The 1117151-nt window shown below is 42.8% G+C and overlaps 12 protein-coding genes, 1 long non-coding RNA gene, 3 other non-coding genes and 3 pseudogenes across 28 annotated transcripts; 8 read left to right on the top strand and 11 right to left on the bottom strand.

The window, feature by feature from the left end:
* Positions 1-1138: 1138 nt before the first annotated feature.
* Positions 1139-2170, top strand: LOC116763535 (high mobility group protein B3-like). Its single transcript, XM_032651449.1, has one exon. The coding sequence runs from the start codon at positions 1677-1679 to the stop codon at positions 2148-2150; it is 474 nt and encodes a 157-aa protein (XP_032507340.1). The 5' UTR covers positions 1139-1676; the 3' UTR covers positions 2151-2170.
* Positions 2171-9979: 7809 nt separating this feature from the next.
* On the top strand, positions 9980-17242 carry LOC116763415. Its single transcript, XR_004352520.1, has 3 exons — positions 9980-14718; positions 15608-15726; positions 17033-17242. It is a non-coding gene; the product is annotated as an uncharacterized LOC116763415 (long non-coding RNA).
* Positions 17243-23172: 5930 nt separating this feature from the next.
* PM20D2 (peptidase M20 domain containing 2) lies at positions 23173-49013 on the top strand. Of its 3 annotated transcripts, none has more exons than XM_032651090.1 (7): positions 23173-23757; positions 25849-25997; positions 30023-30165; positions 31515-31669; positions 41423-41558; positions 42602-42709; positions 42944-49013. In XM_032651090.1, the coding sequence occupies exons 1-7, from the start codon at positions 23302-23304 to the stop codon at positions 43096-43098; spliced, it is 1302 nt and encodes a 433-aa protein (XP_032506981.1). In that variant the 5' UTR covers positions 23173-23301; the 3' UTR covers positions 43099-49013. The 3 variants fall into 3 exon arrangements, 2 of the variants coding, with proteins under 2 accessions (XP_032506981.1, XP_032506982.1); XR_004352519.1 differs by lacking the exon at positions 31515-31669 and adding an exon at positions 25104-25153 and having other exon boundaries at positions 23224-23757; XM_032651091.1 differs by lacking the exon at positions 42602-42709.
* A 7192-nt stretch (positions 49014-56205) lies between these two features.
* Positions 56206-89359, bottom strand: GABRR1 (gamma-aminobutyric acid type A receptor subunit rho1). The gene is made up of 9 exons (XM_032651329.1): positions 89238-89359; positions 73142-73248; positions 71605-71672; positions 70318-70541; positions 66316-66398; positions 63698-63838; positions 61612-61764; positions 58846-59042; positions 56206-57713 (listed from the first exon to the last, which is right to left on the bottom strand). The coding sequence occupies exons 1-9, from the start codon at positions 89357-89359 to the stop codon at positions 57420-57422; spliced, it is 1389 nt and encodes a 462-aa protein (XP_032507220.1). The 3' UTR covers positions 56206-57419.
* Positions 89360-115634: 26275 nt separating this feature from the next.
* On the top strand, positions 115635-115740 carry LOC116763826. The gene has a single exon (XR_004352641.1). It is a non-coding gene; the product is annotated as a U6 spliceosomal RNA (small nuclear RNA).
* A 6714-nt stretch (positions 115741-122454) lies between these two features.
* On the bottom strand, positions 122455-161618 carry GABRR2 (gamma-aminobutyric acid type A receptor subunit rho2). The gene is made up of 9 exons (XM_032650594.1): positions 161491-161618; positions 153156-153262; positions 134986-135053; positions 132994-133217; positions 131836-131918; positions 131507-131647; positions 129033-129185; positions 127352-127548; positions 122455-123082 (listed from the first exon to the last, which is right to left on the bottom strand). Exons 1-9 carry the CDS (start codon positions 161601-161603, stop codon positions 122771-122773), a joined length of 1398 nt encoding a protein of 465 aa, XP_032506485.1. The 5' UTR covers positions 161604-161618; the 3' UTR covers positions 122455-122770.
* Positions 161619-165081: 3463 nt separating this feature from the next.
* UBE2J1 (ubiquitin conjugating enzyme E2 J1) lies at positions 165082-192187 on the bottom strand. The gene is made up of 8 exons (XM_032651476.1): positions 191931-192187; positions 183373-183446; positions 181856-181987; positions 179614-179698; positions 179226-179331; positions 176552-176681; positions 175196-175315; positions 165082-168591 (listed from the first exon to the last, which is right to left on the bottom strand). The coding sequence occupies exons 1-8, from the start codon at positions 191959-191961 to the stop codon at positions 168313-168315; spliced, it is 957 nt and encodes a 318-aa protein (XP_032507367.1). The 5' UTR covers positions 191962-192187; the 3' UTR covers positions 165082-168312.
* A 9721-nt stretch (positions 192188-201908) lies between these two features.
* LOC116763772 lies at positions 201909-202514 on the top strand (annotated as a pseudogene).
* Positions 202515-204817: 2303 nt separating this feature from the next.
* Positions 204818-205412, top strand: LOC116763774 (annotated as a pseudogene).
* Positions 205413-208274: 2862 nt separating this feature from the next.
* RRAGD (Ras related GTP binding D) lies at positions 208275-246806 on the bottom strand. Of its 2 annotated transcripts, none has more exons than XM_032651799.1 (8): positions 246478-246806; positions 232360-232655; positions 226721-226920; positions 225750-225864; positions 224816-224958; positions 217571-217719; positions 211056-211207; positions 208275-209985 (listed from the first exon to the last, which is right to left on the bottom strand). In XM_032651799.1, the coding sequence occupies exons 1-7, from the start codon at positions 246611-246613 to the stop codon at positions 211056-211058; spliced, it is 1191 nt and encodes a 396-aa protein (XP_032507690.1). In that variant the 5' UTR covers positions 246614-246806; the 3' UTR covers positions 208275-209985. The 2 variants fall into 2 exon arrangements, with proteins under 2 accessions (XP_032507690.1, XP_032507691.1); XM_032651800.1 differs by having other exon boundaries at positions 211152-211207.
* Positions 241668-241739, top strand: TRNAE-CUC. Its single transcript has one exon. It is a non-coding gene; the product is annotated as a tRNA-Glu (tRNA).
* A 16068-nt stretch (positions 246807-262874) lies between the features above and the next one.
* ANKRD6 (ankyrin repeat domain 6) lies at positions 262875-459272 on the top strand. 3 transcript variants are annotated; one of them, XM_032651813.1, is made up of 16 exons: positions 262875-263071; positions 385024-385287; positions 411785-411883; positions 418725-418823; positions 420465-420563; positions 424190-424288; positions 425679-425777; positions 428164-428262; positions 429491-429568; positions 433732-433836; positions 435164-435298; positions 435607-435792; positions 436253-436405; positions 456460-456573; positions 457274-457400; positions 458627-459272. In XM_032651813.1, exons 2-16 carry the CDS (start codon positions 385168-385170, stop codon positions 459193-459195), a joined length of 2181 nt encoding a protein of 726 aa, XP_032507704.1. In that variant the 5' UTR covers positions 262875-263071; positions 385024-385167; the 3' UTR covers positions 459196-459272. The 3 variants fall into 3 exon arrangements, with proteins under 3 accessions (XP_032507704.1, XP_032507705.1, XP_032507706.1); XM_032651814.1 differs by lacking the exon at positions 433732-433836 and having other exon boundaries at positions 262892-263071; XM_032651815.1 differs by lacking the exons at positions 262875-263071; positions 385024-385287; positions 411785-411883 and adding an exon at positions 414255-414335.
* LOC116763818 lies at positions 294182-294288 on the bottom strand. The gene has a single exon (XR_004352633.1). It is a non-coding gene; the product is annotated as a U6 spliceosomal RNA (small nuclear RNA).
* A 1579-nt stretch (positions 459273-460851) lies between the features above and the next one.
* On the bottom strand, positions 460852-466354 carry LYRM2 (LYR motif containing 2). The gene is made up of 3 exons (XM_032650962.1): positions 464426-466354; positions 463788-463928; positions 460852-463340 (listed from the first exon to the last, which is right to left on the bottom strand). Exons 1-3 carry the CDS (start codon positions 464660-464662, stop codon positions 463260-463262), a joined length of 459 nt encoding a protein of 152 aa, XP_032506853.1. The 5' UTR covers positions 464663-466354; the 3' UTR covers positions 460852-463259.
* A 1725-nt stretch (positions 466355-468079) lies between these two features.
* On the bottom strand, positions 468080-621100 carry MDN1 (midasin AAA ATPase 1). Of its 3 annotated transcripts, none has more exons than XM_032650959.1 (102): positions 620881-621100; positions 612812-613038; positions 603715-603939; positions 603252-603359; positions 602979-603171; positions 599967-600209; positions 599605-599736; positions 596685-596788; positions 594713-594827; positions 590952-591145; positions 589722-589803; positions 586806-586901; positions 585351-585463; positions 583233-583381; positions 582285-582345; positions 576519-576730; positions 575838-575941; positions 574369-574513; positions 573584-573680; positions 572129-572242; positions 569419-569566; positions 568651-568761; positions 566580-566731; positions 565631-565809; positions 564321-564529; positions 563989-564135; positions 562554-562695; positions 561078-561212; positions 560857-560995; positions 560444-560582; positions 560019-560149; positions 557379-557523; positions 555459-555588; positions 551310-551528; positions 550450-550647; positions 548737-548945; positions 547465-547587; positions 545383-545580; positions 543989-544096; positions 543440-543628; positions 541101-541190; positions 540742-541005; positions 540331-540592; positions 536758-536917; positions 535279-535395; positions 534131-534339; positions 532977-533125; positions 532414-532625; positions 531808-532028; positions 530867-530980; positions 529056-529188; positions 527917-528032; positions 527018-527151; positions 523894-524051; positions 523552-523672; positions 522976-523186; positions 521986-522217; positions 521163-521292; positions 520330-520500; positions 517648-517862; positions 516894-517281; positions 516027-516136; positions 514710-515415; positions 512654-512815; positions 511929-512202; positions 510964-511199; positions 510285-510380; positions 509562-509656; positions 509180-509301; positions 508535-508681; positions 507572-507681; positions 506880-506953; positions 506196-506394; positions 504262-504421; positions 502241-502387; positions 501588-501714; positions 500300-500405; positions 499645-499760; positions 498288-498773; positions 497787-498013; positions 497037-497189; positions 496691-496860; positions 495779-495940; positions 492535-492672; positions 489994-490135; positions 488539-488714; positions 487952-488101; positions 486843-486990; positions 483991-484307; positions 483599-483766; positions 481723-481824; positions 480545-480740; positions 478876-479046; positions 477069-477232; positions 476282-476371; positions 474823-474938; positions 474015-474189; positions 472507-472580; positions 472301-472415; positions 471394-471457; positions 469802-469944; positions 468080-468967 (listed from the first exon to the last, which is right to left on the bottom strand). In XM_032650959.1, exons 1-102 carry the CDS (start codon positions 620980-620982, stop codon positions 468779-468781), a joined length of 16797 nt encoding a protein of 5598 aa, XP_032506850.1. In that variant the 5' UTR covers positions 620983-621100; the 3' UTR covers positions 468080-468778. The 3 variants fall into 3 exon arrangements, with proteins under 3 accessions (XP_032506850.1, XP_032506852.1, XP_032506851.1); XM_032650961.1 differs by having other exon boundaries at positions 488539-488711; XM_032650960.1 differs by having other exon boundaries at positions 521163-521289.
* LOC116763705 lies at positions 559201-559476 on the bottom strand (annotated as a pseudogene).
* A 5347-nt stretch (positions 621101-626447) lies between the features above and the next one.
* Positions 626448-639866, bottom strand: GJA10 (gap junction protein alpha 10). Of its 2 annotated transcripts, XR_004352532.1 has the most exons (3): positions 636495-638941; positions 628659-630351; positions 626448-626970 (listed from the first exon to the last, which is right to left on the bottom strand). XR_004352532.1 is itself a non-coding variant. In XM_032651222.1 (2 exons), exons 1-2 carry the CDS (start codon positions 637932-637934, stop codon positions 630313-630315), a joined length of 1479 nt encoding a protein of 492 aa, XP_032507113.1. In that variant the 5' UTR covers positions 637935-639866; the 3' UTR covers positions 626448-630312. The 2 variants fall into 2 exon arrangements, 1 of the variants encoding a protein (XP_032507113.1); XM_032651222.1 differs by having other exon boundaries at positions 626448-630351; positions 636495-639866.
* Positions 639867-641286: 1420 nt separating this feature from the next.
* CASP8AP2 (caspase 8 associated protein 2) lies at positions 641287-686612 on the bottom strand. Of its 4 annotated transcripts, none has more exons than XM_032651218.1 (11): positions 686540-686612; positions 668831-668913; positions 665980-666048; positions 662558-662658; positions 661921-661995; positions 660534-660649; positions 653609-655827; positions 649449-652578; positions 648275-648374; positions 647653-647705; positions 641287-644805 (listed from the first exon to the last, which is right to left on the bottom strand). In XM_032651218.1, exons 2-11 carry the CDS (start codon positions 668883-668885, stop codon positions 644799-644801), a joined length of 5925 nt encoding a protein of 1974 aa, XP_032507109.1. In that variant the 5' UTR covers positions 668886-668913; positions 686540-686612; the 3' UTR covers positions 641287-644798. The 4 variants fall into 4 exon arrangements, with proteins under 4 accessions (XP_032507109.1, XP_032507110.1, XP_032507112.1 ...); XM_032651219.1 differs by lacking the exon at positions 641287-644805 and adding an exon at positions 645001-645636; XM_032651221.1 differs by lacking the exons at positions 641287-644805; positions 647653-647705 and adding an exon at positions 645001-645636.
* Positions 686613-693649: 7037 nt separating this feature from the next.
* BACH2 (BTB domain and CNC homolog 2) lies at positions 693650-1055726 on the bottom strand. 2 transcript variants are annotated; one of them, XM_032650803.1, is made up of 8 exons: positions 1055709-1055726; positions 1054581-1054944; positions 970929-971041; positions 853000-853148; positions 782879-783133; positions 717171-718763; positions 705230-705436; positions 693650-699836 (listed from the first exon to the last, which is right to left on the bottom strand). In XM_032650803.1, exons 5-8 carry the CDS (start codon positions 783119-783121, stop codon positions 699354-699356), a joined length of 2526 nt encoding a protein of 841 aa, XP_032506694.1. In that variant the 5' UTR covers positions 783122-783133; positions 853000-853148; positions 970929-971041; positions 1054581-1054944; positions 1055709-1055726; the 3' UTR covers positions 693650-699353. The 2 variants fall into 2 exon arrangements, with proteins under 2 accessions (XP_032506694.1, XP_032506695.1); XM_032650804.1 differs by lacking the exons at positions 853000-853148; positions 970929-971041; positions 1054581-1054944; positions 1055709-1055726 and adding an exon at positions 845303-846662.
* Between the last annotated feature and the right edge of the window lie 61425 nt (positions 1055727-1117151).

Genomic DNA, 1117151 nt, shown 5'->3' with positions numbered 1-1117151 from the left:
ATATTTGAAGAATGAAGAGGAGCAATCCATGCACTGGAACAGCATGTGCAAAGGCTTTGAGGCAATACAGGAAATGAAAGGAAGCAAACAGGAGCGTCAGGCTGGAGAAGAACAGGAAAATGAGGCTGGAGAGCAGGCTGAGTGTATGATAGGGCAGTTTGGAATGCTGACCATATGGGTTTGCTAGGGCTCTTGGAACAAATTACCACAAACTCAGTAGTTTAAGCTGAGAGAAACGTACTCTCTCACAGTTCAGGGGGCCAGAAGTCTGAAGTCCAGGTGTTGGCAGGGCCACACTCTCTCCAAAGGCACTTGGGGGGGATCCTTCCTTGCTTCTGGTCCCTGGTGCCTCCGATCTCTGCTTCTGTCTTCATGCGGCTTTCTCCTCTTTGTCTTACGAGGACACTTGTAATTTTTTTGGGTTTTTTTGGCTGTGCCACGTGGCATGCGGGATCTTAGTTCCCCCACCACGGCTCAAACCCGAGCCCCCTGAAGTGGTAGTGTGGAGTCTTAACCCCTGGACTGCCAGGGAAGTCCCAGGACACTTATCATTGGATTTAGGGCCCACCCAGGTAATCCAAGATGATCTCATCTCAAGATCCTTAATTGTATCTGAAAAGACCCTTTTTCTAAATAAGATCAGGACTTGGTAATGTCTTTTCTGGGGCCACCATTCAACCCACTACACTAACCTTGCAGAGAAAAGAGACTTGGGAGGAGGTGAGAGTTATTAATAAACCTCCCCCCTGACATATTAAGTGGAGTAAAAATTCAGTAGACTCTGTGTAAACCATGAACCTATTTAGTTAAAAATATGTGTATTGGTATGTTCATTTATAAATAGAATTGTTTCTAGGTGGAGGCATTACACTCTGATTTTCACTTCTTACCTTTGGTACTGTCAGATTAATTTATTTTAATTATTTTTGGCTGCATTGGGTTTTCGTTGCTGCATTCGGGCTTTCTCTAGTTGTGGTGAGCAGGGTTTACTCTTCGTTGCGGTGCGCGGGCTTCTCATTGCAGTGGTTTCTCTTGTTGTGGAGCACGGGCTCTAGGCGCGAGGGCTCAGTAGCTGTGGCTCACAGGCTCTAGAGAGCAGGTTCAGTAGTTGTGGCGTGTGGGCTTAGTTGCTCCATGGCATGTGGGATCTTCCCTGACCAGGGATCGAACCCCTGCATTGGCAGGCGGATTCTTAACCACTGTGCCACCAGAGAAGCCCCTGTCATATTATTTTTAAATACTTTTTATAATTGGAAAAACCCTACAAAGCTCTTTATAGTTTAAAAAAAGCTTTTATTGGGATATCTGAAAAGACTTAGTGACTAGGTAGGAGGTTTTTTTCCTGTTCCTATTGATAGAAGTATTTGAGGAAAGGGACAAACTGTGGAAGGAGGTTCAATTAGAAACTTGAACTTTAAAGGTAGCTGGAATTGATTTAAAATAAGTTATGGAGCGCACAGCTGTGGAGCGCTGAGCCACGCGTCACGCCCTGCGCTGCCCAGACTAGCGAACAATACAGTCAAGATGGCTAAAGGTGACCCAAGAAACCAAAGGGCAAGATGTCTGCTTATGCCTTCTTTGTGCAGATGTGCAGAGAGGAACATAAGAAGAAAAACCCCGAGGTCCCTGACAATTTTGCAGAATTTTCCAAGAAGTGCTCTGAGTGGTAGAAGACAATGTCTTGGAAAGAGAAGTCTAAATTTGATGAAATGGCAAAGGCAGATAAAGTGCTCTATGATCGGGAAATGAAGGATTACGGACTAGCTAAGGGAGGCAAGAAGAAGAAGGACCCGAATGCCCCCAAGAGGCCACCGTCTGGATTTTTCCTGTTCTGTTCCGAATTCCGCCCCAAGGTCAAATCTACAAACCTTGGCATCTCTATTGGACATGTGGCAAAGAAGCTGGGCGAGATATGTAATAACTTAAGTGACAGCGAGAAGCAGCCATATATCAAAAAGGCAGCGAAGCTGAAGGAGAAATACGAGAAGGATGTCTCAGACTATAAGTCTAAAGGGAAGTTTGATGGCGCCAAGGGTCCTGCTAAAGTTGCCCGGAAAAAGGTGGAAGAGGAAGATGAAGAAGACGAGGACGAAGAGGAGGAGGAGGAGGATGAATCAAAAAAGGGGCTTCCCTGGTGGCGCAGTGGTTGAGAGTCTGCCTGCCGATGCAGGGGACACGGGTTCGTGCCCCGGTCTGGGAGGATCCCACATGCCGCGGAGCGGCTGGGCCCGTGAGCCTTTGCCGCTGAGCCTGCGCGTCCGGAGCCTGTGCTCCACAACGGGAGAGGCCACAACAGTGAGAGGCCCGCGTACCGCAAAAAAAAAAAAAAAAAAAAAAAAATTAAAATAGAGGCACATACGAATTTATTTCTAATGTTTGAAACTTTACTCCTAAGCCCTGTCTCTGGGGAAACTGCTGGTAACACACTTGTTGTCATTTAGAATCCAAGCACTTATGATCTCCCCCTCATTTTCCACCTGCCTTCACACACTCAGCTGGCTATCTCTTCCCTTTTTGTCACTCTAGAGCATCTATTCCAAATGGTAAACAAGAGAAACACTACCCTCTCGATTTCACCTATAGATTTTTTGGGAAGGAGTGTGAAAGGAGAAAATGACTGTTTCTAGCTTATTTGTAAAGTTTAAAATTTAAGGCTACCTCTATTTCTAATAACCACAGATAATCAAGGCTGGTTTATAAGAATGATGTATTTTTGTTTTTTGCTTTATATATATATATATTTATTTAAAGTTTTGTCGATGTACAACATTATGTTAGTTTCAGGTGTACTATATAGTGATTTCACATTTACATACATTATGAAATGATCACCACAATAAGTCTAATAATCATCTGTCCCCACACAAAGTTATTACAGTATTATTGACCATATCCTTATGCTGTATATTACATCCCCGTTGCTTATTTATTTTATAACTGGAGGTCTGTACCTCTTAACCTCCTTCATTTGCCCAGCCCTCTACCACCCTATGGCAGCCACCCACTTGTTCTTTGTATCTATGAGTTTTTGTTTTGGGCAACACATATTTGTTATTCTACAGCAAACCTATAATCCACGTGGCTGTATAATGTTACTAACCTTTTTTCCATTTCTTAAATGGGTCAAAGTAGTCTAATTATCAGGTCTGTAATTAAAGAGTCAAATCATGAAAAACTAGTACACTATAATCAGATTAATTAAAGAGTTTTGTTTTTGACTATCATAGTAGAGAACTAGACCTGACTGAAAATTAAATTGTACTTGGGTATGCATGAGTGTCTTGAAATTTGTATGATGAAAAGAAAGTACTTTGGAGAAATAAATTCCGGAGTAATGAAGTCAGCTGATAGCATCTTATGCTGTGAACTCACTCCCCAACAGATGGTGCTAGCTCACCTCTAGTGAGAGCTCTTCTGGTCTACCCTCCCTTAAAATGTACCATGACCTTGATGGTGAAAACTGATGTGATGATTGGAATAGAATGTATTGTTAACCTTCTTCTATTGCCCCTGAACGTTGGCTTTTAAGACCTCATTCCACACAACCCAGTTGGAGAATCTATGGTCGTATCCTCTTGTGAATTTGATTTCTTCCATGGTAGCTATAGGAAATCATTCTAAACGTCATTTATATGATAACAATGGATATTATTTAACTTTTTCAGAAAAGTCAGTTACAGAAGGCCTTTCACTTTAGGTATATATCCCCCAAAATGACATTGAATCTTGAAAATGTTGGAGGTGGGTGTTTCTTCCTAACTTAATTTGACAAATATTTAGTGACGATCTACTGTATATTAAACATAGTACTAGGAACTGGGGATGAAAATAGAAGTTATGCCTCCTGCTTCTGAAGGACCTAGCCCAGTGTTTCCCAGAGTTAAGTCATTTTCACATATCCTACGAGAATTTTGCCATAATGATGCACTTTGTTACCATTATATGCTTACTATTTTTCTTTATCTCACTTTTATTTTAAAAGAAAAATCTATCATCAATATTAATTTTTCCTAGAAATACAATTGATTTTATGTGTTGACCATGTTATCTTTTTAAAAATATTTTATTTATTTATTTTGGCTGCGCCAGGTCTTTGTTGTGGCACGTGGGATCTTTTAGTTGCGGCATGCAGGCTTTTTAGTTGTGGCATGTGGACTTCTTAGTTGCAGCATGCATGTGGGATCTAGTTCCCCAACCAGGGAATGAACCTAGGCCCCCTGCATTGGGAGCACAGAGTCTTACCCACTGGACCACCAGGGAAATCACTCATCAATATTCATTTTTAAAGTTTCATAGACAGAAAGTAATCATCAGAAAATATCATGAAGAAATATATAAATTCTAGCCAATTATTGTTATCTACAAAGTTTTAAGCTTGAGGCCTGCTCTCTCTTAAAAAAGGGAAATTAATCACACAATAATAGAGAGATGTTAAAGCCATAAGCACAAAACTAAAACTTCCTCCCTAAAGTATTAAAAAGGGGATAACTCTCACACTATGCAATTCAATATTTAACGTCATATCAGTGTAACACGTAAAACCATCTACAGTACCACTAATGGTAAGTGCCCAACACTTTGGGGGACACTCTAGCTAGAGAGAGATGCATGTAAACAAATCATTATTATATAGTTTCATTAGTGCTATGTAAAGACATTTGGAATACTGTGTAGGATATGATGGAAACAGATTAGTCCTCTGTAGGGAAAGGAGACTGCAATTTATTTTAGAGAAAATGATGTTTGAGATATTTATTGAAGGATGAATACAAATTTACCAAGAAATAGAAAAATCAGGGCGTTTCAGAGAAAGTGAACCAGATGAGAAAAGGCACAGTGTGGCGGGAGCAGTACGGTGTGCTGAACTATGGGAGAGGGAAGAATGAATGTTAAAGAGGTTGGAATGGAAACCAGGAGACAAATTTTTAGAGGATCTGTATGTATACCATGCCAAGGAGCTTTGGCTTAATCCTTCTGGCAATGGGACTCCATCACAAGTTTTTAAGCAGGGGATTATGAAGATCAGATCTGTGTTTCATAAGGATGATTCTGACAGAAATGCAGAGCATGAGTTGGAAGGAGTAGTGAAGTAGAAACTGGTATAAGCAGATCAGTTGAAAGGTTCTTGCATGTGATAAGTTTTCTCTCTTGTGGGAAGCCGTTGTTCTGCCATGTCGCAGATAACGGTTATTAGGGAGTAGCCCAAAGGCTATGTGCCACACATGCGCCACGACGAGCCAATATGCTAATGAAGGATCAGAGTTGCATCCAATAAATTGTGAACAGCACATATCTTGTTGAGTTAACCAGCCAACCACAGGTTGCCACAGGGTATAGTGCATTATAAAAAGCCAGTGTGAACAAGGCTCGGGGTCTTCCTTCCATCTGTCTGAAACCAAGCTGTACTCCAATAAAGTGTGATACGAGAAGAATCTAGCGTGTGGTGACTCGTCATTCTGCTGGTCAGAAGCGGCTCGCCGCAAGTGGTGCCGAAACCCGGGAACTTCGCACCCCGCATGGAGGACCGATTCAGAACTCGACACACGGAGTGGACCGTCGGTGAGTAGTCCAGATGCCCTGAACCGGAGCAGGGAGATTGGCAATTTCCTGAGAGGCAATTGGTCCCGAGAGGCTGAATTGATGCTGTTAAACCAGAAGATACAGATTAAGACTTTAAATGCTACTAGGCTATACCCCGTTACGCTTGGGGACTTTACTACCTGGCTGTCCTCTACCTTTACCTTCTTTAAGGAGTGGGTCGGTGTAGGGATGTTTGCAGTGTGTTGCATGGCAGGACTTGTGGTGTGCCTGTGGTTGATATGTCGTTTGCGAACTCGGACAAAGCGAGATAAGATGTTGTTCACGCAGGCATTGGTGGCCATTAGTAAAGGCGACTCCCCTGGCGCCTGGATCTCCATCTTGAACGACCCATAGTGATTGCCCTTGCACAAAACGGTTTATGACCATTGCACTTTTGATGGGAATCACGAGGCACATCAGCCCCTGCACTCCGCGGTCTGTGTGGACATTGCACGACGGGGAGGGTGATGAGCCAGCTTCTCGAACCAACTCTTGCTCAGCGAGCATCCCATGGGGTGAGCGCTTGTGCGGGCATTGTTCGAGTTCAGCTCCTGGGTCTAAGAAAACAAAAAGGGGGAGATGTGGGAAGCCGTTGTTCTGCCATGTCGCAGATAACGGGAAGCCTGTGTTCTGCCATGTCGCAGATAACGGTTATTAGGGAGTAGCCCAAAGGCTATGTGCCACACATGCGCCACGACGAGCCAATATGCTAATGAAGGATCAGAGTTGCATCCAATAAATTGTGAACAGCACATATCTTGTTGAGTTAACCAGCCAACCACAGGTTGCCACAGGGTATAGTGCATTATAAAAAGCCAGTGTGAACAAGGCTCGGGGTCTTCCTTCCATCTGTCTGAAACCAAGCTGTACTCCAATAAAGTGTGATACGAGAAGAATCTAGCGTGTGGTGACTCGTCATTCTGCTGGTCAGAAGCGGCTCGCCGCACTCTCTCTCTTTTCTTTTTTTCATATGTCTAGGAGTACATTCTTTTATTTATTTATTTGCGTTGGGTCTTTGTTGCTGCACACAGTCTTTCTCTAGTTGCATCGAGAGGGGGCTACTCTTTGTTGCGGTGCGTGGGCTTCTCATTGCAGTGGTTTCTCTTGTTGAGGAGCTTGGGCTTTAGGCACGCGGTCTTCAGTAGTTGTGGCACATGGGCTCAGTAGTTGTGGCGCATGGGCTTAGTTGCTCCGTGGCATGTGGGATCTTCCTGGACCAGGGATCAAACCCATGTCCTCTGCATTGGCAGGTGGATTCTTAACCACTGCGCCACCAGGGAAGTCCCTGATATGTTTTCTCTTTAAAAATATATATATTTCTTAAGTCAGATAGAGAAAGACAAATAGTATATGATCTCACTTACATATGGGTTCTTAAAAAATGGAGCTCACAGATTCGGAGAACAGATTGGTGGTTACCATTTTCACTCAACAAAATGAGTGAAGGTGATCAAAAGGTACAAATCTCCAGTTAGAAGAAAATAAATCCTGGGGATGTAATGTACAGCATGGTGAATATAGTTCACAATACTGTATTATATATTTGAAAGTTGCTAGAAGAGTAGATCTTAAAAGTTCTCATCATAAGAAAACAAAAATTTGTATCTATGTGTGGTAATGCATGTTAACTATACTTTTTGTGATAATCATTTCACAATATGTACATATATCAAATCATTGTGTTATATGCCCAAAACTAATACAGTGTTATATGTCAAATATATCTCAACTTAAATAATATTTCTTAGCTTTGTTCACTGAAAAGGCTTAGAAACAATGACCAGTCAGTAGCACTCAGCACCCCGAGCACAAACTATGGTCTCTAAATATCATTTTCTCCTCAAAGGAGCCATGACTTTGAACGAGTGCCTAATGTCAGGTCTGGGGCAGGAAATGTACAAGATAAACCCGGAATAACTTGTCACATCAGAAGGAAAGAAGCCATCAAAGCCTTCTGGGGTCTGGTCAAAAGGATTCAAAAGACAATACTAGCTAAAGAAGGGATAATTTGAGTATTGATAATAATAGTAACTGCAACGAATTAAAACATATCAAATATCTGTAAGAGTGCAAGGTCATACGTACACTAAAAAGCAAGTCTAATTGATCACCTTTTAAGCCTAACTTTTCTGTACAAATTTATACCTCAGGGAAACCCAAATGGTTGATGAGGGCAGTTTTCTTTCCCAAAGTATTTCAGTCAGTAAAATAAAGGAGGGGGCTGGGAGGAGGTGGAGTGAATGGGGAGCAAGAGGGGTGGGCTGATGTCCAATCATGTGCGCCTGTACAATGGCATTCGACTCAGAACGAAAGAAGGGGTGACCACCATGGGTGAACCCCAAACACATGATGTTGAGCAAAAGAATCCAGATACAAAAGAATAATTCTGCATGATGCCATTTGTATGAAGTTCAGAAAGAGTCCAAATTAATATATGTCGATAAAAATCAAAGAGATGATTGCCTTTAGGGAGTAGGGACTCCTGGAAGGGGGAATGAGGGAACTTTCTGAAGGTGATGAAAGTGTTCTATATCTACATTGGCATATTGGTTATACAGGTGTATATAGTTGTCAAAAGTCATCAAAGCATATACATTTACGATATGAATACACCACAGTGTGTGTGTGTATATATATATATATATATACATATATTTTTTTAAATTTTAATTTATTTTTTGGCTGCATTGGGTCTTCATTGCTGTGCTCAGGCTTTCTCTAGTTGCGGTGCGCAGGCTTCTCATTGCGGTGGCTTCTCTTGTTGTGGAGCACAGGCTCTAGGCACATGGGCTTCAGTTGTTGTGGCTCGCGGGCTCTAGAGCACAGGCTCAGTAGTTGTGGCGCTCGGACTTAGCCACTCTGCGGCATGTGGAATTCTCCCGGACCAGGGATCCAACCCATGTCCCCTGGCTTGGCAGGCAGATTCTCAACCACTGTGCCACCAGGGAAGTCCCTTATATTTTACCTTAATAAAAATGTTTCAGGACTTCCCTGGTGGTCCAGTGGTTACGACTCTGAGCTTCCACTGCAGGGGGCATGGGTTCCATCCCTGGTCAGGGAATTAAGATCTCGCATGCTGTGCAATGCAGCTGAGAAATAAAAAGTTTCATAATTTTTTCTTAATTAAGAAGAGAAGAGGGGTAGTGGGCAGTAATTTTGAGAAACTTTTTAAAGTTGATCTCTCCATTCTCTGGGCCAGCTCCACTGTGGCCTGCTTAGGCTGCCAGTGTGGGATGTTGCGGGGGTTAAGTAGAGGGATCTCAGAAGTTTTCGTGACCTGGGAGAGGTGTGGTTACTCCATAGAGCTCTGTGGTGGGCTTCAGTGCCATGGAACGGCTTCAAGCCACCACAGAGCTTGGCTTCAGGCATCCTTGGAAAGCCACAAGCAGTGGTGGTGGAGCCATGGCTGGATGATGGGAATCCGGGCCCTGCCCTCTGCAGCCTCCAGCCAGAGTCCATGGTGTGTGCGCCTGTCATCGGCTTTTTAGTGGGTCTCATATTTGTTTAGACTTGTCTAGTTGTCTGGAAGCTGGCGTCATGTGAAATGGGAAATGCTGCTTTCACAATGCTGGCTGAAATTTCACAAACATTGGCATAACAAATTCAAGAGAAGTGTCAGCTCCTTGGCAAGGATGGCACTGTTCAAAGGGGGACTGTAGCAACTGAGTCATCTTTGGAGGATATTAGCCTAGAGAAAGAGTCAACAAAAATTCAGAGCCTGGCGGACACCTATGGAATGCTGACGAGTACCAACTCTATCCTGAAGGAGGAAATAATAAAATAATACTTCCCTAATAAAAGAAGTAGATGAAAGATCCAGACACTCAAGAAAAAAGGAGATGATGGCTGAAGTTGCAAGAATGATCTGGTCACTGAACTAGGAGTCACCACATCACAATAAATTTTCCAAACAATAACTCCCTGTTGTCCCTCCAGATGGTGGCCTTGTGCTGCCAGGCCACATTCACCCACCTCCCTCTAATACGTTATCGTCACTCCAGATGCAAGCAGTTCCTGTAGAGACCTCCTTTTCCTTCTCATCCTCCTCTGGGAAGAGCTTATAGAGCCCCCTTCTTGGGCAGGAGTTTCTCCTCTACCCTCAAATCCTAAAAACAGAAGTGAGTTCCTTTGAAGTTAGTCCGAACTTCAAATGAACCGACTATTGGAACCAACATCAAGAAACTAGAGACTTAAAATCAGGTCTCTTCAAAATGAATTTTAATCTCATTTGTTAGCATTTTAAAAACTTAAAGGGGGAGGCTTCCCTGGTGGCTCAGTGGTTGAGAGTCCACCTGCCGATGCAGGGGACACGGGTTCGTGCTCCGGTCCGGGAAGATCCCACATGCCGCGGAGCAGCTGGGCCCGTGAGCCATGGCCGCTGAGCCTGCGCGTCTGGGGCCTGTGCTCCACAACAGGAGAGACCACAACAGTGAGAGGCCCTCGTACCACACAAGAAAAAGACAAAAACAAAAACTTAAAGGGCCATACTTGTGCTCATAATAACAATCAATAGAACTTTAGTTCTCAGAATAGGGTTTGTAAAATTATTTTTATATAAATGTTATAATTAAATTATTTTTACTTAATTTTTCTCTATACATAATATAAATATTATGTTTTATTTAATTATACATGCAGTTTATCAATAGCATACAATTCCAAAAGGATTCTATAGTTCTTTAGAGGGTCCCAAGCAGGACTGAGCCTGAGCTGTACAGGGTGATAACCATTCAATGACACACATTTTATTGGCTTTCTCTCCTTGCCTGTATCACTCTCCATTTTCTGGGATTACCTTCCAAATAAGTTACATGCACCTGAGAGTATGTCTCCGGCTCTGCTTTCAGGGGAAACTAAGCTAAGACGGACATTGTAATGTACAGCCAGCCACACAATATATAACTAGGCCCTTCGGGCTGACTTGCCCTTGCCTTCTACTACAAGGGGTGTGGACACTGTCATCAATAAATGAAGCTTAGTCACATCTTTCTGAACTGTAGTCCCCGTTGTTAGAAAGACAGCATGTAATAGGGACAGTGTCGTCTCCAGGAAGTGGATGCCTCTGGTCCATGAATTCTCTAGACCCCTCCCATCCTGCCCCCTTTCACACGTTCCTGAATGTATCGGTCACATTAAATCAATGAGACTAACTGAGCTGCTCCTTCCTTATTCCACTGTTTCTCTGACATCACCCAGGAAATTACTGGAACCTTTGGTCTTAGCTGTCCCTCAACTGTGGTGCCGTCTCAACCAGTGTCTGCCGGGCTAGTAATTCGTTTTCAGTAGAGAAGTAGCAAGCAGCTACATTGGGTAATTTTAGGGGCCAAGAGCCTCGAGTTCTACACTTAAGCCAATCCTGATATACGTCAGAGACCATCTCATTAGAGCATTTATTGCACCCCATCAATCTTGTGGTGCAGTAAACAAGACCAAGCAGAGTACAGCATAGAATACCAAGCATGAACACTGTTTGTTTTTTTTTTTTTTTTTAATCACCTGCAGCCTTTCAGGCCAACATATGCTTCTCTGAACTGAGAGCTTTGGAAGTAGCATAAATGTTAGTTGCAAGCATCTCTGGGACTTATGCTCACAGGCCTTTAGATTGCCAATAAAGGCGATCTTGCAGAGACATTCTTAAAAGTCTAGTGATTTTTGGCTCTCTGTTCTTATTTAAGAGAGAAACACCAAAAATGGCTTGGAAACTTGGCCAGGATGTTAACTAGTGGCTTCAATGTACAGTTTACTGTAGACCTGTACTCAGGCCTTACTTTGTAGATGCCCAAATGTTAGCGTCTGTAGGGTTTTTTTCTCTTGGGCTAGTTTTCTGTTTGTTTGTACTGTTGTTATTGTTCTGTATTTCAGGAGAGGGTGTAAACCTGGCTGCTATTATTCTAGGAGCTGAGTAAGGGCAGGGGACTAAAGTTCTCACAACTCAGTATGTAAAATTTAACTTTACCTCCCTATTTTACCTTTTGTCTTACTTCCCTGAAATATTCCTGAGGCTAGAGCTCTGTTTCGATTTTTCCAGTGAGAATACCTGGAATGTCTTCTTCTGTTGGGGTGGGAAAGGTTTAGGTGCCTGGCTATGCAATGTTAGGGCTGGCATCTAGAGAGCTAGCTGCTTTTTATTAGACTTTCAACTAATCTTGTTTTTAATCCACGCCCCATTCAAAGTGACAGGTGCCTCCAATTCTGCAGCCGTTCTTGTCTTGCTTTATGGCTTTTCCGATGGCAGATGCTTAAATTTCAGCTTTCTCTGCTTTTTTTAAGTTTCCACTTGTCCACCTGCTTGCCATTTTCCAAGTTGTATTCTAGCAGCAAATCACCTATCTGAAAAGACTACCTATCTCAGCCTCCTTTGCATATAGTTCTGGCCAAAGGGGAAATGCTATGAGAAACATCAGGAATGGCCCCTTAACGGGATTTGATTCGGCTGTGGAGCACATCCTTTTATCCTTCTCTTCTCCCTTCTTCCTACTGCCTGGAATGTGGACATGATAGCTAGAACGCCAGCAATTATCCTGAACTCATGAGGGAACCTTGAGGAAGGAAGCCACATACTGAGGATGACAGAGCAGAAATATAGGAGCCTTGGTCCCTGGTGGCTGTGGAGTTACCCCAGACTAACAGCGGACTTCTTTTATACTAACAGTAATTCTGATAAATTCTATCATGTACGATTTCCTTCAAAAGAGGGGGAAAGACTATGATACATTGATAATTGTGTACATTGCATTACTGAGTATGTTGCCGACAGGACAGAACTTCTTTTTGACCAGGAGGATAAAAATAGACTTCTCTCTCCCTAACAATTTTACATATCTAGTGATTGGAAGAATTTCCAATAGACTGACTCATACCTCCTTTCCTTTTAATCTTTGTATATATGGTGCCATCCACTGCAGTATAAAGTCACATTGCAATGTAACCTCTGGCCCTGCACCTTTACATGACAGGATCCCAGGTGAGTTGGCACAGAGGGCAGTAGGAATATTCCTGGGAGCCATTTCTATTCCTGGATGGCTAGCAATACTTACCTCTACACAGAAATACTGCACCACACATAATCACATTCCACGAAACCCAAACCAATGTATGCTCAGTTCAACTTCCCATTAACTGGATCCCATTAACTGGCCACACTGTGGCCATTCCAATGTGACATGACTAAGGGAAGTCTATCAGAAGGAACATCAGAATGGAAGGAAATAGAGGTCTTAACTGATCGTGATGGAAATATCTTCGGCGAATTTTACTCAAACATATGACCACATGAGATCATTTCTAGGCCCTTAATGGGCTTGGAAGGAGTCTGTGTAAGTGAGGGACCCTGAAGCTTAAGCTCCATTAGCTTCACAGTATATTTGCCTTGGGTAGGACAGGTGGAATAACATTTAACAAACAGGAGCACTTAGTTTATTTATGCTGTTGCAACCACAGTACCAGGAGAAACAACAGTCACTATGCCCAAAATTTCTTGTGTTGAATGGGACTTGGGGACATTCTTTTATTCACAAACCCAACACTTCTCTGTGGTCTTAATCACTGGCTTCTGCATAAATTCCTCCCAAATTTCACTTCTGTTTCTCCTTTTTTTTTTTGTGGTTGCAGGAACTTCAAACTGTGAGGTCTCATCCTCTTTGTTGGACCTATTTCCAAGTATCTTGCTGACCAAGACACATTCTTAGCAAATGAGTCATGTTTACCTAAACCTGCTAATACAGTACAATTTATTTCTAACTTATTAATACACAAAGTAGTTTTCAAACACATATATCCACATGATGTTTTAATCCTTTATATAACTTCTATCCAGATATATCATGCAAAATTTTATACTCAGAAAAGTTCCATGTTTTATATACTTATTAATTTTATAAATTTCCTCAGAATATATTCTTCTTTTGATCAATTCTACACTTCATTATAAGTTAAAGAAAATGGCAGTGTAGCAATGGGATGGTGGATGATTTCTCTGGTATGAGTAGCAGAGGCTAAAAGTAGAACCATTACTACAGTACTTTCACCTTACAGAGCAGTCGATATTTTTCATAAGATTTTTCCTCTGGATTGTTCTGCCAGCTTTTTAGGTTTTTCAACCTCCACAGGCTTGCTGTACTATCAGAATCGTGGGTTGGTTTAGCTGATTCTCTGTAGAGAATAACTGCTAATAATTGCTGTTTCAGAAAGCAAGTCAACCAAAGTTAACTAACAAACACTTGCTGAGATTCTATATTGATTTAAAAATATACAATAAAGCTAATGGAAATATTAGTACTGTCCAAAAGGGACATAAGAAGCACTTTATAGAAAGAATTTAGGAATCTGAAACTAGATTCTAGGTTAAGGTTTGAGGAGTTTGTTTATTTCACAGTGTTCGTATGTGAAGATCAAATTCTCTTGGCTTAGCAGCTGTGATGGGTCATCCTATTGTGCAATGTAGAAACTCAGGTTTAATATGATCTCACATAAAACTCATTTAGCCATTAATTGAAAATAGACAAATAGGCTGGTCATGGCTTGGCAATTTGGGCCTTTTTACTTATTTAATTTAGCCTAGTTTGTTTTCTTCAACTTCACCTTCATTGTGCATTCCTGGGTTAAAAAAATGCATATTTGTTTGTGTGTTTAATTGTATTTATTGCATTTAATTTTAAATGCAATTACACTTTAATTAAAAAAATAAAGCTATTTAAATAAGACTACAGCAGTAGTAACATTTCACAGCTGCAAAATGTCTCCTTATTCCCCCTCTTTTTCTCTGTCTCCCCTTCATACACATTGCATTGTTTCTCTCAATAGTTTCTCTAGTATTCTAAAATTATGTGGTATAAGGTCTGTCTCTTTTAATGATGAATATAAACCTTGGACATTTCAGTGTAGTAACTTTGACTTCAGGCCTTTTATTCCCACTTCAAATATAATTTTGGTTCACTTCCATTCAGTGGTATACACTGTTCCACGATTAACTTTGTTCTGTGCTGAGCTCTGGTACTAAATGTTATGTTCAAATCTGGGCTTCAAAGCTTTCAAAGCAACATGATAGATCCATATTACATGTCCTCATGATTGCAGATCTCGGCATGGTCAAGTGTTCCTGGAGAAAGAAGCTGACCTCTTGGCAACAACAACTCTTGGGTAAAATTATAAACTAATTTTGGACAAGAAAAAAAACAAGAGCATCAATTGCTACCATTTGGTATGAGTTAGACAATGATAAAATATTTGTTTTTGTGAAATGATAATAGAAGTGACATTCTAGATTTTAAAAAATTGGCCAGCTATCATATTTGCCTGAAAAAATTAAAATATTGAATGAAATATCTCTTCTCTCATAATTCAGCTTGACCAAATTTTTCTCCTAAGCCATATTAATTTATAACAAATGAAGCTAGTTTTGGTGAAGCTGAGTAGCTTATAATAATAACAATAATTAAATTTTGTTAGTTGACATAAAATGTATTAGAGCAAATAGGACTGTGAAATGCAGCTTTTGAGGAACACTTTAATCTGATTCATATTTGTCACTATGAAAAAACATGAAATTTCAAGGAATGATCTCTTGAAAGGAAATGAACATTTTCAATTCTAATGTTATCATAAATGTATATTAAGAATTTTTAATTTCTCAAGAAAAATACTCAGGAAGCCCTTATGAAAAATTTATCTAATTCTGTTAGGTGTTTACCATACGTGTCTCTTTTTAGAAATACTTATTATTATAGCCTATAATGAAATATCAGAATAAATCATCTGCTTTACTGATATGTAGTTAGCTTGGACTGCTGGTGTTTGGTATGTGTTATGGACTGAACTGTGTTCCCCCAAATTCATAGGTTTAAGCCCTGACCCCCAGTGTGATTGTCTTTGGAGATAGGACCTTTAGGGAAGTAATAAAGGTTAAATGAGGTCATAAGGATGGACTCCTTATCTAATAGGATTGGTGTCCTTATAAGTAGAGGAAAAGACACCAGATACCTCTCTTTTTCTCTTTCTCCACCCTACTCCCTCTCTTCCTCCCCAGCAGAGATGGAAGGTCATTTGAGGACAAAGTGAGAAAATGGCTGTCTGCAAGCCAGGAAGAGAGACCTCACCAAATACCAATCCTGACAGCAACTTGATCTTGGACTTCTAGCCTCCAGAGCGGTGAGTAAATAAATTTCTGTTGTTCAAGCTACCTAGCCTCTGGTATTTTGTTATGGCAGCCTGGGCAGATTAATATAGTAGATAAAGGCACAGTACAGATATAAAAGGGCTGTACATTCTATAAAATTCTGAATCTGCAGATTGGCAAGGTCTGATGTGATGCACAGTGTGGAGATGGCAGCACCAGATTCACCCTGGAAAGCATCAAAATACCACTTTTGAACAGAGGCGATATTTCCAGTTAAAACATTACAACATAAGTAATTTGATGGTGGTGATGCATCGACTTCATTCAGCTGGTCACTAAATTACAGATGCTAACAGTATTTCAAGAACTGCAGAAGAGACTGGGGACGTGCAATTTCTATTATTGTTGATATTTCGATTATTGTAGAAATTCTATTATTTTCTTTCAAAGCACTTTGGATGCCTGGACTTTTGCAAATGGAGAGATGCAAGGCAAGGGCTTGATACTCTTATAATTAACATTTTTGAGTGCTTACATGATTATACATGCCAGGCCCTGTTCCAAGTGTTTACATAAACTGACTTTGTTTAATTCAGATAACAACCTACCTGTGAGATTGCTATATAGGGACCATTACTTCCATTTTACAGATGAGGAAATGTTTATGATGTATTACATTTAAAGATCAGAGGGACTTCCCTAGTGGTGCAGTGGTAAAGAAGCCCACTGCCAATGCAGGGGACATGGGTTCGATCCCTGGTCCGGGAAGATCCCACATGCCACGGAGCAACTGTGTGCCTGTGTGTCACAACTACTGAAGCCCACATAATCTAGGGCCCGCGTGCCACAACTACTCAGCCCACATGCTGCAACTACTGAACCCCGCATGCCTAGAGCCCGTGCTCTGCAACAAGAGAAGCCACCACAATGAGAAGCGCACGCACTACAATGAAGAATAGCCCCCGCTCGCCACAACTAGGGAGAAAGCCTGCTCGCAGCAACGAAGACCCAACACAGCCAAAAATTTTTAAAAATAATAATAAATAAAAATCAGAAATAAGGAAAATGATATTTAAAAAGAAATTAAGAGAGCAAAAGGGAGCGTGGGGATGGGAGGAAACAATCAGAATCTAGGTTGTGCTACGTCCTTTTTTCTCCCCACCCATGATCAACTAAATCACAGTGAAAAGCATGTCTTACTAGTAAATTGTGCTTTGAAAAAGAAAATATTTTATTGAAGCAGATAAGCAGCATGATTAAAGAATAGGATCCTAGGGGAGTATCTTTACCCTAGAATGGGTCTTACCCATAACTGAGTCTAATCTCCTCATTTTACAGGTGAGAACCTGAAGGACCCAAGGAGACACGGGTAAAGTGTCAAGGACCTGGATGAGATCCATCTCTTGTTGCTACGTAAACAGAGGCTACACAATTCACAGGCATGTTTTTAAAATGCAAACTCGGGCTTCCCTGGTGGTTAAGAATCTGCCTGCCAATGCAGGGGACACGGGTTCGAGCCCTGGTCTGGTAAGATCCCACATGCCGCGGAGCAACTAAGCCCGTGAGCCACAACTACTAAGCCTGTGCATCTGGAGCCTGTGCTCCGCAACAGGAGAGGCCGCGACAGTGAGAGGCCTGCGCACCGCGATGAAGAGTGGGCCCCGCTCGCCGCAACTGGAGAAAGTCCTCGCACAGAAACGAAGACCCAACACAGCCAAAAAATAAATAAATTTAAAAATGCAAACTCAACTATAATGTTACCATAACCACTAATATTCAAATGTTCTCAGCTACTTCTTAAGCTAAGCTAGGAACTATCCCTAGAGTTGAGCAGAGTCCCCTGAAACCTTTTAACTTGGAAATCACCATGCTATGGGAGAAATATCTACAGCACTTGGAAAGGCTTTGAGGTTCTCGCAGGCACTTCTTTTTCAATAAGCCACTTTACTGAGGTATGAATGACATACAAAGAGCTATACATATTTCACATATATGACTTGATGATTTTGGATATAAGTATATACCAATGAGACCATCACCACAATCTATGCCATAAACATATCCGTCACCTTCAAAAGTTTCCTCCTGCCTTCTTTATTATTATTAATTTTTGTGATAATGACACTTAACATAAGATCTACTCTCTTAGCCAATTCTTAATATTGTCAACACAGGCACTATGCTGTCCAATAGAAAAGGACTTTTTCATCTTGCATAACTGAAACTTTGTACCCTTTGACCACTTCTCTCCAGCCACTGAACCCTCTAGCTTTGCTCCTGTTTCAATTTAACCAAGTGCCAGAAGCTTATTTTGTGTCATATTAACAAACGGTAAATATTTTAAATGTTATCCAGTAAAAAGACTTAACTTGGCTTTTGTATCTTTTCTGGTCTGCTACAAGTTTCCACCAGTGTCTCCTCTTTCCTTATTTTGGTCTCACACTTTGTAGCAAAACAGAAGAGGAAGCACTTTATGTAGAAGACCTTTGGGAACACTGCAATTGCATTTTTCCTAATCAGTTTTATTGGATATTTCCAGTTTGCTTCCTATTTCGTGTTCCATCATACCTCTAATTGTTAGATGTTTCCTAATTTTTAGACCACACATTTTAAAATTTACTTATGGCTCTTCATTACCACATCTTTTATAAAATATCTTGAGTATTTTAAGCACCCTGTGACCATCCACGTAATCCATTCCTGCTAGTAACTTAAAATAAGTAACGCCAAAATAACTAAGTTTGAGAGGTGAATCCTTAGTAGATACGCACATGGTGAAAGTGTACACATTGCTTAAGAGAGGAATCACTTGAAGGACCCTCAGGCACTGCATTGGGTCCAAGTTCTAAATGTTGTATCAAGAAGGGCAGGGGAGCCAAAAAAGTTCTCTCCATTTTCCCAAACCATAACCTTAGGAGAGAAATGTTCTCATCCAGCGCAAGCCGGGCTGTGTCTTTACAGTGTTGTAGTCTACCAGCCTCAGGGAATGAGGCAGAGGAGAAGCCTTTCCTCTGAGAGAACCTCACTGTCCTCATTTCAGTACGGTTATGTTCAGCAGAGCAGCTAGTCTCATTGCCAAGAGGGAGGGAAGTCAAAGGGAGCCTCAAGTAACTTAGTACCAGGACATTCCAGGCTTTAAAATAGCTGCCTTTACCTCATGGGCCATTTGAAGAAATCTATATAGAATTTGAAAACAAGCTGTAATAGAACCTTACCCAACAGAAGCAAGGTCCTGCCAGACATTTTTGCTCATTTCCTTTGCTTTTATTTTCCAGAGTTTCTTCCTCACCTTAAATTTTTTCCTGCCTACTCACTCACTCCCTGGATGGTTTAATTCTCTTCTGGGTATAACCATTATGCACAGTAGATACAGGGACATGCACTTTCCTTAGCTCCTCCACTTTCCTTAGCACCACTGCTAGTCTTTTGGATGGTGGCATCCACCTCCTCTAACACACATCCATCCACTGGCCCCTTACACTCCCATTGCCCCTATGTGGTTGAATGATTTTACCATCCACCTAGCCGTTCACACTAGAAAACTCAGTCATCCTGCCTCCTTTTCTCCATCACGTCCCCTTCCTCCAAACACATTCCATCAGACATCAGGTTTGGCCACTTCTGTCTGTGGAATGTTTCTGGATTCCAGGGACTTTGCAGGAAGCTTTTAGCTTGTCTCAGCTCAAAGTCTTTCTGTTTCCATTTATCGTCCACATTGTCATCAATTATTCTTCCAGAACAAAAATCTGGTTTTACTTTTCTCCTGCTTAATAACATCCGATAGTTATCCACTGTCTGGATAGAGTTTTATCTCTTTAACAATGTATACACAATTCCTCCATGTCCCTTCCCCACCCCATCAAAATTCACCTTTCTCCCTACCTGTTCTCTTGGTTCACTGCTTTCTGCTAAATGACAGCCAGCTTTCCCAACACCTTAGCCCAGAAGTGGTTTCTATTTTTTTCTTTTTTAAATATTTATTTATTTGGCTGCATCGGATCTCAGTTGGAGCACGTGGGATCTTCCTTGCGGCACGTGGGATCTTTTAGTTGCGGCATGCGGGATCTAGTTCCCTGACCAGGGATTGAACCTGGGTACCCTGCATTGGGAACGTGGAGTCTTAACCACTGGACCACCAGGGAAATCCCCGGAAGTGGTTTCTTTTTTTTCTTTTTTAAAATAAATTTTATTTATTTATTTATTTATGGCTGCATTGGGTCTTCATTGCTGCGCGTGGGCTTTCTCTAGTTGCGGCGAGCAGGGGCTACTCTTCGTGCGGTGCGAGGGCTTCTCATTGCGGTGGCTTCTCTTGTTGCGGAACACGGGCTCTAGGCGTGTGGGCTTCAGTAGTTGTGGCTCGCGGGCTCTACAGCATAGGCTCTGTAGTTGTAGCGCATGGGCTTAGCTGCTCCGCAGCATGTGGGATCTTCCCGGACCAGGGCCCGAACCTGTGTCCCCTGCACTGGCAGGCAGATTCTTAGCACTGTGCCACCAAGGAAGTCCCAGAAGTGGTTTCTTAATGTGCTATCTAGTTTTTCATTCCATTTCCTTTTCTGGGTTCTCAACATATTTTTGTCTTCTCATTTAGGTCATGCTTTGCAAGACTATGTTGAGGATTTTATTTTATGCTAATTAAAATAATATCAACCATATCCAAGTCTGTTGTCTTGCCAAAAAGGGTTCTGAATCTGAAGTCCAGAATAATATCCAGTCTAGTCTTGTACAATTTGGCTAGTATTTCAGCCATGGACAACGTTGCTTTCCCAAGTTAAAGGAAATATTTGATCTACCATCCCCACCAAAGCACTCATTTGTCATGAATTTGCTGTCCTTAAAGTTATGGAGTTGGGTGTCATGGCGGCTGGTTTCCTGAGCAGTGAGAGAAGAGGTATCTTTCTACTTTAAAAACCAGTTCTTTGATGAGAACTCTTTCTACCCTACCCACCTTCCCTCCAAAGCAAAGGTCAAAATTAACACCTTAATCCTGAACTCTGGGTATTGTATTATTTTTTTCAGATATAGCACCTACTAAAGGAAGAGAAGTATTCTCCATTTTTTTAATGTTTCTGGTAAAAAGAATTACAGGCTCCTTAGCAGCACATAGAGGTAGACAGTTGTATGAACATTATGGATATAAATGAAAGTGATAGTAAGAATTACTGAGTTGATCAGATTCAAGAAGGCCATATGTCCTACTCTATCAACTTCCAGAAGCCATTCTTCCTGCCTCTCAACTCCCAGAGGTAAAGGACTGAGAAGTCTGGGGAGAAGCATCACATTGATACACACAGTATCTGCAGGCAGTCGGCATAGTTGAGTGGTTAATTGCTACCATTACTCAATTAGCTTATTAGATTCAAGAATAATCAATCAACAAACATTTATTGACGAGGAAGGGCTGTATCACCACTGCACCATGTTAGGTGCTGGGGAATACAGTGAGAAAGCAAAGGAGTTTAAAGACTGGAGGGGAAGATACATATTGAACAAATTATCACAATTTATTAAATAAATTAATTTAAGGATACAATAAGTAAGAAATATAGGCTGCCAACAATGGAAAACCAACACATACACGCATGCATGTGCATACACACAAAACAGAGCTTGAAATGAATCTATCTTTTCTCTACCTCAAGTGACAGCTTTATTAATTCATAACACGCAATATAAATAGCAGCTTCTATATAGAATTTATATGTACCCCTTTTCTGTTGTTGTTTATAGCTGCCTGATAAGAGCAAGCAAACATGGGTACTACTGATGGCAACAGGCAGGGTTGCTGCAGTAAATTTATTCAAACTGAGTGATATTTATGGGTTCTCATGTAAATAGACAAGCTGTAGATGCATTTAAGAATTTGGATGTCTACTTACATAAACAATAGAACATGGTGGCTGAAAGTAGCCCACTGGAGCCAGACTGGCCTCTGTTCCATACTGGATCCACTACTTAATAGCTGTGTAATCTCAGACAGTGCATCTGTAAAGTGAAGATAAATAATCACATTAACAACCTCATTGGTTATTATGAGAATTAAATGAGTTAATACTCGTAAAGCACTTAGCACATGTTAAGCTCCTGCCACAGAGTAAGTGCTCTACAAATGTCACCTACTGAATTTGCTCAAACAAGGCCATTTTTTGCCAACTATCTGAACACAATAATACTGAATCTCATAGTCGCAGAGGGGATTTTTGTGGAAGTGTATCTCAGTAAGGTTTATTAAGCATAGACAAGGGGGTCAGGAATTTAATACCACATTTGTTGTCTTTAGAGCTGTGTTTCAGTTAGGGTGTTGCCTGAGAATGACAGTATTTTCTGATTTAGAATGTGACATTTACTCTGATATTGTTAATATGTGTAGTAGTTAAAAATAGTAGTAGATAGTCTTCATGTATGTTAGCTTCCTTTAGACTTATTTTGAAAAAATACATTTGTCTTATTATATGAATATATTGTGTCCCATTTAACCAAATTGTAACAAATGAAGGAAGGAGGTGATAGAGTATGAAATGTTGATGGAAGCTTTTACTATGTGGAACACCTTAGAATATAAATTTCTACAGTGCTATTAATAGTTGTATCATCAACAACATTTTTTCAGACTTTGTGCTTCACTCTGGAGAAAAGAGTACGGCATCTTGAATTTCTTCACTGGGTAATTTAAAACCGAGTTATAATGTGGACACCAACTGCACACATGTTACTTGAGTTCAGCATCAAAGTTGTAAACGAAAATAGTAAACATGCTCTCTCTCAAAGCTGTTACTAGTTAACAAAACACATTCAAATCAACAAAATAGTATGAATATATATGACCATAAATGTTTTTATTAACTGTTTTGGGCTTTTTAAAAAACCTCATTTTAAATACTTAATTCTAATTCTACTCTACTCAAGTAGACTATAATAGCAAATACATATCTAGTGCTTACTATTTACATTCCAGCTGCTGTTCGAGTTACTAGTAAGTTCTGATTCTAATAAGAAAGCCATATACAGCAGTTTCAGCTTTTATGTAACACAGTAACCTCAGGGAGAAGAAAGTGAGGGCGTTCCGAAAACTTAACTACGTAGTCTATAGACCAGTGTTCTTTGTAAAACATTTATATCGACACCCAGTTTTAGGAACTAAAACCCTTGTATAAATTTGTATTACTATTCTAAAAAAAAAAAATTTGTATTACTATTCTAGAAAGGAGAGTGCCGTTTTTCAGGGGACTATATTCCACTTGGTCTGTCTCTGAGGCCTATTAACCAATAAAACCGTTCTATTCTGCTGCTCTGGGACATAAGCAACAACGAAAAGGAGTAATGACCTTAGACCATAAATAAGTTGTCAGGACAGCCAAGGGGACGAAGGAGAGACGATTAGCGCCAGGACTCGGGTTCCTCCCAGCGACCGGCGGCAGAAGGGGCGGAGCACGTTTCCGGCGAGGCACTGGAGGCGGGGCGCGGGGGCTCTGGGGCGGGTCTCCCGGGAGCTGCGGAGACAACCGGCGCAGGGAACGCCGGGCGTGTGCGCAGACTCAGTCGGCCGCCTGGAGGGAGCGACGTAGCGGGCGGTCGAGAAGAGCGCTGATCGGTCACCGGCTGTGAGCACGATGAGACCCGGAGAGGAGAGGCCGGTAGAGGGGGGCGCCTGCGCCGCCGTCTTCGAGGTGGAGCTGCTGAAGCTGCGCGCGGCGGAGTGCATCGACGAGGCGGCCGAGCGCCTGGGGGCCCTGAGCCGCGCGATCTGGAGCGAGCCCGAGCTGGCCTACGAGGAGCATCATGCCCACGACGTGCTGACGCGCTTCTTCCAGAGCGAGCGCCCGGCCGCGTCGTGGGCGGTGCAGCCGCACTACCAGCTGATCACGGCCTTCCGTGCCGAGTGGGGGCCGCCGCGGGGCTGGGCGGCGCCGCGCCCGCTGCACCTGGGCTTCCTCTGCGAGTACGACGCGCTGCCAGGCATCGGGCACGCCTGCGGCCACAACCTGATCGCCGAGGTCGGGGCGGCGGCCGCGCTGGGTGTCAAGGGGGCCCTGGAGAGCCTCCCTGAGCCGCCTCTGCCCGTGAAGGTGAGGTGGGGCCCGGGCTTGGGATTCCCATCGCCAGCCCAGGCCGGGACCGGCCCGAGAAGGGCGGGAGCCGGCGGTTCCCGTGCGCCTCCGTCCCTTCCCACCCCGGGGCAGGTGTAGGGGACAGCACTCGACGTCCTGGCTTTTTCTAATAGGCAGAACCCCTGGATCAAAGTCAGTAGTTCATGAGTTGCCGACCTAGCGACATTTTGCAGATTTTTGCTTTTTCTCTCCTGCGTAGTTGTAAACAATTGAGTGAACTCTCTCCCTTAGGAAAGAACTTAGAACCAAGCCTGGTTTTCGTGATGGCTTATTTTTGGTAACAGGGGCAATCGCAATTTGCTGACAAGGTTGTGCAATCTCTGGGAGGAGGTAGTTATTATAGGGAAACCTGCAGACCCTCTTCGTTAGCCTCCAAAAAATCCTTTGTTTGTGGCAGTCCTAGGAGCTGTTGTGATTAGAATCATTGGAATTTGGATAGGAAATGTTCAGTCGTTAGAACTACAAAACCTCTAGAAGTATACAAAAAATGGGAAGAGAGTGAACATTAACTACATGATCCTTACGTCTTAAAGTTTATTTCGCGATTTTAAGATATAGCTCGATCCTTTAAACGGGGAAGTGTTTATGTTAGCCACAGGGCAAGTTTAACCTTGTGTTACTCTGTTTTTCCAGGTGGTATATTCTTTCTGTGGGCTAAGATTGAATCACCACTGCTCAGGTTAAGGGGAAGACTAATGTTATATTTTAATATTCTTTAGCCCATTTTTTCCAGTGTCAGTAACCTTTCTCTTTTATCCTTACAGTTCCATCTTTTGTGGCTTTTTCTCTTTAGCTGCCTTCTCTTTTCTGCCTCTGGGCCTTGTTTTTCGTCTGGCTAGGTTTTTGTTTTGTTTGGGGGAGGAGGTGTCCTTTGCCATTGCATGAAGCACTGGAGAGATTTAGCTTTAACCAGGTTTGTGAAAGGTTCAGAGAAGTCAACAAGATTTAACCTGAAAAGTCAGATTTCATGAGTCAAGGGTTAAGAGTAAAAAGCAATTTAAGAGTTTGGGTGCTTTATAACTTCTGACTAAAGCAAGACTTTGGGAAATACACACACTTCTGATTTTGAATGGTAATACTCAGTTTTAGTAAGGTTATCTGTCTTATCTGAAAATGGAATTTATGTTGATTCTCTTTGCAAGCCAAGAACTTTTCCAACTTGTTTCATTGTGTTCTTATACGTGACCTTGAAAGTATATTAGTTGTTTATAATTTTTCTTTGCTTTTAAAAATTGTTTGAAGAAGTTAAGTTTAAATATCAAAGTAAAATGTTTATTCTGTAAAGTTCTCTTTTGTTTAATTAGGTGTTTGGTGACCAATAAATCTGCCTGGTTGAGCTGGTGGAATCGAATTAGTAAGTTTGTGTAATAGTTGGCCGTTTCTAACTGTGGTGTTAAGATTTATTCAATGCTTTTCATAAAGGATGAATGCGTTAAGACCTTCTAAAGAGGTAGTTTGGTAAGGAAACAGAGTTCAGGCCTGAAGGTCAGGGTATCTAATCCCAGCTCTGCTTTAAGCCTTGCTCTGTGATCTGGGGCAAGACATTTCACTCCATGCCTCGAAACCACCCTTCCTAAAATGAAGATACAGATCACTCACCTACCTCACAGGGTTGTTGTGAGGATAACTAATAAGTAACTAGAAAGTTCCTTACCAGTAAAAGTCTTATGAATAATTATATACACATACACTAAAAGACAGTCAAAAATAAGCTTTAAAAGTAAGTCCTAAATAATTTTGAGGAACTTAGTATATAGTACTTACCTCTTTTCATCTTTGACATTAATTCTATAAAATTGTGTTATAAGATTGGGAAAAGTTTCCTATAGAGGCTTTAGTACATACTTTGAGCCAAGTTGGTATAATAATGTCAATTGCAAGTTTGTGGTGAATTTAGCACCGTAGACTTATGCCCACTGCCTTATTTGAGTCAGAGAACAAAACCTCTCTTCATAGTTTGATTTAGATTGTGAATACATATGCAAGGGAACCTGACTGATATTGCCTGCTAGGATTTTTTGTTGCTCTGACACAGGTATTTCTTTCTAGGTAATTGTTCTGGGAACCCCTGCAGAAGAAGATGGTGGTGGCAAAATTGATTTAATCGAAGCAGGGGCTTTTAAAAATCTTGATGTTGTTTTTATGGCCCATCCATCTCAAGAGAATGCTGCTTATCTACCTGATGTGGCTGAACATGAGTGAGTAATCAAGTTGAAATAAACTTCGTAGTGGAAAACAGGCTATTAGAATACTTTAGTGACTTAACTGGAGGCTAAAACTCCGCACTTCTGCATTTAAAAAGTAAATTGAAAAAAAACAGTAAATTGAAAGATAATGATGTGATATTTGATTTCCATTGAACGGCATTTGGTAGGCCCCTTCTAATTGAGATTTAATATGGTGTTCATAATTGAACTGTTAAAATACTGCCTAAAAAGCGTAAGAATAGCAAACAATATGTTGACACGTATGTTCTATTTTGAATTGAGAGGAATCTGATTTCTGGACAATGTCCATCCTTTGATATGGAGTTGCATTTGCAGCTGAATAGATCTGCAAGAGACAGCTTTGTTAGACTTGGGAAGAAAACACACTTCTCTAGTTTACTTATTTTGAGCTCTTTGCAAAAAGGATAAATTATGTTCCTGACGAAAAAATACAGAAACTGACTAGCTGTGGATTTGATTGGAATTTGCCAATATATCCTTTTCTGATTTGTCTGGTGCTGAAACTTTTTTTTTCTTTTTTATCTTTCTCTATGTTGAAAAGCTCACTTTTTTTGGTACCTAGGAGCATGCATCGTTTAAGTGGTTTAAATTTTTTACATCAGAAATTTCAACCACAATAGTTAATGGTCCAGTTAGGGGTCTGGTCCCAAGGAGCCATGGCTCAGCTGCTTGAGGAAAACCCCATGTTCTCCTCTGCAGTAGCCTGGGAGTAATCGCAGAACCACCCCAGCAGTGCTTCTAGATTGTGTGTTCAGTTATCCTGCATTTCTCTGCATCCCTTGTTTTCAGAGGGTGACTATTTTAACTGTTCTGGTATTTTTGGTCTTATCACCAGGAATTGGTATTGTGACAGTAGGAAGAATCTTTCAACTTCCGTTTCAGGGATGCTGTACAGTAGTACACCTCTGGAAAACCTTAGAGGTTAGAAATCTCTGCCAATGCCTCTGGCTAGAAGGGACCAGTGGCTGCAGGCAGGCTTCCCAGTCCATTAGCCTTCTAGGATTTAGGTTTAGGTAGGCTTCTTGGCCTTGATTCTGAAGTCAGTCCATTGGGCCTCAGGCCTTTTCTTAATATCTGGCTTCTTAGATTTTTCATTTGCCAACTTTTAAGATGGAAAGGAGAGCAAGAACAAAAATTTAATTTAAAAAATTACTAATCTATTCATGCTAAAAATCTGTAACAATAAATAAGATAAAGCACTATGTCCCTATTAATCACCTTTTTTCACATCCAGTCCCTTTTCTAGAGATATATGTTCTCCCAGGACTTTGGGGGTATATTTATAGACATAAAATAGGTACATGTATAAATTAAATCTTAAAGGAGGATTTTCCCCCCTCTGAAATAGTCTGCTAAGTATATTGTTGATCTGGCTCTTGCTTTTTAAAATTAAACAATGTGTCTTGAATATCATTCCATATCAGTTTTTTTTAAATGTTCTTTTTTTAAAAAATAAATTTATTTATTTATTTTTGGCTGTGTTGGGTCTTCGTTTCTGTGCGAGGGCTTTCTCTAGTTGTGGCGAGCAGGGGCCCCTCTTCATCGCAGGCCTCTCACTATCGCAGCCTCTCTTGTTGTGGAGCACAGGGTCCAGATGCGCAGGCTCCGCAGTTGTGGCTCACGGGCCCAGTTGCTCCGCGGTGTGTGGGATCTTCCCAGACCAGGGCTCGAACCTGTGTCCCCTGCATTGGCAGGCTGATTCTCAACCACTGCACCACCAGGGAAGCCCTTAAATGTGCTTTTTAAGCCTAAAATACTAATGCTGATATAAAACAGGCATTAACATTTCTTTTCCTGTAGTTTATTGTGCTTTAATTGTACATAGATTTGAACCCTAGAAGAAATGGTGCTAGAGCCATTTTCATAAAGGGCATCTTTTTCCATTTTATAATATTTATCACCAGTTTTGTTAAAATTCCAGTTTCTGAGTGATGGTGATAAGATACAGATCGAGGAAATAACAAGTATCCTAAAATTTAAAATATATATTTGGATTTTGTTTTTTAAATAGAATGTTTGGAATCAGTAAAGAAATGCTATGAGCCTCCTGAATCTAGCTCATTAAAAAAAAAAAAAAAAAAAAAAAAAAAAAAAAAAAGGGGCTTCCCTGGTGGCGCAGTGGTTGAGAGTCCGCCTGCCGATGCAGGGGACACGGGTTCGTGCCCCGGTGTGGGAGGATCCCACATGCCGTGGAGCGGCTGGGCCCGTGAGCCATGGCCACTGAGCCTGCGCGTCTGGAGCCTGTTGCTCCGCAACGGGAGAGGCCACAACAGTGAGAGGCCCGCGTACCGCAAAAAAAAAAAAAAAAAAAAAAAAAGTCGCTCAGTGGCCATGGCTCACGGGCCTAGCCGCTCCACGGCACGTGGGATCTACCCGGACCGGGGCACGAACCTGTGTCCCCCTACATCGGCAGGCGGACTCTCAACCACTGCGCCACCAGGGAAGCCCTAGAGTGACTTTTTAATAATTTAAATGTGGGTACTATTAATCAGGCTTAAAAAGTGTTATCCAAACAAGTCACCATTATTAATTTTTTTTCTTTTGGAGTTATCAGACAAGGCCATGAGTCATGTGTTCAAAGAGTTAAAAAAACAAATGGAGGCAAGTCATCTTTATAAATAACTATTTAATATACAATCCTTTCTCTAAACCTTATTGTTTTTTATTGTATCTGAGTAGACTGGTATGAGAACTATTGGGAAGTGGAAAAACAATTTATAAAATTTTAAGGGAGACGTCCCTGGTGGCGCAGTGGTTAAGAATCCGCCTGCCAATCCAGGAGACACGGGTTCAAGCCCTGGTCTGGGAAGATCCCACATGCTGCGGAGCAGCTAAGCCAGTACGCAACAACTACTGAGCCTGTGCTCTAGAGCCCGTGTGCCACAGCTACTGAAGCCCATGTGCCTAGAGCCCGTGCTCTGCAACGAGAGAAGCCATCGCAATGAGAAGCCCGTGCACTGCAACGAAGAGTAGCCCCCGCTCACCGCAACTAGAGAAAGCCCGTGCACAGCAACAAAAGACCCAACACAGCCTAAATAAATAAAAAAAAAATAAAAATAAATAAAATTTAAAAAAAAAAAAAAAAAAAAAAGAATCCTCCTGCCAGTGCAGGGGACATGGGTTCGAGCCCTGGTCTGGGAAGATCCCACATGCCACGGAGCAACTAAGCCCGTGTGCCACAACTACTGAGCCTGCACTCTAGAGCCCATGAGCCACAACTACTGAACCTGAGTGCCACAACTACTGAAGCCCGCACGCCTAGAGCCCATGCTCCGCAACAAGAGAAACCACCACAATGAGAAGCCCGTGCACCGCAACAAAGAGTAGCCCCCGCTCACCGCAACTAGAGAAGCACGCGTGCAGCAACGAAGACCCAACCCAGACAGAAATAAAATTAATTAATTACTTTTTAAAAAACTTCTAAGGTATTAGTGATACAGGTATTCTGGACCATTAATAAAATATTGGTCAGGAACAACTGACTTAACGCTAGAATATTTTATAATACTGTGAATATAATCTGATTTTTAGAGGTTGTCTTAATCCATTTCAAATGTCACCTTCTTTCTGTCTTTCCTTGACCTTTCCCCACCTTTAAGACAGGAAGAATTATTTGAGCTTTTGTAGACCTTTGATATAGAACTATCACAGTACAGTGTAGAAGGAGACGGGAGCCATCTCTTCTGTAATTCCAGCACTTAATACAGTATTGCATTGTTCGTTTAAATTGAATTGTGTACAGATTTAATTTGTACAGGAGCTCGACTGAGCAAAATTCTTTTTCTCTGTTTTTTTGGAATGCCTTCTTTGTGTTAGTCACTGTATTACATAATAATAAACTAGAACTAAGGTATGTAAATTGCTACATTATTGCTACAAATTAATTCAGTAGTGTGAATCAATTTTGAATAATAGTTGGGTAGTTCTAGTTACTTGGATTTTCTTACTTTGGTGATACTGAAAAAAGTAATTCCGAATGATGTTTTATTTTCTAGTGTGACTGTGAAGTACTATGGAAAAGCATCTCATGCTGCTGCTTATCCCTGGGAAGGACTAAATGCATTAGATGCTGCTGTCCTCGCCTACAACAATCTGTCTGTGTTAAGACAACAAATGAAACCTACCTGGAGAGTTCATGGTACGAATGTCAAATACTTTGGGTAATAGATGGCACTTAATATATTTTAGTGCAATATAATTCCTTAATATTTGATTAAAAAAACATTTGGGAACATTTTACGTATTTTATGAAAATTCCAAAATTTTTTAACATTTTCAGAAATTCCTGGGACAGGATACTAGATGTTCATTTATATGTGGGCAAGAAGATAGTTAAGATTATTTGTACATAAATAGAATGGTCATTTTGAGTATTAGAAATAATGTTTTTATGTAAGGATCTATGTTCTTTCTGTGGATTTTTGAAAGTTAGAACTTGATTTTTCAGTTATCTTCACTGTCTCTTAATATTCTGTGGGTATTTGAAAGTTAGAACTTGATTTTTTCAGTTATCTTCACTGTCTCTTAATAACAAAATTTCATCATTTTCTCATTAAAAAAAAAAAGTGGTGGTTACTGGTTTTATGTACTCAAGTGCTGTTAATCCTAAGTAACATCTTTTTAAATTATGTGTATCACCTTAATATATATGCAGTAATAAAGTATTGTCTTGAAGGTACAGATTTATTTTTTAGTTTATTTCCTTATGATTTAAGAAATTATTATACTTTAAGATCTGTTCTTTGCCTGATTTTGCTATAGTCTGAAATTAGTTTGTAACTGCACTTTTACCAATTTTCTACGTTAGTTTCTTTAAAAAGAATAAACAGGTATATGTAAAAAATATATTTTTTAAAACAGGTCATATAAAATAGGTTTTGCATACTTATTTTCATTATTATTTTGAATGGATACATCTTCCTTCTCAGTCTAGTTCCAAATAAATGCATTTGTTTTGACAGTGGTAGTATATTTTGTCATCTTTGACTTACATTTGTTTCTTGTTGGCATGAAAATTATTCTCCCAGAGCCAAATGCTATTTAAAATGGGATTCCTGAGGTTTGAGGGTAATTACAGAGGCTCATACCATTGGTTTTTTTCCTTATGTCAAAAGTTTATCATAATGTACAACTGTAATAAAACACACTGAAATAAAAGTCTCTCCCAGAAGGCATAAGATAGTTGTAAAAATTTGTAGCAGTTTCTTTATAGTCAGGAATCATAATTTCTTAACATTGTATAAATTCCTCAGACTAAAGTACATATAGACAGTTATTTTTTTCCTATTAGCGAGAAAGTGTCACACTGTGCATAGAAACTTGTTGTATAACATCAAAATCTTTGGTTGGCATATATGTGACGCTAATAAGTTTAAATTATTTTTCTTTATGTATATATTGGCTGAAAAACTTTATGGGTGTATTTAAGCTTAAAGAAATGATCTCCAAGCTCCAAGCTCAATTCCAGTAATTTGGTTCTTTTTATAGGTATAATAAAAAATGGTGGTGTAAAACCCAATATCATTCCCTCTTATTCTGAACTAATCTATTACTTCCGTGCACCCTCAATGAAAGAACTTCCAGTTTTGACCAAAAAGGCAGAAGATTGCTTCAGAGCTGCAGCTTTGGCTACTGGGTGCACAGTAAGAACTTTTAAGAGTTAATCTAAGTTATAATCAGAAGTATATATGTGGGCTGGGGTTGTTTATATTAAGTTACATTTAGAACCTAATTTGTCTCCCTTTTATTTGGCAATCAGTGCCTTGAATATGCAAAACCAGTTGACTGAATAGTTGATGTGAAAATCTTTCATTCTTATTTATTTTACTCAGTGTCTGCATAGGGAAGACTGCAGTCGTCTTATTACACAGGACTTAGAATAACTGATATTGCTGAGCTAGACTCCCTGCCTTTTTGCAAGTTATATTTTTCCTTATTGGCAGTTATGCTTTTGGAAATGCTGTATATAGTTCCTGTAAAGGGAACTTTATGGCAAAATCAGCCAAACCTATTTTTGGTGAAGTCACAGGTGTGTGTAATAGTGATATAAATACTTATGGCTTGCTGGAATGAAAGTTAAAATAGACACAGTAGTCAAGAGGTTTTGTTTATTTGACTCATAAAGTCGGCAACATTTATGTACTGATCATATAGGGCATACAGTGGGATGAGAAGCTCCAGAATTGCATAAATCTTGCCCTGGGGCAAGCCTGTAGTCTGGTTGGAGAGAGAGAAGATCTGGATTTGTGCCTCTCATCCTCACTGATTCTGTAACTTTTGGAAATGTTATTTAGTATCTCTGGGCCTCCATTTTTCCTTGAAAAATGGAGATAATGATGTAATCTATCTTAGGGTTCTTATGAGAATTAAATGGCATAGTGTTTGTGAAGAGTTAGGGCCAACACCTCATACCTTATTTTTTTCTGCCCTCAGTAGACTAGAGGTATATGATTTATTCAGATAGTAAGAGTGATTCTAAGACAGTATATGTTAAGTGGCCAAAGAGTAAAAATTTAAGCATTCATCCCTTATTTATTCATAATTATAGATATTTAAAATATTTATAACATAAAACATGAACTATTATCACTAGCTAATATCCCAAGGTATAATATTGCCTTATAATAAGGTTCATTGTTATTAGATTTGAGTCTATATTTAAGTCTTTTTTTCCTCAGTTTTACTGAGATAAAATTGACATACAGCACTGTATAGGTTTAAGGTATACAACATAATGATCTGACTTACATACATCATGAAATAGATTATCACAATAAGTTTAGTGAACATCCATCATGTCACATAGGTACAACATTAAAGAAATGGAAAAGAAATTTTTTTCCTTTATGATGAGAACTCTTAGAACTTACCCTAACTTTCATGGATAATGTACAGCAGTGTTAATTATCTTTATCATGTTGTACTTACTTACCGTATAACTGGCAGCTTGTACCTGTTGCCTACTTTTGCCTAATTCCCCCTCCCGCCAGCACCCGACTCTGGAAGCCGTAAATCTGATCTATTTTTCTGTGAGCTTGCTTGTTTTTGAAGTATAATTGACCTACAACACTATGTTAGCTCCTGGTATACAACATAATGATTTCATAGTTCTATTCATTTCAAAATGACCACCATGATAAGTCTAGTTGTCATCTGTCACCATACAAAGATATTACAGAATTATTGACTGTATTCCCCACACTGTACATTTCATACCTGTGACTCATTTATTTTGTACTGAATGTTTGTAATCTCCCTCACCTACTACTCTTTTCTCCCAAACCCCCTTCCCTCTGGCAACAACCTGTTTGTTCTCCTTATGACCCTGTTTCTTTTTAGTTATAGTTGTCCATTTGTTTTGTTTTTTAGATTCCACATGTAAGTGAAATCATACAGTATTTGTCTTTCTTTGTCTGACTTATTTCACTTAACATAATACCCTCTAGGTCCATCCATGTTGTTGCAAATGGCAATGTTTCATTCTTTTTATACAGCTGATTAATACAGCTGATTAATATTCCATTGTGTATATGTATACCTTTAGCTATTGTTTTTACGTTCCATCTGTTGATGGACACGTAGACTGCTTCCATATCTTGGCTATTGTAGATAACACTGTAGTGAACATAGGGGTGCATATATCTTTTTGAATTAGCGTTTTTATTTTCTTCACACACCCAGAAGTGGAATTGCTGGAGAGTATGGTAGTTCTATTTTTAATTTTTTGAGGAATCTCCATACTGTTTTCCATAGTGGTTGTACCAATGTAGATTCCCACCAGTGGTGCACAAGGGTTCCCTTCTCTCCACATCCTCACCAACACATATTTGTTGTCTTTTTTGATAATAGCCATTCTGACAGATGTGAGGTGCTATTTCATTATGGTTTTGACTTGCATTACCCTAATGATTAGTGATGTCGAGCATCTTTTCATGTGCCTGTTCCTGTCTGTATGTCTTCTGTAGAAAAATGTCTATTCAGGTTCTCTGCCCATTTTTTAATGAAGCTGTTTGGTTTTCTGCTATTGAGTTGTATGAGTTCTTTGTATATATTGGATATTAACCCCTTGTTGGATCTATTGTTTGCAAACATCTCCTATTCAGTTGTGGCCTTCTTATTTTATTGATGGTAACCTTCACTGTTCAAAAGACTTTTAGTTTGATGTAGTCCCATTCATTTATTTTTACTTTTTTTTCCCCTTGCCTGAAGAGACATATCCAAAAAAAAAAAATTGCTAAGGCTGATGTCAAAGAGCAAACTGCCTATGTTTTCTTCTAGGAGTTTTATGGTTTGGGGTCTTACATTTAAATCTTTAATCCACTTTGAGTTTATTTTTGTATATGGTGTGAGAAAGTAGTCCAGTTTAACTCTTTTGCATGTGGCTGTTCAGTTTTCCAAACGCCACTTATGGAAAGACTGTCTTTTTTTCATTGTATATTCTTGCTTCCTTTTTTGTAGATTAATTGAGCAAAGGTGCATGGGTTTATTTCTGGGCTGTCTGTTCTGTTCCATTGCTCTATGTATCTGTTTTTGTGCCAGTACCATACTGTTTTGATTACCATAGCTTTGTAGTATAGTTTGAAATCAGGGAGCATGATACCTCCTTTTGTTTTTCTTTCTTAAGATTGTTTTGGCTATTCAGGGTCTTTTGTGTTTCTTTACAGGTTTTAGAATTATTTGTTCTAGTTCTGTGAAAAATGCCATTGGTATTTTTATAGGGATTGCAGTGAATCTGTAGATTTCCTTGGGTAGTATGGTCATTTTAACAATATTAATTCTTCCAAACCTTGAACATGGTATATCTTTTCATCTGTTTGTCTCATCTTCATTTGCTTTCATCAGTGTCTTATAGTTTTCCAAGTACAGGTCTTTTACTTCATTAGTTAGATTTATTCCTAGGTATCTTATTCTTTTTGATGAGATCATGAATGGGATTGTTTTCTTAATTTCTCTTTCTGATAGTTCATTGCTAGTGTATAGAAATGCAACAGATTTCTCTATATTAATTTTGTATCCTGCAACTTTACGATATTCACTGATGAGCTCTAGTCGTTTTTTGGTGGTATCTTTAGGGTTTTCTATGTATAGCATCATGTCATCTGCACACAGTTGACAGTTTTACTTCTTCCTTTCCAATTTGGATGCCTTTTATTTCTATTTTTTATCTGATTGCTGTGGCTAGGACTTCCAATACTAAGTTGAATAGAAGTGGGCAGAGCGGGCATCCCTGTCTTGTTCCTGATCTTAGAGGAAATGCTTTCAGCTTTTTACTGTTAATTAAGATGTTGGTTGTGGGCTTGTCGTATATGACTTTTTTTTAATTATTAATTTTTATTGGAGTATAGTTGCTTTACAATGTTATGTTAGTTTCTGCTGTACAGCAAAGTGAATCAGTTATACGTATACATATATCCCCTCTTTTTTAGAGTTCCTTCCCATTTAGGTCACGACAGAGCATTGAGTAGAGTTCCTTGTGCTATACAGTAGGTTCTCATTAGTTATCTATTTTATATATAGTAGTGTATGTAAGTCAATCCCAATCTCCCAGTTCATCCCACCCACCCCTTCCCCCCTTGGTATCCATACATTTGTTCTCTACTTGTGTGTCTCTATTTCTGCTTGGCAAATAATTTCATCTGTATCATTTTTCTAATATAAGCAATATTACATAATATTTGTTTTTCTCTTTCTGACTTACTTCACTCTGTATGACAGTCTCTAGGTCCATCTATGTCTCTGCAAATGGCACAATTTCATTTCTTTTTATGGCTGAGTAATATTCCATTTTATATATGTGCCACATCTTTATCCGTTCCTCTGTTGATGGACATTTAGGTGGCTTCCACATCCTGGCTGCTGTAAATTGTGCTTCAGTGAACATTGGGGTGCAGGTGTATTTTTGAGTTACAGTTTTCTCTAGGTATATGCCCAGGAGTGGGGTTACTGGGTCATATGGTAGTTCTGTTTTTAGTATTTTGAGGGACCTCCATACTGTTCTCCACAGTGGCTGTACCAGTTTACATTCCCACCAACAGTGTAGGAGGGTTCCCTTCTCTCCACACCCTTTCCAGCATTTATTGTTTGTGGATTTTTTGATGATGGCCATTCTGACTGGTGTGAGGTGATACCTCATTGTAGTTTTGATATGCATTTCTCTAATAATTAGTGATGTTGAGCATGTTTTCATGTATTTGTTGGCCATCTATATGTCTTCTTTGGAGAAATGTCTATTTAGGTCTTCCACCCATGTTTTGATTTTTTTTTTGATATTGAACTGCATGAACTGTTTGTATATTTTGGAGATTAATCTCTTGTCGGTTGTTTCATTTGCAAATATTTTCTCCTAGTCTGAGTGTTGTCTTTTCGTTTTGTTTATGGTTTCCTTTGCTTTGCAAAAGCTTTTAAGTTTAATTAGGTCCCATTTGTTTATTTTTGGTTTTATTTTCGTTACTGTAGGAGTTAGGTCAAAAAAGACTTTGCTGCAATTTATGTCAAAGGTGTTCTGCCTGTGTTTTCCTCTAAGAGTGTCTGGCCTTACATTTAGGTCTTTAATCCATTTTGAGTTTATTTATTCTTTTACATGTAGCTGTTCAGTTTTCCAGCACCATTTATTGAAAGACTGTCTTTTCTCCATTGTATATTTTTGCTTCCTCTCTCATAGATTAGGTGACCATAATTAGGTGCGTGGGTTTATCTCTGGGCTCTCTATCCTGTTCATTGATCTATATTTCTGTTTGACTTTTGTTATTGAGGTATGTTCCCTCTACACCTCCTTTGTGGAGAGGTTTTTGTTTGTTTGTTTTAATTTATTTATTTTATTCTTGGCTGCGTTGATTCTTTGTTACTGCGTGCAGGCTTTCTCCAGTTGCGGTGAGCGGGGAGCCACTCTTTGCCATGGTGTGTGGGCTTCTCATTGCAGTGGCTTCTGTCATTACGGAGCACGGGCTCTAGGCACGCGGGCTCAGTATTTGTGGCACATGGGCTCAGTAGTTGTGGCTCGCGGGCTCTAGAGCACAGGCTTGGTAGTTGTGGTACACGGGCTTAGTTGCTCCGTGGCAGGTGGGATCTTCCCGGACCAGGGCTTGAACCCGTGTCCCCTGCATTGGCAGGTGGATTCCTAACCACTGCACCACCAGGAAAGTCCCTGAGAGTTTTTATCATAAAGGGATGTTGAATTTTGTCAAAAGCTTTTTCTGCATCTACTGAAATGATCATATGATTTTTATTCTTCAATTTATTAATGTGGTGTATCACATTGATTAATTTGTGGATATTGAACCATTCTTGTTGCATCCTTGGGATAAATTGCACTTGATCGTAGTATATAATCCTTTTAATGTATTGTTGAATTCAGTTTGCTGATATTTTGCTGAGGATTTTTGCATCTATGTTATCAGTGATACTGTCCCGTAATTTCATTTTTTGTGACATCTTTGTCTTGTTTTGGTGTCAAAGCGATACTGGCTTTATAGAATGAGTTTGGAAGTGTTCCTTCCCTGCAACTTTTTGGAATAGTTTGAGTATAGGTATTGACTCTTTTCTAAATTGTTTGGTAGAATTCACTTGTGAAGTCCCATGATCCTGGACTTCTGTTTATTAGAAGTTTCTTTTTATTAGTGATTCATTTCATGAATTTCATTACTGGTAATTGGACTGTTCATATTTTCTGTTTCTTGCTGTTTCAGTCTTGGGAGATGGTACATTTTTAGGAATCTGATTATTTCTTCTAGGTTGTCCACTTTACTGGCATATAATTGTTCATAGTAATCTCTTGGGATCCTTTTGTTTTTCTGTGGTGTCATTTGTAACTTTTCCTTTTTCATTTCTGATTTTAGTGATTTGGGCCCTCTCTTTTTTTCTTGATGAGTCTGGCTAAAGATTTGTCAATTTTATTTATCTTTTCAAAGAACCAGCTCTTAGTTTCTATATTTTCTGTTGTTTTTTTAGGCTCTATTTTGTTTATTTCTGCTCTGATCTTTATGATTTCTTTCCTTCTACTAACTTCAGGTTTTGTTTGTCCTTTTCTAGTTCCTTTAGGTGTAAGTTTAGATTGTTTATTTGAGATTTTTCTTGTTTCCTGAGCTAAGCTTGTATTGCTATAAACTTCTCTCTCAGAACAGCTTTTGCTGCATCTCATGGATTTTGCATTGTTGTGTTTCCATTTTCATTTGTCTCCAGGTATTTTTATTTCCTCTTTGACTTATTTAGTGACCCATTGGTTGTTTAGGAGCATTGTTTAGCTTCCACACATTTGTGATTTTTGCAGTTTTTTCTTGTAGTTGATTTCTAGTCTCATATGTGTGGTCAGAAAAGATGCTTCATATGATTTCAGTCTTCTTAAATTTACTGAGACTTGTTATGTGGTCTAGCATGTTACCTGTCCTGGAGAATGTTGTATGTATCCTTGAAAAGAATGTGTATTCTGCTGCTTTTGGATGGAATGTTCTATATATATCTGTTAAGTCCATCTGGCCTTAATGTGTCATCTAAGGCCAGTGTTTCCTTATTGGTTTTCTGTTTGGATGATCTATTCCTTGATGTAAGTAGGGTGTTAGTATGTTACAGTCAGTTTCTCCCTATATGTTAGCTAATATTTGCTTTATGTATTTTGGTGTTCCATGTGTTGGGTGCATGTATATTTATAAATGTTATATCTTCTTGTTGGATTGACCTCTTGATCATTATGTAATGTCCTTCTTTGTCTCTTGTTACAGTCTTGTTTTAAAGTCTGTTTTGTCTGAGTATTGCTCAGTATTGCTATCCTGTATTGCCAGTATTGCTATCCTGGCTTTCTTTTCATTTCCATTTGCATGGAAATGCCTTTTTCCATCCCTTCACTTTCAATCTGTCTATGTCTTTAGATCTGAAATGAGTCTCTTGTAGGCAGCATATATATGGGTCTTGTTTTTGTATCCATTCAACCACTCTATGTCCTTTTTTTTTTTTTTTTTTTTTTCCAGCCACGCCATGTGGCTTGCAGGATCTTAGTTCCCTGACCAGGGATTGAACCTGGGTCCCAGCAGTGAAAGCAATGAGTCCTAACCACTGGACCACCAGGGAATTCCCCATATTTGGATTCTTCTTTCTTTTTTTGTATATGTATCTATTATAGACTTTTGGTTTGTGGTTTCCATGAGGTTTATAAATAGCAATCTACATACATTTGTGGTTATTTTAAGTTACTGATCTCTTAAGTTTGAATGCATTTTAACAACCCTGTGTTTTTATTCCTTCCCCTCACCTTTACTGTTTTTGATACCATATTTTACACCTTTTCTTCTGTGTATCCCTAAACTCCTTATTATAGATAAGATATATATCTGTATCCTTCCTACTAGCTTTATAAGTGGTTGATCTATTGATACTACCTTTACTGTGTATTTACCTTTAGCAGTGTGGTTTTTCCTTTTGTAATTTTCATATTTCTAGTTGTGTGGCGAGAAGTCCTTTTAACGTTTCTCGTAAAACTGGTTTTGTGATGCTGAACTCTTAACTTTTGCTTGTCTGTAAAACTTTTGATCTCTCCTTCAAATGAATGAAAGTGTTGTCAGGTAGAGTATTCTTGGTTGTAGGTTTTTCCCTTCCATCACTTTAAGGATTGATATATTGTGCTATTCCCTTCTGGCCTGCAGAGCTTCTGCTGAAAAGTCAGCTGATAGCCTTATGGGAACTCCTTTGTACGGAACTTGTTGCTTTCTTCTTTCTGCTTTTTATATTCTCTCTTCATCTTTTAAATTTTTAAAAAATTTATTTATTTTATTTATTTATTTTTGGCTGTGTTGGGTCTTCGTTGCTGTGCACGGGCTTTCTCTAGTTGTAACGAGCGGGGGCTACTTTTTGTTGAGGTGCGCAGGCTTCTCGTTGCGGTGGCTTCTCTTGTTGCAGAGCACTGGCTCTAGGCATGTGGGCTTCAGTAGTTGTGGTGCAAAGGCTCAGTAGTTGTGGCTCGCAGGCTCAGTAGTTGTGGCGCACGGGCTTAGTTGTTCTGCGGCATGTGGGATCTTCCCAGACCAGGGTTCGAACCCATGTCCCCTGCCTTGGCAGGTGGATTCTTAACCACTGCCACCAGGGAAGCCCCTCTCTCTTTATCTTTAATTTTTGCCATTTAAGGACGGCATGATCCTCTTTGGGTTGATCCTATTTGGGATTCTCTGTGTTTTCTGGACTAGATATCTGTTTCCTTTCCCAGGTTAGGGATGTTTTCAGTTATTATGTCTTCAAATATGTTCTCTGCTCCTTTTTCTCTCTCTTCTCCTTCTGGGACCCTGATAATATGAATGTTAGTACTCTTGATGTTGTCCCAGAGGACTCTTAAACTGTCTTCATTTTTAAAAATTCATTTTTCTTTTTTCTCTTCAGCTTGAGTGATTTTCACTACTCTGTCTTCCAGTTTGCTGGTCCATTCGTCTGTATCGTCTAATCTACTATTGATTCCTTCTAGTGTATTTCTTATTTCAGTTATTGTATTCTTTAGCTCTGAATCTTTTTTATGTTTTCTAACTCTTTGTTAAAAACTTCTGACTCCTCACTCTGTTCATCCATTCTTCTGAGTTTTTTGAGCATCTTTATGATTGTTACCTTAAACATCTTATCAGATAGATTGCTTATCTCCTCTTCTCCTATATTTTAAATAGTCTTTTAATAATTTTTTATGTTTTGGCTGACTTGTATCTACTTAGGTTGTCATTGTTTCTAACTTAGATGTTGCTAAAAGTAGAATATTATCTCTGCCATTTTATAATTGGTTTTTGCTAATGCTATTGGGATTATCTGTAGTTTGTGGGAGTATTGCCCATTTTTGATTTAGTCAAATCTAAATCTGTAAATCCTCTTAACTGGGCACATATAAACTGCTTCTGTATCTTCATGCACTGAAATTAATAAATGAGGACCATAGTCAACCTTTCCGCATTGTGAATCTTCTGTCTTGCTCAGGATATGTTATGCCTTTCAGACCAGGCAGTGGTGTCAGTGTCAGTTTGTATATTGGAAATTGGTAAATCTTGATTTCTTTCTTTTAGAGGCTATAGCCTACGGCAGTATTTCTTAAGCATGTGATTTGGGGACCACATGCATCAAAATTACTTGGGGGTGCTGGCTAAAATGGAGACTCCTGGCCTCTCCCACACCTTGTTTAGGGACTGAAGTTGAGACTCACTGACTAGGTGACCTCGTGTGCTTTGGTGCATATATAATGTAAAGGAGAGAGGGTCCTAGGAACTCCCGTTATAGAAAAACATGCTTTTTTAAGGTAAAAGATTTGAGAGAGTTTATATCCTGAAGGGGGGGTGCCTCCTCTTAAACCTCTTTCTGTTAGAGAACTATTGCTAGTTTGAAAATTAGATAGTGAATTTGAGTTTCTTAATTCAAAATTTGTTTTATAATTTTTTTCTTAGGTAGAAATTAAAGGTGGAGCACATGATTATTACAATGTTCTTCCCAATAAGAGCCTGTGGAAAGCTTATATTGAAAATGGAAAAAAGCTGGGAATAGACTTCATTTCAGAAGATGCAATGTTGAATGGCCCTTCAGGTGATTAAGTTCTTTCAAACATATATTATATGCTATTTGAGGAAGGGAAGTACCATCCATGGTTAAATGGTTTTGTTTAACAGCTTTCGGGGTTGGGGGAGGTATTGCTCGTGATTTTTAATGAGTTTTTTCACAAACTTAATGGGTAGGGGAAAGACACTAATGCACTCCTCAGTGAATGTAGAATGTTAAGTGAACAGATTTGTTTTTAGAAATAGCCAACATACCCTTTGCTTTATATTCTAAATATTTCTAGTGTTTAAATTTGCTTAGTTCTAATTTTTAAGTAAGCTACTTAAAGGGGAAATAGAATTTTAATTCATCTCCAGTCATCAGTAAGCAGGTTACTAAGGACTTAGTTATATGGGGGCATTTTCAGTTTCTGAGGAGTAACAAACAGTTATTAGAATTTAAATAATCATAAGCATATCAGGTTATTTTAGGTTTTTTTCCTTTTAAGAGCATTATTATGTTTGCATGTTAGAAAAGCCTCTCTTAAAATATAATAATAAATGTTGATGAAATAGACTCAGAGGGACTTGGAGATAAAAACAGGGTGTTGATGTCATTCAGTGAGATAAGAGTTCAAGAGAAAGAGCAGGCTGGAGTATGGTAGGTTGGTATTAATTATTAGTTTGTTAAATTTGAGGTGTTCACAGGACTTCTAAGGAAAGCTGTCCAGTAGCCTGTTCCAAAAGTTGTTTGGGAGGAGACTCAGGGGTTGTCAATACATGAGAGGTGATTGAAAACATAGGTTTCAATGTGGATGAGGTTGCCCAAGTACACAGGAGAAGGAGTAGCCCAGAGACGAAACCCTAGGGATCACCAGTACTCAGGTGACAGGTGAAGGAAAGTGACTAGAGAGGGAGACAGAGGAAGCCAGACAGTCAGGAGAGTGGAGTCATGGAAACCAAAAGAGTAGAGAGTTTCTAGAAAGGAAGGAGCGGTAAATCATGTCAGGTGCTATAGAGATTAAGGTAAGTGTGCTTTAGCGTCCATTGGACTAGCAATTAGAAATTCATGGTTTGTCTTACCTTTCCAAGGATCTACTGATTTTGGAAATGTTACTTTTGTGGTTCCTGGGATTCATCCATATTTTTACATTGGCTCTAATGCCTTGAATCATACAGAACAATATACTGAAGCTGCAGGTAAGTGTTATTACAAGTGAATGTTTTGGCATATACTCTTTTCGTAGTAGTAGTTGCCTTTCTAACTGTTTAGGTTAGCCTGTTATTACTTCTTTACCTAACAACACCTCAGGAAATACTATATTGTGGTGGGCAGTTGGAGAGGCAATTTAGATATTGAGAGCTAACCAGAAAACTAATAAAGTAATTGTAATACATATGAGGTTATCTTTATTCATTTTATCTACCTTTTAGGATCACAAGAAGCTCAGTTCTACACTTTGCGAACGGCCAAAGCTCTGGCAATGACTGCCTTGGATGTTATTTTTAAACCAGAGCTGCTAGAAAGAATCAGAGAGGACTTTAAATTGAAACTTCAAGAAGAAGAGTTTTTAAATACAGTAGAATAAAAGGAAGATTTAGGAGCCACTCACGGATCATGAAGAAGTGATGATTTTCTTCTTTAATCTTTTTTAATGAGGGAGGAGGGCATGGCTTGTTTTTCAGTCTTAAGGGAGTCATATTCCCCTTACCTGAAAAGTGAGGACACGATGTGGAGAAAACACATTACCTCATATCTAGAGTGAAAATTTCACAAATCTGTATATGATGGAATTGTGACATTTCAGGGCTGGTATGTAATGGCATTTCATAAACAACCTGGATGACACATGGTTTATCAGTGATAACATTTTATAAATCCATATGTTGTGTGAGTGTATTTTGAAAGATCCAAGAGATTTCAAGCCTTATATCCAGAATTGCCACATGAAAGATTTTTTTTGATATAGGGTGGTAACATTGTTCTATAAAATTGCTTTAAAATTCAAGTTCTAAATTTAGGGAAGGTTCATTTGGAATATCTGACTATATCTCTTTTGGTTTAGAGAATTTCTTCATTGACAATAAAAGTATGCTTTTTATCAGAAATGCTGTGGGGAAACAACTAGAAACTCAGGTACAAAGAATAAGCTTTAGTTTTACCATTTGAAGGAAAATGAAAATGTTCTTTTTTATATATAATTTACTCTGAGAGGTGGCATTAAAGTGCTATTCCTCATTCCATATTTCAGTAATAGAAAAAATGGTAAATGGATAGGATTAGACTCTTCCTATCTTCCTATCTACCAAGGTGTTTGCTTGGTAGCCCCATGGTGTTCCAGAGGAATTTAATTAGAGGAGTGATGTCTGCTTATCTTGAATGTTAATGCCATATAACTGATCCCCTCCACCTAGCAGCCCTATTCAGGTTTCTTCTCAGAAGCTAGCCTGTCCAGCTTGAGTAAACTCAGTAGTTTATTAAGTTTAGGGGACAGAATTCTAAGCCTCCTTAAGCCCCATGCTAGCTCAATATAAACTAAAAAGTATTGTAAGTTTTTCCTGGTGTGACTTTCTTGAACATGATAAAAGAATGTGAAACAAGTATCCGGTAAAACAAATATTTTACTCTGTGAATATAGTAAAGGTCCAGTAGACTTTATTTTAAAGGGAGTCCTCAAGTTTGAGTGTAAGCATTCCAGAAATGGAAGGGGAAGGAGGGAAAAGTGAGCATTTGGCCTCTGCTGTAAGCAAGTCACTTGGGTGCTCTGTGCCTTCAGCTCCTCGTTTGGAAAGTTAGATTAGATCCCTCATCCTTACAGTCCTTTAAACCTCTAATTCCTATTCTATCTGAAATTATTTAAAGTTGAAACAAGGAGAAGGGAATTTGAGTGGAGAGTTAGTAGTTGAGAATTGCTTTTCTTCTGCATCAAAGGTCTGCAGACTGCGGCCTGATTTGGCAAGCAGCCTGATTCTGTATGGCTAGCATTCTGGAAATGGTCTGTACATTTTTAAAGGGTTGTAGAGAAAAATAAAGCATCAGAGACCAGATCGTTTGACCTGCGAAACCTAAAATATTTACAATCTGGCCCTTTGTAAGATAAAGTTTGCCAGCCCATCCTACGTAACAGTAAAATAAAAACTGTTTCTCTTTGACTACATCATATAATCAGATCTTCTCCTAGAAGAAAACTTGAAGCCTCTGAATTGAAAACATTAAGAAAGGGATTTAGACAGCAGTGCTCTGTGTTGACCATTATAATGCATCAGTGGTTTCTCCTCATTGAGGGTTCTGGCTCTTTCGAAGTTTGCTTTCTTTTAGCATTTACTTTGTTCTGGGATACAGCTACCCTGCTGCCTTAAGGCTGTCCTCTATGCAAGCTGCTCTTCTAACCCTTCACATTAGCTTTTAGAACATGATCCTCCATGACACTCTGATTATTTATAACCTCAAACAGGCATGGTTGGTATGTACTTTACAAACAGAAGAGGGATCAACAAAGGCTTCATGCTGAGAATTGGATATGTCCAAGACCTCTGGTTTATAAAAACAGAATTAGTTTCCTAATTATCAATTTAATACATTTCTCAACTACAAGCTTCAAATTCCTTATATAAATCCTGCACTCTAAGGAATGTGGTTTTATTTTCTAAAGCCTCGCTAAAATTCTAGAACAGTGATTGTTAACTGGTGTCCTGACACACTGATATTCTCCTGTCTCTTGTGAACTGTCACAAGTTTATTGTTACTCATACAAAGTATTTGTGACGAATTTACTTGTTAAAACCGAATTAGAGAAAATGTCAGGTTAGCATTCTGTTGTTGGCGATTCACTTGTGTTCTGATAAGCATCCTGCATGAGAGAGCAAGGTGTCGAGTTGCTGCTGATGTGCAGGGGAGAGGTACAGTCTGTACCAGTGCTATCCGCCACAACCCAGTCAGAGGAGGTAATGTTGACAATACCGCTAAGATTTCTGTCCCTTCAGAGTTTCTGTAAGATTTTGTTTTCCTTTCAACATTTAAAAAACTTGGTCAAAATATGGGATTACCCATTGAAATATGTCCTGGATTTATCATGTCAGAAAAGAGGTTGAGATGCTCCAGAGTCTATCTAGAAGTATGTCTTTTTTTTCCCCAGATCTCACCTTGACATTTTACATTATTTTACTTTAAGTTATTTAATATAATTCAGACTTTTTAAATCCCTTTTTATATATCAATGAATTAACTGAGCCATATTACACTGAAAAGTGTAAATAAATAACATAAATAAATGCTGAGTCAAAAAATCTGTCCAGAGGAACAATTGTAGCTAATCTTCACTCTGCCATTTGAATTTGGGAGACTACTTCATTTGTAATGGTAGTTTTTCCTTTTGGAACTAAGTTCTTTCTTTATCCTCATACTTCAATGGCATGTTTGGAATGTGCTAAATTTTCATAAACATTTATACTTAAATTATCATTATTGATTAGTCCTCATATTTTGGATTAAGTCTCCAAAGATTTTGGAAGATAAATGGGGAAGCACTCGATTACAGGAGAACAGTGTCACTTCTAGATAAAAAGGGTTATAGATAGCTCTTTATATTTAAAAGATGAATATTTATTTTTAGGAGGTTGACACATGAATAGGACTTTTTCAAAATTTTGTGTCTTGATTTTGAGGAAGGGGGCAACTAAGTTTTTCTCCCAGAATTAATTTGAATGATGACACTTTACTGTCACTTGGATTCAGTGATTGTGTGTTATTCCTCCACTAGATTGTATGTTCTTTGAAGCCATTGTCTTCTCAATATGCTTAATTTCCTTCAAGTACACTAAAACCTGACTCATCTGGAAAAAAACAGGCCAAGCTGAGTTCATGTAAAGTTTAAAATAATATAATTTTTTAAATATTGAATTAGTTTCTGACCTAAACTAGAGATATAGGTGGACCTGCTTGAGGTATCTTTGTTTTTATGGAAAATGCTTTTATTACATGCCTTTTTTTTTTTTTTTTTTTTTAACTTTCACTGTTCACAGGCTGAACGAAAGGCCTTTTCCTCAAATAGCAACGTTTGGCTGTCTTTGTTAAATTAATAGACTTTAAAGGTATAATTCAAATTAATGGTTTAAATTTAATTACAGATTGAAAATGTTTTCTCTTTTGTGACTTAATTTTAAAAGCAGGCCTGACTGAATATGGGGCCTGTATAAAACAATTATACTGAACAATTATATTAGACTGAGTATAGCTAATATTTAGCTTGCCTCTTAAAATTCTCAGACTGCTATTCAGTTTTAAAAACTACCCATAGTTTATGAACTACTCAGGAAGATTTTCCCTTTTAATTGTTTCTTCGTGTAGTACTCATAAGGGCTGGGACATTTGGGATAAACTAGAACATTTTCATGTGTTTTATGAATACTTGTATAAACTGAAAATGTTTTGATTTCCCGCAATCCTCCAAAGGACTGTTTATTTATTGATGAGTTGTGTTGATATTTTTGCTGTTACAATTTCAGCAATGGAGTTCAGTGAACGTTTGTCGAGGAGAGCCTACTTCTAAGCACTGGGGGGAAGACAAAGAGTAAGATATGGTCCATGCCCCAAAAAAACTTGTGGTTGGTGGTAAGTTCTCATAAGATTTGCTTCATCTGAGCACACTGGGATTGAGGGAACATCTGAAGGCTGCTGTCTTGGAAATTTTTGAGGAAGTGTTTCTAAAACACTTAAAAATACCTGAGTCATGTCAGTCTGTTTGAATAGAAGAAATCGATATGAAAAGTCTTTTCTTAAAAAACGATTGTCTTATTTTATAGTATATTCTTTTTAAAAAAACATTTCTGATAGCTGTGTTTTATACATTTCTTTTTATCTGAAGCATCTCTGGTCTTCTGGAAAATGTCCTACATAGTGCTAGCCTTCAAACTATCAAAGTAAATTTTCATTGTAAAATAAATTAATTGTCTTTGTGCCAGCTAGCAACTCTTTATAAGTCTGTAAGGTATGAAAAATTACATCTTTATTTTTTTTACATACTTCAGGCATTTTACAAACCAATTAAATAGTTGAGGATAATGCATTTTGACATGTATAAAATAATTTTTTCAAGTAAGCAATCAGTCTCTACTACCATCAGATCATAGTCATTTTTAAAATATTTAATACATACATATTAAAGTATGTATGAAAAAATCTAAAATGTTAATAAATATGTTTATCAAATAGCAATGGTCTTGGGGTTTTTTTCAACATAATTAAGGAGTTTTAAAAATATATGAAGATAAAGCACAGTTACCCAAATACAATGTGATATATTATATTCCCTCATGCATCAGTATTACAGATGTTGATTTGCTTTTAAACTTTAAACGTATTATTTATATGAGAATTTTAAAAGAACAATTAAGTTCTTTTGTTTAAAAATAAATGTTTTACTAGTCTCGGATGCTGAAAAATGCCAATGCAAGTTTTACATGGTAAGAGGTAGGTACATAATTACAGTATTGAATTTTCTTTAAAAATTATTTTTCAACTTCAATACAAAGTAATTTCATGTAATAACTCAAATGCAGTAGAGCAGGTTTTTAGATTCTTAACAATGGCTAAAGAATAAGTGTCTCACGTAAGAAAAATTACAGGTGTCTGTGTTTTTTGGTTGAAACTTGCTTTCAAAATAGAGTCCAAGTCTGTTCTTTTTTTCCAGTGATTAAAATGTAAGATTAGCTTTGGTTGGTTCAGTGGATAAAAGCATCCAATCACCTTAAAATATAAACCTCAGAAATACAAAATACAAAAGAATATCAGGCCAAGGTCTTAAATAGACAAGAATCTCGTTTAGGTCAAAGACTAAGTAGACATTGCCCCACTGGGTAAACAATAAATTGCATTTGAGAGAGTTTGAACTTTTATCTGTCTGTTGTGTCACTAATGCCTGACAATATTTTGTTTGGCTCAAGAGAATGGAAAGCAGTTCAAAAACTTCCTGTTTTCCCACTTGAGCTTAATTTATTCAAGGAATACCAAACCTTCTAGGTCCAAGCGTTGTTGCTGCCTGTAAATGATACGGATTCAGGATTCACGACCACTTCATGCCTTGTCATCTGATCTGAGTCATTCCCTGCAGGAGGATCATGTGTTGTGTATGAGGACCTTAAAGAGTTTGATGTGAACCTAAGTACCGCTTGATTGTGAGTAGAGTTCAAGTTTGCTTATAGCTTGATAGAGGGGTAGGATGCCACCTTTGAAGAAGTAGACTTAGATGCAGTTGAAGCCTAAAGTTTTAAACTATTGTCCAAGCCCCATTAATCTCTGAAAGTGGTGATGTGATACTAAGTTATCGTTCAGCCTAATGTTTCTTTAGAGATGGAGCGGTTACCCATAGCAACTGTTTGGTATACCTCCCATTGTCTTTATTTTTATTTTTTTATAAATTTATTTATTTATTTATTTTGGCTGCGTTGGGTCTTTGTTGCTGCGCATGGGCTTTCTCTGGTTGTGGCGAGCGGGGGCTACTCTTTGTTGTGGTGCACCGGCTTCTTGTTGCAGTGGCTTCTTTTGTTGTGGAGCATGGGCTCTAGGCACACGGGCTTCAGTAGTTGCAGCATGTGGGCTCAGTAGTTGGGGCTCACGGGCTCTAGAGTGCAGGCTCAGTAGTTGTGGCACACGGGCTTAGTTGCTCCATGGCATGTGGGATCCTCCCGGACCGGGGCTTGAACCCGTGTACGCTGTGTTGGCAGGCGGATTCTTAACCACTGCGCCACCAGGGAAGTCCCCCCGTTGTCTTTAGAAAGCTTTTAGCTTCTGCCCATTTATCCCAAGTCACAAAACCCACTTAGGTGGGTTGTGTGTTTCTTAAGAGAAGCTTCCTTGTAAAAAAATACGTATATAAGAAGAGTTTGTGATAGAAAATCCCAGCCAGAAAGAGATTGCAACCATGGTTATTTTGGATTTTTATCTCTCCAATAGATAAAGTAGGTGTCTCCAATCAGATTTTAGCCCATGTTCCCCAGCTTCTGATGTTGCTATTACCCCACCCACTCTCTGCCACTTTTTAAGTTCTGGCCTAAATATTTATTCCATTGATGCAAGGTTGGACAAAAATGAATTTAGAAAATCAAGGGGAAGAAGCTACAAAGGCTTAGAAATTAACGCACAAAGCACAAATTTCTTATTCTAAGATGATAACAGATAATTTGACTAATAAAACTTGTTTTCTGTCCTCACTCCAATATGTCATAACCACACTATTAATATATGGCCTGATCTGTCCATTCCCACTGCCAAAGAAATATATTTTCTGCATATTCAGAAGCATGTTCTTCATGTTGAACCAGTTGTTGATGTTTTGGTTATTTGGAGGGTTTGTTTATTTGTTTTTAACGGTGTGAAGGATCCTTATTCTGGCCTCATTTGCAGACAGCCATCATTGAGCTCAGGGTAGTTTGAGTAGAAAAAAATCTAATTCCAGCTCTGGTTACTAATTCCTTTCACATCTCCTGAAGGGTCAGCTCACCCTCTTTCAGCTCTCTAGAAGGCCTGTACAAACTGAAATGGAATTCTGATAAGGGTGGAGAGACTCTTGAATTAGCTCTCCTGGAAATTTAGAATTGAAGTGAGGCCATTTAGGTGATGATGAGCCCTGGAGTTTTAAGGTCAACAAATCTGGAGCTGAATGTCATGTGTGGGCAGAGGACATTGTTCATAGCAAATAAAGCAATCAACCAGAAAAATGTAAAGGTAACTTCCTAGAAAGAGAAGCTGTCTAAAATCTTTGCAGTTCTCATCAGGCACAGCTCTGCCTCTATTTACTTCACGTCTGTGCAATTCCTGTGTTTTTCTTCTTAAGCTAGTTTGAGTGGGTTACTATTCCACAGAATCAGATACCACTAAGGTATAGTTTAATACCTTTTGTGCTTTTTAAAGTCTTAAAAAGCTAGGGACCTGAAACTATACTACACACAGTTTGTTCAACATAACAAAGAGTATTGGTCTCAAATCAGCATCCATTCTATACATTCATTGTTAATATGAGGAAGTATCTAGAGTGTGACAAGAATATATGCTTAAGAATATTCATCACAGTATTATTTTTTATCCCGCGTTAAAGAAAAGATTGCCTTGTACATCCATAGTATGGAGTGATTTTATTGGCTGCAAAATACAGGGAGTTTTTAGTAGGAAAAATGGTCATACTATGTCATGGAAAAGAACTTATATCAGTTTGTATCTAAAATATGATGGCAACTATATAAAACTATATAGAAAAAAAGACGAGAAGTAATACTTGCCCATGGCTGATAGGATTATGAATGGGTTTTTTTCTGCTTTTTATAACTTGAACTTTACAAATTACCCCTGCCCCACCAAAATAAAGGTGGAAAAGAAAGGAAATACACCTCCCAAATCTGTACTTAAATTTCTGGTAACTCAGATTCATACTCCCTTCGAATTAAAAAAAATTTTTAACTCAATTGAGCTTTGTGGTAGAGGAATATTTTTTAAATATTCCTGGAAAAACATTTCTTCCTATTTTGTAGAGGCATTTGTGTTTCTTTAATATGGGTTTGGTGCTTGAGGGCTGTAGACTTTAGGAGGGTTCTTTACCAACCTGAATGAGATCAACAAATCAGCTACAGCTCTGGACACAGTGCTTATCACATAGAGTAAGTCCACAATATTGAGTTGATTAATGTGTAAATGCAGCTCTCATATCACTTTTTGTGAATGATCCTCAAAGGCATATGGTTAGGCGAACCTAGTTCAGTGCTTTGCTCACTCGAATGCACATAAGACTCACCTAGGGAACTTGTTAAAATAAGAGTTCTAACTGGGTGTGGGGTGGAGCTTGAGATTCTGCTTTCCTAACATGTTCCTAGGTAACGCCAGCACTGTTCTGGGAATTGCATTTGTCCCAATTAAAAAGAGGTGCAGTGATTACCCCAAAATGGAACTCCAACTTGAGGAATTCCATGGTAATTAAATCTTATTATGGAACAGTATTACAAAATGGGAAGGTAGTTGTAATACTGTAGCTTAAATCCTTGGATTTTAGCTCCCAGATATATTGGAGTACAGTCATGCCGTATTTCATAACTAAATACCATTGTGCAAAGATTGTTAACTATTTGTAACGGCAAAGCCAGTAACTATGTTAACTAAGTTCATATTAAGTTGTAGTCATGGTATATTTGGGAAAAGCCAGAACATTAAAATTGATTTTTAAATAAGGATAGTTAATATTCAGATGCACAACATGAGAAAACGGTGCCAATTTGGGGTGAAGACTGAGAAATTTTCAGATTATCATTTTCAGATAATTTTTTAAGTTATCATTTTTTCATACTTGAACTATTTTTCTGGGTGTATCATTAAGTTGGGCAATACTAAAGTTGGTTGCTTTCCAGTAGCTCTAAGAGAAAGAAACCTACTGGAAAATTACAAGTGGAATCCTGTTAGAACGTGCCTGAGTGAGATTTAAAACTTGGCCTTTGCTCAAAGGAAATCTTGCTGTAGTAGCCAGGAAATTTTCCTAAAGCAACTTCCATGACTCTTTATTTAATCCTTATCAAACAATTACGTTGACCTCTGCAAAAATTTCTTTTTCCTTGGAATCCATCATTTTTAGGGACAACGTTCTGGAGTTACATTTATCTAGGTTCTACATTGCAACAACAACAAAAAATTCACATTTTATTTGTTGCCAACACCAGTTTTCTTGCTCCAATGGCTTTTCCCCAGCCACCGGGGAACCACAAAGTTTATAAATTGGAGAATCAAAATTTAGATAAGTAAGGAGGGTTCAGTCTACAAAATGCCAAAGCTACTGTTCAATTGATCAGACTAGTCAAACTGTCAGACATTGTATAGACCCAAAAGGCATTGAATTTTATCTCACAGTCACTAGGGTTGTGTTTAACCCTCACTTGGAGACTCCCCTGGTGGCACAGTGGTTAAGAATCCGCCTGCCAATGCAGGGGACACGGGTTCAAGCCCTGGTCCGGGAAGATCCCACATGCCGTGGAGCAACTAAGCCCATGCACCGCAACTACTGAGCCTGCACTCTAGAGCCTGTGTGCTGCAACTACTGAGCCCATGCATCGCAACTACTGAAACCCACGCACCCTGCGGCCTGCATGCTGCAACTGCTGAGCCCACTTGCTGCAGCTACTGAAGCCCATGCTCTGCCACAAGAGAAGCCACCATAATGAGAAGCCCGCGCACCGCAATGAAGAGTTAGCTCCTGCTCCCTGCAACTAGAGAAAGCCCTCGTGCAGCAGCAAAGACCCAATGCAACCAAAAATAAAAGAGTAAGTAAATAAATTTATTTTTTTTAAAAAGAGCTACTTGAAACCCACTAAACTCACCAATAGGTAAATTGTTTTTGAAATAAACAGAGTTTATAAAATACTCTGATGTCAAGAAAAATCAAAGATGTCTCCTTCCACACAAAGGAACTAATACTAAAAAATGATTGAAAGAAAATAGATTAAATTCAGAATATGAAATTGAAAAGTTAAAGCATCCCATTATTTTGAGAATTGTGATAATACTAAACCTAACTAAATGGTGTTATTCTAACGTTATTGGTGTGCTCACTGGATAATGTGCTTCCTTATTACTGCAGATATGGGAATTTCCCATACACAGAAACTCAGTTGTAACAGTTGTTCTTAATAACATCAAAATGAAATTGTTCTTTCTCCACATACTTTATTGTGATCGTTGTGACTCACATCCACACACGGTTTTGAGCACCATGGTCAAACCCACAAGTCCGTGTTCCTAAAGGGTGGAATGCAGGCTCAGACCTGGGATTGTGAGGAATTCTCCACTGGATTGGAAATATAAAATAATTAAACAAACTGGTCCTTCACCACAGATGGTTTAAGAAGCACTGGTCTTGAACATTGCGTGCTACACAGTAGGTGCTCAGAATTACTTGCTGAATGAAGGAATAGATAAAAAGATGCCACTGGTAAAACAAAATTTCCTCATACTAATGTTTTGTTTTTGTTGTTGTTTTAAAAAGGGCTTCAAATGCTTGGCTATTTATTTATTTATATTTATTATTTATTTTTTATTTATTTATTATTTGATTTATTTGTTTATTTATTTATTTAATGGCTGTCTGTGTTGGGTCTTCATTTCTGTGCGAGGGCTTTCTCTAGTTGTGGTGAGCGGGGGCCACTCTTCATCGCGGTGTGCGGGCCTCTCACTATCGCTGCCTCTCTTGTTGCAGAGCACAGGCTCCAGACACGCAGACTCAGTAGTTGTGGCTCACGGGCCTAGTTGCTCCACGGCATGTGGGATCCTCCCAGACCAGGGCTCGAACCCGTGTCCCCTGCATTAGCAGGCAGATTCTCAGCCACCGCACCACCAGGGAAGCCCCCTCATACTAATGTTTATGTATTGTGCGTGACAGTTTGTTTACTTGTTCAGTATTCATCCATTATCTGTAATAAGGTGAATGAGAACTGGGTTAGGAGTCTTCTACCTGTTAGCCATGTTATCAATACATGCCAGTCAGTCTTTCTCTGCCTTTAAAATTTCCTCATTCAGCTTCAAATGAAACAGCGAATGTGAAAGTACTTTTTCCTTTTTTAATAAAACTGGGTTTTACAAATGTGAGGTTTCATTGTTATTAACAAACCTTTTTTTTCTTTAAGTGTAAGTTTCAGGTGTACAGCATTATAATTCAACATCAGTATACACTGTAAAGTGATCACCGCCACAAATCTAGTTACCATCCATTACCGTATGGTTGAGCCCCTTCACCCATTTCTCCCACCCTCCCAACCCCTTCCCCTCTGGTAACCACTAATCTGATCTCTGTATCTATCAATCAGTTTGGTTCTGTTTTATTTTGCTTGTTCATTTTTTGTGTGTTTTTGTCTTGTCTTGTTTTTAGATTCCACATATATGTGAGATCATATGGTATTTGTCTTTCCCTGTCTGACTTATTTTGCTTAGCGTAATTCCCTCTAGGCCCACCCATGTTGTTGCAAATGGCAAGACTTTGTTATTTTTTATGGCTGAGTAGTATTCCATTGTGTAATACATATACCACATCTTTATCCATTCATCTGTCAGTGGACACTTAGGTAGTTTCCATTTTTTATTCTCTCTAAAACCTAGGATCACTACACTTCTCTATGAAATATGAATTATGAAAAAACTAAAGACTATTGGTTAGGAACATAAAACACAGGAAGAGAATACTGCCGTGAAATAAAAGCTGGTCTGACGAGCCCCAGTGCTCTCTTGGCTAACACTCTGCACATCTTTGTGATGTCCACATTGTATCACAACAATAATAAGAAACCCTCAGACTCCTGGAGTGCCTTTTGAACTATCCAACAGAGAATAAATTATTTTTGATATAGTTTTAGTCAAGTGTATTTTACAGTATTTTAACTCTTTAAAAATTAATTATTCAATATGGCCATATGGTACCTGCATATTAACCAGACAGTATTATTAACCAAATCTTCCTACTCTCCAGTCATGCCAGCAAAAGTTGATTAAGTACTATAGATGCCCACATATAAGGCGAGGTTTTCTCCAAAATTATCAGAAAAGAGAGTTGCTTTGTATTTGGGTCTTTACAAAGTCAAATTACAGAGTTCTCTCTCAGTTACATAGCTTTGAGAGCAAAGTACTGTCTTGGGAAAACATTACCATGGAAATCACCTCAGTCGATGCTACTTTTAAATGCTTGTAGAGGTCACCTGAGAGAATTGCTAGAAAAGATAGCAAAGAAACAACATGAATTTAATAACTTATTCTTCATAATCAATCAATAGTATAGATATCAATGTAAACTAGCCTTTTAAATATAAGTTTAAAAAACAATATATGATTATGTTGCAAAGATCAAGAGTAAATACCTATAAGATGCACTGGATATCACTATTATGCAGCTGAATAATTCCCATGGGCATCTGTTATGGGCTAAATTGTGTCCTCCCCAAATTCGTATGTTGAAGCCCTCACCCCCCAGTGCAACTTATTAAAAGATAGGGCCTTTAAAGAGGTAATTTAGGTTAAATGAGATCATAAGGGCTGGGCTCTAATCCAGCATGACTGCTGTCCCCAAAAGAAAAGGAAGCGACACCAGGGATGCATGTATTCAGAGAAAAAAGCCATGTGAAGACACAGCAAGAAGGCGGCCGTCTGCCAGCCAAGGTAAGAGGCCTCAGGAGAAACCAAACCTGCTGACACCTTGATCTTGGACTTCCAGCCTCCAGAACTGAAAGAAAATAAATTTCTGTTGTTTAAGCCACCTAGTCAAGGGTACTTTGCTCTGGCGGCCTGAGCAGACTAATACAGCATCCTATATGTTGATTCGAATGGTGGAGTTTCCCAAATGGGGTAGATGGAAGTTCAGATTACATGCCCCAGAAACCTGCCAGATGGTTTAAAGTGGCCTTGCTCATGAGGACAAAGCAAGTGGCAAAGATGTTTGTGAAGTTTGATTGAAATTGTTTCATAAAATAAGCATGAAAAAGGTAATGTTCTAAAAATATTTTTTTATATTAAAAGTTGACGTTCAACTATTTCATGTATATTCCTTTACGTTTTTCTACTAGAGTTTGCTAAAAAATCTTTTTTTTTTTTTTTGATGAGCTTTTATTGGAAGAAATGGGAGATTGCCTTGTAATTAGGCTTTCTGCAAATTTGGGTCTTTTTAAAGATTAAAGTATAGCCCTCATTAAGAAATAACATGATATTATTTAGTATAGGGATCAGTCAAATTAACTTTGGAATAAAAATGGTATTACTGTGTACAGAATTTAGTTGAGTTTCAAACAAATGCTGTTGGGATAAGTTTGGTAGGGGTTGATCCTGTAGATATATGGTATGAATAGCTATTGTTTTTAAAATAATAGAACACTCTCCTTTATCCCATGCTCTTACATCAGTGGCCATTGTTTTCTGGTTCACAGAAAATGCTGGTATTCACTGAGTATAAATGGAGATGACCAGTGATGTGCTCTCATTTCTTTTTTCAAAATTCAGAAACCGTGTATTTCTCATCCTAAAGAGTTACAGGTAGTCCCAAATTATGCATTTCCTTGAAAAGTTTATGCAGAAAAAAATCAGTCTATTCCCAAGTTCCTCAGTGAAGATATCACATTACTGACTTCACTTTGAACTTGGACATGCTCCAAGGTGGAGATCCATGAAACAGTAACTATTAAACAGGGAACACTTACACACAAGTTTTCTAGGCTAGTTACCTCTATGACAAAACTGACAAAATGCATGCATATACCCTCTTCTTCAAAGTTTCCCTGCCAGGGAAATTTCCTACCCAAATCAGAAGCCATTGCACCCAATCAAAAGAGCTTTTCTGGTGAAGAGGTAAAACCTCAGGAACCACAAGAGGTAAATAAAAGGAGGAATATTAGTATTGCCTTGTATTGAAATCAACATGAGGAGATGCATATAAAATAGGTAAGAGGCTATAAACAAGTATGAATTTTGATCAAAGTGGGGTTTAGGTGCATGTATGTTCCATATAAATGAACTTTAGGTGCTTCCCAGTTCCACTTGGTCCAGAGAATAGAATGACACTCACATAAGGGACATGGTTCATATGAATAAGCATTTAGGGTCTAAAAGAGGTTGAACCACAGTGTGCCCACCTCACTGGCAGTGTGCTTTTCTAGGGGATCTCAGTAACAACTGTCATCAGTTGCTATGGGTGTTTATACCTGCAGCACTGAGTATAATGCTGTGTACACAATAGGTGGTCAGTAAGTGCAAATTAAACCAGTAGGTATCTTGTCAGTAGTTTTGGAAAGGTGGAGAAGGGTGGGTACTGTGAACTTTCTTTTCATCATAACCTTAAGTTATTTTTCATCATTCAGGTATTTCTGTAGTACATATAGAAGAATGTGAAATTTATAGAATTACAGGCATTTATGAGAAAATTGACCAGTATATTAAATTGAATAAGATGTATGCAGCTGGAAAAATGATTCTGGAGTATTTATCAATGGCATGAGTGTCAATCTTCATGCTCACGTAGCTGCTCCTCTGGCTTTTCCTCTGTGGGGAGCTCCTCTCCGAGGCCAGCGTCAGCTGCACCATCATCCTGTCTGGCTTGTCTCCGTTCTCGGGCGTGTAGTTGCCCAGGTCATTCACCTCCCCATCACTGTAGCTGCCGTCCAGCAGGACCGCGTGTGGCTGAGGCAACCCGCAGGTGCAGGGAAGCTGCGGACACAGCAAACGCACGTTGGGATGTGAGCTCAGCATCCTCTCTCAGAAGCCCTTCCAAAGAAGCTGCCTAGTAGAGAGCATTGCCTTTTTCTAGTTTTTATTATGGGGTTGGGGGAATAATGGTGGTGGCACAGTAAACATTCTAAAACAGCAGGTAACCCATCAACTGTTAGGAAACATCACGTCATATCAGAGACGCACAAGAAGGTTCATGATCAGATAATCGGCATGTTCTCCATGAGATCATAAACTGATATGAACCCTGATAAAAATGTTTACAATTATTGCGTGTGTGTGTGTGTGTGTGTGAGAGAGAGAGAGAGAGAGAGAGCGCGCGGTGGGGTGGGGGGAGAGGGATGGGGGGAATTTGAAAGGTGTGGCATTGTGGGGATAGTTCCTCCTATGTAGCTAGAGTTTTCTGGAGGAGATAACCATTGAATTGCAGACAGGAGGATGAAAGGGAAACCAGGTAGGAGGGAAGATGATCTGGGAAGTGATGGGAGATGTATGAGGTCACATGTGGAGGAAAATTTCCTAGAATGGAGGATATGTTTCCCTGGAAGCTTTTATATATATATAAATATATATGTATAATATATATTATATATGTTTATATATATAATGTTTATTGAAGCATTTATTATAGTGGCAAAAAATGGAAACAATATACTGCCATTAACATTAATAGGGGAATAAATCATGTTACATCTAAGCCATTTATTATTATACCACTATTAAAAAGAATGTCTTGGAAAAAGAAATACCTGGAAGTTTCTTTTATGATACCTCTACGTTCATAAATCATTTGTTCCACTGTGTTGAACTGCCATTTATTTTTATCACTAAACTACCAACACCACCAAGATTAAAGGGACCATGTCTTAGTTAACTTGGCTTAGCAGCTCCTGGTATATGGTAGGTGCCAAATAAATATTTGAATGAATGAAAGAAGTAGCCCAGAGTAAATTTCACACCGTTTTTGTTTGCTCTTCACACCAACCCATGAAGTAGGTGGAGGAGGGGGTGTCACTGTCCCATTTTACAGAGGAGGTTGGACCTGGCCAGGGTCCAGAGCTAGTCCAGGCGCCCATTCCAGGGCAGACACTCCAGCTCATGGTAAAGTCACCTTCTCCTGCGGCTTCCGCTCTTTCCTCTCCTGCACGGTGGTCAGGTAGTTGACAGCCGCGTACTCCAGCACCGAGAGGAACACGAACACGAAGCTGACCCAGAGGTAGATGTCCACGGCCTTGATGTAGGACACGCGGGGCATGGAGGCGTTCACACCCGTGATGATGGTGGACATGGTCAGCACCGTGGTGATCCCTGCAGACACAGTGAGAAAGAAGCATGGGTTTGTCTTTCACCAAACCCACTGGATGGCTTCGTGCCTCTGTTCTTTCTCCCAGCTGCTCCTCTAGCCTAGTCTCCATCCCTGCCCCCTCTGTCCAGCAAACACCTGCTCACCTTTCCAGTTTTAGCTTTTATGAAGCTTCTCCTGTTTCTCCATCCCCCGTGCTCACCCTCTCCCGGCTCTGTGTCCCTGCATCTTCATCACAGCCTTTGCATCACTCTGTTCTTCGGCAGAGAGCCCCTGACAGGTTGGCAGGGTCTTCCCATTCAATTGCTCAAAACAAAGATTGCAGGGGACTTCCCTGGTGGCCTAACGGTGAGGATTCCGGGCTATCACTGCCCTGACCCGGATTCAATCCCTGGTCGGGGAACTGAGATCCCGCAAGTCGCGGGGCACGGCCAAAAAATCAATAAATAAAATAAAAATAAATGAATAAAAACCCAAAGATTGCGTATATGAGCATGTATGTATATTTCTTGTAACTCCTTCTCCAAAAGAGGGTAAAAAGGTACACAAGTTTTATTTTAATCTTTGTGCCCTCGTTGCTGGTGTAGAATCTTGCAGTCCTGGGCCTACATTACCAGCTGTCAGGGCACCTCTGGCAGAGCTCCATCCCGCTATGCTGCACCTGGCTGCACATTCTGCCATGTTGACTTGAGGACTCAGTCAATTTTACCAAGAATGATGTTAACCTCATTTATGGGAAACAGATTTTTCAAACTCGAATGTTTATTTATTGAGCACAGTAACTGTTCAAGCTACAGAACAACCGTTAAAGGCCAGGGCATCTGTCAGTGGAAATTTCCCCAAGATTTCAAATTAAGCTCAGAACATTTGCTTGGCAAACACCAAATCACAGCGGATTGGGGTCATCTTAAGGGCCAGCGCCAATCCTATTTCACTAAGACCTGGTGGGTCATCTCTCCCTTGAAGCTCCTGGACGTATTAGCAATGGTGCCGTGTGCGGAGTGGGCACGATATTTAAAGCGGGGAAGAGGTGATAGCAACTAGCTGTTGATGGAAGGCTTGTAGAGTAGGTAGGGATTCTCAGACTTGAGTATGTATAGGAATTACGGGGGCGGGGTAGGGGGGGTGGTCAGTAAAACAATGATAATAATAGCTAGTTCGTGAGCTTTTTTTATGCGAATTAAGTGGGATAATGTATGTAAAACAGCCCAATACTTCACAATTAGTACTAGCTGTTACTATGTTACCTTATGGATTGAAAGCAGTGACAGACACCAATGATAAGGTGTTTTTATCTTTGTGAACCAAGGCAAAAGATCAGGAAGACTTGATCAACAGATCAATGAGTAAGAAGAGGAAACCAGTCAAGACAGGAAAAGGTAATAGATGCGCAAGAAAGTGGAAAAATAACAATAAAAAAAAATTTGGACAAGCAATTTAAAAAAGCGAGACTTCCTAAAATCTGGTTAGTTTTCTGACTTTAACTTGAAGAATGTGGGACTTCCCTGGTGGCGCAGTGGTTAAGAAACCGCCTGCCAATGCAGGGGACATGGGTTCGAGCCCTGGTCCGGGAAGATCCCACATGTCGCAGAGCAACTAAGCCCATGCGCCACAACTACTGAGCCTGCGCTCTGGAGCCTGCGAGCCACAACTACTGAGCCCACGTGCCACAACTACTGAAGCCCGCGCGCCTAGAGTCCAAGCTCCACAACAAGAGAAGCCACCACGATGGGAAGCCCGCGCACCACAACGAAGAGCAGCCCCCCGCTCGCCGCAACTAGAGAAAGCCGTGCGCAGCAATGAAGACTCAATGCAGCCAAAAGAAAATAAATTTTTAAAAACAGAGATAAATTGAAGAATAATTTGCTTACAATAAAGTGCATAAATCCTAAATATTGAGCTCAATGAATATATATTTCTATAACTACCATACAAATCAAAATATAAGACATTTACAGAAAAAAAAATTACTGGGGGAGCTTGTTCAAAATGCAAATTCCTGGTCCTGTCTCAGAGCTTCTGATCCTATACATGTAGATGGGACCCCGGATTCTTCATTTTAAACAATTTCCCCCAAAGACTGTCACAAAGATCCCTTGGGCCACCTTTGGAGAAACCCCATTACAGAATGTGACTTTCTTAGGCAGGTGGGCAGAGAAAGCACCACAGACCAGGACCACCCACCCCAGAACTCAGCTCTAACAAGATTAAAGATGAGTTGTTTACGTGGGAACCTATGGGGACCTAGAAACAGCTTTGCTGCATAGTTGTTTCTTTTGTTTGTTTGTTTGTTTTCATTTTTGGTCTCAATGCTTTTGGGATCTTAGTTCCCAGACCAGGGATGGAAGCTGGGCCCTCAGCCATGAAAGCACAGAGTCCTAGCCATTGGACCACCAGGGAATTCCTACTATATAGATTCTTAATGGTGGCATTTTACCTGTGAATGAATAACAAAGTTTTTCCAAGTTATAATACCAACAGGGGTTCAGGGCCAATTTGGAAAGAATGGTTTTATCTGGAAGGAATTACTTGTATTTTCAGATATCTGGAATGTGCACTTGAGAGGTTTCTTACCTAAAGGGACTCTGGCGGGCACAGCTCTGCGGTCGATCCAGAAGGACACCCAGGACAGCATGACCATCAGGGTGGCGGGAAAGTAGGTTTGCAGCAAGAAGAAGAAGATGTGGCGACGCAACGTGAAGTTAATGTAGAGACGGTTGTACCAGCCTGGGGGACACAGGAAGAAAAGAGAACACACAGCAGAGGCACTCAGCTCCTTCATAGGACAAACTTTATTCAGAGAATCATAAATGCCTTAGATGCTTCCCTGGAAACTTACGCTACCTTTATAAAGGGGAAGTGAGAAAAACCATGGAACAGGGTGATTATACGATAACTCATACCGCATGGGTGAGTCCATCTCAAGGAATTTTGGCCCTCATTCTGTACGTAAAGGGAACCAGGCCATTGAAGACTCTTGTTACTCAAACTACAGTACAGGGCCCAGCAGTACCGCCATCACTTGGTTGCTTGTTGGAAATGCAGACTCTCGGGCCCCGCCCCAGATCCTACTGACTCAGAACCTCCTTTTAACACTCCTCCCCACATGATTCCTGTACACGTTAAAGCTTGAGATGTATGGATTTAACAACGCCCGTTGGATTTCTTATGGGGGAAAATAGGTTTGAAGTTAAAATACCAAGCTAACTACAACAATGCATTTAGGCTATGCTTTAGCTCCACCCGGTTGTTCTTTACAAGGAAAACTTACAGGGAGGAGTTGAAAGGAACAGGAGAATGGTGGAAAGAGAGGAAAAGGCAGGATAAATTTGACATGATGAGGGCTGAAAATAAAATGGGGACTTGGCAACATTAACTAGAAAACTTCGCATCCAGGACAATTTTAGTGCAACGGTTATAACAGCTCCAAAAAGTGACTGTGGAGGTGCTTACGGACTGCCTGTGTCCTTCTCAAATTCGTGTGTTGAAACCTAATCCTCTATGTGATGGTATTTGGAGGTGGGGCCTTTGGGAGGTGATTACATCATGAACGGGATTGCTGCCCTTATAACGTGTCTCAGAGAGCTCCGTCGCCTCTTCCCCCATGTGAGGACACAGTGAGTCTCTGAACTAGGGAGCGGGCTCTCATAGACACTGAATCTGCCGGGACCTTGATTTTGGACTTCCCAGCCTCCAGAACTGTGCGAAATAAATTTCTGTTGTTTGGAAGCTACCCAGTCTATGGTACTTTGTTACAGCAGCCTGAAATGGACTCACGCAAGGAGGAAGGTCAAAATGCTAAGAGTCAAAGGAATGGGGGATCCCCCAAAGGACCAAGACTGGTGGGTGATGTATGCAAAAGATAAGAGACGCGGGATCGCCACATGCTGGAAGGGAGCAGTGCCCTCTGTTACAGATCAGAGAGACTCAAACGGTGGCACTTCTCTGGGTAGTCAACCATGCGATGTTTTAGCAACAGAAACTGCATAAAGATTAGAGCAAAATCAGCCTGAAAGGTAATTGGTCAAGAAAGAGGCAAGGGTTGGAGAGAGTGAAGCTCAGCTGTAACCTCAGCTGCCAAGAGGAATACCACAGCACCTGCCCTCAGGCAACGTTGGCGCGGGGGAGGGTTGGCAAGCTTGCCCAGGCCCTTGGTTCAGAAAGCAACAACACTGCCCACAGAGAATGACCAATGACCAGTAGTTCCTGCACCGTGGCTCACCAAGAGGGTCGTGAAAGCAGTATGGTAGGAGGGGATTGGTTAAGAGAGAAGCACTCAAGGGGGCTGAAGCCAAGAGAAAGTGAATGGAAAACAATAAACCTGAAATTGGACTATTTCTTGCCCATAGGAGAAGGCGCTCTGGGAGTTATATCAGGGTGAGATTCCTGCCGCTAAACTGGCGATGCTGTCGTCTCAAACAGACCTCCCCATGGGGTTTATGTTGGAGCCCTTACCAGCATTTTCTAGGTTATCACTTCTGATGCTTTGGACGTAACAAAAAATCACCCCCACCCAATGCTCACCACCCTCTAGACCTGATCTAGAAGTCCAGATCCTTGGTTTCAAATCCAAGTGGCACAGGCTCTGCTCACTTGACCACAAATTCACAGGCTTTCTGAGATGGAGGATGCCCCGCCCCTCTCTTAGCCCCACCCCCACCTGTGCTGCTGTAGAAGGCCAGTTTGGTGGTGGTGTGGAACTCCTGGATGAGGAACTGGGAGAGTGAGATCCGCTCATCTGTCTTTAAAGAGTCATTGCCTTTCTTCCAGTATAGCATGAGGTCGTCTTCCGTGTAGGCATCTGGAAAGACAGAGACAGCGTCAGACGCCAGGAAAGACGACGAGCCTGTGAGGCTCTGTGGGGATCGGGATAAGATGGTCTGAATAAACAAACCGCAGTCTAAATGAAGCAAAAGTAAATCCAAAGAGACAAATCTAATTCTCGGCCTTCCAAAAGTCATCAGGGCAAAGCCCTCAGGCCTAAATGATCATCATCGCTGCAAAAGTGCTCACCCCTCAATTCAGCCTTAAACCAGATGAAATTGCTATACTTGTAGACCAGAAACTACAATTTGCTCTTTTAAAAAATGTGTTTGCAGGTTAAATAGCGGCAACATTTCACATGGTTCAGCTTTCTAAACCATGGGTGATTTACACCTTTCTTCTTTCAAAGGGTGACGATGCATTATTGATGGCAAATACCTTTGTTGTTCTTTTCTTGTTTTTAGCGGCATGTGGGATCTTCCCGGACCAGGGCATGAACCCGCGTCCCCTGCATCGGCAGGCAGACTCTCAGCCACTGCGCCACCAGGGAAGCCCGGCAAATACCTTTTAAACACTCTCTCAGGTAATAAGGGCTGCATTCCAGCAAGAAAGGACCCATAAAGAGATGCAGCAGAACAAGTCCCTTCTCTGCAGGCTTCCAGTTGCTCCTGCCCAGGGTAGAATCAAAGCGATTCCCCTGAGGATTGCTTCCCCTCTGGCACTACACTTCCCCACCCTGCCCACTTGGCTGAGCACACCACCTACCTCAGCCAGGCAGACCTACCTGCTGCGTGGGCAGAACTGGGATAAAACCCTCAGGGGTTGCCGGTCCAGTCTGCTCGTGTGTAAACAGTTCTTTCTGGGGCTCCCTGAGGCTCTATTTTATTCCTGTTTTATTCTGCCTCTAACCCTTGACCCGTGTGATGGCTGCTTTCATGTGTCCCCTTGGCCAGGCTATAGCAAGAACCCAGTGATTCAATCCGACACTAATCCAGGTGCTGCTGGGAAGATGCTTTGTAGTTGTGACATCCACAACCAGTTCATGTGAAGTAAAGGCGATGACCCAGATTAATCTGGGTGGGCCTGATCCAATCAGTTGAAAGGCCTTAAGAGTGGACCTGAGGTTTCCCAGAGGAAGAAGACATTCCACCTGTGGGCGACAGGGTGGGCTCCTGCCCGAGAGTCCCCAGCCTGCCCTTCCCCACGGCCTGCCTTGCAGGTGATCACCGAGCCCTACGCTCCGGTCCCCTGTACTAACTCTCTCCCTGTGTATCTCCTATGGTTCTGCTTCTCTGGTGGAACCCTGACAGATGCTGCTGCCTGGGTATTGTGGGGAAAGCAAGGTCTGGAGCCAACAATTCGTCCTTCGCTGTGTTACGCCCCTCCTCTGTGTAATGGAGATCACAGGGAGCTTGGGAGGATTAAAGGACAGAGCAGGTGGAAAGCCGTGGTGCAGGAAGCAGTCACCCTCTTGGTCCTGGGGTTTATTCCCCCTGATCCCACACTAAGCGCCCTGCAGAGCTGTCCATGCGGCCCCTGCTACATGGGGGTCCACGTCCCTGCGCTCCTTGGCCCTGGTTGACTGGAGCCAGGGGACCCCTGCTGCACCACCACCGCCCGGAGAGGCTTACCAAGGTGCCCTGGGCCAACATGACTCCTTACGGGACTTTGACACAGGCTGAGATGTGGCAGTGGGTGTGTGTTGGTTCGGGAGAAGTATAGGAATGGGAGTCATGGGAGGGTCCAGACTGTGCCCATCAGAGAAAACGTTCTGGCAGAGATTGGGGCACGGGGGCAGGTTCGCAGAGAGCTAGAGATGCCAGCGGCTAGTCCTGGATGCTGCCGCAGCCTTGCTCTTCCTGGGGCTGGTGTTTAACTTTCCAGGGCGTGTGTGTGTGTGTGTGTGTGTGTGTATGTGTGTGTGTGTGTATGTATGTGTGTATGCGTGTGTGTGTGTGTATGTGTATGTGTGTGTGTGGGAGGGGTAAGTTTCCCGAGGTCCCTTAGTTGTACCTGAGCATCTCAACCACCACCTGCACTCACAATGGCTGTCCCCTGGGGCAATTGTTGCCAAACTTGTTTTTGCCAGGAAAGTGTTTCCTCAGTGGAAATCTTATTCAGAAAAGCAATAAAACAGATCCAAAAGGAACTTTCTGGTGGGCTGCGTGTGTGAGTGCTGGGCTGGGGGGCTTGAAAGGAGACCCACGTTTGCTGAGCCCTCTGCTCCCCCTCCCCGAGCTCTTGCCCTGGCGAACTGGGAAACATCTAGGTTCCACAGCACCAAAGTTCAAAGCCATTGCCATGGGCATTAAAAGGGTCAGTTATGGGAATAGAAGGTTTGAGTCCCAAATTTGTTTCTCATTTTCAAACTTACCCCAGACTTCGCTTCTATCTAAAAAGTCATTTTAAAAGCACACGCACAGATTAGGAACACGTCCTGCTCCTGTTGAGGGTCAGAGGTGTTTAGAGTAACTTCAGATGTGTGTGTGGATATCTGGGCACAAGTCTACTCACAGCTCTCAATTTCGAGCGAGCACGTTTGTGTGTCCAGGGGAAACCGGCTGAAGTCCATGTTGCACATGGCGGTCACTGTAACCCTAGAAACAAAAAGACAAAATCCAAGTGTGCAGAGGCTGCAAAGTACAAGTGCAAAATGATAAAACAAGCAGAAAGCCCTCTGCTTCCTCCCAATACAACTGCCTCCTTCTTGTAATTCATAAGCAGTGTGCCAGGATCTAGAGAACCAAGCATCTTATGTGTGATACCCACATTGGAGTACGCTTGGGTGTTTATGTTTAACCCCAGGGTCAGTGCGGGGAAAACAATGACTGCACTAAACTCCCATCACATGCAAGCATTGTAGTGAAGCAATGGTCTCATTCGATAAAACAATGTGAAATCACAACTCATCTGATATGGTTCCTTAAATCATAAGAGCATTTACGGCTCTCCTGTTTCAGATCATTCAAATTCTTCTTTTACTGATTTTACTGGTATTCAATATTTGTGTCCAGTGTCTTAGAGATAATATTCATGAAGTATTTATGCCAGTTGCCAGATCGGCACTTTTTTTTTTACAATGTTGATATTTCTATATTGATAATAACATCTACTAGTGGACGCAGGTGTTTTTAATGGGTAATTCCATGGAGACCACAGTAATGGAAAAACACTGGAAGATCTTACGGTATCAACATGCAAGCACTTGTTGGCATCTAACGGTTTTGCTTCAGAGTTTACACAGGAAAGTAAGATTCTGCATCAGAGAAGAAGCAAATACAGATTGTCAGTCATGGAAGAAAGACCTCCTGCCCAGTGTGGAATCCCATGGCAGGTTATGATTAACAGTCATTGGCTAGTGAACATACTATTTTTCCTTCAACCACAGAAAATTGGTTATGTATAAGTTGTAAAACTTATCTGAATAATTCACGGCCAAAAAGGAAAAAAATTCACTTGTAAATGGAAATTTCAAGGCAAAGAGCTTTCTTGAAGAAATTAATTATCCATGTATTCACCTTATTTCCTCGTTCCATTTGAGTGTTGGAATGGTTGTGTTCTGGGAGGGTTTCTGTATTGTTAACAGCTGGGTCATCTTATCGCCCCTAGAAATACTGATATACAGGATGTTTTTGGGGGGTTGTCAGGCTGGCCCCTGACTGGGACACCTAGTGGGTAGCCAGCCTCCCATTTCTCTGGGCACATCATCAAATAACCACACCTGATAGCATCACCAGCAAGAAAGAAACTAGGAACTAAGCTTGGAGACGCTTGTGGCACACTTTGGGGACATGAAATGTCAAATGCAGGCAGTTTTTGCTGTGAACAAAAGGATTAAAAAGCTCTACTCTCTGTATCAGTAGGTACAGGAACAGACGTTTTTAGAACCACAGACATCATCAGACTGGTTCTTGGCACCCTGACTTGATGATTTCCACTTGTAGCCCACACACTGAACAAGCACAGTGTGTGGTGTGACCTCACCCGTGTTTATTATTATGCTTCCCACAAGTCCCTTTAAACTGTTCCAGTGGGAGGATCGTCCCGTCTTGGATGAAAACTTGCCAGGTCCTGGGATTTTCCTGCTTACTCTCATGTGACAGGCAGTCAAAACCCTCAGAAGTGACAAAACACATCTCGCTTCCGAAATTAAAAGAACTTTGGGCCGAGATATTAATCAACACTTCAAATTTCATTGAGACTTCTTCTCCCCGTCCCCAGCTAAGGCAGAGCTGACGTTTGAGTGGTGTCTGCCCATCTCTGGTCGCCACCTACCTACGTGGGTGGAAGTGAGGGCAGGACAGTTCTCTGGGGAGGGTGGCTTCAAGCTCTCTGGGCCTGCTATGTAGTTGAAGCGGAGACTTCCTTTCCTGTGTCCTTCATTCCCACCGCTGGACACCTGCATCCTTCAGCCGCATCTCCCATGCCAGCTCTTGGCTCACCCACTGTCCATCCCACACACACTGAACTACTCCCAACAACCCTGGTAGTGCAGACCGAGCCCACCTGGCTCTGCCCCTAGGTGGTTAGGTAGCTCTTCTCTCGCCCACTAACTGCAGTGTCCCCCAACCGTAGGCACACATGCTCCAAGCTCTCCAAGGGGTCCCCGTGGTCCCACTGCAGGCCTGCTCATGCGGTGCCCCCAGCTCTCCCCCAAAACATCTCTTCCTCCCACAATCACTGACTCTCATATCTTGAAGCTGACTGGGAATTCAAGAGCCATGGAATTGGTTTTTCAAGCTACCTAGTGTTTTGGTCTAGTCCTGTGAATCCCCGGTGTTATTCGATCGTGTTCTTTTGTTGGTGGTTGTTGAGCTGAAGATGTCTTGGCAGCTGCCTCAAATGTGAGGACTCCTGGGAGAATCAACCCAACATGGCTTGGGGAAGGGGTTGCACACCCTTGAGCCACCTGGGCACTCCTGCGAGAGGAGGTATTTCAGGCCCTGCAGAGGAATACCCCATGACCCTGCTCTGAGTCTGGTATCTAACTGCTTAGATTCCAAGCCAGCATGAGTAATGAAGGATGATTATAAATATTCCTTTGGGAGATGGGCGTGGAAATTCAGCTTCGACACTGCCATCTCTGACTCTGAAGATACACTGCATCCACGCAGACACCCCCTACGTAGACATTGGTGTGTGGATTCAGCTTTACCAAAACCAAGTCTGTAAAACTGAAATGTAGCATCAGCACAGCACAGAAGGAGTAAATCTCAGCCAGCAGCTGAGTCGCTTCTCTGTGAAGGCCTGAGCTCATCTCCACACGCCCTCCCGGGGTGGGGCGGGCACCACAAGCTTCTAAATTGGGCGTACAGGGAAAGCCCCACTGCATGCCTGTGCTTAAGGAAAGCTTCCCCACGTCAGTGTTTGATGAGCAATTAAACATTTCTAAGGCTACTGCACAGCACAGGGAATAGAGCCAATATTTTCTAATAACTGTAAATGGAGTATAGACTATAAAAATATTGAACCACTATGTTGTACACCTGAAACTAATGTAATATTGTAAATCAGCTATACTTCAATAAATAAATAAAAAGAAAGAAACATTTCTAAGGTACCTAAGCTTGTGAGAAGATTTTATTCTTTATGTTTTCAAAGTGATGCTCAAAATACCATTTAAAATCACCAAGCGGCCCAGGGTCCCCATAGTTTCTCAAGGAGAACACCAGGGAGAAGGGACAAAAAACAAGCCTGAGCTGCCCAGGCGAGGTAAACACATTTTTTTCTAAACCAAAATTTCAAATCGGAAATTGGGAATCGGAGGAGTTGAAGGAGGCAGGTCTTTGAGAAGAATATGTTAGCTACTTCTCTGACCCCTACTAGAGAAATAAAACTTTCATTAAACGTTTGAAATTGAACTTGAATAGGGCATAAATCATAAGCACCAGCCTGAGAAATTTCCCCAAGTGTATTTGCAAGACGAAATAATTCTTTAAAATGTTTACTCTGGGGCTTCCCGGGTGGCGCAGTGGTTAAGAATCCGCCTGCCAATGCAGGGGACACGGGTTCGCGCCCTGGTCCGGGAAGATCCCACATGCCGCGGAGCAACTAAGCCCGTGCGCCACGATTACTGAGCCTGCGTGCCACAACTACTGAGCCCAATGAAGAGTAGCCTCCCTTCGCCACAGCTAGAGAGAGCTCACGTGCAGCAACGAAGACCCAACGCAGCCAAAGATAGATAAATAGATAAATAAATAAATGTTTACTCATGTGTAGAGTTAGGTTTTCTTGATGTTGAAAAGTCGGCAGCTCCTGGAAAGTTAGAAGCTAAGCTGTTCAAAGCCAAAAAGCAGAATTCCCTGGCGGTCCATGGTTAGGACTCCGCTTCGACTGCAGGGGGCACCAGTTCCATCCCTGCTTGGGAACTAAAATCCCACAAGCCACAAAAAAAGGTAAAAGCAAAACTGCTGTGCTGGGACCAGTGATGTTCTTGGCTGACAGAAGTTTTCCCTTCCTCCCAGCTTCGGGAGTAAGAGGACTCCGAGAGAAAGAGGGAGGCCAGGAAGGGCTCACCTGAGGCTGTAGAGCACTTTGCCGTCGGGCTGGACCCGCAGCATCACATTGTCCGTGGTGGTGTCGTGGATGAAGGAGCGCTTGGAGTGCACGAAAAACATGTCGGGGACCCAGATCTTCTTCACCAGCCGGCCGTCAAACGTCATGCTGAGGTTTTTGGTGCTCGGGAAGGACAGCCTCTCGTCCTTCCAGTAGTGCCGCAGGTAGAGGGTCATCGTGAAGTCCTGGGGGGCAAGGGCAGAGAGGGAGACCCCACCCACTGAACAGCTGGGTGATGGCAGGACCCTCTGTACCCCAGGCTGGGGAGGGAACTGAGCCCGGGAAGTCCTTGCTTCTAGTCCCTGGGGTTTGCTGCCGCAGGAGGCTCTCGAACCCTGCTTGGGGCGGGGGGACTCAGCAAGAGGCTCTACAGAGGGGGGACCTGAGCCCCACTCCATCCTCTGACACTCGCCTCCACTGGGCAAAGGCTGCTACCGCTGGCAATGAGACCCCCAGCCTGAGAGCTCCCAGCCCACGCACAGGGCCAGCCCCAAATGCCAGACAGTTCAAGCCTCTGGAAGCAGCCCTCAGCCAGGCAGTGGAGCTGGGGGAAGGGTTGGGAGATGGACAAGTAACCCAGCTCCCGGCCCCTCAGCTGCGACAACGCTGAGGTGAGTTCTTTGCTGACTCGGAGTACCCCCGAGGGACAGAGTCTCCCGTAGATCTGGTTGGATGGCATGGCCCTTTCTGCTTCCTTCCCTTCCCCTGTCCCCAGCCTCTTCTTGTGTTTCCCGGGATCGCCTGCAATAAACTGCTTGTGCTGGAATGCTTATCTCAGGTCTGCTTCTTGGGGAACCCAAACTAAGATAAGGCCCTACAAAGTCCTGTAAGTCAAGGAGCTGTGGAATGTTCTATCTTTTATCTAAGTCCACTAAAAAGGAAAAACAGAGGAAACTTTTGCTTTTTCTGCATTTTCACAGCCAGACACAGAATCCACAGCAGTAGCATATATCTGGATCCTTGGACCCTGCTGTTTGTGTTGGAGAGCCTTTGCCCGGAGAACAATCCCAGTGGCAAGACCCTGGACACTGGGGCAGGGAAGATGATGTTTGTCATCTGGCTCTGTTTCATACCAAGTGGGTAGCTTTGAGCAAGTGTCTCAACCTCCCTGAACTGTAAAACGAGTGTGGGAATTCCCACCACCTGGGGAGTTATGAGCCTGGTGAATTCTGGCGTGTGGAGCTCCTGGCCCAGCATAGGCTCTGTGGGAATCTCCCTGTCTGCAGCTCTGGTTAGAGAAGCACTTACCATGTCGACCTCTGAGATGCTGTCCAAGCTCTCCACCTGCACATCCACGCCAACAGGAATGGCCGGGCCTGGGGACAGGGCACGGCAAGAGCATTTATTCTTTTCACTTGAACTCTGACTGTGAATGAGACAGGCGTAAGCAGCATTTCCCCTGGAACCTCCGTGTCTTGTCAGATTTGAAGGTTTGGTGTCCCACATGCCAGGATAACCAGAGATAAAAGGGTGGAGTCATGGGCTGGCTCCCTGGAATATTCCAACTAAGGTGAAAAGAAATGTTTCTGGTCTGAATCATCCAGGTGATTCTGAAACAATTAGATTAATATAAAGCATCTGTCTTTGGTTACACATGCTCATCTAAGGGGACAATGAAGACCTAGATCAAAGTCAGGTCCCGTCTAAGGAGTTACTCCTCAGCACGAGGTCACACATTTTATATTTTTATATTTACCTCCTGGTTTTGTACCCTCTTTCATCTTGGAAGCCAATGTCTCTGGCCATAAGAAAGGCATTGCTTGTAAATCAGTGCCCAAAGTCATATTCAAAACATTAGCCAAGTCCACAGATCTGCGTCTTTGCTACATGATGGAGTAGCTTCCATGGGGGATGTGATACACTGGGATGGATATGAAAACATTAGATTTGGGGGGGGGGGGCTGTTTCTAGGCCATAAACACAATATTCATAAAGAGAAAGAAAGTATTATAAGGGAAGTAAATTGTTGCCTCTTTTCCTCCCTGCTTTCAGGCGTGTAGGGCAGGTATGGAACACACTTAGATCATCACAGAGTAAAAAGGTGGGTTTGGATCCAACAGCAGCTGATTATGGACTGGACAGAGACTCCCTTCCAGAACCTGTTTATTCTTTAGGCAAAGGTGACTGGAAGAAATAAAAGGCATGAGAATGATTTCTGAAATAAATATTTTTTTTTCCAGGGAAAAAACCCATAAGGATGAAAACCCTATTTGACACTAAGAAAGCTGAAACCTGGCAGCTGCAGGCTAAGCTTCAGAGGGCTTTGGCATCCCTCAGCACTAAATCATTATTTTCTCTAACTATTTTCATTTAATTAAACCCAGCAGACCACACTCTGCCCTTGGATGTGGACCCAGAGTTCTGTCTGCCAGCTCCCAGACGAGAACAAATTTAGTCCAAGATCGTTCTTTCCGAGCATTTTCAGGAGGCAGTTTTGGGATGCAGCTGCCCTGTCTTCCCATTGCCGTCCTCACAGCCAGCTGCTGGGCTCCCCGATGCTGAGCCATCCCTGTCAGCAGTGGCCCGAGGACAGCTCGGCTGGGCTGGCCTGGCCACCAACCAGCAGCCGCCTCCCAAGAATGCTTTCAGCAGAGCCCAGGGCAGGCCGGCCAGGGGAGGTACTCAGATGATGCTGGGGGCTCAGGGGCCTTGCTCCCCAAGCACAACCAAGGCAGACTTGAATGCAGGGAGCAACGCTGAGTGGACCCTTGGCTTGATTTCTGCCCACAGACAGACAGAAGGACCTGTAGAAAGAAGACAAGCCCCCACAGTGCGTGTTTCATACCTCCAAAGCCAGGCCTCATGCTGAAATCGTGGTCATCTATCCTCAGGAGCTGTTCTGACTTTGTCAGTGGCGATTTGGTAATATCAGGGCTGCGTTTAAGAACTGGGCTGCAGAGGGAGAGAAAACAGGTTGATCACATAACCTAATTAAGCCAGATAAAACCCATTTGCATTCAGACTTGATCTTGACAAGTTTGATGGGATATGTTATTTCTTCTTTAAAGCTGATGGAAATCCTCTCTTCCTCCAGCTTTCTGGATAAATGAACTGACCCAGAAGGTCCAAGACAGGGGTTTAGGAGTGTGAATGAGGGACTTTAAAAACACCAACATCCAGGGCTTCCCTGGTGGCGCAGTTGTTGAGAGTCTGCCTGCCGATGCAGGGGACACGGGTTCGTGCCCCGGTCCGGGAGGATCCCACATGCCGTGGCCGCTGGGCCTGCGCGTCCAGAGCCTGTGCTCCACAACAGTGAGAGGCCCGCGTACAGCAAAAAAAAAAAAAAAAAAAAAAAAAAACCAACATCCAGGCCCCATCTTAGAGGTGCTGATTTGGGTGGTCTGGGAATGGGGCCTGGACATTGGTGTTTTTAAAAGCTTCCCAGATGATTTTAATGTGTAACCAAGGCTGAGAACTGCTGGCCCTGGGCTTACTAATAAGTCTAACTCACCCAAAGTTCCTCGGCCATTTTGGGCAGGTTGGAGCTAGAGGAGAGAGGCGGCGGGTGTGGGCTGAGCCCAGCTCCCTTGGCCTCTGCTGGCCCATCCTGTGGAGGGAGCATGGACTTGCCCTTGGGTCAAATGCCAATCATCCTGGCTCCCTGGGAGGAAGTTTCTTATGCTTCTGCTTCTGAATCGCATCTAGGGCCATTTTAATTTATTTTCACTTTTTCTAAATAGGCATTATATTTGCAGGGTTTGACAATTTTTTAAAACGGAAATACAGTCAAAAGTTGGCCTCTTACCTGTGCCTCCACCCATCCCATTCCCCCATCCTCTGGTACCTCTCTTATTGGTTTCTGGTCTATCTGTCCAGAGTATCTTGTAGGTACAAGTAAATACAAATATATATTCTTAGATCTCCTACTCTTTTCCAGTTTCACTGAAATATAATTAACACATAACATTGTCTTAGTTTTAGGTGTACGACATGATGATTTGATACATGCATATTTTGCGGTAAAATTATCACTGCGATAAATCTAGTTAACATCATCGCCTTACATAGCCACAGATTTGTTTTTTCCTTGTGATGAGAAACGTTGAGCTACTCTCTTAGCAGCTTTCAAATATACAATACAGTATTGCTGACTATGTCACCGTGCTGTACATCGCCTCCTCAGGACTTATCTATCTTATAACTGGAAGCTCGTACCTTTTGATCCCCTTCACCCATTTCACCCACACCCTATCCCCACCTGTGGCAACCACCTGTCTGTTCTCTTGTGTCTACAAGTTCGTTTTTTCAGATCCCACACAGAAGTGAGATCACACAGTATTTGTCATCTACGTTGTCACAAAGGGTCTCCTATTTTTATACACAAAGTTTACATATTACATAAACTCTTATACTTTTTCTTTCTTTCTTTCTTTCTTTCTATATGACTTGGATTTGTTTCCCATAGCAAAGTGTCCTAAGCCTCATATTCTGTTTCGCACTGCACAGTGTCCCATTGCACGGATGCACCATTGCTTACACACTCAGTCCTCTATCGGTGGACATGTGAGTTGCTGCCAGTCTTTTGCTGTTTCAATCAGTGCTCGGCCTTCATTTACCCATCATCACCATCTCTAAAACCCACAGAAACAATGAACTGCTCTCCTAGCTCCTCCTTGTTCCAACACCAGTGTGTGTGCTCTCCCGGGTAACACACACACACACTTCTTCCTTTCAATGCACATTTCCCACACTTTGGCCTGCATCAGCATCTCCTAGAGGGCTGGTTCAAACCTAGGTTCCTGAACCCCTCTTTGCCCCATAGCTTCTGATTTAGTAGGTCTGTGCTGAGGTCTAAGAATCTGCCTCTCTAAAGAGTTCCCAGTTGCTGCTTCTACCGGTGGTCAGCAGACAGTACTTTGAGAACCACGGCCCTGATGCCTTCATCCTCAACACACAGTTTCCTTACTTATAACTGGCTCCATCCACCTTTAAAGTCCTTTGCTATCTGCTTTCCTGAAGAAATTCCTTATCCTATGGGGTGGGGGGGATATATGTCTGGGAGACAGAAAAACAGAGCTCTGCCCTCCACTGACCTGCCTACTCTGTGCCTATGGGCATCTTATTTCCCTGAGACTCGGTTTTCTCGCCTGATTAAAGGTGAAGCTCTGTGACCTGACCAGGGGTGTGAGGGGCCAATGAGATCGTGCGTGTGCTTTTCAAACTCTAAGGTGGAAACGCAAATGGGAGGAGCCATTGTCGTTTCTGAGCCAATAAGGAAGATTCCTCCTAAAGGAAGGAAATCATTGTGCTGGCAGCAAAGGCAGCAGCCCAGGGGAAGAACTGGGACTAGTGAATCAGGCAGAGCTACACTGCTGGTGGATGAAATGGAGGAAGCTGGGGTCCCCATGGCCGCCCACCTCCTCTCTCTCTCCCACTGGAGCTGGGAGCCACCTCCCTTCTCCTCCTTTCCAGCTCCCCCTTCCCCTTGTCCCACCCTCTGCTTCCCGCCCCTTGGCCAGGGGTTGGGGTGCTGCTGAAAATCACTGCAGCCGAGGTGTGGGGAAGAGACCCCCTTAGGATGGTGTGTGTGTACCTCTGGCTAGTGTCTGCCTTACTTGAGGGCACCTTTGTGTGCTCCTGGTCTCTGTCTTTGAGGCTTACCATGAAAATTAAAAATAAAGGTGTTCTAGAGAGTCTAGGTACTCCAATCAACAAAGCATCCCTCACCCTCCAGATTTGCTTCAAATCTAACCAGAATAAAATGTGAAAGAAAGAAAAAAAAACTATGAAGCTGCAATGCATTAATTTAGCTTTTTTTTTTTTTTTTTTTTTTTTTGTGGTACGCGGGCCTCTCACTGTTGTGGACTCTCCCGTTGCGGAGCACGGGCTCCGGACGCGCAGGCTCAGCGGCCATGGCTCACGGGCCTAGCCGGTCCGTGGCATGTGGGATCCTCCTGGACCGGGGCACAAACCCGTGTCCCCTGCATCGGCAGGCGGACTCTCAACCACTGCGCCACCAGGGAAGCCCTAATTTAGCTTTTTGATGAGCATTTTCGCAGGACCCACAGGAAGAGGAATTGGAGGATTAATTACTCAGTAGGCCTGATTTGAAAAGGTCTGACCTAAACTATCTCCCCCACTGAAATTGATGGCATTCTTAACCTGGATCTACCATGAAGCTGTCAGTATGGAGAGGAACACATTGCCAGGTGGACTGTATCACTTGGGCGTCCTTGCCCCCAGGCATAGGGATTCGGCCAAATGGGCACTGGCAGGAGATGAAACACAGAGTGTTTATTCCTCCTTCTCTCTCTGCTTTGATGCCAGGGACTAGCAATGTCTGTGTTGCTCTGTGATTACAGGTAATCACAGTATCATCGATAAGCTCCAATAACACAATTTACCCTTCAGGCCTGTGGGTCATCATGGCTTCCTTCTGTTCCTAGTGCTTGGGGGGCATCCACCTGCCTGGGTGCTTCCCTGAACCCTTTGCACAGCTCTGCGAGCAGTCCCTTTGTTCAATTATTAGTTAAGCCCTTTTGAGTGCGGCGCTGTTTTCGGTCAGGACCAGACTGATGCCCAGGGACACGTCAGGGCTGATGCATAGGGATTATGTCATCCGCGGCAAAGTGGAGCAGGGACAGGTGTGCGGGGGCAGGTCCCAGGGGGCGGGAAGGGCTAAGATTACAGGGAGGGCGGCCTGTTGGGCAACAGGCAGGTGGTCAGGAGGGGCAGGATGAGATCACAGGCCACCGAGGGCAGAGTCCTCTCCATCGTCAGCACTTTGCACAGTGCTGGGCCCCCGTGGACTCCCAGCACATGTTCGTGAATGAAGGAAGGGATCAGCACCTTGGACAGGCACCAGGAAAGAGAGCCAGGAGGGACCAAAAAAGGGGGCAGGAATGAAAATCAGGTTTGGCCCTGGTCTTACTGTGGCTTTGGGCCAGGCTGAAACAGAACTGGGCACTGACTAAAGGGAGGTTTGTCAAATTCTGAGATGTCACTGCCTTTGCCGTCATGAAGCTTAGACTCTAGCTTAGAAAAAACTGATAAATAGGATGCTTAAAGTCTTTTTTTTTTTTTTTGGCCTCACCACACGGCTTGCAGGATCTTAGTTCCCGGACCAGGGATTGAACCCCGGGCCATGGCAGTGAAAGTCCCAAGTCCTAACCACTTGACCTCCAGGGAACTCCCTTAAAGTCTTTTTTTTTAATTGTTGTTGTTTAATATTTTAAAATACCTTTTTTTCTGTTTACATGCCCATGTTAAAACTTCTTGAAAAACAGATTTAAGCATAAAGGAGAGGCTGAAAACCACTAAGAAATAACCTGTACCATCCTGAGTATATCCTTACACTCCTGAGAGAGAGATACTGTAACTTGCTTTTAACTCAAGTTACGGTACATCTTCAAATATTTTTCCTGTCATCAGCATCTTTTTACCAGCCGAGGTATGATTATTAACCTTGAAATGAAGTGTGACACACATCAGATAATGGGAATAACTAACACTGCCTGAGCGCTCTGCCAGTTATCATGCTAACTATATTACATGTATTAGCTTGGGTTAGCATTCAGAACAACCCTGTGAGGTATGCTTTGCCACTGTCCCCATTTTATACACGAGGAAACTGAGACACAGAGGGTTTGAATAACTTGTAAAAGTGAAGGAGCCAGGAGTCAAATCCAGAGGCTCTGGTTCCGAGGGTGAGAGGCTAGGTTGGCCACAGTGTCTGGAAGGAAGACCTGGCTCCCATTGCCTGGAATGTGGGTTACATGCGGAACATCCAAGCTTACCTTTCCCCTCACAGAGAAGCCAGCATGGACCTTGCAGAAAACTGGTGGCCACTCACTGATTAAACGAGTGCATTTATTGAATGAGTCCCTGGAAAGTTATGAAGAAGGAATTGCCATGTCCCAAGTGATGATGATACAGGATGACATCTGAGACAGCTTTTTAGAATGAACAGCGGCTGTACGTTTTTTGAACATCTATTGATATCTTTTTTCTATCCTCTTGGAGAGAAGGAGAAGTTCTGACCTATGGTTCTTCTTGATGTTTCCTTGCTGTAGTTCCTCATCAGTTTGTGTGTGGATGATGTTTTCTCAGAACATCTCCCAGAGGTTAGATAAAACAGGGATGGGGGAGTGTGAGAAACAAGTGATCTGCCGGAAGTCTCATTCAGCCAATAGCAGAGCACTTGATAAGTTATACTTCACTTTGCTGATTATCTCACCTCTGAGAAGGTAGAGAACTTAATTTTGACAAGAAAGCAAGAACTAGCTAATGAACCATATGACCCAGCAATTCCACCCCTGGCCATAGATCCAAAAAAACAAAATAAAATTAATTCAAAAAGATACATGCACCCCATTGTTCATAGCAGCATTATTTACAATTGCCAAGATATGGAAGCAATCTAAATGTCTATCGGCAGATGAATGGATAAAGAAGATGTGGTCTATATACACAACAGAATAGTACTCAGCCATAAAAAAAGAATGAAATAAGGTCATTTGCAGTGACATGCATGGACTTGGAGGGCATTCTACTTAGTAAAATAAGTCAGACAGAGAAAGAAAAATACTGTATATCACTTAAAAAATAAAACAAACTACTAAATATAACAAAAAAGAGACAGACTCACAGATATAGAGAACAAACTAGTGGTTACCAGAGAGGAGAGGGAAGGGAGGAGGGGCAAGATAGGGCTAGGGGATTAAGAGGTACAAACTACTATGTACAAAATAAATAAGCTACAAGGATATATTGTACAGCACAGGGACTATAGCCAATATTCTATAATAACTATAAATTGGGTGTAACCTTTAAAGACTGTGAACCACTATACTGTACACCTGTAACTTATTTAACATTGTACCTCAACTACACTTCATTTTTTTAAAAAATCCAAACAAAAAAAAAGGTAGAAAGAAAGAACTTGCTAATGAAATGTTCTTGCTTTCTTGGCATTATGAATAGCCAAGGAGAGAAACCCTGAATGTGGGGTCCAAATCACCTGGATGTCATCCTCCTTCACAGCCCCATCCAGGGCCATGAGAGAGCAGTGGGGCATGTGCAGCCCTAGCCGCACTGCTTGGAGGTGTATCTGTTCATAGGGCTGCCCTCCTGGCTCGGCCAGGCCTCGCCCACACCCAGGCGCTCAGCCAGTCCTGGATGAGCCTCCCCTCACGGCCTCTCTCCATATCCTGGCCTCTCCATTCCCCCCCCCTCTGCCCATCATCTCTCCCATGGGAGGCAGAAGACTTCCTCGCCTCTTGGTCTCACCCTACCCTGATCCCAACCATCACACCAACAGCATGGTATGGGAATCACAATCATGCCACTTCCCCTCTTAAAACCCTTCACCCTCAAAGTGAAATCTACACAACTTAGGCATACAAGGCCTATAATAGGCCTCCTGCCCACCTCCCCAGCCGCAGCTCCCTCTCTGCCCCCTTCTTGCAGCTGCCAGTTATACCCCCCATGCCTTTGCTCCTGCTGTCCCATCTATCTGGAAGGTCCTTTCCACTAGTCTTCGTACACTTTCTTACCCAGACGATGCCTTGCACACCCAGATCAATATCACCTCCTCCGGGAAGAATTCCTGGGCTTCCCTCCTTCCCACTGAAGTCAATACCTTCATTAGAATGTGCTCCATCCTGCACAGCGGGGGCTTTCTGATCAGCCCACCCACTTCCCTATGCACTCTATGTCGGAGGGACTCTATCTCATACATCTCTGTGGCCCCAGCTCCTAACCGTTTGCACAGCTCAGACTTTACAAAGATATATACAAAATATGGAAGGAGAAACACAAACCCACAGGTGTATTCCAAAGAGATGAATGGGTCCATAAGCAATGTGGCAAGAAGACCAAGGTGTAAACGAGGCAAGGCTCAATCAAAAAAGGTGCTAAAGACAAGCAGAATTCTTTAAAGTTGGATTCTGAACCAGGACAGTCAGTAGAAGGAAGTACTGCTTGGAAAAGATGGAGCAATGTGAACAATTACAATAGACAGTAATTCTGCTAACAGAATCCAATTTTACTTTGATACTCTCCATCAAAGAGAATGGTCTTCAAATTGGGAAGGGAAGAGTGAAAAGAATTAGCGGCTGACCAGCGTGGTGAAAATGATAACCTGAGATAATCTCACTCAGTGTTTCTCAGCCTTGATCACACGTTGGGTTCACTTGAGAGACTTAAAAACTCCCAGGCCACACCCCAGACCAAGGGTGGGGCCCAGCCATCAACAGCTTTCAGACCTCCTCAGCCAACATAGAGAACAACTGCTCTAGCTTTTTAAATGGAACTCAAGCCTACCGACCCAGATGAATTACAGCTCAAGAAACTTAAGGATCCTGCAGCAGAGAAAACCTGGAGACTAGGAGAGAAGCCAGAAAACTGGAGATGGAAAGACGCTTTCTTGAGGTTCACAAAGAAGAAAAAGAGTATCGCGGAAACTGCTGAGGTTAAGCTCCAGGTTGATTCCTGGCCATGTTCTAGAACTTTGATTACAAAGACGACTTAGGAACATTATTGGGTCCCATCATGTCAATAGCATGTGAGTTCAGTGTGAGTTCAGACAGGGCAAGACACCCTGAAGTGGTCTCCTTCCCCTGGGCAGGACCCCCATGTTGGCAAATCAGGGAGTATCACTGGGTGATGTGTAGAGTACAACTGTCCTCAAAGCAAAGGCAGCTCTACGGGGCTCCTGGTGGATGAGGGTCTGCGCTGGCCTTTCTGATCTGTGTCCGCCATAGGATGGCATAAATGAGGACCAGCATCTTTATGGGTTTTCGAGCTTTACAGTCAAAGTTCTTCGACATGCATTGGCCCACACGATCCTTACAATAACCCTGAGGTGACAGACATAATTGACTCCACTCTATGGAAGGGGCAGACTTGAAGATACCCAGCGACTTGTCCAAAGTCACGGTGTGAGAGTGTCGCAGTGGCAGGTCCCAAAGCCAGGCACTCTTACAGTTTGAGCCTGACTTCCCACCATGGCCCCTCTGGCTTGGGAGCTTTGGTGATGGATTCTTGGGGTTGCCCGTAACTGTTCATGCCCAAGCCAAAACTTCAAAGGAAATCCTCATGGACACACATCCAGGGCTCCATCTTACCTTATGGGAACAAAATTCGGGGCTATGATGGTAAGCAGGGTTAGGGGTTAGGGAATGGGCCGCTGGGGGGGCTTGTTTCATATTGGTGGCCAGGGAACACATCCCTGAGAGGGTGACAACCTAGCAGAGGCCTGAGGGAGGTGAGAGAACGACCTGCCGATTCTGGAAAAGAGTGGTCCAGGCAGAGGCACAGCAGGGACAAAGGCCATGAGATGGGACTTGCTCGGTGTGGCCAAGCTGGTTGGACAGCAGAAGGGAGAGGAGACCCATGACAGACCAGCTGCGCTCCCTCTGCCGCTGAGCTAGGGTTGAACATGGGCTAGTGTCTTGGTTTTCCACCCAAGTGATGCTGCTGTGACGTTTGCACACCCTGCTCTTCTGCACAGGTCTTTGAGGCAATGACCTGTCGTGGCACGGAAGGCACTGGGCAGTTTAGGGGGCTGGCACACTGCCGGGAGCCCCGGCTTTTCTGACTGATGAGGGAATACGGCACGTTCCTCCTCTCTCTAAGTCTGTTTCCTCTGCCATGAAATAAGGGATTGGGCCACAGGGCAGCTTTGAGACCTTTCAAGTCTGTTCCAGAAGCATCATCCCTCAGACGTTAGAGGTACTTTACAGCTCTAGTCCTATTGGCAGACAGTGATGTGGAAAGGGTCAGTCCACCGTCAGGGCCCCACAAAGACGGTTTTGTGTTCCCCTGGACCCGCCAGCATGGGGTGTGTGTGTGTGCATTTAATTTGTATTTATTGTATTTATTTATGTTACCATAATGTTATTTACATTGCACTTCTTGAATTGCTATAGAGGCTGTGCATTCGTCCGCATCATGAGTCAGTATTGTGTATTTTCCCTCAAGTATAAATAGTTTATTTCCTTTGATTCCTCACTAAGTGGATTTTGGGCTAACCAACAATCTTTTTCAAACCACTGCCTCTAAGAAGGTGTGATAGATAATTTTTGGTGTCAACTTGGTTAGGCTATGGTACCAGTTTTCAGTTAAATGCCAGCCTAGATGTTGCTGTGACACTATTCTTAAGATGTAATTAACATTTAAATCAGTAGCCTTTAAATAAAGCAGACTACCCTTCATAATGTGGGTAGGTCTCACCTAATCAACTCAGTCTTTTCTCCTAAGGTCCTCTGAGGAAGAGGGAATTCTCCCTGCAGACTACCTTAATTTTTTTGTGTGTGTGTGTGTGGTACACGGGCCTCTCACTGCTGTGGCCTCTCCCGTTGCGGAGCACAGGCTCCGGACGCGTAGGCTCAGCGGCCATGGCTCACGGGCCCAGCCGCTCCGTGGCATGTGGGATCTTCCCAGACCGGGGCACGAACCCATGTCCCCTGCAGTGGCAGGCGGACTCTCAACCACTGCGCCACCAGGGAAGCCCAGACTACCTTCAGATTAGAGCTGTAACATCAATTCCCTCTGGAATTTCCAGCCTGCCTGCCCCATAAATTTCAGACTTGGTGGCCCACACAATCATGTGAACCAATTCTTTAAATAAATCCTCCTCCCCCTGTCTCTCCATGTACACCCACACCCACAAACACACACACACACACACATATTACACTATATATATGTTACACAATACACATATGTGTGGGTAAGATAGATAGATAGAGAGAGAGATAAATAGGTATTATATATATATCCTATTGGTTCTACTTCTCTGGAGAACCCTGACTAATCCAGAGTGTGAATATTCCTTGACACCTGAAGTCTGCATACCCGTGGCAGGCCTGAGTCACCTGGACCCAGAAGGCTGTGTCCGGTGTGGGTGGGACCAGCCCAGCTTGGATGTGGCTTCTGTGTTATCTTGGGTTCCTCTGATCAAGCCTTCTTCTCGCCACCATGACAGACCCAGGTTCCCACCAAGCTGATGGGTCCTCAACTCGCAGACCCGGCCTGCTACGGCCCTCCCAGGGAGACAAGAGGGCACAGCAGGACACGTTTGTCCACCTGCTTTTCAGGTAAAATCTCGACCTAGATCATCCCTTTTTCCTTGTTCGTATGTCTGAACATAAATTCTCTATGCCTTCCCATTCGAAGACACTGCATTGCTTTTTTTTTTTTTTTAGTTTAAAGCTCTGAATTTTCCCCACCTATTCTCTTTATCAGAATTCTTAGGTTGTATTTTTCCCATATGTTATAGAACATTCTACTTTCTAACTTGTAGATCAATATCTGTCCCTAATACCAACACCACCTGCTTTATGAGCAACCTTTGTTTAGTGATCATATCCTATTCACAATGTACCTATATGGCTTTGAACATTTTAGACTTGCAATAAATGTCTTATGAGTGGAATTCCCATCACTAATTAAATACACCAGCTGTTAAACAAAACAAAACAAAGCGTATGTACATCAAGGAGCCTGTGATGCATTTGGGAATGAGAAGTTGCTGGGTGACTTCTCAGCCTAGTGCCCTCCTGCCCTCTCACCCAAGGAATGGGGAGGAGACCAGGCCTAGAACCGGGGGTCACAGATCCCAATGTCACGGAAATCACAAGTTACAATCACTTGTTGGAAGTTAGATTTCTTTAACGAGGCTGCTCGCGGTATTGGAAGGGTCACTGATTTGGCACCATTCAGACTTCAGTTTGAATCCTGGGGTGGCCACCAACTAGCTGTTAACCTTGGGTGGGTTACTTGACCTTTCTGTTTCCCAGTTTCCCATAAAATGGGGGAATAATACTAACCTTAGGGGGTCACTGTAAGGATTAAACAAGAAAATGTTAGCTAGAACCACGGGAAATGGCTGATATTCCCCTGTTTTTGAAGTATCAGAACATTCTCATATGGTTCAACCCAACTTTCACATCCATGAATAGAACTTCCTGGTCTCATTTTATGGTGGTCAGAGGAGGGCACAGGAAGTAGAGAAACAGGGGACGCGGAACTCTGAGGGTACGCAGGGTGGCATGAGTTCCATACCTTTCTGGGCCTTTCTCTCCTCATCTTTAAAAGGAGGGGATTTCTAAAGTCTTTGATATTCTGACATTCTGTAAAAGTTATTGGATTAAGGTCTGTCACCCCCACTAAACTGTCAGCACGTCACGGGAAGGAGTGAGGTCCACGTTCCTCTCCATTGCCTCCAGTGTCTGGGGCAGTGTGGTCAACACATATTTGTTGAACGAATGAATGACTGAAGGAATGAGTGAGTGAAGTACAGGAATAGCAAGGGTTAGGAGTCACTTACTTATTCATGCCCAACATTTCTTGAGCAACTACTATCTACCAGATATTGTACTTGAACCTGGGGAGACAAGAATAAATGTGCTGGCTGAGCCCTTGTTCTGAACTGAATTGTGCCCCTCCCCGATTCATATAGTCCCCTAACTCTTTGTGTGACTGTATTTGGAGATAGGGCCTTTAGGGAGGTACTTAAGGTTAAATGAGATCATGAGGGTAGGCCCCAGACCCAGTAGGACTGGTGTCCTCATAAGGAGAGGAAAAGACACCTGGATCCTCCCCCACTACCCAACTCCGCATTGACGAGCACAGAGGAAAGGCCACGTGAGAAGGTGGCATCTACAAGGCAGGAAGAGAATTCCTACCAGAAATCGAATTTGCCAGCACCTTGGTCATGGCCTTCTAGCCTCCAGGACTATGAGAAAATGAATGTCTGTTGTTTAAGCCACCCAGGCTGTGGTGTTTTGTTATGGCTACCTGAGCAGACAGCCCGCAAGGGGCTCACAGTCTAGAAGCTGAGACAGATGAAGAAAAGTGATAATGCTGAATGATTAGTCCTCTGAGATAGGACCGATCAGGGGCCGTGGAATTTCGGAAGAAAGTTACCTGAGACTTGAGAGGCAGGGGTAGGGGAGGGCCAAGGAAGGCTCCTCAGAGAAGGTGACATCTGTGCTAAATATTAGAGGAGGAAAAGACTTGAGCCAGAGGAAGTGGGAAGAGACGGGTGTCATAAGCATGGGAGCAGCCCAGCAGAGGCTCAGGAAGCCATCAGTATGAGGGGCAGCTCATGCCAGATGAGAGAGAAGCACAAAGTGGAGACTCAAAGTTCCAGCAAACTCTCTGGAGAATGAAGGGATGAGATGAAGAAAGAACACTAGTAACTTAAGAGGAAATCACATTCCACGGTGTTTAGGGCAATCAGAGAGATGCTGTCCATAAGCCAGAGGCTTGCGCTTTGTCAGGACAGGATGTGCCAGCAGTGCCCCGTGCGTGATCACTGCCTCCCTCCCGGCCTCTGCCCTTCATCACCTGAACCCGCTCGTCTCCCCTTGCCTGGAAGCTCTTGCCTGTCTCTCCCTCTCACCTTCTCTAGTCTCAGTCTCCCAGTTCACAGCCAGGTTTCTTGTTAAGAGTGAACCACATTCACTGTTTTCTCTTCTCAACACACCACCACCCGTCTCTTCTCACTGAGGTTGTTCATGGCTCTTCGTACCGTATCTCTTGGCCCGCTCACATCTTGGCCCTCTACCTAACTGATTTTGACTCTGGTGGGATCTGACCCTGTTGATCGCTCCCTCTTTCTGGAAACCCTTGACACAGCACTGGAACACTTCTCTGGTCTGTAAGCCTCTTGCAGGCAGAGCCTGTATCTGATTCAGTCATTGGCAAGGCACCCGTTGCCCAGGGCAGTGTCTTCCCTGTAACAAGCAACTGGTAACTGTCCCAAAGATGCTCCCTTCGCCTCCTTGATACCTCTCGATTCCAGTGCTACATCTATTTCTCTGGTCCCTCGTTCTCAGCTTCCTTCACCGAGTCCTTTTCCTCCAACCTCTCCTTAAATGTCGTTCATCCCCAAGGCACTGTCCTTTGTCCTGCTCTTATTTTATGCTACACACTGTCTTTGGGTCACCTCACCCACCACCACCTAGGAGGACTCTCTTTACATCTCCAGGCCCAAATTCCCTCCCGAGCTGCGGACCTGTAGGCCTTCCTGTCAACTGGACAACCATCTCCTGGTATCTTGCAGGCACATCCAGGTCCATATGCTCATACTAAAATCATCATCGTTTCCCCCAAACATGCTTCTCTTCCTGCTCTCCCTTCCCTGGTACCACCCTCTACCCAGCTATACCATCCAAATACCTGCTAGACTTTCACCCAGTCTAATTCTGACAATTCTACCTCCTTAAAACTCTCATCCATCTTCCCCATCCCTGTTCATTTCATCCTACTCATATCCTGGTTCCGGCTCTCACCATCTCTCATCTGGTCTAAAGCAGACACACTGGATGACTTTCTCTGTCCCCCCTGTAGCACTTATCCCATCCTCCTGCCATCCTGCCACCAGTGTCATCTCTCCAAAATGGAAATCAGCTGAAACTATTAGATCCTCTCTACCTTCAGAGTAAATTTGAATTCTTTAGCTAGACAAAGCAATATGATAATGGTACTTTGTTTCTGATGGGATCAGTTTACCCTCCTAGAGCTTGAGCCAGCATTTGTCCAGGGGCCTGTGGTATAGACAGGCTAGATCTTTATTCTTTTTCTTTTTCTGGCCACACAGTGTGGCCTGCAGGACCTTAGTTCCCCAACCAGGGATCAAACCCGTTTCCCCCTACATTGGGAGCACGGAGTCTTAACCACTAGACCGCCAGGGAAGTCCCTAGATCTTCATTCTTCCAGGGAGGAAGGAGAGACCATACGTATTGATTCATTCTAGAAACATTGCCCCGGCATTCTGATCTTTACCGAGAGTCAAGTAAGGCACAAAATGTAAGGAGGCACTTCCTCTCAGGTCGTGCAAGGGCCTCCTTAAATTTCCCATCGTAGCCACCTTATTTGCCTCACCCCCATTGTGTGCATGGGTTCACCTTGCTTCCTATGTTATTATTATGACCCCCGAAACGAAGCCTGGATACGAATTACCAGCAACTTATGAGTTTAGAGTCTGGCTGAAATTAAGTGAGCCTTTAAAAGTTGAGGCTACATAAAAACAAAAACCTGGCTGGGTTCACCATTCTGGAAAGCAATTCTGCCAGTTATATTGGAGCTTTAAATGTTCTTCTGCTGTTTGACCCAGTACACTTCCAGAAGTCGATCCTAATTAAATAATCGTGCATGTAGACAACTACCCTTATGTACAAAGATATTCATACAGAATATTTATAATAACAAAGAGGAAGCAATTAAATGTCCACAAATAGAGGAAGATGCTTAAATGGTGGTAATTATACACTATTATGCATTGTAGTGTGGGCATTCAAACGATAATTCTATAGACTTCAAATAAGTAAACAAAATCATTGTATTAAATACAATGAGGTTACAAAATTATATGCATAGAATAATCCCAGGCTAGTAAATACTCAATATATGCTTAGAGAAAAAAAAGACTGGAAGAAAATACACAAAAATGTTAACAAGGTTACTTCTAGGTTTGGGGATTATGGGTGATTTCTGTGTGTTGAAAAAATTTTTGTTCCTATGGTTTTTAAAATAATGGTCATATATGGCTTTCATAATTTTAAAAAAGTGAAAGTTCTTTTAAGTAATTTTTAAGAGAAAATCTATTTCACTCTCTAGACTTCTCTTCCTCAGTGGTATTTACTAATAGGTCGCCCCTCCAGCTCTGGCTTGGGAGAGAGGCTGAGAAGTTTTTGGCGACAACCCATAGGATTTGTTGCTGTCGTTGTTTTTAATCCTCATCTCTATGGCAGCACCGCTCCACTGATTCCACCGTCTGCCCAGCAGCTTCTGACTCTTGACTGTAACAGGACATATGGCTTGTGCACAGCGGTCTCTGTCTGTGTCCCGGGCTCACCATGACCACTGGATATTTCAGCTCCTAGCTTTGTGATGTTGCTAAAACAGCTTGAAACAAGCGCTGTGAGCCAGAGCTGGCTGTTCCGGATCCCATGTGTGGAGGGCTCTCTCAAACACAGAGCTGGGCACTGAGGAACAAGACACCACTAGCCCCAAACTCCAGAAAGCTGGACTTCCTTCCATGCTAATTGCTTTTTTATGACCTCTATTCATGTTAAGTTCAGAGATGAAGAAAGCTGAAGCTCAATTTGGACTCAGGCTGATAAAGAACCAAGAATCAGTGCCCTTCCTGCCTCCATCTCTTCTTCAGTGAAAGAGAGAGAGAGTTGGACTGGGGGATCTCCAAATGTACTATTTTATTGATGCATATCGGACAAGCAGGTATGCAGGTATTCCATTACCAGCTCTGTCACAGAGCTGCCCAGGTGAGACCGATGCTGAAGGATAGGTCTGGCTCTGTCTAAGCTCCCTCCGCAGGCTGGTATGGCCAGGGTGACACGTACCATGCTGGTAACCAGCAGCGGCTGGTCCTCAGGCAGGTCCATCCCTGCATCCTCCCGATTTACTACTGGTGGGGACAACCTAATGATCCTCCTAGCCACACAGCTTGAAGACAGCTGCTTTCTTCTCTTTTAAAAGGGACTTACACATCTAGCAGAAATAATTAGGACTCACAGAATCATTCTCACTAATTAGAGGTCCCATGGGTTATTTGAGAATTCCCAGGTTTGTTCCAACCTAGGATGCACACATCAAATAATTGCCCTTATTTTTTTTTAATGTGCATATATTCTTTATCCAGTATCTACTTTTACCCAGGACAATTCCTAAGAGATTGAAGAATATGCAATGATAGCACTGTATCCAATCTAGCATCATTTAAAAAGAAAACATAATTCTAACTTCCTAAAAGGGGGAGTAGGCGGAAGCAGGAAAACAAAGGGAAAAGGAGTAAAAAGGCAAAAGGCATCCACGGGAAACACCATCTATTGTAAACGATTCCACAACAAAACCAGAAGCTTGCTTTACATACCCTCTTCCCCTAAATTCTCGATCAGGAGAAGTCCACTCACCTGCCTTTCTTCGACATCTCCTGTACGTCTCTTTTTCGCCAGTGCACTCTGCTTTCAGCAGCCAAAGCCCATGGCCACCACAACAGGAAAAGGCCAACTTTCATGTTCTGGACAGCCAGCATGCGTTTCCAAATCCAAACAGTTCTCTCAAGAAACAGCAAAAAAGGAAAAGGATGTTCTTTTTCTCTCTTAACACATTATTGTTCTGTTCATTACTAGAAAGATGTTTACTCATGCAAAAAAAAAAAAATCAACCCACAATCTGTAATCTGGAGGGCAGGAGAAAAAGCAATTTCCACTAAACCTATAAATCCTCCTACGTCAGATGTCAGGGATTTTCTGAACTGAGGTTGAAGTCCTGTGTCCCTGTCGGACAATTATTTTGGCTGGTCTAAATGAGTTCATCGTCAGACGTGGTGAATACGTTCGTAAAAGGTCTGTATTTCCTGTTCCAACAGAATAGAAGGAAGTAAAAACAAACCAAAGCAATTTCTGAAACAAGACATACCTGAGGTGCTGCACTGCTTCTTATGCCCCGAAAATGAGCTCCTCCCTGGATCTATTTAAAGCTTTTCGCCATTATTATTTGCTTTAGCTGAGGGCTGGATTTGGATGGTTCCCCACCCTCACTCCTTCCTGTGGTTGAATCTGTGGAAACTCAGGGCTCTGTACCTGTGCCATTATCTATCTGGCTGCGGTTGGGAGGGCTAGGGGGAAGGAGGCTTTTTTTTTTTGGTCTTAGATTTTGCACAGTAAGAGTGAAATTCTCTTATCAGTAGTACTATTCATACTGTGAACCTCATCAGACTTTTCACACTTGGAAAATATCAGTAATAAATTAACAATAGCAATTAAGTCTGAGTTATCTATTGTTAAAAACAAGACAGAGGCCCAAAATGGAGCTCCACATCACCAAAAGGAGACAACTTCATTCGTTTTAGCTCTCCCAGAAATGGAATCTTTTTTTTTTTTAACATCTTTATTGGAGTATAATTGCTTTACAATGGTGTGTTAGTTTCCGCTTTACAACAAAGTGAATCCGTTATATATATACACATGTTCCCATATCTCTTCCCTGTTGCGTCTCCCTCCCTCACACCCTCCCTATCCCTCCCCTCCAGGCGGTCACAAAGCACCAAGCTGATCTCCCTGTGCTATGCGGCTGCTTCCCACTAGCTATCTACCTTATGTTTGGTAGTGTATATATGTCCATGCCTCTCTCTCGCTTTGTCACAGCTTACCCTTCCTCCTCCACGTGTCCTCAAGTCCATTCTCTAGTAGGTCTGTATCTTTATTCCTGTTTTACCCCTAGGTTCTTCATGACTGTTTTTTTTTTTTTAATTCCATATATATGTGTTAGCATACAGTATTTGTCTCTCTCTTTCTAACTTACTTCACTCTGTATGACAGACTCTAGGTCTATCCACCTCATTACAAATAGCTCAATTTCGTTTCTTTTTATGGCTGAGTAATATTCCATTGTATATATGTGCCACATCTTCTTTATCCATTCATCCGATGATGGACACTTAGGTTGTTTCCATCTCCAGGCTATTGTAAATACAGCTGCAATGAACATTTTGGTACATGACTCTTTTTGAATTATGGTTTTCTCAGGGTATATGCCCAGTAGTAGGATTGCTGGTTCATATGGTAGTTCTATTTTTAATTTTTTAAGGAACCTCCATACTGTTCTCCATAGTGGCTGAACCAATTCACATTCCCACCAGCAGTGCAAGAGTGGTCCCTTTTCTCCACACCCTCTCCAGCATTTATTGTTTCTAGATTTTTTGATGATGGTCATTCTGACTGGTGTGAGATGATATCTCATTGTAGTTTTGATTTGCATTTCTCTAATGATTAATGATGTTGAGCATTCTTTCATGTGTTTGTTGGCAGTCTGTATACCTTCTTTAGAGAAATGTCTATTTAGGTCTTCTGCCCATTTTTGGATTGGGTTGTTTGTTTTTTTGTTATTAAGCTGCACGAGCTGCTTATAAATTTTGGAGATTAATCCTTCGTCAGTTGCTTCATTTGCAAATATTTTCTCCCATTCTGAGGGTTGTCTTTCCATCTTGTTTATGGTTTCCTTTGATGTGCAAAAGCTTTGAAGTTTCATTAGGTCCCATTTGTTTATTTTTGTTTTTATTTCCATTTCTCTAGGAGGTGGGTCGAAAAGGATCTTGCTGTGATTTATGTCATAGAGTGTCCTGCCTATGTTTTCCTCTAAGAGTTTGATAGTTTCTGGCCTTACATTTAGGTCTTTAATCCATTTTGAGTTTATTTTTGTGTATGGTGTTAGGGAGTGATCTAATCTCATACTTTTACGTGTACTTGTCCAGTTTTCCCAGCACCACTTATTGAAGAGGCTGTCCTTTCTCCACCGTACATTTCTGCCTCCTTTATCAAAGATAAGGTGACCATAGGTGCGTGGGTTTATCTCTGGGCTTTCTATCCTGTTCCATTGATCTATCTTTCTGTTTTTGTGCCAGTACCGTACTGTCTTGATTACTGTAGCTTTGTAGTATAGTACGAAGTCAGGGAGCCTGATTCCTCCAGCTCCGTTTTTCGTTCTCAAGATTGCTTTGGCGATTCAGGGTCTTTTGTGTTTCCATACAAATTGTGAAATTTTTTGTTCTAGTTCTGTGAAAAATGCCAGTGGTAGTTTGATAGGGATTGCATGGAATCTGTAGATTGCTTTGGGTAGTAGAGGCATTTTCACAATGTTGATTCTTCCCATCCAAAAACATGGTATATCTCTCCATCTATTTGTATCATCTTTAATTTCTTTCATCAGTGTCTTATAATTTTCTGCATACATGTCTTTTGTCTCCTTAGGTAGGTTTATTCCTAGATATTTTATTCTTTTTGTTGCAATGGTAAATGGGAGTATTTTCTTGATTTCACTTTCAGATTTTTCATCATCAGTGTATAGGAATGCCAGAGATTTCTGTGCATTAATTTTGTATCCTGCTACTTTACCAAATTCATTGATTAGCTCTAGTAGTTTTCTGGTAGTATCTTTAGGATTCTCTATGTATGGTATCATGTCATCTGCAAACAGTGACAGCTTTACTTCTTCTTTTCCGATTTGGATTCCTTTTATTTCCTTTTCTTCTCTGATTGCTGAGGCTAAAACTTCCCAAACTATGTTGAATAAGAGTGGTGAGAGTGGGCAACCTTGTCTTGTTCCTGATCTTAGTGGAAATGGTTTCAGTTTTTCACCACTGAGGACGATGTTGGCTGTGGTTTTGTCATATATGGCCTTTATTATGTTGAGGAAAGTTCCCTCTATGCCTACTTTCTGCAGGGTTTTTATCATAAATGGGTGTTGAATTTTGTCAAAAGCTTTCTCTGCATCTATTGACATGATCATATGGTTTTTCTCCTTCAATTTGTTAATATGGTGTATTACGTGATTGATTTGCATATATTGAAGAATCCTTGCATTCCTGGAATAAATCCCACTTGATCATGGTGTATGATCCTTTTAATGTGCTGTTGGATTCTGTTTGCTACTATTTTGTTGAGGATTTCTGCATCTATGTTCATCAGTGATATTGGCCTGTAGTTTTCTTTCTTTGTGACATCCTTGTCTGATTTTGGTATCAGGGTGATGGTGGCCTCATAGAATGAGTTTGGGAGTGTTCCTCCCTCTGCTATATTTTGGAAGAGTTTGAGAAGGATAGGTGTTAGCTCTTCTCTAAATGTTTGATAGAATTCACCTGTGAAGCCATCCGGTCCTAGGCTTTTGTTTGTTGGAAGATTTTTAATCACAGTTTCAATTTCAGTGCTTGTGATTGGCCTGTTCATACTTTCTATTTCTTCCTGATTCAGTCTTGGCAGGCTGTGCATTTCTAAGAATTTGTCCATTTCTTCCAGGTTGTCCATTTTATTGGCATAGAGTTGCTTGTAGTAATCTCTCATGATCTTTTGTATTTCTGCAGTGTCAGTTGTTACTTCTCCTTTTTCATTTCTAATTCTATTGATTTGAGTCTTCTCCTTTTTTTTCTTGATGAGTCTGGCTAATGGTTTATCAATTTTGTTTATCTTCTCAAAGAACCAGCTTTTAGTTTTATTGATCTTTGCTATCATTTCCTTCATTTCATTTATTTCTGATCTGATTTTTATGATTTCTTTCCTTCTGCTAACTTTGGGTTTTTTTTGTTCTTCTTTCTCTAATTGCTTTAGGTGCAAGGTTAGGTTATTTATTCGAGATGTTTCCTGTTTCATAAGGTAGGATTGTATTGCTATAAACTTCCCTCTTAGAACTGCTTTTGATGCATCCCATAGATTTTGGGTCGTCATGTCTCCATTGTCATTTGTTTCTAGGTATTTTTAATTTCCTCTTTGATTTCTTCAGTGATCACTTCGTTATTAAGTAGTGTATTGTTTAGCCTCCATGCATTTGTATTTTTTACAGATCTTTTCCTGTAATTGATATCTAGTCTCATAGCGTTGTGGTTGGAAAAGATACTTGATACAATTTCAATTTTCTTAAATTTACCAAGGCTTGATTTGTGTGACCCAAGATATGATCTATCCTGGAAAATGTTCCATGAGCATTAGAGAAAAATGTGTATTCTGTTGTTTTTGGATGGAATGTCCTATAAATATCAATTAAGTCCATCTTGTTTAATGTATCATTTAAAGCTTGTGTTTCCTTATTTATTTTCATTTTGGATGATCTGTCCATTGGTGAAAGTGTAGTGTTAAAGTCCCCTACTATGAATGTGTTACTGTCAATTTCCCCTTTTATGGCTGTTAGTATTTGCCTTATGCATTGAGGTGCTCCTATGTTGGGTGCATAAATATTTACAATTGTTATATCTGCTTCTTGGATCGATCCCTTGATCATTATGTAGTGTCCTTCTTTGTCTCTTCTAATAGTCTTTATTTTAAAGTCCATTTTGTGTGATATGAGAATTGCTACTCCAGCTTTCTTTTGTTTTCCATTTGCATGAAATATCTTTTTCCATCCCCTTACTTTCAGTCTGTATGTGTCTCTAGGTCTGAAGTGGGTCTCTTGTAGACAGCAAATATATGGGTCTTGTTTTTGTATCCATTCAGCCAATCTGTGTCTTTTGGTGGGGGCATTTAGTCCATTTACATTTAAGGTAATTATTGATATGTACGTTCCTATTCCCATTTTCTTAATTGTTTTGGGTTCATTATTGTAGGTCTTTTCCTTCTCTTGTGTTTCTTGCCTGGAGAAATTCCTTTAGTAGTTGTTGTAGAGCTGATTTGGTGGTGCTGAACTCTCTCAGCTTTTGCTTGTCTGTAAAGGTTTTAATTTCTCCATCAAGTCTGAATGAGATCCTTGCTGGGTAGAGTAATCTTGGTTGCAGGTTTTTCTCCTTCATCACTTTAAATATGTCCTGTTAGTCCCTTCTGGCTTGCAGAGTTTCTGCTGAAAGATCAGCTGTTAACCTTATGGGGATTCCCTTGGGTGTTATTTGTTGTTTTTCCCTTGCTGCTTTTAATATGTTTTCTTTATATTTAATTTTTGACAGTTTGATTAATATGTGTCTTGGCATATTTCTCCTTGGATTTATCCTGTATAGGACCCTCTGTGCTTCCTGGACTTGATTAACTATTTCCTTTCCCATATTGGGGAAGTTTTCAACTATAATCTCTTCAAATATTTTCTCAGTTCCTTTCTTTTACTCTTCTTCGTCTGGAACCCCTATAATTCGAAAGTTGGTGCGTTTAATATTGTCCCAGAGGTCTCTGAGACTGTCCTCAGTTCTTTTCATTCTTTTTTCTTTATTCTGCTCTACAGTAGTTATTTCCACTATTTTATCTTCCAGGTCACTTATCCGTTCTTCTGCCTCAGTTATTCTGCTATTGATCCCATCTAGAGTATTTTTAATTTCATTTATTGTGTTGTTCATCGTTGTTTGTTTCATCTTTAGTTCTTCTAGGTCCTTGTTAAATGTTTCTTGCATTTTGTCTATTCTATTTCCAAGATTTTGGATCATCTTTACTATCATTATTCTGAATTCTTTTTCAGTTAGACTGCCTATTTCCTCTTTATTTGTTAGGTCTGGTGGGTTTTTATCTTGCTCCTTCATCTGCTGTGTGTTTTTCTGTCTTCTCATTTTGCTTATCTTACTGTGTTTGGGGTCTCCTTTTTGCAGGCTGCAGGTTCGTAATTCCCGTTGTTTTTGGTGTCTGTCCCCAGTGGCTAAGGTTGGTTCAGTGGGTTGTGTAGGCTTCCTGGTGGAGGGGACTAGTGCCTGTGTTCTGGTGGATGAGGCTGGATCTTATCTTCCTGGTGGGCAGGTCCACATCTGGTGGTGTGTTTTGGGGTGTCTGTGGACTTATTATGATTTTAGGCAGCCTCTCTGCTAATGGGTGGGGTTGTGTTCCTGTCTTGCTAGTTGTTTGGCATAGGATGTCCAGCACTGTAGCCTGCTGGTCGTTGAGTGAAGCTGGGTGCTGGTGTTAAGATGGAGATCTCTGGGAGATTTTCGCCATTTGATATCATGTGGAGCTGGGAGGTCTCTTGTGGACCAGTGTCCTGAAGTTGGCTCTCACACCTCAGAGGCAAAGCACTGACTCCTGGTTGGAGCACCAAGAGCCTTTCATCCACACGGCTCAGAATAAAAGGGAGAAAAAGTAGAAAGAAAGAATTAGTAGAAGTAGAAAGAAAGAAAGAAAGGAGGTAGGGAGGGAGGGAGGGAGGGAGGAAGGAATGAAGGAAGATGGGAAGGAAGGAAAAAAAGAAAGAAAGAAGATAAAGTAAAATAAAATAAAGTAAGATAAAATATAATAAAGTTATTAAAATAAAAAAATAATTATTAAGAGAAAAAAAACGGACGGATAGAACCCTAGGACAAATGGTGGAAGCAAAGCTATACAGACAAAATCTCACACAGAAGCATACAGATACACACTCACAAAAAGAAGAAAAGGGGAAAAAATTATAACTCTTGCTCTCAAATTCCACCCCCTTAATTTGGGATGATCCGTTGTCTATTCAGGTATTCCACAGAAGCAGGGTACATCAAGTTGATTGTGGAGCTTTAATCCGTTGCTCCTGAGGCTGCTGGGAGAGATTTCCCTTTCTCTTCTTTGTTCTCACAGCTCCCAGGGGCTCAGCTTTGGATTTGGCCCTGCCTCTGCGTGTAGGTCGCGGGAGGGCGTCTGTTCTTCGCTCAGACAAGACGGGGTTAAAGGAGCCGCTGATTCGGGGGCTCTGGCTCACTCAGGCCGGGGGGAGGGAGGGGAACGGAGTGCGGGGCGAGCCTGCTGCGGCAGAGGCCACCGTGACGTTGCACCAGCCTGAGGCCGCTGTGCGTTCTCCCGGGGAAGTTGTCCCTGGATCACGGGACCCTGGCAGTGGCGGGCTGCACAGGCTCCCGGGAGGGGTGTGGATAGTGACCTGTGCTTGCACACAGGCTTCTTGGTGGCAGCAGCAGCCTTAGCGTCTCATGCCCGTTTCTGGGGTCCGCGCTGATAGCCGCGGCTCGCGCCCGTCTCTGGAGCTCTTTTAAGCGGCGCCCTTAATCTCCTCTCCTTGCGCACCAGAAAACAAAGAGGGAAGAGAAAGTCTCTTGCCTCTTCGGCAGGTCCAGACTTTTCCCTGGACTCCCTCCCGTCTAGCCGTGGCACACTAACCCACTGCAGGCTGTGTTCACGCCGCCAACCCCAGTCCTCTCCCTGCGCTCCGACCGAAGCCCGAGCCTCAGCTCCCAGCCCCGCCCGCCCCGGCGGGGGAGCAGACAAGCCTCTCGGGCTGGTGAGTGCCGGTCGGCCCTGATCCTCTGTGCGGGAATCTCTCCGCTTTGCCCTCCGCACGCCTCTGGCTGCGCTCTCCGCTGCAGCTCCGAAGCTTTCCGCCTCCGCCACCCGCAGTCTCCGCCCGCGAAGGGGCTTCCTAGTGTGTGAAAACCTTTCCTCCTTCACGGCTCCCTCCCACTGGTGCAGGTCCCGTCCCTATCCTTTTGTCTCTATTTATTCTTTTTTCTTTTTCCCTACCCAGATACGTGGGGGGTTTCTTGCCTTTTGGGAGGTCTGAGGTCTTCTGCCAGCCTTCAGTAGGAGTTCTGTATGAGTTGTTCCACGTGTAGATGTATTTCTGGTGTATCTGTCGGGAGGAAGATGATCTCCGCGTCTTACTCTTCCGCCATCTTCCCGGAAGTTGAAATGGAATCTTAAACCAGTCAATGAGGTGTCATTTGATAAGCGCTAGCTAGCTAATCTGCCTGGTTGGCCCCTGCTGTCCCCTAGAGGAAAGTAATCTTGCAATAACCAACCTGCTTTTTTACCTAGTGTTCCCACTCCCTTCTGCCTGTAACAGTCTTTTATTTTGTACCACTCCTCGGAGCTCCTTTCTAGCTTCTTGCTAGACTGAACGCTGCCTGATTCATGAATTGAATAAAGTCAATAAGAGCTTCAAAATTTACTTATTTGAATTTTGTTTTTTAACACTGTAGGTAGTTTTTCTTTTCCTTTGATGCTTGATCAAAGACTCTGCTATGGGGGCTTCCCTGGTGGCACAGTGGTTGAGCGTCTGCCTGCAGATGCAGGGGACACGGGTTCATGACCCAGTCCAGGAAGATCCCACATGCTGCAACTAGGCCCGTGAGCCATGGCCGCTGAGCCTGCGCATCCGGAGCCTGTGCTCCGCAACGGGAGAGGCCACAGCAGTGAGAGGCCGGCGTACCGCAAAAAAAAAAAAAAAAAAAAAAAGACTCTGCTATAATCTACAGGCCAGAGTTTGTGTCTTCAACCAGGAGGGACAGTCACAGAGCCTCGTGGAAAAGGACAGCAACTTTCAGAGCATATTGGTAGATGGAGTCAGGATTTCTAGGCTTCTTTATAGTTGAAAAGCAAAAAGTTTTCATCAAACTGCTAAACCAAGATCTAACAGAACAAGAATTCATTACACAGAATGGAACGAATTGATGGGGGAAATGTTATTGAAGTTATTTGGAATATTGTTGATTTGTGTTAATGTTCTATTTCCTGGATATGTAAGGAAGCCCTTTCTTCTTCTTCTTATGCTATCTGTAATTCACAATAATTTTCTAAATTCTGCTGTTGTAAACCAAAATGAGACACTTAAAAATGATATATGGGGCTCCCCTGGTGGCCCAGTGGTTGAGAGTGTGCCTGCTGATGCAGGGGACACGGGTTCGTGCCCTGGTCCGGGAAGATTCCACGTGCCGCGGAGCGGCTGGGCCCGTGAGCCATGGCCGCTGAACCTGCGCATCCGGAGCCTGTGCTCCGCAACGGGAGAGGCCACGACAGTGAGAGGCCCGCGTACCGCAAAGAAAAAAAGAAAAAAAAAAAAGATATATAAGTCTTACTGACACAATTCCCCTCCTCCGAATTCAGAAACTCTTACACAATATCCTTACTTCCCATGGCAATATAGTGGCATAGGGTCACTAACAATATGCCTTCCCAGGGAGCTCCCTGGTGGCCTAGTGTTTAGAATTACGGGCTTTCACTGCTGTTCCCTAGGTTCAGTCCCTGGTCAGGAAACTGAGATCCTGCAAGCCACAGAGCACGGCCAAAAAAAAAAAAGTATATATATATATATATATATATATATATATATATATATATGCAAACACACACACACACACACACACACACACACACGTGTATCTTCCCTTCACAGATATAGAGAACAATTGAGAGGTTATCGGTGGCGGGGAGAGGGGCAAAAATGGGGAGGACTGGTAGGTACAAACTATTGGGTATAAGACCCAATATGTATTCAAGTATGTATTGTACAACATGGGGAATATAGCCAATATTTTGTAATAACTGTAAATGGAATATAACCTTTAAAATTGTATTAACATTTTTTAATTCAAAATTAAAAAACATTTAAAAAAAAAAAGACTATGTCTTCTTTTTTACCAGAATATAATTGGAAAAATCAATTCTACAATCAAGGCCTTGCCTGGAATGGTGTAGTTGAGAATGATGTTCCGTTAACTAGGGGTGACAAGCCATTTTAAAGAACAAAGTTTGGCTGTACTTATGAAGCCAATGGCTACAAAGTCCTCCCAGGAAAACTGACCTGGGACTAGTTTATAGGATCCAGCATCACAGGTAGCAAGGAAGGTCACTTCCAGGCAGGTCTTTGGGGTAGTTTTTGAAACTTCAGGAAGAGAAATTCACCCAAATATATAGGTACTTGCAGGTACCTACCTTAAACCAGCCAGAAGAACCTAGAATTGTTTAAGAATTAAATTGGCATGAGACACATCAACAGGAAAAAATCAAACAAAAGTTTAATAACATGTATACATGGGAGAGACCCAGGAAAATTGAGTAACTCACCAAAATGACTTAAACCCTCACCTTAAATACCATCTTCAGCTAAAGATGAAAGAGGATGTTGCAGGCAGCTCATTTGGGACCTCAAAGGGGAGACAGGCAATTCACTTGGAGATGAAAAAGCAAATATTTGGTAAGCAAATGTTTGCTGGGTCCTATAGAGACAATGGGACACAGAGAGGAATTTTAACAAACAGATTTTGCTAGGATCCTTCCTGTCCATACACCTAATTCATACTACAGTGATCTACGGTGATATCTCCCTTCCCAGAACAGGTCCTCTAACTTCATTCTTTTAGGCAGTTAGGGGGAAGTTCAAGAGTTCTTCCTGAGTCCTTCAGGCCTTGATGGTTTTCAGCTCAAAATAATCCGCGTGCCAAAGAGAGACATTTTGGGGTGGCAAGTTTTGCTCCCCTATAATAGCAAATAAAAGTTGCTTTTAAAAGTTCAATCTAAGATTCCTTATAATTTCCAGGCCGAAGTTTATTTGGAATCATTCAATACTCTATGGCTCTAGATTTTCGCAAAGCAGGCTGAAGGAGGCCTCTTTGGTGAATTAACACTCTTGACGCACCTAGTTCGGTAATCAAGAATAACCTTGGGCTTCCCTGGTGGCGCAGTGGTTGAGAGTCCGCCTGCCGATGCAGGGGACGCGGGTTCGTGCCCCGGTCCGGGAACATCCCACATGCCGCGGAGCGGCTGGGCCCGTGAACCATGGCCTCTGAGCCTGCGCGTCCGGAGCCTGTGCTCCGCAATGGGAGAGTCCACGGCAGTGAGACGCCCGCGTACCGCAAAAAAAAAAAAAAAAAAAGAATAATCTTGTTGATCAAGAATAATCTTTCTTTGAAATTATGTATGATCACAGGGGAAGGAAGACTGTCAGGAAAAGCTGTCAAACTTTGAAATGGGCAAAAGATATTACTGGGGGTCCTTTCAACAGAAGGCTAAGTCTTGTCCAGTGAACCCTCCAGGGATTTTCTGATCCTCTAGGGATGTGGTTTGGATTATCTTTGTTTTTGTTTTGTTTTGTTTTGATGTGGAGAGTGGTAAATATGTTCTTTTATTGTATTTTTTCTTTTTTTTTATATTGGAGTATATTTGATTTACAATGTTGTGTTAGTTTCAGGGGTACAGCAAAGTGACTTAGCTATACATATACATATATCTATTCTTTTTCATATTCTTTTCCCATATAAGTTATTACAGAGTATTGAGTAAGAGTTCCCTGTGCTATACAGTAGGTCCTTGTTGATTATCTATTTTATGTGTAGTAGTGTGTATATGTTAATCCCAAACTCCTAATTTATCCCTCCCCACCTTGCCTTTCCACTTTGATAACCATAAGTTTGTTTTCTAAGTCTGTTAGTCTAATTTCTGTTTTGCAAATAAGTTCATTTACCATTTTTTTAGATTCCACATATAAGTGATATCATATGATATTTGTCCTTCTCTGTCTGGCTTCACGTAGAATTCTCTAGGTCCATCCATGTTGCTGCAAATGGCATTATTTCATTCTTTTTTTTATGGCTGAGTGATATTCCATTGTATATAGGTACCACATCTTCTTTATCCATTCGTCTGTCAATGGGCATTTAGGTTGCTTCCATGTCTTGGCTATTGTAAATAGTGCTGCAATGAACATTGGGGTGCATGTATGTTTTAGAAGTATGGTTTTCTCCAGATATATCCCCAGGAGTGGGATTACTAGATCATATAGTAGCCCTATTTTTAGTTTTTTAAGGAACCTCCATACTGTTCTCCATAGTGGCTATACCAATTTACATTCCCACCAACAGTGTAGGAGGGTTGATTGTCTTTGACCAGGCTATTTTACGACTCTGTGAAAGGTAGATATTAACATGTAGAAAACTGAGAGTAATGCATATCTTTCCTGTCCATAGCTATGCAAATTATTCCTTTCGTCAACTGGGAAATATAAATCTCTGTAAATCAAATCTTCATTTGAACCAGTTATAACATCCTACTGGTCCCCTCACTAATTAATGAGTTAAACAAAATCTTTGACACATGTTCATTTTATAGTTATATGAGTCATGATTCAATCCTCTTATATAAATCAGCCTAAAGCACTTTAAATAAACACATGTTGGAAACAGTTCAACATACAGAAATAAAGGCAGAATGTGTGATGTCTCCAGAGGTCAATATAAGCTAAGCACGATTAGATACGTAACTGATAGTGACTTGCTGATCTGAAGAGCCAAAGTAGCAAATAGGGGACATTCTGGAGTTGAGTACATGAAAAACCTCAGGCCACGAGGGCACTGAGGGAGACTTTAGATGGCTTTTTTTTTTTTTTTTTTTTTTGGCCGCACTGTGTGGCCTGCGGGATCTTAGTTCCCCAATCAGGGATCAAACCCGTGCCCCCTGCAGTGGAAGCTCAGAGTCTTAACCACTGGACCGCCAGGCAAGTCCCTAAATGGCTTTTTGATGCTCAGATTAGAAAATGTCTTTCTTTCTTATATGGAGGACCCTGGACTAGCTCCAGGGGCCAGGAGCCTGGACATAACCAAAGAGCAAATCCGGATGGCCTCACACATGCATTTCTTTTCTTTTTTTTTTTTTTTTTTTATTAAACATCTTTATTGGGGTATAATTGCTTTACAATGGTGTGTTAGTTTCTGCTTTATAACAAAGTGAATCAGCTATACATATACATATGTTCCCATATGTCTTCCCTCTTGCGTCTCCCTCCCTCCCACTCTCCCCATCCCACCCTTCCAGGCTGTCACAAAGCACCGAGCTAATATCCCTGTGCCTTGCGGCTGCTTCCCCCCAGCTATCTACCTTACTACGTTTGTTAGTGTGTATAACACATGCATTTCTTAACCTTTTCTCTGTAGCTTAGCAGAGAGCTGGCTCAGTAGGTCTGGGTTAGCTCTGTGGGAGAACAGGCTGATACCAGCTGCTGAGCCTTCCCAACAAGGCCACTTCTTCCTCTACCAGGAAGTTCCCATGGCAGAACCAGAGGGCAAGGGCCCTGTCTTGGGAGGGCCCTGGCCAACCATGCCCAACCCAACTCAGGGGGACCATGACGGCTAAGAAAGCCATGTGCATTTTGCTACTTCCCTGCTTGTAAGTGCTCTTAATAAAAAAATGTTTTTCCCATTAACACCACATGGCTCTGCTGTAGAGTATCTGTGCCCTCTCTGCAGGACACAGACATGGGAGGAGTTGTCAAGAGGACATGGGCCTGAGAGAACCAGCTGGGGCCAGCCCCCAGATTCAGGAAGGCAGAGGAGTTAGGAAGCAGAATCAAGCCTTACTGGGGATCCAGACTGACTTACCCAAGTATTGGATTTCCAGACCAATTTTAAAAACCACTGTGTTTTTTGGTTTCTTTCTTTCTTTCTTTGGTTTTGTTTTGTTTTACCAAACCCTCCTTTCCCTTTACTCAGTACACCAGTCTCCTCTTTTTCCCACTCCCCTTTTTATTCCTCAATCATCATGCCCTTCCCTACATCAACGTAAGGCAGCCAGGGTAGTAACTTCTTCCACGGAGAAAGGACCAGGCAGTTGGGGCTCGCTTACTTTCTCATTGCCTCTTCTAGGCTCTGCAAGTGTCCCCTTGGCTGCCGCCCTCAGAACCAGCCAACACTCCACACCATAGGCACTCACTGACTGAGAGGGTCAGCTTCAGACACCATGCTCCCAACTGCTCCCGGACGATGACCCCAGGCCCACATTAACTGTTTTCGAGTTGCTCCCTCTAGTACATTCTCTAGCTACATGCCCACCAATAATTCTCTGGCTCTGAGTTCAGTGCCTAAATGTGGTTTCCCAGCATGGATTGGACTGGACCTTGCCAGGTTAGGAATTAGGCATAAGTAAAAGAACAAAGGAAAGGAGTCTGTTGAAACAATGACAAGAAGCATCCCTGATACAACAGTGTATTACTCACTGTATTGCCTAGCCTACAAATTCAGCTGCTGCTGTAATCAAGACATTTAAAGATCAACAAATAAGATAGAAAAGTAAAAGTTCAGAGGCAAATAGTCCAGGCTGATGGGGGTATCTGCTCCATATGATGGCCTTTCTGTCTTGTTGCTTCTTCTTAGCGTGTGGTCCTTAGATGCATGGTTAAAATTGGGTTGCCTCTAAGATTGTGGCCCAGGCCACCGGGAGAGGCAAAGAGAAGAAATGAAAGGCAAGCAATTTCACTAGTGACACAAGAGCTGTACTCATCATTTTTTTTTTTTTTTTTTTTTTTTTTTTTTTTTTTTGCGGTACGCGGGCCTCCCACTGCTGTGGCCTCTCCCGTTGCGGAGCACAGGCTCCAGACGCGCAGGCTCAGCGGCCATGGCTCACGGGCCCAGCTGCTCCGCGGCATGTGGGATCCTCCCGGACCGGGGCACGAACCCGTGTCCCCTGCATTGGCAGGCGGACTCCCAACCACTGCGCCATCAGGGAAACCCCTGTACTCATCACTTTTATTCACATTCCATTGGCAAGAACTTGGCCACGTAGCCACTCCTAGCTGTGAGGAGTCTGAGAAATGCAGCCTCTAGCTGAGTCACCTTCTGTCTAGCTAAAACTCCATCGCTATGGGAAAAAAGGAGAATAAACTGGGGGGAACACTCAACAGTCTGCCAAACTGCCCAGTTTTGCTTTCCATCTTAGGAATCAGGTAGCAGTGACCTGAATCGCAACTTCTATTCCTATAAACCCCTTTTGCTGGGGTTTACTGGGCCCCTTTCCTCCTTGGCCCACTTTATATGTAGAGCTAAACATTCCAGGTCGGTCAGAGCATCCAGACTAAAGAGAGAGGGGACAAAATGTCAGTCAGACCATTAATCTGAGGCATGTTGAGAAGGCTGTGGTATTTATGGCGAGCATCCACCCCCTTCTGCATCGCTATTTCAATTCAGGTCAGAGTCCTTGATCCCTAGGTCTTTTAAAGCCCATCTGTAATGTGCACTCTCTTTGTCATTTCCCTGTGGCCCCTTCCCTGTTGAACCACCAATCCCACTAAAAGCACTTAGATTATTTAATTCAAGTTATTTAATATAGCAATGACAATAGGCTATCTGGAGACTACCCACCATCTATACTGAAATTTGCATGATTTGTGGGAAGTCTAAATTAACAGGAAGCTTCTGGTTACCTAGAGTTGACTTTTTTTAACAGTGTAAATCTTGTGATCTGAACAGACCTTGTTGATATCCCTGACTAAGATTTTAATCATCAGTGAGGCATATCTATTTTGCTCATCACTTAGAACATTAGCTGGTAAACAGTAGGTGCTCAATAAATATTTAGTAAATGAATAAATGAACCTATTAAATGCCCAATGCATTTATTTCCTAAGGAAGATAATGTATAAATTTGTTTACATTTTGGTCTAAGTTTAATTTCAAAATATTCTAAAATATTATAAACAATTTCAGATCCTCATGTATTAATACATCTTGGGAAAATCTTTAACAACAATGCTTGAAACAAAAATTATTTATGACTAGTATTGATTTAAGTTTTTAAACACCATACCATAATTGCCCCAATTTTCTCACCTTGAAAGTTCATCCACATCCAAACCATCCTGTTTAGCTCTTTTCCTCCATAAAAAAGTTTTCCTGATCACAACAGCTCATTCTAAGCCCTTTTCGCTGTGTACTGATAACACTTATTCTATACCTCTTAACTTGAGCATTTCATTTTCTGCTGCCTAAAATATTTGGCTACTTATTTCCCATATACTGTATGGGTCTTCTTTCTCTAAGGACATCTTTTAATCACAACATTACTCAGCACAAGACTTTGTATACTGTTGGCTGAAAAATTACATTCCTTTTTGATTCTTTTTCTTTTTCTTTTTTTTTTTCTCTTCTGCACAGCTTGCAGGGGAATCTTAGTACCCCAACCAGGGATTGAACCCTGGCCATGGCAGTGAAAGCACCAAGTCCTAAACACTGGACCACCAGGGAACTCCCCTCCTTTTTGATTCTTTATTTCTCATAATTATGACAAAATAATAACTGTTTCATGAATGCTTAGACCATTTATCTCATGATTCTCTGAACAATCCCTCAAACACTTGGCCAAAATCCTTGGACTATTGGGCCCCCTGGTCTCCTTCCTGTGAGGCAACCACTACTTCCTGCTTTGGTAAGCTCTTTCCAGCAGGAGCCACAAGAGGCTTTTAAAATGTGGTTTTTGGTTTAAACTCATTAGAAGTTATGAATATAAACTAGCAATGAAAAATCAGTAAGAAAAAACACATGTATAATCCCCCAACCTTGAAAAAGAGAACAGGGACTTCCCTGGTGGTGCGGTGGTTAAGAATCCACCTGCCAATGCAGGAGACATGGGTTCGAGCCCTGGTCCGGGAGGATCCCACAGGCTGCAGAGCAACTAAGCCCGTGCTCCACAACTGCTGAGCCCGCGAGCCATAACTACTGAAGCCTGTGCTCTGCAACGAGAAGCCACCACAATGAGAAGCCCACGCACCACAATGAAGAGTAGCCCCCACTCGCCGCAACTATAGAAAGCCCGCGCACAGCAACGAAGACCCAACACAGCCAAAAGTAAATAAATAAATTTATAAAAAAAAGAAAAAGAGAATGAAGTAAGACAGCACTAAAGATTTCTGTTTTTTAAAACTACCATAGGCCACAACAGTGAGAGGCCCGCGTAACGCATAAAAAAAAAAAAAAAAAAAAAAAAAAAAAAAAAAAAAACTACCATAGTTTGCTATGTTAGATAACCTGAATTTTTGCATCAGGCTAGCACTACAAATGAGAAGAGCACTTATGAAGTACACAGTATTTTCAGCACAGTCATGGACATATTGGGTGACTTTGTACATGTTTTGACTTACTGTACTGCAATCTCTCACTTAGAGATAACCCCTCTAAGTTATAGATCCATCTAGGACTAGGAATAAATAACAAGTATCTCTAAAGCACTGGGTTAACGAAAAGGGTAATATCACAGAAATAATACGCAACAACATCCTCAGCAAGTGACCCACGGAAAACCAATAGATAGTTTAAGATAAAAAATAGTCCAAAGTAGTTGCTCTCAACCACTATTTCAGCCCACCCAGTGGGTGGCCTTGGGAAAAGTGAAGGGAGCTCATTAATCCATATACGTATGGTATCTGCAAAAAATAAAGGCGTGACCAAAGCAGGTTTAAACAGAAATGTATTATCTCACAAGACAAGAAGTCTAGGTGACAGGGTTGTTGGATTTAGTGGCGTCACCAAAAACCTGGGCTATTTCCTTCCCTCCTTATTTTTCCTCTGGCCATCTTACCCACCCTTACAATATGGCTGCCAATAGCAACAAGTTTCCTCATTCATATCCAGTGGGAGAGAAAGAGGGAAAACTTTTTCCCAGATCATAGAAGATAAGCCCTACACTTCAGTCTTACTGGGCCAAGTAAAGCCCTAAGTCCATCCCTGGACCAGTTACATCTACCAGGTTAAAACATGCTCTGATTGGCTTAGACTAATCAGGACATTCTTCTGGACTGGAAATGGGACAGATGCTTGAACAACCCCCAGGTTCTGATTCAGGAAGAAAGAAAACAGGGTGAATGCTGGCTCTGCCACCAATGGTGGCCACAGGTGTGAAGCATCCGGAGACTGAACACATTACATGCCTTTGTTGCTGTTTCCAAATGCCCTAGTGGATCCTGTGATTTAAAAAATGCAGACCCATTCTGGAAGTGTTTGGGAAGTGCAGCTGAATGCATAATGGCCTTCAGCCATGTCTTTTCTCTACAAAGAGGTATTAAAATTATGACTATAATCATCTGATTAGAAAGGAAAGAAGGAAGGCAGGCTCTGTGTGTTGTTAACCTTTGAATTACACTGCAGTTCCTGTGGGAGAGTCACCGCGGCACTGTCGCCCTCTACTGGAATCATAGCAAAATTGTTGAACTTTTTATTTGTTTCCAAGTCTGTTTTTAACCGAAATGCATAGGCTTCTAGGTTCAATTCTAACTTCGCAAAAAGTTGCCTAGTTTCTTGTTGATAGACTGTGATATGCTTGTCATGGCTCCAGGGGAATCGTTGTGGAGAAAAGAGGAAATTCTATGAGATCAATCCAGGCCTAAAGCCACAGAAACCATGAGGAACCCCTTAGGGGGTCTGCTGGGTTAGAAGAGGGCATGCAAATGTGGGGTTCCCTCAGCAGCATTACGTGGTCTGAGGGCTGAATGTAAAACACGAGGACTTTTTCTGCTGTCTCCAAAGCAACCCAACTACTGAATAATTGTAGTTTGCAATTGAATGGTCCTTTGGCATTTACGAAACATTTTTACATGATTCATTTGGTCCCAAGAATGAGCTCTGGAAGCAGGCATAGCAGGTTACTACCTCCACTTCATCAATGAGGAACCTGAGGCCCCAAGACATTAAGTTATTTTCCCCAGGACACGTGGTTAATAAATAGGAAAATTTGTGCTTTCAATCCCAGGGCCTGTGCTTTTCCATTGACTCTATACCCTCTTCTCCCTTCCTGGCTGTTCTGTAAAGTGATTTTATTATCTTACTTAACATGTTTCCCAAGGCATTTTGATAACAACTCAGATCTTTTTAAATTTCATTTATTTATTTATTTTTTATACAGCAGGTTCTTATTAGTTACCTATTTTATACATATTAGTGTATAGATGTCAGTCCCAATCTCCCAATTTATCCCACCACCATCACCACCACACCCCTCACCCTGCTTTCCCCCTTTGGTGTCCATACGTTTGTTCTCTACATCTGTGTCCCTATTTCTGCCTTGCAAACTGTTTCATCTGTAACATCTGTAACATTTTTCTAGATTCCACATACATGTGTTAATATACGATATTTGTTTTCCTCTTTCTGACTAACTTCACTCTGTATGACAGTCTCTAGGTCCATCCACGTCTCTACAAATGACCCAATTTCATTCCTTTTTATGGCTGAGCAATATTCCATTGTATATATGTACCACATCTTCTTTATCCGTTCGTCTGTCGATGGGCATTTAGGTTGCTTCCATGACCTGGCTATTGTAAATAGAGCTGCAATGAACATTGGGGTGCATGTGTCTTTTTGAATTATAGCTTTCTCTGGGTATATGTCCAGTAGTAGGATTGCTGGGTCATATGGTAATTCTATTTTTAGTTTTTTAAGGACCTTCCATAGTGTTCTCCACAGTGGCTGTATCAATTTACTTTCCCACCAACAGTGCAAGAGGGTTCCCACAACTCAGATCTTCTAGTTAATTAGTTCTAGATTATTTCCTGCTAATTAGAGGAGCTGATTCATTTGAATGAAATAGAGGGTTTTTGGCGATGGTAAGAATGAATTCTTTGAATGAAAAGTCACATTTGGAACTATTCAACTGTTGAAGAAAAGAATGTAATTTAATTGTATGACAAAATAAACAAGAGGCTTAAAATGAACTCATGGGTAAATGTACAACAGAAAAGGACAGTTGGGCAATTTAATATATGACTATTCTAGGGGTGGCAAAAATTTCCATTCTAGGTTCTTTGGCTGGTCTAATAAGTAAATTGACATAAGACAGATTAACAAGAGAAAACCAAATTTAGTTTTGACAAGAGTCCCACAAAAATTTGAGACCTAAAGGCAAGTTGGGCAACTGAGGCTTATTATATGCCGTCCTGAGTCAAGGATTGGAATAGGGGCCCGGGGTCTTCAAAGGGGAGGAGGATAATTCACAAGAAGATAAGAAGAGCAGGTGTTTGACGTATCAGATGTTCACCCTGCCATGAAGATAGGTCATTCAGATAAAACGTTATCTCTGGTAGTATCTCTCTTTCAGGACCAGGCCTGTTATCTAAATTCTTTTAGGCAGTTAAGGGAAAGGTAAAAGTTTTCCCTTAGTCTGCTGGGTCTTGATTACCTTCAGCTCAAAATAATCCACGTGTCAAATTGGACTATTTGGGGGTGCCCTATTCTGCTCCCCCTCACTATTTAACCTTTTTCAGCATGTCACTATCTCCTTTTTTTCCATTTTTTTTTTTTTTCCGTCATGCATCATGTGGGATCTTAGTTCCCTGACCAGGGGTCAAGCCCGTGCCCCCTGCAGGGGAAGCAAGAAGTCTTAAGCACTGGACCACCGGGGAAGTCCCAGCATGTCACTATCTTGGCTCACAGATTAACTTTGGTTGCATATAATTTCTTAAAGTAATTTAACATAAATTCCATTTTTTCTTTGAATCCGTTGAAAAAATTTTTTAAATAGCAAGCTTCAGAGTATATTCATTTGTTGCCATGTTTCCAAATGATTTGGTTCTTTGCTTTAGGGAGAGAGAAACCACTGGAGATCTTTAAGAGTCAGTGACACAAAGGATTTTTGTAGATTTGTGTCCACCTTCTGCCCTCTGAGGGTTAGGGTTAGGATTTCTCTGGGGGCTTCTGCAATCACCCTGCCACCCCACTGGGAGACCACCCAGGACAGCTCAGAGGTGAACATCACAGGTGTGTGGAGGATTGCAGCCCTTGACCGTTGGTGGCCCAAGTGTACAGAATCATGACTCTTCCAGCGGGCATAGGTGTTGGGACTCCCCCAGGTTAACCTACCTCACTTACCACCAGAAGATGGATCCAGATGGGTTATTTGGTTTTAGTTGCTTTTTCCAAGTGGCTATAAAGTCAAAGGAGGTTCTTGTTTTATTGGTTCCATTTAGTTACAACTAGTATTTCCTGGTTTTAGTCAGTGCTGGAGATAGAGCTGGCCAATCCCTGGTGACTGTGGGATTGGAGCCGTGACCCCTGCTTCTAATTGTTCTGTAGAAAATGCAAAAGAGAGCAATGCCAGTGGTTTTCTCAGTTGATTCTTGAAGCGTATAGTCAGTCGTTTCAGGAGTTGCTGAATGAAGTTTCATCTAACTTTAGAATTTTCACAGTTCACGCTCTGAAACCTCATTGTTAGGGGCATATAATTTTTAGACATGGTTCGTTTGCTTAAAAACCACATTTTACTTTCAGGTCCATTTATAGGCGTTAACTGGTTGTCCCTAGTAATTGTTTTTTTAATTGAAGTATAGTTGATTTACAATGTTTCAGGTGTACGGCAAAGTGATTCAGTTATACATATACATATGTGTGTATATATATGTATAACTTTTTCAGATTCGTTTCCATTATAGGTTATTACAAGATACTGAATATCGTTCCCTGTGCTATACAGTAGGTCCTTGTCGTTTACCTATTTTATATATAGTAGTGTGTATCTGTTAATCCCAAATTCTGAATTTATCCCTCCCCCCTGCCACCTAGTAATTTTTAAATGGAAAGGAAAAAGGAAAGCTGGGCTGCCCATCCCCGCCTGTCCGCACCCAGTCTTGCAAACGGCTTCCCCAACTCAGTTATTCACGACCTCTCAGACAGAAGGAGGTGGGCCCTGAAGTACCTTAGGATTCTATAAGAAGCAAGTCCAGACCGTCCAGGCACTGAGGACAGAGACATTGAGTAAATGACCAAATGCCTTGGGTGTGGAGAGGCTCTCTTCTTAGCAGTCAATGCCATGGGGCATTTCCCACCTCCGTGGGACACCACGCTGTGTGTCCTTAGAAAGGCAGCCACATGTAGGAGCTCACTGGATTTTGTTCCAGCTGGTTAGAGGTTTTGATTGTTTTGCAAATACAAAGTTTACCCCAAGAATACGGCTGACTCAACCGTCTCAGTGCAAACCTCCAGGAAGACCAAAAAGGGAAATCATTAAGATTTTAGGCAAACTTTCAGCTTCCTTCTGTTACATCTAGTAGATAACATGCCAAAGAATTTGAATATAGCAACCCTCCCACGAGGAAAGAAAGGCTGTGGATGAAGACATTTACTGTACAGTGGGCGGCTAGGAGGAGGTATGATGACAAGTGCTTAGAAAGGCAGATGGCACAATAGTAACAGCTCGGATTTGAGCTAGTTTGACCTGGGTTCAAATCCCAGTGCTGCCATGTATACCTGGGTGGCTTCTGGGTGTAAACCTGCCCAGGCTTCAAGTTCTTCATCTGCAAAATGGAAAGACATCAACTGCACTTACTTCTTAGGGAGGTAAATGAGTTAATAAACAAAGCGTGTGCGACATGTAAAATGTTCCACTGTAGTCTCTCAAGGGAAAACTGTGAAGCTGTGATAGATCCCACCACCACCTTGCCCTTAGAGCTTTAAGGTAACATTCTCTCATTTGCTTCTCACACCAACCCTAGGAGGTCGGCTAGGTAGGAATTAGTGCCTCCGCTTTACAGCTAAGGAAACTAAGAGCCCAGGGATGTTCTCCACCGTAAAATGGAACAATTAAGAGCCCATCAGGATTGCCTCATCTCTAAATTGTAGACATGCCTTTTCAAACCAAGCCTATTTTCTTCATTTGATTGCAACTGATAGATAACAACTTTTTTAAACTGCATGAATTTTGCTTCATCCTACCAACTTCTACAAATTCTTTATTCCTGTCCCGCCCCTAGGTTCTTCAGAACCATTTTTTTTTTGATTCTGTATATATACGCGTTAGCATACAGTATTTGTTTTTCTCTTTCTGACTTACTTCACCCTGTATGACAGACTCTGGGTCCATCCACCTCCATACAAATAACTCAGTTTCGTTTCTTTTTATGGCTGAGTAATATTCCACTGTATATATGTGCCACATCTTCTTTATCCATCCATCTGTCGATGTAGTCCAGGGACTTCTTGATGAGCATGTTTCTGTGCTGCTAAGTCAGGCACACACACCTGCACACCTGCCAGTTTCTTTGCTTATGAGTTATAAAGTCATTATTTGTTTATTTAACTTATTTATTTTAATTATTATAAGAGGCTTTACTTCTCCAAACTGGAAACAATCCAAATATCTATCACAGGAGAATGGATAAAGAAATCACAATTTATTCCAACAATGGGCTACTTCTCAGCAGCAAACAGGAATGAACTACAGATACATGTTAACTACATGAATTCATCTCAAAAATGTTACGTAGAGTGAAAAAACATGAAAGGGTGCCTACCTTATACTACCATTTATATGCAGTTTTAGAAATGACAGAGCAAATCTAACGGTGATACAGAACCTTAGCTGTCGGGTCATGGGGAGGTGAACATGAGGACTGACTGGAAATGGGATGCGAGGAGGCTTTATGAGGTGTCAGAAATGGTCTATCTTTCAACGGGAAGGTGGGTTAAAGGTTATATACACTAAAATTCATTGCACGGTACACTTAAGGTCAGCGCATGTAAATCATGTCCAATAAAAACTGTCAGCTGTAGGTTATGTAATAATTGTTTATTAAAAGGTAGCTTTTCCAGAAATACAGATATGACTAGACATGCCAACTATTTAGATGTCCATATTCATGCGGACTATTGACTAACGTTCAATAGACGAGAGCCGGATAATTTGGTAGAAGACAACAGATACCTTTGTTCTTGGATACTACGGCCTTAAGGTAAGCAGTAACTTGAATCAAATTGTCCAGACTAGTAACTCATTTAGTGACACATTGTTATTCACAATGTTGTTTTTAAATGTAGTCTTTTTTCTTTTATTAAGAAAGAACTCCAGCTACTTATCTCACTCCGGTATTCTTCTTATTTTCAATACATGTCTATCATATGTGCTTACTGACTCGATTTCTTAAAAATATTCAAACTCAGAAGAACCTCTCCTCTCCTCTGTGATCACATTTATATCCCTTCAGCCAGCAGGACATCTCAAAACAATGTACTATTGTTGACGATGAGGATGGGGGTAACTCTGGGCAAACACTCCACCACTCCTGGGAAGACAACTAAGGAGGTGAATCACCCTGGAGGCCGTGTGCTGCCCTCTTGAATCTGGTGATCAATCTCCCCTTAGAGTGTGCAGAGGACAGGGGGCAGCCGGTGGAATTGGGGGCTTTGGGACTCCGCAGTCTACCCCAAGGAGAATTGCTCAGATTTACCACCCCCATTGCTTGCCCCCCAAATCGGCAGAGCTGGAGGGAAAGGGAGAAACCCTACCCTCTCCTAAAATAAACAGCGGTGGGGACTCACTGCCCAGGCCCTATTTCTAGGCACAGAAACATTCCAAGTCTCTCTGAGCTCAGCTGTAACAGAAGCTCCTGGCATTACCACAATGCTTTAGAAAGCCCCATTTCTCTCCGCCTCACACTTGAGGTAGAACAGGAGGGAGGGACAGGCAGGGAGGGAGAAGGCAAAGGCTAAGTATTTCGTTCTCAGATATGCGCTTCCTCACAATTCCCAGCTGGTGCTTAATGGAAACCGGTGGGTGTGCTCTTGCCTAGTATGGCAGGAACTGCTCTTTCCTACGCTCTATGCTTTCCCTTTCTTCCAGACTTCCCTGTTTGGGGCTAGGTATATGTCTATTCAGAATAAGTACATTTCCCAGCATTCTCTGCAGGTGGATGTGACCAAGGGACCAAGTTCTGGCCAATGGAAAGTGTGTGGCAGCCTCCTCGAACTTTCCTTGAAAGCTAGCCAGCATGCCCTTTTTCTCCTTTATCCCCTTAAGCTTCCTGCTTCTCCAGTGGCAGAAATGATGGCTAAAGCTCTTGCCACCATCTTAGATCATGAGGTCAAGGGTCACACTCTAGGGCCACACGCCATGAGCTGGGAGGAGCCTGAGTTTTCAGTCCCTGAGGACTGCATGGAGCAGAGCTGCTATACCACGCTGGACTGCCACTTCCAGACTTCTTTCTTCTTAAGCCCATGTTCTGTCGCTCGTAGCTGAGTCTAATTGAAACTGAGGCAGGTGACATTCAGCAAGTCACTGAAAGCAAATGCATCAACCTGGATGGTATTCAGTGATGCCAAGCAATTTTTTTCAAAGGACTTCTCCTGAGGCCAGAAATATACTCTACGATGCTTCAGTAAAAAGCATGATTCAGTGAAGAATCCTGAGAGGTGGGCCATCATATTCCAACTTCAGAGAGAACCTGTGCAGTCTGGGTGTTCACAGGTGTCCCAGTGGGTCAGAGGGCTGAGAGGATGAAATCTGTAGCCAAAGTGACAAGTCTCAACCCAGGTCACGTGCTGTCACCAACTTCATGTAATTCGATGCATATTAACTAATTTGAATTCTATAACCAGCAGAAGAGGATATCTGGGCAGGCACTTTTCCTTTAAAAACTAGCTGTCTCACATGATGCCTGTTACTCAACCTCTCCGGGTCTTTTTATCTGCAAAATGAAGGGCGAGACATCCCCCTAGAAAGGTGGTCCCCAAAAGCTCCGTGTGGCCTCTCCCGTTGCGGAGCACAGGCTCCGGACGCGCAGGCTCAGCGGCCATGGCTCACGGGCCCAGCCGCTCCGCGGCACGTGGGATCTTCCCGGACCAGGGCACGAACCCGCGTCCCCTGCATCAGCAGGCAGACTCTCAACCACCGCGCCACCAGGGAAGCCCTATGGGGTGGTTTTAAATGTTTTCATCTAGCAAAGTTAAAAGTTGGCAACGCTCTTCCTCCCCTTCTTCCCTCTCCTTTCCTTCTCTTCCTTCTTCCTTCTCCTCTCCTTTGTCTACTTCTTATTTTTCTGGCCCAGCACTGGGCTGAGTACTTCAGACACTTTAACTCAGTCCTCACACCCATCCCAAGAGGCCAAAATTATCACCTTCTTTTTTTTCAAATGGAGAAACTAAAACTCAGAGGGTAGTAGATTACTCAAGGGCACACAGCTGGCAAAATGCATTCACTTAATCTCTAGTTTCCTGCCTGCATATTGAACAGGAATAAGATTTGCAACAGGTAAGAGCAAATGACATGACGTAAGTAAAGCATCTTTTTTTTCTAATTGCAAAGCTATAAGGCAATATCTTTGAAACAATTTCTCTACAAACAGGAGAGTTAAAAAAAATGTTCTGTAAAAAATATACCTGTGTCCTTATGTGTAAACAGTGTAACTATGAAGAATATCTTAGTTTGAGGAAGTTTATTACATTTTTGCAATAGTTGAGGCACAGCTGTCTCCTGCTTCTCCAACATCTCAATTAAAAGAAGAAAATAATCAAGGAAAACAGTGAAATTAAAATTAAACAAATACAAACGCCTAAGGTTTTTGGAGAGAAAAATGACCATAATCTGTGTGTAGCACAGCATCTAGAGCATAGTGGGTACTTACAAACGGTAGCTTTCGTGTCGCTTCAGCAGCACATATACTAAAATCAGAACAATACAGAGAAAATTAGCATGGCCCCTGCTCAAGGATGACAAGCAAATTTGTGAACCGTTCATATTTTTTATGTATAACAAAATCACTTTGCTATATAGCAGAAACTAACACATTGTAAATCAACTATACTTCAATTAAAGAAAAAAAAGAACGACAACAAAAAAACCCAGTAGCTTTCATTAATTCCTTCTGTCAGTACTTACTGAGCATCTAACATGTGCCAAACACCGTTATGTACCCTGAGATACAGCAGCTAAGAAAATAGACAAAAACCCTTCTCCCTGGAGCTGACGTTCTAGGGCTTGTTACCTCTGTGATTACATCCTCTGCTACAGCTTTCACCCAGGTGTACTCTCTCTGCTCACAGGAGGAAGGAGAGAGGTTCGTGGCCATGCTCCACTCTGCAGCCCTTCCGATGCCACGGCAGCGCAGACATGGGGGAGAAGAGGTGCTCTCTGGGGGAAAAGGAAAGGTGACGGGAGGAGGACCTGGATAAAGGCTGGAGGCTAGAAGAGTCTGGCAACCGGAGGACCGGGACCTGGGGTTGGAATATTCCTCCCAGCAGTTTGGGCAAATCTGATGTCAGAGCAGAAAACCAAAGCTCTGTGGGTGGTGGTGCCTGCCTGTCCCTCCCACCTCCGGCCTCCATTCCACCCATGCCAGGAGGCTAGGTACCTTCTGGACTGATGGGAGGAATGTTGATAGGAGAAGATGGAAACTTCCCTTGGGCCCTTTGTGTCTCGGACCCCAGAGCTTTATAGGAGGAAAACGTAAAAAGTGAAAAGATTTTAGGGCCAGAAGTTCCATTTCTGGCCTGTAACTTGCCATCTTTACCTCTTACTGCCTTTAAACCCTACTTCACTGGATCCTTGGAAGGATTAAAGGACTGGGTTCCTGTAAAAGCACCTGCTCATAGTAGGTTAAGTATCCCTGTTGGGCTGGTTTGTTTGCCCAAGATTGGGATGAACAGATCGCTGGGAAGAGGATGCCCTCCCTCAGTGCCCTCCCTCACTTTCTGGCTGGGTCCACAGCCCAGTCCCCACACACTCTGCTCATTCCTGCTCTCCTATCTCCCACAGTCCTCCCCCAGAGCAGACCCTGAAGCACCCCCAGAGAGCCCCTTGTATCCCAGGGAACCCAGTTTGCAAACTATGCAAAACTCTCCCAGAGAAATTTATTTCAGACTTTAGTACCAGCCTTTAAAAAAGAGTTAATGTTATTAACAACAAAAACCAAAAAAAGAGCTGTGAGTACAAGAAAACCAGGAACTCTGGGGATGGGCTCAGGCACTGAGATTTTTTTCAACAGCTCCCCAGGTGACTAAACCAGGGCTGGGAAGCATGGATTAAGGAGAATAATCACAACATAGAGGAAGTGCGTCAGTGCACAAATGCATAAGATGCTTTGGAAACACAGGTGAGTTAAAAATAAATTAAGCCTGGGCAAGGAAGAGGATGTCAGGAAAAGTCACAAAGGGGAGGTGACATCTGAGCTCAACTTTAAATGAGGGAAGGTGGTCTCTAGGGCCTCCCTACTTGAGATATGGTCTGCAGACCAGCAGCACTGATGTCTCCAGGATGCTTGTTAGAAACGCATAATCCTAGGTCCCCTCCCAAACCTACTGAATGATGATCTGCATTTTAACAAGGTCTACAGGGACTTCCCTGGTGGTCCAGGGGGTAAGATTCCGCGCTCCTAATGCAGGGGGCCCGGGTTCGATCCCTGGTTGGAGAACTAGATCCTGCATGCATGCCACAACTAAGAGTCCGCATGCCGTAACTAAAGATCCCATGGGCCACAACTGAGACCCGGCACAGCCAAAATAAATAATTTTAAAAGTTTAAAAAATAAAAGTTTATTAACAAGGTCTCCAGGTTACTAATAGGCACGTTAAAGTGTGAGATGCCTTGGGCTAAATGCACAAGGCGAAGTGCATTTGCCATCATAAACCTGGCCAGTTTAGATTCATCAATGGTTTCCTACACCTGAGGTTGGTTTTTCTATTTATCTTTTAAACCCCAAACGTAATGTTCTCAAGGGTTGACCCGAATGCCATTCCATGATGACATCTGCAGGTCTGAAGGTGAGGACTGAGTGTTTTAGTCAATCCGCTAGTGGGGAATGTATTTATACTACAGGTGTGGACACTCTTCGATGGCTCTGGAGGTTGGACAGGCTGGAATGTAGGGCCCTTCTCGCACCAGATTTAGCTCTCAGTGCAGATAGACCAGTGTACTCGCCCTCAGACACATGTTGGGCACACAGCCTTCCTTGTGGGTACCATTTTAACTTGTGTCACATTTCTTAGGGACTGGTGGGGAGTTGGGGGTGGGTAGGACCCTCTGAATGGCTGCACGTCCCACAGGCCAGCTTCCAGCCTCAAGGAGCCAACCCCATGTTCTAGTTTAATTCCAGGTTCCAACTGGGTGTAGGGATAACTCCAGGCCGGCATGTTTCAGCACAACCCAGGCCAATTTGGGTTTTATTTTCAGCCCCTTCTCTGTCCATCTAAGTAAGGAAATAAATCACTTTTCCCTGAAAATACCGTGAGAAATGAATTGTTTCATGCAAAGTCCACATACCTGATGTGTTCACACACTTATGGAAGGCAGCACTCTTCTGTGGGGAAATCCTTCCAACCTTGGCAGGGTTTATGTGAGAACTGAATTAGGAACCCTACGTCCCGCTCTCACCCAGGCACAGAGAAGGCACTCGATATGCCATCCTTTACACAACGCAGCTGCCCACACTGTGCGGCATGTGAGATCCTAGTTCCCCAGCCACAGATCGAACCCTCGCCCCCTGCAGTAGCAGCTCAGAGCGTTAACCACTGGACCGCCAGGGAAGTCCCGGTGCAGTTGCTTTAATGTCTGTCCTCCCGTCTTCTGTGGTGGCTGAGGCAGGTGCCGCGCTCCCGCCCGGCAGCGTCCACCCCACATGTATGGAGACGGAGGACAGCACGAGTCCTCGAGACTGCTGCTCCCCAAGCTCTGTCCACAGACCTGGTAGCTGGGTTATAGACTCTGTTCTTGGACCACGCCCCCCAGTTCCAACTGAAGAGTTTGGGGAACGCACCATTGAGACCACAACCTTCACCCACACAAGGTATGCCACAGTGTTATTTTTAAGTCCTCCAAGTAAACAAGAGTCTAAAATAGTCTTCCATGGTATTATTATTTTTTTGGCTTCTCCACGCAGCTTATGGGATCTTAGCTCCCCGACCAGGGATGGAACCCACACCCCCTGCACTGGAAGCGCGGAGTCTTAACCACCGGACCACCAGGGAAGTCCAGTGTTCCATTGTAAATAGCAGTTCTCTGAACGCTTTTCCTTCTACCGACATAAACCTCTTATACTGGAGAGAACAGTCTCTCTTCTTTGCCACGGAAGGCCATCTACCTGCATGATTTATCCCACCTAGCCTCTGGACTCCATCTTGCCACGTCTGTTCATAGCCCTTATCCTTCTCAAGTTTTGTGGTTATTATTTGCCCCCAGCCGTACCCTCCTCCACTTAAGAGTATGCCTTCTTCCTGCATCTGTGACACACTCTTCTGGTTCTCCTTCCATTTCTCTGATCAACCCTTCTCTTCCCACCTAAATAAATACTCCCAAGCTCTCGTTTGCAGGCCTTCTCTCTTCCGCTTCTCTCCTTAGGAGTTTTGTCCACCTTGATAGCTTCATTCATTGAGCACATTAGGGAGGGTAGTCCCAAATCTTTACCTGCCTCCAGCCGCAGACCAGTGTTTATAACTTTTTACTTGACATCTCCACTTGCTTGCCAGACCAAACTCCTCAGCTTCCACTGGAATAGCGCCTTCGCCTGGCTTCCTGGTCTCCGTCAATGTCAGCACACAGGCGGAGGTTCTCAAACATCACTGAGCTTAACATTATTATCATCATTTTCCTGCCTCATTGGTTCCCTGAAACTCAGCAGCTCTCCATTTTCCAAATTCATGCTCTCCCTTCTGCTGAGGTTTACAAAAAGATTGAACCAAATCAAAGTGGTTTCAAAGAGTTCTGTCTCAACTTACTCACAGCCCAGAACACTGATTATCTTTGACATACACGGCCCAGACCAGACCCGTCCAGTTTCTTCCCCAGGTTTATTCTAAGCGGAATGAACCTGGAAGGACCCTTGACACCAGGGTCGTGGAACTAGAAGGATGAGAACCCAAGACTTTTGTGCATTTGGTGGAGTGTCTGCTCGCTGTTCCCTAGACACACCCAAGCTTTCCTTCTCCATGTTAATATTCCCTCCCCAGTTGAAATTATACCTATCCATTGCTCAGAATTTACCATAAATAACACTACTCTTCAAATGCTGGAATCTCCCCCTCCTTTGAACCATGCCCGCTGCCACTGTAAGCTTCTTAATGACTGAAAGCTGTTTCCCATGCATTTCTTTATCTGTCACCGCCCCCTCCCCTCACCCAGGCACAAGGCCTTGAAGACAAGTGCACGATACATGTTGGTTCCTTATTGTCAAAGAGGTATGTCTGATCATCAGTTTTTGTATAACACCTATTTCTTTTATTCTTACATGCACATGTTTCACAATTTAATATGGGTGAAGTCAGGCTTCATCTTGTAATCACTGGCTGCAATAATTTAATTAGCAGCATTTTTTCTTTCTTGGTGGTACATAAACTATGGGTGCATCTTACACTTGACAGGGTCTTAGATTCAGTGAAATAAACTATCATTCAAGCATCCCTGATAACAATTCTGTTTACTCTTCTATCTTCCTGTCTCTAAGGTGAATCGTTCCGTTCTCAAAATTTCTTTAGTTCCTGTTCTCCACTCCTACTGTTGTGTCCTTTTTACCTCATTTAATTTTCTACTTTTCTCAAGGAGAGTCAGATTATCACACTGCAATAAAGCTGTGCTAAATCTGATGGTGTCATTGGTTCATGGTCCCACACGATAAAATGCTATTTACAATTCTACATGTTTGCTACAGAACGAACTCCAGTTTCACTGTATAAGCTAGTTAAAATACATCTTTATTTTTTTTTTAAGTGTGATCAGGCCACCATGTTACATGAGCCTCAATTTATGAAGACAACGTAGCCAGCAGCAGAGCAGTATTGGAATTACATAAGACAACCAAAGCAATAGGATATATTTAACGACAATGTATCAATAATTATCATTCTTTGAGTAGCACTGTGGCCTAGGAGAGTCTCTAGAGAGTAGAAGTTTCTAAACATGTCCAGGTGCCCTGTACCATCCAATTTCCTTGTTATGTACCTTCATTCTTCATTTGTCCCTGAAGCTGGGAGAGCCGCTGGTCTTGGGCCAGGCAACTCCATGGAGGGGAAGCTGTCCTGATAAACACTGGGAGGGATGGGGGACCTGCTGTGACCCCTAGAGTTGCAGAAAAAGCTGGTCTCTCACCTCTTCCTACAACCTAGGATCCAGCCAAAACAGATGACTTGCCCCGCAAACTATACTCTGCAATCCCAAACTTTCCTGCCTCTCTCATGCCTTTGCTCAGGCCAGCCCTTCCATCTGCAGTAGCACCGTGTAACAGGACTTTCTGTGACTGTGGAAATGTTCTCGAGATCTGTACTATTGAATACAGTAGTCACTGGCCACGTGTGGCTGTTGAGTAGAGCACTTGAAATGTGGCTAGCACAACATGGCAAGAACTGAGTTTTTAATTTTATTTAACTTTAATTAACTTAAATTTAAATAAATATATAGCCAGTGGCTACCATATCGGACCGCACATATCTAGCATGTACTTTCTACATGTGCACCTAGCGTGAACGTTTCTTCTCCAAATCCCCAACCTTCAAGGAGCAGCTCAGAAGCTGTTTTCTCCACGAGATCCAGTCTTCCACTGGAAATCGTTCTTTCCTTCCTTAGAATTCCCATTACATGATGAACCATTTTTGTTTTGCTTAATGCTTTTTTAACTTACACGTAATCGTATACGATATCCTTGACCAGTCCTTTTTCTGAGAGCTATACAAGAATAAGATGATCTCTTACTCTTAATGTGGACCCTACTGTATCTAGTGCAGGGATTTTTTAATGTTTGCTGTATGAATCTATACTAGAAGCAGAGTAATTCACATTAACACTGAGGCATTGACAATGATTGCTGTGCAGTACAGGATTAACCTTGACAAAAGAAAGGTTTGGGCCTTGGCCTCTAGCTCCTGGGAGGTAACTTCTAAACCCCTGGACTGTCCTGCCTGACCGGAGGGTCTTTGTTCACCTGGGGGCCTACGGCCATGCCAGATGGTCTAAGCCAACAATGTGATTTATGATGGGGTCTCAGGCTGAGATTTATCAGCTCAGCCTCTGAAGGAACTGGAGACTAAGGTTAGCCATACAGGCGGTCAGCTGTATTCAGATGGCCAGCCCCCAGTAAAAACTCTACACCTTGATGGGTTTGGGTGATGTTTCCCTGGTTGGCAATACTCAGTGCATGTCGTCACACATTGCTGAGAAAAATAAGCACTGGCACAGGGCAGGTATTCAATATTTAATGAATGGTTGAATGGACGTATGAATGAATGATGTCCCTTAATACTGCAAAATCACGCGAGTTGCCAGACTCACCCAGGTCAAATCGTTTCATCTGGGATCTGAGTTTTCTTTTTCTTTCCTAGATAGGCACTTAATCCAGTGTAGGGTTTACAGATTTTTTTATTCCTATTTTGAATCTTAATTTCCTGTCTCCTATCCAGAATGCCCCTAAGCTCGCCCTTCCTTTTTCCCTTCCCTTTATAACTGAATCCTAGGCTTCATAAGGGTCTCAGAACATTCATCTGGGAGGCATTTGAGTCTTTTTTTATTGGAGGGAGGCTCTCATGAACCTGTTCACACACAAGAACAGAAGAAGACAGTCCCAGAGCGGCAAGAAGTGGGACACAACACAGCATGAACAGTGAGCAAGCCCACGAGGCCTGGGGGAGGGCAGCTGGAGGGCCCCTGGGCTCCTCCGGGAGCCAGGATGCTGCTTGAGGTGGTCCAGGGGCTGCTGCTCTGGTCCGTGAGGGGTCACGCTCAGCAGGTCCACGTGTGGGCGGCTGGCCAGACACCAGAGATGTCCGTGCCCTTCCCCAGGCATAGCCTCAGAGCTCCTAGGCTAACACTGACCAATAAATTAAGTTGAAAAATATGTAGGAAGCTGGGAATATCAGCCGGGAGTATTTGTCGATGGCGTGGGTGTTCTGGAAGATGCGAAGACCCACCTGGCCCTTCAGAAGCCCCTTCTTCCTGGAGGAGTTGGATTCACTGCTCAGGGCCAGGTGGACCACTATTTTGTCTTGCCTTTCTTCTTCTGTCTGAATATGGCTTCTCGGGTACCCGGCCAGGCTGTTGGCCTCAGACTCACTGTAGCTTCCACCCAACATCATGGTTCTTGAGTGGAGCATTCCACACATGCATGGGAACTGTGGGCAGCAAACACAAGGGGAGATGTCAGGCATGTTTCGGCCTGTGAGAGGCCCAGAGGAGGCTGCCTGGGCCGAGAGTAAAGCCCATGGCTTCTCAGAACCACAGAAAAGGCAGAACTAGAAGCATCTCCAGAGATCACTTTGTCCAACGATTCTCTATCCTGGCTGTGTATTGGAGTCACCTTGGGAGCTCTTTAAACTGGCCATGCCCAGGCTCCACTCTAGACTAATTAATTTAAGGTGATTAGGTGATTCTGCTATGTAGCCAGGGTCCAGAACCACTGATTTAGTCCAAATGCCCTCAATTGCAGAAGGAAAAACTAAGACCAAGAGAGGCTATACAATTCTCCTGGGATCAGACAGTTAGCGTCAGATTCAGGACTTTAAACACACATCTTCTGGTTCCAGCCGTGGACCTCCACCACTATGGGCATGAATCAAAAGATGATTAGGTAGGAGAGTGTCCTTATTCTAAAGAGTTCCACTTAAGGGTAAAGGGTCATGGTACCTATCATGTATTTTTATTTTTATTTTTTTATTTATATATTTTTTCTTAGATAATCCTCCAAGTTTTTTTTTTAAATTGATGTATAAGTGATTTACAGTGTTGCATAATTTCAGGTGTACAACAAAGTGATTCAGATATATATATAGAGAGAGATAGATACATACACATATACGTAAAACGTTTTTTCAGATTCTTCTCCATTATAGGTTATAACAAGATAGCTCCCTGCACTATACAATAGGACCTTGCTGTTTGTCTCTTTTATATATAGTAGTGTGTATCCGTTAACCCAAACTCCTAATTTATCCCCCTCTCCACTTTCCCCCGTCATGTATTTTTTAATGGTTCAGCTGCACCAGCAAAAGTATGTTTATATGAGAAAAAGCTCACACAAAAATGGCAAAATGTCAACAATGTTGGATGGAGGGGCAGGGTGTATGAATGTATATTATCCTATTTTTTCCAACCATTTCCGTGAGTATGAAAATGTTTATAAGAAATTATAAGGTGGAGGGAAGGGAATGGTCTTGTCTAACTCCTCCCCACCGTTAGAGTCAGCAAAGCTGGCTCCGGTTAACAGCTGGTTCATGAACCCATATTTGTTGGATGAAGGCTTTGCTATGTTTTTTTTATTTTATTTTATTTATTTATCTTTGGCTGCTTTGGGTCTTCATTGCTGCGGCACGGGCTTTCTCTAGTTGTGGCGCGCGAGAGCTACTCTTCATTGCAGTGCTCGGGCTTCTCATTGCAGTGGCTTCTCTTGTTGCTGAGCACGGGCTCTAGGTGCACAGGCTTCAGTAGTTGTGGCACATGGGCTCAGTAGTTGTGGTGCATGGGCTCAGTAGTTGTGGCTCATGGGCTTAGTTGCTCCATGGCATGTGGGATCTTCCCGGACCAGGGCTCGAACCTGTGTCCCCTGCATTGGCAGGCAGATTCTTAACCACTGCGCCACCAGGGAAGCCCTGAGGCTTTGGCATGTTTTGAATGACTCTATACAGGAAAGTCCAATGCATTATAAATCAAAAGTATTTAAATATAATCCAAAGGTATTTGATAATAATCAATGTACAGATTATTGAAAATTTAAACAAGGATTCACATACCCAAGTAAAAAAGGTTTGTGTTTGGCTGTTGCTGGCCAGAGGTATGATGCCTGCCTGATCCAGCCAACTGACCTTGGGTTTATTCTCAACCTGTTGGCTTTAATATGTTTCTAACCTGGCTCTCAGCCCTGTGGTGCCTCTGTTTTTCCATCTGGGAAAGTGAAATAATGACATTTCACACATTTCCTCCTATTGTCATGGATCCTGAAATACGCACGCAGATGGATACCAGGAAGCTTTAGAACGCAAAAATAGATGAATGATTTTATGTCAAATCAGAATGACTTGAAGTACTTTTACACTTGAAGAAATCTGTGGTTTGGAGAGCTATTTTTTTAATCAGGCATGATTGTTTCATTACTATTTCTATGTCTTGTCCCATCAGCAACAATAATTAAGTAGCACATTAATACATTCCTAGAATAATTAACTCATAGATTTTAAGGATAGAAGGCCAGGGAGAGGTCATCTATTCAATTCTTTGCATTTAGATAAAATCACACCCAAACTTTGGTAAAATTGTGAGATATTGTTATATCACTGGGGACTTCTTTTTTTGTAAGACATGGGTCTTCTTTTTCCTTGCTCTAAACTGAAATTCTTTCTGCTAAAATAAAAAGAGACATTTAAGGTTTTGAGTTAAAATCAGGAAATGCCCCAAATTATGGAAAATCTCTTTTTCCCACATCAGCTCATTTCTAAGAAAAATTAAGTGGCACCTGGTGCATTGGACAGGTCTGGATGATCAGCCAAAGCATTCAAGCACATATAGGGAAGCAGAGCTATACTCTGCCTGCCGGCTTCAACCCAAAGCAGCGTGGGTCCCCTTTTGAACCATGGTGAACCTAGCAGGCTCCAGTCAACTTTGCCCTCTGCAGAGCAGAAGTCAAACCTCAGTGAGCATCAGAATTGCCTGGGAGCTTGTCAGCAAGGCCAATTCCAGGGTGCCATCTCTGGAGATTCTGAGCCCGTAGGTCTGGGGTACAGCCCTTAATCTTCATCTTTAATAGGCTGAGAAGGTGAATCCAGGCCAGGTGCTCCTGGGCTCCCACTTTGGGAACCTCAGCTCCACTGGGGGCCATGTTAACGTTGTGAACAGTGGCTTCTCTGTGGGGCAGCGGGAGAGAGATTTCACGTCCTCCCACCGGTCTGCCTCCCCAGCAACCACAGCTTCTCAGCCTTTCAACTGCGTGCTTGACAACAATGGAGAACAAGCCCTCGCTTCCCGGCTGTACGTTCCCATAGACATGGAGCTAGACTCGGAGCCCTAAGGGCTGTCCACGTATGATTTCCTCATTGCTCTTTAGCCAGCATCGTATCATCACTGGCAAACACCGGGCCCATCATATGGTAACAGGTTAATAATGATCTGCCTGAGGACAAGTTATGTGCTGTTAATGGTTCATGGGCGCATATCTGTCGGATGAAGGCTTTGCTATTTTTTGAACAGCTCTACACAAGGAAAGCCTAACAGATTACAAATCAAAAGTGTTTAGGTATATTCCAAAGGCATTTGATAATGATCAATGCACAGATTATCAAAATTTGAGGGAATTCCCTGGTGGTCCAGGGGTTAGGACTCGGCACTTTCATTGCCAAGGGCCTGGGTTCGATCCCTGGTTGGGGAACTAAGATCCCACCAGCTGGGGAAAAAAAAAAAAAAAAATTGAACAAATCCTCAAATGCTGAAGCAAAAGTATTTTGAAGACAATTTAAAATATAAACTCTTAAACAATCTAGCATATTTGAAGACAATTGGAAATATTTAACAGGTATAATGTGGGCATTAAAAGACTATTTTTAAAAAAGGCAACAGGTCCTCTTTCCTATAATTTAGAGCTCCCTTTGCTAAGGAGCTCCCAGCCAGCTAGACACACATAAATGTAGAATTTTCACGTCCCCTGATCTCTACAGCTTTTAGGTAAACACCCATTTTGATCAGTACAATGACTAGCAAGGATTTGGTAACAAGTTGGCATTTTATTTCTTAATGTGATTAATAAGAGTCCGCATATGAATAGGATAGATTTTCCCTCTCTGCCCAGGTGCATTGCCCTGAATTCCCCCTTTGCGTTCCATCCCATAGTAGACTTTACTATAGTGCAGTATCGTATAGATAGCATAGTATTTCCAATGAGTCTAAAGGCTAAGGTTGTGTGTGGCTGAATTTTCACTGGGCCAGAGCACTGATAAATACAGGAGTTTTTTATTCTAGAACTTTCCTCTTGTCTGTTCACAGGACGTAAAGACATTCTCCCTAGACAGGTTCAGTAATGATAGTGATAATTTATGTGCATCTAGAACCACACAGTTTCAAAACAACTCTCATACATTTTTGTAAGGGTATTGTGACCCTTACAATAACCCTGGGAGGAAGGTGGGGTGAGGGTTCTGTTATACTTTTTTTTAACAGATGAGGAAACTGAGGCCCAACATAAATGGCAGAGTTGGGCCCAAGAACCCAAGTCTTCCTTGTCTTTGTCCAAAGGCTTTCTACTTTCTGGGATCCTTTGTGATGGAAGCTAGAATATTCTAAAACGGATCCTCCTCCTTTTGCACAAACATCTCCCTTTTCTCCATGAAAGCTCCCTCCCGCTATTCTCATCCAACCAGCAGCATGGGCTCCAACAAGGAAATGAATGAAACTTCTCTCACCTTCTCCTGCAGCTTCCGCTCTTTCCTCTCCTGCACGGTGGTCAGGTAGTTGACGGCCGCGTACTCCAGCACCGAGAGGAACACGAACACGAAGCTGACCCAGAGGTAGATGTCCACGGCCTTGATGTAGGACACGCGGGGCATGGAGGCGTTCACACCCGTGATGATGGTGGACATGGTCAGCACCGTGGTGATCCCTGCAGCATCCAGCTTTAGTTCAGCCACTGACAAGGGTACACAGCTGCCCTCACATTTCACTAAGTCCCTTTTTTTTTCAACTATTAACCATTTTATATAGATTTTTATAGTATGTTTCTTCCAAGGTCTTATGATGCTTAAAGAGATTTTATGTATAGTAGGGTGTATACGTCCATCCCAATCTCCCAATTTATCCTTCCCCCTCTGGTAACCATAAGGTTGTTTTCTACATCTGTAACTCTATTTCTGTTTTGTAAATAAGTTCACTAAGCCCCATTTTACATTTGCTCTCTCTTTTTTTTATTTTTTTATTTTTTTTTTTGCGGTACACGGGCCTCTCACCGTTGTGGCCTCTCCCGCCGCAGAGCACAGGCTCCGGACGCGCAGGCCCAGCGGCCATGGCTCACGGGCCCAGCCGCTCCGCGGCATGTGGGATCTTCCCGGACCTGGGCACGAACCCGTGTCCCCTGCATCGGCAGGCGGACTCTCAACCACTGCGCCACCAGGGAAGCCCCATTTGCTCTCCCTTACATCTAATAGGAAGTGGCCACGGCACGTTTCCACCTCATAGAGGTGTGAGGATCTGCAAGGCTCTGCTCCCGAGCAGCCAACCCATTCTCCTCCCAGCCAACTGCCTGTCCCCTTTCACTCTGAGCCACTTGGGAGCCTGGGTTTCTGTGATGTGGTTGCTAAGATCAGCAGAGCTTCCCAGAGGATCTGCTCAGATGTGGACTTTAAAACAGCGGCTATGAAAATCAACTCTACTTCAATAAAAAATAAAAATTAAAAAGCAGGGGCTACAGGACCCCTCTCAAGGAACCTTCCCAAACTTCAAGGAAAGAACACATCCTCCCTCACCTGAGTCCAGGAAGACTGTGGAAATTCCTGGAATTTCCTGTCATACAGGTTTCTTCTTCACTGTGCCTTGCTGGTCAAACCCTCACATGTCTCAGTGCCCAGCCTGATTTTGTCCAAATCTCGATGATGAGTTGCAAATGTTTACTCTGGCATTTAGGGTCTGTGAAGGACTAAACCACAGCTCCAGGAAGTACAGCCCTCTCCTTCCCAGAAATCATGAAATATGGGCCCTGCTCCCAAACTCTCAGTCTGTCTAAATAAGGCCAACGAAGTTTTTGTATTTGCATGGTAAGTTTGGGCATTTGTCGAATTGTCTTATTTATCAAAGTACTGAGCTCTGATACGGCCAGTGGTGGAAGTCTACATCCCAGGTAGGTGCTATCTTTCTGAAATGATCTGAGCAGAGCTGATGCGGTTCGAGCGCCCTGTGGTTTTCACAGTGTAGTCTGGGAAACTGAGGGCAGTATGTGAATGGAAAGCAAGAAGCAGGAGGAAAGTTCGCTCCTTCTGACTCTGACAGCCCATCGGTTAAGGACCCTGAATGATGATTTTACTTCTTCTTTACATAGTGATTGATTGAAAAAAAAAAATAACCACCCTATCACACCTTATCAAATGCTTTTACCCAGTGAAACTCTGGCGGGCACAGCTCTGCGGTCGATCCAGAAGGACACCCAGGACAGCATGACCATCAGGGTGGCGGGAAAGTAGGTTTGCAGCAAGAAGAAGAAGATGTGGCGACGCAACGTGAAGTTAATGTAGAGACGGTTGTACCAGCCTGGGGGACACAGGAAGAAGCCAGTGAGGTTCCATCGCAGAGGCAAAAACAAACTCCTTCCCTGGGGGCCCTTCCTCCCCTGTCACCACACTCATCTTCAGCAGAAAGTTAAAAGTTAAGGATTCAAGGGGCTTCCCTGGTGGTGCAGTGGTTAAGAATCTGCCTTCCAATGCAGGGGATGTGGGTTTGATCCCTGGTCAGGGAACTAAGATCCCACATGCTGCGGGGCAACTAAGCCTGCGTGCCGCAACTACTGAGCTCACACAACACAACTAGAAAGCTCATGCACCACAACTACTGAGCCTGCATGCTCTGGAGCCCCGGCACCACAACCAGAGAGAAGCCTGCACACCACAATGAAGAGCCCTCACACTGCAGCAAAAATATCCCGTGTGCCACCACTAAGATCTGGCACAGCCAAAAGTAAATTAAAAAAGAGCTAATGATCCAAAAAAAGAAAAAAAAGGGAATTCCCCGGCGGTCCCGTGGTTAGGACCCCTTGCTCTCACTGCTGGGGCCTGGGGTCAAACCCTGATCGGGGAACTAAGATCCTACAAGCCTCACAGTGCGGCCAAAAAAAAAAAGTTAATGATTGGTTGGCTTAGTATAATACATTTCCTTTCTAAAATCTAATCTCTCTAAGTCTCAGTTTTCTCATCTGTAAACTGGGGATACTACGATCTACACCATAGATTTGTTGGGTAGAAATTAGTTAATTCATACAAAGCACTCAAAACAGTGACACATAGTAAAAGTTATACCGGGACCTCTTAAAAATGGCTTTAGAAAGAGAGTTGATTTGAACTTGCCAAGAACAGATGAGAAAAGAAAATTGTGTGGCAATGCACATCAGAGCAAAAGAGAAGAAAGGGGGCTTCCCTGGTGGCGCAGTGGTTGAGAGTCCGCCTGCCGATGCAGGGGACGCGGGTTCATGCCCCGGTCCGGGAAGATCCCACATGCCGCAGAGCAGCTGGGCCCGTGAGCCATGGCCGCTGGGCCTGCGCGTCTGGAGCCTGTGCTCCTCAACGGGAGAGGCCACAACAGTGAGAGGCCCACGTACCGCAAAAAAAAAAAAAAAAAAGAGAGAGAGAGAGAAGAAAGGGATGGGGGTGAGCAGTATGGGCATAAAGGGAAAGTAGGTGTGGGCTGTCCTGACACCAAGGCAACCTTGGCTGGGGCCTGCTCTTCTCCAGTGTTTGATGTTGCGAACAGAAGGGTGGGGCTGGGGGCAGGCGAATGGGGAGATGGTGGCCATGCAGGGGCAGACGGTAGCCCCAAAGCTTCTCACAGCCAGGCCTAGGCTTCTCAGCACTGGGACAAAGGGTAAGGAAGTGAGAAGTCCTCCAGGGTCCCGTGGCTGCTGCAGAGCAGCTCTATAGGGCAGAGCTGTGTAGCATATAAAGGTATGTTGAAGTCCTAAACCCCACCACCTGCGAATGTGACTTTATTGAGAAATCGGGTCTCTGTACATGTAATCAAAGTAAGACGAGGTCATATTGAGTTAGGGTGGCCCATAATCCAGTGACCAGTGTCCTTAAAGAAGAGGGATGTTTGCACATAGATGCACAGAGACACACCATGGGAAGACCAGAGTCACAGGGAGAATGCCACGTGACAACAGAGGCAGAGGTTGGAGTGATGCCATAACCACCAGGACCAGTAAGAGGCAAGGAAGGAGTCCTCCCCAGAGCCTTCAGAAGGAGCATGGCGCTCAGGCTTCTGGCCTCCAGCACTGTGAGTGAACACATTTCTATCGTTTCAAGCACCCAGTTTGTGGTACTCTGTTAGGACGGCTCTAGGAAACTAACACAAGGGCTGACGGTGAGATTCAAGAAGAGCGGACAAATGGATCCTCTCAAAACTTCAACCACGGCCCCAAGGTCCAAGAAGAGGTCACACTACGCATAAGAAGTGAATCTATAGCTCTGAATATAGGTAATAAATACATAGGTAAATCCAGTAATAAATACATAAATAAATAGGTAATAAATACATTTCCCCACATCGTTAAGTCAAACGAATCAGGTTGCAGAATAGCGTGTACACTCTGACCCTACTTCTGTAAAATTACATAATTAAAGCAGGATGTCTGCAAGGGTGTTTGCTGAATTGTTCAGAATGACTACCTCTGACCATGGAGCTTCAGAGGGCAGCAACTTTTAAAGCCTCTGCTTTTAAGTGTTGTTTATGTCTTGTTGGACTGGGCATTATTAGAATAATGAAAAGTTATTTTCATTGGAAGTGGAAAAAGTTAACACTGAAAAAGAATTCTCATGTGTTTTCTTCCACATTTGAATCCGACCATGGCAGAAGTTAGCTACCAGTGCTGCTATAGAAGGCCAGTCTGGAAGTGGTGTGGAATTTCTGAATCAGAAACTGAGACAGGGAGATCTTCTCATCTGTTTTCAGGGATTCATCCCCATTCTTCCAGTACAGCATCAGATCTTCATCTGTATATGCATCTTTGGGAAGAGGAAAATAAGTTAATTTCACTCCTTTTCTTCTGAGGCAGGAGCAACAGGGCCATCCTACCTCAGCCAGGGATTAAATAGGTCTTATCCCTGGCAGGCAGTACTCAGTCTCATAGTTACTAAAATGGCACAGAGAGGGAATAAGGCAAAGAGTTCTCATTACGAATACAGACACTTACAGCTTTCCAGCTCCAAAGAACAGGTCTGGGAGTCCAGGGGAAAGTGGCTGAAATCCATGTTGCACATGGCGGTGACTGTAATCCTAGAACCCAAACAAACATGTTGGCTCGTGCAGTGAGTTACTGGCTCATATACCTGCCCAGAGTAAGGAGGACAAAGACACGACCAAGGGCAGCTGCCTCTTCACGTCTACGTCAGAAGCTTGGAAACCCAGGACTCTAACTTTTTTTTTTGCGCCGCACGGTACAGCATGCGGGATCTTAGCGCCCTGACCAGGGATCGAACCCGTGCCACCAGCATTGGGAGCACTGAGTCTTAACCACTGGACTGCCAGGGGAGTCCCTCTAAGTTAACTTTTAGAGTTTTGTCTTCCGTAGATGATGGTATTTGCTCTGCCCGGATCCCAGCTCCTGAGGCTGCTGGCTGTGCATGGCCCACACCTGGACCCTTCTCTGGGCATTGCCCACATCCAGAGACTCGTCTTCCCCAGAGATGCCCGGAGGTTATGCCCTGCCTCCCTAGCCCCGACTCAAAGCTATTAGCACTGAATTCTGGCGAACTGTACAAGGTGTGGGATGAAACTGTGTAATCACTCAAGTCAGCCCAGAAGCCAATCTGCAGTAGCACCTAATAAAGAGTAGCTATGGTTATTTTCCTAATTTTTGTTTCTTACCAATAATTACCTATTTTTGTTTATTACCAATAAACTAGAATCATAGCTCTCAGGGGTGGAGGGTACATAGAAGGTCACCGTCTCCCTCAGATCATTCAGGTTCAATTAGTCTCCTAACCTAACCTTAACACCCCCGATGACAGGGAAGTCAGCACCCACTACGGTGCTCATTTCGTCTTTAGAGAGTTCTAACTATCACCAGAAGGTTCAGACCCTCCCATGTAAGCCGCAGACCCAAACACAGTGACAAACTCTTCGGGGCCAAAGGGACAGACCACACATACACATTTTTTTTTTAAATAGAGGGTTTTTTTTGTGGTGGTTTTTAAACCAAGAGTTGACTAGCTAATTCATTCCACAAATACTGTTTTCTCACCTACTGTGAAAAGCACAGTTTAGCTCTGACGATACAGTGGTAAATCAGTCAAACGATCCCTGGCATTGTCCACACATCTTAGGATGCCATGGCCCCGTGGACAGTTACCTCAGGCTGTACAGCACCTGCCCATCTGGGAACACCCTCAGCATCACGTTGTCCGTGGTGGTGTCGTGGATGAATGACCTTTTGGAGTGAACAAAGAAGACGTCGGGGACCCAGATCTTCTTCACCAGCCGGCCGTCGAAGGTCATGCTCTTGTTGCTGGTGCTGGGGAAGACCAGCCGCTCATCCTTCCAGTAATGCCGCAGGTAGAGGGTCATGGTGAAGTCCTGTGGGAGTGGGGGGGAGACCAGACAGAGATGGCTTACAAAGCTCTCTTCCTGACAGCCGACCCTCCGTCCACCGCTGTGACGGACACCTCAGGCTCAGCCTCCCGAGTTGAAGGAAACAGTTCTGCAGCCCCGCGGGATGATGGCCAAGGCAGTGGCACTGCTGCCACAGGAAAGAGAATGGCTCATGTTTGTGCCTCATGAGGTTGGAGCCCAAGAGACAGCACAGCCCCTCCTTCAGGCTTCGCAAAGGAAAATGGCAGCTGTGATGCCCACCGCCTGCCCTGGGGCCAGCAGGGCTGGATTCTCACAAAGCCCTGCCCTCTCACCTAGACCTTTGCACACATGGCTCCTTACCTATTGGCTAACCATTCAATTCAACTTAGCAAACACTTCTAGAAACCTGAACAGTCAAGTGTCCCATTTTGCCTTTTTGTGTGAGTGTGTGTGTGGCCACACTGCGTGGCATGCGGGATCTTAGTTCCCTGACCAGGGCTCAAACCTGTGCCCCCCTGCAGCGGAAGCATGGAGTCTTAACCACTGGACCGCCAGGGAAGTCCTAAGTGTCCAGTTTTGGAGGGTTTCTACCATTAGGCTTGTAGCATCTTTAAAGGCAGAATTGTTTCCTGCCCACCCCTGAATCTCCAGACCCTAGTTTAGTGCCTGGCAAGGCACAATAGTGGATGCTCAATAAATATCTGCAGAATGGAAAAATGCGGGGAAATGAATGAATGAGGAGATGGGCAGCTGCATGTCTAGTATAATTTCAGCCTGAAGGCTTATCCTGTTAAAAAGTGTCTCCTCGTCTGCATAGCCGATGCCTGAAACCAAGAGTGTAGCCCTTACACCGTAGCCAGAGCTAATACATGAACGCCAATGAATAAATAACTACCCAAAAGAGCCTGTTCCAGGAGCAGGTGAAGGAAGGCTGGAAGGACGCATGCGGTGGCCCACGTCTGCTCTGCCAACCACACCCAGGCTCCTCCTGCCTGTCCCGGAGGCCCGCCCGTGGAGGGGGGCACCGCCCCACTGGCCCACCTCTGCAGCCCCTCTCTTCCCCGTTTTGTCCGCCACTCTTTCAGTTTGCAAACTCCCTGTTCTTCTGCCTCAGAGACCTCGTATGCGCTCTTGCTTGGCCCTCCCTACAGCTGTCAGGTCTCAGCTGAAACGAGGCTTCTTCAAAGACGCTCCGGTACCCGCCTGAGCCTGCTGGGCGCTGCCAAGGAGTGAGCCGGGAAGCTGTGCTCCCAGCGGGCGTTGGCGCGCAGAGACCTACAGAATTCGAAGGGGAACAACATCCACCTCCGGCGCTCCTCCAAGTGTGGCGGGTACAGCCCCTCACACCGCTAAAGGGGCGTGTTCAGGACGTAGAGGGCTGGGCCTCACCCCCATAAACCGAATCAGGAAGTCTGGGGCGGGGCCTTGGATCTGCATTTAACACACACACACACACACACACACACACACACACACACACACACACACACACACACACACACACACACACACACACACACACACACACACCACAGACACACACACCGCACACACACCGCCCCCAAGTTATTTTTACCCACGAAGCTGCAGAAGCCAGGCTCTGGATTTTACTAAACCTAGGCCAACCTCCAAATCCCGGCTTTATCCCCTCCAGCTCTGGCCCCGCCCCCAGACGCAGCCTGCCCCAGCGTGGCCCCACCCACCGCAGGCCCCCAAGGGACCTTGGCCACAGCAGCCAGCCCCGGCGCTGCCCGCCTTGCGCGCCTCCTACCATGTCCACCTCCGAAATGCTGTCCAGGCTCTCCACCTGCACGTCCACGCCCACCGGGATGGCAGGGCCTGCAGAGAGGCAAAGACGGCTGGTTAAGGCGCCTTCCTCTCTAGCACTGGGCAAGCAGACAGCCCCTACCCCCTTCCCAGGGGAGCCTGAGCGGAGCAGGGGTGAGGCAGTGGTTCAGATTCCATGAGGGTTTTCTTGCTACTTCCTGGCAGGTTGGGTGCCCGAGCTTTCTCCATGAGGGCGGGGACTGTGTCTACCTTAAGTGCCTCTCCTGGGCCAACATGAGTGTTTAACCCATGCTTGTTGCATGAGTGGATGAGCTGGATTATGTATGTTTATGCTTCCACAAAATGTGTTTTTAGATTTTAATATTTTTAAAAAAGCCTTAAATGGGGAAAACAAAAAAACCTGTGTCTGTCATGCATATTAATGAATGCTATTCCATTCACAGGCAAAAAAATGTCTCTGAGAGCGTCAGGCGGCATCTGGGCGGGGCCTCCTGAGAGGCCAGCCCACTGCGCCTGGGTCCTCTGGGCCCTGGCCAGGGAGTGCAGGACCAGGGCGTGCCGACCCACCGTGGTCTGAGCTGGGAGAAGCTTAGGGTGGCAGGGGGAGTCTGGGTCTTAGGGAATGAGGACTGGAAGGGCCGGGGACTTTGGCTGAAGGCAGGGGAGGAGGATCAGAGATCCCGACAGGATCTGGTGGGCCAGGGCATCGAATGGGCTCGCCGACTCTCCCCAAACCTCCCCCCCCCGGTAGGTTTGCTAAGACTTGCAATCCCACCATGAAAGATTTGGGGCTTGTGGCTGAGCCCGATAGAATGGGAGCATTTTATTTATTACTGGTGGGATTTAGTGGCTATTTTCTGTGTTCTTAAACGTGAAAGCAAATGAGCACAACGTTTTTTTTTTTTTTTTTTTTAAACCAGGGATCGAACCCGGGCCCACAGCAGTGAAAGCACCGAGTCCTAACCACTGGACCGCCAGGGAATTCCCACAACATTTTATTTTTACTTTTCCCCTCCCAGATAAATTGGGTCATAAGCTGATTTTTTAATTTTCCTGTGCTCTCAACCGAGGGCTCAGGTCAGGCCCCATGAGAGATGACTGCTCTAACAGCCGGAGCCTTCTCTCACTCCAGGCTCCAGGAGGGCACTGAAGGGGCAGAGTGGAATGGCCAGTGTGAGGCTGAAGCCCCCTCCTCAGGGCTGACTGGCCTGCTTTCCTCCCCCGAGGGGCCTGCAACACGAGGGAGGGTCTTCCAGCAGCCTGGCTGGGGCCCCCTCCCAGGACCCAGACCCCTGAGCCCCTGTGCAGGACCGTGTGTTCCCAACATCACCATGGGAAGCAGGGCTGGTTAATTCCCCGTCCCCTGGACGGACCTTCCTTCACTTGAGACATTAAAACAGCCCAGGGCTGGAGCTCTTAACCCTCATCACCTTTCCCCCTTGTTCCCTTTCTCTAAAGTGCCACATCCAGTCGTCCCAAGAGCCAAAGGGCAGAAACAGTATAGCCATCACCCTCTTTGGACCCACTTCCCTGTGGCCTGGTTTTCAGATAATGGGCACAGTGTTTGACCAGCAGCTGGTTTTGGCAAAGGACATTTTCCAGATAAAGTACAACAGCTTGCTTGGTGCCTGCCACTGTGTCTCTCTGTCCCCCGGGGCCTGCCTTGTTCTCCGCAGTTCCAGAGGTCTTCTGGAGAGAAATTTGATAACGGCTGTGAGGGTGGCGTTCAGCCTCTGGAGGTATTGCCCACATGGGACTGCAGGTCAGGCTCCAAGGATCCTGGATTGTTGGAAAACATCTGTGTGCTCAGGAGGCTCCAGAGCTGCACTTGGGGACTCGCACCCCAAGCTTGAACGGGACCAACAGCTCTGCCCTCCTTGGTCCAAGTGCAATGGAGGTGACCTTTGCCTCTGACTTGCCCCACAGCCCAAGACTAACGCTCCACCCCCAGGATCTCCCGAGCTCTTCATTTTGTGGCCCTTCCCAACCTGATTTTCGAGAAATTCTTCCAAATTACCGGTCTTTCTCCTTTTTCTGTGAGCAGTTTTATGTTTAGAGTATGATTGAGTCCTATAAGGTGTTAGAAAGAAAATAAGCTAACTAGGCATTTGTGCCTTGGCCCCTGTACTCTGACGTGGGTTTTTCTACTTTCAGAGAGGGATCTGGTGAGCCAAATGGAAGTCATTGGTGGAATTTCAGGCAGTATAGCCAGTGAGGCAACAAATTCAGAAGGGAAATACGTGTTTAGCCAAGAGCTATTCTTGGTTCCTAGCCTTTCTGCAATTATTTCTCCTCACATGGTCCTGGAAAGCACACGTTAGGGATTTATCCATTTTTGAAATAAAGCTATATGTCACTTCTTCTCCACTGACTACAAGAATAAATGTGAAGTAGAATTTTAAGACAAATTAAAACAGAATTTGCCAACAGGCATCCTGCCCTAAATGAAGGTGTTTTTCAAGCAGAAGGAGCATGATCCAGAAAGAAAGCTGGAGATGCAAGAATGAAAGACCAACAAAAACAGTAAATATATGCATGATTCTAAGGGAACACTGACTATATAAAACAATATTAACCATGTGTTGTAGGATTGAGAAAACTGAATAAAAATATACAACATTTAAGAAGGGAGAGGTATAAATGGAGTGAAAGTGTTCTGAGGTCTTTGCATTGTCTGGAGGACAGTAAAAATAGTTACTTAACATCCTAGTACTATAAGCCAAAGACTCATGTTGTTTTCTAGGGAACCACAAAAAAAAAGTAGTAAGGGTATATATTTTCAAAACTAAAATAGGTTAAAAAAGCCAAAATAGGTATAACCAAAAAAGCCAAAAATAGGTATAACCAAAAAAAAAGCCAAAATGGGTATAAAAATAGGTATAACCAAAAATAATCAGTCTAAATGAAAGCAAGAAAGGAAGGAGAAAAAAAAAGAGAGAACATAAAGAATAGGTTGGACAATAAAAAGGATATGATAGGGGGCTTCCCTGCTGGTGCAGTGGTTGAGAGTCCGCCTGCCGATGCAGGGGACGCGGGTTCGTGCCCCGGTCCGGGAAGATCCCACATGCCGCGGAGCGGCTGGGCCTGTGAGCCATGGCCGCTGAGCCTGCGCGTCCGGAGCCTGTGCTCTGCAACGGGAGAGGCCACAGCAGTGAGAGGCCCGTGTACCGCAAAAAAATTAAAAAATAAAATAAAATTAAAAACTCCTAAGAGTTCCATTAAGAAAAAATCAGACAATCCAATACAAAAAGGGGCAAGAGATTTGAATAGGCATTTTGCAAAAGAAGAAATAAACAATAGACAAATGAGAAAGTTCTCAACTGCATTAACAGCTCCCTTAGAACCACAATGAGATATTACTACTATATACTAACAAACTTGGCTCATATGAGAGTAGCTACACCAAGTGTTGATAAGGATATGGACCAACAGGAACGCTCATACTCTGCCAGTGGTGGGTGTAAATTGGTACAACTACCTTAGAAGGCATTATCCAGCAAAATGGAAGCTATATAAACCTCATGACGCAGTCTATCTACAGAATAGGTTAAATACATTGTGGTATATTCATACAATGGAATGTATAGTTACACGCAACAACACTATAAAATTTTCATCGCTGCAGGTTGCATGGCTTGACTTTCCTCCATGGCCCTTCCCTTTCCTTGAGGACTTCTTGCAAAGTCTGAGTTAATTTGAAATATTGGTTGAGACACTTTCCCTTATTGTTGGGTGTAATCAAACATTTCAGTTTTAAAAGAGGCCTGACTTTTCTCATGGTGAGCACTGCTTCCTGAGCAGGCAGTGAGTGCCATGTGGCAGGCATTTAACCACCCACCTGAGGTGGGGTGGGCGAGGCTGGACTCAGTCAGGGGCTCTCCCTTCCACAAGCAGCATCAGCGTCACCAGGCATTTGTTAGAGATGCAATTCTTGGCCCACCCTGAGCCTCCTGCACCGGAGACATCACAAGTCCTGCAGTGATGCTGATCCACAGTCAAGTCTGAGGGCACTGGACAACTGATCTTTTTTTTTTTTTTTTTTGCTGTACGCGGGCCTCTCACTGTTGCGGCCTCTCCTGCTGCGGAGCACAGGCTCCGGACACGCAGGCTCAGCGGCCATGGCTCACGGGCCCAGCCGCTCCGCGGCATGTGGGATCTTCCCGGACCGGGGCACGAACCCGTGTCCCCTGCATCGGCAGGTGGACTCTCAACCACTGCGCCACCAGGGAAGCCCTGGACAACTGATCTTTAAGGAACCCCCAGGAGTGAGATTTTACAACGTCCCATGTCCTGGTTACCATTTTTCTCTTGTTTTCAAACTTTTTCACGATCCCATCTCCACCAGCTGGCTCCACTTCCTACCTATCCATGACTTCCTTCCCCCATAATACTTGCTGAGTCGAGCAGTCTTTTCCCAAGCCTGACCTCCCTCCCATGACCAACCTCCTTAGCTGAAACCCCCTCCCTCTTCCATCTCTGTGACACAGCTCTTCCCTGGCTCCTTCTCTCAGGTCCTTGGGCCCCTCCTGGGCTCGATCTCTGACCCGGACTCTGACCCTGTTGTTGTTGAAGTCTAACAGAGGTCCCCCCTGGATATCTAACCAAGTTCTTAAATTTAACATCCCAAACAGACTTGTCTATTCGGGGCCCAGCCCTGCCCCACTGCCCAGCACCCCGTCCTTCAGGCGCATGGTGACCTGCTTGGTCACCGGGGTTAAATGGGGTCAGGGAGGGAAGGAGTGAGATTGCCTGGAGGGGATTGAAGAGGAAGAAGAGGCCAGGAAGAGGAGTTTAATTTTAGGGGAAGGAGCCAGTAGTTGTGAAACTGAGTCCCACTGAAACTGAGTTCCTCTGCCGAGTTTATCATTAACGCCTCTGTCCAAAACTTTGTTCCCTTTCTTGTCCTGCCCTTGTTCCCCTGATGATTGAGGAGTACCAAAGAAATGTGGCAGTTGAACCTGAACAGGACCCTGTGAGGCCCTCTTGGGTACAATACCCCCTACCATGTGCCCCATTTCTTTTTTGTAGAAAAAGGCTTTATTCTCCTAGGCCTTCCCTGAGTGCCAGTCTCAAGCAGTTACTAATCAGGGAAGTGAGGGAATGCAGAAACAAAGGAAGAGCAGTCAAACAAGAAGAGTAATGACAGCTTAAACAATAGTTCAGCGATAAAACAGAGTCCTAGTTCCTCTTCAATGGGCATATATAATGATCTGACCTATATCTTTGAGCTGTTCTGCAGAAACTAAGACCCCCCCCCACCCAAGTGGAGGATGGTGATCACATGCAGACTGGTTGGAACCAAAAGGCTGATGATTAAGATTCCCCAAGCCTCTCCCTGGTACCCCACCACCACCCAAACAGAAGGAAGTCCACAAGTTGCAACACTTACTCCAAATGTTGCCTTTAGAAACCCTTCCCTGAAAGGAATCAGGGTGGTCAGGTCTTTGGAGCACAAGCTGCCCTTCACCACAACCCAGGGACAGTAGATTGACTTTGCTATGAGGTGGCCAAGTGGACCCAAGTTCAATTTGGTAATGGGAACAGGGTGTGAGTGTGAGTGAGGGTTTGTGCTCCAGAAGGGAAGGGCCAAGGGCAATGAGGAGGAATCAGAGGGGTCTCCTCTGAGGGCAGCAGATCCTGGGAAGAAGGCTGCCGGAGACTCAGAAGGCTGGCTTTCTCCCTAGCTTTGGCTCTCTAACCCATTCACTGTAACAATGAAGCACTAGACCTTACCCAGCATGGGGAACAGGGGAGGCAGAGCCAGGGAGGCCTGAGAAGCATTCGGGAAGGAGACCCCGGCTCCAAAATGAGGCATGACCCTGCCTTGAACTGGCTCCATGGGCCTCAGCTGGGCCAGCTGAGTGGCATTTGGGGCCTTGGTGGCCAGACTCCAGTGGCTTGGAAGTTCAGGGGTTGAAGGCTACGGAGTAGAGCATGGGAGCATTCGGGAGGGTCTCCCCTCACAGTCTGGGTGCCCCAAACACAGAGGGCACCTTAAATGGGGGTGGAGCTAAAGTATACTGGGTGAAACACATGGGTTCCTAGAAAATTCCCTAAGAAGGCATCACATTGGAGACAGCCCAGCTGGAGACGTAACTAGGCATTAACCTTGCAAAGTGACACAGCAGTTGTGATATCATGATGTGATATTGTGATATAATGAGAAATATGTATTTGGTCCTCAGCCCCAGTTCCTGGCACAGAGCTCCTAAAACCCTTGTAAATTCCTGAGAGGGGTGAGAGGAGTGTATTTTGTTATTTATAACAACCCCTTACCAACCACACCTGAGTTTATGCTAGTGTGGTGGCTCTCCTGGGCTCCTGGATAGTTTCAAGATGGGGCTGGTTGCCAAGGAACAGCCATGTGATTAGAGGGTTGGAACTTTCAGCCCCACCTCCCAACTCCCAAGGAGGGGGAGGGGGGAGCAGCTGGAGGTTGAGTTAATCACCAGTGGCCAATGATTTCATCAATCGTGTCTACAGTGGAACATCCATAAAACCCCTGAACGACAGGGTTCGGTGAGCTTCCTGGTTGGTGAACACATCCACATGCCAGGAAGGTAGTGCCCCCAACTCCGTGGGACAGAAACCCCTGAGCTCAGTACCCTTCCGGTTCTCACCCTATGCCCCTCTTCATCCGCTATCCATCTGTGTCTTATATAATGTTCTTTAGAATAAGCTGGGAACCATAAGTAAAGTGTTTCCCTGATTCTATGAGCCATTATAGCAAATTATCACACCTGAGAAGGGGGTTGTGGGAACCCTCAATTTTGCAGCCAAGTCGGAGAGCTCGGGGACCCACTACTTGTGATTGGTATCTGAACTGAGGGGCAGTCTTCTGGGCCTGAGCCCTTAACCTGTGGTGTCTGCACTAACCCCAGGTAGTGTTAGAACTGAATTAAATTGTAGGACACCAGCTGGTGTCCACAGACAACGGGGGAATTGCTTGGTGCGGAAAACCCACACATTTGAGTCAGAAGCGTTGTGAGCAGAAGAGATCATAGCAGTAACAGTACAAGCCTTTATCCCAGGAGAGGCCCTAAGGGAGCGTATGCTGTGAGTCTAGGAGGCCATGAGCTCCCTGGGGCCGTAGCCATGTCTTTATCACGTCAGCAACCAGTGCTTTGATGCACTGCCTCCGCCATCCCCTTCCCCCCCAACACACACACACACACACACACACACACACACACACACACGGTCTCTGCTGTGTTCAGTGCTTCCTGTAGGACACTTGAGTCCATCATCATGACAATCTGGTGAGGAAGGTACTGATATTACCTCCATTCTACAGGTGAGAATCTGAGGACTAGAGAAGCGACGGAGGTCCCCATCAGAGAGAGGCACACCACAAGCTGATCCCAGGGGTCCACCTCCAGAGCCCCTGCTCTAACGAATGCATTATGCTGACCAGAGTATTCCTTTTTTTTTTTTAATTTTATTAAAAAAATTATTTTTTATACAGCAGGTTCTTATCAGTTATCTATTTTATACATATTAGTGTATACATGTCAATCCCAATCTCCCAGTTCATCCCACCCCCTCCCACCCTCCCACCCCCTCACCCCCACTCCCCGCTTTCCCCCCTTGGTGTCCATACGTTTGTTCTCTACATCTGTGTCTCTATTTCTGCCTTGCAGACCGGTTCATCTGTTCCATTTTTCTAGATTCCACATATATGCGTTAATATACAATATTTGTTTTTCTCTTTCTGACTTACTTTATTCTGTATGACAGTCTCTAGGTCCATCCATGTCTCTACAAATGACCCAATTTCATTCCTTTTTATGGCTGAGTAATATATGTACCACATCTTCTTTATCCATTCACCTGTCGATGGGCATTTAGGTTGATTCCATGACCTGGCTATTGTAAATAGTGCTGCAATGAACACTGGGGTGCCTGTGTCTTTTTGAATTATGGTTTTCTCAGGGTATATGCCCAGTAGTGGGATTGCTGGGTCACATGGTAATTCTATTTGTAGTTTTTTAAGGAACCTCCATACTGTTCTCCATAGTGGCTGTGTCAATTTACATTCCCACCAACAGTGTAGGAGGGTTCCCCTTTCTCCACACCCTCTCCAGCATTTGTTGTTTGTAGATTTTCTAATGATGCCCATTCTAACTGGTGTGAGGTGATAACTCATTGTAGATTTGATTGGCATTTCTCTAATAATTAGTGATTTCAAGCAGCTTTTCATGTGCCTCTTAGCCATCTGTATGTCTTCTTTAGAAATGTCTGTTTAGATCTTCTGCCCATTTTTGGATTGGGTTGTTTGTTTTTCTGATATTGAGCTACATGAGCTGTTTATGTATTTTGGTTGCCTGTTGCTTCATTTGCAAATATTTTCTCCCATTCTGAGGGTTGTCTTTTGGTCTTGTTTATGGTTTCCTTTGCTGTGCAAAAGCTTTTAAGTTTCATTAGGTCCCATTTGTTTATTCTTGTTTTTATTTCCATTTCTCTAGGAGGTGGGTCAAAAACCATCTTGCTGTGATTTATGTCAAAGACTGTTCTTCCTATGTTTTCCTCTAAGAGTTTTATAATGTCCGGTCTTACATTTAGGTCTTTAATCCATTTTGAGTTTATTTTTGTGTATGATGTTAGGGAGTGTTCTAATTTCATTCTTTTACATGTAGCTGTCCAGTTTTCCCAGCACCACTTATTGAAGAGACTGTCTTTTCTCCATTGTATATCCTTGCCTCCTTTGTCATAGATTAGTTGACCATAGGAGCGTGGGTTTATCTCTGGGCTTTCTATCCTGTTCCATTGATCTATAGTTCTGTTTTTGTGCCAGTACCATATTATCTTCATCACTGTAGCTTTGTAGTATAGTCTGAAGTCAGGGAGTCTGATTCCTCCAGCTCCATTTTTTTTTCCCTCAAGATTGCTTTGGCTATTCAGGATCTTTTGTGTCTCCACACAAATTTTAAGATTTTTTTGTTCTAGTTCTGTAAAAAAAAAAGCCATTGGTAATTTGATAAGGATTGCACTGAATCGGTAGATTGCTTTGGGTAGTATAGTCATTTTCACAATATTGATTCTTCCAATCCAAGAACATGGTATATCTCTCCATCTGTTTGTATCATCTTTAATTTCTTTCATCAGTGTCTTATAGTTTTCTGCATACAGGTCTTTTGTCTCCCTAGGTAGATTTATTCCTAGGTATTTTATTCTTTTTGTTGCAATGGTGAATGGGATTCTTTCCTTAATTTCTCTTTCATCTAACAGGCTGTCAGATGAAGCAGGACAGCGCAGGGGGGCCACCATGGACAGATGTTCATAGCAGACTCGAGCACGGACGTACAGCAAGAGAGAGCCTTCTACGACAGAAGAGTCCTGTCTTAGAAGGGGGGGAGGTAAGCTGGGGAGGCAGCTGGGCCAGACAGTGGAACTTTCGGGACACAGAGGGGAGAGGCGGGTCTGCACTTCATCCCGTAGAATATGGGAAGCCCTGAAGTTTCTGAGGGAGCAGCACAGGGAAGGGGTGTTTCCAGAACGTGAATTTGGCTATGAGGTGTGGTTTGGGGGCCATTGTGTTGGTGTCAGTAGTGCTTCCAACCTTCTTATCATTATCATCGACGAAAGAGAAAATTTAATTTATTTAAGTACGAATTCAGTTAAATTTAAATTAAATACTAAGGAATAAGATGGGAAGGGAAGGTGGAGCTTTGGAGGGCCACAACCATGGTAATGTCTAAGATTTTTTTCACCCCGCAAGAAGGCATTGAGAATGTGTGGTGTGAGGGGGCAGATCTGAGAGACACTGTGATGCATGGGTTGATTCAACTTGGTTGATCTAGGAGGGGAAAGGGCAGGAGGAGGGGAGCAAAATCAGCAAGGTCTCCACAGCCCCCTGCCTGAGTCACCTAAGAGAAAGCTGATAGAAGATCAGCAGGTTCCCTAGGTGATGGCCGGAAGTATGGGTTTTGCAATTATCTCAAGGAAGCACAGGAGCCAATATTTCGTCTCCTACATCAGCCCTTTGGTGGTTGCATGTGGCGCATGGAGGGTTCTCCTGTGCTCTAGAAGCTGACATGGGGAGAGTACTGCAGGCCCAGCCACTGCCCCGACCTGCCCCTGGTCCCACCTTCCCTGCTCACTCAATCTCGGCCGGTCCAGCCGTTGCCCCTCTGGGAAAGCAGACCCACACTCCGCCCTGCTCTGTGCGGGGCAGCTGAGCACTAAGGGCAGCGTCCACATTTACAAACCCACCCCCAGGCAGGCGCACAAGTGGGGGCCCATATGCCACATGCTTGAATGTCTAAAGGTTACAAATCAAGCTAAGAAACTGCAGAACGATATATAGCCTCGCCTACTGCTTTGACAAATACACGTTCATATCAACCCGGAAGGCCAAGCCCAGCCTCAGAACTCTGACTCCTGGGAGCTCCAGCCGGGACATGGCAGGGTAGGGAGAGCGGGCCCAGCTCCGGAGCTTCCCTTTTCCCACCCACAGCAGCAGCCGGCACAGAGAAGAGGCTGGCGTGTGCCGGTGGACACCTCTGCCCACTATCTGAGCTCTATCCAAAGCCGTCTGAAAGGCAGCCTTCAGCCCCCTCTCAGCACCGGGGGGGGGGGGGGGGCGTGGGGGGGGCGGGGAGGGGAGGGGGAAGGGGAGGGGAGGGGGAAGGGGAGGGGAGGGGGAGGGGGAAGGGGAGGGGAGGGGGAGGGGGAAGGGGAGGGGAGGGGGAGGGGGAAGGGGAGGGGAGGGGGAGGGGGGGAGGGGGGACCCCGCATGCGCAGTACAGCACCCATCCCCACCCCCGGGGCTCACCTAGGGAGGAGGCCCGGGCAGGTCCCGAGGTGGGCTCCGGGCTGTGTGGACATGATTCTGGGTCCCAGTACCCAAGTGTGGCCTAGAAGGGAAATCTCAGGTGGGCACGTCCTCTTGGCCCACAGACCACGCCCTGAGTGCAGGTGAGTGATCGCACACAGGACCCCCTGCCTTGGCCTATGGCCACTGCTCACAGCGGGCCCTCGTCTTCTGCCTAAGGGTTGGTTCAGCCAATGAAGGTGCCAGCAGGTCTCAGAAGGCTGGAGGAGAAGGAGAGGAACTGATTCTCTCTCCCAGCCCTCCCTGCAGGCTTCATGGGCCCGTCCTCTCCTGGACGCCAGGGCTCCCCTGTAGGGCACCCCCTTCCCAGGGCTCTGGCTCTTTTCCAGATTCTGGGAACTGCTCCCTCCTCTTGCCCTCTACCCCTAACCTGCTGAAGGCTCCACACTCTTCCAGCCCTCAAGGCTTCACTGCCAGCTTGCTGGTTTCCTTTAACCCTGCCCACCTGTTTGTGAACAGACCTTCATTAAACTCTCCACTGTTCCCCCACTGTTACTGTAGCTTTTCCCAATGCCTCTCCCCTGGGCTCCGTCTGGGCGGATGGCCGCCCCCAGGCAGACACTCAGGTGTCCCAGCTTCCTCTGGTTCCATCGGTGGCTGTCTCCCTCCTTCACTTCTCACGATCCCTCCACTTTTTTTTTTTTTAATTGGAGTATAGTTGATTTACAATGTTGTGTTCGTTTTAGGTGTACAGCAAAGTGACTCAGTTATACATATACATATATCCATTCTTTTTCAGATTCTCTTCTGATATAGGTTATCACAGAATATTGAGTAGAGTTCCCTGTGCTATACAGTAGGTCCTTGTTGGTTATCTATCTTATGTATAGTAGTGTGTGTATGTTAATCCCAAACTCCTGATTTATCCGTCCCCCTAACATTTTCCCTTTGGTAACCATAAGTTTGTTTCTGAAATCTGTGAGTCTGTTTCTGTTTTGTAAATAAGTTCATTTGTATCATTTTTTAAAATTAGATTCCACATATGAGTGATATCATATGATATTTGTCTTTCTCTCTCTCACTTACTTCACTCAGTATGAAAATCTCTAGGTTCATCCATGTTGCTGCAAATGGCATTATTTCATTTTTTTATGGCTAATATTACATTGTATATATGTACCACATCTTTTTAATTTTTTTTAGTTTAGTTATTTATTTTTGTCTGCGTTGGGTCTTCGTTGCTGCACGTGGGCTTTCTCTAGTTGCAGCGAGCGGGGGCTACTCTTCGTTGCGTTGTGAGGGGTTCTCATTGCGGTGGTTTCTCTTGTTGCAGAGCACGGGCTCTAGGTGTGCAGGCTCAGTAGCTGTGGTGCACGGGCTTAGTCGCTCTGTGGCATGTGGGATCTTTCCAGACCAGGGCTCGAACCTGAGTCCCCTGCATTGGCAGGCGGATTCTTAACCACTACGCCACTGGGGAAGCCATACATCTTCTTTATCCATTCTTTCTAGGCCTTAGCTTAACCCCCATCAGACCTGGACCATGGCTGAAGTGGCCAGCTAGCGTCCCGCATCCATTCTTAGCTGCTCCAGCCTCCTCCTAGCAGACCCTCAGGGAGCTTTCTAAAGCACAGGTATCATCTTGCCCTTCCGCAGCCTGGGCTGCACTGCCCCCTCTACACACATATGCACACACACACACACACACACACGCACACACACGCTGCTCGCATTCCGCTGCCCTCCTGTTATCCGTGAGCACCCTCCTCCCTGATCCCTCCTTCCCTCCCACCCGCTGGGCTCACCCCCTGCGCATCTTTCCTGACTTATTGCGAGCATCGCCTCCTGAATGAAGGCGTCACTGCCAGCTTGCTGGTTTCCTCTCTCTGGATGGAACTGACCACTCAATTCCCCCCGTCAGCAGAGATGCCCTACATTGCTTCTGTGATACTTGACTGCACTTAGTCATTTCTCTGTTTCCCTTGTAGACTGTTAGCTTCCTGGGAACACTCTGTCGTGTCAGGCGGAGTGACCGAATGCACACCCTTCCCGGCAAGGGTGGCTCCTTGGCCTTCGTCCTCCCAGGCTCCTCGGGGCCACCCTTCCCTGGTGCCCATGGCCAGACCCTGCTGCTTGCACCCCACGGCTCCCCTGTCCTTCCAGCAGCTCTCCATAATTTAACAACTTGATGTGAGGATTTCATTAACACTGGTCTCCCCGAGCAGAGCATTGACACTCCAAGGACTGTGGCTGTCTTGCTCACTGCTGGGTCCCCGAATGCCACGGACCCTGCTTCACACATAACAGCTCCAAAACACACCGTACTTGTCTTATGAATGAAAGTTAAAGTATTTTGGTTGGAGAACCTAACCTACTTTGTGGTCACTTCCTGACCATCCTAACAAACTCCTTGGATGTAGTTCAAAAGAATCCGTGATGACATCACACCCCTCCTTTACCTTCCATCTCTACAGTTTGAATTAAAAATCAGTATCATGCTGGTGAAGATGTAAACTGATGCAGCTGCTGTAGAAGAAAGTGTGGGAGTTCCTGAAAAAACGAAACATAGAACTACCATGGGACCCAGCAATTCCACTTCCGGGTATATACCCCAAAGAATTGAAAACAGGGTCTTGAATAGATGTTTGCACACACATGTTCATGGCAGCATTATTCCCGGGAGCCAAAAGGCAAAAACAACCCAAATGTCCATTGACAGATGAATGGCAATTAAACAAGATGTGATATATTCATACAATGGAATATTATTTGGCCTTACACGCTGCAACATGGATGAACCTTGAAGGCGTAATGCTAAGTGAATAAGCCAGTCACAAAAAGACAAATACTGTATGATTCCACTAACATGAGAAACCTAGAGCGGTCAAATTCATAGAGGCAGAAAGTGGAATGGTGGTTGCCAGGGGCAGGGGGAAGCAGGAGTAAAGAGTTATTGTTTCGGGACTTCCCTGGTGGTGAAGTGGTTAAGGATCTGCCTGCCAATGCAGGGGACACGGGTTCGATCCCTGGTCCAGGAGGATCCCACATACCGCTGAGCAACTAAGCCCGTGCGCCACAACTACTGAGCCTGCGCTCTAGAGCCCGCAAGCCACAACTACTGGAGCCCACGTGCCTAGAGCCCGTGCTCCACAACAAGAGAAGCCACCGCAATGAGAAGCCCGCGCACCGCAACGAAGAGCAGCCCCTGCTCACTGCAACTAGAGAAAGCCCGTGCACAGCCAAAAATAAATTTATTTTTAAAAAAAAGTTATTGTTTCATTGACAATTTAGGAAGATGAAAAAGTTCTGGAGATGTATGCTGGTGACGATTGCACAACGTGAATATTCTTTCACCACTGAACTATATGGTTAAAATGGTCCATTTTATGCTATGTATGTTTTAGCCCAATCTTTTTAATTTTAATTTTAAAAAATCAGCGTTGCACTCTTTCTCCTAACAAATGGAGGGGAAACCCCAGGCCTCTGGAGGTTCTCCTAACCAGGACACACCAGCGAACCAGGCAGCTGGGAGCTTAGACCAGATATTTTTGTTTCAACTGATCCCTGGGATTATTAGGAAGCTGCTAGATTTTTAATCTTTTCTTTTTCCAGACGGAAAAGGTCATCCGAGAGGTATCTAGTCTTAGGCAAATTCCTCTCTAGCAATTATTTTTAAATGTCAGTCCACAAGGAAGCCCCTCTTCGAAAAACAAGTTAGGAAGAGAAGACAGGGATGCAACACATACCCCACAATTGTTGACGGGCATCTTGTTGGCACGGCCTGCTGAGCGTGCATAGCTGCTCTTTAGAGGGGCGTGTTGGGCTGGGCCGGCATTAGGGCCGGTTGAGCCCAGGCTCCGCTTTGGACCAGGTATCTGGCACAGGGCTGCCCCCAAGGAAGGCGGGCTTTCTCTTACTCACACAGAGCCATCCATGTGCTGTCTGCAAGCCTCCTTCCTCAGAGACACACCCACCCCCTGGCCAGTGCCTCTGCGCAGGAGTAAGGGGCTGAATGGAATGGAGACCCTCAGGAGGACCTGCAAGGAAGGCTTCTTGGCTCTAAACCATCTGCAGATGCTCCAGGGACTATGGATTATGGCAATCATTGGAACCCCAGGCGGTGGGAAGCTCCCTCCTCCGATGGCCCCACCCAGCCTGCTTGGCCATGTTGCAGCAAAAATAGAAATGAGACCTTTCTGATAAACAAGGAAAATAAGGAAACAATGAACAGCCTGGGGAAACAACATAAACAGGTCTGAAAGAGTTAAGCAATCTTGGTTACTGTTTAGCTGTTACTACTAACAAACACTTGTAGCTAGACTTGTCCTTCACAAAGCTGATTACTCTTTGACTCCATACAAATTACCCATTGCACCTGGCCTTTCTTCTCCCCCTACACTCCCTTGTAGCACTCTTCATCTCAGAAAGGAGTTCACGGGCTGATAACTTCAGGGACACCAGACCCGGGTGCTGAGCCTGATGACAGCTTTGGCCATGAATTTGCAGAAGAAAAGAAATGTAAGACCTTCACTACTTTTGATCCTTATCATATACGCGGGCACAGTTCTTGAGGCGTTAGCCTCCTGTGTCTTCCGTTTGCCTGGCGAGGAAAATCAAAAGCCTCTCTATTTCTTATCTTCCAGTTCTCTGTCTCCGTATTTTTATTCGGCATCGGTGCACAGGGAGCCAGATTGGCAACAGCCAGGACTCCACGGGTTGCAAAGATTCTTATTTATGAGTTCATGTGTGTGTACCTCACCATGTGCTCCCCTGGTCCTATTTCATCCAAGTGACATCTAGACATCCAGGAAAGCCCTGCAGGGGAGAAAAGGTGCCCAGAAGACCAGCTGCTCTGGGGGGAGGGCTTGGGAAGGAGGAGTAGCCCCCTCCCTTGGCTTTGGTGACCGAGATCTTGACAGCTGATGTGTAAGAGCCTCAGGTCTTACCGCACCTGCTGGAGGTGACACCTCCTTCCCTGGCGGCTTTCCCTAAAGTCAGGGTCTTTCCCAGCCTCAGAGGCTCACTCAGGCAGGGGCAAGGGACTGTCCTCATCCTCCACACTCTGGGCGACACCAGAAGTTGCGGGGATCAGGATACAGGAAGTCCAATTTGCTCCTCAAACGTGGCTTGAAGAAGGAGCACCCTGACTGAGGCTGCATGCAGCCTGTTGGATGATTCTACTCAGAGCTGGGTTTTCTGGAAACGTGGCAGGATTTCACCTGCCGGTCCTGAGAGCCAGCTCCTGGCTTTCCCGGCTTTCTCCCAGAGGAGGAGGGCGTTTTAATGAGGCTTTCACTTTTGCATGTGACATCACAGAGGAAACCCAAGTTCTGCCCCCAGTTGTTCTGTGGCCATCACTTAACCCCCTGGACCCCAGGCTCTTCTCCTGTAAACTGAAAGTCCTAACCGGGTGATGGCTCAGGCTCCTGCCGCAACATCAGCCTCCGTCAGAAAGTTACAATGTGTTATTCAGAAGATCACCCACACCCAGACACACACAGCTGCCCTACAACACTGTGCGCCGAGGCAGGGTCACGTTGTGACTTTTGAGGGTGCTGGGTACTTTTGCCTTCGTGGGCCCTTCCACCAGAAAAAAACATGTAAAAAGCATACAACTGTGGTGGTATAAAGATGAATATATTACTATTATATATTAACATTTTCTTCTACCTAAAATTTTATTTTTTTCTTCTGACTTTAAAATAACATCTTATCAGGGGCCCCTAGGAGTATTCCATGTGAGCCCTAAACACGCCTGCTCTGCCTAGTGGCCCAGCACTGGGGGACATGCGGATTGAGGGGGTAAGAAAGAGACCCAGCTAGGAGAGTGGGCCTGCCTCAGCAGCTGTGTGACCTGGACCACCAGTCACCTCACCTCTCCGTGCCTCAGTTTCCCCATCTGGGCATAATAATAGTACCTACTTCACGGAGTTGTGAGGCATGAAGTCAGATCGTGTCTGTAAGTACCCTGAGTAGAATGGTGCCTGAAACAGAAGTCACTAGAAGTTGTTCGTGGTCACTAATGCTGTTGTTTGTCAACCTGGTTCCAGTCGCCCTCTGCATCTTACCCGACCCTCTAGAAGAAAGGCAAGGGGAGCAAGGATGTCTCGCTTGGACTTCCTGGAGCGCATACAGCTAATTTTAGAGCTGCTTATTCACGGAAATGTTATTGAATTTTAGAAAAAACTCTTTGGTGGCATTACCCAAAACAAGCCCTCGAGGGCACCAGAACCCCTAGCTGTGCAGCATTCCATCGGGGGCAGGAGGAAGAGGCAGGGGCTTGTCATCTGTCACCTGCTCTCTTCTCCTGCTCGGCAGGTGTCAGGCCTCAGGGAACTGAGTGGGAGGCTTTGAGTCCTTGTAAAACGCAACGGCCCCTGGGATAAATTAATGTCCTAATCCCCTAACAGTCACAAGAGGGAGGCCTGACAGCTGGGTTTTTCTAAGGGGCTGTGAGCCTGTATGTGCCAGGGCTTTACATACATTATCTCGTTTAATCCTGACAGCAACCCCAGATGGACGGATTACTATCCCCATTTCACAAACCAGCAAGCAGAAGCTCAGAGAGGGTCGGTGACTTGCCCACAAGTCACCTCTACTTCTTCCTGCTGCCCCGGGAGAACGTTTGCACCTGAGAGCAAGATAAAGGGGAAATGGAAACCCGTCTGCCTGGGTCTCTCTGGCCGGAGGCCCATCATTGGCCATGCTCTGGGCCTCAGTTTCCCCACCTGCACAGGGGGGACGTGGGCCCCGTGTCTCATGCATTCCACAGTTCTAATCCCTCTCCCTGCCTGGTGGGTGCAGATAGCTGGCTCCTTTCCCAGCCCCCTCCCCTCTGTGGCATTCCTCCTGTTCCGGCCACCACTCCTCCCCACCCCACCGAAGCAGGGAAGCTCCTTTGGGGCAATTCTGCAAGGGAGCTTTGCCAGGCGTTAAACTGTCGCTGCATTGGCAAGCAGGGGGCCCCCCTCAGAACCCCAAATTCCCAGCCAGGCACGGGATAGCAGAGCCGGGGGGTCCTTTTCTGTGTGGATGCTCCAGCCCTGCCACCCACCCTCCCCCTGCCCCCTGCCCATGCAGCTCTTATGCTCTTATTTTTTTCATAAAGGAAAGTTGGCAGCAGCAGTGCTGGGCCTCCCTGAATGTAAACAGCTTAATCACCCTCAGGTCCTTTTCTCAACAGCCCTCTCCACTCACTTCCTTTCAGCTCTTTTCTCCTGGGGATAATTAGTGACTGGGAGCCAGCTGGGCTTCTCTGAGTGTGAGGGGGGAAATCAGGGACCCCGGGGGGAGGGCTGTGTCTGAGGGAACCCAGTGCAGGAGCAGCAGGAAGCAGCCCTGGGATCAGTCCCCAGAGGGCTGAGGGGAGGACGCAGTCTTACCTCCAAAGGCGGGCCTCATGGTGAAATCATGGTCATCCACTCTGAGAAGTGGCTGAGGTTTTCCCTTTCGGATTTTGGTCACATCAAGGTTCTTCTTATATAGGTGACTGCAAAGGCAAGCAAGAAACTGTTTTCCATCAGCCCACCAAGACATCGCGTGAGAAGATTTGGGGAGATGACTTCCTGCAGGGTCTCCGTGTTACTCACCTTTTCGCCCATCCTACCATCTCTTTCTCCACTGAAGGGAGATCGAGAGATAAAGGGTCCCCCCCACCCCTTACCTCCACCAACCCAGGCCTTCACAGGTGGGCTGGCCTGAGGACCTGGCCCTTCCAGAGGCTTCCTAAAGTAGATCCCCCCGAGGCAGGACACCATCCTACCTTGGCAAGCTCCTAACTGTCTTGCCCAAAGTCACGATTGGATGACCAACGGTTGGATCTAATGGTGGAGAATTATGATGGGTCTTTATTTTTCTGTTAAAATATTTCTTCAGTGCTGTTATAATATTGGTTTTGCGATAAGGAAAATTCTTAGGGACTTCCCTGGTGGTGGGTAAGACTCCACGCTCCCAATGCAGGGGGCCCGGGTTCGTTCCCTGGTCGGGGAACTAGATCCTGCATGCCGCAACTAAGACCTGGCACAGCCAATATAAATAAATAATAAATAGTTTTAAAAATCAATATACCAAAGTGGCATATTTTAAAAAACAAAATAAAATTCTGAGACAAATGTAGTTAAAGTTTTAAAAGGCTGGTGTTATCCTAGGCAGTCCTGATGCTCTTTACATCTGTCCAGTTGGCAGCTGTCTGAAGAATCCACCCTGGCGGAGAGAGCCTCAACCCTCGGGAGAACAGACAGTTCACAGCCAGCGGGCATCAAGGCCACAGCTGGGCACAGATAAGACTCTGCGCTCCCAATGCAGGGGGACTGGGTTCAATCCCTGGTCGGGGAACTAGATCCCGCACGCATGCCACAACTAAGAGCCCGTATGCTGCAACTAAAATACCCCACATGCTGCAACTTAGACCCAGCACAGCCAAAATAAGCAAATAAATAGAAAGTGCCATAAATATAGAGCAGGGTAAAGAAGAAGAGGGAGATGGGGTGGGGTAGAGGGTGATCAGAGAAGCCCTCTGAGCCCTGGAAAGGGTGAGTCATGAGAGGAGCTGAAGAAAGTGCATTCTGAGAGAGGGAAGAGCAAGTGCAAGGGTCCTGAGGTGAGTGTGGCTTGTGTGTGGAACAGTAAGAAAACCAGTGGGCAGAGAATAAGGAGGAGGAAAGCAGTAAGAAAGGAGGTGGGGGACAAGGCCAGGGACTAGATCCCAAGGTCCTCAGGGGTATATACTGGGTGGGGAAACCCATGGGAATTCTGAGCAGGAATGTCAGAAGGTCTGGTTTAACACCTGGGAAGATCACTCAGGTAGAGGAGACTGTGGGAGGGCAGAGAAGAAATGGGAAACCGTTAGGAGACTTCTGCTGAGAGAACGTGGTTGCCTGGGTTAGGGCGGTAAGGGGTGGAGCTGTAGAGAAGTGATCAGAAAGGCTTTGCTGATGGATTGGGTATGGGGTATGGGGGAAACAAAGAGGCAGGGATGGCCCAGGTTTACGACGAGTGCCTTGGTGAACGGTGGGGCATTCGCTGAGATGGTAAGAACTGGAGGAGTGGCACGTTTGTGGGGATGACAGTGCATCAAATTCTTAGAAGCCGTCTTGATGTCCAGACGCCTGTGAGACACCAGGTAGGAAGTGCAAATAGGGTGGGTGCAACTCAGAAGACAGTAGCAGTAGCAGTGTTTTCACTTCCTCCGGCCTTGTAGGTTCCGGGGGTCCCTGGGGGCTCAGCAGACGTGCCTGACCCTCCTTCTCCCAGAGCCCTTTGACTCTGCCCTCAACACCCTGGCCTGGCTTCCTCAGCTTGTCCCCTTCTCACTGCTCGTTCTCATCAGCACTCACGGATTCGAGTCTCTCTCACCTCGAACCAAAATGAAGCAGAAAATCTGTCCGGACCCCACGTCTCTGCACGCAAAATTAATTGAAAAGTGATGGCGGGACAGTGGTAGTAGTTATACTCTTCTTTGAACATTTCCTTTTTTAAAAATAAATCTCTCCCCACCTCTCAATAAATCAATAACTTTCCCAAAGAGCTGCTGCCATTCCTCACTCCTGAGCACTTCTTGCCCCACTTGTGCCTGAGCCGAGGCCTTGAAGGTGCACTTGCCAAGGGTCAGGGAGGACCAGCCTCTGCTGGAAACCTCGTCTTCCAGGACAGGGTGTCTGGTCCTCCTCCCACCTCCACTGCAGCCTTGCCTTCCTCCTCAGCCTGTCCCTAGATGTCAGCATCCCCAGGACCCTGTCTCAGCTGCCTTCTCTTCCCTTGCGACACTCCCTTTGGCAGTGGCTTCAACTGTCTTTCACTTACTGATGATCCCTAAATCTATGTCCCTTGCTCTACACCTTTACATCCTACTGTCTAACAGATTATCCCCAGTTGGGTATCCTATAGGCATTTAAACTCAACACGTCCATAGTTTGGGACCCGCTGAGTGGGAGGTGAGCCAGCTGAAGGACAGGTGGGCGTTATATGAAACTGTCAGAAGGGTAAGAGAGGTGAGGCTGAAATGGACAGACTGCAGCTGCAGGGGCTCAGCCAGGGAGAGCCTTGAAAATCCTGTTAAGATTTTTTATCTTTACCCATGGGCCTTCCCTGGCGGTCCAGTGGTTAAGACTCCCCGCTTCCATTGCAGGGGGCGCGGTTCGATCCCTGGTCAGGGAACTAAGATCCCGTGTGCTGCGTGGCCAAAAAAAGAAAAAAAAAAAATTTAATTTTTATCCAAAAGCCAAGGAAAAAGAGGAAGGGTGTTGGGCACTTGGAGGAAGAAGCTATGATGAGACACGCTTTTGGACAAGCCCGTTGCAGCTGCACACTCCGAGGACGAGAGGCCAATGGCTTCTTCCTGTAGCTGGAAGGTGGGACCTGAGTTCCCTAGAAACACGTGTGGTCATGGAGCGGCCCTTCCAAGGAGCTTCTGCCCTCCCGGGTCTCTTCCGCAAGAAGTGGAGCCAGACCAGGCCCGGCTCCCCGCGCAGCGACTGCTGGGGGGCCGTATACAGAAGCCCCAGCACAGACACCCCGGGAACGTGGAAGCAGAGCTCAGTCTGACGGCTTAGCCGATCACAGACATTAAATTGTGAGGGCAGCCCTGGCTCGCGGGGAGCAAATCCCTCCCGGTCAGCACAGTTTCTCAGTTGAGAGGGGAGGATTAGGGGAAGGGAAGTTCCAGCATGCCAGCACCCTGGAGAGAGGGAGGAGATTGAAATCCCAGTGCCATTAATAAGGACCCAGAATTTTTCTTATGGGTCCAGTTATTTGATAACACAGGCCGCTGATATCCTGATCCTTGGGCTATTGGTGTAAGCTGGATGCCCTGCATCCATCCTCCACAGGAGATGCCGGCCACTGCCCCGTCCCAGACTCCAGGGGCTCGGCTCTCCCACCCCAGACTCCAGGGGCCATATGCCGAGCCCCAGCCCCGCGGTGGGGCTGCCAGAACTTTCACGGAACCTCAAACCCAGCCTTGTCGGGGTGTGGAGTGAGGAGAGAAGAAAAAGCGTTCGCTATGCCTTTGAGAAGCAGGGCTGTTGAGCTGCAATCAACACATCATCAGTGGGTTTCAATTGGAGAAATCAGGTTCAGAAAGATCAGGAAACATGGCCACACAGCCAGGGAGCAGCAGAAGCAGGGCCTGAACCTGCCTGAACCTGGTTTCTCCTGACTTCCCACCCCCAACTCCTTCCCCAGATCCCTAGGGAGGGTGAGGGTCACTGGGTAGCAGGAGAGCAAAGCGGCTCCTGGGTCCAGCACTGGAACCATGATGCCAAAGGAGAGAAGGATGGCCAAGGGCAGGTGGAACCAAAGGGGCAGCAAATGGGAAGGAAAGATGAAAGGGGACCTCAGGCTTCGGGACCAGGAGGGGCCACACAGTGTGATCAGGGCAGAGCCCAGACTCCCAGATCTTGGTGTATTTTCAGATCTCAAGGGAGAAGGGCGTCTCTTTGCAGGAAAGCAGTCACGTGGTCAGGAGGCCGCCTTAGGCAGCAGGGTGGGGAATAAACCTGGGAGGCTGAGAGGCAGGAAGAACAGAACGAAACAAACAGCTAAGAGCAAACAGGCTCACTTGGCAGCAATACAGTAAAGGGACACAAAGGATCAGAAAACCGGAAGCAGTTTTGAAAAAGCAGTTGCTGGACAGAATAATTGTTTTGTGAGGGTGTGTTGGCCAGGGTGACACAGGGAAGGTTGACAGGTTAGAAGAAGTCCTCTCGGTGTGTGTGTGTGTGTGTGTGAACAGGACTTCTAAGAGAAGGAGCTACTCCACAGAGCTGAACTGCTCTAAGACTGTAATGAGAAAAGTTCAGGTCATTTTATTCCTATTTATTAGCATAGCTTAACTCTTGTGTCAATAATGAAAGTACCTTTTAGTCAGATGTTTGGCTGAAATTTTTCACAGACAGATGTAGCTCTATGATTGTCTGAGCATGTACACGCCCTGGTGGATTACAGAAAGGCCTAGAAGCATGTTCCCTGATACATTTTCTCTATCCTTTTTCCCAGCTTCTGTTCAATAATTATTTTATATTCTTTGAATGTGTATGTTCATCTTTTCATCCACTTTAACACCTCATGGGATAGATTTCAAAAAGTTATCTTCACCCCTAAGGGTCAAATTCAATCCATCCATAAACAGTATAAAGTTTCCTCAAAAAACTAAACATAGAACTACCATATGATCCAACAATTCTACTCCCAGGTATATATCTGAAGAAAGTGAAAACACTAATTTGAAAAGATGCGTGCACCTCAATGTCCATAGCAGCATTGTTTACAATGGCCCAAATGTGGAAGCAACCTAAGTGTCCATCAACGGATGAATGGATAAAGAAAGTGTGGTTTATATATACAATGGAATACTACTCAGCCATAAAAAAGAAAGAAAATTTGCCATTTGCAACAACATGGATGGACTTGGAGGGTATTATGCTAAGTGAAATAAGTCAGACAGAGAAAGACAAATACTGTATGGTATTACTTATATGTGGAACTAAGAAACAAAACATACTAGTGAATATTTAAAAAAACAGACTCACAGGTATAGAGAACAAACTACTGGTTACCAGTGGGGAGAGGGAAGGGGGAGGGGCAAAATAGGGCTTAGGAGATTAAGAGGTACAAACTACAATGTATAAAATAAATAAGCTACAAGGATACACTGTACAACACAGGGAATACAGCCAATATTTTATAATAACTATAAATGGAGTATAATGTATAAAAATTTAGAATCACTATGCTGTACACCTGAAACTAATACAATATTGTAAACCAACTATACTGCAATTAAAAAAATTTTTTAATAAATTCAGTCTGTCCACAAGCTCATGCAGGTGTCTGGGAATGAGACCGTGGGTCTTCTGAGAGTAACAGAGATGCTGTAACTGCCCAGGCTGCCAAGTGTGATCCCTGAGGGTCCCTGAGGGGCTCATGCTGAACCCCAGCACCATTATTAGAAAAGAGACAGGTTCAGACAACGACTTCCCTTCAGACCTAGTAAATCAGGATCCTAGGTTCTGGTCCTGTCAAGCTACTACCGAGCTGTATGAATTACTCATGCCGACGTTTTAGCATCTGTAAAATAAGACAGTGTTTCCCCATGTGTGCTCTGTGTGAATCCCACAAGATAGTCCAAAAAAAAAAAGTTGTTCTTTTTATTTAAAGAAAAACTGCATAATTTATCCTCCTCTTCAAGATTCACAACTCTGTTGGCATAATAAATGTTCTATAAGTTCTGCTATAAAGATATCTGTCTAAAATGGTCTAACCCAGGATTTCCCAACCTTCTTTGACCCTGGAACCCCCTCTTCATACAACACCTATTCACATGTCACAGAATTAGAACTCAGGGGAATTGCTGGACCCCGTGACCTCTGAAGTTCCTGCCACTTCAACAGCCTAGGATTCTGGCTACATAACCAGGATGAGTCTTCGAGAGTGGTGCCTCTTTCCTAATATCCTGGACAATTTGTACCTGTTTGCTTTCTGACTGAGTAGAATTAGACTTCACAGAGTATTTACATCTCCCAGAGCAGCAGTCTCCAAAGTAGGGGCACAGCTGGAGGGCTCAGGATGCTCCACTGGGACGCAAGAAGTAGAAATTGTAACTCTCATTTATAGTTAGTTTTTATCTAAAAATAAGGACTTCCCTGGTGGCACAGTGGTTAAGAATCCACCTGCCAATGCAGGGGACACGGGTTTGAGCCCTGGTCCGGGAAGATCCCACATGCCGCGGAGCAATGAAGCCCCTGTGCCACAACTACTGAGCCTGCGCTCTAGAGCCCACGAGCCACAACTACTGAGCCCGTGCGCCACAACTACTGAAGCCCACGCGCCTAGAGCCTGTGCTCCGCAACAAGAGAAGCCACCGCAGTGAGAAGCCCGCACACCGCAACGAAGAGTAGCCCCTGCTCAACGCAACTAGAGAAAGCCCGCGCGCAGCAACGAAGACCCAATGCAGCCAAAAATAAATAAATAAAATTTAAAAATTTATATAAAAAAAAAAACTGTGAGAAACAAGTGTTTAAAAAATTAAAAAAATAAAAATAAGGAAACTTTTCAGCTTTAATATACATATTTATAATAGTACAGGTGTGTAATTTGTGTATATATATGTATACACATCACGGGGTATGGTTTCAAAAAACTGTCACTGATAGCGGTACGTGATCAAAAAGGGAGACCACTGACCTAGAAAATGTGCCTCAAGGTATTAGTTAATATTCATAATCACGCAGTGCTTAGTAGAGTGGAAAAACAGACATGTAACATGGCGTGTTACACATGGCGTGGATATCTGAGCTGCTTGCTCTTTTCTTCATGCTGAACAGGCCTAGAATATCGTGTTTCGTACATCAGTTCAAAACAAACGTATTAAGGAACGTCGATTTGTGATGTAATTACGTTAAGTGCAAATTCTGGGCCTAACCAGTTATTTCTTGGAAGTGTTTCCATTACATCATGAAACAGCCTTCACTGTTGTCCACATGTATATTTTTTTTTTTTTTTTTTTTTTTTTTTACTTTTTTTTTTTTTTTTTTTTGCGGTACTTGGGCCTCTCGCAGTTGTGGCCTCTCCCGTTGCGGAGAACAGGCTCCAGACGCGCAGGCTCAGCGGCCATGGCTCATGGGCCCAGTCACTCCGCGGCATGTGGGATCTTCCCGGACCGGGGCACGAACCCGTGTCCCCTGCATCGGCAGGCGGACTCTCAACCACTGCGCCACCAGGGAAGCCCCACATGTATATTTTTAATAACCTAGCAAATTTCAAACATCTTCTCTAAGATTCAAAACAGTACAATGAAACCTGATAGCATTATAAAATTGTTCCCAATCAAATAATTTAAAGAAGACAACTCCCAGTTACATTTTTTTCTTAATAAGTCAAACTACATTCCTATATACAGTTCTCCTCAAAAAAAAAATTCTTTTTTTTTTTTTTAAAGTGAAAGCAGGTTTATTTAGAGAGATACACACTCCGTAGACAGAACGTGAGCCGTCTCAGAAGGCAAGAGTGGCCCCAGGGCATGGGGTAGTCTCGGAAAGTGAGAGCAGCCCTGAAATATGGGGTGGGTAGTTTAAAAAAAAAAAATTCTTGAGTGTAATTCCTTAGCAGGTCACCTATGGTCGCTACAGGATGTAATCCCAAGAAACTAAGCAGTACAATCTGAGAAGTACAACGATGCTTTACCCACTAAGTCTTCAACTGCCTGACTTAAATCAAAATGCTTTGGCTGGGGCTTCCCTGGTGGCGCAGTGGTTGAGAGTCCGCCTGCAGATGCAGGGGACACGGGCTCGTGCCCCGCTCCGGGAAGATCCCACATGCCGCGGAGCGGCTGCGCGTGAGCCATGGCCGCTGAGCCTGCGCGTCCGGAGCCTGTGCTCCGCAACGGGAGAGGCCACAACAGTGAGAGGCCCGCGTACCTCTAAAAAAAACAAAAACAAAAACAAACAAACAAAAACCAACAAAATGCTTTGGCTGAACACAGACATCAGAATGAAAGGCTCAGCCTAGTCTAACTTCCCTCTCTCGCTGCTGGTGACACAATAGTGTATTTGTGACCAGGGAGAGGCTGTGTTGAGTGAGGGCGAGGTCCTATCTACCCCCGGCTGGAAAACAGATTCCAATAGGACGGGCGATCTAACCCCTAGCCCTCCCAGGAGCTGTCCCACTGTGTGTCACTGCCACCACGAGTCACCTCCCTCCCCCTCCCGCCCACAGCTTTACCTTGGCTTGGACGTTTCCCGCTGCCCTGTCCATCTCCTCTTCTTGGGCTTTCTGCTCTCCACAAGAACCATCAGGCAAAACAAGAACAAAATGAGTCTTGAAAAATAAGGCATCCTGTGAATGTCTGTGATGCTGCAAGCTGCTTTCCAGTAACCTGCAGCGGGGCAGATCCCCCCAGGCTTAACCATTGACTCGGTCTTCTGCCTCGAGCCAGGGCAGCACGGAGGGCATGGCTGGCCAGGCTGAGTTTCCCGATTTAATATTGATACTGATGCTTGTGCCACCCTACTTCCCACCCCCTCGGGCCATGACACAAACACCAAGGCTTTGCCTTCCCTGCTACTTAGTGATTGGCTATTAGTAAGTTGGTTCTCCTGTGAAGGTCAGCTTCCGCTGAGTCCTAGAACAGCTTTGGCTAAAACTGTTATATAAAAAAAAAAAAAAAATTAAATCTCTTGGACATGCCAGCTTTTTGCTGAGATCATTAATCCATCTCTCTGGCGACATAAAACCAGTCTGTCACATCCGCCAGGGAGCGGGTTGGATTCTGAGTGGATTTGCAGGGAAGACTTGTGCACACGGAGATGAGCACCTGAATGTGCCCCTGAAATGCTGAGTAAACACGCAAATGACCTGTTTCCACAGGGTTGCTTTATTTCTTGAGCTAAGAGCCTGTGCTTCACCTATGGCCAAGGGTGCTTGCTTTTCCCCAAATACACATCTTTTTTTTTTTCAATGAAAACACATCTTATCAAAACATAAAACATATTTTGATTTTGAAGGAAAGCAAACACCAAAGGAGAATTTGTGATTATGTAAAAAGCTCTTCTTCCTAGCACGAGCACTAGATTAATGTTGGTCTTTCATCCTAAAATGTATCAGGTCATCGCTGACTCACTTTGTTATACAGCAGAAACTAACACACCACTGTAAAGCAATTATACTCCAATAAAGATGTTAAAAAATGTATAATGTCATCATAAATGAGGCTTGATTCCTATTCTGGGATATGGAATTATGAACACTAGAAGTGAAAAGATACATGTGGTTATGTTTCATATACTCTGCAGAAGAAAGTGTTTAAAAACTACCTATTGCTTGCTTGCCGTGTCCTGGGAATGGAGATGATGAGTGTGGTAGAGACATAGGGAGATGAGGATGGAGGTCAGAAGGAGCAATAGCTAAAACTGAAACAGAATTAGGGTTTTCTTATGTAAGAAAGAATCAAGAGAAGCTCTTTTGAGCCCTTTAAGCAAAGTAGAATGATATGATCCACTTTATTTTTTCAGGAATTCCTAAGTGGGATCAGTTGGGTCAGAGAAGACCCAAATGATTGATCTCTTTTGACTATGTTAAAAGAGGATGGGGCTTCCCTGGTGGCTCAGTGGTTGAGAGGCCGCCTGCCAATGCAGGGGACATGGGTTCGTGCCCCGGTCCGGGAAGATCCCACATGCCGCGGAGCGGCTGGGCCCGTGGGCCATGGCCGCTGAGCCTGCGCGTCCGGAGCCTGTGCTCCGCAACAGTGAGAGGCCTGCGTACCGCAAAAAAAAAAAAGAGGATGAGGTCCTGCCCTAAGGGACGGGAAGAGGGAAGGAGAAGCAGACAGAAGACAGAAGAATGTGACAGTCAAGTAATCACCGAAGGAGAATATACATGGTGACTGAATAGAGTAGGAGGTGAGAGAACACAATGAAAGCTAGGACCCAAAAAAAAAAAAAAAAAGGTCTGGTGGGTTGGTACCACCATTATCTGATGTCCCTGAGAGGTGGACAAGTTTGGTGGGGTACGGGGGGAAGGATGAGATAAATTTTGACTTATGGAGCTTGAGGTGTCATGGGACCTCTGGATGCCCAGTAGGCAGCTGGAGTATGAGCCTGGAACTCAGGAGAAAGGTCTGGATTGAAGAAATAGATGTGGAACCATCAGTGTAATGGTGGTAGTTTAATCACAGGAAAAGATTAGATCTTCCCCGGAACAGAAGAAGTCGGAATCCAAGTGCAGAATCCTAGAGACTCTGTACTCTTAAAGGCTGGGTGGGCAGCAAGAACACAGGCACAGAAAAACCAGCAGAGATGTTGACTACGAAAACCAAAGGAGTTTCAGGAGGGGGATAGTTAACAGTCAGTGCTGGGAAGAAGTAAGTGAACAAAATATGTTCCTGGACCTGAGAACCAGAACATTGCTCCTAACTTCAATAAACTGTAGTTTCAGTTGTGCGATGTGGAAGAAGCCAAACTGCAATGAATTAAATAGGAATCTGGGAAATGGAGTAATTTAGTACGGGGACCAACTCAGTGGTTCCCAAATCTGGCCACTCCTCAGAATTATCCAGGTAGTTTGTTTAAAAGTCTCATTCCTGCCAAAGATTTAGTGAGGAAGACATGAGACTTATGAAAGTTCTTCTCCATAAATTTTGTTCAAAAGATCTCTTTTGCTCTCTTCCATTTGGACCAGGCCTATCAAGGGCTGACTGACTGGAACCCTAGAATTTTGCACAGATGTTGTTGGTTTTAACGAAATATTTGTTTTGTTGCAGTCCAGATGTAACTTTAGATCCTACCAATTTTTTCTTTAAATCTTATCTATTTATTTATTTTGCGGTACGCAGGCCTCTCACTGTTGTGGCCTCTCCAGTTGCGGAGCACAGGCTCCGGACGCGCAGGCTCAGCGGCCGTGGCTCACGTGCCCAGCTGCTCCGCGGCATATGGGATCCTCCCAGACCAGGGCACGAACCCATGTCCCCTGCATCTGCAGGCGGACTCTCAACCACTGCGCCACCAGGGAAGCCCGATTCACGTATTTCTTTGCACAAATGTCTATTCAAATCCTTTGCCCCTTCTTAACCAGGTCATTTATCTTTTTTATTATTATGAGTTCTTTAGTCTCGATACAAGTCTCTTATCAGATATATGATCTGCAAATGTTTTCTCCCATTCTGTGTTTTCACTTTATTAACGATGTTCCTTGAAACACAAAAGGTTTTTCATTTTGATGAAATATAATTTACGTACTTTTTCTTTGGTTGCTTGTGCTTTTGATCTCGTATCTAAGAAACCACTGCTGAACCCATGGCCACAAAAATTGACAGTGTTTTCTTCTAAGAGTTTTTGCCCTGACATTAAGGTTTCAGATCCATTTGGGGTTAATTCTGCATGTGGTATGAGGCAGTGGGTGCGTAACTTTAACATTCGTTTATTTCTCAGGACAGAGGATCGGCCCCATTGGCTCAAGTTAAGAGCTGTGGAAAGGCCCCAGTAAGCCTCTGCAGCCCGATTAGGCCAGAGCTAGGTGGGACTCTGGTCACACACAGCCTTGTGTCCTACATCAAGGGTTCAGGCCTATTTTAAGAGCAATGGGAGAGACGGGATCAGATCTGTACCACGCACTGGAGAAGACTCCAGCTGCTGTGTGCAGAGTGGGGCAGGAATGGAGACTTGTTCGAGATAATTGCACTAGTTGAGAGGAGATGATGGCTAATTAGGGCAGTGGCAGTGAGCATGAAGAGAAGTGGAAAAATGCAAGAGAATATTCAAGGAGGTACAATGAACAGGAGATAAGACCAAATGACGTAAAGAACTCAAAAGCAGGTAAGAATAAAGTCACTGGTTTTATTGAGCAGCTCAAACGAGTTCTGAAGGCAACTTTTAAAGAGGCATTGCAAATAGCTTTGGAGCAATTATAGCCTCCCACAATGCCTGTTAAGAGTACACTTTTTTTTTGGGCTGCACCGCACGGCTTGCAGGATCTTAGTTCCCTGACCAGGGATTGAACCCAGGCCCTGGGCAGTGAAAGCGCAGAGTCCTAACCACTGAACCTCCAGGGAATTCCCAGAGTACACATGTTAACGTACACATTTTTCTTTGTTAAAACTCAGGTTCACTAAATGCATTCACCTTTCATATACTTCTTTGCAAGTAATAAAACAATATAAGCTTTTCAGTACTTCAGCCTAGGTTTCTGAACAACTAAGTCCAATTGTGTGAGGTCTGCCTGTTTACTGATTCTGCTCTATAAAAATGGGAGGTCTCGAAGTACCAGAAAGTTTATTCACAGCCAAAAAGAACAAAACGATTTCTTACTCTCCTGAAATAGGAAATTTTATGTTTTCGTAGTCAAAATAATAAACAATTTTTGAAGGTTTTTTAAAAAAAGTAGTTGAGAATTTTGATGAAATTTATTTATTTCAGTAGAATAAAACTATAAGCAGCATGAAAATATAAAGTGCTACATAAAAGCCCCACAATACATAAAATTTGAAAGGTTTCATTGGTTTAGACAGTTACAGGTGAAACAGACATTATTTATTTTCTCAAGCATGCTATTTTAACTACCTTGATATGTGCTATGTCGGTCAAAGGAAAAGCCATGAGTTACCTAAATCTGAGGATTGGAGGAAGGAGTCCTAAGCCTTTACCTACCAGATCACACATCCGGTTTTGGCCTTATGCTGTCAATAAGGGGTTAAATTGGGGCTTTAAAAATAATAGTTTTCTGAAGAGGCCCTTTATCGGGATGTAAGAATGGCTCCAAAGGCCAGTTTTGTTCATTAACCCCACAATGGGGGCCAGATCAACAATTTAAGGAGTTTTAGGTAGCAATGTGAGCTGAAAGGGAAGAAGCAAAAGATATGCCACTTTCAGATACGTGTATCAGGTGCTTAAAAAAAAAAACAGCACAAAGAAGGAGACGGCCTGGCTGTTGATGGGTGAAAGAAGAGAGGCAACTCAGATAGAGGAAGATCTGTAGAACGTGAAATCTTCTTGGCTTAATCGGTTTTAAAGTATAGACACACCACGGAAACATGCAACGAGATCACATAGATCGAGCCTGGCTCAGTGTGATGGAGAGGAAATGGAGGGAAGACTGTTCCTAGCACACGATTAACCTCAGGATAGGCTGAGAGAATGCGGATTTCCTTCTTCTCAGGTGGTAACATTACCTGGTCTTCCCCCGTAAGTCAGTGACCTCTTGCTAGGAGACCACTGACCACTGAACCAATATTTCTAATATTTTACATTCCAAACCAAGACTTCAGAATGAACTTTCTCATGGCAATAAAGTTATAAAATGGTAACCTATAATTTTCCTGACATACGAGGTCTTCATAAAGTCCTTGGGCCTTTTAGACTTTACCAACTTCAGCTGTAGATATAAGAGAAACAATCTGTAAACACTTTAAAAATGCCAATTTATTAAAATTTAAGAAAACTGTGTATTATATAACAGTATACAATACGTTCTTATTTTAGATGCAGACATAACTGGCTATAAGATGAAAACAAATTGTGTCTGATAGTTCATAGAACCAAAATCCTATCAGAGCAGGAGTAAAAATTAAATTTGCCTTTAAAATCATTTTACAAATTGTTTCTATCTTGTCCATAATTTCAGTTAGTTAAAGCTACATAAGGACTTTATAAATACCATTCCCCTAAGTATTCAAGATACATTATGGACTAATGGATTTTGTCTAATGTGGCCTTGTCTAGAACCTAAACATGATTTACAACACTGAGTCGTAAAAAAAAAAAAAAAAAGAATTAACTTACAAATGCACTTTTAGAGCATAACCTATTTGAAAGCTGGGGACTGCCTGTATTTAAAAATTAAATCTTCATTAACAATACCCTCAAGAGTGCCCTCAACGCTGCTCTTGAACATGCTGAAGGTGACATTTTTCTGTGATTATATGTTCTCACCAGGCATTATTTATGATGATAAAATTATCTACTAGAGTCTGTGGAGCTAGCTAGCACTAAGTTATATACTGATTTATTGATCAATATATCAATAAATATATTGATATATATTGATATATTGATTTTGCACTGAAAATTACCTCTTGGGCTTTGATTAGGTGGGCAGTTCTAATTTCTATCACTGTTACATGGGCCCTGAGCTTTTATATTAAAATGGTACATGAAATATTTCAATATTATGATATGCCTGGAATAATTAAATTTATAGTGATTATAAAGCTAGGCATATAATACAACTCAAAAGATATACAATTCAAAGTACAGCAAACATTCCAATCTTAAGATCCTCCCATTTAACTTGTGGAAGAAAATCAAGCAGTTTCCTGGCTTGGATCCTTCCTTCCTTAAATCAAAGCTCTATGGAGGGTTGTTTTCCTTCTTTCTTTTAAAATCTTGTGTGTGAACTGGAGAGAAGGGGATAACAGCATATCAAAGTGGTTACAAAGCATTATTCCCTCTTCAAGTAACATCCAATAATAATGACGTAATCTCATTTCCTCAGAAATGTTTGACCAAAATAGTTTACTTTCACCGAAGAATGTTTAGGACACAAAGTCAGTCACAGAATGGGCAATTCCAGTATGTCTCATGTGAATACATTTTAAGCAAGCTATTTGAGGAGTTTTATTTTCCCTTTTTTTCCAACTCTTATCCCTATATCATTCTACATTAAGTAGAAACAGAGTACTCAATAAATGGTATTGAGTAACTAGTAATACTCATTGGAACTTAAAATACCATTTTTTATCCAAAAAGTTTAAAGGGCTATACAGAAAAGTATCACAAATTTACATAAAGAGAAGCTGAGGCATGAGAAACAACAATAAGTTATTTCCCTATAAAGCAGGTCATACAGAGAGACAAGGGACTTTGACTTCCAGTCCCTTATACTAAGCAGGACACAGTCTGAATGTCTAGCTCTATTTATACTGAATTATGAGGATCAAAAAAGGAATGAAGGGTAAATACAAAATAATCTTTTTGTAAACAATTCTTAGATTATACCCAATGCAGAATGTTTAATGAAGTAGCTGAGTCACAGCTCTTAAGACACGAAACAATATTATAACTCAAAGTCAAATATGTACTCATTGGCCAGATATATCCGTCGGAATATAAGAGCTGCCAATGCCAAAGTCAAGATGACAATCAGCACAGCGGATCCGCCATGATCAGTGTGGTGGTCTCTTGGCGGCCGGCCCTGGGTCACAGCTGGTGACGTAGACGACCTTCTCTGACCCTGCTGCCGGGCCCGGCGCTGTCGAGGGCTCATGGAGGTATCCTCAGCTACAGGTCGGGCAGGCTGTTGAAGGGACGCTGCTAAGGTGTTCTGGACTCCACACTATGAAATTTTAATACATTTTGTTTGAAACTGGCAGATAACACTTGTATACGTACATACAGGCTCTTCAACAGCACAAGGAATCTCCGAGCGCTAAATATGACTAAGGGCAAAACTATCAAGAATTCTCTGAGTGCTGAGATTAATACTTCACCCCCCGGAATAAGCCAGCAAGACAATTTATTCTGAGTGCTCACCAGGTAGAGGAGGGATTTACCAGCAACAAATAAGACAAGGACAGAGTTTGCCCATATTCTCCATAGATCGCTTTGTACTCTCCTCCAGCAGCAATTCTAACAGTATCTGCTAGGCATCTGGGTACCCCCCTTCTTTCAGGAGAGTCAAGGAGGGAAGCAATTTGATTCCCACTTCTACATAAAAATTTGCCATATTCTAAATGGCAAAAAAGGGCAACTCGCAACAGTGTTCTTCCCCCAGTGTTATCTTATTACATCAACAATCATAGAACATAGGAAATAATTTCAAACCATATGATCTTCATAATAATATTGTTATAAAAAATAGATGTGGTTTTCAAACCAGGTTTATCATTTCTCACAATCCCTGTCAACTGAATTGAACACAAGTCTAGAAGAACTGTTTACTGTGTGTTTGAACTGTGTTATTCTATGAATGTAAAGCATGAACTCTTGTCAAGAGTGCCCTGGGCAGGGCTTCCCTGGTGGCGCAGTGGTTGAGAGTCCGCCTGCCGATGCAGGGGACGCGGGTTCGTGCCCCGGTCCGGGAAGATCCCACATGCCGCGGCGCGGCTGGGCCCGTGAGCCGTGGCCGCTGAGCGTGCACGTCCGGAGCCTGTGCTCCACAACGGGAGAGGCCACAATGGTGAGAGGCCTGCGTACCGCAAAAAAACAAGAGTGCCCTGGGTATGTGCTGAGAAACACGTGGAGGTGGTTAGGGGAGACTCAGTGTATCCCCCTGAAAAGCAGTGGATGTCAACTGCTTTCCATCGTTTCAATGAACGCTTGGTCAAAGCATAAACACAATGTGGTGCCAAGCGGTTCAAAATCGTAGATGTGTTCTATAGACAAGAAAGCTCTACAAAATATGAATTCCACTTTATTTACAGAGATACCTTAACTCTACCTCTAATAACCCAACAGTCTTTCTTATATTGAAAACAACTTTATGCTGATTATAATAGTGTCAAGACACATTCTTTCAAATAAAAAATAAGAATGTATGTTTTATTCAGAATAACTTTTTAAATTGAGTAATTACAAAAAAAGTATCGAACGAAAATACTTTTCATTATAGAAATTTTCAGTATTTAGAAAAAAAAGGAATCTAATAATGTAATTCAAACACCTTTTTTTTTTTTAAAGGTAAGAGAATGAGCTTTGTCCTGGCAACAACTGTAAACATAGGGAAAAACTGCTGATCTAAGTTACCTGCAGAAGAAATTACATTTTAATTCTGACAGCACCCCAACATTAAAAGATTTAAATAATCTGAGTTTCTAAAAACTATCCTTTGGAAGCACTCAAATGTAGTGACCCATAACCCAGAGGTAGAAAGGAACTACCCACTCTGAGTTAAAAATAAAAGTGCTGATGCTGAGTTAGAGGTGCATGAACTTGGACTTCCACACTCCAGGGCTCAGGAGCAAGGTGCTCACTGAAGAGCAGATACACAAAGCTGTTACATTTTATGATGTCTAATGTTGCCACACTGTGTCATGTAATGACTTATTACAACATTCTGCTGGAAATCTCCCATTCTTCCAGCCATTCAGCCAAGCAGATAAAAGTATCTGATAGAGTAAAAGTACTCAGGGCTTACAGGGAAATGGGTTCTTAAGGAAAATAAAAAACAAGCTGGTAGTATCAATTCAGAAACTAGCATAAGAGACCGACTCATCTTAAAGCTTTGATTTTAGACATGTTGTTTTGTTCATTAGTTTGAGGGGAGAACACTATCCTGCCCATATACCTGACTAAAACAGGGAGTCTTATCATTACTAGGCTGGCTTCACCACTTCATAGATGTGTGACCCTAAGCAAGTCATTTAACCTAAGACGCAGCTCCCTCTCCTGCACAAGGATACTATCCAGTTCAGTAGTTGCGAAGGATAATTAAATAGGATAATGATATAAAGTGCTTAGGATACACAACTGCTTATTAAATGTTAGTCATTATTAATATTACTATCGATATATCCCTTTGAAGACTCCAGATTTAGGTAACAGAAAAAGTCATGACTTTATTTAGGACTGCTTTTCAGAACTTTATTTAGGACTGCTTTTCAGAACTTTATTAGTATGATTATTTGGAGTTGAAGGACTAATTGGACTAAATTTTGGTGGTTCATATTGAACTGCAGATGGAGAATCAAGTTGGCCTTAGCATTTTCAAAATGCCATAGGTTTGGTGGTAGGACTTTTAAATCTCTACTGTTTGCCTAAACTTGTTCAAACACACATATCACAGAATGAAGACTTAAGTCATAATAGTTTCCATTTCCTTCATTAAGATGAAGTGATATTTCTGGGAACGTAAAAGTATGTGGCGTTTATATTTAATTAAATTACATTTAAATATTATATAAAAAAATCACAGTCACAGATAAGTCCCTTGTTATATATATATATAAAAGCTTTTCTATAGTAACCTAGAATAGCATCTGGGAGAGAGTTTTGTGTTTGCTTTTTAACACAAAATGAAATGGCTTATTCAGAACCTCAAACCCTGGGAAGAAGAAAACAGTCTGATAGACTGGAAAAACAAAAATCGACCAACAGTATTGTTCCCATTTCTACATAACTAAAAAATCTGCACCAAATAAACAGATGGCCTGATGTTGTTATCTGCTGTGTTTAGACTTTGGGCAATCTCTCACCCCCTCAAGGCTGAAAAAACATACCTTATCTAGGATTTGATGTATAACGTCTCAGTGAATTTATATTATGCTTGCGTGTAAAGCAGCTACCCCCAGCCAAAAGGAGGTTTCAGTTACTTCCACAGAGATCAAATTATATAATCACACTCTGAGATAATCTGTACGTAAATGTAGTTAAGAGCTAAATTTGCAACTGTATGCAATTTTACTGTTTTAACCAGAATTGGTATCAATTACCTATACCTACGAAGAAGAGTTCTGCTTTATGTACTTTAAAACCTAAATGGGTGGTGATCATTTCGTAATGTATAGAAATATCAAATCACTATGCTGTGCACCAAACTAACGTAGTGTTGTAGGTAAGTTAAACTTCCAAAACAAACAAACAAACTCATAGAAAAAGAGATCCGACTTGGGGTTACCAGAGACAGGGGCCTGGGGGTAGGGGAAATGGATGAAGGTACAAATTCCCAGTTAAAAGATAAATAAGTACTAGGGGTGTCATGTACAATACGATTAATAAAATGAACACTGCTCTTTGTTATGCATGAAAGTTGTTAAGAGAGGAAATCCTACGAGTTCTCATCACAAGGAAGAAATATTTTTTCCTTTTTTCATTTATTTTGTATCTCTGAGATACTGGATGTTCACTAAACTTATTGTGGTAATCATTTCATGGTGTATGTAAGTCAGATCACTATGCTGTACACCTTTAAACTTATACAGTGCTGTATGTCAATTATATTGCAATAAAACTGGAAGAAAAAATGAGAAAAAAATCAAAATGGAAAAGACTACTGTAATAACAAAACTACTGTTGGTGCAATCTAATTTACCAAACTACTTGACTTCTTTATCTGTATTCCTAGCATTTTTTTAGTATTTTTTTTAAAGTGCCAATCCTAAGATTCATTTATTCAACCAACAAATACCGATTGACCATCTACTATATACAAGGCACTATGCCAAGCACTAGGGATATCGTGCAGTAGAAAGACAGCCCTGATCCTCAAGGAGCCTACATTCTGGGAAGGGAGATAGACAATAAATAACTAATTATAAAATAAATTACAACTGGAATAAGTATAATTGGAATATGCAACAGGAGACTTGACATAGATTTAAAATAGACTAAAGACAGATTTAAATACATCACAAGTATTAGGAGACTGTCCTTATAGGTGAAAAATGATTACTACCTTCCTCCTCTCTGTAATAGGATGGTTCTATTTAAAAAAAAACTATTTATGATATCAAAAAAAATTAGAGGGCTTCCCTGGTGGCACAGAGGTTAAGAATCCGCCTACCAATGCAGAGGACACGGGTTCGAGCCCTGGTCCAGGAAGATCCCACATGCCGCAGAGCAACTAAGCCCGTGTGCCACAACTACTAAGCCTGCGCTCTAGAGCCTGCGAGCCACAACTACTAAGCCTACGTGCCACAACTACTGAAGCCTGCATGCCTCGAGCCTGTGCTCCACAGCAAGAGAAGCCACTGCAATGAGAAGCCCTCACACCGCAACGACGAGTAGCCCCCGCTTGCCGCAACAAAGAGTAGCCCCTGCTCACCGCAACTAGAGAAAGCCCACGCACAGCAACGGAAGACCCAACGCAGCCAATACATAAATAAATAAATAACGATTAGAATTCTAAAGGTGAAAAGTAATCTGAATCTTTTTTTTTTTTTTTTTTTTTTTTTGCGGTACGTGGGCCTCTCACTGCTGTGGCCTCTCCTGTTGCGGAGCACAGGCTCCGGACGCGCAGGCTCAGCGGCCATGGCTCACGGGCCCAGCTGCTCCGCGGCATGTGGGATCCTCCCAGACCGGGGCACGAACCCGCACCCCCTGCATCGGCAGGCAGACTCTCAACCACGGCGCCGCCAGGGAAGCCCTGAATTTTTTTTAAATACTGCAAGCTAAAACATTTACTGACTAAAATTAATTCACTATATCTCTCTGTAATTCATGAAATTACATAGGCAACACATAAAAGTGATTTAACTCTTAGCGTGCACTTATTTCTTATACTTCCATCTCCAGTCCCCCAAAAACTTCCTTTAGAGCACCCTCTCCCCTGCTTTCTCCAATCCACTTCTTTCTGCCCATCTCACTCTCTGAATGGGAGAAGACCACTCAGTCCCACTTTATAATAAGTATTCCTGAGTAAAAGGAAAATCTGTATTTGCCCAGCTTCTATTTCAATTTTCTTGACCCTTTAAAATCCTCTATAAACTGGACAGGGGGGAAAGATGTGGCTATTCAACCAAACAATCTGTTACGAAAAAGACAGTTCCTCTCTTATATACAGGAAGGAGGGACTTCCCTGGTGGTGCAGTGGTTAAGAATCCGCCTGCCAACGCAGGGGACACGGGTTCGAGCCCTGCTCCAGGAAGATCCCACATGCTGCAGAGCAACTAAGCCCATGTGCCACAACTACTAAGCCTGCGCTCTAGAGCCCGTGAGCCACAACTATTGAGCCCGTGTGCCACAACTACTGAGCCCGTGTGCCACAACTACTGAAGCCCACATGCCTAGAGCCCGTGCTCCACAAGAGAAACCCGTACACCGCAAGGAAGAGTAGTGCCTGCTCACCACAACTAGAGAAAGCCCATGCACAGCAATGAAGACCCAATGCAGCCAAAAATAAATAAATAAATTTATTAAAAAATTTAAAAAAAGAAAGGAAAGTCAGTGTTTTCCCCCATAATCTTAATTATTTAGCAACAATCCAGTCACAGTTTCTTAATCAGTCTCTCCAATGACCAAAGCCCGCTAATGTTTAGACAACAGGTCAGGGCACAACTAATAAGACCCATAGCATCCGTGTAATCTTTCATTCAATAACTATTTATTAGACACTTACTATGTACAAGGGAGCACCGTCCAACAGAATTTTTTGAGATGATAATGTTCCGTATCTATGCTGTCTAATGCAGTAGCCACTAGCCACGTGTGGCTCTTGAACACTTGAAATGTAGCCAGTGTGACTAAGGAACTGAATTTTTAATTTCGTTTCATTCTGAATAAGGTAAATACAAATTTAGATAGTCACACGTGGCTACTGGCTACTGTACTGGACAGAGATGGTCTAAGGCAAATCTTTGACTCCAGGCCTTTAAGTCACTGCCTTAATGCCTTTAAGTCAGTGCCGTAATGCAGCTTAACAAACCTTCCAGAGATAGAGTGCCTATTTAGAAAGCAGCTAATGTATGTATATTTTGTTTCATTCAGAGTCTAGCACTATATTGAAACTAACTTTTCAGAAAAGTCATAGAGTTCTGGAAGGACAATAGGACCTAAAATTTGTTTAGTCCAGCCCCATTTAACAAAAAAGAAGGCTCAGAAGATATGAATAACTTGCTTAAGATACTATAATTCGGGCTTTCCTGGTGGCGCAGTGGTTGAGAGTCTGCCTGCCGATGCAGGGGACACAGGTTCGTGCCCCGGTCTAGGAAGATCCCACATGCCGCGCAGCAGCTGGGCCTGTGAGCCATGGCCGCTGAGCCTGCGCGTCCGGAGCCTGTTGCTCCGCAACGGGAGAGGCCACAACAGTGAGAGACCCGCGTACCGCAAAAGACAACAACAAAAAAAACCAAGATACTATAATTCACTAGAGGGAGAGCTAGGCTAGAACCCAACTGTTAGGAGGACCAAAGTATTCAGATATTTCATCTAGATATCGCCTCTTCTACTGCAAATAATGACAGTGGTATAGATATAGATATAGATATAAAAGACAAGAGCCATACCGATGTACTTGCTGTAGCACCCTGGAATGTTGTAGGTATATCATCCTGTAAATCGTTTAGTGAAAAAGAGTGGTTTAAGTCCGACTCAGTGATAGTCTTTCCAGATGAATTGACTTCTGCCTATAAAAAAAAGATACACCCAAGAGCAGTGTCACAAGAGGAGATGTACAGAATAACCCACAACCTACTAAGTCCTCTCCTGGATTTATTTTAATTAGTACTTTAATATCAACTAGTCAGTTAAGCACTGAGCATTCATTCGTGTCCAATACTGTGCTAGATATTTTAGGAAGAGTAGACAATACCTATTCTCAAGGAGCCGTTACTTGGTGAGGAACAAAACTAACACTTCTGGTTCACGATCCACTCCAAAAAGCTCTAAAAACTAAAGTTTTTTGTAGTTTTCAGGCAAAGTCTGACATGTGAGGCTATTAACAGTCTTGATCGCACATTACTGTAAATATTCCCAGGTTTGCTGATGAGATATTAATAGATTTGATTATGGGGTGCTGCCCTAGATCCCACTATGGATGTTAGTATAGGTTTAATATTTCTAAAATCTGAAATTCTGATGTACAAAAGACGTCTGGCCCTAAGATTTTCAGAGAAGTAATGTTAAGTACAATAGGAAGGAATTGTACTTCTGTACTTTCAGAAGGAAGAAAATAACCAACATTTATTAAGCACCTCCTCTTCCAGGCACCGCAGTAAAATAGAAGAGAAAATTTCTCCCAAGAACTGGACATGGGAGGATATACAAGATGTAGAGAGGGGAGAAAAGGGAGGAGGCTTAAGGCAGGTTGACTTTTATTGATGGAGCTAAAAATTAAATTCCAGAAGTAATTACATGCAGAGCAAAAGGATGAGAGACATGTCAAAATATTAATAACAGCTATTTCTTGGGGATGGGATATGCATGATTGTTATTTTCTTCTTATTGTTTATCTATATTTTCTATAATAATAGTTAAAATGTATTAAGCACCAGAGACAGTTCTAAATGCAATACATTTAAATGAGCATTAACTCAATTCTCGTAAGAATCCTACAAGTACCATTATTATTCACAGATGAGAAAAAGGTACAAGGTAAGTAATATGCCTGATGCCCTAACACCAATAAGCAGCAAAGCTGAGATTTGAACCCTGGCACAGTATACCAGAGTCTAAGTTTTAACCATTACTATGCTATAATAATAATGCTGCTTCTGTGAATATATATTATTAGTTTTATAATAAGAAAAAATTATTTGTAAAAACCTCAGTGAGACAGAACTACATTGCTTTACTTTCTGTCCAAAAGTTGGCAATAAACAAAAGGGCTACAGAATTAGAATTTATTTACAAATTTAGAGTACCTTGAAACTGATTTGTCTAGCCAGTTCCTTGGCTTCTTGGTCAGCCTGACTTGAATCGCTTCCAGATTTTAAAGGCAACAGGACATCCTTCATGGCAAAGCCACATCCCTCACAACAGAAATCTTGTGATCTGGTAAGAAGTAATTTTTTGATGGGTATAAATCAAATACTTGAAAGTTAATCCAAGACAGTCAAATACTGAATGATTAAATTTAAAAGATCACTCAACAATTCCGTATCACACTCATCTACATGCAAATGAGACAATTTTGGCAATAATTATAGTTCTGAGACAAATACACAAGTTACACTGTTTTTTAAAACAATCCATGTCAATTATAGCTCAATTTTAACAATCTGAAATTTAAAAAAAACAAAAACTAGGGCTTAGATTTCATTTTTTCCTAACATACTGCCTAAATAAAGTAAGCTTTAGATCTGTAAGACAAAACATATAAATTGTTTAACTACACTGTCCTCAAGATCACACATAACAAGCCTATGTTAAGTCTATGTAAAAAGTCCATTTTAAAGCTCAAATCGGGAATTCCCTGGCAGTCCAGTGGTTAAGACTTGGCACTTTCACTGCTGTGGGCCCGGGTTTGATCCCTGGTAGGGGAACTAAGATCCCACAAGCCGTGTGGTGCAATCAAATAAAAACAAATTTTTTTTAATAAAATAAAATAGAATTTACAGACATTTCCAAGGAAAAACTCACAAACCCTACTCATCAAAATAGTAGTACAACTTGAAAGATCAGAGAACTTGTGGAAAATCCAGACAATGAAATTCCTCATTCATTATAAGTACAGGCTCAAAATAAGCCTGCTAACTAGACTATTTCCTAATATTAATTTGTTTCTGTATGTTTTTATTTTCTTCTTTGTATGACTGGAAGTAAATGTGTATAATATGCAGAAATATATATTGCTACATTGCTGAACTTTTAAAAACAACTATTTTGTCCTACTTCTAGTTCAACAAAATAAGAGTCTTAGATCTTGAAGAATATACTATTTATAACTTCATGTAGACAAAATATATGTAAAAGTTGTGTTAATTTAGTGTTTTTTTTGCGGTACGCAGGCCTTTCACTGTTGTGGCCTCTCCCGTTGCGGAGCACAGGCTCCGGACGCACAGGCTCAGCGGCCATGGCTCACGGGCCCAGCCACTGCGCGGCATGTGGGATCTTCCTGTACCGGGGCACGAACCCGTGTCCCCTGCATCGGCAGGCAGACTCTCAACCACTGCGCCACCAGGGAAGCCCTAATTTAGTGTTTATTGATGAATGTTTTTTGTTTCAATAGAAGTAGCACTGCTGTCCATATCCTTTGAGAATCAGTTGTATCCAAATTATTTACCTTAAAATGTGTTCACTTTTAACTGAGAAGTCAGACGAAGTTTAAAGGAGAAAGTTTATTTTTAATATATTAGTATTAGTTTATCCACAAGGACAGTATGCTACCATGGTTGAACGCAAAATCATGTTTTAGAAAGCCTGTATCACAGAATAAGAACCTAGAATATATAGAGTGAGAAGTCTAAACAAAAAGTTTTTTGGTTTTTTTTTTTTTTACCTTGTACATGAAATGAACTGGATGGAAGTATCAAGATAGAAAGTCGACATAGGAAATCAAAACAAATGCTATGTACTCCAAGTACATATTATAGTTTGTGAATAGTAGCTGCAAGGTATATACCAAACTTGGGAATAAGGTTTAAAAAGAAAAGTTGCTGATAAAACAGGGAGTCTATCAAATCTTCCCGAGGCTAAAGTCTATCTGATTTAACAAACATCTATGGAGAGCCAATTCTGGGCTGTGCTAGGATAAGATATACTATAATTTAATTAACATAATAAGTCTGAAAGGTGGTAGGCAGCAAAGTCCAGAATAGGACAATGATCAAAATCAAGAATTAGGGCTTCCCGGGTGGCGCAGTGGTTGGGAGTCCGCCTGCCGATGCAGGGGATGCAGGCTGGGCCCGTGCACCATGGCCACTGAGCCTGCGCATCTGGAGCCTGTGCTCCACAACGGGAGAGGCCACAACAGTGAGAGGCCTGCGTACCGCAAAAAAAAAAAAAAAAAAAAAAAAACAAGAATTAGTTTTAGCACTACTCAAAGGAGAGGCTACTCTGAATCTAATGACTAATCTGGGTTATACAGACAGAACGTACTTGAAAAAAACCAAGAAGGCAATACCACTGGGAAACTACTACTTGATAAAGAAAATCTTTGCTTTATTCCAGATCATTTATTGAGCACTTGCTATGTGGTAGATGCTACAGATACAAAGATGATAAAATGGATTCCCTCCCTGCCTTCAAGGAGTTTTTAAACTTTTGTGGAAAGCTACATACATATCATTACTCTGGCTCTTTTCCATCTGTAAAACTGCCCAAGTGGAGATAAATGACCCGTACTATCTTCTAGAAGGTATCGCTCATTGTAGGTTGATATTATCAACTACTTTTTAAAACTAGATAGCATGAAACAAATTCTTTAGAGTCTGGTCGCCCCTGGGGAGATTGATACAACTGAATTTCTGAAATAGCAAAACTAAGACTAGATCCTGTAGAACCAAGGTGAGTCACAAAGAGACAGAGCCTATCTCCTAGTAGCCATTATCCAGAACAGTATTCAGATCGTAACAAATAAGGAAATGCAAAACTTACTTTTTCGCAAGGGTTCTTCTTTCCTCAGGTGTGTAATCCAGAGAACCTATGGCTCCCTCTCCTTTTGTTGGCATAAACCCAATGATGGCTAATAATGCTGTTCTTACTGAAATAAAAAGTAAACATCAATCTAAATTGCTCTGTAAAAGGAACTGGGTTTACTCTGGAAAGAGAAAAAGAAAAGACTCATAGGGTTTCACTGAAGAGGTACAAGTAGGGGATTGTATTAAAATGATGCAAAAATCTAGACAAGGAAAAGAATTTTATTATTTATTCAATAATATCAAATTATTTATCCAAAACAGCTTCAACCTCAAGAGAGTATTATACATTATTATTATGAATTGACTAAAGTTATATAAGATTTATATTCGCTTTAAATACTCACTACTCCACGAAGGCTGCCAAGTTTCAGGATGATGTCCCGAGATGCTCAAACAGATTTTCTTGCCTACTTCAAATCGTCCATTAGCCTTAGGAATAAATAAGGTATTTTAAAAGTTATACATGTGTATGTTTAATGTTTTATACTTTAAAGTATAAATATATTTTATATATAAAGAACTTTTAAAGATAATTTTTTAGAGCATTTTAAAAGGATGGAACCTCCAAGGGGATACAGATTTTTGTCCTCTTACAGATACTCCACAAATATTTGCTGGATTCTGAATGAATAATAAAAGCTGTTTTTAGAAGTTGTAGCAGCTTTGTGAAACTGAGTTGCACAAGTGACATCTAAATAACTGACATATAAAGATGTCCTGATATCCTTCTCTGTGCCTAGTATGGTGCTAGACTCTGGGAAGGATCTAAAAGAGAAGAAACTAGATACTGGAGAGGAAGGCTCTGAGATGGGAGTGACCCTCAGAAGGTTGACGCAATTTCATACAGGAACACAGAAGTGAGAGATTAGAGAGAATGATTTCAGTTTTGTCTTGGCAGAAGAGCTACTGATGATGTCCGGCAGGCAGGCAGAAATACAGACACGCTCGCATCAGAAGAAGATAATACATTTCTGGTACCTGACTTTCACAGAGGTGATCGTTGAAACCATTTCATAGAAATAAGAGAAAACAGCTGTAGTCTGAACTCGTAGACTATCCGTACTGAGGGGAAGGATAGGAAAAAGAGGCATGAAGTTAGAATATAAGTTCCACGTGGGCAGAGAATTTGACTTATTCTCTGCCACACCCACAGGGTGCATGACACGTATTTAATAAATATTTGTTGAATGAAGGCTGGAGAAGACTTTTCAAAGAGAGGAAGTGAATCAGAAAGAGTAAGTACTGAAAACCAGTACACATGACAATATCATCGGTGAACAGCTGCTGCCCCACTGGCCCCCACCAGTTTCCCCACGCACCAGCCCTCCCTTCAGACCACCTGGCTCTCCCCACGATCTAGCAACTAAAAGAAGGGAAGGGCCCCTCCAGGGCCTCCTGCTCCAGCCCTACTGCCAGCATTAACAATTCTCAACAACACCTAGTGTTTAGTAAGCAGCTTCTATATGCCAGGAACTTTATAGTGTGATTATATTTACCATACACATCCCTTTTGACAAATGAGAAAACTGAATTTCAAAGAGATTATGTAACCTGCCCGTGGTGTAATGGAAACTGCACTGGCCAGAATCCAGGGCTATTGGCTCTAAAACTAATGCTCTTTCCACTACACCAAACACTATAGGTAAAAGCAACATTAATTTGGTGATGATGAATATCTTTTCTTTTACCATTTGCTAACGCCATGTGTATCAGATGTTTAACTTAAACTTAGATGGAATAGGATGAAGACTGAGAAGAGGTGGTGAGATTTCTCAGACTGGTCTCTGAGACTGGTGTCTTAAGCCTGTTTAAACAGGGACCTATGTGTGGGAACCAGAACACAACAGGCTAAACTACAGTTAGCATGTCTTGAAGGTTATCAGAAGAGAAAAATAAGACTGCAGCTTAAAGTGGTAGCAGAGATATGGGAAGGATTTTGTGTTTTATTTTTGCTTCTTTCAAGGTTAAGGGATAATTAAACACACATAAATGAAAGGAAATGAAGGAAGAAAAGCTTAACACTTAACAGAGGAATTTACTGATGGAATACTGTCCCAGGAAATAAAAGAGAAAACTGGATCAACAGCTTTCCTTTACATGGAGATAAAATATGTGAAGATGGAGAGAAATTCTAAGATATAAATAAATAGTAATAACATAGCTAACATTTATTGAGGACTGTGTCCGTTCTTATTCTAAGAGCTGCACGTAAAGATGAGGAGACTCAAGAACAAAGCATAAGAAACGTGAGAAACTGAAGGAGATAACGTGCTTAAGAGGTACAATAACAGTAACTACCCTTTACTGAGTACTTACCATGTGCCAGCCTAGTACTTTGCACACATTAATTCACTGAATCCGAACAACCACACTATGGCAATTAGTATCATGAGTACTTCTCAGATGCTTCAACTTCCTAGGAATTTTTTTCCAGAAAAAAATACAGTCTGAGGTCTGGTCTCCAAAAGCAAAGTTATAATAATAATGGTCCACTTCATTTCTTAATGAAAATGAGTATGCATACACACTTTACAGCCACCAGGAAGAGTTACACCAGAAGCATTCCAAAAAGTCAAGAATTCTTACCGTTAGGAGAATAATGCTTGGTGGTTTCATGGGATACTCTGGTGGCAGTACTATTCGTCCATGATAAACTCCTCCATCAAAATCTGAATCTGGGGGCCCTCTAACTGTGAAGTGCCATTCAAAAAGGTTATCCTGAACAAAAACAATAACCAACAAGGAATCAAGAACATTAAAACATTTTTTATCAGTGAGTATTAGAAACATGGGTGCAAAAAATTAACGTTTTATAATACTGCTAGAACAGTTTCTAATGCACACAATGTCTCAAGTATAAAAGTTATAAATAAAAGGTATTAAATCTAGTTTTCATGTCCCATAAGAGCTAAAATGTTTTTAAACAAATGCATTTTAAAACATCTGAGCATTGTTATATATTCATAAATAAGATTATAGATTTACATATTTCCTATTACTTTAGCTCCATTTATTTTCTCTGAAAATCTCTCCTGGAGCCCTGAAGTTTTAATCTGGACTAATTGCTTTCTTGACACATTCCAAAATTCGTCACTTGAGTGTCTTCTAGGTTTACTGGAATCTCAATCTTCCTCTGTATTTATTTGTTGTTGTTTGTTTTTTTGGTTTTTGCATTATTTTGATGTGGTTTATTGTCACCTATGTGCCTCTGAAAGGAATACAAGGAAGAAAATTTGTGTTCTGGTATGTCTGAAAATATATTTATTTTGAGTTCATGCTTGATTATTTTCTGGATGGAGATTTAATTAATTAATTAAAAAATCATTTGATCTAAAAAAAGATCATAGACTTAATTAAACTGTAAATTAATCCTTATATCCTAATTAGTGATAATTATTATTTATATAATCAAATAATTTACTATAAATTTAGATTGTTTTAGCAAACCTTTAAAAATTATCCCTCATAGATGCCTAAAAGCTCTTTAGTAAGTGGTCAGTAATATTAACACATAGGCTGTTAACATCATCTTACAGTTAACCATGTACTTCATAGTTTGCAAAATGCTTGCACATATTATCACATCTTATTCTCACTATTACCATGAAAACCAGATTGGGCACATTTAAATACCCTCCTTTCACAGATGGGAAGACTGAAGAGAGGTAGAGATGTTCGTACAAAAAGCCCAAACTAGCTGTAGAGACCCCTCAAGGGGCTAAGTGTTCCACCTGTAGAGTCTGGAGTTCTTTCCACTTTCCCTCCTGAGGGAAGACCTAAAATTAATTTAGTATCTGAGGCCCACTTTATAGAGACCAGAAATCTGCTTCTTCTAAAATGTCTGATCCTGAATGGCTAATAGAAATACTCAGTGTACACCTGAAACTAACACATTGTAAATTAACTATACTTCAATTTTTTTTAATGGTTAAAAAAAAAAGTAAAAAAAAAAAACTCAGGAACTATAGGGAATAAAATATATCAATAAAGCATATCAAACACATTTTTAATGACTCAAAGCAATGAAAAAACAATTTTAAGAAACTTGTTTAAAATACTAAAGTATTAAAATACATATGTAGAAGACAGAGATAGAAACTAACCTCTAAAGGCTGTGCATGATAATGATCTGTTGGATCTTTCAATTCTGCTGCTTCTTTCATTAAACGTTTAACGGCTAAAATAAAATTCACAAGATAGAGACATTTAAAATGTACTTTTCTAAGTGATTAGCACAGATTTACAAACCTAATGAAAAAGTTCCTACTTCAACAAAAAATGTGTAGAGGACTTGTTCAACAGAGCATATCATTTAATTATGGGATAATAGTAATAATGGTGGGGAGGAAATGGTAGCTAGGCACTAGAAGAATTACACGTTAAATTAAATATATAGGGAAGTCTCATAAAGTCACTATTTTTATTTAGTAAGTACTTATATATACTTCCTATATGATAGCACTCAAACATTAATTCATGTAATCCTCAAAACAAGTCTATGAGATAGGTGCGATTTTTAACCCCATTTTACAGATGAAGAAACTGAGACATGGAGAAATTATATAACACGTCCAAGGTCACACAGCTGATAAATGACAGAGCCAGGATTCCAACACAGGCAGTCCAAATCTACCTTGTTAAAATATTTAACAAAAACGTGGCCACTGGAACTCATGCTCATGAACAGTAAACCCCCTATATCCTCAAGCTCGAGAGACTATCTACCCACTATCTTCCATTAACTTAATGGCACTGTCCCCAGAGGTCAATGAATCTCTATAGCCCTAGCTGAATTCCTTTTTGAAATGATTCTTCGGCTTAATTAAAACCTCCAATCCACTGATGCCATAACATTCTTCACCCCACCTATACCTATATTCACTTCCCTCTTCATCCACACTTTTGGCTCTCAGGAGTTCCTCTTTCATGTTCCCCTGACAAAATTTAATTCTAACTGGGCCAACTCAACCATCTTTTTTCTTTTTAATATTTATTTTATTTATGTTTGTTTTTTTGTCTGTGTTGGGTCTTAGTGGCTACACACAGGCTCTTCGTTGTGGCGCACAGGCTCCAGGGCATGTGGGCTCTGTAGTTTGCCACGCGCGGACTCTCGTTGAGACGGAGCTCAGTAGTTGTGGCCCACGGGCTTAGCTGCCCCACTGCCTGTGGTATCTTAGTTGCCCGACCAGGGATCGAACCCGTGTCCCCTGAATTGGAAGGAGGATTCTTTACCACTGTGCTACCAGGGAAGTCCTCCAACCATCTTTTTATCTGGAGTCTATACCCAAACAGCTGAGCATTACTGAAGGGGGTTTAAAAAGTCAGAGACAGGCACATTGATGCCATTATAGAGTTATTAACAACAATCTCCACTGGGACACAATGCCACCCTGTGTTCCTACATTTCTCCAGGAAGCCTCCACCCAACCCCCTCCAACAAGCACTCCAAGACTATCTCACACCTATTTACTCTCAATTCTCTTCCGCCTCTTTCAGTTAATGGCACAGACTTTTAGCCCTGTGATCAATGACTATTAACAGCTTATGACAGTTTACAATCCTATGTGTATCTGTACCCTCTTTCCTCCCCTATTGGTTCACAAAGGTCAATCCTTTGATTCCAGCCCCCTCACCCTCAAGCTTTAGGTGCTAAAAAAATGTCAGGGGCTTCCCTGGTGGCGCAGTGGTTGAGAGTCCGCCTGCCGATGCAGGGGACGTGGGTTCGTGCCCTGGTCCGGGAGGATCCCGCGTGCCGCGGAGTGGCTGGGCCCGTGAGCCATGACTGCTGGGCCTGCGCGTCCGGAGCCTGTGCTCCGCGGCGGGAGAGGCCGCAGCGGTGAGAGGCCCGCGTATCACAAAAAAAAAAAAAAAAAAAAAAAAAAAAAAAAAATTATTAAAAATGTCAGGATACTGGTGTAGGATACAGGAGAGCAAAGCCAGGGAAACACCAGATGGCCCAAGGCTCTCCAAAACTCTGCTTGAGAACCAGCAGACACAGTTCAACACATGCTATGAGAGAGGTGTGCACCAGGTGGGCACCTAACCTGAGAGCAGACAGAAGAGAAAAGGGGTCAGGTACTGACATCCGAAAGAAAGACAGTAGGAATTACCCACCTCGGTATGAATAAGCAGAGGAAACAATAAAAGTAAATTTGTGGTGGCACAGGTTGGAACGTTACGGGGAGAGGTTAACTGAGAAGCAACTCACACACTACAACCAAACAGTTCGGTATGTGTCAGGACTTTTTGCATAAAATTTCATTTTAATCAAGGGTTCCTAAGCTGGAAAAAAACTCTAAAGTCACTATCCTATTCCATAACTATTAATATTCTTTTCCATCTCCAAATCTGAACTAAGCCCTATAGGCAGAGAATTTGTTCACCTGATCAGCAAATATTCATTAAGTTCATACCAGATGCTGTAGCTACAGACAAAATAAAATATAGCTTCTGTTATCAAGGAGCTTATAGGCTGGGGGGAGGGGTCAATACAAATCAGCATGATAAATGAATGCTATATTAGAAACACGCACATATATATTGAGACACGATCTCCCCCCAAGTTCCAGACACTAACTAGGCTTTGTTCAATTCTTTGCACACAGTTCACCTTCTCTCTACTTCAGACCTTCCTTCCTACATAGCAATTCCTCAGCTTGCATTGCTGTTCCTCCTCCCTTCCCCCACTTCATCATTGAGTCTGGCTCCCACCAGACCTTTATGAAATTTACTCAGGAAGGTCTCCCTGACACCTTCCTTTGTCCATTCTCAGAGGAGTGACTAGAGATTTCCATTTGGACAGATAAAAATCCTTGAGGAGTCCTGGCAGGAGAGTGGAGAGCAGGAATGCTCTCTAAGTTATTTCGTTTGGAAACCACTGCCCTGGATACTGGCTTGAGTCCCCTTGCTCTAAGTCCTCTTAACACCCTATAATTTTTCTTTCATAAAGTTCAGCTCACTTGTGATTAACACCTGTCCTTCCTGCTCAACATTTACTTCACTGCAGTCTCCTCAAGCCTTTAGTACACAGTAAGCACTCAAATATTAGCTGAAATGAATTTTACTATCTTCCCCCCAACAAAACTCTTTCCAAGGATCTGATTAACATGCAGTGGTTTTGGGGACTTCCCTGGAGATCCAGTGGTTAGGACTCCGTGCTTCCACTGCAGGGGGCACGGCTTCGATCCCTAGTCAGGGAGCTAAGATCCTGCAAGCCACATAGCATGGTCAAAAAAAAAAAGCAGGGGGCTTCCCTGGTGGCACAGTGGTTGAGTCCGCCTGCCGATGCAGGGGACACAGGTTCGTGCCCCGGTCCGGGAAGATCCCACATGCCGCGGAGCAGCTGGGTCCGTGAGCCATGGCCGCTAAGCCTGCGCGTCCGGAGCCTGTGCTCCGCAATGGGAGAGGCCACAACAGTGAGAGGCCCGCGTACCGCCAAAAAAAAAAAGCAGTGGTTCTCAAATTTATTTGATAATGAGGTAAAATCCTTCGTTCAAAGAAAGGTTTAAGGAGAACCTCAATATGTAAAACATAACAGCAGGGCCAGCATGGAAGGGCCTTCAGGCTATTTATCCCCATCTGTCCATTCTACCTAAGGGGCCCACAGGAAAAGAATTGAAAGCCCCTGTTTTAGAGCCGTGTAAAAATATCACTAAGTTAATATAATTAGATATAAATAAAATCATGAAAGTTGTTATGAAGTTAATTAGTTTAACTTGATTACTGCTGTCAGCAATCAAAGATGCCAGGAAGACTGTTTTTCCTTATCCCTCATCAGCAGGCTGCAAAATGATTAAGCAGAAGAGGTCAGATTTTATGCCATTCCGTAACATTATCACATTTTCTCTGCCTCTTCGTCACTCAGCTCAGTTCAACAGAGGAAAATAAACACCCAACGGATATTATGAGAGATGTATGAAAGGGTCAGAATTGCTACAGGAAAGAATTTAAAGGAACAATCATTGGTTCAACCACTAAACAAGTTGATTTTATTAGTTCACGGGCCACACAGGCACATACCATGTGAGAGACAAAGTACAAAGCCAAACAGAAGGTAAGATTATTCTAGTGTTTTTATAATCTATTTTTTCTGAAACAACATATACTATGAACACCTTTGTGAAAAAGAACGTGGACTCTGGAATTAGAGCTGCATTAAAATTCTGGCTCTGGGGACTTCCCTGGTGGCACAGTGGTTAAGAATCCACCTGCCAAAGCAGGGGACACAGGTTCAATCCCTGGTCTGGGAAGATCCCACATGCCGCAGTGCAACTAAGCCCGTGCACCACAACTACTGAGCCTGCGCTGTAGAGTCCGCAAGCCACAACTACTGAGCCCACACTCTAGAGCCTGCAAGCCACAACTACTGAGCCCACGTGCCACAACTACCGAAGCCTGCACACCTAGAGCCCGTGCTCCGCAACAAGAGAAGCCACGACAATGAGAAGCCTGCGTGCTGCAACTAGAGAAAGCCCACACGTAGCAATGAAGACCCAATGCAGCCAAAAATAAATAAATTTTAAAAAATATGGCTCTGATATTTTGTAGCTCTAAATCCTTGAAAAAGTCACTTATAATCTTATTCTGCCTCAATGTTCATATCTGTCAAATGAAAGTCAATTTTGTCACATAATTCTTTCCTTTTCACCCCTTCCTCTTCCCCAGGTCAGAAATGGATTGAGATTTAAGGCCCTCTCAATGATTCTCCCTGGTTCAAATCCAGGCTATAAGCATATGTAGTTGGCCACATGGCATGGCTCCCTAGCTCCCCAAAAGAAATATCACTGCTATGGAATAGTCAAGATTCAAAGTACCGCCTGGAAACTAGGGCTAGAGCATAGTCTGCCTCTCCTGATACTCCATCTCTTGCTACCACATGGATAGTGAGGAAACTTCTTCCATTCCAGCTCCTCTCTTATCTCTTTGCAAGGTTATCAGTGGAACTCTCCAACCATGGTAAGACAAGATGTGCCAGGAAAGAGAAGGAGGGTGGGGAGCGCCTGCATGCCTGCCCTCATTCTTCCTCTTCATGGAGGCCACATGATCACTGTGGATCCAAACTCTAGGCTCTAAGGGCCTCCCATTAGCGTTCTTCACATGCCCAGGTAGCTCACTGGGCTTTGAGACAAAGCTCCAGCTAAAGGGGTCTTTTACAGGTCACTGTCTCTCATGCATCTGTCTCTCTTGGAACGTATCAATGAATATCTTGATATCATCCATCTCCAGGTTATCGAGGATGTGAATCCAACGTCATGCTCCCCAACCACATCTGCCTGCTCCCATAGTGAAGGCACTTAAGCAAATACTTAAGGACTCATGTTTCTGCCCACAAAGACCCTGCAAAGGTATCCATTCAATTTAAAGAATATCTGAGCCATGGAGATAGAAGAATGACTAAGACCTGCTTCTTGTCTTCAAAAAGCTTGTAGTGAGAGAGAAAGACATGAAAACAATTACAACACAAATATTGACCAAGTATGCACAAATATAGGGACTACCTTAGTCTGCCTATGGGAGCTGGACAAGGTAGAACCTTAAAGAAACTTGAAGAATTAATAGGAAGTTCAAATGCATAAAAGGGAAGGCATTCCAAGCAGAGGTTCCAACAGGGACCAAGGCATATAGGTGAGAAGAGCTGCTCCATCTGGAGAATCACTCAGGCAAAATGGGTAGATGGTAAAAATGCAAAGGAGCACAGGAGTGATAGGAGACGAGGCTGGTGAGGAGGGCAAGCTAAACAGTTTACTTTGAACTTAATCCACAGCTATCAGGAAGCTACTGAAATGTTTTCAATTTGAGGAGTGACCTGATCAGTTTTTGTTTTAATTGATCTGGTGACAACAGCGAAGGATTAGATATATGTGACTGTGTGTATTGGCACCTGCGTGAAAATGCATGCATTTGTGTGTGTTTCAGGGTAGAGCGTGGAGTAAAGGAGTAGACCAAGAGATCAAAGACGACGCCAGTGGATTCCTGGGTGGCTGTCAAACCCTGGGTTAGGAATATTAGGGTGAGGGGCAAGTTTGGGGGAGGAGAGAAAACTGATTAGTTTGGTTTTGGGTTTTTATACCTAGGAGAGATTTTTTTGGTCTGTGGGAAATTTGGGTAAAGATGTTAAATCACCAGTAAGTTCTATGTATCTACAGCCTAGGAGAAGGGTTTAAATTGGACATTAAAGCTTGAGAATGATTAGTGTGAAGGGGCAGTAGACATCTGGGCATGGATAGAAAAACTGCTAGGTTTCTGATGGAGGTAGTAGGTGCCTTTACACCAATCTCTTATATGCCTGCCAGTCACCTGCTGAATGCAACCCATAGAGCCCTTCCAAAGAAATCTGCCACAGGAGGTTCATTACACATACGTCTCCCTACTTCGTACTCTGATATCCTGCGACTTTGGCCAGAATGGACCCAAAAAGAGATCAGGGAGTCTGATGCAGAGGCAAGTACTGATACGCTAGCCAGAGGCTTATGAAGTGGTTCCACACAGAGCTCTGCACACAGCCAGAGGTCCATTCCAGAAAGATTGTAAAAAAATATGTTTTCCATTGTAAAGCAATTATACTCCAATAAAGATGTTAAAAAAAAATGTTTTCCCATCTATAAAATGAACAAATTTACTATCCATATGCTAACACATTGGCCTTTAACCAGTGATTTGTACTGTCTTAACTTAATTGTCCCATCCATACCTCTAAGACAACTCCACATCAGATAGAAAAAGTGTTATATCTCTTACATTGTGCAGTGTTTTTAAACACTTCCTTTCACACATGCATTACCCTACGAAATGTTACAAGACAATAAAACAAAGGAAGGAAACATTTTCACTATGCCTCCTGCACTTATTCAATAAGTCCCATATCTCGTCTAATTTACCTTTTCCATGAACTCTAAATAATCTGTACAATGACCAAAAAAGGTTTTACAATTTTTTTTTCATTTTTAGAACAGCAGCACTACCTTTGAGGAAATGAAACCAAAAAGAGGAAGCAATTTATTACACAGTAGAAACATGTCTACCCAAGTTCAGCCAGATGACAAGTAGGTCATATAGTATAGAAACATACAACATTCTGGAGAATTTTAAATGCTTACCACAATCTCAGGTATGATAACCTAACAAAATTGAGCAAGGTCCTCTGACAACAATCTCTTGGGACCCATCAATCCTCCATTACAAATTGCACTACTGTACAATTGTACATTTTCATTATTCTCTGGACATCCCACTAAGTACCTCAGCTGTCTCAAGGAACTTGATACCATGTGACCAAGGAGTCATCCTACATTTTACCCACATAGTTTATTAAAATCTAACACAATCTTAACAATCTAGTCATTCTACCATCTAATCTTAAAACTAAGCTTTTCTAAAAAAAAAAAAAAAACTAAGCTTTTCTTTCCCTCTTTCTCTTTGATCTCCTTTTTTTTTTTTTTCCTGGTGTTCTTAGGAGATGGGTTGGGGGCAGGGATTGTGAATCCACTGAAATTGAATCCTATAAATGTATTTCTTGGAGAGCCCATGGCCTTTGCCAGATTTTTTAAAAAGTCTTTGCCTCCCCAAATGTTATGACCAATTCTGTAAACTTAGTTACCTAAGAACGTGTCTTAGCCTGACAGCACTCTGGTTAACAAAGCTCTGTTCAATCAGTATCCTCAGGCTCTTCTGGATTCTTTGTACGTTTTTAAGTTATTTTAAAAAATCAAGGATCCACAATTAGCTCTTTCCACGAGCATGCTAGTCTTGCTGATTCTTACTGAGAAATTGCTTCTTTGGAAGGAAAAAAAGAACTAGCAAGCGTTGGTCAAACCATCACTAACATCCTAGGATTATCATTTAGAGCTAAAGTGTGGAGCTTCTCCCTCCTAACAAATTTATCAAGGTACAGATCGAATACCATTTATAGAACACAAAGATTCGTTTCAAGCCTGTCTTAATCTGAGAGAGCCGCTTACTTTTCGTGCATCTTTATGGTACATCAGAAAAGAATTTGAGGCTAGGATCGTTTGGCTGCTTCTGTGAATGAAGCACGGGCATTAAATACAGAAAGAGAAGTTTCTATGACTGAACATAGACATACATCATACTAGTCAGTATGGCAAAAATCATGGTTAGCTCTAAAGTACACGGCTCAACTAGTTTTCGTAGCTTTTTGGATAACTGGTATGGTCCAGAACATTTCCTTTATGTCTGTAATTCTATTCGCCCCAAATGCTGCAAACAGAACGTTTAAACTAAATCCTCAAATGCGAGTGGGTCAAGCAGCTAATAAAAGTCCGGTGGCGGTGACGGAGAAGGGCTAACGACGGTGTTCAAGGCGCAGGTAGGGCGAGGGGCTGATGATCACTATTACCCAGAGCCATCACCTTTACACCTGTGCTCGGGGATGAGTTGATAACCCAGCTCTACGGGGCGAAAATGAGGGCAGGGCAGTCGCGGTGCCAAGGGGAGTCCCCAGGTTTGGTGCCCGCTCGGCAGCCCGGCTGCGCGGCCTGCACCAGCCCGGCAGGCGGCGGGCTCGCGTAGAGCGCAAAACCGGGAGCGGGGCCGCGAGCGGCGGCCGACGCGAGGGGACGACGGCGCGGGGCCCTGGAGTACGGGGTCACTCCTCCCTCCCGCCCACAGTGCGGCACCGCGCCCAGCCCGCAGCCCCGCTCACCCGGACTCTTCAGATTGTAGCGGGTCTCCATGGCGGGTCGCTGTCCCGGCTCCGGCCTCCCGGCTCGCCGCCGCCGATGCCGCCACCTCTACGCGCCGCTGCCGCCCGGGTCTCACCGCGGCTCGGACCAACCGGACCTGACCCAGGAACCTCCGGGGACGCCGCCCAGCCCTGGCCAGGACTGCAGGCGGGGCGGGAGGGCACGGGCGAGGCGCGGGCTCCGCAGTGGCGCGGGCTCCGCGGTAGCACCGCCTCCTCCGCTGCTCCCCCGCCTCCCTGAGGGCTGGGCAGGCGCCGGCGCCGGCCCGCGTGTCGCTGAAGCGGGGGCCCGGGCTGGAGGTCAGCGTCCTCGTCTGGCCGTGGGCCCAACGCTGCCGCGGCCGCCCGGCCTGCGTCACCCGCCCTCTCCCCGGTTTTGTGAAGTTGTCCTGACGTGGCAGTCGCTTCGTGGCGGGAGGGCGGCGCGGCCGCGGGCCACTTCGCCGGCCCCGGGAAGCCCGCTCCGGGATCTGAAAGAGCGAGCAGCGCCCAGGTCGTCTTCCTCTCACCCAGGGCCGCCCGGAGGCCGACCTTCCGCCGGGCCCATCCGACGTCCCCAGGCGCTCGCGGACCGGCGCGGCAGGAAGCGCCCCGGCCCTGCTCGCGGCGGGCTGGGTCCGGGCCCGGGCCCTCGACACCGGGTTCAGAGCCGCCCCGGCCCGGCGCGCGCGTGCACCGGCGCCTGCCAAGTGCTTTGTTTTTAGCTCAATAGTTGTTTTGGGGTGGAAACAGTTAAATCGGGAAGATAAAATCCAGTGATAAGGGATTGAGTAGGGTTTTATAAGGATTCTTTTTCAGACAGATGTGTTTAGGTGCAAGGCACTTAAGCATTTGGGGAGATTAAAAAAAAGGAATTGAATCGGGGAAAGCATACAAATATGAAAGGTATATCCTTAAAGAACACACTTCAGGCTTCATTGCGGAAAGAGTGGGATTGAGAAAAAGAGGACAGGACTGGGGCTTTTGAAGACTTAAAAGAGGAGCAAAGACTTAGGAAAAGAGGGGAGATTGGGATGGTGAGGAGGATGAAGAGGGAAGGAAAGACGTCTAGGTGGGATGAAGAGAGTTAATCAGGTTGGGCAAGTTTCATTTTTTATGTAAAAGTAGAAAACTTTCTTTTTGAAAGGCAGCAGAATATGCCACCTCAAAATATGCCTCTTTGGCATAAGGATTATTTTGAGCTGATTATTTTTGAGAAAGAGCAGGCTCAAGAGAATCTCTGAAAACAGAGTAGAAATTACCCTTTTCTAGGCGAAATTTACGTTCTCTAAAAAGAAGGAAGGTTGACTCTAAATCACAAGAGAGTCTCAATGGAGAAGGCACTGACAAATCTGCAAAATAATCTTTACCCTTGTTTAAGTGCTTTTCCTATGACCTCCCATAACTGGCCTCCCTCCAATCCCCCTACAGCTTTCTTTTGTCTTTAGTTGAAGATAATATTTAAGGTGGTGACTTGGGCCAAATCAGGGAGTTACTTGGCTTGTTTTTCTTTTGTTCATCTGTGTATTACAAGGGGTTTCAGCCAAGAACTCATAAGGGTAGAGGGAAATTATTTTCCTCCCTATATTTTCTATTGTTAAAATTAAGAATCTAAGGTGAATTGAGGGCTTCCCTGGTGGTACAGTGGTTAAGAATCCACCTGTCAATGCAGGGGACATGGATTCAAGCCCTGGTCCAGGAAAATCCCACATGCCACAGAGCAATGAAGCCCGTGAGCCACAACTACTGAGCCTGCGCTCTAGAGCCTGTGAGCCACAACTACTGAAGCCCACGTGCCACAACTACTGAGCCCGCGTGCCTAGAGCCCGTGCTCCGCAATAAGAGAAGCCACGGCAATGAGAAGCCCACGCACCGCCACAAGAGAAGCCACCGCAATGAGCAGCCCACGCACCGCAACAAAGAGTAGCCCCCACTCGCTGCAACTAGAGAAGACCCACGCACAGCGATGAAGACCCAACGCAGCCAAATAAATAAATAAATTTATTTATTTTAAAAAAGTAAAGTGAATTGAGTTCTTGATATCTGATTGTATCAGCAACCCTTTGTAAAGAGTGAAATTTGGAGGAGGTGTGGGTAGGAGGTGGAGGATATCAAAAATAAAACTAGATAGTATCTTTTAAAACATTCCGTGACGTTTTCTGAAAAGTAAACTGGTAAACTGATTGGCACATATGTGCATCCAAAATGGAACCCCAGTGTGCTGCTTCATTCACTCACTCTTTGTGTTGAATCTTCAAATTGTCTAATGCTTGACACGCTCTCTGTACCACAGCTCTGCAAAAGCCAGCATTCGTGCAATAGGCCTCACAATGGAGAGGCTTATGAAGCTGATACTATTGTTACTGATCGCAAGTTCGTGTGCTGGATGCACAGTGAGGCCAAACAAGCCAAAACATTGGAGTTTGGAGCAGAGGAATGTTTATGGCAGGGCCAAGCAAGGAGAATGGGCGGCTCGTGCTCAAAAGACCCAAACTCCCTTATGGTTTTCAGGGAGGAGTTTTTAAAGGCAACATTTGGGGTGAGGGCTGTAGGGTGTGTGACTTTCTTCTGATTGGTTGGTGGGGAGGTGACAGGGTGGTGCTCCAGGAACCTTGTGCTCAGCCTGAAGTTACCATCCGCCACCTGGATGGGGGCCTTAGTTCCTATAGAAGGACTCTACTTATATCCCTTGAGGAGGAACTAGGACCCTGCTTTCTTGCTGTACTATTGTTTCTTGAGTGCTTTCCCTTTGTTTCTGCATTCCATCACTTCCCTGATCAGTAACTGTTTGAATCTGCCCTTTGGAATTCGCAGAAAGTCTAGGGGGCTGAAGCCTCTTTCCTCCAAATGAGAAACTGGAGACACAGGAAGGCTTTTGTGCCTGGGAGGGCTCCACAGGGTCCTGCTTTAAAATATTTATTCTTCCACATTTAAAAGTGTTTTTATTTTTTTTAATGGTTTTTTTTCTTGAGCACAAAAGTAATACATGATTGTTGTTTAATATTTAGAATATGAACAAAATACAAATCTCCTATAGTTCTACTGCTCAGAAATGGCCATGGCTAACATTCCAGTGTATTTACCTTTAGCCTTTGTTTAGAAAGCATAGGTATGTTATTAGGGTTGAAATTCTATTGTTTATACTTTTTTTATACTAAAAATATCTGCCATAAGCTAACTGGATTACTTGTTTTGGAAGCCACAGAGCTATTAATGACTTGTTTTTTGTTTGTTTGTTTGTTTTGCCACACCACAAGACGTGGGATCTTAGCTCCCTGACCAGAGATCAAACCCGTGCTGCCTGCAGTAGAAGCACAGAATCTTAACCACTGGACCACCGGGGAAGTTCCTGACTTATGTTGTTAAAAAGGAAATGACAGGCCCAAAATGGAGTCACTTGTGTTAAGCCACATGACAGCAAATCAAGATTCAATACCCAATCTAACTGTAGTTACGACCTCTTCCAGGAATGCATTCTGCACTGGTCAGTCGAATTTTCTGGTCAGCACCAATGAGGTAATCTTCCACATAGCCCCCTGCCATCCCAGTAGGTAGGTTATCTAAAACTGAAACAACCCACTCTTTTCCCCTTTCTGCCTATAAAAGCCTTCCATCTTGTACAACTCCTTGGAACTCCTTTTTATTTGTTAGATGGGATGCTGCCTGGTTCATGAATCCTTCAATAAAGTCAATTAGATCTTTAACTCAGTTGAATTCTGTTTTTTTAACAGTTTGAATTGATAAATTTTATATCAGTGTCTTCCTAGAGTATAATTCAAAATAAAAAAGACCTCGGAAAGCCATGTATTGACTTTATTGTAAACATTTTATTAATTACTTAGAATATTTCATGAGGTTTTGATTTTTCATTAAAAAAAAAACAAAAATAATGCTGCCATAGTTTTTCCTACTGTTTTCTTTTCCCCCCCAAGATTTCCCCTTTGTAATGGTTAATAAGAAAAATGGTACTAATTTGCTGGCTGGTATTAATGTTAGGAAATGTTGGTTATTATCAGGGGCACAAGTTTAAACTCTGGTTACCTAAACAAAAATGTCCGCCAGGAAGGAGTTCTTTGTTTTTTTCATGCCTCGCCTTACTGCATTGCAGGTCTAATAGCTTTGCTTTTGTCTACCATCTGGTGGCCAGCTGAGAGATCCAGGAGAGAAACTGCCTCTTCATTTTTTCTTTCTCAGTTTCTGCTATAGTTGAGATAATGTCTTCCCTGCTCATTCTATCTGAACAATTTTCTAATACTATATTCCAGAAGAAAATATTATGGAGAGACATCAAGTGAGTATACTTGAAACCAGTGGAGTGCTTACAATATTAGTGCAGTAGATTTCTTCCACCAGATGACCCCGTACCTCATTTTAAAAGATTTTCCCCATTAATAAGCAGAGAAGCATTTTCTAAACACAGTACTTAATAGTTGTTTGCAACATTATTAAAATGATTTTTATTGTGGCTTTCTTAAAAATGATGTCTTTTCTTGGAAACCTAATTTGCTACCATAGCTTTGAATTATCTGACATCTCCCAAATTACAGCTCTCGGTAGTAGGGATGAGGAAAAGGAAACCTGGTTAGTACTGTGCTTCTGCTTTATTTGCGTGGATTGCATTTCTTTGGTTTTTGTTTTTTTTTTCAAAATAAAGGTGCTTTTAAAATTAGCAACAAAAATGACAATACTCATATTATATCCCTTACTCCTTAGTTCTGAGGAACCAATGAGTTTGACACGAGATCTTTCATTTGCTAAACTTAGCTCTAAAGGAAACACCTGCAACTAAGATAAAACTGGTGTTCACGGGTGAAAGAAAGGTACTTCATGATGGGTCAGCAGAGAGCCCTACACAGCTGCATCTTCTCTCGCACCGAGTCCTCTCCTAATAGCTCTTCAGGCACTGTCCCTCTGCCACTCTGTCTGTGCCTTTTTTTCTTGTGTCCCCATATCCTGACACCCCGATTTGTCACTCTCTGGACCCCTTGTAGTCACTCGGTCAGCTACAAACCAGCCAGAATAGCTTAGAACTCTGCTCCCTACCTTCACAGATGTTTTGGTTTCTATTTATTGGGAAATTGCAAAACGACAAAAAATACTATGAGTTCAATACTTTTAAACAAACTTGTATTTTATTTACCACTATAGCATCCACAAACTTTCAAAAAATAATAGTTCATAGATGTGCAAAGCACACAGGATGCTCAGGGTGCACAGGAATTATGGGACTCAGAGTAATTCTGCAGCCACAGAGCATTTAGACAATATTATTAACGTCTTTAGAACAAACAACCCTACCTGCTTCCCATTAAAATTCACGTTACAATTATAGGCAAATTTTGAAAAATAACCAAATCATCCACTTCTAAAAAGTGGTCCTGGACTCCTGGACTTCCCCACAATGTATTCTTTTAGCACAAAATAACCAAAAAATTGCAGGTATGCCATACTCCGTCTGCCTTATAGCATCTTGTGAAAAAATAGCTGGGCCAGTCTGACTTCCCCAGAAGTTGAACTGGGCTTTAGGTGCAGATGTTCTTGAATGGAAGTATACACCATACATGCCAGGATAGAAAGCAAATTTTTCCCCAAAATATTGTTCTTCAGAAAAGAGAGTTGCCTTATATTTTTTTCTTTACTTTGTCCTTTTTGAACAAAGTACTCTTCAGGAAGACACCATCTCTTGAAAGGACCTCAAGGGATGGCAGTTTTCTATCTTATAAAGGTCAGCTAGCAAAATCAGGGGGAAACGGTGAAAACATATGTATTAATTATTCCTGAGGTTACGACCACGGAGAACAAGCACTGGAGATCATAATTAGTAAGCTTCTTACAAAGGTATTAGAAAAAGGAATACAAGACCTATTTGCGGAGATTGTGAATATGCAAGGGAAAAAAAACACTTGTCCCAATGTTTAACAAATGGTTCCTGAGATGCGGTAAAATCTCCACTGACAGCATCCTACTCAATTCAAAACCTGTTCTATCTTAAATAACTAGAAGGGAACTGTTAGATGACTCAAAATGTTGTTCCAGTGATGAAAGAGACCCTGCTGTAGCAGATCCCTGTGAAGAATTTGACTAAAATTATTTGAGTGAAGAAAAAGTAACTTTTCTAAATTAATACCATTTTGTATAATTTTTGATATTAAATGCAAGTATTTAAATATCTAAATGAATAGATGGTTTAAATAAAGTTTTAAATTGTTTCATTTACATCCATAAAAGTTCTACATTCAAATTGCAGATTAACTAATGTAGACTTTGAAATAAATCAAGTTGGAAAAGGACACCAATGCTTGAGACATATGTGTGTGTGTACATATGTGTCCGTGTGTGTGTACGTTTATGGAGGAGTGACAAAAGCTCTTCTAGGTGATTCCAATCCAGTGCTTCACCATTTCTCTTCCTATACCTTTTTTTTTTTTTGACTTAAATATTTTTTTAAATTTTGGAACTATTATAAATGCACAGGAAACAACAAAAGAATATACAGGGAGGTCCCAAACATCCTTTGTGAAGCCTCCCCCGTGTTAAGATCTTACATATATATAATACAATGTCAAAATCAGGAAATTGACATTGCTACAATGCATAGAACTTACTCAGACTTCACCAGTTATACAAGTACTGATTTGTGTTTGTGTTTGTAGTTCTATACAATTATATCACATGTGTAGCTCCACATAACTATAACCACAATAAAGATTCATTGCCAACAACTACAGGCCAATGTCTCCCAAATTGTAAGAATTGCCTAGGTGCTTGTTTTAAAATACAGATTCCCAGACAGACCTCTGCCCAGAGATTCCCACTCCAGAACACTGGGGTAGAGATGGCAATTTGCATCTTTAAGCACCCTAGATGATGCTTAAGATCAAGTAACTTTGAGAAACACTGGCCTGGAGCATTAAATGAAACAGTATAACGTGAATTGGTGGCAGTATTTCTTGCACATTATAAACCTGATCTCCTTCCTCTTCCACCAATATGGAAAGACATCCAGGCCTGGTCTCTCCCTGTCAGCGCCTTTACTGTTTGCTTCCCACGTAGGGGCAGTGAAAGCCTGTTACCAAGACCGCCTTATAGGGGTCTGGGAGAGTCTGGAGTTAGTTCCTGGTTACTATCTAGCTCGTGAAGGTGGAACACTGCAGGGGTGAGCTATCCATAGGCCAGAGGCAGAGAATTGGCAGCAGACAACAGCACTTAGGCAATCATGGAAACCGGAAGCAAACAGAAATAGCTTATAGGAATGGAATTCTTCGCAGTGATGGAGAGGGGTAGCATGGGAGAGCCTAGGTCTTAACTGCTCTACTGTACTTGGCCATTCAGGGAAAGGGCCTTAGTATTCTGACTCTCAGTTCTGGGGGACTAGAAAGATCCCCCTTGCCCCAGCAGCTTATTAGTACAGATTAATAAAGCAGGGAGGTCAAGGCCTGAGGCAGCTGGACACTAGTTAATGTCCCCCTTCCCCCCACCCCCATCCTGAGTGGAGGGAGCTAGATCAGCCCCCTTTCATGGGAAAGGGCCTTGTCCACCTGGTTCTTGGGAGTGTCCAAAGAGCACAAAAGGGCAAAACTCATGGATTCTTGATGCTGGATAAGACCGATGTCATCTGAATCAAAAAAGGACCCCTTAGAAGTTAAATATGAACTCATGAATCACTAAACTCCAAGTTAATTATTTATTATAGTCAAGGATAGAGTTTATAGTAAAAGATGATCCTCTAGAGACTGCAGCCCCCGGACGACAACCCAACATACAAAAACATCCAAGGGACGGCAGTGAAAAGTGAAACTGCTCTGGTCAACACAGCAGAAAGCCCTGATCAAATGAAAGAAAAATTCAAGAACTTTCTCAGAAGTTCCCTGTTTGGTAAGATCTTAAAATTAACACAGAGAGAAGGAAAATCTTTTAGGTTGGAAAGAAAATCCTCAGATATCTCTGATCTGGCCAGTGGGTTCCCTCTAGCAGTGCTTACAAATTGCAGGTCATGACCCATTAGTGGATTGTGAGATATTTTTTTATAAAGGAAATGAAAGAGAAAAATACTAGAATGCATTGCATGTAGAAAGAATAGTACTTCATGAGATTTTTTTTAAGTAATATTTGTAAGCATGAGGGTATAATAGTTTACATTGTGAATTGTGTTTATTGTTGCTCACAACAAAAAGTTAAAAATGGACTTCGTAAAGGGTTGACTCCTGCAGTTCTGTCCCAGGGCAGTTTTAAGCATCCATTCAAACATTGCTTTGGGTATGAGTTCACATGGTCATTCTGTTTGTTTTTTTTTTTTTAATTTTTATTGGAGTATATTTCCTTTATAATGTTGTATTAGTTTCTGCTGTACAGCAAAGTGAATCAGCAATACATATACATTACCCCCTCTTTTTAAGATTTCCTTCCCATTTAGGTCACCACAGAGTATTGAGTAGAGTTCCCTGTGCTATACAGTAGGTTCTCATTAGTTATCTATTTTATACATAGTATCAGTAGTGTATATATGTCAATCCCCATATGTACACTAATATGTATAAAATAGATAACTAATAAGAACCTGCTGTATAGCACAGGGAACTCTACTTCGTTATACAGTAGAAACTAACACAACATTGTAAAACAACTATACCCGAATTTAAAACAAGACAAAACAAAACAAAACACTGACCATAAAAAGTGAATATTCTTGTCTATTTTTCCATAAGTGTTATATAAAAATAAATTGAAATTTTTGAGAGAAAAAAAATAGTGTATGTATGTCAATCCCAATCTCCCAAATTCATCCCACCGCCCCCCATTCTGCTTTTTAAGATTGTTTGCCTTTTCAATATTGAATACCGAGGACCAGACTCCATCTCAGCTTTAAGTGTAAATCATTTATTGAAGCAAAAAAATGTAACATTCTATAAAGAAAGACTATTGACTGGTATTTACTGGATTAAAGATCTTGTTTCAGATTTTCTTTTTTATTTACTTGTTTTATTTGTTCACTTAATTTTAATCATTTTACTTATTTTATATATAATATAATTTAAATTTATTTATTTATTTTGGCCATCCCACATGGTTTGTGGGATCTTAGCTCCCAGACCAGGGATCAAACCTGGGCCCTCTGTAGTGAGAACTTGGAGTCCCAACCACTGGACCGCCAGGGAATTCCCTAAATTTATTTGTTTTCATGAAATTGAATTGTTCCTTGGAATAACATGATACAATCTGAAGTATTTTTTAAAGGATAACAGGGACCATTAAAGCCTATATTTTCACTTTACCCTGACAATTATAAAAAACTGCAAAGATACTGATGGTACAACTGAAACATAATCCCTGCCTGAACTGAACTTGAATTTTTGATAAAGGTAGATCTTCTGGAGGACCTACCAGGCCAAATTTGACACCTTTAAAAATATCATCCGGGGCTTCCCTGGTGGCGCAGTGGTTGAGAATCCGCCTGCCAATGCAGGGGACACGGGTTCGAGCCCTGGTCCGGGAAGATCCCATATGCCGCAGAGCAACTAAGCCCACACACCACAACTACTAAGCCTGTGTTCTAGAGCTCGCAAGCCACAACTGCTGAGCCTGCATGCCACAACTACTGAAACCCGCGTGCCTAGAGCCTGCACACCACAAGAGAAACCACTGCAACGAGAAGCCCGCGCACCACAACGAAGAGTAGCCCCCGCTCGCCACAACTAGAGGAAGCCCGCATGCAGCAATGAAGACCAAATGCAGCCATAAATAAATAAACAAATTAAAAAAAAAAAAATATATATATATATATATATCTCTATCATCTGGACAGTCCTCGCAGAGAGTCGCCGCGGTTTCTTGCTTCAACAGTGCTTGGATGGAACCCGGCGCTCTTCCCCAGCTCCGGCCTGCCGCTCAGAGCCAGCCCTCGCCACCACCTCACAGCGCCCTCTGACCGCCCCAAGGTCCCCGCCGCCGTTACAACCGCGCAGCCACCGCCACCGTTTCACCTCAGCCGCCCGCCATGACGACAGAGTCCCCCTCGCAGGTGCGCCAGAACTACCACCAGGGCTCGGAGGCCGCCATCAGCCGCCAGATCAACCTGGAGCTCTACGCCTCCTACGTCTACCTGTCCATGTCATACTCTTTTGACCGCGATGATGTGGCTTTGAAGAACTTTGCCAAATACTTTCTTCACCAATCTCGTGAGGAGAGGGAACATGCTGAGAAACTGATGAAGCTGCAGAACCAACGGGGTGGCCAAATCTTCCTTCAGGATATCAAGAAACCAGACCGTGATGACTGGGAGAATGGGCTGAATGCAATGGGATGTGCGATACACTTGGAAAAGTGTGAATCAGTCACTACTGGAACTGCACCAACTGGCCACGGAGAAAAATGACCGCCATTTGTGTGACTTCATTGAGACTCATTATCTGAATGAGCAGGTGAAATCCATTAAAGAATTGGGTGACCACGTAACCAACTTGCACACGATGGGGGCACCCGAATCTGGCATGGCACAGTATCTCTTTGACAAGCACACCCTGGGAAATAGTGATAATGAGAGCTAAGCCTTATGCTGGCTTCCCGTAGCCACAGGGGTGACTTCCCTGGTCACCAAGTCCTTTCCTTAGTACTTTTCCTTCAAATAAAGTAATTTGGTTACCCCCCCCCAAAAAATATATATATATATCATCCGGACTTCCCTGGTGGTCCAGTGGTTAGGACTCCACACTTTCACTGCAGGGGGCACAGGTTCAATCCCGGGTCAGGGAAGTTCCACATGCCACATGGTGAAGCCAGAAAAAAAACAAAACAAAACAAAAAACACCTCACTAAAAAAAATCATCCAACCTTTCAAAATTCTAAATGACTTCTTAAAAAGCTCTGCATTAGCCCTATTTCTTACCATCAGATTCTCTTCACATCTTCTTCATATCAATTTAGTAAGAGAATATAAACATCTACCTTGGACAGCACTCAGAGTTCCTGGTACAAACAGATGGAAAAGAGGAGTAACAGTAAAATAAACTTTTAAAAAATGGTTCTGAAGAACCTAGGGGCAGGACAGGAATAAAGACGCAGACGTAGAGAATGGACTTGAGGACACTGGGAGGGGGAAGGGTAAGCTGGGACAAAGTGAGAGAGTGGCATGGACATATATACACTACCAAATGTAAAATAGATAGCTAGTGGGAAGCAGCTGCATTGTACAGGGAGATCAGCTCGGTGCTTTGTGACCACCTAGAGGGGTGGGATGGGGAGGGTGGGAGGGAGACACAAGAGGGAAGAGATATGGGGATATATGTATATGTATAGCTGATTCACTTTGTTATAAAGCAGAAACTAACACACCATTGTAGAGCAATTATACTCCAATAAAGATGTTAAAATTTTTTTAATAAACTTTTTATTAAATCTAATTTTGGAAATAATATTGACTTCATATATGGATTAAGTTAGAAAAGTCTGAAAATTAAAGTAACACTTAAAACACATCTTTAAGATAATTCACCTCTTCTCTTAATTACAGGGAAAGGCACTACTACCTCAATAAACATTTCTACTTTCACAGCCTACCTCTTGTATTTAGTCACAGTAAATTAATAATACATTAAATAGAGCTATTGATCTGCTCTTGGTAGAACAACTCAACTTTTCAGATGCTTGTTATGACTCTCCATGGTCTTTGCCGGAGAGTGGTAAGATCCTATACAGCTGTGGTTACAAAACCTAACATCTACAGGATCTATCTAAAACTAGTTTTTTTTCTATTATTTTTAGATATTAAAATCCTTCCATCTTCATTGTCTGTCTTTGTGCTCTTTTACTAGCACGAGGTCTGGCATATAATAGATACCCTATCAATCACTGTTGAATGAAAGAAAATTATAATTTAACTCAGAAAATGGCTGATAAAGAAAGGACCGTGCTACTGGTCCAGCGCTGTTGAGGGAGAATGAACCAAGGCTGGAGAAGGGGGTCGGGACTGAGCAGGCAGGGTTTTGCAAACTCTTTTGAGGAGTATGACTGATACCTGTAGTGGAAACCTACGAAGGTGTCAAGCAAGTAAGTGATGTGGTCAGAAGTGAGGTTTAGATGGTCACTCTGGGTCTTGTGTGCAGAATGGAACGGATGGATGGCCAAGGCAGAGGGATACTAGTTAACAGGCCACTGAGATTCAGATTCGAGGAGAAGGTGGCTTAGACCAGGAGAGTGGAGGGGAGGTGGAGAGAAGAGATTCAGTAGACCTTTGTAAAGCTGAGCTGAAGGAACTGGATGATTGCTTGGAGGAGGTGTGCAGGAAGGGAGAGTCAAGAATGAGATCCAGGGCTTCCCTGGTGGCGCAGTGGTTAAGAATCCTCCTGCCAGTGCAGGGGACACGGGTTCGAGCCCTGGTCCAGGAGGATCCCACGTGCCGCAGAGCAGCTGGGCCCGTGCGTCACAACTACTGAAGCCCGCGCGCCGTGCTCCACGATAGGAGAAGTCACTACAATGAGAAGCCCGCGCACCGCAACGAAGACCCAAAGCAGCCAAAAATAAAAATAAATAAAATAAATTTTTAAAAAAAGAATGAGATCCGGGCAGTGTGCTCCGCTGTCCCGCAGATCTGTGTCTTGCTTTGACAGTGTTTGGATGGAACAGACCCAGGGACGCTCCTTGCTCCAGCCTCCCACCAGCCTCCAACCTTTACTTTCCAGTCGCAGCCTTTGGAATCAGCCACTCAGCTATTATTGGCCTCCGGGACGAGCCAACACCATTTTCTGAGCTTAGCTCCTTATTACCGATCAACCATGAGCTCCCAGATTCTTCAGAATTGTTCTACCGATGTGCTGTAGAGCACAGGGAACTCCACTTCACTGTACAGTAGAAACTAACACAACATTGTAAAACAACTATACCCTAAAAAAAAAAAAAAAAAGAACTGTTCTACCAAGGTGGAGGCCATCAGCAACGGCCCGGTCAACATACATCTGTGGGACCCCCGCACCTACCTCTCCCTGGGCTTCTATTTCCATGGCGACGATGTGGCTCTGGAGGGCGTGGGCCACTGTTTCCACGAACTGGCAGAGGAGGAGTGCGAGGGTGCACAGCATCTCTTAAAAATGCAAAACCAGTGCGATGGTCGCGCCCTCTTCCAGGACTTGTAGAATACTCACCAAGATGAGGGGGCTAAAACCCAGGACACTATGGAAGCCACCATTCTCTGGAAAAGAACCAGACCCAGGCACTTTTGGATCTGCATGCCCTGGGTTCTGCACATGCAGACCCCCACCTCTGTGACTTCCTGGAGAGCCACTTCCTGGATGAGCAGGTGAAACTCATCAAGAAGACGGGTGACCACCTGCCCGATCTCCGCAGGCTGGCTGGTCCCCAGGCTGGGCTGGGCGAGTCTCTCTTCGAAAGGCTCACCCTCCAGCATGACTAGGGGCCTCCGGAGCCCAGCAGCCTTTGAGGAGCCCCTCTGGTGTCAGGGCTTCTGCCTGAAGTCCGTCTCTGCATCCACTAGGCAGCTTTTTTTTTTTTTTTTTTTTTTTTTTAATTTATTTTTGGCTGCATTGGGTCTTCATCGCTGCTTGTGGGCTTTCTCTAGTTGCGGCTAGCGGGGGCTACTCTTCGTTGCGGTGCGCGGGCTTCTCATTGCGGTGGCTTCTCCTGTTGCGGAGCACAGGCTCTAGGCTCGCAGGCTCAGTAGTTGTGGCTCGCAGGGTCTAGAGCGCAGGCTCAGTTGTTGCGGTGCGTGGGCTTAGCTGCTCTGAGGTATGTGGGATCTTCCCAGACCAGGGCTCGAACCTGTGTCCTCTGCATTGGCAGGCGGATTCTTAACCACTGTGCCACCAGGGAAGCCCTAGGCAGCTTTTTAATCACCCTGGAGCCCTCTCTCAAGCCTTGGACCAAAATGGAAACAATAACTTTCTGCAGAAAAGAAAAAAAAAGAGACCCAAGTTTCTGGCAGGGACCCTAGGGAGGGTGGTCACGCCATCACAGGGAGAGAAGATTTAGCAAGAAGAAGCCAGTTCCATGTGGGACGTGTTAGATCTGAGGCCCCTCTTATAGGAGAGTCCAACAAAGGTATGCTAGCGGCAATTTTAAATATAGGTTTGAAGGATTAGGATTGAAATGTATCTTTTAGAATTTTAATCCAGATAAGTGTTTTAAGTTATTGTTACATATACTAAAAAATCAAGGTAAAGGTTGAATATAGCTAAGATCAAAGGTCTATTCTCTCTTGATTTTCTTACAGTTTGATATACTATTGCTTCTCAGAAAATCAGATGGCTTGGGGAATTCCCTGGCGGTCCAGTGGTTAGGACTCTGTGCTTTCACTGCCAGGGCCCAGGTTCAATCCCTGGTTGGGGATCCCGCAAACCGCGCAGCGGAGCCAAAGAAGAAAAAAAAAAAAAAAAAAGAAATCAAATGGCTACAAAAAGTATTTAAAATTTCTGATATTTAAATGCTGTTAATATTATTTTGGGCACTGGAGTTATTTAATGGATTAGGAAGAAAAACAGCATAATCTTTGTTGAGTTTCTCCTCCACGTGAAGCACATTAGCAGACGGCTCCTACTGATTCTTACGTAAGAAAAGGTATTTTAAACACCTCAGCACGTCAGCCTTCATGAGCCCATGCGGCAGAAACTCTGAACTTCAAGTCTCCCTCTTCCTAGTCATGAAAGGAGGGAATTTTAAGGGACATTTGGTGAGGTTACTTAGAGCAGTAATTGACAGGGTGGACTCTTAGGTCCAACTCCGGGCCTCGTATCTTGCTAGTAATATGATCTCAAGTTATTTTCATTTTATCTTTTATAGCTGCCTCCTCTGTAAAATAGGAGTGATAACAGTGTCTACCTCGGGCTTCCCTGGTGGCGCAGTGGTTTGAGAGTCCGCCTGCCGATGCAGGGGACGCGGGTTCGTGCCCCGGTCTGGTAGGATCCCACATGCCGCGGAGCAGCTGGGCCCGTGAGCCATGGCCGCTGAGCCTACGCGTCCGGAGCCTGTGTTCCGCAACGGGAGAGGCCACGGCAGTGAGAGGCCCGCGTACCGCAAAAAAAAAAAAAAAAAAAAAAATAGTACCTACCTCTTGGGTTTATGAGGATAATTATGTAAAGCATTTAAGAGCAGTGCATGGCATATCGTGTGCACTCGATATCTGTTAGTATTAAATAATGCTTTTAATGACATGTTCTTTCCCCTAAACTCAACATCACCACTGATTAAAAATCTTGGGGAATTCCCTGGCGGTCCAGTGGTTAGGACTCTGAACTTCCACTGCAGAAGGCATGGGTTCGACCTCTCGTCGGGGAACTAAGATCCCATATGCCATACAGTGCAGCCAAAAAAAAAAAAACTTGGAAATAATTTTTTTTTTTTTGGTTGCACTGGACCTTCATTGCTGCGTGCGGGCTTTCTCTAGTTGCAGAGAGCGGGGGGCTACTCTTCCTTGCAGTGCTCAGGTTTCTCACTGCAGTGGCTCCTCTTGTTGTGGAGCACGGGCTCTAGGCGTGCAGGCTTCAGTAGCTATGGCACGTGGACTCAGTAGTTGTGGCTCGCGGGTTCTAGAGCACAGGCTCAGCAGTTGTTAGTTGCTCCGTGGCATGTAGGATCTTCCCGGACCAGGGATTGAACCCGTGTCCCCTGCATTGGCAGGCGGGTTTTAACCACTGCACCACCAGGGAGGTCTGGAAATAATTATTTCAGTTCAGGTTTTCCCATGAGAAACAGGATTTCATATTTAACATCTAATGCTAGCCTTCTCTGAGAACTCTGAGGGGGTCTGTAAAAGTCATTATACGGTGGAATCTTACTAAGCAAGTAAAAATCAAAAGGTGGATTGTTAGGAAAAGAATTTTCAGATGGCTAGGGATTAGGGCCAGAGCAGCAAGAACATCTGAAGTTTACTGAAATAAGTTCTACAGCCAAAACAGGCATGCCCCCATCAAAAATATGGAGAGATACGAGTGTTTAAAAAAATAAATAAAAATGTAAATCCAGCTTAAATAGATCAATTTATGCTCATTTTCATAAAGCGATAGCTGGTTAATTAGGACACACACATTTATCTAAAGGAACCCAGCAGTGATATGCATGTATACAGTAAACAACCTCACAAACATGAAAGACCATACTTTCTTTTCACCAAAGAGACCATTCCGCTCCCAGAAAGATTAGTTACGAATATGCCTGAAATAAAATGAGAGTGTTACCAAATCATGAGCGTATGACACACGCTTTTAAATGGGCAGCTAACGTTCTTGAAAGGAATGCTTTAACAATGGTTATAAATGATGTACTGCTTAAAGTAAAACATAATACTAAATACTATACTTGATTACAAATTACATCCAGTCCACATAAGTTGAATGCATACCATACTTTAATAATCAAGACAATCCCGCTGTTTTTCTCGAGTGTGTTTCATAGAACCCGTATATAACAATATTGCTGTGTTTTTAGGCATTTTTACATTTAAGGGCCCAAAATATATCAGGTTCACAAAACATTACCGTCTGTGAATGTCAACCAGTTTTTGATATATATTCCTTCAGAAACACGCTATCCTGGTCATACACACTAATCTATATCACTGAAAATAACCAAAGAGGGTATTTCACAAGCAGAGTCTCATCCCTATAGAAGTTCTAATTGCCCTGGAAATCTGTAGGTCAAGTTCTCAACCTTTGAAAACGAGCAAAAATGTTCCAGAGCAGTCACTGTAGTCACGTATTTGGGCTTTGTATTTATACATTATTTTGTATATTTATACATATTTATAGCATTACATTTGAGACCTAAAGGTGGCCACACACAAGTAAGCTAAGTCCCATATCAAAAATAAAATGAAAAAGGAATTGAAGAGATTTTGTAATTCCAATAGCACAGACTTCAGAAACTGAATGTTTATAACTCCTACATTTCTCTTTAACTAAGAGGTCATTGCCATGCTTACGGCTTTGAGGCAGTAGTCTATGTATCAGTGTGTCATTAATCAAAGAGTGCACTTACTACCATGAACTTGAGTCTGATGTCATAGCATTAACTTTGCCTTTCCCCCAAAGAATCATTTGCTCTTGAAGTAATAGGCTTTTAAGGCACATTTTAACAAAAACCCATCATATACCCAGCTTAAAAATGGAAGCTCCACCTGGTTATAACAACATATATACCTAAGTAATGTGTGATTTACCAGACAGGTAAATGTCTCTATCTTGAGGATAAAGTCACTTTAGAAAAGTGATTCTTTATTTGCTTATCCAAAAAGAAACACTGTGTAAAAATATTAAAGAATAGATTTATAAGAATAACTTCCATGTACCATGTTGGCAAAGGTCTAACAGGTTATAGGTCTGAAAATCAGGAAAAAGACTTCCCTGGAACCCTGGCTTCCTACCCACCTGTGTTTCTGAGTAGGAATCATGAGGAAGGGAGTTAGGGCACCTTCATGATTTTTAGAAATTTCCTTCTCAAATGCACAGACCCTTGGGAGGGCTCAAACCTTAAACCCCAGTCAGCTACCATCTTAAATTACAGTTACCAGCCTCAAAGGAATAGGACTTGGGAAAAGGATGGAAGGGAAGAGGATGGAAAGAAGCTGTAGATAGTAGTGGGATAGCTTCAAGAACAAGTTGCTTTAGGAACCTGATCCATTTTTGCTAGGATCAGCATTGCTATCCCTATGAGGCTCTGCTAAAAACATTTTCTAATACCTGCCAACATGCTTTCCTTAGGGCACTGACCCTTGGGAGGGATCTAGAATAAGCTACTTGGAATGGTTTGGGATGGGGGTAGATTTAGAATCTATTAACTTGCTGTTGGCCTAAAGTAAACATAAGTGGAAGAATTTCATAGAAACAGACACAAAGCTAACTGTAATGCCTCCCCTGGCCATCCTTTTCCACTGACCTTTAGAGGTTTTCAGGATGGCTCTTTAGCCATGCAGAACACGCTGCTGGAGAGTCGAGCTCTAGTTCAATCATAAGGTGGAAACAGGCAGAGTCCACAAGGCACACTGTCACAGGTGAGAGGGAGACTCAGAGAGGACAAATGTGCCCATCAGGATTCAGCTCTGTGGCAGAGAACTGAGATATTACCTGTGGTCGTGGAGCAATGCAAAAACAACAACAACAACAAAACTGGTCCTAAATAAACATTTGCAATGTTGCACAGTAAGAGGCTCATTCCACAGGGGCCAAACGTTGTATAGGACATATTTTAAAATCTGCAGTTGCCAATCACCTACATTTGGGAAACCATGTGGCCTCTGATGTTATTACTTTAGCCTGAGTGGCAGGTACAGAAAAGCCTCCAGAAACCCTGCAATTTAGTGACATTCTGATTTCTCTCCATTGATCGGCACCATTTTGGAAATCTGGTCCCAAAGGTCCTAAAGAACAGTAATGCAGCAAAAAGAAATAACCTCTCTGTATAAAATGATTATAGAGATGTGTGTTGAGGTAAAGAGTTTTGTAAAAAGGGTCGACTAGGGAAGCACTGTCACGGCTATAGAAATTTTTAGATAAGTTTGGTGCTAATATTATTCTATAAAACTTCTATTTATGTCAGTTATAAACAGGGGACAGTTCTTATTGCTCCTGGAGCTTGCTGCCCCAATCTGTTCCTCCACTGAAAAATGTTTTTCTCAACAATTGGTAGCAAAGATTCCCAAATTTATAAAAAGTCATTGCCAACGCATCACTTTTTGATTACTTTCTGACTGCCCTATAGATATGGACTCGGTATGCATGTCCTAGACACCAAGGACAGAAAAGAGCCTAGAAAAGTTGTTTTATCAAAGTTTAGTTCAATGAGGAAAAAAAAATAAACATGAAAAAGTGCAAAATATATACAGTTCCTGGCAGTTCTCACACAGGATTTTTTCTGACTACAGACCATAAAAGTTTACATTTGTGTAATGAAGTTACAGTAGATTTCACTTCATTGTTAATATACGTTTTTGCTTCAAAGTGCTTACTTTATTTAAAAAAAAGAGAAGATCAAGTGGGTGGCAGGAATTTTTTTTTTTACAGCAAATATATGTCATGTGTCCCCATCTCCTTCTTCCTCTTCCTTTAGTGCAACACAGAGCAGCAGCCTCATTGAAAGGTCTGATTTCAAAAGATGTTCCTGAAACCTCACCTACAGCAGCACCCTAGGCGTCCCGTTAGGGGTGGCTCCTTTTTTCTTCTGCAGCCTATTCTGAACCTTTCGTGATTTCACCACTTTCATTCTCACCTCAAAAACTTCATGGATGGCCTTCCGGAAGCAATGAAAATTATAGTCAATCAGCCCTGGAGAAGAAAACAAAAATATTTATAGAGGTGCCGCCTAGAAATAATCTCTTTTCATGGCAGCTATGGCGAAGACAAGCCAGTAGGGGGCGGTAGAGGAACAGGCTTAACATAAGATCTATAGATTTCTCTAGGAGGTGTGCAGCTGGGCTTCAGGAATTGCAGGCAAAGTCTTGTGACTATATATATTTTTACTAACGAAAGGTTCCAGAGTATATACCACATTTTCAAAGGTGTCTATGACCCAAAAAGTTTGAAGAACCAACTGAACTGCCTTTTTAAAAAATCTTTCAGAATTAAAGATTGTAAGAACAATTAAGATATATCTTCAATGAAATACTTATTAGTATTTTTTCCCCAAAAGGTATTTTATTAAATTGACTCTGAGTGGAGGCAGACCCTGACTTGGAGTGTAGCTGAGATCTCAAGGTCACAGAGCCGTTGTCATAAGCCCTGGGGAAAACAAAGTCCCTGATTTTGTTTTATTTATTTATTTATTTTGCGGTACGCGGGCCTCTCACCGTTGTGGCCTCTCCCGTTGCGGAGCACAGGCTCCGGACGCGCAGGCTCAGCGGCCATGGCTCACGGGCCCAGCCGCTCCGCGGCATGTGGGATCTTCCCGGACCGGGGCACGAACCCGCGTCCCCTGCATCGGCAGGCGGACTCTCAACCACTGCGCCACCAGGGAAGCCCAGTCCCTAATTTTAGAGTGGTTATCATCACCTCAGGTGAACTCTGAGCTCAGGAATTCAACAACCAATGACACTCTCACTTTTTCAATATGAAGTAAATTTTAAATGGAGAATAATAGTGGAGAATCTTCTTGTATTTTCAGAAATTAATAGAATTTTGTAGAATTGAAAAATAGAATAAAATATAATCTGTCTTGAGCATATTTCTCATCATCACCACTAACTTGTAAAGTGTTGAGAGCAGCATTACGTTTATACCAATTAGGATAAGGCAGTGGGTTCCATTTACTATCTTTAAATTTATTAAAATAACTAGTCCCAAAATTATTTGCATCCACTCAGGTGATGCTTCCAGAGTACCCCCCAACCCCCCCCCAAAAAAGAATTGTTTTCCAGACAAGAAGAGAAATGCTTCAAAGCAGTCATGTAACCAACCACAAGTACGCTGGAAGAAACACCATCTCAGCTTCCAGGAGCAGGAAACTCTGTGAGTGGCGCCCTCTGCTGCTTCTGCAGTGATAGTGACCACAGTGCAATAAAACTAGGAGACAATTTCCTCAAGAAAAGACCAGTGAGGCAGGAGGGAGAAAGTAATAAGAAATACGCAAGCCCAGGTATGGGCATCTCTTCTCTGCCTGACGCTTTCTTTGGTACACAGACAGGTACCAGGGCTATGGAAATAAACGTTTCTGAGGGCATCCCTCACACAAAGAGACATGGGAGTTGGTGGACAAATGTGGAAGTCTTGCATGCCCAATGGGGGTGATTCTGAATTTCTTGCACACAGCTTCTCCGAGATTCCCCCAGCATGAGTGAGCATACAGCTCCCACTGCGGATGGCTTTTCTACCTCCCTTGTCTATTTCCCCACTTCCTCACTTTTATTTCTTGGAACCATCTTCCAAACAAAGCATGAACTTCAAAAACAGAAAGAAACATGGAGCATAGAAATGATTTTATTTAGTGGGAGTTTGGATAAGAGATGTGAGAACCACCTCAAAATTCTCTGCCTATGTGTGCAACCAACTGCCTTAGGCAGAAAGCTTAGCTAGAGGACTTTGGCTCAATTAGAATTCAACTAGGGAAATTTCAGATCCAGCCTACTATGATTCCTGACAAATCTCAATTTATTCATGGTGCACATTTAAAATGTTAACAGTAGGGGCTTCCCTGGTGGCACAGTGGTTGGGAATCCGCCTGCCAATGCAGGGGACACGGGTTCGAGCCCTGCTCCGGGAGGATCCCACATGCCGCGGAGCAGCTAAGCCCGTGCGCCACAACTACTGAGCCTGTGCTCTAGAGCCCGCGAGCCACAACTACTGAAGCCCATGCACCTAGGGCTCATGCTCTGCAACAAGAGAAGCCACTGCAATGAGAAGCCCGCACACCACAACAAAGACCCAACACAGCCAAAAATAAACTAAATAAATAAATTTATAAAAAAATAAAAATAAATAAAATTAAATGTAACAGTAATCTTGCTGCCTTTGGAGCTTTAAAAGTGAAAATTCACGACTGAGGTTTTTAAAGGAAGTGCCTACAAAGAGTTTGCTGTTTATTTGAACTCTTTCATAAAACGCAGTTGAAAATACAGGAACAGGGCTTCCCTGGAAGCACAGTGGTTAAGAATCCATCTGCCAATGCAGGAGACACGGGTTCAAGCCCTGGTCCGGGAAGAACGCACATACCGTGGAGCAACTAAGCCCGTGAGCCACAACTACTGAGCCCACGTGCCACAACAGCTGAAGCCCGTGTGCCTAGAGCCCATGCTCTGCAACAAGAGAAGCCACCACAATGAGAAGCCCGCGCATCGCAATGAAGAGTAGCCCCCGCTCGCCCCAACTAGAGAAAAGCCCGCATGAGGCAACGAAGACCCAACACAACCCAAAATAAATAAATTAATTTATTAAAAGAAAAAGAAAATACAGAGACACGAACAGAACAAGCAGTATGTTCAGAACCATACGCAGCTATGGGATGGTCCTACCTCCTTCTCTTGGTTCAGCGATTCTCAATCACAGCTGCATATTAAAAGCATCCAGAGAACTTTTTAAAGATTAACAAACCCCAGGTTCCTCCCCCAGGAATTCTGTTCTAATTGTTCTGTGGCAGGCCTCGATGGCCATATTTTTTAACCACCTCCCTTCCCAAGGTGCCTATGATGTGCAGCTAAGACCAAGAATCCCACTTCCGCTTTCTATCCTCTTTCTGCCAAAGCCGTCAGAAATCATCCACGAAAACACAGACAGAGACCAACATCAGGACAAGTCAACTAACAAGTGTTGATTATCAGCACCAGCAGGACTCAACACTTGAGATTAAAGCAGCAAAAACAAATGGAACCACTCCATGCATATGTAAAGCATCAAGCTCTTTCTAAAGCTAAGGTGATCAACTTAATGCATTTGCCTGGGACTTTCCCAGTTGCAGCCCTGAAGGTCCCCTGTTTCAGGAACCCTCACCTCTGTCCCAGGCAAATGGAGATTGGTTAGTCACCCTAAAAAGCAAACAAGTTTACCTTCATGGGGTTAAACCTTGTCTGCCTATTTATCTCTCTTATCACATTAAAACAAATACTCAGGTTTCTAATTAGTTTAATAAATTTTACAAAATCTGCCTATCTTCAGAGATGATCCTCCCTAGGTGGTTTAACAATAAGTTGCCCAAGATCCACATGAGAAATCCCTGCTTAAATTAACTCACAGGACCATAGATGGACATTAAAATTAGTGGGCAAAAGTGTGAGGAGAAAGGATTTGCATAGTTTGAAAGTATTTATTCACTACAAAGTGAAAAGTAGGAACTCTCCAGGGGAAAGACCTGGTAGACCCTATCTTAACTAAATCAAGGGCAGCATTGCCAGTAATAAGCCAAACTAACATCATAAATATATGATACACTAAGGACACAATATCATTTCCGTGCGGTATTCTGGCCAAATTGCATAATCTCATTCCAATTGTGTGAAAATATCAGACAAACCCAATTTGAGGAACGTTATACAAAATAATTGATGAGTACTCTTCAAAAGTGTCAGAAAGACCATCACAGATTGGAGGAGACTAGGAGAAATAATAACTAAATCAATTTGGGATCCTGGAACAGAAAAAAAAGGTATTTTTGGAAAAACTGGTGAAATTTGAATAAGGTCTGTAAGTTTTATTAATATTGATAGTATTATACTGATGTTAATTCCCTAGCTTTGAAAACTGTACTACAGTATGTAACATGTTAACATTTCAGGAAGCTGGATGAGTATATATAAACTACATACTATTTTTGCAACTTTTCTGTTAAGTGTAAAATCAGTTCAAAATAAACAAGCTCTCAAGGTTGATGTTATTGTAACCTAAATTTTAGGACCTGTCATCACCCTAGATGGTTTGGGGTCTATAGTTGTACTATTTGCATTACTTTTACTTTCCTTAGTTTCCAAAATCAACACAAAATATTAATCACCAAATATAAATTCTAGAAATATCTTTAACCAAGGGAATATATGTATAATGGTTTAAAACACAAAACACAGAACTGATTCCATACAGGGAGAAGCCTAGAAATCTTTAGCCCAGACTGCTATACACTTGGTGGTATGACCATAGGAGAAAGTCACTTCTATTTCCTGGGTCTAGGTAAAATCATCAGTAACTGAGAGAGTGAAACACAGGATGGTCCCGTCTATCTTCAAAATTCCATGAATCCATTATATAATCTGTTCTTAGTTTCAGCAATATGAAAATAAAAAGTAAAAGATTACCAGCATTTAATTAAAAGTTTTGAGGGCCAAGGACATAACAGGCAATTTGGCTGGTAATAGTAAATACATGAAAAAATACACAACTTCACTAAGAAGCAGGAAAAATGTAAATTTGTTTTCAATTATCAATGTTTAATGCTAAAACCCAATATTAATGAGAATAAAGCAAAATGGACACACTCATATTCTCTTAATAGCATAAACCAGTAAAAACTTTCTGAAGGACATTTTGGTAATATGCATTAGAAGCTACCAAAATGTATTGATCTAAGTAATTCCATTTGTTGAAGTATTTCCTGAGGAAATAACCAAAGATGTACACAAATATTTAGTGGAAAGAAGGTCATTATGGATTATTTATAACATCAAAATCTAGAAACAACACACATTTCTAACAATAGAAGAAACTAATCATTAAAATGATGTGGTTAAAAAAAGATTTAATGAATTGGAAAGATGTCTGTAATAATTTAAGTGAAGGTTATAAAGTAGTATTTATTATATAATCCCATATATAGAGATATCTATGAAAAAACTGGAAAGTTATACAAAAAATATCAAGAGTGATTGTGTGAGTGAGAAGCTTATTAATAATTATTTCTTTTTTGCTTATTTATTATATCTAAATTTTCTAAATGAATCTATTACTCTGTAACAAAAAGAAGTAATAAAAATCTAAATCATGGGCTTCCCTGGTGGTGCAGTGGTTGAGAGTCCGCCTGCCGATGCAGGGGACAAGGGTTCGTGCCCTGGTCTGGGAAGATCCCACATGTTGCGGAGCGGCTGGGCCCGTGAGCCATGGCCACTGAGCCTGCGCGTCCGGAGCCTGTGCTCCGCGACGGGAGAGGCCACCACAGTGAGAGGCCCGCGTACTGCAAAAAAAATTAATTAATTAAAAAAATAAAAATCTAAATCATGTTTTCAGGCTCAATGAATTAAGAAGATTTCCATGATATAAATAAGTGAAAACAACAGGATAGAAAATTATATAGGCAATATGGTACCACTTTTGTTGGAAGAAAGGAAGGAAAGAAGGGATGAAAGATGAAAGGGAGGGAGAAAAGGAAGGAGAAAAAAAATCCCAGAAATTTAACATGGAGTTTAGCTCTAGATGGTGAAACTGATTTTTTTATACTTTCCTAAGTTTTTAAAGTATTTTTATAGTGAACATGTATTGCATATAAGAAGAAAGGCTATTTCAGAAAATGTTACTATTGCCACTTTGTTGGGAATTTAGGTAAATCATCCCCTAATTACTAGCAAAAATCCCTAGCTATATCAGTAAACTGATATTTCCCAGTTTACATAGTGGCGCCCGGCAGGGCGGGGGAATATGAGTATCTTTATGAGGGTTAATTGCTTTTGTTTCCAAATAAATTTGGTCCTAAAAAGATATTTGGTGACGTTATTAAATATATTCATATCTCCCTGTTTTGAAATCACGATGCTGTCCCTGTGTTTTAGGACTAAAGAATGGACAAGGGCTGAACAGAAGTTAAATAACATCTAGCTTTAATGTTGTATGAGTTTCATCCTTTACACGGGGAGGACAAGTGGTCACAAGGTCCCTAATACCTTCTATGGGTGTGGACCAAGAGGGAGGCCTTGGCACCCCCTGTAGGCTAGGGGACCTCCCCGGGGTAAGAGATCTACAGCCTGGCAACAACGCCCCAGCTGGCTCTGCTCCCAGAAAAGCTCAAGCCCCTCCCTGGGAGGATGGCGTGGTTCCACTACCACCTCACGGCAGCTGCATCACTAGAAGGCAGGCTGGTTCACGGATCCCAAAACCCCAGGATGTTGGGAGGAGCCAAAGGGGCCTGTGACTAAAGTCTGGAAGCTTCCCAAGGCACACTGCTGTCCACCTGCATTCAACGTCTGAATGGAAATGCTTCATTTAAATCACACAAAAAATTACCTTTTCTTTCAAAGCTTTCCTCTCTGACAAAGCAAACGAGAGCCAGGAACTTGGTCACCTCTTTTAAATAAAGAACTGTTGTATTATTCAGCTTTATAATGGCTGTTGATTCCTTGTCATAAGGGGTTCCTGCTCCATCTTCTTTGAGACTAAATGGGGACAGAAACCAAAACATATTTGACAATTGAGAAAGAACTTCAGTTTGTAACCCAGAGACGGAGACCAGCTTTCACAAAGAGAACGATAATCATAATGACAGGGAGTTTACACTTACAGTGCCTTTCGGCTAAAGATCTCAGAAACCCCCAATCACAAGAATGTACACAGCGTACGACAGTCACTTTCCTACTGACACACTGAGTGTGGTGTGTCAGCTGGGCAACTCTCCAGGCACCTGAGGAACACAGGTGAGGGATGGAGGTTAGTTCTTCTCCCCTCCGTAGCCCACAAGGGCTTCCAGTTTTCTCTCGTGACAGAATAACCAGGCTGCCCAAAGCACAGCCTGATGAAAGACCAAGAAGGGGTGAAGAACTGATCCAAAATAAAGCAGCCTGAAGAGAAACGGCAGCAAAATGCTGGGCTAGATCCAGCAAAAAAACTGCTATGGAACATAGAATTGGGACCTTTGGTAAAATTTGAAAATGGACTCTATATTAGATAAGAGTAATACAGATATGTTAAATAAGTTTAATTTGAAAGTTAAAACTGTGATCCTACAAGAAAACATCCTTGTTATAGGACATGATTCCTATAGAATCATGTTACAAATTCCTCCCAATTAGTTCAGCAAAAACAAACACGTTCAGTCATCCCTCACCATCGGGGCGGGGGGAGGGGCTTGGTTCCAGGATTTCCCCCAGCAGATACCAAAATTTGCAGATGCTCAAGTCTCTTATATAAAACGACACAGTATGGGCTTCCCTGGTGGCGCAGTGGTTGAGAGTCCGCCTGCTGATGCAGGGGACACAGGTTTGTGCCCCGGTCCGGGAAGATCCCACATGCCGCGGAGCGGCTAGGCCCGTGAACCATGGCCGGAGCCTGTGCTCCGCAACGGGAGAGGCCGCAACAGTGAGAGGCCCGCGTCCCGCAAACAAACAAACAAACAAAAAGACACAGTATTCGCATATAACCTACACACATCCTTCCATATACTTCTTTTTTTTTAACATCTTTATTGGAGTATAATTGCTACAATGGTGTGTTAGTTTCTGCTTTATAACAAAGTGAATCAGCTACACATATACACCCATATCTCCTCCCTCTTGCATCTCCCTCCCACCCTCCCTATCCCACCCCTCTAGGTGGTCACAAAGCACAGAGCTAATCTCCCTGTGCTTTGCGGCTGCTTCCCACTAGCTATCTATTTTACACTTGGTAGTGTATGTAAGTCCATGCCACTCTCTCACTTCGCCCCAGTTTACCCTTCCCCCTCCCCGGGTCCTCAAGTTCATTCTCTATGTCTGCGTCTTTATTCCTGTCTTGCCCCTAGGTTCTTCAGAACCTTTTTTTTAGATTCCATATATATGTGTTAGCATACGATATTTATTTTTCTCTTTCTGACTTACTTCACTCTGTATGACAGTCTCTAGGTCCATCCACCTCACTACAAATAACTCAATTTCGTTTCTTTTTATAGCTGGCTAATATTCCATTGTATATATGTGCCACATCTTCTTTATCCATTCATCTGTCAACGCACATTTAGGTTGCTTCCATGTCCTGGCTATTCTAAGTAGAGCTGCAATGAACATTGTGGTACATGACTCTTTTTAAATTATGGTTTTCTCATGGTATATGTCCAGTAGTGGCATTGCTGGGTCGTATGATAGTTCTATCTTTAGTTTTTTAAGGAACCTCCATACTGTTCTCCATAATGGCTGTATCAATTTATATTCCCACCAACAGTGCTAGAGGATTCCCTTTTCTCCACACCCTCTCCAGCATTTATTGTTCGTACATTTTTTGATGATGGCCATTCTGACTGGTGTGAAGTGATACCTCATTGTAATTTTGATTTGCATTTCTCTAGTGATGAGTGATGTTGAGCATCCTTTCATGTGTTTGTTGGCAGTCTGTATATCTTCTTTGGAGAAATGTCTATTTAGGTCTTCTGCCCATTTTTGGATTGGGTTGTTTGTTTTTTTGATATTGAGCTGCATGAGCTGCTTGTAAATTTTGGAGATTAAGCCTTTGTCAGTTGCTTCATTTGCAAATATTTTCTCCCATTCTGAGTGTTGTCTTTTGGTCTTGTTTATGGTTTCCTTTGCTGTGCAAAAGCTTTGAAGTTTCATTAGGTCCCATTTGTTTATTTTTGTTTTTATTTCCATTTCTCTAGGAGGTGGGTCAAAAAGGATCCTGCTGTGATTTATGTCATAGAGTGTTCTGCCTATGCTTTCCCCTAAGAGTTTAATAGTGTCTGGTCTTACATTTAGGTCTTTAATCCATTTTGAGTTTATTTTTGTGTATGGTGTTAGGGAGCGTTCTAATTTCATTCTTTTACATGTAGCTGTCCAGTTTCCCCAGCACCACTTATTGAAGAGGCTGTCTTTTCTCCATTGTATATTCTTGCATCCTTTATCAAAAATAAAATGACCATATGTGTGTGGGTTTATCTCTGGGCTTTCTATCCTGTCCCATTAATCTCTATTTCTGTTTTTATGCCAGTACCATACTGTCTTGGTTACTGTAGCTTTGTAGTATAGTCTGAAGTCTGGAAGCCTGATTCCTCCAGCTCCGTTTTTCGTTCTCAAGATTGCTTTGGCTATTCGGGGTCTTTTGTGTTTCCATACAAATTGTGAAATTTCTTGTTCTAGTCCTGTGTAAAATGCCATTGGTGGTTTAATAGGGATTGCATGGAATCTGTAGATTGCTTTGGGTAGTATAGTCATTTTCACAATGTTGATTCTTCCAATCCAAGAACATGGTATATCTCTCCATCTGTTTGTATCATCTTTAATTTCTTTCATCAGTGTCTTATAGTTTTATGCATACAGGTCTTTTGTCTCCTTAGGTAGGTTTATTCCTAGATATTTTATTCTTTTTGCTGCAATGGTAAATGGGAGTGTTTCCTTAATTTCTCTTTCAGGTTTTTCACCATTAGTGTATAGGAATGCCAGAGATTTCTGTGCATTAATTTTGTATTCTGAAACGCTACCAAATTCATTGATTAGCTCTAGTAGTTTTCCGGTAGCATCTTTAGGATTCTCTATATATGGTATCATGTCATCTGAAAACAGTGACAGCTTTACTTCTTCTTTTCCAATTTGGATTCCTTTTATTTTTTTTTCTTCTCTGATTACTGCGGCTAAAACTTCCAAAACTATGTTGAATAATAGTGAGAGTGGGCAACCTTGTCTTGTTCCTGATCTTAGAGGAAATGGTTTCAGTTTTTCACCATTGAGAACGATGTTGGCTGTGGGTTTGTCATATATGGCCTTTATTATGTTGAGTAAGTTCCCTCTATGCCTACTTTCTGGAGGGTTTTTATCATAAATGGGTGTTGAATTTTGTTGAAAGCTTTTTCTGCATCTATTGAGATGATCATATGTTTTTTTCTCCTTCAATTTGTTAATATGGTTTATCACATTGATTGATTTGCGTATATTGAAGAATCCTTGCTTTCCTGGGATAAACCCCACTTGATCGTGATGTACGATCCTTTTAATGTGCTGTTGGATTCTGTTTGCTAGTATTTTGTTGAGTATTTTTGCATCTATGTTCATCAGTGATATTGGCCTGTAGTTTTCTTTCTTTGTGACATATTTGTCTGGTTTTGGTATCAGGGTTATGGTGGCCTCATAGAATGAGTTTGGGAGTGCTCCTCCCTGTGCTGTATTTTGGAAGAGTTTGAGAAGGATAGGTGTTAGCTCTTCTCTAAATGTTTGATAGAGTTCGCCTGTGAAGCCATCTGGTCCTGGGCTTTTGTTTGTTGGAAGATTTTTAATCACAGTCTCAATTTCGGTGCTTGTGATTGGTCTCTTTATATTTTCTATTTCTTCTTGGTTCAGTCTCGGAAGGTTGTGCTTTTCTAAGAATTTGTCCATTTCTTCCAGGTTGTCCATTTTATTGGCATATAGGTGCTTGTAGTAATCTCTCATGATCCTTTGTATTTCTGCAGTGTCAGTTGTTATTTCTCCTTTTTCATTTCTAATTCTATTGATTTGTGTCTTCTCCCTTTTTTTTCTTGATGAGTCTGGCTAATGGTTTATCAATTTTGTTTATCTTCTCAAAGAACCAGCTTTTCGTTTTATTGATCTTTGCTATCGTTTCCTTCATTTCTTTTTCATTTATTTCTTATCTGATCTTTGATTTCTTTCCTTCTGCTAACATTGGGGGCTTTTTTTCTCATTTTCTAATTGCTTTAGGTGTAAGGTTAGGTTGTTTATTTGAGATGTTCCGTGTTTCTTGAGGTAGGATTGTATTGCTATAAACTTCCCTCTTAAAACTCCTTTTGCTGCATCCCATAGGTTTTGGGTTGTCGTGTTTTCATTGTCATTTGTTTCTAGGTATTTTTTGATTTCCTCTTTGATTTCTTCAGTGATCTCTTGGTTATTAAGTAGTATATTGTTTAACCTCCATGTGTTTGTATTTTTACAGATTTTTTCCTGTAACTGATATCTATTCTCACAGCATTGTGGTTGGAAGAGATATGTGATACAATTTCAATTTTCTTAAATTTACCAAGGCTTGATTTGTGACCCAAGATATGATCTATCCTGGGGAATGTTCCATAAGCACTTGAGAAGAAAGTGTATTCTGTTGTTTTTGGATGGAATGTCCTATAAATATCAATTAATTCCCTCCCATACACTTTTAAGTATCCTTAGATTATACAATGTAAATGCTATGTAAATAGTTGCCAGCATGCGGCCAATTCAAGTTTTGCTTTTTGGCATTTTCTGGGTTTTTTTTTTTTCTGAATATTTTCAATCCGCTGGTTGGTTGAATCTGCGGATATGGAACCCACATGGAGGGTCAACTGTATTAGAAAAAGAAAGAAAGAGCAAATATGGCAAACTGATAAAAATTGGTGAATCCCAGTGAAGGGTACATAGGAGTTCACTGTACTATTCTTGCACATTTTCCATAGATTGGAAATATTTTCAAAATAAAAAGTTAAATAAATAAATTGGTCTATTTACGAAAAGGTGTGGCCTGCAAACACAAATGACTTGGGTTTGAATCCCAGCTCTCTTATTTATCGTATAAGTTTGGGCAAATTGAGTAACTTCTTTGAGCCTCAATTTCCTCAACTGTACATGAATAATAATTACCTCAAAGTCTCCTAATGCAATGAAATAATACATATATAGTGCTAAGCATAGTGTTGAGAGCATATAAAATGCACAATAAATGCTAACTGCTATTATCATTATTAATATGGCCTTAATGATCAAAACTGAGCCCTCTGAAGCCACTGATGTAATCAGTTATGTATCCTTTCTTTATAGGCAAAGGAGCACGTCCTGTACCTTTTCCCTTATCTGAAACTGTGTATACGTTTTCAGAATCCCAGCTGAGATTCTTGAGCAGACCAGGTCACCTGCTTCTAAGGTCTCCAATTACAGGGCTGCCTGCTTCCCGGGCTGTGGCATGCATCCCCGGCCACCCCCTGCAGCCATGGGCTGGCTCATGGCTGCTCCAGCAAACAGTCTCAAGAAACCCCAGAACTCATGCCCCATTTGTGACCCATACCCAGACCGGTTCTTACTGAAGCGGGCGGGCTCCCAGGAACACTGCACTCGGCAACAGAAAAGCAATCTACCAGCAAGGCCCTGCTCCCTCCTCCGCTCAACCCCTCCCTCCCCGTGTTTGTTTTAGCTGGATAAAAGTAACTCTGATTAACATCATTTATATGAACAACTTACCACTTATGTCTAATTAACATATAGCAAAATAATGATTATGCATATCATTAAACATGTGTCAGATTAATTGTGTTGTTCATTGTATTTGATTATGACAGCCATCTAGACTGTAATCAGGGTAGTTTCAGCTTCCATGACTATTTCAAGGTCATCCACTTAGAGTTTCAAAACAAGAGAATACTGCAGGGCAGCGATCGTGGAAAATAAGTTCTATTTCTAAAGCCGGTGGCAGTGTTTAGGAAGAATAACAATAATTAATAATAATTATAATGGCAGCTACATTTATCCAGGGTCCACCAGGGGAAGCCTAATGATATTGCATCCTCACTACAGTCCTGTGAGGTAAGAATCACTTTCCCTGTTTCATAAGGGAAGGGACTGTGGGTGTTCATGTGTGTATAACAGTTAACAGAAAGAGTCTAAACTGAATGGAAGAGAGAAATGGTAAGACTGAGGCTCGCCCAGAAGCTGGCAGAGGAGGCTGTGTAAAGCGAGTCACAGCCAGTGAGTAAAGAGGAAGATGAAGGACAGCTCTATCTCATCGATGGGTGTGTGAGGATGTGAGATTCAATATGAATACAAGGCAGCAACAGTGCGTTGCCTTAATAAGATAGACATACAAGGTCACACCCACTCACTCTGTAAAACACCCTGAATTCAGCAAATTCACAATTATGTGGAATTATTTCTATGTCTGGTAACAGAATCAATTTTCCCCACGCCTGTTTATTTTATATTATTTTAAATGTACAAGAAGTTCTGTTTTCTAAGAATATAAGATAATAATAATAAGCAGGTAATGTTGTTTGCTTACTTTAATAATTCTCTGCTATCCACCATAGAAGACAATCAAAACTATATTGGAAAAACAAACAACTCAGCAGTTATTTCATGTAAAGAAGAAAATAACAGAACTGTGGTAAACATGAGATATTTATGTAGAATCCAAGGATCCTAGTGGTCTCCCTCAAGTAAATACATTATGATATGACAACAGATTTTTCAGTAGAGGAAGAACGTATCAGACTTGAGCTTAAATACAATACTAATTCTGTCCCTTATTGACAGTGTGAGCAGGGGTTAGAAACTTAACCACTCTGGACCTCAGTGCCCCATCTATAAGATGGTGATAGTAATTCCTGCCTCGAGGAATAGTGGAGAATTCAATGATAATAATGTGGGCAATGAAATTATTAGCATAATGCTAGGCATTTACTCAATAATGTTTTGTTATTATTATTACATACGAAATGGTGTATTTATAGATCTCAGTCATTTCAAACAAAAGTATTAAGATCAAATAAGTAAATGCAAAATTCTCAAAGGTTATGAAAGAAAAGTATGGCTCAATTGTAGCCTTTCAGAATGTTCTACTTACCCATAAATACAAGAAATGTCGATAACCACATCGATCATGTCACAGCAGAGCTCATAGGTTTGCATATCCACGGGGGTACTATCAGTTGCAATGTAAATCTTACTGACCACATCAAACAGAAACGCCTTTTCAATTCCAGAATTCTGAAACAGAAAAGGAGATGCGGCCTTAAAGGGACAGCTGATTGCAGAGCATGTCATGGTTACATAAAATGATACGCCATCCTCAGTCTCAAATATGAACCAGCAAAAATTTAGGTTGTTCCATTTTATTACAATTTAAACCTCATTGTCATAAACTTCTTTATAATGGATTTGCACAAGAAATGAAAACTGGAATTATCACGAATTATTTACTTTAGGTAAACAAATTAAGTAGTGTTTCCTGACTCTTAGAAATGTACGTGCAGTTAGGAAAAAGGCCAAGTAAAAAAAAAGCATTTTAAAAACTTTAAATTTAAAAATAGATTTAAAAAATCTAGACAAACAAACTCAAAATTGTGCAGTGAGAATCAATGTGAATACAACCAAAGGTCTGCCTTAATTCTATTCTGTGAAGTTTGACTTGACGTGGTGGTTTTTAGGACTCAGCCAGACAGCACATCATTCACAGTGTTAAACATATTTTTAAAAATTCAACAGTATATATCTTATAGCCAAAACCAACTTTTATGCTCCCAAACTCTGGTAGGATTCCATTAACATTGAATTGCCTATAACTTGAATAAACATTCCGATTATACAAGTGAAGTACAGGAATCGTTTTGGCAGTTAAATTTTAAAGGCCCTAAAACAGTACATAGGCCCAATCTTCAAAAATATTTCGGTGAACTTGAAGTGCTGTAAGAGCAAGTAGAAATAAGATCATTTTCACTCTTGCAATGTTATTCTTAAATTCCGCAAATGACTCTAACAGGACAGTATTATTTACTTACTGAGATAAAGATGTTTAGCAAATTCTCCAGGGTGGGGAGTTGTGGAATCAGCTTCTGAACCACTTTGCTAAAAGCTTCAAATATTGAATGATCATATATGCTTGTCAGATAAAAGCTGAAAGATGAAACAATATTTCATCACTTTTTACCTTTGACTGAGGAATAGACTGTTCAGGCTATGTCGTAACACCAGAATCATGCCTTCTGTATTTACTACACACACATTCTAGCCCCTTTCAGAATTCAAAACAACCTCAGTAAAAAAATGAACATGTCTTAACAAGACATTCCTGCCCAACTCCCCAAAGCAAGAACTGTGCCCATTCTGATCTGCTGACTGGCTGGACTATAGGAGGCTTAAAAATGCAGCCCACGTGCTTGCTTCGGCAGCACATATACTAAAAATGCAGCCGTATATGCCTATATCAGCATCCTTACATTCTGCAAGAGAATCCACACCAGATCATCTTTATACACACCTCTCATGTTAATAACAGTTATGTTATTGATACTGAAGCATCTAATCTTTCCATTTTTCCAATTTGCAAAATGAATGATGCATATACATACTACCCCACAAAAATTAGAGAAATGGCTTTCCTCTGTGAATATTTCTATTTGAATTATTTTCAGAGTACTCCTTTACTTATGATTATAGATACTATCTGTAACAGTAAACTTCAGCATCGATTAACTTCCTGGATGCAGTTCATGGGTTTTCTCCTGTGTTTTTCATAGGGGGGAAAGAACCTTAGCTTTGACCTTTGGTCCAAAAAATTGTTCTAAAACCCCACCGCTTTTCCCAAAGATTAGAGTTGGCACATGCAAAGCTTGCTTTTCCCAAATACTACCCCAATGTCTACAGCACAAAACAGGGTACACAGGGCTCTGTGACTCTAAATGACAGTCCGGGCCAAGCCACTCCTGATGGCTCTGGACCCCAATGATCCCTGATGCGTTTCTGTTCTCACCTGAGGTGAATTTTTTCTAATCCAGCATCTGCAAGGTCATCATTTGCCCTCTGGTGAATATCTCTCTGGGTTTCAATTTTGTGGTCATCTGACAGACCATCCACTTTGTGAATAAACACCTCGAAGTTGATGTCGGTGTTCACTTTGTAGGCCCTGGTCACCGTGAGGTGGAGCCTGGCCAGGGCCTCCATGTAATCGTCCTGGGAACAAAGCACACTCCTGTCAGGGAGGCTGCTTTGCTTCCCTTCCACATACAGTCTTCCCTCCCAGCTTTACTGAGGTATGACTGACAAAGATTGCGTGTATTAAGGTGACGACTTAATGTTTTGGTACCACTGTGTACCCATCTGTACCCATTGTGAAAGGATCCCCCCAGTCAAGCTAATGAACCAATCCATCACCTTACAGGTACCATTTTTTTCTCTTCCACGTACACTGTTAATCTTACTATCCCCTCCCAAAATATTTTGCAAATGCCCAAATAAAAGCTGTTTCATAGAATTCAAGACTGAAAACTTAAGTTTTGTTAACAAAGAAATGAAAAAGAAAGGCCAGAAAAATACAGTTATGATTTAGCTTGATGACAGTCACAAAGGTCAGAGTTGCAGTTTTATGTATTGAAAATGACCACACACCATCCAGGACCTTCCCTGGAATACTGTCCCTCCAGGATTCTGAGTCTCTTGGTGAAATGTAATGAACAAGCAGGGATGAAAACATGATAGGGATCACTGGGAAGATGGGGAAGGAGCCAGGAGGAAAAAATTTAAGAACCACTGATCTAGAGCAGAGGTCAGCAAACCATAGCCCTGGGGCCAAACTGGGCCCACCTATTGTTTGTAAGTAAAGTTTTATTGGACCACAGTCACACTCATTTGTTTACACACTGTCTATGGCTGCTTTGAGGGTACAGTGGCAGAGCTGAATGGTTTTCCTCTGTGGAAACTCCTCAGAGACAGCACAGCCTGCAAAGCCTAAAATTACCATCTGGCCCTTTTCAGAAAAAGTCTGCTGACCCCTGGTCTAGAGTTATTGCCCCAAATAACACAACACTATTTTTTTCTCCTTCCTACAGATAATACCTATGTAATAATGTAATGAATGCCTGTGTATGCATCTCTCTGTTTAAGAAATCAAACATTAGACACTGAAGCCTTGTATGTTTCTCTCCATCCTCCCAGCCCATCCCATCACTCTCCCCACACCCTCCAGAGGTAACCACTATCCTGACTTCTGCCTGTATCACCACTTACGTCTTTATACATGACTGCATACATACGTATCGCTGAACAACATACAGAATTCATTTACATCGTTTAAAACTTTACAGAAATATCAACTTGCATGTGGATTACAGTTTGCCTTCTCCACTCACATTATGTCAGTGAGAGTCACCTTTGTTGAAGCACACACTCTAGTGCATGATTCCTGTTAACAGCTCTATAAAATTCCATCGTATGGATGGTCTAAAATTTATCACTCACTTGCCAGCTGATGAACATTCAGAATGTTTCCAGTTATGTGCTAGTTCAGATGATGATGATAATATGCACGACCTCGCACATGTGATCACGCACACATCTCTGTGCCTGTTTGCAAGCTTCTTAGGGCTTACCCTGAAAGGGGGCTTGTTGGGTCCTAGGAATGAGCACCTTGAACTTGACTAGATAATGTGTAAGAGCCCCTGATGCTCCAGACTCTCAACAACACCCAGTGTTGTCAGGTCTCTTCATTATTGCCAACTTGAAGGGTGTGAATAGGTCTTGTTTTTCCAGCAAAAAAAAGGAAAGGGGGGAACTGCCTGGCGGTCCAGTGGTTAGGACCCTGGGGGCGCTTTCACTGCCATGGGCCCGGGTTCAATCCCTGGGGGGAACTAAGATCCTGAAGAAAGGGATCTTCAGGACAGAATTTAAAGGACTTTTCACCGCCCCCTGCCAATTCTGACTCCAAACCTGGACAAATACAGAAAAGCCAATAAAACAGGGATGTTTTTAGGCATTCTTGTATTCCCCAAATTAAATTAATAAAAATGTATCCCTAGTTTTTAGATAAATCAAAATATTAAAGATACTAATAGGAAACTACGAAGAGAGACGAAGATCAAGCAGAGTCCTCATCCTTTGTACTCTTGAAGAGTTGTTTAAAATGAAAAACAAATATTGGACACTGGGATAGCAGATTAAGCATCTTGGAAAAATTCTAGATTAATAATTTGCAGCACTTTTTTAATACCTTACAATATCTCAAATAAAAACTAAAGTCCACATACTGTACAATTCCACATACAGAAATTCTAGAAAAGGCAAACTAGTCTATAGAGAAAGGAAGCACATCTCATCAGCAGTTGCCTGGGGCTGGGGTCTTGGGGGCCGTCTGAGAAAGGACACAAAGAAGATTTCAGGATGGGGGAAACATTCTGTATCTTGATCGTGAGGTGGTTAGAGGTGTATTTGTCAAACTTGTTGAACTGTGTATTTAAAATGAATGCAATTTATTGCATGTAAATTACACTTCAAAAAATGTTATTCCTTATGTCTTTAACTGAAGAGAGGAGTTCAGGGCACATGTCTGTGAGAACACTAGCCAAAGTCAAGAGTGTTATCACAGTCTCAAAAGATTAGAAATCACTCCTCTAACCTCCCTGCCAAGCATATAAAATGGTCTGATTACCAACAAACTGATGAAGTGGTACAGATCTATAAGGGCTAAAAATTACATGAAAAGAAACAAAAGACTTGATTTATTAGAGCAGAGGGATTGTGAATGATTTTTTTTCTACTGTGTTTGTTATTATCTTCTACAACAAATTTAAACAAGGAAAAATACGCTGCCTGGTTTCTATTCCAAAATTAGATCTAGGAATTAGAGGCAGGTCACAATCACCAACGTGGGTCAAGCCGACACTCTAGTTTGGATCCCAGGCGTATGTGAAATGGCTCCCGGGGGCCGAGGGTGGCCCTGGAGATGAGGTCCTTTCTGTGGGCCGTGCCAGGGGGCTGGCAGTGTCACACGGGGAGCTCACGGGAAATTACTCTTGATGCTTTCATTCTCTTTTATTTTACAACATTCTGTGAGGACACACTTTCTCCTTGGTGATATATTTATCTGGCAATCCTGTGATTGTGAGGAATTCGCAAGCAAAAAATAAAAAAATACGAGGTGTCAGACGAACGTAGCACTGCTTAGAAATGAAGGCAGTGACATTCAAGAGTTGCCGAGACACTTCCCTCAAGTTTGGTTTTGTTTAGTGCTTGCAGTCGCAACAAGTAAAGATTCCCCCAAATGTGATTGTTATCAGCTGCTTCCAGTAGAAAAGCCTATTAGGCAAATTCTGGAAACTGCTTATTTAACGATTCCTTATTTTTAGTAAATGACAACTCTCAACAATGTTTTTTTCTACCTTTTAAAAAGTGTCATTTAAAAAGATATATTTCTCATTCTTATACCTTTGTCCGCCCTACTGCCAAAACAAAACCCAACAAACCGAGAAACAAACTAAAACAAAGAACACATTTACCAATCACAATCGAAGGTCCACTTTTCAAGCTCAGGTAAAATTAAAACCAAATTACAGTTCCAATTTAAAAATAGGCTAAATAAATAAATAAAAAATAAAAAAATAAAAATAGGCAAGCGGGAGGGGGAGGGATAAATTAGGAGTTTGGGATTAACATATACACACTTCTATGTATAAAATAGATGACCAACGAGGACCTACTGTATAGCACAAGGAGCTACACTCAATATTTGGTAATAACCTATAAGGGAAAGGAATCCGAAAAAGAATATAAATATATATATATATATAAATATATATATATATAACTGAATCACTGTGCTGTACACCTGAAACTAACACGATATTGTAAATCAACTATACTTCAATAAAACAAACCAACCATAAAAAGGGGATCACTTTGAAGCAATAAAATTACCCCAAACAATGAAAAAATAAACAGGCACGTATGCCTATTTTAGCCATATTACAAACACCTGAGACGGAGGTGCACTGGAAATTCAAATTCCATAAATGTAAATTGCTATGTACGCACAATATTGTATTGAAGGAAGTACTTCCTAAGCCATTGTCTTTAAGTGATGAGTCAGGGTTGGAATCTACTTACCCACGGGTAGGGCCACTACAGCTCCACAAGTTCACCATGCAGTCGCTTGGAACTAAAAGGCTGAGTTGAAAATTTCATTTTTATATTAAACAGCCTCCTCATTCCGTGAATGAATTTATGATACTCTCAGGCATGAGTAGTCTTGTCCGAGAATGGTTTTCTAAGAGTGGGCTCAGAACCATTATTACTAAGGGTCTTCACAGCCCTTCTTCCCTAACACCACTGGGCTCCTGAAGGGCTGGGAGTGCTTGGCCCTACCTGTCTTTGATTGTAGGTCCACAGTTGCAGGGAAACGTTGAGACCTGAGCTTAGCGTTGGCTTAGAGCATTTCTGCAGGACTTGTTGCCTTTTATTCCCCCACAGCTACAAAAGAGAGCCCTCAGGAGGGCCTTCGGGCTGGGCCACCCATTGGGGACACTTTCTAAGAGTCCCTGCACATGGAGAGTTTGAAGAACGTCAATGTCAATGTTACCTGTGCTCTTTGCTAAGACTGACCTGCCGGAGATGCATCTGTGGTCCTGCTGCTTCCCTTCCCCTCCTCCCCTTAAACCACCAGCTCATACTTCACAGGAGAAAGGCCCAGGGTCTTAAAAACCCAGGGTGCGGAAGAGACCATTCAGAAGGCTGGTCTGAATACCAATAAAGTGAGCAATGCCTGGGTGATAAGGTTCTTCACCAGTCAAGGGGCTCCCAATTCTTTGCTTTCAGCAAAGTTAAAAGAGGACACAATCAGGATGTCTACTGATAAACTATGAAAAAATAATTTTTTTGTGATAGAAAATTGGGTAATTTAGGGGATATAACTCAGAAGGAGTTAAACAATTGAGTGAATGCTAGAACAAAACTCACCCCATACCCACCTTACGTGAACAAGGTCTCTCAGTACTTACAGCTATACAAACAAAAAAAGAATTGATGCCAAATCCTGTCTTAGTCAAGCATAGATACATGAAATAAGTGGAAAAATATATATATGTATCTCAAATTTTACATTTTATATTTAGTTACCTATAAAATACATACTAGTCATGCTGCTGTAATTGTGTACTAGTAGTAATTACAATAATGATTCAGAAGAAAAATGTTCACACTTAGAACTTTATCTTCAAAGGAAATAGTAAACATTCTGAAATGTAGATATATATGTATTTTTGTTATAGAGAACTTGTGATCTTTTATAGATGTCTGCCAAGAGTACCAGAGGGGGGCGACACATCGTTGGTGTCACTGGCCTGCACGGTGGTCGCCCCTGCCCCCCGTCTGTGAGGTTTCCTCTAGGGTTTGCTGAGAGCACACAGTTCCCAAACATCGCATGTTGGTCAGGGCTGCATGAAGGGAGCCCTTTTGCCCTTTGCAAAGCCTGAGAGCCCCAACTGAGAAATGCCAGTCAGGTAAAAAGTCCTATTCCTGACTCTAAAAACCAAACCAAAATGATTGCAAAGGAACTTGTTTGCAAGAAGGGGCTGCCTGGGGCAGGGGGCTACAGTCCCACCATACCCCGAGACTGAGCCTTACCTGGGAGTCTATGACAAATATCAGTGCTCCTGTCCCCCGGAAGATCATCTCATAGTCAAAGGTAGGGTCAAAAAAGTCAATCTGCCCTGGGAAGTCCCAAATCTGAAAATTAACAAAGGAGCTGTTGGAAACGTCTTCCCGGCAGATCTTGTTCGTACTTTCCAAGAACAGGGTTTCGTTGGGAGACATTTTATGAAAGACAACTTTCTGGATGGATGACTTGCCACTCCTTCTCAGGCCCATGAGCAGGATCCTCGGCTTCACCTCCGTGCTGAAGGGGTCGCTAAAGTCCAGAACTGGAGAAACCACAAAACAAGAATGAGGGTGAGATGCTGTCACAGTGGTTAACGAGATGAGTTTCACTTCCGCCTCAGATGAGATTTATGATCCACAGACAATGCTACGTTTCCAGATACAGAGAGCACTAACTCCATCACCCTGCTCATGGAGGGGCCAGCTTTTAGAAAGTGCAAAACCCTGAAAAATGCTGTATCACCACCTCTCACACAATTTCAGAGGGCCAGAAAACCTGGGATATTCCCCATCACGAGCAGGACTCTGGAGTGTGAAGCGCAGAGGTTTCCTGGAGCAGACTATGGGGGGAGAGAATCCAGCCTTAGCATTCCAGAGCAAGGTCCTTCTTTGCCCAGATCATCAGTCTCTGCACTAAAGAGATGCTTGTTTGAGTTACGCCTCAAAGAAACAATTTTGGACTTCATCAAAATTTAAAACTTTTGTGCTTCAAAGGATACTTATCAAAAAAGCGAAGACAACCCAAAGAATGGGAGAAAACATTTGCAAATAATATATGTGATAACGGTCTAGTATCCAGAATATATAAAGAACTCTTACAATTCAACAATAAAAAGATAAGCCAATAAAAAATGTGTAAAGGATTTAAATAGACATTTCTCCAAAGATACACAAATGGCCAATAACCACATGAAAAGATGCTCAGCATCATTAGTCCATAAGGAAATGCATATGAAAACCACAATGAGATGCCACTTCATACCCACTAGGATGGCTAAAATAAAAAAGACAGACAATAACAAGTGTCAGTGAGGATGTAGAGAAATGGGAACCCTCTTAAACTGTTGGTGATAATGTAAAATGGTGTGCTTTGAAAACAGTTTGGCAGGTCCTCAAAAGGTTAAACATTTGAGTCACCACATGACCCAGCAATTCTATTCCTAGGAATAAAGAAATAACATATGTCCAAGCAAAAACTTGTACATGAATGTTCACAGCAGCACAATTCATAATAGCCAAAAAGTAGATAGATACAGTCCAATGGCCATCAACTGATAAATGGATTAACAAAATGTTGTATATTCATATAATGGAATATTATTCAGCCATTGAAAAGGAATGAAGTACTGATTCATGCCACAACATAGATGAACATCAAAAATGTTATGCTAAATGAAAGCAGACAGACACAAAAGGTCACATATTGTTTGATTCCATTTACATGAAATGTTCACAATAGACAAGTTCATAAAGACAGAAAGTACTTAGTGGCTGCCAGGGGCTAGAGGGAGGGGGAAATTGGAAGTGACTCTTAATGGGTATGTGTTTTCTTTGGAGTGATAAAAATGTTCTGGAATTAAGGCTTCATGACTGACCCAAAAATATAAGTAAAGAAAAATAAAAGACCCAGTATGAAACTTGGAAAAAGATCAAGAAACCAACATTTTAAGAAAAAGGGCAGAATATAGGAAAATAAATATACGTATATTATTTTTCTACATTTCTTTTTTGTTTCCTTCTGAGCTACACCTCGTTATGTCTTTCTCAGACCCTGGTCCTGATCTAAGCATAATCCAATACAGACTGGAAAGTAATTCTTTATTTCCCTATTGCAACTAAGAATTTTTCCTGAAGTTCTACAATTATCTAAAACACAGGTTACTACCTGATAGAATCTTAGGAAATTTCATTTACTATATATAATATTTTGATGTTTCACTTTGCAATAGGTGCAGGGAAATACATAAATTTCAGGTGAAACAGTAAATGAATAAAGAAAAAGTAAGTAGCTGTAGATGTACACAGACACTATTCCACTATAAGCAGTATTTTACTCCCATCCTACCCACACACACTTTTCCCATTCAACTTAACCCAATTCAACAAATTGCAGATGATATGCCCTAGACAGAGTGATGTGGAATTAAACCACCCAAAACATCACCAGCTTTCTTCTTCTTCATCAGGGATTATATGCTATACTTGCAGTACTGTCATTATAAGTCAATCTTAGCAAAAGCAGGACATGAACTGAAAAAGAAAACAGGACTTCCAGTTGCAAAAATATCAGACTAAGAACATGTCACGGTCTCCCCTTCCCCTACTGAATCCCTAAGCACAACAGAAAAGGTATGAACCATAAATAAATAGATGAACAAATAAACACGGATAGCTGAGCTTGAGACCAAAGAGAGAACTCAAAATTGACGAATTACTGAGAAATCCCTAAGAAACACAAAGATCAGATGGAAGGGGGAACCTGCAGCCCTTGATTATGAAGGGTAGGGTTCTGCTGGAAAAGGTAGAACTGGAAGCTCAAACAGCAAAGGACATGAAAACAACCAACAGGGTTGTTATTTGGAGAATCCTAGTGAGAAGAGCCAAGCAGATAAACTCTGCACCTACGTACACACTAGACTACACACTAGACTATCCTCCAAGTGGAAGCACTGAATGTAGGAGCGTAGGTATGAGAGGGGGGGCAGTGCCCTAGAGGCACTGATGCCCAGAAGGAACAGGAAGCACCCACAGTACCCCCTCCAAGTACTCTGACCTTCCTCACTGCAATATGTGTGGAGTTCAAGAGGTGGAAGCAGTACTATCCTCCCTCTAGACATTTCCTCAAATGCCAAATATTTGAGGAAAGACAAGACTATAGAAGAGAATACAGACTCAAACGGAAGAATGTATACCTGAAGAAGCAGAGTTATACAGGAGTCAGAGTAAACTTTCAGGTATAATTAAAATACTCAGAGATCAGAGAAAATATGGCATTCATGAAACAAGAATAGACAGTTTCAGAATAAGAGCAGTTATGAAAAAGGGCCTTATGGATCTTAGAAATAAAAACACAACTGTTGGGCGGGGAGGATATATGGATTGAAAAGCAGAATAAACACAGATGATAAAATAAATTTTATCATCAATATGAAAATAAATAAATAATTTATTTTTTAAAAAAAGGATGCACTCCTGGAAGAAAATACACTCAAATATAGTGGAATGCAACAAGCAATAGAAGACAAATTTTACTGAAACCTATTGAATTGAAATAAGTATTGATTTGAATTTTTTTTTTTTTTTTGCTGCATTGGGTCTTCGTTGCTGCATGCAGGCTTTCTCTAGTTGCAGCGAGCAGGGGCTACTCTTCGTTGCGGTGTGTGGACTTCTCATTGCAGTGGCTTCTCTTGTTGTGAAGCACAGGCTCTAGGCGTGTGGGCTTCAGCAGTTGTGGCACACGGGCTCAGTAGTTGTGGCTCGCGGGCTCTAGAGCACAGGCTCAGTAGTTGTGGTGCACAGGCTTAGCTGCTCCGCAGCATGCGGAATCTTCCCAGACCAGGGATTGAACCCATGTCCCCTGTATTGGCAGGTGGATTCTTAACCACTGAGCCACCCAGCAAGTCCCTGATTTTAAATTTTTGAATAAAAATCAGAAACTAAAATTCCAGACAATGTAGACATGGGAGACTGGTGAGGGAGAGGTAGGCAAAAGGTAAGTAAGAGAATGCTACGGTCCTTGTTAGAAAAGCCCAGGTATGTAACAATTTTTTAAAATATAAGGATAAGTATCTCAAACTAGTAGAAAATATAAAATAGGTGTACCACATTTAATTATGTACAACTACAAAAATATTTAAGTGCATAAAAATGTCTTTAGGGCTTCCCTGGTGGCGCAGTGGTTGAGAGTCCGCCTGCCGATGCAGGGGACACGGGTTCGTGCCCCGGTCCGGAAGGATCCCACGTGCCGCGGAGCGGCTGGGCCCTGTGAGCCACGGCCGCTGAGCTTGCGCGTCTGGAGCCCGTGCTCCGCAACGGGAGAGGCCACAACAGTGAGAGGCCCGCGTACCGCAAAAAAAAAAAAAAAAAAAAAAAAAAAAAATGTGTTTATTTCTTCCCAATTTATACTGTTGGATGTGGAGGCAGATTGTAACTTCTCTTCAGCAGGGTCTGCAAGTCTCTATGTGGCATGATCATTGACACTGGTGCCCTGGAGGTTGGCTCTCCTCCTCCTGGGAGAGTGGGGCGGTGATGGAGACCACTGTGGAAAGGGGAGGGAGTGTGTCTGTGTGTTTACATACACAGAGTGGCTGGGAAGTGAAATACACATACAGCTATAATATATACACACAGCTGGAGGCATGAACCACCAAATGTAAACAGCTGGGAAATAGTGAGTCAGATCAGCAAGAGTACCATCGACTCTGTAGAGATCCCTTCCACCCATGCAGATGTATTCTGTCATATTTAACTAGCATGTACAGAAATATACTGTGTGCCAGGGACCTCGCTAGACATAGACATCTCTACAAAGTTTACCCACGCAATGAGGAGGTACAAGTCTGCTTTACACCTGAGGAACTTGGGAGAAGGAACCTGCCCAAGGATGCAGGACAGGTATGTGCTAGAGCCCTTACCCAGGGCCTTAGCCACCAATCAGCTGGCACTGTACTAAAACTGCAACAAAGACAAAAGAAGAGACCAGAAATATCAGAGTGCCTTCTGCATAAGAAGAGCAAATACTGCTAGTGAAGCTCTTGTACATTAACTTATATGTAGGTGGGTGCTGGTTCCCAATATAAACGTATTTTTTATTGTGGACTCACAGCCAAAAATGTTTGTAGGCCACTGCTGTTGAATAGGGGAGGTTTCTTACATCAGAAAAGCCTACTGGCAAAAATCTTCCTTCTAATTCTCTCTCACTCTCTCAAATATCTCTACTTCTGAAACCCCGTGGGGTTTCTCAGAGGATCTCCTTCCACTGGAGTAGTGGTAGCAAGGAGCTTCTATCAGAAAAGGAAACACCCCAGCCTCCGAACCTCCTGCAGAGGGCTGCCTCATCCCACCCCGCCATGACATTTCCCTGAGTATCACTGCGCTTGCTCAAGCTTGATAAGAACCACCTGAGAAAAATGAAAGCGTTAAAGAGGATGAAGGATGAGAGCTGCTTTGAAAGGGGCAATAAAAGGGCTAGTACTTTTTTTTTTTAAAGGCAAATCAGAAAGGAACTACAGGAGAATCTGGGACTAGACATGGGACCCCAAAGAGGGCTCTTTAAAAGTGTCCGCGGGGGTTTGGAGGAAGTTGCCAGAGAGAGGTGAAATTTACAAGAGGGCAGTTTGTTCCTGTTTCATAAAGGTTCCCTGAACGTCTGCCAAGTGTTCGTTCTGTTGGACACGGCTGCGCCAGAGGCTGCAGACACAAAGAAAAGCTTCATTCCTTAGCGATTAGGGGGGAAAACAGACAAGAGGAACTGACAACTACAATGCACTGCTATCTAGGTGTTATGGGTTCAGTGAGAAGGTTCCCTGGAGAAATAGCATCTGAGTCTTAAAGGAGAGGAGGCATAAAAGAGATGAATGAGGGAAAGGTCGTGCCAGGAAGAGATGTGGCCTTCCTGGAGTTTAGGTAACATAGTTTAAAGACAAGAAAAGCCTGCACACTCTCCAGCGGCTTCCCACAGCATTTTGAATAAAATCCAAATACCTTCTTAGCCCAAAAGGCCCTAAGTGGGCTACCCTCTCATCCCATGCCTGGTTCATCCTCCCCACCACTTCCCTACCCTGCAGCCACACTGGCCTTCTGCTTCCTCACCTTAGGGCCTCAACTCTCTCCTCCCTCCTCCCTCCAACTCGCTCCTCCCTCTGTCCAGCAAGCTTTTCCCAGGCCTCCCCTGGCTCCTCCTCCCACTCAGCCCAGGGGCAATTTTACCTCCTCTCACCTCATTGGGGTCCCGTCACTTCCTAATATCCCTGTGTCTTCTTCATAGTACTTCACTATACAAAACTATCTTTTTACTTTACATTGTTTATCTTGTTTGTTTACTTGTTTATTGTCTCTCACATATACACAGGCAAAATACATTGTAGCGGGCTTCCCTGGTGGCGCAGTGGTTGAGAGTCCACCTGCTGATGCAGGGGACACAGATTCGTGCCCTGGACCGGGAAGACCCCACATGCCGCAGAGCGGCTGGGCCCGTGAGCCATGGGCGCTGAGCCTGCGCGACCGGAGCCTGTGCTCTGCAACGGGAGAGGCCACAACAGTGAGAGGCCCGCGTACCCCAAAAAAAACAAAAACAAAATACATTGTAGCATGTGGTGTGAACCCAATAAATATCATTGAATAAATTAATTGATAGAGAGATAACAGGCTAGCTCATGAATGAGATGCAAGTTTGGATTTTACTCTGCAAGCCATGAGGAAATCACTAAGGATTTTAAGGGGAGACTAACATGATCAGGAAGCTCACTCCAGAAACAGACTTCCTTAGAGGGGGTCAGTGTACAGACACCAGTAAGCCACTATGGAATAAAAATTTTTTTGAGCTAAAGGCACTGGAGTTCCTGAAGTCCCTTATTTGCCTAGAGCAGACCCTCGCGAAAGAACTCAGTTGTCAAAAATGTCCTCCCCAGGAGCAACTCTCATCTTCTCTACTTGGAGACAGAGAAGTCAGCCCTACACCCAAACAGACACTGTCATCAAACTATCGTTATCTTCCACCTTTTCTCCTATGGGCCCATTTATCTTTCCAGTGATTTGTTTTTCCATAAGTGCCCCTTCCTGCATTCCCTTTGAAGTCATTTTTTTCTCCCAGAAGTGCCCCTCTACCCCTCCTCATCCTCTGTTAAAATGGTATATAAGCCCCAAATTCTAACTGCCTCCTTAAGTCGAATTTTTTGTGAACTCTCATGCATTAGTACTTAATTAAACCTACTTTTCCCTTGTTCATGTCATTTGTCAGTTTAATTTGCAGGACTCCAACTCAGAACCTAAGAGTTCTTCCTCCCTGACAATAATTAGGTTGTTCTAGAAACACATATGAGAAGCATGTGGAAATGGGCAGATGGAATGGATTCATGAGAAGCTCAAATCCACTCAGTAGTACTTGGTGATCCTCTGAACATAGGGGACAAAGGAGAAAGAAACCCCAAGTTCCTGACCTGGAAGATCAAGTGAATAAGGGCCTGTTCGTGAAGTTCACAAAGGTAAAAAGGCTGAACACAGATTTGAAGCTGTTGAGTCTGGGGTGCCTGTCGGCCTTGGCTCAGGTGAGGAAAAGATCTGGGGCCTCAGAAGGCAATATGAATACGGAGCGGCAATGCAGTTTGCTGAGGCAGTCCGTGCCCCATTGGTCCTTTTTTCCCCTGATCTTGTTGGCTGAGGGTGAGGGCACACTGGAGAGGTTTTGGCCTCGGCCACCAAGAAATGGCTCAAACCAACCCGCTCCAACCGCTTATCACCAGCCGTTACCATTTACTAAGCACCTGCATAGCACACGGTGTCATCTCTAATCCCCAAATTGATAACATTTATCCTGCACAGATGTGAAAACTGAGGCCTCGGTGTTTACCACGATAAACACTCAATAGATGTTCGCTGGTTGGGATGATCAAATGAAAGTGATTGAGCAGAATGTGAAGTTACATTAGCTGAAGTTTTAAAAAAGAAACTCCACACCTGACTTTGGCCCAGCCCAGCATTTAGGTATCAAGAGGATAAGCTTTATGCCCAGGTGAAGCTTATCCACTGTGGTCAGGGCACCGAACACACCTTACCTATATCTTCCACTGGATCCTGTTCGTACCCAAATTTCCCAGATAGCTCAGTTTTGTAACTAGACTGCCAGGAAGCCCAGGGAAACTCAGTCACCCAAGGAGCAGGATCATGGGGAGGGGTTACTTAACCGAGCCACTGTTGTCAGCCTTTAACACCTGCAGGCTAATGACTTAACCCAGAAATGGCAGAGCCCTGTCAAAAACGACAGAAGGAAGGGAGAGAGATGGATCCGTGACTTGGGGACAGGGCTGCCTGGGGGCCACACCTGACTGATCTGTGGGCTGGGAATGTTCACAACAAAGAAGGAAACAGAAATCAGGAAAAGGGGAATTGCAGTTCTGACAGGCTTGGCCCTGGCTTCCTGGGGAGAACAAGGTATTGTATGAAATGCATTTCATCAATTCTGATGTATCAGACAATTGAGAGCTATTATAATTTAGGAAAGTTCTCCAAGAGATGAGACGCCTTTGAACAGATCCCAAACTGGAAAATAAAACAAAGATTTAACAAAAGAATTAGGATAATGTGGTAGCAAATGGAATGGTTGAAAAAGTACTGTGTTAGTGCCAGGCTGGGGTTCAAATCCCAGCTTGGCCACTTACCAGCTGTGTAAATGCCCACACATGTCCCAGAGCCCATGAGCCTTTATTTCCTCATCTATCAGGCTGTCAGCGTGTACACACACACACACACACACACCCTGCTTCTTTTTTTCTTTTTTTCCCCAGCCCAAGCCTAGGTAACGAGAAGGTCTTTTTTGGAATGTGACCACAGCAAGAGGCTCACTCAGCCTTAAGGGAAAGTTAGAATGTCTTTGCTATTAGTATTCTGTGGGGTCCACAAAGGCTTAAGGTTCTACATACTTAACGGTTTCAGGAAGAGGCCCCTGGTTTGGTTCTATTTGCATCATTATCTGTAGCCCTTTACATTTCTGATCAATGGAACTACTTACACATTCAAGAGCCAGGAGTCCAGTAAGAAATTCCAACCCAAGTGGCAATTAAATATATGAATACTAATACTGTTAATAAGAGAATATGCAAAAATCATGAAGATTCACTGTCCGTTTGATTAACGAACTACTTAGAAAGGAAAATTTAATGCAATCAGAACGTGTATTTTCAAAGGCACAAAGGTTTTTTTTTGTGTGTGTGTGTGGTACGCGGGCCTCTCACTGTTGTGGCCTCTCCCGTTGCGGAGCACAGGCTCCGGACGCGCAGGCCCATCGGCCATGGTTCACGGGCCCAGCCGCTCCGCGACATGTGGGATCTTCCCGGACCGGGGCACGAACCCACGTCGCCTGCATCGGCAGGCGGACTCTCAACCACTTAGCCACCAGGGAAGCCCGGCACAAAGGTTTTTGAAGATGATTTTTATTTATATGTGAAGACCTAATCTTTTTCTGTGAAATCCTCTCACATCACACTGGCAGGTAACTAAAGAACATGATTCTATATGTGAATATTTCCTTTACATAAGCATCCAATAACATTTCTGGGAATTCCCCGGCAGTCCAGTGGTTAGGACCCAGCACTCTCACTGCTGTGGCCCAGGTTCAATCCCTGGTCTGGGAACTAAGATCCCATAAGACGTGTGGCACAGCCAAAAAAAAAAAAAAAAAAAAACCACGTTTCTCATGTGTTCTGATTTGTTTCTGCAAGAAGGGAAAAGTGTTCTTGTGAGCTTTTTCTTTTTTTCCTCCAAACGATCACTCTGAGTGTGATCAAGGTTGGTTCTATGTCACCCTCGATTTTACACACTGAGAAACAGAGCTGGAGTCTTCCCCAGAGATCCTCAAGAGGAGAAAGTTCACCAGCTCTCCGGGCGCGTTAGGCCAGGAGTGAAAAACCCATCTGTCTTGCACGTTACAGCAGAACCAGGGAAAGCCACTGTCGCAGGACAGCTTTAAAGCCCTCTTTAAAAGAGAATTGAAAAGTTGCCTTTAAAAAAAGGTAAGGAATACAAGAATAAAGGAAGTAGAGAAGTAAGAAAAATGAGCAGGACAGAAGTGATTGTGATAGGAAGTAAAATCATACCACCAACAGTGATGCGAGCTGGGGGGACTGAACAAAGCAGGTGAGCCCTCAGGCACAGCACCTTATCCAGAACTCCAGAACCTGCTGATTCTGCCTCTTTGTTCCATTAGACTACCCCAGGTCTGTTCTAATATTAAAATGGGAGATATTTCTTGTAGAAGTAGAGAATCAAGATTCTATGATACCAGGAATCACTGAAACATGTTTACAAACATCTGATATAAAAATATGCTCTCTAACCATATGTATCTGAATAAGCTTTGGGCCTCAGGCGTGACCTTGGTCACATCATTTTTAACTATTCTGTGTTTCCATCTATTCCAACACATATATCTCTGTATTTTCAGGACCAGAAGGAAACCCAAGAGATTGGCTATAGCCAGGGTTGCAGTCAACCCAACTCTTTTTGGACAAGGCACAGTTACAAGGGAAGGAGCTTACATTTCCATGTACTTGACCCTCTCCTAAACCTTGCTCAGTTCTAGCCCATGTTGTGGCTGCAGGAAAGTCCCCTGGCATCTCTGAGCCACAGATTCGATATCAGAAGAACACTTCTCTCTACTTACCCTCAAGAAACAATGAGAAGGTAACTTCACTAATAATTTTTAAAATTATTTTAAGAAAAAAAAGATGACACTAATGATTAGAAGTGAATCGCCAGATTCACTGCCTTTACAGCCACCAGGGAAGGATCACCTGCTGACCCTGGATTTTCTGTGCCTCCAGGGACCACCTAACTGTCACTTCCTCAGACCCTGAGAGAGTGCACAGGCTGCTACGAAAACAAGACCGCACTTAGCTGGACTGTGGCAGAGCAGCTGTCTTAGCCAAATTTCCCTTAAAAATTGGCAGGGAGTTGGGTGGGAGGGCGCTTCCCTGGTGGTGCAGTGCTTAAGCATCTGCCTGCCAATGCAGGGGACATGGGTTTGAGCCCTGGTCCGGGAAGATCCCACATGCCGCGGAGCAACTAAGCCCGTGCACCACAACTACAGAGTCTGTTCTCTAGAGCCCACGTGCCACAACTACTGAAGCCCGCGCGCCTAGAGCCTGTGCTCCGCAACAGGAGAAGCCACCACAATGAGAAGCCCGTGCGTGCACCACAAGGAAGAGTAGTCCCCGCTCGTGGCAACTAGAGAAAGTCCGCGTGCAGCAACAAAGACCCAATGCAGCCCAAAATTAATTAATTTTAAAACTTTTTAAAAATTGGGAGGGACTTCAGGAAAAAATAATTTCACTTTCTGACTAAATATGATCTTTTAATTGGTTTCCTTGTTACTACAGTTTTTAAAGAACTGTAATTTAATAAAGACTTAAAAGTCCATGTGTCCAAAAATAATCAGTATTTTCGGTGCAATTGTTTTTAATGGTTTAATTATTGTCTCCTCTCTCTGGAGTTTTATCTGGACCATGGGGGTTGAAGATGAGATTCATCTTATCTCTGATTAACGACCCTGAAAGGGAGGGTTGAGAAGTGCCCAAATCTGTCCTTAACAGAACTAAACTGCTCAAGAACATGCCTGGAATTCATGAATAAAATTTGGAACGTAAGCCAAAGAAGTGCAGTTTAAGGCTCACCTTAGCTGCACTACATTTTCAACCTTAACACAATGTGGTAAAAGGTACAAGGCACTCGGTTTAAAAATAAGATCAGAGGTTCCTTGTAAGACTATGGGAAGTAAAAAATCACACTACCCACCTTCAATTGCATTCTTTTGCACAGCAATGCTGGTCAGGCCTGCATCCCACCCACCAGGGTAGATTTCTGAACCTCATGGAAAAAGCCCCAGGTCTCCGAGAAGCTCAGGCACTAAACCAAGTCCATTAGGATGGTTTGGAATTCATTAGAGAAATGCTTTGCTCATGGTTCAAAGTGCACCATATACATCTCTTCTCAGAGGAAATAAGTCCTCCCCACCCGCTACTTTCCACGTCTTGAGTTTGAGAGTAGGTAAATGTAAAATTTACCCCAAATAACACAGGGTTATAAGGCAACACGTGCCCAGGGCCCATTAGAAATCGGGATGACCATTTGGTGGCACCTTGCTGTCTCAGGAACAGAAGGCCACAGGAACAGAAGTCACAACTCCCAGCCTCCACCCCCATCCTGACTCCCCAGGACCATATCAGCTGGCATGACAGGTGTCAGGGACAGTCCTTGCTAGAACTGCTGACTGAGGGGCCTATCTGCTACTCTAGAAAGCGAAATGTTCTGATAGAGATTCTACATTCAGGCCTAAACCCCAAAATCAAAGCCAGCAACACATGGAAAGAACAGCAGCCCAAGATAATGGAGGAAATCTTCAGAGAATAGACCGTATCCACAGCAGGCCCAGGTGGAGAAAGGCCAGGCTTCAGTAATGTTTGCTCTTCTTACCACACAAATATACTCAGGGCTTTTATAGCAAGATTTCAGTTTGATACCAAGAACTCACGAGGGAGGATTTTATTACTAAAGTAATCATAAGCATCAGTTACAGGCGGGTTTGCCCAGGGTTAGGAGCACTGGGGAGCATCCTACACCCAGATCTGGGGAAGCCCTTTGTTCAGGAAATCCCCGCCCCTCAGCCAAAGCGTTAATTTCACTTCAAGGCCCCAAATCAAAATTTTAAAGTGCCCCCTTAAAGAACTGCAGAATAAACAAACAGTTCCCCTGCTTTTCCTGGAACCCAGTCTCTGGCCCCCAGGACAATATCAAATTACAGGGTTTTTCTTCCCATATACGGTCTCTTATTTCTTTTCCTTTTTTTCAAAGAGGATCACAATTGCACCCTGTTGTGTGTCTTCGGTTTCAAATACCTTGCAAATACATCCCCATTCTGAATCTCTTCGGAGCCTCCGAAGAATCTAGGAGGGGCTAACAAACGCAATTTGAATAATAATGAAGCGACTGAACAATGTAACCACCAAAGGTAGCCCTAGAGACTCCAACAAAAGGGTTGAAAGCCTTCATCTACAAAAATGTGGCCACCTGCTCGACTGTGGGACCAGTTATGGGGAGCGCAGAAGAGAGAGGCGCACAGATGCACACACGAGTTTAAGCAAATAGGGAATTAGTACAAATGCTCCCTGGGGACCAGACACTATGAAAAAGGGCGACTTGGAAAGCTCCTTTCTCATCTATCAGGCTCAAGGTTTAGTTAACAATCTTCCCCTTCTGATTATTGAAAGTAGCATTCACCATACGTAAAATAATGAAAACTCACCCCCCCCCCCCGAGAAAGGCTTTGTTTGTATGGAGAATTTAAAACAAGTCCAGTGAATTTTCAATAAAAGTTCTTCAAAATCAACAGTCACGAAAGTACTTTTTATCCCTCATGCAATTTCTGCCAAGTGAACATTTTAAAAGTTAGTTCCTTCTTTAGGATGCTGACAGTTCCACCTAGATGTTATGTTTACCAGCCTCATTCTACTTGACCTTTCCAAAAGACCTTACAATAAAGGACTTTTTCCTCGATTTGGAGGGAAACAAAAAAGAAGAACCTTTCTGGAATCCTAAAAAGCTCTCAACTCCTTTAGTCCTTAAGAATTAAACGCAGGAAGCCCCCGCTGGCTGAACAATTGCTAAATCCTGCTTCTTGAACAGGAAACAGAGTTTGCTTCTGAGTGGCTCCGTATTCCCCCGCCCCGCGCTCACTCCAGGGCAGGCGCTGCCATGCCCAGGTGGTGACGCTGAGCAGAGATAAGGTGTCCTAACAACCTTATTTGCCTGGATCTCTGGATACCCGCGGCCACACGGCGACTCCTTTATCACCTGGGTGCATCCCTCCGCCGACCTGGGCGGCCCCGGGACCCCTCCCGCGGCGACACGGGGCAAGACTGACACCCGCAGCTGCCGACGACCCTGCCAGTCACGCTGCCGCCGGCTGCCTTTTTTAGCCACGACATCTGACCCCGGCTCCGACAACAGCATGCAGGGAGAGATCCCAGGGCGCGCCGGGCGGTCCCCTCCCCTCCCAAACCCCCGGACCCTGCGGAGAGCTCGGGGTGAGGCGTGGGGGAGGTACTGGCCCTGGAACTGGCAGAGAGCGCGCGTTCCTCCTGCCCAGACGCTTCCTCTCCGCCCTCTCCACCGATCCCGGCCCCCGCTCCGCTGCCTGCACCCGGGCTCCCCCATTTTGCATCTCGCCGCGGCTCCTCTGGCGCCCCTCCCCACTCCCACCCCCTAACTCCGCTTGCCTGGATCCCCTCCAAGTCAGCTGCCCGCGCGCCGGGCCCGGCGGGGGTGCGGGCCGAGGACGCTCGGGGCGCGGGGCCGAGCGGGGGAGCCGGTGCTCACCTCCCTCCTCCGTCCCGCTGTCCGGCTCGGCGTCCGAGGAGTCGGGCCCGTCCCCGTAGCCCGCTAGCCCCACCAGCTCATCCTCCTCGTCGTCGTCCTCCTCCTCCGGCTGAGGCTTCCCCAGCACCTGGCTCATCGCGCCCACGGCCGGCCGTCCCCGGGGCGACGGGGGTCTCTGGTGGGGGGCGCCAAACCTCCCGGCCTGCCGCTCGCAACCTATTTCTGAATTGGGGTTTTGTCCCGAGGTTCGCGGGCTGAGGCGGGGGCCGCGCGTCCCTCGCAGCGGTCGGCGTCCTGGTCTGGGTCCCGCCGTTCGCAGCGCGCCCGGAGCCCCCCCTGCCCCGCCCGCCCGCCGGCGGAGGAGTCAGCCAGAGCGCGGCAGTTCCTCCCCAGAGGAGGGAGAGAGAGACTGCGTGACCCAAGTCACCTGACACACACTGTCATACACTCTCTCACACACACACACACACACACACACACACACACACACACACACCGCACGGGCGCGCGCGCGCTTTCCCGGGAGCACCGCTCGCTGGGGCGCTGGGGCGCTGGGCCGCGGCCGCGCACACACACTCAACCGGGAGCAGGCCGGCGCGGGCCCCTCCACCCACCCAGAAGCGCACACAGACACTCGCCCGGTACCCGGGGACCCGGGACGCGGCGCAGTCACCCACCGCGGCTGCTCGCCCTGGGCCCCCAAGCACCCCTCCTGCACGTGGTCCCCGCACAGGCGGGCGAGCTGGGGTACCGCGCACCCGGAGAACCTCTCCCCGCCTTCCCACGACACACACACACCACCTAGGGCGGCCTTCTCCAGCTTTCGGTCCCGGCCGAGGGTTCCAGTCCCAAGTGGGCTGCCCCCGCCCCGGACACTGCTGCGCCCAGGCCCCCTCTCCGAGCGGCGTGCCTAGAACACCCCGTGGATGCTGAAGCGCCCAGAGAAGAAAACTCTAGAGAAATGCGCCGCACAGGCGGCGCAGTCTCCATAGCAATTGCCTTTTAGTGCGCGTTTGTGGTTCAAAGTACTTCCCACCAAGAAAACAGACGCATTCGCTAATCAGGCCTACCCAGCTGTAAATGTTCCTGAAAAAATAACATGCCTCGTGGCTGCCTAGCCTGAATAATAATTCCTCTGCGGCGTTTGGGCAAAGGTCTCAGGTGTGTAACACACCAAGGGGCTATTCATAGCCACCTCCTCCTGTCTCACTGTTGAACAGACTGTAATCCCAAATCCCATATCTCAAAATAAAACGTTTCAAGGCTCTTGGGGGGGAGAGAGGGGCGGTGGACGGGGAGACAGGACTAGCGGCAGTGTGAGGGTGAGATTAAAACCGGCATTCCTCCACAAGCTTTTCACCACAGGACATACCGTACCCGCCCTTTCTGGATACTGCAAAAAATCACGTGGATGAACTTCCTTCTGTCAAGCGCAATGAGAAATAAACCAGCTGGCCAGCAGGATAATCCAGATTCTACAGGTGCCAGCAGCTCCGCAGGTGGTATGGGGGAGGAAAGCAGCTCAGGCTGGAGGCTCTTGGGGCCCCAGGGTGCTGCCTAGGTAGGGAATTTGGATGGAGAACCTACCCTATGCCAGGGGGCTGGGCTAAGGGGTGAGGGTGCGGGCCTCCACGTAGGCTCAGAACAGTGTTCATGCCCTGGAAGAAATCCCAGTCTAGCAAATCATGACTCCGGTCCTGGATTTTGTAGTAGCTGTAGGTGTTGAAGGTGGACGCGGACACCTCCTAGGAGGTGGCTGCTTCCAATCTCGGAAAGGTTTTGGGATTTCCCAGGTGGAGGCAGTACAACATGTATGGCTGTATCAGTCAAGGTCCTTCCCGGGAGAAAAATAGATGGCACATGCAAAGATTTTAATTCAAAAGGCTTTATAAAGTAAAAGGGACAATTTACTAGGATGTGGGCAGAGTTTAGGGATCGACACAGGGATTAACAACAGTGGGAAGAGGTTATCTCCCCTAAACTAGTTGGTGTAAAGGAAGGGAAATAGAGTCCTGGACAGGGGGCTCAAAACAGGAGCTATAGCTGGTGACAGCCACTGCCAGGGCCACCTCCTGTCCAAGAGACAGCAGTGGGAAGGAACACACTGACCTCTCTTGCCTCCCACCCTCCATTCTTCTCTTTTTGGCCGTGCTTCCTGGCTTCCAGGATCTTAGTTCCCCCACCAGGGATTGAACCCAGGCCCCCTGCAGTGGAAGCACAGAGTCCTAACCACTAGACCGCCAGGGAAGTCCCTTCTTTCTCCTGAAAGAGGTTCCCCTTGGCCAAATCCAACTGGACGCCAAAGGGCTAGGGAGACTGCAACCTAGTCCAGGACTCAGATATTGGGTAGGGAGGGCAGTGGGTTCCAGGGGGCAGGGGTAGGGGCAAACAGTATATCCAGCACAAGCAGGCTCTACTCGCTCTTATCAGAGGACATTTTTCTAGGAGTAATTTTCCTAGTCCATCTTCATCCATTCTGTTTAAGGAAAGAAGTACCTGGGAGGTAGGCTCTTTTAGAGTGGTTTTCAGACTTTCAGTTATCCCAGAACAAACCACCAGCCTGGGGAAGTGTTGAGCTGGCCTGATTCAAAGTGCAGAGGGCTATATATGGGGCCCTAGAAGCCAGTCCCAAGGTCAGCCCAGACCATCAGGACATCCTTTGGGCTGTCTGCTGACGGTGTACGCCTTGGGGATCCAGGGGTTCAGGCAGTACCGTCGCTAAGCCAAAGGCCCCTCTGTGCCTGAGATCAAGAAAAAACGGAGATACCTGATGGTTCTCTGCCTTCCCCCCACAAAAGAGAGATCCTGAGGGGGGGAACACCAGCAGGAGATTGGAGCGTACCCTAGGATATTTGAGAATTTGACCATTCTTGAGAAAAAAAGGAACAAATCCACACACACACAAAATCAATAAAAGCCAAATCCTCAATTATGCTCCACCCCAAGGTAGATAAGAGTCACGTACAGGTTTAAGACATTCAAATTCACTGTCATTTCAGAAATGTACAGTATTGATAAAGTTTGATTGAACAGAACAGGAAAAATCTTTATTGCTTCTCTTTTTTTCTGTTATCATTTCAATACTGTCAGCTTTCAAATAAAGAATATGTTGAAAAATATCTTAGAAATTTTTAAATTTTAAAAGTCGTGGGCTTCCCTGGTGGCACAGTGGTTGAGAGTCCACCTGCCGATGCAGGTGACACGGGTTCGTGCCCCGGTCCGGGAAGATCCCACATGCCGCGGAGCGGCTGGGCCTGTGAGCCATGGCCGCTGAGCCTGCGTGTCCGGAGCCTGTGCTCCACAATGGGAGGGACCACAACAGTGAGAGGCCTGCGTACCGCAAAAAAAAAAAAAAAAAAATTGAAAGTCGTGTGTGTGGATCCTTTCAGAAATTAAATAAAAATAGAAAGACACTAAACACTGAAAGCCTTTGAGACACTCGGTATAGGATCTACTCAGTGAATTAGCTACCGCCTTGATCACTCTGGCCTGGAGCTCAGGCTCTGTGACTTCTCCCCAGGAGGGCGTTCTCAAGAATGTGAGGATTTGTCTCTGGGCTACTCTTGGTTTTTGCTGTTGTATGTAAACATGGCAGGTTGCCACATACATGATAGGTGCTGAAGTTTATGAAATGAGTGAAAGAAAAAAGGGAGGAAGTTATACAGTATATGGCCAGGCATATTTTTGAGAGAAACTTCAGGAAAAAACAGAAGCCAGCGGCTTCCCTGGTGACGCAGTGGTTGGGAGTTCGCCTGCCGATCCAGGGGACGCGGGTTCGTGCCCCGGTCCGGGAGAATCCCGCGTGCCGCGGAGCAGCTGGGCCCGTGAGCCATGGCTGCTGGGCCTGCGCGTCTGGAGCCTGTGCTCCGCAGCGGGAGAGGCCACAGCAGTAAGAGGCCCGCGTACCGCAAAAAAAAAAACGGAAGCCAAATTTTCTACTTACTCTAAACCCTGGGAAATACCACAGTGACGTAAATATGAACTATGCTGTACAAGAGTGTGACCAGAATGAGTTGACGTGCAAGAGATGATGACTCTCAGGCCTTCCTCCCTTCAGGACTGCCTGAAGACTGGAAGGAATTACAGTATAATGACTATGGAATGCTTATTCTATTTTTGCTAACCCTTCCTTTCTAAAAAGACTCTTAACGTTCAGAGATATTTTGTAGCATCATGAAATATGAGATTTGTCTTTTGCCAAAATTTTCCAACTAATATTGGGAAAAAAAGACATGAATAAGGAAGGAGGTCTTCCCAAATAATATGACCTTCAAAATATTCCCATTAAGTAATATTATTGTCCTTAATTTACAGATAAGAAATATTCACCCAAGGTACCACATGGAAGGTACCAGATGGTGAAACTACTTTGGAACTCGGCTGGACACTAGACCTATTCCTATTTAATGGCATTAAAGCTAAAGTCAATTACATTATGGCCTGAAACTGAAAAGGGAGAAGGGGAAGGGAAAAGCTGGCTCCCAATCTCCTAGGTAAAGAACCAAAACATACATAGACACTAAAAAATGGGTCTGTTGTCTCAGGCCACTAATTTACAGGATTCACTGAAAGGAGGTAAAAGAAGAAAGATTGAAAAGCTTCCTAATGAACAGAAGTTAGAAAACTACTTGTCATAATAAAATTGTTGATCACCATCACTCCTTTTATTAGGAACACAAATAGCAAGTGAGGGACTTCCCTGATGGCACAGTGGTTAAGAATCCACCTGCCAATGCAGGGGACACGGGTGCGAGCCCTGCTCCAGGAAGATCCCAGATGTCGCAGAGCAACTAAGCCCGTGTGCCACAACTACTGAGCCCACACACTGCAACTACTGAGCCCACGTGCTGTAACTACTGAAGCCAGCATGCCTAGAGACCGCGCTCTGCAACAAGAGAAGCCCCCGCAATGAGGAGCCCGCACTCCGCGACAGAGAGTAGCCCCCGCTCGCCACAACTAGAGAAAGCCCACGCAGCAACAAAGACCCAACGCAGCCAAAAAAATTTTTTAAAAAGTAAACCTGATCATTAAAAAAAGCAGGTGAGGGCTTCCCTGGTGGCGCAGTGGTTGAGAGTCCGCCTGCCGATGCAGGGGACGCGGGTTCGTGCCCCGGTCCGGGAAGATCCCACATGCCGTGGAGCAGTTGGGCCTGCGAGCCATGGCCGCTGAGCCTGCGCGTCTGGAGCCTGTGCTCCGCAACGGGAGAGGCCACAACAGTGAGAGGCCTGTGTACCACAAAAAAAAAAAAAAAAAAAAAGAGACCTGTACAGGCAGAATAATTGCAGTCCTGAATAGGACAGGCAATTAAATACAGACTGCAGCCCTGCATCTTGGGGTATTTTGAGGCATCTGATGGCATTGCACCTGGTTCCTGGGATTCGCATGTTGAAAGCCTTTAAGGCTTTCTTTTTAAATATGTATTTAAAGCCATTAAATCTCTCTTGATGAAGCAAACAAAAGAAAGAGCCTTCTACAGAATCTTGCCGCACTCCTGCTAATCCAGGAAAGCCAAATTTTTCAAGAGGGCAGCTCAGAGTCTCCGGTTCTCCTAAGACAGTTGATGCCCTGATGAAATCATTAAATCATTTCCACTGAGACAAACCATCATTAAATATATTTTATTAAAATAATGTTTTGATATTTTAAGAACATGCATGTGGTAAATAGTCAAACAGCATAAAAGAATATCCAATGAAATGTTAGTGTCTTCCCCCAACCTGCCCCCCTCACCGGCCCTACAGTCTCCTGGTTTCCCTCCGCAGAGGGAAATATTCTGCTTTAAGTGTGCAAACATATTTGTAGCCTTTATATATATATATATATATATATATAACATATATATATATAGCCTTTATAGATATAGATATATAGATATATTTGATAACTTTATCTCTTTAATAGTCTACAAATTTTTTTTTTAATGAACGTGAAGACAATTAGATTTTTAGGGCTGTACTTTGAAGGAAATAGAGACGAGAGAGAAACCGGGGATGAGAGAAGGAGCCTGATTTAGATGGGATCACCAGAGAAGACCTTTCAAAGAAGGTGACATTTGAGTTGACCGTGAGACAGAGACAGACAGCAAAGTGAGTCAGGGGGGAGCGTGTTCCCCTGGAAGGTATCTCCACGGTTGGAAAAATCAAGGAGAAGTGAAAGGACTTGGTGTTGGAGGAACAATATATCAGTGTGATGGGAGAGGGGGACAGTGGTAGTCATGAGAAACAGGTAGTCTTCTCCACCAGTATAAAGAGTTTGGATTTTATTCCAAGTGCCACTGAGGCACTGAAGAGTTTTAAAAAGGGAGGTGAAATGTGTGGTTTACATTTCTAAAAGCTTACGCTGCTAGATTGTTTCCAAAGATGGCCTCAACAATCATGCCATCCCACGTGCCCCTCCGCAAATGTGACTTTGCCACTCCCTCCTCTTATTTTTCCTCCTCTTAAATGTGGGCAGGCTCTGTGACTTGCTTTAACTAACAAAATGCAGCAGAAGTGACAGTGACACTGAGCAAAGTCTGAGATAGGGTCATAAAAGACCTTGCTACTTCCTTTTTCACTTTCTTGGTGCCTTTAGCCACCATGAAAAGAAGTCTGGGCTAGCTTACTGGAGAGGCCCCATGGATACAGAGGCCCTGAAATGTTCCAGAGCACAGGAACATAGAGGCCCCAGAATTCCAGCCATCCATCTGAGGGGCCAGGCATGAGAGTGACAACAACTTGGATTCTCCAGCCCAAATTGCAACTACATGAGCAAGTCCAGCCCACTCTGCATGAAACACAGACTTGCTGTTACAGCTGAGCCCTGCCAGCCAACCCACAGAATCATGAACAAATAAAATAGCTGTTTTTTTTAAACCATTAAGATATGGGGTGGTTTGTTACATAGCAGCTGGTAGCTGATGAACATATTCTGGCTGATGTGGGGAAAATGGATTGTAGATTTCAGGTTGGAAGAACAGGAGATCACTTTAGTAGTCCATAAGTGAAATGAATGGAGGCAGTGGAAACTGAGAGAAGTGGATAGATGTGATATAAATTTTGGAGGTAGACTAGATCAGATTTATTGATAGCTTAATTAACATGGATGGTCAGGGAAAGGACTCGTACCAGACATTTGATTTGAGCAACTAGACGTATGGTAATGCCATTTATTAAAGTAAGTTAAGACCCAGATAGGAACAGGATTGGGGGATGGGAGGTGAATCAAGGTCCTTGATTTCTAACATTCTAGTTACTGTATATGGCCACAAGGCAAGCTACCTTAATCCTGTGATTTTGGCTGTTTCTTAGATGTCTATCATGTTGTCTTTGGTATAAATAATGAATTTTTCCAACTACAAGTCATGAATGAACTGAAGATGACACTTGTAAAAGTTCCAAACTAGTGAGATGGAATTGCTACATATGGACTTCCATAAAAAGTTAACTTTTTATTCATATGGATTTTTAAAGACAAGCTTCTGACATAAATGGTGCCGTAACATGAGAGCAGAAATGTCTTGACTGTAGAGTTGGCCAAATAGAGGTACTAACAGCTCCACATCTGTAGATCAGTTTAGACTTGGCAACCCCTGCCTTGGCTGGGAGGGTTACACTAACTTCAGTGATACAAAAAAGCAGATTCTCCAAGACAAATGACCTTATTAAAAATCCACAAGGGCTTCCCTGGTGGCGCAGTGGTTGAGAGTCCGCCTGCCGATGCAGGGGAAACAGGTTCGTGCCCCGGTCCGGGAAGATCCCACATGCCGCGAAGCAGCTAGGCCCGTGAGCCATGGCCGCTGAGCCTGCTCGTCCGGAGCCTGTGCTCCACAACGGGAGAGGCCACAGCAGTAAGAGGCCCGCGTACCGCAAAAAAAAAAAAAAACATCCACAAGAATGAGAGAGTTCCCAAGATGGTAGAGTAGGAAGGCCCTGAGCTCACCTGCTCTCACGGGCACACCAAAATTACAACTATTCACGGAGATACTGTTGCTGAGAAAGACCAGAACCTACCAGAAAAGACCTTCTATAACTAAAGATATAAAGAAGGAACCACAACAAGACAGGTAGGAGGAGAGGAGTTGCGGCACAGTCAGGACCCATATCCTTGGGTGGGCAACCCACAAACGGAAGAATCATTACAATTGCAGAGGTTCTCCTCAAGGAGTGAGGGGTATGAACCCCACATCAGGCTCCCCAGCCCGAGAGTCCTGCACAGGGAAGTTGAGCCCCCAGAAAGTTTGGCTTTGAAGGCTAGGGGTGCTTACTTTAAAAATTTTTTTTTTTGGCTGCACCACATGCTATGTGGGATCTTAGTTCCCCGACCAGGGATTGAACCCGTGCCCCCTGCATTGGAAGTGCAGAGTCTTAACCACTGAACTGCCAGGGAAGTCCCCAGTGGTGCTTACTTTCGGGAGACCCAGAGGGCTGTGGGAAATAGAGACTCCACTCTCAAAGGGCGCACATAAAATCTCACCTGCTCTGGGACCCAGGGAAGAAGCAGTAATCTGAAAGGAGCTTGGGTCAGACCCACCTGCTGATCTTGGAGAGTCTCCCAGAGAGGCAGGAGGCAATTGGAGCTCACCCTGGAAACACAGACACTGGCGGCAGCCATTTTTAGGAGCTCATTCTACCACATGGATGCTGGTGCTAGCAAAAAATTTTGGAATCCTCCCTCTAGTTTATTAGCCTTGGGACCCAGCCCTACCCCCATCCACTAGACTGTAGGCATCAGTATTGGGATGCCTTAGGCCCAGCAACTACCTGGGTAGGGATACAGCCCCACCTACCAGCAGGCAGGCTTCCTTAAGAGCCCCTGAGCCCACAGCTGCCCTTGGACATGGCCGTGTCCAACAGAGGAACCAGGACTTGGCCCTACCCACCAGGGCACAGGCACTAGGCCTGGGACTCTCAGGGCCCTGCAGCCAGAGATTCTGAGACCCAGCTTCCCCCACTGGTGGACAGACAGAAGCCCCAGGACCACCAGAGCCCTGTAACTTGCCATGGCAGGACCCAGCCAACCCACCAGCAGGACAGCACCAGCCCTAGGACCTGTTAGGCCCCAGCTCAGCCTACCAGCAGTCCGACACCAGCTCTGGGACCCCTGAACCCTGCAGGTAGAGACCCCAGGACCTGGCTCTGCCCACCAGTGGGCTGGTACTAGTCCCAGGACCCAGCTTCACCCACCAGTAGGTGAGAACCAGCCCTGGGATCTCCTGGACCCCAAACCCATCCACCAATGTGTGGACATCAGCCCCAGTCCCACAGTCCCACAGCCTGCCTTGTCAGGACTCAACCAACACACCAGCAGGCCAGCACCAGCTCCAGAATACCAAGGCTCAAGCCTTGCACACCACCAGGCCAACTCCAACTCTCGCTCACCTTGGGGCCCTCAGCCAGTGGCCCTGGGATCTAGCACCACCCACCAGTGGGCTGACACCAGCTTTGGGACCCCCAGGGCTCTGCAGCCAGAATACCTGGGAACTGGTTCCGCCCAACAGTGAGCTTGCACTAGCCCTGGGGCTCCCAGGGCCCTGGGCTTACCCACCATCAGGCCAATACCGGCTCTGAGATACCTTGGACTCCTTAGCCAGCCACTCCAGGATCCAGGTCCACTTACTGGTGGGCCAGTACCAACTTTGGGAAAGCCCAGCACCTGCAGCCAGCCGTGTCAGGAACAGGCCCTACCCACCAGAAGGCCAACACTAAATTCAGAAATTTCAGCTCCACAAGCACCCACCCCAGAACCCACCAATGAGCCAGCACTAGACCCAAGACCTACTAGGGTTGCGCCACCAGCCACCTCATGACCCAGCCCCACCAACCAGTGGCCGGCAGCCTCTGCACAAGGCAGGGTCTGGCAACCAAGCAGACTGAGGCCCAGCCACGCCTACCAGGCTGCCCATAGTAACCAGCTCGCCACAACAGAAGGATGCATGTTGCCCACATGGGGGCATCCCTAGAGCATATAGCTCTGGTGGCCAGAGGGGAGTGCACTGCCAGGGCGCATGGGACATCTCCTCAAAAGGCCAATTCTCCAAGGTCAGGAAACAAAATCAACCTAGCAGATACATAGAAATAAAAAGAGCAAACTAGGCAAAATGAGGTAACAGAGGAATGTATTCCAAATGAAGGAATAAGCTAAAACCCCAGGAGGAGAACTAAGTGAAGTGGAGATGGGCAATCTACCTGAGAAAGAGTTCAAGGTAATGATGATAAAGATGATCAAAGAACTTGGGAGGAGAATGGATGAACGGAGTGAGAAGTTAGAAATTTCTTAACAAAGAGTTAGAAAATATAAAGAAGAACCAAACAGAGACAAAATATACAATAACTGAAATGAAAAATACATTAGAAGGAATCAACAGTAGTTTAGATGATACAGAGGAACAGATCAGTGAACTGGAAGATAGAGTAATGGAAATCATTGAAGCCGAACAGAAAAAAGAAAAAAGAATAAAAAGAAATGAGGACAATTTTAGAGACTTCTGGGACAATATCAAGTGTACTAACATTCGCATTACAGGGGTCCCAGAAGGAGGCGAGAGAGAGAAAGGAGGGAGAACATATTTGAATACAAAGAGCTAAAAACTTCCCTAACCTGGGAAGGGAGATAGACATCCAAGTCCAGGAATAACAGAGAGTCCCAAATAGGATCAACCCAGAGACAAATACTACATATCATTTATATGTGGAATCTGAAAAAATAAAACAAGCAAACAAATAAAACAAATGAAACAAGTAAACAAATAAAACAAATGAATATAACAAAACAGAAAAAGACTCACAGATATAGAGAACAAACTAGTGGTTACCAGTGGGGAAAGGAAAGGGGGGAGGGGCAAGTAGAGGTAGGGGATTAAGAGGTACAAACTACTATGTATAAAATAAATAAGCTACAAGGATATACTGTATGGCACAGGGAACATAGCCAATATTTTATAATAACTTTAAATGGAGTATGATCTATAAAAATTTTGAATCACTATGTTGTATGCCTGAAACTAATATAATATTATAAATCAGCTATACCTCAATAAAGAATACTTAAAACCATAAGGAAAATCTACAAGAATGAAATCTAGGAACTGTCACTTATACATACCACTTAATGTTACCTAAAAACATGGCAGATGCTGTCAGTCAGCTACTTACCATCCATCCCCAAACCCCTTCTCTTCTCCTGTTTCCCAAACTAGCAATGGGGAAAGTCAGATAGTACTCAAACTCTGAGACTCCTTCACGTCTTGTCAGTAAGAAGATAGGGGGAATCCTGCTGGGGAACTTCTAGGAAAGGGTTTGCTTCCTAATAAAAGATGTCAGGGTATCAGAAGAGCCCCCTGACCCCACTCCCTCACCCTTTCCTGCTCTGAACACAGTTGTGTGAGAACATGGTACTTGGAGTTAGGAGGGCCATCTTGCAGCCTTGAGGTAACAGGCCTTAAGACTAAAAGCCTGTCCTGGAAATGGCAGAATAGAAAGAAGGAAGACCCTGGATGACCTTGCTGAATTATTGTACTCAAACCTGTAAAAGCCTACCCCCCAAACTTCTTATTTCATGAGAAAATTAAAAGTCCATTTCTTAAGTCAGTGCTTCCCTACCTTGACCAGTCATGGCACACATATTTATATGGCACACTGACCTAAACGGACAGGCTGCTTGCAGCCAGAGGTGACTGGCCCAGAGACTTTGGCCGCCTCAGGCCCTGCCCAGCTGTCCCAAAGGCTGAGGGGGATCAATAACTTGGCCATATCAGTAACCCATTTATGGCACACAAGTAGTGGTGGCAAACCAGTTGGGAAGTTCTACATAAACCACTGAAGGTGGGGTTTTCTGAACTTTGCAGTAAAACATATCCTAACTGATACAACATATAACCTTTATAAGTGGAGGGAGGGAAGGAGGGATAGATGGATGAAATGTGATCATATACCTATCGGTGAATTCAGAAGTTATGTCATATTCAGAGGATCCTAGGAAATGTGTCTCAGGATATATCAGGAGATAATCACAGCTTCATTAGAAAGGGAACTTGGTTTTGCTTCTCTCTGTGTTTCTCACTTCCTTCTTCTCTCTCTGCATGAAAACTGGCTTTCTGTGCTTCCCCCACCAGATGGCAGGAGATGGCTGCTCCACCTTTCCAGGCCCAATGATAGTGGGCTCAGTTTCCAGAACTAGGCTACCTGGGTAGCCTAACTAGCTGTGTGACCTAGACCAAGAAACTTAACCTCTCTGTGCCTTGATTTCCTCATCTCTCAACTGTTTATAATGTTATATACCTCAATAGGGTTGTAGAAAGAATCAAATCCATTAAATTATGTAAAATCATTTTTCAAGGTGAGCACAATATAAGTTTTAGCTATTATTATTTTTGATTCCTAGGCAAGAGAATCTGATTAGTTGAGTTTAGGCCAGTAATCCATTCCTAATGCCCCAATCATATTTTACATAAGACCATATACTACTACTCCTTTAGCACATGTACCTCAGCTATTATTTAATATTTGATTGAGGACTGTATTCACCACTAGACTCTAGGACCATTGCTTGCGTTCATTGTTTTGTTCTCAGTGCCTAACACGGTGGTCAGAGCCTCTATGAAGCATAATTCTAGGGCGCACCATTTACGTTGTATTTTATGTGCAATATGGCAGCTTGACGGTGGTCCAGTGCCAATAAGTATGCTGAATCAATGGCCCAGTCCACTATGGCTGGGGGTGCAGCTTGTGGCTGCAAAGGTCTATCCTCATGAGTGGGGAGACAGCTCTGAACCAAAGGAGGAAAAGCTGAATAGAAACTTCCAAAGATATCTACCATGTGCCTCATGTGGCCAGGCACAGGGAATACAAAGTCAAACAAAGTCAGGCAGAGATTGCTGGTGTCATAATCCCCCCACCACTTTGTCCTTAGTTTGATATCCTTAACTGTTCTTGAGTATCAACATACTCGAGGAAGGAAGCCCAGGCTCAGTGGGGTTGAATCATGATTGGTTTACACTGGGTATGATAACCAGCCCCTCACCTTTGTGAGCCAGTTGTGATCAATGACATGAAAGGAAAAATAGATTTAAGGGGCAGCTGTGAAGAATTTGTTCTCAAATTAAAATAAACACAGTGAGAAGGCCTGCCCCTTTCTCCTGCCTAGATGTCAAGCCAAAGACAAAAGCCAGTACTGAGGTGGTACAGTGGAATAATAGAGCCTAGACCCAGATATTTTTATTACATAATTTTTTATGTATTTAAACCACTCTAGTCAAGCACACTCTTTCCAGCAGCCAAACACATTTTAACTGATAAACATGGCCCCTTTATCTTTATAAGTGAAAGTGAGTGAGGGAGACAGATCAGATAATCAGTAGCTTAAGATCAGGAACTGAGAAGGCGGCCCACTACCATCACTCCTATTCCACAGTGTACTGTAAGTCTTTGATTGCATAATAAGATAGGAAAAAAGACAGGGTTTCCCTGGTGGTGCAGTGGTTGAGGGTCTGCCTGCCGATGCAGGGGACACGGGTTCGTGACCCGGTCCGGGAAGATCCCACATGCCGCAGAGCGGCTGGGCCCGTGAGCCATGGCCGCTGAGCCTGTGCGTCAGAAGCCTGTGCTCCGCAACGGGAGAGGCCACAGCAGTGAGAGGCCCGCGTACCGCAAAAAAAAAAAAAAAAAAAAAGATGAACAATCATACCTATAATTGGAGAAATACAGGGCTTCCCTGGTGGCGCAGTGGTTGAGGGCCCGCCTGCCAATTCAGGGTACGTGGGTTCGTGCCCCGGTCCAGAAAGATCCCACATGCTGCGGAGCGGCTGGGCCCGTGAGCCATGGCCGCTGAGCCTGCGCGTCCGGAGCCTGTGCTCCGCAACGGAAGAAGCCACAACAGTGAGAGGCCCGCGTACCGCAAAAAAAAAAAAAAAAAAAAAGACAGAGGAACTGAATAGTCGAATCTCAGAAACAGAATGCTAAGTGAAAAAAGCAAGTTGCAAAGGAATCATGCAGAATGATTCCACTTACAGAAAAGTTCAAAACCAGGCAAAACTGAACAATACAGTATTTAGGGCTACATATGTTTGTGATGAGAATTATTATTTTTTAAATTATTTTATTTTATTTATTTATTTTATTTTTGGCTGCGTTGGGTCTTCATTGCTGCGTGCGGGCTTTTTCTCTGGTTGTGGTGAGCAGGGCCTACTCTTCCTTATGGTGCACGGGCTTCTCATTGTGGTGGCTTCTCTTGTTGCGGAGCACGGCCTCTAGGCATGTGGACTTCAGTAGTTGTGGCTCGTGGGCTCTAGAGTGCAGGTTCAGTAGTTGTGGTGCACGGGCTTAGTTGCTCCACAGCATGTGGGATCTTCTCGGACCAGGGCTCGAACCCGTGTCTCCTGCACTGGCAGGCGGATTCTTTACCACTGTGCCACCAGGGAAGCCTTTGATAGGAGAATTATTAACATAAAATTACGGACTGTGGTTTCCTCTGGAGGACAAGGAGGGTATGATCATGGAGGGGCACATGTAAGGTTTCGTGAGTGGAAGACTTAGCAAGGGATGGAAGTCAGAATGGTGGGCTGAAGGACCAACTGCAGCTAATGTCGCAAAAGACAGCTAGTGCAGTCAACTCGTTAAAGAAATGTTGCTGGAAATAGGAGCAGATTATATTCTCATAGAACAGTGAAGGCTGTCATTGGTAGAGTAGAACTTTTTTCTCATGAGGCAGAAGGAGAAAGTAGTGGGGTGGATGTATGAGGCTGGCTGTGATGGAGCTGGACAGAGAGGCAGAACGGAACTGAAGGCTGGGAGCCTCCCTCATATACAGGGAGCTTTAGGATTCTCCTTTCATTAGGTGTCCAAACACTGTGTGCCCACTTGGAGACAAGCAAGCGTGATCTCCAAGCAGCTCACCCACTGACTGCTTTGGCTCTCATGAGGCCCCTCTGCCAGGAATTGCCATTAACTAAGGTCCGGGAACAACTGAAGACCAGTCAGTTCCCAGGAGCATTCACATGTCATATAGGCTGGCTTCTGTTCCTTTCAGCAGGATTAATGTGCAATTGCTCTGACTGCCCATGAATGTAACTTCAAACTCCATCTCATCTCGACCTTGTGGTGATGTCATAAAAGCCTCCCGGAGGAATGCAGCACTCTAGCTTTGGTTGTCTATTCAAGGGACTATAGCTAGGAAAAGTCTTTAATCTGGAAAAGTATAAGAAGGAAATGATCAGGTTGAAAGGTAATGGGTGCTTACCTTGACCTTGGGGGTTCGCCTAGAACTCAGCAGTGACCTGCCTGGAGAGAAATCCAGAGCTGATGAGCACGGAAAGAAAATGTGTTCTAACAGCTTTAGATGGGGAGTGACAGGGATGGGGGCAAATCTGAAGAAAGCCAAAGGATACTCGGAAGAGAGGTTTCACACTCTACCACGTAAAACCCTAGCTATGCCTTTGGGGTTGGGGGAAGTTCAGAAGTAGTGGAGGAAAATCAAGCACTTACCCTTTCCTGGTATGCATAGGGCTGTTTGGATTTCTCCTGCCTAATGTTCCCTGAAGGAGAGAGGGAGATAAATATCTTAAGAAAAAGTAGGAGATGATCATGTTTCTTTTTCCCTGGAAACCAGGCCTATTTCAGAAGGGATAAGAAAAATCCTGTTCAAAATAAGCTCAGGGAAGACCGAAACTCCATTCTAGGTTTCCCCACCTCCCTCTGCAGCTCTCTGTGTTCAGAGAGCAGATACCTGTCGCGCTTCTTCGAAAGGTTGAATGAGGTCCTACTCATTCATACATTCATTCAACAATAACTTACTGAGTGTTCGCTATGTTCAGGGAACTCTTCTAGATACTGATGTAGTGACTGTGAAAAACAGACAAAACCAGACCAGTTAATGGTATGTAAAGTGTGATTTGAATATAGGAGGCAGGAACGTTCAATGCTTTTGCCCGTTTCGTATGGGATGCTTCCGACAAGCTATTAGCAGACAAGCTTTTTGGAATAAAGGCTTCCTTTCTTTTCTCCAGCTTTCTAATGAGCCTGGATCATTCATCATTGTTGTTCAGCTTCTGAGACATCCCGGTTAAGAGAACTACAAACATATTGAAATGCACACTTGGCCACAGGTTGAGGGATGGTTTCTCCACCCGAATCCCCTCTCCCTCCTACAAACCTCCTGGCAACCCCTGCCAGGAAAACCTCACCCAACTGCATCCGCCGCTTCTCTCCCTCTTTATAAGGATGGCTCTCAGGAGGGCGCGGAAGCGGCAGCGGCCCAGCAGGGAGCTGGCTGCAGGCCAAGGCCAGCCCGAGAGCCCTGGGGGCCCCACCTCCCCTCGGGCCGCTGCCGTGCCCTGACCGGCCGCTGCGGGGCGCTGCTGCCCCAGCCTAGGAGCGCGGGCGCGGCGGGGCGGGGCGGGGCGCGGCGGGGCGGGGCGCCGAGCGGGCGGCGGGCGCGGCGCCTCGGCCACAGGTAACCTGCGGGAGCGGGGAGCGCAGACCGGCGAGCGGCGGCAGGAGGCGGCGGCGCTGGGCGGCGCCGAGGCCCAGGGCCCGCCGGAGCCAGCGGGAGCCCGTGCCCATCGTCTCCCCTCGCCCCCCACGCTGTCGCCGGCGTCGGTTCCAGCGGCGCGGAGAGAAAGGTACTGTGTGCCCTCGCCGGGTCCCTTCGAGACCCTTCTTCATCCCAGGACAGGCGTCCCCTACTCTCGGGGGGCCTCTCATCCCGGGAGGACCGTGTCGCGGGTGGGAGCGCCCCCAGGTCGCTGTCTGTTTGGGGAGGAGTCCCAGACAGAGCGCGTTGCCCCCTTTTCTGCGGCCTCTGGGGAAGCCGGCGTGGGAGGGGGGGGTCCTTCCTGGGGCACCTCCCTTGTCTCTTTCCTTCAGTTGCTTCCCTAGAATATAGAACTTTGGTGGGAGGAGGCAGAGAACTTTCTCGTCTTTGCTTGTCCCCCTCCTCTTTCTCCAGTGAGCTCAAAGAGTTTGTAAAAAGTGGGGGGCGGGGCGGGGGTCCCAGACCGGGCGCGGAGGCCGGCCGTCTTCGGGCGTAAGGGAGGGTCCCGTCTGGTGGCCAGCGTCCCCCGCCGTCCCTGGGCCTGCGGGCCGGCCTCCGAGTGACCGGGCTCGGCTCGGACGCGACAGCAGCCTGACCCCTTCCCTCACCCCTTCGAGGACCACAAAGGTCTGCAGGCGCCGCACCGTGGGGCTGCCCTACCCCCGAGAGGTCCGCTCTGGCTGGACTTAAGCTCTGTAAAGAGTTAGCAAGTGGCATCTCCCCGGGCTCAAGGGAGCGAGCACATTGTTTGGTTTGAGTTCAGACATCAGCTCCTGGACACTTGTCTTGGAAATTTCAGTGTGGTGCTTCCGGTAGATTTGAGGGTCGGGAGGGGAAGTGGAGTCTTATTTGTGACCCTAGAGGAGCGTCCGTTTCCTAGAGCGGGTCAAGAATGTTTTCCCGGGGCTTACCTGGTGGCGCAGTAGTTAAGAATCCACCTGCCAATGCAGGGGACACGGGTTCGAGCCCTGCTCCAGGAAGATCCCAGATGTCGCAGAGCAACTAAGCCCGTGTGCCACAACTACTGAGCCTGCGCTCTAGAGCCCGTGAGCCACAACTACCGAAGCCTGCGTGCTCCGCAACAAGAGAAGCCACCGCGGTGAGAAGTCTGCACACTGGAAAGAAGAGCAGCCCCTGCTCGCTGCAACTAGAGAAAGCTTGCGTGCAGCAACGAAGACACAACACAAACCCAAAAGAAAATAAAAAGAATGTTTTCCCTAAAGCATGGTGAGATGGTATAAGTGGTGGTTGAGAGATCCCCTTTGGGGTCATGAGATTGAGTCTTGATGCCACTTGTTAGGTGTGTGACATTGGAAAACCCACTTCTTTAAACCTCAGTTTTTAGAATTGTAAACTAGGTGTATTATACATTACCTGGGGGTACGGTTGTAGAAATTAAGTGAAATGATGCAAGTGAAAAGCTTGGCAGAGCGCTCTTGAAGGTTGGGCATCCTTTTTGTGAGTCTGTTGGATGGTGATATTCATTCACATTGAGCTAATGTCTGTTAGGCCAATGGAAGTGGGAAGCACTTGGGCAGTGAACACAAACACCCCTGGGTCCACGGTGGTCCCACAGTGTACTGATGGTCTCTGACGTAGTTTCCCATCCTTAAAATGGCAATAGCAGCCTGTTGTTCTCCTGCTGTAGTAGGTGCTGGACTATACATATTTATCTTTCATCATCCCTAGCAGGTGCTTAGTATCTGGTAAATGAAGAATTTTTTTTTTTTTTTGATTAGGGATATAAATTAAAATTGGAAGAGTTTTCTGCCCTCTAGGTCCTAAATGAGATGGGGAGAGTGGAAGAAGGGTGTAAAGGAGTAAGAGCCCAGAAAACAACTGGTTGCATGTTGTGGGGAGGTATAAACCAAGGGTGATAACAAAATGCTAATTTGTTGACTCCTTGTTCGGTCGTGGCACCAAAAATTAACCTTAGCTTCCCACTCAAACTCATCAGCCTCTCCAGAGCCCCTCCAGATAAGCATATAATCCAAGTAAAAGCAGACGGCTTGTGATCCAACTCTGCTTAGAGACGAAGTACTCTTTCAACTCCCAAGGCCCTCGCATATTGAAATTCTGGTGCTGCCACTGTGGCCTATATCATTCATTCAGAAAGTATCAAACAGAGAGGTACAAATTAAAGAAGAACACAAGGCACACCCAGGTACCCATCACCCAGCTGAAGAACCAGGGCATCCTCAGAACCTTGCAGGCCCGAGCACTCCTCCCTGTGGCATTCCACTTACTTCTCTCTCTCTCCCCAAGGAACTGATAGTCTGGATTTTGTGTTTATTTTCCCCTTGCTTTTCACCTTAATATCTTACATGAAAAACTCTGTGGAAGGGAAGTTTCCAAACAAGCCTTTCCACAATAACCTGGAGCATTCCTGTAGAACGTAAAAGCAGGATATTGAGAGTTAAGATGCAAACCACAGAAAGCTGAAAGTACCAAAGTGCTGGGACGGGCAGGCTGGCTGTCAGGGTCTGCCCCCAGTTTCCTTTGGCACAGGTTCTGCGGGTGTGTTCTGTCTGTGTCAGAGAGGGCCAGTCTCTTCCAACATAGCTTGGAGGCTATAATTTTGAAAGCTTTGCTTGAGTCTCTAAGAATTGGAAAAACAGTAATTAGTGTGCATGTGTTTTAGAAGTGTTTAAAAAAAATACCAGTTTTCCAGGGGACATTGTATGGGATTTGAAGGATTAAGCCAGCTGAGAGTGACCTTTAAAAACGGTTTTAACCTAAATTCTTCTTTTTCTGGTTATGATATTTGTGTTAGGGACCTTAAGTTATTCCTTTGGGCTGAATCACAGGTCTCCTCTGTGAATCTTACACATTCTGACATTTCTTGGTTAAGGCAAAGATTCCTAAACTTGGTTCATGGCCCCCTTAGTATCTAAGTAATTTTTTCAGTGTCCCTAGATTTAGGTAGTTAGTAGTAGTTAGGTTGAAATAACGTAATAAGTATTTATATCCTAACAACATACAAGCTGTTTGAAAAAAAAAGAATGCACATAAACTGAGAGAAAAAAATTTATATCATTCTTAAATAACCACAGCTACAAAGAGGATGTGTGTGTGTGTGTGTGTGTGTGTGTGTGTGTGTGTGTGTGTGTGCGCTGCACACACAAACTTTGGGATCAGATTGGATCCCAATCTCATTTCCTGTCCCACGTTAATTTTTCTGAAGCACTTGCTTTTTATCACAGCAACCACTGAAAACCCAAGCTTTGCAGAGATATGATGTCATTGATAGGAATGTAATGGGATCTGATGTTGAAGCTGTGGACTCCTCCAGTCTGTAAGTTCAGTGTCCAGCACATTGAGTACACTGTGTTTCCCTTGAAATTTTCAAAATTCCTACGTTTCCCCTGTGCATTTTCTACAGCTCCTGAGCGCCTTGGCGCACAGTTGGGGAATTGTTGGTCTAATGTAAAACCCCCTTCCCAAGAGAGATCAGTTACTAAGGAAGGTGTCTGCCTGAAGTAGCCCCAGGTTAAGCTTCTGGGTACAGTGGGCTACATCTCGGTTTTCTCCTCCGTAAAATGGAGTGGCTAGAGCCTTCCTCATAAGGGTCATTCAGAGGATTAAACTAGATAACGTATGTAAAACCATCTACTAAAGCCCTGGAATATAATGGAGTCTCAAGAAATGGTAGCTGTTTTAATGATTGTTAAATAGTACTAAATGAATGTCCAGTAATAGGTGTATGTCATTGCCCCTATTTAAGAATAGCCAGTACTTGAAATCTCAACCTTAGCAAATAAACTATAAGGTAATTAGTTCACATTATAGGATGATTTATCATTTTCAAACAGAAAACTCTGGTGTACCATTGTGACACTTTGATTTTTCAGACCATCCTTGGAATACTCATTTTCATTTGCCACCATGTGCCCTGGTTTGGGGAGGAGGTCATAACTGATTGGATTGAGCCTGAACTTTGTCATAAGACAAAGTCTTGGGAAGTTTGGATGTAGGTTACAGGCCAAGAAATGTTTCAAGTAGGATTTAATTTCCGTATATACTTTTGGCACAGAGAGCAGATAATCTTTTCAGATTAAACAGTTTTTATTAAATTGTAGAGCATCCCATGATAATTCCTATCAATAAGTGGTACTTGTTAATCCTCCAAGGAAAGGTTGACTTGGATAGCAATGTCACAGATGGCTGTCATGGTGCCTTTTAGGTAACATAGACCTTTCCTCCCTTGTCCTATTCCTTGCCCAGATCTCAAGCATAAGCTAGGACCAGGTGATATTTTAACAATTTGTGAGAGTACACTCAATAGTGATGTTTCCCTAGCATAGTTGTAGATTCTTATTGTTGCTTTCTTCAGTCATTTATCATTGGGAAGCCTATACAGTGCCATAGGTGATGCTTCCAAATTGACATAAAATTTTTTTCTGTTTGTTTTGGTTTATAATGTTGAGGGTTTTTTTCTCCCTGTGTAAAATTTGGATATATGTTTGTGTGTGAGAAAGTATTTGATTCTTCTGAACTGATAATTCCATTTTTTCCATTTCACGCCCATCTATAAATTATCAGCATTATTTTTACTTAACATATTGCTCCTTTCTTAAAAAATAAGAATTTCATATCTTGCCTTGGGTTAAGCTGATTATATTTAACACTCAATATCTTTTTTTTCTAAAGTATAGCTGACTTAACAATATTATATTAGTTTCAGGTATACAACATGGTAATTCAATATTTTTATAGATAATACTCAACGCCTTATGGTTTTAGGGTATAAAGTAGAAAACTGCATTGTAGATAATAAAATGTGGATTAGAATGAATTGCTTTCTACTTTTTGTCTGCAACTCTTAATTAAAAGAAAATTGAGAGTCAGAAAGTTTGAGCATCCGTTTAACTATTAGAATCTGATATTAGGCACAAAGTGCTTTGCAAAATGCTTGACTCTTTTTCTTAAAGGCTATAATCCATTTATAGTTATTATAAAATATTGGCTATATTCTCTATATTGTACAATATGTTCTTGTAGCTTATTTTATACCTAATAGTTTGTATCTCTTAGTCCCCTACCGCTATACTGCCCCTCCTCCCTCCCTCTTCCCACTGGTAACCATTAGTTTGTTCTCTGTATCTGTGAGTCTCCTTCTTTTTTTTGTTGTATTCACTAGTTTGTTGTATTTTTTAGATTCCACATATAAGTGATACCATACAGTATTTGTCTTTCTCTGTCTGACTTATTTCACTTAGCATAATGCCCTCCAAGTCCCATCCATGTTGCTGTAAATGGCAAAATTCATTCTTTTTTATGGCTGAATAATATTCCTATGTGTTTATGTATATATATACCACATCTTCTTTATCCATTCATCTGTTTTTATTAATACATTTATTTATTTATTTATTTATTTTGGACTGTGTTGGGTCTTTGTTGCTGCGTGCAGGCTTTCTCTAGTTGTGGCGAGCGGGGGCTACTCTTCACTGCAGTGCGCGGGCTTCTCATTGCGGTGGCTTCTCTTGTTGCAGAGCACGGGCTCTAGGCACGCTGGCTCAGTAGTTGTGGCACGCGGGCTCTAGAGCACAGGCTTAGTAGTTGTGGCACACGGGCTTAGTTGCTCTGTGGCATGTGGGATCTTCCTGGACCAGGGCTCGAACCCGTGTCCCCTGCATTGGCAGGCGGGCTCTCAACCACTGCGCCACCAGGGAAATGCTGTCCATTCATCTGTTGATGGTTACTTAGGTTGCTTCCATATCTTGGCAATTGTAAATAATGCTGCTATGAACATGGGGGTGCATGTATCTTTTCGAGTTAGTGTTTTTGTTTTTTTCAGATATTTACCCAGGAGTGGAATTGCTGGGTCACATGGTAGTTCTATATTTAGCTTTTTGAGAAACCTCCATATTGTCTTCCATAGTGGCTGTACCAGTTTTCATTCCCACCAGTAATGCAAGAGGGTTCCTTTTTCTCCACACCCTCTCCAGCATTTGTTATTTGTGTTCTTTTTGATGATAGTCATGCTGACAGGTGTGAGGTGATGTCTCATTGTGGTTTTGATTTGCATTTCCCTGATGATTAGCAATATTGGCATCTTTTCATGTGTCTGTTGACCATCTGGGAACTGCTTGACTCTTAATATCTTCATGTAAAACTAGGAAAGGGTATGTAAGGAGGAAAAGATTTAATTTAAATTTGGGAGTTTATTGGTAGCTGAATGGACTTAATTTCATCTACATCACTGATTTGTCTTCAGTTCCAGAATTGAGATTATGGGAAATATTTCTGTCCATGATAGTAAAAACATTCTTTAAAAAAAGGTGGATTTGGGACTTCCCTGGTGGCGCAGTGGTTAAGAATCCGCCTGGCAATGCAGGAGACATGGGTTCGAGCCCTGGGTTGGGAAGATTCCACATGCCGAGGAGCAGCTAAGCCTGTGCGCCACAACTACTGAATCCTGCGCGCCTAGAGCCTGTGCTCCGCAACAAGAGGAGCCACTGCAATGAGAAGCCCTCGCACCGCAACGAAGAGTAGCCCCCGCTCGCCGCAACTAGAGAAAGCCTGCATGCAGCAACAAAGACCCAACCTAGCCAAAAATTAAATAAATAAATGAATTTATAAAAAAAGGTGAATTTAATGGAGATAGATATCAGCAGATAGTAACTAAGAATGGAGAAGTAGTTCGAAGTAAACTAGTATTAATAGCTAAACAGGAATCAGCAAGGCTTTTTTTTTTTTTTTGGTTTATTTTTGTTTTTGTAAAGGACATATGCTTTGAGAAATGTTTGTAAAAGGAATAAATACAAAAGAATAAGGTCAGTTTTCCTTACAGATATTAAGTAGATAAGAGGTGAAAACAGAACTTAGTTCTTTCAAGGTTGTGACCTTTTCCACATTAGCTCTAGGAACCCTGTTCTCCACCGTTGTTGGGTTGTATGGAGGGGCACGTCCGGGGTCCTTGAGGAGGATGGAAGGACATTGGATGGACATTAGGAAACGTAGTGTAGTCCTGGCCACCAGCTTGCGGTGGAGCTCTAGAAAATATCTCAGAGCCTCAGTTTTCTCTTCACTAAGTGGACTAGACCAAAATATTATTTTTTAAAAGGTATGGTTTTGTGAAATCATTCATATTCACAGTGTAAAAGCAGCACTCTTTTTTTTCCTCACTTCTAAAGATCGGTGCCCTTGAATCAACCTGATGGTCTGTGAGCCAAAGAGAGCTAATGAGATTGTTAACCTCATGTAACCTGATGACTTCCTTTTATTATGAACATCAATAGCTTACTGTGTAGAGCCCTTTCAGACTATGTATGCGTGTATTCACATTTTAGAATATAAACCCAAAGTACCATCTTATTCTAAAACCTGATTCCAAGGTCAGAAAATTTATATTCTTTCTTCAGTAAATTAGAGTTTTCAGTTTTTAAAAATGTCAGCATTTTATTCTAACTCTAGGAAAGTCCCAGGGGAATCCGATATACTAGGAGATTGCCTCTAGGTGGTGAGTTTTAGGAGTATGGGTGTTTTTCCCTCTCTGCATCTTTACAGAAATTTTAAGGCTTCTTACAATGAACATATATTTAGTTTATAATCAGAAAAATAAATTAGTTAAAAAGTTTTAAAAATTACACAAGAAAATTCATTATTAATCAAATGTACTAAAAAAATACTTTGTTCCCATAATAGAACTATTTAGATGTTCGAGTAACTAAAATATTTGCTTAATGAGAGGTGAAAATGTAATGACATGAGATTGGACCTATTTTTTTTTAAGTTTTATTTATTATTTATTTATTTATATTTGGCTGTGTTGGGTCTTTGTTGCTGCGCACGGGCTTCCTCTAGTTGCGGCGAGCAGGGACTACTCTTCGTTGCAGTGTGTGAGCTTCTCATTGTGGTGGCTTCTCTTGTCACGGAGCATGGGCTCTAGGCACGCAGGCTTAAGTAGTTGTAGCACGCAGGCTCAGTAGTTATGGCTCGCAGGCTCTAGAGTGCAGGCTCAGTAGTTGTGGCGCATGGGCTTAGTTGCTCTGTGGCATGTGGGATCTTCCTGGACCAGGGCTCGAACCCGTGTCCCCTGCACTGGCAGGCGGATTCTTAACCACTGCACTGCCAGGGAAGCCCAAGATGAACCTATTTTATCATGGTTAGATGGTAGTGATTTGAATTTATTATTGAGGATGAAAATAAATCATGAACAATTTGACTTGGAAATTTTCAATTCAGATTTTTCACAAAACTAAAAGTTATTTCTCTTTCTTTGGAAGGGATAACATGTCTCATGCCAGTTTTTTGTTTTTAAATTAATTAAGTTATTTTTGGCTGCATTGGGTCTTCGTTGTGGTGTGCGGGCTTCTCATTGCAGTGGCTTCTCTTGTTGCGGAGCACGGGCTCTAGGCGCGTGGGCTTCAGTAGTCGTGGCATGCAGGCTGTAGTTGTGGCTTGCAGGCTCTAGAGCGCAGGCTCAGTAGTTGTGGCACACTGGCTTAGTTGTTCCACAGAATGTGGGATCTTCCCAGACCAGGGCTCGAACCCATGTCCCCTGCACTGGCAGGTGGATTCTTTACCACTGCACCACCAGGGGAATCCCTAGTGCCAGTTTTTAAACTTACTTTCTATCTAGAAAATACCAAGTGAACTGTAAGTCTCAGCTGAAATTCTGAATTTGACCCAATTTAGGTAGAATGTTGAGATGCACTATACACTGTTTTATATTATGCCATATGTAGTATAAAATATTCAAGTACCAAAGAGCAGACTTTTTTTTTTTTTTTTTGGCGGTACGCGGGCCTCTCACTGTTGTGGCCTCTCCTGTTGTGGAGCGCAGGCTCCGGACGCGCAGGCTCAGTGGCCATGGCTCACAGGCCTAGCCGCTCCGCGGCATGTAGGATCCTCCCGGACCGGGGCACGAACCCGTGTCCCCTGCATCGGCAGGTGGATTCTCAACCACTGCGCCACTGGGGAGGCCCTGGTTGTAACATTTTTGAAGGTTTACTTAACCTCATTATGCCTCAGTTTCCTAGTCTGTAAAATGGGGATTTGAAACACTTTTGTACTCTGACTATGGTGGTAGTTACATGAATCTATGAATGTGATAAAATTCATAGAACTACACACACACGCACACGCACACACACACACGCACACACACACGCACACACACACACACACACACACACACACACACTGTGAGCCCATGGAAAAAGTGAAATCCAAGTAAGTTCTGTAAGTTTACTTAATAGTATTTTACCAGTGCCAGTTCCCTTGTTTTGATAATTGTACTGTGGTTATGTAAGATATTACCATTGGGAGATAGGGTACACAGGAACTCTCTGTATTATTTTTTTACTGTGATAAAATATACACAACATAAAATTTACCATTTCAATGATTTTTTAAGTATGCAGTTCAGTGGCATTAATCACATTCACATTGTTTTGTAACCATCACCACTGTCAGTCTCCAGAGCTTTTTCATCATCCTAAACTGAAACTCTGTACCCGTTAAACGATAACTCCCCAATCCCATCTCCCCCAGGCCCCTGGTGACCACTGTTCTACTTTCTTTCTCTGTCAGTTTGATTCTAGATGCCTCCTATAAGTGGAATCATACAATATTTGTTCTTTTGTGACTGGCTTATTTTACTTACTCTTAATACCTTTGAGGTTCATGGACTATTTTTGCAACTTCTATGTGAGACTAATGTTTCAAAATAACGTTTAAAAAAGTAATAATAAAAAAAAATCCTATTGATGGGGCCCCACTGCTGGACTGTACCAAGGCCTAGAGGTTAAGAGCAGTGCAGATGGCCAGAAAGGCCAAGGAGTGACATTACCTCTCTTTCCTCTTCCTCCTTATCCCTAGTCATAGGAGAAGAGGTGCGAGAAAGAGCTGTGTTCTCTCTTGTATAGGGAAGAGCCTGCATTATTTATTAGTAGGTTCCTATATCAACCTGAGGAGCAGCTATGAAATCTCCTACTAAAATAGGGATTCTTTTTGTTGTTGTTTTGATGTTTCTGAAAACATGCTTGATTTTTAAAAAAAATTTTATTATAGTTGATTTACAATGTTGTGTTAGTTTCAGGTGTACAGCAAGGTGAATCAGTTATACATATACACATATCCACTCTTTTTTAGATTCTATTCCCATATAGGCCATTGCAGAGTACTGAGTAGAGTTGCCTGTATAGTAGGTCCTTATTAGTTATCTATTTTATATATAGTAGTGTGTATATGTCAATTCCAATTTTCCAATCTATCCCTCCCCCCCTTACCCCCGGTAACATAAGTTTTTTTAAAAAGCATTATATTATTTATTTATTTAATATTTATTTATTTATTTGACTGCGCTGGGTCTTAGTTGCGGCACACGAACTCTTAGTTGTGGCATGTGGGATATAGTTCCCTGACCAGGGATCAAACCCAGGCCCCCCTGCACTGGGAGCATGGAGTCTTAGCCACTGGACCACCAGGAAAGTCCCCACAAGTTTGCTTTCTACATCTGTAACTCTATTTCTGTTTTGTAGGTCAGTTCGTTTGTACTCCTTTTTTAGATTCCACATATAATCATATAAATATGATATTTGTCTTTCTCTGTCTGACTTACTTTGAAATAGGGATTCTTAACCTGAGGTTCATTGATGGGCTACAGATGCTCTAAGAGCTCCCAGAATTTAGGTGTAAGTATTTAAGTTAATGCTCATTTGTATATATGAGAGGGAAGACATTCCATAGCTTTTGTTACGTTCTCACATGGTTCCCTAACCCAAAAATGGTTAGTAAGCAATGCAAGAAAATGTTGTTTAGGGCTTCCCTGGTGGCGCAGTGGTTGAGAGTCCGCCTGCCGATGCAGGGGACGCGGGTTCGTGCCCCGGTCTGGGAGGATCCCACATGCCGCGGAGCGGCTGGGCCCGTGAGCCATGGCCGCTGAGCCTGCGCGTCCGGAGCCTGTCCTCCGCAACGGGAGAGGCCACAGCGGTGAGAGGCCCGCGTAACGCATAAAAAAAAAAAAAAAAAAAAAAAAAAAAAATGTTGTTTACAGAGCTCTACCCACTTCGTAACAGGCTCTTTCACTTGGGTGTCTTAGCACCTTTCAGTTTTCTGGTATATCTTTCCCCTTATCAGCCTCCAGAGGCTTTCTTTCTGTTTAAACCTGAGAGAAGCCTGAACAATTCTTTTCCCTCAGAGCCTCCCGCCATTCTCTCCTATATCCTACAAACTCCAGGATCCATTCCTCAAGGGCCAGAGGAGCCCCATAGCAAACTGTCTTGGAGTCCCTAGTGGGCAGATGTGGAACTAGAGTGTGTGCAGGACTTGGCCTCACAACTGCCATTTTTGTCCCTAACCTCTTTAGGCTCCAGAAAAATAGGAAAAAAATAATACTTGAGGTACAGCTCTGGAAAACTCATGAAGTGGTCCTGAATGACTGAAGTTCAGTAGATTCTGCCTTGGGGAATGCAAATTTAATTTTCATATTGTCTTCTGGTTTACACTTTATGTTTTAAATGTATTATAAATATATCATACAATACATTCTACCTTGTGGAGTATCCAGTGATTTAGGTGAGCTATTGCAATGATGTATTGTTATAAAAGATGTTAGTATCAGAATTTATTTATAAATAGAACTCTCTAGTCATTCAGACTGGTTTTTAACTCATATGAATGGATTGCATAAATGGGAGAAACTGTAACTTTCAAGTTTTTCTTATACATGTGATGCTTCAATATTTGCATTCATCTTAGAAACCCTTCAATAAATTATGACTTGACTCATTTATCCAACTCAAAATATATTCTGTTAGGGTAGGCTAACTGCTGTAACAAACATCTCCAAATCTCAGTAGCTTAATCCAGTAAAAGTTTATTTCCAGCTCACCTGAAGTCCAAATAGGTTATCCTGGTTGAGCAGCTCTCCTGGTTAGCTCTTCTGCAAGTGACTCTGAGATAAAGGCTCCTTCCATCCCGTTATACCATCATTTTCAACATGTGGTTTCTCATGTCCCTACAAGGGGGAAGAGAGTGTGAAAAACGCAACCAGATTAACTACCCTCACCAGCAAGTGAAAACATCACTTCTGCTCGCATTCCATTGGCCAGAAGCAGCTCAGAGCCCCACCTCAATTTATGGGGACTGGGAAATATAGCGCCTGGCCAGGCAGCTGCTTCTGAGCAATAATCATTTACTTTATTTATTTATTTAATTTTTTATTTTTTGGCTGCACATGCAGATTCTGGGATCTTAGTTCCTCGATCACGGATTGAACCCAGGGCCACTGAGTCTTAGTCACCGGACCACCAGGGAATTCCCAATAATCATTTACTTTAGAAGGGGAACAGAACTCTTTGGTGGATAAGTAGCCACCTTTTATATTAATATGCTAGTCTTTTAACCGGTCAGTTCAGTGTAACTGCCTTCATATTATTTATTTCTCACTTTCCAAACAGCAAGTGTTATTATGTCTTTGTAGTGTAAAGTGTGGATGAGACCTTCATATGGGAAACAATTTTGTCATAATTGTTGAGCAAATAAAAATGGGATTAAGCCATCTAGTTTTATACATTTATTAGGGAATGAAGTATATTTTATTTATTCAGTCACCCAACCCCCTAGAGAATTGTACATTTGAGAAAGATGGAACATTAGCAAAGAGGAAGATTAGCAAAGAACAAGAATATGCATATCTTATTGGGTTCATTCTCGTAGTAATTTAAAACTACTTCCAGGGCTTCCCTGGTGGCGCAGTGGTTGAGAGTCTGCCTGCCGATGTAGGGGACACGGGTTCGTGCCCCGGTCCGGGAAGATCCCACGTGCCGCGGAGCGGCTCCACCCGTGAGCCATGACCGCTGAGCCTGTGCGTCCGGAGCCTGTGCTCCGCAATGGGAGAGGCCGCAACAGTGAGAGGCCCGCGTACCCCCAAAAAACCCCAAAAAACAAACAAAAAACCCCAAATAAACTACTTCCAGCTGCTGGCAATAGGCAAGTATGAAAATTTTTTTCTTCTTCTTCCAAAAAAAAACCAAAAGCAGTCTTCACCATGGGATGTATTACACAATCATAAATGTGTCACTTTTATTTGCTCTTTAAAGATCTTAATTTTAAAAAAAAATATTTATTTTTGGCTGCGTTGGGTCTTCGTTGCTGCGTGCGGGCTTTCTCTAGTTGTGGTGAGCGAAGGCTACTCTTTGTTGTGGTGCCGGCTTCTCGTTGCGGTGGCTTCTCTTGTTGCAGAGCATGGGCTCTAGGTGCGCGGGCTCAGTAGCTGTGGCTCGCGGGCTCTAGGGCACAGGCTCAGTAGTTGTGGCACACGGGCTTAGTTGTTCCATGGCATGTGGGGTCCTCCCGGACCAGGGCTCGAACCTGTGTCCCCTGCATTGGCAGGTGGATTCTTAACCATGGCACCACCAGGGAAGCCGTATTTATTTGCTCTTAAGGGAAATTAATGTTGTAAGGTTTGGATCTGTTTATTTTATTTGCTTGAAGCCATTTTGTGCCTAGGAGGGTGCCATTTGGCTCTATTCAGCATCCGACAGCTAGAAATGGAGAATATTGAGTGTGAAGGATCCCAGTACTTAGCTGGAGTCATGGAGAAAGTGGTCCACAACTTTAGTAGTTACACTAACTATACAGGCATATCTTGTTTTATTGCTCTTCGCTTTGCTGTGCTTTGCTTTATTGTGCTTCATAGATACTGTGTTTTTTACAAATGGAAGGTTTGTGGCCACCCTGTATTGAGCAAGTCCATCAACACCATTTTTCCAATGGCATTTGCTCACTTTGTGTCTCTGTCATGTTTTGGTAATTCTTGCAATATTTCAACCTTTTTCATTATTAGTATATTTGCTACGATGATCTGTGTTCAGTGATCTTTGATGTTACTATTGCAAAAAGATTATGACTCACTGAGGCTCAGACAGTGGTAAGCATATTTTGGCAATAAAATATTTTAAAATTAAGGTATGTACATTTTTAAGACATAATGCTATTACACACTAAATAGACTACATTGTAGTGTAAATATAACTTTTACATGCACTGGGAAACCAGGACACTGGTATGACTTGCTTTATTGCAGTATTCACTTTATTGCAGTGGTCTGGAACCAAATCCACAATGTCTTCGAGGTCAGCCTGTAGTAGTGTTTCATTTACCCATTACTAGTTGAGACTGGGCTGTCCCACCTAAGGAAGAGGTCCCAATAATGAATATTTACCATCTTTTAAGTCCTAATTTATTTCTTTTAAAGTTACATTTTATGGTGCCCATGTAGGAATTAAAGATGCACTAGAGCAAAGGTCAGCAAATTATAGCCATGGGCCAAGTCTAGCCCACTGCCTGTTTTGTAAAGTTTTGTTAGAACGCAGCCATACTCATTGATTTACATACCGCCTATGGTTGCTTTCACACTATACTGGCAGAGTTGAGTAGCTGTCACAGAGACCGTATGGTCCACAACACCTCATGTATTTATTTAGTATCCCTTTATGGAAAGTTTGCTAACCCTTTCACTAGACCCTTAAACCCTTAAAATTAGTATAACTTGGTTTGAGGTAACTCTGCTCCTACTTAGGATTTACTTAATCTCTGGCCCACAGTTCGCCATCACAGTGAGGATAATAAAACCTACCTGTCGAGGTAGTTAAAGTAGACTTTAAGTGATCTTGGGCAAGTTACTCAGTTGATCTTCTAGTTAGCTATCTGCCAGTCTGTCTTCCAGTAGGCTTCCTTAGACCAATCCATTTCCAATTTACCATGTATAAGAATCATCTGGGAACTCTATTAAAATTCAAAGATGCCCACCCTCATTCCCTAGGTCCTGATTCATCAGGTCTGGGAAGATGCACGTGTAACAGGCACCCCAGGTTCTGATGCAGGTGGCCTGGACTTCAAGTAACTCAGGCCCTTGTGGCAACTTGTCTTTGGGTCCCTAGAAATAGTTTCTCTGACAGCTCCAGATATGCTTCTTGACTCAGCCAGAATTGAAGCCTTGCCTACTATATAGGAGAGCTTGGAACCAAAAGGGGACTGCCCAGCGGCGTTAGTCATCAGCATTCTGAACATGTGCAGAGAGACCCGGCAGTGGGCTTATCGTATAAATCAAATTATTGACTGCCTGACTGCACCTATACAGCCATCTGCTGCTTTGCTTTCAAATAGAAATAATGATAGGGAAGTTGGCACTGGGGCTTCAGAGAAAGTGATTGGTTTACGTTGCAGCTCTGTATGCCTCTTGATGCTAAGAGGGAACAAATTAAAGCTAAAATTAGCAGTATAGCCCTGGGTTAGCTGTCTCTTTTTAAAAATCAAGATAAAAGTTAATAGCAGAAGAAGTTACCATGAGAGGAAGAGCCTAAGTCCAGGTGCTTTATAGGTGCTTTAAGAACGGATGCTGATTTAATGGTTTGTAATTTCCTTAATCTCCAGAATGTATTACCCTAGGTTATGTGATACTTAATGAACGGTTTGCTCACTGAAGCCTTTGTTTTCCTCCATTTGCTATTCAAAAACTGAGTAAAGAGCTGCAAAGCCAGTAATGAATAATGGCAAAATCCCCTGGCACCTGTTGGGTTTTAATACAATATGGAACAAAGTGAGACCCCCCCCCACAAAAAAAAGTCCAAAAACAAAAATCAGAAAAATAAAAACTTGAAGGAAGAATCAAAGAACCTCACTCTTTCAGTACTTACTATGAGTGGAGCTGTGTCACTGTTCAAAAGCAGTGTTAAAATTGAGGTTCAGGTGCCTTTAAACATTTCCGTCTTTGCTGCCCTGCTGAAATAAACCTGGGTGTTTGATTGGATGTAAGCCAGGGTATTTTGTACTCTGAAATGTAAGTAAAGTAAACACTTTATCATCCAATGAAGGACTTAACAGCTAATTAGATACCTTCCTGTTGGGAGATGTCTTGGGAAACTGATTTCAAAAGCATATGCTAATAAGGATTTAAAGAATCCTATGTAAGATTATCAAAGGATTCCTTTCAATAATGAGTTCCCTTAGACCCAGGATATTTTAATATATGATTAGAATTACTAATCATTCATTTAAGGGAGCCCAGCATTGCTGGGAAGTTAGGAATACCATCAGGGAACATGTTCTCAAGAGGTTGCAAAATAAACAACCATCTTCTGTTGTTATTAAAATGATAGCTTTAAAAGATCATTCCTTTTCTTCCCTGCAAAATATGCAACAGGTCTAATTTATCTCTAGACACCAGAATTTCTTTCCTTCCTATTACTAAACCCTTGAGAAAAGGCCATTTTGAAAAAAATAAGGCTTCTGTCTTTAAAAACGGATTATTTTGATATACCAAAAACGAATTGTCTTGATGCTCAGTGCATTTCTGTCCTTTTAAATCCTAAATTCACAAATTTATATTCTTCCCTTGGTATTTAAAGACTCAAGAACACTAACACTGTGCTTATAATTGACTGTGTTAAAAGTGACCATGTTTTTGTGTCTGAAAGTAGAACATGAAATATTGTACCAGATTTTGCCCGAGGACTTCCGTGCTGTTTCTTACTATGTCCTTCTCTCCCCAGCCTTTGGAATTCCCTTAATGTCAGAGACATTAACTTTGAGGGTAAGAGAGTAAATCTTAAGAGATGTAGTATTTGCTTTGAATTTACCAGCCAACTAAATAGGAAGGATGTTAATGTCTCAGGTGTACAAGGTGTACTTCTTGTTAGTGTTAATGAAAGCTGTGTATATAGTGGAGAGAAAACATATTCCCCAAATCAGTAAACAGACAGAAGCTATGATGGACTTTTTTCTTTTTTCTTTTTGGCCGTGTCACACAGCATGTGGGATCTTTAGTTCCCCAACCAGGGAAAGAACCCGTGGCCCCTGCAGTGGAATCGCAGAGTCTTAACCAATGGACCACTAGGGGAGTCCTGGATTTTGTATGAAAAAAGCAATGTCAGAGGCTATTAGGGTATTTAAGTGAAGGGAAAAATTCTATGTTATAGTACTAAATCTAAAAGGAAAAATCAAAAAGAATGGATACCTCTATGGGTATAACTGAATCACTTTGCTGTAACTGTAACTGTAAAATCATCTGTAACTAATACATCATTGTTAATCAACTATACTCCAATATAAAATAATTTTTAAAAAATTTTTAAAAATTAAAAATAATGAAAAAATAAAAGGAAAGACCAAGTATTGATTGTAACCTAACAGATACCATAAATCCACAGCAGCACTCTCAGCCCCACAGAATAAATGGCATTCATTAAGTTTGAGTATATTGTTGCCCTAGGATCAGGGAGGCCAAACTATTTTACTCTTCTCTGCAAAGCCTAATCTCTCTACCTGAAAAATAATTTAGGAAAAAAAAATTTTAAGGTCAGTGACTCTCTCTTGGCCTCCCTACATATTTGTCTTTTTCTTTCTTATTAGCATTAGGTAATGTATCTTAAAACCCCAGGCCTCTACATTCAAACCTGGCTGAATTACCTCTCTTGCACAATGCAGATGCCCTTCAGGAGAAGTCTGTTTCGTGGGAGACTGGCAGGCTTTAAAGAGAAGAGTGTGACTTGGCTGCCAGGAGGCTTGGGTTCCAATTTCATGTCTGACAGCAGCCTTTGTGCCCTCTGCCGAGTCACCTTCTTACTTCTGTGGCTTTCCTTTTCTTTTCTCTTAGAAAGGTGACCACTGGACTCATGTTTCAGATGGGTCCTCACTGACTAGTCCCCTGCCCCCATGGATTTGAGGCCCAGAAAAATTGTTTAGCTTAACAAATTATTATAAGCCAAATACCCTTATAACAGCCACGCCAGTCAGGAAATCGAACTTTGCCAGTCACCCCAGAAGCCCCTCCTTGGGTTGCATCTCAATCATAACTCCCTCTCTCCCTCCAAATTAACTACAGGCAGTCCTTGCCTTACGTGACACTGTGGTACTATAAAGAAATGCTGAAATCCTGATAGGCTATCTTAATAATCAGTGGGAGAAATTGCAATTGTTCTGAGACCTTTAAATGTTTGGTCAGAACATTAAAAACTCTTTTACTGTCTGTTATAATTTTAGAGGGAAATGAAAAAATACTAAAATTTAGTATGTAATAATTTAAAACATTAGCAACATTGAGAATTAGACTTTTATTTCTTTGTAAAATCTTATCAAGAGTAGTTTGGTTTGCCTTTTCCCATACTATAATTTATGATACAGAACAAGCATCTTTTCTTTTCAAAATTTATTCTATTGAAGTATACTTGATTTACAATGTCATGTTAATTTCTGCTGTACAGCAAAGTGATTCAGTTATACATATATATACATTCTTTTTCATATTCTTTTCCATTCTGGTTTATCACAGGATATTGAATATAGTTCCCTGTGCTATACAATAGGATCTTGTTGTTTATCCTTCCTATATATACTAGTCTGCATCTTCAACAAGCATCTTTTCTATGCCTTGATGAACTTTCATACTCCTGTAGAAGTTTAGATCAGTTTCCAACATTTTATCCTTTGCGTTTTCAGTGTTGTGAAGTATCTGCAGGAGTTCCTTTAATGTGGACTTTTTGCAGCATCATTTCTTCATTCTTTTCATCTCCACACTTTCGTCATTTATGGCGATCAGTTCCCTTCATTCAATTCCTCTGGCTGCACATCTAGAGGCTTCGGGTGGTAGCGCATCAACTTTCCCACAGTCAAACATTTCTTCTGTGACTCCATCCTGTTCCATTCAAATTTCACTTCCAGTGTTACCACTTTTGATTTCTTTGCTGCACTTTCTTCTTTGTTGGCTAATTACCTATTTTAATTGTTTATTTTGGTAAGCTATTATGTGGGTTTTTCATGGGGAGACAAGAAGACAACACAGATACATGGTTTGCTGTCTGTGTGAACTGAGTAACAAATGAGTGACCAGTCACTGACAGACTTGGAAAGATGTGACTTGATTGGTCACTGATCATGATGGTCATCTATTAATTACATAGTGATTCGTAGACTGGAGTGCTGTTAGTGAAGTTTGTACCTCATGCAGTTTCTGAAAGTTAATTCACCATGGTAAGTGAGATTTGAGCCGTGTTGTTGGAGGACTGGTATAATTTAAACTGTGGGACCTGAAATTGTGCGCATTATAATCGTGTAAAGTGAAGGCTGCCTGTATGATTTGCTGTAGTAATCACTTTCTTGTAGGTCTGGACACTATGGTTTAGTGTTGTTCCATAAAATGTTTTTGTTATGTCTTCTAAGTCTTTTTTTTTTTTTTTTTTTTTTTTTAAATCTGTGGGTTTCCCCTCTGTATTAGTTTTCCAGGGCTGCTGTAACAAAGTACCACAGACTGGGTGGCTTAAACAACAGAAATTTATTTTCTCACAGTTCTGGAGGCTGGAAAATCTCAGATCAAGGTGTTAGCAGATTTGATAAACAACAAGGCCCTACTTTATAGCACAGAGAACTATATTCAATATCCTATGATAAACCATAATGGAAAAGAATATGTATATATATATTTATATGAGAATGTATACATATGTGTAACTGAGTCACTTTGCTGTACAGCAGAAATTAACACAACATTGTAAATCAACTATACTTCAAAAAAATTTTTTTAACTTAAAAAAAAAAAGGTGATTTGGTTTCTCCTGAGGCCTCTCTCCTTGGCTTGCAGATGGCCACCTTCTTGTTGTGTCTTCACATGGTCTTTTCTCTGTGCAAGTGAACTCCTGGTTTCTCTTTCCCTTCTTATAATGACACTAGTACTGTTGAATTAGGGCCTACCTTAATGGCCTTATTTTAACTTAATTACCTCTTTAAAGGCCACGTCTCCAAATATAGTCATACGAATTTTGGAGGGACACAGTTCAGCCCATCACATCTTCTATTCCTTTCTTTTCTTTACTACTTATGTATCAAAATAGCTGGGCTTCTTGACCACTGGTTATATAAAACATAAGCCATAATCACATAAACTTTTCATTAAAGAGTTAAGATCATTCATGAAGGACAACATTGAAAATTAGGCCTGGATTATGTTGGGTAAAATTATGTTCCAGTTACTAAGGATATATAACAAATCACCCCCAAACTTGGCAGCTTAAAACAGCAATAATCATTTATTATCTCTCAAAATCTGTCAGTCAGGAATTACAGAGTAACTCAGCTGAGAAGTTCTGACTCTGGTCTTTCAATAAGATTGCAGACAGATTTAACTGGGGCTACAGTCATCTGAAAGTTTGACTGGGGCAGGAGTCATCTTGAAGATGGCTTGCTCACTTGGCTGGCACATTGGGGATGGCTGCTGGTGGGAGGCCTCAGTTCCTTTCTGCATGGCTGCTTGACTGTCCTTATGGCATGGCAGCTGACCTGAGTGAGTAATCCAAGAGGTCAAGACAGAAGCTGCAATGAATTGTCATTTTCACCATGTTCTATTGGTCACAGAGATCCAGTCTTGATTCACTGTAGAAGGGGACTCCACAAAGGCATGAATATAGGAGGTATTGATTATTGGGAGCCATCTTGGGGACTGGCTGCTATAAATTGGATGGGTAAAAAGTGTCGTACTTCTGGGAAACCTGTTTGTAAGTCTATACCTTCAAATGCTGCTTATCTTACAGGCATGTCGTCAAAGTTAAACATTATTAAATGCAAACTTTCTACCTCACACTTAATGAGTTAATATTTTTAAGAGTTTTCAAGGTAATTTTTTATGATCAGTCTCTATGTCTGACTAAAACCATTATATTAATCCAAATACATACACTTACCTATTAGTAGATTTTTCTTTGGCTTGGTCATTCATCTGAGATACTGGTCTTTTGTTTTGTTTTAATTGGAGTATAGTTGCTTTACAATTTTATGTTAGTTTCTACTGTACAGCAAAGTGAGTCAGTTATACGTAAACATATCCCCTCTTTTTTTAGATTTCCTTCCCATTTAGGTAACCACAGAGCACTCACTGAGTAGAGTTCCCTGTGCTATTCAGTAGGTTCTCATTAGTTATCTGTTTAATACATAGTAGTGTATATATGTCAATCCCAATCTCCCAATTCATCCGCCCCACCCGAGATACTGGTCTTAAATGGTGGGATCAACAGCTTCAGATATCACATATGCCTTTATGTGAAGTAGGAGACGTTACTGGAAATGACAGAAGAGCATGTGCTATGGAGCAGGAAGGATATATGAAGGAGGGGAAGCAAGTTGAACAGGGGTGAACATGAGTAGTATGGAGGGTATATTAGTTGATGGGACAGAACAGAATTGGTGTGAGATGAAATTTCTTATGACAGGTTGTAAACTTGTGCAACAATATTTATTCTGTGCTGTCTGTAGGAAGATATATAGTTACCTAAGTGATTTAGCAGTATAAAATATGAGATTCATGGCTTTATGTTAAATCAACTTATGTCCGATATAAAGCTGATGCTAATAATTTAGGATTAACATTTTTTATTGAAGTATAGGTAATTTACAGTGTTGTGTTAGTTTCAAGTGTACAGCAAAATGATTCAGCTATACACACACACACACACACACACACACACTCACGCACACACATATTCTTTTTCAGATTCTTTTATAGGTTATTACAAGATAAGGTATTGAGTATAGTTCCCTGTGCTATGCAGTAAGTCCTTGTTGTTTACCTATTTTATATATAGTAGTGTGTATGTTAATCCCAAGATCCTAATTTATCTCCCCCCCCTCCACCCGACCCCTGCTATCCCCTTTGGTAACCATAAGTTTGTTTTCTATGTCTGTGAGTCTATTTCTGTTATGTAAATAAGTTCATTTGTGTCATTTTTTTAGATTCCATAAATAAGTGACATCGTATGATATTTGTCTTTCTTTGTCTGACTTAGTTCACCTCATATGATAATCTGTAGGTCCATCCATGTTGCTACAAATGGTATTATTTCATTCTTTTTTATTGCTGAGTCATATTCCATTGTATAAATACCACATAGGATTAAAATTTTTTTAATTGCCCACATTCACTCTTAACTCAGTATCGTTGGTTAAATAAAGATGTTTTGGGTTCATTCATAAAGGAAAATTAGGAACATTAGTAAAATATGATGAGTTTAAGCCCCTTAATGTGTTATAGTTTGATAGGACTTCACATAGCTGCAGAAATGAGTGTAGTATCCAATCCGAACTCTTGTGAATAGAGTATTAGAAATGATGTTATTGAATTTTTACACTCCTGGAAGTTTGTCTAATAAATTGAGTAGTTGTCACACTGAGTTTCCTACAATTCATGTCATAAAAAATAACTAAAAACTAATATATTTGTATTCTCCCTCACTCCACAGGCTCATTAGAAGTGACTGGTTGCTAGTTTCAAAAATGTAGTGAAAGAAGTTTGCAGAGTTTGTGTTCATTTGGGATCAGGCTGTTTTGCAGAGTCAAGGTTATTGAAATTTATTTGTGGCAGAGATGGGTGAATAATGAACAGTTCTTTCTAGACACATAATACAAGCTCCCTGTTGGCTTCTATCTGTCTGCCTTAGGAACAAAGATGTCTCTGTGCTACGGGGTAAAGACCTGGAGTGAAGTGAGTACCTGGCAAAGGCTAAGAGCACATGTAGGGCATGGAACCACGAGGACTCATCATGATGACTAGATTGCTTATGAAAAACCAATACTTGCAAGTTCTGATTGGAGTGGGCTTCACAAGTCTGTGTTCTGTCTTTCATATGTAGCATTTTGTTTTAGAGACAAAATAAGGTCTGTTGGATAAGGCAGTAAAAGGTTGTCTTTGGGCAATTCCTATAGCAGACTTTCTGTTTCAACTGATCTCTTGTTATTTGAGCCTTTTATTTATTTTTAGAGACATTTTAAAACACAGAAAAGTACATAGGCACTCTGTTCATTGACCACCAAGATCAGTTTTTAGTTTTCAGTATCTTCCTGGTGGGAATTTAATTTCCTGCTTCACAAAATATTATGCTCGGACTACTGAAGTGAAGAACAATGATCCCTTCCAAGACTAGCTTTTATTTATAGCTGTAGCTTCTAATTTTATTTTAGTGCTTTGTAAACTCACCAAATCCCACTGCTTAACATTAGCAATAAATTATGCCTTGTTTACTTCTAAGATGGTCTGGAGCTTTTAGTGTAATCGATCGGCTGCCTGCTTTTGCACATCTGCAAATGGTTATGTTATACACTGTCAAACCCATTCCAGAGAGGTGAGGAAGAAGAGAAAAAGAAAAGGATTCTTATCCTCTTCTTAAAATGATCTTTTCTTCTCCATGTAGGGAATTTGGATAATTCTGAAACGTCAACCACTTGATGTGGTTGGTTTTTTTCATTCGTTGTCCCATTCAGTATAGAGATTCATGCCCTTCACTTCTGGGAAATTTTATTCTATCATTTCTTTGATAATTCTCCTGTCCTCTTACTCTGTTTTCTCTTTTAAAACTTCTGATATGCAGAAGACCTATTGAATTGAGCCTCTCTTTTTGCTTAACTTTTCTGTCTCTATTTCTGCCTCTGTCTTTTGGTTCTATTTCCTGGGAGATTTTTTTTTTTTTCGGTACACGGGCCTCTCACTGTCGTGGCCCCTCCTGTTGCGGAGCACAGGCTCCGGACGCACAGGCTCAGCGGCCATGGCTCACGGGCCCAGCCGCTCCGCGGCATGTGGGATCTTCCCGGACCGGGGCACGAACCTGTGTCGCCTGCATTGGCAGGCGGACTCTCAACCACCGTGCCACTAGGGAAGCCCTGTGGGAGATTTTTAAAACTTACTTTCGTTTCTTCTATTGAATAAAAAAAAAATTTGTCAATAACATTTTTATTTCCAAGAAATCTCTTTGGTTCTCTGATCATTTTTTTCATTTTAACTTGTTCTATAATACTTTCATTAATCTCTGAGGATACTAATGCAAGTTTTTTTTTTTTTTTTTTAAGTTCTTATCTTTTTTTTTGGCCACACAGCATAGCATGTGGAATCTTAGTTCCCCTACCAGGCATTGAACCCACCCCCATCTGCAGTGGAATACTGGAGTCTTAACTGCCAGACCGCCAGGGAAGTCCCTTAAGTTCTTGTCAGTTACCAGAATTATCTTAGTTTATTCCAGGGTTATTTCTTCTTCTTTACTGTGGTCCCTCCTTTTCATTTTGGAAGCTTTCCTTGAATGTCTGGTGGTCCTTGGTTTTGTGTTCATGTTTAAGACTAAAAGGCAATTGGAGGGTCTGTGTGCAAAATTGTAGAGTATATGAAGGTCTTGTCTTAGAAGCTGTTCAAATTCTCTAGAGAGGAAACATAATATTGGGGGGAAACCACTGACAAATTAATACAATATGATATCAGTTTTACAAATTGAAAAATAAAACTAAATGACATATGGCTTGTGGTTATATACATATGTGGCAAAACCATAATAAAGGCAAAAGAAAGTAAACACAAAATTCAAATGGTGCTTACCCTTCGGGGATATGATTGGAGTGGAGCATAAAGAATATCACTGTTATTGGTTATGTTCTAGTTTTTAAATTGAGAAGTGAGTTTTATTATGATCTTTATTCCTATGTGTATGTAATATAATATTAATACAGTCTTTTATATGTGTCAAGTATTTCATAATAAAAATGAGAAAATTTGAAGGAAACTCTTTGTATCCCATCTTGTGAGAGCAGATGCTTGACTGACAGTGTTCTGTGCTTGGAGTTGGAGGGCTGACTGTTAATAATCATGACCCACCCTTTCAGCTCAGTATGCAATTTGAGAAATGACAGGGCTAAATGAATCAGCACAAACAGGGTGGTTATGCATAATTCCTTTGGGGTTGTTCTTGGCACCATGCTCCCTGACGTCCTGATGTGTATACTGGTCACGGATTCTTCCAGACACCATTCAGTCTTCCCAGTGATGTGTAAGAGATGCCTCCACCAGCCCCTGAGTACCTGCTGGTCTTAAATTTCACCCTTTGCCTTCTGCAAGGTGCCTCAGGCACTTTTGTAGCACCTTTACTGCTGTCACTTACACATCTCTGTAAGCCGTTTGGGGTCAAAACTGTTCAGCTGCACATGAAATAAAGGCAGAAAGAAACCTCAGTGGAGTAAAGGAGCAGCTGGGAGACAAAGCACAGTACCGTGGTCAGTGCTCATTGGTGAAAGCTCATGGGCGGGGCATGGCTGGGAGGTGTGCATCTTCCCTCCACTCCCTCCTCAGCACCGGAATGATTCACCTGTGTGTGCATGGGGGTGTGCATAGTTTTTAATATTGAAATGTTTGAGACAGAAGGGTCATAATGAGTCAGTGCGTGTGGGGCACCACTAACCAAGTACAACTGTAGACCTTCAGTTTCTCCCCAGTTTGTGTTTCTGTCCACCCCAGTGCCAAGTGTTTCTAAGTCCCAAACCTCAGCAGGGTTTTGCAGGGCAAAATTGTCCCTTTCTCAAGTGTCCCCCTCTGTAAACACCAAGCTGAGGCTTCTTTCCCCTCATACAGAAGTTACCTCTTCTCCACTGTCTTTCCATCTTCCATAACTTTTGAAATCTCTCCTTTGCTTTTGGCCACTCCGTGTTCTATTCCTTAATGTGGCTTATCTTTATTCTTTTTCTCGCACGTTAGTGGGGTCTTTGTTGGGAGAGGATATAGGGGAGGTGTTTAATAAGCTTGCTTTTTTTCTGCCAAGAAATTTAAAAAAATTATTTAAAATTTGTTTTTATTTTCTTTTTTAATTGAAGTATAGTTGATTTACAATGTTACATTAGTTTTAGGTGTACAATATCGTGATTCAATAAGCTTTCTTTTTTAAAAAAAATTTATTAATTTGGCTGTACATGTGCGAGATCTTCATTACGGCATGCAGGATCTTTTTAGTTGGAGCACGTGGGATCTTAGTTGCAGCATGTGGGCTCTTAGGTGTGGCACGTGGGATCTAGTTCCCTGACCAGGGATCGAACCCAGGGCCCCTGCATTGGGAGTGTGGAGTCTTAACCACTGGACCACCAAGGAAGTCCCCAATAAGCTTTCTTTAATCAGAAAACAATATTAACATTATGAGGAATTTTGTCTCCCCCTATCCCGTGGTTTTTTTTTTTTCCTTTAGCTTCATTGAGGTATAATTGACAAATAAAATTTTAAGATTTTTGTTTTTTGGTAAGATATTTAAAGTGTGCAAAATGGTGGTTTGATATACGTAAACATTGTGAAAGGATTAACATATCCATCACCTCACATGTATCTTTTTTTGTGTGTGTGAGAACATTTAAGTTCTAGTACTCTCAGCAAATTTCAACTACATGTGTTATCAACTGTGGTCACCATGTTGTACATTATTAGATCCTCAGACCTTATTCATCTTATAACTGAAAGGTTGTACCCTTTTACTGACCTCTCCTTGTTGCTCTCACTCTCCAACCCCTGGCAGCCTACTCTCTTTCTATGAGTTCAGCTATTTAAATATCTATTTATTTATAATTAAAAAAAAATTTAAGACTCCATATATAAGTGGCATTATGCAGTATTTGTGTTTCTGTGACTCATTTCACTTAGCATAATACCCTCCAGGTTCATTAATGTTGTTGCAAATGACAGGATTCCCTTCTTTTTTAAGGCTGAAATTTATTCCACTGTGTATGGAGTAAAATATTATATATATATATATATATATATATATATATGTATATATATAAATATATATAATGTTTTCTTTAGCCATTCATCCATTAATGGACACTTAGGTTGCCTGCATACCTTGGCTATCATGAATAATGCTGCCATGAATATGGGAGTACAAATATCTCTTGGAGATAACTGATTTCGTTTCTTTCGGCTATATGCCCAGAAGTGGGATTGCTGGATCATATGGTAGTTCTATTTTTAACTTTTCGAGGGACCTCCATACTGTTCTCCATAGTGACTGTCCCAATTTACATTCGCACCAACAGTGTACAGGGGTCCCCTTTTCTCTGCATCCTTGCCAACACTTGTTATCTCTTGTCTTTTTGATGATAGCCATTCTAACTGGTGTGACATGATATCTCATTGCAGTTTTCCCTTATGATCAGTGATGTTGAGCACCTTTTCATATATGTGTTGGCAATTTGTATGTCTTCTTATGGGAAATGTCTATTCAGGTACTTTGCCTATTTTTGAATTGTGTTATTTGCTTTCTTGCTTTTGAGCTGTTTGAGTATTTTATATATTTTGGATAACTTGCAAATATTTTCTCCCATTCCATAGATTGTCTCTATACTTTGTTATTTGCTGTGTAGAATCTTTAGTTTGATTCAATACAATTTATTTCTGCTTTTGTTTTCTGCACTTTTGGGGTCATATTAGAAAAATCATTGCCCTGACCAATGTCAAAAAGATTTTCCCCTGTGTTTTCTTCCCCTATGTTTTATAGTTTCAGTTCTTACATTTAAGTCTTTAATCTATTTTTGAGTTGATTTTTGCATATGGAGTGAGATAAGGGTCCAATTTTATTCTTTTGATGAAAACAGAGTCTTCGCAACTCTCTTTATTGAAGAGACTGTCCTTTGTGTGTTCTTGGCACCTTTGTTGAAGATCAATTGTGGATTTATTTCTGGGCTCTCTATTCTGTTCCACTGGTTTATATGTCTGTTTTTATGCCAGTGCCATGCTCTTTTAATTATTATAGCTTTTTAGTACATTTTGAAATCACATGGTATGATGCTTTTAGCTTTGTTCTTTTTGCCCAGGATTGCTTTGATTATTTGAGGTCTCTGGGGGTTTCATGTGAATTTTAAGATTGTTTTTGGATAAATCTTTATAATTGAAGGAGCTTATATTAATTAGACTCATTCCTTGGTGAGGCAATCTTTTGTTAGTTTCACTTTTGCAAAACAAAGATTTGATAATGTATATTTACATACTGGAGATATGGCTCAATCTAATTTATCAGTTAGGTGCAAAAACACAGTCCACCAGTAATAGTGGCTCATCTTTAATAAGCTCTGGGATAACAGAATAAAATATTCCTTCCTGAAATGTAACTGAGGAGAACTATTATTGGTCCCTGAAGTTAAAAAGCTGTCATTGTTCTTTAATAAGATAATTTCATCACTAGTGGTGATATTTTATCTAGTAGTCTAAATTCCTACTTCCACCAGCAGGAACTTCACTTCTTTTTAACATGATCAAGTGTCCAATTTTAGAACAGCAGATGGCTGGAGCTTGCTTTATACTGATTAGTAATATTTTTTCTTCTAATGTACAGAAAACATTTCTTTAGTCCCTAGCAACTTGATCATCTGCACCCTTACAGAAATCTCAGTGTGCCCTATATGGCTCAGAGTATTATCTACAAGCACTTACATCCATCAGGCTTTTGTTTGGAGGCCAGAGCAGGAATGTCACATGATACGCAGGAAAAGGTCCTGTAATCTTGCCTATTCATACGTGGCGCACCATAGTTTGTCAAGAGTCTTTTGTACTTTAACAACACCTTTCCAAGAACTTATGTTGCTTCCATCTAAACTAACTTGAAACTTCCTTAGGGGAAAAATAGTATACATTTCTGTTTGTGAGGGAAACAGAACATACTTTATTTTATACTGGATTGTGAGTTAATATGTCTGGGTAGACCGTTACTGGCCAGAGCTGGAACTGAACTCAGGTTTGGCTGCTCATTGCTCTGGAGTCAATGTTCCAGAGACAAGGGTTGGTGAAAAAAAAAGATGCTTTATTCAGGAAGCTGGCAACCTGGGGAGATGGCAGACTAGCATACCCTAAGCCACCTCCCAGTTGTTGGTTAGGGGGCAGAAGGTCTTAAAGGGGAGTTTCAGGGGTGCACAGGCAGTGGGGGGCCCTCCGTGCAGAACAGCACAGTCAGTTCCGACAACCGTCTTGAAACTGGTCATGTGGTGGTCTAATCAGCATCATCGTGATTGTTTTAAGCACAGTTACTCTTCAATTCCAGGGTTGATTTGTTCCCATTTCCTTGAGGCCAGTTCTTGGAATTGTGCAAGGCACAGACTCAGTACTGCTCAAGACAGAGCAGCTTATGTCATGGCTACAGTCTGGTCATCCTGCAGTTAGCTTTTTCCCTCTGGTGGCAGTTTTAGTATCTGCAAAACAACTCAGGAATGTGCATCAGACACTGTTATCTATGTTCTTCAGGGAGGAACTAAAGATTCTGTGACGCTGTTGTCCTAATCATTAACTGCTTGAGCCTGCTCTTTTGTGACTCAGGGGAGGCCTGGGAAACTATGGCTTTTCTACAAACAAGAGACAGGGGACATGGAAGGGCTTTTATATCTGGAGGGCCCCCCTCCAAGGTCTGGCTCTGTTTCAAGACCTCTGGGAGTTATTTGTGGGGAACCCACCTTGGCTTTTAGGAGCAGGAAAGAAGTATTCAGGGAATTGTCATGGCCTGGGAAGGGAGCAGAAAAGTGTACCAATTGGAGTTTGAGTTTTTGAGAATGCTGTGTTTGTGTGTGTTGAAGGGAGGGAGAATAGTGATAGAGGAATAAATAGATGACTTTTCAGATAATCTGAGTGAAAACCTAAAATGAAAAGGGACAGCCTGGTGAGATGGGAGAAAACATCCAGCTTCACCACCTGTCTCCCAGTATGCTCTGAAAATTCTGGCCTGCAAAGATCCTCTTTCTTTAAGAATTTGTAGTGCATGTAATTATAGATTATCTGGCATTTTACTTTAAATTATTTTAAAAATGTGAGTCACTGCAAAGTGGTTTAGAGATCAGGCTCTGGAGCTAGGTCAATTTAGGACAAATCCTGGCCTTATGATGTATTAGCTGTGTGACCTGGGACAAGCTACTTAACCTCTCTGTGCCTCAGTTTCCTCATATTTAAAATGAGGATAATAATAATATCTACCTTGTTTTGTTATGGGTAAATTACTTAGCCGGCAAAATTAGTACATATTCATTGTAGAAAAGCAGATAGTGGGAATTCCCTGGCGGTCCAGTGGCTAGGACTCTGTGCTTTCACTGCTGAGGGCCCAGGTTCGATCCCTGGTTGGGGAACTAAGATCCCGCAAGCCAATGAAAATAAAAGGAAAGAAAAGAAGATAGTATAAAAATTAGCAGAAAAGGAGATAAGCATCTTCAATCCTTCCACCTATAGGTAACCACTATTACTATATTGGTACATACCCTTAAATGTTTTTTGTGTGCAGCCTTGCGATCATACTTTTCATGTTATCTTGTAACTTTTTCCTTTAATAATATATCATGAGCATTTGCCCATACTTTTCAACATCATATATCTAAAATAGAACTACATTGATTGGATAGGTAGTTTTTAGTTTATTAAAGTGTTCCTATATTGTTGAAGCTTTAGGTGGCTTCCAGATTTTCACTTTTACATGAAATGCTTCAGTATACATTTTTGTATGTTAATCTCATTCTTGAAGTTATTTTCCTTGAAGAGAAATGGAATTGCTGAGTCAAAGGGTATTCGTTTTTATTTTTAAGGCTTTTGACACATATTGCTAAATTGCCTTCCAGAAATGTTCACTAGCGATGTGTGAGAGTTTGTTTTCTTGCCCTCTTGTCAGTAGGGATTATTCTAATTTTTTTACATTCAATTTTATAGGTAAAAATTGTGTCTTCGTTGTTTGATTATGAAGAAGACTGAACATTTGTATGTTTTCAGCTCTTGGATTTCTTTTTCTTCTCTGGTGTGTGAAGTGCCTGTGTATTCCTTATTCACCTTTTTTTTTCCCTGAAGTATTCACTTTCTTGTAAACTTTCAATTTGTAAGAGATCTTTATGTTGAAAAGCTATTGTTTGGCTTCATTAAGATATTTTTCCCCCAAGAAGTAAAATTTCAACAACTTTGTTAATGAATCTGATACTCTGAGGTTGGTCAATTAAGCTTCATCCATGAGGTCTCTAAGAGAAAAACTACAAATCAGTTGATATTTATGATTTTATAGTACACAGGTATATTATTTATAGACACAATTGGGAAGTCTTTTTTTTTTTCCTTCTGAAAATAGCAAATACTTGCTGGTGAGTTGATTTACTGTTTGGAGTTTGCTTTGTAGGTGGAATGTACTTCATTCTGATTAGGTATTGTGAATTCTGTTTTGTGCTATACCTATGATATCATTTTCTTTTAATTGAAGTATAGTTGATTTACAATGTTGTGTTAGTTTCTGGTGTACAGCAAAGTGATTCAGTTATATATACATATATATACATATTCTTTTTCATATTCTTTTCCATTATGGTTTATTATAGGATATTGAATATAGCTTCCATTTGCTATACAGTAGGACCTTATTGTTTATCTGTTTTATATATAGTAGTTTGTATATGTTAATCCCCCCAAAATGTGGAATGCCTGACGATTTTGCATGTCATCCTTGCACAGGGGCCATGCTAATCTTCTCTGTATCATTCCAATTTTAGTATATGTGCTGCCGAAGCGAGCACTATACCTGTGATACCTTGATGGAGTCCTCAACTATTTGCTGGACACTGTCTTGGTATTTTGTTTATTTATTTATTTATTTTTTATATGTAAAATATATAGAGATGAGATTTCTTTTTTTTACATCTTTATTGGAGTATAATTGCTTTACAATGGTGTGTTAGTTTCTGCTTTATAACAAAGTGAATCAGTTATACATATACATATGTTCCCATATCTCCTCCCTCTTGCATCTCCTTCCCTCCCACCCTCCCTATCCCACCCCTCTAGGTGGTCACAAAGCACCAAGCTGATCTCCCTGTGCTATGCGGCTGCTTCCCACTAGCTATCTATTTTACGTTTGGTAGTGTATATATGACCATGCCACTCTCTCACTTTGTCACAGCTTACCCTTCCCCCTCCCCATATCCTTAAGTCCATTCTCTAGTAGGTCTGTCTTTATTCCTGTCTTACCCCTAGGTTCTTCTTGACATTTTTTTCCCCTTAAATTCCATATATATGTGTTAGCGTACGGTATTTGTCTTTCTTTTTCTGACTTACTTCACTCCGTGTCTTGGTATTTTAAACTCTTAGAGTCAGCCACAGTGTTTATGTCCTGTATTTATCAAGGACTTGCTGTGTAGATAGATCAAAAGTCGAGATGGAAGGCACAGAGTTTTGTGATTCTAGAGCTGAGGTCATAATGCTTAGCATACAAATGACTTGAAAGATGGGATTCTTAGAAAGATTGGAACCATTGCCAACGTTGAACGCTTCACTGATTCTCTTTGAAGAGTATCTCAAGAGCTCACCCTCTGTAGGGCAGAGCACTGTTGCTCAGGCCTCCTGCAGGTATAACTTCTGAAAGCATGTTGGAGGACTCATTTATCTGTGTCGCATCTTGAGGCTTAAGTGCCTCAAGCATATATTTTTGTGAACTGAAGGAAATTTCTTTAGAGTGCAGTTGAAACTTTACTCACACCTTCAGACTCATTTTGGAATTTAAAACAGCTGTAAAAATTCCTCTTGTACTGATGGAGTTCCCAGGGTGGTGTGTCTCTCCTTCCACTTTCTTTACTTCCCAAGCTCTCCCCACCACAAGGCCCCCCAGCCGTCTAAGGAGATATCTCTGATGGCATAAAAGCCTTCTGAAAACCGTTAGGTGACTCATACCACGCGTGTGTGGCTTTAGGCTTGACAGGTGTTTTTTTACAATAGTTCACCCTCCCACTCTAAGGAGATTTCTGAAGTTCTGATCAGGGAGTCTAAAAATTCACATTTTGCCTAATAGGTGATGAGGAGGGTGCTTATCTTACCTGTCTGGATTTTTTTTTTTTTACTCAAAGTTTAATGAAATATTCTGTATTACCCATAATCCTTTTTTGAAAGCGAGAGCAGACTATGAGGAAATATGTAGAATGAGTATAAATCAGCAGAGGAAAAGTCAAGTTCTTACTCCTATTATTTATAAATATTGAGACGTTATTTATTTAGGCATGATAAATATTCTTTTTTGATGGTTGAATGTGAGGGTCGCTTAGAATTAAATTTTTTATTTTAGTTTTTCTGAGTGGCTGGGACTTTTTCTAGCTAACCTAAGTGATTTTATAGCATTTCTCTGGCCGCTTAATCTGTATTTAGAATTTTTAGCAGTATTTTCAGAAAATTTCCAAGGCGCATCATTTTGTAAAAATTTGTGTTACAAACTTGTTTCTTTTTGATTCCCCCTCCCTTGGTCTCTCCCTTCCGCACCTCCATCTCATCAGTTCCTCCACTTCCCCAGTTCTGGGTCTGTTTAGTTTTCACCTCATGAGTAATGATTATTATGAATTCCGCTCGTTCTAATGAGGCACTAAGGCTGTCTCTCAGGTTTTGGATTTCCTTTAGGAGAAGTGTTAATTATTACCGCCTCACCTTCTTATACCTGGCACAAAAGTAAGTTGCAGAAGGAGAAGAGGAAACACCTGTTTATAAAATGTGGCATTTGAGTAAAATTCTAATGCAGAATGATTAACAGCAGAGCCTCATAGAATCAGCTCAGCCCCGTCTTGATTCGGTTTCCCGTGGTTGTGGATGTCGCATGTTTCATACTATGTGTAGACCTCTTCCACCATGCTTTTCATGTCACTCTCTACTTCTGTTGCCACCTTTTCAATTCACAACTTTAGTTCATTTCTCTGTCACGTTAGCTTTTTCACTGGGCTTTCCCTGTCTCCAGGGTCAAGTTCCCTTAATCTGTAAATCCAACAAATAGCCGCTAAATTTGTATTTGAATGGGGCCCCTGCACTACGCAGCCCTCCTAGAATTCCTCCTGTGTTATGGTCCAAGTCCTCAGCCTCTTCAAGGCTTTTTACTGTGAGCTCCAGATTAATTTTCTAGTCTCGTCACCTGCTGCTCCTTGACCTCCACATTCTGCCCTGTTGATCTGACAAGCCTGCCAGTCAGAACAGCTACTGCTTTTCCTACCACCCATCTCTGTGCAGAGAAATCCGACCCACCTTGGAAGGGGCACCATCTCCTCCAGCATTCCTTTGCAGATCCCTCCCGTTGACAGTGTTGCTCTGCATTCTGTAGCTCCGGTGTCACTCATCGGGAATTTTTTTTTTTTTTTTGCGGTACGCGGGCCTCTCGCTGTTGCGGCCTCTCCCGTTGCGGAGCACAGGCTCCGGACGCGCAGGCTCAGCGGCCATGGCTCACAGGCCCAGCCACTCCGCCACATGTGGGATCTTCCCGGACCGAGGCACGAATCCGTGTTCCCTGCATCGGCAGGCGGACTCTCAACCACTGCGCCACCAGGGAAGCCCGGGAATTGTTTTTACATTTGTAGGTTCTTATCTGTGTCGCCTGAGGGTAGGAACCAGCTCATCTATTCCTGGTTCCCCTGGACACACTCAACCTGCTTGGCCTGCGGTGCTCACTCTTTCATCCCCTTCTGGTTCTTTCCCCCATTAACATTCTCATTTCTCCTGTTGTAAAACAGCAACTACTGCAAACTCTCTCTTTACCCCAATTCCCTCTGTTATAGCTGTATCTCTCTCTGCTTGCCTCTATGAATTTATTTTTTGTAATTGAAGTATAGTTGATTTACAACGTTGTATTAATGTCTGCTATGCAGCAAAGTGATTCAGCTATACAATATATACATTCTTTTTTTAATATTCTTTTCCATATGTTTTATCATAGGATATTGAATACAGTTTCCTGTGCTATATAGTAGGACCTGGTTTATCCATTATATATAATAGCTTACATCTGCTAACCCCAGTCTCCCACTCCAACCCTCCCCCAACCCCCTCCCCCTTGGTAACCACAAGTCTTGAACTTTTTTTTTAATGGAAGAGACTTGCTTTATTGATTTTCCTGATAAACAAGCTCATTGGAGAAAAATACAAATAATACAGAATTTGAAGAGGGTAAAAATCATCTAAAATGCTATCACTCAGAGGTAAATTGCGTTTCATTAAACATCGTGTCCCATTTCACACGTACGCACACGTACATACGCACTCTTGTGCATGATACCACAATTTTATATTAATGAAATCACACTGTACATACTGTTCTGTAACCTGCTTAAAAAAAATTCAGCAGTATATTGGGGACATCTTTCCAAGTCAGTTCATGTTAATCATCATTTCTGTAAGCAATTATCAAGCACTCGATTGAATCAACAATTATTTAATCTAGCATCTTTTGATGAGGATACCCATTCTTTCCTGGTTTTTCATTTGTATGACTAACGCTGTAATTGCATTAGTTAGGGTTCTCCAGAGAAACAGAACCAGGGGACATGCACAATATAAAGAGCAATATAAAGCAATATATAGGATTGGCTCATGTGATTATAGAGGCTGAGAAGTCCCAAGATCTCCAGTTGAAAGCCTGGAGATCTCCAGTTGAAAACCCCCCATTAACTCTTAAGGATAAATTCCTGCATGTGAAATTGGTGGGTCAAATGTGTGTGTATGCTAGGTGATATTATTGCCCATCAGAAAGGTAAAGCTGTACCCAGGTAAAGTTGTCAGTAGCTTTTCCACTGCCCTCACCAACATGAATATTGTCAAATCATCCTAATCTTTGCCAATTTTATGGTTTAAAAATATCTTTCTTTTGCATTTCTTTCAAGACTAAGGTTGAATATTATTTTGTAAGTTAATGTTTGTGTGTGTGTGTGTGTGTGTGTGTGTGTGTGTGTGTTTTCCTTCAATTAGACTGACTACTGTTTTCTGCACTTTTCTAGGGTCCTAAATCCAAATAATTACAATCCTATAATGGAACTTACTTAGTGTGTGTGTGGAATTGCTTAATCAGATCCTTTGCCCATTTCACTATTTGAGTGTTTTGTCTTTATTCATTTGTAAGAACTTTTCAAAAAGTATGCATGTTGGGGCTTCCTTGGTGGCGCAGTGGTTGAGAGTCCGCCTGCCGATGCAGGGGACACGGGTTCGTGCCCCAGCCCGGGAAGTTACCACATGCCGCGGAGCGGCTGGGCCCGTGAGCCATGGCCGCTGAGCCTGCGCTCCGCGGCTGGGCCCGTGAGCCATGGCCGCTGAGCCTGCGCGTCCAGAGCCTGTGCTCCTCAACGGGAGAGGCCACAACAGTGAGAGGCCCGCGTACCGCAAAAAAAAAAAAAAAAAAAAAAAAAAAAAAAGTATGCATGTTATCATATGTTATCACAGTTTTCTTTTAAATTTTTTGGTTTTTATGATTAAGATGAAAAGGGCTTGTGTACTCCTAAAATTGTAAATATATTAATCTGTAGTTTCTTCTGCTCTTTTTATGGTTTTACTTTATTTTTTTAAATTTAATTTAATTTTTAATTTTTTTACTGGGGTATAGTTTTTTTTTTTAAATTAATTTATTTATTTTTGGCTGTGTTGGATCTTCATTTCTGTGCGAGGGCTTTCTCTAGTTGTGGCAAGCGGGGGCCACTCTTCATCGCGGTGCGCGGCCCTCTCACTGTCGCAGCCTCTCTTGTTGTGGAGCACAGTCTCCAGACGCACAGGCTCAGTAGTTGTGGCTCACGGGCCTAGTTGCTCCGTGGCATGTGGGATCTTCCCAGACCAGGGCTCGAACCCGTGTCCCCTGCATTAGCAGGCAGATCCTCAACCACTGCGCCACCAGGGAAGCCCTATAGTTGTTTTATATGGCTTTATTTTTAAAATTATCTTTTATTTTTATATTTGTCATAGATACTATACCATCTATGTATTTTACCTTTATTTCCATAATTTCTAATAGGTAGCAACCTCTTTGTTTTCAGTGTGGCTCTTTAATCCATTGGGTACTGCTAAATATATATACGGGTTGCATTATTTCTTCTTTATTAGCTGAAATATAAAGAGAAACTTTATCTTATTTACTATTTGGTTTACTATTTTGGTTATTCACTTACTATTTGGAACAGTTTGTAATAGCACAGGCAGGATAAATCTTAATTCTTTCCTTTATCAGTTAGTTTTTACAGGAACTTCCTTACAGTAAAACTAGTGTAATTCAAGAGAGTCTGTTGCACAGAGCATAGTGCCTGTTGGAATAGCTTCTTGGAATACCTTTCTTTCAAGTAAAGGTATAGAGGTTTGCATGATATCCTATAGATAATGGTTTGGCTAAGAGGTCATGTAGTTCCACCTTCTGTTTTTTCTTTCTTTTTAATTTCTTGAGGTGGTTATTTATTAAGCTTCCAAGCAAATATAGTGTAGCATAAGACACTCCAAATCTATTCAGAAGAAAAGTATAAAATACTACCAAGTATTATTGCTAGTTTCTTCCACACCTCCTGTTTTCTCTAAAAGAGGAATAACCATCTCCCCCCCTGCAGCCTTCCTTCCTCCCTTCCATCTCCACACACATAGATATCAATGCCTATATGTATATGTACATGTTTATCACTTCAAGTTCCAGGACAGCCCCATATGGTCAAACTCTAAGTAACTGTGATTCGGCCCAGAGTTAGTGAATCCATTGTAGGTGCCTGATGGGCAAAGGAGCCCCTTGGAGGAGCAGGGACAGCTGGTTATTGGAGGTCACTGTGCTTCTCGGGTCTTCCCTTGTCTTTGGCAATAGTCCTGCTTCACGGTGAACCTGCCAAAAACTCGCTGGGTCTTTTCCTTTCGCTCCCTCTCAGGATAGCCTGTGCCAGAATTGTGAACGCATCCCCTGAGGATCCTGGCAGAAAACCTCAGGGTGACGGGTGCCGCCACCACCTCAGCGTCTCACTGGGTCTCCCCATCTCTTGGCATCTCTCTGGCTGTGAGTGGCTTCCTCTGCAAGGCAAGGTGAATCATGTTGTTTCATGCTGTCTGCACCACCCCCCGCTCTGGTCTGCCTCTGTAAAGCAAAGAAAATCGTTCACTCCCCTGCTCCCACGTCTGCTGATTGCTCAGGCCAACGTGCTGTGTCCGAGCCTCAGCCCTATGAGAAGGTTCGGGCCGTGAGGTACCTGGGCTCACACTTGGCCAGGAAAAGCCCCAGAGGAAGAGAGGCCACTGCCTGCTTCCTGAGCTCTCATCTGTCTCCATGGTCACTGGCCTTGCTCCGTGTTGTCATCTTGTGTTGCTTAGACTTTCTTTGTGTTTAATAGAGATTCTTTAAATCACACATTTTTAGATTTTTTCCTGACCTGGCATCCCAAGTTTCGAATTCAGGCATACTATAAGTTTTTGCTCCCTTGCCTTTGCTTTTCACCTTTATGTAATCACTGCTGTAGGTCTAGAGGGTTTATTAAAAAGCATATATTTGTTACATCTTCCAAAATATTTTTCTTTAAAGGTGTCACTTCTTGGTTTTTCTTTCCTTTTAAAATCTCATCTTTATTCTTATCCTTCTAGGGTTGCGTAATTTTAAGTCTCTCCAGTGAATTTCTGTGTACCTGATGTATAGTGTTTATTAGTCAAGTGTAGTTGTGTTATTTTGTAAAGTAACATCTCACATTACCAGTGTGAATGGTTTTTAAAAATTTTTATTTTCTAAGCAACTGTCAATCCAGTTAATGGTGGGGCTTGAGGCTTAAAAATCGACAGCTTGTAATGTTGTAGATAAAGGGGGTGCAGGCGGTAATGCTTATCTGTCAGACTTCTCCAAGTAGCCCCCATGCAGCACTACACAACTCACCCAGCTTCCTTTTTTTTTTGCAGTACGCGGGTCTCTCACTGTTGTGGCCTCTCCGTTGCGGAGCACAGGCTCCGATGCGCAGGCTCAGCGGCCATGGCTCATGGGCCCAGCTGCTCCGCGGCATGTGGGATCTTCCCAGACCGGGGCATGAACCCGCGTCCCCTGCATTGGCAGGCGGACTTTCAACCACTGCGCCACCAGGGAAGCCCCACCCAGCTTCCTTTTATCTTTTCCTTCACATCTCTAAAGCTGTCTTAGCTTGAGGTAGAGAACAAATGTTCAGAATGTGCAGTGGTCTGCAAATTAGATATCATCAGTGTTCATAAAGATATGTTTATCTGAGGAACTCTAATATCAATAACTTGTGAAGTTTTTGTCTATTTTTTTTTGGCCGCGCTGCGGCATCTTAGTTTCCCGAGCAGGGATCAAACCTGTGCCCCCTGCAGTGGAAGTGTGGAGTCCTAACCACTGGACCGCCAGGGAAGTCCCTCTCTTTTTTAATCTGAAAAATTGCCCACTACATTGTTACATTGACTATAGTCTAGAAACAAACCTAATTCATTAATGTCATTTTAGCTTGAAGTTATTTGTGCTTTTACTCCACCTCCTTTACAGTCTTCACTGAGGAGATGTAATTTAACCTGCATTCTTGACCTGATCAGAATTTTTGTACTTTGAGTAACCATTGAGGGAGTCAATATAAAATGAGAAATTTGTCTTATTTATAAATTGTCAGAAGGCAACAATCCCAAGACTCTCTATGTAAACATGAATAGATAGATGGAAACACAATTTATTTAGGAGACAAACCCTAGGAGCCCAAACCTAAGGTCTGGACATTTCCTATTTAAGCAAAAATAGGAAAAAATGAGAGCATATATGGCTCCCATTCTATGACTATTTTCAAATAAGAGTTGCTATACTCTAAATTCTGTTTGTGAAGCTGGGAGCTAAAAAGAAAACAATCTAAAACATGCTTATTTCACCTGAATCTGTATCCTAGCGTCTGTACTGGCATGCATATGATTGGAACATGTAGAGTTGAATCAGCACCCTTGTTTCTGGTTAGTTGCCAGAAATAAAGACATCAAAGGAAATAGTAAACTGGGCAGTGAATCAAAGCTGCGTGACCTTTCCATTTAGTAGCTATTGTAGGTCTCTCCACTGCTTTCTAACTGAAACTCTCCTTCCCACAGTCCCCTGTGAGAAAGGGCCACCCTAGGTAGACCAGTTGTTCGTTCTTGTTACCTTTACTTTGTACATGTGTAGAGTTGTTTCTGTGGGACAGAGTCCCAGATGTGGAAATATTCAGTCAAAGGGAGTGAACGTTAATAGATTTAACAAGTACTACCAAGTTGTCCTTTAGAAAGGGTGTGTCCATGTGCACTTCCACCAACAGTGAAGGTGAAACCAGCCACTGAGTTGTGATGAATACTGTGGGTTGTTTGTTGGGAGCCAGGCAAGCCTGAAGTTTTGCCAGCCATCTTCTAGACAAGAAGTTGATTCTTGGAATGGTTAAAAGCTGTTTTAGGCAGTGTAAAATGAGTTACAGATATTCTTAGAAAAGAACATTTTCTAAGAATACTTAGAATACATTTTCATAAATAAAATGAAAATATAATATTAAAGAATATTTAAAAATAATACATAATCCTACTCTCAATAGATATTCATTTTTGCAAATTACCATCTGCATATGGTTATATTTTCCTGGTTATAATTTGTGTGTATTTTTATATTTTACTTTTTTTTTCAGAGGACTGTCTCATAAGCTGTTTCCTATGTCTGTATGTCTCATAATGGTCATTTAAAAGCTGCATTTTGTCATTGTACCATAATTTAACTAAGCTCTTAATATTGAATAGTTAATATATAACCAAATACTTAAACTACATGTTCTTAATTAGATTTATTGGCTTGTTCTGGTTATGAGAGTAATGTAGTTCATTATTAAAAAATTTGGAAAACACACAAAACTTAGGAAGATGTACACAAAATTCTTTCTATAACTTCTGTTAACGAACTCTGTGAGTATTATATATTTTCTTCCTGTCTTTCCTTAATACACTATTTGTGTAAAACATATTCGTTTTCACATGTTTCTAAACCCCATTTTTTTTGGCTGCTCCACGTGGCATGTGAAATCTTAGTTCTGTGACTAGGGATCGAACCTGTGCCCCTGCAGGGAAAGTGTGGATTCTTAACCACTGGACCTCCAGGGAAGTCCTTAAACCCTTTAAAAATATCATTTCTCCTTTTTTAAAAAAAGGGAAGTTTTTTTCTGACTATAATAGTAATTTGAAATTATTACACAAAATTGGGAAACAATCCCAAACATCCATACTATCACCCTGAGGCATAAACCATTAATATTTTGGTTTATTACCTTCACATTTTATTTTCTTTAAAAAAAAATCTGAGATCTGGTATCATCAATGGTTCTTAACTTGGGGATGGTCATGGACTCTAAAATAAAATCCAAGTTAAGAACTCTTGCTGTATATGTAAATATACCTCCTTTTTTTCTATTAAACATTATAAAACAGGTGTTTTTAAATTATTGGAAACTCTCATAAATCTGCAAATTTGCTGATTGTTATGCGTTGAATTGTGTCACCCGAAAATGCATGTGTGAAAGTCCTAACTCCCTTTACCTCAGACAGTGACCTTATTTGTAGACAAGTTCTCTATAGAGGCAGTCAAATTAAAATGAAGTCATTGGTGTGAGCCCTAGTCCGGCATGACTAGGGCTTTATGAAAAGAGGAAATTTGGAGACAGACACACACAGAGAAGATGGCCATCCACAGGTCAAGGAAAGAGGCCTGGAGTGGATTCTTCTCTCATAGCTCTCAGAAGGAACCAACCCTGCTGACACCTTTATTCCAGACTTGTGACCTCCAGAATTGTGAGACAATAAATTGTGACTATTGTTTAGGTCACCCAGCTTGTGGTATTTGGTTATGGCAGCCCTAACAAACGAACACACTGATTATGTAGTCTTATATAATATAGACGTCTAGGTGCATATTTAGTTTGTGCTAGGCACTGTGCTGGGTTGGGAGTACTAAATCAACAGAGTCAAGTTCCCCGACCTTAAGGTGCTTAATTGGCACACAGGAATAGAACCCTGGGGTCATGCTATGATGGGTGGTGCTCAGGGCATCACGGGAGCCCAGAGCTGGGCCAGGGGTGAGGGCAGACTTCCCAGGAGAAGTACCACTTGAGCTGAGTTTGGAAGAAATAATAGGAGCTTACTTAACATTTCTATTGTGGGATATTAGGGTGTTCTCACTTTCCTGTGTTTTTCAATTATTTCTTTAGGATAGATCCCCAGTAGTGCATTACTGAGACAAGAATGTGAAGCTTGAAACATCATTTTTAGGGCACTGTAATTTTCTAGCAGGTGGAGGTTTCCTGGTTTATTGAATCATCCTCTTTTATTGGATGACAGTCTTCCTGATGCTGTTTCCAGTTTTGCTACTATAAATAACACTGTCATGTACATCTTTTTGTAGGTCCGTTTCTTCTCTTGGGTTTCCCACTTAGAGAAGTTCCTTTAGCATTTGTTGTAGAGCTGGTTTGGTGGTACTGAATTCTCTTAGCTTTTGCTTGTCTATAAAGGTTTTTTTTTTTTTTTTTTTAATTTATTTATTTATTTTTGGCTGTGTTGGGTCTTCGTTTCTGTGAGAGGGCTTTCTCTAGTTGTGGCAAGCAGGGGCCACTCTTCATCGCAGTGCGGGGGTCTCTCAGTGTTGTTGCCTCTCGTTGCGGAGCACAGGCTCCAGACGCACAGGCTCAGTAGTTGTGGCTCACGGGCCCAGCTGCTCCGCGGCATGTGGGATCTTCCCAGACCAGGGCTTGAACCCGTGTCCCCTGCATTGGCAGGCAGACTCTCAACCACTGCGCCACCAGGGAAGCCCTATAAAGGTTTTAATTTCTCTGTCGAATCTGAATGTGATCCTTGCTGGGTAGAGTAATCTTGATTGTAGATTCCTCGCTTTCATCACTTTAAATATATCATGCCACTCCCTTCTGGCTTGTAGAGTTTCTGCTGAGAAATCAACTGTTAACCTTATGGGAGTTCCCTTGTATGTTATTTGTCATTTTTCCCTTGTTGCTTTTAACAATTTTTCATCTTTAATTTTTGTCAGTTTGATTACTATGTGTCTCAGCAAGTTTCTCCTTGGGTTTATCCTGTATGGGACTCTCTACACTTCCTGGACTTGGATGGCTATTTCCTTTCCCATGTGAGAGAAGTTTTGGACTATAATCTCTTCATATATTTTCTCGGGTCCTTTCTCTCTCTCTTCTCCTTCTGGGACCCCTATAATGCGAATGTTGTTGTGTTTAATGTTGTCCCAGAGGTCTCTTGGGCTGTCTTAATTTCTTTTCATTCTCTCTTCTTTATTCTCTTCTGTGGCAGTGAATTCCACCATTGTGTCTTCCAGGTCACTTATCCGTTCTTCTGCCTCAGTTATTCTGCTGTTGATTCCTTCTAGTGTATTTTTCATTTCAGTTATTGTATTGCTCATCTCTGTTTGTTTGTTCTTTAATTCTTTGAGGTGTTTGTTCTTTAATTCTTCCAGGTCTTGTTAAACATTTCTTGCATCTTCTCGATCTTTGCCTCCATTCTTTTTCCAAGGTCCTGGATCATCTTCACTATTATTATTCTGAATTCTTTTTCTGGAAGGTTGCCTATCTCCATTTCATTTAGTTGTTTTTCTGGGGTTTTATCTTGTTCCTTCATCTGGTACATAGCCCTCTGTCTTTTCATCTTGTCTATCTTTCTGTGAATGTGCTTTTTGTTCCACAGGCTGCAGGATTGTAGTTCTTCTTGCTTCTGCTGTTTGCCGTCTGTGGATGAGGCTATCTAAGAGGCTTGTGCTAGTTTCCTGATGGGAGGGACTGATGGTGGGTAGAGCTGGGTGTTGCTCTGGTGGGCAGAGCTCCGTAAAACTTTAATCCACTTGTCTGCTGTTGGGTGGGGCTGGGTTCCCTCCCTGTTGGTTGTTTGGCCTGAGGCGACCCAGCACTGGAGCCTACCCGGGCTCTTTGGTGGGGTTAATGGCAGACTCTGGGAGGGCTCACGTCAAGGAGTACTTCCCAGAGCTTCTGCTGCCAGTGTCTTTGTCCTCACGGTGAGACACAGCCACCCCCCGCCTCTGCAGGACACCCTCCAACACTAGCAGGTAGGTCTGGTTCAGTCTCCTATGGGGTCACTCTCCTTCCTCCTGGGTCCTGATATGTACACTGCTTTGTGTGTGCCCTCCAAGAGTGGAGTCTCTGTTTCCCCCAGTCTTGTCAAAGTCCTGCAATCAAATCCCAGTAGCCTTCAAAGTCTGGTTCTCTAAGAATTCCTCCTCCCGTTGCTGGACCCCTAGGTTGGGAAGCCTGACGTGGGCCTAAGAACCTTCACTGCAGTGGGTGGACTTCTGTGGTCTAAGTGTTCTCCTGTTTGTGAGTCACCCACCCAGCAGTTATGGGATTTGATTTTATTGTGATTGCGCCCCTCCTACCGTCTCACTGTGGCTTCTCCTTGGTCTTTGGATGTGGGGTATCTTTTTGGTGAGTTCCAGTGTCTTCCTGTCGATGATTGTTCAGCAGCTAGTTGTGATTCTGGTGCTCTCGCAAGAGAGAGTGAGCGCATGTCCTTTTACTCTGCCATCTTGAACCAATCTCTGTCGTGTACATCTTTCTGCATAAAGCTTTTTTTATAATTAAAATTATTTCCTGGGACTTCCCTGGCAGTCCAGTGGTTAAGACTCCACACTCCCAACGCATGGGGGACAGGTTCAGTCCCTGGTTGGGGACGATCCTGCATGTGGCATGGCGTGGCCAAAAAAAAAAAAGAATTATTTCCTTAGTGATAGAGTCCTAGAAATGAATTAGGGTATCAAAACAGTCAAATTATTTTTCAGAATTACTGATTTACATTCCCATTAATAATCAAGTGAAATTTATTAACAAATCCATTTGATTTATTATAGTCTTTTATATCCTTTGGGGTGTGTTGAAACAGTTCAGTACTTCCCTCTTTGAAGACTGAACCTTTCCAGGGAAGTAAAGTGAGGTTTGTATCACTTGGGATGCAAGACCCCCCTCCTCCTTAGATTCTTCTTTTCCTCTGAGAAAAACCTGCTTAAAGGGCATTGTACCATCACAGACTTGCCCACACAGCTTCTGTGCTGGTTTCTCACCAGCAGATGTGTGCATTGGTCTCTGTTTATACTCTTAGGTCATTGTCTGTCTGAAATCTAACTATCCCAAAAGATCAGCCTTCCAAATTGGCTATTTCTGTTCTATTCTGAGATTCTCTCAAAAAGACTCATGTCCTCTGCATTCTGCTAGACTCTAAATGTTGGCAGCATATCTAATGTAACAGTAACAAAAACCCCACAATCATGGTGACATGCTGGGCATATGGGTCCATGAAGGAGCTGGATCAGGAGTGATGGGTCCTGCCTCAGTGAGAGAAGAGTTTGTTAACAAGCTTTGTATTGTTTCCTTCATTTTAAAAGTGAGTGTGTAGGGAGGGTGGGAGGGAGGGAGACGCAAGAAGGAAGAGATATGGGAACATGTGTATATGTATAACTGATTCACTTTGTTATAAAGCAGAAACTAACACACCATTGTAAAGCAATTATACCCCAATAAAGATGTTAAAAAAAAAAAAAGTGAGTGTGAGTACATGTTATTCACTCAACCAGATAGTGAGCATCAAGGAACAAGGACTCACCTTAATTAGTTTTGTACTGTCTACCCCAAAGGGTGCCTTGCATAATTAATTGATGCTGAATAACCATTGATATAATTTTTTTGAAAATGCCCCACTCACTAGTTACTTAAAAAACTTTACTTTTGACATCGGGGGAAAAAAAGCAAAGTTATGCATAGTTTAAACACTACAGAAGCACATATGTGGAAAGTGTGAGTCTCCTATGTTCCTGTCCCACAAAGATGAGCAATCATGGTCTGCAATTTAGGACATGTTTCTCCACATTTTCTCCCTAGCGTTTAAAAAAATATAATGAGGGGCTTCCCTGGTGGTGCAGTGGTTGAGGGTCCGCCTGCAGATGCAGGGGACACGGGTTCGTGCCCCGGTCCAGGAAGATCCCACATGCCGTGGAGCGGCTGGGCCCGTGAGCCATGGCCGCTGAGCCTGCGCGTCCGGAGCCTGTGCTCCGCAACGGGAGACGCCAGGGCAGTGAGAGGCCCGCGTACTGCCAAAAAAAAAAAAAAAAAAAAAAAAAATAATGATGCTTCACTTCACTAACAATAAGTGAAATACAGAGTAAACAAAAATGAGATTTTTTTCCCTTATCAAGTTCTCAAAGGTAAGGTGAAACATAACATACAGACCTGATTATGTTCATGTTGGTCTACCTGTAGGAAAATGGCACTTCTGTAGATGTGGGTGGGAGTTGAAATCTATCTAGACGGTAATTTGTCAGTAATTACCAAAATTTTGTCTACACACATCTTGTGCATTTTCTCTGCTGACTTTAGAGAAGTAAGAATGTTGAGAGCTGTTTTATAATAATGTCGTTAGGTGATGCGCTGGTGCTGGTGGTGGTGTCTCTACTATATGAGGAGGCTTGGTGAAGTCTCATCTGAGTCTGCTGTGTACCCAGAACAGTGCCAGGGGGCAATGTGGGTCAAAGCAATTCTCATGATTCTTTCACAATGTAGGCAGAGATAAGCTTCCCTGGGGAGGAAAGATTTTTTACCATTGCTCTTCTCAAGGTGGAAATAATCGGAGGTCCGCTCAGTCCCTGCAGACACTTTCTGAAGGCATTCCCTAGAACTCCCTCCTTTCCTCTGCTTCTAAGTTCTAAGGTAGCAGAGAGATTCTGCCCTATGACATATTCATAAGATTCAATTGACCGTAAAGCACTTTGTAAATGTAAGTGCTATAAGTGACCCAAATTATATCAGCAGCTTTTTGAGAAATGGAGAGAGGAAGGAAAAGGAATGTAAGGGAATGGGATCCAGGGAGCCAACCTTGCCATTTTCAAACTATAACAAATGGGTCATGGATCTACATTTTGTAATTTCAGAAATGACTAATGCTTGGACTGTTTTTGAGCATCTTAAGAGTGGCTTCATTCCAAGATAAATCAATCTTTGTACATTACACAGATTATGCCACTTTTTAAATCCATATTTTAATTTCATCATCATCCTGTTTCCAGCTCGAAAGATCCTGAGAACCCGTACTCAAGGTGGTCTTCTCACATCAGATGCTAAGGAAGTGTCCCTGTAGGCAGCTGGCCACCAGCCGAGCCTTAGAAGGAGCCTCTGCCCAGCACCTCTCGTACAGGGGGCGGGGCTCCAAGGGCCCTTTGGGAAAGCAGCCTTGGCGCTGACTCTCGACAGCCAGAGCTTTTCATTGTTAGAAAATTCATCAGCCCTTTCTGCTGCCGTCTGGAGCCCCCAGAATAAATCTACTGTGTGTGCCCTTCCTGTACTGAGGATGGCCATTCCCCACCCTGACCCTGCCCAAATCATTTCTTCCTCGTAGGAGAAGATTCTTCTTTGTAAAATAGTATGTGGACCATCTAATCCTCCCCATCCGCCCTTGTCCTTAGTGCTGTCTTTTTATAATGAATCCTAAAATTGTTACGTTTGTTCACTTGTTTCTGACACCCACGTCTCTCCATTGTCTCCTATTGACTTGTAAGCAAACTAAAACCCCAGAGCAGTTGCTTTTGAGCCTAAGTGAATGATGGAACCTCTGCTTCTCTGAACTGTCTTTTTCCTTTCAGCTCATTTTTTTTCAAGCCAGACAGACCTCTTTTGGAATTCTGATTCTGTGGGTCTTATCTAAAGCATTCATCTCTCCCAGCGTGAAGTCCTTAGATAATTTGAAAAGCCTGTGATGTATTTACCTAGGCTCAGGGCTCCCAAGAGGGTGACAAATCTGTCATAAAGAGTTTGCCAAATGCCTGCTGGCAACCAGTGGCTTCAAGGCTCCGTGGAGAGAGAGAAGGACAAAACCCAGGGCCTGGCTGCACGGAGGGGCCCAGGTCGCGGGAGCTTTGGTTTGACTATTGACATGTAAATGGTCAGAGGGGCCTGAGGCGGATCCCCGCAGACCCTCCCGCCATCCCTCCAACCACACAAAGCCCAGCCCTGAACGCGGCTGCAGGCTTTACCCTGTGAGGCGCTGGGCATCCTGACTGCAGAGGTAAGTCCTGAATCAGCTCTGCTCTAAAACTGTTCTGTTTGGGATGGTGATTGTGGACTGGAAACTTCTCCGAGCCACATGCAGTGGGAGCGGTCCCTTTGGATGTCGACAGAGACTCTGTGAAGGTTTTTGAAATGAAAAAGAATACTACTAAGTGATGATTAATTTGATTTGGTGTAAGAAAATAAACAATCACATTTGCCCACCTGTATGTGCATAGACAAGATTTGATGCTAGATGAGTTTCAAAATACTTTTTGAATTTTACCTGAAATTTCTGTAGCGTTATTTTCGGCTTTGTGTTTCTGTAGTCCCTCAGGCACCCCCCACCCCCTTTCCCTCTCTCAGTCTCTACCTCCCTTCCCTTCCGTCCTCCCTCCTTGTTTTTTTTAAAATAAATTTATTTATTTATTTTTGGCTGCATTGGGTCTTCGTTGCTGCACGCGGGCTTTCTCTAGTTATGGTGAGTGGGGGCTGCTCTTTGTTGCGGTGCGTGGGCTTCTCATTGCAGTGGCTTCTCTTGTTGCGGTGCACGGGCTCTAGGCGCACAGGCTTCAATAGTTGTGGCACGCGGGCTCAATAGTTGTGGCTCATGGGCTCAATAGTTGGGCTCACGGGCTCTAGAGCACAGGCTCTGTAGTTGTGGCGCATGGGCTTAGTTGCTCCACGGCATGTGGGATCTTCCCGGACTAGGGCTTGCGCCCGTGTCCCCTGCATCGGCAGGCAGATTCTTAACCACTTCTGCCACCAGGGAAGTCCCCTCCTTGTTCTTGTAGGGATGGTAAATTGTGTGACTCATAAAAGGAGTATCACAATGTGCTTTACAAATTAGAGAAGTGAAGGAAAAATTATACACCATTAGAATTATATGAATAAACCACCACTAAAGACTGGAGGAGCTGAGTCTGTTTTGTTCTCTCTCTCTCTGAAATTTCAGGGGAAAAGTTTATGTAGCTATAGTGTCCTAAATTTAGCATGTGAATTATGTGTGCTGGATTGCATGTATACCCTTTGCCAAATCATATATGCATTGACCTCCCCCACCCTTCAGAGCCGTTCCTTAGAGATATCTGAGATGCTCTCTCCCGGGCTTTTGTCCTCAGCAAGTCCCCCAGTACAACGGGATTCACAGCTCTCACACTGTGCATTTTTTCAGTTGACAGTGTCATGCTTTGGACCGATTTTGTTACAAGTCCTTTCAGAACTAGCGAGAAGTTACTGAAAATATAAACTTAGATTTCACATTCATAATGAGTGCTAGGTTGAATTTGAGAATCCTGATTTTAAAAAATCTCAACTGAAAGATTTTATTTGGTAAAAGTTATCCCATGTAGGACTCACTTCCCTGACTGCTTGCAGAGATGGTGCTTTGAAGGAAAACATTTTTTTAATAAAATGTAAATGTTTCCAGATCTCTTTCTCTCTCTGGTACAGATATTCTTTGAAATATGAGTTCTGTACACAATGAATCCTGAGGACTTGAATATTGATAGGTGGTTGTTAGTTCAGACACTTTTTTTGCCCTCTTAGAGTAATTATAGTAATAGAATTATGCTTCTATACCAGAATACCCATAACGAGATTGAAAAAACAGTTCAGGCAATCAGGCTTAGATCCAGAAACCATAAATCCTATCAGTAAGTGTGAAGTCTATTCTTAATATTTGTGTCTCATGCTCTAATGAGCCTAATTAGGGGAGTTTGGTACAATGAAAAGAACACAAAACTAAGTGTTACGAGACATAGGATTTGGCTCTAGCTACTTAGGTGGCCTTGGGCAAATGACCGACTGACTTCTCTGCCCTCAGTGGTTCTCGACCACTGGGGGCACCAATGGTTGAGGACCCTGGAAACTAAAACCCTGCAGTGCCACCCAGTCCAGGGAAGAATTGGCCCACTCCAAATGCCAATGGCTCCCACGCTGAGAAACACCGAACCCAACGGTCCCTGAGGTTCTTTCAGCTCTGTTTCTCTCAAGTTTACAAGCGGAGCATTGAAAGCATCCAGAACGATGTTGAACTGTTACACTTACTGTCTGTATCTCCCATCTGGCGTTAAATGCTGTGCTGCTGGGAGTGAAGTCAGACCCAGTCGTGCTGGGTCAGGACACTCGTGCCATGGCAGCTCCAATTCAGAGCTTCATTGCTGTGGGAGTTCCCTGCCGTAAGCACAGAAGAATACCGAGACTGTTCAAATGCAGGTCGGGAGCTGGGCCTGGGTGTTTTGGTTGGCTTTGGATTGTCCTTCATGTCCTCCTGTCCTTAAAGGGAAGAAGAGGGTTTATTGTGCCCACAGGCCTGGCCTCCAGGGCCTGGACAGCTGTCTCAGTTCACTGCCCCGCTGCTGGGCACTGTCACCTCTGTTGGGAAGGGGTCACCGTGGCGGCAGGTTGCCGTCTGCATATCCTCCCGCTGCAGGTTGTCACAGGCCAGGCCAGAGGCCTTGATGAGGCAGAAAGGGATTCAGGCTGGAATAAAGATTCCTGGGGAGTCTGAGTTCTTAGATAGTTTGGTGTGATTAAAATTTTTATTTGACAGTCAAGTGCTGTTAAATCAAAGTCCCACAAGAAAGCTTCTCTCAGGCTTATCTTCGTGTAGAAAGCAATAGAAAGGTGAGTGACTAATCCTCACCAGCAGCTGTCTGTGATGCTGTACACATATCCAATCTTAATAACTCACGTGTAAGATTACCTGGAACATATTTGTCAATTGATGTGTTGTTTTCAATTAAAAAATAATTATATTTAATTAAAGAAAATTCGAATACATAATACATAAAAATACCAGTAATTACTGCATTTTGATATATATCCTGCTGGTCTTTAAAATTTTACAAAAATGGGGTTACAGTATATGATGTTTTGTAACCTGCTTTGTTCACTTCACACTGGCTCACGAACATGTGTCTTATCACATAGATATTACATCATTTTACATGCCTCCTGGTGATCCATTGAGAGGACAGTGCCAAAGAGCAGAGACCCTAGAGTCGGACTCTGGGTTCATACATCAGCCTTGCCTCTCATTAGCTGGGCAAGTTATTTAACTGCTGTGTGTCTCCATCTGCTCTTCTGTAAAATGGGGAGAATAGTAATACCCACTGCACTGGTCTACTTTGAGAATTAAATGAGGAGATAGATGTTGAGTGCTTAGAATAGAGCCTTGCAGAAGGTAAACACTCACTATCTGTGAGACAGCATCATCTCATCAGCATCAGCATCATTGACTGTACCATCTCTGCTAACCCCTCCCCTGGGATTCTTGCAGCTGTATCCTTTCTGACCTGTAGAGTTACTACTTTTCATATCAGTTCCTAAAAGTGGAATTTCTGGGTCAGAGAGCAAACAACGGTTAGAGGCTTTGGATACATATTGCTGAATTTCCTCCTTTCTCAGCACTCACTCCTACCAGCTTTTCTCAACTGAATTAAAAAATTCAGCTTGGCTTCCTTCTAATATCCTGTGTGCTCTGGGACCTCCCCCTTCCAATAATTGGGGATATAAACTCCTATAATATTGCTCCGGGGCAAGTATAATTAAGGAAATGAATTAGCCACAAAACGACTTCAATAAAGCATGCCACAGTCAAATAAAGAAAAAAGCAACTTCTCTCCGTTGATGAAGAATTGTTTAGGTATGGGATGAGGTGATGTGGAACCCATAAGTGTAGTCCTCAAGCTCTCTTCCCCTCCAACCAAATTTAACTTCTTGACATGCTGGAAGAAAAGAAAATTATCTTCAGCAACAGGATAGGAAATGTATGTGAAATTAGCCATATAACTTGTAAAACATTAGGTTAGTCTCTTTATTCTGTGCTATGTGAAAATCACTCACTTCATTGCATTTACTTTTACATTTACAGTGAAGAAATTGTTGCAAAGATGGGATTCATAGTGTTTGCTCCTGGACCTGGGAGTGAGAGCTGTGGTCCACGTTCCTTGTTCAGCAGTCCTGTCCTACGAGTTGCTCGGTGATAACTCAGTTCTCCCACCCTCAGGTGACCGAGAACCCTCTGCACAGCATGCCGTGACCTGGCCTGGCCTTTACGTGTATCAGTGCAGCATTGCTAGATGAAGGCTGCTTCTCTGTTGATCTCAGCAATCCAGCCACCTGCATTTGATGATAAACACGAATGCAAATGTGAACATTTAAACCATATGACCCAACACAGTTATGAGGGAGACGTCCAGATGATTCCGAAGATGTTCAGTATAGATTCGCATTAGCGTTACCAAACGCAAGTTCGTGTGCCCGATGCACAGTGAGGCCAAACAAACCAAATGTCGGAGTTTAGAGCAGAGAAAGGTTGTTTTTTTTTTTTAGATTTATTTTTAACATCTTTATTGGAGTATAATTGCTTTATAATGGTGTGTTAGTTTCTGCTTCATAACAAAGTGAATCAGCTATACGTATACCTATATCCCCGTAGAGAGAACGGTTTATTGCCGGCCCAAGCAAGGACAGCTGGGTGTGGCGGGTGGGAAGGGGAGAGCTCAGGCTGAAAATACCCTGAGGTCCCCAAAGGGTTTCAGCAAAGCTGTTTTAAAAGCCAGGTGAGGGAGCGGGGGTTGCAGGAGATGTATGTGATCAGCTGGTGCAGAATTCTCTGATTGGTTGATGTTGAAGTAACTGGGTGATTAACAAAACCCTTAGGCGCCCTGTACATAGGTCTTGGGGCTCATGATCATCAAGTAGTTAATTTCTTCCGTTCGGTGGTGGTTTCATCATCTGTAAAACAACTCCGGAAGAGTGCATCAGATACTATTATCTAGGTAGTTCAGAGAGGAGCTACAGCAAAGGATGTGGCGGAGGGGTCTGTCCCGGGGAGGCCCCAGAGGGTCCTGCTCGGTTATATTAGGAGCACAAAATGTGAAAATTCTCATCAAGAATTTTCAGGCCTCTGAAAATACGTCTTAAAACCCCAGAACTGTGCTCGGGAAAGGCTGACTCAGTTTGCAGACACTGTCCAAGGTACTTTTGATAATTATTGGCATTCCAAAAAGGAAGGTAAATTATATTTTTATTATTTCTTTGGATTGAATACTTGATTCACTTTTGCTCAAGAATAGTGCCTTTCACACTTTAGACTGTGACCCATTAAAAGAAATATATTTTACATAGTCACTGGCTATGTACCTACACATATAAACACATACAAGTGAAACAGTTGTTTCCCAAAATACACGCAACACACTCTATTTCCAGTTCTGTTTCATTCTTTAAAATGCTGCTTATGACCCACTAACTTATTTTCATGACCCACAAATAGGTCTGCACGACCTGCAGTTTGGAAGCTCTGTTCCAGAGGTGGTGTGGTGGGTAACTTTAGTGGGGCCTTTATCACGGTGGAAGCCCGTTGCCTTCCTCTGGATGCCAAGCCCCGCAGGCTGTCCGTGCCCCGGGCGTCACCTCTGGTGGGTCTCGGGGCCATGGGCCTGGGCAGGCAGTGAAGGCAGAGCCCACGTGCTGGCTGCCTGGGAACTTGAACAGCTTCGCTTTTGAGAGCGTCCATCCTTCCCTGGACTCTGCTTTAGCTGACAGCTGCGTCTGAGAGGGAAGGTTTAAACAAAGACAATGATTCAATTTGAGTGCCCGTGAATCATGTCTTTGTCTCTGCTCTTGATAGAACAGAAGGAAGTTGTTCGTTATTAAGGATGCCAGCTGCCCGTGGAATGATAGGTCTGTAGTCAGGGCTGGCTCACTGTCAAGCAGGTAGAGAAGCTGGCTCCCCAGTTGGTGTGTTTTGAAGGGGTGTAGAAAGGATTTTCCTAAAGTTGTCTCCTCGTTCCCTTCTGCCTAAAATTTTATTTTTAGAAGTTCATCCTTTTCAATCTTATAAGCTTTTTGGTTTCCCAGCTCAAAATAAAAAATATCCTTGAGGAAAGAGAATACCTTAAGATTACGTCAGATAACATTTAGTGGGGATTTGGACAGCCACTGAGAGCAAGGGGAGGGCTGCAGCGGGGGCTGGTGTGCCTGGAGGGCCGTGAGCAGGAACAGGGGGGCTGCAGGCCGGTGGAAGTTTCTGAATCTAATGGCATTTTGAAAGCTGTTTAAGAGTGTGGTGCTCTTTAAATTTTTTTTTTTTTTTTTTGCGGTACGCGGGTCTCTCACTGTTGTGGCCTCTCCCGTTGCGGAGCGCAGGCTCCGGACACGCAGGCCCAGCGGCCATGGCTCACGGGCCCAGCCGCTCCGCGGCATGTGGGATCTTCCCGGACCGGGGCACGAACCCGTGTCCCCTGCATCGGCAGGCGGACTCTCAACCACTGCGCCACCAGGGAAGCCCATCTTTAAATATTTTAATGAGAATTTTATGAAGACCTGGTGTCTTGGGGTGGACTTGAGTAGGGCTTAGAGGTGAGAGAGCTGATCCAAATGATGAAGGATGAGGGATGAGGGGACCCACCAAAAGTGACCAGAGGTCTTAGGATCACTTGCCACTGAGGGATTACGTGGCCTGTATAACAATAGAACCTGTTGCACACAATGGGTTCGTGTTCTCATTTAACAAATGTATTGTCTGCAGACATGACTAAAGTATGCCACCCAAGGTTCACATTTTATTTTGTCCAGTGCCTTCCACAAGCACCTTGCACGTATTTAGACATTTTTCCTTAATTGTAGCTTTCTGCTTGGTCAGATCACCACAATTCGATTGCATGCCAGTTTGTTTTTCCAGTTGTTGGTTATGATAGAATTTAGAGATAGAAAAAGATCTTAGTGATCACCTGGGTCAATGTTTTTCAAGCTGTGGTTATCAGCCCATTCCTGGGTCATTAGATCAGCCTCACGGGAGTTACTGACAGAGCCTGTCGGTTGAATGGGTGAGAACCCTGTAAATATTTATCTTCCCCACCAGGCATTGTGTAGCACACACGTACCTCCTGATGAGTAGCAATATACACAATACATTTCATGGGATACAGATACATTCATTCTTTTGTTTGACAAATATCAATTGTCAATTAAGCACCTTTTGTTTATAGGTACTGTGGGGAGGGGCAGGGGGTACAAAGGTGAGGAAGACATGGACCCCCGCCCTCGAGATGCTCGGGTAGTGGGGGCACAAAAGCTTATCACAGTGCGGTGGCTGCAGTGATGAGGACACGTAATTCCCTCCTCACCTCACCTGGGAGAACGCTCTCCCTGGGACGCCCCGCTCTGGAAAAGCACGGGCTGGCTGGTTTCAATGAACACAGCCGAGGAGACGCTCCCGGTACACCTGTGAGAGGACAGAAAATCCACCCTCAGTTTCAGAAAACTAGACGAGGGAAGGCTCCTGATGAGCGGTGATAGCTCGGCTTGGCCGGCACAGTGGATTGAATGCTGGCCCCCAAAATCTACGTCCATTCCCTAAATCCCTGGAGCCTGTGAACATTCCCTAATTTGGAAAAAGGGTTGAGAAACACCGCAGCTGGAGGAGGCCCGGAAGGGATCCTGCCCAGAGCTTCCAGAGGGAGCGCAGGCCTCCAGACCCTTGGGAGAATGAATTGCAGCTGTTTTAAGTCACCAACTTTGTGGCACTCTGTTATGGCAGCCCTAGCAAACTAAGCCTGGGTTTCCATAGGCAGGGACTACAGGAGGGCGGGTATTTCTGGAGAGGGTACAGGGGCGGGAGGCAAAGCCCTGCGTAGGGAGAGAGTGGGCCATGTGGCCGCAGCAGGGATTTTGTAAAAGGGAGTAACAGGAGAGAGGGCTGCAAAGCTGGTATCTGACTCCTGGCCTTTGTGGTGGTTTGAGTGATGCCCTGTTTATAAAGGATTATTTGATGGTTCATTGTACTGCCTCTCAGGTAATGGCTCCTAACACCGGGTGACCAGGCGAAAAATACAGAGTGAGGTTTGTTTGTTCCTTGGCTGGCTCCACTCTTGTGTGGACATGTGGAAAGCGCAGACACTCTCCGCTCTCTGGCCACTGCCCGCTGGAGAGGGCAGCCCCCCAGCTAGAGGGCCACTTTATTCACTCGCCTCGTCTTATTCTTTTGTTTTGTTTTGTTTTTTTGGGTTTTTTTGCGGTACGCGGGCCTCTCACTGCTGTGGCCTCTCCCGTTGCGGAGCACAGGCTCTGGACGTGCAGGCTCAGTGGCCATGGCTCACGGGCCTACGGGATCATGTAGGATCCTCTGGGACTGGGGCACAAACCCATGTCCCCTGCATCGGCAGGTAGACTCTCAACCACTGCGCCACCAGGGAAGCCCCCGCCTTGTCTTATTCTTGAACTTGTATTTCTCACTGCATTTTCCTAAAAAGATATATTTTTATGGCGTTTTATCTCCTTGAAATTATCAATTAACGTTGACTCACTCCTGTGATGTGTAGTGAGCATGTTTAAACCAGATGAAGAAAATCATGTTCCTCATTGTGAAACTAGTCCATGCTCCTTTCAGGGATGCAGGAGTTCAGGTTCTAGAACAGACCCTCCCCACATCATGCTCCTTCTTCTCGAACTAGACCATTTGATACCTGTTTGTTTTCTTTATTGAGATAGAATTTAGGTGTGAGTACATTTTGGGGTCAAACTAAATTTTATTTCTTCGGCATGAGACATAGCAGCTAAAGGTCTTGTGTCTCCTCAGCTGTCTGTCTGACGGGCACGGTATCTCCTTCTATGTTCACTTTCCCCATCCCCCAAATTTTATTTACTCTCATGTTTTATGGCTTTAATGATCAGTTTTTATTACAAAAATAATTCAGGCTTATTATAAAAATGTCAAATGGAGGTTTGAATATATTTCTCCTTAGTACTTCAGCTGGCTGCAAAACCCACTCCCCACTTTGCTATGGTTTGTGTCCTCCCCCAAATTCATATGAGGAAATCGAATGTCCAATGTGATGGTCTTTGGAGGCGGGGCCTTTGTGAAGTGATTAGGGCATGAGGATGGATGGAATTAGTGCCCTTATGAAAGAGGCCTCAGAGAGCACCCTTGTCCCTCCCACCATGTGAGGACACAGTGAAAAGGCACCATCTATGAAACAGAAAGCAAGCCCTCACCAAACACTGAATCGGCTGGCACCTTGATCCTGGACTTCCCAGCCTCCAGAATTGAGAGCCAATTCTGTTCTTTATAAGCTACCTAGTCTGTGGTATTTTGTTATATATAGCAGCCCAGATGGACTAAGACACACTTCTGTGCCCTTATTAGTTTCCTGAGGCTGCTGTAACAAATCACTACAAACCGGGTGGCATAAAACAACAGAAATTTACTCCCTCACAGCCCTGGAAGCCAGGAGTCCAGCATCCAGGTGGGGGCTGGGCAGGCTCCCTCCAGAGACTCTAGGGCGGATTCTGTTCTTGACTCTTGCAGCTACTGGGGGTGAAGATATTTCTTGGCTTGAGGCCACATCACTCCAGTCTTTGCTTCTGTCTTCACATCACTGGTTCCTCTTTGTGTCTCTGTATGTCTGTGTCCCAAAACGCCCTCTGCCTCTCTCTTATAAGGATACATGTGATTGCATTCAGGGTCCTCCAAAGTAATATCCACTCTTTTGCCAGGTAAGGTCATACTCACAGGTTCCCAGTCTTAGGGCATGGACGTAACTTTTGGGGGGGCCACCGTTCAACCCACTAACCATTGTTGAAGGATTATTATGACACATGTTAAAATGGTAAGAAAGACTTTATTCAGGAATATTGTGATAGGTGTCGACTACTGCTGTAGGGGAGAGAGATCGGGCTCAGCCCCGAATATGACAAGTACAGGTGGGGATTTATAGCCAAGGAGCAGGTTGGAGGGGTGGAGGGAAAATTACTAAGAGGAGACCTCAAGGGTAGGAAGAATTCTTGCTAAACGAACAGGATGCTTGCTGAAGGCCAGATGGTGGGGGATGAGGAATTTGATCAGATATTGAGGGTGATCAGCTATTAAGAGTGGGAGGTATTAAGGGTACTAAACTGACATAGCGGGATTCTCGCTAAAACTGGGCTCTGCAGGCCTGGCACGGATGGGGGCCGATGTGAGTTTGGTTAGGAGAGGGTCTTTGTCACAATTCTCTTCAGCAGTATTTTCCAGACTCAGAAAGACCATAAAAGCCAACCCAAACTATATCAACAACCGAGCTTATGCCGATGGGGGAACTTCTGGAGAGCTACATGCTGCAGCTGCCTAATTGGAAAAGTGGCTCCTTGCAGGGTTCTCTCTCGTCTCCTGCAATCAATCTCTCTTGCCTCTCCAGACGCCCTAGCAGCGTGGGCATGCCGTCTTCTTTAGCAGAACCAGTTTACAGGTCACTCTGCTCCCCAACTCTCCCCCACCCCTGCCCCACGCCTTAGAAAGCAGCACCTGCCCCTCCCTGAATGTTATTGTTTGTATTCAACCCAGGAGGGCTGATGTTAGGAAACTCACTGTGACATCAGAGAGAATTTTAGATAAATCGCCTTGTGGGAAGAGGAAATTGATTGCCGGTTTGGGGCCCACCCTGGAAACATTTGGCAGCTGATAAGAAGCCCGGTGGTCATTCTAAGGATATGAAGGACCTGATTAGGCAGGAACCCTGTGGCCTGGGGGCGGGGACAGGGCGGGTCTAACTTCAAGACTGGTGTCTGTGGGAAGAGGGTGTGGGAGGGTCTTTTCCATAGCAGGGGAGGAGGGGTCTGCCTTCAAAATGACCTGATCCCTCTAGGGAGGACCAGGGCAGAACCGGGTCCAGATCTGTTGCTGGACTCACATCTGAGCAGGTAGTTGCCGGCCTGTCTCCTACCGTGGAGACAGGTACTAAATAAATAAAGGGATTTGCAGGTAGGAAATAAATGGAATCGGCTTGACGACTCTATAAGTAGCTCCTGCTGGTGCTTCAGGGAATGGGAGGCCCTGCTTTCACGGTATTTTCCAGTTCTCTTCTACAGGCTTATTTTTCTACTACAGGATGAGACAATAGTGCTTGTCAAACTGAAACTCTCTCCTAGAGCTTTGCAGGAATCCAGTATGCTAATTATATCGAATTTGGCTCATGTTTATTTCACCCCAGCCCTGCGCTGTGGGCTCTCTAGTACACTTTTTCTTTATCTTGTTTAACCTTTTACCGCCTTCAAGTCATAGGTATTATCTCCATTTTTTGGAGTGAAGAAACTGAGGCTCAGAAAGTTTTTGACCTGTCCAGGTTCTCACGTCTAGTGATGGTGGAGTCAGGATTGGAACCCGGGGCTGCCACTCCAGACCAGCGTGTGTGCATGCTCGGATGCAACCCCAAGGACCCCCATTAAAGGTGGGACAGACTCCCGGAGCTAACTGGGGGCTGCCTTAGGTCTTCAGGACATCGTACTGAGCCTGTCGAAAACGAAAACTCTGGAGTTATCCTTCTCCAGGTCTCAGGAACACTGAAGAGAAGAATTATTAGCAAGTGGGTTTTTGTGATTGTTGTTGTTTTAATATTTATTTATTTATTTGGCTGCGCCGTAGGGGAGCTGCGGCACGTGGAATCTTCCATTGCAACATGCGGGATCTAGTTCCCTGACCTGGGATCGAACCGGGTTCCCTGCATTGGGAGCCTGGAGTATTAACCACTGGACCACCGGGGAAGTCCCTTGTTTTGTTTTTTTGTAAGTACTTAGAGGAGTTTCATTTGGGAAGACAATGGTTGAATGAATAACAACAGAATTCTGTGTAGAAAGGGGTGTGTGTGGGGTTATCTAGAGTACTTAGAAGGTAAGGTTCTGTTGGCATGATTAAGGGTTGTCAGAGGGCAGAGTGAATCACCACCCAGGATCCTGTTTGTAACAAGCCTGCAGGACGCTAACTGAAGTCAGTGTGTGAACTGGAGATGTGGGCAGGAGATGATGTGAAGCCTGGTGCCCGTCTGCACTCAGGCCCAGGAAATCTGTCTCTTCCCCACCCTTTGCCCTTTAGAGGAATGTGCCCTGGGGAAATTTAAACTTTAAATCCCACTGTTTTTTTATCAAGTGAAAACAAACTTACTAAGTTTCAGAATTTGAGAATTTATGAGGTCTGTAAGTAAGAAGTTTGTCCCAACATCTAAGTGTAAATTCTAGCAGTTATTGTTTGATAGACAATATTGATGAAAAATTAAAGTTGTTTTTACTTCTCACTTTTTGCAGCAGACAAAGCTTCTACCGCAAGCACAGTGCCCCTGCTGTGGATGATTTCGCAGCTTCCTTTATTCTGTTTTGGTGTAAATTCTAACTTGTCAGAGATGCTTTCTTTTACAAAAGAAAATGAAGTTTCAAATTAATTTTCCTTACTAGGTAGGTTTAATCTGAGGTGATTTTGAATGGATTAGATTCTCCCGAATGACAAAAACAGAAACAAATTGTTGCTGGCACCAGCTGATAATTTAGGATATTTAAAATTGAATTACAACCTTTAAACCACATTTAGTTTTTGCTTGTTTTTATTTGGCATACTTTTTTTTTTTTGTCTCCTACTTTATGAGTTTTGTAAACAGAGGGCTCTAATCGCCTCCTCCTTGTCTAGTAAGTTCCTGCTCTGCAGAAACACTGGACTTACTGCCCAGACCTTGTTTGCTTTTTTCCTTTTTCTAGTTCTCATTTTCAGATTTGTAGGAAGGCTATGAGAAATGGTATGTATGACTAGACGCTGCTTTTCTATGACATTAGTGAAATCCTTGAAAAGTGTTCTTTTGTCAAAATTCTTTTTTTTTTTTTTTAATCACTCCTGCAAACCTTATCTTCCTAAGTGTAGTACTAACAAATAACAGTGGATGCATTTCTCTCTCTCCCTGTCTTTGGAGCTATTTTTAAAATAGCTTTATTGAGGTATAACTCACATACCATAACACATCCATATATAGTTTAGTAAATTTCTACAGTTGTACAGCCATCACCACAGTGCAGTTTTAGGACATTTTCATCACTCATCATCGTTAGCTTGTGCCCATTTGCAATCAGTTCTAACCCTGCCTTTAGCTCCAGGCAACCATCGGTCTTCTTTCTGCCTCTATACATTTGCCTTTTCTAAACATTCCGTATAAACAGAATCATATAGTATTTGTTTTTTTCTGCTTGGCTACTTTCATTCAGCTTCTTTTTTTTAGGTTCATCTGTGAAGTATGTATCAGTATATGTTCCAGAGCTGTTTAAAAAACCCAACTTTCTATTGTGGCAATTTCAAAACTAGAGAGACTAGTACAAGTCACCTACATGTACCTCACTCCCAGATTCAATAATTAGGGACTTACAGTCAATCTTGTTTCATCTACTGGCCCCCTCTGCTTTTCTCTCCCACCCTCTTGGATTATTTTGAAGCCAATCCCAGATGTTCTATCACTTACTTTTTGTAAATAGTTTAGTATATGCATGTATGTTTATCTCCTGCTTTTCTAGAGCTAAGGAGTTAAATATCTTTAGAAAACGTGGGTTCTTGGGTAATGGAGACGATAAAAGAGCTAAATTTGTAATTTAGCTAAGATATAACACTCCTGCTGTGTTCAGGGTGCTCCATGTGGCAATCTAGGGTGTGATGTATAAATCTGGTGTGTCTACCAGGTCTGCAGTATATAATTACAATACTTAACTCAGACATCTGTCTATAAGGATAACAGATTTCCCTTCTAATATTTTTATTTTTAAATTTTATTCATTTATTTATTTTTGGCTGCGTTGGGTCTTCATTGCTGCATGCGGGCTTTCTCTACTTGGGGCGAGTGGAGATCACTCTTCGTTGTGGTGCGCGGGCTTCTCATTGCGGTGGCTTCTCTTGTTCTAGAGCACGGGCTCTAGAGCGCAGGCTCAGTAGTTGTGGCTCATGGGCTTAGTTGCTCCGCGGCATGTGGGATCTTCCCGGACCAGGGCTCGAACCCGTGTTCCCTGCATTGGCAGGCGGATTCTTAACCACTGCGCCACCAGGGAAGCCCCTGGCTACACTGGCTTGAACAACCTGGAGGAAATGCCCAAGGTCCCCTTCCCATCCGCGCCTCTCTTCAGTTTAGCCTGGCTTCCCTTCCACCTCTGTTCCTGCGCCCTCCTTGATTCCTTGAGCCTCCAGCATCAAGGCTGCATTCCAAGTGGGGGACACAGCGTGATTGGAATGCTTCTTTTCCAGGTTGCCTTCTCTCTCCAGGGTACATAAATCCTACCGACAACATCAAGACCTAGACCTGTCTAATCATTTTCTCTTGTGGAAGCACCAGGCTAGTTCCTACGTATTTCCAGCATTTTGCCCTTTAAGGAGCACATGCTTATAAAAACAGACGAAAACTTTCTTTCAGCCGAAAACGCCTCTTGGGTCTGCCCTCCACAGCTTAAACCTCGGGGCTCCATTTACGTCTGCATGCAAAAGGGAAAGGCCTTCGCAAAAGGGAAAGGCCTTCGCACAAGAGCACACACACTGTCCATATGGGGTTGCTCGGAACTCCTTCAGCTTAAACATTCTTTAGAAACACATTTTAGAAACACATTCCTTTGATGAGCTTGACAGGACTCCCAGCCATGAGAAGGCCCCGCTTATTCAGAGCTCGGCCTTACCTCTTGTCTCTAAGCCGCAGGCATCTCTCTCTGGAAGGAAACAGCGTAACAAAACGCCTGTCAAAGGTGTATCCTGCAGTGTCTTTGCATCAAAGCAAAGTACTTATTTCAGTGACTTGGGGAGGGGCTTTAGGGGTGACATCCACTTGGAGACACTTGAAAAAGGTTGTTTCTCACACTGGAGTGAATGGGCATTTATTTGTGTGTTCCCTGGTATGGGGTGCTGTAATGAAGATTCTTCTTTTGCATTCCTTTTCATTGCAAAGGCATCGTGGTGCTGAGTCTTTAATATGAGAAAGTTCTCTTCAAAAACAAAGCGTAGACTTGAATTGTGTAGTGCAGACAACATTATGCCCCAGCACACACCGACCCGTCCGATTTCTCTCCTCCTTTAATTTAATGGGTCTGGTTTGCAGGATAGATTTTCAGATTCTCACCCTCGTTGGTTTTCGGCTGAAAGTTCTAGTTGGCCGCCACTGAACACAATTAGCACCATTACTTATAGCCCCTATATTCTCGTTAACATTAAATTACACTTGCCCTAAAATTTCTGTTTATTCCATTTCCTCACTGGTTATTGGATGTTTGTAATTTTTTCTCGTGAGGTCTGCCACATTTCCTCACAGCAATAATGGGAATCATTACAATAGTAGAACTGGGATTTACACTGCCTATTTACTTGAAAAAAATTTTTTTGTTTACATATATATAGTCATTTAAAATAACATAACATTCCTATAATTAACATAACCATAATAAAAATAATCGATCTCAAGCAGAATAACCATTTCAACATCTCAATAGACATGAAAAGAAATAAATCCAGATTTCTGGCTACCAAGTTTACAGCCTAGTCTTATTTATTTTTTAGACCTGTCGGAGCCAATAAATAAATATTTTGAAAAAACAGCTTTTTAAAGCATATGCAGATTCAATCCTCGCATGCCTTACCTGACAGGACCCTTTTTGAGCTTTTGGCTGTTGTCAAGAAAATATAGCAATTAAATCCCATTAGGATAATAGCTACAGAAATGTAGGCCTTTACATTGTACTATTCTAAGCCTGGTATTTATATTAATTCACTTAATTAAAAACACAGAGATCTCAGCGTGGGGTATGACAAGAAAGCCTGCCAGTCTCTAGCTAACGGTCTGCCTCCTGGAAGATTTATTGCGTTCAACACAGGGAGGGGTGCCGGTGGGGTGATCCTGACAGGACTTGGCTTGGCCCAGGCTCTGCTGCTGCTGCCCCTAGTTCTGTCTAACCCAGGCTGTAGCCCCTCCACCGCCCCCTCCGCAGCCTCCCGCTGGTGCTGCAGGAGCCCCTCCACTCTCTCCAGTCCTCAGGCAGCAGAGTGCTGCAGTCCTTGCAGCCGGAATCTGGGCTAATCTGCAGAAGCACTCTTGCCGACGTTAGTGATTGGGCTACACTACAGTGCCTGGCAGGCAGTGCCCAGCCTTTTGCGTTAGAACGGTGGATGGATCTGATGCCTTTTGGCTGCAGGGGCTCTCAAGGCAGGATTGGAAGGAGGACGAGGAAAGTGGGTCCCACTGCCTCTAAGTCATGTTCTCTGCCTGGTTAGGAAGCAGTGTGGATGGGCCCAGCGTCTAAGGAGGAGCGCCTCTCATGGGTAGAGAAGAGGACAGAAAGTAGGATCACGTGAGTGCACACATTTATCTCACGCCTGCTGTGTCTCTAACAGCCCCTGGGATGTGGAAGGAGGGTTTCCTGTATGGAAGGAGGGTGCCCTGTACAGAGCGTGGGCTTCTGAGTCAGAGGGAAGCTGATTTTGGCTCCTACCACTGTGCCCTACTACCTCTGCAAACGTGGGAAGCTACCTAATGCCTTAGGTTCTTCATTTATTTATTTCATTCAACAAATATTTGTTACGTGACTACTGTGTGGCTGATCTAGCCTTGAACAAAACAGTTCCTACCGTTGTGATGCTAGAGGGCGAAACACAGTAAACAAAATATCGTAAGTAGTGCTAAATGCTAAGACTGTAATTTTAAGCAAGGTAGTCGGAGAAGGCATCACCAGTGAGGTAACATCTGTGCAAACACCCGTAGGGGCTGAGGGGGAGGGCCATTTACATACTATATAGAGGAACAACAGTGCAAAGGTCCTGAGGCAGGGGGTACCTCTTATGTTGGAAGAGTAGCAGGGAGGCCAGTGTAGAGTGGGGTAGAGTGGGCCAGGGGACTAGAGGATGCGATCAGAGAGGAAAGGGGGAGCAGATCCCAGACGGCTTTGCACAGACCTGCGCTTTTGTTCTGGGCCGTATGGCAAGCCATGTTCGGGGCTGGGGAAAGGGAGTTTGAAAATGTAGAAGAGTGACACGATCTGACTTGAGGTTTCATCACCTTGGCAGTTGTGATGAGAAACAGTCGTGGGGTGAGGGGCAGGGCTGGAACAGAAAGAACAGGCAAGAGGCTGTGCAGCACACAGGTGAGATGGGATGGAGGCCTGGACCAGGGTGGTGGTAGGAAAACGAGGCAAAGTGGTCACATTCTGGACCTCTTGAGTAATATCCACCTGATGGTGTGGTTGTGAGGTTAAATGAGATGCATACAGGGTCCTGGCATGTGGCGGGTCCTCAATAAAGGCCAGCTGCTACTATTGTTATTGAGGGGCTTGTCGTCTTGCAGGACAGTCCTGACACACACAGGAAACAGGTCAGGGATTTGTCCATCTGGCCAGCAGTAGCAGCGTTGGGACTGGAACTCAGAATCGCTGGCTTTGAACCAAGTAGAATGCTTCCTGCCTTTCCCTTTAACTGCAGATCTAAATCACTGTGAAACCACAGTGGGGAAGTGCTCGATTAAATCACGCATGGAAAAGAGCTGCTCCGTCACACTTTATGTGGTGTGAGCTTTGACAGTAAAGCACTGAGCCTGGTTTCCATGCCCTGTGTGTCCACAGGCGGGTGTTGCAGCTGATCGGCCCGTTACATCTACTTGAGTTCAGCCTTTTGGTTTTGGTTTCCCCAGGCATCCTCCACCCGCTGCAGGCAGTGGGCCTGACCCTACCCTGGCACTATGTGGTTCTCCACTCCTTACCAGGCCTCTGTATTCTTGTTCACTCCAGGCCTTTGCTGCCCTTCACCCATGTTGAGAGATTGAGCTTTGGAAAGTAAACGGAGGAGGGTAAATTGCATTAGTATTTTTTAATAATTTAAAAGACATAGGATTTCTGTTGTGAATAAGTAAGGGTTCAGTGCAGGAAACAAACCACTCTAAGTATTGATACTTTAAGCAGGAAGAGATGGGGATTAAGTGGTCACAGACTTACTGGAAGGGAGAGAGCCCTGAGGAGCCGTAGGCTTGGCCCTGGGGTGATTCCCAGAAGTTTGAAGGACAGGCCTACCAGCAGGCTCCCAACTCAGAGGATGTTAACTGGGGCTGTGGATTCAAGAACCCACTCCCTGAAAAGGAAACCCTCCTGCACTGTTGGTGGGAATGTATATTGGTGCAGCCGCTGTGGAGAACAGTATGGAGGTTCCTTAAATAGCTAAAATGGAGCTACCATATGATCTGGCAATCCTACTCCTGGCCATATATCCAGAGAAAACCATAATTTGAAAAGATACATGCACCGCAATGTTCATTGCAGCACTATTTACAATAGCCATGACATGGAAGCAACTTAAATGATGTGGTATACACACACACACACACACACACACACACACACACACACACACACACAGTGGAATATTACTTAGCCATAAAAAAGAATGAAATAATGCCATTTGCAGCAACATGGATGGACCTAGATATTATCATACTAAGTGAAGTAAGTCAAAGACAAATACCATATGATATCACTTACATGTGGACTCTAAAAAGATGATACAAATAAACTTATTTACAAACAGAAACAGACTCACAGACTTCAAAAACAAACTTATGGTCACCAAAGGGGAAAGGTATGGGGGAGGGATAAATTAGGAATTTGGGATTAGCAGGTACACACTACTATATATAAAATAGGTAACCAACAAGGACCTACTGTATAGCACAGGGAACTATACTCAATATTTTGTAATAATCTATATGGGAAAAGAATCTGAAAAAGAATATATATGTATGTGTGTGTACATATGTATATATATACACACGTATGTGTATAACTGAATCACTTTGCTGTACACCTGAAACTAACACAACATTATAAATCAGTTATACTTCAATAAAATATAAATTAAGTTAAAAAGATAGAACCCACTCCCTGCCTGTGTTTCAGGGATCAGGCAGCCTGAGTGGAGTGAGGCCTGCCACCACCAGGCAGGAGAATGGTCCTGGAAAGCGGCTACAGAAAAACCTCCCGTCTCCGCACCTTGCTCCCCAGTCACCGCTGTACAGGCCAGGCCTCCTCTTGGCTTCCTAATTTGGCAGAGGTGCCTCTAGTTGGATCACATCCCAATCACTAGCTGCAGGTGTGGGATCTGCAAAGTGTAGTTTTTAGCTTTCTGCCCTCCAACCAGGAAGAGGATGAGGTGAGGTTAAACAAGCGGACCCCCAGTCCCCGTGACCTCCCACTTGTCTGCGGTGAGTATGGCAGGGCCCCTTCTTCTGGTCTTGTTAGCTTGGCCGGTGTTGAGAAGATACCACCCACAACATAAAACTCTACGTTAAACACCAAATCCAACTGTCAATATTTCCCAAGCTTATCTTCAGTACAGTGCTGTGTACTTTGTAATGGAGGAGCTCATAATTACATTGTGATGACCCTCTGATGTCTATAAAATAAACAAAGTGGGCCTCATCACTGATGGGCAGATTTCGGTTTATTTATATTTGGAGAAAGTAATGAGTCTGGATTTCTGTTTATCACAAAATGTTTTTATGGTTCATGTCGTTACATAAAAAGACTAGGCTAGTCACACTATTTATCTAAAATTACATTATCAACATTTGGTATGAACAGAAATTTTAGCAGACTGTTTTCACTGTAAAAATGTGCAGGAGTGGGTGTCAGGTCCAGGTAAAGGTTAAGGAAAACATGAACTGGCATCGACACTGCTCTGACCAGTCTGATTTCTCTGGAGCCCAGAAATAGCCATTTCTTGCAGCTTTGTGTCAAGTACATTTTGTAAAAGTTAATCAAATTCCTCTAACCATTACCTGACAAAGCAACAGGGAATTAAGCTAGCCTAATTAGTTTGGGAACTAAATCAGACAGAACAAACAAAGCAAAGCACAGGGTAGGATAAATGGATTCCGGTGGCCTCATCTGAAGGATAAATTACTTTTGACATACTACTAAGTCCTGTCAATCATAGGGTTCTTGAAAAGTGCCCTGGATGATAAAAACTGAAATTGGCAGATTGGTGTCTTTTTGAAAATTGGAGGTTGGGATAAAAAAATGAGTAAAATACATCTAATACTACTTTATATACACAAATGGATACTTTAAAATACATATAATAAATAACACTCTAAAGACATCTGTTTCCAAAACATACTATATTCCTTGGTAACCCTTTCAAATCACTCTCTTCTGTCGTTCAGGAACCATAACTGATGCTGCGTCATGGACTGATCCAGCTGCCAGTTTTTTGTTGTGCAGCCTGCACTTTCTTCTCCAACATTTGATTACGAAAATTTTCCTGCACACAGCAAAGCTGAAAGAATTTTACAGTGAACACCTGTGTACCCACCACCACCTAAATTCCACCATCAACATTTTATTAAAATTGCTTCATTACTTATCATTATAGGTGCTTTATCACTTACAGTCAGTTAGGTATTGCTGCATAACAAATTACCCCAAACTTAAGGGCATTTTTTTTTTTGGCGGGGGGTGCTGCTCCTTGTGGTTTGTGGGATCTTAGTTCCCCAGCCAGCGATTGAACCCAGGCCCATGGCAGTGGAGGCATGGCGTCTTCACCACTGGGCCACCAGGGAATTCCTGGAGATTATTTAAAACAATAAGCATTTATTATCTCATTTAGCTCTTGTGAGTCAGGAGTTGGGGAGTGGCTTCTCTGAGTGGTACCAGCTCCGGGTCCCCTGTGAGGCTGTAGTCCAGACACTGGCAAGGGGTTACAATCATCTGCAACTTGACGGGCTGGACAATCCATTCCCAAGAGGGCTCAGTCACATGGCTGATGGCTTGAACCTTCAAAGATGGAACAAGGCAGTTTCAAATGGGTGCTTCTGAGACTGGTGGTTGCCAAGGAGGAGGGGATTGGGGGAGGGATGGAGTGGGAGGTTGGGGTTAGTAGGTTTAAGCTTTTATACAGAGAATGGATAAACAACAAGGTCGTACTGTATAGCACAGGGAACTATATTCAATATCCTGAGATAAACCATAATGGAAAAGAATATAAATAAGAATGTATATATATGAATAACTGAATTACTTTGCTGTCCAGCAGTAATTAACACGTTGTAAATCAACTATACTTCAATGAAAAAATTACGTTACAATCGCAAATATATAACCTAATATAAAAAGGTACGACCACAGGGAATTCCCTGGCGACCCAGTGGTTAGGACTCCGAGCTTTCACTGCCGAGGTTGCCGGGTCAATCCCTGGTTGGGGAACTAAGATGCCCGCAAGCTGAGAGGCACAGCCAAAGAAAAAAAAAATTACAACCACAGATGCACACTCAAGCTTATCATTAAAAAAGTGAAAACATTTTGTATGGAAATTTTAGACAAGTTAAATATTTAATATTTTTCCTTATTAAAAAATGGGTGCTGGGTTTCCCTGGTGGCGCAGTGGTTGAGAGTCCGCCTGCCGATGCAGGGGACACGGGTTCGTGCCCCGGTCCGGGAGGATCCCACATGCCGTGGAGTGGCTGGGCCCGTGAGCCATGGCCGCTGAGCCTGCGCGTCCGGAGCCTGTGCTCTGCAACGGGAGAGGCCACAACAGTGAGAGGCCTCCTCCCCACAACCTTACCCCTTAGCAGTCACTCCAGCCCCTCCCCCCAACCCTAGGCAACTACAAAGCTACTTTCTGTCTCTGTAGATTTGCCTTTTCTGCACATTTCATATAAATGGATTCATATAGAAGGTAAGTTCCATGAGGGCAGGGATCTGTCTGCTTTGTTCTGTGTTGTGACTCTGGCACCCAGTGCCTGGCACATAGTAGGTGCTCAGTAGCTACCTGCTGGATGAGTGGATGGCTCCAATGGCAGGGGCTGAGAGCAGGGTGGCAGTAGCTGGCAGCTGGTAGCTCCAGCATTGCCCTGGATGGAGGGTAAGGGGGCAAGAGAATAACCTGCTAGCAGTCTTGGTCTCCTGTTGATCCAGAAACTTCTGTCTCAGGGCTTACCATGAAGGTTGAGAGGCAGGCCCAGTGAAGGCCACGCACTTGATGTGGGGTGAGTCCTAAATAAAATGCCCCCTTCAGGGCTGAGGTGGAGTAGTAGTAGGTTACAGGGTCACCACACCCTATAGATTCCTGTTCCTCCACAGACTCTTCTCAAACCCACAGTGACAGCTGCTGCCCCTTTAACACAGGTGCATCCACCACCCGGGACATGGGTGGGAGGGTGAAGGTGGGCAGGGGGCTTCTGCGTGGGTGCGTGGGTGTTGAGGTCCTCACCCAGTAGTGGGCGGAGGTGAGCTCAGCCTGCTCCAGGGGAGGCCAGCCGCCCTCTGGATGACTGTTATCCACCCTCTCTGCTCTCCTGGGAGGTGAGGCTCTTTCTTGGAAGTATACCCAGGACCTGCTCCTCTCCTGACGGCTTCCTGGTAGTCAGGCTGCAGTGGCAGCAAAGGTAGGCCTGCCCAGGGGGCAGAATCCAGGGGAGGTTGACCTTCCTGAACGAGGTAGAGAACGTATTAGTGTCCTCTTGATTCGGAGGGGAAGATTATCCTTTATGGTCAAAGAATGAAGAGTAAACAATGAAAAATACCTTATCAGGCCAAGTCAGTGACCCGTGAATCAAAAAATTCCAAGTGTTTAGTGCTGGAGAACCTTGGCAATCACCTTGTACAGCTCCTCTTTTAAAGATAAGAAAGAAACCTGGAAGCCCAAGGACCAGGCAGCTGGTTCAAGGCCTGGCCAAGTGGGGCCTGGGCCTCCTGGTATTCTGCTAATAAAGGCTGCCATTTGTTTTGTACCTACTTTGTATGTGTTGGCTTCTGTGCTGATACTTCACACAGTGCCCATCCATTAAGTATATTACAAAAATAAATAAAAACATTGCCTTAAAATTTTTTTCCCCAAAATAATACAAGTTGTGTAGTACTTATGATATTAGCACTTGCCAGGAACTGTTCTAAATTCCTTACAGATAGAAATACTCACTTGATCTTCTAACAAACCTAGGAGGCACATACTATTACTATCCCCATTTTCTGGATGAGGAAACTGAGGCATGAAGAGATCCCATTGACTTCTCTGAGGTGAGGTGGTGATGTCTAGCTAGAGAGTGACTGCATGCTGGCTGCACAACCCATGCTCTTAACCACAGTACGCCCTAATACCCTGTGCAAACATCAGTGCTACTGACTGAATCTTCAAACCTTTCTGTTTTCTAGGCATGTGATGGGCTTGTGCTTCCCACCTCCTTGTGTTTGTGGAGCCATGTGACTACTTCTGGCCACCAAATTGTGAAAAGTGTGTTGTGTCACTTCTGGGCTAGATCATGTGATCACTATTGTGTGACCCTCCAGATCTGTCTTTACCTGTGCCCTGGTGGCTTGTCAGCCTGGGCAAATCAGAGAGGAAACAGCCCCAGCCAACCCTAGGTGGACAGAGCTGGAGTGTGAAATAAACTCCTGTTGAGCCACTGAGATTTGGGGTTTGTTTGTTACTGAGCCTATCCTGACTGATGTATTGATGTGCCTAATATTTTAAGTAGTACATTAGTAATAAGCTGGACACAATTTATTGAATTATTTTACTTATTCACGTTATTATTTACCCAGATTATTATTTGTCTTTCCAGTACCTCATTGGATAGCATTCACTTTCTTCCGTATATATATAGAAGGCAGGCTAGTACTATAGAAACAGCATGGTGCTTGAGGTTGAAAGTTCTGGGTTTGGGTCCTTATTATATTTTTAATACAACAGTTCTATTGAGATATAATTCACATACAGACAGTTCACCTATTTAAGGTGTGCAATGAAGTGGTTTTTAATATAGTCAGAATTGTGCAGCCATCACCATAATCAATTTTAGAACATTATTATCACTCCGAAAAGAAACTCCCCACAACCCTTACCCCTTAGCAGTTACTCCAGCCCCCCCCAACCCTAGGCAACTACAAAGCTACTTTCTGTCTCTGTAGATTTGCCTTTTCTGCACATTTCATATAAATGGATTCATATAGAAGGTAAGTTCCATGAGAGCAGGGATCTGTCTGCTTTGTTCTGTGTTGTGACTCCGGCACCCAGTGCCTGGCACATAGTAGGTGCTCAGTAGCTACCTGCTGGATGAATGGATGGCTCCAATGGCAGGGGCTGAGAGCAGGGTGGCAGTAGCTGGCAGCTGGTAGCTCCAGCATTGCCCTGGATGGAGGGTAAGGGGGCAAGAGAATAACCTGCTAGCAGTCTTGGTCTCCTGTTGATCCAGAAACTTCTGTCTCAGGGCTTACCATGAAGGTTGAGAGGCAGGCCCAGTGAAGGCCACGCACTTGATGTGGGGTGAGTCCTAAATGCCCCCTTTAGGGCTGAGGTGGAGTAGTAGGTTACAGGGTCACCACGCCCTATAGATTCCTGTTCCTGCATAGACTCTTCCCAAACCCACACTTTTCTCAGGACCTCACTGAATTCCTTCCTCTCCAGGGAAACCTGCTGTCCCTGTATACTTGGCTGGGGATGAGACCCACTTCTCAGAGGCACACACTGAGGCCTTGGGAGGTTCTTACTGCTCTGAGTAGTACTGCAGGCACTGCTGGCTTGCCGGCCTGTGGAATTCCTACTCCCACCTGCAAACCCAAGCCTGAGCAGCCTGTCTGCCTTTCCCTGAGTACTCAGCTCACATCATTCAAAACACCAGGAGGGGGCTTCCCTGGTGGCGCAGTGGTTGAGAGTACGCCTACCGATGCAGGGGACATGGGTTTGTGCCCCAGTCCAGGAAGATCCCACATGCTGCGGAGCGGCTGGGCCCGTGAGCCACGGCCGCTGAGCCTGCGCGTCTGGAGCCTGTGCTCCACAACGGGAGAGGCCACAACAGTGAGAGGCGTGCGTACCGCAAAAAAAAAAACAAAAAAAAAAACAAAAAAAAAACACCAGGAGGCAGAATAGTACAGTGATTAAGTCTAGGTTTGAGGCCCATACCTACATTCTTTAGCTAAGAGGCTATAGGCAAGTTACTAAACCTTTTTTAGGCTTTATTTCCTATCTGTAAAATGGGGATAAGAATAGTATAATAATATGAATAGACTTGTGAGCTTGTTAGAATGATGCATGTATAGTTCTTAGTGTAGTACCTGGCCCAATAAAATGTTTTGCCATTGTTTTTGCTATTATCAATAATTTGGTCATGATATTGTCGATGTTACTATTTCCTAGAGAAGAAAATAACTAATTTTTTTTTTTAAAACAAATTTATTTATTTTTTCTTTGCGGTACGCGGGCCTCTCACTGTTGTGGCCTCTCCCGTTGCGGAGCACAGGCTCCAGATGCGCAGGCTCAGTGGCCATGGCTCACGGGCCCAGCCGCTCCGCGGCATGTGGGATCTTCCCAGACAAGGGAATGAACCCGTGTCCCCTGCATCGGCAGGCGGACTCTCAACCACTGCGCCACCAGGGAAGCCCAAGAACTAAATTTAAATTAGTTTTTTTTTTCTAGATTGCCCTAAGATTTGCTAGATGATTTTTATGGTGAGTCACTGAATACCTCTGTGTTATCTCCTGAAAGGGAAGTGGAGGAAAATGGAGAGAGAGGAGATGGATGGCCACAATGGCAGAGACACACTGACCCGTGGTTTGGTCTTGAGAATGGTTCTGATCATAGGGTTACCCTGACTATTGTTTCAGTCCTGGGGAATCCAAGTTGAGAGCAGGTGCAGGGCCATGTTGTCAGCCTCTGTGAACCACTTAAACCTCAACATACAAATGTTCTAGAATTTGACGATAATTGTTACCTCCGACGTAAACTTGCAGCAATATTTTTAAAAAACAGTAAATTCTATATTCGCTAAACTCCAAGCATAGCCCGGAGAGAGGCCGGAACTCGGGATCCAAAAAACAAAGGAACAATGTTAAATTTTTATCTTTCAGATATATTGCTCTTTGTACCCTACTCTCTCCCCTCCCTCAGGAACTGCCATGAGGCAAATCTGAGCCACCTGTTTGTTTTGTTTTTGAAAACAACCATTGAGTGTCTCTGCCTACACTTGGTGGGGGGGGGGGGGGGGCGGGCGGAGGTGCAGTCCGGGCTTGCAGAACCCCCGAATGTCCCCGGGAGCTGCTGTGCAGTGTGCAGCTGCAGGCCAGGGCTGCTCAGGGAGTAGCAGAAGCTCCTCTGTGGCTGTGCACTTGGATTTTGACCAGAAGGAGGTATTTTCAGTGCTTTTGCAAAATCAGTGAACTAATTACTTGGCAGTGTCAGAAATGCCACTAAGCTTAGAGAATGGCTGCTACAGCACTTTATACATCAGTGTCAATTTTAACCAAAGATCCTGATTGGGCTGGGGGGAGATTTCTCAGCTAATCTGGAATCATCCTTTTGCTTTTCTTTTCTTAGACGAGTGAGTGGTTTCCTCTCAGAAAATTCAGAGCCAGAGGTTTAGAGCTTTAACCTTTTTTATTTATTTATTTATTTTTGGCTGCATTGGGTCTTTGTTGCTGTGCATGGGCTTTCTCTAGTTGCAGCGAGCGGGGGCTACTCTTTGTTACGGTGCACAGGCTTCTCATTGCGGTGGCTTGTGTTGTTGTGGAGCACGGGCTCTGGGCATGCGGGCTCAGTACTTGTGGCTCGCGGGCTCTAGAGCGCAGGCTCAGTAGTTGTGGCGCACGGGCTTAGTTGCTCTGCGGCATGTGGGATCTTCCCGGACAAGGGCTCAAACCCGTGTCCCCTGCATTGGCAGGCGGATTCCCAACCACTGCGCCACCAGGGAAGCCCTAAGCATTTTTTTTGGATTGAAATATAGTGTACCAACTGAAAAGTGCACAAATCATGAACATACAGATGGATGAGTTTTCACAAAGCGAACATAACTATCACCCAGATTAGGAAATTGAATGCTGCTGGCAGTCCAGAAGCCTTTCACATCCTCCCAGTTAATACCTGCCTTCCTCCCCAGATCACTCTCCTGACTTCTAACACGATAGGTTCCTTTCGCCTATTTCTGGGTTTTATATAAGGAGAATTATACCGTGTGTCCTTTCTGTGTTGTGAGGTTTGTCCATGCGGTTATCACTTATTGATTTGCATTGCTATATAGTCAGAATGCATCACAATTTATCCCTTCTGCTCTTGATGGACATTTTTGTTGCCCTATGGATTTAAAAAAATTATCTGTATTTAAAACTTTATTTTCAACTTTGTGTGCTGTTAAAGCACTAAACAATTACTAAACAATAACTCCTTCAGAACATGACTCAAATACTTTGGTTAATTTTATTCTGGAATAGAAAGGCATTGATGCCAGTGTTAGGTGGCAGTGAGCTTCACAGAAGAGACAGAAAAGTTTATACTTCATTATAAAATAATTAGTGTCTCCCTATTTATGGCATGGTAAAGGGATTCAGGATGTATTTGTTACTTCTATAGATAAATTTAGAAAATTATAACTTGGTGGAAAAATTAAAGTTTCAATTTGTGACAACAAGAATTATCAAATTCTGTCACATTTCAGTTACTTAAGTAGTCAGATCATAAATGGAATTACAGTGTACATAAGGCATCCTCAGTAGCCTGTCATAGCATATTTGTTGGAGATGGAGACAGTTTACATTATCCTTATGTTCAGATTGATTACCAATAACTTATTTTACAGTTTTTTTACAATTATGAGTGATGCTGCAGTGAACATTCCCCGTATGTCCTTTGGTGTATATGTGTTTGCCTTTCAGTGGATTACACACCTAGAGGTGGAATTGTCCGGGCATAGGATATGTCTGTGTTTGGCACTACGGAACAGTTGTCAGTGTACACCCCCAACTGGAGGTGTGGGAGAATTTCCATTGCTCCAGATCTGTGCCAACACTTGGTATTTTCAGTCTTTTAAAATCTTAATCATTCTTGTCAGAATGGTTATTTTCTTTTTCCTTGATGACTTTTGAAGTTGAGCACCTTTCCATATGTTTCTTTGCTATCCAGGTAGCCTCTTCTGTTAAGTTACCTGTTCAAGAGTCTGGACCATTCTCCCACTGGATTGTCTATCTTTTGCTTTTCTTTTTTTTCCTCTTTTCTCTTTTGGCCGTGCTTTGAGGCATGCAGGATCTTAGTTCCCCGACGAGGGATTGAACCTGTGTCCCCTGCGGTGGAAGCACGGAGTCCTAACCACTGGACTGCCAGGGAATTCCCTGTCTTTTTTTTTTTTTTTTTGCGGTACGCAGGCTTCTCACTGTTGTGGCCTCTCCCGTTGCGGAGCACAGGCTCCGGATGTGCAGGCTCAGCGGCCATGGCTCATGGGCCTAGCTGCTCCGCAGCATGTGGGATCTTCCCGGACCGGGGCACGAACCCGTGTCCCCTGCATTGGCAGGTGGACTCTTAACCACTGTGCCACCAGGGAAGCCCCCCCGTCTTTTTCTTAATGGTTTTGGAGCCATTCTTTATGTATTCTGGACATCAGACGTTAACTGGATGTATGAACTGTACATTTCTTCTCTCAGTCTTTTATTTCACCAGAATCGATTCCAAGCTCGGTCTCCGTGAGGGCTAGTTTCTTTCTACTTTATCCTTATTCCTAGGGTGATTAGCCCTTTTCAGGGTTCCCCCACTGAAGTGTAGGGGATTTACTCAGGCCCTTCTAACTGGCTCTGTTCGCTGAAGTCTCTTGGCAGCTACTTGCAAATCGGCAAATGCCACAAAGGAAATGTGACTGCAGACGGTTGACTCACCCTCTTTACACTAACCTTTTCTTCGTGTTCATGGCTATGTAGGTCCTTGCTGCCCTGGTAGCTCTCTGATGTCTTCAAACAGATTTTTTAGTGTTTTGGTGGGCTTCTCTGGTTGTTATCGGTAGTAGGGGTGGTGTGGTTGGCAGACAAAATGGCCCTCTAAAGATATATTCACTTCCTAATCCCCAGAACCTGTGAATATTACTTTACATGATAAAGAGTGAATACTATTGATATTTTGTGTGCCGCCCCAATGTGATTAGGTTAAAGATCTTGAGAGAGGGCTTCCCTGGTGGCGCAGTGGTTGAGAGTCCGCCTGCCGATGCAGGGGACACGGGTTCGTGTCCCGGTCCGGGAAGATCCCACATGCCGCGGAGCGGCTGGGCCCGTGAGCCATGGCCGCTGAGCCTGCGCGTCTGGAGCCTGTGCTCCGCAACGGGAGAGGCCACAACAGTGAGAGGCCCGCATACCGCAAAAAAAAAAAAAAAAAAAAAAAAGATCTTGAGAGGAGGCTTTTATCCTAGATTATATGAGTGGGCCCAAAATGGTGGACCCGTAAGTGGTAATTTGTTACAGCAGCCAAAAGAAACTAATACAGTTGATCTGATGTAAGTCAGCTTTTCCATAACTTCTTTGAACGAGTAGTAGTTTAATAACTTTGTTACAGTCAGCTTCTAGATTTTAATTGCTATTTCAGATTAAATTCGTGGAATGCAGTTCTTTCTTTGATTATAGTGATGACAGCTATGTAATTTTTAATACATTGTGAAAGGAAGCATGATGAAATTCCATTATTACTACAGAGCTGGTTTCTTTTTTTTTTTTTTTCTCCTGCTGTACGGGCCTCTCACGGTTGTGGCCTATCCCATTGCGGAGCACAGGCTCCAGACGCACAGGCTCATCGGCCATGGCTCACGGGCCCAGCCGCTCCGCGGCATGTGGGATCTTCCCGGACCGGGGCACGAACCCTTGTCCCCTGCATCGGCAGGCGGACTCTCAACCACTGCGCCACCAGGGAAGCCCAGAGCTGGTTTCTTTTATTGTATTAATAGAATCAAGCAACAAATCTGATGAAATTCAGATAGGTTGAAAGTCTGACACCCATTATTTTTCTTCAGTATGGTATTATATTTGTTAAAGAATTTGTGGAGAAACTGATTAAAAACGTCAAGTGGAAAAAAAATCAACTTATAGTGGAACCATTACAGATGAAGAAATTGGGATTGATAGTCCAGATAGGTGAGTTATGTTCAATTAATTATGTGCAGTCAACATAATCATCTTTACAACTTGCTGTAAGGAAAAACTGATACTTGTTTATTCTGACCACTCCTAAGCATTCAGTGGCAAAACTGAAAAAGAGAAATGACCTTGTCCTTTTGATAGTTAAAAATTGCCAAGTAGAGTAGAAACCCAGCTGTTTGTTTTCCTATGGTTGTTAAGATATGTAGTGGGATGTGGATAAACAATGGTAACACCAACTTGGATCCTGGGATCTTACTGGTCAGTCGCTTGATTTAAAAATTTTTTTATTTATATATGTTTTTGATACATGCCTATCTGCAAGTGGTTGAGAGCAAAGCCAGTGTCTTCATACCTTCACTGATTCATTCATTAAATTGTTATTACTTTCCTACCTTGTACCAAGTGCTGTGCTAGGTGCTAAAGATACTTTGAACAGCAAAAACTGACACGGTTCCTGCTTTCGTGGTGTTCACAGTTGAATTGGAGACAGACAAGCAAAGAATCGTTAAAATGAGTAGGTTATATAGACTGAGATAAATGACCTGAAAGAAAGGAGTGTGAGTCTGTGAGAACATGGGAGCACGAGCTCTTGGTGCACGGTCTTCAGTAGTTGTGGCACGCGGGCTCAGTAGCTGTGGCTCGCGGGCTTAGTTGCTCCGCAGCATGTGGGATCTTCCCGGCCAGGGCTTGAACCCGTGTCCCCTGCATTGGCAGGCGGATTCTTACCCACTGCACCACCGAGGAAGTCCCGTATACGTTGTTTTATAATCTGAACTTAAAAAAAACAAAAAACAAAACAAAAAAAACAACTTATTTATTTTATTTTTTTAGTCACACTGCATGGCTTGTGGGATCTTAGCTCCCCGACCAGGGATTGAACCCTGGTCAATCCCTGGTCTGGGAACTAAGATCTCGCAAACTGCTGCATGGCCAAAAAAAAAAAATAGAGATGGTTCTCATAGAATTTTTTTTTCCCTTTTCTTCACAGCAGATTAGGAGGGAGAGTCTCATGGCCTTGAGCTCCACTCATTTCGACTTGCACCCAGCTGGTCTTAGGTATCTGGCCCCAGCACTGCATGCGGAGGAAGGGATCAATTCTAGTGGCCGGAAGCCTGGTCCCAACCCTCCTGACATCTAGCCTAAAGCACGTCAGGGGAGTCAAAGGTGCAGGGACTAGGGATTGCTCCAGGTCACAAGCATTCCTAGGCATCAAAGCAGGGATGACCTTCTGTGCCCTGGGTCTGCCTCGGTCAGAAGGAGATGGCAGGTTTCCCCCGAGAGCTGGAGCAGCCTTTTCAGCCCGTTGTTTTATTCTCACGCAGTTAACTGGGTTAATGTGTACCGAAGTGCTGGAGGGTAGGCCTCAGTAGAGGGTGATGTTTAAGGAGCCGTGACACGCCAGGCAGTCAGTTTTGCGGTGAATGAGATTTGCATCTTCCTTTTCTCTCTGAGAGGCAGTTTGCTTCTTTGCATCCGTGAGCAGCTGTCTTCACGGGAGAGGCCTGGGAGGGCTGGCTCTCAGTAATTATAAAAAGGGAACTTGCCTTCGAAGACTGTCATGTGAAGGATCTAAGGAGAAGATGTTTCAAAAAAGCGTTTTCTTTATTTTTTTATTGAAGTATAGTTGATTTACAATGTTGTGTTAATTTCCGCTGTACAGCAAAGTGACAATTATACACATATAGACACTCTTTTTTATATTCTTTTCCATTATGGTTTGTCCCAGGATATTAAATATAGTTCCCTGTGCTATACAGTAGGACCTTGTTGTTTAAGGAAGGCTTTGTCTATTACTGGGCCAGCTTATGGTTGGAGGACTTCAGGGTCTTTGGGGGAGTATGCATACTTAGGTATGTCACCAAAAGTGACAAAACCAAGCACTGAACCTTCCATAAGAAGAGCTCAGAGATACTGTTCTGTGGTCACAAGGGGACAGTTCTTTTATATTTATCATCTTGGTAACCCATTCTTATCCTGCCCAGAGAAGAGCTTCCAGTCCTTTCTGGATCTAGAGTTCTCCGTTTTCACCATAAGTGATGCTGTGAAAGGTTTGCTGTCGCAGGATTTGCAGTGTGCCAAGGCTGCCAGCCCCACACCTCTGCTCAGTTTCCTCAGTGGCTGGAGAGTCTGTTTTCATTTATTCATTCAGCAACCACTTAGGACACTACTGTGTTAGGTGCTGAGCGTGTCGCAGCAAGTCTGTTGAAGTCACTACCCTTGAGGAGTTCACTGCTTGAATCAGTCTCTTGGGCGGCGTTGGTGTCTAATATCAGAGACTAGTCCTGATGCTACCTGCTCTTACCTCCGGAGTGTAATAATGGTGTAGTTTGTTGGCTACAGAGCATGTTTCTATAATGAAATGAGCTCATATGCAATTGGATAAAAGGGAATAACGTCAGTTCATATACTTTTCACCCTCATGGAAGAGGAGCTGGAATAGCAGACGTAGAATTATAACCCTCAGCAGGAAAGGGAAATGCCCTCAGCTCAACTTCGGCATCCACAGGACCTCTCTCTGCTCTGTTTTAAGAAAATTAAACATGGTTGCCTGTGCCCAGGGCTCCATTCCGAGAGACTCACACCCTAGCCGTGAGGGCAGCTGGCAGCAGGTTGTACGTCCTCCTGTCTGGCCTGTCGCTGGGAAGCCAGCATCTTCATCTTGTTGTCTTTGTGTGTACTTTTATTATTTCCTGCAGTAACCTCTTGCTGCCATGAGCTGCTTGCTGGTTTGCTTCTGAGGTACCGATTGTGTGTGTGTGTGTGTGTGTGTGTGTGTGTGTGCATGCATGTGCATGGTCTGGCTACTTTAGGCTTTGAGAGGTCCTTGAGTGATCTGTCCCGTCCTATATTTATTTCCCAGATGCCCTGGCACTGACATCTGGAGGGCCAAGACGGTTAAAGAACCGTGAACCGAAGAAGTGGGGATTCTGAGCGTCTCATTCCCTCCGTTCAGCCTTGCCCCGGCATACTTCATCTGTGAACCCTCAAGGAAGAGAGCCCCGGGAGGCCTGTGCGCGCGCAGGCTCTGCCGTGTGGCCACAGCTGGAGAGAGGACTGTCGGGGTGCCTGGCCAGCTCTCAGTGGTTGAGAGTCTGCAGGGGAATTTACGCCCCATTTACTATTTCCTGCATTGGGCACGGAGGGAGGCCTCCTAAACTATCTTAATATCATACAGGGTGGGAACTGAAGGCTGTTTGGAATCCCTTTTCTTGTGGCCTGATTCTGGGGTGACCTTAAGTGAGTCATAACACCCCTTCAGTGGCAGCAGGGAGTTAAGGAGCCTAGTTCCTTTTCAGAGAGACAGAGCATCAGCGGTCCTCACTTTGTGCAGTGCTCAGACAGCATCAGGCTGGCCACTTACGGCGCTCCAGCTCGGGGCCAGTCCAGGCCGCAGGAAGGGCCCAGGTTGGAGGAATAAATAAAGAATGCGGGACACTCTGCCAGGAGGACTTGCTTTGAAAATATTCCCAAGATAAACGTATAACCTGATTCTGAACGTCGTACCTCGCTGTGGGTGGAGAGGTTCCAGCAACAGTCCCACCGAGCTCTCCTGGCCCCTCCTTTCTTTGTACTGAGCGGTGGCAGACCATTTAAAAAGCACAGAGGTTGCTTTGAGGAGCAAATCTGTTTATTCAGCCACTGTATTTGAATGTCAAGGGTTAAAAAGATGCTTGAGATTGTTTGCACTACAGGGATCTAAAAATGCAGCCATGGGAATTCATGGGAGGCTTTATTCTCAGTCTGTTTTAGGAGTTGTAAGTGAAGGAGCCTTGATCCTTGTTGCTGTGCACCCCAGAGAGCTGTGTCTGTAAACAAGAGGTGGCTCAGTGTGCCTGTGACCACGCACCCCTCCCCAGCGGGTGGGAGGTGTGCTCCCATCTGGGAATTGAGCCAACGTTCCCATCTGTTCTTCCTCTTGGCTCCTGTTTTCACGGTTATGTCACTGTTAGGCTGACGAAAGGAGATAGAGGCATCAATAGAATGGAAGATATGGGCAAATAAATATGTTCCAATCGGAAGAACCAGTGAATCCATTGTACTTTCCTTGAAGGAGAATTACGGGAAGCTTTATCTCCCTTTTCAAAGAGAAAAGACAACCACGTGGATGAAAGCTCCTTGCTCTTTCATGGATCCTTCTATTTCAGCATCTCTCCATCCTAACCCCAGTCCAAGCCTCTACATATGCTGACGCTGCAGCAGCGAGAGCCCCACCGGTAACCTGGGGCTCTACCGTTGCCCCGCCCTCCGGCCTTCATGCTGCACCACACGGACCATTTCAAAATCACAGACCTGACCATGGGGCTTCCTCTCAAAGGCCCTCCCAGGGCTCCCCATTGCCCCATACACCTTCCTTGCCCTCTCATCCCGTGACTTAACCACTGGGATCACTGGAGCTTTGAGTGGCTTCCACCCACAACACCACCTCGTCTCTCCTTACTCCCTGTATTAGTCAGCGTTCTCCAGCGAGACAGACCAATGGGATATGTGTATATACATATATAGAAGGAGATTTATTATAAGGATTTGGCTCTTGTGATTATGGAAGGTGGCAAATCCAGAATCTGCAGGGTGGTCCAGTACGCTGGAGACTCAGGAGAGCCGATGTTTCAGTTCCAGTCTGAAAGCCGTCTCCTGGAGAACCAGAAAGAGCTGGTGTTGCAGATGAGGTCCAAAGGCAGTCTGCCGGAGAATTCTTTCTTGCTTGGAGGACGTTGGTCTTCTTGTTCTAGTCAGGCTTTCAACTGATTAGATGAGGCCCACCCACATTATGGAGGGCAATCTGCTTTACTCAAAGTCCACTGATTAAAATGTTAATCTCATCTAAAAACAACCTTACAGAAACATCCAGAATGTTTAACTACATATCTGTGCACCCCGTGCCCCAGCCAAATTGACACATAAAATTAACAATTGCACTTCTCTTTGCTTTCTGTCATCCGTCCACACTGGACTTCTTCCAGCTTGTCTCATGTGCTACACTATCTTCTGGCCTCTGGGCCTCTGCACAGGCTGCTTGCTCCATCTGGAGTGCTTTCGTGTCTGGTGCATTCTTATTCACCCATCATGTGTCAGCTGAAATTCTACTTCCTTAAAGGAGCCTTCCCTGATCTCCCAGGCTAGGTTCATTCCCTCAGCTATATATTGCCAGAGCACACTAAACTTGCCTTTAGTATCACATTTAGAGTTACTTGTTCAGTGCCAGCCTTCCCCGCTAGACCTTAAGCTCCATGGAGGCAGAAAGCCAGGAAGCATATCTGTTTTGCTGTTCTATGCCTGGCTTTTACTATCTATTCAAAGATCATCCAGCGAATGAATAAATGCATGTATTGAAAGTTTACACTATATTAAAAGCTTACAAGCTATGAGGCTCTTAACATACACAGATGCAACCCTGTGAAGTAAATATTATTATCTTCACTTTTACAGAGGCCCACAGAGTTTAGGGACTTGCCCAAAGTCATGCCACTTGTCATATAGAATCTGGGCTTCAAATAATAATAAAGGTAACCGCTAGCACTTACAGCACTTAATAAGGGTCAGGTACTATTCTATGTATTTGACCATTGACAGCAACCCAGTGTGATAGCATCCAGTAATTGGCCCGCCGTGTTCCCTCCTCCCAGATTCACTCTGGAGGATCCGCTTCATTGTGTCTCAGGAACCCGGAATCCAGAATTCCAGGGGAGGGAGGCTGGTCCCCTCTTCACCCTGGGGTCTTCTCTGGACCATCTTCAGTTCTCTTCTCCTCTGCCCCAGGAAATAGGGGCAAGTTTGCAAGTCTGCTGGCCAAGCAGATGTCCAGTTGGGGAACGGAATGCCGCTCTCCCCTTCTTGAAGGTACCTCTAGTCTGTACAGGTATCCCCTTGCGGGCGGAGGTGGGCCTGGCGGGTCCGCGCGGCCTCGGGACCGGAGCCCGGGTCCCCGCCCACCCCAGCGCCCGCCGCCGGCTGAGCCCCGCGCCCCGTGCCTCCGTCCTGGGTCGCGGCGGCCGGAGGTGCGCCCGGGTCCGCGGGGAAGACGGGCGCCGAGGTCGTTTGTGTTGGGGGAGCGGTGCGCTGAGGTTACGGCGCCTCCCCTGAGCATCCTCCGCGGAGCATTGCGGCCCCGGGGCTGGGGGCGCCGCGGCTTGCTCTGCTCTCCGCACTGTCCCGGCTCTGAAGCCTCAAGAACACGGCTAGGCAGCAGTAGTTTAATGGGGAGTTGGCCTGGTGGGAACTAGGGGTCTGCTGGGGTCTCAGTTCTTGGCTGGCCCCGGAACACGAGGTTGCCAGGCGTGTGACGGCAGCAGGTAGGAGTGAGCCGCTGGTGCGGTGATGAGCAGGGAAGGAAGGACACTGGCTGTTGGCCTGTGAACCTAGGCAAGAACGAGCAGCCAACACAATCCAGACCAAGGTCCGTAGGCCCAGCTCGGTTCTGTGCGGCTGGTCAGTGGAACAGACCTGCAGGTGTGGCTCTTGTCACTCTAGGACCGGCTTCGGGACAGATCCTGCTGATGAGCCCGGGGCGCCGCCCGCAGTCCTCCCGGAGAGTGCGCCGGAGTGGAGCCAGGGGGGTGCGCCCGGCTCAGCACCACGGCCACACGCGTCCAGTCTGCCGGCAAGGGCAGTGGGGAACCCGGGGAAGTCACGGCCTTGGGAATGTCCTCTGATGAAAAAGAACCTGCAGGCTTATCAGATAACTTTTGTGTGGAACGTTGGTGCGTTGAAAAGCAGTTCTGTGTGCTTTCCCCCTTGGTGTGGATCAGCAGTGCTGAGGCAGCAGGCGTGATACAGAAGTGTGAGCAGAGACGGAATTCCCAAACTCCAGGGAAACTAGAGGTGACAGCCACCCTAGTGAAGAGGACAGGAGTTAGGGGGCTGGTGGCAGCCCAGCAGGTGCCCCTCATCTCAGGTCCCTAATCCTGGCTCCAGCCGGGTGGTCAGGGGAGCTGCAAGGTCTTCTGGGCGAGCAGAGCCCACAGTCCTGAGCTGTTCTTCGCTGTGTTTGGTCATCTCCCCCCATCCCAGGGGAGAAATCTAGGTGGGGTTTAAGAATTAGTGCTTTAAGAATGTGAATCTCATAGTTGAAACCTTGGAACACGTGTTTTTAGCACAAGGTGTTAAAGTGAACGGAAGGATTCAATGCCTTTTCAAGGAGGGTGTCTCCATGTGGGCAGAACTAGAGAATAAATGGGTCTTGAATAAACGAAAAAGGAGAAACGCTTCTCTTCATGATCATTCTACTCTCCAAAAAGCAGCCCTCTCCCCCTGTCTGCCACTTCCATAGACCTAGTTGGGGGCTATGGGGTAAGCCAGGTTCTCTGAGTGACCTGGGGAAGGTGGGTCCAGGGGTGTCAGATAGTACCTGGTGCCAATAAATAGTAGGGCTTGGTTTTCTGAAATCCAGTATATACATGTATTTTTTGAGGCTATGTGTCTTCTCAAGATGACTTGAAAATACATTTGCACTCCCAGAATATGGGGGGATTGTTAGCTAAACATCTATTTCATTGTGTGAAATTACAAACTGATGCCCTAGGAGAATTAATTCCCTAGAGGATGGGGCAGGTCTTTTTCTTTATATATCAAGTTGCAGTATTAATAATGCAGCCATATGTGGCTCTGCTATGGAAGAGTTTAATTTTTAAAGACAGTTAGACAATTTTATGGCTGACTTGAAGTATTTGTCTCCAACCACTGGGTTGATATCATGTTGCCTCCCTAACAGATTCTTGCTTAGTTAAAGGAGAGATGAGTTGGGGGGAGTACAAAGCTTTTCAATTAATTTATGATCCTGTTAGGTGTCAAGACTGTTATTACTCTGTGATTGTTGCCTTTGCCAAAAAAAAAGAAAAAAAGAAAAGTTGAAAACCTGTTTTATGGAAAAGTTCTTTTCTGAACTTGAAAGATAACATAGGTTTAAAAAAAAAAAAAAAAAAAAAAAGCTTGTGTCTCCCCCGTCCAGAGCAGGGAGTGGGGAGAAATGAAGATTCCTGGCCTATTCTTTTTCCTAACCAGTGAATTTATAAAGTACTTTTTGGTGAACGGGACCTTTGTTTAAAAGAATCTTTAGATCTTACTTTTACATTCTTGACTACACATCTCACATCCAACTCATTTAGGCATCCATTCATTCAATATCTATAAGTACTGCTGTGCCCAGGGACTGTTGCAGGCTTGGGGATAAAGTGGTTAGCATGGAAGAGGCCCCTGCCCTCTTGGAGCTCCCATGGGATGGGGGTGACTGGAGGTAGACAATATGCAAATAAATAAATTAATGAACAAGATGATTTCCAGTTATGTTGACTGTTGTCAGAAAATAGAATTCAGCCCTGTGATGAAGTGTGTGCACTTGGGGAGGAAGCAGCTAGTCCGTTTTGACCTGCCCAAAGCATTGTAGACCTAGGGACCTGGTACCTGAGCAAGGTTCCGCGTTCCCGCCCCTGCTGCCAGCGCCACTGCAGGGTTGTACCACACACCCGGCAGGTAGAAATGGAAACCTTTGTGAGAACCTGGAAAACTGTTAACAGGACTCTCTTTGGACTTCCAGTTCAGCTAAGTAGAGCACACAGCTTCTTTAGGGAAAAGAGAAGAAGGTATTGCAAGTCTTAAACAAGAGTAAGGTTCCCCAAACACTGCCTTAATCAAGTTCATTAAAACTGAATGTATATTTAAAACTTTCCTTCTGATTAATTCTATTATAATATAAGTAGTAATACTTGAATTTCTCCATGAGGTCGAAAGGCATCTTGATTTAGGAGATAGGGAGTCGTGTGCCCCCGGTGTAAACCTTTGGCTTTCATTAAGTGTAAGTAGTAAACCCCAAATGCCTGCAGTATAAATAAGGTAAAATTTCTAAGAATTAGCCATTCTGGGAAATAAATATTTGGTTTGAAAAGCTCTACTGTTGTACTATCTACTGTTTGCATGTTTCCCCAGCCGCTGTATTTTGACAGCTGAGGCAATTAAAACAGACAAGAGTTTAAAACACACACACACACACACACACACACACACACACACACACACACACGGAAAGATCAGCGCAAAGCAAAGATCTGAGTTTGTGCTTTTGGTTTCACTGATAAATATGGAACATGATACACATACGGTTGTCTGGCCGCATTCCTGCCCTGTGCCACGCCATAAAGTACCCGGAACACTTCTCTGTTCAACAAGATGCTCTCCAGAGAACCCCTGGCAGCAGTGACCAGTATAATTCAGGGCCTAGTTCTGTATGGAGAGCAAATTTAAGTCAAAAATGCATTTATTCTGAAAGAATGCCATAGAACTTGGCCTCTTCTTGGCCTAATATAGAAAGTTGATGTTTTCTCGAAGCTAGGGAGGCAGCACCCCATAGTTGAGAGCAGTTGCCCTGGAATTTGGCAATCTGGACCACGTCCTGACCCGACCATTTTCTAGCTGTGCAATCCTGATTAAGTGGCCTGACCTCTCTCTGGTTTATTTCTTCATCTATGAAATGTGGGTAATCATAGGGCCCACCCCTATGCTGTCAAAAGGATTAAGTGAAGACCTTACCACGATGCATGACCCAGGGTAAAAAGCTCCGTCACTGATCATTCCCGCCATCATCGCTACTGGGTTCCACCTGGTGTCCAGGTGAGGCTGCTTTTGCCCTGTTTTGTTTACTCCGCTGCCCTTTCTCTGTAAAGCAGCTTACAAGCTACATCCCCAGAAGTGGAGGTGCTCCTGGGAGGAAGGTGTGTGCTGCTATGAACTTGACTCCAAGTGGCTCTGCTCCCAGTCTCAGAGCTGTGGAATGCGCTCTTGGTGAAATGCTGCCTGACTCTCCTCTCTGTTGCCCTGGTGTGCAGAAAAAGACATGTCTGGGAAATTTTAAAGGAATGTAGCTGATCCAGGAGGAGTTGTCTCCAAAGGCTAACTTGAATGTATGTGTGTGTGTATATACACCACACACATATAATTGTATTATATTATATTTATAAAGTTTAAAATATATATTTAGTATATATATTTAAAGGCGTCAGAACTGATTAAGTAAAATGAATGATCTTATGTAGGGAGAACCTTGGAAAGCAAGCCAGTAGACTGGTGAGTCTTCTGCTTCTGCTCTAGGCCATACTGCAAACCTGGGCAAGATGGGCATCTTCTTTTACCTTCGTTTTCCCATCTCAAAATGAGTGTGATGGATGCAAAGAGACATTTGTTCATTGCCATGTTGTTCATGACAAAAATAAAGAATTGGAAACAACCTAAATGATTATCAATAAAGGAATGCCTAAATAAACTAGTATTCCACAGAATACTATACAGCAGTTATTGAAAAAAGCAAGTTACAAATAATTCATATAATATAATTATATTAAAATGCACATACACACAACTGTATACCATTGAGAGAGTGTGCGTACTGGTGCTTCTGGGTGTGTGTATGTGTGTGTGCCCATAGAAATGGTTTGGAAGGGATGACACCAAACTGGGAATGTAGTTTCCTACAGGAAGGGAATTGGGATGGAGAGGAGGTTGTAGTCAGGGGGAGTTTTGCTTTAGTTATCATATTTGGGTTTTCTTCTATACTGAGAAATTATGTGTGTATTACTTGTACAGTTAAATTGAAAATAATTTCTAAAATAGGCATGTGACCGACTCTCTTATTCAGTTCAGACTGCTATAAGAAAAACCATAGACTGGGTGGCTTAAACAACAAACATTTATTTCTCACAGTTCTGGAGGCTGGAAGGTCTAAGATCAAGGTGCTGGGGTGATTCTGGTTTTGTCAAGGACTCTCTTCCTGGCTTGTAGACAGCCACCTCTTTGTTGTATCCTCACATGGCGGAGACAGAGGGGGCTCTGGTCTCTTCCTGTTCTTGTAAGGGTACTAATCTCATCATGGGGCCCCACCCTTATGACCTTATCTAAACCTAAGTACCTCCCAAAGGCCCTGCCTCCTAATGCCATTACACTGGGGATTAGGCTTCAATGTATGAATTTGGGGAGACATACATTTAGTCTATAGCACCAACCTGCAAGGCTTTTGAAAAGCCCCATTGCAAGAGTATAAGGTCACGTAGTTGTGAAGGTAACACTTTAAATTCTCACTCCAGGACCCTGGTAGTTTTCAGATAGACTAGCCAGTAATTCTTTGCTAACTAAAATCCATGTTCCATTTAGATTCTAAGTGTTTAGATGACTAAGCAAAATGAACAGTGTATCTGCAGTTAGTTAGACTTTGGTCTGCAAAGGGGCTGACTAGACCTCAAACAGCTGGATTCCTTCATCAAACAACTTAAACCTGGGTCAGTAAAAAGGGGTGTGACTAAGAAAGTACTGTAAAACACCGAGGTGGTTCAGATATGAGGGCACTTGATCTGTGAGAGCTGAATTTATTAGGCTCCAAAACTAAAGTTGTGCTCTTAAGGGAATAAATGCTGGGCTTGAGAATTGAAGGAGGGAAACCAACTTCATGGGCAGCAAGAGGAGGGAGGCATGGGGGAGAGGCCACGAGGAGGGAGGGAGGGAATGGGAGAAGCTGGCATTATTGATTGTTGGGTGCAACTAGTTAGGGGTGAACTGTACTCCATCAGTCCGAGCTCAGAGGGGCTGTTTCTGAAGATGGCGTGACCTGTGGGCAGTTAGAATGAGTCTCCTGGAATGATGGTTTTCAATAGGGAAGAGGGTGTATTTGAAGTGTGTGTGTGTGTGTGTGTGTGTGTAAGGGGGGACAAACTGTAGAGTTTTAAAAAGCGTATTGTAGATATCCGTATTTGTAATACAAAGGAATAAAAATAATCAACAAAATCTTCTAGATTGGTTGTAATATCCAGAAAATACCATAAAGAACCTGGGTTTTAAAAGATTGAGAACTACCCTAAAACAAGCTTGAAGACAAGGACCGTGGGTGTCTGGGAGGTGTGGCTCTTCTGTGAATCCACTACTGCACTAACCATTTTCTGTGGCCTGGATAATTTGTACATACGTGCTACTACTTTTTTTTAATGTCTGTAGATCAATAATAAAATACCAATTGTTCATAGTAGTAGCTTTTGTCACTGAATATTTTCCTGATCTTTTAAAAGCTTTCATTATAAAACATTTCAAACACATACAAAGGTAGAAACTATAGTACAATGGACCCTCTGTACCAATCACTCCAGCTTTAACACTTTTTCAGGACCAATCTTACGTCATTTGTACCTCTCTCCCCCAGTTCCAGATTATTTTGTGCAAATCCCAGACAACATGTCATTTCATCTGTGAATATTTTCGTTCATATCTTTAAAAGCACTCTCTGGAAAAAAAAACATAACCACAATATATCACACATTCAAAAATTAACAATCACTCCATAATATCCTAAAATATTCAGTAATTATTTACATTTTTCTGATTGTCACATAAAATTTTAATTGGGATACAAAGAAGGTCATGCATAGTAATTGGCTGATATGTCTCTTAAGTCTTTCTTAATCTCTAGGTTTTTCCTCCATTTCTTTTTATCTTTTGATTTTTTTTTTTCGGTTGTTTTGTTATTGAAGAAATCAGGTCATTTGTCTTATAGAACATTGCTTCCGAAAGTGTGGTCCAGTGCTGGTTTGTGACAGGTACAGAGTAGATGTTTAGAAACTATTATAGCAATTAGATATTTCTGTAACATCCAGGAACGTGGTTATTATCAGCAAATGTGGTTTGGACTTAAATTTTGTGTATGAGGATGTTCTAACGGTGCAGCTAGGATGATAGGAGAACATTCTAGAGTAATTGTGAGAATAAAGAAGCTTGTGTCAGAATGTAAATAAATATATTGCTTCCTTTGTCAAGAACGTCTTGCTGTGGAAATGTGTCAGCAGATCCTGATCGGTAGTTCTGGCTGTAGCTAGCAAGGTAGAGACGAGAGGATTGTGAAGTAGTGCGCAAAAGGTGTCCGAAACAAGCGTTCTCCGCGGCACTTTATTTACAAGATGAGGTCAGAGAAATACTTCATTTAAACCCAGAACTTCCTGGGTGACAGATACATTCACAGGGTTCACAGGAGGCCAGGTGTCTTCAAGTGTCTCCAACCCCCAAAGGTGGATTTAGTCTTGAAGAAAGCAATATTGAATTAAAGTCAATCATGGTTGTCTAACCACAAAGTTGCAATAGTAGTAGTGGTTACTGAAAGCTGGGATCTGTATACATTCTAGATACATTATCTTATTTCTCTAAGGTAATGTTCTTATATGTGATCTTACTGAATTTTCATAACCATTTTATCAAGTAGATAATATACCCAGTTTACAAAAGAAGCAGCTGATACTCAGAGAAATTAAGTAGTTTCTCGACAGTAAAATAACCAGTAAGGAGTGGATCTAAATTTGTCTGACTCTAAAATGTTAACCAACTGATTTTTTTTTAACATCTTTATTGGAGTATAACTGCTTTACAATGGTGTGTTAGCTTCTGCTTTACAACAAAGTGAATCAGTTATACATATACATATGTTCCCATATATCTCCCCTCCTGTGTCTCCCTCCCTCCCTCCCACCCTCCCTATCCCACCCCTCCAGGTGGTCACAAAGCACCGAGCTGATCTCCCTGTGCTATGTGGCTGCTTCCCACCAGCCATCCATTTTACGTTTGGTAGTGTATATATGTCCATGCCACTCTCTCACTTTGTCACAGCTTACCCTTCCAAAAACACAGACCTAACCAACTGATTTTTTTTTTTAACCAACTGATTTTTAATAGTTATGTTGACACCCCAACAAAGCCATGAAAATTTAGCGGAAGAAATTTATATAACAGAATTTTTCATACACATGTAGATAATTTCTGAAAACGGAACAGTACAGCAAGCCAATGATGTTCTAAAACATCATTAAGAAAAAAAGCTGAAAGCAATGTGATGCTTTTAAAAATTGCGTTAAACTACATTTAGGAAAAAAATAAATAAAAGAAAAAATGACAATAGAGGGAAGCCCTTGTTACATAAGATCTTTTCACAGCGATTGGCATTGACATAAATTGCAGCAATATATTTTTGGATCTGTCTCTTACAGTAATGGAAACAAAACCAAAAATAAACAAATGGGACCTAATGAAACTTAAAAGCTTTTGCACAGCAAAGGAAACCATAAACAAAATGAAAAGACAACCTACAGAATGGGAGAAACTATTTGCAAATGATGCAGCCTACGAGGGCTTAATCTCCAGAATATATAACAGCTCATGCATGTCAATACCACTAAAATGAACAACCCAATCAAAAATGGGCAGAAGATCTAAATAGACATTTCTTCAAAGAAGACATATGGATGGCCAAAAAGGACAATGTCATCAAAATAATAATGAAGCTCCAAGAGGCAAGTCCCCTCGGAGAGCCTGCCGCTCCACACAATAGTGTTCTAAACACTGCCTTAGAAACGACTGTATTTTATTTCATATTTTGAGAAGAAGACTCAAGAGTTTTCAAGTAAAAGCCCAGTTAAGTCATACAGGTGCCATACGAGCAGCTCCAAGATGGCCCCAGGACCATGAAGAGGGGCACCCGCTGCAGTCAGTCTTTCTTCAGCCCTTGGTAATTAGAGGATAAATTTGGAACCGCCATCCTGAAATATTACTTTTAAGGTAACTTCTGATTTATGGAGTACTGTTGGCATTGCTAAGTGTGATAACTAGAAAGATCCTACTACAACTCGTGTTTTGGGGGATTACATAGAATGTAGTTCAGCAACAAGTTACGGCAGACATGGCGGGCAGTGGTTGACCTGGCAAGAGTTGGCTCTTGGAGAGAGGGAACCGGCATTACCACACCTTTCTCCTGCCACCGCTGATAGGAGCAGCGTGCCCTGCAGTTTCAGAGGTGTGGTGATGGGACCTGCCTTTTCTTGGACCTGCAGCCCTGGTGTTAATATCCTTGCTCGTACTTGAGCACGAAGGGGGAAGATAGGAAGCCATCGAGCATGGTGTCTTGGGGGGATTAGAGCAGGGGGCACCTGTCCAGCTGATTCTCTGACAATAAGCACTCCCAACGGTATCTGCTTGACAGCCCATCCTCGGGGAGTCTGGAGATAGCTCTTCCCACCCCGTTTCTCTGCTTGTTGATATTTCTTCCTTTATGGCCGGATTTCCCCCTTTTGACTGAACAGCAAACCTCACCAGTTTAACTCCTTACATAATATATAGAAAATTATATCCTTTACTGGCTATAGTGGTCTGATAGATGTCGTTGATGAGTATATCCCGGGAACGTCAAAAGGTATGTTTGCTAAGAGCTAGTTTCTACTATTTCTGTCACTTTAATGTCAACAGTAGTTTATTGGGCATTTTCTTTTTTTTTTTCTTTTTCTTTCTTTCTTTTTTTTTTTTTTTTTGCATGTGGGATCTTCCCGGACTGGGGCACGAACCCGCGTCCCCTGCATTAGCAGGCGGACTCTCAACCACTGCGCCACCAGGGAAGCCCTCTTTTTCTTTTTATTGAAGTATAGTTGCTTTACAATGTTGTGTTGGTTTCATGTGTACAGCAAACTGATTCAGTTATATACATACATATATATATTCTTTTTCAGATTTTTTTCCCATGTAGGTTATTGAGTATAGATCAAAATATTGAGTATAGTTCTCTGCACTGTACAGTAGGTCCTTGTTGATTATCTATATTATATATAGTAGTGTGTATCTGCTATTCCCAAATTCCTAATTTATCCCTCCCCACCACCCTTTCCCCTTTGGTAACCATAAGTTTGTTTTCGAAGTCTGTGAGTCTGTTTCTGTTTTGTAAATAAGTCCATTTGTATCATTTTCTTAGATTCCACATATAAGCGATATCATACGATATTTGACTTTCTCTATCTGACTTCAGTTAGTATGATAATCTCTATGTCCATCCATGTTGCTGCAAATGGCATTATTTCATCCTTTTTTATGACTGAGTAATATTCCATTGTGTATATTTATACCACATCTTCTTTGTCCATTCATCTGTCGATGGACATTTAGGTTGCTTCCATGTCTTGGCTATTGTAAATAGTGCCGCAATGAACATGGGGGTGCATGTATCTTTTCAAAGTATGGTTTTCTCCAAATACATGCCCAGGAGTGGGATTGCTGGATCATGTGGTAACTCTATTTTTAGTTTTTTAAGGAACCTCCATACTGTTCTCCATAGTGGCTGTACCAATTTACATTCCCACCAACAGTGTAGGAGGGTTTCCCTTTCTCCACACTCTCTCCAGCATTTATTGTTTGTAGACTTTTTGGTGATGGCCATTCTGACTGGTGTGAGGTGATACCTCATTGTAGTTTTTCTTTTTTTGAATTTTAGAATTTTATTTTTTTATACAGCAGGTTCTTATTAGTCATCCATTTTATACATATTAGTGTATACATGTCAATCCCAATCTCCCAATTCATCACACCACCACCACCACCACCCCACCACTTTCCCCCCTTGGTGTCCACACGTTTGTTCTCTACATCTGTGTCTCTGTTTCTGCCCTGCAAACTGGTTCATCTGTACCATTTTTCTAGGTTCCACGTATATGCGTTAACATATGATATTTGTTTTTCTCTTTCTGACTTACTCCACTCTGTATGACAGTCTCTAGATTCATCCATGTCTCTACAAATGACCCAGTTTTGTTCCTTTTAATGGCTGAGTAATATTCCATTGTATATATGTACCACAACTTCCTTATCCATTCGTCTGTCGATGGGCATTTAGGTTGTTTCCATGACCTGGCTATTGTAAATAGTGCTGCATGAACACTGGGGTGCCTGTGTCTTTTTGAATTATGGTTTTCTCTGGGTATATGCCCAGTAGTGGGATTGCTGGGTCATATGGTAGTTCTATTTTTAGTTTTTTTTTTTTTTTTTTTTTGCGGTACGCGGGCCTCTCACCGCTGTGGCCTCTCCCGCTACGGAGCACAGGCTCCGGACGCGCAGGCCCAGCGGCCATGGCTCACGGGCCCAGCCGCCCCGCGGCACGCGGGATCCTCCTGGACCGGGGCACGAACCCACGCCCCCTGCATTGGCAGGCCGACCCCCAACCACTGCGCCACCAGGGAAGCCCTATTTTTAGTTTTTTAAGGAACCTCCATACTGTTCTCCATAGTGGCTGTATCCATTTACATTCCCACCAACAGTGCGAGAGGGTTCCCTTTTATCCACCCCCTGTCCAGCATTTGTTGTTTGTAGATTTTCTGATGATGCCCATTCTAACCGGTGTGAAGTGATACGTCATTATAGTTTTGATTGGCATTTCTCTAATAATTAGTAATATTGAGCAGCTTTTCATGTGCCTCTTGGCCATCTGTAATGTCTTCTTTGAAGAAATGTCTATTTAGGTCTTCTGCCCATTTTTGATTGGTTGTTTGTTTTTTTTGATATTGAGCTGCATGAACTGTTTATATATTTTGGAGATTAATCCCTTGTTGCATCATTTGCAAATATTTTCTGCCGTTGTGTAGGTTGTCTTTTTGTTTTGTTTATTGTTTCCTTTGCTGTGCAAAAGCTTTTAAGTTTCATTAGGTCCCATTTGTTTATTTTTGGTTTTGTTTCCATTACTGTAGGAGACAGATCCAAAAAGTTATTGCTGCAATTTATGTTGAAGAATGTCCTATTGGACATTTTCTGTGTGTCATCACCGTACCAAACTTATTACCTTGTTTTCTTAAGGTTATGCTATTTTTTAAATTGAAGTATAGTTGATGTACAATATTATATGTTATAGGTGTACAATATACTGATTGACCATTCTTAAAGGTTATACTCCGTTTATAGTTATTATAAAATATTGGCTCTGTTCCCTGTGCTGTGCGATACATCCTTTTTGCTTGTCTATTTTATACACAGTAGTTTGTACCTCTTAATCCCCTGCCCCTGTATTGTCCCTCCCTACTGGTAATCACTAGTTTGTTCTCTATATCTGTGAGTCTGCATCTTTTCTTGTTATATTCACTATTTTGTTGTATTTTTTAGATTCCACCTGTAAGTTTGAGTCTCACAAGAACCATTTGAGATCATTCTTTTATTATCTCCATTTTACAGAGGAGGAGACTGAGGCTTAGAAGGCTTAGATGGTTTGCCCACAGAATCATGCATGAAGCAGACTGGAGTCAAATCCATGTCTGGTTTCAGTGCCCTGGCTCTTAACTTGATGTTCTTTAAAATTGAGATACATTTCACATATCATAAAACTCACCCTTTTAAAGTACACAGTTTAGGGACTTCCCTGGTGGTCCAGTGGTAAAGAATCTACCTTTGGGCTTCCCTGGTGGTGCAGTGGTTGAGAGTCTGCCTGCCAATGCAGGGGACACGGGTTCGTGCCCCGGTCCGGGAAGATCCCACATGCCACGGAGCGGCTGGGCCTGTGAGCCATGGCCGCTGAGCCTGTGCGTCCAGAGCCTGTGCTCCACAACGGGAGAGGCCACAACAGTGAGAGGCCCACGTACCGCAAAAAAAAAAAAAAAAAAAAAAAAAGAATCTACCTTCCAATGTAGGGGACGCGGGTTCGATCCCTGGTTGGGGAACTAAGATCCCACATGCCGCGGGGCAACTAAGCCTGCACGCCGTAACTACTGAGCCTGCGCACCTCAACTAGAGAGCCTTCGTGCCTCAAGCTACAGAGCCCACGCTCTCTGGAGGCCGTGCACCACAACTAGAGAGAGAAAACCCGCACGCCACAGCTAGAGAGAAGCCCGTGTGCCGCGACGAAGAGCCCACGTGCCTCAACTAAGACCCGATGCAGCCAACAATAAATAGAGTATACAATTTAGTGGTTTTTACTATATTCAGAAAGGTGTGCAACCATCATCACTATCTAACTTCAGAACATTTTCATGACCTCAAAAAGAAACCCCAAACCCACTAGCAGTCATTCCCCATTCTTCTCTCTCCCCGCTCCTCCTGCTAGCTAGCAGTCTACTTTCTGTCTCTATGGATTTTCCTCTTCTGGACGTTTTGTATAGATGCAGGCATACAGCATGTGACCTTTTATGTCTGGCTTCTGTTTACTTAGCTTAATGTTTTCAAGGCTATCCATGTTATAGCAAGTATCAGCCGTTCATTCCTTTTATGCCTGAATAATATTTCATTGTTTGGATATAGCACATTTTGTTGGTACATTCACCAGTTATGGACATTTGAATTGTTTCTACTTGTTGGTGATGAATAATGCTGCTCAGACAGCACCTGTCTGACTTAACTGGGCTTTTACTTGTTGAAAACTCTTGTCTTTTTCTCAAAATATGAAATAAAATACAGTAGTTGCTGAGGAAGTGTTTAGAAGGCTATCACAACATGGAGAGGCAGGCTCTCTGAGGGGACTTGTCCCTCGGAGCTTCATTATTATTATTTTGGTGACATTGTTCAGTGGCAAGCAATGTTGTTGTAAAGGCATGAAACACCGAGTCTCAGCGTGTGGCTGGAGAGCACGTGGTTTACATAGTAATAATCGTACGTTTCCATTTCTGTTGTCATCACTGCAATGCATTCAAGTGCTTTTGAAGTCTAATTTGATAAAAAACAAGTCATGGACTAAAGGAGATGCTGTTCTCAGTGTCCTCTTTTTTCCGTCAGTTGGGTCTTTACTGCGGGTGGGTAGTTTACTTCTCTGTGGACGGGGCCAGGCTGCTGTTGACCTAGAGAGGAGGGCTGTGCTGTCTGGGGTCAGCCTCCTCCCCTGGTAATTTTTCAGTTAATGATATTCAGGCAGTGGTTGTTCTTTCGCTCTAACATATTTATAAAAAATAACAGAAACACGTTAGAGTTAAAGGTTTATTCTCTTTACATGACTTGTTGAAGGCATGGACTGCTTCTCAGTGGTAAGTGGTAGAAACCCAGCACCCAGCACTCTTGCCTCTGGGACCCTCACATAGACGCAGAGGATACATTTGAATCGTGAGCAATATACATAGAAACATTCGGTACAGTTGAACACACGTATGCACGCCTAGGACCCAACAATTCCACTCCAGGTAAATGTATGTATATGGAGAGTCTCCCAAAGACATACATATAAGAATGTTTATAGCAGCACTGTTTTCAAGACACAAGATACAGAACTACCCAAAAGCCCATCAATAGAAGAATGAACTGTGGAATATTCATTCACACAATGAAACACTACTGCAGTGAGAATGAAGGGAGTATAATAACTAAGCAACGATGTGGAGGAAGCTCACAAGTAAAATGTGGACTGAAAGAAGCCAGGCAGAAAGGAATACATCCTCTTTGCTTCTGTGAACACAATAGAAAGTTCAAAAATAGGCAAAACTAATCTGTGATGTTAAAAATCAGGACAGTGTTTCCTCGGGGTGGGAGCGTGGGCGCTGGTTAGTGATGAGAAGGGGCGTGAGCGGGGCTTCTGGGATACTGCCAGTTTATTTCCTTGACTAAGGTGCTAGTCACACAAGTCTGTTCTGTTTTTGGAAGTTCAACATGCTGTACACGTATGATTTGTACACTTTTTGGTAAATCATACATTTTAAAATATAAACTGTAATATATACGTATATAATTACACATTAATATATACATATACATAATTATTTTCAGGTTTTCCCCACCTCTAGTTTTCATTCTAAAAGAACACATTGTCGGACTTCCCTGGTGGCGCAGTGGTTAAGAATCCGCCTGCCAGTACAGGGGACACGGGTTCGAGCCCTGGTCCGGGAGGATCCCACATACCGCGGAGCAACGAAGCCCATGAGCCACAACTACTGAGTCCACACGCCACAACTACTGAAACCCGTGTGCTCTAGGGCCTGTGCTCCACAACAAGAGAAGCCACCGCGGTGAGAAGCCCGCGCACCACAACGAAGAGCAGCCCCCGCTCGCTGCAACTAGAGAAAGCCCGGGCACAGCAACGAAGACCCAACGGAGCCAAAAACAAATAAATTTAAAAAAATAAAAAATATTTCTTAAAAAGTTGTTAAACGTGATGCAGACTATCAGAAAGAATCCTTGCATTAATTCAACAAATTCTGATGAGCAGAGACTGGGCGGGCTGGATGGTGTCTAGCTTGGGCAGGACTGGGAGTTGAGAGGGATGCAGCATCACCCCCTTCCCCATCAGTAACTGCATCCTCACAGGGGGTGCTCACTGTCTTTTCACATTGTCTCTCCTCCTTTGTTCCCCGCTCCCACCTCCCCACCTTTCCCCTTCTTTTTTTCTCTATTGCCTTCCCCCCACCATGCTCCTTGTTTGGACATTGACTGGATACAAATAGTCATCGAAGAGGGGATCTGCCTGAAATTGGAGACCGCGCCGTACTGTCCTCAGCTAGATTTTTGGGAGAACCCCCTGGAGAAGGGCCGTCAGGAAAGGAATAGTGACTCAGGAGAGGGTCTGTGGATTCTCCCCAGGGGACTGGCTCCCAGGCCCCCGAGAGCAAGGAAGAGCTAAGCCTGAGAGCGAAAGCTCCACCACTGACCATAACGAGTCCAGAGTCAGGCTTTGCTGAAGAGAGAGCACGACCCTGTGCTCTGAGAAACCATCAGAACGGGGAGGGCACAGGCTTCACCGGGGCCCTTCCGCAGAGGGGCTCACGTTGTGTAATTCCTCAGGTCACCCGTCTCCTGAAGACTGCTGAAGTTCAACTAATTAAATATAGTGTCATTGTGGAAATAATTTGACAATAATAATGAGAAAATCCTGCGACATAACTATTTTAAGATTGTTTGAAACTCTAGAGAATGAGCATGTCTGGGGCTAATTCTGGGCGTCAAGGTCACCGTCATTCCCGCTGCCTTCACTGTAAGGACCTCTTCTTGTAAAGAGGCAGCAGAGTTTTAATTTCGAATAATGCCCCATAACTGATGATGTTGACAGTCTTCATCACGTGATAGAATTATGGGAGGGAATTTTGTGGACCAAACTTGCTTATGGTTTATCTGTGGCTAAAACTTAAAATATGAACAATCATCAATTTGAGAGAAAGTCTTAGCTGAGAAATAACCAGAAGTAACCGGGGCGAGGGAGAGGCTGGTGTGAGGGAAGATGAGTTCCGGCGGGGCCTTCCCGGGAAGTCTGTTTCTCCTCCTAGGTCCTCACCTCCCTGGGGGTTGGAGTCCACCAGGGGGGCTGCATCTTCCTGAGCCGTGGACTGTGCACGTGCGTGTGTGACCGTTGGTGTATATGGACACCAGGACAGGGACAGAACCGCAGAGCCTCCTGGCTGGCGGCTCTGCTTGAAGTCCTAATTCCCTTTCTCTGCAGGGAGGAACACTTACTCCCAGCAAAGCTCTGTGCTGGAGCCAAACGCTGCATCATGCTCTGTGCTGAGCAGAGCCAAGGGACCAGAGCCTCCTTGGGGCAGCCCTCTTTAAAGAGAGGTGAAGGTGTAAGAGATGCAGGAAGGATTCAGAAGTCTAATTAGAGAGTTTAGCCTCCCGTAGACGTGATACTATACGTGCACACACGCACACCTACTGTTGCCTGCGTGCTTACTCTATGCAAGCGCTGTGCTAAGTGCTTGCTGTCCACTCCCACAGGGAGTCCTCGTAGCTGCCCTATGAAGTCAGTAGCTACCATTATTAGCCCCATTTTACAGTCGAGGACATTACAGCCCAAGGAAGTTGTATAACCTGCCCAGGGTCATGGAGCATGCTCTGTGGTGGAGGGTTTTAATAGACACTCTTCTCCTCTTGATTCTCCCCAGTCCTGCCTCTGCCAGGAGGAACTGGAAGGGAATTGAGATGAGGGGTCCAGGCGTGTAGCTTCTGCAGGCAGTGGTGTATACGTAATAACGGCATTGCCGGGCCACTGGTGTCTCCTCTTGTAGGTGATGGGCAGTGTTACCATCAAATCACATCTAACCTAGACGTGCTTGCTGAAAGCTGTAGCTTTTAAAAAGAGTTATTGTGCACCCCAATGTTCGTTGCAGCACTGTTTATAATAGCCAAGACATGGAAGCAACCTAAAAGCAACATGGAAGCGACAGATGAATGGATGAAGAAGATGTGGTACATATACAATGGAATATTACCCAGCCACTAAAACGAATGAAATAATGCCGTTTGCAGCAACATGGATGGACCTGGAGATTATCATACTAAGTGAAATAAGTCAGACAAAGACAAATACCATATGATATCACTTATATGTGGAATCTTAAAAAAAAAAATGACACAAGTGAACTTATTTACAAAACAGAAACAGATTTACAGACTTAGAGAACGAATTTATTGGGGGGAGGAATAGATTGGGAGTTTGGGATTGACATGTACACACTGCTATATTTAAAATAGGTACAAGGACCTACTGTATAGCACAGGGAACTCTGCCCAATATTCTGTAATAACCTAAATGGGAAAATAATTTGAAAAAGAATAGATACATGTGTATGTATAAATGAATCACTTTGCTGTACACCTGAAACTAACACAACATTGTTAATCAACCATACTCCAATATAAAATAAAAATAATAAAAGAGTTATTGGACACTAGTATATAAAGTAGATAACCAACAAGGACCTACTGTATAGCGCAGGGAACTAGACGCAATATTTTGTAAAAACCTATAAGGGAAAAGAATCTGAAAAAGAGTGTGTGTGTGTGTGTGTGTGTGTGTGTGTGTGTGTGTGTGTGTGTGTGGTGTATAACCGAATCACTGCTGTACACCTGAAACTAACACTACATTGTAAATCAACTATACTTCAGTAAAAAAAGTAAATAAAAATAAAAGTTATTGGAGAGGACTTCCCTGGTGGCGCAGTGGTTGAGAGTCCGCCTGCCAACGCAGGGGACATGGGTTCGTGCCCCGGTCCGGGAAGATCCCACATGCCGCGGAGTGGCTGGGCCCATGAGCCATGGCCACTGAGTCTGCACGTCCGGAGCCTGTGCTCCGCAATGGGAGAGGCCACAACCGTGAGAGGCCCACATACCGCAAAAAAAAAAAAAAAAAAAAAAAAAAAGTTTTTGGAGAAAGCCATGTGGTTTAGGAGAGATGGGGGTGAGAGAAGGGTGGCATGCATCATAGCATCTGGAGTTTCTAGTATCACAGACATTAGGGTAAGAAATACTTCATTGGCAGCGCTACTGAATAAAATGGGACCCCTGTGATGAAAATCTGCTCCAGCAGAGGTAAAAACGACCGTTTCTGGAGGATCAGGTAGCAGACATTGATAGGCAGAATCAATCAGTATGTGGCTGGGGGAGTTTGAGTGGTTTCACAAGTCACGGACATGAGAGAAGGCCTCTGTCCTCTGAGGAATATGGTGGAGGAAATACGCTGAAAAACAAATTATAGTGGCAAGTCACAGATGGTGTTTACTTCTGAGTAGATGACACTCCTGTTAATCCCTGACTTCCCTTTGCCTTATTTGGGATTGTGTTTGCAGGGTTACATTCGGACACACTTAATTCCTGGCCAGCAGAGCAACTTCATGTTTTGTCTTTTTTGTGTGCAGAATTGGAAACTGACAGCCCGACGTGGCTTCCTCTCAGTTCTGCTTGTTTCCTGTAGGTAGGCTGCCGAGTCTTCAGCCTGAGTCGGCTGCCAGCTGGAGAGACCCCAGTGAGGTGTTTGTCCATCGGAGGGGCCATTGCTCCTCCTGGCATCATACCATCTCCTTCCTGAAGGAATGGGTGAAGGATGTTTTATAGGAATATGTTGTCAGCAAAACACTGTCAGCCCCTGGAAACTGACTGTCCCTCAGACAGCAGTGAGGGACCCCTTGGTTACAACAGCATTTACAAGTGTTGAAGTGACATAATGGAGTCCTGGCTTTTGGCCAAGAAGGTGTTGGGATGTGTGAGTGACTTTAAAAAGGAAGCACAGGGCTTCCCTGGTGACGCGGTGGTTGAGAGTCCACCTGCCGATGCAGGGGACATGGGTTTGTGCCCCGGTCCGGGAAGATCCCACATGCCGCGGAGCGGCTGGGCCCGTGCGCCATGGCCGCTGAACCTGTGCGTCCGGAGCCTATGCTCCGCAACGGGAGAGGCCACAACAGTGAGAGGCCCGTTATGTATAAGGCGTTTGTACTCGTTTCCTCTGGCCACTGTAACAAATTACCACAAACTAAGTGGTTTAAAACAACAGAAATTTATTCTCCCATGTTCTGGAGGTCTGAAGTCTGAAATCAAGGTGTCAGCTGGGCTGTACTCCCTCTGGAGGCTGTAGAAAACAATCCTTTCTTGCCTCTTCCATCCTCTGGTGGCTCCAGGAGTTCCTTGGCATGTGGCCACATCCCTCGCGTCTCTGCCTCTGGGGTCACGTGGCCTCCTCTTCTTCTGTCTTAAAACTCTCTCTGCTTCTTTTATAAAGATGCATGTGGTAACGCAATTATACTCCAATAAAGATGTTAAAAAAATAAAATAAAAGAGCATCCCTGAAAGAAAAAAAGAAATAAAAATAAAAGAGCATTCCTGAAAAAAAAAGAAAAAAAGATGCATGTGATTGCATTTAGGACCCACCCAGATAATCCAGGATAAGGTTCTCCTCTCAGGATCCTTAACATAATTACATCTTTCGTCATATAAATTAATACTCACAGGTTCTGGGGATTCAGACGTGGACATATCCTTTTGGGGGCCATCATTCAGCTCACTACAGCATTCATTGATGTATTTGGACGCATGGAAAAATAAGAGTAGCTACTTGCTCTGTAGGAGTCTATAATCCACTGGATAGGCCTAAGTGTATTTATTTATTCAGCAAGCATTTATTGTCCATATGCCATATGCCAGGTTGTGTTGTTGCATCGGATTTACACAGCTGGAATGAGACACAACCCCTTACTGGGGGAGCTGAGTCTGAGAAGAAGAACATTGAAAATGAGGGTAACCCTAAAGAACCTCAGTCTTGTAGTCTAGTGTTTGTTTGGAGATAGTCAAACCAAAGACCAAAAGTAACTTTTAAAGGAATAGTAATCATTTACTTATCAAAACACTTAAAAGAAACCCAACTCATAAACTCCCAGAAACAATTTTCATATCCCCTTTTCTCTCTCTAATTCTCTCACATTCCATAGGGTTCAGAAGCCCATTGTTTACCATCACCCCCTGGAAACACTTGTTCCATTTTCCATTCTGCACAGCGCTTCTTTCTCTCCCTCTCAGCTCTTTGTTATATAGATTAGCTTAGCTTCCCTTGACAAGTCAGCCTTCTTTCCCATCTTTCTTGCCTGTCCTCTAATTCTGTATCCTAAAGTCCAGAAACTTCTCTGGCTAGGGCAGTCCCCTTACAAGAGGAGGTGAATGGAGAAGGCTTTTTATCAGAAGGTAGGAAGAGAGGACAAGAACACTGACATCGCACACGTGCAGTCTGGTTTGGTTACTCCTAAGAAGGATTTGAAAGAATACAGTTTGTTATGGCCTCATTCAATCTTTGCAGCAACCCAATGGGTAAAAACGGTTGTTCTTCCTCTTTTATATACAAGGACAGGAGCTTAGATTCATTAAGTACACTGCCCAAAGTAAGTGGCTGAGCTGGGATTTCATTTCAGGGTACGTGGGATTTTGGCCTTGGGTACCTGGAGGGTGGAACAGCATTGGAGAAGGACACCTTGAATCAGGTTGGAAGGTATAGAAGGAGTTTGGAAAAGATCTAAAGATCATTCTAAGCAAAAATGACAGGATGGGGCTTCCAAGGTGTCCTGAGCACCCCTGTGGCCAAGCGAGGGTGCAGGATGGGTGGGCAGATGGGGTATCAGAAGAAGAGGCGGTGGGGATGAGCTGAGACCAGGCCACGCATGGGTTTGTGTATTGCTGGACTCTGTGCTGGGGGAGTGTGAGTCATTGAGGGTTATAGGCAGAGGAAAAACACTGCCACATTTGTGCTGTGCAAACAGCATTCTGATATCAGTGATCAACATACACTGAGGTAGGGGAGGGAATTGAGGCATGGAGACCAACTTGGCAGAATGGCTTCTACATGCAAACTTCAGTCCTATAAATAGAGCCTCCAAGCCCCCTGGATGGTCCATTCACATGAAACGCTCTTTGTTAAGAAGCACAGAGGAAGAGAGGTCCACAGACAAAGGCAAAATAATGGGCACCAAAGGCCCAGGTGCCACCCCCCAGCAAGCCACCGCCTGGCAGATAGGCACGGTGTTGATGGCCCCTCCTGCATTGTAGCTTGGCTGTCTGTGCGCCAGCTCTGCCATCTTGAAACAAGCTGGAGGAGAAGGCTGTTTCTCATGACTCCCTTTCTTCTAACACTGGCATATCAGAAGGGGGGGACTTACCTGTTATTGGCTCAGTGGTCTCTAAGAAGAGAGAGAATTTAACCACTGTTGGCTCAATGGCTGTCTTTCCTGAGCGTCAAGTTTAAGAAATCCCAGCAGCTCTCTGTCTGGCCAGGTTGTGGTGACCTCTACAAAGTTATCTTTTATTGAAGATACATTTCAGGCCAATGTACACTCACCATATGAATGCTGAACATTAGTCTGGCCTTGGCTTCTACCGTCTCCTAGGCAAAAACTCATCTGCAGAGGCAGATTCTATGATGCAAGCTGAAACCTATGTCACCTCTCTCATCCCAGCTCTAAGTTTAGAGCAATTTCAGGAAACATATTCAGTGTCCAGTTGGAGACCACTGCAACAGTTAAGGTAAGGAATGCTGACAGCCTGAACGAAGGCAGTGGCAGTGCAGCTAGAGAAGAGAGAATAGATCAAGGAACATTTAAGCAGTAACCATACAACCATGCTTAATGTTTACTGAGCACTTTCTACGTGCTAGGCTTGTATAGACTGTGTATTATATCATTCAATCTTTGCAACAATCCAGTGAGGTAGGAGTTGTTATTCTCTCTGTTTTACACATGAGGAAGCAGGCTTAGAGTCATTAGGAAATTTGCCCATGTTAAGTGGCAGAGCTGGGATTTGAGCCCGGGCAATCTGACTTCAGAGCTTGCATTTTATTTTATTTAGTATTTTTTAAAAGATTTATTTATTTTATTTTTAGTTTTGGCTGCCTCGGGTCATAGTTGCGGCACACGAGGGATCTTCATTGACGCATGTGGGCTCTCCGTTGTGGTGCGCGGGCTTCTCTCTAGTTGCGGCATGTGGGTTTTCTCTTTCTAGTTGTGGCACACAGGATCCAGAGTGCGTGGGCTCTGTAGTTTGTGGCATGTGGGCTCTAGTGGGCTCTAGTTGAGGCATGTGAGCTCAGTACTTGTGGCCGGCGGACTTACTTGCCCTGCGGCATGTGGGATCTTAGTTATCTGACGAGGGATCGAACCCACATTCCCTGCATTATAAGGCAGATTCTTTACCACTGGACCACCAGGGAAGTCCCCTCAGAGCTTGCATTTTTAAATCTCTATGTTTTACTGTCTCAAATCAGGAGGATTTGGTAAATTATTGAATGTGGAGGTGGGGAAAGGAGAATAAGAGGAAGGAGAGGAGTGTTCCAGATGAGGGAAATAGGCAGACAGATGAAAGATGGAGCCCCTCACCAAGATGGAAACACAGGGAAAGGAACGGGTTTAAAAAGAAGGATGGTGGGCTTCCCTGGTGGCGCAGTGGTTGAGAGTCTGCCTGCCGATGCAGGGGACACGGGTTCGTGCCCCGGTCTGGGAAGATCCTACATGCCGCGGAGCGGCTGGGCCCGTGAGCCATGGCCACTGAGCCTGCGCGTCTGGAGCCTGTGCTCCGCAATGGGAGAGGCCACAGCAGTGAGAGGCCCGCTTACCGCAAAAAAAAAAAAAAAAAAAAAAAAAAGGATGGTGATTTGGCTGTGAACACGTTGATAGGGGACATCCGAGTAAGATGTCTGTTAAATGGTTGGGTGTTTAAAAAATGGAGTTTTAGAGAGAGTGATTGAGGCTAAAGAAGATTTGGAGCAATTCGTATCTAGGCAGCAGAGGGGTGTGTGGGCAGCAGGTATGGAGGATATGTATGTACTGAGATCTTCTAGGGAAGAAAATGAGCAGAGACAACAACCTGGGATGGAATCTCAGGGACCTGCAACATTTAAGGGACCAGTGAAAGAAGAGCCCTTGGATGAGAGATAGAGATAGTCCAAGGGATGGTAGGAGCATGAGGACAGAGTGGGTCACGGAAACCAGAGGAGGAGGAAGTGTGATGAGGGAGGGATGGTAGCAGTGCCTCATGCAACAGAGAAATCATGTATGGTAGGAACTGAAGGTTACCATTGTGTTTGGCAACTAGGTCAATGTAAAACCAGCTGGTTACAATGCAAAATGTTATAGCCACTTTGGAAGGCAGTAAAGCAGTTTCTTACAAAGCTACACATTGTCCTATAATACGATTCAGCAAATGTATTCCTTGGTATTTACCCAAATGAGAGAAAACTTATGTACACACAAAAACCTGCACATGGGTGTGTTTTTTTAAAGATATTTTTTACTTTTTAAAATAAATTTATTTATTGTTGTTTATTTATTTTTGGCTGCATTGGGTCTTTGTTGCTGCGCCTGGGCTTTCTCTAGTTGTGGCGAGCGGCGGCTACTCTTTGTTGCGGTGCACGGGCTTCTCATTGCGGTGGCTTCTCTTGTTGCGGAGCTTGGGCTTTAGGCCTGCGGGCTTCAGTAGTTGTGGCTCGCAGGCTCTAGAGTGCGCGCTCAGTATTTGTGGCTCATGGGCTTAGTTGCTCCGCGGCATGTGGGATCTTCCTGGACCAGGGCTCAAACCCATGTCCCCTGCATTGTCAGGCAGAGTCTTAACCACTGCACCACCAGGGAAGCCCTGCATGTGGGGTTTTTTTAATTGAAATCTACTTGACATACAGTATTGTGTTACTTTTGTGAACTGCACAGTGATTCAACATTTACATACATTATGTAATGATCACCATGATAAGTCTAGAAACCATCTGTCCCCATACAAAGTTATTACAATATTATCGATGATATTCCTTATGCTGTATATTACATCCCTGTGGCTTATTTGCACATGGATGTTTATAGCAGCTTTATTCATAATTGCCAAAACTTGCAAGCAACCAACATGTCTTTTATTTACTTATTTATTTAATTGAATTTTATTTTATTTTTTTATACAGGAGGTTCTTATGAATTATCCATTTTATACATATTAGTGTATATATGTCAATCCCAATCTCCCAATTCATCACACCACCAGGCCCCCCGCCACTTTCCCACCTTGGTGCCATACGTTTGTTCTCTACATCTGTGTCTCAATTTCTGCCTTGCAAACCGGTTCATCTGTACCATTTTTCTAGGTTCCACATATATGCATTAATATAAGATATTTGTTTCTCTCTTTCTGACAGTCTCTAGATCCATCCATGTGTCTACAAATGACCCAGTTTCGTTCCTTTTTATGGCTGAGTAATATTCCATTCTATATATGTACCACATCTTCTTTATGCATTCGTCTGTCGATGGACATTTAGGTTGCTTCCATGACCTGGCTATTGTAAATAGTGCTGCAATGAACATTGGAGTGCATGTATCTTTTTGAATTATGGTTTTCTCTGGGTATATGTCCAGTAGTGTGATTGTTGGGTCATATGGTAATTCTGTTTTCAGTTTTTTAAGGAGCCTCCGTACTGCTCTCCATAGTGGCTGTATCAATTTACACTCCCACCAACAGTGCAAGAGGGTTCCCTTTTCTCCACACCCTCTCCAGCATTTGTTGTTTGTAGATTTTCTGATGATGCCCATTCTAACTGGTGTGAGGTGATACCTCATTGTAGTTTTGATTTGCATTTCTCTAATAATTAGTGGTGTTGAGCAGCTTTTCATGTGCTTCTTGGCCATCTGTATGTCTTCTTTGGAGAAATGTCTATTTAGGTCTTCTGCCCATTTTTGGATTGGGTTCTTTGTTTTTTTTAATATTGAGCTTCATGAGCTGTTTATATATTTTGGAGATTAATCCTTTGTCCATTGATTCGTTTGCAAATATTTTCTCCCATTCTGAGGGTTGTCTTTTCGTCTTGTTTGCGGTTTCCTTTGCTTTGCAAAAGCTTTTAGGTTTCATTAGGTCCCATTTGTTTATTTTTGTTTTTATTTCCATTACTCTAGAAGGTGGATCAAAAAAGATCTTGCTGTGATTTACGTCAAAGAGTGTTCTTCCCTTGAGCTATTTGTAATGAGGTGGATAGACCTAGAGTCTGTCATACAGAGTGAAGTAAGTCAGAAAGAGAAAGACATACTGTATGCTAACACATATACATGAAATTTAAGAAAAAAAAATGTCAAGAAGAACCTAGGGGTAAGACAGGAATAAAGACACAAACCTACTAGAGAATGGACTTGAGGATATGGGGGAGGGGGAAGGATAAGCTGTGACAGAGTGAGAGAGTGGCATGGACATATATACACCACCAAACGTAAAATAGATAGCTAGTGGGAAACAGCTGCATAGCACAGGGAGATCAGCTCGGTGTTTAGTGACCACCTAGAGGGTTGGGATAGGGAGGGTGGGAGGGAGGGAGACACAAGAGGGAAGAGATATGGGAACATATGTATATGTATAACTGATTCACTTTGTTATAAAGCAGAAACTAACACACCATTGGAAAGCAATTATACTCCAATAAAGATGTTAAAAAAAAAAAAGAAGAGTGTTCTTCCTATGTCTTCCTCTAAGAGTTTAATAGTGTCCAGTCTTACATTTAGGTCTCTAACCCATTTTGAGATTATTTTTGTGTACGGTGTTACGGAGTGTTCTAATTTCATTCTTTTGCATGTAGCTGTCCAGTTTTCCCAGCACCACTTATTGAAGAGACTGTCTTTTCTCCATTGTATATCCTTGCCTCCTTTGTCATAGATTAGTTGACCATAGGTGCGTGAGTTTATCTCTGGGCTTTCTATCCTGTTCCATTGATCTATATTTCTGTTTTTGTACCAGTACCATATTGTCTTGATTACTGTAGCTTTGTAGTATAGTCTGAAGTCAGGGAGTCTGATTCCTCCAGCTCTGTTTTTTTCCCTCAAGACTGCTTTGGCTATTCGGGATCATTTGTGTCTCCGTCCAAATTTTAAGATTTTTTGTTCTAGTTCTTTAAAAAATACCACTGGTAATTTGATAGGGATTGCATTGAATCTGTATATTGCTTTGGGTAGTAGAGTCATTTTCACAATATTGATTCTTCCAATCCAATAACGTAGTATATCTCTCCATCTGTTTGTATCATCTTTAATTCCTTTCATCAGTGTCTTACAGTTTTCAGCATACAGGCCTTTTGACTCCCTAGATAGGTTTATTCCTAGGTATTTTATTCTTTTTGTTACAATGGTAAATGGGAGTGTTTCCTTAATTTCTCTTTCAGATTTTTCATCATTAGTGTATAAGAATGCAAGAGATTTCTGTGCATTAATTTTTTATCCTGCAACTTTACCAAATTCATTGATTAGCTCTAGTAGTTTTCTGGTGGCATTTTTAGGATTCTCTATGTATAGTATCATGTCATCTGCAAACAGTGACAGTTTTACTTCTTCTTTTCCAATTTGGATTCCTTTTATTTCTTTTTCTTCTCTGATTGCCATGGCTAGGACTTCCAAAACAATGTTGAATAAGAGGGGTGAGAGTGGGCAACCTTGTCTTGTTCCTGATCTTAGAGGAAATGCTTTCAGTTTTTCATCATTGAGGATGATGTTTGCTGTCGGTTTGTCGTATATGGCCTTTGTTATGATGTAGGTCCCGTCTATGCCCACTTTCTGTAGAGCTTTTTATCATAAATGGGTGTTGAATTTTGTCAAAAGCTTTTTCTGCATCTATTGAGATGATCATATGTTTTTTCTTCTTCAGTTTGTTAATGTGGTGTATCACATTGATTGATTTGCATATATTGGAGAACCCTTGCGTCCCTGGGATAAATCCCACTTGATCATGGTGTATGATCCTTTTAATGTGTTGTTGGATTCTGTTTGCTAGTATTTTGTTGAGGATTTTTGCATCTATATTCATGAGTGATATCGGTCTGTAATTTTCTTTTTTTGTAGTATCTTGGCTGGTTTTGGATTCAGGGTGATGGTGGCCTCATAGAATGAGTATGGGAGTGTTCCTTCCTCTGCACTTTTTAAGAAGAGTTTGAGAATGATGTGTTAGCTCTTCTCTAAATGTCTGATAGAATTCACCTGTGAAGCCATCTGGACCCGGACTTTTGTTTGTTGGAAGATTTTTAATCACAGTTTCAATTTCATTACTTGTAATTGGCCTGTTCATATCTTCTATTTCTTCCTGGTTCAGTCTTGGAAGGTTATACCTTTCTAAGAATTTGTCCATTTCTTGCAGGTTGTCCATTTTATTGACATAGAGTTCCTTGTGGTAGTCTCTTAGGATGCTTTGTATTTCTGCGGCGTCCATTGTAACTTCTTTTTCATTTCTAATTTTACTGATTTGAGTCCTCTCCCTCTTTTCCTTGATAAGTCTGGCTAATGGTTTATCAATTTTGTTTGTCTTCTCAAAGAACCAGCTTTTAGTTTTATTGATCTTTGCTATTGTTTTCTTTTTTTCTATTTCATTTACTTCTGCTCTGATCTTTATGATTTCTTTCTTCTGCTAACTTTGGGTTTTGTTCGTTCTTCTTTCTCTAATTCCTTTAGGTGTAAGGTTAGATTGTTTATTTGAGATTTATCTTGTTTTTTGCGGTAGGCTTGTATTGCTATAAACTTCCCTCTTAGAACTGCTTTTGCTGCATCTCATAGGTTTTGGATCATCATGTTTTCATTGTCATTTGTCTCTAGGTATTTTTTTATTTCCTCTTTGATTTCTTCAGTGATCTCTTGGTTATTTAGTAATGTATTGTTTAACATCCATGTGTTTGTGTTTTTTATGTTTTTGTCCCTATAATTGATTTCTAATCTCATAGCATTGTGGTCAAAAAAGATGCTTGATATGATTTCAGTTTTCTTAAATATACTGAGGCTAGATTTGTGACCCAAGATGTGATCTATCCTGGAGAATGTTCTGTGCGCACTTGAGAAGAAAGTGTAATCTGCTGTTTTTGGATGGAATGTCCTATAAATATCAATTAAATCTATCTGGTCTATTGTGTCATTTAAAGCTTGTGTTTTCTTATTAATTTTCTGTTTTGATGATCTGTTCATTGGTGTAAGTGTGGTGTTAAAGTCCCCCACTATTACTGTGTTACTGTTGATTTCCTCTTTTATAGCAGTTGCCTTATGTATTGAGGTGCTCCTATGTTGGGTGCATATATACTTATGATTGTTATATCTGCTTCTTGGATTGATCCCTTGATCATTGTGTAGTGTCCTTCCTTGTCTCTTGTAACATTCTTTATTTTAAAGTCTATTTTATCTCATATGAGTATTGCTACTCCAGCTTTCTTTTGATTTCCATTTGCATGGAATATCTTTTTTCATCCCCTCACTTTCAGTCTGTATGTGTCCCTAGGTCTGAAGTGGGTCTCTTGCAGATAGTGTATATGAGGGTCTTGTTTTTGTATCCATTCAGCGAGCCTGTGTCTCTTGGTTGGAGCATTTAATCCATTCACATTTAAGGTAATTATCGATATGTATGTTCCTATTACCATTTTCTTAATTGTTTGGGGTTTGTTTTTGTAGATCTTTTCTTCTCTTGTGTTTCCCACTTAGAGAAGTTCCTTTAGCATTTGTTGTAGAAATGGTTTGGTGGTGCTGAATTCTCTTAGCTTTTGCTTGTCAATATAGCTTTTGATTTCTCCGTCGAATCTGAATGAGATCCTTGCAGGGTAGAGTAATCTTGGTTGTAGGTTCTTCCCTTTCATCACTTTAAATATGTCATGCCATTCCCTTCAGGCTTGTAGAGTTTCTGCTGAGAAATCAGCTGTTAACCTTATGGGAGTTCTCTTGTACGTTATTTGTCGTTTTTCCCTTGCTGCTTTCAATAATTTTTCTTTGTCTTTAATTTCTGCCATTTTCATTACTATGTGTCTCAGTGTGTTTCTCCTTGGGCTTATCCCGTATGGGACTCTCTGCACTTCCTGGACTTGGGTGGCTATTTCCTTTCCCACGTTAGGCAAGTTTTTGACTATAATCTCTTCAAATATTTTCCCAGCCCCTCTCTCTCTCTTCTCCTTCTGGGACCCCTATAATGTGAACGTTGTTGTGTTTAATGTTGTCCCAGAGGTCTCTTAGTGTGTCTTCATTTCTTTTCATTCTTTTTCTTTATTCTGTTTTGCAGCCGTGAATTCCACCATTCTGTCTTCCAGGTTACCTATACGTTCTTCTGCCTCAGTTATTCTCCTATTGATTCCTTCTAGTGTATTTTTCATTTCAGTTATTGTAGTGTTCATCTCTTTGTTTGTCCTTTAATTCTTCAAGGTCTTTGTAAAACATATCTTGCATCTTCTCAATCTTTGCCTCCATTCTTTTTCCGAGGTCCTGGATCATCTTCACTATTATTATTCTGAATTCTTTTTCTGGAAGGTTGCCTATCTCGACTTCATTTAGTTGTTTTTCTGAGGTTTTATCTTGTTCCTTCATCTGGTACATAGCCCGCTGCCTTTTCATCTTGTCTGTCTTTCTGTGAATGTGCTTTTTGTTCCACAGGCTGCAGGATTGTAGTTCTTCTTGCTTCTGTCTGCCCTCTGGTGGATGAGGCTATCTAAGAGGCTTGTGCAAGTTTCCTGATGGGAGGGACTGATGGTGGGTAGAGCTGGGTGTTGCTCTGGTGGGCAGAGCTCAGTAAAACTTTAATCCGCTTGTCTGCTGATGGGTGAGGTTGGGTTCCCTTCCTGTTGGTTGTTTGGCCTGAGGCAACCGAACACTGGAGCCTACCCGGGCTCTTTGGTGGGGCTAATGGCGGACTCTGGGAGGGCTCACACCAAGGAGTACTTCCCAGAACTTCTGCTGCCAGTGTCCTTGTCCTCACGGTGAGACACAGCCACCCCCCGCCTCTGCAGGACACCCTCCAACACTAGCAGGTAGGTCTGGTTCAGTCTCCTATGGGGTCACTCTCCTTCCCCCTGGGTCCTGATGTGCACACTGCTTTGTGTGTGCTCTCCAAGAGTGGAGTCTCTGTTTCCCCCAGTCCTGTCAAAGTCCTGCAATAAAGTCCTGCTAGCCTTCAAAGTCTGATTTTCTAAGAATTCCTCCTCCCGTTGCCAGACCTCCTGGTTGGGAAGCCTGACATGGGGCTCAGAACCTTCACTCTAGTGGGTGGACTTCTGTGGTCTAAGTGTTCTCTTGTTCGTGAGTCACCCACCCAGCAGTTATGGGATTTGATCTTAATGTGATTGCGCCCCTCCTACTGTCTCATTGCAGCTTCTCCTTTGTCTTTGGCTGTGGGGTATCATTTTTAGTGAGTTCCAGAGTCTTCCTGTCGAAGTGTGTTCAGCAGTTAGTTGTGATTACGTTGCTCTCGCAAGAGGGAGTGAGAGCAGGTCCTTCTACTCCACCATCTTGAACCAATCTCCAACATGTCTTTTAATAGGCGAATAGGTAAACCCCGATACATCCATACAATGGAATGTTATTCACCACTAAAAAAAAAAGAGCTATCAAGCCATGAAAAGACATGGAGGCATCTTAAATTCATTTTACTAAGTGAAAAAAGCCAGTGTCGAAAAGCAGCATATTGTATGACTCCAACTGTATAACATTCTGGAAAAGGCAAAACTGTAGAGACAGTAAAACGATCAGTGGTTGTCGAGGGTTTGGGGGGAGGGAGGGATGAATGGGTGGAGCATTAGGCCAGTGAAGCTATTGTGTATGATACTATAGTGATAGATACATGCCATTATACATTTGTGCAGAGCCAAGGAACTGTACAACACAGAGTGAACCGTATGCAAACCATGGGCTCTAGTTAATGATAGTGTATCTATATTGACTCATCAGTTATAGCAAAGGTATCACACTAAAGCAAGATGTTAATAATAGGGGACACTATGTTTGTTGTGAGGCGGGAGTATGGGTGAAGTGGTATAAGGAACCTCTTTATACTTTCTGCTCAATTTTTCTGTAAACCTAAAACTGCTCTAAAAAATAAAGTGTAGGGCTTCCCTGGTGGCACAGTGGTTAAGAATCCGCCTGCCAATGCAGGGGGCACGGGTTCAAGCCTGGGTCCGGGAAGATCCCACATGCCGCGGAGCAACTAAGCCCATGCGCCACCACTACTGAGCCTGCGCTCTAGAGCCCGCAAGCCACGACTACTGGAGCCCGCACATGCAGAGCCTGTGCTCTGCAAGGAGAGAAGCCACCGCAATGAGAAGCCTGCACACTGCCACGAAGAGTAGCCCCTGCCTGCTGCAACTAGAGAAAGCCAGTGCACAGCAACAAAGACCCAATGTAGCCAAAAATAAATTTTTAAAAATTTTAAAATAAATAAATTTATTAAAATAATTAAGTCTATTAATTAAAATAAAAAGAAAGAAGAATAGAAGAAAGGAAGGAATAAAAGAAGAAGTAAAGGAAGGAAGGAAGATAAAGCTGTGTACGTACAGTCTTGAAAGTGTAGCATGAACCCATAATTATGACTAATTCAATTCTGTATGTTTGAGTTCCAAGTAGTACACAAATCTGACTAGTCTCTCTTCTTACCAACATTTAGGATTCTGCATCACAAATGCAAGATACAGTCCCATGTCTTTGGCATGATGTGAAAATTTTTCCACAGACTGACTTTGCAACATCATCTCTGGTCTTTGCCCACGTATTGCAAGCTCCAGCTGCAAAAGTCTCTTTGTTCCTCTTTCCTACCCTTCCAGACCACTCTGCCTTTGCTCTTGATGTTTCCTCTGCCTATGTCCTCCCCCACTTCTCTATCTAACAAAATCCTCCAGTCCTCCAAGCCCCAGCTCAAATGTGACCTTCTCTGTAAGAACATTCCTGACCTGCTTTCCACCCCAGCACTCCAAGCAAGAAAGCTGTCTCGCCCAATTTCCATAGTTCTTTGTGCCCATCTATTCAATCAATGCTTAATACACCACAGAATTAACAACCGCAGCATCAGCAACGGTTTAGTAGGACAATTCGGGGCAGAAAGAAGCCAGATCAAAGTAGATTGAAGGAGTGGGTAGCAGGTGAGATATGGATACATGGCAGGTGGGCTACCCTCTGGGGATTGGTCTTATTGTCGTTTGGTATTGCTTGTTGAGGTTTGTCTTTAGTATTTGTGGTTTTACCCAACAGAAGTTAAGGATGGTGAGAGGAAAATTCCAGGGGTGACTGTGGTGCTGTCCAGTGCTTGGGTGCTGACGGACCTGTGTCACTTGAGATCAGTAATTCTGATCCCAGGAGCTGGGATCATCCTCAATTTTGGGGAGGAAGTGAAAGGGAAGAATGAAAACATCCCCCATTTGTTATCTTTTGAAGGTTCTGCAGCCATAGCCTGTTTGAACTTTGGGGAAAGGGAAAAGGCTAGCTGACTTGGTTCGTATCTCCTCTATTTCTTATGGGATCTACAGACTCCTGAAGACCAATTAATGATTAGAAAAAGCCACTGATTATTAGATTTTCTAGCATCCACTGAACAGACATTAAAGGCTAAGTATGTTCTGGGAACTGTGCCAGGCACTGGAGATACAAGATAAACAAAATAGGGTTCCTGCCCTCAAGGAGTTGCGTCTAACCAGGAAGACCAACCTTGAGCTCATGCTAGCAAATTACACTGTGAGGGAAGCTCGGGTCTTAGTCACCAGGGCTGCCATAACAAGATACCGTGGACTGGGTGGTTTCAATGGCAGGAATTCATTTTCTCACAGTTCTGAAGGCTGGAAGCCCCAGATCAAGGTCCAGCAGAGTTTGGTCTCTGATAATGATTCTCTTCTTGGCTTGCAGATGGCCACTTTCTCGCTATGTCCTCACATGGCCTTTCCTGTGAGCGTGGCTCGGAGGTGAGGGTGCAGGTGTGAAAAGAGGGGGCTGGGGAAAAGAGTGAGCAGGGGGGCTCTTTGGTGTCTCTCCTTATAAGGACATTAACCCTATCAGATCAGGGCCCCACCCTTAGAACCTCATTTTACCTTAATTACCTCCTAAAGGCCCTATTTCCAAGTACAGTCACACTAAGGGTTAGGGCTTCAATACATGAATTTTGGGGGACACAATTCAGCCTCATCTTGTCTAGGGAGAGATGGGGCAGTGGAGGGCTCAGCAATGGATGACTGTCGGTCTGGATTTTGGGTCATTTGCTATGTGATGTGAGTGCCTGGCCCCCAACTCGGAGGCTCTGGTGATCTAGCAGTGCCAGACAACTAAAAAGTAATTATTGCCCCATGTAAAAAGGGAAGGTTTCTACGTCACAAGCCTCCTGTCAGTCATATCTGTATTCAATGTGTCCTTAGACCTCCGATATATTATTTGTACATTTGCTAGCAGCTCTTCTTGATGGTAGGGTGTGTCATAGGTTTACTGAATAGTATCCAGATGTCACTCGGCTTTCCCTGCAACAGCCTCTCCATGCCTCCTGCAGAGGTGATTGTTTCAAAGATCCTCTAAGCGTCAGACTCAGAAGAGAACAGTTACCGTACTTGAGACGTCCTCAAGAAATAAGCATACGTGTTCCTTTGCCTCGGTGGGCTTGCCAAGAGGTGCCTCTCTGCCCCTGTCTTTTGCAGATAGCACTTGTGAACACCAGACTCTGCGAGCAACCGGTGTTGTTCTATCCTCATGGATAGCATTGTGTTGAGGGTCCCTATCTGGGGAGTCCGTTTTCTCAGAAGAAGGAAATGTCAGAAGCTCTGAGAAAATTAAGCACTCCTTGCTTTATACTCCTGTCGCATTTGGTGTACAGTTCTCATCTGGCATCTGGCCTTTTGGGCCCTGATCAAGGCTGATCAGGGCCAGATGACGAGTTTTTTCAAGGTAGGGAGCGGGTCGCATTCATCTATATTCTAACCTCACTGGTCCTCCAGTGGTGGTTGCAGTATCCCGGCAGTGATCACTTCTGGATAAACTAGTAGGAGGGTCGTGCATTAAAAATAGGATTATCATTCTATTGGCATTTTGTCTCCCCAGGGGAGTTCATTCTCTCTGCAGCGTGGCTATTCTCCTGCCCTTGGTGTAAGGCGAACACTGGCCAAAGCAGAATCCCAGCCCCTTGCCCATAGGAGCTGCTACCCTTAGGGTACCTAAGCTGGTACCCTTAGGGTAATGGAAGCAAGGCTTTGGGCAGGGATGGTGCTTGGAGGGTTCATGTTGACAGTGTTCTTTTCCCCTCTCCAGGACCAACAATTCTTGCTTTAGAAATGAGGGGGAAAATAGTAATATCGGTTCAAGTCAAAACCAAAACCCTCTTCCTTTCTATGATTACTCATAGAAATCGTTGGGAAGTTGGTTTCCTGTTGCTTCAACGAGTGGTCTGGAGGACACACCTGCAATGTGGAGGGCCATTGACAGCACTTGAAAAAGCTCCCTGTTTCCTCCCTTCCCCCTTTCCTGCAGAGACTCTGTTCAGAGGAGGATTTTTGCGACAAACTATGGGTTCACAAACACGGGGAGTGGCTCCACAACCAGGCCCTAGTCTCCTTGCTGCTGCGGTCACTGTGCTGGAACTCTCTGCCCAAGGGGGGCGGGGAGTGTCTGGGTCTCCGCTGTTTCCACGAAGGCAGTTCATTACAGATTTTGACCCTTCCTGCATCCTCCGTCCCTTACAACACGTGCACTCACCTCCCCGTATTACTGTTGAAAGAATACAAAAACTTAGTTTCTCTGTCGTCCGAGCATCATTCAGAAGCAGTCCGCCCATCTGTGAATCATTCCCTGACTGATCAGAGCAGTGTTACAGGTCCTCTGCTGGCAGGAGGCAGCAGTCCAACAAAGTCTGAAGACCCAGGACTTCTGTGCCAGGCAGACTAGGAAGCCACCAAACATTGCGAGCTGAATGGATGTCTTACTAAGCTTTTAGATGTGATCTGGCCAGTACTGGCAGAGGAAGCCCAAGGGGAGAAGTCAGCAAGCACTGTTAACGTAAATCACTGCAGACCCTTGGGCGTTACAGTCCTAGGAAGCTAATGATCTCTCCAGGAAAGAACTGACCGTGGTTTTCCAGCAACAGAACACGATGTAGAACGGGGAGGACAGACCCCTGGATGTGAGTACAATCTCTCAACACAGGGTTTGGACCAGTAGGAGCAAAGCGAGTTATCGTAACTGATGGTGCTTCCTAACCACTGGTTCCTGGGTGCCTGTGGACCATCTCTGGGTGGGCTGTGCGTAATGCCTGGCTGGGACTTTTGTTTGCAGGTTTCTTCAAGAATATTTTGCCTGTTAGGAGACTGAATGCAGTGGCTTTGGGATACCGGTACCGGGGGACTTTTTTGTAAATCTTCAAGAAAACCTCATAGACCTTTCACTATAAAAAGAAAGCCGATCGCATCACAGACCAGGGGAATCTTTCTTAGGAAGCTAAATCCCTTTCTGGATTCAGTATGCTCATTGCGTATTTATGATCATGCGTTTATTTCATTTCTGCTTAAAGAACTCGCAGCTTGTTTGCATTTTAAGGTTTTTCTCCTGTGAAAAATGCTGTGAAAGTGACAAAGAGGGATGTGATTGATAGACTTGGGGCAGAAATTCCTCACCTCCTGCCATGGGAAGTGTCTTGAATGATAGGTGATCTCTTTGGAAGCGGAAGCTCAGATTTAATGAGGGAACGGAGCTGCTTGCAGCCTGGGTACCCAACAGGTTGGCAGTGAAGTTTAACTCCTTGATTGCAGACTGGTCCTCTCCCCTCCCCACTCACTGCTGGGGGGTCCAACAGCCTCTTTATTCTTCTCCCCAGCCCACTTCCTTCCGCCTGGTTTGATTTGTCAGTTCAGAGGTATCAGATGAGAAGCCAAGTATCCCCTCACTGCAAAAGGATGGGGATCATTGTTCTAGGTGGGAGGTAAGGATACAAAGATTTAGGGCAGTGATCATGAGAGAGGTGGAAAGGAACGTGAGCTGGACCCTGCACCCCAACCCAAGGTGGAAGTCAGAAAGGAGGCGGAGGGACTTCCCTGGCGGTCCAGTGGTTAAGACTCCGTGCTTCCATTGCAGGCGGCATGGGTTTGATCTCAGTTTGGGTTTGATCCTGGGTTAGGGAACTAAGATCCCATATGCTGCACGGCAGGGCCAAAAAAAAAAAGAAAGAAAGGAGGCAGAAAAGAAGACTCAGCCACTTTGATCCCTCCCTCTGCCCCCCTCTGCCGTGTGTAAATGAAAATGAAGGCGAATACTGGAGGTCCTACTAGTGAGGCTGCTGGGTTTAAACTGAGCATGAACTTGAGATACCCAAGCACACAGCGATGGTGCTAGCAGCAGACTAGGAACTGGAAACCTGGGATTCTGTTCCTGATTTTGCAGGCACTTTTCTGGGCATCTCTGGCAGTGGTGAGGTATCCAGAATCTCCTGCAGGCCGCTCTCTGCCTCCGGTGGGCTGTGCGCTGGCTGTGGTGGAGGGTGTGGGATGGCTTGGGGGTGGGGAGCATTTTATTCTTAAGTAGCTGCCATTGAAATTTTAAAAAAAGAAAAACCAAAACGCTGACGTTTCTGCTTGGCCAACATTTTCTCACAAATGTAGTGTTTCTGTCTCTTTAAAAAAAAAAAAAAGGAATAGTAATGTGCGCTGGGCTTGTAAAGGGCTGTTTACCAAGGGTAATCATGGGCTGTCTCAGTAGCTGGCAACCATGGCAATCAGTGCACCCTGGCTTTTGTCTCAGTGTCCCCAAGGCTGAATTTATGGCATGGGACGGAAGGGAGGGAGGGGAGCGACTGTCAGTGTAGACAGGCCGGTTAACCCGTGATTCCGTTGCTGGGGAGGCCGGACAGCTTGGCTGATGGGCTGCCCTGGGGTTGCAGTAAGAAGATCTCTATCCCCAGGAGTTAAGCTGTGGAGTGAAATGGTGAAATTTTAGCCATACAAATAATATTTGTATGAACCGGGCCATTGTACTTCAGACACTCAGATGCCCGTTGCAGGAAAGGTTTGGGAAATAAATAACAAATGAGTGAGTGCAGAAGAATGTGGCTGAGGGAGGGAGAGCATTTAGGAAGCCAGGGCTAATTTTCTGCGTTTTCCTGCCATTTGGGCCTGGAGTGCTTTCGCAGGATTGGGGCAGACAGATCAGAAGCTCAGGGTAATTGGTTTGAACGTGCCGCAGGTTACCTGAATAAAGACAGACGGTGTATCCTGTGTTTACGAAAGCAAACCACTGCCCAACAGTAGAACATTCTGGGAAACATAAAGCCCAAACTACAGTCTTTCAGTGCGACCCTGGGAATTTCCAAAGGCTTTTCCAGCTCCATTTCTCTCTGTTTTGAGTCTCAACTTTATTCTTTCATTGGCGCATTCATTCAGCAAAGATTTGGGGTGCATCCCAGCGATCTCTGACCGTGGCTGCGGGAGGGGTCCCCTGCTTGTACCTTCTCCAGGTTTGTTGCGCTTCTCATGGGTCTGGTGATCAGAGCAGGGTGGGTTTGTGAGGGCTCCTCGTGTCTCTTTCCTTGTTATCTCTCTTTTTTTTTTTTTTGGCCGTGGTGCGTGGCTTGTGGGATCTTAGTTCCCCGACCAGGGATTGAACCTGTGCCCTCGACAGTGCAAGCGCGGAGCCCTAACCACTGGACCGCCAGGGAAGTCCCTTTCCTTGCTCTTTTTTATCCACAATTTGGGCAACAGGTGGACAACAGTGAGAAAATTTGATCATTTGCAAGCTGAGCAGGGAGAAGAATGACCTTTCAGAAGTTATACTACTCACATTTGGCCAATACTTTCACGGAATAAAATACCATCTTTAGTCCCTATCACAGTCCTGTTGTTCCGTCTGTTTTATACATGAACGTTTAACCCCAGCTGCCCGGAGCTGCTGGTGACACGAGCCACCTGGATGTCACGGTGATGCAGAGTCAGAGCAGGTACCGACCAGCCCTTTCTCAGTCACATCACAGCCAGTGAAAGGAGCATGGGGTTTGCCTGGAAACCGCTGTAAAGGACGTCTGTATCTTCTGGTCCTTCATAACTAAAATGGGTGGTAGGTCCTGGGATTCCTTGTGGTACAGCATTTTCTCTCCATCTGCAATATTGGTATTTTTAGCAAGTACATTTTAAAACAAAAAGAGGCCCACATTGCCTTGCCCTCCTAATAGGAATAGGTCAGATTCTTAAGCGTTCCTTCTTTGGCCCCCAAAACCCTTCACCTTTGGCATAATCCCAGTGGCTTTGGTTTGCTCTAATGGTGGTCCAGCGCTGCTGGGAAGAGTCAGTCTTTAAAATTCTATCCATTTGGCCATTTGGTGGAAAGAGGGCTTGAGTTTACTGCTAGTTACTGCCCCCAGACCACGGCTCCGAGACGGGGCTTAGCATCCTGTCGCCGGTTTGAATTGCCCACTTACTTCCCTCTTGTTAAGCCCCTCCCTAGAGTAACTGTTTGTAGCATCAGTTTTGTTCCCAAGATGGGTTGTTCCAGCAGTTATTGGCTAGGAGATGGTCCGGGCCTGCTCCCAGCTCTCCACCTGTTGCAGATTTCTGGAACCTGCACCATTTACAATGGGAAAAGGATGAAGGAAGAGAAAGGCCGGAAATGCTGGGAGAAAGCCCCATGGGTGTGGCCCCCTCCTCAGGGTCTCTGTGGGGTGTGGTCCACAGGCACCTAACCGGCCAGGGGAATAGGCATGTTAGCCGTGGCGGGCCCACAAAATGCGGTCCAGAGGGCCCTGTGTGTTCCCACACAGTGTAGTTTCCTGCCGAGGGTGGGCCTGGAAACCAGGCTACATTCAGGGGATTGTGTCAGGCCGCTGCTACCTGGGTGGGAGATGCAGAACAGACCTCGCCGTGGTCTGGAGTCTGCTGGGGTGGGGATGGGAGCGGGGTGTTTCCGTATACTCTCCGCCTTCCACGTGCAAGTTCAGGGTTTGCTGTGCAGAGGGTGCTTCCCGCCTGTCCTGTCTCCCCCAGCTCCCCTCCCCTGCACTGAGCAATCAGCAGATGCCCTAAAACCAGGGAGGAGAGGTGTGGCCTGTCCTGGGTGCTGAGTGGTGCTGATGGCAGCTTTGTTCTGTAACCCCTAGGTCCCAAAGATGGCATAGTGATGAAGGCCCCTTCCAATGATCGGAACGTCTTTACCCAAGGGTGCCTGCCTGGGCCCGTGGCATCGCATTTAGCCAAAGGAACTTGTCTACCACTTCACGGAAAACGTCTTTCTCTCCTAATTCATGAGCCAGCAGGATGCGGTCGCCGCGCTTTCAGAACGCCTGCTCATAGCTGCATACAAAGGCCAGGCGGAGAATGTGGTCCAGCTCATCAACAAGGGTGCCAAGGTAGCGGTTACCAAGGTAACAAGAGAATAAACACTTTAGCCATTCCCTGGGGAAAAGCCTGCCTCTTAAGCATTGTCCATAAAACTGTTGTGTTTCGTTCAGTTTTCAAAGAACTGGTTGGTTTTGTTTTTTGTTTCCTGTGCTGGAGGTTTGGGGAGAAAGAAGAAGGATTAAAAATGCTTTCGTTGCTATCTTTCAAATGGAGTCACTCGTAATTAGCATTTGACCCTCTTTAAAATCGCAGTGTGGATTTTTCTCACCTACTTCTTTAGCCAGATGGACAAGAGATCTCTCTGGAGAAATTGGGGCGCAAGAACTTACTGGGTAGAGTGTGTGAGAATCACGTTAGGCTCCCTTGGGAGGCCTGTGGACGACGGGGCAGCCCAGACGCCATGCAGAACCTCACTGCTCCGATCTGGACAGTGATGGGCTTGGACCAGATGCCTCCCAATGACCTCTTTAGGCTGATTTCACGTGGGTCAGTGAGAATGTGTGGCAGGCTTTGGAGGGCATTGCTGACCCCTCACCAACAGATGACACCATGGTAGACGAGAGAATGCACAGGCCCAAGGGCAGTTTTATAGCAAAACTGAGGTAAGGGACTTCCCTGGTGGTGCAGTGGTTGGGAATCCGCCTGCCAACGCAGGGGACATGGGTTCAAGCCCTGGCCCGGGAGGATTCCACATGCCGTGGAGCAAGTAAGCCTGCAAGCCACAACTACTGAAGCCCGCGTGCCTAGAGCCCGTGCTCCACAACAAGAAAAGCCACCGCAATGGGAAGCCCGCACACCACAACAAGGGATAGCCTCCACTCTCCACAACTAGAGAAAAGCCCATGCACAGCAACGAAGACTCAGTGCAGCCAAAAATAAATAAATAAATAAATTAAAAAAAAAAAAAAAAAAAAAAAAACCTGAGGTAAGGCAGGCTCTGCCCAGTTAGGTGACAAGTGCAAATACATAGACGAAGTAATGCTGATGGCAAACACTTAGTATTGCTCTAAGCACTTTATAGGCCTCTAGAAGAGGTTCTTTTTTCATCCTCACTTTAGAGATGAGGAAACTGAGGCACAGAAAGATTGAAGTATTTACTCAAGGGGCCCCCAGCTGCTGAGTGGCAAAACTGCAACTTGGATCCAGTTATGACTCCAGAGCTCCCCACTCCAGGCCACCCCAGAGAGAGCCATGGAGAGAGGCGAAGTTTCATTTTCAAATAGTAACGTCTGTTGACCTCTGACCTCCTATGGCAAAGATTGGCCAGCTCACATTTTTGGTTAGTCACGTGCAGTCTGTGTATTTCCTGCTTCTGATGTGTGCTTTTTCCAGCACCACCAAGCAGTTAACTCAATTCTGGCAGTATCTGTCTGGAGATAGCATCAGCTCTCACAGGCTAAGGGCTCAGTCCCATAAGACTGCTTCAGACACCAGTCACAAGTCCAGGTTGTCACCTATGCTTCTGACTGACTGGCTATAAATCAGAGGTTCCCACAACTCACTCCTTGGGTTGAATTAATTGGCTAAAGCAGCTCACAGAACTCAAGAAAACATTTTACTTACCAGATTACCAGTTTATTACTAAAGGATATAACTTAGGAACAGGCAGATGGAAGAGATGCAGAGGGCAAGGTATGGGGAAAGGAGGCCTCTGAGCGCACCACCCTCCCAGCACCTCTGTGTGTTCACCAACCCAGAAGTTCCCTGAACTCTGTCCTCTGGGTTTTTATGGAGGCTTCATTACATAGACATTATTTACTAAATCATTGGCCATTGGTGATTGATTCAACCTCCAGCCTCTCTCCCCTCCCTGGAGGTCAGGGAAGTGTGACTGAAAGTTCCAACCTGTAATCACTGTTGGTTCCCTTGGCAACCAGCCCTCCATCCTTAGGGCTTTCCATAAGTTATCTTATTAATATACCCTCAGGTATGGCTGAAAGGAGTTTATTAGGAATAACACACTCCTTTCACCTTTATGGCTCTGGAGCTGTTTCAGGAACTGATAGCAGAAGACCAGCTATTACAACAAAAGATTCTCCCGTTGCTCTTATCACTCAGGAAATTCCAAGGAGCTGTGAGGAGCTGTGAGCCAGGAACGGAGATTAAGAGCAAATCTGTATTTCTTTTTTCTTTTAATTAATTTATTTTTTATTTATTTTATTTTTGGCCGCGTTGGGTCTTCATTGCAGCCCGCGGGCTTTCTCTAGTTGCGGCGAGCAGGGGCTACTCTTCATTGTGGTGCGCGGGCTTCTCATTGCGGTGGCTTCTCCTGTTGCAGAGCATGGGCTCTAGGCGCACGGGCTTCAGGAGTTGTGGCACGTGGGCTCTAGAGCACAGGCTCAGTAGTTGTGGCGCACAGGCTTAGTTGCTCCACGGCATGCGGGATCTTCCTGGACCAGGGCTCGAACCTGTGTCTCCTGTATTGGCAGGTGGATTCTTAACCACTGTGCTACCAGGGGAGCCCTGTATTTCTTATTATAAGTCACAGTATCACAATGCTGGTCTCTAGAGAGACTGAAAGTCTTTGGGTACTCAAAGTTCACTCATTAGCCTAACAGCACTCTGACCTAGGTGGTGACTAGGTTGTATGGAATCCAGGGTGAAGGGAACCTTGACTCAGGCCTCAGCATGATCTATCCACAGCTCTTCAGGACCCAGGCAGTCACACATGGGAGAAAGTACAGGAACTCTGTAGTTAGGGCACATGTGCACACATTTTAACTTTGCTGTGTTTGCTAATTGTGCAAGTTGCTTAACTTCTTTGAGCCTCAGTTGCCTTATCTGTAAAATGGGGATAATAATACCAGCCTTTCAGAATTGTTATAATAATAACTTATTAAAGCACTTAGCTCATAGTCTGCAAGTTCTCTTTTTTAAACAGTATCATTTGCTTTTTAAAAAACAGCTTTATTGAGGTATAACTTACATGCCAAAAAGCTTACCCGTTTTAAGTGTGAAATTTGATAATTTTTTAAAAACTATTTATTTATTTGGCTCCGCCAGGTCTTAGTTGCGGCGTGCAGGATCTAGTTCCTCGACCAGGGATCGAACCCAGGCCCCCTTCATTGGGAGCGTGGAGTCTTAACCACTGAAACACCAGGGAAGTCCCTGAAATTTGATAAATGTATTTACAGAGTTGTGTAACCAACACCATGTTCTAGTTTTAGTACATTTCTAATTTTAGATACCCAGTAAGAAACTCCATACTTCTTAGCTCTCATTCCCATTCCCATCCCCAGCTCCTGGCAACCATTGATCTACTTTCTGTTTCTACAAATTTCCCTTTTATGGACATTTTATATAAATAGAATCATACATTATGTGGTCTTTTGTGTCTGGGTATTTTCATTGAGCCTGCTGTTTTCAAGGTTCATCTGTGTTGTAGCATGCATTTTTGTTTATTACAGAATATTATCCCACTATATACATATATCACATTTTGTTTATCCAGTCATCAGTTGATGGACATTTTGGGTTGTTTCTGGTTTAGAACTATTACGAATAATGCTACTGTGAACATATTTGTTCTCATTTCTCTTGGGTAGACACTTTGGAGTGGAATTGCTGGGTCACATGGTAAATCTATGTTTAACATTTTAAGGAACTGCCAAGCTATATTCCAGAGTATCTACCATTTTACATTCCCAACAGCAGTGTATCAAGCTTCCAGTCTCTATGTCCTCACCAATGCTTGTTATTATTTTTTTTTACATCACTTGCTTTTTAATAATTAATCAAAGTAAAGCATGTACATAGAAGCTTTGAAAGAATAAGTTCAAATACCGTTAAGAAGGCTTTTAACAAAAACTCCAATCTGCTCCTCTGCAGAAAAAACTTTAAAATTTTTCAGATTTCCACCCCCCGCCCCGGCATTTATTTTAATATTTCTAATGAATATGCAAATACTACTAATTTGATTAATCAGTTCAATTTTTAATTTAAAAACAATTTAGGTATATTTTAATTTTTATGTTGCACATACCCATAAGTTAAAGCATCAGATATTTTTTACTATGTTTGCCTTCCAGTTTTGATTCTCCGTAGGCAATTACTTTCAACTCTTTTGGTAGATTCTTTTTTTTTTTTTGCGGTACGCGGGCCTCTCACTGTTGTGGCCTCTCCCGCTGCGGAGCACAGACTCTGGACGCGCAGGCTCACGGGCCCAGCCGCTCCATGGCATGTGGGATCTTCCCAGACCGGGGCACGAACCCACATCCCCTAGTATTGGCAGGCGGACTCTCAACCACTGCGCCACCAGGGAAGCCCGGTAGATTCTTTTAGTGCTTACATCCATAAAGGTATCGTGATACTGCTAAATCTTGATTTTTTCCATTTTTGGCATTATCTGTTTAACGATATGAAAAGCGATGATTTAAGGTTTAGCTTTCTTTCCCTCTCCTGCCCTCTCACACATACTTTCATAACAATGACCTCAGCATTTCATTTTTACATATTTTAACCAATTTATTCCAGTTATAGCTGAGCCCTGTGGTATGTACTATCATAACATTAACTTTTTTGCAATGATTTGTTTACCCTGATGTTTATAATCATCTTATATTTGTTTCTTTAGTTTTGTCTCTTACTGTCACTAATCGTCCCCATCTGTGTAATCTCTGGATGTGCAGAATGTTCGGTAGTCTCCATTGATTCTCCTTGAAGAGCTGTCCCCTGGAGCCCCTTCCCCTGCTTCAGTCTGCACTGGAGGCTCTCAGCCTCTGGCGGCTGTCTGAGGATCTGCCTTTACTCTTTACCTAGGGATTCCCCTTACCGCTTTTATATATGTTGACTTCGTATTTTCTGGGCCCCAGTGTCTTTCTCCTTCTTTGTTTTGTTGTGGTACACCCTCTAGTGCAGTGCCGTCTGAGAGAACTTTCTGTGATGGTGAAATGTTCAATATCTGTGCTGTCTAAACAGAGTAGCAACACATGGCTGTTGAGTACAGTTGAACAATAAGAGTTTGAACTGCACGGGTCCACTTACACATAGACTTTTTTCAATAGTGAATACTATAGTACCATGTGGTCGGTGGTTTGTTGAATCTGCGGATTTGCAACCGCAGATACTGAGGAAACATGGGTATGGAGGACCTGGGAATATGAATATCAGTCATACTCAGATTTTTGACAGCGCGGAGGGTTGGCACCATTAACCCTCACGTTGTTCAAGGGTTGGCTGTACTTGAAATGTGGCTAGGATGACTGAGGAACTGAATTTTAAATTTAATTAATTAAGTTTAAATGCCATGTGTGGCTGGACTACCATATTGTTTGGTGTTTTTTAAGGCTCCACAAGTTGAAGTTACATTTAATTTGTTTAGTTATATTAAAACACATATATATTATGTGTTTATATTATTATATAAACATACATATATTATTATATATATGTATATATATTATGTGTCTATATTATTATATAAACATAATACCAAGCTTAATTTTAGTTATTTAATATTCACTTGCATCATGTGGACTTTCAAATTTATTACATTTTTTAATTGGTTAATAATTTCGATTTACAAGCAGCTCATGCAGCTCAATATCAAAAAAACAAACAACCGAACCCAAAAATGAGCAGAAGACCTAAATAGACATCTCTCCAAAGAAGATATACAGACTGCCAACAAACACATGAAAGGATGCTCAACATCATTAATCATTAGAGAAATGCAAATCAGAACTACAATGAGGTATCACCTCACACCAGTCAGAATAGCCATCATCAAAAAATCTACAAAGAATAAATGCTGGAGAGGGTGTGGAGAAAAGGGAACCCTCTTGCACTGTTGGTGGGAATGTAAATGGATACAGCTACTATGGAGAACAATATGGAGGTTCCTTAAAAAACTAAAAACAGAACTACCATACGACCCAGCAATCCCACTACTGGGCATATACCCTGAGAAAACCATAATTCAAAAAGAGTCATGTACCACAGTGTTCATTGCAGCACTATTTACAATAGCCAGGTCATGGAAGCAACCTAAGTGTCCATCGGCAGATGAATGGATAAAGAAGATGTGGCACATATATACAATGGAATATTAGCCATAAAAAGAAATAAAACAGTTATTTGTAGTGAGGTGGTTGGACCTAGAGTCTGTCATACAGAGTGAAGGAAGTCAGAAAGAGAAAAACAAATACCGTATGTTAACACATATATATGGAATCTAAAAAAAAAAAAAAAAGGTTCTGAAGAACCTAGGGACAGGACAGGAATAAAGACGCAGACGTAGAGAATGGACTTGAAGACACAAGGAGGGGGAAGGGTAAGATGGGACAAAGTGAGAGAATGGCATGGACATATATACACTACCAAATGTAAAATAGATAGCTAGCGGGAAGCAGCCGCACAGCACAGGGAGATCAGCTCCGTGCTTTGTGACCACCTAGAGGGGTGGGATAGGGAGGGTGGGAGGGAGATGCAAGAGGGTGGAGATATGGGGATATATGTATATGTATAGCTGATTCACTTTGTTATAAAGCAGAAACTAACACACCATTGTAAAGCAGTTATACTCCAGTAAAGATGTTAAAAAAATTTTTTTCATAGATACCTTGGATTTTTTTTTTTTTTTTTTTCGGTACGCGGGCCTCTCACCGCTGTGGGCTCTCCCGTTGCGGAGCACAGGCTCCGGACGCGCAGGCTCAGCGGCCATGGCTCACGGGCCCAGCCGCTCCGCAGCATGTGGGATCTTCCCGGACCAGGGCACGAACCCATGTCCCCTGCATCGGCAGGCGGACTCTCAACCACTGCGCCACCAGGGAAGCCCCCCTTGGATATTTTATATAGTATACTGTGAAACCAAACATAATAAAATGTCTTCTTTATGAAAAAAATCTTATAAAACTTATTTTGTTATCTTCATCAATAATCTACCATATGTCATTTATTGGCTACCATATTGAATAGCACAGCTCGAATGCCTTCCTGAGAATGAGCGAACAGGAGAGACTAATCAATTTTAGACACAATCTATTGCCCCTTCTCTCCCACATTTCTCCCTATGTAGTTGTATCACAATTTTGGAGCAGATCCACAATTAGTGTGATTATATAAATGCTCTTCACTGGTGAGCCAATAATTGTACTATCATTACATTTCCATTGTTTGTATAACTTGCTGCTTTTCCTGAACTTGATCATTGCCTTGATTTTTAAATTTGTTTAGTTTTATTCAAACTTATAGTTAGATGTTTCCTCTACCTTTCAACTCTGTAAAGCAGTTCTTAGGGGGAGTTCCCTGGTGGCCTAGTGGTTAGGAATCCAGACTTTCACTGCCATGGTCCAGGTTCAATACCTGGTCAGGGAACTGAGATCCTGCAAGACGTGCAGCGCGGCCGGGGAAAAACAAAACAAAACCAGTTCTTAGTGTAATTTCCATGGTTAAGCCTATCACGTATTTACCAGTTTTATTCTTTTCCTGGAGATATCCCTTCTGGAGTCATCCATCCTTCTGTTCCAGTTTGATCTGGGCTACTCTCTAGTTCTGATGCATGTCCTTTCACCTCTCCCCTGTGTTAGACCCCCTGTTTGCCAAAATCCGTGTCACCCTCATTTTGGTGGTGCATATTTTCTGGCAGTTTCCTAAGAGAGGGAACATGGGAGACAAATGTTTTGAGAGTCTGCATATCTGAAAACAGAATCTTTATTCTACCCTCTCATGTAATTGACAATTTGGTATGAAACCTAGAGCTTCTAAGGCAATTTTGTTTTGTTGTTTTTGAGTGTTGCTGTTGGGAAGTCAGCTCATAGATTCTAACTTGCAGCTGCCTCCTGAAAGGCCTTTTGTATCCACTGTGTCCCCTGAAGGCCTGCCCACTCAGAACCCAGCTCATGAGCCTCCACCACCAGGAAGTCCACCGAGAATGGTTCTGTGCAGGTGCCCTGCGTGGAACTCACTTCCTCTGCACTGGTGCAGCACTTGCTGTGCGTTGGCTCTGAGTCCCTCATAATTGCGTACCGCTCTGTGGGTGCTCAGAACTCCCCAGCAGACTATCACTCTGACCTGGCCAGTTTCTCTTTTGTATTTCTCTGTGTTTGACACAGAAGGAAAGCTCTGGATTTGGAATCCAAAGACCTTGGTACAGGTGTCTGCTCTACTGCTTATTAGCTGCTTGTTCATGTAGGCCAGAGTTTCTCAGCTTCTGCACTATTGATGTTTTGGGCCAGATAATTCTTTGCTGTGGGAGGTTGTCCTATGCATTGTAGACTGCCTTGCAGCATCTCTGGCCTCTGTTCATTAGATGCACGGTACTCCCTTCTCCCTGGTTGTGACGATCAAAAATGTCTCCAGACCTTGTCAAATATCCCCTGGGAGGGGGGCAAAATTGCCCCTTGCTGAGAAGCACAGATGTAGGCAAATTTCTTCACTTTACAGGTCTCATTTTCCTCCCCAAACTTAGAGGATTTCCATAGGGCCTAAATGTGATAACACATGTGGCTGCAGTTATAAAATCTAAGTGGGCACAAAATATTGGGTCTGTTTTTTTAACCCCTCCAGTGCCTAGCACAGTACTCACTCATTAGGCCCCATGTGTGTCCAGTGAGGGGAATAATGTTTAGTGTAAGTTGCTTCCACTCAGTGCTTACTAGGTGTCAGCTACTCTTGTAAGAGTCTACAATGATTCAGTCCTCTATACCTCACCACAACTCTGTTCTCATTATACAGATGAGGAAACTGAGGCAAGGAGAGGTGAGGTAACCTTCCCAAAGTTTCAGGACTGGGATTTGAACCCTGGCCATCTGGCTCCAGAGTTTTTGCTCTTAAACACCATGTTTTCCCTGTGTGTTTATGACTTTGGGTTGGGAACATCCTGTGGGCTGCTTGTTACTAGAGCATCTTCCTTGGCATCTTACACATAGGAGATATAATCTGCAAATGTTTTACTGACTTGTAACTCATGTGCCCAGGTACTTTAATAAGGCACTTTCCCAATAGTGTATTATACATGTGTGTAACATTTTATACTTTGCAAGTTATTTTCGTATATGTGCTGCTCATCCCCAGAACTCCATGAGCTTTTTCTTTTGGACTTGTGAGGAAATGGAGGCCCCAAAAGGGAAGTGACATACAAGCTAGGGCATGCCAGAGGTGGCACCAGAACCGGGATCTCCTGGCTCCCATGCTGATGTCATCTCTGTTACACCAGGCGCCTCAGATAAGGGCAGCCTCTTCTGTCCTCATGGGGATTTTACCTAGTAGCTAATAGTGTGTGGGTATGATACCTTATCCACCAAGCACGAGTGGCGTTGCCATGCACAGGACAAGTCATCAGAGGCAGTGGGCTTGGGAACTGGGAATTGGTGTAGAAACTACACTTAAACATCTTAAATTCTTTTTTTAAAAAATTTTATTGGAGTATAGTTGATTTACAATGTTGTGTTAGTTTCTGCTGTAGAGCAAAGTGAATCAGTTATACATATATCCACTCTTTTTTAGATTCTTTTCCCCTATAGTTCATTACAGAGTATTGAGTAGAGTTCCCTGTGCTATTCAGTAGGTCCTTATTAGTTATCTCTTTTATATATAGTAGTGTGTACATGTCAATCCCAATCTCCTAATTTATCCCTCCCCACACTTACCCTCTGGTAACCATAAGTTTGTTTTCTACATCTGTAATCTATCTCTGTTTTGTAGATGAGTTCATTTGTACTCTTCTTTTAGATTCCACGTATAAGTGATGTCATATATTTGTTTTTCTCTGTCTGACTTACTCCACTCAGTATGAGAATCTCTAGGTCCACCTGTGTTGCTGCTAATGGCATTATTTCATTCTTTTTTTTTAGCAACTTTTTTTTTTAGTAAATTTATTTATTTGTTTGTTTGTTTTTTGGCTGTGTTGGGTCTCCGTTGCTGCACACGGGCTTTCTCTAGTTGTGTCAAGCGGTGGCTTCTCTTATTGCAGAGCACGGGCTCTAGGTGCACGGGCTTCAGTAGTTGCAGCACACGAGCTCAGTAGTTAGTGGCTCGTGGGCTCTAGAGCACAGGCTCGGTAATTGTGGCGCACGGCTTAGTTGCTCTGCGGCATGTGGGATCTTCCCAGACCAGGGCTCGAACCCGTGTCCCCTACACTGGCAGGCGGATTCTTAACCACTGTGCCACCAGGGGAGTCCCACTCCAGTATCTTTTTAAAGAACTTTTAGGAAGCTGGTCCTTGGGATGTTTCACCACAGCTTTCGTTTTCTCTGAAAGTAACCAGACAGAGGTTATTTGATGCAGCTTTAGTTAAGAAAAATGCAGTTTCATTCATAAAATTAATGTTTATCAAATTTCTATTTGATACCTACCACTACCCCTGAGTAATGACATAGGATTTAGATGATTAAGAAGTACAGGCCGCAGGGCCTCAAGGCATGGAAAGTGAGCCCCCCAGAGTTCACTGCTGAGTGGATGGGCAGAAAACTCAGCAGGTGGCAACATGGGGTGGGGGGTAAAACATGGAGGAAGGGAAGGAAGGGAGGAAGGCAAGGAAAAAAAAGAACTAAAGACCATATGCAAACTTACGCAATGTCATGTGTATCTAATTTATGTAATTTATGTAAAATGTTACATTTGCATACATGTTCATGCACAAAGAACTTGGAAAAGAGTTACATTTATATTGACCAGTTATATCCATTGATAAATGAAAACGGCATATAGGAAAGTAGCAAGTGATGGGTACAGTCTGATGCATTTTGGTTAAAGCGCAAGTCCACTTCTGTCTGCCAGCCTGCCTCTATTTGTGTGAGCACAGAGAACCGTGGGGAACACAATAGACTGCTGATGCCGTTTGCCTGGCAGTGAAGATGATTAGCTTTGCTTTTATAGATTTTTCCATTGTATTTTTCCGCTTATTAAAACAAGCATATATTACTTGAGTAATTTGTGAAACATGAAATCAAGTTCAGAAATGTGTGTTGAGTGTCTGTGCCAGCACTGGCCCAGTGCTGTATATTTACCATCTCACTGAAATTCTCGCCGCTCAAAAAGCCTGTGCTCCTGTCTGTGTGATACCAAAGGGGAAAGGGAGGCGCTGAGCAGGAAGCAGTTCGAGCAGTTGAGTAACTTCCCAGTTAAGTGGTCAGTAACCCCGGGGGGAACCAGCCCTGTCTGGCTGCGAGGCCCACGCTAGGACGGCACCTGCGCAGTGCCTGTTCCTTCCAGCATCCCGCCAGCCACCCTTCCCCAGCTGCTTCTCCACATCAATGCACACAGAGAAAGAGGCCGTCCTGTGGGAGGGGCTTAAGGCCAAAGGGCCTTCTCCGCCCCCCACCTCCAACACCACAGACACACCATTCCCAGAGTTTTCAAGCAACTTCAGGAATTCCCGACCAAGGAAGTGTAGTGCAGAGGGTATGACCTGGACCCAGGAGCCAGACTCGCCTGGGTTCAAACGCCAGCGTATTTACTAGCTCTGTGATCTCGGGGAATTTACTTGTTCCCTTTGTCACTCACATCATCACCTCTGAAATGAGGATTAGGTAGTACTGGCTACCTCATGAGGTTGTTTCAGCACCAGCGGAGTCAATTATGCAAGGTACTTAGAACAGCACTTGGCACATGGTAAGCGCTGGATGTGGCAGCCGTTACCGGGCAGTCCTGATGATGCAACAACCAGCATATCTTATGGTCTGAGAGTCGTGGTCCGAGTACCAGGCAGGGAGTCCTGAGGGGAGGACACAGGCCAGTCAATGCCCTCATCTGAAAAATGAGGCTAATCCCCCAGCTTGCGGGGTTGCTGTGAGGATTAAACGAGATGACAGCTGTGTAGCGGTGTCCAGCACTGAATGAAGAGAGAATTCTGCTTCCAGCCTGCCTGCCTACCTGCAGCTAGGACTTGCCAACCCTCCACAATTGGCAAGAGCCAATTCCTTAAAGTAAACCTCCTCTCATCCATGCTGCTGAATTGATGAACATACTGGGGAATGCTATTCAGCAACAGAAAGGACTGAGCTACCAATAGAGGAAAGAACATGAATGACTCTCAAAGCCTTATGCATTTGAAGCCAGGCACAAAAGGCCACACACAGTGTGATTCCCTTTGTAGGACTTTTTAGAAGCGTCAAAACTATAGGAACAGAAAATAGATAAGTGATTGCCAGGGACCAGGGATGGTAGAAAGGGCTGACCGGGGTGGGGGTGGGGAGGAAAGCAGATGGAAATTTGGGGGAGGAAATGAAAATCTCTGTTTTGCTTGCACTGGTGGTTTTCTCTGATTCTATACATTGATCCAAACGCATCAAACTGAATACTTAAAAATGGTGAATTTTCCTGAATGTAAATCATTCCTTGATTTTTAAAAAAATAGCTGTTCTAAATATAGTAATTGTTATATAAGGAAATACACTTAAGGGGGTTTAATAACTTTGTTCTAGTCATTTGTTGGGGAGGGGGAGATTTCCCCTCACCCCCAGCCCAAAGTTCTTTTGGTTGGTCTAATAATTAAGTTGACACAAGACCCATCAACAGGAGAAAACAATTTAATTCATACACACAGAGGTCTCACAGAAATGGGGTCCCCGCCCACCCCATCCCAAAGTGACCAAAGCAGTTCGTTTATATATCATTTTTAGACAAAGGAACAATTATTTGTGAAGATTTAACAAAACAAAGGGGCTTGTGCTTGGGAAAGCAGACTCATGAAGAAGTTTGCTTATACAGCTTTCTTAGCCTTGAATTCTCTAGCTTTGGTAGTAAGGATGCTTTCTATCCTATCCCCCTGTTTTATAGGGAGGATATCTTCACATGGGAGATTTATTTCCTGCTTTCAGAGGGAAAGAGGTGGGGTGGTCAGAGTGTTTTTTTAAAGTATTTTTTCTCACCGGCTATTTCTCAAGTAACTTTTTTTTTTTTTGTTTTTTTTTTTGCGGTACGCGGGCCTCTCACTGTTGTGGCCTCTCCCGTTGCGGAGCACAGGCTCCGGACGCGCAGGCTCAGCGGCCATGGCTCACGGGCCCAGCCGCTCCGCGGCATGTGGGATCTTCCCGGACCGGGGCACGAACCCGCGTCCCCTGCATCGGCAGGCGGACTCTCAACCACTGCGCCACCAGGGAAGCCCTCAAGTAACTTTAATTCAAAATAATCAGTGTGCTATTGAGGCCTATTTTGGGTGACTTAACCTGGGCCCCGACACATTTATAGGTTGTTTGTGGCTCCTGTGGAGCTTTCATATTAGGTATCCCATTACTAGTGAATGATTATGCTCCAATAAATATAAACTTTAAACTTTTAAAAAGAGAACTGCAAATGGTTTGATTGTAGTAACGTCACTTTCCCAAGCCTGACTTTTGATCGTGTCTGCAGAAATGAAGAGCATGCAGGGGCTGGTGGATATTTTCAGCAGCCACTCCCAAGGGAAGGCTGGAGGTGGATAAATGCTGTACATTCACGGCCTCAAGAAATGCAGCCAGAACAGTGGAAGCCAAGGATCTTTTTTGTTGATGCTCATTTGCTTTGGTTTTGATTCTGTGGGAGTGTGTTTAATATTAGGACTTACTGGAGTTGGGTGGGTCTGAACTTGTTTGCCAGGCTGTTGGTTTGTAGTCCTTTCCTGAGAGGTGCCAATCCCCAGTCCCCAAGAGGAGGGTGGCGTGAGAAATAGATGCTTACAAGGCTGTTGATCAGATGAAGTGTCCACTTGAGAGAATGTGTTGTCTGTCACATGCTTCTTCCAGAAGACTCCATACATTTGTTTAAAAAGATATAAAAGGGACTTCCCTGGCAGTCCAGTGGTTAAGAATCCAGGCTTCCACTGCAGGGGGCACGAGTTTGATCCCTGGTTGGGGAACTAAGATCCCACATGACGCGCGGCACAGACAAAAATTAAAAAAAAAAAAAAAAAAAGATATAACCAATTTAAATATTTCGAACAGGTAATATTTACATTCACATGGTTCTAAAACAGAAGGCACAAAAAGTTGATAAGTCTTTCACACTGTCTCCCAGCGGCTCAGTGTCTCCTTTTCTGAAGGCAACCTGTGTTACCTGTTTCTTGCGTTTTTTTCCTGAGATAGTTTATGCGTATATGTGCAAATAGATGTATCTCTGTGTATATCCCCACAGATTGCTTCTGTACAAACTGTAGGACACTATACATACTCTTCTTCCCTTTGCTTTTCTTCAGTGAACCGTAATTGGCTTCACGCATCCCCTATTGATGGGCATTTAGATGCTGTTAATCCTCTGCTCTTAGAAATTATGTGGCAGCTACTGACCTTGTCCTGAGGTCTTACTGCACAGCGTGGTTCTGTCTGTGGCACAGGTTTCTTTGAGTGGCACTGATGGGGCAGGGCATAATTACAGGGCAGGCCCTTGTAATTTTCAGACCTGGAGCAGAACAGCTCTGCATGGAGCTTGCGCCGGTGTACACTCTCCTGGCAGAGAGAGGGGGGCCTGGGAACACTGCCCTTTAAGCACGCTGTGACCAGTGCTATACCAGCCCCTCCCTCCTCCCTCTATTCCTGGCCCTTCTTCCGAATTTATCCTGCCTTTCTCCATTCCTCGCCAGGAGCTCTCGGCAGTGGCTCTGTTTGGCCTTTGTTCCTCTCCCGTTCGGCATGGGTTCATAGAGTTTCTCTTTTTCACCAGCTCTGGCCTGTGTCTAGTGCCAGCTTCCCGGGAGTCAGGGGGAAAAGCAAGGGGTGGCTGATGGGAGGCCAGTGGCGGGAGTCTCCACACATCTCCTCCCCTTCCTCACCCTCCCAAGGCGGCCTGGGACTTCGCATCTCACACCCAGTAGCCAGTGTGTTCTCGCCTCCTGAGTGAGGGCTGGGCCTGCGCAGGGCTGATGCAGCCCCGGTCCTGCTCTTGGGTCCACACGCTCCATGGGGGCCCTGAGGGTGTGGAGTTACACGTCAGGTCACACAGAAAATCCGCTTTTTGTTCTCCAACAGCTGGAAGCATCACCCTGTGGGAAGAAAATCTCCACTGGGAAAACTCAGGCCTTTGTAGTTTATTGTCAGAAATCAGGGAAACTTGACATATGGTGGTAATTCTGAGCAACTCTTATAAAACGAACACGTGTTCAGATTTTATTTAATCAATTAGTGAGGGAACCAGGAAGATGTTGCAACTGCTTCAAAAGAGAATGCAGAAAATTACAAATATGCAGGTCTCGGGAAAGCGGAAATAAATTTGCTTATTAGGTATAAAACTGGCCAGTATACACTGAATCTGCTAGACACAATTTGTTGGCATCACCCTCAGGGTTCTAAGACTTACAGACTTGTGAAATAGCTCAAAGACAAGGAAGCTAACCCGGAGATGACCTGGAATTGCACTGCGCCTGAAATGGGGCACTTAGTCATCTCTCTCGCTTTCACCCACTTTATATTTTTATTTTTAAATTCTTTTCATTTTTAACAATTATAGTAAAATATACATAACGCAAAACTTACTACTTTAACTGTGTTTAAGTGTTCAATGGAATTAAGTCCATTCACATTTTTGTGCAACCACCAGCCCCATCTATCTCCAGAATTCATCTTCCAGACGGAAACTCAGTACCCCTTAAACACTTCCACCCCATACCCCCCTTGCCCTGGCAACCTACAGCTCCACTTCCTGTCTCTATGACTTTGTCACCCGTTTAAAAATCTCTCAATTTTTCCTTCCCAAGAGCAGAGGCAGAGAATCACTTCACCATCTCTGTGACCCTGGCCTCCTTGAACCTTGGTTTCCTGTCTGTAAAATCAGCCTAACCCCTACCTCGGGGATTAGCTGTCAGGGTCAAATGAGGTGATCCATGCAGAGTGCTTGTACAGTGTAATAAGGATGTAGAAGGAGCTCAGCGGAGGGTAGTTATTATCATAATTACTGTTTTCTCACTTGCATCCGTAGTCCCCAGAGGCACAGAAGTCCCCCTCGGTAGGTCAGCAGTTTTCAGTATTGACCACATGTGTGATCACCTGGATAGCCTTAAAAAGATACTGATGCCCAGGTTCTGATTTAACTGATGTGGGGTGTGGCTGGGCTTGTTTCAGAGCCCCCGTGACTCTAACGAGCAGCCGGCTGGGAACCCGCTCACTGCTCCGGGGCCTTCCTCCAGGGAGCCTGGAGCCCCGTGTGTGGGATGGAGCAATGCTCTCTGCAGAGCGCTGCCAAGTCGGTGGTTAGATGCCTGGAATTCATGGCGCTGTTTGTGGAACAACACGGAGTCCTGATGTTCTCGATGCCGTAACGCAAGCCAGAAACAAGTTCACCTGCAGGAGATCCACGTCTTGAGTGTGGGAAGGCAAATGCATGCTGTGAATTGTTGTGTGGCCCACCTGTGAGATGTGCGTGGCACGTTACCGGCTCAATACTAAGAAAATCTCAGTGAGGGTTCACTTAGGATGGTGAGGGTGTTAGTTAAGTTAGTGTTTCCCGCAAAGTTAGGGGGCGCCCCCCGGAGATGCTCCTTTGGGGGAGGGAGAAGGCAGTGTAAGAATTGGTGTCACGGCCCAGACTTAAGTCCCCACCTGGGCCTGAGGGGAGATGTGCTGTGACTGAGGAGAACAAGCCTCGAAACGTCGGGGATGGACCCTTAACACTGACTCAAGCACCTCAGGAGAGGCAGCCGTCGCTGCTGTTGGAACGGGGGTCCGGGGTCAGCCCGGAGTCTCTCGGCTGCTTGCTCACGGCCTCTGGGGAAGTCTTGGGAGGGGCGCCTTGCTCTGCGGGGCCTCTTCTGTTGCCCTCTTGCTGTGTCTGCAGTGGTGTTCAGCGGGAGTGAAGGCAGGCCCTCTTTCCCCAGCTCCGGGCAGGCCTGCTGGGTGCGGTGGCCCAGAGGCCCAGTCCGCACCGGGGTGTTCACACAGCAAGTCAGCTGCATGTCCCATCCCTGGGTCTGTCTGTGCAGTGTGTGCTCTGTTGCCTTAGCAGTCTGCGCTGAAAACAGAAGCCTCAAGCTGCACAGCTGACTTTCATAGCCCAGATTAATGTGCTGGTAACACCCCCTAAGTATCTGTGTCTTTCCTGAACGAAACGCATTGGAGGATCACTGGTTTCCAGGCCAGTAATCTTCCTGTTGTAAGACTTCCACGAAGTGTCATCACCTAATCCACGCTCTAGGGTTGCTATAAAATAAGGAAGCCAGAGAGGAAAGAAGCTTTAGAAGCTGCTGAGTTGCCCACTTGGGCCTCTGCTCAGATGTCAGTGCAGATGGTCTGTTGGTGGATTCTCTATTAGTTTTCTTCTTTCTCTTTTCTTGCTCTTAAGCTGTAATGACTTCGGTTTCAGAAAATAAATGAAGCCAGGAACTTGTTTGGAGACTGAAAATTCTTTCTCAGCAGGCCTGTTGGTTTGTTTCCAGTGAGAACTGGCTGTTGCATGTTTAAGTTGTTATAAACCAAGGATATAAACCAAGACGGGTGAGTAGGTGGTGACTATGCCTGGTCTTCTTTCAGCCTGTGTTTCCATCAAATAGAGCAACGTCTAAAGAATTCTACACCATGAGCAAGTGAAAATGCAAGGCTGATTCTACATCAATCAGTGTAATCCCCATATCAATAGTTGTCTTAGTCTGTTTAGGCTGCTGTAACATAATACCACAGACTAGGTGGGTAAACAGCAAACATTTATTTCTCACAGTTCTGGAGGCTGGGAAGTCCAAGATAAAGGTGCTGGCAGATTTGGTTCCTGGTGAGGACCCTCTTCCTGGCTTACAGACAGCCGCCTTATTGCTGTGGAATGTTAGTCAGCCTTAAAAAGGAATAGAATTCTGATACATGCTGTGACATGGGTGAACCTTGAAAACATTATGCTAAGTGAAATAAGAGAGACACAAAAGGACAAATATTGTATGATTCCACTTGTATAAGGCACCTAGAATAGGCAAATTAATAGAGATGAAAAGTAGGGTGGGTGGAATTCCCTGGCAGTCCAGTGGTTAGGACTCTGCGCTTTCACTGCCGAGGGCCCGGGTTTGATCCCTGGTCAGGGAACTAAGATCCCACATGCTGTGTGGTGAGGCCAAAAAGAAAGAAAAGAAAAGTAGGATAGAAGTTAGCAGGGGCTGGGGAGAGGGGAATTATTGTTTAATGGCTACAGAGTTTGTTTGGGATAATTAAAATTTCTGGAATTGAATAATGGTGACGGTTGCACAACATTGGAAATATACTTGATGCCACTGAATTATAAACTAAAAAATGGTTAAAATGGTAAATTTTATGTTATGTATATTTAACCATAATAAAAAAATTGTTTTAGTTCACCCAAGAAGCAGAAAACTTAAATAGTCTAATTACCATAGAAAAGATTAGAAATGTGATTAAAGATGCAACCTTTAAAAAAGCGCTAGAGCCAGGTGGTTTCACAGCCCTGTTCTGTATTTTAACAAAAAACCAATCCCAATGTTGTTTAAACTATTGTAAAGCGTAGAGCAAAATGGAAAGCTGGATTTGTGTTATGAAACTGGTGCAACCTTAATACCAAAACCAGGTAAATATAAATGAGTGAGAGAAATAATACAAGAACTATAGAGCAATCCCAATTATGAATTAGAAACAAAAATTCTTAATAACCTTACTTAATAAAATACAGCACATATCAGAATAGTACAATGTGACCAGGTAGAGTTTGATCCAGGAATGCAAGGATGGTTTCGTAATTCATTACACCAACAGATTAAAAGGGAAGAAAACCCACATGATTATATTAACAATTGCTGAAAAGGCAATGATTCCCATAAAAATCAGGAAATAAGAGAGGACAGTTCTTACCTCCCAACCATAGTTCATCAGGCATTGGACCACCGTGCTTTGTCAGTGTTTCAACGTATTGAAAATGTAGTCTAAGTAGCTACCTGCAAGGAGCTTGGAAGCCATTAACTGATACCTTCTAACTTAGGAACAGATGTACTATAGGAACCAATGGGATTCTTTTTTTTTTAATTAATTCATTTATTTATTCAGTTGCACCAGGTCTTAGTTGCGGCACGCGAGATCTTTTAATTGCGGCATGCGGGATCTTTTAGTTGTGGCATGCGGGGTCTTTAGTTGTGGCATGTGGGATCTAGTTCCCCGACCAGGCACCAGATCCAGGCCCCCTGCATTGGGAGCGCGGAGTCTTAGCCACTGGACCGCCAGGGAAGTCCCTGACCAATGGGATTCTTTACAGCCAGTTAATATTTTGGTCCTTCTGGTTGGTGGACCTTTCTAGAAGCAAGCCCAACCCTAACAGTTTCTGCATCACCTCAAAAGGAATTCTCTTATTAATGAAGCCATTATGTTTGAATAATTGATTCCTAACCATACACATTTAAAATCATCTCTCCCAATTATTTATGATTATTAGGCCCTCCCCAAAGTAAGACTTAGAGAAACATTATGAACCTTTTTGGCACTGACCATCTTAAAAGAAAGGACTGTTATTTTAGAGGACAATCCCAGTAGCCCTGCCTGAGTATGATTGGACTGTTGACCCCCGCCAGTGCAGGAATTTTACATCTGCCCCCATTACATTTTGTCTTGCTAAAATTAGCCTGTCCTTCCAATCGGAGATTGTATTGGATCCTGATTTTTGTCATCCAAGGACTTTATTCCCTCACTGTTTCTTGTCACCTACTGTCTGATTAAGATGTGATGTGTCACTCATTCAAGTAGGCAGGTAGACAAATCACATTTCCAAAAAAGAAAGAAAGTTCTGAAGTCTATTTAAACTATACATTTTTTTAAATGTAAACTTTTACTTTCTCACTTTCCTTTTATCCGTGGCACTTTTTCTTTGTCCATTTTCTTCCCTGAATATCTTGATAACTTTGTTTTCATTGAATCATAAGCCTGAGAAGGACTTTGAAGTTTTGGACCCAAATCTACACCATTCCAGGCAGTCAGAGCTCTGGGAATACTGTTTATGATAAGGGGACCCTGGGGACACCTAAGAAAGTTTGTGGGGAGCCTTATAATACAATTTAAAACCAGAACAAGGGGCCAAGTGGCCAGGATTCCAGCTGTTATTTGTTCTGCCACAAATAAAACTTGAGCTCTTGAAAATCACTGACCCTCTGCTAGCCTTACTTATCCTCTCCAAATTAAATTCTCAAAGACCCTTTTCAATCCGAATATTATATTGTTTCTAAAATATGTGCCACTCCTACTTTACTACTGTTAAAACTTTCTTGCTTCCTCTCTCTCTTTCCTATTTCCTTAATGCTGCAGGTAATACAGACAGACTTTACTCGCCTCAAAAAAGGCTGCATGACCCTGACCTATTGTATTTCTCATGATCTTAAGAAAGGAAGTGTTGTCATTTTGAAATTATTACACTAATTTAGGTTATACCTAAATTCTTCTTGTTGAACTGTTTCCCTTCATGTGGGTCACATCTCTGCAACTGCCCTCCTTGTAACAGCACCCAGTTAAGATGGCTCAATTGTTTTATTTCTTTGAGCTAATGAGTCTCAATTCCTTTAGCCTCCTTTTGCCCCATGTGTCTGTGTGAGCTTGAGCAAAAGCACATCGTTTTGTTCCAGGAATGGCTAAGCACCCTTTCTTCTCACTTCTCAGGTCCACTCTGTTAGACCAGGCAGCGTCCTTGAGGAGTCAGGGCTCAGCATCCATGGGGCAGGTGTTCATGGGGTGAGTGTTGTCCGTGTGAAAGGCCTGCCCTTTAGTAAGGAGGATCTGAGATACCTAAGCAGGAGAAAGAAGCTGTGACCCAGCTTCCAGGTCCTGACTGGAGTAATGAGTGACCAGGGTCACAGGCCAGGACTCTCGGGTACCATGGAGTCTGTACGAAGAGAGAGTCTTCCCAGGCTTGTTTAACTGGCTTGTGGTTCTCAAATTACCCCTGGTTCGCCTCCCTGGGGGGCTCCGCCCCTCCCGAGGGAGGTGTCTCCAGGGTAAATACCTTGGCCCGCCTGGAGTGTCTGGTGAGAAGGATTAAGTACCACATCTGAACACAGGGAGGAACAAAACACCTCCACTTTCTTTCAAGGTGTATTTTAAGCTGGTTACCTTTGGCTGGGCTCCCTTGTTGGGGGAGATTCTTTATCTGAACAGGAATTCTTCTCTAGGAATATTCCCTGACCGAGCCCCACCCCCTCCAGCTGGGAGTTAGGCTCTTCCAAACGAGCAGCAGGGACTTTTCGTTCTGAGCGCCCTTTATGATCACCTGAGAGTGTAATTTATGGGTCACCTGCTGGAACGGGAGTCACTCTGATGTTACCATGCAGCAGTTCTGCTGGAAATCGGGACCCGCAGGGCTCAACATGCCAGAACAAAGCAGCACCCAGACCAGAGCCCAGAGCTGTTGACAGTGAGGCCACTTTTTTGTAGTTGTTGCCTGGCTACGTCTCAAGGCCCTTTGCCATTCAGTTCCCTGGAAGTGAGTGGGCTCCAAGCCTCTGCCTCTCCCTGGTTGGATCAGGGAAATGTGCTCTCTGTAGGGTCCTGCACCCTCTCTCCCCTCGCTGTTCTCAGATGGCCTGTCCTGACCCCAGGGCAGGTTGGAGGGACCAGCACATTTAAAGCATGCAACGAGGGATTCATAACCTCCGGCTGCACGTTAGAATCACCTGGAATTTAAAAAACACCCACTCTAAGACCCCACCCTAGGCTGATGGAATCTGGGCTTGAAATTTGAGATCTTAAAAATACTTTCAGGTGACTCTAATGTGGAACAGCATTGAAAACCAGTGGTTTATGTTAGTGGCTCTCAAAATGTGGTTCTATACTAGCAGCATCTGCTTCTCCTGGGAACTTGTTAGAAATGTAAATTCTCAGCCTCCACCCCAGACCTACAAAATCAGAAACCCTGGAAGGGGGCCCAGAGAGCTGTCTTTAACAAGCCTCTGCTGCCCAATAAAGTTTGAGGACCATTATTAATGCACAAGCAAGCTAGTTTCATGTGACCTGTGAATGTAACTGTAAAAGCACCAATAGAAAAGATGCAGTGGAAAAGATGGGGTAAAGACGATAATCCTTGTATGGGGTGGTAGAATCACAGATGATTTGCTTTCATTTTCCGAATTTTTAGTAGGGTCATTGTATTGTTTATATACTCTCTTAAGATACAGAAAGTTCTGGGTTGAGGAGATGTAGTCTTTTAGTGTTTTGTACTGACAGCCGGGGACGAAAGCGTCATGAGGAATGTACCGAGAGGAATGACTCCTGCTGGAACAGTCCCCACTGGGCAGGTTTCACCTGAGGGCCTGTGGCTGCTCTGGGGAGGATTATTCCGGCCCCTCCTCAGCCCAGGTCACTCATCGGAATCACCTGGGGAGGATATATAAACCCCCTCGCCCCGCTGCCTGCGCGTCACAGAGCACTGAGTCAGCAACTCTGGAGGAAAGCCTCAGGCATCAGCACGGGTGGACAGACACACAGACCAACCTCCCCAGGCGATTCAGATGTACAGTGAGAATGGACAGCCTCTCTCCTCATCTGGAGATTCCGAGGAAACCAGGTAATTTGCAAGCACCCTCAGGGGTGATCATCTGGGAGCCGCTGGAGCGTCCTGAGAGTGGAGGCATCTGCCAGGGGAGTGCCTCCCCCAACAGGAAGCAGCTAGCAGGGAGTGTGGTGGGCCAGAGCATGCGGGCTGGGGTCAGATAGCTTAGGGGTGAATCCAGACTCGAGTTACCTGCTGCGTGACATTGAGCAAGTGACTGTCTCTCTATGCTGCAGTTTTCTCATCTGTAAAATGGGCTTAATAATGCTGCCTACCTCCTAGGGTCGTTGGGAGGATTGAATGAGCTAATACACGTAAAACTCTTAAGATGTGCCTACCATGCCGTAAGCGTCCCATAAACGTTAGCTGCTGCTAGCCCTTACTCTCATCCTTGTTGCTATTGGTCTTGCTGGGCTCACCAGGGCCTGGTTGAGTTGGGTTAAACTGGTCTTTGAATTAGGCAGGGCCTAGGACAAACCAGTGCTTCAGAAACTTCTTCCTCTTATCATTCATGGTCCACAGTCTTTTCTTCTGTTCCCAAGTCTTCCACTGGCCATTCCTAGGGGCGTGGAGGTTGAGACCGGTTGTACCCTTAAGTTCAGGTCATTCAAAGACCCCTCTAGGGGCTTCCCTGGTGGCGCAGTGGTTGGGAGTCCACCTGCTGATGCAGGGGACACGGGTTCGTGCCCCGGTCCGGGAGGATCCCACATGCCACGGAGCGGCTGGGCCCGTGAGCCATGGCCGCTGAGCCTGCGCGTCCAGAGGCTGTGCTCCGCAACGGGAGAGGCTGCAACAGTGAGAGGCCCGCGTACTGCAAAAAAAAAAAAAAAAAAAAGATCCCTCTAAGGATCAGTTTTTATTTGCCCCTCACACTTAGGGTGGTTTCAGCCTTCTGCGTTTGTCAGGTATGACCTTGGGGTATCCCTGTGTGCTGGGTGGGAGCAGCTACTCCCCCGAATGGCTCTACTTTTGTTGCTTTTCACTACAGAATGTTCTGGAAAACCAAGCACATTTCTGGGTGGGTGGTGTGTGTGTGTGTGTGGTTGTGTTAGGAGAGCCCAGGGGACAGGAGTGAACAGCTTCAGGGTCAGTGGGAAACCAGTTACTACCGCCTTTGCTACTTGCTATAGTTTTACCAGATGCCAGAAAAGGAACCAGACATGCAAGGGGGACACTGACCCTCTTCAGAGGAGCCCCTGTGTCACTGTTGCAGCTGCTCAGATGCTCGTGAAGCCCCCAGGATGCCTACACCTCCTCTGAGGGGTTGAGACGTCCCCGAACCTGGAGGCTGCAGCCCGCCGGGCCCGCCTTGTCTCTGGTCAAGCGTGGAACTGTGGAATTTGCTCCAGTGACCCTGGGAGGCCCAGCCTGCCCTGTGGTTGAGGAGCGCCGGGATTGGTTTGAGGTGCAGTCCCGCACTCGGGGAGATCACGGCCTAGTGGGAAGGGCCCTCAGAACAGGACTGGTGGTTCCCTGAGGGGAGCTGAAGTGCTGTGGTGTGGAGAAGGCAGCCGGGAACATTTCTTCTCGCAGAACTGGAGAAGGGTGTTCTCAGTAAAGAAGCCCCTTCCAGAGAGACGTGGAGACGTGGGACCTTGTATTTCAAAACCCTGCAGCGTAGGGCCCACCTGGCTATCCAGGTGACCCGAGGTCCAAGTCTTCTCCCAGGTCTGTGCCCTTGAAAACATCTCACTTGTCTCTGAGGCAATGGTGCAGGGGTGTCAGGGAGGAGAGGCAGCGGTTGGGGTGTCTTCAGGGGTGAGGCTGGGGACAGTTGGAGGGAAGGAAACCCGTGATGGATGGTGGGCGTTACCTCACTTATCCTGTTTGAAGCCTCCCGGGTGGGTAGTGGAGACCGTTCCTATTTCACAGATGAGGAAAGGGGCTTAGGAGAGTGTCCTGCACAAAATTTCACAGGTGTTACTAGTCAGAGCCGGGATTAGAATGAGGCTTGTCGGGCTCCAGTGCCTCTGGCCTCTCTTTTCTCCACAGAGGGGACTCTGCTGACCTTGGATGAGGAAGCTGCCTCCAGTCCAGGGCCGCCTTGTTAGTAATCTATAGTTTCTGAAGTGCCCTTCAGACGTGACCTGGTTTGAACCACATCGGTGTTTCCTTCTCTGGATCTTCTGATTTTTTGGTGTTCACTTGGGCAGACCCTTTCGCCTCCTTGGGCCTCAGCTTCCACACTGTAATATCTGGTTGCTGACAGGGATGTTCCTTGGGGCTCCCCTGACCTGGGGCACCAGCTACTCCTCGGCCTGTGGCCTCCTTCCCAGCCTCTCTCGGGGCAACTTCTGCCCGCACGGTCTGCACTTTCCAGATGCTCAGAAGCTCTTGTGTCCCGCCATCCTGTCAGCCCTCCTCACAGCACACACGTCTTTCTCCTCACAAATGCAGTGGGCTTCCCCTTGTTTCAGGATGCTTTAGAAGCCTTGTGAAGGTCACTGATCCGATGGCCTGGACGAGGACGCAGGACAGGTGGAGCCCGGGGCCAGGCCCAGCGGGGCGGGAACCAGGCTCTCTGGCTCCATCTCATCAGCTGTGGACATTTCGTCGGAGGAGTCAAGGCTAAGCGGCCCGCGCTGAGCACAGTTGCCAGCCAAGGCAGGTCACGCTTTCATCTCATCTCAGACGTTGCCTTTTTATGAAGGCTTTTTATAGCCCACTTTCTTAGGACAAACTTTTTTCTTAATTAAGAATTCTAATTTTAAAGTGAGCTCTGACCTCTTTCTTTCCAGAATCATTCTGTTGCTTTGATTGCATTTCGCGGGTTGAAGTTAAGATCCCTTATTGTCTGCTATCTTGTTTTCCTGCGGGGCTAGTTACCCACGGCAAACTGGCGCTTGATCGAGGTCATAAGTGGGTTTATCCTGCTAGAATATCAGTAAAAGCCTTTGGGAAGTTTTACCAAGATGCGAGAAAGGACTCAGGCCGTGTGAGACCCTTATTCCCCTGGGAGTGTTTCAGCACAGGTGGGGCCGTGCATGGTTAAATGCTGTTTGGAGCTGGGGTGGGAACGTTTCTTCATGGTGAACTTGAGGGAGAAAGCAAAGGCAACATAATGGCTCCTTCAAAAGTTGGAGAATTAGGCGTTTGGCAAGGTCAGTTCTCTAGATGGAAACTGATTTACACCGAAGAGGATTATTCTGAGTGCGACCCTCAGTGTCACGGCTCAGGAGCCCGCTTGCAGGGAACGGTCATCTCTATGACCCACCAGCAGGGCTGAGAAGCCCGCTCAGGTGCACGGGAGACGTGCACTCATGTGTGTTCTGCCAGCCACTGGGAACAACCTGGAACCCGTCAGCGGGAGAATGAGTGAATGATGTGACAATATTTTTTAAAAACTCAAAAATATAATGTTGGACCCCCCCAAATTGCCAAATGACATTGTACAGTTTAATACCATTTATGTAAGGTTTGAAGACAAGCAAAACGATGTTCATCTGTTGTGCGTGGCTACAAACATGTAGTAAAGTGTAATAAAAGGGACAGGAATGACGAATCCCAAATTGAGCGGTTACCTCGGGGTTGAGGGGAAATGAGATCTGGGAGGGGTTCACGAGGAATGGCTACGGTTTCTCTAATTTTTTCTTAAAGTGATTGGTGGTTGTGTACATTTTAAAATGTTCATATTTTTGAATGGCTGAAATACTTTGTAATTTAAAAATTTGTCTCTAAAGAGGGGAGAATGTGTTCTAATGGTTTGTCCCATCAGTTTCAGTTTTGAGGAATTACTAACTAGACTTCTCTGGGGCTGATTAGCTTGACTCTTTGCTGCTCTCCCATCTCTTACCCCATCAGATTCACTGTGGCCACTTCACCATCCCTGACTATCAAACCAGTGGGGAAATAAGAGAAAACTTGAAAGCCCTCACTTTCCTACTTGCTGGTTGGATGAGCGGGGAGTGGAAATTATGCACTAAGGGAAGTCGCCACATTTTGAGCATATTTTGTTCCTTGATCACAGTGCCAATAGCCAAGGTTAACCAAGACAAACTTGAATTCCGGATGAATCCATAAGAATCTCCTGCCAAACTGAACGGGGTGGGGTGTGGGGGGGTGGCGGGGAGCGCCACTGTGCAAACCTTGCTCTAGGCTCCCCGCCCCCAGGGGAAGAGTGTGTGACGTCTTGTTCTGAAATCAGTGTTTGCTCTGCATTAACAGCATGGCCGGACCCCCTTGCATCTTGCTGCCAATAAGGGCCATCTTTCTGTGGTCCAGATCTTGCTGAAGGCTGGCTGCGACCTCGATGTCCAGGACGATGTGAGTAGAAGCCATCATTCTATCAGGGCATGGTTGTCAAGGGGGCTTGTCTGCCTCGAATCCCACAACATGTAACTAGCTATGAGGGGAGGGAGTGGGCGGTAAGAGATGCTCTCCAGCACTTTGTAGCTCCATCTTGGTGGGAAGAACTTCCTCTTGAAGGTCTGCTGTGGGCCCCATTCTCAGTAGCAAGGTTGAGTTTGGGAGTGTGAGCTGGTCTTTCCATCATGGTTCCTATCTAGTGGTAGTATTTCCTGTCTAGTATTATTCAAGTGCAGAGCCTCGAAGGGCATCTTGTCTGGTCCTGTCTCAGTATAAAGGAGCACACCACACACACACACACACACACACACACACACGCATGCACGCACACACGAGTATGGGCAAGCCTTGCTGGAAATGTGTCATTGACCAAACATAACTGGAGAAAAGGTGAGGCTTAAAAACTTAATTTTTTTATTTTCTCGCCTTGATTTCTCTTACGCTGTATACATTCAGTTAAAAAGGACCTATTTAAAGAAACAACAGCACACTGACCTCATGGAATCTGAGAAAAAGGAGGCCTCCAGAAAGAGTTCACTCTGGTGCTCTGCCATGATTGAAACTCAGTCTCTGAGTTTCTTTAGTCAAATTATCTAGAAAGAGATTCCAGTTGGTTCTTTTGGAGTCAAGAATCCATTCCTGAGTAAATCAGCAGTGGCTGGCATGGGGTCACCTAGTGCATAGGGTGGCCCTGTTGGGTCTTTGAAGGGAGTGAACTAAGAAGCGGATGTAGAAAAGATTATGTAAATTGCCGTCCAGTGAGCTATTAGGAAAATATCCTAATGATAATCTGATTGGAAGCTATTTTCAGAAACTTTTAATTCTGTTTCTAACTCTAATTTGTATAGTAGGACTCAAAGGAGAAAGAACTTTTGTGAGGAACACAGAATCTTGGAGAGTTAGTATTTATAAACCCCTTCCAGATTCACCTGTAATCTCTGTGGTTACAGAACATTATCAGATTTCAGACACTCAGGTGGGCTAGGGTGTGGGTTACCATAGTGCTTCCAGTTTTCTTTGAGTCTGTGTAAGGTCCTAAAACTTGGCAAACACCCAAGTTGAGAAGGACGGCATTCACAAAGAAATAACCAAATATGTCATATACACGGGCAGAAGGCTGTCAGTGTCATTCATAAATTTCTGGTTATATTTGGAACCTATTGAGTCAAGGATGTTATTTTCAAAAGATGCTGATCTAGCTTTAAGCTGTGGATTTCTGCCTTGGGTCCCAACACTTTTTTCTTTCCTTGCAGTGTAGCCATCATAACATACCTGATTATATCTTATCCTTACATGACAGGAGCAAAAACACAGGGAGAGAGAAGAGATTCTGACCACAGGAAACGCAGGGCATTCAGTGCTTGGTGCAAATATGTTGGACTGCATCTGGTTTTCTCTGTGTAATTGACGCCCTTGCTTGCCACGGTGGCAAGGCTGCAGTACCAGGCATGCTAACCCATCCTGACCCAACACTCCTGTCTCAGGTCCTGAGCTGCGAGTATCACTGTGTTCTCCTGAAGCAAAAGCCATGCTGACTTTCTAGAACTACTGCTGTTTATATCAGGCAAGATAGGAAGTAAAAACTCAGGAGCCAAGGCAGCCAAAGGGGGACATAGCAGCAGAAGGAAAGCCAGCTCTACTTTCAGAGAGGAACTCTTTCACTTATTGAAATCTTTTTTTTTTTTTTTTTCTTTTTTGCATCTTTCCCTTGGTCTAGGCGATGCGTACATTGCTTCTCCCAGGTAGCTTAAAACAAAACAAAACGAACGACAAAACAGTGCAGAAACAGCTGGGAGTGGAGAAAGTAGAATTGATCTTTACTAGTCCTGAAGTAATGCATTTGCCAGAATATGGTTCATGTGTGTCTTCTATACATTTACTGTGTTGATCAGCCTTGAAACTCATGTAGGAATTCAAGGAAGAAAACTCTTTATGAGTGTTCTTTAAAGAAGCTGGTGGGAGATTAAGTATTGGAAAAAAATCATTTCAGAAGTTACCTGTCTTGGGTGATGGGTAGCGATAGAGAAGGTTAATGTTATGAAGAATTTACTCCTAACTTCGTGTTCTACAGATACTGTGCTTTATGTCATGGTAAAGACTGAGAATTAGTTGAAGAATGACCTCCAGTGCCCTGGAGTGGGATTATTATGAATTTGAACCCGTGGAAACCAGTTCTTTAGAATATGCAACTCCAGGGGCAAGTTCCCTCTTGCCTCCTGCCAACCCTGTCAACTCTCATTGGAGCTCTAAGGCCATCTCTGATTGGTCAATGAGCAATCACACGGCCCCCACCTCAGAAATAGTCCACGACCCCGTGGCCACGGTAAAAGGCATGAAGGAAGAGAAAAATAAGAAAAACCAGAGAAGCAAGGCTAGGAAGAACCCTGGAAGATCAGAGAGAGAAAAAGAGGTCAGCAATTATTTTGTGCACCTACCCTGTCTTGAGCTTCCTTGCAACATGTCTGCCTGTGGCACCTGGGAGGGATCCCTCCTGAAGAGGGGCATGGTCCACCCTTGCATGACTGGGGTTTCTCCCATGAGCTTGGCTTTGGAATCTGCCCACATTTGTGCTCACTCTTTTTCGCCATGTAGGAGAGAACACTCAAAGTATTTCAGAACAAAGTTCTAGACCTCAGTGGTTGCAAATCGTTTGAAATCCCAAAGTAAGGAGCACTGACGTCTTAGAAAAATGGAGAGCTGGCAGCTCATGCACTTTGCAGACTGTTGCAGTCACTTTGGAACACGATTTGCCTGTTCCAAACCGAAGTGCCAAACTGCAAGATTGCTGGGTCTTCAAGTTTCCAGCTTCAGCGCTTTCCTTCTGCTTCTTTGTAGTCAGCCATTCAACAAATACTTCTCAGGTGCCTATACTTGCCAAGGCACTGGGCTCAGTCACTTAGCTTGATGATGCCGTAAACACTTAGCTTGATGATGCCATAAAGAGGCAGCCCATCCCACAGAAGCACCTGATCCTTCTTAAGGCCTGTCTTAAGGTAATTGACTTCACAGGTTGTGAACAGCTCAGGGTGAGCGCAAAAAGCCTTGCCAATTTGAGTTCTGCCCCAACCATGCTACCCCGGATTAGCTGGTTATCCCCTGAACTGCACTGGGCCTTAGTTTTTTTTAATTAATAAAATGAGAGAATTAGGTGCCATGGTGCTTGGAGCATTAGTAGAGGATTAATAAGTATTTGCTGAATAAATAACGAGTAAATTTTGTTGAGAATGCCATACTTTTCCTAGCTTTTTTTTTTTTCCCTCCAAAGTTTCAGAATTTCATGGTTGATATTTAGATCATGTAGAAATAAAGATTATGTCAGAGTTGCTGCTTGGGTCTGTTATAAGTACGTAGTGAGGATACATCTTGTTCTTTTCTGTGTCATATTTCAAAGAGGAAATATTTCAAAGGTAAGTTTTAGTTTTATAACAGGAAGAGTTGATTCACAGGTAATTGACCCTGTTTCAATCAAGGGTCTCAGGTGTTTGCTTATGTTGTGTTCTGGGGGGGGGTAGTTCTGAGACAGCCCGAGGTAGTCCTTGGCTTACGTATTTCGTGTCTCTCAGCCTGTGATGCTCATCTTGGCAACTTCAGGGTGGCTGGTTTTCATGTACTAGAGAAAGTGTCTCACCCAGTCCTCCAAACCCACCCCACCTGGTGTGAGCAAAGCTAACGGTCCTGCTCAAGGACCACTCAGGGTGGGGAAAGGCTGGCTTTGGCCTTCACAGCCGTGTATATCCGACACCTGAGGCAAGGACCCTGGCTTTGAGCGGGTCTGTGACTGAGGGGTGTGAAGATGGAGGGGAGGCTGTGGCCTGGAGACAGGCAGGGCCAGGAAAGGGGACACGCAGGAGACACCTGTGCCAGGTACCTGAGGACCCTTTGTTCCCACCATAGCCTCACCCAGCTGGTCAAGTCTCCTTGCGCGTTTTGCTCGTCCCTCTGGAAATTGACGTTTAAGGGCCGAACTAGAAGTGAGATTTAGCTTCTTGCATTGAGCTAGAATTTCACAAAGGAATGTTACCCCCAGGGGAGCAAGTACAGGAGATTCATGCTAAAAGCAAGTAATAAATACTGGTGACATTCAGGCTCCAAAGCTGCCTCAACTCATGATTTAGTGGCAGCCCGTGAAACACAATAAAGCATTTGACTTGAAGCCAGGCTGAGGTTAGACTGCACCTTGACTTAGCAGCAGGAGTGGCCCACACGGCCCACACTTTATGCAGAACATGCACAGAATGGTTACATTTGGTTACGTAAAAGGGTTGTTCTGATTGGGCCCAGGAGTGCTAGTTAGAATGCTGGCAGCTTGTGGGAATAGCACAAGGCCTCTAATGATTAGAAATCTGACTGAGTCGGTGTTTACCCTGAAGGAGGGGGCTGCAGCCTTACTTTTGTTGCTGAGAACAGGGCACCACATTTCTTATCAGGTCAGTAACAAATTGCACTTGGGGTCCATTTTGGGAAAACCCATCACCATGCTGGTAGAGAAACAGGCAGTCTTGGAGATTCTTATAGAAGTTTTAAAAAGTTAAGACTGGGCAATTTTTCATGATTACTAAGTACACCTCATCTGGAAACACTTCCTAAGTTGTTTGAAGACGATGTGTGATGGCTTCGCACACCTTGTGCAAACACTGACCCAGTGGCCATGTTCTGCTTTTGACTGCATGGCACACAGAAAGGGTCCTCTTTGAGTAAGGGGTCTTGGAAAGGTGGGTGAGAAGAAAACCAAGGCTAAAGCTAATTTGTAATAGGAATAATGGCTTAGGATACCAAGGGGAGGGTTTGGTGACAGAATTCAGTGGACAGTGGATGGAATCATGGTAATGGGAGAGTGGAGGTCTGGATCCATCACTGCAGAATGAACAGTGAGAAAAGCTTCTGAGACACGGACAGTCCCTTTCCTGGTATATTGGTACAGCTTAGACTTTTAATAAATAGCAGTTTTTCCTGATGCTAGAAGTTATATGTGTAAAATGTTGGAAAGTATTAAAAAGTATAAGGAAGAAAATAAAAATCATTTCCCCTCATGTTTCTTTTGTTTTTTGTTTTTGTTTTGGCTGTGTTGGGTCTTCGTTGTTGTGTGCTGGCTTTCTCTAGTTGCGGTGTGCGGGCTTCTCATTGCGGTGGCTTCTCTTGTTGCGGAGCACGGGCTCTAGGTGCGTGGGCTTCAGTAGTTGTGGCATGTGGGCTCAGTAGTTGTGGCTCACGGGCTCTAGAGCGCAGGCTCAGTAGTTGTGGCGCACGGGCTTAGTTGCTCCGCGGCATGTGGGATGCTCCCGGACCTAGGGCTCGAACCCATGTCCCCTGCATTGGCAGGTGGATTCTTAACCACCGTGCCATTAGGGAAGTCCCTCCCCTCATGGATTTTTAAAGGGAGATTTAAAAAAATTTTAAGAACGTGAATTTGGTTTTTAAGTAGGATTAAGTACTTTTTTACTGTCATAAACTATACATAACATAAAATTGACCATCTTAACCATTTTTAAGTGTACAGTTCAGTGGCATTAAGTACATTCCCATTGTTACAGAACCATCACCACCATCCATTCCCAGAACTTTTTTTTGGATTAAGTGCTTTTAAAGTGCATTGTCATTTGTTACAGGTTCCAGGGATGTAAGTAGAATCAGCATTTGGTTAAGGCAGTTTATAGGTAGCAGTGCATCCTTCTTTAAAAATCCTCCATGTTTTCTGTCTTCTAATTGTCTTTCTTTCCTCTCTCCGGCTAAGGACCAGGAGTGCCCCAGGGCATGTCCTTTGCCCCTGCAGTGTTCCACCAGAAAACTGTTTATGTAAAACTCTTGCCAACCACATCATAGACCCCAAGAAGGGCAGGGAGGGACCTTGCCTCCTTTCACAGGTGAAGAACCTGAAGTCCAGCAAGGTGACAGGTGTCTCCCAAGGCTATGCGTGACGCACATCTCCTGACCCCCTTGCCCTGTACCCCTTCCGTCCCACCAGGAGTTTTCCACACCGTTCACGCATCTCTCCATTCAAGCCTGCGCCCCAGGCTAGACTTGATATCCTGAGTGCCTGTCAGAGATAAGATGTGCCCTCAGAGACTTCAGAACTCTCTCTTGCTACAGACTTGACGGTCTTACTTCTGGGATTTTAGTCCTTCTCTCAACTGCAATTAGGGGAAGAGTCAAGTTCCCTTTGGCGCCCTGACAGAGAAAAAGCAGGTCGGCAATCCCAGGAATCTGATCACAGAGAAAGGGGTCAAATGCAGCATAAATCAGCGAGGATGCTGTCCTGAAACATCAGAAGAGGCTTCTGGGAGACGTGCAGTGACAGCCTGAGCCCCTGGCCTCCTCAGATGTCCTAGCGTAACCCCTGCATTGCTCTAGGCCAGGGCCAATCAACACGTACACCGGCTCTCCGGTCGTGTGTGCCGCTAGCTGACAGAGCAGTCCAGTGAGTCCTCTGACCCTGGGGAACGGGAGGCCTCAGCAGGGAGTAGAGATTCCAGGCATTGCTGGTTCCATTGCACAGCACACAGCCCAGCCCGCAGACCCACTCTTCACAGATGACAGTCACACTGCCGTCCCCTGGCGTGGCCCTCATCCAGAGGTCGGCTCTGTGGCCCAGGGCTGTTCTGCAGTTGGCTTAGGGTTACCACTGAGTTTGTGAACAAAATGACTCTCCAGGCATGCACTGTCTACTAACTAGCCCACCTAAGCCCGGCTGGGCTGGCACACGGTGATGGGGATGTCCCTGTGTCGGGTGGAGGGAGGGAGCGAGTGGTGAGGGGCCGGGGAGGGCTGACGGCTGCTGTCCCTGTCTCCCCGTCACCCGCAGGGGGATCAGACCGCCTTGCACCGGGCCACGGTGGTGGGGAACACCGAGGTCATCGCGGCGCTCATCCAGGAGGGCTGTGCTCTGGACCGACAGGACAAGGTGAGGAGGGAAGTGGGACGGGTCAGCCTGAGGACCCTCTTTGGGACCTGCCGAGCTCGTGAGATGCTGTCATTCCTGAGTCAGCTCTCATGCCTTAACATGAGGAAATCGGCCCAGGGTTCCTCTGAAAGAGTATCTGATATTGAATTAAAAAAAAACTCATCCCTCTGTTCTGTGGCAGCAGTGGGCAACCACATAAATATAAATGGTGAAGAAAAAAAGTCTAGAATTAGTGACCTTTGGAGGCCTGGGTGGGGGAAGGGATGTGCCCCAGCCTCTCTGTTTCCTTTTTTTTTTTTTTTTTTTTAAAGATAACGGAGTGAGTTAATTTATTTAAACTACACTGGAAGAGAAAATAAGCAAAATCAAGTCTTTAAAAAAATCCCAATGACATAGTGTTTTTAAATTGTCAAACCATCTTAAAACATGGGACTTTGCAATTGAGTGCAGTCTGGCCTCTGTCCACTTTTTTTAAACAACCTTTTATTACAGTGTAACATACATATACAGAAAGGTGCACAACTAATACGTGTGCAGCTCAGTGAGTTTGCACTGCCTGAGCACATCTGTGTGAGCCCCCAGATCAAGAAGGAGGTCATTACCAGCACCCAGAAGTGTTCCCACCCGGGACCCCCTTCACTCTTCCTTCTGCTTCCTGCTTCCGGGCCACATATCCGCCACCACCATTCCCAGCATCTGGCCTTTGGTACAGCCCTCGAGACCCTAGACTTCCCCTGTGGGTGTCAGCAAATGTCAGGTCCGTGGCTTACTGTGTTGAATGAATGTCTAAGTCAGAGCCTGGACGCAGTTGGACACTGTCCCTGCACTGCCCCCAGCTGACGGCCCTGCGCCTGGCCTGGAACAGCCAGGAGGGCCTTTCCATCTCTCCTCTCTGTGCCCCCGTCTCCTCACCCCTAATCCCAGGTCCCACCCCACGCAGTTCATTGCACTTAATGTGTCTTTTTTTAATAGTAAGTTAAGCAAATACAACCTATGTTTAATGGGTTGATTTCTATTGAAAAACCATCTATTGAGGACACTCGTTTACCTTATTTACAGATAGATCACTGTTCTCAGTGCCTGCTCATTTGTTTGGGGCCCTGAGGCTTTTGGATTAAACTGGGAGAGATTAGATTTGGGGGAAGAAAAAGGAGCAGTGGAATCTACCTCTCTGCCCTTGGGGCCCTGGAACTTGTGAAGCTGGACTCTTCATTTGCCTGACCTTTGCAGGGTTCTCTCTGGGGCCAGAGCAGAGCAGAGGAGGCCCTCAGGGGCCGTAGAGGTGGGGAGAAAGGGGCATCGTACCTCCTGATGCTACTTTATGTTACACATGAGCTGTGCATGGGCCCTGGAGCCTTTCTCACCCTTGGTTCCTGGAGAGACTCAAGCCCTAATGCCTGAAGTCATCCATTGTAATACATCCTAAATCTAGAACGCACCCGGAACGGTACTTGTTAGGTACCATTTCTGGAAGAGTGGAGAAACTGACCACTCAAATCACTGCCTGGGTTCTGTGGTTCAGGTGAGAAGCCCCGGCGGAGAAAGGCCCCTGCTTGTGCCCTGAAGTACCGTGTGCTCTGTTGACGGCAATGAGACGGATCAGGCCCAGCTGATGTGCTTTCTCCTGTGTGTGCTCCCCAGGACGGGAACACGGCCCTGCACGAAGCGTCCTGGCACGGTTTCAGCCAGTCTGCCAAGCTGCTCGTTAAAGCAGGAGCCAACGTGCTTGCCAAGAACAAGGTGAGGCCTGGCAGGTGCTAGATCCCCTCGGCCACAGGTGAGGACATCCCGCCTGCCTTCCCAGCGGGAGCCTCCTCTCGCTGAGCAGGGCGAGGGCTCAGGGCCGCGGAACCTGGTGGGAATTGAAAGCTTGCAGCTCCTCGGTGGGAGCGATGCACGGGGTCCACGTGGGGGGAAGGAGGACCTACCTGGGGCCCCGGCCTCCCGTGAGCGCTGCGGCTTCCCTGCTGTCCCGTCGGTCTGTGAGTGTGCGGTTGAGGGGGCCAGCCCTGTCCTGCGGGGACAGGAAAGGACAGCAGCCTCTCCTCTCTCTCGTTGTCCTCTGTCACCCCTCTCTCCTCTGTCCCTCTCCTTCCGTGCTCGTTATTAGTGTGTCCCTGGACTAGTTTAGAAGCCTCACAGCAGACTGACCCATCTGCCTGGGGCCTCCCCAGAGTGGCCTCGGCCTCTGTTGCTGTTGTCTCTCTGGGAGAGCTTGGCGTGTACCTCCTGCACAGCAGTGTGGGCTCACCGTCCCCTCCTGCTGCCCCCTCCCTCGGGGGTACCCTGTTCCTTTCTGCCCACTGACCTCCAGCCCAGTCCCCACAGGCCCATCGGGCAGTTTTTTAGAGGGCTCTCTTGGACTGCACACAGCTCTGTACTGTGTTGACTGGTGAAATGTTTCTCATGGTTCCCTCAGGGGCCGAAAGCTTGAGGAAAGCAGCAAGCCATGCGTCGTAACACCTCCAGTAATGCCTGGCTCACTGCCCGGCACGCTGGTGGCTCTCCATTTCTTCCAGGTGGTACATGGTCTGGAACATTATACCAACTCGAAGTAGGTGGTTTCCAGTTAATGGATAGGGAGGCCTAAGCTGGGAGCTAGTAGTCTTTTGTAAGATACGTGATTCGTTTGTGACACAATTAGGGCCGTAAACCAGCCCTGGTGGGTCTCCATCACACTCCCTCCTCTCCCCTGCAGGGCCCCAAAAGTATTGTGTGGGAAGCCATGTGTCCTCTCTCTAGATAAAGCAGCAGGGGCTGTTGGAAGCACAGGTGAGGTGCCATCCCAGAAGAGGGACTTCTATTCTGCACCAGCCACAGCCTCTGGGGAAGCTTCTAGAAGGTCCTTCTCTTTTTTTTCCCCCCAGCTTTATTGAGGTATAATCGACAAATAAAATCGTAAGATATTCAAAGTGTACAACGTGATGATTTGATAATTCCCAGGGGTTAATGAACACATTGATCACCTCACATATTTACCTTTTGTGTGTGTGTGAGAACATTTAAGTTCTCCAATTAGCAAGTTTCAATTATAGAAGACAGTGTTATCAGCTGTGGTCACCACGTTATGCCTTAGATCCTCAGGCCTTGTTCATCTTATAGCCGAAAGTTTATACCTTTTTACCAACCTCTGTGTATTTCCCCACACCCCAGCTTCTGGCAGCCGCTTTTCTACTCTGTTTCTACCAGTCCATCTTTTTTTTTAGATTCCGCTTAGACGTGAAATCATACGGTATTTGTCTTTCCCTAACTTATTTCACTTGGTGTATTGCCCTAGATTCACCCATGTTGTCGCAAATGACAGGATTTCTTTCTTTTTTAAAGGCTGAATAATATTCCATTGTATAAGAAAGGTCCTTACTTGGCAAAGTATAGCAGTCCTTATCTGGGAGATCAGTACTCATTACTCAGGGTGGGGAAAATGCCTGCTATGTATATCTACCTAGGTCACAGTTCTTTTTAATTTCAGGTTTTGACGTTGCAGGCTTTTGCATCTGACATCTTTCACTTTGTACAGTGGTTTTGAGAGTCTTATATTGTTTCGTGTGTGATTAGTTCATTCCTTTTTATTGCTGAGTAACGTTCCATTGTATGGATGTACCACAATCTGTATTCTAACCCATATCTTTTCATTTTCTTCATCCAAATGCTTTTCAGCATAATTGATTTTTTTTTATTGGCAAAGTAAATTTTGGTATATTTCTACAGCCATCAGATTTCTTTTATTTCAGTCATTTATTCAACACATTTAATGACTCCCACGAAGCCAGCAGCTTTGAGACAACCTTCTCTATGTGCACTGAGAATCATACCAAGCCGAGCCCTGAGCCTTGCCACAGGGAGCAGAGTGTTTAAAACACGGGCAGACCCTTCATTTTGGAAGACTAAGCTAGCAGTGGTTCTCTACCCGGCTGCGCTTTAAAATCTCCCGGGAAACTTTAAAAACATGGGGAGAGGGGAGAAAACCAAACCCACCTGATGACTAGGCCTGGGGTGACCAGCTGTACCGTTTTTGCCCTGAGTTGGGGGCAGAGTTTCCCAGCATGCCGGCCTTTCGGCGCTACACCCAAGCGGCCTGGCCCCACCCCCTGGGGCGGGGCCATCAGAGTTGCGTCTGCGCACTGGTCTATTTAAAGCCCCCCGCCCCCAGGTGACTCCAGACTGCAGCCGAGGGTTGAGGACCGACGAACGAGCTCCCGCAACTCTCGAGCTTAGAACTCACCAGGTTCCTGGAGGTAACAGCAAGGAAGGAAGACTCTGCCCAGGCTGGTTAGAGCTAAGGTGGTGAGAGGGGAGTGAGTGACCCAGCAGCACACAGTTTTCCTTTATTTTTAAAAACTCATTCGTCTTTTTAAAGGGAAGGAATATAAACCATCCTTGAGTATGGGCAGACAGTGCTGTGTGATCCAGAGAGGAGTAAAGCAGGCCAGGGAAAAGCCCTAAACAGGCAGGCTGATAGCTCTGAGCCCGCAGCTGCAGGCCTGACGCAGCTTTTAAGCTCAGCAGAACAAACATTGAGCTTATGTATTTAATCTCCTGAGTCCTTGCAGGCTGACACCAAATCACGTTGCCTGTTTCTCTTGTTGCTTTTCTAGGGGTTAGCAGCAGCCTTGCAGGCCTTATTCCCGTAGTTTCAAAGAGTTCTCTTGCCAAAAATTCTTTCTGCAACATTACTGTGGACATGATTCTGACCTTTGGTTGCTATTTTGACCTTGAAGGTAGAGTCCAGAAGCAAGAGGGTCTCTGTGTGGGAAGTGACAGATGCAGTTGTATTATGCAGTGGAGGCCTTGTCCGTAGTTCAAATTTTGATGTTTCAAGAAAAACCCAAGATTTAAAAAGGCTTGCAAATTCTGTTAACCTTTAGCCTGCAGTGTCGGATGTGGCCTGTTTGCCTTCCTGACTCTGTTGGTAGGGTAGCCAACCAACAGCCACCCTAACACAGCTCTCCTCTGTGTTCCTCTTGTCGCTAAGAGGAACAACCTCGTGCACAGCACTCTGCCATTCAGAAGATGCTCTCCTAGGCTCTCCGAATCAGTCCTCACAGCCTCAGCATGTAGGAGTCACGCTCCATTTTACAGGTAAGGAATCCAATTAAGAGCCTTGCCCAGTAGCTTGCAACGAGTTAAGTGGCAGAGCCAGGATCTTGGAACCAAGGTTTCTATGAGCGATGTGACTCTTCTGCCCGTTTGGATTCCCAATTAAATGTTCTTGCCACTGAAGCCCTGGGACCACCGATCGGGAAGCAGAGAACGTGAGCCTTGACTCTTCTGTGAGTAAGCCTCGGCCCCCGGCAAGGCCTGCCCGGTGCAGGCCCGCGGAGGAGGGGTTGCTAACGTGTGCTTCCTTCTGTCTGCTTCCCTCCCAGGCGGGGAACACGGCTCTGCACCTGGCCTGCCAGAATAGCCACGCCCAGAGCACACGCGTCCTCCTGCTGGGCGGCTCCCGCGCGGACCTCAAAAATAACGTGGGTGGACAAAACCGACCTCCCTCGCGCTCTCTCATGTCGCCTCGGAAAGTAACCCTGCAAGCATGCTAGAGTATTCACATGTAGACAGTAAAAAGGGTTCGGGGACTGCCGAGAAAGTATTCGTTTTTTGCTAATTCCTAAGGGGTCCTTTAGGGGGATGGGAAGAGGACTCAACACTCGGAAACACTGCTTTTCTCCCATCCTTGCTCCCTCGCCCCTCAGCCTTGCAGTCTGTTTTATTGAGCACAGCAGGTGTCTAGCATATGAGTTTAGGAACGAAGCTAATTGTTTTCAGGAAGCCTCTGCCCGCAGAGGCTTCCTGAAAACTCTTAGCAAATATTGGTTGATGCTATACCCGGGAGGCCTTCTGATGCTCTATGCCCGGCGTCTACAAATCCATTACTGAGGCACCCTTGGGATGAGCTGATGGGCCAGTAGTTCTTAGAGGTGCCTGACCTGAAAGGTGCCGTGGGTCTCCCTCCTCCCTCCACAGAGCTGCATTTCCTTCATGAAGCCCGTGCCTCAGCCATGTGACAAGAGAATCTGAGGCTTCTCTCAAAAATGGCTTTAGCCGGGGCCCCCCTGATTGGGGGCAGGCTCATCTAAAGTGGTTCTGAGAATGCTCTGAACTTCAGCTTTGAGCTTGGTTCCTTCTTAATCCGGGGGGAGAAGGTTGTACTGACGGCCAGCATCTCTAGACAGAACTGGAGCTTGAACAGAAACGCCTGCAGAAGGTCACCACGTTGTCTCCAGTTCTGCTGTTTTCTCTCTGGGAGCAGGACTAAGGAAAGTCCTGATCCCCAGTTTTTCTGAATGCCCTGTTTCATGCTCAGCAATTGCTTCCTCATCAGCTCCCTAGACTACATTTCTCCCCATGGGATACTGGGGTCCTACTAAAATGGGATGCACTTGAATTTTTTAGAGTACATGCTCTTAAAGTCCAGTGGCTCACCCTGCTCTCCTGGCCCTCTCAGCCATGATGGGTCTGTGATGGGAAAGTCTCATTTCCAAAGCAGTGCTGTTGGTCTTAATCAGGGTACTCCAGAGCAGAGCCTTCGGGTCTTAGGAGAGGCTGGGGTCAGCGGAGTCTTAGTAAATGCCAGCTAAGCAGAGCCTCCCTTAGCTCTTGTGAAGGTCTCATGGGGAGCAGGCATCCAGTGGATGAAACCTGAAACAGTCTGCATGGTGGGGAAAAAGCAGGGCTGCAGACAGAAAAGGGCTGTGAGTTGTGGAGTGAGCGTCTGTGATAAAGGAGATGCTTACAATTCAGGCTGTTACCTTCTAAAGAATATATGCTAGCCTGCCAGCTTTTAAATGATATTTTCTTTTTATCTTTTCTGTTTTGTAACTGCTCAGACTGTGCTTAGAGTTTGATTTCTGTCCGCAGGCAGGCGACACCTGTTTGCACGTTGCTGCGCGCTATAATCACTTGTCCATCATTAAGCTCCTCCTCAGTGCTTTCTGTTCTGTCCATGAAAAGAACCAGGTCAGTGCATGTGTTCTCCCCATGGTTAACCTGCAGGTGTGTTGGCATAGACGGGAGCAGAGGCTGCTGGGGGGCGGTGTCCTTTCCCAGCCTGGGACTTGGCCAGTGCTGGCCTTTGCAGGAACCATGGAGTTCCTGTGGCCCTGGTTTATCTGGCCTCCTGGAGAAAGCATGCCCTTAGCATTCCAGTTCATATCACCACATTTGCATAGTGAACATTTTCTGGAGATCCTGCTGTGGGTTTTGTTTTTAGTGTGATTTTTAAAAAGGAAACCCACAAGAAAGAGTGGCTTAGTAAATAAGGAAGGGCATTAGGTGTCTCATGACTCCTGAGTTCTCTTACCTGAATTGCCACCTTTATGTGAGCTGAGGGAGTCTCTCTTTTCTGTAAAGTTCGGCACCTGATCAGTATCTACGCCATATACTTGGGGTTTCGAAATCTGTGATTATTAGTGTCCTGTGGAAATGTGATTTTCGTAGTTACTTGGAGTTTTAAAAAGTTGTCTTGTTATTTATTGATACCTATACCTAAGTGATGCATTGTTTGACTTTTCTGAGTTTGGGTACGTAAATCTGAAATTAAAAAAAAAAGTTAGATTGTGATTCAGATTAAAAATACCCTATAATGGTGGTTACTGACCCTGGCCGCATATTAGAATCAACAGAGGATTTAAAAATACCATTCCTGAGTCCCACTGCAATATAAATGATCAGAACATCTTGGGGTGAGGTCCAGGCAATGGTATTTTTTTGTTGTTGTTTGTGTGTGTGTGGTACGCAGGCCTCTCACCATTGTGGCCTCTCCCGTTGTGGAGCACAGGCTCCGGACGCGCAGGCTCAGTGGCCATGGCTCACGGGCCCAGCCGCTCCGCGACATGTGGGATCTTCCCGGACCGGGGCACGAACCCGTGTCCTCTGCATCGGCAGGCGGACTCAACCACTGTGCCACCAGGGAAGCCCAGGCAATGGTATTTTTAAAAAGCTCCTGGCCTGAGTGTGCAGACAGGATTGAGAACCACTGACCTAATAGCTAAATTCTGTCATTCTCCAGCCTCGCCATGGACTCTAGATTCATCAGGTTACCCCAAACAGCCCTCGCCAACCAGTGCTGCTTCTCAACCTGGGTGGTATATTACAGTCACCTGCCAGCTTTGGGAAATCATCAGACCCAAGCCACACTCCAGGCCAATTAAATCAGTGTCTGTGTGGGACCCAGGCATCAGTAGTTTTTAAGGCTTCCCAGCTGATTCCAATGAGCAGGCGAGACTGGAAACCACTGCTCCAGAGCTTCCCTCAAAACACACAACCAGGTGACTCAGGAATGAAATGAACACTTTCTTCGGCTACTTACCAGAGAAGGAGGGCCTTGGGATGGCGGGATTTTCATGCTTTACTTGTTCACCTGCCAGGAACGAGTGAATGATTTAACTTTTATATTGGTCTGACTTATTTATGTCATTCTGTTTGGGAATTAAAAACAGTTTGCATGTGGAACTGGCCCACCAAGCTGCATTTGACATAGCCTTCTTTCACAGTTGATTAAAATATTTTTTTGTTAAAAACAACAACAAAAAACTTACAGGCTATTTGGTAAGAGTTTGAAAACATCTGGTGTTAAGCGAATACTGATTCTCAGTGACTCCACCCAAACAAAATACCCTGGCCTGCAGGATGATTCCAGGTGGCCCTTTCACATCCCTGAGGATGGCTGCAGGGCTGGGATATTACTCCAGGGCCTGTGCAAGTAGCCATCTTCGAAGCTTCTGCTCATTCTAATTCAGAAACCAAGGGGTTCTCTGCCCACCCCCTGCCTGGGCAGAGGGACAGGGTCCAGAGCTCCTGGCTACCAGCCTGTGATCCTGCCTTTCAGGTCAGGTCCCACCATTCTCAACAACCCAGGCCCAGCATGACTTTGCCCCCTTGCCTTTAATCCTGTCCTGTGATTTCTGGCATCTCCACTCAGAAAGGAATGTGGTATTCGTGCATAAGTTCATTCAGTCGCAGAGTCTCTTTTAAAAGAGCCACATTTAAACAAGGTCCTACTGTATAGCACAGGGAACGATATTCAGTATCCTGTGATAAACCATAATGGAAAGGAACGTGAAAAAGAATATATTTATAAAATGGAATCATTTTGCCATACGGTAGAAATTATCACAGCATTGTACATCAGCTATCCTTCAATAAATAAATTTTAAAAATAAAAAATGAAGTATGGTTAAAAATAATAAAAGAACCACATAACACTTTAGCCAAGGTCAGTCAGTGTAAGACAGATTTTAGTTTGACTTTGAAAAGCCACCGCCAGGCCATGGAATTAAAAAGCCAGAGGCCTGTGGGCCACGATCCGATGGGGTTTAGCCGGCTTTCTTCTGATTAATTTCAGGCTGGAGACACAGCACTTCATATTGCTGCTGCCCTAAATCACAAGAAGGTGGTTAAAATCCTACTGGAAGCCGGAGCAGATGGGACCATTGTCAATAACGTAAGTGGAGTTGCAACAGTGGTTTCCAAAGGTGTTCCCACCCCTTTCTGGATCAGGGCCTGTTGTTGCTGCCCCACCCGCTGCGGACTCCAGAGCACAGCCTCACCCAGGCTCGCTCGGGAAGACCATGCAGCGGCACTGACCCCACGATCCTGGGGCCCGCGGGGGCGGACTTGAGGGGCCCTTGCTCTCAGCAGCCCCACGAGTTACAAACCCTGAGGGCTCATCTTCAGACAACTCAGCGAGCATGTCCTGGCATGAAACAGGGTCAGGGGTGTGTAAGTAAACTGGCAAGTGGATGTTACCGAAAGTGAGTTCCAGGCCTTTTAAACAGATGTGGTCCTCAGAAAAATGGCCACCAGGCTAATCTTCCTCAAAACTCCAGCTGCTTTCTCTCTAAAATCACCTTCTCTCACGCCCTCTCTCTCAATGTCTCCCTCCTCCCCTCCCCCTCTCATCCTATAGCAGGTACCAGCTCAGGCACCCTCTCTTCCTCGAGGTTGGCCTGTGATCTCTGTGCTCCTGAAATTGCACAGACTCGGGGGGCACTGGGGGTGGAACAGTTGTCTGGGGAGTTGGGGGTGTCGAGGCTGGTAGTCCCCCTCCCAGCTTTAGTACCTGGATTGGTGGTACCTCTCCCATGATGCCATGAGCACCTTTCCCTTCCTTTGAATCCCACTGTTTTCAACTCCTGGTCTGGGCTTTAATCTCCCTAGAGTCTCTGTTATGGCCATAGCTTCCTAAATGTTTTTCACAGTCCAGTTCCTGAGACTCTGTGGCTGGGCCCTGATCTGCCCTTCCAGGTGTTTTCTCCATTGTACTCCCAGAAGATGTATCGCTTGGCTGGATTTTTATGATGCTTTGTGTTTTCTCAAGTGACATGTTCCACCTTGACCCCATCTGTTTTGTTTTGTTTACCTCCCTCAATCCCCTTTCCAGGAAGCCTTCCTGGGTGAGCAGTGCCCCTGACCATTGTCTCTTAGAACACCTACTGCTCACCTGGTCAGCACTTACCCCGTGTGCCTGTGTCCTCAGGTGTGACTGGGCTCCCCGTTGGATGAGACTCAAGAGCAGGACCATGTCACATGCACGGTTGTGTTTCGCTGAGCACATTTGTAGGTGCTGGTGTGACCGGGTTGCTAGCTCCTGGGAGAGCTGTCCCCGCTGGGCTGTGCATGCGTGGGGCTGGTGTTCCGTACTCACTGGTCCTCCCTTTGCCTTTCCTTAGGCAGGCCGGACTCCACTGGAGACTGCCCGCTACCACAATAATCCGGAAGTTGCTCTCCTCCTCACTAAAGCGCCCCAGGTAGGATTTTTTGCATTTTCCATTGTATTGATTATGCGGGGTCTGCAGGGTCATTGGGATTCCCCGGTTGCCATCTACTGAAGCCAATTCAGACCAACTTAAGAAGGGGACAGATGGGCTTACTGTCCAGGCAGCAGGAAGTGTAGGAATCCACATGAGCCTCCAAGATACCTGGAACCAGAGATCTCAGGCCCAGCAGGCTGTTCTCATACATGGGCATCATTTCCTCTCTGTGGCTGGATCATTGTCACAACCAGTTTCCTGAATCATAATTTCCCAGCCAGGGAAAAGATCCAGTTTAAAATGTCATAGGAGGGGGCTTCCCTGGTGGCGCGGTGGTTGAGAGTTCACCTGCCGATGCAGGGGACACGGGTTTGTGGCCCCGGTCCGGGAAGATCCCACATGCTGCGGAGCGGCTAGGCCCGCGAGCCATGGCCGCTGGACCTGCGTGTCCAGAGCCTGTGCTCCGCAACGGGAGAAGCCACAACAGTGAGAGGCCTGCATACCGCAAAAAAAAAAAAAAAAAAATGTCATAGGAGGGACTTCCCTGGTGGTCCAGTGGTTTAAAACTCAGTGCTTCCAGTGCAGGGGGCATGGGTTCAATCCCTGGTCAGGGAAGTAAAAGCCCACATGGAGTGCAGCACGGCCAAAAAATAAATAAAAACGGTAAAACATAGGAGAAGATCGTGATTGGCGAGCTTGGGGCAAATGCCCGGAACAGGTGGGGCAGAGGTGCTTCAGGAAGATGGTGGCATCCGTTTGACCACGTGGTTAGAAGAGAAGTATTTCCCAGACAGAGGTGGGATGAGGCATCCGTCTGGGCAGACAAAGCCGTAAATGTCCACTAGAGGCAGTTGAGTACCGTATAGTTTTCTCATTTTTTATTAAATAGTGGTATATTGGCCATCATTCAATTTAAGAAGATGACTGATATCTTACTTGAGGTTGAAACGATCTAAGTCACAAAGAAATTTAATAGTGATGATTTATAAGCTATTTATAATTTTAGTACCCTGAAATAACTGTTTATAGTACCTTCCACAGACACATAATTTGTATATAGTTGTGTCCACAATGTATATACTCTTTGGTATTATGCCCTTTATCCTAAGTGTAATAGGAAACTGTTCTGTAGTCTTTACAGTTATTTATCACAGTGGAAGCATAATATTCTTTCTTTGGTTGCTGTTCAGTATCTTGTTAAACCATTTCCTTAATGTTAGACATTTAGGTTATTTCCCAGTTAGAGCTAGTCTCTTACCTTACAGCAAACACTGATTGGTTTTCCACCTTATTCTGGCTAATGCTGCAGGAAGACAAAGTCTTAGGGAGCCAGAGGGAGAGTCCGGACCCCAGCCTGCTGCACCATGGCCCAATCTCAGGCAGCCTGGGGTTCTGCACGGCCTTGATTCCATTTAAGTTTTAAAAACATGCCTGATATAACTAGCAGTTTCTGGAAATGGTTAAGATTTTTGTCTCTTGCAAAATCAATCACCCTCTTGCCTGTGGAGAAGGTCCTTCTCAGTGAGCTCTGAAAATCCACAGAGCCCCTGACAGGTGTGAGTCGGGTGCTCCTTTGGAAAAAGGCTCCACCTCTGCCTAGCTGTTTGCAAACAAATCCTCAGCAGAATCACCTCTCGGAATCCTGATTAAAAAAAAAAAAGCTAGTCTCTTTCAGATCAAAAGGGACACGGTCGGGGGGCTTCCCTGGTGGCGCAGTGGTTGAGAGTCCGCCTGCCGATGCAGGGGACGTGGGTTTGTGTCCCAGTCTGGGAAGATCCCACATACCGCGGAGCGGCTGGGCCCGTGAGCCATGGCCGCTGAGCCTGCGAGTCCGGAGCCTGTGCTCCGCAACGGGAGAGGCCACAACAGTGAGAGGCCAGCGTACCGCAAAAAAAAAAAAAAAAAAGAAATGACTTAAGCTAGTTTTTCCACACCCATATTGAACAACAAATAATAGGATATTTTTAAAGTTTTTGTTTTTTTTTACATGATTGTACATACTAACCCTTATTTTCAGTGCAAAGAAAAAGCTTTGGAATATGCATAAAATTGCATGCATACTGTCCTGTTGATCTGTGGTTATAGAAATGGTCTTGTCTGAAACGAGAAATCCCCTTGCCTTGGCACTTTAGTTGACCATGGATTTCGATGGTTCACAGCAGTACTAAGAGGATACTTCTTTCCGAGGCCTTAAGATCAATATTTCCTGATTTCTGTGAAGTGGGAAAGATTGATGATGGTACATTTGGTGGATGGCCTGAGAAAGGCTGGGAGCCATGCAGAGTTATTTTCATTGGCTAATAACATGGTCTATGGTGGGAATTTTTCTGATTACTTTGTGTTTGGGTGAAGTGAGTGTTACTTCTTATTTTTGATTGACGTGGTTCACAAATGCTTTGGAAAGTGAATTTCAGGCTGATTCTGGAGCTGTGTTCTAAGTGTCTATAAAGCAGATGAGCACGGGCCTTACTACCCCTTCATCAGACTCGACTTCTTACTGAGTCTAAAATTTAGCTGAGGACCTTGGTTCTCAGACCTTTTTCGGTCTAAGGACCCTTTTACTTCCTTAAATATTACGGAGGCCCATAAAGAGCTCTGTTTATGTGAGTTTATATCTATCAGTAATTACCGTATTGAAAATAAAATTTAGAAATATTAAAGATATTCATTTAAAATAAGTCCATTTTGTAGCAACATAAATAGCATCATTTTGTGAAAAAGAACCTTTTTCAAAACAGAAATGAGAAGAGTAGCATTGTTTGACATTGTTTGCTCACGTCCTTACTGTCTTAGAATTCTGTTCATCTTTTATTGCTGCATGCAGTCTACTGTAATGTCACTGACGTAGCTTCTGGCAAACACAGTACACTCATGAGAGAAAGAGCATGAAAAACGCCAATGTTGTTGTAATATTATGAAAATAATCTTAACCTCACGGACTCAGGTCCCTGGACACTTCCAGAACTGCTGGCTTTAGGGGATGAGTATATAATTCAAAAATCCGGTTCAGCTGCAGGCAGGTATTGTCAGGAATTCTCCATTTAGGAGGTGCCCGTGGAGGATTTTTTTGTCCTCTAATGTGTCACTTGAATTTAATGAACACAAGGAGGAAGTCTGACATTGAGATGCAAAACACTAGGCTGAACTTCAGAGAGCCCTTATCTATCTATATAAGAAGACAGTAAAATATTGTTTTATTGCAGAAAGATAGTGTGGCCTTGAAAGGGCTTTCACCGTCTGTACCCCCTTGGGTTTTGTAAGGGGGGTGAACCCTGGAGCTAGGAGTAGGGAGTCTGGAGGAGAAGGGTGTGGACCTGAGCCAGGGATTGCAGGTTTCCACCAGCGCACAGGTCTGCACTCCGTGATTAACCATCTCTGCCAGCCTAGCACTCTAAGGCCCCCAGGCAGGTGGAGACACTCCCAGGGACCACTGGTCCAAGGCGCGCCGGCCACCTACGTTGTCTCGGTTAATTCCGGCAGCTCCCCATTCTCACGTTGAGAAGACGGAGCACAGAGAGGTCAAGTCACTTGCCTGAAGATCCCCAGCTAGCTGCTGCTGGGCTCCTCTGGGCCTGTGGGATCCCACGTTACTTGCCTGTGTCCATTCCACCTCTCTGCCCTCGAAGGGGCAGACCACAGCCTTCTTTTGGGGGAAGAGACTCCTGCCCCGTGGTTGGTACCATGGCTCACAGGTACATCTCAGTTAGGCTTGAATTAAAGTTATGTTTGAATATGACTTGGATACGGTTTGGCCAAGAGAAAATCTGATGGGCTACATCAGGTCCAGTGTCCCAAGATAGACCGTGCCTGGCACGGGGCTGCTGTGTCGCACACTCCAGGGGACACCGTTCACATCCTAGTCTGTGTGAGCCATGCTCCCTGGAGCTGAGCCGTGCACGGCCTGCTCACACCTTACTGGGCGCCCTGGCCCATCGCTAAGTGCCTGTTAGTGTTGCTGTCCTAGACTGTGAGCTCAAGGTCAGGAACGATGTCCTGCCGTCTCTGGGACCCTAAGCGCCCAGCACAGGATGTAGGAGGCATAGTGGGTGGTCTAGAGGCGCTTGTTTGATGTGAACGCCTGGTCTCCCCCTGCTCAGCTGGAGGCTCCATTAGGTCCGCGCACACCAGTGGTTTGTAACGATGCCTCTTGCCTCCTTCAGGTCTTGCGCTTCAGTCGTGGGCGAAGCCTGAGGAAAAAGAGAGAGAGGCTCAAGGAAGAGAGGAGAGCTCAGTCTGTGCCGAGAGATGATGTGGCACAAAGCAAGGTGGGGGGATAGCCCTCCCGCCCACTGCCAGGGTGGGAAACTGTCTCCCTGCCTCCTCCGGGCCCGTCTGGCGGCTGCCGGGCCCTCCTCTGTCTCTCCTTTCCTCGGGGTCCTTCAAATCTTGTCCGTCTTTCCTTCTAGCCTCTTGTCTTCTCTCCACGATTTCAGGCCGTGTACTCTCACGCCACCTGTCTTTTCCAGCACCCTGTGTGGCTGTATTTGCGAGCCCTGTGCATCCGTGGCCTTGTCGCTTCCATGTGGACAGCACAGCCTCTCTGGCACCACACCCTTCATCATGTAGAGCAGAGGTTTTCAAAATGTGAAAACCTTGTCACCTGGAGCCTTGGTAGAAATGCAAATCTGGGGGCCTCACCCCAGACCCACTGGATCAGAAACCCTGGGGTAGGGCCCAGCAATCTGTGTTTGAACAAGCCCTCCAGGTGATGCCAATGTGGACTACAGTTGGAGGACCAGTGGCGTAGCTTGTTGCCTCTCCTTCCGCTTAGGGAGTGAACAGAGGCTGTGCTAGCCCATACGGCTCCTCTGTGCGAATTAGAAAAAGTTGCCTTCTGGGCAGACCAGCCTAGCACAGGGCACGTATGGCGAATAGAGCCCAAGGTGGACTTCAGCTCCCTCAGCCCCACTCACGCCCTCGGCTAGGTGCCTTTGTGCAGTGAACAGCTTGCACAGCTGTGCACGGCAGCCCTGGAGTGAACCATGCCTTTCAACTCTCCCAGGAAGAAGACTAGGATATAGAGACAACTTCTGGCACATAAAATTTTATACCAATTATTTGTTTTTCTCTCTGTTTGAAAATCTTACCAGTTTCCAGGGTTAAGGCATTGTAACTCGCATTGGTTCCTGTGTGTGAATTGTACATATTAACTTGTAAAAGTTCTCACAAGGACCAGAAAAGTGATTTTTTTTTTTCATTTCAGAAGGTTCTCACTCTCCTCTGTGAATTGTGAGCGTCCAAGATCAAAGAATGAGTGGCGTTGTCTTTTTGTTGAAATGTAAAAGACCAAAAAAATCTCTAATGCTGAGGTGTTTTGTGTGTACTACGTTCCTAAAGTTGCAGAACATAGTTAGACCCAAGGCAATATCTAGTTTGGCACCTAATAAATGAAAAACCAAACATTCAACTTACCAGGAAAAGCACAGGTGTTCAGTTAAAACCACCAAGCAGTGCTTCCTATGTCTGAAATTTGTCATTGGAAAAGATTCCCAGGGGTCCTTTAGTGGATGGAGGCTGGGAAATTTTATGCCATTATTGAAAAAGGCTGGGGGATCAAGGAGAAGAGGTTTCTGGGCTTTTTTTCCTCTGTAGGGAAGTGTCTCAGCAGGAGACACCCATAGCAGTGAACAGGCTGTACCCAGAAAAGAAGAGTCCAGAGAAGATTTCCTGTCTGCCTCCCCGGAGCCCAGAGCGAAGGACAACAGGCAGAAAAAGTCAAGGCCCAAGGTCAGGAGGCACGTGAGAGCTGCCAAGAGGGCTGGGAGGAGGGCTGGCGGAGGGCCCTGGGATAGCGTCATGCCCCGCAGCTAAAAAGCCACTGCACTTGGCTTGCTTGCTGGTTTGGAGCCAGAGCACAGAAATCGGCCCTGGCCGGCTGTGGACACAAGGTAAGCATGCTGGTACAACTCTTTTGACACATACCTGGCGCAGAACGCTGAGAGACTAGCAAGGCGGGCCAGACGGGAGCCGCCGGCTGGGCATCAGGCTTGCAGATGTCACGGCGCTCAGGGTGGCTGTCGCCTTCTCTCCCACAGGCGTCAGCGTTTTCTGACCCCACCCCACCAGCAGACCAGCAGCCTGGACAGCAGAAGAGCTCGCACACTCACAGTCACCCTAAAAAGAGGCCCAGGCATCACTGTTCACCCCCAGGTGCCCCCCACGAGTTCAGAGCGTACCAGCTGTACACGCTGTACCGGGGCAAGGACGGCAAAGTGATGCAGGTACCTGCCGGGCCCTGTCAGGGCAGGACTGTAGGCTGTAAGCGAGGTGTCTGTGTAACCCTGTTGCTGGGGGTTAATGTCCACTTTCAGCGGTGACTACAGAAGGCATGAGCTTTGAAGATAAGCCAGCTGGCCCTCCCCACCTAAACTGTGCAGTACCCTCCTGCCACGTAGGCCTGGAGAGCACAGGGATGTTACAAAGCTCTCTGCACCATCCTTAGGTACTGCATAGATAACCTTGAGGCCGGGTAGTGGATAAAAGCAGCTTGAGGACTGGGACCGTATGTTACACTCTCTGAATCTTCTTAACGTCTACAGAGCCAAGGCTTGGCCTGTCAGTCCAAAGTTACCACAGGGATGAGTCTCCTCCATCACGTGTGGTCCCCTGGTGTACTGACAGACACATGTTTTCAGAAGGAACGAACGACTTGGATTGATTCCTTTTTGGCTTCCCTCTTAGGCACCAATAAATGGCTGTCGATGTGAACCCCTGATCAACAAGCTGGAGAATCAGTTGGAGGCAACTGTGGAGGAGATCAAAGCAGAGCTGGTGTCGGTTCAGGATAAGATGAACACGAAGCTGGGGCACATGGAGAATAAGACCCAGCACCAAGTAAGCGGTTGCCATCCTTCTCATGGCGTGGTGTCCTGGCAGAAAATGAAATCAGACCTCAGCACACCTTTCTGTTCTGCAGACTCTGCCCTGAGCATGTCGGGCAGGCTGTCAGGGAAAGAGACCTGTGATTTCTTTTTTTTTTCCTAATTTTATTTCTTATACAGCAGGTTCTTATTAGTTACCTATTTTATACATATTAGTGTATACACGTCAATCCCAATCTCCCAATTCATCCCACCACGACCCCACCCTCCTGCCGCTTTTCCCCCCTTTGTGTCCATACGTTTGTTCTCTACATCTGTGTCTCTATTCTGCCCTGCAAACTGGTTCATCTTACCATTTTTCTACGTTCCACATACATGCGTTAATATACGATATTTGTTTTCTCTTTCTGATTTACTTCACCTGTATGACAGTCTCTAGATCCATCCACGTCCTACAAATGACCCAATTTCATTCCTTTTTATGGCTGAGTAATATTCCATTGTAATGCACCACATCTTCTTTATCCATTCATCTGTCGATGGTCATCTAGGTTGCATCCATGTCCTGGCTATTATAAACAGTGCTGCAATGAACATTGGGGTGCATGTGTCTTTTTGAATTATGGTTTTCTCAGGGTATATGCCCAGTAGTGGGATTGCTGGGTCATATGGTAATTCTATTTTCAGTTTTTTAAGGAACCTCCATACTGTTCTCCATAGTGGCTGTATCAATTTACATTCCCACCAACAGTGCAAGAGGGTTCCCTTTTCTCCACACCCTCTCCAGCATTTATTCTTTGTAGATTTTTTGAGGATGGCCATTCTGACGGGTGTGAGGTGATACCTCATTGTAGTTTGGATTTGCATTTCTCTAATGATAAGTGATGTTGAGCATCCTTTCATGTGTTTGTTGGCAGTCTGTATATCTTCTTTGGAGAAATATCTATTTAGGTCTTCCTATTTTTGGATTGGGTTGTTTTTTTGATATTGAGCTGCATGAGCTGCTTGTATATTTTGGAGATTAATCCATTGTTAGTTGTTTACAGATATTTTCTCCCATTCTGAGGATTGTCTTTTCATCTTGTTTGTAGTTTCCTTTGCTGTGCAAAAGCTTTTAAGTTTCATTAGGTCCCATTTGTTTTTTTTCGTTATTATTTCCATTACTCTAGGAGGTGGGTCAAAAAGGATCTTGCAGTGATTTATGTCATAGAGTGTTTCTGCCTATGTTTTCCTCTAAGAATTTTATAGTATCTGACCTTACATTTAGGTCTTTAAATCCATTTTGAGTTTTATTTTTGTGTATGGTGTTAGGGAGTGTTCTAATTCCATTCTTTTACATGTAGTGGTCCAGTTTTTCCAGCACCACTTATTGAAGAGACTGTCTTTTCTCCACTGTATATCCTTGCCTCCCTCGTCATAGATTAGTTGACCGTAGGTGCATGGGTTTATCTTTTGGGCTTTCTATCCTGTTCCATTGATCTATATTTCTGTTTTTGTGCCAGTACCGCATTGTCTTGATTACTGTAGCTTTGTAGTATAGTCTGAAGTCACGGAGTCTGATTCCTCCAGCTCCGTTTTTTTCCCCCCAGGAACGCTTTGGGTGTTCGGGGTGTTTTGTGTCTCCATACAAATTTGAAGTTTTTTTCTTCTAGTTCTGTAAAAAAAAAAAATGCCATTGGTAATATGATAGGGATTGCACTGAGTCTGTAGATTGCTTTGGGTAATGTAGTCATTTTCATAACATTGATTTTTCCAATCCAAGAAGGTGGTATATCTCTCCATCTGTTTGTATCATCTTTAATTCCTTTCATCTCAGTGTCATCTAGTTTCTGCATACAGTTCTTTTTTCTTCCCTAGATAGGTTTATTCCTAGGTATTCTATTCTTTTTGTTGCAGTGGTAAATGGGAGTGTTTCCTTAATTTCTTTTTCAGATTTTTCATCATTAGTGTATAGAAATGCCAGAGATTTCTGTGCATTAATTCTGTATCCTGCAACTTTACCAAATTCATTGATTAGCTCTAGTAGTTTTCTGGTGGCATCTTTAGGATTCTCTATGTATAGTATCATGTCATCTGCAAACAGTGACAACCTTACTTCTTTTCCAATTTGTATTCCTTTTATTTCCTTTTCTTCTCTGATTGCTGTGGCTAGGACTTACAATACTATATTCAGTAATAGTGGTGAGAGTGGACATCCTTGTCTTCTTCCTGATCTTGGAGGAAATGCTTTCAGTTTTTTCACCATTGAGAATGATGTTTGCTGTGGGTTTGTCGTATATGGCCTTTGTAATGTTGAGGTAGGTTCCCTCTATGCCCACTTTCTGTAGAGTTTTTATCATAAATCGGTGTTGAATTTTGTCAGAAGCTTTTTGTGCATCTATGGAGATGATCATATGGTTTTTCTTCTATAGTTTGTTAATATGGTGTATCACATGATTGATTTGCATATATTGGAGAATCCTTGCGTCCCTGGGATAAATCCCACTTGATCATGGTGTATGATCCTTTTAATTGGGTTGTTGGATTCTGTTTGCTAATGTTTTGTTGAGGATTTTTGCATCTATATTTCATCAGTGGTATTGGGTCTGTAATTTTTTTTTTTGTAGTATCTTTGTCTGGTTTCGGTATCAGGGTGATGGTGGCCTCATAGAATGAGTTTGGGAGTGTTCCTCCCTCTGCTATATTTGGAAGAGTTTGAGAAGGATGGGTGCTGTTAGCTCTCCTCTAAATGTGTGATAGAATTCACCTGTGAAGCCATCTGGACCTGGACTTTTGTTTGTTGGAAGATTTTTTTTTTTTTTTTTTTAACATCTTTATTGCGGTATAATTGCTTTACAATAGTGTATTAGTTTCTGCTTTATAACAAGTGAATCAGCTATACATATACATATACATATGTTCCCATGTGTCTTCCTCTTGCGTCTCCCTCCCTCCCACTCTCCCATCCCACCCTCCAGGCTGTCACAAAGCACCGAGCTAATATCCCTGTGCCTTGCGGCTGCTTCCCCCTAGCTATCTACCTTACTACGTTGTTAGTGGTGTATATGTCCATGACTCTCTCTCGCCCTGTCAAAACTCACCCTTCCCCCTCCCCATATCCTTCAAGTCCGTTCTCCAGTAGGTCTGCGCCTCTTATTCCTAGTCTTACCCTAGGTTCTTCATGACATTTTTTTCCTTATAATTCCATATATATGTGTTAGCATACGGTATTTGTCTTTTTCTTTCTGACTTACTTCACTCTGTATGACAGACTCTAGGTCTATCCATCTCATTACAAATAGCTCAATTTCATTTCTTTTTAAGGCTGAGTAATATTCCATTGTGTATATGTGCCACATCTTCTTTATCCATTCATCCGATGATGGGCGCTTAGGTTGCTTTCCATGTCCTGGCTATTGTAAATAGAGCTGCAATGAACATTTTGGTACATGACTCTTTTTGAATTTTGGTTTTCTCAGGGTATATGCCAAGTAGTGGGATTGCTGGGTCATATGGTAATTCTATTTGTAGTTTTTTAAGGAACCTCCATACTGTTCTCCATAGTGGCTGAACCAATTCACATTCCCACCAGCAGTGCAAGAGTGTCCCCTTTTCTCCACACCCTCTCCAGCATTTATTGTTTCTAGATTTTTTGATGATGGCCATTCTGACTGGTGTGAGATGATATCTCATTGTAGATTTTGATTTGCATTTCTCTAATGATTAGTGATGTTGAGCATTCTTTCATGTGTTTGTTGGCAGTCTGTATATCTTCTTTGGAGAAATGTCTATTTAGGTCTTCTGCCCATTTTTGGATGGGTTGTTTGTTTTTTGTTGTTGAGCTGCAATGAGCTGCTTGTAATTTTGGAGATTAATCCTTTGTCAGTTGCTTCATTTGCAAATGTTTTCTCCCATTCTGAGGGTTGTCTTTGGTCTTGTTATGGGTTTCCTTGCTGTGCAAAAGCTTTGAAGTTTCATTAGGTCCCATTTGTTTATTTTGTTTTATTTCCATTACTCTAGGAGGTGGGTCAGAAAGGATCTTGCTGTGATTTATGTCATAGAGTGTTCTGCCTATGTTTTCCTCTAAGAGTTTGATAGTTTCTGGCCTTACATTTAGGTCTTTAATCCATTTGAGCTTATTTTTGTGTATGGTGTTAGGGAGTGATCTAATCTCATACTTTACATTGTACCTGTCCAGTTTTCCAGCACCATTTATTGAAGAGGCTGTCCTTTCCTCCACTGTACATTCCTGCCTCCTTTATCAAAGGATAAGGTGTACCATATGTGCGTGGGTTTATCTCTGGGCTTTCTATCCTGTTCCTTGATCTATCTTTCTGGTTTTGTGCCAGTACCATACTGTCTTGATTACTGTTAGCTTTGTAAGTATAGTCTGAAGTCAGGGAGCCTGATTCCTCCAGCTCCTTTTTTCGTTCTCAAGATTGCTTTGGCTATTCGGGGTCTTTTGTGTTTCCATACAAATTGTGAGAATTTTTTGTTCTAGTTCTGTGAAAATGCCAGGTGGTAGTTTGATAGGGATTGCATTGAATCTGTAGATTGCTTTGGGGTAGTAGAGTCATTTCACAATGTTTGATTCTTCCAGTCCAAGAACATGGTATATCTCTCCATCTATTTGTATCATCTTTAATTTCTTTCACCGGTGTCTTATAATTTCTGCAGTACAGGTCTTTCGTATCCTTAGGTAGGTTTATTCCTAGATATTTTATTCTTTTTGTTGCTGTGGTAAATGGGAGTGTTTTCTTGATTTCACTTTCAGATTTTTCATCATCAGTGTATAGGAATGCCAGAGATTTCTGTGCATTAATTTGGTATCCTGCTACTTTACCAAATTCATCGATTGGCTCTAGTAGTCTTCTGGGAGCATCTTTAGGATCCTCTATGTATAGTATCATGTCATGTGCAGACAGTGACAGCTTTACTCCTTCTTTTCCGATTTGTATTCCTTTTATTTCTTCTCTGATTGCTGTGGCTCAAACTTCCAAAACTAGGTTGAATAAGAGTGGTGAGAGTGGGCAACCTTTACTTGCTCCTGATCTTAGTGGAAATGGTTTCAGTTTTTCACCATTGAGGACGATGGTTGGCTGTGTTTTGTCATATATGGCCTTTATTATGTTGAGGAAGGTTCCCTCTGTGCCTACCTTCGGCAGGGTTTTTATCATAAATGGGTGTTGAATTTTGTCGAAAGCTTTCTCTGCATCTGTTGACGTGATCGTATGGTTTTTCTCCTTCAGGTTGTTAACACGGTGTATCACATTGATTGATTTGCGTATGTTCGAAGAGTCCTTGCATTCCTGGAATAAACCCCACTTGAATCGTGGTGTATGATCCTTTTAATGTGCTGTTGGATTCTGTTTGCTAGTAGTTTGTTGAGGATTTTTGCATCTGTGTTTATCAGTGATATTGGCCTGTAGTTTTCTTGCTTTGTGGCATCTTTGTCTGGTTTTGGTATCAGGGTGATGGTGGCCTCGTAGAATGAGTTCGGGAGTGTTCCTCCCTCTGCTATATTTTGGAAGAGCTCGAGAAGGATAGGTGTTAACTCTTCCCTAAATGTTTGATGGAATTCGCCTGTGAAGCCATCTGGTCCTGGGCTTTTGTTTGTTGGAAGATTTTTAATCACAGTTTCAATTTCAGTGCTTGTGATTGGGCTGTTCATATTTTCTATGTCTCCCTGATTCAGTCTTGGCAGGTTGTGCATTTCTAAGAATTGGTCCATGTCTTCCAGGTTGTCCATTTTATTGGCATAGAGTTGCTTGCAACCTCTCATGATCCTGTGTGTATTTCTGCAATATCAGTTTGTTACTTCTCCTTTTCCAGTTTTTTTTTTTTTTTTTTTTTTTTTACCTCTTTATTGGAGTATGCTTGCTTTGTAATGGTGTGTTAGTTTCTGCTTTGTAACAAAGTGAATCAGTTATACATATGTTCCCATATCTCTTCCCTCTTGCGTCTCCCTCCCTCCCACCCTCCCTATCCCAACCCTCTAGGCGGTCACAAAGCACCGAGCTGATCTCCCTGTGCTACGCGGCTGCTTCCCACCAGCTATCCATGTTACGTTTGGTGGTGTATCTATGTCCATGCCACTCTGTCACTTTGTCACAGCTTACTCTTCCCCTCCCCATATCCTCAAGTCCGTTCTCTAGTAGGTCTGTCTTTATTCCTATCTTACCCCTAGGTTCTCTCTGACATTCTTTTCCCCTTAAATTCCCTATATATGTGTTAGCATATGGCATTTGTCTTTCTCTTTCTGACTTACTTCACTCTGTATGACAGACTCTAGGTCCATCCACCTCATTCCAAGTAGCTCGATTTTGTTTCTTTTTATGGCTGAGTACTATTCCATTGTATATATGTGCCACATCTTCTTCATCCATTCATGCGATGATGGACACTTAGGTTGTTTCCATCTCTGGGCTGTTGTAAATAGAGCTGCAATGAACATTTTGGTCCACGACTCCTTTTGAGTTATGGTTTTCTCAGGGTATATGCCCAGTAGTGGGATTGCTGGGTCATATGGTAGTTCTATTTGTAGTTTTCTAAGGAACCTCCGTACTGTTCTCCATCGTGGCTGTACCGATTCACATGCCCAGCAGTAGTGCAAGAGGGTTCCCTTTTCTCCCACACCCTGTCCAGCATTTACTGTTTCTAGATTTTTGGTGATGGCCCTTCTGACTGGTGTGAGATGATATCTCATTGTAGTTTTGATTTGCATTTCTCTACTGATTAATGATGTTGAGCATTCTTTCATGTGTGTGTTGGCCTTCTGTATATCTTCTTTGGAGAAATGTCTGTTTAGGTCTTCTGCCCATTTTTTGGATTGGGTCGTTTTGTTTTTTTTTGCTGTTGAGCTTGCATGAGCCCGCTTGTAAATTTTGGAGATTAATCCTTTGTCAGTTGCTCCACGTGAAAACGTTTTCTCCCATTCCGAGGGTTGTCTTTTGGTCTTGTTTAGGGTTTCCTTTGCTGTGCAAAAGCTTTGAAGTTCATTAGGTCCCATTTGTTTATTTTTGTTCTTATTTCCATTTCTCTAGAGGTGGGTCAGAAAGGATCTTGCTGTGATTTATGTCATAGGTGTTCTGCCTAGGTTTTCCTCCAAGAGTTTGATAGTTTCTGGCCTTACCTTTAGGTCTTTAATCCGTTTTGAGCTTATTTTTGTGTACGGTGTTAGGGAGTGATCTAATCTCCTACTTTTACGTGTACCTGTCCAGTTTTCCCAGCACCATTCATTGAAGAGGCTGTCCTTCCTCCACTGTACATTCCTGCCTCCTTCATCAAAGGTAAGGTGACCATATGTGCGTGGGTTTATCTCTGGGCTTTCTATGCTGTTCCTTTGATCTATATTTCTGGTTCTGTGCCAGTACCATACTGTCTCGATTACTGTAGCTTTGTAGTATAGTCTGAAGTCAGGGAGCCTGATTCCTCCAGCTCCGTTTTTCGGTCTCAAGATTGCTTTGGCTATTCGGGGTCTTTTGTGTTTCCATACAAATTGTGAGATTTTTTTGTTCTAGTTCTGTGAAAAATGCCGGTGGTAGTTTGATAGGGATTGCATTGAATCTGTAGGTTGCTTTGGGTAGTAGAGTCATTTTCACAATGTTGATTCTTCCAGTCCAAGAACATGGTATATCTCTCCATCTATTTGTATCATCTTTAATTTCTTTCACCGGTGTCTTATAATTTTCTGCGTACAGGTCTTTTGTCTCCTTAGGTAGGTTTATTCCTAGATATTTATTCTTTTTGTTGCAGTGGTAAATGGGAGTGTTTTCTTGATTTCACTTTCAGATTTTCATCATCAGTGTATAGGAATGCCAGAGATTTCTGTGCATTAATTTGGTATCCTGCTACTTTACCAAATTCATCGATTGGCTCTAGTAGTCTTCTGGGAGCATCTTTAGGATCCTCTATGTATAGTATCATGTCATGTGCAGACAGTGACAGCTTTTACTCCTTCTTTTCCGATTTGTATTCCTTTATTTCTTCTCTGATTGCTGTGGCTCAAACTTCCAAAACTAGGTTGAATAAGAGTGGTGAGAGTGGGCAACCTTTACTTGCTCCTGATCTTAGTGGAAATGGTTTCAGTTTTTCACCATTGAGGACGATGTTGGCTGTGGTTTTGTCATATATGGCCTTTATTATGTTGAGGAAGGTTCCCTCTGTGCCTACCTTCGGCAGGGTTTTTATCATAAATGGGTGTTGAATTTTGTCGAAAGCTTTCTCTGCATCTGTTGACGTGATCGTCTGGTTTTTCTCCTTCAGGTTGTTAACACGGTGTATCACATTGATTGATTTGCGTATGTTGAAGAGTCCTTGCATTCCTGGAATAAACCCCACTTGATCGTGGTGTATGATCCTTTTAATGTGCTGTTGGATTCTGTTTGCTAGTAGTTTGTTGAGGATTTTTGCATCTGTGTTTATCAGTGATATTGGCCTGTAGTTTTCTTGCTTTGTGGCATCTTTGTCTGGTTTTGGTATCAGGGTGATGGTGGCCTCGTAGAATGAGTTCGGGAGTGTTCCTCCCTCTGCTATATTTTGGAAGAGCTCGAGAAGGATAGGTGTTAACTCTTCCCTAAATGTTTGATGGAATTCGCCTGTGAAGCCATCTGGTCCTGGGCTTTTGTTTGTTGGAAGATTTTTAATCACAGTTTCAATTTCAGTGCTTGTGATTGGGCTGTTCATATTTTCTATGTCTCCCTGATTCAGTCTTGGCAGGTTGTGCATTTCTAAGAATTGGTCCATGTCTTCCAGGTTGTCCATTTTATTGGCATAGAGTTGCTTGCAACCTCTCATGATCCTGTGTGTATTTCTGCAATATCAGTTGTTACTTCTCCTTTTCCAGTTTTTTTTTTTTTTTTTTTTTTTTTTACCTCTTATTGGAGTATGCTTGCTTTGTAATGGTGTGTTAGTTTCTGCTTTGTAACAAAGTGAATCAGTTATACATATGTTCCCATATCTCTTCCCTCTTGCGTCTCCCTCCCTCCCACCCTCCCTATCCCAACCCTCTAGGCGGTCACAAAGCACCGAGCTGATCTCCCTGTGCTACGCGGCTGCTTCCCACCAGCTATCCATGTTACGTTTGGTGGTGTATCTATGTCCATGCCACTCTGTCACTTTGTCACAGCTTACTCTTCCCCCTCCCCATATCCTCAAGTCCGTTCTCTAGTAGGTCTGTCTTTATTCCTATCTTACCCCTAGGTTCTCTCTGACATTCTTTTCCCCTTAAATTCCCTATATATGTGTTAGCATATGGCATTTGTCTTTCTCTTTCTGACTTACTTCACTCTGTATGACAGACTCTAGGTCCATCCACCTCATTCCAAGTAGCTCGATTTTGTTTCTTTTTATGGCTGAGTACTATTCCATTGTATATATGTGCCACATCTTCTTCATCCATTCATGCGATGATGGACACTTAGGTTGTTTCCATCTCTGGGCTGTTGTAAATAGAGCTGCAATGAACATTTTGGTCCACGACTCCTTTTGAGTTATGGTTTTCTCAGGGTATATGCCCAGTAGTGGGATTGCTGGGTCATATGGTAGTTCTATTTGTAGTTTTCTAAGGAACCTCCGTACTGTTCTCCATCGTGGCTGTACCGATTCACATGCCCAGCAGTAGTGCAAGAGGGTTCCCTTTTCTCCACACCCTGTCCAGCATTTACTGTTTCTAGATTTTTGGGTGATGGCCCTTCTGACTGGTGTGAGATGATATCTCATTGTAGTTTTGATTTGCATTTCTCTACTGATTAATGATGTTGAGCATTCTTTCATGTGTGTGTTGGCCTTCTGTATATCTTCTTTGGAGAAATGTCTGTTTAGGTCTTCTGCCCATTTTTGGATTGGGTCGTTTTGTTTTTTTTTGCTGTTGAGCTGCATGAGCCGCTTGTAAATTTTGGAGATTAATCCTTTGTCAGTTGCTCCACGTGAAAACGTTTTCTCCCATTCCGAGGGTTGTCTTTTGGTCTTGTTTAGGGTTTCCTTTGCTGTGCAAAAGCTTTGAAGTTTCATTAGGTCCCATTTGTTTATTTTTGTTCTTATTTCCATTTCTCTAGGAGGTGGGTCAGAAAGGATCTTGCTGTGATTTATGTCATAGAGTGTTCTGCCTAGGTTTTCCTCCAAGAGTTTGATAGTTTCTGGCCTTACCTTTAGGTCTTTAATCCATTTTGAGCTTATTTTTGTGTACGGTGTTAGGGAGTGATCTAATCTCCTACTTTTACGTGTACCTGTCCAGTTTTCCCAGCACCATTCATTGAAGAGGCTGTCCTTCCTCCACTGTACATTCCTGCCTCCTTCATCAAAGGTAAGGTGACCATATGTGCGTGGGTTTATCTCTGGGCTTTCTATGCTGTTCCTTTGATCTATATTTCTGGTTCTGTGCCAGTACATACTGTCTCGATTACTGTAGCTTTGTAGTATAGTCTGAAGTCAGGGAGCCTGATTCCTCCAGCTCCGTTTTTCGGTCTCAAGATTGCTTTGGCTATTCGGGGTCTTTTGTGTTTTCCATACAAATTGTGAGATTTTTTGTTTCTAGTTCTGTGAAAAATGCCGGTGGTAGTTTGATAGGGATTGCATTGAATCTGTAGGTTGCTTTGGGTAGTAGAGTCATTTTCACAATGTTGATTCTTCCAGTCCAAGAACATGGTATATCTCTCCATCTATTTGTATCATCTTAATTTCTTTCACCGGTGTCTTATAATTTTCTGCGTACAGGTCTTTTGTCTCCTTAGGTAGGTTTATTCCTAGATATTTTATTCTTTTTGTTGCAGTGGTAAATGGGAGTGTTTCTTGATTTCACTTTCAGATTTTTCATCATCAGTGTATAGGAATGCCAGAGATTTCTGTGCATTAATTTGGTATCCTGCTACTTTACCAAATTCATCGATTGGCTCTAGTAAGTCTCTGGGAGCATCTTTAGGATCCTCTATGTATAGTATCATGTCATGTGCAGGACAGTGACAGCTTTACTCCTTCTTTTCCGATTTGTATTCCTTTATTTCTTCTCTGATTGCTGTGGCTCAAACTTCCAAAAACTAGGTTGAATAAGAGTGGTGAGAGTGGGCAACCTTTACTTGCTCCTGATCTTAGTGGAAATGGTTTCAGTTTTTCACCATTGAGGACGATGTTGGCTGTGGTTTTGTCATATATGGCCTTTATTATGTTGAGGAAGGTTCCCTCTGTGCCTACCTTCGGCAGGGTTTTTATCATAAATGGGTGTTGAATTTTGTCGAAAGCTTTCTCTGCATCTGTTGACGTGATCGTATGGTTTTTCTCCTTCAGGTTGTTAACACGGTGTATCACATTGATTGATTTGCGTATGTTGAAGAGTCCTTGCATTCCTGGAATAAACCCCACTTGATCGTGGTGTATGATCCTTTTAATGTGCTGTTGGATTCTGTTTGCTAGTAGTTTGTTGAGGATTTTTGCATCTGTGTTTATCAGTGATAGTGGCCTGTAGTTTCTTGCTTTGTGGCATCTTTGTCTGGTTTTGGTATCAGGGTGATGGTGGCCTCGTAGAATGGAGTTTCGGGAGTGTTCCTCCCTCTGCTATATTTTGGAAGAGCTCGAGAAGGATAGGTGTTAACTCTTCCCTAAATGTTTGATGGAATTCGCCTGTGAAGCCATCTGGTCCTGAGCCTTTGGTTGGTGCAAGATTTTTAATCACAGTTTCAATTTCAGTGCTTGTGATTGGGCTGTTCATACTTTCTATGTCTCCCTGATTCAGTCTTGGCAGGCTGTGCATTTCTAAGAATTGGTCCATGTCTTCCAGGTTGTCCATTTTATTGGCGTAGAGTTGCTTGTAGTAAGCTGTGATGATCTTTTGTGTTTCTGCAGTGTTAGTTTTTAGTTCTTTTTTATTTGTAAATCTATGGATTTGAGTCCCCTTTCTTTTTTCTTGATGTGTCTGGCTAATGTTTTCCATTTGTATATCTTCCCAAAGAACCAGCTTTTAGTTTTATTGATCTGTGGTGTCGTGTTCTTTTCTTTTTCATGTATTTTTGATGTGATATTTATGATTTCTTTCATTTTGATAAGTTTCGTTTTTTTTGTTTTTCTTTTTTCTCTAATTGCTTTAGGTGCAAGATTAGGTTGTTTATTCCAGATGTTTCCTGTTTCTTAGGTGGGAGTGTATTGCTGTAATCTTCCCTTTTACAACTGCTTTTGCTGCATCCCATAGCTTTTGGGTCATCATATTTTCATTGTCCTTTTACTAGGTATTTTTGATTTCCTCTTCGATTTCTACAGTGATGTCTTGGTTATTAAGTAGTGTATCCTTTAGCCTGCATGTGTTTTTTTATTTTTGTTTTTTTTTTCCTGGTACGTGGCCTCTCACCGTTGGGGCCTCTCCCGTTGCAGAGCACAGGCTCTGGACCCACAGGGTCAGCGGCCATGGCTCACGGGCCCAGCTGCTGCGCGGCATGTGGGATCTTCCAGACCGGTGCACGAACCCCTGTCTCCTTCATCGGCAGGTAGACTCTCAACCACTGCGCCATGAGGGAAGCCCCTGTTTGTATTTTTTACAGATCTTTTCCTGTGTTTGATATCTAGTCTTATAGCGTTGTGGTTGGAAAAGATACTTGATACGATTTTCAATTGTCTTAAATTTACCAAGGCTTGATTGTGATCCAAGATATGATCTATCCTGGAGAATGTTCCATGAGCACTTGAGCAAAATGTGTATTCTGTTGTTTTTGGATGGAATTTCCTATAAATGTCAATTAAGTCCATCTTGTTTAATGTATCATTTAAAGTTTGTGTTTCCTTGTTTATTTTCATTTTGGATGATCTGTTCTTTGGTGAAAATGGAGTTTTAAAGTCCCTTACTATGATTGTGTTACTGTCAATTTCCCCTTTTATGGCTGTTAGTATTTGCCTTACGTATTGAGGTGTTCCTGTGTTGGGTGCATAAATATTTTAAATTGTTATATCTTCTTCTTGGATTGATCCCTTGATCATTATGTAGTGTCCTTCTTTGTTTCTTGCAGTAGTCTTTATTTTAAAGTGTATTTTGTGTGATATGAGAATTCCTACTCCAGCTTTCTTTTGATTTCCATTTGCATGGAATATCTTTTTCCATCCCCTCACTTTCAGTCTGTATGTGTTCCTAGGTCTGAAGTGGGTCTCTTGTAGACAGCATATATATGGGTCTTGTTTTTGTATCCATTCAGCCAGTCTGTGTCTTTTGGTGGTAGCATTTAATCCATTTACATTTTAAGGTAATTATCGATATGCACGTTCCTATTCCCATTTTCTTAATTGTTTTTGGGTTTGTTATTGTAGGTCTTTTCCTTCTCTTGTGTTTTCTTGCCTAGAGAAGTTCCTTTAGCATTTGTTGTAAAGCTGGTTTGGTGGTGCTGAACTCTCTCAGCTTTTGCTTGTCTGTAAAGGTTTTAATTTCTCCATCAAATCTGAATGAGATCCTTGCTGGGTAGAGTAATCTTGGTTGCAGGTTTTTCTCCTTCATCACTTTAAATATGTCCTGCCAGTCCCTTCTGGCTTGTAGGGTTTGTGCTGAAAGATCAGCTGTTAACCTTATGGGGATTCCCTTGTGTGTTACTTGTTGTTTTCCCTTGGTCCTTTTAATATGTTTATTTTGTATTTAATTTTTGATAGTTTGATTAATATATATCTTGGTGTGTTTCTCCTTGGATTTATGCTGTATGGGACTCTCTGTGCTTCCTGGACTTGATTAACTATTTTCTCTCCCATATTAGGGAAACTTTCAACTATAATCTCTTCAAATATTTTCTCAGTCCCTTTCTTTCTTTCTTCTTCTTCTGGAACCCCTATAATTCGAATGTTGGTGTGTTTAATGTTGTCCCAGAGGTCTCTGAGACTGTCCTCAGTTGTTTTCCTTCTTTTTTGTTTATTCTGCTCTGCAGTAGTTATTTCCTCTATTTTACCTTCCAGGTCACTTATCCGTTCTCCTGCCTCAGTTATTTTGCTATTGATCCATTCTAGAGTATTTTTAATTTCATGTATTGTGTTGTTCATCATTGGTTGTTTCATCTTTAGTTATTCTAGGTCCTTGTTAAATGTTTCTTGCATTTTGTCTATTCTATTTCCAAGATTTTGGATCATCCTTACTATCATTCTGAATTCTTTTTTAGGTAGACTGCTTATTTCCTCTTCATTTATTAAGTCTTGTGGGTTTTTTTCTTGCTCCTTCATCTGCTGTGTGTTTTTCTGTCTTCTCATTTTGCTTATCTTACTGTGTTTGGGGTCTCCTTTTTGCAGGCTGCAGGTTCGTAGTTCCCGTTGTTTTTGGTGTCTGTCCCCAGTGGCTAAGGTTGGTTCAGTGGGTTGTGTAGGCTTCCTGGTGGAGGGGACTAGTGCCTGTGTTCTGGTGGATGAGGCTGGATCTTGTCTTTCTGGTGGGCAGGTCCATGTCTGTTGGTGTGTTTTGGGGTGTCTGTGGCCTTATTATGATTTTAGGCAGCCTCTCTGCTAATGGATGGGGCTGTGTTCCTGTCTTGCTAGTTGTTTGGCATAGGGTGTCCTGCACTGTAGCTTGCTGGTCGTTGAGTGAAGCTGGGTCTTGGTGTTGAGATGGAGTTCTCTGGGAGATTTTCGCCGTTTGGTATTACGTGGAGCTGGGAGGTCTCTTGTGGACCCGTGTCCTGTAGTTGGCTCTCTCACCTCAGTGGCACAGCACTGACTCCTGGTTGGAGCACCAAGAGCCTTTCATCCACATGGCTCAGAATAAAAGGAAAATAAAATAGAAAAAAAGAGGATAAAATAAAATAAAGTAGAGTAAAATAAAATAAAGTTATTAAAATAAAAAATAATTATTAAGAAAAAAGTTTTTAAAAGTTAAAAAATAAATGGGCAGACAGATCCCTGGGACAAATGGTGAAAGTAAAGCTATACAGAGAAAATCTCACACAGAAACATACATATACACACTCACAAAAATAGAAAAAGGGGAAAAATAATCTATCTTGCCCCCAAAGTCCACCTCCTCAATTAGGGATGATTCGTGTCTATTCATGTATTCCACAGATGCAGGTACATCAAATTGATTGTGGAGCTTTACTCCGCTGCTCCTGAGGCTGCTGGGAGAGATTTCCCTTTCTCTTCTTTGTTTGCATACCTCCCGGGGTTCAGCTGTGGATTTGGCCCCACCTCTGCGTGTAGGTCGCCTGAGGGCGTCTGTTCTTCGCTCAGACAGTACGATGTTAAGGGAGCTGCTGCTTCGGGGGCTCTGGCTCACTCAGGTCGGGGGGAGGGAGGGGCGCTGCGTGTGGGGCGGGCCTGCGGCGGCAGAGACCAATGTGACGTTGCACCAGCCTGAGGCACGCTGTGCGTTCTCCCGGGGAAGTTTTCCCTGGATTCCGGGACCCTGGCAGTGGCGGGCTGCACAGGCTCCCGGGAATGGAGGTGGCGATAGCGACCTGTGCTCGCACACAGGCTTCCTGGTGGCGGCAGCAGCAGTCTTAGTGTCTCATGCCCGTCTCTGGGGTCTGCGCTTTTAGCCGCGGCTTGCGCCCGTCTGTAGAGCTCTTTTAAGCAGTGCCCGTAATCTCTCCTCACGCACCAGAAAACAAAGAGGGAAGAAAAAGTCTCTTGCCTCTTCGGCAGCTCCAGACTCCTTCCCGGAGTCCCTCCCGGCTAGCCGTGGCGCACTAACCCTTTGAGGGTGTGTTCATGCCGCCAACCTCAGTCCTCTTCCCGCGCTCCAATCGAAGCCCGAGCCTCAGCTCCCAGCCCCCGCCCGACCCCGCGTGTGAGCAGACAAGCTTTTCGGGTTGGCGAGTGCCGGTCGGCCCTGATCCTCTGTGCGGGAATCTCTCCGCTTTGCCCTCCGCACCCCTGTTGCTGTGCTCTCCTCCGTGGCTCCGAAGCTTCCCCGCTCCACCACCCGCAGTCTCCCGCCCGTGAAGGGGCTTCCTAGTGTGTGGGAAACCTTTCCTCCTTAACAGCTCCCTCCCACTGGTGCAGGTCCCGTCCCTATTCTTTTGTCTGTTTTTTCTGTTTTCTTTCGCCCTACCCAGGTACGTGGGGAGTTTCTTGCCTTTTGGGAGGTCTGAGGTCTTCTGCCAGTGTTCCGTGGGTGTTCTATAGGAGCAGGTCCACGTGTAGATGTATTCCTGATGTATCTGTGGGGATGAAGGTGATGTCCGCGTCTTACTCTTACGCCATCTTCTCCGGACTTGGCAGGTTTTTTTTTTTTTTGGTCCGCGGGCCTCTCACTGTTGTGGCCTCTCCCGTTGCGGAGCACAGGCTCTGGATGTGCAGGCTTAGCGGCTATGGCTCACGGGCCCAGCCGCTCTGCGGCATGTGGGATCTTCCTGGACCAGGGCACGAACCCGTGTCCCCTGCATCAGCAGGCGGACTCTCAACTGCTGCGCCACCAGGGAACCCGGCATGCAGATTCTTAACCACTGTACCACCAGGGACGTCTCAAAATGTTTTTTTTAATAGCTGGTTTTTGTTTTTAATTCCAGCCCAGCATCCAGTGAATATTCTGTGCTTTTATGTTATGTGTTAGGTCCCTATGGTCTCTCTTCATCTAGAGCAGTCCCTGGTTCCTTCTTGCAGTTTCTGTTTTCTTCCATAATATTAACTTTGTAAAGAGTCCAGGCTATTTGTTTTATAGGATGTTTTATATTCTGAATTTGATAGTTTCTTCATGGTGTTATTTAACTTTTTTCTCTATCCCTGTATTTCTGAAAGTTAGGTCTAGAGCAGTAATCCTCAAAGTGTCATCCCCAAAGCAGCAGCATCAGCATCATTTGGGGACTTGTGGGGAAAAAATGCAAATTCTTGGGCTGCATTACAAATCTACTGAATTTAACTGTGAATAAAACTCGGGAGGCAGGGTCTAGCCACCTGTGTTTTAACAGGACCTCCAGGTGATGCTGGTAAAAAACCTAAAGTTTGAGACCAATGGTTAAATATTTTCGGCAAGAATACATCATATTTAACCTGTGTAAAGTTCAAAATTACATCACATCAGAAGAGATAAATGTCAGGATGTCTCATTTGGCTACCTGGTAACCACCATCTCTTTCCATTGTAAAGGTATACTTTCCCTTTGTAATTAATAAGAAATGTGTGACAGATTACAGGTTTTTAAATGGGAAAGACTTTTAAGAGCTTATAAAATAACACATGTTCATTGGGAAAAACATTCCACATTCCACCTACAGAACTATTTTCATAGTGACACTCCCCAGAGATCCCTTCCATTACTGTGAATTTTCCCATAGGTTTTTTCTTTTATAGATATAACCTTACTAATTTTTCCTTTTAAACAAATATGGAAGTATACTGTGCTTTTTCTTGCAGCTTACTTTTTAATTTAGTAGTACATCTTAGACTTGTAGAGCTACGGTGTGCTTTTTAATGGCAGTGTACTGTTTCTATGCAAGGAGATATACACGTACTTTTTTTAACATCTTTATTGGAGTATAATTGCTTTACAATGGTGTGTTAGTTTCTGCTTTATAACAAAGTGAATCAGCTATACATATACATGTATCCCCATATCTCCTCCCTGTTGCGTCTCCCTCCCACCCTCCCTATCCCAACCTTCTAGGTGGATACAAAGCACCGAGCTGATCTCCCTGTGCTATGCGGCTGCTTCCCACTAGCTATCTGTTTTACATTTGGTAGTGTATATATGTCCATGTCACTCTCTTACTTTGTCCTAGCTTACCTTCCCCCTCCCCGTGTCCTCAAGGCCCTTCCTCTACGTCTGCATCTTTATTCCCGTCCTGCCCCTAGGTTCTTCAGAACCATTTTTTTTCCCTTTAGATTCCATATATATGTGTTAGCATACAGTATTTGTTTTTCTCTTTCTGACTTACTTCATTCTGTATGACAGATTCTAGGTCCATCCACCTCACTACAAATAACTCAATATCGTTTCTTTTTATGGCTGAGTATATTCCATTGTATATATGTGCCACATCTTCTTATCCATTCATCTGTCGACGGACACTTAGGTTGCTTCCATGTCCTGGCTATCATGAAAAGAGCTGCAATGAACATTGTGGTACATGACTCTTTTTGAATTATGGTTTATCTCAGGGTATATGCCCAGTAGTGGGATTGCTGGGTCATATGGTAGTTCTATTTTTAGTTTTTTAAGGAACCTCCATACTGTTCTCCATAGTGGCTGCACCAATTTACATTCCCACCAACAGTGCAAGAGGGTTCCCTTTTCTCCACACCCTCTCCAGCATTTATTATTTGTAGATTTTTGATGATGGCCATTCTGACTGGTGTGAGGTGATACCTCATTGTCGTTTTGATTTGCATTTCTCTAATGATTAGTATACACATATTTTTGCTTCCTGCTTTTTTCACTGAATTTTATATCATGAGCACTTTCCCATGTCCTTGGCTTCATAGTATTCCAGCATATTAATGCAACATAATGTATTTAAACATTCCTTTTGTTAGACACTGAAGTTGCTTATAGTTTTTCATTCAAATAAATGCTGTGAACATTTATGTGCATAAACTTTTGATTGCATCTGAGGTTATTTGCTCAGAATTAGGATAATTGGGTCCAAAGTTTAGAGTATGTTTAAGGCTCTTGATAAATTTTGGCAAGCTACTTAATTGAAATGTTGTACCAATTTATATCCTACCAGCCGTGTCTGAGCCTCCAACTTCTGCCATCATTTAATGTTAGCATTTTTTTAAAAGTTTTTCCCAATTGATTAAGGACATTTGACTGTTTAATTTCTACTTCCTTGTTTACTGGCGAAATTTTTAAGGTTTGTTATTTGCGTTTCATAGAAAGCCCATTTAAAAAATCTTTGAGCCATGACAGATTAGTTACGACAGTTTTGTAAATAAAACGTCACTTCAGCTAGCTCAGGTCCAGAGAGGAATGCATTAGGTGAGTGCTGGGATGTCTCAAGGACCTCTCTTTGGTTCAAAGAAGGTGACAGATTGGGATGTAGAATCTTAGTCCTAATTCCAGATCTCAGGGGAAGGACTCTGGTCCAGCATGAGTCAGGCGCGCATGCCCAGACCTGTCAGCCATGCCCCAGGAACACATTCGCGTGTCCACTTGGGTGCTCTCGGCCGAGCCATTCGTCCGTGCAGGGGGGGCAGGAGGTGGCGGAAAAGGCCAGTCCTAGTAAACAGGCAAAGAGCAGTTGACAGAAAAACGTGAGGAACCAAGCAGGAGGTGCTTGCCGCATCTGCAGACCTGCTGCTGCCTTTTTATTATGGACATCTGAGTGTGGAGCGTCAGCTGTGTCCCCGACAAGAGAGGAAGCTGCCGCTGAGCCCTCCATGGCTGGCTCCCGCTCACAACGGTTCCCTTCTCTGCTTTGGCCCTTGTCAGGCAGTGGGAGTGTGGCCCCATTGGGTGTTAGAGCCCTACAGGAAGTGTCCAGCTGGGGGAGCACAGGGGCACGTGATTGGAAGGTGACAGTCATTTACTCACTGAAACAGTCCCCTTTTTTTGTTTTTTTGCTTGTTTTGGCCATGCGGCTTGTGGTGCCCGACCAGGGATTGAACCCGCACCCTTGGCAGTGAAAGTGAGGAGTCCTAACCATTGGACCGCCAAGTCCCTTGAACTCTGTCCACAACCTTCTTCACATGTGCTTTGACTACTTTCAGTGAAGGACCAAGAGGATTTGTTCACTGGGAAAGCTGGATGAAAGTCCTGAGTATTCAGCTTCTTTCATTTCCTCTTGGGCAGCCACTGACATTTAAAAAGGGGAAGGGGGATTAAAAAAACAATTTTTTAATAAGGGGAGTTGGGGTAGCTCCATACTCCTTGACGTAGTTTTTCCTTGCGGTAATAGTCTTGGCAATAATGTTCTAAGACCCATACAGATTCTTTTTTACCTACCAGGACTGTGTTGGCTCAAGTTGTATATTTACTGTGTATGTATAGTCTCTTAAACCCCTCAGGACTTTTAAATGAGAAAAAGAAGCTTTGGCCTACATAAAAACATGCTCAGGAATTCTGAAAAATCAGAGTTCCATGAATGCCACGGATAAAGACTCGGCTGAGGAGTCTTGCTTTGGTACTCCTGAGCCCGCCTCAGGAGTCAAGATGCCAGGTCCCATCCTTAGATCATCTCAGTCACTCGCCCTTCGCCCATTGAATCCTAGATGCGGGTTCTGGACAAGCTGATGGTTGAGCGACTCTCAGCAGAGAGGACGGAGTGCCTGAACCGCCTGCAGCAGCACTCGGACTCAGAGAAGCACGAAGGAGAGAAACGGCAGGTGAAAACCAGGATCTGTCCGTGCTGACCTTGCACTTGCCACTCTTTTCCCCCCGAGTCAAGGGACTCGGACCCATCATTGAAAACTCCCAGGCCGAGATCCCCTAAAAGCGTTGGTGTCAAAGCGCGTGTCATTTTTATAACCTGAAATGAAGTCAGTAGGAAGGAGCCTGGAGTGTGGTTCCTGTTTGCGCTGAATGTGCTGACCGGAGGTGGAGGCGGGGCAGTTTGTAGAACGTGCTGGAAAGCCGAGCTCCGCCCTGGATCACTGCTATGTGTCGCGCCCCTGCTGGGCCTGCACAAGATTGGGTTCCTGCCCTCGGGCAGTTTGCGGTCCACCCCAGACAGCAGACGTGAAATGAGTACTTGCGAGCATGTGAGTGAGTTCATGTGCCTAGCAGCCAGACGTGCTTGGCGTGGAAGCCGTGGGAAGCTTTGGCTGTTGGCGTCTAAGGAGTCTCTACGTAGCTTAATGAAGATCATAGTTAGCTATCGGCTTGGGCGCTGGGTGAATCCTGGGCTTCAGAGGGCCAACAGAGAAGGCCGTGTTGCCTGTGGGAGGCGGGTAATCCAAAACTTCGGGGCTTGTCCAGAAAAGAGCCTATCACAGTCGAAAAGTCCACATTCTTGAGGTTTTAATTCATAAGCCATGTATCAAAGTCTCCTGATGATTTGTGTACTAACTTGTGGGGTTTTTTTAGATGTCCTTGGTGGATGAATTAAAAACTTGGTGCATGTTAAAGATTCAGAATCTGGAGCTGAAGCTTTCTGGAGATTCTAGGGCCTCCAGGACTAAATCCACACCATCCACTTGCGAGTCCTCCACAGGTAACCGACACCAACATGCAGGGAGAGCCCTTTCATCCAAAGGTGATGAAACCCCCCGGTTGCGTTCTCTTCTGCATCTGAAGGCAGTCTGTGTGACAGGGCTGCGGGCAACACTGGATTGTAATGTGAACTCTGTAGGGGCGAGGACCATGCTTTGCCCACTACTGTATTCATAGTTCCTATACGGTAATAAAGCACTCCTATTTAAGTGTTCAGGAATATTTGAATGAAGGAATAAAAGAATTGTTGATCTGTGATAGCAGTGCAATCTTGATGGTGTCAGAGTTGGACCCCAACGATGAGGGTGAGGAAAGGATGTGTCGTCTCAGAAGGGCACTCGCCCCTGCCCTTGTGACTCTTTCCCTTTCTCGTCCTTGATCAGCCTTTTCTACCTTTGGCCAACTCCGTACAGCCTCATTAAAAAACAGTTCATGTATCAAAGCTGCCCCAGGGGCTGGATAAGAGATGCTTTGAGCCAGAACATCTTTACATTAGCTACGGTGGCTACACTCGATCAGTTGAGGAGATTCATAGCCTTAGTAATTAGACCTCCATGGGGAGGTTTTGATATGTCACGTGTTTCATGTTACCATAGGCCATCTCTGTATTTGTGGTTTTATCTTCTTTGTGCCCGTAACAGTGGGGAAAATCCTGGGCAAACTTTTCATGCTAGGACTAATTATGGAACTTGTCATGGAGCTCTGGGTATGGGTAATAGGACCGCCTCTCCAAGTGGGAGCTTGGATCAAGGAACTAGTAACCGGGGCTATGGTCTGTAAAGGGCCCGGAAGTTAGAGAATGGGGGTATTGATTCTGATCAGTAAATGCCCAATTCTGTTTTAGGACAAGTAGTGAGATGTGTCATCCTTGGCAATCAGGAAATGGTACCCAGAGCCCTTTACTGTACGTTGAGACAGGCTAAAGGAAAGGCCAGTAACGTTTTTGGCTTAGATGCCGCCAGTGTGTCTAATGCAACATCCCTGAAAGCCCTGACAAGCCAAGATGATAATCAGGGGAGAAGTGGAGGGGAAGGACAGGAGAAGTTGCACACGGTGGGTGATGGTTGATAATCAGGGGAGAAGTGGAGGGGAAGGACAAGAGAAGTTGCACACGTGGGTGATGGTTGAGAAGGCTGGTTTACAGGATTCCCGGGACTCTTAAATGCCAGCCCATGTGACCGTATGAACACGGATTCGCTCTCACTTTTGTTTTCCTTCCGAAACCAGGTGTGGATCAGTCAGTGGTGACCGCAGGTCCAGTAGCAGCCTCTGACAGCCCCCCTCAGGTGGTCAGGCCCAAGGAAAAGGCCCTCAGCTCCACAGCCGCCCACAGACTCCAGCAGGAGCTGTCTTCCTTGGACTGTACAGGCTCCCGACTGAGGAGTGTCAAGGTCCAGACAGCCTCGTTACTCTTGAAAGAGGCAGCCAAATGCGACCCGCAGGCTGGGCCCTGTGTTGACAGAGGCACCCAAACCAAGAAGTCTGGGAAAAGTGGGCAGACGAGGCACCGCGGCCAGCAGCCAGCAGCCAGCGCCACCTGCGGGCAGCTGCCACCAGCAGGTGGTGAGCAGACTGCCCCTCATACTCGGGACACCTCCCAAGCGCTGGAGCTCACCCAGTATTTCTTTGAGGCTGTTTCCACCCAGATGGAAAAGTGGTATGAAAGGAAGATTGAAGAAGCACGAAGCCAAGCCAGTCAGAAAGCCCAGCAAGACAAGGCCACGCTGGAGGAACACATTAAAAGTTTAGAGGAGGAACTTGCTAAACTAAGGACTAAGGTACACAAGGAAAACTAGGGCCTGGGAAGTGGGACGAGAAAGGATTCCTGGGACTTCCCTGGTGGTCCAGTGGTTGACTCTGTGCTTCCAGTGCAGGGGGCGGGGGTTCGATCCCTGATCTGGGAACTAGGATCCTGCATGCCGTGGGGAGGGCGGGGGGGGGGGAAGGATTCCTGAAGACTTCCGATCCTGCAGCTGCAGAAGAGCTATGTCGGAGGTGTCAGTTATTGTACACATAGCAGACCTTGCCTTTTAAAAAAATCACTAATTTCTAAAACGTGCCAGACACATGCTTCCTATGCCCTGAAGTTGTGAAGACTTCAACAATTAGACTGAAACTAGGGGACACCTGGTTTCAGGTTTCATTACAGATTCAAAACCTCAGCTCAAGTTCATCTGAAGTTCAAAAGCTCAGATTAAGCGAGCTGTGCTAAGAAACTGAAGGATGTGTAAGCCTAAACCCTAATATTCAGGATATGAAATAATGTAAATGAAAAGCAAGAAAAAATATGAATCCCTGTGCACTCAAGTCAAGCAGTCATTCAGATCAACACGCCTGCTGTGCTGGACGGTGTCTTTCTGTAAGAGCTGTAACAGACACGCTGAACCCCCTCAAGTTCACAGTTCCCCAAATGCTGACATCTTAACCAGGGAAAACTCACCAAAGAAACTTTGAGGAGAAGGATTTTCATGATGTCACGAGATCCAGCATATCGTAAAATGTTTTGAAAAGTCAGTGTATTTAAATAATGGGTTAATTGGCTAATAATAGTGCTGGGAATGTCAATGAACTCAAACGAGAAAGATTCAGATCATTGGATCATGGTTTCTGTATCTTTCAGCCAAAAGACAGAAACAGTACAATTAATCATAGTGACTTTAAAGTGGATTAATGGAAAAAACATTCACGTAGCAATTACCTGAAATTTCTATAACCTAATTCACAGCCAGTTAGAGTACCTTTCTGAATGTGAGCTTATTGGTCTACATTTTATAAAGAAATAAGGCTGTTTCTTGAAAGTATTTCATTTTGAACCGAGATGTCATTGAAGAACCTCAAAAGCTTTCCACTGCTTTGTAGCAACTATGTCAAGGTAGATGAGCAATAAACTGACTTGGATCCCAGCTTCAGGGAGCCTGTGGATGTTACTGCATGGAGTACACAAAGTTGCAAAAGTAACAGTATGTTGAAACTTCGGATTTAATTATCTTCCAAGCTTCTTGTCCCTTGTGGCATTATATTCATCTCCTCAAAATCCCATATATGCATAGAAACCTCGATTCTATTTCTATAAACAGAGGAACCAAGCAACTGTTGTAATTTTTGAATGAACCTTTGCTCATTGAGCCAAAGAGAAAATATGACTTCTTGACATGGGAACACCCAGAAAAACAAAAGTATGCATTTAGTCCCTGTGTTCTGCCCATCAAGCTCAGTTGTTTTTGGTTTGTTCTTTTGAATACTGACAATCTATGGATCTAGGCGTTCCTAATAAATGTAGATGTATGTCATCATTACAAAACCTGGACAGGGAATTTATTTGATGTTCTCTCAAGTTTATTTTCAGGTTTGTAAGCTCGTCTTTTCATTTAAAACTTCAGTGGCACACTTTAAAGGGGAAAAAAAATGACACAGGGGCAGTCGATATGTTAAACAATAGCCTCAGCCACTTCTCATGCTAGAAAGCTTTTGTATTTAAAACAATTCTAATAATTTAGATAATATAACAGATAGTATAATAATAAAGGGGTTTAAAGATGGATTTATTGTAGTTAATATACATTAGTTGAACATTCAGACATCTTAAACTTTAGGAACAAAACTTCAGCATTCAAACAACAGTATAGTTTACAGGGAACGGAACACCCAGGCAGTAAATTTGCCTAATCCAAAATACTGATGAAGATGATGAAAAAATGTGTTTCACCAGCGTTCTATTCTGGCCAACATCTTAATGACCATGGTTCCACGTGTGAGAAGAAATCGCTAAATAAATCTTCTCTTGGGCTAAACAACGGACCTGGCCTGTAATTCAGGAGATACGTAAAGATGTAAGTGAACAAATAACATTAAACTGTTCTTTAGAGAGGAAGGGAAAAGCTTGTCCACGAGAATAGTCGTAGTCTCTGGAAGATGAAAATTCAATTTTTCATGTTTTATTCACTTAAAATCAAAACAAAACCCCACATTAGGTTTTCTTGGGGAGTCTGTAGTATTCGATTCTTGCAAATACAAGCCACAAATGCTCTTACATCTTCCACATACAGCGCTTCCAGGAAGAACACCAAAGCCACTGCTGTCACACTTCATAAAAGGATGGTTTTTAGCTTCAAGATTTTAGATTTACTAGAGATAGCCTGTACTTGAGTATTTGCCAATCATGCTACACAAGAGTCTTTCTAAGGTTCTCTGTTCAGAAACTGTTCACACATGCTTTTCCCTCTGTTCATCAGATGGCTTGATTAACGTACATCTATATAAAACCCTGAAAACTGGCTTATGCAAGCATTTTAGATTAGCCCATCCCCCGGTGGCAGAGTATTCAGAATTATTTTTGCCTTGTGGATTCTGGAGCTGTGGAAGGGCAAGGGTGGCTCGGGACGCAGGTTAGTGACACACCACTGGTTTACACCTCTCCAATGGCATACGGTCCAACACTAGACACTGTTTATCCTGCAAAAGTTTTTCTACATCTTTCAGATGTAGATTCTTGGATTAACTCTGATTCTTGGATTAACTTTTTAGATTTGTTCCGTAGGTGAACTGCCAATCCCAGCCTCTTCCACGAGCTTTCACTTTCACTAAATTAACTGTTAAACACATTTGGTCTCTTTCAAAAGTGTCCTGAAGTCAACTTCTGTCTCCAATGTATTCTTCAAACTCTGTTTTTTCCTGTCACTGGAGGAGAACCTAATGCACTAAGGAGCTTCCTTAATTAATGATTTATTTTACTTTCCATGTGGATATTAAGGTAACCACATTAGTTTTGACCAGGAGTTGCCTCTTCTTCTTGGTAGGTGCTTCAGTGCATTTGTTAAACTTCTCTTTCTTCTTTTTCCTACAAAGTTCTAGATTCCCAGTGGTGATCTTTTTGGAAAGTCCTCTTGAGTATCAGATGCAACACATCTGAAGAACATACCTCAACAACCCTGAGGGTTAATGCAGAAGGACTTTCCAAGGAAGCTCCATGGTGTCTCCTGAGGTCAGTACACCTCCAGCCCTATACCTCACACTGTTTTAAAACAGCTTAATTGACTTACACAATAATATATATCAATTATATTTCAAAAAAATTGGGGGAAAATGGCTTTATTCGGATATAATTCACATACCTGTAAAATGTACAGTTCAGTAGATTTTAGTATATTCAGAGTTGTGCGTTCATATAAATAGAATCATACAATACATGATCTTTTGTGACTGGCCACTTAATGTTTTCAAGGTTCATCCAGGTGTAGCATGTATCAGTACTCCATCCCTTTTTGTTTGCTAACTAATATTTTATTGTATGGGTATACCACGTTTTACTTATCCATTAATCAGCTGGTGGGCATTTGGATTGTCTACTTTTTGGCTGTTATGAATAATGCTGTTTAACCTTTTGGGCAACTGACAGTCTTTTTTCCAAAGTGGCTGCACAATTTTATAGTCCCACCAGCAGTGTTTAAGGGTTCCAGTTTCTCCACATCCTCGCCAACATTTGCAATTATCTCCCTTTTTAATTATAGCCATTCTAGTGGATGTAAATAGTATCTCTTGGTGGTTTTGATTTGCATTTTCCTAATGATGAATGGTGTTGAACATCTTTTTATGTGCTATCGTACTGGTTTTTGCTTCTTCCAAAAACTGCTGACATATCCAAGAACATTTTCAAAATAAAAGGTATGTTTTCAGTGCTAAGACAATTGCTCTTATGCCCTTTTCTTGGCTCTCTCTGATATGCCATGCTCCATGTTCTGGTATTTTGCTCAAGGGCTCTTACGTACAGATAGTTTCACCTTGGCTTTGGGCTACCCACTGTTGAGCCTAAGCTCAACTAAACACATGGAGACTTTGAAAACCTTTCAGAATAATGCTGTAGTTAAGATCTGGCTAAAGCAAGTGTTTTTTCTAACTCTTTGAGCTGCATATTGCCTTGAGTAATCATCATCCGGATTGTATCCTGTAGAAGAAAGTGAAATCTGGTCACTGTTTTAACTGGTTAAACAAGGTACAGCTCTACCATTTTATTTGTTAAAATTAGTAACTAATACTGAGAACTGGCACTGATGCCCTTTAGGAAAGCCAAAAAGTTAACAATTAGGGGTACACAATGTCTGGCATGCTTTCATACACCCCAAACATACTTCCCAAACCATCATGCTGTAATATTTATTATCTTTTCGTGTGTGTGTGGTTTAACAGACAAGTTGGGTGGTGCTACTGTAGAGTGTAGATATAGCAAACATTGTTAAAATATCAGTTAAGTGAAAAATCAGTAACATCAAAAGCAATGATCAAGATATACCATCTCAGTGACATATCCCAAGATATTTATCAAATTTTTAAAAAAACTCACTAATCAGTACAAAAGGGTCAGGGCCTACCGTCACCATGATCTTGGTCTCACCTCTTCGGTGGCACTTTTGTTTCTTTTGAATTCTTCCCTTGCCCAGTGCTTCAGGTATTTGCGATCAGAATCATTTGGAACTTGCCGAATTGCCTGCAAAATCCTCCTGTAGAGGAGGAGAACTTGTTGCCTTCTCACGAACTGTACAGGGGAGGAGAAATGGCAATTACAGCTGCACAGTCGTCAGCCCGGTAGGCTCTTTTCTCTTTGGTTCTCAATTTTGAAAAGGGGAAAGAAAACCACCTTTTTTCTTTTAAGAAAACGGCAAGAAGTTTGTTTGCGTTGTCTCCTAACTCCCTTGTCAAACTTAAAATCGAGTACAAGCAGCAGACCAGTCTTTCCCGCAGTCACCTAGGCAGTGGGGATCTGGGCTCAAGATCAAGAGCCCGGCCCGCCTCTTGCACCAGGACTGGAGAGTAGCCCCAACCCCCTTGCGCTTCCCGCCGGCCCCCCGCGGCGCGAAGCCCCGCCCCCCCCCCCCCCCGCCCGAGCCATCATAGTGGGGGCGCGCACAGGGTCGTGCCGCCCCAGTAGTGTCCCCGAGACCCCTCTATCTTAGAATGGGTTGCAGGGGCGGTAGAGAATCGACCTCAGACCCAGTAAAGCTGCCCTAAGAGGCCGGCGAGGATAGTTGGTACCTGCTTTAGCGTTAGCGTCGCTGGGGGTAAGCGGGAAGCTGCCATCACGTCCAGACAGCGCGGTCCGCCAGAGCCCCAGTGCGCAGGGGCGGAAGTGGGGCGGTGACGGGGCGGGGCGAGCTCGGTTTCCCGGGAGGCGGCCGGCGGCAGTTGCGTTGGCTCCGGGAGCCCGGCAGTCGGGCAGTCGGAACTGAAGCTCAAGGCAGTTTCGCTTTGTCTTAGCCTAAGTTTGCTCATCCGTGAAACAGGATAACAGTTGCTGCTTCACAGGTTGTAAGAATGAGATAGTGGTGAGGTAGCCCAGTTCCTGACACGTGGTTAAGTTTCATTAAATGAAAGGATTTAGGGGGTGAGGGAAGAAAACTATTTTAGTATATTCTTTTTGAGATTTAGTGCGTATAGTGAAAAATTCTAAAAACTTAATTTCTCTTAGTTTGTGTTGTGCTCGTCTCCTTTTCTCGTTCTTGTCCCTGTTCTTTTCTACTGCGAGCATTTTTCCTGGCGTTGTAGTCTTCATGATCGTCCTTAGTTACAAGGCTTTAAATGGTTATCCATTGCAGTTTTGAGAATTTTGTGTAACTAGTAACGAGGAACCAACATCCCTACGCCTTGCTTTTTTTCCCCTATAATCGTTTTATCCTCCCCTCAACACACTCCTTATGCTCTTGGGTTATATTAACTGTAAGGGGTTAGTGAATCCCTTCTACTTTTAAAAAAAACAGGATTGTTCTGAATTAAAATACAGCCCAAAGTGTTCAATTACCTGTTCGTTCACTGAGCCACTTACTTGACTGCCTTGCTTGGAATCCTTGGAACTCCCTTTTCCCAGTTGTGTACTTCCGGCTACTTTGTGTGTGTGTTTCCTCGTCTGTAAAGTGAAATAACAGCATCTACCCCAGAGCTGTTGTTGTACTGTATTGTATGTAGTGCGCTGAGAACAGAACCTGGTGCATATAAGCACTCTAAAGATTTTGAACATTACCAGGCATTGTGTGAATGATGCTAATACCATAACCACATATTTCAAAATTTCTCTACTAATTAGCAATTCATTGATTTTTTTTCTCTTAAATAGTAGTGAAGTTAAATATCCCTTGCCACTTTTAGTTACACTTATTTTGTGAATTGTTATGACTTTGGTCCCTTTATGATGAACCAGACTTTTATTCTAATTTTATATGGGCTGTTTGCCATATTTTTTTAAACTTTGATCCTTTTCCTTTTATAGCTTTAAGTCTCTATATAGTCATGTATTTTCCGTTCTTTTTTGAGCCTTTTCAATTTCATCTTCTCCCCTTCAGAACTTTAAAAAATTTTCAGTTGTTTACCTAGGATTTTGGTTTATAGCATAATGGGGATATAAGTTCTTTTCCAGTTGTAAACTATAATTTCAGCACCATTTATTAACTAATTCATGCATATTCCTGGGATTTGTGATACTCCTGGTAAATTCTTTTAGGGTCTGAATAACCCTCAGGATAATTTCATCCAGGTTGTTTTTACTTTTTTGTTGTTGTATGTATTATGATTAGGCAGGAATACTCCCCTGTAGTATCTTGTAAGAGTCTTCTATTAATGGTCTGTATGACCTTTAGAAATGTTTTGTATTATTTTCCTCTAAATCATCTTAGAATCGTTACTGAAATTTTGAATGCGTTGCGTCTATAAAGTGAGAACTGACATTTTTATACTATTTCTTCCCATCCGGAAAGAGTCACTCATGCTAGACATTGGTAATGTTGTCACGAGTCATATATGCCCCCTGTTCTTAGAATCACTCTTTGCTAGACAATGGTAATGCTGTCACGAGTCATATATGCCCCCTGTTCTTAGAATCACTCTTTGGGTAGGAAGACTTAAGTCCAACATAGTATTTATAGATGTTGTCAAGGCTCGTACTGTGGGAGCTCATTCTTCTTGGAGGGCTTATCTGAGCTAGGCAAAGTCAGAAAGGCCAAGTGGGTAAGAGAATTCTAGACAAAGAATGCATGGAACACTGGCAGATTCCAAGGCCCGTGTGGTTTGCTTTGATCAGATCAATAGTGTGGTGGGGATGCTGGGAGAGAAGGGACAGGGGAGGCAGGTAGTGCTAAGAAGCAACAAATGGTACCTTCTTCACAGGAATTCAGAAAGATCTCCTTGGACGTTGTGAGTATGACGAAGTGAAGCTAGCAAAGTGATTCGTAGTCCAAGCTACATTTTAATATTAAATTTTTTTTGGCTGTGTCGGGTCTTAGTTGCGGCATGCGGGATCTTTTGTTGTGGTGCGCGGGCTTCTCTCTACTTGGGGTGCGTGGGCTCGTAGTTTGCGGCACACAGGCTCTCTAGCTGAGGTGCGCAGGCTTCGCTACCCCGTGGCGTGTGGGATCTTAGTTCCCTCGCCAGGGATCGAACCTGTGTCCCCTGCATTGGAAGGTGGATTTTTTACCCCCAGGGAAGTCCCCCTCAAGCTACATTGTAAGAGAGCTCCAGCTGCACTGCAGTCAGAGGAAAGCAAAAGGGAAGACAGAATAAGGTAAATATCCAGAAGTTAGACCGGACAAGATTGGGGTTTGGATGGAGGTGGAGAGGAAGGTAAGGCAAATGTAAAGGTTGAGCTCCACGTGAGGGTGTGTGAGAGAGCAAGCCTATCCGCAGCCACTTCTTCTAAGGCCTCAGCTGTGTCACTCTTCCTAACCAATGCCCTCAGTTCCTGATGGGTCTCCTGTGTCTGCTCCTGTGCTTCCCAGCCCTTTTCCTGTCACAGCACAAACTGAAGCTAGCACTCTTGGGTAGCTTGCTTACTGAAATTCGTCTGTTCCAGACCCTATTAGCTATCCCAGGGCCAAGGGAATCACTTATGCTGGTACATCAGTTGGGATGCTTCAGCTTAGCTTGTCCTGTCAATTAAAGGTAGATATGATGGACCGCATCACAGTCATAATGTCAGTGTCTTCCCTCCCTGCTGGAAGATTAAACTTCCTGCCTCAAAGAGGCCTTTGGCAGTGATACATCTCTTACACTCAGATTTCATCTTGGAGCAGCACAAGTTACATCAACAGTGGTATATTTTTTAATAGTTTTCAGAATATAAGCTGCATAGCTTTTTAGAATAAAAAATGATATAACCTCAGGTACATGCTTTAGGACACCTGGTTAAACAACAAGCAAACTGTCTTTGAGGACCACCTCAAAAGGGTGGCACACTTCACAGTGTAACTTGATAACAGACACGGAGATAGATGATTACGTCATGGCATGTTGTCTACGAAAGAACATCTAACAGAGCTTAAAGAGAACACAGCACACAGTTAAGTATTCAAGCACTGCTTTTTGGCCAAGTAAAAACTGCCTAAAACTGTTGTTGATGGATTTTGACTGGAAGAAAAGATGTGGCTGCTTAGTTCTTCTGATACAGCACTTCTTTTCCAGCATAAGACAGGCTCAGTTCAACTTGAAATCAGTGTGAGGAATGATTCTTCCTCTTAACTGTTAAGAAAAAATGAACTAAAGAAATAAATTACTACAACAGCAGGAACTATGGCACAGAGAGAATGAAATAAAGGAAAAATCATCCTTCCATCATTGCATAGTCTCCCGAAGCAGCAACGGTGAAGGGGAGGACACTGAAAAGCCATTTCGCTCATACATGGCCCAAGGGTCATTTTCTGATGATTGGGCTCCCATGATGTCTGGTTGTTTTATAAAAAAACACACACACATACCACAAGCCTCCTCCCCTTCGTAGAGAAGTTAGTTCCTTTCACAAGAAGCACAGTAAAAAAAAAAAAAAGACTCACCCGCAGCTGCCTTAGCCACTTGACAGCTTTCGGGTACACACTGTGGGCTTCGCAAGGCCAAGCCTTATTAGTGCAGGGTCAAAAGGGAAGTTAAGTTCCCTTTAGTCCTTTGCCCAGAGGCCTGGCACAGTCCCATGCTTCCAGCAGCATCTCCTCATGGAGGTGTCCAGGGTCCCTGGGCGGGAAGGCAGGCAGCTGGGCGCCAAGGGTGGGGTGCAGCCTCCTCTTGGGCCAGGACTTCTGAGACGAGCCCAATGGGCAGCGCCACCCCACCCCCCAGGTATGAGCCCAGACACCTGCTGCTGCTGTTCCTTCACCCCAAGTTTATTACAAGCACTGGAGCCCAGGCACAGCAGGGAACATGAGTTTTCTCTAGGCTCTGAAATCGTGTTGTAAAATGTAATGTTGCAATAAAATTTTTTGTAGCTGTTAGGTGAATGTTTATAAAATCAAATCTAGATTAAATACCATTTTTGAGCTGGGCGTTCAGAAACAGTTGTCCAAAACGGAGCACCTGGCAAGCAGTGTGACATTCTGACCGCAAAGTCTCACTTAGGACTGTGTTCCTTCTGTTCTACGGGTGGTCAGAGGCTGTCACCAGCTCAAACCACTGCCTGAGAGCATCGCTGAGCGTCTCGGGAAGTGCGTTCACATCGCGTAGGATTATATAGAACGGGAATGGGAACTCTTCCATGTAGGATCGGATTTCAGGCATCTCTCCAGGCCCTTTAAATATTGGTACCTTGATGTCCAAGATAGAATCCTGCCAAAAAAAAACACATTTAGAAATAAAAAAACTAAATCGGTGTCCTTGGCTAGCTCTTTTATGATCTCCTCTGCAGACAATTTTTAGGTCTCACATGTCTAATTCCTGCTTATAAAAATAGCTCTTATTACTAAGTAAAACAGAACTCTCAATAAGGAGGCGGCAGATCTCTTTCTGAGCACCCCTTCCAGGAGAATGGCCACTTTTCCAGTGAAAAGGGAAGGAAAGGGGTAGATAAGCAAACCTGATTTCCCTACAATGGTATTTCCTATTCTCTACTTGGAATAATTCACGTTGAATTTTCAGCTTGCAATCCAGGCCTTAATGTGACCTGCAGAGACAGTACTTCCCCGGGAACAGACCACCCCGTGGACATCTTTCATGTAGCGACTGATGCTTCCTCCTTTGAGGAGGGCACTGCTGAGATCCAAGTACTTGGAAAGGCTGGTCTGTTTCCAACGGACAGGGCCCATCATCGAGGCTGCGATACCTGCAGCGACGCTGTGCAGAGGGAGATGACCCACCAGAGTACTAGTCAGCACAGAAAGTGGTAAGAGGATAGACTGAGTCATTCTGAGTACTGGCTTCCTTGTCATTACCTACAACCTCTGTGCTTCTGTCCTTCACTGTAGAGTGGGAATAACCATCCCTACATCACTGAGTTACTGCTCGGTTACATGAGAAAATAATTATAAAATGCCTAGAACAGTGTCCTTCAGGATGCCATGAATGTTATAGGAGTTCTCGGTATGACTGTGAGACCCAGGCCATTCTTCAGATAGAACAACTTGAAGGGAATCCCCAGAAAAGTGGCTTTTAGTAATCACTCACCCGTGAACTGGGATTGTCCAACACAACAAAAATGACAAAGATGTTAGCATTCCGGGCGGCCTGAACTGCTGCTAGGACTCTGTCTTTGCCCTCAAAGAAAAGGCCGCGTCCATCAGAGACCACCAGGAGGAGCTGTGCAGTTTCTGTAGTAGAACATAACAGCAGAGGAACAACTCAACTCAAACGACAAATCAAACTACGTATGGGTACTTCCCTGGTGGCGCAGTGGTTAAGAATCCGCCTGCCAATGCAGGGGACACAGGTTCGAGCCCTGGTCCAGGTAGATCCCACATGCCGCAGAGCAACTAAGCCCGTGTGCCACAACTACTGAGCCTGCACGCCTAGAGCCCATGCTCTGCAACAAGAGAAGCCATTGCAATGAGAAGCCTGCGCACCACAAGGAAGAGTAGCCCCTGCTCGCCGCAACTAGAGAAAGCCTGCGCGCAGCAATGAAGACCAACGCAGCCAAAAATAAGTAAACTACGGACAGTAAGACAAATTAGTGCAGGCTTTCTCTGTGCTATCAAAACCAAGCAGTTCTCTGAAACTGGTGAATTCTGGGCACAAATAAAGGGGGCCTCCAATTAGATCTATTACTTTGAACGTGTGAGTCACAGACAGGGCTGCACAAAGACATACAAAACTTCTGTCAATAAAACAATTTCCCAGTAGTGCCTTGGGGAATGTCACATTTAGATCAACTTCGTTGTACAGCAACATGTGAGAATTAAAACATATGTTTATGGATATGAAGTATAAAAAGAGCAGTCCTGAGTAGACCATTAGAAGAAAGTGCCCAAATCAGAAACCTAGAACTGTATCTTCCAAATTTCAGTCATTGTCTGTTAGCTTCAGATTTCTGTCAATTTCTTGTACCTAAATTGTTTTTTTCTTGAAAAAAAAACTTAAATAGAAATTTAAACAAAAACTTAAATAGAAGGGACCACTAAAATGAACAGTGAATAAAAATGTATTAAAATTTTTAGCATATTATATTTTTAGCATATTTTCCAGTGAAAGACTGTTGTGCTTAAAGGCAGGCCGTCTCTGTCAAGGAAGGTTAGCAAGTGTTGAGAGGCATGAATGACCTGCTTCAAAGGGAAGTCTTCCCATGGTACAATCAGAATTGAGGATTTAGGGAAAGGCTAAAGAACTGGTGTGCCGCAAAAGCTCCTAATCAATCGTGATGGATAGCTGGTTTCTGAATTATGTCCTTCTCCATGTTCCTGTGTTATTAAAATATTGAAGAATACTCTTTACATTTAATTCCACACACCCTTACTCCTTTCATTCACAATTGAACTCAAATCTATCAAATATGTACTAGTTAATTACAAACTAGTTGGTGTCTACCTTCTCCTTTGATTATAAGCCTCTTGAGTATGGGTTCAATAAAAGTTTCTGAATGAATGAACGGGTGAGTAAAAAATTCCATGAATGTTTAATACCTCTGCCTCATCCCGTTTATGTGTTTTCCTACAGAGCTTACACTTTAAAAGATGGTGATGGGTACACTGAGATGAAAAGCAACTTGCAAATAGTACGAGAACAGAAAAGCGTGTTATTAGCAAAGACCAAAGAACGCAGCTCACCTGGACTGATGTTTTGTGAGAGCTGCTGAGCGGCTGCAAACATGTTGGCTACAGACTCTAGAAACTAAACCAGAAATAGACAATTAGGAAACTATTTAAGCTCTCTTCCCACTATCACAGAGACTGAAATTACTTCTGGCACTTAAGTGATTATCAGATAACCATCTCAAATCTATAGCAATCAAACTGTCCCTTCCATCCATCCATAAAGGACTGACAATCCTTGCACTTGGCATTTACGTTGGGTGCTGGCATTCTCAAGCACAGACAAGACCTGTGTCCCTGGCATATACCCCAGTAGTGTTCTACAAGACACCCCAAAGGAAAAGAAACACTTCCTCTGGGGGACAAGAAGTCAGTAATCCCCCAAATGAACCAAAGAGCTGTCTTCTTTCAAGAAAGGAAAACAGCTGAGCAAAAAAAAGAAGGCAAGAAAACATAAAATATCCAGTGTAACGAGAAGGAGGCTAAATTACGGCAAGAACCAGAAGGACAGAATTGTTACCCCATATGCTGTGTTTAGAACGTACGCCATGCCGAGCAAGCACTGGCTTCATTTCACATCATCTTCTCTAGGCTAAATGGTAGAGAGAAACTGGCCTTGACCCACTTGATAAGGGTACTGGGAGGTGGTTCATTTTTCCAAAATGTTCCAAACCTCTCAAAATAGGGAGCCAGAAAATCAATGATGCAAAGTCAAATGATCTTTGAAAAACTGAGAAAAAGAGATCACATCCTATTTAATAATGGATGCCAAGGGAGATTCTATTCCAGTGGTACACCAGCTGACGCTTAGGACTATTCTCTTCTGTAAATTTTACCATACTGGGGAGGAGGGAGTTCTAAAAATTATGTCTCTCCTATACCATAAAATAACTGCAGAAGACATCTGAAGTCATCAGCATACCTGAGCAATCTTGGTTTTCTTTTGTTGGAATTTGCAGAGCCGCAGAATCTGGGACCCTGAGTAATCACTGAACTGTTCGTGGAATGGGTGTAACAGCTTTACGGACTCTCCAAAACTTGGGGGAGAAAACCCAAATACAATGGGAGTTATTTTTTGTCATGCAAAAAAAGGCTGGTTTTCCCAATGGGATTAAAAGGCACTCTTACCTGCACACCGCAATCTGACCCACTTCCAGAAAGGTTAGAGCATTTCCAATCACAGCCAGAGATTCAAAGGCAAGCTGTGAAACAGAAAGTGAAGGGTTGAAGAAATCGGAATATCCTCTACACCAATGCCTTTCAACCTTTTTTATACCAAGATTCCCACAGAAAACACTACTTTTTTGTTATGGCACACAGGGGAACAACATCAATATGGCTATTCACAACCAACTCAGAGGCTTTGGTGGCTTTGGTAGCCTTAGGCCCCGGCTAATAGCACAAGCGCCGAAACCCAATATCCTTTATACTAGTAGGAAAGGTCTGCTCTAGACATCATCCAATAAAAGCGATCTTGAGAAATTTGGTCCATACATTTTTAAGGTTTCTTCCCCCTTTTTTGACTATATAAAGTAATCTCTCACGGGTAAAAGATTTTAAAAACCAATTTATTCTAATCTATGCATAAATGACAGTATAGTTTCAGAATTTAAATTCAGTTAAAAAGATGACGATACTTGTAGCAACTAACATCTGTTGAACGTGCATCAAGTGCCAGGCACTAAACTGAGTGCTATGCATACATGACTTCACTTAGTCTCATAACAGCTCTGAGCTTGAGTAAGTATTGTTATGATCATTTTTTTCAGAAGGTAAAACTCACAAAATGAACTGCCCAAAGTCATGCGGTGCTAAGTGGGGAATTGAGACCTGAACACAGGTGCAGAGGTTACACTTTTTCCAGCAGAGCCTGTGCACAGCCTTCAGGCTGCTCGCTGACTTGTGCTGGGCAACAGCATCACTGCGAAGACCCCCCAACTCTCCACGTCCCTGACGGCGGGGGGGGGGGGGGGGGGGTCGTAACTCCACCCAGGCTCCTAAGCCTTGTTACTACTGATAGAACACTAACTCTACACAGACGTAAAGAAACGTGTACTGAAGACATCTTCTTAAAAAATCAGGGATATTCAGGGCTTCCCTGGTGGCGCAGTGGTTGAGAGTCCGCCTGCCGATGCAGGGGACACGGGTTCCTGTCCCGGTCCGGGAAGATCCCACATGCCACAGAGCGGCTGGGCCCGTGAGCCATGGCCGCTGAGCCTGCGTGTCCGAAGCCTGTGCTCCGCAATGGGAGAGGCCACAATAGGGAGAGGCCCGCGTACCGCCAAAAAAAAAAAAAAAAAATCAGGGATATTCAGATATTACGTTGTGCATGGTCTTAAAAGAATATAGTACATTCATTCAGTGGAAAGTAAACACTGACAAAGTTACTTACTCTGCAACTAGAAAATAGCATGGCCATGCTAAGAAACAACAATCTAAACGACCTACAGTAGTAAGACACCAAAATTTTTTGAGACGTCCTGAAATTGCCCCTTTGAACTTTTTAAATCTTATATCTTCTCAAATATGGTCTCATATTCTCAGAACTAACTGGTATTTCAAAGTGTTTTTTCGCCAGAACATATTTAAAACATTCAGGTAGCCCACCAAACTGCCACTATGCTTCCCCTCCTCACCTGTTTGGTATGGTTGTCTACCATGCTAGAGGAGTCATCGACAGCCAGACAAATCTGATACTGCCGTTTACTGGGCTTGGTCCTTCGAAGCCAAATCTTGTCTTTCCGAAACTGACTGGCAATGTATGGAATGACCTTCCGCATGTTCAGTCGCTTCCCAGTTCGATAGTCTCCTCTGTTAAATTTAACCAAACAGGAGCAAGATTAAGGGTAAAATCACAGTAATAATAACTTATAACCAGTAATACCAAATAACCAGTAACCTGGCACAATGAAGTGTTACTGTCAATTGAGATTATTAAGGGCTGGGATCTTCTTGATCAGCAGCCAGAAACACTGGATATGTATGTGGCAAGAATAATTAGGTCCTTTTAGAAAATTTAAATACTTTTTAAAAAGAAAAAAAATGTCTGCATTGAATATTAAGTCTTGGATTCTCTTTTGTGTTCTGAAACTATGCTTCTGGACACATCTTTGGAAAGATCTAGGTAAGTGACGCATGCAGCAATTGAGTGATCCAACATGTAGAAGGTGAGCAGCACACACACCCAAAGGCTCAACCAATTCTCCCATCAGGTATTAATTAACTAGTCACAGAAAGTGCGTTCATACTGAACTTCACAGAAACTTCTGTGGTAGAGATGATAAAATGGCAACAAGGTAAGGAACGCCATACTAGAGCCTGTGCAGCACAAGTGGCAACCTAGACGCCAACACCATAGCTGTTACGTGCTAATAAGCTCAGCAGAAAAGGTGGCACTGCCATCTTTCCAGGGCACCATGAGTGCATCCAATGGAGAAGACTTACTTCAGCTTGGCAGCCTGGGTAGGCTCTAATATGAGACGAAGCTGTTCACACAGCTGTTGTGAAAGAGGTGCAGTTAAGACCAGGTAACTCTGCCACATCTCCACTGCTGCCTTCTCCTGTGACAACAGCAACAACATGTAAGTTACCCTTAGAAGGCTGGAGCCAACCAAAGTCATTACAGCAAGATGAAGGCCTGAAATAAAGCAGTAGAAAACAACCTGCTTCTCTTGTCAAACTGCTATCTGATTCACCTGGTTTAAAATGTCTCCTTCCTGGGCTTCCCAGGTGGCACAGTGGTTAAGAGTCCGCCTGCCAGTGCTGGGGACACGGGTTCAAGCCCTGGTCCGGGAAGATCCCACATGCCACGGAGCAACTAAGCCCGTGTACCACAGCCACTGAGCCTGCACTCTAGAGCCCACAAGCCACAACTACTGAGCCCGAGAGCCACAACTACTGAAGCCCGCACACCTACAGCCCGTGCTCTGCAACAAGAGAAGCCACCACAATGAGAAGCCAGTGCACTGCAACAAAGAGTAGCCCCTGCTCGCTGCAACTAGAGAAAACCCATACCCAGCAACGAAGACCCAATGCAGCCAAAAATAAATAAAATTTAAAAAGAAAATAATTAAAAATAATAAATAAATAATAAATAAATAAACAAAATGTCTCCTCTTCCACCAAAGCCACAACTCATAGTTCCAATGAGAAAATAAGGTAATAAAATACTGGAATTCATGACCAAATCAATGCCTTATTCACATCACCTATGAGGAGTATATAATGTGTACCCTTCACGTGGAGAGGGAGCCATGATGGGTAATTTTGGTGCCAGGAGATCCAGCCACTTGATCACGGTCTCTCAGGCTCATGTTTCAAAAACAAAAGTGAGGAGTGCAAACCTCTCAAGTAACACTCAGCAGTGTGCTTATTTCCTGAACACAAAGCTCCATGGTTAATTTTTTTTTTTTGGCCAATTATGGCAGAGCAGTCAATACATGAGGTGAAAATAATTATCATTATTATCAGATACAAAATTAAAATATGTGTATTTAGTAAATATTAGTAAATTCAGGATGCAAGGTCATTGAAAAGGAAACATCTGGTTTATCTACACTGCCATATTATATCAGCTGGCAATGTTCCAGGTGGCCTATTCAGAGTGACACAGTATAGACTTTTGTCCCATGTTTCAACCACTGTCACATCTATTACATCCATTACAGATTGAGCAATGGAAGTTAAAGAATTAAACACACCAGTTTCTCTGTTTTAATTAAGCTACAGATCTAGTGGCAAACCAGGCAGAAAACAATGGATAGATGTAGGTTTCAGAATTATAATTATATTCTCCATATACTCGGTCGCTTTGACCAAGGTAATTGGAGTTAAGAATCTATTAAGTTTCCTGTACCTTAAAAAACAAAAGTCAAGATATTTTATAAAAACACCAGTGACTTACTTCTTCTGGGTTTCCAGATTCGTGTGGCTGCCATGTTTCCAGCTGTCTCTCCAGCTCCTGTCTTAGTTCATTGACATCTTTTAAGAAGGGCTAAGAGGGAAAAGCCACGGATAGAGGAGACCCAGGCTGAAATCACCAACTCACTATACCTGGTTGCCTTATTCCCTGCAGTATGAACTCCCCCTGAGATGCAAAACTTGAGCAAATTTAATGGCACAATTAAGACACCAGACAACCATTCTTCTCATTATGTAGAGGCAAAATGGATAAAGGAAATAGTAACATTTAATAAACCCATCCCAGTAAAACAAAATACCCAGGAAGATATCAATAATGGAAATATTCTTTAATTAATCTAGACTATAATTAAGTCAAAGAATTAGGGACAACAACTCAGTTAATTTACGCTCTTCCTAAATGCAGGCATTAAGTCAACGATTCTTACTACTTAACCAACGTAAACTTAACTGTCCTGCAGGCTCCTCACACAAGGCTGGTGGATATGAGAGGAGTAGATGTGAGAGCCAGAGGTCCAAGGACAAGACCCACCATCGTGGCCAGGTCAGGACACCGACCATCCACGGTGACCCTGGGATTAACTGTTAGAAGTGTTATCTGCTCAGAGAACACGTCGTACCAACAGTACTCCTTAAAAGACTGATATGATACTCCAAAACAACCAGATGCTACATAAAGTTAAGACTAACATGTCTTAAGTTGTTTAAAAGCAACTTATAATTATGTTTTGTCAACTTATTGAAGTAGTAATTTGTGAATGTTTTAGTACCTGGAAAATCGTGTCCACAAGGAACTGATGAGCTGTATGAATGGTCGAATCTCGGCTTCTCTCTGGTTTCTCATTCTCTGTCTCTCTGTGGGATGTGTCTGTCCTGGGGTCTTGGTCTTCCTCTGTGTTAACAGTTTGGGTCTCCATCTCCATCTCTTCAAAGCCTGTTCTCACACCATAATGTCAACATGAAGACTCAGCCTTCGCAGTCACGTGTCAATCCTAACAATTACTCAGACTTCACTCATTCACTCCCCAGCACATTAACACCTCGGCTCCACGTGTCCTTTCTCTCTGACACAGTCTGCCAATTCTCACTCCCTTAACTTCCCCCTCTTCCCACCCTGATATGGAAGGCGGCTGTTCTGGGAGGCGGAAGTGGGGGGAGACTGTTTTACCCTGACAAGCCTCACAGAACCGTGTGACCCATTAAACTATGTTCATGCAAATAAATAAATAAACTATGTGCATGCAGAACTCTGACAGAACCAAAGACTAAAATCACATCATAGCTCCATTTTATAGATGAGGAAGCTGAGCCAAAGAAGACAAACGATTTGCCTCAACCTATAAAGTAAGTAAGTAAGAGAAAGTCTGGATTTGAACCTAGAGAGGTCTAATCACAGAGCTATGCCTTTCCCACTGTCCTGTAACAGCCAGGCAGTCAGCAGTTCTAACGCCCCTGAGAAGACGGAAGCAGAAGGAAAAGTTTTTGAATTTAGCAAGTTCTTCTGAATTTGCACTTATACCACTGCTGATAAAGCTATTTTTTCACGTGTTGAATGAATTTAAAAAACAGAACAGCCTTGTAATAGCACTTGGTCAGCTACGCAATGGAACTGTATGTAAGAAGTTTTGTTACCTTCTCACGTGCATTTCCCCTATTCTATTTCTTTAAACATTTTTTTAAATAAAATGTTTAAATATAGTATATTTTCATATAATCAAAAATACTGTTTCTTTAATAATCAAGAATATATTTTCTGGGGGACTTCCTTGGTGGCACAGTGGATAAGACTCTGCGTTCCCAATGCAGGGGGCCCAGGTTCGATCCCTGGTCAAGGAACTCGATCCCAGATGTGTGCCACAACTAAGGAGGCAGTGAGCCGCAACTAAGACCCGGTGCAACCAAATAAATAAGAAAGAAAGAAAGAAAAAAAAAGAATATATCTTCTGGTCATACTGGAGTATGTGTACTATTCTGTTTTCTTCTACATATTTAAAAAAGACTGCTGGGTTGGGCTTTGCTGGTGGTGCAGTGGTTAAGAATCGGCCTGCCAATGCAGGGGACACGGGTTCAAGCCCTGGTCTGGGAAGACCCCACATGCTGCGGAGCAACTAAGCCTGTGCGCCACAACTACTGAGCCTGCGCTCTACAGCCCGTGCTCCACAGCCCGTGCTCCACAACAAGAGAAGCCACCGCAGTGAGAAGCCCGCACACCACAACGAAAGAGTAGCCCCTGCTCGCGGCAACTAGAGGAAGCCTACGCACAGCAACAAAGACCCAACGCAGCCAAAAATAAATAAATAGATTTTAAAAATAAATAAAATAAAAAAATAATAAAGACTGCTGGGATTTTGTCTGAAACTCAAGTTTCAAGGGTGTCCGTGAAGGACAGTGTCCTGTAACACCTTCCACCTTCCTACTCCCAAATGAAACATGTACAGGGAAATTATGGGCAAATGAATCTCTAAGCCATGGGTTAGGATGGGGAAAGAAGTGACCAAGCGCGACTGCAGCACCAGAGAAATGGCTTCTGTGAGTCGGAGAGCTTAGGCAGGAGGGTGTGCTCACTGCAGGACTCACCCGGCCCAGCTGTGCGCCCCGACCTGGCTTCCTGGGACTCCAGCTGCTCCGTGTTTACTGCGCAGAGCTCCTCCTGCTCCCCCATGCCCGCGGAGGCGTCCTCTGTCTCCTCCTCTTCCCAAGCCTTGCCGGGGTCCTTTGCAGACTGCTGCTGCTCCGTGCTAGCCACATCTGCCAACAGAGTGCACACACGTGAAAAGGTCAGCTCTCTGCAGACAAAGCCATCACGAGTGGGTGTGCTTTTGGTCATTCGTACTTCCCAAGATTCTGCCACTGACTGGTTATGTGGCTTGGACACAGTACTTGGCTTGTCTGTGACCTACTGATGTAAGTGCTTAACACTACCCCCCTTGCCCCCCAGCTAGAAGCTTCAAGGATACAGTGTAACTATACATGTGACCATAGATTGGATGTTCAGCTGGGTTTTTATTGCCATGACCAGAGACTGAACCAGAATAAACATGCCAGGCACGTGACTCAGAGCAGCTAATGAAATCATCCTCATTGCCAAGTTATGGGTGGAAAACCTGTAGTGATAAAGTATAACACGGGGCACAGAAAGATCAGCATGGGAATCCCAGCATCGTGATCTTGGACAAGTTCCTAAACATCTTTGGCCTCAGTGTGCTGATCTATAAAATGGAGAAATCCTAGCTGGTAAAGACTGTCAGAGGAACTCCATGATCATGCTGCAAAGGCTCCGAACGGTGCTGGGCACAAGGTAAAAGCTCCATGCGTGGCAGCCATCACTGGTATTGCTTCGTTTTTCTTAAAAGTGGGGACAGGGAGAGAAAAGAGTAATCCACAGCAGAGCAGTCTTTTTGTACCATCCTCACAGTACACATTATCAACACCAGCTTACATATTAGGAACGAAACGGTGAAAAGTTACCAAGAGAACTTGAAGCGGAGACTAAGTGACGACTGACTACTCTTTCTATGCTGAGATCTTTTTTCTCCTTGTTTGTTTGTTCATTTACGGCTGCGTTGGGTCTTCATTGCTGTGTGCAGGCTTTCTCTAGTTGTGGTGAGCGGGGACTACTCTTTGTAACGGTGCATGTGCTTCTCATTGCGGTGGCTTCTCTTGTTGCAGAGCACAGGCTCTAGGCACGCAGGCTTCAGTAGTTGTGGCTCGCGGGCTCTATAGAGTGCAGGCTCAGTAGTTGTGGCACACGGGCTTAGTTGCTCCGTGGCATGTGGGATCTTCTCGGACCAGGCCTCGAACCCGTGCCCCTGCACTGGCAGGCAGATTCTCAACCACTGTGCCAACCAGGGAAGTACTGCGCCAACCAGGGAAGTCCTCTCTCCTTTCTTGAAACACAGATTTCAAGTTCACAGCTCCTATCATTGCCGGGTGATTATGAAGAAATGTCCACTACTCAGAATCCCTGAGATCAGTGCTGGGTTTGGATACGGCCAACCATTACCAAAGATATTTTAAAGGCTTACACTAGACCCAGAACCCTGAACACTGAAACCCTGCACTTGGCTACAGATATCTTTATATCAAAAACAAACTATATTTCTGCACAGTTCTTATTAGAAGGAAACTAGTTTAAAAAGCCATTTCCCCTCCCTCCTAAGATGACTTTTAAGAACACCTGGTGGGCACACAGCATAAGCACTCATAGAGCTCAGTAAGCAAAGGAGAAGCCTTCCCTGCATCATACCATAGGTCTGTACGTCATAGGGCTCGCTACCCTGTTTAATGTGCTCAAATGCTTCCGCGTCCTCTGCCTGGGTCTGGGCCGGGCCCTGCTCGGTGTGGCTGTCCGTGTCCACAGTCCTCAGCCTCTTGTGCACACGCTCATTGTGGTCACCCATGGAGCGTTCGTTGTCGGCCTGCCCAGGTTTCCTCTTAAAACTCTGCAGGAAATATGAGGAAATTCATCAGAACCTTGTCTGTAATGGCAAAAAGAGTAAAAATAATCATAATATTTATCCTCAGGGGGCTGATTAAGTTAATCAGGTGTACCAGACAAGAGTGGATTTCAGTGAAGCTGTTAATAGGAAGATCTCTAAATACATATACAGAGCAATCTCTGTGATATACTTCTATACCTGAAACAAAGGCAAAGAGGCAAAGAAACACTCTCACACAGGGAGGTGCACACACACAAACATCCATATATATACTACATATGCAGAAAGTCCCTTAGAGAGAAGACAAGACTGGCAGCACCAATATGCTCTGAGGATAGTCCCTTGGGTGGCTTAAAGACAGGAATAAAATGGAAGCTTTTTAGGGGATTGGTTTCTATGTACTAATTTTGTATCACATGCATGAATAATACCCCATTTTAAAAAGCCTTATTTTTAAAACACAAAAGAGGGAATTCCCTGCCAGTCCAGCGGTTAGGACTCGTCGCTTTCACTGCTGGGGCCCGGGCTCAATCTCTGGTTGGGGAAATAAGATCCCGCAAGCCATGCAGTGCAGCCAAAATAAATTAAATTTAAAAAAATTTAAAAATAACACACAAAAGAGAATGGACAGTGAACAGAGTTAAGACTGGTTAGTCCTTGGCAACAACACACAACACCTGGTTTTTAGGCTCCATAATAAGAACTTAACATGATAAGGGTGTGTGTGTCTTATGCGCATGTATGTGTGCGTGTCTGTGTGTGTGTGTGTGTGTGTGTGTGTGTGTGTGTGTGTGTGTCTGTCCCCACACAGGGAAGAAGCCCCAGCTGGGAAAGCCCCACAGTCCTGGTCTGCTCACCAAGGCTGACATCATGGTGAGACGGCAAAGGCTGGGAATTTGGTGTGTTTTTTTTTTAAAACCATTACATTTAGAACATCATTTTACATGCAGCCTTCACCTAAGTTTAGGTGAAGAGTGATAGAGACCTGTGTGTTTTTCCTGGTGTTTTTCTGAGAGGCCAACCGGGCAATGAAGTTGGATTCATGGCCTTCTGCCTGGTTTGCATCCGCAGCTCCACTGCCGTGTTCCTGTGAAATCCAAGCCACAAAGAATGAGGTGGAGGAAGCTGTGCAAGCATCTGGTTACCGACTGCACTGTGTACAGCTCCTCTCACCATTCTCATCTCACAGTCACATGCAGTCGGCACTCTATATCCGGGGACCGGAGGGCCCACTGCACTGTGCCAGTTTACATAAGGGACTTGAGCAGCCTCGGATTGGGGTACCCTGGGGGTCTTGGAATCAATCCTTCTTGGACCCCAAGGGACAACTGTGACCATACCTGCCTGTCTGCTCTGGAACTCACCCATGACTAAGGCTTGGCCTGTGGACAGAAACGAGAGCATCTAGACCTGAGTCTGTTACCCTCTTGCGGGCCTTCGTTAGTTCCTTGTCTACAGGAGGTAATGGCTTCCTCTGAAGGTGGGACAGACCTCAATTTGAAACCAGGCTTCATCACCAACCAGCTGGGTACTCTGGAGACTGTCATTTAACTTTACTGGAGCTTAATTAACTCAGATATAAAATGGAGAACATAGGGACTTCTCTGGTGGCGCAGTGGTTAAGAATCCGCCTGCCAATGCAGGGGACATGGGTTCCATCCCTGGTCCAGGAAGATCCCACATGCCGCGGAGCAACTAAGCCTGTGCGCCACAACTAGTGAGCCTGTGCTCTAGAGCCCAAGAGCCACAACTACTGAGCCCACGTGCCACAACTCCACAAGAGAAGCCACTGCAATGAGAAGCAGGTGCACAACGAAGAGTAGCCCCCACTCGCTGCAACTAGAGAAAGCCCGTGCACAGCAACGAAGACCCAACGCAGCCAAAACTAAATAAAAGAAAAAGAAAAATGTTCTTAAAAAATAAAAAAATAGGGCTTCTCTGGTGGCACAGTGGTTGAGTCCGCCTGCCGATGCAGGGGACGCGGGTTCATGCCCCGGTCCGGGAAGATCCCACATGCTGCGGAGCGGCTAGGCCCGTGAGCCATGGCCGCTGAGCCTGCGCGTCTGGAGCCTGTGCTCCGCAACGGGGGAAGGCCACAACAGTAAGAGGCCCGCGTACCGAAAAATAAATAAATAAATAAAAAATAAAATGGAGAACATACAAAGAACAATAATATCTATCTTATAGGGCCACGATGAAGACTTGCTAAAGTAATGAAATGCTCAGCACCTAATGGGTGCTCAGTAAATGGTTTGGAAGGGGGATGAGAAATATAAACCGTTGTAATTATTGCTGAGAAAGTAGGGGTGCAGAGAGGCCAAGGGAGTTGTCCAGAGAAACCTCTGAGTAGCAGGCCCTCCAACTTCCAGGTCTCCTTCCAGGCTGCCAGTGCCCCAACTGGGCCACAAAAGACACATCACCCTATGTCAAGGAATGAAGAGGTACTTTCCATTTGAAATTAAAATGTTTAGAAGCCTGGTGAACAGCGAGGAAAAGTGAAGCACTAGTAGATACTACAGCCATACCACTGCATGAAGTCTCAAATTCAGCCCTTCTTTCCTTAGGAGCTTTCTAAATATCATTTGAACTTGATTCTCCCACAGAGAGCTATACTCTAATAACTTTTTCTCATTAAGCACATCACTTAAATAAAGTGTGTAAAAGTATTCTGGGATTTGTTCCAGGAGGCATATAAAAATAGGCGTACGACCACTTTCTTAATGAACGGGAGATGATATTTTAGATGTCAACCACAAAAAAACATCACACACAACCCAATTACTGCTAAATAGAACTTGGTTTTGGACAGGGAAAAGAGGCCCTCCCAAGGGGCAGCTGGCGAGGCAAAGAGGGCCCTTCACCTCCTTCCCCTGCTCCTTCTCGGGCGCGGCCCCCGCCAGCTCCACGGCACACTCGCTCTGCATGCTCTCCAAGCCCGTCTGCCCGCAGGAGTCGTGCTCTTTCCTCTCCGTAGCCTCTGGCACCTGCTGCTCCGCGTCAGAGTTCTCCCCTTCTTCTTCTTCTTCTTCCTGCAAATCAAACACAGCATTAACTGCTCTGGAGGAAGAAGATGAGGTGGGGGGCCCCCCTCACCAAGGGGAGTCTGCAGGGAGGGGACCGGCCGAAGCGGGTCTTAAACAGAAACATAAAGCTGCTTGGCAAAGTAGCCTAAGAGAGATTCCAGCGGGAAGAAGGTAATTTTTTCTCATCATCATTATTTTTAATCGAAGACAAGGCAGACCCGCCATGATACCTGAGGCTGGAGACCCTGGTCAGCAGGGACGTCCTCCTCGGCACCTTCCTCACTGGCATCCTTGTCCTCCAAAGACTGCTGCTGCTCCTCTGCATTCTCTTCAGGATGCTGGGCAACATCCTTGTCTTGGTCATCAGCTTCCGTGTCCATCTCTTCCTCCCCCTCCTCCTGGTCATCTTCACTGGAGCCTCCCTCAGGCTCGTGCTGACCCTGACCTTCTTTCTGGTCAGCCTCAGTCTCTTCGTTTATGTCTTCAGCTTCATGACCTGCTTCTACAGTATCCATTGGTTTGTCTTTAATTTCCAAAGGATTCTCTTCTGGACAGATGAAACCAAAAAAAGGAAAACAGAATTTAAAAATCAAACAATGTGATTTCTTAAGATGGGATGTAGTTACACAAGTGTCTTATTATTATTCTCGAACCAGGAGTTGGCAAACTATGGTCCTTGGGCCAAATCTGGCCATCCACATATTTCTGCCAATTTCTCCACAAGTTTTACAGGAACACAGCTGCACCAACCATTTACCTATGTGTTTCCCCCATCCATTCTGTATTACCTACAGCTGCTTTCACACTATAAGAGCAGAACTGAGTATTTGCAACTCTGTTGCAGCTTATGACCTGCAAAGACTGTATGTTTATTATCTGACCGACCCTTCACAGAAAAATTTTGCCTACGTCTGCTCTTAACCGTACTTACATATTGCACACAACTGTTTAGATGGTGCATTTCATTAAAGAATAAGTAACCCACTAAAAAAATCCTAAAAGCCACCATAACAATAGGAATATTTTAGAACAGATAGGAAATGCCAGTCTAATTTTCAATTATCACTGGGAATAATTGGTAGACATCATTCTTTACCATACACAGAAAATACAACATATATTCAAATGGGAACGATCTAATTTAAACATTTTGTTTATTTAAAAGAGCTTTTCTATACTTTGGGCACTTCAGAAATCAGTTATTTTGTTAGCAAATAATTCTTTAAAATAATTGCTTCTTCAGATTCACAGAACTAGTGGTTACCAGTGTGTGTGTGTGTCTGTGTGCGTGTGTCTGTGTGCGTGTGTCTGTGTGTGTGTGTCTGTGTGTGTGTGCGGGGGTATGTGCTTGTGTGTTGGGGGTAGGAGAGTGGGAGGTACAAACTATCAGGTGTAAGGCTCAAGGATGTATTATACACCATGGGGAATAGAGCCAATATTTTGTAGTAACTGTAAATGGAAAGAACTGTATAAAACTTAAAAAAACATTTTTTTTAATAGTAATTGCTTCTTAGTTTACGTACACAGTAGCTTAAAACGAGTCTGGATATTTTTCTAGGGCAAATGGCTTATTAGATTCTCAGTGGATTTTAATTTTATGCTTGGTTGTTGAATTTAAGGTTGAAGTAAGATTCCAAAATTATAAGTTAATGGAACTGCCTTAGAAGCAGCAGCTTATACTACATTTAAAAAGTAAACTAGAGGGCTTCCCGGTGGCGCAGTGGTTAAGAATCCGCCTGCTAATGCAGGGGACACGGGTTCGAGCCCTGATCCGGGAAGATCCCACATGCCGCAGAGCAACTAAGCCCATGCGCCACAACTACTGAGCCTGCGCTCTAGAGCCCGCGAGCCACAACTCCTGAAGCCCACGTGCCTAGAGCCCATGCTCCACAATAAGAGAAGCCACTGCAATGAGAAGCCTGTGCACTGCAACGAAGAGCAGCCCCCGCTCACTGCAACCAGAGAAAACCCATGCACAGCAACAAAGACCCAACATAGCCAAACAATAAATTTAAAAAAAAAGTAAACTAGAGATTCACAGAGCGAAGACTGTTCTAAGCACGAACTACCAAATACCTTAAACGTGAGAAATGCATTTAAATTTATGAGCCATATACTCACCTCCTAGATTTAACAGATGTTAACGTGTTACCACAAGCGTATCAAACTTGTCACTTATTTTTAAGAAATAAATGGTTCTGGACACAGCTGTCTGGATTCTGGATGCCTTTGCCCTTCCTACTTCCTCAGAGCTCATAACCTGAAGTTACTGTATATTATTCCTTTCTATGTGTTTGTACATTTGATGTATCCATAAACAATATATAGTACTGGTTCTCGTATTACATTTCCACCTAAATGGTACCTCTCATTAATTCTTTTGTAACTTGCTCTTTTCCAATACAGTGTTTTTAATAGCTTTCTACATATATAGCTGATTCACTAAGAAGCAGAGCCTGGCTGGCGCCACCTTTCATCTGGTTACCCACCACGACAGGGGCTCTCTATTTCAGCGGCACCGCATACACAAGCTTCTGATACTAGACAGCACCCCCAAGGGGTCACACTCGGGTTGAACAGTGGGTGACAGAGGTGCTAGAGTACTGCCATGCCAAGTGATTTCTTTTGGGATTATTCCATTTCACTCCCCATGATGATTTCATATTTTAGACTAAGCACACAACATATGCACAACAATCAACAACTTTTCCAGGAAAGCTGTGACTGGGCTCCATGAGAGGCCTGGCTCTACCTGGACTGCACGGTGTTTACATCAACCCATGAGATGGGGCACATGGTGACACTGTGGGGCAATGGAGCGGTGTGTGACAGCACCGCCTGGGACAGCAGCACTGAAACACAGGATAGGAGATGACAGGAGTGACAGAGATCTGCTGGCTTACAAGCTTTAGGTCTACCTAGAGGAGAAACACAACAAAGAAAAAGCGAGGAATTTTATCAAACTGGAATTGTGCTGACCAGACACAATAATGACCTGGCCATGACACTGGCCTGAAGAGAAATCTGTTACTACTCAGTTTCAGTGACTTCCAATGGGCTCTTTAGGTTTCGAAAGACACACCTTCTCCGTCTTCGCGGTCTGTGTCCCCATCACCATCCTTGTCTTCACTGTCTAGGTCCAAGTCATCTGGAAGGTCCAAGGCCTCAGGTTCGGGCAGCTTTTCCTGATTACCATGGTAAGGGTCCACCTCGTTCTCATCATATTCCCTCTTTGGACAACGGACAGAACAGGAAAAAAAAATAAAAATGAACTTTTAAAAAGTGTAGCATTCAGGGGCTTCCCTGGTGGCGCAGTGGTGGAGAGTCCGCCTGCCGATGCAGGGGACACGGGTTTGTGCCCCGGTCCGGGAGGATCCCACATGCCGCGGAGCGGCTGGGCCCGTGGGCCGTGGCCGCTGAGCCTGCGCGTCCAGAGCCTGTGCTCCGCAGCGGGAGAGGCCACAGTGGTGAGAGGCCCGCATATCGCAAAAAAAAAAAAAAAAGGTGTAGCATTCACATATAATCAGCTCAAAGCACAGCTGACTCTTGAGCAACACAGGTCTGAACTGTGTGAGTCCACTTACGTGGACCACTTATGCACGTTTTTTTCAATAAATAACGTGCTCCAGTGCCACACAGATCTGTGGCTGGTGGGACCCACGGATGTAGAGGGCCAGCTGTAAAGTTACACACAGATTTCCAACCCTGCAGATGGTCAGTGCCCCCAGCGCCTACATTGCTCAAGGGTCAACTGTAGTTATGCTGAGAGAATACACTGTCTCTTCCCTAAAATTACCAGCACACGTTAGAATTTTACCAATATGTTTTGAATTTTCACGTTGGAATTTCAAGTTTCACTTTCAGTGCACATTCTCCACTGATAAGAGGTGCTGCGTTACTTAATCTCAAAGAGGACACGGAAGTTTATGGGAAGAAATATAGACAAGGACCCCAGGTTTTAGCTTCCAAACTACAGCATGAGTCCAAACAGCATGAAGACCACCTCATCGGTAACCAATAGTTAGATATTTTATGGCCAGTTAAGAGGCTCTGTTACACATTCCCTTATGAGGCAATGGGAAAACAAATGATAAGCAAGGGAAAAAATGTCTTGAGACACCCTAGGAGCTGTGCGTTGCAGTGGCGCTGGCCTTGAGTCAGGAGAGCAGGTTGGTTTTGAATCCTCATTACCTCATCTATTTGTTCATTAATTTTATCTTGGCCTTGCTCATCATCAGCTTCTGCTTCTTCCTTTCCTTCCTTCTTATCTTGCTGGGTTTTATCTCTGTTTGACTTCCCAGCATCCAAGTTGTCATCTTTAGCAACAAGTTCAGGATCTTCCTAAATATTATAGAGGAAGAAAAAACACAAAAATCCTCGCTCTCAATATGAAAAAGTGCTTTCACATAGGGTGACCCTACCTAACGCAGCTCTTAGACACATATTGGGCCAACCCCATGGAAACATCCAGCCGACATGGCATATCTAATCCTGGAGGGAACGTGCAGGTCTGCCCGGATGGCAGCAGTGAGGGCAGGTGTGTGAACAGCGGGGGTGGGGAGTTGTCGTGAACATGCAGGTCAGGCTACTCTTTTAGCTGTGAAGACAGTCGATAACCTAGATAGCAGAGGAAAAAGAAGAAACAGAGATGGAAGAAACAGAAGAAGAAAAACCAAGACAGAAAAGGATGAGCAGTGAACAGCAGGGAGTGGTATTTAGGAGGAAGACTGCCTCCTCTCGACCTAGGGACTATGTGATGGAGGGAATCTTTTAATTACCTCGTCCATTCCTGGTCCTGTTTCTTCAGTTTTACTGTCTTCTTCCTCCTCATCTTCCTCACTGTCGTCATCACCCCAAAGCCTCTCATCCAGTTTGTCAGCTTCCTCACCATTCAGATCGCCCATCTGTTTATCCAGGTCTCCACCTTCACTATCTGATTTCTCATCATCCTCTTCTGAAAGGGAAGAAGGCGATGAGCTTAGTTCAGCAGATCCCCAAATTGATCTGTTCCTGTGTATGTAGGAGAGGCGAGGGCCGGGCAAGGGTCCTACCTGGGATTTACTGCCTGTTTCTACAGAACACCCTAGAGGAGATGCTTTAGATCTCAAGTAGTCCTACTGTGTTTTGCAGACTGTTTGGAGGAGGAAGGAGGTCTGTGACGTGTTATGTCGACAGACTGTAAGGAGGGTGGTGGAACAGCTATCAGGATGCCTAGTTCTGGTGCTGGGAGAATGTTCATTATGGCACTTCAGCAACCTCACTGGGTTTTGGCTTCTTACCTGGGAAATGATGAGGCGGGACTACGAAATTTCCAAGGTTCCTTCCCATCTCCAACATACTCTATGTCAATGATTTTACCCAACATCTCAAATCATGTGTCTAGCTCAATTAACCAGAATTTTCTTGCCTTTGTCTTCGTTCAAGGTCTACTTTGACAAAGGTTATACCCTTAAACGCTACTTAGGCATGCATACATTCTTCTACTCTGAGGTCAGGTATCATTTCTGCAAGGCATTCACTTAAAGTAAGACACTGTATTTCAGATTAAACTTTGGACAGAAATTGAGGGCAATACTTGAACTGTGGTTCAAACATGATAGATGGTAATGTGCTGTAAGAAATCTTATTATCAAATAATTTTCAATGACATGTAATGTTCATAAGTTAAATGAAAAACGCAGACTACAGAACCACTTATGGTCTCTGCGTCTATATATATACACGTAAGAAATGGAAATAACCCAAAACTGATTTAAGTGATTTATTTGGGTGGCAGGCCTAAAGGGTATCGATTTGGTTTCTGCATTTTTGTTCCAAATCATCTACAACAAATGTCTACTAATTCTGTAATTAGAAAAAAATATATATTTAAAAAACCCTCCCCAGAACAATTTAACTTGAGCTGAGAGCCAAGCTCTGCCAGGGACCATCTCCCTGCTCTTCTGGATTTCCCTGAAGGACACTGCGGAGTCACTGATCTGGCACAGGAGGCAGCCAGAACATCAGAGTCAGCGTCTCCGCTTACTCAAGAGCAGAATCTCCAAAATGGACTAGAGACTTCTGACCGGAGGTGGGGATGGCACAGGCATGTACTGATGTTTCCACCTGCAGTTATGCAGAGTAACCAACTTGTTCCAAAGGAGTATAATAGGCTCCTTACTGGAAATATGTAATTTCCTGTATAAAATATTTATTTTTCAAGAATAAGAATGAAGTGACAGATAATCTCAAACCTTCTTCTTCAAGCTCCCCATCATGCATTTTCCCGTCAAAGTCTTCTGACATCTCAATGGCATTATCCTCGCCCTTAATGTCTGATTTTGAGTCAGGATCCTCTTTATCCTTTTCTTGACCCTTCTGAAATGTATCTTCTGCCTGTATCAAAAAGCATTATAGAAACATAAATGCACACTGTAACATTACTAATGTTTATTCAGCTCTAATATAAATGCCAAGATTAATGGTATAAAATTATCTCTGGGGAGAGAAAATACACATAATTTGTGACTTGCTTTAACATTTCTGTAATTAATTTCCAGTTTTATTACATTTTTTGTTAGCGAATATAGAATTTTGTTGAGGTTTTCTCCATGAGAATTGTCTGTTTGCCAAGCCATGCAGCTTGTGGGATCTTAAGTCTCCCGACCAGGGATTGAACCTGGGCTACCTGCGGTGGAAGCACAGAGTCCTAACCACTGGACAGACAGGGAATTTCCCTGAATTTTTTTTTTTAATCCATACATATTAAAAAAGACTATGCATCCTCTGTAGGGTAAAAGAAAATTCATCAGTCTTATTATATTCCCCATAAATTTAATATCTGTTGTGTCACTTTGATCTCTCATAGACATTACCCAACTGTGAATGTAATTTTTCCCCCTACTACTTTCCTTTTTATTTTATTTTTTTATTGAAGTATAGTTGATTTACAATGTTGTGTTAGTTTCGGGTGTACAGCAAAGTGTACACATACACACACACTTTTTCAGATTCTTTTCCATTGTAGGTTATTACAAGATATTTAATATAGTTCCCTGTGGTATACAGTCGGTCCTCGTTGTTTACCTATTTTATATACAGTAGTGTGTGTCTGTTAATCCCAAACTCCTAATTTATCCCTCGCCAGTGAATGTAATTTTCTTCACTTTTCCTTAAACTATATATTCCTACATAATCGACACTGTATTGGGGGCAAAAGATTCACATTGTTATGTTTCATTATAGCTGAATTTTTAAAGTTCTTTTTTTAAGATACAAAAGTAATAAAATCTCACTTAAAAATTTCTAAGCAAAACAGAAAGAATAAAGTTCCTCCAGCACCACCATCCTCCAAAACTCCCAAAGAAATTACCACTGGTGATGTTCTGGCACATACTTTAATCTGTAAGTACACGAACAGATGCTTAGAAATATAGATGGGGTATACCAATACCGGCCTCCCGCATCTTCTTCAACAAAAAGGGATTATGCTTGACAAACTGTTTTGCCATCTGCTTTTTTATTTAAGTTAAAAAATGTCTCCTAGATATATTTCCATGTTGTCACTTATAAACCTATCTCATTGTGTTTAATTATAGTATTGCTCTGCATGAATAGTATCATAAGTTAAATAATTCACAATTTTCACCAGTATAAATAATGCTGTAGTGAGCATCCTTGTGTAAACACACCCCATTATACACATATTTATTATCTTGGACCCTTATTAGCATTTGTACAAGAAAACATGGAATTCCTAGGTCAAAGAACACACACAATTTAAAATTTATTAGATACTGCCAAATTGTTCTGATAGCTTTCTATCAGAACACTTAATGTTTTTTACATTGGATTTTGTACTTTTCTGTTAGGTTTACTTTTTCCTTTATTTTTCCATTAACAAATTACTGTGTGCTAATTAAGTTAAATTTGAGAAATACGGAAAACGGCCAAAATAACAACAATGTGTATGTTATCTGTGTATATATATCCACACACATAATGTACATGAGAGCTATGCCCCATAAACGCTAGCATTACTCTTTTGGTTTTTTTTATTTCTTTCCAATTTTCCCTTCAAAGGAAGAGAGGAAGCTTGGATTGGTTTGTTCCTTTATTTTTAATAAGTATAACCATACCTTAAATAGAAATTTATGCAGTGCTCTAAATTTAGAATATAAGTGATAAAAAGTAATTCCACTACCTCTTCTTTCTTCAAATCACGGTTGATTAATCCAAATAAAAGTAGTGTGTTTAAAACACTCCCAAATGAGATTGGAATTTAAAAAAGCAACACAACAATCTTAGTCCAAAGCATCTAAATATTTCAAAAGCATTCTTGATTCCAAATAAAAAAGGATAGCGATTATAAAAATGTCACCATGTCTTAAAGACATACAACAATAAAACCTATTAACAGCAAGCACTGGCATTGTTGTTTAATGCAATTATCACTTAAAATAGCCAAGCTTTTTATCCCTAAATGAACCACTACCAAAAATGCTCTCTTACAAGTCATCAGCAAAAGTTTTCCCATTTAAAATAAAAAAATTTTTAAATCATTTCCCTCCCAAATTATAGCTACAACCAATGACTGTGCTGCCGAAGTTCCTTTCTGTGGTCTTTAAGCTTTTAATTTACATCCACTCCCTAAGCTCCAGTATTCTTAGGTGCCTAGATCACAGTTTGAAAACCACTAACCTGGTAGAAAAACCATTTATATATGTAATTTAAATAGTGAAAAAGGAGTGAGCTTCTGTAAACTATATACATATTTCATGCCTGTGAAAACGTACCTGTTCTTCATTTTCTATCTGGTCACTCACATCCTTCACGCCCTCGCCTTCTCCAATCCCACCTCCCTCGTAGTCATGGAACTCAGTCGCTCCCTCTCCCGCTGAATCTTCCATAAATTCTTTGGGCAAGCAAAATCCCTCAAAAATAAAAAGAGTGAAAGTTAGGTAAAAAAAAAAAAAAAAAGGCAATAAAGAAGGGATTTCCAGTCCTGCTGCAGGAGAAAATACTGTAAATAAATGATTAATTCTTTTCTAGCTCAGTATTTTAAATCTGATTGAAGTACAGTAGACTTTTGTTGGTGACAACAGTTATTATGCAGTTTCAAAGCTTGACATCAGATTTAATATACAAGGTTTTGAGACTCTATGGAGGCCTCTGGTGTGTAGTAATCTGTCATCTGCCAAGACAAAAATTTGAATCTGTCATCTGCCAAGACAAAAATCCTAATACATTAGGACGGTATTTAAGGAGCAAGTTATGGGGTGGGGTGCGGCACAGAAACTCTCAGTGTCTAAATCCCAAAGGGGTTTTGTCCTTTACTTCTCAAATTAGTAAGCCTGAAAGGAAGGAGAGAAGACATGTAAACCCGGAGATACAGCAACTTGAAAGCAGATGCTACAAGTGAGAGATTTCATTTCCTTTCATTGAAGAAAATTTTGTGTGATGCTCCTCAAATAAAGTCATGTTTATTACAATACAAAAAAACATGCCTTCCCCTTCAGCTCTTGAAGTAAATCTGTCACTCTCAGGGAACGTGCTGTATCTAGCCTGGGCTGTTTGCTGCCAAGGCACCTGGCACCCTGGCACCCAGCATGGCAATGGGGTCTAGAGTTAAGAACAAGGTCAGACACAGCAAGACTTGTGAAGAGTTAATAAAACTGTATTTCATGTCAGAAAACAGCCCAGGGCTTCCCTGGTGGCACAGTGGTTGAGAGTCCGCCTGCTGATGCAGGGGACACGGGTCTGTGCCCCGGTCCGGGAAGATCCCACATGCCGCAGAGCGGCTGGGCCCGTGAGCCATGGCCACTGAGCCTGCACGTCCGGAGCCTGTGCTCCGCAACGGGAGAGGCCATAACAGCGAGAGGCCTACGTACCGCAAAAAAAACAAAAACGAAAAAAAACAAATATCAACTACTAGTGTGTGGGACAAAAGTGAACAGAAAAAGAAGAAAATAATGGCTCTCAATCAGAAATTTTATCAGAGAAAGTACAAGCTATCAAGATCAAACTGTCAAGCCAATCTAAGGATGAGAATGTACTACAAATAAGCTGTCAACTAACAAGACCAAGTTCCAAGACCAGCAAACACTGATTGTGACTTAGTTACACAGAACTAGCTTCCTATGGATTAAGTGCTTTAATCACAACCAAGATCTATTATCGTTTTTTTTTTTTTTTTGGCCTCGCCATGTAGCACGCGGGATCTTAGTTCCCTGACCAGGGATTGAACCTGTGTCCCCACTGCAGTGGAAGCTCAGAGTCCTGGACCACCAGGGAATTCCCCTAAATCTATTATCTTAGCACTGTGTCTAACCTACTTTCAAGTTCCCTCAGCACTCCTCAGAGAGGATAGGAACACAATTCGGACATTTAAATGAATGGAAAGGCAAACTCACCTTCAGGACATGTATTCTTAGAAAGTCGACTGAAAAATACATTTTGGTTAAGACAGTGAGATACACTATTTTAAAGAAATATGTTTAGATGCAGGCAGAATAACCATAAAGGAAGGAGATTCAGGATGTCCTTCTGCAGGTCACGTTACTACAGTGGCTGCAGCTGGGACAGCCACTGAGCTCCCAACACTTTGCTTTCATCAAAACCACTTGTACCCCACACCGCTACCCCCAAACACACACAGGTCTGACAGCCCACAGTCATTCTAGAACTTGTCAGACAAGAGAAATGGTGCAAGTGGACAAACGTAGCTAACCCAAATCTCAGGGCACCCTCAACATACACTGTCCTGCCACTGTCTTCTACATGCAAGTGTTTCCTCCAAGAAGTGATGGGATGTAAGACTGGCTCAGTGCCCATCAGATAGAGGGGGCAAATCTGAGAGGCATTCATTTATCCATTACACAACAAATGTACGTATTTCTCCTCTAGATACAAGGCATGGGCTTGCTCCCATTTTTTTTTAAACCATTTCCAGTATTCCAGATACTCAGAACTAAGAACTCTTGACTGTTTACAAGAAGCCTAGACCTCACCTTCAGTTTGTAAATTCCTATCTTCCTCAAGTGCATCTCACCTATACTATACTTAGATTCAGAAAAGATCTTAAAATACTAGGGACAAAACAAAAACAAAAAACTATATACTTAGTTGAAGGTGATTCTCACAAAAATGCAAATCCCATTTGTAAAATGAGGAAACTGAGGCTAAGTGACTCACTCACTCTGAGTCCCAGAACCGGACACCCTTGTGACTGGACCTACCACGCCAGGCTGGGCCTGTTAGTTCTGACTGCTGCTCCTGAATTCCAAGGGTAGGGTCTACAATCTCTGTAACTTCAGTGATTTTCACAGCACTGGGTACATGGCTGAATGATGAACGACTTCCCTATTAAAGACGCCCCTCCTAACGTTAAGAGCCCCGTTACCATTTCAGCATGCGTTAGTATAAACGACCGAAAGCTTAACAGCCTTAAGGATTCATCTGTCCTACAAGTCTAGCTCAGAGTTATCATAAGAAGATTTCAAATTGGAGACCAGGAAAGAAGGGTGTGAACAGAAAGCAGCAGCCTTTAGACAGACTCTGGAGTCTAGGGAGCTCCCCAGTGAGGGACCTTCAGGTTCCAAACCTTTAGTGGAAAAAGGATTAGTAAAAGGAGGCCAGAAAAAGCAGTAAAAAATCCACAGGGAGAGTGGGAATTCCCTGGTAGTCCAGTGGTTAGGACTCCACGCTTCACTGCCGAGGGCCTGGGTTCAATCCCTGGTCCAGGAACTAAGATCCCACAAGCTGCACAGCCAAGGGAAAAGAATTGTATTTTGTAATTGTCTTAATACCTTTGAGAGAATGCTTGCCACCTACAAAAACATATAAATAAATAAACATATAAAATATATATATATATATATATATATATGTATATATATATATATAAAATCCACAGAGAGAGCAAATCACCTCCTGCTATTTGTGAAGGCCCAAAATAAAATCCCATCAAACCAAACACTAATGGGTATGGAATACATGGGTACCTGCTTCCCCATGGTGCTCCATGTAAATAGTCCTTACCTTCTGGGCAAGCTCCGTAAAGATCTGGGCAAGCACAGAGAGCAGCTTTGCAGTGCTGCGGTGAGTTGCCAAAGACACGGTCAGGAAGAAGAGGACGAGGTCAGAGTACCTGGAGAGCATGGGCACCAGGCGCACCAACAAGCGGCAGGACTGGGCGAAGAACTGGGGGCAAAACAGATCAGAAGGCCTGCTCACACCAGGTCTCCTCTGGGGTGACTAGGTAGTGACGGTGGTTGTACCACCTTGTCAATGTAGTGAAGGTCACTAATGGTACATTTTATTTACACACACGTACATAACACCTGCTCACTGAGATCTCTTCCTTGTTTACACAAACCCTCACAACACTACACTTTAAATTCTTAGTCACTTAAGTCTCAGTTAGTTAACAAAGTTGTTTGGTGTTTAAAAAATATGTTTATATACAAATTCTACTGGGAATCAGAGTTGGCACTAGAGGCAATACTACAGAATAACACACAAGTCCTCAAAAATAAGTTGCTTCTGTGGACTTATGGAGATGATAACATCATCCTCTTCTGGCTTACTGTGAAGGGACAGGTGTTTGCACAGTACGGCCATTAAGCCTTAGTTATGGCGGCAACATCCACCATTAACATCGAATACCCAGGAGTATGTGATTAGGATGTGAAAGAACCCCAAGATAATGGATATTCTGGATTGGCAGCATTTTTGCACCTACGCGTCTTACAACTGTAATCCTTAGCCAGCAAGCCCTAAGCTTTCCAAAGTTTGTCAGTGAGGTTTACATGTATAAAGACATCAAGAGATTCTTAGTGATTTTGCCGAGGAGGCCTGCTTTGGGACCACCACATGGAGCAAGGTGAAACCCCCTCTGCCTCTGCTCAGCCCACTTGGACAGCAAACAGCCTGTAAGGAACCACTGGTTACCGTGTGCTTCGCTGCTGTGCCATCCTCGCCAGACGATTTCAGCCGCTCCAAGAGCTCAGAGACAGCGGAAATTATTTTCTGCACATGCAAAGTGCTCACGTCGGCCCAGAAGTCATCCTCTAAGAGTTTTGTTAGATGTCCTGACTGCAGTCTCTCAAAGCCTGCTGCCTCTTTCATTCACGGAAAAGAATGACATGGTAAATAACAGAAAACAAACTCTTTTCATCTCCATTCATCCAATAATCATTTCCCACATCTGGCCTTAAATATTTAGCCACATAAATAGATCATCAAAATAAAAATTAAATCAAGTAAGAAACTAGTATTTTCCTGATCTCAGACATACCATCTTCTTGCGGTCTTGTTCGGTGAGTGTTCTCCTCTGTTTTTTTACTATTTCTTTCTGCTAAGTTCTGGATGGCACAAAGGATGGCCCGGATGGCAGTTTCCATTTGCTCTGAAAAATCCTCCACAAACCCGTCATCCAGCATTTGGTTTCCTAGTAAAGTAACATGGTGCAGAACAAATTTTTAAAAACTCAGTCATTTATTTCAGTGCTTCTGGAAATCATTAACAATCCTCATTTGTCATTTTAACAAAGAGCCACCTTGTAAACACCTGCTATGGTTGAGCCACTGTCAAGCTGTGCTGGGTACAAAGAAGAAAGAGGCACATTCCCGGCCTAGGTAAACCTATAAGGTTATTGTCTTGTATTAAGACAATTTTGCTAAAAGAATGCCAAAGATATGAAAATAGTTAAGATGGAATATATGAACACCAACTTAGTCCAAACATTAGCCAGCAGCTTTCCAGTCTCAGAAAGAACTTTCTGAAACAGCCAGTGAGCCTGTGCTGTCTATTTACTCATGTGCTATAAAGTACGCAACGTGATGGCAATCCAGAGGCAAGGTTCTCAAACAAAAGAGGCAACAAAAGTTAAGAGCTATGTGTTCCAACTATACTTCCCTGCCTTGGAACCCTGGACAGATCCGTCTAGAACAAAACACAATGTGTCTTTAGGACAACCTGGACTTAAATCTATAAGATGTCGTTCCTACACTGGGCTTTTACTCCCTTACTGAACAATAGTCCTCACCTCCTTGGTTGCCTGGGGTAAGCAGATGTGTCTTCCAAGTAGTGAAGTCATCTGTGGCTTTATTGATCTCTCTTCTTACATATTCCAGGCTCTCGACTAATGCCATTTGTGGGTCTGTTTGCTCACCCTCTACCCCTGGAAGAATGAACAAGGACTCTAGGCCTTGCAAATGAGCTGACACCTGGGACAGGCAACTCAGCCCAGAAGAGCAAACTTCAAAATCTTTCCTGCAACAACAGAAATGCCATAATGTTGAAAGGAAGGTGCTAACACACACACACACACACACACACACACACACACACACACTCTCCCTCCCTCCAACCACTAAAACTCATTGCATCTAGAGATTTACAGCTAGACGTATGCCACAAAGCGCTATGAGGGTCCACTGGAAAACCGAGGACTGAAGCATAACCCCTTCGATCATTTCACCCCATTACTAAGCCCTGACCAAGCGCCGCACACACAGAGGCAGAGCAAAGACGTAGGCACACTCACCAAGAATGAAAGAGAGTCTCACAAGATTGCTGCCTAATTTTGTCAACATCAGCTTTCACTGTCTTAATGGCTTTCAGCATCTCTGTTAATCTCACAGTTGACTGTTGCCAAAGCTGGTCCTGTTTTCGCATCCGGCAACCAGAGGGCAGCTGCCTTCCAGGAACTGGGGATGGGTAGCTCAGATCTGACGGGATCAGGTCCAGCACTGCTCCAGAAAGCTGCCCCTTGGTGAGCTCTGGTCCTTCCAGGGAGGGGGCAGAAGGCTGACCCTGTGCCTGGGCATCACCTTGGCCTGCAGCTGGCCCTGCACTGGGGCAGCACTGGAGGAGCCAGGAGAGCTGCTCAAGCAGGATCTGGCTCTGCATGGCCAGGTGCTGCAGCCTCTCTGTCCACTGCTGCACCCCGTCCTGAGGGGGGAAGGCCACGGGGTAGACGGGCGGCCCCGTCAGCCTGCTGTCAATCTCCTGCACACAACTGAGGAGGTTCCTGTGCAGAGAAACAAACCCATGGGGATAACACATGGCACCTTAAACTGTGTCACTGCGCTGTTTGTAACGGTAAATTCACTGATTTCTGAACGAAGTTTGGGCTTTTCCACATAATCAAGAAGAGAGGATTCCCCAGATAAGTAAAAAGTCTGTTCAAATGCCTTCCAAAGTACTTAAACACATCCTTCAGTGTAGCAGAAGCATCGGTGCTCACTGCTTATCGCCTGCCCCTTACAGGCCTCTCACATCCAACATAGTCACAGCACCACAGTGATTTCAACCACCATTTTCTGAAAACAAATCTAGTAAATATAGTAGACTTTGCCAGATAAAACTCTTATGAGTGGAGAAGAAAATAGCTGAAGTAATTACAGTCTAGAAATACTACCTGTCAGCCAAGGATCCACTCAGCAGATGATGACAGGCTTCCTGTCCTCATCTTTTAAGTATCCATTTCTATCGAGGAGCACCAGTGTATGGTTCAGCAAATTGCAACTCTGTGATCCAAAAAGCCGACTCACATCTGATCTGTGCCCAGAGTCTGAGACACCCGATGCCATGAAAGCAACCCTGCCCTCGGCCCACATGGACTGCCAATCACAGACGCCCTCATTCCAGACCCAGGTGTGGTTCAGCCATGAACATTTTTACCGTCTCGTTTTACCGGCCTCGAACCATCCCCCAGAGGTGCTGCCAAAACCAGGGGGCAGAGGCATCACCACCAAAAGCAAGGGGCCAAGCCAAGGCAAGCCCCACCTGCCCCTTCGGACCTCAGACTTCACTGCGTGGTTGGGAGCAGCGTGTGCGGCAACTCTGAGCTGCGCATAATACTCTCGACTCGTGCTGCAAACGCAGCCAGTCAGCGATACCTGAGGAGGATCCACTGCTCGGCCAGCGTGGTCAGGGAGCGCCGCTGTCGGATGAGCACCTTTGTCAAATGCGCCGAGAACCCTTTACACCGCTCCACGTGGCCCACACCCATCTCCTGGCAGGGGGAGAAGAGAGCATGCTGAGGGGCCGCTGGGAAGTGCTGGGTCCCATGCTCCTGGAGGGGAGCCCCTGGTGGGGCGGGGGTGGGGTGGGGGTGGGGGTGCGGAGCCTGGGTGCGCTGCCCTCTAGAGGCGACACGTCCACCTCTGGGAGCAGCGCATCTCAAACAACGCTTCCACTGAAGTTCCATGAACAGGAACTAGTTTAACATCAAAATTGGGTATCAGTGATCTTCTCTCAATTCACAGGGGGAAAAGATCTGAGGGTAGCATTCTCCATTTGAAGTTTTTCTTCCGTAATTTTTCTTAAGGATTTGGTCCTGTTAGCCAATGCTGAATAACAGAACTTATTATAAAATGCTCTCTGATTAAGCACAAAATTACATTGACTTATATTGTAAGTTTAATGACTGCAAAAAGTTCAGTCACTTCCAGTAATGGGCTGTGATCACTGGACCAGGTCTGAGGACGCTGCCCTGGATGAACAGAACTGGAGTCCCTGAGCCCCTGCAATCCCAAGGCTCTATCATCCTACCTTGGCGGGAGCTGCCAGGACTGCACTAAGCCTGGCGTGCCGTGCAAGAGAGCGATAAAAATACTTCTGGCACCCCTCCCACGAAGACGAGATTTCTGTAAGCAGCCTGGGAAAGAAACCAACATGATTTACTTAATTAAAACCACTATCTCCACCCTAGATCCTGAGGAGTCAGAGACTGGTCCATTTAGCCGCAACCAGAAGCCAAGAGTCTGAACAGATTTATTTCTGTGAGGACCCATTCAGTCAGCCACTCATCAGTCCTTTATACAAAGGATGTGTTACATACTTAGCACTGAAAGTAGAGTGGGAAAATAAACTATGACAATATGGCTTCCTTAATAAAAATGTTATGCCTATCTTGACAGTGGAGTCTAGGGATCATAAATTCTGATGCCTACAGAGGCCATGCAGATAACATACATGGTTAAGGACAGCCAAGCACAAAATGATCCTTGGCGATGACAGCTGAGAAGCAAGAGGGACCGTTACTGACCACAGTGAACCTGAGAGCATGTGTCCTATCAAAAGGAGGGCACTCTAGTCAACTTTCAACCACACGGGAAGGCAAGCACACTTGTCCAAATTTTCCCGAAAAACTGAAAATCCAGAATGTTTATGTAAAATTTCTACTTTTTACAAAAGTGTTGCGTTGAACTCAAATTTAAAGCACTTGAGAGGGCCACTGAGCAAAGAAAACACACATGTATGCTGTACTCAGCTCATTTCCAACCAGTTACTAACACAGAGGGAGCTCCATCTGTCTCCAAAGTCTATAGGCTCTAAAATTCAAGAACATATGGGAACTTAGGTTTATGTACATGGAATAGCTAAAAGTGTGGCCATTCTCTCACAGATTTTCACCTGTACATTCAAATCAATTGAGTAGACCTCAGGAAAAATCAAAGGACCAAAAAAAATAATGGGAGACATGAACACAAGGAGGAAAGAGGAATGGAAAGAAGAAAATCAACAATTACTAACTAACTACTGACACTTGCTTTAAACACTCAAAGTGGCCCCTTGTCTTCCTTACCCCACCAGAGCCCAAACCACCCAATATTTCGAATTCGTCCCTTACCTTTTCCTAATGAAAGAAAAGAAGGTTAAAAAAAAAAGAAAAGAAAATTAACACTGGGTGCTCGCCATCTGCCAGTCCTGAGCCAGGCACTTTTCTAAATGCTAATTTTATGGCAACACTAGGACAGAAGTACTCCTCTCCCCACTTTGGCAAATGAGGCCATGGAGGCTTAGCTGACTTGCTCCATTTATAATTAAAAACACAAACCTAGAATCAGCTGCCTGAGTGCTGCTGACTATAGACAATGCGCTCTGGAGATCCAATGGGTGAAGATGAAGCATCTCTTGAAGGTTTTTTGAACGGGCCCAGGAAAGACCTTTGCGATATGACAAACCTAGGAAATAAACAGCAGGTGGTTAAATAAAGAAACTCAGGAGAGAACAGATGTGCCAGGAACCCCCCAATGCCATTGCTACTCAAAGTCAAGTCCCAGGAACAGCATCGCCCAGGAGCTTGTTAGAAAGCTTACTCTCAGGCCCTGCCCCACACCTGCTGAAACAGAATCCGCTTCTGCACTTTAGCAAGATTCCCCAGGTGATTCACACACAAGTTAGTCTGAAAAGTGTTGCTCCCTATGCACGTTGGAAGGGCGGGTGTTGTACAACATATGGTGATGAAAATAAAAAACATGGTTTCTGAGAAACCTCATTACAAAACTGTGAAACTACTTGGGAGTCACAAATGGTTCATCATAGGGTTTTCGTGTGTGTTGACTGGGACTCACACGTTTCAAACCTTGCCGTCCACCTTGTTTCCCACCATCTCAACCGTCTCTACAAACTTCCCCCAAATCACCCATGTTATTTGTCTTCCTAAAATCAGGTGAGTACACTTCACTGGGTTTCCATCGAGGACCTTACCAGTTTTTGCAAGGTGTTTAAAGAGGTCTGCTAAAGCTCGCTGCTTCTGCATGAGAATGTGCTTGGCTTCTGAGCGCTGCTTCTCCTTCTCTGCAGAGGGCTCCACCTTTAACCTCTGCAGCTCACTCATAGAGGAAATTACTTCACCTGCAGGGAAGACAGGGGGGAAAACATGGAAATCCCCAGGAATTCTTAATGTGCTCAAATTACCCAAGACCAAGGACCTGTCAAAACGAAGACCAGGTGTCATTCATCTTTATAGCTAACACAGTCCCTAGCATTTGGTAAATTCTCAATGATTAAACTGATCAAGATGCATGGTAACGGAAAAATCAAAACACACGGCGCTTCATATCTCTCAACAACAAACAACCCAAATAAAGCAGATATTGTTTTTTTTTTTTTATTCAGGGGTTTCATAACCAATCAAGCAAAAAGCACTTATTGAACATGGATTATGTGCAGTGATTTACACTAAGAATTTTAAAAACTTGAGATAAATTTCCAATACATACAACATGTATTGAGCGCCTACGCTGTACCTGGTACTTGGTAAATGTTCTTTTTATCTGCACAGCTCCAGAAGAACTTATTTTTAGCCACTCAAAGAGGCTCAGAGAAGTCTAGTCATCTTCTAAAGGCCATTCAGGTAAAGAGCAGACTTGAAGCCAGGATTTGAACCCTGGCTGAACCGACTCCAAAGCCCAAATTCGTTCTCCAGCATTGCACTGTCTTCCTGAGCACCCACCGGCACCTAGAACACCAGGGTGCTGCCAGCCTGCCACAGGCAGTGTTATAAGCTGACTGCGTGGCCTCCCAAGCTCATGTTGAAGTCCTAACCCCCAATACCTCAGAATGTGACTGTATTTAGACATGGGGCCTTTAAAGAGCCAATTAAGATAAAAATGAGGCCGGGACTTCCCTGGCGGTCCAGTGGCTAAGACTCCACGCTCCCAATGCAGGGGGCACGGGTTCGATCTCTGGTCGGGGAACTAGATCCCACATGCATGCCACAACTAAGAAGTCCGCATGCTGCAACTAAGGAGGTGGCGAGCCGCAACTAAGACCTGGTGCAACCAAATAAAGATAAATAAATATATTTTTTTTTAAAGTTAAAAAAAAGAAGATAAAATGAGGCTTTATGGGCGAGTCCTAATCCAATCTGACTAGCATCCTTAACAGAAGAGGAGATGAGGACACAGAAAAGGCATCTACAAGCCAAGGAGAGAGCCTCAGAAAAAACCAACCCTGCTGACACTTTAATCTCGGACATTTAGCCCCAGAATTGTGAGAAAATAAATTTCTATTGTTTAATCCACCAAAGATGTGGTACAGCTGACCCCTGAACAATGCAGGCAGGGCATCCTGAGCAATGGATGATAGGCTATTATTCTAACAAGTTTTTTCTTTTAAAAAAGATCTCCCTGAGATCAGACTGCAGCCTCACTGAAGAAGGACCGGCTTCACCCTGACCACACGCTCACTGCGGCTGGGGGGTGGGCTGAGGTGGGGGAAGTGCTGAAAGGCTGCCAAGGGCCCAAATGATCTTTTAAGGTCGCGAGTCCCTTTCCCAGCCACTGCTGATATGCTGTACAGCACGAACAGGGAAACGAGATTGCTACACCTCTCTGAAGTGAAGGAAAAAAGAAGTGGACTGTGGACAAACCTCCCTCTTCCTTTAACCCAAGAGAGACAACATTTTGAGAGGTGGGGACAGCCTCAAGACTCTAGGAAACCCTTTACTCGTGTCCCCAACCAGCAAGAGCTGACATGGACAGGGCTGCTGTAGAAAACGGCCTAACACTGCACCGGTGTGCACGGGAGGAGGACAAGGTGACCACCTGTGGGGTCTCAGCTGGCTCCTGTGTCTGGGCTCGGATGGTTTTTAACCCACTTGCTTAATTACCTGCTCAACGCTATTTAAGATGTCACAGAAGGACACAGGTATCTCATTCCAACCCTCCCAGGCCACTGAAGATACCGGAGAGAGCAAAGCCCCCTCAACCTGGGTGTGCACCCACCAGTGAATTGGTCGAGGCCCTCCACGAGGCAGGGTAGGGGGCTTCCCTTCATGAGCACCAGGCACATCTTCCTCATGCGTTTCACAAGCTTCGGCAAGCGACGCAGAAGTGCCCCCTCCGAGGCGGGAGGGGCACCCTGACACTGTTCTGGAACCACGGCCTGTGAGACAGAGCACAGGTTATTCTCACTGCCAAGAACAACAGTCCTAGCACGAACCTGCATGGGTGCTAAGTTTAAATGCTGCGCTGCTCCACACACACCTGGCTCAGCAACAGGAAACTCTCCTCTCCACGTCTCCGAAGTCTCAGGAGAAAGGCGTCATCGCCAAAATTAAAACAGGCACGTGCCGCGGGTATTCAGCATTGTGTGTTTCTGCTGTGGGAGGTCCCCGTAGCAGAAGCCCTGCTCCCCACCCCCCGCAGCGCCTTCTGTGCTCGTCACCAGGGGCCTGCACTTCTGCTCCATGAAGGTGGAGATCCGATGGCATAACTGCTGCCTTTAAGGTGCTGCACTGCACCGTGCTTCTCAGACACACAGGCAAAGCTAACCTGATCCGCCAAAGCTGACTTCTACCACCATCTCTCCCCTGCCTCCAATTCCTGACTAACAGTTCAAATACCAGGATCCAGATACTAGGCAACCATCGGAGGCCTATTTTCACTAGTTTTTTCCCTTGAAAATCCCTGAAATTCTGGGACTTCCTTGGCAGTCCAGTGGCTAAGACTCCACGCTTCCACTGCAGCGGGTATGGGCTCCATCCCTGGTAGGGCAGCTGAGATCCCACATGCCATGCAGCATGGCCCCCCACCAAAAAAAGAGACCTGAAATTCCTGTGCTGTCATCAATAGTTAAGTTTAAAAATTTGATCAGTATGACAAGTGGTGAACTGATGAATACAATCAAAAGAAAATTTGGCAGCCATATCACGTGTGCAGCCATATATCATGGCTGTATGCTCAATTTCTATTATGCTTTCTGAACTATTAAAATATCAAAAATCGCTTGAGGAACCCCACTGCTAACTCTATAGACCCAGGGTGGAAAGCACAGTAGGAAGACAAAAGTCATTACTCCCTCAAGAGTGCTCCCGGGCTTCCCTGGTGGCACAGTGGTTAAGAATCCACCTGCCAATGCAGGGGACACAGGTTCGAGCCCTGGTCTGGGAAGATCCCACATACCGTGGAGCAACTAAGCCCATGCGCCATAACTGCTGAGCCTATGCTCTAGAGCCCGTGAGCCACAACAAGAGAAGCTACCATAATGAGAGGCCCGTGCACTGCAACAAAGAGTAGCCCCCGCTCACCACAACTAGAGAAAGCCCGTGCGCAGCAACAAAGACCCAACGCAGCCAAAAATAAATAAATAAAGTTACTGGGGGGGGGGGGGAGAGTGCTCCCTACACACAGTGATTATGAAGCAGGGACATCCTCCTGTAACAGGCCTGCTCACCCAAGGTCTCGATAACTGTTTAAATTTTCAGGAATTTTGCAAGCCAGCTCTTAACTCTTGGCGCTTGAAACTGGCCATGATGGGAGTACGTGTTTCTACACCACGGTCACCAGCAACCACTTCAAACCAGCAGATCACTGCACACAGCCACTCCCTGTGCAGCAGCTTCATCACGTGGGAGCCCAAAGGCAGCTTCAATATCCTATTCCTAAACTGATGCTTTAAATCTTCCCTCACAGGTAGATGAACTGTTCACAGGTAAGCACAACAGTCGTTTCCACAGGCTAACATGAAACTTCCAGCACCAGGATTAATGCTTTCTGCCTTACTCTGAAGCAGGTCATGCAATGCTATACCACTCGTCCAAAGAGGAAGATTTCAAAGGCATTCCTTCACCTAGTGCTAAGGACACTCCTGCCACAGAAAGCAAAGACCCCACGCAACTAGCTCAGGAATAAGCAAATACTATCCCACGAGCTAATACCTGTGCAGCTGCTGGCCGGGCTAACAGGGTCTCTCTCAGTGCCCGATTCAGACTCTGAATGGGCGACTCCTCACTTGCGGCTGCATCTGTTGGCCTTGGCAAAAAGTCTGGCTGTTCCTCCTTGTCACTCTCCACCAGGGATGACCGGCAGGGTTCACTCAGGACAGCTTCAAATTTCTTCATGAATTTAAAGAGGGTTCTGGCCCCAGGTAATGACAGAGATGGGCAGAAAAAAATAGGATGGAAAGTGAGGAAATATGTAAATGACATATAACACATACATAGATAACTTAATAACTTGTACTTCTGGTACGTAATGAGCTCCTTAGAAACTCATAATCTTTTTTTAAAGGAAAAAGTACGGCAGGTGTTCTCATCTCTCTTTTCTAGCAGGAAAAAAAAAGCCAGGAATGGTGGGATCACTTTGCTCAAGGTGAGCAGGTGGCAGAGGACTCGACCTTCCACGGCACACAGCCTGCTCTGCCTCCAGACACATCTGTTCCTCCTGCAGGGAGACTCTGCTTTGGGTGGAAGGGCGTGGTGTTGGGAAGCCAGCAAAACAGCCTAGTGTTTTTTAGTTAAGTTCAAGGCAGCACAAGTCAGGGCTCTTAACAATGTAGTCATGCTGTCTACCATTCAAAAATTCGGAGTTTTGGTCACCCCCAGCTTTGAAAGATCAATTACCTGTGTGTCTTTTCCACAGACTGTTTAATAGACCAGAAGCTGACATCATTCCACTTGGATATCTTAACAAATTCCTGTAAGATAAATGAAGCTCAAGGAATGGCTTTATAAAGCTGGTGTCATTCTGTTCTTTCTAGATCATCTGTTTGCCGAAGACCAGAGCCTACTCCATCTCAAACACAGGACTGTGTGTCAGTGAACAAGTAAAACAAGTCTAATAAAGGAACCATGTGTTTGTCTCAAAGCAATGGAAAAAAAAAGTGCTGCTACAATCAGTAGGTCACTATGTACTCTAGCTTAAACCAGGGTTGGTTCCACGACCACTGCAAGTGTCAAAAAGAGAGGATCCTCCTTACACCCCCAGCACCTCAACAGCCCATAGCCCAACACCAGATGGTGCGCATGTGAGGTGGAAGATCAGCCTGGGCAAGACCAGCAGAGCGGGCACTAACATCCCTCTTAGGAGCCTCTGAAAAGGGGCCACGCCCTGGAACCCTCACACACGCGGCCAGGTCAGCAATGGAGCCAATGCCACAAAATGAAAAACCCACCATCCTAGTTGGCAGTTGCAATGCTCTTCTCCATTCCCCAGATCCCCCTGCCTCACAGTCAAATGGATTAAAGAACAGAACTGCGGGAGAATTTGCTGAGTTTGTCCTCCTAAGAGTGATTATGACAGCCGTTCATCTTACTTTAAGCTCTTTTTCTAGGGGGGAACGAAGTTCCACAATTTTGGCCTGGACCCGGTCAAAGAACTGCTTGTAATAATGGTACAAATTCCATAGAACACTGCAAAGTGAATCTGGAAGAAATAAAAAGGAAACAAAAACACCACACTTGCTGCATGTGCTGCTGGCTCCCCCTCTGAGGCTCACATTTCAGTGATGATCCTTCCTCCTTACTCTTTAGGCCACGAGATTACAGTGCAATGCAGCACATGCAGACTATATAACAGCTCACCAGGGAGCTGGGGTTACCAGTTCCCAGAGATGCAGGCTCTAAATCCTACCCTATATTTTCATTTCATTTTGTACTGGATTTTTTTGGTTGCACTTTTGTTCTTAAAGATGGTGTACTCAGACATTCTGCCAAACTCACAATTTCCAACCTTTCTCGGAATCTTATTGTAAAGTCAGCAGAAACTAAGTCTGTTTTAAAAGATGGCATATTAAGAGGCTCACCTTGACGGCTCATTCACGTAAATCTATATTCATTTTACAGCGGCACTTTTGTCTAAACTGCTGTGGTCAGTGATAGGAATCGACAGTAGAAGTTTTATGTGCAGTTCCTTGACACATGGCAGCGCTCTCCTGAGATCAAAGAACCTACTAATAATGGCCTGGATCAAGCAGAAGCTTAGCAGGACATATGCACTGTCTAGACAGAAAGATGTGCTGCCTCAACACGCCAGCTCCCGAGCTCTGCATCTGGTGATTTACCTCTGCCACGGTTCGCTAGCCAGGGCTTCATTTATAACCAGGCTGTACTCAACTTTAATGTTTTTCTCTATATCTAACCTGAATCACATTATAGGAAAAGACAACTGAAACTGTCTTGTTTAAAACCTGGTATGCCACAAGACACTTGTCTCATGTGGAGAATTCAAAGGGTAAAATTAAAGAAAAAATATTATACATACATATGTATATCCTTACCTTTTCCTTCAACTTGTGGCATCAGCAAGACATGACAATGGAAAACCAGTAACATCTGAAGTCGTACGTGGAACTCTCCCAGTGAAGATCCTTCAATAAATGCTTGTAACGTGCTGACCAGCAACATCAGGGTCATCTGTCTGTCATCTTTATAGAGATTTAAGGTGAAGCTTTGAAGCAAGGACCACAGCTAAATTCCAAGCTGATTTAAAAACTACAGCCCCACTCAGGGTATGTGTGAAATGCACTCACAGCAAATTAGGAAACTGAATTATGAGGCACCTGTTCTAAGTATGAGATGAAACCCTTTTAACTCAAGCATTTTAACTACTACCTACCAAGATAGAAACTTTCTCTTTGACTTGTCTCATGGATATAGAGAAGGAAACTTTATCTTATGACTAGCTCTCTAGACTCTGGACAAGTCACTTAAACCTCTCCGACTTCCATTATTATTCTTAGTAAGAATAAAACTACACAGCTTTCTTGGCTGACCTCTCAGGAATACCTCGCAATCAGATGATACAACCTATGTGAAAATAGTGGGGCGAGGACACATGGGAGCAGGTAAAGCCCACGCTCTGCTGCACTTCAAGCTTAGCTTGGACCCTCGAAATAAGCAGGGGATTTAGAGACGGATGTTACCTTCCTGCTCTTCTGTTTGTTCTTGCATGTGCTTCTCCAGCATCTGATAGATGGAGAACCAATGCTTGGTGGATTTCTCAGTATGGCGTTTCATGGTATTATCCAAACTCATGGACCAGCAGCTGAAACATGGAAGTAGAGGCCAAGGAAGCATTTAAGGAAACCTATTCAAACATCTGAAACCACAGAAGCAGAAGTTAAATATTCACTATCCTCTCCTCCCAAATGGAGATGGAGAAGCTCCCAGTCTGCTGCCACTGAACGCATGCTGTTGTCTGGTCTCCAGCTGACATACTACATAAACTCTGAGGAAACAAACTATCCAAAGACTATATCCCTACAACCTAAGTTCAGGAGGGGAAGTGACAAATGTATCACTTACTTCAGTTCCAGTTTACGCCAACGGATGACCATCTGAGTGACCACATCAAGATGCTTCCGCAGAGACAGGGCCCGACTTGCATTCTCCTCCCAATCCTGAAGAAACACAGATAAAATTTACTATGGCCATTATTCAGTCCCCTGACCACCTCCTCACTGAGGAACACCCTGGACTTTTCTTGAGCAAAGACCCCTGGGACCTTCAACAACTTTTATACTGATTTACCAGTAACTAACCAGAATGAGTTTACATCCAGCTTATCCAGCTTTGAGTTCTTTCTGGTCACTTGACAGACCTCCAGCAGAGCAAATAGCACAGGGTTTGGAGACCTGAGTCTGAATCTCTGTTAGTCACATGACCCCTCCAAAGTCCAGAGCCCTAATCTGAAAATGAGGGGAGCACCAGCCTCTTCAGAGGCTGTGAGAGCACTGAGAGGCTGAAGAGTGGAGGCACCCTGCCGGTCTGAAAGCCAACCCAGAAGTCCTGGCAGACTGAGCCCTTAGGACTGGTGGATGCTGCGTCCCACCCTTGAGAACAGGTGAGGCAGGTCCCCTGTGTCCCATGGAGGCAGTGGCTTCACCTGCAATAATCTGACCTTATGTCAGAAAAACCAAGGAGTTTCATCCTTTTCCAACCCAAACTATCACATCCTGTCCCTCTAACAATAAGAGAATCTCTTCAGTTGACTATAACTAAAATGAGGACTGGAGAGAATCCTCTTACCTGTGCCTTTGCCAGAAGGATCTCTAAGCCATTCAGGAACTTCGAGATGGGGCTGGAAAGTGGGAAACTACGAATCCTGTCCATTACAACCAGCAGCTGCGGGGGAGGGGGGGAAGGGGAGGGAAGAAGATTTGGGCATCCTTGTGGGACTGTCAATCACCCAAAGTCACAGGGTACTGAAGAGGGGCCTGACTGGAAGTTTCATGCAAAGGCCTCGTGAGTACTTAGGAGAGCTGCGGGTGAAACTTCCAGGGCTGCAGATTCTGCCCAAGATAAACACTTTACCTGCTGCACTACTCTGGAAATAAGATTCAGTTTGATAAAGTAATTACTCTTATTACTCTCTGTTATAAGTTATTACAGAATTAGCTGAATGATCACAGAGCGAGGTCTGAGTTAAAACTTGAAAAAGCCAGGCCCTTGTTAGTATAAGGATGTGTCTGAATAAAGACAGCAACATAGCAGCACTTCAATATATGGACGGAAAACCCTGAGCAGCAGATAAAATAAGTGGAATCTCAAACACCATTTACATAACAGCATTACAACCTGGTATATTCATCCTCCAGGGAATAACACTGCACTGAACCGCAGTTCTGTAAACCTCTGTTTGCGTATCCAGTGTGCAAGTCACTGCCCCCAGGACAGTTGAGAGGCCGCCTCCCCACCGCTGCCCTACCTGCTCAAGCGCCGGATGTTCCGGCCAATCCTGCAGCAGCTGGCGGACGGCCTCTGAGAAGCCTTCAAGCACAGGCTGGCAGTGCCGAGCTTCCGGGACGTTGGGGTGATGGTAAAAGTCATAGGGACCGTCAGGCTTCACCATCAGGTCCAAGGTCCCCTCCCCAAAGAGAGTGTTACGGGACAGGGTGTAGGCCAAAAGTTGGCTGCCCAAGAGCTGGTCATTCAGCTCAACTCCTGTGAAGTTAACAAGATCACTGTAAAGTTGGTATCAAGTTACAATGAGGTCAGCAACATGCTCAGAAATAATGAATGACTGCGACTAAATGAAGGAGATATTACAATGCCATTCACCCACAAAGCAGCAAAGGTCTAAAAGACTGTGACCCCAACACTACAGTGGTCACCAAAATCTGACCCAAGTTTCGGTATATACAGAGGAACTCAGATACTGCCTACATGTAATCAAGAGGGTGCAGAGTTTGGTTTGAGGATTCCAATTCCCAGTTTTTGTAGCTCTTCTTGGTAGGCAGAAATGAAATTTAAAGCCTCCTTCCTACTTGCAAGGAATAACTCATGAGGTCACATAGGAAACTGCATCAAACCATATCCTGTGAGATTAATTTCTGAGTTGCCAGGTTGCTCCCAGGAATACATGATTTCATTAGAAAAGCACTGAAGCTGTGAAAGGGAAACTGGAAATAATGCGGAGAAACGAGACCATTTAAACTAATTCTATATCCTTACTCTTAATCCCTTTACCCCCACGTATTCAAAGGGTGAAAACCCATCTTTATTGCAGAATTTTAAATCACTTTTTTGGAATTAGCTTAAGTCCTTTAAGATAAGGAAACAATAAGGAATTTAGCAAAAACAGGGACGTAATAGTTTCAATTGTCCCAGAAGTAGCAATCACATCTATTCATTTTGATTTCCCAAGAGCTTAACAAAAGTAAACTACCATACCCATCAGGGGGTAGAAGTTTGTCACAAGCGATGCCCCAGTTTGGTAGCAGGACAGAAACAGGCTGAGGTAGTGCTCTGCCACGTGTGGCGGCGGCGTCTGCTGGTACCAGAGGGACCGAGCAAAGCCGAGGCACAGCTGCTGGTGTATCAGCATCACAGCCTGCATTGAGCTCTGTGACAGGAGGGCGGGCTCTGTGGCAGCCTCCTCTTCTTGTCCGTCTGAAGGTCCCTTCTTTGCCTCTAGTGTTGGTTCTACCAAAATATCTGCGAAGTCCTGTAAATAATATTAGAGCAATTGAACTTTTAAAGTCAAAATCCAGTTCTAATAAGACTAAAAGGAAGGGGGAAGGATGGAGTGTGAATGATCAAGAAAATGAAAAAGGGAATTACGTGCATTGAGAAATGTTTTAAAAATTACAAACCATTCAAAGGGATGTAACAGGAACTAACATAGTGCTTGCTGTAGGTGAGTTATAGAGTAAAGCCTAAGAGTTCTCATCACAAGGAAAAAAATTGTTTTCCTTTTATTTTATATCTATATGAGATGATGGATGTTCACTAAACTTACTGTGATAATCATTTCATGATGTATGTTAAGCCACATCACTATGCTGTACACCGTAAACTCATACAGTGCTGTATGTCAATTATATCTCAATAAAATTGGAATGAAAAACAAAGAATTCAAAGGGCAGGTGTGTGGTACCAAGGGGACTCGTTCCAACCTCTCCATGCCGTGGGAAGTGTGTCCTGAACTCCCACTCTTCCTCCTCCTCCTCGCTCAGGGCTGTCCTAGAGTTCCTGCCCCGGTATCTGTACAGGCTGCTTTCCTGCTCGGCCTTCTCTTGGGCTCTGCGTTCCTGTTCATCCCACTCATTGATGATTTCCTAAAAAAATCACACATTCCGAAGGAAGCTTGTTTGCCTTTGCTGAGACATTTACAATGAACAAAGGCAAGACTTGCTATCTCTTCCCCATGAAAACAAAATACCATGGTTCAAGAATAAATGCCAACAACCAAGACACTAAATTCCATGTAACAGAGAGCAAATGGGATTTGTTTTCAAACTGTGTATCTGCAGCAACCTGAGTTTCCTAAACACCCCCATGCTGTATTGTTACAATTTCGCAGGTGTGAAAACTTGCTGTAGTGGCACGACTGGGGACTTCCCATCAGGCGTGAATGGTGCTCTGCATTAAGGACAGGGTGAGGGTCAGCAACGTGGGTGTGTGATGCAGACTGTACTTGGCCAGCACCTCAGGGAGATATCCTGGGGGTCTGGAAAAGGGAAAATGGGCTGGGGACTGGGTGGTCGAGGGGAACTAATCAGGCAAAACCGGGCTATACGATACCAGACATTTCTTAAATTCCCTACTACCTCTAAAGCCCTACAATTGGCAAAAACTATAAAGAAACCACCCAGTATTGAGAAGAACTGAGGAGATAAGCAACCCCAGGATGACAATTTGTATTAAAAGCCCAAGCAAGCAGTTAACCTTTGTCTCAGCAATTCTGTTTTCTAGAAGTTTTACCCAAAGATCTAGCTTTAAGACTTTTAGGATGGCGCTGGTTTTGGTTTTTTTTTTTTTTCCTCCAAAACAGATAAAAAAACCTTTACATATAAATGTAAATATTCAGTGAAAGGAACTGTTAAATGACTTACCCATACAACAGAAAAGCCGCAGTCACTAAATATGATGCAGGTGGAGAATACCATAATCAAGATGGAAATAAGCACTAAATTTTAGCTGTTAGATTTTTAAAGGCAAGTTGTAAAACAGAATGGACTTTCTTAGTGGTTTGTAGGGCTCGAGCCATTTGAGGACATTATCTCGGGGACCACAGAGGGTATAGCATTGTCCTCAACCAGAGTAGCCCTTTTATCTGTTAAATACTGGATCACTCTGCTAATATATGTATTTTTTAAAAGGGTCTACTCCCCGCCACCCCAAAAAACTGTAAACCACTGGGAAAAAACAGCTGTAAAAAATTTAGTGTCACAGATATACACTTACAGATACATGCACAAATGAGCAAGCCTAGACTAGAACACACCAATGTGTTAACAGTTATATAGTTTTGAGTGGCAGAATCTAATAATTTCCCTTATACTTATTCTTTTAATTGTCTACAATGAAAACAAGTTGCTTTTGTTGATAAGGGAAAAAACAGAATTTATTATTTTATTTATTTTTTGCGGTACGCAGACCTCTCTCTGTTGTGGCCTCTCCCATTGCACAGGCTCCGGACACGCAGGCTCAGTGGCCATGGCTCACGGGCCTAGCTGCTCCGCGGCACGTGGGATCTTCCCAGACCGGGGCACGAACCCGTGTCCCCTGCATCGGCAGGCGGACTCTCAACCACTGCGCCACCAGGGAAGCCCCAGAATTTATTTTCTTTTCTTTTCTTGGCTGCGCTGCTTGGCTTGCAGGATCTTAGTTCCCCAACTAGGGATTGAACCTAGGTCCCTATTTTCTTAATATTAATAAAAGTTCATTCAATTACATGGCAAAACCCACCATAAAGTCAAAGAACCAACAAAAAAGGAGAGAATATTTGCAGTGTGTATCAGGCATAAAGGGCTAACAACACTTAATATTTTTTTTAATCTCTTAAAAATTGACAAAGGCCCCTAAACCTGACAGTTAAACGGGAAAAAGCCAAGTAGCAGACACTAGATCCCCAGTGCCTTCCCACACTGTCTCACCTACACCGGGCACCGCTAGCGTCCTGTAGGCGCCCTGCTCGTGCCCCCAGCTCCCGTCAGGAGGAGGGCTTACCTGACACACATGTCTGAAGAGCTGCAGGGCCCGCTGGTCCAGCTCTCCCTTGCACAGCACATGGGAGCGCAGGTACAGGAGGGCGTTCAGCAGCAGCTGTTCTTGGGTGGGGCAGGGCCTCTGGCTCTTGCCCTCCAGCTCCTTTCCTCCCAGGCGCTTAAGGAGCAGCTTCCCAAGGCCTCGCAGGACCTCCTCCGACTTCACCGAGCACAAAGCATCTGCGTGAGCATAGTAGGTGGGGAAGGTGGGGCCCACTGATGGGAAAGCCAACAGGGATGTGGCCAGGGCACCCAGCCTGTGCGTGCAGACCACACCACCATGGAGTGAGGCGTGGACCTCGCACGCCACCAGCCGCATGCCATGCTGCAGCTGCAGGACGGATGCCTGCAGCGGGGCCGCTGCGTCTGGGTAAAGGGCGAACTCCTCTGCCAGCCGCCTCCGGAACTGGTGGTGTGACTGCTGCCAAGAGGCCTCCTCCTTCAGAAGGTTCTGGGCCATCTGGGCAGCCCGAGGTCCGTCCGTGTGGAGGGCCTGCAGGAGCCGAGTGAGCAGGTCCTGAACGGCAGAGGCCTTGGCGATGCTGGTGACATAGTGGTGGACCTCCTGTACCAGGGACTCATACGCAGGCAGCGGGGGCCTGAAGGCCTGCTTCTTGGACAGGCTGCAGATTAAGTTCTCCAGCTGATCAATTCTCTGGCGAAGCAACCTGAAGGCAAATTAACACAGTATGCAAGTTCTGTCAGAAGCAAAGCAGTAAATCCAGACTGAGCCTCAGGAAAACTGCAGGAAGACATTTCAGCTACTGAGGCATAAAATGATATATGGACAATTATAATGAAAATGGATAATATATACACAGGCATTTACCACATGCAACACGTGTCGTTGAGCACTTTGGAGGCACGTCTCACTGAAGTGGGCACTATTACCTTCCTTTTACAAATACGGCACTGAGGTTTAAGGTATTGAGTGGTCTACCCAAGGTTTAAAGCCAAAGGTCAGCGACAGGACTGGAACTGAGAACCCACTACTAAACAGTATTTCCTAAGGTAACAGATCTCCACAGTGCACGTCATCACACCCCACTCCTTCCACATTGAGAACAAGCTCTGCTTTCAACCCTCCTGGCCCCATGCGAGTCCTCCCCCGCCTTTCACAGAGTATGTATTTTTCCTGATTATAACCATGGCTTTTGGCAGGTATGCTAATGTAGTTCAGAGATGTAGACCATAACCTCAGCTTAACACTGTAACTTAACACTGTAAAAAGAATATTCAAGCCAGTAACCCCCAACTGGAATAATCACTACGGTGTTACCTGACATGAGGATGAGAGTGACCGAGGACGACTTCAGCCTCCAGGTCTCTTCCGGTCTGCAGCTGGGATGAGAGGCTCCGGGTCTTCCACTCACACTGCAGCTGTTGTAACTAGCGGAAGGGGAGAGACTGGTCTGCTGTGCCTAGCTAGGGCCAGGCCCCAGAGACAAAGCCCTGGGGGAGGGTCGCTCCCTGGATGGAAGGAACCTGAATGACCCAAGGGCAGGGGTTTCTGCTCCACTAACCTGGACCACTCACCTCAGAGCTGTCAGGTGAAAAGACACTATCTCATTTATGCCAATGAACTTCTAAGTCTCTGCTACAGCAGTCTGGTCATCACCCCAACTAACATAATTTTCCTTCTTCAAAATACAGAACTAGTGTATCACTATCTTAATGTATTCAGTTCCTGAGTTTGGTTGGAAGTTCAAATAGCAAGAGATACACCACATTATCCAAATCTACCTACTTCCTGAGTTTTGGATAACAAACACCCAAAGTTCAAAACCTAAGGAATGCTATACCCTGTCTAAAGAAGTTACCCAAATCCCAATATCCACAACCTACTTTAGGCAGAGGGATCTGGATAGGGAAGGATACCACTAGAGTTCTCCTGCTGTGCCCTCTGCCCAGGGCAGCCTATCAGCAGAAACATCAGAACGGCCCCTCCCAGTGCCTGAACCTACTCAGAGGAACCCGCAAAGAGGAAAACACTGTCTTTAGAACACACTCCTGGGATGTCACAGGGCAGCTTATGTAAAATCATCCCTCTGTGCTCTGAGCATCCAAAGGGAGACAAAGGAGTAATATACTAAACAAAGCCAGGCAGTCAGGGATGCAGCCCGCGCTCCAAACCCTCCCTCCATACCTCTTCCTTGGCGTACTTGAGCTTGTACTCCCTCTTCACGGCGGGGTCAAAGCGTGCCTGGGGAAGCCAGGTCTGGATCTGGAGCAGGCCCAGGCTCACCCACAGGCTCCCACGGCGGGCTGGCTCAGGCAGGTCCCGCTTACCCTCCCCCTCCCCGAACAAGTGGCGCAGGGAGGTGAGCAAAAGGCACAGCAGCTCCTTGGGCAGCATCTCCTGCCCGGCCATGTCCCCAAGAGTCTGGCCCACGTGCTGGCATGCCTGGCTGTCCCCAGGCAGCAGCTGCTCACAGTTCTGCACGTACTCCTGCCGCCGGGTCTCGGGGAGCAGCTCTGCCAGGCCAGCCAAGTGCCGGCACAGCACCAGCCGCTGGAGCTGGGAATCCGTGCGTCTGTGGGGACAGGGAAGCACTTGAGGGTCTGCTCCACAGCGACCACCATTCCTTTCTCATGCTACTGTTCTTCCAGAAAATGACAAGACAGACTGCACTGCCTACACCTAGAGGTGAATTTCTGTTCTCACTTAATCTGATACGGTTTTCTAAGTACCACCTTCTTGATCACAATATACTTACAGCTGACAGAGTGGCTGGCCAGCTCACAGCAGTCTCTGTCATGGACTGAAAACCTGCTCATCCAGCCAGAAAACATCCACCCACTGGAACTAGCCACTATTGAAGAAAGCTCTGACCGAGGTCCCCACTACATGCTCTGGAGGAAAGACGGGAGCTGTACCGTCTACCCGGGGGAGGGAATACCTGAACTCTGCTACGGAAGGGACAGCCATGTTGGTCCAAAGCACCGAGCTGATGTCCTGGAGCTGCTGTGATCTCTCAACCCACTCTCCCAGGGTGACATGTGAGGAGGACAGGATGGGGAGGCCGCTCACATCCCAGGGACTTGCTCTGTAGCTGCTGGTCAAGACTTCAAAGCAGCACTTGGAGAACACGGCTCTACTGAGACTTCCGGGACCCTGATAAGGGGAGAGGAGTCATGTTAACTTTTAGAAATCAAAAAAAAGGGTTTCAACAAGCAGCACTGGGGCACCTTAGAGGAAAGAAAGAAATTTTAAAAGGAGATTCAGGTTGCTAGGAACCGGTAAACATCAGCCTGAGACAGGACCAGAAGGGCAGAACGGGGGCGGGTGCAGCGGGCCTTTGAAGGACTCCATTCTGTATGGAGGAGGAGCAGTGGGTGCTTTAGTCATGCAGAAGAAAACCCCTCAAACCTGGGCATCAGGAAGACCAGTCGTGCAGCAGAGCTGGGGGCAGGAAGGTGAGACTTGGAGGCAGGGGAAGGAGTTGGAAGACAAACAGAAGAGCCAGGGGACGAGCCTGTCTCCCTGGACTGTTAACCTGGGACACAGGAACAGCTGTCCATGAACAAAGGGTTAGCGGGTCAAATACACGAGAGCAAACCTGACTCTATGCAACTCTTGGGGACCCATGAGGTTTAACACTAAAAGCTTTGAGAGATGTTTTACACTAAAGAAATCAATCTTGATAGAGCAATGGAACAGAACTGAGTCCAAAAATAAATCCATGAACATTGTGGGAATAAGGTGTTATGACAGAGATGGCCATTTCAAAAGAGATGGAAAGGATGAACTAGTCAAAACTGGCGTTGCTAATACTGCTTTAGGATATGCTTGTTTGTATAAAATAAAAAATTTGCATCCCCACCTCACAAAACAAGATATCCAGATGAGACTGATGTAAACATAAAACAAAAACAAAAACAGAAAATATGAGGGCTTCCCTGGTGGCACACTGGTTAAGAATCCGCCTGCCAATGCAGGGGACATGGGTTCGGGCCCAGGTCCGGGAAGATCCCACATGCCGCGGAGCAACTAAGCCCGTGCGCCACAACTACTGAGCCTGCGCTCTAGAGCCCGTGAGCCACAACTACTGAAGCCTGTGCGCCTAGAGCCCATGCTCCACAACCAGAGAAGCCACCGCAATGAGAAGCCCATGCACCGCAATGAAGAGTAGCCCCCGCTCGCGCAACTAGAGAAAGCCCACGCGCAGCAATGAAGACCCAACGCAGCTGGGGAAAAAAAAATATATATGAGAAAATGGTTTTTTTAAACTCTGTGGGTAATGAAGGAAGACTTATTTAAAAAGCATGATACCAAAGCCAGAAAGTAGAAAGGGACCGGCATATTTGAAAAGAAAACACTATAAAACTTCTGTGATATAAGAAAACATCTTCAAACTTGAGAGACAACAGAACACTAGAAATGTAATTCCAAATATATGTTGGGTAAAGGTTTAATATCTATAATACATAAAGAGATCTTCAATAATAAAATGATGATTAATGACTTTTTTTTTCTTTTTTTTAACATAATGAGCAATAAACATGACTGGAAAATTCAGAGAAAGAAATAAAGCAATCAATATATGTATGTAAAGACATTCAACCTGAATAATAATCAAAGGAATACATATCAAAATGAGATTTTTTAATTGTATGACTGGCAATAATTTAAAGTGTTAATAACACCTAGTGGGGCAAAGATACGGAAACACAGGATATATGATAAGTGAAACGTGCTCTAGTCCCAAGTCCGCTGTGGTCATCCTGACTTCATGTTCTCCCTCTTCACTGTCTCTTTTGTAGGTTTATAAAGTGAAAAAACGAAAACCTACTTCCCTAGACGTTCTAATAATATTTACAAATCTCTTTAAATGTGAAGACACTTTGGCCAAGGGTTAAATTCCAATTCTCGTCACACATCCACAGAAATACTCAGACAAGTGGACAAAGGCTTATACAAGGGTAGTTGATGCAGGTATGTTTGCTACAGGAAGGGGGAGGAGAAGGCAAGAAACCTCAATGCTTATCAAGAAGAAAGTGATTAAATGCATTCCAGCACATTAGTACAGTAGAATACCTTAAAAAGAATAAGCTGGAACGACAGGTGCAAATTTCCACGACATATCATGTGAACCAAGAAGGTGGCCTTGTTTTTATTTACATATGCATTTAATATAAAGATGCATGTTAACAGAAGGATACAGAACAAAGAGTGGTTATTCCCAGTGAATTCTACATTATATACGTATATAAATACACATGTATACATATTGTGTATGTATATGTGCGTGCATATATATATACACACACACGTATGCACACATATCTACATGTTTCTGTACTGTTTAAAATCTAATAATTAGAAAAAATATTTCAATTAGAAGAGAAATTAAAGACTTTTTAAAGGAAATTGTGTTTACATTAATTCAGGATTTCCCAAATCATTTAAGATGGAATATCTTTTTTGAAGGTACACTTATTAATATCTTACAGAAAATAAAGTATTGCAATCATTTACTTTTAGTCACTGCTCTATCCTAGGAATAAATGTTCATTGCTAGATCCATTGACAAGTTTCTTCTACTATCATCAAACATTTTAATAATTTTATGGCAACAAACCTTTAACGTGGGGTCCAGAAGGGACTTGGGTGTCTCCCTCTGCTGCACACCAGGCAGAGGGCTCCATGTTAGCCAGTACTCTGGATTTGTGGTCACAGTACTGCTCCAGAAAGATGTAAACGTGGAATTAAATAACTCGGACCACAAAGAGATCCTTTCTTCAGTAGACATCTAGAGATAAAGGAATAATTAGTAAGAGAGTATTTGAGAAAGGTTCCATAAATCGTTATAAGTTCTCTCTGTCTTGTAAGACTCATGTAAAACTAACATGGGTTTAAAGATTATTAATCCTAATGTTCCTGGTTTTCTGCCACCCCAGTTGTCTTGGTCAAGTCACTTAACCTATTTATAATTTTATAAAACATAAGATCTGACTTTATAAAAGTGCATGAGAAAACTTAATTAAAATAATCACACAATTATGTGATCAAAATAAATCAATAAATAAAACATTATCAAAAAAATTTAATGTTGTACTAATGAAGTTACATTAACTACAGTTTACCACTATTCACATTTAACAGTTACTCTTGTGGAAGGGTAAAAATCACTCTGACAATACATTTTTGAGCAAATAAAATAAAAATAAGCAAATATTTTAGCCTCATTTAACTGGAAACCAAATGAAATGATCTGTGATAAGAGTAGAGAAATACCAAGGAAATTACTGCCAAAGAACATTCAAAGTTCTCCCCTTTGAAACTTAATTCAGATAAGACTAGAATTTTACAACATGCAGTTTTTGAGAATAAATAAATGTTCTGCAATCAGTCTGCCATAGAAAATCTAATCAGCTCATAGTGCAAAGGAGATTTTTTGATTTTGATTTTTACCTTTTGATGGTGCACTAAGGACCAAAGGTCTCGAAGCTCTTGAGGAGCAACTGGTGTGTGCTTAAGACAAAATGTGATGTGATGACTTATCTCCTCCTCTATATGGGGTTGCTGGTTTTTGCTGGACCTGCTCCAAAAATAAAGAGGGAGAGAGAGTGGGCTGTAGGCTTTCAATGAGCTGCTAGAAAACTGCTATGTAAGGGAAGATGGAACACACAGGACTTGGAGTACATTTATTTAAAAATGAGCAAATAATTCTACTAGAAAAACACCTAGTAACATTCATTCATTCATTTATATAAATTTATTTAATTAATTTATTTATTTTTGGCTGTGTTGGGTCTTCATTGCTGCGCACGGGCTTTCTCTAGTTGCGGCGAGTGGGGGCTACTCTTCGTTGCGGTGTGCGGACTTACTGCAGTGGCTTCTCTTGTTGCGGAGCACAGGCTCTAGAGGTGCGGTTTTCAGTAGTTGTGGTGTGTGGGTTCAGTGGTTGTGGCGCACGGCCTTAGTTGCTCCGTATGTGGGATCTTCCCGGACCAGCGCTCAAACCTGTGTCCCCTGCATTGGCAGGCGGATTCTTAACCACTGCGCCACCAGGGAAGTCCCACACCTAGTAACTTTTAGAAGTGCAGTCAAAACAGGCAAAGAATCTTCAAGAAGTTTTGGCTTTCCAAAGTGGCAAATGACCTCCCTCTGCTTCAGCAACTATGCCCCCTCAAGACAACGCTGTGCTTTGTTTTACATGAATACACGGAATACACGGAATAACCTTGCAAGAAAATAAGTGCCCCCAAAGGAAAAAAACTGAAGGATGGCTCACCTTCTCAGGCAAGCCTGCATCATAAAATCCGCTGTGACTCTGTACTGCCAAAGCATAGCCAGGTACTCCATTGCAGGCCAGAGCTGAACACTCCTGGTGAGCTGGATTAAGGAGGTAAAGCCTGGCTGTGACAGGGAGGAAGCTTCACTGTGCTTTTTCTCCAGAAAACCAAGTGAAATTCCTCTGGCTTTTAGCTCTGAACACTGAGCATTCACAAGACTCTTCAATTCATCTGGACAAAAAGACACACAGTGGTCAGCGGTCAGGCTCAGATTCCCAACAGCCAGTCACATGACCATTAGCTTAACCTGAGTTCAACTTCACCTGAGCTTGAGTGTCTCATGTGTTAATACAGGGGTCCCCAACCCCCGGTCTGGTCCACAGCCTGTTAGGACCTGGGCCGCACAGCAGGAGGTGAGCAGCGGGGCGAGTGAGCGAAGCTTCATCTGCTGCTCCCCACCGCCCCCCACCGCCATTGCTCCCCATCGCCCCCCATCGCCGCCTGAGCCATCCCCCATCCCAGCCATGGAAAAACTCTCTTCCACGAAACCGGTCCCTGGTGCCAAAAAGGTTGGGGACCGCTGTGTTAAATAATGCTATTAATACCTGCACAATTCCAATGATAGAATTAAATAATATATGTAAAGTTTAGGGAATTCCCTGGCAGTCCAGGGGTTAAGACTTGGGCTTTCACTGCCGTGGATCTAAGTTTGATCCCTGGTCGGGGAACTAGGATCCCACAAGCTGCGTGGTGTGGCCAAAAAAAATTAAAAAAAAAAAACAAAAAAAAGTTTAGCCCTATGCCTGATACTTATTTAGTGGTCGGTATAGTATACAGGGAATAAATAAATAAATAAAAGGAGAATATCTAAGGGAAAACTTTAAAAAACTTATTGGCTACAAATAAATAGATAAATAAAATGTACTGGCTGCAGAGCAGAGGATATGCTTAGAACATCTGTCAGCTAGCCAAACTCCAGAGCACATTACCTGGGTTGACATCTTCCAGAGTATTAGCTCTGAGGACCAACCCCCAGGCCTGTAGGAGACTTTTCTTTAATGTCCATTCAGAAGCAACCATTTGGAGCCGACTAATGTCTTCCCACCATCCACTCTCCCCAAGGGCAGGCATCCGCTCTCTGATGGCAAGGGCTTTGTTAAAGACCTTCAATTGTGAAAAACACTCCACCACCAGCTTGTCCTGAAACAATAAAGCCCAGGAGAGCCTATTACAGAGGAGAAGAGTAGTTCTTTTTAGCAGCCTATTCATGGCTGAAAAAAATGTTTTAAATATTTCCTTAATGATTCTATAAAACATAAAGTTGGTTTACTCCTGTAGATCTCAGGATATTCACAGTAATAAAGTTTAAAGTCTACTCAGCCTTAAAAGTCTCAAGAATAAGTAAAATGATAACATTTAACAAGTCAGTTAATAGTACTCATTGAACATTTAAGAATTAAGCTGTGCAAGCAAGGCTGAGTATAGTTGAATGGCAGTCCCCACGTTCCAGGAGAGCTGCCAAAGAGGTCAAATCTTTGTGTTTACTACATGCTTCCAAGTCGTACCTTAAAAGGAAACGGTCGTCCCAGAAACTTCTGTAACTTCTTTATACCCATGAATCCACCAGTTGGGCTCCCCAAGCAATTCTGAATATGTTCTGAGATGGTCTGAACCTCTTTGTAATATCTTTAACAAAGGAGATAAAGGGCAGAAGGGAAGTAAGGAAAGGGGGAAATGCTGGATGGTAAGAACATCACTCATATTTTGTATTTGATTTACATTCACCAACAGGCCAAGGGGACAAACCAAAGTAAAGCCAAGAAGAAGCACATTTCAATTCCTAACCCTCCTCCCTTTAACGTCAATACTGTAGATACTGACATTGTTACTCTAAATATGACTCTTACTTGTCTTCGTGGTTCATCAGGAGTTGCGGGATCTGACGAACCAAATGTTTTAAAACCCAGTGCCAGTGAAGGGCAAGCAAGGCCAGGCCTGGTGCATCCACTTTTACCGTATCGGCCACGGTCCAGAACCGGTCCCGCCACCGCACAGAACCCAAGATCTAAAAACAAAGTAAACCAAAACTGCTCACAAACATCTCCCAGTAAAGGACACGAAACACTGACTTCAATCATTAATCAATACTCAACACACACACGTTAAAGATCTAGCATCGACTGGAGTATTTTTAGGGATAGTAAGGCAGTCAGAGAAGGCAAAGCTCTTTCCTCCTATTATTTGAAGTTCAGTTATCAGAGAAAATGGAATTACTGGGTCATGTGGTAAGTGTACACACAATGTTATAAGAAACCACCAACCTGCTTGACAAAGCAGCTGCACTATTTTGTATCCCATCCAGCAGCGTAGGTGGGTTTCAGTTTGTTCCACTTCCTCGCCAATACTTGCTGCTGTTGACCATTTTAATTTTAGCCATTCTGGTGGGTGGCACCGCACTGTGATTTTAACTTACATTTCCTTGATAACGAACGATGTTGCAATTTTTCCAAGTTCTCATTGGGCATTCATTTATCTTCTGAGAAGCATCTATTCAAATTCTCTTGTTCATTTTAAAAAATTGGGCTGTCTTATTATTTGTCTATAAAATTTACATGTGATTTATCAACAGTGTCTCCCAGTGTTTTCCTTTTCTTAAAGCTATCTATTAAGTTCTTTATTTTGACAAAATTGAATTCATCAATTTTTTTCTTTTATGAAGAATGCCCTGAAATCTTTGCCTATCCTCAAGCTGTGAAGATTTTCTCCTATGTTTTCTTTTAGAGGTTCATAATTTTAGCTTTTATACATAGGTCTATGATCCATTTTGAGGTAACTTTTCTATATGATGTAAGGTAGCAGGTAAAGGCTCATTTCTAATTTATTATATTGATATCTAGTTTTTCCATCACCATTTGCTGAATGAACTGCTTTCCCCATTAAATTACCTTTGCATGTTTGCCCCCCACACCCCAAAACTTCACTGACCATATAAGAGGGTCTATTTCCAAAGTCTCTTCTTTGTTTCACTGGTCTATATGTCTATCCTTATGACAATAACTACTGTTTTCATTAATGCAGCTTCTTAATGCAAATCAGGTATGTGAGTCTCCAACTTAGCTGTCCTTCTAATTATGTACTTTTACAGTAGTCTCAAGATTAGTGATTCCTTTTAGGTTTTATGATGTCAGAGCTGTTTTCATAATAATGCCACGTTATTTGCCTTTTTCACTATGTTGACATTTGCACTGATGGTACCAAAAACAGGGCGGGGGGTGGAGGGGACAAACTGTGATTGGGTGTCTGGCAAACACTGTGTGGAAAATGAATGAAGTCAACCTGTCAGTTCAAGAAAAACAGGAGAGTATTTGTTGCTGATGATAGAATTCGAACCTTCAAGTAAAACCTAGAACTCTGAAAAACTAAGAGCTTGACAACTTCCCAATACTTATAGATTTTTTCATGAGGTAACTTTTTGTGGTAATTTTTCATGAGTGTGACTTTTTAAATTTATCTATATTGAAAAATGTAATGTGTCAACACTTGGAAGATCTGGTAACTCACTGAACAATACTTTCCAAATTACCAGTGCATGAGAACATACATGCAAGGCTAAAAGTCCATCCAAAATGCAAGCCAGGCCAATGGATTTTAACGCATGACAAGATCAATGATAGTTTTTCAGATTCCACATTACAGGTAACCTTTACAAAACTAACACTTGTCCACCTGTGGTATAGAATCAAAGAAGAATATCACAGTTATGTGAAATGTTTGTTAAATACTCCTCCCTTTCCAATCTCTTAGCCATATGAAATAGAGGCCAGTTTTTCTTCACAAACTTCAATCCATACAACATACTGTAAGAGACCGAATGCAGAAGCAGGTGTGAGAATCCAGGTTTCTTCTGTTAAGCCAGACATTAAAGAGACTCGCAGAAATGTAAAACAGTTCCAGTCCTCTTAATTTTTCTTTTGGAAAATAGTTGTTTTTCATTAAAAATGTTATTCATATTACCACGAAATGAATTTGTTACTGTGTTTCTTAAACATATTAATAAATATTTTTTACATTTCTCAGATTTATTTCCTAAAACTAAATACTGATACACGTAAACACATAAACAAAAGTTCTTTGAGGCTTTTGGTAACTTTTATGACCATGGGGGGGCGGGCCTTGAGACTAAAAAGTTTAAGATCTACAATTCTAGTTTAACCAGAATGACTCGAATAATCTGGATTCAAGCCCAATTTAGTCCATATGTGACAATCATGTCTAAGAAGGATTAAGTGAATTAAAATATAACTGTTAAGATTCTGATGTTTATCAACAGGTAAGTGGATGAATAAGATGTAGTACATACATGCAGTGGACTATTACTCGGCAATAAGAAGGAATGAATTCTTGAGACACAAAACAATATGGATGCATCTCAAAATAATGATTTTTAAAAATTTTTTTTTCATTTTTATTTTATTTTTATTCTTTTGGCTGCACCACATGGCATATGGGATCTTAGTTCCCTGCCCAGGGATCGAACCGAACCTGTGCCCCCTACATTGGAAGTGTGGAGTCTTAACCACTGGACCACCAGGGAAGTCCTCAAAATGATTTTAAGTGAAAGTAGCCAGATAAAAAAGAACAATATAAAATACTAGGAAACACAACTGAGCACCAATAACAGAAAGCAGATCAGTGGATACCTGGGTGGAGGTGGGGGGGCAGGAAAAAAGAAGAGAAAACAAAGAACAAGAGGAAAAGGTCTGAGGGTGATGGATAGGTTCACTGCCAGGACTGTGGTAATGGTAGAATGGGTGGACACATGTCAAACATACAAAACTGTACACTATATATGCGACTTACTATATGTCAGTTATAACACCATAAAGCTTTAAAATATGTGTATCTATTTAAATTCTTAAGAACTTCTCAAATAATATTGTACATGTAACAACACTGAAGTTGGTCTTGCCCCTAAGAATCTTTGTGCCAAGAAATATGTTGCTTAAGATAAAAACAGGTACATCTCCTTACCTCATTAACACTGGCATCAGACACCATCGCCTGGGAGGACTGTACCCAGAGCAGGATTAGCGCATCACAAAGTTCAAAAAAAGCAGCAAGATTGACCACGATTTCATGGGGCAGGCTGTGATAACTCTCTGGATCTTATAGAGTTGGTATAAACAAAATAAGAACATTTGATCAGATTTAAATCTCTGGACATTTTCAAAATCAACAGTAATTTCTACAACTTAAAAGTTACTCTCAGTACAAGGGTCAATTTGAAACATCAAAATTGAAAGCAAATCTTTGTCTATTAAGTTAGCAAGTTAGTCGTGCATACCTAGAGATGTTCATAACGTCTTAATTTAAAAAAAAGCATTTGTTTAAATACAAATTCTAAGTGTGTATATGACTGGATGAATAGATAATACAGACAGATCTGAGAAGATATAAACAAATATACTATTAACAGTAGCTGCTGCGAGAGGAGACTTTTTCCATTTTTATGCTTCTGTATAGTTTGAATATTTTCCAAGAAATACCGTTATCTTTTCAATTAAAAAAAAAAAAAGGAGGGAGGAAGAAAGAACCTATAAGCAAATGCTTATGAGCTCATACTTTTGAGCCAACAGAACAAGTTTCAAGTTCTGGCTCTGCTACTTGCTAGAGATGTGACCTTGAGCATCTCTGTGCCTCCCTTTCCTCTCTCATGAGGCTTATCTCATGGTTGCTATAAAAAGTAAATGAGATCAAGGACACGTAAAAAAGCACTTAGTGAAAACTACTGAATAAGGGAAGATGTTCAAACTCGAGCTAGCAAATCAAAAGGAACCAGTACCATGGCATCAGCTGCTAAATCCCTCTCACCTTCAGCAACATTATGCAGTCAGAGGCATAAATGAAGAAAGTAAAGGTAATGTCCTTACCTTTATGGAATTCAAAGGACATTCTCAAAACACTATTTCTTAACTTTCTGCCACCAACAGAAACCAAATTTGCTTCCGTAAAAATCCGTTTTTCCCGATCAAGATATATGATTGTCCTGAAATGAGATTCCATAACATAACAAATAGTTATTGGTTAATAATACTTATTACAGCCTCTACCGGCTGAATCCTGAGAACCCTTGGAACATCAATCTCCTTCAACCTGCCATTCCCCTCGTGCCTCTGCAAATTCTGGACTAGAGAGACGGCAGCAAGAGGGATGACAACTGAGCTGGGGGGGAGGAAGACAGAGGGCTAGGTAGACCACCCAGCCCCACTGTGTTGCTCTGCTATGACATGACAAACTATGCTGTGAACTCTTAAAACTGGCCATCTCACAATTAACCTGCAGTGCTATAAGTTACCTGGAGAGGAGGAAGGGGGAGTTGCTGGGAGGGGGGACAAGGGGGCCTCAGAGGTGCTACTACTACATTATCACATGAGTGAGTTCACTTTGTGAAAAGTCATCCAAACGATATGTAATCATCATTACTGTACTTTTCTGTAATGCACGTTATACCTCAATTACAAAATTATTTTTTAAATCTATTACACTAATGGCCAATTAAAAAATATTACCGGTCATTACATTAAAGGTGAGGAAAGACCAACTTATATAACAGTTATGTAAATTTATACTATAGGTCACTATGTACGTACATCTCCATCATTGGATGGGGCAGATAGATGGCTGAGGAAAGGACATGTGAAAATGCAAGGAGCTGCTGGGAATCACACAGAAAACAGTGGAAACACAACTATCCTATGATAAAAGATTAACCATAAAACAAATTCCACCACTAATGCTTCACTCGTGTATTTATTAAAGTACCCTATTAAATTATTAAGAACCCGTCACGTTCCCAGGCACCTGGACATCAGGGTCAGAATGATTCTGCTACACATGGAGCATGAAGGAGAGGTGGTGACAAAGCAATCATGTCTGACACCCACCACTTCTCAGGTTCAGAAAATTAAACACACATAAGACTGTCAAGTATAGCTTAGGAAAGGTATAATCTGTGAAGCCATAGTGTACAACGAGGCAAACAGCACCCAGAACAGTAGACTTCACCTACTTGTTTGCAACAGACTCTAAAAGGACAAAGAGCTGCTCAGGCTGGTCCATTTGTGGGTCAAAGTCCATCGAATTTTTAATGATGTCCAAAGCCTGCATATTCCATCGGGGATCCAGAGGGATCACATATTCATCTGGTTTAAAAAACAAAAGGTAGAATTTTGGAGTTAAACTCCTTGCCTGGCAAATTTCAGTTGAGGATTTTCATTGTTTTACTTTGATCCCACTGAGTCCTGCCGGGGAAGAGAGGGACCAAGGAAATGGTTTCAGTCCATGGTGGTAGAAAAGTAGGGTTCAACAGCTTTTACGCTATTTCCTTTCTAAAGGCAAAATTTCTTCTAGCCCTGAAAATTCATTCCACCATAGGATAGAAAGGTAACCTCTGCTAGAGCATAAACATTCTAACAAATGTATTCATTTGCTCAGCTTCCACTTCTGGTTGGAAAAGAATCCATGGGCTTAATTACCCAATGTTTCGCCATTAACCATAAAAAAACGAACTTACATGGCAGAAAATGAATGAACACATCTCATTATTTGCTTTCAGTAAGAAAAACAACTCAAGATTATTTCCCTTAAAAACCATTTCTTTATAATCACAGGATGTGCTGCTACCTCTTGCTCCTTTGGCTCAAGCTCAGTATCTCTTCTCTAAAGCAGCAGCGATCAGACTCTGACCCGCTCCAGAGGTTGAGAGCCCAGTGGAAGAGGTAAGACCAAAACGATGGGAACATTAATTTGATGGTGGCTGAGCTGGATGGGTCAGTGGAGCACTTCAAGTTTTAAAGGCATCCACCATAGAGCAGTCTAACAAATGCCTATTGTGAATAGCAAGGTACACGTGGGGGCCCATATCCCAAAGTCCAGCAAGACTACACAATCCAGAGCTACACAGCTGAAAGGGAAAAAGGAAGACGAGCTAATGAGTGCCAACAGAGGGCAAGCCATGTCTGCTACGAAGGGAACCTACCACTCTACTCTAGAACTGTGTTCCCAAAGACCAAAATTCCATCATAATTGGAAAGCCATAATTAGGTCCAGCCACAACCTGACTACTACAGAAGTTTTCTCTATTGTTTGATTTCTGCTCAACCATTTAGCCCGTTACCTTTAGTGTACATAAGGTAATTATAAGTATACATAGGATTATAATTATGTAAACATAAGGTTTAGCACAAAAGCATGATGCGTATTTTTTTCTAAACCAAATGGGTAACAGTATGTTTTGATCAATATCAGATAAAGATTGAGAAATTCTGAATACCTCATTTGATTAGATGGCTCAGATGGCTACTCCTTTTATCATTATGATTTTGTTTTGTAACTTTGTATTTAAGGCTTTATAACTTCATCATTAAGGTTTTCTATTTTCTGAAGAAACTGATCCTGTACTGTTTCCCCTTCATCTCAAAATAGATCACAGTTTGTTAACAGTACTAGTACATCACAGAAAGTCATAAGGGAAAGGGACCCCAGAAGAATGAATTTAATTCCCATATTTTTCAAACAAAGTCAGCAAGTGTGAATGATGGGCCCCAAATCAACAAGCCAGTTTGTGGCCAAGTTGGAACCGGAGCCCAGTCTTCCAACTCCTGTGTTCTTCCCACTACATTGTGTGTCATCATCCTCCTTCAGAAACTGAAGAATAAATGCATAATTTCAAAAAAAGCAGCAGAATTTGCATCTGGATACCCTGAGTCTTCTTTAGAAAAAACTGTTATAAGTGGGAGCTGTAACAGATCTTTTTCCCATGAACTCAATAGACAAGTTTCCCAGAGTGCTGAGAGCTAGAAATCAAGTCAGGTGCAGTACCTGTTACATTTGGTTGTAATATTTTGATGACATTACTGACCCCAGATGAGAGAGAATTTGAGTAAAAATTCCTAAGAGATGCAGCACTGGCTTCCAAATGAATCTGTACTGACTCTGTGGAGGAAGGAGAAGCAAATGTTAGCATCTAAAGCAGTGCCGTCCATTTGAACTTTCTGTTCTACAGCTGCTGTCACAGTAGCCATGTCACATTTTAGTGGCTACCTCTGGCTAGTAGCTATCACATAGGACACCGCAGATACGAATATTTATACAATTCTCCTCTACACGTTTAGACATCACATGTACCACACAACAATATACACATACGCTGGCTTATCTACAAGTTCTCGTGCAGCAGAGACTCATGTAAACTCAATTACTTTAGTCAACAAGCTCTACCAACAAATTCCACGTCCTGTACTTTACAATCTGTACAATGTTGTTAACTGTTGCTTTTTCCTCCCTTGGAATGAAAAAAGTACAAAGAAATCAAGCACAACCACTTAGAGCACTGGAACGAAAATAAAATTAGAATCTTATGTACTTTTATGGGAAGTAAATTTAACAAAAGCAACCCTTTCCCAGATAGAACGCGTGTGCAGCAAAGTACAGCAAAAAAAGCAGGATGTTCAAAAACTTAAAAGTAACATAATATAGTATATTTTCCTTCTGGATTTGATAGAAAACTGGATGGATCCTGAAATGCTAAGGATTACGTGGAGAAAAAAAAATTGATCTCAGGGAACATCTAAGGGCAGATGTGTTCCTTAATATTTTAACAGCTATATAAGCAGTAATGCTAAGTCATAAACATCCTGCTACGAGCTTCCCCAGATGTAATTTTAACAGTGTAGTCGGAGAGTAAAACAACTGCTGAGTTACTAAAGCCGGGTAAGTGTACTTAAATTCCCTCATTACACAAATTAAGTTTCTCTACTCACCAAGCCCCTGTGGCACATTCTTGGCTAAATGATAAAGCCATTTAACTCTGAGCATCCAGTCTTGATTGGTTGCTCTTTCTATGAGCAATATGACAGCCACAGCCAGAGCATCTGGTTCATCGATCCAGTAAGTATCCATTTCAACTGAATTGAATTTTAAGCTCTCCGGGTGGGAGGACTGCATAATTTTTTCTAAGTCTGGCAAAGTAAGAGGCTGAATCCTGAAATTCATTGCAATAGGCTAAGTTAGTACTAGGGTTAAATTTTCATACTTCAAAGAACCAAGACAATACTTTACAATGAATGTATCAAAGAGGTTAACAGGGAAAACATGAGTCCCTCCAAAGGGGGACAATTAAAACATGTACCTATAATAAATAATAAATAGGGAGCAGTATCACAACAAACAATGGAACTGTGTGGAAAATGGCCACATAACATTCTGGTCAAATATGTTGGGTCATGACCATTACCATCAAAAAAAGAGAGAGGGAGAAAGAAAGAGAGAGAGGGAGGAAGGAAGGAAAGAGGAAGAAAGGAAGGGAGGGAGGGAGGGAGGAAAAGTCAAGATGCCAAAGAGATACAGACGCTCAAGGCTCCACTAACCTTGCCCAGTTGCTCGTTTTCATGCTCAGCCTGTTGAGACAATATACTAAGATCTGTCCATCGCCTCGAACTTTAGAGAGATGAGAATCTTCCGTAGCAGAGAGAGCCGAGGGCAGAGAATCTGGCCACAGCCCCATGGCAAGAATGGAGTTGCCCCAGGTTTCACGTGCTTGCAGAGAACAAACGTGTTTCGCCACTAAAGCCTGCACAAGCTGGTAGGAGATAAAAACACATGGTGTACAGGCACCGAGACACAAGTGCTCTTACCAAAAACTAGCAGGGCAACAGTAGTTTTCTAGACCCCTTGTGATCCTCTCACAACACTCAGACACATTCCTCAATATACAACATTCAAGCTCAATTTCACTTTTTCTGCTGAGAGGCAAGTTTCAAGGAATATTTACATTTACGCTATCTTCCAGAAAAGTGCCTGGATACCAGATCTCTGCTACAGCATAACTGCAGAGGGCTCTCTTAGGTCATTAAAGTTGCCACCAATAAAGTTTCCTCCTATTACCTGTAATGTCATAACGTAGAAAGCTGTGTGAAACACTTCACAGTACCTTCTGGTCTGCTGGTGAAGCCTGGGAGCGGACATATGCGTCCCAGCATGCTTCAGAAAAGGCTCTGTCTAAGCTCAGCCCTCGCTGTAGGTATTGCACAATGAGTAAGGCTGTGTGAATGAGTGTTGACAACGAGGACGCTGGAGAACCTACAAAGAAGAAATAGTGCCATCCATGAGCAATAGATTCTGAAAAATCTCCAGTGAAAATGGACAAATTTCACTTTCACATCAAACTTCCACTCAAATCCACCCAGATATTTATTTTAGAAAGCCTTCCAAGTGGACTATAGGGGCTCACTAGCACACAATGAACTTGTGGGAACATTCACATTCCTTGCCTCCTATTCCGCCCTCCTCCCCTCCTTCTCTGTCAGCAGTACCTTTTGGGGAAGTGACTAGATGACTCATTTACTAATGTGATAAAGCCTGGCCACACAGACCCTTGGATCTAAAGCTGACACACACTGAAGGGGGCAAAATGAGCATGGTGCCAAAAAGAACCATGGGCTTTGAAATCCAACAGATCTGCTTTCAAATCCCAGCTGTCATTATTAACTGTTTGGATTTGACAAGTTAATCTGCCTCTCTGAGCCTTATCTGTAAAATGGAAATATACCTTGCAGAACTACTGTGAGGACTAAATAAGCAGCCAACATTGCACCTAACACAGAGTAGTTACTTAATAAGTAACATTTCATTATTTTTCATTATTGCTATTATTATTGCTCTTTCTTGTATATTTGGACATTTAGAAGAAGTAACACCTATCTGTTTTAAACAACTCAAAGCTCCCTCTTTATTCAACCTTCAAGAGATTCAATGATGACCATGAAGATTTGCAGGACAAACTTCATCTCAGTGCGAAAAGCAGTACAGGTATTCCCTCTGAGTGTGGGTCTCTGACTGCATGCATCAGAATTCCCCAGGAAGCTTCTTTAACATGCTGATCCCTGTGCCTCACTCAGACCTGCTGAACCCAATCTCTTGCGGAAGAAGGGTACCAAGCACATCTACATTATTAACAGGCTTTCCTGGTAATTTCTATTTCCATGTACACTAAATGTAAGAACTCCTGAACTAGCAGTCAAATGGAATAACATGAATTTCCAGAGGAAGAAACCCCTGCAGAGGCCTAGAAGTCAAGCACCTTACCTACAACAGCACTTCGGGTCTCTGAGTGCAAAGCCAGAAGGATGTCACACACACTGCCCCCCACCAACCCAAGGCTGTGCAGTAGGACTTTCAGATCCAGGTCATCTGGGATGCTCCCATCCCCTTCTCCTGAAATGTAGATTTCAAGTCCACGATTCCTCATAGCTCGGGATATTTCTCCATGCACAGGATCCATTGAGAGAAAAAGTCTAGTAGTATAGCAATTCAAAGGAAAAAAAAATCAAAATCTCAGTGCAACTGACAGTGCAGCTCAGCAACAACTGGTGAGGGCAAATCATATGTGGCTCATCTTCAGGGAGCTCATCTAAAGTGACACTGCTAATTCAACGTACAGATGCTGTTTACATCTGCATTCTACCCTCTAGTTCCAAAATGCATCAATACAGCAAATCAGTTTCTCTAAACCTATTTTCCTAAGGAACTAAGTATTGTATATCCAGTGCACCTTTAGTACTGAGGACTGTAAAATTCTCACTTTCAGATATTCCCCACATCAGGCAGTGCTAATTCATCAATTATTCTAACTCACCTACAGAGAAAAGAAAAAGGAGTAGCTTATTCTCCAGAAACACTTAGCTTCGTAACGTTCAACGTCCCTCAACTTCTGCATCTAGCTATCTGACAGCTCACACTTACCTCCAAAGCTAAACAGCTGACTGCAGCTAACCCTCCCCACACCAAACCTGCTCCTTTGCCAGTCTCCCCTTTCTCAATGAATGGCACCCCTTTACCCAATTACTCAAGCCAAAACCTTAGATGCCATCTTTGCTTCCTCCTTTTCTTAACCCACAAGCCCACGAGCAAGTCCCACTGATCAGACAGCCCTAGTCTAAGCTATCGTCTCTCACCTGAACTGCAAAAGGCTTGTAACTGGTCTCCCTGCTTCCAGCCTTCACCACCAACCCAAGGCAGGGACCTCATCTTTCTTATTTACTGCTGTGCCCCCCAAAGCACACCAGCACCTGGCAAATGGCAGAGCCTCAGTAAGTATTTGTTAAATCAATGAATGTATGAACATGCTCATGACTGAGTGTACAAATACGATACGTAAGGTGGCCCTAATGAATGGTCACCTCTGACATCAAGGCTGTCAGCTTCTGAGGCACAAACTTAAGAGGCATAAATACCTGAAATTGGGATTTGGTGTTATGGTGGGAGTGGATCCATCGATGATTCCTCTCTCACTAACAGTGAGGACACCTCCGGGTTCCAGCAAAGCATTCAAACGATCCAGCACCGACGGGCTGCATAGAGAGAATCCAAATGGGGGACAGGCTGGTGTGCCACACTGACTGCTGCCCTGGCTCAGGCCTCTCACTGCGCCTGACCCATGTCTTCCCTTCAGCAAAGATCACGTCCCCGTAGAGAACTGTGATTCTTCCAAGATCTCTTTTCCTATCAATGCCCGTTTTCACTCCCCAAGGCACACAGCCCAGTGATTCATACACAGTAAATATACAAAATGTTTGTTGAATGAATCAAGGAAAATGATAGAAAGTTCCCTGAACTAATAAAACTGTCTTCTCTTTCCCCTTCCCTCTCCCCCACTTCCCGATATTATCAAATTCATTTAAAGGTAACTGGATTGTAATTTGAAACATTCTGAAAATGCTCCGGGTAGAAAAGCCCATCACCTGACCTGCATTATGCTCACTGTACAGGCAGAATAGCCTTACACTTGCCCTTTTCCTTGCTTTAGAATCAAGTGGTATACACTGAATGCCTGTGTCAGACCCTCCATTTCAAAAATCTGTACTTAAGAATGACCCTAACAGGGAACTCCCTGGCAGTCCAGTGGTTAGGACTCAGCGTTTTCACTGCCGTGGGCTGGGGTTCAATCCCTGGCAGGAAACTAAAATACCACAAACTGCGTGGCGCGGCAAAAAAAAAAAAAAAAGAAAGAAAAGAAAAAAAAACCCTAACAAAAGGAAGCTTTCTGATGTTAACTACAAAGGTGTGACTCAAAGGATGTTAGTTGGAGAAGTAATCCAATTTTGTTAGCCTTCGGTTCAGCTCAAAACTATCTGCTAGAACTAAAATATCGTAGCTAATAACCAACTACCATTGTTCACCACTGGGAGAAGTCTTTAGAGTATAGCTGAGGATGTGTTTCTAGCTAAGAAAACAGTGGATTAAAAATGCCAGAGCTGGAATTCCCTGGTGGCGCAGTGGTTTAGAATTCACCTGCTAATGCAGGGGACACGGATTCAAGCCCTGGTCCAGGAAGATCCCACATGCCGCGGAGCAACTAAGCCCGTGCGCCACAACTACTGAGCTTGAGCTCTAGAGGCTGCAAGCCACAACTACTGAGCCCGTGTTCCGCAACAAGAGAAGCCACTGCAATGAGAAGCCTGCGCACCGCAACACCTGCGCACACCAATGAAGAGAGAGAGAGAGAGAGAGAGAGAGGGAGGGAGGGAGGGAGGGAGGGAGGGAGGGAGAGAGGGAGGGAGGGAGGGAGAGAGGGAGGGAGGGAGGGAGGGAGGGAGGGAGGGAGGGAGGGAGGGAGGAAAAACAAAACCAGAGCTTCCACCTGGGTTTCTACTTTGACAAGCATATCTCAAATTTCAATCAGACCCACTCATGATTGAATAGAAGGTCCTTACTTGCAGAAGTTAACATTGTCCATCAAAAGCCAATCTCCAGACTTCAGGGCCCGAACCAACATGCTGTCAACCCATTCGAACGTGCCACAGCTTCGGCCACTGGCTGACTGCATAAGCTTCACACCAAAGCTTCGGAACTCTTCCACGAGTTTGGCAAACTCTGAAACGTCACAGTCACAGTATTTAATTTCAAACCAGGGCAATCAAAAACAAACAAATAGGGCTTCCCTGGTGGAGCAGTGGTTGAGTCCGCCTGCCGATGCAGGGGACACGGGTTCGTGCCCTGGTCCGGGAAGATCCCACATGCCGCGGAGCGGCTGGGCCCGTGAGCCATGGCCGCTGAGCCTGCGCTCTGCAACAGGAGAGGCCACAGCAGTGAGAGGCCTGCGTACCGCAAACAACAACAACAACAAAAAACAAACAAATAAAAAACTCAGAGTTTATTAAAAGAAGCCTGGAAACTTCTGGTCCAGTTCTTTAAAGTTTCGTAATAGGGTAAACAAAAAGATTTTCATTTTTGTTTGAACAAAACAAGTAAGAAAATTAGGTTTGGGGATAGAAAATACTTAATGGCTTTCTGAATGAATGGCTAGATAAAGTTGACTCAAGGGTGATGGAGAAGGGAAATTATCTTTATGTGTTTTAATTTTTCAAATGCGAAAGGATAATGTCTTCCACCTATTACTGCATTTATACTATAGTAAAGTGCTGTTAAGTCGGCACAATGCAATCAGTGTCATTAAACAGGGCATCCTTTGTAATGACTGTATCATATACAGTAACAACCAGTACTTATTTGCTTCATAGCTTAGATAGTCCTTTCCCAGAATTTTTTCAATTGATCTTTCTTATTAGAAATTGTTTCCTTATATAAGACAGATAACCAACAAGGACCTACTGTATAGCATAGGGAACTCTACTCAATATTCTGTGATAACCTATATGAGAAAAGAATCTAAAAAAGAATGAATATATGTACATATATAACTGAATCACTTTGCTGTACAGCTGAAACACCACATTGTAAATCAACTATACTCCTATAAAATAAATTAATTTTTTTTTAAAAAGAAAGAGAAGAAATTGTTTCCTGACCCTTTTTCATATCATAAGGTAATACATGTTGGATTTCTGCTTCTAGCCATGAAGGAATAGTAAGGTTGAGACTTAACCTCCCAGTGTTTAACGATTAGAAAACTGGTAAAATACATGAAACAACTGCTTTCCGACGTTGGAAAACAGTACAGGACCGTGACACCCGAAGGAAGGAGGTCCTATAATGGCCAGCTTTCTGCCTGGAAGCAACCTCTAGACTGCAAAGCGGGGAGGGGAAACTCAAACAGATTCCAAGGCCTCAATGATCTGAGGTCACAGACTTGAATACAGGGAGACTAGAGCAACTAAAATGAGGGGCAGGGTGCTCAAAAGGCAAGAGTTACTCAAAGGGATGGCTCCAGAAATCCAGATGAGGGCTCCTGGAGTCTTTGGCTCAATAATAATCTACACGTGCATGTGAAGGCTGAAACTCCACAAGCATGAGCAAAAACTTCCAAGGAAAGGACAGTTATCGGGGAGCTGTGAGCTGAACAATTCTCAGAGTTCACACGGGGCTGAACAACACTCCAGTTCCCACCAGTCAAAGCAAAGAGACTCCACAGAACACACAGGACCTTCAGTAGAGATGCCATAGGGCCATGCCTCAAGAGTGGGGCTAATTTAACCCTACAGTTAAGGTTACTCCGGACTTGACCTTAAACAGCTTAAGTGCAAGCTTGAAAAGATAAAAATGATCCATAAGGAACTCAACTGCCTTATTCCCCCCAAAGAAAACCTCAAAAAAACAAAATGCAGCACTTAGCAACTTAAATTCAAAATGCCCAGAATCTAATAAAAATTCCTAGATATATTTTCTTGCTTTAAGTCCCTAAGGGCTGCATTCTGATGTTAATAGAGCTATTATATATATGCTCAATATGTACAAAGATTTAAGATAAAATATGAAACTAGAATAGATTTTAAAAGTCATACATGTTCATCATAGGGACATTAAAAGATATAAAGTTAAGAAGAAAAGACATTTTTAACCAAAAGTAAAATAGTAGCAGACAAACTGTTTTAGATCCAGCCTCTTCCACTCTATCAATATCTCTAAGAAATGAATCACTCAATATGAAAGTCAATCCTAAATAAAAAGCAGTATTGGGATTTCCCTGGCAGTCCAGTGGTTAAGAATCTGCCTTCCAATGCGAGGGATGCGGGTTCAACCCATGGTAGGGGAACTAAGATCCCACATGCTGCAGGGTAACTAGGCCCGTGCACCACAGCTACCGAGCCAGAGTGCTCTAGAGCCTGTGCACCACAACGAAGAGCCCGCGCCACAACAAAAGATCCCACATGCCACAACTAAGACCTGATGCAGCAAAATAAATATATAAATTTTAAAAAGCGCAGTATTGAGAATGGGCTGTGAGAACTTCCCTAGATATTTACATTTTAACAGACTTATGAAAGAAATCCATACACACCAGATTCCAGGCTTTGAAGTCAGAGAGGACTGGAGCCCAAACCTAGTCTAACCACTTGGTAGCAAGAAGGCATTGGGCAGGTTATTTTACCTCTGTGAGCATCCATTTCCTCATGTATAAAATGGGGTTCATTTTTCCTTGTAATATGGTGTTGTTGTGAGGGTTAAAAGTAAACATATTTAACATAGTGTCTACCACTCAGTAGGAATTCAAACCTCAATGGTGAGTTTTACAATACCTATCTTTTAAAAATATATAAAGTGATGTAAGACTTCATTAACATACTATTAATTTGAATGAATGAGTAAAGAATTTCAAATTCAAATGGTGAGCTTGAATTGGAAAATGACAGATCAAAACAACATTGAAATCACTGTCTTAACTAAGAAAGTAAACTATCTGACCCACAGCTATGGATACAATGTTGACACAGTGGGAAGAGGGGAGTCTCATTTCTTCACCCCTAAGGACTCAACTATTCCCAAGGAATAACTGAGGAATAAACAGTTAAGAGCAGGTTTTGGAAAGGAAGACAACCTTAGTGACAGGCCTTAACCTTTAATCAATTCTCCCTAAAGGCATGCTCATAACCACCCAAAAAGCTGCACTACAAGATGAGAGTTGTATATTTCCAGGTTAACTGAGGAATTTCCTCCACCTTCTATACAAAATAGATTCCTAGCTATCAATTTAGACTTCCGTTCTTCAGTTTGAAATACTCGATTTCTTGAGAAGTTATTAACAGGTTTAAAAAACAAGCCAACAAAAAATAAAACCAAATTTACATACAAGTCACTGTGGTTGATTACACACAGAATAAATCAAACTCAGTAACCAATTTCTTTCCTGCTTTCCCTGTTTAGGATCACCAATTCTAAATACTTTACATCAGCTTCATTTCATTTCCTAGGACAAAGATTTCCAAATTTTGATTGTTAATAATCATTAAATTCATTAAAAAAGATTATGGGCATTGCATTTACAAATATATTACCTGTGGGTGGACACTAATGGTAAGTGTCTGATACACACACCCAAACACACATACCTGCCTTGGAGTATGAGTTGATTTTATTGTTGAGTCTCTGCATAAGCAGTAACACTGCTTCCAGCTTGCTGACGATCTCCATCGTGACACCTTTACCACCTTCTCCAAGACACTTGGGTTTATACGTCAGAAGGAAATGACTCCAGGCTCGCAGCACTACTTCTGCATCATCAGCACTGACGAGGAGGCTGTCTCTTACCAGGGTCCTGACAGTGCCCTCCACTTTCTCAAGGAGCTGCCTCCACGGCCGGATGAGATCAACCTGCAATTTCCAGAGCACGTGAACCCAGCACAGCCCACGGCCAGGATCAAAGAACACTGCTACTGTAGTTACCACCAACACAGAAGACCGCCAGCCAGACCACACGGTTTACTGTGTTCTGCCTGAAAATGCAGAGGCAGATCAGTTACCTGCTCAAATCCACCCAGAAGCTCCGAAGTGTCCATTGCACTGTTCATGGCCATGATCTTTAAAGTGTGACCAGTAAGGTGTGCCAGGAGCTGAACCAAGCTGGTCTTGCCCACTGAGGCTGGCCCCACAAGGATGACCATCCAGCTCATTTGTACACACTTCATAACTGACTCCAGACACTGTAAAGACTGGTGCAGAAGCAACAGGGGCCGGCGAGTCGGGAGAGGAACGTAGCTGCCACGGGAAAGCACTGAGTAGCCCAGCTGAAAAAGACATGCCGGTGAGTTTTCACAAGTGTGCCTGCGAGTGGGAGCAGAAGCCATAGAAAACTGAAAGAGGATTATCCTCCTCTCCTCACCTGAACATCACAGGGAGTGATGTGAAACAGTCTGGTTCCCAGGTACGGGTTAGAATTTGAATTAAACACATCCTTGAATACAGCAATGACCTAAAGGAAGAAGATGATACAATCAAAACACAAATCACTCCACCAAATTCTGAGCCAAACCTTCTAGAATGAATACTAGTAAACATGAACACAATAGGAGAATGACAATATTCTGAGTCCTTATCTTTTTGAATTTTCTTATAAAAAGGATAGATTGCATTTAATTCTTCAGAATGAAAGTAAACTGAAGCTTAAGAAAAGAGTAATCACATAATCTCAAATTATTTTGAGATTCCAGTGAGAATATACCATAAATTAAAGCCATAGAAACTATGGTAAATCTTAAGATGAAAAATGAATTTGCTTTCGTCATTCAAGATACCACCTAAAGAAGGTAGAAGAGAAGAGAAACATGAAGTTTATGAAGAACAATGCTGTTTCCTGAGTACCTACCATGTGCCAAACATTATATTGGGTGCTTTAATAGATTATTTCTGATCCTAATACCCTTGCAAAATAGGTATTTCCATTTCCGTTTTATAGATATGGATTAGGGGATTCATGAGTTACATGATTTGCCCACGGTTGGTAACTGATTTCAAATCTAAGCCTGTCTGACTCCAAAATCACTGTTATCCTTCTAAATATTTATGTAGAGAGGACAAGCAAAGTAATTTCTCTGACTGATTATTTACAGTCACTTATCCCTTCCTTAGCAGCAATACTGTTAAAAACTTCCTGTTAACTGTACTTCATTTTTGCACTTTTTTTTTTTTTAATCTAAGAGGAGCTGGGCAGGGGAAAAGATAAGGGTGTGTAAAAAACACTAATTTAGCCCATAGCAGCCACAAAGATTCCAGCCACCCAAAATATTTACAACAAGTTGTGCGTTTCTAACAAAGCAGCAATATTCATACTCATCAATGTATACTGAAGTCAGAAAATAAAAACAACGAAGATAAAATCATAATGAGTATCAAACACTGAGTAAAAGCCTGAAAGCAGCACAGAAGAAAATGCTCCCACCACCTACTCCTTGGTCCAGGCGATTTCTGACCTTATATCCCACCCTACAGCAGATCATCTCCTCTCCCTGATATTATACCAGAGTTAAAATTACAAATACTTCTATAGCCCCTCTTCTTCTATTATTACTTTACTTAGCTTTCCCCCCCCCATCAGAAAACATTTGGTCAACTACAGCAAATGAACTGGAGGAGTGATGGAAACCTTCCACACCCTACAGTGACTCATCATCTGACCAACATCAATTACCCAACACTGGCCAGTCCTGCCACAGTTAATATACTGTAACCAGTAAGTGGATGAAGAAATTAAAATACTAGCTGATGATATGTGAATTAAAATTTGTGGAAAAAAAAAAAAACTAACTGAACATCTTGTCCTAATATACTGAAAGCCATTTGCATGTAATAAATGAGTTGTTAACACTGGGCTAGACTCTGGATGCCACATAAAAGGGGATCTGTGCTCTTAGTAGCCGAATGAAAGTGTGTAAAAGTCACTTGTGCCACGGGCAGCCACATCTTCAGGTCAGTAAGGAGGTTACTGTTTCTAACTCACATGAATCTGTAAGTTACTTTGTTTGTAAACAACTGTGATACAGTAGAAGGAATAGCAGGCAAAGTGGAAAGGTCTGTGCTAGAGAGCTGGCTCTGCCACTTGCTGCACTGAGATTCCATGACTCTGAGCCTTGGATCTTCATCTGTAAGAGGTCATGACAGCACCTCCCACCTGCAACTGTTGTGAATTTTCCATGAACTGGACTTGAAATACCACAAAGCAACACACACATTATTGGTTTACTAAATTGGAAATTCTGGTGTTGTTTTCTACTTACAAAGGGATATTTTTACTTCCATTTAGATACAGAATTTCCTCTCTCTTTTCATCTATTTATCTTTTCTAGATAAAATACTTTGCAATTTGACATTTATTTAAAAGTAAAAAGCCCTCCTCTTCTACTGGTTATCACCTGTCTCCTCCTGCTTCTCACTTTTGTGCCTGGAAAGGTGATAAAGACCAAGCCTTTATTAATGGAGGGCAATACTGTTAAAGAAGGTCTGCAATCATGGGGCTTTAGATGGACAAGCGAACTGTGTCCTCCAAAGCAAACTACACTATCAGACTCTGAGACAGGTGAATGCTTAGTTTCTTCTCGTAACTTCTAAATTTCCAAGCAGCTTTACTGGGTTTGGTATTGTTAACGAGTACACACCCCTTCTGTCCCTCAGGAAGAAATCAACTTACAGATGGAAAGAAATGCAAAGAGCAAGTATGAAACTCACCTTCTCTTTATCTTCCTTGGTTCTCATTCTTTCACCATAGACCAAAAACACATGCTGACCAGGATCGTAACACCCAGGGGACTGGTCAACTAGCATCAACTGACACCAGCGGAAAAGGTCCCGGAGGTTGAATTCCCAGGGTCCTCCTATTTGTCCCCATTTCTTCTCGACAGTCACTTCGTGATCAATCTAAAAAGAAAATACCCTTACTGGGAAAGCATGTAGCACTGCTAGGCACTGCATTAAGTACTATCAGTGTACCGTGAATGCATACATAATCCAAAACAGAGACTAAGAGGCTTGATTCAGATGTCTCCTTCTCCCAATCCAGACTTCTCAATGCCAGGAATACCCTGTAAGCATTGACAATGATACATGCAACAGAACTGAGTTACTGTAACCCTCAAATGAGTAGCTTGCCTTCCACTAGAAACTTTTAGAAGTCTATGTGATTTATCTTAGTTACGGAGACTGGTAATTTAGTGTTCCATGTTGAGAAAGTGAGAAAATCAGAAAAACAAAGAACAAATAATACACGTAGGTACTTACTTGGTTGTTGAAAGCAACCATTTTTTTAACAATACTTTTGTCAATGGCTGGAAACAGAGTACTGGCAATGAACTCCATGTCTATTACTGTAAGGGGATCCACAAAGACCTAGAAAATCCAAAAATAACACGAAAAAATGACATCGTTTCTCTTTACCAAACACCAGAAATGACTACTGTGACTTACGTAAAATTTTTATTTAACACCAAAGTAGTAATACCTCAGTAATATATATATTTCAGTTATAGAAATTTCTTTTCTTGCATTTTTAGGATACGGAATTATATAAAATCTTTGAAATATAGAGCAAAAGAGGGTTTTCTTGTTAGCTTCATTCTAGTTAATTAGAGAAAGACATGCAAGTAATTTTTTTAAGTATATTTGTAATTTTAACTTCCTATATATTATGTAAAATGCTCTAAAAAATCCAGATGGTAGGTATATGAGCATTCATTTTAAAATTTGATCAACTTCTCAATATGTCTGAAATTTTTCATAATAAATTTCTTAAAAGATACTCAGTAAATTCTTAATTATCAAGGGATGGGGCATAAAGGAAAGCTAACATCTAGAAGCATTTCCAAGCTACTACATTAGCCAAACTTTGAAAAAAGGTGTTAAAACACGTAAGCTTGGGCTTCCCTGGTGGCACAGTGGTTGAGAGTCCGCCTGCCGATGCAGGGGACACGGGTTCGCGCCCCAGTCCGGGAAGATCCCACATGCCTCTGAGCGGCTGGGCCTGTGAGCCATGGCCGCTGGGCCTGTGCGTCCAGAGCCTGTGCTCCGCAACGGGAGAGGCCACAACAGTGAGAGGCCTGCATACCGCAAAAAAAACCCCACAAACAAACAACAAAAAAAACATGTAAGCCTATGTGTACACACACACACACACACACCTTCTGCTGCTAATGAGAATAAAGGTGATAAGAAAAGATACCAACTATTAATAGTGGTTGACTTTGGTATGGAGAATACTGGATTTTTTCTTCTTCATGGTAGTTTTTTATGCTTTATTTTACTTAGATTTAAATGCATTTTCATTATAAAATAATCTTTTAATGTTCTAACAGATCACAAATACACTTGAAAAGGTCAGAGATTGGCCTTAATCTCTGAGCACAGTAACAGAATCCTCAAGACAGTGGTCATCTTACTTTCCTCCAACTGATAACATACCAGGTCTTCTGAGACCTAAGACAAAGGATTCGCAGCAGGAGAGAAGTGATTATGGGAATCAGTCACATTGATATCCAACATATAAAGATATGAAATCGAGAAGCAGATCATTACACTGAGCCTGTCTCATTCTCAGAGTGGGCACCCTCATAGCTATGTGTCAGCAGTATTATTGCCCCGACACCACCTTTGGTTTCTGGGGCAACAGCAAATCTTACCTGAGTAAACCTATTTAGGAAAGACCTGGGCAAGCCCTTCCTTCCGCCTCCTTGTCTAAAAGGATTTTGACAACCAAAAATCTTCGTCTTCTCATGCAGCACTTGAAAGCTCATTCCCAACTCAGGAATATAGATCTCTCCTCGGTGGTCAAAACAAGCATTGAGTCCTTCCAAGACTGACTGCGAAGCCAGGTTAAGCTATTTGGAGAAGAAAGAGCATATACTTATTTTATATGCTGTATAGCTGCTACAAAAAGCAAAAGAATAATATGCACAAAAAGTAGTCTTATCCTCAAGGGGGAAGGAGTTCAAGCAACATTGGTAACACTCTGCTTCTCAAGCTGAACTGATGTGTACTCGTCCTATTATTTCATATATATGTTAGAGAAATTTGGGGTGTATAAAATAGCAATAATAAGTAAATAATAATAAGTAATAATAATTTGAAGTAAACTGAGTATGTAGGTTAAAATTTTTTAAAGCAGTTAAATTAGTCTCAAAAATAAAACTGTATCCATTATCTGCTCCTATACTGGCCTACTTTATAAATCATAGCTTACAAAAGAAACTTTCCAATACAAAGATATCTCACTTTCGCTCTGGGATTTTTTTAAGGTGAAGTAAGATAGCTCTTTACATACTTAAATAAACATCCTTCCCAGCTCAAATACTGAATAAACTCTCCAAATGGGCTTCAAAGTCATGATATAAACTACATAAAGTAGATCTAACTATGCCAACAGTTTTGTGAACAACAAGAACAAACACGAGGATTTGTGCGAGCGCCAGAAATGAAAAGAGCTGAATGGAGGTCCTCAGATGCTAAGTTCAGAGCTCAGGGATGTGAAGCATGGGTGGTTTTTACGTAACATGGAAAAATTCAACTGTGAAATGTGAATCAGTAAAATGCAAATGGGCCAAAAATCAGACTATATTAGAATTTCAAGTGTCATGCTTACATAAGCACTCAAAACACAAACTCTGCTATATACCCACATACAGGTCAAGTTCTAAAAGCTGCTCTTATGTGTGACTGCAAGGCCAGAATGCCTTGCAGGCCCTATGTGCATTTCCACAAAATATGACTATGGTCAGTAGTCTTCTAGCTTTGAAACAAGGCACTCTTTTTTCCCTGACTGATGATTATTCTATCACATATCTTTTTCAAAAAAATCTGGGGGGAATAAAACAAAAACCAAAACCCTCCTTCTCTTTAATATCTGGTAATTAGGAAGCAGCTCAGCAGAAAAGAAATCCATCCCCCTTACTGCAGACGCAAGGGGAGTCTGAATCTAGGGAACCTGCCGGGGTCTGTGTCAAAAGTCATCTGTGGCACTTTCATCACTCAAATCATTTAAGCTACACAACCACTTGCTCCCCTTTTCCGGAACTGACATTGCACATCCCGAACTAACTCAAATCCTTTGGCCACAACCTTCAATTTTTTTATTTTGTGCCTCACTTCTCCATATCTCTCTAGCTACCTGTCAGTCAGAGATTCGACACTTATCACATATCACATGATGTGCTCTGTTTTTCTGGTCATTAATTTATCCCATGTGCACATATAACATTGACCATTTTCTCACCATTTTTCTATGTCTCTTCCTACTATAACTTTCCCCAGCCTCTCTGCTGAAATGAGGTGGTTGGCACTATTTGTAAACTATGTTTATCTCTGAAAATAAATACAAATACAGCAAGCCTGCCAGCGACTAGAGCATAAAACTAGTGAAGAGGCACTTTTTCTGGAGGCTAGCTCACGAAAGTAGGAGAGTTTGTAGGTTATATTGGGTTGGCCAAAAAGTTCATTTGGTTTTCCGTAAGATGCTATGGGAAAACCCAAACGAACTTTCTGGCCAACCCTATACATGGGGGGAGTTCTGTATATGCTTTCTGACAAGTGACTTTTCTTATTCATAAAAGAGACCACGGAGGATTCTTTTCATCAGAGAATTTGCCTTTACTAGCCAAGAGCATGATCATCCATTGCGAAATGCCCTCAAGCCTCGAAAAGTTCTGCCCCCACCCCCATTTCTCACACTTGTAGTCCCACGTTGGCACAATGGGCCGTCCTCTCACCTCATCCAACACAATCCAATGGCCTGCCTTCAAGGCTGCCAGCAAGGGGCCATCGCGCCAGGCAAACTCTCCTCCCTTGCCACCTTCAACAGGTAGATCTGCTCCAAACAGGTCTGTGATGTCCTTTGAGAGGAGGAAGAAATGGAGAAAAGCCAACATTACACAGAAAATGAACTAGATCCCAAGACCCCAAACGTAAAATGGTAAATACTTAGGCCTTGTACCACTTTTTAGTCTTACCCCCAAGAGAGAACTAATCAATCCCAGAACTCTTTACCAGGAGCCCAGATATGCCCCAAGCATCTTATCATCACAATAGTCTAAGCATCTATCAACTGGAGCTCTAGATCAATAGTTCTCAACATTGGATGTACTTGGAAATAAATTGGTGACCTTAAAAAACAAAAACCACACATACCAAAAACAATGCCCAGGCCCTCCTCCCAGACCCCATCCCAGGAGATTATTTAATTTGTCATCTCTGTCCCATATTTTCATACGATTGTTTAAAGGGTCATTTTATCTGTAATTGATATTTTTAGAAAGGACAAAAATAGAGAGGCTGTATTACAATAAAAACTGAAATGAGTGATTCCCTCTCAAAAGAGAATTACAGGGCTTCCCTGGCGGCGCAGTGGTTGAGAGTCTGCTTGCCGATGCAGGGGACACGGGTTCATGCCCTGGTCTGGGAAGATCCCACATGCCGCGGAGCGGCTGGGCCTGTAAGCCATGGCCGCTGAGCCTGCGCGTCCGGAGCCTGTGCTCCGCAACGGGAGAGGCCACAACAGTGACAGGCCCGCGTACCGCAAAAAAAAAAAAGAATTACAATAAAGCATCCAGAGAGAATACTACTACATGTGTCATCTATTAATGAACACAAAAGGAGAATTAGGTTTGTGGGTCATGTTGCTATGGTCTTTATCACCACGAAATATTTGGGGTTCTGACATCGTGATTATTTCTGGCTAGAAAACTCTATAAATAGATAAAAACAGGGCTTCCCTGGTGGCGCAGTTGTTGGGAGTCCGCCTGCCGATGCAGGGGAAACAGGTTCGTGCCCCGGTCCGGGAAGATCCCACAGGCCGCTGAGTGGCTGGGCCCGTGAGCCATGGCCGCTGAGCCTGCGCGTCTGGAGCCTGTGCTCCGCAACGGGAGAGGCCACAACAGTGAGAGGCCCGCGTACCACAAAAAAAACCAAAAACAAACAAAAAACAGATAAAAACATTACTCCCTACACCTACCCCCATCAGCTGTAGCATGACTTAAGCTTACCGTCTGCTCTGACAAGTTGATTCGGACAAGTGTGTTGCCTGAAGCCTTGGCTAAGGCTCCCACCAAGCTCGTCTTGCCCACACCAGGGGAGCCCTCCAAGAGGATAGGTTTGTTCAGTTTTGTAGCTCTTAAGAGCCTCTGGGCATTCATAGCTGTGGTGCCCGCGCTGAGTGCATAGTCGGCGATATTATTCCTGTGCAAGACAGGTCCTGAAGTGGAGAAAAGAAAAGCCACATATAAGCTGGACATCACCAAATCATACATATATATCAACTGGAGATTAAAAGAATCCACCAAGTAGACTGTCAGTCAGTGAAGTACCATCTGTGGTGAAAACGCTTAGCCCTATTTTGATATTTCCTCACTTTTGGGTCCATGAAATGCTTTCCAGGAAGAGCCAGCAGCATACTTTCTTCAACTGTGCCTACTACACAGATCTCGGCACTTCCTACACCTACATCTATACATACTCCTATAGGTCGAAACTGCAAGCATACTTCTTTCCTTTCACAACCTACACCTGGAATTACTACTACATGTACTTGTACAATTTACCTTATACTTGTATTTTCCTAAAAGTCAAGTGGACGCTTGGTATATAAGCCCATATAAACAATTTCATCCAAGGTTTTTAGGCCACCAAGACAATTCAGGATGCATCCTTAACCCATAATACAGCTGAAGTGCAGGACTAATAACAGTCTTAGAAGGCTTAATATTTATGCCACTATGTCTCCTGGCAGAAGCTGTTGGTACATCAGTTTGGAGGCAGTGGGGCTAGGAAAACATTTATTACCTCAGCTACGGAAGCAGAAGCAAGGACCACCCCAGTCCCAGGCCACAAGCACACAGCTCCTACACGAGAGAACTGAATACTACCATGATGGCTTAGGGAAGGGACCTAATGGTTAGATCACGGGGGAACCCCATCAGGGATGAAGACAGTACTGTTGAAGAGGGAGAGGGAAAGAGGCAATGTTCCATTCAGCCTGGAAGCTAGGCTGGTTTAGTTCACCACTGAACCCCCGCTAACTGCCACTGCACCTCTACACATTCCAGGCACTCAACAATTTTCGACACAGAGAGGAAAGAAGGGACAAGAAATAGATGACTCTGCTAGAGAAGCAACGATCCGAAAAGTCCAGAGTGCCCTGGAAAGATATCTAATATAACTGCCTCATTTAAATATTTGACAGAGGCAACCTAATAAGAGCAAGGATTAGAACTGAAATCCACCTGCATTTCCTATTTAATCACTCATTTATTCATCCATTCACTCACTCAGCAGACATTCTCTGAATGCCTATGACTGCTAGGCTATGTGGCAGATGCCAGGGACAGGAAGATGAGTGACACCTGCCCTCAAGGGTTCACAAAACTGTTTTTGTAAAAGGTGATAAAGTTCTATAGTTGAAACATTATGGGCTGAATTACCACTATAGGAAAGGTCTTGTTTTGAGCACCAAATAATAAACATATAAATGCATTTTTATGGGACAATTTACTTATGTATTAAAGACTGTATTTTCTATTTTTATATGCCTGTTATATATTTTTTAACCACTCACACAATTATGATTACGCCAAGTCAGATTCTAACTCAGATATCTAGTTCAAAAGTAATCATGATATAGTAAAGTTAAAAGTCACAATAAAGGTCAAGTATTTGTAAACCACAAGAAGAGAATCTTATTTATTTAAAATCATTCTTACCCCTTGGTATAAAAAATGGATGAATTCCCCAAAGGTTATCTATCCCAGTGAATTCTTTGGCTTTGAGTCTGTCATAAATCTTCAATTCGTTTTTCTGACTTTCTGTAAGTCGGACGACCTTGGAAAGTTTCTTGATTAGGAATTTCAGACATTCTTTGCGAGCCAAGAGAGCTGTACCAAACCCAGATGAAGTTACCCCTAAAGGAAGAGGATTGGTCCATCAAACAACAGCAGGGCACCCAGCTTCACAACCACTCAGCAGGAACTCTAGGACGGGCTCCTGAATCACAGCCAAAATACGATTGCTAGTATAACCAGCCCTAAGAAGGAGTGTGACTCCCCTCTCCCCACAACTGTCACGTCATCAATTCAGCAGCAGCTTATTCAGTAAAGCACTCCAGTCACTCTGTGAGAAATCAGTCTGGAGAAAAGAGTAACTAATATGGTACTTTTAGTCATGTGGGCTGTATTTCTAATTTTCATAGCTGAAAAAAACTTAAACGTTAAATTTAATAAAACTGTAGTAAGCTTAAAACCAACCACAGGATTCAGGCCCGTGAACTCTGAATGACCGCATTCAGAGGTGCCATGTGACGCTCTTCAGGAGCACGAGCGCTCCCAGCAGCCTTCTTTCTATCATAAGCGCTGCTTCACATTTACTAAATCCCTGGTCTATAAGCAACGAAAAGTTTTCGCGTATCTTTTACACCAATTGCCTCTCAAAAAGAGTAAAAGAACAAGAGAGCCACTGTGAGTCTTGGAAATGTTAAAGGCATCTGGCTCAGAGGTCTGGGCTTGCTCCACCTCACAGTCCCCTCTACCCTCACCCCCTTGTTCTCACCAGCTAACAGACAACATACCTGAACCTATTCCATCTATGTACACCAGGCAGGCGGCGTGGACAAAAGACGTCACTGTGGAGATGGTCTCCGGCCTTTTCAAAGCAGCTTCCTCCCCCATTGTGTTCATGAAGTTAACCCAGGACAGGATATCTCTGATACTGACCACACACCTTCGGCCAAACTCTTGGTGGGTCAGCCAGTCAGTGAAATCCAGCATCACCTCAGCTATGTCAGCCCCTAAGACACAAGAAAGCAAAGGTATTTGCTGTTTGGGAAGACGCCGGACAGGGATTTGCAACCTGGGGCCCACTGATGGTTTAAAAGGGATCTATGTTTCATGAGATTATATGCAAATTTTTGTGAATGTACATTAATACTTTTTCTAAGCAAATGGGGTCCACGGCTTTAATCACATTCCCATAGGGTTCAAGAACAGCATTCTACCCCTACCAAAACAAACAAACAAAAAAACACCAGAAAGAAAACTTTGAGAATTAAAGTCTAAGAAAGCACCCTGAAAACAGCTCAAAGAAATAAAGTATTCATTTGGTTCGTGTTCAGATACAGTTTTGAAGACAAGACACAATGATTTTAGAAAACATACAGATTTATTTATATTTTTAGCTGATTCAGTGGAATGGGGATTATCATGATTTCAGTGGCATTTAGTCTAGGTTTTTTGTTTGTTTGGTCCATCTGTTCATCCATCACAATTTAGCAAATTAGAGGATTCACAAATTATGTTTCGTGGCTCAAGTTAATGACTGTTCTAATTTTCACAATTTCATATTGTAAAATATTTGTCTGGAAACAAAATAAGTCATACACAGACATTCAAAGCAATGACAATCAAACTTAGTAGAGTACTTCATATAACTTCTAAAGTCAATAGTAAACATTTATCTAAAAAGTATGAATACCAAGGAATGTTTTTTAAAAAGAAACTATGATGAGGAATCAGCACTGCTGTAATAAAAAGTAGACTATACAGTGACAGCTTTCAAGCTACACTGCAAACTGGTTAGAAGAAAAACACTAATTACAGAAAAAAACACAAATCTTAAGAACGAACGTAAAATGACAACTCATGGGGGAAAGTCTAGTTAACGAGGAAAGAAATTAAATACTGTTTCAAAAGCTAGATGTTAAACATGAGTACCTGGATCCACATTTCAGAGTGGAAAAAATCTGACGTAAATCAAGGACTTAAGGAAAATGAAATAATTTATCCATTAATAAAGAGAAATTAAATCATGACTATTAAACAGAAGATCATCAGAGATAAAGTGGATGGGATGGGTTCATATATGTATTTTTGTTTGTTTGTTTTGTTTTTTGATTTTTGCAGTAGGCGGGCCTCTCACTGTTGTGGCCTCTCCCATTGCGGAGCACAGGCTCCAGACGCGCAGGCTCAGCAGCCATGGCTCACCGGCCCAGCCGCTCCACGGCATGTGGGATCTTCCCGGACCGGGGCACGAACCTGTTTCCCCTGCATCGGCAGGCAGACTCCCAACCACTGCACCACCAGGGAAGCCCCAGATATGTATTTTTTAACAACAAATATTGAAGATAACAGAAAAGAGAAACCTACATGATAAATATATTAAGGAATATTATGCAAAAATATACAAATAGCAATGTGTAAAATAATAGTTATTTTTAAATAAACTACAGAGAATGTTCCATTCACTAGTAATAAAAGAAAATGAAATTTTAGAATATCCATTAAATTAACAAGGATAAAATAACAGATTTCATTGTAATTAAAAAGAAAAAAAATGACGGGAATTCCCTGGCAGTCCAGTGGTTGGGACTTGACGCTCTCAGTATCGGGGCCTGGGTTCAATCCCTAGTCAGGGAACTAATTAAGCTGCTGGCAGCACTGTGAATGGGGCCAACTTTCTGGAGAGCAATCTGGCCACAACCGATGGGAGCTCGGAAGTTCCTAATTTCTACTTCTAGAAATACAACTCAAAGAAAAGCTCTGAACAATATGTCATTTTAATGAAAAGAGAATGCTTTGAGAAATACTGGTCAATGAGAGTTTGAGAATGGCAAAAGCAGCCCACATGCCCTTCAGAGATCAATTTTTTTTTAAATACATCAATTTCATCAATACGTCAAATATAGAAAAGGTTTCATTACAGAATCTTTTTTTGTTATATTATCCATGTATGCATAATACTACTATAGAGATTTGTGAACCAAAAATAATAGAGAAAGTAAGTGGTACCCACAGTGGTATTTATATTTTCATTAAGACGATGCAGTAAATATATCTTAAATACCCTAAATCAATTTAGAATCCATAATAGTTGAAATATTAAATTCAATTAATCATATATATCCTTAAAGAAAATCTGGGGAAAAGTATGTCTAGTTTCCTTTTTTTTTTTGGCGGTGTGCGGCTCGTGGGATCTTTGTTCCCTAACCAGGGATCGAACCTGTGCCCCTCTACAGTGGTAGCATGGAGTCCTAACCACTGGACTGCCAGGGAACTCCCTAATTTCCTGTTTTATATTACACAATTTAAAAAATGTTTTTATGCTGTGCCACCCTGATCCATTTCCAAATGAAAAGACTGATATAAATTATTAAGCCACTTCTCCCTCATGCTCCATGTTCCCTCAGGGTCTCTAATGCCTCCCCAGGGATGTCTGCTGCCATGCAGCCTGGAAAGCATGGAGTAAACAAGCTCCTTAAGGACAAGCCATAAGGCTCAGAATAAGTCCTAGGGGTCCCAGTGCTTATGCCCTGTGGAGGAACAGTTTGCTCAGTTAAACATGAAAAGCACCGATGATGCAGCAAACATGGCAGCTTAACAGCAGTTGCATCCTCCGCCATTCTTATCACAATCCAAGTTGCTCAGAAGAGTAAACAGCCCATATGAGATTCAGAGGTTACTTCCTTGGGTGACCCAGTTCCAACCCAGAGCCGAAAGACAAACCATGCCAGCTTAACAATTTCTGTCTTCTCCTCCTCTTTTTAGTTGAATTTTCACCATAAGTGCACCAATGCACACAACCAAGGTAACACACAAGTTCTGACTGTGGGCTATAGACCAATATTATTGGACCACCTGGGAACTTGTTAGGAAGGCAAATTCTCATGCCCTACACCAGACCGACTGAATCAGAAGCCCTGGGTGCAGGGCCCTGCAAGCTGTATTTAAACAAGTTGTCCAGGTGAGTTTGGGAATCGCAGGCTTAGTCAATTCTGCACCACTGAGTAGCTGTGATATTGGTGGAGCCAGGGGAACTCCAGCTGTTCAGACAGCACTGTGTACACCCGTGAATACTGAGGTTCAGTAAAGGCCCTTCTTAAAAGGAAGTCTGTGCTCAGGTGACTAAAGAGCCGATCTTTCCTAATATACCACAGATGAGGCTGGGACCCATGCACCTACTCTCCACAGCCATCCTACCTGTTTTTGAAGCTGTGCTTTAGCGTGCCTTTAAAAAGCTGAACATATCCATGAACCTCAATCTCAAAGAAGCAGACATCCTTTTATATTCTTTAAGACAGAGAGGCAAAATGATCCAAAAAACTACTTGTTTTAGGGTTTGTATTAAGGCTTAGAACCAGATCTAGGTCCTGAATTTAGCCCATTCAATGCCGAGAATATGGGATTAATCAGGGCAATCTAGGCTCAATTTGAAAAAAAAAAAAAAAAAAGTATAATAAATGTTTTGGCTCTTACTGGATATTTTAAGAATTATTAAATTTAGGTTACAAGTCTATGAGAATTTTTAAAATACTACTCTATTTTCCTTGTGTTTGAAATTTTCATAATAAAAGGAAAATTTAAAATAAAATAAAGTGACAACTACTAAGGAAATGCAGTTTAAAATTCTATGAACATTTTCTAACGGTGGTAATGATTAAAATTTAAACCATATTTCCTTATCTTTAGCCAACAAATATGCCTTATACATAAAGATGGCCGACAGGTGAAACAATCAGAAAGCTAAAACGTAGTAACCCGGTGATGGAAGCAAAGTGAAGAAGGGATACTTCGGTAGAGGGCAACAGGCTAGTATCACGTCTTCCTTAGATCTATTTGTTATCACTTCTCCATAGAACAGGCCATACACACCTACTGCTAAACATGCTATTCCCCTCCGTCCAACACACACACCCACCCCACCGGCACCACCCGAACACTCTCACCTTTATGATCTGTTCTGCCCAGAGACAATCCTGGGCGAAGATTATGGCTGATAATCTGAGTTAAGTCTTCACGGCTTGTGCTTTGAGGGCACCATATTTCTGTAAAACGGTTTCTTAAGGCAGGAGACAGCTACAAAGAACACAAATTATAATGTGAATTTAATACCTATGAGGAAAGCTAGAAAACAAATCCTTTGAATGAATGCTGGCTGTGAATGTGGCAGGTACCCAATGCTTCTTTTATCACCTCTACTACTGTCTATAATTCACTGAACACCTATTTGTCCAGCTCCTTCCACATGTCATCTCATTATCTCCACCACACTCCCCGAGCTCGTACTACCACCCCTTTCTTTATAATCATGGTAGAGAACTTCAAGGTCTTATAGAGTCTGTGGTGCAAGAAGGATTCAGCCCCCGTAGATGACTTCCAAACCCCAACACTTTCCCCTAAGCAAAGGCCCTTCCCTTTACTTTCCCTTCAGCTACTTGACTGGTGGTTTGGAGAAAATAAACGCTATCTTCCCATGGGGGAGAGCTGTCTGAAGTAGAAGGAGAAAACTTTGATGTGGCTCAAAGGGAGTGAAATTGCAAACAGGTATATATTTACCTCTTGTATGACAAAGAACTGTTTAGTCCTCCAGTCTCAGGGCCTTTGCCCTCAGTCTGGATTCATCCTACCCTCCCCCTAGGTCAGATAACACCCGCTCACAAAAGTTCACCAACGATTTTCTTTTACTGGACAGATCAACTCCATCCTCCGCCTACCTGGCCTAGCACAGCAGGACCAGGAGCAACGCCTGGACCCAGGAGCAGCTCAGCAAAGGCACCAGGAGTCGCATGTGCTGCTCAGCACCATCTCGGCTGAGCAGGATCATGGTTCCAGGATCCCACCTCCCTCTGCAGCAAGGCAGGCAGAACCAAAAGCTATCTTTCCCTTCGGTAAAAGCCGGCAATCTCTGTCTAAAAAAAACTTAAGCTAACCTGACAGGCAAGTTAACACATACATCCTTGACATCAGATCTTTCTGTGCTATTTCCATGTGCCACAGCGCCTGTTTTCATACTTTGAAACTGTGCTGTATGTTATTTCTTCCCTCCAGTACATTTCCCAAAGCACAGTGATCATCTTTCTTCTTATCCTACTGAGGAAAATCAGGCCCTAAATATCATTTCCATATTTCACGCAGCCACCAAGTTACCAAGAATCTTAACTACTTTCACTCCCGATCAACCCATTTCTGCTCATCATCCTGATCTACTACCACACTACCCTTTCCCTAACCTGAACACACCAGGGTCCCACACACAATGCAGACTTCTCCACTGAGAGGCTTCGTGAGCCTGGAAGCCGTGGGGCTTGGGGGACCCTCATACCACCTTCTGAACAGAAGAAATCACCCTCACCCTTTCCTTTACCAACAGTCTGAGGGGGACCCACACGACCCCTGAGGGAACAGATACTCTCCACCTGCAAAACCAGGACAGGATCCTGACTGTGACTGCTTTTTTGTCACTTTAAGTCATTCATATCACCACTCTCGTGTTTAACAGAGTAGACTCTAGAAGCAGAACAGGAGAATAAACTTCAGTTTCAACTTTTCTCATCCATAAAACTAGCGTAATAACTTCCACACAGAGCTCTCATGAGACTTTGTTACCTTAAGGTATGTAAAAAGCCAGGCAAAGTGATTGAAATAATGAAATTTCAGGCACATACAAAAGTGAGACATCAAATAAGGAAACGTTTTATCTGTCAGAATTATTTTTCAACCTTATAATGGCTCTCTCTGGATTTTTATCTTTTACTCAGTTTTTACCACATAAAATTCCAGACCCATTTTTACATACTGTATTTATGGGTACAGTGAGCTGAGGTCAAAAGGCAGAAAAAAATTATGCTTCAAGAGCACAGTTTTACCTCTTTTTTCCCGAAGTCACCCCCGGGGTTCATGGTTGCCAAGATACGGAATTTCTTCCCAGCAGTCAACAGCTCTACCTCATTATCCTTGTCCTCTAGGTTGCCTTTCTCAGCTAATAACAGAGACTTTTCCACCTCGAGGACACTAGAAGAAAAATTGGAGAATGTCAGATTAGAAAAGCCTTCTGTATTCTATTCTGTGGTCTTCAGTGTTCTCAAAAAGGGAAAAAAAAGTCATCTCCTTTGCTGAGCTTTCACTTTAGTTAATGGTTTCCTGCCACAAACTTCAAAGTGAATAGTTATCCCTATTCCTATGTAGTGGAACAACAGTTCTGATCAAAAGAAAAAGAATTCCTTTTCCCACTTACATCAAGACACTTGTTTTAAAAAATGGGAGCCTAACTTCTTAAAAAATGGGAGCCTAACTTCCCTGGCGGCACAGTGGATAAGACTCCACACTCCCAATGCAGGGGGCCTGGTTTTGATCCCTGGTCAGGGAACTAGATCCCACATGCATGCCGCAGCTAAGAGTTCGCATGCTACAACTAAGGAGACCACCTGCTGCAACTAAGGAGCCGGTGAGCCACAACTAAGACCTGGCACCACCAAATAAATAAATATTTTAAAATAAATTAAATAAAAAATGGGAGCCTAGCATGCAAGTGTTCACGGCAGCATTATTCACAGATATAGAAACAACCCAAGTACCAAGAAGAGGTGAATAGATAAAAAAATATGGTATTATCTACACAATGAAATACTATGAGGAACAAAAAGGAACACACTAATGATATAGGCTATACCATGGAGGGACCTCAAAACATTGACGCAAAGTTAAAGAAGAGACCATTTATATGAAATCTCCTGAAAAGACAAATCTATACAGACATGAAGTGGATGAGGAGTTGCCTGGAGCAGGAGGTGGCATCAAAGATAAACTGTAAATGCACAGGAGGGATGCTACTGGGATGATAAAAATGTAAACTGAATTGTGGTGGCTGCAAAACTCAGTAAATTTACTAAAACTCGAATTAGGGGACGTCCTGGCGGTCCAGTGGTTAGGACTCTTGGCAACCGCACTGCTGGGGCCCGGGGTTCGATCCCTGGTCGGGGAACTAAGATCCCACAAGCCGTGCGGCGTGGCCACCGCCCAACCCCCCAGCCCCCTACACACAAAGAAACAACCCCCCCCAAAAAAAAGGAAGAAAGAAAAAAAATAACTTATTGAATTATACATTTAAAACAGGTACACTTCATGATATATAAATTATACCTCGATAAAGAGAGAAACACAGGTATTCATCAAGATTCACACTGATCTGAGGTTTTCTGTTTTGGGTTTTTTTTTTTTTTTCTTTTTCTTTCTGACCAGGCAGCTTGCGGGATCTTAGTTCCCCGACCACGAAATGAACCAGGGCCCTCGGCAGTGAAAGCGTGGAGTCCTAACCACTGGACTGCCAAGGAAGTCCCTGTTTCGTTTTTTCCCCCCGGGGTTATTTCCATTTATTTTACTTTTAGTAATATAATTTTTTTGCTATCTCATGGCTGAACACCTATTTTGAAGAAACAATGATTTATTTTTCTAATCAAGTGACCAAGCTGCTGAGTCTTAAGGTCTCAACAAATGCTGCATCTTACTATTTTCATTGCACAACAAGACTTATTTTGATTACTCTGGTAAATAGCAATTTTGCTTCTCCAGTGGTTCTTATTTGCCAGTCAGGACAGATGGCTGGTTCACACGGTGGCTACTGCTTTCGGGCGGTTTCTGTTAGGTGAGCCCTCATTTCCGGTATCTCATCAGGGATCCGTCCATCGGGACTTATCTACATGGTTGGCCAAGGCATCCTGCACTGGCTATCAGGGCTTCGTTCTGTTGAACAGGATATTCCTGAAATCTCACTGATATCCTTCGTGTCATTTTTAAACATTTCTGGAAGCAATGTTCTGAGCAGGTGAGGTCACTTCAGGCTTTACTTCTCTTGTCCTGAAGTCTTTCACACTGCAAAAAGCAGGTTTACCGTAGGCTTACTGTGTAGGTTTTGAGAAACTTCTTAAACTGTTCTATCTGATCAGATTTCAGTATTTGTGCAGCCATATTCTTTCAGTACGTTCACTAGTCACCTTTTCTGATGCATGAGTTCCTTTCTGTTCTGGAAAGGCATCTTTGCTTGAATGTCTCCAGCGAAGCCTGATCTCTTACTCAAGCACATGCTCTCACATCCGACACCAGTATGCGGCTAGGGGGCTATGTGGCCAGCCAAGTCTGGTGTGGAGGGTCAGCGTCCTGGTCTGGGGTTTTGAGAGGCCTTACAGCTGTAACATCCAGGATTTTGATTCTAGTTCTTTGAAAAAAAAAATTAAGATAATGGCCACATAATTTGCCTTAAAAAAGAATTTTAACTTGGGCTTGTTTGTTTTAGCCCTATCCTCCCATAGTCCCATCTTTCAGATTATTGACAGCTAAACAGAAAAACTAGGTCTCTTAAAGACACTGAGTGCTAAAGCCAAAAAAGGCAATAGCTCATCATCATTTTCAAACAGTTACTGAATACAGTGTACCTATGGAGAACATTACTGCGCACAAGAATTAATATGTATAAAATCCAGACCCAGGGTAAACCTCTTACACTTGTGTACCTGTTGAGTCTTTCCAGGACAGAGTCGTCGGCTAGGGAGATCTCATCCAAGAGGAAAAAGCCGTCCTCCTTCATGGCCAGAACCAGAGGCCCATCATGCCACTCAAAGAGTCTTGATGTGTCCATTTCTTCCTATAATTTGGAAAAGAAGAGGGCGAAATTAAAGGGCAGGTGGCTCCACAAGACAATACACATGTAGCTGGTGGGCGTCTGCTGGAGTTGCTCTGCAGAAAAAGACTGGAGAACAGGAATAGATCTCGCCTAACAGGATGCTTGTGGAGGTCCCTTGTAGACCAGTGAAAATCTGAAGATAAGGTATGTATCAAACCTGTACGCCCCACCAGGAATAAAATCCCACAGTTGACTCTCGCACAGAGCTGACTGCAATTCTTTAAATGAACATGTTATCATTTGCTCAGGACAAACCTTGTCATTTGGCTTCTGTCTCACAGGTCGCAACCCCCCCAAGAAGTCCGATGTCTCCATGTGTAAGTGGCAGTTGACCGAGTATAATTTCTGCTTTGCCAAGGCCGCAAACACTTGACAGATAGTAGTTTTCCCACACCTGTTAAGAGATACACACCAGATTAACAAGGAGCATGAATTCCAAATACACACCCATGAACACCTCAGTCAACGAGAGAGGGGAGCTCTGGCCACAGACACTGCTGGCCAACACAGGGCATCTAGCCAACACAGAGCGCCTGCCCCTTGGCTCAGTGGGCCCTTCCCCAAAACACAGCACCCTACCATGTCTCTTATCCAGAAGGGCACACACTACATGAACTCTACTGAATTGAACTGAACCCTCAAAACGAGTTACTGTCTCCCCACTTTACCCAGTGTCTCCAACCAGCAGCACTGGTTCACCAAATTCCAACGCCCTTCCCACCAGCATCGCCAGTCTCCGCATGCCCTTGGTCCACACGACGTGGCTGAATTTAGACTCCAGTGTGGATATCTGAGTAGACAATTTACCTACCAAAGGTAGAGTACATATTTAGGTTCTAATATGAATACAATTCAATTTATTCTCCTCTGGATGTGATGGCCTACTCACTCAGCAATTTTAGGAGATTTTCTTTGGAGAAGAGGGATTGAGGACACAATTTTTTCTTGAAATGTTTTTCAAGGACTTCTTGAATCACATCAACCTCCTCCTGCTTCCTGACTCGGCCTGCCAGAAGCATAAAACCTTGAAAGAAAAAAAAAAAAAGGAACCGTCAAGTGTCAATACCAAGGGACACTGATACTATGGAGCATTAGCTGCTGGGAAGAGGAAACCTGAAGAACTACTTTGGAAAACCAGGAGAACTTACTACAACTAACGATATGCCTGCACTCTGCCTTGGCAACACGACTTCTAGGTAATCCAACACAAATGAACTCACGTGCACCAAATGACACTCAGGAATGTTCAGAGCAGCTTTTCTTTCTAATAGCTAAAAAGCAGAAATGACCCAAATGTCCATCAACAAGAGAACAGACAAACATATCACGGTATCTCCCATACAATGGGTTACAACACAGTAATAATTTAAAAGGAATGAAGTCCTGATGTACAAAACAGCATGGCTGAATCTCACATTAGATTGAGTGAAAAGAAGCCAGACACAAGAGTACATACTGCATGATACTATTTAGATGAAGCACAAGCTCAGGCACAATCCATCACTGGTGACAGATGTCAGAGCAGCGATTATCTATCTCTAGGAGTTAAGACTGGCAAGAGCCATGAAGGAATCTTCTGAGGTACTGGAAATATCCTAAATCTCTCCCGAGGTGGTGATTTACCTGGGTACCCACATATGTAAAAATACATTAAGCTGCACATGAAATAACAGAGCACTTTACCCCCTTTACTGTTACATTTTATGTTATACCTCGATAAAGAAAGTTTAAAAAAGGGGCTCCTCCCTGTACTCTTTCCCAGCGAAGAGAAAATGTAACTCTCATGGGTTAGTTTTATTTCCTCCCCACGCTTAGTAACCACCCTTTAAGGACTCATCAAGACTTTTCAATTCAGAAGATTCAGAAAGGCTTTCTATGCTAGCACAGAGAGGAACATACAAATTCTTCCCATTGATTAAACCAAAGTAAACAAACCTGAGTCTCAGATGACATAACTACCTTCGCTCAGAACTCTGGTATTATCCAACCCGTCAGTTTTCTGTACGTCTCTAAGGCGCAAGCATAACTCTCCATGGTCACCACAATGCAGATAAAAGGTGCTCAAAGACCCCCACCAACCACCTGCCTAAACTCCTAAAGGCGTTATGTCCATATCCTGACTCCCACAGGTAGCCACCTGAAGCTAAGAGTGAGAAAACCTTAGCAACCAAAACATAACAGCACAGAGGCCTGCAGAAATAGGACCACTTACAACATCAGTCAGGACTTGAGGGAGAACGGCTCTGTTCCTCCAATGCCTAGTTAAATATATATACTGACGACAATTTGGGCAAGATTTGTTGTAATAACACAGCATGCAATCTGCCCTAAGTCCACAGTTAGAGAGCATGTGCTGAGAGCATACCATCGTTGGCTAAGTGCTGCAACCAGTCATACTCTTTCTCCGTCTGCTCAGCCAATCTGTATCGCTCAGCCCATCGGAACAGATCACGGAGGGTGATGAAGCCTTGCTTTCCAGCAAACACTGAAGAACCTCTGCGATAGGACTATTAAAGGACGAAAACAAATGAAAAAGGGCAATGGCAAGCGTACAGTACAACTTATACAAAATTCCTGACAAATTTAAGCTCCCATAAAAATGATTCATTCCACTAAGATTAATTTTTCTTAAATGTAAAGGGACTGCAGGGCTTTCCTGGTGGCGCAGTGGTTGAGAGTCCACCTGCCGATGCAGGGGACGTGGGTTCGTGCCCCGGTCCGGGAGGATCCTGCATGCCGTGGAGCGGCTGGGCCCGTAAGCCATGGCCGCTGGGCCTGAGTGTCCGGAGCCTGTGCTCCACGGCAGGAGAGGCCACAGCAGTGAGAGGCCCGGGTACCACAAAAAAAAAAAAAAAAAAAGTAAAGGGACTGCAATCATTTGAAGATAAATGTTCAAACCCATGTGTAAGTAAAGAACATAACAAATAATGGAATTCCATCTCATATAACACATAGAAAACAATTACGAATAATAATGCAAATAGTGGCAAACACGCAGGAAAATGAATCCCGCAGTGTGGGACCACAGTAGTAAGAGTGGCAATTATTAGCTTTCTAGGAAGTAATTTAACAGTGTATAATTCTGATAAAAACCACTTTTAACCCCATAAAATAAATGGGTTATTCTTGGGACTTCCCTGGTGGTGCAGTGGTTAAGACTCCACGCTCCCAATGCAGGGGGTCCGGGTTCAATCCCTGGTCAGGGAACCAGATCCCAGATGCATGCCGCAACTAAGAGTTTTTGCATGCCACAACTAAGGAGTCCACAAGCCGTAACTAAGGAGCCCACGACTGCAACTGAGGAGCCCATCTGCCGCAACAAATAAATAAATAAATAAATGATGAGTAAGTTCTGGGAAATCTTTAGGAAAAAAAGGGGGGGGGGAATATTCTTAAAAAAAAAAAAACTGTAGCTTTGTAGAACTGAAAAGGGAGAGCCACACATAAAGGATCTCTTTAGTTATGTCCATTCAAGGATTACACCCATTTAAAAAGCAAAAACTGCAGTTTGTTGATGCCAAATTCCAACCTAAGTAAAATGTTCCATATTATCCACAAGTAGGGAACTGTCATCACATATAATTATCAGAAAAATTTTAACATGGTATTAAATTGCCAATTTACAACACAAAACCAAAAACTGGATATTAATGGAATGAGTTTTAAAGATAAGATCCTTACTCTGAAAAAAATAATAAACGGGTGGATGGGTTGTTTCTACCCCAGGAAGCCTCAGATTCTGATCACCAAATCTCATCAACACAGTCCATTTGAAGCTAAGTGATGGAGAGATGGGATACCTGAAGCTCCAGCATGACTTTAACCAACTTGCTGCAGTAGGAGGGTGGCAAGCTACACCGCTTGTGCAAGATGGTTTCCAACTCAGAACTAGGCAGTTCATCAAAGTGCAATTCCACAAATCGATTCCTGAAGGCTCTAGAAAGCATCTGGGAAATGCACAGAAACAACATGATACAAAGGACCTTTTCATTTAATTTTCAAAATGTATGCTCTGCTATTCACCACAAAAAGAAAAATCCTTCAAAAGAGGTAAAAACACCTCAGTCTTACCAAGACGACTTTTCTACTCAATTCGGTAACAAACAGGAGTAAGGGGGCAAATGCTACACACCTTTCTGCCTCCGTAAAGTCCTGGGGGATTCTGGGTAGCAAAAAGCATGAAGCGAGGATGTGCTTTAACAACTTCTTGTGTTTCCGTTATGAGCAATTCACGGTTATCATCCAACAGTCTGTTCAGTGCCTCTAGCACATCGGTAGGGGCCAAATTTAACTCATCTAAAATAATCCAATAGCCCTTTCTCATAGCATCAATAAGAACACCTTAGAGGAAATACATACTGAAAATTAGTGCATAAATTAGTCCAAAGTTTTTTTTTAAATGTTATATACAAATCAACAAATCCTAGATTATCATTAAATTTCAAAGCAAATTATTCTCTGCAGCTAGTCATGTCCCCAAATAATTTGTGGTTGTGAGTATCAAGGATGCATAATTTTCAATTAAACATACTCCGTTTTATTTTTTATTATTATTATTATTTTTTTGCAGTATGCGGGCCTCTCACTGCTGTGGCCTCTCCCATTGCGGAGCACAGGCTCCGGACACACAGGCTCAGCGGTCATGGCTCACGGGCCCAGCCACTCCACAGCATGTGGGATCTTCCCAGACCGGGGCACGGACCCACGATCCCTGCATCGGCAGGCAGACTCTCAACCACTGCGCCACCAGGGAAAGCCACTCCTTTTTATTTCACACAAAGGGGGAGCCAAAGCTGATGAATATTACATTTACAACTTACTTTTTCCCCTGAAGTCCACTTTCATTTAAGTCACCACATTCTCATCTATTCTCAGCTTCCCTCTGTTAAATGCTTACCCCTCTTCTGATTCTCTAGGAAATGACGTAGTTCAACTGCACTCTTCAAAACTAGGCCCCAGGACTTCCCTGGTGGAGCAGAGGCTAAGAATCCACCTGCCAAGGCAGGGGACACAGGTTCCATCCCTGGTCTGGGAAGATCCCACATGCCACAGAGCAACTAGGCCCACGTGCCACAACTACTGAAGCCCATGCACCTAGAGCCCGTGCTCCACAACGAGAAACCACCACAAAATGAGAAGCCCGCGCACCACAATGAAGAGTAGCCTCCGCAACTAGAGAAAGCCCGCGTGCAGCAACGAAGACCCAACACAGCCAAAAATTAATTAATTTTTTAAAAAGCAGAAAAACCTAGGCCCCAGTCCTGTGCACAGCCAACAAGATTAGTGTGGCTCAAAGGAAGCTGGGGCCCTAACCATCACCCTTTAACCATCACATAGCTCAGGGAGAAAGAAAAAACAGCTATTATGGCGTCCATCCTGTGCCTCAACTGGAAAGGATGAAGATTGCTTGAGGAGACCCAAGGAATAGAATTACAACCTTACCTTCTTTAAACATGAGCTTCCCTGAGGAGCCGGATGTGTAACAACCAATGTACTCCTGAATATCTGTGTGCTCGTGGTTGTTAATACGCACACAGTGGTTACCAGTAGCTGCGGCCAGCCACCGTATCAGGCTTGTTTTACCCACTGATGTCTCTCCCTGAATCAGCACTGGGTATGTTCTTTAAAGGATCAGGCAATAAAGCAATTAAAAAGAGAAAAAAAAAGACAGAAACCAGAATTAAATCATGTAGTATTTAAAAAAGAACAACTATAACATTTAACATCTTCATAAGAGAACATTTTTATATACCTATGCACTACTAATGGAACATTTCTTAAGCCCTGAGAAGTTTCTATGTAAAAATGGTTCCTCAGGGGCTTCCCTGGTGGCGCAGTGGTTGAGAGTCCGCCTGCCGATGCAGGAGATACGGGTTCGTGCCCCAGTCCGGGAGGATCCCACATGCCGCAGAGCGGCTGGGCCCGTGAGCCATGGCCACTGAGCCTGTGCTCCACAACGGGAGGGGCCACAACAGTGAGAGGCCCGCGTACCGCCAAAAAAAAAAAAAAAAAAAAAAAAAAAAAAAAAATGGTTCCTCAGAAACTACCGAGGAAAGTAATTCCAGCCTCTCTTGCACTAGTGAGAAACAGTAAGCAGGAGTAACTGTTACACACTGAACAAGTAATGGGTAATGAGTATCCATCAGCAAAATACTAAAAAGCAACCTTAATGATGGCCAAAATAATGTGTCCATATTGCCCCCACCAAAGGTACAACTAGAAACGATGTTTTGTGTCTGGAGAAAAGTGACAGGATTGACTTAGAAAATAATTATTCACTCAGCCAATGAATAACAATAGAGCTCTTTGAAAGTTCAGCAAGTAGGACTAGACTTTCAGCAATGCCTATGCTGGTAAGACATCACAGCAGTGTTAGAAAAGGTCCACACACCCTGCAGAGACCACTCGGACTATGTCTCTCAGGTTCAGCTTGACAGAAGACGTGAGTATGTATGTCTCATCTATTGTAGGTTCCTTGTCTCCCACTGAAATCCAGTAGCCTTCCACCTGGATAAGCCGACCTCCTTTTGGTTCTGGAATAGGCTGAAAGACACAAGAGTTAGAGAAATAACCCACAGACCCACGACAACTATGGCTTTCAGAGAGGGGTGTAAAGTGGGAAAAAAAACTGTCACCAAGAATGCTGCTTGTTCTGCTTCTGGGTTCATTAAAACCCACAAATGAACATGAAAAAAAACTACTTTGAGGAAGGAGAACAAAATGGCGACACGTACTGGTTTTAAAATTCAGGTGGGGTTAGGGAGATATGGGGGAAAACTTGAATGAAAATACTTTCTCAGATAGTTTATGACTCAGTTCTCTTCTCTCATCTACCAAACATCCCACTCTAAGTATTTTGGTCAAAAACATGAATTTCATATAAACCACATTCCCAAAACATAGCCAGTGTTGTATTGGGGCGGGGAGAGGGGGGCGCTATGCACTACTATGTTCTGGATCCCCTAGAAGACATTAAAAATAAAAGCAACCCTCCAGAGAAACTAATTTGTTAAGGATAATATTGTAGATGATGGCATAACCTTTTGAAGGTATGGTGGAAGTTAAGCTGATTTATACAAAACTGCCATTTTTATAGATCAAAAATGGTCAAATGGTGGTCAGATATATAGCTATAGAAAAGTGCTCTTCTAGAACATTTAGCCCCCTGACTTGAAGCCACAGTTGTAGGCACTGCTTTTAAGGACTTCTCAGTTGGGCAGAAGAGCAGTGAGAAAAAAGAACTGTTAAGCCACCATCATATATAAGCAAGAGGAAAGCATACAAAAAAATAAGTGGAGGGGAATGGTAACGCAATAATAATCGAAGCAAGCTTGAGTCTTTTCTCAGCATTGTCACAGTTTACCAAAAGTATATATTCACGTGTTACTTGTGTAATTTTTTAAAAGGAAAAAACATTGAATCAAAAGTACCCACAATCCCAATGGCTCTTTCTTCCTAAAGAGCAAGCAATAGACAAACAAGTCAGTTTGTGAGCCAGTTTCTCTCAGCCTCTTTCAATCCCATGTTATTCTGTAATTTCCTCTGTCAAACTGAAATGGTGATTGTGTACAACAGAAACAAGGAAAGGAAAGGAGAAAAAAAGCCCAACCATCAATCAGAAGGGGGGTGTGCAGATAAACTGTGGCGCAAGCTTCCAATGAAATGCTATGTGACAATTAGAAAGCACGTCACTCACAGTGATCTGTGGTACAGACATAAAAATACATCCAGGATATAGTTAGGTTAAGAAAGGAAACTACAGAACATTCTTATGAGACGGTTTCATTTATATTACTTATATTACATATATACAGGCAAACCTTGGAGATTTTCCAGATTTGATTCCAGACTACGGCAATAAAGCAATTATCACAATAAAGCCAATACGGCAATAAAGCCAGTCACACAAATTTTTTGGTTTCTCAATGCATATGAAAGTTATGTTTACACTGTAGTACAATCTATTAGGTGTGCAATAACATGTCTAACAAAGATGTACGTATCTTCATTTTAAAATGCTTTATTGCGAAAAAATGCTAACCATCACTGACAACATAGGGTTGCCACAGACCTTCAATTTGTAAAAAACTGCAGTATCTACTAAGTGCAATAAAGCAAACTGCAATAAAGTGAGGTATGCCTGTATTAGAATTTACCTTGATAAATCTACACACACACATATATTAGAATTTGAATATATAAAAAAGATTTTTAAACTTTTAAATATATATATGTATACACACACACACGATTTAGATGGAAAGGACTAACTATAGGGTTTAAATCTCCAAAGATCAGGATTATCAGGAATTTTCACCACCTATGTTAAAATTTTGTGGAACAAACTGACAACTTTTATAATTAGAAACAAGTTTTGCAAAAAAACCAAAACCAAAATCAAAACAGCTAACAATTTGATATTTCAGCCTTTCATTTAAGTCAAAAATCAAAAAAGAACCTACCTGCTTCAGCAGACTTTTAACATTGCCAGAAACAATGTGCTGACAGATGAGCTTCTGAACTATTGGGTGCGATGCCCTGTCAAGCTGTGTTAAGAAACCCAAACAAAAGCCCTAGAGAAAACACAAGTGTAACACTATTTATCCTTCTGCAGTAACAGGCCAACTTATTTCAGAAACAAAATTCAACCTCTCGGGTGGTGCTGGTGCCCAGAACAACTTTTTTTTTAAAAGAATATATTTTTTATTATTTATTTTACTTTATTTTAATTAATTAATTACTTATTGGCTGCGTTGGGTCTTCGTTGCTGTGTGCAGGCTGTCTCTAGTTGCGGCGAGCGGGGCCTATTCTTCGTTGCAATGCGTGGGCTTCTCATTGTGGGGGCTTCTCTTGTTGCGGAGCATGGGCTTTAGATGGGCGGGCTTCAGTAGTTGTGGCTCGCAGGCTCTAGAGCCCAGGCTCAGTAGCTGTGGCGCACGGGCTTAGATGCTCCGCAGCATGTGGGGTCTTCCCGGACCAGGGCTTGAACCTGTGTCCCCTGCATTGGCAAGTGGATTCTTAACCACTGCGCCACCAGGGAAGCCCCAGAACAACTTTTAAATGGGACACAATGGTAGAAAAAGGGCAGGGTAGTTCCGGTATGAAAAGTTCTGAGCTCATCTGACTAAACAGAAAACACTGGCAACCCTGGCACGGGCATCCCCGCTTGCTCCTTCCCCATGGTGTGCCCATCCAACAAGCTCCCAACCAAACACAGACTGTACAAAGACCTCATAGAGCGAGCGCTGGATGTTGCCACACGGATTGGAGGCTGCAAATCGCAGGGCCCTACAGAGAGTCCGAAGGCTGTAGTGAGGTCTGTGGCCGGTCCCATCCACCAATTTTGTCCCAGACTCCTTCCGCACAGCTGTATAGAACCTACAGAGAGGATGCAGTTCAAAAGATTTATTTTATTAACTAATAAGCCCTACTATTTTGCTGTTGTTCTCACTTCTCTACAAAAGGAGCAAAAGGCATTTTTATAGATTAGATGGCCAAGCTTACATACAACTTCTTAGAGCATCAAAAATAATAAAGTGAATATTGATCAATTTCCCTTAGGATGGAAAGAGGAGAAAGGTGAGATGTGTCTGATTTTTAAGGGAATGGTAGTGAGATATGAGAGGCCCTTAGCAAGAATATACTGAATCCAAACACAGGGTTCCGAAGTCAGCTTTAATATGAGGGTTAAATGAAGTCCCTGGGTAATCTCTAATGGTGATGGATAAGCACTCAGAAAACAAAAGTAATGGTATTTTAAAAGAAAGTCTACAGATACGGTTATAATCAACAATGACAAAATGTTAAAAAGCATGATGATATGGTGACCATTTCTACTTTCATTACCACATAATTTAGAAGTCCAGAAGATGACAAGAGGGAAGAAGTTTCAGACTGAAACATCAAGCACAAATCTCAAAAATTCATGAAGGACTTCCCTGGTGGTGCAGTGGTTAAGAATCCACTGCCAATGCAGGGTACACGGATTCAAGCCCTGGTCCGGGAAGATCCCACATACCGTGGAGCAACTAAACCCGTGCGCCACAACTACTGAGCCTGCGCTCTAGAGCCCACGAGCCACAAATGCTGAGCCCACACGCCGCAACTACTGAAGCCCACATGCCCTGAGCCTGTGCCCGAAACAAGAGAAGCCACTGCAATGAGAAGCCTGTGCGCCGCAATGAAGAATAGACCCCGCTTGCCGCAACTAGAGAATGCCCAATACACACAGCACCAAAGACTCAAAGTAGCCAAAAAAAAAAAAAAAAAAAATCATGATCACGTGCCACAAGACCAAGTATAACCAAACGTGTCAGAGATGAAACCCAAGGGACTCCCCTGGTGGCACAGTGGATAAGACTCCACACTCCCAATCAGGGGTCCCAGATTCAATCCCTGGTCAGGGAACTAAATCGCACATGCATGTAGCAACTAAGAGTTCACACGCCACAACTAAAGAGCCCACCTGCCACAGCTAAGACCCAGTGCAACCAAATAAAGAGATGAAACCCAAGTTCTTGCCCAAATGAGATTTGTCGTCCCTCCTTGCAATCTAGCTAGACATTCTTTCTTTTGTAGAAAGACTCTACATTCCAGAAGTGGGTTTTTATATATGGAACATGAACCTCTTGTACGATCAGGTTTTTGTTCTTTTTTTTTTTTTTTGCTGTACGCAGGCCTCTCACTGTTGTGGCCTCTCCCGTTGCGCAGTACAGGCTCTGGACACGCAGGCTCAGCGGCCATGGCTCACGGGCGCAGCCGCTCCGCGGCATGTGGGATCCTCCCGGACCGGGGCACGAACCCGTGTCCCCTGCATCAGCAGGCGGACTCTCAACCACTGCGCCAGCAGGGAAGCCCTGTTAGCATTTTATAAGAGCCACACTTCAGCCACACTGCTTTATCTCCAGCTTTTTGAATTTTAACTACACATATTTACGCTTTTGTCTAAATATTCTTGGCTAACAAAAAGTGCTCTGATTTTAAAATGTGGTGTGACAAACCACTCCGAAGCCCTTTGACAAATACCTCTTTGACTAACCTATTTAAAACCGGGCTCCAAGTTTTATTTTCTAACCAGCATTTTGCTTTATATGTTCTTTTTCTTCACTGATCACAACCAAAAATAACAGTATTTACTGATTATCTTCACCTGTAGAATTAAAGCTCCCTGAAAAGAACCAAGATTGTCTGTTTTATTTATAACTGTATCCCTAGCATCTGAGCCACTCAATAACTATTTGTAAAAAAAAAAATAAAGAAAAAAGCACAAAAAGCAAAGTAAAACACTAATATGATCCAACTTCAAAATCTTTACATATTGTATATCTTGTTTTGGAGGACACAGATAAAATCAACTAAGTGACGTGCCCCAGATGACAGAGCCAGCACTAGAACCCAGGGTGTATGATACAAAAGACTGCACCCTTTCCACATGGCATACAAAACACAGAGGAAAGAAACTCAAATTAAAGCACCAAGCAATATAACCACTCTATACTTCATTCAGCTAAGACTCTAATAATTCCAAACTGGCCTCAATCAATTATATCAACCTTCCCCCCTCTACATTCCACAAAGCTAATATACAAATTGCAAAAAGTAGGATATCACCAAGGCAGATCAAAATACAAGCCATTTATATATCCTCAAGGGATTCAAACTCTTAGCTGTGAATAAAGAAGTAATTAGGAGAGCATTATCTAATTGTTTACATATTCTCATAGGTATTGACAATACATATTCTCATAAGCTCTCTATGTAGTTTCCTTAGGAAAATCCAAGGGAGTCCATAAGGTTCCAACATTAAAGTAAAATCTAAATAATCCTTCCATCAGTCTTCTCTCGTTAGAAGCAAAAAAGAAGAAAACAGTATACGTGCATGAGGTACACATTTTTATGCTCAGAGGAGAAGTCTATAAAGAGAAACCAAAAAGAACCCACGTTATGATTCCTTGCACCGTGCTCCTGTTCACACTCAAGCCTTTGAGATAATCCACAATAAGGATCTGTAAGTCTTCTTTACTTTCCAATTCTTCTACATAAAGTTCTGTGAACCTGTTAAGACAATTATTATTCCATAATAACCATTTCTGAGGAAGTTAGTACAGCTACTCTGACAGTACAAAAACACAAGACAGAGTTATATAAACTCATTTTACCTGCTTGTGATATGAATTATGAAGGCCTTTCAACTTGAGATACAGATTGATCATAATGAAATAGAAAATAATGTAACCGCTACCAAAAATCTACCATTACTACTTCGAAGAAAGTCAAACAGTCCTTGCAAACACAGTTACAAAAATAAGACTTTATTTATCCTCATTTTCAAGTGTTTTTGATTACAACTATATGTAACAAAAAGTACATGCAACAATAACAAAAAAGCCTCCTCACTATCAAAATTTCATAGCTGTAGCAAAGGAAAATACATATTTGTGGTTGAAAAAATTTTCCTAAAAAGCTTTTACTACTTTTATAATGTGGGAGAAGATCTAGTAAAGTTTTAACACTATTTTAAAACTCAGATTCAACAAAAGGTTACCAACAATAAACAAGGTCATTTATCTTTTTTAAAAACATCTTTATTGGAGTATAATTGCTTTACAATGATGTGTTAGTTTCTGCTTTATAACAAAGTGCATCAGCTATACATATACATATATCCCCATATCCCCTCCCTCTTGCGTCTCCCTCCTACCCTCCCTAACCCACCCCTCTAGGTGGTCACAAAGCACAGAGCTGATCTCCCTGTGCTATGCGGCTGCTTCCCACTAGCTATCTATTTTACATTTGGTAGTGTATATATGTCCATGCCACTCTCTCACTTCTTCCCAGCTTACCCTTCCCCCTCCCCATGTCCTCCAGTCCATTCTCTGTCTGCGTCTTTCTTCCTGTCCTGCCCTTAGGTTCTTCAAGGTCATTTATCTTTTCCCAAATGCTACATACATAAAACATCTTGATCCTGTCAGTCTGTGCTTAATGATGAAAACTGAAACTTAAATGTTCTTTTACACATCATTAGTCTCATTCAAGAAGACTCTGCCTAAAATGCACTTACGTTGCTATATGATATACTATTATTTCGTTATGTGAAGGTTTTCTAATAGCTAAAAGGCTATCTGAAGGAGGAAAGATTTTTGTTTTCAACAATATCCATGAGCCATTAGATGTCATACGAACAACCCAAAGGAAAAAAACTCCCAGTGTTCTGGAGCTTTCCACATTCCTACCACCTATAGAAAGAAGACTACTACAAGTAAAAAGATTCCTGTATCAGCAATCAATAAATTTCAAGCATTGTTATGAGGGTTGGTTACGTTAATACTACCAATCAATCGATAAAGAGAACTTAATTTTAAAAACAGCTTCAGGAACCAAGCCATGTCCCCTTACCTGTTTCTTATTCCTGGTGGGAGATTTCTTTTGCCCACATCAGTTGCTGGATTCATACACGCAAATAAACGGAAATCCGGATGACGAACCAGTGGTTCTGTTAAAAGAAAACTATAAACTCTCAACAACTTGTAACAATAAGTGATCAGGGGAAGACTAATTCCACTGAACCCCAGGGTGAACCACTATGCCTCAAGGCTCAGCAAGGATGGTACTGGCTGCTCAACCATCCTTGCCTTTTCTCAAACCCCAATGAAATCAGTTTCCAGATCTATGTACACAACTTAATCTTAAACTGCCATCCCACCATCTCTTATGGTGAGGTTGTTCATGCTATTTATGTTTCATCACCTATTCACCAGCGCGTAACACTGTCACTGAGTGTGCATGCCTTATTACCCACTACCCCAATGCCTTGACAAATTATTGTATTCTTTTCATTCCCTATATCACCTAACAATAAGACTTTGCAGAAAATTACTATCTACAGAATAAATAAATCACACTGGGAGGCCTATGTAATCTACCTAACCAAAAGAATATTACTTTTTTAAAAAAAACATTTTATTTATTTATTTAGGCTGTCCCGGGTCTTAGTTGTGGCATGCAGACTCTTAGTTGCAGCATGCCGGATCTAGTTCCCCGACCTGGGATCCAACCCAGGCCCCCTGCATTGGGAGTACGGAGTCTTACCCACTGGACCACCAGGGAAGTCCCAAGAGTATTACTTTAAAGAGGCCAAAAGGCCTCGCATCAAGTCAAACCCCAAGGGGATCAAGTGCTACCTGTGTCTCCTCGATCCAGCAACACCAGAGAGCCAGAGGAGCCTTCAAGTAAACCACTCAGACATTCCAATGTTTCTGGAGCAGCCAGATTAATCTCATCCAACAAGATCCACTCTCCTTTCTTTACAGCCTGAGCTAATGCACCCTAGAAGATGAAGTAAAATGTTAAGGGTCCATTTCAAACACAAACACACTCACCAAGAACAGTTATGTGAGCAGGGTCAGCAGCAGAGGCAAGGGCAAACCGCTCCTACCTGATGAGCTGACACCTTAGTGCCAAATGGCTGGTCAAGTTAACTTTTTTTCAAATATCCAAAAGGGTCAAGGGAATCTCTCTGAGCCTAACGATGAGATGCAATAAACTAGACCATCCCATTATATGGATGCTAAGGCAAATAATAGCTTACAATGTATTCAGATGTTTAAAGGTAACCAAATGGTTATTAAAAAGACCCAAAATAAATACAGGGTCAGGCTATGAGTATACCAAGAAAAGATAAATGACTAAATCAAGAGTGTATAGTGGTTGTAATTCAGAGCCTTTCACAGGTGCTGAAGAATATCAAGATGAATCTTTCCTCATCTCTACTGATTTGATCTCAAGTTCTATTTCCAAAAGCAATGAACTGACAAAACATCAGAAACTTAATTGTTTTACTATTATTAAACTGCTTTATGCTTTTGTTTTCATGGTGATCCTAACAAAGAATCTTCTGTAAATAAAACTGAAAAAAATAAAAATGGAACAAACATATTAAAATCCAGTGTAATGTCAAGTCATGAAATAGGTATAGACCCTATTTTGAGAGCACTTGACATTTTCATTGGTTATATTAGAAACAATCATATTAAGATTAAGCACTGATGACTAAATTTCCCACAACAATGGATATATGGTTGAGGGACTTTCTCTCTTACTAAGACATCATCTCAAGTAAGATTCCTACACCTCCCTTAGAGCGTGGTCTGAAGAGTGCCACAGAAACAATTTTCTTTAATAAAAATATAAAAAGCTTAAGTCACAAACATTTAACTAAGTTGATCCTGCAAGGTCACAGGAGAGAAAACAGTAGAACTACCCATGCACTGGAATCAAAAATGTGTCCTAACAGGAATGGACCCAAATCTCTCTCTCTCTCTGTCTCTCTCTCTCACACACACACACACACACACACACACACACACACACACACACACACAGAGCTATGAAACAATAAAAAAATTCACTAGTTGTTCTCAGCTGCATCTTTAAAAATAGTAATGATGGTGTTCACCAAGACTTTATAATTTCTATAACAGACATTAAAAAAAATCTTCCCCCCAAAGAATTATTTCATTAAGTGTTTACTGTCTTAAACAACAAGCCCTAAAAATGTCAACATGAAGAGAATACAAAACAGTAGCCTCCTTACATTTGCATTTTGCATCAATTCAGCATTCCCTTAACCTAAACAACCAAAGCAAAATACCTCTACAAATGCAAACAATAGGGCATTTTCAGTCATTTTCATCTGTTGTTGGGCATGGTTGAGTCTAAGACCAAATGCTTCCCACTTCTCTTTTAGTAATGACCCTAGAGAAAAATAAAGACAAGAATTTAACATACACTTTGAGTTGTAATATATATAACTTTAAAAACCACACAATTAACATAACACACACAAAAATCACATCTTAGGAGTATAAAAAATTAAGTCCAAACACTTACATGATGCCAACCATGTGCAGCCACTATACTAACCAGTTTGTTTATATGCATACGTATTGGTTAACTCGTTTATCCTCACAACAACCCTTTGAAGTAGGTACTCTTATTCCCACTTTATAGATGAGGAAGAAGATAACTAAGCCACCAAAAGCCCCACTCGCTGTGGAATCCAGTTTTCTGGAAGTAACCTCTTCTTCTAAGCACACGTGACTTACTAACCACTAAGTGGTACTGTACACCAACATCAGCGACCACCTGTGTTGATGGAAATCTTGACTAGAGTCACAGGAGCAGCAATACTTCAAAATTAGTCAGCTCTGCCTAAAGTCCTAGAAAGCTCTAATGTGTATTGCTTCATTCTTCCCCCAAACTCTTCTCCTAATTCTGCTAATTAAATTTCAGCCTCATGCCCTCCCACTGGCAGCCTGGGTCACATTCTTACCAGTCTCACTCTCTTTTCCATCCTTGTTGACAGCCGACTTGTGCACATGCTGCATTAGTCTGAGGAGATTGTGCCACCGTTTCTGCCTGTAACAGGTCTGAATGTGTCCCAAGAATGTAAAGTTTTGCTTCTTGGAAAATGTCTGAGCAAAGAGTTCCTCAAATGCCTCCCGTAAGGGTAGCCAAATAAGCTTATGGTCCACTGGTTTGTAACTGAAAGAAAAGGTAAATACGGGATTCGCAAACTTCTAAAGCTAACAGAAGTTGGAAAGTATGCCTTAGAAAACAGGAATAGGTGTAAGATTTCTTCTAATCAAAATCAGAAATAATACCAAAATACTTAACATAAATCTATGTTAAAGTTTTAAATTATAATCTATTTTCTCCACTCCAAGTGTTAGAAGCACCTATACTAAAGGTAAAAACTAGTATTAGATAAACAAACTATGAACAAATTTGAAATTCTAAACTGGGCAGTGAAAAGCATGTCACTGATTTTTTTTTTAAATTAATTAATTAATTTATTTATTTTTGGCTGTGTTGGGTCTTTGTTTCTGTGCGAGGGCTTTCTCCAGTTACGGCGAGCGGGGGCCACTCTTCATCGCGGTGCGCGGGCCTCTCACTGTCACCGCCTCTCCCGTTGCGGAGCACAGGCTCCAGACGCGCAGGCTCAGTAGTTGTGGCTCACGGGCCTAGTTGCTCCGCAGCATGTGGGATCTTCCCAGATCAGGGCTCGAACCCACGTCCCTTGCATTGGCAGGCAGATTCCCAACCACTGCGCCACCAGGGAAGCCCCATGTCACTGATTTTACTAACATGTTTAAATAAACATCATGTATATCTGATGATAAACCATACTCTATTAAGATTGACCAAAAGGTTTTTGAAACATTTTAGAAAATATAATGTCTGAAATTGACTTATTCAAGCATCTTAAGAACTTACTTGAACATCATGCCTTGTCAATGGAGGGTGGGGAGACTACTCCCAAAGAGATTCAAAATTGGGGGAGGGGGACGGTTAAAAAACATATCTTAAGACATTGCAATGGTTTGTGACCTTCCAAGGCTCAACTTTTTTTATTTCTCAGCATTTACAGTCTCTCCTATTTCTTAGCATTTTATTTTTCTGGTTGGGGAATTAGGGAATTAGTTCATTTAAATTAAAATTTAATTTAATATTGGGGGGTTAATAACGTATAGAGTCAAGAAACACTGCTCTAGCTAAATTTAAAAGAAGTTGCCCAAGCAGCAGACTAATCATTCCTGGAAAATCTCAAGTATACAATTTTCCGTGGCCTAGGATACTAAATACTACTCAAGAATGATGACATAAATTTTGTTTCTAAGAAATATAATTTGAGAACTGAAACAATACCAGAATATGTTTCAGAACAGTCAAGCACAATTGGAGAACTCATGGATACTATTTACTCACTGGCCTGTGAGAAGGAATAATGAGATGAGTGAAACCCAGTGCCCTGATACTGAGCATCTATATGGAAGATTCTGATTCCAGAGACAGAAAGCATGAGAACTTCACAAACTCAATATCGCTTCCCAGTAAGCACTAACCCATTAATTAGTAAAGACATTTCTTTACCCCATTTTTTCAGCTGAGATTTACTGAGCGCCTGCTGGAGTTCAGCACTGAGTAAATGAGACCCACCACGTCCTGCCCCTCTGCAGCTTACAATCTAACCAAAGAGACAATAGGGGAATACACCTACTAGTATAAAATATCAAGTAGCAAGTGCTATGACTGGATAAAGTGAAAGGAGAGTGGCTTAAAGAACTGGTACTTGACTATGACAGTCAGAAGAGGCTGTGTCAAAGACGGGAATTGGAAGGAAATCAAACAAGGTAGGGTTAGGCTAAGCAAGTATCCCTGGGCAGCTGGGGAGCCACAGAGGAAATATCAACACAGAGCAGAGCTAAAGGAAGGAGACAGAGACGTGCCGGAGCCAGGTGATGAAGGGTTTGGAGTACATTCCACATGGACAGAGAAGTCAGTGGAAGGATCTGAGGAAGAGAGCGATGAGATTTGATCACACTGTAAAAGGATCATTGTAAATACTAAGTGGAAGAGAGACTGTGGGGAGGGTAAGAGTAGAAGCAAAGATGAGAGCCCTGCGCTGGACCAGGCAGAGGACGATGAACCACAATGACAACAGAAGTGGTAAGAAATTAAACACACACGTTATTTAAATAAAAGAGCTAGTCTTAAAGATGTCAGAATAGATGGATCCAAAGCTAACTGAGGCAGCAGAGTAATGACTAAGAACGGAGACGATCAAGACAGACTGCCTGGGTTCAAGTCATGGACTACCCATTACCTTGAACAAGGCACTTAATGCCTGTGAGTCTCAGGTCCCCTAAGTGTAAACGGGGATAATCAACAGGTTAAGAAGGCTAAGTGACTGAACACAGATGAAGACTCAAAATAGTAGCTGGCACAGGAGTGCCATTTAAGAGTTACCTGTGACAACTATTACCACTAGTAATTGGCTCAGTGAATTGAATTCATGAAAGAAATGGCTTTATATTTCAAATTAGACTGAGCTCCTTAAGAAAAAATTTTGTTCATTTAAAGCTGAAAGCATACTGGCTGGAACGGTTAAGTCATCATATGTTTCAAGTGATGAATAAATGAACAAACATACATACACCTTTCCGAAAAGAAAAATAAATAGAAATAAACTGTAACACAAATACTCAACGGAAACTAACCTGCCACAGGGAGAACTGATGAAATCAAACTACGAACCATTAGAGACCAGGGTTTCCATGATGTCTTTTGCAGAGAAAATATGCCTCAGGAGCAACCTAAAGGCCAAGAGGGGAGGGAGGTCTAGAACACCTGGCCCTCATGGAGAGTCACTCAGGGTCTACCTGTTACATACACAATACATGGAGACCACATACAAGAGTTCACTAGAAAATGGCTAGAACAAAAGAAAATGACTCTCCAAAATTATCATACATGAAAGAACATGAAGTGTAAAAGAGACACAAAACAGTGCATGCTGAGTAACTGAAAAGGTAAACGGTTCACTTCATTTGGGGTCAGGATTCTGAGTTTGAAAGCATGCACTCCTGCCCTGCAATCTCCTGCGCAGTTTCCTTTATGGATGTTTCCATGGGTGGCTTAGAGGAGGACACAGGTTAGCCGTTTTATTTCTATTTCTATGAGACCTTTAATTTTCCTCCCATTTGTTCTTTCCTTCATTGTTAACTTCTCCAAGGATACCTCCCCCTTCTCTATTTATCTGTTTCTCCCTCAGAGGCTACCCCTCCCAACCCCATTCCCTATAGTCAGGGATGTGAACCTGTGTTCTGTGTTTTGCCATTTAATGGTAGACTTTCCTTTTCTGGAATGATTTTTACCTGCTTCATCTAAGTCCTCTGTATCTTCTACTCTTTTCTACAGAGTCTCATAAGCTCTCTCTACCCCAACTCTGTCAGAATTTGGTTTACTTCTCTACTCACAGGTAATCTGAAGGCCTATGTGCTGTCTATCAGAAACCTACTTAAATAGAATGACAAAATTGAGTTAAAAGTTAAATGAGGGAAAAAGATATACCACACTAACACTAATCAAAATTAAGGGGGGGGGGGGCTTCTGGTGGCGCAGTGGTTGAGAGTCCGCCTGCCGATGCAGGGGACACGGATTTGTGCCCTGGTCCGGGAAGATCCCACATGCCGCGGAGCGGCTGGGCCCATGAGCCATGGCCACTGAGCCTGCGTGTCCGGAGCCTGTGCTCCGCAACGGGAGAGGCCCGCGTACCACAAAAAAAAAAAAAAAAAAAAAAATTAAGGGGGTATGTATGCAAACAAAGATCAGAAGGCAATCTGCAGTAATGCAATTTAAGAGCCTAATGGCCTCGAAGGCTTTACTTTTATAACATATATTTATCCTTAATTATATTATTTTAAAAAAACCAATCTAAAGGATCCAGATTTGCAAACCAGACTAATTAGGACTACAAATTTCTTTTATTATATTTTAACCATAGTATTTGATAAATGCAAAATATGTTTAATGTAAGTTACAAAACACAGAACTAGTTTCATAGATGAAACTAACCACACACTGCCAAAATAGAAGTATTAGCCCTTCTTTAACCCACCTCCCTACCTGCTGCTTTGTTTTCTACTCCCTTGCTTTTATTTATTTTTCCTTTTTTCTTTTTTCCCTTGTCTTTTTAAAATCATTTTTGGTCTTCCAATTGTATACACAAGGGTTCTTAAGCAAAGGAGTCATTCATACATCGATAATATATATTAAAAGATGTGATTTACACACCACTTGCCAATAATACAAAAGAACAGAAAATAAGGCATACTTCCAACTATACGAAGATTGAAACATGTAAGTTTTCTTTTGATGACTAATGCTAACCTACTAACAAGGACAAATGGATATGTATTTTTTTCACCAAGTTGCACCAAAATAAAATTCCAGTTAACAAATTCTGATTTCAACCTTTTTGTATTATTAATAGTATCAAGGCACAATGTGTACTCACTACATTTAAAACTACTTGCAACGGCTGACGTAACACTACAAATTCTTAGAAGAGACAGATCCAGTGCATGTTCAATTAGTACAAGACTAACGCCATTTGTGTTAGGAATACTTAACAGTAGGATATTACTAAAGACATAGATAGATACAGAATAGAGAGAAATACAAAGTAGTATAGACGTGCCTAGTTAAGTAACAAATTCCATATATTAATAAGAACACATTGCAAGTACCACAGTGAGGGAATGGGGAGATTAAGTGTCAATTAACTGAACAGAAGTAAAATGAAAACAAGGTACAAAGACCACTGGGGAAAAATAAAGTCAAAGTAGAATTAGAGTAAGAGAGGTAAGCCTCAGCTAACGGATTCAAAGACAGAATATAAATTTAAAATACATAATTAGTGGCATGTGTAGAGCAGAACAGAAGTAATAGGTCGGGATGGTAAGAAAATGAGAAGCACCAAAGGAAGCAGGATTCCAAAGTAGCACTCCATCCAGAGCAGGAAGGGATATAAGACAAGGAAGAGTGATAGTAAAAATAATGCTACAGCATAATGTGGTCCTCAAAAAAAGAGTAAATAAAGAGCTTTCTTGCAGATATCACAAAGAGCAAAAAGGACAATAAATTCTATTATCTTATGCCTTTAAGAGTTTGTGTAAGCAACTGCTTAGAGTTAATGGGACAGACCCTATTAGGGTTCAACATAAGGTATGCCAATAGCAGCCATCGCTTTTACAGCCTTCAGCACAGACTAAAACTGTTCATGAAACTAACATTCAAAACCACAAATAAGGAAGAAGGGCATTTTACTGACCACAGTGGAGCGCCATGAGCCGTCCCATTTAACAAAGTGGAGGCTACTTAATGTTTCAAAGATAATCAAACTGCAGGAGAGCCTAGCCTGAAGGCAGCGTGAGCCTAGAACAGAGGCTTCAGATAAATGACCGCACACACAAACAGTACTTGATTACATACTTACCTTTTTGTTTTCCTCCCCCTCCCAGCAGGATCCTTGAGAGCAAGAACCTCAAGTGTTCTTTAAAATGAAAAGAAACATCTATACACTCAAGAGCTCCTTAATAAATTCTAATAAATAATACCCTGCTGGGGTGGGCGTAGGGGGGCAATTCTCTGAACATTTTTCCAAGGCTAGTTTTGAGCTTTACAGAGAAAAAGTATTTCTTACCTCAAATAGTGAACACAAAATAACAAGAAAAAGATTTAAAGTCACACTTACCCTCCCAGCAAATCTGCAGTGTCACTTTGCTGATTCATATTGACAACCCTCAAACGGTGGCCTTTAATAAAGAAAGGGCAAAAGGGTTACCCTGTATGTAAAGACTGACAATATCCAGTGTGATCCTTAAGGATGCGTGGACAAGGGCACAGGGCAAATCTTTAAATGTGCATTTCCTCTGACCCCCTCATTTTACTTTCAGGAATCTTGACTATTCAAAATTTTCACCTAACCCAGAGATATATAAAAGAAGATTCACTGCTCTAGCATCAGGTAACTGAAAACAACAAAAAACCCTTCAGTAAGTCAATGTCTGTCTATGAATTAGAACTAAATAAATATCCAGTGTGAAATATTATTTAGCCATCAGAATAGGAATGAGGCAGTTCTGCTTTTAAAGATGTCCAATTTGCTTATTAACTAAATGTAATACACAGAGAATGATCCTGTTTGTTTCAAAACAAAACCAAATCTGTATGTATTTGTAGACCACAGATTAGAACTGAAAAAAGTTAATACCCATCTGTTAACAGTGGTTATTTCCAGGGGGAAAGAATACATTATTTCCAAGGTAAAAATTTCCAGTGCTTATCTCCAGGGGAAGTGGAGTGGTGGCACTTCTTAAATTCCAATATTCTTTGGACTTTTTATTTTTTAAAAAGGCAGTCAGGGGACTTCTCTGGTGATCCAGTGGCTAAGGATCCTCACTTCCAATGCAGGGGGCCCAGGTTCGATCCCTGGTCAGGGAACTAGATCCCACACACTGCAACTAAGAGTTCGCATGCCACAACTACAGATCCCACATGCCACAACTAAAAAGATCCCACATGCCGCAACTAAGACCTGGCGTAGCCAAATAAATAAATAAATATTTTTTAAAAAATAAAAAGGCAGTCAGTGTCAAATGTTTGCTGTCTGGGGGAAGAGTGCTTCCCCTCTAGGAGTTACCTGTAATATGAGCCAAGTACTGGACGGTGGAGGTTTTGCCGGTTCCGGTCTCTCCCACCAGCAACACAGGCTCCCCTTTGCTAACACACACGGCGAGCTGTTCAATAAGAACAGAGGATGGCCTCGTAGCAGCAAAGGTGTGCTTCTCCCTGGGGAGGGGAAAGTATGCAAGCAGTTGGAGGAACAGGCTGCAAGCTTCTCTTTGTGTTATTTTGAGGAATCATATTTCCCACATTCAACAAACAAGAAGGAGGCAACTCAGCGTGACGGTCTTCATGTTATAACACAGGGGTCCCCAACCCCTGGACCAGGGACTGGTACCTGTCCATGGCCTGTTAGGAACTGGGCCGCACAGCAGGAGGTGAATGGCGGGCGAGCAAAGCTTCATTTGTATTTACAGCTGCTCCCCGTCGCTCGCATTACCGCCTGGGCTCCGCCGTGGCAGCAGCGGCATTAGGTTCCCATAGGAGTGCGGTGAACCCTACTGTAAACTGCATGCAACGTATCTAGGCTGCACACTCTTTATAAGAATCTAATACCTGATGATCTGAGGTGGAGCTGAGGCGGTGATGCTAGCGCTGGCGAGCGGCTGCAAATACAGATTATCATCAGCAGAGAGGTTTGACTGCACTGAGACCATAATAAATCGACTGCTTGCAGACTCATGTCAAAACCCTATCAGTGAGCGGGAAGTGGCAATTAAACTGCACCTTGCGGACTAGACTGGACATAAGCAACACACTTCGGGTGTCACTGTCTCCCATCGCCCCCAGATGGGACCATCTAGTTGCAGGAAAACAAGGTCAGGGCTCCCACTGATTCTGCATTATGGTGAACTGCATTAATTATTTCATTATATATTACAATGTAATAATAATAGAAATAAAGTACACAATAAATGTAATGTGCTTGAATCATCCCGAAACTACCCCCGACCAACCCCATCTGTGGAAAAATTGTCTTCCCCGAAACCAGTCCCTGGTGCCAAAAAGGTTGGGGACCGCTGCTATAACAGATGTCCTTACAACATATGAATTGCAGAATTCATTCATTCTACATACGTGGAGCATTTACATAACTGCTACTTCACTAGGCTCTGGAAATTCAAAACACCAATAAGATAAAACATCTGTACTACCTATGTCACCTTGCACAAACTACTTAACCTCTCTTAGCTCGGTTTCCTAACTTGTAAAATCTGGATAACAACAGTTACTAGCTGTAGAGGGTTGAATTATGTTCCCCCAAAATTCATGTCTACTGAGAACCTGTGAATGTGACTTTATTTGGAAAAAAGCTCTTTACAGGTATAATAAGATTAAAATCGTATCATACTGGATTTAAGGGTCAATCTTAAATCCACTGGCTGGTGTCCTTATAAAGAAAGAGAAATTCAGAGACACAAAGAAACACACACAGGGAAGAAGACCATATGACAATGGCATCAGAGATTGGACTGATGCAGCTACAAGGCACGGAACACCAAAGATTGCTGGGAGCCAGCAGAAGCCAGGAAGAGTCAAGAGTCTTCAGAAGTAGTGTGGCCCCGCCAATACCTTGGTTTCAGCCTTCCAGCCTTCAGAACTGAGAATAAATGCCTGCTGTTTTAGGCCATCAAGTTTATGGTAATTTGTTAGGAGAGCCCTAAGGACACTAACACACACATTAATTCACAGGCTTACTACAACCACTACATGAGAAAACATGCAAAAAGGTACTCAGCACAACGTCAGGCATATAGCAAATATTTAATAAATAACTTTAATAAATCTCAGAAACGTATACAACTCCAGCCCTCAGGGGATTAACAGACTAATGTTAGGACCAAGCCTGACCTCCAGGTGATGCTTAATTCACTAAATACACTACAATGAATAAAATCAAAGATATACCTTTGCTAGTCCCAAGTCTCTAATGACCCTCATCACCTCCTCCACCTATTAACATCTAGTTTCACAGAACACATTTTGGGAAATCACTGCTCCTTACTGTCTAGTACACTGAAGAGATCACAGTTCTGACATGTTTTACTCAAAAATAAGGGGCTGGACCAGACATTCCTTCTATCAATTTCCCAACAACCCCACAGTGCTCAGATCAGTTTGGAACCCTGTTTACCTCTGTATGTGGACAGTCTCACTTTGTTTCCGTAGAAGCCGCACTCGACCCACTTGCACATCTAGCTCATTGATCGCAATTTCTGGTTTATAAAGTTGACAGAAGAATTCAGCCTATGGGAGGGGAAAGATTTTACCTGAGTAAAGTTCTGCATGCTCTTCAAATACTTCTCATCCGTGAGGCTTACTGTGCTCCTCTAACATGCCCTCTACCAAGAGGCATTTTCGGGCTTCCAAGACAGGTAAGTTAGCTTTTAATTATATATTTTTTAATTCTCCAAGTTTCTCATATGTTTTTAAAAACACTGATCATGAATGTTACCCTGTAATAGTACTTTTTATTCATTCAAATGAGCCTCTATCTACCTATATGAAGTGAACACAGTGAACAGAAAGTTTTACTCCTAAAAGATATGAAAAAAAAACAAAGTAATTTTTCTTCCTCTATGCTTTCCTCTGCTTTAAATTTCTAACATAATGCAGGAAACAGTCACTTGAATAAACCATGATACATCTGACGACAGCCAAAGCAGAAAGAGAAGCTGTGACAGAGGCTCAGGACACGTACCCATCAGGCTTATCCTCATCGCTAACCCAAAGAACCAAGATTTTGCTCAGGGTTTGGGGTTAGGAGTAAAAGGGGCAAATTGCCCAGGGAAGGTAAACCCCTCTTCAACCAAAGGGGCTGAATATTGATCAACCTAAGCCAATCATGGTAGTCTCATTTCTCTTGTCTACTATAATTAACATACTTATTACTTCAGCCCCTTTTAGTAGGTGCTCCATTACCTGCAGCCAAAACCATCCCGATAGTTTCCCGATAGCCTAAGGAACACCTCTAACCATCTCGGTTCCTGACTAAGGCTTTTGAGTCATCATTCATTTGGCAACGCCAAATATCTGCCTCAAGATGAGCCCCAGACATTTCTCCAGCTACCAACACCATTGCTGAAAGGCTCTCTCCTCCAGAAGTACATATTTTGATATAAAACAGGAAAGGCAAATATTAACAGTATCAGCAGTGAACCTAAGTAGTGGGTATACAGGTGTTCCACTTTTCAACTTTTTTGATGTTTGAATATATTAACTATAAAAAGTTGGAAAGTTGAAAAAAATCTAATTGTGCACAGAGCTACAGACAAAGGAGTTACTAAGACATGGTTCCAGTCCTGACACCACAACCTACAGAATAACATGCTCCTTAAGCACTGGAGAAAAAGGCGTGCGTGTGAAAAAGGATGCAAGGCAGCGCACTCTAAGAACGTGGAACACAGGGAGAACTACTTATCCAGGAGACAGTGAGTTTTATGCCCATGAGAGGCAGCAATGAAAGTACCAACTCTGACAGAGGAGGCTGTTATTTGCAAAAGCTGTTCCAAGTAAGGACCAGAGATCAGCAATTAAGCTAAATATCCCAGCTTCCTTTCAAGAGGGAAGTAAAAATAGTATTACATACCTTTTTCTTGGAAATGTTCAATTTGCTTCCAATGACTTCTGCCATTTTCAGTTTGCTTGTCTGCTTAGAGAGCATTGCTGTGAAACAGTCCAGAGCCTATTAAAATAACCAAGGTAAATGCCAACTGATTTTTAAAATAATACATTAATAACAGAGCATCACTATCCAGGCCACAAAAGGGAGGAACATAAAATCCAGCAGAACTTTTCTGCAAGTAAGACTAAGGAGAATACAAATAAAGTACCAACCCTAGACTCAAAGGACCTTACCATAACAGAGACAGGACACCAAAAAATGTGAAGGCTTTATTATCAAAATACCAGTTAATTAGGAAAACACACACAAACGCCTCAGTTTGCAAATCCAAAATTCAGGTAATAATAGCAATTAGCATTAATCCTTGGGTATATGGTTCCGTGGGGGGAAACGACTTCCAGACAGTGGAGGTAACACCAGAAGATTACTTTCTAGATGTAAAGGGAGGCTCCTGGTGTGCAATGAAGGGATTACGCTGTCATTACCCTAACCCAGTACTTAATCTTAGCAACGACTGATAGGCCAACAAGATACGTCTTCTGCTATAATGAAATATAAAATACGTATCACCACCAAATGGATTCTACCCCTACAAAAGCTGAATTTGAATACATCAAGCATTTTGTTAAACTTCTACATACAAGAAAGACAGATAAAATGATAAGGGAAAGGACACGAGTATGGCAAAACAAAGAATATATCTGGTTCTGCTGCCACCAAGTGTAATGTATCAATAAACTTCATGCAAGCATTTAAAAAAGAATGTATCTAGTTTTGTCCCTAATTCCTTACACAGAGCGTCAAAACTTCTTGGAATTACCAGGAGTAAGGAGTGTCTTTTGTTATTTACTGGAGCCCTTATGGACCTTAGCAGGTTTATTATGCTAAGCAAGGTAACTCTTGATGGGCCCTTAGATAGTTTCTGGCCAGGCCAGAAAGACCAAGGGTTGAAACTTCCAGCTCCATCTCCAACCTCTGGAGGAGGGGAGGGGATGGAGATAGAGTTCAATCGAATAGCCAATGTCAGAATAAGACCCCAATAAAACAATGGACATCCAAAGCTTAGAGAGCTTCTGATTGGTGACAAAGTGATGTGCCAGGAAGGTGGCACACCCTGACTCCACAGGAGTGCCTGTGCTCAGACTCCTGAAACCTTGCCCTATGTGTCTCTTCCATTTGACTGTTCTTGAGTTATATTTTTTATAATAAAACTATGACCTGTATGGTGAGTACAGAGCTTCCAATGAGTTCTGTGAGGTGATTACTGTACCTGAGGAGGTTGTGGGAACCCCTGAATTTACAGCTGATAGGTCCTAAGTGTGGGTGGGCATCTGAGACTTGCGGCTAGAGTCTAAAGTGGGGCAGCCTTGCAGAGGACTGAGCCCCTGAACCTGTGGGGTCTACACTAACTCCAGGTAGTCAGTATCAAAACTGAACTGAATTGCAGGACACCAGTTGGTGTCAAAGCAGTGAAGAAGCAACCAGATAAAGCCAGAAGGTGAAACATTCTGTAAAACAATTGTCCTGATCTCTTCAAGGGTATGTGTGGGGCGGGGGGGAAGGTTCTGATACAGTAAAAAAGTTCTTAATCCCATTTGCATAGAAAAGGATGTGGAAGGAGATACATCAGGGTATTAACAGTATTGGGGGGGCTTCCCTGGTGGCGCAGTGGTTGAGAATCAACCTGCCAGTGCAGGGGACACGTGATCGATTCCTGGTCTGGGAAGATCCCACATGCCGCGAAGCAACTAAGCCCACGCGCCACGACTACTGAGCCTGCGTTCCAGAGCCCACGAGCCACAACTCCTGAAGCCCGGGCGCCTAGAGCCCATGCTCTACAACAAGAGAAGCCACCGCAATGTGAAGCCTGTGCACCGCAATGAAGAGTAGCCCCTGCTCGCCACAACTAGAGAAAGCCCGCGCACAGCAACAAAGACCCAATGCAGCCAAAAATAAATAAATAAAATAAAATTTTAAAAATTAAATGAAATAAAGAAAAGTACAAAACAAGGTTACCTGTAAGAAAGATGAGAAATGCAGGAGAATGGAAAGGAAATTTCAATGGAGAGAAGAGGATTAAAGGACTGGCACACAGCACTTCAGAGTTCAGCCGGCTTAAGTGTGTGCTCCAAATGTGGGTTCTTTCTCCTCAAAGTAAGTTAACCAAACACAGAGAGAAACTGCTAACCAAAATGGGTCACTATTCTCTCCTCAGTCCTAGCTGACAGAAACCAGAACACTTTATAGTCAAAATGGGTTAATGTTTTAACAGCCCAGAGATCTTCAGGCAGCATCACTTTATTCTTAAGCAGGTGGGAATAAATCTCTCTCTGTTCTACTGAATGTGGCAGAGCTACAATTCAATAGAGCTTCCCTCCCACGCAACACATTTTGTCCCCACGTCCAGCACACAAGGATGTACTTTACAAACCCCACATTAATTTCTCTGGACTAAAGTTAAAAAGGCCCTACTGAGGCTAGCGGTGGGATAAGACAAATATAAATCTATCAAACAGACTAAGAAATTATATACAGAAATAAATACTAAAGATCTTAGAAACACTTTCTATTTTATAATAGTATTATCACCCGGGAGACTTTCTTTTCATTTAAGCTTTAATTTCAGTACTGTATCTGTTTTACTCTAATTCAAACTATACTTATTTGAAATTAGTAGAAACCTGTTTCAAAAACCACAAAACATTTATTAGGCCCAACTAGTTTTAAGGCAACATTAGTTCAGTTTTAACTAGCTAAGGATAATAAACGGTACCTACACAAAAGAAAAACTTTTTGATAGCAGTCAAGACACAGAAAATAACAGTAGAAATCAACAGCCTTAAAGAGCACAGAGAAGCAAGCAGGAAGACTGTATCTTACCTCTTGAAAAATATTTAATGATGCTGATGAAGACAGACTGTCAAAGCTGTGGGCAATCCTATTACACCAATTCAGTAGGTCCCTTTAAAAAAAAAAGGGGGGGCGGGGGGCAGAGCTTACTTAGGTCTGGGAACACTTGACAACAAAGACTCTCCTTTTCTTCTGGCAACTGAAGATAAACAGTGTCAGGAAAAAGAATGAGTGGTCCCAGTCCCTCTCCTACCAGGAAGTGACCTAGAACTCACTTCTCCCCATCCATGCCAGACAAGGTAGCAGGAGACAGGGAGCAATTAATTCTCAGAGCAAACTGAGGGGAGTTGCCCACACCTAATTCTCATTTCTCAAAGGGCAAGTCAACCACTGAGAACAAAGCGCAAAGGCATGGATGGAACTCACTATACAGAGCAAAACCCAACAGTCTTTTATTTAAGACCCCAAGCGTCACAAAAGGACATCCGGTGAAAGAGCTATGTCAGTAACTATTCCCAACTTTGGCTTTTAAAGTTATTTGCTAAACTTCCAGTTATAAGTAAATCCTAAGGATATAACATACAACATAAGTACAATTAACGCTGCTGTATGCTATATATAAAAAGTTGTTAAGAGTTCTCATCATGAGAAAAAAAATTTTTTCTTTTACTGTTTCTTTAATTTTGTACCTATGAGATGACAGATGTTCACTGAACTAATTGCAGTGATCATTTCATGATGTATGTAATCGTTATGCTATATGCCATAAACTTATACAGTGCTCTGTGTCAATTACATCTCAATAAAACTGGAAGAAAAAAGTTATTTGTTAAAGTTAACATAATGTTACCTTCATAAGCCTTCCCATTCAGTAACTATAGATCTCAAAAAGGGACTGAACACTATGAAGTAGCCCAAACGTCTAATTTCAAAACCTGACTTCTTGTAACCACTCAGTTCTAGCTGCTAAGAACTTCTGAGGGAAGCAGTTTTTAAAACACCAACTGAAAAGCGTTTAGCCCAGGGCTTCCCTGGTGGCGCAGTGGTTGAGAGTCCGCCTGCCGATGCAGGGGACACGGGTTCGTGCCCCGGTCCGGGAAGATCCCACATGCCGCGGAGCGGCTGGGCCCGTGAGCCATGGCCGCTAAGCCTGCGCGTCTGGAGCCTGCGTGTCCGGAGCCTGTGCTCCACAACCGGAGAGGCCACAGCGCTGAGAGGCCTACATTCCACATAAAAAAAAAAAAGTGTTTAGCCCAGTACCTGAGAGACAATTCTCTCCCCTCAAGGCTTAGTCTTTTGTGTTCCCATCTGGCTTCTGAAACTTCCTCGGGTGCCTGTTCCCCTCCAACAGAACTATCACTCAGAGGGTGATGTTTCTCTCCAGTAAGCTGGATGTAAATGTCAAGCAGGTGATCGGTTGCTACCGATAAGCTGGGATATCTATTTCGAAGAACCTGACAGAGAGAGAAAAAAAAGCAAAGAAAATTTAGCAGCAGACAGAGTGATTTTTAAAAGCACACATAAACTGCTGCTGACACTAGTCAACCAAAAATGAATTTTTCTAAGAAATCTGTCATCTTAACCAAGTATAACAACTTCCACCCTCACCCATACCTCCCACCCCTCAAAGACCATGACTTTTTCCTGCCCAGAACTCAGTTATCTGGCAATCTCACCACCTATCACACAGCTTAGGGTATAGAAGCTAGATGGGAAAAGGGTCTCAAGCAACTCAGGCATCCAAGTCCCAGGCACTTACTCATTGAAGTATCCTTCAAGTAATATGTACTCTAATTTTTTAAACACAATTCTAGTACAGTCATTAAGTCATTTCTCAGACAAAAGCAAATAAGAAGCAGTTAATGGGAAAAGGAAAGTTTTTTAAAGCAAATCACAGTAAAAGGAGCTGGTGTTAAGTCCCGATAAAAAGTAGTTTTTATCAGACAACAGAATTTAACAAGCAAAAGATCTAGCCCAATTCACTTTGATAACTATTAAGAATTCTGTGCAGTATAATACTTGGTGCCCATAATATTGGTTCAACGCTTTTATGATATGGATTTGCTAAGTCAAGTCTACTTGAGAAGGAAGAAAAATATCATGTATATATTAGGAATATTACACCTTAATACATTTAAATTGAGAAGTATATCACGATTCCAATTTATATATGAAATATCAACATATTTTGTATATATTAAAGTTGTAAGGTCCACTAAAATCTTTTAACGGTGTCATCAAGTGGTAGATCTCATAGATTTTTATTTCTTCATACTTTTTTTTTTAACTGGAGGATTTTACAACAAATATTATTGAAAACATATTTCAGATGTATTGAAAATTAAGGACAGAAAAAGAGAATAATAAAATCAACAAATTCAATTTAATGGATACACATGTGGATATTTCAAATACAGAATATACATTTTTTGTGTATGAAGGGAACATTTTCAAAATTGCCCATATATTTGTGGACCCTGGCTACCATAAACAAAATATACTTATTTCCATCACCCCTAAAACAAAAAGTTCCCTTTTGTCATCACTCCCTTCCTCCACATCCCCATCCCTGGAATCCTGCACCTGATTCAGATCTCTATACAGTTTGGCTTTCAAATCTATCATATACACAGAATCATATGGGATGTAGTGTATAGTTCGGTCTCTCTTACTCAGCATAACGTTTTTGAAATTCGTCCAGACATTACTGTATGTATCAGTAGTTCATTCTATTTTATTGCTGAGTAGTAATTCCAACATATGAGCATGTATATTTATGATTAAGGTGAAAAAAAAAGCTGTTTTTACTTGAAAAAAATTTGTTAGGTTTAACACTTTAGTAAGGGCTCAGTTATTTGGGAAAAAAGTTCTGAATAGAGATTTATATGTACCAACCAATTAGTCATTTTCTACCTTAGTCAAAAAACATCTTTTGTTATTAACATGAATGTCAAAATTTAAACACAATATCACATAATAAACTAATCTAACATGATATGGTTATCAATTTGATATGTATTTTGGAGATTCATTCCTTTAATAAGCATTTATTAAGTACCTACTTTGTAGCAGGCACTATTCCAGGGACAGAGAAACAAAACAAAATAAGGAATGGAACCCGTCCTCGAGAAAATCCCCCTAATAAAAGAAGCAGATATGAAAGCAAAAGCAAGCTTGCAGCCCAAAGTACAGCATGGTCGGCCCTGCTTGGGAGACCCGGGAAGGTTTCACAGAGCAGGAGAGGCACCTGGCAGAGGTCGCTGGTGACTGTGAGAGGGGACTGCCGGCAGAGAAAGCAGGCCATCTCTGGTGCCAGCACGTGAGGCATCAAGGCACATTCAAGGTGTACGGGGGAGACAAGGTGTGAGAAACTGCTAGGGGTAAGTTCCCGGCACTTACTAGGTATGAGACTAGCATTATGTAAAGAGCTTGTTTTTTGAAGTGTAATTTGATATTTCAGCAAGAAGTCAAAGCCAGTCTTTCTAAGCGTAAGATGGCTGTGGTTGGCAGCAACAGAAATGCAGTTCCTTGTGTTCCCCGTGAGGTCGGCATAGGAGATTATTTTATTTCCTAAGTAATACACACAAGGTTTTTAGCTACCAGTCATTTATTTAGGACAGTGTTATTAGGATTAGTAAGTCCAGAAGCTTAAAAATAACCAGTGAGCTTCTGAAAGTCAGCTACCTAAATATGACCTAGGTCACTGAAGCGAGGAGGTGTGTGCTCCTGTCGCACCTGCGGTGAGCAGAGTGACACACTGTTGATCAAGGCAGGAGTGGAAGGAGGAGTTCTGGCTCATCCTTCAAGTACAGAATACAGTAAGAACAGAGTGGCTGTCAAATGTTCTTCTCATCCTCTCAATCCCCAATAAATTACACCTAAATGTGAACTTCAGCCCTCCCCTTTAAAGAAAAGACTCACAATTTAAGTCTGAAAATAAAACATTTAAAGGTCTGCAACAGCAAAAGAAAGAGGAGCACTATGACAAAGCAATACAACAAACATTTACAAAATGCCAGGCACGGAGTGGATGCTGGGGATACCAAAGCTGAGTTAAGTTACTGGAGGAGCTTATAGTTGAGGGCGGCAAGAGGGGAAAAGAGACATACAGGACACACAAATACACAACTGGGAACTAGAGTGAGATAAGAAACTCTCAAGTGTAAAACAGGCTGTAGGGTTATAAAATCACACCATCAAGGCAAGGCTTCTTAGAGATTATACTATCAAGGTTTACCCAGTAATCGGTGAACTCTGAAAACCCCTCTGCTAGTAAATACCTAAATGCTAGATAAAATATTTGAAAAGGTTGTCTGGTGCCACTTATTTATCTAAAAACTTATACCAAGAAAGAGGAAAGCATCCCTGCCATGACTGAATGGTCACTGACAATGCTTTATTCGTGGCTCTCCAAGATGAAACGTTGGAAGTCGGGACGCTTCCCAAGTGAGGAGGTAGATCCAAGGGGAGACAGAAGGTTGGCAGGGTAAAGTGAGGCACACCTCTCAGTGTTCGCGGAGAACCAGAGACACTACAAAGTAAACCTATGTATAAAACCTTTAAAATAAGTCATCTCAATTTTCATTAATACCCCGATCAAAATGTACATAAAGTTGTTAAGTGTGAAAGATATTAGTTACAAAACAACTTAGCATAAAAAAGACCCTTTGGGGACAACTGGGGAAACTTAAACATGGTCTGAGAATTAAGTGCTACTGAGGAATTACTATTCATTTTATTGGGTGTAATAATCATTACGGTTATATATGGAAATGCCCTTAGAGATGCATGAAAGTATTTAAGGGTGAAACGCTATGAGGTTTGCTTTCAAATATATTAGCAAATAAAAACTACTAGATGAAATTAATACAGTAAAATGTCAGCATACTAACTGTTAAATTTAGAGTGACGAGTATTTTGGTGACTCATTGGGCTATTTCCTCTGTTTACATGTAAGTCTGACACTTTTAATAATGAAGAGTAAGAAAGAAAAGCATTGATACTTTCAAATAACCTCATACCTCATTCAGTTCTGTCTTATCCATGTTATCCAGGTAAATTTTGGTCCAGTATTTGTCTAGCAGAGTAGCATGACTATTTAGCGGTCGATACCAATTTCCTCCACAGCTCAAGAGTCTGTATTTCAGAATGAAAAACAGAGTCACACAAAATTCCCAATTTTAATCTTGAATTATGCCCCTGGTTATCCCTTGCTAGATGTTATCTCACATCTGAGTAAAACTCACAGTTCCTTCTGGTGCCAGACAGCACTGTGCTGGGCTTATGGGGAGCATGACAATGAAAGGCTGCCACCAAGCCAGGTTTGACTATTTTCCTAGGGGGAGTAATAGGGCTTTAACCAAGTTATTTTCACACCACTGCAAATGATCCTATTAGACGTTTTGAACTGAACAACATGTTCCTTTTCCTTAAGACATAACTTCAGGAAAAAGAAAACCTAATCCAAGACCAACAGCATTAAAAATAAGTTCACTGCTTATTACCAAAAGCGACAGTACCTAAAATTATTTAACATGCCCAGAAGAGAAGGAATATTCATTAAACACATACTCTGGGCAAGCCATGGGCTTACACCTAAGCCATGTAATTTAATCTTCACAACTGCACTGAGGGGATGATGCCTTTCTTTTCTTCTAACTGTAAGGAAGAACTGTACAGAAGAGAAGGAGAGTAATGTTCCTTGCTCACTCAATTATGACTACAAATGGCAAAGCCAAGAACTGAACTCAGGTTTGTGTGACATACTTCTATGATGTCCCAGGACTTGCTGGGAAATGTATCTAGCAGGAAAGAACTTCACCATCGCTGTGAATAAAATCAGGGTCTATTAAAACTAACAGGGCCTAGCAAGGTCTTCCTTAGAACTGTTAGCTCTGCATTCCATCTGGAAGTGAATGTTCACAGAGGTACAGTAAACACTAATATAATCACTAAATACAATGTGGCATTATTTTCACTCTTGGGCATTTTAAGACCTTAGAGAAGCTGTACAGTTATAGACAAGTAGGAGGAAATAAACCACTGCCTTCACATTATTTTAAAAAGTAGATAGGGACATATACTAAGTTTGCTTAGGTTTTATTCCTTTGTTGATGCTTATATTCAATTAATTTTTTTAAATGCCTGAGGTCTACATGGCTTTATCATCACCACCATCATGGCTGGGCACTTACTACGTGACAGGTCTTTAGTCACTTCACCTAACCTTCATAACTTACACCAAGTTGTAAAGTAGGTGTTATTGGCCCCATCATAATCAGTCAAGCAAGGTACACACAGGTACAAAGTGTCAGTGTCAGGATTCAAACCCAGGGCTATCTGACAACAGTCTCATCTCTGATTATGTTTGAAAACATGAAAACAAGACAAAGTTTTTTAAGACTGGTTACTTATTTTTAAGTGGGGGGGAAAAAACCACTTTTACTTTCTAAATTAATTATCTCCATTAAAAATAGTCAGGAAGGGGCTTCCCTGGTGGCACAGTGGTTGAGAATCCGCCTGCCAAAGCAGGGGACACGGGTTCGATCCCTGGTCCAGGAAGATCCCACATGCCACGGAGCAACTAAGCCCGTGCGTCACAACTACTGAACCTGTGCTCTAGAGCCTGTAAGCCACAACTATTGAGCCTGCGTGCTGCAACTACTGAAGCCCGTGTGCCTAGAGCCCATGCTCCACAACAAGAGAAGCCACTACAGTAAGAAGCTGAGCACCGCAACGAAGAGTAGCCCCTGCTCACTGCAACTAGAGAAAGCCTGCGTGCAGCAATGAATACCCAACACAGCCAAAAATAAATTAAATAAATTAAAAAAAAAAAAGTCAGGAATGAGAATGTTGAATCTGTCATCACTGCTAACTAACCTTGCTTAAAATGAGCCCAGAGAACTCTATTCCAAGACTTTTGTACTCAGCACTCTAGCATGTGGACTTAGGAAGAGGCTCCATCGTGGGAATAGAAGGGTTAATGGGACATACCTCCTGGTTGCAAAGAACTGAAATCCAGGAGCCACTTTCAGACAGTCACCTTGGCCAGGAATCAAGAGCTCTCCATTCTCCAAGAGAGGGATCAGCACGGAAACCTAAATCACAAAACCCCAGTGATAAAGCTATTAAAGACAGAAGTAACAAACAAGAAAGCAAAAAAACCCTCTCACCAAATGATGAACACGTCCTTCCTACTTCTCACAGCATGAACTGGGGTCAAATGCCAGGCGGGAATACTGGAGCCGCCTACACTCCAGCAGAGCAACTTATTCATTCAGCATTCACTGAGTTCCTACTATGGACCAGAATCAAGCAAGACAGGAAAAATCCAGACATGACTGAGGCTTTACAGCCTAGAGTCTGACGGGAGATAGCCATGCAGACTACCATTTAGCACGATCGGTGTGACCCCCAAGGGGTGTACAAAATGGTATGTGAAGACACAGGGTGGCTGTAGATCAGTGTGGAGTAGTTTAGAAGCAGGGCAGTGAAGCCATTCTAGAGGTAATGACATTCACTGAATCTGAAAGTATGAAGAGGGATCAGCCTGGTTTGTTGGGAGAGCAGTGGCACATTTACTCTAGGCAAAAATATTCAAATGGATAAAAATGTATATGCCTAAGAGCATGGCATGAGAGGACTCTTACAGTTAGGGTTAGGGCAGAACGTGTATATGAAGTAGTGGAAAAATACTAGGCTTAGAGATAAATGATAAAAGGCCTTCTGTGCTGAGCTAAGGAGTTTGAGTTTTTTTCATGAAGTTGTTGAGAGGATTTTAGTCTGAAGAAAAACTTATTTTTTATTTTAGAAAATGAACTGTGCAACAATATGGAAGATAAACTGAAAGAGAGCCAGCCTGGAGGGAAAGAAGCGAAAAAGGACACCATTCAGGTAACAAAGGTAAGATGGCAGGATAGATTAGATAGATAAAAATAAGAAGGCCTGTGCTAAGGCAGTGGGCTAGGAGGGAACAGAATAAGAGATAAGGAAAAAGTACTAAGCAATATCAGACTAAGTGAATGCGGGACTAGAGGAAGGAGACACATCAAAATTCTGGCTTGGTAATTGTGTGGCAGGAAAGGCTGTTGCAGGAAAGAGCAGATAAGGTTCATTTTGAACATCCTGAACCTGTACCTGCTAAGGAAGATCCAAGTAGAGATTTTTTTCAAGAAAAGTATGGACTAGACATATGGGTCTAGGGGATGTGAGTTTATAGAATTTTGAGGAAAAAAACAGTAAGAACAAAGAGCCAAGGAGGAAGGTCCTAAAATGTCAAGGTAATTTTATCAAGCATCCTTATTTCATACATGGCTAGGAGATGAAAGGAAAAATATTATGGGGGCAACTCCAAGATAACTCCGACACTTGAAACAAAAGACAACCATCCTGAATGAGATCTGTAAAAGCCATAAAAGCTACCTTAAAATAGTAATTAGTTAGCAATTAGCTGAGAAGTTCTGGAAATAACAAAATAATAATCAAGGGTCCAGGTATGTTTTAAGATAAACACAACTTCACTATAATGATGATGAAGTTTAAATCAACTGAACAGCATACCCTCTTGGAACCAAGTGTATTGATAGTAACAGAAGGGGAATGGTCTACACAAAATGGAACTCAAAGTACAAGAATTTTCTGATGTTTACCAGACGTTGCCCAAGGAAGATCAAGACAGAAACTAACAGTTTGGTCTTGAAATCTGGACTTGGTCATCAAAGAATATACTTGGCTATGGCAAAGGGATAGATCCCTAGGCTTCATCATGACCTGAATGGAATATCCCTTATGTTCATCTACCTTCTTTGGCTCAAATTCTATGATTAATAATACTAATGACTTCCCAGGTACCCTGATGTCTGAAAAAATTGCCCAGGAAAGAGAGCTATAGAAAGCGCTAAGACTCAACAAATACTTTTAAGTTGGCCTTGCAGTTTATAATTCAGTTTTATTTTTAAGTGTCATTGGTAGTAGTCATCCTTGGCTCTGGGCTTCTTAAGAAATTTGACTCTCCAGCCCTATAAAACTGAGCATTAAAATCTTAGAACATGGTGGTCAAACTAAGCCAATAACCCCATTACATTTTTACCTCACTAGACTCTAAAATATGTGTGTCATAAGACACACACATATTTATAGCCCCTCCTTCCCCATACATTTCCCTAAACCTAAAGACCTTTCCCACCTCTCCTTCCCCCTCCCCCATCTCTGTCTCCTCTCTCTCTCCAATCCAAGAGGGGAAAGTCCATATACAGGTGGCTTTAGGGTTCACGGTAAAAGAAAATTAAAACCAATCTCAGGAAAATCTACCCAAAGGAAGATTTTTTTCATTCTGGAATACATTTTTTTGGTCATAGTTTACAGAATACAGAAGAAACATGGACTGCCTCCATAGCTAAACTTTATACACATATAAAAGTGATCTTTTTGAAGTCAAAAATATACATCCAGTTTATTTTCCTTAATGGAACAAAGACAAGCAGGCTCTTATTATATCACCTCTTCTTTCATCTGTCCTCAGCCCACTACTCTACAAATGCCATAGCCAGGGAGCTGGGTCTCAAAGTTCTCAATGTATATGCAGCATGGATTAAGATGTTTCCCACCAAGCCTATTCTTGGAAAGTCTGTGAAATTGCTCACATTTTCAACTAAAGGAGGAAAAAAACTACTGTGAAATTGATCACATATTCAACTATTAAAGGAAACAGTACAAGCAGAATTTTAATAATTTTCTATCAAACAAGAGATCAGCCCAGTAATCCAAGAACTCAAACCAGATTAGGTAGATAACCAACATACCATCTCTAATGAAATACTTATGTTGTTTAAATAATCCCCCAGTATCACTATTAACACAATTTTCATTCTCTTCAAAGACAAGAAATTAGCGAGTTACTAGGGAGGTGACATACCACGTCCAAGGGAGCATAGTCAATATCCTCCAGAAGGATCCAGTGTCCATTTGTGGCCGCCTGTGTCAGGGTACCAGGCTGCCACACAAACTCTCCTGGGACATCTGTGCAGCGATACATTCCCAACAGCATCTGCAAAAATATTATTGAAGCCACACACCTGAGGAGCCAATGCTACATCCTGCGATTAGTTCCATTAAACTTCCACAGGGTTATAACAGGTATCTGAGGTTTTACAGCGTGGTCCCCTCAGTTATGAGGAAGACCAATAACTATTCTCATATTCTCTTAGCAAAAACAATATTTTAAGGCAAATATTCACAAGTATGCTCACCAACCAAAATCTGCCATTTCTTACTTACCTTACTGTCGGTCTGATCTCCAAGCTGGACTTTGAGAAGCTGAGGGGGCTTCCTTCTACCTGTTATTACAGCTAAATGTTCAACTAAGGAAGTTTTCCCACATCCAATCGGTCCTTCCAACAACACAGCATTCTGAGAAGCCACTGCCATAGCCAGGGTCTGAAGATTTTTGCAGACTGACTCAACCAGCACATAAGACCTAAAGGCCAGCTCCTGTTCGCGAGAAGAACTCCGACTACTGGCCTAAGGAGGCAAGTGGAAAATAAAAGGCATATCAAGAAGAGTCTTCCCATCAAAGAGCACAGGTTAATTTCTACAACAGTGCTTCCACCAGCTTCTACATAAACCTCTGCCAATAAAGTGGTAGTACAGGACCCACAGTAACAACAAGTATGTTATCCAAAGTAAGGATCTGACTTGTTCACTTTCCTTTCTCCCCTGCACTCCAACTCTGGGAACTCGCTAACAAATTTAAGAAAAAGTCTCCCAAACTTTAAGAAGCCACAAAAGTTGACACACAGGGGATGGGAACAAGCCTCATCTCTCATGACTGGATTTTTGTTTTTCCTTACCTTACCATATTCTAGGATTTTACGTCTAAGATCAAGAATGCACAATACACTTATGAGACCATCAGGGGAGAGTAAGGACATTGAAAGGATACACTATAAAATTGTTCAATTTTTTCCAGGTGTAATAAAGAGTTCTGGAAATTTTTTAAGTCTTTTTTTTTAAAAAAAATTTTATTGAAGTATAGTTGATTTATAATGTGTTAATTTCTGCTATACAGCAAAGTGTTTCAGCTATACATATATTATTTTTCATTATGGTTAATCACAGGATACTGAATATATTTCCCTTATATTATATATACATCCTATATATAATAGTTTGCATAAAGTCCTTTCCTTTTATACACACACACACACACACACAAAACTACAAGCATAACTCAAAGATTTTGCAGGTTGAATTCCAAAACACAGCAATAAACCAAATACCATAATGAAGCAAGTCACACAAAATTTTCGGTTTCCCAGTGCACATACAAGTTATGTTTACACTACACTGTGGTCTATTAAGTGTACAACATAGCTTTATGTCTTAAAGACAATGTACATACCTTAATTTAAAAATACTTTATTGCTAAAAATGGTAACCATCATCTGAGACTTCACCAAGTTGTAATCTTTGCAATCGTAACATCAAAGACCACCAGTCACAGATCACCATAACAAATATAAATACTGAAACAGTTTTAAATATTTCAAGAATTACCAAAATGTGACACAGAGACACGAAGTGAGCAAATGCTGTTGGAAAAATGGCACCAACAGACTTGCTCAAGGCAGGGTTGCCACAAACCTTGTTAAAAAAAAAAATGCAATGTCTGAGAAGCACAACAAAACAAGGTATGCCTACATTTAGCTAAGAAATGATGTGGTATCTGGGAGTTGCTTCAAAACAATATGGTGTGAGGACAGTGTTCAGAAATATAAATGCAACATAATTGATCATGAATTTATAATTACTGAAGCTGAATGATGGGTACATGTGGATTCATTACACTATTGTTTCTACTTTGGAATACGTTTAACATTTTCCATAACAAAAAGTAAAATAATAATAATAATGTACCCAATATGTTTAATGGGTAGTTTCAGTTTTGCAAGATGAAAAAGTTCTGGAGTTTCTTTGCTAACAATGTGAATATACTTAACACCACTGAAGAGCACACTTAAAAATGGTAAAGATGGTAAACGTTACATTCATTTTACCACAATTTAAACAAATTTTATTAACAATGGACCTAATATGACACAGAAAAAAGGACCTCTTGGAAAAGTGCAATGATTATTAACTTTTAAGGAATGGTAAATTCTCAAACATAGCTTGTCCCCTAAAGATATGTGAGGACAAAATGAGATTCAGGGCTGGAAGTTCTTGAACTTTTTGCAGAGCTGTTACTCTTAGCAACCGGCAGGCAGGCTGGGCTGTAGCTCCATTCTGCACTTCTGCCCCAGTGCTCTGCCACTGCCACCCAGTATATCAAGCCTACTCCAACCAGAATCCTTCCCTATGTTGAAGTTCTAATGATCCAAACCTAATCTATGTTAGGAGAGCGGTTCAAGAGAGGTGGGGAGGTCTTCCTGACCAGAGGGAAACACAAGGCGCTTTGGAAATGCTGGCGTCTCAGTGTTGGTGACAGAGATATTTAGTTTATGAATAATCATGCAGCTGTACACTTAAGACATGCACTTTTTTATATCTATATTATACTTATCTTTTTAATTTTGTACTTCCCAGATACAAACTGACAGATCAAGGAATGACTCAGGACTTGTTCCAGGAAGAAAACTGGGTGGGTCTGACCATCAGACAAAGTGACAACTGACTAAAGACTGCTGGGGAAAAACAGACTGGTTTCCAATGTTCCCAGATTATGGAACCAGACTCTGATTTACAAGACTTTCCAAAGTGTAGTCTGGAGGCACACTCTTGGAAAGGTCATTTGCTATGGCAGGGGAAGAGCTCACTACAGATGCAACCCTCTCACACAACAGGCAAAGAGAATATTCTGACAGAAAGAGGCCAGGGAGTTACACCTGGGCCTAGCCCCATCTCTGCCAAAGGACAGCCCACAGGTCCTGGGCAAGTCATTCTGCCTTAGTTTTACATAAATATGGTATCACAACGTGGGCCACCCAACTTCAAACAGCTGTTGTAGCAAGTAAATGAGGTCATACATGGAAGAGCTTTGTTAAAGTTAAAAGCTTTTGCATAGGCATCATTACAATTTCTGACTTCACACTAAATAGGGACAAAGTGACTATCAAAGAGGAGGGTCCTGGGTGAATTTCTCTTACTCTCTCCTTGAACACTTCTGAATGTGGAACAGTAATCCGGCAAACTCGATTTGGCTCACACCTAGAACGCAGAGCCCAGCCAAGGAAAAATACACACTCAGTGTTTGGATGGAAGAGGGCACACACGCCACTGCCGTCAACATACCTGCTCTCCAGGGGCTGGCGGCTGCCCAGGCAGCAGCACACCACAGACAGCAGTCACCCTGGAGGAGAGGTCAGCTGAAACAAGGTGTCCTTGTAAATACTGCAGCTCCTTCTCCTTACGCCAAAGGGAGGCTTCTGGATTGGCCAACACCAAGGCTTTCTCTAAGTCCTGCAGCTGGGCCTCTTCTAGTAACCTGAGGAAAATGAGGATCTCATCAACTACTCTAATGCCCAGTAAAGCCACATCGAGATCTCCAGGAATGCTCCTGCTTACCTTAACCTGAAATGGATCAGTTCCTCACTGTTAAAAATCTTCTTAAGGAATGATAACTTGTGCTCTTCATTCATACAGGTGACCAAAGAAAGACAATTGGCTGTGTACCTGGAGAAAACCAAAGTATATAAACTCAGAACCTGCAGCTGATTCTAAAGAATAAAGGAAATTTGCTAGCCAACTGAACACTAGAAAAGGAAATCTTATAATTAACAAAGGGAAGGGTAGAAAACACAAATCAGGCAAAATAAATTCACCTAATGGAACACGAAACAATGGAATTCCACTCATACCATCTGATTTCCCTCTGAAATGACACGTGAAAGGGAATAAGAACCCCAAAGGGACCAGAACAAAAATGACATCTTTTAAAAGGTTTCCCTTTCCTCCTCATGCACACAATTCCAGACTCCGTCAACCATCCCCACACTAGAAGCCCAGGAACAGCCCAACAGCTACGCACCAGCGGACCAAGGTGTCATGGCTCCTGAGGAGTGGGATGCACACGCTCCAGTCCCAGAGCTCCCGGAACACAGACTGCTCTTGCTGCAGAAACTTGTAAGCTGCTTCCATTAGGTCCCGGAGCTTCATCCGTCTGCGCCCATACCGGACTGGATTTGCATCTGAGCTCTCTAGGAAAAGTCTTTGAAAGACTGGAGAAGTGTCCTTGAAATACTTCAGGGCAAACCTTCACAAAGAAAAAGAACTTTCATTGCTTGGTAAGAATATCAAAGTATACATATCCACTTAATGAGACAACGGAACATAACAGTAACTCCCAAGGGTTTGAGAACCAAAAGAGATGAATGCTTAAAGCCACTAGTCCTAAGATTATATTCTGTTCAAGTTCAGGAACCAGAATTGCAGCATGAGATATCTAAGAGGAAACAAAAACCACAAGAACTTATCACAAGTGTTTACTACTGAAAATAAACTCATTTTCAACAAATATTTATTGACTTCTCACTATGAGTCACACACACTGTGTTTCAGACACCGTGTTAAGTCCTGGAGGTACAAAACCAAGAAGATACTTTCCTTGAGGAGCCTTTTATCTAGGAAGGAGGAGAGTCACAGAAACAACGAGAGGCACAAAGAAAACAGATTCAACTGAACCTGGGAGAGTCAAGAAGAGATGCTTTGGCTGCACCTTAAAAGATGAAGAGGTGATCCTCATGAGAGGCAGTAAGATTGGAAAAGAGGGACAAAAAGCTACAAGACATACAGGAAATAATTAACAATGGCAATAGTAAGTCCTTCTGCATCAGTAATTACTTTTAATGTAAATGGTTTACTCACAATCAAGACACAGATTGGCTGAATGGATATAAAAAAGAAAAAAAAACAGCATCAAACTATATGCTATGTACAAGAAACCCACTTTGGATCTAAGGCTACACATAGGGTGAAAGTGAAGAGATTAAAAACAAAAATTCCATGCAAATGGTAATCCAAAGAGAGCAGGAGTGACTATATTAATATCAGTCAAAACAGACTTTAAATGGATAGAATAATGAGACAGAAGATCAATAAGGAAACAGAGGACTTGAACAACACTATAGACCAAAGGGACCTAACAGACACATACAGAATACTCTACCCAGCAACAGCAGAACATATATTCTTCTCACATGCACATGGAACATTCTCCAGGATAGGGCACATGTAAGGATGCGAAACAAGTCTCAACAAACTTTAAAGTAATGAAATTACACAAAATACTTTTGTATAATAATACAAAATATTACAATAGAATGAAACTAGAAAGCAACAGCAGAAGGAAAACTGGAAAATCCTCAAATATGTGGAAATTAAACAACACACTCTTAAACAACCAATAGATCAAATAAGAAGTCACAAGGAAAATTAGAAAGGACCTTGAAACAAATGAAAAGAAAAATACAACACACCAAAACCTATGGGATACAACAAGAGCAATGATAAGAGTGAAGTTTATAGCTACAAACATGTATATTTTAGAAGATCTCAAGCTAACAACCTAACTTTACACCTCAAGTAACTAAAAAAAGAATAAACTAAACCCAAAGCTAACAAAGAAAGGAAATAATAAAGATTAGAGCAGAGATACAGACAAGAAAAACAACAGGGGAAAAAAATCAACAAAACTAAGCATTGGTTTTTGAAAAGATCAAGAAAAGTGATACACTCTTAGCTTAACTAAGAAAAGAATAGAAGGTTCAAAAAACAACACAAATGAAAGAGGGGACATTACGGATGCCACAGAAATAAAATAGACTATAAGGAATACTATGAGGGAATTCCCTGGCGGTTCAGTGGTTAGGGCTCCACGCTTCCACTGCAGGGGGCATGGATTCGATCCTTAGTGGGGGAACTAAGATCCTGCATGCCACATGGCGTGGCCAAAAACAAACAACCCCCCCCCCACACACACACAAAATTAACAATTGTTGGTATGGATGTGGAGAAGCTGGAACCCTTGTGCACTGTTGGCAGGATAACATGGTGTGACTCCATGGAAAACAGTACAGAGGTTCCTTTAAAAAAAAAAAATAGGGGGCTTCCCTAGTGGCACAGTGGTTAAGAATCCACCCACCAATGCAGGGGACCGGGTTCGAGTCCTGGTCCGGGAAGATCCCACATGCCGTGGAGCACCTAAGCCCATGCGCCACAACTACTGAGCCCACGCACCTAGAGCCCATGCTCCGCAACAAGAGAAGCTGCCACAATGAGAAGCCGGCGCACCATAATGAAGAGTAGCCCCTGCTCGCCGCAACTAGAGAAAGCCTGCGTGCAGCAACAAAGACCCAATGCAGTCAGCCATCCAACCATCCATAAACAAATACATATATACATACATAAATTTTATTTTAAAAACTAATAATAGATAGGGACTTCCCCGGTGGCTCAGTGGATAAGACTCTGTGCTCCCAATGCAGGGGGCCTGGGTTTGTTCCCTGGTCGGGGAACTAGATCCCACATGCATGCTGCAACTAAGAGTTCACATGCCACAACTAAGGAACCTGCCTGCCGCAACTAAACCTGGCACAACCAAATAAATAAATAAATATTCACAAAAATAAAACTAGCACATCTTTTTTCACCACAAAGCAAATATACTAGTTTAATTACAGATTGAAATACAGTGAATCACATGATGCACTTATCCATACGGCCCAGCAATTCCATTTCTAGGTATAGAGCCAAAAGAACTGAAAGCAGGGTCTCCAAGAGATTTTTGCACACGCATGTTCATAACAGCACTATTCACAATAGCCAAGAAGTGGAAGCAACCCAAATGTCTTTTGACAGATGAATAAACTGTGGTATATACATACAATGCAATACTGTGTAAACTTAAAAAGGAAGTAAATCCGGTCACATCCAACAGCATATATGAACCTTCAGGACATTACGCTAAGTAAAGTAAGCCAACCATAAAAGGATAAATACTGTATGATTTCATCTATATTAGGTATCTAAAGTAGTCAAATTCACAGATACAGAAAGCAGAATGGTGATTACCCGGGGGCTGGGGGGAAGGAGAACAGGGGAATTGTTTAGAGAGTATAAAATTTCAGTACTGCAAGATGAAAAACGTCTGGAGACCTGTTTTACAACAATGCAAATGTTTTTAACACTACAGAATTGCATACTTAAAAATGGTTAAGATGGCAAATTTTATGATTTTTTTTTTACCATAATAAAAATAAGTATGTGCATTTTTTTTGCAGTATGCGAGCCTCTCACCGCCGTGGCCTCTCCCGTTGCGGAGCACAGGCTCCAGACGCGCAGGCTCAGCAGCCACGGCTCACGGGCCCAGCCGCTCCGCGGCATGTGGGATCTTCCCGGACCGGGGCATGAACCCGCGTCCCCTGCATCGGCAGGCGGACTCTCAACACCAGGGAAGCCCAGTATGTGCATTTTTAAGAATGAAAATAAACTTTAAAAACTTAAACATACTCTACAGAATTTATGTATACTGCAAACATGGTGATTCTCAGTATATTCAGGTAGTAAATGATGTAGAAGCACATCCTTGCTGTTTCTACTGTACTCCTTGGCATGTTGAGTAGAAGGAAACCCAGGAAGTGGGAAAAGGAATCAAAGCAAACTCCTCTGTGCCCTGTATGTATTGGTCTACAATGAAAGCTATTGGTTTAGCTCTTTCTGTACTCTCATTACCCCGGTCTACTCTGAAGTGGGACTAGAACAGGGAGTATGTCAACAGTAGGCATTATTATCCCAAATGTAAAGCTAAGGAAACTGAAGTGGTTAGTTTATTTGCTCAAGGTCACAAAGCTACTAAGTGTAAAGAGGCTATCTGAATCCAGGCTTTCCAACTCCACAATCAGATGTGTGATTCAGTTGCTCTACTACAGACATGAAGAAAGTGGATTCATCAAGAGTTGGGAGTTTTCTCGATAGATAAGAACACTGAACCGACAGACAAAAAAGCAGATATTAATAGAAACACAGCAACCATAAGGTCAAAAATAGAATTTTAAGCCACATAAGGAAGGTACAAACTGGAAAGAGCTGATTAACAGGAAGAAAGAATTGGCAGTCCCAGTGAGGAGAAAGACTAGTGTGTTAAATGAACTAGTGGGATAGGAGATGGCAGTCTGGGAACAGAGCGTTTGAGCCAGTGACTTGTAAGGTGGTGGTGCAGATGTGAGCTAGACCCAGGGTGTGACCACTGCAGTGAGTAGGATAGGTGAAATGAACACAGAAGTCCACTGGAGATTAACTAGTCAAGGAACAACAGAGTCAGCACTGCATGGATATTCCAAGTGTGACACAGGAGCTGGGGTGGGGAAGAAGATGATGGGCCGGTTGCCAAGTTCTTCAAAGAAGGAAGAGGAGCTCGGAAGCTCATCAGTAATCACAAGAAAGCAGCAGCAGAAAATAAAGCAGAAGATGGCAGGTGTCATGGCAACAAGAAAGTCCAGAAAACTTCACAGAACAGAGAGGAGGACACCCACTAAACATGCAGACTGTGAGGGATATGGAGGGTTCGATTAAAGACACCCTTCCCTGTTAAGGACCAACACGAACACAATATCAAGACCACCGTAAATCAGTGAAGACAAGGAAGCAAAAGTAACAGAGAAGAGGCTAAGTATACAAGAGAGTGTGCAGGTTATGGAGCACAAGCAGGGAAAGGGTTTGGGTGAGGGAAGAGGCCTGGATGTCAGCTGGGTGGGACGATACAAAATGAGAATTCAGGAGATGGGTGGGAAGGCTTGGACTTCAATGAGCAAGCCAGGCCAACAGGAATAAAGGCTTTGTACATTAACGCTCATGATATTCTGAAGGAGACTGGACAACTGGGTCTCAGGAGATTTAGCTGTGGGGACTTCCCTGGTGGTCCAGTGGTTAGGACTCCCCACTACCACTGCAGGGGGCACAGGTTCAATCCCTGGTTGGGGAACTAAGATTCCGCATGCCGAGCAGCACAGCCAGAAAAAAAAAGATTCAGCTGTGGCTTGGAAGGGAGACATGGCAGCTGTGGTGTGGGAGGCTGGTCGTCCACTAGCTCATGGGCAGCTGGTGTTGGCAGTGCACGTGGAACCAATGGGCAGCAACAAACATGTAGGAGATAAGCAGTAACCAAGTCATCAACCCGACCCAAGAGGTCTTTGAGGATACAGGGAAATGAACAGAGTGGACTGGCAATGGCTGTAAACCTGTGTAGTAGGCTTCCCTATAGCGGAAACAGACTGTGGTCCACTGCAAGTATACAAAAGGAGGATGGGTTGATATTCCCTCCTGAACTTAGGTGACTACAGCACCCTTTTCTCTAGAGACCCATCATTTTCAGAAAGTGCTCTAAAATTCTGATCCAGGCAGTGATGGATGGACCAGTAAAGCGTACCTAGGCAGAGAATAACATGATCAGATTTTTCCCTGGAGAATATTCGAAGTCTATGGAGAATGGTCTCTTTCCTGGGATAAAACGAAGAGTTGTAAGGTCTAAAATGCAACAAGGAACACTATCCAGTTAAACGTCTAATCTTGGATCAGCCACTTACTTGGGCAACTCAGCATCTAGAGGTAAGACCTGTGGTCCAGTTCTGGCTCTGACACTTAGAACAACTTAGTTAACTTAGTTAATCCCTCTAAAGATTTGAAATGGGACTAAGAGTGCCTGAATATGTCACAGTACAAAGATTAAAAAGATAATGTTTATCTACTTACTTAAATACTCTAAAGCCTGTATAAATATGTGTTATTACTAAAATACCACCATTCTGTTCCAAAATCCACACTCCTAACTCCCACGGCAGATCCACAGATTTTCATATCCAAGGATGTTCAATGTCACATTATACATCAAAAATTCAAAAACAACCTAACTGCCCAACAAACGGATAAGTGGTAAAATACTACACAACTTTTAAAACAACTTTATTTACTGATGCAAAGATGTCCATATGTGACTAAATTTAAAAACAAGATGCAAGTTAAAAATTATGTTTTTATTAAAATTAGTATATAGTCAAAAGTCTGTTTAGATTTTATTAAAATTTGATTTTGAAACTATGTGCACAAATGTTCTAAAATTTGCTGTGGGGACGGTTGCACATACCTGTGAATATACTAAAAACCACTGAATTGTACACTTATGTGGTATATAAACTACAACTCAATAAAGCTAATTTTTAAATGTGTGCACATAAATATATCAGTGTGCACACTCTCAGATGGGTACAAGAGTAAGAAAAAGAAAAGGGATTTGGGAGGAAACATACCAAACATAGCAGTTATCTCTGGAGAGTAGGATTTCAGGGTGGAGAGGACTTTTTGCTTTTTAGGATTCTGTATTATTGAGTGTTACCTGAACATATTGCTTTTGTAATTAAAAGAGGATGTTCTTCTCCTCAGAAGAATGCCGCCAGAATAAGTAAAATAATTCTTGAAGGGGGAAAAAAGTCTAAAATTAAATGTGTGTTACCCTTACAACATTCCTGGACACAGTTTTGAAGCAGAGGTTTATAAAAGCATAACTACTTTTGGTCCCTCATTCCACTCTATGCCAGCCTGATTTCAGCATGATTGTACATATATATACAGCACTTTACACATGAAGCATGCTCTACCATAGCATTCCACCTGCTATTGTTCACAAAAGACCATTAATAGGCCCACCTATTAATGCTCTTCCCAATCAAAGACATAGCACTGATGTGGATCCACACGTCCAGGACAAACTGACAGCAAATGCGAAATTGAAGCCAAGAAATTAACCCAGTACAACCCAAAGGAACTTAGGTGATTACCATAGTTCCCCCTTATCCACGGGGGATGGGTTCCAAGACCCGGAGTGGATGCCTGTCACCACGGATAGTACTGAACTCTATACACACTTTTTTCCTATACATACATGCTTATGATAAAGTTTAATTTATAAATCAGGCACAGAATATCCAAATTGTCAGCAACACTACTCCTGTGCTTTGGGGCCATTATTAAGTAAAATAAAGGTTACTTGAACACAAGCACTTTAATACCACAACACAGATGGTTACTAAGTGACTAGTGGGTAGGTAGCAAATACAGCATGGATATGCTAGAGAACGAGATGACTCATCCCGGGCAGGACAGCACAAGATTTCATTATACTACTCAGAACAGCATGCAACTTAAAACTTATGAACTGTTTATTTCTGGAATTTTCCATTTAATTTTTTGGGGTATGATTGACTTCAGGTAACTGCAACCACGGGAAACGAAACGACAGATAAAGGGGGACTGCTGTATTCTTTCCTTCCTGGGAGTAGAAATATAATCATTAGCTATAACATGCTATTCAGATCAAGTTCTGTGTAAATCAGTCAACAAATATATGAACGGCTCAAACAGGATGAGTGGGCAGCACCACAAAGTAGAAAAAAGAGCATGGGCTTTGGAAGCAGCTAACCTAGGACTGAATTCCAGCTCTGCCACTTTCTAGCAAAGGGACTTTGGGCAAGTTACTTAGCATCTCTGAGCCTCAGTCTCCTCATCTGGAAAATGGGAATAACACCTAACCTCTGAGGGTTGGAGACAATGCCAATAAAATGCGAGAGTGGTTGTTGTAGTACTCATCATTAATGAAAGGCAGTTTCCACAAGATTTGCGTGAAAGGACAGTGTGTTAAAGGGACTCGCAAGGACCAGGGAGAGGGGAGAAACAAGAAAGGGGGAGCAAACTAAAAGAGCAAAGAACTAAAAGATGCAAAATATAAGAGTAAAGTACAATCAGAACTTAAAAGTAAGGTTACACTCCTGAGAGAACACTAAGGGGAAAAAAAAAATCAACACATAATGTAGTATTAACCATCTGAAACCATCTACAAAGCTACAGCTGAAGAAATCCGGGAACACAAGAATGGAAAGTTAGGAACAGAACTAGATGATTTTTCAAAAATAGCACTTTGGGGCTTCCCTGGTGGTGCAGTGGTTAAGAATCAGCCTGTCAGAGCAGGCAAGACGGGTTCAAGCCCTGGTCCAGGAAGATCCCACATGCTGCGGAGCAACTAAGCCCGAGCACCGCCAACTACTGAGCCTGCGCTCTAGAGCCCACGTGCCACAACTACTGAAGCCCGCGTGCCTAGAGCCCGTGCTCCGCAACAAGAGAAGCCACCAGGATGAGAAACCCACGCACCACAACGAAGAGTAGTCCCCGCTCGCCGCAACTAGAGAAAGCCTGCACGCAGCGATGAAGACCCAACACGGCCAAAATCAATCAATTAATTAATTATTTTTAAAAGATGCTCCTTTAAGTACACAGAACATTATTCATGTTTAGAGTTAAAGTCCTTTATCTTCTTAATTGAAAAACCCCTGACACTCATTTAGCTGCCTCTTTTGACTATTCCACACAAACCTATCATTTTGAGAAAGCCTGGTGCAGTGGCACATGCCTATAGCCCCAGCTACTCAGGAGGCTAAGGCAGGAGGATGGCTCGGGCCAGGAGTTCTGGGCTGCAGGGTGCTATGCCGACTGGGCGTCCGCACTAAGTTGAGCATTATTGGGGTGACCTCGTGGGAGTGGGGGACCACGAGGTTGCCTGAGGGGTGAAGCAGCCCAAGTTGGAAAGAGAGCAGGTCAAAAGAAAAATGCATTAGAATCCAGTTCTAATACAACTTCTTATCACATTTTGGATGTAAATAGATTTACAGAAAATTGGAAGGGACACTAGAGCTCTTGTAACCCACTCACTTCAGCTGTTCCAGCAAGCAGGAATCTCACCCATCTGAAATGGATGCTGTAAGAGCCTCAGCTAAAACTCATTTAGATCTGCTTATATGCATGTCTTGCCACGTGACAGAATCCTTGAGGGCAGGGAGATATCTTGGTTATATTTTCCAGACCGGTCTTGATGGTCAAGACTTAAAACCTAGTAAATGGTCACTAAACTGAGCTGGATAAATGGCTTCTGCTGTGATTATTTTTATAAAATAGTACCACTCCTCTCTCCCCTTTCTGAATTTCCCCTTTTCTCTTCATCTCAGCTCAGACTCCTCCTTACTTCCCAGGAGAGAGTAGGTTCTACCACCTCAAGGAGAAATGTGAAGAATAAAACTGTTACTCACGGGAGGACGTCAGGATGGTTACCAATGAGTCTGCTCATCGACACACAGAGCCTTTCGTGTAAGTCATGGTTGACTTGGCCCCCAGCTTTAATGGCTTCAGCATTCCTTTCCAGCAAATCCAAAAGGAGAGGGCGCAGCTGGCGGCCAACCAGCACAGTACAGTCCTTATCCAGAAGTAACTGTGCTAAGGTACTCAAGATACACTGGCGATCTTGAGGTGTCCACACCTGAGAGAAAGGCAAAACAAAATTTCTACGTAAATGATTTTCATTTCTACTGCTACAGGAGAACAGAGTCCTGGCTTAAAATCAAACTATCTAATTGCCAGACTTCACAACTGAATTTATCTTATAAAACATGGTGGGGTTTTTTTTTGGCAATAGAGGATTAGTTAATTGAATGTAAACGCTGTTACAAATAAGTTTCAGTCCACTGGGGTTTGAGGTAAAAGGACTGACACCAGGATTCCATGTAAAATGCTAGATAGCTTCAGCTTCCTTGAAAAGTAATGTTTCAGAGTCATAACAGTTTCCAGGGAATCCAGTGTTTCCCCCAACACCTTTGTCTTGGAGGAAAACAGGAATTAAATGAGAAAAAAATAAAGTGCAGTTAGTATGCAAAACTGCCAACTCTCTTGAGGAAAGAATAAAGAAATCAGTTCCTGGAAATGAATGATGATATATCCCCATGAAGGCTTCAGATTTTAATAAATAAACAAGATAGATCCAAAGCAGACAGCCACACTTTGATATGCAAGATGAAATAAACCACAGAATTCTAATGCCTGGGCTCAGTATGTCCATAAGCATAAAAAGAAAAACTGAAAAGTATGTAAAAGGTCTCATATTGCTTGTGTGTATGCAAGTCCGCACAACCCTTGCTGCTGGGCAACGTGACAGTGGTTTTAAATTGCCTGAGGCGTATACCCCTGACCCAGCAAGCCCAAGGCTATGAATTTATAGCCTAAAGACTTTGACACTAAATGGTTATCTGTAAGAGTACAGCTTGGGCACAACCTAAATACCATATTCAAAAATATAATAATTTTTTCCAAAGTTCCAAAGTTGTACTTGTAGGTAGTGTTAATAATTTATTCCATTTTATTACTTACTAGTGTTTCACCATATGAGCATACCACAACTTGTTTATCCTTTCAAATGTTAATAGATATTTGCACTGTTTTCAGCTATCATCAATAAAGCTACCATCAACATTCATGTACAAGAGACTGATGGACATATGTTCATTCCTCTGTCTTTTTTTGGTTTTTGGCCACACTGCACAGCGTGTGGGATCTTAGTTCCCTGACCAGGGATCTAACCCGAGGCCCCTCCAATGGAAGCACGGAGTCTTAACCACTGGACCACCAGGGAAATCCTTCATTACTTTTTTTTTTTTTTTTTAGCAAAGTATAGTTGATTTACAATGTTTCAAGTGTACAGCAAAGTGGCTCAGTTATACATATATATACATACATATGTATATATTCTTTTTCAGATTCTTTTCCACTATAGGTTTATTACAACATATTGAATATAGTTCTCTGTGCTATAGGGTAGGTCCTTGTTATTTATCTATTTTATATATAGTAGTGTGTATCTGTTAATCCCAAGTTCCCAATTTCTCCACCACCCATATTTTCGTTCCTCTTAATCTTTTTATTACCAAAGAGTGAGATTGCTGGGTCACACAATAACTGTATGCTCAACTTGATAATACACTTTGGCCATCCCGCCGCATGGCTTGCAGGATCCTAGTTACCCAATGAGCGATCAACCCGGGCCCTCGGCAGTGAAAGCAGAGTCCTAACCACTGGACCACCACGGAATTCCCTAAACTTTTTTTTTTTTTTTTTAACATCTTTATTGGGGTATAATTGCTTTACAATGGTGTGTTAGTTTCTGCTTTATAACAAAGTGAATCAGCTATACATATGCTCCCATGTGTCTTCCCTCTTGCATCTCCCTCCCTCCCACTCTCCCCATCCCACCCCTCCAGGCTGTCCCAAAGCCCCGAGCTAAAATCCCTGTGCCTTGCGGCTGCTTCCCCCTAGCTATCTACCTTACTACGTTTGTTAGTGTGTATATGTCCATGACTCTCTCTCGCCCTGTCAAAACTCACCCTTCCCCCTCCCCATATCCTCAAGTCCGTTCTCCAGTAGGTCTGCGCCTCTATTCCTGTCTTATCCCTAGGTTCTTCCCTAAACTTTTATTTTTAACTTAAGAAAAAAAATTTTTAGGGCTTCCCTGGTGGCGCAGTGGTTAAGAATCCTCCTGCCAATGCAGGGGACACAATTTCAAGCCCTTGTCTGGGCATATCCCGCATGCCATGGAGCAACTAAGCCCATGCACCACAACTACTGAGCCTGCCCTTTAGAGCTCGCGAGCCACAACTACTGAGCCCGCATGCCACAACTACTGAACCCCACACGCCTAGAAGAGAAGCCACCTCAATGAGAAGCCCATGCACCACAAGGAAGAGTAGCTCCCGCTCGCCGCAACTAGAGAAAGCCCGCGCACAGCAACAAAGACCCAATGCAACCAAAAATAAATAAATATAACAAATAAATTTTAAGAAATTTTTCAATGTTTAACAGAAGTTGTCTTCCAGAGTATCTGCACCATTTCACATCCCCACCAGCAATATCTGAGCGCTTCAGCTGCTACATAACTTCACCAACACATAGTATTATCGGTCTTAATTTTAGCCATTCTAGCGGAGGTGGAGTGGTATATGGTATGAAGTATTTAATAGCCATTCATTTATCTTCTTTTGTGACGTATTTATTCAAATCTTTTACCCGTTTTTAAATCGGGTTGCTCCTTTATTAACTATGATGGTGTTTGTAGATCCTCTATAACAGCTTGAGGAAGTTTTGCTCTATTCCTATCTTGTTTTTGTCTATTTCTTGAGTGAACTTTGGTAATTTATATTCTATGAATGCTCCTGTCATCTAAATTGTCTAATTTATTGGCATAAAATTTTTCATATTAGTTACTTATTTTTTTATTCTTTTCAAACTCTGTAATGGTGGCCTTCTTTCATTCCTAATAGCTTGGATTTTTCCCTTTTATTCTTGGTCAATCTTTTCAAAGAATCAACTTCTGGTTTTACTGGTTTGCTATATTGTTTGTCCATTTTCTATTTCATTCGTTTCCACTGTTATCTTTATTATTTTCTTCCTTCTATTTATTTTGCGTTTAATTTGCTCTTCTTTTCCTAATTTCCTAAGGTGGAAGCTTAAGAAATATCACAAATTTCAAACCATTTTTTCCAAATGTAAGAACTTAATGTTATAAATTTCCCTCTAAATGTTATGAATTTCCTTCTAATTGTTGTTGTCTGCGACCCACAAACTGTTTAAGCTATCATACAGTTTAAAATATTTTCTGATTCTCCCAGTGATTTCTTCTTTAGCCATCAGTTTCTTTTAATCTTCTTATTTAATCTCTAACATTTAGGGATTTTTCCCAGCATCATTTTGAGGGTTTTCCCCCCTAATTTAATCTCATTGGGGTAACTGAATATGCCTTGTATGATTTCAACTCTCCTAAATTTGTTGAGACTTGTTTAATGGCCCATCTTATGATCTATCTTGGTGAACATTCCAGATGTGCAGAGTATGTATTCTGCAATTACTGGACACAGCATTCTATAAATGCCAGTTAGGTCAGGTTTGTTGATGGTGTTCAAGCCTTCTATATCCTTACCGATCTTCTGTATTTGTACTATCAGTGACCAAGGCTAGAGTGTTAAAAGTCTCCAATTATAATTTTGAGTTTCTCTATTTTTCCTTTTCTGTCACTTTTTGATTCATGCATTTTGACATTCTGTTATTCGGTATACATATATTTAGAGTTTCTTTCTTAATTTTGCACTACTGACATTTGGGGCTAGATAATTTCCTTGTTGTGAAGGCTACCCTGTGCACTAGAAGGTGTTCAGCAGCATCCCAGGCCTCTACACTCTAGATGCCTACAGCACACCCCCATCACAAGTTGTGACAACCAAAAAACATCTCTAGATTTGCTCTAGAAAGCAAAATTGCCCCCAGTTGAGAACCAGACAGGGTAAGAAAAAAAAAATTTTCAAAAAGAAAATGGAAATATGATGGACAGAAAATAGTTTCTTTAAAAATTAAAAAAAAGCAGTATTTCATATACCATTTTAGAAAGCTTGGATTTTGATTCTGGAGATAGTGGGGAGCTCTTAGGCAGAATGGCAATAGATTCAGATTTGTCTTATTAATGATAATTTATATTAAGTGACCAGAATACGGATGGGAGATAATAGCTAAAGGGAACAGGGCCTTCTTTTTGAAGTAACAAGTGTTCCAAAATGGACTGTGGTGACAGCTGCATATATGTGTGAACAGAGCGAAAACCACTGAACTGTACACTTAAATGGATGAATTATATGGTATGTGAATTACATGCCAAAGCTGTCTTTAAAAAATTATAATTATAGCTCATATGTATTGATTACTTACTATGGGTCAGGCACTGTGGTAAACTCCTCAAATGCATTATCTAGATCTCACAACAATCTTATTTGTAGCAATAATAACAGCAACCCGTTTTATAGACAACACTTACTATATTCTAGGCATCTAATCCTCATAGCAACACATAAGTAGGTAAAATTATCCCCATTTTACAGATAAGGAAACTGAAAAATAAAAAAGGGGTAAGGTCACAAAGCTAGGAGCAGAAACAGGAATCCATGTCACAGAATCTGGCTCCAGAGTCCCTGCTTTTAACTACTCTCTGTAACTATTTAGCGGCTACCATATGTAATACATATCATATCAAGAAACTGAGACTCAGGAGAGTTGAGCAACTTGTGGGAGGACCCAAAGGCAGTTAAATAAGAGAACAGAGGGACTTCCCTGGCGGTCCAGTGGTTAAGACTCCAAACTTCCACTGCAGGCAGTGCAGGTTCGATCCCTGGTCAGGGAACTAAGGTCCCGCAAACCGAGCGGCCAAAAAACAAAACAAAACAAAACAAAACAAGAAAAAGAGAGAGAGAATGGATTTGATCTTCAGCCGTACTTCAGCCCCAGTACCCACGCATGCTCTTAAGCACTGTGCTCTTCCTCAACATAAACAGTGATCAAAGAGGTAAGGTGTGACTCTGTGATTTATAAGAAATACAAATCGGGTCTTCGACCCTATTCCTGGCCGAGTTCCTAAAACCCCTGGAACTTCCTGTGATGAGAGAGAGAGAGAGATAAAGGTGTCTTGTTATGTTAATGCAGTGAATTGTGGAAAGCCGCTAAGATGGGAGCTGGTTGCCAGGAGAACCAATCATGTGATTAGAGTATGGGAACTTTCAGTTCTGTGCCCTCCCAGGAGGGCAGAGGGGCTAAAGATGGAGAGTTCAATCACCAACGGCCAGAGATTTAATCAACTGTGCCAATGTAAGGAAGCCTCCATAAAAACCCAAAAGAACATGGTTCAGAGAGCTTCAGGGTTGGTTGTCCTAATAAGTAAAACATTTCTCTGAGTTCTGTGAGCCACTCTAGCAAATTAATCAAACCCAAGGAAGAGGTCATTGGAACCTCCAATTTACAGCCAGTTGATCAGAAGCACAGGTGACAACCGGTGTGTATGTTGCAGGTGGGAGAAGTCTTTTAGGGCTGAGCCTTTACCCTGAAGAATATGATGCTTCCTGCAGATAAACGGTGTCAGAATTGAGTTAACTATAGGACACCAGCTGGTGTCTGAGACTTGCTTGGCGGTGGTAGAAAGAACACCCCCACGGTGCAATTAAGAGTCAGAACTGTAGGATGGTAGAGATAGTAGGGAGGAAGCGAAAGGAACAGATCCAATACTGAGTAAGGAAAATCAGGAGGACTTGGCTATATGTGACAGAAAAGGAGTGAAAAGGGACTGGATAGAGAGACAGTGGTGTCACCAGCTGAGATAAAGAAAAAAAAAAGGAAGCACAATCCTAAAAAATTCTTACTTCAGATCCCAAACTCCATGAGAAGTAATGTTTCAAAAACTTTGCTGGGACTTCCCTGGCAGTAGAGTCGTTAGGACTCCGTGCTTTCACTGCAGAGGGGGCCTGGGTTCAATCCCTGGCTGGAGAACTAAGATCCCACAAGCTGCGCGGCTTGGAAAAAAAAAACAAAAAAAACCTTTGCTTTCCAGTAAAAATTATTTTGCTTCCCAAAATAGAAGAAAAATAGAATGACAACACAATCAACTCTTCTCTGAACGAAAGGCTTGAAACTATTACTGAAAATGGAAAGGAACACACCTGAAAAACATCTCTCAGATTGGATAAAATCTGAGAGAGAAGGTGAGACAAAGAAAGGGGAAGCACAGGTGTCCCTATCTCCTTAATTCAACTAAACTTTCAAGTAGCTTTTAAGTTCCTTAGCATCATTATATAGTCTCAGAATCTACCTGAGTGGTTCACACTTCAAAATATCAGATTCTCTTAAAAACGGCTACAAACCACTTTTCTCATTTTACTCCCAATACATAAGCACCAATTTTATATCCAATTACAGTGGAGAATCATAAATAAATCCCCTATTGTCCACGGTCCATAAGCCCCAGCTGCAGAACCTCTGTTCTAAAATGCAAGCCCACTTACAGAAAAATACTTCTAGCCACAATACATAATTCATGAGCCTGTCACCACAAGCTCACTGTCTCATACAAACTGATCATCTCTTTCCTTAGTCCAGCCCACCAAAAATCTGTTTTCTTTCCTACACCTCTCCATTTATGTTAGTGATTCCCTTCCCTGGGGGAATCACAAGCCGGATAACCCCAGGCATATCTTCCACTGCTCCCTCCCCTTTGCTATACACGTTCATTTGTTGTCACCAAACAGAAATGCCTCTCATGTTAGTTCTCAGCTACTCCAGACACAAAATACTGCTGTTGTTTCCTAAACAATAGGATATATACGGTCTACATACTGGAATTCGAAAAAAAATTTTTTCTACTCTCAAGAAGCTAACAGGACTTCCCTGGTGGCGCAGTGGTTAAGAATCCGCCTGCCAATGCAAGGGACACGGGTTTGAGCCCTGGTCCAGGAAGATCCCACATGCCGCGGAGCAACTAAGCCCGTGCGCCACAACTACTGAGCCTGCGCTCTGGAGCCCGCGAACCATAACTACTGAGCCCACGTGCCACAACTACTAAAGCCCGTGTGCCTAGAGCCCGTGCTCCGCAACGAGAAGCCACCACAATAAGAAGCTCGCGCACCGCAACGAAGAATATCCCCCGCTCGCCGCAACTAGAGAAAGCCCACGCACAGCAACGAAGACCCAAAGCAGCCAAAAAATAATAATAATTAATGTAAAAAAAGAAGCTAACAGACATTGGGGGGGGGAGCACAAAACACAAAGTTAAAATGCCAAGTGAAAAAACTCAAGACAGCTGGTGGTAAACGAGAGATCGCTCTTAAAAGGCCAGAGCACCCATTTCCCTGAAAACCAATTCATAATTCCATGGCTTAGAAATTATGCACTCAATGTCTCGCTTTGTCCATCAGTTGTTTTCTGTGTTTATGAACGGTCTCTAAAGATAGACGCTCAATTCCCTGTGGGCAGAGGCCTTAACGAATTTATGTCTCCTCAAAGTGCCACACTGTGTGCTAGGCAGAGCAGGAACACAATCAATGCTTATCATTGGGCCTTAAAGTTGGGACTGGGCAGACAGGAAACATTCACCCAAGCTAACAGGGGTAGCTAGACTCGGCACACTTAGATAATACACATGTCAAAAGGGCAGACACGCAACCTCAGTTACAGAAAAACCACCCACATTTCTCTCCGAAGGCCACGTCTGCCGCACGCAGTCAGGGCGCTGCAAGGGGGTAAGTCGGTGGAGAGGGAAAGGCAAGGCTCTCCCCCCGAGAATAACAAAAGGCTCCTTCCTGGCTCCTCAAAGGCGCGAGGACGCCTCCGCCACGGGCCAGCCCTGGGGAGCGGGCCAGAGTGACAAGACCCGCTTTCCTGTCCCCTGCGTCTCCGCGCAGGGCCATGGGGCACGCGCCAGGGGATGGCGGGGGCGGCCGGGCGCTTTCCCTCTCGTTCCTTCTCTTACCTGCTTGACCAAGAACCTGCCCAGCTCGCTGCGGCTCTTCTCGTTCTTGGCAGCGATTAACCGCAGAGGCGCGGCCGCCACCTCCAGCAAGAGGTGCTCCATGACCGCGGGCCCTCAGCCCCAGACGGCCACCGACGCTCCCTGCTTCGCGCTCAGAGCCCCCAAGCCGCTGAGGTCCCCGCGCCGGAGCTGCCACCAACTACGCCCCCAGAGAAAACAACCGCCGCTTCTCCACGGACACGCTGAGAGCTGCAGCACACGTGGGAGGAGCACGCGGCGCACTGCGTCACCAGCCTGCGACGGCGCCGGCTTACGACGCAGACCCCGCCCCCTGGGCACCGGAAACGCGGGCGTCCCTATCCGGTCAACTCCCGCTGGGGAATCCGAGCAGAAATGGCTTTTAAAGCCGAGGGAAGAGACCGCTGTGATGGGACGTCCGGAGACGACGAGTGGTGGGATAGCGAGACGGAAGATTCCGCCATGCGGGAGAAGCTAGGGAGCCTGTAGGGCTGTGGGATCCTCCTGCCTCCTAATGCCTCAACAGGCGAAAAGATCAGATAGGAATGAAAAGCAGATTCGCCCCTTCTGACCCAGCAATTCCCTTTTTAGACCTCTGGCCTGTGGAAATTCACACCCAAGTGTAACAAGCATAGCCCTGGCAGCATTCTTTTTTTTTTTTTTTTAATTTTTGGCAGCGTTGGGTCCTCGTTGCTGTGCGCGGGCTTCTCATTACGATGGTCTCTCTCGTTGCGGAGCACGGGCTCTAGGCGCGCGGGCTTCAGTAGCTGTGGCTCGTGGGCTCTAGAGAGCAGGCTCAGTAGTTGTGGTGCAAAGGCTTAGTTGCTCCAGCGGCATGTGGGATCTTCCCGGACCAGGGCTCGAACCCGTGTCCCCTGCATTGGCAGGCGGATTCTTAACCACTGCGCCACCAGGGAAGTCCCTTGCAGCTTTCTTAATATAAATATTGGATATAAATGTTAAGATGGGTGATAAAATAAATTTTCACGTATTGACATATATGAAAGTCATTCTTGGCTTATACATGAGTTAACTTGAATTTTATGCTAACTAAAATAGCCTGTTTATGGCCTATCAGACATAAATTGTATATCTGCTCTAATTATTAAAAGAGCACACTGGGGCTTCCCTGGTGGCGCAGTGGTTGAGAGTCCGCCTGCCGATGCAGGGGACACGGGTTCGTGCCCCGGTCTGGGAAGATCCCACATGCCGCGGAGTGGCTGGGCCCGTGAGCCATGGCCACTGAGCCTGTGCGTCTGGAGCCTGTGCTCCACAACGGGAGTGAGCCACAACAGTGAGAGGCCCGCGTACCGCAAAAAAAAAAAAAAAAAAAAAAAAAAAGAGCACACTGACCATAAGTAAAGAATGTCCATGTTAAATATAAAGATTAAATGTCTCTCTTCCTGGGATGCTAATGCTAGTACTCCTTTGATGATAAGACTTCCTTTACAGGTGCCAAGGCCATGCTGGCTTGCTGTGTACTTGCTGATCTGTGTGTGTGTTTTTTAAAACCTTGATGGAATGTAACCTTGTCTTGTTTAATGTTCTTTGTTCTGACAAGATATAAAACTGTGCCGGAAACCATGCTTCTCTGGAGCAGCTTCTCAGAGTAATCTGGGAAGCTGGCTTCCAGGCTAGTCCTTAGTTTGGCTCAAATAAAACTCTTTTCTATTCTTATTACAGATTATTGATTATTTTCATTGACATGGGAATGAAATAAAGTATGTAAGGTATAGAATAGTCTTTAGGCACTGTGAAGAGGGGAGTAGAAGAGTACATAAAAATTAACAGTACATTTACGTCAAGTTCATAAACAAGCCAAAATAATCACAAAGTCAGACTAGTGGTTGCTTTTGGGGGGTATTGCCTGCAAAGGGCCTAAGGGAACCTCCTAGGGAGATGGAAATGTTTCATTATCTTCCCCTGGGTTGTGGTTACTCTGGTAGATACAAAAGAGAAAAAAAATCAACTGTACATTTAAGATTTGTGCACTTTTGTAAATTCTACCTCTAAAAAGTGTTTTAAAAGGGAGTAGATATTTCTTTACTGACATGGGTAGCCCTCCAAAGGAAGTTTAAACCTTTTAAAAATGTATTTCAATTTGAATTTTTGTCAAGGATTTGAATGTTTGCTCCTTGGGGAACTCAAACTCAGCAGAAGTTTCAGAACAAGTGAACTATGAAAATGGGACAGAATACATTTCCAAATAAATAATATTTTTAAATTTCCAAGAAGAGGCACTTCCCTGGTGGCACAGTGGTTGGGAATCCGCCTGCCAGTGCAGGGGACACGGGTTCGAGCCCTGGTCCAGGAAGATCCCACATGCCGCAGAGCAACTAAGCCCGTGCGCCACAACTACTGAGCCTGGGCTCTAGATCCCGCGAGCCACAGCTACTGAAGCCTGTGTGCCTAGAGCCTGTGCTCCGCAACAAGAGAAACCACTGCAATGAGAAGCCCACATACCACAACGAAGAGTAGCCCCTGCTCACCGCAACTAGAGAAAGCCCGTGCACAGCAACGAAGACCCAACACAGCCAAAAATAAATAAATAAATAAATGATAATTAAAAATTCCAAGAAAATTGAGAGGGTTCCCTGAGAGTTCATAGCACAATAGATGAAAAATTACCCACACTTGTGGAGTGACTCAATTTTTTCCCTGGGTATCTCCCATGTATACCTGAAGTATACATGTTAATTAACATGTTTGTTTTTCTCTTGTTAATCTGTCTTTCATTACAGGGCTCTCAGCCAAGGACACAGAAGGATAAAGGAAAATTATTTTTCCTCCCCTATATACCCTTTCTCAGGAATATGCTGAAAAAGGTGCTCCTCTGTATGAGGGTATAAACCAAGAAAGAGGAAGATACGGGATCTAGGAAGTGAGATTCAACAAAGAAAGAAAAATGTGAAAAGAATACTCAGGATGACTGTTAAGAGAAATCCCAAGACTTTTATTGGGCAGCAGTGGGAAAATCAACAGCTCTAAAGTAACTAAACTGATAGATCAGGTCAGTGGTTGCCTGGATATAGGAGTGGAAGAAGGATTGACTGCAAACAGCTGAGAGGCAACATTTTGGGGTGATGGAAATGTCTAACATTGGATTGTGGTGATGGTGGCACAACTCTATAAATTTACTAAAATCGTTGAATTGCACACTTCCAATGGGTGAATTATGCCTCAAGAAAGCTCTAAAAGTAATGCTAATGATAATCAACAAGGATAAGAAGTGTAGGTATCGATGAAACAAGACTGGCAATATATTGATAATTATTGAAACTGGATGTTGGGGTAGTGGGAGTCCATAGACTTGCCTCTCTATTACTGTATGTGTTTGGAAATTTCAATAATAAAAGGTAAAATAATATATTTTTTAAAAGACTACTAGGGTCATGTCAATAGGACTCAGGTACAAAGGGGTAGCAGAATATGCCACCCCCAAAACATGCCACTTTGGCAGGAAGGATTTCAAGACATGCCACCCCAAAATATGCCACTTTGGCATACTATTTTGAGCTAAAGGTACTCTGGAAACAACAGATGCAGATGTTTCTACCTAAAAACAGGCCATCAAATTTCCCATGAGAAATGTGCCCACGCTGAACCAGCAATAAAAGAACATCATTGTCACCTGACACTGGTAATCAACATTCAAATGGGTTTGTAGAAACAAACTTACTAAAACAATCCTTATCTTCCCTATATCTCCTAGTCTCTTTCCTATAACTTACTGCCCCTAGCCCAAACCCCTTTTGTCATGTAATTTCTTCACAAATTTATTGCTTCTTTGTCTAAAAGGTATATAAGCTTTCTTGAACTGAAGGCAATTGAGAGAAACAGATACAGGCATACCTTGGAGACACTGCAGGTTTGCTTCCAGATCACAATAAAGCAAATATCAAAATTAAGTGAGTCACATAATTTTTTTGGTTTCCCAGTGCATTTAAAAGTATGTTTGCACTATACTATAGTCTATTAAGTGTGCTATTAATAACATATCTTAAAAAATTACATACCTTAATTTAAAAATACTTTATTGCCAAAAACTGCTAACCATCATCTGAGCCTTCAGCAAGTCGTCATATTTTTGCAATAGTAACATCAAAGATCACTGATCACAGGTATCCATAATATAGTAACAATATAGTAATAATGAAATAGTTTGAAATGTTGCGAGAATTACCAAAATGTGACGCAGGGACACTAAGTGAGCAAATGCTGTTGGAAAAATGGTGCTCATAGACTTGTTCAATGCAGGGTTGCCACAAACCTTTAATTTGTAAAAATCACAGCATCTGTGAAATACAATAAAGCGAAGCACAATAAAACAAGGTATGCCTATACAAAAGCTCTCTGCCCTCCCCCTATTTGCCATTAATTTATAAAAGTGTCCCCTCTTCTATCTCTACCAGGAAAGACAGAAGGTAATCACTGGATAACACTTTAGACCCTATCAGCCCGGAGACAGCATCAGAGGAAACTATTACAAACCTTACTAAAACTACACTGTTGGTGGGAATGTAAATTGATACAGCCACTATGGAGAACAATATGGCGGTTCCTTGAAAAACTAAATATAGAACTACCAGGACTTCCCTGGTGGTACAGTGGTTAAGAATCCGCCTGCCAATGCAGGGGACACGGGTTCAAGCCCTGGTCCGGGAAGATCCCACGTGCCGCCGAGCAACTAAGCCTGTGTGCCACAATGACTGAGCCTGCACTCTAGAGCCCGGGAGCCACAACTGCTGAAGCGCACATGCGTAGAGCCCGTGCTCCGCAACAAGAGAAGCCACCGCAGTGAGAAGCCCACGCACCGCAACAGAGAGTAGCCCCCACTCACTACAACGAGAAAGCCTGCGCGCAGCAACAACAAAGACCCAATTCAGCCAAAAATAAATAAAATAAATAAATTTTTTAAAAAGTTAAGAAAAAAATTACTGGCGCCTCATTAGGATATCATTAGAAGTATTATGTGAAGTTCAGAGAGTGCTGAACCAGCATCTAAAGACCTGAGTCATTAAGGTTGCACTTCTTTCCATTAACTCGCTGTGATCTGGGTTAAATGACTTAACCTTCCTAGGCCTTGGTTTTTCTCTAAAAGTTCTGATTCTGTGCCTATCTCCCAGGGTGAATAAAAACTCCGGAACACAGGATCTGCCTTATTCATCTTTGTATCTCAACTTACTTTGTCCCACATGTAATAGGCATTTAATAAATAGTCAATCCTTCCAGGTATTTAGGTGACTGAGAAAACTAGGAGCAATTTACTTAATTAAATCACTTATGTGAATTATAAAATAAATATATTTGTTTAGAAACTGATAGACTATCTGATTTCCCTATCTACTCATAAACTGTGTAGGAACAAATGCAAATTAAGAGGCTTATTCTCCCTGTTGAAAAATAAGCGGAGAAACTCCTCCTCTCCCCCCATTCACCCCTCCCTTTTCGTTTTTTTTTTTTTTTTTTTTTGGCTGTGGGGCGGCTTGTGGGATCTTAGTTCCCCGACCAGGGATCAAACCCATGCCTCCTGCAGTGGAAGTGCGGAGTCTTAACCACTGGACCGCCAGGGAAGTCCCACCCCTCCCTTTTCTTTCAGAATTTCTTTCATTCTCCTTTTCAAATATATGTAAGTCTTTTAAAACAAGCTTCTTGCCAGTTTCACAAATGAGGAATTTTTCCTCAAGGACCTGGGAGCCATTTCTTTAGAATTAATTCATCAATAAGGAAGGTAATGCCCAATGGCCAATTTCAATAGCCTATTAAAAGCTAGGGACTTTTTCCCCAGAACAATGTACCAATTCATAACTTTTTGCAAACAATTTCAGAGTGTTCCATTATCCAGGTTCACCCATAAGCAGTTGCTCTTGCACATACCCCCCATCATACTGTGAACACTTCTTTACTTTCTGGTACAGCAAGGTATTGCAGGATCATCTTTTTTCCCTCTTGCCCCACTCCTGGATCATCCATATTTCTAAAGAGTTCCTTTTACTGAGGAATCGTATTTAGAGACCAAGATCTGTATGGTATGAGTGCTCATTGTTATTGGTGTGTCACTTCTTCTAGGCCCTTTCAGAGAAGAGAGAAAGTAAATATGAATATGTATAATATACACATGTATATAGACATACATATTCAAATCATAAGTTCACACTGATATCTCTAATCCAATCCCAAAACACAGGACCCCTCGTCTTCCTCCTTTCCATATTTGTATCAGCCTTTTCCCACAGTGAGAACTGTTTCCCACAATAATCAATATATTTTCTTCATTTCTCAGCTTTACAATATACACAGTATAATTTCAGAATTGCTACCTTCATACCACTGTAAACAGCAAACTTACTAAATGGAGGTTACAATTTGTTTGCAGGTTTTTTAAATTTGTTTTTTGTTTGTTTCTTTGCTTTTTTGTTTTAAACTAAAGATATACAGTCCAAGTACTGTGTTCCAAGTTTCCCTGGATTAGATCTTTTTTTTTTTCCTGTTCTAGGTGGATATATTACTTTGAAATGCAGATAAGTTCACCATATTCACAGACCTTTGATTTTAAGTTGAAAAGTAAGAGAAGTTGACTAATGTTGTTAAAAGTATTAGAATGTTTGGGAGAACTTGAGGATTCCTACATGTTTAGGTACTGATGTAATAAGGAAGAACCTTTTGTATTCTATTACAAGTTAATCACTAAAGGGCTGTTGCCTATAAGCTTAAATTATACATAATGGCCCATCTCTGGGAACCCTGCTTCCCAGGTAATGAGCATTAAGCTAGAATACCTTTGTTTCCATCACAGGAAACAGCCTGACCAGGCCCACCTGTGAATGACTGCAGAGAGGAAGAAATTAACACATTCCCTCCTGAGGCTGATGGGAACTAGATGTTTGACTTTACTGCCTCCCCTTCTAGTATAAAAGGAGCCTGAATTCTAACTCAGGCAAGATGGTTCTTTGGGGCACGAGCCCACCTTCTTCTCGGTGTGTTGGCTTTCCGAATAAAGTTGTTATTCCTTGTACCAACAACTCATCTCTCAATTATTGGCCTGTCGTGTGGTGAGCAGTATGGGCTTAGACTCGGTAACACTCAGGAATGTTTTACTTGTCAGGGATTTTGTGTTTGTCCTACAAGTATGAAGTGTTTAAAAAACAGATCAAATGCATTACATTTATAAATGGAGTTTAAAATATTGAAGGGAATTTAATTACTATACTCTATAAATGGGAGTGATTATTAATTTAAGTTCCTCAAACATTAAAGTCCTCCAGGCCTTCCCCGGTGGCTCAGTGCTTAAGAATCCGCCTGCCAATGCAGGGGATACGGGTTCAAGCCCTGGTCCGGGAAGATCCCACATGCCGTGGAGCAACTAAGCTCGTGTGCCACAACTACTGAGCCTGCACTCTAGAGCCCGGGAGCCACAACTGCTGAAGCCCATGCGCCTAGAGCCCATGCTCTGCAACAAGAGAAGCCACTGCAATGAGAAGCTGCACACCGCAACGAAGAGTAGCCCCTTCGCTGCAACTAGAGAAAGCCCGTGTACAGCAACAAAGACCCAACGCAGCCAAAAATAAACTAATTAAAAAAAAAAGAATGAAAAGAGTAGTGAAGTGATGACTACTTGAGATGAATTTCTAAAAAAAAAAAGTCCTCCTTTGGCCTTCCATTCTCATATTTCATGTAACAATTTTAATAAAACTGCATTATTTTGTTCTGTCATTACCATTACTGTTCCAGTAATCTAAAACTTTGTAACAAATTATTACCTTAAAACACAGTGACTTAAAAACATCAACCATTAATAATATTTCACAGTTGGGGAGTTCAGGAATTTGGGCAGGGCTCGGATGGCAATTCTTCTCTTCCATGAGATGTTGATTGAGGGCATTCAGTGGTATTGAGTTAGTAGATGGCCTGGTCTGGAGGGTTCAAGATGGGTTCACTCACATGTCTTGTGTCTTGGCAGGGATGGCTGGAAGGCTGGGCTCAACTGGAACTGTAAGCTGGAATGCTTACATGGCAACTTGGGGTTGAGAAGAGAGAGAGAGAGATCTCCAAGAAGAAGCCTGGATAGAAACTGCAAGATCTTAGAAGTCCTAGAACATCACTGTCCTTGAATCCTATGGTCAAGCAAGTCACTAAAGCCAGCCCAGATTGAAGGGGCTGGAAATTAGGCTCCACTTCTCAAATGGAGAAAGCAAATTCACTCTTCTTCCACCTTTTTATTCTATGCAGGCCCTCAACAGATTGGCTGCTGGTCACCCACAATGGGAAGGCAATCTGCTTTACTCATAGTGTAGCCGGGTTAGGGCACAGGAGGTAGGGAATGAACATGAGGCAGGAGTCAGCCCACGAAGGCTTTATGTGCCAGGCTAAGGAGTATGGATTTTATCTCAGCAGGATATAGATAATGCAGACCTTTGTGTCTTTGGAACAAACTGATTCTCCCAATAACTTGAAGCCTTTGTTACAAGGTGTGTGGCCAGGGATAGGAGAGTCTGGCCACGGGACAGAGGACAGGGCTAAGTGGCTCCTTCCATGGGAACTGAGTCCACCTTCATGATTCTCAGAACTCAGACAGTAATGACCAGCCAACCAGCCTCACCGACTGGAGAGTTAGTGGACATCACACAGCCATCCATGCCTCTGTGCTCTATAGGAAGTGTTCAGTGCTTTTTTGATGCACCTCTCCTGGATGGCTCGGGACCACTGGGAGGGTGGGGAGGGTGAGGAAGTGGTGCTGGCTTCAGTCACTCCCCTGGAAGTTGGGAATGAGATTCCCCAGCACCTGCTGGCCCACAGTCATGGCATCACTACTGACCATGATCCCAGCAGAAGGATAAAGTCATGTGATGCGAGTGTTTGCCAGTGCTGTAATCAATATTTTATGTAATGGCATCTAGGGACGAACATCCAGCTGCTTCATCCCCAAGAAATGAGCTGATGAGAGGAAGAAAACAGAAAGCTTCCCTCCAGCCTCTGGTGTACAGACAGGAAGCGTGTTCAGCCCAGGCTGCAGGCAGAGCTCCCAGCCTGCTCTGGAACCACGTTCAAGGGTCCAAACTGCTGCCGTTGCAGTCGGCTACTGGTAGGGATGGTAGCACATCCCACTTCTCCTCCCCTCGGATGGCGGCTCTTGCCCCTAGATTTTCTCTGATGGGGTAGAGTGCCCTCCCTGGTGTGTGGAGAGCATTGGATCAGCCTCAGGCAGCATGGCCAAGCGGAGCAGTGAGAGGCTGAGCCCAGCAGTCAGGGAGCCCAGCTGGGAGCCCCCGATAGATACACAGCCATTGCCTGATTCATGGTTCTGGAGGGGATGGTTCTCAGAGTTCCTCCTGCAGTTTGAGCTGACAAACATGCAACTTTTATCTCGCAGATGCCAGCTGCTCCTGAGTCTGTTTTTTCTGGTCCCAGGATGCATTATTTTTTCATAACGGATGAAAGTTCTAGAAGCATGTTCTGAAACAAAACAAAATAGACTCAAAGGGCTTGTAAAAGCCAGTCCTGCCTACCCACCTGAGACTCTTTGTGTGTCACAAATATCCCAAATCCAAACAAAAACCTCCTACAGAAGACAATCCCCCGACCTTGCCCCAGAGATGAACGTGCATGTAAGAGGTTCTGTTCCCCAACAGCGCTGTGGCAGAAGATCTGAATCCCACCTGCCATCTCCTCCTCATTATCCAGTTGTGGTTGTTTTGTCCAAGATCCAGGTCTAATACTAAAAGGCCAACCTTTTCCAAAGCTCCATCTTTGTCCCCTCCACAATTAACCAGAATTTTTGACTTTGCAGTAATGTAGAATGGGAAAACTGAACCAAATGTGGATGTTCCATTTTGTAATAATCTATCTTAAAAATATGCTACACTTAGGTTGCCTTGTGTAGGGAGAGCAGGAAGCAGCAATGGGATATGGGAGAAGGACTTGGGTCGAGTCAGACAAGCTTGGGATACAATTCCAGCCCATCCACTCACTCAGTAAATATTAATTCATGTCCCTGCTATGTCCCAAAGACTGTGCTTTACCACATCCTAACTGCATGACTTTGGACAAGTCATCTATTTCCTTATCCTTAAATGGGAATAATCACAGAGTCACAGTGAAGAAGCCCATGGCAGTGTCTAGACCACAATCAGGGACTCAGTAAAGTGGGAGTCTTTCCTCCTCTTCTTTAGACTCTTTGGTAATTGATATATTATGTAAAGCTCCTCTGCTAAAAAGTTCAATAAATTATAACAATCAACTCTTCAAACACCCATCTAATAACCCCTGTCAATAATGTTGAGTCAAAAAAACCTTCCCAAATGAGGCAAAGAACCTAGAAGTCACAGAGATTTTAGATTTAATGTAATATTAAAATTTTAAAGACACCATACACAGGGATAAGAAGTAAGCAGACTGAGAGAATATCTTTCAATACATATATAGACAAGGAGTTAATACAATATCATAAAAGAGCTCCTAGAAATCAGAAGAAAAACAAATAACAGAAAAACAGACAAGGATAATTCATGGTAGAAATACAGATGGCTAATAAACATATAAACAACCTTACTAGTAATCATGGAAATGTAAATTAAGACAAACATTTTGGAAATGTTGGGAAATGTTATGAAACATTTCTAGTTTGTCAAATTGGAGATGGGGGGAGATAACGTCTGATATTGGCAAGAGTGTGGGGAAAGAGTGCTTAATGCACTGGTAAAGAGGATCAATTGGTATAGCTCTTCCTGAGCAAAAATTGGCAGCATCTATCAAAATGTAAAATGTGCATGCCCATTAAAACCAGTAATTCCACTTCTAGGTACCTATCAAAGATATATGTATGAAACATTCACTGCAACATTGTCTGCGGTAGAAAAAACTTAGAATGGCTAAATGGCCATCAAGTATCTTATGGTTCATCAATTTCATGGAAAAGCGTGAGGCATATAAAACTGAGGCATCTCCATGGGTACTGATATGGAGAGTCCCTGAGACATACCATTAATTAAGCAAAAGCAAATTGCAGAGACATCTCTACAGCAGGATCACATTTATATTTTTGAAAAAAATAAAATATATGTGTGGACATGTATTTGTCCTCAAAGACAGACTGTGAATGCAGTGAGGAAGGTAGGGGAACACACCCCATTCTGTTCACAGTGATTGTCTTTGGTGAGGGAAGTGGGAATTGAGTCCAGGTGAGAGTGAGAGATGAACCCTCACATGGTCAGGTTCACATTTTACTCTTATGTTCTTTTACACTGCTTGAAAGTCTTTCAATGAGCATGTACGACTTTAATTTGAAAAACAAGAAATAAGAAAAAGACTCTTCTTTCAAACAATTAATAGTGGTACCCCTGGTCTGAGCCACACTCCCCTCTCACCTGGACACTGTGCAAGCCTCCTAGCTGGTCTCTCTGACTGCACTCTTACCCATTGTCTTGGTCTATTTGGGCTGTTATAAAAAAATACCATAGGGCTTCCCTGGTGGCGCAGTGGTTGAGAGTCCGCCTGCCGATGCAGGGGACACGGGTTCGTGCCCCGGTGTGGGAGGATCCCACATGCCGCGGAGCGGCTGGGCCCGTGAGCCATGGCCACTGAGCCTGCGCGTCCGGAGCCTGTTGCTCCGCAACGGGAGAGGCCACAACAGTGAGAGGCCCGCGTACCGCAAAAAAAAAAAAAAAAAAAAAAAAAAAAAAAAAAAAAAATACCATAGACTGGGTGGATTATAAAGAACACAAATTTATTGCTTATATTTCTGGAGGCTGGGAATTCCAAGACAAATGCACTGGCAAATTCAGTGTCTGGTGAGAGCTCAGTTCCTGGTTCACAGACAGTCATATTTTCACTGTGTCCTCACATGGTGGATGGGAAAAGGAGCTCTCTGATGCCCCTTTTATAAGGGCACTAATCCCATTCATAAGGACTCCACCCTCATGACCTAATCACCTCCAAAAGGCCCCACTTCCAAATACCATCACACTGGGGATTAAGGTTTCACATATGAATCTGGGGGGGGGAACAAACATTCAGACCATAGCATCTCTACAAGAGACTCATCAGAAACAGTGATTTTAAAAATATATGTAGCAGACCACCACCACTCCTGCACCATCCACCTCAAATTCCTTTCCATGGCCTATAATGCCCAACAGATCAGCCCTTGCCCATTCTAACCTCGTTCCTAGCTCTCCCCTCCATGATCATGGCCCAAGAGTGCTCCCCAGGACCTTGGCACAGCTGGCACCATCAGCCATGCCAAGGTCCTGGGGTGGGTGGGGCATCACAGGTAGAGGGACCAGTATGTGCAAAGGTCCTCAGCTCTGTGGAGCTACAGGAGAACACTCTTTGTTAGCACTTTAATGTCACAAAAGATTGGAAGAGGTCGCAGGGCAACCCTCTTCCTAATGCCAAAATCTTCCTCCTCTACAGTGGTGGTTCTGAGCTCTGGTTGCACATTGGAATCACCTGGGAGTTTTAAAAAGTAGTATTGGGGGCTTCCCTGGTGGTGCAGTGGTTAAGAATCTGCCTGCCAGTGCAGGGGAAACGGGTTCGAGCCCTGGTCCAGGAAGATCCCACAGGCTGCGGAGCAACTAAGCCCGTGTGCCACAACTACTGAGCCTGCTCTCTAGAGCCCGTGAGCCACAACTACTGAGCCCATGCACCGCATCTACTGAAGCCCTCGTGCTCTAGAGCCCGTGCTCCACAACAAGAGAAGCCATCGCAATGAGAAGCCCTCGCACCACGACGAAGAGTAGCCCCCGCTTGCCACAACTAGAGAGAAAGCCTGCGTGCAGCAACGAAGACCCAGTGCAGCCAAAAATAATAAATAAATTTAAAAAATAGTATTGGTGCTCAGGCTCTATCTGCAGATATTCTTATTAGGGCATTTTTCAAAGCTTCCCTGGTGATTTAAAGTAGAATTGGGCATGAGGATTACTACTCCACAGCGTCTCTGACAGGTGAAGGCATTCAACGACGAGGAAAGTCTTCATCACAGAGGGTAGCATGGGTTCCTAAAACTCAACCAGCATTCTTCCCCATGCTCACTCGGCCAGACTAAAAGTCTGCTCTCCATGCCCAATTAAGTCTTTCCACAAAGAACCAACCTTGACAGAAACTTATTTAGTAATCAACAAGCTTAGACTTGAAAAAATTGCGGGGTTTGGGTGATGGCAAGGGAAATGTCTTGGAGTATAAATCACAGCTCTTCCAGGTGTTTTTTCTGACCTATAATAGTATGGATTTCTGTTGCAGGACAGTTCTCTCTAAGGGGAACAAGTGGCAAAGCAACTGTGGTACCTACCAGAAGTCATTTCACTCTGAAACACCAACGGCTGCAATCAGAATACATCTGATTGAGCCCTAAAACTTCGGCCCTCTGGGACCTGATACAGTGTAAGAAGCTGTTTACAGTCCATGTATTGAAAGTGGATGCTAACAATCCTTTGCTTGCTGCACTAATTTCCAATGAAAAGATCCCTCTGTTTGCAGTAAGTATGATGTGTCAGCTACAGTGCTCTGGAGCTGACGGCTGTGGCCTCAATCCCCAAGACTTCCACCATCTGGGGAGTGAAGTGGCCTGTCAACCCCCTAAGAGGCTTGGGGGAAAGTGACCATAAGTAGGAAATCTCTGTGGCCAAAGGCATTATTTATAATTCTTAGAAACATAAACAGGGAAGAAAGAGGAAGATGAAAAAGAAAGAGGGTCTGTCGCCTTCATCATCTTTTCTCCAAGCTCCTCAGCGAGGCTGGTCTCTCCCAAAAGATAATCTGAGATTAAGAAAATCTGCTTCAACTAAACACTGCTTTTTCTTCCTCAATTTTCTGTTAATACAAAGGCTCTTCTCACATGGAGTGAGGTACAGGAGAGAGAAAATGATGAAAATTGTCATGCTGACTTCACAAATGCAGATAAGAAGCAGTGGCCACTGGCAAGGTTACTCTAAAATGGTGGATCTCGGGAGTTCCCTGGTGGTCCAGTGGTTAGGACTTGGCACTTTCACTGCTGTGGCCCAGGTTCAATCTCTGGTCAGGGAACTATGATTCTTCAAGATGCAGGGCATGTCCAAAAAGTAAAAAAATTTAAAAATTATAAAATAAAATAAAACAGTGGATCTCAACCCTGGCTGTACATTACAATCGCCATGGGAATTTTAATAATACCAATCCTCCATCCCATCTCCAGAGATTCTGGTTTGATTGGAAGTGGATAGGTCCTGGGCATGGAGATTTTTTTAAAGCTCCAGATGACTCTAACTCAAGCCAGAGTTGAGAACCCTGCTATAGTCTGGCATAGGGTTCCAAGCAGCCATATAATAATCTTACACGTAATCTCCTGAGAAGACAGCTGGTCACTGACAAGAAATGAGTGTAAGTTTGAAAAAAAGCATTTTAGGAAAAATCTAGGTATGATGATTCCTCCTCAAGGTATGGCATTAGCGCAGTAACAAAATATCTCATGGGAGATACGAAACTAGGGTAGAAGGATTCAATCATTATTAACACAAAGAATGAAGCAAAGGAAAAAGCAAGAGTGTGAGTTCAACCAAGTGAACTCAATTGGGAAGTTCCCCTATTAACTTGGGGGATTTTTCCTTTTAATGGAAAAAAGTTGTTAGGAGCAGTACGTAAAACGTGTGTCATTCTCTCCCTTTTTTTTTCAGAATTGAGAAGAATCCACAGTAAATATCCATTATGTCTTACAGTGGCCAGGGAATGTTTATTCCACAGTGGCTTTTCAGAGAACAGAATTATCAATACAATATTGATCTTCGTCTTTGTGAAATATAACAACAAATATTTGTATATGACTTTTAAATGCCAGAGCTATTAAAACAATGGAGCACACCCTCCTTCCTTAGTGAGACAAGGGCAACTCAAGGTTACAAATGATCCCTCCTCTGATCCATTTTCCACACTCTGATACAAAGAGCTGTCTAAAGTGCACCTCTGATCCAGTCACTCCTCTGCTGTACATCCTCTATGGGTTCTCCACTGCCTCCCTGCAAGGCCTCCATGCCCCCTTCTCCAACTTTCCCTCTCTCTGAAGCCCTCCTACTAGTCTGTGCTCCAGACACACGTGGCTCCCCAGACAGCCCTGCTATGTCACACCTCTCAGCCTTTGTCTGTGTTCTCCTTGTACTGGGACAGCCTCCTTCCATGTACCCCAGTCCTCCCAGGTCTGGAGAAACTCACCACATCTTTCAAGACTCAGTTCAAAAGTAGCTTCAACTATAAAGCTTTTCCTGACCCATCCAGAAAGAATTGACTTCTCCCTCCTTTGCACACCACTCCCTCTAACATGGCACCTTACACTTGATCATTTATATGTTTACCTAATTTCCCATCCAGACTCTGAGCCCTTTGATGGTACACATGATATTTTATTCATTTATATACCCAGCACTTATAAGACTAATTGATAAAAAGTTTTCTAAGTTTATTTTACGAATTAAATTCAACTAAATGTGTTAAATGAATGAATTTAACTCTCCATAAATTAACCTCTCTCTCCTCCTTTCCCTCTCTCTCAACACAGAAGGCTAAGAAGTAACCAAAGTGGAACACCTCTTGTGAAAGTTCCATGATCAGTCAGGCTGTCTGTCTTTACTTACCATTGATGTTCTGTGCCCAGTGGCTGAAGGCAGAAGTGAGGGGCTGTTTTCCTGGTGCGGAAAGTCCAGGCAAAAGCTATTTTGAGAACTGGAGCTTACTGAGTCACTGGACAGCTGTCCCTTTTCAGACAGCAATCTGGACAGAAAGCTGGCCTCGCGACTGCCCATGCAAGATCTGTCTGTCTGGACTCTGCTCTCTCTCATGCTGCCATCGCTGTGTCTGCAGTGACTGTGTAAATCTGTGAGAGGCTCCCCTGAGGGTTGCAGGTCCTGGGACTGTTCCCAGGGTCCTGTTGTACGTGATGGACAATGTCTAGGAGCCATCGTGGTACCCAGCCAGGACTGGGGCATTGTAGTCTGCAAGCCAAAGGAAGAACGGTCTGGTTGCTGTGCCGAGTGCTGAGTTCTAGCACCATCATCCCAGGGACACAGGCTGTGGACATGGAGCTGTCCTCTGTGCTGATCCGCCTTAGCCCAGTCTTTCTTACTACAGCAAGGGTCTACCTCAAGTTGCCTGGGCTGTGGGATGTGCCACGTGGTTTTAGAATTCGGCACATTGACTCGGAAGACTTGCTGTTGATTGCTGGCTTGAAGTAGAGAGACTCCTTCAGGGAAAGGAGAGCAATTCATACACTGCTGGGCCGCTGAATATTTTTTCAAATGAAATGGAGGTCCCCTTTCGTCCTCAATGCCCTCACTGCCGGATTTGTCATAAAGTGCTCTCATGATTTTCCTGACCCCCAGATGAAATATTTCCAGTACGTTGAGGAACAAAGAGATGGCTGCAATGCTGTGCATAAAGAGCATGAAAATGGTCTTCTCTGTGGGCCTGGACACAAAGCAATCCACTGTGTTGGGGCAAGGAGGTTGAGTACATTTGTAAAGGGGATGCATTTGAAACCCATAGAGCATATATTGGCCTATCATGAACCCTACTTCCAGCACAGATCTGGTCAGGACGTGTAAGACATAAGTACGCAGAAGACATCCTTTCAGAGGGACTTTTTGGATCTTCTTCTGCTCCTCCAACTTCCTCAGTTCTCTATTTATGTTTTGCTGCTCCTCCAATTCAAGCTCTGGATTCTCCATCTGGGCTCTAAGCTGTGACTTTTTCCTCTGCCTCTCCTTTTCAAAGGCCCTGAGGCTATAAAGTGCATGGCCCATATATACCAGAGAGGGAGAAGACACAAAGATGATCTGTAAAACCCAGAACCTGACCAAAGAGATAGGGAAAGCATCATCGTAACAGATAGTGTTGCAACCTGGCTGCTGGGTGTTGCAGGCAAATGCTGACTGTTCATCATCCCAGACATCTTCAGCAGCTACACCTAGTATCAGCATCCGGAAAACGAAGAGGATGGTCAGCCAGATTTTCCCCACCATGGTTGAGTGGGAGTGAGCTTCCTCTAGGATGCCACCCAATAAATTCCAATCCCCCATGGCAAGGGACTAATGTCTGAAATATACAGAGAACACTGAGGTTAACAGCATCCATGGATGTAATATATAAAGACGAGCTCATCAGTACAGCAGGTCCTCTCTTCTTGTCAACAAAACTACAAAGGATTTTCCAGCTCTAATATTTACGGCCTGTGCTTGCTGAAACAGGGTATTTCTAAGGAGTATGTTTTGGGAAAAACACTAACGACCCTCCCCAATCTGACCCAATTCCCTTCCTGTCATCTTCTCTCCTACACAAAGTTGACTGTCATTCTGGTATACTCATTGGCCATCATATTTGTACAATGCATTCCATCCCACAATTTTGCTCATTTTTCTAACATATGAGAAGCCATATTTACCGTACATCCTACATGATCTTAAATAAGTCTCAACTCCTCCAGGAAGTTTTCCCCAGCCATCCCAAGTCAGAGTGATTTTTCCCATTCCTAAATTCACACAACACTAGTGTTTGTACCTCTCACTTGGTACTGTGCCTAAAATGAGTTTTGTGATAGTTGTCTTGTATTACCTTTCCTGAAAAGGTACTCTTTTTGCAGATAGGGACACTTTCTATTTCATTTTGGTCTGGCACACTAAGGTATCAATAAATAATAGTGGATTGAATTGTCTTCTCTTTTTAAAACTCAGTTCCTTGACTCTATCACTGGAAAAATCATCAACAGAAAAACAAAATAGATCCTCATTATGTATCATCGATGGTTCCCACCGCAAGACTGAAAGTACAAGTAAAGAAAACAGAACTCAGCCAAATAAACCCTCAGGAACTGGCACAGGGTAGCAGTAAAGATTAAGCAGGCTCAGAAACAGTACCAGCAATGACATATGATTACATCTACAAAGCCACATCTGGAACAGCAGGTTTTCACAGAAGCTCTGCTTACTTAGAAGAAAAGTGGGTGGTGGTGGTGGTGGTGGTGGGATGAACTGGGAGATTGGGATTGACATATATACACTAATATGTATAAAATAGGTAACTAATAAGGACCTGCTGTATAAAAAATAAATAAAATTCAAATCAAACAAAAACAAACTAACAAAAAAAAGAAGAAAAGTAAATATAAACTGCTTCTCTAGCAAGCTTGGGTGCTGGGAAAGAATCAAGGCATAGCTGATATGAATAGGTTACTCGGCTTACCCTGAAAAAACCAAATGTTTTTCAAGGTTCAATGAGGTTAAAATATTTGAGAGCTTAAAGGCTTCTAAAAAAAAAAAAAAAAAAAAAAAAAAAGGCTTCTAAGACGTGGAAGACTTCCATGTATCAAAGACATAGAAAAAAAACAGGATAAGTGTTATTAAGTTAAAACAGATAACGAAACAATTCTCTCCGTCCACAATTCATTCATTCAACAACGTTTACTAAAGTGTTACTATCACATAGGCATTGTGCTAGATGCCAGGGAATTCAACAATGTATACCTGGTCCAGCCCTCACAGTACTTAGTCACCAAGGATGGCCAGTAACGTATAAAATGGACAGTGAAAAAAAACAAATGAATATCAACTCAAAAATACAAGAGAAAAAACCATGGAACTGTTATATTTTCCCTACTTATCTCCAAACACAAAAATAAATTCCAGATGGGATACAAGTATTAAATGTAAAAACTAAACTATAAAAGTATTAAAGTGAAATGTAAAAACATATTTTATATCTTGAAGTAGAAGGTGGCTTTTGAAGCCCATTAATGCCAGAAATTATAATTGGAAAAAACTTACAGATTTTACTCAACAAAACTGAATGGCAAAAGTGGAGATGTCCAGAAGACAACAACAACAAAAGTTACAAATTAGAGATAAATAAACATTTGTGAATAATCATTGAATAGGTAGAAACCACTTAGGGACAAGAAGAAAAAGTAAGCCAATGACAAAACCTTGAAAAATAGCACAGGGGAAAAAAAGTCTACAGATTGGGGCTTCCCTGGTGGCGCAGTGGTTGAGAGTCCGCTTGCCGATGCAGGGGACACGGGTTCGTGCCCCGGTCCGGGAAGATCCCACATGCCACGGAGCGGCTGGGCCCGTGAGCCATGGCCGCTGGGCCTGCACGTCCGGAGCCTGTGCTCCGCAACGGGAGAGGCCACAACAGTGAGAGGCCCGCGTACCGCAACAACAACAAAAAAAGTCTACAGGTGAAAATGAGAAATGGCCAAAGAGAAAGAGGGGGAAAACCATTAAGGGCAATGTCACTGAAACCAAAGCAGGACAGTTTCAAGAAGAGAATAGCTGACAATGCTAACTACACATACACATACCACTATTTAAATAAATAAATTTAATGGTGGGATATACCATGCTCAGTGATTAGAAAACTCAAAATTTATAAAGACAACAATTCTCCCCAAATTAATTCATCCATAGATCACTGAGTAAAATAAAATCCTATAAATATACATATATGTGTATGCATATGTATAGGAAATGCATGTGTATGTGGCTACAGAAGTATGGAGAAAAAATACAGAAGGGCACACATAAGGAAGTTCATATAGGTTACTGGAGGTCTGTAGGAGAACATGAGGGTGGAGGGTGGAGCTTAAAGGGAGAGGCAAAAAAGAAAAAGGAAAAGGAAAAAGACTCTTCTAAGAAAGCATGACTGATTTTTATCTAATATATACATTTATGTAAATTTATAGCTGTATGTACATACATATGTATAAACAATATTTTAAATAAAAATTTTAAAGTAGTAGGTACCTGTCAGAGTTTGGAAGAGGTATTAAGGAGGCTATTTTTACTCTATATACTTGCGAATTGTTTGTAATTCAAAAATTAAAAATGTAGTCATCTCTAGCACATGCAAATAAAAAATCAGATTTAAAAATTGTGGACTTCTGCCTCATTAACAGAAGCAATAATTTACTAAGCGCTATCCTCTCTTAAAGAGTTTAGGTCCTTTCCCATAATTATTCCTTTGAAATTGTCTGCCCATTATTCTTTATTTAAAAAAAGAACTCCTTTATTAGCACTTAAAAAAAAGCTAGTGCTGCTATTTTCTGTAAAAACCCCAAGGTGAAAAAGCTAGCTCATTTTATCAACGTATTCTCTGTTTAGAAATCCTAAACTATTTAATGCTTCTTTTTGCCACTCTCGCTTTAAAACTAGTAAATTATAATTTTTAAATAGCAAGAAAAGGAACACCGAAAAACAGAAATACATGAAACAGAAATACAATCCTGCATATTAACATGCAAGAGCAAGATCCTTTAGACAAGCATTCCTATGTTTCCTAAAAAAACCTGTTTTTTACTATTAAATAACCACAGGTCCAAGAAATATTCTTGAATTTTCTTTTATTATCAAATACTAATTTAGCATCTCCTGTGTAAAAAGTCAGTGCTCCTTTCCTGAATTTTATTTCAAATATTATCTTTGTATCCCCACAGGGATTTCCTATATTTCTTATAAACAAGAGATACCATATATTTACAACTTACCTTAGGAGTGGATAAAAAATTAATGACTGGGCTCAAAGAACCTTCAAGTTGGACCATGTGTGGCTAATTAGTGGAAATACCGCTGGTTGCAGATGTAAAAGCTCTGACCCACTGGCTGTGGGGACCAATGCAGAATAAGCGCAGTAACTTTGATCAATGGAGTCTAACCTAGTCCTCCCCTGAGGTCAAGATGTCCTTTGGTGCTTTTTAATTCTCTTATTTTTTTCTAATTGGCATGAAGCTGGAGACCCTCCTGGTATATCATATTTGGAAATGAAAGGTGAAACGAATGAGAATTTTCCTTTTTCGTTTGTGGATGATAATGGTGATTTGACTTTGGGTGCATTTCTTTCAGTCAGTTGATTGCTCTGGGAACTGATGTCACAGATCAATGGGTCATGTCCAATTTCATCAACAGCTGCCTGGGTTGAGTCTGGCCTCACCAAATGGGAACAAATAATAACAGTGACAGTCAAACCCAAAGTGCTCTTGCAAATCATGCCAGGCTGAAAGGAGAAATAGCTCAAAAAGAAAGTAAGCATTTTTAGACCACCAAGAGGGGGCTGTGCCTGGTCTGTAGGTTATGTGTTCTAGCAATATTCTATTAGGCTGAAACAGGCAGCTCAGGAAAATGTTCTCTTCCAGTAGAGAATGTGAGAACCTTAGAAACCTATATCAAATTTTCGTAAAGTGTTTTAATTCAGAGAGGTCAAATGATTTGCCCAATGCAGACAGAGACCAGATCTCCTAACTCCCAGCCTTGTAGCATCTTACATTAGTCACATGTCAAGTACACAATCTAACTGCCACCTTAGAGGAGTTGACAGCAAGGGTGTCCCTAGAACACAGCTCCAAGGCACATTTCTAAACCTGCTCTTTTCCATATAAAATACAGAAAGTGCATAAAGTTATGGACACTTCATAAGTATCATCTGCCTATTCTATTTTCACATATTTAAAAAATGGATGATAATGAAAGGTAGACAGGTAAAGAGGTTAAGTTTCCACTACCCCAGCACACTAGCCTCAAATACAAACTGACTGTCAGAATTAACTAGAGGTGAAAACACACAATGTATTAATGTGTATCTGTGTAGTATAGGGTACATTGTCCAAGAAAGCCCTTGACATTTAATCCTAAAAGTCAGCTGCAAAGTAATTAATACCGTTAATGCATTTTACCAGAGCCAAAACATTAAAATCACACATTTAGGGCTTCCCTGGTGGCGCAGTGGTTGGGAGTCTGCCTGCCGTTGCAGGGGACACGGGTTCGTGCCCCGGTCCGGGAGGATCCCACGTGCCGCGGAGCGGCTGGGCCCGTGAGCTGTGGCCGCTGGGCCTGCGCGTCCGGAGCCTGTGCTCCGCGGCGGGAGAGGCCACGGCAGTGAGAGGCCCGCGTACCGCCAAAAAAAAAAAAAAAATCATACATTTATGAAAAGAACAATTCAGAAGCTTGCATAGAATAACCCCTAATATTAGTTGCCTCAAGGAAAGGTAACCCAGTGACTGGAGAAGAGGTGAGATGGATACTTTTATATGGTTCACTGAACAGTGAATGTATTACCTATTCAAGAAAATAAATGTGTAAACCAGAATATAAACAATAAGTGGAACCATATATCTGATTTTTTAAAGTCTTCAGCAGGTGAATAAATCTTATCACTTCACTCTTGAAGACTTTTAGCAAGTAGGTGAATATCTTTAAGACAGAGGCACAGAGTGGGCAACTCTCCATAACCTCACAGTAATAATTGGAAGTTATTGATGAGGTAAGTAATATTAGCACTACACAGCTGTGGGAAAGACACCCACTGCCTCATTCCAACTGGCCCGAAGGCTGAGCAAATATCTGCACACTAAAGGCTGAGAACCACTCCATAGACAAGTTTTTTTTTTTTTTTAAGTTCCTACTTTTACTCTCACCGAAAGTTATGCTGAATCTACGGAGTCACTAGGAGACCCAAAACACACTCAGAGAAACAGAAGGGAACAGAAAGCCTAGAGAGAATAAATGTCTCAGGATAGAGAAAGATGCACACAGGGTGAGAGCTTCACTAGCCACTGCTTTTAAGGCTCGTCAATGGTGCCCGTACTCACCATGCCACCTTGTTCACACCTAGTGATATAAACTCCTATGGGTAGAAGTGGAAACCAAAAACTTCGTGACTTGCTTTATTGCAATATTTGCCTTATTGCAGTGGTCTGGAACCAAACCTGCAGTATCGCTGAGGTCAGCCTGTACACACTTTACCAAGGTATCTGATCACTCACCCCTAGTTCTTGAAATATTTCCTGCACTTGTTTTTTAAGTATTCTCTCCAAAAATGTTTACACTGCGGATCTTTGAGTGATGAATATTAATGTCTTTTATTAAACCCTCACATTTGAATAACAATTTAAATGGATATAAAATTTTAGGTCCAGTACCTTAAAAATACTGTTTCCTGACAGCCAGCATTGCTCTTCTGAAGAGTAAGGTCAATATGATTCTTGTTCCTTTATACAAGGATTGACTGTTTAAAAACCTTTAGATTTTTCTCGTTATCCTTGATACTCCTAATTTCAGTATGTGTCTAGATGTGGGTACTTTCTTCTTTCTTGTTTGGCACTCTATGGCCCTCTCAATCTTCAAATTTTTTCTTCTTCTGACCTCATTTGTTACTTGAATGTTGGCACATACTACTTCTGTCCCTCATCCCACTTACATCTGCATTTATTTTCTATTTATCCTTTTTTTGCTGCCTTCTGGAGGAGTTTCTCAATCCAACTTTTCAAGTCACTGATTCATGCATCAGCTGTATGCACTCTATTTTCATTCCATTTTATTACATTTATTTTAAATATTATATTTTTAATATTTCTACGTGGTTAGTTCTGATTCTTGTACCACACTGCCAAAATCTTCTCTTTTTCCTTTTAACGTTTATTGGCTTTATTTTAGATTGTTATGGTCTTATGTAATCCTGTTTATTTTCTTTTAAACCAGTGGTATCTCTTAGCTGCTACTTTGTTTTGGCTCGGGAACTCATTCACCTGGTGGTAAGGGTTCTGAGTGATAGAATGCACTGGGGAAGGGCTGAGGGCCAGCCCTCTAGGCAGCCCCAGCACTACAAAACCACAGTTCATTATTTCAGTTCGTTATCTACCAAGTAATCCTTCAGGTCAGGGCTTCTCCTGCAGATACTGGACACTGTGGGAGAAATGGCAATTTCCTCAAGTCACTTCACAGAGTCCAAAGCCTAGACTGTAACCCATCAGTGCCACCAGTCTGAAGCGGGGAGGGATGAATAAATAATGCATAGCTAGTTAATCCTTACCTGTTTTTCCCAGATCTTCACCCCAAAGGAGTTTTTATGCTGCCCTGATTTTGTCTGTGAGGACACCTGCAGCACTGTTCGCTGTACCATTACCTGCTGTGAGAAAGCAGGCAAAGGCAACTGGTTTTCTCCAATTAACTGCTCCAACACATTCAGCCAGCCACGCATTCAGTCAGCCACACCTTAACCAAGAACCACTTCAAAATAGCCCCCATGTCCTCTGGGAGTTTTACCTTTTTTTTTGTTTCAATTATTATCTAAGCATGTTAAAAGAACATTCTAATCAAAATATAACAGAACTTTACATGGTTTTATTTATACATTACTGGTAAAGAAAGCAAACTTTATATAAAAAGTTTTATACAAATAGAAAAGTCCTTGGCTAGGTACAGCCATTTATGTGTGTGTATACACCCAAACATACACACACAAACACAAAGTATTTTACATCATTATAATTACACATATTTACAGATACACTATTTAAATTACTTTACAATTTACCAAATTGTGCACAGGCAATTAGAAAAGCAAATAAAAATGGATGAAACGAACTAAATAATGGTTAAGCTTAAAATTCTACAAAACTATTTTTAAAAATCTAGAAAGAAAGTCATTTCTTTGAAATATCAAAACTAAGGTTTCAATACTGTTTTGTTGTTGCTTTTATCTTAATAACAAGTTCTAACCTGTTTAAAAATAAATATCATGACTAATAACAGATAAGCAAATCAGACTGATGTCAGGAACAAGGTGAACACGCTGGCTTGAGATTAAGAGTCAGCAAGTTATGACAAATGCAGATTATTATCTGGTAATCGAATGTCATAAAACTGCCCTCTCCTTCCCCATTAAAAACATGAAGAATTCCAAGCTTCTGTGTAGTTTGCAATATCAATTAAGACTCCAAGGAATTCAGCAACTTATCTGTAATGTAAGAAAATGCTAAAGTTATGATTCTATTTTTCTGATATGACCATCTCATAAAGTGTTGTTCTTTTAAATGAGTTCTCTTAGATAATAAATATTGGTGGTTAAAGAACTAGCTTTTTATAGACTCAGTTTGGTAACTTTATCTTTACACTCTGATTTTGATAAGAATGTAATGAGACTATAGTACCTGAAGGAAAAAAAATCAGTTAAGAAACAAACTAGGCATTGGGATTGACATATATACACTAATATGTATAAAACAGATAATAAGAACCTGCTGTATAAAAAATAAATAATAAAATAAAATTAAAAAAAAACAAACTAGGAATGAAATAACTCACTATTTGTGCTATCATGCAAGCAAATAAAATCTCAAGTACCAAATCCATTAAAAGATTGTAGATTTGTAATGGAATTTGGAAATTTCAAACTAATAAGTGTCATTTCCAGATACAAGTTAGTTCGTTCACGAAGGGAACATTATCTTCAACAAGAGAATGGAAGTCATATTTTAAGATAACGTTCAAATAAAACAAAAAAAACCTCAGTTTAATTTTCTAAAGGCAGTGAAAAATTAACAGCATAGTGAATCTGAAAAGAAAACAGGTCATTTTTGCATCAAACTGTTTCTTAAAGGTTCTTTAGAATAAGCTTTTTTTTTTTTTTTTTTTTTTTTTTTAGAATAAGCTTTTTCTTCAAATTCCTTATTATTCAATCTTACATTCTGAATTATATAAACAGAATTTTAATGTCAGAGTACACTACTAAATATCTTTTGAAGATTTCATTAACAAACTAGTTGCTTTGAGAGGATACTGAAATTAACAGATTATCTAAAGACAGTAATTTACACTGGGTTTAGAAACAGATTTTTTTTTTTTTTTTTTTGCGGTACACAGGCCTCTCACTGTTGTGGCCTCTCCCGCTGCAGAGCACAGGCTCCGGACGCGCAGGCTCAGCGGCCATGGCTCACGGGCCCAGCCGCTCCGCGGCATGTGGGATCTTTCCGGACCGGGGCACGAACCCGTGTCCCCTGCATCGGCAGGCGGACTCCCAACCACTGCGCCACCAGGGAAGCCCTAGAAACAGATTTTTATAACTCAAAAGTGTTCAGAACCCTTCACAATGAGATCAATGTCCAAATATGGTTCTTCTTCAGAGTTAGTTTTATTTAAAGTTGGGCATTCTGGATTCAAATAATTATGACTACAAATCAACTGAAAAATAGTGATATGTTAAATATCTTTACAATCTTCCTTACATAAAAGTCCAAAATATTTAAGCAATTGGCTCAGGTCTTACAGGAAATACCTGATAAACATTATTGCCTTAATAAACCCGTATAAGAATGGCTTAAAGAAACATGTCTGTGAACATTATTAATAATGTAACGTGGTAAATCATGTCACCTCTTCAGATGACAATGGACTTCATGTTTATAAATGTATGTTTTGTATTTTAGCACTCCTAATTAAAAATGTAAAATATGTTAAATTACGACTGCACAGATTTCACTGGCTATGAAATATAATGCTATTCAAGAATGTTTTCTCGCCTTTTTTTTTCTTTTTTTGGCTGAGCCACGTGGCACACAAGATCTTAGTTCCCCGACCAGGGACAGAACCCAGGCCCCTGGCAGTGGAAACACAGAGTCCTAACCGCTGGGCCACCAGGGAATTCCCTCAAGAATGTTTTGTTTTTCCTCATCGATAAAAATTTATTATCAATCATCAAATGGATTTCCCCCCACTTTAGACTCATCAACACTCAGAAGGCTGAGGAGAGATGCTGATCTGAACTGCAGCAGGTTTCATTGACCACGTCCCTGTGGATGAGGTGCCTTAGAAGCCTGCACGAGCAACCATTCTCCAACCTGTGACTGAAACAGGAACTCAACTGGATGTCTCTCACCCGCCACTCACACCTTCAATGACTAACAGGCCATTAAGTGCACAGGTACAGTGTCAAGCATTTACTTTACTAGCCTACTGTAGTGTAACCATTAACTACCTGCATTTTGACTTTTCAAAGAGCTTCATTAGCTGCTGGAATCTTTCTGAGACCTGAAAAATTTTAAATGAGGGTTAATTATAAATATCTCAATATATATTCTTTTATCTTTGATGAATATTTTCACAAACCATCTAAAGACAGAGTAAGTTACCCTTAATTATAAAGGTAAAGTAATAGTTAGAAAAACAAAGTATCTTCATAATAAAGGTAATTGCTAGTTTAACTTTTCAATATCAAACCTTCTTAAACAGGCAAATATCATTACAAAATTGCTCAAGATCAAATAAGTAAATGGCAAAACAACAGAATAAAGAATTCGGATTGTTTCAGACTTCTTCCACGATCACTGAGTTTTTAACAGTCTTTTATTTTATTTTTTTGGCTGCACCACACAGCTTGTGGGATCTTAGTTCCCTGACCAGGGACTGAACCCATGCTCTCGGCAGTGAAAGCATGGAGTCCTAACTACTGGAACACTGGGGAATTCTCCAAAGAGCCATACTTTTAAAGAAGTTGGCTAACAAATAGCTATATATTTTAAACACATTAAAAATCAAATCTAAATATTTAGAGTAGTAACATCTGTGAAACTATAGAGATGTAAAACTGGAGTAGTTACCTGATATGGATTTTTATTCAACTTGGCAGCTAACTGAGAAAACGTTTTCAACGATGGCCCTTTTTTCTGACACTCCAATAAAATTTCCCGGTCATCATTTCTGAAGGGGGAAAAATGTTATTTAGCTTTTGTAGGTTCGAACAGAAAGGTAACAAAAATTCCATTGCCTTACTATCTACCAATAAGAGTTGACATTTTTATTAAAACCCATAAAAAAAGAACAAGTGTGTATACTAAAATACGGACGATGGTTATCTCTGAGAGATAAGATTATGGATGATTTTAATCTTTGACTTCATACATATTTCCCAAATTTTCTAAAACAAATACTAATGTATGTTTCTAGTGACAAAATGAAAGATTTTAAAAAATTCTACTTGTAGTGTGTATAGTACTTTAAAAATTAGGGCCCAAACGTGATCACAGACCTGATAAGCGAGAAGAACCAAAAAGTAACACAGAAGCCAGATCTTCTAATCCCCAGACCTCTGTTTTTTCTACATGGTCTGAACCAATGTGCGTTATTATAGTCTCTGAGATTTTACCATCTGCAGGTTACCCGAAATGAAGGCATTAGAGGACTGAGGTTTTAAACAAAATTGATCACCAATTTCAACAAAATTCATTCTCTCTCATTATGCACTCTAGCCGGTCTAGAGATCACGCACCTCTGGTTCACTGGTTCCCAACTGTGGTCACCTTGACATCCGAAATGGGGTCTTTACATCTGCATTTCTTAAAAATCTCACATAAAAGTCAAAAGTACAACCTGTTTTTGAAGCTTCTAATTTCGGGGGAAAACTCAAATTACAAACACCCACACTTTTTGTCCTATTCACCACCTGTCATTCCTCCTTTCTAAAATGTGCGTATACCAGGCTCCTTACAAATGAAAGGATTTTTCTTTTTCATTGAAAAGTGAAGTTAAGAACATAAGGAAAAGTTCTGTCCACGGTGCTAGTACACAGCGCTGGTTAAGAGCCACTGCTCTAGACTGTTCTACAGTACAGCTGGGTTGTATCCTAGAACGTATCTTCTACCAACTTTGGCCACTTTTGAAGTAAGTCATCACTTTCCCTATTTTAAGATGGGATAAAACTATGATGACATGACAGAACAGATTGCTGGTATCTTAAAACTTCCTGGTGATTTAACAGTCTCATTAGATTCTTACCTTGTCCACGAAACTATAATTTCTCCCTTCTTTTTAATAACATTCTTCGCAGAAAGGCTTGCAAGAGAAGTGGCAGATGCTGCTGATGCATCCTTAGTCCCTGGGCTTTCCTTTAACGACGAGGGATCTTTAGTTACTACAGGGGCCTTTTTCTTACTGGCTTTCTTTCGGTGAGCATCACCATTCTCACCAGAATCTTGGGTAATTTTCTTGGTCTTTTCCCTGCCGGTTAAGTCTGCTTCCTTTCTCTGTTTTTTCTGAGAAGGATTTAGATCAGAAAGATTTTTCCTCTTTTTGTGAGCATTATCCAAAGCCCCAGGCAACTCTGAACTACCAGAATTTGATGCCAACTCTGATTTTACATCAACCTTTTTCACTTCACCCGAACTGGGAAATGCCGAGGTTAAATCGATACAGGCTTCCTCAACAATGCATTCCAAAGGCCTGTTTGCCACTTGCACCTTTTCTTCCTTTGAGTTATCTTCATCTACACATATCACCTGACACCCCAAGTCTTTAACAGCTAAAGCAGGACAGTTACCTTCATTTTTACTGTCACTTGAAACATCTTGTGTCAAATCAATAAAAGCATCTACAGTATCAGGCTGCATACTGTCCAATACTGGAGCATTTTGATCCACACTGCTTCCAGAACATCCCAACTGCTCAATATTTAAAACTGTTACTTCTACGAATTCCCCCAACTTTTTGGTCTCGGTGACTGGATCTTTTGTGAGGTCTATATACGCGTTTGGAAGATGATCCTCGACAGAATGTGGAATTTCGTCCATTGGAGGCAATTCTTCAACGCTTTCAGGTACTTTTGGTTCCCATACTTGATGCAACTTGAAACATTCTTCAACTACTTCAGTACTATGAACCACTTTACCTGAAGCATCTTTAAGAAATTCATATATATCGGGAACCTCTGTTTGTATCATACAGTCCTGTTCTTCATGAACTGATTTACTGCTATCAACATTTTTACTGGAAATTTTCAATTCCTCCACAGATTTAAAAACTCTGTACTGACATGAAATATATTTTTTCTCCACTGTTTCGTCAGCTTCCTTTTCCACTCTTGGCAAAGATTCATCAGCCACCGTATTCTGTTTATGACTAGGGGAGGTAGATGGTGCCGCACGGCGTATTTTCACAATGAAATGATCATTGGACTTTTCCATTATGACAGCGTGCATGGGTAGATTAGGGTGGTACTGAAAGCCTGGAGCAATAGACCGGCTTGTCCATGATGAAGAACAACTTGATTTACTGCTTGAATTATCAGACTCCAGGGCTAAATGAATGTCCTGTTCAGATGCATCCTCTTCCTCAAGTAAGGCATCTTCACTAAAATGGGCACTAATAACTTCTTCGGGCGTTGAATTAGACGAAACATCTGACTTTAAGAAACTGAGATGACCATCTGACTTTAGAGGTGATGGTACTGTTAAAGAGACTGCTAGATCTTCAAGAAGTATGGAGGAAACACAGGGCTTACTCTTTTCTGAACTACATACATTATCTTTACTTAAAGCTACGTTAGTGGACACTTCAAACATACAACTTTCATCCAACACATCAGGATGAACTGGCAATGAAAGCCCTGAAGACAGAGACGGACCTTTCTCAGATGACAATAATGACCAATTATCATCACTAATCACCTTAGGACAGGGAGAAACCACCCCTGAAACGAGCTCTTCCGTTGTACAAACTGGTAGAGATTCACATTTAAGAGTCTCTAGCATCTGTTTCGCTGGTGTCTTTAACTCCCACTCACTTTTTTCGTTACAGTTAACACTGTTGTCCAAAAGATCAGAACCTTGCAACAAACTTTTAAATATTTCTCCCATCTGTGCATCACTCACTAAATTAAAAGTAAGGCTAGATGCTTGCTGCTCAGTAAGAATCTCAAAACTGCGTTCTGGCTTCAAAGCAGCGTGCTGGGATGCCTGTGAGTCCTCTATGGTGCTGCCTTCCATTTTTCCTGCCTTTGGGGTGCTCGGGCAGTTTGGTTCCAAGGACGCCTCTTCAAATTGAGGGTTCTTAATATTACCAAAGCAAGTGTTAGTACTTTTTTTAATGTTGTGCTTTACTCTGTTAATACTGGAATTATTTTGCTCTTGATGTTTTTCCTCCGATTTTTTACAACCTACTAAAGACTTAGAGTAACCAGAATCTTCTGATTTGGGGGGTTTCTCCTTCAACATTTCTTTGCTGGAGCTGCCTACATTCCCCTTCTGACAATTTGAATATTGTGCTTTGTCTTTATTTCTCTTTTCAAGTTTTCCTTCGTCACTGTCACTGCCAATGTTTATGGAGTCACAAAACTTTGCTAAGATTTTCTTAAGCTTTGTAAACAAGTAATCAAGTTGTTCATCTACAAATTTCCACAATTTTTTTTTCATATCTGGTAGCTGCTGTTCAAATAAACGATCCACGATGCCATTCTTTTTAACTTGCTTAAGTTTGGATTCTATAACATCACAGAGATTCTTCTGTAAAATAGTCACTGACTTAGAGATTTTGGATAAGTCAAGGTGTTTAATTAGTGATGTAAAACTCAAAATTGCTGACTCAATAATTCTATGAAATTGTATTGATGAAAATTTTACCTTGAATTTCATATAATTTTTCCTTACATGTTTTCTTATCATTCGTAACATGTGCACAACCTCTCGGACAGAAGAGGGTGCAGCAATAATTGGCACTATTTTTTCCAGGCTGGAAGTGCCCACTGACCTATCTTTCCTCTCTGTTTTTGAAGATCTGCTAGATTCAGTTCGTCTTTTATTCCATTTGCTTTTGGTCTGATGGATTTTTATAGAAGATACCTTCCTGTTGTCTTTATCCAAATGCACAGTGCTTTTCCTACTTCCTGGGTTAGTTCTTGTGTTCTGCACTTCAGCAGAAGCTCTTGGGTTGGTACTTTTGTCAAAACGTTTTTGTGGTTCAGATTTTTCACTGTCGCTTATAATTTCTCCTTCTTCTAATTCATCTAAAGATGAATTCTTGTGGGAGTCTGCTTCTGTAAATTTGTCAGATTTGCAAATTGGCTTTTGATTTTCCTTATTGAGATCAGACTGACTCTTGGAGGCAGAATGAGCTAAATTTGGTGGAAACACATCTGTGGAAGAAAAAAGCATATTATAGTCACATGACTACTGAGTCTTTGTCATTTAACATTTCCATACTAAATATTTATAACAAAAAATTAAATGTTGAGGCAATTTATTATTTTAACAGCTTTTACACTATTTACACTATATTACTCTAACACGTACTCATGTCATGGTCTTTACTGGTCTCAGAAAGTGCCTGACAATAGTGATAGTATAGAGTTTGGTCATTTGGATAAACAGCAACCAACTGTTCAGGTTTCTTTACTTGATGTTAGCAGCATCACCCACTCTATGCCATTTGATGATGGCTTTTGGACAACAAAAATATACCTGAAAGCAAGCAAGGAGTATTTGAGACAATCTGTTCTACCATTCCCTTTTGTTGTATAAGTAAGAATTACCTAAATCTAGACTAAAGGCTCAATGTACATTTCTAGGTAACAACAAAGGTCTGAATAATAATTATCAAATAAAAAGCACTAACAAAATAATGCCATTTGCAGCAACATGGATGGACCTAGAGATTGTCATACCGAGTGAAGTTAAGTCAGACACGGAAAGACAAATATCATACGATATCACTTATATGTAGAATCTAAAAAAAAGGGTACAAATGAATTTATTTACAAAAGAAAAGTAGAGTCACAGATGTAGAAAACAAACTTATGGTTACCAGGGGATAGGGCAGGGAGGAATAAATTGGAAGGCTGGGATTGACATATACACACTACTATATATAAAATAGATAACAAATAAGAACCTGCTGTACAGCACAGGGAACTCTACTCAATACTCTGTAATGGCCTATACAGGAAAAAAATCTAAAAAAAAAAGAATGGATATATGTATATGTATAACTGATTCACTTTGCTGCACACCTAAAACTAACACAACACTGTAAATCAACTATATGCCAATAAAAATTTTAAAAATAAATAAATATCAATAAATAAATTAAAAGCACTGATTCATCCTGCTGACATATGTTACACTCTCACAAAAATATAAGTTATAGGAGATAATATAAACTATTACCTTTATGACTGTTATTATATAATGGAACTCGAGATGGGCTTTCCAGTCTAAGAACTTTTGCTACAGGTCTCACGGGACTATTCAGAGGACTGATGGCTTCTGGAATAGGTCTCAGCTGATTAAGGTCAATGCTCAGAACTGAGTTCTCATCGTCGTGATATACTGAGTTTGCTTCACCAATTTCCATTCTGTGGTCCGTTAACTCAGTCTGCCGAAGTGAAGATTCTGGAGTCTCTTTAGGTAAGCAAGGCTCCAAGTGACAAGACTTACTCCCAACCAGTGGTGCATCTACAAGAGAAGGCTCAAGGTTTGGTTTACCATCTTCTGAAAGGACTGTTGGCAAAATGACAGCTTCTTCAATTGAAGGCTGCAAAATGCTTTCATTGGATTCGGTCACTTTGGTTGAAAAAGCCTCCTTCATTTCTGTATCTTCGGAAATACTACAAGAATTTAAGTCATCCTTTCTTTTGGTATCCAATTCCAAACCAAAGTTTTGAGAAACATTTGTTTGTACTGTGTCTATTACCACAGGAACTGCTGCCCTGGCACCATTAATGGTCTGTTCCATTTCTGTTGATGATGGAAACAAGGATTCTGTTTGTTGCATTTCCACAGATGCTGAGAAGGAAATCTCTGTGCCACAAATGGACATATCACAATGCACAGTATTCGCAACAGATTTAATGAACAAACTATTTTCTTCTTCTATTTTCCTTTCTGAAACACTGGTCCTGGGTTCAGATGCTGCTGTAAGAGCATCCTTTGGTTCCAATAACTCTGATTTGGTTTCCTCTGTGATATGTTCACTGACAGAGGGAATACATGTCACAGTTTTAGCCTGCACCAAGGACTCCAAATCACATATGTCACTTGATTTGGGAGTATCGGTTATTTTATGCAGATTTTCCTGAGAAACAGGCTGCTTTTTAGCAGGAGAAAGAGTTAAGTTCAATTTTTCCATAAAGCTTAACTTTAAGTCTTTGTTTTGTGTTTCATTTGAACCGTTCTCAGGTTTAACTGCTGGCTCTTTATCATCCACTCCTTCAGAAACATCATTATTAGAGACTTCACCGTTATCATTTTTTGGCTCATTCTGTCTCTTTAAATCTGTAGCGGCTTTCTTAGTCTCTCTGTTTGTCTTCTGCAGATGTTCTGCAAGTACTCTTTTTTCATTTCTCATATGCTTATTTTCTTCTTTGCCCTCTTGTTCTCTTTTCCGCTTATCTTCAGTTCTATGCCTTTCTACCCTTAAAGGTGCATTTTCCCATTGGTGCACAGCATCAACTTCCTTAGAGTCAACATGTTTGTGAATTCTATTGGTTGAAAGAGAGGACGGACATCTTCCTTCTTGAAAACTATGATTACTTACAGCCCTGTCTCTTTTACAATCTTCCCGGCCTCTTCTCTCTTCTGGATGATATTTACTTGAATTATGAGAAGATTTTGCTAGTTCCTTCTTGCAATAAGGAAGCAATGCTCGTTCAGATCTTTTCCAATGATCCTGGTCTTTTACTACTGACTTAGGTTTTTGGTCAACTTTCCTTTCTTCTTTGTCTTGTGATTTAAGTTCTTTTCTATTTATATTTTGTGATCTTTCACTTTGTCTTTCGAGTTTTTTGTCACTTTGAGATTCTAGTCGAGTGTGTGACCTGTCTCTAGAGCTTTCTTTCTCCCAAGAAGAGCTACTGCGTTCATTTTTATAATCCAAATCTGTGTTACTTTTAAACTTTGAATTTTTGCTTTCAGCCTTTGGTTCACCTTTACTGTATTTCTCAGGACGTCCTTGTAGCCTCTGACTGGCCTCTATGTTCCTCGGTTCACCATCACCACAGCTAGTGTTCAAGTCTTTTCGTATTCTGTCAGTCCCTCTGCCGTACTGGCTATGTCTATCTTTCCTTCCTCTTCTGTGATCCTCACTGGAACTACCCTCACCAACCTGATAATGGGAACGTGACCAAATGCCATTGGTGGAGTGTTTTTCAACAGATGTAGGCAAATGTGAAGTGCCCTTTTTTTCAGAATGTGATTTTCCTTCCTTTTCGAGGTATGGCAGTGAAGTGCTATAATGTACATCTTTAGAAACATCACTTTTCACTCTGTGATCAGTCTTTGAACAATCATCCAAATGGAGAGATCTGGATTTAAGACCTTTTGTTTTAACTATATCTGGTGTCCTTGAAGTTTTATGAGTATTTCGAAGATGTGGAAACTCAGACAATCTATTGAGAAATAGAAATTAACACCAAAAAAACAAAGTTAATTCCTTTTTAATAACCCAAGGTTTAATCACATGTGATACACTTTAAAACTGGGGGGCCCACATACTGGCAAAACTAATTTTACTTTGCATAAAAGAATGAGTAGTAAGAATTTACCAGCTTCCAACTAAATGAGCCAGTTTTTAAAACAAGGAACTCTCTTTCACTTGCTTTGCTCAAAGCCTGGAGGACCTCTCAGTTCTATCCCAGCATTTGCCAATGTCTTTCAGATTTCCTTCACTACAGGTGCACAACTCTCAAACTAACCACAAATTCACTTCTTTCAGAACGAGTGCCATTATTTTCTTGCCTTCACTCTAGCCCAACTGAAACATAAGGGAAAGTGAAATCTTGCTGGAGAACAGAGACGATCAAAATGCGACTCTATGTAGCTCCCTATCCTAGTTTTCTGTTTCACATACAACCCCACAGCAAAAGCCAAAGCGTCAATAGCCATCTTAAAGCGTTACATACTGTGCAAAAAGAAAAAGGAATAGCGAATTGTGATCCTTTCCTAGAGGAATGGTATGTATTTATTGTTTAAAATAACTCCTAAGGTTTTCAGAAAACTGGCAGTTTTCCTAAAAATAAAATGTAAATAGCTCATTTTAGCTTTTTGTAATAATATAGCCATCTTCCTGAACTTTTATAACTTCCCTGAATTTCCATAAATCTATGCCTAATCAGTACTAAATGTGTAGAGAACATCGTCTCAGGAATAAGGGAAGATTTTTATAGAACAAGAGGACACAGGATACATACAACTTAAGGCAATGTGTAGACCTTATGTGGATCTTGTTACGGGTTGAACTGCGTCTCCTCAAAATGTAATCCCCAGTACCTCAAACTAGTGACCTTATTTGGAGACAGGGTCTTTGGAGATAATCAAGTTAAAGTGAGGTCATTAGGGTGGACCCTTATCCAATATGACTAGTGTACTTATAAAAAAGGGAAATTTGGACAGATATATGTATAGAGGAAAGACTTTATGAAGAGACACAGAAGAAGGCAACCAGCTACAAGCCAAGGAGAGGCCTGGAACAGACCCATCACATAGCCCGCAGAAGGCATCAATCATACTGACACCTTGATCTTGGACTTCTGGCCTCCATAACTGTGAGACAATAAATTTCTGTTATTTAGGCCACCCAGTTTGTGGTACTCTGTTATGGCAGTCCTAGTAAACTAATAAATAAACTCAAAAAAATAAACATGAGGAAATACCTTTGAGACAACTCGGAAAATGCGAACACAAAAAGCATTAACCATAAAAAAAAAAAACTGATTGAATTTCACTAAAATTTAGAACTTTTATTCCTCACAAGACAATAAAGAGAGTGACAGATAAGTCACAGAATGGGAGAAGATGTCTTCAATAAATTTATCCAACAAAGGACTCACATTCAACAAAGCAGGCACACGTGTAACATACGTCATACTTATTAAAATGTAAGGTGCTAAAAGATAGTTCTAGCCCACAGAGCTCGTAATACACATTTAACATAACTCCACACTAAATAAAATACTATCAAAAGTTTTATTTTTTGTTGTTGTTATTTGGCCGCGCCATGTAATATGCGGGATTCTAGTTCCCCGACCAGGGATGGAACCCGTGCCCCTGCAGTGGAAGCATGGAGTCTTAACCACAGGACCGCCAGGGAAGTCCCAAAGGTTTTATTTTAAAATAAACCTCCACATTAAACACTTTCCAGAATTTACACTTGAAAATTTTTATCTTATATCAATATTTCCATTTTTTCTATTAAAAATGAACTTTCAGCAAAATGATAAACATTTACCATTAGAGTACTAGTTGAAGCTCACAAATAAAAAGTGCAAATATTTGACAGAATTTTTATTAGATAATGTATCAGTATAACCATGTATAACAATCTAATGAAATAACACATCATTTATTCACCCAGTTTCTCTGAATTTTCACTCTATTCAAACATTATACCCCTCCCCTAAAAGATTCAAATATATATAAAATTTCCTCAACACTTCAGGAATCGATCTTATGCTTGTTGCACCTTGTGGGATTTAGATTAGTAAACATACACAACCATCTTTATTTTCAAAAGGCCTAAAATGCATATCATATGGTCCACACATAGGATTATCTCCTTTCACTCTTTAAACATTTATTGTACATGGTAGATACTCAATAAATGGTAAGGACACAAAGACATGGTTCCTGCTCCCATGAAGTTTACAGTTTAGTGGAAGAGAACACTAATTAAGTGATCCCATTCATGATTTTTTAAACTGCAAGTGTAAATGAAGCTACAAAAAAAGAGATCTGACCTAGTCAGTGAGAACAGACAAATGTCCCACATGAAAAGGATGCTTATGCCGAGACCTGAAGATAAGTAGGTATTTAGCAGGTGGAGGAGAGGAGCATTTCAGGGAGTGGAAACAGTTCATGCAACTCAGAGCCATGGTACACCCAACAAACTGAAAGAATGCAGGAGATACACTAGAGCTATGATACCTAGGCAAAGGCAGACACTGAAGACAAGGCCTGAAAAGTAGTTTGGCACCATATTGTGAAGAGCTCTGTGGACCAAGTTAAGATTTATGATCTTTTATCCTAAGATCGATGAGAAGCCACTGATGTGTTTTAATCAAGAAAAGCGGTGGGGGGGCTTCCCTGGAGGCGCAGTGGTTGGGAGTCCGCCTGCCGATGCAGGGGACACAGGTTTGTGCCCCAGTCCGGGAGGATCCCACATGCCGCGGAGCGGCTGGGCCTGTGAGCCATGGCCGCTGGGCCTGCGTGTCCGCAGCCTGTGCTCCGCAGCAGGAGAGGCCACAGCAGTGAGAGGCCCGCGTACCACAAAAAAAAGAAAGAAAGAAAATGGGTGGGGGAATTCCCTGACGGTCCAGTGGTTAGGATGAGAAGCTTTCCCCAGCTTCTCATTTCATTCCTGAGGTCTGGGTTCAATCCCTGGTGGGGGAACTACGAACCTGCAAGCTGCTCGGCACAGCCCAAAATAAATAAATAAATAGATCATTTTTAAAAAAAGGGGGGTGGGTAGGACGGGGTGGTTCTGTGACAGACGTCCAGAGTTGTGCTTTACAAAGCATCCCGTGGCTTTAATGTCGAGAAATGAGAAATCACAGGCTGGAAAGAGCAAGAGCGGATGCAGAGTTCTGAGCACAAAGACTACTGCCAGTTCAGATGAGAGGTGATGGGCAGCAACAACGGTAGAAATGGAAGAGAAATGAACAACTTCAGAGATCATAAAGACAAAAATCAAAAGGACATGGTAATGAATTTGGATCTGAAGGATGACCAAGAGCTAAGTGTCAATGATGACCCCTATGCAGGGTGACTATATGTCCCAGTTTGCCAAGCAATGTCAGTGTAATTATTAATAGCCCCTCCTTCTACTCACAAAAGTACCCTGGTTTGGGCAATACATTAAATGGCCATTCCACCCCTCAGTCACTCTAGCTTGCACAGCTGAATAAATGATGGGGAATCCACTGAGCTAGGAACTACGGAAGGGGTTCAATCTTAAATTCTGTTGTGGATGAGGTAATTTTGAAAATTTTGTACAGATGTGAGGTAGTATCTACATATAAATGGAACTGACTAGTGTAAGTAAGATTACATCATAAGAAAATATTGATAGAGAAAGGAAAGGACATAGTGATGAGCTTTAAGGAATTCCAACTTAGCCAAGTACAGAAAAATAAATCTCAAGTTAGGAAGAAAACTAAGAATCATGAAACCCCAAGGGAGAAACTATTTCAAGAAAAGAGGGTCAACTATGTCAAATAGTGTATAAAGACAAGTTAAAATGAGAAGTCAAACTATTTGATGAATTTAGTGGTAGTCACAGCTGTTTTGGAGGAAGAGGTCAGAGTAGAATGGGTTCAAGAATGTGTAGAAATGGGAAGTGGAGAAATGGAGACAGCACGTTTAGATAACTGTTCTGGAGGTTTGACTATCAAGGGGAGGAGAGATATGAAATTCTCTGAGCCAAATACTGCCCCTAACCAAAAGAGGGAGAGAGAGAAATTAAGTAGAAAATCCATTTAAGAGGGAAAAGAACATATAATTGAGGGACTTCACTGGTGGCCCAGTGCGTAAGACTCTACCCTCCCAACGCAGGGAGCCCAGGTTCGATCCCTGGTCAGGGAACTAGATCCCACATGCATGCCACAACTAAGAGTCCACATGCCTCAACTAAGAAGCCCACATGGCACAACTAAGAAGTCCGCATGCCGCAACTAAAAAGATCCCATGTGCCGGAACTAAGACCCGGTGCAGCCAAAATAAATAAATAATGACAGATTTTTATGGGTTGTCTGTTAACAGTATATGACACAGACATCCTCCTGATATTTTAGTAATTTGATGGGCGCCTAGAAGAACCCATGACGTACACCACCATCGTCTCAGGACCAAAGGATATCAGAGCGAGATCCCAGTGTATTACAAAACTGAATATATTCAGAGAGGTATGTGGCAATATTCTATTAATAATCATATAGGTATCATTACGATAATATACCATTAGAATATTAGTCACTTACTTTCAGTAAAACCTTAAATATTTAATAAAATGCATGATTTTCATTAGCTTTCCAAAGTTAAAAATATTCCACCTATCAATACCCATGTAATTTACAAACAGATCCATATCCCTCAGTCATACCTTTGGTGAAGATTATTTATTTCTTCATCTTTGCGGTTTATTTCCACTCTGGCAGTTTTGATAAGTGCTGAGATATTTTTCTTAAGAGACTGGTTTTCATTTTTTAAGCTGAAATTCTAAACATCATAAAATACATTTAATAAAGTATGTATCGACAGGATTATTAAACTATTTATAATAGTTATTGATTGCCGAATGCTAACTGCATGCCACGCGTCACATATTTTATCTTATGCAATTCTCAAAACAGTCTTAGGAGGAGTACAGCGATGCTCATTATACAAACGGGGACGCTGAGATTCAAAGAAGAAAACTGGCGCCAAAGAAAAGCTATTTAAAGTGAAACTACTTAAAAGAGGGAACAAAATGAAAAACCAATAAATAACAAGCAAAAAAGTCATTATTTTGAAAATGGGTCACTGTTTTGAAGATGATAAAATTTTTACTATATTTAACAACAGGATAAAAATTTTTACTATATTTAACAACAACTATATTTTACAATATTTAACTTGCAACAATGTACTAATTCTCAGGTGAACAAAGAATGAATTGAGGATTGACTGGCTCTTTGGGAGAGAGGGTGAAGGAAGAGAAACAACTTTACCAAAAAATAAAAATCAGAACAAGACAGTACATTCCTAACTTTGCAGCATGATCACAAAAAATGTCTCTCTGGCAAAAACTGTTAAGGCATCACCATTTTTCCTCATCAGCCATTCTAAAGGTTCACGCCTCAAACCATTCTCTTTTAAACCACCTGATACAGTCTCTAAGAATTCTCTATTATTTAACTGTTAATTAGCCTAGTAGATCATTTGTCAATATCATTTAACAAATCAAGCAGTTTTCCTTTATCAGTTTCATTGACACTGGAAATAATGCATGTTTTGCCAGACTTGCTCTTTCATTTAATATTTTTTTAAAAAGTTTCCTTACAACCTGCCAACACTTGAGCATTTTAATTTTAACAAAAAATTTTATTAAATTTTAGTTTTAAAACCTGATTAAGGCGGAGACTTCCCTGGTGGCACAGTGGTTAAGAATCTGCCTGTGAATGCAGGGAACACGGGTTCGAGCCCTGGTCCGGGAAGATCCCACATGCCACAGAGCAACTAAGCCCGTGCACCATAACTACTGAGTCTGCGCTCTAGAGCCCGCAAGCCACAACTGCTGAGCCTGCACACCTAGAGCCCGTGCTCCACAACAAGAGAAGCTGCCACAATGAGAAGCCCACGCACCACAGGAAAGAGTAGCCCCTGCTCGTCGTAACTAGAGAAAGCCCGCGCAGCAACGAAGACCCAACACAGCCAAAAATAAATTAATTAAGTAAATTAATTTTAAAAAATCTAACAAGGGAAAAATAAAATATTCATTATAATTCTACCTGTGTCTGTATTTCCTTAAACTTTTTCATCAGCTCTTTCATTTGCAGCTGACATTTTCCATATTCTACCTGCAACTGTAAGATATAAAAAGATCAAGCATCATTCTAAATTATTTTCTTAGCTTAAATGACATTTCAAAATATTTCAAACTTTGCAAATCAACCCATAAATAAGGGTATATGAGGTCCATTTCTACTATCAGATATTTAGTTAATTACTGGTTTTTAAAGTTGGGCCTACCAATAATGTATTTTCTGTAGTTTCACATTCAATCTCCAAAGTTTAAAATTCAAGTAAGGTAGAAAGAAATTTGTCTGCATGAAGTCTTGGGACAAATTATAACTTTGTATAAATCATGAAAAAATAAAATATTTTATCACACTGATTGCCTGTTGAGATTTTATATGGTCAGACACTTAAATTCAATCAAGCAAAATTATAACTAAATTTAGGCAAGCATCCAGAAAACATTATTTTAAAAAGCAGATCTGAAGGCAGAAACTGACTTAAATATTCTTTTAGTCAAAGAGCTGCTTCCCAAACACAGAATGTCTATTCAATAGTAAGCTGATGTCTGTATTTCAGGAGCCACAAAAGAGCAAAGTAACTGTCCTTCAAAATTCTGGTAATCCATACATCATTATATGTTGCCTCCTTTGCAGTTCCTTCTTCAGTCAGGATTTCTTCATATAAATCCAAACAATTTCTGGATGGTACAGAGGATTTGGTAGCATTGTCTAAAACAAACAAACAAAAAAACCTTACATTAAAATACGTATTTCCAGATTCAGTGAAATCCCTGTCAAATCTCCAATGGCATTTTTCACAGAAATAGGAAAAACAATCCTAAAATGTGTATGGAACCACAAGACTGTGAATGACCACAGCAACCTTGAGAAAGAAGATCAAAGCTGGAGGCACGACACTTCCTGATTTCAAGATATAACACTATAGTAATCAAAACTGTATTTTATTGGCATAAAAACAGACATATAGACCAATGGTACAGAACAGAAAGCCCAGAAATAAACCCAGGTATGTATGGTCATAATTTATGACAAAGGAGCCAAGAATATACAATGGGGAAAGGATAGTCTCTTCAATAAATGATGTTGGGAAAACTGGACAGCCACAAGCAAAAGAATGAAACCGGACCCTTATCTTACAGCACACACAAGAATCAACTCGAAATGAACTAAAGACGTGAATTTAAAACCTGCAACTATACTTAATATCTTGTAATAACCTATAATGGTAAAGAATGTTGGAAATGCCCTGGCGGTCCAGTGGTTAGAACTTCGCACTTCCACTGCAGGAGACATGGGTTGAATCCCTGGTCATGGAACTAAGATCCCGCAAGCAGCGTGGCGTGACCAAAATAAATAAATAATATAAAAAAAGAATATATATACATGTATAACTGAACCACTTTACTGTACACTTGAAACTAACACAACATTATAAATCAACTATATTTCAATAATTTTTTTAAAAACCTGAAACCATAAAATGCCTAGAAAAAAAAATATATAGGGGGTAAGCTTCTGGACATCGGTCTTGGCAATAATTTTCTGAATTTGACACCAAGAGTAAAGGCAAAAGCAAAAAATAAAAAAGTGGGACTACATCAAATTAAAAGGCTTCTTTCTGCACAGCAAAGGAAATCATTAACAAAATAAAAAGACAACTTACGGAACGGGAGAAAATGCTTGCAATTTTTATATACATATATATCTGATTAGAAGTTAATATCCAAAAATATATAAAGAATTCACACAACTCAACAGAAAAAACTAAAAAATGGGCAGAGGAACTGAATAGACATTTTTCCAAAGAAGACATAAATGGCCAACAGGAACATGAAAAGGTACTTAACATCACAAATCATCAGGGAAATGCAAATCAAAACCACAATGAGGTATCATCTCACACTTATCAGAATGGCTATCATCAAAAATACAACAGGGCGGGCTTCCCTGGTGGTGCAGTGGTTGAGAGTCCACCTGCCGATGCAGGGGACATGGGTTCGTGCCTCAGTCCAGGAGGATCCCACATGCCGTGGAGCGGCTGGGCCCGTGAGCCATGACCGCTGAGCCTGTGGGTCCAGAGCTTGTGCTCTGCAACGGGAGGGGCCACTGCAGTGAAAGGCCGGCATACCGCAAAAAAAAAAAAAAGAAAAACAACAGGGCTCCCCTGATGGCACAGTGGTTGAGAGTCCGCCTGCCAATGCAGGGGACACGGGTTCATGCCCCAATCCGGGAAGTGAGCCATGGCTGCTGAGCCTGCGCATCCGGAGCCTGTGCTCCACAGTGGGGGAGCCCACAACAGTGAGAGGCCCATGTACCACACACACACACAAAAAAACCAACAGATAAGTATTAGTGAAGATGTGGAAAAAAGGGAACCCTTGTACACTGTTGGTGGGAATCTAAATTGGTATAGCTACCATCAAAAACAGTATAGAAGTTCCTCAAAAAATTAAAAATAGAACTATCATATGATCCAGCAACCCCAGTTCTGGGTATATATTCAAAGGAAATAAAAACTGAATCTCAGATATCTGCACTCCTCTGTTCACTGCAGTATTATTCACAATAGCTAAGATATGGAAACAACCTAGGCGTCCACCAACAGAAAAAGGAATAAAGATGTGGTATATGTGGGTGCATATATGTATGTATACATGTGCGTGTGTGTAAATGTATGTGCATATATAAATATATAATGGAATATTATTCAGCCATTAAAAAGGACACCCTGCTATTTGTGACAGCAAGGATGAATCTTGAGGGCATTATGCTAAGTGAAATAAGTCAGAGAGAGAAAGACAAACACTACACAATATCACATGTGGAATCTAAAAAATCCAAATGCAAAAAAACAGACACTAAAATGATAGTTACGAAGGGCTGGGGGTGGAGGAAAAGAGGAGATGTTGATCAAAGAGTACAAACTTCCAGCTATAAGACAAATAAATTCTGGGGATCTAATATCCAGCATAGTGATTACAGTTAGTAAGACTATACTATATGATCAAAAGTTGCTAAGAAACTAGGTCTTAAATAGATGGTAATCATGTGACGCTATGCAGGTATTAGCTAATGCCATGGTGGTAATCATTTTGCAATATTTAAGTGTATAAAATCAATATACTGTACATCTTAAACTTACTTAATGTTATATGTCAATTATAGCTCAATAAAGCTGGGGTAAAAAGAAAAATACATGTGTTAGGCTTTTTGACGTACTGTCTACCTCTACCCAAAGGGCTCTACAATTCTCCATCTCTTGCATTTCATCCAAATCTATACTGATTTCACAGATTAGAATTGGAAAACCAATTTACCTAAAACAAATTTGTCAACAAATCAGGTGTAAAGATCACATTTGTTCGAAGCTTTAGAAGATTTGATTACAGAAAGGTTTTCTCATTTGGACAGGTCATTAGACTCTCGGCATATCACACTCCTACTGATACGTTTGGAAATATTTATAGTAACTACCCTTTTCAAAAGTTCTAATATCATGTAGCCTGTGACAGTATGTGTGGTAATATAGGTAGAAATCACCATCAGTTTCGTTTTCAATGGTACAAAATATTTTTGTACAAGGTCCAATTAAATCTGAGACCTAGGGGCTTCCCTGGTGGCGCAGTGGTTGAGAGTCCACCTGCTGATGCAGGGGACACGGGTTCGTGCCCTGGTCCGGGAGGATCCCACATGCCGCGGAGCGGGCTGGGCCCATAAGCCATGGCCGCTGAGCCTGTGCGTCCGGAGCCTGTGCTCCGCAACGGGAGAGGCCACAATAGTGAGAGGCCCGCGTACCGCCAAAAAAAAAAAAAAAAATCTGAGACCTAGTTGGAAAACAAACCTAAAGGCTAGTTTATTTTATTGACCAAGCTTTGGGCAAAACAATAATTACCTGAGTATAATGATTTCAAAGAAAAGGCAGATTGTTGAGGGGCTATGAGTTACTCCAGGAACTGTTAACAACAAAATAAACACTTCCAACAGACTGACCAAACAAAACGAAAGTATCTTATTATAGAATTTACATACCAGAAACAGCACTGTCCAACCCAGCATATATGTCCAAAGAACCTTCATCATTATTTTTAAGAGGAGAAGCTGCAAAAAAAAATCAAAGACTAGTTAAAACTGACTCTATGCACTTAGTGGAGTTTTTCTATTCTGACTCTGAAGGACCAGAAAAAGAAAGACTTTATTAGTCCAGTGTGAAAAAAGAAAGTTGTTTAGAAGCTTTTGTACATCCTTATAAACACACACATCTTAGTACACAGGTTTAGACTTAAAAACTCACTTTCATTTTTATTTTTATTTTTTATTTTTTTTTGTGGTACGTGGGCCTCTCACTGTTGTGGCCTCTCCTGTTGCGGAGCACAGGCTCCGGACACACAGGCTCAGCGGCCATGGCTCATGGGCCCAGCCGCTCCGCGGCATGTGGGATCTTCCCGGACCGGGGCACGAACCCGTGTCCCCTGCATCGGCAGGCGGACTCTCAACCACTGCGCCACCAGGGAAGCCCAAAACTCACTTTCAAAAACAAGCTAGTAGGGGCGGGTGTGGGGGTGGTGGTGGTGGGATGAACTAGGAGATTGGGATTAACATATATACACCAGTATGTATAAAATTGATAACTAATAAGAACCTGCTGTATAAAAATATAAAATAAAATAAAATTCAAATATAAAAAGAGAAGAAAAAAACCCCACACTAGTAAGAAGGTTACAACTCCAATAATAGCAGAATAGTTTCTATCAGAACAATCTTCCTGCAAAAACTATAAACTCTAAACAAAACATTAAAAGCTATCTGCAGTCAACGCTCTACCACTAGACTTACTGTGGTGATTTCGCAATACATACAAACATGGAATTATTACATTGTACATCTGAAACTACTATAATGTTATATATAAATTGTACCTAAATTAAAAAAAGAAAAAAGAAAAAAAAAGTAATCTGAAGAACTGAAGAGCAATCTAAAGCAGGCAAAAACTGGAGAGGAGATGACACCTGAAAGAAGAAAACAGCACTGCATGAATTCCCTATCCCCCTTTTATTACAAGTTTTTGTGGAATGATAGGCTCTAGCTGGAGCCACACTTGGCAGCAAAAACTCAGATGGAAACTTCTAGTCCTGATAGCTTAAAGAAACAGAGAAAAAACTTTGGGGGTGATAACAGCAACCAGAAAGAGGAAATCCAGAGTGCCACAGAGAGGACTCCTCAAATTGTACCCAAATCTGAATGACCCCCAAATTACACATGTAAAGGTTAGAACTCCCAAAAGTCCAGCTAAAGCTAAAGAAAGCTGAACAGAGATTTCAGCTGCTGTTCACCACAGGGCTGACAGAAGATTAAGTTCAGTCAAGATAAATACCTGCTAAAATTAAAAACACCAGCACTTTTCAGAGGAATATAACAGAATCCAATGTCTCTATAACATTTACAATGTCCAGAACGCAATGCAAAATTACTCATTGGAAATCTTGGTAGAGAAATAAAAACAACTACAAGAACCAAATGAAAATTCTAAAACTGAAAGTACAATACCTAATGTAAAAATTTCAACAGAAGAGCCAGTAAGCTTGAAGATAGATCAATAAATTATTCAAATGGAAAAACAGAGAGAAAAAGATTAAAAAGTGAGAGAACAATCTTACTAACTTATAGTATATCAAAAGTTCTCACATACTATATATCCGGAGTCCCAGAAGAAAAGAGACAGTGGGGAGGAAAATGATACTAGATCCTAGAAGGACAAAAATGGTAAATAACTGAGTAAATATAAAAGACTAATATTTCATCTTAATTGCTTTTAACTCCTCTTAATTTCTTTAAGATACATACAACAGTTTAAAATAAAAATTACAGCACTGTATCAAGGGGTTCACGACATCTTTAACATAAAGGGATGGATGGAGGTTAAACACAACAATATGTACAAGATTATACAACTTACATAAAAAGATTCTTACATTTAAATAAGTAGACTGCAAAATGTTAAAGAAAAGATGTATATTGCAATCCCTTCAGAAACCAATTGTAAAAAATAATGCACAGGTGTAGCCAAAAAGCTAATATATAAATTAGAATGGAATTCTAAAATATATTCAAATAATATTTGAAAGAAGGCAAGAAAATCAGAGAGAACAAAAACTGATGAGACAAACTAAAATTTTAAAATGATAGAGGGACTTGCCTGGTGGCGCAGTAGTTAAGAATCCGCCGGCTCATGCAGGGGACATGGGTTCAAGCCCTGGTCTGGGAAGATCCAACATGCCGCGGAGCAACTAAGCCCATGAGCCACAACTACTGAGCCTGCGCTCTAGAGCCTATGAGCCACAACTACTGAGCCTGCGTACCACAACTACTGAAGTCCACACGCCTAGAGCCCACGCTCTGCAACAAGAGGAGCCACCGCAATGGGAAGCCTGAACACTGCAACGAAGAGTAGCCCCCCTCGCCTCAACTAGAGAAAGCCCACGTGCAGCAACAAAGACTGAACACAACCAAAAAATAATTAATTTGTAAAAATAAAATAAAATGATAGATCTAAATCCAATCACAATAATAAAGGACATTATTGGGTTAACTGGTAAAACTGGTATAAAGATGGTAGATTAAATAAAATTACAGTATTCGTGTTAAATTTACTGAAATTGATAATTATGCTGTTCTTATGTAAGAAAACCAACTTTTTCTTGTGACATACCCACTGAAGTATTTGGAGGTAAAGGACCATAATGTATACAACTTAGTATCAAATGGGTCAGGAAAAAATTGTGTGTGTGTGTGTGTGTGTGTGTGTGTGTGTGTGTATGTGTGTGTTTAAAGAAAAAAGTAATAAATAAGCAAACTTAGAAAGACAATTAAAATGAGCTCTTACCAGAAAAGACATCAAATAAACTTGTTCCATCACCATTGTCATCATCTGCTGCCATGATCCTATTTCTTTTTGATAGTCGCCATCTAAAGTATTAAATATAAATATTCTCCACTGTTAAAATCAACCTCACAATTCAGAGACTAAACTTAGCTTTAAGTTAAAAGACAACTTTCAAATTTGGACACACTGACAATGTTCACTCTATTGTGATTTTTTTTAAATATCTAATATTTTCCAAAAGCTAAAACTAGAAAACAAAAATCTTAAACTTGCTGATACGGTTAACCCATGCCACAGAGTAAATGATGCTAATTTTATAAAGTAGACCAAAACATAAATTAACTTGTATACTTAAACAAGCCAACTATCATAAAAGTGCAACTATATGGTGAATTCTGTGAGTCCTCTTAGCAAATCATCAAATCTGGTGGTGATCTTGGGGACTCTAGACACACGTGTTTTTACCAATAAGGGAGTAAGATGGGCAAAGAGCAAACAGTTCGATACTATACTAGGGTGGTAAAGGTGTGGGAAAAGAGTGATGTATATACTCTAATACATCAAGTGTATACTGGTACAAGCTCTATGGAGGCAATATGGCAATAGCTATCAAGTTTCTAAATGCAAACACTCTTTGACCCAACAATTTCATATCTAGTAATTTGCTCTACAGATATACAAGCACATGATTACAAAAATGTGTATACCAGAATATTCAATGTAGCACTGTTTGTAGCAGCAAGACTAGTAGCAATGTAAGAATCCAAAGCAGTAAAAAAAAAAAAAAAAAAAAAAAAAAATCTGACTTATCTGACATTCTCCATTCTGCCTGTAAAATACATGAATGTTGCCTATGGTCAAAGAACTATGGCCACTGTGGCTCCTTGGGGTCACTAAGGCTACCTGTGCGTGCACACTTCTGCTCCCACCAACTGAGATATTCACTTACCAACAACCAGGTACATTTATTATCAAACCCAATTATGTTTATTTCCTTATTTTTCTAAGTAGTAGTATGATGAAAGATTACATTACCAAAGGGAGTTATTTTCCAGTGAAAACTAGGCTGAGTGTTCTGGAAAGACTAAAAGGCAAGTAGCAAGACACTTACAGTTGCTGCCAAATCAAATAAGGGTGAGATAATCCAAAATACTGGAAAAGAAAATCTAGTCTGTACTCTGACTGACTCAGAAGTATTGAATTTCTTACTCTAATGAAGAAAGTGCTGGAAATCATAAGCAACTTCTTATGGGTGTGCAAGAAAGAAGTCAGAACTCAAACCATTGGATGTATACTCAAAGAAAAGGTCGTGGTTCTACCACAACAAATAAAATTTATATATTATTCCTTTAAATAAAATTAAGGTATATGTATATCTTTTTTTCTTCATTCCCCACATTCCCCATTTTTTCCAAATAGCTGACTTGATTAATCAACTGTTATAATATAGCTTGTGCAATAATTACAAAAGGCACAAATGGCATAATCACATTTGGCAAATAACACAACTGACTCTTGGTAAAGCAAAACTCAACTGATGGAGCAGAAACTCATAGGCTTCCTGACGGTAATCAACTCCTAGCTGTAAAGTGTCACATGGAGAGGGGGGCATCAGTCAATGGGTTTTTTACAAAATGGAGATCAATTAATCTAAAGATTTGGTTAAAAAGATGATTTGGTTAAACTGATCAAATAGATCAAAGCTTTCATTGCATACCATTTCACACAGTTTTAGTTTTTACTACTAAAAAAAGATTCTACTTGTCTTGGTAAATTAAAACTGGGAAATACAAAAGATCTAACAAATCCTGGATCTTTTGTTCCTCATCTGTCTTAAATTTTCTCCAACTGTTCACGGGATCTTTGCCAAACCTTAATTTCTAGGCCCCTATCACCAAATAAATAAATAAATTACTTATAAATTTAAGAGAAAGTGACCATTTCTTAGTCACACCAGATGTAGCATTATGAGATCTTCAAAATTGTTTCTGAGAATAATATATATACATAGCAACATAAAGAAGTTGTCAAAAGAATATACGTGGTTACTCACTATGTACTATACATAAAGTTAAAGGAACTGTGGCAATTATGATGTCTCTTTATTCCATATCTACCCTGTGTGATGATGGAGGTAGGCCTTGCAAAGATTTCTCTTTTGCTAACTGGTGCTACGTACAGCCTTGTCACTAGAGAGTGCTGGAGGGAGCCTGGAAAGGAAGCCAGTTTCTCCTCCTAGTTTCAGTGTGCCTGGCTAGCCAGGCTCCTGTGGGGCAAGCTTTCTCCAGCATTCAGTTCCAGCAGCAGACAGTTTCTCCAGCACTAGGTTCCTGCAAGGGCACAATTTTTCTGCATGCTTGCCTCCTATACGTAAGGTTGCTATTACAATGGGCTCATGCAGGACACAGCTTTCTCCTGCTAGGCTCATGGAGAGGGCAGCTTCTCCAACTCTTGGATCCCACAGTACCTGACAGCCAGCAGCATCCAGGAGCTTCCCCATGCGCCTCCTGACCAGATTCAAAGGAAGGTCACTAGAAAGGCACTTAGCAACTTCTCCACCATCCAATTAGCCCTGGCCACTCTTTCCAATGAGGGGGAGACAGCTCTTCTTCAGATGAGCTATCTCAGCCCTAAAGGTGGTGGCTGATCCTTATATCTGCTATTCCTACATTCCTTCGGGTTATCTTTAACTCTTTACTAACCAATTCCCAGTTATTCCAACCTCTGTTAATAATTCTTTATACTAAGCTTTCTCTTTTCAAATTACCATGTGTTTTTTGTCTCCTGATTGGACGTTGTCTGATACAGGTAAGCAGTCACAATAGAGGTTTTAACACACCCTTCTCTGCTAATAAAGCAGTTAAAGAGATTTAAAGATACAGCTCTCAACACAAAATTGACAGGTTTGATCTGACGATTTTTACTGATATATTACCTACAGTAAAAGAACTCATATTACTTTCAAGCATATTTATAAAAACTGACAATATATCATAATAGAGTTAGTTTCAACAAATTTCATAAAGTGCTTTTATCAATAAAATTTGAAATTAACAGTGCATTTTCAAATTTCCCAATTCCTTTGGAAATTTACAAACATAGGTCAAAGAACAAACATTAATGGAAACTGGGAAATACATAGAACTAAATAACAATGAATACACCACAAAACAAAATATTTGTGGGGTACAATCAAAATAGTACTTTTAGAGGAAAAGTTATATCATTAAATAAATTTATAGGGAAAGAATACAAACTATTGAGGTCAACATCCAACTCAAGAAAAAGAACAAAGTAAACTGAAAGAAAGAAACACATAAAAAAGAGAAATTAATAAAAAGAAACTAACACTATAAAGATGAATAAAGATAAACACTGGCTCTTTGAAAAGACAAATCAAATAGGCATATGCCTGGAAAAACTAATAAAGAAAAAGAAAGAAGGCACAAACATTAGGAATAAAAAAGGAGTGACAGCTTCACATATAGCAGAGATTAAGTTATTAACAAAATATATTTGAAAGTTCAATGAAATGGATAGTTTTTTAGAAAAATGTAACTTGCCAAAACTGAAGAAGAAACAGAAAATATGTACACATCTAGGAGGATTAAATTATTTGATACAGTAATTAATCTACTCATAAAGAAACTACTAGGGCTTCCCTGGTGGCACAGTGGTTGAGAGTCCGCCTGCCGATGCAGGGGACACGGGTTCATGCCCCGGTCCGGGAAGATTCCACGTGCCGCGGAGCGGCTGGGCCTGTGAGCCATGGCCGCTGAGCCTGCGCTCCGCAACGGGAGGGGCCACAACAGTGAGAGGCCCGCGTACCACTAAAAAAAAAAAAAAAAAAGAAAAAAAAGAAACTACTAAACCCAGACAGTTTTACAGGTGAATCCTATCATACCTTCAAAGAACAGATAAACCATAATCTATTCCAGACAACATATAGGAAAAAAAGAAGGCTGAGAGACATATATGTTTATTAGGTTAGTATAGTCTAGACATCAAAACTGGGCAAAGACAGGGCAAAACAGGAAAATTACAAGACAAGAAAACTATAAGTCAATCTTTCTTATGAACATAGAAATAGCCTTTAAAAAAAATTAGCCAGCTGCAGCCATCAAGACATTAAACAAAAAACAAAAACAAAAATACACTACAGACAAGTAAGATTTATCCCCAAAAATGCTAGGATAGTATAGCATTAAAAACTCAATTCATTGGGCTTCCCTGGTGGCGCAGTGGTTGAGAGTCCGCCTGCCGATGCAGGGGACACGGGTTCGTGCCCCGGTCCGGGAAGATCCCACATGCCGCGGAGCGGCTGGGCCCGTGAGCCATGGCTGCTGAGCCTGCGCGTCCGGAGCCTGTGCTCCGCAACAGGAGAGGCCACAACAGTGAGAAGCCCACGTACCGCAAAAAAAAAAAAAAAAAAAAAAAAAAAAAAACTCAATTCATATAAGCACTGTCTTCTAGTTGATAAAGTTGCTTCCCAGCAGGGTATGAGTTGTTAGTTCTGATACTGTTATATGTGTATATTGGAATTGAACAATTTAAATAGATGGGTGGTAGATGGTGGGAGCCAGGTTTCTTGCTACTGAAGTGGAAGGTTACAGAAAAGCAAGAGAACACACTAAAAATGATCCCTGTGGTAATGGATTATAGTTGAAGACATCAGTAAGAACTCACATTTAACTTAACATAGATAACAGATGATTATATACAGAAATATTTTCAGGTATATGTATATACATCAGTTAGTAGACACATATGTACTATTTCTTTGCTCCACCAGCAAAGTAGCAATAAGCACAACGAGTATCCATATCTTGGCTTCTAATACTATTCTCCATTAAGACGGACCAGGGCTTCTTGAAGAAATGGCTGATTCTAAGACAAGGGCAGAAAATGCACAAGATGAACATGGAGCATCTTACAGTGCAAGAAAGAAAGGAAGTGTCAAAAAAAAAAGAAAGAAAGAAACTAACAGAGGTATGTCAAAGAGGCACTGGAACCAACTGAAAGAGTTTTCAATAGCCAAAGCTGGAACAATTTGAGCAACAAATTAAAGTAGTACTGGATTATAACCCAAAGCATAAAATAAACATACATGGTCCACACTGATATAAGTAAATTAGTAAATGGAGAAGAAACAGATCTTCCATGCAGAATTCCAAATAAATTATGTTGATACTCCACTCTAAAGCAGGCAGGGCCTAATTTCCCACTCCTTAAATGAGGGCTCTGCACTGTGACTTATTTCCAAAGAGTAGAGTACGGAATTGGGTGGGGGGCTAACTTTATGGTGAAGAAACCAGACAAACATTACTTTAGTCAAAGGATCAAGCCAACATCAACAGTCATAAATCATGTTGAAAATATGTACTCTTGATATATGATGAAAATGGCACTTTACCTTTGATCTTCCCAAAACCCATAACCTCAGTCTAATGATGAGATAAACATCAAATTCTAATTAGAGGAGCATCCTACAATATACCTGTCTAGTACTCCTCAAAACTGCTAAGGACACCAAAAACAAGGAATGAGAGAAAATGCCACAGTAGAGGAGAGCCCAAGAAGACATGACAACTAAATGTAATATGGTGTCCTGAAATAAAAAAAAAGGATAGATATTGGGTAAAAATAAAGGAAATCTGAATAAACTATGGACTTCAATTAATAATAATGTATCGGGGCTTCCCTGGTGGCGCAGTGGTTGAGAGTCCGCCTGCCGATGCAGGGGACACGGGTTCGTGCCCCGGTCCGGGAAGATCCCACATGCCGCTGAGCCTGTGCTCCGCAACGGGAGAGGCCACAACAGTGAGAGGCCCGCATACCGCAAAAAAAAAAAAAAAAAAAAAAAAAATAATGTATCAATTTTTTCATTAATTATAAGAAATTATCGTAAGATATTAATAGCGAAAACTGGGGGGTGGAGGGTGACATATGGGGATTCTCTGTACTTCCTAATTTTTCTGTAAATCTAAAACTGATCCAATAATAGTCTACTAAGTAAAAATTAGTATATTTCATGCTAGATTAGAAAAGAAAAAATATAATCATCTCAACATCTGCATAGGAAGGGCATATGGTAAAGTTCAACACTAACTTTCAGCAAAGTTGGAATTTATGAAAGTTTAAGATGGGACGTTACAGGAAATCCTTTGCGGTCCAGTGGTTAGGACTCGGACTCTGTGCTTCCACCACAGGGGGCACAGGTTCAAGAACTAAGATCCCACATGCTGGGCAGTGCGGCCAAGAAGAAAAAGATGGGAACTTTCATAAACTGATAGAAGACATATTTCTACTAAAAAAAACCAAAACCCCTCACATTGGGACTTCCCTGGTGGCGCAGAGGTTGAGTCCACCTGCCAATGCAGGGGACATGGGTTTGAGCCCTGGTCTGGAAAGATTCCACATGCCGCCGAGCAGCTAAGCCCATGCGCCAAAACTACTGAGCCTGCGCTCTAGAGCCCACGAGCCACAACTACTGAGCCTGTGTGCCACAACTACTGAAGCCCACGTGCCTAGAGCCCATGCTCCAGAACAAGAGAAGCCACTGCAATGAGAAGCCCGTGCACTGCAAGGAAGAGTAGCCCCCGCTCGCTATAACTAGAGAAAGCCCATGTGCATCAACAAAGACCCAATGCAGCCAAAAATAAATAAATAAATTTATTTAAAAAAAAAACCAAACCCTCACGTTAATCATCATGCATGATGTTAAAACCACAGAAGCATCTCCTTCAAAGTCAAGCTTGCTTCTATTAGCAAAAAGAGTAAAACATGAAATGAGACAGAACTGGAAAGGAAGAAACAAAGCTGCCATTATTCACACTATGATCACCTATACAGAAAATCTACAAATTATTAGAACTGGTAAGAGTTTCTCAAAGTCGCTGAATGTAAGATTATACACAAAAGCAACAGGTTTCCTATATGACAGCAAACAGTTTTTAAACATAACTGATAAGAAGATATTATTCACAACAACAAAACTATAAGGTACATAGGAATTAATCTAATATAAGACCTTTATGGAGAAAATAATAAAAGATCTAAATCAGGGATTTGAAAACCTTTTCTTCTCCTTCTTCTTTTTTTTTTTTTTTCTGGCCATGCCGTGAGGCATGCGGGATCCTAGTTCCCTGACCAGGGATTGGACCTGTCCCCTACAGTGGAAGTGCAGAGTCCTAACCACTGGACCTCCAGAGTCCTAACCACTGGACCTCCAGGGACATCCCCTGAAAACCTTTTCTTCTTAAAGGGTCAGGAAGTAGGCATTTTATGCTTGTAGACCATCTGGTCTGTCACAAGGACTTAACTGCTGCTGTAGCTCCAAAACAACCATAGACAACTCGTAAATGAATAGAGGCAGCTGTGTTCCAATAAAACTTTATTTACAAGAACAGGCAGCCTACCTCTGCTCTAAATAAACGATAAAATATGTCTCAATCATTTTTAGGAAAACTCAACATCAAGGTTGGCAATTCTCCCTAACTTTATCTATAAACTCAATGCAATCCCAAACTTAACAAGCTGACCATAAAATTCAAATTGAAATGCAAAGGGCCTAGGAGAGTCAGGACATATTTTATTTTGATGGGGAGAGAGTAAATTTTTTTTTTTTTTTTTTTTTTTGCGGTATGCGGGCCTCTCACTGTTGCGGCCTCTCCCATTGCGGAGCACAGGCTCCGGACGCGCAGGCCCAGTGGCCATGGCTCACGGGCCCAGCCACTCCGCGGCATGCGGGATCCTCCCGGACCGGGGCACGAACTGGCATCCCCTGCATCGGCAGGCGGACTCTCAACCACTGCGCCACCAGGGAAGCCCGAGAGTAAATTTTTTATTGAAGTATAAAAATAGAAAAAAGCCCAAATCATAAGTAGACAGTCCTATATTTTTCACATACTGAACACATCCATGGAATTACCACTCAGATCAAGAAACAGACCATTACCAGCACCCTAGAAGTACTCCTTGGGCCCCCTTAAAGCCACTATCCCCTCCAAAATGTTGGCAAAAATGTGTGGAGAATAAAAGCATACACGTTGCCGAGGACTTGCTTGGTAGGAGGGGAAGGACTTGCATGTCAATGGAGGAGAGGGAGGTATCTGTGGAGATCTCTGTAGATTCCAAATGAGAATATTAACCTTGGAGGAAAGGCAGACATGGAGAACTGTAAATAAAACAGCCTAGTTGAAACAGACCTCAGAACAGGATTGGGAGACAAAACTAAAATTTCATTAGTGTCAAACAGAAGATACTAAATGTCAAACCAACATATCTGGTCTTGAACTTCCAGAAGATAAGAGCACTGAAGGTTTGTGAGTTAGTACATTGATACAAAGAAAGGAAAGAGGAAGACTAACTTGTGGAATGAACTGGAAAGACAAACGTGTAGGAAAAGAAACTGGGAGGGAGGCTACTATAAAGGTCCACATGATAAGACTTAACCCAAGACGGAGACAGTCAGAACGAAAAGAGTGATTACATGAGGCATAATAATGGAAGAAAGTAAATTATGTAAGTGCCTGGATATGGAAAATATAAACTATCATCTCCTGCCTCAATTCACTCTCAAGCTAAAAGCTTGCATTATCTTTGACTCTTTCTTAGCACCACACTCACTTTCAAGCAGTCACAAATTCTTAGTGATTTTTAAATCTCTCAAATTAGTGTCTCCTTTGCACTGTCACTGTTCCAGTTTCAGATACAATTATTTCTCACTTAAATTATTATAAAAGTCTCCTAGCTAGTTTCTACACTACCAATATCTTTTTCCTCTTACCATTTTCCACACTGAGGCCAAAATTAACCCTGTTTATGTCTAGCCCGTGTTTCTCTCCCAGGTCAGAAACCTTCAACAGCTGCCCCAAATAAAATTATCAAGTTGAGCTTCCCTAGTGCAGAACCCAAGGCCTTTCTAGAAATGTCTATCAGTGCTTTTCTATTTCTCACTGTTTCCCTCACACACTCCAGCCACAGCCACCACAGCACGTTTCTGTAATGCAAGTTAGCACATACATTATTGAGAAACAAAGAAATGATGTCAGTATAACCCAGAAATTATGTTGGTTCAGATGGAGTTCTTTCCCAGGATGTTAAAGTTTTGCGCCATTAATGAACAGCAGCTAAACACAGCAAGCAAGAAGGAATCTAGTCCTGTACCTGCCACCCTTACCCTAGATACCCATCAGTCCCCTTTCTTCCTCTAGTCTCAGTACAGCCAAAGGCTCTGTCTTGCATGGGCTTAAGCTTGTTTTCCCTCAATCTTTGTGGGAGGCAGGATGGGGGACAAAGCCAAACACAAGGCAATGAGCCAGAGCCATTCAGTCCACCGTCACAAGATTTCACACGAAGCCTGCATCTGCCTCTGTACCCACAACCTCTGATGTTTATGTCCCTCTTCTTGTTGCCGCAATCCTTCCTTATTCCTCCTTCCATCAAGCTATCTTCATCCTTATTTTCTCTTGAGGAAAAGACCTATATTTACTGAGATACTTATTTACTGGGAATCTAACATGTCTTTTAACTGTGCCGATATTTTAATTACAATTGATATTGTTCCTGTTGCTGCTCCAGTAATATGAGTAGATAGGCTTTGAGTATTCTGCTCCTATTTTTCCCATAAACCCTGTCTTAGTGAGTGATTTTGCAGAAGTAAAGATTTTTCAAGAATACATATAACATTAGAGCAGAAATAACTGTACTTGCAGTTCCTGAAATATGCCATGTACTTCAGCCCCACAATATCTTGCTCGTTCTGTTTCCTCACCTGGACTGCTCATCCCCTTCCCAAACCCAGCTACCACACAAAAAATAAATAAATTAGGGACTTCCCTGGTGGCGCAGTGGTTGAGAGTCCACCTGCCAATGCAGGGGACACGGGTTCGAGTCCTGGTCCGGGAAGATCCCACATGCCGCGGAGCAACTAAGCCCGTGCACCGCAACTACTGAGCCTGCGTTCTAGAGCCTGCGTGCCACAACTACTGAGCCCGCGAGTCACAACTACTGAAGCCCGCACGCCTAGAGCCCGTGCTCCGCAACAAGAGAAGCCACTGCAATGAGAAGCCCACGCATCGCAACTTAAGAGTAGCCCCCGCTCACCGCAACTAGAGAAAGCCCACACGTAGCGACGGAGACCCAATGCAGCCAAAAAAAAAAAAAAACCTTTTTAGAGGCATAGTTAATTCCCAATCCCTTATTCTATCAACATGCTGAGCATGTCATTATTGCATTTACCAATCTCTACCGGAATCATTTGCCTTCTAAAGTGTTCCTTAAACTTTAACAGGCAACAGAAAATCCTGGAGAAGTTTCATAAGGCACAGCATTAAGATCACAATGCTTGTGATGCCTCCAGGGACTGCAGGCAGGGTCTGGCCCCTGCAAACTCCTCTCCCTGACTCTTCCTCTAGTGCCTCTTTCAGGTGCTCACATGCACATTGTTCCTTCCTGCCTCAGGAAATTTGCAGATGCTGTTCCTTCTACCTAAAAAAGCTCTTCACCTCCATCACCTAGTTCTCTCCCCTAAATCAGTTAGCCTTCAGCTCAGTTGTCACTTCTTCCAGGAGATCCTCCGTCTCCTTTCTCCCTCTCTTCACCAGCCTGATGGGGCCATGGTAGGCCTATCCCAGGATCCCCAAGAACCTTGTAGGTTATGTTAAGGCATTTCCTCTTCTATCTAGAAGAGAACAGGGAGCCACCAAAGTGTTGCCAGCCAGGAAAGATAGGATCAAATATGCTGGTAGGTCTGGGGCTAGAGAATTATGCACAGCAGTAAGCAGCTTACTTGGGACACAGATGACCCTTGCTCAACAAACATCGGCCTCACCCTACCTCCCCAGGGGATCTCCAGTAAGTCCCTATGGTAGTGTTTTCCAGAATGGGACATGACTATCACTGGGGGCTGGCTCTAGGGATAATTTTAGTGGCATATAACCAAATATTTTTCAAAGATGAACATATTTATTTCAATGGGGATTCAAAAATAAAACTTGCATTCTAAACCCATGATTTCATGGCTGTTATTGCTTAGGACAAACTTCATGTGGTTGATACTCAACTGACTAACTAAAGCTTGGGACCTCTTGCTCAAGTCAAACTTGCCAAGTACCCTGAAAAACCCCTCCACTTCTTTCTCTATACAACTCTCCTGCCTGAAATGTCCTTCCAATCCCCTGCTTTGGAAATTCTACATACCCTTCAAAGTCTCAGTTGAATCCCCGCTCAGGAAAGTGGCCTTCAATTAGGGTAGGAGATTGGCATAGTGGTTAAAAACTAAGGCTTATCAAATGTAAATTTTGGACTTTGGGTGATAATCAGGTATCAATGTACCAATGATTGTGTATCAATGATGTACAATGTTCACTAATTGTAACAAATGCAACACTCTGTTGTTAGATGTTGATAGAGGGAGGAAGTTGTGTGTTGGCGCAGGAAGCCTATGCAAACACTCTGCATTTTTGCTCAATTTTGCTGTGAACTTAAAAATGCTCTAAAAAATAAAGTCTATTAAAAAAAAAAAGAAAAGAAAAACCTGGGGAACTTAAAACACAAGATTTGATGGGCCCGTCTCCAAAGTTTCTGATTCAGTAGGTCTGAGATGAGGCTTGAGAATTGAATTTCTAAAAAGTTCGCAGGTAATACTGCTGGGGATCACACTCTGAGAACTATTATTTTAGACCAGTGCTGCCCAACAGAGCTTTCTATGATGATAAAAAATGTTCTATATCTGAGCTGTCCAGTATGGAAGCTACTAGCCACATGTAGCTATTGGGTACGTGAAATATGCACAGTGTGAATGACCATTAGTTTCCTATTGCTGCTCTACCAAATGACCGCAAACTTCATGGCTTAACACAAATTCATGACCTTACAGTTCTGGAGGTCAGAAGTCTCACTGGTCTAAAAATCAAGGTTCAGGAGGGCTGCATTCCTTCTGGAGGCTGTAGGGGAGAAACTGTTCTTTGCTCTTTCCAGCTTCTAGAAGCTGCTTATGTTCCTTTGCTGGTGGCTCCTTCTTCCACCTTCAAAGTCAACAGTGTGACATCTCACCTCTTGACCTCTGCTTCCATGGTCAGACTTGCTCCCCTCTCCACCTTCCTCATGCTTCCGTCATCACATGGCCTCTCCTGTCACTTACTCTCCTGCTTCCCTCTTAAGGACCCTTATGATAATACTGGCCAACTGGATAATCCAGGATACTCTACCCATCTCAAAATCCTAATCACATCTGCAAAGTTTCTTTTTTTGGGGGGGGGGGCCCACATCACGTGACTTGCGGGATCCCAGTTCCCCAACCAGGGATTGAACCCATGCCCCCTGCAGTGGAAGCAGAGTCCTAACCACTGGACCTCCAAGGAATTCCCTCCAAAGTTTCTTTTGCCACATAAAGCAACATATTCATAGGTTCCTGGGATTAGAACATGGACATATTGGGGAATCCATTATTTGGCCTAACACACTAAGGTTGATGTTTATAAATTTTATTTATTTATTTGGCTGTGTTGGGTCTTCGTTTCTGTGCGAGGGCTTTCTCTAGTTGTGGCGAGCGGGGGCCACTCTTCATCGCGGTGCGCGGGCCTCTCACTGTCGCGGCCTCGCCTGTTGCGGAGCACAGCCTCCAGATGCGGAGGCTCAGTAGCTGTGGCTCACGGGTCCAGTTGCTCCGCGACATGTGGGATCTTCCCAGACCAGGGCTCGAACCCGTGTCCCCTGCACTGGAAGGCAGATTCTCAACCACTGCGCCACCAGGGAAGCCCCGAGGTGGATGTTTAAACTGTAATTAATTTTAATTAATTTAAAGTTAAGGGACTTCCCTGGTGGTCCAGCAGTTAAGACTCCACGCTCCCAATGCAGGGGGCCTGGGTTTGATCCCTGGTCAGGGAACTAGATCCCACATGCCGCAACTAAAGATCCCGCACGCTGCAAATAAGATCCCATGTCCCGCAACTAAGACCAAGCGCAGCCAAAAAAAAAAAAGATGATTAAAAAAAAATGTTAAGTTACAGAGGGAATTCCCTCTTTAACTTTATGACAATTTAATTACAATTACAATTGTGGTTATTACAATTTAATAACACATAACTAGCTCTAAATGCTATTGGGCCCTTGTAAAAAGGTATCTGAATACTTTCCTAAGGTGACAAGCTCCTAGACATCACTACTTTATTTTCTACAACTGCAAAGCAGTTTGGATTAAACATTTGATGGGCAAACACAAGGAGGTCGGGATAGAGAGCAAGAACTGCCACAAAAAGTAGGGGTACCAGATCAGATTTATAGACTCTTCTGCTGTCCCTCAGTGCTTGAAAATTAGGATATGTTTGTACTAAAAAACAAATCAACAGTCAGCAATAAGATGCTAAAGTTAATAAACACATTCCTGTAAGTCCAAGCTCACCAAGTCCAAAACCAAAAAAGATCACCTTTCTGTCAACATTTGTCACCTCCTGACACTGCTACTTCTTTAAGTAGCATCCCTACCGATGCTACCCTACAACGCTTCTCCCACTTTTCCTCATTCTTGCTATCGAAATTTGTTTCAGACCCCCCACTATAGCTATCTAGCTATCTCCCCTCTCCAAACACATGTTACACACAACAGTTCGGTTAGTTCTTCCAAAGCAATCCTGCTCATCTCACTTCCTGCTCAAAAACTTTGTATTACTTCCCAATGTCTACTGAATAAAGTCAAGAAAGGCACCTACCTTTCTAGCCCTATCACTCACTATCCCAAGGTTTCCAAAACCCCAAGGTTCAGTGAAACTGGGTTTGTGTTCGCAAACACACTTCCTGACACCATCTCCCCGCATCTATCTAAGAGTCCACAAGCAAGCCTGGGTTTCAATACCCAGAGGTTAGAATGTGAGAATTGAGATTTTAGAGAAGTACAGTGATATAATTACGATACTTGGACTTCATCCACTACGGAATGAGGGAACCACTGAAGGCTTTTAAAGCAGAGAAATATCATGATCAAATCTGCTTTTCAGACATTCAACTCTAGCAAGAAGAGTATAGAAAATATGAGTGGCAAGGGAGATAGAAAATGCTATTAAAACATGCAGGAGAGGGGTTTGCCTGGTGCGGCAGTAGTTGAGAATTCGCCTGCCAATGCAGGGGACATGGGTACGAGCCCTGGTCTGGGAAGATCTCACATGCCGCAGAGCAACTAAGCCTGTGCGCCACAACTACTGAGCCTGTGCTCTAGAGCCCGCGAGCCACAGCTACTGAAGCCTGCACGCCTAGAGCCCGTGCTCCACAACAAGAGAAGCCACAACAATGAGAAGCCCACGCACCGCAACTTAAGGGTAGCCCCCCCTCCCCAAGGGCTTCCCTGGTGGCGCAGTGGTTGAGAGTCCGCCTGCTGATGCAGGGGACACGGGTTCGTGCCCCGGTCCGGGAGGATCCCACATGCCGTGGAGCGGCTGCGTCTGTGAGCCGTGGCCGCTGAGCCTGCGCGTCCGGAGTCTGTGCTCTGCAACCGGAGAGGCCACAACAGTGAGAGGCCCGCGTACCGCAAAAAAAAAAAAAAAAAAAAAAAAAGAGTAGCTCCAGCTTGCTACAACTAGAGAAAGCCTGCGCGTAGCAACGAAGACCCAACACAGCCAAAAAAAAAAAAAAAAAAAAATGCAGGAAACAATGAGGGATGACTAAGTTATTAGTGGAAATAAAGACTAGGACCAGACCTGAAAGAGTTCTATAGCAGAATCAAAAAGATTTTAAGGGAATGGGTATTCAAATATCCAATCTTGCCCATTTCAAAATCACAGCCCGAGCTGTCTTTTCAAAATGCAAATCTGATCATGTTTCCTCCTCTGCTTAAAACCCTTCAGTGCTTCCAGCTGATCTTAGGTTAAAAAACAAATTTTGTCACAATTCTTCTTACCAAGCCCTGAGTGACCCGGCCTCTCCCCACTCCTCTAGGGTTAGTCTGTAGCATTCTCCCCCATTCTCTGCCCTGATCATATTGGCCTTCCTTCAGCTCCTAGAACACAGTTTGCCCTTCCCACCACAGCGCCTCTGCAGGGAGTGTTCTTTCCTCACTGTTCTTCTTCACTCAACTCATCTGTGTGTGATACTGCGGCTTAAGTAATGTTTGAGCCTTCCCTGGCTACCCTTTCTCTCCACTAGGTCAGGTCCTCTGTTAAATATTCTTCTACCACTTTGTCCTTTCTCTACATGGCCTCTTTTCAGTTTATGATTACATTTTTTTGTGGGATTCCTAGAGAAATATCCACCTCACCCGCTAGGCTATAAGCTCCACCAAGAACAGGCCTGGCTCTGTTCTGTTCACCATTGTACCCCCACCTCTCAGCACAGAGCCTGACAAGTTGGTAGGTAATAAAAAAAATATTTGCTGAATTAATCAAAATCCCTATTTGTTACAGACAACTCTGCAGTTCCTAGCTTTATAACAAGGTAGTCATGCTTTTAACTGAAATGGAGAACCAAAGAAGCCATGTTGAATTATCTATCGAACATCCAGCAGAAAATGTCTAAATAGACAGTTGGAAAATGGAGTATATAGCACAGAAGACAAGACATAATTGCTACTATTTGCAATAGCCAAGACATGGAAGCAACCTAAAAGTCCATCGAGAGATGAATGGATAAAAAAGATGTAGTACATATATACAATGGAATACTACTCAGCCCATAAAAAAGAATGAAATATTGCCATCTGCAGCAACATGGATGGACCTGGAGATTGTCATACTGAGTGAAATCAGAAAGAGAAAGCCAAACACCATGTGCTAGCACTTATACGTGGAACCTAAAATATGATGCAAATGAACTTATTTACGAAATAGAAACAGACTCACAGACATAGAAAACAAATTTATGGTTATCAAAGGGGAAAGGGGATGGGGAAGGGATAAATTAGGAGTTCGGGATTAGCAGATACACACTACTATATATAAAATAAACAACAAGGTCCTGTAGCACAGGGAATTATATTCGATATCCTATAATAAAGCATAATGGAAAATAATATGAAAAACAATATATATATATATATACATAAATATATAACTAAATCACTTTGCTGTACACCAGAAACTAGCACAACATTGTAAATCAACTATACTTCATCAGTTAAAAAAAAAAGACATAATTGCTGTAGCTGGGATTACTCTTGAAATTATAAAGGCCAGTGATTCTCTTGAAAAGGAAAAGAGGAAGGAGGGGAGGAAAACTTATGTATCAGAATCTCTTGCAAAGAACGATTTTTCACACTTGCTCTCACCTTTCCCCAAATGAGGATCTCAATATACAATGAGAGTTGCTTGTGATAGGAGAGTTGCACCTAAGTGAAGAGGCAAAATTTTCAAAGTTGAGAACCAAGAAAAGAGTTGCAAGCTCACTCATAATCTTTTGAGGAACAATCCCAACGGATTCAGATGTGAAGTCGAAGCAGATGAGAGAAGGATCACCTAGACTTTTGTGAAAGGACAATGTCTTTAAGAGACAGTCTGAAAGACGTTTCCTTTAAGAAAAAAATCGAGGGAATGAAATAAACATTTGTAGTGAAAAACAAAAATGTGTAGAGAAGGAGTCAGGGGAGAGGGAGAGTGTATTTTTAGGCTCATGGGAAATACTTAATCTAATACAGCGAGAACCCTAAAAAGATGTTAAGGGGAAAAGAATAACAAACGCCACATATACTGTACACTATGTGCCAAACACTGTCCTAAATGCTCTAAATACATTATCGATTTACTTTAAATACTCCCAAAAGTCCTATGGGGTACAGACTATTCTTTTTCCCAATTTACAGATGAGGAAACAGATAAGAGAAACTTGCCCCAAGGTCAAACAGCTGGTAAAAGGCATATCTGGGCTTAGATCCCAGCTGTCTCTAAAGCCAGATGACAAAATCAAGAATATTCATTAGACAGAAGAGTATAACAAATTTTTTAACGGGCGAGCTCTTGTAAAATGGCAAGAAACGCCAGGAGATAACTGAAGTATGGGGATTCTGGCCCCGAAGGCCTCTGTCCGCCTCCAATCAAAGGAGCCCTGAGTGAGATGCGGGAGCCCTGAGTGAGATGGGGGAGGGTCCCCGAAGAGAGGCAAGGTTTGGAACTGGAGCTGTGGTGAACGGTAAAGACCAGAGAACAATCAGAATCAATGCCAACTTGATGCCTGAAGCGCAAATGCTGAGATTCTACGAATTACACATTCACATCTGATTTAGGGCCTACTATGTGTTAGGCATGACTCTCTTCGCTGTAGAGATTAAGATAAACAACTTCTCTGGGCGTAACAGTAGAGGAAACAACCAACATCAATGATCACCAGACACAGGAAAAACCCATTCCTCCAGAAAACCCCATCCGAAAGATTTAATTTAGGAGTACATTCCAAGGGAAGACTGGTTTTGGGGGGGAGGGGCAGGAAGAGCGGTCGAAAGGACACTTCCTACCTGCGCTCACCCTCGTCCCCGCCCCCGCCCGGATACTCTCGAGGGACCACAGAGGGATTGGGGGTGAAAGCCCAGAAGCTGCATCCGAGGGCGGCGGGAACGCGGCTTCCTGGGAGCCTCGGACATCAGACGCGCCATCCCCCCGCCACAGACTCCGCCGCTGCCTTCAACTCCCTGGCTCCCCGGACGCCGCCGGCCTCCGCTCAGAGTACTACCGCGCAGTGCAACCTCTTCCCCAGCAGCCCCGCGCAGACCAGAACCCCACAGCAACTTACCCGCCCCGCCTGGCCCAAGTCAACCTGGGGTCCTTTCTGGACACCGAGGTCTCTCTGGAGTCTCCACCAATGCCTGAGCACTATCAGCACGTGGAGGCGGGACTGAGCGCCCACGGCCAATCAGATCAGACGCAAAGCACGTCCCCGGCGCACATTCCTAGTTCCCGCCTTTGGGAGGGATTAAAAAAGCACGGTTGGCGCCAAACTCCCGTAGTCTTCTAGGGGCTTCAGGGAAAGGGGCGGGGTCTGGGCTGACGGGGAAGGAGGGGCGCGGCTCCGCTACCGTAGGGGCAGAACGTTGGCCGATGTAGGGGCGGTGTCTGGGAGAAGATCTTTAATGAAAGAGAAAGTAACATCTGAGAAGGCCCTGTCATTTATTTAGTTATTCTTTTAAAAATAAATTTTATTTATTTATTTATTTTTGGCTGTGTTGGGTCTTCGCTGCTGCGCTCGGGGGCTACTCTTCGTTGTGGTGCGCGGGCTTCTCACTGCGGTGGCTTCTCCTGTTGCGGAGCACGGGCTCTAGGCGCGCGGGCTTCAGTAGTTGCGGCACGCGGGCTCAGTAGTTGTGGCTCCCGGACTCTAGAGGGCAGGCTCAGTAGTTGCGGCGCACGGGCTTAGTTGCTCCGCGGCACGTGGGATCTTCCCGGACCAGAGCTTGAACCCGTGTCCCCGTGTTGGCAGGCGGATTCGCAACCACTGCGCCACCAGGGAAGCCCTATTTAGTTCTTTATTCTATTAATTCGATTGATTGTTAACCGAGTAAGCACTGTTTTCCCTCAGACACTTTACTGAATGATAAGCAATTTACCTCAGGGAGTTTGGAGCTTCGAGGAGGGGATACCAGGTCAGTGGGGTGGGAGGGAGAGGAGTGCTTTTTAGAGGTAGACTACCGACGTCGTCTCTTAGAACCTGCAGGAATCTGAGGTGCCCGTAGGGTCTAGCCTCCGGAGGCTGGGCCTGCGCCATTGATTGGTGGGGAAATAAAGCCAACTTCCGCTGCTGCCTCAACGAGGGATTTGATCTTGATCCCTAGTCCTTTCCTCCTGTTTTGTCCACTTTAACAACTTGCAACTGTCATAACAATTTATTGCATATTTTTAAAGTTTTCAAAAAGGCCCCATTTGGGAGAAAATGTTCTCTGGAAGAATACTGGTTTCCTAGATTCTCCCCCAACCACCTACCTTCGCTTCTGAAGAGAAGTTAGTCAGCCAGCATTCCAGGTAGTGGAAAGGGAAAGAGTGGACGGTGTGCAATCACAAGGCATTCGGTGTTGCTGGAGCATAAAGCGCGAGGTGAGGCTGGAGAGGGAGGAAGGGGTGAGACTTTGAAGCCGCCATAAGAGCTCGTCTTAGGGCGGAGTTGGGGAGCGCCACTGAAGGATTTTAAGCTTGGGGTGCTGGTGATCTGATTTGCATTAGTAAGATCTGTTGGCCTTGAGAAGCAGGATTTTGAGATGCTGTTGCTGTGATCCAGGCTAGAGAAGATGAGGACCTGAGGGAGATGGCAGGTAGGCTAGGGGATTGATTTTAGAATATGTAGGAGATGAACGTGACAAAACTTAGCAATTGGTTGAATACTGGTTTTCACCATGAGTGCTTAATGATAGCATTCATCAAAAAATATTTACTGAGAAAATAGCATAAGTGGCTCAAAAATAACTTAAGATTTCCAGCAAAATTATCTTCCAGAAAAGAATGACCTTATAATTTAAGCCCTTACAAAGTCTCTCATTTTTACTGGTACTCTCTTTAATGGGGGAGGGAGGGAAGCTGGGTATAAAAATATTTGCTTGGAAAGACCTCATTGCCAATTTGGCATACTTACAGAAGCCAACTGAAGGAATCCGTATTTTTCTTAAGGAAACAAAGTAGTAGATTTGCTTTATGGAGTCTGAACTCACAATTGCAAATGTTGCTAACGTAAAAGCAATTTCTGAAGAAGATATTCATGTAATCTATGAGATATAGTGTTAAGGGGAAAAAAGTACAATGAAAGAATGAGGAAAAGAATATACATATATTTGCTTGTTTTTGCATAATGATACATTAGAACCTCATAAAAAGGGTACTATATGGTATCTTGAAGCCACCACTTAAGTATTTTTACACGGAAATATGCATGGCTTTTCTTTTTTAAATTACAGCTTTATTTAGATATAATTCACATACCATATATTTTACCTATTTAAAGTGTTGAGTTTGCCTTTTTATAACCTTCTACTTTTGAACTATGGAAGTGTTTCATATATTAAAAGATTGAATTAAATCAGAAAGAAAAAATGCAGAAATGGAAAATAAATCTAAATAAATGAAACTGTGTAAACAAGAGAAATATAACCACATAGACAAAATCATTATTTTTTTAACATCTTTATTGGAGTATACTTGCTTTACAATGGTGTGTTAGTTTCTGCTTTATAACAAAGTGAATCAGTTATGCATATACATATATCCCCATATCTCCTCCCTCTTGCATCTCCCTCCCACCCTCCCTATCCCACCCCTCTAGGGGATCACAAAGCACCGAGCTGATCTCCCTGTGCTATGCGGCTGCTTCCCACTAGCTATCTATTTTTATTTTTTTTAAAGCTATCTATTTTACATTTAGTAGTATATATAAGTACATGCCACTCTCTCACTTTGTCCCAGCTTACCCTTACCCTTCCCCGTGTCCTCAAGTCCATTCTCTAGTAGGTCTGTGTCTTTATTCCCATCCTGCCCCTAGGTTCTTCATGACCATTTTTTTTTTTTAGATTCCATATATATGTGTTAGCATACGGTATTTGTTTTTCTCTTTGTGACTTACTTCACTCTGTATGACAGACTCTATGTCCATCCACCTCACTACAAATAACTCAGTTTCGTTTCTTTTTATGGCTGAGTAATATTCCATTGTATATATGTGCCACATCTTCTTTATCCATTCATCTGTCAATGGACACTTAGGTTGCTTCCACGTCCTGGCTTTTGTAAATAGAGCTGCAGTGAACATTGTGGTACATGACTCTTTTTGAATTATGGTTTTCTCAGGGTATATGCCCAGTAGTGGGATTGCTGGGTCATATGGTAATTCTATTTTTAGTTTTTTAAGGAACCTCCATACTGTTCTCCATAGTGGCTGTTTCAATTTACATTCCCACCAACAGTGCAAGAGGGTTCCCTTTTCTCCACACCCTCTCCAGCATTTATTGTTTGTAGATTTTTTGATGATGGCCATTCTGACTGGTGTGAGGTGATACCTCATTGTAGCAAAATCATTATTTTAAGTGACATTTGAACACAGCACTCTGACTGTACATCATGAGTGGGATATATTCTAAGGACTAAAAGAACTGCAAAGAAATCTTATACCTCACGCAGCAGTTTTACTGTTAGTATTAACATTGTAATTTTAAAACTATTTTATGTATATTGTAGGATAAAGAAATATGTAATATGTTAATATTTTTAGGAATTAAGATATTTAGTGAAAGAGAAAAGAGATCCAAGCATGAAATTAAAAAAAATTAGGGGTGAAATCCTATACTATTTTGTGTGAAGTGGAAATGTCTGCATGAACTCATGATTTTTTAAAATACATATCCCTTATTTCTGTTCCTTAAAGGGTCTGGAAGCAATGATATCCTGTAGCAATATGTCATTAACACACCTGAGACCCAGATCAGGATTTCTAAATACTATTTTCCACTGGAAGGGAGATCTGCTGAGAATCCTCATCGCCTGAACAGGTTAGCTCCTAAGGGCAGAGAGCAGGATGAAGAAGGAGGGGGAGTCTATCAAAAGGAACAAGTGCAAGAGACTCAGTATCCTGAATATGGGTAAGTGGCTAGGCTTAACATTTCCAGTGATAGTATTTTTTACAGTTTTTAAAAATTCTCTTACTCAAATAATTTAGATGAAAGTGCTCTGGAAATTTGTTAGAAGTTTCAAAAAGTGCATCTAGTTGTGGTAAATAAAGATGCCTGCAAATTATTTGGAGAAAGCAAACAGAATTTGCTTTCTATTGGAGCTGGAACATCAGCCTTCTTCCTTGGACTGGGACTTATATTATTGGCTCTATAGTTCTCAGAACTATGCCACCGGCTTTCCTGGGCCTCCAGCTTGCAAAAGGTAGATTGTGGAATTTCTTAGCCTCCATAATTGTGTGGGCCAATACGAACAAATCAACCAATCAATCAACCTGTATCTATATCTATATCTGTCTCTCTATAAAATCTCCTATTGGTTCCGTCTCTCTGGAGAACCCTAATACCCTGGGTAACTGCCCAGGATTTTGCAGAACGGAGCCCAGTGCTGGCTGGGGCTGGTCTGTGCTTCTAGCCCAAACGGCTCCTGAGTCTTCTCTGTTCCAATTTGCAGAGGAGGAAGTGAGGTGTGGAGATGTGAAGAGGGGTGTGATCTTTTCCACAATGAATTGGTAGAAGAGCCTGTGAAGACCAGGTGTGTGAAAACGATGCTGGGGCCAAGCCCAGATGGGTGCCATTTTAAGGGGCATACCATATTCCAGGTGCTTAGGCCACATGATCTATACCACGTGCAACTGTGTAAAGTTGTTGTTTGTCCTCATTTTATAGATCAGAGAAGGCTCAGAGAGATCAAGTGACTCGCCCCACAGCTAAATTCCAACTGAAGTGCCTGTTTTGTAGCTGGAACTCAAATCCAGATCTAGTTGCTCTGAGGCCCATGCTCCTCGCAGGAAGCCCTGCCCTCTCTCTCGTCTGTGACCATCATGAGCCCCCTGCACAATGATTTGTTTGTCCATCTGTCTACCCGACTAGCCTGTGAAAGCTTTCAGGATAAGGCTGTGCATTTGAAATCTTCGATGCCCAGTATGTAGCCCAGTGTTGGCTGAGTGCATGCATGTTTATGTATAGATGCCAAAGACCAGACGTTACCCATCACTTGCAACCCTCCAGTCTAATCCTTATTCCCTGGTGTCTTGTCCTGCCTTGTCTGCAGGTTTATTATGAGAGACTCTTTCAAGAGCCCATATGGCAGCGTTCCCCACCTCCCCCATAGCTTTCCTTGTCATTTAAATTTCCTTCACTCTCAAAAGCCTTTATAGGGTCATCAACTGTACAGCACAAATAGAGGTTAAAAAAAGAAGTTAAAAGGATGCAGTGTAAAATGTAATGCTTCTAGTAAATGTTGCGGTGTCTCTGAAGGTTTCCGTCCATTGCTTTAGGATGAGGGTCACTGCCTCGGGTACATTTGTCTTCAAGGAGAGGGAGTGAAAACTAGCTACGGAGAACCAGTCATGCCTCTTTCTGGTTGACAAAGCAGCCAGTAGCAAGTAGATGTTGGGATCTGTAGGAGCCAGGGGGTGGGTGTAGGGACAGAAGGGATCATGCTCTTGAGTCAGATGAAAGGAAATTTCATAAGGTGATGCGGGATGTGCGGCTTTCTCCATGTTTCTGGACCTGGATGCTCTGATACCAGGAAGTATCGTATTCATTTATACCAGGAAGGCAGAGGTGCTCAGTGGGGAGAACTGGAAGCCCATCCCATCCTGGGCACCATCAGAAGCTGGCATTAGACGTGGAGTATGGTCCTGCCGATGCATCCTAACTGAGGAGGCGAGGGTGATGAATTGGAGAAAGGTGGAAAGTTCTAGAACTATTTCAAAGAAGAGCTCAATTTTTTTTTCCATACAGCATACAACAGACCTGCTGGCAGGGAGTAGGCAGACTGAGATTCCTCACTGTGCTCTGGAAGTAGATACAAGTCACACCTAAGGTGCACATTCGAAGTAGGAGAGAGAATGGCTGCCGCCCATTTAGGGCTGGGTGGTGTTTGAATGCTTCCCTTCTGCAGGATATAAGGGCCTTGTTCTGTATCAAACCACAATTGCCGTTCCTGCCACAAGCACAAATGTTGGGGTCGAAGGTGCGTATGACCATCAGTTCGAAGTGATCAGGTTTTCCTACAGAAAACTTTGGGACCATGACACACCGTTTTCCTAGAATGGATTGAATAACTTCATGTCTTCAGGCAAAGGACTCTATTTTACCTCTGACACCTAAGATGTTTCACAACAGTGCACGTTTGCTAGCCCCGTTATATGGTCCCTGAAGCCCTCGCCTCAGTGGGGAGCCCGTGGAGGGAGTGGAGTTCAGCAACTGGTAATTTCAGTTTTCCCACCTGGTAGGTGCGGTAAGGCCATGCACTTCTGGAAGCTCAGATCCCGGCAGCACTGCATTCTCCTGCCATCACGTGAATCCATCCTCACTGCCAGCTTGGCCAGACCACTTAAGAGTCCCTTGTACTCAAGTTGTCTGGCCTGCCCACCATTCAATAGCTTGTTTTCCCTTTACATCAAAATCCAAGACTCAAATGATCAAATATTCTTTTCTGGCTTAGATGTATGTACACCCTAATCACAATTCTAAAATCCTTGCCCTGCAATTCACTGTATCTTGGCACTTGTTTTTCCTCTTCCCCATTTACTTTCATTACCTTTTTATTTTCAATTAAACCTATTATTTTCAGGTAATTGTAGATTCACACGCCCTTAAGAAACAATATTCTTCACCCAGCTTCCCCCAATGGTGATGTTTTGCATAGCTATAACACAATATCAAAACCAGGAAACTGGGCTTAATGCCTTTTGTTTACTCTCAGGCACTAGGGATTTTTGTGGGGTGTTTTTGGCTGTGCCATGTGGCATGCGGGGTCTTAGTTCCCCAACCAGAGATCGAACCCATGCCCCTTGCACTGGGAGCATGGAGTCTTAACCACTGGACCACCAGGGAAGTCCCGGCACTAGGGATTTTTAAAATTGGGAGTTGAGGAATCGCATTAGTTATCACATTTTTAAGATTTCTAATCAGATTAACCAGGTAGCAGATAAGGGTCCAAACAAGAGGAAGAGACGTGGCTTCTCTGGGAGGAAAGAGTTCCTAAGGCCTCCAGCTCTGTAATCTCTAACACAGGGATCAGAGAAAGTCAGTTTACAATGTGTAATGATATGTCTTTATTTCATCAACAGAAATGGTGTCTAGACAAAATTCAGTTAACACTAGCAATTCAACTGAGTTTTTTTTTTTTTGCACAATAGTATATTTACAATGAGTAAATGAAGTTTCAATTCATTAGTTCGTAGCAATGCTTTTTTTTTCCCCAAAAAGGTAAAAATTCTTAGTTACAGAGAATAAGCATCAACAGCCATTTCATTTTTTACAATTAAAAACCACAAGAAAAACCACAATCACTTAGAAAATAAAGACAAGCCTAAGAACTAGTACAATAAAATGATGCATTGAATTAAGTTACATTAATCGCATAGAATCTGTGTAAAAAGTATGTAGAAAAACACCTGATGTAACCTGTTACAGTCGTTGACCAGTTATGAGAGGTACAGAGGGTTATACAGGTAGATATGTGTGAAAACTGTCCGTATTGTTTGACCTGGGGAGGAAGAGGAGAGGGGCTGCAGCCCCTTGCATACACTGAGAAGACCCTGTTTTGAATATGGCCTCTGGAGTTTGTAAGGCATAGATTAGAGGTGCACTTGCATCAGACTGGTTCTGGAACAAATTCTCACGGGCCCTTTGGGCCTCACAAGCAAAGGTGGTGCTTGCCTTGAATGGCTCACCGCGTCTAACCAGCGCCCGAAGCTCCTGCATGCCTGTGGAAGCTTCCCGATCACACTAGAAGTGGCAGGTCTTTTACCTCGGCGCATGAACGGGCATCCCAGCATTTACACGTGCGAAATGCATTGTTAGGACTCATGTGGAGGTCACCCCTCTGTCTCCAGACATGTTTTGGTAGAAGACTTAGCATCAAACTGTAGGAAAAACCCTTTTTGTCCAAGTCCCTTCACTCTTTCCTGTCCCCACGGGAACGTTTGGCACCGCAGGGGAGTCTACCTGAAATGAAGGCTCTGGGTGCACTTCTGTGTCTAAGGAGGCCACTGTGTTATCTGAGGTCAGTCCACTGGAATGGAAAGGAAAGTCAGAGCTGTTTGTCCATTGCTTGAGAGTGCAATGCACACACCACGTCACAACAGGCAATCAAAGCTACGAAAGTGGGCCTCTGCAACCAAGTGGGTTTTCTTCACAAAATGGCAGCATCCTTTTCATATTACAATGAAAATGCACTGATATCCATGTGATATAAATATTATCTCCCAGGGTGGAGTGTAGGAAAATACTATACACTTTTCTTTGCAAGAAATGTTTTTGCACCGTCGGTTGAATAATTTATCCTCCGTCTGCCACAATAGGTCTTTTCTATGTACAAAGACTATTTGCACGCAGTTTTGTGTACAAATATATTCTATTCTACAGCATCCGTCTTGGATGCCTGGGTCAGGAGATGGCTCGGGCTGTATTTGGCACACACAGCTTGAACACAATGACCCCATGCACACAGACTGCCCGCACGAATGCCAACTCCACAAAGACGTTGATCTGAGGACTGACTCGCCAGGAACTGAACCTACAAAATCCTCAATTTGGGGACGAAAGACCAACTCATGGTCCAGTGAGCAGCTTTATTCTTTTTCTTTTTAATCTTTTGGCCGTGCTGTGTGGCATGTGGGATCTTAGTTCCCTGACCAGAGATTGAACCCGTGCCCCCTGCATTGACAGTGCAGAGTCTTAACCACTGGACCGCCAGGGGAGTCCCAGCTTTAGTCTTTAAAAAAAAAAAAAAAAAAAGTATGTTTCTTTGCCTATTTATAGTGATTTGAGGACAAAACTTGATTCTGGCTGCCTTCTTGATCGGCAACTCCTCCAACCATTGCTAAGCACTGGTGGCACCGTTTGAAGTCATGTATTAAGCGGCTCCTAGTTGGAATGGGGTATAATGTATAGAACTAGGTAGCTAATAGGGTTTTGAAAGAGCTTTGCAGGCTTTTACACATTTTGGGAGGATTATGCTCATAGCATGTGGATTAGCTTGAAGGGGCAGGATTCAGTGGTTTCTTAGAAGGCGTAACATTTTCACACCTTTGTTTGTTTCTTCTTTAATGGCCATGATAAAGCATTAAAAGAGAAAGTGTAGGTTTAGACCTCTTGATGGTACACTGGACTTCACAGTGTGCCCACCTGGCTTTTAGCAGTCCCCTCATACAAGTCCTGTTGCTGGTCCCTGCCTTCCTTTTCAAGGAGAAGTGGCAGTTGACGTACTAATCACCAGCCTTTTTTTTTTTTTTTTTTTTTACTTCCTTGGGAAAGCAACACAAGGATTAAATCCAAAATCATAGTGCATCTTAAAAGCAGCATACCTTTAGAAAGACAGTGAATAAATTACTTGTACACTATACAAAATAACATTTCCTAGTGCAGCATCACCTCTGACGCCTGAGTCATTGTTAGGGAACCCAGAAGAGAAGGAGCAGGTGGGCTAGTAACTTTGCCAGCTCTATCTTTGTTCGTTTTTGCAACAGTTTTGTTCCAGAATCAGTATGTCATGAAGTTCTTTTATTCAAGGCACCCCCAGATAACGAAAAGAAACAGACACATACGGCAAAGCATGCACCTGCCCGAGCCTGACCAACCTGAACGAAGTGAGGTTGTCCGGAGACATAAGTAGAACAAAGGCAGATCCGACGGGAGGACTAGTTTCAGGCGGATGTTAACTAGCCACAGGGCCACCTCCACTGTCCCCGTTCCAACAGCCCATGCCTGACCCAGCCACCTGGAGACACAACTCGCCTGTCGCAGGGACCCTCCTGAACATTCTGTAGCTGGAAGAGTCCTTTATATCTGTAAGGATGGACCCTTAAAGATACCACTAAATGTCACCATGCCATGCAGATGCTATTCCTTGCTGTTAACTTGCTTTCCTCTTTCAGAAAAGACACGAGTTGCACTAAGGGATCCCAGGGAAAGGAGACAGGCTGGTTTTTAAAATTCCACTTGAGGCAACTTGGACTCTGGTCCCCAGCTAGTCCTCCCTTTGAATCAACCCGGAAATAATCTTGACAAGCACATGGTTCGGAGCCGTAAGAGACACAGACGCGTCACGTCAACAATTGCACAAAGCCAGTCGCTTGTTCCTGGTCGATAGTGAACCAAATCCCAATAACTTGTTTACATCTCTAAGAAATCGAAAGACAGTTTCTCCAGCAGTGTTTTTAACCAGTTCCCACGGCCAGAGTGGCAGGGGTGTGACTGGGGCAGAGGAAGAAACGCGAGGCAGGGGCTGGTGGGAGGAGACTGTGGGCTGAGTTAGCAGGGCGGGGATTAGAGGACACCCCTCCCCCCCCAGCGGGAGGCCTGCCACACAGGACAACAGAACGGGGACGGCACGAATGGGACCACGACTACCAGATGCACATGTGTTGGTACCAGGGTCAGTCACGCCAGCGGGCTGGTTTAGACCTTGTTACGATATGAGCAGAAAACATTCCTTTTTCCAAAGAAGAGGAGGTCACTTAAAAAAGGCAACAAGAGAGTTAAAAAACCAAAAAAATACTGTTGGCCGACTCTTCTACCAGAACACACGCCTGTGATGGATCACGTGATTCACAACGAGTTTAAATTCGAGCTGTCACCAGTATTTCCCAAAGGCAAACCTCACGGTGAAGCACAGAACTCTTCTACTAGGCCAAGAAATCCCAACAGCCACAAGAAAAACGGTAACTCCAACTCAGAGCTGGATCACAGTCTGTCTCAGACGAGCACGCACCATACATACACACGTGAGGAAAAACAAAAACCCAGAGGCAGGTTTTAAAAGTGGAACTATTTTCAAAGAAAAGCCTTTTTTTTTTATCCTACCGCATGAACCAACAAATTTCTGGCATTCATACATATTTAAACATTTAGCACTAATATTTGTACAGAAAAAAGTTAATACTAAAACATATGTTACTATGATTTCACTTTTCGCCTACGTCATATACTAATTTCCCCTTTTACATGCAGCTTTAATATCTTCCAAACAATGGCACAAATAAAGAAACAAAATCAACCACCTAGTCCCCACTGCCCACCACCCCATCCCCACATCAGACTGTTCAGGACTTTTCCTGCAGCCGGCCCGGAGGAGGGAGGGAGCTGATCTCTCCCCTGCGCCGGCTGTGGCATCCGGCACACCTTCCTGTAAACGTGGCCAGGGGCCAACGTGCCCCCTGAGCCAAGGGAAGCTGCTCTCTGTGGGTTGCAAGCCAACTAGTTTTGCAGCAAGAGAAGGAAATGATCATCAGGTGAGGGTAAGGTGTGTGCCTGGTGAGTTGGGGGCAGGGAGGGCTCCTGGCCACGTCGTGTCCAAAGCCTCAGAAAGAAATCTGCCTTCGGACTAGAGAAGGGTGGAAAAATCTCAGAATTCAACTCAAAGCATTTGGAGAAAGAAGGGAGAAAGAAATGCTTTTGCCTGCATCAGGGACAGACCTCAGGCTAACATCTGTCCTGCTCTCTCCTACTCTGGGCCAGCTGCGTTAACCCCAGGACGGCCACCTAAGGGCGGCACCCCCAGGGCTGTGATTCAGACCCCCTCAGGTGAGTCCCTGGCCGGAGGCAGGTCCTGGGCTGGGAAGCTGGCTCGCTGAGCAGCCAAGTCGTTCGACGGAGAAGTTCCTACTATCCTATGCTTCCGAGAGCAAGCAGAGGCCTGGGGAAGTGTTGAAATGAATGGGACTTACTCCCGGGCTGAGAAAACAGTTCTAACTTGCTATTTAGGAGCCAATGCCTGCTGAGTTCTGGTACAAAATCACGATTCCTGCTGTTTCGATGCGCTTTTGAGTGAGACGTCCAAACCCTTTCCCCACTTAGGAATCTGGACGTCCAGCATCAACTCTGAACTCTGCGTTTAAACTTTGCTTAGGAAAAGGTGGGGAGGAGGTGAAATATAAAAATATTCAAGCAGATTATTGTCTACATCCTAGGATGGATTCATTATTTGGCAAGATTGTTTTTCCTACATAATTATCACCTGAGTGCTTTTTTTAATTAGCTAACTGTTTTACTTTTTTAACTAAAAGCAAAGAATATACAGTTTACTTGAGTTATACTGAAGTGACAACTTCATTTAAGAAAATAGGTTTGACCCAAAACTCAGTGCAAGTGGCAAAGTTGACCTTGACTGTACAGTATCTGCAAGAAAAAACCAAACCCACGATACTCAACTGGCACCACCTGATGGTGCCCAAACCAAACCAAACAAACAAAAGAAGGTCTGAAATAAAACCTCAAAGAAAGCTTCCAACATTGAATTCTGTCCATAAATAAGCACAACTTGAAAGTGAACTGTGAAGCAAGAAAAACGACCATCTTAACAATTACAAACTAGTTCTAGCGTCAGAGACAAAAGAAGAGGAATGTTGGAACCTGTTTATAAACGAGAAACGAAGTTTCCAGTTTTAGGATGAGAAAATTGAGGCATGCAGGACTTTTGCATATGGAGAGAGATATATATTTTATATATATATTATATATAATATGTACAGTCTAGCTATAAAACTTTGATGTGTATAGAAGCTGTCTTCAATGAAAAAAATTGAACATTCAGAAGAAATTCCTGAGATAGGGTTTGTGACATGGGCCACTGAGAAAAAAAATCCGTGGTTGGGTCCTAGAGGTGTTATAGTCTATCCCTGTTAAGACTGAAATGAACCCACAGACAGACAGCATCATCACTGTCGTCTTTCCTTGCCTGAGCAAGGGGTAGCACCATCGTGAAGGTAACTATATATCGCTCCTGCTTGAAGGGAGGAGAGAATACTTGGAAACAGTATTGCTGCTAAGACTGCTGTAGTGTGCACCAAATTCCTTCTTGGTTCTTCCAGACGACAGACAAACGGCACCGCAGGCTGACCCATGGACACCTGGGTGGGAGAGGGTTGAGAATTAGGAGGCAGGCCGTCACTAGGTGTAATCTTTCCTGGGCTGTTCATCGGTTGTACACTTATCTGTCATTTCCTGGCAGAAGTCCACGGTCACCGTTTGGCTCCTGGGTTCCAGAGGAGGTCCTCTGTCTGAGAAGGTTCCTGGGTCAGTGCCTTCCAGCCTCCGAGCAGAAGTACAGTTCTCTGAGGCGCTGCTGGGCGCCCATGGGGGCCCGGGGGCCGCTGTGCCCTGCTCCAAGCAGCAGGGCACGCTTTCCTCCACCGCACACTGGGGGGCGGCAAGGTTCTGCTCCACGCCCAAGGGCACGGGGTTCATACCGGAGGCTGTGGGGAGACCCATGGGTCTGAGGACAGGGCAGTACCGATGCAGGGCCTGGATCTGCTCAGGGCTCTGGATATCTCTGCAGACTTCCTGGGAAAGGCAGGAGAAGTTGTCCAGCAGTTCCCCCATGCATGCTTTCAGCTGATTCCTCTCTGACAACAGCTTCTCTTTCTCACACACCTGAACAGAAGAAAGAGAAAAGGCCTGATCCAGCCTGAATGGGAGGACCCAGCATCCTGTTTTCTGGAGCTTTTCTTTTTAAAAAAATTTTAACAGGTTTATTGAGGTTTAATTTACATGCCATAAAATTCATTAATTTCAAGTATGAAACAATCAATGATTTGTAGTCAATTTATAAAGCTGTGTAACCATTCCATGATACAATTTTAGAACAGTCCCATCACCCCAAGAATCTCTTTCACTTCCACTGCAGTCAGTCCCCATGCTTACCCCCCGCCTCAGGCAACCACTCACCTGCAATCTATCTCTATAGATCTACCTTCTCTGGAATTTCATATAAATGGGATCATACAAGCCCACTTCATTACTTCTTTTCTATTCTTTTTCAAATTCTTTTCCCATTTAGGTTATTACAGAATATTGAGCAGAGTTCCCTGTGCTATACAGCAGGTTCCAGGGCTTTTCCAGCGTTGGTTTTTGCATCCTACATTGTAGTGTAACTCATAAATGACTAGGTCAGGATCTAGGAACTTGAAAGATGAGAGCCTGGACACATACTTCTGCCAAGTCTCCCATCTGAGCAGCCCATCCAGATGTGCCACTGACCCTGACACCTTCCCCGTGGTAGCTTCTTTTCATGCCTCTCTGAGGCCCAGCCGAGTGACCAGCAAAATCACCACCAACCAGAAAACTGCAGAGAATCAAGGTTCCAGTTTCCTGGAATTTGGGGTTTGCAGAGAATCCATTGGAAAACTCTCAGTCCCAAACCTTGTAGTTGAAAATCTCCCCCAAATGCATTAGGTTGCGATTTCTGAAGGTCAAAAAACAGTCCATCAGTTCCAACTATATGACATTCTGTAAAAGGGCAAACCCATAGAGATAGTAAAAAGATCAGTGTTTGCTAAGGAGTGGGGTGGGGGAGGGAGGGATGAAGAGCTGAAGCACAGAGGATTTTTAGATGAAGCTACTCTATGTCACTGTCATGGTGGATACATGCCATTCATTATACATTTGTCCAAACCCATAGAACATACAACACCAAGAGTGAACCCTAAGGTAAATTATGGACTTGGAGTGATTACGATGTGTCATTATAACTTCATCAGTTGTAACAAACGTACCACTCTGGGGAGGCTGTGAGTGTGCAGAGGTAGAGGGCAGGTGGGAACTCTGTATTTTCCCTTCAATTCTGCTGTGAACCTAAAACTTCTCTGAAAAAAGCAAGTCTATTTAGAAAAGAGACAATGAAAATTGCAAAAAAAAAATCAACCATCAGCAGTTTCACATGATTCAATCCTATACTTCCCTGATGGCGCAGTTGTTAAGAATCCATCCACCTGCTAATGCAGAGGACACGGGTTCGAGCCCTGGTCCAGGAAGATCCCACCTGCTGTGGAGCAACTAAGACCGTGCACCGCAACTACTGAGCCTGTTCTCTAGAGCCCGTGCACCACAGCCACTGAAGCCCACGCGCCTAGAGCTCGTGCTCCACAACAAGAGAAGCCACCGCAACGAGAAGCCCACGCACCGCAACGAAGAGTAGCTCCCGCTCGCCGCAACTAGAGAAAGCCCGTGCGCAGCAACGAAGACCCAACGCAGCCAAAAATAAAAATAAATAAATAAATTTATTTTTTAAAAAATCCTATATCAGTAGGCTTTCTGGCCTCTGTAGCTGATGGACTGAACACAACGGCACAGATGGCTGGGGACTGTGCAGTGAGTCCCAAGACCAGTTCTCTCTGGACACAGGAAGCAGGGACAGAGGTGAGAAGGCTGAGCCCTAGAGTACCAGCCCAGGGTTCTGAGATATTCTCCTTAGAGGAAACCCCACATAAGCTCTTGTGTTACTAAAATTCATCACCCCATCAGAGAGGTGAATTTAGCCACCACAGAGGAGACTGATGGAGGTTTTCCCATAACTAGCTGTGTGAGGAGAGAAGAGGAGGACGCCCCGTGAGGTGCACGCAGTAAAATGGATGGAGAAACGGGACATCTGAAGCGCTGTGAAGTGAGTCCTCACCCTTTGCAAGGGTGCGCAGGAGAGATGAGAGGATGCAAGACGATGGGAAAAAGAAGGGGGGAGAGGGAGAGAGAGAGAGAGAGAAGCAAACATACCAGTGGGTCTCCTACATGGGAGGTGCACGTGCCGAAAGACGAGTGCAATCTGGCAGACAGTGTGGACATGTGTGTCGGAGACAGAGATTTACACGGGGAAAGGGCACCTGCTAAAATATTTATAAATTTATCAAGAAAACATGTTTTAAAAATGAAAAATAAACAGATGTACAAGTGCAACTCGAGAGGAATACATTTCGCAAGTTTGCAAAAGCAGAGTGAGTGGCGTGCTGGAGACCGCGTGGGTGCGGGCAGGAGCGAGTGGGCGCGGGAGCCGGGCCTCGCGGGGCGGGACCAGACTGTCCCCGCCCACCGGGAAAGGGCGCCACTCCCCAGAGCGGGGGCGGGTGTGGAGTAAAACACATCCGGAGGGCTGGCGAAGAGAAGAAATCTTACACTCGTGGCTGTGCAGCTTGGACCTCCTTACCTGGACCTGCAAGTCTGCAAAATGGGAGGCAACACCAGCCCCAGGAGGGATCGCGGTCTCCATTCTGCCACATCATCCTGGCCAAGCCACCCACCCCTCCACGTCCACTGATCTACGAAAGGTCCTGGGCCACTTTCTAGGGGGAAGAAGATGAAATGCTGCACGTGACAGGCTTTTGGTTCTCTGCAGGAAAGGCAGTATAAATCAAGGCCTCGGTTGAGAACAGCATGCTCTAAGTCACAGGTGCCCATCGATGAGCACGCGACACTCTCGTTCAGCAGGGAAATGCAGCACATTACTCAAGGGGTTTCCAAAAAAGCAGCGGGAGAAATAGGAGATGCCTTCTTGGTTTCTCAACCGAACAATATTAGCAAAGGGCTTTAGGTATCTGCCAGGGGTATGGCTTAGACTTTCCTACTTGCTCAGTGTTACAAAATTACACAGGGAAGAGTGCTAATTACAAAAAATCAGGCGTTTCTCAAATATGGATGATAATAGTTATTCTCACACCTGAAAAAGAGTGTTGGGCCGAATCACTATAGACATGTGCTTAAGGCCCTGAAACCTTATACCCAGCAGGCTCACCAAGCCCCACCCAAGTGGGGCTTGGGTCCCCACTTAAGCCCAGCAGGCTTTCCAAAGACCCACACTCATCGGCAGCAATGACTTGCTTCCTTATGTTGGCTTAAGTTAAACATTTTTGTTGCTGTTGAAACAACATTAAAGGGCTTCCCTGGTGGCGCAGTGGTTGGGAGTCCGCCTGCCGATGCAGGGGACGCGGGTTCGTGCCCCGGTATGGGAAGATCCCACATGCGCAGAGCGGCTGGGCCCGTGAGCCATGGCTGCTGAGCCTGCGCGTCCGGAGCCTGTGCTCCGCAACGGGAGAGGCTGCAGCGGTGAGAGGCCCGCGCACCGCAAAAAAAAAAATCAAAACCAACAACATTAAAGAAAAATTTGAAGGAAAGAAGGAATTTGTAATCTCATGACTCAGTCACAATTTCTAATACATTTTAGGGCAACAGACATTTCCTGAGAGGCTTCTCAAGACTTGTCTTGTTGTGAGGAACCTACAGTCTAGGGCCAGGGCTGAGGAGACAGGCATATACACAGATAATGCAAGACTAATGTGGTAAGTATGAAGCCAGAGGTCAGATCAGGGCCCTGAAGACAGGTGCTCAGCTTCACCAGGGACTCAGAAAAGGGGCTTTTTGGAGAGGTGAAAGTAAACTGACTCTTAAGGAACAAAGGATGTAGTCAGAGAAAAAAAACAGTCGAGGACTGTCCGAGGTAGAGGAGAAATAGCAGAGGCATGAGCACAGAGGTAGAAACAGCAGGAGATGGGGCTGAGGGGAAGTGCATCCAGTTTGATTTTATTGGGGGTCCAGTTCCAAGAAGGGAGAGGAGGGTGATGCTGGAGGGTAGACTGAATCACAGAGAACACAGTGCATCTTGCTAAGGAGCTTGGCCTTTATTTTGTAGGTGATGGCAGCCGCTGAACATGGGCACATTTCCCCTGCTTGGTTGGTGTTAATTAAATTAAGAGAGAGAAAAAAAAAAAGACCCCGAGGTCCAGGACTATCTTGATAACAGGTAACATTTACTTCGGCTTCTCAAATGTCTTATTTTGCTCTTAGGTTCCCGTTAGGACAACGGCTTACCAGGAGGCAAAGGACCGCCACGTATAGCCTGAGGACCCAAGCTTAGATCATGACCACAGTCCGTGGGCTCCCTCTTCTTCAGCCTGACACAGACAGGGCACGTGGGATGAGTTTCCAGGATTTGGCCGGCAGAAAGGCTGAGCTGAATGAAGTTGGTGTTAATTGCCTTCAAGGGTACAGTCAGGAGCCAGAGGCCACCTGGATTTACTTCCTGCAGCTTAAGGTTGCTTATCAAGGAGAAGGGAGTGCAGAGCTCTGAGTGAGGGGGAGGCGTGAGAGATGGGAGATTATTCCCCGAGACAAAATACTCTCAGGCACAGGGAGGAGGTGACAGCCACTTTGAGGCAGAATTCAGGACCCTGGGGCTGTGAAGGGCTTCAAGAGATCACGTGGCTGAGCGACCCCTGGTGGTAGGCTGGTGTCCTGCTTCTAACCTACACTCCTCCATGTCCATGGGAGGTGGGAGAAAGCAGTGCAAATAAGATTTGGAATCAGGCAGCTGGGTCTGCATTCAAGCTCTGCCACATAGTGGGGAGTTACCTAACCTCTCTGCACTCTGGCTTCCTCCTTTGTAAATGGAGATAAAGTAGAACCTAAATCATAGGGTTGATGTGAGGATTACATGTGATCACCTACAGAAAGAGATTAGAATAATATCTGGTCCACATATGCATGCAGTAAATGTTAGCTCTCAGCACATGTTGAATGGAAAATAAAAAAGAAGCACCTCTAAGGGAGGGGAGGAATGGGAGTTTGGGATTAGCAGAGGCAAACTATTATATATAGAATGGATAAACAACAAGGTCCTACTGTAGAGCACAGGGAACTATATTCAATATGCCGTGACAAACCATAATGGAAAAGAATATGAAAAAGAGTATATATATGTATAACTGAGTCGCTTTGCTGTACAGAGAAATTAACACAACACTGTAAATCAACTATACGTCAATACATTTAAAAAAATATACGAATGGCTAAAAGATATAAAATACTGACAAACAATCACACACCTGCACAGACACACACATTACAGATATAAAGCTATTATTTTTGTTGAGAACTCGTTTAAAAATCAACTCGAACTTCCCTGAACGGTGGCCTTCTCTCTACCTCTCTGGCCTTCGCTACTGTAACTTTGCATCAGCCCCAGTCACTCCAGGTTGCTGACAGCAAAGGGCGGGTCAACTCACCAGTTTGCGGATTTCACATTCTAAGTTCTGAATACAGTCCAGCTTCCTCTTGCGGCAGCGCTGGGCCGCGATGCGGTTCTTGCTGCGCCGGCGGACGTCGTGAATGAACTCTAACTGCTCTGAGGTTAGCTTGTGCATCTTAATCATCATCTGGAAATCATTCCTTGGGAGATCTGTGATTTGATCTACAGGAAAGGGAAGTTTGACCTGGAACCAAGAATAACAGAACATGATTATGGCAGCTGGATTTTTGTTTTCATTCTGGCAGGTGGAACATCAAAAATTGGAAAAACCTCCTTTTTACAATGACCAACTACTCTGAAAACGACTGAAGCAGGCAGTGATTATTCTTTCCTGTTTCAAAAATAAATAAGATGTAATATTCGGATAATCAAACAGAATGTAAGTACACACTTTATAATGTGGTTGTTATTCCTGAGATCTTTGAAGCAAACAGCATGGAAAATATTGGAAAATGTATACATTGCCATTGCTACAGCACTTGTGTAAGAAGGGCTCTATAGTTAGTTGAAACCTACTCCCATTGAGTCTCAACTCAGTAAAATGACAATTTGTAGACAGACATCAACTGAAGAATCATCTAAAACACTTGAATGAAGAGAGCACTGCACACCTTGAAGATGCTGGAAAGATGAAACAGTCAGTGTAATCTGTAGTTACAACAGCATAAGGGAGCCATAGGGAAAGAACCTGGAGGGGCTATACCAGTATGATCTAGGAGTTAGAACTGGGCTTTAGTCCTTCCTGCCAGACGTGAGACTGCAGGCTGGTTACTTTACTTCTCTGAGCCTCAATTTCCTCATCTGCAAAACTGGGGCACGCTTTTTAGTTGCACGGTGCTATACACCCATTAGGGACTTTGTATTTTTGGAAAATACAATGGCCAACCCTTCTCACATTTTCTTTTACAACGTGATGTTGACCTTCCTCAGTCAAGAGGTGGGATGCGTGTTCCTGCCTCTTGACCCATACAATGCAGCGGGAGTAATGGTGTGTAACTTCTGAAGCTATATCATAAAAGCTGTGCAGCCTCCCCTTAGGCCTCTTAGATTGTGGTCTCTGGAGGACACCAGCTGCTGAGCCTCAAGGACACTCAGGCAGCCCTGTGGAGAGCCCCACGTGGAGAAGAACTGAGGCCTCCAGCCAACAACCAGCATCACCTCACCAGTCACATGAATGAGCCACCTTGGACATGGATCCTCTGGGCCCAGGCAAACCTTCAGGGATTGGCCCCAGACAACATCTGACTTCAACCCCATGAGATATTCTGAGCCAGGAGTGCTCAGATGGGCCACTCCTGAATTCCAGACCCATAGAAACAGTGAGAGATGTTAAATGATTATCATTGTTTGAAGCCACGAAGTTTTGGGGTGATTTGTTATGCAGCAACAGATAACCGATGCAGATACTATCAGAAAGAGTCCTACTTTCAAGCTCTTGACAAATCAAGGCAGGTAAGCGTCATCCAAAGAGAGGACACTAGGCTTTTAAGAGATGGATCTATGTTCTCCTTATATTCTGTCACATGCTTCTTTACAACCCTGTGGCAGTTTGAAATCTTTCTTAGGAAAAGAACTGCTGTTCTTGTGGGCTTCCTCAGCACCCACAAGGTAGAGAACACAGGCCTGCACCTTCCATCAGTCTGCCGTCGCCCTCTTCAAGACTACTGACGAGGACTTAGAGACTGAACTTATGGTTACCAGTGGGGAAGGGTGGAGGGGAGGGATAGTTAGGGAGTTTGGGATTGACATATACACTCTGCTCTATTTATATATATATATATTTTTAAAAAGAATTTTATTTACTTTGGCTGCGCCAGGTCTCTTAGTTGCGGCATGCATGTAGGATCTAGTTCCCTGACCAGGGATCGAACCCAGGCCCTCTGCATTGGGAGTGCAGAGCCTTACTCACTGGACCACCAGGGAAATCCCTACATACTGCTATATTTAAAATGGATAACTAACAAGGACCTACTGTATAGCACAGGGAACGCTGATCAATATTCTGTAACAACCTACTTGAGAAAAGAATTTGAAAAAGAATAGATACATGTATATGTATAACTGAATCACTTTGTTGTATACCTGAAACTAACACAACATTGTTAGTTAATCAACTATACTCCAGTATAAAATAAAAAAAGTAAAAAAAAAGACTCCTGACAAGGCAGAGACTTGAGGGGTCAGTTCTGGTCCTGCTCAGAAGCTTCTGGAAGAGGAAGATTGCATGTTGCTTGGCCAAGAGACAGTGTTTCCCTGCTCGGACGGCTGAACTCCCGCTTACACTAGCGTCTGCTTTAGGTGGACCAGCAGATGGCACTATAAACCTAAACTTCCTTCAGGAACCAGGCCAGCGCTGTCCAATGCAAACGACGTGAGCTGCGTGTGTGATTTTTACATCTTCTACTAGCCACGTTAAAGGACGTGAAAAGAAACAGGTGAAATTAATTTTAATAATATATTTAATTGAACCCAATGGAGCTAAAATATTTTCAACATGTAATTAACATTAAAAATTATTGAGATACTTCACCTTTTGCGGGGTACTAAATTTTCAAAATCCGAAGTGTATTTTACACTTGGGGGTTCATTACAATTCAGATGAGCCTCGTTTCCAGGGCTCAGTAGCCACGTGTGACGTATGCCTCCTGTACTGGACAGCACAGCTCTAGAAGACGGAACAAGTGGACTCGAGTGAACTTCAGTAACCAGAGAATCAGACTGGCAGGTCTGGGCTTAATTGATCAAAATATTTTGGGGTGAAGAAACCAGGTCCTCGTTACTATTCAGAAGCTGCAGCGTTATGTCTGGGTTGTTCAGGGGAGTGAGAGGGAGATATTTTATCCTAAGCTCAGGCTTTTGCTTTGGTTGCATCAGATGCAGGCAGACATGAGTCTGGATCCTGGCATTTGTGTCTCGTTAATCCCCAGGCACAAAGGCAATCCTACTAAAGATCTGCCTTCCTGCGGCTGGGTGCAATGGCTTAGTCAGGTTACTTCATAGCTCTGAGCCTGTTAGACGTGGCATTTGCTGAAGGATCCCAGTGGGTGCTCTGACTGAACTTCCATAGGGCGAACTCTGTCCCATGACACCTGTCAAATTCTGGCCCAAGAGAGCAGAATCGCAACAGTGCACATGACACCATGCTTGGCTCAGCCCTGCTTTGGCCGCTAATGACGGGCAGTCAGGACAAACAGCTCCTTGTTTATGGACCCAGGAAAGGGCTTTGTCCACAGGCTGTGTTTGCACAGGGCTTATAATGATATGAAAGAATGTTTGATTTCCCTTTTATACCCTTTGGATAACAAACAGACACTCAGATCCTGGATGGTACCTAAATAACACAGAGGTCTGTCTGTTGGGGACACGGATGTTTCCACACCAGACAGGAGGCTTGTTTGCACAGCAGGGGTTACAGCACTTCGGGCTTCGTGGCGTCTCCCCCTCTGCTGACAACAAAGCAATTCTGCTTCTGCTGTACAGTGTGTTTACTTATTTTCAGACAGAATATATACCTATAGTTCAGGCCACAGGGAAAGTCAAAAGGCCTTCTATACCAAGAGCTACTGTATTTTAAATCCACCAGACAGCAAACATAAAACACTACGGAAACAGGACCGAGGTTGACAGGAAAGAGGAAAAATCAACAATGCTAGTTTCAAAGTCCTTGAAGCAAAAGGCCATATAACATTTCAGCAGAGCTGTTGCAACTCAAGCTGCTTTGCAAAGAGGTCAAAGGAAAATCGTCAGCTATACACTTTCTTCCACATGAAGAAAAAAAAAAAAAAAAAAGCCCAAACCCCAGCTACACTTGTTTCTTTCGAAAAGGTGCTGCTACCCTTCTAGCTAGGGAGAACTTACCCCAGCTACCAAAGGGAAGCCCCTGACTGTTCTTGGAAAGGCACAGTGGGAAACTCACCACACCTATTTGTTGATTTCAGGGTAGTAAGTTCCAAGCTGATGGGCATCTTCCCCGGAGATGAACGGCAGCCGCAGACCCATTATGGAGCTGGGAGAACATTCCTTTCCCAGGCTGGCAGGCACCCACGTAGTCCCCAGATGGGCTCAAAAGTCAGCTAATGTGACTTGGCCTTGGACCTTGAGAAGGCTGAGGCCCTCCTGCCTTTCTTCTGGCAAATTCTTAGAACCCAATGATTCCTCCAGGATTTTACTTCTCGGAGGTAGCTTAGTTTTCATTCCCGGGACCCTTGTAAACAGTGAGGTGAGAAGATGGAGAGTCCAGCCAATCACCACCACCACCACTCGGCAATCACACGCGAGTGAGGCTCAGCGTAGAGACACAGAAGGCTGGCCAGGCTGCTTAGAAGGGCAAAGGCCCGAGGGGTCCGGGGTGCCGATGTCTCTCTAGACAGGTGCTTGCTGCCGCTTGGGTTCTCAGTGGAGACTCACTCCGAGAGTCAGGCAGCCTCAGCCTGTCTAATCTGCTCTGTTGCTGTCATCCTGGCCCCAGCACGGTACTCACTCTCCTCTCTCTGGGGCACAGCAGGAGGAACAGGGCAGAAGCTGTTTTCAGCCGGTACCCGTCCTGGCTGGCTCAGTAGTGACCAGAGGAGGGGATTAGACCTCCTGGGAGCTCCCTGAAATGAGTGGTCCCTGCAGTGCCGAGGTGTCTCTGGCCCTAGGGGCTGACAAAAGGTGGGAAGATGCTGTGGCATCTGGACAGTGAAAGAAACCTAAGTATTCCTCCTTGGGGGCCCGAGCAGGGGATGCTGCTGGCTGGACCCCAGGTGCTTGTGCTTCTTTCTCACCAGACAGAAATCAGCTGCTCCCTTTCTCTCTCCTGCCAACAACTACCCTGTTGCTGCCGCCAAAACCACATCCCCTCTCTCCCAGTAAAACAAAAATACCATTTAAAAATTGTACGAGAAATATATAACTTCTAGCAGAAAATTCAATTATGAGACAATAGAGGAGAATAAAATTTCCGCACCCAAACAATGACTCTCCTGCTCTGGTGGACTTCCCCGTGATCTTTGTTTCCTCTGTATACTTTTTACAGGGTTGCAATCAGACAGCACAATGGCTACCTCACCTCACCATGCCTCTCAACACACATCTCACTCACCTGGTGTCTTTGGTGTGCTGGATGGGGGCTATTGGTGAAGCAGGACAGAGACGCAGGTGTTGCAGAAAAAGGCGAAAAAAAGCACCTCTTTCCTCTAGAAATCCCAGCGGAAGCTTGGTGGTCAATCTTCTTTCCTATCTCCTTTCTTGGTTTCACTATTAGATGTTGAGTAGAAGCTACAGAAGTTGGATCCCTTAGCAAGTACCCTGAGGACCGGATGGTGCAGTCACCTCTCCAAAGCCTTTAACATTTATGCTCTTACAAGCCCCTCAGATCCCTGTGAGTTGTCTTGGGGACAAAGCAAGATGCCCATTGGGCTGACAATTCTAGTGCTGTTGGAATGGCGACAGCCAGCTCTGTGCCGGGCAGATGCCAGTGACAAAATCTCCCCTGCCAAAGACACACTTCCTGCACAACTGTCCATCTAACCTCTGTTCTTATGATCCAGTTTCTAAAACAAACACAGGACACCTGGAATTTAGCTGTGATGCTGCAATTACCTAGCTATGTGATCTCAGGCAAGTCTTTCCTTCTCTGTCCTGAAGTTCTTTGAGGATCTGGGAGTCAGAGGGAGATAATATCTGCCCTACTTAGCTGAGAGGATTGCTATGAAGAATAAAACTGGATAATAGATGGAGAAAGTGCTTTGAAAAGTTTGAATTGCCTTACGACTATGAAGTATTATTATTATTTTTTAAGGGAGAATTCTTTTTATTTATTTATTTATAATATTTATTTATTTGGTTGCGCTGGCTCCTTAGTTGTGACATGCAAGTGGGATCTAGTTCCCTGACCAGGGATTGAACCCAGGCCCCCTGCATTGGGAGTGTGGAGTCCTATCCACTGCACCACCAGGGAAGTCCCATTATTAGTAGTAGTAGTACTAGTAGTCGTTGTGGAGTATTAGTATTTCTGTTTATCAGCCCTATCTTTCTTTGTCACATAGTTTCTTCTTTCAGTCATACGATATGCTTTGCAGTTGCAGATGCTAAGAGTCTTTCTAGACAACGTGAAAACATTGTTTTAATTAGAAATATGGCTGACTTCTATGCTGCCCAGCGAGGTTTTCTTTCTAAATATTAAGCAGACCAACTACAGTTACTTGTAAAAAGATGCCTGATTCAACAAACCACAAAAACGACTGTAAACATTTTACATCCAACATATGTCTGGAAGCCAACATTTGGATGGGAGACATAGAGTCAGACACGGCTCTTCTGAAACATTTCTGTGTTTGCTCTGGACATTATTTCTCCCTGCCCCGACACATACACTAACATATACGTACGCACATCACCCTCATACACTTTCATCCCTCTTGACAGGAAGCGCGTTAATCAAGCAAGTCCAGGACTTCCCTGGTGGCACAGTGGTTAAGAAACCACCTGCCAATGCAGGGATATACGGGTTCAAGCCCTGGCCTGGGAAGATACCACGTGCCGCGGAGCAACTAAGCCCATGCGCCACGACTACTGAGCCCGTGCACTGCAACAAAAGAGTAGCCCCCGCTCACCACAACTAGAGAAAGCCCACGCGCAGCAACAAAGGCCCAACACAGCCAAAAAAATAAAATAAATAAAGCATGTCCAATTAATCAATGCTTTTGACTATGCAAATAAACTGTCTTCCTAGTGCTTCTTTATTAAAATCTACAGTTAATGCTTGTGGTACAAAACTATGTCACTAAGATGCTTACTTCTTGGCAAATGCTCATGACTCTTCTGTAATTTTCAAAATTTAAAAACGAACCTGTAAACCACAATGAGATATCACTTTACACCACTAGAACGGCTATAATAAAAAAGATGGACAGTAACAAATGTTGATGAGGATGCAGAGAAATTGGATCCCTCATACATTGCTGGTAGGAATGCAAAATAGTTCAGTTACCTTGGAAAACAGTCTAGTAGTTCCTCAGAACGCTAAACATAGAGTTATCATAGGATTTAGCAATTCCACTCCTTGGTATGTAACGAAGAGAACTGAAACACATGTCTACAAGAAACCTGTACACAAATGCTCATAGCAGATAATTGATAATGGCCCCAAAGTGAAAATAACCTAAATGTCCCTCAACTGATGAACGGATCAACAAAACTGGTATATCTACACAGGGGAATATTACTCAGCGATAAAAAGGAGTGAAGAACTGATACATGATAATGTACCTGGTGGGTACATCAAGGGCAAGGAGGAACCTTGAAAACATGCTAAATGAAAGAAGCCACACACAAATGGCCACATATTGTAAGATTCCTTTGAAATGAAATGTCTAGACTAGGCAATCTATAGAGACAGAAGATGGTTTAGTAACGTCATGGGGTAAGGGAAGAGGGCAATGAGAAGTGATTGCTGCTGGATATTATGTTTTTTGGGGGGGTTATGAAAATATTCTGGGATTAGACACTGGTGATGGTCATACAACTTTGTGAATCACTGAAAACCACTGAACTGTTCATTTTAACAGAGTGAATTTTATGGTATATGAATTATATCTCGATTAAGAATCTGTGTGAGAATACAGAATAAAGAATACAGAGTAAAGAATCTGTTTGAATACAGAATTCAAACATTACAGAAATACATAGAAATTAACCTTTCCCTGTATTCCCTCTTGCCAACTTTGCCTCCCATTTTATCTTATTCTCTATACTGCTTTTATTATTTATGTTTCTTTATAAAGTAAACTGGGACCTTGTTATATATACTGTTTATGTTACCTTTTTCACTTAATATGACCTGTCCATTTTTTCATCATTGGAAGAAAAAAATTCCCAAGTTGGGGACTTCCCTGGCGGTCTAGTGGTTAGGACTTCATGCTTCCACTGCAGAGGGCATGGGTTTGATCCCTGGTTGGGCAACTAAGATCCCGCATGCCGTGCTGTGCAGCCAAAAATAAATAAATAAATAAAAATTCCCAAGTTGACTTTTTAAGTAAAACAGCAAACCCAGAAGTCATAAAGAAAAAGATTGATAATTTGATTACATAAAACTTAAATTTTTTTTTAAATGGAAAAAGACACTATAAAAAGTAGACAAGGAGAAGATATAGGATTAATATAAGAAAGGATTAATATTCCTATATTAAGGATTAAGGATCCTGTAAATTGACTAAAGTCAAACAACATACCCAAAAAGTGGACAGATGGCAAGTCCAGGAAAGGAAATACAAAATGGCGAATACACACAAGAAAGTTATCAACTTCACGAGAAGTCATGTTTTGCCCATCAGATTGGCAAAAACCAGAAGGACTGGTGACCACTCCTACTGGCAAGAACAGGGGGCAGTGGACACTCACAAGTTGCTGAAGGATATGTGAATTGCTACAACCTTTTGGGAAAGTAGGTAGGTAGTATTTAACAAATGAGTATAACCTTTAACCCATTTATGGGACTCTAACCCACAAAAATAAAAGCACCACATGTTCACAAGAATGTTTATTGCACCAATGTTTGTAAGAGGGAAAAAACTGGAAACCGGAATATCTGTTGATAGGTGATTTATGAGTCAATTGTGATTTATGGGAACCAGGGATATTAAAGAAGCATGTGTCAACCCTACACGATTGACCTAGAGGCACGTACACAGTAGACAGCTATGTGCAAAAAGCAAGTTGCTTAGTAATTACATGGCAAATGGTATTAAAATAAAACCCAAACCCCTGGAGATGCAAATGTGTGTTTGTAGACTGCTGTAGGCACAGAGAAAGCCTGCTAAATTTGGTATGTTAGGGGCTGGGTATGCTGTGATTGATTATTTTTAAAAAGGAACTTTAAAAAGCTGATTGTTGATAAAGGACAATATTGTGCTTATTTAAACTTTCCTCAAAGCTGGGGAATAGTTAGGATGAGAAGTCAACGCTGGTGAGATAGGAGAGTTAAGAGGGTGTAACTAGAAATCAGAATATAAGGTAGGTTAACACTTTTCTTTTGATCTAACATTTTGGGTCTTTACAGAGGAAGAGAGACTGGGAGGAAGGCAGGACCCGTCAGTCTGAAGTACTGAACAGGTGGCTGGCTGGAGGTGGAAACTCTTCTTTTTTGAATTTTATTTATTTTTTGGCCATGCCGCACGGCATGCGGGATCTTAGTTCCCTGACCAGGGATCGAACCCGAGCCCCCTGCAGTGGAAGCGCAGAATCTTAACCACTGGACCGCCAGGGAAGTCCCCTGGAAACTCTTTTTTTTTTTGGTTTCTGGCTCTGGCATCTCTTTGGAGTTCACTTGGAAGAGAAGTCACCTGGAACCTTACACAAGAGCAGATCAGGGAAGAATCAGCCCAGGAGATGTTGACTTCTGGATCAGTTATGATTCACTTTGTGAAGGGTTTGCCTTCAGTGTTATTACTGGAGACCACACTTCCACTGGGTCAAAGAAACTCCCCAAAGCAAAGTATTAACTCAAAGAGGAACAGTCATGCTAAGTCCCTGAGACAGTTCTTGCAAAACCTAATCTCTACTTTAGGAAAACTAAAAGGTCAAATTGGGAAAAAACCTTAGCTTCACTATAACGATCCTACCCAAAATGTACTACCGAGAGGGGCTAAATGTGATTCCCGAAATGACACAGAAATTTGGAAAATGTCTCTTCTTTCGAGACTGTTTAGAAATGCAAAGAACATATCTATTTTTTAAAAGTGAAAATAAAAAATATTTTTGAAGACAGCGGTATTTTTTGAGAGGAGACTAGTCCTGTTCATGACTATTTTATAGGTCGAATGGTTCTTCCTGTTCTTTTTTTTCCCTCCCCGCCCACCCCAACCAGGGATCGAACCTGAGCCCCCTGCAGTGGACGCGCAGAGCCCTAAACACTGGACCGCCAAGAAAGCCCCGATTTTTCCTTTTCATCGATTCATTTAAAACTGAAAAGGTCTAAGGTAGACAAGTGATAAGGCCCGAACACAGGAAAGACACATGTGCTCTTGTTGGCAGCATTTAGTTCCAAGAAGTGACTTTTAAGTTCTCTTTGGGGACATTAGAGAGACAAAAGGAGATTTATCTGAAACTGACAGGTCTTTAAACATATGCAAATGTCATAAACGCACACTCCCTTTAGTTAATGGTGAGGCTCCTCTTAAGGGAGAGATATAAAGAAAACAAAGACTCAAAGGCATTTGTCCTTTTCTGGAGACATCCTTGGCAAGGGAAATCGTTATGCCGATGGACCCAGCGACTGGGCTTCTGCATCAGGGGTGCCTATGAGTAATTTCAGGGAAAAAAGAAAACCTCCTAAATGTTGTGATCAGACAGAAAGAGATGAGTGAGGAAAGAGAACGCACAGCCTTTCACTGTTCTCACGAAACCTCAATCCTCTCAGGTCAGGGACACAGATGTGACGACACAGATGTGAGTGTGGCTCGGGGCACTGAACCCAACCCTCCATCCCAAACCTGAGGGGATACAGTGTATTCAAATAGCAATAGTTTCCCATTCAAATTTCCTTTTTAATGACTTTTAGCTAAATTAAATCCTTTCAGTATGTTTCTTTTTCCATCTTTGCCAGGCAGTAACAGAAGAGCGGGGACCGGGCTAGCCAGAAAACGAGGAAGTGACCACAGGGCACTTCTGTAGTTGGCACGGGAAGTTTTGGAATCTATTTTCAAAACATGCCCGAGCTAAAATCTTCATGTGCTTCTCGCCAACCTCGCAGAGGCTGAATAAACCGCACGTGGCTCTGTGAAAACCCACCTCACCCTGGGTGGCATTTCTGCTGTCTGGTTGGGTTAACATCCCTGCTTCACTAGAGGCTAATAACCAGGGAGTGCAGACGCGGGTGGAGGGCACTGGCATGATGAGGGGCGCGCTTCATTTCCTCCTGTGTTTTTCGGAGAAGCAGCCCTCGGGAGGGACTTCTCACCGGGCTCGCTCTGTCCTGCTCCGGAGGCAGGTCTGAGACACAGGTGGCAGTCTCAGGTTGGTTCCTTGTCGATCAGCAAGACTATGCCAGATCATGACACAGACACCCTCAGATCTTTCCAGGGGCCTCTCATGTTACAGGGGAAGGGGGGACATCTGAGGGCGTCTATTCTTTCTCTCCTTGGCCACGTGAGTCTTCCTCACGATGTGGCTGGCGTTGCTCCTGCTTCCTCTCCCAGCATTGGGAAGACGTAGATGGAGCCTTTGGGAATTTTTACCTAGAAAGTACTTTGCTTTCAGGGTGGACAGAAACCGCTACTCAACCCCACTGTTCCTAAAAATGACTCTCACCATTTGTGGGGAGCTTGGGAAATGACACATTATACAGTTATGAATGACTGACAAGGGTGCTTCTTCAGTGACACTGGGACTGGGACAGATGATGAGCTGTCCATCCCCTGCATTGAAATGAATGGACAAGGGATGGCTCCAGAGTCCCATCTGACGAGGAAACTTAAAGGTGCTGGGAAAGCACCTGTTTAGTGTGGATCTCTCTAGTTTCAACCAGTCAGTTTTGAAAGCGATTCTATATTTTCCTTCACACTGAAGAGGCCAGGGGCAAGGATGAGGGTGAGGGGTATGGCATCCTTTCAAAGCAGACGGACGGGAAGGGGAGGGGGGCGGGGATCGGAAGCGCCTGCGCACGCTTTCAGGCATTAGACTGACTGTTTTCACTAAGCACTTTGCCTCTGCTTGCTGAGTACTGAAATCTCGATCAAATTTCAAGTGCTTTCTAGGACAAAGTGGTTAATTTGGAATCGCCTGGAAGCCTCCTGCCTCAGCGGATGAGGGAGACAGTCCCTTTACTGTAACCTTTACTCTTGACAAACAAGAACAATCTGGCAGTGGTGGGGGGCAGGGAGAGTCCAGATGAAGGACTGAGGGTGGATCACATACTTGAATTTAGTCGGGTTCCCTACCTCCTGGCCCCTGTCCTGCACAGGACACGACTCACTGTCTGCTTCCGAGAACGATCCGGATTCGTCGCTGGAGTTGGTGCCGTAAGACTGCTCACATTTAATCTGGGGTCGGACTTGGTTGTACATTCCATCTCCCATCAGGCCTGGTTCCTGATGTTCTGTGGCCAGGAATCTGGCTCCCTGGGAACAGGGTGAGGAGGAGAACTCGCAGAGAGGCAGGCTGCAGGGCGAGCCCCCGCTCCCGTCCTCGGCGTACGAGTAGGAGGAACACGAACTCGAAGTCCGAGTCCTGGCCTCCAACGGAGGCGAGCGAGGGCAGACTTTGATTGGCACCGGGCAGCTGGTGTTGGGCCGCATCCTTCCTGGCAAGTGTTCAGCCATCAGCCCACCATGAGGGTAGGCCTGTGAGCTGGGGAGGGACTGGCCAGTCCCCACCCACAGGCCCTTTGGCACCGGCTCGGAGAGGTCTTTGTCCAAACTGCTTACCCCAGAGTACGAGTGCGCCGCGGTGCTCACTTGGTCACAAGCGCTGGAGGAGAAGATCACACTTCTCCGGTCCAGCTCTCCTTCCTGTTTACAGAGCGCCTCCAACCCAGGCCCCTTGAGGGGAGACCCCACTGTGAAGCTGGACGTGTCCTTCTGGCCCATGTGGGGCTGTCCGTAATTCCCCGGGAAAGGGGCGTAGTCACTTTTAAGGTCACCCTGAGTGATCCCCTTGTCAAAAGGGCACGCGGAACTCCTGGCAAAGTGCTGCTGAGAGGTACCGGGCAGGCCGGACAACTCCACACTTTTTGTTAGGCTGAACAGAGACCTTAAGCAGGAGGGGGAGGACGCGCCCCTGGACCTCTCCAGGCAGGCGGCCCCGGCAGGGGGGGCGGGGGCGGGCGCGGGGGCGGGGCGGGGCTGTTTCCGGTCCATTTCCACGTCCCCGGCTCTGTCTCTGACGTCAGGCTCATCTCCAGACAGGCAGAGCGTGATGCTCTCTTCTTCGTTCTCTTCGCTGGGCGGCTCGCTTTTAATCTGCCCCATGGCAAGCCCCGGCTTGAGGCTGTTGCCAGAGTTCTCTTCACCGAATGTGCTTGCAAAACCTGAGGTACTGTGTGATGATGCGTTATAGACATTCTTGGTACATGCAAGCTGGTATTTCTTGTATCTGGGGTACTGCGTTAATGCGTCCTTTGCCGCGCTCTCCTTGGTGTCCGCGGGCACGTCGGACTCCGGCAGCAAAACTTCTTCCTTCTCTGCTACTGGGATGGCAGTGGCCTCAAAGCTGATGGGGTCTGCAAGCATCTGGTCCCTGGGGCAAGCCATCTTGGCCGTCTCCGAATCCATCGTCTCCTCCTCCTCTTCCTCTCCGGCGCTGTTCTCGCGGTCCTCGTGCGGGCGCTGGCACGCACCGTCCTTTCGGCACACAAACAGGCCATCCTCGCTGTTCAGGAGCTGGGTCTGCAGGAAGCTGAAGCAGGAGTCCTCCAGGTTGTGCATGCGCAGGAACTCGGCACAGCGGATGACCTCGCGGATGTTTTCTCTGCTGAGTAACAGCTTGGCGGTGTAGGCGAACTGCAACAGCGGCCCAAACCCCCTGGCCGTGACCTGCAAAACAAACAGGGGAATTGCCGACCGTTACCATCAGCACTGCTATTGTCCCGAATCCCTCAGCTGAAGCAAGATAACCAGACAGCGCTAATGTCCCAGGATAAAGACTGCAAAGGAGCAATTAATCTCGTCCTGGGTCAGCAGTGATTCTGCTTCCAGTAATTAGGGCCTGTCTCGTGCACGCCAGTGCTCTACTCATCACGACACACAGAATTGAAAATCATCTGGGTCAAGTGGCTAAACAAGATGACAGTGGGTTCAGTGTTTACACTAATGAAATATCCTGGCAAAAATGCACGGTAACAATGGGAAGCCTATTAATTTCCCTCCCCATCGGTCCTGTTGAGAGCCACTGTACGTCAGGAATGCTGTGATACTTCTCACAGCTCACTCGAGCCAAAGAAAGCATTATAGTTTTCTCATCAACTGCAGAACTAGCAATATGGCCCTGTTAGAAACCGGAAAGTCCACGGGGTTTTGAAAATCGTTTTTCCCTCACAAAGTTAAAAAGAGACGTTGAAAGCAACTCCTGTTTTTTGCTCATTCATCATGGTTGCTAGTTGAGATGTTCCAGTCATCACGTCATATCCCATCTTACAATGATACTAGAGGTGACAGTCCAAAGCAGCGTTCTCAAAAAGAAATTAACTCCTGGCCCCTAAAAAGGGTGGAGGGTGGTTAGAGCTAAACAAGCCGGCTGTCATTTAAATGGCTGAAGTTGTTGAATGGCACAGGACATGGGCAACTCCTTCCCTAATTATAAGCAGCAGCTTTGCCACGCAGCTGTCTTCTTTCCTGGTAAATCTTCAGGGGCTGAGCCTACTGTCATGTGCCGCTTGTCCATTACACATTTTCCGCAGACTGGAAACGTGCTATTTATGCACAGCTTGTGTACACGCGCATGCCTGCACGCACACACACGCTGAATGACTTAGACCATTAGAAATATGTTGCCCAAGGCCAGTTGTTCTTTCGAATGAAAATGGATTAAACTTGCCGGTGTTCAGGGCAGGCTTCCTTACCCTATACACAAAACCCACGCATCCTCTACGTTCTTGCAAGCACTGCTGAGCCTATAAGGAAGGGAGGGGAGGCAGGTCCATGAATCATGTGTACAAAACAAATGAAAGCAGAGGTCATGGGGTCCTTGCTGGAAGCTACAGTGGCAGTGACTAAAAAATATCTGCTAGGGGAATAAGTGCAGAGCGAGACGAACCCGCAGGCTTTGGAGCTGACTGCCACGTGGATTGAATTCAGGACAGCACGCAGAGCCCAAACTCTTGTGAGGACCTATATCTGCTGTTCAAGATTCAACGCAGACATCAACTCTTCTGGGAGCCCTCTGCAAACTGCTCAGAGAGCGAATGACACCATCCTCTCAGCCTCCATATGCCTTCCCCAAGGGCAGTGCTCATTTCGTATCACTGCATTCTAAGGGAATGCCTAGTAAGGGAAATTTCTTAGACACATAGCTGAATGGAATTTTAATTGTTAATATTTTTGAAGTACTTTAAATACAATTCAAAAAAAATATTCTCCATCAGATACTGAGTCCTGAGATGTTTGGTTTAAAAAAGAAAAACCACAACAAAAACCCATGACTGCAAGACCCACATTGTAGTTCTACAAGGGCAATCATTGCCATCCCTTTTATTGTACTTGTGTCAGTTTCTACCAGTAGACAGCAAAGCTTCTTCAGATGAGGGATTGTTTCACTTCTCTTTGTAACCCTGCACCTAAGGAGGGTCTCTAAACATCTGATAAAAGCTTGTATATTACTGAATATGTCTGAAGTCTAACTGTGTCCCTAACATACAACTATAGTGTCCAGGAGGTGACAACACACTCTGCTCGGTGAGTGCTGTCTCCAATTACTTTTGGAGCAAGGCACTGTGTAAACCAACAAACTACACCGATTAATCAATGGCAGGCAGGGGTGCTTATTTGTCACATCCCCTAGCACCTATATTGAAAGGGAGTTCACCTGACCTACACTTTCGTTCTACTAAGCTGACATGGCAATAGATTCAGCAGATGTCTTTTTAATGTACTTTTCTCCCAGGAACCTATAAAAGGGAGTGTAAGGTAAGGAAGTGCATATTGATAAGTAACCAAAGAAGGTTGATGACAATGTCACAGGACCTATTTCTTCATTGTAGCATGGCTCCACCACAAAGAGAAAATGGCAGAATCAAGGCAGAGCTGACCCCTCCATCAGTAAGCATCTTCTGCTCCGCTCCTAGGCAATCTGCCAATTGTAGAGTGGATAATACACATCTTGAGTTTTTGTTGTTGTTTTTTTGTTTTTTTGCGGTACACGGGCCTCTCACTGTTGTGGCCTCTCCCGTTGAGGAGCACAGGCTCCGGACGCGCAGGCTCAGTGGCCATGGCTCACGGGCCCAGCCGCTCCGCGGCATGTGGGATCTTCCCGGACCGGGGCACGAACCCGCGTCCCCTGCATCGGCAGGCGGACTCTCAACCACTGCGCCACCAGGGAAGCCCCGTATCTTGAGTTTCGGCAGATGCGCTCGTTATACGGGAAATCGGGGAAACTCACCTTGATGCTATTTATGTTTTTTTTTATACAGTCCTCCTCATACTCTCATCCCCATTTCTTTTTTATTTTGATGCGGTCTCAGTAAGCTGTACCACTATCCCCCACTGTGGCTGCTTTTAAAGAAAATTGCTAAAGAAGCTAAGGGACACTCTTGAGGATCACTAGAGCAGTCCTGGGCATCACCACTTGCCTCATGGCAGCAAGGAGCTGCAGAAAGCTTCTCCGCTCAGGGCCAAGCTAATACTTCAATGTATGAGTGGGTCCAAGGATGCCAATAAGCACAGTCCCCACATCCCAAATCAGTTCATTGATCCTTTGGGGGCTCAGGAGACATGATGAGCTTGAAATGATCGTCACATGGTCATGAACGAGTCATGAATAAAAACAGGGTCGTAAAATGTCATTCAATCCCAGGTCAGAGAAAACGGTGTCCTCACCATGGAATTACAAGAGCCCATAATTAGCTCTTCCCTCCTGCGAGTTTAAACCATGCTTCATCATATTTAATTCTGCTAAATTTTGCTCAGCTTCTGCGCGCAGGGCTTTGTCTAGAGAGTCAGTTACTATTCACCAAGTTCCTGCTAGCGCCCAGCACCGTGCTAGCTGGTTCTCCTAACGCACTGGAAGGCAGGCATGATCGCCGCTATTTTGTAGACAAGGAAACTGAGAAGCAAGGAGGTGAAGGAGTGCGTCCAAAGTCCTAGAGCTAGTAAGTAGAGAGTTGGGATTTCAACCTAAGTGCTATGGAAAATGGTTAAGTACAAGACTCAGCCTTGTGCTCAAGAAACCTACAATTTAGCTTTGAAGAGGAGATAAGAACAATAAGTTAATTTTCAGGAACCACGTAAATCAACAATGGAAAGGCAAGATGACACGATCAGTTGTCAACTAAGAAATCCTGACCAGTTCAGGAGAAGAGGAGACTGCTGAAGTCTGTGGGATCCCTTGAAGCAGGGACTTGTAAGCAGGACACCTGGAGTGTACTGAATTGCCCCCGACTGGGTCCGACTGGGGTCAAGGTTTGCTTTGATACAATGGGTACCTTCTGAACTGCCACTACTGTCCCTTCCAGGAACCCATCTCTGGTGCATTTCAGCCCAGTTGCAATAGCTCCAAATACACAAAACAGAAAGTGGGTGCCCATCACACATGCAGGCCAGTGTTAAAATAGGCAGTGGCTTTCTAAATATTGGTTTAGCCTCCATCTTGAGTAGCTTGCACTGTCTTTCCATTTTGAGGAATCATTTAAGCTCACATACTCAGAAAGCAAATATCCAGGTACCGGCGTGAACCTGCATGTTTACGAAACTGGGTCCACAAGCCTCCATGGTTATTTACTTTCTGTTTGTAACAAGTAAGTCTCTGATAATGGGAAAAATAAGAGGGGGTAGGAGATGGAGAATCACCCACAAAACTAATGACCCATAACAATGTTATTTAAGAAGGTAATGATTGGGGCTTCCCTGGTGGTGCAGTGGTTGAGAATCTGCCTGCCGATGCAGGGGAAACGGGTTCGAGCCCTGGTCTGGGAGGATCCCACGTGCCTTGGAGCAACTAGGCCCGTGAGCCACAACTACTGAGCCTGCGCGTCTGGAGTCTGCGCTCTGCAGCAAGAGAGGCCGCGATAGTGAGAGGCCCACGCACCGCCATGAAGAGTGGCCCCCGCTTGCCACAACTAGAGAAAGCCCTTGCACAGAAACGAAGACCCAACACAGCAAAAATAAAAAAAAATAAAAAAATAAAAGGTAATGATCATCAAGTTACAGTGGAATGAAGTGATGAGAAATAGCAAGCCAGTCCCAGCTCACTGGTATTAATGGAGCTGTGTTCCACTGCTCTCAGGGAAGCAGACACACCTAGGCTAAAAATCACCAGTCAGGAATGGCCTAAAGGAATGATAAACAAATGCAAAATACAGTATTAGGGGCACCTGGGATAATAGTCTTGCATTTTGAATGGAATCTTTTGGTTGAATCATTCTGAAGAGTGTTTTTTTCATCACATTATGGTTCCATTATGTGCAATATACATTGTGCTACAGATGAGACTGGCTCATGTACTGGGCAGAATGGAGGGTGCCCTGGGGGACTAAGACCCGTGAGAGGTCAGGAAGCAATCCCGCCTCGCTCTCTGGTTGCTCCCAAGGAGGCGGTGACCTCATCCAGCAGTTGGCACACACAAGGCGAGTGGCTCTGACCTTTGGGTTTAGGGCCTGAAAGAAACAAGGTCAGACTACCAGACTCCTGCACTGTGGTGTGAGTCCACATGCCACTCATGGGTTGAAAATCTGACCCACTGAAACTATGACCCTCCACCCTTTGTTCCCTTGGGTTCTGATGTATCATCTCTCTGCTGTGGAAGAAAAGAAGATGAAATGATGAAAATGCAGCTGGCAGAGGGCACGCTTGGGTGCTGTTTGCAGAGCCGGGGAGCTCATTCCCTCAGGACGTGGTCCGTGTGCTGCTGGACAGAGCTTGTGAAAGGAAACTTCTAACAGTTTTGCCACTCTGGATTATTACAGGGGTCAGGCATCTGGGCTTCAGGCATAAATTGAAAACAGGGTTTGGGAATTGTTATAAGACTTGGAACAGCATTTTCTACTCAAGCCATGTGATGAAGGTCTTCTCTGCTGGTTCTGGCAGTGTATATTCATGGCTGCAGCACTGAGCCCATCTACCCGAGCCTGATGTGATGGGTCAGGAGATCTGGGGACTGCGCCCCAGGAGAGGGGTGGCACGCTGCTCAAGGTCCCATAATCACAGCCTTACAAAACACGGAATCTTTTACTTTTAGCAACATCACGTCCTAACGGAGCTGGATCTCTCCTACACTGCTGGAGCAGGCGAGAGGAGGTAACAAAGCTATGCCGATGGGTTTTTGAAAACACTGACTTGGGTCGTATTTGCACAGCAAGGCGCTTGTCAAATAAAGAAAACAGCATCAGTGACAACTCACTCCTCCCTTCCACCTCCACAGTGCACTGCATCCCATTCTGCAGGCTGAAGACTGACTTAGCGATGAGGCATCGCTTCCAATCTTAATTTCCTATAATTAATATCCATATTATCACTTGTGTCTCCCCAAAGCAGCATGCTCTATAAGCATACTATATTCAGGATGTATTTGTTAAATTAACCTCACTATTTCAACAAAGCTCCTGGTTATTTTGGTACTAGTTTTAGTCAATGATAGAGCCAGACCAAGCAACTTGTTTCCATTCCTAAAGTAACAATACAAAAACTAAAGCAAGTTGATTATATGTACAAGTATATAATTTCATGCAGTGGGTTTTAAAAAAATTTGTGTTAGTGAATGTGGCTTAAAAGCATGAACTTAAGTGTCTTTTCTCCCCTGTGCAGGCTTGAATTTGGGTTTGCAGCCACAATACAAAGTTCCTCTCTATTTTGTAAATCTGTCCCTGAGATTCTCTATGTGATCATTCAGTCATTACTATTTTTTGTTTACTCATTCATTCACTCATTCATTCACCAACCATGTTCTGGGCACTGATGGTGCACTGTGTGACATCTGAGGGCACCAGCTTTCTTGGATTCCAATTCCAGCTCTATGATGTACCAGCTGGGTAACTTGGGCTTCTTACTTAATCTTTCTGTGCTTCAGTTTCTCCAACTGTAAGACCAACAGTGCCTGCCTCGTAGTAAAACCTATGGAATATCTTCTAGCATTGAGTAACAGCTATTATTATTGCTGTTATTACAAAAATGAATAATATATAGTCTCCTTCTCCAAGGAACTAAGAGGGTGACCAGAGAGACAGATGTTCAACACAAAGGTCTACAATGTAATCGAAGTATGTAACAGGTATTTGCAGGGTGCTAAGGCAGGACCAAGCTGGGGGTAGTAACTCCTGAGTGTCAGCGTAGCCTTCCTAGAAGTGGTGACCTTTGCCCCAAGTATTGAAGGCTGAGTTGAAGTTCATTAGAATAAGTCAAAGAAGGGCCTGGCTCACTCCCTCATCTCCTTCAGGCTCTTCCTCAAATGCTACTTTCTCAGTGAGGCCCTTCCTGGGCCTCTAATCACAACTTCCAGCACCAGGACTGGCTAAGTGATTTGCAGGATCCAGTGTAAAGTGGAAAGGTGGTCCTCTTGTTTGGAGATTCAGAACTTGAAGATGATGACAGGGTCCTTCTGAGCAGGGGACCCTAGGCAATTGCATAGGTCGTAAGCCCTTGAATCTGGCCTTGTCAACACACATTTGCTACCTATGCCCTGCAGTTGAAATGGGCTCTGCTCCCTGATCTCAGTGGGGTGATGGCATCCTAGGGTAGAGCCAGTGAACTCCAATTGAGTGAAACTCCACAGGCTAGCTGGCACAGCTACTGGGATCAGCAGTGTAGGTCAGCGGTGACTGGCAAGATCATGAGTATCTTGGACTGAAATACATAGTCAGGCCACGAAGGTACTTTTTGGTTGGTGAAAAAAGAAGAAAATCATGTAGGTTAAGTGGACAAAGCCCTGCTTGAGTCTCTGTGATAGAGTCATCATCCCACACTTGAGTCAGTTCACAGATCCAGGAACTCTTGAGGAAAGATCCTACAATAATCCAGGTTGCCGCTATGATTTCTTCTGTCACAAGGGTTTGCAGAAACATACATCTGGTAGTTTTCCTAAATCATGAACTAATACAAACTTTTTTAACTAAAAAACTTCAACAAAAAATTATGCAAAAACTGTTTAGATCAGAACCAAATCTATCTATATATCCTTCTCTGCCTATCTATGAACTAAAGTAGCACTAGTTTAATACAAATGTAACAGGACAGTTTTGTCTCTTAGCCTTATGCCCCACTCTTCTTTTGTTCTCTCCCCACTTCTACTGAGAAATAATTGACATACATCCCTGTATACGTTTAAGGTGTACAGCATGATGGTTTGATTTACATATGATTACCACAACAGGTTCAGCTAACATCCATCTTCTCATATAGATACAGTAAAAAGAAAAAAATTCCCCTTGGGATAAGAACCCCTAGGATTTACTTTCTCGGCAACTCTCCTATGTGTCATACCCACTCTCCTAATGTTCCCCTTTCTAATGCTGAAGCTGGGAGTTTTTATTTTTTTATTTATTAAATTTAAAAAAATATTTATTTAGGCTATGCCAGGCCTTAGTTGCAGCATGTGGGATCTTCATCATGGCACGCAGGATCTTTTAGTTGTAGCATGCAGACTTCTTAGTTGTGGCATGCATGCAGGATCTAGTTCCCTGACCAGGGATCGAACCCAGGTCCCCTGAACTGGGAGCTCAGAGTCTTACCCACTGGACCACCAGGGAAGCCCCTGAGGCTGGGAGTGGTTTTTTTTTTTTTTTTTTGCGGTACGCGGGCCTCTCACTGTTGTGGCCTCTCCCGTTGTGGGGCACAGGCTCCGGACGCACAGGCTCAGTGGCCATGGCTCACGGGCCCAGCCGCTCCGCGGCATGTGGGATCTTCCCGGACCAGGACACGAACCCATGTCCCCTGCATTGGCAGGCGGACTCTCAACCACTGCGCCGCCAGGGAAGCCCAGAGGCTGGGAGTTTTTAAACTTTGTTTCCCAGGCTCCTTTGTCAGGTGATTTACTCTGCCAATAGGGGGCACTGGTGGGAGATCAGAGGTAGGAGGAAGGAAGCTGTGGTTCCCATTTCTTGTTCTCCTTCTCTGTCCTTCCCTGGTGGGGTGTCTGGAAGTGGTGGTCTTCTCCCCAGGTGCAGCCCCTCCTGCATGCTCAGAGGTCCCTTTTATTGCTCCAGCCTGGGGAGTGAGAGCTGCTTCTGTCCATCATTAATCACTGGGTTAAGTCTCCTTCCACTTCCTGTTCTTTCAGTTTCCCAGCACCTGTGTAACCAATTCGCTGTCTTACACCCCCTCTATTTGAAACACCTGTCACGGTTTCTGTTTCCCTGACTCAGTCCTCATCCATTTTACAGACAACGAAGCCAAATGAGGTGAAGCCCAGAAAGCTCAGAAAGGTGAAGGGATCTTCCCAAAGTCACGTGTCTGGTCAGCCAGGGCTTCAACTCAAGCCTTCTGACTGCAGAGTTCAACTCTCCTGCTCCTTTCATACCAGTTGCTGTCTCTCTGAAGTACACCAGAAAAGGAATGATATTTCATATTTCAAGTTTTATTGCACTCTCTAAAACATTCACTTTTATACAGCTCTATCCAAAGAAGTCTGGCCAACTGAATGTGGTACTTCCTGGGTAGGAAGAAGGGTGAATCTCACATTTGGTTCTATTGTTATTTACATGATTCAGATTCAGCGTCTAGATTTGTCCCAAAGAATGAAGCTAAAAGTGCTAAGTCCCTTTCCTGCCTGGTAAAACCTCGTAAATCTAGGGAGCTCTTCTATCGCATAGGAATTTGATAAATCAGCAGCTTCATTTCTTGGAATCTGGGAGGCATCAAAGCAGAAACGCCTTTCTGGCGGGGAGCCATGTGGGACCAAAGCTTTGTTCCAAATGAGAAAGGCAGCCTGATAAAGCTGATGCTTAGGGGGCAAGTCACATGGCCCCTGCCTGTGTCAGCTGGCTCAGAATGATCGTGAGGCTACGTAACAGCCGGAACTGCCCCTGAGGTATTTGGTTGTCTCAGGTTGATGAGAAAAGGGAAGGGGAAGCAAGCATTCATTATCGTCTTTCCTGGGAACTGGCAGCACCTTGGCCCCGTGGAACCTTCATTTCACCCGGGTGATTTTACCCCTCATCTCACTCCTTCATGTGTGGCCTTAATTATTTTCTCATTCCGCTACAGATGGTTATATTTCCAGGTAAGCGATGGGCAAAAGTCCTATGTGATTCAAATATAAGGTACTGTATTCATATTTACTCTATAAGCATACAATGAAAACAGAAAGTCTCTCTTCTGAAAGATTATGTAATGAAGCTCATGGAGTAATTTTTAAAAATTCAATTTCAGTATAACTGTAGATCTTAAAATAGGTATAAGATAGTAGTAACTTTTTACGTTTTTCAGTGTAAAATGAAAGTGAAAAGCAACCCACTCACTGGTAATGTAGTAAAACCTGCACATCTAGGTTTACAGTTTCATTCGAAAAACCACCTCCAACAGAAAATTATTCTTAAAACGATTTAAAAAATTACCTATTTTCCATCTGAATGACCCTCTCCCCTCTTTCAGGAAACCAATGATCTTCGTAGACAAGAATTTTCTTGAGTCAAGGTTTGGTTTTACCTCCTAGACCCCTCTAGTCCTTTCAAACCAACCAGCAACCGTTTGATATTCAACCAGAAAACACAAAGCATTTTTTAAAGCTTCTAGTCTTGAGAAGTTCAGTTCCTCATCAGAACTTTCTACTGCTTCTTCCTATTAAGCCAAAATTCCCATCCCTGAAACCTAACCAGTTATGAGCCCCTCTCCCCTCCTCATTGCCCCCCTCTGAAACATCTTGAGTTTGACTACGTCCCCAGCAGATACCTGGACTGAGTAAATGCTCTAGTCACTGAAACAGAGAACAGAACTGTCACCTCCCTCCTTCTAGAGCCTATTTTCTATGAATGCAATGATTTATTTCATTGCCACTTGTTACTTATGGTGCTACCAATTACCATCTCTGAGCTTTTTGTTTCTAGCACGTGCTACTGACAAGCCACGTGTCCATTTTAATCTTGCAAAATTGATTTCTTGACCCAAGAGTGTATACTTGTCTAGATAATCAGAAACTGGTTTTTTCTTATATAAACTGTTCTCTTTTTCATTTTTTTGGCTGTGCCACGCGGCATGCGGGATCTTAGTTCCCCTACCAGGGATCAAACCCGCACCCCCTGCAGTGGAAGTGTGGAGTCTTAACCACTGGACTGCCAGGGAAGTCCCCCTAGGCAAACTTTTTAAGATCCACTTTCTTCCTTTTTTTGAAAACTATAATGCCATTTCTTCATCTCCAGACTTCTGATGCTTTGCTGGGCTCCACAGTTTCTCAAAGATTTTGACCTTAACAAGTTGTACCATCATTATGCCTATTTTTTTTTCCTGTACTTTGGGATCTTCAATTCCTTCAGACTGGGGGCTTAGGCGTTTTCTTCTACCTGGGGTTTCCATTTCTTTCTCCAAGTTTTTCTCAGTTTTCCATCTAATAAACATTCCCCATGGCATACAATACAGAGGTAACTCAGGGCTCTTTGTCATCCTCAATACTAAATGCTCAGCCCCAAGGAGCAGCTGTTCAGTTTCCTCGTCTTCTTGCTCCACAGAGAACAATATATTTGTTTTCCTTATCTGTCCCTCTTTGAAAGGTCTCCACTCATTTTGGGCTTGGGTTTTCTTGATACTGTTTTTGTGGGTCCATATACCTTTTCATAGTTATTCATGTTTTTCTACCATTAAAAAAAAAAAAGAAAATTTAGCTAAACAGAGAACTGCTGGCACAATTACCCTCCTTTGTTGAAACAAAAAAGGTCCTCATCTTAACTTTGTTTTGGGCATTCATAGACCTCCTGAGTCATCTTTCCCTGCATATACGTAATTTCTACATTTCTCTCATTTAAAAAAATCTCTCAAATGGTCATAAACCCCAAACTAGAAAACTCCTAAAAGAAAACATAGGGGAAAAGCTTCATAACACTGGATTTGGCAGTGATTTCCTGGATATGACACCAAAAGCACAGGCAACAAAAGCAAATATAGACAAATGGGACTACATCAAGTTTAAAAACTTTTGTGCATCAAAGGACACAACAGAGTGAAAATGCAACTTATGGAATGGGAGAAAATATTTATGAATCCTATATTTAATAAGGGGTTAATATCCATAATATATAAAGAACTCCTATAACTCAACAACAACAAAATAATCAAATAATCTGATTTTTAAAAAAGGCAAAAGACTTGAATAGGTATTTTTCCAAAGGCGATATATAAATTGCCAACAAGCTTATGAAAGATGCTCAACATCACTAATCATCAGAGAAATACAAATCAAAACCACAATAAGATGTCACCTCATACCCACTAGGATGGCTACTATCAAAAAAGGAGAAAATAAGTATTGGCAAAGATGTGGAGAAATCTGGAAGCCTTGTGCGGAGTTGGTGGGACTGTAAAATGGTGCAATCACTATGGAAGAAGAGTACGAACATTCCTCAAAAGATTAAAAATAGAACTACCATTTGATCCAGCAATCCCACTTCTGGGTATATATCCAAAAGAATCAAAAGCAGGAGGTATTGTACACACCCATGTTCACAGCAGCACTGTTTACAGTAGCCAAGAAATGGAAGCAACCCACATGTCCATTGGTGGATGAATGGATAAACAAAATGTGGTATATATATATACAATGGAATACTGTGCAGCCTTAAAAAGGAAGGAAATCCTGTCACATGCTACAATATGGATAAACCTTGAGGTCGGTATACTAAGTGAAGTAAGTCGGTCACAAAAAGACAAATACTGCATGATTCCACTTATATGAGGTACCTAAAGTAGTCAAATTCATAGATACAGAAAGTAGAATGGTGGTGACCAGGGGCTGGGGTCAGAGGGGAAGGGAGGTGGTCCTTTAATGGGTTATAGAATTTCAGATTTGCAGGGTTATGAGTTCTGGAGATCTGTTTCATAACAATGTGACTATTTTTAAAGTAAGATGAATGCTTGACGGACATTAGTATAGGACACTTAAAAATGGTTAAGATGGTAAATTCATGTTGTGCTTTTTAAAATCACAATAAAAAGGTCTTGAAATATTTTGGACTGTGCAAAATCTCCTCTTTGATGATTATGTTCTCTAAAATGATATGGTCTCTTTTAAGGTTTCTCTCATGTACACTCTTGTCAGTTCCTTTTAGTTAGTCAGTATCAGGACCAGAAGAGCAATTCTACTCTCAAACTCTCCACCCTCTTAAAGGTGAAACTGCCGATAAGGCACATCAATGATCACTCAGGTATTCTTTCTATTAGTTGAAGAGAATTCTGATAGCTATTTATATAGTTGAAGTTCTGTATCATGCCTCTCCTTTGCCCTAATCTTGTAAATGGGAATTGGAACATGGAGCTGGTAATTGCTCTGACTCTATAACCCATAAAGAACTCCTACTACACTATCAGTTTTGTTTCTCTCTTTTCTAATCTCTTCCTAGTGCTCTTTTGAAGGCTCCTGCCTTCATGTTTCTTGACTTGCTTACAGAGCTTCTGCATATATGGTGCTGCTCTGCTTTTCTTCCCAGTTGGTGACATTTTTAATTTGAATATGGAATTCCTTCTCAGCCACGTCTCGATGTGATGCCCTTTTGCTCGCCAGGTTACGTGGGTTACCTAAGAAATTCTATGTATCACCCTGGCAACAATCTCCAATTCAATTTAATTACCCCTGCTTCACTCACTGATAGATAGACATTGGAAACTGTAAATATTGCTTCTGTCTTCCCCTTCTCCGTGGCTTATCCAATGATTCACCAAATACTCCTCACTTTCACATAAATGTCAAACCTGCTTGCTTCTGTGATAATTGGTGTCATGAGTTTAGCAGGATATTCGTTTCCCTCCCCCTCCCCGCTTTCAGTTTAAAGCACGAGACTTATGTGCTGTGGGTTCTCAATAACTATTGGTTGAATTGAATTGAGCTAACCCTAGTTAACGCCTGCCGGGGCAAGCAGAGGATTTGAGTCCTTCTTTCACATGACAATCCATCACATATTCGAAGACATCTGTCGTGCCTGGTTAGGGAATCTTTTTTTCCTTCAAGAACTGAAGTCATATTTTCCATCTGAAATGAAAACTGAAGAACTGACAGATCACACATCTCTTATGGAAAATGTTATTTTCTTCTTGACCTCTGGAAGCAAGTGGGTTTATTTTTTATTTTATTTATTATTTATTTATTTAAAATTTATTTTTGGCTGCATTGGGTCTTTGTTGCTGCATGAGGGCTTTCTCTAGTTGCAGAGACCGGGGGCTAATCTTCTTGAGGTGCGGTGGCTTCTCACTGTGGTGGCTTCTCTTGTTGCGGAGCACGGGCTGTAGGTGTGCGGGCTTCACTAGTTGTGGCTTGCAGGCTCAGTAGTTGTGGCGCACGGGCTTAGTTGCTCTGCAGCATGTGGGATCTTCCCAGAACAGGGCTTGAACCTTTGTCCCCTGCGTTGGCAGGCAGATTCTCAACCACTGTGCCACCAGGGAAGTCCAGCAAGTGGGTTTACATTCCACTAATACCCCAATCGCCATGACAACTCTGTGCCACCAAGGGAGGATCACTGGTCTTTAGTGGGGAAAGTAATCTGACCCTGACAACTTGGGCAACTCTGCTGTCATTTCCCCTTTCATTTGCAAAACAGGAATAAATAAATAGGGACATGCTGAAGAAATTCAGATAATACATTTGAAAGGTTTTTGAGACACAAACACTAAAAATTCTAAAAAGATGTGTACCGTCTTTTCAAGCAGAGCTTTTCCATTTGTGATGGAAGTGGGTGTTACTGTGGCTCACAGAAGGAACAAAGCTACAGATTTTGCCTTATGGGTATGGTATCCAAGAGCAATAGAAGTATTTCTACCGTCTTTAGTTTCCTTCATCTCGGTCCTTTACTAACCACCCTAAAACAGAAGTCAAGGCGTGCTGACTGGGTTATCCAAGGCTGTACGGTAAGCCGGGGTAAATGCATATATGGAAACCAGACGTTTTGCCAAAGGGACTGTATACTTCTGATTTCCACTCCCCTCTCCTGTTTCCACAGTGGGCTCTGCCAAGGGGGAAGAGTCAATGCTGATGCAATGCAGGCACCATCCGTGCTCTGTGAGGACTTAAACAGCGGCCATCAACACAAAGCTTCCCTATGTGAGCTGGACAACGGCTGCCCTGGAGCCGAAGGACTCGCAGACGGAACACACAGCGCTGTAGAAATCAGGGCTGCAGGAATCGTTAGGACACAATACCCACACTCCTGGATGGGAGCATGAAGTCAAGTTTGTCACTCAGCCACTTCCTCTCCTTTCCCCCTATTTCTCATCTTTTCTATGTGTGATTCCCGACATCAAGGGAGGGAATGAAGAGCACGCCGATTCCATCCATCAGCGTGGCCAGGGCTGCCGTTTTTTTTTTTTTGCCGTACACGGGCCTCTCGCTGTTGTGGCCTCTCCCATTGCGGAGCACGGGCTCCGGATGTGCAGGCTCAGCGGCCATGGCTCACGGGCCCAGCCACTCCGCAGCACGTGGGATCTTCCTGGACCGGGGCATGAACCCGTGTCCCCTGCATCGGCAGGCGGACTCTCAACCACTGCGCCACCAGGGAAGCCCAGGGCTGCCGTTTTTGCCTGGATCTGCTGGGCTCTGGCCCTGTAGCCTTCCACAGCCTTCCCTGGGACACTAGGGAACCAGACTTGCAAATGATATCAAGGGGACAGGGAGCAAGCTTTGCTGAGAAGGGCAGTGTGCCGGGACTTGAGACTTCTGGGGCATGAAGGCAGGGGCCTGTTTTGGACAGTGGTGTCATCTCTGGTAGCACTGCTAATGCAGGTGAGACAGAATTTCCACCAATGACTGGGTGGCTGTATCCAGTTTCTGTGGGGCTGAAACATACTTTTTATGCTAACTTAGGGGATGGTGAGAAAAGGAAATAAGTCACAGGTGCATCCAAAATGCACCTTGGAGGCTGTTCTGGGCCACCTATTTTGAATGTGGCTTGGAACTGTTATGAAAGATCTCTTTACTTACAGCTCCGAACTAGGGAAACACCTTTTCTGCTATAAATAAAGATAACCAAGCATCCTGAAAACAAACTTTTGATTTTTGACAAACACCAACTCTCAAGAACAAAACAAGGTGTTTTGTTTTGGGTGAATCAAAGTATTTCTGAATATACCTTTAAGGATGCGAGTTGGGGCTTCCCTGGTGGCACAGTGGTTGAGAGCCCGCCTGCTGATGCAGGGGGCATGGGTTCGTGCCCCAGTCCAGGAAGATCCCACATGCCGTGGAGCGGCTGGGCCTGTGAGTCACGGCCGCTGAGCCTGCGCGTCTGGAGCCTGTGTTCCGCAACGGGAGAGGCCACAACAGTGAGAGGCCCGCGTACCGCAAAAAAAAAAAAAAAAAAAAAAAAGGATGCGAGTTAAGGCACCAACAATACTTCTAACAGACCATAATGCAAAACAAGCCCTCCAGTTTCCTCACACTATTATAGTAGGAAATACTTGGCTCCTGGCAGGGAGGACCCTCCACAGCAGATTATCAGCAGCCTTCCAGAGCAGCGGAGCTTTGAAAACCTCACCCAAGCTAGCAGGTGTCTGGACAGCACTGTCATTTCTTTTTTTTAAAATTTATTTATTTTTGGCTGCGTTGGGTCTTCGTTGCTACGTGCGGGCTTTTTCTAGTTGCAACGAGCGGGAGCTATACTCTTCGTTGCAGTGCGCGGGCTTCTCATGCTCGTGGCTTCTCTTTTTGTGGAGCATGGGCTCTAGGTGTACGGACTGCAGTAGCTGTGGAACGTGGGCTCAGCAGTTGTGGCTCGCGGGCTCTAGAGCGCAGGCTCAGTAGTTGTGGCCACGGGCTTAGTTGCTCTACGGCATGTGGGGTCTTCCGGATCAGAGCTCGAACCCGTGTCCCCTGCGTTGGCAGGAGGATTCTTAACCACTAGCAGTGTCATTTCTTTAACAAGCATAGTATCCCAGGGCTTAAGAATCTCTAGGTAGAGTCATCATTGTGGTAAAAATACTGAGACTCAAAGCAAAAGGGAAAACTAATACCACTTCTCCACTCATGACCTCTCTCCTCTCTGTTGATACCATCTTTCCTCTCTCCTGCACCTTGATGACCTTTCTGGATCCTCAATCCCAGGGAGGCTGGAGAGTCTTTGGGTAAATGCTCCCGACATGGACTGTGTTTCCAGCAGCAACGCCCTGCTTTAGAAAGCAAACTATTTTTTTTTTTTTTTGGCCGCGTGGCATGTGGTATCTTAGTTCCCCAACCAGGGATCGAATCTGCACCCCCTGCACTGGAAGCACGGAGTTTTAACCACTGGACCACCAGTGAAGTCCCTACAGAGCAAACTTAATTCTCTTCCATCTGATCTTCCAGATTGCTCCCCAACTGACCCCCCTTTCTGTCTCATCTCCAGTTATCCTCTTGAGCCAGACCGCCAGTCTTTCTCTGGCCTTCTAGCATTCGCTCAAGCTGTGCTCACTGCCTGGATGCATTCTTCACTTTGCTTTACTGATTCCAACCGTACCTGTGACATCTGTGGAGGACAGGGGAGGGGGTGTCCATCAGTATGGAATGCAAGGCCAGGGGAAACCCTTGCAAAGGAGGTGGCAATTAAACTGGACACCTCCCACCCACCCACCTGGACAACAGCTACTGCCTATAGACCCCCAGACCCTGGCATTCAATCACATGAGTGCTGTTTTGCATTGTTATCTGAATGTGGTGCCTTTTAAAACAATTTTATTTTATTTACAATGTTGTGTTAATTTCTGCTGTACAGAAAAGCGATTCAGTTATACATTTCATATTCTTTTCCATTATGGTTTATCATAAGATATTGAATATTGTTCCCTGTGCTATAGAGTAGGACCTTGTTGTTTATCCACTCTATATATAATAGTTTGCATCTGCTAATCCCAAACTCCCACTCCTTCCTTACCCCCACTTCCTCCCTCTTGGCACCCACAGGTCTGTTCTTTATGTCTGTGAGTCTGTTTCTGTTTTGTAGATAAGGTCATTTGTGTCATATTTCAGATTCCATATATAAGTGATATCATATGGCATTTGTCTTTCTCTTTCTGACTTTCTCTGCTTAGTATGATAATCTCTAGGTCCATCTATGTTGCTGCTAATGTGTTGTGCCTGTCTTGATGAGAAATTCCTGGAGGTCTACTTTTCATGTGCCACCTGCGTGTATTCTAATAAAGTCTCACAAGTCTTCCTGCGTTGTCAGGAAGAGTTCGTTACTTCTTCTCAGAAGGCATTAGCATTACACATTTCAAAAGCATTAACAAAAGGTCACATTTTCATGTCAATTAGATGATACAGTATTCACAAAAGGCTAAATGATAGGAAATCATTAGACCCCAGAGCAGTGCTTGGGGCCATGAGGATTTCTGTGTACATCCTAGGTGTCTCGCATAAACAAGATGTGAGTCAATAATCAATCCAAAAATATTTACTCAAGCATTTGCTGTGTTGGGTGCTGAGGTGAATTTGAAAGAAGCAAAAACTAGTCTTACCCTGGAGGAACTCAGGATGTATTCCAGAGAATACAACTATCCCATAGTTGCAGAGAATAATTAAATGTCAAACGATACATTGTTGAGACTCCTGGTACAACAGAAAGTGCGAGAAGAGGCATGGGTATGGGCTGTCTGATAGCACTAAGCTTGAATGCGAGCTGGCGGAGGACAGGAGAGCACGCAACCCATACCCTCAGATACTGTGACCCTGGCCTTGGCCAATGGCAAAAACAGCCTCATGGCTGTCTAGGAAAGAATCTAGGATTTAACACCCTTGTCTGTTTGAGAGAAACCAGTGTCCTCCGATCCATTTGAATGAAACTTCAACTGGATCTTGTAAAAGGGACGCCAAGGTAGAAACAGAAACGATCTGTTGGGAGAGGCTAACGGTGCTTAGAAAGCCATAGAGCACAACAGTTGGGGTTTCAGAAGGGCACCCGTATACCATCGCCGTAGAAGCTGCAGGAGCTGGAAGTTGGTTTGAAAGTGAAGGCTGGGGGAGTTAAGTGGACGAGCGAAACTGTTTCTTCCTTAGCATGCTAAGTGAGACTCACAGGACTTTACAACTGCGGCATGCGGGCACTTCTAGATCAGCTTGAGAAAAAGCAAAAGCAAAATCCACTTTCATACTAAAGCAGGAAAAACGACATAGCAGGGAAGATATTTCAGAAAGTTAAACAGGAAAAAAAAAATATAAGGTAACGAAGCAAAATGGTGAAATGTCTAAGAAGCAACTGCAATAAGAAAAAGAAGCTGGGCGGGGTCAGAGTTCACAGGTAGTTCCAGGGGACACTGAGAGCCACGGAGGCCATGTGAAGTCCAGTGTCCCCCTTGAGGGCGTGCTGTCCTGCCAGCTCTGGGATGGGGTCTTGCGCTGTCCTGTTCCCAGCTGTGCCCCTGAAGCAAAGCACTGACCCCAGCCAGCTCCAAAGACAGTTCTACATCCTTACTCTTGGTGGGAAGAGAATCCAGTTTGCCCCTCACCACAGTCACAGCGTGGACACCAGAACACTTTATCTGGCATTTGGAAGGAAAAGAATGTCAAAGGGGCTTTTATTGCACCTGACCAGATAATTAGGTAATTAGCACTGTTGACTGATAGGGTACATCTACATGCATCTGTATATCTCTAGGGAGGCATATTTTCAAAAATGTACTATCAAGTGCTTTTTATTATAAATTTTTTTTTTTTCCTGGAGAGCATTTCATTTCTCAAAAAGGATGCCAGCCACGTTTCCTTTCCACGCCAGTATGGCCCTTTTTCGCTTTGTCAAGCTGGACTGCAAACAGAAAAGAAGCGAAGCTGTTTCTAATCCCCCATGGATCTTACAACAAGCCCCGAAGCACGGGCTGGCTCCTTTCTCCCCGCCAGGCGCCCACCTTCGGGTCGGGGCGGTGGTGTTGGGGGAAGCACTGTTTAGGAATGTGGTCTTGCTGAAAAACAGAGAATACCAGGAGAGGTAGCGCAAGGACAAAAGAGATGTACAGATTTGGGTCGCAGGGCAAGTCAGAGAAAGAGAACGAGGCAAGGGGAAGCCAGTTGCCTCAAAAAACGTACGTGGCATCTGAATGGTGTACTTTTTGGGTGGAAAAAGGGAATTTGGAACCTGTCATTTGTTCATCACACAGAAAACATTCTTAGCTGATCATAATGAAAGAAACCTAAAAAAGGCCATTTAATTTGTTCTTCGTTCATCCTGGATGATAACATGACTTCTTTATGCAACTTCTCAATCTGATTGCTAGCCCATCACTAAGTCTGTGCACAGGGAGGATTCTCTGATTAGGCTTTTCCTCCTGCATGCTGAATTTCCTTCAGCTTTAAGAGGAAGAGTGGAGTAAACAGTCTAAGTGATTTGGTGCACTTTTACTTGTATAGTGTTAATAACACTTTAGAGCTGGCATCACCCCGGTCGTTTTAGTTCACCTTCGCCACTCAGTGATACGGGAGCACCTGCGTCAATCGGGCCAGCGTGCAGCCTCACGTGGAGACCAGTGGGTCCCAGTTCCACCACTGTCTTAGCAGGAATAGGTGTGTGAGCTGAGGACTGTGTCACAAGACGAGGCAGTGAGACAAGGCAGTTCTCCCCACAGGGGTTCACGATATGGGAAGCTTCTGGTGACCACCTCGGCAATGTAGGGCACAGACCCCCTTATTCCTTTACCAAATGAATACTGACCACCTCCCATAGTTCCATAGAGTCTCAGGTGCTGGGGGGATCAAATAATGAATAAGGAAGAAAGGGTGCCTGGTCTGAGAGGTTCTAGGCTGATGAGACAGAGACAAGTCAGCAGCTGATAAGAGCTGGAATGGGTGGGGTACAAGTGCTGGCAGAAGGGGGTCTGGCTCTGAGGAAGTGGCACCCAGGCTGAAGCCTGGGTGAGGATCAGCTAGGTATTGGGAGGGAACTGGTGGATCCTGTGGAAGAAAAGGAATGTGCAAAGACACAGGAGAGAACCCGGCCCACAGCGAGGGACGGTAGAAGTACAGCTGTGGTGGGCGCGAGGATGGTGGGATGGGGGGACGGGGGGTGTGGAAGAGAGATGTGAACAGATTAGAGAGGCCATAAGGAGGAAGAGCGGGAGGTGTGTGAGGACCCAATTCAAGACTGAGAATGATTAAAAGAGGGTCACAGTGCTTCTAGCTCACTAACCAAAGCCATAACCTGGACACCACATCAGTGACAGTAAGGTTCCAGTCGGAAGCCGTTTGGGCCACGCCTCATATTTCCCTGTGTGACGGTTTCAGCAGGAATTAACGTTCACAGGAGCAACCAAGGTACTTTAGGATTCAGAGTCATCAATTACTGAGGGGGATGTGGCTCAGAATTCTGTAGCCTAGAGCTTTCTTTAAGGGAAGACAACCATTGATGCCAGTTATTTTAGCTACTGCATGATGTAGGATTTTTTTTTTTTTTTTTTTTTTTTTTTTGCGGTACGCGGGCCTCTCACTGCTGGGGCCTCTCCCGTTGCGGAGCACAGGCTCCGGACGCGCAGGCTCAGCGGCCATGGTTCACGGGCCCAGCCGCTCCGCGGCATGTGGGATCCTCCCGGACCGGGGCACAAACCCGTGTCCCCTGCATCAGCAGGCAGACTCTCAACCACTGTGCCACCAGGGAAGCCCATGATGTAGGACTTTTAAAAACAGCCAACTTGCCCAATAAATCATTCTGGTCTGGCAATGAGAAAGAGCTGAAAGTTCTTACAGAATGTGAGGAGTCCATTTTTTAAAAAATTTAAATAAAGATGAATGGAAGAGAGACGAACTAGCATAACATGAGATGGCTTGTTGAAAATAGCAACGGTCACAGATGGAGAAAGGCAACCTTCCTCCTGTCCACTGAGTCTGGTGTTAACTGGGGAGCAGCTGACCAGTTCCATGGCCACGGTCCATACAGTTTCTTCCATCATCACTTGAGTGGACTTCAAACTGCAAAGTGGACTTTCTGACTCTGACCCTCCTGCCTCCCTCTTGTAAGAACTCTTGTGATTACACTGAACCCAACTGGATAATCCAGGATCATCTCCCTATCTCGAGATCCTTAACTTAATCCCAGGCTTTGGGGATTAAGATGTAGACATCTTTTGTAGAGAACAAACGTTTGGACACCAAGGGGGGAAAGCGGCGGGAGGGTGGGGTGATGATGGGATGAACTGGGAGATTGGGATTGACATATATACATGGATGTGTATAAAATGGATAACGAATAAGAACCTGCTGTATAAAAAAATAAATAAAATAAAACTCACCCCCCCCCAATCCAACAAACAACAACAAAAAGATGTAGACATCTTTGAGGGACCATTACTCAACCTACCACACTGTTTTGGGTTTCTTTTGGCCGCGCTGCGTGTCTTGCGGGATGTCTTAGTTCCCCAACCGGGGATTGAACCCTGGACCATGGCAGTAAAAGTGCCAAATCCTAACAACTGGACCGCCAGGGAATTCCCCACACTGGGTTATTATAAAATCTACAGAGCTCGTTTCTCAGATGTGTCTTTTTTTTTTAATTAATTAATTTAATTTATTTATTTTTGGCTGTGTTGGGTCTTTGTTGCTGCGCGCGGGCTTTCTCTAGTTGCGGTGAGCGGGAGCTACTCCTCGTTGTGGTGGCTTCTCTTGTTGCGGAGCACAGGCACTAGGGCACGCGGGCTTCAGTAGTTGTGGCACGTGGGCTCTAGAGCGCAGGCTCAGTAGTTGTGACGCACGGGCTTAGCTGCTCCGTGGCATGTGGGATCTTCCCGGACCAGGGCTCAAACCCATGTCCCCTGCATTGGCAGGCGGACTCTTAACCACTGCACCACCAGGGAAGTCCTCAGATGTGTCTTATGCTTTCAGTGCTTCAAAACTGAGGCTGCAGACAAAGGCAAGTCCTTATGTAAGCCAAGGTGACCTAGATATTCAGGTCTTTATGTGATCAAGTGGCGTGAACTGAGGAGTCATCAATGGGTAAAGTGAAGAAAAAGCACGAAAATTTCAGATCTCAGGTATTGTCTCTTTGCTTTCATTTTACATTTAGATTTTTTCAGCATCTTTTTCATTATTTCTTGTGTAAAGGCAAATTTCTAGTGCTGGGTTCACAGGGACTTCTGTGTGGCAGAGGGAAACCTTGAACAAAGGCTGGAGAGACTTGCTGTCTCCACTCCTACAGCTGACACGTTTGTGACCCCAGGCCTTAGTTTCCACCTGTTAAAAACCCAGCACTTACATCTTTAATGAGCATTCCTATTGTCATCACTGAGGCCAAGGGTTAAGAACATGGGCTCTGGAGTCAGGTTCCCTAGGCTCATATTTTGGCTCCTTAATTTAGGAGCTGACCTTCAGGCAAGTTAATTAATCTCTCTTGCCCCAGTTTCCTCATCTGGCCTATGGGAGTAATAACAGTAGCAATCCTATAGCGACAATGAGTTAAACATGTAAAGTGCATGGAGCAGTGCCTGGCACACAGTGAATGCTCAATAAAGGTTGTTTTTGTTTGTTTTGTTTTTTTGCGGTACGCGGGCCTCTCATTGTTGTGGCCTCTCCCGTTGCGGAGCACAGGCTCCGGACACGCAGGCTCAGCGGCCATGGCTCATGGGCCTAGCCGCTCCGTGGCATGTGGGATCTTCCCGGACCGGGGCACGAACCCGTGTCCCCTGCATCGGCAGGCGGACTCGCAACCACTGCGCCACCCGGGAAGCCCTCAATAAAGGTTACTTTTAATCATCATCATCACTAGATTAGACCCAAGGGATGTACCAAAGCGAAAATATAGCCCTTTTTCTTAGTGCTGGGTCAGATGACTTTTAAGATCAAGGTTTTATGATTCCCAGTATATCATGGAAGAAAAGCACCCCCTTGACTTCCTCACTTCCCATGCATCATGTTGCACTAGCAAGATCTTTTAATATTTCTCCTTGCTGAGAAGTGAGGGCACCAAGTCAAAATTGATGTGCAAAAATTACTGTCCCATTATCACCTGCTGGCCTTGCTAATAAATCTTAGCTTAATGAAGCATATGTATCCTTTCAGAAGAATAGGACATAACCCAAACTAGAGGGATATGGGCTCTAGCTTGTTTAAAACAGTACCTTAAAAAAGCTCACTGCAGGGGCTTCCCTGGTGGCGCAGTGGTTGCGAGTCTGCCTGCCGATGCAGGGGACACGGGTTCGTGCCCCGGTCCGGGAAGATCCCACGTGCCGCGAAGCAGCTAGGCCCGTGAGCCATGGCCGCTGAGCCTGTGCGTCCGGAGCCTGTGCTCCACAACGGGAGAGGCCACAACAGTGAGAGGCCCGCGTACCGCAAAAACAAAAAACAAAAAACAAAAAAACTCACTGCATAACTGCATGCCCATATATACAAATGCTATAATTTTCTTGGGTCAAAGATCATTTTCAAAAAGCAAGCACATATAGTGGAATCTTAAAAAAAAAAAAAAAAGATACAAATGAACTTATTTCCAAAACAGAAAGAGACTCACAAACATAGAAAACAAACTTATGGTTCCAAAGGGGAAAAGGGTGGGGGAGGGATAAGTCAGGAGTTAGGGATTAACAGACACATACTGCTTTATATAAAATAGATAACTAACAAGGACCTACTATATAGCACAGGGAACTATACTCAATATTTTATAATAACCTATGAAGGAAAAGAATCTGAAAAAGAATATATATATATATATATATATATATATATATATATATATATATATATCTGAATCACTGTGCTGGACACCTGAAACTAACACAATATTGTAAATCAAGTATACTTCAATTAAAAAATCTACAGTTGAAAGCTAAAAAAAACCAACATAAGCACATACACATCTATACTCGTGGCAGCTTTTAAAGCAGGTTCTACAAGGTTCAACAAGTTATTTTTGAGAGTAGGCCTTCAAATAGCTCTCCTCCACTTGAAATCTGAAGTGTGGAAAGTGGAGTGGATGTATGTTCTACGGAAAGAGTCGGCAATAAAATATAGAGGACACTTACAGCTGTAGTAAGCTAGGAGGAGTTTATACAGTGAGTTTTAAATCAGACTCAGAATTGGCTGGTGTTATCCACTGAAAAAAATCCCACTGAGTTTGGCCTCCTGAGGATGTTTTCTGGGTGAGGCAGACCCTCGACCAGGCAAAGCTTCAGATGCAGACTTCTCTATTTTCAAAAGGATCTGAAGAGCCAGAAATTCTGCTAATGGAATACAGGAATGAAAATGAATATTACATTTCTACTTGGCTAGCAGCTACCTTGGTATTAAAATTGGCTGATTTAGTTCTGTCCTAGTGGCTGAAATTCTTCCATCTTATTATTACCTCTTTAAAGAGACTTGAACAACTTCATTTATTCTTTCTCTGTCTCTCCTCCTTTTCTTTCTTCTATTCAAACACTTCTACAAAACATAGTGTTCCATTAAAAGAAAGCCAAGGGCTTCCCTAGTGGCGCAGTGGTTGAGAGTCCACCTGCTGATGCAAGGGACACGGGTTCGTGCTCCGGTCCGGGAAGATCCCACATGCCGCGGAGCGGCTGGGCCCGTGAGCCATGGCCGCTGAGCCTGTGCATCCGGAGCCTGTGCTCCGCAACGGGAGAGGCCAGTGAGAGGCCCATGTACCGCAAAAAAAAAAAAAAAAAAGCCAACCCTGTAAGTCCACTGAACTTCTTCTTTTGTTCCTCTGATACTAAAATCTTTGTTATTTTGCTCAAGTTATTGTCATATTCACTAGGCACACAACAGGTGCTCAATAAAGTTGGTTTTTTCCTTCTTTCTCTCCTTGGTCCCTATTTGGTAACGCATTTCTTCCTTTAGTCTTCGGTTTACAAACCACTTGCTATGTCATTGACTCCAAGAGCCTCCTTCAGACTCTCCATCATTTATTGGGAAGCTTAGCCCAAACTGAGATAACTCTCATAAGACATTTTGGAAGTAAAAAGGTTCAGAAAAAAACAACGTCCCACTTATCAAAAATGAAGTGCTTTTGTTCTCATTTCAGATCTCGTGGCACAAGGGAAGTATCAGCTTTCAGAGGTCCCCATGAAATATTCGACAAGATATGTGAAATGTTTCTCTTCATTTGGGCTGCTTGTTTCATAATACAGTCGATGTGTTTCACGAGAAAAACAAGGTCAATTCAATTGATCCAACAACTGAATTGTCGGTTTTGGCGACAGACACACATACATATAAATGCTCACGCTCTCCCAGTTTTAACAACACTTTATCTAATTTAGAACCACAAGAACTAGGAAATTAAGAGTTAATACTTAAACCCCATCCTTAATTCATTCTGTCATGTCTGAGTATCACTCTTCCCATAGCAAGCAAGATCACCACCCCCTTGTTCTGAGGCCACTAGAGAAAGAATGAAATCAGCTGTAGCATTACTGTGTCACGACGGAGGGAATTAGGGATGAGCCTGGAGAACAAGCTTGGGTGCTCTTTGTATGAGAGTGGGAAGCAGGATGGGAGGGAAAGAAAGGAAGACAAAATAAAAAGAGTAGAAAAAGCAGGCACTGTAGCCGCAGGCAAGCTCCTGCCTGCCTTCCACCTATGCCGACAGAGGGCATCTTAAAAGGCAGGGTGCGGACGGCTGCCCTAGTTACAGCAACGCAGCCTATTAGCAGTCTAAGCTCCCAAAGGAACTTGAAAGAACAGACGCAACAACAGACATCACAGCTGATGGAATGCTGTGGTCTTATGCTTTCTCCTGCAACTGTGCATGTGAGCAGGATAAAGGAGGCTTCTCTTACTCAGCTGAAATGCCCCTTGGTTTGCTTATTTCCAAGGGATAAGGAAACCCATTCCAAGGGATGGTTTGAATTACTGCTCTTTCAACAACATTATGGGTCATGTATCCACTAAAATGAATCTATTGTGCTGTGCTTCTTTATCATGAATCATTGTCTTAATTTTTAACCCAACCCAGCAGGAAACCATGTGTTTACCCCATGTAACTTTCATTCGATCATGGAATTAATAAAATCTCTGTTACCTAACAGAAGAACCCACGGGACTATTTCAGGGCAATGACAAATTAAAAGAGGGAACTGCCTTCTCTAATGGCTGCTTGGTCCCGCAGCAGGTAAAATCACACACAAAATAGCAAAAAGCAAATTTACTAATTTGCCTCCTACATTTACTATTTCATCAGGAGGAGGTCCGCTCTCTATCTATACATTCATTTTTCCTAAGGCTTCCTCATCAGATGACTAGGTCCTGCCAATAAGTAATACTCTCAAATTGTCATCTGCCTATAAACTATTAAATGGTATTTTTTGTTTTTGCAATTTGGAAAAATGTATCATGCAGCAAGGAATGCCTAGCTTGATGCTGTTAGTACGTACAACGAACTTCCTCATCCTGTCTAATGTACATCTTTCAATGAGAAGAATGACATTACAAAATAGTTCTTCTTGGGTGTATTCAGAAAATGCATACATATATTCATTATTAGGACTCTTCAGATTTACTGAAAAATACCTACTTGAACCTAAAACATGCACAAAAGGTTAGCTATTATCTTAATCCTAAATTCTGCTATTATATTTCTATCACAGATGTTCTGTGCTGATGGAAAGTCTAAGCTATTTGGATTTGCCAGCTTGGATTAATAACTACCCATCTCTAATCATTAATGATGCTGGTTCCAGTTCAGTGATTGAAATGGGTAAAAAAAAAATTTCATTTTATTCTTTCCTTATGAAAGAGCTGTTGGCTTGGCAATGCATTTCTTTCTGGAAAGAAGTCCTTTTGAAAAGGAGAATACTAAAAACGGTGTAGGAAACACTAGAGAAGAATAGAAATTCATTTTAAAGCAGTGCACCATGTACAAATGCTGTCTTACAAATAGGATTATTTAATTTAAACCTTAGATCTGTCAAGCTCCATTACTTCAAATGGAGCCTGTCGTTCCTTGAGTTCATTATATACCGAGATTATATTACAATTTATGTTAGGTTCAGTCATTGCTGAGATACAAGGCAGTTAAAAAAAAATTACACAGCAGTGTCAGTAAATAGAGCAAAGTCACTGCACTGTTGGGAAAGGCAAAAAGTCATCTTGCTAAATGAGGATCCAAGCTGTCCTGTACCGAGACTGCTACTAATAAATAAGAGGCCTCTGGGAAAAGTGCTGAGCGTAGGCTGGATCTATTTTCAGCTTGCATCAGCAGCTGCTGACCCTGGGATCACATCTTTACGCACACTCTACACCATATGTAATCACTCCAGTGCTGCGACCAGTAAGATAATGAAAGAGCATGGCATAAATCTATACTCGAGTGGAATGCTAAATGAGAAAAATAATACAAAAAGGGGAAATAAACCGCATTTTCAAGTCATTAGGAAGAAAGACTTTGACATATGAAGTGCTGCAACCATTAATAGCACTTATCATATAGAGTGGAGACAAAGAGACAAATTAATCAAACTGACAGAACTGGGACATTTTATGCTAATGCAGGCTCCTGGGTTTTAGTCTGTATTCCTCTGTGTCTGGAAAACTGATACCATTACAGAGCAGGAAATTGCATGAATAACACGCAACAGATCATAAAAATTCACACACCAACGGCAGAAACACTGCCAAAAGCTCTGTAAAAACAAGGATGGAGACCTCAGCAGAGGAACTACCAGCGAGTAATTAATGCAAATAAGTCCAGGAATATCTCCCATTCATGCACTGTAATTAACTCTAGACTTCTCGTTCATAATGATAGTGATGAAACCGAAGCCTAGAGAGTGAACTCTGCAGTTAGCCAGAGGAGGCTGCCCAGGCCCTGATTCCAGGCTGTTTGCCAGCAGCCGGGGTGACTGCTGCTCCAGCCTAAATTTACTGCCTGGGTTGGGTTAGCCTTAGAAAATGCGAAATAAACATACAAACATTAACTTATAACTTTAAAAGGGAGGAGGGAGAGACATAAATTGCTAATGCAAAGAAAAGCCAAAGTGTTCACGTATGTTTGTGCGAGTGGTAGAGAGACAGAGAATCTGATACTGAAAGCATTTTTATGAAACACATGCTGTCCCTGACTTATAAACAGCCCTCACTTTATGAATAAGCTAGACTTAAAAGTGAATGGCAGGCAAGACCTCAGGAAGGCTCAGCAAAGCAACTGCCCTTTGTTTTCCAATTGTGAACTCCCAGCGTGGCCGGTGTGGGTAGGTCCACTGGTTCATTTATACCCATCCATAGGGGTAAGTGACTGCTGTGCTAAGATCTTCATCCCTCCCCAGAGGAAGCTCCTGCATCCTTGGCACTGGGTCCCTTAGCTGGAACTCCAAAGAATTGTCCCATTAAAAAAAAATGACAGTATGAATAGAAGTTAGGTGTGGCTTAAAAAAAAAATGCATCAGAACTAGAATCCTATGAGATCGTCTTTGCTGGCATTCAGGCCTCTGGCTCTCAATGATTCTGTTCCAAGTCTTTCCTCTCATTCTCACCTAATATACACTACACATTTTCACACCTCTAGAACTTTCCTAAAGGAGACCCTTCATTTATTTGACGGACGTTAATCAAATGGCTACCATGTTGGCATCGTCCTAGATGGTGGATGTGCAGATCAAAATTAACATCACCAGGGCTTCCCTGGTGGCGCAGTGGCTGAGAGTCCGCCTGCCGATGCAGGGGACACGGGTTCGTGCCCCGGTCTGGGAAGATCCCACATACCGCGGAGCGGCTGGGCCCCTGAGCCGTGGCCGCTGAGCCTGCGCGTCCGGAGCCTGTGCTCCGCAACGGGAGAGGCCACAGCAGTGAGAGGCCCGCGTACCGCAAAAAAAAAAAAAAAACTAACATCACCACTACCACCACTCAGAAACCTTGCATACAGATCTTACTGTCCAAATGAGGAGACGGACAAGCAATACCTCAATTACAGTGCAGTGTACAAGTTGCAATGACAGAGATATAGAAAGTTGTGACAGGCATATAATGGAGGGACACTCAACTTGAGAGGGCCTTCCCCTCCCCACCTATTGAAATCCCACTCTCACCTCCTCTCCTCCACAAGAACTTCTCTTATTCTCTCATTAGAATTATCTATTCCTCCTTTGTAATGTCATAGCCCTTCGCTTATTCCTAGACTACAGACTTAACTTCCTTCTCGCTTTGCATGATGATAAACATCTGTTCCCTGAATAAATTTCAAAAAAAGAAAGGCGATACAGATAGGAGATTTGGGAGCTGATTTAAGAAAGTAGCCACTATTCATAACCTGTTTCCAGGATAAAAGACACTCTCAGCAGTTCAGACAACTAATTTCTCAACAAACTTTTGGAATGTAATGTATCTAAATTGCCTATCCTAGCCTTTGTTCCCTAGCCACTGGGCCACCAAAAATGTCACCTGGGGGGTTTCCCTGGTGGCGCAGTGGTTGAGAGTCCGCCTGCCGATGGAGGGGACATGGGTTCGTGCCCCGGTCCGGGAGGATCCCACATGCCGCGGAGCACCTGGGCCCGTGAGCCATGGCCGCTGAGCCTGCGCGTCCGGAGCCTGTGCTCCGCAGCGGGAGAGGCCACAACAGTGAGAGGCCCACGTACCACAAAAAAAAAAAAAATGTCACCTGGGGAATTCCCTGGCGGTCCAGTGGTTAGGACTCCGTGCTTCCACTGCAGGGGGCACGGGTTCAATTCCTGGTTGGGGAACTAAGATCCTGCATACCGTGCGGCGTGGCCAAAAACATAAAAATAAATAAAAAGATAATGATTGAGAATTTAAAAAAATGTAACCTGCATTTGCATGGACCAATGCATGAAACAATGGAAATGTTTCAAGTAGTGCAAATGTGAACTAAAGATTCTTCTCACAGTTACGTAACTTGCATATTAGGGAAAAAAAAAATCCGTTTCAAGGGAGGACTCCTGCCTCGTATCAGCCTTGGTAAAATGAAAAGTGAAAAACACACCTGGCTTTCCGTATGAAGATGGGACTAAGTTTGGCTGTATGCAGTGCTGTATAGAAAAATGCTGTATAAGTACCCTTATACTAGGTTGATTTATGACTATGATTAGAATCCAGGTGAGACTGTTTACAGTGGTAGATCTGGGAACAGAGCTAGACCACTGGGGCTAACCCTTACTATCAGGTACCACGCCTGAGTGGCCACCCTTCAGAGGGAGCAGAAGTGCCAGGTGTGGGTTTTCTTTAATGCCTTTCAGCCCTGAGGACACTTGCTGAGAACCCAGACCTTAGGTAGGTAAATCACCTAACAGCACATCTGCAGAACCCCGCTGGCCTCCGCTGCAAGGTGTTGAACCTTCTGCTGCTTTCTCTTTCTTTGTAAAGTCTGTCTAACTGTTCTTTCTTTACACCATAGGATTTTAAAATATATTATTTTCATTCTGTGTATCTTTTGTATAATCTTAGCATATCTACAATTTTACCCTTTTGTTAATACAATCAGGTATACTATGGACTGGCTGTAGGTCCACTGATTTTCAGTATTTTTACCAATGACAGGGGTTAGAGGGGCCTTATTCTTTATTGTGTTAAGCCTAAGGAGATGCCTGAATTAGGATTAAAGTTTAAAGATGACAAATGGTATAAATTCTGATTAGGCTCAATTAGATGGTAATATTTTGGGAAGAAAAAAGATAAAACCCAAATGCAAGACAGAAAATAATTATTCAAGCTTATATATGATGAAAGCCAGTAAGATTTATAGTGATTCCTGTCTTTAAATCCAATTAGAAAGAGAATAGGTTCTCAGTGAGGAAGAATATTGGGGAACATGACGGTGAAAACTGAAAACTGATGTTCAGGTTCCTTGAATTGATGAGCATTTTATTTAAATTGTTTATTGTTATGGTCCCTTATTATTATTTAATATAAGTATATTAAACTGAGAAAATGAAAAAGAGACCAGAGAGAGGTCATATTTTAGAAAGTCTTTGAAGAAATGGGATGACGTACTATGAGAAAATGATTCTAGTGGCAGTGTAATAACCCTTTTCAACAGGAATTCTTTTAAAAATATTGCATCTGGGGCACAGCACTGAGAATCTGACACACGGGCCAAATCTTGAGTCTTTCCTCTAAGTAGCTGTTACCTACAGGAAGCATGTGATTTGGTCCACCTCAGTCAATGTGATGTGATTTGACAGGGTTAGACAGAGCTCCATGTCTGTGGTTGGTGAGTACAAGTGGAATGATAACAACTTTTGCTATAATCACGGAGAGTGAAGAAAGGCAGATGGGGGTGGGGCAGGAGGGAAAGCGGTGGTTCTGTGGGACTCAGGTGGCTGGAGATATTTCTTAATAGAAGGCTACAGGTGCTGCCGAAGTTGTGAGTTTGAGGAGATCAGTTCATGGAGAAAAGAGCCTAAATTCATTGCTAGGACAGGGGGCCAAAGGCAGGGGATAAAAGTACAGAGCAGGGAAGATGAGGGAAGGGTATGAAGGGCTACAGAGGGAAATGCGAGGTGGTCCTGGGCAAGTTCCTGCATCAGGAACTTCCTGGCAACAAGCACTACTGAATCATAAGCTACTAGAAGGAAGCTGCGGTATCAACTTTCCTGGAGTTTTTTTTAATATTAATATTGAGAGACAGAAGTCTTTTTTTTTTGGATTGTTCAGCTCACTTTTTGAATACAGTCGTCTAGAATCTGATGACTTCTTATCTCTCTTTTTCCGAAAGGCACGTATCAGGATTGTATTTTAACATAACTGTACCTTTCAGACATACATTCAGCTATGAGCCCAGTGCGTGTGAATTATAAGAAACGTCTGAATGGAAATTTACGGACTGTATTGTCATTATATATTTTTATGTCACTTCTTCCTCCCAACAGCTTGGGAAGTGAAGTGTGATGATTCTTATTCTCATTTTCTATAAAACTGTGGTGCAGAGAGTTGAAGCAACCTGCCCACAGTCGTGGGACTCGAGTCCTGAGCGCCTCACTCCAGATCGTGTGTGACCTCCCCCATCTCCACAGCCATTCTAACAAAGCAGCTCTAACACATTTTCTTTTTCTCATTCCTCCTAAAATTTGTTTTTCCATTTTGATTACTACCCTTTACATATTTCAGGAAAACGCTTGGGTGCTGTGTACTGTAAGAGCCAGAAATGAAGGCCAAGAAGGCAGGGACCGTATAGACCCTGGATGCTCCCACCACTGTTGGACATTCACCTATGATTTGGCTTCACCCGCACATGCTGGGAGCTTCGGTTTAAACCTTTGGGAAATATCCTCAATGTCTATGGGAAATCTCCATCTTCCTCCTTCTTCTTTAAGTGGGAGCCAAAATTCCCCATAAAGAAGTCTACTGGTTTGAATAGGACATAATCCTTACTTCTGTTTTATGGGGCTTCTTTTCATTCATTCATCAAATATTTATTGAGTGCCTACTATGTGCCAGACACTGTGCTAGGCTCCAGGGACATAATGACAAACAAGGCAGGCATGATGCTTGGAACTTGGACTCTTGTCCTGCACTGTCCAAATGGTGGTCACTAAGCCATGTGTGACTCTTTATATTAAAATTAATTAAAATTTAAAATTCAGTCCCTTAGTTCCTCTAGCTATGTTTCAAGTGCTTGATAGTCACATGCAACTAGTGGTTACCATACTGGTCAGTGCAGAAGAACATTTCCATCATCATAGAGAATGCTATTGGACAACACTGGTCTAGAGAAAGAAACAGATAATAAACAAGTAAGTCGACGAATGTATCATTGAAAACTATGATACAATTTTGGGTCTTTTCTGTTTCCCTTTGGTCTTTATAAATTTATTTATTTATTTATTTATTGGCTGTGTTGGGTCTTCGTTGCTGCGCGCGGGCTTTCTCTAGTTGCGGGGAGCGGGGGCTCCTCTTCATTGTGGTGTGCGGGCTTCTCATTGCGGTGGCTTCTCTTGTTGCGGAGCACGGGCTCTAGGTGGGCAGGTGTCACTAGTTGTGGCATGAGGGCTCAGTATTTGTGCTCACAGGCTCTAGATCGCAGGCTCAGTAGTTGTGGCACACGGGCTTAGTTGCTCCATGACATGGGATCTTCCTGGACCAGGGCTTGAACCCTGCATTGGCAAGCAGATTCTTAACCACTGTGCCACCAGAGAAGCCCCTCCCTTTGCTCTTTAAAAGTCATCTATCGCTTTCTTTTCCAACAAACACGCCTAATTTCACGGCCTCATTACTTCTTGCTTAGGCCACTGCAACAACCTGGCCATTGTCTCTTTCTCCCTGAATCCTTCCGTTGTACTGCTGCCTGATTCATCTTCCTAACGATAATCATTTTGTCAACCTGCTTCCTGTAGAATAAAACCCAAGCCCCTCAAGCATGGCATTCAAGGCTCTTTATAACTGGGCTCCAATGACCTGTCCTGCCTCATCTCTTGCCATGTCTTCTCCCTACCCTACATTTTGGCAATAAAAAATGGGGTTATTGATATCAAATCCACCGCCCTCTGTATCCATTCTTGGGAAGTTATATTTAAGTTATGAGGATGTCCACAATAGCCAAACAAATAGACCTTCTTTAGAATGTCACTGAGTTAAAACATGAGAAGAGAAGGAGGGAGAGTGGCAGAGGTGGGTTCCAAAGAACTGAGTTAGGGTAAGTGTAAATCATCTAAGCGAGTCCCGAAGAAATTCTCAGCACGGGGTAGTCATCATCAAGGAGAGCATCATTCTCCACCCTCACCATGAGGAAGTGTATAGAAGCAGGTGAGGAGGTGGTATAGACGCTTAGGGACCCAAGCAGGAGAGCTAGATTATTTTGGAAGAAAAAACCAAATCAGATAACCAAGAAACACACATAAAAAGTATTTTCATCTAAATATACTTAATGTGGGACTTCCTTGGTGGTCCAGTGGTCCAGACTCTGTGCTCCCAATGTAGGGGGTCCAGGTTCGATCCCTGGTCAGGGAACTAGATCCCACATGCCGCAACTAAAGATCCCTCACGACGCAACGGAGATCCCATGTGCCGCAACTAAGAGACCCAGTGCAGCCAAATAAATAAATAAATTTTAAAAATGTACTTAATGCAAAAAGCCTTATATTTCCTTATGCTTTATTACAAAACTTATGAAAATAGGCATGACCTTTGTTCTCAATAAGCTGCCATTGTGGCTTTCTTTGGGAAGGGATCGCACAAAACAGACAGGACTAGTGGACAGAAAAATTACTGAATTATGGAGTGTCCCCCAAACTACAGACACTTATGACCAAATGTCACAACTTTTAATATACTCTCTAATGCAACTCACTTTGTTTACAAATTAAATTTAGCTTAGAACCTCCCCCTAAGCAACACTATCTGTGAAATCTCAGGTTTAACGTGTGAGTTACACTTTTTTGAATACATATTAAGATAAACACAGTGATTCTGAAAACAAGTTCTTCATATATCACTTAAAATCATTTCACTTCCAAGTTGTGCTACAAATATTCATATGATGGGAAATACTGGGATTAGGAGGCTGAATAATTATTCTGGCTAAGTGCTGAGGTGGGAGACATCTGGACACGGTCTCTCGTATTTTCCAGTCTGGAACAGGGGCAGAGGATGTGTCGCTTCCCTGCGGTAGGGGGTGACTGCCCTAAAAAGTGAAGGGGTAAAAAGCGGCAAAGTATAGGTAGCCATGAAGCATCAATCCCTGATCAGCAACATCATCGGTATCCTTTCTGGAGCTAGTGTGAATTAATGGATTAACATTGACAAGGAGCACAGAACTTTCCAAACATCTACTGTAGTTCTCAATCCTTTGTAGGGAAGGAGCCACATGGGAGCCTCACTGGCAGCCATGGGCTCCTGGGTTTGGGTTTTCGGGTGGCCTCAGGGGGCCCTGGAGGCAGCTTCCAGCTTCTGTGGTGACAGGTCACCTCCCCGGTGTCTAGTCCAGAACTCCAGATGCTGCAGTAGGGTGGCTGCAGCTCTGTGAGGGCAGGATGCTGAAATTCTCATACCAAGGATGCACAGACTTGTGACCCTGAGAATGACCCAGGGCCGCCGCTGGGGCCCGTCACATGAGATCATCTGGATTCATCAGCCTGTACAGGGAGACTCAGCTGGGCGGTGCCTTCACAGCTTCTGTCAGAGGCTTAGTTTTCCTGCAGAAAAGGGAGAAAAACCAGACTCCCCAAACGAAGGGCATTTTATGTAACTCTTCTGGCATGTTTCTTTCACCTCTCCAGTGTGGCTGAGCTCATAGAAAACTGGTGTTAAAGCACTTCAGCAAGAAGCCAGGGATTTGAAAGCCCCTTCTAACAGCTGTTAATGGTTGTCGATGAGCGGCAGACTCCGGGGCTGGAGGGAAGGGAGCCAAAAATAACTCCGCAGCAGCGTTTTTCAGGATTCAGTCATTGCTGATGCTGGAAAGGAGGGGCGTGAGGAACTGAAGCACAGCTCTAGGAAAACAGGGCAGGGGTTGGAAGATTGAGGGTCCTGGGCTGCTGCCTGCATGCCCCAGTTCTCTTACAGCAGGACTTGTAAGACCTTTCTCACAAACGGGGTATCTGAGGAAGACTCAAACAGGAAAACGGAAAGACAGGAAGAGAGACTGATGTTGGAGGTGAACTGAACTCAGCCTCCTGCATGGTGCGGGTGGGCTCCTAGTGCCGGGGCTGTGCATTGGGGGAGCTTTGTGATGATGGTTCTTTTTGGTGTATATATCTTTTTAATTTTATTCTTTTTAATTTATTTTATTGAAGTATAGTTGATTTATAATGTTGCATTAATTTCTGCTGTACGGCAAAGTGATTCAGTTATCCATATATATACATATATATACATTCTTTTTCATACTCTTTTCCATTATGGTTTATCACAGAATATTGACTATAGTTCCCTGTGCTATACTGTACGCCCTTGTTTATCCATTCTATACATAATAGTTTGCATCTGGCAAACTCCCGATTCATCCCTCTTGGCACCCACAAGTCTGTTTTCTATGTCTGTGAGTCTGTTTCTATTTCATAGATAAGTTCATTTGTGTCATATTTTAGATTCCACATATAAGTGATATCATGTGGTAATTGTCTTTCTCTGACTTACTACCCTTAGTGCAATAATCTCTAGGTGCATCCATGTTACTGCAAACAGCATTATTTCATTCTTTTTAATGGCTGAGTAATATTCCACTGTATATATGTACCACATCTTCTTTCTCCATTCATCTGTTGATGGACATTTAAGTTGTTTCCATGTCTTGGCTATTGTGAACAGAGCTGCTATGAGCATTGGGGTGCATTTATCTTTTTGAATTATAGTTTTGTCAGGATATATGCCCAGGGGTGGGATTGCTGGATCATATGGCAACTCTAGTTTTAGTGTTTTAAGGAACCTCCATACTGTTCTCCATAGTGGCTGCACCAATTTGTATTCCCACCAACAGTGTAGGAGGGTTCCGTTTTGTCCACTTTGGTGTGTGTTTTTAATCTGCATTTCATTCTGTGGGATTTACAAGCCCATTCCACGGTCAAGGAACTGGCTTAGGCATCTTTCTCCTAAGGAACCCCTCCCATTGACGCCTAGCCTTGCCTGATGGGGTTGCCTTCTAACATATTTCTGTTCATCTCACTTTCCCTCTAATAGAGATGTGTAACACCATGGGCTTCAGCGACTCAAAGTGTATGTTTTGTTTGTTTTTTAAATAATATCCAGCCTCCATTTCTGTTTTTAAATCATATCCCAATGTTATCAGCCATTTCCCCAAGAATTACAGTGACTTACGTTTTTTTTTTTTTTTTTTTTTGCGGTACGCGGGCCTCTCACTGTTGTGGCCTCTCCCGTTATGGAGCACAGGCTCCGGATGCGCAGGCTCAGCGGCCATGGCTCACGGGCCCAGCCGCTCCGCGTCACGTGGGATCTTCCCGGACTGGGGCACGAACCCGCGTCCCCTGCATCGGCAGGCAGACTCTCAACCACTGCGCCACCAGGGAAGCCCTCTTTTCATTTTTATAACGTATACACATAAGGGAGGATTTTTTTTTTTCCTGACATTTTCCCTGTCACTCAATCCAGATGTGCATGAGGCACTTTTTTTTTTTTTTTCCATGAGGCACTTTTAAATCTTCCCACCCACACTCTGAAAGTTCTGATGCTTCTAGGGAGTAAAACTAAGTCTTGGAATTCCACACGAATTGTATACTTGATCTTTCTGGGTCTGGCAAACAAACCATCACCCACTCAGAATGTAGACAGGAAAGTGGCAGGTGATTCAAGCTTCATTAGGACCAAGTCATGCCAGCAAAACTTCATTTCTGGCTTTGATGGGATCACTGCTCAGACAATGCAGTAGACATAGCATCCCAGGATTTGAGCAAGGCAGCTGACATCCCTTAGCTCACTCTTTAAGTCATATGAAAAAATGGGGTCTAGAAGGTAGTAAAATTAAGCAATCAGTGGCTGGGCGATGGATTACTGTCAGCTTCAACCTGAGGAAAATTGTCTGGTGATAAGACCCAGCTTTCTACTTACTCTGTCATGCTTAACTTCTATCTCTGACTTGGAAAAGATTTGGGCGGCAAGCTGGTAAGATACTCTAGGAGACAGAATCAAGACCCTCAATGATGACCATGGGCTGATATTATGGTGTAAATGTGTAAGGATGCAATTTAACAAAGAGGTGTCAATTCCTGTACTGGAATTTAAAAAGTCAACTTTGCACAAAATTGTAAATCAAGTATACTTTTTAAAAAAAGGTCAACTTTGTAAAAACAGGATGGGAGAGTTCTGGCTTAATGAGGTGTGTCAGGACTGTGACACAGTTGCTAGGAAACAACACAACCTGGGCTATATCAAGAGATGTATAACGCAGAGATGGGGTTATAGCTTCCCTAGATTCTCTACTGTTTAGATCACACTGAGACTCTTGTATTTAGTCCTGGTGCTGTATGTTAAGAACAGGCCAGGCAAAAAGCACCGTGATGAACTCTGAACCCATGTCCCAGGTGGCGATGGAACCAGGGATGTTCAAACCAGAGAAAGGGAGACATATGGGGCCCACACAAGTGTCGTTTTTGGAGAGTTAATGTGCTATCATGGGAAGATGAGATGAGCTTTGTTCTCTTCCATTCCAGAGGGCATAAATAGGACCACAGATGAAAATTTCAGGGAGGTAGATTGCGATGAAAAATGAATAATTTTTTAGTAATCACAGTTGTACAAAATGAAAGGGGTTCTTAAGCGGTGGCGTGCTCCCCACTGCTGGAGGTGTTCCAGCAGAGGCTGGAGAGCTACCTATGTCATTATCACAAAAGGATTCCAAATTTGATGGGAGATTGGACTAAATGACTTAACAAGCCTTATCTTTTAACTTTCAATCCTTTATACTCCTCACTTTCTACCACAATAATTGAGAGGAGTTATGGTTCTTCGTATTCCTTAAACACTTTATACAAAAATCGACAAGGAAGAAAGACAAGGTGGATAGTACTTTCATTTACTCTGGATACTGCTGGCAAAATATATGGACTCGTGAGTTGGCAAAACAAACAGAGCTTTCTTAAACTTCCCCAAGTCTCCTATAAGCCTGTGAACGACACATGCTTCAAGCTACTTTAGTTTGGAATTCTGACCTAGTCCAACCAGTCTGCTGAGATCACGAACAATTTGCAAAGAACACAGGCAGCCTTGATAGAATGTAATGAAAGGCAGTATTAAAAAAATAAAGAAGTCAGTGATTTCCTAAGTATGTACATTTTCAAAGGCCATCGTATCTACTCAACAAAAATTCAACTGTGTAGTTGCAGAACCTAGAAATTAAACAAATGCAAACTCAGCAGTCTGAGTTTCAAGACATTTACACAGGCATTATTTCCAGGCATGATTTCCCCTGCTGAACAAGTAAGCCCTTTCTATTTAGACCTGTCAGGAGAGCAAGTGTAGTCGGTCACATGGAACCACAGTTTTGTTTGAATGGACAGCAGCGTGCCCCATCTCGTATTTTTCCTGGGCTTGACACAGTAACAGCCATTAAAAAATATCATGAAAGTTGTACACACCCTGCCATTCTGCACACTCTAAAATGGCAGGAGAAAATAGCCCAAAGCCTTTCCTCCTTAATAATCTCTTGGACAGGTTTTAGGACCGAACCAGGTAATCTCAACGTGAGTAGAAAAGAAACAAGAAGAAATGACTCTAAGTAGAAGAGGTGGAAGACAAAAGGCAATGAAATAAGTGAGATGAGGTGAAGGATACCTCTAAAACATGGCAACATGTACTGTGATTTACTCATGGTTGATATTCAAGAAATATCTATAATTTATCAGGAATGGTCACAACTTAGGAGAGTACATAGTTCTGTACCAGCAACCTGAGGCCAAGGCAAAAGAGATGTTCCTGCAATGATGATACCACATAGATTCCTGGAGGTCACCGTTCTAGCTCCTGTTTAGATATCTGTTTCCTGTTCTCATGGTTAGGACCTGACGCTGGGTTGGAATTTCTTGGATGGCCCTCCCAGGTCTGTGACCATCTAATTAGTGATCATCTAATTAGTGACTCTAACTCAAATTCTAGACACAAAGTCGAGGTGAACAATTGAACTGGGTCTCATGTTGTGAAGTTGGCATTGGAGGGACCTTCTCTTGACACTGGCCTCTGATCATAGATGGCCATGTTGGTGCAGAGGCTGCCTCTCCAGTTCTACAAGATGGAGCAAGGAAGAATTCCTTGGATGGTAACTCTTTCAGAATTCTTCTTCTGAAACATCTATAACTTCAAAGCAAGTTACAATTACAAATAATGTCATGTATTTTATTTCCAAAAAAGGATTGAAGTGAATCCTAAGATTCAGAAATAACCTTCTAATACAGACAGAGCAGCCACTGGAGGCCAGACTCCACAGGACCCAGGGAATTATCCAATTCAACAACTGATTAGAAAAGGGGCTCACGTGCGTAGGGAGCACAAAGGAAACTGAATTTCAGGAACTTTTGAACCAAAAGTAACAACAATATAAACTAGAGTAGAAATTTGCCCCCAAGTGGAGCCGAACTAGACTACTAACTACTTTGATATTAAACCTAGCAGAGGACTAACCAGTGGATGCTCTGGGTGACCTGGGGGGTGATTCTGAAGCCTTTTTCTTATCCTGTAATGATGATAATAACCACGTCTGGAAGACCCATACAAGTGTACAAAATGCTGGAGTGCTTACACGCAAACACATACACAACACATATGTGTATCCAGAAAAATCATGGGGAGATGGATGAAACACCTACAGTTACAACATAAAAACCTTACCCCATGGCCTCTGCTTGTTCTCTCTGTCTGAAAGCATTCCACTTTTTAGAACTTGTATATTTTTCCTTTCACGGAAGTAATGCTGTTAGTGTGGCTTTTAAAAAGCTGTAGTAAAAAGCACGTAACATAAAATCTACCATCTCAACCATTTTTTTTTTTTTTTTTTTTTTGGGATACGCGGGCCTCTCACTGCTGTGGCCTCTCCCGTTGTGGAGCACAGGCTCCGGACGCGCAGGCTCAGCGGCCATGGCTCACGGGCCCAGCCGCTGCCGCGGCATGTGGGATCTTCCCGGACCGGGACACGAACCCATGTCCCCTGCATCGGCAGGCGGACTCCCAACCACTGCGCCACCAGGGAAGCCCTCAACCATTTTTAAGGGTATAGTTCAGCAGTGTTCGGTATATTCACATTGCTGTGAAACAAAGCTCCAGAACTTTTTCATCTTAAAAATCTGAAATTCTAGGACTTCCCTGGTGGTGCAGCGGTTAAGACTCCGCGCTCCCAATGCAGGGGGCCCGAGTTCGATCCCTGGTCAGGGAACTAGATACTCTAAGACCCGGTGCAGCCAAATAAATAAAAAAAATAAACATTTAAAAAAATCTGAAATTCTGTAACCATTAAACCACTCCCTTTTACCGCCTAGCCCCCAGCCCCTGGTACCCATCATTCTATTTCCATTTCTATGAATTTGACTACTTTAGATACCTCATTTAAGTGGAATCATATAGTATTTGGCTTTTTGTGACTGATAGGGCTTGTAAATAAACACAGGGCGGTAAGAAGAGAAGGTATAAAGAAGGAGAGGGAGAGGGCAAGTCCACCCCGCCTCTTTTTCTGGTGTTGGCTAGAAAGGGAGGTCCCCGGAGTGTTGTCTTGGGCTGGACTGCGGTTGGCAGGATGTTGTTACAGCTGCTGAGAGAGGGTCCTCGCGACAGAGTGGGTTCAAGGTCCATTCTCTCCATCAATAAGCCTTACTGGGGGCCCTAACCGTCAGAGTCCCCATTTCAAGCAGACTTTCTGAAGTCCACGGAACCTCAGCAATTCTTCAAGAATTCCCATGAAAAGCTCTCAGCATCTTTCTGGGAGGAGAAAGAATCTGCATAAATAAAGCCTCATTATTTTAAGCACAGCCTCTGTTGCAATCCTGGAGGGAGCACAGAAGCAGCAATGGAATGTGAATGAATAGTCTCCGAGCTGCCAGAGCCTGCTCTTCAGGAACGAAATATGCTTAGAATGTGCATCCCTCGCGGATGCAGGCGAGGGGCACAGAGGGAAGGGAAATTTGGGTTCAAAACTGAAAGGCAGCCTGTGAAATTCAGTCGCATGTCAAAGGGATCATCGGCAAAAAATGTCTGGGAACCACTATGACACTCCGGCTGAACCTTGCAGGGTCACTCCCACCAACGCCACCTCACATGTCACTGTGAATAGAGCCACATCTTCAGCACAAATCCCCCTTTCTCACCAAAACTTCCACCCAGCGCCCAGAACAAGGGAGACCTCCTATAGCATCTCCATATGGGAGCCAGACTCCTAGAGGCAGTTGACAGTGCAAACTGGGAGTTAACTTTTTCATCTGAGTGGATGGAGCTCAAATTACCAAAAGGTTAATTTGTAAATGAAAAAACTTCTATGAAAAGATTTATCCCCAGGCATTCCTAATTATCCTTGCACAAGCCTGCGGTGAAACTCTCAGTAGATCTTCAAGCTTTTGCTATCCCTCTGCCTGACTGCTGACGGCTCCCAGATCCTGCTATCCACCCACCCCATCCCTCGCGTCCTTTCTCAAACCTGCTCCTTGGGCAGTTTTTCTTTCCCACCTCAGTTCAGGGCAACTCCCATCCTTCCCGTTTTTAGGGCCAAAACCTCAGTCATCTTGGATTCTTTTCTTTTTCTCATATCCTACTTCCAATCAGCTAGTGGGAAGTCCTGGCAGTTCTGCATTCAAAATAAAGTCAGGTTCCAAGCCTTTGCATTTCTTCCCTGCCACCACCCTCCTACAAACTACCTCTTGCTTGAATTATTGCAGGAGATGCTTAGCTGGTATCCCTACTCCTGCCCTCGTCCCTTTGTAGCCTACTCTCAACCCAGCATCCAGAGCCATCTTGTAGAAAGATAGGTTGGATGATGTCACTGCTCTATCCAGAACCATCCAGAAGATCCCTGTTCACTGAGTACAAGCCAACATCATTAATATGGCCCATCAGGCCCTTCACTGTCTGTCTCCTCCCAACACCCCAGCTCTAGACCCCGTCTCTGTATGTTGTCTTCTCCATGAGCCCTTTCCGAACTGCCCTGTCTAAAATTTCAACTTGCAACTGAAATGTCCGTCGAAGGATGAATGGATAAAGAAGATAGATAGAGAAGATGAATGGAATATTACTCAGCCATTCAAATGAATGAAATAATGCCATTTGTAGCAGCATGGGTGGACCTAGAGATTATCATACTAAGTGAAGTAAGTCAGAGAAAGACAAACATCATATGCTATCACTTATAGGTGGAATCTAAAAAATGATACAAATGAACTTATTTACAAAACAGAAATAGACTCACAGACATAGAAAACAAACTTATGGTTACCAAAGGGGAAAGGGGTTGGGAGGGTTAAACTGGGAATTTGAGACTAACAGACACATACTACTATATATAAAATAGATAAACAACAAGAACCTATTGTATAGCACAGGGAACTATACTCAATATCTTGTAATAATCTATAATGGAAAAGAATCTGTAAAAGAATGTGTATATGTATATACACACACACACGTATAACTGAATCACTTTGCCGTATACCTGAAGCATTGTAAATCACGTATACTTCAAAAATTTTAAAAACGCCTACAATGCCAAAACGAAACAAAATTTCAACTCCAGTCCTCACTAACTACTCCCCTCCCTATTTTATTTTCCCCTGTAACATTGATCACCAGCTTACGTATTCTTGTTTACTGTATGTTGCCCCTAATGGGAATGTAAGCTCTGGGAAGGCAGAGGGTGTATGCATTTTGTTCCCCGCTACATCCAGTACCTAGAAGAGCACACACAGTTGGTGCTCAGTGCAAATCTGGTCAATGAATAAATGGCTCCTTCTGGTCATTCAGGTCTCAGCCCCAAAGTCTCCTCCTTGGAGAACCCTTCCCTGGCCACCCTATCTAATGTTGCTTCTCCCTTGATGACTATATCACATCACCTCGTTTTATTTTACTTTTAGCACTCATCACAATCTAAAGTCATCTGTTTTCTTATTTGTCTTTTGCACTAAAATATAGGCCCATGAGAGCTCCAACTTTCTTTGTCTTTGTTCACGGCTACATCCCCAGCACTTAGAACAGGGCTTGGCACAGAGTAGGTACTTAGTAAATGCTTCTTGTGAATGGAGCACCTTCATGACAAAATCAATCCATATCTATTATTTTTTCCCAATTTTTTATCTTGAGAATTCCAACCTACAGAAAAGATGAAAAAAATGTACATCCATATACCTTCAATCTCAATACATCAACCGTTACATTTTGCTAAATTTGTATGCTCCGCTTGATCAAACTGTGCCTGAAGCTGTCCCAATAAATACCTTCTACTGTTTTAAGCAAAAAAAAAGTATGCTGTCTTCTCTATATCTTTATCTATCTATAGATAAACACACACCCCCACCCGCTCCACATATACATTTCTTCCCAAAACCACTTGAAAGTAAATCATGACATTTCATTCCTAAATACTTCAGCATATATATCTTGAGAACAAGAGCATTCTATATAACCAAAATAACAATTTCCTACCCAAGAAAACTCATGTTGGCATAATGTTGTAAACTAACATACAGTCTATATTGAGTCTCTAAATTGCTCCAAGGATGTCCTTCATAGATTTTTTTTTTTTTTAATCTGGGAGCCAATCAAGATCACTTACTGCATTTGGTCCCACTTAATTTCCTTTGACCTAGGAGAGTCCCTCGTCATTTTGTCTTTCATGGCAACGACACTTTTGAAAAGTTCAGGCCAGCTGTATTGAAGAATATCCCACAGAGGATGTCTAGCCATAGAACCATGTTCAAAAGTTAATCTAGGGCTTCCCTGGTGGCGCAGTGGTTGAGAGTCTGCCTGCCAATGCAGGGGACATGGGTTCGTGCCCCGGTCCGGGCAGATCCCACATGCCGTGGAGTGGCTAGGCCCGGGAGCCACGGCCGCTGAGCCTGCACGTCCGGACCCTGTGCTCTGCAACGGGAGAGGCCACAACAGTGAGAGGCCCGTGTACCGCAAAAAAAAAAAAAAAAAAGTTAATCTAATTTATTCTTTTATTCTGTGTGGTTAATTAACCAATTTAATATACGGTGAGTTCATTTTTTTCTATTTGTTTTAAATTTTAGGGTTTGCTGCTTCTCATCTATTTTTATTAAATTTTAATTTCTTGACTATGTAAAACATTTAAATGAAAAAAAAGCCATTTAAATCGTTCAAAAGTCAATACCAATTAAAATGATAGAAAGTCACTCCCATCTCAAATCTTTTCATTCTGTTTTCACCCACTTCCCATAGGTTACCTTTTCATAGTTTTTTTTTCTTTTCTGTGTTTCTTTTAATAAAATATGCAAATGTGCGTGTATACTTATAAATTATACATATGCATTACAAATACATACTCATATTTTCTTAAACAAAAGGAAGCATACCATACCTAGTGTATGTACTCTTCTGCATCTTGTTTTTGCCTTCTAAAATATGTCTTGGAAATTACTCCACGTCAGTCCATGGCGATCTTTTTTCTTCCATATGGTTACATAGTGAGCGGTTGTGTAGTTGTACATATGTGTATAATCTTGCACCTATGTTGTTTAGTTATTTGTATAAACCCATTATTTTTTAGTGGGTCATTATGGACTGAATTGTGTCTCCCCAAATTTGTATGTTGCAATCCCCATCCACATCTCCCCATATTTGGAGAAAGGGCCTTTAAGGCAGTAATTAAGGTTAAATGTGGTCATAAGGGTGAGGCCTTGAGCTGACAGAACTGGTGTCCTTATACGAAGAGGAAGAGACACCAGTGTTCTCTCTCTTTCTCTGTGCACAGAGGAAAGGCCATGTGAAGACGCAGCGAGAAGGAGGCCATCAGCAAACCAGGGAGAGGGGCCTTAGGAGAAACCAAACCTGCAGACACCTTGGTCTTGGACTTCTAGCCTCTAGAACTGTGAGAAAATAAATTTCTGTTGCTTATTCCACCCATTTTGTGGTATTTTGTTATGGCAGCCTGAGCAGACTAATACATGGATATTAGAAGAGTTAAATACTACAGATTTCCCATGAAAACAAGCTAAAGATTGATTTAAGAGAAAATCACTTATAAAAAAACTTAAAAAAAAAGATATTTCTGGAGGCTCCTGAGGAGGAAGTAAGGAAGAACCAGCATTCTGTTGACCACAGAGTAGGAAGCAGTCTGCATTAAGTTGTTTTAAACACCAGTGTGAGACTTACAGGTGCAGGTCCACTAGAGCATCACTTTCTATTTTGACTCACTCTTCTGAAATCTTGTTTTTTTTTTGCAGTACACGGGCCTCTCACTGCTGTGGCCTCTCCCGTTGCAGAGCACAGGCTCCGGACGCGCAGGCTCAGCGGCCACGGCTCAGGGGCCCAGCCGCTCCGCGGCATGTGGGATCTTCCCGGCCCGGGGCACGAACCCGTGTCCCCTGCATCGGCAGGCGGACTCTCAACCACTGCGCCACCAGGGAAGCCCTCTTCTGAAATCTTAATCACACACGTGTCAGTTGTCTTCTTCCAGACTTTGGGCATGATGGAGGGAAACTACCTCATTCCTGCAGGTCCCCCAGTGGTCCAGGCTTTCCAGGATCCAGGGACGACTTTATGGTTGTCCTTTTTTAACAAAGCTCAGTTGGGGATGGAAGCAGCGTCTTTTACTCTTGGTTTTTGAAAATGTCATCATCCAACTGATTAATACAAAAACATGTCCTTCCTATTGAACATTCTGACACATCCTTGAAAGAGCAGCTATCTGGAGGTATTCAGTATATAACCTAAGCCTGAAGTAAGCTGATTGAGTAACTTCCAAAGCATGCATTTGTAGATATTTACATAGGTTTGAAAATATTCATGAAAGGACTATCCTTGTCTTCAATTTCAGTACCTGTAGACCAGGGTAACATGAAAAGAGTGACACTCCCCACATCTGCTACTTCCTTCATAGTTGCACAAGATTCGACTAGATGGTGAGAATTTCCTTCTCTATCTGGGGACGCAGAGGGTCAGAGTCTTGGAAAACATCTGACCTATTTTCACTGAAAATAACACTAGTAATTTACAGAGATGCAACACTAGAGAACATATAGGAAGGAAGAGCATCTGTAGGTTTCAATGATCAAGGTAAATTTAAATACGAAAAAAGGTCTCACACTTTTAATAAGGAACTAGAAGAAATCTATTCTTTTTATTGCTTTTTGGGTTGATTTTCATTTAACCAATGAGACTGTGAGTGCAAGTTTCTTTGGTCCTAGTTAAGGACTCTAGTCTCTTAGTTAGGAGAACGGAGGGCCCGGAGCTGGAAGGAAGGGACCAGGGAGCACTGGTGCAGCATTGGTGCTTCTAGGAAGAAAATCGATGGGGCCACAGAAGTTTTTGAAATCACATGTAATGCCATACTGCGGAGTTGTACTTTTTCCAGTATTATGCTCCACACTCCACCCAATCTTCATTCCCTCCTTCCCTTCTATCCACTGAACTGTTCAAATAACCTTTTTATTACTACAGAAATGTAATAATGTACACGGTAGGAAACTGGAAAATGCAGACAAGCAAAACAAAACCCATCACATTTCCACCATTCACAGGTCACCACTCTTAACACTTTAGCACAGGTCCTTTGGCTCCTTTACATACACACACACACACCACACACACACACACACACACACACTCCAATTTGTTTTTTGTTTGTTTGTTTTTTTGGTACACGGGCCTCTCACTGCTGTGGCCTCTCCCGTTGCGGAGCACAGGCTCTGGCCGCGCAGGCTCAGCGGCCATGGCTCACGGGCCCAGCCGCTCCGTGGCATGTGGGATCTTCCCGGGCCGGGGCACGAACCCGTGTCCCCTGCATTGGCAGGCGGACTCTCAACCACTGCACCACCAGGGAAGCCCCAATTTGTATTTTTTTTTTTTTTTTTTTTTTTTTAAAGTTTATTTATTTATTTTTTGCGGTACGTGGGCCTCTCACTGTTGTGGCCTCCGGCACAGGCTCCGGAGTGCAGGCTCAGCGGCCATGGCTCACGGGCCCAGCCGCTCCGCGGCACGTGGGATCCTCCCCGACCAGGGCACGAACCGGTGTCCCCTGCATCGGCAGGCGGACTCTCAACCACTGCGCCACCCGGGAAGCCCCCCAATTTGTATTTTTTAACCAAAGCGAGATCATACAGGATCTATTGTTTCTCAGTCTTCCTTTTCCAATTATTACCACCTTTCCATTTCAGGAAAATTTCTCCTAATACCCAGACCACATTTGGATTTTTCCAATTTCCCCCCCAAAGTCCTTTCTAACTGGTTATCCAAACGAGTAACCACTCCAGGACCACATAGTGCATCTAGTTATTTATTTATTTATTTATTTATTTATTTATTTATTTATTGTGGTACATGGGCCTCTCACTGCTGTGGTCTCTCCCATTGTGGAGCACAGGCTCCGGACATGCAGGCTCAGCAGCCATGGCTCACGCACCTAGCCACTCCACAGCATGTGGGATCTTCCTGGACCGGGGCACGAACCTGTGTCCCCTGCATCGGCAGGCAGACTCTCAACCACTGTGCCACCAGGGAAGCCCGCATCTAGTTTTTAAATGCCTTAACTCTTGTTTAATTTAGCATAGTCCCATTTTTATGACACTGACTTATTGAAGAAATCAGGCCAGTTGTCCTGCAGAACAACCCACCTTCTGGATTTGCCCCGTTGCTCCCTCATGGTGTTGTTAGGCTTGGTTTTGTAATCATTGGTTTTCCTCTAACTGGAAGTTATATCTAAAGGCTTTATGAGGTCAAGTTACACACGGAACACATCACCAGGGAGAGTGTCTATTTCACGAAGATCATCAGAAGATATCTAACACCTAGGTGACTCACCAGGAGTGATGCTCAGACTGACCCCTGCCTGGGTTTGTGGGTAGAGCGTGTGTGTGTGTTGTTACTTTGTGTCCGTGTGTGTTGCTTAGCTACTATAGTAATGTCCAGCAAACATTCATCATAATGGTTTTAACCAGAAGTGATCACCTTTGCCTGAATCTGTTCCTGACACTTTAAAGTATGTGGCACTGGATTAAAATACCCTTGAGGTATTTTTTTTTTTTCTTTTGCGGTACGCGGGCCTCTCACCGTTGTGGCCTCTCCCGCTGCGGAGCACAGGCTCTGGACGCGCAGGCTCAGTGGCCACGGCTCACGGGCCCAGCCGCTCTGTGGCACGTGGGATCTTCCCGGACCGGGGCACGAACCCGCGTCCCCTGCATCGGCAGGCGGACTCTCAACCACTGTGCCACCAGGGAAGCCCCCCTTGAGGTATTTTTAGAGGTTTTGTCCTCCAGAAATTTAGTATCTCCTTGAAGTGAAGGTCCTTGTATCCATGTGTGCTAAGTAAGGCATGATGCTCACAATATCACCTGGAAGGCACACTCCTTAAAAGGTAATTTAGGGAGCACCTCTATATGTATCCTCAGTCTGATAAATTGTTGGGGCTTAAGTATTTCCCAAATAAATGAAAGTAACCTTAAAACCAGACATCCAGAGTAGACTTCATTCTTAGAGGAACCAGCAATGGGAGTTTAAGTATAGGAGCTCAATCTCAGCCCCCGACCATTTTTCTCTTCTCTTTTCTGAAAGGGATCGGCAATTCCTGGTGGTCTCAGACACCACCTATGGGCCCGTGTTCCTCACATCTGTATCTTCCGCTTTGCACTCACGGTGCCTTGGGAACTTATACAGCACTCTAGATATGTATCAAGGCTGGATGGCCTCTTTTCCCACTGATGAGGCCCACACTCAGTCTTTGGCATTTCTCAGCTCTTCACCAGGCACATACCTTCATCAGCTCATGCTGGGCGCAGGGCGAGCTTCCTGGCTGTGCCCTCCGTCTGGAGTCGTTTGTTGTCCCATCCGTCCAACATTCCATTGCTAGACAGTTATTCCTTAAATTCTTTTTCATCCTGTCACTTTTTGGCTCACAACGTTTCAGTGAATTCCTATTGCTTACTCCATCAAGCTTAAATTCTTTGGTCTAAACCTTATGTTTTCCTAGGAAGGCTCCACGTAATCTGACCTGGCACATAATTTGAATTATTTCCCCAAATCTACTCTTTGTGCTAATCAGAGCTGGCTCCTCAAGGCCCTGTGACTGCTTCTTTTGGGGCCTCTGTCGTGCCAGTGTCTTTTCCTGGAGGCTCTCTCCCCACTTGTTCCCTAAGAAAGTCTGATCAAACCTGTGAGTGTTAGTTTTAGGTGATTCTAGGAGATGGAAGGAAAATCCTGTGCTCCCCCAGATCAGAACCTCTGTGGCACAAACAACGGCTAACGCATAACATGGCATCTACAGCAAATGCTCTTGAATTGTTTACACCTTTGATTTCTATGGTTTGTCTTGATTCTTCAACTATATTGTAAGCTCCTTGGAGGAGATGGTTTTGTCTTATATTTCTAAGTTAACCCCCCAAAAGAAATGATCTAGAAAAGGGTCATGTGTTCCATTCCTCTGATTCTATGAAGTGCTGTACTTAAGCCATCTTGTCCTTTTGACCCCTTTGTCCTTTTTTTTTTAAGATTTTTTTGATGTGGACCATTTTTAAAGTCTTTATTGAATTTGTTACAATATTGCTTCTGTTTTACAATATTGCTTCTGCTTGTTTTTTTTGTCTGTGAGGCATGTGGGATCTTAGCTCCCTAACCAGGGATTGATCCCGCACCCCCTGCATTGGAAGGCGAAGTCTTAACCACTGGACCGCCAGGGAAGTCCCTTGACTCCTTTGTCCTTTAAACACACACACACTGAAGGTAATTGTGTGTTTGTTTCTACCCTACCGCAGTGTCTAGCATCTTGCACTGTTATCAAATTCTCCTTTAATAGAGCTGAAATCCACTCCCACATAGCCAGTATACTATTTCTTCTGTTAGCAAGTGAGAATATCTGGTTGACATCTACTGTCATCTACTCAAACAGGAGGCATGGAGAGATTTTGTTAAACAGAACTTTGAAAGGTCATCACATTTCCGTGAGTATCTTGCAAATCTGATGAATTTAACTCACGCCTCCCCCCGCCAAAATCCTCAGAGTTACAAAAGGTGTGCTTCAAACGTCTTCTCTTAGAATCCTGCATATTTCTTACCCCCAAATTTTGGTGGTCCACATTTTTGATCTTTCCACCTTCCTATTTGTAGGGTACAATTTAATTCCTGGGCTACAACAGCTCTACTTGGCAGAAAGAATATTTGCACATAGTCTAAGGTGTTCATTGGAAGGAAGAATGACATCAAATATGAAAATGTCTCCCGTGGTGAGAGTGCTCATCTTTACATGGCAAGACCACTGAGGATCCTATCTTTCAGCAGACGTTTTCCTGGCCTTTTAGGAGCTTTCCCGTTTTTCCCACCCTTCTCTTTTAGTAACTAATAAAACAAGAATAATAGGGGCTTCCCTGGTGGCGCAGGGGTTGAGAGTCCGCCTGCGAATGCAGGGGACGCGGGTTCGTGCCCCGGTCTGGGAAGATCCCACATGCCACGGAGCGGCTGGGCCCGTGAGCCATGGCCGCTGAGCCTGCGCGTCCGGAGCCTGTGCTCCGCGGCGGGGGAGGCCGCGACAGTGAGAGGCCCGCGTACTGCAAAAAAAAAAAAAAAAAAAAAAAAAAAGAATAATAATAGATAAGTTGTGAGGCGTCAGAGGGTCTCTCTGGACAGATCTTTGAGGTGATCTTCACACAGAATGCGGTCGGGTTCCACTCCAACCCACATCACTCAACATGGCTTGGAACACACGCGTGTGGCTACTGCTCTCTGACAGTTCTATTCAATTCTGGTTGTTGATACTGCCTCTGCAAATAACATCGCCCATGCACTACTTTTAGGAGGAATAATCTGTCATTTGATTTTGTATCTAGAGAATTAAAAAAATAAAGAAATCAAGAGAACAAAAATGAAGACTTAGAAATAAAGAATAGGGAAAAAATGAGTGGCAATGACAAGTAATACTATCCTTTATACAGAAGACAAAATGAAATAGTTGTGACTTAACCAGCTGGAGGTCTGTCATTGTGACCTTCTGTATCCCTCCTTTGATTTTCTTCTAAACGCAGGAATCTTCCGTTGGCTAAATCCCAGCATTTTTTTTTTCCATCCTCGGGCCAACTTTTTGGCTTGCTTGGGAACAGCTGCCAGTATTTCTCCCTGCTGCCAATCAGTCCAAAAATGTGCTCACATTGAAGGCCTGGCTCCATCCCACCCAGGGTGCTGAACGCACTCACTTTTTCACACACAGCCTTTGCCAGGCTGCACACAGAAGTCCAGCTCAGACAGTACAGCTCACTGCATCACCAGCGAGCCCGGAAGAGGCGCCACTGTCAGTGAGAGAGACGGTCAACGTATTTGAGGGGTCTAGGGCAAAGTGAAACATCTTAACTAGGTGCACCAAGTTAATGGGAAAAAGAACACTTCTGAAAAATCAGGAAACCAAAAGTGCGGTTGTTTAACTGCCCCACTCCTGATAGCAAAACCAACCCAACCCTTTGTCTAGCCTGTGATTTGATTAAGAAAACAAACAAGAAAATAAACAGAAAGGTATTAACCGACGAGTGCCAACACTATTTTACTTTCTTTGTGCTTCTAAGAACAGCCTTTCCTACAGACAACCACACATCACCCCAACGCCTGGATGTGATCCCTTTTATTAAGGAATTCCTGAATCAGTTTCCTGGTTTACAGCTTGTTCAACCAAGATTCCAGGTGTTCTCACCAGAAGAAGGGTCCCTTTCAAAAGCTGTCTGCTTGTGTAGAACTGCACAGCCACCAGAAATGTCACGGACACCCCAACAATAGAGCTGAAACCTGAAGCAGTTTGGGGACATTCCAAGTTTTTCAATGGAATGCGAATCCATTAAGATGATTAGGTAACTCTACTGATATCCTCCCATTTGTGCTCAGTGCGAGAGCTGCCAAAGAAAAGACAGAATCAAAACCGACTCTTGGATTCCAGCTCTTGAGTATTTTGGTGCGGAAACTGTATTTTCTTGTAACTCATTTTAAAAAACACCCCATGCTTTCACTGTGTAATTGAAATCTCAGTTTTCAGGAAGCAGAGAGAAATGAGATCTATAATCACTGTTTCTCTTCTGTTCGGCTTCCAGCCTAAATGGTCCTGCTCTTTTATTGGCAAAGTAGGGCAGGTAATAGTGAACAAGAAACCTACTCTAAGAAGCACTGGCTCAAGGGAAGTACCACTCCATCACTAGTGACTCAGCCCTGAACTCAAGAGTGATTACTCTGCATTGATAAAGTCATGCTAATCGGACAATAGCTTGCTGCCAGCTCATGTGGGCATGACCTACAATACCCTTGGCTGACAGCCATTATGTCCATCATACCTTTATTTATTTTTATTTTTTTGGTAATCTGGATGGGACGTGGAAATAATTTTTAAAAATCCCTCCCAAGCGCTGTTTAACTTCTTATCATGAATTAAAAGTTTAATTAAGTACCCTGTTAAAGGCCTGGGTTCTATGATTAAATATGACAAAAATAATATGTATGATTCCTGATCAAGTGAGGAACTTTACAGCTCTGAACTCTGTCTTTAAATCTATTACTGATTTCAACCGAAATAGCTAAGCGATTCCATAACAGAGCAAACTAAGAAGCGTAAGGGACATTTAATTCATATATAGAGAAGGGTCTTGAAATGAATAGATACACCGGTGCCTTCTTTTATAAAAGTTAATGCAAACAACTTTACTGTCAAAGGCTTTGTTATGAATGCATTTTAAAATGTTGATTACTGTGGTCATCCTACACTATACAGGGTGAAACAGGTAAAGTGAAAGAAAGCCTTAAAACTGCCTTTGAAATCAGGTCACTTAAAAATAATTCTTCGAAAGGTCTAAGTTTTTGTCCACTCAACTCCTTCTACTATTCCAAAAGAGGGATGCACCCCTGCATAAAGCTCTTTAAATAGGACTTACTGGCCTCAGGATTTAGAAATGTAAGAGGTTTGGAAATAGCTTATACATTTCAGTTTTCAAATCAGCTATTGCTGTGGCTATTTTCACACCAGATTTCCCTCCCTCTGTAGCAGCACCACTGAGCAGCCTTCAGAGACGGAATCACAATCGTATTAGCTCCCCTTTTCACGGCTTTGCTTTATTGCACCCCCATCCGAGGCGGAGGCCCAGATTTCAGGGCTGGAAGTCACCTTTGTGTTACTATAAATAAGTCCTGCCTTTAGGCAGTTCAGACTTATCAGCACGATTCTAGGACTTGAAAACTTCTTACTTGCTGGCAAGTCGTTACCTGGGATATTTTGACTTCTTTTGCTTTTTTTTTTTTTCATCTGCTACCATGTCTCACCAATGCAACTTGGAAACTTGCACCACAGCTTTTAATGAAGAGTCTGAGGTAAGAGCCATTTCATCAGAGAAGACTGTGCTTTCCTTTTATGGGAATAATAACACCTACTGTTGATATGGCACCATCCTTCCAAGAAGTTTAACTTCTCCCATTTCATTAATCTAAAGAGCAGCCCTGAAAGGCAAACTGGCGCCCTGTATTGTTATTCCCTGCACACTCATGTGGAAATTGAGGTCATTAAATAATAATAATTTTTTTCAAGATCCTTCTGAAATCGTTACAGAGCAATGATCTGCATTTTCTACAATCTGTCTGTGTTCTAGGTTATCAAATAGCGCAGTGGTTCTACAGCTCTTGAACCGTCATCTCCGATGAACTCTAAGACCATATGGGAAAAGTCAGGGAGGATTTACAAACAAAGATAAGACAAGTGAGCTCACGCCTCTTCTAAAGTCAGATGATTCTCTCCTTTCCAGACCAATCTGCCTCCCATCTCCCTGGTCTTTCCCTACCTCTCAATCCAAACATCTCTCCTCTCCTTCTGACCTGCAGGATTTTTTTTTCTCTCCCTCCAGCAGGAACCTAGAAAAATTCCAAGACCATCAACCTGTAGCACAGGCTAGGTCTCCAGAGATCATCCAGTTCAACTCCATCAACGTCCAGAAGGATGAGCCTTGCTGAGTTGAGTTGGCCCACTTGCTCAGGAGATCCTATCCTCTCTCAAGTCCTCAAGAGCATTCTTTTAGCGACTGGCCTTCCATCTGCCATGTCAGCAAGTTTTCTGTCTCTTTTGGAACTTTCCCATCCGCCCAAGTATGAGTCAGGATGGGCTTTGCTGTGCAAACAAACACCAAGTCTTAACGGCCTAACATAAAGGTTAAGTCCTCATTCATGTCATAGTCTGATGCGAGTCAGATGGCTCTCTTCCAACGGTGACTCAAGAATCTGGGCTGCATGATAAACTGACTCCTCCTTTTTTACTCATGTAGGCACTGTAAGTTTCTACAAACCCTTTTGATATTAATACAGAAGTATATAAGAGCAATAATGATGTTCACACTTGAACTCAATGATCTTAAACTATTTCCCACATTATTTCTTAAATAAATGATAAAACAGAAGCTAAAAACACTAAATAACCCTAAATGCTAAAGTATGTTCACTAGCTATGTTTAAAAAATAAATGTTCGACAAAGAGAATAAGGTAAATTATGGTATGATTATGCAACTGAATAGTCTGGTTATTAAAACTGCAATTGCAAAGATTATGCATGGAATGGGATATGAGCTGACACGGGAAGATTATACGATATTCTGATGTTAACTAATAAAAAGCAATATATAATCTTGCACTTCTATGACTGCAGCCATTTAAAATGTGTATACCTAAAGAGAATATTGGAAGGAAACAGGCAAAAATGGAATTAATTGTGTTTCAGCTGGATTAGTGTTTAAGTTTTTTAAAAATTGATTGGTTTTTTTAAAATTTATTTTTGGAAAGTAAGATGTAAAATAAAATAAAACATAAATCTCTTAAAAAAAAAAAGAATCTGGGTTTTGATTCCACCACCTAGGAGTTCTCTGACACCAGTTCAATGGATGTGAAAGAACACCAAGAACTCACACTTACTTTTTTCTTTTTTTTTTGCTGTACGCGGGCCTCTCACTGTCGTGGCCTCTCCCGTTGCGGAGCACAGGCTCCGGACGCGCAGGCCCAGCGGCCACGGCTCACGGGACCAGCCGCTCTGCGGCATGTGGGTTCTTCCCGGACCGGGACATGAACCCATATCCCCTGAATCGGCAGTCAGACTCCCAACCACTGCGCCACCAGGGAAGCCCCTCACACTTACTTTTAACTGCCTTGGGCTAGAAGTGACACATGACTCCCACTCACGTTTTATTGGTTAGATTTGATTACCCAGCAAACCTGACTGTAAATGTGGTCTTCCTGTGTGTGCAGGAAAGAGAGGAAAATTGGATATGAGTGAATACTGATCACCTTTACCATCGAGGGCAAGTGTGCTGGAATTTCTTCCTACTTAGAAAAGAAGCCCAAAGGAAAACTCTTTTGACTCCATTTCCCTCCAGTTACTGGCTCACCTCTTTGCTCCCTTTAACTCAAAAAGCCTTAAAAATGTAGCCTACATGAGCTTCTTCAAATCCTTCCCTTTCCCTTCTCTCTAGAACACAGCCCAATTGATGTTTGCTCCTATTGCTTTCCCAAAGTGCTCAATGAAATCACGAACGGCTTCCAAATTGCTGGGTGGTCAATTTTCAGCCTTCACCTTAGCTGCCTATCAGCATCATTTGACATTGTTGATTACTCTCTCCACCTTTCTTTACCTGGCTTCCAACACACTAAACTTTTTTTTGCCTTTCCTTCTACTTCAATAGTTACTCTTTCTTGGTTTACCCTGCTGCCTCATCTTTTTCTCCCTAACCCCTTAGTTCTGAAAAGACCCAAGGATCAATCCTAAGACCTCTCTCTCTTTTTTTTTTTTTCTGTCTACACTTATTCACTTGGTATTTGTATCTGGTCTTGGGGTTTTCAATATCCCCAATAGTCTGGTATTAAAACTTCTATCTCCAAGCTAGATTTCTCCCATGAATTTTAGCCATGTATATCCTACTGTGTAGTAGACATCTCTACTTAGATGCTAACACGCTTCTCAAACTTAGTATGTACAAAATAGAACTCCTAATCCTGCCCCACTCCCACCACCTGAAACCTATTTCCCTCACTCTTCACCAATCCCAGGTAACTGGCAACTCCATCCTTCCAACAGCTTAGGCCCTAAACCTTGGAGTTATCCTTAACTCTTATCTTTTTCTTCCATCCTACATCCAATCTATAAGATAATCCCATAAGCTCTACCTTCAAAATATTACCAGAGGGACTTCCCTGGCGGTCCAGTGGTTAGGACCCGACGCTTCCACTGCAGGGGGCCCGGGTTCGACCTCTGGTCAGGGAATTAAGATCCCGCAAGCCTCACAGCCAAACAAACAAACAGAAGTTTGCGAACTTAAAAAATAATGTTACCAGAATCTGACACTGATCACCACTGCACTGCTATCACCCTGGTCCAGGCCATCAGATCATGCCTGGTTTGTTGCCTCAGCATCTTAACTGTTTTTCCTGCTTCTGCCCCTGTCCTCTTTCAATCTATTTTCACATAGTCAAAATTATCTTCTCCTGGGAAAACCTCCAATGGCCTCCTAGCTCATTCCAAGGAAAGGTAATGTATCCAAAAGGTGCACAGCCTTGCCCCGGTAATTCTCTGACGTGCTTCCTCCTATCGACCTTTCGCTCATGCTGCTACCGTGTGTCAAACAGGCCAGGTCCACTCCATCCCCAGGGCCTTTTCCTTGCTATTCCTTCCACTTAGATCACTTTTCCCCCACATGTCAACATGGCTGTCTCCCTCACCTTCTTCAGGTCTTTCTACAAAAGTCATCCCCCAAACAGGCCTTTCTTGACCACCCTAGTTAAAACTGCCATACCTGAACCCTGACGTTCCTTAACCCCCTTCCCTGTTTTATTTTCCTCAATGGCATCTAACAAAGTCCATGTTATATTTATTTATTTTCTGTCTCTCCTTCTCCTCCTCTGGTAGGTAAGGTCTGTTTTGTTCACTACGTTCACCCAGCACCTAGAACAGCGCCCCCTGGTACAGCCTTTGATAAATATTTGCAGAATGAATGAAGAAACAGAAGCTCAAAGAGGTCGACTGGCTTGCTCAAGACCCCATATGCAGTTAGTGCCAAGGTCCTGATTATGGTTTTCCCAGCCTCTCATGGCTGACGTTCCTCATTTCCTAAAATTGACCTGTTCCTCTGAGTTTTGTCTAGGTGATAAATGAGGGGATGCTAAAGGGTGAGCTCTGTGCTTTGGGGTGGGGGAGTGCTTTGTACTTCTTATCCCTGGTCATGCCACTTCCCAGAGACCTCACCCCCTGCTTCCCGCCAAACCTTCCCTCCCCCTAGAGTCACACGCAGGCTCAGAACGCTCGGGGCATCCTGTACTGTAGCGTCGAGTACTTTCTGTAGTATGACACCCTGAAAGGACTGTCCAAAGACAGTCACAACTGTCTTATTGCTTCTTTCAAAAACTGGGCCTAAGCCATTCCAGAGACATTAACAGCTTTCATAGCCTCGAAAAACTTTCAGACAAGAAGATTCCATAATTTCCTTGCTGGCCTCTGTGCTCTGCAGTACTAAGGCAGGAACATTCTTTACTATACCCTGTGGTGGAGACTTCACAACAAATGCTGTGTTTCCAAAGTCCCCCTGGGTCAGTTTTCCCTTTTGTTTAGCACTGCAAAAACAAGATTTGTCACAAAATGTTGGGAGAGAGAGAGAGAGAGAAAGATAGAGGGGAAGCAAAAGATAGAGATAGTGAGAGAGCAGAAGTCTGAAATATATTTTTACCTCTGAACGCATAAGTTCCGCCTAAGGGGCCATACATACCTCTACCCTACAGCCATTCCCTGCGTGAACCCTTCCCCTTCTCTATAATAGAGTGAGAGGACCCGGGAAACAAGCCCAAAGAAAGGTGCCAGAAGCTTGGCAATAAGCTCTCCCTCTCGTTTCTTTATTTATGACAAATAAAAATTGTATGTATTTAAGGTATACAATGCGACGTTTTGACATATGTGTACACTGTGAAATTATTACCATTATAAACAAAATAGCATATCCGTCACGTCCCATAGTTATCCTTTGTGTGTGTGGTGAGAACTCTTGAGATCTACTCTCTTAGAGAATTTCGAGTATATATTACATTATTATTATTTTTTAAAATATAAATTTATTTATTTTTGGCTGCGTTGCATCTTTGTTGCTGCGCAGGGCTTTCTCTAGTTGTAGCGAGCGGGGTTTGCTCTTCGTTGCGGTTCGTGGGCTTCTCATTGCGGTGGCTTCTCTTGTTGCAGAGCATGGGTTCTAGGCATGTGGGCTTCAGTAGCTGTGGAGCGTGGGCTCAGCAGTTGTGGCTTGCGGGCTCTAGAGCGCAGGCTCAGTAGTTGTGGCGCATGGGCTTAGTTGCTCCACGGCATGTGGGATCTTCCTGGACCAGGGCTCGAACCCGTGTCCCCTGTATTGGCAGGCGGGTTCTTAACCACTGCACCACCAGGGAAGTTCCCATAATACGTTATTATTAACTACTCTCACCATGCTGTACATTAGGTCTCCAGAACTTATTCATCTTATAACCGAAAGTTTGTACCCTTTGATCAATATCTCTCCTTTTGCACTACCCTCCAGCTTCTGGTAACCACCATTCAATTCTGTTAGTATGAGTTTGACTTTTTTCCCTTAGATGCCACATATAAGCGAGAATATGCAATATCTGTCTTTCTCTGTCTGGTTTATTTGACTTAGCATAATTTCCTCCAGGTTTATCCGTGTTGCTGCAAATAGCAGGATTCCCTTCTCTTTTTAAAGGCCGAATAATATTTACTTGTGCGTATGTATGTGTGTGTTTATATACAGACCACGTCTTCTTTATCCATTCATCTGCTGACAGACACTCAGGTTGTTTCCATGTCTTGGCGATTGTGAATAATGCTGCAATGAACATGGGAGTGCAGGCATCTCTTTGAGATAGTGATTTTATTTCCTTTGGATATAGACTCAAGAAGTGGGATTGCTGGATCGTATGGTAGCTCTATTTTTAATTTTTTGAGGAACCTCCATATTGTTTTCCACTGTGGCTCTACTGATTTACATTCCTACCACAGTGCACAAGGGTTCCCTTTTCTCCACATCCTGGCCAACACTTTTTATCTTTTGACTTTCTGATAATAGATCTTGGCAATAACCTCCTTTCAGCTGCTCTCTCCTAGCATTCTGGGTGGGAGTCGAGCAGCCCATCAGAATGGGGTTGATGGGCAAAGCTGCACCCTTTTCCTGCCCTCTGTGCTTGACACACCATAACCTTAACGTCATGCTTGTGATGCCACTTCCAGCATGGCCGGCATCCAGCCTAAGTGGTCTCTGTGACCATAGCTGAGGGGGTGTTCATTGAGGCAGCTTGAATCCGAAGGAGCAGTGCAAGAAGGGCCTTGCCACGCTTGGTACACGACCCACTTTCTCTTCATCTCTTAACACGAAATACACTTGCTATTACAAACCAAATGACCTGTTTCATCACAAACAGAAGTACTAAGGACAGTGCCTTATCTCCTGCGTTTTGCTGACACACATCCCTGGATGTGCTTTTCCATGAGGAACCAACACTCAAGTCACAGAAATCCTAGGGACAATCTGTCATGCCAGTTTAGGAAAAGAAAAAAAAGGCAAGACAATTCCATGACTCCTTGACTTCCAGGAGGAGGCCTCTATTTTTGTCTCTCCCGTTTTCAGCTGAGAGGCTACACCGGGACTCTGGTCAGCTCTACTTTGTGGGTAATGGCGTTGCCCACCAGGAGTCAGGGCATGGGGCTAGAACTGCACAAGTGGACAGTGGCTGCAGGCTGGAGCCGGGTTTGGCCTAAACTGACAGAGCAGGGGAGTGAGAAGGGCAGTGGTTTGTATCTGGAATTTTCCTAGTCCAAAGACAGAGCTTTCAGGGACTTTCCTGATGGTCCAGTGGCTAAGGCTCCGTGCTCCCAATGCAGGGGGCCCGGGTTCGATCCCTAGTCAGGGCACTAGATCCCACATGCGTGCCGCAACTAAGAGTTCGCATGCTGCAACTGAGGAGCCCGTGTGCTGCAACGAAGATCCCGCACGCGCAACTAAGACTCAGCACAGCCAGATTAATAAATAAATATTAAAAAAAAAAGAAACATAACCCACGGATGGAGCTTTCAGACTCAGCCATGCCGGCCCCTGTGAAGCTCAGCAGTTGGCCGGGCAGGGAGCGCAGAGGTAAGCCAAGCGTGATCAAGGCTGGGACCGGCCGGAAGGTGATTTGAATTCGTGATGGATTATGATGAAGTTTAAAGATTTCCAAGGAGCTAATCAAATGCTTTTTCTTACATCACATGAACCAAATGCCAGTGAGTTCCATGCAGCTACTTTCCAAGGTAGTGTTTGGGATGTTTGTTTATTTACCACTTAATTCAAATTCTATGAAGTCATTCACTGAGCTAAGTGGGACAGCATCTGAGAGCCTGCAAGGACCTTTCAGTGTGCACACAGCAAGGAGAGAAAACAATGCCCAGTGCCTGGGGCCCCAGGAGGGGCCTCTGAGCAGAGGCAGAGGCTCCTGGGAGGAGGCCTCAGAAACAATTACAGACCCACAAAGGAAAATGTCACGTGGGGGCTGTCCTGCATGCCCATCAGCAGGATGACTGGAGCTGGGTTACTGACAATACGAATTCACATTTCATAGGAAAAAAAAAAAGTGTCTCGTTATTTCTGAAGGTTTCAGGTGCATGAAGAACCAGAATGTTTTAATTATTTGGAAATGCAGATGATGTAGGAACAGAAATCATTTTACACAACTAGAAAGAAAATCAACACTTAGCAAACTCTCACTTAACTGGAACACGAACACTCAAAAGATCAAACAGCAGACTTTTGTGTGTCATCTACACACTCTTACTTCAAAGAGTGCCCAGTGCCAAGGAAATAAGTGATTATCGGGGATTTGACCTAAAAAGAAATGTTTAGGTTAGGTTTTACTGCCTTGGTATTGTATTATGATAAATAATTTACGGGCTTCAGCATTTTAGGGGTTTTTACAGGTAAGAACTGGAGCTCAGAGAGGTTAAGTGACTAGATCAGGATCACAGAGCTAACTGGGGGGAAGGCCAGAGTTTACGGCACAAGGTCCAGGACGTCTCCAGATGGGGACCGCAGTCATGGAAGAGAGACTAAGTTACATAAATTATGGTTTTCATTTGTAAATATATTTTAATATAATCTATTTTTTTTGGAAATTAGTAGAAAACATATATGAGGTGACTCTCAAACAGATACAGATAATAAATTAACTGTAAACTCCACCCCCTTCCTAAAACCATTCAGGATAATTGGAAGTTTGTCAGATATTTTCAGAGAATTCTAGAGTTAAAGTAAATTCAAAGGCACACTTGCTGCCCCTCAAGAGAAGAAGAGTCTTAAATTTGACGAATGCCAACCAGTTTAAACATAGTCTTTTATATTTATCCTCTCACCTAATGACGGGTTAAGTATTTGCCCATTAATGCAGCTCAGGATCACCAGTCACACCACAGCTGCCATTTCTTGGCCTTCCCACATCACTTGGTACATAAGCATCCCTCCCTCCTCCAGCCCCAATTACATTATCTTCAACTGATTTGTCCTTTTGTTTCTAGTATTAGGATCTTTCTACTTGACAGTGGTGTGAGGAGTAGTAATGGAGCCCTTCACTTGGGTACATAACAAAGAATATTCATGTGAAACTGCCTATGTAGCCCTCACTTTGCCACTTTCCTGCTCTGCAGGGGTAACAGCAGACATTTCTTAACAGGGGACTGGATCTGGTGACCCCTCTGAGCCCCTGTCTATTTTTGGTGTTTCTGGGGGGTATAGATGAATTTTTAAAAATTGAAGAATAGTTGATTTACAATGTTGCAGGTGAATAGCAAAGTGATTCAGTTATATTTATGAATATATACTGATATATATATATTGTTTTTTAGATTTTTTTCCATTATAGGTTCAATACAAGATATTGAATCTAGTTCCCTGTGCAAATAACGTTGTCTTAAAGTCTATTTTGACTGGTATCAATAAAGCTACCCTAGCTTCCTTGTTTATTTTATATACAGTAGCGTGTATGTCTATTTGTTTTTTATGTTGAACTTGAATGTCTTTCTGTGGAGCAGCTGCTTGCCCCACCACGTCCTACTTCTTTTTTTTTTTTTGCGGTACGCAGGCCTCTCAGTGCTGTGGCCTCTCCCGTTGCGGAGCACAGGCTCCGGACGCTCAGGCTCAGCGGCCATGGCTCACGGGCCCAGCCGCTCCACGGTATGTGGGATCTTCCCGGACCGGGGCACGAACCCGTGTCCCCTGCATCGGCAGGCAGACTCTCAACCACTGCGCCACCAGGGAAGCCCCAATGTCCTACTTCTTACACACAACCTGCTTTACTCATTTATATGAGCTGCCAGGCCTCTGGATACACTGGATCTGTGACCCCTGAGACTTAATGCTAGTTGTGCCCATTAGCACCTCCCTCAGGGTGACCCGGTCTTTGGTTTCTCCTAGGGGTGCTGTGAAGAGCTGCTCTGTGGATCACGGCACAACTCTGGGTCTCTCTTCACATAGGCTATGAACATGAGTTGTACCCCTGAGAGTTGTGCAGTGCACAGCCTGCACAACTGTCAGGGCAGCCCTGGTGTTGTAGACCGTGCTGGTGCACAGGGAATGATTCTGGCCTTGAACACAAAGCCTAAAGCTGCTCAGTGTTACCCTTAGTCCCACAAAAATGAAGGGGAATCAGGATGATGGAAAAAGAGTAACTGTATAGACAGTTCAAAGGGGTGGCCAATTTAATGGTTTGTCGGCATGAAGCCCATCGTTTGAGTTCTGGCAGCTCAGCTGTATGTCATCCATCCAACTGTATGTCATCTCTGGACAGAACAAGTCCAGCTACTAGTGTCCCCAAAGTACAGAAGTGACTAGACTCCCTGAAGTAATTAAGAAACCTGAGTAGGGTATTTTCAACGATGGTGAGAAAAGCAAGTTTACACTTCTTAGAATCTTACTATATTAACTGTGAAAATGACTGCCTGCTTTTACTCTTCCCCCTGGGCAAGGAAGGTGCTGTGAATACTTTCATTCCTTTACTCTCAAGGGAAATCAAGTGTTCCTTCAACCATTTGAAAGAGAAAAATCATAGCAACAGTCCCAGTGATTGAGATCCCACACGCAGGACTGCACTAAACTTTGGGCAAACTACTCAAAACCCGAAGAGTAAGTGAACTAGAAACTAGGAAGGACTGTGAGGCACAGGTGCGGTTCAGATTCTTGCCTCTGAGAGGTGAAATGCATCCAATAGAAACTGGCTCTGCCGCAAACCTAACGTGTGGGCGACTTGATCATCAGCCCCCAAGCAGGGATGTGGCACAGGTCCTACCTTCCAGGTCCTCCTCAGACAACTGTCTCCAAGTCAACAAACCTCCGTTAGCAACTGCACGAACAAACCAAACTACTGTACCTCCTCCGGCAAGCTGACCACCAAGTCATTTCTCGTCTGTCCAACCAGCGCCTGCCAGAAGTATTCACTGCATGCGGCCAGCACAGCTCGGTGGGCCCGGAACTCCTTCCTCTCCACGATCAGAGTCACGTCACAGAGAATATCCTTTTTGCGCTGGTCATTGAGGCCCAGGAGGATGTTGGTGCAGTGGACTGTGGACTCATACACATACATGGGGGAGTCAGGCTTCTCATCCACAGACATGCCGTTCACACCCTGAAAGAAAGCAAGCAAGCCTGGGTCATCACGGCTCCCTGAGTCAGAGAGACACAGTGAGAAAGGATGCTGAGCGCCTGGGAGTCACCGCCCTGAGCCAGGGCGAAAGAAGCAGAACTGCCCGTTAGCATCTTACGCGCAGTTAGCATTGTGAGCTCAGAAAACATCTGGAAGGTTGTGTTCTGTGGCTGACTTCTCTCCTTTCCTCTTACTGAGTCCTTTTACCACGCGGAAACAAAGCCAGGTCCTTTAATGGAACACCCAAAACATTCAAAATGCATACCTACTTTAAAACTTGGTAGTTTTAATTTTGTTAGTGGACTGAAAGGGAACTTTCACACATACAGAGTCGCAGTGCAAGTATTAACTGAGCTTTGTGTTAAGAGGAAATGACTCATTCTGAAGTATTGGCAGTGCTGCCTTGGATGAAGCACGTTTAAGTTCCTAGGCTGAAATTTGGCTAAGATGCCAAGCAGAGTAAATATCTAATCACAATACGTAATTTAACACGGGAACTAAACGGAATGTGTACGAAGGAGTGGATGTAGCCAGCTATCTATCGCAACTGCCCTCCGCCACTTCAAGACAAAGCATGGCCACCATGATGCTACTGTTGTCATGAAAGGCTCTTGAAAAGAAGTGCAAATGTGCTGCTGTTATCCCAGCAGACTGGATGTACATCCTCTTTAAGGAAACACAATATATTGCGTCAGGAGTCAAAAAAACAGATGCATTCAATAGTGAAGATTACTTTTACGAAAGGGTTCTTTGCTTTAAAAAGTGTCCATTGATGTACTGATATTTAAAAAAAAATTCTAACTTACACAACAGTTTTCCAGTAATATTTACACTAGTATGAATTCCAAGAGTGAGTCTCACTTTCTTTTATTATTGTTTTATTATTGTTTATTTTTTTAAAGAGTTTTAACATACAACAAACTGCATACACTTACACTGTGCTACTTGATATGTTCTGGCATATACGTGCAACAGTGAAACCATCATCACAATCAAGACAATGAACATATCCTTCACCACCAAAAGTCTCTTTATGTCCCTTAACAATCTCTCCCGTGCACCTCTCCATTCATCTATTGATGGATATTTGGGTATTTCCCAGTTTTTGGTTATTACAAATAAAGCTGCTATGGATTAGTATATAAATCTCTGTATGAACATATGCTTTCACTTGTCTTGTGTAAACACCTAGATATAGAATGGATGGATCATTTGGTATGTGTAAGTCTAACTTTTAAAGAAATGGCCCTGTTTTCTAAAGCAGTTGTGCCATTTCACATTTTCAATGGCAGTGTATGAGAGTCCGGTTCCTGCCCATCCTTGTCACCACGTGGTATGGTCAATCTTTCTAATTTTGGCCATTCTAATAGGTACACTGTGGAATCTCTTTGTGTTTTCGACTTGCTTTTCTCTAGTGACTGAAGCTACTGAGAATCTTTCATGTGCTTATTTGCCATCTATTTATCTTCTCTGGAGAGGTAGATTCTTTGCCCATTCTATACTGGGTTCTTTTCCTTACTATTGAGTTTTGGAAGTTCCTTAATATACTTAATTAAAGTCCTTTATCAGATGTGTGATTTGCAACTGTTTTCTCCAAGTCTGTAGCTTGTCATTTTATTCTCTTAGCAGTGTTTTTCCAAAAGCAGAAAGTCTTCATTTGAGGAAGTCCAGTTGAGCAATTTTTTCTTTAATGGATCATGCTTTTGGTGTCATATCTAAAAAATCTTTGTACAAACCAAGGTCACATCTTTTGTCAGATTTATAACTAGATATAAGTATTTTCAATGCAATTATAAATGGTTTTAACTTAAATTTCTGATTTTTCATTGCTAGCATATAGAAATATAACTGATTTTTGTATTGATCTTGTATCCTGCAACTTTGCCTAACTTGCTTATTCGTCCCCATAGCCTTTTTTTAATTTTGGGTGGGGTGGGAGGTAGATTCCACAGATTTTCTATATAGAAGATAATACTGTCTGTAAATGAAGACATTTTACTTCTTTTCCAATCTTTTTCTTGCCTTACTGCATTGTCTAGAACCTCCAGTACAATGCTGAGTATAAATGGTAAGAGCAAACATTCTCCCCTTGTTCCCAGAGTTATGGGGGACATATTGAGCTTTTCACTGTTATTTATGATGGTAACTATTGGTGTTTCATAGAAGCCCCTATATAGTTGAGGAGGTTTCTTTGTATTCCTATTTTTCTGGGAGGTTTTTTAATTTGTTTTTCAAATCAGGAATGGATGCTGAATTTTGCCAAGTGCTTTTTCTGCATCTATTGAGATAGTCACATAGTTTTTCTTTTTTAGTATGTCAATAATGTAAATAACATTGATTGATTTTTGAATGTTAAACCAACCTTGCATTTCTAGGATAAAATCCACTTGTTCATGATATATTTGCCCTGTTATACATTGCTGGACTCAGTTTGCTAGCATTTTGTTACGAATTTTTACGTCTATGCTCATGAGGGAGATTAGTCTGTAGTTTTCTTTTCTTATAGACTTAAAAACTGGTTTTAGTATTAAGGTAATGCTGGTCTCACAAAATGAGTTTGGAAGGATTTCTTCCTTTTCAATTTTCTAGAAGAGTTTGGGTAGAACTGGTTTCTTTATTTCCTTAAATATTTGGTAGAATTTACCTATGAAGTCTTCTGGGCTGGAGCTGTAACTACAAATTCAGTTTTTAAAACAGTTGTCAAATTTATTGGCGTAAAGTTGTACATAGTATTTCCTTACTTTCCTTTAATATTAGTATAATCTGTACTGATGTCACCTCTCACATTCCAGATATTGGGAATTTGTGTCATGTCTCTTTTTTTCCTGATCAGTTTGGCTAGAGGTTTATCAATTTTATTTATATTCTCAAAGAACTAGCTTTTGGTTAAATTGATTTTCTTTATTGTTCTGTTTTCTATTATGTTTATTTCTGCTCTCGTTATATCCTTTTTAAAAAATTTTATTTAACAAATATTTATTTGTGCTTACTTTGTGCTGGGCACTCACATTACTGATCATTTTGCATTTATTAACTTGTTTATGCCTTTCAACAAATTTGTGAGAGATTTTATTATTATTTTTTTTTTAAAAATTCATTTATTTTTGGCTGCATTGGGTCTTTGTTGCTGCGCGTGGGCTTTCTCTAGCTGCAGCCAGTGGGGCCTACTCTTCATTGTGGTGTGTGGGCTTCTCATTGCGGTGGCTTCTCTTGTTGCAGAGCATGGGCTCTAGGCACGTGGGCTTCAGTAGTTGTGGTGCATGGGGTCAGTAGTTGTGGCTCGTGGGCTCTAGAGCACAGGTTCACTAGTTGTGGCACACAGGCTTAGTTGCTTGTGGCATGTGGGATCTTTCCAGACCAGGGCTCGAACCCATGTCCCCTGCATTGGCAGGAGGATTCTTAACCACTGTGCCACCAGAGAAGTCCTGTTATATCCTTTCTTCTGCTTACTTTGGGTTTAATTTGCTCTTCTTTTTCCAATTTCCTAAGGTGGAAGTTGAACTCATTGACCTGAGATCTTTCATCTTTTCTTTTATTAAATAAAGGCTTTAATGCTATACATTTCACTCTAGATATTATTTTAGCAGTGTCTCACAAATTTTGAAATGTTGAGTTTTTATTTTCATTCAGTTCAAAATACTTTCTAATTTCCATTTTGATTTCTTCCTTGATGCATAAATTATTTGGAAAAACATTATTTAGTTTCCAAATATTTGAAGGAGTTTCTAGACAACTATCTGATATTGTTTTCTGATTTAATTTCATTGTGGTCAGAGAATAAACTTCGTATGATTTCAATCCTTTTAATTTATGGGGACTTATTTTATATTCCAGAATATGGTCTGTTGGTAAATACTCCACATGCACTTGAAAAGAATGTATGTTCTATTGTTGGGTGGAGTGTTCTGAAATGTCAGTTACATCAAGTTATACGATAAGTGTTTTTCAAGTCTTCTATATCTTTACTATTTTTCTGTCTATAGGTTCTATCAAATACCATATGCTAACACATATATATATATAGAATCTGAAAAAAAAAAGGTTATGAAGAACCTAGGGGCAGGACAGGAATAAAGACGCAGACGTTGAGAATGTACTTCAGGAAACAGGGAGGGTGAAGGGTAAGCTGTCACGAAGTGAGAGAGCGGCATGGACTTATATGTACTACCAAATGTAAAATAGATAGCTAGTGGGAAGCAGCCGCATAGCACAGGGAGATCAGCTCAGTGCTTTGTGACCACCTAGAGGGGTGGGATAGGGAGGGTGGGAGAGAGACACAAGAGGGAGGAGATATGGGGATATATGTATATGTATAGCTGATTCACTTTGTTATACAGCAGAAACTAACACACCATTGTAAAGCAGTTATACTCCAATAAAGATGTTAAAAAAAAAGTATTGAGAAGGGGCACTGAAATCTCAGACTATAATTGTAGATTTGTCTATCAGTTTTTGCTTCGTTCACTGAAATCCTGTTATTAAATGCATACATCATTAGCATTTTAATTTTCTCTTGATGTATTTATACCTCTATCACTATGAAATGATCTTTTAATTCTTGGAAATATTCTTTGTTTTGAAATCTACTTTGTCTGATATTCATATTGCCACTCCAGCTAGTTTTTCATTAGGGTTAGCACAGTATACCTTTTTTACCTCTTATTCTTTTAACCTATTTGTGTCTTTATATTTAAAGTATGTTTCTTGTAGGCAGCATACAGTTGGGTCCTGCTTTTTTTTTTTTAACCCAATATGACAATCTCTGACTTTTGATTCTGGTACTTATACCATTTACACTTAATGTGATTATTGATTTGGTTGGGTTTAAATCTGCCATTTGGCTACTTGTTTTGTATTTGTCTCATCTATTCTTTGTTCCATTTCTCCTCATTCTCTGACTCCTTTTGTATTAACTATTTTTATAATTCAATCTTATCTCCTTCATTGGCATGTTCTTTGGTATTTTACTGGTTGCCTCAGGCTTTATATTTATAATATGATTCTTTAAGTTATCACAATCTACCTTCAATTGATATTATACTACTTCATGTAGAGTATAAGAATCTTACAATAGTATGCTTCCATTTCTCCCTTCCTGGCCTTTGTGCTATTGTTGTCATATAATTTACTTCTACAAATGTTATAAATGCCATACCACATTGTTATTATTTTTGTTTAAACAGTCAATTATCTTTTTTTTTTTTTTTTTTTTGCGGTATGCGGGCCTCTCACTGTTGTGACCTCTCCCCTTGTGGAGCACAGGCTCCAGACACACAGGCTCAGCAGCCATGGCTCACGGGCCCAGCCGCTCTGCGGCATATGGGATCTTCCCGGACTGGGGCACGAACCCGTGTCCCCTGCATCAGCAGGCGGACTCTCAACCACTGCGCCACCAGGGAAGCCCGTCAATTATCTTTTAAAGAGATTCAGATAAGAGAAAAAGTTTTATATATATATATATATATATATATATATATGTATATAAATACATTTTCCTTCTGCCTGAAAGACTTCTTTTAATATGGCTTGTGGCTGCCATAATAAAATATCAGAGATTGGGTGGCTTAAACAACAGGAACTTATTTTTTTACAGTTCTGGAGGCTGGAAAGTCCAAGATCAAGGTGCTGGCTGATTCGGTTCCCTGGTGAGGACTCTATTCCTGGCTTGCAGATGGCTACCTTGCCACTGCGCCCCTGCATGGTAAAGAGAGAGAGCTCTGGTCTCACTACAGGGGCTCCTTCCTCATGATCTCATATAAACCTAATTGCCTCCCAAAGGCCCCTCCTTCAAATACCGTCACATTAGGGGTTAGGGCTTCATATGACTTTTGGGCAGACATAAACATTCAGTCCATAACAGCTGGTAATGAATTCTTTCAGTGTTTGTTTCTCTTAAGAAGTCTATTGACTTCATTTTTGAAGTTATTTTTGTGGGCTATAGTTTCTACATTGACAGATTTTTTTTTTTTTCCTTTCCACACTTTGAAAGATGTCATTGCACTGTCTTTTCATGTGCATGGTTTCCAATGAAAAATCTGCCTCATCCTACTTTGTTTCTCTCTACATAATACATCTTCCCCGCTCTAGCTACTTTTCAGATTTTACCTTTATCACTTGTTTTGAGCAATTTGATTATGATGTGGCTTGGTATAGTTTTTTCATGATTCTTGAGCTTCTTAATGGGTGGTTTTACAGTTTTCATCAAATTTGGAAATATTTTAGCCACTATTTCTTCAAATATTTTTTGCCAAATGTTTTTCCTGTCTCCCCTCCTCTTCTCTTTTGGGGAGCTCAGTTACATATATATTAGACCACCCAAAATTGTCACACAGCTCACAAATGCTCTGTACGTTTTCTATTTTTGCTAGTCTTAATCTTTTCTTATGCAATATCTAATCTGCCATTAATTCCTGTCACAGTTAATTTTCAACACACAAATTGTGGCTCTCCCCTCTAAAAGTTCAATTTGGGTCTTCTTTGTATCTTTCACGACTCTACTTAAGATATTCAATCATTCCTATAACTTCTTGAACATTTGGAATACAGTTATAATAACTATTTCTGTCTGTTAATTCTAACATCTGTATCAGTTCTGGCTCAGTTTCAATGGATTGATATTTCTCTTTGTTCCTGCTTCTGTGCATGCCTGGAAATTTTTAATTGGATACCAGATATTGTGAATTTTACCTTGTTGGATGCTTGATATTTTTGTGTTCCTATAAATATTATTAAGCTTTGTACTAGGACTCAGTTGAGTTATATGGAAACAGTTCAATCCTTCAGGTTTCACCTTTGAGATCTTTTAAGTGGGAACAGCGGCATTTAATCTAGGGCTCCTTATTTCCCACTACTTCTAAGTATTTTACCCAATGCCCTTGAATTATGGGTTTTGTAGTCTGGCTGGTAGGAACAGGTGTTATTCCTGGCCCTCTGTGAGCTCTGAGTACTGCTCCTTCTAACTGTTTTGGATAGCTCTTCCCCCGTGTTTTTTTGTAGTCTCCTAACACACATGTGCTAATGAGTACTCTTCAAGACACTGAAGGGAAATCTTCTTCAGATGTCTGGAGTTTTCTCTCTGTCCAGCTCTCCCTTCTCTGCTACCCTGCATTCTGAACTCCAGCCACCATAGTCTCTCCAGACTATCAGCTCTGTCTCCACAACTCAAGAGTCAGCCAGGCCCTCTTTGGTTCCTCCTTCCTGTGCCATGGCCTGGAAACATTCTCAAAACAGTAAGCTGGGCTCAGCTTGTTTTCCTTCTCTTGAGGATCAATGTCTTTTGTTGCTTGGTATCCAAAGTCTTGAAAACCACTGTTTCACATGTTTAATCTATTTTTATAGTTGTTTCAAGTGAGAGGATAAATCTAGTACCTGTTACTCCATCTTGGCTGGAAGCAAAAATCTTGGATTTATTCTTCATATTATAGTTACTGTATACACTTTACAAACACTAATTTATCACACTGCTAACCATATAGTATAAATTTTGCTCTACCATAAATGATGGTTTTTAATACCTAATTACAAAAATGTATCTGCCAAGAAGAATTCTCAGTTCTTTGGTATTCTAATAAAAGATAAAATATCTGTGAGCCTTATTAACTGGAATCATTTTTAATGCAATAAGAATACAGTTATAAATGACACAATTCAGTTATAATGACCATAAGCCATGGGGTAAGATTGAGTTTACATGACTACTATCTATGACTAGTTAATTGTTGTTAAATTCTTTACTATCTAGTAAGAATACAAATCTTTTTCTATTCTGGTTTCTTTTCCATGGAATGTTTTCAGGATTTTCTTATCTCCCATACAGGGTCTCCTGTCTGATTTATTTTCTCCATTCTTAGTTCTCAAATTATTACTCTCTCTCCTAACACGTTTAATTTTCTGAGTCTGTGAAAATTTGTTTTGTTTTTGAATCATGATAGCTTGCATATAGCTGACAGCACTCAAAACTGGGTGGGACAATTAAGGTTCCAGGATGTAAAAAAAAAAAAAAATCATAAAAAGCAGGAGATTTATAAGAGACATCTCATTTTTCCAATCCATTTATGAGTAATTCATATTAATGTACCTACATCAAGACGAGAGGAGCTTGCTATAATGGATACAAAGCCATAAATTCTTTAGTGAAACATGAAATGAAAGAAAATCAAAAGAGAAACGAAGTGAGGTGCAGTGGAAAGAGGAATGAACCAGGGCTCTAGGGCTTTCAGTCCAGCTCTGGCACTGACTGGCTTTGTGGGTTTTGGATAAATTGCCTAATTTTCTCTGGACCTGCTTCCATGTTGGTAAAATGAGAAGCCTGGACTAGAAGACTAGCAAAGTTCTTAACAGATCTACAATTCTATGAGTCTAAGTCTATAAAAGAAATACCTACTTGATCACAGAGAATGGGGTACTGTCATTTTAGCTGACAGAAGCTAGCTTTCTTTGACCTTATAAAGACCATTTATGTACCTTCTTTTCATTGTTTTTTATGGCTTAAAAACTGCCTCTGTAGAGCTGGTTACAGGGAATGGGGTGGACAATATACAGGAAGAAACCAAAGCCTTCTGGAAGAGAAGTAACCAGGACCCCAACCCCTGATCCCACAGGTTTCAAGTTAGGAAGATCTGTCAGGATAGACCATGGTGTCCCTAAGTAAAGGGAAGGGCACAAGTCCCTCGAAGTGAAGTTATCTGTAGGAAATGGGGAATCCAAACCTAGGAGGACATTTTGGCACAATACGTGGAACTGATGCCATTAGCTCCTTCAGTCCTGGATATCTTAGCCCAGAGGTTTGTTCTGGGAACCATGGCTGAGCAAGGGAGTATAAAGTAAAAGAATATGTCACCTGGGAAACCAGTGTGGAGTTCCACTGAGGTCTGAGTGGGGGCCGACTGCTATATAGCAGCACTGGACAATAGTCCAGGCATTAATAGTGGTGAAGCCAAGGCAGTGGGTGGATTCTCAGATTCCAGTTCACAAGTAAGATGGTCTCTTTCTGGCTCTAGGACAGCTGGGAGGCTCAAGGAAAGACTCCATATCCCGCTAATGGGGCAGGTTTGGGAAAATAAAGGACATGTGGCAATATATGCACCCTGAGTTGATGAAGCAGGCTATGATAGTCACACGAACATGGACACTTGCTTTTTGGGCTAAACCTTCCAGAGAGTTTCAGAAGACATTTGAAACATATTAGATCTGTTCATCAAATGGTGTAATCTAAAATGTATCATTCCCTCAGTATCCATTTATGATAAAAACTCTCCAGAAAGTGTGCATAGAGGGAACATGCCTACATAATAAAGGCCATATATGATAAACCCACAGCTTACATCATACTCAATGGTAAAAAGCTGAAAGCATTTCCTCTGAGATCAGGAACAAGACAAGGATGCCCACTCTCACCACTTTTATTATTCAACATAGTTTTGGAAGTCCTAGTCACAGCAATCAGAGAAGAAAAAGAAATAAAAGGAATCCAAATTGGAAAGGAAGAAGTAAAACTGTCACTGTTTGCAGATGGCATGATACTATACATAGAAAATCCTAAAGACGTCATCAGAAAATTTTAGGGGTCATCAATGAATATGGTAAAGTTGCAATATACCGAAATCTGTTGCATTTCTATACACTAACAATGAAATATCAGAAAGAGAAATTAAGGAAACAATCCCATTTACCATTGCATCAGAAGAATAAAATACCTAGGAATAAACCTACCTAAGGAGGTAAAAGACCTATACTGGGAAAACTATAAGACACTGATGAAAGAAACTGAAGATGGCACAAACAGCTAGAAACATATGCTGTGTTCTAGGATTGGAAGAATTAATATTGTTAAAGTGACAGTACTACCCAAGGCAATCTACAGATTCAATGCAATCCCTATCAAAATACAAAGGGCATTTTTCACAGAACTAGAACAAATAAATTTAAAACTTGTATGGAAACACAAGAGACCCTGAATGGCCAAAACAATCTTGAGACGAAAAACGGAGCTGGAGGAATCAGGCTCCCTAGCTTCAGACTATACTACAAAGCTACAGTAATCAAAAGAGTATGATGCTGGCACAAAAACAGACACATAGATCGATGGAACAGAATGGAAAGCTCAGAAACAAACCCACACACTTATGGTCAATTAGTCTATGACAAAGGAGGCAAGAATATACAATAGAGAAAAGAAAGACAGTCTCTTCAATAAGTGGTTCTGGGAAAACTGGACAGTTACATGTAAAAGAATTAAATTAGAACATTTTCTCACACCATATATAAAAATAAACTCAAAATGGATTAGGGATCTAAATGTAAGACTGGAAACCATAAAATTCCTAGAAGAAAACACAGGCAGAACACTCTCTGACATAAACCACAGCAATAGTTTTTTTGGATCTGACTCCTAAAGCAAAGGAAATAAAAGCAAAAATAAACAAATGGGACCTAATTAGACTTAAAAGCTTTTGCACAGCAAAGGGTACCATTGACAAAAACGAAAAGACAACCTACAGAATGGGAGAAAATATTTCCAAGTGATGTGACTGACAAGGGGTTAATATCTAAAATATATAAATAGCTCATACAGCTCAATATCAGAAAAACAAACAACCCAATCATGAAGTGGGCAGATCTAAATAGACATTTCTCCAAAGAAGACATACTGATACCCATCAGGCACATGAATAGATGCTCAACATCACTAATTATTAGAGAAATGCAAAATAAAACTACAATGAGGTATCAACTCACACTGGTCGGAATGGCCATCATCAAAAAGTCTACAAATAATATATACTGGAGAGGGTGTAGAGAAAAGGGAACCCTCCTACACTGTTGGTGGGAACGTAAATTGGTGCAGCCACTATGGCGAACAGTATGGAGGTTCCTTAAAAACTAAAAATAGACTTACCATATGATCCAGTAATCCCATTTCCTGGAGGAAACTCTAATTTGAAAAGATACATGCAATCCGATGTTCATAGCAGCACTATTTACAATAGCCAAGACATGGAAGCAACCTAAATGTCCATCAACAGATGAATGGATAAAGAAGATGCGGTGTGTATACATACACACATACACACACACACACACACACACACACACACACACACACAATGGAATATTACTCAGTTGTAAAAAGAATGAAATTTTGTTATTTGCAGTACTGTGGATGGACTTGCAAGGTATTAGACTAAGTGAGATAAGTCAGAGAAAGACAAATACTGTATGATATCACTTACATGTGGAATCTAAAACAATACAAAAAACTAGTGAATATAACAAGGAAAAAATAATCTATCAATCCCATGGAGCAGTTGTTAGACTTTAATCTGTCTGAGGATTTTCTTGATTTTGTTACCTTATTCCTGGATAATCCTTCCTATGCCATGCCAACCCCACTCTGTGTCTCTTGGCTTTTACATTCTTACTGGAGCTTATCACACCCCTCCCTGTTGGCCCCTCTTCAAGCATAATGGAACTTACTGTTTTCCTTCTTCTTTGAGAAATCAGTCAGCCCTTCCCATGCTCCAGTTATCATTAGTGTTCTTCTAGGAACTCTAATTTGTCTGTTTTTGACTAACCAATGCCAACCTGAATTCTGGTTCTCCTATCATCGCATTATGTCCTATTAAGTTTTCCTTTTTTCATTGGCTTTACTAATATCAAAAAAAATTCCCCATCTCCCAATGCAGCAAATCCTGAAATCTGTAGCAGGACCCATGGGATCTAAGAATGAAATACCTTGTAGTGAGTAACAGCCCAGAATAGCATGGAGGAGTCTGACAGCCAGTCTTTACGCTAAGCATTAGACAATGTGTTAAAGTGTGCAGACATTAGCTGAAATCAGATTGTAAGGAAGCTTTCCAAAGGTTCTGATTTGGGTTTTGGCTGGATCTCATTCTTCCTTTTGTAGGCCAAAAAAACCCCAGCTGCACATGTACACACGCATATACCCCAATCATCTTATCATATGGTTTGGCAGTAAAAGTTAATTACTATCATTTTATCATAGTATGCTCATCCCCTCAAAAAGCTACACGGACCACAACTCTTATCAGTCAAAGATGTAGTATTACTGAATACAGACTCACTTATTAACTCACTCATTCACTCTTTGTTCATTATTGGGTCATATTCAGAAATTAAAATGTCTAACACTTAGTTCTGAAGGCAAAAGTATAAATCAAAAAGCCAAAAAAAAGAAAAAAAAAATCTATACTGGGAAATCTGAAAAGCTGCAATTCACAAAAAAGTAGAATGTTAAGTTTTCCCGACAACCTGTCATGTCTAGAATGTTTCAGAAGAGAAGAAATGAATACGCCTTGGAGGTAATGAAAAAGACCAAATTATAAACCATTTCACTTGAAATTCCAACCACACTTCTCTTAGAAACAGTGCATTAAGTAAACACTTCTGTGACTCAAACACTAAATTATTTAGCAATTGCTGAGTATATTTCTGCTCTTATCAAGCATGCTCTTTTTTAAAAATAGTTATTTGCTATGAAACCATAAGGGTTAGTTTTTTATAAAAGAAAGTTATCAAGACCATAGAAATTTGGGGACTTCCCCGGTGGCGCAGTGGTTAAGAATCCGCCTTCCAATGCAGGGGACACGGGTTCGAGCCCTGGTCGGGGAGGATCCTACATGCCGTGGAGCAACTAAGCCCGTGCGCCACAACTACTGAGCCCGCATGCCACAACTACTGGAGCCCGCGCACCTAGAGCCCGTGCTCCGCCACAAGAGAAGCCACCGCGATGAGAAGCCCGGGCACCGCAACAAAGAGTAGCCCCCGCTCACCGCAACTAGAGAAAGCCCGCGCGCGCAGCAACAAAGACCCAGTGCAGCCAAAAATAAATAAATAAGTAAATAAATTAAAAAAAAAAAAAAAGACTATGGAAATTTTAGCGTGCACAGTGTCATTAAAATTACGAAGTTATTACTTTTGGCTTGGAAACACTTTTCAATCGCATCAGGACTCAAACTTCTTCAAGTGGAAAGCAATCCAATTTTGGTATTTTCTAATGGAAAACTGCAGTGCCTGTCACTTAATGCCTCTAATGCCTTTAGGTAGCTAAAGTGACGGCCTGACATGGGGCACTAAAACGTTCCATGTTCTTTATTCACTCAAACACTCCATCTGTGTGTGTACTAGTTAGTGGCTAAGGAACTGAAATTTAAGGCTGTTGTTAGGAGGAAGCATTTACAATTGTATCATCAAATCCTTAATAGCTCTGAGTGGTTCTTGTACTTCAATATAAACTTCCATTTTCCTTGACCTTTCAGGAGGAAGTTCAATTTACCGATACAGTTTGTGACAATGGTTTTTACTGCACAGTTGAAAAAAAAAATTTAGGAACTGTCATAATAGGCCCCAGGTTTTGGAGTAATTTTTAATGTTGATATTGTTGGTTGACTTATAAACAGACCCAAATAAAAAAGAATCCAAACTTCCAAAATATCCAGTGATAAAATATTAGTGACAACGACTAGCATTTCCATATTTAAAAGTAAACTGTTTGGAGAGACAGAGTATGATACAGAGGCTGAGTTAGAAGAAATATTAGAATGTTGGTAACAGGTGATATGTAATAATCTAAAGGTAATAAAGAATTAAAGATTTATTGGACTTCCCTGGTGCCGCAGTGGTCTAAGAATCCGTCTGCCAATGCAGGGGACACGGGTTCGAGCCCTGGTCAAGGAAGATCCCACGTGCAGCGGAGCAACTAAGCCTGTGCGCCACAACTACTGAGCCTGCGCTCTAGAGCCTGTGAGCCACAACTACTGAGCCCACACGCTGCAACCACTGAAGACCGCGTGCCTAGAGCCCGTGCTCCACAACAAGAGAAGGCACCTCAATGAGAAGCCCGCACACCGCAACGAAGAGTAGCCCCTGCTCACCGCAACCAGAGAAAGCCTGCACGCAGCAACGAAGACCCAACACAGCCAAAAATAAATTAAAAAAAAAAAGATTTACTACTTATCCACCAAATTGGAAAGTTAAGCAATATCAAGTTTTTGTGGAGATCAAAGCGTCAGGGACTCTCATACACTGATGGTTGGTTCATATTCTTTGGGAAACAGTTTAGCATTATCTAATGAAGCTGAAGATCATCACCCATCAATTCCATTCCGAGGTTTCACACAAGCGATGCTCCTGCATATCTGTAGCAGAACTTTGGACAAGAGTGTTCACGGCAGCATTGTTCAACTCCCAGCTGGAAACAACGCAATGTCGGCCGGTAGCACAATGAATAAATACACTGAGGTATATTCATATATTCATTTAATGGAAGAATACAAAGCAAATTAGAACTGCATGCAACACGGACGAATCTCACAAACCTAAAACTAACGTCGAGTGCTGAGCCAGAGAAGCAAGGCACAAAGGTACAGCACGATCGGACTCCATGTACCTCAAGTTCAAAAATGGGCAAAACTTCGGTATCTATAGATACATACATAGATGGTGAAACTATAAAGAAAAGACTCAGAGTAGAAGTTCTGGCTGTGAGGAGGGAGTTACTTGTAAGTGGCACTGGGGAGGTCTCAGGGGTGCTGTCACTAAGTTCTATCTCTTGACATTGGTGATAGGCAGATGTGTGTTTGCTTTTCATTGAATTATACATTTGCTTATGCACTTTTCTTTTTCTGCATTGTATTTTATCAGTAAAAAATCCCATCTCACTCCAAATTGAAGGTTTTAGGACAGGATTTACAACTCAAGTTACCTGGCTCCAGTTCAATGACTTAATTACAAAGGTCCTGGCGCGGACTTTGGGTTTTAAAGGAAAACACACACCCACATCTTACAACCTACAATTTAAGGTCTGAAGGGTCCTTAAAGATAATCAAATCTAGTTGGACCTTTTAAATAAGGATCTGCAAGAATGGGCAGAGTATAGGGACGAGGCCCCTCAGGAGGTGGTGAGACATCTGGGCCCAGGCTTCTGTTTCTGAACAAAACGCTTTTCAGAGATCTCATGTTTCATCTTCTCTCCTGTGAAAACCAAATCACTTCAGTGCACTTCCACTTCCTTATCTATAAAATGAGGAAATAGACTAGGTGACCAGCAAGGTATTTCTAGTTCTACTTTCGATGGTTCTGTGAAAGTACAGAAACTTTAGGAAAAACTTGAAACATGAGCTTTTCTAATTACAGTCTTGAGAAGGCTTTTTTTTTTTTTTTTTTTTTGGAAGTTAGAGACACTCAAAATAACATAGCTGGCTGGAAGGGAGACATGCCATCACTTAACTTTTGGTAAAGATGAAGAAGAGAGGAAGACTTGCCCAAAAACAATCTGAACTTTTTCCCCTTAAAAACAAGTCAACCCAAAGGAAGGATGAATCAAGGGCCAATTTGCTCATATCAGTGGAACACAGTATCCATTGGGACTGAACAATAGTTCAACACCTTGCTCTTTTCCCACCCCGCTCCTCCCAAAGAGGGCTCTGGTGTGCAGGATGGGTTCTCAGAAGCCGTCTTGGATACGTGGTTCTGGAATCAAGCAGGGTGTCCATCACCCCCTCCTGTCCGAGTCTCCACCCAGTGATGTCAGGTGATCCAACACTGTTCAGGGGCCCCAGGGATGCTATGGCTCAGATTTAACAATCACATAGTGCATACACTGTCATCTCAAAAAGCAGATGAAAGAATTACATGCTTTGAAATCAATGGGGGAAAGGGACTCCACATCAGGCTGTCCAAGATACACGATTAGTCAGCGGAGGTTGGAGGATGATGGGGAGGGCGTGTGGGGGAGGGAGGAGGGTGCACAAGGAGGAAGTGCGGAATTAGGGATGGGTAGATTTGGATATGCAGCTTTGCCATGATCTCCCCCTGCTCGTCTTGGTTCTTTTGCGGTAACCCCCCAGCTAAGGGTGTAGCCGAAGCCCCCATTTATTCTGCTGGGGTAGTTCCTTTGCTATCCTTGGCAAGTTTTCTGTCTTGTCACTTCCGGTTTGCCTCCGGTACTGCTTCTTTGTATCTGTGTTCTCTGTTTATATTCATCTCTCATACACCAATCTCTGCTTCCTATTAGCATCTGCTTCTTGCACATTAGGGGTGAGAGGACAGAGAGAAGTCATTTCTTTTCTCCATTTTTCTTTATCAGGGCATCTGTGTGAAATGTTCTCTCCTGGTGTTTGTTCCCTTTCAGCCAGAGAAATGTGACCCTAGAGCTTCATGACGCTCATGTGAGAAGGAATTATGAACAGCGATTAAGAGGCTAAATGAGGGTGGCGGAACCTATTTACTTCATTAAGGTTCCTTCAGGGAAAATGCAAGAACGGGAAACTGAGAGTTAAGGGTTAATACTAAAAGAATAAAAGATCCATTTGACTCAGAGCAATCTTCAGTCTGCCTGGATTCTATCAGACACCCTTCTCCATGGGGAAATCGTTACAGAGAAATGACATGCAAAGTGCACCATAAAGCATCTGAGTCAAACCAGAGGGAGGATGACTCAACCGATCGTTTTACGTTTTAATAGAAGGCACTGCAGATCTGTACCCAGTGCACGGTTCAGCGTGGGGCGTGCATCCCCTCCCCAAAACTTCTCCGTCAGGTGGGAGGGGAGTTCCCAGAACCTGACAGAAATTATTCTGTCTTAGTGAAGAACAAGTCAAAACTCACAGCAGAGAATCACAGACTAAGAAAAGACAACCGATAGTCAAATGCAGAAAAAAGGGGAGCCTGCAAGCCTGTCTGATTCCAACTTTAGCATTACTGTCAAACCTAAGACCGTCAAAAACTGAACACAGTTAATTAGTGGACTTCAAATCTGATTAAGGGGGTGGGGGAAAGAAGAGGGAGAGGGAAAGAGAGGGAGGAGAGAGAGAAAGAGAGAGAATATTTAAGTGTTATAACTTAAAAGCATTGCTCCTTGAATTCATTTCAAAAGATACTGTGTCATTAATTTCAGGAGTTTACTCACCAGGTCAGTGACAGTGCTGGGCTTGGGTGTCGATGTGAAGAAGCCATATTAGCAAAGCCATCGTTTTCTGGGCTAGTTACTGCTTGTAGGTGCTAATATGTGTAACTTGCCAAAGGTAGATTCATCTGATCAGGAAGTATGGTGCTAGCCAGAGACTGGATTATCAAACCTAACTCCTTCTTGGGGAGTGGGGGCAGGCGGCCACCTCCAGACTTACTTTTGACAGAAAAGTCTGCCTGTACATAAAGAATAGCTACAGTTATGTGGCTGTTCATCCCTGTGATCTCTAGCAATGGCTGTTCCACCTCCTTTGAGGGTGCGCTGCTTACAGGTGGGAAGGAAAACAGAAGTGAGTTTCTGTGGCTTGGCGGAAATACAGCTTTCACAGAAAACGTTCTGAATTAAAGGAAACTTGCTTCTTTCATGCACTGGGGTCTTCTGGACAACACGATTCTGTTCTGAAATATTATCTTCTCTGCGGGGTTGCAAGCTGGGATGGATGAAGCTTAGATTGCAGGACGGTTCAGCTGGTAACTAAAACAAAACTCAGCGCCCACGTAGGCAGCGTCCAATCAGGGCGTCAAGGGAGAGGAGTCATCTGGCTCAAGGGTCACTTCGGGAAGTGCTCTGGGAAAGGTCTGTGGATTTTCCACTGAAGCCTGGGCACCCTCACTGCTGTTTTTCCCTTTCAAAATGATTAAAACCGTGAAGCTAAGACCATTGCTTGGCAGTCTGTTAAATCTCCCATCAGGTAACAAAAGCACGTGGACCATCTGTCACCAAGGAGATCAAATGGAGCTGGCATATTAACACACAGGTGAAGTGCTCTCCTGGGAGGATGGGGAAAAGGCAGGAGGTCAATGAAGAGAGATGGGGGAAAAGGATGTGCTTGGAGCCTTCCAAGTCCCTGTCCTGTCCTTGGCAGCTTCTCAGGGTGATGAGAAGGATATGCTTCAGATAAAGCAAAGTATATTAAGAAGAGATTATTTTCTAACTCACTGATTGTAAAAAGTGAAATATGCACTGCCATGGAGGAGAAAATACCCTCTTTTCAAATGGTCAGGAAGGGGTATGACCAGGTGGTACCAGGGAATCACCCCAAAGCACCCAGAAGTACCAGGCAGGAACAGACCTCTCAGTACTTTCTTTTCTTTCTTTCTTTTTTGTTTTGGGTTCTGGGTAAGTTCTTTTTTTAAATTTTTGTTTAAATTTTATTATTATTTTTATTTTTGGCTGTGCTGCACAGCATGCGGGATCTTAGCTCCCCGACCAGGGATCGAACCCGTGCCCCCTGCATTGGGAGGGCGGAGTCTTAACCACTGGATTGCCAGGGAAGTCCCAAGTTCTTTTTTTTAAATTAAAGCATAGTTGATGTATGGTATTATATAAATTATGGGTGTACAACACAGTGATTCATAATTTTTAAAGGTTATACTCCATTCATAGTATTATAAAATATTGGCTATATTCCCTGTGTTATATAATATATCCTTGTAGCTTATTTTATACCTAATAGTTTGTACCTACCCTTATATTGCCCCTTCCCTCTCCCCACTGTTAACCACTAGTATGTTCTCTGTATCTGTGAGTCTGCTTCTTTTTTGTTATAGTCACTAGGTTGTTGTATTTTGTAGATTCCACATATAAGTGATAGCAGACAGTATTTGTCTTTCTCTGTTTCAGTACTTTCTTGATTCTACAATGTACCTGATTCCTATTTCGCCTTCCATCCCTAGACAGAGGGCCCTCCATTTGAGTCCCTGCTCTCCCACCTCCTAGCTGGGTACATTAATTAGTCTCTGTAATCCTTTGTCTTTCCATCTGCAAAATGGCTATGTGAAGACTAAATGAGATGAAGCAATGAAGTATTTAGGATGGTCTTTGTTTTACAGTAAACACCCCACAAATGGCAGCTATGATGATGAAAAGAAAATTAATTTCTTTGTATACTATATAAGATGTGTAATTCTATACATATTGAGAGTTTCTTACATTGAGGCAAACCTGAACTGCATGAAGAGTGAGGTGTGTCTTTGTTTGCCAGATTCTCCAGCTTAAACCTGGGGAAAGCCCAATTTGCTTGATCTCCATCCACGGCCTGTGAGAAAATGATGGGACAATGTGTGGGATCTGGTGCTTTCTGGTAACTTCAACCATGACACCACTGCAGGCTTCCCTCTCTAACACTGCATGATGACCAAGAAGGTCAAATCAGGCAGTAGATATGAGAGCTGTCTGAGAAGTATAACGTACTGTTTGCATCCGGAACTATCCTCACCTCTGTCTGACTACTTCCACACACGATTATATCAAGAATGTCTGCTCTGATGGGCACTTAACCCTAATATATTTCTCTTTCATGCCAAGAGAAAGAGCCTAGCGGATGGGGGGCTTGTACTGATTCTCATCTAACAACATTTCTGGAAGATTCTATCCCCTTATATTTGCTAGAAGGATGTGCCTTGAATAGTCTGCCTTCTATAACAGGCTTTCCCTGTTTTCTCTCTCTGCTATCTTTTGCATGTTTCGTACAAACCAGAACCTTCCTTCATCTTGAGAGACAGCGGGTGTAGCGGTGACCAGCCAGGCTCTGGAGCCAGCCTGCCGGCATCTGCATACTGACCTCAAGCTCTCTGTGAGGATCCCTCATCTGCAATCCAGTTGTCATGAGGAGTAAGTAACCTAAAGCACAAACATGTGAAGCGCCTAGACCAATTCCCGGAGTGCAGTAAGCAGGCACTAAGTACTGTATCAGCAGGGTTCATAGAGGCAGGACCGTGTAATGGTTGAGGACACGGCCTCTACAGCCAGGGTGCCGGGCTTGGAATCCTGACTCTGCCACTCATTTCTGGCCAAACCTTCAGCAAGACACAACTTTTCTGTGCCTCAGTCTTCTGATTTCTACAAAAAGGGTAAGATAAAGAGCACCTACCCTATAGGGTCATAAGGATTAAAACATTTCACATGTTGGTTTGTTCATTAATTCACTCATTCAGTATGCACTACGTGATCAATAAAATTAGCTCTTCTCTGTCAACAAGCCAACGGTTTCCATTCACTTTTCATTCCCAGACTGATGACGGTTGTCCTTTCTTTAAAAAAACTGATTTACAATGTTTCAGATGTACAGCAAAGTGATTCAGTTATATATATATACATATATATATATATATATATACCTATTCTTTTCCTGACTCTTTTCCACCTTAGGTTATTACAAGATACTGAATATAGTTCCCTGTGCTATACAGTAGGTCCTTGTTGTTTACCTATCATATATACTGTAGTGTGTATCTCGCTTGTCCTTTTTTCACATTGGCATCTCCTACTTTCAGTCCCGCCACCATAACTCAGACTTGCCCAGCTGCCACCCTATCGCCTGGAATTACAACAGTTCTTTCATTGTATGGATTTAGGGTAACTGGAGGAAGGCTGGGTATCTGCATTTTACCCCCCCAGGGAAGCTGATCCAAGGCAGCCCTACAAACCAGGGAGGTCCACCTGCTACTTCCTAGAGCTGGAGGGCATGCGCAGCTCACCTAAGTTCTTGGTCTCCTTGTATGTAAAAGGAGGATAAAATCTGCCTCCTAGGAGACTGTTTTGAGATTTGAATGTGTTGCCTCACTCCCTGGCATCCTTCAAGCCTTTGCTCAGATGGCACCTTCTCAGGAAGGCCTTCTTGACCACCCTACTTAAAGCCAACCCCCCACCTTCTGCCTGCGCCTCCGTCCTCCTTCCCCACTTGGTGTTGTTTTTGTTTCTCGCAAGGCCACCTTCAAACCTGCTTCTTCTCAGATCCTCCTATGCTCTCTGGAGCTGTCTGTCTTCTCTGGGCCACCAGGCCACCTTGCGGATCTATTTATCCACAGGGAACCCTGTCCCTTCTGAGCAATGAGAATGTTAGAGGAAACTAATGGTAGAACCTCCAAGATACACACCAAGAGAATGGGAAGGTACAGAAGCTATAGGAAAAGGCTAGGCTGACACAGTAAAGGAAACGCTAACATTTGTAGAGTTTCTCAGCAGAAGGGTCTGAAGTGTGCTTTATTTCCAAGCTTTCTGGGCCCAACTATTCACTAACAGTGAAATACATTCTTTGTCTGCTGGTTCTGTACAACATGGGTCCCCACAGAGTATAATTTAGCTCTTCTATCCTGGTAAAAGCATGATGGCTCTGATTCTTTCTCCCTAAGTTCATAGCCTTTAATCTTAAACTGCCAAACAGAGGACCAATTACGCCCTCCCTTTCAGCAGCACGTGGGTCTCCAAACCCTCAAGAGATGATGGGCACACAGGACCCTCAACTGCATCCCCAGGACTATGTTTTCAGAGTGTGACTGAGCTAAGAAGGCCATTGCCTGGGCATCAGCTGCTCTGGGCTCATACACGGCTCTGGGGCGCCCAGAACTGAGAGAAGACCGTGAGAGGAAGGTTTCTGATGTTCACTCCAACATCAGACAAAGGCCACTGAGCGACTTTCTCCCAGATGCTACAGGAATGCGCCTTAGTACCACTCATAGCAGTCTGATGACAAACTCTTCTTTAATAATTTATAATTTGGAATTAATTGTAAGACACTGGAGCCAACACAGCCGACGTTGATAATAAACCATTCATGATCTTTCTGGGAAGGTGGAAATGTATTTGCCCAGCAATCCCCAGGAACAAGCCCCAGTGGATACTTTTCTGATCAGTTTAGAAAAGAATTGATTAAAAAATAGCATACGCATTGTCGGACTTCCCTGGTGGCGCAGTGGTTAAGAATCCGCCTGCCAATACAGAGGACACGTGTTCGAGCCCTGGTCCGGGAAGATCCCACATGCCACGAGCAGCTAAGCCCGTGTACCACAACTACCGAAGTCCGCGCGCCTAGAGCCCATGATCCACAACAAGAGAAGCCACCGCAATGAGAAGCCTGCGCACCGCAACGAAGAGTAGCCCCCATTCGCCACAACTAGAGAAAAGCCCGCACGCATCAACAAAGACCCAATGCAGCCAAAGATAAATAAATTAAAAAAAAGATGGGGATTAATTCCTTTAAAAAAAAACAGCATACACATTGTAAAGTTCCCTACCACAATGCCTTCAAAATTCTTTGAAAAGGAAAAAGATGTTCACCCGTTCAAAAAAAAAAAAAAAACTTGCATGTTTCTAAAGGAGACACTTGAAAACCAGGAAAAAGCATCACCTTCTTTTTTAAAAAAATCAAATAAAATGGCACAGCAGAAGTTCACATAAAATGCCCAAAGATGTTTCTTTTCAGTAGAACTCAGGCTGAGTGAAAGACGTTCTTGGATTCTGAGCTTTGGCTGGTTACCTAGGTTGCAAAGGATACCGAAAGAGACTCACACTGGGAATTCTCACTTAGAACGCCAGTCAAGGAAAAGTTCATAATCCTTTCAGATTTTAAATTCTCTGTGTCTGTGCGGAGGAAAACCATTTAGTAGTTTGGACAACTGGAAAAGATTAGACCAGACTTTGTCTATAAAGATGTGGGTTCTACTCTTCAAAGACAGAGGGAAATGGCTTTTTAGGCTACAGCGCTATTCTTTTTGAAATTGTGGTTATACGAAGTCTGCTGGTTGTTTAATTAGAGTGGAAATTGGTACATAGAAAAGCACACCAACTGAATCTAGAGTATTAGCCTGATATTCATAATCAACATCTGATTACTCAAAATCGACCAGATTTGAAATCTATTAAGGTTTCTTATCTATTAGTATGTGCTCACAGTTATTGCTTTATTTTAAGGAAACATGAAACGCTTAAGGATTAATATAACTATTTCAAAAGATTTTTCATACAGATTGGACTAGACTCTGTGGTCTTTACAGAACGATCATTACTTAGTTAAGGAACTCAGCACACTGAACATTTTCCAGCCACCTGAAACTCCCAAGGATTGGGTGAATTTTTTGCCAATTAATTATCAATTACAACATCATAAAACATTAGCACAAAAATAGGAATAATGAAATTTAATTATACATTATTCTTCAAAGTTGCTGCAAATACTATACAAGACTGATTCTGATTAATAATTCATTCAGCAATAAAGTATCAGGAAAGATAATTATGCAGTGCCACAATCCTCACACTGATTTCTATAATTACAGATTATAACAGTGTTAGCAATTTAAAAGGTTAGAGAGCTGTGGTAATTTGCTATGTCATCCTCAGCTATATGAATGTCTCTCTTTGAGCGCCAAAGATAATTGAAAATGTAACAATGGACCAAATCAGATGGCTTGCCTATGCTCTCCTCACCAAAACATCTCCAACCTGAGTACATTAGTAAAGTCAAGTCCTTGATAATTAGCCTCTTTCATTATTTAAGTAGTCCCACTACTCATTCGGTTTATGGTTAACTGAAGAGAGAAAATACATAGGTATATGTGCCCAAATATGCAAACACAGAAACATAAGCTATAGAAAAGATACAAACATTGGAGACAACTACATTTGGTATATAATTTACATCTGGCATGACTATGAAAAAAACGTCTGTATAATGACCGCTCAGGTAGTTAGACCCGCCAAGGAACCCACATAATGAAAGCTGAGTCTCTGTCTTTGGTAATATAGTTGAGTAAGTAGCCCATGAAGACATACAAAGTTTATCAAATTATCCTCTCTGGGTTGTTTATATATCGTGACACACCGGACTTCTCTTGCCTTGTAGTTCTATTATACCCTGAGAATGAAAATAGACACATCCCACTCGGAATACTTACTCTGTTCTGCTTTCAGTCCTTGAGGAAAATACCTGGCTAGTAATTGATAGCCTCTTCCCATACACAATATTTAAATGAAATGTTCACCTGGGGAGAAGCCCAAGTAAACAAAACACACAGATCTACACATAAAAATCACTTTCTTCTCTGCTTTCACTGATATTTTTGGAAGAGATGTACCGTAAGACATTGTGGCTTTCCTCTCCTGAATGCCTTAAATATTCGACTCATTTCAAGTGTGGCTCATACGGAGGAATAGATGGAAAATTCTCTGGGACTAAAATCTTAAGCATCATTTAAATGAGCTCCTTGCAGAGGCTTTTGTGTGTCTTGTTGGGAAAGGGAGTTCCTCCTTCTAGAGTGTGCCAGGGTCTGGATTCAAGATTTCATTACAGCCAACCCCCCCGAAAGATGCTACAAGGAGACACGGTAAAAAAAAAAAAGCGAAGTTTCATTCTACTGCTAGAAGGGACTTGTAGATCCTTTGATTGAATTTGCTCCTTTTACAATTGTGGAAATCTAGTAAGTCTTGAGTAAATCAAAGCGATTTACTCCAGACCACAGAACCATTCAGGAACAGACACAGGAGAACCCACGTGTTTCTGACTCCCAGGTTTCTACTGTATTGTATTAAAGAAAATTCAGGAGGAGGAGGGCCATGGGGAGGAATACGGAGACAATTTTTTTTTTGTTCCAAAAACTCAGCCCTTTCTTTTCTTTTCTTTTCTTTTTTTTTTTTGGCGGTGCGTGGGCTCTCACTGTTGTGGCCTCCTCCCGTTGCGAAGCACAGGCTCCGGACGCACAGGCTCAGCGGCCATGGCTCACGGGCCCAGCCGCTCTGCGGCATGTGGGATCTTCCTGGACTGAGGCACGCATCCGTATCCCCTGCATCGGCAGGCGGACTCCCAACCACTGCACCACCAGGGAAGCCCTCAGCCCTTTTCTTTACAGTTAATTTCCACAAGGGTGAGAAGTATAAGATTGGGGGTGGGTAGACAAAGAGTGTTAAGAGTATAAAGAATTTTACACTGAACACCTATATACCCACATCTAGATGTGACAGTTAACATTTTATTATGCTCATTGCATTACATATCTACCCATCTATACCCATTCCTCTATCCGTCTATCAATCCACCTGAGTGCATATCGAAGTAAATTGCAAACATCGGCACACCTTCCCCTAAATACTTTCACAGGCATATCATTTGCCGGAGTTCAAGATTTGTTTATAGTTCTTCTCTCCTGAGGTATAATTTACATACAACGAAATGTACAATTCCTTTCACACTCACTGAGTTTTGATAAATGTAGATAACTATGTAATCTGAACCTTATCAAGCTCCAGAACATAATCATCACCCCAGAAAGATTCCGCATCCCAGTTAATCCTCCGCCACGTCTGCCAAAGGCAACCACAGCTCTAATGCTTTTCTAACATAGACTAATTTTGCCTGTCCTAGAACGGTTGAATTTTGAAACTATTAAAGGCCTCCTTTGACAGTTAAGTGGCTAAATGTTGTTCTGTTTTCCTTCTTTCGGTCAACAAACACTTCTTGAGCACTTACAACAAGCCACACACACTGGAAGCCAGTAACAACAAAATAATCATTTCGTTAAATCTGGAAAAAAACTCCAACGGTGGTGAGAACTGTGGGATTAATTATATCTGAAGGGCGATTTGGACTTACAGCCAAAAGGGAAGCCACACACCACACCCCGGGTCTGTTACTCATTTGGAAACTTGCTGACTCTTCAACAGAAAAATAAAACCCATACCCATGCCCAGCGAAAAACGAGCGCTCTGTAGGATCCTTGGAGTAAATCTGAAAAATGAGGAGGCTTTTTAAAAATGCCCATCTCCATCAGCTCGGTGCTTTGTGTCCACCTAGAGGGGTGGGATAGGAGGGTGGGAGGGAGACGCAAGAGGGAGGAGATATGGGGACATATGTATATGTATAGCCGATTCACTTTGTTATACAGCAGAAACTAACACACCATTGTAAAGCAATTATACTCCAATAAAGATGTTAAATAAATAAATAAATAAAATGCCCATCTCCAGACCGATGTTCCTGCTCTATGATGAAGATGGATGGTCACCGTGTGCCAAGCCCTAACCTATAAGGATATAGCCCCTTGTTTTATAGAACTGTAAAACCAGGAAGGAGGCTGCCAAACGAGCCCCAAACCTCCTTGTTTATTTTCTTTTCACCTAACTGTGGGTAGTGAGTGGATTAGGCCTTTTTTCTTTTTTCCCTTCAGCAGCTGAATGACTGCCAAGGAGAGACACCCTTAGCAGACAAAGCATTCGGTCACTTCTTTCTGCAAGAGCTCAACAATGGCACACTTCACAAATCAGTCACTAAAGTGGAATTATAATATTTTATAGAAACTCCAATGCTCTTTAAAAATTCTTCATTAACTCTTGTTACGGATTGATTGTGTCCCCTCAACAACAAAAAGTTGATGCCCTAACGTCCAATACCTGAAAATGTAACCTTACTTGAAAATAGGGTCATTGCAGATGTAAAGAGTTAAGATGAGGTCACACTGGGGTAGGGTGGGCCCATAAGTTAATATGACTGCTGTTTTTATAAAAGGAACTCCATGGGAAGGTAGAAGAGAACACCACGTGAAGACGGAGGCAGAGATTACAGTGGTGCTTCCACAAGCCAAGGAATGTCAAGGATTGCTGGCCACCAACAGAAACTAGGAAGAGGCAAGGGGGGATCCTTCTCTACAGGTTTCAGAGGAAACATGGCCTTGCAGAAACCTTGATTTTGAACTGCTAGCAACCGGAACTGTGAGACAATAAATTTTTTTTTTTTTTTTTTTGCGGTATGTGGGCCTCTCACTGTTGTGGCCTCTCCCGTTGAGGAGCACAGGCTCTGGACGTGCAGGCCCAGCGGCCACGGCTCACAGGCCCAGCCGCTCCGCAGCATGTGGGATCCCCCCGGACCGGGGCACGAACCCGCGGCCCCTGCATCGGCAGGCGGACTCTCACCCACTGCGCCACCAGGGAAGCCCTCTGTCGTTTTAAGCTAACCAGTTTGTGGTATTTTGTTACAGCAGCCTTCGGAAACTAATATAGTCCTAAAGATTTTTTTTTTTCCTTTTCAGTAATTTTTAAAAAACGGAAGCATAATTCACATGCAGAGAAGTGTATCAACCATAACAGGACACTCCAATGAATTTTTTTCAAGTGAACAGACCCATGTAAACACCACCCAGATCAAGAACATGACCACACCCAGAAGTCTCCTTCATGCCTCGTCCCATTCACTATCTCCACCAAGATGACCGCCATTCTAGCTTCCTCCACCATAGATTAGTTTTGTCTCCTTTTTAACTTTAAATATTTGGGAAAATATACCACTTTTTTTGGTGTGTGTGTGTTTGGCTTCTTTTGCGTCTTATGTTTGTGGGATTCATCTATGTTGTATGCAACACTGGTTTCTTCTGAAGACGATTTTAAAAATAGCATTAAATTATTTTTGGTTCGTTTTGGTTGGTTCAAATTTCAAAAGGTACAAACGGTATACAATGCAAGTTTTCAAAATCTCCCCTTCCCTGCTTCCCAATCACACAGTTCCATTTCTTAGAGGCAACTCATGTTAACTGTAGATCCTTCTAGAAGAATTTTATGCCTATTTAAGCAAAGATATATACATTTATACATACCCTCTTTCTCCTTTTTTACACAAAACCTAATGTATTATACCACTATTAGTTACCTTGCTCTTTCACTTAAAAATATATCTTGGACTTCATCCCATACAAACACATAAAAGCTTCCTCATCCTCGCTTTTTGCTTACATAGAATTCAACTATAAGAATATAGTATAATGTATATAACCAATTCTCTATTCATAGCCATTTGGCTTGTTGTCAGTCTTGTGTTATTATAAACAAGGCTGCAATGTGTAACCTTGTAATTTTGCATATCCATATATTTCCCTATGGCTGATGGGAATATAAGCATTAAAAGGATATAAGCTTTTGTAGTTTTTTTTTAATCATGAATTTTTTTTTTTTTTTTTGCGGTACACGGGCCTCTCACTGTTGTGGCCTCTTCCGTTGCGGAGCACAGGCTTCGGATGCGCAGGCTCAGCGGCCATGGCTCACGGGCCCAGCCGCTCCGCGGCATGTGGGATCTTCGTGGACCGGGGCATGAACCCATGTCCCCTGCATTGGCAGGCAGACTCTCAACCACTGCGTCACCAGGGAAGCCCTGTAGTTTTTTTTTTTAAGATTTACTTATTATTTATTTAATTTATTTTTGGCTGCGTGGGGTCTTAGTTGCAGCACGCGGGATCTTTTTGTTGTTGTTGTTGAGGCATGCGGGATCTTTCATTGCGGCGCGTGGGCTCTTCGTTGAGGCATGCGGACTTCTCTCTAGCTGTGGCATGTGGGTTTTTCTCTTCTCTAGTTGTGGTGTGTGGGCTCTGTAGTTTGTGGCACGTGAGCTCTAGTTGAAGCACTGTGTTCAGTAGTTGTGGCTGGCAGGCTTAGGTGCCCCGTGGCATGTGGGATCTTAGTTCCCTGACCAGGGATCAAACCTGTGTCCCCTGCATTGCAAGGTGGATTCTTTACCACTGGACCATCAGAGAAGTCCCAGCTTTTGTAGTTTTGATATTGCCAAGTTGTTCTCCATTTAGATTGTACCAATTTAAACTCCTGTCAGCAATGTGCAAGAGTACCTCTTTCTCCATAGTCTTGCTAATAGATTGTGTTATCAAACTGTAAAAAAAAAAAAAATCTGCCTGTTTGGTAGGTAAAAATAGAATCTCATTATAGTTTTACTTTGCATTCATTTTTTATAAACAAAGCTGGATATATTTAATATGTTTATAAGCAGCTACTTATATGCCCTGTTCCATAAATTCTCTGTTAATAACCTATTTTTTTCCTATTGCATTGATGGTCTTTTTTTCTTAGTGTCTTGTAGAGGCTCTTTACATATTAGAGAAATCTGCCCTTTCTCTTATATGAGTTGCAAAATATTTTTCCTAGTTTGTCACTTGTCGTTCGTCTTTGTATACAGTGGTGTTTGCCCCTCAGAAATTTTTCATTTTAATGTAATTGGATTAACTTTATGGTTTTCTTTTTATGGCTTTTAGCTTTTATATCATACAATGAAAGGCTTTTTCCACTTGTGAATATAAACAATTTTCCCCTAAATTCTTTTAGTATTTTTAGGTTTTTTTTTTTTTTAATAAATTTATTTATTTATTTATTTTTGGCTGCGTTGGGTCTTCGCTGCTGCGCATGGGCTTTCTCTAGTTGCGGCTTGCAGGGGCTACTCTTTGTTGTGGTGTGTGGGCTTCTCATTGTGGTGGCTTCTCTTGTTACGGAGCACAGGCTCTAGGCGTGTAGGCTTCAGTCACGCAGGCTCAGTACTTGTGGCTCGCAGGCTCTAGAGCACAGACTCAGTAGTTGTGGTGCACGGGCTTAGTTGCTCCGTGGCATGTGGGATCTTCCCAGACCAGGGATCAAACCCGTGTCCCCCGCATTGGCAGGTGGATTCTTAACCACTGCGCCACCAGGGAAGTCCTCTAGGTGTTTTTCTTAATGTAAGTCTTTGATTCATTTAGAATTCATCTTGGTATAAAATATTAGCTATCAATAAACTTCATTTTTTCCAGACAGCTATTATTGTCATCCCAGCACCATTTATTGGGTGGTACAGTTTAACTGCACTGATCTGAGATGGCTTCTTTAATGTAAACTAAATTTTCATATGTATTTGAGATTATTCCTGGACTCCATATTCCACCATGGACCTATCTAATTAATGCCCTAACTTAAATATATAAATATATTTTAATATCAAAAAGCAATTTTCTCTCATTGTTTTCTTTTTTTTATTCTACACTATTCCTGATTAAAAACATTTTTTTTCCCACATGAACTTCAGCATCAGCTTGTTTGGTTACAAACAGTTCTGTTATTATTTTTACTTGGATTGTGTTAAATCTGTGATGTTTAGATTTTCTATACAAGAACATGGATTGCCTTTCCACTTATTTACACCTTTTCTTTTATTCCTCTGCATCTTGGGGGAATTTAAAAAGTTTCACCTAGTAATATGAATAAAGATTTACATCTTACAGATTCTTTGTGAAGCTCAATACTTGTGTTTATGTGCATAATGTATTTATGTGTATATTTATATTTGGATTTTTCTTTTTTTTCTACCATTGTATCTTCTAACTAGCTGTTGATCTTGTATATGAAGAATGTCATTTTTACATAATAAATTGGCACCCAGCCACCTTTACTGAGTTTCTGTTATTGTTGCGGTACAATTTACCAGTTGATTCATAGAAACAAGCATACAATCCAAGTATACAGGCATATCACCTGCAAATTACAAATACACTTCGACCTCTTCCTTTTGACCTTCTATGTTTTTAATTTCTCTCTCTAGTATTGCATTGGCTAGTACATTCAGGACAATGTCTGATGTTAAGCACCCTTGTCTTCATTCTTTCTGACACGACATGGCTTCTAGTGTTTCCTTCTCAAGCACGATGCTCAACTTTTGATGTGATACATATATTTTATCATGTTAAGGAGATACCGTCATTTCTTATTTTATAAAGTGTTTTTTTTTTTTAATTTTATTTCTTTTTGGCTGCGCCGGGTCTTTGTTGCTGCACGCGGGCTTTCCCTAGTGGCGGCGAGTGGGGGCTACTCTTCATTGTGGCGCATGTGCTTCTCATTGCGGTGGCTTCTCTTGTTGCAGAGCACAGGCTCTAGGCGTGCGGGTTTCAGTAGTTGTGGAGCGTGGGCTCAGTAGTTGTGGCGCACGGGCTTAGTTGCTCCGTGGCATGTGGGATCTTCCCAGACCAGGGCTCGAACCCGTGTCCCCTGCATTGGCAGGCGGATTCTTATCCACTGAACCACCAGAGAAGTCCCTATAAAGTGTTTTTTAAATGAAAAATGGATGTTGAATTACATCAATATCTTTGCAGCATCTATGAAGATGATCAAATGAGTTTTTATAAAGTTTTATTAATATGATAAATTGGGGGCTGGGATTGAAATAAATTATTGCTCCCTGGAGGCTCATGATCTAAAAACTCATCTCATACAACTCTCCCATCAGTTTGGTCATATTCAAGATCTTTGTCCTATCGTAGCTCTACAACTGTTGTAGGTGCAGTATCCACACAACACGTGCCCTTCCACTCTTCTCTGGCAAACACCTGCTTCATCCTTCAAGAAATAATCTCAAATGTCAGTTCCTCCGGTTACTTCCCGACTCCTGCAGCACAGGTTGTAGAGATTCTTGCTCAAGCTTCCCCAGCTCCTCAGTCGTATCACTAACACAGAATCGCTCATGTGTCTGTCTGCCATGCAGAGCAAGCCCCTCAAGGGCAGAAACCATACTTTTTTCTTTCCCGTAGCATAATGCCTGAAACAGAGTTGGCTACTCAGTACATGTTTTCACTCGTTCAATCAATACTGGCCGTATATCCCCCCCCACACCCACGTACAGTACATGATGTCATGCGTTGTTCTAGGTGCCTGAGGAGACAGCCAGGAGCCCAGCAAAGTCGTGCTGCCAAGAAGCTTATGTTCTATTGGGGGAGATGGCAATATACAGACAGATAAATAGATTCCTGATCAAATGTGCTAAAGAGAAAAAAATAAGGCAAGGCAAGAGAACCGAAGGCTGAGAACAGAGGTCCTGCTTTAGACAGTGTGGTCACGGAAGGTCTCACTGAAGCAGATTCTAAATGAAGTGAGAGAGTAAACCTATGCAGGTATCTGGGAGAAGATCCCGCCTGACAGAGTAAACAGCTACCCAGGAGCCTGGAAGATGTGGCTGGAAAGCTGCCGAGGTAGTCAGGGTAGTGAAAGGTGTGCCTTCAGGGCAGGAGTCTGGGTTTATTCGAAGTGCTATGGGAAGCCAAAGCAGGCAAGTGAGAGAATCTGATTTTATTATTTATTTATTTATTTATTTATTTTTGCGGTACACGGGCCTCTCACTGTTGTGGCCTCTCCCGTTGCGGAGCACAGGCTCTGGACGCGCAGACTCAGCGGCCATGGCTCACGGGCCCAGCCGCTCCGCGGCATGTGGGATCTTCCCGGACCGGGGCACGAACCCGTGTCCCCTGCATCGGCAGGCGGACTCCCAACCACTGCGCCACCAGGGAAGCCCTGATTCTTAGTTTTAAAAGATGCCTTGGGCTTCTCGGTGGGAAGTGGGTTGTTGTGCCGTCAGACTGGAAGCATGCTGGGGGGCTCTTGTAGCAACCGAGGTGAGGAAGGATGATGGATCAGTCTAGAGAGGGAGCAAGAGAAGCGGTGACAAGTGGCTGGACCTGGCATATATTTGGAAGGTAGAGGTGATGGGACTTGCTATTGGATTGATGTGGGATGTGAGAGAATGAGTTAAGGATGCTTTCAAGGATTTCAGCTTAAGTGACCAGATGAATGGGGGGTGTCATTTACTGAAATGGGAAACCTCAGGGGAGGATCAGGTGTGGCGGGTGAGTGGAGAACAAGGGTTGCTTTTGGATGTGCTAAGTATGAGGACAGCACTATTAGACAGCCCTACGGAGATATTATATAAGCAGCTGAAAACAGAGGTTGAGATTCAGGGCAGGGTTGATTTTAGAGATATAAAGTTGAGAGGCGTTAGGGTGGAGATGGTATTTAAAAGCCGCAGTACTGGGTGAGATCACCCAGGGAGTAAGCTCATATGGGTTGAATGAATGAATAAGTAAGTTTGTGTGCAGGAAGGCACCTGTTAATAGGGTCATCTAATCTGACTCTACAGAAATTGGACAAAGAAATAATACACAGAGGGATGAGAGTGCACAGGTGAAACTTCCTCCCTGTCTAGGTGGCCAATTTGGATTTTTTTCCTTGCACTCTCAAGGAGATACAGCCTGTATCCCAAATTACTTGGGGACAAAGTGGATCACAGAACTCTCTGGAACAAGTTTTCACTGCTCAGCAGGTGGGTAAGGTGTGTCAACGTTCTACAGGCTGCTTGGGAACTAAGCACCTCTGTGGGTGAGCACCCTGTCAGCATGAGGTACAGGCTAGAATCAATAAGAGTGAGTCCTTCTGGAAAGAAAAGAGATTTAACAGATGTACAAAATGTATTTCAAATTAGAAAGGGGAGAAAAGATCACAAATCCAACATCTGTAGACACCCTTTATATGCAACATGTCTCTACTGAAGAAACAGGCAGGCAACCTTCCACGACTAGATACAGTCATCTTTTGCCGTAACCCAGGATAAGTTTTGTAGAATTTGAGATAGTGAAGTTGTATTTCTCAGAAGTCACAAAACACGTCAGTGGGTCCACCAAACCTCTTTCGGTACTTCAAATATATTACCCCAAACCAACAGCTTCTCAGGCTCATAGGAGTATAATCACATTTGAAAATACGCAAAAGGATGGTGATATAAGAGATATCCATGTGAAAATTTCTTTTGCATACTTTCTAATATTTCTTTTTAAAGTATGCAGAGTTTTGTCTATCTCTTGTTATTTTGCTTTTTAATCATGAGGCATTAAAAACTGGCGTTTAAAGTCTGCAGCTTCTTTCGACTTTCTTGATCTCCATTCATTCCATCCTGTTCCAGGCTTTTTGCACTTAAAACTCATCAACACCTGTTTATATCTGCTCCCCTGCCCCACTGTGATCACAAATATTCTTCTTATCTCTGTGTAATCCTCAAAATAGGAAATAAAGACCCAAAATAAAATCTCATTATCTTGTGCTTTCTCAAGTGTCCTATCTAGGTCCCAAAGAGATAAAGCTTTGTTCTAGAATTATTGTTAACTGCTGGTGAGAGCCAGTCTCCTCTACTCTTAGCTGCTCAGACTACATAATCACTGTGTTGATTTCTGGTGCCTTGAAATGGACCCAAAGAAGAGCCAAGTTACTTTGAACTTTAGAAAGACAGGAAGATTCAGTCATTCATTCATCCAGGAAATGGTTAGTGAGTCTAACCAATGCCAGCCACTCAGCTAGGTGCTGGGTCACAGCACAAATAAGCCTTTGAACATATAATATAGTGGATGACCAGGCAGATAGATACCATGCCAAAAGGCTGTTGCAGGGGGTACTTCAGCATGCCATCAAGCACAGATGGGACCTTTCCCAGCAATGACAATGCCAGAACTGAATTCTAAATGACCAAGTAGGAGTTTATTTAAGAGAATGGGGAGAGGAAGATCAACTAAAATTTGCAAGGAAGAGTCAACTAATATTTGTAGATCCCTAACTATGTTTTCTTTCTTAAGCCTGATGCTAGGTATACAAAGATGAATCTGGTGTATCTCCTTCCAATAAGAAGACATAGTAGCTATTTTCAAACTTCTAAGGAGCAAAGTAGAGAAACACCAGACTTTACTGGGTGGCCCTATGAATGATATCAACAGAGAAGGTACTGTAGGGGAGGCTGCTGGAGAGTAGGTTCAATAGGCTCTTTCAAATATTTTCTCCACTGACCTAGAGAGATGCCCTTGTGAAAAAAGATCTACTTTATGGACATTCAGAAATGGACTGATCAGAAATACTAGAATCTTCCCAATTAGGGCTACAAGTGAGCTTAGGCATGATTTTTTAAAAAAATTTTTTTTAGGCATGATTTTTAATGGCAGTCAAGAGAATGTGGGTATCAGGTAACTGAGCCTTTTAATATTAACATGAAAATATGACCCTGACCATTAGCATCTCCAAGCAAAGATGGTCTGGGCCATCACCTATATTCTGCCAGTCTGGGGGCAGCCCTACATTTACATTTTTTTTTAATTTTTAGAATTATTTTTTACATTTAAACAATTGGAGTACAGTTGATTTATTGATACAATAGTACGTTAGTTTCAGGTGAATCACAGCAAAGTGATCCAGTTATATATATATGCTCTACACTTAGCTGCTCAAACTACATCAATCACTGTGTTGATTTCTGGGTGCCTTGAAACAGACTCAAAGAAGAGCCACATTATGTGGAACTTTGGAAAGATGGGAAGATTCAGTCATTCATGAATCCAGGAAATGTTTTTTATATAAAACATTATTTTCCAGTATAGGTTATTACAAGATATTGAACATTGTTCCCTGTGCTATACAGTAGATTCTTGTTGCTTACCTATTTTATATATAGTGCTGTGTATCTGTTAATCCCATACTCCTAATTTATCCCCCTCCCCCCTCTCTTTCCCTTTTGGTAAGCATAAATTTGTTTTCCATGTCTGTGAGTCTGTTTCTGTTTTGTAAATAGATTCATCTGTATTATTTTTTAGATCCCACATATAAGTGATATCATGTAATATTTGTCTTTCTCTGTCTGACTTACTTCATTTACTATGATAATCTCTAGGTCCATCCAGCAGCCCTACATTTTTATGGCTTGGTGCTTCTACTTCAGAAGCTAGAGACTCCTTAAACCCTGCCAGGAACTCAACAGATACTGAAGACCAAAAAAAAAGAAAAAGGTTAATAAGAACCGTATAATGGATCAAAAACAGTCCCAAGGGCTTCCCTGGTGGAGCCGTGGTTGGGAATCTGCCTGCCAATGCAGGGGACACGGGTTCGTGTCCCGGTCCGGGAAGATCCCACATGCCGCGGAGTGGCTGGGCCCGTGGGCCACGGCTGCTGAGCCTGTGCGTCTGGAGCCTGTGCTCCGCAGAGGGAGAGGCCACGATGGTGAGAGGCCTGCGCAAAAAAAAAAGAACAAAAAATAAAACAGTCCCAAGATAAGTAGACAGTATGGAAAGGAGAAATTTATGTTAAACACACTAGAGTAGTGACTCTCCATGGCAGGCATGCACTGGGAGTGGGAGACACATGTCTGAAAGAGGCTTCCTGACCTACGTTAATCTTATATCACAAACTACAGCTATTGTGCTGCTGCTGGGGATGTACACAAGAAGAGTGAGTCATCCCTCTAGGGATTTGGATTAAAAAACTCAAGAAAACAACACATCAGAACATCCCTTTGTACACTTTGCAAATATTTCACCTACTGTGCTTTAGGGGTGACAAGGTGATTGGTTTTTACACGATAATTACAAGAATGCAAGGAAGGGTGACCTCAAGACCAAGCAAGTCATTAGCATGAGGCCAAGCCCAGGCCCTAACAAACTGGTCTTGTTGTTTTTACAAATCTTTATTCTTTGGGTGCTTTGAGGAAGTTACTGGGGCTGGGGTAGTGGGAAGGGCCTGCAGTATAGACAGACAGGTTCCTCTCCCAGTGCCGGTGAGAATCCCGCGTCAGCTAGAACTATACTGGCACATCTATGGTCCACCCTAGATATGCCTGAAGCAAGCAAAGGCTCTTCCAGAGAAGTCCCCCTTCCCTCCTTCTGTCTTCTGGATATCAGTGCTCTTCTGCTGGACAGAATCTCTTACTTTGCACCTCATTTTCACAAATCATTTCTCCCTTCCCTTCTATTCTTCTCACCCTCCAGTTTCCTTGGTAAAGCTGAGCACCTTTGTGTGTTTAGAGCTCACATTCGTTTTCAGAAAGTTGTAACTGACTTATAACCTCTCCTGATGTTCCTATGAGTATTTATATTCTAATTGAGGGTGCACTTAAGTTAATAGATAATTGTGGACTTTCACATGGGTGGAAAAGAAAGGCCCCGCCACCAGTGCCTACTATATTCACACCACTAACCCCTGCAGGTGAGCGGGCCTGAGTTCTCACAAGCAGCCTTTAAAACAGAATTTGGATAGAATGCTGGCACTCCACTTTATTTTTAAAAAGTTATACCTCTCTGGGCTAGCAAACACAATCTTAGGGAATTGATTGTCAAAGGTTCCGTATCTCTTGGTATCTAATGGGCTAGTCTAGGAGCTCCCTCGAAAGATTCTTGGTAAGTCTCTCCTTGGTATTAAAGATTACACATAAAACCTGAAGCAAACAGAGCATCTCTCTAGACAACAGGAGGCTGGACTCATATTCCATGTTCATTGCTGACTTCTGTGTGGCCCCTAAATATTCAGTCATAGCTTCTCTGTGACATAGTCTAGGAAGTAAAGATATAATAGCTGAGATTAGGTTCAGGCTTAAGTCTTCATGCTAACATGCATGTTATCACATGTTACTGTACATTTGCTCCAGCCAGGAAGCAGGACAAAGGAAAGATCTTTGGTACGAACGTAACACAAGAACTCCATGCTCATCTGCCATTGCTACAGTTCCTATGAAAGATCATGAACCTGGGGGTCCAAGACTGAAGAAACCATGGTTTCTTGGGAATTAAAGGTTGAGGTAAACATCTCTAAAATGTGCAAAGAAGTTAATTTTGAAAATTTGCTGCTCATTTGTTATAACTTCAGAGTTTCAATTTTAATTATTTAAAAAATTCCCTCTAACAAACACACTTTCTGAATGACTACGGCCTCATCATTAGCAGCCACTTCTTGAAACCTTGGCCCTCTGAGCGATCCTTATGAGTATATCTTAATGGGCATCCATTGAGCTACTGTTTCACCTGGGAGGAAGCTGAAGGATACGAGTTCAATGTTTGGCTCTAATGCTTATCAGATGTTTATATTTAAAACAGTTCTTGTTGACCTTCCAATGCTTTTTCTGTAAAAGGTGGTAAATAATACCTAGGTTTCAGGGTTCTTGTGAGGAGTTAATACATGTAAAACTGCAGAACTCAGAAGTTCCTTCCGTTATTATCCACAGGATCCAGAGTGAGCGCAAAAGAGCTATTTACAGCTATGAGGCCATCTGAGTGAGAAATGATGAGAATCCCAACTCCCTGTGCCCCGTCTCAATGGGATTCAATCACTCCTCAAACATCTATCAACTCCATCCATGCCAAATACTATTTTAGGTTTTGGAGACACCATTATTATATTGAACATGACAGACAAGGTCCCTACATTCTCAGGTCTTATATTCCAGTCAGGGGAGGCAGATACTAAACACATAAATAAATAAACAGTACATTATCAAATAGTGATAAGTGCTATGATAAAAGCAAAATTGGGTGATATGTTAGGGAGCCACTGGGGGCTACGGAGAACAGGGCCCTCTGAGGTCATGACATTTAAACAGAGGTCTGAGTGATATGAAGGAGAGAGCCACATGAAGGTCTATGGCAACTGATTCCACGGTGGTCTGTGGGAACCCCTGGGGATCCTGAGACCGTTTCAGAAAGTCAGTGAAGTCACTACTGTTTTCATAATACTAAGATGCTATTTGTTTTTTTCACACATTGACATTTGCATTGATGGTGCAAATGTAACAGTGGGTAAAACTGCCGGTGCCTCAGCATGACACAGGCAGTGGCCCTGACTGTATTAGTTCTTCACCACCAGACATGCACAGTAGAACAAAATGCTAGTTTCACTTAAGAATGTACTTGAACAAGCAGTAAGAATTATTATTTGTATTAAATTTATATGAAATCTCAACATTTCAGTACACGTCATTGTAACATTCTGTGCGACAAACATGCATAAAGAAGTTTTGTTGCACACTGAGGTACGATTGTTGTCTCAAGGAAAAAATATCTGTGGGCTTCTCTGAGTTGCAAGTTGAATGACAGCTTTCATGGAACAACATTTTTGCTTGAAAGAATGCCTGATGAACAATGGTTATTCAGATTTAGGTACCTGGCTGATATTTTCTTGAAAATGAAAAAGGTAAGCTGTTACTTCAAGGAAAACAACTGGCAGAATTTGTTGCCAATGATAAAATTCAAGCTTCTACAAAGCAGGTATTTCAAAAATGTGTATCTACTACTATGAGCTTGACAGCTTCCCCAAACTTAAAAACTTTTCTGATGCGATTGGTGGTAATTTTAACATGTGAACTTTCTGGACATTGTAAAATGAAATCCGTCACCATTCTGAAGATCTGTATAACTCAGTAAATCAATATTTTTCCAAATAACCAGTCATGGACTTAAAAAATCATGCTTTGGTAATAGATCCATTCAATATGCAAAGCAGACCAATGAATGCATTTTAATGTAACGGAGTATGAAAAGTTCATTGATATGGTTTTAGATTCTGCATGGCAACTAACCTTTAGGAAGTTACCATTTGTCAACTTTTGATGCAGTATCAAAGAAGAGTATACACAACTGTTTGAAAAGACTACTAAAATGCTCCATCCTTTCCCAACTATGCGTCTGTGTGAGGTGTAATTTCATCTAATTTAACCAAAACATCATATAACAACAGACTGAATACTGAAACATATATTAGAATCCAACTGTCTTATAGCAGTGTCTTCTATTATGCCAGACATTTAGAAAAATATAAAGCAATGCCATTCTTTTTACTATTGTCTTTGTCTTGAAAGATTTCGTTTTTTCATAAAGATATGTTATTTATGTTAACATGTAAGTGGGCTTATTATTTTTATTTTTAAATTAACTAATAAATACTTTAAATGTTCAGTCTTAATTTTTAATAAGGTAAGTATATATGGATAAAACCCAAATAAACAAAAGCTCTTTGGGGTTCTTAGCAATTTTTAAGAGTATAAATAAAGGGGACTGTATAGCACAGGAAACTCTACTCAATACTCTGTAATGACCTATATGGGAAAATAATCTTAATAAAGAGTTGGTATATGTATAACTGATTTACTTTGCCATACAGCAGAAAGTAACACAACATTGTAAATCAACTATACTCCAATAAAAATTTAAAAAAAAAGAAGTGTAAAGGGGTCCTGAGACCAAAACTTTGAAAACCACTGGTCTCAGAATAAGGCAGATTAAACAATAAAGTTTAAATTTATTTAAGTTTTGCACAAATTTGGTTAGATTTATTCTTAGGTACTTAAAAATTTTGTTGTTACTGTAAACTAAAACATTTTTAAAGTTACTTTTCTGTGTTACTAGTGTATAAAAATGCAACTAATTTTTGTATATTGATCTTATATCCAGCCACTTTGCCAAACTTTGTCATTATTATTATTTTTATTTTATTTTTGCGGTACGCGGGCCTCTCACTGTTGTGGCCTCTCCCGTTGCGGAGCACAGGCTCCGGATGCGCAGGCTCAGTGGCCATGGCTCACGGGCCCAGCCGCCCCGCGGCATGTGGGATCTTCCTGGACCGGGGCACGAACCCGTGGCCCCTGCATCGGCAGGTGGACTCCCAACCACTGCACCACCAGGGAAGCCCCTGTCATTATTTTTAATAGTAAACTTTGTCATACCATTACATTAGTCCAGTGGTTGGTAAATTATGATCTGCAGGCCAAAACTGTGCCACCAGATTTTGTAAATAAAATTTCACTGACACAGAACCACAGTACTCATTTCCATATCTGTAACTGCTTTCACTACAATGGCAGAGTTGAGCGATAGAGACTGTATTGCCAACAGAGTCAAAAATACTTACTATCTGCGTTTTTATAAAACTCTGTATTATGAACCTCATTCAAAGAAGCAACTTCGGCTCTGTTGATCCCTTATGTGGTATTTTTATTTTCAATTTAATTAACTTTTGTTCCCATCTTTATTCATCCTCCCTTGTTTTCTCTATCTTTTTTCTACCTTCTCAAAGTTACCTTATTAAATTTTACTTTTTCTTTTCTGCTAAAAGCACTTGAGGCTATAAATTTTCCTCTAAGTACAAGTCTCACTGCATCCCACAAGCTTTGATATGTAATATTTTCATTATCATTCAATTCTAAGTATTCAAAAATTTCCATTATGATACCTTTGAGCAATGAGTTATTTAGAAATGTTTTAAATTTTCCAAATATAGGGGGGGATTTTGTGTGTGTGTGGGTGTCTTTTAGTTACTGACTTCTAATTTAATTGTATTATGATCAGAGAATATGGTCATTATTATAGTGAGCCTTGGAAATTTGGTGAGACTTGTTTTGTGGCTTAGTATGAGGTCAATTTTTATAGCTCTTCCTTCTGAAGAATACATGTACTCTAATTGTTTGGTACAAAGTCCTTATGTCCATGAGTCAAGCTATTTAATTGTGCTGCCTAAATTTTATACCTTTACTCATTATTTATTGTCTGCTTCACCGAACAATAACTTAGAGAAACATGAGAAATTTCTCTACAGTTTTATCAATTTTTGTTTTTTATATTTTGAGGCTATTTTAGAAATGTTATATCTTTTCCAATGAATTAAAACTCTCTATCCTTAATAATGTTGCCTTTTCTTACTTTCTTTTACTTTTTAAAAATTGAAGTGTAGTTGATTTACCATGTTGTGTTAGTTTCTGGTGTAGAGCAAAGTGATTCAGTTACACATATATATTCTTTTTCATTCTATGCCATTACAAGATACTGAATATAGTTCCCTGTGCAAAAAATGTTGTCTTAAAGTCTATTTTTTTTTTAAAGTCTATTTTGACTGGTATCAATAAAGCTACCCTAGCTTCCTTTTGAGTAGCATTTGCTGGAATATATTTTTTCATCCATTTATTTTGTCCTTCCATGTTAGGTGTGTATTTTCTAACACTGTAGAGCTGAATTATTATTATTTTAAAGAATCTTAATTTTACTATATCTGTCTTTTAGCCAGAAAGTTTACATACACTGTGATAGCTGATATACTTTTGCTTTCTATTTGTCCTCCTTTTTCTACGCTTCATTTTTGTCTTTATCCTTGCTTGACTTTTAAAAAAAACTGCCTTGGAAGCTATATACCATTTCTATTCTTTTAACAGTTACCCTTGAAATCTAAAATTAATATCGTAATCTCCTTCAGAACAATAAAAGGACCATATAATGCTAACTCTGATAGCTCTTTCTTGTATATGTGGAGTTTTACCCAGTATTTTAGTTTATCTTTTCCCCTATATTAGACATTATTACTTCAAACCAACAATATTTGTTTAGGTTTACCTACATGTTAACCAATTTCTTTGCTTATCATTTCTTCCTGTATCTCAGACTTTTCTTTTGCTATCCCTGTCCTTCTTTCTGAGGTATATCTTTGAAATTCCTTCAATATACGTCTGCTACTGGTAAACTCTTGTAGGTTTTCCTCTTATGAAAACAGTATTTCAACTCTCGTTTCTGAAAGTTACTTTTGCTGAGTACACAATTTTATGTTGAAAGTTATTTTCTCAGAACCTTGAAAACATTATTTCACTGTCTCTGAGCTTCAATTATTGCTGTTGAGAAGTCTGTGGTCAGTATAAGTATTGTTCTTTGGTGGGTGTGATCTATGTTTTCTCCTTTTATGAGTAAAACTTTGTCTTCACTGATCCTCAGTCTTACTACATTGTAAAAGTTAGGTATGCCTTTTTACTTGTATGCCTAGTATACATTGCTTCCTATATCTGTGGATCCATATTTCTCACCTTATTTGGAAAATTCTAAGCCATAAATTCTCCACTGTCTCATCTCCATCCTGCATATTCTTTCCTTTTGTGACTCTGAATTGTCTTATGTTAGTCCTTTTTTTTTTTTTTTTGCGGTATGCGGGCCTCTCACCCTTGTGGCCTCTCCCGTTGCGGACCACAGGCTCCAGACGCACAGGCTCAGTGGCCATGGCTCACGGACCCAGCCGCTCCGCGGCATGTGGGATCCTCCCAGACCAGGGCACGAACCCATGTCCCCTGCATTGGCAGGCGGACTCTCAACCATTGCGCCACCAGGGAAGCCCGTTAGTCCTTATTCTGCCCTCCACACTCTTAGCCTCTCTTCCTTATATTTCCATCTCCTCATCTATCTGTGCTCTATTGTATGAAACTACTTTAGTTCTATTTTCCAGTTCATGAATTCATCGATTACAAATGAACATGTCCACTTATGTTTTTGTCAGTGAATTACTTTTTTCATTTTTAAAAGTTCTCTTTGTTTCTTTTTAAGAACTGCTTGGTGATAGCCCATTGTTGCTTGCTAATTTTTGTATTCTATCTTTAACTTAAAAATTTTTGAATAGGGACTTCCCTGGTGGTCCAGTGGTTAAGAATCCGCCTTCCAATGCAAGGGACGCAGGTTCAATCCCCAGTCAGGGAACTAGGATCACACATGCCGCAGGGCAACTAAGCCTGCGTGATGCAACTACTGAGCCCATGTGCTCTGGAGCCCGCATGCCACAACTAGAGAGAAGCCTGTGTGCTGCAACAAAAGATCCCACAAGCCGCAATGAAGATCCCACGTGCCGCAACTAAGACCTGACGCAGCCAAGTAAGTAAATAAATAAATAATTAAAATATATAGAGGCAGTCCTTTTGTTTTTTTAATCTGATAATTTAAACATCCAAAGTCCTTGGTGGGGAAGGGGTAATCAAAGTATTATTTGTTGTTTGTGCTGATTTTCACTCATGGTGGTTTGTTTCCTTCTTTGACAATCTTTGTTTGAGAATTCATAAGATCTTAATACATGAAAAAACTGGAAGCCTAAGTTCTGTTTTGGATATGTAAGTTTGAAATGATTATGAAATATCCAAGTGGATATGTCAAGTACATCACTGGATATATGAGCCTGATATTCAGGGGAGAGATCAGGGCTGGAGATACAAATTGGGGATTTAGTACCATGAAGTTTGGGGATCAGATGAGATACCAGTGAAAGTTAGCACTGTGCCCCAGGACACACCAATTCAGATACGGAGCAGAGGAGAAGACAGCAGTAGTGACCGGGAAGAACAAAATCCAGAAAAACGTGCTGTCATGCAGGTCCAGAGAATAGTGGATTTTAGAAAGAAGGGAATGGTTGACTGTGTTGGATGCTGTTGAGGGGGTGAAGAAGATGAGGCAACTAGGAGGTCCTTGATAGGAACAGTTTTGGTGGAATAGTAGAGTCAGATGAGGGAGTAGAAGTAACACCTAGAGACAAAAAGTTCAAGACATTTTGTGTGAAAGAGAGCAGTAGTGTCAGGTAGAAGCTAGAAGAGGGTGTGGCATAAGAACTTTTTTTCCCTCCCATTGGGCAATATTAAAGATTTTATATGTCCATGGGAAAGACTGAGCAGAAAGGGAGAAACTAATCATACATAAAAGAAAGGGGATATTTTCAGGAGCAACATTCTTGAAAAGGTCAAGTGCCCAAACGTCTTTTAAGATGTGACATGGAACATGTGTGTGACATGGAACATGAGTCACACACATGACCTACAGGACAGAAAGTCTAGTCCTCATATATATTATATAAGGACTTGGGGACTGTGTAATCTTAACTTCTCATGAGGGTGTACTGTGTGCTATCTTCAACTTTACCCATGTGCCAGTGAGAGAAGCTATAGGACATATCTGATAATCATCACACAAAAGTTGTTTGGCACAGTTATGAAAATAGGAGATTAACTCAATCACAGTGCTGAAGGGGCCTTAAGAGATTTTCTAATTTGGTCTCCTATCCACTTAGGCAAGTGAATCCTAAACGTCTTAGAATAGACACCTCCTTCACTGTGGTATTCCTTGGGAACCACTTTTAGAACTTTGCCACCATGTAACGTGTCCAACACAAATTGAAGTCCATTTCCTCTTATTTTATGCTTAGTGGTCATAAGGTATAGCTAAACTGCTATTTTCTTCACCAAAACAACAACAACAAAACACCTTATGTATCTGAAGGTAGAAATTAACTCCACTATTTCTTCTCCAAGCTAAACAACCTCTTTTAATTTTCTTGCACAGATCTTATTTTTTTATCATTTGGCTAGTCTTCTGGACTTTTTTCCCTCTCTCCAACTGCTTTTTTTTAAAAAATGCAGTGACAAGAAATCGACAAGCTACTCAAAGTATGAGTAATCCTGAGAACAGTGCGGGGATTTCAACACGTCTCCCTTGGACGGATGAAAGGCTGAATTGACTCTGCCAAGACCTGAACTCTCTCCAGTTCCTGCTGATCTGGGGAGACGCTTCCTCTTGCATTTTCCTTATTTCGCCTAGCAATCTGAGTAAAATGAAAATACAACCAGACATACGTAGGAAAGAGTTTTCAACGTCCCTATTCGGAAAGTCAGTTTGATGTCTACATAAGTCAAAATCTGCACATACCAACTCCTTCTAAAGTGCCGCAAATATTTAAACTTACTAATAAAAATTGCTGTCTCTTAGATGTAAATTCGGGAGAGTGTTTCTAAAATCCAAAAGGAGGTTGTCAGATGAAGTAATTAATTAAGTGAAGTGTTGGGTTTGGAAAGCCTTCTACTATTTTGAGGCTAATGGATGGTTGAGAAACTCCTATGGGTGGGTGTGAGAGAGATTCTGCCTGCTAATTACTACCGAAGAAAATCTAAGCATCCAACAATCATTCTAATTTTTGCTAAGCAGCATGAAATATCACATACCATTACATTACGTTATGTCAAGTGACAGGATGTTCCTGGGGTAACATGACAAGACAACACAGCTGGGAGAAACAAACGGAAAGGCCAACTGACGTGCATACAATTTGAAAAGAAAGAAAATGGCACATGTCGGTAATGAGATCTAGAGCTGACTTAAGGGTTTTGATATCCGCAGGTGATTTTAGGAAGGTAGCTGTATCTCGGCCATAAGAATTGGCTCCCTTGTTTACAGTATCTGTTTTACTCTGAATATGTATTGCAGTCTCTTTGAACTTTAACTTTCTCCCTCTGTAAAATGGGAATACTACTACCCACACTACCTTTCTTACATGGCTGTGTGAGATTCTAACGCCCAGCACATTTAGGTGTTTTATAACTATCTCATTGGATACTTGTATCTATCTGAATTAGATTTACTATTACGTATTTTACTGATTCTAGGATGCACATTTTCTCACATAATAATATTGATATTTCAAAAATTAGGATATACCTTAAAATTGATAGCTTATTATACTTTGGTCTTTCTTCCTTTTTTAAAAATTGAAGTATAGTTGACACACAATATTATGTTAGTTATTAAATGATCACCACACGTCTGTCACTATACAGCATTATTACAGTATTACTGACTATATTCCTTATGCTATATATTACATCCTCTTGACTTATTTATTTTATAATTGGAAGTTTGTATCTCTTAATCCCCTTCACCTCTTTTGCCTACACCACTGCCCCCCCCAGACCCAAACCACCTATTTGCTCTCTGTATCTGTAAGTCCATCTGTGTTTTGTTTTGCTTCTTTGGTGTTTTACACTCCACATATAAGAGAGATCATAGAGTATTTGTCTTTCTCTGACTTATTTCCTTTAGCATAATACTCCCTAGGTCCATCCATGTTGTCTCAAATGGCACTATTTCATTCTTTTTTATGGTCGAGTAATATTCAGTGTGCGTGTGTGTGTGTGTGTGTGTGTGTATCTTTGTCCATTCATCTATTGATGAACATTCAGGTTGCTTCCACACCTTGACTATTGTGACTAATGCTGCAGTGAAGGTAGGGATGCATATATTTTTTTGAATTAGTGTTTTGTTTTCTTCAGGTAAATGCCCAGAAGTAGAATTGCTGGATTGTATGGTAGTTTTATTTTTAATTCTCTGAGGAATCTCCATAGTGTTTTCCACAGTGACTGCATCAATTTACATTCCCACCAGCAGTGCACAGGGTTCCCTTTTCTCCATATCTTTGCCAACACTTGTTGTTTGTCTTTTTGATGATAGCCATTCTGACGGGTGTAAGGTGATATCTTATTGTGGTTTTGATTTGCATTTCTCTGGTATGTTTTTTCTTTCTTGGTGGTACACAAAATATTATATTTAAATCAATGGCCTCTTAGAAATATGGCAGATAAGGTGTTTGGAAATGGTAAAATGTCAGTTACTCATTTATTCATAAAACAAGCTTTCACTAAAAGTCTCCCTTGTGCAAAGCATTCAGAAAGAAATGAAAATCCAGAAGACCTGATCCCTAATCTCAAGGAGGGTGCAATGCATGAGACGGATGAGGCAGGATCAAATGCCAAACATTATGTGACATACGCCATTTGAGTTACATTCCAAACTTGGCACCCTGTGAGTGCAGAAGAGGAAATAATTTTCAATAGGAGCAATCCGGAAGACAGCATGGAGGAGACGACACCTAGGTCTGGCCTTGGCAGATGGGTAGCATCTCAAAAGGCACATTTGGAAATGGACATACAGATACACAGTGTGCATTCACAGAAGGGCAAGGAATCTAGACAAGGAGGAGTTTGGGACTGTGTTGAGGTGCTTGCTAAGGATATTAAAGAGTCTGAGCTCTAGTTGGTGGATAGATAAGGCTTTTGAGCAAGGAGTAGACTCATGAAAATGAGGCCTTGGGAGGATCTGATGCTCAGAGGGAAGGGGGAGGAAGAGGCTAGAAGCAGGGCATCCTAAAGCAAGCCGTGTGTAGGCTGGAGAAGTCCTGATAATGGGTAGGTAGAGGGGGCAGAAAGGAGATAACAAATGGATGGAAGAGTCATAGTTAAATACCAAAGATCCTTAGCAGGAATCTTAAGAGTGAAGTCCACTTCACAGCTAGACAGGAAGGCCACACAGAACTGAATTTGGCTACCTGCTCCCCGAGCACAGGAACTGTATGCTTTGTTCATCACTAAATCCCAGGGCCTATGAGAGGGTCACAATAACTATTTGTCCTACTCTCTTCCACCAAAAAGTCAATTTGTGCTTTTAATTCAATTCTGCAAGCACGTATGGAGGACCCACCATATGCTCAGTGCTGAGCACTGGGGCCGGAGGCGAGGGGAATGGTGGTTGGGAGAGGATGGGCTGTCGGGTGGATTGCCTTCCAAACTGGCTGCAGTCATTCCCTTCTTGAATACAGGCTCCTGGTAGTCCCCCGAGTAGACTCTGGGTGTGGTCTTGGGACTTACTTTTACCAAAGGGACAACAGAAAAATGTGATGCTTCCAGAGACTTGAAAAACGTTTGCATATTGGGGCTTGCCCTCTCTTGCCACTTTTTGGAATCCTGACACCACCACATAAAGGATTCCAGGATAGCCTCCTGGAAAACGAGAGACCACAGAGAATAGAGCTGAGTCATCCCAGGTGAGGCTTCCCTGGACCAACCAGCCCGCCAACTGTTGGAAATACAAATAAGTGAGGCTGTCTTAGAGCAGGGCTCAGCAAACTTTTTCTCGAAGGACCAAAGAGTAAATATTTAAAGCTGTGGGTCATATGATCTCTGTCACAACTACTCAACTCTTCTGTTGTAGCGTGAAAGCAGCTACAGACGACATGAGCAGGGCTGTGTTCCTATAAAACCTTATTTTAAAAAACAGGTGGCAGGCCTGTGGGCTGCAGTTTGCCTACTGCTATACTGGGTCATTTAGCCCCTATCAAGCCAGTCCAAACCAGAAGAACTGCCCAGCCAACTGACAAAATTGTGAGAAATAATGTTTGTTAAGCCACTATGTTTGGGGTATTTTGTTACACAGCAAGTTCAAACTGATAAAGCTGGTATAAAACACAGACAACATAGGCCTCGTTTCAAGACACTTAAAATCCACCTGTGGAAGTAGGACACATGTGCAGGAGATGCTTATACAACAATATGAGTCCGTATGTGATTAAATGTCAAAATAAAGGTGTATAAAAGAGAAATATTAATTTGGACAAAAAATCGACTCGGATAGATCTTAATGGATGGGTAGAATGTGACAGCTACCCAAACAATTCTGTCTCTCCTTCACTGAATTTTTATGCTGTTAGCTTTTATGACTATAGACTTCCATAGACTGAGAGCCCCCGCAGGGCGGAGGATGCTTTATTTTCTATTTTCTGTGTTCCCAGAGCCTAGCACAGTGCTCAGCTCCCAGCCAGGCTCGATGTACACTTACCGAACAAAGCAATAAACCCAGAGTGGAGAGAAGGAAGGGCATGTCTGTGGAAAAACCAAACCTCACAACTAAAGGGATTTAGACTCAGGGGAGGTAGAGACACAGCTGGGTACATGATTCTGGATCTGGGAGGACGGGTGAGAAGGCAGCGTGAAGGACCCGGAAAGTCAGGCCTGAGTGTTTAAACCAAATGTTATTGGAGCAAAGGGCTAAGTTGATATTTATGAAGATTAATTTGGTGGCAGAGGGTAGGGTGGATTCCAGGCACAGTTAGGACAACTTAGTGACCCAGGAGTGAGAAAACAGACTAGCCCAGGAGTCAGTGAGAGGAGTGAGCCTAAGGAATGAAGGGACCTACCAAAACTAGAATAAGTATAAGGGTGGTAGTTAAACCGCTGCACTTTCAGTCTTGAAAGACTATCTGGAGGGAGGTTAGGTTGGAGGCCACTTCACAGAGAAGGTGGCCTGCCAGGTGTGACAGGTGGGTGATGGGGAGAGGGTCCAAGAGAACGGCAAGGGTGTGAAGCTGTGAAACCACAGGGTAATAGAGAAACCACAAATGGTTTAGTGTGGCCAAAGGGCAAGAGTGGCTTGTGCGTGCGTGTGTCCAGCTATATCTCCTGCTCCCCAGCTCTGAGCTACTGGTCTCCTCTCTTGGACACATCACACAGATTCCTGCCTCTGCTTTTACTTGTTAGGTTTCCTATGTAAGTGCTCAGCTCTGGGTTTATTGGTTCATTCAGTAAATACACATTGAACCCAGGCAATACGGTAAAAGCCTGGGAATTTAGAAATAAAGGTGGAGTGGCAGGAGATGAAACTAGAGAAATTTCCAGGGGCCAGACATGCAGGAGGTTATAAGAGGTTACAGGCTGCATCGAAGAGTTTTGAATGCATGGATTCACAGTTGTGTTTTAGAAAGATCACTTCGTTGTGGACAACAGAGGAGAGGAGGGGGGAAAGGCTGCAGATAGGATGGTCAGTGGGTGAGGACTGAAGAGATGCCCGGATCAGAGAGGTTGCAAGTTGTGTTAATGGATCTGGAGACTCCTTGGATGGAGAGCACGAAGGGGAAGCATGACTCATGGGCTTGTCTGATGGGTGGAAGTGAAGGGATTATTCTTGTCAGAGGGAATGGGAGGGTGAAATAACGAGTTCCAGTCTGGACAGAGGGCATATGAAATCCAGTAGGCAGTTTGCTATAAAGCACTGGAGAGAAGTTGGGCCTGCAGATAAGCTATAGTCAAGTTCTCAGTACTTAGGTGGTAGGTGAAATTCTTCAGGTAGCTATGGAACACCAACCTGTAAGAGGGAAGAGAGAGGAAGAGAGATTGCAAAGGAAAGTGGACTGGCAAGGATTCTGGAAAAAACAATTGCAAACCAGCTATGTCTTTTCTTACGAGGCCACTGGATTTGACCTTGGAAGTCTGATGTTCACTTGGATTCTGTATGCATCCTTTTAGCAAGGATTGCATTTGGAGCTTATCATGACCCTCTATCACCCAGGAAACTTGACAATTTAGGACGAAGGTTAGTAAAACAAACGGACAGGACAAGTGATAAAAACTGACTGTTCTTTGATACTTCTTGTTTCAAGGTAATAACAACAACGATAACACAAATCACAGAGAATAATTTTTTGCCTAGCTTTGTCATTACTTTTCCACAGTCTACAATAATTGCTGTCTTCATATGTTTGTCCTCCTTGTTAGATGATGGGGTTCCTGGGGCAAAGACTATATCTTACTCATCATTCTAGCCCCAGAGTTTACCATAGGACTTGACACATTCATTCATTCATTTGGCCAATACTTATTAAGCACCTACTACATGCCAAGGATAGTTATAGTACCTGGAGATACATCAAAGGATTTGACAAATATTTCTGCACTAACAGAGCTTATGAATTTTAGTAAAGAGTGGGGACATCTCCAATAAGTATAATGTCAGTGGCTAGATCACCGTACTGTATAGATGGCTGGGTAAAAGGAGCTTCTGTTATCTAATTAAACCTGACAAAAGGGAAACCCGATTATCCCTGGAAACAGGTCCTCTAGCAGCCACTTTTCCTGTTGCAGGGAGTTTCTGGAAATCTCTCTGCACTTGGTTTATACTTCAAGTGTAAACAAAATCACTTTCCTTATTCTGACTATGTTCTAGAATTCCTCCTGAAGTCAGCATTTGTTTGTTTCTCTTCCCCAGTAGTTAAAAAATACTTATTCTGGAAAGGCCCAAAATGCCATATATATGTACAGAATTAAGTTACTGAGGTTTTTTTTAAACGGGGGTATTGATTTTGAGCTTGAAATTTTGTATGAGATGATACAGAAAATATTTGCTCAGGTGACCATTCCCTAAGACCTACTATTTGTAAGCTCACAGCAGGCATCACCAAATATAGTAGCGATGAATCACAGAGTTCCTGTCCTCAGGGTCCTGTGATGTATAATAAGAGGGATAAGACAAACGTAAGATATTATATGGTAAGACAGTACTAAGGACACTCGAATTTGTCTTGCTTTTTCTTTTTCTCTTTATCCTGCTTAAAAGGCTAGTTTACCTCTCCCAGAGATGCCCTTATTCCCGACTCCACCTATCAGATAGATTGGCACCCGTTACCTGCTACCTATGTCACAGCTATTTGTGTATGTCGTACACCCTCTGCCTGACGGTGAACTCTGAGGGTGGGGACTGAGATTTTACACAACGCTGCATAGCATGGTGGGCACTGAAAACAGAAACCAGGTGGTGTGGAAAACCAGGGCAGTGGAAGGTTAAAGCTCCAATATCTTTGCATTGGCTTATGAAAAAAATATCACGTGCATATTTGCGAATAACACAAAGGTCCAGAGAATTTTCTGGAAAAAAGGAAAAAACTGACTTCTCTTTTAGGGCACCGCAAGCTTCTTTGAAATGGAATTTGTCAGTTGACAAAACTGCAGACAGCAAATGACCTCAGGGGCTGTGCTAAGATTTTAGAAAGACATAAATGTCCTGTGAAAAATCAAGCTGACATCTGTTTCGCGATAAAATTCTTTACACATTTAACACCTGCATTTTCAAGGTGCTTTTGTATAAATCTCTTCTCGCGGGACTGTCGCGGGACAACCCAGGGGTGCACACAGGCAGTCTCCTCCCGTCCCTCCCATGGCGGCGCTGAGATGCAGGGAAATGGGCACGTCCTTTGGCAGCTGCTGGGTCATAGGCTGATCCCAGAACTAAGAGCCACCCTCTTCCCACCAGGTCAATGGCCCCAAAGAAACACTACAGGTAAAAGGTGGCTGGGTGCGACGGGGGAGAAACAGATTGTTCTTTACTTTCCTTGGAAGAGAAAGAATTCAGTTTTCTGATTGAAAAACCAGAAATGACTGGAGGGGTAAAGTTGCAGCCTTCTGCTAAATAAAAAGCTACATTGCTTAGTGGGAGAAAAATCAGGAGAAATGCGTGTTCTAGGGGATGTACTCAGAGAACGCATGGCTTTCATTTTGACTTCTATGTAGCTGAGGAAATTAGCATCACTTCCCTGGAAATTTTATTCAAATTTCCATATGCAGCGATGCTTCCCTGGATTCTCGTTGCAATCATTAAACTGCACTTAGAGTGTGCACCAATTTACATGTCTGGCACTACACATAATACAAAGAGACTTCCTTTCTTCCTCTGATGATTTTCCTTCCTTCATTCTTTCCCTCCCTCCATCGCACAGCTTTTACCGTCACTCCTGCATTTACTGAACTAGACCTGTGAGGACTGCAGGAATACAGAAATATAGATGAAACGAGCCACTGTTCCACCTGCTCAAATAGCAGAGGAGACAGGAGGAAGGCTGAGGGCAGGGATTCTAGCACTCGCCTCATGTTTGCCCAGGACCTTATGCTGGGTCTTAGATAAGGACCTGTTTCCTGAATATTTAGTGGGTGGAGGGATGGATGGACGGATGGATGGATTGATGGATGGCTAGATGGATGAGATGCCTCAATCTGGATGGCAGGGTTCCAATTTCTGAGTCAGTAAAATGGCTGAAACTACCCCCTCACCCCGACCCCTGCCTGTCGCTTTTTCTGTTTCAGCAACCCCCTTACCATGGGAAAGGATGGGACCAAGAAGATCAAGGTGGCACGCTGGGGCTCTTTATTCAGCAGTTTGCTCTGTCTGAGTTAACATATGGGTGAGGTTCCCCGTGAAGGACACTTTCCCAACTCCAGCCACGTCACAGAGACACTCAGCTGCTGTGTGTCTGGCAAGTTAACGACTATAAGCCCAAGGGAGGGGAGAACGGGAAAATGATAACATTAAAAAAAATAAATTTAAGCAAATTCAGAAGAAAATGAGAAAGGCCTCGCCCCGTCCCCTGCAAAGCTACCTAACACCTCTTGTTTTCAGTAACAAAAAATTACCGAAAATAGTACTTTAGAGCTTGTGCTCACCAAAATAATCCTACCCAGAATGCACAGAGCGAAGTTAGCTGGAGAAAAAGAAGATAAGAGGATTAGGAGAGAAGGAAATAGAGGAGGAAGAAAAAAGAAGAAGCAGAGAAGGTGGCTCGATGGTGAGATGGCAAGGTGACAGGAGACCGGTGAGTATCAGGCCAGGTCTCTGGGGAAGGTCAGAGAGCACCTGCCAAGGACCTGACCAGCAGAGATGCGTGAGAGAGGACACCTTCTCCCAGTCTCCCCAGGTCCAGAGGGTGAGATTAAGCTGACAAGACCAGCATCTGCTCTGTAGCAGGCAGTGTGCTGGGGACTTTTATATGCAGCATTTTATTTTTGTATGTGACATTTTACTCAGTCGTCCAGCTCACAACTACCCTGCAAGGAAGGCAGTTCTGTCCCTTGTACCGGTGACAGCCCTGAGGTCAGAGGTCATCAGTGGTGGAGCAGGGGCTCTGGGCAAGCACCCACCTATGGGCAGCACATAGCTTAAGCCTCACGGCAACTCCGTGAAGTGAACACTATTATTTCCATTTTGCATGGCAAGAAACGGAGGCTTCCAAGCTTTGAGGGAGCCACTCACACAGTCACACAGCTAGCAAGAGGCCAGGATGCACGGGAACTGGGATGTGATCCAGGGCTCCTTCTGTTTCACTGTATGGACTCCTGGGGGAAGTAGCCAGCTCCCTTCCCCGCTTTCAACCTGTAACTTGTGGGCAGATGAAGGCTGAGTATCAGACCAACCAGGAACCGCATAGAGATTGGGGCTAATGTCCCACGGTCATCCTGACTGTGACTCTGCATGGAATGGGGACTCTGATCCTTCAAAATAACATTAGGGTTACCTGGTTTGTGCTGCCACGCAGTGCTGCAGTCTTGTCTATAACAGCTCCCAAACATGGCCCTAAAAGATAACGATTCTCATTCTAGTGATGGGGGGTGGAAGGGGGTTAGTTGTTCCAAATGGGACCACCGGTTCTATTGTGGGCTAGCGCTAGCTGCAAGAAAATTCTTGCTCTGAGCCCAAATTGCTTTCTCTTGTACCTTCCGGTTCTGCTTTTTCTGGAATAACCAAGTCTTTCATGCATCGAAGTACAGCTACTGTGTGTCTCCTTCTTTTTATCTTCTCCAGGCTCACCTTCCTTAGTTCCTTCAACCACTGCTTTTAAGACATACTCTCTGATGGCCTCTTCAATGCCGATCCCTGTTCATGGAGTCTATGTGCCTCTTCAAATTTACTGTCAAAAATTTGGTTCCTCCAGTATCAGAAGGCAGCCAAGGGTCCTTCAGAGCCATGAGCTGGACCATGGTGCTAGATAGAACATCACAGAGGTGGAGGTCCTCACCCCTTTTTCAGCTGACCTGTTTTTCTCTTCAATGTCTCTAGCCAGTAGTGTTTGGAATGAGGCATTTCAGGATCTCCAAATTCTTGTTTCTAAGGTTATTATTCACAAGCTCTTACAGAGGCAATTTTCTCAGTTTGGAGAGCAGTCAGGCTAGGAGCCTCACCTTTGCTGGGGAGACTGGGAAACTCACCACGTGATCACTCACACACCTGCTGTTCCCTTCCGTGTATCGCTTCTCGGCCTTCAGCCCCTTGGTCAATCCAACCTCCTTCCCTGTAAAAAGCGCCCAATATCTCAAGGCTTCCCTGTAACCTCTGACAGGGGAACAAAGAGAAACACCTTTCACAAATCCATGCTATCAAAGGATAGAAGAGAGAACAAAACCTTCAGTAAAGAACACTAAACATCCCACCAGAAAGTCCCAAACAACCCTGAAAAGTGAGAATAAAACTACCGAAAGCTGACAGAGGGTAACAAGCATTATTTCCAACCCACATTTGTCCTTCTAAAAAAGCCAACCAACTACAGAAAAAAAAACAACAACCCTGGAATGTAGGAAATCTAACATCATTAACATATTTCCTGTCCTCACGCAGCTTATAAAAAATGTTTCTGAGCTTTTCCCTGGCTCATTTACAACGATGAGAGGGAGCGAAAAGGAAATGCAACAGATGGGACTACCATCCTCTCTCGCAGCAATTTATCGCCACTTGAGGTAGCTTGGGCGAGATTTCAAACGTCTTTCAGTTGTACCAAGAGTTTATTCCTGCCCAAGAACAATGAAGACGAGGCTCCTTAAAAAAGCTGCAGGTTATAAGCCATGTTTACTACTCTGTATTTTTGTTGTTTCTAAAAGAGATCACCCCAGCCTGCCTCCAACCCTCCCCAAACTGACTCCACCAGGATTTAATCTGGTACTGATTTAGAGCTGACAGGTGGCACATGCATAATTAAAGATGACCTAACACAGAATGCTCTCATTCCTGGCATATTATCAGACACTTAAGCAAAGCAATTATCAGTAGGCAATCTTCTCTGTCAACAGAGATAGAGATGAAACATTTCTTCAATTAAGAGGATTCTGAAAGGATGCTGTACATATATCCGTCTGCAAGTACTTGAAAATCTTTAGGGTTTAATACTAAGTCAGCTCAACAAGCACCTCTGGCCAGTTAAATTGTGTTTTTTTTTCCCCCCCTACTTTTCCTGGAAGGTAACATTTTTTTTTTTTGCTTTATTGAAGTAGGAGGGTCACATTTTAAGCATCAGAATCTTCAAAACAAATAATCTGGGGGCGTCATCAGAGACCTGATCCAAGCTGACAAGGAAATCTCTGCATCTTCCTGCCACTGCCTTGCTGGGGTTTACATATACCAAGCCTTCCTCACAGGTGCAAGGCCAAAAAGGGATAGGGTTTAAATGAAAGTAACTTTAATAAAAAATTTCCTTTAAAGCAGGATTATTCCCTCCCCGTGTTCCACCAGTGTCGGAGGATTTACAGAAGTACTGTCAAGCCTTAAAATTTCATCTTGAATCTAAGTGATTTAAAGGATTTTCTTTTTCATTCGAAGAAATAAATATCATTCAGAGGGAGAAGGGTCTTGATCAAATGATGGATTTCCCATTTCAGGCAGAGGAGGGGAGAGGCACCCTATTCCCTAATAGAGTACTGTATTTTTTATAAATTAGAGCACATGTACTTTATCTAAATGAATGCATTTTAGCTTTCTTTAGAACAGAAATTGCTTTAATGTTATAGCGAGACAAGTGATTTTCTTTTCTTTTTTAAAAGGTGCTTTATACGTTAATGGGTTTTTTGAAGCCCGTGTAAAAACTGGCTTCCCTGAGACAGAGCACTTCACAACGTTCGTGGTGCATATTCGGCCACATTTCACAAGAGGTCTTATTGTTTAAATTCTTATATCCTTATGTCATCTGTGAACAAACGGCTTTATTGTTCATTTGAACGTGTCTTTATAGGATCTCTGGTGGTAGGGCTGATGTTGTTGTTTGCATTTTTTCCCTCATCAAGTCAGAACAAAAGTCCCTTTTTCTGCAGCACTGGGAACTGGGGAACACGGAGCGTGTGGCAGCTGTTTTCAGTTGGAAACACCATAATGATCATGTAAGTGAAGTGCTAACATTAATGGGCTGACTTCTGACAAGTAAATCGAGATCTACGGAAAAGTTTCTTCTACACCGCAGACTTCCAGGTAATGCAACATAGAAGCATTTCATAGGACAATTAAGAATCATCCAGTAAATTTAGATGCTTGCCCTGCTGGGCAACAGGACTCAATGCCTTCCAAGGTGAGTTTTCCTTGGAAGATACTCCATTCAGAATATTAGAGGAAAAATACCAGTAGTCTTTGGGGAAAGCATATTCAAGAGGAGAGGTGGTGGTGGTGGTGGGATCATTAATGGGAGATTCAGCAGGACTCAAAGCTCAAGTTCATTATATTTCTCAGAACTAAGAATAGCTTCTGAATGAATACTCACAATTCTCCATAGATCTATTTCTCCTAAGGAGCTCCCCTTTTCTCCCTTTCCAATTTTAATGTTAAAAAAAAAACAACAAGAGAATGTAGTCAAACATGGGTAGGTAGGCAAGAACAAAGGAACCTCTACAGACTGGAGGAGCATCTAACCCAGCTCCATTTTAGATGCCGTTAAACACCTTCCATCAGGATTCAACTCAGAAAAACTCAAAAGATGTAGCTTGATAGCATGCTGCATCAAGAAGCCGGGACAAAGAAATATGTCACATGTGTATTATTAGGGCCAATGGCAAAACACATGGGATCTCCCAATCGATGTCATTCATGAAATGAAAATATAAGATATAAGGCACATACTACCATCAAAATAACATAATACAAAGGCAAAAAATTCTAGCAAGTTTATTTAGGGAGGTCAAAGTGGACAAAGTGGCATTGGAGATCAAAGTGGACAAAGTGCCCAGAACACCTCCAGTGGCCAAGGAGGCAGGGGTCCAATTGATGCTCTTATTTTCTCCTCCTAATATTTCCCCCCCAAAAGGTGGCCTCACTTCACTGCAGGGGGGGGGGGATAAAAGAAAATAGAAGAAGCGAAAAAACAGTTTTTCTCCACAAACGGCACTCTAGGAATCAACTGTTCTTAACTTGGAATTCTTCAGGAAATGAACTGTTAGGCGCCATGTCAATTTGTTTGCCCCCTTCGGGAGGCAAGGTGATGAGAGGGAAAAAATGTTAGGACAGGATGAGAGAAACGAATGTTCTTATGAAGGCAGGGTGTTGGAAAAGAAACAATGTCACAGAGAGAAGGATGATAACATCCTCATAATGTATGTAGGACTGTCACCAAAAGAAAATAAGACAAGGGCTAGGTTAGAAATGAACATCTAGTATCACCAGCTACAAATGACAAGAAAGGGAATCCAGCACTAACCCGTTTATACAAGTCACCTTATATTTATTCCCTTGTGGTCAACTGAAACCTATACCCCAGGAGACACGAGGTGCTTTCACATGTACACATTTGTAACCTCTGAAAACGAATTAACAAAGGAGAATATAAAACCGCCAGGTATAATGGAAACAGGTGATGTCCACCCCTGCAGCCAGCTGTGATGTAATACCTTCCGCGTGGCGCCGACAGCCTTCTCTTCCCTCCTCCCATTCCGACACAATGTCTTCAGGTCTGTCTAAGTAATGTAATTTACTGGAGTGGAATTCCCTTGATACCCTGGTGCGGCACTTGGTGACAGTATCATTTATACTGAACAGTGTCGTGGCCTGACACCCATCCATTGGCCTTCACGCCTCATTCATAGCAGAGTGTGTAACTCCACCTTCCACGGTACCCTTCTGGGGTGTGCGCGGACAAATTTACTCCATTCAGCCCTAATTACAAACCTCGGCTGAAATGCTCTCATTAGATTTCTACTTCTCACTCCAGATGTCAATCTTATTGAAAATGCCAATTTTCCCGAGGATTCATCCATTAGCAATAACTCTAAAGCATTCCATGACTGAATGCATTAAACCGGCAATGAGGACATCACTTAAAATACAATCATTAGAGTAAATCTCCATTGCAAATGCTTTACGTCATTCAACCAAAGGAATAATGAGCCCAGCCCGGCCAGTACCCTCAAACTGCACATGAAGGATAGGTAAAACTGGCGGTTCTGCAGGAAGAAGTAGGCGGTACACCAACGAGATGAATTTCAGAATCTGTGTCATTCCTTAGAAGGTGTGGTAGCAAATCACAGTCAGAGCCTAATTTATCACCTTCTTTTGCCTATGTTTTCTTTTTTTTTTTTTTTTTTTTGCGGTACGCGGGCCTCTCTCACTGTTGCGGCCTCTCCCGTTGCGGAGCACAGGCTCCGGACGCGCAGGCTCAGCGGCCATGGCTCACGAGCTCAGCCGCTCCGCGGCATGTGGGATCTTCCCGGACCGGGGCACGAACCCGCGTTCCCCGCACTGGCAGGCCGACTCCCAACCACTGCGCGACCAGGGAAGCCCTTGCCTATGATTTTTACAGACACTTCAGTCTGTGGCAAAGTGCAATAAGACAGGCAAAGATAATAGGGAGTAAGTGTGTTCATGGAGGGGACTAAGGCTGTATCTGCAATGCTAGGAACTTGTTAGTCACCTAGAATGATTTGCTCTGCCTGAAAAGCATTCTTCCATTTCTTTCAACAGGAAAAGGAGAAAAAAAAAAAGGAAAAAACAGCACTGTCTGGATGCACTGCAAGAACCTGGGTACCGTTCCAGTGTAAGAAAGGTTTTACTGGTGTAGTTAACCTGAGGAATATCTGCACCCCACCAGACTGATGTGTCTTAACGCGAAAGATCCAGAAGATCCAACGATGATGTTAACATATACATTACAACTCAGAGATTGTATCTGCTGTGATTGGGGTGGTAGGACAGACCATGAAAAGTAAAAGTTGGAGAGAAAAAATTTTAAACTAGCAAAATATATCCATTGATAAAAGCAAGCCATCACTGCTTTATACCTGCGCCACGTTTTAATTCCTTAGCTTACTGGTCTCATTTATCACTTCTGGCCAGGTCCCAAGTGAGGCCAAGTCAGGGTCCAGTCATAATTTCTTTACTAATTTGATAAATGAAGAAACTGCATCCCAGGAAGGTCACGGAGGACGCTCAAGAGTCTGATGTGATCTCCTGAGCATCTAATACTAAAGGTTAACCAAAAAAGTGATACCTACGATGATGGAATATACAATGTATTTATTTAATGGAAAACTTTGGTGGGCAGAAAAAGACTCCTAGAAGGGCAGGTGTACATTACATTAAACAAAATAATTTGCAAAAGATAATAAAAAGGAGAAGAAACAGTAATTGTTTTCTTCTTGTCAGCATCTGGTTATCTATAGGATCGATCAGATGTGATAACAGATGTGATATTGTCTATAGGGAATTAGACCACCATGGAAGCTAACTGCTCCTCAAGTTTTGCCCATTCCCACCTGAAATATTTAAAACCTTCCTTGATTATAACATTAGTGCTCTCTCTTTCATGATGTACATCAGCAGGTATTACAATTAACACGCACAGATGTCAGAACTGAAATATCCACGTTTAAATAAAAAACAGTGAAAAGGTAAAAATAACTGATTATGCACAAGACAGCGCTCACCTTCAGAGGAAAGAGAGGCTTCCGTGGTGCTAATTTAATGGCAAAATAAAAAATCGAGCCCCTGGAGAGCATCAGCAGCTGAGGAAGAGCCACACTACTTGCGAAATGACCTGTAGCCCTCTGATTGAGAAACGATGAACAAGAGGCTGACCTTGTGTCCATTTAATTCCAAAATCTGTACTCTGAGCAGAGCGGGGAACCCCACAAACGCCCTGAAATTCTCCACCACATTTGTACGATGCAACATACAAGCATCACCATCAACCTTTTACTGAAGGCTCGCTTTGCGCTTCACGTACGTGATCTTACTGGCTCCCCACCAGCACCCTATGAGGTAGGCACTACCCCTGCTGCAGTTTTTAATGAAAGACATCCAGGCCCAGGAGAGGTTCCATAACTAGATCAAGGTCAACAGGTAGCTAAGCCAAGATTTGAGGCTGGGTCCTCCTTCTCCCAAAGCTCTTGTCTCAATTTAACTACCCTGCCTCACCATCTGCTGAGGTTGGAGACACCAGTGGGGAACGTGATCTGCAGTCATCAGTTTCCAGAAGCTTCTGGAATGACTCCTCTCTTGACTCATCTTATTTCCCAAATGACATCAAACTGCAAGGCTTTAGCACGCTTGTAGACGTTCTCGTTCTCTGGAAATGTCACAGCCACCCAGCCAGTAGAAGAGGGACAGCACCATCGTTGGGATCACGGAGGTGCAAATTTCCCTGTGAACACCAACACCACCTCTCTTTGGTGTTTCTTGTAGCCACAAGCCGACACGTTACCACTTACTGTGGTTGCAGGAGACTTGGCCGTCAGATGAAGGGAGTTTTTACTCAGTTAACTGCCCCTCCGACGTCTGTGTCCACAGCAGGCCTTTCCCTGCCGCTGTCCACCCCCCACCCCGTCCCTATGTGAACAAAAGGGTTCCCATCTCTCCGCAACACTGCTAAGAAATCCCTCCCTTGCTGTTCTATGAGTCAACAAGGCACAACTTTCTAACAATGAGCCGAGAAGATGGATGCTGTAAGACAGCATTTCAAACAAGGCGATTACGCTTCAACAAAAGATTCAAGGATCCCGTCACTATTTCTTGCGACACACCTTGTTTATGTATGAGTTGTGCCTTTCTTCCTTCAGAAGGGGAAAATGCTGATAAACTATCGCAGGTAGACACACAGCGCCCAAACCTGGCCGCCTTGCTGCTGCTGAAACGGAGACACATTTATTTCCCCAATGCACCACTTACCAGACAGATGCAAAGATGTGGGCAAACCAGTCATCAGAATTAACAGTGATTGTGCTTGCACTACACATTCTGATTTGTATGAATCTTATTTTTAGCCATGCATAAAGGGCAATAAATGGAAAATCTTATTCTAACCGCTACTCTTTCTGGGCCACCCACACTGCTCCACCTACCGTACAAGTCCACAAATGTGAAAAACACACACACACACACACACACACACACACACACACACAAAAAAAAACCCAAGCCAGGGTTCGTCCTAACAAGGGATGCAAAGCAGCTAAAATGTGTGACATTTTTTCCAGTTAGTGTTTGTACTTTCATCCTTTTTCTGTATCAGGACTTTCAGGGAAAAAAAACAACGTTGACTTATCTCTGGGCATTTTCAAAGACTCCACGGTGGTGAGCAGGCAGCGCAGTGGCATGTGCGATCCACCAGGCACCGCCACCGCCCTGTTGTGAGCCGCCTGTCAACCGGCTTCTAGCAAAGAAACGCACCCCAAACACATTTCTGTAAATTCGGGCAGATGATACCTACAACGTTTCGTTTTGCAACAAGCTCGGTGTTTTAAACGTTCCTCTAATGAACAAAAGTGACATCGGAAATGTCAACATCTCTAGAACAGAGCAGGCTGTCAAGAATGATTTTGCCAAAGTTAGGGCAATAGCGCTTGTCCTAAATCTGCTCTCAGGGAGCCGTGGGCCAACGCTCTCCAAGGCACAACACCCCCTTGCTGTCTCCCTTCCCTTCTCTGCATTTTCATCTCTGTCTGTTCCATCCAGTCACTCCCCAAGCCTGCAGCTCACCAAGCATGAACGCATACACGCTCTCCCTGCCAAGCGGAGCCGCTGCTGTTGAGAAACACCCACCTTGAGAGCAAATTAAAAAAAAAAAACTGAGGAAGAGGATGTTTTCTGGGGGCATAGACAGGATAGAGACGAGAGTCTGTTTTTTATTATCATCTCTTTAGACTTTTCATGAAAAGTTAAGTCATTAAGGTCCCTGGGTACCAATCCGAACGCGTGCTCCTCTGAGCCCTCTGCAAAGCACAGCAGCAAACACACGCAGGTAAGGATTAATATTTAAAAGTCAGTTCCACCAAATAACGAAGACACGAAAAGAGTCAACGCTGAGAAAGGCATCTTTACCTGTGTGTTTGCTCATTATCCAGAAACTAGAGGAAATGCTGTCATCCCCGGTAGCTACACGCCCTGCAGAGCTCACACCTCCTTCTGAAGAGTAGCGCTGATGAAATGGATCAGAGTCCACGAGCCTCAGAACCTCTGACTAGTGTTGTAAAAACACGGGTAATTAAGTGTTACGAAAAAGTGGGTCATCCACGACTGAGGTAGAGCCACACCTCCCCACGCTAGACTCCAAATGACTGTGCTGTGATAGGGTGGGAGGGGTCTGAACACAGCGAAAGCAAAACTTTTATGTGGTGAGGAGTGTTTTAGTTTTCACTGGTTTAGGTTAGAGAAAGTTAATCTCTATGTCAACTGCAAACCAACTAAACTTCTTGGTGAGTTTTTGAAGTTTTACAACAAATGCTGGCTGTTCGTGTCACGGGAAATTCAGAGTCAGTGTCACAAACAGTCCAAGGGACAGTCTTAGGTTTCTGTGACGGGCCCGTCGCGACGAGCGAACGCCGTGCCTCAGGGAAGCAAGGAGGTCAAACCAAAACTGAAGGCAAGGAACTGAGTTCTCACTATCCACATGAGCATCTCCGTCTCCAAGGGAGGATCCAAGCACTGCAGACCACTTCCCACACCAGTACCCAATCCGGGCATTCGATACAATTGCGGGCATTTACCAAAGCATCTTTCGATTACTGTCTGAACAAGGCAAGATATATACCTGGACTGAGCACATTCGTTCATCTGTCACTCAAGAGCTACAGAAATTTTAATTCAAATCCGTAACCACTGTGTCCCTATTATATACAAGGACAAAAAGGATGAGAAGGGATGCAGAGGGAAGAACTTCGAAGGACCTGCTTTTAAAGAACCTAAGTCTTGTACAGAGGATGCTAAGACCTCGCCACATCCAATGCCTAATATGGATCATTCTTAAAACACAAAATCTCTTCTAGCAGCTGTTTACTAAACACTTTCTCTTCTACTGACGTAAGGTTTGTGGGTGGCATTCCTTCAACCTTTCTCAGATGACTCCTTTAACAATCCCCTTAATTTTAATCTGGGTTTTCTTTCAGTGTTCAAAGCCCTTCCTAATTTTGGCTAAGAGTCAGGATTCATCCCGATCCAAAGTCGAGCTCTCTCCAAAGGGAAGCACAGAGATATGGAGCACAACCCACGCCATAGCCCGAACACCATACCAGACGAATCTGAAGGGAAGCTTCTTTGAAGGGGGATAAAGCATGAAGAGTTGAAGGAAAACTCTCCGGTTCGTAGCACAAGAAGGGCTATATCTGAACGTAAAATTGGAATTTTACTGGAGTCCACATTGTTTGGAGTATGGTTGGGGGATGGGGAGAATTTGGGTAATCAACCTTTCCCCACTTCTGCCAAATTGTCTTAGAGTGTATCAACTGTGAATTTTTAAATACCTAGAGCACAATCAGTTGATCTAACACTAAAACCATCTTGGTCCTCATTAAATCTTTCTTTTATGATTCCAGAGGCCCACTAGGATCTCGCAGGGCCACTCAAAAATCATTTTTAGTGACAGAATACAGAAATGAAAAAAAACCCAGTTAATAGTGATTTTCACTCCATAAAGACACTGGTGAGTCTACAGAGGTATCTGTCCATGCAAGAGTTGATGACTGTAATTTGAAGGGAGAAAAATAAACGACTAGGCCATCACTGTCCTAGAAAATGGTATCAAAGGCATCGTTCCTGAGCTCCAGCAATCTGTGGGATGTCAGCAGGCCAGAGTACTGCTTGTAAGTCGGGAATTAGTTGACAAAATGAAAAAAATCTGGAAAAATACACAAAAGTAGGAGTTAACAGGTAGGTTGTATCTGGGTAGCTGGATGAAAGGTAACTTATTTTCTTTGTCCTCTTCTGTTATTTTATAAATTTTGTACAACAAACATGTATTACTTTTATAATCAGGAAAATAAATCTACTTCTGTTTTGATAAAAGGAAACAATTCTCTGATTCTCATCTTTCTAGTCACTAAGGACATTTAATACATTGGATCTAGTATAGTAATCTGGGCTGGTGACAAAGCAGACATGAAATACAGGGAAAATCTGCTAGAAACAATAGATTATAGCTTCTAGTTAAGCATGACAAGGACGCTTAAGAATCCTGCTACACTACAGAGCTTTGCAAATACTTTTCTTCCTCACCATGACCATGGTCTGGGCACTCTCCAGCTGTACCAGAGCTTCACCCGCCAGGGGCCTCACAGTGATCAGCTTAACAGGGGTGTCCTTGGAAGAGGGTAGCTATCCCTTGGGTTAAATTACGGCTCAGAGAGAGAGTTGTCACTTCCTTAGTACAGGCACATCCAAAAAAGAGCACACATATAATTTCGAAAAAGCAACAGACTGGAAATTAATTGGAATAAGGTGACAAACTATTCGTACTACAACTGACATCACTTGGTGACCAGCTCTGTCATATGCATGGCTGAGTTTATTTGGAGATTTGCAGGGAATAATACCTTTTGAAATTTGGACCTGTATATTACTATGCTGGTCACATCACCCCTCTCTGTACCATGAGTGTATATGCAGAGAATGAAAATTAATTTTGATGATGCCTTCAGCAGAACACAATTGTGAAACAACATGTTATAAATAATCACGTACATTCTTTAAAAAAAAAACAGAATGGCTTCAAAAGTATGCCAATGGTTCCCCAATGACAATAAGAACTAAATAGATATGTTCATGAAATTATTTTATTACCAATCTTATCGTTAACATCACAACTTTGAGAGCGCTTCCAAACATAATAAACAGAATAAATGTAAACAGAATATCTGAGATTTAAACTCTGGCACTGGAAAGGTGGTAAAAGCCAAAACTTGCACGGTTTCTCAAGAATAAAAATGAACTTTATATTTTTCTATTCTAAGTCAACATTTTTAGATTATTATTAAGACACAAAAATAGGGACAATAAAACCTCAGTTGATTAGACTATTTGAAGACAAGATGAGTTTTTGGTTTGTTTCAGTTTTTTGGTGAATTGACAGACAGAAAATGCTTTTTGTTGAAAACCGTTTCCAAAGCAGTTTCTTTTCCTAATTATAAAGGATTTAACCATTCTCAGTGATTCAGCAGGTCAGTGTCACCAACTACAAATATCCTCCAGGGTATATTCTCTACCTTTACTAAACCAAAGCTACCTTGTTTTCTGAATCTTTATCACTGAAAAAGGGAAGTGGGATGTGATCGGTAGGGTGGGGTATGGGAGGGGGTGGGTAGGAAGTATGAAGGCTAGTTAATTCAGGGTTCTGGTTACTTGAGTCCCAGGTAGCTGAGCCATCGCTAAATGCGAATTCAGTGCCTGTAACCAGGCACATCTGATTCTTGGGGCCATGAGAGCTGACCAGGAGAGCCCCCGAGGGTCGGTCTTTGTTGGTTTTCTCTACCTCATGTCTCTTCCTCTGGGAGACTGTTGCGGGGAATCTGTGTCAGGGTGTCCCTCCAAAAATCATGGTCTCCAAACTCCTGGGGCCGAATTTGTTTTGATTAGAGTCTATATCCATGTCGTTTCAACTCATGCTTAGGGTGGCGGTAGCTATGTGTGATATCAAAGATGAATGAGCACCTACTTCTCCTGTTAGACCTTGCTCACCTGGATTTTCTTTTCTATAAAAACCTTTAATTCCAGTTTTTTGATATTTTAGCAGCTCCCTATGGCAACTGACTCCAAAACCTTTGCTGCTACGCCCTGTTGTCCATCACCTAAGTGAAAAGCATGGACAGTTTATTTCTAAGCAGGTCTGGGAAGTCGGGGGTGGGAATGAGCGACTGATTTACATGTATTGTACTTAAACTTTGATGACTTTATTTCACTGCTTTTTTGGTTATACCTTTTCCTTGAGCCAAGCGCATACATACGCATGTATGTATGTACGTATATGTATACAATATGTATGTATGTATATAATGCACACACACGCACGTTCACATATCTAAGTGATTCTGATGTCTTAAGGAGGAAGTGGGATAATTTAGGACAGAGGTTTTTGAGCTCTTTGAAACTATGGATCCTTATGCACCGCTCTTCAGGAATTACAATCCCTGGTCAGACCTAAGGGCAGGGCCTGAAAGGAGTAAAGTAGAATAGTAAAGTAGTAAAGTAAAGGAGACCTGAGGGAAACATGGCTACTAGCCCCGTGAGAATTCACTGGTCATTCTGCAAGGCCAGCTTTCTAGAAACCTAGAATAAGAAGCAAAATCCGCCCCCCCCACAACAGGACCCAAACGGACTTAGTGGGTTCCATCCTGCATGTTTCTCACAGGCCTGCAGGTCACTCATACAATTGTTTTGTGACTTATGGGTACCATAATGCCCAACATTACAGAGATTTGGTGATGGGGGATGAACTGTACTTCATTGGGAGAATGTCAAACAGGCATTATAATTAGAAGCCCTGTTGCAGGAGAACTATTTGCTACTAATTTTCTTTCCAAGTTTCCATTTTCTACTAGGCTTCAGTCTGTGGCAAGTCTATATCCCCTGGTTCCTGCTTCCACATCCGCCTCCACTGCTAAGACCTGTCACCTGCCGCCACTAGGCATGCATCCCGGGGCGCAGTACACGGACTCATTTATGATGACACAATTCACATGAACTGCAGCAGCCCCATGACAGGAGCACGGGAGGGTACACGTCCCCTCCATCACAGTGAAGCAGCTTTCCTGCGTGTGTAAATGGCATTTTGAAAGAGATGGTGGTCATTGATGGCAAATTTCCCTAGTGGTTTCTGTCAAATATGTCCTTGTCCCGGTAGGAAACCTATTCCTAAGACTTAAGTCTAACATTCTAACATTCTGCAGGTCCCTTACATTTGCCCAAAGAGGGCCAGGGTAGTGTCAGGGCTGATGGAGGTGTGAGGGACACAGCCATCTGTGCTTCTTCCGACCTCCCAAACTATAGCATCCCTGTCAAGCACTACTTAGTATTCTGCCCAGTATTCTTAGAAGGAAAGTAAGCTCTGGTATTCAGGGGGGGTTTTGTGTGTGTGGTAAAATACACATAATAACATTTACCACGTAAATCATTTTTAAGGGTACAGGTCAGTTGCATTAAGTACATTCACATTATTGTGTAACTATCACCACCATCCATCTCCAGAAATTTTCCATCTTCCCAAAGTGAAACTCTGTACCCATTAAATACTAACTTCCCTTTCCCCTTTATTCCCAGTGCCTGGCAACCACCCTTCTAAATACTTTCTGACTATGACTTTGACTAGTCTAGGTACCTCATATAAGTGGGATCGTATAATATTTGTCATTTTGTGTCTGGCTTATTTCACTTGGTATCTCCATGTTTCATCCACGTTGGAGCATGTGTCAGAATTTCATATTTTTAAGACTGAATAATATTCCGTTGTATGTATATACCACATGTTCTTCATTCATTCACTGCTGATAGAAACTTGAGTTGCTTCCACCTTTGGGCCATTGTGACTAATGCTGTATGAACATGAGTGTACAAACACCTGTTCAAGACCCTGCTTTCACTTCTTTTATACTCAGAAGTGGAACTGCTGGATCATATGGTCGTTCTGCGTTTAAATTTTTGAGGAATCATCATACCGTTTGCTATTCTGCTTTTTTAAATTAATAAACTTAATGTTTCAGTGCAGTTTCAGGTTGACTGCAAAACTGCAGGGAAAGCACCGTGGGGTCCCACATACCTCTCGCCTCCACATGCATGATACTTTTATAGAGATGCGCTAGGCACTTGGTGCCTTGAGTGTTTCACCCAAGGCTGCAGGGAGAGCTTCAGGCAGGTGGCACCAGGGCCGGCAGGAGTCTGCAGCTCCAAGTTGCCTGAGGTGTCACAGCAGCCTTCTACCCGTACTGGCTCGTAGTTATTAAACCGACTGACATCAAAGGTCATTTATCAGGAGAACCTGCAGTGTAAACGTGGACACTCACAGACGCCAAAGCAGGAGAGCAGGGGGGAGATGAAGGAGCCTTCGATCCAACCCATTTCTTTTACTTCTTGGTGAAGATGCTTCATAAACTGAAACTTCCCAGAATGCTGTGCAGAATAGCCAATTAGCGCTTGAAGGAGATGTTACAGTTGGTAAAGGGTAGATTGGTGATAACAGGTAATTACATCGCTCACAATTCTGTCAGCCCTAATACCAACCCTGTTACAAGTCCTTTGGGCAGCTCTCAGAAGACAGCTCCGGATTAATTCCTCTTAGAACTCTTTCATCACCTCTTGCTTTTTGGGTCTTATTTGTCTGATGTTGTGATTTTTATTTTAAACACATGTACTTAAATCTATCTCCGGGATTTTGGGCTCTGTTAACGTTTAGGCAATAGATAATGCTCCTTCATTACACATCTGCTTGGGAGTTGTTTTATTAAAGGTGATTCTTCTCAACTTCAGAGAGTTACAATAAAAGAACTGTAAGCCCTTAGTGCTACTTTGGATGATAACATTTACCACATTGAAGTATAATGTTATAAATCACAATGCTTAACCACAGATTCAAAATGCCCAGAAATTTCTCAAACATTTCCTGGACAGCATCACTCAGACTATTTTTACACTCACATTGACTCAATGAAACAAAGGAAAACATGTTGTGTAAAACTCCTACATTGAAAGCTTAGAAATATACAAAATGCATATAGGTTCACAGGCACATCTGTACATTTGCATGTACACTCCCATATACCCTAGTGTGCATTCGTTGAGCCAGACTCTTCTACTTTATTCTATTAACGTGGAATCAATTGTTCTTGTCCTCCGCAGAGAGGTGACCGGCTTGTTCCAAAGCTAACACAGTAACGTGCTGATCTTCCAAATATGTCAGTCCTAAGAACTTAAAACCCCACAAAACCCTGGACTTGCTGGCTTGGATTGTTTATTAGAGGTGCACCTTCCTTCCCATATGTGATTTGTAAAACAAGTCACATTTAAGTGTATGAGAGGAAGGATCACACTGGGATGGTTCACTTTGAAAGGGAGCAATATATTTCCCAGTCTAGGGGGAAAAGGATTTTCTCTTTTGAGTGTATCTAAAAGCATGATGAGGACACCTGCAAAAGGACTGTAGTTGTCATTTTAGCCTGTTAACGGCACTGTTAGTCAACCCTGTTGAAAGCCAAGGGCAAAGAGTGGCTGGTACTTGCGCCTCTGGAGTCGAGCTGGCACAGAATAATGACATCTACTTGGCTGGACTTTCAAAGATGACAGTGCTGAGAAGACCTTAACATTCTCTCTTCTGAGAGATGAGTCCATGTATTAAGTAAAGCACCACTCTCTTAATTTAGTGAAGTTTCATACACTTTTCTACCTTTCCTAATCATTCCTCCTTTCAGTCACACTTGCGTTAAAGCAGTGATTCTCAAAGTGAGGTTCCTGGACCAGCTGCATCGGCATTGCCAGGACACTTGTTAGAAAAGCCAATTTCCAGACCTACCCCCCAACCCCACGTCTCCTGAATCCGGTAGTCTGGGCACGAGGCCCAGCACGCTGGACTTTAACAAGCTCTCCAGGTGACTGTGAAGCAAGCTTATGTGTAAGATCCACTGAGTTAGGGAACCACCAATATGCAGATTCTAACCCCGCTCCCTTCCTCAATTATAATTCTCAAGACACCTTGTTATTATCATCTCAGAAAATTCTTAGCCTTCTTTGGTTGGAGGAAAGAAACCTTCGTCAAAACTTACATGTAATTTTTCCAGGTCCCGTGCTGGCTTCAAGTCTTAGGATGCAGGGAACTGGGCGAAGGGAGAGAAGAGAAGGCTACGGCAATCCATTCAGACATGGACCCCAAAGCTCTGTGGGGCAACCTTGTGACAGGTCAGCGAGTGTCCACCTGATTGGGGAAGAAGACAGTCCATTAGCAGAGGAAAACTTGCATGTTAACGTCATCCCCTTTCCCCTGCTATCCCGCTATACCCCATCCCTTCCCCGGCTTCCATGACCTCTAACTTACTGTGCGCCTCTGGACCGGTCCACCTAAACAGAATACGATAAAATAATCCAGGTATCAATGCTGGGGCTCACCCCAGGGCGAAGCACAGACCTCACCGGGTGCTCTCCTGAACCCCAAGGCAGCTTGGACATAGGTCAAAGTCCAATCAGTTATCTCTCTATTTCATCTCATGAATGTTTTCTTTCAACAAATCACAACACCTTGATTCAAAAGACACACGTGCGGGACTTCCCTGGTGGCGCAGTGGTTAAGAATCTGCCTGCCAATGCAGGAGACACGGGTCTGAGCCCTGGTCCGGGAAGATCCCACATGCCGTGGAGCAACTAAGCCCATGCACCACAACTACTGAGCCCGCGTGCCACAACTACTGAAGCCCACATGCCCTAGAGCCCGAGTGCTGCAAGTACCGAGCCCACGCACTGCAACTACTGAAGCCCATGCACCTAGAGTCCGTGCTCTGCAACAATAGAAGCCACCACGAAGAGAAGCCTGCACACCACAACGAAGAGTAGCCCCCTTTCACCACAACTAGAGAAAGCCCCCCGTGCATCAACGAAGACCCAACACTGCCAAAAATAAATAAATAAATTTATATATTAAAAAAAAAAAACATGGTTGTATTAATAAGAAGATACAGGAAGCAAATGATAAATTTGAGAATTCTGATTGAAATGAGATGATTCTCTGATGCCTTGGACATGTTTTTAAAAAAATTAATAGTACGTATTTTTTCCTGAGGATAAATTAATCCATGCTTATTATAGAACATCTCAAAAATTTACAGAAAAGAATAAAGAAAAAATAAACATCAACTGTAACCTTGACACTGATAAATCATTCATGATATTTTGTTGTATAGGTCCACGACCCCTTAAATGAAACTCCTGGGCCAGATACACTTCAGAGTTCAGAACTGTTTGGATATTAGAGAGTATTACAATGCTAAACTACCATTTATTACATGATGTCCCATCGGAATCTGGAGCAGCACCCCATAATCAAACCTATTAAAAATCTCTGCAGCAAAATAGATGCATATTCTTATTTAGTCAGATAAAATAGAGCCTCACATTAGTTCAGATCAGAGTTTTCTACCAAAGAAGTCACCAAGAGACCTTTGTGATTTTTGAACCAAAAGGATTCAGAACTGGGGATAAGGGATTGTGGATCAGTATTCTTTTCAGATACACAAAAACAGTCAGAGTTTTGTTTCTACTTTTTAATTCAATATTTTATGAATGTGAGCATTTTCCCAAATTATTAAAAATTCTTCAGAAACATGCTTTTCAATGCCTATGTAACATTACACCCTGTAGAAAAGGGTTTTGTTTATTTCATTATTTCTCTCATTTTTGGAATTACATATTGTTTCCTTTTTTTTGTTGTTATTGCAAATGACACTTTGAAAGACATACCTGAATATCAGATTGTTTGAATTTCTGAGTATTTTCCTAGGTAGATTCCTAGAAAAGGAATTACGGGGTCAAATGAGCTTTAAGGGTCTTGATGACTTTTCAGAAAAGCTGTACCAATTTACACTCCTGCCACAGCATGAGTGTTTGGTTAATTTATTTAACTACCCACTTTATCGTAGACACAGAAAAAATACACTTGCCCATCACACATCTTAACAAAGTTCTAATCAGGGACAACCAAACCTAGATTGTATTTTTGTTCTTCTTACGCAGAAGACAGTGAAGAGCTCACTGTTCTCACATAAAAGAGAAACGGGAATAAGGTAAGTTTACCATCAAGTTGCCCTCATTAGGCCAGACTGAGTCAGATCTGGGCAAGGGAGGAGTTGCCCCTTGTCCGTAGGGTCCTCACTTGGAAAAGGGTGAGGGAGAGTATGGAAGTAATCCGCACATCATCATGAGAAGAGAAACGATCATTTTTATTTGTGCGCTGATAAATTCTGCTTCTGGAAGACTGAAGCCTTGTGTTTCCCTTCCATTTGGTGTTTTCCTATTTTTTGGACATTAGGCTGCCCCTCAGCATGGCCATCAGAGAGCAGAAAGAGATGTGAAGACCAAATCAGACAAGCCCATAATAATGGCTAACCCTCCCGAGTGCTTATTACGATGTGTCGACGCTGGTGCCGGGTGCCCTGCATGCATTATCTCATGTAATGCTGAGTGCATGGGTACAGAAACTGGTGGCAGTGAAGTTCGAAAGTACGTGCTTGCTCATCAATCCTCTTTCTACCCTAGTAAGTCTGGAGGAATTAAAGGTTTGCAATCTCAAAGATCTCTTCAAGCCTAGTGTCTTGAACGACTCCAAGATAATCCTAAGACTCCGTGACTCTAAGTTTGGCTATAAATCACAAATGTTACCCTTACGCTTTTTTTTTTTTGTCAGCGCCTCCAACAGTATCTTCATGAAGCAGGGAAAATGGCATAAATAAAATCCAAGAAAATTCTAGATAATCGTAAACACTTCGAAGGTCCTATATGGACAGGAGGGAGGTTGTATCTCAGAATACAATGGAGAGTTGAGAGTCTGTTATATCTAACACAAAACAGGGTATACACGGAGAAGAATGAGGACACATACATAATATATACTTTAAAAACAACCAAACATACGAACACATTCTTCCCAAGTGTGACTACAAATTCGTAATGCTAAATCAGGGTTTAACAAGCCCAAGTTCCTTTCCATTTATAGCTTTTTCTAATAAATTTTCTTTCTCTCTTCCCTTTACATATTTAACCTTACAGGATAGTTGATGTAGAGAAGGTCACAATTTTCATACACTAATAAAAGAAAATCGAAGAGAGATTTTTTTGTTATAGGGAATGAAATAACCCCACTCTTTCCCTTATCTAGATACTCAGTTTCTGCATAGTTTGGTATATATTATAAGATGGCAGCACTTCACAGAGAGAAAAAGAGAGGGGGAAATTATTTTTATTTTGGGAGTGAGTTAAATTTATCTTCTCAACAATCTTCTCTAAAACTAAGGGGTGTTGCTATCAAATCTATCAAAAGACCAAGAAGTGGACCATTTCCTCCACTATGGCTTCTCTTTATGCTTAAAATAGCATTCTCCTGATAATTAGGTGTCAAGTGGGTGGAATGGCTTCTAAGTGATTTTTCTTTGCCACAATTGGATATATGGTTAATTTTTTCAGTACACCAGGCCTATAGGGTGTGAAAAATAAGGTGGTGATAGAGAAAATGACCACTCACCCTCAAAGAAAGAACATACTCTGTATTTTCCAAAGGGCCTGATTACTTGGGGAGGGGGGAATAAAAAAACAAAATAAACCACCCCTAATGACAGAAATGATTACCAGAAGCTCTTTAGCTACTCAAACTGCAAAACTAGCATTTTTAAAGCTAATTACAAATTTGGATTCTCTCATTTAAAAAATATACTTTGAAGCAGCCCACTTCTGTTTTAACGCTGAACCAAAATCTGTGCAACTGGCACATTATCAAAGTAAAAAAAAAAAAAAAAGCGTTGCTTGAACAAAATTACACTTTCAATGTCACTAAAACTTGAACTGCAAAATACCACAAGCTAAAAACTAGTAATGCCATGTGGTTATGTTATCTTACATTTACAAGAGAGTTTATAGTTTCCTAAGCACCAAGAGACTCAGACCACGACCGCTCACAGGAGCTTTGCTATCAAGGTCAGGTCATTCACTGCCTCTGAGCACGACACCTTTCACAGGTTCCTGTGAGGATCAAATGTGAATGCAATCAAGAGAGATTTTGCAAACTCTTAAGACATACATAACATGATGGGTATCATTATTCTTTTTACTAACAGCTTTGTGGGGCATAAAGATACAAATCCCCATTTCACAGTTAAGGAAACTGACAACAGGAAGACAGAGAAAAAAAAAAAATACTGAGTTAGGAGAGTTTTATATCTGAAATGGCCACAAACTAGCTGAGTGACTCTCTGGACTTGATTTTTTCAGTAAAATGAGGGAGTTGGGTGAGATGCTTTTAAAAGGCTTCTTGAGACTAATGGTTCTGTGATCTGCGACTTGGCCATGGTAGTGATAGGGCAGCTTTAACAACGACTCTTAGGAAGCAGTCTCTCCTGGAGGCCAATGTCAGCACTTAACCAATCTGCACTGCTGGGGCAGGGTCCTTGAGCAGCCTCCCACCCCTGTGAATGGGCCATGTATTAACCAACTCATTTTGCTGGATTAAGGGGAGGTTGGGGGCATCCTAGGCCAATAGCCAGGGCCTCTGGGGCATAGGAAGGAGGTCCCGGAAGAGCTTGAAACAGCAGCTCTTTAGTAACTGGTACAAATATTTCACAATTCTAACAACTAGTGTAGCCAAATAAGTGTAGACCGCTGGAATGTCAGTCTGGCTAACAGTCCCACTGTTGTCGGGCTACCAGTTCCAAAGAGATGGCCACCTCCGTGGGCCACCCACCTTTCCTGACTGAGTTCCTACAGTGTTGGAGGAGAGATCTAAAAGGGTTACTTTTTGTCGTATGAGTGCACATCATGTCGCGTGGGAATCTCACTTCCAAAGGACTGGGGCCACTAACTTCTGCTTCTACTAAAGATACTCTACCAGGCTAATACAACTTCCTGTAATGCAGAAAACGTTCAATATCTGTGCTGTCCAAAATGGTAGCCATCAGCCACATGTGGCTATGGAGAACTTAAAATGTTCCTAGTGAAGACTGAAGAACTGAATTTTTAATTTTAATCAATTTAAATTAATGTACATTTAAATAGGCACACGTGGTTAGTGGGTACCTTATTGAACGGTACAGCTGTAGGCTGCTTCACATACTAGTTTTCTTGGCTGTATTTTGGACCCCAGAAGCTCAGAGGACAATACATAATCATCCCTTCAACAAGCATTTACTGACCTCCTGAGTGCTGGGCACCATTCAGGTATCTCAAAACAATGGTGAATAAGACTGCCATGGACACTTCTGCTTTCATGGTGTTTCTCAGCTACACTGATTTCCGAAGACCTCACAAAATCTTGAAGTGGTTCACCAGACTGCGCTTAGGAAAAAGGTGGGTGAGGAGATATGGTAATGCTACACTAAGCGTGAAAGCACTGCTTTTTCGTTTCTTCATATTTACTGTTAGGAAAACTGGGGGAAAGTTTGAAAAAGAGATATCTGAATGGTTACTATTCATTCACTTACAAGTAAAGTAACATATCCCAGATGAGGGAAATCATCTGTAAGTAATTCCCTCTTGCACAAACTTAAAATTTACTTAAAAGAAAAAGTCAGTGGGGCCTGCATTCTTAAGCTAAGAAAAAGTAAATGGTATTTAATTACAGCAACAGTCATAAAAAATACAGGTGGGTCTCCATCTGCAAGCAGTGGGCAAGGGACGTTTATACCAATTAGCTGTGAAATGATCAGGTTTTCCAGATCATCATCAGCCTTACTTATTCTCTTCGTGTATAAGTAAGGCTGATTGCATTCTTTATCCCTACAACTCAACTCTTAGCTAAGATTTTCACAGTGGCTTGAATGGGATTTGATGAGCAAAGCCCCCTTTGCTTTTCCCCAGGAAAATACAGGTGGAGGTATTTTTATCTACATCACAAAGCGAATACCAGCAACATTATTTCTGAGAAACAGAAGTGGTTGGTTTATTGGTTTTCCAATTTCCAGCATTGCTTCTTGTCTCCTGTTGTCAATTCTCTCCTGTCCTGATCACCTTTCCCTACCTTACTTGGATTTGGACTGACAATAAGAAAAGACAAAATATTCAGAATTGTTTTATGCTTTTGTTTGAACCTGAATCCAGGTTTGCCAAAATTTAAGAGGACAGGGATATCACGCGCCAGGAAACAGTGTTTTTAAGCTAATTCGCTCCATTGTATTTATATTATTTCACTTGAGGTGAAAGTATCACCAAGCAAAATAACCTGATTTTCTCGGCATCCCAACGGGGTTGTACTTGGATGACACCATTGGGCCAATCTGACTTTTGAGCTTTAAAATGCCACTCTGGTCCCTCTGTGAAAAGCCACACTACTGGTTTTTAGGGTTAACAAATAACTCTTGTACATATACACAGACATACACACATTCCATCAATTTTTCCCTCTGGACTGAGTAGAAAGAGAAATTACAGTGGTCAGAAAACAAGAGTTCAAAACTTAGTTCTAAACTTACAAATTGCATTTCGAGACTACCATCTGCTGGAAAAGGTCAAATCTCAAATGTTCTGCTGGTCTCACGCTGTATAAAAATATTACTAAAAACTTGGTGACAGCTTTAGCAATAAACATGCTAACTTGTAAGTGGCCTTGGAGTCCTTATTCATATTCAGAAGCACTAACTTGAGTAGTCACACACCATTTTATGACCAGAAGGGCTTTAAAAAGAAAAGGGTCCATTGACGTTAATTTTTTGGAAACTACAGAGATGAGGTTTTTTTTTTTTAATCTACATTTCAAACAGAATTTCAACAGTCAGTTGTATGAGGCAGAAGACCTTTGAATCATAGATCTTGTGGCTTTTGTGTTTTGTTCTACAAGCATGGGAAGGTGATGTGAGGAAATGTGCTTTTTTTTTGCTGCAACAGAGAAAGAACTGGGGAGCAGTCATTTCAGAAAGGATGGAGAAAAGTAATTAAGATAAAACATTTCTGAAAGTTTCCACTTACACATTTCAGATGCTGGGACCAAGTTACTCTAGTTGGAGAACCCCAGCTAGAAAATTCACTTCTTTGATACTCAAGGTATTTACATTCCCAAAATAGAGTGGAGAGCTCGTTCAGATTCCTACCCCTCCCTAAGAGGATGGTGCAATCAGAACTTGCCATTGACAATTCTGAAAAGAAGCGAAAAAGAAACAAGTGTTGAAAACACACAACCTGCTTCCAAAGGGGAAAGGGAGGGGGGGATAAATTAGGAGTTTGGGATTCACAGATACACACTACTATATATAAAATAGATAACCAACCAGGACCTACTATAGCACAGGGAACTATACTCCACATTCTGTAATAACCTATAAGGGAAAAGAATCTGAAAAGAATATCGCTGAAACACTTTGCTGTACACTTGAAACTAACACAACATTATAAATCAACTATACTTCAATAAAAAAGAAAATACACAACCTGAAATAATTTGGGGGTTTCTGTAGGTTTTATAAGGTAAAAAAAGGAATACTGGCCTATATTTATGCATAGTAATAATAATACTTTCCACTGACTCAAAACTTCCATGTGCCAGGAACTGTGCTAGGAAATTTTGGGGTATTATTAGCACACCTGGTGGATGAGAGAACCATGGTTCAGAGAGGCAACGTGCCTTGCCCAAGGTCACATTGGAGGAGATGAGAGGGGATGATATGTAATCTTTATCCACACCCATCTGACCCCAAAGGCCACCGCTATCCTATGCAACACTGCCATCCACTACACTTTGGGGAGACTACATCCCTCTCCCCAAAGGAAACATGATCGCTTTTCCATGTGCTACCAGTAAAATGTCAAAGTAAAGTGACAAAGCTGCAGGTCCTTTAGCAATTTAATTATATGTGCATAAAGTTGACTAGCTTGTTAGCACTAAAATGGTTATATTTCATGAAGCATATTAGAATTAAAAATTTTTTTTCTATTGCAGTTTCTTAAAAATGCTATCAGGTATCTTATTTTAAAATGACCCAGATCATTCTCTCCAGGTGAATTATAAGCATAGGATACCTGTCCTCTGTCATGAGACATAGCAGTGAAAACCCTGTATCTGGTATCTCACTCTGGGTTCCAGTCTTCGATGAGCAGCACCACGCTGGCAATGCCCAAATAGAAAATACCCAAAGCAGATGTTGATGTGGCATTTAGGGCTCATGTACCATATTTTCCATTCTTAGGTCAAAGACCATCTATGAAATCAGGCAGTCAGTGACTAAGTTCATCTGCAGGAGTGGAGATGGGCGTGTGTGTAGGGGCTGCCCGTCAATTAGTAAAGGGCAGTTTCTTGAGAACTCGGATGGGCACCAAGGAAACCACAAACAAAACGAAAAGACAACTCACAGAATGGGAGAAAATATTTGCAAATGATGTGACTGACATTGGGTTAATATCCAAAATTTACAAACAGCTCATGCAGCTCCATATCAAAAAAACTAACAACCCAATCCAAAAATGGGCAGAAGACCTAAACAGACATTTTTCCAAAGAAGATATACAGATGGTCAAGAGGCACACGAAAAGATGCTCAACATCGCTAATTATTAGAGAAATGCAACTCAAAGCTACAATGAGATATCACCTCACACCAGTCAGAATGGCCATCAACAAAAAGTCTACAAACAATAAATGCTGGAGAGGATGTGGAGAAAAGGGAACCCTCATACACTGTTGGTGGGAATGTAAATTAGTGCAGCCACTATGGAGAACAGTATGGAGGTTCCTTAAAAAACTAAAAATAGAGCTACCATACGATCCAGCAATCCCACTCCCGGGCATGTATCCAGAGAAAACCATGGTTCGAAAGGATACATGCACCCCAATGTTCACTGCAGAGCTGTTTACAATAGCCAAGACATGGAAGCAACCTAAATGTCCATCGACAAAGAAATGGATAAAGAAGATGTGGTACATGTATACAATGGAATATTACCCAGCCATTAAAAAGAATGAAACAATGCCATTTCCAGCAACATGGATGGACCTGGAGATTATAATAATCTCCTAAGTGAAGTAAGTCAGACAAAGACAAATGTCATATGCTATCACTTATATGTGGAATCTAAAAAAAAAAAAGATACAAATGAACTTTTTACAGAACAGAAGCAGACTTACAGATATTGAAAACAAACTTACAGTTACCAAAGGGGAAAGGCTGGGGGGGAGGGATAAATTGGGAGTCTGGGATTGACATGTACACACTACTATATTTAAAGCAGATAACCAACAAGGACCTACTGTAGAGCACAGGAAACTGCTCAATATTCAGTAATAACCTAAATGGGAAAAGAATTTGAAAAAGAATAGATACATGTATATGTATAACTGAAGCATTTTGCTGTACAGCTGAAACTAACACAACATTGTTAATCCACTATACTCCAATATAAAAATAAAAATTTTTTAAAAAAGAAAAAAAAAATATTGCCTTGACTCTTCCCAGGTTCAACACTTGGTCTGGGCTTTTGAGGGATCTCTGCCTCTTTCACCCCATCTGAGAGCTTTGCTTCTGCCTGTGCTTCACCTATCAGCTAGCAAAACCTGCAAATTCCTCCCCGTGTGGGGAGCTGTGCACGCCTGCCAGCCTCATCTGCAGGAGCAGGTGGCCCTTGACTTACAGGTCGCACAGGTATGGGTGCCAGGCGGGTCTCACGCAAGGCAAGGTGCCGCTGGATCAGTCCCACGCAAGGCTGGCGGGGTCCACACAGAGCTGATCGCTGCCTCAGGGGAGAGGGCTGCAAATCTGGCCGAGGACCCTGAAGACAGGACATGCACGTGGTGTCTAAGAAGAGTGATGCACCCTTTCAGGAAAAGCCACTACCCTTGACCCACCTGTTCCAGCCCCAAACCTTTGATTTTTCCTCTCTCCCCTCATTTCTAGCAACTATTCTATCAGCAAGTGCTTTGACTCTAACTCCAAACTATATCTCAAATCTGTCAACTCCTCTCCGTCTCTGCCGCCATCAGCATCACTTCTCACCTGGCCCACTGCTACTACCATGGTAACTGGCCTCTCTGTGTTCAATCCACCCCCCACCCTCCCGGGAATCGAGGGTCCCCAAGACAATCCCAGGTGGGTGCTTCGCTAGGAGACTCACGGGACTCAGCATAGAGTCGTTCCCGTGGCAACGGTTTATGACAGTCGTCTGCTCCCAGCTCGAACCCTGACTGGGCTCTGGCCACACAGCCGCCCTCTCCCCACAAGACTCTCCTTCTCCCCCACGCTCTGCTTCCTGCCCTCGCTTCCTTACATGACAAACTCATCTTCTCTCTCTGGATTTACAGGCTCCTATTCCTGCCACCATCTGCCTTGTATAAAAATCAATTGGGCTTAATCCTGCTGTGGTCACATACCCTTTGGAGGCTCCTGGGCCGTGGTCCTGAATCCCACTGTGCCGACAACCACGTGGCACCGTCCGGGCCAACTCCAGCCTTGTTCAGTCCCCAGCCCAGCCTGACATCCACCGCCCAGCTCCCCGTCCCAGCCCTCTGACTCGGGCCACCTCAGTCCTTCCCCCTTCTCTGCCCACTTCGCAGCTCAGGGCAGATTCTTGGCAGGATGAGGAAGAGAAAGAATGGGGAGCGGAGGAGAGTGAAAGTCAGAAGTGGCGGAAGCTGCTGTGTGTACACAGGGGACTACATTTGTCCATAGGGATTTTATACTCCGCAGACCTTAAAAAAAATTTTTTTTTTTTTCCCAGAAACCACAGATCAGCCAAACTGCAAGGGATCTTGGAGATCACCGAATCCAACCTCTTCATTTTACTGATTAGGAAACCGAGGTGTGAGGAGAGGAAGGAAAGAAGAAGGCAGCATTTACTGAGGTCTCATCATCGGCTCTGGACACACGGTCGCAGGTCGCACAGCGAGCGGCAGAGTTGGGACCACACAGCACTTGACCGAGCATTTTCATCCCACACCAGTTTTGCCTGTTACTTACATATTCATATCATACGCAGGAAAGGGCTTGACATTTAACATATAAAGATACTTGGAATTCCCATCTCAAAAGGCAAATGGTTTTTCCCTCTGTATTATCCAATACAGTTTTTTATTGTGGTAAAATAATCAAAACACAAAATGGACCATTTTAAGCATCTTTAAGGGTACAGTTCAGTGGAATTAAGTACATTCATCTTGTGCAACCATCATCACTACCCATCCAATGCATTTTTTTGTTAATAAAATTTTATTTTTTTATATGTTCTTTAAAAATAATTTTTTTATTGTAGTATAGTGGCTTTTCCAATACATTCTTTTTTTTTTTTTTTTTTTTTTTTTGGCGGTACGCGGGCCTCTCACTCTTGTGGCCTCTCCCATTGCGGAGCACAGGCTCCAGACGTGCAGGCTCAGCGGCCATGGCTCATGGGCCCAGCCGCTCCGCAGCATGTGGGATCTTCCCGGACCGGGGCACGAACCCGTGTGCCCTGCATCGGCAGGCGGACTCTCAACCACTGCGCCACCAGGGAAGCCCTCCAATACATTCTTAAGTGAGTATTTTCTGAATAGCAAATTCAAAGTAACATTGAAGGACACCAAAAAAAAAAAAAAAGTTTGAAGGAAAAGACAAGTGGAAAATAAACTTTTGGGGTTTACACTTCACCCAACGAAACCTTTCATACACGAGGTCTCCCGTGACATATTTTTCATTATTCTCCTAGTCTTGAAATCAGAACTGTGAGAATGCTGGTCACCAGGTGAAAAGGCAGCTTCTGTCGCTTCTCTAGGATCTACACTAGTTGTATGCGGTTACAAAAATGTCACACAACCCACGACATCAAGGCCTTCCACGCCTCCTCCCTAAAAAGACAAATAAAACAGTATTTCTTGGAAAGATAGGCATTTACCAATGCACTGTATCTAGATGGAGCTGTCTCTGTCACTGGGGTCTGCTTCTAAGGGTTCAAAAGTGTTGGCACAAAGCACAAAGAACGTCCCTTAGCTATTCAGCATTTAGTTTAACTCCACCACGTATTTACCAAGATTTCTTTTCTTTTTTTTTCCGCCGTCCCTTCTTGGTTTAATGACCTCAAATGTACCAACATCCTGTCTTACCTAATCCCCTAACAAGTTCCATCAAATGCCAGGATAGAATCACACAGCACTGCAGGCACTAAGATCATTCGCTAAGAATTCATTTTTATTCCAAAAACTAGGAGCGCCAGACCATTCAACACAGCCTATCACACAGCCAGAAAATGAGCCTGGCACTTTAAGAGAAACATCTAAATTAATTTTTTTAAACCTCTCTCCCATCATAGGCTCTTTAACAACCTAATAACTCTCTCCTCAGAAAAAGAGGCACAAATAAACACGAAGCCTTTCCACATAACGGGAAGGGTTCAGGGGCCCTTTGAAGCCTAAGACTCCATGGGGGGACCCCAGGTTAAAATCCTCTGCTGTAAATGAACTCCAACAAGAGTTCCCTCTGTACTGGATCCTGGTTCCTGGAGCATCCCAGGGTGACTTCCTCTGGTGACACTTTAGTCTCCGGATGAGGAATGACCTTTCTTGTTGTAGCTTCAGGAACATCCCCACCTGACTTCTGGTCAGAGTTGCTGTGAACATGGCTGTGCTTCTCCCAAGCCAGCTGGCCGCTCTGGGAATACTTGAACTCTCCCCAGTCTCTCTCGTACTTGCCTTACCCAGATGGTCTTGGGCTCTGCTCTTTGATTCGCTGTCATGGATACTGCTGCCCCCTCTCTATCCCTGTCACTTTCCTTCTTGGCCCTTTGTGCACTCATAATTTAAAAAATTAAACTTGATTTTCTTTCTTTACCACAAATGTAACAACCTCTATTTTGTATTTAATTTCTTTGCTTTCCCTCCAAAAGCACCCTTCTGCCTTTCATCCCTTTGCCCCTTGGGATTAAACTGCCCAACACTGTAAATCAACTATACTTTAATTTTAAAAATTACCCTATCTATTGTAAACAGTGCTGCAATGAACATTGGGGTGCATGTATCTTTTTGAATTATGGTTTTCTCTGGGTATATGCCCAGGAGTGGATTGCTAGCATGGAAGCAACCTAAATGTCCATCAACAGAGGAATGGATAAAGAAGGTGTGGTACATATATACAATGCAATATTACTCAGCCATAAAAAAAAACAAAATAATGCCAATGGTAGCAACATGGATGGACCTAGAGATTGTTATACTGAGTGAAGTAAGTCAGACAGAGAAAGACAAATATCATATGATATCACTTATATGTGGAATCTAAAAAAAAAAAGGGGGTACAAATGAACTTATTTACAAAACAGAAGTATAGTCACAGATGTAGAAAACAAACTTATGGTTACCAGGGGATAAGGAGGGGGGGAGGGATAAATTGGGAGACTGGGACTGACATATACACACTACTATATATAAAAGAGATAACTAGTAAGAACCCGCTGTATAGCACAGGAAACTCTACTCAATACTCCGTAATGGCCTATATGGGAAAAGAATCTAAAAAATGGAAGAGTGGATATATGTATATGTATAACTGATTCACTTTGCCGTACACCTGAAACTAATACAACATTGTAAATCAACTATACTCCAATAAAAATTTTTAAAAATTAGCCTGTAAATTTTTACAAAAAACTAGCTGGGATTTTGACAGGGCTTGTGTTGAATATGTATGTGTACCAGTTTGGTGGTATTCCCATCTTAACAATAGCAAGCCTTCTGATCTATGAACATTGGCTGTCTTTCCATTTCATTTAAGGTCTTCTTAATTTCTTTCTATAGTGTTCTGTAGTTTTCAGTGTATAAGTCTTGCACTTCCTTTGTTAAGTCTGAGTATTTCATTCTCTTTGATGTTGTTGTAAATAGAGTTGTTTTCTTAATTTTATTTCCAGAGTGTTTCATGGCTAGTGTGTAGAAATAAAATTGAGTTTTGTACATTGATCTTTTATCCCATAACCTTTTATCCTACAATCCTAAACTTGTTTGTTAGTTCTAATAATTGTTTGTGCGTTTTGGTGTGTGTGTGTGGACGCCAGTCTTAAGTATTTTAAAGCATTCTAAAGCACAGGTAGACCGCAGCACATAAACCCAGCACTGAAATTGCACTGCAAACACCAAGTGCCCACAGTACTCGTCCCTCCTCCCTAGGCACTGGGTGATGTTCCTGCTTTGGGGCCATTTGAAGCCTAAGGCTCCATGGGGGGAGTCTTAGTGGCATTCCTGCTCTTGCTGACAGCCATATAATGATTTGGAGAGATATGTTTCTGGGACTCCAGGATGCACGGTGAAACATAAACCTATTTCCCACAGAAGTGGTGTTATAAAGACAAGTCAAGTCCTCAGCCTATCCTCTGGGGTCTATTTAAGTGGGCATCACTAGGTAAGGATGCCACCAGGTCTGACTTCACCATTCCCAGAGTAACAGAATTTAAAGTTTCGTTTCTACAGGAAGCCACATCCTAAAGGAGTTCTGAATGAACCTTTACAAAAGAACCTTCCTATCAGCAGAGACTTCTTATGCGTTTTCACACAGACACATCTATCTACACCTTTCCACTTCAGGACAGATTCCCAACGTCCATTACTTTGAGGGACAGTGGTGGTTATTTTCACAAAAAACTGCTGAACGTGACACAAATTATAATTTTATTCTTTACTAGACTATATTTTGCTTCAGGTTTAAAAACTGATTTCCAGCCAGCCAGCAGTCAGAGAACTACTTTGCATCTTGATCTGTGAGTCACTGATTTAAGCATGCATTTGCCAAGAATACCCAGGCATGTGAAAGGATCAAAATATCACACTTTGATTGATTCAGAAAGTTATTTCCTACCATCACACAGTCTGAGAGTTTCTATGCTGTGTCTGACTAATTGGGGAGGTTTAGGAGCTGAGAGCCAGGAGTCACTGTGCAGAAGACCTTGTTTCTTTTTCTGGGCACCAAGATCCCAGGGAGTGAACCGGTTCTCCGTGGCAAAGTGTATCTGCGTGACGCTCATCTGAGCATGATACGGGTATCACCTTTTGAAGGGATCCTGGTTATTTCGGTTTGACAAAAATCGAGAAACATTTTAGAAAGAAAATCGGATTTGTGTGTAAATGAAGAATATTCCTGAAAAGAAACTCTGTTACGAAACTGAAATCTGGAGACCGCGGTGGTGCTAAGTTGAGTCATCAGTTCCCTTTACACCCTAATAATTGACGGCACTTTGATCACAATGACTGCTCTGGGTGATGCTTTTGTGTTTGCTTTTTTAAGTACTTCCTTGTGTAAACAGGTTGTCTTACAATCATCTTGCAAACATGTTTACATTTGGGGGATCATGGAGAACATCTGTTAGAAACAGATTTCACGCTTTTCTGTCAACTCAGGGAAATCCGAATCATGTTTCTTGGTAATATAAAAAAGCTCTTGGAGAGTTAAATGAAGTTCTACGGGAAGGGGGTGTTATGGAATATTTTGACTGCTCTTCGTATATGTACTCAGAAATTTGTCCTGAAAACAACCATTTGAAACAGTTCGAAACAGGTATTAATTATTATTCTGTGGTTGTAGACGGGGACAAGGAGGTATGGAGAGGTTAAGTGGCTTTTGGTCAGTGACTGAGAAAGTGGCCAAAGTGGGAACCACACACCCTGCAGGGCTTTTGATTTACATTTACAACCTTCAGGTATCAAGGGGCCTGTGATTTTATTTCCACAAAGTGTTCCAGTTCCTTGCAATTTTATTTAAGTCACTTATTCTGGAGAGGGCAAGAGGAGGGGCTGAGTGATGGACTCTAAACAAAGGCAGCTTTTTTTTTTTTTTTTTGCGGTACGCGGGCCTCTCACTGTTGCGGCCTCTCCCGTTGCGGAGTACAGGCTCTGGACGCGCAGGCTCAGCGGCCATGGCTCACGGGCCCAGCCGCTCTGCGGCATGTGGGATCCTCCCGGACCGGGGTACGAACCCGTGTCCCCTGCATCGGCAGGCGGACTCCCAACCACTGTGCCACCAGGGAAGCCCCAAAGGCAGTTTTTTAAAAAATTTATTTTATTGAAGTATAGTTGATTTACAATGTTGTGTTAATTTCTGCTGTACAGCAAAGTGATTCAGTTATACATATATATCCATTCTTTTTCATATTCTTTTCCATTCTGGCTTATCACAGGATATTGAATATAGTTCGCTGTGCTCTACAGTAGAACCTTGCTGTAGAGCGGGCTACTCCACCTGTATGGTGACTAAACAGCCAAGTGGCAGCTGTTTAAGGAGATGCGGCTGTACCTTGGCTGCATGGCCTGGGGCGGGGAAGGGCCCTGTGCATGCATCCAGGTCCCTGCAGAGTGGGAGGAATTGGGGGGTGGGAGGACAAGGGGCAGCAAAGAAGGGCAGGGTGTCCGCCGGCTTTCCCTGAAGCCTGTGAATTCTAAACTCAAAGCCAGCCTTCTGAAAGGTCACTGAGTCATGGTAGAGGATAGAACATATTTCATACAGCCAGTCTGTTAGCTTGATTTACAACATTTTAATATTTAAACATATGGCACGTGAGCTTCAGTTGTGCCCTTGTCCCACGCCGTACAAAGGTTAGGGCCAGGCCTCCCGGGGGGTCATCAAGATCAGGGCTGTGCAGCCTGTAGACGGGCACTTGGGGATTCTGCGCTCTGAAGCTTCAGACCCTGACCCTCTGGGTGAGGAAGCGGAGGTGGCTGTAAGGGGCTTTCAGAATATCAAGGTGCTTACACAACAAAGGTTTCTTTCACTGTTGTTTTGGGGAGACTATGTGCAAAGTGGGTAGCTAAATCTTTGCCCATCTAGCTGCTCTGCAGCCAAACACATGAGCGTCTTGCTACGGGCTAACTGAGAAAAATTTCATGTTTAAAAAAAAAAAAACCACCCAATTCTTTCATCTCTTGTGGTTTCTTTTTTCCATACTTTGCATACATTTACCAGCAGCTAGTTTATCAACTTGATGGTACCAGTGGGAACCAACCCAACAGCAGTTAGACACACCAAGGAAGGACCAAGTGTAGCCAGGCAAAGAAAAATACCAATGAATGTTAGGCTGCACTGTGAGAAAGAATTCTGTAGCTGTACATCAAATGCACAAATATGATTCATTTTTAAAGGCCCATACATGTTACACCCACTTTCAGGAGTTTCCCAAAGTAATTTAAAACTATTTGATGTTGCTTCCTGTTTTTCAGTCCTTTTATCTGTTGATGGGGGTGGCAATTCTACTGTTACCAACTGAACCGAGAAGAAAAGTGAAGGATGGGGCAAGTTTCCTATTTTAGTCATCAAAATCTGCTTTAAAAGACCTCAGTTTTAGATTTTAAATTTCCAAATTTGGGGCTGTAAGCTTCAAAGTCTAAGATTTATCCTGTATTATAACCATAGATTGCACCAACATTTTCCCTTCATGAACTTCCGTCAACTTTGGGCTTCCTGCTCTCTCCAAAGCTTCCTACTAAAGCACCCAATCTTCAGAAGAGGGAGAAGAAAACAGGGTGGCAGCTCATTGGCCTCCGTCTATCGTCAATACATTTCTCCCTTCTTCCTTGAGGTAAGGACTGACCAGAAAAAGACCTTTTTCATATTTTGAAGCCAAAGTTTCAGAAACGTGAGAATATTTCGTAGATGTTTATTCCATCAAATTATCCTCAGGTACCTCTCTGGAGAAGTGGTCACCTCTTCTTATTTGGCCTGAATAGCTCATTATTTTAATCCAATAGATGGCTAATGAAAAGCAAACCTACACGCGCCATGAAATAACCACCCATCAACACTATAGCAGGGTGAGAGGCATTTTCAGGGTTGGGTGGCACAACTCACCTGCAAAGGCTTGACCACCAAGTGGTTGATTCTGATTAAACACCTCCAATGAGAAAAAAGGTACGATCGCCTAAAAAGCCAAGTCCATTTTGGGCAATTACACGCACAACATCACTGCATATATATTTAGAGAGTTCTCTCTCAGACGAATCTGCCTCCCTGCAACCTAAAAACACTGGTCTGCCCTCCAGGGTAACCAGAGCAAGGATAACACCCACACACGTGTCAGGGGAATAGTCACCGCTCCATCTTTTTTCACCCCATTTTTTTTCTCCAGGTAATTGTTTCCAGTTCCTTCAAATGTCACTTAGGACATGGTTTCAAGTTTTCTCACTACCATTGTCCTGGGCCATTGTCTTTTGAAATAAAAAAAGCTCTAAGTTAAAAAAAGTAACCATTTAAATTTAATACCATGCAATAGCCAACGACACCTTTGCCAATATGTCCATCAAAATGAAATCTCAAATTCAGCATCATTTTAACAGTGAGGAACAGACAGAAATATCTATCCCCTTCCTAGTCCTACAATGCAATCACAATTTCGTTAATGTTTTGGGCAGCGCCTTCACCTCACTGACTGGGACTGAGCTTGTGGAAAGTAATTCCTCTGAGGATTTTTCATATACTGCTATTGAATGTTATTTCCCACATTCCCTATTTGTGATTTCGTTTTTTGGACACAAGTGTAGGTCTTGACACTGATTTCTATTATTAAATGTCAGCCCTCTCAGGTTGAGTTCCCTGGTTTTTTCTTCTTTCTTCTGTTTATCCGCTCAGCGGCAAAGGAACACATGAAAGAGAACTCTGCACTCGAGAGATTTTTTTTTTTTTTTTTTTAATCCTGAAATTGCAGTAGGCTTACAATGCAGTGGGCAGTCAGGGTGACAAGTAACTCAATACACAACACCCTTTAGGAGCTGGCTCCGCGTGTACGCTGCGTTGAATTCTGCTTGGTCAATTCCGAAAGGAAGCTCGGAATAAATATTTACCATATTTCTTTAGTTCTCCTACTGAGAACTAGGTAAGACAAGAGGGTGTTTAATGATGAAAGACATTTCAAGATTTCTGCTCTGCGCTGTGTCCTGCCCATGGGCCATGAGGACAGATACAGGTCCCAGCTTCATAATGAAACCAGACACAGTTCACTTCCTTTTTTTCTGAAACCACCCCCTCACCTGGAGGATGTCTTGAGATGACACAGAGTTAGTCAAGTGTCACTAACCTGAGATAATGAAGGGAATGATTGGTACTCATTATCAGTGACAATAATGATATTTAAAATATCCTCCTGGGAAGACAGACAGCACTTGCTTGGGATAGACAGGTCACTGACTAAGCTGACCTGCTTCCAATGATGACCCCAGAACCCCAGAAGGAGAGAGGAGACATTTCAACCCAGAGCTGTTTTCTCTTATAACTGGCATAAAAAGGAGAGGTCAACAAGAGTCCAATCAGATGAGTGGACGGGGGGGGCTACACCTCCATGGTTTATTTACTGAACATGAACTACCAAGAAATCACACTCTTTGCCCAATCTCTCCTCTGCCCCTGGCTTTCGGGAGGCAGTCTGACTATCGGAGATCAGAGAGAGGAGGCCAGTGCAACACACAACCTGGTCATCAGGTGGGCTCTTCCCTTCCCATAGCCTGGAGGGAGAGAACCAAAGGCTGGGGCAGTGGAGAATGTCCGCCATCTCTCCAGACAAGTGGAATAAAACCCCAAACAAATGTAGAAGCTAGACCCTTCTTGTCTCAGGGACCCCCAAGAAATGTCTTCAGTCTTGGCTGTTTTCTACTGTCCACCTTTTTATTGAGGACACAGAGGTGACGTGTCCCATCCTTGGGCTTCCTGTAGGCTCTTCCTCCTCCTACCAGGATTCAATGACCATTCCTGAGTGCTGGATCCTATGCCCGTGCTCTCACTTAAGGAATTTGTCCCTGTATTTATCCTTACTCTTCCTGTGACATCAATGTCTCTCTCTCCAGGACCGCTGGCATCTAAGCACGTTTACTATCTTCCATCTTAAAATCCCTTCTTGATTCCATAACTTCTCCAGGTACCACTCCCTTTCTCTGCCCTGGTTTCGAAGGCAGACCCTCAAAAGAGTTGTCTAGACTTGCTTGTTTTCAGATTTCTCATCCTCTCCTTAGCCTGTTATAAGTAGGTTTTGTGTCCTTTCAGAGCAGCTGCTTTTATCAAGGTCCCCAAGGATTCTACCTTCCCCATTCCATGCCTCACTTTCTATTTTCCTCTTCCATGACGTTTTAGCATCACTTGACTCAGTGGTCCACTTCCTCCATGAAACGACTTCTTCCCATGGCTTTAATGGCATCACATTGCCCTGGCTCCTCACCTGGCCTTCTCACCTCACCTGTGACCCCTCCCCCCACAGCTCCTTGGCTGGCTCCCCTTCTAAATGTTAGCGTGTTCCAGAGCTCCAACCTTGAAATTTTTCTCTTCTCTAACTACACTCACTCCCGGGTCTATGGCTTCTATTACCCATAGGCTGAGGGCTCCCAGATCTGTTATATGTTGCCCTGACGTCCTCCCCGATTTCCATATCCAATTACCCACTCAGCATCTGAACTGCATATCCAAAACATGCATCTCAAATATTACATGGCTGAAATGGAATTCTTGTTACCACTCTCCCTACTATCACTCTCCTGCTTGACATCTTTCCTTTAGACTTTGCGCTGCTCTTACAATAGAATCCAAGGCCTGCAAAGCCCTGCTTGGCCCTCTCTTCTCATTCATACCCGTCCTCCTCTTCTTCCCCCTCCTCCAGTTACTTCCGCCTGAGGGCCATTCCACCACCCCTGTCCTGTCTGCTCCAGCGCTTTTTGCATCTTCTTCTGCCTTGGCCTGGAAGGCCCTTCCCTTAGCATGGTAAGGGCCTTCTCTCCCATGTCAGGCATTACCTGACCTTCCTATACACACATCCCTACAACTGCCCTCCTCCTGATCACACTGCTCCATTTTATGACCTTTCTAGCACTCATCACTCTCTGAAATTACCTTGTTGATGAATAGGATTGCTGGTTTATAGTTTGTATTCCTGAAACAGAATGTCAATCTCTACTAGAGCAGGAGTCTTGTTTCTTATGAAATTGAGTTATTTGTAGTGAGGTGGATGGACCTACAGTCTGTCATACAGAGTGAAGTAAGTCACAAAGAGAAAAACAAATACCGTATGCTAACACATATATAGGGAATCTAAAGAAAAAAAAAATTGTCATGAAGAACCTAGGGGCAGGATGGGAATAAAGACACAGACCTACTAGAGAATGGACTTGAGGATATGGGGAGGGGGAAGGGGAAGCTGGGACAAAGTGAGAGAGTGGTAAGGACATACATACACTACCAAACGTAAAACAGATAGCAAGTGGGAAGCAGCCGCATAGCACAGGGAGATCAGCTCGGTGCTTTGTGACCACCTAGAGGGGTAGGACAGGGAGGGTGGGAGAGAGGGAGACGCAAGAGGGAAGAGATATGGGGACATATGTATACGTATAACTGATTCACTTTGTAATAAAGCAGAAACTAACACACCATTGTAAAGCAATTATACTCTAATAAAGATGTTAAAAAAAAAAGGAATCTTGTTTCTTGTGCTATGCTGTATTCCTACCAACTAGAACAGTACTTGGAATACAGCAGGTGATTAATACTTGCCGACCGGATGCAAGTATGTGTGAGTAACAATGGGTGGTATGATACCCCTCAGGAAAGACCTCTGCATATTGCAAAATAATCACGTACAAGTAAGGTAAGAGAAGTAACGTGTTACAACAAGTCCAGACTCTGTCTTCTCAGACATCATCACTCTATGAACACCTGCCATCTTGATTCTATTTCAGCAGGTTAAACAAGACAAAGAGTCCAAGCTCTCACTGCCTCTCGCCAGTCCCCAAACTGGTCTCCTTGCTGCCCATCTTATTCTTCTCCAGGTCATCTTCTACAATGTAGGGAGTCATCTTTCAACACGGAAACCTCGTCATACCACTTCCCTGCATCCCACAGATTTTAGAATGAAGCTCGAATATGGCTTCCAAGGTTGTTCAGGATGAGGCTTAAGAAAGAGCAGACCATTAGGCCAGAGACCCTTTAGCCACTGCTCCTACCCTGCTCTACGTCCCAGCTGTCCTGAAATTCAGTTCTTTGAAAGCACCAGGTGTTGTCACCTCAGGATTCACATAGTCATTCATTCCCCTCCCCCTGACCTGGCTAACTCATTCTTCAGGTGTCAGATTGGACAGCATTTCCTCTGGGAACTTTTTTGGACCCTCCCTGTCCGGGTTAGGTTTGCTTCTTTTGTAGTTGACAGCATCCCGCACTTCTGCAGTAACAGCCTTTGTCACTCCCGTGATGATCACTCACTTAAATGTCTCCCCCACTCCTTTGTAAGTTCCTTGAGGGCAAGGACTATGCTCTCCTGTCCGTCTCTGAGCCCTAGCAAGAGGTGCTCAAGAATAATTACGGAATTAATGAACAAATGGACTAATGTGTGAATCCCACCAAAGACAAAAGAGATAATTCTAGAGGGTGTGTATGTGGTTAGCTTTGATTTTTCTATTTTCTTTAATCTCTTTGATTCTTCCTAATTCTTGCACTTCATTTTCAACATTCTTGCTTTTAGCGTTCTAGTCTTTACTTGTATTTTGAATCAACATACACTTCTCCCTTATTTTGTGTTTTTCATACCAAGCAGAAATAAACCATTGTTCTTTTTTTTTTTTACAGATTTTTTCTTGATGTGGACCTTTTTTTAAAAAGTCTTTATTGAGTTTGGTACAATATTGCTTCTGTTTTATGTTTCAGTTTTTTGGCCGCAAGGCATGTGGGATCCTACCTCCACGACCAGGGATTGAACCCGCACCACCCGCACTGGAAAGCGAAGTCTCAACCACTGGACCGCCAGGGAAGTCCCAAACAATTGTTCTTTTTTTGTGTGTATTTTATTTATTTTTTTATACAGCAAGTTCTTATTGGTTATCTATTTTATACATGTTGGTGTATACATGTCAATCCCAATCTCCCAATTCATCCCACCTCCTCACCCCCGCCACCCCACTTTCCCCCCTTGGTGTCCATATGCTTGTTCTCTACATCTGTGTCTCTATTTCTGCCCTGCAAACCGGTTCCTCTGTACCATTTTTCTGGATTCCACATACATGCGTTAACATATGATATTTGTTTTTCTCTTTCTGACTTACTTCACTCTGTATGACAGTCTCTAGGTCCATCCACGTCTCTACAAATGACCCAGTTTTGTTCCTTTTTATGGCTGAGTAATATTCCATTGTATATATGTACTACATCTTCTTTATCCATTCATCTGTTGATGGGCATTTAGGTTGCTTCCATGACCTGGCTGTTGTAAATAGTGCTGCAATGAACATTGGGGTGCATGTGTCTTTTTGAATTACGGTTTTCTCTGGGTATATGACCAGTAGTGGGATTGCTGGGTCATATGGTAATTCTATTTTTAGCTTTTTAAGGAACCTCCATACTGTTCTCCATTGTGGCTGCATCAATTTACATTCCCACCAACAGTGCAAGAGGGTTCCCCTTTCTCCACACCCTCTCCAGCATTTGTTGTTTGTAGATTTTCTGATGATGCCCATTCTAAATGGTGTGAGGTGATACCTCATTATAGTTTTGATTTGCATTTCTCTAATAATTAGATTTTGAGCAGCTTTTCATGTGCCTCTTGGCCATCTGTATGTCTTCTTTGGAGAAATGTCTATTTAGGTCTTCTGCCCATTTTTTGATTGGGTTGTTTGTTTTTTTAGTATTGAGCTGCATGAGCTGTTTATATATTTTGGAGGTTAATCCTTTGTCCATTGATTTGTTTGCAAATATTTTCTCCCATTCTGAGGGTTGTCTTTTCATCTTGTTCATAGTTTCCTTTGCTGTGCCAAAGCTTTTAAGTTTCATTAGGTCCCATTTGTTTATTTTCGGTTTTATTTCCGTTACTCTAGGAGGTGGGTCAAAAAAGATCTTGCTGTGATTTATGTCAAAGTGTTCTTCCTATATTTTCCTCTAAGACTTCTGTAGTGTCTGCTCTTATATTTAGAGTTTATTTTTGTGTATGGTCTTAGGGAGTGTTCTAATTTCATTCTTTTACATGTAGCTGTCCAGTTTTCCCAGCACCACTTATTGAAGAGGCTGTCTTTTCTCCATTGTATATCCTTGCCTCCTTTGTCATAGATTAGTTGACCACAGGTGTGTGGGTTTACCTCTGGGCTTTCTATCCTGTTCCATTGATCTATATTTCTGTTTTTGTGCCAGTACCATACTGTCTTGATTACTGTAGCTCTGTAGTATAGTCTGAAGTCAAGGAGTTTGATTCCTCCAGCTCCATTTTTTTCCCTCAGGATTGCTTTGGCTATTCGGGGTCTTTTGTGTTTCCATATAAATTTTAAGATTTTTTGTTCTAGTTCTATAAAAAATGCCACTGGTAATTTGATAGGGATCGCAATGACTCTGTAGATTGCTTTCGGTAGTGCAGTCATTTTCACAATATTGATTCTTCCAATCCAAGAACATGGTATATCTCTCCATCTGTTTGTGTTATCTTTGATTTCTTTCATCAGTGTCTTTTACTTCTCTGAGGACAGGTCTTTTACCTCCTTAGGTAGGTTTATTCCTAGGTATTTTATTCTTTTGGTTGCAATGGTGAATGGGATTGTTTCCTTAATTTCTCTTTCTGACCTTTTGTTGTTAGCGTCTAGGAATGCAAGAGATTTCTGTGCATTTATTTTGTATCCTCCAACTTTACCAAATTCATTGATTAGCCTTGGTAGTTTTCTGGTGTCATCTTTAGGATTATCTGTGTATAGTGTCATGTCATCTGCAAACAGTGACAGTTTTACTTCTTCTTTTCCAATTTATATTCCTTTTATTTCTTTTTCTTCTCTGACTGCCAGGGCTAGGACTTCTAAAACTATGTTGAATAATAGTGGCAAGAGTGGACATCCTTGTCTTGTTCCTGATCTTAGAGGAAATGCTTTCAATTTTTCACCATTGAGAACGATGTTGGCTGTGGGTCTGTCATATATGGCCTTTATTATGTTGAGGTAGGTTCCCTCTATGCCCACTTTCTGGAGAGTTTTTATCATAAATGGGTGTTGAATTTTGACAAAAGCTTTTCCTGCATCTATTGAGATGATCATATGGTTTTTCTTCTTCAATTTGTTAATATGGTGTATCACACTGATTGATTTGCATATATTGAAGAATCCTTGTATTCTTGGAATAAACCCCACTTGATCATGGTGTATGATCCTTTTAATGTGCTGTTGGATTCTGTTTGCTAGTATTTTGTTGAGGATTCTTGCATCTATACCCATCAGTGATATTGGTCTGTAATTTTCTTTTTTTGTAGTATCTTTGTCTGGTTTTGGTATCAGCGTGATGGTGGCCTCGTAGAATGAGTTTGGGAGTGTTCCCTCCTCTGCAATTTTTTGGAAGAGTTTGAGAAGGATGGGTGTTAGCTCTTCTCTAAATGTTTGATAGAATTCACCTGTGAAGCCATCTGGACCTGGACTTTTGTTTGTTGGAAGATTTTTTTTTTTAACATCTTTATTGGAGTATAATTGCTTTACAGTGTTGTGTTAGTTTCTGCTACATAACAAAGTGAATCAGTATACGTATACATATATCTCCGTATCTCCTCCCTCTTGCGTCTCCCTCCCACCCTCCCTATCCCACCCCTCTAGGTGGTCACAAAGCACCGAGCTGATCTCCCTGTGCTATGCGGCTGCTCGTTGGAAGACTTTTAATCACAGTTTCAATTTCATTATTTGTGATTGGTCTGCCAAACAATTGTTCTTTATCTTACCTAAGTTTAGGCCCTTTCTTCTAAAGTCTTTTTCACCTTCACTTTCTCCTAGTCCATCCCATGTTTACAAGCATCTACAGTTATACATTAAAGTACTCTGCAGTGTTTATTATTGACTATAATAGTTTTCTTTTATGATTCTTACAGTTTCATTTATTATATGGCTATGTTTAAGGATAGTTAAGTCTAATAGACAAAGTTCCTTAGAGCAATTAAAATTCAGGCTAATAGCTTTTCAAGTATTTTCAAAGACATTCTATGGACATTTTCCAGGAGTATAATGCTAACCAAGAAACCTGAAGGAGAAGCAACTATCATTTAAAGGGAAGAGGGGCAGTGCCTTCACACAGCTGACTTTTCTTTGTTACTGACTGGCTTTTTCTGCTCCGTGAAGAATACAGACAAGACAAAAGGGCCATGATATTCCATGAATAAATAACTCTTTTAAGTACTTGAATTGCAAGTTAGAAAAAAATTACTCTCCAGTGATTAAAACAGCTTTCTAGGAGCCCGTGTTATTGTATCCAAGTACATCCCTAATCCTCGTGGGGGAGTTTATTCCTTTCAAGGATTGAGCCACACAGCTGATAAGAGTTTTGATAAATAATTTCATTGTATCTGTATTTGACTTCTGTTAATACAGGCATTATCAATGATCAGTACACAAGAGCTATAATGAACCCATTAATGTTAATACATTCTCATTAATTCAAAAGATAAGCATTTCATTGATTCGTCATGGAAACACCAATATGTACTCTTAAGAAAAGCTGACAACGTTAAGCCAAGAGGGTCACTGTAAGTATCTAAAATAAAAGTGGGACAAACAACGGATCATTTGTTCTGTTTGCTCTACCAAACAGGTAGCAGCACAGGACAATGATTGAGCGTGTGGGCTCCGGGGCCTAAGCAGGCCTGGGTTTGGTTCCGAGCTTTGCCATTTACTGCCTATAAGGTATCCAGAAAAAGTTACTTAACTCCTCTAAATCCAATACTATAAACTGGGGATGACAGTACTTACAAAATAGGGTTTTTGTGAAGATTAAAGGAGATAATACATATAAAGTAAAATTCGAGCCCAGTCCCAGGTACATAGCAAATGTTCAGAACATTTTACCTAAATTAACTATTTTCCTTTATCTTACATTAACTACCCTTTGTACAAACACGTGATGTGTAAAAACGTCATTTACATGTAAGGCTTTCTGTGATACTTATAAGCCTCTATGTGCATATGACATTTAGTAAATTTTATCTACATGCTGTAGGAACTGTTTGAAGTTTTACCTGTCATGTACATGGAGCTATGTCTAGTGATGGTGATTAAGTCATGATCCTTCCAGGGTCTCCTGTGGGCCCAGTCCTTACTGCCCTTAATTAGGTTAGTTTCAATCAACAACTAAAATGTGATGACTTAATGAAGAGCATACATATGATTAATTCACACACACCCAAAATAAACTTCAATACATTAATATAATGTCCAAAATTCATTATTTAAAATATTATACACATTATAGAGAAATGCTTAATGATAGGTCAACCTATCACTTGATTTGTGATATGTTTACTGAGCTATCAATTTAAACTAAAAAAGCCTCAAATTTGAGTATACAGAATAGACAAACAGCTGCAGAAACAACCTTCTGAAACTATATAACATTATGCAGCAGCTGGAAAACCAATTATTTATTGAAAATATTCAGAATTTGATATTACCCAATAACTGCAAAAGTTGCTAGAAAGATATCATTAACATTTACTGAAGATTCTTAGTGGGTTAAAATGTTTTAAATAACAAATGTTTAGTAGTTTTAGTTACTGGCAAAAACAATCTCTTAAAATATGATGTTCATTCGCCTTGAAGAGAAAACTACTAACTTGGACATTTCTAGATAACCATGAAGCCGCAGTTTAAAACTCCCAGACATGTGTGTGAAAACATATATGATTTGCCTGTTACTGAAACACTGCGTCGGTCAAAATTGGTAGTTGCTTATCTTGCTTTGTATTATTTGTTACAGTCTGTCTGTGTCCAGCTAAATGGGTCTTGCTCAGGTCTTGGGAACAATAAAAACCCAGAAAAGCCAGCACAGCCCTAGGAAATTCCGATGTAACAGAACAGGGTGAAGAGTCAGAAGATGCTGCTGTAAGCATAATTCGACCTTTTGCTAACTGTGTGACCTGTGTCATTCATTCATTCACCTACTCCAGATATCGCTGATATCAATGGACAAAACAGATATGCCCCTTGGAGAGCTCACTCAATAAGGCTTATTTACTAGCAACCTAAAAATGGGGAGGACCACAAAGACAGCAAGGAATTTAAACCAGGCATCACAATAGAAAGTCCATGATGATTACCATTTTCATGGAACAGACAGCCTCTGGGTCTGTTTCTTTGTCCACAGAACACAATAGAAACACCTGCTTTCTCTACCTCAGTAAGGATCAAACTCTGTGAGCACTTGTTATGGTGTACACATTTGAAATTAAAAGAAAAAAATACTACCTTATCAGAATAAACCATTAGGCAAACCAATTCTCTTCAGTTCAAGGTTCTCAGAACAAAGCTTGCCTACTTCACAATGTCTTCATTGATACATTTCTTGGCCCTTCAGAAGGAGCCAAGTATTTGCATAACTATGAGCCTTCTTCAAATATCTTAAGTCCTGGTACAGATCTTAATATCCCTAAGTGGGTCCCTATATTTGGCAGAGAACTCTTCAAACCATTTTAAGACTACTTGCTTTTTGAATAGGTTTTTACCTATGAGTTTCCTGGAGTGAGTCAGAATGTATTCAGTAGAAAGTCTCTTAACGGATGGCCCTTAACTGACTGGATGGATTAATCGGACTTCTCCATCTCCTCTATAAAATATACTGACGGACACTGTGTGGTCAAATGAAGGCTGAAAGCTGCCCTCCGGCACCCTGGAGCATTCAGCGCCCTCCTCGGAACTTCGGGCTTAAACTGTTAATGTCACTGTACTTGTTATTGTAATTATGGAATATATACGTACAGATATATTACGTATATGTAATATATATGTTTAAGTATCATGTTGGCTAATGAAATATGAGTGTGAAAATAAAGTTATTTTTCTGAAAGTTTAGTGAAATCAAATGAAAGAAGCAAGTTGCTGAAGGAAACCTGCTCCTGAATTAGATATGAGTAAGATAACTTGAAGACTGGAGAAACAGTAAAACTTTACAATGATTTTGCACTCCGATTGCATGACAAGTGTCTTTAAAAATTCTTCCACGTTAAGGAGACTGAACATGAAAATCTTGCAATAACATGCATGGGAGATGACACAGAATTCCAATCAGTAGAGCCACTCTCCAAGAAAAGGCCTTGGGCTCACATCAGATTGGCAAATAACTGTTCATGTGTAGCTTTAAGTTAAATACATTCCTTAGGCTATGTAGTATCTTTGTTTAAATGATTCACCCTTTAACTGATTTTTCAACTAACTAGAAACCTTGTGGTCCCAATCAGGTTAGCTAACAGGGCTATGACAGTACAACCATCCCCAGGAATCTCTAGGAACATGGAGTTTCTTCTTCTTGCTCTTTCTCTTTTTTTTTTTTTAATTGTCTGACATTTATCAATGGTCACTCATTGCTTATTTAATTAAAAATATTATTTTTTAATGGAAAAATTATATATATAAATTTCAGGTATCCTGGAGCAAACAGAAAAGAAGGTCAAATATATTCACTCATGTGTTGTTTATTTAGTTAGTAATTTTAATTTTGCCTTTTGCATCTCTATTTCTGGTGTGAGGACACCTACTTATTTGTAAAATTGGTTTAATTGGGGTTCAATGAACATGAACCTCCCAGTAACGAAAGCTGGACCTTTCCAGTGTAAAGGTTGATTCTGGGGCAGCGGAACTCTTGCATATGTGAACAACGTTTCCTTTTACTAATCTGGTTCTCCTCCTCTATATTTTGGGAAATGACACAAGTCCAGGAGTAGCACATCATGGGCAAAATGCACATCTCTGTCTGGGCCTTAAAGGGACTGTGACTCAAAGCACTTCATTGGGGATGCCCAGGGGTCGTGCATGACCAGGCACTGGCAAAGCATTTTTGAGAAACCTCCTCCTCAACTGAGAAATCCACTATGAGAAAGCTGTAGCTTGTACTGAACAAAGAAATCAAGTTAGTGAAACACCAAAAAAGACAGGTTTGTCTCAGTCTCAGTATCAAACACAGGTCATCCTCCTTTACCAGAACGATAACAACCAAAAAAAGGTTTATAGGAAACGACCACTTGAAAGCAGTAAGATGGGATGTCCAGCTAAGACTCGTTTTAGCCTTTACTTTTATCTTTCTCCCTGTGGGTGGGGGTGGGGAAAACTGGCCCTGAACCTGTTCAAAGTCCAGTTCAACAACCAACAGACTTATGGTTATTCCTCAGTAAACATATCTCTAACTTCCACATGCCAGGATGAATGCTGGATCACGTCTCCACCACAGAGCAGGCAAGCAGTGTGGATGTGCTTAGAGAGACTGTGGATGAGCCTGGCTCTCCTAGGCCCTTTGATGGCTGGGGGACTGCTGGACAAGAAAGGGAACCACCAGGACGCAACCCTGAGCTCTACAGGCAGCTGCGTCGCTAGTGTAGACACTGACCACGGCAACTGTTCAATTGTTTTCATGGAAGGACTTCCTATAGCTATACCTGAAAAAGGGAAATAAAACCAAAAACTCAACCTCAGAGAAAAATAAAGTGGTAAACCTTGAATGTTTTGCTTAATTTCAAAACTGCTGTTGATCCGCACAGAAGACGTAGTGGGTGGAACTGTGGCCTCCCCAAGAAGACACATCCATGTCCTAACTCCCGGAACTATGAATGTGACCTTATTCGGAAAAGGGGTCTTTGCAGATAGAATTAAGTTGAGGGTCTTGAGATGAAATCATTCCAGATTAATTGGGTGAGCCCTAAATCCAAGACAAGTGTCCTTATAAGAGACAAGAGAAGACACGGAGGAGAAGGCCATGTGAAGATGGAGGCCAAGGTTGGAGGTATGCAGTCACTTGCCTTGCAGCCTCCAGAGGTTCCCCAGAAGCTGGATGAGGAAAGGAAGGATTCTCCCCAAGGCCTTGGGACAAAAGTGGGACACGGTGATTTCGGACTCCTGGCATTCAGAACTGTGAGAGAATACAGTTCTACTTGTTTGAAGCCACCCAGTTTGTGACAGTTTGTTACAGTAGCCCTAGGAAAGTAATACAGAAGGCTAGTAAGATAGCCTATCAGGAGACTGGTGGGAAAACTTCAAGAAACAGCTCCTGAAATAGAAGTCTATGTGTCAATATCGTCCCCCTATGCCCAAAGCACGATTCTGAAGGGAGAAGCAAGCATGACCAAGGGTGGAAACCTCCTCTAAATGCATGCTTGAGCCCCAGATCTGATGTTTAAAAATCTGAAGGCTGGGGCTTCCCTGGTGGCACAGTGGTTAAGAATCTGCCTGCCAGTGTGGGGGACACGGGTTCGATCCCCAGCCCGGGAAGATCCCACATGCTGCAGAGCAACTAAGCCCGTGTGCCACAACTACTGAGCCTGTGCTCTAGAGTCCGTGAGCCACAACTACTGAAGCCCACGTGCCACAACTACTGAGCCCGCGCGCCTAGAGCCCGTGCTCCACAAGAGAAGCCACCACAATGAGAAGCCCGAGCACCGCAACGAAGAGTAGCCCCTGCTCGCCTCAACTAGAGAAAGCCCGTGCACAACAACGAAGACCCAACACAGCCAAAAATAAAAACAAATAAATTAATTAATTAATTAAAAGGGAAAAAAAATCATAAAAAAGAGAATCTGAAGGCTGGATCAGTGGCCAAACCTGATCTGTGTCAGAATCACCTGGAGAACTTTAAAAAATGTTGATTTCTCCACTTAAGGATGGTTGATTCAGAATTTCTGGGGGTCAGGTTTGAGAAACTGTGTTTCTGAAAAGTTTCCCATGTGATTCCGATAATCCAGCCTTCTTAAGAATGACTGGCCTAGATGGTCTGCCCCTCCCTTAAATGTTTGAGAGGTAAATCTGAAGTCAACTTCTTTTAAATAGACATGGCTTTAACAGGCTAGTTTTTTTTTTTAAATTGGAGTATAATTGCTTTACAATGTTGGCTTAGTTTCTGCTGTATAACGACGTGAATCAGCTCTATGTATACATATATCCCCTCCCTCTTGGACCTCCCTCCCATCACCCCGCCCCCGATCCCGCGCATCTAGGTCATCACAGAGCACCGAGCTGAGCTCCCTGTGCCATACAGCAAATTCCCACTAGCTATCTGTTTTACACATGGTAGTGTTTTTATGTCAAACCTAATCTCCCAATTCATCCCGCCCTCCCCTTCTCCCACTGTGTCCACACGTCCATTCTCTACATTTGCATCTCCATTCCTGCCCTGCAAATAGGTTTACCTGTACCACATGTACCTCAGTGTTCACTGCAGCACTATTTACAATAGCCAGGACATGGAAGCAACAGACTAGTTCTTATTTTAAAAATCACTTCTATTGTTTATGTAAAGCCAATAGAGATGCATTATAAAGTATTGAGCAATACAGGGAAGCACAAAGATGAAAGTAAAAATCACCCAGATTCACCACCTTGTGGAATCTTCCACGCATTTATTCCCAGCATTTAGTGGCACACAGATGTATCTGTACAGTTTAACCTTGTGACTCCAAGTGTGGTCCACAGGCCAGCAGCACTGGCGACAGTGGGGAAATTGTTAAAAGGCTCAGAAACTCAGATTCCAGAATTCAGAATCCAGTCCTTCTGAATCGGAATCTGCATTAGCATATAAGTATTTGAGAAGCGCTGGTTTCAGATAACTGAAAACATACTATGTTTCTTGTTCTGTAACTTGTTTTTTTCACACATCAAGGTGCTATCCTCTGTCCTCAGCAATAAATACAGACCTACATGATCTTTCTTAATGGATACATGGTATTCCTTTATGTACCAGAATTTATTTCATCTGTCCCCTTTTGATGAGTTCTATTTTCACATTTTTTTTCATACAACTGCAAACAGCACTGATATAAGAATCCTTGAGAATACATCTTCCTGTCTTGCCAATATTATTTTTGGGCAAATCCCTACAAGTGTGTTTGATAAGTCAAACGACGGGCACACTTCTCATCTGGATATGTCATGCCAGATGCCTTCCCCCAAATACTACACCAGCCCACAGGCTGCATACCAGCAACACAGGAGTTCTCATAATAATTTTAACCTCTGCCTCTCTGATACTTAAAACATGACAGTTCATTGATATTTTTTCCTGCATTTTTCTAAAAACTATCAAAAAGCTGAATATCTTTTCATACATTTATTGGCCAGCTGTATTACTCCCTTTGTGAACCGGCCAGAGTAATTTTGGTTATTTAAAATAGCAGTGATAGAAGAATCTGCGGAATTATAGAGTTGCGAAATACGGTTTAATCACAATGAAAAGACACGAAGAGGAGAAAAAAGAAGGAAGGGAGCAGAAAACGTGCCATAAAAAAGGATAATCAAAAGATTAGTTTGTGTGTTTATTTATAGACACTGGTTACAGCATCCAGTGATTAGGCAAATTAATGCAGCTGTGTATGATGGCAGTTCTGGGATCAGCTCCCACATCCTTTTCAAATGATGCCACCTGTCACTTAAGTATTTTGCATTTGCCTTTTATGTTACATACATTTCATGATGATTCCCATTTTAAAAACCTCATTAGTTAACCCTTTGGAGGCTGGCATGATATAGACTTCTCTCTAATATCTCTCTCACAGTCAGGAATGGAGAGCAGACCTTCCCCCCTCCCCCTGGACAGGCAGGAGAAACAGGGTGTTTGCCTCTGAAAAAGAACACTCCTCTCCAAATGGTCACTTTTTAAGAAAGAGAACAGCTGTATCCACATCACTGGGTGCAAGTTCCTAGCTCAGCACCAAGTGAAAAAAAATGGGGGTCAGAGGTGGTGGATTGGCTGGATGTGGGCAGGACGCGCAGACCAGGCTTCACCTGCAGGACACATGCAGCCTTCACGCTCCCTGGGTGACCTCAGGCCTGCTTTGTCACAGAGGTGTCCACCGAGGGCTCTGCGCCTTATACATAGACCCTCTTGCCCTAACAAACGGCAGGAGTCTTCTCACAGGGCCCCTGGAAATCTCTTTCAACCTGATGATGCCAAATGGGTGAAAACCCATCTCATTCGCCCCTACCACCCTCTGCTGGCCACAGCTTCACTTGTGGAACGAAAGGAGACAAATCAGCCACCTTCGTTTACTGAGCATTTTCCACGAATCGCAAGAGCATCGGGCCGGGCTCTGGGGAGGCAGGAACTCAGGGAAGCGGAGGGGAGAGCAAGCGTCCAGACCCCACTCTGCGATCTGAGGAATGTGAACGGGGGCTGATGGAGGTCTTAGTCAACACAGTTCAGGATGTGAGAGCAAGCGGGTCCCACTCTAAAGCCTGAAGAAAGGAAGTTTTGGTTAAAAAAACGAAGCCTGACCTTCTACAGCAGGTCCTATGTAAACATATGAAGCACACAACCCTCCGGGGCTGTGCAACCTAAAATAGATTTCAGTAGCTGCTAGAATGAGAGTGTTATGCACAACAGAGTCTTCCAGGTTTTAAAGGGATGGGGAACTCTGGAACCCATCTCAAAAACGTGGGTCAGAGGGAGCCCAGCGCCCCTGTCAGAGAGACAGGGCAGCAGGAGGGGAGGCCTGGGGGCTGCCCGAAGCAGACTTGACTATTTGGATAGGGGATGCGAAGAGCAGAAAGAATGAAGATCTTTAAACAAAGAGAAACAAAAGAGTAGAAATGAACATTTCATAAATATATATACATATACGTGTGTGTGTGTGTGTGTGTGTGTGTGTGTGCGTGTGTGTGGGTGTATTGACCTGAGTGAAGTGAGTGGCTGTTCGACCTGCGTGAATAAGGTTCCATAGAACACTTAAGTTCACAGTAATACAATGTAGAAGCTGAGAAGTATCTCTCAGTGTTTGGCACATGTGCTGTGTGCTTTATGTCCTGCTCTTAAATGGTGGTATCTTCTTTCGAACAATTTAGGGGCCAAAGTGATGTGGCCCATACATTCTAGAACCAATCCTAAAATAGTAACAGGTGGCCAGATGCCTGGTTTAGGAGAAGCTGCAAGTTTGTGTCCGAAAAGGAACGCTGCTCTACTGCTGCTCGCTTTTGAGGAAAGAGAAGAGCTGCATCCACCTCACTGAGGGTAAAACCGGTTCCCTGCTAAGAACCAAATGAAAAAAAAAAGGGAGGGGGGGTCAGAAGTCGTGCACTGCCTGGAACAGAACGTGCAGACCAGGCTTCATTCTGCAGATTCTCAACTCATACGTCAAGGCTGTCCTCCAGTCTGAATATCTAACAGCCTACTGGTCAAAAGAAAAATCACAAGGTGGGTGTGGATCACATTTCTGCTCCTCCAGCCGCAGCCAACCTGACTGGCCAGGGGGGAGGCATCTTCTGTTCCCTTCCCCGCTGACAGTGGCGGCAGCGAGCTGTTGACAACTCCTCCCACACAAAGAGTTGTTCACGCTGCAAAAGTGTTTACTGCTCACAAGTGCCGCTCAAAATTAACTCACAGAGGCAACACCAAGCAGAAAGCTTTGACAGACTGTCTTACGTGTTGACACAGCTATAAGTTGTTAGATAAAAAAAGTAACACACTTTCCCTCTTTTCCAGCCCATACAACAACCAAAGCCGCTTCCAAGAGAAAACACGAACTGTGTCTGAGACGCTGAATGCCATTCTGCAGGTGAGGATGAACGGTTCTAGGGGTGATGGCCTCAGGTGTGAGAAGAAGGTGGACCCTGCTTTTGAGGGGAAGTGGGGTGGTGAGCCTCTCACCCAGCCTCAGTTACAACTGGTCATGGTGGTTGTTTTCCCTTCAAGAGCACGTCCCTTTAGGGCCAGCCTCAGGTGCCAGGGTGAGAAGCGGGCCAGGGCTGTTCCTGTACCTACTCAGGTTTCACAAGACACAAATAATTGATTTACCATGTTGTGTTAGATTCAGGTATACAGCAAAGTGATTCAGTGATACACACACATATATATCTTTTCTTTTTCAGATTCTTTTCCATTATAGGTTATTGCAAGATACTGAATACAGTTCCCTGTGCTCTACAGTAAGTCCTTGTTGTTTATCTCTTTTCTATACAGTAGCGTGTATCTGCTAATCCCAAATTCCTAAGTTATCCACCCCCCTTCCCCTTTGGTAACCACACAATTAAAACAGCACTCCGTCACTTACTAGGGCTTTGGGGAGGCTGGGGAGATACCATTCGTTAGTGGATGATTTACATTCAGAAGTCATAAAGAATGCAGTGTTATTCAATGAGCTCCAGCCACTTGAGATTATTAGAGTAAAAAATGAAGACGGGTGGGATAGCAAATATTTGGGCCTCTCTGCCTGACGTTTCACAGACCCTGGCTCGCCTCAGTGCTGTGCTGTGTGGTCAAGGTGTTGTGTTGGAAGATTTTTTGGTCGGGCAGAATGTCCTCTCTGTGGAGTCACACGCCTTGGAAAATGAAGGCTACTACAGTAGGCACTCTGGATCTGCGGGTTCACCACCTGTAGGGTCCACCAACTGCGGATTGGATATATTTGGAAAAAAAATTCCAGAAACTTCCACAAAACACAAAACTTGAATTTGCCATGCGCCGGCAACCACTTACATAGAACTGACATTGTACTAGGTATTATAAGTCATCTAGAGACGATTTAAAGTACTCAGTGCGTAGGTTAGATGCAAATACTATGCCACTTTCTCTAAGGGACTCTGAGGGAGCCCTGGAGCCAACCCCCTGCGGATACCGAGGGACAACGGTAACTGTGCTTCCCGGGTTCAGAAGTTGCCATTCACATCAAAACTGAGCGATGCAGGAGCTGTCTTTAGGTAGGCTACATTTACGTAGCTATTGAAAATAAAGTTTGTATGGAGCTGACCCAAATCAAAACTGTGAACCAGGAAAATCCTCTGACTCCCCACGGACTTTTTTCACCCAGCTCACCCATCTCTACTGCTCCAGCCACAGTCCACAGGTGCTCAGAGAGCTCTTCTGGTTTTGTTCCTCGCCCCCTCCCCGGCCCATCCTTCTCCCTCCCTCTCATTCTTCGTCATCACCAAACTCCCCTTTCGTTTGGTGCCAGGAGGAAGGCCGAGGAGAGAGTCCATAGTAGTACACAAATGACTGGTGGTATAAGGCAGTCATCCCCCTAAGTCTTGGGGGGGGAGGTTTCTTAGAATGCACCTTGAGTTGGTGGAATTCCTGCTGGTGGACGAGATGCAGTGAGAAGTCTTAAAACACTGAGTACACAAGGGATGGCAGGGTGCCTGGAAATCTAGTATAAAGCAGGTCTGCTTTACCTGAATAGCCCAGCCCAGTATTCAGGTGTTTAAATCTGTAGCCAGCAGGAGGGTGAACCTGACCATGAAAGCCATGTGTCAGAAGCACTGGTCCCACCAATGAAGTGGATGCTGACCCAGCACTAACACTGCCAAAGCATTTCCTCTGTGCCGGGCATCGCGCTATGTGCTTTTACGTATGTGGTCTCATTCAATATGGGCACACCTTGTTTTACTGCACTTCACTTTATTAGACTTGGCAGATATTGCTTTTTTTTTTTTTACAAATTGAAGGTTTGTGGCAACCCTGTGTTGTCAGATGACGGTTAGCATTTTTCAGAAACAGTAGTTTTTAATTAAAGTACATACATGGTTTTATTAGACATAATGCTATTGCACACTTAACAGGCTACATTATAGTGTAAACATAACTTATAGGCACTGGGAAACCAAAAAATTTGTGTGACTTGCTTTATTGTGTGCTATTCCCTTTGTTGTAGTGGTCTGGAACCGAACCCACAATATCTCTGTGGTCTGCCTGTACAACCTTGAGAGCGTGTGCTTCTGTTATTCCCGTTTCCCAAGGTGGATACCGAGACTCAAAGAGGTTAGGTAACCCGCTTAAGGCTACAACAGCTAACAAAAATGGCAGAATTGGAATTGACAGCAACTGAGTCTGGAACCAGTGCCCTTCTATTGCCTCCAGTGGTTTCATCCCAGTGTAAACCATCTACTGTGAACAACCAGCTCCATCCAGCACCCTGATTTACCACAATGGAACACCCAGAGGCCCCACGCCAGACACAAAAGGCTTTTCTCACGTGAATGCGAAGGTGTAAGGACACGGAGTTTGAATGCAGACAGATCCGGTTAGAATCCTGGCCCTCCAGCTGGCTAGCTTTATGACCTGGGGTAAATCTCTGAACTTTTGTTTTCTCACCTGTAGAGTTCATCTGATACTTCCTGGTTCATGGAGTTGTTTGTGAATGTTGAATAAGGTAATACACATGAAAAATGTTTTCAGACACACATACTGCTAGATGTTATTATTACTGTTACTAGAGTCTTTTGATGGGAAGAGCGGTTCCTTCGAGCAGAAGACTGACCTTCACGTAGATACCAACTAGCCCAACCTGAGAAAATCCAGGAGTAGGTTCTCAGGATGACCACTGGGGAGAAGGGAGTAGATGCAGCTGATTACACTTGCATTTACCAGTAATAATGAAATTTGACCCTGAAAGCCAACACATGAAGATGGATTCTGTGATACGTGGATGACAGACATGAATGTTAGATGAATTCAGAGTAGGTGATCCTTTTCACATTCACAGGCTGCTTGGAGACCCACGTGTCAGCTGCTGAACTAGATGAGTATGAGGCATCATTTTCTTTCTTTCCTTTTTTTTTTTTTTTTAAGCTGCACTGGGTCTTCGTTGTTGCGAGCAGGCTTTCTCTAGCTGCGGCGAGCAGGGGCTACTCTTTGTTGCGGTGCACAGGTTTCTCACTGCGGTGGCTTCTCCTGTTGCGGAGCGTGGGCTCTAGGTGTGCGGGCTTCAGTAGTTCTGGTGTGTGGGCTCGGTAGTTGTAGCACTCAGGCTCTAGGGCACGTGGGCTTCAGTAGTTGGGGCATGCGGGTTCAGGAGGTGTGGCGCACGGGCTTAGTTGCTCCGTGGCATGTGGGATCTTCCCGGACCAGGGCTCGAACCCATGTCCCCTGCATTGGCAGGCGGATTCTTAACTGCTGTGCCACCAGGGAAGTCCCTGAGGCGTCATTTTCTTCTTGGTGATTACACTCACGCCTTTGAACACTGCAGACTGGGTTCAAAAGAAAGGGTCACCTTTGTGCAGTCGACTCCTTATTTTGTAACAATTCCAAAATGCAGTAGCTTCTCCCAAAGCAGTTCAAAGACATGAACCTGCTGAGACCCAGGGGCAGCCATCAGGGTACTAAACCTTCTGCTTCTAATGGCCCAAATCTCAGCAAATACTTCTGAATAGATAGGTGAGCTCCAAAAGGACAGTCTGTGATGATTCATCTAACCCTTTAGTATGGAGAGTCTCCAAACTTTTTCCACCCATGAGCTCACCCTTCAAACCACCACATTTGTGGCCACTTTGGGAGGGATGAACTAACGTGTAAAGCATTATGTAAACAAACAATCACATGTAGGCTACTCTGTGGAAAATACAGCATTTCACTTTTGTGGTGTTGGTTCCGCTACAGGAACAGGGAATCCAGATGATGAGGTCAGTGGGCCAGCTGCCACGCCAAAGAGAATGCGAAGTCCACACACGCAGAGCAAGCCGCCTTCACTAGCGACTAAAAAATGAAGCTGGCATTAGTGCAATGCCAGCCAATGAAAGGGACTGCTTTCCTAAATTAAATGGAAACAGAGCTTCAGAGACTGCTTCTGGGGGCATTACAGTCACCCCAGGAGGTCAACAGGGATGTTACCCTTGCTGATGACGGACACGGTCACATCCAGGCTTGACTGACAACTAGGCACACTGCTGGCTACTAAAAAGTAAATGAAAACGTGCTACTACGACGGAGCGGCAAGAATGGATATGATAGAGGGGTCAGTGGTTAAGGGAGGAAGTTATCTACATCCTAGACGCCTCACCCAGTCAAAGAGGGTAAAGCACACTCCTCTCCACGTGGCTATGGGTTCCAGCTACAAGCGATGGGTGAACAGGTATGTGCACTGTTACGGAGGTTAACCTGACTTGGTGTTCATGTCTTCCTTCCTAAGGCAGAATACTGTTCTCATAGAATGCAATAAAGCTGGCCACAGCCCCGACACGGTTTTTCAACAAATCTAATGGAAGGATCAGAGCAAGCCTCCATTATATACAGGCCACCCATCTTACCTGCCTATGTTCACCAACCATTCTTTCAGGAATCCAGACTTAGAGCCCCTGGGTCTTCTCTGATTTCTCTCTCTCTTGTTCCGTCCTGACTTTGTCAATATTCATAGCCAGTATTCACCAAAGTCCCACTGATTACTCTTTGATATGTGCCTAGAGTTTATCTCCATCTTTCTACTCCTACTGTCACCATTTTTGTGCAAGGTCCTTCCCCCGCCTCTGGTTCCTCCACCCGTGGCTACACCATCATAAGAACTTCCTGACTGGTCTTGAGCTTTGCTTCTGCCCCACCCATGTGTCAGGGGCACCACCAGCAAGTCATTGCAATGGCCTTCCAGGGCTTCCAGGGGCAACTCAAGACTCAGCTTGTATTCGTGGCTCTCAACAACCTGGGAACCAACCTGCCCCTCCAACCTTGTTTCTCACTTTGGCTCTGCACCAACCTCCTCCCCTGCTCACATCCATGCCTTTTCCCACCCAAATGCCCCCTTCTAGCTGGCTACCCACCAAGGCCCAGTTCAGGCACGCTTCCTCCAGGATGACAGCTCTGGCCACTCCAGGAAAAAGTGCAACCCTGATCAGTCACTTGGTGATAAGCAGTATACCTCCTCATGACCCCTTTTATAATATTTATTGCTTGTATTGCTATTCAAATGCAAATCCGTTAATTTCTTATCTCTTCAGCTGGATTTCTCATGGCTCCCAGAGGACTCTATCTTCTACTTCTTTGTATCATCTCTGCCTACCCCGTCCTTGGCCCTTCTCCTCCTTCATGACCAATGTGGCCACTGCAATACATAAGGACTTGTCTTTATTTATGTCCTTAGGGGAAATCAGGAAGGGAATCTAAATGCAATGCAAGAGTAAACTCAGGAGAGACGTAACTGGCCCGCTCGGGACGGATGACACAACAGAATTCAGTGAACCCAGAATTAAGTACTTCTGCTGTCAGCAAATCTGCAACACTGCCAAACACCCTCACCAACGTTAAGTCTAGTAACAACTCTGGCGTTAAGATACAATTCAGTATGTAAGGTAGAGGGATGGGAGGAAATAAAAGAATTCCTCTACAAATATGCATTTTTCCCTAAACGCTTTAAACACTTGCTTGCATTTTTTATACAATTTTCTTTTTTCTGATGATGCGCGTCACTGCCCTGTTTGGGGAGAGTATCAATCTGGGCACGGAGAGAGGCAAGGGTAGTTCTTTTTTTTTTTTTTTTGCGGTACGCGGGCCTCTCACCGTTGTGGCCTCTCCCGCTGCGGAGCACAGGCTCCGGACGCGCAGGCTCAGCGGCCATGGCTCACGGGCCCAGCCGCTCCGCGGCATGTGGGATCCTCCCGGACCGGGGCACGAACCCGTGTCCCCTGCATCGGCAGGCGGACCCTCAACCACCACGTCACCAGGGAAGCCCAAGGGTAGTTCTTTTGTTACAAAAGGATGGACAGGCAGGAGTCCTTCCTGGTGGATGGGTTTCTAGGAGGCAGGAGTTTACCTGGAATGAACGGTGGAGCTGGGCTCACGGTTCAGGTGGTCGGGGGTCCGAGGTCACGTTTCGCTGGGAGAGCAATAATTATGCAGCAGGACAGGCAGTGCACAGGAGGATAATCTGAGTGGCAACCATCTCCAGAATGGTGGCCTCCAAAGTGAAGCTTCTGATATTACAGAGCTCAGATCTGCTTAACTGAGAGGGAAGGCGGCGGTGCAGGGGGGTTCCTAGATGTGTTTATGTCTAAATTGAAAGTGTGTGCTCTGGCTGAATGGAAGCCTTGTGCAAAGTACTGGTCAAGGCCTTTGAGGGAGAGGGAAAAAGCTGGGTCAGTTCCTTCCTATCAACTTAGTTAGGAGGGCTATGTGAAGATCTGGGGCCTTGGGTTTCTAACAGTCAATTGTTGGGATGTATGACAGATGCAGACACAGAACAGATAGTATGAAATGTGGAATAAATAGTTCCCGAGATTGACACTTGTACAATAATTTTAACAGCACCCTTACTTCTGAATCATTTGTCTCCTCTCCCAGTGGAGTGATGCCCTTGTAATACCATCACCTCTCAGGCAGCGTGCTGTGGCCACCTTTTTGTAAAAATGAGACTGAAATTAAGGAATGAAGGCTACGGAAGCAGCCCTGCCTTCCTTCAAAGTTGTTTTCTCATTGTACAAAAAGTTTCCGTATTGTTGCTGTCATTGTCTTCCAACGCAACACAGCCAACCAAAACAGTATCCCTGGCTTGTTCATCATCAACACAGTGAAGCTCTGTTCCTCCCCATCCCCTCAACCCACCCATCTCTCTCTCACATCAGATCTTGAGAATCTGCACCAGGAGTTCAGAAAATGATGCAGCTCCTGCACCCATGACCTCAGGCTACAATTTTCCTCCAAGTTTTACTGAATGTTTGACGTTGATGAGATTTCTGGTCACAAACAACCTTTAAAATGGAGGGTGAAATGCTATGATCAAGATTACTAAGAAGTCTCGTATTCTCTTACATTAACCCTCCTCCTGTCAGTTCCCTCATTCACCAAACATTTATGCACTGACTCAGGTCTCTTGGCCGATGGGGCACTGACGATGCAGAGCCTCCATGATGCGCTCCCACCTATTCCGCTGCCAGTGGGCCTGTGGCCCCCTCCTCTGGGGCTTCTTGTCTTGGCTACAGCCAGCTGATCACCCCTACTTTTCATCTTAGCTGCTGCTTGCTTTCCAGTGATCTGCCCCTTCTCTTTTGTCTCTCATCACTTCGCCCAAGCTTCCTGCATCCCTTTAAGACTAGTTACTCTTCCACAGACACCACCTGTAAAGAAGGCCCTCCTTTCCTGTGATCAGCCAGTCCTGCAGACACAGTCCCAGGCTGTAAGTCTCACTACATTTTGCTATCGCTGTAGCTCAAGCTGTGTTTCTTCACCTCCAGAGGTATGTATCATGCTTTTTTTTTTCTTTTATTGTTGACACTTTCAGGATCAGTTCTCCTATAGATAAATAGGACTGTTAAGATAGGCAACTCTCATGTGAATGTGGCCGTGCAGGAAACGCCTGGCTTTGGAGTCAGAGAGACCTGGTTTCAAATCCTGATCGTTTGCAGTAGGAAACGAAAAGCCTTTGGCAAATCATTTAACTCTTCTTGGCCTCTACTGCCACATCCGCAAAATGCGGATGGCAATTCTTACCTCATATGTTTGTCTTGACAAGGGTTCAATCTATAAAATGCCTTACACATAGAAGGCACCCTAGAAGTAAACGTTCCTTCACTGACACCCCCTCCATCCCCTTTTCCTCCCTCCTACACAGGTGATAACAGAAGATGGCCACAGTAAACAGGAAGGAAAGGAGACATGGCTGGCAAAATTAAGCAAAGCTGATAGTAATAAATAGAGTAACTGCAAACGACACTTGATATTACCAGGACTGTTCTATTATAAAACTCTAAAGGTTAAGAAGATTAAAAAGAAAAGTAACTAAATTCGTTCTACAGAAGCAGCAAAAAGCAGAAGAAAGAGGTCGCCAGGCTCTACAACAAAATGAGCCCTAAGTCACGTTATTTTTTTTAAGTGTCCTACAAAGAAACAGGATATAAGGAAACTAGCGTGTGAGAAAGACTTGGCCTTATGCAGAGCTGACACATATGCAGAAACCTAGACCAGATTCCCATTTTAAACAGGAACTTGCAGAGTAACTGGACCCCTTCTGAAAATGAGGCAGTTCTTGTACGCCAAGTCATCCTGTGACCCCAGACCGTGACACACACACAATGCCTGCTTGAGTGAAGCCACGAGGAGAGCAACGTGCCACCGGCAGACAGAGGACCAGGCTGGTCTGGCTGCCGTATGCCGTTCCAAACCCAAGACACACTATTACCTGAGGAATACACACACTAACATTTTATTCAACTCCTCCTCGGCTGCCAGGAGAGTGAAGTAAATCACACAGGGGCCGTGTTCTCCACACTTCGGTGCTGTCAGAGAGGTAAAGCAGCTCTCTCTCTGCAAATACCCAAGCAGACCATTCAGATGTTCCTGCTGGACTGAGGCAAAGCATGTGTGTCTGAGTGAAACGGGATGGCTTTCAACTGTCTAAGGATGTCATAAATCTACTAGCTTAAACTTCAAAGGAACAAATTCTGAGAAAACTGAAAATGAGGGTGGGCCCAGGAGAACAGGATCCACACCATTTCTAGGCTCCTTCCCAGAAAGACAATGGGAACCAAACGGGACACCTCATCTCTTTCTTCTCATTTTTACTACTTGTCACACTTTTGAAAATACCTACATAGTTCTCTCTCTGGACCTACAGAGTTTTAGTCCAGTTTGTGGTTAAACACTACTCCTTGAGCTCATTTTTTTGATGATTTGTTGGACATTTTTATGCGGCTTTTACTGAGAACAGTTGAAAGTGGGTTATCTTGGAGAAGCCTGTGGGATTCTATAATTCTCTGGTGTTCTTTCCCATCAGAATGATATATGCCAAGACAATTCTAAACCAGGAAGGACCTGATGCCCAGACTTCTAATGAGCTTTGGCTACTGTCTTGCAGAGCCAGGTGGGACGGTGGGAAGGACAAGGGGCTCGAGGCTTAAATCTACTCCATGTCATGGGGACAAACGATCCCACCTCTCTGGGAGGTGACTACGAAACGTAAGAGGTGGTGATGTCTTCTGAGATTCTCTGAGCCTGACAGTCTATGATGTTATGACTTCTGCTCTAACTGCCCATATACAGATGCCACGAAGCCCAGGACACACATCTGCAGAACCAAAGGCTCGTTCTAGATTTAATCGGAGAGACAAGTGGGAGAAACACAGACATGAACTGGGCAGTGAAAGTCAGTTTAAATCACCAGGGACATACAGGCAAGGCAAATAATGGGTAGAGACCAAGGATCTACTTAAGCCTTTCTCTTGAAAAATCCTTGAAAAATCACTACCATCTCTTGGAGACTACATGCTAAAGGATGAATAATTGAGGTGAACTCATTAAACGCACCAGAGGACACTTCCTAGGAGCTTAATCTAAGGAATCGTTTTCTAGGCTCACCCGTCCAGCTCCACCAACCCCTTGCTACTAAATAATAACCCTCAACAGTGCTATCAGGAAATGAAACACACACCGAAGCAGGACATAAACATGGTGCCCGTAACCCACTTCAATGCCTGTATTAATTCACCCACTGCATGATCTAGTAATAAGAAAGCAAGGGTGGGAAGACTGGTGGGGTGAAGTTAATCCTATCGACTTTGAGGAGGAGGCACCAGAACAGCAGTGGGTTTGCATTTTTGAAGGAATACTCCATCGGCTCCGTCAGCTTCCCCTGCACACACACTTAAGAAGATGCATAAACAGGATATGCCTACTTGGCTTCCTTGTTTGCTTTCAAGGTGACTTCACTGAAAAAGAGGCATCAAAGGCCTTTCTTGCTACGTCACCAGATTAAAAAAAGTCTGTTTACCGTGCTAATGTACGTCCGTGGCTGAAATCTGGAATTTTTCTGATCTTCTCTCTTTTCTCCACCCTTTCTATCTTCTTTTATTTATTCCTTGCCACGATTCTCACGATTCAGCTTTATAATAGTAATGTTCTGTGTAAAACACTGTGTGCCCTGAGCTGTTGGGTGAAACAGCTGCATAAACCTAACAAATACTCACAGATAATGTTAGTAAGAAAGGTGAGGCCAGAGGTAGACAAATGCTTCTCGCAGCTGGTTCACAGCCACGGTGACATGTCCCGTGAAGACACAGGCTCACAGCTCGGGGCTGTCAGTTTCAGCAAGCTGCTGCCTCATAATCCAGGTGGCCGCCGCCCCTCCTATTTTCTGATAGAGCAGAGTTCTGGTGAGTTCTGCATATGGACTTCTCTCCCTTCTCTTCTTGGGGAAAAGGGGAGGAAGGGAGGGGACATTCAACAAACCAGCCAGCCTCAAACTGCACATGTAAATGAACATAGGAAACATGATCGTGTAATGCAGTGTTCTGATGCTGCCCTTATTTGCCAAATGAACAATACCCATTGTACTTCCCCATGGGTGAAGGGCCTCTACATCTGCTAAGGAATCCCTTTTAATGAGACAAGAAAAAGGAAATGAACATAGGAAAGAGAATAGGAAGACAGAAGGCCATCAAATTGGTAAGATCATTGTTTCGGACAGGATTAAGCCAGACTCCAGGTAACAGAGACCCCCCCCAAACAGGGGTTTAAATAACAGAGAAGTTTATTTCTCTTTCATAGAAAAGAAGCCAGGGGCAGAAAGGACTGTACAGAGGTTCCTCATTCTTCAGGAGTCACGCTCTTTCCAGCTTTCCTTTCCATCAGTCCTATGATGTGGTCCTCCTCCTCTAAGCCCAAAATGGTGCTGGTGCTCCAGCCATCACACTTATGTTCCAAGGAAGACGATGGAGGAAGAAGTGAATAAGGGTGTGGCCCATCCCCTTTAAGACTTCCTAAAACTCAAACACACACTTCTTACGTATCATTGGACATAACCTAGCCACATGGTCAGGGAGGCTGGGGAACATGCCTTTTAGCTAGCAGCAATGTGGTTTTCTGGCCAGCAGCTCAACTACAAAAGGGAATCAGTTAACTGGTGAGCAAGGAGAAGAAGACTCCCTGGTGGCCAACTAGCAGTCTCTCTGTGATATAATGAAGGGTTTTTCACAAGCTTCCTTATTTTCTGAAGCTGTATAATATAAAGATTAGCAACACATGCAAATGGAAACAAATGGAGCACCATTATGGTAAAGTACTGTAATAGCGTTCTACAGAATTTAAGAAAAATCATATGGGTCCTCTGTCTCGTAAGACTCAGCGATGTTCTCCAACGATTTCACGTCATTCACAGGAAAGAGGTAATACATCACAGGGTGCTGCCTCAGACACCTCACTGAGCCCCGGGGTGGCAAACGTTTTCAATCAATAGCTTTGGACAATGAAAGAGACATGAAATCCTCTAATCTGTCTTTAGTACTAATCCAGTGGCATGAAGCGGTGAGGAAGGAAGGAAGGAGGGAGACGGAACAAACATTTTGGACAGCAAAAAAAACCCAAAAAAAGATCTTGCTAAAGAGTTACTAAGAATTAATTAAGGCACTGTCACAAGGGGACAATAATTGAATAATTCTCTAAGATACAACGGAAGTATTACTGGTGGGTACAACTCAGCAATTTATGTTAAATACCTTAAAAATTTGCAAGGCCCTGACCCAGCAATTCTATTTCTAGAAATTTAACTTCAGAAAAATAGCCATGGATATACTTAGAGACTTATCTATGCAGATATGCATCAAGATCATTTATACCAGTAAATAAGTGGGAAAAAACCCTTCCATATCTAGCAAGACGGGACTGGTTGAATAAATGCTGATCCAACTATTCTAATGTAACCATTACAAATGAGCTGGTTAAGAAAATTAAGTCATGGAAAAAGGTCATAATTATATAAAGCATAAAAAATAATTATGAAACAAAACATGTAGTGTGACCCTATTTTTTTGTTTAGAAATGGAAGTACACACATTACCATATATACCTGAATATAAGGTAGCCTCAAATAAAAGAGCTGCAGGGCTTCCCTGGAGTTCCAGTGGGTAAGACTCTGCACTCCCAATGCAGGGGACCCGGGTTCGATCCCTGGTCAGGGAACTAGATCCCACATGCATGCCACAACTAAGAAGTCTGCAACCCCGCGTGCCGCAACTGAGACCCAGCGCAGCCAAAATAAATAAATAAATATTGAAAAAAAAAAGATCTCCCATTTTATCAATGAGAATACAAAAACAGTAAACAAAGCAGTTTTGCTAACTTGAGTTTATAAACTTTCAGGAATGTGATGAAATAATGATCTTCTTATGATACTTCATATTCGTATTACAAACAGAATAACAGATTGGTTTGTAAATATTTTTGGAATCATATTTTATGCAAAAACGTTATCCAAATGTTTTACACTCATCTTCAATGTCTCCATCATTGGTAGAATTCCTTTCTAATCATCCAACACCTCTCATTGTCAGAGAGAGAATCTTTGACTTAGTAGGTGATGCTGTCTCTGAAAATTTGATCCTGAGTGAGAAATATCCATTTGCATCCTATTAAGAAAGCTGGTGTTATCATTTCATCTGTAGGTAATCTCCACTACATAACCACTTATTGTATTGCTCTTAAAAGTGCTCTTTAAAAAGACTTGTTTTTAATGGCATCCAACCCAGGCTGTGAGGTCATGCTTTCAGGCAGGATGGCTAAATTTCTGTTGAATTTCATCACTTACTTTTGGAGCAGTTCCATCAGGTGACTTCTACAGAGACCTAAGACTTGCACTGACTGAGGTGATTTCAGGATAAGTCTTTGCCCAGATAGTACTTTGTTGTTCAAAATAAAATTATAGAAAGAATGCCCATTATCTGAGAAATTTTGTATGAACTTGAATATAAGATGACACCCACTTTTATAAAGGATAATACCTGGCCAAACAAACCCCCCTTCTGGCCTTATATTCCGATAGAGCTCATGTACATATAGAGAGTAAAAGATGAGAATGACAGTTTCTATAAAGTCTTCAGTGGTTACTGCTGGGTAGGGAGATTATTCTGAGAGATTTAAGCTTCTTTCTGTTTGCTTCTCTTTCTTTTCTGAAGTTTCTTCAATGAACTACAATGACTATCATAAGTAGAAAAATAGTGTTAAGAATAAAAAGGAAGCAAAGAAGAGGCATTTTATTTATTTATTGGCCATGACGCATGGCATGCAGGATCTTAGTTCTCCGACCAGGGATGGAACCGGCGCCCCCTGCAGTGGAAGCACGCAGTCTTAACCACTGGACCTCCAGGGAAGTCCCAGAAGAGATATTTTTATAAGTAACACTTGGGGAATGAGCAGAGGCAGGCGATGAAGTCAGCCAAAGAGTGTGATCTCAGCTCAAAAACAATTCCCTATTGGTTATTCCCTATTGAAATTGGTCACTCGGCTACTTGCAAGTTAGTTAAAATGTAGATGTGTTTTCTAGAAAGGTAACTCATTCATCTCTCCCCCTACCCACATTTATAGCAGATTCATTTATCAGATTCATTTCCGTGCCTGGACAAGAGTCCTGAGGGAGCCAGTCAGGGACAGGATAGGGACAGGTCAGTGGCATGCGAAGAGAGATGATTAGAAAGATAAGGCACCGGACACCCCATCTCTCTTCCCCACAAAATCTCGGCAGCCAGGGAGCTGGGGAATAGGACTGAGACGGTTAAATAAAGGCTACTAATAACTGATAACATCTAGAGGCAGCGAAGCCTGCACTGAAGCATCCAGCCTCTGGAGCCTGCCTGCCAGCTTCAAATCCTACCTCTGTCCATTACGGGGCGAGCTACCTTGGGCAAGTTACTTACCCTCTCTGTGCCTCAGCTTCCTCCTCTGTGGGATAAGGATGATAACCCTCTCTTCTTCATGAGGTTTTGTGAGGCCTAAGTAAGTACATGTAAAGCCTTGGTCTGAGTTCAGTAAATGCTGGTTACGACTGCAGGCTGGGACCATACTAAGTGCTTAGACCACCATTCTCTCAGTTAATTCTCACAACAATGCTACCAGGTACATACAACTGTGCCCATTTTACAGATGCAGACACTGAGGCACCGGGGGATAAAGGGACTTGCGGGAGTCTGTACAGCTAGTTAGCGGGGGAGATGGGGTCCTTTAAAAGCCACAGTCACCCTTGCCCCCTCTTTGACATGGAACGTGCCTGCAGTTCCTCCCAAGTTTGCTTCCCTTTTTTCTATGCCAACTGCATGGCTGGACCCCTCCTCAACCCTCCCCCAGGCTTCCTCTCCCCAGTTTCTTCCTACTTAAGAGAACATCCTGGGCAGGGCAGGAGGCCCCATGGGGGTGGTTCTAAACGCAGAACTGATGTAACTTCACTGCTCAAAAACCATCGAAGTCTCCCTGTCTTGCCAAGGAGCTTTCAAATCGACTCACCCTTTCTGGAATCATCTCTCCAACTCCACCCTCCGGGGCACCCTGCGGCTCCTGTGAGCCCCCCCAGGCACCTCCACACCTTCCACCTTTGCTCATCCTCTCTCTAGAATGTGCTCCTTCTGCTACACGATGTTTTCCTCATCTTTTCTGGAACAGCCGAAATGTCACCCCCTTTAATAGGCCCTGACTGAGGCCTCACCCATTGTTTGGTCAACAAACACTTACAAAGAGTCCACTGGTTGTCAGGCGCTGCCTTAGGCACTCTGAATACGGCCGTGAATGAAACCTCTGTCCCCACCTGGCTCTATGCTCCTAATCTCACCCCCCAGCGTGCCCTGGTGGTCCGCTATGCCACTAACATACACTCTATAGAGCTCTCTCCTCGGTTACAACATGAGTCTTTGGAGAAAGGGATCACGTCTCACCTAGCATTGTATTTCTTTGTCTGGCACAGAACTCAGCACACTTAGCACTTAACAAATATTTGACGGACGAATGTTGTTCTGAAAAATCTACATGCTAGACCATACTCCCCAATAACTACTTTGTGGGCAACCCTACCTAGAAATACGGAGCTGATTCAGCTAAAGATAATATTTTCCCCTTCATCTAAGAAAACTGATACCTATGGTTTGCCCCTGTTTGTCACCTGTGAACAATACAAAGAAAGGTCTATTTATTTAGCTCTGGATTTCTGGGACTTTGTACAGCGCTAGGTATTCAGTAGGCACTCAACAAATGTTTACTGGAGGAATGGAAGGAAGAAGGAAGGAAGGGAGAAAGGAAGGGAAGAAGAAAGGAGAGAACAATGAAAGCTTCGTGCCAAGAGAGGAGTGGAAATAAGACCATGACCCCTGAGGTTAAGTGAGGCACAGCAAACAGGGCCTGCCCCCAAAGGATTGGAAGGTGGTGTCAGGCCAGGAGAGGGACATCGAGCTAGGCCTGCTGCAACTGGGCAGGTTTAACTCCTCGAGTTAGGGAAAGCACCTCTGGGAACACCCTTGCTCTGGAATGACAGGCCTGAGATATTTAAACGCTGACTGGGTGAGTAAGCCCCACTGAGGAGAGCAATAAAACCAATTTCTTACAAATATTCGAGACGCAACCATAAATAAGTCAGTAATCCTTCCTGACACACTCCGTTTGGCCAGTTGAGTCTCCCATTCACCTCCAGTGCAGGTGAACAAACACAGATTTTGTAAAAGAAGCAGAAACAAGCTCATGTTGAAACTTCCCAGAGCGCTATCATCCTTGATTACAAAGCACTTCTGTCAGTAACCAACCAGGATTTTTACCAACCAGACACATAAAGACGGAAGAAGCAAATGCCCCCTGCAGACCGAATCACCAATAAAAATGGATGTACCACCCGGGGGATCATGACCGCTCTTCCTTCCTCCTGCAAACTGCCCCCCCGCATCTGTACCTTAAATCTCTTACAGTGGAGATTCTAGGTGCAGATCCAAGGGAAGAAGAAATTAAGTTAGATAATGTTTGTGGAAGTGATGAGACCATGCTGCCTGACACACAGTGGGTCCTCTCTAAATGTTTAAAAAAACCAACAAAGGAAAGAACAGCTCATCCAATCTACACTTGGAACTTCTCAAATTACTCATAAGAGCACTTAAAAAAATTCCAGAAAGACAGAGCGCATGCAACCCCTGTCAAAATAGTATTAAGTGCTGAAATGCAGACAAAGATAGGTAATTAACTGCTACTAGCTCAGATGAAAATGTCTGCAATCTTGTTTAAGTGCTTGGGTGATATGAAGCATTTAGAGATAAACTTAGGAGGATGTGAGGGATAGGGAGAAAAGGGGTTTACAAAAGCAGCGCGCCGTCAGCTTTTTATAAAACTGGTTCACGCAGAAAACTTTTTAAGTGCAAGACACTTAAAATACAATCCAAGCTCCCTCAGAATGATGGGAAATGCCTGACAAGGTTCCCAGAAGGTCCCTAGAGGGTCTCCTTCTGCAAGTATATCCTCTCAGAAATGCAGGGAGTGACATTCTCCTAAATATGACTGATGCGCCAGGACTCGAAATCAAATTCATATTGAAATATATGAATTCATCATTAAGTCTCCCTTTGACTAACTGGGACCCACCAAGTTACAATGGATGATAACCCCAAGAAAAAAGAATGTGATCTTCCAAAAGGACATGAATGGATTTGCATATAGAGGGAAAACACCTAGGCTTAAGCAAGAAAATAGGGTGTGTGTAGAAGGCAGCTGGGGAGAAATGGATGGAAACTGACAATGTTCTTCAGTGACTGGCTGAGCCATTTTGTGACTTTTTCTCTTTGAATTCCAACAAATTTTCAACTGTGGAATTTCAATCATGGAATCGGGAACAAATGAAACTTAAATAAGAGTCTGACATTAAAACTTTGCTTTAAAATTTTTACATTAAATTCTATGTATATCATATGATATCGCTTATATATGGAATCTAAAAAAATGGTACAAATGAACTTACTTACAAAACAGAAATAGAGTCACAGTTGTAGAAAACAAACTTATGGTTACCAGGGGTGGGTGGGGGGAGGGATAAACTGGGAGATTGGAACTGACATATACACACTACTATACATAAAATAGGTAACTAATAAGGAGCTACTGTACAGCACAGGGAACTCTTCTCAATACTCTGTAATGGCCTATATAGGATAAGAATCTAAAAAAGAGGGGATATGTGTATATGCAAAACTGATTCACTTTGCTGTACAGCAGAAACTGACACATTTTAAATCAACTATACTCCAATAAAAATTAAAAAAAAGAAACTGAAAAAAAAAATTCTATGTATAGACTTAAGTGCACAGAAGGAGAATTCCAAAAAGTTGAAAGATGAAGGATTTTTTAAAAAAGATACATTTAGGGGTACTGAATTTGGGGTTAAATTCTGCTATGCTGAAAGCAATATTCTCATATTACCATGTGTGACCAAAGAAGATTCCACAGAAACACAGAAGTGATGCAATAACACCGTGTTTAACTGTAAGTCATGGTGTATTGACCCGGTCATGACTGTGAGTGTGTGTGAGTGTGTGTGTGTGTGTGTGTGTGTGTGTGTATGTGTGTGTATGATAATCCTTCTTCTCCAGCACTATCTGTCCTCAAGGACTGAAGTTGATTTTATACTGAGGCACTGATTCTGTCACTGACAGGGTGTAAAATTTGCTAGATAAAATATAAAGACAGAAGTGTCTAAAATGGCTTTAACTGCTCCATGATCCAAAGCTGATGGGCAACACGTGCAAAACCTCGTTCTAAACTAGATGGCCAGACATACTTAAATAGACAACTGGTCTCAACACAGAAAGAAATGGAAAACTGAAAAAATTAGTAGATGAATTATTTCAACGTGAAAAATCAAATACCTTAATATTTCCAGGTAAACCATTTTTGAGTTCTGTTTGTTGTTTTTTAAGCACCCAGGAAGGATATTAGTGTTGAGATTTACTAAAACACCGGATCATGTTAAATAATGTGAATCAGAGAGTGAACAATAAGAAATGACGTATAAAAGTAGCTCAAAAAGTGGTTTGGGAATGAAGATTTCAGAATTCAGAGCCAATGACAGTAGAAGAAATAAAAAGACCTTCAAAAGCCACCAAAAGATATAAGTCAAAGAGAACACACCATAGCTTGCCCTCAGTCTCACATTTCTACCACTACTTTGGAAAAAAAAAAAAAAAAACAAAAGAAAATGACCAAAAAAGAATTTTTCCCCAAAGGATAGAATATGGCAGAAATAGTAAATACTAAACCCAGAAAAATGAGGACGTTAGAAGAAATGGGTGGCTTGCTATATGTGATATTAAAAATTGCCAGAACAAGAATGGGGCAGTAATAAAAATAAATTATTCCATTTTTTGCAAAGTATGTGAGGGTAGGAAATTGACCCAAACTGCCAGAGAAATGAGGAAGCACTCTTTTCATGCTGTGTTCAGAACGCTATTTCCTAATTTATCCCTTCCTCGGATGCCCTTTTTCTGCCACATCCCTGCTCTCTGCTCTTCAGCCGTCCTCTTCCCAAGCTCCTCAATTAAATTATCTCATGTTTTTCTCTGATCTGCTGTTCACAGCTTGTCACATCACTCCACCATAAGCCTTCCCACAAGCTGCTAAAACATCACACTAAGAGAGCCGCTGTTTCTCTCTCTAGCTGCTCCCCAGTGCCCCGGATCCCGGGCAGGAGGTGGGTGCGTTCTCTAACTGCAAGGCTCACCCGCAGTCTTCTTCTAAGGAACCTACGTATTCACAGCTTTAAAAAATTTTGAAACATGGTATGATCAACCTACTTAAGCCACAACCTATGTCCCAGAGAGACATTTCTTGTTTTTTAGAAAAAGATCTTTTTTTTTTTTTTTTTTTGCGGTACGCGGGCCTCCCACCGCCATGGCCTCTCCCGTTGCAGAGCACAGGCTCTGAACGCGCAGGCTCAGCAGCCATGGCTCACGGGCCCAGCCGTTCCGCGGCATGTGGGATCTTCCCGGACTGGGGCACGAACCCGTGTCCCCTGCATCAGCAGGCGGACTCTCAACCACTGCGCCACCAGGGAAGCCCAAGATGATTTTTTTTTTTAAGAAAAAAATAAAAATTGTGCTCATCCTTATGCTGTTGGAGAAGAGAACTGACAGTTTCCTCCTGAGCCCTTGGAATCACAAGACTCAAGTTGTGTAGTTACCACAAGCACTCAGCTTTTTCTCTTCGGTTCATCCTTTGAGTCTGTAAGACATCTTTCACAAAACAATATTTCAGAAACATTTTTACAGAATATTCAACCTAGACTGGCATGAATTATCCAGAATGGTAATACAAAGAACCCACACGTCAAATTAAAGCAGTAAAGCAAAAGCCCAATAACAGAGAAAAGGGAAAATATTGTTGCAAAATGAGATGAGATGAAAGAAAGAGACTCCGATGAGATTCTCCAGTTTGACGAGACGGAGGTGAAGAAGAAAGAAAGGTTTTTCCCAGAGGGTTGGTGCTTCAAAGGAACAGCGCGTTGATTTAAAGGTGGCATCTTAGAGGAAGCAGAGGAAGCTAGTGGGTGATAAATAAGAATCCCACGTGAGCCAGGGAGACGCCCTATTCAAGGAGAGTTTAAAAACACAGGTGACTTGAGGAGGGAAAAGCATTATTTTTCTTTCTCTCTTCTTCTCATTTTTTTTCCCCAAGTAGGACTACTGGTTCCATCAGGAACCAAGTGGTCCAAGTCTCATGAGCCCTGATGGGAGGAGACAATAGATGCATCCTTTCAGCAGGGTAACTTGACAGTATGGTACCAAAACCCTTAAAAATGTGCATGCCTTTTGATCTGGTAATTCCATTTCAAGTATATGTGAAAAGTTATATGCGTGAGGATGCTATTTGCTGCTCTTTCTATAACGTTCTGCCTTGTTTATAATAGTGGGGAAAAAAAGCAGAAACAACCTTAACGTCCAGGAATAAATCGGAATACATTCATACATGGCATTCTAGACAGACATTTGAAGTGATGCTGTAGAGGAATATTTAATGACGTGGAAAAAAATATTCAAGAAATTAGGATATTTAGGAAGGATGTTACCAAAAAGTGGGAATGATTAGGTTTTTGTCACACACACACACACACACACACACACACACACACACACTCAGGACTGTAAGATACAGTCAGGACGCACACAGGAGTTTCCAGGGATGATAATACCATGAGTGCTTTAATTTCTCCCTTACTTGCTTCTTTTTGAAAATATCTTTTTAAAAATGTAGTGTTTTTTGATAAAGAGAAAAACAAGTAAATGTTTTTAAAAAGGAATAAAATCAGGTGGTGGTCTTGTGTACAGAAACCTATCAAATGCTGGGGCTGAGGGGCCTTCAGCTCCCCGAGTCACCTTCTTCATTTGGTAGACGAGGAGCCCAAAGGGTTTAGAACAGGAAGGCTCTGACTTCAGAAACACTCAGGAAAGGAGTTACAGCAGTCACAGCAAGAGGGAGGAGAGGCTGCTAAAGGTCGCTCCCTCAAGGCTGAGCGCGTGGGAATGATGAGTATGTACGATTTGGGAGTTGGGGTTCAACAGAGTTGAGAGTCCCACGTGATGCTGGGTTTTGGAACAATAATGAACGGGAACTTAGTAAAATTAGGAGACTAGAGATATGGTAGGGGGCACAGAATGAACATTTTTACAGCACCTCCATGTAAAAGGCTCATGTAAACTCACGTAATCTTCTAAGTAACTCAGAAAATACCAGCATTCCCATTTTACAGATAAGGACACTGAGGTTAAAATAACTAGCATTGGTCACGGATCTAGCAAGGAACAAGAGCTGTGATCTGCTCTCTGGATGGTCTCCAAGTCCTTCCTCTTTCTACCATGCTACACATTTGCCTCCTTCGTTTTGTCTCCTGAGAGAAAGAAAGACCTCGATTCATACAGGTTACTTATCAACCGAGGCATCTGGAGTTTTGATGGCATCAAAGATCTCAACTGGTGAGCCAACGACGTTGGGGCAGCCCACAGTGAGCCCGGCACAAACTCCCCATCCATCCAGTGATGTATTCCTGGAACTGGAAAGGCCGGCTCTCCCCAAGCAGGGCAAGGGGACGCGGAGGAGGGAAAGAGTGGTATTTCAAAAGTCTGTTTTCTGGATCTAGAGGCACACCAATGTCTTTTTATCCTGCCCTTACAAATATCAAGAAATCTGTGTGCCTTTCCTTCTTTTTTTTTGCGGTATGTGGGCCTCTCACTGTTGTGGCCTCTCCCGTTGCGGAGCACAGGCTCCGGACGCGCAGGCTCAGCGGCCATGGCTCACGGGCCCAGCCACTCTGCGGCATGTGGTATCCTCCCGTACCGGGGCTCGAACCCGTGGGCCCTGCATCGGCAGGCGGACTCTCAACCACTGCGCCACCAGGGAAGCCCCGCCTTGCCTTCTAATATGACCCTCAGAATTCCAATTAGTGCTGTCCTTGAACTACCAGGAGTCCTCAGCTGTGACCTTATATAGTAACAGCGCGATCCTGGCTATTACTTGTAGGCAAGCATAATAGCAGGCAGTGCAATACCTCCTCTCGTTTGGCCTGGGAAAGGGACAGCTGACAGTCCAGATCCCGTTTAATGGGAGGTCTTAACCACCGATTAGCTACTTGCAGAAACCACGACACGATCGCTCTCCTTCAAGCCTACAGTGCTTTTCCCATTGCAGGGTTAGTGTAAACATTCCGTCTCTTCCTCTTTCTTTTCTCACTGCTCTGATCACCTCACCGGGGTCTGATTAGGATCACAGCCCTCTCTGTGGTTATCCCTGACTACGGCAATCAGCAACCAAGCCTACCAGCTTACGTACAAGTAAGTCATAGCAGTACAACGGGCATTTGTGAATAAGAGAGTCAACTCTCATTTTGCAATTACTATTAGTTACTTAGCACTTTGAGATGTAGGTGATACTTCTAAATGGTAGTCACTCACCACACGTGACTATTCAAATTTAAATTGAATGAAGTTAAAAATTCAGTTCCTCAGTCATACTAGTCACATTTCATGTGCTCAAAACAGCCGCACGTGGTTAGTAGCTATTGTACTGGTCAGAACAGACCGAAAACATTTCCACAACGGCAGAAAGTTCTACTCGACAGCGCTGCCATAGCACAATGCGCAAACACAGGGGCACTTACTGAACTCCTAAGTGCCAGCGCTGTTCTAAAGTTTTTGAATGTATTAACTCATTTCATTTTTTTTTTTTTTTTTTTCGGCCATGCTGCACGGCTTGTGGGATTTTAGTTCCCCGACCAGGGACTGAACCTGGGCCCTCGGCAGTGAAAGCTCGGAGTCCTAACCACTGGACCACCAGGGAATTCCCTCCTTCCATTCTCAATATGACTCTATGAGTGATGTAGGGCTTGGTACTGTTCCCATTTCACAGATCAGGAAACTGAGGCACAGAGTGAGTAAATAATCTGATTCCTCTCTCTGCCACTGTCTCCGAACCCACAGCCCTTGCCTCTGCAATGTCTCTCGTAGCCATGCCAGTGTTTGTCATCACAGGCACTATTCTTATTTAGGCTCTTGTTGGATGATTGCTGGACCTTCCTAATGGATCTCATTTCAGCGATCTTTCTCTTCACCGCACCAAATACTTAATAATTAAGCCTCACAGTCCACTGAATTAAGGTCAAAGCGCTTTTCGAAGTTACCTACAACATGGTCCTAATTTTTCTTTCTCATCTTATCCTCATGCAGTAGCTAGTTCTTACCAATAACTAGGGCCACTGCATGAGTTCAGGTCTGCTGAGGAGAAGACACTAACATGGGATAAGACATGCGAGAGAGGGGAACAGGAGTAGGTACAGAAAGCTTGCAGACTGAGATGTCAGTGTGGCCCCTGTGCAGGAGAGGAGAAGGGAGGGGAACTGCACGGAAGACGTCTTAAGAGTGCAGCACGGTTCCAAAAAAGGTTTAACCATGCCAATGGGGAGTCCTGAGCCAAGCTGCTCGGTGGAGGACCCCCCCTGTCTTGCTGGAACGGGCATGCTTAGTGCTCCAACTCTGCACAGTCCTGGCTGGGAGCAGTCCTGGGAAGCATGGTCGAGGGACCAAAGTGTAGTGGGTCCAGAGGGGCCACAGCTAGGGATGTTAGTCAGTTGTGCTCCCTTAAAGCAGGAAAGCAGAGTGGACGTTCTCATGGCCACCCCGGTCACTGTATAATTTACCATTTTACTGGGATACTCTTAAGAGTGAGAGAGGGCACTATTAAGCATTACACTAGGCAACAGACGGACCCAGGGACCACCCTAAGCAAACTGGAATGTATGGTCACCCTGTAACAACTTAGGTAGCAAAGAGCCTAGCAATGTTCATCAGGTCTTTCCACTTGCTGGCATTCCTTCAGTCTGGAACTGCTTTATAACCCAAACTGTGGCTACAGAAATCTTAGGCATCTGTTAAAACTGACCTCAGATTTCACCTTCTGAATGTCATCTTTTCCTTACTGGAACCACTTCACGTGTATCTTTCTTGAAATACTGATCCTCTTCCGTAATATATTTTAATTAATTCTGAATTCTCTTCTTCCTGCCATCAGTCAGTAAGTCCCCACGGGCAGGGACAATTTTTTTTTTTCAGTTTTGTGCTCCCTTTGATGCCTAGCACAAGCACAATGTCACCATGTAGTAGGCACCAACAGTAACGCCTACAGAAGGCTGTACTCCTCACTCCGTAGAGCCCTCCTATGGCTTTTCTGTCTTAAACAAATACTCGCATCACCTTGTATTTCGTAAATGCAGTGTTTTCTATGTCTTTACAGTTCAGACAGAGAATTCAAATATCAGCCAACCTTGGTGAATGAATTCTTTTACAATTTGCTAATTACCTTGTCCTTTTTCTGCTGAAAGCCTACACTGAATTACTTCAACTTCGCCTCCAAAGGGGACTAACAAATTGCTGAATATAATCTGCACTTGAAACAATAAAGCTGTTAATGGCATTTGAGCAAGAACACCCATTATTTTCTTTGCAGCAATAAAGCAGCATCTCGTCTGTTATAAATTGCTTGGTCAGCGTCAAATGGCTTCAGAATAAATCTCTTTCTCCTTTGTGCTTCTGCTGTCTATGATAAAAGAAGACGGCAGAAGGTAACCCCGTGTTCTGCATTCCCGGGCACATCATTTTCACGCTGCATGGCTCTGCAATTCTAGTGATAAACCTCTTGTAGTCCTACACTGACGGATGCTCACATGTGTCCAGATATGCACAGGAAGACACAGGGACCTCTTCCACATTAATACTGAAACGAAGGGGCTGACCATGGAGAGCAGAAGTTTGATGCCTACTACAGATTTTAATAAGTGGGTGGCTGTAAAAATAAACAGAAATGCTCTAATCATTAGACTATTTTTTTTTCAGCCATGCCTCCAGATACGGCTGTAGATATCACAGGCTCATTAGATAGGACAGAGTTATCCTCTTAAGACTGGATTGTTTTAGCTTCACATTTCTGAGAAATATACCTAATAAGTTCTACTTTTTAAAAATCCCTTGCCTTGAAATCACCTCAACTCTATGATTTATCTTTTCTTGGGTACTTCTGAACATAGCACAATATCATAAAGTAGGTGCCTAATAAAACATTTAAGTGAATGAGTTAATAGATGAATGCTTTTCATTTAGTCTAAGTCACATTAGTTAACAGTATTGTTCATTCATCAAAATTAAATAATACTATGTCATCTACACTTATTACGAGCTGGTCTCTCTTCTCTATTTTAAAATTTACCGATACTTGGCAGTTATGCTTACTGTCAGTTATAGTGCTAACATTTCAAATATATGGAGGACTTTATGAATATTATTATGGATAATGGTGATTAGTTGCTTTTAATATCCTAGGGAGAGTGAGAGAAAACAGACTTAGGCTACAGCATGAGAGATTTAAGTTAGACAAGAGTGTTCCGGCATCAGATCTAATTAAACAGTAGAGTCGATTAATGAGAGAAGTTATAAAATCTTTAAAATAAGATGGACTCTCATCAATATATACATTATTAAGTATGCCCCTATATAAAAGACAGAGGAATTGGTTCCACTCTTCTTTGACAGGCAGGTATATGAAGTGTATATCTATAATGATACAATTTTCCGGAGTATCAGCATTTCACATAAGATGACTGGTATCAATTTATAACATGAATCATAAGGACATAAATTTAAGGACATGAATCATATACCAAAGAAGTGACTTCTAGTTCTAGTCTCTCATATGTTATGTGGCTTTGGACCATTTTACCTCTAAGATAAAGATTCTTTTCTAATTAAATAGGAATAATCCTATTTCTAAGTATGTATTCTTCAAAATAAATTATATAAGACCTTGTTGGGTAACTTATTCTGAATAAATAAGCAGTAGGAATATCTGATTCCTATTATTTAAAGTTATTTCAATACTACACCCTCATTTATTGTAAATTAGAATATATACATGTAGTATACATATAATTATATTATAAAGTAAATTATACTATACTATAAATATATATACTAAATTATACTATATATATAAAGAAGGAAGTTTATCACACTGGTAACAATTAGGAAAGAAATACTAATATAGATAAATTTTAGATTGTGGTAATTATGTGAATAGCAATCTGACACAGGATTCATCTTTAAAATCAGGTGATTTAATGTATTTATGCCAATCTCTCTCCATGTTGATATTCTTACTGTGGAGCTTTATTATTAGACCATGAATCTATCACTTCAACATTCCCAGGCATGAGGCATTGAGAAAATGAAACACGCTCCCTCTACGGTATGGGATTTAGAGGGAAAAAAATGCTTTCTTAACCACTGGAGTACATTTTCCTCATCAAGGTTCGTATGACAAACTTTGAAAAACTCAGGGAGTAGACTATGCAATGTATGTTTAAGTGTTGTAACTGCTTTTGTGTTAGGATTCACTTTATGAGAGAATTCATACTTACTACCTTTCTATTGCTTGGATATGTATCTATTTTGATTGTGGTCAATGGAGCCTGTACAGCCTTAAAAAAAACATGTAATTCCATTCTCTTGTCTCTTTTGAAATAGAGACTTTGGGCTACAACATGTTTTTCTCAATAGTCCAACTCCCTACTCAGAGATACCAACGCAAACGTAGTATTTCAGGTGAATCATGGGTAAAATGCATTCATGGGGAGAATTAGAGAAGGATAAAGAGTGAAGAAGCGGAGCATGTCAAAAAGGCCAGCTTTCAGGAGAAGGGCAGTCAACAGTGTCCTTGAGAGCATGAGAAGTGGAGGCAATCTTGAAGTCATTTGGGAACGAATCTTCCCCTTTCACAGATGAGGAAACTGAGGCTGAGAGAGACTATGCGACCTTCTCAAGGTCACTCTGTCCTAGGAGATGACAGAAGAGCACTGCACAATTCCGAATATGAGTGGCAGATTCAGACCTCGCCATGAGCCAGGGTAGCCGCCAGCCCCTCTGGAGGACCCGCTCTCTTAGTGTTCCAGCCTTGCTTCCACGCATCACCAGCCCCTCTGAATCTGGTGAGTGACCGGGAACGACAGGCGAGGGATGGAAGCACATCTGCCAACGCTCAGAATGCATTCACTCTGATGGGCCGAGCTCCAGTTCACCTTGTGAAGAGCACTGTCCTAGTTGGTACTGGACAGGAGGCAAAACAAGTGTTATCCTGACATGGTCCTGCCCTGGAGAGACTCAGACGATGGAGGAGCCACATGCCGGACCCTCCCAAGGCTCAGCTGCTTCCAGGAGAAAACGAAGGCGGCATGAAGCCAAGGCGAGGCCACACAAGGGAGAGGGTGCACATACACTAAACTCCGGAATGTGAAGGAGGCTCATCTACACTTCAGGTCACACAGCAGGTCACGTGGGGAGAAGAAGCTCTGAGCAAGGAGATCATATATACAGTGCCATTCCGGGCAGGGTTGTCTGTGATCTGTAACTTGTGTGGATATAATAAGCACCATGCCTAAGACACAACAGCCCCAAACCACCACCACCAAAACACAAAACACATGTTTAAAGGGGAGAATTATCCACGACATTAGGTTTTTTTTTTTTTTTTTTTCCTACATGGCTGATCCAGGAGCGGGTTGCAAAATCCATCATTGTTACAGGCTGGAAAGCCAACCAGGGGAGCCTTCTTAGAACTTTTAAAGGGAAACATTGTGGATGAGCCTTTTGGTCTTGCAGGAAAGATGGATAGTTATGTTTAACTATAAACACATGGCAGTAGGTGTCAGAGATACGCTCCACTAGAAGACTATATAAAAAAAATACTGTTTTTGGCAAAGGACACTAAACTCAGAGAACCTGAGAATTCCAGACAAGGGCCAGTGCAGCTTCCCATGCCTTCTCAAGCATTTAGCAACCAGATTTAGTCTTCAGCTGAAAGGCTTTCATTTCAGGCAATACGTAATTCACGCAGATGATTCGTTTGCAATATTAAATCATTACAACATTCTGTAAAAACTACAACAGCAAAAGACCAAAAACACAGGAGGTCTGCTTTGACTACCTAATTTAAAACTGCAACCTCACCCTGTCCCCAAACTGACACTCTTACACTGCTCTTACTTTTTCCTTTCATAGCAATTATCATCTCCAAACATACTAGAATTTGTTTATCTGTTTACTGATTATTTTCTGTTTTCCCCCAGTAGAATATAAGCTCCAAGAGGGCAGGAATGTTTGTTTTATTCACATCTAGATCCACGAGTGGCACACAGCAGGTGTGCAAAAATGCCGGCTGACCGAATCAGAACGAGACGTGGATGAACTGTCAATATTGTATAAAGCCTTTTTCTCAGATAACAAGGAAGTTGCCTCATCACTAACTACGAGGATTTTTTTTCCCTCTTTTTGTGTGTGTAGAGAAATTTTTGTTGCTTTTGGTCTCACTTTTTAATGCGTAATTCCATTAAAGTAACAATGATAGATCAATAGATATTACTGGAAGAGAGTTACGATGGCTAAGCAAAGTGCAGTGGTAGAAAGTAGGAGGTGGCAAAAATACCCAGAAAAAAGGAGATGAATAGCTGGTATTATAGAAAGTTAGACGGAATTATAAACCAGAATTTCTTAACTGTATCCTCCTTTCACTTCATTATCTTATAAAATACAAGATGTTATATAATATTCCTGCCTTGGGAACCTTATGTACCACTTAACTCAATTCATAAGAGCCAATTCAGTTGCTCTTTTTATATTTTCAGTATAAATCACCAAGGTTAAAAAAATCAAATTCAGAGGTCAGCAGGGGCATTCTGCTATCAGAAGAAGCAGGTGACGAAGGCTAATGGTTCCAGGGTGACTAACTCCCCTTGTACGTGAAGCCACGATGATGACCTGCTTCTGTACATCTCTGGGGGTAGGGAGGGAAACTGAGGTAGGTATCGGGCAGTGTGAAAAGATATTTCACAAGGGTTTGTCTTTATAGCCTTATAATATGAATACTTTTGTATGGCACCTCCCCAGGCATAAGAAACGCTCTCACCGTACACCTTGCTCTGCACTCATAACAGCCTTTTGAAGTGGTTACGCTTATTTTCTGAATCTCGGAGAGTGTGTTACTTGCCCAGGGTGGTGGGCCAAAGTGGATCATTCCTATCTTGGTTTAAGAAAGCAAGTACAATATACAAAATAGATAAACAACAAGGACCTATTGTATGGCACAGGGAACTATATTCCATATCTTGTAATAACCTATAATGGAAAAGAACCTGAAAAGAATAGCCATGTATGTATGTGTGTGTGTGTGTGTGCGTGTGTATATATATATATATATATATATATATATATATATATATATATAACTGAATTGTTTTGCTGTGCACCTGAAACTAACACAACACCGTAAATCAACTATACTTCAATTAAAAAAAGAAAGCAAGTACAAATTCAGTATTTTTTTCACATGGCATGGCCAAAAGTAATACTCTGAAAGATTGGTTACCTAGCTGTCCACCTCTCGTGGTTTATTACCAGGAACGCAATTTACAAAAGTGGATGATTGTCTTGTCTCTGTTGCCACAGTGCTAGGAGATCAAGGAGGCACTACAGGTGGTATTTATTTAAGACCCTGCATTTCTTAGGTTATGGAGGAGGTCTGCGAACAAGAAAAGCAGCAGACTTACAGGGATCATTTGAAGCTCTGCCTTACCACCACCAACAAAAATGCTAAGAAACAGACAGAATTCCTCTCCTGTGTAGAGACGTTCCATAACGATGGAGAAGTGTGCGCGTGTGTCGGTGGGCGGGCGCGGGGGAGGGCAGGGGCTGGCAGCTAAAATGCAACTTGCCCAAACCCAGAAAAGACACAGCATGTACAGAATGGGCAGATCTTGAGAGCCTCATCCCCACACAAAGAGAAACTGGGCAGTATCCAGAGAGAAGAGCTGGTACAGTAGCTGCGGAGAATTAACTACCAAAGGGGATGAATCAGCCCAGCGTCTGAAAACATCTACAGGTTCCGTCAAACCTGCCCGCACTCTTCAAGAGCTTCAAGGCTCACAAACAGGAAATCGCTGGGTATGACTTAACCTGACTCTCTCCCTCCCTAGAGAAGAGCTTGCCCTGAAGAGTGATGAACAAAGTGTGGAGGCAGAAGGTGAAAGGTGAAGGAGAACATGAGTTCAAGTTCAGGGTATGGGGCATTTAGTGGAAGGAAACAGCTTTCTAAACATAGAGGAGTTGGTTGGGGTTCAGTACTGGTCGACTTCTTCACTATAGCAGCCTAACACTTCATAGAAACGAAGAGAGAGAAAACTGCAGTACAAAGGGGCTTGTGAAGACGTGAGATGAAGCTGTTCATTATTCATGGGTTCATTCACTCATGACATTCTGTATCAGGATATTTTCAGATACAGAAAACTCTGAACTGACCTAAACAAATACGAGGATCTTGCACCGCGGAGTTGCCTGGATAGGGTGGAGCTGTCCCAGGACTGGTTTATTTAGCAGCTCTCCAACATCATCAAGGTTCTAGGTTCTTTCCATCTTTCTATTTTGATTTGCTTAGATTAACTCCAAATTTTCCCCCTTACCCCGGATCCGGGACTGGGGCTGGGGCGGGGGCCAGGTGCCCTAAAGCAGCTGGAAGCAGAGTAAACACTTCACCCAACTCAGGGTATACTAGCAAGAAAGGGGCCACTGGCCACTGGGTGGGTCCCCAGAGATATGTGTAGATGGTCACTCAGCAGTAGTCACTGAGTGCCTACTGTGTGTCCACTCCTGTGCTGTCATGGAGACAAGGAATGGCCACCCTGGAGGAGCTTAGAGATAATGGCGGAGACAGACATTAATGAAATAACCATGTAAATAAAGATAAAGTTGCAACTGTAATAAGTGCTCTGTTGGAAAGGTCCATGGTACTTAGATACCATAACAGGGGACCTAGGTTAGAAAAGGAGGAGGTGAAGCCTCCCTGAAGAAGGGACGCTGAGCTTTGGGGATAAAGGATGGAGAAACCTTTCAGACAGAGGGAACATATGGAGTGCCAAGGTGGAAGGCTGGAATATGACACATTCAGAACCGTCCCCTGATGGAGAACAGACCAGGAGGGTGAGCCTGGAGCAAGATGAAGCTGAGGAGGTAACCCAGGAGCCAGACCATCTGAGTTGTATGCAATAGAAGAAAATATGAACACGTACATTTTTTGGGGGGAGGAGGGTACGCGGGCCTCTCACTGCTGTGGCCTCTCCCGCTGCGGAGCACAGGCTCCGGACGCGCAGGCTCAGAGGCCATGGCTCACGGGCCCGGCCGTTCCGCGGCATGTGGGATCCTCCCGGACCGGGGCACGAACCCGTGTCCCCTGCATCGGCAGGCGGACTCTCAACCACCGCGCCACCAGGGAAGCCCAACACGTACATTTTTTAAAACTTAAAATCTTAGACCTTTTGTTCACATCAAGTTTGATATGAAACAGGGCTCTAAAATGCCTTGGTGCACAGATGCTCTGATAATATTAGATGACCATTCCCTGTCCTTTCCAGGTGAATATTTTCTGGTCGCTTTGCTTAGAGTGGCCCCTAGGAAAAGAGCCGGGTGTAGCGGGTAAGGGGGCACGGCCTGGGCTGACCTGGAGCCTGGGTTGAAAGGTGAAGCCACACGGTAGTAACTCATTGAAAACGGAAGGAAATAATTATACAGGCCAAGATAGGCAAAGGACGGTGGCCTTGAGACAGGGCTGCATAGGATCAGGGGCCTGAAGAGGGGTTCATGGTGTGTAGTAGCAAGAGATGGGTGGTTGGTCTGGGGATGTGGGAAGACCCAGAAGCACAGTGAATGGACGGACCCCGCTGAGGGGCAGTCTTACCTCCATGCCCCACCTTCAGCGAAGAGTCTAGCGTTTACTCTCTTTCCATATCCTAGGGAGGTAACAACAGCGAGACTGTGGCATTCAGTTTACCTCTGTGCTTTTGCGGGGTGTGCTTGCTTACTTAGCAAGACATGATGAGAAAATTATTCAAGGTAAAGTGCTAGAGAGTCCTCTTTCAGCAAATGAAAATACGCAAATACGCTTTAGGAATAAACAGCACTACCACTTCCTCATGGGGCTGAAAAATATTATCTCTTACGTTGGTTTCTTATCACTATAAACTAACTCATAATCCCTCAATACAAATGGTCTGATTAACCATCTTCTGCCCTTCAAATACTTCAGAATTTCCATGGTGCCTAACTATGCATCTCTTCTACCACATGGATGAGCATGGAGCTAAATGGGCTCTCATCCTCCCAAGCAGATATTTAAAGTGTGACAAAGTCATCTCAGAGAAGCTTGGTCCTTTTGAAATGAGATAACTAATTACCCAGTGAAAAGGCAGTCTTTTCCCCATTGGGAAATCAACTACATGGTCTAGCAGAATGAAAGGCAAGGACAATGGCAAATCAGGTCTGCAAAAACAGTAAACAAAACAAGCCACAGAACAATTAGCACATGCACAAAAGCAAAACAGCACCAGCCACAGAGCTGATTTGATTTTAACAAACTGAATCTATGTTTCAGAAAGAAAGGCAAAAGAGTGAAAATACACAACAGTATAAAAGAAGAAACAAAACACCCTGAAAGCAAAGTAAGACAACTAAAAGCAAACTAAAGCTCGTATTCACAGACTTCTCAAATTACGTTGTCTGAATTATCCTACAAAATTAGGAAATGGTTGTTATATAGGTCTTTGTCACTCAGGAAAACAGCCCACGTCTCTTCCAGAATCCCAACTGCTAACAAACACAAACCACTGAACCAAGGAGACGGTCCTCCTCTCAAAAGAGGGACATAACCTATTTTCTCTAGATCAGATGTAGCCGGTGACTGAGAACCCATAGATACTGTAGCAACACGGAGAAAAGGAAATGGATGATGAAAGCAAATTTAATTCAATGTACATTATAATGTACAAAACTGGGAAGGGGAGAGAGGCAGGGACAGACCCAATAAACACACACAGCGCCTACTTGGCTCCATTTTAGTTTCATCAAATTTCGTATCTCTTTGTGACTGTTACCCCTAAGAAGCATGAAAAATTGACAATAAAAGGTTATCCGAATGGAACGTTGGCCTTTGGTTAAGTGTCAAGCACAAAAAGAATCATATTTTTTTTCAACAAGCTTTCAAACAAAGTGTGCGTGCTCTTGACATCTGCTGATGAGCTATGGTTTCCTCTTCTTCAAAACTCAAAGCGTCTCTAAATTAAACATAAGCTTGTTTTTGGTATCTGCAAAATATATGTGGATAAAATTCAAAGTTTTAGAGAGGGAGTTGCCATAGAAACACACAACTCCCTAAAAGAGCAATCCGTTGTCTCTTAAGGGGACCTGTCATCACAGAGATTTGTTCATTGTCTGTGTGCACGTGAGGCTGCAGACAATGCATAAAGGACAGTCAGCATAGACACACTGGACAAATACACAAATGAAATAAGTACTTTAAGTAAGGGGCCATGAGCCCTTTGTGTGTGTGTGTGTGTGTGTGTGTGTGTGTGTGTGTGTGTAGTGGGGGTGGAATCACGTGAGCTGAACCCTTTGGTACAGCTGAAATGCAGCCATCATAAAAAGATTTATTCAAAGCACAATTCTGCAACAATCTGCGCATTGCACACAGTTCTGGACTGTCTTCTGTGAATTCTTTTTAAATGTGGATGAAAGTACTACAAGCAGCACTTACAAAAATAGCTTTATTTTTACTAGCAGAGTAGACTCAAGCTAAAAATAAACCAAATGGGAATTTGGTACTGCAGACTTTTCAAAAGCATAGTGTCAATATACCTAAGACAAACACCCCCTCTTCACTAGAAACTTCTGTGCAGCATTCCAAAAAAGCCACCTTTTAGCCAGAGGACAGTTCTTCAGACTTGGTATTTCTGGAGACAAAGGATCCCCGTGGAGCAAACATCTAAGTTGGAGTCCTGAATCAAACCACTTACTGGTCCTTAGAGAAGGATTACTCCTCTCAGGCTCTCACCAGAAGCGGCCAAATTATCACACAGCCCTTTGACGATGGGATGATCTCAACTGGGAGGAATTAAAATAGATATTTTTGAGGGGCTGTGACCCAAAAACCCTATAATGAAAGTTTGGGATTCAAAAAACTTAAAGCCATCTGAGTCATGACTTGTCTGAAAATGTGATTTTTCCACGGCTGTATTCATGTATGATTGGTACTAATGATTTGCAAATCGTATGATCGACCATAATCATGATATTTCTAATGAAACACAAGCATTCCATAAACATTAAGTATTTAATCTGTTAGGTAAATACAGCTACTGTTAACCAAATCTAACAAATGGGAGAACTGATACCACCACTCATATCTGCCCCAAATCACAGATGACTAACTTCTGAATTCATTTCAATAAATATAAACAATAAAGTACACATGTGCTTATTTACATATGTGAATAAACAAAGTATCATGATTAGGTATAGTTACACAACTGATTAAAAAGTCATTCAAGGGCTGACTCAGAAACCGATCAAGTTACATGTAGGTAACATGGCCCTAGTATCATCAGTTGGCAATATTCCTAAAAAAAAGAAAAACCAGAATGTTTAAAATCTCACCTTTCTATTGCTAAGTGTAACAGATGAATATCCAATAGCGGTTAGTGGACTACACGGCAGTGGTACCAACTAGCATCTGGGTGTCAGTTATAGGTCTGAAACTGTACATTGGGAAAAGTGGAGCATCTGGCCAGACGAATGCACTCTACTTGGATTTCACGGTAGTAGTACTCTGACTTCTACTCACCCTTTAAGATTCAGACCAACCAAGAGCTCCTTAGGGAAGCTTCTCTGAGGCCAGGGACTCTACTCCAAAAGATTTCCTGAATCTCTGTAGCACTTCTTCATTGATATTCAGCCACTGGCTTTCTCAAAAGCTTCCGATTCAATCACAAACTTCTTAAGGGCAGTGACCATATCTATCTTGCTCACCTCTGGAGCCCAGAATTGGTGGAGCTCAATAAATGTTTGCTGAATGAATGAATGAGTGTTAAGGACTGGATTTATTTAAGTTACTAATGCTCTTATCTATCAGATAATTTATTAATCTGGTAAAGATCTGATAAAAATGGTGCGGGGTTAAAAGAAATAATGTTCCAGGTTATCTCAAAAAATTCAGAGACCAGAGATCTGTCCCTTAACATGGATTTTCATTTCCTATGGACAAGAAAGCAAAGAATGATCATGATATTCTGTACTAAAAACCTGGAGGGTTAAGGAACTATCCACACATCACTGGTGTTGCCCATTCTTTTATCTTGAAGGAAGCCTGCTCTGGAAATGACAGATGAGGTTTACATAATTACAGTACACTCTTTGACATGTGGCTCTTAAGTCTGTACACACGTCCAGTGCTCTGGAAGCAGATCAGCAATTAGTTGCTTATTTTTCCTAACCATACCAGGCACAAATGCAGAAATTCACCTCTCTCTTAATACAATCAACTTCCCTAAAGCTGACACATACATACACACCAGACTTTGGGAGAATTCTCCAGTGGGGATTTAAAAGGAAATATCTTGTGGCAGTGGAGTCACATGAAGGCTTCCAACAGTTCAGATATTTGCCATCTACACAAAGAGGGAAAGGTCCTCCATGTTGTAATTGTTTGATAAACATGCCACAGTGGGCTTTTTACTTTTTCTGATGTGAGTGGAAATAGCTTCCTGTTGGTATGTAGTGAAGGCATCAGGGAAAGGCAATGAAGTGATAAGTAATTTATAATACAGATTTAATTTTTCTCCATCAACATTTCTGCTTTAAGTAGGATCATCCTACTTAACATCTTGTCCCACTAATTTTTACTTCAAGTTGAAAAGAGTAAAGTGTGAATGCCTAAAAGAATCCACTCACCTTTTTAGAATCAGCAATCTAAGCACTAATCTTTCAAACAGCTTTAATCTAGAATGTTATTTTATTTATTTATTTATTTATTTATTTATTTTTATTATTTTTTTTGTTTGTTTGTTTTTGTGTTTTTTTGCGGTACGCGGGCCTCTCACTGTTGTGGCCTCTCCCGTTGCGGAGCACAGGCTCCGGACGCGCAGGCCCAGCGGCCATGGCCCACGGGCCCAGCCGCTCCGCGGCACGTGGGATCCTCCCGGAGCGGGGCACGAACCCGCGTCCCCTGCATCGGCAGGCGGACTCCCAACCACTGCGCCACCAGGGAAGCCCCTTATTTATTTATTTATTGCAGTATGCGGGCCTCTCACTGTTGTGGCCTCTCCCGTCGCGGAGCACAGGCTCCGGACTCGCAGGCTCAGCGGCCGTGGCTCACGGGCCCAGCCGCTCCGCGGCACGTGGGATCCTCCCGGACCGGGGCACGAACCCGCGTCCCCTGCATCGGCAGGCGGACTCTCAACCACTGTGCCACCAGGGAAGCCCTAGAATGTTATTTTTATAGGAGTTTATAAAATCATCAAATGGAATTGTTTAAAACTTTTATAAATCGAGATCAAAGGTGGATAATGTCTTTATTTTTAAAAAAGTAATACACATGACCATCATGTGAAATTACAAAAATCTTAGCCATTCATGGTGCTTGCAGAATGAGTCTTTCTATACAACACAGTTTCCCAGAAAGCTGAAGGACTCCAGGGTTTACTTAAAAGAGAAATACTTCCAAAATGTACCACATATTTTTGTACCTCATGATCAGAGCCTACATACATAATACACGTTTTTCCTTGGTAACTTACAATTGAAAATACTAGCTCATCTGTCTAAACTGAATGTGGTTCAAAATGTGATACACATGTGGCTGTAGATGAAAATATATGCGCTATGATCCACGGAACAGGAAGCATCCCATGTGACCCTCAAAATACTCTGAAATCCATCCTCTCAAAAAAAAAAAATTCCTGATGTCAACTTCTCTTTTGGCCATTTGCCTCCCTCCCCCGCCCAGAGGTAGGGTGAAAGCTATGCAGTGCAGTATGACTTTCTGGGGAGTACAGTGTCGTTTTGAAAAACTAGTTAGTGAACCTAAAGCTAAAGAAGTTTCTGGACAAATGGTTTTTCTGTTCTCTAAGTGGGTATCTGCTTGGATGTTGCGATCAGCTACCTCTGACTTTAGCTGGAACTTCAGCCTGTAGAGGCTCCCAAAAGCTCTGGACCAGAATGCACTTACCCAGCTCTTTCTCTGGCACTAAGTTTATTTAACAGTTGGGGAAGAGGAACACCTTTGAACGATTCACAAATCTGAGTTCTGATGGTTAGGAGTTCTCCAATGCTTCACTTCTTTAAACTGAGGTATTCTTATAAACTGTTGGTAGAAAGAAACTGGCACAATCTCGTTGAAAGGGCAATTGGGCTTTCTCTCTCTCTCTCTCTCTCTCTCTGGATATCAAAAGCACAAGAAAGTACATATTCTTTGCCCAGCAAATTCCTTTCTAGGAACCTAGCCTAAGGAAATCATTGGATATGTAAACAAAGAAGATGTGCAAAGGAGTTGACCACACCACTGATGATAAAACGAAAGTTCTGTTTAACTTCTAACCTTAGGGGATTGGTTAATAATGTAGTCAAACAACGGAAAACTATTATGCCATTAAATTTTGAAAATAATGATATAGACCCATATTAACTGAAATGCAAAGATTTCCACTAGATATTGTTAAGTGAAAACAAAAGGTTTCTAAAATATGTATGGTATACATAGGAAAAAGTCTGGAAGGACATATATTAGAGGTTCCCAAATGATTCTGGAAGCTCTTAAGAGTCTCAGTAATTTTTTAACAATGCCTCCAGGCCCAAACAGATATCTAGCAGTGCTATTTGTTCAGTAGCTAGATCCAAACAACTCAGTGTTTATACGCTAATGACTTAGTAGCTATTCGGAAAAAACACACATAAATTAAAAGAACTATTTTTTCTTTCTTAAATAACTTCCTAATAACTTATTAATAGAATGTATGCACCTGTTGGTCAAGCAAAACTTAAAATCTTGGAATCAGATTGGATACGACTATCCTCATTTCCTATTCCATGCTGGTTTTCACTTTTTGTCATTAAAAACTCAGCAATCTCTGAAAACCTACTTTTGCAAAGGTATGATGTCACCAGAAGGAATGTAGTATAATCTAATTTTGAAACTGTGAACTACCTTCAACACAGTGTTGGACAGATGTGTTTCCCTTGATGATGGAAAATACCCTGTGGCACCCTCGTGAATTTGCTGTGCTGTCCCAGTGCACCCTGGCACGCAGCTTGGGAACTGCAGATCTTTAACAGTATTAACAGCTGCTTTCTGGGACTTCCCTTGCGGTCCAGTGGTTAAGACTTCACTTTCCAGTGCAGGGGGCGTGGGTTTGATCCCTGATCGGGGAGCTAAGAACCCACATGCCTCACGGCCAAAAAACCAAAACATAAAACAGAAGCAATATTGCAACAAATTCAAGAAAGACTTTAAAAATGGTCCACATCAAAAAAAAAAAAAAAAAGTTGCTTTCTCTCTGGTATGGGTGATTTAAAAAAAAAAAAGATTTTCTGACTCTCTTCCCAATAAACATCTGTTACTTTTTACAATGAGAAAAACCATTAAACTGATTTACATGTCTTCAAAAGTTTTTTTTTCCTTTAGCTTTAACAACAAACATTGATTTCTCACTGATCTCAAGGCTGATAAGTCCAAGTTCAAAGCCCCAGCCAATTAGATGTCTGGTGAGGACTTCCTCCTGGTTCATAGATGGCTCTTTTCTCGCTGTGAAAAGTTTTTTGTTCTTAAAAGAAGACAGATACTCTGCTGTCCTCAATTTTATACTCAGCATAAACACTAAAAATTTAAAGTCTTACTAAATGTCCATCAACAGATGAATGGATAAAGAAGATGTGGTACATATACACAATGGAATATTACTCAGCCATAAAAAAGAATGAAATAATGCCATTTGCAGCAACGTGGATGGACCCAGAGATTATCATACGAAGTGAAGTAAGTCAGAAAAAGACAAATACCATGTGATATCACTTATATGTGGAATATAAAATACGACACAAACTCATCTATGAAACAGAAGCAGACTCACAGACACAGAAAACAAACTTTTGTTTACCAAAGGGGAAAAGGGTTGGGGGAGGGATAAATTAGGAGTTTGGGATTAGAAGATACACATTACTATATATAAAATAAACAACCAGGTCCTACTGTATCGCACAAAGAACTATATTCAATATCCTGTGATAAACTATAATGGAAAAGAATATGAAAAAGAACACATATATAACTGAATCACTTTGTTGTACACCAGAAACTAACACAACATTGTAAATCAACTATACTTCAATAAATAAAAAATTGAAAGTCTCAGATGATGCCCTAATGATAGAAAGCTCAGTCCTGAATAACGTTCTGCGATAACTCTTACTATTTTGAACCCTTCCTTGATTACTTGCACAGATAGGACGGATGAAGTTACTGGTGTCAGGACACTAACCCAGACATTCATCCTACTTCCTGCGGGTAGCCACTACAATTGTTTGACAATAGACTCTGTCTCTCAGCTGATGTGCTTGTAGCAGAGCATGGTCATGCCCTCTTGGGAACTGAGCTGCAACTGGTCCTCTGCTCTTGGTCTCTTTTCAAACAATGCCTGCTGCTTCTCACCCTGGTGTCCACCGCTGCTGTCTTCAAAGGTCTCCACTGCTCTCTTTGTTCCCTTCTGGTTACTTCTGCCCTGTTTGTCAGTTTTCACACTAAAGAAATGAATGGCCTTTTATAACTTCACCAACTGGGGCTTTCAGAACCAACCAGAGTGAGTTAAGTACAACAGATATTTAGCCTCCTTTGGTATTTAGTTGTTGGTGAGTATTTTGTTTGTTTTATCCCTTGTAGGGGTTAATGGGTAGAAATGATCATTTTCCAGTTTAAAGCTATTTTTAAAACCTGAGGATTTAAAAAGTTTTGGTGTTGAAGTTTTCTTGTGGTTAATATTTTCTGATCATTTCCTTTCTTACTCAAGAAGTGCCCAAGGAATTATAAAAAAACAACTTATTTTTCCAATATGGGAACATCTACAAATGTATACATCATTTTCAACTTAACATTTACAAATGTAAGTTAGAATCAACAATGCTTCAGTAGTGGAATGTTTCAAGCAACTTCTTGCATAAACTTTAATTGAAATGGCCCCTCTTTAACGATCTTTAATATATTCTTTTAAAAAATAAGAAGAAGAATAACATTTCCGAGTCCTCCTTTACCTGCCTAATTGATCCCTACAGCACTTATCACATTGTAACATACTACAGTTGATCTTTGAACAACACGGGTTTCAACTGTGTGGGTCCACTTATACGCGGATTTTCCCCCATAAATATAGTACATATTTTCACTTTACAGATCTTTGAATTAACTAAGTGTGGGGAAAAGTTTGTGTTTAATTAGAGAGCACAGTATGTGGAATCAAAAGAACTAGGGTTTGAGTTCTGATTCTATCCAAACTGTTTCAGTTTCCTGCCTTTGAGTCAGCTACTTATCAATTCCTTTGTTTTTGAGGCAGAGATAGCAGTACACAGATTTTCAACTGTGGTGGGGGGAGCCCTTAACACCTGAGTTGTTCAGGGGTCAACTGTATATACTTTACCTATTTATCTTGTTAACTGTCTGTCTCCTCCAATTGGAATGTAATCTCAATGGGGGCATGCTTTTTGTCTATTTTAATCATTGATGTAGCCCCAGCACAGAAAACAGCCCAGCAAAATGTAGGAGCTCGACAAATATTTGCTGAAAGGTAAATGAATGAGTGACAGATTCTTAAAATCTTTTATAATTCCATTTCAGAGGGAAATTTTTAAAAAGTGAACATTAATGTTTATACAAACCAACTATTACTTTTTTGAAAATAAAAATCAAAGTCAACTTTTGATTTCAGTAAAATTCACAGATTTCAGAATCTAACTAATTTAGTATTGCTCCCCTTCTGGGAAACATTTCAACTTTCAAGTTAAGAGGACTTCTGATTGTCAAAGTATGGCAAATCCATGCAGAACACCTTAAAATGCTGGGGTGAGCATTAAAAACACTTTTAAAAATTCATGGCTAAACTGCAAGAAAGTAACAGCAATTGTTAAAGGTTGGAAATGACAAGGAGACAGAAACCAGGGAGGTAAGTAATCCCTGAGTTGGCATGTACCCTGGAGACATAAACTAATCCCAGGGTGTTTGTGGGACAGGAGACAAGCCTAATGCATGCACAGGGTGTGAGGGTTGAAGCCCATACCCTTGAAAGGTCAAATCCTTGGTGGGTAAATTTAACAAAAATCTCCCCAGGAACAGAAGAAAGAAATGATAATCAATAGTGATGGGAGAGGAGGGAATAAAAGAAAAAGTTTCTTCAGAAAATTCCAAGCCCACTCTTGCACTGTTTGGGATCAGAAATTACATATCCTCTCCCAAACACAAACATTTAGGGTAAAAAAAGTCCTAGGGTGGCAGTGCCCCCAAACATACACCAGAAACAAATTCAAGGCCTCTCTAGAATAATGAACTTTAAATCTGAGTTTCAAAGGGTTTTCATACATATTGTTCCAAGTAATTGAATTCACAATCAAAAATCTCAAAGCACAAAAAGAAGCTTCCAAGGACAAGAGAGAGAAAAAACAAACTGCAGAATCAAACCCTCAGAGGATGGAGATTCTGTATGTATCAGATACAGAGTATAAAACAGATATGTTTAATGTGTTTAAGGAAAGAAAACAGGATCTTAACATTTGGAAAAAGAATAAGATATGAAAAATGACTAGGCAGGGTGAGTCCAATACCAAAGTAGACACAGTTGAAAAGGGAATTAGTGATTTGGTCGTTAGATATAAAGAAATTACACATAATCTTGTACAGAGATGTGAAAAAAACATTAAAATATGAAAGAAAGATGAAAAGTTATGGAGGGTGGAGGAAAACACAGAGAATGAAGGGAAAACACAGAGAATGAAGGGAAAACACAGAGAATGAAGGGAAAGGCAGCATTCGAAGTGATTTTACTTGAGATCTTCCTGAACTATCAATCATCAAATTCAGAAAGCCAAACGAACGCCAAGGATGCTAAATAGAAGTCTTCACCCAGATAAAACCTGGCAAAACTGCAGAACACCATCATCAAAAAAGACCTTCAGGGCTTCCCTGGTGACGCAGTGGTTGAGAGTCTGCCTGCCGATGCAGGGGACACGGGTTCGTGCCCCATTCCAGGAGGATACACATGCCATGGAGCGGCTGGGCCCATGAGCCATGGCCGCTGAGCCTGCGTGTCCGGAGCCTGTGCTCCACAACGGGAGAGGCCACAACAGTGAGAGGCTCTCATACTGCAAAAAAAAAAGACCTTCAGGACAGCCTGAGGAAAAAAGCAGATTATCTACAAGTAAGTGATAACTAGATTGATAGTTGATTTCTCGAGAGAAGAAGAGAAATCTGGGGAAGATGTATTTAAAACATTAAGAGAAAATAATATTAAACATGGAACTATATACTCAGCAAAAGTACCTTTCACAAGCAAGAGCAAGTAAAGGCATTGCAGTCAAAAAAATAAGAAAGCTTATTTTCAAAAACATTTATTAAAAGAACTTCTAAAGGACATACTTCAGAAAAAAGCAAAGTGATCCGAGATGAAAGGGAATGGTGAGCCAAGGAAACAGTAAACATATGTCTAAATTTAAACAAACACAGACTATATAAAACAAACGCTGGGCTTCCCTGGTGGCGCAGTGGTTGAGAGCCCGCCTGCCGATGCAGGGGACGCGGGTTCGTGCCCCGGTCTGGGAGGATCCCACATGCCGCGGAGCGGGTGGGCCCGTGAGCCATGGCCGCTGAGCCTGCGCGTCCGGAGCCTGTGCTCCGCAACGGGAGAGGCCACAACAGTGAAAGGCCCGCATACCGCAAAAAAAAAAAAAAAATGCTGACTATATACAAACTGTACTAACGTCTAATATAAAAAACTAAGATAAAACTGACAGCTGGGCGACAATGGCATACTAGGTTGAAAAAGTATGATCAGAATTAAAGAATTCTAAGATTCCTGAACTGTTTGGGAGAAGAGGGAAGACACTATGTAAAGTGAGACTTCATTAAGTTAAACAGAATGCTAACATCTCTAGGGTAAGCACTGAAACAGAATAGTGTGTACAACTGCCAAACTAGTAGAAGAAAAAACATGGAACTATAAAAACAAAAACAAAGCAAAACTCATTCAACCCAGACACAGGCAATAATGAAAAAAATTAAGCACAGAAAATGTAGGAGAAATAGAAAGGAAAAAATGAGACAACTGAAATGAATACAAACGCATTATTATTTTTTGTTTGACTAAAAATGCAAATGTAATCAATGCAATCTAGTAAACAACAGAAATTCACTACATATTCTGGTTAAAAGATGGACTGTCTGATTGAATTAAAAAACAGAAAACAGAGAGGACCTTCAAGATGGTGGAGGAGTAAGATGTGGAGATAGCCTTCCTCCCCACAAATACATCAGAAATACATCTACATGTGGAACAACTCCTACAGAACACCTACTGAACGCTGGCAGAAGACTTCAGACTTCCCAAAAGGCAAGAAAATCCCCACGTACCTGGGTAGGGAAAAATAAAAAGGAAAAAACAGAGCCAAAAAATAGGCACAGGACCAGCACCTCTGGGAGGGAGCTGTGAAGGAGGAACGGTTTCCACACACTAGGAAGCCCCTTCACTGGCAGAGACGGGGCGTGGGCAGTTGGGGTAAGCTTCGGAGCCACAGAGGAGAGCACAGCAACAGGGGTGCAGAGGGCAAAGCAGAGGGATTCCCGCATGGAGGATTGGTGCCGACCAGCACTCACCAGCCCGAGAGGCTTGTCTGCTCACCCACCAGGTCGAGTGGGGGCTGGGAGCTGAGGCTCAGGCTTCGAGGTCAGACGCCCAGGGAGAGGACTGGGGTTGGCTGTGTGAACACAGCCTGAAGGGGGCTAATTCGCCACAGCTAGCCGGGAGGGAGTCTGGGAAAAGGTCAAAGAGGCACGAGACCATTGTTTCGGGGTGCGCTAGGGGAGGGGACTCAGAGCACTGCCTAAACGAGTTCCAGAGACGGGCGCGAGCCGTGGCTGTCAGCGCGGACCCCAGAGACGAGCATGAGATGCTAAGGCTGCTGCTGCAGCCACAAAGAAGCCTGTGTGCAAGCACAGGTCACTATCCCCATCTCCCCTCCCAGAAGCCTGTGCAGCCCGCCACTGCCAGGGTCCCGTGATCCAGGGACAACTTCCCTGGGAGAATGCTCGGTGCGCCTCAGGCTGTTGCAATGTCACGTTGGCCTCTGCTGCTTCAGGCTCGCGCCGCATTCCGTACCCCTCCCTCCGCCCAGCCTGTGTGAGCCAGAGCCCCCGAATCAGCTGCTCCTTTAACCCCGTCCTGTCTGAGTGAAGAACAGATGCCCTCAGGTGACCTACATGCAGAGGCGGGGCGACATCCAAAGCTGAACCCTGGGAGCTGTGCGAACAAAAAAGAGAAAGGGAAATCTCTCCCAGCAGCCTCAGGAGCAGCAGATTAAATCCCCACAATCAACCTGATGTACCCTGCATCTGTGGAATACCTGAATAGACAATGAACCATCCAAAATTGAGACAGTGGACTCTGGGAGCAACTGTAGACTTGGGGTTTGCTTTCTGCATCTAATTGGTTTCTAGTTTTATATTTATCTTAGTTTAGTATTTAGAGCTTACTATCATTGGTAGATTTGTTTGTTGGTAGATTTGTTTATTGATTTTGTTGCTCTCTTCCTTTTATGTATATATATATTTTTCCTTTTTCTCTCTTTGTGAGTGTGTATGTGTACGATTTTTTGTGTGATTTTGTCTGTATAGGTTTATTTTTACCACTTGTCCTAGGGTTCTGTCTGTCCGTTTTTTTTTTTTAAGTATAGCTTTTAGCGCTTGTTATCGTTGGTGGGTTTGTTTATTGGTTTGGTTACTCTCTTCTTTTCTTTTTTTAATTACTTTTTTATATTTTTATTTTAATAATTAAAAAAAGTAATTTTAATAACTATTTATTTTATTATTTTTCTTTCTTTCTTCCTTTCTTTTCTTTTCTCCCTTTTCTCTGGAGCCATGGGGCTGAGGGGCTCTTGCTGCTCCAGCCAGGTGTCACGCTTGAGCCTCTGAGGTGGGAGAGCCGAGTTCAGGATACTGGCCCACCAGAGGCCTCCTGGGCCCTCGTAATATCAATTGGCTACAGCTCTCCCAGAGATCTCCATCTCAATGATAAGACCCAGCTCCACTTAATGACCAGCAAGCTCCAGTGCTGGACACCTCATACCAAACAACTAGCAAGACAGGAACACAACCCCACCCATTAGCACAGAGGCTGCCTAAAATGATAATAAGTTCACAGACAGCCCAAAACACACCACCGGACATGGTCCTGCCCACTAGAAAGACAAGTTCTAGCCTCACCCACCAGAACACAGGCAGCATTCCCCTCCACCAGGAAGCCTACACAACCCACTGAACCAAACTTACCACTGGGGGCAGACACCGAAAACAACGGGAACTATGAACCTGCAGCCTGTAAAAAGGAGAACCCAAACACAGTAAGTTAAGCAAAATGAGAAGACAGAGAAATACATAGCAGATGAAGGAGTAAGGTAAAAACCCACCCGACCAAACAAATGAAGAGGAAATAGGCAGTCTACCTGAAAAAGAATTCAGAGTAATGATAGTAAAGATGCTCCAAAATCTTGGAAATAGAATGGAGAAAATACAAGAAACGTTTAACAGGGACCTAGGAGAACTAAAGAGCAAACAGACAAAGATGAACAACACAATAAATGAAATTTAAAATTCTCTAGAAGGAATCAATAGCAGAATAACTGAGGCAGAAGAACGGATAAGTGACCTGGAAGATAAAATAGTGGAAATCACTACCGCAGAGCAGAATAAAGAAAAAAGAATGAAAAGAATTGAAGACAGTCTCAGAGACTTCTAGGACAACATTAAACGTAACAACATTCGAATTATAGGGGTCCCAGAAGAAGAAGAGAAAAGGAAAGGGACTGAGAAAATATTTGAAGAGATTATAGGTGAAAACTTCCTAATATGGGAAAGGAAATAGTCAATCAAGTCCAAGAAGTGCAGAGAGTCCCATACAAGATAAATCCAAGGGGAAACATGCCAAGACACATATTAATCAAACTATCAAAAGTTAAATACAAAGAAAAACTATTAAAAGCAGCAAGGGAAAAAACAACAAATAACATACAAGGGAATCCCCATAAGGTTAACAGCTGATCTTTCAGCAGAAACTCTGCAAGCCAGAAGGGAGTAGCAGGACATATTTAAAGTGATGAAAGGGAAAAACCTACAACCAACATCACTCTACCCGGCCAGGATCTCATTCAGATTCAACGGAGAAATTAAAATATTACAGACAAGCAAAAGCTAACAGAATTCAGCACCACCAAACCAGCTTTACAAGAAATGCTAAAGGAGCTTCTCTAGGCAGGAAACACAAGAGAAGGAAAAGACCTACAATAACAAACCCAAAACAATTAAGAAAATGGTAATAGGAACATACATATCAATAACTACCTTAAATGTAAATGGATTAAATGCTCCAACCAAAAGACACAGACTGGCTGAATGGATACAAAAACAAGACCCATATATATGCTGTCTACAAGAGACCCACTTCAGATCTAGCGACACATACAGACTGAAAGTGCAGAGATGGAAAAAGACATTCCGTGCAAATGGAAATCAAAAGAAAGCTGGAGTAGCAATTTTCATATCAGACAAAATAGACTTTAAAGATTATTACAAGAGACAAGGAAGGACACTACATAACGATCAAAGGATAGATCCAAGAAGATATAACAACTGTAAACATTTATGCACCCAACATAGGAGCACCTCAATACATAAGGCAAATACTAACAGCCATAAAAAGGGAAATCGACAGTAACACAATCATAGTAGGGGACTTTAACACCCCACTTTCACCAATGGACAGATCATCCAAAATGAAAATAAATAAGGAAAAACAAGCTTTAAGCGATACGTTAAACAAGATGGACTTAACTGATATTTATAGGACATTCCATCCAAAATAAACAGAATACACTTTCTTCTCAAGTGCTCATGGAACATTCTCCAGGATAGATCATATCTTGGGTCACAAATCAAGCCTTGGTAAATTTAAGAAAATTGAAATCATATCAAGTAACTTTTCTGACCACAACGCTATGAGACTAGATATCAATTACAGGAAAAAAACTGTAGAAAATACAAACACATGGAGGCTAAACAATACAGTACTAATAACCAAGAGAACACTGAAGAAATCAAAGAGGAAATCAAAAAAATACCTAGAAAAAAATGACGATAAAAACATGACGTCTCAAAACCTATGGGATGCAGCAAAAGCAGTTCTAAGAGGGAAATTTATAGCAATACAATCCTACCTCAGGGAACAACAAACATCTCAGATAAACAACCGAACCTTACACCTAAAGCAATTAGAGAAAGAAGATCAAAAAAACCCCAAAGTTAGCAGAAGGAAAGAAATCATAAAGATTAGATCAGAAATAGATGAAAAAGAAATGAAGGAAACAATAGCAAAGATCAATAAAACTAAAAGCTGGTTCCTTGAGAAGATAAACAAAATTGATAAATCATTAGCTAGACTCATCAAGAAAAAAGGGAAAAGACTCAAATCAATAGAATTAGAAATGAAAAAGGAGAAGTAACTACTGACACTGCAGAAATACAAAGGATCATGAGAGATGACTACAAGCAACTATATGCCAATAAAATGGACAACCTGGAAGAAATGGACAAATTCTTAGAAATGCACAACCTGCCAAGACTGAACCAGGAAGAAATACAAAATATAAACACACCAATCACAAGCACTGAAATCGAAACTGCGATTAAAAATCTTCCAACAAACAAAAGTCCAGGACCAGATGGCTTCACAAGTGAATTCTATCATACATTTAGAGAAGAGCTAACACCTACCTTCTCAAACTCTTCCAAAATATAGCAGAGGGAGGAACACTCCCAAACTCATTCTATGAGGCAATCATCACCCTGATACCAAAACCAAAGATGTCACAAAAAAAGAAAACTTCAGGCCAATATCACTGATGAACATAGAACATAGATGTAAAAATCCTCAACAAAATACTAGCAAACAGAATCCAACAGCACATTAAAAGGATCATACACCATGATCAAGTGGGGTTGATCCCAGGAATGCAAGGATTCCTCAATATTTGCAAATCAATGAATGTGATACACCATATTAACAAACTGAAGGGGGAAAACCATATGATTATCTCAATAGATGCAGAAAAAGCTTTTGACAAAATTCAGCACCCATTTATGATAAAACCCTCCAGAAAGTAGGCATAGTGGGAACTTACCTCAACATAATAAAGGCCATATATGACAAGCCCACAGCCAACATTGTCCTCAATGGTGAAAAACTGAAACCATTTCCACTAAGATCAGGAACAAGACAAGGCTGCCCACTCTCACCACTATAAATCAGCATACTTTTGGAAGTTTTAGCCACAGCAATCAGAGAAGAAAAAGAAATAAAAGGATCCAAATCAGAAAAGAAGAAGTAAAACTGTCATTGTTTGCAGATGACATGATACTATACATAGAGAATCCTAAAGACACTACCAGAAAACTACTAGAGCTAATCAATGAATTTGGTAGAGTAGCAGGATAAAAAATTAATGTGCAGAAATCCCTTGCATTCCTATACATTAATGATGAAAATTCTAAAAGAGAAATTAAGTAACAATCCCATTTACCACTGCAACAAAAAGAATAAAATACCTAGGAATAAAACTACCTAAGAAGACAAAAGACCTGTATGCAGAAAACTATAAGACACTGATGAAAGAAATTAAAGATGATACAAATAGATGGAGAGATATACCATTTTTTTGGATTGGAAGAATCAACATTGTGAAAATGACTATACTACCCAAAGCAATCTACAGATTCAATGCAATCCCTATCAAACTACGAATGGCATTTTTCACAGAACTAGAATAAAAAATTTCACAATTTGTATGGAAATACAAAAGACCCCAAATAGCCAAAGCAATCTTGAGAGAGGAAAACAGAGCTGGAGGAATCAGACTCCCTGACTTCAGACTATACTACAAAGCTACAGTAATCAAGACAGTATGGTATTGGCACAAAAACAGAAATATAGATCAATGGAACAGGATAGGAAGCCCAGAGATAAACCCACACACATATGGTCACCTTATGTTTGATAAAGGAGGCAATAATATACAGTGGAGAAAAGACAGCCTCTTCAATAAGTGGTGCTGGGAAAACTGGACAGCTACATGTAAAAGAATGAAGTTAGAACACTCTCTAACACTGTATACAAAAATAAACTCAAAATGGATTAAAAATAAAAGTGTAAGGCCAAACACTATAAAACTCTTAGAGGAAAACATAGGCAAAACACTCTATGACATAAATCACAGCAAGATCCTTTTTGACCCACCTCCTAGAGAAATGGAAATAAAAACAAAAATAAACAAATGGGACCTAATGAAACCTAAAAGCTTTTGCACAGCAAAGGAAACCATAAACAAGACGAAAAGACAATCCTCCGAATGGGAGAAAATATTTGCAAACTAAGCAACTAACAAAGGATTAATCTGCAAAATATACAAGCAGCTCATGCAGCTCAATATCAAAAAAAAACAAACAGCCCAATCCAAAAATGGGCAGAAGACCTAAACAGACATTTCTCCAACAAAGATATACAGACTGCCAACAAACACATGAAAGGATGCTCAGCATCATTAATTATTAGAGAAATGCAAATCAAAACTACAATGAGGTATCACGTCACACCAGTCAGAATGGCCATCATCAAAAACTCTACAAACAATAAATGCTGGAGAGGGTGTGGAGAAAAGGGTACCCTCTTGCACTGTTGGTGGGAATGTAAATGGGTACAGCCACTATGGAGAACAGTATGGAGGTTCCTTAAAAAACTAAAAGTAGAACTACCCTACGACCCAGCAATCCCACTACTGGGCATGCACCCTGAGAACACCATAATTAAAAAAGAGTCATGTCACAAGAGGGAGGAGATATGGGGATGTATGTATGTGTATAGCTGATTCACTTTGTTATACAGCAGAAACTAACACACCATTGTAAAGCAATTATACTCCAATAAAGATGTTAAAAAAAAAAAAAGAGTCATGTACCACAATGTTAATTGCAGCACTATTTACAATAGCCAGGATATGGAAGCAACCTAAGTGTCCACTGACAGATGAATGGATAAAGAAGATGTGGCACATATATACAATGGAATATTACTCAGCCATAAAAAGAAATGAAATTGAGTTATTTGTAGTGAGGTGGATGGACCTAGAATCTGTCGTACAGAGTGAAGTTAAGTCATAAAGAGAAAAACAAATACCGTATGCTAACACGTATATATGGAATCTAAAATAAAAGAAAACCGTCCTGAAGAATGTAGGGGCCGGACAGGAATAAAGACGAAGATGTAGAGAATGGACTTGAGGACACGGGGAGGGGGAAAGGTAAGCTTGGATGAAGTGAGAGAGTGGAAGGGACCTATATACACTACCAAATATAAAATAGATTGCTAGTGGGAAGCAGCTGCATAGTACAGGGAGATCAGCTCGGTGCTTTGTGACCACCTAGAGGGGTGGGATAGGGAGGGTGGGAGGGAGATGCAAGAGGGAGGGGATACGGGGATATATGTATACGTATAGCTGACTCACTTTGTTATACAGCAGAAACTAACACACCATTGTAAAGCAATTATACTCCAATAAAGATGATAAAAACAAAACAAAACAGAAAACATGTCCACCCAAAGACTTGAATGTGAATGTTCATAGCAGCTTTATTCATAATAGCCCCAAACTGGAAACAATACAAATGTCCATCAAGTGATAAATGGTTAAAAAAATTGTGGTATATCCGTACAACAGAATGATACTCAAAGATGAAAATGAAAGAAATATTGATAAATTTTGCAACATGAATCTCAAAAGCATTATGCTAAATGGGAGAAGTCAAACACTATAAAGCCTACATACTGTATGATCCCATTTATATGACATTCTAGAGAAGACCATAGTACAGTGATAAAAACGCAGATCAGTGGTTTCTTGGCACTAGAGGTGAAGGAAAGAAACTGACAGCAAAAGGGCATGAGGAACTTTCTGGTGTGATGGAAATGATCTGTATCTTTATTGTGGTGTTGGTTACATGCCTTATACGCTTGTCAAAATTCATCAAACTGTACACTTAAAATGTTTGTGTTTTATTGTATATAAATTATACCTTAATACAGCTAATAAGAAAGACAAAATCTAGTTATGTGATTTACAAAAGACAAGTCTAAAACCTTTTGCGTCCTTGAAAAAAAGGAAATTGGAGAAAGGTATTTGCACACAAATACCCAGAAATCTGGTTTAACTGAATTAAACCCATACAAAATTAATATTAGGCAAAGAGATGAAAAGGGTCATGACATAGTAATAGAAACATTTAATCCACCAGAAAGACATATGCCTAACGACATGTTCAAAATGTATAAAAACAAAATTCACATAACCTCAAGGAAAACTGACCATAGGACAATTTTATTTGTGAACATAAATGCAAAAATCTTGGACAAAATATTAGCAGTTCAAATATAGTAATTTATAAAAAAAAATGCCTAAGTTTGAGTTAGTCCCATAATACAAAGTTACTTCAATATCAATTAATGTTATTCATCACATTAGCAGATTAAAGAAGAAAAAACATATGATCATCTCAAAGGATGCAGAAAAGCATTCAATAAAATATAAAAACCATTCATGATTAAAACTCTGAGTAAAAAAAAAAAAAAAAAAACAAACAAAAAAAAACTCTGAGTAAACAAGGAACAGAAGGAAACTTTCTCAGTTGGGTAAAGGGTATCACAAAATAATCTTACATCATCTAGCAAACATCATACTCAAGGGTGAAACTTTAAATCACTGCCTGTAAAGTTAATGAAAAGATAAAGTCTGCTATTTATTTTCACTTCTGTTCAACTCTGGAGATTCTAGGCAGCTCAATAAAGTGAGAAAAGGGAATTAACATTATATAGAACAGAAAGGAAAAAAATCAAAGCTATTATTTCTTATACATGATATAATAATCTAAATAGAAAAACCTAAAGAATCTATAAATTATTTTTATTAATAAGGAGACCAATAATGTTACCATATATATGATAAAATGTAGGGCCCTTCAACAGTGAAATGGCTAAATATTGTTTTATAATAAATACAATAAAATATGATACAGCAATGAAAATGAATGAACTAAGGAAGTTACACACATCAATACAGATGAATCTCAGAACATATTGTTTTGGCAGGACCAAGTCACAAAATAACCTGTATGATTTCATTTACATAAAGGTTAAAATAATATAGTACATTGTTTAGGGATACATACATATGTGATAAAGCTAAAGAAAAGCAGGAGGGTGATTAACTCCAAATCCAGGAAAGTAGCTAGGGAGAGCAGAATGTGATAGGAGAAAGGTACATATTGATATCAACAGTAGTGATAATATTCTCGAGGTAAGTGTTATAAATGTGGATGTCTCCTATATTTTATTCTTTAAAAATGTACCAACATGCTAATACATTCCCTTCTATATGTGTGGTATACTTCCTAATGCAAAGAAGTAAGTGAACCCAAGTGAACTTGGTCAGAAAGAGCTTTTTCTTTTTTTGCGGTACGCGGGCCTCTCACTGTTGTGGCCTCTCCCATTGCGGAGCACAGGCTCCGGACACGCAGGCTCAGCGGCCATGGCTCACGGGCGGAGCCGCTCCGCAGCATGTGGGATCCTCCCGGACCGGGGCACAAACCCGTGTCCCCTGCATCGGCAGGCGGACCCTCAACCACTGCGCCACCAGGGAAGCCCAGAAAGTGCATTTTAAAGTACCGTAGGGACTTCCCTGGCGGTCAGGTGGTTAAGACTCCGCGCTTCCACTGCAGGGGGTGTGGGTTCGATCCCTGGTTAGGGAACTAAAATCCCGCATGCAGCATGGAGTGGCCAAAAAAAAAGAAAAAAGAAAAAGAAAAGAAAGTACTATACTATTATTTCAAGTGGGTAAACACAGGCATTTAGGAACTAATTTTTCTATATCTAAGTTTTGACAGGGTCCATTCACCCAAGCCAGACCCAAAGCCTCAGTATCTCCCAACAGCCTGCATGCTTCCCCCTCCTCCAATTCGTCCTCCACCTGCCCCCAGAGCAATATTTACAGAACATAAACATCACCATATTACTTCCCAGCTTTTTTTTTTTTAACATCTTTATTGGAGTTTTAGTTTCTGCTTTATAACAAAGTGAATCAGTTATACATATACATAAATTCCTATATCTCTTCCCTCTTGCGTCTCCCTCCCTCCCATCCTCCCTATCCCACCCCTCTAGGTGGCCACAAAGCACCAAGCTGATCTCCCTGTGCTATGCGGCTGCTTCCCACTAGCTATCTATTTTACGTTTGGTAGTGTATATACGTCCATGCCACTCACTTCCCAGCTTTAAAATCTTTCAGTATTGACCCATCCCTACACAGAATAGCATCCAAGCCATTCAGAATACGGCCCCCTTTCTACTGTCCTTTCTGGCTGCTCTGTGTGTACACTTCAGATCACAGCATTGTAAACCAACTGCAGCTCTATGGTAATAGTAATATGTTAATTTAACATGCTGATATTAAAATATTATCTCATGGGTCCATACATTAGCATACTGTATGCTCTTCGCTCTTCTTGAAAAATCCTTGCCTGTCTCAGAATTATTATTCATCTTCAAACCATCACGTATAGAATGCATAAACAAGGTCCAACTGTATAGCACAGGGAACTATATTCAATATCCTGTGATAAACCCTATGAAAAGAATATGAAAAAGAATATATATGTATAACTGAGCCTGTACAGCAGAAATTAAACACAACATTGTAAATCAACTATACTTCAATAAAATTAAAAAAAATTATTATCAACCTTCAGAAAATCTGTGAAACAGCTCCATTCTGAAGGCTTCCCAAAGCACTCCAGTCCGCACTCCTCATGGGCCTCGTTGCTATCAATCCACTGAACACGTGCTGCTTTTTAAATCTGTCTGCCCTCCCAACTGCACTACACACTATTGAGTGCAGGAACGGTATCTCAGTTTTCTTTATATCTCCAGTGTGTAGCACAGCACTAGCCCCCCAGAAGCTATCATCTATTGAGCATCTACTGTATACCAGGCCTTGTACCCAGCTTTTCACCCATTTATCACACTGAACTCTCATGACAACTCAATGAACTATTATGAGCCCCTTTTTTTTTTTTTTTTTCAAACAAGGAAACTGAGATCTAGGGATTAACACCCCCAGGATCCTCCAGGTAGTAAGTGGAATTCGGATGAGAACTTGGGTCTCTGGAACTCCATTGCTTAGGTCAGCATCTTGCACCTCTGGTGAAATGTAATGCACTCAAAAGTAAAACACGTCCTGTGAACTCTCACGCAACTCGTGCCCTGTGAAGTTTATGGAGCGCCATGGAGGAGGTGTCAGGACCTCTGGTTCTGCCACGTGTCGGCTGTGACTCAGGGCTGTCCCAGGCTGTCTTTGGGCCTCCCTTTCCTCACTAGGAAGGATTCCACACTTAACAGATTCCACATCACATGCTCTCTTCTAAAGCTGATAAGGAAGTCTTGTGGATCGAAAATGTGGGTAGTCCTTCCAGTTATTGGCCCTGAAACAGCTCTTCTTTTACTGTAAAACTGTTTCTGAAGAAAAGATTCCAGAAGCCACTTTTGGGCAGGGTCAGGGAAGTGTTCACTGTGGTTCTCAGCCCAGAGCAGGCACCTGGCCTCCCCCTTCCCCCAAGGGCTGGAGATAGAGGAGCAGCGCACCAGCGTGAAGTCAGCCACAGATGCACTTTCCATAACCACTCTCCACAGAGGAGAAAATGAACAATATTGTGTTTAAATAATGTGCAGGGTGTTATACCAACCAAACCTCCACCCTTCTTCCTGGGGAAATGCAAAGTTAGCTGTGGCCTTTTCACAAACCTCGGAGAGGATGAAATGTCAGCTGTAACTGAATTTCCTGGCTTCATTCCACGTACCTCACCACCTTACTATTATCTACAATGACATTTTGGTTATTAATATACCACATCTAAACATCAGCCCTCACTCAGACATCATGTTACAAACAGCTGAATTCTACAGCTGTTCCTGCCAGAAACAGAAAGATTCTTAACATTTTTGAAGGGAAAAAAATCTGTTTGTTCACAGATGTCTCCCCAGCCACGTTTATGGGGGCTTGTCCATTAGCTGTAGCGAGTCAATGCTAACTATACTTGTCACTCCTATTTACACACACTACTGGTTTTAAGTAACCACTCCTTCCCATGTCCCAAAAAAGACAGCTTAAAAAAAAAATGTTCGCTTGGAGGAAGAGAAACTAAAATTCTTCTTGCTGTTCCTCTCAATCAGACCCTTGCAGTGGCAAAAGTATTCACTGTGGTTTATACACTTGTCACTCAAAAACATGGTACTTAGAAATGCCATGAGCCTTCCTATAATTTTTTTTTTAAACCCACATTTGTTTATTTATTTATTTTTGGCTGTGTTGGGTCTTCGTCTGCGCGAGGGCTTTCTCTAGTTGCGGGGAGCGGGGGCCACTCTTCATCGCGGTGCGCGGGCCTCTCACTGTCGCGGCCTCTCTTGTTGCGGAGCACAGGCTCCAGTCGCACAGGCTCAGTAGTTGTGGCTCGTGGGCCCAGTTACTCCGCGGCACATAGGATCCTCCCAGACCAGGGCTCGAACCTGTGTCCCCTGCATTAGCAGGCAGATTCTCAACCACTGCGCTACCAAGGAAGCCCGAGCCTTCCTATAATTTGACTTCTACTTAAGGAGCTGCATCAATACTTGCTTTGGGCACAAAATGCAGAGCAGCTGAATGGCATTTCGGCAATGGTATAGATGAAAACTATTTAAAAAAGACATCCCACTCCTTGTATTTCTGGGAGACATTGCTGGATTGTAACATGTTCCTAATAAGTAGAGTCAGCCTAGCTCCATGGGGACCACACATGCACATGCGTGTACTGAGCCCTTGCTGTGAGCTACATGGTGTGCTAAATGGTCTACATTTGTGACTCCCTAAAATAGCCTTAGGCGGTAGGTATTTTCTCCTTCATTTTACAGGTGAGGAAACTTGAGTGCTACATGAACTGCCCCAAATCACACAGTCAGTAAATTTGCAAAACTGGAATTTGAACAGTCAATCAGACCCAGAATATGTAACACAGAAGTCCTTTCAGGGAACCAAGGAAACAATATTCATTCTTTTACAACCCTTGGAATACACGCTATCATGTGTTTTTAATTTTTTTTCTTAAGTATCAGAGGAAATTGATCATTGATGAAATGTAAACATCAAACCTTAATGAAGATTTCAATGATCAAACAAATAAACCCAAACTGTAAGTTTATTAACTGTAATTAAGACATTATAAATGTCAAAAGAAATAAAATATGGCTCTTAAAAGAGGCTGGGGGGACTTCCCTGGCGGCACAGTGGTTAAGAATCCGCCTGCCAATGAAGGGGACACAGGTTCGAGCCCTGGTCCAGAAGGATCCCACATGCTGCGGAGCAACTAAACCATGCGCCACAACTACTGAACCTGCGTTCTAGAGCCAGCGAGCCACAACTACTGAGCCCGCGTGCCACAACTACTGAAGCCCAGTGCCTAGAGCCTGTGCTCCGCAACAAGAGAAGCCACTGCAATGAGAAGCCCGCACACCGCAATGAAGAGTAGCCGCCATGCACCGCAACTAGAGAAAGCCTGTGTGCAGCAATGAAGACCCAGCACGACCAAAAATAAATAAATAAATAAAATTGATTCTTAAAAAAAAAAAAGAGGTTGGCGGTGCGAATTTTAGGAAAATAAATGTATTTCAACTACTGCTCTCTCCTGGTGGTGTAACAAGGTTATGTGGCCTTTGCTTAATTCAATCAATGTAGAAGCTTTTCATCTAACTGATCTATTAAGTCCAAACATGTAGGTAAGGAAAGACTGTATGGGGCTTCCTCAGGATGAGACTTGGTTCTAGACTGAAGTCAAGTACTTTCCACCTGGGTAACTATGAGAAACCACTTAGCTTCTCTGTGCCTCCATTTTTTCATCAGTAAAATGGGAATAATAGTATTTGCCTACTTCAAAGGTTACTGTGAAAGTCAAAGATAATGTGTATGAATGTTCTTTTCAAATACTCTAAAACTGAAGGCATTCTCATTAATCTACTAGAGCCATTCACAGCAATATCCATTAAAATTAAAATCACAGTGGACCCTTGAACAACTTGGGGGGTAGGGGTACCAACCCTTCATGCAGCTGAAAACCCAAAAATAACTTATAGTCGGTCCTCTGTATGTGCGGTTCCTTCAGATCCGTGGTTCCCCATCCGTGGATTCAACCAACTGCAGGTTATGTAATATTGCAGTATTTACAACTGAAAAAAACCTGAGTGTAAGTGGACCCACACAGTTCAAACTCACGTTGTTCAAGGGTCAGATGTACATCTACTCTTCAATGCTGCAGTCCCATTCCTGGGAACCAATGCCATAGAAATACCAATACTTCTTTGCAAGGTTAGGTACCGAGATGTTTATGACTACAATGTTGATAGCAGCCAAAAGGGGGGTGGGCAGGACCAAGATAAATGTCCATCAGTAGAGTAATGGTGGAATAAATTATAATTATACTATAGCATAATATGCAGCCACTAAAAAGAGTGAAATAGAGCTTTATCAGTTGAATGAAGAGATTTCAACATGGCTTTTTCAGAAAAGCAGTATGTAAAAAAATGTAATGAGGAGTCCCAAAAGTCATGTAGTACTTTCAAACTTTAATAATTTCATAAGTATAAATGCTACATACTTACAAAAACAACATGAAAGGTTCATCTTTTAATATTTTAAAATACTGTTTCTTATTAAAATTCAATGTAACAGAAACCACTGCACGCAAAAAATTAAAAGCAAAATTTTTCATTCAAAGTTCACAAAGTAAAATAAATGCAAATAATTAAATGTTCAAATGTTTCTTTTGTAAGTGTATAGCAATTATAACCCTGAAGTTATTAACTTAAAGCTGTACTAATTCTTTGAGCATACTCCATATAATATGTTTTTACTTCTGTAAAACAAAATGACAACCCTCACCCCTCACTCCCACTTGTGTGCTGGTGTGTGTGTGTGTCTGTGTGTATGTGTGTGTGTTTGTATGACTGTGCATTTATGTAACTGATTATATTAACACAGAGAAATAGGAAAGACTACCTGGGCAGTTAAAAGTGGTGAAGAGGGAATAAGGAAGTGAGTGATCTGGTGCAAAAAGGAAAATTTTTAAAAAGGGGTCGTCTAAAAAGTGTGTGTGCAGGCTTCCCTGGTGGCGCAGTGGTTGAGAGTCCGCCTGCCGATGCAGGGGACACGGGTTCGTGCCCCAGCCCGGGAAGATCCCACATGCCGCAGAGTGGCTGGGCCTGTGAGCCATGGCTGCTGGGCCTGCGCGTCCGGAGCCTGTGCTCCGCAACGGGAGAGGCCACGGCAGTGAGGGGCCCGCGTACCGCAAAAAAAAAAAAAAAAAAAAAAAAAAGTGTGTGTGCTATTATCACACTCATGCACTAATAGAAAATCACTTGCATTATATAGATATATAAAAGCTTAACTTTTTGTTTAAAGAAAGGAAAGAAACTTGCCCCAAGTCTAGTAAGTAAACAGCAGAAGAGACAGAACTTGTACCTAAGTCTCTCTGGCCATGAGGCCTGGGCTCTGAACCACTCTTGTGACCTGTATAACTAGCAGAGTGACTACTCTGGTCCACCATGGCTGGGGATCACCAGCACTGCCACGGGCAGCTTCAAGATGGGGCTACAGACCATTACTTGTGGACCTCTGGGGCTCTTTTCAAAACCACCAATTGGGGCTTCCCTGGTGGCGCAGTGGTTGAGCGTCTGCCTGCCGATGCAGGGGACACGGGTTCGTGCCCCGGTCCGGGAAGATCCCACATGTCGCAGACTGGCTGGGCCTGTGAGCCATGGCCGCTGAGCCTGTGTGCCCGGAGCCTGTGCCCCGCAACGGGAGAGGCCACAACAGTGAGAGGCCCACGTACCGCAAAAAAGCAAAAAAAAAAAAACAAATAAAAACCACCAACTGTCCTTCGAATCTCTCATTTCAGGCTGGAACAGTACAGCCCGGTTGATGGTGTAGCCAGAGCTCAGCCTTTTGGTTGACGCTGATAGCAGCCCTCTGTTTCGTAGACATATAATTTTAATCACCACTGCAATGAAATGCTTATTGATCGGTTCATCTCTGAATCAAAGACACCTTCCCCCCACCCCAACCACCAAGTAAACTAGAAGTGGAAACATCTTGGCAATCTCTAAATAAGTAATTCTCTTCCTTCCTCCAGGCTTGTCACATACTGTGCCCTCTATCTGGAATCCCCTTCCTCTTTTTCTCTGCCTGGGAGACTCCTCTGCATTCTTTAAGATGCAGCTCAAATGTCATCTTCTCCATCAAGGTCTTCCTACCTCTTCTAGGCAGAACTGCTTCGCCCTCTGCATGGCCACACCGCTTAGGGCAGGCATCTCCCGGCACTTCTCACCTTGCCTTTGATTATGGGTTTAGGTGCTGACCGTCCCAGGGGACGCCTGGGATGGTGATGCCTTATCTATCTCTGTACCACTTCTCACCCTCACCTTGTCCCGGGAGCCAGCGCGGTGCTTGGCACATCAGAGGCCTTCAACAAAGTATCAGTTTCATGGGACTGTGATCTTATGAATTCACAAGGTGAATTAGTAATAGGGTCCATTAGGCAGGCAAATCAACATTCCATCCTCTACAAACGGGGCTAAGAATTCCTTGGCTTTAAATAATCTCTAACTAAATCTTTACCAGGAAACATGATACAACTCAAACAGGTGTAGCTTCATTTTTGCCTCTTCCCAACTCAGCAACAGCAGGGCAAGCTACTACCCTTCCAAATGTTGGCTTTAGATGTGAAATCACACCCAGAGCATGGAGTGTGTGTATGCACATGTATGTATTCACATACAGAATGCTCTTCACTAATTCAGACCTACCTTGACCTCCTCAGGGTGAGATTATTCAGAGAAATAAGAATGGCTAATGTTGTATAACACTTTGAATGTATTTACTTTCAGAGACATTATCTGATCTGTGGTATGGAGCAAACAGCAAATCAATCAACCTGATGTATGTTTATGTTGACACTGATTTTGTGGTAGAACACCCTTTGTTGAGTTTGTGTCTTCTTTACATGTCCATGCCTGAAAATGCTGACCGACTGTAGGTCCCTGCTGTGAGAAGCAAGATCTGTTAAATTCCAATGTACTTGATAACATGCGTACCCCTTATTGTCTACCATAAATAGATTTAAGCAAGCCAAAAAGTTTGAACAAAAACTCATAATTCTAGTCAATAATAGTGAAGAGTATCCCAATTAAGAAAATGGTTGCTTATTTGTTCCTATTGCCATCAGTGAAAGCAGGAAAGTATTTGGCAAATCGTCTTCTGTCATCCCGACATTTCAGAAGGATAAGTTCAAACAGATGAAACGGATGTACTATAGTAACTCACTCTGCTGTACAATTCAACCGGACCAACTCCCAGGGCTCTTGAGCTGCTTATAATCAAGAATGTTTGGCTGAGTTCTATTAGCTGTCAAGGTTTAATAAGCCAAGCTAGTTAATGAGTGACAGCTAGATTTCATTCCAAGACTTCACATCGTCCATGAAGCAATTAAGCATGTACCTCCTGGTCTCCCATGGGAGTTCCAAAGGTGCCTCAGTCTACTGAGAGACTAAATTCAGCAAGGTTTGAGGGGAAACAAATAAACCACATTTAACCCTGAGAGGTAGCAGAGGATGCCTTCTCTCAGCATCTGTGTTAAGAGAGAAATCTTGCCAGTTTAATTGTTGTCTGCATAACTCATGTAGCTATTTCTTCTTTTTTTTGTCTGTCTTTCTGAAATTATAAAAGACTTTTATGAGTTGTTTATAGGAAACCAAGTACCCTGACCCACAGGCAAGGTATTCCTGGAACTGCTGAAATAGCAAGCAAGATAATGATATCATTTTAGAAAGTGCCAAGCAAGAAAGCTCTGATGAACCACTGAAACACGCTCATTGGAGATATTTGTAAATAGAATGAATGTCGCTTTAACATCTTTTCTTTATCAAGGCTCCCCCTTCCTGGTATGCTGTTACTGTGAATATTTCCTCTTTAGGGTCCTGCGTATAAGGAAGGTTGTTTGATGTAAAGGAGTAACAAATCTTTTTTGGAGGAAAAAAAAGGTAAGTGTTCGCGGAGCTAATGGAAAGATTCTGAATCTCATCCAACATAGCGCGATCTTTCCACTTTGCATAACTTCCCTTCATCTGCCCTTTGCATTCCCTCCCTACCACTTAGCCCCCTCGAGGCTTTCTATTCTGATTCTCCACAAGAAACAGGCAAGGCATGGAGAAGAGCAGGTTCCTGGGGGAAAGTGGGAGGACCAGAGGGAGTTTTCAGAAAGGGCTGCCTTCAGGGCTGACGAGGCAATGCTTCCTAACACAAGGGGTGAGCCCCATTCCAGGGGGCACATCCATCCTGCAGGAGGTGGGGACTGGTTTCTGTCACTCCTTGCAAACCCCTTCAGACTCCACCTGCTTCCAAGGGGCTTCAAGAAACATCATCTTAAGCTTGAAGGAGTATGAATACAAGCAGTTGTTTATGGTACAGCTAAGGGGGTGGCACACAGAGAGTTGATGATTTTTACAAGTGACCCCAATCCTGTCACAATGCTTTGGCCAAGACGCCTCTTTTCGTTGGCGTGCCTGACTATAAACACTCAGAGAGTCCGTGACTGTGTTCGCTCTGTGGTCAGCGGCACTTTATGTTGAGCTCTCCAGGGATGGAAGGAGTTCAGAGTCCCCAATTTGCTACCAGAAGCTGAACGTCAACCGGTATGAATGGTATGTAACTGGGCAGTTTTCCAAACCCCACGCCGTGGCTGCATATCAGGAAGGCTGCTATAAACAAATGTGCATGTGTGCGTGGAGGCTGATAAGTCAGTGAGGAAAGATAGACATGGAACAGCAACCCAGCCTGAGGAAACATGCAGAGCCGGCTGAGTTTCCACTTTAGGTGAACAATAGCTCTGTTTCGGAAACAGGTCTGGATGGGCTCGTTGAACAATTAGAATGATCCTTTGACTTTTTATCCATTAAATGACTGTTTCAGAGGACCAGAAGCTGGATTCTTAACTTTTACATTATCCTAATATTTATAACAAAACTAAAAGTAAGTTTTAAAAAATATTTAATACAAAAAAGTGCAAAGATATGTCAAGTGAAAACAGCACAAAGCAAAACTGCATATATAGATCTCAATTTTGTAAAATATATAGATACATTTCAAAAGATACATTAAAAATGTCACTATGATATAACACTGGATAGTTTTCTCCTGGTGATGGAATTACATGTTATTTTGTGGATTTCTTTATATTTTATTTTCCCATTTTTCTAAAATGAACCCGTATTAGTTTTGTAGTCAAGAAAAACACAAGTTCTCTCATTTAAGAAAACCATTATCCTATGGATGAACCAACATAGCACGATACCCATGCATGGGTTACCTGGGTTGAGGAAGTCTGTAAAAGCACAAAATAGAACCATCCATAAGGCTTATAAAATGTGAACATAAATTTGTCTTAATATCTACACACATTAGTATCTTCCGTCTTACATTTCAACTCCTAGAGAGCAAAGGCTGTGTCTAATTCTGTGCAATGTTTGGCTCAGTCAACAACGCAGATAGAACATAATTTTTATGACGATTATGCAAACGCACCTGGTTCTTGTTCACTCTGGGAGCTAGCTTGGAAAATTCCTCAGTGTTACTGATGCCTGGACAGGGACACAGAAGAAGAACATACATCCTTTCTCCTCTTTTAAAACCCCTATTAAAAACCACATTTTTACGCAGCATGTACTTTCATAGAGAAGACTGGCCCTCTACCATATTTCAAGTGAAGAGAGAGACAGTACTATAATTTTCTCTGTTCTAGCCCACTTCAGTGTTACATAATGGATGTAATCCTAAGGATTAGTTTAGAGTATGATTTCCATATTAATTCAACTGCTGGACTCACCACTGACTCAGCCTCTGGAATTAATATAAAAGAGAGACACAAAAGAGTTTTTCCACTTAAGAAACAAAACCAAACCCAAACAGCCTTAAGTCAAACCACTCACATAACTCTGGAGCCGAAACCAAGAGAGCAGCTTCCATTCACAGTGTTTTCTAGACCTTCTCAAAGCGCTTCTCAGTGATTCCCCTGAACATCAGCAAGGTTACTGTAACATTTGAAGTCACCCTCCAGATGTACCTTGGTGTCTATAAACAGTAGCTTTTTATTTTTTTAGTGCAATAGCTGCAAGATGATACAAATGACTGTCAGTATTTGGAGCTGGTATTCGTACTAGAAATTTAAAATACAGTGTATCAAACTTGGCCCAAATAAGTCAGTTCCTTTCAAGGTTATCGTGAAGTAGACGGGCAGGCAAATATGAAATCCCAAGAGTTTATTAAATTGAAACAGAGAAGTCACTTTTGAGAACCCTGTCACTGCCCCTCCCCTACAGCCATCACAAGGGCTAACATTTACTAAATGCTCACCAGACAATGAGCGTTAAGTGTATATGGGCATGACCTAACGTAATCCTCAAAGGAGCCCAGGGAGGTAGGTGCTGCCATCAGTGTTTTAGGGATGATAGGTTTAGAAAGAGGTTAGGGAGATTGCCCAAGGTCTCAAGGCTCTTCTGTGGCAGAGCTGGGATTTGAGCCCAGGTTGGATGACACGCAGGGTACAAACGCGTAACCATTAAGGACATGCTGGCTTTAGGGAGCTAATGAAGTGTGAGATCAAAAGTAATAGACAGACACAGTTACGCCACTTTTAATTTAAGTCTGTTGCATATACATGGTTGGTCCTCCCCTATATTAAGGACGATGTCCTCATAAAAAAAGATGACAAACTCAGTCAGCAAAAACCTCCTGAGGGAAACTAAGATCATTTTCTAAAGTAATAAGTCAAGTCTCTAATTGAAAACATGGCCATGCTGAGGCTTGGGTGTGGTCACCTGAGAGATCTGGAGGAAATCTAGAGGCAAAATTTACCGAATTTTCGATTGCACAATAGACTCTGACTGTGGAAAGCACCCCCTAAACGGAAGTATCTGTCAAAGTAAAAATAAACCCAGTTAACAGCACCTAAAAAATATACTGTGAGTGGGATTCATATCTCTGTCATTTGCTACAGTACATGCATGTATTTAGCTCTTTGGTCCTGTTAAAAAAACAGAAACAAAACACTTAGCTTTTCAACCCAATCTACAAAGCTCTGACATGGACTAACATCCATTTTGCAGGAGTGAAGCGGAGGAGGCCTTTTCTGGGGGGGTTAACTCCCATCAACTCATGGGTGACCAGGAGGCCAGGCCCACTGAGGACTCAGCTTTGCACGAAAGAGAAATCGTTTGTATCTCACATAGAGATGACTGGTTCCACCCAAAGTCCTAAAAGCCAGACGGACAGATAACTGGGAGTTTTTACTTATCGACTTACACTGAGAAATAAATTTCCCAGAAGAGCATAATACTGTTGCCAGATGATTACTATTTTTTAAATTGCAACTTTCACTGAAAACCTACTACCATGGGTCAAGTTCTGTCCTAGGCCCTTTCACACGAGGGGTCTCATTTTACCCTCACAACAATGTTCTGAAATATCTTTTGTGTACATGTTGGAGCTGAGGATGCTGTGGCCTGGAGAGGCTAAGGGCCTCGGCTGAGGTCACACAGATGGAGCAGCAGAGCTGACAGCAGAGGCCAGTCTCCAATGCTGAAGCCAAGGGTCTCCCTGTTGGGAAATTATTAAGTTCAGAAGGTGCTGGCAAGAGACCCAAGTCATCCTGGGTTGGTGTTTTTAAGCCTTTGGACTTGAAATATACTGGCAATATATAACTGCCAATTGATCTATAATATTCAGGGACATTTCTACAATTTTCAAGCTCCCCAACTCCTATTGGTGGCTGACACAGGGACCAGCAGCCGGCTGTCTGCTTTTGATGTGAACATGTTATAATTTCTAACATGTTGTTTAATTAACATTAAACATTAATGTTAATTACTTAATTAACCTTATCTACATTTTTTTGTTTTCTGTTTTTGGCTTTATGGTTCTTTAGTTTATTTATTTATTTATTTATTTTTTTTTGCGGTACGCGGGCCTCTCACTGTTGTGGCCTCTCCCGTTGCGGAGCACAGGCTCCGGACGCTCAGGCTCAGCGGCCATGGCTCACGGGCCCAGCCGCTCCGCGGCATGTGGGATCTTCCCGGACCGGGGCACGAACCCGTGTCCCCTGCATCGGCAGGCGGACTCTCAACCACTGTGCCGCCAGGGAAGCCCTCTTTAGTTTCTTTTAATCTAGAATGGTTTCACCTTCTATTTTTAAAATTTAAAATTTAACCTTTATTTATGTATTTGGCCTAACCGAGTGGCTTGAGGGATCTTAGTTCCCCGACCGGGGATCAAACCCATGCCCCTGCAGTGGAAGCGTGGAGTCTTAACCACTGGACCACCAGGGGAAGTCCCAGTTCCACCTTTTTTTTTTTCCAAAAAAATGACATTGACTTTTGGAGGAGTCAAGAACAGTTATCATTTATAATTTTCCACAAAATTGATTTCCTTCTTTTCCTGCAGTGGTATTTAACTTTCTTCTCAACCCCCCTGTACTTTCTTTAAACTGGAATGAGGTCTAGAGGCTTGATTATACTTTTTTGGCAATAATACCTTCCAGGTGTTGTGTCCTTCATACTGTGTCACCTCAAAAGGCACCAGATATCAGATTATTCCACCTCAAGCAATGCTGTTTGTTCACTTGTTTAAGTATCTACATTTATTTTGATTTTTGTTGATGGGATATCAAAAAATGGGTAGACAAACCATGGGTCTGTCTGAGTGTGGATTACCTTCTGGGAATTTCACACATAGCTAATCTCAGCCATTTTTCTGTCGATGTCTGAAAGTTTCAGTTTCAAGTGATGATATTTTCTGCCACTGTTCCTTGAAATTCAAATTTTGAGGGTGTTCATTATTTGGTACCTGGGCGCTAATTTATTTATATCTATCAAAAATACATAAATATACATGGTACAAAACCATGTGCCATACTGTCTACTCATTCATGACTAAAAGAGACACTGATAATTTATAAAAACCTATCCTAGGAAACTAAGTCAAAGAATACAGGTAATAATATTTTATACTACTTTTTCTGTTCCTACTGAAAAATGTGTATGGTTACTTCATACTACCAATCCAGCTCAAACAACTCTGAAAAGTGGTTACAATCATGGAAGTTTCATGTTATATAGCTATAATAAGGACTGGTGGTCCTAAAAATGAAAAACTAATGCAACAAAAGGAGGCCCTCTGAGTATGTCTTTAGCATTAAAAAATAAATAAAATGAAATCAGTTTCCAAAGTCTAGCTCTGAACATTTGGCCTGCTCTTGACTTTGAATTGTGGACTTGACCTGGAGAGTAAATCCTAATAGTGACTGTTCATAGCAACTTTGAAGACAAATAATATAACTGTGGCCTACTATGATTATTCTCTTTTTACAAAGTTCCCAAGGAAAACAGCCAAGATGCTTACATTTTAAACAAAAGTTGAGAGAGTAAACAGTTGTAAAACACACATGTAGACATTTATATTAAGGAGTCAACAGCCAATTTTTAAAATCCACCAACAGGATAAAGAAGAAATACAATTTTTGGAAAGAAGTAATAACGTAAGTAAACACCCCCGATTTTTTTGAAAGGCATATCCAAGCAGCCGAGAGATGGTGCTTTTGTTTGTTTGTTTTAATCGAACTGGGATTTTCTGGAGAACAGTATGTTGCTTTAATACAGTGAATTGCATGAGTCATATTCAAGAGCGGACTTCCATTAGATTCAAACTGCACAGCAGGCCAGGGGATGCCGCTTAATTCTTTTTCCTCCCTACCCAAAGAAGGGAGGTGCCAGAGTGCTCTCCTGATTCTCTCATCTGTTTATCTGCTGAGCAATAGGGCTCTTGCTTCAGGCTGGCTGATCTGCTGAGCCACGACACGTACGAGAAGGCTCTCTGTCAGGACAACACGCTTACCATACTGTAGGTGCACCAGCCAGAGAAATGAAGCTGGAGCACTGCTGTACGTCACCGCACCTCTGGGCCTCTGCTTCCTCACTGCTGGGAATCGGTCTCTTAACTCTGAACATCCTTTAGGCACTAACTCTCCAAGTGTCTGCGATTCTAAATAAGTTAAGTGCTATTTCAAATGATTCTTTAAACACCCATTGCAGATAACTACAAGAAATTCTCAGGCCTGAAAAAAATGTTCCTTGATCACCAAAAAGTGACTCACTTCAAACTGAGAGACTATTTCTGCTCTTCTGCTAATAACAGAATTTTGTCATCCTCCACAAACATTTACTGCACACAGAACACTCATCCTAGAGAAGAGAGAAGCAGTTGTCTACAATAAAAACACTCCAAATTTCCCTTCCAGGTCACACTGCAGAAAGGAGATAGAATGCATTAATTTTCTCATCTACCCTGCCCACGATAGCCTGTGCTTAATATAATTTACAGAAAACTAGAAAGCTAGAGTCTCTACAGACTTCTGAGATCATCTGGCCTATTGATTTCTTTGTGTGCTGAAGCTTTGGAGAATCTGATGTAATAACCTATGGACCACTCTCTCCAGAAAAATGCATATGCACACCACATATTGGACGTAATTCCTAGCATTTTACAGACAGCCCCTGAAGCCAACCTCAGCTAAGACACCAGGCTAACAATTCCTAATTTACTCCCATGGCTTCATCTTTTACGTGGAGACCCCAAGTTTCAAACAGAGGATGTGACTTGGCCACAGTCACATAGCAGAGGCCACGAATGGAGTAAATGGAATAAAACTGAAAATGATGTAATCACCCCTCAAAACTCTTAAATCATCCTTTTCACAGAAGTCAGGCTTATCATGTTGCTAGAAAAGGTGAAAAGGTGAAATGTTTTTAGAGGAATACACCTTTCTTTTATCTTAGGGTTCTAGCTGAGCTTTTCACTGGAAAATAGATAGGTTTTCTTTATCTTGCCCTCAGGCCAGGCCCACCTATGGTTCAAGGTTGCCTTTTCTGTGTTGGTCTCAACCAATCAATAAAGCCTGCATAACCCGAGCACATTCATAAAGGGGGGCAAGTGTGAGAGTTTGAATTAGAAACCAGTTTTAAGGAAACTAACATGAGTTCTAAAGAACTCTGAGTTCGTCACATAATGGATGTTTAAGAAATTTTCTGCATCAGAGGCTGCTCCTTTATTTAGGAAGTGGTATAGTCTACTAAAGTGTTAGCTAGTAAAAGTTCTACAGACTTGCTTTCATGATGAGATGAAACTAATTTCCAGCCACTACATTAGTTTGTTCATTTGCAAAGGGCTTGTTCTTTCAAGAACTAAAACATTCATCATGGGATGTTGCACTTACTCTTAGCCTACCAAATCCACGTAATATATTTTGAATTCAATCCAACAAATATTCTCCTGTGAGGCAATGTGACAGGATGAAAATGTGCATGGGTTCTGAAATCAATAAAATCCAAATTCAAATACTGGATCTTCTATATCTGGACAGGTAATATTGGTTTAACAGTTAAAATAATAATTATTTATCAAATATCTACAAAGGATAAACTTCATCCTAGACCCTACTCCAAAATCTGAATTCATAACATCTAAATGAATGAGGACTTAGTTCATTCTTAAAATGATTCAAATATTTGTGTTAGTTTATTTTGACATATTAAAACTAAAACCACTAAAAATTTAAAGGTTACTGTTTAAATGACTATCTTGCCTGAAATACCACTGTCAGGTTTTTTGACCAAAGGGAAATCTATAGTAGCACTGATGGGTTTTAAATCATTAGATAGCGTCCGTGTTTTAAAATAACAGAACAATAAAACAGAAAGAGAATCATTTCTTGACATGGGACTTCATGACTAAAATCTTAAATATTATGGTTCAGTATTCATGTGTTTCCACACTACCTACCAAGTTCTCAGACTGTACCTACCTAATCCTTTTCAAATTACTATCACTACCTTTTTCATGGAAACTTTCTTACAAATTCCTTTGAGAAGCCAAAAATTCACAATGGAAATTTCTTCCCAAGTCCTTTTTTAGATAAACCTATTCAACAGGCAAATCTAAATAATTTTTAGCAGTTCTAAATGTAGAGAATTCATGACTTCTTACTGTAATTGCAAAGGAACATACAAAGCAATTACTTAGTCACTTATAAAACCCACGTTCAACTTTCGAAATAATGACTACCCTGATAGGAGAGACAAGACTTTTATAATTAAATACTAAAGTCTAGCCATTTGAGATAAGCACAGCAGGTTATATAATTGTCCCCTGCACTCACAATACCCTGTTCCCCTCTTGGATGCATATCATTTTTCAGTAATAATAGAACATGTAACAAAAAAAAGTTACTGTACTGTAGGAAATCATTCTAACCACAAGTTATACTTCTGGCAAAGAGTAAAACCTCATTATTTTGGATTTCACTAGTTTCATAAGAGGAAAAAGTGCCCATTAATAGTGTAAATAAAATTCCCTTGAGAATATATTAGATTCTTAAGAAAACAAAATAGTAAGCAACCTCATTTACATATAAATACTTGGAGTGTTCATTGAAAAGCATGCTAGAATGGGATTCTCAAACTCTGATAGGATCTCTTTCAGTGCCCTCTGACGAGCATGCTCTCAAGAGCAGTGGAAGTACAGCATACACGTGACACTTTTTCCTAGAAAGATGGGTAGCTCTTGTGCACATGCCTGCTGGGAGCCACCTAGCACAGTCACTACTCATCCAGGGACTACATTTCCTAGGTCCCTTACACTCAGGCAGAAGAACCATGTAACTAGTTCTTACCACTGGAATATGAAGAGAAAATGTGGACTCCTTTCAGGGCTATGGGGATTAAGGAGTGTTCCTTCTTCATGCTCTCTTCCCCTTCCACCAGCTAGATGCAGACAATCATCATAAGCCTTAAAGATGGGATTATGGGTTGAACTGTCTCCTCCCCCTGGAAATTCACATGTTGAAATCCTAACCCCCAGCCCCTCAGAAAATGACCTTATTTAGAAATAGGATAATTACAGATGTGATTAGTTAAGATGAGGTCACACTGAAAGAGGGTGGGCCTGAACCCAGTATGACTGGTGTCCTTATAAAAAGGGGAAATTTGGATACAGACAGGAATAGAGGGAAGATGCTGTGAAGAGTCACAGGGAGAAGATGGCCATTGACAAGCCAAGAAGAAAGCCCCGGAACAGATCCCTCCCTCACAGCCTCAGAAGACACCAACACTGCTGACACTTTGATCTTGGATTTCTAGCCTCCAGAACTGCGAGACAACACTCTTCTGTTACATAAGGCATCCAGGTTGCGGCACTTCGTTACAGCAGCCGAGAAACCTAATACAGACGGTAAGGCCAGAATATGGCAGGAGGCTGAGTTCAGGATTCCTGAATAACTGCTTAATAAAAGCACTTCATCTATCAGAAATACTTACACTGGATCAAAATTTAGCAAGAAAGGGAACCTTCATTGTGTCAAACCACTGAATATTGAGGGCTTATTTGTTATTAACAGCTAAATGACCTAATATAAGATTTAATGAAGTAATTTAACTGGCAAGTAATTTTTAAAGTTCTTTTACATTAAAAAAAAAACCCCACAGGCATATCACAGAGAACAATGTAACATCCATGTAAATTTTTAGGATAAAAAGGAACTTCAAAGAAAATCTGAATTTCCAGGAAGATATTCGGGGGTAATTCCCCCAAATCCTCCCCAGGGTACAAATGTGCTCTCCTCTACCAGAAGAACAATTTCCTCAAGAAATTTTAAATAAGCCACAATGTAAATGCTGCTATACATAGTTTAAATTAGGCTATAATTCACTTCAAACAATTGTTTTGCAAATTCAGAGGAGCATTTCTCCCGAGTGGCCCAAGTGTGTAAAATTTTACTTGGGTACTAAAGACAAAAATATCGCAAAATGAGGTCTCAGTTCTTTCCAAAGTTCTCAATTAATATTATATTTAATTAATCTGAAGAGATGTTACCATGTAAAACCTTCTGTCCTCAAATATAGACCCCCAAAATGTACTTCCTTTGTGGTAGGATAACTAACATGGAATCAATACACCATTTTTTGTTTACTTTTTTTTCCTTGCATGATGAAATAGTAAAAGGACAGATATCTGTGTTAAGACACAGAGCTGTAATTCAAAATACCTCAAATGCTGAGCTGGTATCTGGGTTCTCCTGTTTATAGAAAAGCTGGGATGGTTCAGCTTGAGCTCAGAGCTCAATTTAGATCATAGCATCTGGATTCCAGACAGATGTGTGAGATGCAGCCACAGGTCTCCAGGTCCTGACCGATCCGAGATGGAGACCAGAGACCACTTGCCACAAGGATTCCAAATGCAGAAAGTGCTCGAGGGAGAGAGACTCCTCAAAGGTGTTTGGAAGATCTGGCCACAGGCAGCCTGCTTCGAACTGCCAGGCGCACCATCATTTCCTCAGCGGGCAGGTGCTGGGGAGGCTAAGGGTAAGGTGGCCAGAGGATGACATTGAATAAAGAGTCTCCTGGTCAGCTCTGTCACGGTCAGAAAACATCCCTCACCAATGACTCGTTTCCTGAGGCGGTCATTGTTCAGATTAAACTATGGGAATCTGGCAATAAAATGAAAAATCTTAGAGAGCACACACTTCCTGCTGAGATTCGTGCTCAACTTTGCTTTGTTTCAAAGAGAAAAACTGGGATAGTGCAAGAGAGAAAGTGTTTTTAATTTTATTTTAAAAATTGTATTGAAGTATAGTTAATTTACAATGTTGTATTAGTTTCAAGTGTACAGCAAAGTGATTCAGTTATACACACACACACACACACACACACATATATATACATACATATGTTCCTTTTCCAGATTCTTTTCCATTATAGGTTATTACAAGATATTAAGTATACTTCCCTGTGCTACACACTAGGTCCTTGCTGTTTACCTATTTTATATATGGTAGTGTGTATTCGTTAATCCCAAACTCCTAACTGATAAGAGGGAAATTTTTTCAATGCCTTTTTTTTTCTTGGTGAGAAGAAATCATAGACTCAGTCACGCTCATATAGGCTACATACTGAAATCTAAAAGAAGAGGGGAAAAAATAGTAGCAAAAAATCTTCCCTGACCAATTTTATCTCCATTAGAATTCATCTTGCTCCTTCCTTAGTTTTCCTTGGATATAATCTATCCAGAACGTTGGTGATGTTGCAGCGATGGATTTTATGTGCAAGAAAAAACCCTTCCCCATTGCTTTTCCACACCTTCCCCCTCCGAGGTCTCTCTCTCCTTCTTGTCTCTTTGCTGTGAATGTGAGGGCTGTCAGTGTCACAGCCTGACATGATTAGTGTTCCCGACACTACACCTAGAAGCAGAATGAGAGCGAGAAGAGTAGGCTAGGGGGCGCAGCCATTTAAAGAAGTCAAAGGGAAAAAAAGCCCAACCGCCTTCCTCTGAGGTTCCTTGATTACAGGGCAGCTTATAAATCACCTCGGATTTTTCTCATTTATCCAATTAGTCTGTTGTCCTGCTCCTGGGCAGATCCCGAAGGTGTGGATCTATTCTGTGAGATCAAAGTCAGTGGCTCTAATAACAGATAAGACAGAATTCGTGATTCAGCAGATTCTAAGGCTGTGAAGGGTAACCATCGGTGCACTTTGGGAAGATAGCACCAGTCCATTTCGAGTATCGATTCGCTGCACTTTGTCACTCTAATGATGTTATCTCATTAAAAGAGATAAATGCCCCGCTGTTCTTCCAATAGCATCTGCTTCTTACTCCTCTCTCTTCTTCAGCAACATGGCTCTCAGCAGCAGCACATTAGAATCATTGAAATCCAACGCAAGGCTTGGCGACAGAGCTGCTTACGGAGGCTTCTCGACCCCCTAGCTGCTCCCCCCTCCCCCTACCAGTCACCCACAGAAATAAGCAATACAAAGACAAACAGATGTAGAAAGTAATCATGATAGGAAGCACTTATTGAGTGCCTATTCGTGGAGCCTTCGCCCTGCCAACATTTCGCATCTCCTACCTTGACCTTGTAAGGTAAGTAGAACAACCCCCAGTTTGCAAATGAAGAAGTGGAGTTTGATATTAAGGTACCTGCCCAAGATTACACAGGTAGTGAGAGGCTGGACCACACGTGAACAAGGGGCCATCCAATGCAAGTCCTCTTTTTCTAATCCTCATTTTCATTCATGCAACAAATAAGTAAATATGATTGTAACTTAATTAGAATAGGTGAAAAAAATATAAGAGAAGGTGGCAATCATCCTTCAGCCTGCTAGCACTCAGGAACACAATGCCATAGGCAGTGCAACGGTTTTGTTTCAACAGATTTCTTATTAAATAAAAAAGGTTGCAATTTTCCATAATGAATGTTTTATACATTATTCCTTTGTGTACACATTATTAAAGGCCTCTGAAGTACACATTATTAAAGTCTATTAAAGTCTGTATTTAGCAGCATTACTAATGTGCCTTTGGGGACATTACTACAATGAAACAGCATCAGTCTTTCACAAAATTTCAATTGTTTAATATTCTTCTTCGGATCTTCAATACACGTGTCTATTTTTAGCTATAATCAGACCTCCTGCAAAATGCCGTGATCCCAGCCTAGAGCTGTCACAACAAATTGTTTATGGGTTGGATTTAAGAAATAACAAGAGATGCAGTCTAGTCTAAAGCTAATTTCAGCCATCGTTTTAATTGTTTTTTTTCCCCCCGATAACTTGTTGCAGTTTTCCTACTGTTCTAATTAACAGGAGCTCCTTGATCTATGACGCTTTACCTCTGTGGCTAGAGCTGGCTATCTCAATGGACCGCTCACATTTATATCTAATTGAGACTAGCCTCTCAAGATAATGTCCCTTTCTTAAAGTCTGAGGGTGGTAAAACGTTACGTAATTATTCCATAAAAAAAAGAAAACCAAATAAACCAGAAGAACATATAAACTGTGACTAATCAAATCTCAGTGTTTTCATTTAAACCTAAACATTGTCATTTATGAGAGACGAGAAATACATGTCTTCTGAGCATTTACTGAGGGATTTGTGCAAATTATGTAGTTTTACGAACTCTAAATAGGCATCTCTCCTCTAGTACATTTATTAATTTTATTGAACAGTAGGAGGTTTTTAAAACATAAAGCCAAGGATGTACATATATTCAAAAGCACAACATTCTCTGCAAACATCTTGTAGAAAACAATAATGCTGGGCTTATTTTTACAGAGATAAAAGATAACAAGAAGCAGGAAAAAATGCCAGCAAACAGCTCCATGTTATAAGGCCTCAATATCACAAAAAGAGAGGGGAAAAAGGCAATTCAAAGTATTAGGTACTCAAATTAATAAGCTGGGACTGAAAGCCATCTCTCTATTATGAATTTCCCCTCATACACAGCAACTGCACCAGTGGAGGTGATACGTTCACAAAATCAGGCAAATTGAGTGGACTGTTAATATTCTAAAGATGGACAAGCCACAGATTAACTGAGCAACTAGTCATGTTTCCAATCACCGATTAACTAAATAGGATGTAACTTAATTGTCTGCATTAAGACTGACTAATTGAGAGGAAAGGGGCACAGCTGAGGACTTAAGAAGGATGTCAGCGCATTCCTCTGCCTGATGCACAAGGCCAGGATCCACTGGCCTCTTTGTTACAAGGGGACCCAGCCACCACCAGCATCAAAGAAAGAGGTCACCGCCCACATCATGTATCCAAAGGACCTGTCTGATGATGCTGCGGGCTGGTGTGGGCTTAGTTCAACACGGTGCTGCAGAACGAGACCATGCCAGTTCAGTCAGCATTGAATTACAGCTCAACATGAAGGCTGGTAGGGCAGTTTGTCAGTTAAAAATTTTTTAAAAATTTAAAAAGCAAAACTTGTTTTAATCAAGAAAATCCTAGGCACGCCTCTTTAAACCCTCAAGAAATAAGGATGACCAAGATTCCCACACTGACAATCGCAATGTGTGTGAAGTGCCACTAAAAACAACGAAGTGGGACCGAGCATCCTCTTTCTTCCAAGTGAAAACTGTTTTACGGTCAGTAGTTGTGGCCATCATTCAAAGAGCTTATCATGATTCACAGCTCGACCTCTCAGACTTGAAATCAGATTACAGTCATATCAAACGCATTCCTTCTCCTGCTCTGGGCCATGATGGGCTTAAACCAAAAGTCCAGCCTTTCTGTTCAGAAGCCTTAATTTCCCTCCCACCTGTTTGGATTCTCCTTCATCTTTTCCGACATGATGCGGAGCTGGTAAGTGAGGCTACGGAGTCCTGCCCCTCACGTCAAGGCACTGCCATGCCCACGTGAATACTGCAGCAGGGCCCCTGGTCTCCTGGCTCCCCAGAATCATTCCTCTAAAGCCAAATTCTCTGTACAGAAGGGTTCAGATTCTCAACTTACACCCCAGACCGTGAAGACGCCTTCTCAGAGAGGCAGGCATCGACCACTGCCCCACTGTGTGCTGTTCTGAGATGCAGAGGTAAGTCCCACACTTGAGGACCCACTGAAATGCGTTCCTGGTAAAGCAGAAGGAATGAAACAGAAGCACTGATGTCGCTCCCGCAGTAGAAATGACTGTATAAAGGGCGAATTCTATGTTAACTCAGGAAGCAATTCTCATATAGCAGGTATGTGTTTTACATACATTTACACACACAGGTTCTATACATGCACACGTTTTAAAGACAAATGAGCATAAACATACTCAGTTAATTCTTTTAAGTTTGTCTTCTCCCTATTTCGTGCCAAACTGACCATCCTCTAGGTTACGATCATCTTAATCTTGCCCTCCCTTACCTCTTAGGAGGGAACTGCATTCCCGTTTTTGTCCTAAAAATTCACTGACTTGCCCAGTGAGATGCACAAGGAAGAGACTGGAGGTCTAATTTTCTCATTTCCATACACCCCACATTCAGCAGAATTTGACTTACGTGTAACCCAGGTGCTACACCTGCCTTGTGCCAACCATGTTTCATTTAGCCACACAAATTCTATAAAGTTTTAAAAATAAGGAATAAGGGCAATGTTTCCTTAACGATGTGGGAGGTGAGCACAGATGTGCTACCATGTCCAGGGCACTCCTTCTCAGGATCCAGGGCCCAGCTTCTTTGACTGCTAAACGCAGGGACACAGGCACAGTCTAGACTCCTGTCTGAGGATATGCTTAAAAATTACTGCGGACCCTAAAGAGCTTTTGTTCACGTCAGTTATTTCTATCGATGTTTCACCGTATTAAAAATTAAAGCTGAGACATTTTTGGAACATGAGGACACAGCCACACATTCCAACAGCCGTCAGAGGGATGACATCATAGCATGACGTCATAGCATGTAGCCTCCTAAACTGTATTGTATACTTGAGAGAGAGTGGAAAGGGCAAAAAACGTCTCGGTATTATTATGAAAATAGTTTTGATCTTGCAGGTGGCCCATGAACGGGCCCCCCCAGGGGTCCCCAAACCACAGTTTGAAAACCACTGGTCTAAACTTGAGCACATCAGCAATATCTTGAACAAGAGGATGTAATGAGTAAGAGGATGTAACAGCCGTTTAAAACAATTTGAGCCATTGAATCAAAGGGCAGCGTCTTTTTCTAGAGCATTTCTCTACTTACTACTGCTTCCAAAACATCAGTACATTAAAATGCTCTTTCCTGGCAATATGTCAAAGAGAATGACGCCCAAATTCAAATCTCTGTTTGACCAATGGCTCTGTCTCTTTTTTATCCACTCACTAAATATCTCCACCCAGTTGTACCTCAAATGCGAAACAGCTAAAATAGTGTTTATTTTAAAATGCTTGCTTTTTTCTGTCAGTCATATACACAAACACTTACTATAAGAAAGTTGAAAATATAGAGAAAAATTTGTTAAACAACAGACATTTATTTTCTACAGTTATGGATGCTGGAAGTCCCTGATCAAGGTCCAGTAGGGTTGGTTCCTGGTGACAGCTCTCTTCCTGGTCACCTTCTCACTCTGTCCTCATCCAACCTTTCCTCAGTGTTTTCTCCAGATGGGTGGGGGAATGGAGAGAGCTCTCAGGTGTCTCTTCTCACAGAAAAATATTTTCTTAAATAAGAAACATGAATACCATGTACCTGTCCTCTGAGAAAACCACTGCCAGAATTCTGGGCAATATCTCACAGTCTTTTTTATCATGTATATTTTAAAAATACAGTGACGTTCATATCTTAAAGATAATTTCACGTCTTATTTCAAAACACTATTTTTAGTATGAAAGAATGCATATTGCTAAAGAAAATTTAGAACATACAAGCAAAAAGAAGAATAATGCTCTTAATACTTTGATGGGTACCTGCAATCTTTTTCCTGTGGGTAGCCATGTATCTTTTTTAAAAAACAAAATAATGATCAAATTGTACATATTATTATGTAACTTGCCTTCTTCACAATTTACTGAGAACACCTTTCTATATTATCAAATATTACTCCATCCCTCCCTGTCATTTTTATTATATGGATGTACCATGGTTATTATTTTTTAAAAATTACTATTGTAACAATATGTGATGAATATCAGCTACATTTTTATACATATCTATGATAATTCTTACTGAGTTCTAGAAATAGGAGTTTCTGAGTCAATAGGTGTGTGTATATTTGAGGCTTTGATACACATTAGGTCCCTTTGAGAAACGCGTTCTTTCATTAACCGTCAATGAGAGAGCCTGCCAGTCCTATTCGTACCTTTGATGAGTAACTTTTATGAATCTTCATCAATTGTAGAAAATGCCAACTCATCATTTTAATTCGTCTTTCTTTGATAACTGTTGAGATTGGATATTTTCTTATATGGTATTTGCTGATCATATTTCTTCCTTTATTGGTTTTATCTTTCTGTTCTTTGCTCATTTTTATTAGAGGAATCACTCTTATCTTACTAATTTTCAAGAATTTTACATACATCAGCTAAGTTAACTCTCTGTCATATATGTTATAAATATTGCCTGGCTAGTCTCTTGTCTTTCAGGATAGTTCAGAATGTCTTCTGATGGAAAGAAATCTTTAGGCTTTAAACAAATACATTTTCTTCCTTTATCACTTCTGCCACTAGAAATTAATAAGGCTCTCCTTATTCCAAGATCATTTAAGTTTTATCTGTATTTTCTTCCCTGTCACTGGTTTTCGAAGGGTGTGGTATTTCTCCGAAGTCTGCCAGGAGGGGAACTTGGCCATTTGCCTTCAGAAAAAAAGCAGCGGAGATTCGTTAAATATAGATTGGTCATTGGGTGAAACCACCCAGAGTGTCCTAGAAAGGGGAAGAGAGAGATCTTACATGTTTACTATCTACCAAATCCTATCCCGCGTCCAGTAACTCTGTTAACTTGCTCTTCAAATAGAAAAAGTTTCAAATGGAGAAAGTTTTAACATTAGGTGTATGTTTAAATATTAAACTCTGGGATGAGACGACTCCTCGCCTTGGCCAGAACAGAAGCTTTGGACAGCAAAGACCTTTGTTTTGTTCACTGGTGAATTGCAAGCATGGTGCATGGTACGCAGTGGGTACATGACAAATGTGTTGAAGGACCTAGTGTTGAGTTATGTGTCTGCCGGGTGTTAGGTGGGAGAACCAACGGTGGTGAGTTCTGGACTTCCCTGCTTCATATTAAAGAGCTGCAAAGGAAGAAAAACTCGAAATGAAGGCAGAAACTAAACTTCAGTGTTACTTTTCTGTCGACTGCAGAGATTTTGATCTGAGTGTAAAGGTAAAACTGCCTCAAACCTGGCACAGTAAGACATGGTGCTGAAGACTGGAAAACATTCAGCGAGAAAATTCTGTCGGGCATACAGTAAGCAAAACAGCGGCGTCCACCCGCCAAGAGAGATAAAAGACACTACCCTCCTTCATTTGATGCTATGGCGCTTGTCCAAAGCAGTAACAATCAGATTTGGCTTTATTTGAAAATGACAAGGAAGAAACAGTTCTCAAGAAGATTCACTTTCACTGTGGGGGCAGGGTGGAGAGCGTTCTGTGCAATAACGGAAAAATCAATTATTTTTCAATCAGATGGAGTGTTCTCACAAATTCAAGGCAGAGAACAGCATGCGATGTGCCTTCATGAGAACGATGGCCACGAGGGAAAGAGTTTAGGATTGTAATTCCAAGGTTGCTTTCAAGACCGGAATGTTGTTCCTGTAAGTGTGCTTGTGTGTATACAGTGGCATGTACTGAATGTACGCCATTCTGCCCAACTGGCCTCCCCCAAATCCCATCCTGTTTAACTTGCCTCCCATTTGGCTATGATTTTCTAAGTAACACACTAAAACCCTCTCTTTACAGCATGTTAACATATAGGTAACACATATACATACAAAACACTAATCCTTCTTGTTAACAAAATTTATAATATATCATATATAATACATATTTATACCTATTAACAAGAGAATAACCAAGAAAGTAGAAAGGGTAAAGAATCTGGACAAAATTCAAAGTTAAATTCTAATTTTAAAGTTTTTGATCAATATTAAAGATTGGAAAATCAGCTCTTGGAAAAAGATCCAAGGAGAGTGTGAAAGTTGGAAAGATGGTCTTCAAGTCTGCATAGGGCCGGGCAGAAACAGTACCCTGGGGAAATCTGTGCACCCACAATTTCTTTCACATGTAAGGCTAGAGCATAGAGCCCAGAATGTACAACCACTAAAGTCTGTTTACGATATTTCCAAGGTGAATAGAACGTGAGGGTATCCACTCTGTATAAACCTACAGGTTGGGTATCAACCTGACATATCCCATGTACACCAGCCTCCAGAAAGGGCCCCAGGTTCACGATGAGCATTGTGTGCAGACAGACAGCGTGCTGGCTGTCTGAGGGCTGGAACTGCACCCCTTCCTGGTGTGTTCCCAGATCCGGGTACAGACTGAAGTTCCAGAATGTGAGGAATGAAGGCTCTACCTGGCTGCCAGCAGTTCACTGACAGGTTATCCCATTAAAATAGTTAGACAAACTGCCAATTCCTGGTGCCCTGTGGCCATTCCCGTGTTTTCTAGAGGGTATCGTTTCCAACTGACCCAAAAGAGAGCTGTCAATGCCTAACTGTGGTCAGAATTGCCCTGGTGCGTCAGAGGAACAACACTGGACCCTGCGATGCTCCAGCCCCCTCCCCATCTGGACACCTCCCTGGTTAAAGTGTCCCATAACTAGGTGGAGTTTGGGAAGGAAAGAGCGTGATTACCGTGTATGTCCGAGGAAGTGGCAAGTGTACAATTCAAATGTCTCCAGCTTTCTGGGAACACTTCTACTTAGGAAATCAATCACACCCACAAAAATATTTCCAACGTTCTAACTTTCATATCCTAATTGATGAGATGACTATCTAGTTTTATTTGTGCTGAGATCTGTTTCCTCCCCAGAGGGTGACCTATTTTTTTTTTTTTTTGTCTTATGCCAAGAAAACCATAAGAAAAATGCTGACCTATGAAGGTTACACATCATGCTTAATCACCACTTTAAATTAAAATAACATAAAATAGAGCATTCACTGGGTCACTCGGGCAGAACATAACCTCCCAAGCAACAGACACACCTACTGAGACACACTTGAAATTTCTAAGGAGTCTGGTTCCCAGCTGTGTGTCAAGAGCCAAACCATGACATCAGGTCTTGCGTTGCCCCGGAGAAACTTAGGGCAGGGCTGAAACAGCATACTGAGCCTGCCAATCTGAGATTTCCCAAGAGCTGTCTTAGCTTTTCACTATACCAAACTGTCAGAGATAGAAGCCAAGATTTGCAGTGACTGCCGTGATGGATCTCCTCTCCTCCTTGCCCTCCAATTATGACTTTGGGGAACAATACCTGCCCAACTAGGATTCCAAAAGCTCACTCCTCAAAGACTGTTGGAGGGCATTATGCTAAGTGAAATAAGTCAGAGAAAGACAAATACTGTATGATTTCACTTACATGTGGAATCTAAAAAATACAACTAATAAATATAACAAAAAAAGAAGCAGACTCCCAAACATAGAGGACAAACTAGTAGTTACCAGTGGGGAGAGGGAAGGGGGGAGGGGGAGGGGAGTAAGAGGTACAAACTATTAGGTATAAAATAAGCTACAAGGATATATTGTACAAGATGGGGAATATAGCCAATATTTTATAATAACTATAAATGGAGTATAACCTTTAAAAGTTGTGAATTACTATATCGTACACCTGTAACTTATATAATATTGTCTAGCAACTATACTTCAATAAAAAAATAGATAGATAGATTTTTAAAAGAGGGTAAGTATTGAAGCCAGAAGGGGGAAAAGGTCAGCAAAGTTTTCCTCTTCTTTGGCTTGGCTCAGCCAAATGAAAATCTCTCAAAAAACAATTGCTTACTTTTTTCTGGTTTCTTCTGATGGGGTAAAGCAGCTGTGCCCGTGAGAAGGCCAAACAAAGGGCCATGAGAAAAATTACCCCTGGAAAGGGGATGTTAGTAAAACAATCTCAACAAGTTACATGGGCTTTCTAAAGCCTAGGAATTCCATAATCCGTTTTTAAGACCAAATCATCTAAAAGCGCTGTCCAACTCCATCACAACCCACGGTTACCTCTTCCTGCAGTCTCTGGAAATGTCTCTCCCCTGTTTCAAATCCTTCAGTGGCTCTCAGAATGCAACCCTTCCCTCCTTCTCTGGGCTCACATCTGGCATCTTCTCCCAGTGCAGGTGTTCTCAACCAGGGCATTTTCGTCCCCTCAAGGGACACTGGCCAATGTGTGGGGACATTTTTGGTTGTCACAGCTGAGGTTGGGGGAGAGAGATACTACTAAACACTTCCAAAACAGAAGACAGCCTCTCACTACAAAGGATCACCTGGTCCAAACATCAACAGTGTCAAGATTGAGAAACCCTGCTCCAGCCACACCGAACTATGTTGTTCTCTACACACGTCAGACTTTCTCATATGCTTTTGTGCCTCTACATAGGTTGTTTCCTTTACCTGGAATGCCCTACCCTACTTCTGTGTCCAAGAAATGATCATGTATGGTACAGAATCCAACTCAAGATGTCACCTCCTCTATACTCTCCTATCCAGATCCCCCAAAGTTGGGTGTCCCTTCTGTGCTTCCACAGCTTCTGGTACACGCCTCACACTAGGCACAGTGCCCCCAAATCGTCTGTCGCCTGCTGAAGGTAAGACCTAAGCCCCATTCATCGTTTATCCCCAGAGTGCCCATCCGGTAATCAACTGCTCCATGCTGAATCAATCGGGGGATAAAGTGGAAATGTTGCAGACGCACCCAGGACTCTCTGGCAACAATGTCTAAGGGACAAGAGTGTCCCCAACACCAAAAAGAACAACAGCAAACATTGATCAAATGCTTATAATGTAGACATGGACTATATTAAACACTGGTACACATATTAATTCACTTCATCCTTATAACAATCCTGTGAGGTGGGTACCATTATCATCAACATTTTACAGATGGGGAAGCTGAGGCACAGAGCACTTAAGCCACTTTCCCAAGGTCCTCAAAGCTAGTATCTGTAAGAGCTGATATTTAAACGCGGGTAGTCTGGCTCTAGAGCCTCAGTCTTCCAATATTCATGCCAAGGCAATTACACTAACAACCAATATTTCAGCTGCTCAGAGGCCTCTGATAAACACAGCTGACACCTTTGGAAGACTACACCACCACCAGTCCCTGTGACGCTGCCTGTCAACACTGCTTGCCAACCTCTGGAATGCTTCTGGCAGGAGATGCAACCTCCTCACACCACAGAAAGTTATCCCATACCCAGGGTAATAAATCATGGTACCATAAAGACACAAAGGATGAGCCTCCAAAGTACCTCTTACCTTGTTCATGCTGTAGGGACTGCAGCAAGGGATTAGACATGTCACAATGCAAGGCAGCTCTTAAAGATTCACCTTGGTCCCGTAGACCTCACTTCCTGAAGCAGACAGCTGCACTGCAAAGACAAAGAGGATATCCATCAGCCGGCGTTCAGGAAGGCCCAGAGCAGTCTCATGTCCAGTGGAACTTTCTGCCATGATAGCAAGGCTCCATGGCTGTGTTATTCAATATGGCAGCCACTAGCCACATGTGGCTACTGAGCGCTTGCAATGTGGCTAGTGCAACTGAGGGCTGAATTTTAACTTTTATGTAATTTTAATTAAAGTTCAATGTAAATAGCCACATGTAACGGTTAGTGGCTACTGTACTGGACAGTGCAGGTCTAGAAGAGTCCAATCAAGAGTCTTGAGGCCACAGACACTGGGCACGCCAGTGTCCAAGGAAAAGCTGGATATTATATGCTCCGAGTCACTGCAGGTACACAGGGACAAGGACACTCATTCATTTGATAATTATTTTTTGAGTACTTACTAGGTGCTGAGTACTGAGGATATAGTGACCAGTAAGCCAGAGAGGTCAGTTATGTAAGGGTTTCTAGTGCAGGCTTTGGCCTCCTTAGGAAGGGAAAGGATCTAGCATGTGAGTAGCATGTATGCCAAACCTAAATGCCTTCCGTGCTGCCCACAGGAATAAAGGAACAGACCAGCTGGGACTTCCCTGGTGGTCCAATGGTTAGGTCTCCATGCTTCCACTGCAGGGGGCACGGGTTCGATCCCTGGTCAGGGACCTAAGACCTTGCATGCCTCATGGCATGGCCAAGAAAAAAAAAAAAAAAAGGAACAGACTAGCATTTGCTAGAGCCTGATTGTACCACTGTCAGGGCTTAATAGCTAGAGGCTTTCACAGAGCTTTTTGGGAGGAAGTGTACCATAAAAGAATTCAGGAGTTCTGTACTGTGGGCCTAATGAAGCAGATGACCCAACGTCTCCTCAATAAGGAAAGGACCCTTAAGGAAATAAGGGTCCACGTTTTTATCCACACTATTGGTTCTTTAGGTAGGTTTTTTGATTCATTTGAATTACATTTTAGAATTAAACAGTCACTGTTCACTTCCAGGATTCCTAATTTGTCAGATATTAAGAAAAAATACAGAAAGAAAATATCTTCAACCACATAATTGGATTTGTAGCCTTTTCCTTTGAAAGATGTTTCTGGGTGGATTTGAGAGGAGAACAAAACATGTAAGGTGTCTTATAATCACCTTATTTCTGTATTATTTTTTTCAGGTTGCATCTAGGAAGGATTTATATATCTGAACCTTTCCATAAAGACTGGAATTTGAGGTTTAAGCGGAACCACAGTGCTTTAAAAAATATATTATTTTAAACTATATTAACAATCTAGAAAATGTTCAATAGAAAAAGGAAGAAGTACTCAGAATCCCACTAGCCTACCATCACCTCTGGTTCTTAGCAGCCAGCCTTGGTCTGTCGGAGAACAAGACGCATGTCTGCTAACTGAGTCGAGGGCACAGAAGTCCAAGGCTGTATTCTCCATATTAACAACTTGCACCGTTAAGAAAGTGATTTTGCAATATACGTTTTCGAAAGATAAACTCCTACTTCGCACACATTACTATTCTTTGAATACAGTATTATTATAAATCAGAAGATAGAGAGAGGAAACGGAAGATCACTCCCTGGCTATTTGAGACACAGAGATTCCAAAGAAAATACCACATTCAGTCACAGCAATGACATATTTTAACAATGATGTACCACATGGAGAGACCCTGGAATTCTGACTCTGCAGCCTAAACTACACCCAAACCCCCTCATCTGTACATGAGGCCTGAGTAATCACTGTTTCAAAGCCAAGAAAATCCAACATCTAATTCTAACCAACCTTAAAGCGACTGAAAGAAAATTCTCCATGTAACGTTTACCTTCGAATTTCCAGAAACAGATGCTAGTGAATTTCTGGGTTTTAAAGTAGAATTCTATACATGTTAATTCCTTTTTTTGACATGTGTATTTGATCTGCTTAAAAACTACAGCCCAACACTTAACTGGGAAGTTTGTCCAAAAGCCTGGCAGAGATGCCTGATGTCACAATTCCATTCAAATGGACACAGTGGTATCAACACAGGAAAGGTGGGCACAAGGAAATAATAACAAACAGACAAGGATTCTTGAACATAATTTCCCCAAGGAAATCCCACCCAGCTCCAATCATTCCACCATCCCCATTCCCTCAGAACTTGCTTATATATAGTTTGCACTCAACTAATTTTGGATCCTCTCATGTTCCCCACCCTCACCAAGTGTTCCTGTCTCATTTTCATGTATGTTGGTTCTATAACAAAGTCAGAATAAAAACTCTTCAAAGGAAATATTAGTCACCTAGAAAGTTCTTAATAAATATTATGAACAGATTTTTTTTCTTTGCTCTCACTCATAAAGCCTAGGATGATGTCATGACTCTTAATGCAGGACCTTAAAAACAATGTTGATAATTGTTGCAAATTGCCTTCAGGGTTTTCTTAAAAGGGGAAAATCTTTTCATGTCCAGGATCATAAATCTTAAAAAAAAAACTGAATACTTTACAGCTATGCAGAGCTCGAAACTGTACAATGCACTTTTATATTAATACTCTTATTTAGTACTGAGATCAATCTGAGTGGTAGTTTTCCTAATTAGGACACCAGATGCAGAGAGGAAAAAGAATTCTTCTTAGTCATGCTATAGTAGGCAGTAGACCCTGGGCTGGAAGTGACTTCCCTTAAAGATACTACAGAATTAAAATATGTTCAAAGACCACCAATAAAAAACCTCTCCCAGGGCTTCCCTGGTGGCACAGTGGTTGAGAGTCCGCCTGCCGATGCAGGGGACGCGGGTTCGTGCCCCGGTCCGGGAAGATCCCACATGCCGCGGAGCGGCTGGGCCCGTGAGCCATGGCCGCTGAGCCTGCGCGGCCGGAGCCTGTGCTCCGTAACGGGAGAGGCCACAGCAGTGAGAGGCCCGCGTACCGTAAAAAAAAAAAAAAAAAAAAAAACCTCCCCCAATAAAACACACATACACACACTCAAAGACCACCATTAACACAAAACACCTCAGCAAATGGATGACAGAATTAGAAATTGGGTCAGTTTGCTTCTGGACAGCAACAGAGAAGACCGGTCTTATTCCATGAAGTTCTTTTGATCTCCTTTGAAACACAGAGAACCTCGTTGTTTTATAGCCAATTCAGCTTATGAAGAAGCTTAGAAAAATCCACAGCTTAAAAAATGAGGCTGCCTCTTAAGTATAAAGCCTTGGAGGAAAAGATACCAGAGTTACCATAGTGGAATTAAGGGAGTTTTCTTCTTTATTCTATTTTTCAGTGTTTTTTTTCTTTCTTTTTTTTTTTTTTGCGGTATGCGGGCCCCTCAGTGTTGTGGCCTCTCCCGTTGCGGAGCACAGGCTCCGGACGCGCAGGCTCAGCGGCCATGGCTCACGGGCCCAGCCGCTCCGCGGCATGTGTGATCTTCCCAGACCGGGGCACAAACCCGTGTCCCCTGCATCGGCAGGCGGACTCTCAACTACTGCACCACCAGGGAAGACCTCAGTGTTTTTTTTTGGTTCAAGAAGCTGGATTCTCCTGATACTAAGCGAAAGGAAAGCACAGATGCCTTTCAAGGGTGGCTGGAGAAAGCCCATCCCAGAGACCAACTCGTGACTTCCACTCAGTCACTCCTAACAAGGTTGGTTCAACAAAGCCCAAGGTCAAGCTGAGGCATCTAAAAGGTTAATGAAATGCAATTCGTCTTTCCAGGCGGGTAAAGAAGTGTGGGTAAGCAGGGAGGTGGTGACAGGGAACGTGTAAGAAGAAGAGAGCAAAGAGAGAATGAAAAGAAAAGGTGAAGGCTACAAAGAAAGGAGAAAAGCAAAGGGCAGGCGAACCAACAGAGCCCTGGAGACAGATTCAGCGATGTGGCCGAGTGTCCCTCGCCAGCTGGTCCTCCCTGCGGAAGGGACCCAGAGACTCGGGCTTCTGATGACAATGCCGCATCCTATGGCTTCTCTGGGATTATACACTCTCAGGGCCCGAGTGTCAGCAAGTGGGAGCTGGAGTAAAGTTAAGCCTGGGCCTACCTGTTTCACCACTATTTATTTACCACCAGTCTCCACCTACCACAGAGAAAAGCCTATGTCACCTGGATCACTGATAATGGAGTAGAGAGGTATATGGTGAGAACAGCAAAAGCCAACTTTATTCTCTTCTTACTCTAAAGAGAAGCTTAAACATGTCAAAGGGCTGTGTGTGTGTGTGTGTGTGTGTGTGTGTGTGTGTGTGTACTGCACTATTTCTTGGCCCTTGAAAATACAACTAATACTTACTACCCGTCAATGGAATATGATGAACTGGGCTTTTCTCCCCACTCCAACTCCCACACCCCCTACCAAGATGCTCATTCTAGAAGCCTTTCGTGATACAACTCAAAGCCGGGTAGCTCAGGCACTTCTATGGGAAACACGTCAACAGGAGCCAGCCATTTATACCTCACAGCATCCAAGTTCCTTCTGGCTTTTACATATAACACACCCTGAGGTCAGCCTGTGGAATGGCCTCCAGTCCCTTCCCTCCCACCGCTGAATCCAGCATCCTAAACTCAGGGCTGCAGCATGAGGACCCAGAAGCTTGTGGGGAAGGAATAAGGGAATAAAAAGACGAACAGATTTTGGAAAGAAAGGGAGAGCAGGCAAGGTGTTAAGAGTCTAGAAGAAATTCCGTAAATCTAGGACTTAGCAGCTTGGGAAACCGCATGAACAGATGAGAGGAAGAGCCCTAATACCCTCCACCTCGGGGGAGTAAATTTCATGGGCTGCAGTAGTTCACATGTCTCTGAAGCCAAGTCCTGACCACCTTCAAGTGGAGTCTCCTCGTGCAAAACCGGAAAATGTAAAACCATTTGATTACAGACAGTCCAATCCCTCCCTTCCACAACAAGGGGTGTGGCGCGGGGATTAAAGGATCCAAAGGTGAAGCAGCCAACAGACCCCTGTCCCCTACCCTGAATGCGCACACACCTCCCAAGTGGCTGTCTCCTTCCGCTCTTCCTGAAGAAGCAGCAGAGGGACCAGAGCAATGCTCCCTGAGGAACTTCTTGAAGGTCCTTCTCCATCCTCAGGGTTCCAGCAGACACGTGGCTCTGGTGCTTCAGGACCTCTGTGCCCTTGTCACCGCCAGCTTTAGGCAGCAAACATGCCAGACCATGGTTCTGCCCCAAGAGACAGGACAACGCTGGCCACCCTGCCTTCACTGTGTGCCACAGAAAACATACGACCCTAGCCAGAAGGATGAACATCTGGCCACTGAGCATCATCAGAAGTCTTCTTCTAGGCAATTTGAAAATTAATATTCTGAAATACTAACTAGCCTGTGAGCTATATTTCAACAGGAAACTGTGATAAGGAAGAGGAAATGAAAGGATTACAAAGGACAGAGACACTCCTGGTTAACACACAAAAATTGCCTTGAGAGCCAGACGGGGAGGAGCAGAGTGCTAGCAGTACACTGCCAAGGGGTAGAGTGTCAGCTGCTTTCAGATGACCGCTTCTGGCATGTATGCTGGGGGTTCCCCGTACGTAGTCAAATCCTAAGTCAGGATATCTAAGTTCAGCGCTATCACTCTATAAAAGATCAATTTCAGTGGTCTAGGAGTACCTTAATTAAAGGCACAGTACAGAAGAGCTCCCAAGAGGGGGACTGGTTCAGCCTGCTTCTCTTGCCTGGGTGGCTATTTAAACCAGAGGACACAAATTCAGATGCCTAAGGGGTCAAGAAAGAATGACATGAGGGAATAGGCCAGAGAAGACAATGCGGGGTAGGGGGACTGGAGAGTCTGCCACTCAGGTGTAGCTCCAAGGAGGTAAGAACAAGGTACACGGCCCCAGAGCTGATATTCAAGAAAGACAAAAATATTGAGAGATTACGTAAAATCACATGCTTTTTCAATGTTGGCAATTGAGGTTAATACTTTGGAAATCCCGTACGGGTAGGTCAGGTTGTATCTGTTATTTGTACACCTTTCATGTCGGTCGGGGGATTCTTTGTCCCTTTAAATCTCCAGGGCTGGTGGCTCCCAGCCTGTCTCCTGACCCTCTAGGGTTGTACTGCTGTGGCTTCCCTGGAACCACACCAGTGTGAATGTCAACTCTGCCTCTTGGCACTAACCTTCTCCGAGTCTCTATTCCTTCATCTGTAAAATCTGGGGAAATTCTTTATACCTCCTAAGATTATTTTGAGGATTAAATGAAAACATGAAGAAAGTACTGTATGCATGGTGTTAAAAAAGATGAGGCTCTTCTCCTCCTCCTGTTTCCCATTACCATTCAGCACCACCTCGTTCTGCTTGTAATTGTACGTAGGTGTTCACCTCTCAATTACCCTACTGGATTATAAGTATTTCAAGGGAAGAGATTTTGTCTGTTTTATGCCCAAATAACCAGCACTTATCCCACTGCCTTACATGCAGTAGGCACTCGATATATGCAAAATTTAATTATAATGTTGTTATGGACTGAATGTGTCCCCCCAAAATTCATATGTTGCCTAATTCCCAGTGTGATGATATTTAGAGGCAGGGCCTCTGGGAGGTAATTAGGTTTGGATGAGGTCATGAGGGTGGAGCCCCCATTATGGGATTAGTGCCATTATAAGAAGAGATGCCAGCGAGCTCACGTGTGTGCATGCATTTTCTCTCTCTCTCTCTCTCTCTCTCTCTCTCTCTCTCTCTTCCTCTCCTCGCCATGTGAGGATATATTAGGAAGTCAGCTGTCTGGAAGAGAGCCCTCACTAGGAACCAAATGGGCTGGCACCTTGATCTTGGACTTACCAGCCTCCAGAACTGTGAGAAATAAACTGCTGTTTAGCTTCCCAGTCTACGGTATTCTGTTACAGCAGGCTAAATTGCTGGTGACAAACATTTAGGAAGATCTTCCTTAAATCTGGCACCAACTGAGCCTTTTCTTCTCATTTTATGTTCTTCCGATGCTTTAATGACAATATCTATATCTACTCCTCACTTGGCCAGAATATTTTGAGACCAAATGAAAAAACAGGTTCAAATTAAGAATGAAATACTGAGGAGTTTTCTCTTAAGAAGTGTGGCATCACTTTTAGGTCAGCAGCATACTATTTGGGCACTCTTTGCATGCTTCAGAAGAAAAAAATTAAACATAAGCAATTTCATCACCCTACTAATAAATAAAGAATCATGCCTTAATTTTAGCATCCTCAACTCACGTTTGCCAACAGCGTATGTCACTGCCGGCAGTGTACCTGGTGGCTGGCCACAGGTGGAGGCAAATCCCCAGTCCATTTGTCCACTTTGGATTGAGACGGCTGACTTGTATTCCTCTAGGACAAAGGTTTACTAACCATGACTGACTTACCCAGGTTTCTTTGATGTTATGCTGAAAGAATCCCAGAGACCTTCAAACAATCTCAGCTTCCTTCTCCCTTGGGGGGTTTGCTGAACAACTCAGGCAAACACATTTCCTGTGATTTGGTGAGAAGCTAAAATAACTCAACAGACAGCCTAGTCAGCGGGGGACTTCAGAATGACCCACTGAAAAGGAAGACGACGGAAATCACTATGAAGCTATCTCTTTCCAGAAGCTCAAGGGGACCAGCTATCTCTCCAATAAAAGGTTTCTAATTAAGGGATTTAAATATTCTCAATAATACCTTGAGGATAGATAGGTCGTAGTGAGAGGCAATCGCCTTATTGGGAGCAGAGCGCTTACAGTGAAACTCATGTGTTTAGCAAGTCAGACTGGGTGTGATGCCTTGTTCCTCTGGGAAGAAACAATCCTCAAGCTCAATTTGCCACGATGGGCCCCTGTCGAAAGCAATCTCAGGGATTCTCTGTTGACCTCTGCTTCCCTGAGGCTCACATTCTGTCCTTTCCAACACCAGCTTCTCCGCAGTGTGGCTTGTTCTTTGTGAGGGCACCCTGTGTCCTAAAGTTTGCTTCTGCCAGGGCCCTGGGGCTCTCAGTGCTCTCAAACGAGTTTAGCGTCAAAATAACTGAAGTTCCCACACCTTGCAGGTAGTGTAACTAGGGAGCCCACAGCCATTGAAACAACAGAACACCGGATGCCCATCTCCCCAGCCCTGTGCCCCAAACACTCACACTCAGAAACCGATACAGACTCTGCAGGGAATTCATCTTGCTGCTGTGGGCCAACAGCTCCTGTGGGAGTATAAACACCACAGCCCCTAGAACCTATGGCCAGGTCTGTGGCATCAGCGTCTTCCGGCACCTGGTATCTCCCTTTCCCGCCTTCGAGCTCACGATGCACTTATTATTTTCTATTTCATCCAACATACCTAAGGATTTTGGGGGTGGGTGGAGTGGGGCTGGGGGTTGGACGGGGGCCAGGCTGCAGCAGCTCAGGATACTGTTCTGTCACAAATTCCAGTTTGGGGGTTCCCTAAACGCAATTCTGCCATATCCAGCCGTCCCCTCTGTGGCCATTTGGCTGTAATTCAGGCAAGAGCTAGAAATTTATTCTTTGTAGCATACGCCGTATTGTCGTGACTCACACCCTGACTTTTCCTCATAGCAGAGCGATGCTGGGTGAAGAAGCGCTTAAGGGTCAGGCCAGGTATTGAGAGATGTGCCTTCAGCCAGCATCAGCGGCGCAGGAAGTTACCCCAAGGAAGCAGTCACCGCCCTGCACTCTCTGTACCCAGCTAGGTTAAGTCTGTCCTGGGTTCTGAGGAAAGGAATGTGCCTGACGTCAACTTTTCAACGATCTAGAGCTGGATGACCGCACGCTGACGTTTTGGTAGCACGAGAGAGGCAAAGAGGACGAGAAGGGAGACTAGGATGTAACCACATCCCCACATCACACCCGTGGTCTGGACAGGGGCCTCATCCTCCCACAGCAGCCCAGAGAACAGCCACAGAAAACGGCTCCAGCAGCTGACCTGGAGGCCTGGTCCCCGGGGGATCCTCTGATCTCATTACGGCAGTGGACACTAGTCCTCACAAAACAAACAGAGGAAATTTATGGCTGCCTTAGCCTGTGGAGAGCTCCACATTCCTTGCTTAACGAGAGTTCCAGCTTCGGAGACCACAGCCACTGGGATTGGGGAGGATGTCTGCTTTGCTCCAAAGAAAGAACTGTGGTCCTGCCTCTTCCCCTCTTTCTGGGGCTGGAGAGGAAGGAGGTGAGCCTGGCGAGAGCCACTGAACTGGTGGCCTGGGGCTCTGCTCGGTCTGGGAAGAGAAGTTCCCTTTCTCCGTAAGTCAACACCCCCAGGCGCAGTCAGTGGAGCCATTTGCTCTTGAATAGCCCTGGGAAAGCGCAGCTTTGAAGGGTTCCACCTGCTAAGGCCAGAAGCCCAAGAGAGAGGCTGTCCTGTGTAACAAAACGCCAGGTTGTCTGGTGGGAAAATTTCTTCCCTAAAATACCCTTGCTTGAGCCTTCGAAAACTTTACCTAACTTGGGGTTCCCACTTTTAGAATAAATGGCAGGAGGAAAAATGTTATTTTATACCCTTTAAGTCCATCTCAGACGTAACTGAGCACCTAGACTAGGAGGTAGAGGGTGAACCTCCAAACCAAAATACGAACCGACAGGTGGTTCTGAGTCGGGGTGATTCTACCCACCAGGGGACACCTGCAGTGCATGGAGACATTTTTGGTTGTCACGACTGGAGGAAGGTGCTACTGGCATCTAGTGGGTAGAGGCCAGGGATGCTGCTAAATATCCCACCAGGCACAAAACGGCCCCCACAATGAGAATTATCTGCTCTAAAATGTCAACAGTGCCGAAACTGAGAAATTCTGTTGTAGAAGGAACACTCAAGGAGGTGCGTAGGTTTAAAATAACGACAACTCTTAACCTCATTACGATAATGTGGATATCACGCAGTCAAAATGTGTGCAATTCACCAGCACAAAAACTTACCAGTTCTCTCTTCGAGTAAAATAAATGAAAACTGCCTTGTAACTACGCAGAGTCAGATCATTAGGGCTGCCTAGAAAACAGTGGGGTAGCTTCAGTTTTGGACCATATGATCAGCACCGTCACGAGCGCTCTGTTTATTCCAGGTAAAGGTGTGATCTGCGCGCTTAGCGTCATAATTCCGGGGTGAGTGCTAACAGAAAGAATTCATGAGCTCAGTTCCACGATTACTAAAACCATACGTGTAACTTGAGTAGACCTAGGTCTGGGGAAGAAAATGGCAAGATATCTCAACTCTCAAAATACCAACATATATGAGGAACCGTGGTGACGTTGACCTACATTCCGGGGAGGTTCAAAAAAACCAGCTGCATAGTAGGACACTAAATAAATGCAGAATCGCAGAAAGGTACCGTAATGAAAACCATCATGGTGCGTATTTTGGAATTCTCCCATTTCTAATTTTCTGTCCCTGTTTCAAAATATCCCCTTTCTCTACATAGCATACTTTCATCATATCTGATGTAAGAATGTATATTTCAATAATCCACTCATCATTCTCTCATGAATTCTTTTATTCCCGCAAAAGAAGGAAAAATCCCCATCCAAGCACGGTGCACACATGTAAGCAAGTCTGAAGAAGCAGGAGGAAAAGAATTTCATGAATGAGCAGGAGACAGTTTTTTAATGGAATGTTTTAAAGGCTTGTGGTATAAACAAAACGGATTCACTAAATGTTTATACTGTTTACCATGATGTAAGAGCTGGGCTTTTTTTTTCCCCCCATGTTCCAGAAGCAAGAGGAAAGTGAATACCGTGGTAGGGAAAAATGATACCTTCCTTGGCATTTCAGAACCATTGCTCAATGCCTCTTGAACAAGGGAAGCCACCGTAATGACTTTATTTTACCAACCGCAACTATGGGCCACTTCGGAGTCATTCTCCACCATATCCCACTTTCCTTCCTCCACTCCAGCCCTGCTACATCATCTCTGGAAACCATTAACCAAGAGTCCTGTTGCAATTTTCCTCTCCTCCCTGCCCTGCTGCCTCAGTCATGCTGGAGTCGGGACAAAGCCAACTTGTATTACATCACAGAGCCAACTCCTTTATCCGTAAACCATCTTGGTGGTAGTTTACCACTACTGGAACCCAAGGCTGTCAACAGTGTGGTCTTTGTTTGGTGGGTGTTGCTTGAAAAATTAAGGAAAAAAAAAAAAAGGAAGTTCCCCCATACCTCCTTCCTCGTTTAAATACAGGCAGTGGGCTCCGGCACCTCTGCAGCCTGGCTCTACCCCGCCGTGTAAGCTAGACATTACCTTATACACAAATGAATCTCCGCATTCCTCAGTCTAGCTGCTTCCCTGCACACTCTACCTTCCCCTCCTCTTTCCTCTGTCCCCACCCTCCTTTTTTTTTTTTTTTTTTTTTCCTCCAATTTCCACTGCCTCACTGTGTTTTTGTGTAAATGATCTCACATGACTCAACAAATCCATCTGCCTGAAGCAGGCCAAGTCTGGAGCCCTCCCAGGAGGGAGGAGAAGAATTGCTTTGTGGAAAGGACCTGGAGCATTGCCCTTTCTCTGGCTCGAATTACCCGCCTGTCAGGCCTGACGGATTTGGCTAAAAATAAAAGGAAGCGGGCCGTGAAAAGCAGATGAATGGGCTCAGCAGTTCCTTAGATAACATGGGCCTGCTGTGGCCCCAAAGCTCCCCAAACAGAAACTTCAAATGCTGGGCTTGGGAGGGCAGGGATGGGGCGTCCAAGTGAAAGTGGAGGGGGTGGGACAGGGCCTGGGGCTTAGAATTCTGCCTGAGGACTTTGTGTGTGTGTGCGCATGTGTGTGTGTATGTATGAGAGAGACAGAGACGGAGAGACAGAGAGAGATACTCATATAAAAAGGTCCTCGTAAACACACTAGAGTTTAGTGGAGTGGAGGCTTGGCTCATTAAGGAAAAAAAGGAAGAAAAAAATGTTTCCACTACAAAATTACCCTTCTCCCTACCTCCCAACACCAGACATTTTTAAGCCTCCCTATGATGTCACTTTTGCATCCGGAGCCAGCAAAGAGCTCAAATCTTTCTTGTGAGTGGATGCCCAGCGCCCGCCCACCCGCAGTGGGTATTAAGCACTTAGGTTGGCAATGTAATGACACACTGTAACCATCTGTAATATGAAGCAGTCAGCAAAGCCCTGGCTCCGGGAGCTGTTTCTCCCGACCATTAACCATATGTTTGGCTCCCCAGCTAGCCTAGCAAGTGCGGTTCCAGCTCACCATCTGGTTTCTATCCACACAAGCAACTGCAAAGCACAGACCATCTCCCTCTGGAGCCGTGTGTTTCTTTTTCTCTCTTTTCCGTTCTGCCCTTCCCCTTTCCGCCTCCCAGCTCCTTCGGTTCCCTCGGCTAAAGAATTCTCTGCCATTCATCACGTGCAAAGAAAACTTTACCTGGCGGCAGCGGCAGAGCCATTAAGAATGCACAGCTGTATTGTAAACACGCCAGAGGGCCGGTTCCCATCCGCATCCGTGGAACGCGGTCCCTACCCCCTTCCTCATCTCCTATTGAGAGCTGACACTTGATCCAGGATGTTAAAAATAGGTACATTCTTGACAGATCCAGGGGTTGTTGTGGTGCCCTTCACACTCACTCCAAATTCTGGGAGTGGGGCTTTAAAACACACACACACACGCACACACACACACACATCCCTAAATTTGCCTCAACATTCAATCCGCATTACATCAGTCTCACCCAGATGACATACCGGCTGCAAATAACCAAGTCAACGAAAGGATTCTATTCCTTTCTCTGCCCTAAAGGATTCGATCCCAAGTGTGTATTTTTCTTTCTTTCTTCTTTCCCTCCAGAGCCCAAACTGAAAGAGATGATGCTTCGGAAGAATAAGAGCACACAGCCTTTTTCAACAAACTGATAATTTGCAAAACTTAGGCTTATTTACATTGGCATTTTAATAGTATACAGTCATGACATGGAACAGACTACTGGAATTCAGATGCTTTTCTTGCAAGATCTCCGAAGTATTTATCCCAGATTTTCTCCTTCACGTGATTTCAGGTACTTTATAAGTTTTTAAAAATTTAAGAAGAGACATTTGATAAACAGAAATTAGATCATTTTCCCCTCCCTACAAAAATTATATGTGCATTACCAGCCCATTTTACTGAATTAGGAACTTAAAGATAATTCTTTCCCACATCTTAAAAAAAAAAAAAGCTGATTTCTCACATACCAAGAACAAAAGGAAGAATATCACTAAAAGGTGATTAAGCAGAATGTCAGATTTTATCAACGTGGCAGAGCTACAGAGGTTCTGTCAGGGCAGCACTGTTTATTCAGGGTAACAAGGGTGCCAGGAGGCCACTGCCTGGGCGGACGTCTTACACCCACTGTCTTTGTCAGCCCTAGTTTCATAATCTGAGATAGGTCTTTTGTTTGCTATTTCTACGAATAAGGGACATTAAAGTTCTGCTGCATATAGGTTTTAGAGAATGACAGAAAAAAACTTTCAATTTCAGAAGGCTTAAATTGTCTACAGAAGACGTGTTCCATTAAATGCTGTTTTAACCCCCAAATCATAGTACAAACTTAAGATGAATTACCATGATTACAATATCACTAACAAAAACAAAGAAAAATGATCAATTCACAGCTTCAACATTTTCATAGTTTATCTGGCTCTTTGGAGCCAGGAATCAATTTATTACATAATTACCGGTGCCCTCAGCCCCATTCTACTAGGATCCCTGGGGGTACGGGGACCCTGGGCATCAGAATTTTTGACAGCTTCCCAGCTGTAGCTATTGGGCAGCCAGAGTTGAAAAGTCTTGCTCTGTGTAAACTTCTGTGGTAGTAGAAACCACACCATCAAAACCAGAAAGAAACCTTTGGAATGGAAATGGAAATGAAACTTAGGATTAGAACAGTGGCTTTCAAACTTGTTTAGAAGTGAAATCTTCAATCAAATGAAATCTTATATGAACTCCCTGTAAACAAAAGAGTAAAAGTGGTCATGTTTATGTCATTTTATGTTCTCAGTCTATACAATATCCATAGATTTCATAAATTCAAACGTATAATATTTTAAATTGCCATAAGTCAACCAGTGAGAACAAAGAGGCCATTTTATTGAACACAGAAGTCTGAAATTGGGGTTATGGCTGAGAGGCCCAGTGCTGTCGGCCTCAGCATCCAATTTTTTGCATGGCTGATGGTTCAGATGATCAAGGGTGGATGCATGCGATAATAGCAGTTTGTGCAGTAGGATGAAATTAATTCATACATTAATTTAATAAATGTCAATTAAATGTCTAGTACACACCCTCAGGGGTTACTGGAGGAATAAATTGCAGCCTTTTCCCTGGAGAAGCCTAGTTAAGAAGACACCTAATGGCAGCACAGCAAGGCCAGCACAACAATGGAGGTACCAACCAAGAGCTTGCTGTGGGGAGACGGGGCGTAACTTCAGCAGCAGCATGGGACAATTAAGCCAGGTCCTAAAAATCTGAGTAGGAATTTTACAGCTAACAAAGAAAGGGAAGGACAGCTCAGAATGAAGGAACAGAATGTGGGGGGAAAAAAAAAAAAACCAACAGCAACAACCCATAAGTATAAATAGGTTTGGTGAGTTCTGGGGGTTATGAGAAATTCTGAGGAGAGCAGGAAGGGCTGGGATTTGAGGCTGAAAAGGGAACTGAGGCCAAGTTATAAGAAACTTTAAATGTCATGATACAGCTTAGTCCAGCACTGAGCAACAGAAACCTAAGGTGAACCACACACATAACTTCAAATTTTCTAGTAGTCACATTAAAAAAGTAAAAAGAAACAGGAGGAATTAATTTTAATGATATGTATTTAACCCAACAGATCTAAAATATTACCATTTTGACATGTAATCAATATGAAAACTATTAATGAGATATATTACATTTTTTATACTCTTTAGTTTTATCTTTTTAAATTTATTTTTTATTGAAGTATAGTTGATTTACAGTGTTGTGTTAATTTCTGCTGTACAGCAAAGGGATTCGGTTATACATATATATAAACATTCTTTTTTTCTTGTATTCTTTTCCATTCTGGTTTATCACAGGATATTGATGATAGTTCCCTGTGCTCTACAGTAGGACCTCATTGTTTATCCATCCTATATGTAATAGTTTGCATCTGCTAATCCCAAACTCCCAATCCATCCCTCCCCCACCTCCCCTCTCCCTTGGTAGGCAACCACAAGTCTGTTCTCTATGTCTGTGAGTCTGTTTCTGTTTCGTAGGTAAGTTCGTTTGTGTTATATTTTAGATTCCACACGTAAGTGCTATCACGTGGTAGTCTTTCTCTTTCTGACTTATTTCACTTAGTATGATCATCTCTAGTTTCCAGCCACATACTAAGTTTTTTTAGAATAGGGCATGGGTTTTATACCTATAACACATCTCAATGTGGATTGGCCACATTTTAAGAGCTCAAGAGCCACGTGTGGTCCGTGGACACTGTCCTGGACGGCTCGGGTTTGCATCTGATCCTGCAGGCAGTGTAGGCCAATGGACTTGCTGGGATATAAAAACATATCCAATATGTTTTTAATGCTAAAATTTGTGCTTCGTGTGAAAAGTTACTGACTGTGTATTTAGTATGAGGCTGCACTGCTCCTTCCAAGCTCACTTCCCTCTGCGGTCGAATCCAATGCCGTTTAATGAACGGGTACGAAGGACTCCCCACATGGCAGGCAATGCCAGGCACTGACAGGAAGGAGACACAATTCTTCCTTTCAAGGGGCTCAAGTACAGTGTGGGAGACAGAAAGGCAAATGACAGTGATGAGTGCATTAATATTGCACTGACCATCTTACGGAAAAACCCGAACAAACTTTTTGGCCAACCCAATAGAAGGCTGCGAAAGGAGGTCTCTAAAATGTTCCATAAAATACAACATAACTATTTCCCATAATATATTCAGTGGCACTTTTGAGATGGCAGGAAGTGGGGCTTTCAGAAAGTAGTTGGCTTATGAACTGACTTTTGGTTTTTTTGGGGGGTACGCGGGCCTCTCACTGTTGCGGCCTCTCCCGTTGCAGAGCACAGGCTCCGGACGCGCAGGCTCAGCGGCCATGGCTCACGGGCGCAGCCACTCCGCGGCACGTGGGATCTTCCTGGACCAGGGCACGAACCCGTGTCCCCTGCATCGGCAGGCGGACTCTCAACCACTGCGCCATCAGGGAAGCCCTGAACTGACTTTTAGAACTGATGCAGCATATGTTTTACTGCTGTGTTTGTATCTGGTTGCACTGCATTAAGAGAATCCTGATATTCCCAGGTCACTACAGGTATGAGTCCCTGTCTGAATCCTGCTCTCTAAACTCAGAGACCAAACAGATTCAGACAGGTTTTCAGGTGAATCTCTTGCTATCTGCTATTCTTATTGCGTACCATTTGAAACTGGGAAACAAAATTGACATGAATAACACTGTATCCTTTGCCACTAGAACTCACTCTGGGAAATTTCCATATCCAAATTTTGGAAATGAGTGGATCGGAACAGCAAGGAACAGTTAAATTGGAAATTGTAACAGTTCTTTAGCAATTCGCTTTGTAATCTCGTGATATGCCTCAAATGAACCCAAAACCTTGAAAAAATGCAGACGTTAACCCCCTTTCCCAGAGAGAACTCTAATTTGAAAAGATGAGTGCACCCCATGTTCACAGCAGCACTATTTACAATAACCAAGACATGGAGGCAACCTAAATGTCCATCAACAGAGGAATGGATAAAGAAGATGTGGTACATATATACAATGGAATAGTACTCAGCCATAAAAAGGAACGAAATTGGGTCATTTGTAGAGATGTGGATGGACCTAGAGACTGTCATACAGAGACGTACAGAGACGTACAGAACAAATGTATGTATACCAAGGGAGAAAGGGGTGGGGTGGGATGAACTGGGAGATTGGGATTGACATATATACACTATTGATACTATGTATAAAATAGATAACTAATGAGAACCTACTGTATATTACAGGGAACTTTACTCAACACTCTGTGGTGACCTAAATGGGAAGGAAATCCAAAAAAGAGGGGATATATGTATACGTACAGCTGACTCATTTGCTGTACAATATAAACTAACACAACATTGTAAAGCAACTATACTCCAATAAAAAATTTTTTAAAAAGGAAAAAAAAGACTTTTTTAATTTCAAAATTTAATTACTAACGATGACCTGACAATTACTTGATTTCTTTAATAATCAATCAAGGAGAATCCAAAATGTACAGTGGGGATACAGGACCGTAAAACAGAATGTTCACTTCTTGTACAACTGGCCACTCACCCACACAGAAGCGTACTCCCAGCGGAGGCTCCCTAGCCCTGCCCGGCATGTAACTGAGCATGCTGTATTTATCTAACAGGAGGAATTCACTTGTTCAATTTGTAATCAGGCTGGAATCTGAAAAATACTGGTACAGACTTCCTTATCGACAACTCATTTATAACACGTTCAAATATAGAAGCCAGGGCTTCCCTGGTGGCGCAGTGGTTGAGAGTCCGCCTGCCGATGCAGGGGACACGGGTTCGTGCCCCGGTCTGGGAGGATCCCACATGCCGCGGAGCGGCTGGGCCCGTGGGCCATGGCCGCTGGGCCTGCGCGTCCGGAGCCTGTCCTCTGCGGCGGGAGAGGCCACAGCAGTGAGAGGCCCGCGTAACGCATAAAAAAAAAAAAAAAAAAAAAAAAAAAATATAGAAGCCAAAACAGCAGAAAACACTTAATTTCAAGGTTAACTTGACAGTCCAATTCAATGCGTCGGTGGTCCCAGTGTGTGAAAATTTGGTATGTAACACATTTAAGTGCATGTTTTAAAATCATGATTATAAAAAATTGCTCTAAATATATTAAAAATAAAATGCAAATTAAATGCTTGTACAGCCCCTTAAATATCTCCAGGGAACTTCTGCAGACCAGAGTTTGAAGATGGTTAGTGTAGGGCCCTTGAGGTCAAAATGTAAATCTAAGAGCAATACTCTGCTGCCCCTACTACTTAAGGATCATCAAGTCATTCCCAAACTTTAGCTGGGAGAAGATACCATCCTTCATTATCCTAAAAAGTAGGGAAGCTGGAAAACAAAGCCACAGAAAATGTTTTAAGATCCACTAGTAAATTAGAATTAAAAAGGCTAGGACCCAAATCTGAGACACATCATTCACTTCTTAACGCTGTTCATTCACTAATTCGCTCAACAATTTTTACTGAGCACCTACTACGTGTCAGGCACTGTTCTGAGAGTTGGGATAATCCGTGAAGAAAACAGACAAAAATCCCCTACTTTAGTGGGATCTAGAGTCTAATGGAGGGAGACAGATAATAAACACAAATAAGAAACATAATAAATTACTTTTGTTATAAGGTGATAGGTGCAATAAAAAAAAATGAGCTCAGAAGAATTGGGAATGGGGTGGAAGAGAAAGGCTGCAATTCTAAATAGATGTTCAGGGTGGGTGAGAAGGTGAAAATGGATCAAGGGCTCACATAAATCTTGGGCAGGCCATCAGGAGTGTGTGTGGAGGGTGTCTGCGTGTGTGTGTGTGTGTTACAAGAACAAAAGTTTGCATTTATCTGAAGATGAAGTGAAGTTTGGATAAGGCTTTCATTCATTTGATTTACCATTAAGAAACTTTCCTTAGCTTAATGGAATGTCCCCATTTCTCTCAATCAGCGCAGTGAAGGACATAGTTTGTGAAAAATATTTTAAAAGTACGGCACCTTCTATGAAGAAAAAGGCCCTCTCTAAACGCCTGCTAAGCAGAAAGTGTTTGCCCCTGTCAGGGATACACTCCGCACATCCTCTAATCTGCATTATCCCCCAGCCACGTCCCACCCACACGCAGACCCCACCCGGCCAACTCAGCAAATGCACACCAGCTCAGACTCCTGTAGAACAATGGGGTCTTTCAGGCCTTACAATCTGGTGAAGAAACAGGCTGGAACGTCATGGGAAAAATTAGGAAATATCGGAGGAAAACAGCTCACAAAGTGAGGGGTGGAACCACTTGCTCACATGTTCTAAGTCTGGAACAAAGAGGAACAACCGTGATAGCCCCCTGCCTGCTCTGACCCTGCTCATTTCAAAAGAGAGGCGTCCTAAACCCCTTTTCTCTTCTCAGGGATTACAGCAGCAAGACGTAGACAAGACACCAGAATGAGGAATTTTCAACCTCAAGAAGCAGAGTTAATTTCAAAAGCTTTACCCTCAAGGAAAGCATAATAACCAACCCAAACTACCAGCCTTTTTGTTCAGTGATCCAGAACACCAACGCGATTACAGACCAACTGGACTTCAACCACCACACAAAGGAAAACGGGAACTCCTACCGCGATACCATGTATTTTTTAGCTCTTCCCAAGTATTCTTGCTATGAAATCTCATACAACAGCCAGCCCCACCTCAGCAGTCCTTCCTCATCACACCCAGTTTGTACCTTTCCCACCAGCCTAGCTCAATTCTCCATCTGCCAGCCTTTGCCAATAGCTGTTCCACTTGCAAATTATCAATACCTGTCTCCTCTTACCCACCAAACAACACCTCTGTTGCCTTAAAAAAATCTCAGTTTGAGACTTAGTACTTACTGAGAAATGAATTTCCAGATCAATCCAGTACATTTGCAAACTTGTCAACAAATGTATGCTTCTGCTTTAATACGTCTTTATAATCCCACTATATTTGCCAGTGGATAAGTTAATCGGACTTTTCTAAACTTCCGAAGGAGAAACTTTGCACCATATTTCTATCTGTAAGATTTTATCAACTGTTAAGCACTGCGGGCATGGCAGCCATCTCCCATGAGTGAATCTGATGGTCAACTATTTTGGGAAAAGACTTGTAAGTGGTTTATTATTATAAAGCATTATGCGGAAAAGTTGTTTATTTTACTCTTGGAAGGAAAAAGCAATGTGTATAAAAATCACAAAAATGTTTTAAAATGTAAAACAATTTCAAAAGAAATACATCTCATAGTGAAAATAAGAGAGAACCTTACAAAGATACCCCACAGACATGTCACCGGTATTACTCCAAGAGCCTAAGCATAAGGATCACCTTTGGGGAGAAACCATCATTTGACAGTGAGGTAGAACTGGAAGTCAGGTAGTGAACTGAGCAGAATTAAATGCAAATTAATCATGCTGGCTAAAATGCAAAGGAGGACGGTGGTGAGACACTGTCAGAGGTAAAAAGTGAGTTCAGGCCTCAGAGGTGATTCCACAGTCAGCACCCTTGTGAACTTACAGACCAAGTTCTTAAACCACTGGTTCAAACCGCAGCTCATCAGAATCACTTTGGAGGGCTTTTAAAAAGCCCACTGTGCAGGTGACATTCCACACTAATAAAATCAAATGTCTGGGGTGGGAGCTGGGCATCTGTGGTATATAAAGATCCCCAGGTGATTCCAATGTGCATCAAGGTTTTAGAACCATTGTCCCAGACTCTACCCTTAGAGCACAACAACTGACATTAAAGATGGTGACGCTGACCAGTCTAGGTTAGCCGACACCGTTAAGTGGGAAATCACTCCTGTGGTTCATCTTCTTTGATTATCATAATGTGGCCTAATACAAATTTTAATTTATATTTATTTATTTTTTGGCCCTGCCATGCAGGCTGCAGGGTCTTAGTTCCCCGACCAGACCTCGGACCTGTGCCCCCTACAGTGGAAGCGCAGAGTCCCAACCACTGGATCGCCAGAGAAGTTCCAATTACACAGTTTTTAAAAGGCCCTAAATGAACTTGAGGCCTTGAGGTTTAGACTAGGAAAGGGAAACCAGGCATGGTGGTAGGTACAGGTCCTAAGAGCAACAATAATAATTGGAATGTTGCCCATTGTGCCATCAAGGGACCTGGCTTTAGAGTCAGCAGCCTGGATGCAAGGCCCCGGCCAGTCATCTGTTAGATGTGGGGCTGCCCACCACCTCCCTGTACCATGCCCCTAGTGGTCCATCTGGGGCAGTGGTTCTCAGCCTGGGCTGCTTATCAGCACACCCAGGTGCAGGCTGCAACCCCACACATTCTGACTCGTCTGGAATGGGGTCCGGGGATCCACAGATTTTAAAAGCTCCCCAGGCGACGGCTGTGTCATGTGAGTGTAGAGGACCACAGCAGAGAGATTATGAGAAAGGGCTCTGAGGCCGTACCACTTGCATTCAAATCCCTGCTCCACCAGTTCCTAGCTTTGGCTCAGCTTCCTTAACTGTAAAAACAGAGCTAATTGATGACACCACCTCTGTTGTGAGGCTTAACTGATCTCCCCCACTGGATTATTGTGAGGATTCGACGAGCAAATGCTGGATTTTACATTTTCACGTACAGACACATACGTGTATTTGTCATGCGATTAAATGGCATATGTATATAAAGTGCTTAGCACTGCCTCCTATATATAGAAGTGCTCAGTAAATACTGGCTAAGCTGAAGCTGATGCTGACAACAGCGGTAGTGGAAAAACTTACTGGAACTGGCTGTCTTCTGTTTGGGATTTCATCTTCTCCTCACTGCATGGCAGCCCTTGCTTCGGAAATAAAACCTAAAATATATGAGGATTGGAGGGGGGGGAGGGGGAGGTACCTTTCTGCTCTCTCTTAATTATCCAGAGGTCCCCTAACCGGGGAGGGCTAATTCTGCTGCAAAGAGATGATGGAAATGTGGGTTTAACGGCAAAGAAGAGAAATGTGGCGACCTGCCCCTCCCCACATGAGGAGGAGCTGCAGAACTTGACAGCCAGAGGAAACGCAATCTCCTCATTTCCTAGGGGGAACCCAGAGTGGAAACGTGTTTTGTCCAAGATCACAGTGCTCGTGGCAGAACTGGGATCCGACTTCACCACAGAGTCCTTGCACTGACCCTCCCAGGTGACGAGCATGTCTGGCCGGCCCCCTGTCAGAGGGGAGATGTGGTACCCGTGGTCAAGGCCAACGTGAGGGGTGAGGAATGTGGTGCCCTGTTTTCCAACCGCTTCCTTCCTCACTCTGCCCAGTTCCCTTGCCTGATCCAAATTCCACACCCTCCAGGCCATTTCCGGTTGAGATGGAGGATATGGGACACTAGAAAGCAGCCGTGCTTTTTGCTTTGCGGCCAAATTGCTTTCTCGGAGATGTTCAGTTCCAATTTTATAACACAAGACAATTATAAAAAAGATTAAATTTCCCAGTGTTTCATTTACACAGAACTGTTCAGGGGTGTACATATATTAAGGGATGCTTGCTTATCCACTGACCAAGGACAGGAAATCCTGTCTTCCAGCTGCTGAGTCTCAGACCACTCCATCCAAATATTCTTGCTGACAAATGTGACCTTGTCTCGGTCCTGAAGAATTTAAATATTCCCTCAATGTCATTTCTACTTGATCTTAGCAAGATGACCAAGCTGCAAATTCAAATACCACTTAGTAAAAGTACAACATTCACGTCCACTTACCAATCCCCCCTCCAATTCCAATCCAGTGACCCTGGGCTGGAACCTAATCTAAAAGATTACAAAGCAACATCCTCATGAGTTGTCATGGCAACACCTAGATGTCAGATATCCCATGTCCCAGGGCTGTAAATTCTCATTTTCAGTCTACTTATATCCTACTATTTCATGTATAACAACCAACTAAAATGCAATTTGATATGCCAGCTGCTAAACATAATAAGAGATGCCATTTGCTATTACAGCCAATAATAAAAGATTTCTAGTTGCTTCTGTTTTCAAAGATACAGCAAATCACTGTGTATTCTAAGTCCACTGGACTGGTCCTCAAAGAGAGGCTATTTAGCCAGACTTCCTCCATTTTTACTTAATTAGTCAATATTTAAGAGAGCCTTGGAGATGAAAAGAACTCTGGTGAAAGCTTGGCATTATTATTTTCTGAACAGGAGGAAATGCACTGATCTTCAAACTTTCAATAGACACAGTATATTTGATCCAAAAGAAAAAACACACACATACAAAAACCCTGACTGTGATCCAAGCCTTTCAAGGGCACAAATCTACAACAAGGGTGCCCTGCAAGACCTTCAATTCTTTATAACTGGAGAAGAGAGAAATTCGCGTTCTAGAAATCTAGGTAATGCAACATCTTGTTTTAATCAGCAGTTTTGTTTTGGGCTGAATTTTTGAAATCCTAACCCCCAGTAAGTCAGAATGTGACTGTATTTGGAGACAGAGCCTTTAAAGAGGTATTTAAGGTTAAATGAGGTTACCAGGGGGAACCCTAATCCAATCTGACTGGTGTTCTTATAAGAAGAGGAGATTAGGACACAGACACAGGCAGAGGGAAGATCATGTGATCTTCGGCGACCTACAAGCCAAAGAGAGAAGCCCTGAGAAGAAATCCACCCTGCTGACATCATGATCTAGGACTTCCAGCCTAGAAACAGAAATAGAAATTTCTATTGTTTAAGCCGCGCAGTCTCTGGTACTTTGTTATGGCAGCCCTAGCAAATGAACACAAGGTTTCACCTCTTCTGCTCAATGTCAATTCACCAAGAGTGGCTTTATCTCAGGTATGATGGGATCAAACTTCCCCCTGTAGGTCTCTCTCCCTGCCTGCCCTCCACCTGGAGCTCAGGTGGGGTTCACTAAGCACACACAGGGGCGGGCTGAGCTCTAAGACAATCGGGAAAGATCTCTCTTGAAATTCCCATTTGCTAAAAAAGCATTAAAACCACCTCTGTAAATAGCAAAGTTGATTGCTAGAGTTGTGTGTTTATTTTTATTTTCTCTGCTTATCATTTAGCAGAAATGCTAATGAGAAAAGAAATGTCCAGGAGATGAACAACAGGCCCAGAAGGAAAGAGAAAGGAAGACGTGGATGATACACAAACCAGATTATCAGTCTTGAAATACTCCAGAAGTAGACATGTGATAAATCACACTACATGGGCTTTCAATCCGAAAAATAAGTGGAATGCAGAGAGGTGTACAGGGGGCTGCATGCTAACAGTTTTAAACCAACACTAACCACCACCTGTGTAGAGGTGCAAACTCTTTTTCTGCTAAAATTCTAAGAGACCTTTTCTCCTTTTGAGTTTTGAAAATCCATGTCTACTACACGTGTCTCTCCATCTTCACGACAGCTGCCAGAAAGTTCAAAACCACACTTACGGCCTGTCTCTAGCAAGTCCACAAATGGGCTTCCTGGTATCTTTTATTAATTCCTAGCCTCATTTTCCAACTTTTTGTTACCGGCTTTAACGGGGTGTATCTTTGGAGTCAAATGTTACCTTTTTGTAATAACGTGGGGTATTATTAACTAGATAGCCTTCGTTAAGCCTCAAATATTTATGGAAGCTTCTCTTCCAGAGCCTTTTTGATCCGTGAGATGGCAGATTTCATGCTTAAATGAAAATTTGTTTCAGTTCATGGAGAAGCTGAAACAACATCAATTTCTCATACTTGTTTTAATCACAATATAAATTTATAAGCTAAAATAGAGAAGAGAGCTACGCTAAGAAGCTGGGACCATGATGCAGTGAGAAGTCACCCTTTTGTATTCGGTTGCTTGCACTCAGGACGTTAGCTAGCACCCAGAAGACACATAAATTCCCTGGGGTAGAGGATTTCTTGGATTACCGGCCCCTCCTTTCTTCCATGTGAGTGTCACTACGGCAGATCTACAGCAAAGCCTGCCCTTGGTACCAGCCTTCAGCCTGCCTGGATGGACCCTGTCTGCTCCCATCTGCCTGTGCATACAGACTGCCAGCCCAGCTGTGCTCCCAGTAATATCTACTCAACTATTTACAGCGCTGGTGTGGCATTACAGACGTCTGGGTTTGAATTTACTGGCTGCGTGATCTTGGACAAGATATTAAACGCTCTCTTGAGTCTCAGGTGCCTCATCTGAAAGTTGGGATAATATAGAAAGTCCCTGGAGGGATTTATGTGAGGATTGAATTAAATAACACACATAGGTCCTAAGTTACATGTCTGGCATACCACAGTCAACACTCAATAAATATTAGCTATTATCATTACCATTATCATCATTCTTTTTTCAAAATTTTTATTGGAGTACAGTTGATTTACAATGTTGTGTTAGCTTCTGCTGTACAGCAAAGTGAATCAGTTATACATACATATATCCACTCTTTTTAAGATTCCATTCCCATATAGGTCATTACAGAGTATCAAATAGAGTTCCCTGTGCTATACAGTAGGTTCTTATTAGTTATCTATTTTATATATAGTAGTGTGTATATATTATCATAATTCTTTAAAGAATGGCTGGTGTTCAGTGTAACCTCTTGGTCTTTCTGGTTTTTTTATTGACATATAGTCGATGTACAATATTATATAAGTTACAGGTGTACAATATAGCGATTCACAATTTTTAAAGGTTATACTCCATTTGTAGTCATTATAAAATATTGGCTATATTTCCCGTGTTGTACAATATATCTTTGTAGCTAATTTCTTTTATACGTAGCAGTTTGCACCTCTTAATTCCCTAGCCCTCTATTGCCCCTCCCCCCTCCCCTCTCCCCACGGGTAACCACTAGTTTGTTCTCTGTATCAGTGAGTCTGCTTCTTTTTTGTTATATTCAGGAGTTTGTTGTCTTTTTCAGATTCCACATATAAGTGATATCATACAGTATTTGTCTTTCTCTGACTTATTTCACTTAGCATAACGCCCTCCGAGTCCATCACCTCATGCTCTTGAGGTCTCCCGAGTCCATCAATAGGCTCTCTCCCAGGATTATTTCATTTCTGTGTGATCAGCGAGAGCGCGAGCGCCAGCCCCAGCCCTGTGGACCAGGCAGGAGGTGCCACACCTGAGCAGAAAGAGTGAGGCCCACCAGCCCTCTGGTCTGGAATTATACCTCACTTCATGCATGCATTTACCTGGTCAGAGGAGTGTTTAGAGAACCAGATTTAGCGTTCACCCATGAGCCTGAAGACCTGTCTTCCTGGGGCTTTTGTTGGCAGAGCAGCAGAATAAGAACGCCCCCCAGCTCCTAATCACCACCTTCATCAGCGATGCCAGTGCCCACAGTGGGGTCTTCTGGGCTGTGCGGATCGGGGAGCAGGGGAGGCAGTTACATTTCCTGGAAATACAGGTAGCAATTTCCTGTGGCTTCCTCTGTTTTTGATGTAGAGATGAGCACACGTAAAAAACTAAACACATCAAGGATCAGAGCGTCAGTCAGAGGTGGTGCAAACACTGAAAAATACTGTCATGTTCTCATAAACAGATTCAGAAGTACAAAGTACAGAGCATCTTCCAAAGAGCACGCTCCCTGCTAAAAATCTGTACAGTAGGGCTGCGAGGCGACAGGAAGAACACAAGCTAAGCTTCCACACCTGTACGTGTATCTGTGACCTGCTGCTTGAGTTGATGAACCTTCTCATGAACTGAGACCCAAGTGAGCAAGAACCAAGTTTCCATGAAGGCCAATGTTTTGCATAAACCCTCGCCTGAAAAAGCTCTGGTCTGGTCACAGGGCTTCAGTAAAGAGTTCTCTAGAATTTGGGGCCTGGTCAGAAAAAATTCACTCTCTGAAGTGGAAAGTAGTAAAATGATTAGATGAACTTAACTGTTTACATAACTATCCTAAAAGACAGTTCAGGATTAAATGAAACAATGCACACTACATTTGGGAAACAGCCAGGCTCACGGGAGGTGACCACAATGTGTCCTTAGAACTAAAATGAAGCAGAGAAAAAGATATCTTGGCCAATGATACCATAACCTGCTGGAGACGGAAGACAGAAGAAGGATGTGTGGAACAGGGTTCATACAAATCAGACCAAACACAGACTGGTTCTGGAGGCGGGAGCCTAGTTCCAAATTCCGTGTTTGCCATTCCCTAGCTGCGAGACCCTGGCCAAGCTACTTAACCTCTCTCAACTTCCGATTCCTAGTGTGATTTTTGTTAGTCCATCACCGGCTCGTCTTCCTCTGTGAAGAACTGCCTCTCCATACCCACTGGGATACCCAGTGTCACAGCTGGTCACATGACACAAAGACGGCTTAGTTACAAAATACAGTTAAATCTTTTTCACTCAAGTTAGTCTGCTACTCGCAACCAAAAAGGTCTTGGTTAACACACCTCATTTGTAAGAGTTGCTATGAGAATTAAATGAAGTACTATAAAGCAACCACAAGACAGGCTGGTTGCATTTTTCCAAAGGTTGGTCAGCACAGGTGCTGGAGTCTGACTGCATGGGTTCAAATCCCAGCTCCCTTCACAAGGTAACTTTAGATAAATCACTTAACATCTCTGCCTCAGTTTCCCAGTCTGTAAAAATGGAGCTAATAACAGAAACGTCATCATAGGGTTTTGAGAATTGAGCCAACGCAGATAAAGCCTTTAGAACAGTGCCTGACATGCAGCAGTAAACATTCCATAAATGTTAGCTATCATGATTACAAAGAAAGAGCAGCTCTGACTGCTACTAAGAACTGTGTGAAAGTCAGTGATCCAGACTTGCTTATCTTCCATAAGAAAAGAATCGTTCTCAGGGAACTCTACTCAATACTCTGTGATGACCTATATGGGAAGAGAATCTAAAAAACAGTGGATATGTGTATGTGTGTGGCTGACTCACTTTGCCGTACAGCAGAAACTGACACGACACTGTGGATCAACTATACTCCAATAAAAATTAAAAAAGAAAAGAATCATTCTTCCAGATAATCCAGCTTGATGGAAAATCCCTGAAGGACAATTAGAAAGAATTCAATTCCTCATATTAGAACTTAGCCAGCTCTAATATTTGGTCCCCTGAGAATTTACTGACCAAGAGGATGTGGTCTGAGCAAATGACCCCCATCAATTGTGCTGCCTGGTCTCTCTCTTTCTCACTGTCAGAAGATCTCAGTTATGAATTAATCTGTCATCAATTTAATCATAAGTCAATTCTTGCAAGTCACATCTCTCTAGAACTAATAAAACTGATTTTGGTCCTGTGGCTATCCCCCAGGGCTGTGTCCTTAGGGTGACCACCCGAATCAACCAGCCAGCCTCACTCTTGTTGAAATCTGTATTAACTGCAACTCAAGCCTATTTCATGTACTAATTAAATGCAGCTTCTCCTTCCTCTCTGCTTTGTGTGTGATCTAATCGCTCACTCATTCATTCATATAATAAACTTATATTGAGCACTATGTGTCAGGTGCTGGGCTAGGTGCTGGATAAAACACAAGCAAGGTGCTTAGAGTCTAGTGAGGAAAGTAAGTCCACTAGAAAACAGAGTGCTAGGACAGAAGTATACCTGAGGCCTGAGGAGAGCTCAGGCCTGCAGAATTCAGGCATTCAGCACAAAACTTCTGGGAAAGCAAAGGTTTGTCCAGAGCACAGAAGGGGCGGAGGGGGAAAAGGATGCTGACAGGAAAGGTATGTAGGTCTTAGACACTCTGGGATGTTAGGTCCCCTGGGAAGGAAATGTGCTCAGCTAAGCTAAGGAAGACTGTAAGAAAGTCACCACAAGACTTGGTTTTGCCTTTAGAAAGATCATTCTGACTGGCAGTATGGAAGATAAATGAAGGGGCCATATGTGGAAACCGGGAGGAGTAAAGTAAAGAGGTTACTGTGTTTACCCAGAAAAGAAGTGGTGAAGCTTGAATACAGGGGGAATAAAGGATGAAGCAAAAAAGGAAGACTCTGGGATTCCAGAAGACGGGAGAACTGGATTCTGTGAAGCTATGCTTCTTCAGCTCACTGGACACTGTGGACCTGTCACTGTTCGGCTACTTCAAGAAGGTACATGAAAAGATGCTGCTGCTAATTGTTAGAGAAATGCAAGTCAAAACTACAACAAGGTATCATCTCACACCGGTCAGAATGGCCATCATCAAAAAGCCTAAAACAGTAAACCCTGGAGGGGGTGTGGAGAGAAGGGAACCCTCCTACACTGTTGGTGGGAATGTAAATTGGTACAGCCCCTATGGAGAACAGTACAGAGATTCCTCAAAAAACTAAAAACAGAGCTACCATATGATCCAGCAATCCCACTCCTGGGCATATATCCAGAGAAAACTCTAATCTGAAAATGTACATGCACCCCAATGTTCATTGCAGCACTATTTACAATAGCCAGGACATGGAAGCAACCTAAGTGTCCATCGACAGATGAATGGATAAAGAAGATGTGGCACATATATACAATGGAATATTACTCAGCCATAAAAAAGAATGAAGTAATGCCATTGCAGCAACACGGATGGACCTAGAGATTAACATACTAAGTGAAGTAAGTCAGAGAAAGACAAATATCATATGATATCACATATGTGAAATCTAAAAAATGATACAAATGAACTTATTTACAAAACAGAAATAGATTCACAGACATAGAAAAGAAGCTTATGGTTACCAAAGGGGAAAGGGAAGGATAAATTAGGAGTTTGGGATTAACAGATACACACTACTATATATAAAATAGATAAACAAGGACTTACTGTATAGCACAGAGAACGACATTCAACATCTTGTAATAACCTATAATGGAAAAGAATCTAAAAAAGAATATATATAAACGGAATCATTTTGCTGTACACAGGAAACGAACAAAACACTGTAGATCAACTATACTTCAATTAAAAGAAAACTGAAGACTACGTGTGCTTATGCTACAGCAATGGGATCTGTGAAACTGCAAAGCCATTCCCCATGACCCAGGAGCAGCAATGCCCTTATTTGAGGAGCCTGGGAGAACTTGAAAATATAGACAGAGGGCCTTAAGTTAAATACTCATTCTTCCTCAGCAAGCAATTAAATATTATCATGAGCAACCATGTCTAACAGGATCGGAAACACCCTGGCTTCTCCATCATCCTTGTGAACTAAGTGAGATTCCCCTACTATGGGGCCCAGTGTAGTTTCATTTCCTCAGTATCTCTTTCTTGCCACTTGACTAGATAAATGCCATGAGCCCTGCTGTAATGTTAACACTCTCAGGGAGCATACATTTCACATCACAAGAATACCTGGCCGCATCTGTTTGTTTTGTGACACTCAGGCTTTGAGAGAAAGGTGGGGAAGTTCTCAAAACAAATCAGTAGTACATTTTATCTTAGGTATAAAGTTCAATGGAATCCCTTGGTTACGTCGTAGTCAGCTTTTCTGAATGACCCTGTTGGGAAATATTGAGATCGCTGCAGAAACAAGTTGTGACTTCCCTTGTATTTACCACATACAACCTCTGACAAGGAAGAAGGGCCACAATGAGGGTTAATTAGATCTGAGCCAAAACTCCATCCAGTGGAGCCTGATGGCCTGGTGGGTCTTGTAGAGACACCCAAATGAATTTTACTTTTAAGGGACACGTGCTGAAGCCCACAGTTCCACCTCTAAATACCAGAGAACATTTAGGAAGCCTGAACCATCTGTCTTTTAGAAATCAGTACTTACCTGGTTTCATCATTAGTTTAATTAAATTTATAAAACAGTGGACTTATCTTTCAGCCAAAAATATTTATGCATTAGGATGAAGTCATATCCTATATGAATCTAAGGGAATTTTGTAATAGTCTCACATCCCCATTGAAAAATATATGCATATTTGTATCTCTGTATCTATCGATCTGGTCAGTGTTAAGAAAGTAAAATGAATGAACTCCCTGAAAGTCTCAGAGAAAAATTATGGAAAGACACATACTGGCTACACACATTTCAATAGTGGTCTGTGGGTTTCAGTTTTGCAGTTGTGCCTTTTGATAAAATATTAAATTTCTTAGAGTATTTGCATAGCCATTCAACAGCACAACTGCTGGCATCCACCTGAAATTATGTGTTTTAAAGATTATCTAAAGTAGTTCTCCTTCTAGGCTACTAATATCTATAAAGAAAAATGCATTCTCAATAAGCTGATTCTAAAAAGTCTTTCTCTGCCTTCCCACTGTTTCATACTGTTTCATACTGAAGTGAGAGTGGTAAAGGCACAAAGACAAGAATCTAAGGAAACCAGCGTGGTCTTGCTGGGGGGAGGCTCCTGATGGCTTTCAAACCGTTGGTGCTAATGTTCTCCAGGTCAACTCATTAGACAACAACTCTGGTAGACTGCTTTTTAAGAAATATCCTTGTAGCTTATTTATTTTCCTCACAGTAGTTTGTACCTCTTAATCCCCTACCTTCTCTTGCCCTCCACCACATTCCCCCTCCCCACTGTAACCACTAGTTTTTTCTCTACATCTGGGGGTCAGGCAAATTGCTTTTAATTAAACTAATACTTAATCTCCGTTTTCCATGGCAAGACAGCTCTCTCTCACAACGTGAGAAACAATGACCTATTTCCTCCCTGATGGCATAAGAGTTGTAATATTGCCATATGTGGGGCTCATCAGATGTCTCCTTTTCACTTATGTTTAATAGTGTACTTCCTGTGGCCTTAGGGCTCTACAAAACCCACACTGGCACTCCTTATTTTGAAAATTAAGAAAAATTACACATCTTAATACAAAGATCAGAATTGCAAAGTTAAACAAGGACTAACTCAAATACTATCTTTAAAGCATAAGGAACAGCAGGTTAGCTGCTGCACTAAATTTTTCCGACTGAAAGCCACTGACTGGGGTGTTCACTGATCAGCGCTATAATGATACTTGGATTATAATCAGTAGACAACCCAGGACAGATGAGGTGTGCCAGGAACAGCCTAACAATCGCTGGACCCAGGGTCTAAGATGTCCATGGGCCACACACCCAGGAATCTTTGAAATTAGGGTTGGTGGATTGAGTTTTCTGTTAGCAGGGAACAGTCTGGCTTTAAGCCAAGAACCTCAATCCCCTTCAAACAATGAATTCAGCAACAATCCTGACTTCCAGACAGAAGAAGTAAATCACATTAACAGCTGAGAAGAGGCTATGAACTTTCTGTTTGAAGGTCAACTAGAAAAGAAAACAAGAGAAAGATCAACTGAAAATGTCATGGGTGAACCTGAACCAGGTGCTGCCTCTAGAATTACAGCAAGATCCTGGAGAGACACTAAAGAGATACAGCCACTCTATAAAACATTATGATTCTCTTTTTGCTTCCAAAAGTCTATATGCGTGGATGTACATATTTCAATAATCTCTGGCAATAAGCACATATTTATATCTGTACCTACATGACTAAGATGTAAATCTTACCTATATAACTAAGAGATGGACCTTATCTTCTGTATGACTGAGAGATGATGGCTATCTCCAGTAGGATCAAAGGTCATGTTTGTTTTTCTATCATAAATATATAAGCACATACATATATTATACAGTATATTCTGACTATTTCTAAAAATTAAAAAAAAAAACACCATATAAGGCTCAATTAGTGGGATGACTAGAAAAACAAATACATGGATCAACCCCAGAACAAACCTCTACTACTACTGAAGACTTGCTAAGTAAAATAAAGACATAGAAATTAATCTTATAGGTCACAGGTATGTTGTAACCTTAAAAAGTTCTATTTGCACTAGTTATGTACTAGTTAAAAAAAGTTTAATGAGAAACATTTTATTTGTTTATTTATGTTTTAAATAATATATTTTTAAAAAATAAAATTATTTATTTTTGGCTGCGTTGGGTCTTCGTTGCTGCATGCGGGCTTTCTCTAGTTGCGGCGAGCAGGCGCTACCCTTCGTTGCAGTGCGCGGGCTTCTCATTGAGGTGGCTTCTCTTGCTGCGGGGCATGGGCTCTAGGCGCGTGGGCTTCAGTAGTTGTGGCGCGTGGGCTCAGCAGGTGTGGCTCACGGGCTTAGTTGCTCCGCGGCACGTGGGATCTTCCCAGACCAGGGCTTGAACCCATGTCCCCTGTATTGGCAGGCAGATTCTTAACTGCTGCGCCACTAGGGAAGTCCCTAATTTGAAACATTTTAGAGTAAATGAAAAATGCTATGTTTTAATGTATAATTTTTATTAATTATTAAAAAGTTGGAAAGTTTATTTTGCCTCATAAAAAATGTAAAGTAGGTTGCAAAGTAATGCTAAGATCAATGAGGAATGTTTTATGTTTCAAGGAGGAAAACTGTATTCAAAAATTTTAAATTAAATGATACTATTTTAAAATATTATTTATGTGATGACGAATTTTTCAAACATTTTGAAAATATTGTGCTTTGGTCAAGGATCAAATCCATAATATTTAGTCATGATTTGTAAAATACTCTGCGACTGTCTGCTTTACAAAATTCTTATGTTAAGAAAAAAGAACACAAGAAAAAGCGTTATTTCCCATCCCCCACTATAATGGAAACTTACAAGAATCACAAATTAAGTAAGAGGAGATATAGTTCAAAATTCTTAAATTAAATAAGTGGAGACACGGTTCCAAATTCTTAAATATTCATCACAGAATGAGAAAGCAAACTGACTTTCAAAACCATGGTTTCCATAAAATCAGCTACTAATCCTCAGCACGTAGATTACCAGCTCTGCGGATTAGCTGGGGGTAAATACTGATTACCACATTTAGCTCTACCTTGCTAGGGATCAAGTCCCTCTTTCCGCATCATAAACATGTGCAGGCTGCAAAAGACACCCAAATGTTAATATCACCTCCAGCCAAGCAAACTTAAGAAGTTAAAGCTGCTAACTCCCACCAAAATAATATATTGCCATTTCCAGAGTCAAACAGATACAACATTTGAACTCTATCGCTCTTTTCTATGAGACTAGAGATTAAGAATTGACTAAATGCACATACGGTTCTCATACTACATAATAATACATACGTATAAGTGATAATCACGTATCACTTAATCATGGATTAAAAGTGCTGAGATAAGACTTCTCAACAGCAGCTGCTGGTGTGTAGGGTGGTGGTATCCACCCCGGCTAGAACCAACCTTGTCCTGCTATCTGATCACTTCAATGGCACCTGGGCCAGGACCAGCTTCTCCAAATGGCTCCCTTTCTCACCTACTCCCACGGCAGTTGTGGGGGCAGGTTGGGACAGAGTCACACACATTCACGTTCGCCTGGCAGTTACGCAGTTAGACTGCGTGCGTATGGACCTTCCCTCCGCCAGTGGTCTCATTTCCTCAACTACAAGATGTGAGGTTTAAAGGAGATACTGTAAAAATAAAACACAGTAGCACAATGCTAAAAGCACAATAACTACTACCCCATTTTCACCCTTAGCTCCTGTCTGCAGCCAACAGTCAGGTGGGACCCAGCTAAAGAGAGGAAACAGGGGTGGGATGTGAGCCACGTTGGCGGCAGCTCTCCTGCCCCGACTTGCCCCCTACAACCTGACGTGTTTGCCACGGGGAACTATAAATAAACAATAAAACGACCTTTTACTTTTTCAACTGCCCATTCGTTACTAGCTAAAGGTTAATGAGATACAATGCGAGCTAAATGAAAAGAAATTTTAAAAAAGGACCAGAGATACAAGGTAGGGGCAGATTATATAACAGAAGTTATATCCAGGGTTGGTTGGTTGGTTTTCTGTTGGGATATTAGTCTGTTGTAGTTGACTATGGTCTATTTTTTTAAAGTTACTTTTAAGGTATTTTTGTTAGTAGACTTTATTTTTAAGAGCAGATTTAGGTTTACAGAAAAATTATAGAGCAAAAAGGTCTCCCTCCTCTCAGTGTCTCCTGTTATTAACATCTTACTTTAGTATGGTGCCATTGTTACAATTAGTGCATCAATATTGATATATTATTACCAACCCAAGTCCACAGTTTTACATTAGGCTTCACTCTTTGTGTTACATTTGCTCTATGGGTTTGACACATGCTCAGGGTCATCTATCCACCATTACAATATCATACAGAATAGTGTCACTGCTTTAAAAATCCACTGTGCTTCACCCATTCAGCCTGCCTCTACTCCCCGCAAGGCTCTGACAACCATTGCTCTTTTTACTGTCTCTGTAGTTTGGCCTTTCCTGTAGCTGGAATCATATAGTACGTGGCCTTTTCAGATTGGCTGTTTTCATTGACAATATGCATTTAAGGTTCCTCCATGTCTGGATAGCTCATTTCTTTTTAGTGCTGAATAATATTCCATTGTATGGATGTATCACAATTCATCCATTCATCTATTGAAGGATACCTTGGTAGCCTCTAGTTTGGGGCAATTATGAATAAGGCTGCTATAAATATTCCTGTGCAGGTTTTGTGTAGACACAAGTTTTCCACTCATTTGGGCAAATGTCTATAATCACAATTGCTGAATTATATGATAAGCCTATGATGAGCTTTGTAAGAAGTGCCAAATTGTCTTCCAAAGTGGCCGCATCAATCTAACTTCTGTAATACTGAAAAATCCATCTACCAAAGTGCGTCTTATCTATCTATACAGTGTGACTAGGAAACCCTCCTAGTACATTATCTGTGATCTATCTAAGTGAAGGACAGTTAACTTTCGGAGTATGACCAAACTTATAAGACTGAAAAATTCAGAAATCCTGACGGATGACTCTGGGCAAATACCTGACTTCTACAGCCTCAAAACATGTAACTAGTCGTGAAGATCATCTTTTAAATCCCTTATAGTTATGAAAGCTTGTGCCTTTTTTTTTTTTTTTTTTTTTTGCGGTACGCGCGCCTCTCACTGTTGTGGCCTCTCCCACTGCGGAGCACAGGCTCCAGACGCGCAGGCTCAGCGGCCATGGCTCACGGGCCTAGACGCTCCGCGGCATGTGGGATCTTCCCGGACCGGGGCACGAACCCGTGTCCCCTGCATCGGCAGGCGGACCCTCAACCACTGCACCACCAGGGAAGCCCAGCTTATGCAATTCTTAAGAGGGAAATTATGATTTCTGTGATGTCAATAATTCCATTTGACTTTTAAACTAATTTGTTTTGGTATAATTTCAATGAACCCTTAAGAAACTGTAGTTTAGACTTTGGAGAACATGTTTAATGATCAAGATAGTGAAAACCACTTGGACTGTTGAGTTGTTGTTTTTGTTACTGTTTTGCTTTTAGGTCATGAAAGTTTTGTCCCGCTAACAGAAGAAAACATCTTCTCATTGGAGACATCTTCTGACTAGTATTATGGTCTTTACATAATGTTTATCCCTTATTTCTACACCTACCCTAACATTATAAAGTAAATTTTGCACCTTCTTTCCCATGAACTTTACAGTTTGGTACCACTGGGTAACCAACTATATGAACTTAGCAAAAATAAGAATGTGTCCCAAAAATGAAAATTTCTTTTCTCAGCATTTAAATACTTTCCTTTGTCATGAACAGATTTACTACTGAAACAGTTCCCTACCCTACTGCCTCCCCAATACCTCTAGAAATCACCTACATATAATGTAGTAAAATTTCATTGACTGCAATAACCGAATTGAGGAATAATAAAGCTCAGTTATGGGACATTTAAAAAGAAATACAGTTTTATTATTTTCATGTAAATATAATAATAACAAACATTTAAATACTTACTGTGCACCAGATGCTACTCTAGGGTCTTCACATATATTCTTTCAATTTGCCTTCAAAATAACCCCATGAGATGATTAGTATTATCATCTCCATTTTACGGAATCAGGAATTGAAGGTCAGGAAAGTCAAGCAGTGGCTCTGTGATCTCTCCAGCCTCCCTCTTAGGACTTGCAGCTCTGCCCCAGAGCCCCTGGATGATGGCTAGATTCAAAATTCTTGTGAATACTGCTGCCTACTTGGACAGAGCAATATCAATGGCTTCTGAGGTCTCCATGTGTGTCTACTGCCCACCTAGTAGGACTCTCCTCTCACCCCACACTCAGGTGCATACAAACACATAAACCTGCCCTTGTGTGTTCTCTGGACTGTGCCTCAGAGATGCTGCCATGCTCTAGGGACCACGGTCTGGTAGCATATCGGACACACGGCATGCTCACCCTCTGGACTTGACTCCTCCGCAGAAGCTGTTCCTATCTCCCTTGGGCCCTCACCTACGCTCACAGGTCCTTTCAGCTGCAGCTAATCTTCCTTAATCTGCTGAAATTATAACCCAGCAAGAACCATGAAGGATAAACAACGCTAATAAAAGTTTTGCTTTGAAAACAGATTCTAGTGATTTTTAATAAACTGGTAAAAACAATCGTTTAAGCACTGCAAACTCTTCCTTTACATATAATCCATTTGGAAAAATAAGTAGACATTTCTACGTGGCTGAAAGTAATTTGTTCTCTTAAGTAGGTATGTGCATCTTTACACGTTCATTTACATTCACTAGTTTAGTTAGCTCCATTCCTACACAGGTGAACTTCAGCCTTAGCTATGAGGGGACTAGAAATAATCTGAATTTGAAATAAGAGAAGTTTGAATTTTAAAAATTTTTAGTATTTTAGATTAAAAAACTTTTTTTAAGGAGGCGGAAATAGAGTTGACGAAAATCTCCAAAGGCTTGCTCTCCAGGAATCTGTTTCAAAGGTCTTCAAGGCCTAGATCCTCATTCCATGACAGGAGACTGGCAGTGACAGAATAACAAGGCACAAAGAAGTAGAAAGGGTGACAGCTCAAGAAGCTATCAAGGGAAGAGGAGTGGGAAAGAAGTGACAGAAGTTAAACTGGAGTGATAAATTGGTAGGTTTGAGTCTGAGTGATTATTGCTGGAACAGAATGAACAGAGGGTCCTTTACTTGAACTAGAAAGGTAAAAGCTAGGAACCACTAGCTTACAATTAATCTTAAACGTACGTAAACCTAGGGTGCCTCTACTATACTCTCTTGCCGTTTAAATAATCGGTACAAAGTAGGTAAAAATTAAAGGAAATTACTGTGCTTTTATAAGTGTAGTGTGTACAGTGGAAACGATCAATTTCCAAAAGTTATAAAATATCTACTTGAGATATAATTGTCCCACTTTTATTATTATTGTTATCCACTAAAACCAATTTTCTCCAGCTAAAGTGAAAACCTCATGTTCATCCTTCAACGTCTGCTCGGAATTCTTTAAGACAGGTTCCAACAGGTTTCCAGGCAAAAGAGAAAATCAGTTATGTTGGTGTTGAGCTCCCTCTGTCTCCCCCGACCCCTCCCTATTGGCTGTAGGATGCAGGGCAGTGAATTAACTAACATATGCTCACCTGAAACAAAATAACACATTCTCTTAAAAAATACAGATTGAAAAAAAAAAATCATTTACTTGGTTTATTCTTTGCAGGGTTAACCCCAATTCAAGAAAAATGGGTACTTATTAAAATTCAGATTTAGGAAAGATACACTAGATGATATAAATGGATTTATATTTACTGGCCAAGTCGATTACAGTACAATCTGATTCAGAGAAGTCATACTTCATAACAAACTTTCTGAGAACACAGATACTCCAGGGTATCTCTGCTCAAACACCAGTGTGGTAGTTAAACTGAATTTGATCAGGAAAACGAGGATTTACAATGAAATTGTTAGGTATAGCACGTGGAAGTATTCAAAAGAAACGTAACATTAAAGTTGTATGAAAATGTCCTTTCAATACACATGAAAAGTGTATTTTTCGATTTAGGATACCCGTTTGAGAGTCAAGTTTTTGATATTACAAATTGGAAAAGGACTTCAAATGTCAGTTACTATAAAAATGTTTTTACCGTTTTTATTTTTATGATAAAAGACTAAAGACCACGTATAAATGGTTAGCCTGCATGCTACTACTATAACAAGAACATGGACACAGTTTAAAAAGTAAGAGACTCTTTTTTTAGTCTCATTTATAGAGGACTTCTACAGCACATCAGACATGTATGTGGGCAAGTACTAATTTATTAAGGGCTCTCAAACAGCAATGTTGACATCATCAGTGCATTAAGGTAATTAAAATTATCCTTTTTCTGATCTTAGAGGAATTTTTCATTCCTCTAAAGTATAGCTTCTACCTACTTTTTCATTCTGAGATTTTCCTAGTCACTGTCTCCTACCTTATGCTTCAAAGGGGGCTAACTGGATGTTACAAAGAGCAGACAAACAGCCACGATCCCCAATGGCGCTTTTTGTCAAATGGGAGAGAAAGCCATCAAATAAACAAACCCAGAGGTAACTATGTAATTAAAATTCTAATAAGGGCTAAGAAAGATAGAAGGAGGGAAAGTATGAACAACTGAGAGGGGGGTACTCGTTAAGGTTGGTGGAAATCAGGGAAGGCTTCTCAGAGGAAGTGATATTAAGATGAGATTGAAGGATGAGCAAGAGTTCGAAAAATGAAAAGTGGGGGGTGGGTGGGTATTTTCAGGAGAATCAGCAGCCTCAAGGAAGAGCTTGGCCCCTGGTCAGAGTGGCTGATGAGAGGTTAATGAAGGAAAAACGGCTTGATGAGACTGGAGTGCCTGGCTGGGGCCAGGTCAGCAGAACTGCGTAGGGGAGGAGGCTGGATTCTCTGGGCAGTAGGAAGCCGTGGGAGGGCAGATGAGGGGTAGGATGAGCTGACTGCTTCACTATTATCCTGTCCTCAGAGTCCAGACCATGGAACTGCCTTTGATTTGGTTTCTGTTCCTCTTTAGGTATGGAATCAAAAGGGAACTGAAAAAACTGGCAAGATTTTATACACTTTCCTGCTACCAGAGAATTCAAACACAAAAATATTAACAACTCAGAGAAATAATGGAGCCCTTTCAGAAGGTTTACTTACAGTCTCTGATTCAGAGGCAAGCTCTGTCTTGTGGGCTGGGAAAGAGTGACTAGGTAAGATCATTTTCCTGTGTCACTTTTCAGAAAACAGGTCAGAATCATAATGGAAATGACTCAAGATGGCACCTTTTGGAAGACAGTCTCTGCCATGCGAACAGAGTGAGGGTTTGCCAACTGTCAGCTGAAAGGAGAGATGTACTTTTGCTCCTGGGTACAGCCAGGCGCTGTGCTGAGATGGTACCCCCCCAAAATCTGGGCAGGTGACACAGCTTCCCATCATCTTCCTCCCAGGACTGCAAAGTCTGTGGCAATGCGGGTCCCCTCTCCCTGGGAGACGGTAGTGAACCTCTGTGTAAGCCACATTTTGTGCCTAATACCTAAGAGTAATCCTTAGATACAAAATAAAATGTTCATTGGAACATTTTAATGTGTTATAAAAATCAAAATCTAAGGTTGGGCAATAAAAAGTAACACTGTTTTACCCAGGAGGAAATAAACTCTATCAAAAATTAACATTTTTCCCAGCAGAGTAGATAACTTAAGTACAAACTTCACAGAACAAGACTACTTGTTCGAAAGTAGTTCGAAAAATGAATTGATTCCATGGGTGGTAGGTTCTAAGTGACAGACATGTTCTCCCTTCCTTTCTTCCCACCCACAGAGTTTGGGCCATTTCTAGAGGATGTTCAGCTGACATTCTTTCAAAAGATGCCAAGAGAGGTGATGCACACTCCCAGTGGAAAGGTAGTGTTCCACCAGTTTTGGTAAATACTGATCGAGACCTGAAGTTTTGCTTTCTAAAAGAAAGAACAAGATGATTCACATATGCCTTAAGGAAAAAGCAGGTCTGGCGGCCAGATGTGAATGAAAGTAAAAAAGGCTTGCACTTAAAAAAAAAAAAAAAAAAAAAGGCTTGCACTTAAAGTGAATCCTTCTCAAATTTTAGACAAATCATTTAACATATCCTTTTCTCTTTTACCATGTCACCATTTGGTACATTGTTTTTTTTTTTTTTTTTTCCAGTTTAAGAAAAGCTGACCTACCCAAATCAGAATTCATGAACAATTAAGAAACAGTTATTTGTTTTAAAAGTCATTTCCTAAGGAGTCAGTTTTCCATGTGTATTGAAGATCACTTATAATAACGGGTTTACTGTTTAAGAGATAATTTTTCAAAAACACACCTAGTACGTTGAATGATGTGTTCCCTGCCCTGTTCCCTGTTCCCAGGGCACTGTTCCATGCCCATCCATCCATCCATCCATTCATCTATTCATTTATTTGGCAAATATTAATTGAGCCCCTGCTCTGGGCCAGGCACTGGGATATAGCACTTGGGATACAGAAGTGAACAGAACAGCCTAAACGCCTACCCCAGTGGAGCCTGAATTCTCATGTTATGCCCACAGAGCTATAGAATTGATTGTGAAGGAAAATGAGCTTTTAAAAAATAATAAACATTTCAGTTTTACAAGATGAAAAAGTTCTAGAGAGCTTTTACACACTAATGTAAACATAGTTAACACCACTGAACTATACACTTAAAAAATGGTTAAGAGGGTACATTTGATATTATGTGTTTCTTCTTACCACAATGAAGAAACTAAAATAAATTCTAAAAAGGTCAAAAATACACGTAGCCAATATTTACTGTGCACTTACTATATACTAGGTTCTACCCTCAGCAGAATGTCCTCTCACTTAAATAACCTTAGGAGGCAAGCACTGCTATTATCCCCATTTTACAGATGGGTACACTGAGACACAGAGGGGAAAAGCAACTTACCCAAGATCACATATCCAAGGGATGGAGCTGAGATGTAAGCCCAGCTTGTCTCCTAACAAGTTAAAATGTTTCCTTACATACACAAAGTTTTGAAAATAAGCAATACTATTTTCAATTGGAACTACAGTTAACAGTAGGAAAAGAGTAGTAACAGTACTATAATAGTAAAAGTAGCTGTAATCACCTCTGTTTTCATTCTTCAATTCGGTTTTTAAATTCTTAATGATTTACAGCCCAACTTACTGCCCTTTTGATGGTTATTTTGCCTAAAAAGCTAAGTGTTGGACAAACTGCTTGTGACCATTTCTCTCTAAGCCAAATATGCTTTTCCTACCAATGGAAAAAAAAAATCACAGGATGGTTTCTTTTAAAACAGACAGTACTGAAACTGTAAATATTTTTAGCCCTTTGTACTTTTCATCCAGCAGCTTGGCTGAGAATAATATAGAAACACTTAAAAATAGCCCTTCAGTACTCTGAAAACCATTAAATAGTTTAGCACATACCCAGCACCTGCTTGACTTGTCTTGCAACGATTTTGCTAGTCATATAAAAAAAGAAAACTCTTTTGGTTTCAGAATTTTTCTCCCTTAAAAACCAAATGTGTCACCCGGGCACTTTGTGTGAGGTTGCCCCCTCTCTTCCTAACTTAGGAGGTGACACCTGGAGTAAGTCATGGGTAACTAATGAAGATGCAACTTTCCCCTCGGCACAACACACCTCACAGCATGTGAGAAAAACCTCTCCAGGCAGTAGCCTTTATAACAATTGTTAGGATCTTAATGGAAAGTAATTTTGTTCTACAATTTATAGACGTTATTCAGGTTGATCTGAGGACACACAGTGTAAATCTACTAACATAGGAAGATGACAGTAGTGACAGGAGATGCACTCTCTGACCTGTTTTTCCAGGGGTGGGAAAGTACGATCCATAGATTTCAGGACAGAAAGAAGAAAGAAAGGGGGAAGGAAGAAAGAAAGGAAATAATTTATTTAGACTCTACTCTGTTCAAATACTTAGTGCTTAGCGTCAAATTTCCCATTATGGTGTAAACAACAGTATGTTGCAATGAAACAGGAGTAGCCGGCCTAGACAAACATCTACACCACAGTATTTTAAAGCCCAAATAATGTGAGGCACTGGTTTTCAGATTGCCAGCTATCCTTCTTTAATAACACAAAGATTAACACAACTTGGTGCCAGACAGCTTTCTCCCTCCAGCCAAATTGGTTGAAGACTTTATAACATCACCTTCCATAATCAAAATTCCTTGGAACATGAGAAGGTCTCTGGCCCAAACCAAAGAGAGGTAGTTAAAAAACATCACGTGTTAAAAAAAAAAAACTCAGCGGAGGCAGAGCTTTAGGGTGAATACATAATGTATTGTCTAAAAGGGACATTTTCAAGAGTGAAAGGGGATGTTGTTAATTAATCCAGAACACAGGTGTGAACTGGGACAGTCCTGGGCAAACCACCAGTATCCCACATCCCACACCTATGGGACCTCAAGGGGAAAGTCAAAACCAGGCTTTGGTGTAAACCATTTTGTTTCCTCTGACGGTTTTAGGTCTCCTAAGATGTACGAGACCATGCTAAAAAAATCTAAATTTTCTACTTAGCTTAATATTTTAAAAAATCTCTTTCCTTAAGAGTAAAACTTGGGGACTTCCCTGGTGGTCCAGTGGTTAAGAATCCGCCTTCCAATGCCGGGGACACGTGTCTGATCCCTGGTCGGGGAACTAAGATCCCACATGCTGCAGGGCAACTAAGCCCACGCACCGCAACTACTGAGCCTGCATGCCACAACTAGAGAGCCTGCGTGTTGCAACTACCGAGCCCACGCACTCTGGAGCCCAAGCGCCACAACTAGAGAGAAGCCCATGCACCACAACGAGAGATCTTGCATGCTGCAACTAAGACCTGATGCAGCTAAAAATAAAATTTTAAAAAAATTTTAATAAATAAATACTAAAATAAAAGAGTAAAATTTGGAATGATTAAAAAGCATGCCTTGGGCTTCCCTGGTGGCGCAGTGGTTGAGAGTCCGCCTGCCGATGCAGGGGACACGGGTTCGTGCCCCGGTGTGGGAGGATCCCACATGCCGCGGAGCGGCTGGGCCCGTGAGCCATGGCCACTGAGCCTGCGCGTCCGGAGCCTGTTGCTCCGCAACGGGAGAGGCCACAACAGTGAGAGGCCCGCGTACCGCAAAAAAAAAAAAAAAAAAAAAAAAAAAGCATGCCTTCTTCCAGCTTTATCATTCAACTTCCCCAGGCACAGATGATTGACAGTAAGACTCTAACCAAAGCAAAAGTCAATGGATATATCATACTGGACAGAGAATGACTCGTTATCACCAGTTTGGCTCACTTCATCAAAGACTGATGAATCACAAAGATACAGAAGACCTACTGGTATGAAAATGGAACACTAGGGATGCCAGAAACAGAATTTCAAAAGTTCCTGCAAGGTTAGAAATAGGCCCTCAAATGAATACGGTCGAGTTGACGAGGCTCCAACATGAAGTTCTGCCCAGTTGGTCCACAGAGGTGGCAGCTTCCTGATTCAACAGAGGCGGTGTGACAGGGCTGCCAAAATGCCCTTTTGGCTGCGTGAATAAAGACACTGTTCTCAGACCAGAGAAGTCCAAGTCCCACCATACTTGGCTCCAGTCAAACTACTCATGGAGAATGGCTTTAAATTTTGCCCACTACATTTTTTTTTTTTTTTCGGTACGCGGGCCTCTCACTGTTGTGGCCTTTCCCGTTGCAGAGCACAGGTTCCGGACGCGCAGGCTCAGCGGCCATGGCTCACGGGCCCAGCTGCTCCACGGCATGTGGGATCCTCCCGGACTGGGGCACGAACCCGTGTCCCCTGCATCGGCAGGCGGACTCCCAACCACTGCACCACCAGGAAAGCCCCTGCCCACTACATTTTAAGGCACCTTCTCATAAACTGGAGACTCTAAAGAGGAGGAAGGACCAAGATGAGGAACTCCACTTGAGGAACACTAAAGGGAATCTAGCATAAACAGCTTGGAAAAAGACGACTTACAGAGATCGTGGTGCTGTCTTTATTCATATAACTGAGGATCTGCTGTGAGAATTGTTAGATTTATTTGCTACACAGAACTTAGGATCCCTTCCTGGGAATTTGGGGTTGGTAGATGCAAACTATTACGTTTAGAATGGATGAACAACAAGGTCCTACTGTATAGCACAGGGAACTATATCCAATCTCCCGGGATAAACCACAATGAAGAAGAATATTAAAAAAAGAATGTATGTATGTGTAAAACTGAGTCACTTTGCTGTACAGCAAAGTTGGGCACAACACTGTAAATCAACTACATTTGAATTTAAAAAAACGAAACTAGGATCCCTAGAGGAGGCATCTGCATCAGATGGTATTGAACTTGAAGATGTTTAATGCCCTGCCCACTCACACAACTGGTAATTACATGGGGGAAAGTGCCACGCTCTTCATGAAACAAACACCAAAAATTGGCCTGGGGCCGTACCAACAGATTTTCTTCATCATGGATTGCAGAGTTCTTCTTTTCTAGCCAAGCTAGTGAATGCAAGGGCAACCCAAACTGAAATAATGATTTTTAATACATCTCACAGACAAGTCCAAGTGTATTAGAAAGAGAAAACACAGCAGTAGCTACACCATATATTTCATATTTGACCGAAAATTGGCCACACAGAAGCCTTAGTCATCATAAAGAACTTCTGTGGTCAAACAGAATATGTACATAGAAATAAATGAAAACATCACTGCTGAACTATTCTTTAAAAGCTATCATTGCACAAGTTGCTTTCAACATACAAATAATTCTTATTCCGAAAGACCATTTGTACGCAGTAGTGCAATACATATTTATTTTTGTCTTACTCTTTGGCATCCTAAAAAAATAGTTTTCAAAGTATCTACATCCATTTATAAAAATTTAAATGCAGGTACTTTAGCAACAAATCACAACCAGCTAAAAGCACTTAAGTAAAAGACTCTAGGGCCAGAAATAAAACCCAAAAGATAAGACATATTAGAAAAATAGAGAGAGAGAAGCAAATCAATAGACTATAATCTCAATATTGAGCACAGAGTCTGGCAAATACTTGGTGAATAGAAATAAATGCTCCCTACAGAATGGCTCAGTTAGGTATAGAGCATAACTGATTCGTGAAAAAATAACTGTGTGTGTGTGTGTCTTCCTAGATCTTTTCAAAACTTCTTGACAATATTTACCAAACATAAAGAAAACTGATATATTAAATCATGCTAATAAAATGAAGCAGCCGGACCTGTTGCTCTAAGGAAGTGGTGATAAAGTAACCTGCTGTGTATAAGGCCTGAATCACCCAATGGTGTAATGCCCTGCAAACTTAGTTGACGAAGGGAGATTTCAGGGCAGTTTTTAATTGCTTGCTCTCCACCTCTTTGAATTCACAGTATGTTCGGCTTTAAGAAAAAAAAAAAAAGGACCTACAGCCCAAAAAAGGTATATTAACTTATACTGAGTGTCTGTATCTTATATTTAAAGTATGTATCTTATATTTAAAAACTATTTTTTTCTTGGACTTTTATCCTACAATAAACCAACTACAACTGCAAAAGCAATAAAAACCATTACCAACAAAAACTAATGTGCTAGGGGATTTATAGCAAAGGAACAAGAGCTTAATATTTTCTGGCTGTATAAGAGGTCTCCTGTCAACTCATTATCTTCCACTTACAAGAATTTTACTACATTTTAAAAGGCCTGAAGGAGCTATTGTAATGTTTCAAACTCAAAACTATCATCCCGAGGGTTCATATACCTTAGACTCCCTACAGCCAGCCAAAATCTCAATCTGCCTCCATGAACCCTCCAAAGTAAGTCAAGATTGTTAAAAATAGTGGGTTCCCAATCGACTGACTTTTTCAACAACAGATGGGTGGAAATAGCCTTCACAGATTTCAGAACCATAATATATCCCCTTGTGTAGCGCCTATAAATAATACAAACAATATCTCTATCATCATTGGAGATGTAAGAAGTCAATACAGACCATCCCCTCTCTTCAAACACATTATCTGAGGTGTTTGGGGTTTTCTTTTTTAAAATACTTTACATTCTTCAAGTGATTTGTGGCCACACAAGACTGATTTTCCCAACTGAACCTCATTATGTGTCTGCTATTGCCTCTCCACCATCAGCCAGATTTATTCATTTCCATTCAACAATTAACTATTAAAATTTTACTCTGTGCAAGACAAAGTGCTGGGGCAGGTGGTACTAGAAATTCACAGTCCCATCATCAGTGAGTTTTCAATCTAGTGGATGAAAGACTCATACACAAGTGTCTACTCTCCAAGGCATCCCAATGGCACCTGAAGGATGAAACCAAGGCCCAAGGGTGGCCAAGGAGAAAAGAGGTGCTTGGCTGTGGTAAATGGGGAGAGATAGTGGAGGAGGTATCACGTGAATTGGCCCTGAGAAGACAGGATGTCGTGGAATTTGCTTGGCAAAGATTAAAGGGAAGGAGAAGAGAGAAGACTTCAAGTAGAGAAAACACAATGTGCAGAATCTGCAAAAGCAAAAATGGCAAAAAGTATTGGGTATACCAGAAGACCAGGTAAGGGAGGGTGCTAGCGAGAAGCAGGGTTCATGCATCCATGCTGGACTCACAGGGTCTGAAAAATCATCTTCCTCTCTCTGTAAGTTATACTCTCTGACTGAGTGCTCAGCCTCAGAAGGGCCCAGCATGAAGCAAGAAAGAAGAGGCAAATCCTGGCCAGATGTCCAGGTCCCAGACTAAACCCAGGAAGCCACAGAGCGACATGTCTTGTGACTAAGGCTTTCTCCCGTCAATCCAAAAGGTACTGAGACTCCGAAAAGACATTTACCAGTGGAAACTTGCCTTATTCTTCCTTTTAAAACTGTTCGGTTTTGAAATAAGAGGAGAACCTCTAAACTCTGAATTAACCCACCCACCTGCTTTCTCTGTTCCTTCACAGGTCACTGAACGCTGAAGCTGCTTGGAAAAAAAAATCATATAATTGTGGGATTTGGTACATCCAGCATCAGGTCCCCTGCCTCAGCTGGTCCTCCTGTTTCCTAGAAGGGCTACTTCATCAGACTTACAGCCTCCTCTCCTAGCACATAGCTAGGTTATATCACATTTCCTGGCCTCCCTTGCAGTTAGTTTGTGATGTGTGACTGAGTTCTACCAATGAAATGTGAACAAAAGGGATTATGCTAATTTCCAGGCCTGGTCCATAAAAACCTTCCAAGTGTGATCCTCCATGTTCTTTCCTCCTCTCTTGATGTGATGCAAAAAGCCCAGTAGCTGTGGAAGCCATGCATTGGAAATGGAGAAACTACAAAATGGAAGTAATCTGGATTTCTGAAGGACAACCAGGAGGAATGTCACTTATTATTCATTAACACCCATTTTGGACGTTGAGATTTGAGGGGTTATCTTTACAAGCAGCTAACATTATCTTGATAATACACAAATTCTGACAGTGTTCTTTGCATTAGTTTGGGTCTACTGAGAAGTAGCACCAAGGCAGGATTAGAAATACAAATGATTGACTGGGAAGATGAGAGGTCCATCAGACTACAATGTGGACAGAGAAAGGGAAGGGAGGAGGGGGAACAGGAAATCTCAGACTGCAGCACAGTTCCAAGAAAGTTCTGGTCAAGCCAGTGGGAGTTCTCAAGCCAACATGGCCCACTAGGAAAATCCTGCATCCCACAGGAATGAGGCTGCAATGGGAACCCGCATTTCACTCATGGGGAGGAGCCCAGGGGCTCAGCGTGGTCTTAGTATCAATGCAGAGGTAGCTCCAGAGGGGCACCAACTGGGCCATCAGTCAACTACGCTCCAGCTGCAGATGTGAGCAGCTCATGGTCATGGATACCGCACTCCTCAAACTTTCAAATTTCAAGTCCTACCTTCCCTTTCCTCCTTCCATTTACCCAAATGCACACTTACCCTTTCCTCCTTTGCTCCTGTCTTTTAAGAAGAGTTATTCTTTCTCTAGTCCAAAGCTAATCTCTCCATGTATTCCAGCTAATAGGTCCTCAGATCTTCTTAGAGACATCATTCCATTAATCGTCTCCTTCCTCTTCCTCTCTTCTGGATCCTATCTATCCTCTAGTATGCAAACATGCTCGAGATTTTCAAACTTAAAAACTAAAAATTTTTTGTACTGAAGTATAGTTGATTTACAATGTTTCAGGTGTACAGCAAAGTGATTCAGCTACGTATATACATCTATTCTTTTTTTAGATTCTTTTCCATTACAGGTTATTACAAGATATTGAATACAGTTCCCTGTGCTATATAGTAGGACCTTGCTGTTCATCTGTTTTATATATAAAGTGTATATCTGTTAATCCCAAATTCCAAATTTACCCCTCCCGCCCCTTTCCCTTTCGGTAACCATAAGTTAGTTTTCTATGTCTGTGGGTCTGTTTCTGTTTTGTAAATAAGTTCACTTGTATCATTTTTTTGGATTCCACATATAAGTGATATCATATGACGTTTGTCTTTCTCTTTCTGACTTACTTCACTTACTATGATAATCTCTAGGTCCATCCATGTTGCTGTAAATGGCATTATTTCATTCTTTTTTATGGCTGAATAGTATTCTATTGTATATATACATACCACATCTTCTTTATCCATTCATCTGTCAATGGACACAGGTTGCTTCTACGTCTTGGCTATTAAAAATTAAGATTTTAAAATGTTCATGGACCCTCTTTCTTTCCTTCCCTTCCCATCTCAGCTTTTTGCAAGAGCAGTGTGAGTGGACTGTCTCATTTTTTATGTTTTATTGCTCACCAAGTGCTCTCATTAGGATTACACACACCTACAAGTTGACATATCCTGAAACCTGTGCCAACCTCTCTGAAATGTTTAGCACTCTTGACCACTCCTTCCTTCCGGAAACTCCTGCTTTGAGTCCTGAGACACCCTATCCTTAGGTTTTCCTCCTCCTGTAGATCATTCCTTCTAAGGCTTCTTTTTATCGGCCTCCTCCTGAAATGTCCACTTCCCAGGGCTTCTACTCTTGGTTCTCTCTGTTCTCCATCTCTCACATTAATCTCACCCACCCCCAGCACCAGCATCATGACTTAACTGAACACCGTACACCGACGACATCACCCACGCAGTCACCCAAACCTGAAACCTGGGAGTTGTCCGCAGTTCATTCCTCCCTCTCAACACCTATATCCAATCAGTCACCAAGTGTTGAGGATTCTATTTCTAAACTGGCTCTCAGCACCATCAGCTCCTCAACGCCACCCCTCCTGCCACTGCCCCGTCGCTTTTCCCGTGGACTGCTGTAGGAGCATAGGAACTGATCCCGATTCCATTCCCTTAGTCACATCTTTACATGGCTGTAAGACAATGGTTCTAAAGCACAAACTGGATCGTGAAAATTCTTCATTGAAATTCCAGAAGTGGTTCCTCACTGCCTACAGGACAAAGGCCAATCTCCTTAGAATAGTATGGAAGATCCTTCATGCTCAGGCTCCCATTATGTTTTAGCCTATCTTCCTCCACGTTCCCAAGCTCTAATTGTGCGGAACTAACTGAAATTCACGCGGTGTGGTATGTGTTCTGTGCTTCTACAGCTCTGTACGCTCCTTTTGCCTTGAATGCTCCTTCCACTACCCTTGTCCTACTGGGAGAACTTATTACAAATTCCTTCAATATTCAGCGTAGGATTCATTCGTTCAGAGATGTCTTTACTCACTAACTCACCCTTCTGTGGGGCCCCTTCCCATCTCCACACCCCCATCCCAGACCATTCAAGTGGCCCTTGTACAGCTAGTACCAGTTCATGGCACCCGCCACACGATTCCAGGACAGCAGTTTTATCCTGTGCCTTTCTGAACAGCATCGACACAAAGTAGGCACTTACTGAATGCTTACTGATGGAAAGAACGAATGATGAATAAATCCAATCCTCCCTCTTGAGTTCGTCCTGATAAAACTTGCCTCTTAAAAACAAAATTCTCAGAGTGGCCAAAAACCATGATGACGCTGATGAACATTACAGGCCCGCGCTGATGGCCAAGTTCAAGTAGTGCCATCTTCAATTTACATGTGAAAAGTGAGCACTTGGCATCAGAGGAGAAAGATTCAAATATTCTACATGAGATCACCGTAAAGATAGCTCAAGGGCTATTATCCCAAGGGACGTGCATTCATCCTCAGTAACTGTATAAACCAGGGTTCACGTTTCACACAGGACTTTCTAACACAAATTGGAAACAGGAGACGGTTAAACTCGGCAAAGAAAAGTGTGGCTCTGAAACACAAGGAACTACATATGCATTTTACATTAAACACTGTTGTAATGTGCTCACAGAATGTAGTACAAAAATTATCCTAAAAGTCATAGCTTGTAAATTTAATATGTAAATAGGAATTTAAAATTAGAAATCTCCATGGCCACTGAATACTAAAAGAGTAAAAAGAAAAAGGAAATGAAAGGTAAAATATACAGTTTCAAACTCTCTGGGATGCATCAACCCTTCTGCCTGATCGGTGGGAGGCCAATTATCACATTCAATGTACTGGGTAAACACAAGGGTTTACGGAAAATGGAACTTTTTATGAAAAATCATGGGTCAAACATCTCTCTGACATATCTGCTGTTAAAGGAAACACACTTTTTCTCATACCTGACATGATGATGCGTGATGTGCTTATCCAGAGAGACAGCTTAATATGGTTCCCATCCCAAAGCTTAGTCAGAATAGCTTTTTTAAAATTTGAAAAATAAATCCCAAACATAGTTCTCGTCAAATATTAAATCCTGCCAAAGACGGATGCTTTCAGGGACACAGTCCAAAGAAAGCTTTTAATTTATTTAATGTTCTATGAGCTAATGGTATCAAGAAGATGTGTATCTTTGTTACAGAATACACAAATCAGTGATGCTTACATACACCATCCACTAGACTCAGTCCCTGCTGTTAGCTTTAAAAGAGTAGCTGTTTTCCTGGAACTGAAACCTGAGGCTTAAATCTGCAAAAAGTCTGGGATGACATCAAGCTTAACATTTTTGCCAGGCCAGTAAAATTATTTCTCAAAATAGTGTGCTAGTATATCAGCTTTCAGACACACCTAAATGAAACGTCAGGAAAGGACTTCCATGTTTACTCCTCTGGCCCATTAATAACCATCTCTGACTGTAATAACTGAAGGTCACATGTTCTCAATGCAACGGCACCAGCAAACCCCCTTGGAAGTTTGCTCATAACCACCTAAGTCTAAGTAGACGTGACCTCTCAGGTTTTAGACTAATGATGCTAAAGAAATGCATTTGCAGGCTGAAGAGCTTAAACACTTCAGAGCACCGGGAGAAACTCCTTAAACTAAAGAAATATTCAGGGAAAATCTGTATCAATTGGGTGGTTCATTGGTACATACAAAATTTATCCTTCACAAACCAAATAGGAATTTGAATGATTTCCCTCTTTCTTCTCCTTATACTTTTCAAGTTCAATCTCAGTACTGTTCCATCTCTGCCCTTTATATTCTTTGCCCTTTGTCTGAAGTTTTCAACTAAGAGTTACTCTACAATACTGTTGTGGTTATGGAGGGAAGTGCTCTTATTCTTCAGAGATGATGCTGAAGTGTTTAGGGGTAACACGTCATGAGGTCTGCAACGTAGTTTCAAATGATTCTAAAAAAAATAAGCCCCTTTCCCCAATACAGATACACAAAAGTATACATAGAGAGATACAGTAACAAATGTTAATAATCACTGAGTGTAAAGTTAGGGTATAGAAGTGTTCCTTATATTCTTTCATCTTTCCTCTAGTTTGACTTTTTCAAAACAGAGGAATAAAGTTTCAAAGAATTACTCTACTTAATAAGTGCAAGCTTTTCATATCATAAATGCATTTTTTTTTTGGTATCACAAACTAAAATTTGGGGCACCTTGTACTAAAGAGATGTCAGGACCAACAAAAGACACCTTTGATCGCCTTGCAGAGGCACAACCTTGATTCAGTTTGCACGTCCTGGAGGCAGCTGAGACTGGAGTCTGGGATGAAGGTGGAAGGCTGGATGAACACATCCACAATCTAGGCACTTCCCTCCAGAAGTCCCCAGAAAGCTGGGGCCTAGGGGTCTCCTGGTCTCTACCTCCCAGTGAGCTCCTGATTACTGACCCTCTCTCCAGCATCTACCTGTAGCTCCTGGGAAATGTCCGGAAGTTCAGTAAGGGTTTGGGGGTAGATTCAAAGCACACACATGGGATGAATTTGCCAAATACACAGCTGCGTGTTAGACCTCTTAATTTTAAAATATAAGTGTTATAAATATTCTTAAATGCTTTCAAAATTTCAGCTGAGTCTAAAATGCTTCTTCAGATATTTATGTGCAAATCTTACGCAAGTGATTTGCTATTCTAATCAGTACAGATCTGGTCAGAGAAACAAAAGACTGGAACTCAAGGTATGCTTCATTTCTGACAAAACGTGAATTCTCTTTCTCCTTCAGTTATACCGGCACTGATGACAAGAAGACATTTTTTTTTGGCCACACTGCATGGCTTGCGGGATCTTAGTTCTCCTATCAGGGATCAAACCCGAGCCCTCGGCAGTGAAAGCGTGGAGTCTTAACCACTGGACCACCAGGGAAGTCCCAAGAGGACATTTTAAACATTTCCTTTCAGCAGGCATGTTGGAGTGGTCGACTTCATCCTTACAGAGTATGCTTGTTGAGAGAGAAGGCGGAAGAAGACAGTTTCTTCTCCTTGCAACTATTTTTTCTAAAATCACTTTCCATTTGCCCTAAGACGGGACTTCTAAATGAAGGCACCCAAACTGTACTGAAAACAGGGCCCTAAACAACTGTTTTCAAATGCCAGACAGAAGTGTCAGCTTCAGAGAGATGATTTGACACTGTCCACATGATATGTTCTTTGGGATGTAACAAGCTGATATAAACATAACTTTCTTTAATGTGTTTGTGCTAATAGGATGCTAAATTTCTAACTCACACACCAGGATCTTGGCTACAGTCTATCTCTCCTGAACATGGTTGTCTTGTCATTAGCCTGATACGTCTGGGGTAATAAATACAAAGCTTCAGAAGAAGAACTCAATAAACCCAGATGAAATCTTTACCACCTAAAGCCATTTAGGTGGCTTGTAATCAACTAGATGGTGTTTTCTCAATAAGAGATACAGATTGCAAGGTAAGGTATCCTTTGACCTATCTATACTGAGTGTTTGTTTACTTATGTGGCAGGCATGGTGCTAGGAACCATGCCATGCATATGATGAGCTCATTTTGTTCTCAGCACACACTGGGAGGTAATGTTAGAGGCGCTGGACAGGAGAGAACAAGGAAGCTCTGAGAAGGGGAAATGAACATGCAGCAAGCACTACCACGTGGCACTGTTAACAGTGCTCTTTATACGTTATCCCACTTAACTCTTCTGGACAACCCTAGGACGTAAGTAACGGTAACCCCATTTTGCAAAGGAGAAAACTGGGAGGTAAATAACTCAACCAAGATTGCTGAGCTGGGAACTGAACCCCCTTATGTATCATGGGCACAACTCCTCCCTCTGGCCACCATACGCCACAAGCTCCAAGCTGGGGGCAGAGGTACTGGCCATGGAGGGGACTACCACAAATATCACCTTCTGGTCATCCACTAAGGCTACAGAAACCCGGTGCCTGGAGGGGGGGAAATACGCAACCGCCCTAGAGGGGAAAGCAAGTTTCTCTTTAAATCCAGAGGATGTGATCTACTGGGAGTCCTTGTGTTCTGGTTTAACCCAGAGTTTAAAGCTGAATGTACACAAATTGCCAATCTGACACCAAGAATGACTCAGCCTTCTCAAGATCCTGTAAGTGACCAATCACCAAGAGAGGGGAAAGCTCTAGAAGACCCACTGGAAGGCTCTTTTCAGCTGCCTTCCTGCTTGTCCCTCATACCTCCCTCTGTATGACTAACTTGGGGTCTAGATTTACATGTGTAATTATTCACAATAGCTGAAGGTGGAAACTACCCAAATGTCTATCAACTGATGAATGGGTAAACAAATTGTGGTATATTTGTGGCATACAATGGAATATTATCCAGTCATAAGAAGGACTGAAATATCTGATACATGCTACAATGTGGATGAACCTCAAAAACATTACACTAAATGAAAGAGGCCAGACCCCAGAAGTCACATATTATATGATTCCATTTATACGAAGCACCCAGAAGAGGTAAATCCATTGAAGCAGAAAGCAGATTAATGGTCTCCAGGGGATGAAAAACGAGGGGAATGGGAGTGACTTCTATATAGGTATGGGGATTCCTTGGGGGTGATGAAAATGTTTCGGAACTAAATAGAGGTGACGACTGCACACTAAATTGTATACTTTAAGAGGGTTAATTTCATGTTATGTAAATTTACTTCAATAAAAGAATACACACATGTGAATGCACACTCCCTGGGCAGTCTTGAATAACGATGTACAGTATGCCAAGCCATAAAGATGCCCCACCCTGGGCTCTTTTTACATTACACACAAATAGACAGAGACGGATTTCCTGTAAGTAAGCTGATCTTGTAGAAAAAAAAATGTTAGAGAAAGAAAATGAGACCTAAGCCGACTCAACAAAACAAGACTCAACACTATATCTTTTTCATCTTTCTATCTCCTCTATCCCACTAAACCAAACATAAAGTCCAATCACTGAGTATACCACACATAGAAAAACTGGTACTTAAAAAGACCCAATAAAATGAAATCTGTTGTAGGTTATCCCCCAAATTAAATAGAAAGATCCAACAGGCCCTTAAACATATGAAAAGAGGCACAATCTTGCTGGTAATCGGGGATATTCAAACAAAAACAACTAGGGAATCTCTTTCCATCCATCAGAGTGGGAACACTGTAAAAGATTCCAATTCTGTAGCTGTGGTGAGGTAACCAGGTACTTCACATTTTGCTGGGGAGACTCCATTGATGCAACTTTTTTGGAATGGCATCTTTGGAATGGCATTATCTTTGACTCAGCTCTTAGGAATCTATCCTTCAAATATCAAAGTGAGGAAGTAAGAATATATGTACAAGAATTTTAACTGTGGTGTTTTGGGGCATGGTAAAAACCTAGGATGTTCCTGAATGCCCATCAACTGAGGAATATTTAAAGAAACTATGGTACAGCTATAACATAAGAGACATTCAATTTATATTAAAAAGAGGCATTGGATTTATGATTATCGATAAGGAAAAGTGCTGTGACATAATATTAAGTAAAAAAAAAAAAAGTTGCAGAGTACTATTTATGATTTCATTTTTAGAGAGAGAGAAAAATTATCTTATATATGTATACATACATATATATGTTGGTGTATATATTGCAGTCAGAGAAAGGAAAAAAAATAATCTGAGAAGTGGGGAGAAGGACAAGGAACTTTTCAATATTCACCTTTATGTTGTCTGAAACATTTAAACAATCATGTATTGTCCTGTGACTGTTTTTTAAGTAGAAAAGCTTTAAATAAACAGGATCTTTTTCCTGAACTTGACTTTTATGAGTGATAAATATAAATCCAAGAAATATGGAGATGACGATCCCACCAAAACCTACTTTGAGGGTATGTCCTGAAGTTGAGGGATTCATCTTCAGCCCTCCTAACTGTCTGTATTCCCTCCAGACAGTGGGACTCAAAGTGGGACCTGCAGACCACCCCCAGACCCAGAAACTGGGAGTAGAGTTCAGAGACTTTATAGCAGTTTGCCGGAGTAATTTCACGTCTGTTGAATGTAACAATTAAAAAAAAATCTTAATCAGGATTATGTTTTTCTGTCTTTTTAATTTCATTTTTCTAGTACTTCATTTTTATTGTATTTTATAAAATTATCAGTCCATGACTCAAACAAAACGGTTAATGAAGCACAGTTCTAAACAGTGAGAGTTGATGTTCATAATGATAAAACATAGTAATATATTTAGGAACTTTGATAATGAAAGATTAAATCTTAGTAAACATATTAGGACTATGCTAATATAATCAAACTCTTATGAAAAGAGACCAAATAGATGAGAAGAAAACTTTCGGGTAATCAGAACAGATTTCTAACCTAAGTAAATGATTAAGCAGTTTCTCTCATTAAGAACAATGAACTCTAGATTACATTTATACGTGACAACTAAGAGAACTGGAGAATAAATGAAACCCCAGATAACTCCAAGAGTGCAACCAAAGACAATTAAACTTTTGCCAAAACTGTGGATAAGAAACAGAGTTGACCTGACTTTCATTTTTCTCCCCTCTGATACTTCTGAGTCAAGATGCTAATGATGACAGAGAAAGGCAGTAAGAAAGAGAAGCCAGGGGCCCGAAGGGGTGGGAGGCGGGGTCTGACTTTCCTGAGTTGACTCTCTTTTAAGTTTCACTTACCAGTCATCTACACTGGACGTGGGGAGGGGCTGGGAGAGAAAGCATTTACATCCTCCTAAGTCTTGTGAGTTTTCCACACCGAGACATATTTTCTAAAATCAGAATGCACCAAGTTATCGTTACCGAGAAAAACTGGCTGGAAGAAGAAAGAACCAAATAGGCTCCCAGCCAAAAGCTAAAATAAAAACCATGATCATTTGTAAATGCAAATTTCTTCTCTCCTCCCTAAAATTTTTAAACTAATGCTAAAGTGAGGTGCATTTCCAAATCTGGCAGCTTAAATAAAAATAACTGTGAATGCCACGGTGGTGGATGAAATGCTTTACGATTCACAGCTGTAGTGCTGAAATAGGGAAATCCTGGATTCTCACCAAAGGGGACACAGGCATTGGAAGATCTATGACACAGTTTGGTATTTTGAGGATTTCTGAGAAGTTAGAAAAAAATTGGGTTATTTTCATATCAGTTGGACTTTATATGACAAGGGCACCCTAAAATGAAAAGAAGCCCTGTGTATGGCGGTGCTATGATACTATATGGAGTCCTTGTAACAAACACTGCATTCAAAAGAGGCTGAGAAATAAATGAGTCTATGGCCCTGGGAAGTGGGGCAGGTGGTGGGCAGCTGGGTGACCTTTTAAAGCATGGTTCCCAAGAGACAGTCTTCTGCCCCACCTGCTCTGCTTCAAGGGCACATCAAATTGGCCCCCAAATGACGTCTTCAGTGGGCAGTGATCAGTTAAACACCTCCTCTGTCAGCACCCGGGAGCTATGTGAATGAATGCAACTGAAAGACAAAGTATGTTAGGCCAGACAGATCAGTGTTAACAAAAGGCAGTCTCAGGCCACCCCGTGGTATTTATGAAGCTCTCAGTCTGCAGTGATGCTGAATTACCTGTAAATTTAGCACTTAGAAAAGGTCCGCTGAGGAAGAACTCCAAAATCCTTAGTCCAGCTGGATTTCACCTCCCCTGGATTTCCACCAAGCCTACTGAGCAGGGTACAAATGGTCGTCCCCTTTGTCAAACCTTATGCCCCCTTTCCACCCTTTGTCCCCCTGACCTCTTTGTGACAGCTGACACTGCTCCGCGGCTTTTTATTTTCTCTTTCAATTATCCTCTCTCCCCCAGCTCAGCTGCTTCTGCTGTTTCCTCCCTGGCTACTGCTCCTCTCTTTCCTTCCTCTGCTTGACCGAGGGTGCTTCCCAAGGCCCTGGGTTTCTCGCGCTGATAAATCATCTGTTTGCAGGGCATCAATTCCCTCCTCGCAGATAATCCCCAAACCATCCCTATCCCCTGCCTTGGACTCCCCTCCCTTATTTTCAGCTCTCCAGTGAACCATTTTTCTAGCACGTGGTGCCTCTACTGCATGTTTAACCCATTCGAAAGCCTTCATTTCTTCCCCTTGTATGACTGCCTCATACAAAAGAGCCTCTCTCGTGACTCACTCACTTCTTCAACAGCAGAAATGCCACCCAGTCCCCTAATCATAGAGCCTTCTTTACATCTTCAATTCCAATCATCCAAGGCCTGTTGATTGGTTAAATCTCACCTCTATCTCTTGCTACCCACTGGTACTGACCAGACCCCGTTTAGCTCAGAGTAACTGCTTCTCCTCTTCTTCCCAAATTGGCCAACTCGCTGCTGTCATTTTGATCTTCCAATCACCACCCCTGTCATTTTGATCTTTCCATCACCGTCCCCAGCGATTCAAGAACCCTCCCCATCACCTGCATCGCCTAGTAATGGCTTTGAATCCCAGTGCCTTTGAATCCCAGTGCCACCACTCCATTGCCCTCCATCTCCTAAACCCTTAAACGAAGTTGATAATATCTTCCTGAGAGGGCTGCTGCGAGGACAGGATTAGTTAATAGATGTAAAGAACTTGGAATGGTGCCTTGCGCAGTGAGCACGGGTTCGGTGCTAACCTCTGATGGCTCCCAGCTAGACTGGCCTATCCGGTGTGTTCTTCTCCCTCTGTTGTCATCCCTGCCCTCATCCAGCTTATACTGGGCGGGAGACCCTTTCTCCTCCCAGCTGCTTGATACAAATTCCACCGATCGTCAAGGCTCAGGGATAATTCCCACCCAGCCGGTGGCACTTCTCCAATTACTCCAGCTGCACCTATGGCTCCTGTCCCTGAACTCCCATAATACTTTCTGGATGTCCCCAAATCAAGTTGTTCTTTAAATGACCAAGTGTGAGAGGCAGCCCACACACTGCAGAGAGCATTTGTTCTAGAGCCAGAGGCCTGACTCTTTGCTACAAGTTCCCCTGAGCTCTCAAGGTCTCTGCCCCTCAGCTTCTTTCTCTGAAAAAGTTATACTATTACCTCACTGATAAAAGTTTTCTCAAAGACAATAAGATCATGTAAAGAAATAAGATCATCACTTTGTCAGGCATATTAATAAACACTGGTTCCCTGCCAGCGAGACTGTAAACCCCTCAAGAGCAGCTCACGTTTCTCCCAGCTCCAAAGGACAGTACGATGCAGAAATTCAAAAGACCCGTAGGTGAAGGGAAGACCGATATAACCGAACCCCTTCCAAGCCTAGAGATTCTCTGTCAATATTCTGAAATGGGCTTTTCCATAACTGTGCTAGATAACTGACAGCTTCCAACATAAAACGCATTTTCACACACTCAATATGCCAAGAACATAAGCTGATCTTATGTTTGCTCTAATGAGGGATTATATGATCCAGCTCACCTTTACCTAACTCTTATATGATAATAAGACCTTTTTTTAGGACTCATTTTGACAAAATCCAGAAAGTCCACGGCAAAAGAAGAAAGAGAAATGGCAACACAAAGTAACCTGAAAGATTTTTCATAGCTAAACAGGGAATTTTGAACCACAACCTTAGTCATAAACCCACAACAGGCAAATCAGAAGCAGCGAAAGATAAAGTATGCAGGGGAGAACCAGGGTTGAAGTGGGACCTGGGTTCAGGGAGTGGGTTACAGCACTCACAAGACACGCTGCCGGAAGTGGTGCTGTACCATCATCACGGCCGCCCCCCACCTGACCACCCCGAGCAGCCTCAGAGGAAGCAGACAACCCCCATACACTTTCCAGCTGCATCTCGGCAGCCACAAAGTACGCACACATCACCAGCCAACGTACAAAATTATATCAGCAGCATCACTGTGAAACGGGGAAAATCTTCAACTCGTGATGAGTAACCTGTGTTATTTAGATTCTGTCACCAAGACCTAATGCTAAGCTTAAGGGGAGACCCCTCTACACACACCCACACAAGCCTGATAACTGGCTACCCGAGAGCACGATCTCACCATCAAATATTCGGGGCACTTAAAAGACCAAAGCAGCAAATCCTCTAGTGGAGGGTGGGAGCCCACGGTATGTGTGTTGGTGGGGGGGTACTTTGGGGTCTGTAGCTCTGCTCCCCCTGGTGTTCAATGACCAATGGAAATATGTCACTGGGTTCAAAAGGAGGGAGGACTGTTCCCTGCCTTACAATCAGGCTTGACAAAGAAAAGACCCAGGGCCCTGTGACCTCCACATTGTCCTACCAATGAAAAGGCTGGATCTTACTGAATGAGAGTAATTCACACGTTTGGAGCAGTATTCTTGGAGGGGGCTGCTTCAGAAATTCACGTCATATAAGTCAAGTGGAGAGAAAACAGGGAAAAAATAAGAGCAACTGTTTACAAGTCATTTTTAAAACTTTGCTCTGTTCCACTTGAATAATTCTTTAATCACCATTTTAAGGAGTTAAATTGAAATGCACCTGCGCTGTAAATCAGGAGAGAACACACCTGCTCTTCCAATAGGGCTTGAAAATAACTCGATTCCCCCATCATGCTCTCATTTGATATTTAATTCGGAAAGCGAGAGGAAAATTTGAATAAGCTCAAATTCTGACCCTAATCCTGACATGGAATCCCTAAAGAAATCATCAGTGGACATTAGAGAAAAATGTGACTTTTAAACATATACCCATAATCCAAAATACACACTTCACTGACATCACAGTAACAAGGAGGGACTTTCTAGAAAACGCAAGAGATGTCCATCACAGCAATACAGGTATGAAATTTTCAGTCCCTAAGCACTATGTCATAAGTTCATGTCCTATTCTCCACTCTAAAACCACCGATAATAGCAACAACGGTCTGTGTCCACTGGGCCACATTTCCATTTGCCATGTAACTTGCCTAGGGCCACCCTGAGTCAGACCACAGAGGAAAAAGGAGGATTTCTTCCTCTTCCCAGTCTGCTTAAGTTTGGCAACTCCTGTCGGTCTAAATATAAAATACCCATCTTTAAATGATCAGCATTAACGTTAAGAACCTGCAAAGGAAGACACTGAAGTCTTCTGTGTTGGCAAATCCTAGAACTACCCTTCCTTCACACAGGATGCCTAAGGATAAATGTCTGCCTTCATATTTTTTTTTTTTTTTCTAAAAACAGGTTAGGGAATTTGTAATTGCCTTCTTTGCAAGAATGCAAATGCGATTGCCTGCAGAGTCCCCTAATAAAAGGATTGGGGGAAAGTTCAATGAAGTTTTGGGAACTGTAGCTTTCATTATAGATTTGGAGATTTAATTTCCTACCATTTATCCCCACCTCTAATTCCTCATCCCCCAATAAACATAACCCCAGGTACTCATTCCTCATTACACCCCAGGATAATGCCGTCCTGGTAACCATCTCGTCTTAATTATCCACTATTCATGTGGCAGAACTTCTCTTGGAGAAAGAAAAGTGTAACTGTAAGAGAAACCCTAGTAATACAAATTCAGTCTTTTAATATCTTACCCGTTTCAAACTCTATCTAGATGAAAGAGTTTGCTATTTTCATTCTTCCTTCAGAAAATGTGTTAAGGCAGAAAAGTTCTTCCACCTTAGATCCTTTTGTAAAGGCTGCCTTAATATTTATTTTGATGTAGTATTTGAGGTAACAAAAGTCTGCAGTTTTTTACTACATATAAAATAGTAAAATACTAATACTATATACAAACAACAAAGTCCTACTGTATAGCACAGGTATCTATATTCAATATCCTATAATAAACCATCATGGAAAAGAATACATGTATGAATCGCTTCGCTGGATACCAGAAACTAACACAACATTGTAAATCAACTGTATTTCCATTTTTTAAAAGTTTGCAGTTTTTAACTGCAGTTTTGGCTTTTCTTCACAAAGCCAAGTTTCAGCCTCATCGCCAAGATAATTTAATAACTAAGCTGCCTTTGTAATTCTACTTCTACATATATGCCCAACAGAAATGCATTGTGTGTTCACCCAAAGATACGTACTAGAATGTTCAACCTCAGTGCTATTCATAATGGCCAGAAGACTGAAAACTACGCATAGAGACAACAGTGGTATATTCACACAATGGAATACTATACAGCACCAAGCATAAAAACTCGACCATTATATGCAACAGCATGAATGGATTTCACGAACACTGAATGAAAAGAAGCCAGACACAAAACAGTACATGCTACATGATTCCATGTATATAAAGTTCAAAAACAGGCAAAGCAAATAGAGTAACAGGTGTGAAAATTCGAGTGGTCCAGCATAGCAAAATTGAGCTGAAGAGCTGGATTCAAATTCAAGATTTTATCATTCATCATGCAATCTTGGCTTCTCTGCCTTCTACTTCTATAAAATAGAACCAACAGCAAAGACTGAATGACATAACAGTATACTTTTAGCAAAAAAAAAAAAAAAAAGAAAAAGATATGCAAATGCTTATCACTGTTGCCTGAAATATTAAATGATATTGTACTTACCGAGAATTCTTTAAGTTATAAGGTTGTATACTAATGTTAGTATAAGTGTAACTGGAAATACAGTATTACAAATTTTGTTATTTAAAGGACTTCCTAACAATTAAAGATATGCAACGTTTACACTACTTAGACCTTACACGCCTTCATCCTCAGACTCAGCTGACCTCTCAACTGCCTCGTGCCTTCCCATCTTTTCTCTCTTGTTCCCACTCTACTCCCTTCCTACCCCGCCATGCCCTCTTCCCTCTGCCTGGTGGAATCCCACCCACTCTTGAGTGCCTGGTCAAGGCACTCCTTCTGTGGGGCACCCCTCCAGGCCATGGTGAACTTTCTTTTTTGATTGAGTGCCTCTACCAAGTGTTTGCGACAGTTCTTGGATCAGAGCGTTGAATAGCTATTTATCTCTCATTATCATCATTAGCTATTTATCTCCCATATCATCATCTAACAAGTCATATGCTCATATCTGGTCTCCCTAGTATTTACATAACAAGTCATATGCTCATATCTGGTCTCCCTAGGCTGTATTTTTCCCTAAAGGCAGGGACCTGTGTGATATTTATTTTAATCGCCCTCAATGCTCTGTATTTTGCAGACACTAAATAAATGCTTGCTATACCGATGCTCTTTTGGTGTGTTCAGGAAAGCAGGCATCTCTGAAAGTAGGATAAAGGCACAGACCGGGGTTTCTTCTTCGAGTAAGTGGATTCAGTTGGTGGCATCTCATCTCTACAACTCTCTGTGTTAAGCTCTGATATTCTTTGCTCTGAGAGCTCTCGATCACGCTACACTTTGGAATGCAGACTAGCACTTTCAAATAGAAATATAATGTGAGCCATATATGTAATTTAAAATTTTCTAGTAGCCTGCATTAAAAAAAAAGTAAAAAGAAACAGGTAAAATTTAAAACATTTTTTACTTAAACTTATATATTATCATTTCAACATGGAAACAGCATAAAAAATTATTAAAGAGACATTTGGCCTTTCAGGTATACTAAAACTTTGAGATCCAGTGTATATTTTATACTCACGGCACACCTCGATTTGGACTGGCCACATTTCAAGTGCTCAAAAGCCACAAGTAGCTAGTGGCTACCAAACTGAACAGCACAGGCTAGACTGGAATACGTGATTTCAAAGCATTCTGAAAAAAATCTAAGATAAGGTAAAGCTTATAGAAATATACAGTAATCTTCCTAAACCTTGCTCTTAAAAATTGAAGAATATACTTCAGGCGATTGTATTTATTTTTTAACATCCTTATTGGAGTATAATTGCTTTACAATGGTGTGTTAGTTTCTGCTGTATAACAAAGTGAATCAGCTATACATATACATATATCCCCATATCCCCTCCCTCTTGCGTCTCCCTGACACCCTCCCTATCCCACCCCTCTAGGTGGTCACAAAGCACTGAGCTGATCTCCCTGTGCTATGCGGCTGCTTCCCACTACCTATCTATTTTACATTTGGTAGTGTATATATGTCCATGCCACTCTCTCACTTCATCCCAGCTTACCCTTCCCCCTCCCCATGTCCTCAAGTCCATTCTCTAAATCTGTGTCTTTATTCCTGTCCAGCCCCTAGGTTCATCAGAACCATTGTTTTTTATTTTAGATTCCATATATATGTGTTAGCATACAGTATTTGTTTTTCTCTTTCTGACTTACTTCACTCTGTATGACAGTCTCTAGGTCCATCCACCTCACTACAAATAATTTCATTTCTTTTTATGGCTGAGTAATATTCCATTGTATATATGTGTCACATCTTCTTTATCCATTCATCTGTCGATGGACACTTAGGTTTCTTCCACGTCCTGGCTATTGTAAATAGAGCTGCAATGAACACTGTGGTACATGACTCTTTTTGAGTTATGGTTTTCTCAGGGTATATGTCCAGTAGTGGGATTGCTGGGTCATATGGTAGTTTTATTTTTAGTTTTTTAAGGAACCTCCATACTGTTCTCCATAGTGGCTGTATCAATTTACATTCCCACTAACAGTGCAAGAGGGTTCCCTTTTCTCCACACTCTCTCCAGCATTTATTTTTGGTAGATTTTTTGATGATGGCCATTCTGACGAGTGTGAAAATATTTGCAAATGAAGCAACTGACAAAGGATTAATCTCCAAAATATACAAGCAGCTCATGCAGTTCAATGTCAAAAAAACAAACAACCCAATCCAAAAATGGGGAGAAGACCTAAGTAGGCATTTCTCCACAGAAGATATACAGACTGCCAACAAACACGTGAAAGGATGCTCAACATCACTAGAGAAATGCAATCATTAGAGAAATGCTATTGTATTTTTAACAGCTATTAAGTTCAACAACAATCTCGTTATCTACTCAGTATTTAAAATGGTGATCAATCTAAAATTCAGTAAGTTGCTAAAATTAATAAAAATACATTTATAAATTATAAAAAAGTTTGGACCTGGGACTGTCTTATTCATTTTATGTCTTCCCAGAGCTTTGAACACAGGAAGTGCTCAGTATATATATTCATGATGAATGAATGAATGAAAGAACGAACAAAACAAGCAAGCAAGCTGGTAGCAAAAAGTCTAGCTTTCCACCTCACAATTACTAATATGATAACGTGTGGTGACATTTATTCACAGTCATTTATGGATAAAGAAATCAAAACTTGAAGAATCTCACTAAGATGGAATTTAGATGTTAAGTCAATCCTATAAACGGAGGGGAAACCCCTCTAAATTAAAATTCAAACAGAATCATAATGCACTAAAGTCATTAAAATGTCTATAGTACTTTACGTTTTATAAAGCCATCTCTCATACATTATCTCATCTAGATGACATATATACACCACATATTATCTAAGCCAACCATCAAAGTACAGTTTCTTTATCCTATATGCCAAAAGAAAATAGATCTGGAAAGATGTGCATAAACCAAGTAACTCATGGTTACACAGCCTTCAAAAACATCTTTTATTCATGAAAAGTTTTCCCTATTCATTTTTGCCATACAACGAAGCGTACTTTATATCTGATTGTAAGTCATTTACGTTTACTTCTTTATTTTGGAATCTTATGACTATCATGTTAAGTATTAGTTTTACTGTGGACATCAAGAGAATAAATGACTAATTACATAGAGGGAAAAGGATGAAATGAATCATGGGTTCCACCTGAACTTCATCAGTTAAAAGGATGAGTAGCAAAATCTCTAAGGAAAAAAAAAGAGATGAGCTTAAATTAGTCATGGTCTTTTGAGGGGGAAAAGGTAAAACTATTTTACACTTGCCTGATAGCAGATCTAAAATCTAAAAGATAAGGGGCACTGTGGAGAATCACTGTAAAATACTCAGACTTCAAAGGTTCCTATAAGGTCAAAATATGGAATATGTACAAGCAAAAAAAAAAAAAAAAAGGCTAAATATAAAACCAATCTATTATGAGATGCTTTTATTATTTAAATGTCTCTTTTGAGTATTCTTAACAGGTACTCAGAACCTTAATCCACTCTGGAAATTTTAAAGAATACAGAAGAAAAAAAAAAATGGAAGAAATTAACATAATTTTAAAATAAGAATCTCATCCTATATATTAAAAAGAAAAAAAATCACTATTATATTACGTTTTAATTGCTATAAGCTGCCCCAGTACATAAGCAAGCTAACTTTTACTTTAGGGGAAAAATGGACAAATCAATTTCAAACGATTTCAGCAACAAAAATTTGTTTTGCTTTATGTATACATAACACACTAAGATTATTTTTTTTTTACTTTTTAAAAATTGAGATATAATTGACACATAACATTACATTTGTTTCAGGTCTACAACACAGTGACAATATTTTGTGAAACGATCACCCAAGTAAGTCCAGTTAACATCCTTCACCACACATAATTACAAATTTACTTCTTCTTACGACGAGTAGTTTTAAAATCTACTCTCTTAGTAACTTTCAAATATAGAATACGGTATTATTAACTATAGTCAGGCGTTTTAAATTGATAATGTCACCTATGAACTGGTAATTTTCAGTTGAGTTTATAGTTTACTAAATAAAATCACTGAACCTTAAGAATTATGAAGAAGGACGTTAGAAACAGGTGAGCCCAGTGCCTCTCAAACTTTAATGTGTAAGTGAGTCCCCAGAGAGATTCTGATAAGACGCTGACTGTGAGCCCATAGATGTGGAGGGGGCCTGAGATTCTGCATTCTAACAAGCTCTGGGTGATGCCGATGATGCTGGTCCAGGAACCACACGTCGGGTACCGAGGCTCCAGTCAAGCCTAAAGGAGACCCCACAGCTTTTGCTTGCACATCTCCAGCCACTAGGACCTGAAAACTGCCTGTACCAGTAGACACTGCAGGGATCTGACTTGCAGAGCAACAAAGAAAGTTGGCTTCCTCTTCTAATGATGGAAGAGAGACACCCTTTCTCTCCCTACATCTCCTTTTTTGCAAGGTAAACTTCCCCACTTCCTTGGCTACTCTTAGAAGTGATCAGTTTCCAGATCCCTAAAACTTCCAGATCCCTAAAACATCCTGATCACAGAGGATGCTCCCTCCATGGTCAACATCTGCCTTAAAATAGTCCCTTGGGACGGGGCACAGTATTCCCTACATGGGACAGCCAGGCCTGGGAACAGCTGAGCAGGACCCCTGCATGGCCCCATCTAAATGCCACGGCTCACCTAACCTGACTCTATGCAAGTCTCACCTTCTGTCAGCACCAAAGACCACACTGTACTGGCAGCTCACAATCTTGTAGAGAAACTGGTACCAAGCAGGTGTGCAAATTCTGTTCTTGAATAGGTTATTTTTTTTTTTTAACCCAAATGTAAGAATTTACATTTATTCCTGTTAAATGTCATCTTGCTACTTTGGGCTTGGCATTTTCTGAGGTAATTTAAAAATAACAAATCAAATGAGAAATATTTTCAGAAAATAACAACTCACAAAATCCATTTCAAATTTATTATCTAATATGTAATACGTATACACATATGCAAAAAACCCACACACTGTTAAAAAAATTATTATAAAAAAGCACATCATTGGGACCACTTTTCAGGCTGGAAAATAAAACATTTTGAGGAACTTGGAAGCCCCCAAAGAGTTCCTTCCCCACCCTATCCCACTCCGTCACCTCTAGAGGTAACCACGACACTGATCTTTTTGGGTGGCAATCATTCCCTTAATTTTCTTTATAGTTTTAACATCTATATATACATCCCTAAACAATCTACTTAGTTTTGCACGCTTCTGAACTTTACATAAATGGAATCATTCTGTACATATTCTTCTGCGTCTTGCTTCTTCCATTGGACATCATGTTTCTAAGATTCATCCATATTGGTTCATGCAGTTTTGTTTAACAGACACTTACAAAGAACTTGCTACATGCCAGTCATTCTCCTAAGCATGTCAAAAATATTAACTCATTTAATCTTCCTAACAACACTATCAGGTAGACACTATCATTTTCCCCAGCATACAGATGAGGAAACTGACGTGCTGTGAGGTTAAGAAACTTGCCCAAGGTCACAAAATAAGTGGCAGACCTGGATTTTGAACCCAGGCAGAATCCTTGCTCCTCAGCACATCTCCACACCCTCTCCTGTATGTGGTATTATCGGCTCTTTTTGTTCATGGCCAAATAGTATCCCAGTGCCTAAGTACAGCAAAACCAGTTGATTCAATATGATATTGATGAGTATTTGGGTTGTTTCCAGTTTTTGCTCTTATAAGCAATGTTTCTTTGAACATTCTTGTCAGTGTTCCTTGAAGCACGTGAGTTCGGACATCTTCCTAAATGTATATCTAGGAGTAAGACTGCTAGATTGTAAGTTAGTAACAGGTTGAACCTGGTTAGGTAAGAAACTGTTTTCCAATGTAATTGTATCAAGTTATACTTCTACCAACTATCTATAAGAATTCCCATTCCTCCACATCCTTGCCAACACATGGTATGTCAGATATGTAAATGTCTGCCAATCCAGAGGGTATGGTATATTACTACAATTTTAACTTGCATATGTTTGATTATTAAACTAGCTGTCTGGGTTTCTTTTGTGAAGTGCTTGTTTAAGCATATGAATGTATAGCATCATTTTTCTATTGGGTTGTCTGGCTTTTTTTTATTGATTCATGTGTTCTTTACATATGTTGGACCAGTACCATAAATGTCCCACAAATATCAATCAATCACTTTGGGCTTGTTTTCTCACTCTTCATGGTTTAATGAACAGAAGTTCTATTCACAATTTTTTCAAACAACAGAAGTGAAGGCCTCCTCACACATTTTAAACTTTTTGTACTACTATAGAAGAATTTCCTAGGGCTGCACTTAGAATCCTTCATAGCTCTTCATTAATTATATCTTAAGAAGGTCTTAATTGGGGAGTGGTCAAGAAAAGGACAGTATACTGACAATGACTGATATGGAACAATAAAGCTGATGAACCTGACATCTATAAAATCTCGAAGGATATCAAACTTGGGAATTTGGACCATTTCAGCAAATCCCACAAGATTTCGAGGACATATACAGATCCAACTCCTCCTTTTAAGGCTTTCCTGTCATCCAATCTTCTCTTTTCTCCCCAACACCTACCACACTTACCTCTACTATTATTCATCCTGGCCCTTGATCACATCCTGCCGTGTACTGTACTTCAAATGCTTCATGCTTATGTATGTCACCTCCAAGATGAAACGTAACTTCCCTACAGACTGGGACTGTATTTCACACACCACATCCTGGGTCTCACAGAGTTCGCTTCGCTGCAAAGAGCAAGCCCCTCGATAAGTAATTCTTGATTTATGCAAGAAGAAAGTTTAGGACAAATTAAGAGAACTTCAGAGCCAACATATTAGGAAACTGTACAAAATAAAAACATAAATCAGTTCGAAAGATATTTAACACAAGTTGAGTGAGAAGAAAACACTGATGAAAAATATATCTGAAATGGTAGCATGGGAACAGGTTATAAGGCTCTGCTGAGGACTCTGGATGTGTTCAGTGGGCAAGAAGCCATAGGTGATTTTTCAGGGACAGTCAGTAAGTCCATTCATTCATTCAACAAATACGTGTTTAATGAGCAGCCCCTTAGGGCCAGACACTTTTCCAGGCCCTTGGACTTCCACAGTGACCAAAGGAGACAAGGGCCCCTGAGTCCCGGAGCTGATTTCATAGTGAGGGAGACAGATGGACAAGCAAGCAATACATACAGGAGGCCCGAGGGTGATAAAAGCTATGGAGAAAAGGAAGGAGAGGAGTGGGCTTGGGGTGCCTGGGGAGGAGGATGGTTCCCCCCACGCCACAGGGTCAGGGAAGGCCTCTCTGATGGGGGCAGGAGACAGCTCAAGGCCACAAGGGAAGACTGTGTGTCCCCCGGGATCTCCTTCCCATGCCCCCAGACCTACCAGGCTCGATGAGCATTTTAACAGCAAGAAGGCAATTCGAAGATCCCTATCCTCTTTCACACCCTGAGTTCTGAGCCTCCTACCCACCCTAAGTCTCCCCAGTCACCCCACCTCATCCTGATGCATTTCTGACCCCGTGGGGATTCTCCAACTTCAGGCTGGTGGCAGAGCCATCTCAACGTCTTGTCCTCCTTTGCAGATTTCCCTGAGTCCAGGCCTACTTCCTCCCTGGCTTCCGAAGCTGGGGCCTCCCTTGGGTTTTTTTCCTGCTTCCTCAGAATCTAGCCTCCTTCCCAGGATGCATTCTTAGACACAGGTGGGAAGCCAGTTCAGGCTCCCCTTCCAATTTTCTTCTCGCCTGAAAGACCCCTCCCAGAAACCAGCTGCAGGCAGGGATGGCAACAGGAGGACCCGAGGCCACTGCAGGGCCTCCATGAGCAAGAGGCCAGGGTCAGGGAGGGGAACCATGTCGGTGCACGTGTGTTCACGTGGGTGTTACATATATGTATACAGAGTGCGTGCATATGTGTGCAACATGCCTGGGTCTGTCCAAGAACGATGTGAGAAAGAGTGTGGACATGTAGGCAGGAGCAAAATGAATCTACGAGAGCAAATGAGAAGAGGTGAGTGTTCACACAGAGAAAGAAATGCAAAACTTGCCAAGAGAAAGAACTAGAGGCCCAGAAAGGAAACTCTACCAGGTAGCAAGACACCAGGGTAAAAAGAGTAACAGGGAAGTATAAGTATTAAAAATCAAAAATGCTGAGAAGATGGCAGGAAGCAACAACAAAAAGATCCATCTAAAAGGAAGTGCGAAAGAGGCAAGACCGACACAAAATTTCAACGAATAACGTTCTTATTTTGCACTTCTCTTTATAAAGCATTTACATCCCAGATCAAGGCTGATGTAGCAAGCAAGGCACAAAGGCCACTGGCTCTAGTAGCTAGGAGACAAGGGATGGAACATTTCTAAAGATGAAGTGTTTAGAATGAAAATAACTATAAATGTAAATGCAGATGCTGGTCTCATAGTCTGGAAATTCAGTTGCTTTCACTACAGAATGTAAAAAGGAAAGGCTCTTGGGTAAGACCTCTGCAGTACAGAGCTAAGAGAGTGATCGCTGTTGGTCTGACCAAACGGCAGGCAAAACAAACCAAAAGAGAACAACAAAACAAGAATGCTCCCACACAGAGATGCGAGTAGATAGATAGGCTGCAACACACAAGCACACACCTAAATTCCCTGTGATGCGCAAGGGTCTCTGGGCAGCCCTGCAGCCGTGGAAACGGGGCAGCGTGCTCCTTCCTGTGATAACTGTTCCTTCTCCACTCGGCTGTTTCCTCTGACTCGCATTTTCTGTGACCCTTCCTCTTGGAATCCTCTGACAATGACTCACACGGCAATAGTCTAGTCAGCGGTCCCACAGCCCACCACAATAGACGCTGTGTAGGAGGTGGGCAGCTTGGCGGACCAGAGTCTGGACCAGTTTTTTCCTTTCTCTGTTCAGGGAGGATTTGCTTTTCAGCCACATTTCCCTCAAAACACAGCCCCGACAGGAGATGCTTACTGCACAGATTTCTAAACGATGAAATGATCTGAGTTTGGCGACTTGGTCATAACGAAACTAAAAACAGTAAGATGAAAAAACAATAGTGTGATCGTCACACCTACAAAAAACAACTTTATACTTGGGTGAAATCAAGAGATGAGGAAAAAAAAGCTCAAACTAATATTTTCCAACCTTTCACTAACACCTAGGGCTAAAACCACATGTTTTGAAGGTCTTGCACTGTGTTATTATTAGAAGTCACAATTCTATTGATACTGATGAGTCATTTGTATCGGCGGAAACCAAGAACTTCCATCAACATCATGTTACACACAGTCACTGTGGCTTAGCTTTTTCTTTATTACTGGTCAAAGCAGCTTCAGCATGCTTATTGAAGCCCAAAAAAAAAAAAAAAAGGAGGCGAACTCCACAAGGGAGTGCAAAGCGTTCCTTTCCCCAGCTGATCTCACTTTAATCATTCTTCTCAAGATAGCTTAGGATGCTCTGATCAACTTGTATCTGCAAAAGGAAGTTTATTTATAAACTTCAAAACAGTAACATTTTCACTTTCCGATGAAAATAAGCAGAACTGAACTCCAAAAACAAACAACGAAACCATTTCTGAAAACACACGCCAGCTTTAAAATGACCCAAGGTCAGGTTTGGGGTTTTTTGTTTTTTTTTTTTTTAACCTTAATAACATGCAACAGATATAAACAAAATCTGTCATTACTTAAGGACTTGAACCACACAAAACAAAGTGGGGCTGGCCGCTGAGCACCCCCCTGCCCGCTGCCCTGCTCCGGGCACACGTTCCTTACTCGTGCAGGGAGAAGTGGGGCAGGTCCAGGTTACACCAGGAAAGCCTAAGTTAATGGTTCAGGAAGGTTCCTTCTGGTGCTTCGGAGGAAATAACAGCATAGTCCCTTCCCTTTACTCTCATCCCCCTTCCCCTGGCCCCAGAAGAGTCCCAGAAAATTAAAAGGAAGTAAAAATCGGTTTTCTTGGGGGCTTCCCAGAAATGCTGTGATGCTTATGCAGTCTCGGCCAAGGCAGGAATATGTCCAGTTTTCTACCTGGGAACCAAGGTCGGCAGTGACCACAGATCTGAAAATAGCCTCCCAGCAGCTAAGTGGCTGAGGTGCTCTCCAAGGCAGCGCTGGTGCTGTGGGCAGATTACAGAGGGGCCAGCTGAGGGCTGTAACAGCTGCATGAGTCAGCACTCGCTGCTCGTAGGAAACTGCTGACATGCTGAATGACTCGTGCAGGCAGAAGGTGCACACACCTACCCGGGCAAAACAAAAACAAGGTCCATGCAAATCGGCCAACAGGAACCTCTCTTCCCTCGCAGTTCCTATTTTCCAAGGTTAAACCCCAAATAGACACAATCTATGCCACCACTCAAAAATAGTAGTCACAACTAATAATAATGAAGACTGGTAATAAACAACTCACTCTCCGTGTTGTGATGTGTGGAACAGCTGCGTTCAAATCTCACGAGCCAGTTAATTTTAACCGGTTTTAATTTTAACTGGATTTAACTGCTTTTCCTCCCTTCTGAAAAAAATCAAAATAGATACCCTATCGACCACAAAAACTGGTAACAGACAAGCACAGTTCCTGTTTTTCAGAGGGGACTTACTTTCAAACCCACAATATCGAGATGCTTAACATAAGTGGAAACTTAAAATTTATTGTTTGATGTGGGAGCTTAAACCTGAACACAAACTCAGATCCCACAAACGTTCTGGTGTAATCACATCTCAGACTGAGTCCTACACATCTTTCATCTCCCTTCTCTCACTTAATACCAGAGCCAAAAATCTAAGAGGAAAATGGGTTGTCTGGAACTCAGGACACATTTTCCCACAGAAACAACGCTATGTTCAGAATATTCCATGAAGGCTGTCTCAAATTTAAAATATGAGTGAGAGGTTACATTTATAGTTTAAAAAGAGAAAATAATACTATAACAGTAGTTCTTCCAAAGCCAATTAAAAATTCTTGATTGACTGTCTGAGGAAACGTCTAATTAGAGGAAGATGGCAGACAGTCTTCTAGATGAGACTTTTGGACTCTGTTTAGTTTCACCCTGGTTCTCTAAGCATGATTTACATGGTTAATTTCACTTTAAAATGCATGACGTTCTCTTACTTTGTCATAACATACTACTAGAAAAATCTTTACAGTTGTGAGTACTGTTTGTTTTGTATGCTCCAAAAAGTTGATCAAGAGTCGGAAGAAAAAAAAAAGAAAGGAAGAAGGGCTACAAAGAGGGGATACCAGGGAGAGGGGAACAGAAAGCAATGGAGTCAGGGAGAGAGGAAGGCACAGAGGCATAACTAAACAGAAGTCAGAGGAAAAGTAGGAATTAGGGAGAGGCGCTCCACTAGACAGTGTACTCCGAGAGAAGGGGCGGAACTCGTCACCCAGCTGCTCAGAGATCCGACCTCAAAGGAAGAATGAAAGAGTCCAGCAGGACATTTCCACAGACTGGCGCTAGATGGCGCCATCAACCCAACATAGCATGGTTGCTGGAGGCGTCTGCGTCGGGGAGGGGTAGAACGGAGGGCAGTTCAGACCCTTCACAGCTGGGTATTCAACCTGCAACACTTCTATCTAAAAGAAGCATGGCTTCATTAATCAATCAACTTCTCCAAATGTCCAGATGTCACCACCAACCGTGCTAAACGCACGGGGCATGCCAATTTTGAAATAGACTTAACTCAATTTTTATAATAAAACTGTGGGCTGGGGAGGCAGATGAGTGAAATCCATTGCTTTTTTTTTTTCTTTTAAAATTCAACATTTAAGGATAATAGAATATTTCGGGTTTGCCGCTGCTACTGACTAACTGACAAAAATTCCTAATCATAGACCAAGTGGTTTTCCCCTGAAGCTCCGTTTAAATGTCAAATAACATACCATCTCATTACCCGGGTTTATGCGATCAGATCAAGTATCTGGCAAGAGAAAGGTGATGCTCACTGACAAACATATTATCACATTAAAAATTATCTGCCCTTCTATTTTTTTAACATCTTTATTGGAGTATAATTGCTTTACAGTGGTGTGTTAGTTTCTGCTGTATAACAAAGTGAATCAGCTATATGTATACATATATCCCCACATCTCCTCCCTCTTGCGTCTCCCTCCCACCCTCCCTATCCCACCCCTCTAGGTGGTCACAAAGCACTGAGCTGATCTCCCTGTTCAATGCAGCTGCTTCCCACTAGCTATCTATTTTACATTTGGTAGTGGGTATATGTCCATGCCACTCTCTCACTTCATCCTAGCTTACCCTTCCTCCTCCCTGTGTCCTCAAGTCCATCCTCTATGTCTGTGTCTTTATTCCTGACAGGCCCCTACGTTCTTCAAAACCTTTTTTTTTTATTGTTTTTTTAGATTCCATATATATGTGTGTGTGTGTGTGTGTGTGTGTGTGTGTGTGTTAGCATACGGTATTTGTTTTTCTCTTTCTGACTTACTTCACTCTGTATGACAGACTCTAGGTCCATCCACCTCACTACAAATAACTCAATTTCATTTCTGCTTATGGCTGAGTAATATTCCATTGTATATATGTGCCACATCTTCTTTATCCATTCATCTGTCAATGGACACTTAGGTTTGCCCTTCATATTTTCAATATTACAGTGGTTTATATGCTCTAATCTGCTTGTCTATATTCTCTGTCTCCAGGGTTGGGTTTATAAAGAGCCCTCTCTTCTCTCAGAAATTCCCTCCCATCACTAGGGTACCTACCAGCGTATGAAATTCTACGAGTCCCATCTCTAGGGTTTTACTTCTTTGGCTTTGTCTCCTATTAATAAGCTGATGCTTCAGAAAGAATTAATGCACTAGGTATGCTCAGTTATTTATACCCCAGTAATATGGTTTTCATAAAAATCCTTTTCTGAGATTGGTTTTGCAAGGGAAGGAGGGGGCTGGTTAAGGACATTGGGTGGCCTAAAGGCAGCAAAGCACAGAAGAAGTCAGGGCAGAAAGCGGCCACTGGGAGAACTGAGAGTGAGCCTTGCTGGCTTCTTCAGGATTGCAGCAAGGACCGTCACCCTGATGCAGATCTTCCCAAGGAGATATATGAAAAGTAAGGGTTAATGCTAAGTATGTCTACATTTTCCTCTTGCTGAATGGGTAATAATGTCTTTTATAGTTAATTTCATTTTTTTTTCACAGTTTGACTCTTCAGGGCTCATTCATTTGCATAATATGGAAGCTTGAACCTATATAGATGTTCTACAAATCAATGCAAGTAATTCTCATACTAAATCAGCAGCTTTAATTTAAGCTCATCATTGTTTGCATAGAAATCTTTATGCACTCATCTGCTTGATTTTTTTAATCACTTAAAACCTCCAACAGTGACACACTAAGCATCTCCCCATTTAGCCATCTCCAAAATTTGAACTAAATACTGAAAAATAAGCACAGTACATTCATACGCTTGATCATTTCCCAAATTAAGCTTCAAACGCATGCTTCATGTTCCAGCAGCTCCAAGGATAATGCCGCTTGACTAAAGATGACAACTTGGACGTCCAGCCCAGGACAGAGCTGAGTCAGCGCTCTAAACAGTGACCCTGCAAACCCGGGGTAATCAGGGTCACTGCCAAACCAGCTGCCTAGCGGAGTCCTTTAAAACCATTCAAATCTCCTGTTGAAGGTTGCAACATGCTAATCTGGCAAGATAATCTCTTCCTGAAATTGACTAGAATGAGAGCAAAGGTTACCTGCTTTTATCTGTTACTAGCAGCTAATATTTCTAATTAGGAACTCTAATGGAATTGGTTCTGAATGAAATTCCTCCTCTTCAGTAGAATAATCTACCTATTATAGAAATGGTTTCCTACACCTTTTCCTTCCTCATCCAAAAAGAAAGGAAGGAAGGAAGAAAGCTATAAACAAATTATTCACATAACAAGAGGGTAGGAGCATGAGTTACAGGAAAACCCTGGAACCAGAGTCATGGGATTCATGTTTTGTGTCTAGTTCTTCCTTTGTCTTTACATGTCATCACTTCCATGCTCTGATCCCCAGATGGACACTTAGAAGTGAGGAGTGCAATTCTTAGAAAGTGAGTCAGATGAAAGACAACAGATACATTCACTCAGGTTCACTGAGAAATTATTTTTCAATTTTATCTTTCAGATAGATGCCAATAAAATATCCAGTATTTCATAGTGAGATGGCCTATATTTCCACTTCTGAGACCTGGTAGAGAGCAAAAAGGAAAAGGGCGTGCAGAATAGCACAGTGGTTAAGAGAACAAGTTCTAGCATCAGACACCTAGTGTCCAATCCCAGCTCAGCTACTCATTAGCTGGATGACATCTGTGCCTCACCTTCTAATGATCACACCTGCCTCTAGGTGGTTATATGGATTAAATGAGTTAATATCAGTAACACACATAGGAGGCTCCCAACACAGGTTAGCTACCACTAGATAAAAAGAAAATAGAGGAGTTTTAGCATACACTAAAGTCAATTTGTTTTAAATAGACACTGTCTGCACTCCTAAATTGTGCTAAGAATGGTCTATATAATCATCCTCGGTCTGCAGAGGCTGGAGACCCTCCCACTCTCGTGTGGGCAGGGGCTTCCGATAAGCTGGACTCACATTTTCACTAGAGACCCTCGCCCGGGGCCCACACACATCAGCCAACTGGGAGGGCATGGCTGTGTAGCTTCTAATCATTCAAATATTGTCAAAACGACCCTCAATATGTCCAAAATAAGAATGCTAACTTGCATTTTTTTTTCCAAGTATAGAAGCGAACAGTATTCTTGGCAATTAACAGTTCTGTTTTTATCAGGTTCTAAAGACACAGGTAAATAAATCAATTCTGGACTCTGTATACAGGAACAATTATTTGCCAAAATGACTCCACGGGTTATAGCGTGGTTTATGCAATACTCCAAAGGGCCACAGACAGGAGTAAATTAATAGGTTGAGGAGAGCTAGCCTCCAGTTTCAGACAGGCCCTAACGGTAGTTCACTCCACAATTCCTCGAGGAGGACAGCTCCAACCTCCCAACCCGGTCACATTCCCCAGTACATCCTCCAGTGCATAAAATACCTTTCCTTCACAGAACTTGCAATAAGTTATCTGTGGCTGTCTGATAAATGCCATCCCTCCTACCAGATGGGGTGCTTCATGGGGGCAGGGCCAGGACTGGCTTTGCTCTCCGCTAGCACCATGATCACCTAGCACTGCGCCTGCCACGTAAGAGATACTCAGTATACGTTTGTTTAGTAAATGAATGAGGCACTTGCCTCTAAAGGATGGCATTTCTGGACACTTAGCCCATTTTATGGCATCCATGAGCTCCTGTCGCTCAGGAGAATACAGGAAAATAAAACCTGCCGATAATCTGTTGGTACTAGGAGACGAAGCAAACTTCCTGAGCGGCACCTTCACTTTGTTTCTCTACTTAAAAGAATGGGAGTAAACACGCTGGGCTCTCCCAGCTTTAAACTCCAAAGTGAAAGTCCAAGCTAAGCCTTCTATGGAGTAGACTTGTGAAGAGTCCGGAGGAAACTCCTGAAGCAATCGCAGGGGAGAGACAAAAGGATGGCGCAAGACTAACTTTGACAACAGACTCGGAAACTCAAAAAGTTTTTCTCTGCGACTAACCTGGAGTTTGTCCACATGCCAGCTGCAGGCTCAGAAACAAATGGAGATAATCACGAGAAGTATGGGAGGACTGGAAAGGGGAGGATTTAAACGCTTGGGAAAGGAGAAGATGAAAGCTGACACAAGCAGGAGAGGGAACTGGCAACCAGGCAGCCGCTTGCAGGGGCATCAGCGCCGTGTCCTACTGCCACCAGGAGAGGAACGAAGAGGTCAGGGAAGCAAATGACACATCTCAGAACCAAAGGCCAATTTATTATCAGGCTGAGGAACAAAAGAGAAGTTAACCAGGGGAATATGCTGGAGAAGTGGTGATTATGAGGTCACTGGGGAAGACTGAGAGACATTTTGGCTGTAATTCCAATGACCAGAATGAACAAGCACGTGAAATGCTTTCAGATTGGGGAGATTATTTTGGAAAAAAATAGCTCAAGGAAAAACAAAGGCAACATTCCTGCCTGATTTTTGAAGTAGTGCCATTAGTAGGACAAGGTTCAATTTCCATATTCTTTAGAAAAGAAAGGGTCCTTGAAAAGGACATCCTGGTGGTTTTAAGGAGACTTCCAGCTTTAGGGAAGCTGAGTAGCATACTGATGGTAAGAGTAAGTTTCAGTTTTAGGGAAACTGACATTTGAAATTAACAAAAAGAAAAAAGGGGAAAAAAAGTAAAAACCTCAAATTGACAAAGAAAGAACTACTTTTCTATTAAATATCATCCCAGACCAAAAAAGATGAGTAATATTCTGGGCAATCTGAGTTTACAAAATGTTTCACAGCAGGTTTCAGTTTGGACTTGAACAATGTGTAAATATTTACATAAAATTTAAAAATGGAATAGAAATGGGTTATAGGCTGTCATCGACAAGACAGGAGTGATTTTCTGTCATTCCCAAGGCCTTGGTGCTGCTTTCCCTAACTCGGCTTCAGCTCTGCCAGAAGCTTCTTCTTTTCTTTCCCAGAGTAATGCCAATTTTTGCAAGCAGCCCTGACTTCTGAACTGCTAGTGCCTCTGATAGGGTCATATGTCACTGGAGCCTCTTCAACATCCCGAAAAGGAAAGGAGGAGACAGGGAAGCAGATGCAGTGTTTGCTGTCTGAATCGCAGGTTTTGACAGATACGTTGCATATTGCATCGTTCCCTGTTCCTTGTACGTGAGGGTAAGAACTGGGTTTTCTGTATGCTATGACCCCTAGCCCATGCCCAGTCATTGACTCAGGGCTGGATTGTGTATATAGGACAGGGAAATAACCTTTAGACAGTCAGGACAACACACACTGCATTCTGATGAAATTCCTTCCAACGAGAACCTTCCTCTTCTGTAGAATGGGCACAATGCCTGCTTCATAGGGTTGCCTTGAAGAGTTATCAAGATTATGTGCAGGGAAAGCAGTTAGCACTGTTTTTGGCACGTGGTGAACATTTAAGAAATCACAGCTATTGTTTTAGTGGGTGTTCCCAAATGTCAAATTCTCATGGAGGAGTCCTTAAGGCATTAAACAGGCATGTTACACCATGTGGTCAATAACAACTACTTAGAGGGCAGGTGACCCAAAAGCAATGGATTATTTACCTGCAGAGGATTATACGGTGCCCTCGATATTAATTATTTGGACTTTCACGTTGTATCCTCTGTTAAAAAGAAAGCTACCGATCCCCTGAGTGGGACTCAGTGTTGATTTCATTTGATTTAGAGTTGTTTTTCTTGCATTTTTCAATTTTCCTGACCGCGGTTAACCATTCACTTGGTGGAGATTCACAAACTGTCTTCCTATGTGCCAGGCCTTTAGAAAATCGCCAAATACAGAAATATTAAACAATAAGCTGTTTTAGCTCACTCAGCAGTGGGAGCCAGGGAGCCTGCAGGCCAGCTCTGGAGCTTTCAGTGTTCCCACCCAGTGTTTAGAAAATGTTTGAGTGAATATTTAAAAATCAGGGGATTCCACATTAAAAACCCTGATATCCAGCTTCCCTCGGAAAAATCAGAAGGTGTGGCAACACAAAGCCAGTATTCCCACCCATTCCTGCCTGGCAACAGTCGACGACAAGGAACTGAGACACAGTAGTGGTTGCCTGCCACTCCACGTCGTGCCCCCTCCTCACGGAGACCAGCGAGAAATGAAAATGAAGGGCCCCATGTTCAAGGATTATTAAGGCTCTCAAGAAGACAACAGCAGAAGATTAACCACGTGTGAGGTCCTTCTGAGAGGGGGAAGGGGCCCTGTGCAACAGTGCAGGTCACATGCCCACGAAACTGGCCCTGCTGCTCAGCCAGACAGGGAGAGTATTTACTTAACTGAGTATAAGCCAACATTTACAAGAAGCCAGACAACGTACCCCCTGAAATCTGAGGTATACAAAAAGTAGAGCAGTGGAGCCCAGCCCTGCTGAGCTAGACAGCCACTAGGATCTCTCTCCTCCCTTGTTAAGGCTGGATCCATACCAGAGACACTAGGCATGAGTTAATCCAAGTAAAATTAAACCGCTCCCAACAATACAGATTGGCCTGAGCCCTTTTGTTGGCATCGCAGGAGCCTCGATCACAAATTCTGAGGAACAGCTCACAAGCGCTAATGAGTAAGTCCCCATTGGCTGTGCAGACAGTGGGCTCAGAAGTGAAGCGCTGGCCTAGGAGAGATGTGAACGTGAACCTGACCATCTGGCTCTCTGCGACTCACTTTGATCACAAAATGAATTGCAACAAATTGAAGAGCACATGGCTAGAGTTAATTGTCTCATCTGTAATCTGAACCTACTTTTAGGCAGTTACCATTACCCTCCATCAGGTGGAAACGTTTCTGACTACCACTGCAAAGTGCATTTTCCTGATGAACTGTAATGGATCATTAAATTCCATATCAGAACAATACTTTGCATTTATGCAGTGCCTTTCATCCAGGGATGTCAGAGTAGTTTGCAAATAATTAAGCCCCTCACACTGCAGCCAGAGGTGAGTGACTGGAAGGGACTTGCCTGAGGGCACTGAGTCAAAGGCATAACTCAAAAGAATGGCTCTCTTCCAGGCACTGATAATACTGAAAAGTGACTTGCGGGGTGCCGGTGTCCCTGACTCCCTCCCTCCCTTTCTGCCTTACCTCTTCTCCTCTATGGAAGATCCTCACATGCAACATACAAAGGACTGACAGGTAGCTAACAGGCATGCATATAATTTAGCTATGAGCTCAGACACACACATATATGAGGAGAATGTTCTTCCACGTAATCCTGGCATATAGAACACGAACTGACATTTCAATCCACCTGCAGAACTGACGGACACCAAAAGAATGAACACATTTATGATTACCAAGTGGCAAACGTAATGTCTTCCAAAATGCAAAATGAAAATATTATTCAGCACAAATGAAGTATGTTCTAACAAAAGTACTTTATTCCATGGTTGTGTTTTCCATTTCTGGGACCCCCATTTGAATGATATTCAAGTTTCAAGAACAGCAAATAGGATGGAAGTGGACAATCAATGCATGTTTTAAGGCAGAACACTAGGAGGGAGAAACATTTCAGCCACTCAAAGTTTTGGGGTGAAATGATAAACTCCTGAAAACCTGAATTTATAACAGAAGTGCTGACAGACCTTTCACAGGAGCGGTTTGAGTGCAACACTTATTTAGCAATCTCTCTTACAGACTAAAGACTAATTCTAACAAGATGTCATTTTGACTCACGTTTACTATTACCTGGAAGAAGGAAAAACGCCGTTTACTCGCGAGCTGCGAGCTGCCGGAGCACCAGGGTGGAAGCAATCTCACATTTTAAGCAAGACGCCACCGCCTTACCAAAAGAGCCTCTCCACCGAGGGAGGGGCAGCCCTTCCCGCTCAGCTTCTTTCATGTCAGCCGGAGCCTTCGCAGCTCGACATGACTTTCCTACATGTTACATTTAAATGATCTGAGAAAACCGTTATCAGAGTTAACAACTCTAATTTTACTCTCAACAGACAAAAGCAAAATATCTCATTAGGCATCATCTCCGCCAAGGTTCGCACTAGGCAGGAAAGGATTTTTATCTAAAGTAATTACCCTTTTTAGTTAAACACACTCAACAGATGAAATTTACACAGGGAGTCAGAGACTGCAGCACTAGACAGTGAAGGTGAAAACCGAGGAACGCCGCGTCCCGTCGCCCGCCCAACAGCCGGGAGTGTGCCGCTCAGTCGGGGGTGAGGCGCCCTCGTCCCTCTTGTTTCCCAGGGCCCAAGGGTTGCGGCGACGACGGTGACCGGACAGGCAAATTGCGAGGCGCTCCTTCTCGGGCCACAGAGAAAACCATCGGACAGCGGTTGTGCAGGAACTTCCCCCAAGTTATCAAACTCCCCTACACGCGAGAGGATGCTGGGGATACCCTGCGCGCCCGCGACCCCCGAAGCCAGGGGTGCGCGACCCCTTTCACACGCGTACACCCGGCCCTGCAGGCTTCCTCTCACGGTCCGAGTTCCTGCAAATCCTCGGCCAAACCGAGGTCGCTGAGATGCTCACTCGAGTCCCCTCTCGCAGCTGAGGTAGCCCAGGAGCTCCGCCCGCCTCCCTCTCCATCGGCGCTTGGCTCCTGAGCACCCACCCTGTGAGAGGAGGAAAAGTGCGAGACCCCACAGGGCACCTCGGCGTGGGGTAGGTGGAGAGGTGTCCCCTGGATAAACTCCTCTCCTAGGTGGAGCTTCTGGGGCTTGCAGACTGAAGTGTGGGCAGGGAGAGGAGGGTGTGTGTTGCACTTTGATTTCATGCAGAATCTTGGAGGAGGAAGGTGCAAGATTTCCCTCTCTGAAGGCACAAGCCCCTTGGCTTGAGCTCCCTGGGACGCATTTCAATAACCCGGTCATTGGTAGTAGTGATTCCACCCAGCGCGCAGCCCAAGGTCTGCGCCGCGAGCCAGCAGCCTGCCTCTTCCCGGGACCATAAACTTGGGCTTTGATGCCCCGCCAGTCGCTGTGGTCCCAGCTACCCGGCGGCGACTGACAGCCGAGCGCAAAGCTTCGCGGAGCAGCCCCGGGCGCGGACGCCGCGGGCAGGGAGGAGGCCGCCCGGCCTGGCACCGCGGTCGCGCGCTGGGGGCCGGGGCGCCCGGGCCTCGCGGGGCCGGGAGCGAGCCGTGGGTCTGACAGCTGCTTCAGCTCGCGCGGACGCGCGCCTCCCTCCAGCCCGCCCTCCCCACGCCTGACTTATTACCCTCTGCTCCTCCTCCCCCTGCTGTTCCAAAACACCCGTCGACGCGAGCAAAATACAATGCCGCCTCGCCCGCCGTAAACAGCCAAGAGAGAGAGCGCACAGTCTTCTCAGCGCGACCGCCGTCTCGGCTTCCACCCCCTTACCGTTCCTAGAAAATGCCATAAAAGCGGGCAGGGCGCTCGGCGGGCGGCTGCGCGCTCGGCGGGCGGCTGCGCGCCCGGCGGCCGCGGCTCCCTTCCCGCGTCGCTTCCCCACGCTTCCCCTCCTGCCCCGCGCGCCCGCTCCCCCCGCCAACTTGCCCCGCCGCCGCCCCGCCCGCCGCCGGGGCCCGGGACCCGCGGCCGGAGACTCACCTCGCCAGAGAACTTTGCGTCCTTTTCCGCCTCCTCTTCCCCGCGTCCTCCCGGTCCGCAGCCTGGGAGGGGGGTCACCGAAAGCTCGCGGAGAGGACGCGCATCACATGGCAGCACGTTCCCAGCCCCCCGAGTGTGCCGGGAAGGGGGAGGGGAAGGGTCGGGGGAGGCCGGGGAGAAAGCGAGAGCCCGGCGGCAGCGGGAGTGGGCAGGCGGGGTGGCTAGGGCGGCGGCGGGCGCTCGCGTTAGCGCTGCTGCGACCGCAGCCCGGGCGTGCACGGTCGCTGCTGCCGCTGCTGCTGCTGCTGCTGCTGCTGAGGCGGCGGCTGCTCGGCGCTGTTTGCTCCCGGCCGCTCGGCTCCCGCTCTCCCCGGAACGCCCACACTCTCAATCGCTACATTGTTGACATTCGGCGCTGACGTCACCCGCTCCCCATTCACAATAACTTTACGGGAGCCGGGCAGCGCACCTCCCCGGCCGCTGGGGCGCCGTACGCCCGGCGACTAGCGTAAACCGCTCCGCGAATGGCGCTCCGGGGGCTGGGGCGGGGGACGGGGGGCGGGCGCGCGCTCGGCCCTCTCGCGGGAGGGGGCGCGCCTCACGCTGCAGCCGCCGCACTCCCCGCTTTGTGCGGCCGCGCGGCCTGGAGAGCCCCTTGCTCAGGGCCCGCCGGCCGCCTGGCTCGGTCCGGCCTTGCCCGCGACTCGCAGGATCCTTGAAAGGCCAGGGCTGGGGGCTAGTGGGGTGGGAGGAGAGGTGAGGGCTGGTGTGGCACCTGGGGAGGGGCGGCAGAGCCCAGGGCACTAGACCGAGGAACGGGAGCCAGACCTCGAGACCTGGGATTCCGGGGTTGTCTAGCGTTTCCCAGGAGGGGCAGGAAAAGATGCTCCACGGGCCCCTCGAAGCTGACCGGTCCCCTTCTTGGGAGGGGGTGGGGCGAGGAAGAGCAGCTTCTGACCTAACACTGATATTGACGTTTGAATCCTTTCCAGGAGGGCCTCGGCCTGTCCCACCGAAGGAGCCTCTAAGTCCTCACGCCAGGGTTTTAGAAGGGGCGCGAGAAATCGCGAAGCTCACTAAAAAGCCTACCTCCCAGCTGCAAATCCTCAGCTCCTGACGGGTTCCAACCTCCCCCCTGCCGCCCACTCGGGAGGCCGCCAGGGTGTTGCTGCTGCACTTTAAGGCCATCGTGTGGCTGCCCTGTCGGAAGAAAGCTTGATGGTAGTAAGGGTTTTACAGAAAGTAATTAGGGCTTCGACTGAACGAACGTTTGCAATAAAAGAAGGTTGTGTTAGCGTAGTGCTGGTGCCTGCCACTTTACGCCTGTCGAGGCCACGTTCCCTGAACACCTATAACTTGGGCCCCTTGTGTACAGGCAGTACCGTATTCTTACATGTGGTGCTGATCTTTAATGAATATTATAAAACTTTGGCTCGCTCAACTGAGAGAAGGATCATAAATTCCCCTCCCCCCCCATAAGATGGGCACTGGCCTATGCTGAGGAAGCAGTGAAGCGCTGCCCTGGGAGTCTCGTGATATCAGCCAAAGTGTTGCTCTGAACCACCTTCGTTTGAGGGCAGAGTTTTAAAAGGCCCCACTTTGAACGTCTGCGTGGAAAGCTAAGCGATGGCGGAAAGGAAGCGGAAGATGCCAAGGTAATTTTTCTAACAGCATTGCAGAGATTCAGTGAGTAGGTCGAGACCCACACTGGGAGTTTTCCTCTGCTAGCATCTCCAGTTTTCAGATGAACAGAGGTCTCTGAGGTAGGAGGGGTCCTCAGTCTCCTGACTGTGGGTCTGGTGCCCCCTTTGACAAATCGCCCTGCTTGTGAGGTCCCTGCCTGGCCTCGGGGCAAGGGCAGAGGATCCTGATGACCCCCGATCTGCCTTGACGGGACCATTTCTTATAGTCTTATGAACAGTGATGTTTCTGCATTCCTCATTCTTGTAAGCATGTGAGTGTCAATGCGATAACTTTTTGCGTTTTTGTAGGGCCAAGAAATGTTTTTCTCACAAGATCCAGGCTTGAGAAGATCCCTGTGAGGGTCCAGTAAATTCATTTCTCTTCAAACTGGCCGTGGCCGCCCAGCTGTGAATGGAGTTGGGTGCATCAGCATGGGGTGTGGAGAGGGGGTGGAAGGGGGTACCACAAGCCCATTTTGCCACCTTGCTTCTGGTCCCAGATGGATGCAACAAAGGCTATTAGGTCATTTCAGTTAGTCTATTTGCCAAAGACTCAGACTGGAGCTTTCTTAGTATGAAGTTCTCAAGTATGGAATGGGACAGCAATTAGAGGTGAAAAAAACAAATGCAACCGTGATAGGTTGTATTATTTAGTCATTCAGGGGGGTTGAACTAGGCCAGGCTGATCTCTAAGGTCACGTCCAGTAGTGCAATCGTGTGCCTCTACGGCTGTACTAAGAAAAAATCTCTGCCTTTGAGGAGCTGGAAGTCTGGTAGGGAGTTCGTTATTGCATTTTCAAAGTTAGAAGTGGGTAATTTGCATTAAAGCCTCTAAAGCATATTCAGAATTACATGAAATTTGGATGGTAAATCAAGAACTGGACACTTTTTCCAGAACTGCTGCAGAAGTTAGGCTGTGGATGGCCTTAGCACTCTCGTCGTGAACATTTGCCAGCCATTCCCTGGGTTTGCAGTGCTTCTCTGGGCACTTCAGGCTTTTACAATGTGAAACAGATGCAGGTCCTTCCCTCTGTATATTCATGGCGGTAACTTGTGTAGAGGTCAATTTATTTCCCGTGCCTGCAACATTCAACATTTCCTGATAGACTTTTTTTTTCCTACATAATGAGATGTGTGTGCTGATCCAGAATATGGGCTTCATCTGTGATGCATTTCTAAGGCAGGATATGATTTCCAGGGACAATAATTTGTACCATAACATTGAAGTCAGTAAACTTCATCCCTATAAATCTCCTTGATTTTATCAAATAGAATAGGAAAGATTAAAATATGCAGGAAACAAAAAGATGAGCAAAGGAAGACAGAAGAAAGAAGTGAGCAGTTCCCAAGTCTTTGATGTTTTTGCTCTCCAGCACCCTCTTATAGGATTTGAGGATGTTGAGAAGATATAATGGGTTTTCTTAGGCAGAATTTGAAATGTGGTACCTTCAACGAGGTAGCAGGACAAAGCATAAACGAGACACAGCAGGACAGTTAACATCAGACGAGAGAGAATGGAGTGAGATGTTTAGAGGAAGGGTACCAAAGTCAGGAGGGGCCAGTGCACTGAAGGAAGTTCTGTTAAGAAGAAACTGAGTTCTACTCATTGGGCAAATTCCTCAGAATTATGACTGAGGATTATGATTTCAAAACCAGATGTTTTCAAGTGTATCTAAACCATAATACCCCAGCTCAGTACTGCACAGGTGACACCTGGGGAAACTGGTGAAATCTGGATAGCTTTGAGTGGTGTTTTGTTCAAAAATTATTGAGCCACCTATATGTGGCAGGCACTGTTCTACGAGCTGGCATGCAGAATTCTCATTCTAGTGATGGGCTGGGGGAGGGAGACAGAAAATGAACTGACTATATATATATATGTATATATATATGTCAAGTTGTATGTTGTAATATCTGGAGGTGAAGAGTGTGCTATGAAATCAAATAGGAGCTCAGGAGTGCCAGGGGTGGGGCCACTCTTAGATAGGGTGATTGGGTCTGAGAAGTTGTCCCTGATGAGGGGGCATTTGAGCAGAGATACGAATGAAGTGAGGGGATGAGCTCTGCAGCTATCCTAGGGAAAAGCTTTTCAGATACGGAGACGATCAGGTGCAAAGGTAGAGTGGACTGAGGTAGAGTGGACTTGGCATGCTCCAGGGATGCCAAAGGGGCCACAGTGCCTGATGCAGAAGAGCAAGAAGGAGCGTAGCAGGAGATGATGCCAGAGGGCTAGCCAGTAGGTTCTAGTTCAGGGGAAATTTACAGGGGTTTCTGCAGAGAGAGAACATGACCTGGCCTCAACTCCTAAAAGATCATTTCGTTTGCTAAGTCGAGGGGAGGACAAAAGAGGGAGCACAGAGACCACTTAGGAGGCTATTGAGATAGACCAAGAGGGAGGGGATGGTAATTTGGACAGTAATGATAGCTATAAATGGAATCTAGGGCTTCCCTGGTGGCGCAGTGGTTGGGGGTCCGCCTGCTGATGCAGGGGACGCGGGTTCGTGCCCCGGTCCGGGAGGATCCCACGTGCCGCGGAGCTGCTGGCCCCGTGAGCCATGGCCGCTGGGCCTGCGCGTCCGGAGCCTGTGCTCCGCAGCGGGAGAGGCCACAGCAGTGAGAGGCCCGCGTACCACAAAAAACAAAAAAACAAAAAAACAATAAATGGAATCTAGATATATATTCAAAGTAAACTAGACAGGATTTATTGACAATACGACTGTGGGATGTGAGAGAAAGCGGAGTCAAAGGAAACCCTAGACTGGCCTAAATAGCTGACTAACAGAGATTCCGTTTCATGAGATGGGGAAGGCTACAGGAGGAGCAGGTATGGGGGGAAGTTGAAGTGTTTGCATCTGGATAAAGTAAACTTCAGATGCCTGTCGACATCTAAGTGAAAACGTCGAGCAGACAGTTAAACATGGGAATTGAGACTTCAAGAGAGAGATCAAGACTAGAGATGGATATCTGTGTGTCATCAACATAGAGAATCTGTTAACATGGGTGAAGAAAAGAAGAGGTCTGAGGACGAGACCTGGGGCATGCCAACATTTATAGGTCAGAAGATGAAGAAAATGAAGATCTGGCCAAAGTAGCTGAGAAACAGCACCAGTGAGAGAGAAGGGGAGAGGGGAGTGTAGCATCCTAGAAGCCAAGTAACGTAGGATGTTTCGAAAAGCAGGGGGTAATCCGCTGTGTCAGTGCTGCTGGTGGGTGTTACTGATGAGAACATACCATTGATTTTTAATGATCTGAGGGCATTGGTGTCTTTGACGGAGGGGAGTGGTAGGGACTCACCCTGGCTGGAGTGGATTTGAGAGAGACTAGGAGGAGAGGAAGTAGAGGCAATGGATATGGACCACTCTCTAGAGGAGCTTTGCTGTGAAAAACAAAATAGGGACATGGTTAGAGGGCGATGAGAGAAATTAGAGCTTGTTGGTGGGAATAATCCAGTCAAGAGGGGAAACTGTTGAAGCCAAGAGAGAGGGGTTAACTTTTGGAGTGAAGTACTTGAGTCAGGTGGGGCCAGTTCATCCCCACAAGAGGAGGGAAGGCAGCTCAGGTGGGGATGCTCGGGGATGCTGGTATGGGGTGGTAGGAGATGCTGAGAGTCCTTGTCTGAATGATTCTGTTTTCCTAGGGGACTCAGAAGCGAGGAGATCAGCTGATGGTGGAGGAGGGATGGGTGCTGGAGTTGGAGGAGAGAGAAAAAGTGGACCAGTGCAGGGCGAGGTAGAAGGAGTGCTGGGCAGCACAGACGAAGTTTGAGGGTTGCTGCTAGAGTCTTTGTGGACATGCCACTGCCAGGAAGAGTTATTTCTCATTGTATAAAATCTCATACAAGTTTTGAAAAATAATCAGTGTATTCCAGACTAGAGAGCACTGTAATTTTCCGGAGTAACTAGGATCGTGCAGAAATTTTACTTCTAGCTATTGTTAAATTTGGCTGGCAGCCTTTTTGCTTTTTTCTTTTTTTTTGGCTGCGTTGGGTCTTCGTTGCTGTGTAGTCTTTCTCTAGTTGCGGTGAGCGGAGCAGGGGGCTGCTCTTCCTTTTGGTGCGCGGGCTTCTCACTGTGGTGGCTTCTCTTGTTGTGGAGCACGGGCTCTAGGCACGTGGGCTTCAGTAGTTCCAGCACGTGGGCTCAGTAGTTGTGGCTCGCGGGCTCTAGAGCGCAGGCTCTGTAGTTGTGGTGCACGGGCTTAGTTGCTCCACGGCATGTGGGATCTTCCTGGACCAGGGCTCGAACCAGTGTCCCCTGCATTGGCAGGCAGATTCTTAACCACTGCACCACCAGGAAAGCCCCCTTTTTGCTTTTTAATGACACATCCCTCTTATTTATCCCATCTTTATCTCCCCCAAGATCACCTCAGTTCCTAAAAAGGACTTTGGAAATAGTCCTTAAGAAGAAAAAATGTTCTTACATCATTATCTATGGTAACATAGCCCAAGATCTTCTATTGCAATGAAGAATTGATGCCACATGAAATTTAAGTGAAATAGACTAATTCTTCTTTATGCACAATTGAATATCTCTTGTGCCGATGAGAGATGAAAAATTAGAAAACACTGGATCTTATCCTTAAGGAACTTAAATTTAGGTGGGGAGTAAAAGCTAACGTAAGTTAAACAATTAACAAATGCAGTGATTTTATATTTAATTACTTTTATTAATTATTTCATATATTGCTCATAATTAATATTTAAAATTATTCACATAGAAATTGTATTTATTGGAATTTATACTATTGGAAATATTGACGATTCAGAAAGGTTTTTTTGGTATAAAAGCAAAAAGAAAATAGAAAAATCTAAATGCCTTACAGCAGAGAATTAGCTGAATAAGTGGTGGCTCATATATAAAATTGAATATCATGGATTCATCAAAAATGATGTTGAAGAAGTACGTATACTGGTATTTCAATGCTTTATTAGTACATTTTTTTAAATTGCAAAGCAGTATTATCCCCAAAGTGGAAAAATTGTCTAAGCATCCATAGAAAAAAGTGTGGAAGGATATACAGACAGTGTTAAAGTAGTTCCCTCAAGATGAAGAGCTTATGAGTGGTTTTTCTTTTTGCTTAACTGGTTTTTAATTTTTTTCTCTAATATAAATGTATTACTTCTGTAATAAAGAAAGCCAATAAAAGTTATAAAATTCAAGATGTGTATAATTAAATTCTAATAAGAACTTAAGTGTTGTAGGTGTTAAGAGGAAAAAAATTTATGAGGGCTGAAACAGCGAGGAAGGTTTTCACCGAGAAGGTGGAATTTTGAGTTGAGCGTCAAGGCTGGGAAGGATTCAGAGGAGGGAAAGTGGCTGGACATTCAACACAAAAGGATCCCCAGAGGCTGGACTTTGGTCTGACCAAGGCTTCCATGTGTTGGAGTGTTAGGAAGGAGTGAGACGTTATGACGTCAAGAAAGGAGATCAGAAAGTTATGGGAGGGCTTCCCTGGTGGTGCAGTGGTTGAGAGCCTGCCTTCCGATGCAGGGGACGCTGGTTCGTGCCCCGGTCCGGGAAGATCCCACATGCCGCAGAGCGGCTGGGCCCGTGAGCCATGGGCGCTGAGCCTGCGCGTCCGGAGCCTGTGCTCCGCAACGGGAGAGGCCACAACAGTGAGAGGCCCGCGTACCGCAAAAAAAAAAGAAAGAAAGTTATGGGAGGAACTGCCTGCTGTGACAGCCAGCAAGGAGCCCTCAGGTACTGCAGCGACGTAGGGCCATTGTTGTGGTGACAAGTTTTTCAAGACACAGGTTTTTCCTTCCTTTCCCCTCTCATTGGCCAAAACCTTATATCTGTTAGCAAGCAATCACTTACCTGCCTGCCTTCACTTCTTGCAGACATTCCTTGATTCCTTGATTCTGAAGGACAAGGAGATTTTTTCAGACACAGAGGTTGGAAGGTCATTCCTGGCAGGAAAATTGGAGTAGTGAAAGTCCAGGAATTGTAGAATGTGAGAAGTATTGATAATAGTCAGTAGCAGAGTATGAGACTAGAGAGGTAGACGTGGACCAGAAGCATGAAGATTTGATTTTATCCATAGGGCATAATGCCTCTTCAACTTTTCCAGGGAAATGCTCGTAATGACAGAGGAAATAGGATGCTAATAGCTAGGGATCCCAGAACATGGCCCCAAATGGCCTTCTCCAAGCACAAAGTGTCTTTGACGTCTCCTGTTATATGTTAAAAATTAAACTGAACTTCTGTTGTTCTCTATGGTGAATATGAGTTGATTTTACTATAAACTCTTTTTAAAATAATTTGTGACCATCAGGATTAAAAATTCCTCTCCCAGGGACTTCCCTGGTGGCGCAGTGGTTAAGAATCCGCCTGCCAATGCAGGGGACACGGATTTGAGCCCTGGTCTGGGAAGATCCCACATGCCACGGAGCAACTAAGCCCGTGAGCCACACCTACTGAAGCCCGTGCTCCTCAGGAAGAGAAGCCACTGCAATGAGAAGCCCGCCCACCACAATGAAGAGTTGCCCCCGCTCACGGCAACTAGAGAAAGCCCGTGCACAGCAACAAAGACCCAATGCAGCCAAGGATAAATAAAATAAATAAATTTTTAAAATTCTTCTCCAACACTCAAGATCTTTGATTAAAATTACACAAGGGGGAAGAGATATGGGGACATGTGTACATGTATAACTGATTCACTTTGTTATAAAGCAGAAACTAACACACCATTATAAAGCAATTATACTCCAATAAAGATGTTTTTAAAAAAAATTAATGCACTGCAGGAAAATCCTCTGAGTTTATCTTGTGCCTTCAGAGTTGCCCAGAGATACTGGAGAGTCTGGCTGGATGGCTTTCAATGACCAGTTTCCAGCTGTCAAAGAGGCATAATCAGTTTGGGTTTTAGAAAGAACACAGCATTGGCAGCATGAAGGGGCCTGAGGAGATGGAGACAATAGCAGAAATCCAGGGACAAGATGATGGGAGCCCAAACCAAGGCAGCGAGTGGGGCTGAATCCAGGAGGAGGGGGTGGATTGAAAGATATTCAAGACGTAGGGGTCATTTGCATGAGGGACTTGAGGGAGAGAGAGGAACGACCAGAGGGAAGAACCAATCCTGGGATGTAGGGGGAGGGAAAAATCACTCTGGAAAGTGGTGGAGTGAAAAGGAAGGAGGGCCAGGGCTGGAACTCTGAGAACAGCTGTGTTGAGGATGGGTGTGGGCAGGATAGGAATGGAGCAATTAGGAGGGGAGATGGTCCAGAGACTGACACATCAAGGAAAGCAAGGAGGACTCTTCAAGAAGGAGTCTGAGAATGGCATCCCATGACAAGAAAAGGTCCAGGGAGACAGCAGGGAGGTTCTAGACCCACTTCAGGGGGAGGGGAGAATGAATGGGAAAAGTGGGTCCCTGGAGAGACAGGGAGGTAGGAACCTGTGTGAAAAAAGAGGCTGGGCAGTCCAGTCTCTGGACCAACTCCCCTCCCGATTGCTCCATTCCTGTCCTGCCCACACCCATCCCCAACACAGCTGTTCTCAGAGGCTGGAAAGGATGGAGCAGATAAAGGCAGAAGCACTGGATATGAAGGAGGAAACACGGCGAGAATCCAGAACTCCAGGCAGGCAGGAGTGGCTGTGGGTGGACAGGAGAAAGGTAGACACTTGTGCTCATTTTCAGCATTAAACATAATTTGGGGACAGAAGGAGGGTTATCAGATATCTATTCTGAAAAGTGGAACCTGAAACCTAACTGGATCGTCACCAAAGAAAGGACAATGGTAAGATTTTGAAGCTTCAGGATGAGAGTTGGGGATAAGAAGTAAGAAAACTGAGGTTGAGAGCTGGATTTTTTTTTTCACCTGGGAAACAGGGAAGGAGGTGATGAGTTCAACGCTCAAATAAGCAAAATATAGTAATAATAATCAGAGTAATAATAATACTATTGCTTTCCTTTCCCCTTTCTAAAAAACGTAATTCTAACAATGTTCTCTTTTCCCCCCTCAAAGCTTGTTGTGATACCTAGCTTTTTCTTAAATAGATAAATGAGTAAATAAAATGTAAATATCCATCTCTTCATTTTGCCCACCTCAAAAAGATGTTTGTGGTCAACAAACTGATTATTTTCACCAATCATTACATCTTTGCTTAAGGACCTTGAAAAAGTCTGGCTGTAGACAGAAGTAATCTGACTATTTTTGGATGACTATGAAAAGAAAGCCTTGATGATTTTATTCTAATATAAATGTACTCGAACTTGAAATATTTTTCCTCAATCCAGCTTCTGAGTTTTTGAGGGGCACAGAGCTGAGTTCGCTAATTCTATAGCAGTTTCCCCCCAAAATATATGACTATACTTACAGTTCCTGATCTGTTTTTAAAAACAAACCTGTTTATGTGATATAACTACACAAGGGCATCCAACCTGAACGCTGGTGACAGTGGAGAGCTGGTCAGCACAGCTGTCCTGCGCCCACATGGATGCGTCAGGCACGGTGCCTGTGTGGATGACCGAGCTCTGGGCCTCGTCTGTCTCTCCATTTTCCGGAGATGCTTCCTACAAGCAGTCTCCCTCAGCACCGCACACCCAGGCTCACCTCACTGCACTTCAGAGGGTAGGTGTGTGTGGAAACCCGGTGACTCGTGCCCAGACTTAAATGGGGTGTTGCATGATTTTGCAGATGGATGAAAACACTGAGGCCCTGTGTTTGTTCCAGTTTCACTTCAGCACCCTCTGGATTTACGGCTTTGCCCAGGTCTGTCATCGCCAGCCAAATCCTGTTGTTAAGTTTCCTCCATCCTTCATTTTCTGAGGCTGGAAAGGGCGGTGTGAAGGTTGGTCTAGGAGTGTCTCGGGATCGTGCTGGGCCGTGATCCAGAGAAGGGGACCCAGATTCCCAGATCTGATGACCAATTCGTGCGATCCAAAGCAGATACTGAATCAGAATGTTTGCTTATTAGTGTATTATAATCTCTAGTGGGTTATTTTCAGGGTAGCCTAGTTCACTCTGGAGAGAGCAGAAACAAAACACTAAAAATTCTTGTCTCTCAAACTTTCCTGTTTCAAATTCAGTGATAGACAGCATGTTTCTCTTCCTTTTTGACCTCAACCTCACCTGTGGGTTCCTTTCAATCATAGAGAATGTCTTTGAAAAATAGCTTATTTGGGAATAATTTCAAACTTTTGGGAAGCGTGCAAGATTAATACACAGAACTCCCGTATCACCTCCCCCGAGATATCCCAGTTGTTCATATTTTGACACACTGTGTGTTCTCGCTCTCTTTCTCCCCCACCCCTTCTATCTATAGATATCCACATACACACCCATTATTATTATTCTTTTTCTGAATATTTGAAAGCAAGTTTCAGCATGATGCCCATCAACCCCTAAATATACCAGAGGGTATTTTCAAAAGGTAACAACTCTGTCCTACACACAATGCAACATCGAAATCAGGAAGTCAGCATTGCTGCCAGCCAATCCAGAGATCCTATTCAAATTTCACCAGCTGTCCCAACAACGTCTTTTCCCTTTCTGGTCCAAGATCCAATTCAGGATCCCTGGTTGCATTTAGTTGCCGCATTTCTTTGTTCTCCTTCCATCTGGACCAGCTCCCTGGTGATGTCTCCTCAACCCCTGCCCCACCACTGCCTCCAGGGAAAGGGCCAGGAAGGGGGAAAGGAAGCGTGACAATACTCCTTTTGACTGTTATTTGATTCAAAGTGTTGGTACTAAATTTATTGAGCTGTTCATTTAAGATTTGTGCAATCTTTGTAAGTTATGTCTCAGTTTTTTTTTAAAAAAAGGAGAAATAACCAGGTGAAAACAAATGTTTGTACCTCGTGGATAATTAATAAAGCATCCCAAGTGAATGACGATCCCTCACCTCACAAGGACTTTGCATATGCTGTTCTCTTTGCCTCTTTTCTTCCCCAGCAAACTCCTATTCATCCCGCTCTGCACTTACTGAAACTTTTCCCGACCCCCCCAGGTCAGAGCTGCTTTATGTGTACCTTGGACCCAATCCTTTGCAGCATTCATTACATTTATATTCCACTCCTCTTTTTAAATATATTTTTTAAATTGTGGTAAAATGCACATAACATTTACCATCTTAAATATTTTTAAGTGTAGTGTTCAGTAATGTTGGGTACGTTCCCGTTGTTGTGCAACCATCCAGCTCCAGAACTCTTTGCATCTTGCAAAATGGAAACTCTGTATCCAGAATCAACTCCCTTTTCTTCCCTCTTCTCAGCCCTTTGCACCCTCTCTTCTCTCTTTTTTCTCTATGAATTTGACTACTCTAGGTACCAGTTTATCCACATCCTTGCCAACACTTGTTGTTTTTGTGTTTTGATAGCTGCCATCCTGATGAGTGTGAGGTGGTATCTCACTGTGGTTTTGATTTGCATTTCCCTTATGATTAGTGACCTTAAGCACTTTTTCATGTGCTTGTTGGCCATTTGTATATCTTTTGGGGGGAAATGTCTTTTCAAGTTCTCTGCCAATTTTTTGATCAGGTTATTTGTTTCCTTGTTGTTGAGTTGTAGGAGTTCTTTATATGTTCAGGGTATTTATTCTTTATCAGATATATAAATTGCAAATATTTTCTCCCATTCTCTAGGTTGCTTTTTCACTCTGTTGATTGTGTCCTTTGATGAACAGAAGTTTTTAATTCATGTAGTTCAATTTATCTATTTTTAATTATGTTGCCTGTGCTTCTGGTGTCATATCCAAGAAATTATCGCCAAATCCAATGTCGAGGAGTTTTCCCCTATGTTTCCTTCTAAGAGTTTTTATAGTTTTAGCTCTTATGTTTAGGTATTTGATTCATTTTGGATTAATTTTTGCATATTGTGTAAGGTAAGGATTCAACTTCATTCTTTTGCATATAGATATCCAGTTTTCCTAATGCTATCTGTTAAAAAGGCTATCTTTTCCCCATTGAATGATGGTGGTACCCTTGTCAAAAATCATTTGCCCATGTATGCAAGGGTTTATTTCTGAATACTCTATTTTATTCGATTGGTCTCTGTGTCTGTCTTTTGACAGTACAGCGTTGCTTTGATTACTGTAGCTTTGTATTGGGTTGGCCAAAAAGTTTGTTCGGGCTTTTCTGTAACATCTTTGGAAACTTTTTGGCCAACTCAGTAGTAAGTTTTGAAATCAGGAAATGTGACACCTCCAACTTTATTCTTCTTTTCCAAGATTGTTTTGTCTCTTCAGGGTCTTTTGAGATTTCATATGAATTTTAGAATGGATTTTTCTATTTTTTGCAAAAAACACCATTGGGATTTTAATAGGGATTGCATTAAATCTGTAGATCACTTTAGGTAGTATTGACACCTTAACAGTATTGTCTTCCAATCCATGAACATGGGATGCTTTTCCATTCATTTATGTCTTTTAAAATTTCTTTCAGCAACATTTTGCAGTTTTCAAGGGTACAAGTCTTTGCATTTTTGGTTAAGTTATTCCTAAGTACTTTATTCTTTTGATGCTATTGTAAATGGAATTGTTTTCTTAACTTAGTTTTTGGATTGTTTATTTGTTTCCTCTTTTCAGAGTGGAATGATTTGTTCAATTTTAATCTCTTTCTTTAGGCTGTAAACTTCAGGAGTGTAGAAACAGTGTCTGGTTTCACTCACAGCTCCAGCCCAAGTTCTTTGTATAGTGATAGTCACTGAATACATGATCAATAAATACTGGTTACATTTTTCTAACACTGTCAGGCTGGCTTAGTAGACTCACTGTCTATTATTGTGTGTGAATGAAGATTATGCTGATGCTGAACCATTTATCTTGACTATCTTTTCAGCCCTCCACCCTTAAAAAATAAATAAAACCAATATTTATTCAGTGCTTATTATATGCTAAGCATCTTTGTATTTTTTTAAATTTGATAAATTCTTTTTTATTATTTTTTTAATTGGAGTATAGTTGCTTTACAATATTGTGTTAGTTTATGCTGTACAGAAAAGTGAATCAGCTATACGTATACATATATCCCCTCTTTTTTGAATTTGCTTCTCATTTAGGTCACCATAGAGCACTGAGTAGAGTTCCCTGTGCTATACAGTAGGTTCTCATTAGTTATCTATTTTATACATAGTATCAATAGTGTATATATGTCAATCCCAATCTCCCAATTCATCCCACCCTCCTCTTTTCCCCTTTGGTATCCATATGTTTGTTCTCTACATCTGTGTCTCTATTTCTGCTTTGTAAATAAGATTATGCATACCAGTTTTTTCAGACTTCACATATATGCATTAATATACAATATTTGCTTTTCGCTTTCTGACTTACCTCACTCTGTACAACAGTCTTTAGGTCCGTCTGCGTCTCTACAAATGATCCAATTTCGTTCCTTTTTATGGCTGAGTAATATTCAATTGTATATATGTACCACATCTTCTTTATCCGTTCCTCTCTTGATGGGCATTTAGGTTGCTTCCATGTCCTGGCTGTTGTAAATAGTGCTGCAATGAACATTGTGGTACATGACTCTTTTTGCATTATGGTTTTCTCAGGTATATGCCCAGTAGTGGGATTGCTGGGTCATATGGTAATTCTATTTTTAGTTTTTTAGGGAACCTCCGTACTGTTCTCCATAGTGGCTGTATCAATTTACATTCCCACCAGCAGTGAAAGAGGGTTCCCTTTTCTCCACACCCTCTCCGGCATTTATTGTTTGTAGATTTTTTGGTGATGGCCATTCTGACCGGTGTGAGGTGATACCTCATTGTAGTTTTGATTTGCATTTCTCTAATAGTGACGTTGAGCATCTTTTCATGTGTTTGTTGGCAGTCTGTGTGTCTTCTTTGGAGAAATGTCTGGGTCTTCTGCCCATTTTTTGGATTGGGTTTTTTGTTTTATTGATATTGAGCTGCATGAGCTGCTTGTATATTTTGGAGATTAATCCTTTGTCAGTTGCTAAGCATCTTTGTATGTTTTACTTCATTTCTCACAACAACCCAGTGAGGTGGGCATAGAGTCAGAATATACCTTTTTGAAAGCTAGTGTTCTGGAGCCAGACTTCCCGAATTTGAACCTGGTTCTTGCACTCGCAAACTGTGTGCTCTTGTACAAGTTACTTCATCTCTTTGTGCCTCAGATTTCAATAATCTGGGATTCCTAAATTACACACCCCTTGATTTGTCCTGAGGATTAATTAAGATATTGTATGTCACTTTCTCAGCACATAGTAAGTGCTTCCTAAATCTTAGCAATTATTATCTCAGCTTGGTAAATATGGGAGCCAAGGTTTAAAGAGGAAAAGCTGCCTGTGATCACTCCCAGGCAGCCTAGAATCCCTAAGTACCTAAGCCCTGCACTAAAGTGCTCCCACCATGTACACCATTCTCCCCTATATTTGAGACCAGACAATGAGGAAACTTACAAGCCCCTCAGGGATAAAATGTATGAAGGGTCTGTGAGAAATGGAACGTCCCAGGAGGCCCTTTCATTTTTCAGAAATTCACTAGGAACTCCTGGGGAGACTCAGGGTGTCCTGAGGAGAAATCTTACTCTACAGACTAGAAGTCTTCACTCAGTAGATCAAGCTCTGTCTGTAGATCTCCAGTGCAGACCAGCCAGACAGCCAGCATGGCTCAGGTGGACCCATCGCAAAGTGGGGAGGGCATTAGGGGAGCGTGAAGGGCACTTCCAGCATTATCTTAGGCCAGAAGCAGAGGCTAGAGTCTGGCTCCCCCTCCCTCTGTGCTCAGACTTTGCTTTCAGCGCAGGCACACCACCCTCTTCTTTACCCTGTTTCCAGTGATTCCAGGGCTCTGGAGAAACATCTTCCCCTTTAGAAAAGACCAGGACACTTGTCCCAGACCTCCTAGTTCAGGGGAAGCAATGACCATTGCAATAGTCACATTTGCAGTGGGTTCACTAATATCAATGGCTAACATTTGTTGAGCACCCATTGTTCTTAGTGCTTTACCTGCAATAGCTTATTTTATGCTTGGGTGAACGACAGATCCTAGTTTTCCCAGGACTTTCCCAGTTTTTGCAATGCAAGTCCAGCATCCTGGAAAGCCCTTCCGTCCAGGGCAGACCAGGAGGGCTGGTCACTTTGTTTTATCTTCACCACTACCTGGGGAAGCAGGAATCTTGTCACAGAGGAGTGGAGTGCTTTCCTAAAGCGGTACCCCTGTCAAGTATCCGAGGCAGATAAAAAGAAACAAAATTGAGTTACTTGTAGTGAGGTGGATGGACTTAGAGTATGTCATACAGATTGAAATAAGTCAGAAAGAGAAAAACAAATACTGTATGCTAACACATATATATGGAATCTAAAAAAAAAATGGTTATGAAGAACCTAGGCGCAGGACGGGAATAAAGACACTGACCTACTAGAGAATGGATTTGAGGACACGGGGAGGGGGAAGGGTAAGCTGAGACGAAGTGAGAGAGTGACATGGACATATACATACTACCAAATGTAAAATAGATAGCTAGTGGGAAGCAGCCGCATAGCACAGGGATATCAGCTTGGTGCTCCTTGACCACCTAGAGGGGTGGGTTAGGGAGGGTGGGAGGGAGACACAAGAGGGAGGGGATATGGGGATATATGTATACGTGTAGCTGATTCACTTTGTTATACAGCAGAAACGAACACACCATTGTAGAGGAATTATACTCCAATAAAGATGTTTTTAAAAAATCAAATTAGGATGAAAACTTTACAATAAACTGTCTTAGAAAGCTTAAAAAAAAAAAGTATCCGAGGCAGGATTTGAACTCGTGAAGTCTAGCTCCAGAGTTGTTCTCCTAACCGATACACAGTGCTGCCCAAACCAGTGGAAGGAGCCTCTGCAAGTAAATGCTTGGGTCTGGTCCATGTGCCAAATGGATGGCGAATAGTCCTGACAGCTCTAGGAAAAATAGTAAAGTGCACAGTATGAAATTGCCCAAAATTAAAAACGGAAACTCATGCTCTATTGTTGAGAAAATGCCAAAGCTTGCTTTCTAGTCTCCCTGGCTCTTAGATTTGGTTTATTCTGCTTTTGGTTGTGCCTTTTATTTCGGTGAGAGTGAACATGGGGACCAGACCTGCATTGTCGGGGCGGGGTCGGGGGGAGTCACTTTAAGGCAGGGAGGAGCAAGGTGAGATTCCAGTTCTCTGTGATGGGCTTTCATCTCCTCCACTTCCTCTGTCGTCTCTGTGGAACATCACCCACTTAGCTGCCGCCTTAGTCCTAGCCTTCTTTTGCCAGGTGGCAAAACATTAGCTCTGCTCCGGCTCAGAGTGTGCGTAGAGAGGCAGCTCATTTAACTTCTGTATTAGTCAGGATTCATGAGAGGAGCAGAAAGAACAAGATAGCTAGTTAGGTAGATAGAGGATAGTTAGATAGATGATAGATAGATAGAGAGATGATAGATAGATGATAGTGATAGATAGATGATAGAGAGATAGATGATAAAAGATAGATAGAGGATAGATAGATAGATAGGTACATAGAAGATAGATAGATAGATAGATGATAGATGATAAATGATAGATAGATAGATAGATACATAGAAGACAGATAGATGGTTGATAGATAAATGATGGTGATAGATGATAGATAGATAAATGATAGATTGTAGATAGATAGATGATAAAAGATAGATATATGATAGATAGGTAGAAGATAGATGATAAATGATAGATGATAGATAGATGATAGTGATTGATAGATGACAGATGATAGATAATTATAGATAGATAGACAGATGATACATAGAAGATAGATAGATGATAAATGATAGATGATAAGTGATAGATAGATGATAGAGAGATAGATGATAGTGATAGATAGATGATAGATGATAAATGGTAGAAGATAGATGATAGATAGATACATAGAAGACAGATAGATAGGCAGATGATAGATGATAAATGATAGATAGATGATAGATACATAGAAGACAGATAGATGATTGATAGTTGATAGATAGATAAATGATGGTGGTAGATGATAGATAGATAGATGATAGATTGTAGATAGGTGATAAATGATAGATATATAGGTAGAAGACAGATGATAAATGATGATAGATAGATGATAGAGAGATAGATAGAAGACAGATAGATAGATGATAGTGATAGATAGATACATACATAGATAGGTGATAGATGATAGATAATTGTAGATAGACAGATGATAGATAGAAGATAGGTAGAAGATAGATAGATGATAAATGATAGATAGATGATAGATACATAGAAGACAGATAGATGATTGATAGTTGATAGATAGATAAATGATGGTGGTAGATGATAGATAGATAGATGATAGATTGTAGATAAGTGATAAATGATAGATATATAGGTAGAAGACAGATGATAAATGATGATAGATAGATGATAGAGAGATAGATAGAAGACAGATAGATAGATGATTGATAGATAGATGATAGTGATAGATAGATACATACATAGATAGGTGATAGATGATAGATAATTGTAGATAGATAGATGATAGATAGAAGATAGGTAGAAGATAGATAGATGATAAATGATAGATGATAAGTGATAGATGATAGAGAGATGATTGTGATAGATGATAGATAGATGACAAATGATAGATAGATGATAGATAAATAGATACATATAAGACAGATGATTGATAGTTGATAGATGATAGTGATAGATGATAGATAGATAGATACATGATAGATGATAGATAATTGTAGATAGATAGATAGACTGATGATAGATAGAAGACAGATAGAAGATGGATAGATGATAAATGATAGATGATAAGTGATAGATAGATGATAGCTAGATGATAAATGATAGATAAATAGATGACAAATGATAGATGATAGATGATAAATGATAGATAGATGATAGAAAGATAGATGATAGATGATAGATGGATAGATAGATAATAGATCATAGTAGATAGATAGATGATAGAAGATAATATATGACAAATGATAGATAGATGATAAATGATAGATAGATAGATGATAGATGATAGATAGATAGATAGAGAGTTAGGAGAGATTTATTATAGGAATCGACTCATGCAGTTATGGAAGCTGAGAAGTCCCACAATCTGCCATCTGCCAGCTGGTAAAGCAGGAAAGCCGGTGGAATAATTGAGTTGGAGTCTAAAGACCCAAGAACCAGGAGCTCTGACGTCCAAGGGCAGAAGATGGGAGTCCCAGCTCTAGGAGAAAGAGCAAATTCACCCTTCCTCTGCCTTTTTGTTCTATTCAGACCTTCAATGGATTGGATGGTGCCCACGCACATTGGGGAGAATGGTCTTCTTTACTCAGTTTACTGATTCAAATCCTAACCTCTTACAGGCACACCCAGAAATAATGTTTTACAGGTTACCTGGGCATCTTTTAGCCCAATCAAGTTGACACTTAAAATAAGGCATCACAGCTTCTGGGGCTCTGCCCTCTGCTGTGCTGGCTGCCAGTCTGGCCCTCGCTGAGGTTTCTTGCCAGCACAGCCCACGCTGCCCCATGGTGGCACGGACCAGCCCTGCCCTCTGATACACGCCAGGGCTTCTGCTCATTCACTTGTGTGCTTCTCTGTCCTGGGGAAATGCCTACACACACCCCCTCCTGGGAGGGGCTGGAGGAGGGAGGGGAGATTAGGAAGAAGAGCTTGTAGCTTTCAGGTAGACCCTCAGACTGTACCCAAACCACAATTCTCTCCTGATACCCAGCCCTCGTAGCGTCATCCAGCCCACCCTTCTAGCCCAATGGATTTCTTCATTGCTTAGGAGGTTTTGTTTTGTTTTCCTCTCAGGGGTTCTGAGGTTGCTCCCTGTGATGTAGCCTCTGTTACTCTCCTCTCTCCTCCTCTGTCTTGTCAGACACGGGTATGTGCAACCCCAAGAAAACTAGGCAATGCAGCTGAGTGCAGAGGATCTATGGGAGAGATGAGATCTGCCCTCTCACATCCAAGCCGAGCTGAGTCTCAGAGAGGGGCCCAACCAAGACACCCGCTTATGTCCATAATTTCTGTTTCCTAAAAATGTCAGGAACAAATGAAATTTGTTCCTTTTTAAGGCCCTGACTCTTCTTTCGACACCTTTACATACATCTTTTCAGCTTAAACTCCTGTCGCATGTTATCTTATTTACTAGGTCTTTCTTATTTCAACATTGTGAGAGAAGAAATCTGATCGGTCTGGTTGATGGCCAGACATCAGATGGCCAGACTGGCTGCCTTGGGTGGGTTAGGAGCCCACCTCTGATACAATCAGCCATTACCAAATTGGAGAGGGCGCTGGGGAGAGGGGAAGGGTGTCACAGGGAACAAGGTCATCCAATCCTTCCCCTTCAGCTGCCCCTGTGTGTAGGTCATTCTCTTTTCAGGGGGGCTACTGGTGGATAAACGCAGTAATCAATACCTCGGTTACATTCATACGACAAAAGTGAGCTGTCTTCTGAAATACTGACTTGTGACCCCCTCCCCCTGATATTCAAACTTCCAACATTGGTTTTTTTGTTTTTCTTCTCAGGAGGATGAAAAGTAACAAAGAGGAGAAGTGTTTGGGGACACATCTTGTGTCGTCACCTAAGCCTGAGTTTTTGTTGCTTAGATGATTCGTATATAGATTTAAGTGCCATCAGATTTCACACAGATAAATAATGATTCACAGCTTCAGAAGAACCCTGCTGTGTCCTTTTATGCTGCCTTTCATAATAAGACTCTAACTGCCCTTAAAACACTAAATCTCATTAACATTATCTCCAACACGCTAATAGGAAGTACAGGTCTGTAGAACAGTGACAGTTTATGATTAAAAACACATTTATTTAAAGGCTGAGCTGCCTCCACTTAAATATAGCCTCCTGCTTCCATAATCTGCTTTTCACAGATGCTTTTTAGCAGGCAGCCCCTGCTATAGCTCTGCTAGCAGCGTAAAACCTTGAATGATATGCCTGGATTTGATATGTGCTCATTGCTTATCAGAAATTCCTCAGTTGTAGCCTATCGCTGATGAAATTACTTCCCAGGAGAAACCTGGGCACTTTTGGAAGATGCACTCATGCCACCAGGCCACTAGGGTCACGTTTAGTATTCCACAACAGTAACTGTCGTGGCTTATGAAAGAGTCAGTCGTGATGGAAGAGCATGCTTCATCCTAAGAGGAAGGTACAGAGACAACCTGGCCCAAGTGTATGATGGAATGCAGTAGAATTGCTCCAATCTATTATTAGTTTATTTAAAACCACGAGTAACTCAAAGCAATTGCTGGTCTTCCCCTGAAATAGACACATACTGTTATTCCGTTGTGAAAATCTCAGATAATCCAAACCTTACTAACTCAGAAGTTTTGTGGAGTGTTGTTTGTATGTGTGGACATGTCACACAACGCTCCTGCTTTTAGTCTCAAATAACTGAGGTTACATTTTGTAGCCAGCTCTGGTGGAATAGTACCATACTTTACCTTGAACAAGGCTCTATATATTGTAGAGACAACTCATCCTATTTAGGGTTGGGATACTCCCCTGAGGAACAGTGGGTGGACGGCAGTTTGATGACAGGGAATAGAGCCAGCAAACTCACCACGTGCACTTCCCAAAGCTCCAGTGCAGCAGGGATGCTTGGGCTGGGCGGAGACGAGCCAGGAGTGTTGCCTGCACAGATGTCCCCCGCAAGGTGGGCAGTAAAGGGAAAGCAGGGCGGGCCCTCCCTGGCTTGAGTAGAGACACAGGGCTGAGATGGATGGCATTAGACAAGGAGCACCCCAAGGGTGAAGGACAGGTTTAAGTGAAATGAAACCTTGACTCCCTATGATAAGGACAGTGGATTGGAATGTTTTACATTCCCCTCTTCTGTCACCATTCTTATAACATCTGTGTGGCTCATGTAACTGGGAAGTCCAGGACACAGTCACATGGTCTCCAGTTCTCCCTCAGCTCCGTTTCTCCTCTTTGTTGGTCTCGCACTCCAGCGAGTGCTTGCTATGTGAAACCACGGAAAAGGTAGTCCCCAGCAGCTCCAAGACCACGTGGACCTCCCTGCTCAACATCTCTGGGGAGGGGCGACAACACCTTCTCTTCCGGGGTCCGTATATCAAGTTTTTGATCGGCCCTACTGGGTCACGTGCCATGCCATGGGCCCATCATTTTAGAAAGGGAAATAAAAACCATGACTGGCACAGTCCCATCTTGAAAGAGAAAGAGGTGCTAGGTAGACAAAAGTAGCCCCTGTGAACCACAGTTTCCTTGAAGCGCTTATTTTGAGCCGGGGTCGGTCTAATTCTGACATGAACTAAGTTTTTGTGAAAGGCCTTCTTGAAGAGGGGCGACTCAGTTTGTATGGACAGTCCAGGCACAACCTCATATTCAATTTCTCTCATCCACCCCCCAATACCCACCCCTTCTGTCTGTCCTCTCCCAATGTTTTCACATTGTCACATTGCCACCTCTGCGGACAATACCCTTAAAATGTGCTGGTGTTTATGTGGCAGAGGGTCCTGAACGCCAGACAAAGGTGTTTGCACCTAATTCCTCCATCAATAGCAATCCGTTTATGACGTTTGAGCCTGGGCGCGAAATGACTGAATTTCTCACTTTGGGGAGCTCAGTCTGGAAGCGGAGCGCAGGATGGATTGAGAGAGCAAGAGAGGCAGTGAGGAGGCAGGAAGGAGGCTCGCACAGGAGTCTGGCCAGGAGCGGAGGAGGCCTGGTTGAAGAAGGGGTGGGAGGAAAAGAGCAGGGGTAGAACTGATGGCTCTTTCGGAGGCAAAGTCTCTCAGTTCTTGGAAACTGACTTGATGTTGGGGAGCAACAGAGAAGGAAGTAAAATTTTTAAAACAACCCAAGTTCTCAAGTTTTGGAATTGAGGAAAAAGAGGAAGAGGATTGGCATTCGATGTACAGCAGGCAGTTGGCAGTGTGATCTGGAATTCAGGAGAGGGGTTGGGGCAGGAGAGAGAGAGTCCTGAATATAGTTAGAGCTGAAATAATGGGAATCACGCGATTGTGTCCAAAAACTACAGAGAAATACGGGGAAAGCAAATAGCACTCAGTCCCTCATTCCAGAAACCTGGGAGTCATCCTTGATCCCTCCATCCCCTCATGTCCTATATTCAGTCTTTCAGTCATTCTGTCTTCAGATTTTATCCTGTGTCTGTCCACTTCCATCCTTTGCCACTCCCTTCCCTTAGTGAAGACTCTCCTGCCTGGACCACTGCAGGTTGAGTCGCTTCTAAATGGTCTCTTTGCTTCCACCCTTGCCTGCCTCCAATCAACTGTGACATGTCACCCTTAGGGCTTTGAGCCCTTAATGGCTTCCCACTGAGGTTAGAATGGAATCCAAGCATCACATCACGGTACACAAGACTTTGCAAAACTGGGTCCTTGCCTCTCTCTCCAACTTTCTGTCCTTGTCCCCTTCCTTCACCGCCTTTTAATCACTCTCATCTTTAGGTTTCCCAACATGTCAAGCTGTCTACGGGTTCTGCTTTAAACTCCTTCACCAGCCCTAGCCCTACCTCTTCTTTTTCATCCCTTCGCTCCAGCTTCCGCTTCTACTTCCCATTCCTTTAATCCTCCCAGGAACACAGAGTTCTTTTTTATTCCCTAAAGTATCATCTTCCACAACAGGTCCCTCCGTGGCCACCCCCATTCTCACTCCAGCCCTGCAGCATGAAGTCACTGCAGTCCTTAGAGGCCAAGGGGTAGGGAACCCGGGTCTGACCGATAGCATAAAGCCCATAAAAATCATCAGACTCTCCCTTTTAAAATACATTCCAGTTTTAAAGACTATAATACTAAACATGGAAATTATTTTTTAAGATAAGGTATAAAAGGATTCTTCACTTAACACAAGGATTCATTTTGAGGTTTCCTAAAATATTGATTTTTTTCCTCCTAATATAATCAGAGATTGTAATTTTATTTTCCACAGTTCAGTTCACAGAGTTTTCAAGCGTACAACAATTGCAGAAGATGCTTGCGTTATTCCTGTGTCATAGATAGTAAGATGGAGTCACAAAGTCTTGCCGTGAATGACAAAGACTAAACGAGAGAGTCAAAGTTTAGCAATCAGAGAACTGTTAGCATGGAATCTTTGCTCATATCAAAGACTAATTCCATTTCCCCAATAATTTCCTCTTAAAATATAGACTAAATTCCTGCCTTTGTTTTCCAGTACCTGCAGTGGACTTGAGTATCAAGATCTTGGTGATATTTTGTATAGCACTGGGTAGGGGATTCCCAGATGATGGTTACTTCGTTCCTTAGGCCACTCCTCAGCCAACGCTTATGTTTGTGTTGGGCTGCCTGCATTGAGACTATTTTTTATTTTTAACTTCTTTTAAAAAATTAAAGGATAGTTGATTTACAATGTTGTGTTAGTTTCAGGTGTACAGCAAAATGATTCAGTTATACATATTCAGATTCGTTTCTATTAGAGGTTATTACAAGATACTGAATATAGTTCCCCGTGCTATACAGTAGGACCTTGTTGTTTATCTATTTTATGTATAGCAGTATGTATATGTTAATCCCAAACTGCTAATTTGTTCCTTACCCCCCTCTTTTCCCTTTTGGTAACCATAAGTTTGCTTTCTGTGTCTGTGAGTCTATTTCTGTTTTGTAACAAGCTCATCTGTATCATTTTTTTTTAGTTTCCACGTATAAGTGATATTATACAATACTTGCCTTTCTCTGACTTACTTCACTTAGTATGATAATCTCTAGGTCCACCCATGTTTCTGCAAATGGCATTATTTCATTCTTGTTTTATGGCTGAGAGGCTATTTTTGATAATACATTTGTGTTTTGTCCAGTGAGCAACCAGGCAGAGAGGCAGTGCTAGGACAGTTAAGTTACACTTTAGCGTAATTTCAAGACATGAATAACAAGTTCTTTTTTTAAATAAAAAAGGAAATGAAATTAAAAACAAGATGTCAATTTAATCTGGGAGACTTGAAATGACAAGCTTGCCCCTTGTCAATTTTGTTCCAGTTCACCAAGTCTCAACAATCACAGCAGCAGGGCAAAGGAGGAGAGGCTGTCCCTCGACCCCTGGACCTTCTTGCATTGGTGGGTTTAATCTGGGCTCCAGTATTATTTTCAAGGGTTTTTACATTCACAGATTCCTGCTTATATTAAGAAAGCTTTTTGTAGATAGAGATCTATCTGATGCTAACCAAGCAGCATACAATTACTATAAAAGTAATTTATAGGAAAAAAAAAACCACCCCACCTGAATCCTTAGGTACTTAGATGAGTATACACAAGTAAATTTGAGGTCTAGAACCAAGCCCTGTCTAAACACAGCTTCATCAGATTTTGATTTGGGCAGAAAAATTAAAGCTCGTGCTTTGCTCCAACATTTTCACATTAAGACAGTCTCACCAGCTTGATTGTTTTGTTCACCTTGTCTGTTCTCCCAGGTGCACCGGGACAAGGGTGATAAACCTGACTCAGGCAACTGTTGTAAGGGAAATTGAAAGCCATGTAAATCCAGGGCTTATATTAACTGCTAAGAGCTTAAGCATCAATAGTCAGTACCTACTTAGAAGCCTGCATGTTCCACACCTTTCTCAAGAACTGGAAGAGAAAAACACCACATCACATTCTTTCATCACATAGAAATAATATATTGGTCCTGAAAGTACTTTTAGTTCTCCATGGAAAAAGAAAATTCAATTTTGCCTTTAAAAAAATTTAAGTAATTCCAAACAGAAGTACAATTTTTTCCTCAAAATTTTCACATCTTGGGACAGGAGCAATAATAATTACTCTTAAATTTGAGGCAGACCCCAGACCAGTACTTCATATGTGTTCTTTTCTTAATCTTCACAACAACCCCACAGAGTCGTTTCTATTATCTCCCTTTTACAGATGAGTAAACGAGGGCTCAGACGGGCAGGGAGTGGCCAGTTCAGTATTCAAATCCCATCTTCTGTGATTTCACACTACATCTCTTGGGAATGGAGTTCCAGTCATTTGGCGAGACTTATTTTTACCTTCGTGGCCCCAATTTGTATATTGATTTATTCGTTTTCTTTAATGAGAGAGACTAATAAAAATGGTCGGCTCTGACATTTGACTTTACCCTAAAAAAGGCCATATTAGACAGCCATGCCATCCTGTTGACATTGGGTTACACTTTACCTTGTCTTGGGTCTCCCTTCTTACCTCCTGTGGCCTCACTGGAACTCATAGAACTCATTCTATCTAGTTCCCTTTTTCCTCCCTCGCTGAGTTTTCTAACATGCCATCCTCAAAGGGTATAGCAGACTTACATCCATGAAAAGTTATATGCACATTAGAATATAAATCTAATGAATTTTTAGGTAAACTTGTTACTAAAATATACTTATTGTAAAGGGCACGAACCATGCGTTTACAGCTCCACGAATTTTCAAAAAGTGAACCACGCATACATATAACCAGCACCCAGATAGAGAAATAAAATATTACCAGGCAAACTAATGATATTTTAAATGCTGAAGGGAATATTCTTATTTCAAAGCTTATGTAAATAATCTTTTTGTAAAGGTAAGGATGCATCTGAAATGTGTTTCATTATGTCCCACTGTGTTTTATGCACCAATTTTCATACCTTGTGTTTTGTTAAACCCATGATGTGTTTAAAGAGAACCTATGGCCAAGCACCAACATCAGAGTATACAAAGCACGTCTACATGCAAATAAAATCAGAAAACATCCAGTAGAAATATAAGCAAAGCAATTAAATGGCATTTCACAAAAGAGGCAGCAGGTGGCCTGTGACTTGAGAAAGCTGATCAACTTTATTCGTAATCATGTAAAGACAGAGAGAAGCAACAATGAAACACTTTTTTTCCCATCCAATGCTTGGCACGTACTTTAAAACTTCGACATCATCAGAGACGGGCAGTGATGTGCAGCCACGGGGACATTCATCTATGACTGATGGTTATGTAATTTGGTAAAAAAACTTAGGAGTGGGCAAAAAAAAATTTTTTTTAAGTAAATAGAACTTACGTAGAACAGTAACAAGCAACAAGACATGATCAGAACTCAACACCGCGTAGTCCTTAGAGTGTTTTCTCCTGGTTATTAAATTAAAAACTGTCTTTCTACAATAAACATCTAGAACAGACATTTCTGTTATGAATCTAAAAATTTGCTTATCTTTAAGAAGCAACCCCTTTAGGGAGGACTTTTCCTTTCTGCTCACAGGTGGGTCCTAGTTTCACATTCCCGGGACAAGAAAAGTTCCCAGTAAAAGCCTGCTGGTTCTGTGGTTTAGTTTGTCAACATCTTCTGAATATGGAGGATTATATATAACACACAATCTGTTTTACACTGTCTCCATCATTTATTGTTAGCTTTCCACCAGTGGCCACCAGTGGCAGGTCCGCTGCTGTCTCATTTGACAAAGCAAGCATCGTTTCTATTCGAGAACGTGAGGCAGGCCTTCTTGCAGAGGGAAGAACACACATGTTTCCAAGTGCCAGGCCCCACGTGTGAAAGGAGTCTGTTGTGTTTCAGTGATGAGTCACAGAGGATGTTGCAGGTGGTGCAGAGTGATGCTTCAAAAGGTGAAAAAAATACTGATGGAGCCAAGCTCAAGGATTAATATAACAAGGTGACAGGGGAGAATAGGTGAGTCTGAGTTAAATATTTTAGGACAAAAACTGCCCAAGTTCCAATTGTACCACTTAGTTTTGGATGATCTCAAGGAAGACTCATTCTCTTGTGCCAAATGGTTTCTTTTCTTAGATAATGTTTATGTCTCAAGACTTGTGCATAGAATGTAGATTAGTGTTCAAATGTGGTCTGCCTTAGAATCTCCTGGAAGCCATGATAAAAATGCAGATGCTTGGGCCCTAGTCTAACCTACTCATGGGGAATCTATGAGGTTGCAGCCCAGCCGCCAGTTTATAAGAAGCTCCCCTGGTGATTTTATTTTTTATTTATTTTACTTTATTTTATTTTATATTTCCCAGTTTTATTGAGATATAATTGACATGTAACATGGTATTAGTTTAAGGTGTACAACATAATGATTTATATAGGTATATATTGAAAAATGATTGCCTCAATAAGTTTGGTTAAAATCTCTTACCTCACATAGTTATACATTTTTTTCTTTTGATGAGAACTTTTAAGATCTACTCTCTTAGCAACTTTCAAATATACAAAATAGTATTGTTAACTATAGTCACCATGTTGTATATTACATCCCCAGAACTTATTTATTTTATAACTGTAAGTCTACCTTTGGACCACGTTTACCCATTTTGCCCACCCGTCACTCCCCACTTCTTGTAACCACCAATCTGTTTTCTGTATCTATGAGTTCCGTCTTCCTAGATTCCACATGTGAGATCATACAGCATTTGTCTTTCCCTGTCTGACTTGTTTCACTTAACATGAGGCCTTCAGGTCTATCCACGTTAACATTGGTTGGTCCTAGGTGGTTTCCATGTCTTGGCTATTGTAAATAATGTTGCAATGAACGGTAGAGTGCAGGTATCTCTTCCAGATAGTGATTTTGTTTCTTTCAGATGTATACCCAGAAGTGGAATTGCTGGATTGTATGGTAGTTTTATTTTTAATTTTTTGAGGAACCTCCATACTGTTTTCCATAGTGGCTGCACCAATTTATGTTTCCACCATAAGTGTACAAGGGTTCCCTTCTCTCTACATCCTCGTCAGCACTTTTTATTTCTTATTCTCCTGGTGATTTTTATACCCTCCAAAACCTGCTCCAAAATTGGGGCAATCCCCTACATTAAATTATTGTGGAAAAGTAAAATTATGAAGTCTTTGACTTTTAGAGTTCAAAAGAAACTTAGATATCAATTTTCATGGAAAGAATCTGCAGGCCAGTGGTTAAGTGATTGGCACTGACATCCAACGATATAGTCATGAAGCCAGAGAGAGAAGAAAATGCTGTGACACACAGCGTAGAGCTTATACGATACTTACATCCTCCATCTCTAAGTTAAAATTCAATTGTATTGTGTTTAGAGTTATCTCTTTTTTTGGCGTGATAGTTATTTTGTGCACAAAACAAAAATTTAGAAAACATGGACACGAAGAAAGAAGGTTAATATTTTAGTTTATTTCTTTGAGGCCTTTTTGTGTTTTATACATGTTATTTTGTACATACTTACCACAATTTATATGTAATTTTGTATCCTGCTTAGATTTTTTTTTCAGTTATACTATGGTAATCTTGATTTTACAGTAATAATAAGCACTTAGTAAAAGTAGTTTCACATTGATACCAAGTTTATTGATGCTATAGAAGCTGCAGTGGTTGCTAAGAGAAACTGACACTTTGTTCCCATGGGAACCATTGTTTTACAATGAGAAATATAGACTCTAGATTCAAAGGATAGAAACTTAAGTTTGGGATGGGAAGTATTTCATCTCCTGGAAAACTGTGAAAATTACCAATCTGTGATTGGAAATCATGGCCATATGGTTGTAATCTCCCAAGTGGATGAAAATGTTCTAGGTTCTATTTGATTTCTTTTTCAGCTTCCTTTGTGTTGATGGTGATGCATGGTGATCATGATAGGAGAGGAAGGGAAATGGAACTAGCTGCTGGTCAGCCACTCCTAGACAAGACAGGTAGTGAGGAAACAACTTCCACTAGATACTGTCTAAGCTGGTGGTGAGGACCTCTTATTAGAGAACGGAACAAAGGAAGGAGAGTTTTTTATACCAAGCCACTCTACAGCATTTAGGGAGGGCAATCTGCTTTATTCAGATTTAAATGTTAGTCTCATCCAAAAACACACTCACAGGTGCCATTTTTTGATTCCACATAAAAGTGATGTCATATGATAATTGTCTTTCTCTGTCTGACTTACTTCACTCAGTATGACAATCTCTAGGTCCATCCATTTTGCTGCAAGTAGCATTACTTTGTTCTTTTTTATGGACTTATTTACAAAACAGAAATAGAGTCACAGATATAGAAAACAAACTTAAGGTTACTAGGGGGGAAAGTGTGGGTGGGGGAGGGATAAATTGGGAGATTGGGATTGACATATACACACCACTATATATAAAATAGATAATTAATAAGGGCCTACTGTATAGCACAGGAAACTCTATTCCATACTCTTTAATGACCTATATGGGAATAGAATCTAAAAAAGAGTGGATATATGTATATGTATAACTGATTCACTTTGCTGTGCAGCAGAAACTAACACAACATTGGAAATCAACTATACTGCAATAAAATTTTTTTAAAAATAAATAGAGCTTCCCTGGTGGCGCAGTGGTTGAGAGTCCGCCTGCTGATGCATGCCGCGGAGCGGCTGGGCCCATGAGCCATGGCCGCTGGGCCTGCGCGTCCGGAGCCTGTGCTCCGCAACGGGAGAGGCCACAGCGGTGAGAGGCCCACATACCGCAAAAAAAAACCCCAAAAAAACAAAACAAAAAGAATAAATAAATGAGCACATAAAAAAACCACAAAAATCAGAAACTCCATCACAGATATACCCAGAATAACATTTGGCCAAATATCTGCACCCTGTGGCCCAGTCACAGGGTGCAGTTGACATATAAAATTAACCATCACATCTATTAATGGACCAAGTTTTGCTACTACAGATAATACTGTAATGAATAACCTTGCATATATAGCATTTCATAAGTGTGCAGGTGAATCTATATGTAGGATAAATTCCAGAAGAGGGATTACTGGGTCAAAGCAAGTAACTTTGTTAGCGATTGCCCTATTGCCATCCCCTAGGTTTACTCTAATTTGCAGTCCCACCAGCATATGTGTTTGTTTTACTACAGCCCTGTCAACAGTTATATTATCAAACTTTGGGAAATTTTTGCCGTTTTGAAATGGTATCGTTTCAATACCATTGAATTGATATGGAGCTTTAATTTGAATTGCACTTTATGAGTGAAGTTGCACATCTTTTCCCATGTTTAAGGACCATTTATATTTCTCCCTCTGTAAATTTTTTGCTCATGTTCTTTGTTCTGTTGGACTGTTGGACTTTTCTCAATTTCTAAGACTCACTAAACATTAAGGGGCTTGGCCTTTTGTGATTTAGGTTGCAAACATTTTCTTAGTCTGTCACTTGTGTTTTGTGCTTATGTTGCTTTTGTATCAATTTGTATCAATCTTTTCTTTTTTTTTTTTTTTTTTTATGCGTTACGCGGGCCTCTCACTGTTGTGGCCTCTCCCGTTGCGGAGGACAGGCTCCGGACGCGCAGGCTCAGCGGCCATGGCTCACGGGCCCAGCCGCTCCGCGGCATGTGGGATCTTCCCAGACCGGGGCACGAACCCGTGTCCCCTGCATCGGCAGGCGGACTCTCAACCACTGCGCCACCAGGGAAGCCCAATCTTTTCTTTTTTTAAATAAATTTATTTATCTATTTATTTATTTTTGGCTGTGTTGGGTCTTCGTTTCTGTGCAAGGGCTTTCTCCAGTTGCGGCGAGCGGAGGCCACTCTTCATCGCGGTACGTGGGCCTCTCACTGTTGCGGCCTCTTGTTGCGGAGCACAGGCTCCAGACGCGCAGGCTCAGTAGTTGTGGCTCACGGGCCCAGTTGCTCCGCGGCATGTGGGATCTTCCCAGACTGGGGCTCGAACCCGTGTCCCCTGCATCGGCAGGCAGACTCTCAACCACTGCGCCACCAGGGAAGCCCTCAATATTTTCTTTTATGACTTCTGGATTTTGAACTCTGACTAGAAATACCTTTGAGGGGTACTTTAGATGGGGTGCTCAGGGCTTGATAGAGACACCCCAACTCCTTGCTTGTGTGCTGGGGAAACATTTGTAAAAGTGCTAAGTACTTGAGGCAGTCCCTGTGGAAAACGAGAATGTACAGAGCTGAACCCAAATGAGCAAGGAAACTAAAAATATGTTTTGACCCAATGTGAACATTAAAAATGAGGTAAAACAGACAATATCAGAGAATCACACATAATGAAAGTAATTATATTGATTCTAGACTGGAGAAATATAATCGTTTGGGGGGAAGAAGTTATGGTTTGTCATAATTCCTCCAACTGAACTAGGAATGCATAGATTTGATATACATTTTGATAAATACAGCTTGACTAATTTAAAATTGATTTTCAAATCTTGCTGTTTCATCTTCATCCATTGAAAAGCAGATTTGCTTATCCTGGTAGTCTTTTATGGTATTTGAATACTGGTCTGACTACTTTTAGAAATGAATAATGGATTAAAAGTACACTTTGCAGCTTACATTAGTTACTTTTGTAATGCAAAGTAGAAGTACGATAATGTACTATTCAGCATGCTTTAATATGATTTATACATAAACTACACAGTATAAGAAATTCATTATGCCCTTCACAGTGCATTTCCTGCGTACAGAAGCTTATGTTTACTAGCGTTTCATCTCATAATCAGGTTGCCTAATGGAGGGTGTCTGGGCCCATGAGTGGTTCCGTGCTTCACTTGTCCCCTGACTCTTTCAGTGACTTTAGGCAATACTTTTCTGAGCCTGGGGTTGGGCGCTTGTAAAAGTGAGTGGATAACTTGTGGATCCAGCTCAGAAGAAGTGACTGTGGATTAATGACTTTAGGGCTGTAAATGGCTTAGAAGTGTGGAATTAAGCAGGCTTTCTGTTATTATTATTCTGGGAATTATCCTACTTTGGAAATTAGACTCTACAATGGTCATTTAATAAGGCAACTGTTCATTTCTGTACATCTGGGAAGAAATCCTCTTTTGCTTTGTAAACAGTACCTGGTCACGTAATGTATTTTTCGATTTGCAACGTGTGGATTTACTGAATAGCATAGGTGACGGCCCTCGAAGTCAGCTGCCTTTAAAGTCAATTGTATTCTATTTTTAGAACGAGCATGTACAAATTTGATGGAAGCTGGGGAATTGGAAGTGGAGGAGTGGTTCTAAGAAGTAGGGCTGCCTCTAACATTTGTGGGGCTTGGGGCAACAGTACAAATGGAGGCCCATGTGCCATATGTTTAAATATTTAAATGGTATAGATCAAACTAACAGACTGTTAAATAAAATATGTTCTATCCTCTTACCTTGATAAATATACCTTCATAATGACCTAGAAGGCCAGGTTTGAATTTTAGATTTCTCTGAAGGTCCCAGAAAACATAAATCACATTTTTCTTTTTTATCCTCTATTGTCTGGTGTCACCGTGATAGTGACTAGTAACCATCTCCAGACTGGAATTTGAATACACACATCCTTGAGATATGTTTTCAACTCTCTACCTATTTGTGACATGCAAAATCATGTTTCTTTTTTGATAACCCTGATGACTGTCTCTATGAAAATGGGAACCATTAGAATAACTGAAACCTCTAAAATAGTGAGATTTGTGCCTGTAATAAATGCTTTGATACAATTTGATTCCTTTGACAATCTAGATTTTGATTTGACTTGGTCTATTTAAATTCTGCTGGGAACATAATTTTCACATCAAACTTCCATTGCAAATTGTACGATGAGCAAAATATGCAGGTTTTGCACACAAACTTATTTTTTGCCTGACACGTAAACCGTTATTTTAGATTCAAAGGAATCTTATTGGTCAAATAGATCTAATAATGGGGATGATATAATAGAAAAATTTATATCCATAGAGAATGCACCTTAAGCAGTTTTATTTTATAGCTGATATTTTTATTTTTGCTTGGGTATACGATTCTTGTTTGTCAAGACTCCACTTTCTTTGTTGAAATGTAAAATGCATATTGGGCAAATGCTCCAGGGCAATTTGCATAAAAAGTGATGACAAAGAGCAATTAGTACTTCATTATTATGCAGTGAAATGCTACTTTGCTCGAAAGTGACTGTAGTTTCTCCCCCCAAGACCCTTATAAATCTGGTACAGGATTGTTCTAAAAATAGTACTTAAGAAACCTCTGTTTGTAAATCAGGGTCTTTGACTTTCCACTAGAAATCCGGGGCGGGGGGGAATGAAAGCACTTAATAAAATTATTACCCCAGATCTTTATAATGAAAAACAAGCACCAGAATTCTGTTAGATAAGACAGGTCAGAAGATTTTAATGTCTCATCAAATTAGATCCCTATCTTATTTTACCCCTTGGGATCAGCTTTCAAAGCAGACTTAGATCATACATTGATAGCAACATCCCCCATCCCCCTAACACATACTCAGAAACAGGGTCATGCCACACACAGCTACACAGCACAGAGCAAACAGTCCCAAGGTATCTCTAGTTAGGAAGGCTTGATTTTTGAGTACAGATTTCATTACCATGAAATTCCTTTAGGGCAAAAAAGAATTGCGTCAAAGAAACAGTGTTGGGAGGCAGACTTCGTAAATGTTCACCCCATCACCTGCGTTACCAGGCTCTGCCTGTCTCTAATTTGCCAGGAAGTGCTCCTTTTTTTTGTTTTGTTTTGTTTTGTTTTGTTATTTTTTGTTTCTTGTTGAGCCAACATATTATCCAAAACTCTGTAAGCCAAAATGTTCCAGCACTGTGTGTGTGATGACCAAGTAATTGGATACTGGCAGGATGAGAAAGAAGCATGGGAGACTACCAAACCTTTGGAAAAGGACCTCGGGTGGCTGGAGACAGACATGGTACTTTTCTTGGGAAACCCCAAAGCAGGCTTGGGGAGGGGAGGAGCAACGGGTGGAGGTGGGAGTTTGGTGAACATGGCCTTAAATTTGGTTCTCCCCCTGCCTGATCCTCCGTGGGCCAGACCAGATCCATGCAATTCCTCATACCACATCCCTGGCTGACATGGCTCCAAGATGGCTGACCTAACCTGCTCTACTTGTATCCTAAGGGGTCTCTCTATCCTAGGAGGCTGCGATGAGCCTCATCGTCTGCAGTCTGGGCTCAGAGGCTCAAGGCTGTGGGGCATGTCTCCCACAGGGAGGGGGTGTGGAGAGACCCTTAGGCACATTGCTTCAAGGAATAAGTAACTTGTGCAGCTAAATGTTGTCCTTCACCCAGCCCAGATTTTATTTACTTTCTCCTTTGTTCCTCTTCTCCTCTGGCCACCAGTGAGCATACTATAAGGTCACATAGCTCATACCATTTTAAGGATGCATTGTCTAACCTGGAGGTAATGTATGATCATTTTATACACTGCCACGGATTCATTATTCATACAATTTTCTATTAATTTTTAATGCCTCCAAGTCCCTACTTATTTAACATATAATGCAATTGGCCAGACGTGTATATAAAGCTATGAAAAGTGTCTCTGAAGTACTCTTCCATAGATCTCCACCTGTTAACCAGCTGATGAGACAGTACTGCTCTTACCCATGGGCAGGACCCCCATCTTGGGTCCCCACACCTCAGAGATCCCCACGACTTGGATGGCTTTCCATGAAGGAAGTCCTCAGCCTGCAGGGCTATTTGGACAGGGTGTCCAAGCCAGAACCTATTTCTCCCCTTCAGGGCACTATCCTACTCTTTAGCCAGCCTGTAAGGTTGACCAGATATCCAGAGGAGCTCTAACATTCATACCTATGGGATCCTAGAGCAAAGGTCAGGCCTAACTCAGGAGATCAGCTTCGTCAGCATACGTTCCCACTAACACTGACTAGCAAGTTATTTCTTTTGCAAAATTGCATGACATTCGACGGGTAGAATGGTGCTGACTTGCTGATTTGGGGTAACTGTCATTCACAAGAGATGAAGAAGATGAGAATTTTCATGTTGGGCAATAAATAAGTACCCATTGTTCTAAATCTTCACCAGTAAATCCCTATGCCTTACATGGGTTAATTTTCTAACAAAACATTTATATATACATGACCCTGCAAAATATATTTGCCTACAGCTCACACTCCCCAGGGGTAGTAGCCCTGCCCTGGGGAACAACTATAGGTTCTTGAACCGAGGCTGATGTAGACCAGGTATTTAGAAGGGGAGACACTGGAGGTGGAGAAGAGCAGGGAGAGAGCTATGGCATCCACAAGGCTAAAAGCAGCCATGGTGGTTGACCTGAAAGTACTTGGATTGAGAATCACGGGATCTGGGCTCCTCCTGGCTCTGCTACTTCCCAGCTCCGTGTCCTTGATCCCGTCTCTAAATCTCTCTCTGCTTCAGTTTCCTCATCTATAGAATGAGAGCATTCAGTAGGATTGTCTTAGATAGTGATTCCCATACGTGACTTTGCAGCAGAAGACACAGAGAACCTGTTGGGGAAAAAAAAAAACCCTGCTTCTAGGTACACCTTCCTCCAAGTTTCAGATTCAGGAAGTCTGGGGGCAGGACTTGGGATCTATATTTTTTAAATTATTTTTTAAATTTTTATTTTATTTTATTATTTTATTTTTATTTATTTATTTTTTGGCTGTGTTGGGTCTTCATTGCTGCACGCGGGCTTTCTCTAGTTGCAGCGAGCGGGGGCTACTCTTCGTTGCGGTGCGAGGGCTTCTCACTGCAGTGGCTTCTCTTGTTGTGGAGCACGGGCTCTAGGCGAGTGGGCTTCAGTAGTTGTGGCACGTGGGCTCAGTAGTTGGGGCTCATGGGCTCTAGAGCACAGGCTCAGTAGTTGTGGTGCACAGACTTAGTTGCTCCGTGGCACGTGGGATCTTCCTGGACCAGGGATCAGACCTGTGTCCCGTGCATCGTCAGGCTGATTCTTAACCACTGCATCACCAGGGAAGTCCCCTGTATTTTTTTTTTTAAAGCTCCCAGCAGATTGTGGCACGCAGCAAGGACTGGTCTGGATTTCTCTTAGGAGTCCCCTGGCTCTAAAGGTTTGGGACATTGATGTCTCAAACTCTAATGGCTCAGGCGATGGAGTCATTGATATGATGCTGGTGGAGTGTCTAGGGGAGAGAAGTGAAGAAATATTTTCACACAATGCCAGTGCTGGTCAAAATGATGGCTTGTGTGTATAATGAAACGCCAGGTATCGTTCTGAGTGCCCCACACACGTGGTCAGTCCTCACCGCAATCTCTTACTATTCGCACTCTCCAGATGACGTAACAGAACTAGAGAAATAACTGGAATAACTGGCCAAGGTTAAATGCTGATATTATTGGCAACTTGGGTAGAGGAGCTGAAAAAGTGGGAGGGATCGCAGGTAAATCCATGCTTTTGAGGCTGGCAGACAGGGGACACAATTGGGATAGATTTATTGTTTGTTCACTTGCTTTGTTTTGTTTTCTCATTGGTGACGGTGGTGAGACCACTGGGCAGGATGAGTGTCTAATTAGCTGTGATAGTGAGTTGCCCGATTCATTGAGAGACTTGGAAATATCCCCCTGGAGATCAGATGAGAGGTTGAGCTGGAGGCTGTGGATTTGGGAATCATCAGAGATGAGAAGGGCAGTTATGTGAGTGGGAGGTTAGTCGACTAACTTCCAGGATAGAGAGCGAAGTATTTCTTAAGGGAACCAGCTTGGGAGGGAGAGCTGGGTGGGCAAGACTCCAACATCGACTCAGCAACTGAAATCCCCAGCCTCTTTGGAAGAGCTGTTCTATTATATAGTTTGGTCAGCAGCTCAGCTCCATATTTTTATCCACCAGAATGTTTGGATCAATACTACCAGTCCTCATGATTTACTGAACCTGAATTTCTCTAACTGCTCCATTAACTCCTTGGAAAGTTTTCTCCTCTGTTAGCACTGATCATGATTTTCTATAAAACTTGCCCTTGAGCAAGAAATTCTCTCATCATTCTCACTAGGGAAATTGTCTTACTCTTTTCCCCCCTACCTTCTCCATCCTTCCTCACTTTCTGAAGAGTACTGTTTCATGAACCCACATTTTGCCTGCTAATTAGTGTTTTTGAATAAACACTTGCTATTGAGCTTGGAATCTGTCGGGGTTTTTTGCTCAGGCTGGTTTGTGAGTTCCTAATCCTTTGTGTCTGTTCATAGTTCCCCAACTTGGTTATTAAATTAAGGACCTTTTTTTGCGCGGTAGAGACATTTTGGTGTTGAAGCGCCTGGTGCCGTGGTCCCAGTCTCTACGTGTCCAGTCCTGTGTTCGTGTTTTGTGGTCTCGTTTCCCTACATGCTGGGCACAGAGAGATCTGATGGCCAGAGAGCCTGTAATAAAAGGTGAATTCACTCACAATGTGCCTCTTTGTTCCAGGGAATATTTTGTTCCCTGATCCTCAGCTTCAGCATCATGAAAAACCATTTGTCAAGCCCCTAATTTCCAGAGTGTTGCACTAAGAACTCCATAGAGTTTCCCTGCTGTGCTAGAGCCGGCTATGATGGAGCCAGGCCCAGGCACAGGAGCAAATTCTGTGGCTCTAGCCTTCATCCACAGTCCTGCAATTTGGCAGGAAAAATGCTGTCTTTCCAGGTATCGCCAGCCATGCTTGGTTATCTGAGTGGGGCGGGTGTGTGTTGTGTAGAAGCAACAGTACATGCGGCAATGGTGATTGTTTAGACAGACACCCTGGAAAAGAGGAAGGGGGAGCCAGCTAGTTTATTGTCAGGAAGCTCCAGCATCAGCAAGTCGCACCCTTTTCAACAGTTTGCCAGACAGGGAATATAACTGTTGAAGTCCCTGCAAGTCACAGCATTTGGATAAATGTCTGCAGAGAGTTCTTGCCTGTTAGGAGCCAATAATCCAGCTTGGGATGATACAAACACATAAATAAGTATATAACTCGTGATCACATACAAGGCATAGACAAAGAAGTAGACACACATCAGGGGCAAGGGGCGTTTTGTGTGTGTGTTTGTCTCTGTGTGTGTTTGTGTGTGTGTGTGTGTGTGTGTGTGTGTGTGCAGAGCTGCACCATTGATACGGTATTGTAAGGACTAAATGCCTTAATCCCTAAAGTACTTAGAGCAGTACCCTGCCCTTAGTGAATGCTATGAGCCTGTTAAATGAATGAATGGACGAATGAATGAATGAATGAATGGGTAGATAAATATAGAATCAAGTTTAATTTAGGAAAGCTGGGAAAATACCAAAGTAAGTGGATTTCTCTTTCTTCCTATACCAGATTAACTGGGTCCAGGTATATATAGGTTGCACAAAGGTGTGGATTTTGATATCAGAGGCTGCAGTCTCTCCTCACACAGGAACTGCTGGAAGCCTCACTGGTCCAGTACTCAGATGTGCTGGGTATGACTGGTATCTGTAATTTATATAGCTTCACACACTGGTGAGAACCCGCTCATACCAACAAGTGCAGGCAGGGACTGGTTTCATACTCAGGCAGAAAAGATAAATGGTTATTCATCTATCAATGAGGTACATCAACAATCTGATTGTGATAAGTTGGAAAGGACCGGGGAGACCCAGAAAACTTGTTAAAGTCACTTAAAAAAATCTGAAGACCATCAAAAAGAGAAAGGAACAATGGTTGTTTATAATCTGCCAAACCATTAATGTAGGACAACATACATTTTTTCCTGGCTGAAGATAAAAATCCTAGCAAATGTACAGAGAAGAATTGAGCATCCAGGAAAGGCTTAAATGGTGATCATCTTAGCAGATAATAACCAGACACATTGTCCATTATAGGTGAACAAAAATCATAGAATACAATTTTTGAATTAACCTGGAAGTTAATACATCTTCTTGAACTGATAAATTTCTGTGCTAAGGTAATCAGCAAGACAGGACAAAGACGCCATTAGAGCTGCCACTTTAGAATTTCATTAGGTGAGAGAGAATGCCCTTCCTCAGAAATTAAAGGAAAAATATAGTTTTGATAAAAATCAAGGGTGTTTTTCTTTGCAATGTATTCCAGTGAGTTTTATAAAAATGTTGCAAGGAATAAATGTGTGTAAAAGTTTAAGAAAGCCTGGAAGGATTTCCTCCTGCAAAGTGATGTGTAGATAAGTTTTAGCACGTCCTATCATTTAATAGGGGAATTGCAAGGGTTTCAGATGTTATTTTTGATCTTCTAATTCTCCAAGTGGTTTCTGATAATAACCTTTTAATTTGAGGCTAATAGCCATAAGTCTTTTTGAAATAATAATACCGTCAGCTCTTAGGTGTATGTACTAAAGGAACTAGCAAACTTGAAAAGGAAAAATAATCCTTTCAGCTGGGCTAAGTCCAAGACCTCACTCAGAGTGAAATAACAGTGATGAGAGAGGCAAGTTCATAGGTTAAAGAGACAGCGGTGTGTGTGTGTTATTGTCTGGGGTGTAGGCGCAGGGTAGTGTCTGGAGCTTTTTGCGTCTCTGCCACAGATTCTCCTGTTAGCCCTATGGGCCAGATACCAGTTAGTCTGAGATATGTTCCATCCCCTACAGTGTGTCCTTGGAAGGACAAGAATACTGTTGTGAAGACCACCTTTTCTTCAGGGAATTCCTCATTAGTTGCTTATTTCATTGACACATGAAACACAAGGGTGGCTCTGGCCCATTGTGATGGACACTGCATTATGCCCAGATCCTTGCAGCCCCTGCTTCAGCCCCTGCTTCAAGCTCATTCCCCAGCTCATGGCTTAGTAAGACCTCCCAGAAATTGCCCTCAGATGAAGAGAGCCATCTTAACGCTTCCTGGGGGCAGTGTGCACCCGGTGACTGACAGGGTGGGGACAGAGTCCTGCCTCTTGGCTTTGTTTTGGACAAGTCTACAGGGTCAGCCCAGCTTAAGAGTGTCCTGGGGGTCCAATGAGGCTTTTGTTGTGACAGAATGAAGCCCAAGTACAGCTTGCTTCACTCTCCCACAGGTGTGGTTCCCCAAAGGACTCCCCAGTAAACTTCCTGCATTCCAGTAGGTTTCTGGGGGACCTGATCTGTAACTCTTGGTGATGTGTTCTTGATGCTGAAGGATGGAGATCCACGTTGGAGTAAGAATCAGACAAACTGTCATTCTTCGGATCAGGGTGACATTTTTCTTATTTGCATAAACTCTTTCCCTAATCCCTTCCCTCCCCAATTTTCCTACCCTTGATTGATCCTAATTCACTCATAGGGTCTTCCCATGGGACAAGTCATTTGTGTTTAATGTAAAAAATTCAAATATTAGAGAAATACGTGTGCATGCGTGAGTTGCCACTACAGCATGTCCACTGGCATGCCCATCAGCATCATTTAGTAGGAGAGCCAAAGTAGCCCCCTGCATCCCAACACAGCTCTGAGTGTTGCGTAGTTCTTTGTACGTGACATTTACACTTTGAATGATCTACCTGAAGATAAATGGGCACTGCTAATTAGAATAATAATACTATTTGGGTTAATTTACAAAGCACTTTCCATCTGTTATATTGATTTATTTCCTGGCATCTTTGAGAAAGCTTGGGGATATTAGTCCCATTTTAGAGATGGAGAGTGACTTGCTGAAGACACTGGAATTTGGGGAAATTTCTTTATGATAAGCTCTGATTTCTATGATCAATCCATGGGCTCAAGCCCATCATTCAAAGAAAATACCAGAAGAGGCTCGGTGTTTCGTGAAATGGCACATTTTGAAGTCTCTGTCACCGAGAGGAGAATGTAAGCTCAGGATCAAAGCACCGTCTTCAAAGAAGGGCAAGGTACTTGTTAAATAACTCCTGGCAACTGCTTCAGCGCTAGGCATTGTAATTGCAGAGAGCAGGGGCAGAACTAAAAATAGAGAAGTGGATGGGGACAGGACCAAAGCCATCATTGTCACTCAAACCTGAATGTCACTTTTGACAGTATTTGAGCAATTGCCTCTTGGTTTTCCATGCTAGGAATTTAGTAGTCACGCTTGGCTGTGACAGTCCTAGGAGGAGGGAGGGGGCAGGACCCAAGGACCCCTGCCTGGGAGTAATATCAAGAGTGGAGGGTGGGCTTCCCTGGTGGCGCAGTGGTTGAGAGTCCGCCTGCCAATGCAGGGGACGCGGGTTCGTGCCCCGGTCCGGGAAGATCCCACATGCTGCAGAGCGGCTGGGCCTGTGAGCCATGGCCGCTGAGCCTGTGCGTCCAGAGCCTGTGCTCTGCAATGAGAGAGGCCACAAGAGTGAGAGGCCCGCGTACTGCAAAAAAAAAACGGTGGAGGGTAAGAATTATTATCAGCCTGTGCTGCCTCTTTTCTAGCCAAAGTTCCTTTGAAAGCAAAAACCAGAAACCTGCTCCACCTAGCTCCAGTCTCCTGAAATGTTAAAGAGGGATCTCATGGATAGGAAATACAGCCAGACCCTGCTGAGTGAAAGACGGGACCTAAGAACCAGGAGGCCACCAGGAGCTGAGCCCTTCTCTCCATTTCCAGGAGCTGCACAATCTCTGTCTCTGAAAATCTCCTCTTTTGACCTCTCGTCTAAGCCAGCTTCCTCTGCATAGTCATCTTGCTTACTTCATCCAACACAGCTGCCAGTCCAGCTCTCCATCACGCTCTCCAAGCTCCAATAACAACCACCAGCTGACAACAGTCTCTGTGTCTCTTCAGGCAAATTATCATCTGGAGGTGCCTTATCAGGCCATATCATGCTTTTCTTACAATGGGTTGGAAGAGGGTCATGCAGTATAGAGGGATGCAGAAGATTCTCTAGAAGGGGCTATGGATTGGGCAGACAATGGGACCTGTTTATTATATCCTTGCTTATCTATGTTTCCGTCATGTTCTCCATCATGCTTCATGATCTAGTCTAGGAGACGTGAGGTCACGTAATCATAGCAGTGAATCACTGTGTAGAAAGTGGCGTTTGCTCTAAATGGGGTTATAATCTGGTTGATGCAGTAAGGCACAAGCTCACGAAAAGGAAACAAATCATGCCAGGCAATGCGTGAAGAGCAACAGATGACTGACACGGACAGTAGGAGTTTAAAAATTTAGAGAAGAGAGCATTGTGGGTAAGGAAGTTCAAGGAGGATTTCCCAAGAAAGGTGGGGACAGAAGTGGGTCTGGAAGGGTGAGAAAGATTTGGAGAGAAGGTGGAGAGGAGAGGCATTCTAGATTGGGGCAGAGGAGGCCAGGGTGGGAATACATGATGCATGCCCAGGGCACAATAAATAGGCCAACCTTTTTTAAGTATAAGGTATATATTGGAAAGTACTAGAAGGTAAGTTAGAAAAATAGGGAGAAACAAAATTGTGTGGGACCTTGAATATCAACCTAATAGTCTGGAGTTTATTCTGAACAATTTATTAATGATGTTTGAGTGGGCATGGCATGGTCACGGCAGTGCTCTGGGATGACCCACTGCAGTGGAGAAGGCCAGAGGCCAGGGATAATCGGGAGGCCCTTACAAAGTCGTCAGTGAGATGGAGCAGTTGGCTCGAAGATGAGGCATGGGGTCAGATATTAGGAAAAAAATGGAAATTCTGTTATTTAAAGTCTCAGTTACCTGTTGATTGTGCACTTAGATGAAGAGACACAGTTTGGGGAAGCAACTGACTGAAGCTATTGCCTTTGGCTCCCTGTAACCCAGATGTCTCTGGCTGCAGCCTGTGAGTACAAATAATTAAATTAGTAACCAGATATTAAGGGCTCTCAGCCCCCATGTACACATAAGAAGTCCAGTCTTTATAGAGTTCCTCTCTTGGCCAGTCAGGGAACTTGGCTGAAGACTCTAGTTAACTTAGGCAGAAAAAGAGTTTATTGGAAGCATCTTACTGCTCATAAATAGATGAGAAGGGTGGGAAAACCATCTGGGGAAATAATTTGGCCAAGATCATGTCATGGGTTGGGATGCTGTCACTGGATCCTCACCATCCTTTCCAATGAACCTTGACTCCACTGCCAAAGCCATGAATATGCTCCTTCCAGAGGCAAGTCCCTAGAGGGCATCTGGTTGTCTGAGCCTAGGTCATGTTCCCAAGCCCTGGATGACAATGAGTTATGAGAGGGAAACCACTCCTCCTTCAATGTCTACAGGGGGCTACAGGGCTGTGTCTCCCACTAGGACCCACATACAAGGTGATATTCTGAATTAGGAAGGGGGTTCAGATGCTGGGCTGCCAAATCATGCTTCTTCCTCATATTTCGAAGAGTCTCAGTATGGGGGGGATGTACTCACTGTTACTCTGAATTAACTCCTTCCTTTCCTGGTTAAGAAGGCTTTCACAGCTATGCCTTTTATAGCAACCCTGTGAGCTCACTCTTTACATTCAGTGCATTGCCAAGTTCTGCTTTCAAAATTTATTCCCACTGCAGTTCACTTCTTCTCTTCTGTCTTAGTCTGCTCTGGCTGCCACAACAAAATACCACAGACTGGGTGACTTAAACAACAGAAATTTATTTTCTCACAGTTCTAGAGGCTGAGAAGTCCAAGATCAGAGTGTTGGCAAGATAGGTTTCATTCTGAGGCCTCTTCTCTGGGCTTGTAGGCAGCTGCTGTCTCCCTCTGTGATCACATGACCTCTTCCTTGTGCATGGAAGAGAGAAAGGGAGAGATTGGGGGGAGAGAGAGAGAAAGAGAAAGAAAGGGGGAGAGAGAGAGAGAGAAAGGTCTCTGATTATAATGCCACTAATCCTATTGGATCAGGACCCCATCCTTATAACCTTGCTTCACCTTAAAATTACTTCCTTAGGGGCCCCATCTCCAAATACAACCACAGCGTGGGGGTTAGAACTTCAACATATGAACTTCAGGGAGACACAAAAACTCGACCCATAATACCTTCTCTATTTCCATACCCCTAATCTAGAGGTTCTCAAATTTCAGTGTGCATTAGAATCACCTGGAGGAGTTGTTAATACATGTATGGCTGGGTCCCACCCCAGAGTCTCTGATTCAGTGGGGCAGGGGTAGGGCCTAAGAATTTGCATTGCTGACAAGTTGTCAGGTGCTGCTGCTGCTGCAGGTCCAGGGACCCCACTTTGAGAACCACTTCCCTAATCTAAGCTGCCATCATCACTTATCTGGATTATCATTGTCGCTTCCTGAGTAATCCACTTCCACTTTTACCTCCATTTCCTTACAGCAGTCTGAGTGATCATCTAAAAATGTAAATAACATCATGTTAGTCTCCTGCTTAAAACTCTTCAGTGGCTTCTAACCACCCCTACGTGGTCTACAAGGTCCTCAAGATCTGGCTTCTGCCAGCTCTGCAAACCATCTTATATCATAGTCACAGCCACTCCAGCTTCTGTTCTCTCTCTTGATCACGTGTTCTCAGGCCTGGCACTTACGTTGCTCTGAGAAGTTTCCCCATGGGGAGGCTGGCTGGTTCCTTCTCATCCTTGATGATCAAGCTGAGGTGTTACACATTTCTAAGGACATCCCTGAACATCCTACCTCAGGTGGCCTTCTGCAGTTTCTATTTACTTCCTCACTCTTGTTCTTTCCCTTCATTGTAGTTCTCACGGTCATTACTTATCTTGTTTATTTATTATCTTATTTATTGTGCTCTCCTCCACTAAGATTGTAAGCTCTTGAAGGACAGCGCTCTTGTCTTCACAGCTTTATCCTCAGGACTTTGCACAGTGTCTGGCTTAGTAGGAAGAACTCAGTAAATATTTGTGGAGTGAATATATCTGCATCTTCCTGAAGTGGACGTGGTTCAGGTATTTTTCCTATAAGGCCCCCAAAGTTCCACAGTGATCAGTGGTTGCCAATAGATGCCTTGGAGAAGAATATCACCCATCTCCAGCTGTCAAAGTGATCTAGTTTGGTACAGCCCAGCTAGTTTCCTTTTGCATGTAACACGTGGGCTGAAGGAGGCAAAGGTATCATATCAGCTGCAAGCACTCTCATCCTCTCTTCTCTCTGTCTTTCTGCTTCTGTGAGCTGCCCAGAGCCTCTCACTGCGGCCCTCAGTCTGGCCCATCTGACCTGGTTCAGTGTCACACCTTTCTCCTCATTATCAAAACATATTTCCCCCTTTCCCAGTCTCTGAAGACTCTGCTCTGCTACTGTGTGACGATGGGTGGTAAGTGGGCTAAACAGATTAACTGCTTTTACTTCATTTGTGGTTAAGAGACTCCAGGGCCCCTTTGATAATAGAACAAATCTAAGCTGTATCTAAGGGGGCAACACACCGTTTTTGAACCGTTAGGAATTCAGGTTTTTACTTCAGTGTGTACTTTGCTTTGGATTCTGTGTAAAGATTTCAGATATATTATAGGAATAGTAAGGTGATAAAAACAGAAGTAAAAGAGGAGATCCTGAAAAATAGGTTGTAAGATGGCTTTTATGTTGGTCAGATGAGAATGTGACATTTGTCTCTTTGTCAAAGGATATGGTTATGCAATAGGAAACATTGCAGTACCGAAAAGAAAAAGAAAAAAAAAAAAAAGGTTTATTTACAGACCTCAGAGCTGCATTCAGTAACATTCTTGGTCAAGATCAAAACGTGGAATGTTTTTTCCATTCAGAAAAGCAGAGTCACTTTGCCTGAGTCATGACTGCCCACTTTTTTCCATATGGTTGAGTGCTATTTATTGGCTGAGGTTGACAATTTTCTAGAGACTTTGTGGTTGATGAGTTCTATTTATGGCAGCAGTTGAGAAAGGTAAAGTTAGGTAATATTCAGAAGGAAATACTTGGTTTGTTAAAAAATGGAAATCAACCACTGTAGCAAATATTTTGTGAGGAAAAAAAACATGCTTAAACCATGAAAACTGCCTGGCTTCCCCAATGCCTCTCTCCCCATCCAGCAATTAAAAATCCCTTCAATTCTCCCTTTGTCTGGCTCTTAGAATTACCATGTCCTCATTGGTTTGAAAGTTCACACCTTGGGCCAGTGGTTGGCATTGGTCCAAGCTTCTCTCCCTCATGCCTATTGATTCATTTTCTTAGAACAACTTTTGACAGCTCTCCCTTCTGATCCAGACTTGTGTCTGGGGAGAGTAGACAACCCCCCAGTTCCTAGTCTAGCATCGATAACTTTACATCACATGTGGCTTTAAAAAAACTGTGGTAAAATGTAAAATAGATAGCTAGTGGGAAGCAGCTGCATAGCACAGGGAGATCACCTCGGTGCTTTGTGACCACCTAGAGGGGTGGGATAGGGAGGGTGAGAGGGAGACAAGAGGGAGGAGATATGGGGATATATGTATATGTACAGCTGATTCACTTTGTTATACAGCAGAAACTAACACACCACTGTAAAGCAATTATACTCCAGTAAAGATGTTTAAAAAAAAACTGTGATAAAACATACATAACACACGTTACCATTTTAACATTTTTTAAGTGTACAATTCAGCTGTATTAAGTATATTCAGAGTATTGTGGAACCATCACCACTATTCCATTTTCAGAACGGTTTCATCATCTCAAACAGAAACTCTGTACCCATTAAACAATAACTCCTCACCTCCCGCCTCACCAGGCTCTGGTCACCTCTACTCTACTTTCTATGAATTTGCCTATATTAGGTACCTCATATAAGTGGAATCTTACACTATTTGTCCTTTTGTATCTGGCTTATTTCACTTAGCATAGTGTTTTTCAGGTTCATTCATGTTGCAGCATATAGCAGAATTTCCTTCCTTGTTGTGGCTTAGTACTATTCCACTGTATATACCACGTTTTGTTGATCCATTTATCCGTTGACGGACACTTGGATTGTTTCCACTTTTCGCCTTCAGTGAATAGTGCTACTGTGAACACCGGTGTGCAGGTGCGTGTTAGAGCCTCTGCTTTCAATTCTCTTGGGTCTAAACCCAGAAGTGGAATTGCTGGATCACATGGCAATTCTTGGTTTACCTTTTGGAGGAGCCCCTCACATAGGTTTGACATACTCGCACATTCTCACTTTTCTTTTTTGGTGCTTCTTTCTCAAGGTAGACTGCTTCCCAGCACATTCCCTGGGCAGATCCATCCAGTGTCTTTCCTCAAGCTGAGCACAAAATGCTTTTCCTCTTCCCCATCGTCAGCCAGTCATACTCTTCAATAAGGGTCAAAACTAGCTCTTCTTCCCCATGATAACAAATCCCAGCCTCTGCAGCCTGGGCGTGAAAAAGTAATTACGAGGACGTGCCTCAGATCTTTGCTTTTTCTCTCAAGAAACCTCACAGCACCACATAATAAAAACCCTCTTTCCCATCTCTCTCAGTTTCCTTCACATGGATGGCAACAGCTCCCTAAGAATCTCTCGTTTTTTCCTCCTCAAGTTCCAATCCTGCAAGCTCCAACTCAGGCTTGCCAATCCCTCTCCCTTGCCCATCACCTAAACCCTTCTTTCTATAGACCAACCTACCCTCTCAGATTTTGAAAGTCTTTGCTGTGTTTTCCTCATTACCTAGACTCTGCCAGTTGAGAACACCGGACTGCTGACCCAAAAGGAAGAGTCAGTCTCTATCAAAATTAGGGATCGGGCAAAAGTTGTGAATACTTACACATCAATTATTTCCTCTCTTCTGTACTCACCTTGGAGACAATCTTTATTTCCTTCATAAGAATATTTTCCCCAGATAATATCTAAGTTATGTGAGAGTAAATTTGGGGCCTCTTCCTTCTTTGCTTGAAAAACCTCATGTTAATAACACAGATTCCTTGCCTTGGTGTTCCTGAATTCCCAATGAATTGACCTCAGTCTGCCTTTTCACTTCTATTTCCCATTACTGTCCTTCGTGCCCTCCAAGCCCCAGTGAATAGGATTGCCGGTTGTTTCCCAAACTGTCCCTGTGTTTTCCTGTCGCCATTTGTTCCCTCTTCCACTTACCCTCTTTTTTTTTTTTTTTTGTGGTACGCGGGACTCTCGCTGTTGTGGCCTCTCCCGCTGCGGAGCACAGGCTCCGGACACGCAGGTTCAGCGGCCATGGCTCACGGGCCCAGCCGCTGCACGGCGTGTGGGATCTTCCCGGACCGGGGCACGAACCCGTGTCCCCTGCATCGGCAGGCGGACTCTCAACCACTGCGCCACCAGGGAAGCCCCACTTACCCTTTTTACTCTCCTCTCACACCTGTCCAGTTTCTACCCATCTCTCAAGTTCAAAGTCAAATGCTGCTCGTTCTGTAAAAGTAGCTGTCATGAGGATTAAATACAACAATGTGTGCAAAATATTTAGCACTAGCATGGTGTCTGGCCTGTAGTAAGCCCTAGATAAATAGTATATAATAAATACTTTGCTTGTACTTTTATTATTTTTGTAAACATCTTATTTATAAGCTTTTCGGTCTTATTTATTTTTGTATGTTCTACACAGCCTATATCAGTTTGGATGCATTTGGCAACATAAAACCCCAACTCAACTGGCTTCAACAAAAAGTGGAATTTATTGGGTCACGTAACTGAAAAGTGCGGGGATTGGGCTGGCTTCTCCCTGTTTCTAAACGCAGCTTTGTTCTCCTCTGGGTACTGTGATTCTCAGGCTCTTGAGGAGATTAGATGGGTGTACTTGCTTCAGCCTCCCGGGCTTCCCAGGCTTTGGGAGAAGTGAGTGTCTGCTCTCCAGCAAGCTCAAGCAAAGCCCCTTGGGTGTCACTGTCTCTGACTGGGTCACATTCCCCTTCTTGAACCAATTCCTCTTGACAGAACGATCAGATGTTCTGATTGGCAATGCCTGGGTCACGTGTCACCCAGTAAGCTCCAGCAAAACCAAAAGTTTCGGGTGGGGTCACACCCGAAACTTGGAGGCATACCAAAGGTAGGTGAGTGGGTGCTGGGAGGCCTAGGGTCGACGCTAGTGCCTTATATAAAGGAGGTGCTCAGTAAATATTTAGTGAATGGAATTGAGGTAGGGTTCTTTTTAGTGGTCAAAGGATGTACAAGATTAACTGCTCATCAAAAGACAGTTGAAAGGGGGAGGAAACTAACCTTTATTGGGTACCTGCTATATACCAGGTACTGGGCTGGGAGATTTATGTAGGTTGTCATTTGATTTAATCCAACAGAAATCTGTGTCACAGTTCTCACTATGCCCATTTTACAGATGAGAAAAAGAACTTAGGGGTAAGAGTAAAGCGTAAGAGTAAAGAGTAAAGCTTTACAGAGTAAAGCGGCTGGTAATCTTTAGGAGGATGTGCAGAGCTGGAATTCTAGCCCAGGTCTGCCTGGCCCAGAGGTTCTGCTGGTTTCCAGTAGTTCATGGCCCCTGCATTCTGGAGGGCTATTTATTTCTCTTCAAAGATCACTGGGGCTGGGAATTCTATAATCTTTCCCTGCAGACTGTTACATGTTGTACAAATCTGAGGGCTGAGAAACTCCTTAATCTTTCCATTGTTTTAAGTGGATTGCATTTCACCCTTTCTATCTTATATAGAAAGCAGAAAACCATTGAATACTCTCTTTAAGAGAATCTTCATGGATTTGATTGTAGTAATTAAGTAGCCACTTAATCTTTTCTTCCTTTAAGTTAAAGGGTTCAATCCTTTTAACCTTTCCTTGAAGAGTCTATTTTCAGATCCTTTGGCATAGGACACATTTTTGCTTAAGCTCTGGACCTTACTTTTCAGCTAGAACATGACTTGAGGCAGACCTAAGACCCAAAGCTTCTTTCTTTCTTTTTTTTTTTTTTAAATTCTTTATTGGAGCATAATTGCTTTACAATGGTGTGTTAGTTTCTGCTTTATAACAAAGTGAATCAGTTATACGTATACATATGTTCCCATATCTCTTCCCTCTTGCATCTCCCTCCCTCCCACCCTCCCTATCCCACCCCTCTAGGTAGTCACAAAGCACCGAGCTGATCTCCCTGTGCTATGCGGCTGCTTCCCACTAGCTATCTACCTTATGTTTGGTAGTGTATATATGTCCATGTCACTTTCTCACTTTGTCACAGCTTTCCCTTCCCCCTCCCCATATCCTCAAGTCCATTCTCTAGTAGGTCTGTGTCTTTATTGCTGTCTTACCCCTAAGTTCTTCATGACATTTTTTTTTCTTAAGTTCCATATATATGTGTTAGTGTACGGTATTTGTCTTTCTCTTTCTGACTTACTTCACTCTGTATGACAGACTCTAGGTCCATCCACCTCATTACAAATAGCTCAATTTCATTTCTTTATATGGCTGAGTAATATTCCATTGTATATATGTGCCACATCTTCTTTATCCATTCATCCGATGATGGACACTTAGGTTGTTTCCATCTCCGGGCTATTGTAAATAGAGCTGCAATTAACATTTTGGTACATGAATCTTTTTGAATTATGGTTTTCTCAGGGCATCTGCCCAGTAGTGGGATTGCTGGGTCATATGGTAGTTCCCTTTGTAGTTTTTTAAGGAACCTCCATACTGTTCTCCACAGTTGCTGTACCAATTCACATTCCCACCAGCAGTGCAAGAGGGTTCCCTTTTCTCCACACCCTCTCCAGCATTTATCGTTTCTAGATTTTTTGATGATGGCCGTTCTGACTGGTGTGAGATGATATCTCATTGTAGTTTTCATTTGCATTTCTCTAATGATTAATGATGTTGAGCGTTCTTTCATGTGTTTGTTGGCAGTCTGTATATCTTCTTTGGAGAAATGTCTATTTAGGTCTTCTGCCCGTTTTTGGATTGGGTTGTTTGTTTTTTTGTTATTGAGCTGCATGAGCTGCTTATAAATTTTGGAGATTAATCCTTTGTAAGTTGCTTCATTTGCAAATATTTTCTCCCATTCTGAGGGTTGTCTTTTGGTCTTGTTTATGGTTTCCTTTGCTGTGCAAAAGCTTTAAGGTTTCATTAGGTCCCATTTGTTTATTTTTGGTTTTATTTCCATTTCTCTAGGAGGTGGGTCAAAAAGGATCTTGCTGTGATTTATGTCATAGAGTGTTCTGCCTATGTTTTCCTCTAAGAGTTTGATAGTTTCTGGCCTTACAGGAATGCAAGGATTCTTCAATATACACAAATCAATCAACGTGATACACCATATTAACAAATTGAAGGAGAAAAACCATATGATCATCTCAATAGATGCAGAGAAAGCTTTTGACAAAATTCAACACCCATTTATGATAAAAACCCTGCAGAAAGTAGGCATAGAGGGAACTTTCCTCAACATAATAAAGGCCATATATGACAAACCCACAGCCAACATCATCCTCAATGGTGAAAAACTGAAAGCATTTCCACTAAGATCAGGAGCAAGACAAGGTTGCCCACTCTCACCACTCTTATTCAACATAGTTTTGGAAGTTTTAGCCACAGCAATCAGAAAAGAAAAGGAAATAAAAGGAATCCAAATCGGAAAAGAAGAAGTAAAGCTGTCACTGTTTGCAGATGACATGATACTATACATAGAGAATCCTAAAGATGCTACCAGAAAACTACCAGAGCTAATCAATGAATTTGGTAAAGTAGCAGGATACAAAATTAATGCACAGAAATCTCTGGCATTCCTATACACTAATGATGAAAAATCTGAAAATGAAATCAAGAAAACACTCCCATTTACCATTGCACCAAAAAAATAAAATATCTAGGAATAAACCTACCTAAGGAGACAGAAGACCTGTATGCAGAAAATTATAAGACACTGATGAAAGAAATTAAAGATGATACAGATAGATGGAGAGATATACCATGTTCTTGGATTGGAAGAATCAACATTGTGAAAGTGACTCTACTACTCAAAGCAATCTACAGATTCAATGCAATCCCAAATACCACTGGCATTTTTCACAGAACTAGAACAAAAAATTTCACAATTTGTATGGAAACACGAAAGACCCCGAATAGCCAAAGCAATCTTGAGAACGAAAAACGGAGCTGGAGGAATCAGGCTCCCTGACTTCAGACTATACTACAAAGCTACAGTAATCAGTATGGTACTGGCACAAAAACAGAAAGATAGATCAATGGAACAGGATAGAAAGCCCAGAGATAAACCCACACACACATGGTCACCTTATCTTTGATAATGGAGACAAGAATGTACAGTGGAGAAAGGACAGCCTCTTCAATAAGTGGTGCTGGGAAAACTGGACAGGTACATGTAAAAGTATGAGATTAGATCACTCCCTAACACCATACACAAAAATAAGCTCAAAATGGATTAAAGACCTAAATGTAAGGCCAGAAACTATCAAACTCTTTTTTTTAAAGCTTACTTTTTTTTAAAAAAATTATTTATTTATTTATTCATTTTCGGCTGTGTTGGGTCTTGGTTGCTGCATGCGGGCTTTCTCTAGTTGAGTGAGCGGGGTCTTCCCTGTGGAGCATGGGCTTCTCGCTGCGGTGGCTTCTCTTGTTGCAGAGCATGGGCTGTAGGCGCACGGGCTTCAGTCGTTGTGGCATGCGGGCTCGGTAGTTGTGGCGCAGGGGCTTGGTTGCTCCGTGGCATGTGGGATCTTCCAGGACCAGGGCTCGAACCCGTGTCCCCTGTGTTGGCAAGCAGATTCTTAACCACTGCGCCACCAGGGACGTCCCAGACCCAGAGTTTCTTGACCTCTAGAAGAAAATGACTCAGCTGTGCTGCCTATCTGCTTAGCCCCAGCAGGGCCTCTGGACTGCCAAACCCTTTCTGCTACTGTGCACCCCCCAAAAAAACAACACAGCACAAAACAACACACACATGCAAACACACAAAACACATACACCCAGCAAGAACACACAAACAAATACAAAGCACCCACACCAACAACACACACAAACAGCAATGCACACACAACATACACACCACAAGAAAACACAACATACACACACACAAATACACAATAACACATGTATACACCGACCCACGCCCCAGGCCCAATGCTGAAGCCAAGCTTTTGCTTCTCAGAGGCACCCGCTGGAATACCTTCTCTGAACTCCTGACACAAGGGAGCTGCCTGGCTTTCCCTCCTGACTGCAGCAGATTCACGTCATTCTTGCTTTGAATCCTAGGCAATCTAATCACTTTATTTCTCCGCTCCCACAGTAGACAAGAGAGGAATGTGATTTGCTGTTTTTGACTTTCAAGAAGTGAAGCAGAAACGAGAGCTGGTTTCCTGATAACTTTGTCTCTCCGTGCTCTGGACTGTGGAAGGATCCGGTTTCTGGTTTAATTGGCCTGTGACCTGTAGGCCCCGATGTAGGCTCTTCTGCTTTCTTTGAACATATCAAAGAAAAATTTAAAAGAAGAGGGTGGAAAAAGAGAAGACTCTGGATACTGGATGATTTTGTGTGTCTGTGTTTTTCTATAGTTGCCAGTGTTTCTGCAATGAACATGAATTCCCTTGGAAATCAGGAAAAATACCAGTAAGTGTTAAAATTAATTCTAAATAGTTAAAAGAATAAAACAGTAGCCAAATGTTTATCAAGGAGATGCAAATAAAAAGATGAATGGCAGTAATAATTAGACAAAGTAGGATTCATCATAAAGCATTCCTTGGGATAAAGGATCGATTTGGCATTTTATATTGATAAAAGGTATAATGCAGAATGAAAATATTACAGTGATAAAAGTCATGTGGTGAAAGCACAGCATTAAACATTAAAAAACAAAAATTGACAGTAAAACAGTTGTCTTTAGGAGACCTTAATACCAGATTTTGACAACCAAAAAAGAGGACACCAAAGTCTGAAATCCTGCCATTGTTAAAGTTGATTTATAGGCCAATATTGAATTTTGGTCCCTAACAAAACTGGGCCTTTTTAAAAAGTATTATTTGAAACCCTGAGCAAAACAATACATAAGACCACAAAGAAAACTTTTATCTTTTAGATAGAAAAACTTGCACAAGTTTAAATAAGAATAAAAAATCTGAACTCTCAACCACTTAGAAACGTAAATAATTCTTTATAAGGATCTCATAAAAGAAGAAAATCAAAACTATAATTGCAAGTTACTTAGAAAGTTTTGAAAATTATATATAGGCATTCATGGAATGTGGCCAGGTCAGTACTAGGAAGTATGCTTAGGGTCTCAAATACTATCAATATTAAACCAGAAATAATGAAAATTTAAAAACTAATCATATGACTAAAAAAATTAGAAATAGAAGAGTAAAACAAATCCAAATAAGCAGAAATAGACAAGAAAGATAAATACAGAAATTTAAAATTAGAAAATAAAGTATAATTGATCAAGTGTTTTACTATTTTTAAAGGTTAACAAAATGGAAATACTTTTTACCCATTTGAATCCAGAAAAAAGGGAAATACAAACAAATAATATTAGAAATAGAAAATGGATATGAACTTACTGCAAGGAGATTAAATGGAATAAGATAATGTTGTATGTTAATACATGTGAAAGTATTAATAAATGGATGATTTCTGGGGGAAATTGCTAAAATTCATTAAATAAATTATACATATGAAAAAACCAATAACTTTGAGAAGGAATTGACAAAGTTATCAAACAAAACTCCTTTCAAAACCTCTCCAGGTCCTGGTGGCTTACCAAGAAATCTTTCGAAGTTTTAGAAAGCATGTGATTTCTGTTATATTAAACCATTTGGGAACATAAGTAAGTTTGAAATCTGCTAAATTATGTTTATCCACTCACCAGTTGATGGACATTTAAAAAGAGGACCGTTGATTTTACTCGTAGAACCCACCAAGAGAAATGAAACATATATCCACACAAAGACTTGTATGCAGCTATTCATAGTAGCCCCAAACTGGAAACAATCCAAATGTCCATCAACTGTTGAAGAGATAAAAAAAATTAGATACATCTAACTAAGGAATTCATCAATAAAAATGAATTAAATATTAAAATGAAATAAATATGTGCTATTATAACATGCTAAAACATGGATAAACCACAAAAAGAGATATTTCGGGCAATGGTGGATCTTTAGGACTGAGGATTACTTTCCCACCTTGGGGTGAGGGCACTTTTGACAACCTAGCCCCACAATCATCCACAGTTTGGCTTACTGTCTTCAGTGGTGCTGTCCTGTTGTAAATAACCAAAGAACCTATGTTTCAAAACATCACAAATACGGAAAACATGGAAGACAAACTCCTAACCAACAGGCATCCATGGTGGCTCCCAGACCCTGAATATTTGGAAACCCTGGGCTCTGAAACATAAAAATCCTCCTTCTGGGTTCCTTTTTACTTTGAAAATTCAGTCTTTTGTATACGTAACTTAAGTGTGTGAGTTGAATTGGGGAGGCAGATAGGAATCAGAGGGGCAAATAGCACAACCACAAGGAAGGGGAATTAGGAGACAGCAACTCACTGAAGCTGTTTCAGAGCTAATGAGTGGGACCTGCCAACCCATCCCTATCTGAAGTCACATTATTAGCTGCTCCACAAACATTTTCCAACCTAACTTTTTAAATAATTAAAGAAATGAAAAAGAAACCAGATTCTCATATAAATGCTCCTAGGGCTCTGGCCTTTATTACTAATAAACTTACACCAGGCCCCCTCCTCCGCCCACCTTGGGAGAAGCAGCCGGCTGGTAAGGAGAGATTTTGCTGCCCTGATGAGTATGCTCGTTAGGTAAGTCGCTCGGTTTGAAGACACACCCCAGCCAATCTGATTGTGTATTTTATTGAAATAATTTTATAAACAAGTCTTCAGACAAGGTTTAGTCCTGATGAATCCTCCAAGCTCATTACCACCCTCAGGAAGAAATTTGAAGAGATAAGAAGAAAAGTCTAGGATTAAAACAATACTTTCACCTTAGGCAAAACAGTCCCCCTGAGCCTCAGATTCCTCCATCTGTAAAACAAGGATAATGACATTTTCCTCTCCAACTCATCAGAAGAGCTAATGCTAAGCTCTGGAGCATGTTCTTGGCAGTTGAGAAGGAAGGTAACACAGAAACCTGATTATTTTTAAAAGCAGGAAGAACCTAATGGTGATAAATTCATGTCTGATCTCTCTTTTAAGATGGGGTAACAGCAATGTCCTGGAGAGGCATACATATGGTGTGATAAATCAGCCCCATATCTTAGAATTTCACCTGGCTTTAATTAGAAAGCTGCTCCCCCTCCAATACCTTCTTTGATATTAAGGAGTTTTTAGTCCATGACATTTTGCCATAAAATCATGAAAGGTATATGTCGCGGCTGCCACTGCAGAACCAGGGCGACCTTAGAAAGATGTCTGTATTGGAAGGCATTCGGGTAGCCGGCACATATTTCTAGGGCTTGGGAAACCCTCCACCCCTCACCCGTTGTCTCAGTCAAAAGGCAGAAGGGTTTAAAATCCCTATTGACCAAGAGCCACACAAGCTCAGCAGAGAGGGATGTGCCTGAATTTTAAGATTCCACGGAGCCAAAGTCAAGAGTCTGCACGGAAGCATCTCATAGAAAAAGTGTGAAAGAGCTGGATGGGGCTCCGGGATGATCGACAGATCCCTTTCAGACGTACGTGACAGCATCTTATGCTTCTACCCGCTTTCTTATTTTTGCATCAAACGTAAATATAAGTGAAGAAATGTAATTCAATAGCAGAGCTTCAGGTGCCTGAGATTAGATGAAAGGGATCCTTAGCACCGAGGCACAAAGGCTTGTTTAAAAAAAAAAAAAAAGGCAGAGATTAAAGGAGCGGTAAACGTGAACTTCAGTTGGGAAATCTCACGCATCTGAGGGGCTGATTTGAGGTTCACAGAGCCTCCCTGCGCATATATTACAGGTTCAGGCACCCTGTACTGTCAGATATCTCACATAAATAATTAGAAAGTCACTGGCTGCCAGGGCCAGGTTCCAATGGATTGAAGGGGAGCGTGGGTCACCTGTTTTCAGGCTGGGAGACTTAATGAGAGGGTGGCTCTACCAATGCATTGAGAAATGCTGATTTCAGGACAGCATCCATCTCCAAGGCTGTGTGTCCACCCCATCTCCTCCAGGCCCAAATTTCTGGCTGAGGGTCTTCTCTGTGCTTATTTTCTTTTACAATTCACGGCTACCACATGCACACATTAAGGTACTGAAACTCGCCTTCTAGAAAGTGGAGTGCCTCGCCCAGTCCTACGTGGCAGCCTCCCCCTGAGACACAAGCAGTCCGGGGGTGTTTAAGATAACAGCATTGCAGAGGTCAAACGGTCCCCACAGGGGAGCCGGAGGAACCTATGAGATCATTTGGAAAAGCTTGTGAATTCACTGCCATTTGCCTACTTGGCTTTGGATGAAAAGCAAATCTTAAAGCTGCTCAAAATGTGTCTGATTCATCTGTAACTGAGAATGAGACCAATCAGGGATAAGAAGTGAGTAAAATCCTTGTGATCACAGAGCCAAGAGAGCCTATTTTAAAGCACTTAATGTATTTTTTTTCTTAAAGATATATACACCAGCTGTAATTAAGCTCTCCCTTTCCTTATTATCTTGGCAAGATGTTAAAAAAGAGATAGAGGGAAGGAGTCGACTTGCCAAGTGGATTTTTCTAAGCGTTCTCAGCCCTAATTAAAAGTCCTTTGTGCAAGGCCAACCAGCAATCAGATTCCTAATTAGAGTTGAGCAAACTGCCTTAGTGAACTGTGGGTTTCTCTGAACCCAGGAATCTGGGGAGAAAGTCTGCCCATCTCAGTGGGGTCATTTTTTTGGAAGCACATACACACCTGAGTCCTGAAGGGCATGTATGCACAAGGGCAAGGGCACAACCCTATTCCTGTTGGGTAGATGCCTCTTTTGCCTTGAAATGGCTCAGCGGTATCGTATATATTGTGTTGCTACCTCTGTTTTATTTGTTGGTTACAGTATTACCAGGAATTATGCCTTTTTAAAAACCTGTCTTTAGAATCTGGCATTATGTGACTTGAGATGTAAGTATATCGAGTGCTGGTATTTCATAGTTTATGTCCAGATAAAGGAAACCATTTTACCATTAATTGGATTTCCCCTGGAGTCTTGGGCATCTTACTAGTAAACATGCGTGTAGTGTTTACTACATGTCCAACACAGCTCTGGGAACCCCATAAATACTAACTCACTTTACCCCCATGAGGACCCCATGAGGTTCTTTTGTTTTCCCCATTTCACAGGGAGGAAACTGAGGCACAGAGAAGTTTAGTAACCAGCTCAAAATCACATTGTAAGTGATGGAGCCGGGGTTTGCCTGCCGTCCGTTAGGTTCTAGAGTCTGGGCTCAGCCCCAGCAAGCCTGGAGCCGGAGCACTGCCTCCTAGCTTGTCTGGAGTGTGGGGGGAGGACCCCGACCACCTGGCCTCGGGCCACGGGTCAGAGCATCCTCACAGCCACACAGACGGGAGTACGCCTCAACCTCCTGGGCGCCCCCGGCTGTCTTCCTGATTTCTAGACGGGGTTTTCCAAGATCCACATATCAAATTGAGACCTTCTGAAACGTAGGCCTTGGATAAAGAGATTATATTGGGATGTAAAAATAAGGAACGTTGCTATTCTTCATTCCCAGAACTGTGGTGAGAGCTGCAACAATGGCATTCTTGTCTCACCCAGTTAGAGATGAGGCATCCAAAGCCACGGCCCCTGAGGGGGCCGCCACAGAGAGAAATGCTCACCCCTGGCTCAGCCCGCCTCCTGCATGTCTCTCTGTTTCTTGATTTCTCCAGGAATGTATAGATCTTGAAACAGAGAGGAAGTTCTCACAATTATATAATTTTCTTTTCCTCATGCTTTCATTTGGGTCAAATTCATGAGTGTAGAAAGGTAAAGGCTCCTTATGGGTTTTCTTCAAATTGCACTTTGATTGTCTTAGAAAGAGAAATATTTTATCTATACATGCTTGCTTTCAGTTTAAAAATGCAACATGTAACTAGGATAGTGTCAGACTCTTTCAGTGTAACATACTGTAACTACCCACGGTGCAAAAGACATACTTTCTTGTATTCCAGGGAGCCGGCCGTTTCCACGATGTCATTTGGGGGAGGCCCAGCGTGATGAGGGGATGACAGTATTAGAACAATGGAACAGGAAGGAAGTCACAGACACCTAGAGACGTGGGGGGCAGGGAGAAAAAAACGAGACTAGAGCGGGAATTGAGGGAAGGGTAGGAGGCCCCAGTGAAAGGCTCTTTCCAGAGCTATAGGAAAAATCTACGGCTCGTATGAGAAAGAAAAAATATGTGCTCTGTGGGAATGTGGGGAGATGGGGGTGCCTCGTGAATGGGTTGGATTTCCATCCATTGCCGGGTTCTACTCTGGGGCTGGAGCTCGAGCATCCCATTTCTCCAGGAGGAGCCTGGACATCACCACCACGACCATTCACAAATTTCAGCAGGAAGGTCAGAAAAGGGGGGAAACCCACAGAACGGCTGGTTGTTTTGCACTTTTCACGTTGTGTTGTAATTATTTCTCTCCCTCCGTCTCTCGCTTGTCTACATATTAGAGTGCAAGAGCTAGGCTTTCTTCAAATTCACATCTTCAGAGCTTGGTACCTTGATATTGTTTGCAGATGTCTGGGGGTTTACAGTATCAACATCAGTGCCCTGTACCTGCCTTTTAGGTAGCAGGCACTTAATAAATGTTCACGGACTGAATCGAGTTTCCATAAGATAGCGAGTCACATGTTCAAATGCTGAAGTTCTGAAGAAAACAAAGCAGACAAGGTAGGAAGTCTAAGATACGAAACACAGACCCTGTAAGACCACCCAGAGGGAAGAATTAAGAGGAAAATGAAATGTTTGAGGATGAACACGTTTACTTCTGAAATGCTCAGGAACAAGGAAATGGCAAGGATTTCAGGATGTCTCCGTCTGCATCTAGTTCCTGAGTTTCAGTTTCTCTCCTCTGAAAATCACTGGAACATCTCAGGGTTTCAACGTTCCCTGAAAGCAAGTCTGAGGAAACGGCCCACGCGCCGCCATCGTATCTGAGCACAGGTAAACAGCTTCCATTCACGTGAGTGTTGATATGTGTAATTTATATGACCCACAGGCAATGCGTAAAGATATATATATATATATATATACACATATATATATATTCAGATGATCTAAATTACAGAAAAATGTAGTTACTTGATTAAATTAATAAGTAGTGTTCCTAGCCAGAGACGAATGAGATTTTAAGATTAGTTTGTGCTGGTGTTTATTCTTCTTTTCCTGTTAAAACATTCTTCAAAGCCATGATCAGACATCAATCCAATCCGGAAGACACCTTGTTACTTTTTCTCTTCTAGCGCAGCTTGTCTTATGTGCCAATTATATGTCAGGTGCTTTGCTGCTTTTTACATTCCTTTACTCACTGACAGCTAGGGTTGACTTTTCCTAGTTAGTACATAAAATAATTTATTCTCCTCTGTGTTTCATAAAACTTGGCTCCGTAACTGCCAAATAACTTTTTTTTTAACATCTTTATTGGAGTATAATTGCTTTACAATGTTATGTTAGTTTCTGCTTTATGACAAAGGGAATCAGCTATACATATACATATACCCTCATATCTCCTCCCTCTTGCGTCTCCCTCCCACCCTCCCTATCCCACCCCTCTAGGTAGTCACAAAGCACCAAGCTGATCTCCCTGTACTATGCAGCTGCTTCCCATTAGCTATCTATTTTACACTTGGTAGTGTATATATGTCCACGCCACTCTCTCACTTCGTCCCAGCCCACCCTTTCCCCTCCCCGTGTCCTCAAGTCCATTCTCTACGTCTGCATCTTTATTCCTGTCCTGCCCCTAGGTTCTTCAGAACCTTTTTTTTTTTTTTTTAGGTTCCATATATATGTGTTAGCATACGGTATTTGTTTTTCTCTTTCTGACTTACTTCACTCTGTATGACAGACTCTAGGTCCATCCACCTCACTACAAATAACTCAATTTCAGCAAATAACTTTTGAAGTAACACTGTCGCACTGCCCCTCTTTGGGGAGGAACACCAGGGTGAGGAGTGCGTCGGTTTTGTTCCCTGCCTATCAGGATGGGGTAAATATTGTCCAACCCAATCCTATGCTGTAGGAATAAAAGGAGGGCAAACCATGTTCAGTGGCTGAAAGTTTGTTGTGGACCGGAGATGTTGATTTTGCAAAACAAAGGGTAAGTAGAACTCATCCAAAACTGTCTTTTGAGAGAATAGAGTTGAAACTGCCATCAGAGCAAAGAGCCTGGATAGACACGATTTGGGGCTGTTTGCTTATACTTGAGCTGGTAAAGTGCTGGGATCAAACACAGCTTTACTATTGAAAGCCAACATTTATTGAGGACTGGCTATGTCCATGCAGTGACCAGTGCTGAGTGCTTGGGCATGGATTATCTCCTCTATGCTTCAACCATAATCTCATGGGCAAGGTCCTTGTCATATTCTTGTTTTACCGATAAGGAAGCTGAGCCTTAGAAATATTAAGAAGCTTGCCTAAGGTCAAACAGTAAATAAGCATCCTTATTCACTCTGCGATATAGCTCCGGGACGGGAGAAGGGATTTGTATAACATGTGCGTAACACTTATGGTTTATTAAACTTCTTTCGCTGGCCTCATTTGATTTTACTCTCACCTTATCTTGTGGGGATGGGTGGCATTGTCCTTAGTTTACAGATGAGAAAACAGAAGCTCAGAGAAGTTTTGTGGCTCACTTCGCTGTCCTTAGGTGGAGAGGAGTCTCACCCTAGGTTAACTAGAGAATTCTCTGGGGCAGATGGCTGCGCTTCCTGTCTGGGGCAAGCTGCCTTAGAGAATGCTGAACAAAGAGCACTAAACTGAGAGTCCTAGCTCCACCACCTTCCATAGAACCTGGGAACTTCTGTTTCCTTGATGGTAATATATCTAGTTCTCAGGGCTGTTTTGAGGGTGAAGTGAGTTTTGTGAGAGTTGTGTATTGCCATGCAAATATAAGTTATGAATAATACTATTAAACAGCCACTCTTCAGCTTGTTCTGAAAGCTTCCTCATTTACAGCATACACTTAAGATGTGTCTTTCTCCCTTCTGCGTTTGGTTATGGAGTAGAGCGGCATAGTAGAAATGAATTTAAAGTACTTTTATTTCTCCAATTTCTTTCTTTTTTTAAAAAATTGAGGTATAATTAATTGACATATGTTATATTAGTTTCAGGTGTACAACATAATGACTTGATATTTGTGTATATTGTGAAATGATCACCGCCATGAGTCTAGTTAACTTCTGTCCCTATACATAGTTACAGAATTTTTTTTTCTTGTGATGAGAATTTTTAAGATCTATTCTCTTAGCAACTTTCAAATATGCAAGACAGTATTATTAACTATAGTCATCATGCTGTACATTATATCCCTATGAATTATTTATTTTATAACTGGAAGTTTGTATCTTTTGACCCCCTTCACCCATTTTTGCCCACCTCCCACCCCCTAACTCTGGCAACCACCAGTCTGTGCTCTGTACCTACGAGCTTGGTTTTGTTTGCCTGTTTGCTTGTTTAGACTCCACATGTAAGTGAGATCACGTGCTGTTTGTCTTTCTCTGACTTACCGCACTTAGCATAATGCCTTCAA

The sequence above is a fragment of the Phocoena sinus genome, chromosome 12 (genome assembly GCF_008692025.1).
Source record: "Phocoena sinus isolate mPhoSin1 chromosome 12, mPhoSin1.pri, whole genome shotgun sequence".
NCBI lineage: Eukaryota > Metazoa > Chordata > Mammalia > Artiodactyla > Phocoenidae > Phocoena > Phocoena sinus.
Note: the sequence above shows the minus strand (reverse complement) of the source record. Positions and strands in the feature narration are given on the sequence as shown.

Coding starts and splice junctions, on each gene's coding strand:
- LOC116763535 (XM_032651449.1), top strand. CDS start 1,677: ATGTCTTGGAAAGAGAAGTCTAAATTTGATGAAATGGCAAAGGCAGAT.
- PM20D2 (XM_032651090.1), top strand. CDS start 23,302: ATGAGACCCGGAGAGGAGAGGCCGGTAGAGGGGGGCGCCTGCGCCGCC. Junction 23,758..25,848: donor AGCCGCCTCTGCCCGTGAAG/GTGAGGTGGGGC, acceptor ATTTCTTTCTAG/GTAATTGTTCTGGGAACCCC. Junction 42,710..42,943: donor ACAATATACTGAAGCTGCAG/GTAAGTGTTATT, acceptor TCTACCTTTTAG/GATCACAAGAAGCTCAGTTC.
- GABRR1 (XM_032651329.1), bottom strand. CDS start 89,359: ATGCTGGCTGTCCAGAACATGAAAGTTGGCCTTTTCCTGTTGTGGTGG. Junction 70,542..71,604: donor GCATCTCAGAGGTCGACATG/GTAAGTGCTTCT, acceptor CTTGCCCCCCAG/GACTTCACGATGACCCTCTA. Junction 61,765..63,697: donor GGCCTTCTACAGCAGCACAG/GTGGGGGTGGGG, acceptor TGTGTCCCCCAG/GCTGGTACAACCGTCTCTAC.
- GABRR2 (XM_032650594.1), bottom strand. CDS start 161,603: ATGCCTTATTTTTCAAGACTCATTTTGTTCTTGTTTTGCCTGATGGTT. Junction 131,648..131,835: donor TTCTTTGGAGCTGGAAAGCT/GTAAGTGTCTGT, acceptor CTCTTCCCAAAG/ATGCATATACAGATGAAGAT. Junction 127,549..129,032: donor GCCCGCCAGAGTTTCACTGG/GTAAAAGCATTT, acceptor TGGATGCTGCAG/GGATCACCACGGTGCTGACC.
- UBE2J1 (XM_032651476.1), bottom strand. CDS start 191,961: ATGGAGACCCGCTACAATCTGAAGAGTCCGG. Junction 181,988..183,372: donor ATCATGCACAGCCTTTAGAG/GTTAGTTTCTAT, acceptor GTTTTTGTTCAG/GATAACCTTTTTGAATGGCA. Junction 176,682..179,225: donor AGAAGAACCCTTGCGAAAAA/GTAAGTTTTGCA, acceptor ACTTCTTACCAG/ATCACAAGATTTCTGTTGTG.
- RRAGD (XM_032651799.1), bottom strand. CDS start 246,613: ATGAGCCAGGTGCTGGGGAAGCCTCAGCCGGAGGAGGAGGACGACGAC. Junction 225,865..226,720: donor TTAGAAAAAATTCACCTCAG/GTGAGAACAGAA, acceptor TTCATCTTTCAG/CTTTTATCTGACAAGCATAT. Junction 224,959..225,749: donor TGCTAAACATCTTTATCTCA/GTAAGTAAATAA, acceptor TTTCTGTTTCAG/AATTCTGGAATTGAAAAGGC.
- ANKRD6 (XM_032651813.1), top strand. CDS start 385,168: ATGAGCCAGCAGGATGCGGTCGCCGCGCTTTCAGAACGCCTGCTCATA. Junction 429,569..433,731: donor TCCTCACTAAAGCGCCCCAG/GTAGGATTTTTT, acceptor TGCCTCCTTCAG/GTCTTGCGCTTCAGTCGTGG. Junction 436,406..456,459: donor AGAATAAGACCCAGCACCAA/GTAAGCGGTTGC, acceptor ATTGAATCCTAG/ATGCGGGTTCTGGACAAGCT.
- LYRM2 (XM_032650962.1), bottom strand. CDS start 464,662: ATGAGCAAACTTAGGCTAAGACAAAGCGAAACTGCCTTGAGCTTCAGT. Junction 463,929..464,425: donor CGACGCTAACGCTAAAGCAG/GTACCAACTATC, acceptor TCCCCTGTACAG/TTCGTGAGAAGGCAACAAGT. Junction 463,341..463,787: donor ACAAAAGTGCCACCGAAGAG/GTGAGACCAAGA, acceptor TTTCTTCTACAG/GATACAATCCGGATGATGAT.
- MDN1 (XM_032650959.1), bottom strand. CDS start 620,982: ATGGAGCACCTCTTGCTGGAGGTGGCGGCCGCGCCTCTGCGGTTAATC. Junction 576,731..582,284: donor ACTGCAGATTTGCTGGGAGG/GTAAGTGTGACT, acceptor CTTTTCTTTCAG/TTACAAACCAGTGGACCATA. Junction 551,529..555,458: donor GGGCAGAACAGATCATAAAG/GTGAGAGTGTTC, acceptor CTTGTGTCTTAG/GGGCTGACATAGCTGAGGTG.
- GJA10 (XM_032651222.1), bottom strand. CDS start 637,934: ATGGGGGATTGGAATTTATTGGGTGGCATCCTAGAGGAAGCTCACTCC. Junction 630,352..636,494: donor CTGGGCACAGAACATCAATG/GTAAGTAAAGAC, acceptor GTTTTGTTTCAG/AACATGCTTCTAGAACTTTC.
- CASP8AP2 (XM_032651218.1), bottom strand. CDS start 668,885: ATGGCAGCAGATGATGACAATGGTGATGGAACAAGTTTATTTGATGTC. Junction 652,579..653,608: donor ATATAATAACAGTCATAAAG/GTAATAGTTTAT, acceptor TTTCTTCCACAG/ATGTGTTTCCACCAAATTTA. Junction 647,706..648,274: donor TGAATAAAAATCCATATCAG/GTAACTACTCCA, acceptor AAAATTTTTCAG/GTCTCAGAAAGATTCCAGCA.
- BACH2 (XM_032650803.1), bottom strand. CDS start 783,121: ATGTCTGTGGATGAGAAGCCTGACTCCCCCATGTATGTGTATGAGTCC. Junction 718,764..782,878: donor TGGTCAGCTTGCCGGAGGAG/GTACAGTAGTTT, acceptor TTTGTTTTGCAG/GTCACGGCCAGGGGGTTTGG. Junction 705,437..717,170: donor TGCAGGACAGGGGCCAGGAG/GTAGGGAACCCG, acceptor TCTTGGTTCCAG/GTCAAACTTCCCTTTCCTGT.